Here is a 906,108-nt window from a genome sequence, read left to right as displayed (position 1 = left end):
TGCCTCCTGCACCAGAGACTGGGATATTCCCACAGTGCCACAAGAATCCTAATGTAGATATTTTCTAATCAAATTATGACACATGAGGTGAGACTCGAGCCTGGACATTCCGGTTCAGAGAGATGGGTGCTCACCACTGTCTCATAACAGTCCTTTGGGCACAGCTCTACATGCCCCCAAATGAGTTCCACATAATTAGGTAGTGAATGACACACTGAGTCGTGGTATGATTGCAAGACTGTTAATCCAGAGACCCAATTAATATCCCTGGGATAAAACAAAGAACTGTAGATCCTGGAAATCTGTAACAAATATAGAGATGGTATTCTGAAGAATGGTCACTCGGAATGTTAACTCTGTTTCTCTCTCTCTCCACAGATACTGCCAGATCTGCTAAGTTTCTCCAGTAATTTCTGCTTTTGTGTCCATAGTCCCTGGGACTTGGGTTCAGATACTGCGACATCAGATACTGGAATTTGAATTTGATTTAAAACCTGTGTGACACAATAGTAGTGTCCATATCACTGGGCCAGGAGGTCTGTGTTCAAGTCCCAGCTGCTCCAGAGGTGTGCCATAAGAGTATAAGAAAAAGGAGCAGGAATATGCCATCGGGCCCCTCAAGCCTGCTGTGACACTTAGTAAGTTCATGGGTGATCTTTTTCATGGACTCAGCTCCATTTACTGCCCACTCACCATAACTCTTAATTCCTTTACTGTATTTGTATCTGTATTTGCCTTAAAAACATTCAACGAGGTATCCTCAACTGCTTCACTGGGCAGAGAATTCCCCAGATTCACAACCCTTTGGGTGAAGAAGTTTCTAATCAACTCAGTCCTAAATCTGCTTCCCTTATTTAGAGGCTGTGCCCCTTAGTTTAAGTTTCACCTGCCAATGGAAATAATCTTCCTGTTTCTATCTTATCTATTCCCTTCATAATTTTATATGTTTCTGTAAGATTCCCCTGCATTCTTCTAAATCCAATGAATGCCATATCAGCTCTGAACAGGTTGATTAGAAAATATATATACAGTGAGTCTTATCTCTGGCTTCTCTTTTCATTCAGCATTCTACGCATGTGCCATCACTCCACACTGAGTTAAATATCCTCACAGGAACAATCATTTCTGAATTTATAGCCATTTACACAAAGCATCAGTTATCTGACTGCTGTTAAATACTCATTCTTCAAATACAGACCATCTTCACCCACTCACTCAGTATTAGCCCGGTTCACTGTACTTGTATTCCCTACAGGGATAAAAACAAACACATTTGATACAACTAAAGATAAAACTGGATTTTTTTAAAAAAGTACTTAAACAATGTAGTCAAAAAGAATTGTCTCATAAGAACTGGGAGGGTTTTAACAAATAGCAAATGCTGATCAGAGTTTGATGATGTGGAAGAAATGGAATGAGGGGAAACTAGCAAAAAATATCAAAATAGGTTATGTAGCTTCTGTCGATGTATACCGCTGGTGGGGAAGAAATAACTGTAAAGAAATGGCAGCTAGTCATCAAGAGGAGAAGGCTATAACCTCGAAGAAGTGGTTGCGAAGATGTACCCCATGTATCTGCTGCCTTTGTCCTTCTAAGTGGCAGAGGTCATAGACCTTTAGGGAGTTAATGCAGTGTACCATGTTAATGGACAATACTGCTGCCTCAGTGATGAAGGGATGTGCGTATCGAAGGTGGTGAATGTGATGCCAATCAAGCAGGTGTCAAGCTTCATGAGTGTTGTTGGAGCTGCACCCATCCATGCAAGTGGCAATATCATACTCCTGATTTGTACTTTGTAGATCATGGACATTTTGGGGAGTCAGGAGATGAATTACTCAATGCAGGATTCCTAGTCTCTAACCTGTTCTTGTAATCACTGTATTTATGTAGCTAGTCCAATTCTGTTTCAGGTCAATATTAATCTTCAGTACATTGATAGTGGGAGATTCAGCAATGATAATGCCATTGAATGTCAATGTCAAGGAGCAATGGTTAGATTCTCCCTTGTTGGAGATGATTATTTCCTGCACTTGTGGGAGGATTGAATGTTACTTACCACTTGTCAATTCAAGACTGGATATTGTCCAGGTCTTTCTGCATTTGGACATGGACTGCTTCAGCATATGAGGAGTCATCAATGCTGTTGAGCAGTTTCAATGAAGGGCCACTAGATTCAAAATATTAGCTCTGCTTTCTCTCCACAAATACTGCCAGACCTGCTAAGTTTCTCCAGCAGTTTCTGTTTGTTTCAGATCCCCATCATCCACAATTCTTTGTTTAATTTATCTGACAATCATTGGCGAACATTCCCATTTCTGAACCTTACGATGGAGGGAAGGTCATTGATGAAGCAGCTGAAGATGGTTAGGCCTATGACACTGTCCTGAGGAAATCCTGCACAGATATCCTGGAGCTGAGCTGATTAACCTCCACCATATTCCAATTTGCTCCTCGTAACTTCATAGTTTACTTTGTTCAGATTCAAGACCCTAGTTTTAGAATGAACTATCACATGTATACTTTCATGTGGAAGTCTTTATATTATGGGTTGAATAGGGAGGATGGGGAGGTAATCAGCGATTACCTTATTGCTGACTGCCTGTTCCTTTTCCTTGAGTATGTTAGAGTCATAGAAATGTACAGCTTGGAAACAGACTCTTCAGTCCAACCCATCCATATCGACCGGATATCCCAACCCAATTTAGTCCCACCTGCCAGCACCCGGCCCATGTTCTGTCCAGGTGTTGAAGAGGGAGCACATGGTGTGCATTAACACTCTTAATGCTTTCATAGAGAGGTGGGAACTGCAGGCCATAAATCTCGCTTTCTCCTTCTAACTCCATTTTGGTTTACTCCTTCACTTGGCTTCATCTGGTGTTATTGCATTGCCCTTAATGGGTCCTGCACATAAATTGAACAATTGGAAACATCGGTGATTTACTGGTTCTGGTTATAATTGCACCATCAAAAGCCGGGGCTTTCCAACCCATCTTGGTCATGCCATCACAAAGACACCCAGATTCCCTTTCTGATCCAACCTTCCTGCACACGGCCAATAGCCCTGCATCTTACACATTTATTGTGCAAATCTGGGTACATCTTAAAGGCTTTAGGATCTCTGCCTCCACCAACTTTGGCAGTGAATTCCAGACACTCACCACTCTATGCATAAAAATGTTTTTCCTCACATCCCCTCAAATTCTTCTGCTACTTAACTTGAATCTATAACCCCTTTGTAGTGATTGTAACAAGGTCAGCCGGGTGGATCTCATAGAATATGAGCTCCCTGATTGGGGCTGTTAACCTGGTCCAATCAAGGAACCCTTGATATAAACAAGAGTGTCAGACTTCATTGTTCACTCTGAGAGCTGGTTCTGAGGCAGCTGGATCAGTGTCAGAGACTATACACACGTAAATAAAGGGGGACTTGGTAACAGGATACCAATCTCCGTGGAGTTATTTTACCCTGGGTTCTGAACTCTTAACCAAGGGAAATAGGGTCCTCTTGTCTACTGAATTTCTATTCCTCCCAATTTTGAATATCTCAATGATGTCACCCCCCCCCCGCCCCCTCAAATAATCATAATGAGAGAGGAAGTGTGAGAGGAATTGGAATCCTTGGAAATGGATAAGCCTCCGGGATTGATCCCTAGGATGTTGAAGGGAGGAAATAGCAGATGTTCTGAGGATTATTTTCCTATCTTCACTAGACACAGTTGAGATGCCAGAAGACTGGAGAAATGCAAATGTTTAAACAGGGTACAAAGGAAATGCCAAACAATAAGAGGCCAATTAGTCTGACTTCAGTGGTGTGAAAATTGTTAGAATCAATCCTGAAATGTTGGATGAACTGTCACTTTGAAAGGCATGGACTGGTCAGAGATAGTCAGCATGGATTTGTTAATGGAAGGTCATGCCTTACAAACTTGATTGAAGTCATTGAGGAAGTGAAAAGGAGGATTGATGAGGATAATGCAGTGGATGTTGTTGACTTGGATTTTAGTAAGGCATTTGACATGGTCCCACATGTGAGTCTGGTCAAAAGCGTAAAAGCCCAAGGGATACAGGGTGACTGTGTTGAATTGGATCCAAAAATGGCTTAGTAACAGGAAGGAAAAAGTAATGGTCATGACTCCCCCTGTGAATTGTTAGCTGAAGTGGTGTTCCACCAAGCTCGGTGTTGGGCCCCTTGCTGTTTGTTTTGTATGTTAACAATTTGGATTTGAATGGAGTACAATTGGAAATTTGTAGGTGACTATTTGCTGTGTAGTGGATGGTGTAAAGGATGGGTGTCAACTCTAAAACAATATGGACAAGTTGGTGGAGTAAGCAGCAAAGTGACAGATGGAGTGTTAAGTGTGAGGCAATGCATTTAAGGAGGTCAAGAGTAAAAGGGAATACACAATAAATGGAGTATCGTGAGAGGGTTAGATGAAGTGAGAGATTTTGGTGTGCAAGTATGCAGGTCCCTAAAGGTAGCAGTATAGCTAGATAAGGTTGTAAAAAAGACAAATAGAATGCTGTCCTCCCCCATCCTAACTTGGAACTATGTTATCATTCCTTCACTGTAGCTGGGTCAATATCATACAACTCCCTCCCGAACAGCACTGTAGGTATATCTCCACCACATGGAGTGTCGTGGCTCAAATAAGTGATTCACCACAAACTGCTGAAGAGGTGGGCAATGAATATTGACCTTAGCAGTATTGCCCAGATCCCTTTTAGTCTTTATGGTTTCTCATACCTTCTGATCTAAAATGCTTAGTGTGACCAGATGGACAGACAGATTTTTAATCAGGAAGGGAATCAGGGTGATAGGGGAAAGGCAGCAAAGTGGAGTTGAGGATTATCAGATTAGCCATAATCTCACTTAATGGTGGCTCAAACCCTTTGGGCCGAATGGCCTGCCTGTGCTTCCATGTCTTATGGTCGACGTATGATGTTGCATATTCTGAGGACGCATTTGCCAGCAGGAATAGTACAAGAACATTTAGATTCATTCTATAATGTGAATTCTCTCCAATGTGCGAAAACTGATGATCCAGTTGGAACATTTTGAGACTAACAATTATAAATAAAAGACAACAGGCTTTCACTGCAGTAAAGTAATGCCAAGGTCTGGAAACTGGAAAATCCTCCTGGATATGTTAAGAAAACATACGTGGTACTTTTGCAGTTTTATACATAATAGTTTTATATAAAACAGCAACAATGTAAAGAGTCTTGACAGCTTCATTGTTATTCATTACTGCTAATCATTTCATCTCCTGATGAGTGGAGTTGTGGCAGGTTTAGAAAGAAAATGTTTGTGGTTGTATCCACAACACTCATTGTTAATGGCTGGGATGAGGTATTCCCTCGAAGAAACCATCATAGCTGTCTCTTGAAACTGGGGTCAACATTGTCTCCTGCACAGCCAGTGACAATATGATGTCACTAACAAACAAAAACAGAAATTGCTGACAGTGACTGCACTTATTGGCAATAAAAAGCTTTGGGAAGTCTGAGCCTGTTTACAACTCTTTCTGTTTCAACAATGGAGTACAAGAAATGAGGCAAAGCAGATGCTGGAAATAGAATCATCGAGTCAAAGAGATGTGCAGCATGGAAACAGATCCTTTAGCCCAACACGTCCATGCTGACCAGATATCCTAAATAAATCTAGTCCCATTTCCCAGCATTCGGCCCATATCCCCCTCTACACCTTTGCTATTCACATCCCTATGTCTTTTAAATGTTGTAATTGTACCAGCCTCCACCATTTCCTCTGGCAGCTCATTCCATACACTTACCCTTTAGGTTCCTAAACCTTTCCCCCCTAGTTGTGGATTTTCCCACCCCTGGGAAAAGACCTTGTCCGTTTACCCCATCCATGCCCTCAAGATTTTATAAACCTCTATAAATCTGAAACAAAAACAGAAACTGCTGCAGAAACACAGCTGCCCTGGCAGCATCTGCTGAGAGAGAAACAGAGTCAACATTTCAAATCCAGTGACCCTTTTCCAGAACTGTTCAACACTATTCATGATTCCTCAGATACTGAAGCAGTTGTTTCCAAATGCAGAAAGACCTGGACAGTATCCAGGCTTGAGCTGACAAGTGGCAGGTGACATTTGTGCCACACAAGTGCAGGTATTGACTATCTCTAACCATTGCCCCTTGACATTCAATCACATTACCATTGCTGAACCCTTGAATGCAGAGGAAAGTGCACCATGAATACAGAATGCTCCACTGAAAGAGATTGAGCACTGCTCTGAAGAAGGGTCACTGGACTTAAAATATTAATTCTGCTTTCTCTCTACTGATGCTGGCAGATCTGCTGAGTCTCTGCAGTAATTTCTATTTTTGTTTCAGATTTCCAGTATCTACTTCATTTCCTGTGCACCCTGGTTAAAAGGGGGAAGATTTGTAAACAGGCTCAGACTTTCCAAAGCTCTTTACCATCAGTAAGTACAGTCGCTGTCCTGATGTTGGAAACATGGTTACCAATATGCTTAAAACAAATTCCCTTGGTCAGTAAGTGGATAACAGCCAAGTAATTTGCTGATGCAGATTGAGGGAACGATATTGGCTAGGATATAGGGGAGATCCTCCTTGCTCCGCATTGAAATGGCACCGTACAATCCTTGACCTGAGGTGCCAGGTGAGGTCTGAGTTTAACATCCCATCTGCTGGTTGCCTTGAGAAGGTGGTGAAGGGTGCTCTTTTGGAACAGTTGTCGGACAAGTTTAATACAACTAATAGTGCTTCAATGGTCGCTGTGCTTTGGCACATACTCCAAATAGTTGACCTTGCTTTTATCCGCACCAGTGTCTCATCAAATTCCTCTGGTGCTATCTCCCTTGGGACAGAGGGATTTCCCTCTAGTGGTTAAGTGTCCTTAATTTTGCTCTCCTCCATTTTTATGTTTGATGTGAACCATTTTTTATTTATCGTTGCAGCGCACACTCATATATTCTCTCTGTGACAGCAGGCAAATTCTGATTGTCACCAGATGAGCTGCTATCAAATAAATAAGCCACAGAGGGATCATTTATGTGACAGTCTATCACAGAGAGGAGTGGTAACTGCAGCAGTGCTGCAGTATAAATGACTGATGCTGCCAGAGGAGCCAAAAAACATCCGAGATTTTCAAAATGATTCTAGCAGCAAATGACACAAAGTCAAGGCACAAGAGGCCTTCAGGCAAGAGTCAAAGCAGACAATATGGGCTACCATTGTTTCTATTATACATAGAAAGCAAAGCAGGTCAGGCAGCATCTGAGGAGCAGGGGAATTGATGTTTTGGACATAAGCCCTTCATCAGGAATGAGATTCCTGATGAAGAGCTTATGCCTGAAACACCGATTCTCCTGCTCTTCGGATGCTGCCCGACCTGCTATACTTTTCCAGCCCACACTCTCAACTCTGATCTCCAGCATCTGCAGTCCTCACTTTCTACTATTATACATAGAAAGCTTGGATTCTGAAACACTGCCAAAAGGAAAGCCAAATTTGCCTCAGGCTCCAAGCTGTAAAGATGCATGTGCATCAAATTTTGAAAGTGGCAGGCTGAATGGAGCGGGTGATCACGAAAGCAAACAGGACTTGGGCTTCATGAAATACAGCCACTGAGTGGAAAACAGGTTACTCACATCAAACCTTTATAGAGTTCTGGTTAGGCCCAAATGAGATTGCTGCCTTCTGTTCCGGTCAGCACCCTTTAGGTAGGATGTGAGGTTTGTGAAGAGGGTGCAGAGGAGGTTGACTGGAATGATTCAAGCATCAGGATTGGTGGGGATTTACAGATAAGGTTGGGATAAGCTTGGTGTTGTTTTCCTTCAACTGAAGAAGATTGAGGGTTTTTGACAGAGGTATGCAAGGTTAGAACAGGATTAGATAAGGCGGACAAGGAAAACTCTTCCCGTTAGGTGATGGAACAATGACAGGACTTGAAGATTTTGGGCATGAGATCTAGGGGTTAAAACTGAGATAAAGCATCTTTGTACAGTGAGTGATGATGACTGGAACCTACTGCCAACAAGAGTAGTGGAAGTGAAAATGCTCAATGATCCTAAAGGAAGTTAGATGAAAACTTGAAGGAAACAAACTTGCAAGACTCCAGGGATCAAGCAAGAGTTGAGTGGGACTAATTGTATTGTACTGGAAGGAGCTAGCATGGATTCAGTGGGCCAAGTGGCCTCCTTCTAACCCATAAATGACATGATTGTAGATCCACAAGAAATGTGTATCTTATCCTGGTGCAGATTGAATAGTTTGAATGCCCTTATTCCATGTTGTACAATGTTACAGTTTTGTAATGATCCTGTTTCTCTCTGTAGATCTCTTCTTCATTCCACCTGGTAACAAGCAAACTAGCCCCCTGGCCTGCAGTTGATCCACTGATCATAACATATTGTCAATGCTGGAAAGGAAGTATCAGCCGAGCTGGGGAGGGAGGGAGAAGTTGGATCCACCACGGTGAACCAATGACTGACTTTGTCATTGTTTCCGAGAGATGTGAAATGGTGAGTGTGTCAGTGCGATAGATTACCTAATCCTGTCATTGCATCTCCTTTGGGAGGGAGGGGATGAGTGGTGTGAATGACCTTCATGGTGGATCAGAATGATCCATCTCATTGTTACTGGATCACTGATCCATACCATCTCTCAGTTAAGCAACACTTTAATATTGAAGTTCTCATCTTTGTTTTCAAATCCCTCCTTCCCTACCTCAGCTACCTCCTCCATTCCCACTACCCTCCAAAGATCACTCCAATTCTGGCCTCTTGCACATACTAAATTTTACCTGTTACACCATTGATGGCCAGGCCAGGGCTAATAGCTCTGGAGTTTCCTCTCCCAATCTCTCTCTGCATTTACTTATTCTTCCTCATTCATAATATTACTTAAAAATGACTTCTGACAAAGGGTTTGATCTTCTGCCCTAATATCTCCTTTCACTGTCAACTTTCACTCTGTAATCATGAAGCAACAAGGGACATTTTATTTAGCTTTAAGTGCTGCCTAAATACAATGTGCTTGTGTGTGTATAAATGGGTCATTGATGATGCGTGTATGTATGTGGGAGGAATTGTTTGTTTGTGTGTGTGTGTGTGTGTGTGTGTGTGTGTGTGTGTGTGTGTGTGTGTGTGTCCAGTTAATTTGCCTTTCATCGCCAAATAAGGTACAGAGTTGGGCACCCACAAAGTGTATTATCATTGTTATGGTTCACTGTCTCATTGAAGGGAAGGAGCAGCTTGAGGTTTGTTATGGTCTGAGCAATTTTGTCCTGTAATCTTTTTTCTCAATAGCTCAGGGCATGTGCCCAGCGATCTGGGCTGGGAAGCTGCAATGGAAATTTGGGAGTCATCGTCATCATCAGCGGTCCCCTGCAGGTGGGGGTGACTCTCTCCCACTCCCAGGGTGAATCCATAGGTCCCTCACAGACAGAGTGACTCCCACTCCCAGGGTGAATCCATAGGTCCCTCACAGGCGGGGTGACTCTCTCCCATTCCCAGAGTGAGTCTGTAAGTCCGTTGCAGACAAGCATGACCCTCTCCCACTCCCAGGGTATGTCTGTAGGTGGCTGTACAGACCGATGAGGCTTCTGTAGGCTGTGTTACAGTTGGGGCAGCTAGTGGTCATGGGAAGGGGGTGGGTGGGACGTTGGTGTGTCAGCACGCTCTCACACTGTTTTCTCCTGGTTTCTGCTTTCCCCCAACGGCAAGTCTCGAGGTGTTTGACACCTTCCCGGATGTTCCTCCTCCACTTTGAACGACCTTGGATGAATGATTCTCAGGTATCTGTGGGAATGCCGCACTTTGCCAGTGAGGCCTTGAGGGTATCCCTGAAGCACTTCCTCAGTCCAACCCGGGATTATTTGGGAATAGAGTACCCATTTGGGGAGTCTCATGTCGGTCATGAGGATGATGTGCCCAGCCCATCGTAGCCAATCAAGGGTGGTCAGTGCCTCTGCTGGGGATGGTGGCCTGGTTGAGGATGCTGGTGTTGGTGCCTATTTTTTCCAAGCAGTGTTACAGCATTGCTGGTACTGCTCCAATGCCCTGAGGTGTCTGCTGCAGACGGTTCGCATTCTCAGAGCCATGTAAGAGAGTGGGTACCAGCACAGCTCTGTAAACCATGTTCTTGGTGTGGAATCTGATGTTGTTGTCCTCGAACATCCTTTTCCTCAGGCAGCTGAAGGCTGCGCTAGATCTCCTCAATCATAGCTGCTTTGAGGTAGTGGAAGTGATCATTGTTCTCCAAGGCCTCCCCATGGACCTTGATGATTGGGGGTTCTCTCCACAATGCTGTGCCAGGTTGGTGGAGGTTCATTTTGCAGATGTTCAGGTGAGACCCAAGCTCTCACATGTCTCCATAAAAGTGCTGATGATGGCTTGGAGTACATACTCTGAGATTGTACGTACACAAGCGTCATCTGCACAGGGTGGCTGGATGACATTGGTTGGGATGTAATTTGTTTTGACTTGAAGGCAGCAAAGGTTGAATAATTTCCTGCTGGTTCTGTATGTTAGCAACTTCAACAAGGAGCTTGTTGGTGGTGAGGTGAAGCATTGCAGTGAGGTAGAACGCTCACCTTCATTGCTCAGACCATTGGGACTAGGAGTTGGGACGTCACGTTGAGGTTGTACAGGACGTTGTTGAGGCATCCTTTGGAGTACTGTTCAATTCTGGTCACCCTGCTATAGGAAGGATATTATTAAATTGGAGTGGGTTGAGAAAAGATTTACCATAATGTTGGCAAGACTGGAGGCTTTGAGTTATAAGGAGAGGCTGGATAGGATGGGACATTTTCCCCTGGAACATAAGAGATCGAAGGAAGATCTTGTCAAGGTTTATAAAGTCATAGATAAGGTGAATAGCAACGGTCTTTTCCCCAAGTTGGGAAGTTATAAATTAGGGGGTATATTTTTAAGGTGAGGGTGGAAAGATTTAAAAGGGGCCTGAGGGGCAGCTTTTTCACACAGATGGGGGTTCATACATGGAATAAACTGCCAGAGGAAGTGATGGGTAGAGTTACAACATTTAAAAGACGTTTGGACTGGTATATGAATAGGAAAGGTTTGGAGGGATATGGGCCAAATGCAGGCAAGTGGGACTAATTTAATTTGGGAAACTTGGATGAGGTAGACCGAAGGGTCTATTTCTGTGCTGGATGACTTCATGAATCCATGTACAGTGTTGGAGCAATGATCGCTTGACACCAATCCAAATGGGGCATAAAGGCTTGAACATGCACCGCATCCAAGAGTTAAAGAACTTAGTTACAAACCAGGTATTGAAAAAAAGTCCCCATCCTGTCTATTCCTTGACCTCTTAGGCCATCTTCTCAAGAACATGTCTGGACATCAGATGCCAAGCTTGAACAACTGCATCTGCTGGCGAAGTGTCAATGGGTGAGCAGCAGGGAATGTCTTTCTCTCGTAGACCTGACCTGCACATTTGTGAGAAGTAACCCAGATGGTGGGCTTCCATGTGCAAACCAGTCACACACTTACAGCTGATTTCCCAAGGTGGATGTGAGAAACTGTACTGCCTGTCGGTCATGCATCCTAGAAAGAGGTTCAGAGAATCACCTACAATAAGAGAGAAACTCACCATCAGTCACACTCTTAGTACAGCACTCAGAGTTCGACAGTATACATTAAGACCTCCCGGGGGACTTCCCAAAAACACAGGACAGATTACTCAAAAGCAAACTTTCAGTTAGTTCAGACTCTCATTTTTGTTTCAAAGAATAATAACAGTGAAATACAGACAAACTAAAAACAAAAAGCATTTATACACCATGAATTCAAATTGGATGCTCATACTGTCGGGAACACTGACAGGATTGTCATCATGACAGAGAGTATTTAATATTGGGCTGGTCTGCCAAATTTCTGAAATTTTCCTGAGGAGTAGGCAAATACTTTCTAATAAGAGAGCCTTCTTCAATCACAGCTCCAAGCCAAACCTGTCATTGGTAAACTCAGGCAAAGAATTAAAGTCTAACCAGATAATGCTGAGTGAATATAAATATCGTATATAGGTCGACCCCCTGTTTGTGGCCAAATATTCTGGAATTTTCCATATATCTCATGTAAAAGTTGACCCTAGTTTTTCATGTCCCGCTCCAGCCTTCCAGTCTGTCAGTTGTTCTGCTGCACGCCCGGTCTCCCAGTCCACTGGCTATTTAGTTCTGTTCCAGGTTTTCAGAATTTTTTTTCTTTATTTGTTTGGAGATCAATTGGGCTTCTGCTGATGATACAGTATGAATTTTGACATGCATGAATTTCAGCCTCTCAAATATAGTATCTATATAATAGTTGAGCCCATAAATTTAACCTTAAAAAGTAGTCAAAACAAATCTGACTATTACTGGAGTATATACGGTAACTTAGTAACCACTAGTCATTGCTTGAAGGTGTTCAGCTTCAGTCTTGGGGTAATGCTAACCATCATCATTGAACTATTGCAGAATACAGACCATGAATTCACAAGGTGATTCCAAGGGAAGCTGTGAACATTGAGCTGGGAAACATCTTGTTTTTAAAAATCTTGTTTTTATGGTATCAGTTGCTGTGGGGATGTGGAAGTATTGACATACAATTTCCCCAATACATGCTACATAGAGTAATTTGACCAACTATTGCTACAGTTCCTCTATAACATTTTGATTGAGTTCATAACCAGATAATGCTTAGTTTGTTTTTGAAGGACTGAAACCTTGTATTGTGATAGGTGTGCATTCCAAAATCCACTACTGTACTAGAATTTAAGATGCTCCTTGACATCTATCTCATTAATCATCTGCCATATTATCTCTTGGCTTGATGGGTTTTTTTTATAATGTTCTTGTGAAGGAGTGTTCTCTTAGATTAAAGGACAAATTATTGTCATGGTTGAATGTGAGATTATTTGTTAATATCACAAGTGGTTAAGCAGGTGATTGAAGTTCATGTTATAAAAGAGAAGAGATCCTTGGGACCTTGTGTGATGCAGTGGTAGTGTCCCTCTCCCTGGACTAGGAGGCCTAGGTTCAAGTCCTACCTGCTCTGGTGATCTATAATAACACCTCTGAACAGGTTAATTTGGGAAATAGGTTAATAACTTTTTTTAAAAAAGGACCAGGATCCCCCCCTATCCTGATCTCTCCCTTACTTTGATGGTCTATAGTACCCTTAACTGCTTTGCATGTAAATTAACCAGTTGGAGATTTACTGGTCTTGAATTGATGAAAAACTACTATGGGTGATTTGGTGACAGCGGGGAAAAAATGTTCAGTTGTGTGTAAGAGCACTTCTGGATAGAATAAAAGGATGACAGAGGGGATGGTGTAATGGCAGTGTCCCTATCTCTGATTCATAAAGGTTGGGTTGAAGTCCATTCCTCAGGCTGTGATGGCCATGAGCTGTGTTAGAATAAATCTAAGCAGATTACTCCATGTAAAAAAGGAAAGGAAGATGTTTGGTTTGTAACTTACTGACATTGACCCAGTTCTCAAAACAGACTGATACCTGGGATCAAGTGACCTGCTCCAGCACCTCACAGAAAGGATCCTTCAGAGACCAGCTGAGTACAAAGGATTTACTTGCTTTGCCCCACCAACCCATGATTCAAAGCTGTCTGTCTCAAGGTGCTGTTGAAAACCCACTTGGAGGGAGTAAACGACATATTTAAAAGCTTGGCAGTCAAACTGAGAGATTACAGCCATTGGGACAGATTAAGCCATGCGTTTTCTTTGCCTTTAGCAAGGTAAAATGTGAGAGGTATTTCTAAAGTTGTGAATGGGTTGTACAGGGTAGATATGGAGAGAACTTGTTCACTTGTTGGAGAATCTGAAACCGGAGGCCACAAATACAGGATAATCACAAATAAGTCCAACAAATACAGGATAATCACAAATATATCCAACAAATACAGGATAATCACAAATATATCCAACAAATACAGGATAATCACAAATAAATCCAACAGTGAAATGAGGAGAAATGTCTTAATTCAAAGGTTACAACATTCCAATTCCTACACAGGGAGTAGTTGAGGCAAATAGCTTTGATGCTTTCAGTAGGAAATTAGATACATAGTTGAGGTACTTAAATTGAGGTGGATGGAATGGGACGACATCCATGTGGAGTATTCCATTCCACGAAAACTCTGCCCAGAGGTAGCTCTTTGACTCATGGTCTGCTGCACATTATCCTGAGCCATTTCTCTTAGCAATTTTAGTCTGTGGTGATTGTCATTTCCCTCTCTTTTGGAGAGAGAAGAGGAGGCTGGTCCCAAAGTCGAGTTCAGAATGGGAATTAACCTACACCTTTGGTGTTGTTCTGAACACATTATGCAACTCACCTCCTAACTCCCCAAAGCTAGTCCATCATCAACAAGGCAGAAGCCAAGAGTATACATGCAGCTCCGATAGGAGCTTGACAGAATCCTGGACAAAGCAGCCAGCTTCGTTGGTACCACGTCCACAAACAGTAGCAGCAGTGTGTACCATCCTCAAGATGCACTGTAAGAATTCACCAAAGATCCTCAGACAGCATCTTCCAAACCCATGACCACTTGCATCTAGAAGGACAATGGGAAGCAAATACATGGAAACACCACCACCTTCCAGTTCCCTCCAAGCCATTCACCATCCTGACTTGGAGATATACCATTGTTCCTGGGTCAAATTCCTGGAATTCCCTCCCAAGAGACATTTTGGGCCAACCAACAGCAGGGTCAAGAAGACAGCTCACCACCACCTTCTCAAGGACAACTAGTAAATGCTGGTCAGCCATCAGCGCCCACACCCCACAACTGAATAAAAAAACAACTGTAGCCATCTAAGATATTTGGCTTCCTCAATGTGTAGAATAAACAGCAGAGAGTAATTGAAGTGAATGGCTTGTATCTGTGCCCTATACTCTATGTAGGGCTATTTCAGGAATTAAGGTCTAATTTGGAAATGGATTATTGATGGTATAACCACAATGCAAGCTGTGGCGGAAGCTTTATTTGTCCCTCTTGAATGTCTGACATCTTTCAGAATCTTACAGAGACGAACAGAGTCCTTTCTGGTTCACTGTACTCAATGGAGAACATCATGAGAGAAACAATTGCAGGCCAACAACGAAAGATTAAGGTAATGGGACTAACTGGATTGTTCTACATAGAGGAGAAAGTGAGGTCTGCAGATGCTGGAGCTCAGAGCTGAAAATGTGTTGCTGGAAAAGCGCAGCAACACATAGAGCAACATAGTTCTACATAGAGCCAGCATGAATTCTACAGTTTGAGTGGCCTACTGTACTGTGTCACTCTAAAGTGGCTGATCATTGTATTTGATTTTCTAACAGAGCACAATTATTGGATTTCATCAGATAGCTGCCTTTTAGCTTCTGGCAGTTTCTGTCAATCAACATTAGCTCGTGCATTCACCATCGCAACACCTCTAACATCAGAATCCACTTGTTAACCAATCAACATTCTTCTCTTATATAGCATAAGTGCTGGTTTACCCATGAAATTGGTCTTTTTTGTGATTTGTCCTGAGGAATGTAAGACCAAAAGTATCAACAAAATGTGCACTTTTCAGCAAGTAAATGTACCAATCACAAGTAATGTCTGGTGAAACAATAACATTGGTTATTTTGTTTCAATGATAAGATTATTTACAGATAATGTTCACTGGGAGGCAAGCATAGTGGATCCAATTCTTATCCCTGTTCAACATCTCATGGGATAAATCTATCATATCCTGTTGAGATATGTAATGATCCAACATTACCTACCCTGGGTTACTGGGAATATATAGACTGAACTTCTCCATGAGACACAATTTTACTCAGAAATCCTCAAGGGCTATGCAGGTGGTCTAAACTTACACACAGTCCTTGGACCTGCTAACCTCCCAGAATTTGGAGATAAGATGCTTGTTCTGTCGCTCTCAACTTTTTAAAGATCAGTGTGATTAGTTGTATATGTATATTTTTCACTCGGAGTAATATGTTCCAGAGTGATCAACTGAAAGATGAAGAATTCTGGATTTAGACAGTGTCCTGTCTGTTTCTGCACTGGTGGCCAGTGCTGGTCTGAGTGTGGAAGGTTTGAGTGATAAACAGAGGCTGGAGTGTAGCAGGCTGAGGGGTGACCTTACAGAGGTTTATAAAATCATGAAAGGCATAGATAAGTTGAAAAGCCAAGATTTTTTTCCAAGGTAGGGGAGTCCAAAACTAGAGGACGTAGGTTTAAAGTGAGGGGAGAAAGAAGTAAAAGGGGCCTGAGAAACAACATTTTCACACAAAGGGTGGTGTGTGTACGGAACAAGTTGCCAGAGGAAGTGGTAGATCCAAATTAAAAGACATTTGGACAATTACAAAGGCAAGTTCAGAGAGTTATGGGCCAAATGCAGGCAAATGGGACTAGTTCAATTCAGGAAACCTGGTCAGCATGGATGAGTTGAGCCAAAGGATCTGTTTGACTTGATAACTCTATGACCTGAGGTGAATGTGGCATTTACTGCTCTATTACCTGCAGGTGTCACATTTTGTCTGATAATGGCATTGGAATTTTTCACCATATTAAAGGTTCTATATAAATTCAAGTTTTTACTTTGTAGATTATACTACCTTTCTGTTTATACCCACAGTCATGTCAAATGCCAGCTGCTGCATTAAATTCCACATTGTTAACATCGACTCTAATAGCAAGAGGTGAAAGGTTAAAATACAAAGGTGCCACCCTTTGCACAGTATGAACTTTGTGCATGTGTATTGTGCTGAAGGATGCCATCCCAGGTAGGTGTGACTCTCAAATCTCCAAATCAGATGCCAACTAGTGAGCTTGCCAAATAGAAGCAGAATATGTTAGAAGTACCCATTACCCACAGAATCTCTGACCTCAAGACTCTACAGTGCCTTGTAGTATTTTTAGATTTTATTCTAAGACGCCTCTGCTGATGTGTTGTTGAGATAGAGACCTGGAGTAGAACTTACAGATATTTAAACTAATTAGAGTCGAAGTTCTTGGGTGAATGACTGAAACAATTTTAGCCCAATTTAGGATCAGAGAGTCATAGGACTATCCAGCATGGAAACAGACCCTTTGGTCCAACTTGTCCATGATATCGTCCAGATATCCTAAACTAATCTGAACCCATTTGCCAGCATTTGACCCATCCCCCTCTAAACCCTTCCCATTCATGTCCCCATCCAGGTGCCTTTTAAATACTGTACTTGTACCAGCCTCCACCACTTCTCCTGGCAGCTCATTCCACACATCTCCCACTGCGTGAAAACATTGTTTGAATCTCTGTGGTTTTCTAATTAATTTTTCAAACTGCACCAAGGTTTGTTGCTTAAATTTAAAAGAACTTAAAGTTCTTTAGCTTCTGTTCCTTGTCCATTTAAAATGAGCTAGTCTATGAAAAGGTTAATTAGTCTGGTGTCAATGACAGATTAATCACAGAATTATGGCAGAAGGAGGTCTTTTGGCTCATTGTGTTTCCACCACCTTTCGAATGGCCATCATTATCCACAGCCAGTCCCCTGTATTTTTCTTCCCAGACAGTGGTGCTATTTCACTACTTACCTTTGTACCCTTCCAACACATGGGTTTCTGAGTGCTGTTCCTGCTAGACTCAGATTCTGACAGCTTCTAGCGTTACATTCTTTGCCTCAACCCACTGCCCTTTCCAAAAGTCAGCTAGATTTGTCAGGAGAAAATTATTCATCAGAATTAACATCATTTACAAATCATGGGATATCACTGGCATTTCTCAAATTAACCCATGCCCTTCGACAGTTTCAGAGCACAAATTTCAACTGCAGCAGTGTATAGACCACACATAGCAGGGATTTAAATAGCTTCATCTGTAATAACCTCACAAATGCTCATGAACATTCACACTACATTCTCGGGTATATGGATATATCTAGTGTGCTGTCAGACACATTGCTGTTCCTGCCACATCTTTTCAATATAATGGTCAATATCCTACCAAACCCACTTTCCACCATCCCCGCTTCTTAGACAATTAGTAGGACTGGACTGTTTGTGTGTCCCATAAAAATTAGTTGTTTTGTTTCCGTGTGTGACCCAACATACGTGAAATGTCAAAAAAAAGGGATGATCTCATTGATCCAAATTTCACAAAAGGTTTGAATTGTCCATTCATACAAAATAAAAATCCATTTTAATCAAACAACATCAGTGCTTTGCTTTGTGTGCTTTTTTATCCTAATTAACAGATAATTTGAATAAACTGATGGGGAGCAGTTGGAGTTGCTTTGTGTAGCAGCTCTACAATGTACATTAGATTTTCCCCCAGACCTCTGTGAGTGCTCTCTTTGAAACATCCTGGGAGGGTGTAAGGTTTTATCTTGCCCAGATTTAAAGCCCAGAACTCAAATCAGCATCTCTTCATTGGAATTGGACAAGACCATTCTGTGAGAGAGCTCTTTGTCAGTGTCAGCAATGGGTCACAGTGTAGGCTTGAAGCAAATATTTCTGGGTTTAATTCTCACTCCATTGACCTGGGCTCCAAATATTAGGGAGCCTGGTAGATGATGGAAATAGCAGTATTGAATTGCAGTGTTAGGCACAACAGGAAGGGCAGTGCAGTTCTCCTGAATACATTGGGCAATATTTATCAATAAAACCCAATTACTTGATTCTTTGCTCAGGGAGACTGTGTTCCAAAGGGAAAGAATTGCTAGAGACAAACAGGTAAAAGTGGTGTCAGTGAAATTCAAAATGTGGCCTGGAGCAGCAGATTGTTTGGAGAACTCAGAGGTAAAGTGTTCAGGGGCAGAGCAGTAGGTAGAGTGAGCCTGGAAAAGCTGCAAGTGTCACAGATTGAGATTTTTTTCTAAAAATGAGGTCAGCACAAGGGAAGATGCAAAGTGGTGAGTCCTTTTCATAAAACATTTTCGTTTATTTCTGTTGAGTCTTATCCAAAGAGTCAGGCCTGTGGAGTACATATCCTGTTCTATGTAGAAACCCCAGTCCATAATAACCATATGTGTCAGGAGTGCTGGCAGCTGGAGTAATATGAGCTCAGTCAAAGAGGTCCTGCTAGTTCTGGGGAATCAGGTGTCTGTTCAGGAACTTTCAGGGAACAACAATCATAGTATCACAGGCATTGGATTAGCTGTGAAAAAGAACAAGGAACAAAGTAAAGTAAAAATATGAAACTGGAAGTGGTCCAAGTTCACTTGGATCAGTTGATCTGCCCCAGTAAATTGAAATCAAAACTTGGCAGAGAAAACTGTGACAGAACTATTGGCTCCTTCTGATGAAAGACAAAGCAGCTGAGATACTAAAAGTACCAACATGTAATGAAGAGGAGGTATTAAAGAGCTTATCTGACTTACATTTGACAGATTATCAGGACCAGGAAGAATGCATTTAAGGATGGTCAGGGAGGGAAGTTTGCAAATTATGGAGGCCGGAGCCATGATCCTCCAAAATGTTTGTTTTCTTTCAAGTGCTCTAACTTCGTAACCATGATGTTTCCCTCCTTTCATCATCCAGCCTGTTATTTGTTTTAAATTCTCTCCTACTGCTCCTTTAAAAATTAGAGTGGAAACGGGAGACTGGACGATTGGCCATGGTGATATTGAATGGTGGAGTAGGGTCAAAGGGCTGAATGGTCTACTCATGCTCTCATTTCCAATGCTTCTTTTAAAATCAACCACAATAATCTTACATATCTTCATCATTTCCTGATTCACACTTTGTCAAACAATGAGGCAATTCTTTGGACCCAGTAGATAACTCCCACTATGATTTTGGATTCGTGGTGCTGGAAGAGCACAGCAATTCAGGCAGCATCCAAGGAGGAAAACGTCTTCAAGGCAGGCATCAGATCAGATCAGGTACAATGAAGATTAGATCAGATTACTTACAGTGTGGAAACAGGCCCTTCGGCCCAACAAGTCCACACCGACCCGCCGAAGCGCAACCCACCCATACCCCTACATATACCCCTTACCTAACACTATGGGCAATTTAGCTTGGCCAATTCACCTGACCCGCACATCTTTGGACTGTGGGAGGAAACCGGAGCACCCGGAGAAAACCCACGCAGACACGGGGAGAACGTGCAAACTCCACACAGTCAGTCGCCTGAGGTGGGAATTGAACCCAGGTCCCTGGCGCTGTGAGGCAGCAGTGCTAACCACTGTGCCACCGTGCCGCATCCTTGCAAGAGGATTCGCAGTAGGGTTAAAATCAACGAGGCCTGCCTTGAAGACGTTTTCCTCCTCTCTCTACAAGAATCTCAGGGAGTCCCTCTCCCACTGCAACTCCCAGGTCATTTCCTCTGCCCTGAAGCTCTTCAACCACGTCATGATGCTACTTTCTCCCCACCCCCACCCTCCTCTAGCTTATCTCTCCACGCTTCAGGCTCACTGCCTTTATTCCTGATGAAGGGATTTTGCCTGGAACGTCGATTTTGCTGCACTTTGGATGCTGCCTGGACTGCTGTGCTCTTCCAGCACCACTGATCCAGAATCTGGTTTCCAGCATCTGCAGTATTGTTTTTAATCCCCACTATGACGTCTTTCCCTTCCTGTTCCTGATTACCACCCAAACTGATTCCACATCATGATTAGTCACGCCTATATCAATCCTTACCTCTGCAGTTGAGTTTTCCTTTTCTTTCCCCTTGTTTAGGGAAGGCCCTGTATCAACTGCTGCTGCACACCATCCACCTCTTTTCCCTCATCCACTGCCCAGACACACCTTGGCGTGCCCATTTACTACCGGATGATGGGGATCCCCTGTGGAGGGCCCTTTACATGGGAGATCTCCCCCTTTCTCTTGGGGATCTAGGATGGAGGGTGCTGCACGCGGTGGTCCCCTGCAACCGCAGATTGCAGTGGTTCACGGACTCCCAGCTAAAGTGCTTGTTCTGTAGTGCTGTGGAGTGTGTGGAACATATATAAATGAGGTGTGGGGGCTTGCACTCCCTTTTTGATTTTCTTAAAAACCTTCTTCTCTGCATTTGGTTGCACTTCAGTCCCATGCTCCTGATCCTTGGGCACTCGATATGGAGGGGGGAGGGTGGGAGGGTAGATCAGAGGATCTCCTTGTGGATCTGCTCCTGGGCCTGGCCACACTGGCCATAAACAGGTCCAAACAGCAGGCCGTAGAGGAGGTCATCATGGCCAATTGCCTGCCCCTCTTCCGTGGTGAGGCTGGGAAACACTAGCCAAGAGTACAATGGGTGGATGGAGGTGGGGATGAAGGTGATAGATCAGAGAGGAGGATGGAGCGGAGAGGTAGGAAGTAAGATTGGCAGGTAGAACAGGTCATGAGGATGGTGCTGAGCTGGCAGGTTGGAACTGGGGTAAGGTGGGTGGAGGGGGAATGAGGAAACTGGTGAAGTCCACATTGATGCCCTGGGGTTGAAGTTTCTGAGGTGGAAGATGAGGTGTTCTTCCTCCAAGCATCGGGTGGTGAGGAAACGGCGGTGGAGGAGGCTCAGGACCTGCATGTCCTCGGCAGAGTGGGAGGGGGAGTTGAAATGTTTGGCCACGGGGTGGTGGGTTGATTGGTGCGGGTGTCCCGGAGACGTTCCCTAAAGCGCTCTGTAGAGGAGACCACATCAGGAGCAACGGATACAATAAATGACGTTGATGGATGTGGAAGGCTCTTTTGGGGCCTTGGATGGGGTGAGGGAGGAGGTGTGGGTGCAGGCTTTGCAATTCCTGCAGTGGCAGGGGAAGCTGCCAGGAGGGGACAGTGGGTTTTGGGGGGCGTGGACCTGACCAGGGAATCACAGAGGGAATGGTCTTTGCAAAAGTGGATGGGATGGAGAGGGAAATATATCCCTGGTGGTGGGGTCCGTTTGTGGGTGGCAGAAATGTCGGCAGATGATATGGTTTATACGGAGGTTGGTGGGATGGAAGGTGAGGACCAGGAGGGTTCTGTCCTTTTACATTTGGAGGGGTGGGGTTTGAGGGCGGAAGTGCAGGACATGGATGATATGCGTTGGAGGGCAACTTCAACCATGTGGGAAGGGAAATTAGGGTCTTTAAAGAAGGAGGCCATCTGGTGTGTTCTGTGGTGGAACTGGTCCTCCTGGGAGCAGATACAGCGGAGGCGGAGGAATAGGGAATACGGAATGGCAGTTTTGCAGGAGGTGTGGCGGGAAGAGGTGTAATCCAGGTAACTGTGGGAGTCAGTGGGTTTGTAAAAAATGTCAGTGTTAAGTTGCTCATCATTGATGGAGATTGAGAGGTCCAGGAAGGAGAGGGAGGTGTCAGAGATGGTCCAGGTGAATTTAAGATCAGGGTGGAATGTGTTGGTGAAGTTGATGAATTGCTCAACCTCCTCACAGGAGCATGAAGTAGTGCCGATTCAGTCATCAGTGTAGCAGAGGAAGAGGTGGGGAGTAGTGCCGGTGTAACTACGGAAGATGGAATTTTCTACATAGCCAACAAAGAGACAGGCATAACTGGAGCCCATACGTGTGCCCATGGCTACCCCTTTGGTCTGGAGGAAGTGGGAGGATTCAAAGGAGAAATTGTTAAGGGTGAGGACCAGTTCGGCCAAACGAATGAGAGTGTCAGTGGAAGGGTACTGTTGGGGACATCGGGAGAGGAAGAAACGGAGGGCTTGGAGGCCCTGACCATAGTGGATGGAGGTGTAAAGGGACTGGATGTCCATGGTGAAGATGAGGCATTGGGGGCCGGGGAAACGGAAGTCTTGGAGGAGGTGGAGGGTATGGGTGGTGTCTCAAACGTATGTGGGGAGTTCCTGGACTGGGGGGAATAGGACAGTATCAAATTAGGTGGGGATGAGTTCAGTGGGGCAGAAGTAGGCTGAAACAGTGGGTTGGCTGGGGTGGTCAGGCTTGTGGATCTTGGGAAGGAGATAGAATCGGGCGGCGCAGGGTTCCCAAAGTATGAGGTTGGAAGCTGTGGGTGGGAGATCTCCTGAGGTGATGCGGTTGTGTATGGTCTGATTTAGTGGCAGAGCTTAGCCCTTACACTCAAGTTTTCTTTGTTCTTTGTATGTCTCTTCACTGTTTTTTGGTGTTTGGACTGAGCCCTTGTGAGAAAATACATCTTGAAAGATGAGGTGTTCCTGTGGGTAGGCCTGGCCTGATGACTAGGCCTCTATAAAGACTGAACACCTGTGTGTGTGCTGGGAGGTGAGAACTTGCTGCATCCTGGAGTTCAGGAGTGGACCAAACCCCTGTGAGTGACCTGTACCTTTACAATGTACTATGTTCCTGTGAGTGGGCCTGGTTCTGTATGGATGGGCCAGGAGTCTATGGAGAACATCTGTGTGCTGTGGGGTGTGCATTTGTTGCCTTCAGGAGTGGACTCTGCCCTCGGTTATGGCCTCTGTTTTTAGTAATGGACTCTGAAGTTTGGAGTGGTCTGTATTTCTGACAATGCACTTTGTATACTGGAGTGGACTCTGTTCCTAGGAATGGACTCTACATTTTGAAGAAAACCGATTATCGTAATGAACGCTGTACTAGAAGGGACTCAGTTTGTTGATAATTGACTCTGTCTTGTTGCATGTTGGATTCATCACCTGCACTGTCTTGTGTGTCCATGGGTCTCGCGGGCCTCACTGTGAACTGGAAGGCCCATAGGTCATCCTGAAAGCTGTCACCCTGAGAGCCAGAGGGTGGGGAGGCCACCCTGATGCTGGTCACCCCGAGAGCTGGAAGGTGGGTAGTCTGCTCTGAGCACTGTCGTCCCAAGAAGGGGTGATCGGGACGGGCTGTCCTAGAGGTGGTCAGAAGGTGTGTCAGAGCGGCTGAGAACTAGAAGGTGTGTAGGGGCAGATTGAGATCTGGAAGGCTTGTGGGCTGCCCTGTGTGCGCATCGTCCCAGGGAAGGGACGGGCTGTCCTAGAAGTGGCCAGAAGGTGTCAGGACAGTCCACAGGCCAGATGGCGCATTGGGATGGGTGAGAGCACGATGGTGAGTAGGGTCAGACCGAGAGCCGGAAGGTGGGTAGGCCATCCTCAGCACTGTCACTCTGAGCAGGTACTGGGGCAGGCTGTGCTAGAGGGGCCAGAAGGTGTGAAGGGTGGTTGGGGAAGACGGAAGGTGGGTAGGCCATCCTGACCGCTGTTGTCCTGGGAGGGTGTTGGGAAGCAGAACGGGCTGTTGTAGAGGTAGCCAGAAGGTGTCAGGGTGGACCGAGAGCCGGAAGGGGCATGGGGCGGGCTGCCGAAGGTGGGAGGGATGGATGGCTTGTTGGGTGTCTGCATTGTATGCACTTTTTAAAATGTAATTGGACTGTCTTATATGAACTTATCATTGTTACTGTTTTGTGATAATTGTAACTGGAATTTGAGGTTGTCCTTATTTCCCTGAAAACTGGTTGAACATTGGGATTTGAGGCCCGGCTTTGCCACTCCTCTCCCTTGTAAAATTGCTGTTTCTTTGTCTACAGCTGTTTAAATGTTAACTATTTTGTAAACTGTATTGTTTAATAAAATAAAAAATATCACCAGGAGATTTTGACTGTGGCCCAGCCAGCCCAGAATCAGTCCCCTAAACTGAGACAATTCTGTGTGTTCCTCCTATTGTTGGTTCCTGTGTTTTGGAGAAAGAGTGTTTTTTTTCTTTCCCCCTTGTTCAGGGAAGATATTTGTTCTTTTGGTTTACTTTACCTGTGCTGTGAGGAACTACACCACCCAGAAGGCTGCCCAGCCAAAACCAGCAGCCAAGGGTGTGCTGCCGCACCCATACCCCCTCCCCCAGCACAATACCAGGGGCTAAGCCAAGGGCTACTGGTGGAGAGGTGAGTGTCCGGCTGGACAGGAGATGCAGAGGAGACTGACCACACAAGGCCCATCCCCATGAATGGAAATGCACCCCCTCCTCGGGATTGGACTCTCACTCTGGCACAAATGCCTCAGTGGCCATGCCAGTATTGCCCCAGCGTGGAAACCCTGACTCCCAACCCCCGATCCTGAGCCTGTGCCTTGCCCCGTCGACCCTCCCCCCACTGGAATATCTGTAGCCCCCGGACCCATTGATTCCCAGGGAGTCTATGCCCCCTGACCCTGTGACTGAAGCCTGCCCCACGGTGAATACGCCTGGGGAAGCTGCATCTGAGGCCCACCCCACAACACCTGGCCTTGAGCTTCCCGAGCCCTGCTCCACTCAGCCAGAAGCCGGCTCTGACCTGGGGGACTCTGCTGCTGCTGTTGTCTCTCTGGGTCCTGGGCAGGAAGTGGGGCCCCTGCCCCCCCTCCCCCCCTCACTACCTAACAGCACCTTGGCCCTGGGGGAGGAACCTTTTCCCCAAGGAGCCGGGCATCCCGGTGTCAGGAGAGGAGCAGGGCCCCAAGCCAAGGACCTGTCCTCGGGGTATTCCGGGAAGGGGTGCACTGAGGATGTTACCGCCGGTGAACCTGGGGGTGGGGTTGCCGGGGCTTTGAGGCCAGTTGGCGGTGCCAGGCCAGCCTCCACTCCTTCGGTAGGGGAGAGGGGCTTGGACTGAGGGCAACTTCCCGGAGGAGGGTTCGCACTCGGGACGACGCAGAGTCCGTCTCCAGTGAAGGTTTTGAGTACCAGGTGCCCCCCACCAACCTCCCCCTTTATCCCCCTCGAGGAACTCCAGGAATTTATCAAGGAAACTTGGAGTTGCCAGCAGAGAGCCCAACTGGCACTCGATCACTGGAGCTCCTTTGAGCGTGTGTACTGGTCGGCCCACGCTGTACACCAAGCACTTGGGCTCGACACTGATGAACGAAAGCACATCAGGAACTTCTTGGGTGCACTCCTGGTGAGGGTGAGGGACTTTTGTGCCCCTCTCTTGTCCTCCCAGTAAATGTTTTAATTGTATTGGTGGTAGTTGCACAATACTGCTGACATGAAGACAACTATAGCCAGCCTCAACACCAACGGCAGCAGGGAGTCACAGTGCAGATTTCAGACCCTCTCGGTCCTTCGGGACGGGAGGTATGCGGTGTGCCTCCTGCAAGAAACCCACACTACCCCGGGAGACGAAGCCACCTGGCTCCTGGAGTGGCAAGGGGGGGGGTCTACATGAGTCACCTCACCCGCAGATCTGGCGGGGTGGCTATCTTGTTGGCCCCGCATTTTCAGCCAGAGATCTTGGGGGTCAGGGAGCCAGTGCCAGGCCGTTTGCTTCATCTGTCAGTTCGGCTGGGGGGCGCGGTGCTTCACTTGGTGAACATCTACGCTCCCTTGGCCGGGCCAAGGCAAATGTGCTTCTACAGAGAAGTGTCTGCTCATCTTGCCTCCGTCAGCAAGAGCTAATGTGTCATCCTCAGGGGAGATTTTAACTGCATCCTCAAGGACAGGGACCACGGCGGTGCCCGCACGGGTTCGGCGTCGGGGAGGAGGTTGGGGGACTTGGTCAAGTCCTTCGACCTGGTGGACGTCTGGCGGAATCTCCATCCCGACTCCATCGCCTTCACCTTCGTGAGGCCTGGGGTCGGAGTGTCCAGAATCAACCGCCTTACGTTTTGGGGGTGTACGCCTCTGATGGCCTCCACGCGGCAGGTGTCATGCACTGACCATCACCTGGTGTGGGCGGAACTCCTTCCGTTCGGCGCCAGGCTGGGCTCCGCGTACTGGCACTTTAACAACCTGCTGCTGGAGGACGAGCAGTTCCGGGACTCGTTTTGTAGTTCCTTGTGCTGCTGGCCGACGACGGGTCCCTCGTCTCGGATCCAGAGGGTATCAGGGCACACGTCCGATCCTACTGTATGGCTCTGTTCTCCCGGGATCTGTCCAGCGAGGATGCTCGCAGAGTTCGTGGGAGGACCTGTCGCAGCTCAGCCTGGAGGATGCCGAAAGGCTCGATAATCCTGTCACTTAGAGGAGTTGTCCAGTGCCTTGGCCAGCTGACTGTGGAGTTCTTTGGGGCATTCCTGGACACCCTGGGGAGTGACTCCACACAGGTCCTGGGGGAGTGTCTAAATGCCGGGGAGCTGCCCCTTTCTTGGTGCAGGGCGGTCATCGTCCTGCTGCCAAAGAAGGGGGACCTGCATTCCTTAAAGAACTGGCATCCGGTCTCCCTCCTCAGCACGTTCTACAAAATCTTTGCCAGGGTGTCGTCTTCTCGCCTGGCTTCTGTGCTGGCCTACATGATTCACCCGGACCAGTCCTACCTGATCCCAGGCCAGAGGATACATGACAAGTCCTTACGTCCACCTGGCCCTGGGCCTGATCCATTTCTGTCGACGGGCTGGTCTGCCGAGCGCCTTCCTGTCTCGCGATCAGGAGAAGGCGTTCGACAGGGTCGGTCACGAATATCTGCTCGGGACTCTGCGGCGTTTCGGTTTGGGACGCAGTTCGTCGCCCGGATCCGACTTTTGTACGCCACCGCAGAGTGTCTGGTTAAAGTTAACGGGTCCCTGACGGCGCCCCTTCGCTTCGGGAGAGGAGTACGTCAAGGCTGCCGCCTGTCCGGCCAGCTGTATACCCTGTGCTTGGAGCCTTTCCTGTGTTTCTTTTGGAGGAGGTTGTCGGGGCTGGTTCTTTGTGGCGCGGCCATGGGGATGGTTCTCCCGGCTTATGCTGACTATGTGCTCCTCACTTTCACCGACCCAGCTGACCCGGGGAGGATGCACAAGTGCCAGGCCGTGTACTCGGCAGAGTCTTCTGCCAGGATCAACTGGGCCAAATGTTTCAGACGACTGGTCAGTCCGTGGTGGGTGGACTTTCTGCTGGAGGAATTGCGGGGGTTCAGCTGGAGTCCCACCCATCTCCTCTACAGCCCGGCTGAGGAATCCTGGCCGGCCAACTGGCCTGAGCTGGAGGCCAAAGTCTCAGCTCGCCAGGCAACTGGACAGGACTGCTCACAGTGCTGTCTTACAGGAGCCGAGCTGGTGGCCGCCATTCTGTGGTATTGGCTGGTCCCTTTGGTGACTCCTCCTGGTTTAGTCGCTGACATCCAGAGAATGCTGGTTCACTTCTTCTGGGACAAAAAGACTCACTGAGTTGCTGCGCAGGTTCTGAGTCTCCCTATTGAGGAGGGCGTTCAGTCGCTGGTTCACACGTTCACACCCAGGTCGCGACCTTCCGCCTTCAGACCTTGCAGCGATACCTTTACATCGAGCCTCCTCCTAGGTGGTGCGCCCTGGTGACATATTTTTTCTGCCAGGTACATAACCTCAACCATGACACGCAGCTCCTGTTCGTCGATGGTGACGATTTGGAGATTGTCCTCAAGACGCTGCCTGTCTTTTACCAGGACCTGATCACTGTCTGGAACATGGTCGAATCGCGCCGCGCCTACCCTCCAGCAGGAGTAGCGGCTGTCGTTAGGGAGCCGTTGCTCAGGAATCTGCACCTCCATACTCGCGGGTTCGAGTGGCTGTCAGAGGGGAGGGCCGTGGCGGCGAGAGTGACCAAGGTCGGGGACATGCTGGCTGCCGGGGGCCTGGGCTGGACGCTGCCGCAGGACATAGCAAGCAGGGCAGCGGTAGACGTCCGGTACGTGGCCACCGCCATCCGACGCCTTAAAATGGTGGTGCTCGGACCCGACGTAGTGCACCAGTTGGAGGATGCTCAGGTGTGCGGTGGGATCCCGTCCGTGCTCATCCCTGCCCAGATGGAATTTCACATTGGCCCCAAGGTCCCGTACTTCCCGCGGGAGCCTGTGCCCCACAACCTGAGCCACCTCCGGAATTTTAGTTTTGCCCCTTTTAGGGAAGTACCACAGGCGGGCCCTGTACAGACTGCTGCTGCACACCGTCCACCTCTTCTCCCTCATCCACCGCCCTGGCGTGCCCATTTGCCACCGGGCGGTGGGGATCCCCAGTGGAGGGCTCTCTACACGGGAGTCCTCCCCCTTTCTCTTGGGGATCTGGGGTGGAGGGTGCTGCACGCAGCGGTCCCCTGCAACCGCAGATTGCGGTGGTTCACGGACTCCTAGCCCAACTGCTTGTTCTGTGGTGCTGTGGAGTCAATAGACAATGTGTATATTGGGTGTGGGCGTTTGCACTCCCTTTTTGATTTCCTCAAAAACCTCCTCCTCTGCTTTTGGTTGCAATTCAGTCCTGATCTTCGGGCACCTGATAGGGAGAGGGGAGGGCAGGTCTGAGGACCTCCTCGTGGGTCTGCTCCTGGGCCTGGCCAAACTGGTCATAAACAGGTCCAGGCAGCGGGCCGTGGAGGGGGTCGTTAGGGCTGAGTGCCTGCCCCTCTTCCGTGATTATGTCAGAGCCTGGGTGTCCCTGGAGAAGGAGCACGTGGTGTCCACCAACACCCTCGTGATTTTCTGGGAGAGGTGGGCGCCGCAAGGAGTGGAGTGTAATATTTCCCCCTCCAACTCTAACTTGATTTAACCCCTGCCCTCCCCTTCTCTGATTGATCACACAGCATTGCCCTTTGATGTGAAGGGCACTGCTTGTCACTGGCCACTCGGGTGTTTCCTTTCTTCCTGGTGGTGGAAACTGAATAGAGATTTGTACACCTTGTGTCTCTCACTGTATCTCACAGCTGTACATACACAACATGAAGGCTGGGGGAAAATATAACCACTGCCGCAGGTAGTGTGGGGTAACGAAAGAAGAAAAACAAGAAAAAAAATTAACCAGGAGATTTAGAGTCTTTATTTGTTTATGGGACTGACTGCGCTAGCTGAAAAAGAAAAAAATCTGTAACCATGGGATTAACATGGGGATTTAGAATCTCCTCAGTAAAAATAAATAGAAAATATAACCAGGAGATTTAGAAAAAAATAACCAGGAGACATGCAGCATTGTCCCTTTGATGTGAAGGGCACTGCTTGTCACTGGCCACTTGGGTGTTTCCCTTCTTCCTGGTGGTGGAAAATGAATAAAGATTTGTACACAACATGGGTGCTGGGGAAAATATAAGCACGACTGCTGTTAGGCTGTAGTATGGGGGTAAAAAGAGGAGGAAAAAATATATAAGCAGGAGATTTAGAGTCTCCTCGTTTTAGGGCACTGACTCTGTGCTGACTGGTGCTACAGTCAGTGTGTAAAAGAAAGATAAAAAGGATTTGTACACCTGTTGTCTTTCACTGTGTCCTACACTCGCACACACACAATATGGATTCTGGGGAAAATATAAGCACTGCCGCTGTTAAAAAATGGGGGATTCAGCAGGAAAGAAATACATAAACAGGAGATTAGAGTCTTAGTTGAGGACAGCCTCTGAGCTGACTGTGCTGGCTATTGCACTGTGTACTCATAAATAAAGGGTGATTTGGTGACAGGAACTGGCTTCTGTGCAGTGATACCAGTTGTGCAGATGGAGTTTGATAAAAAGTGTGAGGTATTGTTTCTTTTACCAAAATGCAAAGGCAAGATTTGTACAATTAAAAGTAGAGCCTTGGTTAGTGTTGTCAAACAGACCTAGGGGTTTAGGTACATAATTCTTTGAAGTTGATATCACATATTGTGAATAAGGAGGCATTTAGCACACTTGCCTTCATTGCTCAGACCTTTGAATATAGGCGTTGGGACATTAAGCTGAGGTTGGACAAGATATTGGTGAAGCCTGTTCTGGAGTACTGGGTCCAGTTCTTGTCTTCCTGTTTATAGAAAAGTTATTAATAAGTTGGAGATGGTTCAGAAGAGTTTTATCAGAATGTTGCTGGGAATAGAGAGTCTGAGGTATATAAATAGACTGGAAAGGCTGGGACCTTTTTCATGAAAGCATAGGAGGTCGAGAGGTGACCTTCGAGTTTTAGAAAATCATGATGGCGTATAGATAAATCAGGTGTCTTTTCCCTAGGGTGGGGGATTTCAAGACTGGGGGTGTGTTTTTAAGATGAGGAGAGCAATTTTTAAAATTTAGACATGAGGCAATTTTTTTTACAGTGGTTTGTGTGTGGAATGAACTTCGAGAGGAAGTGGTAGATGTGGCTGCAGTTAATAATATTTAAAAGACATTAAGATGAGTACATGAATAGGGAGGTTTAGAGGGATATGGGCTGAATGCAGGCAAATGGGACTAGTTTAGTTTGGGATTATGGTTGGCATGGACTGATTGTACCAAATTGTCTGTTGCCATTTTGTATGACTCTACAACCATGTTTCTGAATTAGCTGTCAAGTCAAATTAATTTGTTTCTATTTATGGTGTCAACTCGTCTATCTTACAAATACTGCATGCATTCAGATAAAAAGCCTTAAGCTTTGACTTTTACCATTCATTCACTCTTGTTCTGCACTATCCTGTTTATATTCCCTGCCCCTTCCTACGCACTTTATTATTGTTCACCTCTTCACTACCCTACACCTTGTTCTGTTTTTCTCGAACTTTTTTGGAACTTTCCTTCAACTGAACCTTCCCCTCCACGAATGAGCTGAAAACCCTATGTACAATACTAGTCAGAAGATTGAGCAGGACAGCGGTCCCAGCAAAAATCAAATGATGTCCATCCCAACAGAACAGCTCTCTCTACCTTATACTGGTGCCAGTGCCCCATGAATCAGAATCCATTCCCCCTACACTCATTGAATCATGCATTTACCTCCCTCACCCTATTTACCCTAAACCAATGTGCAAGTGGGAGGGTTTAGGTAGTAATCCTGAGATTATAACTTTGTTCTGTTTTTTTTAAATTTAGCCTTGAGTTGCTCAGCAGAACCTTTGCGGACTACTACAACTGGATTTTTCTTCAGACTCCAAATTTCTCTCCAGTCTGGAAAATGTCCTTAACACAGCCTGTAGGACTCTGTCTTTGTCTTTGCTTAGCGAGCAGTATCTATTCACCGAACTGTACGATCCCCTAATACTGCTGCCTTTCTGTTTCCTCTCCTCTACATTTGAATTGCGCTCTGTCCTTTGGTGCTTTGATCAATTCACTCAAATTCCTGCTGTGTGCGTCCTTATCCACATCAAGGCTGAGAACCTCACCCTATTAGAGAAGGCCACTGACTGGGGCTCTTCCAATGTTAAATTCTGGATCCCATTTCCTGCCTTGTCTCTGACCATGGAATTAATTTGATGTAATTTATCTAAGGGGTATGTCTGCTTCCTGAAAGGCAACACAGGTAACTCTTGCCCCCTCCATGACGTGCTGTAGTGTCTGAAACTTGGATTCCAGCTCATAATCTCTGATCTGATGTTCCTTGAGCTGCCTGCACTTGCTGCAGATGGAGTCACTATCGATTGAGCTAGCAACCACGAGATCCCACATACCACAGCTGCACCACATCACCTGCCCAGCCACCTCTATTCCATATAAATAATTAATTTGTGTGGTAAATATTTTAAAAGTGAGTTTCTTAGCTGTACTGTTCTTCATTAATAACATTTCCTTTGGTCAAGAGACACAGTAAAAATACCCAATTACCTGCCTGTTTTCTGTGACATTGCACTTTGGCTCTTACAGGTAGAAACAGGTTGAAGGAGCTATCTGGTTTTTATCTCATGTTGCTGCCCTATTCACACAGGTAACCTATCACAGTGTGCTTCCATTGTGAAGCTGACTTACAGCTCACTCCTAATCTCTATTCAAATGTCAGTTTTTGTTTTCTTGAGTTACTTGTGACCACATAATTTTAAATGTGCATCTTTCAATACTCAGAAGTGGATAATCTTTGCACAGCCTCTGTACTGTGCAGGCTGAGGGGAGTATGGATTGTAAAGTTTAACCTTCCAGGTTGCCGAGGACTTAATCTGTAACTTGCCATGGTCGAGATAGTGTCCAGGTAAATACCAGGGAAAGATGAGCAGGAAGCATATCTTACTGCTGTCACATATCTTAACCATGAGAATTCTGGGTTGGTTTGATTCCCTCAGAATTTATTATTTAAGGACACATCTGTGCTACCTCCACTATTCCAACTCACTGTGAATTTGACTTGTCATTTCAATGCCTCTGATGTTCTATAGTTCTATATTTTAGCTGTGGTTCAGTGTTCATAGAGATTTCCTCAGGTTGTTTGTTCCAGAGTTGATTACTTTTTGTTCTTGTCCTGCTGAAATATAATCTCAGTTTACTTATTAAATGTGATCTTCAGTCAGGTTGTCAGTTTATCTTGGTTAGAATGGCTTCCTGCCCAAGGTTAATGGTGATTAACATGACAGGAAATAAAACAGATGCAACACAGGAACTACCGAACAAAGGAATGAAAGAATACTTCACATGAACAGACACATTATGGTTCAGGTACAGATAGAATACAAGACACATTTATACCATGATATATGTACAGACGGAATACAGTATATCAGACTTGATGGGCTGAAGGGCCTTTTTCTGTGCTCTAGACCTCTACACCACTATATGGATATACCTCATTCCGGGTACAGAGAGAATACAGTTGCTGAGAGAAAACAACATGTTCACAGAAGGACAAAGGTAAATGAGGATATAGCAGATGTACAGCAAAGTACAAAGAGAGAGAGAACAAATGGGGAAAATATGCACCATGGCTTGCTGGATGACCTCTGAAAACTTAAATCAATAACATGGTAGCACAGGAATTATCCTGGCCAAAAAGTAGAAAATTCTCCTCTTTCAAGGCCATAAAAGAATCACTTGGTTTTATTGCAATAATCTGGTATCTCTCATTATTCATCTGGTGCTATCATGCCCTTTAATCAACTTTGACTGCACTAATGTGATATCCACTTTCTTAGTTGGAATGGAACCATTGATTTCCATAGAGTCTTGAACTTCCAGATGTACTCTTGTCCTGTTAACCATTCTTAAGCTGCTGTTTTGAAATATTTAATCATGCAATATTCATTCCCTTTGATAGCATCATATTGCACCTACAATAATAAGAGTATACCACTCTTCCCTTCATTTAAATACTATCAAGAACCACAACATGCCATGAACCTTTTGATATGTTTCCCCCAATTCCACTTTTCACCAGTGACACGACATTTAATTCCACTTTCCCTGTTTTCACAATTTCCTGATCCCGAGATTACTCATTTGTGAAAATATCTTTCTCCATATCTGTTGTGAAATACCTATGGTCAGGAAATGATGACATTCAGGACAGGTTCCAAAGGCAAGGTCAATGGATGACAATTAGTATCAATTATTTACTATATTACTCAAAGTGCTGACATCCCAAACTGTTAAAATAAAAGATATGATCTCATGCATTGTCTTTCATTCCAGAACAGTTAGAATAAACTGAAGAATCAATGGAGACTCCACTACTGTCTCCATTGTTCTCCTGGCTGGATTCCCATCTCCCACTTTCCCTAACCGAGAATTCTGCAATGACATTTCACTTCTTTTGAAACACACAAAACAAGGATTTACCAACCAGGAGAAAGCAGCCCACTTGCTTGGCACCACATGCACAAACATCCACACCATTCACCACTGACATTCAGTAGCAGCAGTAAAGACTTAAAAGATTTTTCATAAATAACCATTCTTTACCTTGAGATTGTTGCCAATGTAGAGTGGCTGAAGTTGAAACTGTAAATCATGTGTCTGTGATAAAGTATTTGCTCTGAGTAAATAAACATTGCGTTAATGTTGTGCCCTGTTAAAAATCAGTCAGTGTTCAGAAATTTTGCCAACAAACAGTGTTCAGCTCTTAGCCCTTGTTTTGACCTCCATTCCATACTTAGGTTACTTACACCGGGTCGGTGTGGACTTGTTGGGCCGAAGGGCCTGTTTCCACACTGTAAATAATCTAATCTAAACAGACCCGCTGAAGCGCAACCCACCCATACCCCTACATTTACCCCTTACCTAACACTACGGGCAATTTCCCATGGCCAATTCACCTGACCCGCACATCTTTGGACTGTGGGAGGAAACCGGAGCACCCGGAGGAAACCCACGCAGACACGGGGAGAACGTGCAAACTCCACACAGTCAGTCGCCTGAGTCAGGAATTGAACCCGGGTCTCAGGCGCTGTGAGACAGCAGTGCTAACCACTGTGCCACCGTGCCGCCCACAAGACGGTGGCACAGTGGTTACCCTTGAAGAATTTTAAAAAAGCAGGACAAATCCAATCTAGCCAATTACCCAGCCCATCAGTCTACTCTTGATCATCAGTAAGGTGATGGAGAATGTCATTAGTTGTACTATCAAACAGTAAATGCTCAATGACACCCAGTTTGCGTTCCACTAGAGCCATTCAGCACTGACCCACAGTAACAGCCGCGCATTCTGTGTACAATATGCACATGCAGAAATTCAAAGACCCTTAAACAGCACCTTCCAAACCCATGAGCATTTACATCTAGAAGAACAAGGGCAACAGATACATGAAAACACCACCACTTGCAAGTTCCCCTCCAAGCCACTTACCATCCTGACTTAGAAATATGTTGCCATTGTTTCACAATCCTGGGTCAAAATCCTGGAATCCCCTCCCTAAGGGCATTGTGGGTCAACCCACAGTAAATTGATGCAGTGGTTCAAGAAGGCAGCTCATCATCACCTTCTAAAAGGCAACTATGCATGGGTAATAAATGCTGGCCAGCCAATGATGCCCATGGCCCATGAGTGAATTAAAAGTAAAGGTGAATAAATGATCATGACTCCACCCAGTTGAACCCTGCCACATCATCATTACCATCATCGACAATCAGTCACTAATGTGTGAATGGCTGATGAGGCCAATCCTAGAGCCACATCTCTGACCACACATTTGGCAGGTGTTTCCAGGAAGTGGGAATATGGGAATGCTGTTGCACATCAGCGGGCATGCTGTCCTTGACAGAAGGCAGATCCAGTTTCAGTGGCAAGGAAATCTCAACAACTGGGGAAACTCCCCTGCTGTTGTCTTCATCAGCTGTATCGGCCATTGATATCATATGAAATCTTCAGCATGGATCGCTGTTGAGGACTTGTTTTGGATTGCACTTTGGCACCTCCCCTCTGACCTTACAGCTGTGGGTGGCACTGCCAGGAGTCAAGAACACGCAATGGCAACGATCCAGGATCACTCGGTCCCTTCCATTGCCTGGTGGTAGATCACCAGGTCACAATGAGTCAGTAACACAGTCAGCAACAGATTAGAATGGCAAATCCACATCAGGGTTTGACTTTTCTTATTTTTCTTTTGCAGGATTTGAGTATCAGTGGCAAAGCCAGTATTTATTGCCTGTCCCTGAATGTCCTTGAACTGAATGGCTTGCTAGGCTATTGTAGAGGGCAGTTATGTTCAACCATGATTCTGTGGATCTCAGATTACATATGGCTGGACCCGGCAAGGATGGCAGATTTCCTTCTCATAAAATATATTGCAAAGCAGACCAGACTTTACAACAACCCCCTTCCTAGTCATCACAACTGCTGCTTGTTTTTATTTAAATTCATGTATTTATGTATTAGCCCAGCTGCTCGGTGGGATTTGAGTCTATGTTTCTGAATGACCAGTCCAGGAACATAGGTGCTATATATCATTCCATAAATTCCTAGCAATTTGCAGCACATAACACCATTCAGCTCTCTGTGCCTTAACTCTGAACAAACGAGCCAGTTGGTTTTATGCATTACCTCAACTAATTCCACTCTTTCTACTCTTCAAAAATCCTCGCAATTTACAATAGAGCACCAAGTTAACCACCATAATCCATGACAAACATTTCTACCTGTTATTGCTCAAGTCATAATCAAAATACCTTTAGATTAGATTAGATTACTTACAGTGTGGAAACAGGCCCTTTGGCCCAACAAGTCCACACCGACCCGCCGAAGCGCAACCCACCCATACCCCTACATATACCCCTTACCTAACACTACGGGCAATTTAGCACGGCCAATTCACCTGACCCGCACATCTTTGTGACTGTGGGAGGAAACCGGAGCACCCGGAGGAAACCCACGCAGACACGGGGAGAACGTGCAAACTCCACACAGTCAGTCGCCTGAGGCGGGAATTGAACCCAGGTGCCTGGTGCTGTGAGGCAGCAGTGCTAACCACTGTGCCACCGTGCCTCCCCAAATGCTGAGTCAGGCTTAATCAAATAGGAAAGCTAATCACAGCACAGTGTATTGGAAATGAACTGGTCATGAACTAACAGCAACAGAGGAACGTCAGGGTCCTACCCACAGGTTTAAATGGATTTGGTTTGTCTTAGAGTTTGTTCAGCCATTCCCAGCATTGTGTTCTTTTTCAGGTTTCCAGCAGTTTTCTATCTTTAACTACCCAGGCCATTCAACTCAATTATTGATTTATTTATTGTCACATGTATTCAATATAAAATACAGTGAAAAGTCTATACTGTCACCATACATTGATGTCATTCACATTACCTTAAAATAAAATAAAAATAAAGGAAGACAATTTAAAGAGAGTCCAACTTCGGTCAATGTCCAAAAGAATTTGTACATTCTGTCTATATTATCAGTCAACTCAAAACCCCAATTCAACTATCTCTTTACTTTGTGCTGATTGAGAAATACAGAAATATTTCACAATGTTATTGAGAGGAGGAGGGAATGATTTTTTTCACACTTCCATGGTCAGTCACCCTATTTCTCTATTGATTTGATCAGATGTTTGTAATGTATATAACCCCTCTTTGGTCACATCAGACTTTCAGAGTCTAGTGATCCCTTTAGCTGCAGCAACATCTCACATTGTGTTCTCAGCAACTCAGCCTATAAGAATCCTGGAAAATGATTACCAAATATTTCCTCCTTGTTTTAGTTTCTCAACTATATTTTTGCAAATACGTTTCAACAGGTAAGTCAGTCAAATATACAAATTTTTAATGAACTTTCCTTTTTTTGCATTAATCTCTCTTCCCAATTCTCTCCAGGAGATGTTGAGTCCATACTGGGTTTGACCCCAGGAGTAGAATGGACATATCACCAAATTGATCCACTGTGTTCAAGTTTAGATGGTGAATACCAGGCTGCAGGCATACAGACTGCATCATAGCTATGTTGTATTCTGACAGGAATATTTGCACAATACTGACTAGTTAGAGATAAAGTGTGGGATTCCTGTGATCCAGGTTACTCAGGCTCCTAGATTACTTACAGTGTGGAAACAGGCCCTTCGGCCCAACAAGTCCACACCGACCCGCCGAAGCGACAACCCACCCATACCCCTACATATACCCCTTACCTAACACTACGGGCAATTTAGCATGGCCAATTCAACTGACCCGCACATCTTTGGACTGTGGGAGGAAACCGGAGCACCCGGAGGAAACCCATGCAGACACGGGGAGAACGTGCAAACTCCACACAGTCAGTCGCCTGAGGCGGGAATTGAACCCAGGTCCCTGGCGCTGTGAGGCAGCAGTGCTAACCGCTGTGCCACCGTGCCTCCTACTGTCACTTTGTCTGGGAAGAGCTAATCCAAGTACATGCTCAGGGTGGCAATTGTCACCTTGTAGGTTTGCAAGGCTCACGGGCTGGCTATTCAGACCAGCTAATTCGCCAGTGTTTGTAAATGCAAATAATTAGGTATTGTTAAGTGGAGCTTAAAAACAGAGTGGTTATGCTGCAGTTGTATAGGATACTGGTGAGGCTGCACCTGCAGAACTGTGTGCAGCTTTGGCATCCTCACTTGAGAAAGGATGTACTGGCACAGGAGAGGTTGACTAGGTTGATTCCGAGTTGAGAGAGTTGGCTTATGAAGAGAGGTTGAGTAGACTGGGACTATATTCATTAGAATTTAGAAGAATGAGGGTGGACCTTATAGAAACATATAACGTGATGAAAGGAACAGATAAGATAGAAGCAGAGAGGTTGTTTCCGCTGGTGAGTTAAACCAGAACTAGGCGGGGCATAGTCTCAAAATAAGGGGAAACAGATTTAGGACTGAGCTGAAGAGGAACTTCTTCAATTCCCCGCCCAGTGAAGTTGTTGTGGTTACCTCATTGATTATTTTTAAGGCAAAGATGGAATTAAGCTTTATGGTGAGTGGACAGTAAGTGGAGCTGAGTCCAAGAAAAAGGTCAGCCATGATCTTATTCAATGGTGGAGCAGGCTTGAGGGGCCATTTGGCTTAATCCTGCTTCGATTTCTTATGTTCTTATGCCAATGCATTATGTTTTTTATTGACTTGTGAAGAATATATTCCTTCTGTTTTATAACTTCAACCTGCATAAGATTCACTTTGAAAATATGATCAAGAGGAAGCTGTTTAGCTCCTGCAGTGTGTTCTGTCACACAATGAGATTATAGCTGATCTCTGTCTCAATTCTAGATACCAACTTTGTCACATATCTCTTAATACCTTTAGTTTTAAAATTAACCATTGATATAGCATGATCTATTGCCTGCAGAACAGAGTTCCAAACTTCTCCCACTGTATGCATGTGGAAGTATTTTTTAACTTGATTCCTGAAAGGTCTGGCCTTAACCAGTGGACTTTGTCCCCGAGCCCAGACTCCCTAATCAGCAGAAGCAATTTATTGCTATTTAATCTTCGTGTTCCTGTAAATATTGTGAAAACTTTTAACCTTGTAAATTCAAGGGAACAAAACCTCAGTTTGTGTAATGTCTTTCTGTAATTTAACTTTTGTAGTCCACACACCATTCTAGTAAATCTACACTGCACTTCCCCCAAGCCAATACATATTCTTCCTACTGACCTGAGGAGATATGCTCTGACCATCTGAGACTTCATAAGGAGAACAAATCTTCAAACTATCTAAGGAATTATGTTATGCTGTACTTGCACACTGGGAAGAACAATCGTTGAATCCCTATAGTGTGGAAGCAGGCTATTTAGCCCACTGAGTCCACACCAATCATCCAAAGAGAATCCCAACCAGGTCCACACTGCTACCCTATTCCTGTAATCCTGCATTTCTGCTGGCTAATCCACCTAACCTGCACAGTCTAAAAATGTGCAGGTTAGGTGAATTGGCCATGCTAAATTGCCCATAGTGTTAGGTGAGGGGGTAACTGTAGGGGAATGGGTCTGGCTGGGTTGTGCTTCGGCGAGTCAGTGTGGATTTGTTGGGCTGAAGGGCCTGTTTCCACACTGTAAGTAATCTAAAAAAACCTTTTGACAGTAGGATGAAACCAGAGCACTCAGAGGAAGCCCACACAGAGGTGAGGACAAGATGCAAACTCCACACAGACAGTTGTCCAAGACTGGAATTGAACCTCTGTCCTTGGCACTGTGAGGCAGCAGTGCTAACCATTGAGCCACCATGCCAATTTATTATGTAGGTAGACCAGGAGTAGTCCTTTGCACATATGATTCAGAATCAGATATATCTATGTAGTTTCTGGCTGTTCTGTTGCAGTATATTAAATTATATTATGTACTGTAATATTTTATTGTAACTAATGAAATGTATACTTGGCTCAGAAAACATACAACTAAGGCCCTCAAGACTCAAGGAATGACAGCATTGTTCCATCGAGAGAAATTGAGTGGACTAGAATTATACGCCCTAAACTTTAGAAGAATGTAAGAAAAAAATGCATTAAATAGTACTTTTAATGACTACTTAATGTCTTTAAGTGCTTTAGTAAAATACTTTTGATGTGTCATCACTATTATAATGTAGGAAATGTAACAGCTAATACATGACCGCAATCATCCACAAATAACAATATGACAAAGATGGGATGATCTGTTTTAGTGATGCTAAATGTAGGCTAGAACAACAGAGAATTCTTCCACTCTGATTCAAATAACTGCCATGGGTTCTTAAACATTCATCTAACCTGGCAGATAAAACCTTGGTTTAATGTTCCGTCTGAAAGATCACACCACAGACAGTGCAATACTTCTTTAGTGGTGTACTGGAGTGTTGGCCTTGACTTTTGTGCTTGAGCCTTGGATTGGGACTCTTACCAAGAGGCTTATGATTCAGATGAGAGTGTGTTACCAAGTGAGCTGCAGCTGTAAGAGACTGATCTCATTGAACTACATAAAATGTTTGAACGAGTTTGGTGCTGGGAGGATATTCCTGCAAATGGAGGGTTCTGTATCTAGCAGTCATGGTCTCAGGACAAAAAGGTAGCCATCTAAGACTAAAATGAGAAGATTTTTCATGTTGGAATTTTTTTACTGCAGACAGATGAAGATTTCCAGTTCTTGAATTTATTATTGAATACCAAGAGAATTTGGTGATAGTGCAGTGAAGTGTAGAAAAAGTGGACCAATTATTATCTTATTGCTCAAGGGTCAAGTGGCCTGCTTCTACTCCTATTGTTTATGTTCTTATGTGAATATCCTTTTGAAACTATCCTTTTTTAACAAGTTTAAGTGGTGATCTTGCTGGTTGGGAAGTTTGGTTCTAGAACTGCATAACAATACACTGCACTGTTGAACAGCCCTCTCATTTTGCTTCACTGATCACAAACATAATCTGAAATGTAGAAGAACTCCTTGAAAGGTCACTGCGTCCAAATGACATTTATTGGTAAATGTTAAAATCAAACAAAAAGGTCAAAGTTAGCACATTTTCTGCTGTTTGCAAATTTATTTTTGCAATGAAAGGACTTGAAAATACAAATGACACTCAACAGCAATCCCAGCAGGACGTAGATGGTTGGAATGGGAAAGAGTTTTGCAGTTGCAGGATGCTGCCTATTGACTTCTTCAGAAACCTCCTGGGCTGTTGAAACCTGACTGCAATAAGGAGAGCTGGAGTGAGAGGGAGGTAGCAACACAGAGATAGAGAATGGTTTAAAACAGATGCAAAGAAAACAAAGCCAGACAAAAGGAAAAGAAATCAATGACAAACATGGTCTCCTCCATTTTCTTCTGATTTTATTTAAAAATCTGAGTAGAGCAGCTTGTAGGTTTTGAATGATTTGTCTTGTTTTCATGAACAGCAGAATTAGGGCCCAGAGTAGGCCATTCAGTTCCTTGAATCTGCTCTACCATTCAAAACGATCATGGCTCAATCATTGCATCATCTCCACTTTCCTGTTCTATCCCACACTCCGCAGTTCCCTGAGCATCTTAAAACCTACTAAACATGGTCTTGAATATATTCAACAATGAAATCACTTGGGTAGAGAATCTGGAAGACCCATAACACTCTGGATGAAAAGGGTTCTTCTCAACCAAGAATGACATGGTTAACTCCTTCTCCCCACTTCAGATTCACAGCACAAATGAGCTCTTACTGGAAACCTGCTGAAAACAAGACCATAAGAAAAAGGAACAGGAGTAGGCTGTTCGGCCCCTCAAGCCTACTCTGCCATCCAATAGAATTGTGGCTGATCTGATCCTCCTCACAACCCACTTTCCTGCAATTTCACTGTCATCCGAAAGATCAACTGGCTTTAGTGAGAATTCCAGTCCAAATATCTGGATATTCAGAGATTGCAGCTCTACTTTATTGGTATAACTGTAAGCTCAGGGGTGTCCTGATGATCCCATCTGAGGTGAACCATCAGTAGGTTGTCTGGTGTAGAGTACTCAGACTTATCAGGATGGGCAGACACTTGCAATTCCTTATGCAGCAACTTTCCATGGAGGGGAGAAGGATAACAGTTGAAATCAAAAACCAGAGGATTTAACAGATGCTGGTGTCTGAAAAGCAGATTGAGGATGCAGGTTAACTTTTATTCCTACCACTTGTTGGACTGCAAATGGTATGGAATAAGAGAGTAAGCATAGCTGCTGTAGGCTAAGAGTTTGTATTACCAGAGTTCAACTGGCAGCATTTTCACTTTTGCATTTGAAGGTTGTGAATATAACCCTCCTCCAAGGCCTAAGAGCAAAACAAAGACAGAAATTGCTAGAGAAAATCAGCAACTCTGGCAGATCTATGGAGAGAAGGCAGAATCAATGTTTCAGCTCCAATGACTCTTCAGAACAACACCTAACTCTGGCTGATACCGCAGTGTGGTCCCGGATGTTGAATCATTGCAAGACTCATCTTTGGATAAACTTTGAAGCTGATCATGATGCTGAGTGAAGCAATGCCAGGTTTGAATGTTTATAGAAAGAGTGTAGTAAGGCATGAGTTTGGTCACAGGGGGATTGAACCTGCAACATCAAGGGATGAATGTTTTGGTAAAAGCTGAAGTTCCTTGGCTGGGACTGACAGCAGGAACTGAGTCCACCGTAGCTGGTGGCAGAACCCTGGGGTGGTATTCTGTAGGCAGCAGCCAATTAACTGGTTAGTATTAGGGCCATGGGTTCAACTGAAGATGATGACCCAGTTCCTGATGTGAATGAAATGGCTGAGTAGAAAGTGAGATGTCCCTTACTTGGATTTTTAAGTAGAAAGTGTGATAAATAGAGAGTTGGTGTGTGATGGGGTTGGGGTGGGAGTGATATTGTTCGGGTTGGTTTGTGTTATTGGTGGTGTTGGGCATTAGTATGCAGAAGGTCAGGCTGATGCCTAATTCACTGTCTTTGTGGACTGGGCAATGGACGAAGGCCATTTATTGTATGACAACCCCTGCGACTGCTCATGAAGTTATTTCAGCTCTCTATACCCTGTTTCTCTTTCAGAGAAGACATTATCCAGAATATATTTGGCCCATTGTGTAGAGGAAAACCATTTGGTAGTGTAATGAAAAGAGGCTGTTGTATTAAACAAGATACAGTTTATTGTATGATAGTCACTAAGTACAAGTTACACTGATGTGATAGACATTGTTGTTAGACAATGAGGAAATCGCAGAACGTAGGTCTTACTCCTTTAAGATCCTAAGCCTTTCTACCACAAAGTTAATATGACATTGTCACACTGAGGTAATTCATAAGGCACTCCTCAGCATTAACCCTTTCAGACCTTGACACCGTTCTACATCACAGTTGGATGGAGGAGATTTGACTGTTTTGGTAAGTTTAAGTGAATGCTAATTGATTGAAAATTAATGTTGTTCAACATTCTTCATAAGATTAGATTTTTCTTAGTAGCTATTGCTGAGCTCTGTGGATTAAATGTGTGAAGTGGAGTCCATGTTATTCACCAGGGTTGTTCCATGAATGCGTGTGATGTGAAGGATCATTCTTTATTAATTCCATTTTTACTTCTCTCATTTGGAAATGATATGAAATGTTGCGATGGGGATCATGAAAGGATATGAGAAAATACATTGAAAAGAATAAAAATACATTGAAATACAATTCATAGTGGATTTCTCCCCCTCTCTTTAGCATGTGGCAGACCACCAGAGGTCAACAATGCAAATATCGTGAATGGGAAAAAGGTGTACGAATCTGGAGAAGAGGCAGCATATTCCTGCCGGTCTGGGTACATAAGGCATGGTTTCAATAAATTGATTTGTCCAAAGAGCGGAGTTTGGGAAAGACCCACAATCAAGTGTGTGCGTAAGTGGATGAACAAATTCTTAGCAATGCAGCTAAACTTTTAATTTTAACTCCAACTCTCAACTCTGAGCGCAATCATTTCAGATCTTAACATCAGTTCCCATTTTTTTCTCTGACAGCAGTTCTTGGTGATGGCTCTGATGGTGTTATTTTGAACTCCACCGTAATTTGCAATCTCATGCCCCAGCCTGCCAGTCAATCAGTATCATGAAGCCAGGGGACTAGACCCGGTTCAATGGAGAGTGCAGGAGGGCATACCAGGAGCAGCACTAGGCATATCTGAAAATGAGGTGTCAATTTGGTGAAGACACCAAACAGGACTACTGGCATGCCAAACAGCACAAACAGTGAGTGATAGACAGAGCTAAAAGTCAAAACAACAACAGTTTAAAAAGGAGAAGAGCAAACAAAGGAAGCACATGGTGAGGACAGTGCAGGAGAGAGAGAGAACCTGCACAGTTACTGCCTTTGCTATTTGAATTTGTGTATCGCTGCATCTGGGAAAATTAACAAACAGTGAAATTCTATTCGTTTTAAAATAGTGTTGGAAAAGGATAGACCAGACCTAAAGGTTGAAGTTCTAAATTGGAAAGGCCACTTTTGACGGTATTAGGCAAGAACTTTCGATAGCTGATTGGAGGCAGATGTTCACAGGTAAAGGGACGGCTGGAAAATGGGAAGCCTTCAGAAATGAGATAGCGAGAGCCCAGAGAAAGTATATTCCTGTCAGGGTGAAAGGGAAGGCTGGTAGGTATAGGGAATGCTGGATGACTAAATAAATTGAGGGTTTGGTTAAGAAAAAGAAGGAAGCATATGTCAGGTATAGACAGGATAGATCGAGCGAATCCTTAGAAGAATATAAAGAAAGTAGGAGTATACTTAAGAAGGAAATCAGGAGGGCAAAATGGGGACATGAGATAGCTTTGGTAAATAGAATTAAGGAGAATCCAAAGGGTTTTTACAAATATATTAAGGACAAAAGGGTAACTTGGGAGAGAATAGGGCCCCTCAAAGATCAGCAAGGCAGCCTTTGTGTGGAGCCATAGAAAATGGAGGAGATACTAAATGAATATTTTGCATCAGTATTTACTGTGGAAAAGGATATGGAAGATATAGACTGTAGGGAAATAGATGGCGACATCTTGCAAAATGTCCAGATTACAGAGGAGGACGTGCTGGATGCCTTGAAACGGTTAAAAGTGGATAAATCCCCAGGACCTGATCAGGTGTACCAGAGAACTCTGTGGGAAGCTAGAGAAGTGATTGCTGGGCCTCTTGCTGAGATATTTGTATCATTGATAGTCACAGGTGAGGTTCCGGAAGACTGGAGGTTGGCAAACGTGGTGCCACTGTTTAGGAAGGGCGGTAAAGACAAGACAGGGAAGTATAGACTGGTGAACCTGACCTTGGTGGTGGGTAAGTTGTTGGATGGAATCCTGAGGGACACGATGTACATGTATTTGGAAAGGCAAGGACTGATTCAGGATAGTCAACATAGCTTTGTGCTTTGGAAATCATGTCTCACAAACTTGATTGAGTTTTTTGAAGAAGTAACAAAGAAGATTGATGAGGACAGAGTGGTAGATGTGATCTATATGGACTTCAGTAAGGCATTTGACAAGGTTCCCCATGGGAGACTGATTAGCAGGGTTAGATCTCATGGAATACAGGGAGAACTAGCCATTTGGATACAGAACTGGCTCAAAGTTAGAAGACACAGGGTGGTGGTGGAGAGTTGTTTTTCAGACTGGAGGCCTGTGACCAGTGGAGTGCCACAAGGATCGGTGCTGGGCCCTCTACTTTTAGTCATTTACATAAATGATTTGGATGCAAGCATAAGAGGTATAGTTAGTAAGTTTGCAGATGACACCAAAATTGGAGGTATAGTGGACAGTGAAGAGGGTTACCTCAGATTACAACAGGATCTGGACCAGATGGGCCAATGGGCTGCGAAGTGGCAGATGGAGTTTAATTCAGATAAATGCGAGGTGCTGCATTTTGCGAAAGCAAATCTTAGCAGGACTTATACACTTAATGGTAAGGTCTTAGGGAGTGTTGCTGAACAAAGAGATTTTGGAATGCAGGTTCATAGCTCCTTGAAAGTGGAGTCACAGTTAGATAAGATAGTGAAGAAGGTGTTTGGTATGCTTTCCTTTATTTGTCCGAATATTGAGTACAGGAGTTGGGATATCATGTTGCGGCTCTACAGGACATTGGTTAAGCCACTGTTGGAATATTGCTTGCAATTCTAGTCTCCTTCCTATTGGAAAAATGTCGTGAAACTTGAAAGGATTCAGAAAAGATTTACAAGGATGTTGCCAGGGTTGGAGGATTTGAGCTACAGGGAGCGGCTGAACAGGCTGGGTCTGTTTTCCCTGCAGCGTTGGAGGCTGTGGGGTGACCTTATAGAGGTTTACAAAATCATGAGGGGCATGGATAGGATAAATAGACAACATCTTTTTCCTGGGGTCGGGGAGTCCAGAACTAGAGGGCATAGGTTTAGGGTGAGAGGGGAAAGATATAAAAGAGACCTAAGGGGCAACGTTTTCACGCTGAGGGTGGTACGTGTATGAAATGAGCTGCCAGAGGAAGTGGTGGAGGCTGGTACAATTGCAGCATTTAAGAGGCATTTGGATGGGTATATGAATAGTTGGGGTTTGGAGGGATATGGGCCGGGTGCTGGCAGGTGGGACTAGGTTAGGTTGGGATATCTGGTTGGCATGGGACGGGTTGGACCGAAGGGTCTGTTTCCATGCTGTACATCTCTATGACTCTCTGACTTTAAGTCATTCCACAATCAATGGATCAGATCTAAGCTCTGCAGTCCTGCCGCATTCACATCCAGTCATGAATGGTGGTGGACGATTAAACAATGCACTGGCGGAGGAAGCTCCATAAATATCCTCATCCTCAACAATGGGAAAGCCCAGTATATCATTACCAAAGAGAAGGCTGAAGCATTTGCAGGAATCTGCAGATCGAAGTGCTCGACAAAAGGACTGAATCCTAAAGGTGAGGTGAGAGACAGTGCCGTTGATAATTCAGTCTATTCCACAGTTTCTCAGTATCCTATTGCTAGTCATCAGCTGATTTGATTTCCTCTGAAGTGATTGTAACGAGTTCAGTCAGCTAGATCTCATGGAATATGAGTTCCCTGATCGGGGCTGTTTACCTGATCCCATTTCAGTATTGACTAAGGAAAAGCAGACTTGTCAAGAAATTCACTTGCAACAGCCACCTTTGAGTTGGCGTAAGCATTTCTGGCATCATGCTGTTGTTTGGGAAGTTGACCCAGTTGATCCTGCTGTTGAAGACTAGGCCCGGTACATGGAAAGGATGCATTATTTTTTCCAGGCAAATGACACTGGGGCAGATGAAAAACAACAAATAATTCTGTTGACAGCTGGTGGACCCACAGCCTTTTGGGTTATTGGAAGCCTAATATTTCCTGAGACACCAGATACTAAAACCTTTCAAGAGTTGATGGATTTATTTCAGGACCCAAACCCTCCTCTAATTCTGAGATGCTATCAGTTATACTCAGCAGTTCAAGAGCTAAGGGAATCTGTATTAGGATTTTTGCCTAGATTAAGACAACCGGCAGATGAGTATGACTTTGGGTTTACCCTTCATGAGATGCTGGGTGACTGTTTGGTATGTGGGATTAATGATGTATTCATGCAGAAGTGCCTACTAGCTGAAACCCAGCTGGACTTCGAACAGGAACTACAACTGGCTTTATCATTGGAAAATACAGCATGTGGAGCATATGAGTTACAAGGTATTCCAATGGAAGTGGACACCCTCACCAGGCTGACTGAGCTTGGGGACCAATACTTGAGTGCAGGCAATTGCTCAGCTTCACAAGAGACATATCCTGAACAGCAGTACTCTTGATCAGCCCACAGCAAAATCCCAAAACAAAGTTACCTCTCAGCCCAAACGGTTAACATTTTCTTCAGCATTTGGGCTGGCAAGTCATTGTAGTTGCTGCCAGTATGTGGACTCAAAACAGTAAGAATCCCACTGGACCTAAATGGAGGAAGGGTTCATAGTGCACACCCTGGAAAGTTCACCTACATCTGGTTGGGAACAGTTAAATTACTTAGCAATATCCAAATCAGAGATAATCAAAATAAACATTGAGTGGTCACCCAGTTCTAATGGAGGTTGATACCAGTGCTGGATTCCAAACCTTACGTTTATGCAAGACCCTGGCTAGACTAAGAACCTATACCAGGGAACTTTTATAGATTAAGGGTACAACTTGGTTGGAAGATAAAGTGAAGACAATCAAAGGTGCCCTGGCTCCTATGTCTGTACCAGACCTAAGCTTGGGCTGGTGAACTATTACAGAAAGTTCATACATAGCCATCCTGGCATATTTGCATCAATTCTTTTAAAATGGGGCAGCCTTGGAAATGGTTGCGTAGCCAAGCCATAGCTTTTAGGGAAATGTAAAAACAGCTGTCATCCTCTAAACTATTGACACACTGTGATCTCAAGTGAAATTGGTATTGACATGTGTTACTCTGTATGACATTTGAGTAATATTAGTTCATGGGTAGCCCAATGGAGAGGAATACCTAATAGTGTATGCTTCCTAGACTTTGGCTAATGCAGAGTGTAATTATGCCCAGAGATAGAGAAGGAAGGTTTGACAGTCGTAGTTGAATTTTGAAGGTTGAGGTTCTGGATGTAGGTTTGCTCGCTGAGCTGGAAAGTTCATTTGCAGACGTTTCGTCACCATACTAGGTAACATCTTCAGTGAGCCTCCAGATGAAGCATTGGTGATGTAGCCTATTTTCTATTTCTCTGTTTGGGTTTCCTTGGGTTGGTGATGTCATTTCCTGTGATTATGTTATTTCCCATGGTGATGTCATTTCCTGTTCTTTTTCTCAGACGCAGTAAATGGGATCCAAGTCAATGTGTTTGTTGATAGAGTTTCTAGGAATTCTTGTCCATGTCTCTGTTTGGCTTGTCCTAGGATGCTTGTGTTGTCCCAATCGAAGTGATGTCTTTCTTATCCATATGTAAGGATACTAGTGAGAGTGGGTCATGTCCTTTTGTGGCTAATTGATGTTCCTGTATCCTGTTGGCTAGATTTCTGCCTGTTTGTTCAATGTAGTGTTTGTTACAGTTCTTGCAAGGTATTTTGTAAATGACATTAGTTTTGCTTACTGTTTATATGGGGTCTTTCAAGTTAATTAGCTGCTGCTTTAGTGTGTTGGTGAGTTTGTGGGCTACCATGATGCCATCTGTATTCTGTTTTTTACTATAGACCTGTCATATAAACACAGTGGCAGATCAGAGGCTATAAATACTGCAGTGAATAACTCACTTACAAACTGCCCATAGTCCGTCCACCATATACAAGACAGAAGTCAGGAATGCAATGGAATACTCTCAATTACATGGATAAGTCAAGTTCCAACAACACTCAAAAAGCTTGATACCATCCAAGATGAAATAGCCCTCTTGATTGGCTCCACATGCACAAACATTCACTCCCTCCATCACCAACAGTCAGGTGCAGCCGTGTACATTATTTAAAAAATGCACTACAGAAATTCAGCAAGACCCCCTAGGCAGCACCTTCCAAACTCATGACAAGTTCCACCTGGAAAGACAAGGGCAAGAGATACATGAGAACACCACCATTCCCCTCCAAGTTCCTCTCCAAGCCATTTACCGTTTTGAGTTTAGAATAAATCGATGTTCTCTTTGTATTGTTGGGTCAAAATCCCTAAGGGCATGCGATGGTTCAAGAAGGCAGCTCACCACCATCTTCTCAAAGGCAGCTGGAGACAGGCAATAAATGTTAGCCTAGCCAGTGACGCCAAGTGCCACAATTGAATACAAAATTCAATTTACAGCTTCTTTGGACCCATCTTTTGTTTCCACCTTGTGTCATTCCCATCCAGCTTGCTTTTTTGTCATTCCCTCCACCTGCTACTCTACCACAGAACTTCCTATCCTCCCTATGTGTCTGTACTTGTTTAAATCTGTTATACTCCTAACATTTGCTGTAATTTGCTGTAATTACATCTGATGTAATGAAGCATTGTCTCTTTCCCTCTACACAGATGTGTCCAACTTGCTGTATATTCCAGAAATTTTCTCTTCTTATTTCAATCAGAGGATTATTTTCTTTGCTTTTGTTTTGGTGAAGTGACAATAGAAGACAGTTGTGAATCTTGTGTGAATCTTGTAGGCTCTTGAGTGAATGTCATTGGAGACATTTTCCACAAGAACTCCCTCATGAATGAAGTCTGAGGTCTCTTGAGGAAAACTATCACAATAATAAACTTTAATACGTAATATCTGCTTCCATCAATGAAAATTTAAGAGTGATGGTAGCCATGAAACTGTGGGAAGGGTGGGTGCCCAGAGGAGGGAGGTAAGCACAGCAACATATTGACAACAGAATTTTCAATCATGAGAGAAGGAGATAACGACTTCTATAACCACAAACATGAAATGTAAATGGTTAGATATCTTTGGAACAGGGTAATAAAGCAGATATTGCAGCTCCTGAAATGAGAAGTAACCTCAACTGCTTTGTATCAAAGCCAACAACATCTGAAGGAACAAGATTGAGGACCTGCAGAAAGATTTCCAGGAGTTAAGTGTTAAAGATCACAACTTCAGGCATTACAAACCTCATGACTTGGAGGTGCTGGTGTTTGACTGGGGTGGACAAAGTTGAAAATCACACAATACCAGGTTACAGTCCAACAGGTTTACTTGGAAGCACCGGCTTTCGAAGCGCCAGACCACAACCACCTGATTAAGCAGAGGTGCTCCGAAAGCTAATACTTCCAAATAAACCTGTTGGACGACAACCTGGTGTTGTACGATTTTTAACATTATAAACATCAAGGTTGTTGCAAATTCAAGATGAACTTTTTAAGACACTTTAAGAATTTAGAGATATGTGCCCCTATTAATGGTGGATGTATTCAGGAAAAGCCTACAATCCCTCAAATGCAAAACAAACCAGTTCTTGAACTCATTTCTCTCCTTCTCCATAATATCCTTTCACAGAAACTGATGTTCGGGTGAGACTATGTGTTCAGAGTTGTCCAATTGACTGATTATTCTAAATAAACTAGCATTGTCTTATTGCATATTTTATTTAAACATGCATTTCTGTGATAGAGTGACTTCTTTTTGTATTGTCATTATTTACTTATAATTGACATTTTAACAAAAGATCAATGTACACAAAATGACTTTCTGTATAGGACTTTTTATATGGACAATGAAGTGAAATGAAGTGAAGCTGCACTAGGGAAGTGAGGCTGATGCAAAATTCAGATTCACTGGAGCACTAGGGCCAGTTCAAGAGTTAGGGATAACTTACGAAAAGCATATTGTGAGCACTAGGGGAGGATTTAAAACAAATAAGACTGGATGAGGAAGGGAGGGCAACATCAAGGCTGCAAAATTAGAGTACTTGAAAAGAAATATACATTTTTAGATACTTGTGTGTGAGTAAAAGAGTTTGAAAATGGCAATTAAAACTGGGTGTGGAAAAGCAAAGAAAAAAGGAAAAAAAATTACAAAACCAATGGAACTCAAGGTAAAATGGGTGTACATTAATGCACATTGGCAGAAACAGAATAAGGAAACTAAATTCATTGCTAAAAGTACATAACACTAAGTGAAATGTTCATTTGGAGAGCTGGTGTAGACATGATGGGCCAATAGCCTGCAGCTGCATTGTAACAATTCCATGGTAAAAAGTGACTGCAAGTAGCAGTGTGTAAATTTATAACAGAAGTGTGATCTAAACAGAATAACTTTGGGTTAAGCAACGTAACACCAAGTGATCTGTTACATTACTATTAAAGATGCTGAACAGCAGGAAGGTCATTGAGAATTTTCAATGGAAAGAACTAAATTTCCTGAATTTGGACTATTTTCTTAGTCAACATCTAATGAGAAAAGGGCATTATTTGACTCAGTATAATGGGACATAAATTCATGGATGTAGGTTTGCTCGCTGAGCTGGAAGGTGCATTTCCAGACGTTTCATCGCCTACTAGCAACATCTTCAGTGGGCCTCCGGGTGAAGCCTTGTTAATAATTTCTGCTTTCTATTTATTTGTTTGGGTTTCTTTGGGTCGGTGATGTCATTTCCTGTGGTGACATCGTTTCCTGTGGTGATGTAATTTCCAGATCTTTTTGTCAGGGGGTGGTAGATGGGGTCTAACTCCATGTATTTGGTGATAGAGTTCCAGTTGGAATGCCATGCTTCTAGGAATTCTCGTGCGTGTCTCTGTTTGGCTTGTCCTAGAATGGATGTGTTGTCCCAGTTGAAATGGTGTTCTTCCTCATCTGTATGTAAGGATACTAATGAGAGAAGGTCATGTCACTTCGTGGCTAGTTGATGTTCATGTCTAGTTTTCTGCCTGTATGTCCAACGTAGCGTTTGTTACAGCCTTTGCACGATATTTTGTAATTAACATTAGTTTTGCTTGTTGTCTGTATAGGTTTTTTCAGCTTCATTAGCTGCTGTTTTAGTGTTGGTGAGTTTGTGGGCTACCATGATGCCAAAGGGTCTGAGTAGTCTGGTGTCATTTTTGAGATGTCTTTGATGTAGGGAAGAGTGGCTAGGGTTTCTGGATGCATTTTGTCTGCTTGTTTTGGTTTGTTGCTGAGAAATCTGTGGACTGTGTTCATTAGGTACTGCTTTTACTTTTAGGTATTTAGCTTTCTTTGCTGGCTTTTTATATTTTTAAAATGGAAAAATTAATGAAATGAATCAATTGAAAATTGTTGATTTTTTCATACAGATGTTTTTTGGATGATCCTGACATCAGACTGCACCTTTGGATGTCACAGTCAATTGGAGGTTTATTCAAATTGACTGCTGAAATCCACTAAACAGTTTTCAAATCAGTAATGGGAGCAAAGCTTTAGCAATGTAGATTTAATATATTGTCCAATCTCATGAATTACATTAGAGTATCTATTTTTCAGGTGCATTTAATTCTCTATTTAAAGCCTCTGAATCCTTCAATTGGATTCAATCAGTAACACAGCCATTGTCTCTTGAAAAAGCTGAAATGTATAGTGTGTTTTACTGTGTTGTGGGAAAAACACAAGTCTCAGAGTCAGAATTGGAGTTCAGTGACAGAGTTTATTGCACAAGGAAATACCAGAGCTCTGGGGACAGAAAGACACCGACAGCACAATGGTCAGCTGCGAGTTTTTCCTCCATTCAGAGCACATACCAAGAAACTTTTATATATCTTGTGATACAATAAGTCAGTGATGAGATTATTGTCTTTGTAACATGGTTTGTTTATGGCAATCATTGCAGAATCGTTGATAGTTTTGATATAGTCTTTGTCAGTTCCAGTGCAGCCTTTGTTAATTTCCGCATGATCATTGTCAGTTTCAATGTCAGCATGGAAGTCCATTGCTGTAGTAATGGGCACTAATCGCTCTTCCTGAGAAGAATGATTACTGCAGACCTGGCTATTAGCGTTTCGTATTGAATCTGTATCAAGCCGTTAGCATTTCTATAAGAGGTGTTGGCTGGCCCCAGACACTTCAGTGGGCAGTGTTCGTTACCCCCACCCGCCTTAAACTAATCAGCTGGGTTGTGAGTACATTGTACTGGCATTCTGGTGGCCCCAGGCAGTGTCTCTATCTGCTCTGCTGTTTCTCTCCATATTGCGATCCGGTGGCCATCTTGTGTGTCAAGTTGGCAAACTGACGCCTCGGTGGCCATCTTGTGTGTCCGTGTACCTAGTGTCAACTTGCCCTGTGACATCTCCATCTTCAACTCTAATTTCTATGAGTTCAATTTCCAAACATAGTACATTTTTCTTTAATCGTTTCTCAGTTTATTGCAGAACCTGAACTGTATACAAGCCAACAGGATGCTGGAACTACAGAAATTTTTTGTGAAAATTAGGATGAGTTATTTTCACTTATTAGGCAATACAGGAGACGTGCCAAGAATTTGAACACCTTTTCACTTTTAGTACCTAAGTCAGGATTAGCCAAACCTGCAATTCTCTCTCACATTATTTTAAAACATAACCTACTTTGCATGTTCAACTTAAAATTTAATACAGGCCCACATGGTTGAAAGGGATAGTCAACATGGCTTTATGTGTAGGAAATCATGTCTCACAAACATGATTGAGATTTTTGAGAAGTAACAAAGAGGATTGATGAGGACAGAGTGATAGATGTGATCTATATGGACTTCAGTAAGTTGGTCGTCAAGGTTCCCCATGGGAGACTGATTAGCAAGGTTTGATCTCATGGAATACAGGGAGAACTAGCCATTTGGAAACAGAACTGGCTCAAAGGTAGAAGACAGAGGGTGGTGATGGAGGATTGTTTTTCAGACTGGAGACCTGTGACCAGTGGACTGCCACAAGGATCGGTGCTGGGTCCTCTACTTTTTGTCATTTACATAAATGATTTGGATGCGAGCATAAGAGGTACAGTTGGTAAGTTTGCAGATGACATCAAAATTGGAGGTGTACTGGACAGCGAAGAGGGTCACCTCAGATTACAACAGGATCTGGACCAGATGGGCCAATGGGCTGCGAAGTGGCAGATGGAGTTTAATTCAGATAAATGTGAGGTGCTGCATTTTGTGAAAGCAAATCTTAGCAGGACTCATACACTTAATGGTAAGGTCCTAGGGAGGTTTGCTGAACAAAGAGACCTTGGAGTGCAGGTTCATAACTTTTTGAAAGTGGAGTCGCAGGTAGATAGAATAGTGAAAAAGATGTTTGGTATGCTTTCCTTTATTGGTCAGAGTATTGAGTACAGGAGTTGGGAGGTCATGTTGCGGCTGTACAGGACATTGGTTAGGCCACTGTTGGAATATTGTTTGCAATTCTGGTCCCTTTCCTATCGGAAGGATGTTGTGAAACTTGAAAGGGTTCAGAAAAGATTTACAAGGATGTTGCCAGGGCTGGAGGATTTGAGCTATGGGGAGAGGCTGAACAGGCTGGGGCTGTTTACCCTGGGGCATTGGAGACTGAGGAGTGACCTTATAAAGGTTTACAAGATTATGAGGGACATGGATAGGATAAATAGGCAAAGTCTTTTCCCTGGGGTCAAGTAGTCCAGAACTAGAGGGCATAGGTTTAGGGTGAGAGGGGAAAGATATAAACGAGACCTATGGGGCAACTCTTTCACACAGAGAGTGGAATGAGCTGCCAGAGGAAGTGATGGAGACTGGTACAATTGCAACATTTAAGAGGCGTTTGGTTGGGTATATGAATAGGAAGGGTTTGGAGGAATATGGGCCGGGTGCTGGCAAGTGGGACTAGATTGGGTTGGGATATCTGGCTGGCATGGACGGGTTGGACTGAAGGGTCTGTTTCCATGCTTTACATCTCTATGACTCTAACATCTGATTCTTCTGTGTTCCTCTTTAGGAAGAATCGATCTGAAATATCATGACTAAATTCTCCCTGACATTGACATATCTGAGCAATCTCAAGTTCTAACGTATCACAAGCATGATGAGGAGCTTTAATGCCTCTCCTTCACTCCAACAATGTACATTTAGGTACACTTTAGAAAAGTCAACATTGTGCTCTTTGAGTGCAACAGCAAAATTGCAGCCAGTATTAGCCATGTGTATTAGAAGTGTCTAAGATTCTTTAACATTATGATGGATGTTTGCCAGGATATCTGGATTAAATTACATAATTACACCCAGAGAGCAAATATTCTGCATGTGTTGAATAAATATATTTGTTGGTAATGTGCAAAAAAAATATAAATTAATTCTGAATTTCATGGTTTTGTGTTCCCCTAAAAGCCAGACCTTGTCATGTGCCAAAAGTGCTGGAAAATGGAGAAATGCATGTAACAGACTTAACATTTGGGAAACAGGTCTACTACAGCTGCAATGCAGGGTAGGTACAGTGTCGTGGACATGCAACAGCAAAATAGCAAAACAGTCAGGCGTAAGATTGGCAACATTGTTGAGATTTTCATTCCTTATGCATCAATTCCCCTTTCCAAGTCCTCTTTCAGAATTGTGCCACCTAACTTGGCCACTCAGTTGCCAGTAAAAGATCCAAAATTAGACCTTTAACTTGAATCTCCAAGCTGAAATCCATGTTACATACATTCTAGTGTCCTAGCTTATCTAATAATGTACTACAATAATTCCACAGTAACTATTTTAATATGGGTTCATCTGTTCAGTTAAGCTCAAGATCTGTTCATCAAAGAGTTTTCATGAGTAATATTTAAATCAGGATTTAGCAACTCTGCCTGGAGTTGCTCTACTTCCAACCTTCAGAGAGAGTCATCATTGATCAGACAAGTGAGCTCACAGTTTCATCACAGCAAACTTCAGAGGTTCAGTTCATAGTCTCCCAATTCCTGCACAGCCCATTATACCTTTTTCCCAAATTCCAATGAACAGGATAGACAGGGCAGACTCATTGTTCCTGCCTACTCCTGCCCTGTGGGACTTTTCTCTTCCTACTTTGATTTGATGTTTTTCTTCCTTTGTCCAAGGCCTCCCATTTACAACTTGCAATTCTTTTGGTTATTTTCACTAAAGATGTGCTGGCCAGGAGAATTGGCCATTCTAAGTTGCCCATAGTATTAAGTCAGAGAGAAATGTTTCTGGGTGGGTTACTCTTCGGAGGGTCGGTGTGGACCTGTTGGGCCGAAGGGCCTCTTTCCACACTAATGTAACCAGTTCATGGTCTCCAGCTGCTCACCCTTTACCATGGACATGCATTTCCTCTCCATGTCCATCCTCCATCAGGATGGTCTCAGGACTCTCTGCTTCTTTCTGGAAAAAAGGCCATCCACCACCAGCCTCCTCTACCTGGCCGAGCTCGTCCTCACCCTGGACAACTTTTCCTATAACTCCTCCCACTTTTTTCAGGTTAAAGGTTAAAGGTATGGACATGGGTACAGTTATTCCTGTCCGTTTGTGGGGAATGTGGATCATTCCTTGTTCCAGTCCTACTTGGGCTCCCATCTACAACTCTTTCTCCAGTACATCGATGACATAATTGGTGCAGTTTCCCTCTCTTGTCCAGGATTGGAAAAGTTTCTCAATTTCGCTTCCAATTTCCAGCTAGTTCTCACCTTCACCTTGTCCATCTCCGACTTTTCCCTTTCCTCCCTTGTTATCTCTGTTTCCATTTCTGGGGATTGACTGGCCACCAATATCCGCTACAAACCAACCATCTCCCACAGTTACCTTGACTCTACATCCTTACACCCTGCTTCTTTAAAAACTCAATTCCATTCTCCCAGTTCTTCCATCTCCATTGAACTGTTCCGATAGTGCCAACTTCGATAAGGAAGCCTCCAAAATGACCAACTTGTTCCTCAACCAGAGATTCCCGAACTCCGTGCTTGATAAGGCCCTCAGCCATGTCCAACCCATCTCCTGCACTTTGGCCCTCACTCCCATCTTCCCTCCCAAAACAGTGATAGGTCCCCCCAGTCCTCACTTACCATCCCACTAGCATTCAGAGGATAATTAGCTGTCATTTCTGCCACATATAGTGAGATGTCACAACCAGGCACATATTCCCCTCAATGTCAGCATTCCACAGGGACCAATCCTCTGGAACATCTTGGTCCACTCCTCCTCCACTTGCAACATTTCCCCACACTCCCAATGCATCTTCCCATGCAGTCACAGAATGTGGTCATTTATTTCCTCCCTTCTCACTGTCCAAGGCCTTCGATCTTTCACATGAAGCAGCAATTTACTGCATTTCACTCAATCTAGTCTACTGTATTCACTGCTCACAATGTGAACTGCTCATTGGGGAAATGAAATGGATACTGGGTGACCACTTTGCAGAACACTTGCTTTCTTTCTGCAAAAATGACAGAGCTTCTGGTTTCCTGCCACTTCAACACACCATCATGTTCCCTTGCCATCTCTCTCTCAGACTTGCTACAGTGCTCCACCAAAGCTCAGCACAAGCTGGAAGAACAATACCTCATTTTCCACTTGGGAACTCTGCAGCCTTCTGGACTCTATGTTGAGTTCAACAATTTTAGAGCTTGAGCACTTTATCCCATGTCCTTGCTGCAACCCCCACTCATAAAGCCTTGTCATCACATGGGCTGCTATCACAACCAATCCATTGTCAACTACTAGTGGTCCCCATTCCCATATATTGATTCTCCCAGGCTGACCTTGACATATCTCTTTGTCTGCCCCACTGCTGTTTTCTCTCTCTCTCTCTCTCTCTCTCTCTGGACTTCACCCCCAACTATTATTTATTCCTTTTTCTTCCCCCACCCCATCTTCACCATATATATCAATCTTTTCTCAGCTAAATTCAGTTCTGAAGGAGGGTCACTGGATCCAAAACAATAACTCTGTTTTTTTTTCTCTCTCCACAGGTACTGCCAGGCCTTCTGAGTTTTCCCAGCAATTTCTGTTTTTGTTTCAGATTCCAGCATCCGCAGTTTTTGTATATTTTTCATTCATCTGCTTATTTGTTAGACTTGATCACTACATAAACTCCATCTTTAATTGTGTTACAATGATTAAGTTGTAACAGTTCATTTAATTTGTCTCTTATTGGGACTATTCAAAAGATCCAGATTCTCGACCTGAAATTTATTGATAAAATTATTTTGCTTCCTTTCTTTTTATAGAGTGTTTCCATGAGATGATGCTGTGAGTTATCCATTAAGTTCTTAGGAAGGCAGGAAAATATTGAATTATTGAGAATACAGTATATCAGTCAAAATATAATTGAGATACAAAAATAAATAAACAGATATCTATTTAGTACTGTTTATAAAACAATTTAGTAGAAATTAAAAAAAGACTAATTTTCAAGATTTTAAGTTTGGATTTATTCCCAGTAACTTCAAATTTATTGAAAGGATTTAGACAATAATACTGCATTATGAGGCCATTTTATTTCCAGTTTATGCAGCTACAATACAACAACAGCCATTGTGTTCTGAGATAAGACATCTAAAGTAAAATGACCATAATAAAGGGGATCTAAGAGATGCAGACACATGTACAAATATTTATTATAACTTACACAAGAATGGCCAAGAATTAAATATCTTTAATAAAAGATATTAAAGGGAGGAAACTGGAGGACCCATGGAAAACCCATGCAGATATAGGGAGAACATGTAAACTCCACGCAGTCACACAAGGCTGGAATCAAATCTGGGTCCCTGGCACTGTAAGGCAGCAGTGCTAACCATAGAGCCACCCTGAGTGACAGGGAACTGCTGAACAACAGCGAACAAAATGCATGCAAAGTGTACAGGTCCACAAAATGTCCAAATGTGGTGAGCTGGCTCAACTTAAGTGGCTTTGTTCCACTATAAGTTCATGGTTTGATCAATCCATACATCAGAAATAAGGGAAGCAAGCAGCTGTGGGACTGGTGCTGACTTATGGATGCTGTAGGGGAACAGCAGCCACCAAGGTCACTTGCGTCAAGATCGAAACAATTCCTGGGATGGGATTGAGGAATTGAGGAAGATGATCAAGGGTCTTCTGGCTAGTCCACTCTACACTCAGGCTGAAGCCTAATTCAACCTTATAAAAACAAAATACTACAGTGTTTGATATTTGAAATAAAACCAGAAAATGCTGAGGATATGCAGCAATCCTAACAGTGCCTATAGAGCGAGAAACAGATTGATGCCCTTATATTAGAACAGTTCTGAAGAATTAATGAATGTTTACAGCATCTTCTATTTTCATCCCATCTTGGGTATCCCAGCAACTAGGCTAATTTTGGTGTCTGCAAAGCAACTTGACGCAGGATGTTTGACAAGTAGTCATAGCAACCTGCTTTCCCTGGGATCACTTGGCTTGCCCCTCGTGTAGGAATCACTTTTTCTTGCCTCATTTCCTGTCACTTACACTTGACAAATTAGCATTCTTGGCTACTACTGACAGGAAAGTTGGTTCTTGCATTATTTGTGGTTACTTTCTTTTATATATAGGTGAAGATGATCTGTTTTCAATACACAGTCTGTGACGTGAAAATAGAGTTGCCAATATGTACTGCTTCCATTTAATCAAATGTCACCTCAAGCCCACATATTTTAGAAAACTCATTGGTTCTGTATAAAAAGAATAGAAGAAGCACCAAAATGTCTGTCGAGACATTAAAACTTTGAAGTGTTTCAAAATGTGAGAATATAAATTACAACAGCTTATTCCAAACCACTATATGTCATCACTTCATTTTTATTACTTTAAATTTTTTTGGACATCTCACTCATCAGTAGCACCTTGTCAATTTAAGTGGTAGTAATATTGGGATTTAATTCACAGAGAATATCATTATCTCTCTTTTATTTAAATGTTACTTTTGGTCAGTTCAATTATTTAGTAAATGGCTTGCGCACAAAGATGTAGAAATAACCTATTTTTATCTCTCTCTGTGGTTGTTATAAATTATTGGGAAAATAATTTTGTTAAACCTTTATTTCTTCTACAAATTCTAAACTAGAAGTAAAACTTTAAGTCAATACATTGAAGGATTTATGGTTACTCATAAACCAGTGTTTTGCTGCTTGAAAATAAGAAACACTATTGTCCTGTAGTCACTGGGATGAAGGAGAATGTGTGGAGAGCTCCACAAGTATGAATAGTAAAAAGGCCGATGGTAGGGTTTAAAGTTCCTTTTCCTCCAAAGAAAACCAGAACATCTTCTGATATAACCTCCTGCACTTCTTTCTCACCGTGTCATTATAAACTGAGATCGAGAGGGCGGGTTTCTCTCGGCATTGCTACCAAATGTGCAACAGCTGTACAGTGATGACTCCATTTTCCAGTTCCCCTTTATCTGAGAGGAGTTGCATATCTGCACACAGTGCCATGAGATTGGAAACACGGGTAGAGGGAAATGGGAGGAGTTAGAAATTCATGCCTCACTCCTCTCTTCTCCACTGCTGTATTCCTGACAATTTCTGTTGGTGACAACATTAAAACTGAGACTTAAATGAATGAAACTTGTGGTGAATTGCAGGCTACTAATTGTCTTTTCTTGTTTTGTTCAATTCTATTGATAATTCTAAATTTATTTGATCAGGTACATTCTTCGGGGATTAAACCACAGCACCTGTCTGCATGATGGGACATGGAGTGATCAGCATCAATTCTGTGAACGTAAGCATTTTGCAAACAAGTGAGTTTAATCATTGTGAGGAAACTTAAAGAAAAGAATGACTGCATCATTTACACAACTGGGTAACGGGGAATAGTCGAAGATTGATTGGAACAAACTGGGCATTAATGGATGTTAATGATATGATGCACAGGTGAAGGGCATTGTTTAACTAGATACCTAAATACTTGTCAGGACTCATGTAGTAAAGTGGTAGTGTCCCCACCTCTTGGCCAGGAGGCCTGGGTTCAGGTCCCACCTCTTCTGGAAGTGTATCATAACAATGGTGAATGAGTTAATTGAAAAATATGTAATTACTTAAGTGGGGGAGCTCTTGTGCAGTGGTAGTGTCTTTACCTTTGATCCAGCATGACCGTGTTTATCCAGAGCTGTCAATACCATGTTATACCCACAAAACTAGATTTTAAGAAGATTCAGGATCCTTAGCTGTGGAATGGAGTGATGCATTTTGATGTTCATGTTAAACTCAGATTAGACTTGTTCACAATGAGGGAGGGAAAAATACTGCTTTGGCATTCAGCATTTAAGGATAGCAGACAAAATCCATGCCTCCCTGACATGTTCAGTGCTGTCCACACTCAGTTTGAGCAGAATGCCGATGGCATGGTGTCTCCTGCCCCGACAGAACCAGGTCTTCCGAGAGTAAACTCAAGGAAAAGGATGGACTTGAATGGGGTCTGCAGCTGTGCACTTAGATCCTGTGTGGGCCAGCTGGTGGAGGTATTCACTAACCTCTCCCTCCTACAAGCTGAAGTTCCCACCTGCTTCAAGAAGACCACCTTCATCGCAGTACCAACGAAATCGCATGCAAACGTGCCTTAATGACTACCGCCCAGAAGCTCTGACCTCCATAATGATGAAGTCCTTCAAGACGCTGAACGTGGCCCACATTAACTCTAGCCTCCCAGCTTGCCTCCATCCTCTGAATTTGCCTGCCGATGAAACAGGTCCACAGCGGGTGCCATTTTCCTAGCCTTACATTCATCCCTGTAACATCTGGATAACAAGGACACTTATGTCAAACTCCTAATCATCAACCACAACTTCATCTTCAAAACCATAATCCCCTTCAGACTAAATCTCAAAATTCTGAGACCTTGATCTCAGCTCTGCCCTCTGCAACTAGCTCTTCAGCTTCCTGACCCACAGACAGTAATCTAAACTAGACAACTGCACATCCCCCATGGTGACCCTTAACACTGGAGTGCCACCCCCTCTCAAAAGGATGTATTCTCAGTCCCCTACTGTACTCCCTGTACACCCACAACTGTGTAGCCAAATTCTGAATTAATTGCATCTACATGGTAGGACGGATATCAAATAATGATGAGTCAGAATACAGAAAGGAGTTGGAGGGCTTGGTATCGTGGTGCAAGAATAGCAACATTTGTCTCAATGTCAACAAAACAAACAACTGACCATTGACTTCAGGAAGAAAGGAGGGGGACATGCCGCGACCTACATCCGCGGAGGTGGAGAAGATTGTGAACGTCATGTTTCTGGGAGTGGCAATAAGTAACACTGTCTTGGACTTCTCATGTAGACATTTTGGTCAAGAAGGTACAACAACGTTGCTTCTTCCTCAGGTAGCTTAGGAAATTCTGCATGTCCATCAGAACCCTCTCCAACTTTTACAGATACAGCACACTATCTGCTTGCATAACAGCCTGGTATGGCAACTTCCAATCCACGGACTCCATTTACATTTCTCATTGCTGCAGAAAGACTGCCAACATTATTAAAGATCCCTCCCACTCTGGTAATACTCTCCTACAACCCCTTCCTGTCAGGCAGAAGAGACAGAAGCTTGAACACATGCACCAACGGGTTCAAGAGCAGCTTATTCCCTGCTGTTATTAGACTGATGAATGGTCTCTCTAACTTCAAACAATGTGATTAGATTACTTATAGCGTGGAAGGAGGCCCTTCGGCCCAACAAGTCCACATCGACCCGCCAAAATGCAACCCACACATTCCCCCCTTTTACCTAACACTATGGGCAATTTAGCATGGCTAATTCACCTGACCCGCACATCTTTGGACTGTGGGAGGAAACCGGAGCACCCAGAGGAAACCCACGCAGACACAGGGAGAATGTGCAAACTCCACACAGTCAGTTGCCTGAGGCGGGAATTGAACCTGGGCCTCTGGCACTGTGAGGCAGCAGTGCTAACCACCGAGCTACCATGCTGCCCACCAACGTTTTGCTAATGTTGATCTTGCTTTGTGCAGCTGTAACCTGTATGCCTCACTCTGTCTAAGCAAACTATGATCTGTACATCCTTGTTTGCTATGATCTGCCTATACTGCTCGCAAATCAAAGCTTTTCACTATACTTAAGTAAATGTGACTACAATAAATCAAATCAAATCAACTAACGGAAGCATGTAATTAATTGTATATTGGGAACAGCTCAAATACCCATTTGCAGGAGTAAGAAATGATATCTGCTCAAAGTGGACAATAGGAAACAGAGCTATTTAGAGAAGTTAAAAGAATATTTAGACTGCTTCTATCACATCGATAATTAGTCTTCATTTCAACTGTCCCATCTAAATGAGAAGCCAAAATAAGACTCGTCATTTCCCTCCTCTCGGGATTAAATAGGCCACAAGTTCTGTTCAGCCAGACTTGCATATTTACCTGAGATTAGCAATATGGTTAAAGTAAGGACATCACAGGCTTACTAGATCATAGGACAGCGCTCTCATTTGAGAGATATGACTGGTGATGATTTAACCTGAGTGTCAGTACACATCAGGTGAGGGGAGAGCTTGGGATGGAAAGTCCTTCATGGCAACCTCATGGTGTGGGAATTAAGCTCACACTGTTGGCATAACTTTGCATCACAAACCAGCTGTCCTGCCAACTGAGCTAACTGACCGTTTTAGCTAGAGTGGTAATGGCAGCAGTGCAGGATGGTGTGTTTTTGGAAATGTTTTCTGGACAAGAGAATGGGAAGAGAGATAAATCACAATAACGTTAACTACAGATAATAAAAGATAAATAACAATAAAGAAACTTAGAAAGAAAATACACTATTTCTTCACACTGTAACCTGTCTGTGCTACCTTTGACCCAGCATTAGCAGACAGTGCACAGCAATGTGTAGTTGATTTTATTTGTATTTTCTGCAGCTGTGCAATGTCCATTCCCAAGTCCACCAGAAAATGGAACAGTGCGTTTCCAAACCACAGACCAGCCTACTACAGCTTTTGTCTTTGGGGACATGATTTACTACGAATGCAAACAAGGTTTGGCTTTAATTGGAAATGAAACAAGCTTTTGCCTGGCCAATGGAAAATGGACAAATGCACCTCAGTGCAAAGGCAAGTAAACATGACAGCAAAATTAAATGAACGGAGTCTCTGCTTTGCATATGCTTTCTAAAATTAATATGAATAAAAAATCTATAATGTGACTGCTGCAACCAGATCTGTACACAAGACTGGAACTGCTTCTCATGGGATGTCACATTATAGAAGTCCTGGAGGCGCATCAATAATTGTTTATAGTTTATTTTTCTCCACCACTTTTGATTTAATGAAATGGGAACACACACATTTCATTTGAATAAAACACAGACCTGGGATATAAACAAAAGGTGCTGGAGAAACTCAGCATGTCAGGTGGTATCTGTGGAGAGAGAAACACAGTTAATGTTTGAAGTCCAGTGACCTCTGTCAGCATTGGGAGCAGGAGTTTGCTACTTGGCCAGTTAAGTCCATTGCTCCATTCAATAAGATCATGACTAATCTGAGTACACCACATTCGCACCTACTCCCAATTACCTTTCCCTCTCTCGCTTATCAAGAATCTATCTACCTCTGCCTTTAAAATAATTAGATTCTGCTTCTACTGCCTTTTGAGAAAGCAAGAATATTGAAAATTTATTACAAATTGGAACAGGAAAACTGGAGAAGTTAATACCTTTCCCACAATATGCCCCCAGTTCGAGGTTTCAAAATGTTTGTGACACATCAGTGAGAATGATGAAGGGATGGACCTGTGAGATCAGGGGCCTGTCTGTGACTGAGTGGGAATGCAGCTATTACTTCACAGTCAGAGCTCAGTGGGGCTTTAAATTAAATATATCAGGGCAACATATCTTTTTATAGTGCATTATAATCCTGCATTGTTGTATAGTAATTTAATGAGTGCTAAATCTAGATATCACCAAGAGATACAGCTGCACAGACAATTCTAACTCCAGTAGGAAAATGTTCAATTATGTTACATTTTCTGCACACTTGAAAACCAATGATGCTAAGTGCATTCAGGAACACACCCCGTCTTTTATAGAGACTGAAAAGAAAAAATGCTGGAAATCACAATGGGTCAGGCGGCATCTGTCAACAGAGAACAAGCTAATGTTTTGAATCTTGATGACTTGATGACTTTTCATCAGAGTTGCTCTCTCTCCACAGATGCTGCCTCACCCATTGTGATTCTCAGCATTTTTTGTTTTCAGTACAGATTCCAGCATCTGTTGTAATTGGTCCCTCTTTCATCGATGAGTGTTGTGTGAGATCTGAGAGCAAGGACCGTGCATAAATGTGCACAATGAAGGAATTAAAATTGTTTAATGTTTTCCAGAGAATCCATTCGCCACACTCTCACTGGCATATGTGTGATATCTGTTCTGGAGACATATGTTATGGAAAATATTTCCCTGAAATTGAGGAATGGTATCCCATCAACCACAGGAAATGATTATGCAGATAGGATTGTTAATTGTACATCAGTTGTGTAAAATTTCAATTGATTAATTTAAATCTCTATTCATAAACATGGACTGAAACTGTGGTTGTTAGATAGCAGATGTTTTCTTTCAAGTTGTGAATAATTATAAAGGTGACTGAAGATTGACTCCAGTCCTTCAACAACTGGCTCTCTGGAAAGGACAAGTCAATGATAGCTGAGGCAATATATACACACATATAGATATATTGATTGATATTTCAAAACAAAATACAATGAGTGCATCAGAAATCTTAGTAATAGACAAGATCTCCTCAGAAAGCCACTGGGAGTTAGAAACTGGAGAAACTGACTTCTTCAACATTCAGAATTTTCTATGTGGAGATTTCTATGTGGAGTAAATATTGAGATCCAAAGAGTTATCCCTCCAACATAGAGTCCCAATAGTTTTCATTAGAAGATGTGACAATGTAAGATTAGAATGTGGATTAGCTTTTTCCAAACTCACAACTCTTCTTCCCCTTGGTGTTATGACGTTGAAAGTATGTACTGTATCTTTAAGAGAGAGAGAATGTTGTTCTGAACTAAAAGATTACTTGTGTAGATGACTAGGTGGTAGTCCCAGAGGGTACTGGAAAATTGACAATATGTAACATTTGGCTGTGAAATGGACCCTTGAATTTGGTTGCTGTTTTGACAACAATTCAAATTTAATCAACCAGTTTAAATTATGCCCCAGGATACTAAAACGCAATCAAGTTTGAATTTTTTGTTTTGCCAACATCGAACCAATGAGATGATCCAATGTTCGGGGTATAAGAATACAAACATTTTGAAAATTGGTTAGAGAGCAATTGCCATAGAGAGAGGGCACTTACTGCCAATACAACATCTTGCTCTTCAAGAAATTCGGAAACACTCTCCATCAAAGGTACACTTTCATGTGAATCATACTCGTAGAAAAAGAAAGATGACCCAGGGTGGTCCGCAGCCAGAAGAGTGAAGACACAGAAGAAGACAGTGACTGTATGGTTTTGAAATTAAGTTGGTGTAATTTTACTAAGTGTCTTATTGGACAGCATATTGTTATAGAGTTGGAGGCAGATTGTAAGCAGTTAAGAGAAAGGGGGGTTGGAGTTGTGAATAGTTGTTTAATGTTCACTTTTAGAATTAAAATATACATTGATATCATTTTCTTTAAATAGTGGAACTTGGGAATTCCCTGTAATTCATATTATAACAGATTACAAGGCAAAGTGAGCTTTTCTGGGTGTTTGGTTTAATTAACAGAAGGGTCTACCTCCGTGTTGTAACACAAGCAATTCAATTCAGTGGAATGCACGATGGGGCATCCAATACATGGGGCGGTGGCATTGAGGACTAAATATAAATGCACAGTCCAATATGTTGACTATCACTGAGTGAAAGAATTGAAAGATCCCAAAACCAACCATCAGTCTGAGGAACTTAGGGGCAGAAATAGCTTTTTTGGCCCTGCCCACCATTTAACTAGAACATAGCTGATCTTCTATTTCAATGCCATTTGCCTGCAAAGAAGTAAATTGCAGGCAGCTTTCTTAAATATTTTAAGTAAAACACTACTTTGCAATATCCAGTCCATACCCAGTTTACATGGGATAGAGTGGGAAGAGATGCCACACTGATATATGGATGGGTCAGGCATAACATTCTTGCTTTTATGCCTTTACATTATTATGAAATTCCCATTATGTATGTGCTGTCAGATGTCTCTTCCCTGTTTACTGTCAGCAGTGTCACATGAACTGACATGTAAGAGCAGAACTGATACCAAGGTTGCTGTGTATATTATTGTTAGAAAGGAACTGCACCAACAGCTTTGGTTGGAGACAAACAGCATTTGGATGATGAATGACAACAAATTCAAAGGTAATCTTACAATATTAATTTTATTATAGAAGTGAAATGTGGAATGCCACCAAAACTAGTAAATGGATTTATGGTATTTGCACTCAAAAGAAGGTATAACTACAGAGAGAGTATTGATTACGGCTGTGTTGAAAATTACATTTTGGATGGATCGAAGACAATCATATGTGAGAAGACAGGAATCTGGACTGAAAAGCCTACATGTCGAGGTAAGATGAATTGAATTGGATTGACAAAAAACAGTTATGATCCCAATATCTTTGGATCACAAAGCTTATTGTACCTCCAGATAACACCAGAATATTGTTGGCTAGAGTAAACACTTAATTTAAGCCTTTAGTTTGCTTACTTTATGTTAAATTATATTTATCATAAATGAAATGTATGACTACAAATTGCTTCTAGTGTTGATAATGCAAATGATAAACATGTAACCACAAGCTTTTAAGATTTATATATGTAATATTAAAGATAGTTTCAGGTCTTAGTCTTGTAGTTTTTGTTATTGAATGATGTTTACTCCTGCATTAGTACACACAGCATCTATTACTAGCTGAGCAGAAATATCATCTAACAAAATTCTCGAAAGACCAAAACTATTGCCTTTGGACTCTCCCACAATCTCCACTCCTTAGCCAAGGACCCTAACACTCACCTTGGTAAATGTCGAAGGCTGAAGCAGACCAATGCCATACTTGTCAAAGGGATAGATTTCCAACCACTTACTCAAGCTACAACTGAGTGCCTACATCTACTTTATAAATGGCAATAACATTCCCTGCTTGAGCTCATCTACTGGAGAAACCCTCACCTATACATTTGCTATTGCCAGATTTTACAATTCTAACATTCTCCAGCACAGCTACTCATCTTTCACCATTCACAGACTTTAGCTTATTGAAATATCTGCTTTTCTTATTCTATTCCATTGTGCTCACTAAACTGCATTTTAAAATATTCATCCTTGTTTTCAAAATCCTCCATGGCCTCTTCTCCCTATCTCTGAGGCTTCCTTCAGCCCTGCAAACCTCTGACATTCTTATTTTAATCATCCACCATTGCCAGCTGCCTTCAACTGCCTAAACCCTAAGTTTGGGAATTCACTCCCTGGACTTAGTTTTTCTTTATTCCATTAAGACAGTCCTTAAAATCTACCTCCTTATGGAGGCTCAGAGTCATAGTACATTTGGCAATTCTTTTGTGAAGCACTTTTCAGGTTTTTTACTATGTCAAACCTGCTATATAAAAGGAAGCTGTTGTTATTGTATATTCCAAATTGCAACATGGACCTGGATTTTAGGGACCCTATGTCGGTATATTTGAAGATGGCTGGGGAGCACATGAAGTAAAATGTGTGGTATTTCCACTGCCTTTCAATTACCTCCAAACTGTTTGCAACTTTACAATGGACAGTGGAAATATCAAAAAACCTATCAAAACAGGAATAATTGGAGGCTTTATGGGGCAAACTAGTGGCTATTTAAAGGCCTCATTCCATTTTTGGTATTTTACCCACATTAGGCTTATAGCAGGGCAGTACACAAGGGCAAAATAACTGTGGCCTGGCCTCTAGAGGACTGGTTGTGACTTGGGTCAGGGATCATGTGCCTGGGAAAGAAGCAGCAGCCTGGGCCTATTGGTTCTGTCCTCACCTCTGGTCCACAGCAGGTGAAGGCAAAGGTCAGATGGTATCGCAACAACTTTCTTTGTGTGGGCTGCCGTCAGGTATGAAGACCTCCTTTGGGTCCCTCACTCACCCATTCATTCACTCAGTCATCTCCCTTCCCGATGTCTCATCACCAGCCCTCTTCACTGATCTCACTGGGGTCTACCAGCCAGGCCTGTCCAAAACCCCGTAACTACCTTGACATCCAGACCCCATCACTTCATCTTCTCAAGAACTTCCTAAGGTCCCAGTGCAGGCTACCGCTCAAACCTGGCATGACTGGGACAACAGACTTAGCACTCTTAAAGGTGGTAGACTGAATTTGGAGTAGAATTCTTATTCTGAAAAAAAAAACCAAGGGAATCGCAGTGTAAAATGGCTGCAGAGCTGACTACTCTTGGATGGGCATGCTAGGAACTGAATTTTCTGGTTGGGATTGGAGGGGCTGAAGTGGGCAGGATTTGAGGAGTAGTGGTGGCTGGAGTGGAGAGGTTTAGGGGAGGGCACGTTGGAGTATGCAGCATCCCATAAAATCCAGCCATGAGTACAAACACAGCCTCACGTAAATCTCAACTTTTTAAGGGATAACAGTTTGAGATTTGGATTGATGCTTTCGTCAGGAGCCTAATTTACTGGCAGAATGGGTAAATTAGACTTTACTGACTTGATGGTCTTCTATGCCACTGTTAATTTTCTCAGTGGTTCTATGTGGCTCATTAAATCTTTGTTAATGGGATACTTAAGGAGTTTGACAGTAACATATCTGAAAACAGAAATAATTAATAAGGTGTGCTTTTACTTGTCAGCTCCATGTATTCTACCTGTGAAGAGAGCTCGTATATTCTATAATGGAAGAAAGATCTGGATGGATGAGCTCCCACACAGGAGAATATTACACACAGAAAGAGTGTCTTTTTACTGCAAAGACATAAAACGAAACTGTGGATTACCAGTTCTGACTCAGTGCATAGATAGCAAAATTGAAATTCCTGCATGCTTTCAAGGTGAGAATGATTCAAGGTATGAAAATTATTGAAAGTCTCTTATAAAAACCTGAAAGAACTGCAGATGCTGTAAATCAGAATCAAAAACAGAAGTTGCTGGAAAAGCTCAACAGGTCTGGCAGTATCTGTGAAGAGAAATCAGAGTTAACGTTTTGGGTCTGGTGACCCTTCCTCAGAACTGGTGGTAGCTAGGAAAATGTCAGTTGCTATGCAGAAAATAGGGTGGTGGGGTAACAGATGTTACAGTTGTTAACGGAGATTGTTAGTGGCTAACAGTAGATAGTATGATAAAAGGCCTGGACTCTCCTATGTCCAAGTCTCCTACACCACACACCAGACCTTGTTATCACACAGCCTTCTATTAACAGCTATTCACCCTTTCAGCCAGATCGTTATCGACTCCTTTATCTGTCCAATTGTTCTTCGCTGTCTTTGTGCTCTATCCCTACTTATTGTTTACTCCTTGCCTGCTCCCCCCTACCCTATCTTCTGCATATAAACTGATATTTTCCTCACTACCATCAGCTCTGATGAAGGGTGACTGGGCCCAAAATGTTAACTTTGAATTCTCCTCACAGATTCTGACAGACCTGCTGAGCTTTTCCAGCAACTTGTTTTTGTTTCTGAAAGTCTCTTACGTTAGTTATATTATTACAATTAACTAATTCATTGCGTATCACAGGTGTCCTAAGGTCATCATTGGTGGCCATGTTCACAGTTCCCGAGGGTCTAATCTCTGGAATTTTTTTTCTTTGTCTTTTCCCTTCTCCTTATTATATGCTCTTTGCAACCTACCTCATTAACTAAACTTCTGGTCATCTATCCTAATATGTGTTTGATGTCAAAAGTTTTGTTTGCTCCCTGGCTTAAAGTGCCATGGGATGTTTTTACGGGGTTAGAGGCATTATATAAATGCAGTTTGTTGCTATTCATGCCTATTCCCTTCACCATGTTTAAAATTGAAACATGCTTTTTGTTTTAAAAACCTCACTTCTTAATGCGGAAAGATGACCATTTTTGAAGTCTTGCTTGCTAGCTTTCCATCTAGCTCCCCAAATTCTGACTGCTTGACTCTAAGTTCTAATGATAGGATATATCTTTTTTTCAGTTTATGTCATTGGTGTCAATGTAGACCATAACTTCTGGCAGTCTCCCTTTGCCTTATCAGAATACTCTACAGCTGCTCAGTGACATCTTTGATCCTGACATCAGGGAAACAATACAACATGCTGGATTCACTTCACTGCCACAGAAATACCTATTTGCTCTCCTAGCTGTTGAATCATCTGTCACTATGACTCTTTCTGCCTTTTTTTTTAGCCCTCTACACTTAGCTACTTATTGCACCATTGAGTTAGTTTTAGCAGCATTCCTTCATTGAACTCTTATCAATTCAGAGTTGAATATTTGTTGCAAAGTGGCAAGCGTTCAAGAGGTTACTGATTGTTTCTTTTTGATTGCCTTGTGATCACTCATTCTCTCTCTCCATGTATAATCTGAAGCTGTGGGTTGATGTCATCAATTAACATGCAATTCACCTCATTATCACCTTATGGGTGCACTGAAGTGATGCTTGCTGCTGCTCAAGTTCTGAACTCAGAGCTACAGCTGTTTCTCAACTCCGATATTTCCTGCATAAATGGTTATCCAGGGCAAAGGAACGGTCCTGGAGTTCCTACATTACACAGGACATGCATTCTTGAGGTTTACAAATTTATAATATCAAATATGGCTAGAAGATTTAAAATGGATCTGAGGGGTAACGTTTTCAAACAGAGGGTGGTGCATGTATGGAACAAACCACCAGAGGTAGAGGTGAAGGCTGGTACAATTATAACATCGAAAAGGCACCTGGATGGGTATATGAATAGGAAGAGTTTAGAGAGATAAAGGCCAAATGCTGGTAAATGGGACTAGATCAGATTGGGATGTATGGTTGGCACGGATGGGTTGGACTATAGGGTAGAGCACAGAACATACAATATTACACGCAGTACAGGCCCTTCGGCCCTCGATGTTGCGCTGACCTGTGGAACCAATCTGAAACTCATCTAATCTACACTATTCCATTTCAATCCATGTTTATCCAATGACCATTTAAATGCCCTTAAAGTTGGCGAGTCGACTACTGTTGCAGGCAGTGAGTTCCACACCCCTACTACTCTCTGCGTAAAGAAACTACCTCTGACATCTGTCCTATATCTATCACCTCTCAATTTAAAGCTATGTCTCCTCATGCTAGCCATCACCATCCAAGGAAAAAGGCTCTCACAGTCTACCCTCTCTAACCCTCTGATTATTTCATATGTTTCTTTTAAATCACCTCTCAACCTTCTTCTCTTTAACGAACACAGCCTCAAGTCCATCAACATTTCCTCATAAAACCTTCCCTCCATACAGACAACAACCTTGTAAATCTCCTCTGAACCCTTTCCAAGACTTCCACATTTTCCTACAATGCAGTGACCTGAATTGTATGCAGTACTCCAAGTGTGGCCGCACCAGAGTTTTTGTACAATTGCAGCATGTTCTTGTGGCTTCGAAACTCAATCCCTCCACCAATAAAAGCTAACACACCGTATGCCTTCTTAATAACCCTATCAACCTGGGTGGCAATTTTCAGGTATCAATGTACCTGGACCCCGAGATCTCTCTGCTCATCTACACTATCAGGAATCTTACCATTAGCCCAGTACTCTGCATTCCTATTGCTCCTTCCAAAGTGAATCACCACACACTTTTCCACATTAAACTCCATTTGCCATCTTTCAACCCATCTCTGCAGCTTATCTATGTTCCCCTGTAACCTGCAACATCATTTGGCACTATCCAGAACTCCACTGACTTTAGTTCCATCTGCAAATTTACTGACCCATGCTTCTACGCCCTCATTAAGTTCATTATTAAAATGACAAACAGCAGTGGCCACAAAACAGATCTTTGCGGCACACCACTCATAACTGTACTCCAGGATGAACAATTCCCATCAAACACCACCCTCTGTCTTCCATCAGCTAGCCAATTTCTGATCCAAACCACGAAATCACCCTCAATCCCGTGCCTCCATATTTTGTGCAATAGCCTTCCGTGAGGAAGTTTATCAACCATCTTACTGAAATCCATATACGCCACATCAACTGCTTTACCCCCATTCACCTGTTTGGTCACCACCTCAAAGAACTCAATAAGGTTTGTGAGGCACGAACCACCTTTTTCAAAACCATGATGACTATCCCTAATCAATTTATTCCTTTCCAGATGAGTATAAGTCCTATCTCTTATAATCTTTTCCAACACTTTATTCACAACCAAAGAAAAGCTCATGAGTCTATAATTACCAGAATTGTCTCTCCTCCCCTCACTGCTCGTTGGATGCTGCCTGAACTGCTGTGCTCTTCCAGCACCACTGATCCAGAATCTGGTTTCCAGCATCTGCAGTCATTGTTTTAACCTTGTTGATTTTAACCCTACTGCGAATCCTCTTGCAAGGATGCCTGCCTTGAAGAAGTTTTCCTCCTCTCTCTCCAAGAATCTCAGGGAGTCCCTCTCCCACTGACGCTTCAGTCTCTCTGCCTTTACTGCTGATGAAGGGCTTTTGCCTGAAACGTCGATTTCGCTGCTTGTTGGATGCTGCCTGAACTGCTGTGCTCTTCCAGCACCATTGATCCAGAATAAGTACGTACCTGTCAGGCAGGGAGAAAGTGGGCGAGCAAGGGAGCTGTGGTTTATGAAAGAAGTTGAATCTCTTGTAAAGAGGAAGAATGTAAGGATGAGACGTGAAGGCTCAGTTTGGGTGCTTGAAGGTTATAAGTTAGCCAGGAAAGACAGAAAGAGAGCTAAGAAGAGCCAGGAGGAAACATGAGAAGTCATTGATAAGATCAAGGAAAACCCCTAAAGCTTGTTAGAGGTATATCAGGAATAAAAGAATGATTTAAGGACAGTAGTGGGAAGTTGTGCATGGAGTCCGAGGAGATAGCAGAAGAACAAAAGAATATTTTTCGTCAGTATTCACACTGGAAAAAGACAATGTTGTCAAGGAGAATATGGAGATACGGGCTACTAGACTAGATGGGATTGAGGTTCACAAGGAAGAGATATTAGCAATTCTTCAAAGTGTGAAAATAGATAAGTCACCTGGGCTGGATGGGATCCATCCTAAGATTCTCTGAAAAGAAACGGAAGAGATTGCAGAGCTTTTGGCTTTGATCTTTATGTTGTCATTGTCTACAGGAATAGTGTCAGAAGACTAGAGGATAGCAAATGTTGTCTCCTTGTTCAAGAAGGGGAGTAGAGACAACCCTGGTAATTTTAAACCAGTGAGCCTTACTTCGTTTTTAGGTGAAGTGTTGGAAAGGGTTAGAAGAGATAGGACTTATAATCATCTAGAGAGGAATAAGTTGATTAGGGATAGTCAACACGATTTTGTGAAGGGTGGTCGTGCCTCATAAACCGTATTGAGTTCTTTGAGAAGGTGACCAAACAGGTGGCTGAGGGTAAAGCAGTTGATGTGGTACATATGGATTTCAGTAAGACATTTGATAAGGTTCCCCACGGGATGGTATTGCACAAAATACATGGGATTGAGGGTGATTTAGTGGTCTGCATCAGAAATTGGCGAGCTGAAACACGATAGAGTGTGGTGGTTGATGGGAAATGTTCATCCTGGAATTCAGTTACTCGTGATATACCACAAGGATCTGTTTTATGGCCACTGCTGTTTGTCATTTTTATAAATGACTAGATGAAAGAAGGATGGGTTAGTAAATTTGTGGAGGACACTAAGGTCAGTGGAGTTGTGGATAGTACTGAAGGATGTAGCAGGTTATAGAGGGACATAGATAAGCTGCAGAGCTGGGCTGAAAGGTGGCAAAGGGAGTTTAACATGCAAAAGCGTGAGGTGATTTTGACTTTGGAAGGAACAACAGGAATGCAGAATATTGAGCTAATGGTAAGATTCTTGGTAGTGTAGATGAGCAGAGAAATCTTGGTGTCCATGTACATCGATCCCTGAAAATTGCCACTCACATTGATAGGGTTATTAAGAAGCCATAAGGTGTGTTAGCTTTTATTGGTAGAGGGATTGAGTTTCAGAGGCAGGAGGTCATATTGCATCTGTACAAAACTCTGGTACGGCTGCTATTGGAGTATTGTGTCCAATTCAGATCACTGCATTATAGGAAGGATGTGGAAGCTTTGGAAAGGGTTCAGAGGAGATTTAATAGGATGTTGCCTGGTATAGAGGGAAGGTCTTATGAGGAAAGGCTGAGGGACTTGAGGCTGTTTTTGTTGGTGAGAAGAAGGTTGAGAGGTGACTTAATGGTGACATAAGATAATCAGAGGGTTAGATAAGGTGGACAGTGAGAGCCTTTTTCCTCAGATAGTGATGGCTAGCATGAGGGGACATAGCTTTAAATTGGGGAGTGACAGATATAGAACAGAGGTCAGAGGTAGTTTCTTTACTCAGAGTAGTAAGGGCATGGAACATCTGCTTGCAACAGTAGTAGACTTGCCAACTTTAAAGGCATTTAAATGGTTATTGGACAAACAATCAGATGAAAATGAAATAGTGTAGCTTGGATGGGCTTCAGATTGGTTTCATGTTCTATGTGAGGATGCCTTGGATGGATGTCTCTGGAAACTAAAGACGAAATTTCACTAACACAAACTCAATAACTTTGTGCATTTCTTTTTCAGAACCTTCAAGTTTCACTTACAACGTAATGTTTCGCACACTTCCATCAGAAATAAAACAGTGTTAGTGATGGAAGAACATAATCCATTCCGATCATCAAAGTATCATTTACAATGAAGTATGAATAAAACTTTGTAGAGTGGTCACAAATCTTAATTAGTAACATTGTTACTTGTATTAAATAAACATGCATCTTTAGCACCAACCATTTTTGGAAAGGCTACTATTGATTTATTTTCAGACATCACCTGAGGTATCAAATGTAGTACAGTACTGCTAATAATCAACAGCTGATGCCAACATTCGTTTTACACTACACGTAATTTATTGCCAAAATCCTAATTACACCCCATTTATTTATTCCGAGGTAATGATATGAAATTGCTTTGGTTGACAAAATCAATAAAGTGCAAAATCTTTCTTAATTAAATACATATCATTGATTCATTTGAGTATTGAGATGAAATTGCATTGGTTGGGTATGATGATTAGTGCCCTTTTTTTACTTATCTATGTTTCTTTATCCTGGGATCAACAAGGAGAATTATTACAGTGCAGATATAGAAAAAGCAACAAAAAGCATCAAAAATTAACCAAAGTGAAAAAATGAACAAGTCATTTGCAGGCAGGAGACAGGAGCTTGATCTGAGGGAAATAATATGCAAAAAACATCGTCCGTTGGAAGAACATGAGCTCTGGGTTTCAGAAATTGAGCACCAGTTGGCATAACTATGTTGTCACTGAAAAACTGAGCTGCATCTAATGAACGTGCAGGTCGTGATGGAATGAGTGATTGCCACACAGACAAAGGAAAACCAGGCCAGTTATGCAGGATTATCCCAAGCATAATTTTTCTCTCTAAATAGTATTCAGTTCTAACTACAGGTGAGGAATTCTTCAGGAAAGAACAGCAAGAATCAGAGACAAGACCACAAAATTATAGGTGGCCCAGCTGTACAGGGAGAGGAGAAAGATTGTGAATCCAAGAATGATAGGAAATTTGATTATTAGGCTATTCTGCAGTCATAAATGATTTGTTATTTCCCTGGTGCTTGTGTCCAGAGCAACATTGAGAGGCTGCAGGTCATTCTAAAGGGGGTAGTGAATAGCCAGATGTTGTTGTCAATATTAGGTTAAAAGAGGGATTAAGTCTGTTGGCGATATAGTACTGGACAAATTCTAGAAAAGAGACCACAACTAGAATGAAAGACATAGAATAACTTGCAGGGAAATTACACAAGTGCTAGAATTCTAGATTGCTGATAATGGAGAATTGGCATCATTAAGCATGTGTATGATTTCTATTATTTATGTAAGAAACAAACTTAATAAAATTTTAGACGAGACCAACAAATCTGGAAACAAGATAATTTATTATGAACTTGCAAGTAAGGGCTTCAATTGCATAAGCAAATGAGCAAATTAGACTCAGGTTAGTTTACAATTATATCTTTGAGCGAGTGAGGTCATCTCTCCAGACTCCTAATTACCCAATTTCTCTTACTAGGCTATACCACTGCCCAGCTGCGCCCCACCCTTATTACTTCCCCCTTCCTCAAGCTAGCAACCTCCCTCTCTGTAGATGCTGACACAAAGATTATTTTGTCGAATATGACAAGATATGATTTAACATCTTGTTTCAATTTTCCTGGTACATTCTATTCGCTGTATATTTCATCAATTTTGTATCATTCTTGTATAGCTCAGGCATTTCGGTTATCTCAGCTATTTTGCTGAAAACATGATTTTAAAAAAGAAATTATTTGCTTTAATAATTATACACCAAAGTTAGTATCTAATTAACCACAATTATACACTAAAAGTGGAGATACACTTCCCTAAGTACCTGCAGAGTTAATAGTTCTCTGGCTGTACCCCTCTTCTGTAGCTTTTTCTATATCTGCAAAAACAACACTTTTTCCCATTTCTAACAACTGCCCCATTTCTTTTTTTTTACCATTTGTTGTTTTTGCAATTTATATTTTCTGCCCTCTTTTCACCCTAAGGTGTAGAGGTTCACAATCTTGTCATTTCTGCTCTCTTAAGTCTGTCTTTTGTCTTCAATCTCTAGGAATAATCTATTACTCTCCTTGTGCGGTTACTTTTGTCATGATCATCATTAGAAGGACAACATCATTGATTGTTGTCCTTCTAAGAACATTATCAACTTACGCATTATCCACTTTAACACGTTAATCCTATTATTAAACCTACTATTATCAGTAATACATAAATGCCTAAATTAGCTAATCATTTTCCCCAACCGGTCAGTCCCCATTTCTCATCTTTTTGAAGTTTATCCTCAATTTCTTTTATATTATTTATCTTTTTCTGTACTATTTCTGCCTTATCTTCCACTAGGGAAGAGGCGTCTGGGATGAAGGTGCAGCATTCCTTACCAATTAGTGCGCAGGTTTCCCCTTTTTTTTCGGTCAAGAGATAGTCTAGAGCCATTCGATTCTGTAAGGCTGTTAGTCTTGTGGCAATCATTTCAGTGGCTATGGCCGATATTTGGGACTGAGTTTCTCCCATTACGTCTGCGGTATTATTAATTAATTTCTCAAGGGCAGCCGCCAGTTTATGAATCTCTACCCCTGCCCTTGCAGTGCCGTAATTTGGGAATAGTGTCCACAACAGACAGTCAGAGACCTCTTGGGCCTTACGTCTCATTCCCTCTTCCTTCCTCAGGTTGTGTTTATGTTTTTCTAATCGGAGGTGAGGGACTATATAAGCGAGGTAACAGCAGCCACTCCAGCCTTTCTGGCTTTGAGGCAGTGATTCATCAACATCTAAACATGCATTTATTCCTATACATTCGGTCACTCGAACGTATTTTTCCCGGGAATACATGGATAGGCCTTCCGGCCGCATACCCAATATGTTCCATTCAATATTCGGGGAATAGTCGTAGCAGTGGCTTGGTTGGTGTAAACACAAGATGATTTTCCTAATTGGAAGGGTGCGACTTCATTCTGATTACAAAAACAGGTGGCATTCACTGCTCATTTCAGTGGGGAAATTATAAGGCCACCAATAATTCCCTGGGTTTTTCAGGGCTCGTCTAGGGAACCATCCCACAAAGTTATATTTACCCCTGTCAGATTTCCACTTTGTATCATTTGAGCCCAAGTCAAATTGTTGTACATCGTACACTTCCTTTTTGGTGAGTGGTATTACTGAGGTGGGGATCCCAGGTTCGCCATGGTGTGGGACCTCTGCACAGACCCAACAGTTGGTAAGTCTCTCTTGTTCAGCATAATTTTGGCATAATGTAGTGAAGTGATTTTTCCCGTCTCCTTGAATAGTTAGTACTACTATAGTTACAATACTATACTAGTACCCGCCCATCTCTAACCCCTGTCTACCGTCCTGCCTATCTGTCTTAATCTTTTAGGTGCCAGGGAGAGGTGAGTCCACACAGCCCTTACAATCAATAACTATAGATATATATATAATATATCAGCAAACGTTAAAAGAGTCTTTTGTCTCAGTTCATTCTTTCTTTCTCACCTTAACTTTCAAAGGGTTGGCTGTAGGATGAGCGTGCCACTCCGCCAATGGGGCGTTCACAGGATGTTTAAAGTGAGTGTGATGACTCCACCCTTTCTCAGCAGTCCGAATAGCTGTTTCACTAGTTAGGAGGGTTAGGAATGGTCCCTCCCAGCTCGGGTGCAGTTTGGTATCTTTCCAGGTCTTGATCAGGACCCAATCACCCGGTTGTATTCGATGCACTGCAAACTCGAGTGGCGAGTGGTCTGTACCAACAGGCCTTTATTCCTGAGAATAAGACCATAAGACCATAAGACATAGGAGTGGAAGTAAGGCCATTCGGCCTATCGAGTCCACTCCGCCATTCAAACATGGCTGATGGGCATTTCAACTCCACTTACCAGCATTCTCCCCGTAGCCCTTAATTCCTCGTGACATCAAGAATCTATCAATCTCTGCCTTGAAGACATTTAGTGTCCCGGCCTCCGCTGCACTCTGCGGCAATGAATTCCACAGGCCCACCACTCTCTGGCTGAAGAAATGTCTCTGCATTTCTGTTCTGAATTGACCACCTCTAATTCTAAGGATGTGTCCACGGGTCCTAGTCTCCTCGCCTAATGGAAACAATTTCCTAGCGTCCACAAAGAAGAGCCGAGCACCACAATATAGTTCTGTAAAAACTTACCATTGAACTCTGACCAGCCGTTAGGCAGTCTTTCAGCCTCGATAATGCTTCCCTCTATCCCATCTACTACAGTATATTCATTGTGCTTTTTATCCTCAATCATCCGGGAGGACCCGTCGATAAACAATCGAGCTCTCGCATGCAACGGTATGTCTCTTAAGTTCACTCGCACTTTAGTCTGATATTCAGTAATATCAAGGCAGTCATGTTTAGATTGCCAGGGGCTACCCCCCTCTCTCCGCCACAGAAATGCAGCTGGATTCAAGCAACTGTCTGTGGCTAACACAAGGTCATCCTGTTCTATTAAAATTGTTTCATATTTCAAGATCCTAGGGTCTGTGAGCCATTGTCCTGCATTCTGATTTAAGAATTCTTTGCCTTTTACTCCATAAACCTTGAGACCTTTGTTAGTTAATTTAACACCGCTAGGTCTAAAGCTTAGAGATGATCGTGCTGCTCCCGTATCCACTAAAAACACTGTTTCCTCTCCTTCAGGTCCCACCTTTAGATTTATCAAGGGTTCCCGGTGGGTCTCTGGAAGAAGAAACCCCTGACTCCCCTATTCTTCATCAAAAGTCATCAACTAAACTGCCTGTCTCACTTCAAAGGCTTTCACAAAATTCTGAGATCTAGGTGTCACCTCTTTAATACCCAAAATGACCATTTCTCGAAAGTCCCTCATTTTTCCTCTATCGTGTTCATCCATATCCTTCCAATTTTGATCCACATTGGGGAATTTGTTTTTGGCTGGTATCACTCCCTCACCCACCGGATGTCTCTTTTCCTTTCCCTCAGAGCAGATCTTCTAATCATGCCCCTTTCTTCTCCTGACTGTACCTGATGTGGGGTGCTGACTACTAAGGCTCCCCTAAAAGTAAGTTTCCGACTCTCCTCTACCAATAAGGCTGTTGCTACCACTGCCTGCACACACTCTGGCCAGTAATGTAGCTTTCCATTCTTTAATTAACAATGAATTGATGCAGTCATTAACCATGAATCAATATGACAGGTCACTGAGAATGTATGAAGGAATCCTGCCAATTAATATTGATTCAGGCTAACACAATTGAATTATTATAAATATTAATTATTAATTATATATATTATATAATTCAGGATGGAAACACAACAAGTGATTAAACATTTTAAAAATTGTAATCGCGCAGTTCTGTTTATTTACCAGTCACTTGTGACTTCTCATCCTGTTTCTGTAATTGTTTTGCTCGAGCACATTCATTTTTAAGAACCTCAACAGATTCCATAGCACCTTTTGCAGTTAATTCAATCCCCAATTTGGTGGTAATATCTCGTCATGAACGCAAAACTGATTCTTCATGCCTCTCATCACAAAACTGTTGCCATAATCCAATTAATTTTTTGGATGACCTTGCTGCCCCCGTATCAACTAGGAAAACTACGTCCTCTTTGTAAGGTCCCACCTTTACATTTATCAAGGGTTCCTGGTTGGTCCCCGGGGGCAGGAACTCCTGACACCCCTATTTTTCATCGTGGTTCATCAACGGCACTGCCTTTACTTCCTTTCTCAGAGCTGGACACTCTCTCTTAAAGTGACCTGTCTTTCCACAGTAATAACATCCGGCCTGTGGGGATTTCCACTTTGATCCTTGTTCCTGTCTACCAGACCCCTAAACATCTCCTCCCCGATCCCTTCTCCTCCCTTTATTTTCAACACACTGCTCGCCACCATTCCAGTTTCCTTATCCTTTTAGTTTTGTCCTTTTCTTTATTACCTCATCAACCGTGGCTAATCATTATATTTGCCTCCTGTTTCTGCTTCTCATGTTATGTTGTCAGATCAATTGCTGAGCCGATTTAACCAACTGAACAGCTTTAGGGCAACCTCATGGCCATTCCTCATCACTCAATGTTTTGTATGGACCTTGATTTTTTAAAGAAATATTGCAATATTTCTTGTTCCCTGTAATCTCAAATATAATTTACCAATTTATACTTGTCTCACTTTAAAGCCTGTTCCTAAATATACATTTAGGAATCTTACGTGTGTGTGTGTGTGTGTGTGTGTGTGTATATATATACACACACATGCATACATATTTATATATTTTAAATTCATTTATTCAGCGTTTAATATTTAAAATGTAAAATGCATACAGTTCCCAACTTTGAAATCCACTATAATTACCCTTTTAGTTTTCATCCCTTGATCCAAAATTAGTTTTCTTAAGTAGTTCTGACCAGTCATTGCTCAATTACAATGCTATAGGTCGTTTAAAAAAACTTCTAATGCATGAATAATGGCCGAATCCAAGGTCACCGATTTGAACCATAGGATTTTTTTTTGATTTATTGCAATCTAATGTTGAACTGAGACTTCAACTGTCCTCCACAAATCGCTTTTATGTATGGATAAAAGAGATTAATTAGAAACTAATAGTAAGGTAGTCATGACCTGTAAAAAGAGCAGGAGTTAACATTTTATTTCATAATCTTGCAAAATCCTTAACCTTAAAAGAAATCATGTTAAAATTTCCATAATAGAAATCAGATTCAAAACAGTCCCGGATCTCAAGCTTCAGGAAACATTCAATCACCAACAAACAAGTGTGCATTCAGACTGAATCACAAAGGGTTAAACTTTCTACTAGCTGTACAGCTCTTTACACACACACACACACACACACAGACACTTTGAGCTTTCCGCAATGACTCCTCTAGGTTTTGAATATTTTTCTGGATGTCTGGCTATAACTTAGTTATGAAGTGTACCCTCAGTAGCTCTTCAGCTACTAGCCCTTCTGACATGAAGCATAATCTGATTCCTCCTGACTGTAAGGCTGTTTTCCATTGACATTTTATCATTTTTTATCCTTTCCTCACGTCCGAGAATTGTACTTCCAATCTCTTAACATTTTTCCTACATTTTTCCTCCTTTGACACTTAAACCTCTTATTTCCCATTTTAATACTTGGCCGTTTCTTTATGTAATTTAATTAACCTCACTGAGGTCCGGTGTCACCTTCTTCCACACCCACTTCAGGGTCCTGACCTTTGTGTGGGGAATTTCCCTTCTTAACAACCGGTCTAAGGCTGGGTGATCGAATCAGGTAGACACTTTACTCATTAGATTAATCTAGCCAATTAAATACCTTATTTTAAAAGTTGCCAATTCCCCGTACTTCTCGTACAGAACCGACCACCAAGGCAATACTTAAAGTTCAATTTTCATACCTTGGTCTGTGCACAAGAGTTACCTGATCATATCAGCGCGCCCCGTCCTGCGGCAATACCCGGCAGCAAAAACTGTTGACAATCTAGGTTGCCCGAAAATTACCTGTACACAAGAGTTACCCGACCGAAACCACCACGTCACAGCACCTCGTACCGCGGCGAAAAAGCAAATACTGCTGCCAATCCCGGTCGCCCGAAATTTAACTTTACCCGGGTCTTAAATCCATAAGAGTTACCCGACCAAGCCCGCTGCGTCTCAGCGCACCTCGTCCCGTGGCAAAGACTGGCAACAAATACCGCTGCCAATCTAGATCGCTTGTGTACATAAGAGTTACCCGACCAAAACCACCACGTCTCAGTGCGCCTTGTACCGCTGCCAATCCCGGTCGCCTGAAATTTAACTTTACCCGGGTCTTAAGTCCATAAGAGTTACCCGACCAAACCCGCTGCGTCTCAGCGTACCTCGTCCTGTGGCAAAGACTGACAACAAAAAAAACCCTGCTGCCTACCCCGGTCGCCCGGATAATACTTATAAGACCTTTTCTTAGCGGGGTCTCGTGCACAAGAGTTACCCAACCGAACTCGTCGCGTCTCAGCGCGCCTTGTCCTGTCTTGTTTCCAGAATCTCCCAGCCCGGGTCTCGCTCACCTAAGCCGCCGCGGCAAGGAGGGAAACTAGAGACCGCCGAAATTGTCAAGGTGCACCTTCTCCATTTTTCCCAAAAATGCCGAGCGACCGGTGCTTGGGATCCCAGGACGAGCACCCAAATCTGTAAGAAACAAACTTAATAAAATTTAGATGAGACCAACTAATCTGGAAACAAGACAATTTATTACGAACTTGCAAGTAAGGGCTTCAATTGCATAAGCAAATGAGCAAATTAGACTCAGGTTAGTTTACAATTATATCTTTGAGCTGAGTGAGGTCATCTCTCCAGACTCCTAATTACCCAATCTCTCTTACTAGGCTATACCACTGCCCAGCTGTGCCCCACCCTTATTACTTCCCCCTTCCTCAAGCTAGAAACCTTCCTCTCTGTAGATGCTGACACAAAGATTATTTTGTCGAATAGTACACCAAGATATGATTTAACATCTTGTTTCAATTTCCCTGGTACATTCCATTCTCTGTACATTTCATCAATTTTGTATCATTCTTGAAGAGCTCAGGCATTTCGGTTATCTAGGCTATTTTGCTGAAAACATGATTTTTTAAAAGAAATTATTTGCTTTAATAATTATACACCAAAGTTAGTATCTAATTAACCACAATTATACACTAAAAGTGAAGATACACTTCCCTAAGTACCTGCAGAGTTAATAGTTCTCTGGCTGTACCCCTCTTCTGTAGCTTTTTCTATATCTGCAAAAACAACACTTTTCCCCATTTCTAACATTTATCTGTTCTCAGAGATGTTGGATTATCATCACAGTATCTCTAGGATTATACAAACCTAATAGTTAGGAACAGGGTTAGGACAGTTGGCCTGATAAGTTTGCTCCTGCATTTAATAAGATTATGGTTGATCCAATTGTTCTGATCTGATCAAGTCTGTTTTCCTGCCTACCTCTGTAAACCTTCAACCATTGAGGAGAATCTATCCACACCTACCTTAAAAAGTCAAGGTCTCTGTTGACCCTAATTCTAAATTCTGCTGAGAGGAAACCTGCTTTCTATGTTCACCTGGACAGAACACACCTAATACTCATTATTAAAATCACCTCTCGTTCTTCTCAACTCTAGCACATGCAAGTCTAACCTGTTCAATCTTTGGGGGCTCTTGTGGCATAAGTTTAGTGTATACCTACCTCTAGGCTGGGACACCTGAATTCACTTTCTACTTACTCTAGAGATATATAATAATATCTCTATCAACATATAATAAACAGGTTGATTAGTAAATATGTAATCTGCCAAATCTTTGCTCGTCAGACAACTCAGTAATTCCAGGAACCAAAAGAGAAAATGCTGGAAAATCTCAGCAGCTCTGGCAGCACCTGTAAGGAGAGAAAAGAGCTGACATTTCGGGTCTAGCTGACTCGAAACATCAGCTCTTTTCTCTCCTTACAGATGCTTCCAGACCTGCTGAGAAAAACGTCAGCTCTTTTTTCTCCTTACAGACGCTGCCAGACCTGCTGAGATTTTCCAGCATTTTCTCTTCTGGTTTCAGATTCCAGCATCCGCAGTAATTTGCTTTTATTCAGTTATTCCAGGGATGAGCGCTGAAAATGCGCAGCAGATCAGGCAGCATCCAAGGAACAGGAGATTCGACGTTTCGGAATCCTGAAGAAGGGCTTATGTCCAAAACGTCGAATCTCCTGCTCCTTTGATGCTGCCTGACCTGCTGCGCTTTTCCAGCAACACATTTTCAGCTCTGATCTGCAGACCTCACTTTCTCCAGGGATTACAGCTGCAAATGTGTTGCTGGTCAAAGCACAGCAGGCCAGGCAGCATCTCAGGAATAGAGAATTCGACGTTTCGAGCATAAGCCCTTCATTCTCCAGGGATTAGTCCAGTAAACCTTCCACAGGTGACCCCAATGGAAAGAAAAGCACCTCGAGTAACAGCAGCCAAAAGATAATAGGAGCTTGTTCTTGCTGTAGATATTAACCTGTTCAGATAACTTTTTTCGCACACGTGCAACATGAATGCGATTCTCCTGGCTCAGAGAGTGGATCACTACCATTGCGCCACAAGAGTCTCCTTTCCTCTGTCCGGGCGAGATATTTTCCTAATAAACATATTCAGAAACCTTACGATACATGTCTGGGTGAAGTGGGACTTGAACCCGTGTGTCCTGGCCGAGAGCTGCTTTTTCACTCGGATTAATGGCGAGCTGAAGGTCCGCTCCTCCCCGAGTCACCCGTCTCCATGGCGACGGCCGAACACCCAACGGCGGAAGTACGTCATAAGGTGACCGACATCCGGCTGGCGGGTGGCAGTTTTGAACGTTGGAGCTGTTCTCGCGCCGGGAGCGGGAGCGGCTGGGGGACATCGTCCTCTTTGGCGGGGCCTGTGGCCTGTCACCCATCGTTGAGCTTCCTGCCCCTCCAGCGCCCTGTCAGTGACCCCTTGCGTTTTAAACGGACCGCGCACTTTTGTTTGGCCTTTAGGCAACGTGCAGGCCATCTCTCCAGGTCAGTGGTTTCTTGGAATGGCGAGAGTTTTATTCCTTCAGAACCAGCACTGGATCTCTGTATCCAGTTGATGATGGGTCCGGTGGATGATGACCAAATTATGTTATCATCAGATCGTCAGATTTATGTTATCATCTGGTTAGGACCAGTAACGTTTTCAAAGTAGACAAAGTGAGATAGTGTTTAAGTCCTTACTGAGAAACCCAAACCACAAGATTCCGCAACTTTGAACCTAAACACCAAAATCTTTACAGAGTTAGAACTCAAGCAGAAAGTGAGGACTGCAGATGCTGGAGATCAGAGCTGAAACTGTGTTGCTGGTTAAAGTGCAGCAGGTCAGGCAGCATCCAACGAGCAGGAGATTCGACATTTCGGGCATAAGCCCTTCTTCAGTTAGAACTCACCCTAGTGCATTCTATAATGTGTGTGCATCTTATATTCTAGCAAGTAGAATTAACCATTGGTAAATATGAGTTAATGGCTAGCTTTAGTTGAACACCACACATGTTACATACAATAGCATAGAGGCCAAGACAAACTTCTAGACAACAGCCACCCACCTCCATGTTAGTGATACCGGGCCATTGAATCTCATTAAAACTTTGCAAGGGATTACAACAACACACTTTCTGGGTGGCATGGTGGCACAGTGGTTAGCACTGCTGCCTCACAGCGCCAGAGACCCGGGTTCAATTTCCTCCTCAGGCGACTAACTATGTGGAGTTTGCACATTCTCCCCGTGTCTGTGTGGGTTTCCACTGGTTGCTCCAGTTTCCTCCCACAGTCCAAAGATGTGTGGGTCAGGTGAATTGGCCATGCTAAATTGCCGGTATCGTTAGGTAAGGTGTAAATGTAGGTATGGATGGGTTGTGCTTTGGCGGGTCGGTGTGGACTTGTTGGGCCGAAGGGCCTGTTTCCACACTGTAAGTAATGTAATTACTTGAAGGTTGAACTTTGGAGCTCCATCAAATAAAAAGGCAATCATAGACTGCCTCGTGGTCTCGTGAATTCTGGAAATTGCCCCCTCAGACTTGCTCATAGGTACTTCACTAATACAATACTGCCCCTGTGTTTTTCCTGACCTCTTAACCTTGCTCAGCTTCAGCAAGTAAATTCAACTTGTAGGCTTTTTGATCTCCACTTTTAACATTTTCTTTCTCTTTATTCATGGCGTTTAGATATTATTGGCTGGACCAGTCCCACTTGACCTTTTAAGAATGTGGTGGTGGGATGCCTTCTTAAACTGCTGTTGTCCATTTGCTATAGGTTGACCCTTAATGTAATTGGTATTAATAAAAGTATTAATTGCTTCTTACAAACCATCTACAGCTTCCTAGGCTTGCCTGAGCCCTAACTCTGACACTTAACAGCATCTATTGTCTCCTAAGACTTCCCGTGAGTCCTAACTGCACAGAGATATTCACCTGCTCTGGGACTTCATCCTGACATTGGACAAATCTAGTGGCCTCTCAGCAGAACTCTGCATTGATCTTTCTTTCACTCTCCCTCTCTCACTGCATCAAAACGACTGTCACTCTTCAACTGCTGTTCTGTGACATTTGCAACTTTCGGAACAGTAATAACCCTTTAGAATTCTGAGTTCTGGATATTACAATTTTCAGAGCTATTTGATGGATAAGTAATGAATTTCTTTGCACTCCTATATATTGGGTGATAATTGACTCCATTCAAGTAGATGGAACTAACCATTTTAAGATAGTCACAACTAATTTGGGTTGGTTATGTCAGCAGAATGCCAGGCACTCATTTAGAAAAGCAAATCTTTTATGGAGCGATCGAGTCTGGGGTGTGCTTTCGTTGTGGTCATTGGAAGCACCATGTTTTTCTTGGGACCTTTGATATTTGCCCCAAGTCCTGGGAGAAGGATTACAGCTCCTGAAAATGCTGCAGACTTCCTCAAATGCAAATGTTTGTCAGAAGCAGAGTATAAACAAAAGGAGAAAAGTTGTTGAACTCATGCAACTTGTCCAAAACTCAATTGACTGCAATGTTCTGTCCTATTTGCATCAGCATCTTCTAGGAACAGATTGACTTTAGCACACACCTTAATCTTACCAATCCTGTTGTCATCTTCACCTTAAAGGACAAACACGAGGACTATAATTACAACAACTGTTAACTGTCTTGACTCTAACTGCTGTTTTCTTAAATATTTGATTTGGGGCAATGCTGGGCTAATTTGAATTGTAGACTCTTGATGGTTTGAGAGGATGAGTGGTCATATTGCAGTGTCTGAGGTGTCTCCACAAACTTCATTACTGAGCTCATTGGGGTTTCACAAGAATATTCTTGATTGTGTTTGCTATTACCTAAATCTTTACACAAATTCCTGATTTTTATCCTGCATTGGCTTGTTTCTGCCATTCTGTTAGATCATAGATATTTGTATCACAACTTCATTTACATGTTTTTGCTCCATAATGCCTAAATATGTCCTAAAATCAAACCCTGGGGGTCCTCATTCAGGTTATTCAAAAATTATTTTCCTTCAACAAATTAATACTTGGCTAATATGAAAGCTGTCAGGAAAAGTATCTCAAAAATCTGGAATAGCAAGAAAACAACAAAATGTCTCCTGTGCCCCAGCCATCGAAGAGACAGTTTCAGTTCAGATTTAAATCTCAAGTATTTGTGGGAGGCAAATGCAGACTATACTAAAATATGTTCTCCAAATGAAACTTCCCAAATAAAACAGTCAGAATTACAGTGGCAACTTTGGTTGAGATCAGCATTCTTTGAATTTGCAATATGAAGGGGGGGTCAGTGAAATCTTAACAATAATTGACAGAACTGAAATGGTTCAGGTTCTAATATTCCCTAAAATCTTAACAAAACATCAAAATTAAAATGCACTTTTTTTGTGAACACTGCATTTGAAAAAAAAACAAAGATACTCCAATATAATAGTCTCATCTGGCTAAAGCGTGGCCACTGTCGCAATTGTTTTTTAAACAAGGCATTGTAGAATTTTAAACAAATCAGGGGCTTAAGGCCCTTAATCAATTTGTTTTAGTGTTGCAAGTTAGATTATTTTAAAAAGAACATCATGTTGTACAATTTTAATATAAAACCAAAATCTGCCCTATTACATAGCCCACAAAACACATTGAATTGAGGTCCTGATTCAAACAAGGCAAAACAATTACTTGAAAAGATCTTCTGAACAAGGATTTTAACAAACCAAAATATTTAAATATCAAACACCCTCTGCATGGCACAATTTACATTGAAACTTCCTGTTTGGACCCAAGTATGAGTACAACCTTAACTTCAACTTTTCTCAATTTTGTTTGCATCCGTTTGCATCCACTTGTAAAAAGAGAAAGCCCTCGCAGTGGACCATGTGGCGCCGCAGTCCAAGCCACCCCTTCCCCCAAAACAACGTGTCGAGTCCACAGCCCAGAAACTGAGACTCCCACAACAAAAACCTGAAGAAAGCTTCCCTGGCAGTCAATGTATTTCACTGTCTGGATCTGAGTGGACCGGCTCCACTTCCTCCTCTTTTCCTGGTGATGCCATGCCATCCCAAAAGTACCTTTAAGAGGAAGTGTGCGGGAGAAAGGCAATAACTTTAAGTACCAAATTCTAACTTTTTTTTTCCCCTCTTCCAGAGTCTTAAATTAATGTCTTTAGGACTTTAGACTCCCTTTTTCCAGGCGACTTGAACCCTTTTCTCACTTTACTTCTCATTGGGACTGGAATCCCTTTTCATACTCTATATGTTTGGGCACTCTAACCCCAATTAAAACCCTGGTGACTCTAGCCCAGATCAAACCCCTTTCTGGAGCAAAGTGACTCATTGGTGTGTCAAGTGTGCAAGTTAACTCAAAGATTTCATCACACCGAGTCCCAGGACCCGAGGGGTCGGCTGAGTCTTAAGTTTAGAGAGCGAGATCATGGAGAATCTTTCTTTGTGGGCCCATCCGTCTCACGCAACCAAGACTCAGACGAACGCTTATTCAGTCCAGTTGGAAGCGCCGTGTATGTTGGAATCCCACTGCTGCCACCATATGTTAGGTTCTTTTCCTGAGGATTCGCACACACCAACTTCTGCAAACAGTTAAAGTTTATTAAAGCTTCTACAAGCTAGGTGACCCCTTTGATCCTCTTTTCAGATGTGCAAAGTTGAGTCAAAGAGGCCCTGAACAAAGAAAGCACATCCTCTTTGTAAAGGTCAGTTGGTAACGCTTACAGGTACTCTGCCACCCCACCCCCCTCGTCTCTTCCCCCCCCCCCCCCCCAATCCCCCCAATAACCACATGTTATCCAAGGTACATTGGGAGGATGAAGTTATCTTCGGAGATAATGTAAATGCCCTAATCCTGGGGCATTGTTCTACAAACCGACTCCGTGATTCCCAAGACAATGTAGGTGTGATTATGACCTAGCTTTGGGGGGTGGCTATAAAAGCATTTCTGAATGGAAGGGACTGAATGAGAGTTTCATTTGATAATAGCAGGAGAGTAATGGTAAATGACTGCCCAAATGAAGTGTGAGTCATTCACATTTCTGCATGAATGTCGCCCCCAACCAAAGACAGTACAGTTTAATCCTTTAACGTTACATTAATGTCCAGAGTGATAGTACATTTTAACCTTTTAAAATTACACCTTCATTTGTAGACAAGGACTTGGCTGTCTTACTGGTGATGGGTAAAATGGAACATATTGTCCAAATAAACCAATTAATGTTTGGATAGGAGAGTTGGCCTAACTCAAGGTTTTTTGGGTGATATTTTCCATCTCTCTTAACTTCCTGATCATAATGTTGATGTGTAGGCTGAACAGTCCCAATTTGTACTTGCACTAACTTTGGCATGAGACAAAGATTGAAATTTCACCGTTGCTGATTAATAAATGATAAATCACATTGAAATATTGACAGTTCTGACTTAAACCGCTTGTCAAGATCAACAGAAATGTATCCATTCTGAGCTAGTTGCAGTAGATAGTTTTGCTGCAGTGTCTCCTTTTCTGCTCAGGCCAGAATTTTAGGGAATTTCTGTGAAGAATGAGGATATGTCAAAGATCTGTGATGCCAATGTTCTATAACAGAGTGCTTTATAACACTATTTATAAAATCGCATCTCAAAAATAAGAAGTTATTTTATGACTGTATGAAATATAACATTAGCTATCTGACTGTTATTGATCCTGAGTTGGACCATGTACAGGAGTTTTATTGGACGTTGCTTTTCCATGGAGATGAGCAGCTAACTCAACTGTGCAGTGTTGAGAATATTCAGAAGTTAGATCAATCAGTTTCTGATGGAGAAAGGAAATACTTTTGAGGAGAAAATTGATCTGCAGTGTTGTTACAGCTCTCTTAGAACTTTTGAGAAGATATGGATGTTAGCCAAACAAATTATCCCCAGTGAGCATGACTCTCACAAAATATAATGTTTAATTTTGTTCATTTTGCTTTCTTGTTTATTTTCTCAGCTTCCTTGGATGTTTATCAGTTATCAGCGTCAGAAAGGGTCATGCTGTAAGAGCACAGCTGGTCAGGCAGCATCCTTCTTCAGGAATGTGTGAAAGCTTATGCTCGAAACGTCAACTGTCCTGCAACTCAGATGCTGCCTGACTGGCTGTGCTTTTCTAGCACCACACTTTTCGATTCTGATCTCCAGCATCTGCAGTACTCACTTTCTCCCTGTTTACCAGTTATGTTCACTTCATCTCCTACTTCCTTTAGAGTCTCTTTGAGTAAGTAACTTAATTATTTCCTGGTGTTTTTACAATTAATTGAAAAGGACAAAAAGAGTCTTTCAGCTCTATTGGACGTTCTATATCTGTATTCATACATTAGCTCAAGAATGTGACTGTTACCTTTTTTGTTATTTTTATTTACTTGAGAACTTTCAATGCCTGCTGCTATTAAAAGGATGATTTTTAAATTGAATATTTGAAGTCCAAGTACGAGTAGTAATGCTAATTATGCACTTGACACTTGAGCAAAGGGCAGTTCAAAATAATCCTGTTCGAAGTAGCCCATTATTTTTCTAAACCATGTCAAGATTAATCTTTGTGTTCCTCAGCTGACAAGCTGTCAGTTAGGAGAAACAATAGTCATTAAACTTTATTTTCTGTCTGAGAAGATGTGAAGTTGCAGTACTGTTTCTAAAATATGATTTTACATATGAAGCCAAGTATTGACAATCTGAAAATTGTTCTGCAGAAAAGTTGTACAGTTACTAATCCTGTATTCTATTCATAAGAATTTGGGATTTATAGCTAAACAGCTTTCACAAAATATTAAATGCTACATGTTAAATATTTGTTTGCTTTCAATGTAGAAACTGGAGAGATGGATATATCTGTCTAATCACCTAACAAGTGGTATGACATATTCCTGATTTATTTGCTTTCTTGTCTATCTGGTTGTTACCTACAGAATACTGTAATAAGTTAGCATCAGTTTGGAAAGTATGAAAGTGTGTGAAAAGGAAAGTTATTAGAAATGAAGTGTCTTCTGTGTAATATTCTTCCTCTTTCCTACCCCATCCATAGTGTTAGTTGGGTGGAGGGATATTCAAGACTATTGCTGCCTGTAAAGAAGCATTTTATTTTTATTAACCCATTGTGTCAGTTTTGAAACTTGTAAAGTTCTGCTGAGCTTCAGTAAGAATTCTAGCCCACTGGTTTTTATCTGGACTGATACTGGTTTAAGGTTTGTGATTGATTTGGAGGAAATGTTTCACATGCACCTCTCAAGAATCTCAGTAGGTAAAGCTGATTCTCTCACAATCAAGAAAATAAAATTGTTTAAAATTGTTATATCTGATAATTAGAATTTAACTTAGTGAATCTAGAATTTTGCATTCTTTGTGCTGATTGCCATTTGAAATACCTGAAATATTACCTTTCTCTTACTATCTCTTGTCCATCTGCTGAGTGTTTCCAGCATTTGATCTTTTTATCAGATTTCTAGCATCAGCATTACTATCCTTTTTTTGTCGGTTTGATTTTTTTTTCCCCCATGTTTTATAGATTGCTGTAATACCTTTTTGGAAGTATATTTGAATAACTATCCATCTCTGATTTAACATAAAAGTCAGAGCAGATGTCTTTAGGTGTTTGTTTTTTTTTCTTCAGCATTATATGTGGAAATAACTTTTACCTTATGGTGACTGAAGATGATTAACAAAGAGAATTTGAGTTTTATGTCTTGAATAATAGCAACATGTTGTGTGTTACACTTTGGGGATATTTCATCGATTGTGTTGGTTGCCCCTATTTATCCAAGGAATGATTAGTGATTTGCTATGAGGTGAGTCCTTTTGATTCTTTACATGATGAGAACGTTTTAATTCGCAGTGGCGTGTTTGTGATCATGCACTTGATTTATTGGCTTGCACCCACATTCTTTCAATATGTTACTAATGTGTGTTCTGTCTGACACTCATCATTTTGTTAACCTGAGAAAAAGGTCCTATGTTGGATTTGATCAGTGGTCAGGGACAGGAGGGTGTGATGATGAGTGAGGCAGGAAGTGCTAAAGGATCATTGGCTTGTCTAACTGGTTTGAGGTTCTTGCTCCCTGTGTGGATGAAGGTGGAATCTGTGGGGGAGGTGGATGAGCAGACTGATCACACCATTGTGGCACAGTGAGCTATTCAAGAGGGGGGCTAAAAGAGTAATGTCATAGTTGAGAATAAAATAGTCAGGGGAATAGACACTGTTCTCTGTGGCCAAGATCAAGATCCCTGAAGGCTGTTTTGCCTTCCTGGTGCTTGGGTTCAGGACATCTCATCTGGGCTATAGAGGAACTTGGAGTGGGAAGAAAGGATCCAGTTGTCATGGTCAATGTCAGTACCAATGATACAAATAGAAAGAGAAAAGAAGTTCTGCTGAAGGAATATGAGGAGCTAGGGCTGAAATAAAAAAGCAGACCGAATGAAGTAATAATCTCTGGATTACTACCTGAGCTATGAGCAAGTTGATACCGGATCAATAAGATTAAAGAGGTAAATATGTGGCTCAAAGGCTGGTATGGTGGAAACTGGAACGGTGTGTGGGGGAGGTCAGGGTAGGGCGGGTGTACTAATTGCATGGAAAAAGTTTGAGAGAAGGACTCAGCAGAGGTTATTGAAGTTTCCAGAACAAGAGAGTATGTAAAGGGTCAGGGACCTAATTGCGGGTGCAGCCGATGAGAGAGTAACTATGAAAGGCGTGCAGTCAACGCAGATCTGAGGATATTGTACTTAAATACATGCAGTATTAAGGTCCTGGTTTATAGTTCTGTCAAGGTGGAGTTGCAAGTAAATAAGGTAGTGAAGAAAGCGTTTGTATGCTTGCCTTTATGGGTCAGTGCATTGAGATTTGGAGTTGAATGCTATGTTGCAGCTATGCAGGAATTGGTTAGGCTACTCCTGGAACAGAGTTCAATTCTGGTCTTCCTGCTACAGGAAAGGTTTTGTTAAACTTAAAAGAGTGAAGAAAAGATTTAAGGATATTGTCAGAGTTGGAGGATTTGAGCTATAGGGAGGGGCAGAATAGGCAAGGTTTAGACAACAAAAAAGGAGAAAGAGAGGACTGCAGATACTGGAGATCAGAGCTTAAAAATGTGTTGCTGAAAAAGCGCAGCAGGTCAGGCAGCATCAAAGGAGTAGGAGAATCGACATTTCGGGCATAAGCCCTTCTTCAGGAATGAGAAGGGTGTGCCTCCTCATAAAAGGTAGGGAGGAGGGACTTGGGGGAGGGGTGTTGGGATTATGATAGGTGGAAGGAGGTTAAGGTGAGGGTGATAGGCTGGAGAGGGGGTGGGGGCGGAGAGGTCGGAAAGAAGATTGCAGGTCAAGAAGGCGGTGCTGAGTCTGAGGGTGGGACTAAGTATTGTCGGATGAGAGGTGAACTTAGAGTCGTAGAAATGTACAACATGGAAACAGATCCTTCGGTCCAACCCGTCCATGCCGACCAGATATCCCAACCCAATCTAGTCCCACCTGCCAGCACCTGGCCCATATCCCGCCAAACCCTTCCTATTCATATACAGATCCAAATGCCTCTTAAATGTTGCAATTGTACCAGCCTCCACCACTTCTTCTGGCAGCTCATTCCATACACGTACCACCCTCTGTGTGAAAAAGTTGCCCCTTAGGTCTCTTTTATATCTTTCCCTTCTCACCCTTAACCCTCTAGTTCAGGACTCCCTGACCCTAGGGAAAAGACTTTGTCTATTTATCCTATCCATGCCCCTCATGATTTTATAAACCTCTAAGGTCACCCCTCAGCCTCTGACGCTCCAGGGCAAACAGCCTCAGCCTGTTCAGCCTCTCCCTGTAGCTCAAATCCTCCAACCCTGGCAACATCCTTGTAAATCTTTCCTGAACCCTTTCAAGTTTCACAACATCTTTCTGATAGGAAGGAGACCAGAATTGCACGCAACGTTCCAACAGTGGCCTAATCAATATCCTGTCGAGCCACAACATGACCTCCGAACTCCTGTACTCAATAGTCTGACCAATAAAGGAAAGCATACCAAACGCCGCCTTCAGTATCCTATCTACCTGCAACTCCACTTTCAAGGAGATATGAGCCTGCAGTCCAAGGTCCCTTTGTTCAGCAACAATCCCGAGGGCCTTATCATTAAGTGTATAAGTCCGGCTAAGATTTGCTTTTCCAAAATGCAGCACCTCACATTTATCTAAATTAAACTCCATCTGCCACTTCTCACCCCATTGGCCCATCTGGTCCAGATCCTGTTGTAATCTGGAGGTAACCCTCTTCGCTGTCCACCACACCTCCAATTTTGGTGTCATCTATAAACTTACTGACTGTACCTCTTATGCTCGCATCTAAATCATTTATGTAAAAGATAAAAAGTAGAGGGTAACTGTTCAAAATGTTTGATATTTATATCCCAAAACATTGGATCATTTCATTGGTTTTAATATTGCCAAAATACTAAATTCAAACTTGATTGGAGTTTGGTATCTTGGGGCATTATTTAAACTGATCGGCCGAATTCATATTTGTTTTTTTTAATCGAGACCACACAGCTATTAGCTGTTTCAACCAAATGTTTTATTGTTACCTTGTTCCAGACTTTCTGTGCTAGCAAGAAATTTCAGCTCCCTTAGAGGTACATTACACCCACAACTTCATAACTCCTCCCCCTTAAGAAAAATGTACCATCGTAATGAAAAGATGGCTTCATTTTTTTGTATTCTTTAAACACATTCCCTTTCACCCAAATTCACCTTAACTTCTTCCCAGGTATATTAGATTAGATTACTTAGTGTGAAAACAGGCCCTTCGGCCCAACAAGTCCACACCGACCTGCCGAAGTGCAGTCTGTCCAGACCCATTCTCTACATTTACCCCTTCACCTCATACTATGGGCAATTTAGCATGGCCAATTCACCTAACCTGCACATTTTTTGGACTGTGGGAGGAAACTGGAGCACCCAGAGAAAACCCACGCAGACACGGAGAATGTGCAAACTCCACAGAGTCAGTTGCATGAGGCGGGAATTGAACCCGAGTCTCTGGCACTGTGAGGCAGCAGTGCTAACCACTGTATCACTGTGCCGCCCACAACATATAACATTAAATAAACACAAATCTCTTCCAAAAGTTATCAGTTAAATCCATAATAACACATCTGCGATTAAATTTATATGACCTGTGACAAATACGATTTTTAAATTAAAAATCTGTAACATAAGACTCCAAAGAAATAGTTTCGTATTCTTGTCTTTAAAGCATTATAAGAATGTACGAGGATTGTGATCAGTGTTCACAACTGTCTCGGATACATTGTTTGTGACATACATCTGATGGATGTTGAGTTTCTTCGAAAAATAACCAACTGGCAGTTCAAGCCCATCCTCATCTTCCTGAAGCAGTACACCTCCAACTCCTATGTCACTAGCATCGTTGACAGTTTTGAAAAGTTTGGTGTAGCTAAAACTTGTGCGGTGGTTAGTATTGCTTTCAAATGGTTGAATGCCTCCTAGCATTGTTCTGTCCACCAAAACTTTGTGTTCTTCATCAGCAAATCGGTTAACGTTGCCGTTACACTGCTGACGTTCAGAACAAACTTCTGATAGAATCCGCTGAATCCTACGAATCAAAGCACCTTTCTTTGAGGTTGGTCGTGGAAATTCCTTGATGGCCTTCGTAGGTAAACCTTCCATGATCATTATTTTGTCCCAAGAACGTCACCTCTGTTTTCACGAATTCAGTTTTGTTTAAGTTTATTACCAGTTTTACTTCTCGTAGTCGTTCAGAGCTCTGCCAACTGTACCAAGTCAGCTTCCATGACTTACTAAAGATAACTACATCTTCCAAGTAGCCTGCACAGTTTGTTAACCCTGCCACAACTCTGTTCATGAATGTGGCAGGTGCGTTCTTCAATCCAAATGGCATGACTTGAAAATGTTTTTGTACCTTAACCTGAGTTTTTTTTGTACCCCGCAGTGACCTCCAACAGGTAGTTCATATGCTCCTCATAACACCTCCTGTCTGTATGCTACTGGCAACACAATCTGGTGCACTTCGGCCCATTTCTCCTTTGCACTAACCTGTCATGGTCAACATTTTCATCCCAGGATTCTATCTTTCAGATAATAACCCTCGGGAATATTCTTCGCCTCCTTTTTGGAGTACGCATCCATATATATATCTGGTTACCACCCAGTTTGGGAAAATACCAGGATATTTCTGTTTGAACTCCTTAATTTCTTGGTTGCTCTCAGTTTCTTCCTTGCACTTCTCCATAACAAGGGGTGTCAGTCCAACCTTGGATCCTGCCAAATCATTCCCAAGAACCAACTGGATTCCTGGAACTGACATTCTGTCAATCATTCCCACTGTTACTTCCCCAGTCTTGAGTTGGCACTCCAACCTGATCTTACATTGAGGAATGCTAAATTTCTGTCAATCTATCCCACAAATTGCCACACTCTCAGGTAACAGATCAGAAAGAGTGCACATTCGCTCATCCCTTACTATCAGCGACTGGTTAGATCTTGTATCTCAAAATTATAACTACTTGTTCTTCTCCCCCTGTTCTTTCTGAGTAAACTTTACCTACAGAGATGAATTCTTTGTAGAGGTAAGGTACTAACTCCATACGCAGTCCTGCCTAGGCTGTGCACACTCCTGCAGCTTCTTGACTCTTCTTGGGGTCTCCTTTACTACCTTCTTCAGCTTCTTTTACCACACCTTTTCCCACAGTGCCTTTCTTTAACGACCAGCACTGTGATTTTACTTATCCTACTTTACCACAGTGGAAGCATCTGAGACCTTTCACCTCCTTTCCACTCTTGGACTTTTTTTAACCTTTTGTTAAATTCTTACCAATGTTCTCTACTCTTGGTTTCATTGAGTAGAACCTCCCTTTCTCCTAGCTTCTATCCCTCACTGGACAAAATTCTGGCTAGAAACTTGTATTATGCACCAACATGTATTCGTCTGCAAATTCTGCTGCCCTTCTCACTTCCTGAACCTGCTGTTCCTCCACGTGAATTCTTACCATCTTTGGAAGTGAGTTTTTAGACTCCTCCAGGAGAATAATCTCTCTCAGAGCCTCAAAGGCTCTATCTATCTTTAAAGCACACACCCATCTATCAAAATGACTATGTTTGATTCTTTCAAACTCAACATAAGTCTGACCTGGTTCCTTCTTTGTTTCTGAACCGCTGTCTATATGCTTCTGGTACCACTTCATAACCACTTGAAATAGCCTGTTTGAGCTATTCGTAATCTCTTGACATCTCATCTGACAGCGCGGCAAATACCTTGTGAGCTCTGCCTACTACTTTAGCCTGAACTACCATTACCCATAAGTCGTCATGACCACTCCATCTGCCTAGCCAATTTTTCAAAGGAAGTAAAGAAGGCTTCAACGTCTTTCTCATCAAAATGTGGCAGAGTTTTAATATATCTGTATGTATCACTACCTTCTGGTTTAATGTCCATCCTGTTAACTTGACTTTACTGACTAAGTCACAGCTTCACAAGTTCAAATTCTCTCTCTTTCTCTCTCCCTTTCTTCTGTCCCTACTCAGCTAAGAACCTTCTTTCTCTTTCTTCCCTCTCTCTTTGTTTATCTTCTAACTCCATTTTCCTGAATTATAATTTAAGTTTTTCTACCTATACTGCACCTGTGATTAAGTAAGTCCCTTACAATTTCTGCTTTACTTTGTCCTTGGTTAAACCCAAATCAAACTTCTTTGCTCATTCTAAAAGTATGATCTTTTTCTTTCCTTCTAAACTGTCTTGGCAAATTTGAGAATTATCTTCAAATCTCAGAACTTCTTTAGCAATATGAAGAGCCATTTCTCTCTCTTTTTTAATTTAACGAAGCACAAGTCACCAAAATTAAAAAAAAAATTGCCTTACCTACGTTTTATTTAAAGATCTTGGACACTAACCTGCAAGTCTTTACATCCACTGGGCATTTTTGTACCCCAATTCTATTCAAATCTGTTGAAACCTGCCCAATTCACGAATTGACCCAAACTGTTCAAATCCCAGTGATGAGCCCCCAAATTGTTACGACAATTTAAACCAGCAACACAGAAAAGATTCACCCGTACTGTAATCTGTTAAAATACGAGAGGCAAAGAACTATCCCAAAAGTCACTATTTAAAGTTAAAATTAACTTTTTTTTGTCTCGGAGAATAATTAACTAACAACTATTTACAACTCTTTTCTCTAAATCTACCTTTTACCTTCCCCTCTACAATACTGGTCCGATAAAAATCCTAATTACGATTTACATAAAAATATAGCCATGTTTCAAAACCAAGCAGTTTTGCTGAGTGTCTTCTACAGGTTTTACTCTGTCTTCTTTTCCTCTTCTCAGGGATTCTGCTTCACAGGTTTTTGATAGATAAATGTAGCTTTAAGAGAGCAGATGTTTTGTTGGTGCCAGCTGCTCTTTTTACCGCTCTGGGTCACTGTTCAAATGTCTGATATTTATATCCCAAAACATTGGATCGTTTCATTGGTTCTAATATTGTCAAAATACTAAATTCAAACTTGGTATCTTGGGGCATGATTTAAACTGATCAGCCGAATTCAAATTTTTTTCTTTATCGAGACAACACAGCTATTAGATGTTCAACCAAGTGTTATATTGTCACCTTGTTCTGGACTTTCTGTGCTAGCCAGAAATTTCAGCTCTCTTAAAGGTACAGTACACCCACAAGAATCTATGGGCAACTTTTTCAGAGGGTGGTTCATGTATGGGACAAGCTGCCAGAGGAAGTAGGGGAGGCTGATACAATTACAACATTTAAGAGGCATCTGGATGGGTATATGAATGATAGGGTTTTAGAGGCATATGTGTCAAGTGGTGGCAAATAGGACTAGATTTATTTAGGATATCTCATTGGCATGGACAAGTTGGACTGAAGGGCCAGTTTCCATGCTGTACATATCTATGAGTATATGACTGTATGAATAAGATGAAAAACCTTGACAAAATAGTAATACTTGAGTTGTGTATTGTGGAACAAATATAATCTGTTTTCAAGTTGGTTGAGGGGTTATTAAATGCTTGCCTTTCTTTGAGCAGTGTCAAGGGATCTTTTACAACCCTCCAGAATGTCGGATTAGAGTTAGAATATCCTATTGTCACTACAAGTACAGATGTACAGGAGTACAGTGAAAAGTTTGTGTCATCTTAGATATAAAGTACCTAGGTACATAACTTAGATGCAAAATAGAGAAATAAAGATAAAAAAAGAAGTTATATTTCTTAGTTATTCATTGTATCAGTTAGAAAAAAATGAGAAATAAAGTTATGATAAGCATTACAGTTTTTCTGCAGTAGATGAGTGCATTGACTCCCAGAAGTGGCCTGATTGGGCTCGCATGCTGCTGACTGCTTGTGCTGATCCCCAGACCAACTTCTGCCTTTCTCCACTAGGGGGTCCAGTCCACTGGCTGTCCCCATTCCACTCCGGCCTCTAGCCCTTTGGTTGTCTCCGCTCCGCTCGAGCCTCCAGCCCATTCGCTCACTCCTTTTCACTTGGGCCTCCAGCCTGCTGGCCGTCCCTGCTGTGCTTGGGCCTCCAGCCTGCTGGCCGTCCCTGCTGTGCTTGAGCCTCCAGCTCATTCTACATTAGGGGAAAACATCAAAAGGCAGAGAAAGAGACATGTAGAAAAAAGAAAATATGAAATAAACAGAAGGGGTTGAGGAGCTTGAGTCAGAGCATCCTACTCCGCCGTCTTGACCAAAAGGATCACGATTTAACTGCTCATCTGAAGGATGGCTTTGAAGTGAAATTTGTTCACTGGTGTTAGTAAGATTCGATCATAGCATTTTAAAAAAATAGTACAAATGAAGCTTACTGAAAATTTCATAGCCCGATTATGCAAAGCTTGCACAACAAGCTTGCTCACTCTCTCGGCGGAGCAGGTAACGGCTGTCTGGTGGTTTTTTTTTAAGTTGCGGTATTGTTTTTTTTAACGGCTAAAATTTAAAGTTTTTATTAAAGCGTCTAGCGGATCAGGAAGCTGGTGTCGCGCTAGTTTACCTGGGAAGGTTTTTTTTTCTTATAAAAGCGCGCAGGCGAGGAACCCGAGGCACTAAGGGGTAGAGCCTCCCACCCGCCCTCCTCCTCTAACCTAATAATAAGACCCATTGTGGTAAGCAGGTAAGTGCTGCATTTTGCTTGTTTGTTTCTTTAGATCTAGTTTTTAAAGTTTACCTTTTAGAGGGATGGCAGCGAAGGCAGTGCAGTGTTCCTCTTGCAACATGTATGAGGTGAGGGAAGCCATTAGCGTCCCTGCTGATTACACTTGCAAGAAGTGCACCCATCTCTAGCTCCTCCAAGACCGTGTTAGGGAACTGGAGCTGGAGTTGGATGAACTGCGGATCATTCGGGAGGCAGAGTTTGTCATAGATCAGAGCTTTAGGGAAGTAGTTACTCCGAAAGTTATAGAGAGGTGGGTGACAGTGAGGGGGAGTGGGAGGAAGCAGCCAGTGCAGGGACCCCCTGCGGTCATTCCCCTCAAGAACAAGTATACCGTTTTGGATACTTGTGGGGGGGATGACTTACCAGGGGTAAGCAACGAGGTTCAGGCCTCTGGCACGGAGCCTGTCCCCGTTGCTCAGAAGGGAAGGGTGGAGAAAGGTAGAGCGATAGTTATTGGGGGCTCAATAGTGAGGGGCACAGATAGGCAGTTTTGTGGAGGCGACAGAGACTCACGATTGGCATGTTGCCTCCCAGGTGCAAGGGTATGTGATGTCTCTGATCGTGTTTTCCGGGTCCTTAAGGGGGAGGGGGAGCAGCTGCAGATCGTGGTCCATGTTGGCACCAATGACGTAAGTAGGAAGAGGGGTGAGGATGTTAGGCAGGCTTTCAGGGAGCTAGGTTGGAAGCTCAGAGCTAGAACGAACAGAGTTGTTGTCTCTGGTTTGTTACCCGTGCCACGTGATAGAGAGTCGAGGAATAGGGAGAGAGAACAGTTGAATGCGTGGCTACAGGGATGGTGCAGGAGGGAGGGATTCCGGTTTCTGGACAACTGGGGTTCTTTCTGGGGAAGGTGGGACCTCTATAAACAGGATGGTCTACACCTGAACCTGAGGGGCACCAGTATCCTTGGGGGGAGGTTTGCTAGTGCTCTTTGGGAGGGTTTAAACTAACTCTGCCGGGGCATGGGAACCTGGACTGTAGCTTTAGGGTACAGGACCTTGAGTGTAGGGAGGTTAGGAACAAGGCATCGATCTCGAAGGAGGGTGCCTATAAACAGGAAGGTGGCTTGAAGTGTGTATACTTCAATGCCAGACGTATAAGAAATAAGGTAGGTGAACTTGCAGCGTGGGTTGGTACCTGGGACTTTGATGTTGTGGCCATTACAGAGACGTGGGTAGAACAGGGACAGGAATGGCTGTTGCAGGTTCCAGGGTTTAAATGTTTTAGCAGGGTCAGAGATGGGGGTAAAAGAGGGGGAGGTGTGGCATTGCTTGTCAAGGATAGTATTACAGCGGTGGAAAGGACGATGGAGGAAGACTTGCCATCTGAGGTAGTTTGGGCTGAGGTTAGAAATAGGAAAGGTGAGGTCACCCTGTTAGGAGTTTTCTACAGGCCTCCTAATAATCCGAGAGAAGTAGAGGAAAGTATTGCGAGGATGATTCAGGAGAAGAGTGAAAGTAGCAGGGTGGTTGCTATGGGGGACTTTAACTTCCCAGATATTGACTGGGAAAGCTATAGCTCGAGTTCATTAGATGGGTCGGTGTTTGCCCAATGTGTGCAGGAGGGTTTCCTGACACAATATGTAGACAGTAAAAAGTGAGGTCTGCAGATGCTGGAGATCAGAGCTGAAAATGTGTTGCTGGTTAAAGCACAGCAGGTCAGGCAGCATCCAAGGAACAGGAAATTCGACGTTTCGGGCCAGAGCCCTTCATCAGGAATGAGGAGAGTGTGCCAGGCAGGCTAAGATAAAAGGTAGGGAGGAGGGACTTGGGGGAGGGGCGATGGCGATGTGATAGGTGGAAGGAGGTCAAGGTGAGGGTGATAGGCCGGAGTGGGGTGTCGAGTAAAAAGTGAGGTCTGCACCCCTCTCACCCACTCCAACCTCTCACCCTCAGAACGTGCAGCCCTCCACTCCCTCCGCTCCAACCTCAACCTCACCATCAAACCGGCAGACAAGGGAGGCGCGGTAGTAGTTTGGCGCACCGACCTTTATACCGCTGAGGCCAAACGCCAGCTCGCGGACACCACCTCCTATTGCCCCCTTGACCATGACCCCACCTCCCACCACCAAACCATCATCTCCCAGACCATCCATAACCTCATCACCTCAGGGGATCTCCCATCCACCGCCTCCAACCTCATAGTCCCACAACCCCGCACCTCCCGTTTCTACCTCCTGCCCAAAATCCAGAAACCTGACTGCCCTGGCCGACCCATTGTCTCAGCCTGCTCCTGCCCCACCGAACTCATCTCCGCGTATCTCGACAAGGTTCTGTCCCCTTTAGTCCAAGAACTCCCCACCTATGTTCGGGACACCACCCATGCCCTCCACCTCCTCCATGATTTTCGCTTCCCTGGTCACCAACACCTTATCTTCACGATGGACATCCAGTCCCTGTACACCTCCATCCCCCATCACGAAGGACACAAAGCCCTCCGCTTCTTCCTTTCCCGCCGCACCAACCAGTACCCTTCCACTGACACCCTCCTTTGACTGACTGAACTGGTCCTCATCCTGAACAACTTCTCTTTCCAATCCTCCCACTTCCTCCAAACTAAAGGAGTTGCCATGGGCACCCGCATGGGCCCCAGCTATGCCTGTCTCTTTGTAGGATATGTGGAACAGTCCATCTTCCGCAACTACACTGGCACCACCCCCCACCTTTTCCTCCGCTACATCGATGGCTGTATCGGCGCTGCCTCTTGCTCCCATGAGGAGGTTGAACAGTTCATCAACTTTACCAACACCTTCCATCCTGACCTCAAATTCACCGGGACTGTCTCAGACTCCTCCCTCCCCTTCCTAGACCTTTCCATTTCTCTCTCGGGCGACCGAATCAACACAGACATCTACTATAAACCGACTGACTCCCACAACTACCTGGACTGCACCTCCTCCCACCCTGCCCCCTGTAAAAACGCCATCCCATATTCGCAATTCCTTCGTCTCCGCCGCATTTGCTCCCAGGAGGACCAGTTCCAATACCGTACAGCCCAGATGGCCTCCTCCTTCAAGGACCGCAGATTCCACCCAGACGTGATCGACGATGCCCTCCACCGCATCTCCTCCACTTCCTGCTCCTCCGCCCTTGAGCCCCACCCCTCCAACCGTCACCAAGACAGAGCCCCACTGGTTCTCAGCTACCACCCCATCAACCTCTGTAAACAGCATATCATCCGCCGTCATTTCCACCACCTCCAAACGGACCCCACCACCAGGGATATATTTCCCTCCTCACCCCTATCAGCGTTCCGCAAAGACCACTCCCTTCGTGACTCCCTCGTCAGGTCCACACCCCCCACCAACCCAACCTCCACTCCCGGCACCTTCCCCTGCAACCGCAGGAAATGCAAAACTTGCGCCCACACCACCTCCCTTACTTCTCTCCAAGGCCCCAAGGGATCCTTCCATATCCGCCACAAATTCACCTGCACCTCCACACACATCATCTATTGCATCCGCTGCACCCGATGTGGCCTCCTCTATAATGGGGAGACGGGCCGCCTACTTGCGGAACGCTTCAGGGAACACCTCTGGGATGCCCGGACCAACCAACCCAACCACCCCGTGGCTCAACACTTTAACTCTCCCTCCCACTCCACCAAGGACATGCAGGTCCTTGGACTCCTCCATCGCCAGAACATAACACGACGGTTGGAGGAAGAGCGCCTCATCTTCCGCCTGGGTACCCTCCAACCACAAGGGATGAACTCCGATTTCTCCAGTTTCCTCATTTCCCCTCCCCCCACCTTGTCTCAGTCGATTCCCTTCTAACCTGCAATCTTCTTCCTGACCTCTCCGCCCCTACCCCACTCGGGCCTATCACCCTCACCTTGACCTCCTTCCACCTCTCACATCGCCATCGCCCCTCCTCCAAGTCCCTCCTCCCTACCTTTTATCTTAGCCTGCCTGGCACACTCTCCTCATTCCTGATGAAGGGCTCTGGCCCGAAACGTCGAATTTCCTGTTCCTTGGATGCTGCCTGACCTGCTGTGCTTTAACCAGCAACACATTTTCAGCCACAATATGTAGATAGGCCAACAAGAGGTGACGCTATACTGGATTTGGTTCTAGGTAATGAACCAGGCCAGGTGTTAGACTTGGAGGTAGGTGAGCACTTCGGGGACAGTGACCACAACTCGGTGACTTTTACTCTAGTGATGGAGAGGGATAAGTGTGCACTGCAGGGCAAGAGCTATAGCTGGGGGCAGGGAAATTATGATGCGGTGAGGCATGACTTAGGATGCGTGGATTGGAAAAATAGGCTTCAAGGGAAGAACACAAATGATATGTGGAGATTGTTCAAGGAACAGCTAATGGGTGTCCTTGATAAGTATGTACCAGTCAGGCAGGGAGGAAAGGGTCTTGTGAGGGAGCTGTGGTTTAATAAGGAATTGGAATCCCTTGTGAAAGGGAAGAGGGCGGCCTATGTAAAGATGAGGCGTGAAGGTTCAGTTGGGGCGATTTGAGAGTTATAAGGTAGCCAGGAAGGATCTAAAGAGAGAGCTAAGAGCAGCGAGAAGGGGACATGAAAAGTCCTTAGTTGGTAGGATTAGGGAAAACCCAAAGGCTTTCTATAGGTATGTCAGGAATAAAAGGATGACTAGGGTAGGTATCGGTCCAGTCAAGGTTAGTAGTGGGAAGTTGTGCATGGAGGCGGAGGAGATTGGAGAGACACTAAATCAATACTTTTCGTCAGTATTCACTGAGAAACAGGACACTGTTGCTGATGTGAATATTGAGTCACAAGTGATTAGAATGGATGGCCTTGAGGTATGTAGGGAAGAGGTGTGGGGAATACTGGAAAGGATGAAAATAGGTAAGTCCCCTGAGCCTGATGGCATTTATCCTAGGATCCTCTGGGAAGCTAGGGAGGAGATAACGGAGCCATTGGCCTTGATTTTTATGTCGTCATTGTCTACGGGAATAGTGCCAGAAGACTGGAGGATAGCGAATGTGGTCCCCTTGTTCAAGAAGGGGAGTAGGGATAGCCCTAGTAACTACAGGCCAGTGAGTCTCACTTCTGTTGTGGGCAAAGTCTTAGAGAGAATTGTAAGGGATAGGATTTATGAACATCTGGATAGGAATAATGTGATCAAGGATAGTCAGCATGGTTTTGTGAAGGGCAGGTCGTGCAAACACAAACCTTTATTGAGTTCTTTGAGAAGGTGACCAAGGAAGTGGACGAGGATAAAACAGTAGATGTGGTGTATATGGATTTTAGCAAGGCGTTCGATAAGGTACCCCATGGTAGGCTAATGCAAAAACTACGGAGGTATGGCATTGAGGGTGCATTAGAGGTTTGGATTAGGAATTGGCTGGCTGGAAGGACACAGAGGGTAGTAGTTGATGGTATAGGTTCATCTTGGAGTGCAGTTACTAGCAGTGTTCCACAAGGATCTGTTTTGGGACCATTGCTGTTTGTCATTTTTTATAAATGACCTAGAGGAGGGGCTTGAAAGCTGGGTGAGCAAGTTTGCGGATGACACGAAAGTTGGTGGAGTTGTGGACAGCGAAGAAGGATGTGGCAGGTTACAGCGGGATACAGATAAGTTGCAGAGCTGGGCAGAAAGGTGGCAAATGCAGTTCAATGTAGCTAAGTGTGAAGTCATTCACTTTGGTAGGAGTAACAAGAAGATGGATTACTGGGCTAATGGTAGGCTACTTGGTAGTGTGGATGAGCAGAGGGATCTTGGTGTCCATGTACACAGATCTCTGAAAGTTGCCACCCAGGTAAATAGTGCTGTGAAGAAGGCATATGGCGTACTGGGCTTTATTGGTAGAGGAATTGAGTTCCGGAGTCCTGAGGTCATGTTGCAGTTGTACAAGACTCTGGTGCGGCCTCATCTGGAGTATTGTGTGCAGTTTTGGTCGCCATACTATAGGAAGGATGTGGAGGCATTGGAACGAGTGCAGAGGAGGTTTACCAGGATGTTGCCTGGCATGGTAGGAAGATCGTATGAGGAAAGGCTGAGGCACTTGGGGCTGTTCTCATTGGAGAAAAGAAGGTTTAGGGGAGATTTGATAGAGGTGTACAAGATGATTAGGAGTTTAGATAGTGTTGACAGTGAGAACCTTTTTCCGCTAATGGAGTCAGCTGTTACTAGGGGACACAGCTTTAAATTAAGGGGTGGTAGGTATAGGACAGATGTTAGGGGTAGATTCTTTACTCAATGGGTTGTGAGTTCATGGAATGCCCTGCCAGTAGCAGTGATGGACTCTCCCTCTTTATGGTCATTTTAAGCGGGCATTGGAGAAGCATATGGAGGTTATTGGGCTAGTGTAGGTTAGGTAGGCTTCGGTTGGCGCAACATCAAGGGCCGAAGGGCCTGTACTGCGCTGTATTTTTCTATGTTCTATGTTCTATGTTCTATGACATTTGACATTCAGTCTTAGGTTAGATATGGTCCGAAGACTTAAACATGACTGGACAACTTTATATTATGTTATTAATTCTTTTTAGATATCCAGGAATTTCCAGGAATATCCAAGGTGTGAATGCAGGTTGAGTGTTAGGTAAGATGGGGATTAGAGCAGGTGGGTGACTGAAAAGCTGGGAGTTAATATTTTTTGTGCAGCTGAAGCTGGCAGCAATAGTGAGGTGAATGAGAGAGCCTTTCCTCGCTGCCCCTCAGTTCATGGCAGAGTGAAATCTGGGGACATTATTGGAGATACAAAGTGAAAAATTATTTTCCCTGGTGAGGGAATAGGAAGCATGGGGATTTACCTTTGAAGAAACTACAGGGGATGAGTGAAGGAAGGTTCTTGAATCAATGGCTGCTTGATAATGAGATGCTGAACCAAAATTTACTGTTGTGATGGAGACTCCAATATCATTTCAGAAAGCATTGGATAAATATTTGCAAAGGGTGATTATAAAACATGCCCAGTGTGGCTGGACCGAGATTTAAACAGAACATTTGCACTGTTATGGGAACTCAAGTTCTGCAGTGCTGTCATTTCTGTAATTCCAAGAACACTATTCGTTTTAGAGTCTGAGTGTTTGCAATGTGCTGAGTTTTGAACTAGGTTGAGATATGAATTGAGTTCCAAGTCCACTCCCCTTTGTAATTTCTTGGTTTGGTTTCGGTCAGTTGGTGCTTGCTGGTTTTGAAGTGTGAAGTCCAAGACAGGTTGATCTTCCCAGTTCAGAGTTGTCTTCATGCATAACCAAAGGTAGAGAATTCAGACTATTAAAAGTGGCATGCACTGAATGCCCTTGATTGTATCTTATGCTATGGAAGGAGATTCTAGTTCTAATTTTAGGTCCAATATCCATTTGTTATAGATGTTTTTAATCAAACTGTTCAGAAGTGATTTCACATGCCTCAAGAGCAGGTGGGACTTAAACCTGAGGTTTCTGATCCAGAGGCAGAGACACTAATATGCAATTGCTTCATGTTTCAAGTAAGCTAGTTTGGCAACATTGACTGTCAGATGGTTATGAGAGGAATCTGAATGTTAAGTATTACTATCAGTGCTCTTATTTCAATAACTTGTGATTTAATTATTGATGGAATAAATGTTCTTTACACTTCTAGTGTTCCTCTTTGAGAATTGTTTCCCCGTTTCAGTTTCTCTTATGATGCTCCTGATTTGGTGAAGCTAGCTGTTGATGAATAGCCAAAATTATGTTGGAAAGAGTGCTCGAGTACAGTGTTCAGAGTCCAGGCAAGCATGGAACGAGGAAAGGCTTGATTAACTCAAACTACAACAGTCCATGACTGAATGGTTCTTGATGTGGGGTTTCAAGGCCAGTTTGGCAAAAGTGAAGAATTCAAATGCTTTCTGAAGTTTGAGATTTCATGACCCACTTTGTCATTATCATCTAGGGGAAATTGCTGTAAATCTTTGGGATCTGTCTTGGTCCCACTTGATCTTTGATATTGATTGAGAGGTGTTTGATTGCAGTATATACCCATGTTGCCATGTGTTTATGCTGGGTGTGAGAAATCATTGTATATGTATTGTAGATTGTACTAGAGTTTTAAAATTGTGTAGTAAAATTTGTTTGTTCAAAACCATTGAGTCTTGTGGCATTATTCCCTTAGCAAGTCTCCTATATCCCACCATTTGACTTATCCGCCGCCATTTCCGCCACCTCCAAACGGACCCCACCACCAAGGATATATTTCCCTCCCCTCCCCTATCAGCGTTCCGCAAGGACCACTCCCTTCGTGACTCCCTTGTCAGATCCACACCCCCCACCAACCCAACCTCCACCCCCGGCACCTTCCCCTGCAACCGCAGGAAATGTAAAACTTGCGCCCACACCTCCACACTCACTTCCCTCCAAGGCCCCAAGGGATCCTTCCATATCCGCCACAAGTTCACCTGTACCTCCACACACATCATCTATTGCATCCGCTGCACCCGATGTGGCCTCCTCTATATTGGTGAGACAGGCCGCTTACTTGCGGAACGCTTCAGAGAACACCTCTGGGCCGCCCGAACCAACCAACCCAATCACCCCGTGGCTCAACACTTTAACTCCCCCTCCCACTCCACCGAGGACATGCAGGTCCTTGGACTCCTCCACCGGCAGAACACAACTACACGACGGCTGGAGGAGGAGCGCCTCATCTTCCGCCTGGGAACCCTCCAACCACAAGGTATGAATTCAGATTTCTCCAGCTTCCTCATTTCCCCTCCCCCCACCTTGTCTCAGTCGGTTCCCTCAACTCAGCACCGCCCTCCTAACCTGCAATCCTCTTCCTGACCTCTCCGCCCCCACCCCACTCCGGCCTATCACCCTCACCTTGACCTCCTTCCACCTATCCCACCTCCATCGCCCCTCCCCCTAGTCCCTCCTCCCTACCTTTTATCTCAGCCTGCTTGGCTCTCTCTCTCTTATTCCTGATGAAGGGCTTATGCTCGAAACGTTGAATTCTCTATTCCTGAGATGCTGCCTAACCTGCTGTGCTTTGACCAGCAACACATTTGCAGCTGTGATCTCCAGCATCTGCAGACCTCATTTTTTACTAAATAAATATCCATTACTGGTCCCTAACCAAATGGTAATATTAAATTTTGCAGTCTAGTCTATCGTCATAACACAATTTGGGTGCTTTTCTGGGATCTTAACAAATGACATTTGTATATACCCTGTGATCAGAATGTCCAAAACTTCCAAAACACCAACCACTTAACAACCTGAATATTTTAACTCACTGATCTGTCCCGTTCCCTCAGAAGAGATTGTTTTCAGTGGCGATAGATACATGCTTGACACAAACTGATATTTGAATTGAGGTTTTATTTGCAGGCAGTAAAATTTACTTACCTTTATTCCATGAGTCTGTATTACTTATATTTTGAGAGGATGGATTGACCTGCAATGTTATAATGACTTATCTCTGGGAGTTGAATAAAAATGGTGATGTTTTTGTAAAACCAAGACTTCAGAATTTTTTTCTACATTAGCAGATTGTGGAAACATTACTCAAGGAACAGAATGGCAAACCAGGAAGAAACCTGGGAACAACTGGATTCAGAATTTGACCACTACTTAGTTGACATGAAACCATATGTTCTGAAACTGTTACATAAGTCAGGTAAGCTCTAAAGGGAGAAGGTTTGTTGCTAGTTATTGAAGGATAGTCTCCTCTGGTAGTTTCAGTTATTTGTGTTGTGTTTAATATCAGTGCTAATTTTTAATATTTTATCAGTGCGCAATGCTTTGTGCAGCAGTGAGTAGCAACATAATTAGTGTAAAAGAATTTTTCTTGCTGTTTTCACTAATTCAAGTTGGGGAACTGTGGAGATATCCAAACTTCATAAGCTGGCCATTGTTCCTTATTAGTTGAATGTAAAATTTTAAACCAATGTTCCTATTAAGATGCATTGATCTCAAGTTATTGTTACAAACATCTGGGTGTTCTGATTTAAGATTTATCTACCACCGATCAACTTCATTGAACATGGGAACAGAAGTCACCCATCTGACAGAGGTCAACTGTCCAGTCTGTTCTGGCAACCATTGAGGGGCTGGCTGATCTGTGACCTATTTCCATTTTATCTATTATTCCTCTATATTCCTTAATTGCTTTCACTAACATAAATCTAAGAATGTCAGATTTAGAACTACGAATTCAGCATTAATTGTTGTATTATGAAGAAGGTTCAAAACTTTACCACCTTTTTCCTTGCAGAAGTAATTTGTAGGTTAATTCCTGAAAAGTTTGGCTGAAATGTTTTGACCATGCCCCCTAGCGCTAGACACTTCAGTTGGTGGAAACAGCTAGTAAAACAGGTTTTTCTTGACTTTCAGTCTCTCAAATTTGCAAAAGGACAAACCATCAACCGAAAGAAACATTACAGCTCAAGTGGAGCTGAGGTTCAGGGCTCAGAGTTGGATTTCTGCCTCATGAAGATCAGAAATTTCTCAGACGCTGTATTCTGAACACCCTGCCGTGGTTGTGGGTATGATCGAGCTGGGAAGTTGATTTGCAGATATTTCATACCCTGTCTAGGTGGTATCTTAAGTGCTTTGGAGCCTCCTGTGAAGTGCTGGCGTACTGTCTCTTCTGGAATTTATTTGGTCCTTCAGTATCCATGTAGAACTCAGAGTTGTTCATCCGTAGGGCTTAGGCGGTTGGCACAGGATTCCCATTTCGTTTCTTGTCTTAGCGTGTCTCACCCGTAGGTGTTCAAGGTTTGTGTAAAGGTTTGTAGCTTGGGTGCAGGTTGCCGTGGTTGTCAGTATGTTTGCCAATCATGCAATAAACGGATGCAATAATGTACTGGCAAATCAGAGATTTGACAAAAACAAGATCATTAATTTTAATGAAAATCAGTTCTGTGAAGGTACTCTTGAATCAGTAGTGCAAAGCCTGAAGAAATGATTATTGGATTGAGAAGGAATATTCTGACAGTTACTTGCTTTGCAGTTGATGACCTATGCAATAATAAATGGACACAAAAGAACTTTAAACCAAATAAATAATTGAGGATTGTGAAAACTTAATAAATCATATTAAAGGAGCTTGAATATTTTGTCCTGTGTAGTCAGTGGCATGAATATAACTTCCTTAATAACCATTTTGCCAGTATTTCTTAAATACAGTATAGCAGGATAAAAAAAGCTCTCCTAATAGTGAATTTATCTATTGAGTAAATGAGATATATAAGCCTATAGGGACTATGGTTTGTTCCTGTCTCTTTTTGAATTACAGATTATACCTCTGAAATCTGGCATCCTTAGGACTGTGTCTTTACCAAACTGTAGATCTGGCAGTGTTGGGGTTTGTGCTTTGTAGCATAAAATGAGAAGAAAGACGGTTATTTAGTGAATATAGATTCTGGAAATTCTGGAAAACTAGAAGCAGTGAAAGCCCATTGGAAAAGCATTTGTGCTATATGAATTGCATCGACAGAACATGTTGAATCATACAACAAACTCAGGAAAGGGTTCGAAGAATGAGCTTAGAGGTGGAGTCAGGATTTGGAAACTCTTGTGTGTTGAGAACATGTCAAAATTACTGCCTCCACAGTACAGAGAGAAGCAATGAGGGGCTCTGAAGAAGCCTGCTTGCAGCTTCAATATTGGTTTATGGAGGAGGAATTTGGCAAATGACCCAACCCTGATAGTTATGCAGCACCCACTCCTACATGTACTTGAATTTCCAGGGCAGACTGGTTTAGGCTTGATTGTGATGTCCGCTTCCTGTCTGCAGCAAGTGATAGAGCCAAATGATTCCATAACCAGTGGATCAGATCTAAACTTTGCAGCCCTGCCGTACATCTGGTGTGAATGGTGGTGGACAATTAAATAGTTCACTGGCAGATGAGATGGCTCAACAAATGTCTCCATCCTCTCTAATGGGGGAATGCAGCACTTTTTCTTTTATTCAGTTGTAGGACTTCGTATTACTGGCTGAATCAGCATTTATTGCCTGCCTTTAATTGCCTCTGAGAAGTTGATAATGAGCTATCGCATTGAACTTCTGCAGTCCATATGCTGTTAGGGAGGCAATTGCAGATTTTGACCCAGAAACAGTGAAGGAATGGCAATATTTGAATGTCAGAATGCTGAGTAGCTTGGAGAAGTATTTTCAGGTGGTGGTATTTCCATGTATCTGCCTTGTTCTTCTAAATGGAATTGGGCATTACTTCAAAAAGTATTGTCTGGCAATCTTCGGTGACTTTCTGCAGTGCATTTTGTAGATAATACACTCTGCTGTGCCTGAGCATCAGTGGTGGAATAACTGAATGTTTGTGGATGTGGTCTGTCAAGCTTTTTGATTGTTGGACTGCACTCATCCTGACAATTAGGGAATACTCCATAATTCGTGAGTTGTGCATTGTCGATGGTGAACAGACTTTGGGAAGTCAAGATGTGAGATACTTGATGCAGGATTTGTTGCCTCTGACCTGCTGTTGTCGCCACTCTATTTATATGGTAAGTCCAGATCAGTGCAAAATACAAGGCTGAAACATCCACAACAATCTTCAACCTGAAGTGCTAAGTGGATGATCCATCTTGGTCTCCTCCAGATGTCAACACCATCATGGATGGCAATTTTCAGCAAATTCAATTTGTTCCAGGTGATATCAGACACTGGATATGACAAAGGATTTGGTCCTTGGTAACTTTCCAGCAATAATGTAAACCACCAACACTCAGTAGCGGCAGTGTGTACCAGTTAGAAGATACACATTCCTGATGAATGGATTCCCCTGCTCCTCAGATGCTGCCTGACCTGCTGTGCTTTTCCAGTGCCACACTTTTCAACTCTGACCTCCAGCATATGTGCCCTCACTTTCTCCCAATTAGAAGATGCTTTGCAGAAATTCAGCGAGGCTCCTTAGACAGCACCTTCCAAACTGCCATGACCACTTAGAAGAGCAAGGGCAGCATATACTTGGGCACACTGCCACCTGCAAGTTACCATCCAATATACTTCCCATTCAGACTTAGGAATATATTGCCATTTCATTAGTGTCTCTAGGTCAAATCTTGGTATTCTCTCCTTAATGACATTGTGTGTGTATACATAACACCACATAGATTGCAGCAATTTATGAAGGCAGCTCCCAACCGCTTTCTCAAGAGCAATAGGGATGGGGAATAAATGCTGGCTTGTCTTGTGATACCCACATCCTGTGAATGAATAAATAAAAAATAAAAATCCTTTCTAGCCTGGTAGCATTCACCAGCCTCACTTCCAGATGAAGAATTTGTACAAATCTGTTGTGCTAAGATTTCTTTTTCTCTTTTTATTCTTTCATGAGTTGAGTGTCACTGGCAAGGTCAGCATTTGTTGCCTTAGTTTCCATTGTATTCTGTGGCTAGGTCATTTTGGAGAGCAAGCAGTTGAGAGTTGACCGTATTGCTGTGAATCTGGAATTGTGAATAGTCGGATTAGGAAAGGATGTTGGATTTTCTTCCCTAAAATGTACTTTTATAGGTTACGGTTGCTGTAACTAGGTTCCATATCCATATTTTATTGATTTGTTATGGTGAGTTATTTTTATTTGCCATAGTGAGATTTGTATGTATTTCCTGGAACGTTACTCTGGTATCTTTGGATTACAAGCCCAGTGATGCTGTCACCACACTGTCGTCTTCCCCCAAAAATCCATCTATGTTCAGGAAATGTGCAGATGTGTTCAGGAAATTTAAAGCACTTGTGTTTCAAGAGCTGAGAACAGAAGTAGCTTGCTAGCTTTGATTTTGTGTTTGTTTTAAATATTATGATATTGAGTAGTCCATGTTCCTGTAGTGCTAAAATATTTACTTATCTCAGATGGAAATCAATTAGACTAATCTAAGTATTTTACAACAACTTGATTTTATATAGCATTTCCAATATACTGAAATCTTCGAAGGTGCTTTTCAGGAGCATTATTAAACCACTGAGCTACACACAGAAATAATAAGTCATGTGTCAAAAAGTTTGTCCAATAAATAGATTTTAAGGAATGTGTTTTACAGAGGGGAAGGGAGATTAGATTGCTTAGTGTGGAAACAGGTCCTTCAGCCCAACAAGTCCACACCGACCCTCTGAAGAGCAAACCACCTAGATCCATTCTCCTACATTTACCCCTTCACCTAACACTGTGGGTAATTTAGCGTTGCCAGTTCACCTAACCAGCATATCTCTGGACTGTGGGAGGAAACCGGAGCACCCGGAGGAAACCCACGCAGACACTAGGAGAGTGTGCAAACTCCACACAGACAGTTGCCTGAGATGGGAATTGAATCCGGGTTTCTGGCGCTGTGAGGCAGCAGTGCTAACCACTGTGCCACCATGTTGGTCAAGAGATACAGTGAAAGTAGTGCATAAGCTTGGGCTCCAGACAGTCGAAGGTGTGTCCACCAGCAGTGTAACAATTAAAATTTGGGAATGCACAAGAAGTCAGATTAGGGAATACCTTTCAGTTTTGTGAGGCTGGAGAAGAGTACAGAAGTAGGAAGAAGCAAGGCTTTGGAGGGATTTGAAAATAGGAATTGGAGTTAGAATTTTAATATCAAGAAGTTGCTAGACCAGGAGACAATGTAGGTCAACAAGTGATATGCGGTTGGGATTTAATGTGAGTTATATACTAACAAGGGTCGAATGTGAGAGACCAGCCAGAAGTATATTGGAATAGCTGAATTTAGAGGTGTCAATGACCTGAATTCAACTCTTGTAAACAAATAAACTGAGTCAGGTGAAGTTGGGCAATCTGGTGGAAGTGGGATGAAAGGTCTTAATGATGAGAAGTCAGAAATCCATTTTAGGGTCAAATGTGATGTCGATGTGCAACTTCAGTAATCTTTGTAAGTATACAAGTATAATCAATTATCTTTAATTAAGTTATTTTTTGGTGTCCAAGTGGATAGTTAGAAACCTGCTTTGTGTCTACTATTGGGAAGTTAACTTTTCGGGTCAGTACTCTTCGTAAGTCCTGATGAAAGACCCTGACCCGAAAAGTTGACTTTCCTGCTCCTCTGATGCTGTCTGACCTGCTGTGCTCTTCCAGCTCCACAGTTTATTGACTTTGACTTCCAACATCTGCAGTCCTTATTATCTCCTTGTGTCTACTAATACCCGACACACTCTTATTGCCACCAAGCATGTTCCATAGTGGTATGATGATGTTTTCTTCTGAATTCCGTTTCAGGTTTGTGCCTCTTGATAGAGGGACTGATCTGTATTCTCCCTCTCTGCTATAATAACATGCTTCTTTTACCTGCATGTCAAAGTTTATAGTGTATTGTACATTTAAAGGATGAATGGCTTTTAAAATTTCTATATACATCATATAGAACGCCAGAGATGTGCCTTGTGGATCAAGAAATTATGCGATCCATCTGGAGCTGGAGCCGGAGTAATGGGACGCAAAAACCGAAACATGTATGCTAAGCTTTTACTTCACATGCTGAGACGGGGAGTGCTCGAAGGTCCTTTCACCCACAGACCAGAACCTGGATCGCTTAAAACACTGCCTTCTTACATGGTATGAAGTGTTTATTTAAAAAAAAAATCAATTATTGCATATCGAAGGAATTTGTGTATTGCTGGGCATTGGAGTGCATCAGGGAAAATTAACAAACAGTGAAATTCACAACTAATCTTGAACTGTTGGGCGAAGTTCACATCACAGAATCAGATAAGTTAATTGTTGTTTTAAGTCAGTCCAAGAAAAAGGCTGCAGTAGTGAGGATAGTGGATTCTTTCTTGATTATATATTTTTGGAGATAAGTCTCTTGATTAAACTTAAAATGTAAGCCATAGCTATTAATTTAACCTGGGGCAGTGTTTGTTGAGGAACAAGACGGTGTTATTTTCTGGGTCTGTAGATTGTGAAGGAGCAAAAATGGCCTTTGCAGTGATATGTACTTCTTGTCAGATATGGGAGTTTAAAGAGAGTTTAAGGGTCACTGCGGATTATATCTGCCATAAATGCTGCTGGATGCGAATCTTATCAGATCGAGTGGATCGGTTGGAGAGACAGATACGGTGAGGAATTTGCAGAAGCAACAGTATGTGGTGGATGGCAGTTATAGGAAGGGGGAAAGTCTCAGATACAGTCACATGGATGGGTTAACTCCAGGCAGGGTAAGAGAGGTAGGCAGCTAGTGCAGGAGTATTTTGTGGATATACCCATTTCAAACAGATATGCTGTTTTAGAAAATGTAGGGGGGGTGATGGATTCTCAGGCAAACAGCCAAGTTTCTGGTATTGAGACTGGCTCTAATGCAATGAGGGGTATGTCGGCTTCCAAGAGATCAATTGTGTTAGGGGATTCTGTAGTCAGAGGTACAGACAGATGTTTTTGTGGCCAGCAGAGAAAAAGCAGAATGGTGTGTTGTTTCCCTGGTGCCAGGATCAAGGATGTCTCAGAGAGGGTACAGAGTGTTCTCATGGGGGAGAGGGGCCAGCAGGAGATCATTGTCCACATTGGAAGCAAAGACATTGGAAGGGAAAAGGTTGAGACTTGAAGGGAGATTACAGAGAGTTAGGCAGAAATTAAAAAAGGAGGTCTTCAAGGGTAGTAATATCTGGAATACTCCCAGTGCTATGAGCGAATGAGAGCAGGAATAGGAGGATAGAGCAGATGAATGCATGGCTGAGGAGCTGGTGTATGGGAGAAGGATTCACATTTTTGGATCATTGGAATCCCTTTTGGGGTAGAAGTGACCTGTACAAGGAGGGCGGATTGCACCTAAAATGGAAGGGAACTAATATACTGGCAGGGAAATTTCATAGAACTGCTTGGGAGGATTTAAACTAATAAGTTGGGGGTTGGGACAGGGAGATAGTGAGGAAAGAGATCGATCTGAAATGAATACAGCTGAGAACAGAAGTGAGTCAAACAGTCAGGGCAGGCATGGACAAAGTAAGACTAATAAATTAAACTGCATTTATTTCAATGCAAGGGGCCTAACAGGGAAGGCATATGAACTCAGGGCATGGTTAGCAACACGGTACTGGGATATCATAACGGTAACATGGCTCAGGGATGGGCAGGACTGGCAGCTTAATGTTCCAGGATACAAATGCTATAGGAAGGATAGAAAGGGAGGCAAGAGAGGAGGGGGAGTGGCATTTTTGATAAGGGATAGTATTACAGCTGTGTTCAGGGAGGATATTCCCGGAAACAAACCCAGGGAAGGTATTTAGGTGGAACTGAGAAATAAGAAAGGGATGATCACCTTATTGGGATTGTATTATAGACACCCCAATAGTCAGAGGGAAATTGAGAAACAAACTTGTAAGGAGATCTCAGCTATTTGTAGTTACGGTAGGGAATTTTAACTTTCCAAACATCGACTGGGACTGTCATAGTGTTAAAAGTTTAGATGGAGAGGAATTTGTTAAGTTTGTACAAGACAATTTTCTGCTTCAGTATGTGGATGTACCTACTAGAGAAGTTGAAAAACTTGACCTAGTCTTGGGAAATAAGGCAGGGCAGGTGACTGAGGTGTCAGTGGGGGAGCACTTTGGGGCCGGCAACCATAATTCTATTAGTTGTAAAATAGTGATGGAAAAGGATAGACCAGATCTAAAAGTTGTAGTTCTAAACTGGAGAAAGGCCAATTTTGATGGTATTAGACAAAACTTTCGAAAGCTGCTTGGAGGCAGATATTCGCTGGTTAAGGGATGGCTGGAAAATGGGAAGCCTTCAGAAATGAAATAACAAGAATCCAGTGAAAGTATATTCCTGTCAGGGTGAAAGGGAATGCTGGATGACTAAAGAAATTGAGGGTTTGGTTAAGAAAAAGAAGGAAGCGTTTGTCAGGTACAGACAGGATAGATCGAGTGAGTCCTTAGAGTATGAAGGAAGTAGGAGTATACGTAAGAGGGAAATCAGGAGGGCAAACTGGGGACGTGAGGTAGCTGTGGTTCTGTTCGCCGAGCTGGAAGATTTTGCTGCAAACGTTTCGTTCCCTGGCTAGGGAACATCATCAGTGCTATTGGAGCCTCCTGTGAAGCTCTAGACTTTAAACATGAGGTAGCTTTGGCAAATAGAATTAAGGAGAATCCAAAGGGTTTTTACAAATACATTAAGGACAAAAGGGTGACTAGGGAGAGAATAGGGCCCCTCAAAGATCAGCAAGGCGGCCTTTGTGTGGATCCACAGAAAATAGGTGAAATACTAAATGAACATTTTGCATCAGTATTTACTGTGGAAAAGGATATGGAAGATATAGATTGTAGGGAAATAGATGGTGACATCTTGCAAAATGTCCAGTTTACAGAGGAGGAATTGCTGGATGTCTTGAGATGGTTAAAGGTGGATAAATCTCCAGGACTTGATCAGGTGTATACGAGAACTCTGTGGGATGCTAGAGAAGTGATTGCTGGGCCTCTTGCTGAGATATTTGTATCGTCGATAGTCACAGGTGAGGTTCCGGAAGACTGGAGGTTGGCAAACGTGGTGCCACTGTTTAAGAAGGGCAGTAAAGACAAGCCAGGGAACTATAGACCGGTGAGCCTGACCTCGGTGGTGGACAAGTTGTCGGAGGGACAGGATGTGCATGTATTTGGAAAGGCAAGGATTGATTCGGGATAGTCAACATGGCTTTGTGCGTGGGAAATCATGTCTCACAAACTTGATTGAGTTTTTGAAGAAGTAACAAAGATGATTGATGAGGGCAGAGCAGTAGATGTGATCTATATGGACTTCAGTAAGGCATTCGACAAGGTTCCCCACGGGAGACTGAATAGCAAGCTCGATCTCATAGAATACAGGAAGAACTAGCCATTTGGATACAGAATTGGCTCAAAGGTAGAAGACCGTGGGTGGTGGTGGAGTGTTGTTTTTCAGACTGGAGGCCTGTGACCAGTGGAGTGCCACAAGGATCGGTGTTGGGATTTGGATGCGAGCATAAAAGGTACAGTTAATAAGTTGGAGGTGTGGTGGACAGCGAAGAGGGTTACTTCAGATTACAATAGGATCTGGACCAGATGGGCCAATGAGCTGAGAAGTGGCAATGGAGTTTAATTGAGAGAAGTGTGAGGTGCTGCATTTTTGGAAAGCAAATCTTAGCAGGACTTATACACTTAATGGTAAGGTCCTAGGGAGTGTTGTTGAACAAAGAGACCTTGGAGTGCAGGTTCATAGCTCCTTGAAAATGGAGTCACAGGTAGATAGGATAGTGAAGAAGTCGTTTGGTATGCTTTCCCTTATTGGTCAGAGTATTGAGTACAGACGTTGGGAGGTCATGTTGCGGCTGTACAGGACATTGGCTAGGCCACTGTTGGAATACTGCGTGCAGTTCTGGTCTCCTTCCTATTGGAAAGATGTTGTGAAACTTGAAAGGTTTCAGAAAAGATTTACAAGGATGTTGTCAGGGTTGGAGGATTTGAGCTACAGGGAGAGGCTGAACAGGCTGGGGCTGTTTTCCCTGGAGCGTCGGAGGCTGAGGGGTGACCTTATAGATGTTTACAAAATGATGAGGGTCATGGATAGGATAAATAGACAAAGTCTTTTCCCTGGAGTGGGGGTGTCCAGAACTAGAGAGCATAGGTTTAGGGTGCGAGGGGAAAGATATAAAAGAGACCTAAGGGGCAACTTTTTCTCACAGAGGGTGGTACGTGGCTGGAATGAGCTGCCAGAGGAAGTGGTGGAAGCTGGTACAATTGCAACATTTAAGAGGCATTTGGATGGGTATATGAATAGGAAGAGTTTGGAGGAATATGGACCGGGTGCTGGCAGGTGGGACTAGATTGGGTTGGGATATCTGGTCAGCATGGACGGGTTGGACTGAAGGATCTGTTTCCATGCTGTGCATCTCTTTGACTCTGACTCTAAATGAAAGTAAATTCTGTATGTGGCCTCTAAGGGCTATACCGTTATTAACATAATTTGGTGTTCCTGCTTTCATTTATTCATTCATGGGATGTGCAAAATGTTGACAAGGGCAGCATTTGTTGCCCATCTCTAGTTGCCCTTGAACTGAGTGGCTGAGGTTTTACCACAATGAATGACCATTTCATAAATACAACCAAAGCGCTGGAGAAGCTCAGCAAATCTGGCAGCATCTGTGGAAAGAGATAACCAGATTTAATGTTTCATGTGTAATATTTCTCTTCTTCAGAGCTGGGGAGTTATTGGATTCAAAATATTTCTAAATATTACTCACAACTTGTAAGCCCAAACCTAGATAAAATCCAAATTTTGTCACATTTGATCGTGGACCGCTTCAACATCTGAGGAGTCGTGAATGGCCAATGAATATTGTGCTGTCATTGGCGAATATCCCCACTTTCGAATTTATGATGGAAGGAAGGTCATTGATGAAACAGCTGAAGATGGTTGTGTCTTAGGACACTGCCCTGAGGCACTCCTGCATAAATGTCCTGGAGCTGAGATGACTTTGAAGGAGTAACCAAGAAAGTAGATGAGGGCAATGTGGTTGGCATTGTCTACGTGGACTTTAGCAAGGCCTTTGATCAGATACTCCATGGTGAATGGTTGGGTAAGGTTAAATCTCATGGGATCCAGGGAGATCTGGTCAATTGGATACAAAATTTGCTTGAAGGTAGAAGGCAGGAATTGGTGATAGAGGTTTGTTTTCAACTTGGAGGCCTGTAATGACTGGTGTACTACAGGAATTGGTGCTGGTTCTTCTGTTGTTTGTCATTGATGCAAATGATTTAGATGAGAATTTAGGAGGAATGTAGAGAAAGTTTGTGGATGACTGGTATAGTGGACAGTGAAGAAGGATATCTGGGAATACAGCGAGATCTTGATCAGCTAGGCGGTGAGTTGACGAACAGCAGATGGAGTTTAATTTAGATAAATTCAAGTTGTTGCATTTTGGTAGGCCAAACCAGTCAATATTAGGTACCTGGGGAGTGTTATAGAACAAAGTTATCTAGGGTTACAGGTTCATAGCTCCTTGAAAGTGGAGACAGCTGTAGTCAAGTTGGTGAAGAAGGTTTTCGATGTGCTGGCTTTCATCTGTCAGAGCATTGAGTACAGGAGTTGGGGCGTTTTGTTGCAGCTGTACAAGATGTTGATAAGGCCACATTTGGAGTACTGCATGCAGCTCAGGTCACATTACTATAGAAAAAATATTAAACTGGAAATAGCGTAGAAAAGATTTACTAGGATGCTGTGTGGATTGGAAGATTTGAGTTATGAGGAGAGGCTGGGGCTATTTTCCCCTGGAACATAGGAGACTAGAGGCAGAGTTAAGGTAGATAGCCAACAGCTTTTATCCATGGTTGGGGGTGGGGGGGGCTCTAAAACTAGAGGACATAGGTTTAAGGCGAGAGGGGGAAGATTCAAAAGGGTCCAGAGGGGCAGTTGTTTTCACACAGGGTGGTGAATGGCTGGAACAGAGTTAGTGGTGTAGGTGAGTACTATTTTGTCATTTAAGAAACACTTGGATAGATACTTGGATGGAATAGGTATGAGGGAGAGAGACCAAACTCAGACAAATGGGGCTAGATTAATTGTGAAAACTGGGCTGCATGGACAAGTTGGGCTGAAGGGCCTGTTCACAAGTTATAAACCTTTATGTGCTGCAAGACGAGCTGAGCTTCTCCAGTACATAGTTTTTATTTCAAGTCTCCAGCATCTGTAATATTTTGTTTTCAATGACCAGTTTCACAGTAATCAATAGATTAGCCTTCAACTTCGCATTTCATTAATTGCTTAAATTTCACTGGATGCCATCGTTGGATTTGGGGCATTATAGAATTCAGATTTCAGAATACACAGACAGTAGTTGAATTTGCTCTCAAAGTCTCCAAACTCACCAGACAACATTCAACCATTGCAGAGAAAACATGACCCTACGTGTGGTAGACAGAATCTGTGAAGAGCTGCTCCCCAGTTGGAAATTCTTTCTTTCCAGCTCCTGTAATAAGATTCGGTCTGTCTCAAACTCCTTTACTCTCAGATTTCTTTAAAGATTTAAAGTGACGGAATCTGTGAATGATGGAGCAGCAAGAATGAGTACCCAATGAGTTAGGGTCATTCTGCTGGTCTGTGTGGGATGCTGAGTTAGGCTGGAGCTGTGGGGTTGATGGACTTATGGACCTACTGTCTCTGAATGCTGCATTGGCTTGAGAGAATGCATTATTTGATCTGTGTTGTACTTTTGGCAAACATGGTTGAGCTTGTACAGTTTTAGTTGTCCTGTCATAGGGAGGATGGTATTAATTGGAGAGGGTTCAGAAAAGGTTTATTAGGATGTTGCTGGGACTGGAGGGTTTGAATTTGAATTGGATAGGCTGGGACATTTTTCATTGGAGCATAGAAGGTTGAGGAATGATCCTGTAGAGGTTTAAAAAGTCATGAGGTGCTGAGATGAGGTGAATAGCAAAGGTCTTTTCCTGAGGTTGAGGAAATTCAAATTAGGGGGCATATTTTTAAGGTGTGAGGGGAAAGAGTTAAAAGGAACCTGGAGGGCATGTTCACATACAGGGTGGCTTTTATATGCATTGAACTGCCAAAAAGAGTGGTAGATACTGGTACAGTTATAACATTTAAAAGACATTTGGGTAGGTACATGAAAAGGAAAGGTTTAGAGGGGTATGGCCGAAGCACAGGCAAGTGAGACTAGTTCAGTTTGGGAAACTTTGTTGGCATGGATGAGTTGGACCAAAGGATCTGTTTCTGTGCTGTATGGTTCTATAACTCTGACTTATTTTAGGAGAGATTTTCAAATTTGGAGGAGTAGAGCTTACCCATCTTCTCCAACAACGTTTTCTGAAAATCTGGGACAAACTAAATCTCTGCTGATCTCAGGGATGCTGCCAATTAAAAAACCTTTCTACACCCTTGTTAAATTTTCTCAATGTCCTGAGATCCACTGCACTCTAAGGTGGTAAATGCCACAGTTTTATGACCTTTTGAGAGAAGTAATTTCTCCTCCTGTCTGTTTTTAAATCTGTTACGCCTTATTCTAAAACTGTGACCTTTCTTTCTAGATTGCCTCACAAGAGGAAGCAGCCTTTGTAATTCCCTTTAGCATGTTATATACTTCAATTCTGTTTTCTCTAATTTTTCTAAACTCTACAAAGTATTGACCTAAACTACTCATCTTCTCATGAAACAAATCCTTCACCTCTAGAATCAATCCCGTGAATCGCCTTTTGAACTGCCTTCAATGCAATGACATCCCTCCTCAAGTAAGGGGACCAAACTTTTATGCACGTATTCCTGGTGGGGTCTCACTAATGCCTTGTACAGTTGCGGAAACAGTTCCGTCCTTATATACTCTATTCCTTTAGCAATAAATTTCATTTAGCTTTCTTATATACCACCATTTTCAACAAAATGAGCATGAAATTTTTTTCTAATTGGTCTCATTGTACACAAACCAAAAGCAAGACATTTGTAAAGACTTCCTAGTATTCAAGTAATTAAGAGCAGATAGGATATCACTTTTAGCATTTGAACCAAGACTATATAGTGCAGAACATATAGTATATATTAATTTTGCTCTTTTACTGCCTCCTTTCTATTCGGACTCCTGGTTCATTTTCAACCTCTGCTCGTGCAAATGCTCCATTGTAGCTATCTGTGATGAAGTGCGTAAAAGTAGTTGGCACTTATTGCCCTACAATGATTTGAGGGTTGCAACATTTGTGGCATTGCCAAAGGACTAATATATAATGCAGGCTAGTTGCTGTATAGTCAAGAAGTGATTGTCTCTCCTGGCTATAATGAACAATTATTACAGGACTATGTGCTCATTTAATGTGTGGTTTCATGCTGTGCTGCGAGTTTGAGTACTTTACAGACAATGTAAGGAGAAGGCAAAGTCAAGTAATGTTTTCAGACTTCAATTTCAAAATAACACTGTGATATACATGGCAACCATAGTTATGCAAGGCTTATAGTTGTATTAGGTAAGAACTAATTTATCATTGTGTCTTTAGACTGGGAGACTTACATCGACGTAGAGTTCAAGTATAGCCTAATGTAGTTTTTTTTCCAGTTTGTTCTAACTCCAGCTATCCTCTGATATTTATACCTGGCGATCTGAAGCTCTGTGACATCATTGTAAAATTATTCTAGTGTCTTGAAAACCTCAGCTAACATGTAGTGTTGGGCATTTTAGCAATCTTGGAAAAAACTCAATAAAATTAAAGAAAAGAATATAATAAGAATTATCTCAAGGTTATCAAACTAATGAATTGTGAAGTCACTGTTGAATGAAGCATATAATCTCACGGAAGTCTCAGTAAATTAATTCAGTTTTTGTTTCTTTTATTAATTGCAGTCAATATACTTTGATGAGCCCAGCTTTTCAAAACCACTTGATCATGGAACTGAAGGATTACCAGACTGGGTAACAGGAGAGCTGGGTTCAGGGGATTCAAAATCCAGTGGCTCCTGGAGAAGTGGCTCTAAAGATAATGAATCTTCTGACTTTCCACGTGTTGTTCACAGGTCTGTTTTATTAAAAACAAATCTATTTTAGGCCCTGTTACACTTTCTCCTGTTGTACTGAATATAAAGTTTCAACAACCCTACTATCCGCCTAACTTTTACTGTTGTGCCGAGGAACTCCAGTAGGTTCCACATGAGGAAATAGTTGCTAGGAAACACAGAATTGAATCTTATTTGTTTCAGGTTGCATTGATTCTATTTAGTGCTGTGATTGAAGTAATTTGAAGAGGAAGTTCACCTTAAACCATTTGTTACTTTGCCCATCTCAAAAACAAACCACAGTATTCTGTGCACACTGGATGACTTAAGTACTTCGTCTAAATTGAGTAAATTAATACTCATGACAGTTTTGTCGAATTCATTCCAATATAGATCAAGCTATTTCTACAAGACTACATAAGCGGTATTGATAAAGTTGGTCATGTGTTGCTGAACCACGCAACCTAGAAAGTTCCAGATTCAGTTACCAGTCCATACCGATTGAATTAAATGATCTTAGATAATATTGTGGCAGATCACTCAGGATTCTGATTTTTGTCAAGCCTGACTTGTTGAAAAGTGTGTGTCAAGTCAGGATCAGACAAAGCTGTGAATCAGAACATTCTGATGCAAGGTCATCATTGACCTTTAAAAACAACTGTTTCTCTCCCAACTGCTAACTGACATGTTGACTGTTTTCAGCATTTTAGATTCTTATTTCTGATTTCAAGCAGCTGTGGTGTTTTGCTGTTGTTTATTATCCTTGATGTTCTGATCAATATTTATCCTTCAATCAGCATCTTAACAAACTTTAGTTCATTGGGGAGCAAAGCTGCACCAATATGTTAGAGCTGTATGAAAAAGTTAAAACAGAGGAACTTTGCAGTTATGAAAATGACAAGGTAAAAGATCTTCACTATGTTAGCATCAAAAATACTCAAAACCTGGTTTACTTTATGTAAAGAGATTAAATATGGTGTCTGCTCTGTTGCAAATGCAGTGAAAGGCATTGGAATGATTGTCTCTTTAATTCAAGTCAGAAAAAGAGTAAATACTGACCCTGTAGTAGATGATTGGATAACATTTAATATAATGGTACATTGTACAAAGTTAGAACTGTTCTCCCCAGAGCAGAAAAGTATATGAGTTATTTAAAGGTTACAGAAGATAACTTAAGAGTTACTTCCAAAGTGACGAGAAGTTTTAAGAATGGTTGGAAAAGATGTATGTGTTATCAGAATTCATATAGATGTAATCACTATATAGATCTATGACAGAATTTCTCATCTTCAAATAACTGTCCAACTCACCAGTTTTTGAATTGTTTATGGAATCAGATTCCACCATTTCTTCCATTAGGTCTAACATAACTGGATTTGAGCAACCCAGTGAAAAAGACTTTGCTTCACCTCCCCTCTAAGTCTAAATGACTTGTATGTATTGACTTACTCACCATAGAGACTATTACTCTATCAAAGCTTTTCATCACTTTGAAACCCTATGTTAAGTCATTCATTTTCTCTTCCACCCTAACAAGGGTGCTACAGTGGCTCAGTGGTTAGCTTTGCTGCCTCACAGTGCCAGGGACCCAGGTTTGATTCCAGCATCAGGCGACTGTCTGTGTGGAGATTGCACATTCTCCCCATGTTTGTGTAGGTTTCCTCTAGCTGCTCCGGTTTTCTCCCACAATCCAAAGATGTGCAAGTTAGTAGGATTAGCAATGCTAAATTGCCAATAGTGTTCAGGGATGTGTAGGTTGGGTGCATTAGTCAGGTGTAGAGCAATAGAGTAATGTGTCTGGGAGCGTTACTCTTCAGAGGGTTGGTGTAGACTTTGTTGGATCAAGTGGCCTGTTTGCACACTGTAGGGAGTTTATGATTCTATCTTTTCTATTTGTCAGTGTCTGCTGTGACAAATGAGCTCTCTCTTTCCTTTATTGTTTAAATATTATTTTAAAGTGACCCTGAAAGTTTTACATCAGTTTTTGTTCATCATCTTTTAGTTATCAATTCCACATTAGTACGTACTGACTTAATTCCTTTGTGAGTTACTTTTATAACCAAATGTTTCTTGAAGCATGGCTCAGAAATAGCAACCTTGGTTCTGATAGTTGAGAGTTAAAACCCAGGATATAAGACAAACACTTGAATTGTTTTTTTAGGTTTATATGGTGTCAAGAGTTTAAATTCTTAATATGCTTCATGGGTTCCATGTTGTTTTGTGTAAAATGTGACCATGTTCCCTGGGATTCAATTTTGGAACGTTCAGGGTGCCTGTTCAAACTGGATTTTGTTTAGCAGTACTGCATATTGAACTCAAGGTGGAGCTGCATATCCAATTAATCCTTGAATTCGTTTTAGGAATTTTTGCAACCTTTTTTGTATGAGATTGTGTATACATTCTTCACATATATTTGATTCTGTACTCATTGTTTTTCGTTCTGTCATTTAATCATAAAATTTAATGGTCTTGAATATATCTCAGACATTAATTATGTTCAGTTCATTTTTCTATTATTACGTCACAATAAAAATTGTAAGAAAAAGTAGGAATTTAGCCTTCAATGATCTTGCTTTATAATTAATAACTTGTAAAGACCGTGGTTTTTATTGTTGCACTATGCACTGAAGCAAGAGAAAACTGTTTTGAAACCCAGAGATTTACAAGATGGCTGTGTGTTTTGAAAGTATGGAATTTGATGTTTATTGTGAATTCTGTTTATGTAGCAATGGGTTCCAGTAATGTGCAAATAAAGTGGAGATGAAGGGTTGTTTACAAGTGAAGTTGATTGGTTTGTGGGTTAGGGACTAATTATCAGACAAAGGACCTCTGCTTAACAACAGCATGGTGATTGGTTGTCACTTCGGTGAACAGCTTGGGCTGTGAACAAGGTTGAGAGAGTCTAGCTAGAACAGGAGAGAATCCAGCAAAGATACAGCAGCCAAAGGAAGCACTTTCCATCTCTGCAGTAAGGCACTTGAAGAAAACCAGCTTATTCTTCAGCAAATGCTGCAAGTTGTGACTTTGAATTGGATAAGACGGAGCACTTCCATGAGTGAATCAGCCACCACTTGCCTCTTCCAAACCATTGGAAGCATTTAGAAGGAGAAACCTTCAGATCAGCAAGAACCGACTCAATGTATCTTGGGAGTTTATAAAGGGTTTAGAATTTTCACTTGTAGGGTTTAATTAATTTTGTTTAATTGTGACTTATGGCTAGAATTTAATGATTTAATAAATAATGATTCCTTGTTAAGTACAGAGACCTGGCCCATGTTTTCTATCAACCTGGGTCTGGAAATTGGGTAGCTTGGGGAATTTATGTATTTCTTTTAATATGTTAATTTTTGTGACAACTCCTGAAGTAGTGAAGCTTAATTTCTACCCCAGTGAGTCATGATAAAGTTTGATGATCTTGACTGGGTTTAGATTTGTTGTATTTGATTTGAAATCTTTGCAATGAGTATTTGGGTGTGGTATTGGTAAATAATATTGGAGAAAGAAAATACCAGATTCTGAAATGGCACCAGAAACAGCAAAGGCTTTCCTGCAAGTGGCAGAGTTGTCAGTTAGTCATTTTAAGAGAATTTTTAAAACTCAAGTTGATTTTGATGAGTAAACTGTAGGTATCATTGACTGACAGAGCTAGAAAGTTAAAAATATTCAAGATACTAGCATAGCACTTGGGTTTAGAGGAAATGCAGAAGAGTCCAAGTACTTGGGATGGTGAAATGTCACAATCCGGTGGTAATCAGTTACAATTAAAGTTGTTAGAGCAGAAAGGAAGAATGAAAACAAGTGGAGTTGGAATTCCAACTGGAAGAGAAAGATAAGGAGAAAGCTGAGCACCTTTTAGATTAGAATTACAAAGGGAAAGAGAACAAAGTTGAGAGGAAGAGAGAGAATGTGAATATCAGCTTAAATTGGCATTCCTCCAATTTACAAGCACAAATACAAAAGTGAACTGGTGCGCAACTGTAATTCTCATCCTGAAGATGGCACACTTAGTTCAGTGCAATACCAAGGATATTCAAACTAGAACAAAGAAAAACTTGTGATTACAAACTACCTTTCACAACCTCAGGACAACTGCTCCATCTACGTGGGTGCAAAGCCACGCAGCAATCCAGATCTTACCCTGAAGAGAACACTGGCACACAAGTGCCTTTAAGATACGTGCACGTGTGATTGATTATCAATCTAAAGAGTGTGCAACAGATTGGCCATGCCATAAGTGTTCATTGTTTGTTTTCCTTGCTGTCACCCTTCATGTTGTTTCCAGAATACCTTGTCGTAGAGTCCTGTACATCTCTATGACGAAAACAGCTCCTTCGGTCCAACTTGTCCATGCTACCAGCTATCCCAACCCAATGTAGTCCCACCTGCCAGCATCGGGCCCATATTCCTCCAAACCCTTCCTAGTCATGTACCCATTCAGATGCCTTTTAAATGTTGCAATTGTACTAGCCTCCACCACTTCCTCTCGCAGCCCATTCCATACACGTACCACTTTGAGTGGAAATGTTGCCCCTTGGATCTCTATTATTTATTTCCCCTCTCACCCTAAACCCATGCCCTCTAGTTCTGGACTCCCCACCCCAGAGGAGGGACTTTGTCTACTTATCCTATTCAGGGAAGCCTGAGGGACAAGATGTACATGTACAGTAGCGCCACGACTTACGAACTTAATCCATTCCGGGACCCGGTTCGCGAACCAAAGTTCACGAACTGAACCAATTCTTCCCATTGTTCGATTAGCGTAAGAATGCATGGACGTAGCAACGAATGCTGTTCACAGCGCACGTGCCAAAGACGAACTGAATGAGATCATGCGAGGCCCGAGAGCTATTGCGTTCAATAAGCACGTAGCAAAGCAGAACAATGAAACTACGTGGTCGCACATGGGCTTTTTCTGTTTGTACCTTCGTTCGTACCTTGAATTTCGTACGTACGTTGAAGCAAAGTTTTACGTACAATCCTGTTCGGAAACCAATTTGTTCGTGAAAGGGGTTGCTCATATGTCGAGGCACTACTGTATTTGTAAAGGCAAGGACTGATTAGGGATAGTCAGCATGGCTTTGTGCGTGGAACATCATGTCTCACAAACTTGATTGAGTTTTTTGAAGAAGTAGCAAAGAAGATTGATGAGGGAAGAGCAGTAGATGTGATCTACATGGACTTCAGTAAGGCGTTTGACAAGGTTCCCCATGGGAAACTGATCAGCAAGGTTAGATCTCACGGAATACAGGGAGAGCTAGCCATTTGGATACAGAAGTGGCTCAATGGTAGAAGACAGAGGGTGGTATGGAGTGTTGTTTTTCAGACTGGAGGCCTGTGACAAGTGGAGTGCCACAGGGATCGGTGCTGGGTACTCAACTTTTTGTCATTTGCATAAATGATTTGGATGCGAGCATAAGAGGTACAGTTAGTAAGTTTGCAGATGACACCAAAATTTGAGGTGTAATGGACAGCGAAGAGGGTTACCTCAGATTACAACAGGATCTTGAACCAGATGGGCCAATGGGCTGAGAAGTGGCAAATGGAGTTTAATTCAGGTAAATGCGAGGTGCTGCATTTTGGGAAAGCAAATCTTAGCAGAACTTATACACTTAATGGTAAGGTCCTTGGGAGTGTTGCTGAATAAAGGGACCTTGGAGTGCAGGTTCATAGCTCCTTGAAAGTAGTGTCACAGGTAGATAGGATAGTGAAGAAGTCGTTTGGTATGCTGTCCCTTATTGGTCAGAGTATTGAGTACAGACGTTGGGAGGTCATGTTGCGGCTGTACAGGACATTGGCTAGGCCACTGTTGGAATATTGCGTGCAATTCTGGTCTCCTTCCTATTGGAAAGATGTTGTGAAACTTGAAAGAGTTCAGAAAAGATTTACAAGGATGTTGTCAGGGTTGGAGGATTTGAGCTACAGGGAGAGGCTGAACAGGCTGGGGCTGTTTTCCTTGGAGCGTCGGAGGCTGAGGGGTGACCTTACAGAGGTTTACAAAATGATGAGGGGCATGGATAGGATAAATAGGCAAAGTCTTTCCCTGGGGTCGGGGAGTCCAGAACTAGAGGGCATAGGTTTAGGGTGAGAGGGAAAAGAGACCTAAGGGGCAACTTTTTCACGCGGAGGATGGTATGTGTGTGGAATGAGCTGCCAGAGGAAGTGGTGGAGGCTGGTACAATTGCAACATTTAAGAGGCATTTGGATGGGTGTAGGAGTAGGAAAGGTTTGGAGGGATATGGACCGGGTGCTGGCAGGTGGGACTAGATTGGGTTGGGATATCTGGTCGGCATGGACGGGTTGGACCGAAGGGTCCATGCTGTACATCTGTATGACTCTATGCTCCTCATGATTTTATAAACCTCTATAAGGTCACCCCACAACCTCCAATGCTCTAAGAAAAACAGTCCCAGCCTACTCAACCTCTCCCTACAGCTCAAATCCTCCAAACCTGTCAACGTCCTTGTAAATCTTTTCTGAACCCTTTCAAGTTTCACAACTTCCTTCCAGTAGGAAGGAGACTAGAATTGCAAGCAATATTCCAAAAGTGGCCTACCCAATGTCCTGTACAGCTGCAACATGACCTCCCAACTCCTATACTCAATACTCTGACCAATAAAGGAAAGCTTATCAAAATCCATCTTCACTATCCTATCTACCTGTGACTCTACTTTCAAGGAACTATGAACTGGCACTCCAAGGTCTGTGTTTAGCAACATTCCCTAGGACCTTACTATTAAGTCCTCTTAAGATTTGCTTTCCCAAAATGCACCTCACATTTGTCTCAATTAAACTCTATCTCCCACTCCTCAGCCCATTGGATCCAGATCCTGTGGTAATCTGAGGTAACCTCCTTCGCTTTCCACTACATCTCCAATTTTGGTGTCATCTGCAAACTTACGAACTGTACCTCTTATGCTCACATCCAAATCATTTATGTAAATGACGAAAAGTAGAGGGCCCAGCACCGATCTTTGTGGCACTCCACTGGTCACAGGCCTCTAGTCTGAAAAACAACCCTCCACCACCACCCTCTGTCTTCAACCTTTGAGCCAATTCTGCATCCAAGTGGCTTGTTCTCCCTGTATTCCATAAGATCTAATCAGTCTCCCATGGGGAACCTTATCGGATGCCTCACTGAAGTCATGTCCACAGCTCTGTCCTCTTCAGTTCTCTTTGTTACTTCAAAAAAATTAATCAGGTTCATGAGACATGATTTCCCACACACAAAGCCATGTTGACTATCCCTAATCAGTTCTTGCCTTTCCAAATACGTGTACATTCTGATCCTCCGGGTTCCCTCAAACAACTTGCCCACCACTGACATCAGGCTCACTGGTCTATAGTTCCCTGGCTTGTCCTTACCACCTTAAACAGTGGCACCACATTTGCCAACCTCCAGTCTTCTGGCACCTTACCTGTGACTATCGATGATGCAAATATCTCAGCAAGAGACCCAGCAATCACCTCCCTAGCTTCCCACAGCTTTCTAGGGTACATCTGATCAGGTCCTGAGGATTTATCCACTTTTATGCATTTCAAGACATCCAGCACTTCCTCTTCTGTAAATTGGACATTTTTCAAGATGCCACCATCTATTTCCCTACATTCGATATCTTCCATGTCCTTCTCCACAGTAAACACACATGCAAAATACTTGCTTAGTGTCTTCCCCCATCTTCTGTGGTTCCACAAAAAGGCCATCTTGCTGATCTTTGAGGGGTCCTATTCTCTTCCTAGTTACCCTTTTGTCCTTAATGTATTTGTAAAAACCCTTTGGATTCTCTTTAATCCGATTTGCCAAAGCTATTTCATGTCCCCTCTTTGCCCTCTTGGTTTCCCTCTTAAGTAAAATCCTACTGCCTTTGTACTCTTTTAAGGATTCACTTGATCTGTCTTGTCTGTACCTGACATATGTTTCCTTCTTTTTCTTAATGAAACCCTCAATTTCTTTTGTCATCCAGCATTCCCTACACCTACCTGCCTTTCCTTTCTCCCTAGCAGGAATATACTGTCTCTGGACTCTTGTTATCTCATTTTTGAAGGCTTCCCGTTTTCCAGCTGTCAGCGAACATCTGCCCCCAATCATCTTTTGAAAGTTCTTGCCTAATACTGTCAAAATTAGTCTTCCTCCAATTGAGAACTTCACCTTTTAGATCTGATCTATTCTTTTCCATCACTGTTTTAAAACTAATAGAATTATGGCACTGGCCCCAAAGCTCTCCCCCACTGACACCTCAGTCACTGCCTTATAGACTCCTTGTCTTGGAACGTTGTGATTTTAAAAACTCTAATTATTGTTTTCAGATTTCTCCAAGAGCTCTCTCCAGACCTTACAACCCTCTGATATCTGTGCTTAACTTATTCTAGCCACTTAAACATCTCTAATGTTAATCGTCCTATCGCTGGTGATTGTCTCTTTCAATTACCTGAATGCTAAGAGTAGGTCAAGTTTTGCACCTTCTCTGGTAGGTACATCCACATACTGAATCAGAAAATTTCCTTGTAGACACTTAACAAATTCCTTTCCATCTCAACCCTTCACAATATGGCAGTCCCAATCTATGTTTGGAAAGTTAAAGTCCCCCACCATAACCATCCTATTATCCTTCAGATACCTGAGATCTTCTTACAAATTTGTTTCTCAATTTCCCAATGACTATTTATGGGGTCTGTAATACAATCCCAATAAGATGAGTATCCCTTTCTTATTTCTCAGTTTCACCCAAATAACTTCCCTGGATGTATTTCAGGGAATATCCTCCCTCAGTACAGCTGTAATGCTATCTCTTATCAAAAACACCACTCCCCCTCTTCTTTTGCCTCCCTTTCTGCCCTTCCTGCAGCATTTGTATCTTGGAACATTAAGGTGCCAGTCCAGTCCATCCCTGAGCCATGTTTCTGTAATTGCTATGATATCCTAGTCCCATATTCCTAACCATGCCCTGAGTTCATCTGCCTTCCCTGTAGGTCTCTTGCACTGAAATCATTGTGAAGTAGTTCCTCCTCCTTGTAACCCTGTTCCCACTAAACCTTTCTTCTTGGTTTCCATCCAAGTTGATAAAGTTAAAAACTTTTTGTCTATTTGTAATGTCCCTTGCTCCTTCAAATTTGCCTGTTGTATTCTTTGCTACCTTCCCCCACCCTCCTTTCTAACCTATCACCTCCATCCCCACCCCCATTCACCTATTGAACTCATGAACGCATTGCTACCTTCTCTGCAGCAGCAGCTCCCCCCCTGCCCCCCCAACCCATCCACCCAGCCATTTATCTCGCCACCCTGGAGGCTTCCTGCCTCTATTCCTGATGAAGGGCTTTTGCCCGAAACATTTGATTTTCCTGCTCCTTGGACGCTGCCTGACCCACTGTGCTTTTCCAACATTAGTCAGATCTAAAATCTGGTTTCCAGCATCTGCAGTCCTCACTTTTGCCTTCAAATTTGCTACCTCCTCAGAAAAGCAACCCTTGATTCCATCTCCAAAGGCCTCAAATTTATTGTACCTGTATATAATCTGTGTCGTTCTTTCCTGAAGCCGCATCTGTTATTACTTTCAATCAGTTTCCCAGCTCTTGTCAATGTCCTCAGTTATATCCTATGTGACTCTGATAAAGATAATCTATCTTTCCTTATCTTGTTGGGCAGCCTTCATTTTGGTTGACAACAACATTATTATCCATTACCCTTCTATTTTTGTCAAGATGCATAAGGGCTGCACTTGCCTGATTCTTGTCTATATAGTTATTGTCAGATGTAATGGCTGTTTTCTCATTGCTGCATTATTGCATCTGGTGTCCACCAATGTGGCTCAGTGTTTAACACTTTTGCCTCTCAACGCCAGGGACCTGGGTTTGATTCACACTGTTGGACAACTCTGTGCGGAGTTTGCACACTCTCCCCATGTGTGTGTGGTTTTCGTCCAGGTGCTCCAGTTTCGTCCCACAGTCCAATGATGTGCATGTTAAGTGGATTGACCATGCTAAATTGCCCATAATGTTCTGGGATGTGCAGGCTTGGTGGATTACAGGGATAGGAAAGGGAGTGTGTCTTGGTGAGATGCTCTTGGGAGGATTATTGTGGACTCGATTTGCCGAATGTGAGGTGATGCATTGAGGGAAGTCTAATTCTCGAGCGAATTATACAATGAACGGCAGAACCTTGGGAAAAGTTGATGGGCAGAGAGATCTGGGAGTGCAGGTCCATTGTAGCCTGAAGGTTGCTGCACAAGTGGATAGAGTGGTCAAGAAGGCATATGGTGTGTTTGTCTTCATTGGACTGGGTATTGAGTGTAAGAGCTGGCAAGTAATGTTAAAATTGTTCAAGACATGGTTTGGCTGCATTTAGAATACTGTGTGCAGTTCTGGTCGCCACATTACCAAAAGGCTGTGGACGATTTGCCTGGTATGGAAGGTGCTAGCTATGAAGAGAGGTTGAGTAGGTTTGGTTTGTTTTCATTAAAAAAAAAGGAGATTGAGGGGGGACCTGATTTAAGATTTACAAAATCATGAAGGGTATAGACAGGGTGGATAGAGATAAGCTTTTTCCCAGGGTGAAGGATTCAACAATGAGAGGTCACACTTTTAAGATGAGAGATGAAAAGTTTAAGTGGGATACACGCGGCAAGTACTTCACACAGAGGGTGGTGGGTGTCTGGAATGCGTTGCCAGCAGAGGTGGTAGAGGCAAGCATGACAGATTCTTTTAAGATGCGTCTGGACAGGTGGATGAGTTGGTGGGGGGACAGAGGGTTACAGATACTTAGGAATTGGGCGACAGATTTAGACAGTAGATTTGGATTGACTCAGGCTTGGAGGACCGAAGGGCCTGTTCCTGGGCTGTAAATTTTCTTTGTTCTTTGAATGGCCAGCTTCCACACTGTTGGGATTCTGTGATTCTAATTCTTAGAATATCTTTCTCACCCACTTTCCATGTATTTGCCGACCTAAATAGACTCCTTGTCTTGGAACGTTGTGATTTTAAAAACTTTAATTATTGTTTTCAGATTTCTCCAAGAGTTCTCTCCAGACCTATAACCCTCTGATATTTGTGCTTAATTTATTCTAGCCACTTAAACATCCCTCATGTTAATTGTCCCATCGCTGGTGATTGTCTCTTTCATTACCTGAATGCTAAGTTCTGGAATTTTTTCCATAGGCCTCTCCACATATCTTGCTGTCTGTCTTCCTTTGAGTTCCTTAAAACCTACCTCTTTTACCAAGCTTTTGATCATAATCAACTAATATTGCCTTGTGTGGTTCAGTGTCAGATTTTGCATCATAAACCTCCTGGGAAACACTTCAATTTGTTTTATTACATTAAAACTGCTATTTGCATATGTTGTTGTTGAATGTAGATCTCAGACTGTTTTTCCCTTTGCTGTCCATTCTTTCTTAGCTATTGGCTTATTTACAACTGTATTTAATTTAATTTGAGCCCACTGAGTTTTACCACTGGCCTTTTATTAGTTGTGTTTTTCAAATTTTCTTCGAAAAAAAATACACTCCAATAGCTGTGGTGGTGATTGATTCTTCCTCCCCCAATTATTTATCCAGTATTTCTTTATTCAGTAAGGCAAATTCAGTACAAAATATGAATCACGTAGAATTTTGTGTTAGTAATAGTTGTGTATTCGATCATTTCTCAACTTTGAATTTCAGTTGGAACTTTGCTTCCTCTGTATGTTCCGCAGTTCCAGTGTGGCTGAGAGTTGCACACAATTCGATACAAATATCTGTATTCGTACAATTTTATCAGTTTCCCCATACCTTTCATTTACTCTGTATTCAATTTAAGAGAGTTGTTGACCTGGATCGATGGAAGGAGTTTACATTTCTACAGGCTGCTGTGGGAACAGTTATTCATAAACCTGTAGGGACATAATATTTTACCATGGCTAATTCCAGGAAAACATTGCAGCAAGTGCATTATGGAGGATCCCTGCATTCTGTCATTCGTGAATCCTCTACATTCAATTTTGAATAATCAATTTTGTCGTGCAGCTTTAATGGAAATAAACATTTTTGCTGTTAGCCCTGAGAGATATCGTGTTATGATTCTCTTGACCAACCCACTCAGAAGGGCTGTGTTTCCATTCACTCATTCATAAAACAGCATTTTTGTAGTACATTTTACTCTTAGTAGGTCTGCTACCCCCTGTAAGAAACTTAATATAATTGCAGTTCTTCTGTGAAACTACCTGAATGAATGTAAGAGTTGTCAAAACTGGCGATAGTAAATAAAATCTCAAGAGCCAGCTGTGGGAGATCAGTTTAATATCCTCTATACTTTAGTAGTGGTATAATTTATCACTTACTTAGATCATAAATGTCTGGTATTTTTATGAAAATTACTAACTTTAAACCCAAAAGGACTAACACCTCTTAATTATGCAAGCTCAGACTGGACAGACATTCTAATCCCATCAGGTACAATAGCTAACATTTAACCAGTACTTAAACCATCTCCTGCTTCCCTCGGACAGACGTCATGTAAACTTGTGTGCAATAGATATAACATGTGACACCATGGTGCTAAAATTTTAAAGTATGTAAAAACTGTGTATATAAAAAAGACTATTCTAAAACTGTACTTTGTATTCCATTGCCGCTTCGACTATGCTACTGCAGATGCTCAGTAAAGAGGCTGGTTTTGCCACTTACCAATCTCTGTTCCACAGACTCATCACGAGTTGTTGTTTCGATCAGTATTTTTCAATTGTACGGCCAAGTTAATAGCTGACTATGTGTGCAACTGTTCGTTGAAATTTTCAGGAATTTCACAGTTAACCTCAAAATTTACCTTGTGTAACTGAAGAAGTTAGAGATAATTGAAAAGACACTTTAAGATACGTTTTTAAAACATTGAATATGAGCTAGAATTTGAGATATTGTGATATTTGACAGCTTTGAACTTTGGGTTGAATTGTTGTTTTCTTTTCAACCTGGTGTCCAAGTATCCTTGAAAAGAGGTGAGAAGGAGAATATCTGATATAATGGAAGTTTTAAGAATGTATGCTCACTACTTCATTGCCTAACCATCCCTTTCCCTGCCCACTGTTTGATGCTGAACCAGATTGTTTTGCAATGCTTGATTGCCAGATGAACATCTGACTATATGCCATAGTAAAATTGTCCATTTCCAAATCCATTGCAGTATTTAACTCTACAACTCCCCCTTCCCCCCCCCCCCACCCCATCCCAATTTAATTGTTGCTTTGGTGTCTCAGTTGCATGAATCATGATAACTTGGACTGTAAATCTATATTAAAATATTAAACTCGTCAAACAAGTGTTCAATTCCATTCAGTTCTAACAGTGATTGTTACCAAGATCGCAATCACATGGTTAACTATATGTAATATTTATTTCTTCGCGACAGTTGTTTCCGATGCTTTACACTTTAAAATCAATAGAGTTTACTGCTATCTTTGTTACTTTTGAAATTCATTCTATGAAACCAAGACAATCAACACCTTGAGAGCATATTTTTAATTTTACAGTTGCCAGAACGTTTGTGATTCGATAAATTAATTCAGTAATACAATATAGAAATTCTGGAATGTATTTGGGGCCCACCAACAGTTCTGTTTGAAGTGTTCTAAAAATTAATAAAGGTTTTAGAGAAAAGAAGGTCCATTTCCACATTATATTTTAGTAAATTGTTTAAAAGACTAATAACCGAGATCCAAACGTTGCCTCTTGAAATGCATAATTGAAATTACATTTTAACGTTTTTGTCTTTCAAGAATTCTGTTGCAAAACCTATTTAAACAGTACACTTTCTCTGGCAACACCCCTCAATCCTCCAGCCCCAACCCAATTTTCTGATTAGACATTTTATCCAGGACTTTTTTTTTTAAACAGATAAGAGTAGAGAATCTAGGCTAGTTTTAAATAAATAAAAATTTGTATCAGATTTCTTTTTTTCAAGACTGCCACCTCATTCCTCTATCAAGAATCACGAACCAGAACTTTGCTTGATCTCGGTACCTGTAAACTCGAGGTATCGTCCATCCTCACCAAATAACCTTGTTAATTATTAAAGTGTGAAGATGGATTGAAAAGTAATTTGTGCCAACTGCTGCTGAAACCTCCATCAATCAAAAGAAATAAGCCTAGAATTATCACAGAAATGCAAATGTCTTGCTAATGCCTACCTCAGCTTGGCAGGATTTTCTTTCAGCTTCTGTTCAAAAGTCTTTGACTAATGTCTCCATTAGTTTCATGAATATCACTTTTGGACAGAACATAATGACAGGCAATATTGAAGGCTTATACGTTTTGATCTTGCACCTTCTTACCTGCTTAAAACTCTGGAGAATATTATTTTCTTTACCTCTGTGTTAGCAGTATTGTAAATGTGTTCAGCATATTGTGTACATTGCACACACTGTTTAAAGTGGATATTTCCCAGTGTAGTTTGTAGATGTTTAGCATGCTTTTTCAATTTGCCCTAGAACAAACTAATGTCTTGCTACGTTTCAAACAGGTAATGTTTTCTGTTTTAAGAAGAAGATGGTCTCTTCATCGCAGATTTTAAGGTTACAGTACTAAAATTTGTGAAGAAGAGTCCAATTTGAGGTGCCTGTAGTCATGTTTAAATTTTGAAGTTTTTAAAAATTTTGATTATTTACTTTTCTTCGGAGTCATTTTCTGACTCCGAAGAATAATGATAGTTGGAACTTCAGAGCGGGCTTCGATTGTTTATTTTGCTTAAGTTCAAAGGTGAGAAACTAACCAATGCAGAAGGAAAAATATAGCTTATCTTGAGCACATTGGAAACAAATGACAGAAGATAGTTTAAGGCACATGCGAGTTTTAAGATTAGATCATTTGGAAAATGCTCATTATTTTAGGGAAGACACTGGGCAAAGTTATTCTGTACTTTTTGAAAAGGAAATAGATCATTGTATGATTCTGCAAAGAGCCAGTTTTGTGTACACATTTGCACATTGGACAGTATATAATTAATGCATTTTGATTAAAAACTTGACCGCTTATTTGCACAAATCTTTTTCACTGATTGTAACCTTTTACAACTAATAATTCACTACAGTTTAATATTTGTAGGAACAATTAAATTGCATAGACTGTGTAAAGCAAAAGAAAAATAATGTAACTTGTATTTTTAATTAATGAGACTGAAATTGTTCCCTTTTTATTGCGGTCACATTATTAAATGCTGCAACTTTTGAACCATTACCAATGAGTCATAGAGTCATAAAGATGTACAGCATGGAAACAGATCCTTCGATCCAACCCGTCCATGCCAACCAGATATCCCAACCCAATCTAGTCTTGCCTGCCAGCACCTGGCCCATATCCCTACAGACCTTTCCTATTCATATACCCATCCAATTGCCTCTTAAATGTTGCAATTGTACCAGCTTCCACCACTTCCTCTGGCAGCTCATTCCATACACGTACCACCCTCTGCGTGAAAAAGTTGCCCCTTAGGTCTCTTTTATATCTTTCCCCTCTCACCCTAAACCTATGCCCTCTTCTGGACTCCTGACCTCAGGGAAAAGACTTTGTCTGTTTATGCTGTCCATGCCCCTCATGATTTTGTAAACCTCAACTTCCAATGCTCCAGGGAAAACAGCCCCAGCCTATTCAGCCTCTCCCAGTAGCTCAGATCCTCCAACCCTGGCAGCATCCTTGTAAATCTTTTCTGGACCCTTTTCAAGTTTCACAACATCCTTCCAATAGGAAGGAGACCAGAATTGCACGCAATATTCCAACAGTGGCCTAGCCAATGTCCTGTACAGCCGAAACATGACCTCCCAACTTCTGTACTCAATACTCTGACCAATAAAGGAAAGCATACCAAACGAGTTCCCTCGGACAGACGTCATGTGAACTTGTGTGCAATAGATACCTACGACTCCACTTTCAAGGAGCTATGAACCTGCACTTCAAGGTCTTTGTTGAGCAACATTCCCTAGGACCTTACCATTAAGTAGGGCGGCACGGTGGCACAGTGGTTAGCACTGCTGCCTCACAGAGCCAGGGACCTGGGTTCAATTCCCGCCTCAGGCGACTGACTGTGTGGAGTTTGCACATTCTCCCTGTGTCTGCGTGGGTTTCCTCTGGGTGCTCCGGTTTCCTCCCACAGTCCAAAGATGTGCGGGTCAGGTGAATTGGCCATGCTAAATTGCCCGTAGTGTTAGGTTAGGGGTATGGGTGGGTTGCGCTTCGACGGGTTGGTGTGGACTTGTTGGGCCGAAGGGCCTGTTTCCACACTGTAAGTAATCTAAGTACATAAGTCCTGCTAAGATTTGCTTTCCCAAAATGCAGCACCTCGCATTTATCTAAATTAAACTCCATCTGTCACTTCTCAGCCCATTGGCCCATCTGGTCCAGATCCTGTTGTAATCTGACCTCCTCGCTGTCCACTACACCTCCAATTTTGATGTCATCTGCAAACTTACTAACTGTACCTCTTATGCTCGCATCCAAAACATTTATGTAAATGACAAAAAGTAGAGGACCCAGCACCGATCCTTGTGGCACTCCACTTGTCACAAGCCTCCAGTCTGAAAACAACCCTTCACCACTATCCTCTGTCTTTGAGCCAGTTCTGTATCCAAATGGCTAGTTCTCCCTCTATTCCATGAGAGTAAAATAACTAATAACAAGACTTTATATTTGAAATATCTTGCTTACTGAATACGCTTGATTTGATTAAAACATTAGGCAATGACAATCTTTCATGTTGCAGAATTCACTGGCAGAGCCCTGTTCTAGGGAACATGCCAGTGTTTGGGTGGCATGATGGCTCAGTGTTGGGCACTGCTGTCTCACGGCACCTGGGCCTGGGTTCGATTCCAGCTTCGGGTGATTGTCTGTGTAGAGTTTGCACATTCTCCCAGTGTCTGCATGGGTTTCTTGCAGGTGCTCAGTTTCCTACCACAGTCCAAAGATGTGCAGATTGGGTGAATTGCCATGCTAAATTGCCTATAATGTTTAGGGATGTGTAGGTCGGGTGGATTTATAAAGGGAAATGTAGAATAATAGGGAAGGAGAATGGGTCTGGATGGGTTACTCTTCGGAGGTTTGGTGTGAACTTATTGGGCCATATGGCCTGTTTCCACACTGTAGGGATTCTATGATTCATCTACCAGCTAGCCAGGAATAATTTTCTCAGGTCACCCCTCGGCCTCTGACGCTTCAGGGAAAACAGTCCCAGTCTGTTCAGCCTCTCCCTTCAGCTCAAATCCTCCAACCCCTGTCAACATCTTTCTAAATCTTTCCTGAACACTTTCATGTTTCACAAATCCTTCCAATAGGAAGGAGACCAGAATTGAATGCAGAATTCCAAAAATGGCCTAACCAATGTCCTATAAAGTGCAACATGACCTCCCAACTCCTGTACTCAATACTCTGACAAATAAAGGAAAGCATAACAAATACCGTCTTCACTAAAATCATGAGGGGCATGGATAAGCTAAATACAGTCTTTTCCCTGGGGTAGAGGAGTCCAGAACGAGAGGGCATAGGTTTAGGGTGAGAGGGGAAGATATAAAAGGGACCTAAGGGGCAATCTTTTCACATAGTGTGTATAGAATGAGCTGCCAGAGGATGTAGTGGAGGCTTGTACAATTGCAACATTTAAAAATGGATCTGGATGGGTAAATGAATAAGAAAGGTTTAGAGGGATCTGGGCTAAGTGCTGACAAATAGGATTAGATTAGGTTGGGGTAACTGGTCGGCACGGACAAGTTGGACTGAAGCATCTATTTCCGTGCTATACATCTCTATGATTGTGACTCTTTTAACAATTGTAACTTCTCTTCGTGAGAAATCGAAGATGCAAATCTTAACGTCTTAAAATTCAATCAGAGTTTATTTGTGGTTAAAAGGTGCCCTCCTTTTATGAGGCACTGAATTCTTTTCAAATGAATAAGTTTCAAACAGTGCATGTGTTCATTTCACTTGTCTGTTAGATGTGACACATCGGCATAGTACTGTTATTAAAACTGACCATTGGACTTTTTCAAAAGTCGATTTTTTTTATCATTTGTTTTGTAAATAGAATCAGAAGCCATCAGTGTGTTTAACTCTTGACTGGAAATGCATCAAATGTGAACAATAAAAATTTCCTGAATAACTTGAAAGGTACTTGTTCCATCTCTGGACAATGATTCAGTGGTAAGAGCAATGTCCACTGTCTTACTGAATCAGATAAACTAGAATTACCAATTTAAATCTCCAACAGATAGGAAAGCATTAAAGACAAAAGAAATAGGCAACTATATGACTATGCAAACACCACATCTTTTTCTTTCCTATATTTTTGATTGTGGACCAGCCACCTGTGTCTTCGAAAAGTAAGTGAAATACCTGGAGAAGGAGAAACAAACAGCAGTATGACCTGGCAAGCTAAAAAAGAAACATCGCAGTGGAACCTGTGACTAGAAACCGTTGTACAGTCTCTCCAATTTTACTGGAGGAAGTTTAGAAGGGGTTTAACCTGTGGAGTTATATATTGACTATTCATAATTGTTTATCTGTATGTTAGAATCTATTTAATTGTAATAAATAGACATTCTTGTTAAGTACAGAGATCTGGTCTGTGCTTTGTCAACCTATGTCTAAAAGACAGATAAATTAGAGAATTCTGCAAACTTTTTTAAAAACCATTAACTTTTGTGACAGCCCCCAGGAATAGCAGGGCTTGCTTTTCAATGCATTACCAACTGAGGGATAGTGCAGGTGAAATTTAATGAACAGTGAAGAATGAGCAGTGAGAATATAGACTGAATTGCCTAATTTTAAAGAAAATGTAGGAGCAGAGAGACCTGAAAATGAATATATGTGGACATTGGGTTGGCAGGGTAAGTGGAGAACAGTGGTAAAAAACTGTTTACTTAATTAAGAGACTCATAATGCAAAAACAAGCAAGTTATTCACAAAAAAGATGAATGAGAGGTTTGTTAGAAATGTCTTGAGTCTTAATGCATTTTAGTTGAATAAATAAGGAGAAACAGTTTTCAGTGGCAGAAGGATTGATAATCAGAGGTCATAGTCTTATGTTTTGACAAATGAACCAGAGGTGAGGAAAGAAATGTACAAAGTGAGAGAGAATATAGAACAGTACAGCACAGCACAGTACAGTACAGGCCCTTCAGCCCTCGATGTTGTGCCGACCTTTTATCCTACTCTAAGATCAAACTAACCTACATACCCTTCATTTTTCTATCATCCATGTGCCCATCCAAGAGTTGCTTAAGATTAGATTAGATTAGACTTGCAGTGTGGAAACAGCCCCTTCGGCCCAACAAGTCCACACCGACCCGCCGCAGCGCAACCCACCCATACCCCCTATATTTACCCCTATCTAACACTATGGGCAATTTAGCATGGCCAATTCACCTGACCCGCACATCTTTGGACTGTGGGAGGAAACCGGAGCACCCGGAGGAAACCCATGCAGACACGGGGAGAACGTGCAAACTCCACACAGTCAGTCGCCTGAGTCGGGAATTGAACCCGGGTCTCAGGCGCTGTGAGGCCCATAAATGTCCTGAATGTATCTGACTCTACTACCAGTGATGGCACTGCATTCCACACTCCCACCACTTTGTGTGTAAAGAATCTATTTCTGACACCTCCCCTAAACCTTCCTAATATCACCTTAAAATTATGTCTCCCCATGAGAGTCACTTCTGTCCTGGGAAAGTCTCTGGGTATCCACTCTATCTAAGCCTCTCATCATCTTGTATAGCTCTATCAAATCACCTCTCATTCTCCTTCACTCCAATGAGAGCAGCCCTTTCTCGATAAGACATGCCCTCCAGTCCAGGCAGCATCCTGGTACATCTCGTCTCTAAAGCTTCCACATCCTTCCTAAAATGAGGTGACAAGAACTGAACACAATATTCCAATTGTGGTTTAACCAAGGCTTTATACAGCTGCAACATAACCTCAGCTCTTAAACTCAATCCCTTTGCTAATGAAAGCCAACATATCATATGCCTTCTTGACAACCCTATCAACTTGGTTGGCAACTTTAAGGTATCTATGGGCATGGACCCCAAGATCCCTCTGTTCCTCCACACTGCCAATATTGTATCCAGGCAGCCAAATTTTCCAGTATCCCATGCCTCTTTACTTTCTAATGAGCCTACCATGTGGAACCTTATCAAACGCCTTGCTAAAATCCATATACACCACATCCACTGCTCTGCCTTCATCAATGTGTTTTGTTGCATCCTCAAAGAAGCATGACCTGCCCCTCTCAAAGCCATCTAATCAAACTATGCTTTTCTAAAGAATCATAAAGCCTGTCTCTCAGAATCCTTTCGAGTAATTTGCCCACCACCGACTAAGACTGATTGGCCTGTAATTCCCAGGATTATCCCTATCTCCTTTCTTGAACAAGGGCATAACAATAGCCATCCTCCAATCATCTGGTCGTACAAGAATGGGCAGCGAGGACACAAAGACCATCCCCAAAGCCGCAGCAATCTCTTTCCTCGCTTCCTGCAGTAACCTTGGGTGTTTTCCGGCTAGTCCAGGGGACCTATCTATCCGCATATATTTCACAATTTCTAGCACATTCTCCTCCTTTACATCAACCTTTTTTTTCAATTTAAGTATTGAAAATTTAACATGTTTTTACAAGTTTACAAATAAAAAAATCCAAGTATAAACATTGCTATACAATTAAATCTTAAATAAATAATAGCCAAAATCTATCAAACGAGATACAGAAAAATAGACAAAACTCAACTAACTACTATTTTAACCTACAACTAACTAGAGTGTATGATTAAATCTCTTACATTGCTAAAGAAAAGAAGAACGATGGATAACACTGAAATTGAGTAGTGAAGTACGTGCTCTGAATGTGTTAACATCAGATCGTAACAAAACCCATATTCGTGCGGGATTCCTCTCCCAAGGGGCCCTGGACCAGCCAGAGTCGTTGTCTCAATTAGATAAAAGCCCTTGATAGAATGGCTGAAATATCTGTATGTGTGTAATTCAAGAAGGACTGCCATATCTAATAGAATAATTTGGTTCTTTGGTGCATCATGTTTGTAAGGAAGTCAAGGGGAATATATTCCATGATTATTCTGTGCCAATTCGAAAGTCCAGGAGGGCCCTCAGCCACCCAATTTACAGAAATATTTTTCCTTGCACAGATAGGGAGAATGGAAAATAATCTCTTCCCAGGGAAGGTAAGCTCTTAAAGCCCAAAAGGAGAGATACTGGATCCACTCTAATTTCCGATCCCAAGATTTCTGTCCAGGCATTTGCAACTTTTGTCCAATATTTTCGGATCTTATAACAGGTCCATAAGCAGTGTACAAGAGTGCCCACCTCTGTTTTACATTTGGGACACATTAGCAAAATTGAAGGAGCATCTCCAATTGGTCCAGTGCTATATGGGCCCTGTGAAGTATCTCCAACTGAAATGCCTGAGTTCTGTTGCAGATGGAGATTTTTCTGGCATTTTCCCAAATGTCATTCCACATTTCTATAGAAATTTTCAGCCCCAAATCCTGATCCCATGTTTTAAGCAGATTGTCCATATCTTCCGATACTTCATCATGTATTAAATGATTGAGTGCTGACCGAAGGTACCCCCAATTGGCCATAACACTCTGTTCTCTGTCTGATTTATAAAGACTATCTAATAGTATAGTCGTCTTCTGTATGTAATCTCAAATTTGGAAGTACTGAAAGAGATCACCGTTAGGTAATTCAAATTTCTGGTGCAGCTGTTCAAAAGACATCAGGACCCCTTCCTTAAACAGCTCTCCTAAAATGGAGATATCCCTGGATCTCCAGAGTTTGAATGTGGCATCTGTAAGTCCCAGTTGAAACCCCCATGCCTCCACTATCAGAGTATAGGGGGATGTTTTATGTGAATTGCCCTCATTTTGCCATATTAAATACAATTAAAGCTTGGAATATAGTATTATAGGGTTTTTACATTGATCTGTGATGATTTTCCTTTTGTCTGAAAATAAGAGGTTAATAAGTTGGCATTTTACTTGAGAAGCCTCTATGTCCAGCCAGATTGATTGTGGGTCAGACAAGACCCAATCGGCTATGTAGCTTAATACGGGACTTAACTGGTATTTCCTAAAATCTGGAAAATTCAGTCCTCCGTTTGCCTGTGGAAGCTGTCGATTCCTCAGCTTAATGAGGGGCCGTCTATGATTCCAGATGAAGGAACCCAGCCAGCCATACAATTTGTGTAGTGCCAACCTCGGTAACATCACCGGAAGCATTCGCATCGGATATAGGAGACAGGGCAGGACATTCATTTTAATTAGTGCGATTCTGCCTAACCAGGAAATTGGAAAGTCTCCCCATCGCTGGAGGTCCTGCCTTATCCTCTCCAGTAAATGCACAAAGTTAGCCTTGTATAGCTGGCCAAATACTGGGGTGACAAAAATGTCTAAATATAAGAAACCCTCCAGGGACCACCGAAAGGGAAAGCGAGATCCGTCTGATAGTGGGATATACAAGCAAGGTCGCCCATTGGCATAGCCTCCGATTTTGAAAAATTAATTTTTATAGCCTGAAAATGCACTAAATATATTAATAACTTGGATTAAGGGAGGCATGGACATCAGGGGCTTACTGAGGAATAGGAGAAAATCATCTGCATAAAGGGTAATTTAGTGTTTACCTGTACCAATCCTCGGGCTGTTATATTAGGGTCAGCCCGTATAGCTTCTGCTAGTGGCTCGATTATTAGCTTAAAAAGCAATGGTGAGAGAGGACATCCTTGACTTCAGCCCCTACCCACACTGAAGCTGTCCCAGCCTAATCCATTGGTAATCACAACTGCTTTGGGATATTTATACATTTAGCAAACACCTTTCCAATGTGTAAAACAGATATGACCACTCGACCCTGTCGAATGCCTTTTCCGCATCTAATTAGGCTACTACTCCAGTATCTTTTCCTGATGACAGGCGTGAATCATATTCAAAACCCTTCTAACATTATTGGATGATCTACACCCCTTAATAAACCCTGTCTGATCCTCCTTTATAATGTATGGCAATACCCTTTCTCGCCTCCATGCTAACGTTTTAGAAAGGATGTAAAAATCTACATTTAGCAAGGATATTGGTCTGTATGACACGCAATCTTCTGGGTCCTTTCCTTTTTTGAGTATGAGAGATATTCGCCTCTTTCAGCGAAGGCGGGAGACAGCCCTGACTGTGTGAGTTTTACTGCTCCTCGGATGCTGCCTGAACTGTTGTGCTTTTCCAGCACCACTCTAATCTAGACTCTGTTTTTCAGCATCTGCAGTCATTGTTTTTACCTGTATGAGTAGTTATATATGTCCATAAGTGGACCAGCCAATATTCCTGTAAATTATTTGTAGAATATCTCCTGTAGAGAGCTATATCAACCCTTTCTTTCTTGAGGTTTGATAATATTTTCTTCCTTTTGTTTGGTGAATTACTCCCCTTGACATTCCAGGTGCACCATTTAATCAACTGATTAACCATAATCATCCGGGCAAGTCCGAGACCCCTTGGGAGAAGAAACCCTGTCCAAAATGTCCCAAGCACATATAATAAAAAAAACTTTTTCTCAATAGAAAAAATATAACACATATTTAAACGGTGATTTTTCCCCCTTGTTCCCAGGGGGCATAATTTCCTTCCCAAAACCCATCATATCCTCTCCCAACCAGTGCCCACCCTTGACCCAGGCACCCCATGATAGAATAAAGAAAATTCAAGTATATTACAAAGCCAGTTAACAGTGAGTACCCTGCCCCTACACACTACCGTGCCCCCTCCCCCCGCACACCAATACCTAGATATATTTGGTAATTTAATACCATGTATGAACATATATAACTATAAAATTACAGTCTCAACAAATAATAATTAAATATAGTAATACAAAATAACGGGAAAATAGCCCCACTCTTAAAGACAGAGATAATATAGGATAAGGTAACCACCTCCCCCCACCTACATTAACTAGACCTCCTGGCCTATATATCTATATTTAAAAAAAAATGGAGAAAACCGCTAAGTGAAGAACAAATAAATAAACCCCTCTCTCCACCCCCAGAGATAATATTAGACAGTAAGGTAATGAAAGGAAAAGGGGGTAAACTGGGGCAGGGGGAGGTCATAACAGCATCATTCACCACTCAAATTAGCTCTTAGAATTTATCTGAGAGAGTCCAGAAATTCCTTGGCCTTCTCTGGCGATCTGAAGTTGTACACGGACCCTTCATGGCTAAAATGTAGCGTCGCTGGGTAGCGCAGGGAGTACTGAATGTTTAAGTCCCTTAAACGCTGCTTTGCTTCATCAAACGCTTTTCTCTTTCGGATCAAATCTGGGGAAAAGTCCTGGAGTAGCATAATCTTGGATCCTTTATTAATCATGGCTTGGGGATCTTTCCCAAGATTTCTGGAAGCTTCTAAGAGCACCTGCCTCTCCTTGTAGCTCTGCAGCCGGAACAAAACCGGGTGGGGGCGTTGGTTCGAGCCGGGCCCGCGCGTTGCAACCTGGTAGGCCCATCTCCCCCGCCCACCCCCCCCCCCCCACCTGGCCTGATCCAGCCTCCAGATTTAACACTGCTCGAGGAACGCTGTAAGCTGGCTTCCTCTTCCTGTTTGGGAAGGCCCAGCAAACAAATTTTTTTTGACGACCTTGATTTTCGAGGTCGTCGATGTGATTTTCTAAGGTCCGGACTCTCGAACAGAGAGTCTGGAACTGACCCACGGCCAATTCTGTGGTAGTCTCGGAGAACACGGCCTTTAGCTCCGCCCCTCCGATTCGGCACTCGATTTCCTCAATGTCTCGGTCGTGCTTTTGCAGCACAGCCGAGAGTGAATTCCATCTGCTCCAGGACTCTTTGATAAGGCATCGATCTTCACGTCAAGTTTGGAAATTACCTCCACGAGGCTCATCACTGTAGGTAAGTCCCCCGGGGCAGCTGCGGACACCTCTGCTGCAGCTGGGGAGGGTGGGGGAGGGGTTCCTGTGTGCTGAGAGCTGTGAGCACCTTTCCCCTTAGTCATTTTTGCAGGAGTCTAGACTGTTTAAATTTAGTACTGAGCAACTAATTACATTAAGTAAAAACTATTTTAAATGATTTGGTAAGTATGCTGGGGGCGGGTGGCCCACTTTGCCCAAGTCTTGGGAGATGCACTATAGACTTGCTGGGTTGCCACCATCTTGGATCTCCAACATCAACCTGTTTAAGCATATCAGCCTGTTTCACACTTTTCTCACAAGTAACCAGGTCCCTCTCACGAGTGAATACTGAAGCAAAGTATTCATTAAGGACCCCATCTCCTCCGACCCCAGAGTCAAGTTCCCTCACTATCCCTGATTGGCCCTACCCTCACTCTGGTCAACTTCTTTCTCGCATAAGTGCAGAACACCTTGGGGTTTTTCCTTAATCCTAGCTGCCAAGGCTTTTTCATGCCCTCTTCTAGCTCTCTTAAGTCCATTCTTCAATTCCTTCTTGGCCAACTTGTCACCCTCTAGAGCCTTGTCTGATCCTTGTTTCCTCAACCTTAAGTAAGCTTCCTTCTTCCTCTTGACCAGATATTCCACATCTCCTGTTATCTAAGGTTCCTTCATCCTACCATCCCCTCCTTGCCTCAACAGGACAATTCTACATAGCACTCGCCGCAAGTGCTGTCTAAACAACCTCCACATTTCTGTCATGCATCTCCCTGAGAATATATGTTCCCAATTCATGCTTTACAATTTCTGCCGAATAGCATTGTAATTCCACCTTCCTAAATTAGATACTTTCTCACAGAGTCTGCTTCAATCCCTCTCCATGACTATACTAAAGGTCAGGGAGTTGTGATCACTATCACTGAAATGTTCTCCCACCGAGAGATCTGACACCTGACCTGGTTCGTTGCCAAGCACCAAATCCAATATGGTCTCCCCTCTAGTCAACCGATGTACATATTGATCAAGACTCCTTCCTGGGCACACCAGACAAAATCTGCTCCATCCAAATGACTTGCACTAAGGAGGTTCCAATCAATTTTGGGGAAATTGAAGTCACCCATGACAACAACCCTGTTACCTCTGCACCTTTCCAAAATCTGCCTCCCGAACTGCTCCCCTGTGTCCCTGTTTCTATTGGGGGTTCTATAGAAAACTCCCAAGAAAGTGACTGTTCCTTTCCAATTTCTGACTTCCACCCATTCTGACTCAACAGACAAACCCTCTTTGATGACCTCCTTTTCTGCAGCTGTGATACTATCCCTGATTAGCCATGCAACTCCCCCACCTTGTTTTCCTCCCTCCGCATTCATTTTGAAACATCTAAATCCCAGAACATCCAACAGCCATTCCTGCCCCTGTGATATCAGAGTCTCCGTAATGGCCACCACATCATGGCTCCAAGTACAGATCAATGCTGTAAGTTTCTTATTCCTGACACTTCTTGCGTTGAAATAGAAATACTTCAACCCATCGCACTGACTGCAACTTTATCCTGTCAACTGTCTATCCTTCCTCTCAGACTCTGTGCATGCTGTATCTGCCTGTTCACCAGCAACCCCATCCTCTTATCCATAGCTCTGTATCCCATCCCCCTGCCAAACTAGTTTAAACCCTCCCGAAGAGCTCCAGCAAATCTCCCGCCCAGGATATTGGTACCCCTCCAGTTCAGGTGCAACCCGACCTCCTTCTGTAGGTCCCACCTTCCACAAAAGTTATCCCAATGATCTACGGATCTGAAGCTCTCCCTCCTACACCAGCTCTGCAGCCACATGTTCAGCTACACTTGTGCTCTGTTCCTAGCCTCACTAGCCCATAGTACCAATAGCAATCCTGAGAGTACTCAGCTTGACCTGCTTTTTAGCTTCCAACCTAACTCCCTATGTTCACTTTTCAGGTCCTTATCCCTTTCCTAGTATGTCATTGGTACCGAAGTGTACCATGACTTCTGGCTGCTTACCCTCCCCCTGTCGTCTTGATCTGAGACATCCCTGATCCTGGCACCAGGAGGCAGCATGCCATCTGGGAGTCTTGTTTGCGACTGCAGAATCTCTTGTCTGTTCCTCTAACCATTGAATCTCCTTTCGCTGTCACTCGCATATTCTCCCTCCTTCCCTTACTGTTGTGATCAGGAATTCCATGCTTGAACAGATTGTGGAAATGGGTTGAAGTGTAGTTTTTAAAAAAGTAATGAGATGACTGATAACAGGGGATAAATGTTCAGGCCTGCGGGGGAAAGGACAAGAGAAGGTGGCTAACTGAATAGTTCATTCAACAAGCCAACATGGGCACAACGGGCCACGTGATTTCTTTCTGTGCTGTATTATTCTGTGATTTTATGATGTATGCATTAGCTGATTTCAGTCTTGAGTAGGTATGATTAGTGAAGATACCAATGGGTTGAGAAAATAAAAATCAATCTGGGTTCTTGCTCTTATTTATTGTCTAACTGGTTCTTGCTACAAGGCATAGATGTGTAATAAGATTGACTGCAACAAGAACAAGCTGCCAAAGGATGTGGTGAAGGCTGGTACAATTACAACATTTGCTGAAAATGTGTTGCTGGAAAAGTGCAGCAGGTCAGGCAGCATCCAAGGAACAGGAGATTCGATGTTTCGGGCATAAGCCCTTCTTCAGGAATGCCTTTTCCAGCATCTGCAGACCTCACTTTCTCCACAATTACAATATTTGAAAGGCATCCCGATGTGTACATGATTAGGAAGTGTTTAGAAGGCCTAAAGCTGGCAAGTGAGACAATGTCAAAGTGGAATATCTGGTCAACGTGGATAAGTTGGATTGAAGGACTTACCTTCAGTGTTGTGTGCCTCGATGACTAAGTCTAATCAATCTAGGAGATAGTTAATGAAGATGAATGAGTCAGGCGAGATACTGCAGGAATGTATTCTAGGAAGGTGCTACATTTTGAGAAAGCAAAATTTTAAAATTGGATTTTCATTATGCTTAAATTGAGCAGGTCAAGCATCAACATAATTTGCATTTCCTTAAAGTTAGAGATTTAAGAGGTGATTGAGCTGAAGTTCTTCAACTGCCAAAGGAATGTAATAGGTTACATAGACAAAAATATTTTCTCTAGTAAGGAAACCAAGGAGAAAAATCTTAAAATTACAGCTAGGCTGCTTAGAAATTAAATTAAAGAGCAATTTTTGACACACATGGTGGTGTGAATCTGAAACTATCACCCTCAAGAAATTATTGATCCTTCCTAAATTGGCATTTTGAAGGCTGCCACAGGTAGAATTTTAATATAAAAAAAAACTGCTGAAAACAGGTAAGGCAAAAACTCATCCTGGCCTGAAGTGATAACACTGTTTCTGTACACTGGTGGTACCTCACTTGCTGAGTTTTTCCAGTTTATATTTCTGTTTTTCTTTGGGATTTCCAGCATTCACAGGATTATGTTTTTTTTCTGATAGGTTTTGATTGGGCAAGGGTGTTGAGGAACATGGAACAAAAGCAGTTAAATTGACTTAAAGTACAAACTGATTGAATGGCAGAGCAGTTTCTGTTCCTGTTCTTTCATCAGATATTCAGTAAAAATATTCCTACTGTTGGGACTACACTTTTCTGACTGTGTGAAAACAGGCAACTCACGCTTGCTGATTGCCCACAAGTGCCTTCCTCTCTTTATGAAAGCAAAAAAAGGGTGATAATGGAAGAAGCCTCTGAAATATTAATCTATTTATTTACAACAGTTTGCTATAACACATAATTAAAATAGTTTTTTAAAAATTTATTCATTTTACAGGATGTGAGCATTGCTGGCTGGCCAGCATTTATGGTCTGTTTATAGTTACTCTTGAGAAAGTGGTTGTGAGCTGCCTTCTTGAACCGTAGCAATCCACCTGCTGTGGGTTGATCCACAATGCCATTAGGGAGGAATTCCAGGATTTTGATCCAGTGATGGTGAAAGAATGTCAGTATATTTCCAAGTCAGAATGGTTAGTGACTTGGAGGTGAATTTGAAGGTGGTGATGTTCCCTTGTCCTTCTAGATGGAAGTGGTTGTAGGTTTGGAAGGTGCTGTTTGAGGACCTTTGGTGAATTTCTGCAGTGAATCTTGTTAAGTAGTGCACTGCTGCTACTCAGCGTTGATGGTGGAGTCAGTGGTTGCAGTGCTAATCAAGTGGACTGCTTTGTCCTGGATTAAGTCAAGCTTCTTGAGAGTTGTTGGGGCTGCACTCATCCAGGCAGTAAGGACTATTTTGTCACACTCCTGACTTGGGCCTTTTTGATGGTCGACAGGCTTTCGGGAGTAAGGATGTGGGTTATTCGCCACAGCATTCCTCGCTTCTGACCTGTTTTTGTAGCCACTGCTATGTGGGAGTACAGTTGAGTTTCTGATCAGTGATAGCTCCCAGGATGTTGATGGTGGATTCGATGATGGTAACACCATTGAATGTCAGGGGGCATTAGTTAGATTTTTTTCTTATTGGTGATGCTCATAGCCTAGCAATTGTGTGGCACGAATATTACTTGCCACTTGTCAGCCCAGATCTGGATATTGTCCAGATCTTGGTGCATTTGGACATCGATTGCTTCACTATCTGAGGAGTCGCTGTGCAATCATTGGTAAACATCCCTACTTCAGACTTTATGATGGAGGGAAGGTCATTGATGAAGTAGCTGAAGTTGGTTGGGCCTTGGACACTACCCTGATGAACTCCTGCAAGATGTTCTGCAGCTGAGATAACTGACCTCCAAAAACCACAATTGTCTTTTTTTGTGTTAGGTATGACTCTAACCACTGGAGAGTTTGCCCCCAATACCCATTGACTCCAAGTTTGCTAGGGCTCCTTGATGCCACACTTAATCAAATACAGCCTAGATGTCAAGGACTGACACTCTCACCTCACCCCTGGAATTCAGATAAATGTGTTTGAATCAAGGCTGTAATGAGGTCAGGAGCTGAGTGACCCAGGCGGAACCCAAACTGGGCGTCAGTGAGCAGGTGATTGCTGAGCAGGTGCTGCTTAATAGCATTGTTGATGACATCTTCCTCCACTTTACTGATGATAGAGAGTAAACTGATGAGGCGGTAATTGATTGGGTTAGATTTATCCCGCTTTTTATGTCCAGGACATACCTGGGCAATTTTCCACATTGTCAGGTAGATGCCAGTATTGTCACTGTACTGGAGCAGCTTGGTGAATGGAGCGGCAAGTTGTGGAGCACAAGATTTCAGTACTACTGCCAGAATGTTGTCTGGGCCCATCGCCTTTACAGTATCCAGTGCCTCCATCCATTTCTTGATATCATGTGAAGTGAATTGAATTGGCTGAAGACTGATATCTGTAGTGTTGGGACCACTGGAGGAGGCATATCAAGATAAATAACTGAAAGTTTAGTCAACTGTTTGATTTTGAAAAGGATTTTAAAGTGAAAGAAGGTGATGTTGAGGTAGAGGGCTTCAGGCGGGAATTCCAGAGCATGGGCCAAGACAGATAAAGAAATAGCTTCAACTCTCTCTGCTCGGATTGATCTCCCCAACTATCAAAGCGGAATGCTCAGAGTTGGATGAATGGAGAGTTTGAGACTTGGGGTGTTGTTACAAGGCTAGAAATGTTATACCTGATTGCGGTACCATGTGGAATTCAAGCTTTGCTATTCCTAGAGTCATCATAAAAGCTAAACATTTGTAACCAATTACACAAAATCTTCAATTTATCTTTCTGATCAACTCATGTTAACAGAAAGCACAAAACAGGTTTCTGCACTAGAAGAAAGTGAGGACTGCAGATGCTGGAGATCAGAGTCGAGAGTGTGATGCTGGAAAAGCACAGCAGGTCAGGCAACATGCTGGGAGCAGAAGAATCAACGTTTGGGCATAGCCTCTTCATCAGGAATGAGCCGCGTGGGCTGGGTGTTGAGATAAATGGGAAGGGGATGTGGCTGGGAGGAAAGGGAGCTGAGAATGCAGTAGATAGGTGAAGGTGGGGGAGGTGATAGGTTGGAAAGGAGAGTGTAGCTGATGGATGGGAAAAGCAATGAATAGGTCAAGAGTGCCGAGTTGGAGGCTTGGAATTGGGATAAAGTGAGGGGAGGGGAAATGAGAAAACTGGTGAAATGCACATTGATCCTGTGTGGTTTCACGGATTCAAAGTGGAAGATGATGTGATCTTCCTACAGACTTTAGGTGGTTAGGGTTTGATAATGGAGGAGGTCAAGGACCTGCCTGTGGAGTGGGACTGGGAGGGGAGTTGAAGCAGCCACAGGGTGGTGAGGTAGGTTGGTGTGGGTGTCCCAGGATTAGATTAGATTACCTACAGTATGAAAACAGGCCCATCGGCCCAACAAGTTCACAGCGACCCTCCGAAGAGTAACACACCCCGACCCTATATTTACCCCTGCCTAATGCACCTAACACTATGGACAACTTAGCATGGCCAATTCACCTGATGTGCACATGTTCTTTGAAATGATCCACAAGTTGGCATCCTTCCTCCAGATGTAGAGGAGACCACATCAGGTGCAACGGATGCAATAGATGACATTGGTGGAGGTACAGGTAAATTTCTGTCGGATGTGAAAGGATCCTTTGGAGCCTTAGACGGAGGTGAGGGGGGGGGTGTGGACACAGGTTTTGCACTTCCTACGGTGGCAGGGGAAGGTGCCGGTAGTGGGATGTGGACTGTTTGAGGGGTGTGGATCTGACAAGGGAGTCACGGAGGGAATGGTCTTTCCGGAACACTGATAGGGGTGGGGAGGGAAATGTATCCCTAGTGTTGGGGTCTGTTTGTAGGTGGTGTAAGTGGCAGAGGATGATGCGATGTATACAGCAGTTAGTGGGGTGGAGTGTGAGGACCTTTGGGGGGGTGGGGGGGGGGGAAGATCCTGTCCTTGTTGCGATGGGAGGGGTGTGGTTCAAGAGTGGAGGTGCAGGAAGTGGAGGAGATGCTCTGGAGGGCATCGTCAACCACATGGGAGGGGAAGTTGCGGCCTTTGAAAAAGGAGGCTATCTGGGATTTTCTACGGTGTAATTTGTCATCCTTGGAACAGCTATGGCAGAGGTGGAGGAGTTAGAAATAAGGGATGGGAGGGTGGAAGGTTAGCTGTGGGAGTCCGTGGATTTGTAGTGGATGTCTGTGGTTTGTCAGTCGCCAGATATGGAGATGGAGAGGTCCAGGAAGGGGAGGGAAGTGTCCGAGATGGTCCAAGCGATTTTGAGGTTGGGGTGAAAGGTGTTAGTGAAGTTGATGAACTGTTCAACCTCCTCATGGGAGCACGAGATAGTGCTGATACAGTCATTGATATGGTGGAGGAACAGGTTGGGGGTGGGGTGGGGGGGGTGTTGTGCCGGTGTAACGACGGAAAGATGGAGTGTTCCATCTGCCCGACAAAGAGGCAGGCGTAGCTGTGGCCCATGCGGGTGCCCATAGCTACCCCATTGATTTGGAGGAAGTGGGAGCATTGGAAGGAGAAGTTAAGGGTGAGGACCAATTCAGCCAGGCGGATGAGGGTATTGGTGGAGGGTACTGGTTGGGATGGTGTGAGAGGAAGAAACTGAGGGCTTGGAGGCCTTCATAGTGGTGGATAGATGTGTGCAAGACTGGATGTCCATGTTGAAGATAAGGCGTAGGGGGCCGAGGAAACAAAAGTCTTGGAGGAGGTGAAGAGCATAGGTGGAGTCCCAAACGTCGTTGGGGAGTTCCTGGACTAAGGGGAAGCCTTAGTTGAGGAACTGCGCAAAGTGCAGCCCTCCACTCCCACCTCAACATTACTATCAAACCAGCAGGCAAGGGGCAGGGGGAAGTCACTGCGGTAGTTTGGTGTACTGACCTCTACACCCACTAAAGCCAGATGCCAACTTGCAGAAACCATCTCCTCCTGCCCTCTTGACCATGACTTGCCCTTCCATCACCAAACCATCATATCCCGGACCATCCACAATCTCATCACCTCGGGATCTCCCATCCACAGTCTCCAACCTCATTGTCCGCAAATCCTGCATTGCCTGATTCTACCTCCTCGTGAAGATTCAGAAATATGACTTTCCCAGCTGACCCATTTTCTCAGCTGGCTCCTGTTCCACTGAACTCCTCTCTGCATACCTTGACACTGTTATGTCCCCTTAGTCCAGGAATTATAGAAAACCCCGTTTGTTGCACTTTGTTATTGAAGTGCAATTTGATGACTCACATGATTTGTGGGCGGCACGGTGGCACAGTGGTTAGCACTGCTGCCTCACAGCGCCAGAGACCCGGGTTCAATTCCCACCTCAGGCGACTGACTGTGTGGAGTTTGCACGTTCTCCCCGTGTCTGCGTGGGTTTCCTCCGGGTGCTCCGGTTTCCTCCCACAGTCCAAAGATGTGTGGGTCAGGTAAATTGGCCATGCTAAATTGCCCGTAGTGTTAGGTAAGGGGTAAATGTAGGGGTATGGATGGGTTGTGCTTCGGCGGGTCGGTGTGGACTTGTTGAGCCGAAGGGCCTGTTTCCACACTGTAAGTAATCTAATCTAATGATATTTTAATCTTGCAGGATGAAATGTATGTATGGTGCTTTTTTCCCTCGGTTTAATGCTGATTGGAAATATTTGCAGTATTTGAATACAAGTAGAAATGAAATTTGAATTAATTATTGAAAAAATCATTGCAAAATGAAGTAAATATTTCATAAAGAAAATCAATAATAATAATAATCTCTATGTTTGTATCTATCTTGGTCACTGTGGCTGTCACTTTTCCTCACTCCCACACAGATCTCTTTGCATATTCTCTAGGATGTTGTCAGCAAGCATGTTTCCACATTTTCAGCAGGAAACTCTTCCTTGGTTTGTTAGTACATTCTACCACGCCTCCTTGTGATCCAAATGGTCAGAACATTAGCCTTCACTAAAATACTGCATTCATTGAAATCTGGATTCAACACAAAATCCATGTTGAATAAACTCAGTCATTACTATTTCTGTTGTCAGGCTACCCTGCACAATAGTTTGCAGGTACAATTAATAGTGCCCATGCACATTATGGGCAATTTAGCAATTTAACTCCACACAGCGAGTCACCTGAGGCAGGAATTGAACCCAGGTCTCTGGCACTGTGAGGCAGCAGTGCTAACCACTGTGCCACTCTGCCACCCTAAGAGACATTTAGTTTGCAGGTACAATTAATAGTGCCCACACCTCCTCCCTCACTTCCCTCCAAGGCCCCAAGGGATCCTTCCATATCCGCCACAAGTTCACCTGTACCTCCACACACATCATCTATTGCATCCGCTGCACCTGATGTGGCCTCCTCTATATTGGGGAGACGGGCCGCTTACTTGCGGAACGCTTCAGAGAACACCTCTGGGACACCCGGACCAACCAACCCAACCACCCCGTGGCTCAACACTTTAACTCCCCCTCCCACTCCACCAAGGACATGCAGGTCCTTGGACTCCTCCACCGGCAGAACATAACAACACGACGGCTGGAGGAGGAGCGCCTCATCTTCCGCCTGGGAACCCTCCAACCACAAGGAATGAACTCAGATTTCTCCAGTTTCCTCATTTCCCCTCCCCCCACCTTGTCTCAGTCGGTTCCCACAACTCAGCACCGCCCTCCTAACCTGCAATCTTCTTCCTGACCTCTCCGCCCCCACCCCACTCGGGCCTATCACCCTCACCTTGACCTCCTTCCACCTATCACATCTCCATCGCCTCTCCCTCAAGTCCCTCCTCCCTACCTTTTATCTTAGCCTGCTTGGCACACTGTCCTCATTCCTGATGAAGGGCTTATGCCCGAAACGTTGAATTTCCTATTCCTTGGATGCTGCCTACCCTGCTGTGCTTTAACCAGCAACACATTTTCAGCTACCCTGCAAAATAATTTACCTTATTTACCAGTATTTAAAACTCAAATATTTGCTGGGCTAAATAGGTTCAACTAATTTTAATTCTTTAATGCTCTACTGTTTTTGAGAATTTGTAGTAATCTTTGACTTCTGTTGAACAAACATGCAACAGCAATTTCTCTTTGTGTTTTCATGTACTAAAATGTCCCAAGGCATTTCACAGAAGCATTGCTAAATGAACAATGATACTGAGGAAAATGTTAGGCGAGCTGACTAAATGCTAAGTCAAAGAAACATATTATAAGGTGGAAAGCAAGGCAAAGTGACCGAAATAGTGGAAGGGTCTACAAGAGCTTTATACCTAAGATACGTGAAGGCAGTCACCGGTGGGTTAGCACTTAAAAGCTCAGCTGTTGAAGAGGTCAGAATTCAAAGAATATGAATATGCTGAGGGTTTGGAAGGCTGGAGGAGATTAGAGTCAGGGCTAGAGGTAAGGTCATGGAGGAAGTTGAAACTAAGGAAGAGAATTTAAAAATCCATGTTCCTCGTAAGATGTGGATTTTGGTGAGAAAATTTGAAGAGGAAAGGGGAGTTGGAAACGGAATGATAGTTTGCAAGAATAGCGGGGTCCAGGTTTTTTGGAGAGTGGTGATGATGACAGATTTCCTGACAGAAGGACAACACCCAAAGTGAGAGAATTATTAATAATATTAATTTACATGGGGATCAAAATGGAAAGTTGTGTGATGAGCAGTTTAGTGGGAACAGAGGTGACGGAACAGGAGGTGGACCTGTGTGTAGATTAATTTCCTACTGTTATGCCTTTTCAACAGAGAATTGAAATATGTATATCTTCAGTTAATTTTACACTTGCCTTTGTCTTCAGGGAATAAATGACTGCTAATTTGATATGAACTCATTTATTTCTAATAGTTTAATAACTTATTTTGCTGCAAATGTGTTGCTGGTCAAAGCACAGCAGGTTAGGCAGCATCTCAGGAATAGAGAATTCGACGTTTCGAGCATAAGCCCTTCATCAGGAATAAGAGAGAGAGAGCCAAGCAGGCTGAGATAAAAGGTAGGGAGGAGGGACTAGGGGGAGGGGCGATGGAGGTGGGATAGGTGGAAGGAGGTCAAGGTGAGGGTGATAGGCCGGAGTGGGGTGGGGGCGGAGAGGTCAGGAAGAGGATTGCAGGTTAGGAGGGCGGTGCTGAGTTGAGGGAACCGACTGAGACAAGGTGGGGGGAGGGGAAATGAGGAAGCTGGAGAAATCTGAATTCATACCTTGTGGTTGGAGGGTTCCCAGGCGGAAGATGAGGCGCTCCTCCTCCAGCCGTCGTGTAGTTGTGTTCTGCCGGTGGAGGAGTCCAAGGACCTGCATGTCCTCGGTGGAGTGGGAGGGGGAGTTAAAGTGTTGAGCCACGGGGTGATTGGGTTGGTTGGTTCGGGCGGCCCAGAGGTGTTCTCTGAAGCGTTCCGCAAGTAAGCGGCCTGTCTCACCAATATAGAGGAGGCCACATCGGGTGCAGCGGATGCAATAGATGATGTGTGTGGAGGTACAGGTGAACTTGTGGCGGATATGGAAGGATCCCTTGGGGCCTTGGAGGGAAGTGAGTGTGGAGGTGTGGGCGCAAGTTTTACATTTCCTGCGGTTGCAGGGGAAGGTGCCGGGGGTGGAGGTTGGGTTGGTGGGGGGTGTGGATCTGACAAGGGAGTCACGAAGGGAGTGGTCCTTGCGGAACGCTGATAGGGGAGGGGAGGGAAATATATCCTTGGTGGTGGGGTCCGTTTGGAGGTGGCGGAAATGGCGGCGGATAATACGTTGTATGCGCAGGTTGGTGGGGTGGTAGGTGAGAACCAGTGGGGTTCTGTCTTGGTGGCGGTTGGAGGAGCGGGGCTCAAGGGCGGAGGAGCGGGAAGTGGAGGAGATGCGGTGGAGGGCATCGTCGATCACGTCTGGGGGGAATCTGCGGTCCTTGAAGAAGGAGGCCATCTGGGCTGTGCGGTGTTGGAATTGGTCCTCCAAAATAACTTATTTTGGTGAGCTCATGACTTTAATTTCAATAAAATGGCTCAGTGAGAGATTTCTACCTTTGTGTATTACTCAGCTGTGAGCCAACAAAGAGGGCAAATAGGTAACCTTTTCACCCTTAACTGCTGTTACCTGTTGTTAAATGTGGCGTGGTGGTGCTCAGTGGGACTGTGTTTTCCTCTGTTTGTGGAAGCAATTATTCTTCACTCACTGTCAACTTCTCAATGACAAAGTTGAGATTCAAAACTTCAGGAATTTTTGCTGTAGAATACATTAGATGATCTGTTCTTGTGTTATTTATAACTGCAAAATTCAATGAAGAAGGTATGTTTTGTTTATTCAAATAATGTGCCTGTTAATTCCCTTTAAATGTATAGGATTCCATTATTTTCTGACAAACTGACTTCTGAAACAAAACAAAATAAAAATGTTGTAATAAATAATGGTGAGAAAATGGAATCCTGATGATTGCACTGGCATGTTATGGATTATGGCATGAGCATATGACAATATATTTTAGGTATACAGTCTGGTGGGATGAAAGGGTACAAGACAATACGTTTTGACACACTATCTTTGTAAATTCCAGACTGACTGTTGGAACACAAAATGGTGAAAACAAGGTATTTTCCTAAATGGATTAGTGGAAAACTCAATTGGATGAGACAGCCATCACAATTCTGTCAGGTTTACTTGAGTGATGGAAAGAGATAGGTGTACTCCACCGAGCAAGAGTTACAGCTGGGGGAAGGGAAATTACGATGCAATTAGGAAAGATTTAGGAACCGTAGAATGGGGAAGGAAACTGCAGGGGATGAGCACATTAAAAATGTGGAGCTTATTCAAGGAAACGCTCCTGTGTGTCCTAGATAAGTATACACCTGTCAGGCAGGGAGGAAAATGTAGAACGCGTGAGCTCTGGTTTACTAAGGAAGTGGAATCCCTGGTCAAGAAGAAGAAGAAGGCTTACATTAGGACAAAATGTGAAAACTCAGTTAGAGTGCTTGAGGGTTACAAGGAAGTCAGGAAAGACCTAAAAAGAGAGCTCAGAAGAGCCAGGAGGAGACATATGAAGTTGTTGGCGGATAGGATCAGAGTTAACCCTAAGGCTTTCCATAGGTATGTCAGGAATAAAAGAATGACAAGAGTTAAATCAGGGCCAATCAAGGATAATAGTGGGAAGTTGTGTGTGGTATCGGAGGAGATAGGAGAAGCACTAAATAAATATTTTTTGACAGTGTTCACTATAGAAAATGAAAATGTTGGTGAGGAAGATATGGAGATACTTGCATCTAGACTAGAAGACATTGAGGTTCACAGGAAAGAGATATTAGAAATACTGTAGAGTGTGAAAATAGACAAGTCCCCTGGGCCGGATGGGATCTTATCCTAGGATCCTCTGGGAAGCAGGGGAAGAGATTGCCGAGCTTTTGGCATTGATCTTCAAATCATCATTGTCTACAAGAATAGTGCCTGAGGACTGGAGGATAGAAAATGTAGTTCCCTTGTTCAAAAAGAATAGTAGAGACAACCCTGGTAATTAGAGACCAGTGAGTCTCACTTCAGTTGTTGGTAAAGTGTAGGAAAAGGTTTATAAGAGATAGGATTTATAACCATCTGGAAAAAAAAATCTGATCAGAGACAGTCAGCACGGTTTTGTGAAGGGTAGGTCGTGCCTAACGAATCTTATTGAGTTTTTTGACAAAGTGACCAAACAGGTAGATAAGAGTAGACCAGTTGATGTGGTGTATATAGATTTCAGCAAGGCATTCGATAAGGTTCCCCACAGTAGGCTATTATACAAATGCAGCGGAATGGGATTGTGAGAAACATGGCAGTTTGGATCAGTAATTGGCTTGCTGAAAGAAAACAGAGGGTTGTAGTTGATGGAACATGTTCATCTTGGTGTCCAGTTACTAGCAGCGTACCACAAGGGTCAGTGTTGGGTCCACTGCTGTTTGTCATTTTTATAAATGACCTGGATGAGGGCTTAGAAGGGTGGGTTAGTAAATTTGCGGATGACATTAAGGCCGGTGGAGTTGTGGATAGTGACGAGGGATGTTGTAGGTTACAGAGAGACATCGATAGGATGCAGAGCTGGGCTGAGAGGTGGCAAATGGAGTTTAATGTGGACAAGTGTGAGGTGATACACTTTGGCTGGAGTAATCGGAATGCAAAGTACTGGGCTAATGGTAAGATTCTTGGGAGTGCAAATGAGCAGAGAGATCTCTGTGCCCATGTATACAGATCCCTGAAAGTTGCCACCCAGATTGACAGGGTTGTTAAGAAGGCATACAGTGTTTTGGCCTTTATTAATAGAGGGATTGAGTTCCGGAACCAGGAGGTTATGCTGTAGCTGTACAAAGCTCTGGTACGGCCACACTTGGAGAATTGTGTACAGTTCTGATCACCGCATTATAAGAAGGATGTGGAAGCTTTGGAAAGGGTGTAGAGGAGATTTACTAGGATGTTGCTTGGTATGGAAGGAGGGCCTTGAGGCTGTTCTCGTTAGGAAGAAGAAGGTTGAGAGGTGACTTAATAGAGACATACAAGATAATCAGAGGGTGAGATAGGGTGGACAGGGAGAGCCTTTTCCCAAGTATGGGGACGGCAAACATGAGGGGACACAACTTTAAAGTGCGGGGAGATAGGTATAAGACAGATGTCAGAGGTAGTTTCTTTACTCCGAGAGTAGTAAGGGTATGGAATGCTTTGCCTGCAACGGTAGTAGATTCGCCAAGTTTAAGTGCGTTTAAGTCATCATTGGACAGGCATATGGACGTATGTGGAATAGTGTAGGTGGGATGGGCTTCAGGTTAGTATGACAGGGCGGCACAACATCGAGGACCGAAGGGCCTGTACTGTTCACATTGACTAGGAGAAAATGAGGACTGCAGATGCTGGAGATCAGAGTTGAGTGTGTGGTGCTGGAAAAGCACAGCAGGTCAGGCAGTATCTGAGGAGCAGGAGAATTGATGTTTCAGGCATAAGCCCTTCATCAGGAATGTTCACATTGACTGTCTGATTATAGAACTGCTGTGTCTGTGCCTGGACTGGTTGGAAGAATTGGTGATTGGCATCAGTTACGTAAAATAAAGGAGAAATTCATTTACAAACAGAAATTCTGCCATGAAATATTGTAACTGTGAAACCTGCGTTTAGAATTATGTAATTTCTTTTTAACAGCAGCTCAAAGATACTCTTATTATGACCAGCATTTGACTTGCAAGACATATTTTAGTTATTAAATATATTGCTGAAGCATTCATACATTGTGACAGTATGTCACTGTTCCCCCTGTAAAAGATGGTTATCATTTCTGAGCTGTGCAATTTACATTCTTGTAATACTGATTGTTACTGTTTTGTGGTTTTGTTACAGGCGAAGACACACATACAATGGCAAGGTAACATGGCATTTTTGTTTATCAACTCTTACATGTAGATCAGATGTAGGAAATATTGCCATTAACTTAGAGTAAGGTAAATGAGTGCAGATGTTTCATTTTTGATGTTGTGTTCTTTAATTATGAAATTTGTAATTTGTTAGGATTTTCTCTCTCTATTTTGCCAGTCCATGTACTGGCATCCACAATAGAAACATGTAGATGATTCATGGTAATCTTCACAAAGGTGAAGGTCATGGCCGTGGACTTTTAAATGATGACAGTTAAATTATTTGGCTGACTTATCAAGCATCTGGATAATGGATCTCTCCTTCAACTTGTACATCAAACCAAGATTTTATTTTACCACATCAAGAAAGATTTACGTACCAAACATCTCTTAGGATACAAAAACAGAAATCGCTGGAAAAGCTCAGCCGATCTGGCAGTACCTGTGGAGAAAAATCAGAGTTAATGTTTCGGGTCTCCATCAGAAGTGTCTATGTGGAGTTTGCATATTCTCTCCGTGTTGTGTGAGTTTCCTCCGGATGCTCCGACTTCCTTCCATAGTCCAAAGCTTAGGTAGATTGACCACATTAAAATTGCCCATGGTGTCCAGGAATGTGCAGAACTGTTACTAATGTGGACCAGAAGTTGTTAACAATGGATTTGTTATGATGACAAAGGTTGGGGGAAGGACATGGAAGATGATGCTCAGGACCTCGAATTATTAGTTTGGATATTGAGTCCAGAAGGCCACAGCACCCCTAAGTGAAAATGAGATGTTGTTCTTCCAGCTTACGTTGAACTTTGCTGGAGCATTGCAACAACCCTGAGGTAGTGATGTTGGCCAGGGAACGCAGTGGTGTATTAAATTGTAGGCAACTGAAAGTTTAGGGTCATTTTTCTGGTCAAAATTTAGGTGTTCTGCAAAATAGTCACCCAGTGGGTCACACACCGTTGCTGTTCAAAAAGATATTCACAACCCTCTTGAAAGACTTAATTGAATCATCCTCCGCCACATAATGGATTCCACACCCTAAGTCCTTGCGATGTGAAAAAGGTTTTTCTTTCATCACTCTTGCTTTGCTTGTACATTAATTTAAATCTGTCCTCTCATTATTTTTTTTTAACTAGTGGAATCTGCTTCTCTTTATCTACTATGTTCAACCTACGTATGATTTTGAAAACCTCAATCAGATCTCTTGCTGCTTCTCTCAAGAGAAAACAGCCTCAACATCTTCAATCTGTTCTCTACAGCTGAAGTTTCACATCGCTGGAACTATTCATGAAATTGCTTTTGCACTCTCTTCATTGCATTATATGTTTTCCTTATAATTTGGTATGCACAACTGTAAACAATACTCTAGCTGAGGTTTAATGAATACCTTAAACGAGTTCGACATCACTTCCTTGCTCTTGTATTCTCAGCTTTAATAATGACATAGAACACAGTCCTTTTATTTATTGCTCCCTCCACCTCGCCTGATACCTCCAATGATCTGTGTACAAATGCTCCAAGATCCTTCTGCTCCTGTACTCCCTGTCTTTCTGTGTTCATCTGACCAAAGTGCATAATTTCTTATTCCCTTCTTATTCATGTATTTGTCCAGGTGCATTGAAACTCATCTGCCACCTCTGTATCCCCTGTACCAACTTAACAGTGTTCTTGTACACCATTACATTTTACAATTATTCCAAGTTCAGTGTCATCTGCAAACTTGGAATTTATCCCCTGCACACCAAGATCCAGATCATTGATATACATCAGGAAAAGTAGGGGTCCCAATACCAACTGCTGGGGAACTAAACTACAAGCCTTCCTCTAGCCAGAAAAATATCACTTGATCATTACTCTTCATTGTCTACCATGGAGCTAATATTATATCCATGTTGTCACTGTCCCTTTTATATCATAATCTAAATCTTATCTCGCAAGTTTAATGTAAAGAACTATATTGATGCTTTCTGGAAATCCATGAAAGCATTACTGTCATCAGCCCATTCTGTTGCTTCAAAACAACTCTAATAAGTTAGTTTAACATGAGTTCCCCTATAGAAAACCATGCTGACTCTTCGTCATCAACCCACCTTTTTCCCTGTGACAGCTAATAATTGTTTCCAAACATTTTCCCACTACTGAAGTTAAACTAACTGATTTTCAATTTCTGAATTAGGCTTACAACCTTTTTGAAGTTAAAAATCACGCAACACCAGACTATAGTTCAGGTTTATTTAGAAGCACTAGCTTTCGGGGTGCTGCTCCTTCATCACGTGGTTGTGGAGTGTAAGATCGTAAGACACAGAATTTATAGCAAAAGTTTACAGTGTGATGTAACTGAAATTATATATTGAAAAAGACCTGGATTGTTTGTTAAGTCTGTCATCTTTTAGAATGACTGTGTTGGTTTCAGTTCAAACTGTTGGACTGTAACCTGGTGTTATGTGATTTTTAACTTTTTACGCCCCAATCTAACACCGGCACTTCCAAATCACAACAACCTTTTTTGAACAGGGTTGTAATGTTAGCAAATCTCCAGTCTGCGGTGGTACCCTGGAATCCAGTGAAGGCTGAAAGTTTATAGCCTGTGAGCCTCTTCAATTTCTACCCTTCCTTCAAAATTCTTGAGTGCATTTCATAAGGTGTCGATACATTGTAATGCTTATGCGCCAACAATCTATCCAAGACTACGACTTATTAATTTCGATCCCTTCTAGAGACAGGTTGAGCAGCAGCACCCACCTTTGTAATGACAGATGCAAGGTATTTATTTAACAGCCCAGCCCTCTGCTTCTGTTTGTAAATGATCTCCTTTCACCACCTGTAGACGATTTTCAGATTTCCCTTTTGTTATCTGCTAGTGTTTGTTCATAGTTCCTCTACTTTTCCGCTGTTCCCCCTTCCCCAAAACCTTTGATATTCCTGTTGATTCTCAATTTTATTTTCTTTCTAATATTAATTTTGACCTTCTTGATCATTCTCCAAGCCTGTGCCCCACATTTTGCCCTTACGCACTAAAACCGTCTACTGTCTTCACTTCCATGATCTGTATCCCTCTATTCCCTTCTTGTTCATGTATTTGACCAGGTGCTTCTTGAATGCTGCTGTTGTTTCTGCTCCCACTACCTTCTGGCAATGTTTTCCAGACACTCATCCCCTTTTGTGTGAAAAATGTGCTTCACACATTTCTTTTAAGCTTTCCCCCTTGCACCTTGAATCTGTGTCCCCTAGTAATTGACCCCTCCAACCTGGGAAAAAGCCTCATACTTCCCAATATATCCATGCCATTCAGAATCTTATAAACGTCTATTAGGTCGCCCCCTCAACTTCCTGTGCTCCAATGAAAATAAACCTAGTCTGTTCAACTTGTCTTCATAACTAAAATCCCGTATACCTTGCAACATCCTGCTAAACCTTTCCTGTACCCTCTCCAAAGCAACCGCACCCTTCTGGTTGGATTATATACATATTGTGTCAAGAATCTCTCCTGAAAGGTCCCTCATGGGAGACTGGTACAAAAGGTGAAGTCACATAGTATCAAGGGTGAGCTGGCAACATGGATACAGAACTGGCTTAGTCATAGGAGATCGAGGAGATTAGTGTGGTGACCAGAACACAATATTCCAAGTGTGGCCGAACTAACATTCTATAAAGCTGCAGCATAACTTGTCTATCCTTATACTCAATGTCCCTTCCAATGAAGGCATGCATTCCATAAACTGTTTTTCTACTACCTTATCTACCTGCACTGCTACCTTCAGCAATCTGTCGACCTGCACATCCAGATCCCTCTGCATATCAATGCTCCTAAGGGTTCTGCCATTCACTTTATAATTTCCATTTGTATTTGACCTTCCAAAATACTTCACCTCACATTTGTCCAGGTTACACTCGAACTGCCATTTTTCTGCCCATACCTCCAACTGATCTATAGCCTGCTGTATCCTCTGACAGTCCTCCTCACTATCTACAACTCCACCAATCTTTGTGTCATCCTCAAACTTACTAATTAGACCAGCTATGTTTTCTTTCAAATCATTTATGTCGATAACGAACAGCAGAGGTCCCAGCACTGCAGAATACCACTAGTCATAGCCCTCTATTCTGAAAAGCATCCTTCCACAACGACCCTCTATCTCCTATGACTAAGCCAGTTCTGTATCCATGTTGCCAGCTCACCCTTGATACTATGTGACTTCACCTTTTGTACCAGTCTCCCATGAGGGACCTTTCAGGAGAGATTCTTGACACAATATGTATATAATCCAACCAGGGAAGAGGTTATACTGGATTTGATTTTGAGAATGAGCCCGGCCAGGTGAGTGAAGTTTCAGTGGGGGATTAGTGACCATAATACCATGAGTTTTAAGATACTCATGGATAGAGAAAACAGCCGTCCTCGGGTGAAAATGTTAAATTAGGGGAAGGCGAACTACAGACATAAGGCAGGAACTGGAGAATTTTGATTAGCGGCAACTGTTTAAGGGTACATCTACATCAGATCTGTGGCAATATTTCAAATGGCAGTTGTTAAGAGTTCAGGAATGGCACATTCTTGTGAGAGTGAATGACAGGTATAGCAAGTTACGTGAGCCTTGGATGACCAGAGATGTTCTGACCTTGGTCAGAAAGAAAAAGGAAGCATATATAAACTCTAGGAGGATGGGAACTGATGAAGCCCTAGAGGTACAGAAGAAAAGTAGAAAAGAACGTAAGGAAGGAATTCAAAGAGCTAAAAGGAGTCATGGAAAGTTGTTAGTAAGCAGGATTAAGGAGATTCCCAAGTCTTTTATATAAAAAGCAAGAAAGTAGACAGGGAAAGGGTTGGTCCGCTCATGGACAAAGGAGGGCATCTGTGAGCGGAGCCAGAAGAAGTAGGTGAGGTCCTAAACAAATATTTTGTGTCAGTATTCACCAAAAAAAAGGAATTGATGGGGGATGATTTCAGAGAAGGGAATGTTTTCTTAGGTTTGTGCTCACATGGTTAATGTTTAATTTTTGAATAAATGACTTTTTTTTAACCAGTCATATTTTTTTGAAGCAATCCAGAGCCGTTCATGTAGGGCTTCATAACAAAGTGCCGCACGGGAGGCTACAGTGTAAAATAAGGGCCCATGGTGATAGAGGCAAGTTGCTAGCATGGATAGAAACTTGGCTGTCTGGCAGAAAGCAGGCAGTCGGTGACAAGTGGTGTTCCACAGGGCTCAGTGTTGGGACCACAACTTTTCGCTGTATACATTAATTATCTAGTTGAAGGAACTGAGAGCATTCTGGCTAAGTTTGCAGACAATACAATGATAGGTAGAGGGATAGGTAGCATTGAGGAGGCAGAAAGGCTGTAGAAAGGATTGGACAGTTTAGGAGAGTGTGCAAAGAAGTAGCAGATGGAGTACAGCATGGGTAAATCTGAGGTCTTGCACTTTGGTAGAAAGATGGGAAAGCAAATCTTAGCAGGACTTATACACTTAATAGTAAGATCCTAGGGAGTGTTGCTGAACAAAGAGACCTTGGAGTGCAGGTTCATAGCTCCTTGAAAGTGGAGTCGCAGGTAGATAGGATAGTGAAAGGGCATTTGGTATGCTTTTCTTTATCGGTCAGAGTATTGAGTACAGGAGTTGGGAGGTCATGTTGTGGCTGTACAGGACATTGGCTAGGCCACAGTTGGAATATTGCATGCAATTCTGGTCTCCTTCCTATCGGAAAGATGTTGTCAATCTTGAAAGGGTTCAGAAAAGATTTACAAGGATGTTACCAGGGTTGGAGGATTTAGCTTTAGGGAGAGGCTGAACAGGCTGGGGCTGTTTTCCCTGGAGTGTCGGAGGCTGAGGGGTGATCTTATGGAGGTTTACAAAATGATGAGGGGCATGGATAGGATAAATAGACAAAGTCTTTTCCCTGGGGTCGGGGAGTCCAGAACTAGAGGGCATAGGTTTAGGGTGAGTGGGGAAATACATATAAGGGATCTAAGGGACAACTTTTTCACGCAGAGGATGGTACGCGTATAGAATGAGCTGCCAGAAGAAGTGGTGAGGCTGGTACAATTGCAACATTTAAGAGGCATTTGGTTGGGTATATGAATAGGAAGGGTTTGGAGCTAAATGGTCCGGGTGCTGGCCGGTGGGACTAGATTGGGTTGGGATATCTGGTCGGCATGGACGGGTTGGACCGAAGGGTCTGTTTCCATGCTGTACATCTCTATGAGTCTATAATAGAGGCAATGGAAGAATAGAGACTATTGTGAACAAACCTAGATTACTGTTACTTGCAATTTGATACAGACATCAAGTTTTTGCAGAAATGTAAGAAAGTAGGAACGATCCCAAAACGGGCTATGGATCACGAACCCACTCAAGTAATAGCAATCTATGTTTGTTCAATACATTGCATGAATTGTATGGCAGTTTGATCTTTTACTATAAATTCTGTTTCTTATGATCCTGCCCCACTAGCTATCTAATGAAGGAGCAACACTCTGAAAGTTAGTGCTTCCAAATAAGCCTGTTGACTATAATCTAGTGTTGTGTGATTTTTAACTTTGTCCACCACAGTCCAACTGTGGCATCTCCACATCATACTGGAATTGAGTTGAATTTAAAAGCATACTTAAAAATGTCATTGAAAATTGTTAGGGAAATGTAAATCTTGTGCCGAATCGTTTAAACAAAATAGTCAGGAGCAGAGACCTCGAGCAATTAACTAGCTTTTATTCATGGCCATGGGGAATACATCTTCGTTCGAAGAAATCCGATATATTCCAATGAAGTTCACGTTACAAGTTATATAGTATATCGCAAGCCCACTGTCCATGAATTATGCAACCTAGGGGTAGTCACAAGGTCCACTTACATTACATTCTTTATGTCTACAAAACTGAATGTTATCTTATATTGCAGGTTCAGCTAGGCAAAAACAATCGATAAGGGACATAGTGAAACTATACATCATTCTATGAAGCAGAACTGTCTCAGGATGCAGAGGAACAGAGCTAGCCTGCAGCTGCCAGGTCAAGCTATCAAAACAGATTTCCTCATCCAGGGCTCATAAAGCACTATGCTAACAGGCTACATTTTACTCCAAAAATTGCTTTGTGACAAAAATGCCTTCCACACAATTTTGTAGCAACTTTGGTCAAATTCTCCCACAATCCCTCCTTTTTTAAAAAGAACAAATTGGGAGTGTCAGCAAAAGGAGACATTTACCCAGAGCCAGGGAATTGTCAGGGGATGGTGGTTGGAGATTGGACAGATCGTCCTCAGGTTCAGTAAGGACAGGGGAAACCTAAGCATTGTGAGATCACTGGAGTGCAGGGCCACAACAGGGAACTGAGCCAAGCACAGGTTGGTTTGCAGGGTTGCTACTGGTTGAGTAGTTCCAAAGGCAGGCAAAAAGAAAGCTGCACGTCACTCAAATTCTATAAGGGCTCGCTTGGTGCGAGTTTAGGGTGGATGGGGATATAGGTACATAGCCAGCAGTTGGAGTTGTTCTGTGCTTAAAGAAAATTTTTAAACTGTAATTCCCATTTACTAGAGGTTATCAGGCTATCCACTATTCCCCAATCAAACATAGTTAGGAAAGAAAGCTAAGAAAGTGTAGTAAAAGGCAGTGTGATCAGGCTGAGCCATTTGCGGACGTAGGTGGAAAGGTGTCTCTGACAGGGATGGTGCTCTTTTGCATTGCATCGCATGCGTCTATTTGGGCCTCCCCTTGATCTTGACTGCTATGTGGGTGACCAGCAGGACTAGGAACAGGTCTTTCTACCTAGACTCTAATTTGCCTCATTCCTAGTTCTTAGGCTTGGCGTACCTGTGAATGTAAACTTTAAAGAAATTTGGTTAGCTGTTGCGGATATTTCCCACTTGTCCACCGCTATTATGGCAGCATTTTCAGTCATTGGGATGGTTTTGATTCATCTACTAAATACATCTACTATTGTTAGAAGCTATTCATAACAATGTACTCAAAATAATTCTTTAAAAGCAAGTTGTCGACAAGTAAAAGGCCCACCAGGCAAGGAAGTGGTTCAACAAAAGCAAGACATCACTTTATAGCATTTGTCTTTTTTTTTGCTTCAGCTCTTTTCTCATCTGCTTTCTAAAAATTTGGGAGCCACCAAGTTTGTAAGAGAGTATTAACTAATCCCTCCTTACCCAGGTGTGTGCAATAATGCACATAATCAACTGAAATAGGCAGCAACAAAGAAACATAAACTTGTCCAGCAGGGGCCACCCACATTTTGGTTTGAGTATCAGGAGACCACCTCATTTGAGTCCATAGTTTGTGCTTTTCAGCAGGGGCTTCCCCTCTGATTTCTGTTCCTTATCCAGGTTTGGCATACCCATTCTTATACTGTCTCTAACCAGGTTTTGTTGGGAATCCAATGGGACCAGAAGTGTAGAGTGTAAGACTGCTTGCTTGGCAGCCATGATTTGGAGATGCCGGTGTTGGACTGGGGTGTACAAAGTTAAAAATCACACAACACCAGGCTATAGTCCAACAGGTTTATTTGGAAGCATTAGCTTTCGGAGTGCTGCTCCTTCATCAGGTAGGAACAGCACTCCGAAAGTAATGCTTCCAAATAAACCTGTTGGACTGTAACCTGGTGTTGTGTGATTTTTAAATTTGCTTGGCAGCAGCATCTACTCGCTCATTTCCTTTGGAGACTGTATCAGTTGTGACAGCATGAGCCGAACATTTTGATAACTGCCAGACTGGTTGGACAAAACAGCATTACTCAGAGGATGCCCTGTGGAGGTGAAATCTTCTACATTCCCACAAGACTCCATATTCGTGGGCCATGTTAAAAGCACAGCAAGAGTCGGTGTATATTAGCAGATTTTCCTTTTGCTAGGGTGCAAGCACGTTGATCCCTGCTTTAGTTCCAAGGTAACAGTAAGGACACATTGCTCCTCAGTGGCCACATTTCCACAGTTAAAGCAAGGGCCTGCCATTTGTCCCTGGGGGATTTTGCTGTTTTGTTTACAGTCCCAAAAGTGTAGTACTGAGGGCTGCCTGTCCCCATTTCCAGGATCCTCTCAGGGTTGCTCAGCAGTAGGTTCTGCCCCCAGTGGGCATACTGGTCTCATTCAACCCTGTCAGGGCTGGCATACGGCGTATAGGGATTACAAGGCCACTGGACATTTTTTGGTTTTACCTGTACTTTGGATTGTGGTTCAGTCTCGTTCTGGCCATCCCAGTAGAAAACTACTGCTCATCTCATTTGGGACCGGGAATTCTTGGACTAGTTCATATTGTTTGTCTGGATCATGTCGGTGACATCAGAAGGAATACATTGCAAAAAGTTGCGTTAAACGAAGGTGAGTTAGCTTCTCTATTATTCTTTCATTTGTAGGCTGTATACCAGACAGCTGGCTACCTATTTCAGTCTTATAATACAAGCCATTTGTATTCAGGTCACTCCCAGAATTTTGCTGCCTTTACGCCTGTATTATTCTTTGGACAAATTAAGCAAATTGAACTGGTTTCTCCTTACAGTCAGGGACTTGGTTCATTAACATTACTCTGATTCCTGGGATGGCCCCTGGTTTAGGATGCCTCAGGCCGCTCACCCCCATGATGTTGTTATGAAGCTGGTTACCGATACTGGACTCTTCATCTTCAGCGTAAAGGAAGGTTTAAAATCAGGGGGTGTGCTGGGGACTATCAGGAGATATTAGTGGCTCATTGGGTATCCTGGAATAAAATCTCCATTCCTCATCTTATCAGTGTCATCCCTTTTCTCAAATAGGGTTGGTATGCCAGCCATAGGCTTGGCATGATGAGTAGAATGTAAGTTCTTTCTATTTTACAGCATTGTTGCTTTAATTTTTTTTTATTCTTCTGCCTTAGTGGCCTTACACTGTTTCTCCTGTTGCCTTTGTTTTTCATCTTCCTATTCACACTCAGCTATTGACATATCCAAGCTTTTGGGAGTTCCATCTATGTCCCGTCACATGCATAATTCCTCCAACCAGTCAGTCAGGTATCTTTCCATTTAGTGTGATGGCTTTATCCTTCTATGGAGTTGAATTTAAAAGCATCCTTAAAGATGTTATTGAATATCAACACAATCTGTTGTTTTGTTCATTTTATTTTATTATACTATGTTTGTCTGGATGAAACAGTGTTTAGTCATTACAAATAAAGATCATCATTGGATTTTCACAATATCAATGATCTGGATTTTAATGTACAAGGGATAGTTTCCAAATTTGCAGACGACCCTAAACTTGGAAGAGTTGTAAACCGTGAGGAGGAATTCCGAAAGGACATTGACAACTTGTGGAGTGGGCAAAGATGTGACCGATGTGATGCACTGCAGTGAAGTTTGAGGTGCTGAACTTTGTTCAGAAGAAAATTGAAACAGAATACAAAATCGAGAGTTTGGGAGCAGAAGGATCTGGGTGTATACCTGCACAGATCATTGGTGGCAGTATAGGTGGAGTGAGCAATAACTAAAACATAGTGTTCTTAACTTTGTTAAGAGGGGCATACTGTATAAGAGCAAGGGATTTATGTTGAACTTCTGTTAGACCTTAGATTGAATATTGTAAAATGTCATAAAAAAGATGTAAATACACTGGAGAGAGTGCAAAAGTGATTTACAAGACTGGTTCCTGATATGAGAAAATACTGGTATGATAGTAGATCAAAGAAATTTGAACTGTTTTCCTGCAGAGAGGAGATTGAGAGCAGATCTGAATAAGGTTCTCAAAATTGTGAGTGGGCTCGACGGTTTAGCTAAGAAGCTGTTTCTACTTGTAAAAGCAACAAGAATGAGAGGGCATAGATATAAACTAATGTGCAAATGAAGCAAGGGTGATGTGAGGAAAGGCTTTTACACGTTTTGGTTGAAAGATTAATTTTGACTACAAGTGCAATGTCACTGTTCTTAACAAGTGTAATGGGATAGTTTAGAGGGTAGATGAGACCTGAATGTTGCATCGGATCCATACAGTGGCAGTGAGGCATCGTTTAGTTTGGCACTAGAGTGTAATCTTACATTATGTGCGAAAGTCTTTAAAATCTTGAATCTGCAACTGCTACCTCAAGTGTATATTTGTCTCCTGAATCAAGCTGACTCTCTTGTGTAAAGATGCTCACTTGAAATGAGAAGAAAATTGCTTGTGTAAAGATGATCACTTGGAGAAATCAAGCAAGGTGAGGACCATAGATCAGATTCTTGGATACTTGAGTCTAATGTACTAGAGGATCTTAAGGCAAAAGTGCTTTGAATTAATTTGATCCTGCTATTATGAAGTCAAAAAAGAGCAGCAGCATTCAGAGCCTGATTTAAAGAAAACACATTTGAGTGATTGTTTACAACGTTCTGTCTAAATTGTTTTATTTTTCCCATTTCTGCAATTTTTACAGTTTTACAATCTAATTTTTACAATTCCTCCCAATGTTACTGCTATAAGGATAGTAGTATTTTATTTTGCATTTTTTTAAAAGTGTGAACTGAAATGAAAGAGAGTTGTTTTAAAATCAGTGTTTGTAAAGGTAGCCTTTTGTTTTATAAGACCATTAATAATCGGAACAGGAATAGGCCATTTGGCCCCTTGAGCCTGCTCTGCGATTCAATAGGATCATGGCTGATCTGACACTTGTCACTTCTACTTTCCTGCTCTTTCCTCATAACCCTTGATTCCCCTACTAGTCAAAAATCTATTGATCTCAGCGTTAAATATATGCTGCTCCCACAAGTCTCTGTGGTGATGCGTTCTAAAGACTTCCTCATTTCAGTATTAAATTGGCACCTCTTTATTCTGAGACTGTGCCGCCTTGCCCTAGACCCTCCCACAAGGGGACTCTCCTTCTAAGCATTTACCCTGTCAAACCTTTAATAATCCTAAATGTTTCAATTAGATCACCTCACATTCCTCTAAATTCCAAATTAGTAGAGATGCAAGCTTTGCACATAAGGCACTCCCTCCATACCAGGGATTATCCTAGTGAACCTTCTGTGAACTGCCTCCAGTGAAATGATATCTCCTTAAATGAGGGGAGCCAAAATTGCTCTCAATACTCCAGATGTAGTCTCACCAGCTCCTTGTGCAGTTGCAGTAAAACTTCCCTATACTTATATTCCAGCCCTTTTGGAAGAAGGGCCAACATTCCATGAGCTTTTCTGATTACCAGCTTACACCCCTGTGCTAGTTTTCTGTTTCATGCACAAATATTCCCAAGTGTCTTTGTATTGTGGCTTTTTGCAGCTTTTATCCATTTAAATAATACTTGCTTTTGTTCTTTTCCTAGCATTGTAGTCCATTTGCCACCTGTTTACCCTGCTGACATAAATTATCCACATCTATCAGTAAACTTTGTATCCAACTCACAACCTGCCTTTCTCCCTGTTTTTGTGTTGCCTGTAAATTTGAATGTAGTACCTTCTCTTCCTTCCTTCAAAGTTTTATGTATTATAAACAGTTGCGATCCTAGCACCTTTTTACCCTGCTGACTTAAATTATCCACATCCATCCTTTTGATATTTAAAGAGCTTCTGTTATTTAAACAGTTTAAATCAGTTTTAATATTCCTTATTGGTTGTTCCTCTTATTTTCTTACTCTCTTACCTTTTTAGTCCTTTACCGCTGGATTCTGACTCTATTCCAGTCTTTAGGGCTACCACTGACTTTTGCCTACTTGTATGCTTTATAGATTCATAGAGTCACAGATCCATACAGTACAGAAACAGATCCATCTGTCCCCTGTGCTGACCAGACATCCCATCCTGACCTAGTCCCATTTGGCAGCTTTTGGCTCATTTCCCTCTTAACTCTTCATATTTATTTATCTATCAAGATGCCTTTAAATGTTGTAATTGTACCAGCTTCCACTGGCAGATCTTTCCATACACGCACCACCCTCTGTGTGAAAAAAGTTATCCCTCAGGTCCTTTTTAAATCTTTCCTGTCTCAGCTTAAACCTGTGCCGTCTGATTTTTGACTCCCCTACCATTTGAAAAAGAGCTTAGCGATGCACCCTATCCTTACTCCTCGATTTCATGAACTTCTATAAGGTCACCCCTCAGCCTCCGACACTCGAGGTAAAAAAAGTCCCAGCCTATTTAGCTTCTCCCTATGACTCAAACCCTTCAGTCCTGGTAAGAGCTTTGTAAATCTTTTCTGCACACCCTCTCAAGTTTAACAACATCCTTCCTGTAAAAGAGCGACAAGAATTGTACGCAATATTCTAAAAGTGGCTTGATTTGATTTGATTTATTGTAGTCACGTGTACCTAAATACAGTGAAAAGCTTTGTTTTGTGAGCAGTACAGGCAGATCATAGCAAACAAGGACATACAGACCATAGGATGCTTAGACAGAGCGAGGCATACAGGTTACAACTACACAGGAAATGTGCAAAGCAAGATCACATTAGCAAAATCAACATTATTTGAAGTTAGAGAGTCTATTCAGTAATCTAATAACACCATGGAAGAAACTGTTCTTGAACCTCTTGATGCATGTTCAAGCTTCTGTATCTTCTGCCTGACTAAAGAGATTGTAGGAGAGTATTACTGGGATGGGAGCGGTTTCTGATGATGTCACAGCAACAAGAAATGTAAATGGCGTCCATAAATGGGACTTTGGCTTCCATAACAACCTTCTGTAGTTTCTTCCAGTCCTGGGCAGAGCAGTTACTGTACCAGGCTGTTTTGTACCCAGATAATATACTTTCTTTGGTGCGTCTGTAAAAGTTGATGAGTGACCTTATGGGCATGCTGAATTTCCAAAGCCACTTGAGGAGGAAGAGGTTGTGTTGTGCCGCCTTGACTATCGCATCTGTGTGGGAAGTCCAAGACAGAATATTGGTTATTGCCACTCCAAGGAACTCTATACCCTCTCCACCTCAGTTCCATTGGGGGTGTGTCCTCCTCCAATGTCCTATGCAGTTGCAACATGACATCCAACTCCATGTTCTGACCAATGAAAGCAAGTGTGGTCCCACAATGTCAAAGCACTTAAAGTCTCTCATATTTGAAATTTTGGCTTTATGTCTTAATTTTCTACTTAAAATTAAGGTCTGCAATGCGTAACTTTTAATCTTACTCTGTATGTTTACGCTACACTATAATTACTTCAGTGTTGAAGTTTAAGAGGGAGTAGAAGGTGGGCAGCCAGCAAGTTTTTTTGAAGACTCGTTGCCACAATTTCTTGGCTGGGATTCCGAGGCAGACTGTGTGAAGGTTGACAGATTTCACTGGGTTGTGGTGCGCAGATCCAGTCAGGATCAGTGTCTCCGCCTGATTCTGATTTGATTTCAATGCTACAGGGACAAACAGAGTGTCATGGAAACTTCTAGAAGGTTGGGGAGAGATCCACAGGTCCTGACCTATCAGGGAACTAAGATAATGTTTTTCCATGACTTTTCTGCGGCAGTGTTCCATAAGAGAAAATCATTTGATGAGGTTAAGTGAAGGTTAAAGGACCTCTGTATTCAATATTCGATGAAATACCCAGCAGTGCTTCGTATTACTTATGAGGAGACTGTGCGGCCGTTTTATTCCTTGGAGGAAGCCAAAGACTTCTTGGACACTTTAGAATAATGTAGATCTATTCATGGACATGGGCAATAATGTCTGGGGTTTTTTTTTGTCTTGCTTTTATTTCTTGTACTTTCACACTTTTCCCAGAGAAGTTGTTGTTGGTGGGTTTTTTTCTCTCTGAGCTGGAGTGGTATTGATATATTGTGGGGGGAAGGTAGAGTGCTTATTGTTTTTGTTATATCTTTGTGTGTACAGTGCTTGGGTTTGGGGTGCGGCTTGAGCTGCAAGGGGGGGATGGAGGTGTGTGTGGGAAATGTAAGCGCCCTCTGTGGGCAGCGGGCAGAGTCCCTCATGAAGTGCCTTTTGTGTTTTATAGTTAGTTTTTTTTGTTTTTTTTTGTAAATAGACTCTGAGTCTCCTTTTGAGTAAGCTCAGCGTGTTGTAAGACGAATTCTTCCTCTCATGGTCAAAAGTGATTGTAAAGGATCATGGTTAGCAGCATTCTTAAATGGTGTATCTGGAATATCAGAAGGATTCACTCGCCAGTTAAAGAAAAAGGTGTTGTTGAGCCTCAGGAAGGAGAGGGTGGATGTTGTCCTTTTATAAGAGACTCATCTTAATGACAAGGAACACTTGAAGTTATAGCAGGGTGGGTTTGATTGGGTGTTTTTCTCATCTTTTAACACTAGGATGCAAAGGTGTGGCAATACTCGTCTGGAAGGGCATTCCATTTAATTTAATAGATTATGTTAAAGATGGGTATGCTCGGTTTGTTATTCGTTAGGGCCTTATATGTAGCAAGGAGAATGGTATTGAAGTGGGAGATGGCACGGGCAGGGTGGCAGTAGGCACACGGGCACACAAGATGGCTGCTGAGCCATAAGTTGGCCTCTTGACACACAAGATGGCCACCGGAGAGAGACAGCAGAGCAAACACAGACGCTGCCTGGGACCACCAGAATGCCAGCACAATGCACTCATAACCTTAGTTGATTAGTTTAAGGCGGGTGGGGGAGAGAATACACATGAGTAGCGTATACTGCCCACAGAAGTGTCTGGGTCCAGCTAATACCTTTGATAGAAATGCTAGCTGTTTGTTACAGACTCAATACAGAGTGATAACAGCCAGAGCTGCAAAAATCGTCCTTCTCAGGAAGAGAGATTAGTGTCCATTACTATAGCAATGACTTCCTTGCAGACATTGAAACTGACAATGATCATGCGGAAGTTAACAAAGGCTGCACTGGAAATTTTGCAGCCAAATTATTAAAATTTTGCAATGTTTACCATAAACAAGCCATGTTACAAAGTCAATAACCTCATCACTGACCTACTTTATTACAAAATGTTTAAAAGTATCTTGACATGTGCTTCGGATTGAGAGAAGAATCACAGCTGGCAATTGAGCTGTTGGTGTCTTTCTCTTCCTGGAGTTCCGGTATTTCCTTGTACAATGAACCCTGACTCTGACTCTGAGGCTGGTGATTTTCCCCACAACAGTATTTTGAATGTCTACTGTCCTCCGGCCTACCCTTTTAAATTTCTGACTGATGCATTATCTAAGGTGAAGGCCTTGGCGTCGTGGCATATTATTATAGGGGAAGACTTTAATTGCCTCATGGATCCTGTGCTAGATCGACTGCCCAAAGGCCTCCCAAAACTTTCTTCACAGTCTAAGCAGTTGGGTGATCTGTGTGTGGAACTGGGGTTGGTAGACATTTGGAAACATTTACACCCTATGGCCAGAGATTTTACATTCTTTTCCAATCCACATAAATGCACACAAGGATTGATTATTTCCTAACTCCCGCGGCTTTTTTAGATTTGGTGGTATCCTGTCTTATTGGGAATATTGCCATCTATGATCATGCAGTGGTGTATTTAATGGTTAAAATTAAGGGTGATGTAATGGGCTCACAGTACTGGCGAATGGATCCCTTCATCCTCAAGGACAGCCAGTTTGTAGGATACTTCTCTAGGGAATTTGAAGCATTTTTGGCCACCAACTCAGGTACAGCTACTTATCCATCTATTCTTTGGGAGACTGCTAAGGCCTATGGTGGAGGGATAATTATCTCATACTCTGCCAGACAGAAGTGACAGAAAGGAGAGCAGCAACATCTGCTTGAGGCACGACTGAAGGCAGCTGAGACGGCATATTACAGAAGACCCTTCCTGATGAAGGGCTTTTGCCTGAGATGTTGATTTTCCTGCTCCTTGAATGCTGCCTGACCTGCTGTGCTTTTCTAGCACCACTCTAATCTTGACTCTAATCTCCAGTATCTGCAGTACCCACTTTAGCCTATAACAGTAGACTGTCAGTGACTAAGCTGCAGTGGATCACAGCTCTCCGATCCATCTTAAACTCCATGCAGCAAGAGAGGAACTTTCCTTTGCAAAGCAGGGGCTGTTTGAGCATGGTGATAGGCTGGGTAAATACTTGGCATATTTGGTCAGGAAGAACCATGCCTCCCAGTCTATTGCTTTTATTAGGGACGGAATTGGGACTCTTACTTACAATGTTAAAAAGATCAATAAGGCATTTTGGAGGTTTTACTCTGAACTTTACCAGTCTGACTGCTGTGAGGACAGATGGGATAAGATCGAGTCTTTTTTTAGGAATTTGGATCTTCCTGGTATGTCTACTGAACAGACGCCTCTCCTTAGTGCTCCATTAATAGCCCAAAAGATACAAGAGATGGTGAGGCAACTTCAAAGTGGAAAGGCGCCTGGCTCTGATGGCTTGCCCAGAGAGTTTTATAAGGAATTTGTAAACATACTGTCAGGACCAATGCTAGACATGTATAACTATTCATATAGTCAGGATTGTCTCCTGCCATCCTTGAGAGAGCCTGATATCTCTCTTATCCTCAAGAAAGGGAATACCTTGGAAGACTATGCTTCTTACAGACCCATCTCGCTTTTAATCTCTGATTTTAAAATTTTATTGAAGACTCTGGCATTGATGTTGAAAGGGTATTGCCCTGTATTGTTAAGGAGGATCAGATGGGCTTTATAAATGGTCGCAGATCTAATAATGTTAAGAGACTGCTTAACATGATTGAAGTGTGCCAGCAACGGTCAGTTCAAGGGTTGGTGGTTTCCTTAGACATGGAGAAGGCATTTGACTGGGTGGAATGGCCATATCTTTTCTATAACCTCGAGAGGTTTGGCCTGAGTAAAGTGTTTACGAGGTGGGTAAGGCTCCTTTACAGTGATCCTCTGATGGCGGTTCTCATTAATAGTGTAAGGTCTGATCATTTTACCATTGGTAGGGGCAGTTTCGGTGCCCCAGTTGATACAATTATAGAGTCTTAGAGATGGAAACAGACCGTTTGGTCCAACCCGTCCATGCCAACCAGATATCCCAACCCAATCTAGTCCCACCTGCCAGCACCCGGCCCATATCCCTCCCAACCCTTCTTATTCATATACCCATCCAAATGCCTCTTAAATGTTACAATTGTACCAGCCTCCACCACATCCAATGGCAGCTCATTCCATACACGTACCACTCTCTGCGTGAAAAAGTTGTCCCTTAGGTCTCTTTTATATCTTTCCCCTCTCACCCTAAACCTATGCCCTCTAGTTCTGGACTCCCCGACCCCAGGGAAAAGACTTTGCCTATTTATCCTATCCATGCCCCTCATCATTTTTTAAACATCTATAAGGTCACCCCTCAGCCTCCGACGCTCCAGGGAAAACAGCCCCAGCCTGTTCAGCCTCTCCCTAAAGCTAAATCTCCAACCCTGGCAACATCCTTGTAAATCTTTTCTGAACCTTTTCAAGTTTCACAACGTCTTTCCGATGGGAAGGAGACCAGAATTGCATGCAATATTCCAACAGTGGCCTAACCAATGTCCTGTACAGCCGCAACATGACCTCCCAACTCCTGTACTCAATACTCTGACCAATAAAGGAAAGCATATCAAATGCCTTCTTCACTAACCTATCTACCTGCGACTCCACTTTCAAGGAGCTATGTACCTGCGCTCCAAGGTCTCTTTGTTGAGCAACACTCCCTAGGACCTTACCATTAAGTGCGTAAGTCCTGCTAAGATTTGCTTTCCCAAAATGCAGCACCCTGCATTTATCTGAATGAAACTCCATCTACCACTTCTCAGCCCGTTGGCCCATCTGGTCAAGATCCTGTTGTAATCTGAGGTAACCCTCTTTTCTGTCCACTACACCTCCAATTTTGGGGTCTTCTGCAAACTTACTAACTGTACCTCTTATGCTCACATCCAATTGTTCATTTAGCTTTTTCTCTGGTTACAAGATCAATGTTTCAAAATTGGAGGCTTTGCCTATGGGGAGTCTTGGGGGAATACCGGATGTTGTTCAAGGTGGGTTCTCCTTTAAGTGGGCACAGGGAGGCTTTCTTTATTTGGACCTCTCTGTTACTCCTAGTTTTAATCAATTATTCAAGGCTAATTTTGTTCATTTATTTGACAAGATTAACCAAGACCTTCAAAGATGGGGACCCTGCCAATATAAAGGCCAGGTCAAGTTGCTCATTTTAAAATGAAGGTTCTTTCTCATTTATTATACCTTCTGCGGATGCTTCTCTTGCTTTTTCCTGGACAAACGTTTCGGAAATGAAATAGTTGGCTTAGTTCTTTTATTTGGAGCCATTAGCGGCCTTTTATAAGAACAAAGAAAGAACAAAGAAAAATTTACAGCCCAGGAACAGGCCCTTTGGCCCTCCAAACCTGAGCTGATCCAAATGTATGTCTAAACCTGTCAGTCAATTCCTAAGCATTTGTATCCCGCTGCTCCCCACCTACTCATGCATCTGTCCAGACACATCTTAAATGAATCAACCGTGCCTGCCTCTACCACGTCTGCCTGGCAACGCGTTCCAAATGCCCACCACCCTCTGTGTGAAGTACTTGCCGCGTGTATCCCCCTTAAACTTTCCACCTCTCACCTTGAAAGCATGACCTCTCGTTATGAAATCCTTCACCCTGGGAAAACGCTTAGCTCTATCCACCCTGTCTATACCCTTCATGATTTTGTAAACTTCAATCAGGACCCCCTCAATCTCCTTTTTTCTAGTGAAAATAAACCTAACCTACTGAACCTCTCTTCATAGCTAGCACCTTCCATACCAGGCATCATCCTCGTAAACCTTTTCTGCACCCTCTCCAAAGCGTCCACATCCTTTTGATAATGCGGCACCCAGAACTGTACACTGTACACTGTGTTCAAAATATCTTGTACAATTTTAAATATGACTTGCCAGCTCAATACCCCGTCCAATGAAGGCAAGCATACTATATGCCTTCTTGACCACTCTATCAACCTGTGTAGCAACCTTCAGGGTACAATGGACTTGTACTCCCAGATCTCTCTGCCCATCAACTTTTCCCAAGGCTCTTCTATTCATTGTATAATTTGCTCTGGAATTAGACTTGCCTAAATGCATCACCTCACATTTGTCTGGATTGAAAGCCATCTGCCACTTTTCCGCCCAATTCTCCAGTCTATCTGCATCCTCCTGTATTCTGTGACAGTCCCTTACTCCACCAATCTTTGTGTCATCTGCAAACTTGCTGATCATACCAACAGTGCCCTCTTCTAGATCATTGATATATATTACAAACAACAGTGGCCCCAATACTGACTCCTGAGGAACAGCACTGGTCACCTTTCTCCATTTCGAGAAACTCCCTTCAACTACTACTCTCTGTCTCCTGTTGCTCAACCAGTTCTTTATCCACCTAGCTAGAACACCCTACACATCATGTGACTTCACTTTCTCCATTAGTCTACAATGGGGAGCCTTATCAAACGCCTTACTAAAGTCCATGTATATGACATCAACAGCCCTTCCTTCATCCAGCAACTTGATCACTTCCTTGAAGAACTCTTATCACATTGGTAAGGTACGACCTCCCCCGCACAAAACCATGTTGCCCATCACCGATAAGCTTGTTCCTTTCTAATTATAAATAGATCCGATCTCTCAGTACCCTCTCCAGCAACTTCCCTACCATCGACGTCAGGCTCACTGGTCTGTAGTTACTCGGAATATCCCTACTACCCTCCTTGTACAGGGGGACAACATGAGCAACCTTCCAGTCCTCTGGCACCTCACCTGTGTTTAAGGATGCCGCAAAGATATCTGTCAGGGTCCCAGCTATTTCCTCTCTCGCCTCCCTCAGTGATAGATCCCATCTGATCCTGGGGATTTGTCCACCTTAATAACCTCGAGCATACCCAACACATCTTCCCTACTTATGCCAGCGTGATCCAGACTAATCAAACTTCTATCTCTAATCTCAAGATTCATCATGTTTCTCTCCTCAGTGAACACTGATGCAAAATAATCATTCAGAATCTCACCCATTCTCTCAGGTTTGGCACACAGCCTTCCTTCATTAGCTTTTAGTGGACCAATCCTTTCTTTAATTACCCACTTGCTTCTTATATAAGAAAAAATGCTTTGGAATTTTCCTTAATTCTGTTTGCTAAAGCAATTTCATGACCCTTTTAGCCCGCTTAATTCCTTGTTTAAGACTTGTCCTACTCTTCCGATATTCCTTAGCTGCCCAGACCTTATGTACGCTTTCGTTTCCCTCTTGGCTAGTCGTACAATTTCTCCTGTCATCTACGGTTCACAAATCTTGCCCTTCCTATCCTTTGCCTTCAACGGGACATGCCTATTCTGCATTGCCGTTAACCGATCTTTGAAAGCCTCCCACATCTCAAATGCGGACTTACCTTCAAATAGCTGTGTCCAATCCACATTTCCAAGCTCCTGCCTAATTTTGATATAATCGGCCTTGATCCAGTTTAGCATTCTTCCCTTAGGACCCTCTCTTCTTTATCTACGAGTATTATAAAACTTACAGAATTGTGGTCATTGTTTCTAAAGAAATCCATCACCGCAACTTCTACCACCTGTCCTGGCTCATTCCCCAGTACCAGGTTCAATATGGCCCCTTCCCTCGTCGGACTATTGACATACTGCTCTAGAAAACTCTCCTGGACACTTCATACAAATTCTACTCCCTCCAGACCTCTGACGCTAACTGTATCCCAGTCAATGTTGGGAAAATTAAAATCTCCCATCACCACGACCCTATTTCCTCTACATCTATTCATAATCTGTTTACCTATTTGTTCTTCTACCTCACACTCACTGTTGGGAGGTCAGTAATACAGCCCCAACAATGTAACTGCACCCTTCTTATTTCTCAGCTCCACCCATAATGCCTCACTACCCAAGACCGCCACAGTGTCCTCCTTTAGCACAGCCATGATATCGTCCCTAACCAGTAATGCTATTCCACCCCATCTTTTGCTTCCCTCCCTGTCCTGTCTGAAACGTCTATACTCTGAAACATTTAGTTGCCAATCATCATGCCCTTCCTTCAACCAAGTCTCTGGTGGCAATAATGTCACACTCCCAGGCACCAATCCAAGCCCTAAGTTCATCTGCCTTACACACTGTACTCCTTGCATTAAACTAGATGCATTTCAGGCCACCAGTTCTTTTGCGCTCACCTGCTCTCTGCCTATTCTTCCCTTTATTAATGGTATCTTCATAATTCTTACAGTCTCCGGTCTCCACCTCGCTGCCTACTTGTTTTCTGTTCTGGTTCCCAGCCCCCGCCACATTTATTTAAAACCTCCCCATCAGCAGTAGCAAAAACTCCCCAAGGACATTGGTTCCGGTCTGGTTCAAACGTCTGGTCCCTTTTGTAATAGTCCCAGCTTCCCCAGAACTGGTCCTAATGTCCAACAAATCTGACTCTCTCTCTCCTCCACTATCTCTCAAGCCGCGTATTCATCCTGCCTGTTTTTTCATTTCTACACTAGCTAGTACATGACACTGGTAGTAATACCAAGATCACTACCTTTGAGGTCCTCCCCTTTAACTTCTCTCCTAGCTCCCTGAATTCTTCTTTCAGGACCTCAACTCGCTTTCTACTTATATCGTTAGTGTCTACATACACCAAGACAACTGGCTGTTCACCCTCCCCTTTTAGAATGCTCTGCAGCCGATCAGTGACATCCCTGTCCTGAGCACCTGGGAGGCAACATACCATCTGGGAGTCCTGTTTTTGGCCACAGAACCGCCTATCTACTCCCCTCGCAATAGAATCCCCTATGACTATGGCCCTACTAGTCTTTTTCCCGCCCTTTTGAACAGCAGTGCCCGCCATGGTGCCATGATCTTGACAGCTGCTGCCCTCCCCTGGTGTGCCATCTCCCTCAAGAGTATCCAAAATGGTATACCTGTTTTGGAGGGAGATGACCGCAGGGGACACCTGCACTGCCTACCTACTGTTTTTCTGTCTTTTGGTCACCCATTCATAGTCTCCCTCAGCATTCCTAACCTGCGGTGTGACCAGTTCACTAAACATGCTGTCCACGACCTCCTCAGCATCGCGGATGCTCCACAGTGAGTCCATCAGCAGCTCCAGAGCCGTCATGTGGTCAAACAACAGCTGCAGCTGGGCACACTTCTTGCAAGTGTAAGAGTCAGGAATGTCCGATACGTTCCTAAGCTCCCACATCAAGCAAGAGTCATATGCCAGGGGTCTGAGGTACCCTGCTATTGTCAGCTTTATATGAACTAGCTAAAACCAAACAATGCACTTAAATAAATGAAAAAAGAAGGATAAGAAATAAAATCCTTACCTTACAGGGTCTTTTTCTTCCAGTTAGAGGAGGGGGGTGGGAGGCAGATACTACACTTGTAGTGTCTCGGGTATAGCTGCTGCCCAAATATAAATGAAGCCCTTACCTTCCTGGCAGCCCTCGCTTCACTCTTCGTTCTCTCCTCGCCGCTCTGGCAAAATGGAAGCTTGACTCCCAAGGTAAGTCTCTTTTTATGCAGGAAAACTTACCCTTCCCATCAGCTCTCGCCTCAGTCCTCCTTCTCTCCTCTTGTGATGCTTACGAAATCGCAAATGCCCCAGAGATTGGGAGGAGTGGATCTCCTGGATGTCAGAAGATATCAATTGAGCTCCCTTTTATCTTTTGCGGGTGATTGGGTCTGTGAGGACTCGGAGTCGATATGATTGGACATTGAGGTCTCCCAGGCAAAGTGTCCTTTTTTCACCTGTTGTTTCTGGACAAAATGAGGATAGGTGCGGAACATTGCCGCAATCCAGTAGTTATTAATAGTGTGAAAGTGTGGAGTGCAATGAGACAGATGGTGGGTAATATGTCTAAAATAACTTTCCGTATCCGGCCAGGGACAATGGATCCTGGGTTTAAATCCTGGGCGGATAGGGGAGTCTCTTGTTTGGACGACCTGTTTGAAGATGAAACGTTAATGTCATTTGATCAAATAACTCATAAGTATGGATTATCGAGCAGGGACCTCTTTGGTTTTTTTCAGATCAGAGATTTTATCCAAAAAGAGACTACACTCGGACTGAGTGTTCCAGATCAAATATGGAGAAGAGGGTGCTTTAGGCTAAGAGCACTCTTTCAGCGAATACTCTCTTTCAGGACGTTCTTCGGCTGACATTGAGCAATTACAGGAGTCTGGGAGAGAGAGTTAAGGGTGGAGGTCACTCCAGAAACTTGGGAGGACATTTGTGAGAGTGCGAGGAAGGTTTCAATATGGAAAGGACCCATGCTGTGTAGTTAAAGATTCTTCATAGGGCTCATCTGGCCCCAGATTGCCTTGCAAAATTTAAGCAGGGTGCGTCTTCAACGTGCCCCAAATGTAAAATAAATACAGCTACCTTCATTCATTGTCTGTGATCCTACCACAGGCTCTTTACATAGTGGAGCATTGTGGCAGGAGTAATAGAGGGGGTCTTGGGGACTGAAGTCAAGGTGGACCCGGTTTCTCTTCTCCTGGATTTTTCCAATTTATCTCCCTTAGATATACGTGGGAGAAAGGTTTTTAGCATCCTCACTTTTTGTGCAAAGAAGAACATTCTGATGTGCTGGGTGTCTGAGAATCCTCCAGGTCTGCTGGGGTGACATAAGTTAATTATAGAAAACATTCCTTTGGACTTTCTTACAAACATGGTGCAATTCTTATAAGCTATGGCTGCCCTTTTTGAATTATTTGGAAGCAGATCTGTCCGCTATTTTAATTAGGGCTTTTGTCTGGCCTTGGCAGTTTGGTTTAATAAACATCTTGAGAGGAAGAATTTCGAGCAAATGTGGGTTTAATAATTGATGCTCCCGAAGATTGAGAGCTGAGGTCTTGTTACGCTGAGCAGTGTTATTTATTTACTGATGTGTAATGAGCATAGTTGTGAGTTCTTTTGTAGAATAGTATAGTAGTTGTTTTATTTATTGTTTTTGTTGTTCTAATGTTATATTATCATACTTTTGTAATTTTATAACTTCGTAAAGAACATTTTTTTCAATAAAAATATTTTATTGCAGTCACTCTGATGGATTTATACAATAAGCCCTCCAACAGCCACCGAGACATTGAGGACCAAATATGTAGACAGATTATGGAAAGTGGGTGACTTTAACTTCCCTTAGAAGAGGGGCAGAATTCGTTGAGTGCGTCCATGAGGGTTGCTTGAAAAAGTTTATGGATAATCCAACTAGAGGAGAGGCCAAACTGGACCTTGTACTGGCTAATGGTCCTAGCTTGATGACTGACTTTACAGTGAGAGAACATTTTGGAAACAGCGATCATAACTCCTTAAGTTTTAAGATAGCTTTGAATAAGGATAAGTCAGGACCTTGTGGCAAGGTACTAAATTGAAGGAGGGCAAATTCCATCAGCAGTATTAGGCAGGTCCTAGCGAATATTAATTGGGAGGGCCTGTTATCAAGCAAGTCCATGTTTGACATGTGGGAATTGTTTAAAGACCTGTTGATGAGAGTTCAGACTGGCATGTTCCATTTAGGATGAAGGATAAAGATGACCAAGTAAAGGACCCTTGGATTACAAGCATGATTATGAATTTAGTCAAAAGAAAAGAAGAAGCATATGTAAAGTTTAGCAAACTAGAATTGGACAGGGCTCATAAGGAATATAAAGAAAGCAGGAAGGAACTCAAGCAGGGAATTAGGAGAACAAGAACAGGCCGTGAAGTGATCTTGGCAAGTAGGGTTAAAGAAAATCCCAAGGCATTCTATTCTTACATTAAGAACAAGATGATGACCAGGGAGAAGGTAGGCCCACTCAAGAATAAAGAAAGGCTGGGCAGTAGTTGTATTGTAATTTACCGTTTTTTGGGGTTTTTTTTCTCTTTATCATGCTGGTATTTGTTATTGGTTGTATTTTCAATAACTTTATATTTTTGTAAAGTCAAATTTTTTTTTGCTGAAAAAATATTTACAAACAAAGAAAGAAACTTGTGCTCAGAGACAGAGAGGATGTGCATGAGTTCCTCAATGAGTATTTTGCGTCAGTGTTCACCCAGGAGAAGGACATGGAGGATAGTGAGATTTTTGTGGTACATGCTAATATACTAGGGCATTTTGAGATCAAGAAAGAAGTGCTGTTGGGTTTCTTGAAGAACATTTAGGTGGATAAAATACCAGGGCCCAATGGTATTTACCCCAGATTATTGAGAGAGGCAAGGCTGGGGCCTTGATCAAGATCTTTGTATTGTCATTAGCCACTGGAGAAATCTGGACGACTACAAGTAGCTAATGTTGTTCCTTTATTTAAGAATAGAAGTTTATAAAATCATGAGGGGCATGGATAGGATAAGTAAACAAGGTCTTTTCCCTGCGGTGGGGGAGTCCAAACTAGAAAACATAGGTTTAGGGTGAGAGGGGAAAGATATAAAAGAGACCTAAGGGGAAACTTTTTTGTGTAGAGGGTAATGTGTGTATGGAATGAGCTGCCAGAGGAAGTGGTGGAGGCTAGTACAACTTCAACATTTAAAGGGCATTTGGTTGGGTATATGAATAGGAAGGGTTGGAGGGACATGGGACGTGTGCTGACGCGTGAGATTAGATTGGGTTGGGATATCTGGTCTGCATGGACGAGTTGGACTGAAAGATCTGTTTCCATGCTGTACATCTCTTTGACTCTATGATTCTAAATAGGGATAATCCAGGAAATTATAGATCAGTGAATTACACATTGGTCATTGGGAAGCTGTTGGAGAGAATTTCTGTTGATAGGATTTACACGCATTTGCAAAAGTGTGGCCTAATTCGGAATAGTCAGCATGGCTTTGTGATGGGCAGGTCGTGTCTTATGGGCTTGACTAAATTTTTCGAGGAGGGGACAAAGGTGATCGTTGAGGGTAGAGCAGTAAATGTTGTTGATATGGATTTTGGTATGGTTTTCGATAAGGTCACCTCTTGGTAGTCTCATCCAGAAGATTAAGATGCACAGGATCCACAGTGACTTGTTTGCGTGGATTCAGAATTGGCTTGCCCATAGAAGGCAGAGAGTAGTGGTGGAAGGTTGTTTTTCAGCTTGGAAATCTGTGACTAGTGGTGTTCCACAGAGACTTCTGCCATTTGTAATATATATCAATGCTGTGGATGAAAGTATAAATGGATGCATTAATAAGTTTGCAGATGATACAAAGATCAGTGGAATTGCAGATAGTGTAGAAAATTATCAAAATATACAGCAGAATGTAGATCAATTGCAGATATGGGTGGAGAAATGGCAGATGGAGTTTAATCTGGGTAAATTTGAGGTGCTGCACATTGGTCAAATGTTAGGAAGAAGTATAACCATGAACAACATTAAAGTACAGATGGATCTTGGGGTTTAATTCTATAGCTCCCTGAAAGTGGCCACGCAAGTAGAAAGGGTGATAAAGAAGGTGTATGGCATGGTTTCCTTTATTGGTTGGGAGTATTAGGGTCAGTTGCAAATTTACAAGACTTTGGTTAGGCTACACTTGGAATAATGCATTCAATTCTGGTCGCCGCATTACATGAAGGATGTGGAAGCTTTGGAGATGGTGCAGAGGAGGTTTACCAGATGCTGCCAGGATTAGAGGGTATGTACTATAAGAAGAGGGTGGAAAAACTCGGGTTGTTTTCTCTGGAGGCTGTGGAGAGACTTGCTAGTTTATAAAATGATGAGATGTCTAGATAGGGTTGACTGTCAGAATCCTTTTCCCCCCCGAGTTGAAATAACTAAAACTAGGGGGCATGCATTTAACGTGAGAGTAAGGCGAAGGTTCAAAGGAGATGTGAGGGAGAAGTGATGGTAGGAGTGTGGAAAGTGCTTTCAAAGGTGGTGGTAGAGGCAGGTATGATAGGGGCATATAAGGGACATTTGGATAAGCACATGAATATGCAAGGAATGGAGGGATATGGGCTAAGGGCAGTCGGAATGGATCAGTTTAATTTTGCATTCTGTGCTGTACAGTTGTATGTTCTATGATGTAGAGCAAACATTTTGGATAGAAGGCTGGCTGGTGGAAAATAGAATATGCATAAACGAGTCTTTATCCGATTGGCAGGACATAACAAGTCGAGTACCTCAGAGGTCCTTGCTTGGATCTCAATGTTTTACAGTTTACATCAATGACTTAGATGTGTGGTGTGAAGGCATGCTGCTAAATTTGTAGATAACACCAGAATAGGTCAGAAAGTATATTGTGAAGAAGATGTAAAGAGGTGGCAAACAGACTTAGGTAGGTAGACAATGGTAAAAATCTGGAGTTTTTGTGGAAATCATTTGAAACAATGTGATATCGTTCTTTTGGCAGGGGTAATGAAAATGTTGTGTATTGCTTAAATGGAGAACTGCAGATTTGACATACGGAGGAATTTAAATGTCACATAAAGTATGAGTTACAAAACGTTAATATACAAGTAGAGCTTGTAATCAAGTAGATTAATAAAATTCTATCCTATGTTACAATAGGAATTGAGAACAAAAGAAAGAATGTTGTGCTTCAGTTTTACAGTGTATTGGCGAGACTACATTTTAAAGAAGTTTTTGTTTCCTTAATTAAGGGAGGCTGTAAATGCATTGGAGGTGGTTCAAAACAAGCTTACTAGGTTAATACCTGGAATGAGAGGACTGTCTTATCAGGAAAGGTTGGACAGGCTGATCTAGTTTCTACTGGGACTTGGAAATAGTGACTTGATTAAAATGTATAAGATCCTGAATAGTGTTGACAAGGTGGAAATAACGTTTTGTCTTTTGATTAGTCCAGAACTAGAAGGCACTGCTTTAAAATCAGTGGTTACCCTTTCAGGACAGAAATGAAGAGGGACATTTTCTCTGAACATTGAGCAACTTTGGAATGCTGTAGCAGAAAAGACAGGTTTATTAAGTATTTTGAAGACAGGTGGACAGATTCTTTTCGAGGAATACCAAGGGTAAATTTCAATGACCTTATTGATTGCAGAGCATGCTTGAGGAGCCGAATGCTCAATTTCTCCACTATTTCATGTGTTCATATCTGTGTTGTGAGTCTGTCTTTGTTTTAGGTATAAGAGGCCTGCCCTGTGCAAAGCCATGCTGTCTGTTCCGAATTAGGCCATACTTTTCCAAATTGTGTAAATCTATCCTCAGGAATTCTCTCCAATAGCTTCCTAATCACCAATGCGAGACTCATTGATCTATAGTTTTCTGGATTATCCCTACTTGCCTTCTTAAATAGAGGAACAATACTTCTAATTCCAGATTGTAGCTTGAAGGTTAGTTAATTTTGCCACTTGTTCTTGGAAATGAGTTGTTAACACATTATTTTTGAGTTCATCAAAGAAGCCTGGTGAAAGTCTTATTTATTCACGTGGCAGTACAAAAGAAACAACTGATCAATTTGGTCTTTCAATCAAAATATTTATGCTAATGGTGTGACTCGTGGAGTATCTTTCATTAGCAATGATTTCTGTATTGTGCAGGTTGAAGTTCAGTTCAGTAATCCAAATGTTGTCTCGTCTTGTCAGCTTGTCACATGGAAATCTCAGAGTAACTTTTCCTTGTGGCCTCTGACTTGAACAAAACATGGTGAAGATTTATTCTTGAATTCATTAGGAACCCAGCCAAATAATTTATCCTTTTACTGAGGATGCAACTGTCTCGACTTTTCATTGAAATAGCCTGAGACAAATGGAGATTGTTTTAACCCAACTGCATTTCTCAACTCCCATGTATATGTACTAGCTGTTGACTGGTAAACTGCTGAAGCGCCCATCCATTCTGGAGCTCCTCTGAAGGGTTGATTGAATCCGACACTTAACCAAAATTGTGGCTTGGGGTTTCCTCCCCTTTGGTCTACATTTTTATGGTTAGTTTGTTTATTTCATTTTTATGCGAAATATGTTTTCAGATGTATGTTTTGTTAATCTCTGTTTGATTTACAAGTCTTTGCTTTTTGTTTTCTTTTTTGCTTCATTGCTGTGTGCTATCTCTTTCTGAACTAATTTATTGCACCTGTTGTATTTCCCAGTTTTTGTTGGGATGAATGCTCTGTTTTGATGTCTTTGTTCAGTGGAACTTATTCTTGTTTAATTTTATTTTTTCCTGCAATCATTTAATTTACTTTGCCTTAGCTATTTTCTCCAAGTCTCCAATGTTATCTTTCTGTTAGAAAGTCCTCTGGTTTTCTTCATAGTTCTGCAACATAATTTAATCATACACAATATGCAGTTATCCTCCATGTAATAGAGCAGAAGAAACAAAGTATACTTTGACTGAGAATGACCGAAGAAACAAATGTATTAGAATTCTGATGAAGAAACAGGCTTGCTAGTAGAGTTACACATTTGTATTTTAAGTTGTGCATCAGCCGTTAGTAGTGATTTTGTCTGTGAGTTACGTGGTTCTGGATTCAAGCCCTATTCCAATGCTTGACTGTAAACATCAAGGCTGACAATCCATGAAGTGTGGGAGTGCTATATTGTCTCAGCTGCTTTCTTTCAGGTAAGACATCAAAATGAAACCCCCTTCTTGCTTTTTGGCAAGCAGAACTAATTTGAAGAAGCATAGGAATATTATCCACTGTGCCCTTGTGAATATTTATTTCTCATTCAACATCACAGAAAACGATTAACATTGTAATGTTGCTATTGGTTGGAGTTAGCTATATGCCTTATTGACTATTATGTTTCATAGAACAGTGCCCACATTTCCAAAGTACTTCATTGGCTGTGAAGCATTTGAGATATTTGGTCGTGAAGATGCTTTATAAATGCAAGTTTCCTTTCCTTGAATTTTTGTACACATAACTCTTTTGTAAAAGCTGTTTTAATTGATACAATTTTGGTTATGGCAATATTGATTTCTGCAAAAAATATTCCAAAAGGCTAATGGAATATTTAGCCTTGAGGTGAATAGGTTTATGCAATAAAACTGAGAAATTGATGCTTTAATGGCACAAAACCTTGCTCGTTTGGAGTACTGTTTTCAGTTTTGTGTACTGGACCTCAGGAGCAGTATGTTCGAGTGGGCACAGTGCAGATTGATCAAAATGATCTTGGAATTTTAAGGGTTAAATTATAGAGAGACATTGCATTTTATGGTTGAGAAATTATCTAAAATGTTTTTTTTAAATTATGCATTTTGATAGGTCCATCCATATAACCCATTTCCTATGAAGGGGAATTCCATTGTGATATAGAAGAATGCTTTTCTGACCATCAAGGCCAACTCATTGTGGAACAGCCCAGTCCCATTGCCCTGCCTAATACCTGAAACCCTGAACGTTAATTTCATTCATGCCCGTCCAGTTTCCTTTTTAAATCATCGATTGCAGTGATAGTGTGTTCAACTTGTTGCCACTTAGAGGCATTGAGATACACAGCACAGAAACAGACCCTTCAGTCCAACTCGTTCATGCTGACCAACTATCGTAAATTAATCTAGTCTCATTTGTCAGCATTTGGCCCGTATCCCTCTAAACCCTTCCTATTCATCATACCCATCCAGATGCCTTTTAAATGTTGCAATTGCACCAGCCTCCACCACTTCCTCTGACAGTTCATTCCACATAAGTGCCACCCTCTGTGTGAAAAGATTGCCCCTTCAGTCCCTTTTCAATTTTTCTCCTCTCACCTTGAACATGTGCCTTCTAGGTTTGGACTTCTGACCCTGGGGAAAATACCTTGTCTATTTACCCTATCCATGCCCCTCATGATTTTGTAAACCTCTATATGGTCACTCCTCAGCCTCCGCCATTGCAGGGTAAATAAGTCCCAGTCTATTCAGCCTCTCCCTTTATTTTAAACCTTCCAATCTTGAAACATTCTTATTAATTTTTTTGAACCCTTTCAAGTTTCCCAACATCCAACCTCGAGCAGGGAGTCCAGAATTGCATGCAATATTCCACACGTGGCCTAACCAATGTCCTGTATAACCAACTGTCCTGACTTCCCAACTCCAATAGTCAATGTACTGAGCAATAAATGCAAGCATACCAAATGACACCTTCACTATACTATCTATCCTGCACTCCATTTTCAAAGAACAGTGAACCTGCACTCCAAGGTCTCTTTGTTCAGCAACATTTGCAAAGACTTTGCCATTAAGTGTATAAGTCCTCCCTGGATTTGACTTTCCAAAATACATCATCTCACACATCTTGATTATATTCCATTGTTCTGCAGCAAGTGCAATGACCTAGAACTCGCTGCCCTCAGTATGGTGGAAACAGGAAGAATTGGTGGTTTCCAATGGAAATTCATGTCCTTAGGCTGTGTCTTGTATTGTGTAAGGTGGCATAACATAGCTATTTTGGAGTGAAATCAAGAAGATTTTTCACACAAAGCGTGGTTGAAATCTGGAATTCTTTCAATCAAGAGGGTGTGGTTGTGAAGCTCAGGTGAAATTTTCAAACATGAAAATGAAAGGTGCTATTGTCTTACCATATCATGTGATTGCTGTCCCATCAGGGAGAGAGGAATGACTCATGGTTTAACCTGAGGGTCACCATGTCTCTGGCAAGGAGACGGGTTGAGAAAGAATGTCCCTCATGGTAACCTCAGCTGATGTGGGAATTGAAACACAGTTACGGCATCACTCTGCAGCACAAACCAGCTGTCTTGTCAACTGAATTAACTGACTTTTGAAAAGGATTGTTTAAGTAGGTGCATCAAGAGAGAGTAAAAAGTGAGGTCTGCAGATGCTGGAGATCAGAGCTGAAAATGTGTTGCTGGTTAAAGCACAGCAGGTCAGGCAGCATCCAAGGAACAGGAAATTCGACGTTTCAGGCATAAGCCTGATGAAGGGCTTATGCCCGAAACGTCGAATTTCCTGTTCCTTGGATGCTGCCTAACCTGCTGTGCTTTAACCAGCAACACATTTTCATCAAGAGAGAGTATCAGAAGAGAATAAATTGAGTTTTAGAATAGATTAGCTTTGAACCGATAAATGGCAAAAACATGCTTACTGCAGCAGTTAGAAAGTAACCAGTTCTAAAAGGTGCCTAGAATTCAAACTTATAGTTTTGGTCTTCACTTTTCAAAATTACAACAAACCTAATTTCAAGTGTATTTTGGATAAAATGTATCAGAAAGCATTTAGTTTCATTCTTCACTTTGGAAATCCTTTGTTTCATGGCAGTCGCATGTAAAATTTATTTAAATTGTTTTTCCAGGTGGTTTCTGAACTCAAAGCTGTTACATCTTCTGATGAGAGTGACTTTGAAGCAACATTAAATAGCTGGAATCTTGGGGTATGTTCTTGTTTATCTCCTCTTGGTTTTAATAGTTTTACAACATAAAATGGTCATATGTTCCAACAAGTCAATTTTTATGTTCCAATTTCACCTTTCACCCTTCATCTCATCCCACCAAATATTGTTGTCAAATAAATCACTATGAATCAGAAAATCTCGCCTACAGAGGGTGCACTTGAAGCAGGGAAGACTCATTGAGTGTCTCACCTCCGTCACTATTGCATCAAACACCCCAAGGAATGCAGTTTGGATTTTAAGTGGATTAAAAGAAAATCCTTGCTAATACATTGTAATTTTGTGGTTTGGTAGAAGTTGTATTTTGGCTATTTAATTAAATTTGTCTCACATTCTTGTATTTGTCTTCAGAATATCAAACATCAATGATCCTGCAAATAGTTAAAATCTCTTATAAATTCTCGGCACTTTGTCAAGTTTCCGGTTCGTCACATAAATAGAGTAACCAATAGCCACACAACAGCTTTGCAGTTCAGTGACTAACTCAGTTGAGAATACAATATTAGTAATAAGCAGATCAAAGTCAGTACAGTCATCCCATATCCTTTAGTTGTGGCTTTGCATGAGAGCAAATAGAATGGTATTGGCCTCTATAAACTTCAAAGACATTTCGGTAGTCAGTGAAGACGACACCACAAACAGCTGCAGTACTGCACTACCCTGGGAAATGTACTGGACTGCAGAGGGGCAGAAGGCTACATCTGTTATAAATGTATGCAAGAAAATTGCAATCTATCTGAAACTTTTCTAATTACACCTTTAGTTGTGATATTATAATATCACAATGGTCATAAATAGCCCACAAAAACATGCAGGCTTTAAATATGTTCACCTGATTAAATAACACGGTGACAGCTTTTAATATCAGAAACCATGTGGCTACTAAAATAAGCCCTGGCAATCAGTGAAGGGATGAAAATTATTCCTTCTCCATTATCTACGTTGATTAATCTGCTTCATACAGCATCAGCATTTGTCAGAGAAGTACTGTCATCACTAAAAAAAAACAGGATAAGGAGCCAACAAGTAAATGAAGATGTGTGTATACAAAAATATAAACAAGTACCAGGAAGCATAGTCACTAATCGGAGAGTTCAAAGGATAGTAATGAACAGCTTGAGCTTTGTTTTTGTGGTTTGGAATTGAACGCTTTGATTAGCAGACAGATGTGTCATTCTCAGGCTCTCATTATTCCCTCAGTAAAAGGAAATTCATAAGTACTCAATGCATGTGATGGTGCATGTATGTTTTCATGTATTCCCCTTGTTCTTTTATTATACTCCCCTTCACTCTGGTGAGGTCTTGGCAGATGACCAATCATACCTTGGCAAGAATTGGCAGCTTCAGAAGAGGAAGGGAGAAAATTAAAGGGAAGTAAAACTTATTCCTCCTTGACAATCATATGCCTTGTTCTATCCCCAGCTGTGAAGCCAAGGGGGTGACCTGCTTTCAGGTTCTGCTAATGTCATGTATTGTCAGCCAGTAAAGTGGCTAGCACCTACTTACCCGTGTGTTTTCCTTCTTGCAGAATACACAGCCAGTTTGTACTCCTTGTTTGTCTCAAATCCTGGCAAACATTAAGAGTTCATTGAAGGGAGAACGAAGGCTTGCAGATTAAGTTTGATGCAGTGCATTGTTGCATCAGTATCTTCATATATAAAATCATAAGCATTACAGCACTGAAGAAATCTATGTGCTTTGCATGCTTATTATAATTCTTCCACTGGAGATTTCACTGTGCCTCATGGTTTTGTGGTATGCTTGCCCTGTGCTCCAAACATCTGACTGTTCTTTTCAGTTGTTGAGAATTGCTTGATGGTGGAGAGTTTTTTATTAATTCTTTCAAGGGTTTTTTTTTCAAATGTTGTGGTGTTGAACGTGTGGGCTCAGTTTGGTTTTCAGTATATTTTTGTATCAAGTTTGATGAGGGTCCCCATGTTGGTTATAGAATACTGCCTTTGGTATTGCAAAACTTTCTCCATGAAAATACATAGCTGTTTTAGGGAATGCATATAGAATTTATGCAGCATCTTAGAAGAAACATTGCCCTGCCATTTGATGTTGCGGGTAGATGCTAAACAGTAAAAGTGGAAAGTACTAATTGCTTTATGTAATTGTAGTGATTGGAACAGGTGGACCTTGTTGATTAAGAGATTCTTGATTGGGGTTGTTAACCTGGGGCAAACAGGAAAGCCTTGGCTGACTAGTATAACTAGGAGATTAGAACTTCCTCAGTTGAGGACTGACTCCAAGCTGGCTGTGCACTAATAAAGAGTGACTTGGTGACAGGAACTAGCTTCTGCAGTTATTTCAGAAGCCACAAGAATGGGATCCCAGAAGAAGTCAATACCCTCACCTGTCTAATTGAGCTTGGGGAACACCACTTGAGTCTAGACAATTGTAGAACCTCACGCTGGGTGTTCTGAGCAGAGGAACTCCAGGACAGCCCACAGTAGAACCCCACAACAAAGTTGAGCCTTGGCCAAGTGGCCAAACAGTTCTTCAGGATCTGAGCTGACAAGCTGTTGTAGTCACTGCCAATATGCAGACTTGAGACAGCAAAAGACTCCTACAAGCCCTGACTTGAATAAGAAAACCCATAGGCCAGTGCCTAGGAGAGTTCACACCCTGGAAATACCCCTACATGTGGGTAAGAACAATTAAATTGCTTAGTGGCATCGAAATCGGAACCGGTTAAAATGAATGTTTGGTTAAATGGCCACCCAGTTCCCATGGAGGTTGATACAGGTGCAGCTGTATCTGTGATTGCGGAATCTGTCTTTAATAAGATTCGCTTGTGTTTCCAATCCTTAATTTTGTGCAAGGCCTCAACCAGACTGGGGAACTTTTGTAGATTAAGGGTACAATTTCAGTTCAAGTCTCTTCTGAGAAGTAGTGGTGCAGTTACCACTGATTGCAGTAAAGGCTTGGGTCCATTGTGTGGAATTGGTTGAGCAGGATTCGCCTAGATTGGCTCAACACTTTTCAATTGGAAACTGGCTGCCTCAGTGAAGTCCTAGTGAAATACCCAAGAATATTTCAGAATGGGTTTGGGACTATCAAAAGGGACAAAGTCGCTTTACATGTTGACCAGGACAAACTTCCGAGATTTTTGCAAGGCCTGCCTGATGCCATTTGCCTTGCTGGCAGAAGCAACGACAGAAGTCAGGAAAAATAATGTGTTCCAGACACCCCAAAATGACCTACTTCGGTTCAAAAGTCAACAAAACTGAGTTATACCTGTTAGAAGAGAATGTGAAGGGAGTCCCAGCTCCCACATCTGTACTAGGGCTTAGGTCTTTCCTCGAGTTGGTGAATTATTATGGAAAACTCATTCGTAATTTGGCCTCCATCTTGGGACCCTTATGCCTGGTATTGAAAAAGGGTCACACTTGGAAATGGTCACGTAGACAAGTAGTAGCCTTTAGGGAAGTGAAAAAGCAGCTGTTGTCATCTAAGGTGTGGCACATTATTATTCTAAACAAGAGATGGTGCTGACATGTGACGTGTCCCCGTATGGTTTTGAGGTATTATTGGCTCGCTGGTGGCCCAACGGAGAGGAATGCCTGACAGTGTATGCTTCCGGGATTCTGGTTGATGCCGAATGCAAGTATGCCTGGTTAGAGAAGAAAGGTTTAGTAGTCGTCACTGGTGTGAGGAATTCCGTCTGTACCTTTATGGATGGGAATTTGTCATAGTAACAAATCACAAACCCCTGCTCAACTGAAGGACGAACCCCTTGTCTACTGAAGGACGACAAGGTGATACCACCCATAGCTTCTGGTAGAATTCAGCATTTGGTGCTTATTCTCAGCATGTACGCTGAGCCCTCATTTGGGAGGTAAAGTGGCTCATGCCTTTAGCCGCCTGCCAATGGCAAAAGACTACACTGGTGGTGCCTCTACTGGAAGAGTCTGTTTTGGTTTTAAACTTTCTGGACACACTCCTAGTCACCGTGGACAATGTCAAACTGTGGATACAAAACAATCCTGTCCCAGAGAAACTGAAACATCTGGTGGTAATGGGGGAAACAGAAGAGTCATTGCAACCAGGATTGAAGCCTTTCTGGATCTGGCGAGACTAGGTCATTGTAGAGGATGGCATATTACTGTGGGGAGCAAGGGTGATTGTCCTGAGTAAAGGTAGCTGCCAGGTACTGGCTGAACTCCACCTGAAATGACGTCCTATTGTCTTTGACAAATAATTCTAGGGTCATCCTAGATGAAGATGCTGGCAAGAAGCTATGTCTGGTGGTCAGGATTGATTGCCCACGTATCTCTTTTGGTCGAGCATTGCCCAGTGTGCCAAAAAGGACAAAAATTGGCACTAATGGTGGCTCCACATTTTTCAGAAAGGCCGGGTAAACAGTGAACTCCGTTATATGTCAACAATCCCCTGGTATTTTCATGGGCTCAATGTCCCAGGTCATTGTGGATGCCCATTCAAAGTGGTTGACTGTACATAAAGTTCATTCAGCAAACTCAGGGATGACAATTGAGAAGCTGCGAGCATTGTTCATGATACATGGACTCCTGGAATTATTGGTCACTGACAATAGGACGTCATTTATCATCAGGGCATTCAAATATTTCCTATTATCCAATGACATTCAGCACATAAGGACACCTCCATACCATCCATCCATCCATCCAATGGTCTGGTGCAAAGCATGGTCCAAACGTTGAAGGCAGGCATAAAGGAGCAGCCTACAGTGTCAATTGATACTGAAGTGTCCTGGCTTCTCTCTGATTGTACGACTACCTCACACTCAACAATAAGGATAACTCCGGCAGAGTTGCTGAAGGGGAGAAGACTCTGCACCAGCTTAAATGGTGGTAGTGGTGGTGGTGGTGATGGTCTCGGAGGGTGAAATGGCAGCAAGTACATCAGTGCTGGCCAAATGCCTCTTCTAAGCAACAGAGATGATTTAATTCAGGGGACGAAGTTTGGTGTCAGAATCATGGAAATGGCCCTGTATAAGTGCAAGATTTATGCGAGGCAGGTCATGTCACTTAAAATGTTTGGAAAGTTCTGAACACCGGATCACCTGAAACCTTGGGGCAGGGGAAAAACATACCTGACCCCTCAGAACAGCCAGTGGCTTTTCAGAAACAGCAGGTGCTCCTCATCCACCTGGTGTTGAGGAAACGGAGCCTGAAATGGATGCAGCCTCGATCATGTTACTGCCGGAAGAAGAGGAGGAAACTCTCTTGAGACGTTTCAGATGCAAGAGACGGATAATGGTCTGATACATGCCACCTATATCTGAGTCCGAGTCAAAGGAACCAGACCTGATTGTATTTCCAGTGATTGGAACCAGATGAACCTTATTGACCACAGGGTTCCTGATTAGGGTGTTAACCTGGGCCAATCAGGAAAACCTTGGCTGACCAATATAACCAGGAGAAAAAAGAAATATAACCAAAAGATTGGAATCTCCTCAGTAAGGAAAAAATACATACAACTAGGAGATTAGAATATCTTCAATTGAGGACTGACTCCAAGCTGTCTGGCCACAGCTAGTGTACTGTGCACTAGCAAATAAAGGGTGACTTAGAGACGGGAAATGGCCTCTGTGCAGTTATTTCAGTAACACTAGTAAGTTGCTTATGTTTCATAGCCATTGAGAAATGATGGCTGTTAGATATTGATCATTATTTTCCGACAAGCTCTCGCATTGCATTTCAGTGAATGTCACATGTGCTGAGCTTGCTTTTGCCAGGCTATAGATAATTACATGATCTGACGTGGTGATGGTGGAAAGGATGCACTGGGATAACAACACTTTTAAACTTAGTTGAGGGGTAAATTATTTATTGTAAGTATTGAGGTCTTAGATTTTGTGACTGGGACAGGTATAAAACATCCTGAAAAATGAGTATCAAAAGCTTCAGGATGACCAGAAGCCACATCAAATCACTGAAACTGATTCGAAAAATTGCTGAAATAAATTTATAATCTTAGTTTGGCTTGTCCTTTGTTGCATTTTCTTTCCAAAGCCCTTTTGTTGGTTTTAGATCATGTGGAACAAACTGAGCATTTGCTGGACCCTCAGTTATTGAGTTGACCAGTTTTTGTTTTCACTTGGTATCCATCTCGGCAAGACTTTCCCTCTTAATTTTGACTTAAGAATTAGCGTCAAGATTTCTTCTCTTCTGAGTTTAAAGACTATCACTATTTTGAACCTGAGAGGAAGAACAAACAATTGACAGCATAAAGGTACAAGAAATTGGAGTAATTCATTTGACCGCTCAAGCCTGCTCGACCATTGATAAAGACCTTGGCTGAATTTCTTCCCTCAACTCCATTTTCTGCCATATTCTCATATCACCCGATATAGGAAGTAACTAAACATCTGTCCATCTCAGCTTTGAATATGCTCAGCATCCATAGCCATCCGGATTGAAAAGTTCCGGGAGTTTCCAACATTTGAGTAAAGAGCTTCCTGCTCATCTTGGCCATAAATAGCTGATGACGTAACCTGAGACATGATCCCCTAGTCTAGGTTTAAGAGTCCAAAATGTTGGCCATTGTTGACAGCAAAAAATTCAGTAATAAGTGTGCCAGGACTTGCCATTTATAAAAGCTGTTGCCCCTTGTCAAGAAATGGAAAATGATTAGCAACGTGAAATTAGGAAATCAATAGTAATATGTTTTGTTTAAGAACACTGAAGAAATTAAAACATGAACTTGAAATTTATCCGAAGTAACAATAACAGGGAAAACAATGCATTTCTTCAAGGGGTTATTAATCACGGTCAGTTGTCCAATACTGACATCATTTTAATTGCACCTGCTGACTTTAATTACAAGAGTTTTTTTAACATAAAATGCATGGCATAGAAATGGGCCATTTGGTCTCGCTGGGATGCCCTGGTGTTAATGCACCATGTATCAACATAGCTGTCCATATCTTTCTTGCTCAGCATCTTATTAAATGCATGTATGCTGCACCACTCATTATTCCTTAGGCACACATTTGAACCACTCACTAGTTTTAAGACATTCTGCTTGAATTCCTTTTTGATTTGTGCATGACTCTGTTATTTTTAAGATTTTACTCACGATTCTTGCATTCAATATGACAAAATATGCTTAGATATTTACTTCACATACCCATACCACCATTCTCTGTGCAACTTAAGCCTTTCTTAACGAAGTTTGGGATTCTGATGGAAATATATTAGGCTCAGTACTCCTTTGCTTTTAGGCTTCTGTTCAGCTAATAAATATGATGCTTTTGCTTCACCATGAGCGCTGAGAATATCGGTTCACAAATTGCCTGAAGCACAGAGTTGCAGTTCAGCCTCAACCCTTTACCATTTTATGTACCGTTGGAGCTTCTCAAAAATGGTGAAGTGTGCTTTCTGCTCGTTTCCTGGAGTGATTATTCTGATTTAGCTGATCACAATAATAGCTACTATTTTCATCCAGTGTCTTATGGTATTTCCATGGTAATAGAGTCTACATTTTCACCCATGTTACCCACCATTTTAGCAAATGACTGATCAGTGAGAACCACGGAAGAAAACATATTCGTTTTTCAATTTAAGAAAATAATACCCCAGAAGATTAAAGTGCATGTGTATTTTGGGTGAATGTGATTATTCATGAGCTTTTATATACTGAAGAAAAATATAACAGCATATCTGGATTAATTCTCTTCTAGCCACATATAGCCAATATACTTTACAGCATTGATTTAACCAAGTGCATCAGTCATATGTACTAAATTCTTTATTGAAACATTGATAGGTGATGGGAATGTATTGACTTCCTATCAATCTGTTGTGGATAAGAATTATTTATGTTGCAGGAACCAGTCAAAGGATATTTCATTATATTTAAGCTCCTCTGAAACTTCATCCAAGTCTTTTATGTGGCTAATGCAATCTTCTCCATTCCCACTTCCCTTTGGTTCCTGACTGCCAACCCGAACCTCAGTTGGGCAATACAAAAGATCTAAACATGTTTCAACATTTTTGTGTTCTTTACTCATGTAACTAAGCATTTTCAGAACTTTGAATTAAAAAGCACCATAGGTAAGGCTTCAAAGGTTTTCTCCCAATGACCGCACAAGGAGAAGAGATTTCAAAATGGTGGTCCAGTTTCTGTCGAGCAATTCCGTGGATGATTAAACCATGCTTCAGTTTATGTCAAAATGTTATTTTAATACTGAGGAGTAATAGGGAATTTTAACTTTCCGAACATCAACTGGGACTGCCAGTGTTAAGGGCTTAGATGGAGAGGAATTTGTTAAGAGTGTACAAGAAACTTCTCTGAGTCAGTATGTGGATGTACCTACTAGAGAAGGTGCAAAACTTAACCTACTCTTGGGAAATAAGGCAGGGCAGGTGACTGAGGTATCAGTGGGGGAGCACTTTGGGGCCAGCGCCATAATTCTATTAGTTTTAAAACAGTGATAGAAAAGGATAGACCAGATCTAAAAGCTGAATTTCTAAATTGGAGAAAGGCTAATTTTGACGGTATTAGGCAAGAACTTCCAAATTCCAAAGAACTGATTGCGTGCAAATGTTTGCAGATAAAGGGACAGATGGAAAATGGGAAGCCTTCAGAAATGAGATAACAAGAGTCCAGAGACAGTATATTCCTGTTATGGTGAAAGGAAAGGTTGGTAGGTGTAGGGAATGCTGGATGACTAAAGAAATTGAGCGTTTTGGTTAAGGAAAATAAGGAAGCAGATGTCTGGCGTAGACGGGATAGATGAGTAAATCCTTACAAGAGTGTAAAGGCAGTAGGAGTATTTTTAAGAGGGAAATCAAGAAGGCAAAAAGGGGACATGAGATAGCTTTGGCAAATAGGGTTAAGTACAATCCAAAAGGTTTTTCCAAATACGTTAAGGACAAAAGGGTAACTCGGGGAAGAATAAGGCCTCTCAAAGATCAGCAAAGTGGCCTTTGTGTGGAGCTGCAGGAGATGGGGGAGATACTAAACGAGTATTTTGCATCAGTATTTACTGTGGAGTAGGACATGGAAGACATAGAATGTGGGGAAGTAGATAGGACATCTTTAAAAATGTCCATATTATAGAGGAAGTACTGGATGTCTTGAAATGCACAAAGGTGGATAAATCACCAGGACCTGATCAGGTGTACCCTAGAACTCTGTGGGAAATGATTGCCCTGCCTCTTGCTGAGATATTTGTATCATCGATAGTCACAGGTGAGGTGCCAGAAGACTGGGGGTTGGTGAACATGGTTCCACTATTTAAGAAAGGTGGTAAGGGCAAGCCAGGGAACAATTGACTGATGAGCCTGATATCAGTGGTGGACAAGTTGTTGGAGGGAATCCTGAGGGACAGAATGTAGTTGGAAAGGCAAGGACGGATTAGGAATGGTCAGCATGGCTTTGTGTGTGGGAAATCATGTCCCACAAGTTTGATTGAGTTTTTTTGAAGAAGTAACAAAGAGGGTTGATGAGGGCAGAGCGATGGACGTGATTTATATGGGCTTCAGTAAGGCGTTTGACAGGTTTTCCCATGAGTGACTGTTAGCAAGGTTAGATCTCATGGAATACAGGGAGAACTAGCTATTTGAATACAGAACTGGCTCAAAGGTAGAAGACAGATGGTGGTGGTGGAGGGTTGTTTTTCAGACTGGCGGATTGGTGCTTGGTCCACTATTTTTCGTCATTTATATAAATGGTTTGGATATGAGCATAGAAGGTTTAGTTAGTAAGTTTGCAGATGACACCAAAATTGGAGGTGTAGTGGACAGTGAAGAAGGTTACCTCAGATTACAACAGGATCTTGATCAGATGGAGTTTAATTTAGATAAATGTAAGGTGCTGCTTTTTGGGGCAGCAAATCTTAACAAGACTTATACACTTAATGGTAAGGTCCTCGGGAGTGTTGCTAAACAAAGAGACCTTGGCATGCAGGTTAATAGCTCCTTGACAGTGGAGTCGCAGGTAGATAGGATAGTGAAGAAGGCGTTTGGTATGCTTTCCTTTATTGATCAGACTATTGAGTAGTGGGGTTGGGAGGTCATGTTGCGGCTGTCCAGGATATTGGTTAGGCCAGTATTGGAATATCGCGTGCAATTCTGGTCTCCTTCCTTTTGGAAGGATGTTGTGAAATTGAAAGGGTTCAGAAAAGATTGCAAGGATGTTGCCATGTTTGGAGGATTTGAGCTATACAGAAAGGCTGAATAGGTGGGGACTGTTTTCCCTGGAGCGTCGAGAGCTGAGAGATGACTTCATAGAGTTTTATAAAATCATGAGAGGCATGGATAGGATAAATAGATAAAGTCTTTTCCCTGGGGTGGGGGAGTCCAGACTAGAGGGCATAGTTTTAGGGTGAGAGGGGAAAGATATAAAAGAGACCTAAGGGGCAACGTTTTCATGCAGAGGGTGGTGCGTGTATGGGATGAGCTGCCAGAGGAAGTGGTAGAAGCTGGTACAATTGCAACACTTAAAAGGCAACTGAGGGGGATCCAAGATGGCGGCAACCCAGCAAGACTGAGTCCACAGTGCTCTACCCAAAACTTGGGAAAAGTGGGCTATCCACCCCCACCACACTCACTAAACCATTTATAATAGTTGTTAACCTTAAATAGTTACCTATTAGTACATTTAAATAGTCTAATACTAGCTGGAAAATGAGTAAAGGGAAGGAAAAAGGCGGCTCTAAGAAAGCAGGGACCCCTCCCCCACCCTCTCCCTCTTCATCTGCAACAAAGGTGTCTTCAGCTACTTCAGGAGATTTACCAATGAAGATGAGCTTTGAGGAGATGTTTGCCAGGTGGGAGGCGAAGATTGATGCTTTTATCGATGAGTCTCGGCAGAGCAGAGAAGCACTATCAGCCGAGCTGCAGAAGCAGGGCAGAGACATTCAGGAATTGGAGTGCCGAGTCAGAGAGGTGGAGTCGAAGGCCGCAGCCTCAGAGACTGGGATAAAATCAACAGCCGACCACATCCATTTTCTCGAGAATCGAGTCCAGAACCTAGAAAACCACATTGATGACCTCAAATCGATGTCGTAGAAAAAATATTCGGTTGTTGGGCCTGCCCGAGCAGGAAGAGGGAGGTCAGCTGACAGCATTCTTAGAGCATTGGCTGCCACAACTTTTAAATCTGCATAATGGATCAGGCCAGGTAAGGGTAGAATGGGCCTACCGGGTCGCAGTACGTGGACCCGGTTCAACCCAGCACCCACGCCCGGTCCTGTTCCAGCTGCAGAGCTATAGGGAGAGGCAGATGCTCCTGGAAGCCTCAAGAAATCTGGGAAAAGATCCCCAAGCTATGACCCACAAAGGATCCAGGATCATGCTGTTCCAGGACTTCTCCCCAGCTTTGGTCCGAAAGAGGAAGGCATTCGATGAGGCGAAGAAGCGTTTAAGGGACTTAAATATCCAGTACTCCTTACGATATCCAGCGACGCTATGCCTTAGCCACGAAGGATCCATATATAACTTTGGATCACCGGAGAAGGCTAAGGAATTCTTGGACTCTCTTAAATAAACTGTAAGAGATTGTGGATGCTGGTCTGCCTTTCCCATTATTTTGGTTTACATCCCTTCATCTTTTCTTATCTTTCCCCCTATGTGTGTATGTATATATATATATATGTTGGGGCGTTTGGTTAATGTTGATGGGGAGAGGTGGTTACCTTATTCTATTTTACTTCTGTTTTTAGGAGCGGGGTTGTTTTTCTTTCCCCTGTTATTTTGTGGTATTATATTTAAGTATTACATGTTGAGATTGTAATCTTGTAGTTATATATGGTATTAATATTCCCAAATATATTTAGATGTGGGTGTGGGTGGGGGTGGGGTGTTCACTGTTAACTCTAGCTTTATATTATATTTGAATTCTCCTCATTTTATTGAGGAACACCTGGGTCAAGGGTGGGGCACTGGTTGGAAGAGGGTAAGATGGACTGTGGGAGAGGAAGTGACGCTCCCTGGGAACAAGGGAGAAAATCTCCAATTCGGAATGTTTTATATTTTTTATACTCAGAAAGAGTTTTTTGTTATATTGTTTTGAGTGTATCAGAGAATCTTTACTTTTGTAAACCTTGTATGCTCCATGCTCGGGATGTTCTAGATAGGATTTCCCCTCCCGAGGGGTCTCGGATCTGTCCAGATGATTATGGCTGAACAGTCGGTTAAGTGGTGCACCTGGAATGTCAGGGGGAGTAATTCGCCAGTTAAAAGGAAGAAAATATTATCAAATCTTAAGAAGGAGAGAGTTGATATAGCTCTCCTACAGGAAACACACCTGTCGGATAAAGAACACTTAAAATTACGACAGGGCGGATTTGATCAGGCCTTTTTTTCCTCTTTTAATTCAAAAAGCAGGGGAGTCGTTATCCTTGTCCGGAAGAACTTCCCTTTGAAAATTCTAAATCAGATAAAAGACGAATCTGGACGATATATTTTGATTAAAGCCCTCATAAATGGAGAGGAATATGGGATCTTAAATGTATACTGCCCCCCGGCACACCCCTTTAAATTCATAACGGAAGCTTTTTCAAAACTGATGGCCTTTGGTGCCTGTCATACAATTATAGGGGGAGACTTTAATTGTATTATGGATCCGGAAATAGACAGGATTCCCAAGAGTGCCGCTGGAGTATCTCCCAGATCTAGACAACTGGCGGACCTGAATAAAGAATTAGGATTGGTAGATGTATGGAGATGTCTCCATCCACAGGGTAGAGATTTTTCTTTCTACTCTAATCCACATAAATGTCACACAAGAATTGATATGTTTTTTGCCCCATCGATTTTTCTAAACTCTATAGCAACCTGTAAAATAGGTACTATAGCAATCTCTGACCATGCCGCTGTATACATGGAAACTAAGGTAAAGAACAATGGGACATCCGCTCGGCATTGGCGTATGGACCCCTTCCTGATAAAAGATAGCAAATTTTTAAAGTACTTCTCCCAAGAACTTAAAACTTTTTTAGAAATTAATACTGGTACGGCTAGCAATCCGTCAATGATGTGGGAGACCATCAAAGCTTATGCACGAGGTTTGATCATCTCCTATTCAGTGACCCAGAGGAAAATGAAGGGAGAGCAACAGCGTCTGCTCGAAGCTCGCCTAAAAGCAGCCGAAACAGCATACGCTGATAGACCTTCTATCACAAAATTGCAGAGGATTACAGCTCTTAGGACAGCTTTAAACACCGCGCTTACTCAAACGGCTAAAAGGGAAATATTATTTGCGAAACAAAGATTATATGAATATGGCGACAAACCGGGTAGATACTTAGCATTTCTTGCAAAGAAAAAGAAAGCCCCTCAAACTATTCCGACCATAAAGGAAAGTACAGGTACCCTGACTCATGATCATAAAAAGATCAATGCGACCTTTAAAGAATTTTATTCTGAACTATATAGATCGCAGGATTGTGAAGATAGGATTAGGAGGATGCAGTCATTTTTAAAAAATTTGACCTTCCCGGGCCTGACTCCGGAACAGGTGTCGGCCCTAAATACCCCTTTAACAGTCCAAGAAATACTTGAGGCAATTAGGCAACTTCAGAGCGGAAAAGCACCGGGCCCGGATGGTTTTCAAGCTGAATTCTATAAAGAATTTACAGGAATATTGGTTGACCCACTTATGGATATGTATAATTTTGCGCATAGTCAGGTCTGTCTCCCGCCCACGCTGAAAGAAGCAAATATTTCTCTTATCCTCAAAAAAGGAAAAGACCCAGAAGATTGTGCATCTTACAGACCAATATCCTTACTAAATGTAGACTTTAAAATTCTCTCAAAAATGTTAGCACTAAGACTAGAAAGGGTACTGCCATATATTATAAAGGAGGACCAGACGGGATTTATTAAGGGCCGCAGATCATCCAATAATATCAGAAGGGTCTTGAATATGATCCAAGCCTGTCATCAGGGAAAGATACCAGGAGTAGTAATTTCATTGGATGCGGAAAAGGCATTTGATAGGGTTGAATGGTCATATTTATTTTACACATTGGAAAGGTTTGGCGTTGGACAGGTGTTTACCAAATGGGTTTCAACATTGTATAATGACCCCAAAGCAGCTGTTATTACTAATGGGTTAAGATCGGATGGCTTCAGTGTGGGTAGGGGCTGCCGTCAAGGATGTCCTCTCTCACCATTGTTGTTTACACTGATAATCGAACCATTAGCAGAAGCCATCCGGACTGATCCTAATATAACGGCCCCGAGGATTGGTACAGGTAAACACAAAATTACCCTCTATGCAGATATTCCTCAGTAATCCTTTAATGTCAGTGCCTCGTCTAATTCAAGTTATTAATACATTTAGTGCATTCTCAGGCTATAAAATTAATTTTTCAAAATCGGAAGCCATGCCAATGGGTGGTCTGGCTATGATACCCCACTTAATGGACGGATCCCCTTTTCCCTTCCGTTGGTCCCTGGAGGGCTTCTTGTATTTAGGTATTTTTATCACGCCAGTATTTGATCAGCTGTATAGGGCTAATTTTGTACAATTAATGGAAAGGATAAGGCAGGACCTCCAGCGATGGAGAGACCTTCCGATTTCCTGGCTAGGGAGAATAGCATTAATTAAAATGAATGTTCTGCCCCGTCTCTTATATCCTATGAGAATGCTCCCGCTGATGCTGCCAAGGCTAGCCCTACGTAAATTATATGGCTGGTTGGGCTCCTTTATTTGGAACCATAGACGGCCCCTTATTAAGCTGAAGAAGCTACAGCTTCCACAGGCAAGGGGAGGACTGGACTTCCCAGACTTTAGGAAATATCAGTTAAGCTCCCTACTAAGTTACATAGCTGATTGGGTTTCATCTGATCCACAATCAATTTGGCTGGATATCGAAGCCTCCCAAGTAAAATACCCACTTATTAACCTTTTATTTTCGGATAAGAGGAAAATCATTACAGACCACTGTAAAAATCCCATAATATTAAACACAATTAAGGTCTGGAATATAATGCGGCAAAATGAGGGTAACTCACATAAAACATCCCCCCATGCACCAATAGTAGGCGCATGGGGATTCCAACCGGGGATTACAGATGCCACCTTTAAACTCTGGAGATCCAGGGGCATCTCATGCTTAGGGGACCTATTTAAAGATGGGATCCTGATGTCCTTTGAGCAGCTGCGTCTGAAATTCGGAATACCTAACGGGGATCTCTTTCGATACTTCCAAGTTCGAGATTATATACAGAGGAAGACTACATTAATAGATAGTCTTTATAAATCAGACAGAGAACGTAATGTCTTACGACCAGCGGGGGCATCCTCCGTTAGTACTACATACCATTTGCTACATGATGGAGTCTCAGGAGACATGGATGACCTGCTTAAAACATGGGAGCAGGACTTGGGGCTAGAAATCTCTGATGATATGTGGAATGACATTTGGGAAAATGCTAGAAGAATTGCTATCTGTAACAGAGCTCAGGCTATCCAACTAAAGATACTTCATAGGGCCCATATAGCTCCGGCTCGACTGGCAAAATTTAAGGCAGGAGCATCTCCAATGTGTCCTAAATGCAAAATAGAGGTGGGTACTCTTGTACATTGTCTGTGGACTTGTCAGAAAATCCGCAGATACTGGACTAAAGTGGCAAATACCCTGACAGAAATTTTAGGAACGGAAATTAGGGTGGACCCTGTATTTCTCCTTTTGGGCTTTTCGAACCTCTCATCTCTGGATATGCATGGGAAGAGACTATTTTCTATTCTCTCTTTCTGTGCAAGGAAAAATATTTTGGTGAACTGGGTGGCTGAGGGCCCCCCTGGACTTTCAAATTGGCACAGATTAATTATGGAATATATCCCCCTTGACTTCCTCACAAATATGGTGCACCGAAAGACTGAATTATTTTATAAAATATGGCAGCCCTTTTTATATTATATAAATGCAGATATTTCGGCTATCCTAACAAGGGCTTTTATTTAGTGAAGATTTCAGACCGGGCTGCTCCGGGGCCCCTTGGGAGAGGAATCCTGCGCGAATACGGGTTTTATTATATTTGATGTTTATACATTCCGAGCATGTAAGAGACTTAGGTATACACTCTGGTTAGTTATAGGTTAGATTAGTAGAAAGTTGAGTTTTTTTTTCTTTCTTTTTTTGTTTCCTTTTTTTTTCTTTTTTTGTTTTCTTTCTTTCTCTTTTCTTTGTTAAATTATGACTATTGTATATATGATTTAATTGTACATCAATGTTTGTATTTGAGAGTTTTGTTTATTTTTGTAAATTTGCAAAAATGTTAAATTTCAATAAAAATATCTACAAAAAAAAAGGCAACTGAATGGGTGAATGAATAGGCAGGGTTTGGAGGGATATGGGCTGAGTGCTGACAAATAGGCCTAGATTAGTTGGGATATCTGGTCGGCACGGATGAGTTGAGTGAACGGTCTGTTTCCGTGATGTCCATCTCTATGGCTCTAATGAAACAATTATATGAATGCTACTAATTTTGACTAACTTGTGAATCATGTGGCCCATAGTTAATCTGTGAGTTTCTTCATTGTGCCTGTATTAAAATTTAATTAATTTAACAACACTGTCAAGATTTAATTTTGACAAGGAAGTGAAATTGAGTTTTTACTTTTTATCCACTTATTTGCCTGTCTCTGTTAGTTTCTGGAGCAGACATGCATATTGTTGGGACCTATTAATCATGCACCATAACATTAATTTCTGATCCTAAACCTATGGTGAAGTTTGATGAATGTGTACTTGATCGAAGTGTTTCAATGAGTAATTAATTGCTCTGTGGTTTGTCTTTGTCTTGGTAGGAAATTTGTCATCTTCCTAATTGGTACCAGCAGTGTCAATGTCTTTTGCTGCTCAAATGAAAGAATGCAAGAAGTAGGAAAACAAATGTTCATCACAAATTCTTAGTGGCGACTAGTATCCATCCATATATGGACAAGGTGTCAATTCCCTGATTAATTCAGTTGGAATGGGAGCAACTGAATAATCTCAGTGCATTTGATATTGAGACCTGAATTGTTTGATTTCCACAGTCTACTTTCACATCCCCATTCATGTCTGGAAGAAGTGCAGTGAATAAAATGTTTTATCATCAGGTTTATTAGCAATGGATGTCAGTTTCTGAAAATAATTTCTCACAGAAATAACCTAATAAATAATACTGATATTTGTTATCACTTCTTAAAGATTACCCATTTAATAGTGTCTTAACATTCCAGACAGGATTTTTGGTGGAGCAATTAGAACTGACTTTTTTCCTCAGTTCCACATCTACACTGTGTCATTTCCATATGGCCCATATGGAGGAATATGACGCAGTTTAGCACTAGAGCACAACCTCAAGGGGTTATGCAATTTCTATCCGTTGAACTGAAAGGTGTGCTATGTTCATCTTGAGATCTCCCTGTGCTGGACTAACACAACAAACTGTCCAATCCCATGATATAAAACTCCGAGGATTGAAACTATCCTGAGTTTGTTCAATGTTACCTGATCAATTTACATTTCAGGATTAGACATAAACGAGGCGACTTGGATTTGCAGCATGCTTCCTCATTTTAAAAAAAAGTTGGCAGTGTTGTGTAACCAGGGCTCAAGTAACATCAATATGGTAAAACTAAACAATTCTGAATGCCGGCTTGATTGATTTAGAGAAATATATTTAGGTGATCAGTCTTTTCAAGTCACCTGTTTTGTGTTTTTGTGTTTGAGAGTTAAAAGAAAAATAAGACCTCCAAGATCATTCTTATTTTTGTTTTTTCAGATTGTAAACCCCAGATATCTAAGAGAGCAATCAATACCTCTGTCTCCGGTAGGTGTTAGATTCCCAAATGACTATGGGTATGGAAAATAAAGAGACTCATAATCAGAAAATGTGTTTCTTGAAGGCTTTTCTCCGATGTTTTCTGTTTGATCACTGAGTGCCTTGTTTTACTTTTATTTTCCTTCTGTAGATTTTGCCTAAAGCAAACCTCGGAAATGTTAGCACATCCTGCAATGAACAGACTCTGATTCAAATGCATGAAAAAGAGGTAAGAATATACATGATGCTGTAATGCTTACTGTAGTTCAAACATGCAAACGATATCTAGTAACCCTTTAGGGAAGAACAGATAGAGCTAGACAAGCTAGGAGCAGGAAGGTGACATGGATGTGTTTGAATATTGTCGGTACAGGGTGATGACTTTGGTTGTAAGAATGTACAAAGTGATATTTCTGGGAGATGCTTAATTTTGAGGTTTTGGGCTTATTCTAAGTGTTATAAAGTGAAGAACCCACTCTTTATTTTCATGTTCAGTTGAGTTTTGAGCTGGGGGCAGATTTGGGCAGTACTCTAATTGTTATGAAATAGAGTTGTTCCCTCTTGCTCATTCTACAATCAGTGGACGATTCCAGAATGGAGTTAATATAGAAGAAAACAATATATCTGCATCTCTCTGAAGGACTGCTTACACATACGTAAGAAGGAAAATGGGTCCATCTGAGAGAGTCATACAACACAGAAATTCGTCCATACTTACCAAGTTTACCCATCTAAACTCATTCCATCTGCCTGTGTTTGGCCCATATCCCTATAAATCTTTTCTTTCCAAAGGTCTTTTAAATTTTGTATCTGTACTTGCAGCCACAATTTCCTCCAGCAGGTCATTCCAAATACTTAACCATCCTCTGTGTGAAAATGTTGTCCCTCAGGTTCCTTTTAAATCTTTCTCTTCTCACTGTAGTTTTGAACTCCTAGTTTTGAACTCCTCCACCCTAGGGAAAAGACCTCTGCTATTCACCTTATCTAAGCCTGTCATGATTTAAAAAACCTCTATAAGGTCACCCCATAACCACCTGTGTTTCAGTGAAAAAGGTCCCACCCTATCCAGCCAATCCTTATAATTCAAGCCTTCCAGTGCCTGTAACATCCTGAGAAAGCTTTTCTGAACCCACTGCAATTTAATGATATGCTTCCTAAAGTAGTGCAACCAGAACTGTACACGGTACTCCAAAAATGGTCTCACTAACTTCCTGTACAACACCAAAATGACATCCCAACTCCTAAATTCAATGGTCTGAGTAATGAAGGCAGTGTGCTAAGCTTCTTAACCACCCTGTCTAGCTATGACGTAACCTTCAAAGAACTATGTACCTCAACCCCTTGGTCTCTGTTCAACAACACTACTGAGGGCCTTGCTATTAACTGTATAAATCCTAGCCTTGTTTATTTACCCAAATTCATCTTTCCAAATTAAACTCCATCTACCACTCCTCAAACCATTAACCCAATTAATCAAGATCCCTTTGTATTCTTAGATAACCTGCCCTGTCGACCATTCCACCAATTTTGGCTTCATCCACAAACTTACTACCATTCTTCCTAAATTCTCATCAAAACGTTTATATAATGACAAACAACAGTGGACCGAGCACTGATCGCTGCAGAATCCCGGTGTTCATAGGCCTCCAGTCCCAAAAACAACCCTCAACCACCACCCTCCAACTCTTACTGTCAAGCCAGTTTTGTATCCAGTTGGCTAGCTCTCCCTGAATCCTCTGTGATCTAATTTTACTGATCAGTCTATCATGCAGAAGCTTGTCAAAGGCTTTATTGGAGTCCATGCAGATAACATCTACCACCTTGCCCTTATCAATGTTTTTGTTTACGTCCTCAAAGAACTCAATTGAGTTTGAGAGACATGATTTCCCATGCACAACACCGTGCTAAATATCTCTAAATCAGCCCTTGCCTCCAAATGGATGTAAATCCGATCTCTCAGAATCCCCTCCTACAATTTACCCACCACTGATGTCAGACGCAACTGTCTACAGTTCCAGACTTCATCTCACAGCTTTCTTAAATGAAGACCCAACATTAGCTGCCATCCAGTCCTCTGGCACCTCACCCTTGGCTGTAGTGATGGCAATATCTCTGTTAGGGGTCGCACGATTTCTTCCCTAATTTCCTACAATGCCCTGAAACACAATTGATTGGATCCTGGAGATTTACCTACCTTTATGTTTTTAAGAACTCCAGCACCACCTCTTCTGTAATATGGACTGTTTTCAACACTTCACTCTTTATTTCCGAGTTCCTAGCTGCCATTTCTTTCTTCACAGTAAAAACTGATGCAAAATATGTTTTTAGGTATCCCTCCCATCTTTTGTGGTTCTACACGTGGATGACATTGTTTATCGTTAAAGGGCTCTATTTTCTCTCTATTGCTCTTTTGCTCTTAATGTGCTTGTATAATCTCTGCATTATCACAATCTTATCTGCCAAGGCTGTCTCATTTTCCCGTTTTGCACTCCTGATTTTGCTGTCAAGAATGCACTTACGCCCCTTATACTTTTGAAGAGATTCATATCCCAGCTATCTATACCTAATATATGCCTCCTCCTTATATAAGAACATAAGAACTAGGAGCAGGAGTAGGCCATCTGGCCTCTCGAGCCTGCTCCACTATTCAATAAGATTATGGCCGATCTTTTCGTGGCCTCAGCTTCACCTATCCACCCTCTGTCTTAGCTTTGAGGAAGCCTCAACTACTTTACTGGGCGGGGAATTCCATAGATTCACAATCCCCTGAGTGAAGAAGTTCCGTCTTAATTCAATATTAAATCTGCTTCCCCTATTTTATAGTCTATGCCCTCTTGGCTAGTGGAAACATTGTCTCTACTTCTATCTATTTCATAATTTTATTTGCTTCAATAAGATTCCCCTCATTCTTCTAAATTCCAATGGATATAATCCCAGTCTACTCAGTCTCTCCTCATTAGTCAATCCCCTCAATTCCGGAATCGACCTAGTGAATCTCCTCTGCACCCCCTTCTAGTGCAAGTACATACTTTCTCAAGTAAGGAGACTAAAACTGCATGCAGTACTTCAGATGCAGTCTCATCAGCACCCTATACAGCTGCAACATACTCTCCCTGCTTTTAAACTCAATTCCTTTAGCAATGAAGGACAAAATTCCATTTGCCTCCTTAATTACCTGTTGCACTTGCAGACCAACCTTCTGTGATACATGCACAAGAGCACATAGGTTCCTCAGCACAGCAGCTTGCTGTAATATTTTCCCATTCAAGTAATAGTCCTTTTTACTGTTATTTCTATCAAAATGGATGATTTCACATTTATTAACATTGTACTCCATCTGCCAGACCTTTGCTCACTCACCTAAGCTATCTATGTCCCTTTGCTAAGTTTCATAGTCCTCTGCACACTTTGCTTGACCACTCATCTTTGTGTCATCTTCAAACTTTGACACACTACACGTGGTCCCCAACTCCAACCATCTATGGAAATTGTGAATAATTGCGGTCCCAACACTAATCCCTGAAGCACATCGCTTGTCACTGATTGCCAAACAGAAAAGCACTAATTTATCCTGACTCGTTGCTTCCTGTTAGTTAACCAATCCTCTATCCATGCTAATACATTGCCAATAATGCCATGCATCTTTATCTGATACAGCAGCTTTTTGTGTGATACTTTGTTGAATGCCTTTTGGAAATCTAAATGCACATCTACTGGGTCCCTGTTGTCCACTGTGCTCAGAATATCTTCATAGAATTATACTAAATTAGCTATGAGATCAGATTCCCTACAGTGTGGAAACAGGCCCTTTGGCCCAACAAGTCCACACCGACCCTCCAAAGAGTAACCCACCCAGACCCATTCCCCTACCTTATATTTACCCTGACTAATGTACCTAACACTATGGGCAACTTAGCATGGTCAGTTCATCTGGCCTGCACATCTTTGGACTGTAGGAAGAAACCGGAGCACCCAGAGGAAACCCATGCAGACATGGGGAGAATGTGCAAACTCCACACAGACAGTCGCCCGAGGCAGGAATCGAACCCAGGTCCCTGGCGCTGAGAGGCAGCAGTGCCAACCACTGAGCCACTGTGCTGCCCCATGGTGCAATGAGAGTCTTAATATTTGTCCATTGTTCCCTACTCTTCCCAGCCTTACCCTTCATTCTAGCAGGAACATAATGCCTCTGAACGCTCGTTATCTCACTCTTGAAAGCCTCCCATTTGTCACTTGTCCTTTACCTGTGAACAGTCTACTCCAATCAAGTTTTGAAAGTTCCTGTCTCATACCTTCAAAATTTGCCTTATTCCTGTTAAGAACTTTAACTTTTAAACAGGACTTAGCCTTCTCACAGGGCCGTAGAGATATACAACATCGAAACAGACCTTTCGGTCCAACTCGTCCTTGCCAACCAGATATCCTAATCTAATCTAGTCCTATTTGCCAGCACTTGGCGCATATCCCCTAACCCTCCCTATTCATATACCCACCCAAATGCCTTTTAAATGCTGTAATAGTACCAGCTTCCACCACTTCCTCTGGCAGCTCTTTCCATACACACACCACCCTCTGCGTGAAAAGCTTGCCCCTTAAGTCCTTTTTAAATCTTTTCCCTCTCACCTTAAACCTATGCACCCTAGTTCTGGACTCCTCTATCCCAGGGAAATGACCTTGTCTATTTATCCTATCCATACAGCTTATTTTGTAAACCTCAATAAGGTCACCCCTCAGCCTCCTATACTCTAAGGAAAATAGTCCCAGCCTATTCAACCTCTCCCAATAGCTTAACTTCTCCAACCCTGGCAACATCCTTGTAAATTGTTTCTGAACCCTTTCAAGTTTCACAACGTCATTCTGATAGAAGGGAGACCATAATTGAAAACAATATTCCAAAAGTGGCCGAACCAATATCCTGTACAGCTTCAACATGACCTCCCAACTCCTATAATCAATGCTTTGACCAATAAAGGAAAGCATACCAAGTGCCTTCTTAACTACCTTATCTACCTGCAACTCCATTTCCAAGGAACTATGAATCTGCACTCCGAGGTCTCTTCGTTCGCAACACTCCCCAAGAAAAGCCAGGGAACTGTAGACTGGTGAGCCTGATATTGGTGGTGGGCAACTTGTTGGAAGGAATTCTGAGGAACAGGATTTACATGTATGTGGAAGGGGAAGTTCTGATTAGGGATAGTCAATATGGCTTTGTGCGTGGGCAAACATCCCTCATGAACTTGATTGAGTTTTTTTGAAGAAGTAATGAAGAAAATTGATGAGGACAGAGTGGTGGACTTGATCTATATGGGCTTCAGTAAGGCGTTCGACAAAGTTGCTTATGCTAGATGGATTAGCAAGATTAAATCTCATGGAATACAGAGAGAACTAGCCATTTGGATACAGAACTGGCTCGAAAGCAGAAGACAGAAGGTAGTGGTGGAGGGTTGCCTTTCAGACAGGAGGCCTGTGACAAGTGGTGTGCCACAAGGAACAGTGCTGGGTCCACTACTTTTTGTTGTTATATAAATGATTTGGATGTGAACGTAGGAGGTGTAGTTAGTAAGTTTGCAGATGACACCAAAATTGGAGATGTAGTGGACAGCGAATAAGGTTAGAATCAATGAGGTAAAAACAATGAGTGCAGAGTGGGAGGGGAAGTTAAAATGTTGGGCCACGGGGTGGTGTGGTTGATTGGTGCGGGTGTCCTGGAGATGTTCCCTAAAGCGCTCTGCTAGGAGGCGCCCAGTCTCCCCAATGTAGAGGAGACCGCATCTGGAGCAACGGATACAATAAATGATATTAGTGGATGTGCAGGTAAAATTTTGATGGATGTGGAAGGCTCCTTTAGGGCCTTGGATAGAGGTGAGGGAGGAGGTGTGGGCGCAGGTTTTATAGTTCCTGCGGTGGCAGGGGAAAGTGCCAGGATGGGTTGTAGGGGGCGCGTGGACCTGACCAGGTAGTCACGGAGGGAACGGTTTTTTGCGGAAGGCGGAAAGGGGTGGTGAGGGAAATATATCTTTGGTGCTGGGGTATTTTTGGAGGTGGCGGAAATGTCAGCAGATGATTTGGTTTATGCAAAGGTTTGTAGGGTGGAAGGTGAGCACCAGGGGCATTCTGTCCTTGTTATGGTTGGAGGGGTGGAGTCTGAGGGCGGAGGTGCGGGATGTGGACGAGATGCATTGGAAGGCATCTTTAACCACGTGGGAAGGGAAATTACGGTCTGTAAAGAAGGAGGCCATCTGGTGTGTTCTGTGGTGGAACTGGTCCTCCTGGGAGCAGATACGGCGGAGGCGGAGGAATTGGGAATACGAGATGGCATTTTTTGCAAGAGGTGGGCGCCTCCCAGCAGAGAATCCGTTGCTCCAGATGCGGTCTCCTCTACATTGGGGGGACCTGGGCGCCTCCTAGCAGAGCGCTTTAGGGAACATCTCCGGGACACCCGCACCAATCAACCACATCACCCCGTGGTCCAACATTTCAACTCTCCCTCCCACTCTGCTGAGGACATGGAGGTCCTGGGCCTCCTTCATCGCCGCTCCCTCACCACCAGACGCCTGGAGGAAGAATGCCTCATCTTCCGCCTCGGAACACTTCAACCCCAGGGCATCAATGTGGACTTCAACAGTTTCCTCATTTCCCCTTTCCCCCACCTCATCCTAGTTCCAAACTTCCAGCTCAGCACTGTCCCCATGACTTGTCCGGACTTGTCCTACCTTCCTATCTCCTCTTCCACCTATCCACTCCACCCTCTCCTCCCTGACCTATCACCTTCATCTCCTCCCCCACTCACCCATTGTACTCTATGCTACTTTCTCCCCACCCCCACCCTCCTCTAGCTTATCTCTCCACGCTTCAGGCTCACTGCCTGTATTCCTGATGAAGGGCTTTTGCCCGAAACATCGATTTTGCTGCACTTTAGATGCTGCCTGAACTGCTGTGCTCTTCCAGCACCGTTAATCCAGAATCTGGTTTCCAGCATCTGCAGTCATTGTTTTTACCACGTTTGTTGGATCTGACACACTTAGGTCTATGGCACAAACAGTGTTGCACCTTGGCTGACCCACAAGGAAGCAGTTTGTGATTTTGGAGTTTTGAGCTGTCCTTTGAAATACTGAATCGTTGCGGGCGCCAGTCGTTTGGTGGACAGTCTTTTGGGTTCAGCACCCTGATTGATCTGCTAGTAGCATATGCTTGTCTCAAAGATTAAGCCACGCATGTCTAAGTACTCACGGGTGGTACAGTGAAACTGCGAATGGCTCATTAAATCAGTTATGGTTTCTTTGATTGCTTCAAACATTACTTGGTTAGCTGTGGTCATTTTAGAGCTAATGCATACATGAGATAGAATCTTGATTGGGGTTTGCATTACAAAGGTTTGTCGTTTTGTTTCTATTTTGGGAAAGAGGATCAAGGCAATAATCAAACTGGTAATCAAATTTAGATTACCATACCACGCAAGTGTTTCAGTTACATTCCTTGAATGAACCTTTGGAAAGAAATGTGATATCATCATCTAGAAAACTTGAATGTTGCCGATCTTGCAGCCAATGTGTCTGGGCATTGTGTGTTTCACAATTACCACCATATCATGAATCTTAATGCATGCTAAAAGTAGTAGATTTCAAAACGTACTAATAAAGCAGTTTGGTTAATGTCAGTGCATCTGGGAGTGCATGCAGTTTTTCTTTCTATATCCTCTTCAGTATTCTTAACAGATAGTAACAAGGTTGATGCTATTCACGAAGAAGCTAGCAATGCATGAGTGGTGTCTGCATGGTTTGTACCCCGACTTTCTTCCTTTGTTGGGGGAAAGAGTGTTTTGAGTTCCGCTCCAACCATGGAATGTGCTAGTTTGCACTTTAACTTGTGGACTGCTAGTAGGTCTGAACAAATTTCAGCCTCCCAGAACAAAACTCATTTTAGATTTTGAATTTTGCATTGGTTTGAAATTGAGTTAACATTACAACAGCTTTTCATGCTGATTTTTATTAGCTTTGTTTTACATATTTTTCTCCATCCTTTTTCCTCTCCTCTCCACTTGGACTTTATTGCTCATCGTTATGTTGCCATCACTTATTGAATTGACCCCAATTGATGTGTTCTAAAGAAGAAGCATTGCACTCTGTTCTGTCTTTCAGATGCTGCTAAACCTACTGAGTTTCTCCAGCACTTTTATTTTTAGTTCACTATTGATGTGCAATTTGCTGACAGTTTTAGCAATTTTTTTCATGTCAGGTATCATAGCTGCCCTGGCCTTCCTTTTACCTGTGCACTCAATGAACTGAAGTAGCTACTTTGTTGAAATAAGCCTTTGATTTGAGGCCCTGCCAAAGTGGATGTCAGGATGTAAATGAACAGAAAAGCAGTTCGATTAATTGTATTGTAAAATAAATGGATAGGTTAGACAAGAAAATAAAATATAAGGGTTCAGTAATTAAGTTAGAGGTACCAATAATTCCTCAGCAAGTGTAATAAAACAAAACTATTGACCAGAATTTCCCAGCTTTGACCCCTAAATTGCTGCACTTGAACTGGGATGCAAGTTGAAGAGCCTTAATTAGCCCCTGCTTACTTGCATTTATCAAATAGCAATAACAAGATGTGCAACAGTGAAGATTGCCTGAAATTACTATTTCAGGTTAGTGGCTTCTGTCTGGTGTTGCACTAAAGACAAATGTTTAGCTGATTTTGCTTAGTGATGGCATGATAGATGCTTAATAGAAATGTATGAGATGTTGCAAAGCTAATTAATTGGATGAACAGTTTGTGTCCATTACTTGTATTGTCTTTTTTTATTATTCATTCAAATGTTGCAGCAGAAGCTGTCCTCTTGAAGCTACAGTTCAGATCTCATCAGATTTATGAATTACAGCCCTACTGGCCAATCAGGTCCAAGATCTCAGGTCATTGTTTTGAAAAGGTTTCACAAGTGAACAAAAGATAATTCTGAATATATTGACAGATTGGGAGACATAAAAGCAAAGTCTGGTGGGCCTTATATTATTAGAGGACATATTCTAATTAAAGAACAGCATGCCTCATTTCTTAATTTTCCTGGTCAAATAGACATATCAGTTTAAAATGAAACTTCTTCTAGGCACTTTCTGCAATAAATTCTTGCTTACTCCCTCAACAAAGTCTTTTTGATCTGTTCCAACAATCACCTGCAGAGGGTTATAAATCATTAGTTCTGTAAAATGTACAATGCAACTGCAGAGCATGTATTTAAGCCATTATACACTCTCTGAATAGTCAGTTTGTTATGTTCCAGTGTTTGTTCTTTTCGTTTAACTGCAGAATGCTTCTATTTTAAGTGTAACATGTCAGTGATGACTATTTGTTAATTTCTAGTGCCCTTTACCTGGTCATGTTGTGACCTATTAAAATAGCCCTGCAGTTATGCATTTACTGCTTCATTGCCTGTTTGGCTTTGTGCAGTTTCTGGCAGATCTACCATTTCTTGTTGAGGGATGCTTTATTGGCCAGATATATAACTGCTTTGAGAAGCAATTACTTCATCCATTCCAACATGCTACATGCTTCAGGGTATTCATTCAGCATGTCAGCTGATGTGTTTTAGAGCAGAAATTTGAAAATCTGTACATTAGTAACTGAAAGTTAGCTGAATGTCAAATCTCACAATGCTGGCTCCAGCCAATAAAACACCTGCCTGAAGATTAGAATCCAAGATTTCATTATGATGAGAATTTGATATTATTTATTAAAATATTATTATATTCTACAGCATAGAAATATTAGAATGCAGCATTAAATAAATACCGTCAAGCACTCTCACTGTTGTGTTAGCTGGTGTCTATGTAGTTCGTAAAAGTGAATCTGTGCTAGCTTGTGACAGTCTTTTTGTAATATTACATGACAGGAGATTGTGATACCAGGTCAAGGTATTACTTAAACAATCTTCTACTTGGCTTTCTACTCCATAGGTTACATCCTCCATTCTTAACTCATGTTCTGTAGTGCTTTCAGTGCTTGGTTATTGAAACAATGTTTCTTTGGTTTTGCAGACTCTATTGTGCTGTGAAATGCCAAAAGTTAACAAGATTTTCCTATGTTATTTATGGGATTTGATGATGTGTTCTATGTGCTGAACAAATACAACTTTGCATTCATGATTATATGGCCTGCTGTTTGCATTAAAGTTGATGTCTCAATGAACAGGGGATTAGTAAAATTAGGAGCTTGCAGTGATTGGAATGAGGGCCGGGTGGATTTCATAGTGTATGAGTTCCTTGATTAAGTTTGTTAACCTGGGACAAAGAGGGATCCCTAGCTGACAGATATAAACAGGAATCTCAGAGAGTCTCCTCTTTCTAGGGACTGGCTTTGAACAAGCTGGTCAGAGTGCATGAACAGTGCATGTGTAAAAAAAAAACGTGGTGATGGGATAGCTGCTTCCTTGGAGTTATTTCAGTAGTGATGAGAGAAAATTCACTCACACCTGTCATCTCTGAGTTGGGGTAAGCACTTCTGGCATCATGCCTTTATTTGTGAAGTTTGACTTGTTTGATCCTTCCTTCAAAGACTGGCCCCAGTATTTGAAAAGAGAGCCTTTTTTTAGGCAGACTCTGGGGTGTTGATTGAAAAGGCATGAACATATTTGCAATACATAGACTCCCTGAAGTATTTGTCAGAGATTTATCAGCAGGGAATTTGAATACTCCCTAAAGTTGAATGGCATTCTGCATGATCGATACCATCCAATGTCCAATGGTCTGACAGAAAAAGCAGTCCAAACTTTGAAGCCAGGCTAGAAGAAACAGCCAACAGCTTCACACGATACCAAACTCTCCAGGTTCCTTTTTGATTATAGGACCACCCCTCGCACAAGTATAGGGATAGCTCCAGCAGAGTTACTGACAGAGACAAGACTCCAGATTAAACCTGATATTCCTGGACATGGTGACCGGAGGTGGTGAGGTGAAATGGCATCAGGAATGCTGATGCCAGCCATATGCCTGCTCTAAGCGAGCGAGACGGTTTACTTCAGTGGATAAAGTTTGGTAGAAACCACGGAAATGGCCCTGCTTGGGTACAAGGTGAGGTCGACATGAGGTCTGGTGTCCTCCGTTTCCCTCCCCACCCCACGTGACATACGAAGTTCATATAAGTGAGGCACTCCTGAGAAAACATGGAGAAAACATAGCAGAACATATCCACGCCCCTCAGAACAGTCAGAAAGGCTGTCAGAAGCTATGCTGTTCATATAAGTTTTCATGTCTGTTACAGACCTCAGAGTTCTTCAAAACGATGTTTTTAATAAGAAATAACAAACGCACAACAGATGTGAGACATCTCCCCCTCCATTTAGAATTGAAGAAACTTCGCAGTTTGAGATGGATATAGCTGATGTCATAGCCTCGATACCAGTACTGCCTGAAAAAGTCGAGGAATTTCTTTGGAGATTCTCTGGGCGCAAGAGATGGGCAGTGGTCCAGTACATGCCGCCCATTTTGAAGTTGGAGGACCTGGACCTGATGTGAAAACCTCCAGAAGAAGCTATAAGAAGAGGGAGAGGGATGTAATGTTTGGAATGAGGGCCAAATGGATCTTAGTAACGATGGCATCCCTTAACCTTGCCCAATCAGAGTGTCCTCGCTGACAGGTATAAACAGGAGTTTCAGAGAGCCTCCTCATTCTAAGGATTGTCTCTGAACAAACTAGTTAGTGTCCATGTACTGTGTATGTAAAAATAAAGGTGACTTGTTGATTGGATCCTGCCTCTGTGGAGTTATTTCAAAACTAAACAGCTTTCTCCATGTAAACCCAAGAACCTGAAGTAAAACTGTTAGTCCTCAGTTAGCACATTGCTACTAATTGCTAAGCCACTACATCAGTAGGAAAGCCAAATTTTTTTTTTGTGTTTTATCTCAGGTACCCAGTACGAGCAAATAAATTGCACGCCATCAAACAAATCTATGAAATTTGCAATACAAGCATTAGTGTTTTTCCATCGTTTTTTTTTTATATTAATAAATTCTCCCGAGCAGTAAATTGCTTTGTCTCACATCTGTTGTGTGTTTGTTATTTCTTATTAAAAACATCATTTTGAAGAACTCTGAGGTCTGTGACAGACATGAAAACTTATATGAACAGCATGTGATAACTGATTAAAAGTCAACAGTTTTAATTTTTATGCAAGTCACTTCATTTCAGGTTAGGATGTTGAGGTTAAAGTACCTATTTTGTAGTTTGTGTGCTTTCTTGTCAACGTGATAGATGTCAGTCCATGCAAATAACATTCTGTTTCCAATCTGTAAGCATTGAACATTCTAAATGTGGGTACATAAAGATTGGTTGGAGAATAAAACACATAGAGCACTGCCCAAGCAATGTGATACAACACCAACAGCGGATGAAAGAACTCATCCTACTGCTCCAAACTGTATACTTTCAAATCCTCTTCACTTATTCCTAGGGTCTTTTGTACATTCGGTAATCCAATTTAGTGCCACTGTGTAGGCAGTTTAGTGCTGTGAGCACATGCTTATAAGGGGCTTGGTTCAGACTAGACAGAATTTTCATGTAAAATCTAAATAATTATGAAAAAGAGGCATCACAATAAGTTGGAATTGAATTCAGTTCCAGAGGTAATGACAACTTAGAATGCAGTCCTCTTTCTAGATAATACTACTGTTGTAAGCTTAAACATTTTATTTTCCTATCCCTTCATGTTTGCACTAAACATGCCATGTATCGTCTGCAAGTGAACAGGTAAGGGATTTGGTTTCAAATCATTTATATTGTTACTCCAAACTTCCTTTGAATTGGTAATTTTATTTGTAAAATGCTCTGCAACCATCATAACAGATTCGAAATTTCTTTATTTATTAGCCATTTCAGAGCATTATCTAGTTAATGGAATGTATATTAGCTTTTAATCTGGTACTCTTGAAACAGCTTAAAATGTGGGAAAGAAATCTTTGAGTGTCCTTGAGTGACAGTTGATGAGCTGCAGACTCTGAAGTGGTTAAGTACATTACTTGTAACGTAATGGTTTAAATGAGTTAGCTTAAAATTTTCTCAGTCATTTAAAAGTTATCTCCCACCCACACTAACAAGCATGCACATGTAACTGAAGTGTAGGCGGATTATCAGGGCTGATGAAAAAGATCAAGGATGCAAGGAAGTCTAATATCATAGATCACCATGTATAAGTTGACCCAGCATGTAAACTTTTTCAGGGCTCCAAAATCATGTTTTTGCATATCATGCTATGCTTGCATTTGTAGTCAGCAAAATATTTCTCCCCAAAAATACATATTTTACTTATGGGTACCTTATGATTAGGTGCAAATGATCAGACAGGTGATACAATATGTGTTGCAACGATTTGTGGAAGTTTGATGTACACACAGAGTAAACCAGACATGGTGAACGTCTAGAACAATAAGTCTTCTACCAACACTTGTGAAGCTAGTTACAAGCTAAACTTTGTGTCACTTGCTAACTTGTCAGATAACTATACTGCAACCATGAGACTTTGGTGTATGTGAAAACAAGTGCGATTGCAGAAGGAAAAAGATGCTTGAGGTCAAATGCGCCACTTGTGAGAGTGCTGTTCAAATTCCGAACACTGACCCCACGGTCGTAGGAAACATCAAGAAAAACGTAATGGGAGCTTGTCATAAAAGTACTGTGATAATCAGATGAGATTTTACTCCACGTTTAGACCAGAAAAGTAAGATGGATAAAGATTGTGTAGATGATTAGTTCATCGAATATTTTCGGAGTAATTTCTAAAATGAGGTATATCTGAAACAGCACAATCTAGAGTCAACCAGGGAACAGGTTATACTAGACCTAGTATTGTGCAATGACGTGAAGGTGTCTCTAACTGGCAGCAACCATAATAAAATTGAATTTTACTTTCATTATGTATGAGTCTGAGACTACTTATTTAAACTTTAATAAGGACAATTATGAGGGCATTGAAATAGAGCTGGCTAAAGTGAATTGGCAAATTTAACCTGTTGAGGCTAGTAGTGATGAAGTAATGGGATCTTTTAGAATACACATAATTAATGCATTCCAATGAGTAAGAACATTTTGAAGGGATGGTTCCATCATTTACAGTTGATTAGAAAGATTAAAGATTGTACCAAACTTAAAGACAATTAACATCAGTAAGAAGATTGTTTTGGAGGAGTTAATGGGGCTGAAGGCTGATAAATTGCCAGGATATGATAGTTTGTATCTCAGAGTTGAAGGAGGTGACTGTAGATATAGTCCAAGCATTTGTGAATATCTTCCAAAATTCTATAGAGTTTGGAATGATTTCTGTGAATGGGACCAAATCTATTACCTGTCCCCACCCACCCTGCCCCATGTAAGAAGAGAGCGCGAGTTCTCCCTGTATTCCATGAGATCCAACCTTGCTAACCAGTCTCCCATGGGGAACCTTGTCGAATGCCTTATTGAAATCCATATAGATCACGTCTACTGCTCTGTCCTCATCAATTCTCTTTGTTACTTCTTCAAAAAGCTCAGTCAAGTTTGTGAGACATGATTTCCCATGCACAAAGCCATGTTGACTATCCCGAATCAGTCCTTGCCTTTCCAAATACATATATATCCTGTCCCTCAGGATTCTCTCCAACATCTTGTCCACCTCAAACATCAGACTCAGTGGTCTATAGTTCTCTGGCTTGTCCTTACCAGCTTTCTTAAACAGTGGCACCATGTTTGCCAACCTCCAGTCTTACGGCACCTCACCTGTGACTATCTCAGCAAGAGGCCCAGCAATCACTTCCCTAGCTTCCCACAGAGTTCTAGGGTACGCTTGATCAGGTCCTGGGGATTTATCCACTTTTATGCGTTTCGAGGGATCCAGCACTTTCTCCTCTGTAATATGGGCATTTTTCAAGATGTCACCATCTATTTCCCTCCATTCGGTATCTTCCATGTCTTTTTCCACATTAAATACTGATGCAAAATACTCGTTTCGTATCTCCCCCATCTTCTGTGGCTCCACACAAAGGTCGTCTTACTGATCTTTGAGGGGCCCTATTCTCTCCGTAGTTACCCTTTTGTCCTTAATATATTTGTAAAAACCCTTTGGATTCTCGTTAACTCTATTTGCCAAAGCTAGCTCATGTCCCCTGGTTGCCCTCCTGATTTCCCTCTTAAGTATATTCCTGCTGCCTTTATACTCTTCTAAGGATTCACTCGCTCTATCCTGTCTATGCCGGACATATACTTCCTTCTTTTTCTTAACCAAACCCTCAATTTCTTTACCTACCCTACCAGCCTTCCCTTTCACCCTAATAGCAATATACTGTGTCTGTCTCATTATCTAATTTCTGAAGGCTTCCCATTTTCCAGCCGTCCCTTTATCTGCAAAATCTGCCCCCAATTAGCTTTTGAAAGGTCTTGCCTAACACTATCAAAATTGATTTTTCTTCAATTCAGAACTTCAACTTTTAGATCTGGTCTATCCTTTTACATCACTGTTTTAAAACTAATAGAATTATGGTCGCCGGCCCCAAAGTGTTCCCCCACTGACACCTCAGTCACCTGCCCTGCCTTATTCCCCAAGACTAGGTCAAGTTTTGCACTTTCTCTCATAGGTACATCCACATAGTGAATCAGAAAATTGTCTTGTACGCGCTTAAGAAATTCTTCTCCATCTAAACCTTTAACACTATGACAGTCCCAGTCATGTTTGGAAAGTTAAAATCCCCTCTCATAACCACCCTATTGTTCTTACAGATAGCTGAGATCTCCTTACAAGTTTGTTTCTCAATTTCCCTCTGACTATTAGGGGGTCTATAATACAATCCCAATAAGGTGATCATCCCTTTCTTATTTCTCAGTTCCACCCAAATAACCTCCCTGGATGTATTTCCGGGAATTTCCTCCCTCACTACAGCTGTAATGCTATCCCTTATCAAAATCGCCATGCCCCTCCTGTCTTGAATGTCCATGGTACAGGATGTGGATGCATAATGTATGAAATAGGTGTCTTGGGGGCCTTTGCAAAGTATGCAGCTTATTAGTGTGAGACATGTCCGATCCCATTTAATCGATGAGATCAAGAGATGCCTGTGAAGAAATAATACCCAAATTGCAATTATACCAGGGATCTTCCATTGAACAAGAGGGATCTGGATATAAGGAACTGAGTGGAACTATCATCGTACTAAATGAGACAGATTTCGATCAGATTGAGCAACTCAAGTTTGGGCATCCATGAGGTGCTGCAGGCCTTCAACAAAAGAATTGTATTCAAACATGTGCAACCTCATTGTCTGGCATATCCCCCACGTAACCATTACCATCAAACCGCAGAATCAACCTTGGTTCCATGGAGAGTACAGAAGGGCATGCCAGGAGCAGCACCAGGCATACCTGAAAATGAGATGTCAACCTGGTGAAGCTACTAAACATGACTACATGTATGCCAGACTGCATAAGCAGCAAGAGATAGACAGAGCTATGTAGATCTCTGAACCAATGATCAGATCTAAGTTCTGCCATCCTGCCATATCCAGTCGTGAATGGTGGTGGACTGTTAAAACAACATACTGGAGGAGGAGGCTCCACAAATATCCCCAGTCTCTCAATGATGGAAGAGCCCAGCACATCAGTGCAAAAGATAAGGCTGATCTTTATCCAGAAGTGCCAAATAGATGATCCTTCTTGACCTCATCCAGTGGTCCCTAGCATGACAGATACCAGTCTTCAGCCAATTCGATTCACTCCACATGACTTCAAGAAATGGTTGGAGATACTGGATACTGTAAAGCCTATGGGCCCTGACAACATTCCTGCAATAGTACTGAAGACTTGTGCTCCAGATCTTGCTGCTCTCTAAGCCAAGCTACTCCAGTACAGTGACAACACTGGCATCTACCAAACAATGTGGAAAATTGCCCAAGTATGTCCTGTACATAAAAAGCAGGACAAATTTAGCCTGGCCAATCACTGCACCATCAGTCTACTCTCAATCATTAGTAAAATGATGGAAGTAGTCATCTGTCGTACTATTAAGCAGCACCTGCTTATCACTAACCTGCTCAGTGATGCCCAGTTTGGGATCCACCAGGTACACTCAGCTCCTGACTTCATTACAGCCTTGGTTCAAACATAGACAAAAGAACTGAATTCTAGAGGTGAAATGTTAGTGATAGTCCTTGACATCAAGGCTGCATTCGACTGTGTGGCATCAAGGAGCCTTAGCAAAATTGGAATCAATGGGTATCAGGGGGCAAACTCTCCAGTGGTTGGTGCCATATCTGGCACAAAAAAAGGTGGCACTGATTGTTGAAGGTCAGTCATCTCAACCCCAGGACATCTCTGACCTCCCCTCCATCATAAGATGGGGATGCTTGTTGATTGTACAATGTTCGGCACCATTTGTGACTCCTCAGATACTGAAGCTGTCCATGTTCAAATGCAACAAGATCTGAACAGACTTGGGCTGATAGCTGGCAAGTAACCGCACCACACAAATGCCAAGTTATGACTAACTCCAAGAAGAGACAATCTAACCACCACCCCTTGACATTCAATGGTGTTACCATCACTGAATCCCCCACTATCAACATTCTGGAGGTCACCATTGACCAGAAAGTCAACTGTCCTAGCCACATAAACATGTTGGCTACAACAGCAGGTAAGAAGCTAGGAATACTGCATCTCCTGACTCCTCAAAGTCTGCCTATCATCTACAAGGCCCAAGTCAAGAGTGTGATGGAATACTCCGATGAGTGCAGTTCCAACAATACTCAAGAAGCTTGACACCATCCAGTTTAAAGCAGTCCCCTGATTGACACCACATCCCCAAACATCCACTTTCTCCATCTCTAAAGCTCAATAGCAGCAGAGTGTAATATCTACAAGATGAACTGCAGAAATTCACCAAAGTTGCACAAACAGTAGTTCCAAACCCACGACCACTTCCATCTTAGAAGTACAAGGGCAGCAGATACATAACATAAGAACTAGGAGCAGGAGTAGGCCACCTGGCCCTTTGAACCTCCTCTGTCATTCAATGCTATCATAGCTGATCTGCTCGTGAATTCAGTTCCACTTATCTGCTGAGGCAAAAGTGAGGACTGCCAATGCTGAAAATTACAGTGGTGCTGGAAAAGCACAGCAGATCAGGCAGCATCTGAAGAACCGGGAAATCAACGTTTTGGGCAGGAGCCCTTCATCAGGAATGAGGCTGGAAGTCTCGGGGGTGGAGAGATGTCCAATTACCTACCTGCTTACTATAACCCTAAATTCCTTTATTGTTCAAACATTTATCTATTTTTGCCTTGAAAACATTCAATGGGGTAGCCTCAACTTCTTCACTGAGCAAGGAATTGCACAGATTCACAACGTTTTGGGTGGAGAAGTTCCCTCTCAATTCAGTCCTAAAACTACTCCCTCTTATTTTGAGGCTATGCCCCCAAGTTCAAATTTCACCCGTCAGTGGAAACAATCTCTCTGCTTCTAATCTATAACGCTTTAAATTTAATATTTCTTCTAAATTCAAATGAGTGTAGTGCCAGTCTATTCATTTCTCCTGATAAGCCAACCCTCAACTCTGGAATCAACTTAGTGAACCTCCTATGCACCCCCTCCTTTGCCAGTATATCCCTTTCAAATAAGGAGAACAAACCTGCATGCAGTGCTCCTGGTGTGGCCATACCAGCTCCCTATACAGCTGCAGCATAATCTCCCTGTTTTTAACTCCATCCCTCGTGCAGTGTAGGACAGTATTGCATTTGCCTTCTTAATTAGCTGCTGCCCGTGCAAAATAACTTGTTATTCATACACAAGCCCACCCAGGTCCCTGTGCACAGCAGCATGCTGTAATTTTTCATTATTTACCAGTTTGCTGTTATTCCTGCCAAAATGGATAGCATCACATTTATCAACATTGTACTCTATCTGCCAGACCCTTGCCCACTCACTTTATCTATATTCCTCTGCAGACTTTGCTCTATCACTCACCTCAGTGTCACCTGTGAACCTTGACACACTACACTTGGTACCCAACTCCAAATCATCTATATAAATTGTAAATAATTGCAGTCCCAAAGCTAATCCCTGGGGCACACCACTAGCCTCTGATCGCCAACCAGAAAAACACCCATTTATCCCCATTCTTTGCTTTCTGTTAGTTCACCAATTCTCTATTTATGCTAATACATTAACCGCAATGTTGTGCACCTTTATCTTATACATTAGTCTTTTGTGCCGCACCTTGTTGGATGTTTTCTGGAAATCCAGATATGCAAGGGTATTTTCATGGAATTTTTTCAATAAACTGTGCTACATTAATTTGACATAAATTACCAGCATTATTTTTCTCCCCATTTCAAATGGTAACGATGCATGCTTCCTCAAATTTTATACATAGTCATTTCAAGTTTTAGAAGTTCCAAAGATAGACTTATGCACAGTGATCTAGAGAATTGACAATGCTGGTTATTACAGATGGCACTTTTTGAGACTACGTGAATTCAAGTCAACTTGTTTTTGATATTTTCTCACAATTGGTTGAAATCTGTCTTTTATAAGTTTAATTTCTCCACTTTTGCACAAGACCTAGAATAAGTTTGTAATATTAAGAAAATCAATAATCTTTGCCTTACCCTTTGTTCCTGCCATTTGACAGTATCTTGCAGCTAGATATTCTCCACGGGCAGACCTGACAAAATGAAAGTTTTATTCCTACCCTTCATAAATCTAACCACCTTGGGTATTGTAAAGCAAGCGACTAGCTCACTTTGGCAATAGATCAAGATTTGCTCATAACTGTATCTGAACCTGAGATTCAGCGAGTCTTGTAATCATTTTTGTGTTTTCAAACTCTTCTGTATTTCTTCCTTTAACCTTGAATGCAGTCATTTACTTTTGTAGCTGTACGTACTACACTTTGTACTATGAGTGCATACCAGTGATTTTCCTGTTTGTGCTTCAATGCAATAGGAGCATTTTTAATTGAATATTGATTAAATATTGAGGGCAGAAACGATTAGACCATGTACGGTGACCGAAGCAGAAATCAATAGTAGGATCAGGGCTGAAAGAATCAAAAAGTGTGGTGCTGGAAAAGCACAGCTGGTCAGGCAGCATCTGAGAAGCAGGAGAGTCGATGTTTCGAGTGTAAGCTCTTCATCAGGAATGTTGGCGGGGAGGAGAGAGCAAAGGGGCTGAGAGATAAATGGGAAGGGGGTGGGGATGGGGGGAAGGTAGCTGTGAATGCAATAGGTACATGAAGGTGGGGGATGGTGGTGATTGGTCAGAGTGGAGGGTGGAACAGATAGGTGAGAAGGGAGGACAGTTCAAGAGGGCGGTGCTGAGTTGGAGTGTTGGATGTGGGATAACATGGGGGGAAGGGAGATGAGGAAACTGGTGAAATTGACACTGATGCCATATGGTTGGAGGGTCCCAAGTCAGAAGATGACGTGTTCTTCCTCCAAGTGTTGTATATAGAATTTAGTGGTGGAGGCGGCCCAGGACTTGCATGTCCTTAGCAGAGTGGGACGGGGAGTTGAAGTGTTCGGCCACAGGGCAATAGGGTTGTTTGGTGCATGTGTCTTGGAGATGTTCACTGAAACGTTCTGTAAGTTGGTGTCCTGTCTCCCCAATGTAGAGGAGGCCACATCGAGAGCAATGAACACCGTAAATGAGGTGTTTGAAGGTGAAGGAAAATCTCTGCCAAATGTGATAGGATCCTGTGGGACCTTGGATAGAGGTGAGGGAGGAGTTGCAGGAGTAGGTTTTACACTTCTTGCAGTGGCAAGGGAAAGTGACAGGAGTGGAGGGTGGGTTGGTGGAGAGGCGTAGACCTAACGAGGAATTGGTGGAAGTAATGGTCTGTGCAGAACGCTATAAGGGGTGGAGTCTGACTGTAGGTGGTAGAAATGGTGGGGGATGATGCGTTATATCTGGAGGTTGGTGGGGTGGAAGGTGAGGACTGGGAGGTTCTGTCCTTGTGATTGGAGGGGTGGGGTTCACAGGCAGAGGTGCGGGAAGTGGAGGAGATGGGCTGGCTGGGCATTGTTGACCACGTGGAGGGGAAATTGTGGTCCTTGAAGTAGGAGGCCATTTGGGATTTTCTGGAGTGGAATTGGACCTCCTAGGATCAGATGTGGCGGAGGCAGAGGAATTGGGAATAAGGGATTGCGTTTTTTCAGGATGTGGAGATTGGGAGGAGGTATAGTCCAGATGGATTTGAAGTAGATGTCCATGTTGAGTTGGTCGCTGGAAATAGAGCTGGAGAGGTCCAGGAAGGGGAGGGAGGTCTCTGAGATGGTCCAGGTGAACTTGGCGTCAGGGTAGAAGGTGTTCATGAAGTTGATGAAGTGTTTAACCTCCCTCGTGGGGGCACGAGATGGCGTTGTAGTGAAAGAAAAGGTAGGTAATGGTGTCGGTGTAGCTGTGGAAGATAGACTGTTCCATGTACCCGACGAAGAGGCAAGCATAGCTGGGACCCACAGGTGCCCATGATACCTCTTGGGTTTGAATGAAGTTGGAGAATTCGAAGGATAAATTGTTGAGGGTGAGGGCTGAAAGACTTGACTAAGAATGAAATATTAACAGAGGCAGGCGTGAGTCAGGATGGGCAGCAGGAAATCTGGAAATGGGAAAAAAAATGTAAAGAAGGGCACTATTACAATAATGATGGAGGACTTCAATATGCAGGTTGACTGGGAAAATCAAATTGGTAGTGGATCCTGAGAAAGGGAATTTGTGACGTGTATTTGATGGCTTTTGAAGCAGCTTGGTAATATAGCCACTGGGGAACAGGCGGTTCTGGATTTGTGATCTGTAAGGAGGTCGACTTGATGAGGAAGCTTAAGGTCAAGGAACCCCTAGGTGACAGTGACCATAATTTGATAAGCTTCACTTCATATGAGAGGAGAAGCCAGAATTAGATGTAATAGTATTACAATTGATATAGATGACTACAAAGATGTGATGGAGAAGTTGGCCAGAGTGGATTAGGAGGGGTGCTCAGAGAAGATGGCAGAGCAGCAAAGGCAAGGGTTACTGGGGATTATTTGGGAGTTACAGCAGACATTCATCCCAAGAAAGAAGAAATATGTTAAGGGGAGGATGAGGCAACCATGGCTGACAAAGAAAGTCAGTGACAGCATAAAAGCAAAAGGAAAAACATACGATATGGTGAGATGATTAGATTAGATTACTTACAGTGTGGAAACAGGCCCTTCGGCCCAACAAGTCCACACCGACCCGCTGAAGTGCAACCCACCCAGACCCATTCCCCTACATTTACCCCTTCACCTAACACAATGGGCAATTTAGCGTGGCCAATTCACCTAACCTGCACATTTTTGGACTGTGGGAGGAAACTGGAGCACCCGGAGGAAACCCACGCAGACACGGGAAGAATGTGCAGACTCCACACAGTCAGTCGCCTGAGGTGGAAATTGAACCCAAGTCTCTGGTCCTGTGAGGCAGCAGTGCTAACCACTGTGCCACCGTGCTGTGGGAAGCCAGCGGATTGGGTAGCCTTTATAAACGAATAGAGGACAACCAAAAAAGCAATAAGAAGGGAGATGAAATTTGAGGGCAAGCTAGCTAGGAATATAAAAGAAGATTACAAGGTTTTTTTAGATATATAAAAAAGAGACAAGAGTAGACATTGGACCTTTGGAAAATGAGGCTGGAGAAGTAATAATTGGGAACAAAGAAATGATGGAGGAACTGAATAGGTACTTTGTGTCACTCTTCATCGTGGAAGATATCAGCATACCAGAACCTCAAGAGAGTCAGGGTTCAGAGGTGAATGTAACGGTCATCACTAAAAATAAGGTGCTGGGGAAGCTAAGAGTCTGAAGGTGGATAAATCACCTGATCAGACTATATCCCAAGATTCTGAATGAGATAGCTGTGGAGATTGTGGAGGTATTGGTCGTGATCTTTCAGAAATCACTGAAGTCAGGAAGGTCCCCAAAGGACTGGAAAATGGCTAAAATAACACACCTGTTTAAGAAGAGAGAGAGGCAGAAGGCAGGAAATCGTAGGCTGGTTAACCTCAGTTAATGGCAAGATTTTAGAGTTTGTTATTAAGAACGAGACTGCAGAGTACATGAAAGTGCATGGTAAAATAGAGATGAGTCAACCTGGCTTTGTCAAGGGCAGGTCATGCTTTATGAAACTGTTAGAATTCTTTGAGGAAGTAATAAGTAAGTTGGACAAAGGAGAGCCAGTGGATATGATCTATTCAAATTTCCAGAAAGCCTTTGAGAAGGTGCCACAGTTGACCACAATATTTGGGCCTCATACAGGGATGCCTTCTGTATCAGCAGGCTGTATGCAGAGATATGTGTGTTTGCTATTAGCTCACACATATGCAGTTAAGTATTGACAATCCAGTTTCTAGACTACCTGTGTCAAAGAAGTCGATTACAAACTGCCCTTATATTGACATTTTCTACTTTAAACTAGTAGAGAATACTCCAGTAACACAGGACAAGTTGAGAGTAAAGTGAAAATAATTCACGACCGTTAAATGTGATGGACATGGTACTTTGGGGTTGTTCTGATGATTGTGGCACAGAAATGAAGCACTGTACCACACAAGCTAGAATTATCCATACCAGCAGAATGTCTCCAATGGGGAATGATCATCATTCCATCACAGATAAAGAAATGTGTTTTAAACCAACTGGATGAAGGTCTCTGTAACATTGTCAGATGAAGGAGGCAGCCAAAGCTATTTTTGGTGGCTCGGGCTTGACTCTGAAATTAAGGGGAAGGCCGAAATATGTGCAAAAGTTCTTGCACTACCTCCATTTGCATCATCACACCCATGGGATGACCAGAAAGGCCAATGCAGCTAATCCATATTGACTACTTTTGAAGGGTGTTTTAGGAAAACTAGGGGAGATTTTTGTGGGGTTTGGTTATCCGGATCAACTCATTAGTGATAATAGTCCACAGTATATATCACAAGAGTTTACCGACTATCTGAAGCAGAAGTGAATTTGACATAGCCAATCAGCTCCTTATCATCCTGCTACCAGTAGTTTGGCAGAAAGGTTTGTTCAGACCATGAAACAATCCTTAAGGATAACTCGAGAACAAGGATCACTGTCCAAAAGACTCAGCCAATTTTATGAACATACCAGAACAAAACCCACTTTGATTCAAAGATCTCTGCCATTGCTCATGGTGAAGCACCATTGTGTTCAGCATTTGATTTGCTGAAACCACCCGTGACAAAAGATGTTGTTTACAGGAATAATAGAATCAGGTTTTTCAACAAGCAACCAAGGCCAAATATCACGTTTTCAAAAAGAGATCTAGAAGTGCTGGTGATAAATTATACCACTGGTGAAAAATGGGTACCAGCCATCATTGTAGCACATACTGGACCAGTTTCCTACACTGTACAGATGAGAGATGATATAGTATGGAGAGGTCATGCATATTAACCCTTGTAACCAGAATGAATTTGCAGAAAAATAGAGACATGGATATAATTGAGGACAGTACAATAACTGGAATATCTGAAGGAGACAATGCCTTGGTGGTGAATGCCACAACATTGTCTAAACCTCTGAATTTTCAGTCATCTCAGGAAAAGATGACAATAAATGATGTTCCTAGTGCACCTAAGACACTAGAGGTTAAAGTCAATGGGAAAAAATAAACTAACATCTGAGGTGTGCCAACAGAATTAAGATCCTCCAGAATGTCTTACTGACTGTTGTATAAATGATTGTGGATGTTTTCATTGTAGGAACCCCTGACATAAAGGGGAAAGGATGTTGTGTATTTATGTAAGTATGTTGGATTGTCGCTTTCACAGTGACTGATCACATGACATATCGATGTCATTGGCCATTTGAGTGGGAAATACTTTAGTCTAACCTTGCTTCCTGTAAAGTAAACATCTCCTTAAAAAGCTTTAGCTGTTATCATTTTGACCACCTGGTCCTTCTTGGAATGTAACAGAAAGTATCTTGAGCATATAATTTGGTTCATGAATGTTTTGTGAAATGCAGTCACGTGAAGATGCAAGACCCTAAATCCACCATAGTGGACATCCTGAGAACTACCATTGATTAGAATCTGAACTGGACTACCTATATAAATACAATGGCCGCAAGAGCAGGTCAGAGGCTAGGTATTCTATTGAGAGTAATTCGCCTCCTGTCTCCCCAAAACATGTCCACCATCTATAAGCCATATGTCAGGAGTATGATGTAATATATCCTACTTGCCAAGATGGTTTCAGGTCTAACAACACTCAACTTGAAACCATTCAGGAGAAACCCAAATAATTAGCATTCCATCCACTGCCTAAATACTTGCTCCAGTCAGCACTCGTGCACAGTGATAGCAGTCTGAACCATCTAAAAAATCTACTGAGGCCTAAAAGAAAACCAGTGGTTGCTTGGAAACATCTGCAAATTGCCATCCAAACCACACTCCATCCTGACTTGGAACTGTATTGCCTTTCTTTCATTGTTGCTCGATCAAAATCCTGAACTCTCTCCCTGACAGCATGATAGGTGTCCTTAAACCCCAAGTACCTTTTGCAGTTGTTCAAGAAGGCAGCTGGTTATGACCTTTCTCAGGGCAGTCATAAATGAGTAATAAGTGCTGACCGAGGCAGTGACACCCACATTCCATGAATTTTTTAAAAAACATGATTAGTTAAAAATTCACCTTAAAAAGATGCATGATAGCATATTATTAGCCTGCACAGATAGTGATCAATGGTGTTTTATTCTGGGTGTTAGTGAAGAAGATCTGGCTCCTCTTTGACCGATAATGACCCTGAACTTGCAGGCTTTTTTACTAGAATCTTTCAGGGAAAGAAATGTTCCATCCTTAGCTCATCTGGCTGTTGTATGACTCTAAATCCACAGCATTGTCTCTGAAAAGACTTAGTGAGCCACTCTGCATCAGAAGTATAGGAGATAGTGGAACATGGACAGTTGGGGATGGGCAATAAATGCTGACTTTGTCACTGACACCTACAAACCATGAATCATATTAAAACCACTGTGACCTTTGAGAGAGGATCAGAACAGATGGACTTCAAATGGACTGCAAACATAACCTGAATAGTCTGGGAAAGTCTTGCATTGTAAGTGGAACTATTGCTATTATAATAGATTTATAGATATTCCAGGCAAAAGGAAAATATGATGCAAGTAATTATGGAAGTGATTTTGAATACAAGTGTAAGCACTTTATGTAAATCTGTTTCTTGACATAAAACTAATGTTACTGAATGTGTACATTACTGTGAGGAGATGGAAAATAGTAAACAGATTTCAAGATTTTATCAGTTGTGCCTAAGGTTTGATTTTTATCCATCAGCTATTTCTCCTTTTGGACCTTCATATTCTCAATGTCGCAAGTAATTTGGCCATTGGAGAGCTGAGGTGCATTCATCTATTTAAATGTCGGCTTCGGTACACCCGCACCAACCAACCCCACTGCCCTGTGGCCGAACATTTTAACTCACTCCTCCTACCAAGTACGTGCAGGCCCTGGGCCTCCTCCATCACCAAACCCTAACCACCCGATGCCTGGAGGAAAAATGCCTTATCTTCCATATCGGCAGTCTGAAACCATACAGGATCAATTTGGATTTCACCAGTTTCCTTATCCCCACTTCTTGACCTGTCCATCTTCCTTCCCACCTATCCGCTCCATCCTCTTTTTCGACCTATCACCTCCGCACCCCCACCTTCATCTGCTATCACATTCCCATTTATCTCTCAGCACCTCAGCCCTCAAGCCTCATCCCTGATGAAGGGCTTATGCCTGAAACATCGATTCTCCCTCTCCTTGGATGCTGCCTGACCTGCTGTGCTTTTCCAGCACCATGCTCTCAACTCTTATCTCTAGCATCTGCAGCCCTCACTTTCTCAAAGCAGATGGAGCCTTAGCATTAGATGACTACGTGCCTATATGCATTGAGCTACGTTTATAATGTAGGAAACTAAACGGATCAAATAGATTATTCTTTTTTAAGTGAATACGTGCAAGACAAGCATAATTGAAATTGGTAATGAGAGGAGAATTGAATGAACTAAACAAAAAAATGACTGTCAGAAAATGCTCAAAGTTAATGTATGTTGCAGCAGAGTTGAAAATTAAATTAGCAAAGCATCAGTTGAAAATGAGTTAATCAAGATGATCAAATCAGATTTTGTCGGGGGGGAGAAAAGTTTATCACATTGCAGATTAAAATGACAGTACAGGCCACAGGCACTTTTGCTACACGTGATGCATTATGCTAAGTAAGTTCCACCTCAGTTGTAAGATTTTAAACACTGCTGTTATTTAAAGTAATTTCAATGATAAAATGCACTACTTATGGCATAGTAAAGTAGTAGCAGGGTGTTGTATCTTCGTAGTTTGGTTGGTGCATTGCTCTCCATTGCATGTAGTAGCAAATTAACAAACATTTCTCTGAAGGTGACAAATGATCAGTTGGAGGGCATGGTATCTGTGAACACCTGCTAAATCTCCTACGAGTTACTTTGTCATAGAATTATGCAATTTTACAGAAAGAAGGTTTGACTGGGTCTTTTCAAAGAACTATCCATGCAGTCCCACTTTCCTGCTGTTTTCCATTGCCATGCGATTTTTTGCCTCTTCCAGCATATATTCAATTCTCATTTAAAAATTTCTGTAAAGTATCCAAAATCTTTCTGATGACCTTTTCTGAATCAAATCTTATAGTCTAACAAAGTCCTTCCATTTTCCTCACTCTATAATTATCTTAAACCTGTCACTGTTGGTTACTGACCCTTCTGCCAGCACTTGGAGTTTCCTCCTATCTGCTCCATTTTACTTTGCGTAGCCTGCTTTGCTGAGAAGTGAAGAATCCAGATTTCCATCGTCTTAACACAACACTGAAGTGTTCTGCCTCAGGTGTTATCCCAATAATTCTTCTCTGCATTCTCTCGAAGGCCTAAATATCCAAGCTAAAATATGATTCTTGTTTGTTCTGACCATCATGTGGCACTTCATTGTGGAGGTAAGGAATTGTGAATGGGCACTTTTGTCCTCCTGGGAATGCGCATTGTCATGGCAGTTCATAATGTTTATAGTGCCTGTAAAACACAAAATGTTTATATACCTACTGCCCTACCACAAGTACATTTCTTTATTTAAAATTTACTTTCAATACAGTTGAGGCTGTCCTAACATATTGCCTTCAAGAACTGAAGAAAAGTGCAATGACTGGCACTAACAGAGAAACAAGCAGCAAATTATAAAATTATCACAAATTGTGAAATAATTTATAGCTTAAATCAAAGAAGTTCATCGTGAGAAACATGATAATTTTTTTGTTTTTTTTAAGTAAATTCTGTGAATTAAACATTAAGTAAAATGTTGTCAAAATTAAATATTAAAGTATTATTCTAACATCTGGAGTATTCTAACATCATGGTACCACTTTGCATGGTAAATGATAGCGTGTGCTGATAAATTTCATGGCTTGATTAGACATTCTCTTTAAATTAAAGTAGGAATCAGATTCAGTAACATGCTTTGTTTAATTGTTTTTAATCAAAAGATAGAAATGAAGACAAAGATGCTGGAAGCAAAATTCCATGAGGAGAAGCTCAAACTACAGCAGAAGCATGATATGGATGTTCAAAAGGTAAACTGAGAAGTTTTTAAAAATAATTTATCTTGCTGTAGGGTATTGCTTCTGTAAGAACATAATATTTTGGCATCACACTAATAATAAAATGGAGGAAGAAAAGAAAGTTGGGAGTTCAATCAGCCTTGGATGGAATATTTTCTCACTTTCACTAAGCTAACATAGGTGGAGGCCTAAATTCTTGGTCAAGTGAATTTACATAAAGGCCCGAATGAATATAAGTTTCACAACTGTGTTTGATGAAATCATTGTTAGAGTGTGATGCAGTCGTACGCTTGTGAGATTCTCTAAACGCAACATACTTTGGACTTCTGATTCTGCACCTGTATTTCAAGGAACTCCGTCTGCTTGTTTCCTGTGAGTGGGGTCATAACGGCAATCTTTCCTGTTAGCGGTTTGAGCTAATGTCTTTCTTCCCTCTGAGATGTGTGTGTATGGCTGCACAGCACTTAGGAAGTTGCAGTACATTCTGGTCATGTGACTGCTGAAAAGAATTTTCAGGCTTTGCACAGTAAACCAAACAGTTGGAAAAAGTAAAATTTCAATGAATATACTGGTCAGCATCGCCTTATTTTCCTCTGAAAGACCAAAAAAACTTTGTTTAATTTACTCAGTGCATGGCTGTCTCCAGGAAACCACTTGGCTTTTCTGAGGGAGAATAGAATAAAATAGAAATTTATTGTCATGTACTTTTACATGAAAAATACAGTGAAAAGCTTTCTAAGTCACCACACCACGCCATCTCTGTTAATGCAGAAGTTGTACATAATGATTAAAAAAAGAAGTAAAATTAAGACAAAGTTCATTGTGATTCAGTTAGTGGCTGGGCTTGGGGAAAGCTGATTAAGGAAAGCTGGTTATACCCTGAAGATAGAACTGGAATGACGCAGCCATTTTGGGACAAGAACGTCATGCTGGGGCAAGACTGCCATGCTGGGCTGAATGCCTCTGCCGAAGGAGACTGTCATGCTGGGCCACTATGTTGGGTCACTGGAAGCCACCTCATCACTGAGGGCTAGGAGAAGCCTCCTGTTCTCCATCCGACATTCCTCAGATGTTGCTGCCATTCTGCTGTCCATCCCTTTGGGCACCCAGGCCTAGCTGTGGACTGGTTGGGGGAGTCAGCCTAGGACCTGCTTCTTGGTCAAAGGGTGAACCTGGGCTGGGGTGGAGAGGAGAGTAAAGCTTGATGTCGGGGTATTGGTCATCATGTTCAGAAGCATTACCACTTGCATGTCAAAAACTGTAGCGGCCTTTCCTACTTTATATTGTTGGTGCCTTTCCAAAGGTGAAGAACGTTATTTATCAATTAGGTCAATAAGCTGAGGATGGCAGGTGGAGTTTAATTTGGAGAAATGTGAAGTATTGCATATTGGTAAAACAAAAAAGGGCAGGACTTATACAATTAGTGGTATGGTCCCGGGTACTGTTGTAACAGAGAGACCGAGGGATTCAAGTACTAATACTTGGAAATTTGAAGGCATTTAGCATGCCTTCCTTCATTGTTCAGACCTTTTGTGTATAGGAGTTGGGACGTCATGTTGAGGTTGTACAGGTTGTTGGTGAGGCCTCTTATATAGCACTGTGTGCAGTTCTGGTCATCTTGCTATAGGAAGGAGAGGGTTCAGAAAAGATTTACCAGGATGTTGCCAGGAATGGTGGGTTGAGTTATAAGGAGAGGCTGGGACTTTTTTCACCAGAGTGTACGAGGTTTAGGCAGTGACCTTTTAAGGTTTATTAAGTCATGAGGGGCATACATAAGGTGAATAATAAGGGGAGTTCAAAACTAGAGGGCATATTTTTAAGGTGAGAGGATAAAATTTTGAAAAGGACATCAGAGGCAACTTTTTTACAAAGAGAGTGGTTCATGTATGGAAAGAACTGCCACAGGGATTGGTAGATACAGGTAGACTTACAATATTTAAAACACATTTGGATAAGTTTGTGAATAGGCAAGATTTGGAAGGATATGGGCCAAATGTAGGCAGGTGGGATGAGTTTAGATTGGGAACATAGTCAGCATGGACTAGTTGGACTGAAGGGTCTGTTTCCGTATTGTGCGATTCTATGGCTGCCTCTTCCTGCCTTTTATCACTTGTGTAGGATATAATGGCTACAAATTTTCTTAAAATTTTCAACATTTGCTGTAGGATTTTTAATAGCTGTTCTGGCCTTTATACAGCTAACTTCTTTCTTAAACTCAAAATTTCTCCTTGTACCTTAAACAGTCGACTTAAATATATGCCAGGTGAGAGTCTGTAACACAACACGATACATAGAGTTTGAGCAAGAATTTCAAGGTTTTTTAAAACCTAGAATAGTTAGATTTTAATATTGCTTTGCGTTTAGCCAAGTGAAAGAAGAAAATATTTTCAAGAGCTATGTGACTGGATGTTGCTTTGCTATTTACTAACCCTCCTAGCCTTGAAATCTTATTGAATACAAATATGTGCAGTCAAATGTAATCAAGTTAGGTGACCAGTAATTGCTACCTCAGGGTTGCTATTACATATGCATATGTCTGGATAAACCTTTACAGTGCCTTTTAGGTAAGGTTCCGACCACTGGCCAGATTTACGCAAATTACACAGATTTATAATTACAGTGGTCAGTTTGGAGATCAGTCGCCAGACAGCATCCATGGAGAGAGAGAGCAAGCTAACTTTTTCACTCTAGATGACTCTACATCAGAGCTATTTTTCAGCAGCGGGAGTTGAGAGAACATGAGCTGGGGGCAGCCGGGAAGGTAAATTTGAATATAAAATACTTACTTCATGGATCAGTAGAGTGAAGGCTGAACTGGAGCAGCAGTGGACATGGGGACTGCTGGGTAAGTGAACTAATATATTTGGACAGTGGCTAAACCTGAAACACTGCATGTTCATGTCTCCCACCTGTCCTGCTCCTCAAAGCAAACAGAAAATACTCCGTGTGGAAGGTTGGAAAGGGAAGGTGTTTTTTTAAAGTTCTTTTGGAAATTTAGAGCAGAGGGGTTGGAAGCTAGGGCAATTGCATGCTCCTCTTGCTGGATGTGGGAAGTAAGGGTCACCACTACTCTTCTCGCAGATGAAGTCAGCAGGAAGTGCACCCAACTCAAGGTCCTCACAGGCTGCGTTAGGGAGCTGGAGCTGGTTGAACTTTGGATCATTCGGAAACAGAGGGGGTGATTGAGAGGAGTTATAGGGAGGTAGTCACATCTAAATTACTGGATAAAGGTAGTTGGGTGACTATAGGAGAGGGAAACAGAGTAGGCAGACAGTACAGGGATCCCCTCTGACCATTCCCCTCAATAATAAGTATTCTGTTTTGGACCCTGTTGCGGGGAAAGCCAAAGTGGCCAGGTCTCTGGCTCTGTGGCTCAAAATGGAAGGAGGGAGAATAGCAGAGCGATAGTGATAGGAGATTCAATGGTTAGAGGAACAGACAGGAGATTCTGTGCTTGCGATCGAGACTCTTGGTATGTTGCCTCCTGGGTGCCGGTGCCAGGGTCAGGGATGTCTTTGATCGAATCTACAGGATTCTTAAGGGGGAGGGTGAGCAGCCAGAAGTTGTAGTACAGATTGATAGCTAAGAAAAGTGAGGAGGACATGAAAACTGAATATAGGGAGTTAGGTTGGAAGCTAAAAGGCAGGTCAAACAGAGGATTAATCTCAGGATTGCTACCGGTGCCATTGGCTAGGGAGGTTAGGAACAGAGAGCAAGTGAAACTGAACATGAGGCTGCAAAGCTTGTGTAGGAGGGAGGGCTTCAGATATGTAGATCATTGGGATAACTTCTGAGGAAGGTGGGACCTGCACAAGGAGGACGGGTTGCACCTGAACTGGAGAGGTACCAATGTCCTGGGCAGGAGTTTTGCCGGAGCTCTTCGGGAGGATTCAAACTAATTTGGCAAGGGGATGGGAACCAGAGCTATGGATCAGAGGATGGGGTAGCTGGTGAACAGGCAGGTACAGCATGCAGAGTGTCTGAGAGGAAGGATAGACAGTTTATAGGACAAAGTTGCAGTCAGTGTGATGGGTTAAAGTGTTCTATTTCAACGCAAGAAGTATCAAGAATAAGAAACTTACAGCATTGATCTGTACTTGGAGCCATGATGTTGTGGCCATTACGGAGGCTCTGATATCACAGGGGCAGGAATGGCTGTTGGATGTTCTGGGGTTTAGATGTTTCATAAGGAATGGGGAAGGAGGCAAAAGAGGTGGGGGAGTTGCATGGCTAATCAGGGATAGTATCACAGCTGCAGAAAAGGAGGTCATCAAAGAGGGTTTGTCTGTTGAGTCAGAATGGGGGGGAAGTCAGAAATAGGAAAGAAACAGTCACTTTCTTGGGAGTTTTCTATAGAACCCCCAATAGAAACAGGCACAGAGGAGCAGATCGGGAGGCAGATTTTGGAAAGGTGCAGAGGTAATAGGATTATTGTAATGGGTGACTTCAACTTCCCCAAAACTGATTGGAATCTCCTTAGTGCAAATCATTTGGATGGAGCAGATTTTGTCTGGTGTGCCCAGGAAGGATTCCTGATCAATATGTGCATCGGCTGACTAGAGGGGAGATCATATTGGATTTGGTGCTTGGCAATGAACCAGGTCAGGTTTCAGATATCTCGGTGGGAGAACATTTCAGTGATAATGATCACAACTCCCTGACCTTTGGTATAGTCATGGAGAGGGATTGAAGCAGACTGTGTGAGAAAGTATCTAATTTAGGAAGGTGGAATTACAATGCTATTCGGCAGAAATTGTAAAGCATGAATTGGGAACATATATTCTCAGGGAGATGCATGACAGAAATGTGGAGGTTGTTTAGAGAGCTCTTGCTGCGAGTGCTGTATTGGATTGTCCTGTTGGGGCAAGGAGGGGATGGTAGGATGAAGGAACCTTGGATGGCATGAGATGTGGAATTCTAGTCAAGAGGAAGAAGGAAGCTTACTTAAGGTTGAGGAAGCAAGGATCAAACAAGGCTCCAGAGGGTGACAAGGTAGCCAAGAAGGAATTGAAGAATGGACTTAGGAAAGCTAGAAGAGGGCATGAAAAGGCCTTGATGGTTAGGATTAATCAAAACCCCAAGGTGTTCTGCACTTATGTGAGGAACAAGAAGGTGGCCAGAGTGAGGGTAGGGCCAATCATGGCTAGTGAAAGGAACTTGTAAGTGGGGTCAGAGGAGATAGGGGAGGTCCTTACTGATTACTTGGCTTCTATATTCACTAGTGAGAGGCACCTTGTTGTTTGTGAGGGCAGTATGAAACAAACTGATATGCTTAAACAGGTTGATGTTAAGGAGGAGAATGTGCTGATAGATAAGTTCCCTAGCCAAGACGGGATATAGAGAGGAACCTTGTTTATCCAAATATCAATTATCAGAATTTCAGATTATCCGAAGAAGATTTCGAGGTCCCACAAAAATGTTACATCAAAGAGGTAAGTGTATTTGATTTACCTGTACTGAAGAACATGTGAAAACCCTGGCAAAATCAAAGAAACACAAGAAGCTGAAGCATCAGCAACTGGATATGTTTTAGGTAAGGATTGTTACATAGCCCTTTGAAAAGTAAGTGTTTTACAGTATTCCCGTCACTTCACAGGGCTGTTCATTTAAAAAAAAGGCTGAGAATGTAACCGCATGCGTGAGGTGGTGCTTCTATCTTTCTATCGTGAGACTGAGTTCCCACAAACTGACAAATGCTCTTGTGATCGTAGAAGTTCAGTATCTTGCTTAATGCTGGGAATTCATTGGAAAGGTTTAGTCCTTCTCATTTTAACATGTAATTTACAGGTGCAAACATTAGTTTTTTAAATGGCAGACCCATCAAAATTATAGATCTAAACAAATTCTCCGCTAGTGCACAGTGTTAGATCAGTATGGCTTCCCTTGTTGAAGATAAAATTGATTATCCGAACAAAATGGTGTCTGCCCATCTTATTTGGATAATCGAGGTTCCTCTGTATTCAAGCTTACTTGAGGCAGTGATGGAAGTATTGCTCTGTCGTTGGCGATGATCTTTGTCCACTAGTGTAGTGTCAGATGATTTGAGGGTGGCAACTGTTATTCCTTTGTTCAAGAAAGGGATTGGGGTAACCCTGGGAATTACAGACCAGTCAGTCTTGAATTGATGGTGGGCAGATTATTGGAGAGGATTCTGAGAGGCATGATTTATAAATATTTAGAAAAGCATAGTTTGATTAGAGATCATCAGCATGGTTTTGTGAGGAGCAAGTCATGCCTCACAAGCCTTATTGAATTTTTTGAGGATGGAAAAAAACGCAATGGATGTGGTGCATGTGGATTTTAACAAGGTGTTTGATAAGATGTCTCCATGGTAGACTCATTCAGAGAGTAAGGAGACATCGGATACAGGGAAATTAGGCTGTCTGGATACAGAATTGGCTGGCCCATAGAAGTAGATGGAAAGTATTCAGCATGAAGCTTGGTGACCAGTGGTGTTCTGCAGGGAATTGTTCTGGGACCAATGCTATTTGTGATTTTACTTAATGACTTGTGTGAGAGTGGGTTAGTAAGTTTGCCGATGACACAAAGGTTGGTGGAGTTGTGGATAGTGTGGAAGGCTGTTTTAGGTTGCAATGGGACTTTAACAGGCTGCAGAGCTGAGCTGAGAAGTGGCAGATGGAGTTCAACCTGTAAAAGTATGAAGTGATTCATTTGGAATGTCGAATTTGCATGCAGAATACAGGGTTAATGGCAGGACCCTTGGCAGTGTGGAGCACAGAGGGATCTTGCGGTTCATGCCCATAGATTCCTCAAAGTTGTCACCCAAGCCGTTAGGATTGTTAAGAAGCCATATGGTATGTTGGCTTTCCTTAGCAGGGGGACTGAAGCTCTATAAAACCCTAGTTAGATCACGCTTGGAATATTGTGTTTAGTTCTGGTCACCTCCATTACAGGAAGAATGTGGAACCTTTAGAGGGAGTGCAGAAGAGATTTAGTAGGATGCTGCCTGGACTGGAGAGCATGTCTTATGAGGTAAGGTTGAGGGATCTAGGGCTTTTCTCATTGGACTGAAGAGGATGAGAGGCATAGATAGAGTGGATAGCCAGAGACTTTTTCCCAGGATGGAAATGGATATCACAAGGGGGCATAATTTTAAGGTGATTGGAGGATGGTTTAGGGGAGGTGTCAGGTAGGTTCTTTACAGAGAGTGTGGTGGTTGCTTGGAATGCATTCCCAGCAGTGGTTATACTGTGAGACACATTAGGGACATTTATGCGACTTTTGGATAGGCACATGGATGGCACAAAAGATGAAGGGTATTTAGATTAGTTCAGTCTTAAAGTAGGGCAAAAGGTCGGCACAGCATCGAGCATCGAAGAGCCTGTACTGTGCTGTACTGTTCTATGTTCTATTTCCAGTAATTTGATCCTACTATTTGTTGTTGCAGTGTTCATTCAAATGAACTTGGAGAATGGAGTAGGCTGCGATTGTTTGGGATTAGATTGTAATCCCTTTGAAGAAAGAAGGATGATATTTTATAGGGTGGGACAAATTCTTTAAATCTAGGGACTTATGGCACATTAATACTGTCGCTGTTTTTGGGTCTGTAGGCCTGGATAAAGGGGAGGTTATGATGTAGTGATAATGCCACTGGGCTGGTAATCCAGCGCTTGTGGAGGCATGGGTTCAAATCCCACCAAGGCTGATGGTGAAAATTTGTGCACTGTCTTGTGGCACAATGGTAGTGTCCTTATCTTTGGATTGTTCCAGAGGCGTGTACTAACATCTCTGAACAGGTTATTTAGAAAAGAAAAATGTTTTTTGAATTATTTCGGTGCTTCATAAGATTAAGTAGATCAGGAGATGAGACTAGAGCAGAAAGGAAGTCAGTGAATATATGATTTTTATTCAGAATGATAACATCTATCCTTATTTGAATACAAAACTAGCATTGCCACTTACTTTAATGTTGACACCTCTGATCCTTTTGTTCCTAAAAATATTTATTGCAGCATTCAGCTTTTATAGGTCTTTCATGGGATGTGATTGGCAAGGCAAACATATGTTGTCCATTCCTTATTGGCCTTGAGAAGGTGCTGGTGTGCTGCTGATTCACCATGGTTTGGAAGGGTGTTCCCGAATTTTGATCCAGTGACCATGAGGGACGTTGTTCCAAATTGAAACGGTGAAATGCTTGAACGTGTGTGTACTATGCAACGTCATCCTTCTAGCTCGTAAAACTTACAACCTTGGAAGATGCTGTTGAAAGACAAATGCTGCAGTGTATCGTGCTGTTGAAAGACAAATGCTGCAGTGTATCGTGCTGTCTCTATGTGTTGGTGGTGGCACAATTGAGCGTTTAAGGTGGTGGATGGGGTACCAATCACGCTTTGGTGGAGCTGTACTCACCCAGACAAAAGAAGATATTCCATCACTCTTCAGAAGTATGCCTTATAGGTGGTGAACTGGAACTGGGAAGTCAAGATATCAGTTACTTGCCACAGAATTTCCAATCTCTGACTTACTCTTGTTTGCCGAAATATATCTAGTTTAGTTACATTTCTGGTTAATGGTAATCCCAGCATCTTTGTGATTGCGAATGCAGTGCTGGTGATGCTACTGAATGGCAAAATGGATGGATTGTGTCTTGTTGGAGGCGGTCTTTCCCCCAAACTGTTACAGGGTACTTGCTACTTATTGCCCTTTTCAGTATTTTCAAGTGCAAATGATATTGAGCATATTCACTAAACGTATCCCCTTTAGATATCATGGTCAAGGGAAATCATTCTTTAAACAGCTGAAGATTGTTGGCCTGGGCATTGACTAAAGAAACTCCTGCAATCATGTTTTGGGGCTATGATAATTGACTTCCAACAACCATCTTTCTTGTACTCAGTATGACTTCATCTAATGGAGCATTTTCCCTGATTCCAGTTGATTTCAATTTTATTATGTCTCCTTGATACCACATTCAGTCAAATTCTGTCTTGATGTTAAGAGCAGTCAATCTGACCTCACCTCTGGATTTCAACTCTCTTGATGATGTTTACTCCAAGACTGTAAGGAGGTCAGGAGCCAAATGATTTGGAATTGCCGATGTTGGACTGGGGTGTACAAAGTTAAATATCACACAACACCAGGTTATAGTCCAACAAGTTTATTTGGAAGCACTAGCTTTTGGAGTGCTGCTCCTTCATCAAATGGTTGTGGAGCCAAATGGTCCTAAATTGAATATCAGCAGCTTATTCCAGTGTAATCTCAGTTTAATAGCTCTGTCAATGACAACTTTTGTCACCTTGCTGATGAACAAGAGTAAACTGATGAGGCAGCAAATAGTTGGATTGGATATGCCCTGCTTTTTGTGCAGTTGTCTATACTGCCTGGTAGGTGGCAGTGTTGTAACTACCACAGAGGTCTGCTGATAGGTCATTTTCCAGTCTGAGATGTAGGTATTGCAGATCATTTCACTGGGTTTCTGAATTCCTCTCCAATAAACGCTAATCCCATGACTCTAAATTTCTAACCCGTGCTGGTTAGGTCAGGGACTGTATGACCGTCTTTTCCCCAGATGTAGGGGAATTTGTATCTCTGACCATCTGTAGTGATACATTGCTGAATGAATTAGGTAGAATTGAAGCTGCCTGCTCATTCTGCTAATGGGTAACCATGCATAAAATAAGGAAATTCTTACTAAGATCACAAATGGCAGAAAATTTTACTGTTTACCGCAGTCACTATTTGTATGTGTTATAAAAATCTTTTTCGGGGAGAAAGTGAGGTCTGCAGATGCTGGAGATCAGAGCTGAAAATGTGTTGCTGGAAAAGCGCAGCAGGTCAGGCAGCATCCAAGGAGCAGGAGATTCGACGTTTCGGGTATATGCCTGAAAAAGGGCTTATGCGCGAAACGTCGAATCTCTTGCTCCTTGGATGCTGCCTGACCTGCTGCACTTTTCTAGCAACACATTTTCAGCAGTAATAATCTTTTTTCTCCTTAACTTAAAACTGATATTGTTTAATTTCACATTCTGTATTTCATAGAATTGTAAAATCCCCACAGTGTGGAAACAGGTAATTTGGCCCCACACGTCCTCACTGATCCTCCGAAGAGTAACCCACCCAGGCCCATTTCCCCTACCCTATTACTCTACACTTACTCCTGACTAATGCACCTAACCCACACATCCCTGAGTATTATGGGCAATTTACCACGGCCAATTCACCTAACCTACACATAGATATCATAGAATCCCTACAGTGTGGAAACAGCCCCTTTGGCCCAACAAGACCACACCGATCCTCTGAAGAGCTTCTCATCCAAACCCATTCCCCACTACTCTACATTCACCCCTGACTAAAGCACCTAACCTACACATCCCTGAACACTATGGGCAATTTAGCATGTCCAGTTCACCTAATCTGCACATCTTTGGATTGTGAGATGAAACTGGAGCACCTGGATGAAACCCATGCAGACACTAGGAGAATGTGCACACTCCACACAGTCACCTGAGGCTGGAATGGAACCCAGGTCCCTGGCACTCAGAGGTAGCAGTGCTAACCACTGAGCCTCATGTTTGTTACTTTCTCTTGTTAACTGCTTCCAATTACTTTGTTGTGCAAAAATTGAATGATTTGACTTTGAAAGAGTCCAAAATGTCTGCTTACAAATGTTTAATGTAACTGTAACTGCTGAGAAATCTGCGGACTGTGTTCATTGGGTACCCGTTCTCTTTGAATACCCTGTATCGGTGATTTTCCTCTGCTCTGCGTAGTTCCTCTGTGCTACATTGTGTGATGGCTCTTTGGAATAATGTTCTGATGCAGCTTCGTTTGTGGATGTTGGAGTGATTGCTTCTGTAGTTTAATATTTGGTCCATATGTGTGGTTTTCTATGAATGCTGGTTTGAAATTCCCCATGGACTGTTCGCTCCACTGTGGCATCTAGGAATGGCAGTTTGTTGTTCTTTTCCTCCTCTTTAGTGAATTTTATGCCAGTGAGGATATTATTAATGATCTTGAAGGTTTCCTCTAACTTGTTTAGTGATGACAAAGATGTCATCCACGTAGCGGACACAAAGTTTGGGTTGGATAGTTGGCAGAGCTATTTGTTCAAGTCTCTGCATTAGTTTCTGCTAAGAACCCTGATATCGGAGATCCCATGGGTGTTCTGTTGGTTTGTCTGTAAGTTTTGTTGTTGAAGGTGCAGTGGGTGGTAAGGCATAGGTCCACTGGCGTGACGATACTGTCCTTGCTGATGAAGTTGGTGGTGTTTGTTGTATGTGCCTTTGGTTCTTCTAATAGTGTGATCAGAGTTTCCTTGGCCAGGTTGATGTGAACAGGGCTGTTACACCAAAGGAGACCATTACTTCATCCTCTTCTATCTTAGTGTCCTTGATGGTCTTCAGGAATTCATGGGTGGAGTGGGTGGAGTGGATGGAGTGGCATAAGTCTTCTACTAAGTCTTTGCTGTTTTCTCGAATAAGCAGACAAAACCCGAATAAGCAGACAAAACACGTCCAGAAATCCTAGCTACTCTCCCCTACAACAAAGACATCTCGTAAATGACTGCCAGACTACTCAGACCCCATGGCATCATGGTAGCCCACAAACCCATGAAGACACTAAAACAGCAGCTAATGAAGTATACAGACAACAAGCAAAATTAATGTCATTTATAAAATATCGTCCAAGAACTGTAACAAACACTACATTGGACAAACAGGCAGAAAACTAGCCACCAGGATACATGAACATCAACTAGCAACAAATGACATAACCCTCCCTCACCAGTATCCTTACATACAGATAAGGAAGGACACCACTTCAACTGGGACAAGCCAAACAGAGACATGCACGAGAATTCCTAGAAGCATGGCATTCCAACCGGAACTCTGTCAACACCCACATTGACTTGGACCCAATTTGCCACCCCCTGAGAAAAAGAACCGGAAATGATATTACGATGGGAAATGACATCACCAACCCCAAAAAAACCCAAACATATAAATAGAAAGCAGGAATCACCAGCAGTGCTTTGTCCGGAAGCTCACTGAAGACAATAGACAATAGGTGCAGGAGTAGGCCATTCTGCCCTTCGAGCCAGCACCACCATTCATTATGATCACGGCTGATCATCCTCAATCCTGCCTTATCCCCATAACCCTTGATTCCACTATCCTTAAGAGCTCTATCCAACTCTTTCTTGAAAGTATCCAGAGACTTGGCCTCCACAGCCTTCTGGGGCGGAGCATTCCATATCCACTGTCTGGGTGAAGAAGTTTCTCCTCAACTCTGTTCTAAGTGGCCTACCCCTTATTTTTAAATTGTGTCCTCTGGTTCTTGACTCACCCTTCAGTAGAAACATGCTTCCTGCTTCCAGAATGTCCAGTCCTTTAATATACATCTCGATCAGATCCCCCCTCAGCCTTCTAAACTCAAGCGTATACAAGCCGCTCCAATCTTTCAGCGTAAGATAGTCCTGCCATTCCGGGAATTGACCTCGTGAACGTACGCTGCACTCCCTCAATAGCCAGAATGTCTTTCCTCAAATTTGGAGACCAAAACTGAGCACAGTATTCCAGGTGCGGTCTCACCAGGGCCCTGTACAGCTGCAGAAGGACCTCTTTGCTTCTATGCTCGATTCCTCTTGTTATGTAGGCCAGCATGCTATTATCCTTCTTCACTGCCTGCTGAACCTGCATGCTTGCTTTCATTGATTGATGTACAAGAACATCTAGATCTCGTTGTACTGCCCCTTTACCTAACTTGACTCCATTTAGGTAGTAATCTGCCTTCCTGTTCTTGCCACCAAAGTGGATAACCATACATTTATCCACATTAAACTGCATCTGCCATATATCCGTCCACTCACCTAGCCTGTCCAGGTCACCCTGTATTCTCCTAACATGCTCCTCGCATTTCACCCTGCCACCCAGCTTTGTGTCATCAGCAAATTTGCTAATATTACTTTTAATACCTTCATCTATATCATTAATGTACATTGTAAAAAGCTACGGTCCCAGCACTGATCCCTGCAGTACCCACTGGTCACCGCCTGCCATTCCGAAAGGGAGCCGTTTATCACTACTTTGTTTCCTGTCAGCCAACCAACTTTCAATCCATGTCAGTATTTTGCCCCTAATTTTGCTCACTAACCTCCTATGTGGGACTTTATCAAAGGCTTTCTGAAAGTCCAGGTATACTACATCCACTAGATCTCCCTTGTCCATCTTCAGTTACATCCTCAAAAAATTCCAGACGATTAGTCAAGCACGATTTTCCCTTCATAAATCCATGCTGACTCTGACCTATCCTGTTACTGCTATCCAGATGTGTCATAATTTCATCCTTTATAATTGACTCCAAAATTTTTCCCACCACTGAGGACAGACTAACTGATCTATAATTCTCTGTTTTCTCTCTCCCTCCTTTCTTAAAATGTGGGACAACATTAGCCACCTTCCAATCCACAGGAACTAATCCTGAGTCTATAGAACATTGGAAAATGATCACCAATGCATCCGTGATTTCTAGGGCTACCTCCTTCAGTACCCTGGGATGCAGACCATCAGATCCTGGGCACTTATCAGCCTTCAGACCTAACAGTCTCTCCAACACCATTTCCTGCCTAATATAAATTCCCTTTGGTTGAGGTCCTACAGCCACTATTACATCTGGGAGGTTGCTCTTGTCCTCCCCAGTGAAGACAGATCTAAAGTACCAATTCAACTCGTCTGCCATTTCTTTGTTCCTCAGGCGTTACCTAGTATGGTGATGAAATGCCTGGAAATAAACTTTCCATCTCAGTGAGCAAAACTACATCCCAAACCTCAACCTGAGCTACAAATCTTCTCAACTCGCTGATTAGTCATATTTTCTGAATTTTCTGCAAAAAAGTCATAGTTATATTCATTAACCGATCAGACTTCAGTAATTTGCAAGATACAATTATTGCTGGTCACAAAACATCAAATAACATTTGATGTTGAATGAAATTATCGTTATAATTTTACTATGCTCTACATGTAACACAATAGGCTGAAAATTGTGTAATAAGCTTAGCTGTAACTTTTTTAAATCTTCCATTTTTCTCCAAGTTTGTTCTCCGCTTTCCTTAATATTAATATTTATTATGAATAATTGATGGCATGGAACATCCCTGTGCTGATTTGGAGTCACTCCTTAATTATCTCCTTGTTTCTTCATTATTAGTTTTTATTCCAGAAGTTAATAAATCCTTTCTAAGTTGTGAATTAAATATATCTTCAAGCAACATTTGTACTGCAGTGAACTTTATTGTCTGCATGTAGCAATGATTAAAGGTCTTTCAGGCACCCAACCCACTTTGTCATTTTGTGTCATGTAAGTCATTTTTAATCTACTTTCAAAGCCAAAAATTACTTTGGGTAACAGAGAAATTGCCTCACCTATGACTATAACAGGTTCCATATGTATGGATTCATATGCACCTGGTAACTCTGGTGTACATAGCTGGTAATGCATCTGACAATGCTGGCATATATTGGCTGTGCACCTGGTTAGACTGGCTTGTACAGGTAGCAGTGCAAATGGTAAGATTGGCATGAATGAACAAGTTATCCATATGAAGCAGAAAATGGTAAAACAAGTGCAGGTTTTAAAAAAGAAAAATAAGAACTGATGCCTCTTTAAAACAGATACTGGCTATTTTGGCTTAATTCAAAGGTTTTTTTTAACTAACTTTTGATGCTGTGAATACTAAGTAGTTGCTTTGTTAAAATAATGAGTTTCTGTAAAACCACATTAAAGCATCACATCATTCTGTCTAGCACTAATGGCTGTGATAAATTGGCCTAATTTTAAAGAGTCTGGGCAAGAGTGATAAGGATATAAAATGCTAAATAAAATTGATGGATTTTTGAAAGGATAATTTTGCCTTCATGAAAACAAAATATGAAACAGGGTCTTCATCTGAGTCTGACTTTGCTATTAAAACCCTGGTATGGACTGATGCATCTTTTTAATTCATGAGAACAAGGACTAAAAGAGTTGATAGAATAATTTAGTTTTGAGGTTGCCTGTTTGGGTGTCACACTGAACAGATGCCACAACTGATTATTTCTTATAGTGGTGGAATACAAGTCTGTTATGGTCACGTTTCCTTCAGTCACTGTAACAATAGACCGAAGTCTCTTCATTAAAAGCAGATTCCCATCTTCACATCAAAGGGCTCAATGTTGGATACTAATAATTGCTCAGATGCATTTTGGAGCATAATAACTTAGTTTGCATGTACCTACCACAGATGACAATTGGTATGATTAGCCTGTTGAGAATCAATGTAAAGCAAGATAGGACTCTGACCCTCAACTCATTAAGCTTTGAACAGGTTGTAATTGGTTGATGAGTTTTTTTTACTTGTGACAGCATAAATTATTTCGGACAGATGAATCTGATGTAAGTTTTTTTAATGTTTTGCTGATGTGCAGCACAGGTGAAATACATTTGATGCTCCCGGCGTAGTTCAGCAGCTTCTATGTGTAAGAGGGGATAGATGAATGACTTCAATATTTTCTATGCTATTTGTTGGAAATTACCAGGTCATAGTTTATTTATCTTTATTAACGGAAAAAATTGTGAGACTTTTTAACTTAAAAAATGTTTCATTTGTAGTATTGTGGTCACTATTTGTAAAATTATAAGATTATAGGAAGATATACAAGTGCTTTAAAACCTTTTTTCATTCATTCAATCATGGGACATTGGCTGTCCAGCATCTTATTACAAATTCCTGGTTGCCTTTGGAAAGGTGGTGGTGAGCTGCCACCATGAACCACTGCAGCCCACATTGTAGGTTGATCCACAATGCTGTTAGGGAGAGAATTCCAGGATTTTGACCCAGGGACAGTGAAGGAATGGCAATAAATTTGGAGTGACTTGGAGGGAAACTTGCAGATGGTGGTGTACACATGTTTCTGCTGCCCTTGTCTTTCTAGATGGAAGTTGTCATGGGTGAGAGAGGTGCTATCTAAGGATCTTTGACTTTTTGCAATGCAAATTGTAAATAGTACACATTGCTGCTACTGAGTGTTGGTGGTGGAGAGGGTTCATGTCTGGGGATGTGGTACCAGTGAAATGGTCTGCTTTGTCCTGGATGGTGTCAAACTTCTTGAGAATTGTTGGAGCTGCACCCGTTCAGGAAAGTGGGGAAAATTCTATCACACTCCTGACTTGGGTCTTGTAGATGGTGGACAGGCACTGGAAGTCAGGAGAGGAGTTACTCACTGTAGTATTCCTAGCTCTGACCTGCTCTTGTACCCACTTGCTTTAGGTAACATGCCCAATTGAGTTTCTGGTCAATGGTAACCATCATGATATTGATAGTGGGGGATTCAATGACAGTAAAAAATGAGGTCTGCAGATGCTGGAGATCACAGCTGCAAATGTGTTGCTGGTCAAAGCACAGCAGGTTAGGCAGCATCTCAGGAATAGAGAATTCGACGTTTCGAGCATAAGCCCTTCATCAGGAATAAGCTCCATCATTTAATGTTTAGGGGCAGTAATTAGATTGTTTTGATTGGAGATGATCTTTGCCTGGATAGTTGGATAAGGTAGCATGACTATTACTTGCACGTGCCAGCCCAAGCCTGGATATTGTCAAGATCTTGTTGCATTTGAACATGGACTTCTTCAGTATTTGAGGAATTGGGAATGGTACTGAACATTGTGCTCAGTACCATTTCCAGTACCCCAAATCCATGGGGTGGCCATGGGCACCCGGTTGAGCCCAGGCTACACCTCCATCTTTGTCGGCTACGTCGAATAGTCCCTCTACAGTATATACATCAGCATTGTGCCCCAACTTTTCTGCCGTTACATCGATGACTGCATCTGTGCAGTGTCCTGCACCCAGGCTGAACTGGAGCAGTTCAACCACTTCGTCCATAACTTCCACCCTGCCCTCAAATTTACTTGGTTGATCTTGGAAAACTCCTTCCCCTTTCTTGACCTCTCCATTTCTGTCTCCGGCGATATTCTCCAGACAGACATTTACTACAAACCAACAGACTCCCATAACTACCTGGACCATACCTCCTTCCACCCAGTATCCTGCAAGAACTCCATCTTGTTCTCCCAATTCCTTTGCCTCCACCCCATCTACTTGGACAAGATGATATTGCGCTCCCAAGCATTCCCGCTTTCCACCTATTTCGAACAACGTGCTTTTCCTCTCTCTGTCATCCAGACAGTCTTCCACTGCACCACCTCCATTTCCATTTCCACTACTCTAAACACCACCCCTCCAAATTCAAAAAAGACAGAGCCTCCCTTCTCCTCACCTACCACCCCACCAGTCACCGCATCCAGCACATCGTCCTTAAACACTTCTGCCAACTCCAACTAGACCTCACCACCAAGAACATCTTCCCCTATTCACCCCTCTCTACCTTCTGCAAGGACCGTCCCCTTTGACAGTCCTTGGTTTGCGCCACTCTGTCCACCAACCGCCCCAAGCCCCAGGAACCTTCCCTGCAACCGGGAAAAAAGCAAAACTTGCTGGTACACCAGCCCCTCGCCTCCATCCAGGACCTCAAACAATCCTTCCAGAAGACAGTGGTTCACCTGCCTCTCTTCCAGCCTCCTGATGTAGTCTTCTCTACATTGGGGAGACCAAACATAAAGTTAGTGAATGATTTGTCGAGCATTTCAGCCGGGCCCGCAGGGGCCAAACTGATCTCCCAGTCACTGTCCTTTTTAATTCCCTTCCCACTCCATTTCCAACATGGCGATCCTTGGCCTCCTCCATTGCCACAATGAATCAAACCGCAATTAGAGGAACAACACCGCATTATTGAGTTTCGGAGCCATGAGGTCATGTTACAGCTGGTACAAAACTCTGGTGTGGCTGCACTTGGAGTATTGCATGCAGTTGTGGTCACCATATTTTAGGAAGGATGTGGAAGCTTTGGAAAGGGTTTAGAGGAGATTTAGTACGATGTTGCCTGGTATGAAGGGAAGGTCTTACGAGGAAAGGCTGAGGGACTTGAGGCTGTTTTCGTTAGAGAGAAGGTTGAGAGGTGACTTAATGGAGACATGTAAGATAATCAGAGGGCTAGATAGGGTGGACAGTGAGAGCCTTTTCCTCAGATGGTGATGGTCAGCACGAGGGGACATAAATTGAGGAGTAATAGATATAGGACAGATGCCAGGAGGTAGTTTCTTTGCTCAGAGCGTAGTAGGGGCGTGAAATGTCCTGCCTGCAACAGTAGTGGACTTGCCAACTTTAAGGGCATTTAAATGGTCATTGGATAAACATATGGATGAAAATGGAATAGTTTAGGTTGGATGGTCTTCAGATTGGTTCCACAGGTCAGCACAACATTGAGGGCCAAAGGGCCTGTAATGCATGGTTATGTTCTATGTTCTTCCACCTGGGCAGCCTACATTCCAGAGTTCTTCAATTTCAAATAAACTCCTTTCCCCTCCCATTACTCCTTTCCTAACCCCTCCCCCCTCTTGCACCCGTCTCTGCCACCAACCGGATTCATTCCTTCCATTGACCAACCAGTGTCCTTTACCTGTCTTCACCTAACTCCATTTCACCACCCTGCCCCTCACAGCCTTTATCTGCAGCTCCCCATAACCCTATCCCCAGTCCCGATGAAGGGTTACACCCTAAACAACAACTTCTCCACCACCTGACGCTGCCTTGCTTGCTATGTTCTTCTTGCCTCCTCCTCTATTGTGCAATCATTGGCAAACATCCCCACCTCTGACCTTATGATGGAGGAAAGGCCATTGATGATGCAGCTGAAGATGTCCTGGAGCTGACATGACTGAACTTCGCAACTAAAACCATCTTCCTAAATGCCAAGTCTGACTCTAACCAGTGGAGAGTTTGGCCCCTTAACCCATTGATTTCAGTCTTCCTAGGGATTCTTGATGCCCCATTCTGTTGAATGTGGGTGGAATAGTGTGGTGCTGGAAAAGCACAGCCAGTCAGGCAGCATCTGAGGACCAGGAGAATCGACGTTTCGCATATAAGCTTTTCATCAGGAATGAGCTCAGTTTGGTTTGAAGTCTGTCCCAATTGGCATGGTTGTGTTGCCACAAAACACAGTGGAGGCTTTTGTTAATGTGAAATCAGGAATTTGTCTCCACAAGGATTGAGCATTGGTCATTCTTACTGATATTGTTACGGACAGATCCAATTACAGCTAGCAAATTGGTTAGGATGAGGTCAAGTATGTTTTTCCCCTCTTGTTGGTTCCCTCATCACCTGCTCAGACATAGTCGAGCAACTATATTCTCGAGCACCTAATCAGCTCGATAAGTAGTGTGACTGCTAATCCACTCTTGGTAATGGTTTTTGAAATCCTCCACCCAGAATACATTTTATGCCCTTGTCATCTCATTGTTCCTGCCAAGTGTTGCTCAACATGGAGGAATACTCATGAATGAGCCGAGGAAAGATGGTTTGTGGAAATCAGCAGGAAGTCTCTGTACCCATGTTTAACTTGAAGCCATGAGACTTCATTGGGTCTGGAATCATGTTAAAGGCAAGTACCTCCCAACTGTACCACTGTGCCACCACCTCTGCTGAATCTTCCTGCTGTTGGAGCAGGACATATCCAGGGGTGTTGTTACTGTATCTGGGCCATTATCCGTCAGGTCTGATTCTGTTGGTATGAATTTGTCACATTATTTGAAATTTAAATGTTTCATACAAATGTTTGATCCTTTTCCATGTGCTTTGCTACACTTCAGCTGCTGCCTGGACTCTGCACTACTCCAGAACTACTTCTCATATTACGTTATAAGTATTCAGGAACATCGAGAATTATTGGGTACAGAGTCAGAAGAATTTCAACAAAAATGAGTAACATCCTCTTAGGACTGCACTTACTGAGAAGCTTCCCCCAGTTCTGGAGCTGAGCAACTCTCACAATACATATGTGCTGGATGGTGCTTATTCCAGGATATGTGACTACTTGTGCATCCTTTCAACTGAGCTGAACTCCTGGCAATATTGGATGAACTTATGTATGAATTATATGGAACAGTAGACTGCTTGTCCCCTCCTGTCTGCATTACCATTCAATAAGATCATAGTTGATCAGATTACTTTCACTTACTTACCTATTTTCATCCTCCACCTACTGTCTATCTCAGTCTTAAAAATCTTCAAAGACTCAACTTCTGCCAAGTTTTGAGGAGAACAGTTCCAATGACTGTCAACCTTCTGAGAAAAAAAATGATTTACCTCTCCTTCATCTTAATTGGACAAGATCTTATTTTTAAACTGTGGCCCATAGTTCAACCCCACATTTGCATTGTCTCTGCCATGGCACCAACACCTCACTTCTTGCCAACCTTATCACTAGAGAGAAATAAAGTTGGAAACGGAAAGTGGAAAATTGCTAAACAAGTAAAGAGGGCAGAGAAGGTAGCTTCGAAAATAAACAGTAAAGTCGTTGCTCAGTGATTTGTATTATATACTTCAATGTAATGAATCTGGTGAATAAGGAAGATGAACTGAGGACAGTGATGTGAAAGAACTCCACAAAGGCCAGCATACTGCCACCAAGTCACATTTTGTTTACATGTGCATAGTACATTACACTGACCTAGCTATCTCAGAACCAGCTTCTAGAGTGAGCAAAGCCCCTGACACTCCTGTTTATATCTGTCAGCCAGGACTCCCTGATTTGGGCTATTGACCTGGTCCAATCAGGACCCTCATTCTATGAGTTCACGTGGTCGACCTTGTTCCAATCACTAAATCCCTTCCCTTCTAAATCCTGGGATGTAGACTCGTTTTTTTCACTGTAGCCTCTTCTGGGGTGTTTTTGCATCAGGTCTATTTCCTCCAATGTTGCCTCATGTACTGGACCTCTTGCACCTGGAGCACCTCGTAAGAAATTCTTCTTCTTCCTCAGACATTAGTGGTATCAAGGCCATGACATCTGTCATGTCCATCTTGCCCTCAGATGTTTCTGCAACACTTGGCAGAAGGGGAGAACCCATGGGTTCAGAAGCCTTGCTGGATGTGCTGAGGGTATATATTACTTCCCTTCTACCTCGTTTGTGAGTTTGCAGCTTTCATGTGATCCACCTGCTTATTCAGAATGACCTCTCCTACCCATATTTTGTACATCATAGGACCTGAATTCTCGTTGACAATGCCTTTTAACCATGCAGGGCCATTCCCTGATTATGACGAGCTAAAGATGTTTCTAAGTGGATTTCAAACAAGCACTAGAACTGGCACTTTGTAATTAAAAAATGAAGCAAGGGGAATTTGAGTTACAAGATAAACTTTGTCCCCTGAAGTAAGCTGCCTGTCTCACTTAGAGGAGTCATGTGCCTGACATCGGCATTTCTGATGCCATTTCTCTCTTACCACATGCCTCCACACCCACGCACACATACTGTCTCCCCACCACCCTTCCCATCCAAAGGTCTTTGGAAGATCAGGTTTAATTTGGTGTGGAGTCTTCTCCCCATCAGCAACTTTGCTGAAGCTATCCCTGTAGTTATGTGAGGAGTGATCCTATAATCAAATAGGTAAAACCAATGACAGCAGATGCTGGAAACCAGAGTCTAGATTAGAGTGGTGCTGGAAAGACATAGCAGTTCAGGCAGCATCCGATTTTACAGCATCGTCGATTTTACTGCTCCTTGGATGCTGCCTGAACTGCTGTGTTTTCCAGCACCACTATAATCAAATAAGAACTGGGACAATTTGGTATCGAGTGAAGCTGTAAGCTGTTTCTTTGAGCTTGCCTTCAACGTTTGGACTGATCTTTCCACCACACCACTGGATGATGGATGGTATGGAACTTTCCTTCCATGCTGAATGCCAACAAACTTTAGGAAATATTGTAATCCCTGCTGATAAATGATGGCCCATTATCTGACCAACATCTCCCGTGTATTGCAAAAGATGCTCGTAGCTTTTCAATTGTTGTCCCCATGTTTGACGAATTAACTCTGCCTGTCCAACCATTTTGAGTGGGTATCCACACTGACTAAGAATGCTGAGCCCATGAAAGGGTGGGCATAGTCAATGTGTAACTGAGTCCAGTTACATGAGCATTCCCACAAATGTGGGGTAGATGCAGGTGTTAACTTTTGTCCTTGTTGGCACTCTGGGCACTGCCCCAATGTGGCTATCCAATCTTGGCCATCAGACGTAACTTCATGGCAACATCTTATGTTGAGGTTGTATACAACGTTGGTAAAGCTGTTTCTAAAGTACTGTGTCCAGTTCTGGTCTCCCTGTTACTGGAATGAAATTATTAAGCTCGAAAGGGTTCAGAAGGGAATTACTAGGATGTTGTCAGGAATGGAGGGTTATAAGAGGCTGGATAGGCTGCAACATTTTTCACTGAAGCATAGGAGGTTGAGGGGGTGACCTTGTAGAGGTTTATAAAATAATGACTCGTATAGATAAGATGAGTGGCAGATGTCTTTTCCCTAAGATGGGGGATTTTAAGACTAGGGAGCATATTTTTAAGGTGAGAGGAGAAAATCTTTTAAAAAAGATGAGGCGAAGTTTTTTTTAAACAGTAGCTTGTGTGTGGATTTTGCTAAATAATTTTACTGTTCCAAGCCACATGTAGGTAGACTTTCCAGGGTGTGCTGTCTCCTGGATACCACCAATGAGTTCTTTTACGCGAGTCAGGCCTCGTAACACTTATTTGCTGTCCAGAATCCGCATACTGGCAGCAACTACGATGGCTGAAGAACATTTTAGTCTTTTAGCTGAGGCTCAGTTTTGTTTTGGGATTTTTGTTGTGGGCTGATCTACAGTTTCGCTGTTCAGGGTATGTCCTGAGTGAGGCCACGTCATGGTCTTCACTCAAGCTTAGTCAGACTGGCAAGGGTATCCACTTTCGTCAGAATGTCCTGTAACTCATAAATTCCTCTTGCTTCATTTTCTAATTACAAAGCCAGTTGTAGTGCCTGTTTGAAATCCACTTGGGCTTCAGCTAGTAGGTGCTTTTGCATTGTTTTTCCTCATGGACTAGAGAATTGCACTTGAGATCATCTATTTTACTGAATTTGTCTTTGCCAAGGATGTCTTTATGGGATGTTCCTATTTGAACAGTTTCTGTTTAGTAGTTAAACAATCTATTGTTCTGTTGAGTTTTTCAATAGAATTAAGTTATTCCAATTTCTTCTTTCTTTTGCTGTATTTTAACTATGGTGTATGAATAAAGTGCATTTTACTTCAAGACTGGTAATTTGACCAATCAAATTAGATCCAGAATGCAATACCTGCCACTAGCGTTTTTAAAAAAAAGTTAGGGCCTAGGCTATCTTCTCAATATATTTTGAGGGGATTTTGTATAGTCCATAACAGGAAATTCGTATTCTATGAAGTCCACCTGGCTGAGTTAGTTCCAGTCACTACAAGCTGATTACTTGGAAGCGGGATATCAAAGCTAATGCTAAAATATGGCTGAAATAAGCAGCTGAACAGACCTGGTAAGAGGGTTTTTGGTTAGGATGTGAAAAGGTTGGGGTGTGGAAAGATTATTGTTTAAAAGAGCAATCACAGCTTTGAGGACAGATAATATGCTTTAAAACAAGGAACATAACTGTAAACGCCCCCCCCAAAAAAACAGGGGAAATTGGTCAGTGAATATACAGTATAAGGAAACTTTTGAGAAATGAAGAACTAATAGGCATTGTTAGCATGGACTTTGAAATACCTTAATATTAACTTGAATGAAATCAATATAAACAGTGCAGAAAGAACAGAATTCTGAAAATACAGAAGTTTAGAAGCATGTAGCAAACATAATCGAAGAAGAGTGTGTGGATTTAGTTTCAGAAATTACGCTGGATAGGTGGAAGGTGTTATTAGTAGCAGAGCAGTTTGATGGTAGTGATCATAGTATAATTAGCAAAGTTTTTTTTACCATAGTTATGATGACAGGAGGGAAACGTGGTGGAGAGACATTCAAATAAAGCCTAGAAAGAGAATTGAATAGTTACTTGAAGCAAAAAAAGGCAAATGATGAGACGAGACGATTTGCTGTTTCAAAGAGCTTGCACAGAGATGAAGGTTGAATAGCTGTTTTGTGTGCTTAACCATTCTAAGATTCTGTAGGGCAAAGAAAGCCCTCATCAGTCAGTTGTTTCAGTTGTTGCCACTTTAGAGAGTTTATTTCACCTTTATCACTCAGAAACATTAGAGCTCTTATGATGATACTGTGGCCATAAGAGATGTATTTTTTCCAGTTTTTTTTTTGAAGAGAGATTTTGACCTGTGTCTTCCACGCCAATAAACAGCTTTTTTAAAAGTTGAATTAACAGAAGCAATATAAATGGGTGGAGTCAGGCTCTCACAGAATTTAGGGTTTTAGTTTAGCTTTCAGTTGTTGTTGGCGTTTGAATTTGCTGTGAAAATGGCTATATCTCTCTTGGCCACAACAAAAAGCTGGAATTCTCTGTCCTGCTACCAGAATTTTCTTTTGGAGTTCTTTTCTCCTGGACTGGAAATATATACTGCATGTGAGACAATCTACGTTACTGAATCTGCCTTTACCAAGGGTGTGCTTATGGGATGTTGCTATATTGGAAAAGTTGCTGTTAGTTAAGTAATCTATTATTCTGCTAAGTTTTCCAATAGAGTTAAATTTAAACAAATTCTTGTGCCTTTTGTTTATATTTTAACTGCAAGTTACAAATAAAGTGTGATTTGCTTAAAGCCTAGTTGTGTGACCAATTAAATATATCTGGAACACAGCACCTTAACTTCCCTTTAAATAAGATAGCCTATTCCCTAACTTCTATCTCCTTGATATATTTGGGTGGTGGTGGAGGGGTGGATTTGTCAGGTCCATATCATTACGCATTTACTGAAAATTCATAACCCTTTATGTTGCTATCCTATTCTATTTGCTTTGAACGTTCTCAACAGTTGTTTGACTCATTGCATATTAATTATAATTATGTTAAACCTAAAGCCAGTTGACAATTATGTTAATTAATTGATCTAGTCTTTCTTGATCGTTAGTTAATTTAATTGGTGAGGATGTCATTTCATAGTCTCTGGACTTTAGCAAGGTCTTCAATGAGGTCCCTTATGGCAGAATGGACAGAAATGTGAGACCTTCCAGGATCCAAGGCAAATTAAGTGGCCCAGGGGTAAAGAGCAAAGCGTAGTGGCAACAAATGCTTTTGAGATTGACAGGCTCTGTCTACATTACTCCATGCAAATGTAGAAAGATTTGTAGCACAATAAAAGCCCATTAAGTTTGTGCCATCTGACAAGAGCTGTCAGCTCTACTCCAGATGGATAGTGACAAAGGCGTTTGGTATACTTTCCTTTATTGGTCAGAGTATTGAGTACAGGAGTTGGGAGGTCATGTTGCGGCTGTACAAGACATTGGTTAGGCCACTTTAAGAATATTGTGTGCAATTCTGGTCTCCTTCCTATCAGAAGGATGTTGTGAAACTTGGAAGGGTTCAGAAAAGATTTCCAAGGATGTTGCCAGGGTTGGAGGATTTGAGCTATAGGGAGAGGTTGAATGGGCTGGGGCTGTTTTCCCTGGATCATCAGAGGCTGAGGGGTGACCTCATAGAGGTTTATAAAATCATGAAGGGCATGGATAGGATAAATAGACAAAGTCTTTTTCCTGGGGTGGGGGAGTCTAGAACTAGAGGGCATAGTTTTAGGGTGAGAGGGGAAAGATATAAAAGAGACCAAAGAGGCAACCTTTTCACACAGAGGGTGGTACGTGTATGGAATGAGTTGCCAGAGGAAGTGGTGGAGGCTCGTATGATTGCAACATTTAAAAGACGCCTAGATGGGTATACGAATAGGAAGGGTTTGGAGGGATATGGGCCAGGTACTGGCAGGTGGGACTAGATTGGGTGGGGATATCTGGTTGTCATGGACGAGTTGGACCGAAGGGTCTGTTTCTGTGCTGAAAATCTCTATGATTGTATGACTCATGGATCATCAACCTCTAGTTTACAGCACCCCCTATACCATGTCACGATTCTTTTACTTTGAGATATCAGAAATTGTTCTGCAATGCTCTGCTCCCTATGTAGCACCTTGTCTGATGCAAGTCTGGATGGGCATGTACAAATAGGAAGGGTTCAGGGGGATATGGGCCAAATACTAGCAAATGAGACCAGATTAATTTGGGGTATCTGATTGGAATGGAAGAGTTGGACCAAAGGGTCTATTTTCATGCTGTACATCTCTATGACTCTAAGTTCAATTTGGATATAGATTAGATATACATTGCCAGGCTTATATTGTGACCAGAGTCGAGAGCATAGTGCTGGAAAAGCACAGCAGGTCAGGCAATATCTGAGGAGGAGGAGAATCAACGTTTCGAGCATAAGCCCTTTATCAGGTACAGGTGAATGCTAAGAGTTTGTGAGTCCTTTCAGTATTCTAACAACAGGAGGGTAGAAACTGTTTTGAAACTGGCTGGTACGTGTGTTCAGGCTTTTGTACCTTCTCCTCAATGGTAGAGGTTGGAGAAAAGCATTGCCAGGGTGGGGTGGGTCTTTGAAAATGCTGGCAGCCTTTTCTTGTCAGTGGGCCTGGTAGATGGATTCTATACATGGGAGGTTGGCCTATGTGATTGTTTGAGAGTTCACCACTCTCTGTAATCGTCTCCGATCTTGAATGGTACAGTTGCCATACCAGGTAGTGATCCATCCAGACAGAATGCCCTCAATGGCGCATTTATAAAAGTTGGCAAGGGAATTCCCTGTCATGCCAAATTTTCTCAGCTGCCTGAAGAAGAGGAGATGTTGTTGGGCCTTTGTAATCAGTGCATCCACATAAAGAGTCCAAGAAAGTTCGTTGTTGATGATCACTCCCAGGAGCTTAACACTCTCCACTCTGTGCTGTTAATGTGTAGGGGGGGCATGAGTAACATCCTGCTGAAAGTCAATAATGAATTCTTTGATTTTGCCGGCATTGAGAGCTAGGTTGTTCTCAGTGCACCATTTTCCAGATCTTCCACCTCCCGTCTGTAGTCTGTTTCATCGCCATCTGAGATTTGACTGGTTATGGTGGTGTCATCAGCGACTTTGTAATTGGCATTAGTCTTAGTATTTACTAACACAGTCGTGGGTATACAGTGAGTACAGTAGGGGACCGAGTACGCACTCCTGGGGGGTTCTAGTGCTGAGTGTCAGTGAGGATGAAATATTGTCCCCAGTCTTCACTGATTGTGACCCAGTGGGTCAGGAAACTGAGGATCCAGTTGTAGAGAGTGGGGATTATTCCAAGATTACTAAGCTTAGTAATCAGTCTCGAGGGAATAATAGTGTTGACTACAGTTCAGCTTTCAATGAGTAGGAATCTTACATAGCTGTTCTTGGTGTCAAGATGTTCTAAGGAGGAGTGAAGGGCAAGTGATATGGCATCTGACGTGGATCTGTTGTTCTTTGAGAGCCAACGAATAGTTGCCGACGACCAGTTGTATTGGTGTTAGTCACCATCATAAGTATGTGATACATTTAGTTTGATGGCATGTATCGGAATTGTAATTTTCTTGAGTTAGATTTTAGTTTCTTTACCCGAGAATTGAAATCGTCTGTTTCCGAACATGAACTGCCTTCTCGGAGCCCTTGTAGCTGAATAATTTGTACATTACTTCAAATATTTCTTCATATACAGTATTTTTGAGATCAATTTCAGCTATTGTTTTGTTACTAAAATGGCACTCTGTTTCTCTACATTTTTAAGGATTTGCCACATAAACGTTAAAACATTGCATTCTCTGAAGGCTACAGCTAATGTAGTTTGCCATGACATGACAAGCTGTGAGATATTACATTTAAAGTGTTACTAGACTTAAATTGACTCCCATACAATGTATTTTTCGCATAAAGGTAGCTTATGACTTGACTCTTTTTCTTCTCTTCGCCCCTACCCTGATCATAATCATTTTAAAATTATTTATGTGGCCAAGCCATCTTCATTTTTTTGTTTATTTTGTTTTACATACATGTAAATGATGACTGGATGTATTATATCAACTACCATCATCATCTGTCCTTCAGTTTGAGAATAATGTCTACACGGGGTTGCAAGTTTCTGCTGTAGATCTTAATATGACCGAACAGGCAAACATTTGGGCATGAGAAGCAGGATATAAGAGGTCGTGGAATCTGGAGCACAGGATTTGCTTCCACAGCTTTTATCTCTGCTACTGCTCTCCCTCATCATTGCAGTGTTTGGATTAAAATGTGTTGCAATATGATTGAACTTGATTGACAAATTATCACCAGCATAATTGGTAACAAATGCATCACAGTGATTAATGGTAATGTTGACATGCTTCAAGGAGAGCTTCAGAGTGTCATTGAAATCTCTCCTGGAGCATTGACCATTTGAGAATTGGTGAAATACACTCTGGTGGGGAACACATTTTGACGATCTGAACTCACTCTATTGCATTGATTTTGCAGGGGTTTTGCCTGAGTACTTATGGAGATGTCTTCAGGGATGACATTGCCATTTTTTTGATGGTCCTCTAACTGAATTCAAAACATGTGACAAAGGTGTTGCTGGTGAAGTTTCTCTAGTGCTCAGTGGAGTCACTGATACAGACTCCAAGTTTCACTGCAGTACTGATGATGAAACTGCATGATGCAATATGACTTTTGTTTTCATGCGGAGATCTTTGTTGTCAACTCCCTGCTGCAATGTACAGAAAGATGAGCTGGTGTAGCTGATTTGGTGTTTTATCTCCTCATCAATGATTGACCTCTGAGAAGTGCTTGCTAAATACTTGAAGTGCTCAATGTATTCCAGAGTCCGTCCTTTAACATCTTTGAAAAGCAGTGAATAGGTATCGGTTGATGTAGGAATGTTGTTTTGAGAACATTTGAGGACAAACTGAGTTTAATGAAAACAGAGTTGAAGAGTTGGAACTGGAAATCTGGCTCAGAGTTGGCAATGGCAATGCAGTCATTGTAAATTGTAGTCTGTATTTGTCAGATGACAGATTGCTTAGTTTCAACATGAAAGAGTTCTTCATCCAGGAAATTGTCTGTATATGCCATTGGGCAGTTGATCTTTGAGGTCAATAGCTTCTATTAGGCAAATTGTACATACTATGAAGGCTATCACTTTGCCTTGTTTGATATAGACCTGAATGTTGAAGGTTAGATCACTTAATCAAGATAGTTTCATTCATCATCACAAAGCATATAAACATTTGAAGTGCAATATATAGAACCTTGCTATTTACTGAGTCAATGGTTTAAGTCAGGTCAATGATGAGTTCCTGGTGGCATTCCCAATAATTTTCTTGGATTGCTTGGCTGCTAAGAGTATGTCAGTGGGTCGCCTGGAAAGTTGAAAGCTACTTGATGTCTGTGGAAGGATTTCTTCAGCCACAGGAAGTAGACCATTCAGGAGAATGCATGTCATGATTTTCTCTGCTGTGAAAAAGAGGGAAATGACTTGAATGTTTCCACTGCATGAATTATTTCCCTTGAAGGTGGTGACAGTTGCCACACCCTTGAATTTATGGGGGTGTAGATTGCAATAGTAATGGTGATCTCATTGGGAGGGGGGCAGGGTGAGAGGAAGGAAACTTTTTGGGGTATGTTGGGAGGAGGAATCTCTGCACTGAGTGGAGTATTTGTATGAGCAAAGGCCCACCAACTTCAAAGTCGTCAGGAATATCATCAGGGCTCCGAGCATTGATGTTTTCCATACACAGAGAAATCTCGATTATCCGAATATCAATTATCCGAATATCTGGTTATCCGAAGGAGATCTCAAAGGTGTGTTTCCAACACTGATCGTGTCTTTTGTTTACAGTGATTAAAAGTGAACTCGGCTTACTGAAATGCTGCCGAGAACAGTCCTGGACTGATGGGAGCCCAGGCACCTTCTCCAAAAGACTGACTGCCTGCCGTCTCACTCTCCACACTTTCCCTGGAGTTCCACACACAGCTGTACCCTAACTCCTTCTCCCCCAGATAATCTCTCCAACATTGTGCTGTACATGGCAAAGTTGTAAGCTGGTAAAAAGGTGTGTGTGTATGAGAGAGAGAGAGAGAGAGCACGCACGCATGGGCGGTGTTGGACAGGGTTGGGGATGCACTGTGGGCAGGCGTGGGCAATAAGCACGCAGTGTGCTACTGCCTCGTCTCCTGAATGGGGAGCGGACTTAACAGAAAACTCCGAGCCCAAGAGGAGAGGCATTGAATCAATTAACCGAATAATCAATTATCGGAACAAAATAGTGCCCGCCCATCTCATTCGGATAATTGAGGTTCTTCTGTATTTGACTGCTTTTTGTAGTTCTCCCATCTACAGTGGTTCACCCGTAGATTCCTCAATGGGGTACTGTCTGGTGGCTTGGAGATCGATTGCTGCCGCTGGAAGTTCGTGGCTAAAAAATTGGTGAAAACATTCTTTCCAATGTTGACAAATTGTTTTAACAATTTTAGAAAGAGAAATACCTGTGAATGAAAGGAGTTTTGTCCATTTGACCTGAGTCTATATTCAAATAAGTTTCGTATAAAAATTCCAAATGTGTTTGTGCAAATGACTAATCAGAGTATTACATAACTCTGCTATGTACCACACCAAACCTCCTGCAAGTATATCAAGAAGATAGCCTGCATCCTAACTTTTGTTCAAAGGCAAGTGTAATTCAATTGGTCACACTACATCGGCTCTAAGCAAAGCATACTTTATTCTTACCCCTAGGTAAAATACAAACAAAAGAAAGAAGAATTGGTATAGCTCACTCTTTTGGAAAATTTAACAGAATAATAGATTATTTAACTACTAAACAGCGACTGTTCCAATATAGTAACATCCCATAAACACACTCTTGGCAGAGGCCAAGTCAGTAAAACAGATTGTCCCACATGTGATTCTGGCAGCAGAAAGAGAACCCAAGCTTTTTAGCTGCAACATTTTCTGCATCTGGCCAAACAAAGAGATCTAAGGGTGTAGATGTATAGATCCTTGAAAATGGAGTCGCAGGTAGACAGAAAGCATTTGGCATGCTAGCTTTCATTGGTCATAACATTAAATATGGGAATTGAAATGTCGCGTTGTGGTAGTGCAGGATATTGGTGAAGGTATTTTTGGAATACAGCGTATAATTCAGGTTGCCCTTCTACAGGAAAGATGCTGTCAAACTTGAGAGGGTACAGAAAACATTGACAAGGATGTTGCCAGTACTGAAGGATTTAAGCTATAGGAAGAGGCTGAATCAGCTGGGGCTTTCTTCTCTAGAGCGTTGGAGACTGAGGGGTGACTATATGGAGTTTATAAAATCATGAGGAACATGGATAGAGTGAAAAGCTAAAGTCTTTTTCCCAGGATGGGCGAGATGAAAACTAGAGGACATAGATTTAGGGTGAGACGGGAAAGTTTTAAAAAGGACCTGAGGGGTAACTTTTTCACAGAGGGTGGTACGTGTATGGAAGAAGCTGCCAGAGAAAGTGGAGGCAGGTACAATTACAATATTTAAAAGACATTTGGATGGGTACATAAATAGGAAGGGTTGGGAGGAATATGGGCCAAATGGGACGAGGTCAGATTGGGATGCCTGATTGGCACGGATAAGTTGGACTACAAGGTCTATTTCTGTGCTGTATGACTCTATGTCAGAATAAGTTAATTTTTGAGACGAAATCACATTTGGTATGTTCATGATTAATTGCAATCAATATTTCTCTTGGCAATTAAATTGACTCTGTCACCTTGTAGCATTTTTGCATTAGCTCCAGATAGTTTTTGGATAATGTGTTTCGACAGCATGATTTGGCTATAACGTCGCTGAAGAATTAGAGAAAGGTGTTTTTGAGGACGTTGGCAAAAGTGAGGTTCCAGCTGGGATTGGTTCACGCACTTTGTTCTGCGCACGTGCGATATCAGTGCCAGTTTTCGTGCCGTACTGCACGTGCACTAATGTTTGCGCTGAAGTCTGTCCACAGTGCTGTGCATATGCGGTGTCAGCGCCGTCGTTCTTGTCATTCTGTGGATGCGCTGACATCAGTTGCCGACAGAGCAGCTTTCTTACATTTTTAAATGTATTGTGTTAAATTTACTTTTGTTTCATCAATAAATATGATATCAACCTGCATTCAGGTAGTACTTTGCATTAGACTTTTGGGTGATTTTTGAGTGATCATGAATGATATATTTTGTTGGTCTCCCCATACCCCACTTTTTTCATACGTCCCATGATTTCTGTTAAGCGTCTTTCTATTAACCGAGGTTTTGCGAGGACGCAACTACTGCATTACAGAAGAACTACCTGTACATTTCTATGTAGTTGTCACATACCATTTAAACTGAAAGCTGGTGAAACAAAAATGATCTTCTAGTCGCAAGCTGTTACAAATGGGAAGCGCGTCAGATTGGAAATGAGCATACAAACTTAATAAACAAGAGTATTGATATTTTAAAGCCACTCAATAAATGCAGGTTTTTGTTGAAATACTATATTTATTACAACACAACTCTGGAGTAGGTGGGATTTGAACTCAGGCCTCCTTGCTTACTCTGTCACAAGATTCTTTTAGAGGTGTATTGTAAGTTTTTACATGTAAGCCTTTGTTCAGTTTGAAAGATAGATTAATCAGTTAAGACTAATTGGCTAGTAATTATCATAATAGATTACCCAATCTAATTTACTTTGTCTTTTGATGAAAGATCAATGAATTACTGCAGTTTTTGTATTTTCTTTGTAGTGTTTGCTGTTTGCCAGAGTGTATCTTTTCAAGACTTATAAATACAACTGTTTGATTTTCAATGAGCAGTTTCATGGTCCAACACGCGACTTGAATATTTTACTTAGGCATGGTATTTTTAAAAATATTTTTATTGAGAAAGAAAAGGCTCGTAATTTTATAAACCAACAACACTACTCTACATAAAGAAATAAAGAACACCAACACAAACAAAACTGTAATAATGTCTTCGACTGGGACAACACATCTGTCCCAGGACAAGCCAGACAAAGACATGCATGAGAATTCCTAGAAGCATGGCATTCTAACTGGCACTCTATCAACAAACACATCGAGTTAGACTCCATCTTTCACCTCCTGAGAAAAGGAACAGGAAGTGACTTCACCGCAGGAAATGACTTCACCGCAGGAAATGACATCACCAATCCAAAGAAACCCAAACATATAAATAGAAAGCAGGAATTTTCAGCATTGCTTTGCATGAGTTCCACTGTAGCTGTTACCTAGTAAGGTAGCGAAATGTCTGGAAATGAACCATTCAGCTCAGCGAGCAAGCCTACATCTAATCATGTGCAAGACAAACAGCCCAGTAGAAGTAATCGATAAATAACACTGCTCAGTGCAATGAAACAATAGCTCCTGACCTTTGAGAGCATTGAATATTACACCTGCATTTATTCAAAATTCTTCCTCTTGGGGTACCGACTTCACTAAATCAGATTGTTATGGCTACACAAAAGCCCTAATTAAAATGGCAGACAAATTTATGTAATCCAAAAAGGGCTGCCATGTCTTATAAAAATGTTCACTTTTTTGTGGCACCGTATTTGTGAGAAAGTCCAGGGGGATATATTCCATGATTAGCTTACGCCACTAGGGGTTTTTCAGACAACCAACACATCAATGTTTTTCATTCTGCAGAAAGTAATGATATTAAAAAGTTTTCTCCCATGAGTATCTAAAGAAGATAAATTAGGCAGGCCCAGGAGAAGAGAGATCGGGTCTATCTCTATTACTCCTGCCACAGCACTCCAGTATGTATGAAGCTTATGGCTGGACTACAGACATGAGTGAGAGTGCCAGTACTTATTTTACACTGGGGGCACATTGAGGATACTCACATCTTAAATTTTGAGAGATAATCTGGGGCTGGATAGACGCTATGAAGAATCTTCACCTGCATGGTGTGGGTTCTATTACAGATTGAAATCTTTCTCACATTTTCACAAATATCCTCCCATGTCTCAGAGGAGAACTCAACTCCTAACTCTCTCTCCCAGACCTCACATAGTTGCTCAATATCATCTGAGGAATCGCCCACAACAGATGCTAGACTATTAACTGAGAAAGTGCTCTTGGCTCGAAGCACCCTCTTCCCTGTGTTGGATCTGTAGGAGTCGGTCAAAAGCATAGTTCTTTTTTGAATAAAAACCCTAATCTGGAAAAATCGAAAAAGGTCTGCTAGATAATTCATACTTGCAGCTCATTTGGTCAAAGGACATCATTATTTCACCCTCAAATAATTTGCCCAAACAGCAAACACCCCTCGCTGTTGAGATTATAAACCCAAGGACCATTATCCCTGGCCAGAACCCTGGCATGCCAACTATCAGGGTAAGAAAAGAAGTTTTCGATATATTACCTTCACTCTGCCGCATTGCCCTCTGTGCTTTGACAGTATTAATAATTATTGGGTTCCGACAGTATTCCGCAACTGTCCTCATTTTATCTAAGAACAACAAGCTAATAAGGGGACACTTTGGCTGAGAGGCCTCAATAACTAATTATATTGACACTGGGTCCTCTCAAGCCCAGTCACACTCAAAAGATAAAAGGGAGCAGAATTGATATCTTTTAACATCCGGGAGGGCCACTCCCCCCAGCTGTTTGGGCAATTGCAATTTGGTGAACTTAATAAGGGGCCGTCTGTGGTGCCAGGTAATAGAGCTAAACCAGTCACTAAGTCTCCGAAATGTTTGCCTGGGAAAAAAATCAAATGAAGCATTCGCTTGGGTATAGCAAACGAGGTAGGACATTCATTTTTATAAGGGCTACTCGACTTAACCAGGATATTGGAAGGGCTTGCCATCTTTGAAAATCTTGTTTAATCTTGTCAAGCAAGTGGACAAAGTTAGCCTTAAATAACTGATTGAAGACGGAAGTAACGAAAGTACCTAATTAACCCCCCCCCCCCCCCCCCCCCCCTGTGACCACTTAAAGGGAAACAGTGACTCACCCTCAACACCAGATATTCCCCCAAAACACCCCATAGGCATAGCCTCCGATTTGAAAAATAAATCTTATAGCCTGAAAAGGAGCCAAATAAATTAATGCATTGCATCAAATGGGGTACAGAAACTACTGGGTTGGACAAAAAGATGAGAACGTCATCCGCATATAATGTGATCTTATGTGCCTTTGATCCCACTTCTGGGCAGCCATGTTAGGATCCCTATGGATAGCCTCTGCCATTGGTTCAATTGCCAACCTAAAAAGTAGAGGTGAGAGGGGACAATCTTGCCAACTTTCCTTACAGATACTAAAATTACTGGATCTTACACCATTGGTCAGAATCACAGCCAGAGGATCACTTGCCCACCTAATAAAGACTTCACCTCGGCCATCACGTTTCAGGGTGTAAAAAAAGTGGCCACTCAACCCGATCGAATGCCTTCTCTGCATGTAAAGAGATCACTAATACCTGAATCGACTGCTGCTGACATGCTTGGACCATATTAAATAACCTCCTAACATTGTTGGAGTATGCGACCCGATATAAAACCTATCTGGTCCTCTTTGACAATGGAAGGCAACACCGCTTCCAGCCTTACTGAATAAGCCTCTTAAAAAGCACAGTCCTCTGGAGTCTTCTCATTATTAAGCATGAGAGAGATATTAGCCTTTCTCATGGATGACGGGAGGCAACCACCATTATATAAGTTATTGTACATGTCCTGCATTGGCTCTGACAATGTATTTATAAATTTTTTGTAGAATTCACTGGGTAGACCATCAGGGCCGGGCGCCTTTCCACTTTGAATCTGCTTCACCGCCTCCTGTACTTCTTGCACTGTTCAAGGGGCATCAAGGAGAGACGCCTGTTCAGAGGTCATACCTGGAAGATCCAGGTTCTTAAAAAAAGGACTCTATCTTAGCCCACTTGTCCTCACAGCAATCCAACTGGTATAATTTGGAGTAAAATCTCCAAAATGCAGGATTGACCTTTTTAGAATCACGAGTAAAAATCCTAGGTTCCTGTTTGAGGTAATAGATTGGGGATGTTCTTTTTCCGAGCCAGATACGCCAGATATTTGCCTGGCCTATGACCATGCTCAAACAACCTTTGTTTTGCGAAAGAAAGTTCCTTCCTTGCTGTGTGAGCATTGATTTCAAGGTGGACAAGCTGTGACCTGCTGTAACTTATGTTAAAGTTAAAAATCACACAACGCCAGGTTATAGTCCAACAGGTTCAACACCCTTCTCCCTGATCTTCATCCCCACCCCCATTCACCTATTGTACTCTATGCTACTTTCTCCCCACCCTCCCCCTCCTCTCATTTATCACTCCACCCTTCAGGCACCCTGTATTCCTGATGAAGGGCTTTTGCACGAAATGTCGATTTTCCTGCTCCTCGGATGCTGCCTGAACTGCTGTGCTTTTCCAGCACCACTCTACTCCAGAGTTTCCAGCATCTGCAGTCATTGTTTATACCCAGATTTATTTGGAAGCACTAACTTTCGGAGTGCTGCTCCTTCAGGTGGTTGTGGAGAATAAGATTGTAAGGCGCAGAATTTATAGCAAAGGTTTACAGTGTGATGTAACTGAAATTATATCTTGAAAAAGACCTGGATTGTTTGTTAAATCTCATCTTTTCGAATGACCATGTTGGTTTCAGTTCTTTCATATGTAAATCGCAAAAGTTTTTTCAGTTACATTCTCAAGTGAACTTTAACAATTGGTGTCATGTTGGCCCAGATAATGTATTGATGGTGTGAGCTTCCCTGTGAGGCTGTGTGCGCCACAGAAAACAAATTTACAGAACCTTACATGGATTCATGCAGTTTTTTGAGAAAAGTAAAATGTAATTCTGCTAGGACAAATTCACCGGTGTTTGTTGTTTGGTGGGGGGGGGGAAGCGTTTATGAGTGTTTGTGAGAGAATGCGTGTATGTGAGTGTGAAGGGGTATAAGTCTGTGAGAGGGTGTAGGACATAGAACATTACAGCGCAGTACAGGCCCTTCGGCCCTCGATGTTGTGCCAACCTGTCGTACCAATCTGAAGATTGTCAGACCATAACAACACGAAGATTGGAGGAAGAGCGCTTCATCTTCCGCCTAGGAACCCTCCAACCTCAAGGGATGAACTCAGATTTCTCCAGTTTCCTCATTTCCCCTCCCCCCACCTTGTCTCAGTCAAATCCCTCGAATTCAGCACCGCCTTCCTAACCTGCAATCTTCTTCCTGACCTCTCCGCCCCCACCCCACTCCGGCCTATCACCCTCACCTTGACTTCCTTAAGGAGATCGCAGACAGTGTGCAGGAAATCCTCAAGGGCGAAGGTGAAGAGGTGGTGGTACATATCGGCACAGATGATGTTGGGAAGAAGAGGAGGGACATTCTACAGCGGGACTTCAGAGAACTCGGAAGAAAGCCAAAAAGCAGGACGTCCAGGGTGGTTATCTCTGGTTTGCTTCCAGTTCCTCGGGCTGGAGAGGCCAGGAACAGGGAGATAATGGACTTGAATGTGTGGCTGGGGAACTGGTGCAGGAAGCAAGGATTTAAATTCTTGGACCACTGGGTTATGTTTTGCGGTAAGTTTAAATTATACAAAAGGGACGGGTTGCACCTTAATAGGTGGGGGAACCAGCATTCTGGCAAGTAGGTTTGCCACTGCAACACTGCTGCATTTAAACTAAATGGCTGGGGGGGGGGGTCCAAACTGGAAGTTTAAGAAAGAAATTGAAGGGAAAGTTAGAACAAGAGAAGTCAAAAAAGACAACGGTATCAATGGAGCAGAAAACTCAAAAAAGGATCATGCCATAAGGTTGAGTGAAATAGGGATTGATAGGAAGGGTGAGGGCAGTAACAAATTAAAAATATATATGAATGCACGAAGCATTAGAAATAAGATGGATGAGCTTGAGGCTCATTTGAAAATTGGCAGTTATGATGTTGTGGGGATAACGGAGACGTGGCTTCAAGTGGACAGGGCCTGGGAAATGAATATTCAAGGCTATATGTGCTATCGTAAGGACAGAATGACGGGCAGAGGGGGTGGGGTGGCCCTGTTGGTAAGGAATGATATTCAGTCCCTTGCATGGGAGGACCTAGAATTAGGGGATGTAGAGTCAGTATGGATAGAGCTGAGAAATTCTAAGGGTAGAAAGACCCTCATGGGAGTTATCTACAGGCCCCCAAACAGTAGTCTGTATGTAGGGTGTAAGTTGAATAAGGAGCTGAAATTGGCCTGTCGCAAATATATTACTTCAGTTGTTATGGGGGGTTTCAACATGCAGGTAAACTGGGAGAATCAGGATGGTACTGGACCCCAAGAAAGGGAGTTTGTGGAGTGCCTCCGGGATGGATTCTTAGAATAGCTGGTGCTGGAACCTACCAGGCAGAAGGCGATTCTGGAGGCAACGAATCTGATTTGATCAGGGACCTCGAAGTGAAGGAGCCATTAGGAGTTAGTGACCATAATACAATAAGCTTTAATCTGCAATTTGAAAGGTACAGTCAGAAGTGACAATATTTCAGTTGAATAAAGGGAACTATGGAGCTATGAGGGAGGAGCTGGCCAAAGTTCAGTGGTGCAATACCTTAGCAGGGATGGCAATGGAGCAACAATGGCAGGTATTTCTGGGTATAATGCAGAAGATGCAGGATCAGTTCATTCCAAAAAGGAAGAAAGATCCTAAGAGGAGGCAGGGGTGGCCGTGGCTGACGAGGGAAGTTAAGAAACATATAAAGTCAAAAAAGAAAAAGTATAACATAGCAAAGATGAGTGGGAAAATGGAAGAGTGGGAAGCTTTTAAAGAACAACAGAGGATTACTAAGAAGGAAATGCACAGAGAAAAAATGAGGTATGAAGGTAAACTGGCCAAAAATATAAAGGAGGATAATAAAAGCGTTTTTAGGTATGTGAAAGGGAAAAAAAATGGTTAAGACTAAAATTGGGCCCTTGAAGACAGAAAAGGGTGAATATATTACAGGGAACAAAAGTGGCAGAGGAGTTGAATTGGTACTTCAGATCTGTGTTCACTGGGGAAGACACAAGCAATCTCCCAGAGGTAATAGTGGCTGAAGGACCTGAACTGAAGGGAATTTATATTCGGCAGGAATTGGTGTTGGAGAGACTGTTAGGTCTGAAGGCTGATAAGTGCCCGAGACCTGATGGTCTACGTCCTAGGGTACTGAAGATGGTGGCTCTAGAAATCGTGGATGCATTAGTGATCATTTTCCAACGTTCTATAGACTCAGGATCAGTTCCTGTGGATTAGAGGGTGGCTAATGTTGTCCCACTTTTAAAGAAATGAGCGAGAGAGAAAGCAGGAAATTATAGACTAGTTAGTCTGACCTCAGTGGTGGGAAAGATACTGGAGACGATTATAGAGGACAAAATTATGACACATCTGGATAGCAGTAACATTATAGGTCAGAATCATCATGGATTTATAAAGGGGAAATCATGCTTGACTTATCTTCTGGAATTTTTTGAGGATGTAGCTCTGAAAATAGACAAGGGAGATCCAATGGATGTAGTATACCTGGACTTTCAGAAAGCCTTTGATAAAGTCCCACATAGGAGGTTAGTGAGCAAAATTAAGGCACATGGTATTGGGGGCAAAATACTGACTTGGATTGAAAATTGATTGGCTGACAGGAAACAAAGAGTAGTGATAAATGGCTCCCTTTCGGAACGGCAGGCGGTGACCAGTGGGTACCGCAGGGATCAGTGCTGGGACTGCAGCTTTTTACAATATACATTAATGATATAGATGAAGGTATTAAAAGTAATATTAGCAAATTTGCTGATGACACAAAGCTGGGTGGCAGGGTGAAATGTGAGGAGGATGTTAGGAGATTACAGGGTGACCTGGACAGACTAGGTGAGTGGACAGATGCATGGCAGATGCAGTTTAATGTGGATAAATGTGTGGTTATCCACTTTGGTGGCAAGAACAGGAAGGCAGATTACTACCTAAATGGAGTCAAGTTAGGTAAAGAGGCAGTACAACGAGATCTAGGTGTTCTTGTACATCAGTCAATGAAAGCAAGCATGCAGGTAGAGCAGGCAGTGAAGAAAGCTAATAGCATGCTAGCTTTCATAACAAGAAGAATCGAGTATAGAAGCAAAGAGGTTCTTCTGCAGCTGTACAGGGCCCTGGTGAGACACACCTGGAGTACTGTGTGCAGTTTTGGTCTCCAAATTTGAGGAAAGACATTCTGGCTATTGAGGGAGTGCAGCGTAGGTTTACGAGGTCAATTCGCGGAATGGCGGGACTGTCTTATGTTGAAAGATTGGAGCGACTGGCCTTGTATACCCTTGAGTTTAGAAGGCTGCGAGGAGATCTGATTGAGACGTATAAGATTATTAAAGGATTGGACACTCTGGAGGCAGGAAACATGTTTCTGTTGATGGGCGAGTCCCGAACCAGAGGACACAGTTTAAAAATAAGGGGTAGACCACTTAGAACAGAGTTGAGGAGAAACTTCTTCACCCAGACAGTGGTGGGTGTATATAATGCTCTGTCCCAGAAGGCTGTGAGGCCAAGTCTCTGGATACTTTCAAGAAAGAGTAGAATAGAGCTCGTAAGTATAATGGAATCAAGGCTTACGGGGATAAGGCAGGAACAAGATACTGATTGAGGATGATCAGCCGTGATCATAATGAATGGTGGTGCTGACTCAAAGGGCAGAATGGTCTACTCCTGCACCTATTGTCTATTGTCTATTTCTCTGCTCATCTACACTACCAAGAATTTTACCATTAGCCCAGTACTTTGCATTCCGGTTACTCCGACCAAAGTGAATCACCTCACACTTGTCCGCATTAAACTCTATTTGCCACCTCTCAGCCCAGCTCTGCAGCTTATCTATGTCTCTCTGTAACCTCCAACATCCTTCGTCACTATCCACAACTCCACCAACCTTAGTGTCATCTGCAAACTTACTAACCCACCCTTCTATGCCCTCATCCAGGTCGTTTATAAAAATGACAAACAGCAGTGGACCCAACACCGACCCTAGCGGTACACCACTGGTAATTGTGATCGCTATCACCAAAATGCTCACCTACTTCCAAGTCTAACACCTGGCTGGGCTCATTACCCAGTACCACATCTAATGTGGCTTCACCCCTTGTTGGCCTGTTCACATACTGTGTCAGGAAGCCCTCCTGCACACACTGGACAAAATCTGACCCATCTATAGTACTCATACTATAGTGTTCCCAGTCAATATTTGGAAAGTTGAAGTCTCCCATGACAACTACCCTGACTCTCTCTCACTCCTATTGAGAATCATCTTTGCTATCCTTTCCTCTACATCTCTGGAACTATTCGAAGGCCTATAGAAAACTCCCAACAGGGTGACCGCTCCTTTCCTGCTTCTAACTTCAGCCCATACTATCTCAGTTGATGAGTCCCAAGCATCCTTTCTGCAACTGTAATACCGTCCTTGACCAACAATGCCACACCTCCCCCTCTTTTACCATCTTCTCTGTTCTTAGTGAAACATCTTAATCCTGGAACCTGCAACAACCATTCCTGTCACTGCTCTATCCATGTCTCCGAAATGGCCACAACGTTGAAGTCCGAGGTACCAACCCATGCTGCAAGTTCACCCACCTTATTCCGGATGCTCCTGGCGTTGAAGTAGACACACTTCAAACCAACTTCTTGCTTGCTGGTGCCATCTTGCGTCCCTGAAATTTGATTTTGGACCTCCCTACTCTCAACCTTTTCTATACTCGAACTACAATTTTGGTTCCCATCCCCCTGCTGGATTAGTTTAAACCCACCCCAATAGCCTTGGCGAATTTCCCCTCCAGTATATTGGTACCCCTCTGGTTCAGATGAAGACCATCCATATTGGTACTCCTCTGGTTCAAATGTGAGACTGTACGTGTAGGCGGATGAGAGAGGGTAAGCATGAGTGTGTGTGTCTGTAGGAGAGTGTATGTTTGTGTAGGAGTTTTCAATATATAATTTCAGTTACATCACACTGTAAACCTTTGCTATAAATTCTGTGTCTTACAATCTTATTCTCCACAATCATCTGATGAAGGAGCAGCGCCCTGAAAGCTAGTGCTTCCGAATATATCTTTTGGACTACAACCTGGTGTTGTGTAATTTTTAACTTTGTACACGCCAGTCTAACATCAGAGTCTCTAAATCATTTCAAAAACTACATCTACAACAAACCAACAAACTAAACCAGCTACAAAATACAAATGGGAAACTCTACCCCTGCCCACAGCGGGCGTTTATCCATCCCACATACACCTTCATAACTCCTTCTAGCTTGATCCACACCCTAAACTCAAGCAAAAGAATGAAAAAATAGGTAATATTAGCAAAGAAGTTACAAGTGAACATTCTACCCATCCCCACTTATACATTAACCCAATTAACATCGGAATAAAATCCAACAGCACTTTCTTTTAGAAAAGGAGAGAAGCACAAAGAGGAAATAAAAGAGAAAATGTTTTTGTCCCTATCCTTTAGACCGTCCAGTCTATTTTAAAATGTCCAGAAAGTTTTTCGCAGTTTTCGAAGAATCAAATGAGTGTACAGACCCATCATGTGTAAAATGAAGCACCACCGGATATCTTACTGAATACCGAGGTCCCTCAGTCTTCTTTTAACTTCATCAACGGACTTCCTTTTATGGATCATGGCCGCAGAAAAGTCCTGGAAGAACATTATCCTGGACCCTTTGGTAAATTGAAGCCTGTGGATCTCTTGTTGTCCCTGTAGCATTGGAATTGCACTAGAACCGGACGGAGGCGTGGGCCAAACCGGATCTGCACACCGCAACCCGGTGACCTCTGTCAATCTTCACCCAGCCCACCTTGGCCTCCCAACCAAGAAATCGCAGCCACCAGCCTTCAAAAAATACTTTTGGCAATGCACCTCCCACTCTGCAATCTGACAACTCAGATATTCTTTCTCCTACCTCTGCTTTCGAGGTCTTCAACCTGCTCAATCAAGGCCTGGACCTGTTTCTCCAGGGTCTGGATCCACTCCTTCGAGGACTCGATCACGGTCTCGGATGCTGTGGTCCACCATTCGACCTCCTCCACTCGCCTTTTGAGCCCTTCAGGCTCCTGCTCATGCTTGTGTGGGATGGTTGAAATCCATTCCAGCCTAGTGCGACACTCTTCAATTGACATCTTAATCATTTCCCAGAGCTTCACATCTGTTGGGTAAGTGATTCCAATGAAGTTGCAGCGGAGGCTGAAGCTGCAGTCGCAGTCATGGTTGCAGGCGTGCCTGATGCTGCCAGCGAATGTGCCGTGTTGGGATTTAATTGAACCTTTACTTTTTGTCATCTTCACTTGCTTAAAAAAAGATTTATAACAATTCCACGACTGTTTAACTATTGAATTTTTTCAAAATAACTTGGGTGGGGGGGTAAAAGCACAAATTCGCCTGAGTTATGTTGCAGAGCTCAACAGGGCAGACCTTTCAGATCGCCACCGTCTTGGATCACCCGGACTGGGTTTTAATGGAGAAAAGGTGGCATGGTGGCTCAGTGGTGAGCACTGCTGCCTCACAGCCCCAGGGACCCAGGTTCAATTCCACCCTTGGGCAACTATCTGAGTGGAGTTTGCACATTCTTCCCCTGTCTGCATGGGTTTCCTCTGGGTGCTTCAACTTCCTACCACTCTTGGTGGATTAGCCATGTTAAAAGTTTCAATAGTGTACAGGGAATATGCAGGCTAGGTGGGTTAGCTATGGGGGGGGATGCAGATTTACTGAAATAGAGTGGGATGGGGACCTGGGTGGGATGCTGTTCAGAGGTGTGGACTCGATGGGCTGAATCCCCTGCTTCCATACTGTAAGTATTCTATGATTTGGAGAATACTTGTGACTGACCCCTTCATTGGAAGTGAAGGATTTGAATTCAAGCTTAAGCACTTGGGCATGTTTTGACTTTGGAATAATGAACTGGTTTAATCACTTTTCAATTATGATATTTGCTCAAATATTGCAGCATCTGGTGGTATGATTTTCTGCGTGCTGTATGCAATATATTTCTTTAAAAACAATACTGATGGTTGAATAAATTTAGTATTAACAGCTGGTTATTATTTACCGTGGCATTTGTATCTTTAGCTGGATTGACCTCCTATTTGTAATGTTACTGAAATTAATATCCAAACCACATCTGTCAATGTACCAGTGCCCAAACCACTTCTAACAGTGCTCTTTTCAAAGGAGGTTTTAAGTTTTATATTTACATTTCTAAACTATTTGATTTTTTTTATAAATTTGAATGGTAGCTATTAGAGATATACTGGAGTTGGAAAACTCTTAAAACAAGGTTGTGCTGGATTTTCAGATTTTTAAACATCTTGTTCCAGATTTTGGATCGGAAAAATAATGAGATTGAGGAACTAAAGACACTGTATAGAAACAAGCAAAAGGAAGCAGAAGAGGTGAATAAGAAGCTGGAAAAGAGAGGTAATCCAAAGTCAAAGTTGCTGCTGCCATAGCATCATGCTGTTTTTGCAGCAACATTTTTTTCTAACTCCTGAATTGGAATGTTCATGCATGAGTGGAAATGCAAGGAAATAGGCTGTTTAAGCTTGAGAATGAATATTTTTAAAATGTCTTATTGAGTGGTTCTGACAGGGGCTGACTGGCCATAAAGGAATGGCTCCACAGTGTGGTATTATTGGTAGTCCCCTTTTCTATGTGAATCCTATGATCTTTTATGGGCAGTAGTCAGCCATACATTTGGGTGGCATTAAACAATTCCTTCATCAGCTGACTGTATGATTTTATTTTTAATTTTGAATCACATTCTTGTACCCGTTATATAACTTAATATTACTATTTGACAAGGCAGAGCTCTATTGCCTTGCTCTTGAAATTTTACAGCCACTGGGGGTTCCTCTTGTAGCTGTCTGTAGGGGTTGCTGAGAGTAGTGGGAGAGGAGAGAGAGTTGTCCAAATAATCTCAGTTTGAAATAATTTATGACAAAGCTATTGCTGCAATTCCCTAGATTAGCAGTTAGCCTGATTGTCAAACTCCTAATAACCAGCAGGAAATGACTTTTATTTCCTCTTCTGCTTCTGTTTTGTGTGTTGCTGGATGAAGGTATCATGTTACAATGTTAATTGAATCTCTTCTGTTATGTTTTAGTTGTATTGTAAAAATTTAGCTGATTAATGCTGATCAACAAACTTCAACCTGTTGATGAGTGATAGGATCCTCAGTGAAAAGCTAAATTTTGTTGCAAGATTAATGAAGTTGAATCTTTGAAGTACTGCCAAATCACAGTTATATCTTCAAAAAATATGATTCATATAAAAATTTAATTCCTTCTCATGTAAATATATTTTTGGTACTCCACGATGAACCTTGGCTTTGATCTTTGCACTCCATTACAGGGACACTTGGCATGGAATAAACTTCAGCATTGTGCTGGTGATGTAAGGGTAGAAATTCCATGACAATATTTAAACTGTTATTGTGGCCTTCTTTGACTGTTTCTTTGGCTTTTATGGCAGTCGTAAGAATTTGCATTCATATTGTGTTTTTAATGTATTAAATACCAAATGGTGCTTCACAAGAGTGTATATATTATTATCTGGCTCCAAACTTGAATGTGTTTATTGCCTGACTGTGGAACTTGTAACATGCTCTCATTCTGATTGATGAGCACCTGAATATTATACATGTCCCTGGTTATTAGTATTTCCATGATTTGACTATAACAATGACAGTGTAAAGAGAATTTGGAATACTACCTGGCATATGTTAGTGTCAAATTAATTGAAATGATATGGAGGTGCCGGTGTTGGACTGGGGTGGACAAAGTTAAAAATCACACAGCACCAGGTTATAGTCCAACAGGTTTATTTTGGAGTACTAGCTTTCAGAGCGCTGCTCCTTCATCATGTGACTAGTGGGGCAGGATTATAAGACACAGAATTTATAGCAAAGTCTTTATTCTCTAGTTATTTATAGAATTTATAGTTAAGTCTTTCATCTTTCAGAATGGGTTGCAGTTTTCAGTATATTAATATGTAAATCCCAGAATTTCTTTTCAGTCACATTCTTGAAATAACTTAAGGTTTTAATTTAAAAAGGTGATATCGCAGCTCAGACAATGTATTAAAGGTATGAGGTTAGAGTCTGCCTGTATCCCAATCTTGAGTTAGACTGGCTCTGTTTCCAAAGTAGGAATTTATAAAATGTTATATGAATTGACTGTCTGCATTGACTACCTGCAGCTTGTGTGCTTTTTGAGCAAAAATAGAATGTATTTGCAAATATAATTCTGCAAATGCAAATTCACCCCATAGGCTGATATATGGTGATATGGTGTGTGTGTGTGAGAGAGAGACTGTGTATGTGTGCTTGGTAGGGTGTGCATGAGTGTGATGGAGTATAAGCCTGTGAGAGGGGATGAGAGAGAGGCTCTGCTTGAGTGTGTGAGTATGTAAGGGTGTGTGTCTGTGTGTGTGAGAGAGAAAATGTATAGTGTAGTGGAATCACATGTGTTGCATGAATGCAAGGTCCCTGTTGGGCCACTGTCCCATTTACAAGAACAAGCTACAACACAACAGTCGCCAGTAAGGGATGTTCCCTCCCAGTTGGGAAACACTTCAGCGGTCAGCGACATTCAGCCTCGGATCTTCTGGTGACCATCCTCCAAGGCGGACTTCAGGATATGCAACAATGCAGAGTGGCTGAGCAGAGGCTGATAGCCAAGATCGACACCCATGAGGATGGCCTCAACCGGGACGTTGAGTTCATGTCACACTGCTGGTGACCCCACTACACTATACACTCTGTCTAACGCACACACAAGCACACATACACATGCACTTTTACATGCTCTCACACTTATGTAGGCCCTCTTTCATACACACATTCCCTCTCAGGTGCATGCACATACACCCCCCACACCCATGTGCACACCCTCTCACAGGCTTATACGCCGTCACACTCATGCATACACTCTACCAAGTACTCACTCACTCTCACACGCGCATCTGCGCACGTACACATACACACACACACACATATATATATAAACGTCTGTGGGGTGAATTTGGAGAATTGTATTTACAGATACATTCTATTTTTGTTCAATAAGCACATGACCTTCAGGTAGTCAGTGGAGGCAGTCAATCCATATAATATCTTAGAAATTCCTGAAATCAATTCTAGAAGATGAAAGACTTAACAAGAATCTAGGTTTATTCAATATATCGTTTTAATTGCATGACACTGTGATCTTTTGCTATAAATTCTGTTTTTTATGATCCTGCCCCACTAGTTACCTGATGAAGGAGCAGCCCTCTAAAAGCTAGTACTTCCAAATAAACCTGTTGGACTATAATCTGGTATTGTGTGATTTTTAAAATTAATTTAAAGCAAACTTTCTAGCAAGTGGATCACCCAACCTTTTTCTTATGTTGTTCCTCTCACGTCCCTTTTTATTTAATCTCAGTATCTGCACCTGAGGGGTGATATGGATGATCTGATGGCATATGTCCCTCACCAGCTGTTACATAGGTTGAGTGTTCCACTACCCAGTGACTGAACTGGCTATCATTGCAAGTCAAAGGTAGTTAAGGTTGGGCTGAACTTCAAGCCCTCTGAATTGGATTTTGATTGGCTTGCCCTATCTGCTTTTTATTCTTAGTTTTTTATCTGTTCAAACTTTGGACTGTTTATAAATGTACTTAGTACAGTGGTGCTCATTTGGTAGAACTTGTTGATGCTGAATCCTATAAATCAAATTTAAAGTAAAAGGTAAATTTACTTAAAAGACAACACAGCATTGAAATAAAATCATAGGTATTTGACAAAAATAGAATGCATGTTCAAATGTTGATGTGCATTTCTGCTCTCAATGTATTCCACCATGTGGCAAGAGGAGTATTATGAACCAGACCAAAGCCCCTCAAAATATTTTAAGAAGGTAGCCTTGACCCTAACTTTTCTTATTTTTAAAGGCAAGCGTGAAGTGCCTGTTCTAGTTGCAATGCGATGAGTCAAACTACTCGATATTAAGCAAAACACAGTGTAGTTAAAATACAGCCAAAGAGAGTGGAATTTAAAATAACTTAATTCAACTAGGAAACTTAACAGAATAGTAGATATAGTACCTATTATTAATTAACTGTTGCTTTCATATGTGCCTTACAAACCTTATTAAGTTCTTTGAGAAGATGATCATACAGGTGGATGAGGATAAAGCGATTAATGTGGTGTATATGGATTTCAGTAAGGCGTTTGGTAAGGTTCCCCATGGTAGGCTATTGCACAAAACACAAAGGCATGGGATTGAGTGTGATTTAGTGGTTTAGATCAGAAATTGGCTAGCTGAAAGAAGACAGGGTGGTGGTTGATGGGAAATGTTCATCCTGGAGGTCAGCTACTCGTGGTGTATCACAAGGACCTGCTTTGGGACCATTGCTGTTTGTCATTTTCATAAATAACCTGGATGAGGGCAGGTTAGTACATTTGCGGATGACACCAAGGTTGGTAGAGTTGTAGTTAGTGCTGAATGATGTTGTAAGTTACAAAGGGACATAGCTAAACTGCAGAGCTAGGTTGAGAGGTGGCAAATGGAGTTTAATGCAGAAAAGTATGAGGTGATTCACTTTGGAAGGAGCAACAGGAATAAAGAGTTCCTGGGCTAAGATTCTTGGCAGTGTAGATGAGTAGAGAAATATCGGTGTTTATGTACATGGATCCCTGAAAGTTGACACTCAGGTTGATATGGTTGTTAAGAAGGCATATGGTATGTTAGCTCTTATTAGTAGAGGGATTGAGTTTCGGAGTCAGGAGGTCGTGCTGCAGCTGTACAAAACTCTGGTGCAGCGCACCTGGAGTATTGCGTACAGTTCTGGTCACCACATTCTAGGAAGGATATGGAAGCTTTGGCAAGGATTCAGAAGAGATTTACTCAGATATTGCCTGGTAAGGAGGAAATGTCTTATAGGGACTTGAGGCTGTTTTCGTTAGAGAGAAGAAGGTTGAGTGGTGACTTAATGGAGACATATAACATAATCAGAGGGTTAGATAGGGTGGACAATGAGAGCCTTTTCCCTTGGATGATGATGACGGGACATAGCTTTAAATTGAGGAGTGATAGATATAGGACAGATGTCAGAGGTAGTTTCTTAACTCAGAGTGTTAGAAGCATGGAATGGCTTACCTGCAACAGTAGTAGACTTACCAACCTTAAGGGCATATAAATGGTCATTGGATAGACATATGGATGAAAATGGAATTATGTAGGTTCGATGGGCTTTAGGTTGGTTTCATAGGTCAGCGCAATATCAAGGGCCGAGCTGATAAGTTCTAGGTTCTAGGTTTTCAATGAAGGGTTTTCCCTTGTAATACTGTTAAATTAATACAATAGAAAATGGAACCAGAGGCACTCATACTGCGTCTAAAAGGTCACCTCTGGGGTTTCTAGCTTTCAGCATTGCTTTAAATAATACATTTGTTCCTTTATTCTATGTTTTAACAGTTCAGAGTCTGGTTCGTGAATTGCAGATTTTTCGAGAAAGTAAAGAGAAGCAAATTGTTGAGTTGCAGAAGATGGCTGAACAGAGTGCTGATTCTTTAAAAAATGATTGGGAGAGAAAGGTAAGGGATTTAAAACATTTGAAGATTTGAGTTGACTTCCATGTACTGTTCTGATCATTTACCTCTGTGTTTTTAAAAAAATATTTTTACCTCTGATTTAGGCATAACGTTTCTGGGTTTGTGATTGGGGGACATTGTGCCACTTGATGTAGACTCTGATCATTTTCAAATGTGTTTGGTTTTGTGAAGTCTGTAAGATAACCCATGAATTACAGCTTGATATGATATTTATACAAGGGGAAACATGCGAGTGTGTTATCTCTTTCAATCCACAACTTCTGCAGGTATTTCTTCCCACTGAAATTTGAAGTAATGAGGATGGAAATTTTAAATTAGAGATTTGAAAAATTGGGAGAGAATGAAGGTGATCAAGTGATGGGTGAATGACACTTACTTGAAATTGGAATGCAGATAGGAGAGTTTGAATAAACTGTTGTGTAGACCATTGAAAGTGATTCCAAAGTGACAAACCATCTGAATTAACCTGAAATTGGCCAAAAGGGTGGATGGAATTGCTGACAAGTATTTGGATGGTTGCTTTGAATTGTGCCTTGTCAAATATTTATTGGAAAGCAAGCTGACAACAATCATAGAGGAGACGTTAAAACAGTAGAGGAAAAAAGATTGGGAACCTTAACACCTTATTAGATTAGATTACTTACAGTGTGGAAACAGGCCCTTCGGCCCAACAAGTCCACACCGACCCGCCGAAGCGCAACCCACCCATACCCATACCCTTATATTTACCCCTTACCTAACCCTACGGGCAATTTAGCATGGCCAATTCACCTGACCCGCACATCTTTGGACTGTGGGAGGAAACCGGAGCACCCGGAGGAAACCCACGCAGACACGGGGAGAATGTGCAAACTCCACACAGTCAGTCGCCTGAGTCGGGAATTGAACCCGGGTCTTCAGGCGCTGTGAGGCAGCAGTGCTAACCACTGTGCCACCGTGCTGCCCTTATATATGATGAAAGCATATGAAAGCTTTTGAACAGTGCTTTGAAGGAAAGCTCTGTGTTTGAGAAAGGGGAGGGGTGGAGTGTGAAAGATAGATCCTTGTGAAAACTTTGCAGTAATGATGCGAAGGTGTAAGGAAAAGCCATTATAGGTAATAAGACCCTAAGAAGTAGGAACAGGAAATGTCATTTGGCCCCTTGAGCCTGCTCCACCATTCAATAGGATCACAGCTGATCCGATATTCCTCATGTGCACTTGCCTGCCCTTTCCTCATCACTTTTGATTCCCCTAATGAGGAGGAATGTGGCATATCTCAGCATTAAAAGTCCACAAGGACCCTTTCCCCACTGCTTTCTGTGGAAGGTGTTACAAAGACACTCAACCCTTAGAGAAGGAAGTATTCCATCTCAGTCTTAAATGGTGTCCTTTACTTTGAGGCTGTGCCTGCTCTTCCTACACTCCCATAAGAAGAATCATCCTATCAGTACTTACTCTGTCAATCTACGTAAGACTCCCATAATTCTCAATGCGATCACCTCTCGTTCTTCGAAATTCCAATGAGTAGAGTCCTAACCCGTTTAAGGTTTGCTTATAAGACATTATGTAGTTGACCGTGTATTGTTGCAGTAAGCCTTTCCTATTCTTACATTCCAATCTCCTTGAAATAAGGGCCTGCAGTCCATTAGCCTTCCTGATTACTAATTGCGTAGCTTTCTGTGCTTCATGCACAAATACCCCTAAGTCCCTCTGTGTTGCAGTTTTCTGCTGCTTTTCTCCATTTAATTAATACTCTTTTCTTTTGTTATCCTTTCTAAAGTGAACTTATCATTTGCCCGCGTTATACTCATTTGCCAACCTATTTTTGTATTTTCTACATATTTTAGCTATACATAGCTAGAATCGTACAGCTAAGAGTGGAACAAAATAAATATGGTCCTAGTGAATTGAAAGACAGTGAAGAGATGTTGGAGGAGGGTGAAGGGTCAATCATGCTGAAGGTGGCAAAGAGAATGGGGATGATTTGCTGTGGTTGCAATTATTTAGAGTTTGATTTCTGTCCTTAGTTAAAACCATTCAAGTTATGTATCAAGACCAGAAACCTGATTAGAGAAATTAAGTAATGTGTTATGGGAAATATGCACAGTTTGGTAGGCGCCAGCATATTCAAATGTTCTGGTTCAGAAAAGATGGAGGGGCATAGTCATTTGCAAGGATTAGGGACCAAGAATGGAATTTATGAGCAGTGGATTGATTTTGTTTTAAATAAGGGTATGGGACTGGAGAAACAATTTATAATGTCAGCTACCATGAGGACAAGGAAGTGCAATTGGGTATCCAGTAGTTTATTTGGAACAGTATTAGTGGAGTAGGAGGTGGCTGTCATGGAAAATGTGTGAAATAAGTTATAATAGAAGGTATTGAACGTTGTCAGTTCAAGGCTTGACCTAACCTAGTTATTTGGAATCAGCAAGCTTCTTACATTGTGGTGTAGGAGAGAAGAGTTTTAGAAGAAAAGGCAGCTAGGAAATATTGTTGTTCTTCACGGTGACCCTGGAGTAGTGATTAATTTTGTTGGGGGAGAGTTGCATGCAATACACAAGGGATTATTGAATTTGAAGGAGGAAAGTCAGGGGGCCATGTCAGTGAAAGGACGCGAATGAGAGAAAGGAAAGATTTTATTGGTAATGTGGACATCAATAATTGTAGTGATGGAATTGTTTGAGCAAATTAGATTTACTCACTTTACTTTTTAAATTTGTTTGTTCATGGGATGTGTGTATGATGCTCCTTTTGTGGGACTTCATGCATAAGCTGCTTAATTCTTTATCATGCATAACAGTAGTGACTGTATTTCAAGGTCATCCATTATCATGGAGACATCTTAAAGGTGCTAAATAAATGCACGAGCGTGTATCTTTCTTTTTCCCTTGCTCTATCTGTACCTTCTCGTACAAACTTCCATTCATTTGTCACTGGTGTCTCCTGTAAACAAACATTGTGTCCCTCTCATTCAGGAGTTAACCTTACTGTCTACTACTGACATTTGACACTAATCTTCTGGTATCTAGATAGCAAAAGACATTTTATTTCCTGAAAGTTGCTCAGAGATCACGGAAATGATGTTGACCTGGATGGGAACTTTGGACCAGACTGACAGTATCTGGTGCCATAGTCTCATCTGCCAGTTCTGAGGAAAGAGGACAGTCCTCCTCTCCACTAAGACAAACTGACTACATAGCGTTTGGACCTCTGAAAAATCTTCAACTCTGCATTTGGGTTGGATTCTTCAGAGCGTGCTGACACACTTAATAAATTAACAAAAATAATTGAAGGATAACATCTCTCCTAAATCTTGGCTAGCTTTAAATGCACCCTAAAATCCCTCCAAACACCAATTTTAACTCACCCTCACCCCAAGCTGAATAACCCTGACACCTGAGCCATCTTACCCCCTCAATTTTATACCCACCAACTGTACTTCTCAATTGACCTGTCCCCTGCAACCTGTAGCCCTTCACCCCCTTTGCAAATTATCCCCTTACTCACCTCATACCCTATCCTCAATCTACCTGGAACCCATTCACCTTGCATATTTGCCTTCTTTCAGTAGCTGGGACCTTTAAACATGGATTTTTTTTTGTCCATTATGGATGTAGTCATTGTTAGCTGGACTAGCCCTAGTTGCCCTTGAAAAGGTGCTGCTGAGCTGTGGCATTGAACCCTTACAGTCTGTGTGCTGAATGGAGATCCACAAAACTGCTAGAAGAGAATGTTCCAGAATTTTGATCTAGTGACATTGAAGGAATGACATTTCCAACTCAGTATGATGAATTGCTTGCAGGGGAACTTGCAGGTGATGGTGCTCCCATGTATCTACAGCCCTTATCCTTCTATATGGTAGTGGATGTGGGTTTAGAAGGTATGGACAGTTCTGCTATAACACATATTTCTTCAATGTGAATTGGATTCTGTATGATTGAAGAGTTTAGACTGTTATTTGTAGAACATGAACTTTCCTTACCTTAATAGCCTACAATACAATTCTGGCTCCGTTAATTTAAATGGCGTGGCTGTTACACAATTTTCATATAATGCAAGATCGCGCAAGAATGGAACTATTGCATTGAGCCCCGGTGAATTTCCGCAGTGCACCTTACAGAAAATACGCACTGCTGCTACTGAGTATCAGTAGTGCAGGGAGTCAGTGTTTGTGGATATGGTTGAAAATGTGTTGCTGGTTAAAGCACAGCAAGTTAGGCAGCATCCAAGGAATAGGAAATTCGACGTTTCGGGCATAAGCCCTTCATCAGGCTTATGCCTGAAACGTCGAATTTCCTATTCCTTGGATGCTGCCTGACCTGCTGTGCTTTAACCAGCAACACATTTTCAGCTGTGATCTCCAGCTCCTGCAGACCTCATTTTTTACCCATTTGTGGATATGGTGCCAGTCAAGTTGGCTGTTTTGTCCTGAATAGTGTTACTCTTCTTGACAGCTGTTGGAATTACACGTATCCAGGCAAGCATGGAGTATTCCATCACATTCCTAATTTGTGCCTTTGGAGATTTAGGGTATGAATCTGCTGTTGTAGTCATTATAATTGTATGGCGAGTCCAGTTCAGTTTTTTGTCACTGGTAACCCACCAGGGTGTTGGCAATGGGGTACTTGGTGATAGTAATGACATTGAATAACAAGAGATCGTGGTTAGATTGTCTCTTGTTGGACATATGGATGCGTCTTTATACAAAATGGGGTATCATTTCAGTAATGATCCAGTATGCTGCTGCCTGTATGGTTTGTCGAACCACTATTTTTATGAAGACTCCTGACTGGGAGATCTCACCAGAAAATGCTTAGAAAGGGAAGTAGATACCTATTTGCTTGATTTCAGTTGGATATTGGCATTCTGATCCAAATCAGAATATTTGGGCTTTATTTTTAATGCATGACCATCCTGCATTATGTGAAATGCACATTGTAATTTTGTGCAATTCCACAATCTCCCAGAAGGTCAACTGCTGTACTTTCTGCTGAGATGAAGCTAATTGTAAGCCAATAAGTAAGTTTCCCTTTCATAAAAATTCAGAATATTAGATGGGTTCCTGTATATGTACACTTGCTGATTTGTGCATGTGGTATTTGCTTTTGCTAGATGTTCTAAGTGCATCCAAGCAAAGATCTTGTAACATCTTCTCCTATGAGCCTAAGCACTTTGGAAGAATTTCTATATATCATACAGGAATAAGGCAGAAACCAGTTTTATCCTATATAGTACATGTAAATGTGAAAAACCAGGTATATAGTTTAGGCTGCAGGTCAGCCATGATTTAATTAAATGGTGGAACAGGCTTGAATGATTGAATGGCCTATTCCAGATCCTATGTTCAGTTATGTGTAAAATTTCCTTCAATCCGACTAATGTAATACTTTGAATGTAGTCATTAGAAATATTTTAATATCCGTATTTCATTGCAGGATGGTGACAGAAATACCAGTATCCCTGTTGTAGTGTTTCAAAGATGCTCAATGTTTTGGTCCTAAATTTTCTCTTGCAAACTTCACCAGACTTGTAAAGTACTGTCAATATCTTTAATTGTTTTTTGTATTCCTGGCAGACATGCTGACATGTTGGAATTTGTGTGGTTGCATCTATCCTCAAGTGACCACAGGTTGCTTTCTGCATTAGCTATCCAATAATTAGATTATAGGGGACAGTCATAAAACTGTTTTTTGGTGCTGTTGAAAACAGTCATCAGATTCAGTTGATATCTGTTTCCACGTTCTTTATTAATAAATATATATATTGCAGTTACACAATATTGTAGCAGAACTGGAGCAAGAGAAATTTGAATTGCAGAAGAAACACACAGAGAATATTCAGGAAATCCTCAATGACACCAACTCACGCCTTAGCAAAATGGAGACAGAATATGCCACTCAGACTAAGACTACTGTAAGTAACTTTTTAAAAAACTTTAATAAACTTGACTGTTTCATTAACAGTCAATGTAGTGCTTAGGCTTCACTTAGAAGTTTCTAGAGTAGAATTCTTTTCAGCTTGGGGAAACATTCAGAATGAAAAGAATTCCTTTTTGGTGGCAGTTTTGAAGATGTCTTGGTGGAAGCTACATATGTGAAACAGTTGCTTCTAAAACTGGGAAATAGTTTAGAACAGTTAATGAATACATTCCCTTGGTATAATAATGAGTTTAGTTTTGAAGTTCCAGAACAGTGGTGTTTGCTTCAAAACCTGAAGGGGTTATTTGAAACAGAAATGCCATGCTCAGTTATATGAAGACTCAAGGAAGAGGCTATCACATCCTCAGAACTGCAAATTTAAGTTTCTGTTAAGTCAACTTCTATATGTGATAGGGAAGAGAATTCCCCCAGAGTAATGTAAAGGGTGCTATTGGGATTAGTTGACTGCAATGTGTTGTACATATTTTAAAATCTGTAAAGTTGCATTGCCTGTAAAGTTTGGTTTATCCTATTTTATCCTCATTTCTTTTGTGTAATAAACTTTAATTTTATTGTTGAAACCAAATCTGCAGCATTACATGTTTGTATTTCAGTGAAAGACCACTTTGTCAAAGCTGTCACCAGTGTCACCAGTAAACTTCATTCATAATATTACTCAGTTGTATGGTAGGCAGAATGTTATTTTGAACTGATGATAGCATCCCATTAATGGAAACGATCACTTGCATCACCTCTGCATAGTAGCAGTGTGAAGACAGCTTGCTTAACCTGTCATTCAAATTTTTAAATTAGTGTGCTGTTGCAGGATAGTTTGAGGTAGATTGGATACTTGAGCGTAACTGGTCGCTTTTGTAAATTTGAGTTTGTGTGATACCAAATGAACAATGGTCTGATAAAGATAGACACTATCATGCAAAATAGCTTTGATATGGTCTATTTCTGTGTCAAAGAATATGTTCAAACTTTATACTTTATTCAGCATGGGGAGCTTTCTCCATGCCAATGCTTCATCAGATAGTACTGCTGATGAGTGTAAGACAAAATGCTTCAACAACATGTCTTTATTTTCAGCAATGTTTGATAACTATGTTGATAAGTAACTATTGCACTGTTTACAGGGTATCCTGACTTAAAGTTGGGCTGAAAATCACAACTTTAAAATGCAGCATTGTTTCCCCTCAGGTATCGGACTTAAAGCCAGGGTTAAGTTCCTGACAACGATTTTCAACTAGAAAAGACAATGTACAAATTGAGTTACTGTACCATACATGAAGCACTACATATTTCTAGCTGAGATACTCAAAAAAATGAAAGAAACGCTGCAGTCAGACACCAGGCTTCTTGGTTGAAGAGAAGTCTTTAAAGACATTTTCAGTGCAGTACTGTACAGTATAAGTCCACAATATTAGTACAAATGCAAACAGGAGAGAAATTTTAAACAAGCACGTTTACCACAGTCTCTGATCAGAGAACTACTTCTTTTAAAAAAATGTTGCCTGCAGGGCATTAATACAATGCTATGAATTCTAATATCATGATCAGGGGCCTCTGTTACGATGACATGAGAAGTGCAATGATGCAAGATGGATCAGGAAATAATAGACATTAAAATGAGGAATGGCATTTCAATAAAGAGAGAGGGCATAAGAAAGAAACAAATTTAAAGCAAAAATATCTTTTAAAAAGGTTTTAAATAAGAACTCGCTGTACTGGCATTTTGTGTTTGGCTTATTTCTTCAAGCATACAATTTCTGAAACTCGTTAGATTTAAATGAAACCTTTACTCACCAGATATGATGAGCTTGAAGTGAAATCATTACCATCAGTTGCTGTGTTAAATGTTTTTCCCTTTCATAAGTGAATTAAGCTGCACTGTGCTGTGAGTTGATTGATCTGACATGGAGTAGTAAACTGTATATGTAGTTTAAATTATTTTGTTAGTTTGAATACTAATCAGTGACTTTTGATTTCTGTTTTTTTGTGAATATCTTGTAAAGTGGAAGTTGATTAATCCAGAGAGTAAAGAATGTAAACTTTGCATCATTTGAAGAGCATAGTATTGAAAAAAATTCACATGCAGCACATGTCATACCTTACTTAAAATAAGCAAGGATTAAACATTTCCTGTCAGCAGGCCTGAATTTGGACTCATCAAAAGCAGACTGATTCCATTGCGCCGCTTAGGATTTAATAATTAAACACTGCAGAGTTCAGGGAATGCTTTAAGATGAAAGAGCATTCAGTCACTGTAGATTAAATCGTTGTCCAGACTAACTTTATTTCCTTCACGAAAGAAAATCCAAGTTGTTGATGCACATAATCAGTGTGAATAGAGTAGCATGAAAGCAATGCTGTCTCATATTTGTGCACAAGTGTAAATGTACTTGAACTTATTGAGATTTGACTGAAACATACCCAGACCTGACACTTGCACTCTCCCCTTAACCAATGCCAAGCACACGCCATTTCCTGCTATCCTATCATGCGCCTTACTCACTTATCCTGTCAGTCAATAAAATTATGGCTGATCTGATTGTGACCTTATCTCCACTTTTCTGAATATCGCCAATAACCCTGATGTTTTTGTGCATCAAAGATCTGTTTAACTTGGCTTTGAATATATTCATTGACCCATCCTCTGCTGCTGTCTGTGGAAGAGAATTCCAAAGCTGCATGACCCTCTGAGTGAAGAAATTCCTCTTCATCTCAGCTTTAAGTGGGAGACCTCAATTTTTTTTTAAACTCTGCCCCTTAATTTTAGATTCCTCCATAAGAGGAAAAATTGTCTCAGTATTCACCTGGCTAAGCCCCTCAAATCCTAAGATCTTATGTTTCAATGAGTTTACCTTTCATCTAAGATCAATGGGTATGGACGCAACCTGCCAATCTTTCCTCACAAGACAATGTCTTCATCCAAGGAATCAACCTAGTGAATAAACCTTTTCTGAACTGTTCCCGATGAGTCATTTAGAAACAAATTAAAATAAAGGAAGTGAACATGTGTGAATAGCACAGGGGATGGTAGGAAAGGAAAGAAGAGATACAAGCGTGGAATGCTGGTAAAACAGACACCAACAGTCAGGAGCCTGTGACAGAGGAAAGCAGTTTGACATCATGGGTGCATACTGTCCTGTAGCTTGATGTTTGGCATAAAATATTATATTCCTGTTCAACCTCATGTCATGTCCATTTCCCATTGCCCTCACCCCTCTCCTCGACAACTATCCTGAGCCTTATGAATATTTCTAACAACAGCCTGACAAAATGAATGTGCAAGGTATAGTTCGGACCTTGAGGTATTGGTTTAGCACCCATGGTGATTTTAAGTCAGAAGGTATATAAAATGACCTCCCAAAAGGCCACTGTCATTCCCTAGTAAAACTGATCATTTTTGGTCCCTCTGAAGTATCTATTGTTTTTGAAAGTCGAGCACTTCTCATAAATAATATTGCAGAAGATCTTGAAACAAACATAATTGAAGTTAGTTATTTCGGAGGGAAATGCAGTGAGCTGTTTCCTGCCCAGTGCTCTTAATTGCACCATGATGGAAGTGAACTTAGTTCTGCAACAGTACCTTAGATTCAGAGGCACCATTTTACAAAGTGGTTGCAGAAGGTTATTAGTGGGATGTAGCTTGTTTGATTATTAAAGTAATCACTATAAGAGAAGCTAGTTTTAAAATTAAAGATGTATTTTTCACCAAATGAGTCGAGCAATATGTTCATTGCCATGCACTGTTGGAACTTTTGTCTCAAAACATAAATTGGGATTGATGTGTAAGTAGAAAATCCAAAATAGCCACTTACACTGCAGGCAAAAATGAAAATGTTCCAGAAAAGGAGTAACGTGAAAACCCATGTTTCAACTCTATCACATTTTACAGCCTCCAGCTGAAGCAAGAGCATGATCCTCTTCATCTACAGTCAACAATGTAATCGTACTCACTTTGGCTTTTCAGATGACCACAGGGCGTCCTGCTTCCTGTGAGTTTTTGGCAGTTGCCTTTTCTGCTTAATACTTGATGTAGTTCAGTGTCAGATGGGAGTGTAAACAAGGGGCAGTTGGACTTGAAAGGCTTGCCGAATGTTGCTTTTGCGTGACTGACACTGACATATACAAGTACCCATTACTAGATGCAACTAAGCAGGATAGAATGTAGGAGATAGTCTACTAATCCCTCAATTATCTCTGTATTCACTTGATATCTTGGCTGCTGTTAACCTTTGACCATGTCAGTTGCAGTCAGATGAAAGTATTGCTTCATGTATTAGGTTTAATTGTTGAAACAAAGCTTGTTTATCTGTATCGTGTTTCAGTGGCATCAAGCTTATGTTTTCTGGACCAGAAGACAAAGACCAAAAATGTCAAACGCAAGGTTCAGTACCGCATCACACCTCTCATTCGCTTTTTAATTGTAATTGTAATTGTAGTTACGATAATATTGCTTTCTTATTGGAGAAGGAACCCTTGTAATGGAGAGCAAGGATATTTTAAACTTAATCAAAGGGAATGTTCATACTTGAATTAATTGTTAAAACTTAATTGCTGAAAACAGTATTTCTTGGCCCCATCAAAAATGCAAAAAGATTTTCTTTTATGTGCAGCATTAGTGACTAATTGATTTGAAGAAAATCCTCTGACTGTAGCGATGAGTTGATAAAAATTAAACGTTCACCATAAAGACCAATTCCTTGATCTCACCTTGGAAAGTTAGGTTTGTTGTTAATTCAGAGTCTGAAGATGTGACTATGCAGTCCAATGTATAGTTGTGTAAAAAGTGAGGTCTGCAGATGTTGGAGATCAGAGCTGAAAATGTGTTGCTGGTTAAAGCGCAGCAGGTCAGGCAGCATCCAAGGAAGAGGAAATTCGACGTTTCGGGCATAAGCCTGATGAAGGGCTTATGCTCGAAACGTCGAATTTCCTGTTCCTTGGATGCTGCCTGACCTGCTGCGCTTTAACCAGCAACACATTTTCAGCAATGTATAGTTGTGATTATTAAATTCTGCTTTTTGCATTCGACAAGAGCAGGTAGTTTGTTTTAGCACAAGAGAAGCTATTAATACAAAAAAAATTCCAAGTTTAGAAAAATGTAAATTCAACCTATGTGATTGTCTTCATTGTTAGGCCATTATATGATGGAATATTCTCAATAACTTTGTGATCCTTGAGTTAAGGAGGAAAAGTTCAGGTCTTGAACACTAATCAGTGATCTGTGTTGGAAAGTTGATATGTAAATGTCTGGTTGGAAAGGATTGGACCCTGAAATATACTCTGTTCAGTTTTGGGCATTGTACCTGGGAAAGGATATATTGATTTTGCAAGAGGTGCAGTGTAAATTTCACAGTTAAAGCAGGGTTTGTGAGGTTAAATTAGAGTTGTTTCCCCTTAAGTGTAAAGGATTAAAGTCTGATGTAATCAAGGTATTTAACCTGCTTAAAGGATTTGGTAAGCTAAAATAATCTATCTCCAGTTATGGAAGAACTTGATATAACTTTCAAATTAAAGCTAGCCTGTTGAAGGAAGATGTCATGAGGAAACTTTCAACGTAAAAGGTACTGAAATTGAGGTTTGGGAATTAATTGGAAGATTCAAAGTTTTTATTCTTTTTAATGGAACTGTCAAGTAAATAGAGTTGGGATATAAATTAGCTAAAATCTAATTGAATGGAGGAACAGGCTCGGGGATGATGGCCTAGTCTTGTTTCTATGTTTCTAGGGCTTGACTGTTTTATCTTCAAAAGCTTTACTTAGTTGGCTTTACTGACGTTGGAGAGGTTCGATATTTGGGCAAAGTATGGAAAGCAATTAATCAGATTGAAACATACCCCCCCCAAAAAGCGAGTCACTTCAGATAGGTGGGGGACAGGGGAGGGAGTTGGAATAAAGAACCCTAATAAAATTGTTAAACTTCTTGAGATTTTTATCATGTCATTTTTACTTGACTTCCTTATAGTTAGTCATTTTATTTGTATTTTTTGTCTAAAGAATGAGAACTAAATTTTGTTTCTTCTATCTTCAAATAAGCCATGAAATATACTCTAACCAATAATGTTAAAAACCAACTTAAAATGAATAAATATTTTTCAGGTTTGGTAAGTTATATTAAAAACCATTGTTGAGCTCTGAGGATTCAGTGGAGCAGAGTCAGTAACAACAACAACAACAACTGGTTTTATTGTTGTGAAGAGTTGCATCTGTGACTGGCTTTTGTCATTGACCTTTCTCTCATCAGAGAGATAGTTTTAAAAGCAGTATGTACAGCTGTCAGTTTCAAACTTATTAATGGAAGGATCTCCTGATCTACTGGACTTGCTACACCTTTGAGAATATAGAGCAATTTACTTAACCTAATTATTTCTTTTGGAAAGCAAGAATGACATTTTTAGCTCGTTGGTTTAGAACATAACTCCTTATGTCATTTCAGAATTTCCTCCTCTTTTGTGAGTTTTATGCATGTCAGGATATTGTTGATGGTGTTGTATGTTTCTTCTAATTTGTTCCGTTTGTGATGACAAGGGTGCCATCTATGCAGCGGACCCAAAGTTTGGGTTGGATAGATGGAAGGAAAGGTTCATTACTGCATTACTGCTTCTGTTATGAGCTCTGATATTGGTGATCCCATCAGTGTTCTGTTGACTTGTTTGTCAGTTTTGTTATTGAATGTGAAGTGGGTAGGGAGGCATGGTCCACTAGCTTGAAGATATTATCTTTGCTCGTGAAGTTGGTGCTGTCTGGTGTTTGTGATCCTGGTTTTACTCGAAGTGATGCCAGTGTTTCTTTGGCCAGGTCGATGTTAATTGAAGTGAAAAGGGCTGTAACGTCAAAGAAGACCATTATTTCGTCCTCTTCTATCTTGCTGTCATATCAACAATATCCTGACAGGCATAAAATTCACAAAAGACGAGGAGAATGACAACAGACTCCAATTCCTAGACATGACAGTTGAATGTACAGTTAACGGACAGCTTCAAACCAGCAGGTACAGAAAAACAACACAAACAGACCAAATACTTAACTTCAGAAGCAATCATCCCAACATCCACAAACAGAGCTGCATCAAGACATTATTTCAATGAGCTATATCACACTGCAGCACCCAAGAACTACGAAAAGCAGAAGAAAAACATCTATACAACATTTTCAAGAAGAATGGGTACCCAATAAACACAATTTGCCGATTCCTCAGAAACAAATCCAAACAAGCAGACACAACGCAACCAAAAACTATAGCCACACTACCTTCCATCAAAGAAACATCAGAAATGACTTCCAGTCTACTCAGACCCCCTGTCATCATGGTAGCCCACAAACCTAGCAACACACTTAAACAGCAACTAATGAACCTAAAGGATCCAATAGATACCACCAGCAAAGCTAACGTCATTTAGCAGATACCATACAAAAATGTAAAAACACACTACATCAGACAAACTGGCAGGAAACTTACCACCAGGATACGTGAATACCAACTGGCTATGAAAAGACTTGACCCACTATCACTAGTTTCCATACATAGAGATAATGCAGGACACCACTTTGACTAGGACAATACATATATCCTAGGACAGTCGAAGCAAAGACACGCACAAGAATTCTTCCAGGCATGGCATTCTAACCAGAACTCCATCAAAAACACGTTGATTTAGATCGCATTTATCTTCCCTTGAACAAAAGAACCGGAAAGGACATCACCCACCTTAAGAAACCAAAACCTATAGATAGAGAGGCAGGACATACCACCAGTGCTTTGCCGGAGACACTCACGTGATGATGTTACCTAATAGGGTGGTGAAATGTCTGAAAACAAACCTTCAAGCTCAGCAAGCTAACTTACATACTCGGCATCAAGCTGAGATACAAATCTCAAAAATTGCTAATTCAACAAGCATGTTTAAAGGTAAGCTGTTTATCTTCCTTGAGGTTTTTACTGGTGATTGTGCATGAGCTACATAACTCTCACTATAGCTCTCATAAGTACATATAATCAGTGTTACTGTTGGATATAATGGAGTTTGCAGACTTTTGTGAACCTAGTGTCTACACATAGAATGCTACCTTGATCTGTTGATGGTCATTTCCAACAATGACGCTGTCATCACCAGCTGCTTCTGCTAATTGATTTTTTTTTCGTTTCCCCCCCCCCCCCCCCCCAACCCCCACCTTGCAGTTATCCTTCCAGATTCATTTGGGATTGCCTGCTTCGCTTATCTGCTAGTCAATTTCTTACGTACAGGATATGACTCTCAACTAGAAACAGGACAATGGGAGATCATAATTGAGTTTGAAACAAAATAACCGAGATGGTTTCTTTATAGAATGTTGGAACAGTGGCAGATTTCATTTAGTAATAGTCCAAAAGAAAATACTGAACCACTAGAGTTCAACAACACCTGTGGACTTATAAATAATAAATTAAAATATAAAAGTGTTAGTTTAGCTGTGTATTTGCAGAATGTGTTTGTTTTACAAGGAATAGAAAGACTTGCATACTATCTTTGTTAAATGAAACCACTGCAAAGTCTAATTTTCAGTTGATTAGTTTAATGTGTTTTTACTGTTACTTTTCATACAAAACTTTGTATAGAATGTTTAACAGAATGACATAAAAAAGTGTATTCTATAAACATTGCAGAGTATAACCAAGAAAAGAAATATTAGCCTAAAACTTAGTCAAAGGAGGAATAGGAGATGAAGGAGTTTAGGCAGTAAGTTATAAAAATTGGAGAGACAATCTCTTTGGCATTGACAATATCCCACTCTCCAGCAATTCTCAGGCATCTTAGCATTCCACGAGCCCATAAGACCTTGGAGCAATAGTTGGATGTTCAGCCCTTCAAATCTACCCTGTCATTCAATGAGGTCGTGGCTGATTTGACAAATCTTCAACTCAGCTCTCCTGCTTTTTCCTTAAACTTGACTCCCTTGCTGATTAAAAATTTGTCTACTTCAGCCTTGAATATACTTAATTATCCAGCCTCAACAGATTCACAGGTCTTTGAGAGAAGAAACTCCCCCTCCTCTCATTTTTAAATCAGCAACTCCTTGTTCTAAGGTCATGCCCTCTGGTTCCAGACTCTCCCAGCAGGTAAACAACCTTCCATATCTACCCTGTGAAGTCCATTGAGAATCTTATATGTTTTAATAAGGTCACCTCTCATTCTACTGTATTCAATGAGTACAGGCCTAATCTACTCAACTTTTTCTTGTAAGATAGTCCTTCCATTCCTGGTATCAGTCAAGTGAACCTTCTCTGGTTTGCCTTCAATGTTGAAGTGATGACATATGTTTAAACACAGTCATTCGCGTGAAGATTGTCATTTCTCACATTACGTTGTGAATAAATGTGATCTATTGAAAATTTACATTAGAATTTGAGACAGTCCATTGCAATTACAGTACTGTTAAATTTGGGCTTAGATTTGTACAGTTGCAAGATGTCGTACATAAGAAAACTACTGCACATGGTATAACAACTGAAACAGTAGCACAAATTCAGTTTAAAGGGTTTAAAATGGTAACTATTAGAGACTACAAGCTGGCATGATTATAAGCTAACTTACAACCTATAGGATCTTTGGAGAAGATTGGGAAATTGAAAAACAACAAAGGAGCAGCATTATTGATCAAGTGTCTAACTGCAGAAATAAAAAGAAGGTATTTCATTAAGAATGATCACATAGTTAAATCACTGAGTACAGTTAAAGAACAGTAGAGGATCCAAAAATTTGCTGGTATCTAGAGCACCTGATGGTAGTGATGCAGTGGAGAGACACATAGATTGTTCTTTTGTAATGCATGTTTGGTCAGCATGAGTTTTTATAGCGGTTTTCCAGAATGCAAGGTTGCAGAGGAACACAACTGTTGTATTATAGCAGAATGACTTGTATAAATATGGAGGTTAGAGAAGCATGTAACTGAAATCGCATCCTCCTTCAGGTTAGTGATTGAAATTTCGGCTGAATTTAAGAACACCATCTGTCTCTGATCTGCATGTTTACAAGGACTTGCTCAGAATTCTGAGTTCACATTGAGGGCTTGGAGCTGGATGGTACTCGATAAGTCACTGATTTTTAATTCCAGATCCTCCTCCTTTCATTGGTGGGTAGGGGTTAAAATTGGCTCTAAACTTTTCACCCTATAAAACTGAAGCATTGGAGGTTGAAGGATGACCATATAGAGGTTTAGAAAATCATGAGGGGTATAGACACAGCGAATACCAAAGATCTTTTCCCTACGATAGAGGACTTCAAAACTAGGGGATATATTTTTAAGTGAGAGGTAAAAGATTTAAAAGGAGCATGAGGGGTAATTTATTTCACACAGAGGGCGGTCCATATATGGAATTAGCTGCCTGAGGAAGTGGTAGATGCAGGTACAGTTACACCATTTAAAAGACATTTGGACAGATACATGGAAAGGAAAGGTTTAGAAGGATATGAGCCAAATGCTAGCAAGTGGGACTAGTTTAGTTTGGGAAACTTGATTGGCCTAAATGAGTGAGCGAAGGGTCTGTTTTCATGCTGTATGAAACTATGACTTGATAACTGTCATTCAGATTACTCATCAGCCATCACACTCTGGCAAGTATGAAAGCTGAAGTGATTTAATAAATTGTAAGTCTTGGTCACTGATCATCTCAATTTCATTTTACGTGAAGTCATGGCAGTGCTTACATTAGCTCTGGAAACTTATGGAATGACTGTGAATACCAACAGGTATTGTACTTTTGTACTTCCTTTCAAGAAAGGCTGACTTATTTGTGTGGAAGATATGCCTCCCTTTTGTATGTATTTTGTCTTCTTTATACATATTTGGTTTCCTTATGTTATCCTCTTCCTTGTGATTGAAAACAACTGAAAGTATTTGTTTAGATTCCCAAGCAAAGTGGCTTGTGATTTTTTTCTGATAATTTCTTAGAGGACCTGGATATCTTTGCTATTTACCCTGTTAAGATCATCTTGTTGAGATCGGACCATAAAACCCCAATAGTCAGCGGGAAATTGAAAAACAAATTTGTAAGGAGATCTCAATTATCTGTAAGAGTAATAGAGTGGTTTTGGTAGGGGATTTTAACTTTGCTAACATAGACCAGGACTACTATAGTGTTTGGGGTTTAGATGGAGATGAAGTTGGTAAATGTGTGCAAGAAAATTTTCTGATTCAGTATGTGCAAAACTTGTCCTTCTCTTGGGAAATAAGGCAGGGCAAGTGATTGAGGTGTCAATGGGGCCGTGCTTTGGTGTCAGTGACCATAATTCTATTAATTTTAAAATAGTGATGAAGAAGGATAAACTGGACCTAAAAGTTAAAGTTATAAATTGGGGAAAAGCCAAGCATGGTATTAGGCAAGAATTTTCAAAATCAACTGGGGGCGAATGTTCATAGGTAAAGGGGTGGCTGGAAAATGGGAAGCCTTCAAAAATGGATAATGAGAGCCCAGAGACAGTATGTTTCTGTTAGGGTGAAGGGAAAGCATGGTAGGTTTAGGGAATGCTGGATGACTAGAGAAATTGAGGTTTTGCTCAAAGAAAAAAAAGGAAGCATATATCAAATACTGACAGCAGAGTTCTAGTGAATCCTTAGAAGAATATGAGTATACTTAAGAGGGAATTCAAGAGAGCAAAAAGAGGACATGAGATAGCTTTGTCAAATAGGGCAAAGGAGAATCCAAAGGGATTTTATAAATACATTAAGGACAAAATGGCTGTGAGGGAGAGAATAGGACCCTTCAAAGATCAGCAAGGCAGTCTGTGTGTGGAACCACAGGAGATGGAGAAAATGCTAAATGAGTATTTTACATCAGTGTTTACTGTGGAGAAGGACATGGAAGATATAGAATGTGGGGGAATAGATGGTGAAAACTTGAAAAATGTCCATATTACAGAGGAGGTGCTGATGGATGTCTTAAAATGCATAAAGGTGGATAAATCACCTGGACCTGATCAGGTGTACCCTAGAAATCTGTGGGAAGCTAAGAAAGTGATTGCTGAGTCTCTTCCTGAGATATTTGTATAATTGATACTCATAGGTGAGGTGCCAGAAAACTGGAGGTTAGCTGAGGTTGTGCTGCTATTTAGGAAAGGTAGTAGGAAAAAGCCAGGGAAATTATAGACCAGTGAGCCTGACATCGATGGTGGGCAAGTTGTTGGAGGGAAACTTGAGGGACAGGATTCATATATATTTGAAAAGGCGAAGACTGATTCGGGATAGTCAACATGGCTTTGTGTGTGGGAAGTCATGTCTCACTAACTTGATTGAGTGTTTTGAAGAAGTAACAAAGAGGATTGTTGAGGGCAGATTGGTGGATGTGATCTATATGGACTTTAGTAAGACATTCAACAAGGTTCCTCATATAGACTGGTTAGCAAGATTAGATTACATGAAATAAAGGGAGAATTAGCCATTTGGATATAAAATTGGCTCCAAGGTAAATGATAGAGGGTGGTGGTGGTGGAAGGTTGCTTTTCAGACTGGAGGCCTTTGATCAGTGGTGTGCAAGGATCAGTGCTGGTCCACTGCTTTTTGCCATTTATATAAATGATTTGGATGTGAACGTAGGAAGTACAGTTAGTAAGTTTACAGATGACACCAAACTTGGAGGTGTAGTGGACAGTGAAGAAGGTTACTTCAGAGTACAAGGGGATCTTGATCAGATGGGTCAATGGGCTGAGGAGTGGCAGATAGAGTTTAATTTAGATAAATGTGAGGTGCTGCATTTTGGAAAGGCAAATCAGGCCAGGACTTATACACTTAATAATAACTTCCTGGGGAGTGTTGTTGAACAAAGAGACTTTGGCATGCATGTTCATAGTTCCTTGAAAGTGGAGTCTCAGGTAGATAGGAAAGTGAAGAAGACATTTGGTGTGCTTTCCTTTATTGGTCAGAGCATTGAGTGGGATAGGAGCAGACGGTATGGAAAAGTATTAATTGGGGGAAGGGGAATTACAATGTTTTTTGGTAGGAACTGGAGCACCTAAATTGAGAACAGATTTTTTTCAGGGCAATACATGACAGAAATGACAGGTTGTTCAGGGAGCATTTGCTGATAGTGCTTGATAGGTTTGTCCCACTGAGGCAAGGAAGAGGTAGCTATGTTGAAAGAACTTTAGGTGACAAGGGATGTGTCAAGCAGAAGAAGGAAGCTTTCTTAAAGTTGAAGAGGCAATGATCAAAAAGGGGTCTGCAGGGTTACAAGGTAGCCAGGAAGGAACTGAAGAATAGACTTAGGAGTGCTAGAAGGGGGCATGAAAAAGTTTTAGCAGGTCGGATTAAGGAAAACCCTAAGGCATTTAACACTTATGTGAGGAAAAAGAGGATGACCAGACTGAGGGTGGGGCCAACCAGGGATAGTAGAGGGAACTTGTGCCTGGATTTGGAGAAGATAGGAGAGATTCTTAATAAATATTTTGCTTCAGTATTCACTACTCAGAGGGACCTTGGCATTTCTGAGGACAGTGTGAAAAAGACTGGTCTGCTTGAACAGGTTGATGTTAAGAAGGAGGACGTGCTGAAAATTTTGAAAATCACGAGGATAGATAAATTCCCTCGGCCAGATGGAATATACCCAAGGTTACAACAGGACAACAGGAAAGCAAGGGAAGAGATTGCTGGTGATGATCCTTGTGTCCTCACTGTCCACTGGAGTAGTGCCAGATGATTGGGGGTGGCAAATGTTATTACCTTGTTCAAGAAAAGGAATTACAGAACAGTCAGTCTCATGTCTGTGGTGTAAAGTATTCTGAAAGACAAGATTTATGCTTACTTGGAAAACCATAGTTTGATTAGAGATAGTCAGCAGAGCTTTGTGAGGGGCAGGTCATGCCTCACCAACCTTACTGAATTCTTTGAGGATGTGAGAAAACACATTGATGAAGGTGGAGCAGTGGATGCTGTTCACATAGATTTTAGCAAGGCGTTTGATAAGGTTCCCCATGGATGGCTCATTCAGAAAGTAAGGAGGCATGGGATACAGGGAAATCTGGCTGTCTGGATACAGAATTGGCTGGCCCTTAGAAGACAGAACGTGGTGGTAGGTGGAAAGTATTGAGCCTGGAGTTTGTTGACCAGTAGTGTTCTGCACTGATCGGTTCTGGGATCTCTGCTCTTTGTGATTTTTGTAAATGACTTGAATAAGGAATTGGAAGAGTAGGCTAGTAAGTTTACTGATGACATGAAGGTTGATGGAGGGGTAGATAGTGTGGAGGGCTGCTATAGTTGCAACGGGAGATTGACAGGATGCAGGACTACGCTGGTAAGTGGCAGATGGAATTCAACCCAGAAAAGTGGGAAATGATTCACTTTGGAAGTTTATTTGAATGCAGAATACAGGGCTAAATGCAGGATTGTTTACAGTGTGGGAGAGCAGAGGGATCTTGGTGTCCACGTTCATAGATCCCTCAAAGTTGCTACCCATGTTGATGGGGTTGTTGGCTTTCATTAGCCAGGCGATTGTATTTAACAGCCGCGAGATTATGCTGCAGTTCTATGGAGCCCTGGTTAGACCACACTTGTAATATTGTATTCAGTTGTGGCAGCTTCAGAGAGAGTGTAGAGGAGATTTACCAGGACGTTGCCTGGACTGGAGGGCATGTCTTACCAGGAAAGGTTTAGGGAGCTAGGGCTTTTCTCATTAGAGTGAAGAAAGATGAGAGGTGGCTTGATAGAGGTTATAAGATGATGTGCAGCATGGATAGATTGGATGGCCAAAGACTTTTTTGCATGGTGGAAATGGGCGAATAATTTTAAGGTGATTGGTGGAAGATTCAGGGGAGATGTCAGAGGTAGATTCCGTCCACAGGGAGTGGTCAGTGCATGGAATGCACTGCCAGTGGTGGTAGTAGAGTCAGATACAGTAGGGACATTTGAGCGACTCTTGGATAGTCACATGGAAGATAGTACATTGAAAGATATGGAGATTAGTCTGATCTTAGAGTAGGATAAAAGGTTGCCCCAATATCAAGGGCGGAAGGGCTTGTACTGTGCTGTCCTGTTCTATGTTCTAGGAGTTGGGAGGTTAGGTTGTCGCTGTACAGGACATTGGTTAGGCTACTTTTGGAATATTGTGTGCAATTCTGGTCTCCCTCCTATCGGAAGGATGTTTTGAAACTTGAAAGGGGTTGAGAAAAGGTTCAAGGAGAAAGTGAGGTCTGCAGATGCTGGAGATCAGAGCTGAAAATGTGTTGCTGGAAAAGCGCAGCAGGTCAGGCAGCATCCAAGGAACAGGAGATTTGACGTTTCGGGCATAAGCCCTTCTTCAGGAATGGCTTATGATTCCTGAAGAAAGGCTTATGCCCGAAACGTTGAGAAAAGGTTGACAGGAATGTTGCCAGGCTTGGAGAGTTTGAGTTATAGGGAGAGGCTGAATAGTCTGGGCCTATTTTCCCTGGAGCGTCGGAGGCTGTGGGGGGTGACTTTATAGAGGTTTATAAGATCACGAGGAGCATGGATAGGATAAATAGACCAAGTATTTTCCCTGGGATGAGTGAGTCCAGAGGTAAAGGGCGTATGTTTAGGGTGAGAGAGGACAGATTTAAAAGAGATCTAAGGGGCAATGATTTCATGCAGAAGGTGGTGCATGTATGGAATGAATTGCCAGAGGACGTGGTGGAGTCTGGTACAATTACAACCTTTAAGAGGCATCTGGTTATATGAATAGGAAGGGTTTCGAGGGATTTGGTCCAAATGTGAATAGATCAATTTAGGATATCTGGTCAACATGGATGAGTTGGACTGAAGGGTCTGTTTTCATGCTGGACATCTCTACGACTCTATGACTGTCTTTGCTGACTGTATGCTTTCTGTGGAGAATAAAATACCACTGTGTTCTGCTATAAAGTGTGTTTCTTCAACAGGAATTGTCTAACACAATTGAAGAATTTAGACTATTATCTGTTGAATGTGAACTTTCCTTACCTATATCGGCTGTAATGCCATTTCTATCCCATTAGTTTAAGTGGCGAGGAAAGTGCACAATTATTTTATAATGCAAGATGGCATGAGAAAGGAACTATCGCGTTATAACAGAACTGACTGTACTGCCGCCTTGTAATCGTCCTTTCTACTTGAAGAGACAACAGCTGTATGTATTTTTGAGAGCTCCAGCCAAAGTAATTATTTCTATGACCTGGCCATTAAATTCTTTTTAATTTATGGAACAACAGATGTTCAATACCATATTTTTGTATCAGAAATGCCTGTGTAAAAAGCAGTGCTTCACTGTTTCACAAATAATTATTTAAACGTGACATTTTGGAGGACAGGGCAAAATTCCAGCCCCAATTTGGAAAGATTTCACAGTGAATGTACGGAAAGGCATTCTGTTCACATATAATACTTTGCTGATTGTGTTTATAACAAAGGATCAAATTGTTCTGAAATGGTGGAGAGAGCACTAACTGAGGGTCAGGGTTGCCCTCCTATCATAAAAATCTTCTGGGTATTTTTAACCATTAAGCGAACAAATTGAACTTGTTCAGGGATGTAGACTCTCATTTCACTTTCCAGCAATGAGGTCAGGATTAGTTCAGCAATGATGTGGAACAAAATTTAGGTAACATTGAGCCAGTTGTTGATCTCTTACCTGACTTTAATCAATCTACTTAGAAATGGGAACCAGGCACAAAAACAATACACTCAAATGAAAAAAAAAGAAAAAGCAGAGAACTACATCTGGTGAGCCTAATTTAGTGGTGAGTAAGTTGTTGGAGGGGATTCTGAGAGACAACATCTACATGCATTTGGAAAGGCAAGGACTGATTAGGGATATCAGCATGGCTTTGCGTGTGGGAAATTGTGTCTCACAAACTTTGATTGAGTTTTTTTGAAGAGGTGGCCAAGAAGGTAGATGAGGGGAGAGTGATAGATGTTGTCTGCATGGGCATTAGCAAGGCCATTGATGAGGTACCACATGGTGATTAGTTATTAAAGTAATATCACATCGAATCTAGGGACAGCCAGCCAATTGGATATAAAATTGACTTGACATTAGGAGACAGAGGGTGGTGGGTTGTTTTTCAGACCGGAGGCCTGTGTGCAGTAGTGTGATGGAAGGCTTGGTGCTGAGTTCACTGTTGTTTATCATTTATATAAGTGATTTGGATGAGAATATTGGAGGCACATTAGTACGTTTGTGGATAACACCAACATTTGTGGTGTAGTGGACAGAGAAGGAGATTATCTAAGAGTAAAATGGAATCTTGAACAACTGGGCTAGTGAGCTGAGGAATGGCAGGTGAAGTTTAATTTAGATAAACATGAGGTGTTGCATTTTGGCAAGACAAACAAGGGCAGGGCTTACATAGTTAAGGGTGGGACCCTAATGTGTGTTATCAAACAGAGAGACTTACAGGTGCAGGTGCATAGTTCCTTCTTAGTGGCGTCACATGTAGACAGGGTGTTGCAGAAGGCATTTGGCACACTTACATTCATCAGTCAGCATTGAATACTGGAATTGAGATGCAAGTTACAGCTGTACAAGACATTGGTGAGGCCACATTTGGAGTACTGCATACAATTCTGGTCACCCTGCTGTAAGAAGAGTTTTATTAAACTACAAAGGATGCAAAAAAAAGTGCTACTGAGACTGGAGGGTTTGTGTTACGAAGAGGGGCTGGATAGAGTCATAGAGATGTACAGTATGGAAACTGTACATGCCGACCAGATATCCCAATCCAATCTAATCCCACCTGTCAGCACCCGGCCCATATCCCTCCAAACCCTTCCTATTCACATACCCATGCAAATGCTTCTTAAATGTTGCAATTGTACCAGCCTCCACCACATCCTCTGGCAGCTCATTCCATTCACGTACATGAAAAAGTTGCCCCTTAGGTCTCTTTTATATCTTTCCCCCTCTCACCCTAAACCTATGCCCTCTAGGTCTGGACTCCCCGACCCCAGGGAAAAGACTTTGTCTACTTATCCTATCCATGCCCCTCATAATTTTGTAAACCTCTATTCAGTCACCCCTCAGTCTCCGACGCTCCAGGGAAAACAGCCCCAGCCTGTTCAGCCTCTCCCTGTAGCTCAGATCCTCCAACTCTGGCAACATCCTTGTAAATCTTTTCTGAACCCTTTCAAGTTTCACAATACCTTTCCGATAGGAAGGAGGCCAGAATTGCATGCAATATTCCAACAGTGGCCTAACCAATATCCTGTACAGCCGCGACATGACCTCCCAACTCCTGTACTCAATACTCTGACCAATAACGGAAAGCATAGGGCAGGGACTTTTTTCCCCTGGAGTATTGGAGGCTGAGGCGTGAACTTATAGAGCTTTATAAAATCATGAGGGGCATAAATAAGGTGAATTGCCAAAGTCTTTTCCCCAAAGAAGAAAAGTCCAAAACTAGAGAGCATTGGCATAAGGTGAGAGGGGGACCTGAGGGGCAACCTTTTCTGCACAAAGGTTGGTGCCTACATAGAATGAACTGCCAGAGGAAATGGTAGAAGTGGGTACAATTACAACATTTAAAAGACGTTTGGGCAGGTACACGGATAGGAAGGGTTTTGAGGGACATGGGCCAAACGCAGGCACGTGGGACTAGTTCAGTTTAGGAAACCTGGTTGGCATGAACAAGCTGGACGAAAAGTGTTGTGTACCTCTATTACCTTATTTTGTGCTTCATTTAATTGTCATGGTCAGAAATATGTTAATTTAGATTTTCAATGAACTATAAACTAAACATCTGAACTCAAGTTCTCATCTATCTCATGCTTCAGCTGCATGTTTGGACTTGCCAATCCAGAGAATATTGTGAAGTTTGAACTGACTCATTGAGAGTATTTCATGAAGTGCATAGTTGATATGACTGTTGAATGGGGAATGTAGCATTCACAATATAGATAGTGCATTTATTTCGGTGTTTGAATTTAAATTGCCCTTTTTGAAAAGACTGGAAACAAAATCTGATATAGAATGTGCTATAGAAAGTTCTGTAGCAAGGAATGAACTATTCAGTGAATAGGTGTACCCATGAGCCTGTCGTTTAACGAACAATTGCAGGAAAAGTTTGCTTAACTGGTTGTTTGCATCAACAGAACCAAATGGTGAAAGAACTGGAGGCTCGTGTACAACAGTTGACCATCGAGGCCGAGAATAGCACTTTGGTGCGACAGAAACTAACCCAAGCGAAAGGAGAGCTAGAACAGCGCTGCCAGATGATATGCTTGGAGCTGCAAGAGTTAAAATTAAAGTAAGTAATGTCCAGAAAACTATGGGAAATGACTTCCTTCAACAAGAATATTCCATTATGTACTTTATGAATACCTTCAGAGTAAACTGGAGAGATTTTCCTTCCTTACTGTTTTCTCATGTTGCACCTGACCTGGGAATGTTTTTCACTAACCCTAGGTAATTTTCTCACATTTGTAGGTTACCGTTGACTGGAAACTCAATTGACTGGGGTAACTTTCTAAAGCTTGTTCACCATTTAGAAGCCACAAATCAGAAGGGGGTGGCACACTAGCTCAGTGGTTAGCTCAGTGATTAGCCAGGGACCCAGGGTCGATTCCAGCCTTGGGCAACTGTCTGTTTGGAATATGCACATTCTTCCCAGATCTGCGGGAGTTTCCTCCACATGCTCCGGTTTCCTTCCACAGTCCAAAGATGAGAAAGGTTAGATAAATTGGCCATGCTAAATTGTTGGCAATATTCAGGGATGTGTAGGTTGGGTGCATTAGTCAAAGGTTAAATGTAGGGGATTGGGTGGTGACTCTTTGGAGGGTCGGTGTGGACTTGTTGGGCCGAAGAACTTATTTCTGCACTGTAGGGATTCTAGAAATTAAAAGAGAAAAAAAAGTGTGATGGAATAATCTTGATTTGCTTGGCTGAATGTAGTTCCAACAATGGTCAAGAAGCTTGACACCATCCAAGAAACAGCAGCACACCTGATTGGCACCCTATCGAATACCTTTAATGTTCGCATCCTCCACCACCAATGCACAATGACAGCAGTGTGTCCCCTCCAGGAAATGCATTGCTGAAACTCTGCAAGGCTCCCTTGACAGTTCCTTCAAAGTCTGCAACTGTTACCACTTAGAAGGACAAGACCAGTATGAGAGCACAATCATCCATAAGTTCCCATTTGGTTAGACACTATTTTGATTTAGGACATATTACAGTTCTCTCACTAACTTCGATCGAAGTCCTGGAAACACCTCCCTAACGTCATTGTTGGTGCACCAGACGGACTACAGTGGATTGAGACAGTGGTTCACTACCACCACCTCGAGGGCAATTAGGGTTGTTTGATAACTGCATCTGGTGACAAAAAAAAAATTTGAAGGAACTGTATTGTAATACTAGAAGAGAAGGATACAAATGGTACACCATAATTGGCAGACTATTCTCAAAATGTTTTTTTTTAATGTATGGCAATTGTTGCACTTGAGGGCAACTGTCAAGAGAATGCTTATGTGGCAGAATTGAATTTAAGTCCTATGAATAAGGCGAACCTTGCTGAAATACATTAGATTAAAAAAAAGTATGGGGGTAAATTAAAAATGCTCCACCAATAAAATGTGTGCCATTATCCAGTAAAACATTGGATAATGCTTTGTCAAAAGAATGTGAAGTGCAGTTCTATGTAGGACAGTGGATACCTTAATAATATACAGCAATCTTAAAAAAAGGAAGCAATGGAGAGTTATGGGGTAGAGCTTTTCAGAGCTTGGAAGGTAGGTACCTGAAAGTTTGGCCATCAATGACACAGCAGTTAAAATTGGGGATGTAAAAGGGCCTGAATTACAGAAGTGCGATATTGAAAAGGGTGTGAGCACCTGAACTATGAGCACGTACAGATCATTCAATCTTTCTAGCTTGCTTCTCCATTCATTAAGATTATTGTTGATCTGATTGTAACCTCTAGTTCACATTTTTGTGTACCCATGAAAACCTTTTACCCCTTTGAGAATTCTTGTTAACAAGAATTTGTCAGGACTCTCCTTCCACCTGTTTCAGGAAGACAGTTCCAAACAACCATGACCTTTTGAGAGAAAAACATTGCCTAGTGTCTGTTCTAAGTGGACGACCCCTCATTTTAAACAGTGACCCCTAATTCTAAATTGTCCCAAAAGAGGAAACATTCTCTTTACATATATCCTGCCAAGACCCACATAGAATTTTAGGTTTAAATCAAGTTTTTTGGTTCTAAAGGAGGTTATAGGGATGGTAAAGGCTGGATGGGTTGGTGGAACTGTAACTTTTTGAAAACAAACAAAAGTAAGACTTATACAATTAAGAGTAGGCTTTGAGAGCAGTGTTGTAAAACAGAGACCGAGGGGATCAAGCGCATAGTTCTTTGAATTTTGCATCTCATATAGATAGGGTGATTAAGAAGGCACTTAGAATTCTCGTCTTCATTGCTCAATCCTTGGAGCATAGGAGTTGGGACGTTATGTTGAGGTTGTAGAGGATGTTGGTGAGGCCTCTTCTCAACTGCTGTGTCCAGTTATGGTCTCCCTGTTCTAGAAAGGGTATTATTAAACTGGGGAAGGTTCAGAAGAGATTTACCAGGATGTTGCTGGGAATGAGTTAATAAGGAGAGGCTAGACAGGCTGGTCTTTTTTTCACTGGAGCATGGGAGGTTGAGAGATGACCTTACAGAGGTTTATAAAATAATGGATGGTATAGATAAGGTGAATGGCAGGCGTCTTTTCCCTAAGCTAGGGGATTTCTAGACTGGGTAGCACATTTTTAAGGTGAGAGGAGAAAAATTTTAAAGAGACATGAGGGGTATTTTTTTTACACTGAGAATGGTTCATGTGTGGAATGATCTACCAGAAAATGTAATGGATGCAGTTACAGTTACAATGTTTAAAATACATGATAAGTACATCAATAAATGTTTGGAGAGATATGGGCCAAGTGCACGCAGGTGGGACTAACTTAGTTTGGGATTATGGACTGGTCGGCATGGACTGATTGGACCAAAGGGTCTGTTTCTATGCTGTATGACTCTATAATGAAATAATTATTTTGCTTCTGCCTCCATTTAAAAGCTGCAGAAATTCTGTTAGAAATGCTAGGCAACTGAAAATGTTTTTGATTCCGGAAAGGTTCCTGCTGAACGGAAAATAGCAAATGGAGACCTGCTATTTAAGAAATAAGGAAAAGGAAGAATGTAGAACTGTAGACCTACTAGTTTGAGGTCAGTAAACTATTAGTATATGTTATACGGCACGTGATAACTAGACAGAAAATAATACTAAAATTGGACTGACCAATGTGGATTGGTGATAGGGAAATGGTGTTTGTCAAAGCTATTGGAGTTTTTTGAGAATATTACTTGTAACATAGATAAAGGAGTGCTAGTATGGTGTATTTGTATTTTTAGAAGGATTTTGGTAAGATACAATTAAGAATTGATTCATAATCAGAAGGGAAGGAGTAGGAATGAAGAGTCATTCTCAAAATGGTAGGCTGTATCTAGTGGGATAGCTTAAGTGTCATTGCCAGGGCACAACTGTTCACAATTTATTCAACTAATTTGTATGTGGATATCAATTGAAATATTTGCAAAATTGCAAATTAGGCAAAACTAGGTGGGAATGTGAATAGTGAATAAGATTTCAAGCTGATGTGGATAAGCTGGAAGTGGGTATGGTAGATGGAATATAATGTGAATAAGTGTGAATTTATCCACTTAAGAAACATTATGCCTTTCAGTTATTTTTCTAAGTGGTGAGAGCTAGGAAATGTTGGTGTCCAAAAGGATCTGCATGTCCTGTACGTGAGCTCCTAAAAGTTAGCATTATAACAATTTTGGGCTTAGTCACAAGAAGATTTCAGAACAGCGGTAAAGATGTAATGCTGCAATTTTAAACAGCTTTGGTCAGGCAGCACCTAGAGTATTGTGTACATTTTTGGTCTCCTTATCTACTTGCCGTAGAACGAGTGAAATGGAGGTTCACCATGTTAATCACTGGGTTGGCGAGATGGAATAGTTTTATGAGACGATATTGAGGAAACTTGGCCAATATTCTGGATTTTTTTCACGAAGTAAGGCATGATTTTATTAAAACTTAGAAAATTTATATAGCATTTGATAAATTTCATATGAACAGGAGATTTTCCATAACTAGGTAAAAACAATGATTGCAGATGCTGGAAACCAGATTCTGGATTAGTGGTGCTGGAAAGGCACATCCGAGCAGCAGTAAAATCGATGTTTCGGGCAAAAGCCCTTCATCAGGAATACAGGCAGAGTGCCTGAAGGGTGGAGAGATAAATGAGAGGAGGATGGGGATGGGGAGAAAGTAGCATAGAGTAAAATAGGTGAGTGGGGGTGGGGATGAAGATTATAGGTTAGGGAGGAGGGTGGGGGAAGGTAGCAAGAAGTACAGTGGGTGGATGGGGGTGGGATGAAGGTGACAGGTCAGAGAGGAGGGTGGAGTGGATAGGTGGAAAAGAAGATAGGCAGGTAGGACAAGTCATGAGGACAATGCTGAGCTGGAAGTTTGGAACTGGGGTGAGGTGGGGGAAGGGGAAATGAGGAAACTGCTGAAGTCCACATTGATGCCCTCGGGTTGAAGTGTTCCGAGACGGAAGATGAGGCGTTCTTCCTCCAGGCGTCGGGTGGTGACAGAGTGGCGGTGAAGGAGGCCCAGGACCTCCATGTCCTCGCTGAAGGTCATCATTTTCAGAATGAGGGGTAGACCATCTAAGACTAATATGAAGCGGAATCCCTTTATTCAAAGGGTGGATTTAGAATTCTCTACCTCGAGCATTGTGGAAACTCAATGAACATGTTCATGTCTATAAGCAATAGATTTCTGGAGACTAATTGCACCATGAGCTATGGAGATAGTGTGGGAAAATGACATTGAAGTAGATTATCTATATTACTTGGGCAGGCTTGATGGTGTGAATGGCCTATTCCTGTTTCTAAATCTCCTACCATCAATTAAGGTTAACAGCAAGATCCTGAAAGATGTGAGCCATTTTCTATACCTTGCAAACCTTGTAGATGACAAAAATTATGTCTGGGGTGTCAGTTCAGCCTTTGGCAGACTAAGGAAAGAATATTTGAGTAACAGGATCTCAAATGCAAGACTAATGTTATAGTTTACTGGGCAGTAGTAATCTGCATGCTTGTGTACTCCAGAGAGGTAGGGTTAGGGTTTGGACAAGGTGAGAGATTTGGACAACCTCAAGCAGGCATCTCAAAGTACTCAAGAAGTACCACTGAATGCTTTCCAAGATTCTTCAAATCCATCAGCAAAAATGCAGTCCAACAACAGAATTCTCTCCGAAGCCAACGTATCCAGCATTGAGGTGCTGTTCACAAAAAAGCAGCACCACTGGGTGGGATATGTCTTTCATAATCATAACTTCTGATCAGCCTGTATTCTTCTACTTTATTCAAAGTTTAGTATTCCGTTAGCCTTTTTGGTTATTTTTTGCGCCTGTTGATAGTTTAATATATGAACAATCCACTTTTTTCCACTGTTTGTAGTTTTCACTATTTACATAAAGTGGATGACTACATTGAAATTTGTATGCCACAGCTTTTTCCATTCGTGTAATCTAACCGTACATTTTAGTAATCTTGTTCTTCCATCTATACTACTTAAAATGCCATCTATTTTTGTGAAATCAATCATTACAAATGTGTGACTTCTTACCTATTGACTCAGCTGTTAGTGAATACAGTGAATAGTTGACACCTCAATTTGTAGTTTGGTGAGACACCGCTGTTCTCATCCTACTTATTACAGTATCTGGGTATTGTCTCTTTAGTACTGCTTGACATACTATACTGCATGGGCAGAAATTTCCTCCAAGTAACTTTCCATCTGGGAAATTGTCTTCCCAGTTATTGTCTTCAGTCCTTGTCACAAAATCAGTTCCTTAGGGTTCCATCCATCTCCAATGGAACTACCTGAAGCTAAACCAGATCCTTCCTAATCTTAATGTCACATTCAGTCCAGAGATCAGTTTCTGACCATATGTCCATGCTATCACTATGTTTACCTATTTCTACTTCTGTAACACCACTTGATTCCATCACTTCCACAGCTCATCTGATGAAACTCGATTCCATGTCTTTGTTACTTTGAGACTTGAATGTTTCAACACAAACCTGACCAGTCTCCCATCTTTCCCCATTTTACTCGCTGACAATTGACAGCTAAATTCTCAACTGCTTAAGAACCTGAGTTTTGGTTTTTTCTCCTTAAACCTCTCATCCTACTTCTCATTCTGCCTTTTAAAATATACTTGAAATCTTACCTCTTTATAATCAATCCTAGTATTTCCTTATGTGGCTTGGTGTCACATCATGTTTGATTAAATACAGGTGAGGTGCCTTGAAATGTTTTATCAAGTTAAATGCACAACACAGAAATAAATTGTTTGTGTTATAGCTTTGACTTTTTCTCAACCATCTTAACAGCATTAATAATGAACACTTTATTCTATTCCCTCTTGTACTTGAATTGCCACCAGGTACTTTTTTTTACATCCGACCTGTTTATTTTTTTCTGGTGCTTTATCTCTCAAATATTAAATTGAAAGGTTTGTATTTAGCTAATTTTGAGCTTCTACCTATGAATAAGTTTAAAGAAATTCTGTTTCTTTGAAGTCAGTTCTTCAATCATCTTAAATCTCAGTTTGACTAAATAATTCCAGAAGATAGAAACTGGACAATTAAATTACTGCTCAATGAGGTTAATAACATAAACGCAATTTGAATTTATCCTTTAAATACCAGCTGTTTGAAATGTGGCTGCATTTTTCATTCTAGTGCAGAAGTGCATTTGTGGTCCTCAAACAGAAATAATGTGGTTTGATATGGATTTGCACATTCATCCTTTGATCATTTATGATTCTGATTTGGTCTAAAACCAGACTTTTTAATTTTTTTTTGCTTGAGGCCAGTTATAATGTGTGCTTCAAATGTGTTCAATCAAATGTTTAAAGATGATTGCAAAATGCACAACAAAACAGTATTATGTGCAGTTTTGAATTTTGTTTTTTTTTCTCCTTAAACGTCTCATCCTACTTCTCATTCTGCATATTAAGGGAAGGGAACAGGTTATTGTGAAGAAATGTGCCTTAGAGCAATTTAATGAAAATAAAAATAATTTAGCACTTGGCTATAAATCAATTTCCATAAAGTTCATATCACCTGGTTTTCCTTCCTTTCAACTATTGCCTGTATATCATAAGCAGTTATATGTAGTTTACGTGAACACATTGCAATTTCAAATCCTCCATTTTGTATTATTGGTCCCAAAATTTAATCATCTAGTGGTAATACAATCGATTTTTTTCAGCTGCTAATCTAGTAGTTTGACTACCACACACATACACACACTTCATTGTCAATACAGTGTATGTACATCACATATACAGTATATACAAAGACATATTTGGGGGTGTATGGTTTTAAAAAATCTTATTTTCAGTCTTTTAACAGTTGAGTTCTATTTACATTTGTAATTTTGAAAAAATAAATTGAGTTTAAATATGTTATATTTAAAATGTGTATTGAATTTTTATGAGAAAATTAAAATCCTATACATAACAAAAATAATGTAGTTGCACAATAAGTTTCTGTCTATATGACTGTCAGGCACTGTTCAAATTTACTACAGTACTTCTGGTCCATTATTAACTTGCACATGTTATTCAGTAACCAATCAATAATCTGTTAAATAAATAGTGTTTAAGTTGCAAATCTTGTGCATTTCCATAAGCCTCACTCTTTGAATGTGTGTTAGATCAAGAAATAATTTACAGACTTGAAGTATTCTGTTCCTAGATTATTCAGATGACATTTATTAAAAACAAGGAAAGCTAGACATTCATTTGGCCTTTTGCGACTTTGGGGCACTCCAAACAGCTTTACAATTGATGATGTACTTTTGAGGTATAGTCACTGTTGGAACATGGTGAATTTGAACACTGCAAATAGTCATGAGATAATGTGCCAGATAATTTGATTTTGTGTTGGTGTTAAAGGGATAAAATTTGGCCAGGATAGTTGCCCTGCTTTTGTTCAAAATAGTGTTATGTGATCATTTGTATGTATCTCTGGACACTAATCAGGACTCAATTTAATGTCTCATCTGGAAGAAGATGTCTTGTGAAAAGCTCCCTGAGCACTGCACTAGAGTATCAGCCTAGGAAATTGTGCTCAAGACCATACTTGAATCCACATTCTTCCAACTTGCTGTGTCATACTTTATTATAAGATTTGATCCTTAAGCTGTGAAGCAGCCTTCTTACAGCAATCTTCTTTGCTGAATATAACATTTTCCTCGAGTGTGATGGCTAGCACAAGGGGACATAGCTTTAAATTGAGGGGTGATAGATACAGGACAGATGCCTGAGGTAGTTTCTTTACTTAGCGTAGTAGGGGCGTGGAATGCACTGCCTGAAACCGTAGTAGACTTGCCAACTTTAAGGACAATTAAATGGTCGTTGGATAAACATATGGATGAAAATAGAATAGTCTAGGATAGATGGATTTCAGATTGGTTCCACAGGTTGGCGCAACGTTGAGGGCCGAAGGGCCTGTACTGCGCTGTAATGTTCTATGTTCTAAAGCATTGTCTTTGACAATATTTCAGTAAAACTGGTAAACCATACAACAGCAATTGGGTTTACAGAACTCTCTGAAAGTGTTTAGCTTCTTGTTTAGTGATAAAGGTTTTACTCCTCTATATGACCTAATACCAATCAAGCAGCATCATTTTAGACTTTAACAATGATCTGTGGAAAAATCTGCCAGAACCTGGCATTGCTTAAAGATTGTGTCAAGAAATCACGCTGAAGATAAAGAGAAACTTTGTAATATGTCATTAGTAGTTATTTGTTTTCTTGCTCCCTTAGAAAGAGTTCCCTTCAAAAGGAAAAGCAGCAGACGTTGGAGGACCATGAGAAAACTGTCAGACAAATGCAAAATAAACATGACTGTGAACTCAACTACTTAAAGCAAGAGCATGCACACTCAGCAGCCAAGGTATACAGATACTATCATCTCCCTTGCCGAGCACGTGTTAAAAAACAGCATTCATTCATTTAAATTCACAGTTTATCAGCCTTTGATATGTAAAATTTATAACTTTTTCAAATTGAATGTAATGAAAGTTACAAATATAACCACCATAAGAAGGTAGGGCGTGGCACAAAAGAGGAAACTATAAGCCGGTTAGCTGGACGTCTGTCTTGGAATTAGTTGGAATGGATGATTAGGGAGGTTATATTTGGGTACTTGGAAAAAGTTAAGGTAACTAGGGGAGTCACCATGGTTTGAAGGAAACTATGTTTATCAAATATATTGTAAAGAGTAGCTTGCACTGTGGGTAAAGAGTAACCTGCTGATACACTGTACTTGGAATTTCTGAAAGCATTTGCCAAGATTCCACTTAAATGATTATTGCGTAAAGTAGGAGCGCATGGTATCATGATTAACATAAAAACATGGATAAAGACTTGTTGGGCTGGCAGAAATCACATACAGATTGGCATCATATAACAAATAGTGTCTCATGGGAGTGTATTCTGTGTTCCTCAACTTTTTATAATTTATATCAATGACTTAGATGAGGGGAGAGAAGGCATGATGACTACATTTGGAGATGATTGCTCACCAGAAACCAGGACTGCCATACAAGATGATATTGGGCAAATGAGCCTGTGTTAACTAGAGTTTCAAAGAATGAGCAATGATCTCATTAAAATCTACAAAATATTTAAAGGGACAGGGTAGGTATAGGTAAGTGGTTTCTTCTGATTGAGGTGCAGAATTTAAAATTAAGGGAATACCACTTAGGACTGAGATGAGGATTTAGTCAGAGATGGTGAATCTTTGAAAATCTCTACTCCGGAATTTTATAGAACTCGATATTGTTGTTATATGTTCAAGGTAGAGATTGATAGATTTCTGATTATCAATTGTCCACAGGGTTATGGGGATAGTGGGTATAAGGCATAGAATTGTTTGATCAACCATCATTCTATGGAGGAGCAGGCTCAATGGGTCGAGTGTCGTATTCCTGTTCTTATGATCCAAAGATAGATACAAAGGTTTGTCATGTAATGTTCACAACAAGGGTAATATGGATAGGTTAGAACATAGAAAAGTACAGCACAGAACAGGCCCTTTGGCCCATCATGTTGTGTCAAGGATTAATCCTAATGTAAAATAAAATAACTTAACCTATGCATCCCTCAATTCACTGATGTCCATGTGTATGTCCAGCAGTTGCTTAAATGTCCCTAATGACTCTGCTTCCACCACCACCGCTGGCAACGCATTCCATGCATTCACAACTTTTTGCATAAGGAACCTTCCTCTGAGTCCCCTCTATACCTTTCTCCTAATGTCTTAAAACTATGACCCCTCGTGCCAGTCAATCCTGTCTTGGGGAAGTCTCTGGCTAGTGACTCTATCCATGCCTCTCATTACCTTGTATACCTCGATCAGGTCACCTCTCTTCTGCCTTCTCTCCAAAGAAAAATGTCCCGCTTAGTCAATCTCTCTTAGTAAGACAAGCCCTCCAGTCCAGGCAGCATCCTGGTAAACCTTCTTTGCACCCTCTCCAAAGCCCCTGTATCTTGCCTATAGTAAGGCAACCAGAACAGGACACAATATTCCAAGTGTGGTCTCAGCAGGGATTTGTAGAGCTGTAGCAATACCTTAAACTCGATCGCCATGTTAATGAAAGTCAAAACACCATATGCTTTCTTAACAACCCTATCCACTTGGGTGGCAACTTTGAGGGATCTACATACTTGAACACCAAGATTCCTCTGTTCCTCCACACTGACAAGAATCCTGTCTTTAATCCTATATTCAGCATTCAGGTTCGACCTTCCAAAATGCATCACTTCACATTCATCCAGGTTGAACTCCATCTGCCATTTCTCAGCCTAACTCTGCATCCTGTCTATGTTGCGCTGCAGCCTGCAATAGCCCTTGATACTATCAACATCACCTCCAACCTTTGTGCCATCTGCAAATTTTCTAACCCACCTCTCAACCTCCTCACCCAAGTCATTTATAAAGACTATAAAGAGCAGAGGCCCAAGAACAGAGGCCTGCGGGACCCCACTCAACACTGACCTCCAGGCAGAATACTTTCCATCTAAAACCACTCTCTGCTTTCTGTCAGTCAACCAATTCTGAATCCAGATAGCCAAATCTTCTTGTATCCCATACCTCCTGACTTTATGAATGAGCCTACCATGGGAACCTTATCAAATGCCTTGCTGAAGTCCGCATACACCACATCCACTACTCAACCTTTGTCCGACCTGTCTTGTCGTCACCTCAAAGAACTCAATAAGATTTGTGAGGCATGACCTGCCCATCACAAAGCCATGCTGACTGCCTTTAATCATGCTATGCTTTTCAAAATAGTCATAAATCCTATCCCTCAGAATTCTTTCCAAAACTTTGCTGACCACAGATGTAAGACTGACTGGTCTGTAATTGCCAGGGATTTCCCTATTCCCCTTGTTGAAAAGAGGAACAACATTCGCCTCCTTCCAATCCTCCGGTACGACTCCCGTGGAGAGTGAGGAAGCAAAGATGTTCGCCAGCGGCTTAGCAACTTCATTTCTTGCTTCCTGGACCAGCCTAGATAAATCTGGTCTGGCCCGAGGGACTTAGCAATCTTAATGTTTGCCAAACTTTCCAGCACATCAACTTCATCAATCTTGAACTGTTCAAGCCTGTATCCCAGCTCCTCAAAGTTCCCATTCACAACTAGGTCCCTTTCCTTAGTGAAAACCAAAGTAAAAAACTCACTTAGGACTTGCCCTATCTGCTCAGACTCCATGCACTACGAACTCCCTACGCTATCCCTGACCAGCCCTACCTTCTCCCTGATCATTCTCTTATTTCTCACATTTGAATAAGATGCCTTTGAGTTCTCCCAAATCCTTCTTGCCAAGCCATTTTCGTGCCCCCTCCTGGCTTTCCTCAGTCCATTTCTGAGCTCCTTTCTAGCAATCCTGTAATCCTGTAAAGCTGTTCTAGATTCTTGCTTCTTCCTTATGTAAGCTGCCTTCTTCCTTTTGACAAGAAGCTCCTCTGTTCTTGTCATCCAAGGCTCCTTATTCTTACCCCTTCTTGCCTGTCTCAGAGGAACAAATTTGTGCATCACTCGCAACAACTGCTCCTTAAACAGTCTCCATATGTCTGTTGTGCCCTTTCTGTGGAACACTTGCTCCCAGTCAGTACTTCCCAACGCCTGTCTGATAGCGTCATAATTTCCTTTTCCCCAATTAAATATCTTGCCTCGGTAACTGCTCTTTTCCCTCTCCAAGGCTGTGGTAAATGTGAGGCAGTTGTGATCACTGTCACCAAAGTGTTCTCCCACCGTGGGATCTGACACCTGTCCTGGTTCATTGTCGAGCACCAAATCCAAAATGACTTCTCCCCTCATCAGACTGTCTACATACTGAGTAAAGAAACCCTCCTGAACACACCTGACAAAATCAGCTCCATCCAAACCATCTGCACTATGGAGGTTCCAGTCAATATTGGGAAAGTTGAAGTCACCCATAACAACAACCCTGCTACATCTGCATTTTTCCAAAGTCTGCCAGCCTATGAGTTCTTCAATCTCTCTACTGCTATTAGGGGTCTGTAGAAGACCCCCAGTGAGGTGACTGCTCCCTTGCAGCTCCTAGCTTCCACCCATACTGACTCAGTGGACAAGCCTTCCTCAACAACTTTTGTTTCTGTAGCATGCACTTCTTTTTCCACCCTCCCTGTTCTTTTTAAACGTTCTAAATCATGGAACATCTAGCAACCATTCCTGCCCCAATGAAACCCACGTCTCCATTATGGCCACAACATCTTAGCCCCAAGTACTGATCCATGCTCTAAGTTTGTCACTCTTATTTCTGACACTCCTTGCATGAAAGCAGACACATTTTAACTGATCCCTTTGTTTCATCACGTGAGAAACCTTCTCGATAGATTCACTACATCTTGTCACTGCCCCATCTTCAACTACCCCCTCTCAGATATGTAGGTCTGTTCCCACCCCCCCCTACCAAACTAGTTTTACCCTCCAGAACCACACAAGCAAATCTCCCACCCAGGACATCTGTGGCCTTCCAGTTCAGGTGCAACCTGTCCTTCATGTAACCCAGCTGTCCTTATTCCTGTGTCAGAGGAGTCACCACCTCTCTGTACATCCTCTCAATTTCTCCCTCAGCCTCCCGGATGATCTGTAGTTCATCCAGCTCCAGCTCCAGTTCCCTAACTCAGTTTGCAAGCTGCACTTCCCGCAGATGTGGTTAGCAGAGACATGTGAAGTGTCTCTCACCTGCCACATTCTGCAGGAGGAACCTGTAACTGCCCTAACATCCATATCCCACTACTCTGAAAGCCTGCACAGGACTAAACAAAGGAAGAGTAGAAAAGAAAAAAAAGAACAAAGAAACCTGAAAACTTACCAAGTTTACAGAATCTTAGTAAGGTTAGATGAGATGGGTGGGAGGGAGGCCCTACTGTGTAGGGTCTCTGGTTTAGATCTCACCCACTTAACTTCCCAGCAGCCCTCTTTTCTCTCTGTCCTCTCTCCTCGCCACTCTGTTCAAAAAACTTTGATTTTTACTCACTTTCCCAGCAGTCCTTCGCTCCACCTTGCACCTCTTGACAAATGGAGGCCTCGACACCTGAAGTAAGTATTTTAAACTGTTATACACACCTTCCAACAGTCCTTCGCTCTTCCCTCGCACCTCTCAGCAAATGGAGGCCCCGACCCTTGAGGTAAGTATTTTAAACTGTTATACTCATCTTCCCAGCAGTCCTCTGCACCTCCTTCTCATCTTGACAAAGTGAGTGTCGACAAAAATTGGGAAATGGAGTAAAACGTGGGAAAACGCAAAGTTTTCCGCTGGTAGGAAAAATAAAAACATAAATGAACTGCAGAAGGATCTATATACTCTAATGCATGACTCTTAAAATGTTAGAATGCAGATACACCATATAATCAGGAAGGCTAATGGGATGTCGGCTGTTATTCTGAGAACAATAAGAAAGTAAAAGTATTATGTTTAATACAGGTCATTGACACAAATATTGGTATACAGTTTTGTTCTCCTTGTTTGAGGAAGGATGCAAATGAGTTGGAAGCTGTTCAGAGGAGGTTTGCTAGATTGATAACTGGAAAGAAAGGCATGCCTTAGAAGAAAGATTGGACAGTCTGGGCTTGTTTTCACTAGAGTTCAGAAAAGCAAGGGGCAGATTTATTGATGTTTATAAGATCCTGAATGGTCTTGACAAGGTGGATGTGGAATGGATGTTCACTCTTCTGGGTAAGTCCAGAATTGGGAACACTGTTTTAACATTAGTGGTCACTCTTTCGGGATAGAGGTAAGGGGAAATATTTTCTCCTAGATAGCTGTATGACTTTGGAACTCTGCCTCTGGAGGCAGTGGAGGCAGTGTCATTGCATATTTTTAATGTAGAGGAAGATGGAATCAAGAGTTACTGGGTATGGATAGGAATGGCTCCAGATTAGTCATAATTTATTGACTGGTAGAGCAGGCATGAAAGACCAAATTGCTTCTGCTAAATGTATGTTTATATACTCGTGTGTTTGCTTGTCTTAGTTTGGCAAAACCTTCACTACTATATTGTGCCTTGCAACGCCCCACATTATCTTAATATTATCTTCTTTGGGCACACTTTTATTGTGTCCTGAGTTTGAGAATTGTGCAGAGCTATTCTGTGCGCCAAGTTATTAGCTTTTTTCCCCATTTTTCCTTCCTTTTGCACCAGGCCTCTAATATAATTGAAGAACTGGAACAGAATGTTTTCCAACTGAAGAAGGAACTGCAGGAAAGAGAACATCAGAAACAGCAACAGCTGAGGGTAGGTTCTCCGAAGGCTGGGGATAGAGAAGGCAATCATGGAATCAGCAAATTTTTGCACATTCATGTTCAACCGGCCATATTCTTGTCAGTTTGCCGCAAGACCAAGCCATCTAGACCCACTCCCCTGCCTTTGCACTGTAGCCCTGCAATTCTTTCCTCTTCAGATAGTTTTCCGGTTTTCTTTTGACAGCCGTGTTTGACCCTAGCCACATATTGTGGCTCAAAAAGGAAAGAATTATTGCTTAATTAAGAAGAGAAAGTGGACCAAACACTACTTTTCCTCATATTGCTTTTAACTTCTTCGCCTTTCATCTCAAAGCTGAGTCCCCTGGTTCTTAACCATGCTATCAGTGGTAACAATTTCTCTCTATTTAATCTGTCCAGATCCCTTATTATTTTGAAAAGTTGTAGCACATCTTCTCTCAATTACCTCCTCTCTCAACTTTCTCTTTAAGGACATCAGCTCAGCTTCGCCAATCTATCCACACGACTGAATTATTTCACCTTTGGAATGTTTTTCCAAACATTTTTCTCCACCCTCTCATATTCCTTTGCAGCCTTCCTTGAGTTTAGTAGCCAGAATTAAATGAGGCAGTTAAATCTGAACCATTTTTTTATAAAGGTTTATCGTATCTTTAAGGCTCAGGACCTTCACCTATCCTGCTGTTTTAAATGATTTGCTCACACTTCGTTCACAGCCCCTTTGTTCCTGCAGCTGTATTAGAAAATGCATCCTTTATTTTATTCTGCCTTTTCTTGCTGTGCCAAAATATCGTTTCACACTTCATTGCATGAATTTTCAATTGTTACATGATCCTCAGGACTGTTCTGCAAGCTTGTCTACGTCTTTGTGAAGTCTATCATTATCTCTTAACCATTCACAATATTTTGTGTCATCCAAAAATGTTGTAATGTGTTTTGCACACCCAGTTCCAGATAATTAATATACATCTAGAAAGTAGTGGCAGCCCCTCGGCTATCTTGGAAATCTAACTATAAACTTTTCTCCAGTCTGAAAAATAATTCTCCACCACTATTCTATTTGCTTTCCAAATTGTATTTACTTTTCATATTTACTTTTTATGTATACATAAGGAAATTCTGTGTAATGTAACAAACATACCGCCTAGTAGCAATAATGGACTGTAAAGATTGAAATGGTTTCCACTGGCTGGCACAATTAACAAAATGTACAGATTCAAGCTGTTCACAAAAAGAAAAAGAGGCATTATGTGAAAAATGACAGATTGGTGGTTAGAGTCCTTAACTTTCTGCTGTAAATCACTCAAAACAGTCTTCAATATTTGTAAAGGAGAATAAATCGTTGAGGAAAATGAAGAAGTATTAGGATCAAACAGTTGATTAAGTTTAAACTAGTTAAATTAGGGGAACATTTTAACTAAAGTGACATGGATAAGATGTACTAATATGACAAGAGGAAGAAAAGTCTAAACGTGAAAGCATAAGAGGCAAGAGATTTGGGAAAGTCAGAAAACTGATGAAGAACAGATCAGAAGGAAGTAAGAATTAAAGAACAAGAATGCCAAAACAAAAGTCAGCAGTTAGCATGCATGTGAATTCACAAAGCTTACCAAGCAATTGGAGAGTTACAAGCGTTAATAATTTATGGAGGGATATAATATACTGGAGATGTGGCTTGGCTTTGAAATGGACTGGGAACTCTGATGTTCCACGACATTTCCAATATCAATTGAAGGTGGGAAAAGTCTTCTATCATAATGCCAGAATGTAAATTTTTTTCATTGTATTGGGATCAAGTTCATTTGGGTAAAGTAAAGAATAAGAAGGAAATTAATACAGTTCTCTTAGTGCATTCCAGGCCATCAAAAATTGAAGATCAGATCAAAGTGAAATTTATTTAGAGTTGAGAGATGTATAAACAGCAGCAGAAAAATATGGTTAATAACTCCCCCTCCCAACCCAGTACAAGCTGGAATAAAGATAGAAGTTGAAATTGAGGAATGCTATTTAAAAAGCTGCTAAAGGGTATTTTGGAATAGTCAGGAAAGTGGATTGAGTCCACAGGCAGATCAGCAGTGATCTTATCGAATGGTGTAGCAGGCTTGAGGGACCAAATAACCTACTGCTGCTCCTAACTCCCAGAACCAAACTCCTGACTTGCTGTTTTTGTGGCCCAAAAAGGAAAGAATTATTGCTTAATTAAGAAGAGAAAGTGGACAAAATCAATGTAGGACTGAGAAAAAAGTTGAAAATAGTTTATAACCTTTGTGGTGTTTTATTAAATGGTTTGTGGGAATCCAAGTATAGTATGCCTTCAGGCTCCCCTTTATCTACAAAATAGTTATTTCCTCAAAGAAATCCAATAAATTGGTTACCATGATTTCCCTTTGTTAAAACCATGTTGAGTCTTCCTGATTACCTAAATGTGCATCTATAATTCCTTTGATAATCAATTCTGACACCTTCCCCCTAATAGATATCTTTGTTCTCCTCTTAATTGGAAGGTTAAATTAGCTACTTTCCAGTCCAGTGGAATCTTTCCTAAATCTAAAGAATTTTGGAAAATTAGCACTGACATAACACATGCAAGTAGACACTAAGTGAATAAATGTTTAGAGACCAAATGCCCAGTCCAGCGATTTGGTCCAATGCATGTGCTGGGCGCATGTCCCAGCACCAAAGTGTCCTTGCAGCAGTTTTTGAATGTTAGTTGCCGGTGTGCCCCAAAGTGCATCTTTAATGTGGAGAAGTGTTCTGGTTGTTGATTGGAGAAGTTCCACTTGAATTCTCTGAGCCTGGCAGGTGTCTGATGCAAACATCTCAGGACAAGAGATGTATGTGGCTGGCGCCCATGCAGCATGTCCTGAAATTTTGTTACCTGGTGTCTAAGATAGCATCCCAGAGGAGCTAAGGTGAGCTAGAGTTGCTGTCGCTCTGACCTCAGGAATTGTTAATGTCTAGTTGATAGGATTGGTGATAGGCCATGAAATTGCATATTAATGAAGTGAAATTTGGTGTTCATGAGGTTGTTAACAAGTAATAATCCCAGTTAATAGGCATCTTACCACTGCATAGTGAGAATCTCACCTGAACTTCCAATGGAACCTCTATGCTGCAAAACCTTGTTTTTTAGGCACCAGAAAATTCTGATTTTTGCTTCTCTAGCTGCTGTTTGGCCTTGTCCTTCAGTGTAGCGCAAATAAATAATTTTGATTTGGCAAAATCACTTTTTGTCAAGTCTTTGATCAAATTGGCTGCTTATAATTAATCAAACAACTTGTCCAAGTGTTGTAAATGTAACTCCTAGATTTGACTGAACACAACCAAATTCTAAATATGTACAATACATTTCTTTATCCTTCAATGACCTTTGTGGTTAATCTTTGAAAAGTTACTGCTGCTTTTTATTTGCTTCAGATGGCATTGATAAAGTCCATTCCTGATTACAAAAGCTGATATTTTTTTCGACGATTGGTAAAAAAGTGCAAGTTGAATTGATGGTTGAGGTTTCCCCAATCCCAAACATGAATGACATCTGCTACAATTTAACCACATCTTTATGCAATCTTGCCCGCTAAAACTGTTTTAATATTTTAACCCATGTTTCTCAATAATCCAAGTGACCTACCATTGGATTTTTGTAAGTTGCTTGTAAAGCTTTGTTGCAATAACCAAGTATAACTGCCACTTTGGGCTCCTGCCCCACTATTCACTGGTTAGTATTTGAGGTGAGCCATATTTCCTCATTAGTACTTTGTATTTTAAATAATATTTTCGTTTTAGTTGTATTCAGTTCTTGAGGACGCTGTTTCTTAAACTCTTAATTCGTTTGTTGCATTTCTATTAAACAAGATGGGCTAAATCTGTTAGCCTCAACCTCTATACCTTCCTCCCTTTTACTTAATGTTTTGAAAAGTGGCAGATATCGTAGTTATTTACCAAAATTGCCATTTCATGCATTTCAAAACTTGAAACCTATCTAAATAAGTCTTGATGGTTACCAGAATGTTGTTTTGGAATTCTTCCATAATCTTGAATTACCTCATGTTGCTGACATTTTTCTCTAACATGAGTGATCAAGCTTATTCATCCCACAGCAACTATTTTTCCCATGCAAATTTTACAAATGTCAGATCAGGTTTTATATTATCATCTTATATTTTAAATGATTAAACTTCAGAGCCAGGCTTATAAATATTGAGTTTTTTTTAACAGCCTCATAGTCTATCAGCTGCTTTTCTGCGATACGGGTGTATACAGTTATACCAGGAGGGTTCAAGCATGTTTTGGCCAATTTGACTTTACATCCATTTTATAATATGTGGTGAAATAGCTTATAATTCCGTCTTCTCTGTAAATTTAGGCACTAAACAAAGATAATTAGTTAAATCAGAATCATTATCTGAGTTACTATCTCTTCTTTCTCCCGTAAACTATTCTTTACACAAATCATGTTGCCTGCTTTATACCTCAGGTTTGAGCTCTCACGTTTCCAGTTCACTTTCTATTCTGCTGTATTTTTATTTCTATTTTCTTTCTGATTCAGTATACGAATAGGAGGGATTTAGAGGGATATGGGCGAAGTGCTGGCAAATGGGACTAGGTTAGGATATTTGGTTGACATGGGCAAGTTTGACCGAAGGCTCTGTTTCTGTGCTGTACATCTCTGTGACTCTACTTCAAATTTCTTTCATTCCTCCAAATCAATTTTTTTTCAGTTGGAACTGAATCTTAGCTATTTCCATATTATGCATGAATTTCATGTTTCTCTCCTTTTAATCCCAAATGCTGGCCGATCATTTGATTATCGTTACAAAATTCTACTTTTATTTCTACCTTCATTTTATACTCTAGCATGCCCAATTTAGCCTAAGTCAAAGATTTTTACATTGTTACATCCGATACTCCCAGAAAAATCTTAGCAACAGCCAATACCAATTAAGTTTTTAATGTGTACAATATACTTGACACCACAGATTCTTCCTGAACGTTAAAGTTTTTTGATCCTGGATGTGGCCCGACTTAATTATGGTTCCAGCTGATACTATTACTGAACAAGTCATAGAGATGTACAGCATGGAAACAGACCCTTCGGTCCAACCCGTCCATGCCGACCAGATGTCCCAACCCAATCTAGTCCCACCTGCCAGCACCCGGCCCATATCCCTCCAAACCCTTCCTATTCATATATCCATCCAAATGCCTCTTAAATGTTGCAATTGTACCAGCCTCCACCACATCCTCTGGCAGCTCATTCCATACACATACCACCCTCTGCGAGAAAAAAATGCCCCTTAGGTGTCTTTTATATTTTTCCCCTTTCACCCTAAACCTATGCCCTCTAGTTCTGGACTCCCCGACCCCAGGGAAAAGACTTTGTCTATTTATCCTATCCATGCCCTTCATAATTTTGCAAACCTCCATAAAGTCACCCCTCAGCCTCCGGCGCTTCAGGGAAAACAGCCACAGCCTGTTCAGCCTCTCGCTGTAGCTCAGATCCTCCAACCTTGGGTACATCCTTGTAAATCTTTTCTGAACCTTTTCAAGTTTCACAACATCTTTCCGATAGGAAGGAGACCAGAATTGTATGCAGTATTCCAAAAGTGGCCTAACCAGTACCCTGTACAGCCGCAACATGACCTCCCAACTCCTGTACTCAATACTCTGACCAATAACGGAAAGCATACCGAACGCTTTCTTCACTATCCTATCTACCTGTAACTCCACTTCCAAGGAGCTATGAACCTGCACTCCAAGGTCTCTTTGTTCAGCAACACTCCCTAGGACCTTACCATTAGGTGTATAAGTCCTGCTAAGATTTGCTTTCCCAAAACGCAGCACCTCACATTTATCTGAATTAAACTCCATCTGCCACTTCTCAGCCCATTGGCCCATCTGTTCCAGATCCTGTTATAATCTGAGTAACCATCTTCGCTGTCCACTACACCTCCAATTTTGTTGTCATCTGCAAACTTACTAACTGTACCTATTATGCTTGCATCCAAATCATTTATGTAATTGACAAAAAGTAGAGGACTCAGCACTGATCCTTGTGGCACTCCACTGATCACAGGCCTCCAGTGTGAAAAACAGCCCTCCACCACCACCCTCTGACTTCTACCTTTGAGCTAGTTCGGTATCCAAATGGCTAGTTCTCCCTGTATTCTATGAGATCTAAGCTTGCTAATCAGTCTCCCATGGGGAACCTTGTCGAACGCCTTACTGAAGTCCATATGGATCACATCTACTGCTCTGCCCTCATCAATCTTCTTAGTTACTTCTTCAAAAAACTCAATCAAGTTTGTGAGGCATGATTTCCCATGCACAAAGGCATGGTGACTATCCTGAATCAGTCCTTGCCTTTCCAAATACATGCACATCCTGTCCCTCAGGATTCCCTCCAACAACTTGCCCACCACCGAGGTCAGGCTCACCGGTCGATAGTTCCCTGGCTTGTCTTTACCGCCCTTCTTAAACAGTGGCACCACGTTTGCCAACCTCCAGTCTTCTGGCACCTCACCTGTGACTATCGATGATACAAATATCTCAGCAAGAGGCCCAGCAATCACTTCTGTAGCTTCCCACAGAGTTCTCGGTTACACCTGATCAGCTCCTGGGGATTTATCCACCTTTAACTGTTTCAAGACATCCAGCACTTCCTCCTCTGTAATCTAGAAATTTTGCAAGATGTCACCATCTATTTCCCTCCAGTCCAAATCTTCCATATCCTTTTCCACAGTAAATACTGATGCAAAATATTCATTTAGTATCTCCCCCATTTTCTGCGGCTCCACACAAATGCCGCCTTGCTGATCTTTGAGGGGCCCATTCTCTCCTTAGTTACCCTTTTGTCCTTAATATATTTGTAAAACCCCTTTGGATTCTCCTTAATTCTATTTGCCAAAGCTACCTCATGTCCCCCATTTGCCGTCCTGATTTCCCTCTTAAATATACTCTTACTTTCTTTATACTCCTCTAAGGATTCACTCGATGTATCCTGTCTATACCTGACATATGCTTCCTTCTTTTTCTTAACCAAACCCTTAATTTCTTTAGTCATCCAGCATTCCCTATACCTACCAGCCTTCCCTTTCACCCTGACAGGAATATACTTTCTCTGGATTCTTGTTATCTCATTTCTGAAGTCTTTCCATTTTCTAGCCGTCCCTTTACCTGCGAACATCTGCCTCCAATCAGCTTTCGAAAGTTCTTGCCTAATACTGTCAAAATTGGTCTTTCTCCAAGTTAGAACTTCAACTTATAGATCTGGTCTATCCATTTCCATCACTATTTTAAAATGAATAGAATTATGGTCGCTGGCCCCTAAGTGCTCCCCTACTGACACCTCAGTCACCTGCCCTGCCTTATTTCCCAAGACTAGGTCAAGTTTTGCATCTTCTCTTGTAGGTACATCCACATACTGAAGCAGGAAATTGTTTTGTGCAGACTTAACAAATTCCTCTCCATCTAAACCTTTAATACTATGGCAGTCCCAGTCGATGTTTGGAAAGTTAAAATTCCCTACCATAACCACCCTTTTATTCTTACAGATAGCTGAGATCTCCTTACAAGTTTGTTTCTCAATTTCCCTCTGACTATTGGGGGGTTTATAATACAATCCCAATAAGGTGATCATCCCTTTCTTATTTCTCAGTTTCACCCAAATAACATCCCTGGATGTATTTCCGGGAATATCCTCCCTCAGCACAGCTAAAATGCTATCCCTTATCAAAAATGCCACTATCCCTCCTCTCTTGCCTCCCTTTCTATCCTTCCTGTAGCTTTTGTATCCTGGGACATTAAGCTGCCAGTCCTGCCCATCCCTGAGTCATAGAACATAGAACATAGAAAAATACAGCGCAGTACAGGCCCTTTGGCCCTCGATGTTGCGCCGACCAAAGTCTACCTAACCTACACTAGCCCAATAACCTCCATATGCTTATCCAATGCCCGCTTAAATGACCATAAAGAGGGAGAGTTCACCACTGCTACTGGCAGGGCATTCCATGAACTCACAACCCGCTGAGTAATTGTTTCTGTAATTGCTATGATATCCCCGTCCCATGTTGCTAACCATGTCCTGAGTTCATCTGCCTTCCCTGTTAGGCCCCTTGCATTGAAATAAATGCAGTTTAATTTATTAGTCCTACCTTGTCCCTGCCTGCCCTGAATGTTTGACTCATTTCTGTTCTCAGCTGTACCCGTCTCAGATCGATCTCTTTCCTCACTATCTCCCTGGGTCCCACCCCCCCACCTTATTAGTTTAAATCCTCCCAAGCAGTTCTAGCAAATTTCCCTGCCAGTATATTAGTCCCCTTCCAATTTAGGTGCAATCCATCCTTCTTGTACAGGTCACTTCTACCCCAAAAGAGATTCCAATGATCCAAAAATGTGAATCATTCTCCCATACACCAGCTCCTCAGCCGTGGATTCATCTGCTCTATCCTCCTATTCCTGCCCTCACTAGCTCGTAGAACTGGAGTAATCCAGATATTACTACCCTTGAGGACCGTCTTTTTAAATTTCTGCCTAACTCTCTCTAATCTCCCTTCAGAGTCGCAACCTTTTCCTTTCCAATGTCGTTGGTTCCAATGTGTACAATGACCTCCTGCTGGCCCCTTTCCCCCGTGAGAACATTCTGCATCCTCTCTGAGACATCCTTGATCCTGGCACCAGGGAAACAACACACCATTCTGCTTTTTCTCTGCTGGCCACGGAAACATCTCTCTGTACCTCTGACTAAAGAATTCCCTAACGCTACTGATCTCTTGGAAGCCGACATACCCCTCGTTGTATTAGAGCCAGAAACTTGGCTGTTCGTTCCCCTGAGAATCCATCACCCCCTACATTTTCCAAAACAGCATACCTGTTTGAAATGGGTATATCCACAAAAGACTCCTGCCCTCGGTGCCGATCTCTCTCACCCTTTCTGAAGTTAACCCATCTATGTGACTGTATCTGAGACTTTCCCCGCTTCCTATAACAGCCATCCATCGTATACTGTTGCTGTTGCAAATTCCTCATTGCTGTCTCTCCAACCGATCCACTCGATCTGCTAAGATTTGCATCCAACAGCATGTATGGCAGATATAATCCGCAGTAACCCTTAAACTCTCTTTAAACTCCCACATCTGACAAGAAGTACATATCACTGCAAAGCCCATTTTTGCTCCTTCACAATCTACAGACCCAGAAAATAACACCGCCTTATTCCTCTACAAAAACTGCCCCAGGTTAAATTAATAGCTATGGGGCTTATATTTTAAGTTTAATCAAGAGACTTATCTCCAAAAACATATAATCAAGAAAGAATCCACTATACTCACTACTGCAGCCTTTCTCTTGAACAGACTTAAAACAATAATTAACTTATCTGATTCTGTTCTGTGAACTTCGCCCAACAGTTCCTGCAAGATTAGTTGTGAATTTCACTGTTTGTTAATTTTCCCAGATGCACTCCGATGTCCAGGGATACATGAATTGAAACAGCAAAGGCAGTAACTGTGTAGGTTTTTTCTCTCTCTCTCTCTCTCTCTCCTGCACTGTCCTCACCATGTTCCTCCTAGGTACTTGGATTGATAGATCTGAACTTTGTTTCTTCTTTTTACAACTGTGGAGGACAGTTAATGGATATTCCAGTATACTTTTAATTATAAAAATATCATTAAACAAAGGAACATGAGCTATATTACACTTGACAAAAAAGTTAGAAAGATTTCATTATAAATCCTAGAAAAGCTTTCAAACTCTAATCCTTTTATCCCAACAGTATTTTTAAAAATACCAACCTCCAATGAAGATTAACCTCAATCTTCTTGCTTAAGTTGACATAGCTGGAATAAGTTTCAATGAATTTTCATGCACTCACTAGCTGCTTTTTCTGTTAGCTTTCCTGAGATATACAAACATACAAAAAAAAACAGAACTAGGCTATTCAATCTGTGTTCCACTGTTTAGTAAGATTATGGCTGATCTGTTTGTGTTTGAATCCTGCATTCCCATTTACATGGGACCCAGTACAACCATGGACAAAACCAACATGATCTACAAAATTCCATGGAAGGACTACCACAAACACTACGTAGGACAAACAGGAAGAAAGTTAGCCACCAGGATACACGAACACCAGCTAGCCACAAAAAGACATGACCCTCTCTCCCTTGTAGCCCTACACATGGATGAAAAAAACCACCAATTCGACTGGGACAACAGATCTATCCTGGGACAGGCTAAGCAAAGATATGCCAGAGAATTCCTAGAGGCCTGGCACTCCAACCACAACGCCATAAACAAACACATAGATCTAGATACCGTCTATCAACCCCTCAGAAAACAGACAGAAAATGACATCACCACAAACCACAGGAACCCCATCCAGGAGAAAGATATAAATAGAAAGCAGGAGACAACAGCTTCGCTTCACTTGGAGGTTGCCACTGATGATGTTACCGAGCCAGGTAACGAAACATCTGGATATCAAACCTACAGCTCAGTGAGCAAACTTACATCTTAAACATTTGAAAACATTTGGTTTCCTCGAATAACAAGGGTTTATCTCTCTCTGCCTTAAAAAGTTTTCAATGACCTAGCCTCCCCAATTTTCTGAGGCACAACCTCCCAAGAGAAGAGAATTCTTTAGTTTTATAAAACTAATCTTACACCCAATCGGCTACCTTTCAAACTGGATATAATGTTCAATTGTACGGTGGTCACTACTATGTAGGGATGCCTTTAATCTGAATTAATTAATCCTATAACATTGCACCATACCAAATCTAATATAATCTACTCTCTGGTTGGTTCTAGAATGTAATGCTTTAAAAATCTACTTCAAAAACAGTCTATAAACTTCCAAACAAGACTGATCCTGCCAGTCTAATTCTTCCATTTTATATGTAGATGTATGTCACCATAATTATTGCTGTCCCTTTATCATCAGTATCCAATATTTCTTCTTGCATACTTTATTCCTTAATTATTATTACTGTTAGGGAGCCTGCAGACAACCCCACTAGTATCTTTTTTACCCGATTGTTCCTCATCTCCCCAATTCTACACCCTGATACCCTGAATGAAATTCATCTTTAACTGTTGCACAAATGTCATCCTTGATTAAAAGTGCTATCTCTCCATTGCAAACTGGCATCCTATTCTACTTTATTCTCATACAGCCCCCAACATTCAGGACCCAATCGTTGTCATCCTATAACCATACCTCTGTATGGCAATCATTTCCTATCTCCTTACTTCAGCATGCAATATCACTTTTTTCACTTGCTTATGAATGCTACACTCCTTTAGTTTTGTCTTTTTGATGTATACCATCACAATGATACAACCTCACTTTCCCAATACTGGTACCAGTGCCTTATGAACCAGAACTCACTTCTCCCACACCAATCTTTAAGCCACGTATTCATATCTCTTACTTTATACACACAATGCCAATTTACCTGTTGCTCAGGTAATAATCCAGCGTTTATAAGCTTTGAGGTTCTGTTTTTCAATTCAATGCCTAGTTTTTCCTACTTTCTATGCAGAATCCCACTCTTAATTCTGACTTTATCATTAGTACCTATGTAAGCAATGATGCTAGATCTCTTGTCTCACACTGCAAGATTCTCTGGCTTCGGCAGATATCCTCAACCTTAGCACTAGTCGTCCAGTGTGTTTCTTTTTGCTGCAGAAAACGGTGTCAATATCACTTATTATGCTACCCCACCATATCTACTATATTCCTTGATTCTCCATGCACTTGAATGACTTCCAGTAGCATTCTGCCTTGGTTAGTTTACTCAAACATCTCACTCACATCGGGACAAGTTGAAAGATTCTTAAAGCTACTGGATGATTGCAGAGGCTAATGCCACTACTCTCTTGCTCGTTGAATACTCTTGAATGAATGAATGAATGTTTGTTTAAGGTGTCATTTCTTTCCAGAATCAAGTGGGAAAGTCTGAACAAGAAAGGCTGCATTTGGAACATCTTTATGAAAAGAAGGTAATGAAGTATTCTGCAGAGCAGTGAAAAGACTGTTATTACACAATTAGTGTCATTGACAACATGGAAACTACATAGGAGGCATCAAAAGTTGTGCACGTCTCACTAATTGGATTAACTGCATCATCCAAAATAATTTCTAGGATTTGTAAGAAGAGAGGTTCACTCATGACGCTTAACAAATCGTCAAATTGCTGCGAATAATCTGCAGATTAATTGATGGGTATTTATTTCATTGTGTTTAATGAACCCGCTAAAAGAAACACGATTGGGAGGGCAGAGTTTAGATCAGAGTGGTGCTGGAAAAGCACAGCAGGTCATGCAGCATCCGAGGAGCAGGAAAATTGACATTTCGGGCAAAAGCCCTTCATCAAGATTGGGAGGGCAGTCTGCTGTTTCAGCATGAATTCCAGGTATGCAAACCATTCTACCAATAGTTGAAAAAGATATGAATGTTTCAAATTTGAAATGTTGTTAAGGGTGCACAATGGGAATTGAAGTCATTCAATGTAGTGAGTGTGCAATATGCATAGAAAGTGGAATAGAATTTTTGTTTTTTTTTGTTTTATTATCATGGTACAAATGCTATGCTGTTCGTCTACTCTTTTTTTGTAAATAGATGAGAAGTTCAATACATCGAAAGGTATAAACCTCCCAAGACCAATGACGAGAACCTTTATAGAGACAGTATCAATGTGAAAAAGCATTTGACATACCTTTTATTATTCACTTCCATATGCACTGTCCAGTGCAGTTAATCACAGTGAAACATATTGCATTAGCGATTTTTGAGAAGATTTGTAGTTCAGGTTGATAAGATGTAAGTTAGCTCGCTGAGCTTGGAGGTTTGTTTTCAGACATTTCGTCACCATACTAGGTAACACCATCAGTAAGAGTCTCTGGTGAAGAGCTGGTGATATGTCCCGCCTCTCTATTTATATATCTTAGTTTCTTAAGGTGGTAATGTCAATTCCAGCGAAGGTAGGTAAGGTCAAAATCGATGTGTTTATTGATGGAGTTCTGGTTAGAATGCCTTGCCTCGCAGTAGCTCATTGAAATAATATCTTGATGCAACTCCGTTTGTGGGGGTTGGGATGATTGCTTCTGAAGTATTTGGTCCGTGTGTATTGTTTTATTGTAGATGCTGGTTTGAAGCTCTCCATTAACTGTATGAAGAAAGAACTTCACCAAAAACTAAAACACCTAATTGAAGATTCACGCCACTCCACCCAAAAGTTCTTGATCAAAGACACCAAGATAGAAGAGGACGAAATAATGGTGTCCTTTGACGTTACGGCCCTTTTCACATCAATTAACATTGATCTGGCCAAAGAAGCACTGACATCACTACTAGGAAAACCAGGACCACAAACACTAGACAGCACCAACATCATTAGCAAAGAAAACATCCTCAAGCTAGTGGCCTGTGCCTCACCACCCACTTCATATTCAGTAATAAAACCTACAAACAAGTTAACGGAACACCTATGGGATCACCGCTATCAGGGCTCATAGCAGAAACAGTAATACAGAGACTTGAACAAGCTGCCCTCCCATGTATCCAAGCCCAAACTTTGGGTCCGCTGCATAGATGACACCTTTGCCATCAAAACTGAACAAATTAGAGGAAATATTCAACACCATCAACAATATCCTGGCAGGCATAAAATTCACAAGAGTAAGAGACTGACAACAGACTCTCATTCCTAGATGTGACAGTTGAATGTATATGGAGAGCTTCAAACCAGCGTCTACAAATATACAACACACACGGATCAAATACTTCAGAAGCAATCATCCCAACACCCACAAACAGAGCTGCATCAAGACATTATTTCAACGGCCTACATCACACTGCAGCACCAAGAACTACAAAAAGCAGAAGAAAACTATCTATACGTTTTCAAGAAAAAAGGGTACCCAATAAACATCCAATTTGCAAATTCCTCTGAAACAAACCCAAATAAGCAGACACATTGCAACCAAAACTATAGCTACATAACCTTACATAAAAGACATATCAGAAATAATTTCCAGACTACTCAGACTTCTTGACATCATGGTAGCAAACAAACCTACCAATACACTTAAACAATGACTAATGAACCTAAAGGATCCAGTAGATATCGCCAGCAAAACTAACGTCATTTACGAGATTCCATGCAAGAACTGTAAAACAAACACTACAGCAGACAAACTGGCAGGAAACTTGCCACCAGGATACATGAAAACCAATTGGCCACCAAAAGACTCGACCCACTATTACTAGTTTCTATACATGCAGACAAAGAAGGGCACCACTTTGACCAGGACAACATACACATCTTAGGACATGCGAAACAAAGACACGAGAATGCTTCGAAGCATGGCATTCTAACCAGAGCTCCATCAATAAACACATGGATTTAGACCCTATCTACCTTCCCTTGTAAAAAAAAACAAAAATGATATCACCCACCTTAAGAAACCAAGACCTATAAATAGAGAGGTGGGATGTACCACCAGAGCTTCACTAGAGGCTCTCACTGAGGATGTTACTTAGTATGGTGATGAAATGCTTGAAAACAAACCTTCAAAATCAGCAAGCTAACTTACATATGTATGTTGCATTACTTGTCATTTATATTATGACAAAAATGACACCTAGAACTTCTGACAATTTTAAAAACAGTCAAGATATTCATCACATTTATTTTCGAAACAGTATACTTTCAACCATAAAGTAAAAGGAGCAGGAGATATCTTCTTTTCTGAATTTGGAATACCTGAAATAACCATTTGCTTTTAATCCTGGATGCTGTTATTACATAGCACCTGTTTTATGGGAGGCATTATATGAAATGTTGCAGTAAAACAAAATGATTTGGCATCATTAAGCTGCTAATCACAAATGGTGCATCCCAAAGAAGTCTACATGTGCAACACACCTGCTTTGTGTTAACGACCTGCTGCTTGCCCTCTCAATAAAACTATAAAAGAATCGCAATAATGCAAAACCTGTAGAGTCCAGCAGTTAGAACAGCTGAAGGAATCCTTTATTTTGTGCTTTTCGATAACTAGAAAGTGATAGCAAATGTTTTTTTTAGGGTGTTTTGCTGGATGTATCACAATGCTCAAAAGTACCTCTAGCTGTCTCTAATGTAATAAACAAGACTCAATGGATGCAAAATGAAAGGAAGGCCAGTCCTGTTTCTATTTCTTATGATTTTTATGGTGTGTGCTTTCTCTGAACTGCCTTCTTTTGAAATTATATCGCTCCTTAAATAAGGGGACCAAATCTGTTCATAGTACTCCAGATGTGGTCTCACCAGCACCTTGTATAGTTTCAGTAAGATTTCCCTTGAAATAACAGACAGCATTCCATGAGCCTTCCTGATTACCAGCTGTAGCTGTGTCCTAACTTTGTGTCTCTCATGCACAAATACCCCCAAGTCCCTTTGTGTTGCAGCTTTTCTCCATTTAAATAACACTTTGATCTTTTATTCTCCCTTCTAAAATGAACAGCTTATTTTTTGACGTATAATCTCCTTTTGCCAGCATTTTGCCCACTTAACCTATCAAACTGTCTCTGTCAAACTGTTTATATCACTCCCACACCTTGAATTTCCACCTATTTTTCTATTCCCTGCAAGTTTGGATGCATACATTTGCTTTTTTTCCTCCAAGTAATTCTCTTTGAAATCAAGGCCAGCATTCCATTTGCCTTCCCTATTACCTGCTGAACTTGTATGCTAGCTTTGACAAAGAGTCAGTTAGACTCAACGTCAGCTCTTTTCTCTCCTTACAGATGCTGCCAGACCTGCTGAGAATTTCCAGCATTTTCTCGTTTGGTTTCAGATTTCAGCACCTGCAGTAATTTACTTTTATTTTATTGTATGCTAGCCTATTGTGAATTCTATGTGATAACTCTTAAATCCCTCTGTACTTTGGTTTCCTGCAATCTTTCTCCAATTAAATAATATTCAGCACTTCCATTCTTCCTGCCAAAGTGCATAACCTCAAATTTTCCCATGCTATTCCATCCATCGAGTTTTTGCCCACTTGCCTTAAACTGTGTATATCCATCTACAGATCATTTGTGTCATCCTCACTCCTTTTCTTCCCATCTATTTTTGTACCATCCACAATGTTAGCAATAGTATATTCACTTTCCTCATCCTCTTAAGCATATATTTAAATAATTGTAGCCCCCAGCACTGATCCCTGTGGCATACCTCTAGTTATAGGATGCCGTCCTGAAAATTCTCTCCTTATCCCAACAGTCTCTTTTGTTTTAGTTAGCCAATCCTCTATCCATTCTACCTCAACATCATGGGCTTTAATTAAGTAGCATAAAGTGTTGTAACTTCTTAAAATCGTGAAATCCATTGCTTTCTCTTTATTCTGCTTGTTCCCTTCTCAAAGAAATGTAATAAATTTGTAAAGTATGTAATTTATATTATCTATTTCTAATGCATTGCTATTACATTCTTTATAATAGGCTCGAGCATTGCCTGTTTTTGTCTCCTTCCCTTCTTAGATAAAGGCATTACATTCACAGTTTTCCAATCCTCTGGCACTTTTCCAGAATCTGAAGATGCTTTGAGGATTACTAGATTGTATCGCTATAGCTACTTCTTTTAATATCTTGGGATGCATCCCATCAGGTCAAGGCACCCATTAGTCTTTAGCCACTTCGTTTCCTGACTTTTTTCTCTAGTGATAGTTATTGTATTTATTTATTTTCCTCCTTTTCTGTTTTTACCCCTTGGTTATTTAGTATTTTGGGGCTGCTGTTAATGTCCTCTATACTGTGAAGACTGATGCAAGGCAGTTATACAGTTCCTGTGTCATTTCCCAGTTGCATTTTATTATTTCCCCAACCTCATTCCCTAAGGCCCTATGTTTGCTTGGGTCTTTCTCTTCCTTTTCACACATATAAAGAATCTCTTGATTTGATATTATTTGTAGTTTACCATCAAAAATTTTAGTGTCTTATAAAATTGCATATTTAATCTAATACTCAATACCAATTATTCTTTAAAGAAAAGAAAGAAGAACAATACTGGAGATGTAAACATAAACTGAAGACCTTAATTGTACTCTAAAAATATTCATCAATCAGCTCCTTTTCCTACACTCACATCACACTGTGCTTTGTGACTGGTTTCACTGCAGGTCGTCCCCTTGATCCACACTTTTTAACTGACTCACTTGAAACCTTAGTTTAAAGCAACTCTATTCCCTCTTTGATCAGAATTTCAACTTGAACCAAATTTTCAGTTCATTCATTTGGCCTTTGTCTCACTCAGAAGTCTCCCTCATGTTGCCCATGCTTGTTATTAACCCATAACTCAACAATGCAAAGAATTTCAGGCACTCTACAAAATCCATGTTGTTGTGCTAACTTCTAAAACATGTTGGCTGTAATGCTGATTCTAAAGCACATTTTCTCTATAATGCGGGGGTTGCACAAGAACGCAGCTATCACATTGTAGAAGAGCTACCTGTATGTCCATTCAAGTTGTCTGCCTATATTTGAGCTTTAAAGGAACTTATTACTTTTAACCTGACACAGCTATTCAAGCTCAGATTAGTATTGGAAATGTTGTTATTCACATTTGCTAAATATAACTTTGTCAACAGCATCAGAAAACATACAAAATTCCTAACAAACTTCTACTTTAAGGTAGAATACACTAAATTCTGGAAAAAAATGAATATTGTGACGCACATAGATCTGAAGGCTGGTTGCACAGTCACACAGATCTTATTTACCTATAGGTTAAAGACTGGACTATATAATTATGCTCTGGCTATTCAAACCAAGCATGCACTTGGGCACATTAAATTTGCCCACTGACCTGTTTTGCTTCTTTTTTCTCCACTGTCCTTTTCTCTTGTTTGATCTTTACATGAAAGGAATAAAAGTGTTAATTGTGTCTTAAATGGTCAGTAAGCCATTATATTAGTTAACATTCTTCGAGGAGAAAGTGAGGACTGCAGATGCTGGTGATCAGAGCTGAAAATGTGTTGCTGGAAAAGCGCAGCAGGTCAGGCAGCATCCAAGGAACAGGAGTTTCGACATTTCTTCTTCAGTTTCTTCAGTTAACATTGACAGTTTAGATGATGAGAGAAAGAATAGTTAGAAATCATAAGATCCCAATGTCCAAAGAGTGTCTGAACCACCACTACCACCACCACCACCCCACCCCCCTCACCCCTCCCCCATCCCCCTCCCCATCCCAAATCCCTGTAACATTGTATTTCTCACGGCCAATACACCTAACCTGCACATCTTTGGTCTGTGGGAGGAAATCAAATCTGGAAGAGGAAACCCACGCAGGCATGCAAAAATGTGCAAACTCCACACAGAGTTAACTACTTTTTCTAAATTCCAGGAATGCCATTCCACTAACTTCATATTAATAAGAAAATTCATGGAAATGTCTTTATGACTGATCTTTACCAACAGTTGAATTGGTTGTGTTTGCATACCTAACTGTGATCCTTAGTTCTAGCTACATGAGGGAAATATGCGTGTTTTGAACTGGTTGGGTGAAATTGTGGAAATTTTCAAGATATTCAGGAATTTTGTTAGTTCTACTCTTAAAATGCTGATGGAACAAAAGGTTGCAGGCAGAAAAAGTGTAACAGCAGTACCTCCATCCACCCAAGTTATAATTTCTCTTCCTTGCCAGAAAGAGGGGAAACTGGTTTGTAACTAAATTGTTCCCAGTGTGTTTGAAATATGCCACTAAAACGCAGAATATCAGAGATCAATTTGGTTCTTTCAATCACCACAATTCACAACACCAGCAGATATATACATCAAACTGTTGACTGTTCTTACAGATTTTTCTATTGCTGCAGTAAAGTTTTATTAAGTGATAATAAAACAATTGATTTTGTTCATACTGCAAAATATGTATAACAAATGAATACTTGAATTTTTGTTATATTTAGATTCAAACTTTACAGACTGAGAAAGACCAGGAGAAAACAGATGCAATGAAACAAATTCGGAATTTGGAAGAAGCCTATCGGTAACTTTGGCCTTGTTTTGCTTTGCATATTGAAAAATTATATTATCTTTCTACTTGGTTCAGCTTGTAGAGCTTCTGACTTTTAAAGTTGGATAGTCAGGGTTTGAACCAAAGTCAGATGCTTGGAAACATAATCCAGATCAATATTTCAGTATTGGATTGGATGTTGGACATATTAATACAGTGCTTCTCAAACCTTTTCCTATGATTTCATTATAATATTTCAGGCTTTGTGAGCCTAGAGTGAAAATTTAGAGGTGTCTGAGTTGTTGAACAGGGCGAGTTGGATATTTCAGTTATTGTGCTGGTTGTGTTGATGGATGGCAGATGGAAGTGGGTGTGTGATCTGAGGTTAAGCGGGGTTTGTCATAGAGTCATACAGCATAGAAATAGGCTCTTCAGCTCGCTATGTCTATGCCAACCAACGAACACAAAATTACATTAATCCCTGTTACCTGCAATTGGTCCATAGCCTACTATGTCATGGCATTTTACGTGCTTGTCCAAATATTTCTTAAATGGTGCTAGAATCCCTGGTTCTACCACCCTCAGATATCAGATATGTCTGCAATGGGGAAAAAGATTCTCATGATGTCCCCTAACTTAGCCCCTCATCATTTTTATACCTCAGTCAGATCCCACCTCACCTTTCTCCGTTCCAGAGAAAACAAACCCAGACTCTCCAATCTCTCCTCATAACTGAGACTTTCCATCCCTGGCAACATCCCGGTGAATCTCCTCTGTATATTTCTAGTGCAATCCATTCTTCCAATAAGGTGGTGACCACAACTGAAGACATTTATAACCTAAGCAATGTTTTATAAAGTTGCAATAAGACTTCTCTGCTTCTATATTAAATGCCCCGGTTAATGAAGACAAGCATCTGTAAGCCTTCCTCGCCACTCTGTCTACCTATCTGACATCTTCAGGGATCTATGGACTTGTGCACTAAGGACCCTTTGTTTCCCCAGTACTCCCTCTGACCTACTACCATTGTGTAACTCCTTCCCTTATTAGACATCTCAAAAAGCATTTGGAAAAATTATGAAAAAAAACAGGTTTTGTCAAAAAAATCCCTGATCTGTCCACAGACCTTTTGCAGCAGCAATTAAGCCTTGAACAGTCCATTAAATTACACCCAACAATAAAAAAAATACAAGCATTTAAATGGACTTTGTAGTTGCCAGAAATCCGTCCCAGCTCTATGGCAGCAAATTCTGCATTGGAGCCTGCAATCCCTGAATCCCATCTCATAACTGCGCTGGGTATCATGGTCCACATGTCAGGAAGCTTTATATTACTGTATGGAACTGATGCCAAATCCTAGTCCTGGTGGATGTTAAAGAACTTGTGGTGATAATTGAGGAATAATTTTGGCCAGCATTCCTTCAGGTGCCAGTATTGTCATTTGACTCATTGTTTTTGCTTGTAAGATTTTGTTGTATGTAATAGCCAGATATCTATACAATAACTATAGCTGCTCTCAAAATAATTCATTATAGTTGGAGTAGAGGGCAACATCTGTGAAGAATGTAAAATAGTATTTATGAATTCAAGACTTTTTTTCATGAATGATATTTCAGGGTCATTTCTGAAAGGCCCTTGCTTGTCCATAACAGAAAATGGCAATACTCAGTAGATCTGGCATTGACTGTGGACTAACATATAAAGTTAACACATCAGGCTAATAACCTTTTTACCAGAAAGGTGTTTGCCAGTAGATAATTTTTCAATTCCCTTGTGGAACATCGGCATTGCTGTTTGGGCTAGCATTTATTGCGTATCCCTAGTTACCCTTGAAAAGGTGATGGTAGTTTGTTTACTGTGGGAAATCTTTGGTGCATGGTTTTTAGATACAACTATTAGACAGGTAAGTATTAGTGTTGCAAGTGAAAAACAGAATCAAAGGTTCTTTATCCGTAACTCTAATATCACTATGCAATGAATGACCTAAACTTAAACAGCAAGGTTTTCAAAATAGTGCACAGTATAAAAGATTCGGAAAAAGAGGCACTGATCAGGCAGGAGGAATTATAGAGATCACAAGGAGCTTCAACTCCCAATGAATGCTGTAGTTGCAGATGTATTTGATTGCACTGTTGAACAATGAGTGTTCATCCATAGTGTGGAGTTATCTTTTCCACTAAATAATGAGGACTGACATAAGGTTAAAGAATTTGAGAGTTATGAAAGCTTCAAGTTTGGGGATGACAGCACACTAAAGTCCATGGAAAGCATTGTAGTTCCATGTAAAATAGCAGTGTAAACCTCCTTAACAGTACTGATATGCAATGTTCCATCTGAACTGCTCCGATTTTCTGCATAGAGGTCACTGCAGCCAGTGAGAAAATTAGACGGACTCTGCAGGTGTGATATCACATAGCTGAGGCAAGTATGGAGTTGAACAATATTACAGAGATGGAATAGATAGTTTTAGTGCTGAAGGAGAAATGCATGGTCCTGATATTTGACTTCATAATTCAATGTCCAGACCAATTGAAAATTCCAATGGGCAATCTCCCTGCAGCTGAAACACTCTGAAAAAGACCCCCTAAAGTCAGAAAATTCTGAGGGTTCCAATTCCTAAATGTAATGGTTACACAAGAAGTTTGGGAGATTATTAAAAATCTAATTCCTAACTAAGTTATTAAACTGAACCTTTCACTCACTGTCCACTCCCTGCACCTCCAACCAACCCCAATGTGTGTCAAAGTTTGCAGATGACACTATGGTGAGTGGCAGAGAGAAGTGTGCAGAGGACTGTGAAGCTTTGCAGAGGAACATAAGTACTTTAAATGAATGGGCAAAGGGCTGGCAGATGGAATACAATTTTAATAAACGTGAAATCATCCAGTTTGATAGGAGTAACATTAAAAAGTATTACTTGAACGGTAAAATGTTGCAGCATGCTGCTATGCAGAGGAACTGGGTCTCCTTGTGCATGAATCACAGAGGGTTGGTCTGCAGATACAACAAGTAATTAGGATGGCAAATGGAATTTTGTCCTTTATTGCTAAAGGGATTGAGTTTAAAAGCAGAGAGGTTATGTTGCAGCTGTATAGGGTACTGGTGAGACCACACCTAAAGTACTGTGTGCAGTTTTGGTCTCCTTGCTTGAGAAAGGATGTACTCTCACTAGAGGAGGTACAGAAGAGGTTCACTAGGCTGATTCCGGAATTGAGGGGGTTGTCTTATGAGGAGGGACCGAATAGACTGGAATTATATTCATTGGAATTTAGAGGAATGTGGGAGGATCTTACAGAAGCATACAAAATTATGAAAGTAATAGATTAGACGTAGAGAGGATGTACACACTGGCAGGTGAAACTAGAACAAGAGGGCATAGCCTCAAAATTAGAGGGACCAGATTTTGGACTGAATTGAGAAGGAAATTCTTCACCCAGAGGGTTGTAAATCCATGGAATTCCCTACCCAATGATGTGGTTGACACTACTTCAGTAAATGTTTTTATAGCTAATATGGATACATTTTTGAACAGTAAAAGAATTAAGGGTTATAGGGGCAGGGTGGGTAAGTGGAGCTGAGGCCATGAAAAGATCAGCCATTATCTTATTGAATGGTGGAGCAAGCTCAGAAGGCCAGATGGCCTACTCCTGCTCCTAGTTCTTATGTCCTTCAGCAATTATCTCTCTTTTTGATCTCTTCTGAAGCTCTCATCCAACCCTTCAATCTCTCTCAACACTTGGGAAACTTGCTCTTCCTGGTTCCTGAACAAAACTCTTCTCACCAAGCCAGAGCTAGAAATCCTGTTCAGTTAATGGGCAGCATGGTGGCACAGTGGTTAGCACTGCTGCCTCACAGCGCCAGAGACCCGGGTTCAATTCCCGCCTCAGGCGACTGGCTGTGTAGAGTTTGCACATTCTCCCCGTGTCTGCATGGGTTTCCTCCGGGTGCTCTGGTTTCCTCCCACAGTCCAAAGACGTGCGGGTCAGGTGAATTGGCCATGCTAAATTGCCCGTAGTGTTAGGTAAGGAGTAAATGTAGGGGTATGGGTGAGTTGTGCTTCAGCGGGTCGGTGTGGACTTGTTGGCCCAAAGGGCCTGTTTCCACACTGTAAGTAATCTAATCTAATCTAAATACCAGGATCATTTCCTGCGATCTTCCCGATGTACAGTTGGAGGCTGTGTTTGCATCTTCTCACCACCCAGCCACCACCTAATTGGAGGCACAATCATCTGATATTGGTCATCAGCATTTTCTTCACAGGGAAAAGATTCAAGCTATCACCATATTAATATCCTTTCTAGACCTTCCTAATTGGCATTTGGACATGATACATTCTTTTGTTATATGAAGCTTGTAAAACAATTTTATGGTTTGGTCTTATATAGTAAGGAAACAGTCTGTTTGTAGTCGATATCTTTGGTTCATTCAACTTATACTATACAGCCACAGGACCCTAAAAAAAACACACATACACACAGCTCAATCCATGAGGAGAGGATATTTTCAAGAACAACTTGCAGGTTTTGAGAATTTGTAGAACATGTACCATGCATGATGAATCTTCTGTGTTATGTATTTGTATTAGAAATGGCAGGACATCTGACTTACTATTTACATACCACAAGGTGTCTTCTGCATTCTGGTTGGTTAGTTGTATGTTTTGGTTAACCATTCATGTCACAACCACTGACATGTGGTAACATTCCTGATAGCCTAAACCATCTGTAAGAAAATCCAGGGAACTATAGACCTCACTGGTGGGTGAGTTGTTGGAGGGGATTCTGAGGAACAGGATTTACATGGTATTTGGAAAGGCAAGAACTGATTAGAGATGGTCAGCATGGCTTTATGCAAGGGAAATCGTGTCTCACTGAGTTTTTTGAAGAGGTAATAAAGAATATTGATGAAGCAGAGCAGTAGATGTCGTTTGTGTGGATTTCAGGAAGGTGTTCAACAAGGTTTAACATGGTATTCTGGTTAGTAAAGTTACATCACATGGGATCCAGGAGAAACTAGCCAATTGAATACAAAATTGGCTTGAAAGGAGGAGATGGAGAGTGGTGGTGAAGGGTTGCTTTTCAGACTGGAAGCCTGTGACAAGTGGTATGTCACAAGGATTGATGCTGGGTCTCTAGCATTGTCATTTGTATAAATGATTTGGATGTGAATATGGGGGATAATATTAGTAAGTTTGCACTTGATACCAAAATAGGTGAAGAAGATTGTTTCAGAGTACAACAGGACCTTGATCAGATGGGCCAAAGAGTGGCAGATGGAGTTAATTTTACATAAATGTAAGGTGTTGCATTTTGGTAAGGCAAACTAGGGCAGGACTTATACAGTTAATGGTAGAGCCTGGGGAGTTCTGCTGAACAAAAAGACCTAGGGGTACAGGTTCATAATTCCTTGGAGGTGGAGTCATTGGTATACAGGGTGGTGAAGAAGGCATTTGGCATGCTTGTCTTTATTGGTTAGAAAATTGAGTAAAGGATTTGGGATGTCCTGTTGCAGCCGTACAGGACATTCGTGAGGCCACTTTTAGAATAGTGCATGTCTAAAGGAAATATGTTGTTAAACTTGAGAGAATATGGAAACGATTTACAAATATATTGCCAGGACTGGAGGGTTTGAGCTATAGTGAGATGGATACAGAACTGCCTTGGTCATGGAAGTCAGAGAATAGAGGTGGAAGCGTGTATTTCTGTGACCAGTGGTGTTCTGCAGATATCAGTTCTTATGTCCTTCAGCAATTTTGTTTGTAACATATATAAATGTGGAGGAGAATGTATGTGGTCTGATGACTAAGTTTGTGGATTACACAAAGGTTAGGGGAGCTGCAGATAGTGAAGAGGATTGCCGAAGCAGGATATAGATAGGCTGGAAATGTGAGCAAACCAATTGATGATGGAATTTAATCAGAAAAAAAATGAGAGATGATACGTTTGGAAGGTCTAATGCACGAGGGAACTATATAAAATGGCAGAACCCTTACACGCGTTAACATAGAGAGGAAACTAGGCATACAAGTCCACAGTTCTCTGAAAATTACAACACAATTGAATGAGGTGGTCAAGAAAGTGTATGGCATCTTGCCCTCATCAGTCAGGGCATAAAATATGAAAATTGGCAAGTCATGTTGCAAATGTACAGAGCTTTGGTTTTCTGGTTTGGAAACGAACAGGAAATTACATCACCACAAACCCAGGAATCCCATTCAGGACAAACATATAAATAGAAAGCAGGAGACAACAGCTTCTCTTAACTTGGAGGTCGCCACTGATGATGTTACCTAGCCAGATAATGAAATGTCTGGATATCAAACCTACAGCTCAGTGAGCAAACCTATACCCTACACAATCCTTTATCTGAAATCTGAAAAGCTTTGAAATCCGAAATATTTTCCTGTGGAGTATGGAGCGTCAGTTTGGCGTACTAATAGATGACCCAACTCCACACCCACTGAACCACGTCACTCAGATGTGACATGGCTCAGCACTGGCAGATGTCTTAGTGCTCAGACTATTCACACGTGTGTCTGCTGTTAGGTAATTTAAAAAAAAATTTTGATGTGAAAATGTCATTTACTGCGAAATCCTAAAAGTTCCGAAATCTGAAAAACAGCTTGCCCCAAAGGTTTTGGATAAAGGATTATGTACCTGTAATATACTTTGTGCTGAGAAAGAGTACTTGCTGAGCCAAAGATAAACACACAGAGATGAGATTATAGAGTTTGTCTGGCTACGGGGTTTGAATTAAATCTTAAAGGAGTGGTATGCTTCTTATCTGTAATTTTGGGATTAGAGCATATTTGCTGTATCATTTTTAACCTATCATGCACTTTTAGGTTAATGAAAATAAATTGCTTTTGAACAAAGGAGGAATAGGAACTATTGAACTGATCAGTTTCGGTTTTGTGATTGACAGTCCTATCAGAAGACAATGTGCTGTCAGTTTATTTGTAAGTCATTCTCAATGTAGTGCCAATGACCAAAGCAAGTACAAAAAGGGAAAAAAGGTGCTTAATAAAATAATTGTTTTGTTTTTCCTTCTGACTTTAGATACTCTTTTGAATGACTGCAATAATCCAAATACTTGTCCTGATAAGTAAGCAATGCAAGTGACCTGAATTAATTTACAAGAGAAAAATAAATGTTATGTTTTCAGAAATTCTTTCCTAGTTGTGTGATTTGGAAGATTGCTAACTTCTAAAATGTCTCTGACTATTGGTGAAGGCATGACACAGATGAAGGAGAAAGTGAGGACTGCAGATGCTGGGTAGCAGAGTTAAGAGTGTGGTGTTGGAAAAGCACAGCAGGACAGGTAGCATCCAAAGACCAGGAGAATCACGTTTCGGGCATAAGCCATTCATCGGGAATGAAGGGTTATATCCGAAATATCAATTCTCCTGCTCCTTTGATGCTGCCTGACCTGCTGTGTTTTTCCAGCACCACACTCATTTCCCAGCTGTAGCCAGACTATTGATATAGAAACTCACGTGGTTCAATAGTACTTGTTCACCGGAGGGAAAATAATTAATGAAGACCTTGCTCACCCTAAGCTGCTTTTGGGTGAATGCTACTTACTCTGACTGAATAATTAATATCAGTATGAAAGCCTGGCACTCTGCAGCATTTTTCATTTTTGTTGCAAGATACAGAAAAAGGGCATAATCGATAAAGTGACTGGCAACCTGCAATGACAATACTGGGAATATCATAATGTTGTCATATATCAGTTTGTATCTTTGCTTTAAGATAAAGCATATTAGTAACAACATTCCAGTTCATGCTTGAGACATTTTCCAGGACACCCTGCGGCAGCTATGAAACAAGCAGTGTGTATTGACATCAGAACTTAGTTCAGTGCTTCCCAAACCCTTTTCCATATGATTCCACCTTAATGGCTCAGACTTTGGGAGTCCTATGTGAAAATTTGGGATGGTAGGATATGAGTTGTTGAGCATGGTGAGAAGTGGCTTCAGTCCAGCATTCCTCCTCACTATCTCTCCCTCACTATCACCCAATCACTATTGCCTTCTCACTCTTCATTCCCCCAAATTCTCCCCTTACTTCACACATATCCAATCTCCCCACCATCTCCTTCCACCTCTTTTCAGACACCTCTTGCCATCTTTCTCCACATTCCCTGCCATCTCCTTTCACCTCTGCTCTCACACCACCTGCTATCTTCCTCCATAACCCCTCACCTCACTTTGCCACATACCCAGAGTTTTGCTTCGCAACCACCCACCTTGCCCCAATTTGTTTCATAGAGCAGTCGGTGAAAATTCACGCAGAATCAATAATCGAGGCTTAATGAGCAACAGATTAGGCCATGCCTTCCAGTAGGAAAAGCAAGATTTTTAGTGAGGCTTAGTGGCTGACTGGGATCAGTCACAACTCCATGGCTGCTGTTGCTGCGTTAGGGCTTGCAACAATACTGGGGTTGTTACCCATATTTTGGGAAGCCCTGTTCTAGCTAAAAGCTATTTTCAAATGATAAGTGAGATGTTAAGGGAAAGACCTGAACTACTTGCAGTGGAAAAACATATTTGAAGACAGGTTTAACTCTCTGTCAATGTTACTGAAACTTGCCAAGCATTCTATATTAAGATTAATGAATACCTGGAAATATTTACAAAGTAACAAGAATATTTACAAAGTAACAAGTTTGCCGATTATTTCTGTTTCAAAACTACTAATCAGATTTGTCTAAGCAGACAGTTTGTGAAGAACCCTTGCTTTTTACTGTCATCAATCCCATGACCACTACCATCTCGAAGGGTGAGGGCAGCAGATACATGGGAACACCAATTGCAGGGTCCCCTCAAAATTACTCACTACCCTGACTTGGCAATACTGAATATCAATGTCACAGGGTCAAAATCCTGTTACTCTCTCCCTAAAGGCTTTGTGGATCTACCTACAGCACATGAACTGCAGCTGTTCAAGAAGGCAGCACACAGCCACCTTCTCAAGGGCAACGAGGGATGGATAATGACTGCTAGTCTAGCTAGCAATGTCCATATCCCATGAATACATTTTAAGAATGTAAGAAGTCCTTTGACAGTATAATTTGCCTATTTCCCAGCAGTTGTTGTTGTGATGTGCTCTAGTGTAGACTGAAGATAACCCTTTCTTAACTGGCTGTTTTCAAACATAAAACCCAGGAATAAAGCAAGTTTGGGAGATACAATTCAAATGTACAGAGATCTCCCTTGATAATGCATGTGATTGTATTGCATTTCAGATGAATTGACTTCCTCTTTAACCTTGCTGCTCAGTAGTACTATGCTTTTCCAACTCCTTGTTCAAAACTGGTTTTGTGCTGCTTCTTGAATTATTTTGATCCAAACTCATTTCAGCCAGAGGTACGTCAGGGAACCCTGTAATGGCTTTAGTTGTCAGTGAGTGGGTGAAAGCAAAAATAAGCCTGCTTGAAAAACATACAGCTGTTCTTTATTATGTATGGCCTATCAGCATCTGAAACCCATTTAAGCAATAACAGTCACAGTTTCCATATTCTATCACGAGGCATTCTGCGTGCCCTTTCTTGCATGCTGGTTGACCTTCCCTCCAGGGGGCAGAATGTGAAGTAGGAACAGAGGACAGAAATATGCAGGAATTGTATTTAATGGTCTTAGAAAAGCTGAGAAAGGGGAATGGCATTTTAGTTACGCAGTTATATTCAGCTTTGGTAAAAGCTAAAATAATCCTTTACATGAGACCAGAGATTTTTTGATTGCAACATCTGGGAACTCAAGGCAGGTTTTATATGTTAAAGATAGACTACTTTACTGTGGTTGCAAAAAAACATGCAGGATGGTGCTGTTAACAAAAACAAAAAAATTGTTTCATTGTTAAATCACTGGGTTCTCGTTATTTTATGCATTGTGGCATTTTAATTTTTCACCTGGAGTAGTTAGTTTTGTTAATATATTGTATGAATAGAATATTGATAAGGAGGTGTGCATGTTATCTTCGACAGAATTCCTCTCAGCATTACGTTCCCCACTGACCATGGGCAATAAAGGCAAGTAACATCCTTGCTTGACTGAGTGAGCTGCGAAGGTACATGATTGTATTTTCCTGTGGCAAATTTTCATTAAATATGGGCTTGCTTTGATGCACCTTGCAACAGATTTTATTGCTGGAAGCTAAAGAGGATCAAAGGGAGCATACCAAGGAGATCAGCTGGCATCAATCAGACTGCTCATACCCACCACTATCTCACCAACCATATGTGCAGCCCTGGCACATCAATAGTGTGTGAGAGTAAATAAACATGTTTTTACAGCTAGATCTTGTTACAAGCATTTTTGCTATGAAGCCCTTTCTTTTTAACATATAACACCATTTATGTTCCAGTATAACTCTGCATGCTGAGCATTGAAATAACTCGAAGATTCATCAAGGGCTTTGAATTGGCCAGTATATCAGGCTGAAACGCAATACTTTGTAGAATACATTTATGTTTTTGGATATCCTTCATGGCTTAATGTTTGTTTAATATCTGTTCCCAAGTCTTGTGGCTTCTGGACACAGCATTGCCATTGGTCATCATAGGAGAAATTGAGGACTGCAGATGCTGGAGATCAGAGCTGAAAATCCTGAAGATTCCTGAAGAAGGGCTCATGCCCGAAACGTCAATTCTCCTGCTCCTTGGATGCTGCCTGACCTGCTGCGCTTTTCCAGCAACACAATTTCAGCATTGGCCATCATATCCTCACATGTTTGTTGGGCAAACAGTAGAATTCCTCAAACCCAAATCACACACAAACTCCACAACATCATGTTGAAATGTTCTACCACTTTTTGTCTAATCTTCTGGTTAAGATTCTTTTCCACAGAAAAATTCAGCCTCCGTTCAGCTGTTCATTTGTGTGCAATACTGCTGGCTACTACTGACTACTTATCTCAAAAAGACTGCTAATATTTCTGAGAGTATACAGAAATTCATTGACATTGACTTCCCTGGAGGTATAAATAGGTCTTCCTTTCTGACCAAAGACCAATGAGAACTGTCCAAGCTAATGGCTAAGACAGTTAATAAGTTAATTATTCTGAATACAATGAAATAGATGAACACTTCATGTCTGGGCTAACCCAATGTCTAATGTGGAAGCATTGTTCAAAAATTTGCAAATATAGCCATTTTAAAAATTTGAACTTGTAAGTCTGTTTATGAACTATTTTGTGTTGAATTCTCAGGAGGTTGACCTGGACCCCAACTGGGAAACAGGAAGGTATCCTAGACCACTACTGAACAAAACTGCCAGCATAGTTGTTTGCAAGCTCCCACAAGCAAACAACTATGATTTCATATAAAGAAGTGCTAAACCCAGGAGTTGAATCACGAATTGCCATGCGTATGACACCAGGCAGAAGACACATTTTGAGGTACCTTTGCACCAATCACTGAAATTCTAGCCTCTACTCTACAAAGATAATTTTGGACAAACTGTATTTACATAGCAACATTAATGGCATGAGCTGCTAGATCAGTGTCCTTTGTCCAATTACCTTTAGATGCTTCTTTAAAGGTCTTTATTGTTCTTACTCAAACTGGGAATGTTCACTGTTAATTGCATGGTGCTGGATTCCATTCACAACTCCTTAGATACGTCATCAAGATGGTGGCAGAGGATTGCTCCTGAGCTTTTCTTTTTTCCCTTCCTTTTTTTTCTCATTTCCTCTAATTACTTCTGTCTGATCTCAGACAGCATTGACAAGGGATACCAGTGCGGATTCAAGTGAGCCCAGAATGGATCTTGTGGCAGCAGCAAGTGGACCTAGCCAGGACGTAAGTGAGCAGACGATCTGGCATTAGAACCATTGGCTGCTACATCAGCAGAGACAAAGCCTGCAAAGTAGGCCTAGTGGCAAAAGATGGCACCTGACCATTGGCGACTTCATCATTTGTTGTGTTCACCACTGGCGGCAGTGAAGTGGAGACAAAAGGGCATCATGGTGACATTGATGTGGTGAGTCCAGTGGCAAGAGATGTGACTTTGACATTGATAGGTACAGCTCAGGTAGCAGCAGAGGAGAATCGGCCTAGCATCGAATAATAGTGCCTGAAGAGTAGTGACTTCGACTTTGGTTGGGTCCGGTGTAAATAGCAGTAAGGCAGTGAAGGAGAGATGATGGCGCCGACATCATTGAAGATGAGCTGGCTCAGGACTGATGGAAACAAAAAATGCTGCAAATCATAATAGGTCAGGCAGCATCAGTGGATGAGACGTGATCTAGACTTGAAAAATTAGCTTGCTCACTCTACATGGATGCTGTCTGACCTGTTGTGATTTTCAACATTTTTGTTTTTAGTACGGATTCCAGCATTTGTTGTAGTTTGTTCAGGACTGATAGATTCTTCTATTGTTTTCTTCTTCTGAAATGATTCAAAATGGTGCCACATCATGGTGATAGTGGAAAAGCTTTTTGCTGTATGTTACTGTTTTTATTGCTGTGACAATAAATCATTCATTCAGGTAGTGAAACAGTCCATGACCGCATGTAGAAAAACTTGGACAACACCCAACATTGTGGCAGGTAATGCCTGTGCCACACAAATACCAAACAGTGACCATCTCCAACAAGAGAAAGCTATCACCTTCCCTTGGCATTCACTCCCATCATCAGCATCCAGGGTGTTACACTGGTCAGTCCGGCTGGACTGGACTATTCATGTAATTACTCGAAGAGCCGGTCAGAGATTGAATTTTCTGTGGTGATCAAATTGGCTTGTGATTTCCCAAAACCTTTACAACCTTTATCTAAAATCAGTGTCGAGAGTGTGTTCCCGTAAAAGCACAGCAGGTCAGGCAGCATCCGAGGAGCATGAGAATCGACCTTTCGGGCATAAGCCCTTAATCAGGAAAGAGGCTTGTGGATCAGGGTTGAGAGATAAATGGGAGAGGGGTGAGGTTGGAGGGAAAGTAGCTGAGAAAGAGATGGATGAAGGTGAGGGAGAAGGTGATAGGTCGGGGGGGGGTGATCGACAGGTCTGGAGAGAGGTGCCAAGTTGGAGGCTTGTTACTGTGATAATGTGGAGGGAGGGGAAATGAGGAAGCTGTTGAAATCCACATTTATCAAGTGTGGTTACAGGGTCCCATGGCAGAATACGAGGTGTTCTTCCTTCAGACGTCGGGTGGTAACGGTTTGGTGATGGAGGAGGCCCAAGACCTGCATGTCTTTGACAGAGTGGGAGGGGGACTTGAAGTGTTCAGCCACGGAGTGGTGGGGTTGGTGGGTACTGGTGTCTGAGAGATGTTCTCTGAAATGATCTGCAAGAAAGCGTCCTGTCTCCTTTATGTAAAGGAGACCACACCGGGTGCAATGGGTGCAGTGGCTGACATTGGTAAAATGAGAGATACATGTAAATTTTTGACAGATGTGAAAGGATCCCTTGGGACCTTGGACGGAGGTGAGGGGATTGGTGTGGGCACAGATTTTGCATTTCCTGTGAACAGTCTGTTTGGAACAGTGATAGGGGTGGTGAGGGAAATATATCTTTGGTGGTGTGGTCCGTTTGGAGGTAGTGGAAATGGGAGAGGATGATGCGATGTATGCAGAGGTTGGTGGGGTGGAAGGTGAGGACCAGGGGTGTTCTTTCCTTGTTGCATTGGGATGGGTGGGGTTCCAGGGTGGAGGTGTGTGAAATGGAGGAGATGAGCTGGAGGACATCGTCAACCACGTGGGAAGGAAAGTTGCGATCGTGGAAGAAGGAGACCAGCTGGGACTTTGTGAGGTGAAATTGGTCATCCTGGGCACAGATGCAGTGGAGGTGGAGGAATTGGAAATAAGGGATGGCAGGAGGAGGTGTAGTTTTAGTAGCTGTGGGAGTAGGTGGACTTGTACATGTCTGTGGTTAGTCGGTCACCGGAGACAGTGATGTAGATGTCCAGGAAGGGGAGGGAGGTGTCCAAGATGTTCCAGGTGAATTTGAAGTTGGGGGTGGAAGGTGTTGGTAAAGTTGTGGGAGTATGAGGCGGTTTCGATACAGTCATCGATGTAGCGGAGGAACAGATGGGGGGTTTGGTGTTGGTGTAACTGGAAGATGGACTGTTCCACGTATCCGACAAACAGGCAGGCAACGCTGTGGCCCATGCAGGTGCCCATAGCTACCCCTTTGGTTTGGAAGAAATGGGAAGATTGGAAGCAGCTGTATCGACATTTCGGGCATAAGCCTTTCATCAGGAATTAGGTTCAGCAGGAGACTCATTCCTGATGATGGGCTAATGCCCAAAACGTCGACTCTATTGCTCCTCGGATGCTGCTTGACTGGCTGTGCTTTTCCAGCACCACACTCTTCGACTCTGATCTCCAGCATCTGCAGTCCTCACTTTCTCCTACAAGATATATGGCAACAAACCTATTAACCCTAACCTCGCAAAGGACCAGAGCACTAAACACCTTCACCTGCAGGTTCCCTCCAGATTTACACACTGTTAGCAAGTTTTGAGAGGATTTGTAGCTCAGGTCGAGGTTCTGGATGTAAGTTTGCTCGTTGACTTGGAAGGTTTGTTTTCAGACATTTTGTCACCATACTAGGTAACATCATCAGTGCGCCTCTGGTGAAGCACTGGTGGTATGGCCTTCTTTGTATTTATGTGTTTAGGTTTCCTTGGGTGGGTGATGTCATTTCCTGTGGTGATGTCGTTTCCTGTTCTTTTTCTCGGGGGGTAATAAATAGGATCTCAGTCAATGTGTTTGTTAATAGAGTTGATGCAGACAACAAGCAAAACTAATGTCATGTACAAAATACCTTGCAAGAACTGTAACAAGCACTACATTGGACAAACAGGCAGAGAACTAGCTACCAGGATACATGAATGTCAATTACCCACACAAAAGACATGACCCACTCTCACTCGTATCTTTACATACAGATGAGGAAGGACACCACTTAGACTGGCACAACACATCCATCCTAGGACAAGCCAAACAGAGACACTCACAAGAATTACTAGAAGTATGGCATTCCAACCAGAACTCTATCAACAAACACATTGACTTGAATCCCATTTACCACCCCCGAGGAAAAAAAACAGGAAATGACATCACCACCGGAAATGGCATCACCAACCCAAGAGAACCTAAAAACACGCATAAAAAGCGGGCCATACAACCAGTGCTTTACCAGAGGTTCACTGATGATATTACTTAGTATGGTGACGAAATGTCTAAAAACAAACCTTCCAGCTTAACGAGAAAACTTGCATCCATTTACACAAAATCTTGGGAGTTTCTTCCTTGCAGCACTGTAGATGAAGCTATGCGGCATGGACTGTAGAATTCAAAAAGATGTGACCGTATGAAGGGTAATTGGGAATGAACAATGAATGTGACCTTTGTTAGTGCCAAGCTTTATCCTATGAATGAAAAATAATTGTTGATACACAAGTAGTGTGTTTATGAAATTGATCATTGACATGAAATTTAGATTATCATCCTTGTGATATTCATCATGTCAGGAAGATACATTTTAATAGATGCAAAGTTTCTTTCCTTAAAATGTTTTTGAACAGATGTTGCCTTCCTCAGGAATTTCATTGCTTGCAAATAAAACATTTACTAGCACTTAGCATGTTCCCAGGTGAGAAGTGTGGGCCAGATGCAATGTCAAGTTCCTTGTCGCCTCCTACAGCAATTGGCTAGATTTCAAACAGCAGAAGAACAGTCTTTACCTGTATAATTGTGATAATGGCCAGTCTAGCGATCTGTAAAGTTACCATAAGCAAGACTGCTATTTTAGTGGCTAAGGTAAAGGTAGTTTGTTCCTGCAAATTCATGACCATTGAGAATTAAGCTAGCGTTTCATTTCATTTTGTACTGTTTCAGCTGGCAGTTACAAGACTTTTTTCTTATTATTTAAATGTAAAATAGCATTGAGCAAACTTGTGCATTATTACTGTCCCTATGAACATCTTAAATATCCACAAGAGCATTGGGAAGTATTGAAAGTTCCCGCATGCCATTGGCATTGTCCCAAAATCTCTAGGGCCTGGAAACCCAAAATATTCATACAAATGATTGACATTAAAACTTTTATCACACCAGTGTAAAATTTATACTCACTTTCTGCATAGTCTATAAGAATCATACAAATTCAAACTTTAGCCAAACAAAATCATGTACCACAGTGAGTGATATTTAAAAAAACTGCCTTTTTGCTTATTTGCTTGAAATCTCACCCTTGGTTTTGAGTGGTAGAGTATTTTTTCCAAATGATGATTTTAAGACTGGGCTGCAGCAGGAATGAAAATCAGAAAAAAAATCACCAAAAGCTATTGTTCCTTGTTTTCAGACAGCTGATTGTTGTGCATGATTGACCCACGCTCTGGAGAACATACATTCCTGACTCCTCTGATAACTGTGAAAGGGAATAGCAGGCATTGGACAGAAATTGGGAGGAGTAGAAATGTTAAAAGGGATATAGTGCTATCAAAGATGGGTACTTTTTTTCATCTCGCTCATTCCAACTTATGATCTTTCAAAGAATCATTGCAATTTGTTCCCTATATTTTAAAAAAGGATACACTGGCATTGGAGGTTGTTCAAAAGAGATCCACTAGGATAATTCCTGGGATGAAGGAGTTGATTTATCAAGAATGGCTGAATAAGTTGGGGTCTTTATTCATTCAAGGTTTGAAGAATGAGAGGTGATTATATTGAAACATACAAGTTTTTGAGATGACTTAACAGGGTTGAGAAGTTGTTTCAGTCATCAGGGAATCTCGAATTGTGGGACATAGTTACAGAATAAGAGGATAGTAATTTAACACAGTTGCGAAGAATTTCTTCTTGATAGTAAATGTCTGATATTCTCTGCCTGAGATAATTCTGGAGGCAAGATCATTGAAAGTATTTAAAGAGGAGGTAGGTAGATTTTTGAAATACCAGGGCATTGATGCTGTGCTCAGCTGGCACAAAAGAAGAGTTTAGGCCTGGGGCAGATCAGCTATGATCATCGCGGAATAGTGGAGCAGGTTTGAGGGACTAAATGCCCTGTTCCTGCTTCTATTTCTTATGTTCTTACAAAATCATTTATGGCACTAAAGATGACCATTGAATGGAAAGATTTTGTCACCACTTCCACTTAGGACAATATTTTTCATGTTTTGAGAGTTCCCAATTTGAACTACTCTCTGACAATTAAAGTCAAGTTCCTGTTTGGAGTCATGAAATGTATCTGCACGTTCAACTATATAATCTTGTGGTCACTGAAATTATATGAAAACAAATCTGCATCATGCTCTTTCTGTAATCTGAAATAAAGTGAGTCTTTTAGAACTAATCAGTTTTCTGTTATGAGCCACTTCTACTAACTTGTTTCTGTACATATCAACATAAAATAAAAATGAGAAAAGCACTACAAATGCTCGGAATCTCAAACAAGAACTAAAATGATGAAAATGAATGTGAAGTATTTCTAAATGAATGTGAAGTTAAGGTTCCACATGAAAATATCTGCAAAAGCTGAATGAGTTTGCACATTCTCCCCGTGTCAGCGTGGATTTCCTCCGGGTGCTCCGGTTTCCTCACACAGTCCAAAAATGTGCAGGTTAGGTGAATTGACCATGCTAAATTGTCCGTAGTGTTAGGTGGAAGGATAAATCTAGGGGAATGGGTCTGGGAGGGTTGCTCTTCAGAGGGTCAGTGTGGACTTGTTGGGCCGAAGGGCCTGTTTCCACACTAAGTAATCAAACAAAATAAAAAGTAAGTTTGTCATTCATTTCTGCAATTGCTGATTGGCCTATGATATGATTCCAGCATTTGCTATACTTATTATCTATTGAATTTGAGTTTGCCTGTAATTTTCCATCTATGGCATACTATGATTAGAACCCAAATGGTACAATGAGTTTATCCAGAGTCAGGGACCCCTGAGTATAGTCCTTTGTTTGTGAATGATGCCTCACATTATGATGGGAGTATCATAGTTGACTTCAGAAGTTTGAGATTAGGAAATAGAAAAATCAGCAGTGTTTTTGACCCAAATTGACCTCTGTTGGAAGTGTGCATGGGGACATCCTGCAAAAAGGCGTGGCTGAATTTAATGTAGGCTTGTGCAGCCAACTGTTCTGCTAAGGCTTAACTGTCTTTGATCGCAAAAACTACTTGGATAAACACAAAGCCAACAGGTTTGTGGAAACATCTCCAGGCTAGCCAAAGTCTTAAGTGGAACAAAATTAATATGGTAACAAGAATAGAAATAGACTCCATCAAGAATATGGATTGCTTTATAGTTTTAGATGCAATAAGTATTTCTATTTGATTTTACCTGGCTTTAGATTTATTCAGTGGTCTCTTACGAAATCTCCACGCCATTCCTCCCCTTTACTGTTTGAAAAATTGAAGTATTTGATCTTGGATCTTCCCTGTGCACTTGAGCTGTTGGGGTTCCTTTAATCTCAATCAATTCCTTTCCATATTTTCTGCAATCTGCAAACCTTTTATCTGAAAATATGTTCCCTCAGTGGAAGATGTTTATTTTATTTCATGCTATGTACTGAGCGAAAGAATCATTTACACATTAGTGTATTTGGTTCCATGTATTTGTGTCCACATTTCTTCAGTGTCTTGTCGCGCCTTTAACATGGTTAATCACCCCAAGCACTTTATAGAAACATCATAAAATAAAATTGTTATGTAAGGAGATATTAGCTTAATCCTAAGGCATTGGACTTTTAAGAGGAGTCTGTAAGCAACAACGTAATTGCACTCCAATCATGTATAAATGCCAATTTATCCTAAAATCAGCTGTGCATGTTATGTTCTGAACTTCTGTTGTGGCACGGTGGCTCAGTGGTTAGCACTGTTGGCTCACAGCACTAGGGTCTCAGGTTTGATTCCAGCCTTGGGCGACTGTGTGGAGTTTGCACATTCTCCCCGTGTCTGCGTGGGTTTCCTCCAGATGTTCCGGTTTCCTCCCACAGTCCAAAAATGTGCTGGTCATGCTAAATTGCCCATATTGTTAGGAGTATTAGTCAGAGGGAAATGGGTCTGGGGTGGGTTGGTGTGACTTGTTGGGCTGAAGGGCCTGTTTCCATACTGTAGGAAATCTAAGGCACACTCATCCTCACCACTCACTGCTGTCCCTCTCCCAAATACATTACCTTTTAAATCCTGGTCTTTAAATTTTCCTGTAACTGGCCTGAACCTTATCTTCCTCCACTCCTCCCATTTTCTTCAATCCTTTAACTCCAGTCTCTTTGTCTATCCTGCCCACTTTTAACTCCATTTATGGGTGATCTTTTAATTCCCTCACCCTCATTCTATGTAACTCTATATAAAAAGGAAAAGATTGACAATTCCAGCATAACCCATTATCTGAACTTTACTGTGTTCTGTATTGGATAAGGATGTCCAGTATCCACAGTATTTTGCTTTTATATGAGTATGTACAATTAATTTCTTTATAATGTTGTGTATTCCTTTTCAAATGTAGTGAGTTATTTCTGTTTCTGTAATCCACCATTTATTAAATGCTATTACCTCCTCCTAGGTGCTAGCTTTGACTTTGAATACAGACTATTGAGGATTCACAGAGGCTGATTTAGCTAATGGAAGTTCCTATTTATGGTAGATTCTTACTCTCATTATGCCATATGTAATATAATTCCAGAACTTTGCCATTTTCAGTTGTGTAACCTCACTTGCAGTTTATGTCTTTACTAACATTTGTGCCACTTTAATATTTATTTTTGTGTATTTAACTGCTTGGCCCACCACTCTTGACTTATCCATAAACTCTCCATCTCTGTACATCGTCTCCTTAAAACACAGCTCTTTGACCAAACTTTCAATTATCTATCCTAATTTTTACATGCCTTGTCTTGGTGTCAACTTTTGCCTTAATACATTCCTGTGAAGTGCCTTCCTATTTTTTCTTACATTAAAAGTGTTATATAAATATAAGATTAGATTAGATTAGATTAGACTTACAGTGTGGAAACAGGCCCTTCGGCCCAACAAGTCCACACCGACCCGCCGAAGCGAAACCCACCCATACCCTTACATTTACCCCTTACCTAACACTACAGGCAATTTAGCATGGCCAATTCACCTGACCCGCACATCTTTGGACTGTGGGAGGAAACCGGAGCACCCGGAGGAAACCCACGCAGACACGGGGAGAACGTGCAAACTCCACACAGTCAGTCGCCTGAGTCGGGAATTGAACCCAGGTCTCTGTTGCTGTGAGGCAGCAGTGCTAACCACTGTGCCACAGTGCCGCCCAGATTCTATTGCTATTATTTTCCTTCACATGAATGATTGGTAATTCCAATTTATAGTAATAGCCAAACCTTTTCATTGACCTTTAATTTATCTTGGGTATTGTTTCACATCTTGAAAGCAGCTGAAAATGGTTCCTCTTCTCTCCTTCATATATTGTGGTGTTAAGGATAACAGTGCATGAGGAATATTAAAATTTTTGCAATTATTTCTTATCATATTTACAAATTCACTAAAGGTTACATAGACTTCAACTGCAGAACCAAGAACCAAGTGATATTTATACTAGTTATGTAACTATTTAATAGCTTAAGAAACACTAAGAAATCATTATTACAGGTAGCTTAGGAGAACTTTATTTTCAGAATACCAACAAAATCACTTTCATTGGAATTGAATGTTCTGACGATTTCACTAGTGTGTTATCAAGTACAGTGAAAATTCATAATTTCTCCTTTTTAAAAATAGATGTAGCTTTCACAGAGGTTTTGATGAATTTTGACACCTACATAATAAAAGTTTCAGGTAGTGATGAAAATTCTCCACATGCTTTTGCCTTTGAGCTGATCAGTTCTGAGATAAAGAGTGTGAAGATTTTGTTGCCAAAACACATCAGTTTGCAGCAAAATCCAAACTACAATCTATACTCTGTATAGAGAATAAAGGATTAAATCAACCAAACAGTTTTGTATACCTTTGTGAATTGGACTAAAATTGACAGCAGCTTGCACTTGTAAATAAATTCTCATTGTTGTCAATTTGTTTTGAGGTGTTCTTATTGTGTGAGATTTTTGTTAACACTCCTGTACACTGTGCCAATAGTCGTGGGATTTCTCATGAATTTGTTGTGAAATAGCTGCAAGCAGAATTAGATGCTTCCTCCCAGAGAAATACAGAACTATCAGCTCTTGGTTGAGTAGTTATTCATTGGCCATGCAGGGCAATGGCCTCGGGAGTAAGTCTGCATGTAATACGTAGAGAGCAACAAGCTAAGGAAAAAAAATTATAGGAAATGTAAGTTGGTCGATTAGATCAACCTGTCAAAGATTGCTACACGATCTCAAAGTGGAGAGATGGACATGGAGAAGCAGAGGGAGAATGTACCTGAAGTTAATACATTTAGCCGAGTGAAGCAAAAAAAATCTAACTTCAGAAAATCCCAGATGTTGGTGCTGAAGAGCACTGTGCTCTTAAATTTGAAAATATAAATTCAGGACGGCAAAGATTGAACCCAAACAAAACACACGGTAAATACAAATGGTTAAAGTTTAGGAGTATCAAACTAGCATGATGGAACAAGTTAAAAAATATTTTTAAGATTGCACAGCAAGATGGTAGTTAAGATTTGCCACTTGGCGTCAGTTGTCTTATGTTTAAATTAAGGGTAGGGAGATTAAGTTTAGGGATAACTTTATACTTTGGTGACTGAGGGGAATGATCCTGATGTTTGGGAATTCTGGGAATTAGTCATAGACTTTGGTACAATTGGATTAAACGTCCTGGAGTTTGCAGAATTAAGTGAATCCTGCACCTAGTTGTCAATGTTAGGGGAACCTAAAGATATGGTTAACTTGGATTTCTGCTCGTTATGAGCAATGAAGAGAAGGGAGAGGATCAGGATTTTGAGGTGAGGATAAGGTGGGTGGAGGCACTTCTAGTTTAAACTTGTAACCATCTGAGAGATCTCTCCATGTATTAAATTTGGTGTTTTAAAATTATTTTTGAAAATATATTTTTGAGCTGTTTCTGTTCATCCATGTCTGTGCATTTTTGTGAGGTCTAGCAATTAGAATATTTATGTGTTCGCTGAAAAATCCATGAAAATTATGGGGCTTTCTGTTTGCTTTCAAAATTCTATTTTTAACTGCAGTGGTTTCTTGGGCATCAGGAGACTTGGCACCATAAACAAGACATAAGGAGTACACGTCTGAATCAGATGGAGAAAGTAGACTTTCTCAAGGTTAATAAGCAAAACATACACCTCTTTCTTACTGTGATGTTTCTGCTGTTCTCCTTCCCTCCAGTTATCATCTTTCAGGTCTCTTGGAAAATTGTTGAGTCTTCCCTGATTTTGAGAATTATAAACTCTGAAAATAATTAAATAAATTGGTGTCAGTCCTCATTTTCAATCCAGTAAGCAGTATACAATGGAATCTAGCTGAAAACTAAAAGCTGAAGAGTTGGTTCTTGGAAGGTCAATGAAGAATAGAACATGTAAAGGTTATGATTTCAGCTTTAGCCACATTGATGCACAAATTTTACATGACCTTATACATTGGGTAAAGACATGAACAGCAAGACTGATACCAAGCATAGTTGGTGCTATCCAGGAAAAAAGATTAGAGAATTTTGAACTCTACAATCCAGAAGAAAGACAGCTAAGGTGTATATCCCATTGAACTATGTAAAATATTAAATGATACAGATAAGACAGACCAAGGTTATTAGTCCAAAGCACACCAGGGAAATAGGACCACTCAATATGAATAGAGAACAATAAAAATAAATTTGCAACATATCAGGAAAATTGAGTGTATTAGTGTTGTGACAAATGTTTGGAGTCTAGTAGGTAACAAAATAGGAGGAGCATTTTGAGGGTATTCCTGTTCTGTCAGGCAGGAATGTTGCTGGGGCCAATGTGTATTGTTGGCCAACTGACTTACTGTTATGACTGAAATTGCATTTGTGATCATTTGGAGATAATTAAATCCTGGATAATGTGAGTCATATCATATACCATATCATACAAATCCAAAGTTTTCAATTTGTTCATTGTGGAGAATCAAGATTAGATTGCTGCCTATAGAGTGAACACCTTGTCAATAAAACTCCTGCTTTTGTTAACGCTTTGGCTTCCTGGCCCTTTTTGAAACATAAAACCCAGAAGGGCACTGGCAATAAAGATAAAAACTTTTGCAATATGCTAGGTCATCAAAAAATATGAAAAATAAAAAAGAATCATGGTTCTCACAGCAGGTCCAGAGACACTTGGATTAAAGAAAAGAAATCAAAAGATATCAATGCTACACCGCAGCTGGTGCATTCAGTGGGAAAAAAAAGTTCATTACAAAGAAAAGATGAACAGTGCAGGAAACGTTCGCCAAGTATTCCACCCTGAAGGGACACAGTGAATAACAAGTGCCCTATCCGAAGGGATATGTTTTGAGCTAGTGATGTTGACTCCAGGAATTTTTTAAAAAAGCAGGCAGCCAGAAGAATACCTTGTTTTAGAGAGGAAAAAGTGAGCTAGCATTAAATTATTGTACATCATGTATTCATGTCATGCTAAGTAGGCCCTTTACATTTAGGTCTAGGTCCAGGACCACATGATGGGAATGCAGAGAGCTGGAGATTCTACACTGAGAGATTCTATTATTTTGTTCAAGCTAACAAAATTGAAGCAGATGTCATTGTTCTTGTATTCCTAAATATTATGGGCAGGAAAACTTTTAACTTCCTGAGGAGACTGGTGCAACTACAGAATCCTGTTCCAAAACTTGCGAAGAAATTATAGGAATCCTAGAGAATCATTTTTCACCAACATTGTTGGTGATTGCTGAAAGGTTAAAGGAAATTGACAGAAGTTTGAAAATTTGGAGACAGCTTAAGTAATGCTGTATGACATTCTGGTGTATGGTTTAAGATGTGAAGAAATCTAGAAGAAATTACTGATGGAAAGGAACCTAGACTTAAAGAAAGCACTGCAAATGACAGTCTTGATCGAACTAGTGGTGAAGATAGCTCAACAGCTAAACCCGTGCATGAGAGCATGCAAAACAATGGCTGAGAGAGTTCACAAAATGTTAATGAAGAAACAAGCACCAGTGCATACTCCAGACTTACTTGTGGAAAAACAGGGCACACAGCAGCAAACTCCTGGAATAAAGAAGCTGTATGCAGAAACTGTAGCAAAAAATGAGCGTGTTTGAGGAAGAAACATAAACAACATACAGTAAAAGTACAGAAACCAAAGTATAGGTAGAAAATCTACAGAGTACTAAAACGGCATGAGAAAAGCCAAAACTCTTTGTCCAAAGAGGAGCTGCTATTATACATATTTGCCATGGAGATAGACACCAGAGCAGCAGTTTCATTGATACCTGAAACTGTGTGTCAGAAGCAGTTAAGTCACATTGCACTGCATCCCTCAAAAATTGTACAAAGAACATGCACAGGCGAAATGGTGCTTTTAAAAGGTTGCATCAATGCAACTGTTCAGTTATATGGTCAGTCTGAAGATTTGTCTTTGTATGTTACTAAAGGATTTTTCCAACTTTATTGCGAAAAGCATGATTGAAGAAAGTCAAACTCAATTGGGCTAAATTAAATCGCTTGTCAGATTCTGAGACTGATCAAGTTCTAAAGAAATATGCCATTATTTTCAATAGGGATCTGGGAAGCATGGAAATGATCTGTCAAATTGAAAATCAAGGGTGAGAATCAAGCAAAACAATGCAAGGTTAGATCAGTTCCTTATGTAGTCAGACCAGAGGTCAAGACAGAACTAGGGAGACTGGTCATGACAGGAGTCCTTGAACCCATAAATGAGAATGATTATCAGGCCTATTGCACTAGTAATAAAGAAATATGGATTAGTATGTGCCTATGCTGAAATTAAAGTCACAGTCCAGTACTCTGTGCTGAGCAGTATCCTTTGCTTTAAGTTGATGACCTATTTATTCGGCTAGATGGGGGTCAGCTTTTCAGTAAAATTGACAGTTAAACCTATCTCTAGATGAATGTAGGTCCTGAGTCACAGCAATACTGGATGATTGTACATATACAAGAGACTTGCATTTGGAATTAAATCTGCATCTGTGATATTCAAATGTTCAAAACAAGAGATTTTAAGTGGATGGGAAGGGGTCCAGTGTTACCTAGACAATATTTTAATCACAGGGAGAAATGTAAAAGAGCATCTCCACAATTTAGGTGCTATTCTGCAGAGACTTGAAGATTATGGCTTAATGATGAGAAAAGACAAATGTGATTTTTTAAAAACATTCCATTGAATATTTAGGTCATGTTATTGATGCTAAGTGACTACACAAATCACTTTCAAAGGTAAAGCCAAAGTTGAGGCACTAGCACTTCAAGATGTAAATGAACAATGTAATTTTTGGGCTTGCTAACTTAGCATGGCATGTTTATCCCAAATCTTGGGACTTATCTGTGTTCGAAAGGCCACTGCACAATATATTATGTAAAAACAAGAATGAGAAATGGGAAGATTGGTGTGAAAAAGCTTTGACACAAACCATAGACGCTTGAAGTCAGAAGTTCTGACCAATTTTGACCTAAAGTTACCATTTCAATCAGTGTGTAATATATCACTGTATAGAGTGGTAGCATTTGTTTCTTACATATTACCCAATGGTGAAGAAAAATGAATCGTTTTTGCATCAAGATTGCTAATAAACAAAAATGTACTATTCACAGATAAAGAAACAAGCACACCGTACCTGTGTGACTTGGGATTTACTCTGCTAACAAACCACAGATCATTGACCACAATATTTGGGCCTCATATAGGGATACCTTCTCTAGCAGCAGTTCATATACTGAAGTTGACATTGTTGCTATCATCTAACATTTACACAATTAAGTGTTGGCAATCCAACTTACATGGAAATTGTGATGGCAATCTCTGACAAAAAGTCGACTACAAGCAGCCTTTATGTGGACATTTTCTGCGTTGAACAAGTAGAGCGCACTCCAGTAATGCAGGCGAAGTTAAGAAGTACCCTAGAAGTGATCCACTCCTATCAAAAGTGATGGACCTAGTACTTCGCTGCAAGATCACCGGAACAACCTCAGAACTGAAGCCAGATGTCACACAGAAGCTAGAATTATCCATACAGAAGAATGCCTCCTATGGTTATGAGTGTTATCATTCCATCACAGTTAAGGAAACTTGTGTTAAATCACCTTCATACATATGTCCTTGTAACATTGTCAGAATGAAGGAGATAGTTATAGTCTATTTTTGGTGGCCAGGGCTCAACTCTGAAATTGAGGCGAAGGCAGGAATGTACTCATGAGTTTGCTCATGAGTTCTCAACCTACCGCCAGTAGTACTGTTACACCCATGGAAATGACCAGAAAGACCATGGCGAAGAATCTGTATTGACTATGTCAGATCTTTTGTTGGTCAATGCTTTTCATAGTGGTTGAGAGATTTTTTTTTGTATTCATTCACACATTAAGGCCGTTGCTGGCTGGGCTAGCATTTATTGCCCATATCAGAGGGCAGTCAACTGTCAGCCACATTGCTTTGAGGTCAGGAGTCACATGCCTGCCAGATGAGGTAAGGATGGCAGTATCCTTTCAAAAAGGACATTAGTGAGCCAGATGGGTTTTCTGAAAATTAACAATGGATTCATGGTCATGACTAGACTCTAAATTCCAAATGACCTGAAGCTGCCATCACATAACATCTTCAGAGAAAACCATTTAAAGACTTGGGGTGATCTTTGCAAGGTTTGGTTATCTGTAACAACTTGTTGGTGTTAAAGGTCCACTGTTTAAATCACAAGAATTTGCAAACTATCTAAAGCAGAAGGGAATTCAACATATCCAAATCAGCTCCTTATCATCCAGCCACAAATGATTTGACAGAAAGGTTTGTTCAGATCGTGAAACAATTCTTAAGGCTAACTCGAGAACAAGATCCCTGTCCAAAAGAATAATGTTGACATACCAGACACAACCCACTCTGACTCAAAGATCTCCAACATTGCTCACGATAAAGCATCATTGTATTCAGCATTTGATTTGCTGAAACAACCCATGACAAAAGACATTGTTAACAGGAAATATTAGAATCAGGTTTTCCAGCAGGAGACAAAGGCCAGTCGCTGCATTTTCTAGAAGGATGAAGAAATGTTTGCAAGGAATTATAGCACTGGTGAGAAGTGGTTATAAGCTATTATTGTAGCACAGATTGGACCAGTTTTCTACACTGTACAGATGCGAGACAATGTCTTTTGGAGAAGACATGCAGATCAACTCTTGGCAACCAGAACATATGTGCCAGAGACACTATATATTGAAAATCTGCAAATAACTGTGGCAAGTAGAGACATAGACATACTTGAGGACTGAATAGTAACTGAAGCATCTGAAGGCAATAGTACCTTGGTGGAGAATACCATGACATTATGTATACCTTCGTCTCAGGGAAAGATGATGATAGATGATGTTCCTAGCACACCTAGAACATCAGAAGTTAAAGCCAATGAGAAATATAACCCAATGCCTCAGGTGCACTTACAGCCACATAGGTTTTGATGTCCTGCAGAATGGCTTACCATTATACTGTTTATATATGATTGTAAATATTGTGAATTGTTTTGTTGCTGGAACCTGTGATGTAAAGAGGGAGGGATATTGTGTATTTGGTAAATACAGCAGTCCCATCATGTGATGTAGTTATAATGTCATTGGCCATTTTGGGTGGGAAACAGCTTAGTCTAATCTTGCTGCCAATTGAGTGAACATCTCCTTAATAAATTTCCAACTAAACACCCTTATCCTGCTTGAAATGTAAAAACAATGTCCCCTCATTTGCAATGTGTTTGAAATTCAAAATGTATTTAATTGTTAAATATTGAACCTATTTATCAAATTTTGCCCTAATATGAAATAAATGAACTTTGGGATTTGTTTTGCACTGCAGTGTATCTAATTTTAGCAGATTTTGCTGAGCCAGAATAATGGTATCACATTTTAAAAGTTCTTATAATCTCTAATCCCCAACTTTGAAGCTTCAAAGATGATTACTTCAAAGATATAATCATTTACGGACAGATGCTTGGCTTTACTGAGGATATGAAATCTTTCATCATTGATGTAGGTTTGCTCATTGTGCTGGAAGGTTCATTTTCAGACGTTTCGTCACCATACTAGGTAGCATCTTCAGTGAGCCTCCGGATGAAGCACTGCTGGTGTTTCCTGCTTTCTATTTGTATGTTTGGTTTTCTTGGGTTGATGATGTCATTTCCTGTTCTCTTTTCTCAGGGGGTGATAAATATGTTTGTTGATAGTGTTCTGGTAGGAATGCCATGTTTCTAGGAATTTTCATGCATGTCTCTGTATTTCTTGTCCTAGGATGGATGTGTTTTCCCAGTCGAAGTGGTGTCCTTCTTTACCTGTATTGAAGGATACTAGTGAGAGATGCTCGTGTCGTTTTGTGGCTAGTTGATGTTCATGTATCCTGGTGGCTGGTTTTCTGCCTATTTGTCCAAAGTAGTTTTTGTTACAGTCCTTGCACGGTATTTTGTAAATGATATTAGTTTTGCTTGTTGCCTGTATAGGTCTTTCAAGTTCAATAACTGCTGTTTTAGTGTGTTGGTGGGTTTGTGGGCTACCATGATGCCAAGAGGTCTGAGTACTCTGGCAGTCATTTCCGAAATGACTTTGATATAGGGGAGAATCAGCCTTTGTCTGGAGGCTCACTGAAGATGTTACCTAGTATGGTGACGAAACATCAGAAAATGAACCTTCCAGCTCAGCAAGCAAACCTACATACAGAGCCTCAACATGAGCTACAAATCTTCTCAAAGCTCGCGATCTTTTATCGTGTCTTGCCAAGGCTGGACAACTCTCCCATGGCTGAGTGTGAGCAGATACATCTTCTGTTAGTCCCAAATTTTATCCTGTTGCAGGGATGTATGTCGCAATGGGGTGATAAGTGTGCTTTGTCTGTAGAGTTTGACCCTTAAGTAGTATCATTCCACAACAATAAAAGTGAAATTTTGAGTTTGAGGGCACATGGCTTTAAATTAAATTCCACATGAACATGTTAGCATGTGACAGATAGAATATACAGCATTCTATAGGCTCAACTAGTCAGTGCCTTTATTTAAATGCTCCATTCTAAATGCCTCATCTCAGCCATTCAGCAGATCCTTCTATTTCCTTTTCTGTTTCATACTTGCACTTTCAATTTGAAAGCTAGAGTAATTGTCCATCACATGACAGGAAAAGTATATCTACTCATGTGCCACTGACACTCCCAGGTTGGAGGTGAGGGGGCTAGCAATGTGGAGATAGAGATTGGGACAGACAAAACAGAGCTTCCCCTTCTCAGCAGTGTCTGGGAAGGTATAGGTCCACTCAGCTGCTGTTCCTTCCCCCAACATTACTCAACACCCAGCCCTGTTATAAAAGGAGTGATTCCCTCCTCATTCAAATGCTAAAATGAGCAGCAAAACATTTGCCAGCAGGGCCGTTCACGCCAGCTGGCTGCGATGTTATGTTTATTTGTGCGCAATTGTTGCTCCTCCTGGTGGTGACATTCAAAAGCATCCAAGGTCATCGGACACAGGTGTGGGAAATGGGAAAGGCTCAGTTATGATAAGATGCATTTTTGAGACAAAGGTTAACAATACATTATGGTCAGAAGGTTGGGGAGAGAGAATTCTAGGACTTTTATTGTAGTGGATGTATTTAAGATAATATTTAAGATAACTAAGTTTGTTAGCATAGCAGAACTCAACCCACTCTGAATCAAAGTTTTCTGGCATGAGAGATACCAACTGGAGGAAATCTATAGGAGTATTCTTCCAATATTTCTATATATTACAAGAGTAGCAGTTATTCCTGATTCAAGGCAAATTTTGGAAGAGCATATTGTGCGTCCAATTTTCTGATCACTATCCGGTTGCACAGAGACAAATTTCTGGATCATTAGATAAGAAATGGGAATGAAGTAAGGAGATTTTACACCTCGTGAAAAATTAAAGAACTTGGCATGGGAAATGGCTCACATCTCAAATAGAGTCATAGAGATTTACAGCATGGAAACAGACCCTTCGGTCCAACCTGTCCATGCTGACCAGATATCCCAACTCAATCTAGTCCCACCTGCCAGCACCTGGCCCATATCCCTCCAAACCCTTCCTATTCATATATCTATCCAAATGTCTCTTAAATGTTGCAATTGTACCAGCCTCCACCACATCCTCTGGCAGCTCATTCCATACACATACCACCCTCTGCGAGAAAAAAATGCCCCTTAGGTCTCTTTTATATCTTTCCCCTCTCACCCTAAACCTATGCCCTCTAGTTCTGGACTCCCTGACCCCAGGGAAAAGACTTTGTCTATTTATCCTATCCATGCCCCTCATAATTTTGCAAACCTCCATAAGGTCACCCCTCAGCCTCCGACGCTCCAGGGAAAACAGCCCCAGCCTATTCAGCCTCTCGCTGTAGCTCAGATTCTCCAACCCTGGCAACATCCTTGTAAATCTTTTCTGAACCCTTTCAAGTTTCACAACATCTTTCCGATAGGAAAGAGACCAGAATTGCACGCAGTATTCCAAAAGTGGCCTAACCAGTATCCTGTACAGCCGCAACATGACTTCCCAACTCCTGTACTCAATACTCTGACCAATAACGGAAAGCATACCAAACGCCTTCTTCACTATCCTATCCACCTGCAACTCTACTTTCAAGGAGCTATGAACCTGCACTCCAAGGTCTCTTTGTTCAGCAATACTCCCTAGGACCTTACCGTTAGGTGTATAAGTCCTGCTAAGATTTGCTTTCCCAAAATGCAGCACCTTGCATTTATCTGAATTAAACTCCATCTGCCACATCTCAGCCATAGGCCCATCTGGTCCAGATCCTGTTATAATCTGAGTTAACCCTCTTCGCTGTCCACTACACCTCCAATTTTGTTGTCATCTGCAAACTTACTAACTGTACCTCTTATGCTTGCATCCAAATCATTTATGTAAATAAATGGACTCAGCACCGATCCTTGTGGCACTCCACTGGTCACAGGTTTCCAGTCTGAAAAAACAACCCTCCACCATCCTCTGACTTCTACCTTTGAGCTAGTTCTGTATCCAAATGGCTAGTTCTCCCTGTATTCCATGAGATCTAAGCTTGCTAATCAGTCACCCATGGGGAATCTTGTCGAACGCCTTACTGAAGTCCGTATAGATCACATCTACTGCTCTGCCCTCATCAATCTTCTTAGTTACTTCTTCAAAAAACTCAATCAAGTTTGTGAGGCATGATTTCCCACACACAAAGCCATGTTGACTATCCTGAATTGGACCTTGCCTTTCCAAATACATGCACATCCTGTCCCTCAGGATTCCCTCCAACAACTTGCCCACCACCGAGGTCAGGCTCACCGGTCGATAGTTCCCTGGTTTGTCTTTACCACCCTTCTTAAATAGTGGCACCACGTTTGCCAACCTCCAGTCTTCTGGCACCTCACCTGTGACTATCGATGATATAAATATCTCAGCAAGAGGCCCAGCAATCACTTCTCTAGCTTCAGTGATCAGTGCTGGGACCGCAGCTTTTTACAATATATGTTAATGATATAGAAGATGGTATTAGTAATAACATTAGCAAATTTGCTGATGATACTAAGCAGGGTGAAATGTGAGGAGGATGTTAGGAGATTACAGGGTGACCTGAGCAGGTTAGGTGAGTGGTCAGATGCATGGCAGATGCAGTTTAATGTGGATAAAGGTTTAGTTATTCACTTTGGTGGCAAGAACAGGAAGGCAGATTACTACCTAAATGGAATCAATTTAGGTAAAGGGGCAGTACAAGGAGATCTGGGTATTCTAGTCATTGAAGGTAAGCATGCAGATGCAGCAGGTAGTGAAGAAGGCTAATAGTATGCTGGCCTTCATAACAAGAGGGATTGAACATAGAAACAAAGAGGTTCTTCTGCTGTTGTACAGGGCCCTGGTGAGACCACACCTGGAGTACTGTGTGCAGTTCTGGTCTCCAAATTTGAGGAAAGTCATTCTGGCTATTGAGGGAGTGCAGCATAGATTCACAAGGTCAATTCCTGGAATGGCGGGGCTACCTTACGCTGAAAGACTGGAGCAACTGGGCTTGTATACCCTTGAGTTTGGAAGACTGAGAGGGGATCTGATTGAGACATATAAGATTATTAAAGGATTGGACACTCTGGAGGCAGGAAACATGTTTCCGCTGATGGGTAAGTGCCGAACCAGAGGACACAGCTTAAAAATACGGGGTAGACTATTTAGGACAGAGATGAGGAGAAACTTCTTCGCCCAGAGCGTGGTGGCTGTGTGGAATGCTCTGCTCCAGAGGGCAGTGGAGGCCCAGTCTCTGGATTCATTTAAGAAAGTTGGATAGAGCTGTCAAGGATAGTGGAATCAAGGGTTATAGAGATAAGGCAGGAACAGGATACTGATTAAGGATGATCATATTGAATGGTGGTGCAGGCTCGAAGGGCAGAATGGCCTACTCCTGCACCTATTGTCTTTTATCTATTGTCTTCCCACAGAGTTCTCGGGTACACCTGATAAGGTCCTGGGGATTTTTCCACCTTTCACCGTTTCAAGACATCCAGCACTTCCTCCCCTGTAATCTGGACATTTTGCAAGATGTCACCATCTATTTCCCTCCAGTCTATATCTTCCAAATCCTTTTCCACAGTAAATACTGATGCAAGATATTCATTTAGTATCTCTCCCATTTTCTGTGGCTCCACACAAAGGCCACCTTGCTGATCTTTGAAGGGCCCTATTCTCTCCCTAGTTACCCTTTTGTCCTTAATATTTTTGTTAAAACCCTTTGGATTCTCCTTAATTCTATTTGCCAAAGCTATCTCATGTCCCCTTTTTGCCCTCTTGATTTCCCTCTTAAGTATACTCCTATTTTCTCTATACTCTTCTAAGGATTCACTTGATCTATCCTGTCTGTACCTGACATATGCTTCCTTTTTTTTCTTAATCAAACCCTCAATTTCTTTAGTCATCCAGCATTCCCTATACCTACCAACCGCACACAATACTCCAAATGTGGCCTATCAAGGGTTTTACATGGCTGCAACATGGTTTGCTAACACTTGTAATCCATACCCCGGCCAATGGAGGCAAGATTGCCATATGTCTTCTTAATCATCATGGCCACCTGTGTTGCCACTTTCAGGGAACTGTGGACCTGCACACCGAAATCTGTTTGTATGTTAATGTTCCTCACAGTTCTGCCATTTACAGTATAATTCACACCTAAATTTGATTCTCCAAAATGCATCACCTTGCATTTGTCTGAATTAAACGCCATCTGCCATTTCTGTCCCCAAATTGCCAAATTTACACCTAAATTTGGTTCTCCAAAATGCATCACCTTACATTTGTCTGAATTAAACGCCATCTGCCATTTCTGTCCCCAAGTCGCCAATCTATATATATCCTGTTGTATCCTTTCACAGTTGTCAGCACTATCAGCAACTCCACCAATCTTCATGCCATCTGCAAGTTTCCAATCAGACCACCCACATTTTCCTCCAGATTATTTATATATACTTCAAACAACAGAGGACCTTAGACTGATCCCTATGGAACTTTCTGAAAAATACCCTTCCACTGCAGCCCTCTGACTTATATGACCAAGCCAGTTTTGTATTCATCTAGTCAGCCCACCCTGAACATTTTGTATTGATTTATATTGAAATGTCGGCCTGGTTGATAAATGAATCATTGATACTTTCTCTTAAGCTAATTGATATTGTTGCATAACTGATGGTATGGGGTTTAGATATGTTTTAATGTCATTTGTTTAGAGTTTGGATTTCAATGAGTGGCATATAGGTTTTAGTCTGTGTGTCTGAAGCAGTTTATTGATTAACTTAAGTATTTCTCCAGCCATGGTGATTTATTTCAAAGGGAGAGTTCTTTGAGCGTTTTGTCTTCATTGGGAGAGTTTTTATGAGTGAACAAAATAAATAGTTCAGCATTAGTCTTACAGTTTAGAAAGTGGAAGTGGGTTTTGTTTTCTTTTGATTCAGGGAAACACCCTGAACTTGAAAGAAAGCTTTTGCATTTTGGTTTAGTAGCTTTGCAGAAGTCTTGGCTGAAGTGAATGTGTAAAACAGTTGTTCATCACAAAAAGAGATGGTTGAGAACTGTTAAGGGATCTGTAATCGTTGTGTCAGGAGTTTAGTTTTAAGATTTCAAACCTAGTGTGTTGGGTTAAAACCCTAAAGTTGAAAAGTCTGAGCTCAGTTGAATGAAGTTTCAAGGAGAGGAGTTGAAGCCACCCGAAATTAAGAATTCCAAATGTGTGGTGGGTACTTTTGGGATTAATGGCATTGTATTTTACTGCAATCTGAAATCATTAAACTTGTGTTAAATGTAAATAGTTTGACTTATTGTATTCCATTTTCATTTCTTTTGCATAATAAACTTCCGTTTTATTGTTAAAACCAAATCTGCAGCATTGCACCCTTGTGTTTCAGTGAAAAGCCACCTTGTTGAAACCACGAAGAAATAAAATATGATCTCACAGGTCAGATTCTGACTTCTCTGATAATAACTTCAGCCTGGATCATAACAATTATGAAGTAATTGCTATTCTGTTGTTGCTGTGTCCAGTCTTGCAAAGTCACAGAAAAGAGTAATTTGTTATCTTTCCATTATTATAGTTCAGCACGGTAACAATCAGGAAATTTAAGGTGTAATAAAGTAAGCATGCAGAGACCAAGATTGCCCTTTCAGGAAAGATATGAGGAGAAATTCTTTCTCTGAGCATTATGTGACTTTGGAACTCTGCTTCAAAAGGGAATGTCATTGAATATTTTTAAGTCAGAGGTGGATAGATTCTTGTCAGACAAGAGCACCAAAGATTATTGGGTTAGATGGGAATGTGGAATTCAGAACACCAACAGGTCAGGTGTGATTTTATTGAATGGCAGAATAGTCTTTAAGAGCCAAATGGCTTATGTCTGCTTCTAATTCATATGTAACCATCTAAAATCATTTCAATTCTCTTATGTGTGATCTCCTTCAGTGAAAAGCAAATTTGCATGCCATTTTCCTGGATAGCACATAACTCCAGAGAAAAAAAGTGAAATAACTTTAGTCAAATATAATAGTTAATGCAAGGACATTTTTTGTGCCCCAGGGTATCCCTGCAGGAGTTCCTTAGGGTGGTATGCTTGGTCCAATCAACTTCAGTTCATCAATGGCACATTCCTTGCAACATAAGATCAGAAGTGGGGGTATTCGTAGAAGGACTACACAATGTTCAACATCGTTCAACATCAAATGCAGCATATATCCAGATTTTGGTCTGACAAGTGGCAAATAACATTTCTGGTGATGACCAAATCCAATGACAGAATTTAAACTTTGCTCCCTCACCAAGTATGACCTTCGTAGAGCCATTACAAAAACAAGAACCAATACTGATCCAAACTAGAGACCCAGAAAGACACCCAGTGACTATGGCAATGACTGAATGACATCGCAGGTTCGAAAAAAAATCAGTGCAAGATATCAGACGATGATGCATCCTTCCCAGATCGTCTGTACGCTTTCTGTGCTCGCTTTCAACAGAATTTCAGCGGAGAAGTAACACCTATTCTGACAAGTCCTGACAAATCTATCCCAACAGTCACTGCATGAGAGATCAGATCGATTTCCTTTGTGTGAATCCAAGGAAAGCGATGGGACCAGACAAAGTAGCAGGCCGTGCACTTAGTGCATACACAGATCAACTGGCAGAGGTCTTCTCGGACATCGTCAACCTCTCCCTGCAGCAGGCCACTGTCCTTGCCTGTTTAAAGAGGGCCAACATCATCCCTGTGCCTAAGAAGGCTCATGGAGCTTGTCTCAATGACTACCGCCTAGTGGCCTTAACTTTGGTGGTCATGAAGTGCTTTGAAAGGAAGGTCATGGCATTAATCAACTCCAGCCTCCCTACCACTCTTCACCCATGCCAATTTGCCTATCAGACCAACAAATCCACATTAGATGCCATATCACTCGCGCTTCACTCCTCCCTAGAACATCCTGACACCAAAAACAGCTATGTAAAAATCCTACTCATTGACTACAGTTCAGCCTCCAACACTATTATCCCCTTGAGACTAATTACTAAACTTAGTAATCTCGGAATAAGCCCCACTCTCTGCAACTGGATTCTCAAGTTCCTGACCCACTGGGTCATAATCAGTGAAGACTGGGGACAATATTTCATCATCACTAACACTCAACACTGAAGCCCTCCCGGTGGTGCATACTCAGTACCCTGCTGTACTCACTGTATACTCTTGACTGTGTTGCCAAGTACCAGACTAATGCCATTTACAAGTTTGCTGATGACGCCACCAGAGTCAGTCGAATCTAAGATGGCAGCGAAACAGACTACATATGGGAGGTGGAAGACCTGGAAAAATGGTGCATTGAGAACAACCTAGCTCTCAATGCCGACTAAACCAAGGAACAACAAGCTTTCTTGTACTCTTCATATGGACGCACTGGTTACAAAAGCCCAACAACCCCTCTTCTTCCCCAGGCAGCTGAGGAAATTTGGCATGACAGTGAATACCCTTGCCAACTTTTATAGGTGCATCATTGAGAGCATTCTGTCTGGCTGTCTCACCACCTTGTATGGCAGCTGTACCATCCAAGATCAGAGACGGTTACAGAGAGTGATGAACTCGGCCTGTACAATCACAAAGACCAACCTCCTATCTATAGAATCCAGGCCCACTGTCAAGGAAAGGCTGCCAACATTCTCAAAGACCCATCCTACCCTGGCAATGCTTTTCTACAACCTCTACCATCGAGGAGAAGGTACAGAAGCCTGAACACACGCACCAGCCGGTTTCAAAACAGTTTCTACCCTCCTGTTTTGAGAATACTGAATGGACTCTCAAACTCTTAGCATTCGCCTGTACCTGTGTTTTGGTCTTTACCACTGTTTAACTATTATTTACTTATCTATGCTATTTAACTCTGTGATCTGCCTATATTACTTGCAAGACCAAGCTTTTCAATGTGCCTCGGTACATGTGACAATAAATTCAATTAAATTCACATTCAAATGGCATTACCATCACTGACCGCCCACGATCAATATTCTAGGGGTTACCATTGACAGGAAACTGAACTGAACTGAAACACAAACAAATCACCTTCCTCAGAACAGGAGAAGGATCACTGGGCCTGAAACATTAACTCCGCTTCGTCTCAACAGATGCTGCCAGACCTGCTGAGGTCTTCAGCAATTTCTGCTCATGTTTCTGATGTAACTGTAGAGCCATACCTACCAACTGTTAAGTTGTTAATTGGCAAGCCTTATGTTGGTTCTTGATTATGTAAATATAAAGAAATATTTCCACTGATAGCATGGTTAGTGAGCAGAGGAGATGGATTCAAGATAATTAACAAAATAAAACACAAATTTGATGATTTTGTAATAATTTTCAAATGGAATTGGATATATATTTTTAAAAGCAAAATTTGCAGGGCTATTGGGAAACAGCAGGAGAGTATAGTATGACCAATTGGCACGCTCTTGCAAAGAACTAACACAGGTGTAGTCAGCTAAGTGGTATCCTTTCTCTAATGTTAAAAGATTCGAAAGTAGCACTTCATCCTGAGTCAACTATCTACTATTTTCAGAAGAAAGAATTGCTTTATTTAACTAGATTTTGAGGGAGATTATCACAATGAACCAAGTCAGAAGTCACACAACACCAGGTTATAGTCCAGCAGGTTTATTTGAAATCACAAGCTTTTGGAGTGCTGTTCCTTCGCTCACCCGATAAAGGAGCAGTGCTCCGAAAACTTGTGATTTCAAATAAACCTGATCAATTATAACCTGTTGTCCTGTGACTTCTGACTTTGTCCACCTCAGTCTAACACTGGCACCTCCACATCACAATGAACCAGTGAGAGGAACAGGTCTCTTAGAACAAATTAATCAAACGCTGCAGAATTAACATTTTGATGGCCCAGAATTTGATCAGAAAAATCTAAGTCAAATTACAGAGAAAGAGATTTGTTTGTTTAGCGCTTAATCTTCAAGAACTTGCATGTGACTAGCAACCTAAGTTATTGGATTTAAAACATTTAACTTTCCTTCACAACAGAATGTTTTGGAATGTTACCTCATGCCTTAAGTCATAGTTATCCTCCTCAAAATCAGTTGCAGGTCTTTGTTTCTAATGCTGAGGAAGATGTTCATTAGTAAGTGAGCATTGTTTGGTTTTATTTGACCTATACTGTCAGTGCACATTTCCAATACTTGGAAATAATATGAAGCGAACTCATGGCTCTTCTAGTTAAATTTGAAAAAAAGACAGTGATTCTTATATCTCAACTTTCAACTTAGTATAATTTTTTAATAAATGATGCAGACTATTGATATGACTATGTGCAAGTCACAATGCCAGGACATTATCTGATACTTTGGGGTTTCAAGCTTTTTTCAGTGTAGTACTGAAGAGACAGCTTATAGCTATATATATGATATAGGGGTGAACATTGACAACAACTTGTGAGGAAGGACATTAAACAAGCCAATCTGTGATTAATGGTTGCAGATCCTGGATTGAAGGCAATCAGAGTGGTAGGGCATAAGCCTTGTTGGAAGATGGGCTCAGTAGCAGAGGTCAAATGAATGAGGTAGCAAAGAGAAGATGGTAGCACTTACTCTCGCAGAATGGAGGAGGTCACTGCCCTTCTCCATACACTGATGGGCATCCCTCTTCCAACACTGGGAAAAAAGCACAGCGTTCCTCTGCAGTACCCTATTTACGAGGACCTCCAGGTCTTTGTTTATACCGGAGTGTGACAAATACCGATTATCTGTCATGTCTGAAATAAACGTTGTGAATCATGCAGAGCTAGACAACCCATGCCCAGATGCGTAACGACCTTTTAAAAGTGGTGTTGACACCAAGGATACTGGTCCATTCCAGGATATCTTGGCAGTTACAAGTTCTTTGGTGAGGGCAAGTGGGAAAATTGGGCTACACCATTTGACGAGGAGGTGCCATAGAACAGGGTAGGTACTTGATAGGGGAGCTTAGAACAATAGTGCACAAAACTTCCTAGATCTCACAGAGAGAAACTCCCAATCAAGTTGACACTTAACCAAAAAGTAAGATTCAGTTCAATGCATAATCATTCCTATTAATAGCAAAAACAATAACATTTTTTGACATGAAAAGGCGCAATATAATCAGTTACAAATTATTTAGCAGCGTACATCATTTAAATAAAACAAAGTACTGCGGATACTGAAGACCTGAAATAAAAACAATAATTGCTGGAGAAACTCAGCAAATCTGACAGCATTTGTGGGGAGAAAACAGACTTAATGGTTTGAACCTGAAGAAGAGTCATCAGAACTGATAGTGACGAGGATAAGATGGTACATATGCTGCTGACAGGAAGAGGGGGTGAAGGAGTAAACAGATAAATGGTGTTACTTACTTCATTTGTTTGTTATATCTCTTTGCTCAATTTTGACCTATTTATTTTAACATCACCAGGCCCATGTGTTGGTGAAGTTCCTATAACCACATTTAATTCTTTACCTAAAATATCAGTAATCCCAGGAGAAGGTTTTTTTTGGCATTCACAGCAGATTTATAATGGGTTTCAAAATGTTAGTGAATATCAAATGAAGTGTTAGCAATTAAGGTCATGCAACTGGGACAACCCATGCATCTTTGTATCAAATGAAAGCAAAACTGCAGATACTGGAAATCTGAAACAAACACATAAAATGCTGAAGAAATTTAGCAGGATTGGCAGGATCTGTGGATAGAGAAACATAAACCATTCTAAATTAATTTTGTGACTTCTGAAGTCTCTTTCTTCTGTCATTTCTACATCTTCAGATTTCAATTTAGCATTCTTCAGTTTACTGCCCTCAGCATCATCGTATAAGATAAACTTGAGGCTCAAGTTATGACAAGCCAATGCACCATTGCACTTATGAACATCACATTGTGTCTGTGTGTGACTAAATGTACTATTTTTCAACAAGCATTGTTCTTGGGCTCTTGTCAAACTTGAAGCTGGGCATTAACCTTTCTTGTTTCTTAGGCTGTATGTATGTTGAGGCATTACTTTTATAGTTTAGGAGATAATTATTGGAAAATATACTAATTAAAAGTTAGAGAAAACTAGAAACAATTTTCAACAAATAATTTGATTTTATATTAAATGGTAGGAGGTGAATTGGATTCCTTTAATGATTATAAGCCACTCACTCTTCTTGCTCTAGATTATAATCTGAAATTCATGATGAAGACCGTGGCCTTGTAATCATTCCCAGTGATGGAGCATTTAGTTTCGGCAAGAAGTCCTGAAAATGAACGGCTGATAATTTCCCCAAAAGTCTGTAATTTTAAGCCTATCATTGTTAACCAAATAAGAATTTCCCCCTAAAAAGGCTTTGTATTCTTTATACATGGCCTCTACTTACAAGTAGGAGAAAGTGAGGACTGTAGATGCTGGAGATCAGAGCTGAAAAATGTGTTGCTGGAAAAGCGCAGCAGGTCAGGCAGCATCCGTGGAGCAGGAGAATCGACGTTTCGGGCATAAGCCCTCCTTCCTGAAGAAGGGCTTATGCCCGAAACGTCGATTTTCCTGCTCCTTGGATGCTGCCTGACCTGCTGCGCTTTTCCAGCAACACATTTTTCAGCTCTACTTACAAGTGCCATGGACATCACAAGTGCCAATTGGCAGCACGGTGGCTCAGTAGTTAGCACAGGGTCAGGAACCTTGGTTTTGATACCAGCCTTGGGTAACTGTCTGTGTGGAGTTTGCATGGTCTCCCTGTGTCTTTGGGTTTCTTCCCACTGTCCAAAGATGTGCAGGTTAGGTGGATTGGCCATGCTAAATTGCCCTTAGTGTGCAGGGAAATGGAAAATACAGTATTTTGGGATGGAGTAGGATCCTCTGCAGAGAGGTTATGTGGACTTGATGGGGTGAAAGGCCTGCTTCCACACTGTAGGGATTCTAAAATCAAAACGTATTGTTTTCTAACTCACACTGAACAGAAAATTCAATAATATATTGGGGAAAATTTCTGATCTGCAGTATAACAATGGGGTTCAAATAGTTTATTATAAAGTAGTCAAGCTTTGCTGTGCAATTCAAGATGATCTTTGAATTTTGCTAGATTACCACCTTGCTATTATTTCAAAGGTATTTATCTTATGTTTCAATCATCATGTCCATTAATTACGTATTCCTCAAACTTTGCAGTTTATACATTTTACTTAATGAAGTCTTTGTGAAGAATGTTCCAAGGGAAAGCACTGTAATGATTGATTCTTGTTGAAGTCCAACAAGTACAGCTGCTTGGCACATGCTGTGTTAAAAGCATGCTAGAATGCAGTATCTAAAGTGCAAATCAGGCATTTGCCCCTTGGCTGGAATGTTGCCTGCCCATTATGATCCTGCCACTGAGTCTGATTGTGGATCTTTAAACCTGTAGATGTGAACGTTGGGTCCATGGAAGGGAAGTTTATAGTGGTAGCCATTTAAGAGTAAAGCTGTCACTGCCCTATTAAAGATGGTGGCCTGCATCAATGAGTTGCTGGCCCATCTCAAGTGCCAGAAGGACTGCAACTTGAACCTTTATGTTGAAGTGCCCTTGAACGACTGGTTAGAATTTTCTTTTTGAAAATGACCATACAGTTTGACCCTCCTAATCAGAGAGGTTAACTCTCCAGTGGATTGTTGTAGTGAGAGATAGCATTGTAGAAGTGGAGTGAAAGGATGTATTGCAATGTACTTGACCTTCGGAGAACTTACTGACAACAGTGTTCCAATCTCCATTCATTCAAGGGATGTGGGCCTTGCTGGCTGAGACAACATTTATGAACCATTCTTGATTGCCTATGAAAAGGTGGTGGTATACTACTCCCTTGGAGTGCTCCTTTCCAAGTCTTTATGATAAGTGACTTTGATAGGCCATTTATGCCAGGGAGAAAGTGAGCGCTGCAGATGCTGGATATGAGAGTCAAAATGTGTGCGCTGGAAAAGCACAGCCGGTCGGCAGTATCCGAGGAGCAGGAGATTCGACGTTTCAAACATAAGCTCACATTCCTGATGCAGACCTTTTGCTCGAAACGTCGACTGTCCTGCTCCTCGGATGCTGCCTGACCAGCTGTGCTTTTCCAGCACCACACTTTTTGACATCTATGCCGGGTGCTCCTCCATAGAAATAGAAGGTAAAGACTCTTCAAACCCAACAATAAACCACCGGAGCGTTATCTTCATTTACCTACCATTCTCCCTATGCTGCTGAGGGCAATTCCAAGGCCAGTAAAATCTTGCCAGTATATAAAAATGGTTAATAATGGCAGGTCTCAGTACCATTCTCTCCTTGTGGACTTCTGAAATATCTCAGGAATGGCTGGATAAAGATATGTATCCATCATAATTTACCACTACGTCTGCCTTCCAACCCACCTCCACTGCACTAACAAGATTCCTGTCCTCACCTCAGTAATCTGGATTCATATCCAGCCATGACCAATGAATTGAAAATCCTCTCTGCCTGCTAAGCATGTAAAATAAATTTGAGCAGTGACTGCCCAGTTTGAAGTGGGTGTGACAACTTCAACTTGCTTTTATTTTGGCGTAATATGATAGTTTTACCCAAGTCCTTGTGTAGGAAATAGAAAAAAATATGTACTGGGCATGGAAGAAGTTCTATTCTAAGATTGGAGATGAAAAACATGTAGAAGCAAGGTAGAGGTATGTACTGTGACCCTGGGAGTGTAAACCCCTGATAATGTTCCAGTTTCCATCACTGAACCACATACCTTGATAAACAGAAAGAATTCAAATGGTGAAAGACAAAACCTGGTTGATTAAGTCTTAAGGGAGAAAGCCTAATGTTTGCTCTTGTAATAGATGTAAGACTCTGCAGCTTTGATTAAAAAAACATAAAACATCATGAATGTTTTATCGCAAATTCTTTTTGGTCTTTTATAATTAGCTTGATTATGGGGCTATTTGTAGCTTTGCTCACAGGGTATGGTAGAGAAGTGGAATAATAAGTGGCTAACGGTTAATTACTAGGCAATCAAGTAGTCCTGATGCCATCTTGAAGCACAATATTGAATTTCACTCTGACAACATCCACAGGGTTGTAAAACTAAATTCATGAAATGCTAGCAATGTTTCACATCTCAATCCACATCAAAAAGAGAAAGGACAACATTAAAGATCATTGCTTCCCCAAATCACTGATCATCAAAAAAAATCTGTTTACGGTATTTCCAGGATGTTTAAAATAATTCACTTTTGCTCTTGTGCTGTTCTTTCCCTCTCAGACTTCATTTCCTGCCTTTAGCTTGTTTTCTGCTATTTGTGATTTCTCATAAGACGTACTGAATAATCCTTTTCTTCTGTCTTTTCCTTATGATTGTGGGGAAGACGGCTAACAAGGGAAAGTGTATGACCAGTGATTAATAGGTTTAGCCAGTGAATCGAAGGAAATCCATAATGAATACAGTAATCATGTCCAAAGATGTGCAGATCGGGTGAATTGGCAATGCTAAATTGCCCATAGTGTTCAGGGATGTGTGGGTTAGGTGCATTAGTCAGGGGAAATGTAGAGTAATGGGGTAAGGAAATGGGTCTGAGTGGGTTACTTTTTGGAGGGTCAGTATGGACTTATTTGGCTGAAGGGCCTGTTCCCACACTGGGATTCTGTTCTGTTCATGGGTTTAAAATGGCATTGAATTACTGCAGAATCAGTCATTCCAATAGCATTGAGACTTCCATCTGAATCATTCACCTACCTTCCTCTTTCAGATGTCAACTGAACTGCTGTCTTCTTTGAGCACAGTCTGTTTTTTGTATGCATCATTCTTTATCACAATTACATGCTCATGTGAATCAGGAGCAGAAGTAGGCCATGAGCCCCTCAAGTCTGCCATTTAAAAAGGTTGCAAATTCTGATCATAGTCTCAACTCCACTTTCCAGTCTAATAAATGGCCATGCTTTGGAATTATCCTTTCAAGTTCTAGACGTCTCACAAGGGAAACTTCCTTTCAGCGCCTATCTTCTCAATTCCCCTTAGGGATTTATATAGAGTCATAGAGATGTGCAGCATGGAAACAGAATTTTCGGTCCAACCTGTCCATGCCGACCAGATATCCCAACCCAATCTAGTCCCACCAGCCAGCACCCGGCCCATATCCCTCCAAACCTTTCGTATTCATATTCCAACCCTGGCAACATTCTTGTCAATATTTTCTGAACCCTTTCAATTTTCGCAACATCTTTCTGATAGGAAGGAGACCAGAATTGCATGCAGTATTCCAAATGTGGCCTAACCAATGTCCTGTCCAGCTGCAGCATGACCTCCCAAGTTCTGTACTCAATACTCTGACAAATAAAGGAAAGCATACCAAACGTCTTCTTCACTATCCTATCTACCTGCGACACTACTTTCAAGGAGCTATGAACCTGCATTCCGAGGTCTCTTTGTTCAGCAACACTCCCTAGAACCTTACCATTAAGTGTATAAGTCCTGCTATGATTTGCTTTCCCAAAATGCAGCACCTTGCATTTATCTGAATTAAACTCCATTTGCCACTTCTCAGCCCATTGGCCCATCTGGTCAAGATCCTGTTGTAATCTGAGTTAATCCTCTTCGCTGTCCACTACACCTCCAATTTTGTTGTCATCTGCAAACTTACTAACTGTACCTCTTATGCTTGCATCCAGATCATTTATGTAAATGACAAAAAGTAGAGGACTCAGCACTGATCCTTGAAGCGACTTATCATTCTTACAAATTTCAATGAATACAGGACCAAACTATTCAACCTTTTCTCATAAGATTGCAGCTCCCCCACCTTCCTCCAACAAAAAAAAACCATCCTCCAGCCCAGGAATCAGTCAAATTAGTCTTCTCTTGAATACTTCTAACACAAATATGTCCTTTCTTAAATAAGACTTAAGCTATCCAGTATTTCATATATGATCTCACCAATACCTTTTACAACTTTAGCAAAATAGGCCTGTTTTATTATTTCACTCCTCTTACAATAAATAACATTTGTCTTCTGAATTATTTGCTGTACCAGTATATTAACATTTGTGATTCATGGACAGGGCACTCAGAAACTCCTGTCACCCAGAGTTTTACAATTTCTTCCAATTAAATAATATACTGCTTTTTAAATTCTTCCTACCAAAGTAGTGAAGTTCACATTTTCTCATGTTGTGCTTGTTTTGCTGACTCAATTAATGTACCTATATTCGTTTGCAGGCTCCTTATGTACTTCTCACTTTTTTCTTTCCTACCTACCTTTGTGACAACAGCAACTCCATTCCTATCATTTCAGTCATTATTATAGATTGTTAAAAAAATGAGACTTCTACACTTGTCCCTGTGACATCCACTTGTTACGCCTTACTAATTTGAAAAATCCTATTTGTTCCTACTGTCTGTTTCCTGTTAAGTAACCAATCTTCTATCCTTGATAATAAATTAAACTTTAACACCACACTGTTTTATTGTGTAGTAACCTTTGATGTGGCACCTTATCAAATACCTTCGGAATTCCAAGGACGCCACATCAACAGTTTCTACTTTATCCATATTACTTCCTCAAATAAGTCTAGTAAATTAGTCAAACGCTATTTCCTTTTCACAAAACTATGTTGACTCTGCCCCAACTGCATTTAACTGTCCTGCTATAATAGTACTAATACACAGTCACCAGGACAGGTAAAAGGGGATGAGCAAGGAATTTTGAGCCTACAAAGAAAGGTTAGGACATAACATTGAACTAGAAGTGCTGCTACTGTTTGTGGAACTGTGTTTAGCTTAGTACAGTAGCTAGTTTGCTTTGGTGACATTATTTCTTCATTACTCTCAATGTCAAATAAATGTTGAAACTATAGTCTTATGTCTCACCCAGATATAATCAAAGCTATATATGTTATGACTCAATAATGTGCTGCCATAAATACAGAAATAGGAGCACTTGCCTCTCATTAATAAACCGTGAACAGTGAATTTTTAGCGTAACTCCATTCATGACTGCTTTTTGTTACAACACATTGGGCTATTTTACAGGGGAATACTGTGTATGTACAGCCAGAATTGTAAAGAACAAAGGTAGCAGAAGGCTGGAAGCACCACCACCTGCAAGTTCCCTTCCAAGCCACACACACATCCTGACTTTGAAACTATAATGCTCTTTCTTCACTGTTGCTCAGTGGAAGTCCAGGAATCTCTTTTGTATTGCATGGTGGGTTCCCTACATTCCAAGGATTGCAGTGGTTCAAGAAGGCAGTTCACCATCACCTTGTCCAGTATGGTCACCAAATTCTGCTCAAGCCAACAATACCAAAATTCTTTGAAAGTGTTGTGGGGAAAATCACTAGCCTCTGAGTCAGAGTCGGGGTTCAACGACAGAGTTTATTGTACAAGGAAATACTGGAGCTCCGGGGGGAGAGAGAGAGAGACACCAACAGCACAGCGGTCAGATGCGAGTCTTCTCTCCACCTGGAGCACGTCAAAATACTTTGATACATTTTGTGATATAATATGTTACTGACAAGGTTATTGTCTTTGTAGCATAGTTTGTTTATTGTAAACATGGCAGAATCATTGATAGTTTCAGTGCAGTCATTATCAGTTCCAGCCTTTGTTATTTTCAGCACGGTCATTGCCAGTTTCAGCATAGACATTGTCAATTTCAACATATGCATGGAAGTCCATTACTATACCAATAGGTGCTAATCACTCTTCTTGACAAAGGCAGTATCTGTGTTTGCTCTGCTGTCTCTCCATATTGTGGTATGGTGGCCATTTTGTGTGTCCATCTGCCTAGTGTCACCTTGCCTCGTGCCATCTCCCAGTTCAAAAGAATAAAAAGACTTACTAAATTACCTTGATAGTTGAAAAAGCACTGAGTGGTTTGGTCTCAGTCATATGCTGTATTGTTTTAACTAGTAGAAGTACTGCGTGATGAGTCACATGTTCCTAATTGCCAAGTTATGGGATAAGAAGGAATCTCATCTTACCTGACCACTTCATGGAACAAAGGTAGACCACTAATGTGCTGTGTCAAGCAGACCAGTTTTGTTTTGTCTGACCATAAGACACAGGAGCAGATGTAGGCCATTTAGCCCAGTACATGTACTCTACGATTCAATTAGATTATAGATGATCTGACAATCTTTAACTCTACTACCTTCTTTTTCATAACTGTGATCCCTTTACTGATGAAAAATCTGCCTGTCTTAGCCTAAACTGGCCAGCCTCAATGTTCTCTGCGGTAAAGAATTCACAGGTTTAATACCCTGTGAGAGAAGAATTTCCTCCTCAGATCTGTTTTAACTGAGTGAACCATTTACTCTGAGATTATGCCTTCTGATCTTAGAATCTCTCACAAGGGAAACCACTCTTTCACACCTACCCTTTCAACTCCCTAAGAATCTTTTATGTTTCAATAAGATCACCTCTCATTCTTCTAAACTTCAATGAGGACAGGCCTAAACTACTCCACCTGTCCTCAGAAGAAAGTCCAGAGAAAGGAAGGACTGCAGATGCTGGAGATCAAAGTCAAAGAGTGTGGTGCTGGAAAAGCAGAGCTGGTCAGGCAGCATCTGAGGAGCAGGAGAATTGATGTTTCGGGCAGAAACCCTTCATTGGGAATGAGGCTTGTGGGCTAAGGGGGCTGAGAGATAAATGGGAGGGGGATGCAACTGGGGAGAATGTAGCTGGGAATGCGACAGGTAGATGATGGTGGGGGTGAAAATGATAGGTTGGAGAGGAGGGTGGAGCACACAGGTGGGAAGGAAGATGGACATGTAGGACCGGTCAAGAGGGCAGTGCAAGTTGGAAGGTTAGGACTGGGATAAGATGGGGGTAGGGGAAATAGGGAAACTGGTACAATCTACATTAATCCCGTGTGGTTGGAAGGTTCCAAGGTGGAAGAGGAGGCATTCTTCCTCCAGGCGTCAGGTTGTTAGGGTTTAGCAATGGCGGAGGTCCATGACCTGCATGTCGTTGGCGGAGTGGGAGTTAAAGTGTTGAGCCACATGACAGTGGGGTTGATAAGTGTGGGTGTCCCAGAGATGTTCTCTGAAATGATCCACAAGTTGGCGTCCTGACTCCCCAATGCAGAGAAGATCACAATGGGCGCAACGGATACAGTAGATGATGAGTGTGGAAGTACAGGTGAATTTCTGTCAGATGTGGAAGGATCCTTTGGGGCTTTGGATGGAGGTAAGAGGAGAGGTGTGGAAGCAGGTTTTAACCTGCGGATCCACCCCACCAACCTCTGGATACATTGCATCATCCTCCACCATTTTGCCACCTCCAAACAGACCCCACCACAAGAGATATATTTCCGTCCCCACCCCTATCTGCGTTTAGGAGAGACCATTCCCTCCACGACTCCCTTGTCAGGTCCACACCCCCACCAACCCACCCTGCCCTCCTGGCACCTTCCCTTACCACCACAAGAAGTGCATCTCTGGGACACCTGCACTAACCAACTCCCCCACCTTGGCACCGCCCTCTTGAACAGTCCTACTTGTCCATCTTCCTTCCCGCATATCTTCGCCATCATCCTCTCGGATGCATCACTTTCACCTCCACCATCATCTACCTGTCATATTCCCAGCTACCTTCCCAGGCCCACCTCCTTTGCATTTATCTCTCAGCCCCCTTGGTCCACCAGCCTCATTCCTGATGATATATATCGATTATGGAATATCAATTCTCCTGCTCCTTGGATGCTGCCTGATCGGCTGTGCTTTTCCAGCAACACACTCTTCGACTCAGAAGAAAGTCTCACTGTACCTGGATTCAACATTTTGAATCTTTGTTGGATGGCCATTGTGTCTTTGTTTAGGCAGGAGGACCAGACTGTCCCCATCATTCAGTGTGAGAAAGGCTTCAAAAATCTAAAGCATAAAGGGATTTCAGAGTTTTAATTCTGGATTCTCTGAAGGTTAACATTCAGGTTCAGTTGGCAGATAGGAAGGCAGATGCAATGTCACTAATCGTTTCAAGAGGAATAGAGTACAAGAGCAGAAATGTGCTGCTGATGCTATGTAAGGCTCTGGTGAGACCATATTTGGAATATTGTGAGCAGTTTGGGGCCCTGTACCTACGGAAGGATGTGGTGGCCTTGGAAGGGTCTAAAGGATGTTTACAAGAATGATCCCAGGGATGAAGGGCTTGTCATATGAGGAGCAGTTGAAGACTTTTCGTCTGTACTTGATGGATGAGTGGGAATCTGATTGAAACTTATAGAATATTGCAAAACCTGAATAGAGTGGATTTGGAGAAAAGGCCTCAACTAGTAGTCAGCAGAAGACCAAAGATGACCCAGGGAGAACTACAAGCAGAGGAACATTGACACCGGACACAACAGCCACTGTCTGGTTTTTAAAATAGAGTTGCTGTAAATTTAATAGGGGCTTTACTGAATCAGTATATTGTTATTGAGTGGGAGGTAGCTAACAAACCTTTAAGAGAAAGGAGGCTTACGGTTGTAAATAGTTGTTATTTAATGTTCATTTTAGAGTTAAAGAATAACATTGTTTTTTTTTAAGTAGTGGAATTTAGGTAGTTCTCTGTCACTCATATTTTAACAGATTACAGGGTGAGTTGAGCTTTTCTGTGTGTTTGGTTTAATTAGCAGAAGGGTTCACTGCTGTGTATTAATAACTGTTACTTAAGCTCCTGAGGTGAAACATGGAAAATAAGAGCAGTAGGCTATTCAACTCTTCAAATCTGCTCTGTCATTCAATATGGTTGTGGCTGATCATCCAACTCAGTAACTTAATTCCACTTTCTTCCCATACCTTTTGATCCTTTTAGCCCAAAGACTATTATCGATCTCCTCATAGAAAACACTTAATATTTTGGCCTCAACTGTTTTCTACGATAGTATATTCCACAAGTTCACTACTGTTTATAATTCCTGTCTTGAAAATGGTGTCATTTGATCTCAATATTTAAACAAAAATATTTAATTCTTGCATAGATGCTTTAGTAGAACTCAGATCAACGTTTTACCTAAAATTTACGAAAGATGTGAGTGTGAACAGTTCTTATAAGTATTTTATAACACAGCCCTGTGAGACCATACTCCATCTTGGTCAACGTTTCATAGACAACCAGTTCCTGCATGCATTGATTCCCAGACTGTCCTTATACCCAGTGTATAAGTGAAAGCAATAAATCACTTTGTCAAATTAAAATCTCTTAACACTTGTACTAGCCAATGAAGAGTACGGAGACCTCTTGTTTGTACCATTGACTCGTATAATAGTTTAATTTTTGTAGTGCTTGTTCATGGCTTCTGCTTTTTGAGGAGATCTTTGTATTTCTGAACAGTTATGGTAAAACTTTCCTTCACCCAGTTGTTTGCATACTTATTGCTCTATTTCCCTCAATTCATGATCTGGTTGCTATGAAGTGCTGACCTAGTCAGAGTGTTGGTGTTGGTCCCTTCTTTCATTGTTTCCAGGAAGAAAAATAACAGGGGAGAGCAATCATGTAGAGGATTATCGCCACTTCCACACCATGGTAGTATTAAATCCACATTTAATTAGAATTGATGGTAATATGCTTTCTCCCTATTGTGAAAGTTCACCTTACTAAACTCCCACGGCTGAGTTCAGGAACTCTTTGTGTAGCTGCAGACCTGTGTTCTTTCATTCAGGGCTTCAGTTGTTGTAGTATTTGTCATTACAAAATGTCACTGAGTCGTATGATTTTCAAAATCCAGCACAGTGGCTCAGTGGCTAGCACTGCTGCCTCACAGCGTCAGGGAACCTAGGTTCGGTTCCACCCTCGGGTGACTGTCTGGAGTTTGCACATTCTACCTGTGTCTGTGTGGGTTTCCACTGGGTCTTCCGGTTTCCTCCCACAGTTCAAAGATGTGCAGGTTAGATGGATTGGTCATGCTAAATTGCCTTGTAGTGTTCAGAGATGTACAGGCCAGGTGTAGTGGCCTTGGGAAATATAGGGTAGGGGAATGAGCCTGGGTGGGATGCTCTTCAGACGGTCAGTTGGGTTGAATGGCTTGTTTCCACACTTGGGATTCTGTGAAAGTAAAAGCTCAGAAGCACAAATCCAGATATTTCAGGAGCCAGCAGTTCCGTGTCCTAGCTGTTTGAAGTTGCAGTGGCAGTTTTTGAATTTGTATAAAATGTAAAATATTGCAGAAGCTGGAAATCAGAGACAAAACAAATCTAGCTGGAAGAACTTAGTGAGTCCAATAGTAACTGTGGAGGAACAGAAGTCAGTCATCCAACCTTTCATATTCAGGCCCTGCATGACCATACAAGGGAAAAAAAATACTCAGATCTATCTAACGTTCAGAGGAGGCAATGAAGTAGTGGTAATGTCATTGAACTCATAATCCAGAATCCCATGTTAATGTTCTGAGGACATAGGATTAAAGTCTACCAGGCCAGATGGTGAAATTTGAATTCAATAAAAATCCAAAATTGACAAAAAGCTAGGCCAATGGTGACTATGGTCATTATCAATTGTTGTAAAAATATCTGGCTCATTAGTGTCTTTTAAAGAAAGAAATCTGCCATTTTCATCTCTTTTGGAACTAAGTTTGACTTTAAATCTTCAACCCAAATTAGGGATGAGCCGCACCCTGTAAATGAATTTAAAAAAATACTACTTGCTAAAATTAAGATGGCTTTCTCAGGAAAGACCCATCAAACATTTGATCTCTCTGTTTGAATTTAAATGCATTGCACATCAACAGTACTGAAAGAGCCAGCAGCACTTGCATTTAAAATGTATCAAAGCAACATTCCCATTCCCTGCAGACAAGACATTTCAAAAGAAAATTGACAGATAGTCAGACAAAGGAAGGAATCTGGAGAAATGAAAGTGTGTAAATTAATTTTTTTCTTAAGGACTGCAAAAACTGACTTCAAAGCTGTTGGCATGAATGAAGAGCCAAGTTTGGATGTTTACACTTTACTGTATGCATCCTTTGAATAACTCACTGATTTCCTTTCACTGACCATTTATTGAGGTTGAACCAGTGAATTGAACTTCAGTGACAACCTGCCTTTCTGCCCCAAAGCTAAGGACTGAAAATGGGACTGCAGTGACCAGTGCTGCTTCTTGCTCTTGTAAATGATACCACTGAGAGGAGGAATTGCACATCTGCTGCATTTCATAAAATATAGGCATAACTTATGAATAAAAAGCTTCAGTAGTTCTTTTTAATTATTTTGTAGGATTCAAGTGTCATTGGCTGCATCAGCATTTATCTCCCATTCCTAATTCTCCTGCAGAAGGTGATGGTGAGCTGCTGTATTTGCTGCTAGTTCCAGAAATTCGACCCAGCAACAGTGAAGGAGTTCCAAAAAGTTCCAACTCAGAGCCGTATGTGGCTTGGAGGTGACCTTAAAAATTATGGTTTTCCATTGCCTTTGCTGCCTATGTCTTTTCTGATGTGGAGATGTGGGTGTTGGACTAAGGAGCTGTGCACTGAAAACTTGTATGTCCAAATAAACCTGTTGGACTATAACCTGGTATTGTGCGATTTTTAACTTTCTAAGCAGTGAAGGTCACAGGTTTGGAAGGTACTGTTGAAGGAGCATTGTTGAGTTGCTACACTGTATCTTGTGGATGGTATGCACGGCTGCCACTGTGCAGCAGTGCTGGAGGTAATGAATGTTGAAGGGACTGAATGGGGTGGCGATCAAGTGAACGCCCAGTAGCGTACACATCCAATACTTTGGCTAATGCAGAGCGTAAATGAGCCCAGATAGAAAGGGAAGGTTTGGTAGCCATATTTCGAGTCAGGACGTTCCATCAAACCTTTACAGGCATAAATTTATAAAAATAACAGACCACAAACGTGATAGGTCTACTCCATGATAGTGGACAAGGCAGTGTTACCTATAGCTTCAGGTCGAATTTAACAGTGGGCTTCAAAGGTAAGTGTGTATAATTACAAGTTGTAACTCTGTCCAGTGGGTCAAGTAGCAAATTTGGGCTGACCTAGAGTCCCTCTGTTTAGGATTTGCCCTGAGTGAGGCTATGGAATTGCAAGTGGTGTTCCCAAAGCTCTCAAGGACTGGTGAAGCTGTCTCCTTCCATCTGAATATTCTGTAACTCATATGCTCTACTTGTTGCATTTTCCAAAGATAAAGTCAGTTGTTGTACCTGTTTGCATGCTTTTGCATGGTTACATCATTAATCTCACATACCAACAGGTCTCTCAGCACCTCATTAAAGGTTAAACCAAAGTCCCATGTCTCTACCAGTTGTCTTAACCTAGTCAAAATTCCCCTGGTTCTCGAATTGCTCGAGTTAAAACGATACTATCTCAGAATTCAAGGAAGCTTGGGGTCGTAGCATTCTGTCAACTGTTGAAAGGTTTTAGTATCTGGTGCCTTAGGCATTAACATATAGTGTGGTTAGCAAAACAATATCCACATGTTGATAAAAAGTTCCAAAAATCAAAAGTCTAGACCTGTTGGAAAATTATTGTTCCTCAAGTTCCTTTTGATTTTTGTAATAATAATATGCTGTTGTCTTTAGGTGATGATCAGCTTTCCATTTGATTGTTTTTCAGATTAACTTAGGTCTTTCCTTGAGTGTTTTTTTCAAGCGTTCTTGGGTTTTCTGACTTTTTCCATACAGAGAGAGGTGGTTTCTTTCTGTCTATAGGCTCTGGATGTCTCTGCTTCTCTTGGTATTTAAAGCTGTAGAGTCACAGTCATAGAGATGTACAGCATGGAAACAGACCCTTTGGTCCAACCTGTCTGTGCCAACCAGATATCCCAACCCAATCTAGTCCCACCTTCCAGCACCCGGTCCATATCCCTCCAAACCCTTCCTATCCATATACCCATCCAAATGCCTGTTAAATGTTGCAATTGTACCAGCCTCCACCACTTCCTCTGGCAGCTCATTCCATACATGCACCACCCTCTGTGTGAAAAGGTTGCCTGTTAGGTCTCTTTTATATCTTTCCCCTCTCACCCTAAACCTATACCCTCTAGTTCTGGACTCCCCAACCCCAGGGAAAAGACTTTGTCTATTTATCCTATCCATGCCACCTATAATTTTGTAAACCTCTATTAGGTCACCCCTCAACCTCCGACGCTCCAAGGAAAACAGCCCCAGCCTATTTAGCCTCTCCCTATAGGTCAAATCCTCCAACGCGGCAACATCCTTGTAAATCTTTTCTGAACCCTTTCAAGTTTCACCACATCTTTCCAATAGGAAGGAGACCAGAATTGCAGGCAATATTCCAACAGTGGCCTAACTAATGTCCTGTACAGCCGCAACATGACCTCCTAACTCCTGTACTCAATACTCTGACCAATAAAAGAAAGCATACCAAACACGTTTTTCACGATCCTATCTATCTGCGACTCCACTTTCAAGGAGCTATGAACCTGCACTCCAAGGTCTCTTTGTTCAGCAGCACTCCCTAGGACCTTACTATTAAGGGTATACACAGCTCAACCAATCAAAGAGAAATATTCTCAGTGCTGTTGGGTCTTGAATTTTCATTCATTCTTCTTCCAAAATGTAATATTGTGTTGTACCACGCAACAATATACAACACTTGATTTTCAAAATGCAAAAACCAGTTCTGGTATTCCATTTATAGCGCCAATTTCCATTTTAGATTATAGTCCCAAAAAAATGAAAATTATCTGAATGGAGAAAAATGAAAGCAAATTTTAAAAACAGGAAGCATATTAGTTGCTGTGAATGGGGGGGTCAGGGGGAATGAAACCCACTGCGAATTAAGTGGGTAGGATTGCAATGGAACGGGTAGGTGTCAAGGTTATGAAGAAACATTTCAGCAGTAGAAATGCTGAGACAGAGATTAAGTTGAGCAATGTTACAGAGATTGGCAAACATAGGAGGAAGATAAATACCTAAACAATCTGTTCTGGTCATACTTTGAGGGAGATAGATTTTGCTGGTTAAGTTACCTGGAGAATCTCCTTACCTCATGTTTGAGTCATGCCTTGGGATCTTCTGCAGCCACCTGGGGATCTGTTCATCTGAAGCATTTGTCAGCATCTTAGGTGTGAATCTTGCCCGATAAAGATTTCAATTATCTGACGATTGGTTTAATATGGGTTTATTTTGTTAAGCTAATATACCTAGATACAGTAAATAACTGAAACATTAATGCCTATTTAGCGAAAAAGAAGACCAACTGACAAGGGTGACTGAGGTGCAGAAACTCCAAGCCCAGAAAGCAGATGCTGCTTTGGAAGAATTCAAGAGACAGGTGGAGCTAAATTCTGAGAAGGTCTATTCTGAAATGAAACAGCAGGTAAAGCTTCTGTTGTTGATTCTGTGGAGTTTATTAAGGTTACATGCTGGGCTGCTTCTGGTTTTTATTAGCAAATGCAACTTTAAATACAATTAAGATATTACTTTACAAATGAATGAAAAAGTGCTCTTCATTTATTTCAAATCACTACCAAACAGACTAGCAAAAAAAACCTCCTTGATTTCTTAAACTATCAGACCAAATGAAATATGAACAGGATTTGGCTGTTCGACTCCTTGAACCAGCTCTACCACTCAATGAGATCATGGTGTCACAAGGTTAGTCCTTTTTTCTCTAAAAGCTGTTCCTTGGCTCAAGTATATGCTGCCTTTGATTTTTTTTCAGAGGGATAATAAACTAGGCCGGGCTTCAATCAGACTGGTTTGATACAGAGATGAAAAGGATTTTGAGAGGTCTTTTGTTTATATGTAAACAGGTGAGATTAGAAGTGGCCTGTAGAATGAAAGAGGAGTGGTCAGCTCGCTAGGTGAATGGTTTAGTTCAGTCCAGAACTGTTTGGGAGTTTAGCAGTGAAAGATGAAAACTGACAATCCTCACGTCCATTTTTCTGCTTTTTACCCATAATTGTTCATTCTCTACTGATTAAAAATCTATCTGTCTCAGCCTTAAATATACACAATGCGTTTGCACCCACATCTCTCTGTGGTGAGCAGTTCTAAAGACTTTCAGCTATTTGAAAGAAGAAATTCCTCCTCATCTCAGTCTTAAATTGGCACTCCTTTATTCTGAGACTATGCTCTCTATTCCTCTACACTGGGAAGCACCCTCGCAGCATTTCCACTGTGAAGACCCTTAAGAATCCCATATGTTTCAATAAGATCATCTGTCATTCTTCTAAGCTTCAGCAAGAATAGTCCCAATCTGTTTAACCTTTGCTTATAAGACAATCATTCCATATCTGGTGAACCTTCTGTGAACTGCCTGAAGTGAAATAATCTATGTCCTTAAATAAGGGAGTAAAATTGCTCATAGGACTCCAGATGTGATCTCACCTGCACTTTGTACAATTTCCATAAGAGTTACCTTCTCTTAAAATAAGGGACCACATTCATTAGTCTTCCTGATTACTTACTGCACCTGTGTGATAGATGTCTGTGGTTTGTGCACAAGTACTCCCAAGTTCCTCAGTATTGCAGTAATCTGCAGTTTTTCTTCATTTAAGTAATAATCTATTCTTTTGTTCTCCCTTCCAAAATAATTAATATCACAGTTTCCAACATTAAACTACATTGAGAATGTGTTAAAGCAGTATCGCTTGTTCTGTTATTTGATAATTTAGTAGCGGAACAAAAAAAGAGATTGTCAATAATGTGGATGACCCTTTAGATTTCGCTTACACAATCCTGTTGGTATGAAGATCAGTTTTCCCCATTCAGTTCTCTGCATTAAAATATAAAGCTCACAGTCAAATATTTTATGTATTTCCTTATTTTGTTGAATATAAAAATTAATCATTTTATTTTTGATGTTGACTTAGCCTGGCATCCAAATACTAATTTATACGTTTCAAGTCAGCCAACTAAGTCAATGGGTAAAAAATGAGGTCTGCAGATGCTGGAGATCACAGTTGAAAATGTGTTGCTGGTTAAAGCACAGCAGGTCAGGCAGCATCCAAGGAATAGGAAATTCGACGTTTCGGGCATTCCTGATGAAGGGCTTATGCCCGAAACGTCGAATTTCCTATTCCTTGGATGCTGCCTGACCTGCTGTGCTTTAACCAGCAACACATTTTCAACTAAGTCAATGGTTTGTTTCATCAAACCTATCTTTTTCCTCACCTTGTTCTGCTCCTGCAAGCAACATGCTGATTCTCACCAAGATGTCAGAAAAGATTTTCACTGAGATTGAACAAGCAAGAGCAATGTTCAGTTTCCTCTCTTCTACGCAGCACTATCATGTGGCCTCCACCAAATACCTTTCGTGATAGTTGGAGCTGGCTTCAGTGACTGGTTGGAACAGAGAGCTCCGTCTAATCTATGGCATAGCTTTACTTTTGCTTTATTTGTAAAGTGCATGGTACCAATATAGAAAGCATGAAATGATCTGTTTTCCAGTAGTGATACCTCTCCATGCATAGCACTTAAAAAAGGTGCTACAGCAAGATAAACTGTCCCAAAACCCCTTACTGGAGAGAACAGGCTGGGATAAATGCTGAAATTGTGAAAGAACAAGTGTGTAATTAGACGTGGAGCAGAGATCCACATCACTTTAATCCACCCGTTTTCTCAAGCAGTGTCATTTTAAATAAGTACTACTGCTTGTGCACTGTATATTGAGTTCAACTAACATTAAACAAGCGCTTAAAGAATGTGATGCTGAATGCTCCTGCATTGTGAGCGGAATGCACAGCTTTGAAACTTGAACGAGCCTTATTTCACATCTGTGGCAACAGCATATTTTATTCTCTATCCTCATCCAGGCTCATGTTGGCTGTTTCTAGGAATTTTTATCTAATAAAGTGTTGGCATCAATATATATGATTATTGGTCCAACTTTTAACCACAGTGATGCAATACAGTCTGGAAATTCCATTTGCCTCCTTTCTTGAATTGAATTGAAGTTATTGTCACATGTACCGAGGCACAGTGAAAAGCTTTTTCCAGAAATGCATAGATTTAAGAGGAATTAAACATCATGAATCATTTTAATTTCTGCAGCAAAAGTTGACCATGCTGGAATATATAGTGGGTTATAGTGGGCATTCCCATAGAGAAAATAGGCTTTGACAAAGGGTCAGTTAGACTCGAAACGTCAGCTCTTTTCTCTCCTTACAGACGCTGCCAGACCTGCTGAGATTTTCCAGCATTTTCTCTTTTGGTTTGAGATTCCAGCATCCGCAGTAATTTGCTTTTAAATAGGTATAATGTGTTAGCTTGAAACAACAACCTGTGGACACGTAATAATCCATTTTTCTCTCTTCAGATGTTAATTGACCTACTTTGTTTAGTAAGAAGCAAAAAATTGCATCAGTATTGTATTTGCAAGTTTGATGTGTGGCCAAGCAATTGCTCAGACAAATAATGAGTTTTTCCAAAGGAAGCTATTATAAAACATGTACCTAAAGGCTTGGTCAAAGAGTTAGGTTTTAGGGAGGAGAAAGTTTAGAAAATAAATTCCAGAACAATAAGCTTATATGGCTAAAGGCATCGTTGCCATTATTGGATTAAAAGTGTGGACGAGGGGGAACGTGGAAGCCAATGTTGGACGAAACAGGTTTTTGGAGAGTTGTGGGACTAAACAAAGTTAGAAGAGAGGGAGGGATAAGACCATAAAATGACTTGTGCAATCACTTGATGCAAATTTTAAGATTGAAGCATTAGTTATTTAGGAGCCAATGAGGCAGCATGTGCCTAAATCGGTTGAATGCCAAATATGTTGATGTCTGTATCCTTTGGATTTGGAGAATCACAGGTAGAAAAACTCAAAAGTTAGAGAGTGGAAGGATTTTATTGGTAACATTGTTATCTATAGGGTTGCTAAAAGCATAATTGAATAGATGATTGATAGTGAATGGATGGCCAAGCACAAGGGTTTGTGAGTTTGAAGATGCAGTTGTAAATGATTTGGGTGGAAATTTTCCCTGAAGGAAGTGGGATTGAAAGGGGTCTGTTAGTGAGGGGCACGAAAATCTGTTGTTTTAGACATTAGGTCAGTGCAGTAGCAATGTCTAAAGGTGAATCATTTGTTTAGTGGCAGAGGTTAAGAGAAAATAGGAGGGAAATATCTTGGAAAGAGCAAGCTTAAGTAAGTTGAGGTGTAATAGTGGTCTAAATTACTGGGAATAAGGAGTCATTTATTCCAGAGCCTGAGGGAGGAAAATAGTGAAGATTGTCACACCAAGAAACTTCAAGTGGGGAAAACTTGGTCAGATTACAGAAAATGGAGATTTTAAAGAAGAGTCAAACAAAATGCTGAGCTTAAAATTTGAGTAGGTGCCTGAGAAATAGGGAATGAGCAACAGTGGTACTTAATAGCAATAAGAATCAGATTGCTATGCAATTCCAGTCATTTATGCAGAGCAAGTGGTGCAAAATTTATGCAAGTAAGGAGACTTCCGTGAAGGATAAAGAGTGGTCATCTGTAGCCAAGTTTCCATCAAGGCCATGATGTTAATGTAGTCATCTGCAATAAGGTCTTGGATGGCAAGGGTCTAGTTTACAAGTGACCAGATTTCCTTGAGGGAGGTACAGAGAAGAATGGTGACTTTGGAAGAGTTCAAGGCATCAGTGATGGGCGAATATATATGGAGCTGAGTTAGTGTGGGTAGTGTGAGCAAGAGGGTTTCTGAGTTTGGAGGAAGGGGCATTTATTGTTGCTGTAAGGGGAGATCAGCCAGTGTCTTGATGGCGCAAGACAATGCAATAGATCATCTTTGAAGAACTCAGGAATTTCCAACTTATGTGTTTTTGTTTTAAATTCACAATATTTGTGCTCTCTGTCATGGTGGCAATGTTTTATTATCACAATTTCAATTCTTTTATTCCACCATATCAATATTTTATCCATTAAAGGACAATGATGACAAAAATTCAGACAATCCAACTGATACTTTTGAAATTTGTCATGATTTGAGGATGATGTCTATTTAAGATTGAGTGTTTCTACCATGGGTCTTCATGTGGCTGAGCAAGTCATGTCCTGACTGACAGATCTTTGGGCACTTGAAGAAAGGATGTCTCATGAGCTAGTGGGATTTGAAGGGCTGAATTTGCTCCTTTTTTTGTCACTACTTTGTCTTATGATTAAGACATTGTGACTCAAACCCTGGTGCAGTATGATGGACAATTTGTCACCAACTGGAAAGATTGATAACAAGATTCATCAATATCAATTGAACCACTTTGTATCTATTCTTTATCCTTCCCTGGAAAGCTAATGACAAGAATTGAGAAAACAGAAACTGGTACAAGTGATGCAGTGTTCGGTCCACTAAAGTTGATTTTGCAGAAGTTTTACATGAAAATCTTATGGAGCTGGCTGTGAGCAACGGTTAACATCAGAAGCCTGTATGATGAGGATGACGATCTGATGATGATGTGAGAGTTTCGGGTGTAAGGAGAGCAATCTGGAAGATAGAATGTCCTCTAATCTTTGTAAAATGAGTGTTCAGATCTAGCTGGAAATTTAGAATTTGTGCCATAGACCAATGACTTGAACAGTATATTTTTGGAAGACTAGGAGTTCAACCTAGAATAAACAACAAAACACTGGCTTCCATTGAATTAAGAGAACACAATGATGGCACTGGTTGTGATGGCAATTGGACTGTTGCTAATACACCGTTCAGGCCTCAATGTATTACGGGAATGCAGTAATGGCAATTGCCTTGTGTGCAAGGATTTCTGTTGACATGTGGAGGTGTTTGTTGTTAAAAGCCCATTGCTGTAGTTAGTAGAATGCTGAGCTGATGCAACTGATCCAGTAAAGGATCTTCTTTAAATGGTGCCAAGTTATGAGAAGTGCTCAAAATATTCCAGAATCTTGCCTTCAACCGAAATGAAAAGTGGAATATTTGTCTGATCAGGTGTAACCTGAAATAATGTTTTTGACAACATTCAAAGAAAGGCAAAGTTTTTTTGAATGTAGAAGTGAAGAGATTGAGAGTGGCATGTAAATCTGGCACAGAGTGAGCAATGACATTGAAATCCTGAAAATTGTGCAGGATGTAAGTCTGTGTTGGTTAGTTTGTTTTGGTGTGACAGCAACTAAGGTTAAATCGTTTTCCATCCAGGCAGTATTTCATATTCCCACCAGAGGAACGTTTATCTTTTGATGAGGTGAATATCCACTGTTGGATCGATTGTAAATAGTATGGGAAGGGAAGGCCTTCCTTTCCCTTCCAAATCTATGAAATGAGTCCTTGGAGTCTTAATTTATCAGCAAATGCCTATCAACTTTGCCTCTGCCAGAATACAAGTGGGGCTCCAGGCTTGTGTTGCTCATTCGTTTGATTGCATGCTGTAGTTATCCCATTGATGATGGTTCCCTCATGGATTCTGCCACATGCTATTTGCAACCTACCTGACAGTGGCTAGTCAATTCATCAAAGGTCAACAGTCAATTAAATAACACTTTGATGGAAAACTCCTAGACCTCATTAACCTCCATGTGAAAATGAAACTGACCACCATGGGTATATGTGATCTACAATTTGCAAGGATTGCAGTTCAGAGGATGCTGTGAGGTAATCTGGAGAGTATCAGCTGTTACTGTGGATATATAGTTAATGAACTATTGAAAATGTTCTTTCCAGCATTGATTGTTGTCATTATCATTCTTAGGATGTGAAACACCATTCTGAGAGTGATGAAAGATACTGTCCATTGATGACTCTGGTGGTTTGAAGCAGCTTCACATGTCAAGATGGTCAGCTTATTGTTGATGTGGAGAAGCTGGTGTTGGACTTGGGTGGACAAAGTTAAAAATTACACAGTACCAGTTTACAGTTAAACAGGTTTATTTGGAGGCACTAGCTTTTGAAGTGCTGCTCCTTCATCAGGTGGATGTGGACCTCTCAGGCTTCTGTTCCCACCACATTCCTTTATCTTCCAGATTTATCTTTGGGCATCAGCCTTGAACTGTTGGAATGCTGCTTTCTTGACTTGTGCCTTGATTGGTTTTACCAAGCAATGAAAGCTTGACAACTTTACACATCCAAAAATACATGCCAATTATTATTTTCGTATGTTGTCAAAAACTGCTATTAATTTTTAAACGCACATTGAAGAAATGAATCTTATGGTGGCAGGTAGGTAGTAGTTATTGCTAAGTATTAGTTTGATGAAATTACTTCACTCAAATAGTTTAGCACGAGTTACAGATTTAATAAGCTATATAACCTCAGTGAGGGACTTTGGCTTAATGCCACATTCAGCTAGGTTGCTGATCACGAAAGCTGAACTGGTCATTACCGTTCCTCCTAATGATGATTTCAGTATGACTACAGTTGAGGCCTCAGAGCCGTTTTCCTATTTTCCAATGGAACTGGACACAGCTAGTTTTAGGCTAGATCAGAGGCAGTTGAACAAACCATTAAATTGAAGGAGCAATTTTTCAGAATATGGGCTGTAATCTCTTGGGCTAACTGTGCAGTATTCAAAAACAGAGAAAAGACATTGAAAATATAAAAGCCAATATAAGAGATTTCTCAAAACTTGTTAAGTGTGCAATGTCACAAAGCTGGTTCCTTTTTTCCTAAAAGCTGTTTCTTTTCTCAAGGATACTATGTCCTTGTTTATTTTTCCAGAGGGGTCATAAATGCTCCCAGTGCCGATTAGACTGAGATTAAAGGGTACTGAGAAGTCTTTTTGTTTATATGTCAACAGATGAGACTTCAGGACAAAGTGGTCATGTTTTAGAAGTGACCTGTATAATGAAAGGGAAGTGGTCAGCTCTCTAGTTGGGCAGTTCAGTCCAAAACAAATTAGGAGTTCAACAGTGCACTGTGTGGAAACTCTGTCTTTCTTTCTGCCCTTCTAGCTTCAACCAGTAAGCATCTGTTCCATTTATCTTACTGGTCTTTAAGGGGTTTTGCCTATTGGGACTGGTGTGTATATTTGGAATGGCATAATTAAGTCTGGTTTGGATAGACTGATTCCTGTAGGGGTTCTTTATTCTGTTCCTTGTGTAATTTTGTCAATACATTTCTGTCTGTTTTAAAACTTAGTAGTCAACCTTAATCTGGGCAATTCTCACTGTACACTTACCAAGACAAATTGCAAAGTTATGGTCTGGGTTGCCTGCTCAAGAATATTTTGAGTGTTCTCGCCTAGTCCATAATAGATTGTGGGCTCTTTGTGGAACTTTAAACAGTGAGTGATAGGGCCAGTGAGGTATTTACATCCCCGTCAGAGGATGTATCAGGGGAGTATGAGGAGATGAGAAAAGCCATCCTAAGTGCATATGAGCTTGTAGCAGAAGCCTCAGGAATCTAAGGAGGGACCCAGGTCAAACCTACATTAAGTTTGAAAGGATCAAAAGAGAAGGTTGACAGATGGATAAGAGTTTTAAGAATCGAGCAAACCTGTATGCCCTTAGAGAAGTAATTATTTTGGAGGAATTCAAAAATTCACTGCCTGAAGTAGTGTGAACTCATGTGGAAGAGCAGCGAGTTAAAACAGCAAGGTTGGCAGCTGAAGGGGCTGATGATTATGAGCTGGTCCATAAAACACAGTTTGGCTTCCAGAATCAATTTCAGGCCATGAGGGATAGAAATTGGGGCAAAGAGAAATCTTCACGTGGAAACGGAAATGTAGGTCTCAGTGAAGACCATCAGGATAACTTACCCAGGGTAAAAAAAGAAACTCTTGAGGGGGGCAAAGAAGTTATAAAGCTCCGGTGTTTTTATTTTAATAGAATAGGCTACACAAAATCAGTGTTGGAGGGCTCGGAGAAAGTCAGATGTAAGAAAACTGGACAAGCTCGGGTATTTTTTGGACTAGTAACAAAAAGCACAAGGGAGGTTAGACAACTGCCTCAGAGTGTACAAGATGATCAGAGGTTGGTTAAGGAGGAAGTGTTTAAAAGTGCTTTTAGCTAAAAGTGCTTAGAAGTGCTTTTCAGGTTAAAAAATACATGCGAGGATAAAGTTTATTCACATAGGCCAGGAGCGTAGGTAAGGAGATTACAATATTAAGGGACTCAGTCTGTAATACTGAAGGATGAGGAGATATGTACTCCTGAGGGCCTATTGCCAGAAAAGGTACTGGTAACAGGAATTCATGGTGAGACAAAAAGTGCTCAATTATGTAAAGTGAGGCTGGAGAGTCCAGAGGAGAGTGGAGAATTTGTGGTAGGAATACTGGATAAACTCTCAGCTCCAGGAATACAATGCGTCCTTGCAAATGATATAGCTAATTTATCAGTAGATGTGCTATGTACTCTAGCTGAAAAGCCAGTGGAGACGCAGGCAACTGAAGAAATGAAGAATGTTTTTCCAGGAAGTTTCCCTGATTGTGTGGTCACAAGTTCACAGAGGCACAAGTTGAAGCAAGAGAGATCAATGCATCACTGTATGTTATTACTTAACTAATGATGTCCTAATGAGGAAATGGAGAGCATCACACATTCAAGCAGATGAGAAATGGGCAGAGATGCATCAAATTGTTTTGTCAGTAGGGTATAGAAAGGAGGTGCTATGAGTGGTGTATGAACTACCACTTGGAGGTCATTTAGGGGTGAGGAAAACACTGGCTAAATTACAAAGACATTTTTACTGGCTTGGACTACACAAGGATGTAGTTGAATTTTGCCAGCTGTGTCGTACATGTCAGCTAATCTGAAAACCACAGGTAATAATAAAACCTACACCTTTAATAACTATTCCATCATTTGAGAACCTTTTGCAAGAGTCTTGATTCATTGCTTTGGTCCCCTATCTCTGACAAAAAGTGGGAATAAGTATTTATTAACAATAATGGATGTGTCGTCTAGATTTCTAGAGGCAAGCCCATTACGCAACATCACAGCTAACGGGGTTGTAGAAGAATTACTTACATTTTTTTACTAGATACGGACTACCAATAGAGATCCAGTCAGATCAAGGATCAAACTTCACATCCAAACTATTCCAGGAGGTTATAGATAACTTGGGAATAAAGCAATGCAAATCTACTGCATACCATCCGGAATCAATGAAATGCTAGAGAAATGGCATCAAACACTAAAGACCATGTTGAGGGCTTATGGTCAGGATTATCCAGATGATTGGGATAAGGGAGTTTGTACTTGTTGTGATCAGAGATGCACCAAATGAATCGACCAAATTCAGTCCATTTGAATTAATGTTTGGGCATGAAGTAAGAGGACCATTAAAATTAATTAAGGAGAAATTAATAAGTCAGAATTCAGAGACCACCCATTTGGACTATGTGTCAAATTTTAGAGAACGATTAAATAGAGCTGGAGAGTTGATTAGACAGCATTTAAAAGTATCACAGCATACAATGAAACAGGAAGTTGATAATAAATCACAAATTCACACTTTTGCAATTGGGGATAAGTTATTGGTGAGTGAGGTGAACTATTTGATAAGGACTCCAGACAGGAAGAAATCTCACAGTGTGTGTCATGTGATTATGCTCAAAAGGTGTTTTGATAGGGAAAAAAACAAGAGAAGGTGTTAATAATTACAGCACAGAAGAAGAACCAAGTTCAGAGGATTCTGAATTGAACATTCTCTAAGCAAATTGGATAATGAGGAAGTTGTCAAAAATTAGAATAAATTATTGAGTAACCTTCCACAAGAAAATTGAAATGACCTGAAAGAGTTATTACTATTACATGGGGAGCTATCTGGAAATAAACTGGAAAGTACTAACCTAATTGTGCATGATGTAAGTATAGGAGATGCTGTTCCGATTAAGCAACATCCTTATAGGCATAACCCTCTGAAGTTGGCACAGGTTCCGAAGGAGATAGAGGCAAGCTCTAAGGTAGCATAATTGAAGTGAGTTGCAGTGACTGAAGCTCACCCATAGTCATGGTGCCAAAGCCAGATGGTACCCAATGATTATGTGTTAACACCAATACAAAGACTGATGCATATCCAATTTCATGGTTGGAGGACTGTGTTGAAAAAGTGGGACAAGCAACTTACATCTCTAAGTAGGACTTGCTCAGAGGCTACTGTCAGGGAGCAAAGGCAATTTTGGCTTTTGTAAGGCCAAATTCACTATACCAGTTCAAAGTCATGCCATTTGGTCTGAAAAAACATTCCAGCCACTTTTCAGAGACTAACTAATAAGGTCATTGCTGGGTTACCCAGCTGTGTTGTTTACACTGATGACCTGGTGATGACCTGGTCACTCATGGAAGGAACATTTAAAGCATTTATCAGACTTGTTTGATCGACTTTGGAAGGCAGGCTTGGTGGTAAACCTAACTAAAAGTGAATTTGACAAAGCCCAAATCCTGGGCCATTTTATTGGACATGGACAAATAGCCCCATGGGATGTGAAAACGAAGGTAATTGGGGAATTTCTCACACTGTCGACAAGCAAAGCAGTACTACGGTTCCTGGGGTTGAGTGGATTTTACTGAATGTTTGTGCCGAACTTTATCAGTGTGGCTTCTCCACTCACCAAATTATTAAAAAAAGAGCAAGAAGTTTCAGTGGACAGCGGGCTGTCAAAAGGCATCTGACAGCCTAAACACTGTGTTAACCGCTGCCCCAGTATTAGCTACATCTGTTTACACAAAGCCTTTCAAGGTGGCTATCGATGCCAGTGATGTGGATGTCAGTGCGGTGCTCTTGCAAGAGGATGATGAGGGAATAGAAAGACCCATCGGGTATTCTTCCAGGAAGTTGAACATTTATCAACAGAATTATTCAACGATGGTAAAAAATACTTTAAGCTTGGTGTTGGCATTACAACATTTCAGTCTTTATATTACCAGCAATTCATCTGAGACAATCATATATACTGATCATAATCCATTAACATTTGTGGAAACATTTAAGGATAAAATGCCAAACTGTTCAGGTGGAGCTTGTTGTTACAGCCATTCCATTTGACAATTGTGCATGTGGCTGGTTGTGAAAATGAGATTGACAATGTGTTATCAAGACTCGAATTAGATACAGAGGCATTCGATGGCAAGTATGCCATGGTCTGAATTCATGTGTGGTTGTGCATGTTTGCATGTGTATAGTTAGTATAGTGTATATGTGTGTTAGACTACTGACCGGGTTTTTGAACTGTTTTAAAATGAATCCATCTTTTGGTATTGATGGTTCTTTTTCTTAAGGGAGCGAATGTGGCAATGCTAGGTCCTTCTTTCTAAAAGTTGTTCCTTTTCTCAAGGATACTGTGTCCTTGGTTTTTTTCAGTGTTCATTAACATTCCTGGTACCAATTAGGTTGGTTTGGTGCTAAGATTAAAGGGTATCGAGAGACCTTTTTGTTTATATGTCAACAGATGACACTTCTGGCCAAAGTGGTCATGTTTTAGAAGGGACCTGTATAATGAAAGGGAAGTGGTCAGCTCTCTAGCTGTCCAGAACTAGTTAGGAGTTCAACAATAAGCTGTACAGAAATTCCCTCTCTTTTTCTGCCTTTCTAACTTCAATCTGTAAGCATCTGTTCCATTTCTTTTACTGGTCTTTAAGGGGATATTGGGACTGTTGTGTATATTCAGAATGGCATAATTAAGTCTAGTTTGGATAGACTGAGTTCTGTGGAGGTTCTTTATTCTGTCCTTTTTGTTTCATTGTGTAATTTTGTGAATAAATTTCTGTCTATTTTAAAACTTAGTAGTCAACCTAGCTAGCTTACTCTGGGCAATTATCACTGTACATTTATCAAGACAAATTGCAAAGTTATGGTCTGGGTTGCCTGCTTAAGAATGTTTTGATTGGTCTGGCCTAGGCCATAACAACAAATCAATACATTTATAATAGCGAACTTTATTGTATGGAAAATAATACTTGCAGCTGACTAAAGCCAATCCAACCTTAAAATTACTTTACATTTTATCTTTTTGAAGTCCTATTAGCCCATGTTATATAAGTTCCTTGTGATTTGCTTTGAAACAGTTGTTTTTTCCATATGGTTTATTTTCCTAAATTTGACTTTGATTCAGTTCAGAGAACCCCAAACTCTAAGTCAGAAGTTGTGGGTTCATGCTGTACTTCAGATTCTAAAGTCATAATCCATGCTGAGACTCCACTCCAGTGAAGGTCTGAGGAGTGCTGCACCATTGGTGCTATATTTTTCAAGTGATTTATTTAAATGAGGCAGGTGTAAAAAAATTCCTCTGTTTAAAGCTAAACTGAGAGCTTTCCTGTTATCCAAACCAACATTTACCCCTCAACTACTTAAATTGAAACATGATTATCCTATTATTCTCTCACTGCACACAGATTAGGTCCTACATTTCCTTTTATTTCATAAAAAGAACTCATTGGTCGTGAAAGGCTTTGAGATGTCTTGAGATCATAAATGATGTGATTTAGATGTAAGTGCTTTCTTTTAAATTCAGCTCCAAACAGGAGCAATCCTTAGAATAGTGCTAAAGACTTGCATTCATCCACAAGCTCTTTCTTGTATTGCACCATAGTTTATGTACTTCACTTTTGCCTTAAAATTAGGAACCAGAGAATGATATGTGGTGATGGAAAGTCTGTATCCTCAGCAACTCGCATACTTTCATCTTTTTTTTTCTGGCTGCACCTCATGCTCATCCTCAGATCACACAAAGTTGACCGTGTAATTATTTTGGAAGTGTGGATTTTGTGGGTTGCATAATCCCTGCAGCACCATTGATTCCTAAGGACAAGTTCATTTTGCCAAGGGGAAAAAAATTAGCTTCAAATCAGGAAACACTCTTGAAAGGAATTCAGTTTTCCACTGTTACTAATTGATCCCAGCACAGATGCATAAGAATAGATTGCTTCCAAATGACATGCTTTGATGTGAGGAAAGCTATGAAGTCCAACATAGTACCTTTTAGACCAGCCACTAAATCATCGTTATCACCAGCTTTCTTGTCATCAGAGTCTGTGTTTATAGTCTATCAATGATTGGGATAGTTTAGGCTTTGTTAGATATTAAGCTGGATTCTGATAAAATGGGGATATCAATGGAGTAAGCTTTTTCTTGAGCAGACCACTGTAGCCATTAACCTGTTATTTCCCAGCGCACAATGCAGCGCCATCTGGTGAATATGTCAACAACAATGATTTGCTTGCAAGAAAAATGAAGTTTTTCAAAGCTGACCTTTTTTGTGCGGAAATATTTAGCTGGAAAACATTCACCTTTGAAAAATAATGGTCGGATATCTAAACTTCAGTGAAATCAAATGTTCATTTTTCAGGTTTTGTACACCATCCTTAGCCAATAGACAATTGATGCTGTGAGATTTCACTGCCAATATTTAGTGGAATTGAGAGAAAATTAGGCTGGACTGGATTCAACTTCAGGTGGGCATATTGATGAGGATGCTTCAGTTCAAGCTGTAGATCTACCTTTGTTTGTTTTCTCAGTAATTTTTGGATGGTGAGGAAGGAGATTTATAGGGTATTTAGGTAAACTTACACTTCGAGAGAAAGTGTGTAAAGCCACCGTGTCACTGTTCATGCCTAACTTTAGAAATCAGTGGATAGCTTTGCTATGGCTGCTACTGAACATTTGATTGGATTTGAGCTGAAGGCTCAAGGCTCCAGGACAAGGAAAGAAACAGCTAGCTGATGAGTGTACAACTACTTACATCAAACAACTTTAAGCCGGCGGTTAGTGGTGTCGATAGTAGTTATGATTTGGAGATGCTGGTGTTGGACTGGGGTGTACAAAGTTAAAAATCACACAACACCAGGCTATAGTCCAACAGGTTTAATTGGAAGCACACTAGCTTTCGGAGCGACGCTCCTTCATCAGGTGATAGTGGAGGGCTCGATCGTAACACAGAATTCATAGTAAAAATTTGCAGTGTGATGTAACTGAAATTATACATTGAAAAATTGATTGTCTGTTAAGCCTTTCATCTGTTAGAATACAGTGATAGTTTCACTTCTTTCATGTCGCTCTGAAAGCTAGTGTGCTTCCAATTAAACCTGTTGGACTATAACCTGGTGTCGTGTGATTTTTAACTTTGTACATCAAACAAGTGAGTCTTGACTGTTGAGGAGACCTGAAGTGATGGACTTATCGCAGGCTGCTATTACAACATCAAAATAAAGAATCTCTCTCAGGCTCTGCTACATATGGAATATATTTCGTTGACTTTCTTCACTTCTCTCAGTAAGTTGGTAAGGATGATTCACTAAGTTTGAAAGCATAATCAAGTTGTTACCTGAAGCTAAGAGATATCTTCTATTTTCATGTTGACAAGTGAGAAATTTAAACTCTCATACACAAACAGAATTAGAATAATTCATCAACATCCTTAATAATTATCAGCTCTTTCATTCAGGCATAAATTCACACTTTTTAAAAAAATTAACTGACACACACACACACACACTTCCATATGCAAAAAGCCATCATCCTAAACAGACCTCCTACAGACTCATGGGGTCACAGTCACACATTTCCATTGTGCAGTCACAAAGTTGAAATGCTTTAACCAGGCAGGTATAAACTCTTTAGTGCATTTCTGAACATGTTTAGAAATAAATGTCACAATTAACAGTTCATTACAGTGAAATCCACTCAGTTTTTTTTCCAAGTACAGCAACTCCTGAACACTGTCCTAAACTAGACATTCTGCATTCATTTGCAAGAAAATCATTACCTCAATGATTTGAGGTTTTCTTGAATCCTAGTTACTCATTACTTTGTTGGCAGGTTTAAAACTTTTCTCACTTCTTTGCGGCTTCCAGTTCCCACCCCACCACACCTAACCCTTAACAACATCACCCTTCCTACATGCTTTTTGCTGCCTCTTTGTAGCCCTCATATCTCAAGAGCTTGACAGAGTATACACTGAGAGGATGTTCCCCCTCGTGGGACAATCTTGGACCAGTGGGTATAGATTCAGAACAAAGGACTTCAATTTATGACTGAGATAAAAAGGAATGTCTTCTTTCTGAGGGTTGTGAGTCTTTGGAACTCCTTGCCAGAGAGAGCCAAGGGGACAGATATCTCGTGTATACTTAAGGCTCAGATAAATAGATTCTTGATCAGTAGGGAATCAAGGATTACAGGAAGAATGCAGGAAAGTGGATGTGAGGTATCATGAAACTATTGAATGGTGGAGCAGGTTTCACGGGCCAAATGGCCTACTCCTTTTCCTATTTCTTATGTCTTAATGGACATTCCTTCACTGTTATTGAGTCAAAATCCTGGAAATCCTCTGTCTATACTTTGAATGAACTGGTTATACAATGAAGTGCTAAGTATTCTACGAATACCTACTAGTATGATTTAAAAGAAAGCATTTCATTTGGGGCTGTAATTTCTGACAGTTAACGATGGGACACCTTGCAGTGCACAAGGGATCTTTGACAGATATTCAAGTTAACTTTGTCAATATTAGCCTTTGCTGAGCTGTCATCATTCTGGGAAAGTACAGAGTGAAGTTTATCACTGGCCTAAGGGACAAGGATCTCAAATGCATTTAAATATTTTGAGTTGTCATTGACAAAGCTGCATTTTCAGACCAAAATGAAGTGATGCTCAGCTCAGGGAATGTGTGGCACTTGGCAAGTTTGACCATATAGTGAGAAAGTAAGAGTAACAGAATTAGGCATCCTACAGATAAATAATTGTAAATAATGTCAGATGACCTCACTAACCAAACTTGGTAACAGCTTCTAATGGAGATTGCTGTGTACAGTGAAGAAGGACTTCATAGCAGAAGACGTCTGTGAGAAGCCAACGGTCTTCAAAGCATTGATGGCAAGTATATGCGGTTGTCATGTTCTAGATGAGGAACATTAAGTTATACACCCAATTGTTGTTGGTAAGTGAGTGAAAGAATATCGAAAACTATCTATTTTCACATTTTTCCCCTGGTGGTCATTATTTGCTGTTTCAAAAGACAATAGCTTTCAATTAGCCTATAATAAAGTGGTCCTAATGAGTCTTTGCCATTCTTGATTTAGTTGCTTTGAGTTATATGATAATTTTGTGACCTGTCCCATTTTACTGGGCAAAACTTTGAGTCATTTCTGAGGACCTCCCTCTGCACGGATGAGATCAGCAAGGGATCATAGGATAACCTTCTTCCTTCACAACGTAGAGCAATCCATTGACTCAATAAGCCATGTTGATGACTTGTCATTTTTGGGCTAATATTGTCAAGTGGATTTAAGAAGTTGGCACATTGCTGCAAATAATGATTAACATTCAAGAGTATCGTACAATTGAAGTTCATTGCTGTAAGGAGTGAAATTACAAAACAGGATCACAGGATTTAAAATCAAAAAACATGGCCGATACATTCAGCTACCATCTCACTGCTAATGTCAGTGTGACTAACATTCACTGTTTTTAAACCATTCTTTGCCAACTGCACAATGGGTTAACCTGCTGCTTTGCTGGTTCCAGTTTTCTCTATATAATTCACATTCCTTAGATCAGTCTGCTGATGCCTCAGGGACAGAATCTGTAACTGGAGGAGGCCTTTATGCAAAGGAAAATGGCAAATGCATTTGAAGTTTGTTTCTGATCCTGTTTTGATTGATTTATTTTGTCATCAGAATTTTAAAAACTTTTCCTATGTAATTTTTTTTAACTGTTCCTGGTTTTTTCATAAAATGAGTAATCAAGAATATGTCTTGATTTTATTCAAATAGAAATCAAAAATAGTGGCTGCAACATAATCAAGGTTTACTCTCCGCCTGGACACACTTTGTTTAAAGCTATATTTCGTATAGTGAAGTAGTTATAGATTTTTGTCTCTATGACTACAGTGTCAAATCAAAAATTCTCTCTTTTGCATTTTATAGATGGAGAAGGTTGAGGCAGATCTAAGTAGATCAAAATCTGTCCGAGAGAAACAATCAAAAGAATTCTCTTGGCAGTTGGAGGAACTCAAACAGCGATATGAACAACAGGTACATATAATCACATTCTTTTCGACTTTTATGGAAACAAAGATTCTAAGTCTTTTCAGGAAATGCTTAGAATAATTTTGGTCACTGGGGATTCAGTGAAAAACAATAATGATTTTGATTCTCCCACATTATCATTACTCTGCACTCATTATATTAGGAAATATATTTGGAAACTAAACATTTTAACATTCATGTGTATTGTGTGTTGCACTGAGTGACCAATAATGCATCTTTAAAGATTTAAGGGAAAAAAAGAAGAGCAAAAATCTATTTGCTTTATAAGGAAGATGACTGAACCAGAATGAATGGAAAAATGAGGACAAGGTGCATTTATTATAGTAAACAGGTGCAAAACATTGCCCATGTTGAGGCTGGTCATTATATTGATTCGCGTAGAATGAATACACCTTCCAAATATTATTGACAAAGCTAGCACAAAAAACATCTGCTATGAAAAATGGCTTTTTACGTCATGATATCTGAAGACAATGCCCCAAGAGTCACTGATTAAACTTTTTCGGCAGGATGGAGAGAATGAAGAAGGAAATAAGATATACCTTTGTACTGCAGGATGTAAAATTGAAATAACGTGCTTGTTGTTAATTAGCAGCAACAATTAGTACCTGTCCAGTGCACCTGTTTTATTTTAAACCGGACATCAGTTTTGCTTTAAAATTATGAGCTCATGTTTCCTGTCACAGATGAGCACAAAACTCTTAACCTCAAAATGTTGTCTGCCATTGCATTTCTCTTTGTCTTCCACTACATGCCTAATCCCTCTTCAATTTTTCAAACATCTTTCTCTTTGAAATAATAAATAATTGAGATATGTAGGGCTGCGTCATGAACGTAAGCAGCATTGATTCAGTTCAGTACAGGGCAGTGGAATCGAAACTGATGAATATTAGAGCAGTGCTCCACAAAGCGGGTTTGTAATATACTGAAACACGAGCAAAGTTGTCGTAAACAGCAAACCTTGGCTTTATTGTTTGCATGCAGAGAGAAGGGAGGGACAGCATTACCACATTTAAGATTGAATGTGTCTACAGTGAAATGTTTTAAAAAAAAGTTCAAATTGAGACGTCCCTTGGGGTCGAATTTATTAATTGGTTTCAGTTTGAAAGTTGCCTAAGGGTTAAGTACTCTTAGAATGCCCTGCGCATGTAGAAGCATTTGAGAGTGATCTAGCCATCAGCTGTTATACAAGAGAATGTCTCTGCTTAAAATGAGCTTATATCTTTTGGTCCGAACGACATCTCGATGAAAATCAACCAAAACTGAAGAAAAATGTAAGTGACTGTTCCTAGCAGCTGTGTGGCCTGGCATCTGCTGGAAATCTGGCATCCTGCAGGCCCCTATTCATCACCTGCTTCAAAGCCAGCCTAGCTGCCTATAGTCAGAAGGCCAGGTAGGGTGCCATTGTGCACAGTCTGGGCGGATTAGTATCAAAGCAGTAGAAAGTAGGCCTCGGTTTCATACTACCATTCAAACCTAGTGAGAAGAGCTGAGGATTGGCCAAGGTCACAGTATCCAGCTTGGTAGAGACTGAGAACAGAATATTGGGGAATAGACTGCTTTATGTGTAATCATAGCGAGCTACCAGCACAGCAGGCGTTCTGCTGAACACGTAAGTCTGTTTATTTCAGAATCACGTAGCTGACAGCGAGATAATGCTCCGGCTTTCATGTAAAAACGACTGTAAATTGGTTTATTTTTGTCTGCGTGGAAATGGAACTGTAGAATCGTAACCTGCTGATTTTTCCACAAAAATAAAATCCAAATTCCATTCTGTAAAGATTTAAAAAGAAAAAACCTTTTGTGCGTGTTTTCATTGAAACCTCATTTTTAATTTGAATAGCTGCAGAAATCGGCATTTAACGGTTCAAATAAGGATTAGGTTTTACAGTTTTACAGAAATATAGTTTTAGGCCAGTTATTTCAGCAACAGGGAAATATTATAAATGTAGCCTGATTTTTATGAAAGTTGTTCATCGATTTATTGCATTTCTGCTCATAGGTATTATGGAAAGAACTGGGAAAATGATCAGTTTCCAAAAATGGTGTGGGAGGGGTGGATGCTAGTGAGCAGGTATATAATGAGCAAATTCAATGGAGTGCTTTAACACCTGCAGAGGGGTGTTGGCACGATGACACAAATTCTGTTTTGCATTCTGTTGGGGTACAAAAAGAAAGGAGTATCTTTGACAAATTGATCAATTTACAAGGAATTAGAGGGAAAATGCAGCAGAAGAATTGTTGTCATGGTAATAGTGATGTGGTATTGATGAACAGGACTCTTCCTTGTCCAATCAGATAGTAGAATTGAAGCTGGAGCATGAGCAGGAGAAGACGCACCTATTCCAGCAGCACAACGCGGAAAAAGACAGCCTGGTCCGAGAGCACGAACGCGAGATTGATAACTTGGAAAAACAGCTGCGTGCCGCCATAGTGGAGCATGAAAACCAGACACAGGAATGGAGGAAGCGAGACTCGCAGGTGAAAATGGCTGACATCTTTTTTTTTGTTTATTTTACTAAATAAAAGAAAAATCTTCCTTTAAATATTTGCAAATATGGTAATAATGCAATTCGCTTTTGGGATGTTGGAATTATGCGCCTGATTGCCGATTTAGTGGGGGCGTGCAGTCCTTCGCGTTTGAGTCTTCTAATGTCGAATAGGGATAAATAAGCTTAATCTGCAGAAACTGCAGGTTGCCAGCTTTAAAATGTCCCCTGATGCGACAGAATTTAGCCTTTCACTTTCACCTGGAGTCATGGTTCCATTATTTTGGATTTCTTCCGTTAACTGGGAATCATACTCGGTCTTTGTCATACGCGTAAGTCGAATATTCACGTTTTATCATTTATTTTTATTTTGCTCTGTGGGAAGCCATGCATTATTTTTATTCCCATCAGCCACATTTCACCCCCCTGCCCTCCCCAAATCTTCTCCCACAAATCCCTCATTTTTGCACTACTGGATATCCTGACAGTGGAGTGTTCTTGAATTTGTGCGGTTTAGACATATTGCTCTCCCCTAGAGTTTTTTTTGTTGCCTTTTTTTCTCCCCCAATCCTTGAACTTAACAGTCACTGTTGGAAGCCATTTGACAGAATAACCCCCAACTGTGGACACATTTGAACCATCAAACTTACGGATGAAATGTGCATTGTCAGCATGGAAAATGATTTAGATTAGTTCTGAGCGTTTTTAAAAAAAAAACTTGCAGATGCGTTGTGTTTTTGAGCTGTAAACCTAACTCTATCAGCAGGAAGGAAAGAGGCCTGCTTGAAACCACTGCAGAAAGATTAAGGGAATGCGGTGAGATTATGCTCGATGTCTGCATCTCTGGCAAGTACAGTAAAACTAGCACAAAAATAGCCTCCAATGATGCTAAAATTTTTCTGTTGATATCTGAAGGACATATGTTTGAAGAATACTGATTCAAAGAAGGACAAGTGAATTCATTGGAAGCAACCTAAAAGTTTTACTGTTTCCTGGCACATTGAATTCCATACCTCAGCAATAGATTTAAATTATTCAACACCCTAAAATATGGATGGCAGGGTCTTTTCTTTTCAACCAGTTTCAACATGTTGCCTATTCATTCCACCTGAAGGCATCCACACTACTCAGTGCATTATCTTAATTTTTTTTTAAAACATTTTATTATGAAAAAATAAAGGGACCATAACTTCGGGCATCCCAGTTATTTAGTGTTGAGCGTGAATATGAAATTGTTTCCAGCAAAAAAGTATAAAACGCAATGCATTTGCAAGGGCGGGTCCGTAGGGCTGAGTGTCTGCTTTGTGTGGACTGAGCGATTCAAAGCTTTTGAAAGATGCCAAGTTCCATACCAAATTTCCCGTTATAGGATGACGTCTGTTGGCTTCTACATACACCTGATGATTTTGTTTAAGCACTTAGGACAGAAGACTACACTAACAGCCATTCTATTCCTTTTAAACTATAGCACTCACGAATAGAATTTTTTCATCTGCTGTTTTTAATTTACGTAATTCAAGCTTGTCAAATCGTTTACCAGGCCATATAAGTCTTCTTGTTGTGTTCCGTTAGAGCCATTGATTTTCAGCATTCATTGGCACACCATCTTGAAAAGGCTGAAATTCTAATGAAATCCCAACTTCTTAAACGTTGGGCATGCAAACCTAGACAGAATGTTGGAGAAATTAATACATTATCAGAATATTTATACAGGGATAGTATCAATTGCATATTTGAGTGAATTTTATTCTGAGCAGCATGAAATAAGCTTGATATTTGACAGAGAAGCAATTTTCTAAGGGATCACCGGGCAAATCAAAGACATTTCATTTCATCCACATCTTCCTGAAGTCACAAATGAGTGACTTGAAGAATTTAGTAAATTTTTATGTGCTGATACACTATTTCATTTTGCCTATGATCTGAAGGCCATTGTCCATGAGATACTATCTCATGCCCATCTGTTTGTAAAATATGAGTTAGGTGCATATAAAATGAATGCACTGCTTCTAGTGCTTGTCTTAAAATGGTATTTGCATTTGGCCTTGAGTATTATTATCTCAAGACCAACCAGCTGTCCATCAAATAATGGGATTTTATGTTATTCTATTAAAGCAGTGCATTGAGGTAAAATATTTAATTCAAGTAAATATATGAGTTAAAATATCATGGTTTGTACTTCCCAAGCTGCTTCTATTTGCCCCAGCTGTCAAGTGATATGGTAGAATCATTTTCAACTTGCTAGTATCTTCAGTAAGATTTGTTTGATCATCCCAAATTAAATATTGAAATATAGCTGAAGGATAAATTTATTTCATTACCGTTGAGTTTTGTTGAAGAATAGCTTGATGATGTCACGTTAGATTTATTTAACAAGTATTTGAAAATGTTTTGCTAATCTGAGAAGTGAAAAAAGAAAGAAAATTGAAGGTTGGATTGAGAAGAAAGATGTATTTTCCTGGACAGGTTGAATGGCGGTTTGAAGATTAACATTATCAGTATTTTATTTTGTCTTTGGTTATGTCAGTTTGGTAGATGTGTTAATTATTGCACCTCGAACAACCTAATTTAAACTTGTTGATCCGTTAAGATTATTAAAAAGTATTTCTTTGTCCATTGAAGCTTATTCCATGTTAGAGTCTTCATGTCATGCAACCTGTCAGGACAGATGTGGGTTGGTATCTTTAATCAAAGGATTTGTATGTTGTCAGGGAATTTTAAACGTACTTTACTTTAATAGTGGTACCCTTGCTAATTCATAATTCTATGTTTTTTAGTGTATAAAAGTGAATCTCAAATTTAATGTAGGAGGTCTTCATTATCGAGCACTAAATCCTGACTTCAGGGTGCATCAAGTAGGGGAGGATTGGAGGATTTGAATAATTGAGAGTAAAGTACTGATCCTTTTAAACCCAAACCAAGTTTTGATTGGGAATTTCATGATTTGGAAACACTCATGATAAATTAAATTTCAATTAATGAAAATGAATGTTCCTTTTTCCAGTATGTCTTCCGACATGAGAATGAAGAGCACGTACTTCGTGCTTGAATTTGATCATATTTTCCCAACTAAAGCATAATACAGAATGGCATACTCATTATTGTCAAGGTTTTGTGGTAAACAAGCTGAAATAGGACAAGTAGATACAAGGTGAGCAGCAGAACAAGTACAAAGAGATGCCTGGCATAACTTCAAACCATGTAATATCAATGTCAAAAACAGAGACAATCTACTAGCTGATGATATGAGCTACCAAGCAACAATATGTGGCCATGTCAAATGTTCCAAGCACCCGCACATAGCTCTCTTGAAGGAAAGTGGAGAATATGAAATACAGCAGGATGTTGATCTTAGACAGGCTAATTTTGTCTGTGAACAATCCAGGCGTTATTGCCTTTTTGTATCAATTGTAACAATCATCAGTGCATGTAATTCTCCTTCCAGTAAGATTCATTTGCTTTGAGTTTGAAGGATTATACAATCAGTTAGATAACAACTGATCTGCAGTAGTTCAGTTCATTCTGGGAATACCAATTTTATCACTGTTAATTCTGGTTTTGTAAGATATTGTAAGATTTAGGTATCTATGCATTCTTTTGTTTCTTTTGTTAGCAATGTATTATCAGCAGGAAATTTTGCAATGTAAGGATGAAATATTACAACAACAGACTGTAGTACAAAGGCTAGAAATAGTGGATGCTGGAAATCTGAAGTGAAGAAACAGAAAATGTTGATTATACTCAGCATGTCTGGCAGCCTCTGTGGTGGAAGAAACAAGAGTTAGCATTTCAACTCTGTAAACTTTGATTCAAAACACCATCACATTATCTTGTAGTGACACAAGGAGAATTCTCTGATGATAAAGTAAACTGTAAATCCATCCTTTGATACTACTGTCTTCAGCACATGAAGCGTGAGTTCATCTCACTGGCCTTTCAACTCTTCCCTATGCCTTATGGTATCCTCCCTATCCACTTCACAAATGTGGGTCTCAGTATTGCTAGAGTGGAACTTCTTACAATGTATACCTGCAGCTTTTAACTCAAAGTAATTTTGACCTATAAGTTTCTGCAAGTACAAGCTAGTAATAGCTTGGTGAGGGTAGCCATGCAGCTCAGACTTCAGTCAGCCACAGGACCAATAGTCCATCCTCTTAACTAATAAGCAGGATATCTAGCATTGGCCATTTCTACCACCAACCCCACTGCCACCACCACCACCACCACACATGCATGCATGCATGCACGCATGCTCACAGAGGTAAATAAATAATGACGCATCAATTGACACCTATATTATGCTGCCCACACCAGAATGCAGCTGAAACACTCAAGACAGTGAGAAGCCCAATGTTTTAGTGCCTTCATGAAGAAGTACAGGAGGAAAGGGACTAAAATGCCCCATGTGCATTGAGGGCATTCCCCCCGAAGCCAAGATGCCAGTCCAGTGCTCCATCAACATTAGCTGCTTGACAGAACCTGGCCGCTACCTGGCTCCTCTTTGTCCTACACACCTAACCCCTCTCCCCCACTGTTACCTGGACTCTAAGGTCTCTATCCAGCATAAAAACCCAAGAATTACTTTCCTTTGCAGCCATGATCCTCTTCCAGCAATACTGGCAGCACCGGCTGTAGAGCCCTACTTTTCACTCCTCCAGTGCCACAGCTGTAGATTGAGCTTCCAATGAATGAGTCGGCTTCCAATCAATTTATCTTCAGCTGGGAGTTGGGAAGCAAGCCATGTGACTTAATCAGGTAGAGAATGAGAATGAACAGACAATGGATTAAAAAGGAAGAAACAAAGAAACAGAAGAGACTAACAAAAAATGAAGTAAGATTTGCAATGTTTTAAATTTCTGAAAGAATCTACCATATACAAGAATAAGATTCAGTAGTTTAATTTTTTTCCTGATCTGTAGGGGCTGATGAAGATTAGATTAATAATAGTTGTACCACGAACAAGGTACTTATGTAAAGTGCCTATTCAATTTCTCTGCAACTTCTTTGTTCTTCATGATTCCCAAAGATGTTACTTTCTTGGTTCTGCTTTTCAATTTAGCCCAGCTGGATCTTCCCCCTCACATTCCAAGTTCCTCAGCAGCATAGATGAAATATCTTGAATCTAGCTACCAAGCAGGCAACATAACCTTTGGAGCTCTCCATCCTGGCCACACAACAGTGAACAGACACTATACTATCCCCGATTACAATTGCGTTTCTCTTTTGCTTACCTCCACCTCCACCTTGAATGGCTCCCTATACTAGCATGTCAATTAAGAGGATGCAGATAGTATGGCTTTGATATGTTGTGTCCCTAGGAAGCTCCTATGTTTTATTATACTTTCCTCTGAACCATGACGTAAAAGGTCGAGGAGGATACTTGAAATTTGTTTAATGTTCCATTTGTACTATAATGACAGACAATTGAAGTTATTTTGTCCACTGATCTTTACACATCTCACATAGCTGAAATGAAATTCGGCAAAGTTTTTAAAGGCCACTTTCAATACCATCTCAGACTGAGCACCAGGCAGTTCAAAACCACTGCTGAAGACAGCTGTTTGTTCACTGAAGCTTCAGAATATAATATGTCAAAGAATGACAAAAAACATGTCAAGAACGTTGGTAGGTTCATGCAAATGTCAGGTTATACACATGTGTAATTACACCAGCAACCATATTTGGACGACCCAGTGCATCTGCCTTACAAGAATGTATTAAGCTGATTGTACAGCCTCCAAAACAGTAAAACTTTTACCTGCAGCAAAGGCACTTGCAACCAGTCTAAATAAAAGGAACGTCCCCTTTTTCCTCAGCCCTTTTTGCTTTGACCTCTTGAGACTGATTCAGAAATGAAATGCAATATCATCAATGTGCTTTCCATTTTTATATCAAACCAATAACAAAGGTCAGGTTAGTCAAAAGTTTAATTTCCTTTCCTGTTGACTAATATCAACAGCATAAGGTGGCTGGGTGTGTTAGCATCCTGTTGAAGTTGTCCAAGTAGAGACTTTTTGATGGTGATATGTTTGAATGATATATTATCACTTGTATCTTACAGTGAATAATACAGTATCAAAGTAAAATACAGTAAAAAGCTCCAACTGTCACCTCAATCTAGTGCCATTTTGAATAATTTAAGATTAGAAAGAATAAAAAGATATAATTAAAAGAGAGTCCATCTTCATTCCGCCACCTCCGCCATGGGTTCGGAGCCTTGAGTCAGCTCAGCAATGAAACTTGCTCTACCACCCCCCTTCCATCACCTCACTGCTCGCACTGGAGACTCCAATGTTGGAGTTGCCATTCTTCAGGCACCATCTCTTTGCCACTGGGCCTATCTCACTGACACTGCCGCTGATGCTGGGCCTCATGATAAACCCACACTCTTCCTGCTGCCAGTGCCACCTTGTTGATAACCAGCAGTTATTCCAGTGTGCATCCTGAGTGGCAGTAAATAATCAAATAGATTGCAGTGATTGTACATGTGAATTCTTGAATGATGTAAACAATTCAATGGTGTAGGTTGTGACTTGAATATATCTGCTGATGGAAGTTCTGCAGACATGAAAGCAAAGAAAGTGGGAGAATTTAGTATGGGCTTGCAGCAAAGGTAGAATGCTTTGGCAGGCCAACATGCAATGATCTGCATATGTAGTGTGTCTTCCTTAAAAAAATCGATCCTTGGTTAGTTTATCTTGGGAAACTCCTTACAATACGCTACTTTCTTTTGTATCTGTTCAGGGTACCAATGATATTGTTAACCCTGGCTGACTACCTTCGCCAGAAATGTTGTACTGCACTCCTCAGAGATTGGTACCCACAAACTGTCAAACAAGAAAACAAATCCTTGTTGATTCATACAGCAGCACCTCAGCCACGAACAAGATATTTGAGTCTGCTCTACATCGCTTGAACACAGATTCTGTTTCCTGCTTCCATGAGTTTTTATTCCCAGACTTTCATTATGGGCCAGATGCTTGCTGTGAGTAATTAGATAGCTAAACCACTGAATATCTCACTAATTGGCAAAAGCTATTCTCAAAAATATTGTGGAGAATCACACATGTGGGACAGCTGAAAAGGCAGTCATGCAGTTCAGAATTTCAGTAGTGTTAAAAAAAACTAAGAAAGTGGTTAAATCTATATACATAAAGAAGTGACTTGCTATTGGAAGGTAATCAGAGTGCAATATTAGAGTGGTGAGATGTAATAAAGATTAATATTACCAGTGGGATAATTGTAACATGGTTGTTACTATGGCAACTGTGAGTTGTGAATTTTAATTTCTTGGATTATATATTCTCTATAATTTGAGTGTTTTTCAACTGAATATAAATATCTTCTCCAGTTGTATCAAATAAAAAAACGTGTTTAATGATGGGTTAGATTGTAAGGAAAAGCAATTATAAAAATAACAATTACTAAATTGCCAGTGAATTTATTCGGTATGATTTGAAGGTGCATCAGAAAAGAGAAAATATGGGCAACGTCATATGTAATGAGTGTATGCCATGCACAACATTGCTTGTGGGATTGTAAATTGACAAAGCTGGTAAATGGAATTTCAAAGTGCATTGTTTTGTCCAGTTATTTTAGGGTTAAGTATCATAATAAGATTATGTGATTTCTAACAATTTATAAACAGCGGTTTGAGCTGACTGGATCATTAATGACTGAAGAAACCTTAAGTGGGTTGTAGTCACAGAGCTGGAGTTAATTATGTCAGTCCAGGATGTTTTTATTTTTAACACAGTGTCACAATGGCATGAAAGAAGATCATCAGGCACATGAAGTGCATGTTGATGGTCTGCAGCACAATCCAGTCAGTTCCATTTCCGTGCTCTATTGCTGGACCTTTGGAAGTTTTTTCCGTCAAGGTTCAACAATTTCCTTTGAAAGTATTGCTCATCTTCAAAGATGAACACTTGATGGCCTAAACAATGTTTTACAAATGTTCGCCATTAGTTTTACTTTGTGCCTCTATTTATGAAAGAATGCACTGGAAATCAAGTCCCACTGCTCCATAAACTGCACCAGAATTCTCAATGACTTTTTTTTTGTCACCGGTGTAGTTAGTTTGCTTTATTTTATTATTGCTATCTAGATCAAGAGATTTGCACCAGGTTTCCTTCTGTAAGTTCAAAACCAGCTTGTTTATTAGAAACAAACTTATGCTTTAACCTTATAGATAATTGGTTATCAACTAAGCTATTGTGCGAAATTGAACTATATTCCCCCTTTAATCAAATACACCACAAGCATTCATCTGCAGAACATCACAAGTGGAAAAGTAGGGTACACCTTTTGATCAAGAGACCAAACTAAAATGATAGAATGAGTTGACTTTTTCACAATTCCTTTGGTTTTCTGATGAGATCACATTGTTGTTGGCCATAGACCAATGGGAGACCCTCAGTTCAGTAATCAGTCATTTAGATTTAGGTATCATGATTGAATTAACAGCTCAGCTTTCAGTGTTTACAGGGAGATGATACACATTGATTACTGTAGCTTTCTCTGACTCTCAGGAAATACTTAACTGAGATATTTATTCAACTGTTTTTTTTAAAGGACTTACACAGTTAATGGTAGGGCCGTCGGTAGTATTGCCGAACAAAGAGACCTAAGGATGCAGGTGCATAGTTCCTTGAAGGTGGAGTCACAGGTAGACAGAGAGGTGAAGAAGGCATTTGACAGGTTTGTCTTCATTTATCAGTGCATTGAATATATGAGTTGGTACGTCATGTTGCAGCTGTACAGGACATTGGTGAAACCACTTTTAGAATACTGTGTTCAATTCTAGTCTCCCTGCTACAGGAAATATGTTGTTAAACTTGAAAGGGTTCAGAAAAGATTTACAGATATGTTGCCAGTATTGGAGGGTTTGTGTTATTTGGAAAGGCTGAATAGGCTGGGGCATTTTTTCCTGGAGAATTGGAGGCTGAGGGGTGATCTTGTAAGGGTTTTTTAAATTATGAGGAGCATGATAGGGGTGTTCAAACTGGAGGGCGTAGGTTTAAGGTGAAAGCGGAAAGACTTAAAAGGAGCCTAACGGGCAAGTACTTTTCACGCAGGAAGTGGTGCATGTATGGAAGAACATGCCAGAGGATGTGGTGGAGGCACTTACAATTACAACATTCTAAAGGCATCTAGATGGGTATATGACTAGATTAGATTAGATTCTCTGCAGTGTGGAAACAGGCTTTTTGGCCCAACAAGTCCACACTGACCCTCTGAATAGTAACCCACCCATACCCATTTGCCTCTGACTAATGCACCTAAAACTATGGGCAATTCACCTGGCCTGCACATCTTTGGACTGTGGGAGGAAACCGGAGCACCCAGGAGAATGTGTAAACTCCACACAGACAGTAGCCTGAGGCTGGAATCGAACCTGAGACCCTGGTGCTGTGAGCCACCATGCCTCCCTGAGAGGATCTAGAGGGATATGGGCCAAATGCTGGCAAATGGAATTAGATTAATTTGGAATGTCTGGTCAGCATGATGAGTTAGACCGAAGGGCCTGTTTACATACTGTATAATTCTGGAACTCTAAGAGCTATATTGTTACAGAAAGAAAGAGGGAGATAGCAGATTGCCAGCCTATCACAATTGAACAATTCTCAAGACTGTGACAAAACAGAAACCGAAAGTCCAGAGAATGTTGCTAGTGTGACAATGCTGCACTTTAAAAGGATATTTTATTCTTTTGTTTGAAGAGAGATTGTAAAACAGAGGTGCCAAACTTAAGACTTAAGTATTATTTAAATATACAACTTGTGAGGTCTTGGAGGTTTTTTTAAACTTGGAACAATGGAAGCAGCCTGGACGTGGCCTGCTCTCATAGACCAAGCATTTTAGGGTTTTCTTTAAGCAGTAGAAGCCTTTGGGATCTCAAAAGGGTTGGAGCTTCAGTGAATGATTCTGAGCTTCTGTTCTCTCTGAACCTGTCCTTGATGTTTTTCCCTCCTCGATTGGAGGACTGTATATAAGAATCTGTGTCTGAATTTGCCTTTTGCCAAGTGGGATGCTACTGTATTGGAACAGTTAATTAGTAATCGGTGCCATTTCTATTATTTTGTTAAGTTTTCCAATAGTTATTATTAAATCCCTCTTTCTTTTGTTTGTATTTTAACTGTATTGTTTAAATAAATTGTGTTTTGCTTATCGCTGAGTAGCTTAACCAGTTGCATCACATCTGGAACATGGCATGTCACATCTACCTTTAAAATTAAAAAAAAGTGAGGGTCTCAGCTAAGACTGTGAGCAAAACTAACGTCATTTACAAAATACCATGCAAGGACTGTAACAAACACTACATTGGACAAACAGGCAGAAAAGTAGCCAGCAGGATACATGAACACCAACTAGCCACAAAAAGACATGACCCTCTCTCACTAGTATCCTCACATACAGAAGAGGAAGGACACCACTCTGACTGAGACAACACATCCATCCTAGGATAAGTCAAACAAAGCCATGCATGAGAATTCCTAGAAGCATGGCATTTCAACCAGAACTGTATCAACAAACATATCGAGTTAGACCCCATCTACCACCCCCTGAGAAAAGGAACAGGAAGTGACTTTACCACAGGAAATAACATCACTACAGGAAATGACATCACCAACCCAAAGAAACCCAAACATATAAATAGAAAGCAGGAATTTTCAGCATTGCTTCGCATGAGGTCCACTGAAAATGTTACCTAGTAGGGTAACAAAATGTCTGGAAATGAACCTTTCAGCTCAGCGAGCAAACCTACATCCAAAACCTCAACCTGAGCTATAAATCTTCTCAAAACTCACTTTGTATCCTGGAATATTAAGTTCCTGGCCCTCACACTTTGAATCCATGTTTCCATTATTGCCCCTACATCATACTTCCACACAGTTATTTGTGCTTGCAGCTCACCACAATTATTCACTGCACTTTATACATTTCTATTTTCCAAGTATGTGTACACCTTCTTAGTCTGCTGTTATAATTAAGACCATAAACGTAGGAACACAGTTAGACACTTCAGCCGTTTGGATCTATTCTGCTATTCAGTACGATCATCAGTTCTACTCTTCTGAATTTTTCCTTATGACACTTGCTTCTCATATTGGTTAAAGTAATTATCATGGCGTTGAGTGTACTTAATGACTCAATCTTGACAGCCCTCTGCAATAAAGAATTCCACAGACTCACCATCAACTAAGAATAAAAATTCTTCTTTGTTTCTGTCTTAAGTGTGTGACCCCTTATTCTGAGATTATGTCTTTGGTTCTAGACGTTCCCACAAGGGGCTTTTTTCTCTGGATCATCAGACACTGAGGGATGGTTTTATAGAGGTTTATAAAATCATGAGAGGCAGGATAGGATGAATAGTCAAGGTCTTGACCCCTGGGTAGGGGAGACCAAATCTAGAGAGTATAGCTTTAATGTGAGAGAGGAAAGATTTAAAAGGAACTTAAGGAGGCAGCTTTTTCATGCAGTGGGTGGTGCTTGTATGGAAGAAACTGTCAAAAAGAAATGGTGGAGGCTGATGCAATTGCAACATTTAAAAGGCTCCTGGATGGGTATATGGATAAGAGGGGTTTAGAGGGGTATGAGCCAAATACCTACAAATGGGACTAGATTAATTTAGGATATCTGGTTGGCATGGACAAATTGGACTGAAAGGTCTGATTAGTGCTGTACATCTCTATGACTATATAACCTTTCTACATCTAGCCTGTCAAGCCCCCTAAGAATCTTGTATGTTCCTCTCATTCTGCTGAATTCCAACATGTACAGGCCCATACCACTCAATTTCTCCTCCAGTTGACATTGAGATAATTAGAATCCCCCAATATCACTACTCATACCCAGTATCAGCCTAGCCCAGTGAACCTTCAGTAGATTGTCTCCAATACCAGTCAATCTTTCCTTGGATAAGGAACCCAAATTGTTCAGAGCATTTCAGCTGTGATCTGACTACTGACTGGTTCTTTGTTTAGTTTCAGCAAAATCTCCCTACTTTTAAACTCCGTTCTCTTTTGAAATAAAGGCCAACATTCCATTTGCCTTCCTTATTATCTACTGAGCTTGAATGCTAGTTTTCTGTGATTCATACTTGAGAACTCCCAAATCCCTTGGTTCTGTAACTTTCTCCACTTAAAAAATATTCAGTTTTGTCAATTCTTCCTGCCAAACCTCACATTTGCCCACTTTATCTTCCATCTGCCAAGATTTTTCCCAGCCACTAAATCTGACTGTATTCCTTTGCAAACTCTGTGTCATTCTTACCACCTGCTTTCCCACCTATTTGTGTACTAACTGCAAACATGGTACATTCAGTTTCCTCATCTAAGTCATTAGTATTGCAAAGAATTGTGGCCTCAGTGCTGATCCCTGTAGCAGACCACTAGCTACAGGTTACCATCCTGAAAAATTCCCTTCTTAACCCAACTTTCTTTTCTATTAATTAGCCAATCCTTTATCTATGCTGTTCCCAACACCATGAGTCATTATTAAGTAGCCTAATATGTGATGCCTTATCAAACACCTTCTGAAAATCCAAATATCTTAAATCTACTACCTCCTTTTTATCTCTCCTACTTGTTACTTCCTTAAAGAATACTAGTGAATTTGTCAGATATAATTTCACCTTCATGAAGACATACTGACTCTGCTTCCTTATTATATACATTTCTAAGTGGTTAGTTTAATACTACTTCCTTCTTTAGGACTATTCAACATGCTCATTCCTTTATACACCTTATTCCTCTTGGTTATTTCTGTGTGACCATGCCTGTTTAATTTAAACGCTTTCCACCATACTGGCAAAACACCACAAGGGGACATTAAACAGAACGTTATTGAAGTATAGCCCATGCCTTTTGCATAGGTACCTCCTTCCCCAGAATGCATTGATGCTCCATATCCTTTTATTTCTACCTCTGTACCTTTTCAAAGGAAAATATGTAGCTTTGTGATTTGACTTTTATACGATATAATATAGCAGTATTACCATTTTTATTATACATTCCTCCTCACTATAGCTAGGAGAATTTTTCTGCAGCAGCATGTTTTATAAGGACCAAATTAGCCCTTGTTTTGTTTTTCCCTGTGAAACTTACAGAATGATTGCAGCCAGTTGATCCTAATCTGAGCTGATTGAGCTATAAGATTCCACCATTTAATTTCTAAAGCCTTATCAGAATTGTCCTTTCCCAAAGCCATGCAGTCTGCACATACCCCCTGATGCAGATATAATTAGTATAATAAACCATCTGTGGGAGTCAAAGGCTCTTTGGCACTTTTGATTTTGTGATACCTCAATTCTCTTTAAGTCTGATATCTTTATTTGTGTGATCTTTAAACATTTTTAACTAACCAAAACAATTCCTGAAATCCTTTACAGTATTTTTAAAATTGTGAAATACTAGAAATGATCGAATGCACACTGGTCATCTTAAGACTTGCAAACGTACATTAAATGATCTGCATTTTCAGTGCACTCTCTAGTTAAACACAATATTGTAAAGTAATGGTAAAACCTTCCTTTGTTGCCAATTTGCAAAATGTTATCTCCTGCAGAGTTGGTATGGTATGCAATAAACAGGAAAATACATACCCTATCAATTGTACATGTAAGATTGCCTCTGTGATGGTTTAATTCATTATAAACTGACTACTCTTCTAGGCACAGTCTTTAACGGAATCTTGTTGCTCCGTTTCTGATTAGCATCTTCAAAGTCACTGACAGCTGTCAGCCTTTGAAGTGCTATCAGAAATATTATCCTATTTTTACTCCTTCATAACCATTGTTTTTAATTATGGCTGTTACAGGAAGGAAATACTTTTGGTTTAAATGATGCTGTCCTTTCATTGAGTCACACAAATGCAGTTGAATAAATTGATGTAGAATCAAAGCAGTAAGTTTAAAGGGAAAGGTTTGACTGACGTGGACCTTGGACCAGATGGGGCTTTATGATGAAAAGGGTTTAATCCCAGACCAGGAATAGTTTCCATCAGTGGAGCAGTACAAAGCAATTCACATATTGCTCGCTAGGAATGATCTTATGCACACTGATCTTCTCAAGACTTGCAAATGTGGCATTAGCTAATATTCAGAGAGATTCTTTCCTTTCATCCACCTGAGACTTAAGATTGCTGTACAGTATTCGAATAGAAAATGAGAACTGCAACACAGATATAAGATTCAGCTCCTAATTTGTATTCAATGTACATGTCACTGCAGCTTGTGCAAGCATAGGACAACTGGTTCACTTAGATACTAATCCAGAAACAGTTCTAACTACCTATTAAAATTTCACCAAATAAATTAATGATAGTTGAACATTTCTAAAATTTTCATTATTAGGCTGTACCCCACAGAATTATCCTTTGCAACAAAAATTCTCCTAAAACCACAGTAAAATATTTAATAAAGTGAACAACAGCCTGTAAAGTCAACGTGCCTTTCATGTTTTGCTTCAAAAAAAATGTGGCAAGGGTATTGCTGTTCAATTTATTCTCTTATCCTGAAGAGAAACCAATCTGGAGTCTTTACAAAGTGAACCTAGACCTGTATGTTACCTCAGTGCTACTTGGAACACTGTCATGTTGGCCAGGATTGACTATGAGGAAAATTAAGATCACCTTTCATGATAATTAGTAACCCATCAATAAATATGATTAAATATTAAATGTTCTGCTTCATATCAGCTGTTCCCCCATACGCACATGCAGTCAAAGCACACTGGGTTTTGATCTTCTCATGTATAGCTAATTGGATTTTTTTAATTTGCAAAACTAGCAAGACATAGTGTTTAATAGATAGACTTGTAAGTTGCTTACAGTTGCTTTCATTCCTTTCACATACTTCGAATGTGAACCTTTGCATTCTTCAAAATGTATAAACTGTTTACATAGACCATTTCACCTCCCAGAAATGTAGATAGGGCATATTTTAATTATTAACATACTTGCTTTTTTCTGTATTTGTTTTTTTTACCCTGTTTTCATAGGAATACAAGCTGCTCTGTTTTGTAGTTTCAGAAATCAACTAGACTTTGTACATACTGATTTTCTGGTTCTGAGCACCAACCACAAAATCTCATGATGAATTATTCACCAGCACAGGTGCTCATCTTCCAAGGAAAAGTCTCTCTGACCTTCAACAAGATGATTTCAGGCAATCACTTGCAATGGCTTTGGGATAACTTCATTGACAGCAATATCCTATACTCATACTTACATAAACTGTATACTACAGCAAATGTTTTGTTTACTCCCACCTCTTGGACTGGTGAAGAATACTTTCAAACTAAATGATTAAAGAACAAGGAGCCCAGAGAAAATCCTGAAATTTAGAGATGGGTTTATGATCTCATGAAAAGCTAAAGAAACTTTGTGGGGATTTTGAAGATGAATCAAGTCAATTCATTCTCAGATATGCATGACTTGTAGTTGAAGATCATTTCCAAGAATCCTTTCGTTCTAAGGGTTAGTTTAATCCTCAAGGTTGCCTCCATTGAGATGGATATCACCAATAATCACTATTTCATCATCATGACCTCTCTTTAAGAAAAGCAACAGCAGCAGTTACATGAAAACATTTCTCAAATTTCCCTTGAAGTCCCACCCCATCCTGACTTCAATATGCATCACCAGATCATCAGTGTTGCTTGTATAGAGACCTGGCACTCCCAACCTAAATCTGCAAACAAAATATAAAAACTAGAATCAGAAGTAGATCATAAGGTTCAGCAAGCCTCTTTACCATTGAATAACTGGATGTTATCTGGAACTCTTTTTTCCACTCATTCTCATATCCTTTCATTTCCAGAGAGACCTAAAATCCCTCTATCATTGACTTAAATATATTTAACAATAGAGCTTCCACAAAAGTTTGGGTAGAGCATTCCAAATATTCACAACACTTTGAGTGAAGAAATCTCATCGTATCTCAGTCCTAACTGGTTGTTTTGTATCTTGACGATGTGCCACCTTTTTGAGACACCAGAACTAAGGGAAACAAACTGTCAGTTTCTACCCAATGAAATCCTTTCAGAATCTTGTGTGTCTCATTGAAATCCTTGCTAATTCTTCTGCACTCTGGAGAACATAGACCCTACTTACTCAGTGTTCGATCATAGAATTCCCTAATATCCCAGGGATCAGTGTGATGAACCCCGGGGTTGTACCTTGTCCAAGCAAGCATAAGTTTCCTTAAATATGGAAAACAAAACTGCACATAATATTTTCAGATGTGGTCTCACCAATGCCTTGACATCTTGAACAAGACTTCTACATTCTTGCACTTGAGTCCCCTTGTAATAAAGAGCAATAATTTATTTCTGTATCTGCGTACTTACGTTGTGTGCCGTACTCAAATGGTTAAGTCCATTCAAACACCAACATTTAAAAGTCTTGCTTGTAAATATTCTGCATTTCTACTCTTACCACCACCACAGGAGCGATGGACCACTGCATGGCTTACTGTTGTTCAAGAACATGACCCAACATCACCACCACTTCTAAGGCAACTAGGATGGGCAATGAATATCAGCATAGCCATCAAAATACAGAACCCGTATATTTTTTAAATAGTTTCATTAGGTATCATTAACTTCTGAAACATCATGAGAAGATTGATTATATTGATGACATGGTTGTTCCTTCATTACAATGCATTTACATAATCAAAACTTCAGTTTTTAAGTACAAGTTTTTATCACATCACTCGAAAACCACCAGTAATCAAATAGCGTCTGGATACAGTACCTTCTGGCTATGACCTAGTTTATACCTAATTATGACCATTGGTGAAACAGAGCTCCTTCCTAATGGCACTGCTGCCTGCAAACTGTAGCTCTTGGTCACTTTACCTTAGTGACCAACTCTCATGGGTAAACTTAAACAGCGAGTATCAGCAGGCTCTTCATTTACAGGGGCATCTCAGCCAAGTATGAACCAGTTTTTGCTGAATCTTCACATATGTGCAAAGAAGCAGAGACAATGAGAGCAGAAGTAGGCGTTTCAGCTGTTTGAGTCAGCTCTGCCATTAATTCTAATTATGGCTGATCATCCAACTCAGTAGCTTGTTCTCTTTTTCTACAGTATGCTTTAATCCCCAAGTGCTACATCCAACTTCTGCTTGAAATCATACACTGTTTTAGCCTGGACTGCTTTCTGTGATAGTGAATTCCGCAGGCTTACCACTCTCTGGGTGAAGACATTTCTCCTCATTTAAATCCTACATGGGTTATCCTGTATCCTTAAACTGTGACCCCTGGTTATAGACACCTCTTCCATTGGAAACAATCCATCGGCATCTACCCTGTCTTATGCTAAGGCCATAAGACATAGGAGCAGAAATTAGATCATTCATCCAATCGAATCTGCTCTATCATTCAATCATGGCTGATTAATTTCTCAACCCCATTCTCCCGCTTTATCCCTGTAACCCTTGGTCCCCTTGATACTCAAGAACTATCTATCTCAATCTTAAATATACTCAATGATCTAGCCTCCACAGCCATCTATAAATTCTACAGATTCACCACTCTCTGGCTGAAGAAGTTTCTCCTTATCTCTGTTCTAAAAGGTCTTCCCTTTTACTCTAAGCTATGCCTTCAGGTCCTATTCTCACCTAGCAATGGAAACATCTTCCCAACAACATCTCTGTCCAGGCTATTCAGTATTCTGTATGCTTCAATTAGATTCCTCCCTCATCCTTCTAAACTCCATCAAATATAAACCCAGAGTTCTCAAACGTTGATCTTATGTTAAGCTTTTCATGCCTGTGACCATTCTTGTGAACTTCCTCTGAACAAGCTCCAGGGCCAGTACATCTTTCCTGAGATATAGGGCCCAAACCTGCAAGCAATGTGGTCTGACCAGAGATTTATAGAGCCTCAGAAGTACATGACTGCTTTTATATTCAAGTCCTCTCAAAATAAATGTCATCATTGTATTTCCCTTCCTAACTGCTGACTCAACCTACAAGTTTACCTTGAGAGAATCCTGGACTAGAACTCCCAAGTCCTTTTGCACTCCAGACTTATGAATTTTCTCCCTATTTAGAAAATAGTCCATGCTTCTATTCTTCCTACCAAAGTGAGTGACCTCACACTTTCCCATCTTGTACTCCATCTGCCACTTCTTTGCCCACTCTCCTAACCTATTCAAATCCTTCTGCACCCTCTCCACCTCTTCAATGCTACCTGTCCCTCTACCTATCTTTGTATCGTCTGTAAACTTAGCCAGCATGCCCTCAGTTCCTTCATCTAGATCGTTAATGGATAAGTGAAAAGTTGTGGTCCCAACACTGAGCCTTGTGAAACACCACTTGTCACTGACTGCCATCCTGAGAAAGACCCTTTTATTCCCACTGTCTGCTTTTTGCCAGAAAGCCAAGCTTCTATCCAGGCTATCTTACTCAGTAGCCTCCTATGTGGCATCTTCTCAAAGGCCTTCTTGAAGTCCAGGTAGATAACATCCATTGGCTCTCCTTGGTCTAACCTACTTGTTTCTTCCTCAAAGAATTCTAGCAGATTTGTCAGGCATGACCTTCCCTTGATGAAACCATGCTGACTTTGCCCTATTTTACCATACACTTCCAAGTATTCAGAATTCTCATCCTTCACAATGGATTCAGGATCTTACCCACGACCAAGGTTAGGCTAATCAGTCTGTAATTTTCCATCTTTTGCCTTACTCCCTTTTTAAATAGGGGTGACACGTTAGTGATTTTCTTGTCCTCCTGGACCCTCCCTGATTCTAAGTGATTCCTGAAAGATCATCACTAACGTCTCTGCTATCTCTTTAGCTATCTCCTTTAAAGTGCTGCAGTGTAGTCCATCTGGTCCAGGGGATTTATCCACCTTCAGGCCATTCAGTTTTTCTAGCACCTTCTCTTTGATGATGGCTGCCATACTCAGCTCTGCCCCCTCACTCTTGAATTTTTGGGATATTTCTCGTGTCTTCCACCATGAAGTCAGACGCAAAGTAATTATTCAGTTCCTCAGCTATATTTTTGTTCCTCAACACTAGCTTTTCAGTATCAATCTCCAGTGGCCCAATGTCCACTTTTGCCTCTCTTTTGCCCTTTATATCTGAAGAAACTCTTACAGATTTCCTTTATATTATTGGCAGGCTTACCCACATATTAAATCTTCTTCCTCCTTATATATTTTTTATGTTGTCCTCTGTTTGTCTTTGTGAGCTTCCCAAACCTCTGATTTCCCACTGCACTTCACCACATTATATGTTTTCTATTTTGCTTTTATACTATCCCTGACCTCCGTAGACAGCCATGGTTGTCTCATCTTCCCTGTGGGAGAAAGTGAGGACTGCAGATCTGGAGATCAGAGCCGAAAATGTGTTGCTGGAAAAGTGCAGCAGGTCAGGCAGTATCCAAGGAGCAGGAGAATCGACGTTTCAGGCATGAGCCCTTCTTCATTCCTGAAGAAGGGCTCATGCCCGAAACATCGATTCATCTTCCCTGTACCATGCTTCTTTTTCCTAAGGATGAATCTCTGCTGTATCTCCTGAATTACTCCCAGAAGCTCCTGCCGTTGCTGTTCCACTGTTTTCCTGTTAAGCTCCTCTCCCAGCCAATTCTACCCAGCTCCTCACTCATGGCTGTGTAATTGCCTTTATTCAGCTTTATATCATTATCTCTGATTCTATCTTCTCCCTCTCAAATTGCAGAGTAAATTCAGTCATATTATGATCACTGCCTCCTAAGGGTTCCTACACCTTAAGCTCCCTTATCAAGTCTGCCTCATTGCACAACACTAAATTCAGTATTGCTTGTTCCCTAGTGGGTTCCACCACTAGCAGCTCCAAAACGCCATCTCATATACATTCCACAAATTACTTTTTTGCAATCCACTACCAACCTGATTTTCTCAGTCCACCTGCATACTAAAATTCCCCATGATCACTGTAACTATCTGACCCTACTTCCTTTCTCACTATTGATTAAATTGTATTTCTTACTAATAAGGCAACCTCATCCCCTCTGCCCACTGCCTATCATTTTGATAGGATGTATATTCAGCTCCAAATCCTAATCCTCTTGCAGCTACATCTTCGTGAATTCCACCACGCCATACCTACCAATTTTGGTCTGTGCCTCAAGCTCATTTACCTTATTCCTTATACTGTGTGCATTCAGATATAACTCATTCCATCCTGTATTAACTATCTGTCTTTTGACTGTCACTCATTTGTCCACTGTGCTTGAAATTTGATTGCTACCCCTTTTCATATACTCTGTTCTATTTCTATCTATGCTGAAGATTTTAATAATTTATCCTTTTAATAATTTAGTCTTACCATCTCCTTTAAATTGGGTTAACTGAGCCCTCCTCACTATTTAATTTAAAGCCCTGTCTACAGCCCTAGTTTTGCGATTCGCTTGGACTTTGGTCCCAGCACGGTTCAGATGAAGACCGTCCCATCAGAACAGGTCCCTTCTTTTGCAGTACTGATGCCAACGCCCATGATTTCAAACCCATTTCTCACACACCAATCTTTCAGCCATGCATTTACCTGCTTCATTTTATTGACCCTGTGCCAATTAGCTCATGGATCTAATCTAGAGATTATTACCTTTTTGGATCTGCTCCTAGCTGATCATACTCCCTTCGCAGAACCTCTGTAGAATTTTAGAATTTCTATGAGATCCCCTTCTAATTCTTCTGAATTCCAGCAAAATCTGAATTCTGAAATGCAAATTGATTCCACCTCTCCCCATGCATCAGTCCTGCCATTCCAGGAATCAGTTTGATAAACCTTTTCTGTATTGCCTCCTCAGCATGAACATAAGATAAGGACACCAAACCTGCACAAAATATTCCAGGCGTGATCTAACCAAGGCCCTGCATAATTGCAGAAAAACATCTCTGCTCCTGCATTCAAGCCCTCTTACTATGAAGGCCAACATACCAATTACCTTCTTTACTGCCTGCTGCACATACATAGTTACTTTCAGTGACTGGTGTATGTGGGCATTCAGGTATCATTGGCACATTCCTCTCTCTAAATTCATAACTATTCTGATAATAGTCTACATTCCTGTCTTTGCTACCAAAGGAGGTAACCTGACATTTATCTACATTATACTGTGTCTACCATGCATTTGCCCACTTACTCAACCTGTTCAAATCATCCTGAACTACCTCTGCTCATCCTCAGAGCTCACCCTCTCATCCAGCTTTGTGTCATCTCCAAATTTGGGGATATTGCATTAGTTCCCTCAGCAATATATACTGTGATAGTTGGGTTACATAAGAACAGAAGAACTAGGAGCAGGAGTAGACCATCTGGCCCTTCGAGCCTGTTCCGCCAATCAAAAGATCATGGCTGATCTTTTTGTGGACTCGCATTGATCTCCAGGGAACCCACAGTCTATGCCTACCATTTGGGAAAAGACACGTTTTCCATATTTTATTTCCTGTTACCAACCAGTTTTCTATCCATCTCAATACCAAACCCCATACCCTTAATTTTAACACTAATGTCTTATTTGGCACTTTATCAAAAGCTTTCTGAAAGTCCAGATAAAGCATATCCACTAGTTCCTCCTCATCATCACTACTAATTACATGCTTGAAGAATTCTGGTAGATTCCTCTTTTGTAATTCCATGCTGATTCTATCTCACCCTGCCATTGTTTTTCAAGTGCTCATCTCTCAGCCTCCCTTCTGAAATATTTACATTGCCTCCCTTCTGATATTCTGAAAGATTATCAGTCTTCTGGGATTTATCAGCCTTCCATCCTATCAATTTCCCCAACACCATTTCCCTATTAATGCTGGTTTCCTTCAGTTCCTCCTGCTCATTAAATTATGTGATCTCCAACATTTCTAATACTTGTATCATCCTTTGTGAACACAGAACCAAAATAGCTAGTCAGCCATTTCTTTGTTCCCCATTATACATTCCCCTGTTTCTTATTGTAAGGGACCTACATTTGCCTTCACCGATCTTTTCTCTTCACATATTATGGAAACCTTAAAATGAAACAAAAAACTGCAGTTGTTGGAAATCTGAAACTAAAAAGGAAATTGCTGGAGAAACACGGCAGCATCTATGGAGAGGGAAACACAGCTAATGTCTTGGGTCCAGTGACCTTTTGTTGGAACATGTTCTCTCTTTCTCAATTCTGTTTTTGTTCGTACAGAAACCTTTTAAGATCAGTTTTTATGTTCTGCACAAGCTTACTCTCATTCTTTCTTAATCAATCCCTTTGTTCTTTTTTGCTGAATTCTAAATTGCTCCTGCTGCTTTGGCCAATTTGTGTGCCTATTCCTTGGATCTAATACTATCTCTAATTTGCTTTGTAAGCCATGGTGTGGTCACTTTATTCATCGTACTTTTGTGCCAGACAGGAATGAACAATTGTTGCAGTTCTCCCATGTGATTGTTGAATACTTGTCATTGCCTTTTCACGGTCATACCTTTAAGTGTGACATTCCTCAATCTATCGTAGCCAACTTATGCTTCATACCATCATAGTTTCCTCTGTTTAGAATTCTACATAGTCACAGGATCTTTGACAGGTTTCATTACTGCCCATACACTGTATATTGCTGGCCTAGCTGAGATCAGGACCTTACACCCGGGTGTTACACCAGACACCACGTTTATTGATTATGCCAGTGGGAAACCAAAGTTTTTCTATTGTGTAGAGGTAACATCATTCAGCATTTTGAAACTACTAATTCCGCTGTCTGGTGTTCCATCTCTGTTCTTGTTACTATCTGATAGGTCTTCATCCCAACAACAATTTTCTTCATTGTGATGAGGATACTTACTTCTTTAAACTTGTCAGAAACTTTAATCTCTTAGAGGCACCAAAATGTTAAAGGTTCCTATCCAGTGCCCAATTTTATTTTCGGTTCTCAGCAATGACTCTGTTCCTCATTCTTTCAACAGTTTTGAACTGTTGTTTTAGAAAAAGCTCCAGTCCGGATTAAGATAAATTTTCAAAAATTTCCATTCCAAAAAGGAATCATATTGGACTTGAAACATTAGCTCCATTTTACTCAGCACAGATATTGTCAGAGTCAAAAAGTGGAAATGCACAGCATGTCAGGCAGCATCTGATGAGCAGGAGAGTCAACGTTTCAGGCATGAGCAATGTCAACTCTCCTGCTCCTCGGATTCTGCCTGACCTGTTGTGTTTTCTCAGCGCCACAGTTTTTGACTGTGATCTCCAGCATCTGCAGTCCTCACTTTCTCCACAGATATTGACAGTTCTGCTGAATTCTCCAACAATTTCTTTATTTCAGATCTCCAGCATCCACAATTCTTTGTCTTTATCCAAAGTTTCATTTTGAGTTCTTTCTATAACTATTGCTGCACTCCCACAGAATTGCCATCAAATTCTGAAAGATGATAATGCAACTTGTGCTGTATACATTCTCCAATAATGGCCTATTGGGAGAAGAAGGCCATAAGACTGAAGAGTAGAAATAGACCATTAAATCGGCACAATTCACTGAGGTCATGATGGTGGCAAAGAGGCAGGGCTGCATGTGGGCTCTTTCCAGGGCTCATCAGCTCCCATCTGCTTTTCTTTTTTTCATTTTACCTCTACTCTTTTTCTTTTGGCTTTATTTTCTCTGGCGGGTTAGTCATTGGCACACCAGCGAGAGTGGGCTGTGTGTGGCCTGGCACCAGCCTTCCAGCCACAGATGCAGCTTTTCATGGTAATTGGAAGTGGCAGCGGCACCAGTGAGGATGTCCTCCTGGCATTTGAGGCCAGCAGGAAAGCTCCTCCAGCGATTAGAGCAGTGGGCTCTCCTAGATGGTGGTACCAGGTGACATCTGCGGCCAGAGCGGGACTCTAGGCATGGTTGTGGCCTGGCCTGGCAGCGGAGTCAGATGCCAGGTTGCACTAGGCCCAGAGTAGGGACTCCTGGCCTGGCAGTAGAACCAGAGACTCCAGGTTGCAGTAGGCCCAGAGAGGGACTCCTGGCCTGGCAGCAGAGCCAGGCAGTCCTGGTTGCAGTAGGCCCAGAGCAGGGACTCCGCCTGGCAGCGGAACCAGAGACTTCAGGTTTCAGTAGGCCCTGAGCAGGACTCCTGGCCTGGGAGTGGAGCCAGGCAGTCCTGGTTGCAGTAGGCCCAGAGCAGGACTTCGCCTGGCAGCAGAACCAGAGACTCCAGGTTGCAGTACTCCCAGAGTGGGACTCCTGGCCTAGCTGAGATCAGTGCAAGTCTCCTGGCACTGGCAGCTATTGTGGCAGCAGCATTGTATGCCCGGAGTGGGGACCTCTGCCACCTTTGACGTAAAGCGGAGCCAGGGACCCCTGGTTGCAGTCATGGTAGGCCGGAGTGGGGACTCCTGGTTATCGGCAGGCAGCAATGATTGAGTGATTGCAGGTGAGTATGATTTCAGTATAGGGCTAGGTAGCGGCATCGCCAAGGTGGACCTAGAGGTGAAAGATGGCATGTAATGAGTTGCAACTTCTATGTTGATGGGTCTGGTGCAGGTGGTAGTGGAGGACTCTCTTTCAGCTATATATATTTACTCTTTTTATTCTTAAACTATTCAAAATTGTGCCAGATTGTGGCAACAGTTGAAGCCTTTCACTGCATTTTACTGTATTATTCACGATAAAATACAAGCGACAATAATAAATCATTCATTCCATCATAATGAGATATTTGTTTCTATTATTTTTAAGGCACTTTAACAGGAGTATTTTCAGACAAAAGAAGGTGCTGAGACAAAGAAGTCAAAATTTAGGTGGGCTGAAAGGAGAAGGCAATGCAGCAAAGGCCATATTGATGAAATGCAGTTAATGGAGGGTTGGAGAAGGGGTGTAGTGATAAGCCATGAAGCTCTGAGATACCATCAGAATACGAACTTTAAATTGGACATGATAGGGGATTTGGCGCCATACAAATGGGGTTCAGGGCAATTTATTAACTTGGATAGAGGATTGACGAACAAGCAGAAATCAGAAAGTCAGGACAGTTGGGTCTTTTTTCTGGTTGGAAGCTGTAACTAGTAGGGTGCCACAGGGTTTGGTCTTTGGGCCTCAACTATTTACAATCTATATTAATGATTTTGATATGGGACGGGTGTTAGAAAGTACTATAGCCAAATTTGTAGATGACTCTAAAATAGGTGGGAAAGTAAGTTGCAAAGAAGAAATACACAGTTGGATATGGATAGGTTAATAAATAGGCCAGAGTTTGGCAGATGAAGTATTAATGTGGATAAATGTGAGGTTATTTAATTTGGTCAGAAGAATAGAAAGGCAACTTATTATTTTAGTGGAGAGAGACCTCAGAGTGCTTCAGTGCAGAAGAATCTGTCCTCATCCATGAATCACAGAAAACTAGTATGCAGGTAGTAACAGTAGTTAATAAAGAAGAAAAATGGAATTTTGGAGAGAAGTGTTGCTGAAGCTGAACAAGGCATTAATGACACTGCACCTGAGTATTTTGTATAATTTTGGTTCCCTTACCTGACATGGATTGTATTTGCAATCTAGTGGGTTCAGTAGATTAATTCCAGAGTAAGGGGTTTGTTTTCTGAAGAGCAGGACTATATTTGTCAGGTGATTCTTGCTCCAGTTTAGAAGAAAAAGAGGAGGCCTAATTGGAAGTATATCAGATGCTAAAGGGGATGACAAAGCACATGCAGAGAGGATGTTTCCTTATTAGGGCAAGCTCGAATGAGAGTTCATAGTTTTGGGATAAGTGGTAGCAGGTCTAAAGCAAAGATGAGGAGAAATTGCTTCCCTGAAAATGGCGTGAATCTGTGGAATTCATGAGCCCAGATTGCAGTGGATGCCGGACATTGACTAAATTTAACAAGGAGACATACAGCTTTTTAATTATTAATGGATTAATTAATTAGTAATGGATTAAGGGGTTATGGGGAATGGGGCAGAGATGAGATCATGCCCGAAACGTCGATTCTCCTGCTCCTTGGATGCTGCCTGACCTGCCGCACTTTTCCAGCAACACATTTTCAGCAGAGATGAGATCAACCATCTTCATGGTGGAGTGGGCTCGAGGGATGACTCCTGCGCCTAGTTCTTACGCTCAAAAAAAGGATGGTTATTTTTCAGTTATGCAGGGCATGAGTGTGAGCACATTTGGGAATTTCATATATAGTATTAGTCTCTTTGTTTCAGGAAGGATGTAAATGCCTTGGAAGAAGGTTGGACATGGTTTAGTGGACTAATGCTTTGGATTGAAGGGTTATCTTATCAGAGAGGTTGCACAGGCTTTTTTATTATTCACTTGTAGGCGTTGCTGGCTGGCCAGCATTTTTTGCCCATTCCTAGTTATCCCTGAGAAGGTAGTGGTGAGCTGCCTTCTTGAACCATTACAATCCCTGTGCTGGAAATGGAGCCAACAATGTTGTAAGGGAGAGAATACAAGGATTCACATTTTCACTATTTGAGCAATGTATGTCCAGAAGCAGTTTGAAAGCAAGCTAATGTTAACAGTTTTAATCTTGACATTTTTAATGAGATTTTGTCATCAAATGTACATTTGTGATCGACTGCAATAATTAAAAAAAGATTTGCTGTTTTTGCAGACAATTGCAGAGTTGGAAAGCCAGGTCCACCAGCTACGTGAAGAACTTATCCAGGTCAACTCTCAGAGAAAACAACAGCTAGTTGAGTTGGGACTACTACGTGAGGAGGAAAAGCAGAGAGCTTTGCATGATCACGAAACTACTGTCAACAAACTGAAAGCTGAAATGGAAAGGATGAAACTGGAGATTCAGAAGACAAATGCTGCTGAAATGGAACATGTTGTGGAAAGGGTAGGCTGTTTGTCCTTCCTTTATGTTTTCTAAATGCAGTGAACGTAACACATTAACCACTTTATGCACAAATAAATGAAACAAACTGCGCAAGAAATTAATATTAAAATAATAAACTTTTCCAACAGTAACATGCAATTATATACTATGCTGGTAACATCCTAACGTGACTGAAGCAAGAGGTTACATCTGATGTTTTCCTGGATGCAGTCTGTTGGTTGTATTGCACAATTCCTTTAAGTTTGCTGCATTACCTTACGTGTTGATAGCTTAATGAGACATTTCTTGTGCATAGCTGTTTGTCCCCTGCATAGTACGTTCTAAAAGACTGCACTGCCACACACCTACAAAATGTAGGACAGGAATTGAAGACATTTCAAAGGCTCAACTATCAAGCATAATTTTATTATACAACCATTTGTTGGGACCGAGGACCATAGGCTTGGCCAAAGAAGTCAGTGTTAAGGAGCATTTTAAAAAGAAAGAGGGAGAGCTAGAGAGCCAGAATGGTTTTGAAAAGAGAATTCAGTGTTTGTTTGTGTAGTTAGTCATTTTTTTCGGTAGGTTTTAATTATTGCAGTACTATATTACTGATTAGAAATAATCTAATGATGCTTCAGGCAGTTAATGGGATCCAGTTCTGACTTTGTACAAATGTTTTGGCATAATATGAGAACAGAAAGACAGGAATTTTATGTTAGGCGAAAGTGAGGACTGCAGATGTTGGACATTAAAGTCAAGAGTGTGGTGCTGGGAAAGCACAGCAGGTCAGGCAGCATCCGAGGAGCAGGAGAATCAAAGTTTTGGGCAAAGCTCTTCATCAGGAATGCTGTCTGACTGGCTGTGCTTTTCCAGCATTATACTCTCAGCAGGAATTTTATGTTTTCCTTTTTGAATTATTATTATCCTTTATCTCCGCTTTCCAAAGGACTGAAAACATATGCCACTGATTAGCCTTTCTGTGGACCTGGCATTAAAATGTACCCAGTTGATTATCAAGTCAAACGGTTGGCTCAGTCCTAGCTAGTTCTGCAATCATCAACTTTAGTTGTCAAGTGCTATCATCATTTAGATCGTGTTCTCGTTATTTTCTTTTCCAGCCAAGAAATGTTCAAGTAGAGTAGAAATTGCAATGATGCTATTGTTCAGCTGTGACCTTCTAAATCGTCACAATTCTGGTTTTAGTGGTTTGAGAAGTCTACACAATTCACTCTAAAGTGGCATGACTACTGCTATATTTGTGTCCCTAGAGCTTTAGATTTTAAACCTTCTGGCATACTTCAGTTTCTTGCAATAAGTTATATCGTGTGCATGCATCGAGGCTTTATGTTTATTAGAGTTGAGTGATTTATCTGGCAGGATAAATCATTTCAAAGTTGATGGTTTGAAGTTATGTGTCAATAGACAATGTGAATGTTTTCTCATGAGAAAAGTTCAACCACTTGAAGGTTTTTCAAAGTGAATTTGATTGAAGTGTTACATGGTCTCCTACGTCTATACAGTACTGTAAACATATAAATTGGAGTTGAAAGGAGCCAGGCAGTTCATTGCATCTTTGATGGGAAATGCTGACCAAGGGAAGAACAGAGGCATCATGTCACTGGCTAAATAGGCAATGTTTAATAAAAAGATTAGTTAGTCTAACAGTGTAGAATGAAGAAGTCAGATTTTTTTCTGTTAGCCTTCCTAAGGCAATTATGTCCAATGAGTGACCAGAACTGGGCACCAGCCTCCAACAATGTTATTGTGAATCACTGCTAAACTGTGTGTTGTTTCTCAGTCCTTTTCAACAATTTGGGAAACAACACTATTCTAGCAGTATTATAAATGAAGAAACGTTGTTTCCTAACACTGAAAGCTCCGATGGACTCTGCCATCCAATGGTACAGTGTTATAATTTATTAGGAGAAAGTGAGGACTGTAGATGCTGGAGATCAGAACTTAAAAATGTGTTGCTGGAAAAGCGCAGCAGCTGCCTGACCTGTTATAATTTATTCCCTGTTGAAGTTTGAATTGCAAGCATTTGTACCTATATTTGTAAATTGGTGATATTTATAAATGTTTTTTACACATCTGGGGAAGCTGAGCTTTCTGAGACTTCCTTGCACTAGTTTGCACAGTTTGTACAGATATTCTTCAATACTGTTCAAAATGTAGCTACTTTTTATAAATTCATCTTCCTTGCAATAATGTTGAAACAATGCCATTTTACTATGGATTAAATGAATGGAGTTTTGAAGTCAGGATTTCATTTGAGATATCGAACAATTATGAACACAAAATTGAAGGATATTGACGAGGGGATAAACATGAATTGGTTGAAGGAGAAATGAGAGGTACCATCACAAACTGTTTCTTAAGATAAAGTGCAATGACCTGATGAGACACATCAAAGGATCCTGAAGTAAATGGGAGAAGAAAGAGCAGAGGCTTCAGAATTTTTATTTCAGGGTTCTATCAAGAATGCATGATTTCCACAGAACAGGACAGTAATCAATTTAATACCCATTTTCAGAAAAGGAGACATAGTTAACTCAGGTAATTATAGACCAGTAAGTTTAACATCTGTAGTAGGGAAGATTTTGAAATCTTTAATTAACATTCAAATTAAATATCTCTTTGAGGAGAAAAAAAATACATGCAACCAGTGCAGATCTTAAAAAAACAAGCTGGAGCTTTGAGAAGATGTTGATTAATTAGAATGGTACTACAGCAAGTGATGTGGTGTAATGAGCTATCAGAAAAATCCTTAACATGATGCAATACTGCACATTACTGAAAAAGATTAAGAGTTATGAACCTGAGGGAAGAAGAAGAAAACAGAGAGGAGGAATTAATTACTTTAGGACAAAGAACCATTTAGAGTATCAGCTACCATGACGACCAGGAAGTGAAGTGAGCTTCTCAGTAGTCTAGAGGGAATAGATTCAAGGAAGCACAAGGTCTTACATAGGGGATGAGTCTGAAGAGGGTATAAGAGAGATAATATTTAAGAAACTGTGGATACCAGGGCCTGAGACCCATGTGGACGTTTGAATTTGAGAAAGCAGCTGAGGTTTGCTGAATAGAAGGTTCTCGGCCTTAGTGACAATAATGTTTTTGAACTCCTCATGCTTCCTGTTGGAGGCAAGAGTGAAGAAGGTAGAGAAATGGTTTAAGATAATGAAGAAAAGAAGCATGTTTTGGCCAAATAATGCTTAATGTGAGTCAGTCAGATTTGAAGTTGGATGGCTGATCAGTTCTGCAGCACATACACTATAGTCTGTGTCCCTTATAGTTAAGACACTGAAAATGTTGTATTAAAGAGAACTGCTGTTAGTGGAGATGATAAAGATTCTCTTAGAAAAATTGACCTGAAACATATGTATGTAGGAACATACAAATTAGGAGTATCTGTGGCCCACTTGGCTGCTCAACTATTTAGTAAGATCATGACTGATCTGATCACTTGTCATTTCCACCTACTCCTTTCACTCCTCTATCTCCCTTTGCTATAAAAATATTAATACTTTACTTCTATGTTTTTTTGGGAGAAGAAAGTTCCAAAGACTCACCACCTTCTGTGAATGTGTTACCCCTGAATGTTTAAACAGTGACTCCTAGTTCTAGATTCTAACAGGGATTTTATTCAAAAAGAGACTACACTTTTCATTGATCCCTACAAATCCGACATAGAGAGGAGGGTGCTCAGAGCTAAGAGTACTCTTTCTGTCAGCACTTTATATCATCAGTTGAGGGGTGCCTCCTCAGATGTGTTCAAGGGATTTGGGATGGAGAGCTAGGTGTTGAAGTCTGCTCAGAGTCATGGGAAGATATTTGGGAAAACACAAGTAATATATCAATTTGCAATAGGACTCATGCTTTACACTTGAAGATTCTGCACAGGGTCAACTTGGCTCTGGACTGTGTCAAAATTTAAACCAGGGTATCTTCTACATGTCTCAAGTGCAAGGTTTGTATGGGCACTTTTACCCATTGTCTCTGGTCCTGTGCTAGGCTTCGAACATACTGGAATGCTGTGGGAGGTGCAATCGAGAAGATTTTGGGTGTTAGGGTGTACAAGGACCTGATCTCTCTTCTTCTGAGCCTGCTCAGTGTATTCCTTGCAGGTGTAAATAAGAAAAAACTTTTCAGTATCCTCACATTTTCTGCAAGAAGGAATATTTTGCTAGGTTGGGTATTTGAAAACCCCTCGGGCCTGTCGGGTTGGCGGAAGATTGTTATGGAGCATATTCCCTTGGATTTTCTCACAAGTATGGTACACCACAAAACTGAAAATTTTTATAAGACATGGCAGCCCTTTTTGGAATACCTGGACACAGATTTATCTGCCACTAACAAGACCTTTTGTATAGCCGTAACGATTGTGTTTTACGAGTCCAATATCCAGGGAGGAAGAACTGTTGAATGTATGAGTGTCTTGTTTGGCTGAGTTGAGTTACTAATATTTATTAGTTTGTTGTTGGCTATTATTCATTTAGTTAAATAGTTAGTTGGGTTTTTTCTATATTTTTCCATATATATTTATACATTTGTACTTGAGGGTGGGTTGGTTTTGTTTCACTTTTTTCTTGTGTTCATTTTTTTGGTACTCTTTTCAATTGTTTTGTTTTGTATTTGATGTAATATTTAAAAATCTATTTTTTCAGTAAAGGTATATTTTTTTAAAAACTCCTTAGAATCTTACATGTTTCAAACAAGTTATTTCTTACTCTCCTATATTCTAGTATGATAGCCCCAACCTATCCAACCATTCCTCATAAAACAAGCTGGCAATTGCAGGTATTAGTCTAATTAACTTCCTTCAAACTACTTCAATGTATTTTCACCCTTGCTTAAAAAAGACTGTCTACAGTCTCACCGATGTCCTGTATAACTGAAACATAACCTCCCAACCTTTATATTCAGTTCCTCTTGTAAAAAAAAACAACATTCTAATAGTTTTCCTAATTACTTGCCGTACCTACCTGCAGACCTGTTGTGATTCCTATACACCTGAGAGCTTTATGATCTCTCAGCATTTAGATGTAACCTTTTGTTTTATTCTTCCCGACAATTTGGTCAATTTCACATTTTTGCACATAGTAATGCATTGCCACGTCTTTGACATTCACTTGACCTATCTATATCATTGTGACCTCCTCATGTCCTCTTCACAATTACTTTCTTATCGATATTGTGTCATCAGCAAATTTTGCAATCACATCTTTTGTTTCTTCATTCAAGTCAGTTATATAAGTTGGAAAACTTATATAAGCCCAGCACTGATCCCTGTAGCACACCATTTATTTCAACTTACCAACCAGAAAATTACCCATCTGCATCGATTAACTGTTTCCTGTTAGCTGATCAAGCATCTATCCATGTCGATATATTACTGTGATGCCATGAACTTTCACTTTCTGTAATAACCTTCAGTGTGGCACTTTATTAAACACCTTCTTCCAATCTCAGCATAGTACATCCACCAGTTTTCCTTTAAAGGATTTTTTTATTTAAAGAACTCCAATCAATTGGTTGTAGTTTCCCTTTCACAGAACCATGTTGACTCTGTCTAATTATTTTGAACTGTTCTAAGTATTCCTCTGTAATATCTCTATTGATAGCTTCTAACATCCTCCCTATTACCTGTAATTTCCTGCTTTCTGTCTCCCTCCCTTTCTGATTAAACGAGAGCAAATCTTATTTTCCAAACTAGTAAAATCTTTTCTGAATCAAAGGAATTGTGGAAAATTAAAACCAACACATAAATGATCGCGACTTGAAACAAAATAACCTACAGATGTGGAAAATTTGAAATAAAAAGAGAAAATGATGAATAAACTCAACTGGTTTGGCTACAAGTGAGGAGAGTTTACATTTCAATGTGATATGATTTCTCTTCAGAACTTCTCCAGCATTTTGTCTTTTTACTTTATAAACTACCTTACTATCCGCTACTTTTAAGAGTCTAGGATGAAATTCATCAAGATCTGAGGACTTATCAGCCTGCAATTCCAATAATTTGATAAGTATTCGTTCTCTGATGGCAGTAATTTTCTTGAATTCATCCTTTCCTTTCACTTCTTGATTTATAGCTATTTCCAGGAGATTACTTGTATTCTCAATCCTTGCTGTTTCTATACACTATCAATTGCCTGACTTGCTACCCATCTTTAAGTAAATTTATGTTTTCTCATTAAATTTGATACTATCTTTACATTTTAATAAGATACAGATGGAAGATCCTTTCTTTCTTGTTGGAATGTATCTTTCTGTGTATTTTGAAATATTTCTTTAAATGCCTACCACATTATCTAGATTGATCTATCCTTTAATATAATTTGCCAATTCATTTTAGCTAGCTCAGCTTTCACACCCTCACCATTTAAGTTTAACATACTGGTCTGGGACTCACTCCTCTCTTCCCCACATTGAATGTAAAATTCAATCATGCTCTGGTTATTGCTATCTATGGGCACCTTCATTATGAGGTCATTAAAGTATAGAACATAGAAGAGTACAGCACAGAACAGGCCTTTCAGCCAACGATGTTGTGCCGAGGATTATTCCTAATCTAAAATAAAATAACCTAACCCACGTACCCCTCAATTCACTGTTGTCCGTGTGCATATTCAGCAGTTGCTTAAATGTCCCTAAAGACTCTGCTTCCACCACCACCATTGGCAACGCATTCCATGCATTCACAACTCTCTGGATAAAGAACCTACTTCTGATGTTTCTTCTGTACCTTCTTCCTAATATCTTAAATCTATGACTCCTCGTGGCAGTCATTCCTGCCCTGGGGAAAAATCTCTAGCTATTGACTCTATCCATGCCTCTCATTACCTTGTAGACCTCAATCAGTTCACCTCACTTCCTCCTTCGCTCCAGAGAGAAAAGTCCAGGCTTAGTCAACTTTTCTTCATAAGACAAGCCCTCCAATCCAGGTAGCTTCCTGGTAAACCTTCTTTGCACCCTCTCCAAAGCCTCTGTATCTTTTCTATTATAGGGCAACCAGAACTGGACATAATATTCCAAGTGTGGTCCCACCATGGAATGTAGCAAAACCTTGCAGCTCTTAAACTCAATCCCCCTGTTAATGAAACCCAAAACACCACATGCTTTCTTAACAACCCTATCCACTTGGATGGCAACTTTGAGGGATCGATGCACTTGAACACCAAGATCTCTCTGTTCCTCCACATTTCCAAGAATTCTGTCTTTAATCCTATATTCAACATTCAAGTTCGACCTTCCAAAATGCATCACTTCGCATTCATCCAGGTTGAACTCCATCTGCCATTTCTCAGCCCAGCTATGCATCCTATCTATGTTGCGCTGCAGCCTGCAATACCCCTCAATACTGTCATAGGCACCTCTGACATTTGTGTCATCTGCAAATTTACTAACCCACCCCTCAACTTCCTCATCCAAGTCACTTATAAAAACTATAAAGAGCAGAGTCCCAAGAATATAACCCTGTGGGACACCACTCACCACTGACCTCCAGGCAGAATACTTTCCATCTACAACCACTCTCTGCCTTCTGTCAGCCAATTTTGAATCCAGACAGCCAGATCTCCATACCTCCTGACTTTATGAATGAGCCTATCATGGGGAACCTTATCAAATGTCTTGCTGAAGTCCATATATACCACATCCACTGCCAACCTTCTCGTCACCTCCTCAAAGAACTCAATAAGATTTGTGAAGCATGACCTGCCCCTCACAAAGCCATGCTGATTGTCTTTAATCACGCTATGCTTTTCCAAATCCTCATAAATCCTATCCCTCAGAATTCTTTCCAAAACCTTGCTGACCACAGATGTAAGACTGACTGGTCTGTAATTGCCAGGGATTTCCCTATTCCCCTTCTTGTAAAGAGGAACAACATTCACCTCTTTCCAGTCCTCTGGTATGACTCCCATGGAGAGTGAGGAAGCAAAGATCTTCGCCAGCGGCTTAGCAACCTCCTTTCTCGCTTCCTGGATCAGCCTAGATAAATCTGGTCTGGCCCTGGGGAACTTATCAATCTTAATGTTTGCCAAAATTTCCAGCACATCGACTTCATCAGTCTTCACCTGTTCAAGCCTGTTTCCCAGCTCCTCAAAGTTCCCATTCACAACAAGGTCCTTTTCCTTAGTGAAAACCAAAGCAAAATACTCATTTAGGACTTCCCCTCTCTGCTCAGACTCCATGCACTATTTCTGACTGACTCTACCTTCTCCCTGATCATTCTCTTATTCCTCACGTATGAGTTAAATGCCTTTGGGTTCTCCCTAACCTTTCTGCCAAGCCTTTCTCGTGCCCCCTCCTGGCTCTCCTCAGTCCGTTTCTGAGCTCCTTTCTAGTAAGCCTCTAAAGCTGTGCTAGATCCTTGCTTCCTCCACCTTACGTAAGCTGCCTTCTTCCTTTCGATGAGAAGCTCCTCTGTTTTCATTATCCAAAGCTCCCTAATCTTACTCCTTCTTGCCTGTCTCAGAGGAACAAATTTGTGTATCAGTCGCAACAACTGCTCTTTAAACAGTCTCCACAATCTGTTGTGCCCTTTCTGTGGAACAATTGCTCCCAATCTGTAGTTCCAACTCTTGTCTGATAGTGTCATAATTTTCTTTTCCCCAATTAAGTATCTTCCCTTGGTAACTGCTCCTTTCCCTCTCCAAGGCTATGGTAAATGTGAGGCATTTGTGGTCACTGTCACCAAAGTGTTCTCACACCACAAGATCTGACATCTATCCTGGCTCATTGCTGAGCACCAGATCCAAAATGGCCTCTCCCTTCATCAGCCTGTCTACATACTGAGTAAGGAAACCCTCCTGAACACACCTAAGAAAAATGGCTCAATCCAAACCATCTGCACTGAGGAGGTTCCAGTCAATATTGAGAAAGTTGAAGTCACACAAAGCAACAACCCTGCTACATCTGTATTTTTCGAAAATCTGCCGGTCTATGTTGTCCTTTTTGCACAATGCCGGTTATGGTATAGCCTGCATTTTTAAAAAAATCATTTTAGGGACTTGGGCATCGCTGGGTGGCCAGCATTCATAGCCCATCCTTATTTGCCCTTGAGAGGTTGCTGGTGAGCTGCCTTCTTGTATCGTGGCAGTTCATTTGTTGTGGATTAACCCACAATGCCGGTAGGGAGAGAATTCCAGCACTTTGACCCAATGACTCTGAAGGAATGGCGGTATATTTCCAAGTCAGGGTGGTGAGAGGCTTAGAGGAGAACTTGCATGTGGAGATGTTCCCAAGTACCTGCTGCCCTTGTCCTTCTAGATGGAAGTGGTCGTGGTTTTGGAAGGTGCTGTCTAAGGATCTTTGGTGACTTTCTGCAGTGCATCCTGTAGATAGTATACACTTGCAGCTGCTGAGTGCTGGTGGTAGAGGGATTGCATGTTTGTAGATGTGGTGCCAATCAAACAGGTTGTTTTGTCCTGGATGGTGTCAAACCTCTTGAGTGCTATTGGAGCTGCAACCGTGCAGGCAAGTGAGCAGTATTCTATCATATTCCTGACTTATGTCTTGTAGGTGGTGGACAGACTTTAGTGTGGCAGGAGGTGAGTGACTTGTTGCAGTATCCCTAATCTCTGACCCGTTCTTGTAGCCACTGTGCTTATGTGGTGAGTCCAGTTGAGTTTCTGGTCAATGGTAACCTCAAGGATGTTAGCGGGGGGGGAATTCAGTGATGGTAATACTGTTGAATGTCAAGGGGTGGTGGTTAGAGTGTCTCTTTTTGGAGTGGTCATTGTCTGGCATTTGTGTGGCGCAAACATTACTTGCCACTTGTCAGCCCAAGCCTGGATATTGTCCAGATTTTGTTGCATTTGAGCACGAACTGCTTCAGTACCTGAGGAGTCGTGAATGGTGCTGAACACTGTGCAGTTATCGCCAATGACTGCACAGTGTTCAGCATCATTCGCGACTCCTCAGGTATACTGCAGCAAGTAACTCGCCTACTGACACCCTAAAGTCTATCCACTTCTGACCTTATGACAGAGGGAAGGTCATTCATCAAGCAGCTGGAAATTGTTGAGCCTAGGACACTACCACGAGGGACTCCTGCAGAGATATCCTGAAGCTGAGATGACTGACTGTCCACAACCACAACCAACTTCCTTTGTGCCAAATATGACACTAACCAGCAGAGTGTTTGCCCCCTGATATCCATTGATTCCAGTTTTGCCAAGGTTCCTTGATGGCATACTTGGTCAAATGCAGCCTTGATGTCAAGTGCAGTCACTCTCACCTCACCCCTGGAACTCAGCTCTTTTGTCTATGCTTGAACCAAAGCTGTAATGAGGTCAGAAGCTGAGTGACCCTGGTTAAGCCCAAACTGAGCATCAGTGAGCATGTTGTTGCTGAGCAGCTGCTGCTTGATAGCACTGTTGATGACCCCTTCCATCACTTCACTGATGATGAAGAGTAGATTGATTGGGCAGTAATTGGCTGGATTGGATTTTTCCGGCATTTTGTATGCAGGGCAATTTTTCACGTTGTCAGGAAGGTGCCAGTGTTGTAATAGTACCAAAAGAGCTTGGTTAGGGGAGCAGCAAGTTCTGGAGCACACGTCTTCAGAACTATTGCTGGAATGTTATTAGGGCACATTGTCTTTGCAGTATCCAGTACCTCTAGCTTTTTCTTGATATCACACGGAGTGAATCGAATTGGCTGGAGACTGGCATCTGTGACGATGGGGATCACTAGAGGAGCCCAAGATGGATCATCCACTCGACACTTCTGACTGAAGATTGTTGCGAATGTATCAGCCTTAACTTTTGCACTGTTGTGCTGGGCTTCTCCATCATTGAGGATGGGAGTATTTGTGGAGAGTTCTCCTCCAGTGAGTTGTTTAATTGTCCACCACCATTCACGACTGGATGTGGAAGGACTGCAGAGCTTAGAATTCTTCTGATGGTTGTGGGTTCACCTAGTTCTGTCTTTCACTTGCTGTTTGTGCCATTTGGCACGCAAGTAATGGCTTGGGAAGGATGGACGCTAGGAAATTGTTTCTGTTAGGCGAGGAGACTAGGACCCGTGGACACAGCCTTAGAATTAGAGGGGGTCAATTCAGAACAGAAATGCGGAGACATTTCTTCAGCCAGAGAGTGGTGGGCCTGTGGAATTCATTGCCGCAGAGTGCAGTGGAGGCCAAGACGCTAAATGTCTTCAAGGCAGAGATTGATAAATTCTTGATGTCACAAGGAATTAAGGGCTACAGGGAGAATGCTGGTAAGTGGAGTTGAAATGCCCATCAGCCATGATTGAATGGCGGAGTGGACTCGATGAGCCACTCCATAGAGTGGACTCTATGTTTTATGGTCTTATAGTCCTGTTTGGTAGTTTCACAAGGTTGACACCTCATTTTTAGGTATGCCTAATGCTGCTCTTGGCATGCTCTCCTGCACTCTTCATTGAACCAGGGTGATCCCTTGGCTTGATGGTAATGGTTGAGTGGGATATATGCCAGGCCATGAGGTTGCAGATTGTGTTAGAGTACAGCTCTGCTGCTGTTGATGGCCCACAGCACGTCATGGATGCCCAGTCTTCAGCTGCTAGTTATGTTTGAAGTCTGTCACATTTAGCACAGTGATCGTGCCACACAACACAATGGAGGTTGTTCTCAATGTGAAGGCGGAATTTCATCTCCACAAGGTCAGTGTGGTGGTCACTTTTACCTGTGCTGTCATGGACAGATGCTTTTGCAGCCAGCAGATTAGTTAGGATGAGGTCAAGTATGTTTTATCCTCTTGTTGGTTCCTTCACCACCTGCCACAGACCCAGTCCAGCAGTTATTATCTTTTAGGACCCAAACTAAAAGATCTGGAGTACTGCTGCCGAGCCACTCTTGGTGGGGAGCATTGAAATTCCCCACCGAGTACATTTTGTGCCCTTGCCACCCCCAGTGCTTCCTCCAAGTGTTGTTCAACATGGAGGAGTACTGATTCATCAGCTGAAGGAGGACAGTGCGTGGTGACCAGTAAGAGGTTCCTTGCCCATGTTTAACCTGAAGCCATGAGACTTCATGCAGTCTACAATCGATGTCAAGGATTCCCAGGGCAACTCCCTCCCTACTGTACCCCACTGTGCTGCCAACTCTGCTGGTTTGTCCTGCCGGTGAGACAGGGATGGTAATGGTAGTGTCTGGGGTATTATCTGTAAAGTATGACTGTCAGGCTGTTGAAGGGCTTTTGCCCAAAATGTTGGTTCTCCTGCTCCTCGGATGCTGCCTGACCTACTGTGCTTTTCCAGCACCACATTCTCTAATCTCCAGCATCCACAGTCCTCACTTTCGCCTAGTTGATTTTAATCTCACTGCGAAGCCTCTTCCTAGGATGCCTAGCTTGAAGAAGTTCTCCTCCTCTCTCTACAAGGATCTCAGTGAGTCTCTCTCTCACTACATCCGCCAGGTCATCTTGACTACCCTGAAGTTCTTCAGCCCGTTCCTGAAACAAACTTGCTACCACAGCTACATCTCCTTCCTCAGGCACCTGATGAAGAGCGTTTGCCCGAAATGTCATTCTCTTGCTCCTCAAATGCTTCCTGACCTGCTGTGCTTTTCCAGCACCACACTCTCAACAATGTCAGGCTGTTGCTTGACTAGTCTATGAGACAGCTCTCACAATTTTGGCTGTAGCCGCCAGATGTTGGTAAAGAGGAATTTTGCATGGTCAACATGGCTGTTTCTGTTTTGCCGTTGTCTTTTCCAGTTCCAAGGTCGATGAGAGGTGGTCCATCCAGTTTCATTTCTTAGTTGTGACTTCCTAGCAATTGATATAACTGGCTGGCTTGCTAGGTCATTTCAGAGTTGAAAGTCAGCCGTATTGCTATGGCTCTGGAGTCACATGTAGGCCAGACCAGATAAGTTTTTCTGACAATTGTCAATGGTTTCATGGTCATCAGTCAACTCTTACTTCCAGATTATTTTGTATTGAATTCAAATTCCACTATCTGATGTGGCGGGATTCGAATCCAAGTCCCCAGAACATTATTCTGGATTAATAGTCAATGATAATACCACTAGGCCGTAGCCTCCCTGCTTTTTGCTGTCTGGTTGGCTGCAAAACGTGCTGTTTTAAGAACTATACCAAGAAACATTCTTTGAACTCCTCATTGCAGCTAGCTTCATCCATCTACTTTTCTCCAGTCTATTAAAATCCAGCAAGATTATAGCTCTACATTTTTGATAAGTTCTCATTATGTTTTTCCTTTATACTCCATCTCACCATGTGGTTACTGTTAGACACCACTACACTACTCCCACAGTAACTTAGTATATATTTCCTTCTTTTTCTAATGCAAACAGCATTGCTTGCTGATAGGAATGGCACTGTGAAGTCATGCAAAGGATCACTTGAAATGTGTACAGTAAGTAGCAGACTTCTCTCGCCAGCAAAGTAAATTAGAAAATTGTATGTGCACTAACTCTGATTCTCCAAAGAAAAAACTGAATGGTTAGAAAAATTGTGCAGTATGCAGCTACATGTGAATAAATAGAGCCTCAAATTAATGATTTTGATAAATGAAGGTACTTTTATCAGTACTACACTCCCTTAGTAATGCACAGGGAGTGCACGACTTGCGGCTTGCATGTTGAATTTCCTACCTGACAATGGAGTGCCCTGTTGTCAGCATGAGTGCTAAAGTTATAAAGTTCAATCAGGTGTGATTGCTTAGCAAAACTACTTCTGTGCTTGTGGCTAACTATAAGTATGTGATTTCAGAGCATAACATCAGGCATGTTCACTCCCCCAATATCATTCCACTGATGTTACTTGAGTGAAGGTATTCCAAATATTAGGACTCTAAAATTTATAAATTTAATCTTTTGTTCCTTACCTGAGTTTTTTACAAAGTGTTGTTTGATGATGTGTTGTCGTTCAAGTTGTGAATGTAGAGGTTTTTCTCCATGCTCTAAATATACCAAAATCCTAAATTATTTTTAATTATGACACATCAAGGAAATCTTCCATTTAAACACCTGGCTAATAATTGATGAAGCAAACTACATTGGTGGCTTTTGAATCCTAATACTCCTTCTCTATGTATGTGATCAGAGCTTCTCAGCTGCCAAGTCCTTCGATTTCATGATCATGATTTCCAGTAGCAAACTGATTGATTTTAGCAGTTAAAATGAACACTGTTTGTTACAGCAAATGTCTCAGGGCAATGCTTTTTTGCAAGGACATCTGTTATTGATTATTTTGGTATCTGTCTGTTCAATCACATCCCTGTTTCTGTCACCACTTGTGCACATTGTGCAAATTAAACCTTAATTTTTATGATGTCTCTACTCTACTAATGAATTGTGACCAGAAAAACAATGAAGTGGAACATTGGCTACCTGGACCCAGTAAAGTTTTATTAAAACTAAAGTAAGCGAAGGCTCAGGTAGCAGTCTAACCTGAATGAGAACATTCTGAGTTCAATGTCAATCCAGGAACTTGAGAACACTAAATACTAGTTTTCGTTAATAGTACAGCAATGAAGTTAAATAAGTTAATGTAATTAAAGTTACAGTAAATAAAGTACGTTAAAACTACAAATTAAGGTCTGGCAGGGCAGCTCAATAAAGCAGAATACCTGTCATACGGCATGTGGAGAATTGGGGATAGTATGACAAAGGGGATAGACATTAAGTTAAAGAAGATGTCGGTAGTGAATCCAATTGAGAACTTAGCTGAATACAGAAGGGGGTGAGAAAACAAATAAGAGAAGCAAAAAGATATGAAAAAGGACTAGCAACTAACAAAAAAAATCCCAAAGTATTCTATAAGCACATCAGAAATAAAAGGGAAGCAAAAGGAGAATTAAGGATAATTTGAGACCAAAAAGTGGATTTTTAAATGGAGGCATGAAAAATGGCCGAGGTGTTAAATTAATGCATTGCATTTGTTTTTACATATAAAGTTAATGCTGCCCATCATAGCAAAGGAGGAAATTCAGCCATTAGAAGGGTTTAAAATTTATAAAGGGGAGGCATTGGATAAGCTGCCAGTACTTAACGTTATTAAGGCATCATGGCTAAATGAGACGCATCAACGATATTGAAGGAAATCAGAGTGGAAATTGCAAACAATAATTCTTCAATCTCCCATGGATTTGAGATTGGTCTCAGAGAACTGAAGACTTACAATTTTTTTCTTAATTAGTCACAGAATACTGGCATCTCTGGCGAGGCCAGCATTTATCACCTACCCCTAACTAAGTGTCAACCACATTGCTGTGGGTCTGGAATCACATGTAGGCCAGACCTGGTTTGGAGGAAAATTTCCTTTCCTAAAAGAAATTAGTGAACCAGCTGGATATTTCTGACAATCAACAACTGTTTCATGGTCATCATTTGAAGTGTGAACTGGGAGCTAAAGATGACTTTTGGACTGTTGGTAATAGCTTGTGTTAAAAGGAAAAAAGACGAAACAAACTCTTGCCTATTTGTGAGGTCAAGTATGGAAGATGTCAGGTAATAAACCCAATTAAGAACCAATCTGGATACAGAAGGGAGATGAGAAAATAAATGACAATAAAAGAATATGAAAAAATACTGGCAGCTACAAAAAGGGAAATCCCAACATCTTCTTTAAGTAAAAGGGAAACAAAAGGAGAATTAAAAGTCTCTTCCTGATGAAAAGTGGACGCTTTGTCTCTAGGTAAGGGCATTACGTTTAAACAGATGGCAAGGTCTATTAACGAGGTCAGTACCTGGTATTGTTTCCAGCAAGTCTGGAAAAGACCTTATGCTCAAGCAGATAGCAGATGTTGCGTGCTAACTAGGACCTTGTGGAAGAGATGGGCAATCTGCCTGCTGATGCTTCAGCATAAAGGGTTGAGAGTCATAGAGATGTACAGCATGGAGACAGAACCTTCGGTCCAACTCGTCCATGCCGACCAGATATCCCAACCCAATCTAGTCCCACCTGCCAGCACCCGGCCCATATCCTTCCAAAATCTTCTTATTCATATACCCATCCAGATGCCTTTTAAATGTTGCAATTGCAGTAGCCTCCACCACCTCCTCTGGCAGCTCGTTCCATACACGTACCACACTCTGAAAAAGTTGCCCCGTAGGTCTCTTTTGTATCTTACCTGTCTCACCCTAAACCTATGCCTTCTAGTTCTAGACTCCCCCACCCTAGGGAAAAGTCTTTGTCCATTTATCCTATCCATGCCCCTCATAATTTTGTAAACCTCTATGAGATCACCCCTCAGCCTCCGACGCTCTAGGGAAAACAGCCCCAGCCTATTCAATTTCTCCCTACAGCTCAAACCCTCCAACCATGGCAAAATCCTTGTAAATCTTCTCTGAATCCTTTCAAATTTCACAACATCCTTCCGAGACCAGAATAGCACGCAATAGTTCAAAGGTGGCCTAACCAATGTCTTGTACAGCCGCAACATGACCTCCCAACTCCAGTACTCAGTACTCTGACCAATAAAAGAAAGCATACCAAACACCTTCTTCATTATCCTATCTACCTGCAACTCCACTTTCAAGGAGCTATGAACCTGCGCTCCAAGGTCTCTTTGTTCAGCAACACTCCCTAGGACCTTACCATTAAGTGTACAGGTCCTGCTAAGATTTGCTTTCCCAAAATATAGCACCTCATATTTATCTGAATTAAACTCCATCTGCCACTTCTCAGTCCATTGACCCACTTAATCAAGATCCCATTGTAATCTGAGGTAACCTTCTTCACTGTTCACTACACCTCCAATTTTTGTGTATTCTGCAAACTTACTAACTATATCTCTTATGCTCACATCCAAATCATTTATGTGAATGACGAAAAGTAGTGGACACAGCACTGATCCTTGTGGCACTCCACTGGTCATAGGCCTCCAGTCTGAAAAACAACCCTCCCCCACCACCCTCTGTCTTCTACCTTCAAGCCAGTTCTGTATCCACATGGCTAGTTCTCCCTGTATTCCATGAGATCTTATCTTGCTAACCATTCTCCCATGGCAAATCTTGCTGAACACCTTACTAAAGTCCATATGGATCACGTCCACTGCTCTGCCCTCATCAATCCATTTTGTTACTTCTTCAAAAAACTCAATCAAGTTTGTGAGACATGATTTCCCATGCAAACAGCCATATTGACTATCCCTAATCAATCCTTGCCTTTCCAAATATGCGTACATCCTGTCCCTCAGGATTCCCTCCAACAACTTGCCCACCATTGACGTCAGGCTCACTGGTCTGTACTAAGAGCTCTCTATGTAACATCTTATGAACAGTTCTTGGAAGCTCAGAGAATAGAAAACTAAATTTTAAGTATTACTTCCTTTATCTGAGTGAATTGAAAAGGTGACCTTGATGAACATTTTCAGATAATCAACCAGGTAACAAATCACTGGTGAAACAACACATTGTGAAAACCACTTAGGTAATCTGGCCAGTTTTATTATTTTCTTTTATTCATCTCTTAAGTGTGTTTGTCTGTCTGTCAGTCTTTTGTGTGGACTAATTTGGTGTTTAATGTCCCTCTGCTAAAGTTACTACGCTGTTAATAAATTTGTTTAAGATATAAACCAGTATCTGAAATTGATTTGCAGAGTTTGGGTTTAGTTATTCAAATGTTAGGAGCCATTGGAAATTATTTTTGAGGGTCTTTGAAGGTTTTAATTTTGCTATGTCATGAATTTGTTTCTATTCACTGATGGGGCACGGGTGTCATTGGCCAGCATTTATTGTCTGCCCTTAGTTGCCCTTGAGAAGATGATGATGAGCTGTCTTCTTGAACTACTGCAGATAGACCTCCTGTAGATAGACCTACAATGCCCTCAAGGAGAGAAATTCCCTGATTTTGACTCAGAGAAGCTAAAGGAACAATGATAATTTCCAAGTCAGGATGGTGAGTGATTGGAGGGGAACTTGCAAATGATGGTGTTCCCATGTATCTGCTGCCTCTGTCCTTGGAGGTGGTTTGGTTGGATTGAAAAGTGCTAAGTGAATTTGAGCGTCGGTTGTGGAACAAGGATGCTTGTCGTCGTGGTCCCAATCAAGCCAGCTGCTTTGGCCTGGATAGTGTCAAACTTCTTGAATAACGTTAGAGCTGCACCCATCCAGGTAAGTAGGACTATTTCATCACACTCCTGATTTGTGCCTTATAGGTGGTGCACAGCCTTTGGGAAGTTAGGAGGTGAGTTACTCGCTGCATTATTCCTATAGCCTGTGTATTTATATGGCGAGTTCAGTGAGTTTTTGCTCAATGGTAAGCTCCACGATGTTGATATTGGGTGATTCAGTGATGGTAACACCACTGAATATCAAGAGGTTAGATTGTCTCTTATTTGAGATGGACTTTGTCTGACATGTGTGAGTTTGCAACTGCTACTTGTCACTTATCAGCCCAAACCTGGATATTGTCCACACCTTGCTGCATTTGAACATGGACTCTTTCAGTATCATGGGAGAAGCAAATAATGCTGAAGATTGTGCAATCATCAGCAAAAATCCCCACTTCTGACCTAATATGAGAAGATCATTGATGAACCATAGAATATGGAGGTAGAAAGGCTGATTTGGTTCAACTTACGTCTCTGTACAGTAACACTGGATTTATAGTCGAGCAGCAATGCACTTATACCATCATCTGCCCTTGTTCATTTAAAGCTGTCAAGACAGACCCAGCAATTATAGACCAGTCAATTTAATTTAGCATTAATTATTCAGAATAGAATTAATAGTCACATAGAATAAATGTGGGTTAGTTTGGACCAATTAGCATGGAGTTCTTAATGGAAAACTATGCTGAGCTAACTTGCTGAAGTTTTCTGAAGAGGTAACAGAGCGGGTTGATGTGGCATACATGGATTTCAGAAAAGCATTCAACAGACTTCTGATTAAGTAATAGGTAATGAACTAAAAGGGACAGTAGTAATTTAGATTCAAAATTGGCTGAGTGGTTGGAAATAGAGTAAAGGCTGATGGAAAATACTTGCACTGCAAAAAGGTTTGCATTTCAAGATAATTTCAACATTTCTAGATAAAACAAAACTTTTATGAATTGTGAACTGGGAATTGGGATGAGAAACTTCAGTTATGAGGATAGTTCAGAGAAGTTGGATTGTTTACCTTGGAGATGAGAAAGCTGAAAGAAGAGTTGAGAGACATTTTCAAAATTGTGAGTAGTCAAGACAGAGCAGATAGAAAAAAAAGTAATCCCACTTGTAAAATGATTGATAACCAGAGGACATAGTTTTAAAATGTTTTGCAAAAGAAGCAAATGACAAAATATATTTTTTCACAAGTGGTCTGGGTTTGGAACTCACTAACTGAAAGCATGGTGAGGCACGTTCAGTTGAGACATTCAAGAATGCCTCAAGAAGGTTAATTATTTAAATGGAAACATGGTGTAATATTTTGGGGAAAAAGAGAATGTACCATATCAAAATATTCAGAGGTCATTGGCAAACAATGGGCTGACTCCTTCTGAATGGTAACTTTCAGTGATTCTGCCAGAGGTGTTGTGTTTTGGATGAGATAGTAAATCAAGGCCGTGTATGTTTTCTTGGATCAATGAAAGAATTGAGAGTTCTAAGGGAAAGACGTTAACTAATAAAAATAGCATTAATTGATTGTACAGCAGATATTTACCAAAAAGAAACTGATTACGGCTGTGCAAACTGAGCACAAAGATTTGGTATGGGGACAGAGGTGACAATTCACTGAGGTGGATACTTCATAAAACTCTTTGGAACGTACTGAGATCATGAAAAATTCTACATCGATTTTTTTCTGTCTGAATGATGTTGACAGATATTGTATTATTGGGGCTAGATTAAGTCAAATTTAGCTTGGACATGTGTGACAAAGGTCTGTTGGGTCTTCGGGTTCTAAAGTGGAGGAAAAACGTATTTTAGTTTACATTTTAGTGTGTGTATGTCTTTTTCTTAAAATGTCCAAGTCATTTTGAACACTTTGAACAACATTTACAGGAAAGCAGGTATTGCTTGAATAAAAGGGAGAAATTTTTTTTACAGTATATGCAATGGGGTCTTCCACTAGTTTTTGTCTCCTGTAATATAGTTCAAATTGTCTTTTGTATTTTTCAGGGCTGATGGTCTGATAATAGACATTTGATCCCTAATATCTATCCATTATCCTGCCTATCATGGTGTATGAATTATTGAGGGATGGCAGTAATGCCATCAATTCTTATTGTCTGTCTTGAAGCTTCAATTTCAATAGTTCAAATGCTAATGTTGTTGAAATACTTTTTCCTTAACATCGAATAGAAATGCAGCCTTATTCTCAGCCAAGAACTTGAAATGGCGTTGTAACTTTCTTATAATTTCCTTCAGTTGAACCCTTAAAAGATAGGATGAGACTGATTTTCTGTCAAACGTTGTACTTGCATAGTAAAGATAAAAGAAAAATGGAAACCATTGCTGCTTTTATAACATTTTTCATGGCAATGTGCAATATTATAGTGCTGTAATTGTATGATTTTCAGCGACTGGTGCTTCTGTGTCACCACACTGCTGGATCTAAGAGACTAATATTGTGTAGTTGTTTGGTTTTGCAGAGCATTGTTGAAAAAAAGACAGATTTTGTCAAAGCCATTCCTCTTGCACCCATCAGGACATTAATAAAAATGTCAAATAAAGGGGAACAACATTTTATACTATATGAACAACGCTTTATACTATATGAGAAGGAAGTGCTGATCAGTTCAACAATGGACTGTGACTTGCTGTAGAGAATGCACCAGTAAGATTAAGACCGATGGTAACTGCCACAATTAATGAGGTTCATCCTGTATTCAAATTCATCTTTGAAATCATCCTGACTCAGCAGCTAAACAAAGAAAGATTTGCTGGCTTTGGAGGCAGTCCAGCGAAGGTTCATGAGGTTGATCCCAGGTACGAATGAACTGCCTTATGAAGTGAGCTTGAGTAGGTTGTACTTGTACTCAGTGGATTTTAGAAGAATGAGAAGTGACCACATTTGTACATACAAGATTCTCAAGGACCTGATAAGGTAGATGTGGAAAGGTAGTTTCACCTTATGGAAAAGTCAAGAATCTGAGGTCGTAACATCAGAATAAGGGGTCAACCATTTAAGACGAAGATGTGAAGGAATTTCTACTGTCAGAGGCAATCTATAGAATTCTTTACTGCAAAAGGATCTCGAGGTTGAGTCCTTAACTATTTTCAAGTTTGGGATGGACAGCTTTTTAATCAATAATGGAATCAAGTGTTACGGGGAAAAGACAAAAAAGTGGAGTAGATTATCAGATCAATCATGATCTCATTGGAAACCAGAGTACACTTGATGGGCTGAATGGTCTACTTATCCTACATCTTATGGTCATACTGGCACAGTAAAGTACAGATGATTAAACACAAGTACATATCTGCAGTCTTCTGCTAAATGACTTTGCTACATTTTTTGTGCGATAAATGACTTCAGCAAAGTAAAAAACTGTCAACAAGTCTTGATTTCTTTTCTACTTTTACAATCTTTCTAAGCATTAATTAAGCCCGTATCTGTCATTTAAGCGCAATATTCAGAAGCCCTACTAAATGTATTATCAAGAAGATAGTTTCTGTGGATTCTATAATATTGAGGAAAAGAAGCAAAATATGTCAGTGTATTTTGAGGGCTGTATTATTTTAAAATATATCGGACCTACTAATTTTTAAAATGTTGTGTAAGGGGGAGTGTTTGGTAGAAGGAAGTGGGGAGCTGGAAGATTGACAAGTGTAAAGGAATTGGAGGATCGGGATGCAGCGAGGCAACAAGTGAGAAGGTTGGAGATACAGTGGCTTAATGGTGATGTCACTGGACTAATAATCCAGAGACACCGCCTAATGCTGTGGGATATGGGTTCAAATTCCATCAGAGTGGCTGGAATTTGGGTTCACCTCAAATCTGAAATGTAAAGTTTATCACAGTGACAGGGACCATGACAACTATCATCAATTGATTTAAGTACTCATTTGGTTCATTTCAGCCCTTTTGAAGAGGAAAATATGCCATCCTTACCCTGTCTGGACTACATATGACTCCAAATCCTCAGCAATATTGTTGACTCTTAACTGCCATCTGAAAAGACCGAGTGAGCCACTCAATTTAAGGACAGTTAGATTTCAGCACCTGGCGCTGGTCTTACCAGCGACACTCACACCTAATGAAAGAATTTTTAAAAGAGAATTCACAGTATTTTGACCTTTGAAGTTGTTATCATTCTGGTGAGAGGAGTAGGCTGACAATCAAACCTCACAATTGCACAAGCTTTACCAAAAGTAAGTATCTTATTCAATCACAAAAAAGTCAATTTGTTTCTCTTTCTTACTCTTGATTAGATTAAAAGAGATTCAATAAACTCAAAATGAATACATTTATATCTCCCTTATTCCCAACACTCACACTTTCTAACATAGGCAGGATGAGATACCTAGTTCTTCAGAGCAATTATGAATGGATAAATGTGGAAAACCCTTTGATGGTAGAAGAAGGTGATTTTCTCACAGATTCGTTTGTTACTTGTCAATCATTTCATGTTGCTATTGATCATGAACTGATGGCAAATCTTTAGACCAGATTTCAGATTCAGATGAGAAAGTTAGGAATCCTAAAATGTGCAATTTTATCAGGCTTTTTCAGTCTACTTCACCAATAGAAATACAGAGAGTTCTAATTTCCACTCCAAACTGATTCCTGCAGATTGTGAGAGACATGTTGCATCTTTATAAATTTCTCCAGCCCATAGCCTCTAGGTTTGCACAGTAAAAACACCCATTATCTCACTCCAGATGCTGTTGCTAGGTAACAGCAACATAGATACATTAGCGTTTTTCAGGTCTATTTTCTCAACAACTAAAGCAATAAAACTGTATTCTATCTGCCTTTAAAAACTTTGCTGGATTCTGCACTCCAAAGTAATGTTTTTGTTCGTAAACACCAGTAGACCATAGTCTGCATTAACCTTTTGACTTTCTAGTTCAAAGCAATCACATGATGAATCCTTGGCAACCTAATAACATCCAAACATCTATTTTCCAGTTCTCATTACTCAATAAATATATGCAATTCCCAAAAAAAAAGCATATAATGTTTAATATTTTTTCTTGATGGCAATGTTTTTAACTGGACCTAACTGTAGTCTTACATTGGTCATCTTCAAAAAATTTGATTTGCTTTATGCAGCTTAAGTTAATGTTGCACTTGTCAGAAATAAAACTGGATGGGCCGGGTGCTGGCAGATGGGACTAGATTGGGTTGGGATGTCAGGTTGGCATGGACAATTTTGACCGAAGGGTCTGTTTCCATGCTGTACATCTCCATGACTATTAAGCAAGAAGTTGCTGGTGAACATATCATGCCACAGGATCACAGGAAGCATTGTCACTATTTAGAGCTAACACTTTCAGTATAACACTCATGAGCATCTCTGCTAAACCCAGACTACAATATGAATATATCCAGAAACAACAAAAGACCTTATTTGGAACCAAAACGTTCTACCTGCACAGCCATAGTTGGAAAGTCACAGAGTGTTTAAAACTATCTGAAAGAAAAAAAAACTCAGAGAAAAAGGATACATGGTGAAAAATCTTTGGGAATTCAGAGGAATAATTACTGCTAAAATACTAACAATCAAATGAGGAAGGTCTTTATTAATTCAGAGGATACGAGCTTCGTGGTTGCTCCAGCATTAATTGACCTTCCTTAATTGCTCTTCAGAACGTGGTAATGAGTTGCATCCTCAAACTATTGCAGTCTATTTGATGAAGGTATATCCACAGTAGTATTAGAAAGAGAGTTTCAGGACTCTGAGCCAGTAACAGTGAAAGAATGGCAATACAATTCCAAATTTTTATGATGAGTGGATTGTAGGGTATCTTGCAGATGGTGGCATTCCCATGTATCTGTTGTCCTTGTCTTTTTACACAGGAGTTGTCATGGGTCTGGACGGTCTGAGGAACCTTGGTGAATTCCTGCAGTACATTTGTCAGATACTGGATTTTCTGAAGCAAACTTTGAACTTTAATGTCCAGTTGTAAATAGTACCCAAGAGCTGAGAGCAGTCCATAAATCTAGCAGTAGGGGGCTGACTTCACCATATCCACATTTTATTGAAACTGATTTTGAAAAATTTTTCATTCATCAATGAATGTCCCTTTTGGTGTTGTAGCATTTATGATTTTACAACTTCCCTTTCTAAAGCTACTATACGTCATCCTGATTAACTGAAATGATGGATTTAATGATGGTTCTCATTCGTCACTGTTTATAAATGGCACTATGCTGAAAGTAGTGAGGAGCTAGTCATTACCATTTCAATTTAGAATCAAAATTCTGACTCTGGCCTAATATTTCATAATTGTATTGCCTGTTTAGGAGGATGTATGTGCCAGAATCTGACAGCATTGGTGTTTTACTTGCAACTGTTCCCATGAAGGCACGATTCCTCCTTTCAAAGAGCTAATTTGTTGCACTGGATTTTAATATCTAGCTTTTTTCTTGTCAATTACATACAGTCTTGTTCTTTGAAATTGCAGTATTTTTCATACAATGGTAAAAATGTCTCTTCTACATTAGAGTTACAGTCCCAAGTTGTTTTAATGTACATAATATAGTAATAATATTTTATTATTATTCATTCGTTGGATGTGGATGTCGCTGGGTGGCCATCCCCAGTTGCCCTTGAGAAGGTTGTGGTGGGCTGTCATCTTGAACCACTGCAGTCCACATGCTGTGGGTTGACCCACGATGTTGTTAGGGGGGAGGGGGAATTGCAGGATTTTGACCCAGCAAGAGTGAAGGAATGACAATATATTTCCAAGTCAGGATGGTGAATGACTTGGAGGGGAGCTTGCAGGTGATGGTGTTCCCGCATATTTGCTGCCCTTATTCTTCTAGATGAAAGTGGTCATGGATTTGGAAGGTATTCGCTCAGGATCTTTGATGAATTTCTGCACTGCATCTTGCAGATACTACATTTTGCTGCTACTGAGCATCAGTAGTGGAGTGAGTGGATGTTTATGGTTGTGGTGCCTATCAAGTGCGCTGCTTTGTACTGTGTAGTGTCAAATTTCTTGAGTATTGTTCAAGATGCACCCTTCCAGGCAGGAGGGGAGTATTCCATCACATTCCTGATTTGTGCCTTGTAGATGGTAGACAGGCTTTAAGGAGTCAGGAGATGACTTACTCCCTGCAGTACTCCTATCTTCTAGCTTAGTCCTGTTTAGTAGCTTCACCAGGTTGACCCCTCATTTTATACCTGGTGCTGTTCCACAAATGCCCTTCGGCACTCTCCATTAAACCAAGGTTGATCACCTGTCTTGATGGTAACAGTTGAATGGGGGATACACTGGAGTACAATTCTGCTGCTGTTGTGGGCCCACAGCACTTCATTGATGCCCAGGCTTGAGCTTCCAGATCTGTTCAAAGTCTGTCCCATTTAGCACAGTGATAGTGCCACACAACATGATGGAGGTTATTCTCAATGCAGAGGTGGGACTTCATTTCCACTTGGATTGTGCGGTAGTTCCTGTTACCAATACTGTCATGGACTGATGAATCTGGAGATGACAGATTGGTAAGAATGAGGTTAAATATATTTTTCTCCCTTGTTGATTCCCTCCCCACCTACCACAAACCCAGTCAAGCAGCTATGTCCTTTATGACCCAATTAGCTTGATCAGTAATGCTGCTGCCAAGCATTTCGCTGTGACTCAACTTTCAACGTGGGCATTGAAATTCTCCACCCCAGAATACATCTTGCACCCTTGCCACTCTTCGTGCTTCCTCCAAATGTTGTTCAACATGGAGGAGTACTGATTCGTCAGTCAAAGGAGGACAGTACATGGTAATCAGCAGGTGATTTCTTTGCCCATGTTTAACCTAAAGCCATGAGACTTCATGGGGTTTGGAGTAAATGTTCAAGCCTCCCAGCCAGACTCCCTCTCGACTCTACATCGCTGCCAGCATCTCTGTTCATTCTGTTCTGCTGATAGGACAGGACATAGCCAGAAATACTGATGGTGGTGCTTGGGACATAGTCATACTCGAGGAAGCATGCCTGACAATGTCAGGCCATTGCCTGATTCGTCAATGAGACAGCTGTCCCAATTTTAGCACTAACCCCCAGATATTAGCAAGGATGATATTGCAGTGTTGACAGGGTAGTTTCTGCCATTGTCTTTTCCAGTACCTAGGTCAATGCCAGGTATTCTGTCTGTTTACATTTCTTTGGAGAAAGTGAGAACTGCAGATGCTGGAGATCAGAGTCAAAAAATGTGGAGCTGGAAAAGCACAGCAGGTCAGGCAGCATCTGAGGAATAAGAGAGTCAATGTTTTGGGTGTAAGCCCTTCATCAGAAGTGTGGAGGGAGAGACCAAGGAGGCAGAGAGATAAATAGCAGGGGGTGGAGCTGGGGGGATCGAAGATAGCTGGGAATGTGATAGGTGGATGCAGGTAGGAATGATGGTGATAGGTCGCAGCAGAGGGTGGAACGGATAGGTGGGAAGGAAAGTGGATGGATCGGAGAAGTTCAAGAGGGCAGTGCCAAGTTGGTGGGTTGGATCTGGGATAAGGTGGGGAAGGGGAAATGAAGAAACTGGTGAAATTGACATTGATGCTGTGTGTTTGGAGGGTCCCAAGGCAGAAGATGAGGTGTTCTTCCTTCAGGCATCTGGTAGCTAGAATTTGGCAGTCCATGCACATCGTTGGTGGAGAGGGAGTTGAAGTTGTCGGCCACAGGGCGGTGGGGTTATTTGTTCCATGTCTCCCGGAGATGTTCTCTGAAACGTTCTATGAGTTGGCATTTTATCTCCCCAATGTAGAGGAGACCACGTCAAGAGCAGTGGACACAGTAGATGAGCTGTTTTCATTTCTTTGTTGAGGAATCATAGTGATTGATACAACTGAGTGGCTTGTGAGGCTGTTTCACAATCAGCTACATTACTGTGGACCTGGAATCACATGTAGGCCTTCCCTAAAGGAAGTTAGTGAACCAGATAATACAGTAGATTATCTGCATCATTGCTAATGATTGCAACAAACTTGTATTTAGTGTAATGAATATGAAGCTTGTTCAAGGAGACAGATTTTAAGGAACATCTTGAAGATGGAAAGAGAGGTTGAGTGGCAGAGGTTTAGAAAGTGAATTTCAAGATCTTAAGGCCTAGGCAGCTGAACACATAGCCACCATTAGTGGAACAATTTAAATAGTTCATTGTGGGTTATGGGTTATGCTATTTTTGTACCAAAGTTACAAGCAGCCAGGCACAAAATTGACACGATGCAATTAAAGGCACATTGCCGGCACTGATCTGCATGATTATGAAATAATTGAACAACCTTTATTACTAGGGGGTGGCAACAAACAATTTTAGGAACGGTGGATTGTCCTATGGGTTGGGTCATCTTCCTGTGAATAAGGTCAACATGATGAACCTGTTGAAAAAGGCAGGATTGTCATTCCATTTGGTGTGAATGTATTATTTATACTGCTTACCATCATCGTAAGTGAAATTGACCCCTTAAAAGACATAAAGCTTGATTGCTGAAAAAATGCATTCTTTGGGCCAACTAAGGGTCATTTTCTTCAAACAGATTGAAGACCTCTTGCTCAAGGTCAATTAAAGCATCATGAAATGGCTGCTTTTCTCAATATAGGATGGCTTTGTGTCTGTAAAAAAGAAGACCCTTGAATTGTGATAGGTTCAACATTTTTACTTATGCCAGCACATGGCTGGTTATTTACTGAGTAAAATGTTCCGCTGAAGTCAGGAGACATTAAATTATTGGAGTGTGCATCACAGCAGAGAAATGTGCCAGTCACCTCAGCTATTCTGTGCCAATGTTAATATGATTTATGATTTATTGTCACGTGAATTTCCAGTAAAAAAAACAGTAAAATACAGTGAAAAGCTTTTTCATTGTCACCACATTCAGGGTCTATTTTGAAGAATAAAAAAAAAGAGAAAGCTGAAACAAAGTCCATCAGTCCTGTACAGGGTCATCACAATGAAGCCTGCATCGCCATCCCTCTTCCACTACCTTGCCGCCATCTTATGCCACTGGGCCATATCTCCACTGCCAACGCCTCACCACCACTGCCAATGCCAGAGTCACATCTCTGTCCGCTGGGCCCATCTTGACAATGTTGCTACGATGCCTTTTGTTACCACTGGACCCAACCAGCAATGAATTTGCCGATCCTCAGGCACCATTATTCATGGCTGGGCCTACTTCGCCGACGCTGCCTTGCCAGTGTAGCAGCTGCTGATTCTGATGCCAGGTTCCGTACTTATCCCTGAAAATAAAATAGGCACTCACTCACCAGGGCCATGAGATCCAAGCCGGGCTCACTCGCTGCCGCCATGAGGTTCCGCGCAGGGCCCAGTCGCTGCCAGGTAGTCCACACTGGGCTCGTTTGAGTCCCGATTGGGCCTACTCAAGTTTGCATTGGTTCACCGCCATAAGCAATGGTATGTAAAGGGAAGTAAGTTAAGTCGGGAAAAAATATCAAAAGAAGAATAGCAGTCAGAATGGATGAGTTCCAGCACAGGGGCCCTCTCCACTGCTATAATATTCCATTTAAGCCTCCATTTGCATATAACTATATGAACATTTCCTTCTTTTCCTTTCTCCTTTGCATTAGTTTAAATATTTCAAGCAATTCATCTCAAAAGATCCTTGTGGTAGAAGTTTCACATTTTTACCACATTAAAGGATTTGGATAAATTTATGCAAAATGTGTTTTAGATATGTTTCGTTCTGATTAGTTCCTTCAAAAAAATTGTACACATTAACTCACTGCAGATGAATAAATAAGTTAGTTTCCTTTTGTTTGCCTACGTCAGCTACATAAATAAATCTGTACAGTTAACATGGTAGAGAAGGGCAGCTAAGACCCCACGGCTGCATAATTCTTATAATTGGGAAGCACGTAGAGCAGGATTGGAAGGGAACATCTTCAACTACTGAGAAGTTTTGAGTGAATGCAGGAAAGGTCCACGTGCTTAAAATGGGACTAACACCAGACCAAGAAAGTGAGAGAGAACATGTCTTTCATAATAACTAAAACTATAATTACTTTATTAAATATTTCACATATATACAAAGAACAATGTCATTGCTTATAATTATTTACAATATTTTTCCTGCCAGTTAACTCAGTCAAAAGTTCTAAAAAATGCTTTTCATTATTTTCAAATCAGTATTGGTAAGCAACAAATCTCTAGTCACCTTCACGACCATAGCAATTGCTTTTGGATCTTGTGTTGTCTGCACTTTTTCATGGAGCGCGACTGGGGAAATATGTGTAGCAGACTGCAGCTTCATCTTTAATAGTCTGTATTCCTGTTGATCAGAAGAAAGTTCTCCAACTCCAAATTGTGGCTTTCATTAGTCTCAGAAGATAAGCCACCTAAGCTGTATTCTGGGAGTTATCATGTACAGACATAGCATTAATGAAATCTGAAGTTGCCATCTGAAGTTGCCATCTGCTATGCAGCTGAGGCTCTTCATTCAGTTGATAGTGCGATTTCGTTTGGAAATACCAAGTTTCTAGATTCTCAGAGAAACCACAAACACAAAGTTTTTCGAGCAACATTTCAGTTATGTGGTTATATTAAAAATTCTTTCTAGTTTATATAATTACTTGAACTTATTGTAGTGAGTTAAAAAGAATTCCAATTTTGTAGCATCCTTCACAGCCAGTGACTAATTTTGAAGTCACTTTATCACAACAGTTAATGAGAAAGAAACTTACATGAAAAGAATGTTGCCGGGACTGAAGGATTTGAGTTATAGTGAGAGACTGGATTGGCTGGCTCTTCTTTCCGTGGAGCATCAGACACTTATAAAATCATGAGGGGCATGGATAGGGTGAATAACCGAGGTCAGGGAGTCCGAAACTAGAGGGTGCAGGTTTAAGGTGAGAGGGGAAAGGTTTAAAAGGGACCTGAGGGGTAACTTTTTCACACGGAGAATGGTGCATATCTGGAACAAGCTGCCAGAGAAAGTGGTAGAGGTGGGGCCAATTACAACATTTAAAAGACATTTGGAATATAAAAGGTTTAGAGGTATATGATCCAAATACAAGTATATGGGACTTGTTTAGTTTTGGGATATCTGGTTGGTATGGAGGAGTTGGACCAAAGGGTTTGTTTGCATGCTGTATGAGTTTTTGACTCTAACTATTAAGAAAAAGAGCATGGGAAAAGAAGTAGGCAATTTAAAGCCGAGCCTGTTCCACCATTTAATGAGATCATCATTAATCAACAACATAACTCCATATATTCATCGCTGTCCAAGTCTTTTAATACCTTTGGTTAATTAAAAAATTTATCATTGTCACGTTCAAAATTAACAACTTTATCTGCTTATCATTTGTACAAGAGAGATACAAATTTCTCTCACATTGTCTGTGTAGATGTGTTTCCTAATCTCAGTCCTAAAGCCTTTGGCTCTAAATTTCAGATTACTCTGGTTCTAGATTTTCCTACCAGTGGAATTAGATCTGAATTCTCAAATGCAGTCCAAAAACTACCTAGCTATTTAAATTACAGGAAATGCAATCCTAGTTTGGTTAATCTGTCTTCATAATTTAACTTATGGAGGCCAGGTATAATTTTGATGTCTACTCTACACATTCTCCAAGAACAATTTATCCTTCCTAATGTATGGTGCCCCAAACTGCTAGTCTAACCTAAGCTTTGTCAATCTATAACATGATTTCTACACTTTTGCATTCCAATCCTCTAGATATTGTGATAAAAACCATAATTCTGTGTCCATATGTTATCTGTATATAGTCTAAATTTGGCAGCTGTGGAGAAGAAGTTAGCTGTATATTGTAGCATTGAAGGCATTGATATTTCAATGACTGCAACACTCAGTTTTGCATAAGAACAGGACAGAATCCCATCAGAGTATTTTAAGAGATCGTTCAGATCAGTTCATGGGTCATTGAACAGTTGTTCAATAGACTGTTTCAATAAAAAAAAGTGACTCCACGTAGCTAAAGTCTTTGTATAGCTGGCTGTATATAGTTGAGGCAAGGGACTTCATCTGGACAATAGGGTTCTGCTCAGAGCAGCTAGAGAGCTGGAATTGTCCCAGTGATTAGATGCTGGTGTATTGCCCTGTGAAGCCCGGTGGGATGCAGTCTTGGAGTAAGAATTGTGTAGATGGAAGATGAGCAATTGTTGACAGCAATCTGAGTTGCTGTGGACTCTGACATCCCAGGAGGCATTTGATAGCTGAAAGTGAGGATGAAAGAAGCTCACAAGCAGTGCAGCTGTGAAATATTGGAGTTCAGAGAAACCCAGAGGCAGTGCCAGTTGAGTGAAGCTAGTTGTCTGCAAAAGAACTGAAATTATTCTCTAGATCGGTTAGTATTGAGAAACCAGTAGAACAATCTAAGGGGGGGGGGGGGTGCGATTGAACAACTAAAATATGAGCAACTATTGAGGAAGTCTGTGATGAAGTGTGTTTCAGGATAATTCAAGGCTGAGCTTTGAGTGCTCAACCTCATTTGCTGTGTGTGAGTGTGTGTGTGTGTGTGTGTGTGTGTGTGTGTGTGTGTGTGTGTGTGTGTGTGTGTGTGTGTGTGTGTGTGTGTGTGTGTGTGTGTGTGTGTGTGTAGCATGTATAGGTGTATGCGTGCATGGTTTTAAACTGATTCTGTTGTAAGGATTATCTTGTTCACTGAGAGTGACAAAACATAAAGTTTAAAATCTTTGTGGAATACAGTTAGTCACATGCTGGCAATTCATCTCCATGACCGTAATCGACATTATATCTTCAAGTCAGCTAAGTTTCTTTCCAAACCAATAATTTGTCTTCAATTTTATAATCTAAAACATGAGCTCACAATTTCTTATCAGAGACTTCATCAAATGTCTGCTGAAAGTCCTTATAAAAAACATTTCTACATCTGTTCACTACACTACTTTTATCAGCTTTTCAAAAAAATAATTTTCGTCAAGAATGATCTATCCATTACAAATCTGGGTTGGCTGTATTTGGTTAGTTTAACATGTTCAGGTCTTTGGTCCTTCTATCTTTCATTGGAGGGGGCATGTAACTTTCTTTTTAAATTTCAAAAATTTAGACAGTTACTGAAAGAATGAATCTAAAAAGGGAATGAATCTGAAAAGGGAAAATGTGCAGGATCATGGGAAGAAACAGGAAAATGGTGCTAGGTAAATTACAGATTCAGAGAACCTTCGTAAATTAAAAACCACAATCGTCCAACTCTTTTCAGTTCCAAATCATATGGACTCAAAATGTTAACTCTGTTTCTCTTTCCACAGATGCTTCCAGGTCTGATGAGTTTCTCCAACACTTCTGGCTTTTACTTCAGATTTCTAGCGTCCTCAGCATTTTGCTTCTATTGAAGTTTTATTGGGCTTTAGGCATACTCGTAGAAGGATTTTCCCTTCAAATCTCCTCCACTCATGCCATAGTTACAAAACTCAGTGCTCAATACAAGGGTTTATTGAAATAAAACTGCAACCTCTACCATCTAGAAGGCCAAAGGAGAGCACCTACACCTGCAAGATCCCTTCCAAGCCACACACCATCCTGACTTGGAACTATATTGCTGTTCCTTCAATTCCGCTGGGTAAAAGTCCCGGAACATCCTTCCTCATGGCACTGTGGGTGTCCTTCCACCCAAATACCACAGCAGCTTAAGTAGGCAGCTCACCACCACCTTCTCCAGAGGAATTCGGGATGAGTGATAAATGTTGACCTAGCCAATGAAGGCCACATCCCATGAATTAAAAAAGAAACACATTTTATCAGAATTCCCCTGATTCGACTATCGTTTAATTTTGGAGTCTTCTGTATCTCTTAACAGCTTGGCTTTTCAAGATTCTGGAGTAGAGTGGTGCTGGAAAAGCACACCAATCAGACAGCATCTGAGGAGCAGGAAAATCGAAGTTTCAGGCAAAAGCCCTTCATCAGGAATACAGGCAGAGTGCCTGAAGGGTGGAGAGATAAGTGAGAGGAGGGTGGGGGTGGGGAGAAAGTAGCATAGAGTACAATAGGTGAATGAGGGTGACGATGAAGGTGATAGGTCAGGGAGGAGTGTGGGGGGAAGGTAGCAAAGAGTACAATGGGTGGATGTGGGTGGGATAAAGGTAATAGGTCAGAGAGGAGGGTGGAGTGGATAGGTGGAAAAGAAGATAGGCAGGTAGAACAAGTCATGGGGATGGTGCTGAGCTGCAAGTTTGGAACTGGGGTGAGGTGGAGGAAGGGGAAATGAGGAAACTGGTGAAATCCACATTGATGCCCTGGGGTTGAAGTGATGTTTACTCATAATTATTGTAGTCCTTCAGTCAACAAGAGTTAACTCTTTTAACCAACGCCCAGAATTTCAGCCACATTGTGCTGACAGATATTTTCTTCACTCCAGTTTATTCTAGTCTCCGAAACTAAACTTCCTGAACAAAGGACCACCCCCAGAACATATGTTGACGTTTTTCTCTGCTATTGTTTAGCTTCCATGCAACCTGGTCACATTATCATTTGCAGGAAGCAGTGTCCACTTACCAGAAGTCTGATCCAAGAGAAACTCAAAAATAAAAGATGTTTCTTTTCTCACCAAAAGCAATAACTGTTACAGTTAAGATAGAGTGTTATAATTTCTAGACAATAGATGTTCACTTAACAGTGAGGATTCCCCCTCCTACTAATCTTACAGGAGAGTCAAATGTGCAACTTTCCAATCTACAGGATCTGTTTCCATATTGAGAGTGCCCAAGAAGATTATAGTTCAGGCATTGGCAGTGTTTTCACGTATTGCTTTTAAGATGGAAATCATTAGCACTGATGATCTGTCACTCTTTGTGACACTTTTTTTCATAAGTTACTTCCCATGCATAAATTGTGACAAGATCCCACCCAAATTCAATCTTGATTTCCTTCGGATTTTCAGGCTGTGACCTCTTCCACAACTGTAAATGCTGTAATTGCATAAGATATTTGCTGTTCCCTTATTTTAATTGACATTATCACAATTATTAGTTTTCAAGGGACCTAATTGCCTTCTTTCTTGAATATAATTGTAAAATTATTTTGTGTCAGTTTTGATAACTGTTGCAAGTTGTTTTACATGCTTTCTGAGAAGTGATTTTCAGTTTTGTCACCTTCTGGCAGTTCTCATATCTCTCTCAATTGCCAAGAACTGTGCTACCATTTGTATTTCTTTGTTTAATGCTGTCTCTTATCTCTTTGGCCATCTAAGTAGAGCTCTCGTCCCTAAGGAGCATAAACTGATTTTCTATCACATTATTTTATAAATTCCTCTAACTGATCTTCTGTCATTTTGCTCATTAACATAATTGTCCAGTTTACTCTGGACAATTTTTCTCTATCACCAGATTGAAGTTCACCATACATCAATCTAGAAACTTAGAAACTGTTCTACATTTCTCTCTTTCAAACACTACATTAAACACTAGGCTGTTAACTGAAAGAGATAACGATAATCCAGAAACAGTATGTTCCAGTTCGGGTGAATCCAAGACTGGGTAGGTGTAAGGAAAGCTGGATGTCGAGAAAAGTTGAGGTTTTGATCAAGAAAAAGAAGGAAGTATATGCCAGGTATAGAGATCAAGTGATTCCCTAGAGGAGAGCAAAGGCAGTAGGACAAACTTAAGAGGGAAATCAGGAGGGCAAAAAGGGGACATGAGCCAGCTTTGGCAAGTAGAATTAAGTAGAATCCAAAGGGATTCTACAAATACATTAAGGACAGAAGAGTAACTAGGGACCAAATAGAGCCCCTTAAAGGTCAGCTACGTGTGGAACTGCAGGAGATGGGGAGACACTAAATGAGTATTTTGCATCAGTATTTACTTTGGAGAAGGATATGGAAGATAGAATATGCAGGGAAGTAAATAGCAATATCTTGAAAATGTCCACATTACAGAGGCGAAGGTGCTGGATGGCTTAAAATGGATAAAGGTGGATAAATCCCTGGGACCTGATCAGATGTAACCTAGAACTCTGTGGGAAGCTAGAGAAATGATTGCTTGGCCTCTTGCTGAGATATTTATATTATTGATAGTCACAGGTGAGGTGCCGGAAGACTGGAAGTTACCTAATATGATGCCACTATTTAAGAAAAGTGGTAAGGAAAAGCCAGGAACTATAGATCACCAACTGTAGTCTGCAGAACTAAAGTCATATGCAAAATAACCTGAAAGGACTGCAACAAACATTACATTGGAAAAACGGGCAGGAAACCAAACACCAGGATACATGACCAACTGTTACTAGTATCCATACACACAGACGAAGAGGGACACCAGTCCGACTGGGAGAATGCATCCATCCTGGGACAGGCTAAACAAAGACATGCACGGGAACTCCTAGAGGCCTGGCATTCGAACCGGATCTTCATCAACAAACATATCAATTTGGACCCCATTTACCAATCTCTCAGAAAAAGAACCGGAAGTGAGATCACCCACAATAACAGACCAAGACAAATAAATAGCAAGTGGGACAGAACACCAATGCTTCATCAGAGGCTCACTGACAATGATACCTAGCATGGTGACGAAACTTCTGAGAACAAATTACTGGCTCAGTGAGCAAACGTACAATGTGATTATCTATATTACCAAAAGAATAAAAAAGTTTGTTAGGATAAGGAGTTTTGTAGAAGTGTAAAATAAGCAATAATGAGCCAGAATCCATTATAATTTTTGAAAAGAAGGTTGATACATAAATGAAAAATACACATTGCAAAGAATGTGAATCGTTTTTATAGCAATGAACTGAATTTGCTCCATCACTGTATTATCCGCCTCTTTTACTGTGATGTGTGGCTAATTTAATGGAATTATGGTACAGAAGGAGGTATTCAGCCTTATGTGTCTGTGCCAGCTTTTTATAAGACCATCTCTGCTATCCCCATTCCCTCTGCCTTTTCACTCATAGATTTTATTATTTAAAATATGATGAAAATTAAAAGTATTATTGTTAATTAACTTAGATTCAAAATATTATGATCCTAGCTAATGTTATTTCTGGACAAGTCATATCCGAGACTGAAATCGGATCTGATAGGTCATATTTTGTTTTGTTTTACACTGCTGAAATGTAAGCACGCAATGTTGCAGATTTATTAACAATACAACAAACGTTTAGTGAACAAAAGAAATGAAGACAAAATAGAATGAACCAGACTTTTGAGAAGATTTTGTAGCTCAGGTTGAAGTCCTGGATGTAAGTTTGCTTGCTGAGCTAGAAAGTTTGTTTTCAAATGTTTTGTCACCATACTAGGTAACATCATCAGTGAACCTCCAGTGAAGCACTGGTGGTATGGCCCATTTTTTATTTATGTGTTTAGGTTTCCTTGGGTTGGTAACATCATTTCCTGCAGTGATGTGATTTCCAGTTCTTTTTCTGAGGGGATGGTAAATAGGATCCCAGTCAATGTGTTTGTTGATAGAGTTCCAATTGGAATGCCATGCTTAGAGGAATTCTCATGCGTATCTCTGTTTGGCTTGTCATAGGATGGATGTGTTGTCCCAGTCGAAGTAGTGTCCTTCCTCATCCGTATATAAGGATATGAGTGAGAGTGGGTCATGTCTTTTTGTGACTAGTTGATGTTCATGTATCTTGGTGGCCAGTTTTCTGCCTGTTTGTCCTTCGTGTTGTTTGTTACAGTTCTTGCAAGATATTTGTGTAAATGACTTTAGTTTTGCTTGTTGTCTGTATAGGGTCTTTCGAGGTCATTAGGGGAGAGTGGCTAGGGTTTCTGGCTACCATCATGCCAAGAGGTCTGAGTATTCTGGCAGTCATTTCTGAGATGTCTTCGATGTAGGGGAGAGTGGCTAGGGTTTCTGGACCCGTTTTGCCAGCTTGTTTAGGTTTGTTGCTGAGAAATCTGCGGACTGTGTTCATTGGGTACCCATTCATTTCAAATATACTGTATAGGTGATTTTCCTCTGCTCTTCATTGTTCCTCTGTGCTGCAGTGTGTGGTGGCTCGTTGAAATGCTGTTCTAATGCAGCATTGTTTGTGAATGTTGGGATGTTTGCTTCTGTCGTTCAGTATTTGGTCTGTATGTGTTGTTTTCATGTAGATGCTGGCTTGAAGTTCCCATTGGCTGTTCACTGTTCTGTGACATCTAGGAATAGCAGTTTGCTGTGGTTTTCCTCCACTTTTATGGTATTATTGATGGTCTTGAAAGTTTCCTCTAATTTGTTTCATTTAGTGATGACAAAGATGTCATCTATGTAGCAGACCCAAAGTTTGGGTTGGATAGTTGACAGAGCTGTTTGTTTGAGTCTCTGATGTCCCATCCATCCAACCCAAACTTTGGGTCTGCTACGTAGATGACACCTTTGTCATCACTAAACAAAATAAATTAAAGGAAACCTTCAAGATTAACAACAATACCTGTACTGGCAAAAAATTCACCAAAGAGGAGGAAAACAACAGCAAACTACCATTCCTAGATGTTGCAGTAGAGCGAACAGCCAATGGGGAACTTCAAACCAGCATCTACAGGAAAACAACACATGCGGACCAAATATGAACTATAGAAGCAATCATCCCAACATCCATAAATGAAGCTGCATTAGAACATTATTTCAACGAGCCACCACACACTGCAGCACAGTTGGAATGCCATGCTTCTAGGAATTCTCGTGCATGTCTCTGATTGGCACGTGCTAGGATGGATGTGTTGTCCCAGTCGAAGTGGTGTCCTTCGCCATCTACATGTAAAGATACTAGTGAGAGTGAATCATGTCTTTTTGTGGCTAGTTGGAGTTCATGTATCCTGGTGGCTAGTTTTCTGCCTGTTTGTCCAATGTAGTGTTTGTTACAGTTCATGCAAGGTATTTTTGTAAATGACATTAGTTTTGCTCGTTTTCTGTATAGGGTCTTTCAATGTCATTAGCTGCTGTTTTAGTGTGGCGGTGGGTTTGTGGGCTACCATGATGCCAAGAGGTCTGAGTAGTCTGGCAGTCATTTCTGGGGTGTCTTTGATGTTGGGGAGAGTGGCTCTTTGAAATAATGTTATAATGCAGCTTTGTTTGTGGAGGCACCTCACACTGCAGCACTGAGGAGTTATGAAGAGCAGAGGAAAATCATGTATACAGTGTATTCAAAAAGAACGGGTACCCAATGAACACAGTCCACCGATTTCTCAGCAACAAACCCAAACAAACAGACCAAACACATCTAGAAACCCTAGCTACTCTGACGGGACATCAGAGACTCAAACAAACAGCTCTGTCAACTATCCAACCCAAACTTTGGGTCTGCTACATGGATGACATCTTTGTCATCACTAAATGAAACAAATTAGAGGAAATTTTCAAGACCATCAATAATACCCTTACTGACATAAAAGTGACTAAAGAGGAGGAAAACCACAGCAAACTGCTATTCCTAGATGTCACAGAACAGCAAACAGCCAATGGGGAAGTTCAAGCCAGCATCTACAGGAAAACAACACATACAGACCAAATACTGAACGACAGAAGCAAACATCCCAACATTCACAAACAATGCTGCATTAGAACAGCATTTCAACGAGCCACCACACACTGCAGCACAGAGGAACAATGAAGAGCAGAGGAAAATCACCTATACAGTATATTTGAAATGAATGGGTACCCAATGAACACAGTCCGCAGATTTCTCAGCAACAAACCTAAACAAGCTGGCAAAATGGGTCCAGAAACCCTAGCCACTCTCCCCTACATCAAAGACATCTCAGAAAAGACTGCCGGACTACTCTGACCTCTTGGCCTGATGGTAGCCAGAAACCCTAGCCACTCTCCCCTAATGACCTCGAAAGACCCTATACAGACAACAAGCAAAACTAATGTCATTTACACAAATACCTTGCAAGAACTGTAACAAACACTACATTGGACAAACAGGCAGAAAACTAGCCACCAATATGCACGAACATCAACTAGCCACAAAAAGACATGACCCACTCTCACTCATATCCTTATATACGGATGAGGAAGGACACCACTTCGACTGGGACAACACATCCATCCTATGACAAGCCAAACAGAGACACGCATGAGAATTCCTTGAAGCATGACATTCCAATTGGAACTCTATCAACAAACACATTGACTGGGATCCTATTTACCATCCCCTCAGAAAAAGAACAGGAAATCACATCACTTCAGGAAATGATGTTACCAACCCAAGGAAACATAGACACATAAATAAAAAATGGGCCATACCACCAGAGCTTCACTGGAGCTTCACTGATGATGTTACCTCGTATGGTGACAAAACGTCTGAAAACAAACGTTTTCAAACGTCTGAAAACAAACAGCTCAGTGAGCAAACATACATCCTGAACCAGACTATTTGCATATAACATAATCTTAAATATTTTGAAACACATGGTGAAATATAACCCAAATAATCCCAAAAACACTCAATTACAGATCTAAAACACCCCTGTGCAATACCCAGTAACAGGCGCTGTACAGCAATCATTCCAAAAAAAGTTCCTTTTTCTAACATCTCGATGGGTTTGATTTGACTTCAACTCCCAGTTTAGATGATCTGATAGCTTCTTCCTGGAACTATCATATACCTGAGCCTAAATATTTTCGGCTTCAGAAAACCTCTTCTGGGTTTTATCTGAGCACTTCTGGTATACAACTATCACTAACTCCATATTTTAAGGCAGTGGTCTCCACTCTTTTCAGCATAGATCGCTTTTTGTATTTGACCGCAACCCAGATGTATCCCAAAAAATATAGAGAACAGTTTACTTTTAGTACTATAATACATTTAAATTTATATTTCTTTTATTTTAATTCTTTGTGATATTTGTGTCTGCACATTATCTGCCAGTGCCTTGCAGTCTGGGTTATAGTTTCAGAAGCCAGTCATTTACTGTCCATCAAGTAGTTATCTGTGAAGCAAGTTAAAGATTGGAGCTTGACTATCTTCATTTGGGGAGCATTCTGTCTCTCTGAGGTATGTGGAGCCAAAATACACTTTCACTTTAATAGCATGGAAGTAGTAAGTTTTCTCTGTTTAGAAGTCCCCAAAAACTACCGTGCCTAATCTGACTTTCAACTTAATATCATTTTGCATAATGAACTCCACTACTTTGTAAATAAAACACTTGATGGAATTTAATCGTCTACTGACGAATATTAACTTAAAGGTATTGATTTGAGACAATAACAGCAATATTTTCCATCACATCTAATTCCTGAAATCACCTGTTGAATTCCTTTGTTAACTTCCTCAAGCGTGCACAGAGCTTTTCTGGTGCAATCATTTTTCTTTGTCTTTTATTTTCTAGTATTTTCTCCAGATTCAGGAAGTCATACAACATTTTATTTTTTTAATTGGGAGGACAAAAGACCCTGTTTCAGTTTGAATGCATTCACAGCACTGATCATATATGCCAAATCTTTGTCTTTTGCCTGCAGTTCACAATTCAGCTCATTCAGTTTTGTCATTGAATCTGTAAGAAATCTGAAGTCAAACATTGTCTCCAGCTCACTAGATATTTCATTCATGGTCAGAAATGTAATTATTTCAGGCATCAAATCTAAAAGTATTTTCAGGACCTTCTCTCAACTCAGCCACCTCACATCAGCACGGTGAATTAGTTTATCGTAGGTAGAGGCAAGGCCTGGACTGATGATTGATAGCATAGTTTTGTGCAAGACAAATCATGTCTCACAAACTTAATTGAGTTTTTTGTGGAACTAACCAAGAAGACTGAAGAGGGCAGAGTGGTGGTCATTGTTTACTTGGACTTTAGTAAAGTCTTTGACAAGGTTATGCATAGGAGACTAATTAGTAAAGTTAGATAACATGGAATTTGGGGTAAGCTTACCATCTGGCAGCAGACAGAATGATGGTGGAAGGCTTTTTTGGACTGAAGCCCTGTAACCAGAGATATTCCACAGGGATCATGCTGGGTTCACTTTTGTTTGTAATTTATATAAATAATTTAAATGAGAATATAGAAAGCATGGTTAGTAAGTTTGCAATGACACCAAAATTGGTAACATAGTGGACAGTAAAGAAGGTTATCTAAGATTACAAAGAGATCTTGATCAATTGGGTTAATGGGCTTAAGAGTGGCAGATGGAGGTACTGCATTTTAGTAAAACAAACAAGGGCAGGGCTTATACAATTAAAGCTAAGGCCTTGGGTATTGTTGCAGAACAGAGAGACTTAGGGGTTCAGGTACATGATTCTTTAAAGTTTGCATCAGCTAAAGATAGGGTGATTAAGAAGACAATTAGCACACTTGCCTTCATTGCTCAGATCTTTGAGTTTGGAGTTTGGATGTACAAGACGTCAGTGAGGCCTCTTCCGGAGTATTGTGTTCAGTTCTGGTTGCCCTGTTATAGGAAAAATATAATTAAGCTGGAGAGGTTTCAGAAAAGATTTACCAGGATGTTACCAGGAATGAAAGATTTGAGTTATAAGAAGAGGCTGGAGAGGTAGGACTTGTTACAATGGATTGTAGCAGGCTCAGGGATGATCTTACTGAGGTTTATAAAATCATGAGAGGTATAGCTAAGGTGAATGGCTGGTGTCTTTGCCCTAGCATGGAGGATTTCAAGATACAAGGCATATTTTTAAGGTGAGGGGAGAAAGATTTAACAGAGAGTGCTTCGTGTATGTGGACTGAGCTTCCAGAAGAAGTAGTGCACAAAGGTGCAACGTCTCGAGTATAGTGCTGGAAAAGCACAGCAGGCCAGGCAGCTTCCAAGAATCAGGAGAATCGACATTTCGGGCATAAGCCCTTCATCAAGGCTTATGCCCGAGACATTGATTCACCTGCTCCTCAGATGCTGCCTGATCTGCTGTGCTTTTCCAGCACTATACTTTCGACTCTGATCTCCAGCATCTGCAGTCCTCACTTTGTCCTATGACAACATTTAAAAGACATTTGGATAAGTACACGAATAAGAAATGTTGGGAAGAATATTTGCCAAGTGCAGGCAGGTGAGACTAGTTTAGTTTGGGATTATGGTCAGCATGGACTGGTCATACCAAGCAGTCTGTTTCCATGCTGTATGACTCTATAAGTAAGGATTTAAACAAGTGGTGTTGGAAGGATTTTGTTCAAATCGAGTTTATAATCTTAATTTTTATTGCATGAGAAATGCCCATAAATTTACTTGCTAATGCTTGCTGATGGATTATACAGTGGTAATTAACAAAAGGAAAATCTGGATCATTTCTGCAAAATACAACAAGGCCCACATTTTTGCCAAGCATCACTGAGGTTCCATCAGTTGTGATGGAAACCAGTTTCTTGATTGGAATGTTTTTCTCACCCATCTACCTTCTGAATTTGTTATAGATATCCTCACCCTTGATCTCTCTATAAAGGGGAAAATGGTAAGAATTTAGTTATTATTCCTTAAGAAGCATGCACATAAGAACAATCAACCGGGCTGTGTCAGTCATGTCAGTGGATTCAGAAGCATTCACAGTCCTTCAGGCCCTGCTGTAGTTCGTTATTACTTGTTCTTGTTCTTAAGGTCTTTGAATAAAGAAGCTGTGGCCACAGTCATTGCTTCTTTAATTACCCTGCCATCTTTGAATGATTTCTTGTGTTTTGCCAGAAGATGGGAAATGTGAAATGTTGCTTCAGTGTGAACCTTGCCTTTTGCTGCTGGTTTAGAAAAAAAAGACTGTTGAACTTCCAAAACGTCAACATCAGTGTTTCAACTTTCTTTGTCTGAAGCCTGCTGTTCAGGAGAAAGCTATCCTTGAATTTACTGTGTATCATTGTGTGGTGTCATTCCAAATTCCCTTTTTATTTATTGATAAACCTTGGTGGCAAATCAGGCAAACGTTCTTATCTTTTGCAAATTTGACAGAATTTCATTTTTCTATTCCTCATGGAAGTTGTATATTTTTGGTTTCTTTTTAGATAGTCCAGGCTCAACACTCACTTGTGTTGCTTCACCTTGGATCCACACCTCTAAAATGATGTTGGCTGCTTTCAACTGTAGAGGGATCTAGGGTCATTTCTGTGTTTGTAATTTGTCACTAGCTCCTGGTCAGCTTGTGTGGGGTGGCTGCATTCTTGTAATTTGTTTTTCATCTTGTACAGATCTGTTAGATAAGCAGCTGAAGAGAAATAATTGCAGGCCTACAGAAATGGGTGGAGGAGTGGGAGTGACCGAGCTGTTCTTACAGAGAATCTGCCTGCATATGATAGGCTGAATAGCCTCCTATGTTTCTAATATACTGACTTCACACATCAATTCCTAGTCTATTTCTTTTCATGTGCTTGCATTACCATCACAAAACTTACTTTATCCTGCAATGATAGTCCATCTGGAACTAAAACACAATGCAAAAGCTGGTATAGCCTATTCAGGGCAATCATTTTTTGGAAGCTGAAGTCATACAGCAGCATGACAATCAACATGCATGCTAAGAGGGAATATGGGTGGGCAGTGAGATCAATTATCAGAGACTGTGCACTTGACCAGTCGATCATGCTTTAATTGTCGGAGACCATGTCTTTAAGGTTAACTGTCTATCTCATAGAATCCCTACAACATGGGAACAGGCCCTTCGACCCAACAAGTCCACACCACCCACCCAAACTCATTCTCCTACTCTATTATTCTTTTATCCCTGACAAATGCACCTAACCTATGCATCCCTGAACACTATGGGCAATTTAGCATGGCCAATTCACCTAACCTGCACATTTTTGGATTGTGGGAGGAAACTGGACACTCGGAGGATATCCACACAGACACGGGGAGAATGTGAAAACTCCACACACAGTCGCCCGAGGTGGGAATTGAATCTGGGTTCCTGGCGCTGTGAGGCAGCAGCGCTAATCACTGAGTCATTGTGCTGCCTGCTATCTTCTCCGTTTCTCAGGAGCAACTGGAAACGTGTCTCCAGAACTGCCTAAAGCTGAAAGTAAAACTGAAAAGAAAGACTGAAAGAACTGCGATGCTGAAAATCAGAAACAAACAGTAAATTGCTGGATAAGCTCAATAGGTCTGGCAGCATCTGTGGAAAGAAATCAAAGTTAAAGTTTCAGATTCAGTGATCCTTCCTCAGGACAAATATTGCCTGGCCTGCTGAGGTTTTCCAGCAATTTCTGTTTGTGTGTGTAAAACTGAAAAGGTCTCTTTCTCTATGCTGTGAGCATTTCCTTGTAGCTCATAAGTCCAAACATTTCTAATAGAAATCTTGAGACATAGTTGTATACTTTGCTCATAAATTCTCCGAAGGTAAAAAAAACTAATTCTGAAGACTAGCCCTCTTAAATTGTTTTTAGAAGAATCATCATAGCTACAGAATCACTTGCAAATTAGTTACTAATTTCTTCAGATACAGAGAGAAAAAAACTATATGTCATTATGTAAATGTTCAAAACTTAACACAAAGTGTAAATCACACAAAGTCTACATCACATAAAGTAGCACTAAATGGGTTTTTGGTTTTATATTCTGTGAAGATGGCATGTTTTTTCCTAAAAATCAGTAATTTTTTTTTCACTCACATCAAACAAAGTGTTCCCAATAATTCATTGGACTCAAGCTAAATGACAAGACAAGCTGTCTGATGAGAGAATTGCTGAAGCACCACTTTGGTTAGGCCACAGCTGGATACTGTGTGTAGTTCTAGTCACCACACTACAGGAAGGATGTGGTTGCACTGGAGGGGGACAGAGGATACTCATCAGGATGGTACATTTTAGCTGCAAAAAGAGGCTAGATAAGCTTGGGTTGTTTTCTTTGGAGCAGAGAAAGTTGAGGGGGAATTTGATAGAAGTGTATAAGATGTGCATGGACAGGCTAGATAGAACGCAGCTAATCTCCATCATTTAAGGGTCAGTAACAAGGAAGCATAATTTTAAAATAAAAGGCAGGAGGTTTAGAGGAAATTTGAGGGAAGATTTTGTTCACCCAGAGGGCGGTATAGGTCTGGAATGCATTGCCGAAGAGAGTAGTTGAGGCAGGTAATCTCATAAGTACTTGGTTAAGCACTTGAAGTGTTATAACATTCAAAGTTATGGGCCTGGTGCTGGGATGTGGGAGTAGTGAACATTTCATCCATTTTGGTGGTACAGGCATGATGGGCTGAAAACCTCTTCTGTACTATATGATTCTATATGTTTACAAAGTTGAGCTTTTACAACCTTCAGAAAGAAAATCTGGAGGCAGGAAGCAGCTTCAGTTCAGAAGAAAAGATCCATATCACCAGAATTAATTTAGGCTGTCTTCAGGCTCTCAGAACTGGAAAGAACTCTTAAACTGATTTAGCAGTTCAAGTAGACAGAACTTGGAAAAGCCCTGAGTTTTTTTTTAAAATTCAGTGACATAACATCTATCTACGTGTCTCAGGGAAAGGATCAAATCTGCTAAATTTATCGAAATTCATCGAGAGGAAACACTTGCAACCATGTCAGTGAAGTAAGAAATTAAAGAGGAGTGAGGCTTCACTAGGTCTGAGTGTCTGTGAAGGATAGTACTGGGAAAATGTTTTGAATTTTTCTCTTTGATGTTTTGAAGATATGATTACAGCTGATAGCACCAACTGGATAAATCAGGTCCCAGAACGAAACCTGTTTTGATAGATTATACATTTCATTTATTTTTAGTTAGTTAACTATGATGGTTTGTCACTGAAACATATTCGCACAAGTCTGCAGATATCCTTTCAAAGCAGAACATAAATTTATTACACAAAAGAAAGACATAGCAAAATAGATATTCAAGATTGCTTAACCCAAACAACAAAACCAAGTTTCAACCTGTTTCTCAGTACAATCTGTGACAGAGACTCCTAGTCTGAAGAAATGATGCTCCTATCTCAATTGTTTAAGTTTCCACTTAATATGGCTCCTTCCAGTTTCTTTTCTGTAGATTACAGAAACAATTCTACAGTTCCTTTCTGAGTCTGTGAGAATGATCCTTTTACAATTCTGAGGGCCTAAAGTTGAAGACTTTTATCAAACTTTCCCTCAAACCAAGCTTTGAAACATGTTTCTTCTGAACTGAACTAAATTGAAGTTAAGAGTGTGATGCTGGAAAAGCACAGTAGGACAGGCAGCATCTCCAAGGAACAGGAAAATCAACATTTCAGGCAAGAGTTCTTCATCAGGACTGAGACTGCGAGGGGCTGGAGAGGTAAATGGGAGGGGCCTGGGACCGGGAGGAAGGTAGCTGAGAGTATAATAGGTAGATGGAGGTGGGAGTAATGGTGATAGGTTGGAGGAGGGTAGAGCGGATAGGTGAGAAGGAAGATGGGCAAGTAGGACAGATCATGAGGGCGGCACTGAGTTGGAAGGTTGGAACTGGGATAAGGTGGGGGGAGGGGAAATGAGGAAATTGATGAAGTCCACATTGATGCCGTATCAATGTGGACTTCACCAGTTTCTTCAATTCCCCTCCCCCCACCTTATTCCAGTTCCAACCTCACAACTCAGCGCCACCCTCATGACCTATCCTACCTGTCCAATGATGCCATATCAATGTGGACTTTGCCAGTTTCCTCATTTTCCCTCCCCCCACTTATCCCAGTTCCAACTTTACAAATGGGCACCACCCTCATGACCTACCTGTTCATCTTCTGTCTGATCTATCCGGTCCACCCTCCTCTCTGACCTATACCATTACACTCATATCCATCAACCTATCGCACTCTCAGCTACCTTTCCCCAGCCCCACCCCCTTCTATTTATCTCTCTATCCCCTCAGCTTAGAAGCCTCATTCCTGATGAATGGTTCTTGCATGAAATGTTGATTCTCCTGCTCCTCGGATGCTGCCTGACCTGCTGTGCTTTTCCAGCACCCCACTTTCGATTCTGATCTCCAGCATCCGCAGTCCTCACTTTCTCCTAAAATAAAGTTGATTCTTCTGCTCCAAAGTATAAACAAAAGTATTGGTTTTGTTCTGTTTAATCTGCCTATCATAAACTTACTAATTAATGTTATCTATTTATACTTCAGGGTTTATCGCAGGAACCTGATTGCAATAATATGCTTTCTTAGCAATGATATAGTTAGGTCAGAATGTTGTAAAATGACTTTCTGACTATTTTTAAGTAAAGACTTCACAGCATAGACTAAAATCCCTCTGCCTTTGTTTTAATATCCACCTTCCAAAAATAATAATAATAATATTATACACTTTGCATTATAATAAAAACTTGCCAAATTGTCTGATGTATATTTGTTTTGTTTGCCATTTGTATAATAAAGTCATCTTTTTTTGTTAATAGTCCATTGACAGCTCTGGTCACTGGCCAGCATGGTATTCACACTGCAAAAATAAAACTTATGGTTCTGTCAAGGCAGGTTTCACTCTGTAACCTGATTTATCCAGTATTACAATCAGCTGGGATTGTAACAAAACTTGGATTAATACAACAAAAGTAATCCCTTGCATGGACAGTATTGTCAGGTAGCAGCTGATCATCAAAACAATTTATGTATGTATTATCCAATTCTTTGGTTATGGCCAAATAAAGATCTCCTTTATTGAAGATTAACTTTTCAAAGATTGGACTATAATTCAGAGTTTCACAGATACTATGATAATATTTTTGATATGCTAATATGTATAACACCTATATACAATAACTTGAAGACTGCTTACTTTCTCATCAAGAAGCATTTTGGAAAACCTGCAAAGAAAGCTATTCAAAGAAATTCAACAATAATTGAACTGATGTTTATAATTAATGCTGTTTAAACTAACTTCAACACCATTTATTTCTGTGAATTATTCTACCCAGAAATAAGCATGTTTGCTGCTTTAATCTGTTACACAAGTGTTCAGCATGGCTAATACAACAAAAATTTGCATTTATATTGTGCCTTTGATGTAGTAAAATGCTCCAAGGCACTTCGCAGAAGAAGTATCAGACAAAATTAGACACCAAACCTAAGAGTATTAGGAAAAGCTAAAAACTTTGTCAAAGTGAAGCATTTTAAGAAGCATCTAAAGAAAGAGCAAGGCTAAGATGTTTAGGAATGAATTTCAGAATGTAAGGCAGTTTTAGGCACAGTCACTGAAAGTGATCCAGGAGTAAAGGAATGCAGATGTCTGAAAAGATTTTGGACGAGAGGATTAATTGCCAGTTAAAAATGTTATGGCATTATGTAAATCTACTGGGACTAAATGGGCACATTGGCCCAGGTTGTTTTGTTTCAGTTCATAGAAAGTTCAGACAATCCTATGGGATCTGGCTTTTGTATTGGGTATGAGAAAAAGTATTGTATCTGGAAAGACCTAAGTCATAACCTGCTATTGCCCTACTGAGAAGGGTTTGTAGCCAATTCCTCTGTACTGGTAATTAAACAGATATTCATTAATTGCAGATTTACTTATTTCCCTACAGGATAAAAGGCTTATGTTTGAATCTACACTGGCTCATCTTCCATATCTTTTGCTGTTGAGGGTCTGCACATTTGTTCCCAGCAGTTATGTCCTATTGTTGTTTGTAGTATTTGATTGTTTTGGAGGGACTAGCAGTCTATATCTGTCATTTTTAAAAATCTGTTTGTTTCTCTTTGTTGATCTTTGGTCCTGTGCACCATTTTCTGATTGCAAGACTTCTACCGCTGCTGGTCATCAAGCAGTCACTTGTAATTTTCTTTCAATATGGGGTGGATACCAGAGGTTGGAAAATGACCAATGTGGTAACCTTTTTTGAGACAACATATAAGGACATTCCTAGTAACTACTGGCTGGACAGTTTAACATCAATGGCCTGTACAATTTTAGAAACATCATCAGGGAAAAGATTAAGAGACAATTGGATAAGTTTGAACTAATTAACAAAAACTAGTCAAAATTTGTAAAAGACAGATCATGCTTGTTCTATTCTAATTAACTATTTTTATGACATAACATGGAAGGAGGATGGCAGTGTCTATATGGATTCTATATTGTCTATATGGATTTTAAGAAAGTATTTAACAAAGTACCACATAAAAGGCTAGTTAAGCTTGCTCATTAAGTAGAAAAGTCAGTGTCAGTCTGGATAAATGATAATTTTTCAGTCTGAAGGATAGTAATCACAGTAGTCAGTGCTCGGACAACATTTTTAAAATAAAAATGACTTTGATATTGGAATACAGTCTGTTCTGATATAACATGGTAGTTCTATTCCTGTACAATCCCACATTATAAGAAGATCATGTAATAGCAGCACCATTTAAACCAATGGGACTGGAATCACATCATAGCCAATACAGGTAAAGAAGGTTCGCGTTCTACAAATAATGGTATAAATTCTTCAAGCGTGTCATAGCCAATTCGTGTTGAAGAAACACCATTATTTCAGAACCAACTGTACAGAGTAAAATTTCAAAATTTGCCAATGATACAAAACTTTGAGGTGCAACAAACAGTGAGGATGAAGTCAATTGACTGCAACAGGACAATAGGCTAGCACAATGGGCAAGCAACTGGTAGATACAATTTAATACAAATAAGTATATGATAAAGCATTTTGGTAGAAAGAGTATGGAGACTTATTATATTCTTAAATGCTCAGTTCTGAACAGTGTGCAGAGTCAAAGGATCCTGGAGGTTAATGTACATAGATCTTAGAAGGTGGCGGGATATATTAGGAGAGTAGTAAGCAAAGCGTATGGAACCTTCAGTTTTATAAATAGAGTTATTAAGTACAAAAGCAGGGAATTATGCTAAGACTTTGAAAAGCAATAGTTATGCCTCAAGTATTGCATCCAGTTATGGTCAGTACACTTTAATAAAGATGTGAAGGTGCTTGAGAGGATGAAGAAGTGTTTTTCCACAATCGTTTCAGTACAGAGTGAATTTAGTTTCAAATTGAAGTTGGTGAATCATGGGCAAAGGGCACTAGACCCAAAATGTTAACTTTAACTTTTCTTACACATTCTGCCAGACCTGTTGAGCTTTTCCAACAACTTCTGCTTTTGTTGGTGAATCTGAGTTTTTACTCCTTGGAGTCAAGGAGGTTGAGGGGAGATCCTAAAAGTGTGCATATTTATGATTGGTTTGGATTAGGCAGACAGAGAAAAGAAGTTAATATTAGCTATTGATACAAGGACTAGAAGACATAGATTAAAGATTTTGGACAAGTCACAAGGAGATGTGATATAAGCAGAGATGATGAATGATTTCAAAAGGAAATTTGACAATCACTTGAAGGAATGAATTTGCAAGGCTATAGGTATCGATGAGGGGAATGAGACTGATTGATTATTCTTCAGAGAACCATCATAAAATTGATGGGCTGGATGGCCTCCTTCTGTACCATTATGATTCTGACTCTGAAGTGAGATGGGAGAGAAATTTACTGAACTAGTTTCTTTTTCATTTGAAAAATCCCTATAAGTGTGATGGTCCAAGTGAAATTGGTTAACTCATCTTATGGAGAGCAAGCCTGTACCCTTCCAATGACAAAGAATGTCAGAATGCTACACATTCTGCACTTAAAGCATTCTTTTACTTTTATTCATCTTCACTGCAGCTGTATCTGGGGAAATGGATGGTTTGTTGTATGTTATTTCAATAGACCTTAACATCTTTCAGCGCCGCTCCCATTTTTGTGCTTTTCATTTCATCCGAGAAGCAGCTGTTTAACTGTAAGTGTTTCATGTGAACCACAGTGAGCCAAAATAAAGAAACATACATTTGAAATAAGTCAGTTGGATCTACACAACATAACTATTTCTAATTTTTAACATCAATTTCTTTTTTATATAGATATAAAACAAGGAAATGAGCAATGCTGGAACTGCCGGCATGTCCAAAATGAATAAATGCTATTCACAAACTTGCATCAATGTGCTGACAGCTCTGAGCCATTTGCAAACTATTGATAAACATTGTATAAATCACATAATTTTAGATTATCTGTCATGAAGAATTTTCCTATGCAGAGCACTGCAGTATGCATAACACTGTCAACATTTCACAGTCACTTTGTTCTTTGAGGCATGGAATTTACAATTTAAGGATTACCGTTAAGTGTTGAAGTCAGGCACTTTGAATGGAAAACACAGTGCAGGCGTTGCCTTTTTTTTCAGTTTCTTCATGCTTTGATCTTTTATACTTGCACAATCCATAGGTGAATGGCATGCTTTTCTGAATGTGAAAACTGAAAATTCTAAAAATCTTCAAAAGATTGACTTTAATAAAAATGCAATAATCTATGAGGTTTTTTTAAAGTGTGTATCTTCTGTTCTCTCCTTTCAAAGCCAGCTTGAGTTGAGCTGCATTTATTCTCTGGACATGGATAGAAGTATCTGATTCATTTTCAACAAATGTAAAATCCCCTTGAGATACAGCATTTCAATATGACTAGCACCAAGGATGGTGTCTAAGATGTCTTCAGCTGCATGTTGCAAAACAGTGATTGTGTGTATCAGTTTTATTTGGTATCTTGGCAAAAGTATCATAAAGCGAGTTTATAATAATTCAAATAATTGAATGTTTATTAAACAATCAACTGACTGAGATAATGTAAAAGCATCAAATCCACACTGACAATAATAGGCTAAATGAAGATTTGGAGGTCTTCTTATAAAGGAAATGACATGTATTTACATCACACTTTTCCAGTTCTAGGGTATCCCAAAGTGCAATACAGCCAATGAACCATTTTTAAAGTGAGATCACTGCCTTAATATAGAAATTTTAGCAGCTAATTTGTGCATACAATGATGATTGAGCAATAAATGTTAACTAGGATACAACTGAGAACTTCCTGTTGTTTTTCAAACAGTGCTTTTTATCTTTTATTTGTATCTGAGAAGCCAGATGCTGCCTTGATTTAGTGTTTCATCTATTTGTGCAGAGTGGCATTAAAGGAGGGTGCCTCTGGTTGGGGCTTGCCCAGCCATTGACCTGTGGGAGAAAGGTGCAAGTTGCATTAAAAAATGAAGTCTCTTGTCCCAGTGCATAGGTTGCCATCAAAATGGTTGAATGAGTATGTGCACAGGGGTCCAGTGATGTCCGGTTTTGGCAACAGATGGACCTAAGCCCAAATATGACTGCTGTCACTACATGTGCAGATGGCCTCACTGAAGTTGAATCTTTGCAGGTGGGGGGAGCCTGAGATTAAGAATACAGGAGAAAGAGTATAGGCCAAGAGCAGAGACAAAGACCAAGAAGGGGTTGAGTGCAAATACACAAATACATATATACTCATTCACTGAACACCCTAGGCCTAACTAAATAGATTATCCTTCTGGTTTGAGGGAACCTGCATCCATTGCTTGACCCTTAACATAGTACAGCCAGGTGATGTTCCTGTGCCCCAATCCTCCTCGCACCACCTGGAGATGGCATGCCTATAACCGAACATGTAAATTAAATAAATACTATTTTGATTAAGTCAGACAGGCTTCTCCTTTCTGATGTCAAATGCAGAGATTCAGTGATATCAATCCAACCAATGCTGTGCAGTTTTTTTGTAGGGCACATCGGATGTATTGCATACTGAAGAGCTTGTACAAATCATTGATCTTTTCACATTTTCATCATGTCAGAACTGAGTGGCCTATACCTCTTGTAGGTGAAGTTGTTTTGCTTCTATCCCACTTCTGCTACTCAGAGATTCCTGATTTAATGCAGCAGCCATAGATTGAAGTTGTAACCCTGGTTTTCTGGGAACCATTGTCCCTTTCCTGATAGTCCTTCCAACAGTGCAAATAATGCAATGCTGCTTTCTACTAGCATTATGGCTATTGTCCATGGTATTTCATATTAGCTTTTACACTTCTTGGCTTCATTGAATCTTGCTTTACACTGGGACTTATTTGACTTAACATGCTTGAAGAGGTCCAATGGGCAGAATGTGCTCCTACTAGCATTCTAAGGTTCAATGTCTGTGTTGACTCTTTAAAAGAGATATGAAGTTAATCCTAATCCTCTACTTTTTCTCCTGTAGCTCTATAGTTCCCTATAGTCAGGTATATATTCTCTTTACCTTCTCTAATCCTTTAAATGCATATATAACAGGGGATTTTCAGATAGGGTCCTATCTAGAAATGCCCTACTACCCACAGAGTGGTGAGAACTCTGGAGTAATTGGAATAATTGAGGTATGTAGTAGGGATGAATTTAAGAGGAAATTATTGAACATTGTCCTTATGAGAGTTGCAAGAATCTTGAACAAAAAAGCAATATGCTGAAGCAACGTTCATCTGTATGGGAAATTTTCTTCAATCCTGGTTTTTCCCTTAACATGAGGCAAATTGTGCACCATTGCAATTATGATGTGGAGGTGTTGAAATCTATTGCTCTGATTTAGGAATTGAAAACAGGAGAAGGCTATTTAATTCCTTGACCTTGTTCCACATCTGAGGCCTAATTCCTTAGTGCCTCCTTTGCTACTTACCCCTTTATACCTTTAGCTAACAAGAGTTTTCTAATTACAATTGATCCTGTATTGACTGTTACTTGCAGAAGAGAGTTTGTAACCTTTCTACTGAGGAAGGGTCACTCAAACCGAAAAGCTAACTCTGCTTTCTCTCCACAGATGCTGCAGGTCTGTTCCCTTCTATTCCATTTCTGTCAAGGCCAAAATTTCAATAACTTTGTTTGATTACTTTATGTATTGTTCTTGGCATTTTAGCAATCTGAGTGTCTGGATTACGAGGTCTCTTTAGATCTCTGGTGCTTCTACCTTTTCACCCTTTAAAATGTATCCTGTTCTAACTTTACCAGGTCCCCACATTTTTTTATATTGAAATCCATTTGCCACAATTTGATCCATTCACAGAGTCTGTCAGTATCTCTTTGTAATTTTACACCTCCATCTAAAGTGCTTACAACCCAGGCTGTCTTTGTGTCATTTATGAATTCAGTAAATAATTGTGGCTCCAATAACTCTTTCTTGCAGGATACCACATGTCACAAACTGCCAATATGAATGCCTGCCTATTAACCACATTTTCTGTCTCTTTCCAAAAAAAGCAATTGTTCATCAGCCTCAGTTTTAGCTGGTAGTCTCTTGTAAAGGACATTTTCAAAAGTGCACACAAATAACATCTAGATATTTCACTATCTACTACTTTAGTTATGTCTTCAAAAGCCTTAATCAGATTAACCAGACATGATCTCTTCTTTATAAATCCATGATGTATCACTTATCATCTGGAAGTTTTTAAGGTATTTAATTATTTAATTCAGAATTCTAGACTCTGTAATAGTGCATTTACAGAAACTGTAAACACTGGTCATAGGTAACGATGAGTGCAGACACAAGGCCTCAGGTGTCATTGGTGCTTAAATTTGGTGGCCCCAGAGATCATCTCTTTTTCACCTGAGGGATTCAGGAATCTAATAAAGAACACACTGTCCAGCATTTCAAATGGTGTCATTTACATCCCTTCATCATCACTATATTGAAATGCTGAATCTTCAACTTACAGTATCATGGAGTACTTTCACTGCATGAAGTGCAGCATTTTGAGAAGAAGGCTAACAACAACCACACAAGGGTTGTTGCTGATGGGTAATTTATGCTGGTATTTGCAAGTGAGGCCCATATCCCAAGGATGAAATTTGAAAGATGCCTGCCAAAACAAAGACAACTGGAGGAAGGTATTGGCAGCAAAAGAAGGTTAAAAGTGGCTAAATTCCCATGAAACGGTTAATACATATGCCAATCTCTGCAAAATTGTCTGGAAAATGAACACAAAATATTGTAATACTATTTAAGCAGGTCAGGTTCTAGAATCCTTAACATTTCTGTAATTTGGCTTTAATTCCATGAGTTTCGACATGCAGTGGGTTTTGGGGAATTCAGACAAAACACCTGATTAAAATAAATATATAAAGTACATGAAGTCATACATATCCTGGCAGCCTCATTCCTGTCCCTGATCTTTCTGGAAATGGCCATGGGATCAGTTTCCTAGCAACTGCCCTGAAGACTTTGAATCACTGGTTAAACCTCAGATATTCACCTTGAAAGAAATACTAGTCACTTTTTTTTATTTCACATTGCCCCAATTCCTGGTTAAGCAATCATAACTTTGAAAATGTTGTTCTGGAATTGACTGGTAGAAGAACATAAAAATGTGTAGCAGCCTTGCACTGTATATGTTTTCGTTTTTAATCCATTTCTCATATCTGTGGCAGCATAAAACAGTTGGGTATACTTGAAAAACCAGCATCCTTTCAACAGTGCAATATATTAATATTTTATCATTTATTTTAATTACCAAGTATTTTTGACAAACAAGCTAGTGACGTGAAAGACTGTTGTCACAGTCATATGCCCCATTTACAGTTCATACCTGTTATGGGACAGACCACTCCAATACATACTTAAGATAGCTTTGCCTATTTACACGACTGTCTTGACAGGATATTTCACAGAAGCTCATAATACTGCGCATTGTGTGAACATCAAGGACAAGACTGAAAGCAGCTTTTGTTACAGGCAATACCTCCATCACCACGGTAACGACTAGACTGTTGGAATACCAATACTGGTCTAATACTATTTGAATATGCTTGGCAGATAGCAGCATAAAAATGTATTGAAATCTAGACCAGAGCAGGATATGTTTTCGTCATTGTAAACTCTAGACTACCAGCTATATATTGAACAGTCTTCAAGGCAGATTTTTAAAAATTACTTAAAACTGTTTACTCATCTAACTTACTGTGTCATTTTTAAAATGTTCACACATCAGAACATAACGGCCAATTTAAGCTCCCTTGTTCTCATTTAATATGGCATTCTACAGGTTAAAATGCTTTATTCCAACGTTTGAATGGAGAATTTTCGACAACATTAGCTATCATAGCTGCAATAATATATGTTTGATTTTATGTTTAAAAAATACATGTGACCCCCAAGAATATTGTGGCAGCTTAGGGCGTCTGTGAAATCTTATACATTATGATCTTCATAGCTCTTCTGGGTGAATATTTGATCATTTTACACCATTATTCTACTGACAACTTCCTGCTCTCAAAACAGCTGCAGCTGAGAGACATCTTTCAGATGTGTCTTCATGACGGATCTGGGTTCAAATCCCACCTACTCCAGAGGTGCATAATAACATCTCTAAATGAGTTACTTAGAAAATATGTCCACGAAGATGCTTGTCACATCCCCTTGACAGCATGGCAGAGCTGGAAGATTGCTCTGCAGGGAACATGAGTACTAGTTTGTGATATAGCATTGGTAGCATCATATCGTACCATCTGCCACCTAAAACCGTGGGCGGCACGGTGGCACAGTGGTTAGCACTGCTGCCTCACAGCGCCTGTAGACCCGGGTTCAATTCCCGACTCAGGCGACTGACTGTGTGGAGTTTGCACGTTCTCCCTGTGTCTGCGTGGGTTTCCTCCGGGTGCTCCGGTTTCCTCCCACAGTCCAAAGATGTGCGGGTCAGGTGAATTGGCCAAGCTAAATTGCCCGTAGTGTTAGGTTAGGGGTATGGGTGGGTTGCGCTTCGGCGGGTCGGTGTGGACTTGTTGGGCCGAAGGGCCTGTTTCCACACTGTAAGTCTAATCTAAAACGTTTCGGCCACTTCATCCTTTTGTTGGAATTCTCATTTAAAAATGATGATGGGGATATATGGAAACTTAGAGCAACTTAGAATATCCAGGATGTAGATGATGTCTAAGCAATGACGTTGGGATCCAAGTTTGAGAATTCTTTCCTTATCACTGAGAAACATTCAGGGAAATGTCTGCTGCCAGTGTAACTTGGATCGACTGTCTACGATTGCTCATTCTGCATCATCACCAAGCAGTAATGTTGAGTTTCTGCTCATTCTTAAACTATATAAGAATATAAGATTTACCAGGGGTATGCAGTGGGGCCCAGGTCGCTGGCACAGAGCCTGTCCCTGTTGCTCAGAAGGGAAGGAGGAAAAGGAGGAGAGTGTTAGTCATTGGGGACTCAATAGTTAGAGGCTCAGATGGAAGGTTTGTTGGGAACGAACGAGACTCGCAGTTGATGTGTTGCCTCCCAGGTGCCAGGGTCCGTGATTTCTCAGATCATATCTTTTGGTCCTGAAGGGAAAGGGTGACCAGCCTCAAGTCTTTGTCCATGTAGGTACCAACGATATAGGTAGAAAGAGGGATAGGGATGTAAGGCAGGATTTCAGGGAGCTAGGGTAGAAGCTGAGAGCTAGAACAAACTGAGTTGTTATCTCTGGTTTGTTTCCCATGGCAGGCAAGGAATAGGGAGAGATATCAGCTGAACACGTGGCTGCAAGGATGGTGCAGGAGGGAGGGTTTCAGGTTCTTGGATAATTGGGGCTCATTCTGGGAAAGGTGGGACTTGTACAAACAGGACCGTCTTCACTTGAACCAGAGGGGTACTAATATCCTAGGTGGGAAATTTGCTGGTGCTATTCAGGTGGGTTTAAACTAGTTCAGCAGGGGGTTGGGAACCGGCGGTGTAGTTGCAATGCACAGGAGAATGAGAGTAGGGAGGACAGGGACAGGATTTCACGGTCACACGAATGTCCTGGAAGACAGCAAACTGGTTTGAAGTGTGTCTACTTCAACGCCAGAAGTATTCGAAATAAGGTAAGTGAGCTTGCAGCGTGGATAGGTCCCTGGGACTTCAATGTTGTGACTATTTCAGAGACATGGATAGAGCAGGGTAAGGAATGAAGATTGCAGGTTCCAGGGTTTAGATTTTTCATGAAGAACAGGCAAGTCAATAAAAGAGGGGGAGGCGTGCCTTGTTCGTCAAGGATAGTATAACAGTGGCTGAAAGAACTTTTGATGACGATTCGTCTACTGAGGTAGTGTGGGCTGAGGTTAGAAACAGAAGAGGAGAGGTCACACTGCTTGGAGATTTTTATAGGCCTCCACAGAGTTCCAGGGAGGTGGAAGGGAGGATTAGCAAAATTATTAGCAAAATTGGTAGGAGTGAAAGGAACAGGGTGGTCATTATGGGGGACTTTAACTTCCCCAGCATTGACTGGAAATCCTACAAATCTAGTATGTTAGGTGGATCAGTTTTTGTCCAATGTGTACAGGAGGATTTCTTGACACAGTATTTTGAAGGGCCAACAAGAGGGGAGGCCACAATTGATCTGGTGCTTGGTAATGAATCAGGCCAGGTGTTTGATTTAGTTGTAGGTGAGCAATTTGGAGAGAGTGACCATAATTCAGTTACATTTAGTTTAGCGATGGAAAGGGATAGGTACATGTCACAGGTCAAGAGTTATCGATGGGGCAAGGGCAATTATAATGCAATTAGGCAAGAAAATAGGATGCATAGAATGAGGCAGCAAAATGCAGGGGATGCAGACAATGGAAATGTGGAGGTGGTTTAAGGAACAAACATTGCGTGTCCTTGATAGTTATATCCCTGTCAGGCAGGGAGGACGTGATCAGGTAAGGGAACCGTGGTTTATTACAGAAATTGCATCTCTTGTTAAGAAAAAGAAGGAGGCTTATGTGTTGATGAGGCAAGATGGTTCAGATGAGGCAATGGACAGTTACAGATCACCTAGGGAGGATTTAAAGAGAGCAAAGAGAGGACACGAGCAGTCTTTAGCAAATAGCATAACGGAGAACCCTAAAGCTTTCTATAGGTATATGAGGAATAAAAGGATGATTAGGGTAGGAATAGGGCCAGTCAAAGACAAAAGTGGGAAATTGAGTGTGGACCCTGTGGAGATCAGAGTGGTGCTAAACGAACATTTCTCATCGGTTTTCACTCAGGAAAAGGAGAATATTGTAGAGGAGAAGAATGAGATATGAGATATTAGACTAGAAAGTATCGAGGTTAGTTATGAACAAGTGCTCTCAATTCTAGAAGGAGTGAAAGTAGACAAGTCCCCTGGGCCGGATGGGATTTATCCGAGGATTCTCTGGGAAGCTAGGGAGGAGATAGAAGAGCCTTTTGCTTTGATATTTGAGTCGTTATTAGTACCAGAGGTCTGAAGGAATGCAAATGTGCCCCTGTTCAAGAAGGACAGCAGAGATGACCCAGATAATTATAGACCAATGAGCCTTACTTCTGTTGTGGGAGAGATTTTGGAAAGGATTTTAACAGATAAGATTTACATAATCATCTAGCAAGCAACAATTTGATTTCACATAGTCAACATGGTTTCGTCAAGGGCAGGTCGTGTCTCACAAACTTCATTGAGTTTTTTGAGAAGGTGACCAAGCATGTAGATGAGGGTAGGGCAGTTGACATGGTATACATGGACTTCAGTAAAGTCTTTGATAAGGTTCCACATGGTAGGCTGTTGGAGAAAATGCAGTGGCATGGAGTTGAGGGTATTTGAGCACTGTGGATTAAAAACTGGCTTTCTGAAAGAAGGCAGCGAGTGGTGGTTGAGGGAGTCCAGTAACTAGTGGTGTGCCATAAGGATCTGTTTTGGGACCACTGCTGTTTGTCATTTTTATAAATGACTTAGACGCATGCATAGGTGGATGGATTAGTAAATTTGCAGACGACACTAAAGTCGGTGGAGTCGTGGACAGTGTGGAAGAATGTTACAGGTTGCAGGAGGACTTGGATAAACTGCAGAATTGGGCTGAGGGGCAGCAAATGGAGTTCAATGCAGCTAAATGTGAGGTGATGCACTTTGGGAAGAATAACAGGAAGGCAGAGTACTGGGTCAATGGAAAGATTCTTGGTAGTGTGGTCATGCAGAGGGATTTTGGAATCCATGTACATAGATCCCTGAAAGTTGCCACCCAGTGATAGTGCTGTTAAGAAGGCATACGGTGTGTTCGGTTTCATTCATAGAGGGATTGAGTTCCAGAGCCACAATATCATGCTGCAACTATACAAAACGCTGGTGCAGCCACACTTGGAATATTGTGTACAGTTTTGGTCCCCATATTTCGGGAAGGATATGGAAGCATTGGAAAAGGTGCAGAGGAGATTTACCAGGATGTTGCCTGGTCTGGAGGGAAGGTCTTATGAGGAAAGGCTGAGAGACTTGGGTCAGTTCTCATTGGAAAGAAGAATGCTAAGATGGTATTTGATAGAGACATACAAGATGATCAGAGGATGAGATAGGGTAAACAATAAAAGTCGTTTTCCTAGGATGATGACGTCAGCTTGTATGAGGGGGCATAACTACAAATTGAGGAGTGATAGATTTAAGACAGTTGTCAGAGGCAAATTCTTTATGCAGAGAGTGGTATTGGTGTGGAATGCCCTACCTGCTAATGTAGTCAAATCAGCCACATTAGGGAGATTTAAACAATCCTTAGATAAGCACATGGATGATTTTGGGATAGTGTAGGGGACGAGCTGAGAATAGTTCACAGGTCAGCGCAACATTGAGGGCCGAAGAACCTGTTCTGCGCTGTATTGTTCGGGATTCTGTATAAATTATATTGTACCCAATGGAAAGCCCTGGACAGACAGTGATCAAATTGTCATGACCTATTTGGGATAGCTCAAATCCCACCTACTCCAAGGATGCCACGAAGTTAATGATTTAATAAAAATATGCAAAGTCCCCAGTTTGCCTGTCTGATGAATCAAGTTAAATTGAAAACACTGAGCAGGTTCCTGTAATTGACACAGACGACTGTTTATTGCAAATAAATAACACAGGCTAGTCTCTAATCGGCTTTTAAACCCCTATAAGCCCAAACAGACAGACACAGACAAAAAAAATTGAGTGTGCATGGAAGGAAAAACACTAGGGAAACTCAGTTCAATAGCACCTGTCCACAGGATAGATGAGATGTTCCTTTTGCTTCCCAAGTCTTTCAGTTCTTCGATCTCCATCCCAAAATTATTATCACTTCTGCACAAGAGGCACAGGACAATTAATCTGCTAATTAAATAGGCTTTGGGTCAGTAATTAAAGGCAACGGCTGACAGAAGTTAACTGGTTTTCTTCAGGTTCCAGTAATTTGTATTAGTCGAGAAAGATAGAGAAATGGAACCTGCTCTTTCAGTAGTCTAGAAGTGTCTGTCTCTGAATCCAGCAATTTCCCTCCCAGCAACCAATCAAGATTTTGTTGGGAGATAAATTACTTCCATGACTGATCACAATTGCACAAACCCATCAGTAATCTGTTGCTGGAAGAATTGCACTCAACACCCAGGTGCTGTGGCATCTTGTCTCCCCCACTGCTACAAAGCAGTCGTGAAAACGCAACCCACAATGAGTTCCAGTAACTTGTTTTTAAGAGTGCAATAATCCTTTCCACAGTCCTTGGTTTTAAACTTTTCCTTTTCGTATTTCAGACCAGTGTAAAACTGAGAAAAATAAACAAGTTGTGTTAAAAAAAACTTTGCAAAATTAAGACCCCAACTTCTCAAAATTTTCCCCAAGCTCTCTTTACTTAAAACAAAACTACTTTTCCTAATCGAGGTCATAAGATTTTACTTTATTTAATTTTGGAACTTTTGGTGAAGTGTATAGTCATGATTGAAATTGCATGCGACAGCCTGGAAATATCTTGCGTGATTAGTTATAATACAAAAGTTCATTGACCCATCTACCGATAAATAAATATCTTATTATTAAGTAGATGCATATGAAAGTTCTGAAATGTACATAAAACTGAAAAGGCTGGAAATACATGTGTGCCAGCATTTTGTAGAACAAGAACACGGTTAACACATTAGCACAAATGTTGCTTCAAACAATAATTCTAAACTTGCTGTCAGAAATGCTGAGTATTTTCAGCAATTTCTGTTCATATTTCAGATTTCCAATATCTGCACTATTTTGTATTTGAACCCATAGACGAACTATAATAAACTAAATACTAACTGACTGTAATGGTTAACTGACTCACACACACTTCCTGGTTGTAACCAATGTCCAAATCCCCATACTGGCTGTAGCCATCATCTGAAACCCAAAGCAGACTGTGAACTTAGATCAAACCTTCAGACTGGCTTTAACTGTCATCTGGCCCATCACCTGAACTCTCAGACTGACTAAAATTGAAATAAGTGCACAGAGGCCAGTATCATGTCACTAATTCACCGTTTATTTTCATATGGAGAGTCCTTTCCTTTGACACTGTTTCAGCTCCCCCAGAGCCAGCACTCAGAGTGAACAGAACCTTTGATACTGTTGTTTAAATCTGTCAGCCAGGGCTCCCTGATTGCACCAGATTAACACTCTCAATCATGGAATTCATATTCTATGAGGTCCATTTGGTTGACCTCATTACAATCAACTACATCCATCTCCACCTGAGTCCAAGGACATGGGTGTTCTTTTCTTCCAGTTCCTCTAGGGTGTTTTAGCACTGGATGATGGATTCAGATAACAGTTAACATCAGTCTGGAGGTTTGGGCAAAAGTCACAGTCTGCTTGAGGATTCAGATGATGGCAGTTTTTTTCCCACACTGCAAGTTTGCAGCTTTCATATGGTCCGTGTGTTCATTCAGGACCAACACACCTATCCAAAATTTATACATCAATAGACTTGATCTCATGTTGACCATGCCTGTTACCCTTGCAGGGCCATTCCCATAGTTCCTACACCAAACCTCGTCCCCTGATGTCACTTAGCAGAGTTACGTGTCCACAATTGGCATTCCAGCTGCCTTTCCACCCTCACCCCGAAGTCCAGGAAGATCAGATTTAATCTGATACAGAGTCTTCTCCCTACTAGTGACTCTGCTGGAAGTATTCCTGTAGTTGCATGAGCGGTTGTCCTATAATTAAGTAGAAACCAGGACAGTTTGGTATCCATTAAAACCATAGACTGTTTCTTTAAGTCTGCCTTCAAAGTTTGGGACTGCACTTTCTGTGAGACCATTGGATGATGGATGGTATGGAGCTGCCCTGAGATGATGAATACCATTTGACTTTAGGAAACACTCAAATTCCCTGCTGGTAAATGATAGCCCATTATCTGTAACCAAAACTTTGAGGAGTCCATGTATTGCAGTTTTTCTTTGAGCATCCCCCTGTTTGATGGATGAATTCTATGCGTGTCTGGCCATTTTGAGTGGGCATCCACAATGACAAAGAACATTGGGCCCATGAAAAGGACTGACATAGTTGACCTGTAGCTAAGTCCAGGGTTTACCTGGCCATTCCCACAAATTTGGGGGATCTGCTTGCAGTAATTATCCTTTTTAGCAGTCTGAGCACTGCCCTATCAGTGCTGTTGTGTCTGCATCCAAACCTGGCCACTAGACCTAACTTCTCACCAACATCTTCACTTTGGAAAGCTCTGGATAACCCTGGTGGAATTCAGCCTGTACCTGGTGGTGATCTTTGCTCGGGACAATCACTGTTACTCCTCAGAATAATACACCATCCTGTACTGTGATATGGTCTCTTTTGATCTAAAAGATTTGAATTCTGTATGTGACAATCCTTTTGTTTTCCCCCTCACCACTAGCTGTTTCAGTTTTCCCAGGACCGGATCTTTCTGTGTCCAAAGCCTGATAATATCAGTTGTACAGAACAAATGTACAGAAAATTGAAAACTATTATGAATTCTTTCAATGGCAGTACTACTAGTGGTGTATCTGACAGTGGGAGGCAGCTCAATGCAACCAATTTGCTACCTGGCCTTCCAGACAGCGTTCCAACTTGTATTTATAAGCACTTAGCATTAGCGCCCAGCACCTAATTTGGTCCGAACTATGGGTGGCACTGCCTTGTCTTCTTTAAGTAGACCTAGCAGGAGTTTGTGATCTGTTATTATTACAAATGTACATCTGCAAAGGTATTGGTGGAACTTTCTGGCTCCAAGTATGACTGCTTAAGCTTCCTTCTCTACCTGACCATATTTACACTCTGTATTGGCCAAAGTCTTGAATGCATACACTATTGGGCGTTCCTCCCCATTGGGTCATCTATAAGCTAATACTATCCCAATGCTGTATGGGGAGGCATCACATGTCAGTACCAGATCTCACTTGGATTCATAGTGTGCCAACATCTTTGAGGACGATAGTTGTTCTTCATTTCCCTGAAAGCTATGGCTTGGCTACATGACCATTTCCAAGTTCCAGTACAAACATGGGAACCACGGCAATTTTGATCCTCACTATATCTTCCAATAGGTGTAACCTGATGTTGTCGACTCTGGGGTGCCTGGAATACTTATTTTTCCTCCTAAGGCATACACGCACCAGAGGGAAACATCTAAGGACTACGTCCAAGTTGTCTAAGTGCTCTTTATTGTTCTTCTCTGTTATTAGCATGTCATCAAGATAAATGACCACCTAGAATAGACCTTGTAAAATGTTCTCCAACATCTGCTTAAAAATTGCACAGACTGACAATATCCCATCTAATCCTCATCCAACTGTAATTGCAAGTACTCATGCCTTATGTCTCGCTTTGTGAAGGACAGCCCTCCCGCCAACTTTGCATATAAATTCATGTGAGGGTTTAGGTATTTATCCAGCTGCAAAACCCAATTTATCGTTTGCTTAAAATCTTCACAAACGCGAACTGACCCATTGGTCTTCACAATCAATACAGCCAGCGCTGTCTATTCCGCAAATTAGACAGGCTTGATGATTCCTTTGCTTCTCAGCCTTTTGATTTTTGCCCATAAAGCAATTGGCACTGGGTGGGCCTTGGAGAATTATGGAATTGCTTCCTGGTCAACATGCAAGCTGCCCTTGGCTCCTCTGATAGTCTCTAGACTTTTCTGGAGATTTAATTAGGGCTTCATTCAGGCAGCCATTTTATAATTGAAAAAGTTGAGCCAATCTCAGTGAATCTCTCGCAACCAATTTTGTCCCATCAGGCTTGGAACTAAGCCTTTTACTATTATCACTGGTAGCTGAACCAGCTGCTCTTCAGAAGAGATTGGAACAGAAGTTGTACACTACATCTGTTAAGATTCCCCAGGATAAGTTCTCAGTCTGACCAAGGTCTTACACAAACTTAAGGCCTGCTGAAACTTGTTAAAAACTGGTTCTGCGATCACTGAAACTGCTGTGCCGGTATCAATTTCCTTTAGAACTGGGTGACCATTTCACCAGAGGTTTATATTAATTGGTTCTGATTTGGATGTTGCTAAGCAATTTAACTGTTCCAAACCAGAGGTAGGTGGACTTTCCAGGATGTGTACTCTCTTCAATAAAGCTATGAGTTCTCTTATCCATTTACGTCCATTGGGATTTCTTTACAGTATTGAGTCTGCATACCAGCAGCAACTGCAAGGCTTTCTGGTCGGGATCCTGAAGATTTTAACCATTTGCCTGAAGCTTGGCATTGTCTTAGGATTTTGCTGTTGACTGACCTCGAGTCCCTCTGTTCAGGATCTGTCCTGCATGAGGTTATGCAGTTGCCTTCACTCAAATGGTGTTCCCCATCTCAGTCAGCCTGGTGAGGGTGTTCACTTCTATTGGAGTACTTTGTAACTCATATGCTCCACTTGCTGCATTTTCCAATGATAAAGCCAATTGGGCTTCAGCTAATCCCACATACCAAACTATCTCTCAGTATCTCATTAAGGGTTAAACCAAAATTATATGCCTCTGCCAGCCTTCTTAACCTAGTCAAATATCCCAATACAGATGTATCGGTTCTCAAATTGCTGAGTAAAACTGATAGCATCTCAGAATTAGGCTTAGGCACATATTATTCCTTCACTAAACCAATCAACTTTTGAAAAGTTTCAGTACACGGTGCCTCAGGGAAAATTATGCTCCTAATATCCGAAAAAGCTGTGTGTCCACAAGCTGTCAGCATAATTATATTTCATCTGCTCCAATGTAATTTGCGATAAAAAAAATGCATTCTTTCAACCCACTGGGCCCATTTATCTACAGCAGGATTGAAAGAGTCAAGTTTCACAAATAACAGTATGATGCCAGAAATTCTTACCATAATTCAAAAGCAAATATTGTGAATGAATTTCTGATGGAGCATGCTTTAAGCTCATTGCCAGTGAAATAATTCCACAGAGGCCGGTATCCCGTCATCATGTCATCATTTATCTACACGTGAAGAATCCTTGACGTTGATTCATTTCCCTCAGAGCTAGCTTTCAGAGTGAACAGAACTTCTGACACTCCTGTTCATATCTGTCAGCCGGGGCTCACCGATTGGACCAGATTAAAGCTCCTGTCAGGGAACTCATATTCCACAAGGTCTACATGACTGACCATTTTACAATCACTGTCTTGACCTTCAGTCTGACTGTGATCATCACCCAAACTTCAGACTGGCTAGCCATTGCCTGAACCCTAGACTGGCTGTAACTATCAACTATCAGCCATACCTCCAAATTGGCTATACTTGTCATCTGAACCTCAACTTGTTTTGAAACTTAAACATCTTACTTGGAGTGTGTCCATAATTTTATCAAGGCTTTAACCCTACAGTCTTCTTATTGCACAAGGTCATCTACGAAATCTATTCAGCTTCAAGGATTTAATATATGGTTATAGATTTGCTGGCTGAGCTGGAAGGTTCATTTTCAGACATTTCATCACCATACTAGGTAACATCTTCAGTGAGCCTCTGGACGAAGCACTGCTGATGTTTCCTGCTTTCTATTTATATGTTTGGGTTTCCTTGGGTTGGTGATGCCATTTCCTGTGGTGGTGTCATTTCCTGTTCGTTTTCTCAGGGGCTGGTAAATGGGATCCAGGTCTCGTGCATATCTCTGTTTGGCTTGTCCCAGGATGGATGTGTTGTCCCAGTCGAAGTGGTGTCCTTCCTTATTGTTTTGTTGCTAGTTGATGTTCTTGTATCCTGGTGGCCAGTTTTCTGCCTGTTTGTCCAATGTAGTGCTTGTTACAATTCGGGCAATCATGATGCCCAGGGGTCTGAGTAGTCTTGCAGTCATTTCTGAAATGTCTTTGATGTAGGGGAGAGTGGCTAGGGTTTCTGGGACAACACATCCATCCTAGGACAAACCAAACAGAGACACGCACGAGAATTCCTAGAAGCATGGCATTCCAACTTGGACCCCATTTACCACTCGCTGAGAAAAAGAACAGGAAATGACATCACCACAGGAAATGACATCACCAAACCAAGGAAACCCAAACATATAAATAGAAAGCAGGAAACATCAACAGTACTTCATCTGGAGGCTCACTGAAGATGTTACCTAGTATGGTGACGAAACATCTGAAAATTAACCTTCCAGCTCAGCGAGCAAACCTACAACCAGAAGCTCAACCTGAGCTTCAAATTTCTCATAAATTGTGATTTGGTAAATTATTAAGTTACTGATAAAACATATTGCCACCTAACCAATACTTTCACCAACTACATATGTTTGCCATTATAATATTTTTGTTGTTCAGGTAACTGTTTTTGTGATTCTACTAAATATCTGCAGATGTGAAGGATTGGATAATATTCATTATTGCTTTCTTACTTGGATGATTTTTTAAAAATATTTTAAGTCTCTGTGAAGTGGATTTAATCTTCCGAATGTCTGACCTGTGCAGGTCAATTCACATCAGAACTGAAGCCAGAGGAAGTAACATTGGCCTTAGCAAAAGAGTTCAGGAAGTGGATAAGTGCTCCAATGTTTTTGCAAGGTGAATCTGCAATCCAATAGCAGTTCTAACAGTTATACTCAATAGTTTGCGAATAAGAAGCAGTGACACAACTAGTTCGGTAGATCCTAATCATCATGCTGAATCAATTATTTAACCAAAATCATGTTGATGTTTTGTGTATTTACAAATTTAAAGCCCGTTTAACCATTCCTCCAGTGTGGCATTTGACTGCAATTTGATGACCTACGTAGACCAAAAAGACAGCTGCCTGAAGTATTCAAATTTAGCAGCTTGGATTTCAGCTGTTTCTCTGGCAGAAGTACCCAACATTTGTTGCTCTTTTCCTCTCAGCTCACTGCTGCCACTTTACCCACTGCAACAGCAGTGTCAGGAACACTTGACTGTTTTTGCACCAAGTTGTGCTATGGCAGAAGTTATGGAAACTACATTGTATAATGTCTTCCTGTCACTTGCATGTGGTGAAAATGTGCTTCATAGCACACTCACTAGAAAATGCCGAAAGAGGGGAGTGTGAACAGGGAGTTAGCAGAACAGCTACCAACAAATTTTCCGCGATTTCTATTAAATTGCAGCAAGGAGTGTGTGTAACTTGAGCAAAGTAAATTAGACCTATTACTGAAATGGAGATCAGAAGATGTGGAATAAATAGACCTTTTTCTGGAGTTTATTATTACAAAATATTTTGTAATTGTGCTTGAAAACTTTTCTTGCTTTTTAATAAGTTATATGTAACTTCTTAAAATTTATTAACCTAGTTGTATGTTAGAAAACTGCAAATTATATATATTATTTAAGAAAACTCATGCATGCATGTTGTCTGCTTTTCCTTTGTCAGAATGTTTGAGAATACTGTAATATCAGAATTTATAATGGAAATTTTCCTATGTAGTCAGTTGCTTATCATTGCCGCAAAACTTGTATCTATTTTATCACAACTAATTTCTTTAACTATGCTTTTAAAATTTCTTTCACAGTCCTCTTGCTGGTGTCTCCATCCAGCCCTTTGCTGAAGGTCAGCCCAAATCCATTGTCCCGTTACGCCACCCAGTCCGGTTCTATTCTGGTCCTCCTTTACTGCTCTTCTATTTTGCCCTAGCTCCAAGTCCCTCTGATAATCCTCTTTTATCTCAAAAATGAGCACTACAGCAAAGACGAAGATGTGGGGAATGGTAACTACATGTTTGATTTGAGTGGTCGGTTTTAGGGGGGATCTCAGAGGAGAAGCGATTTAGAGAGGTATTTCCAGAACCTCTGAGCTGGATTGCTAAAAATATTGCAGCCAGTGATGAATCCAAGAAAGACGAGGGGCAAAAGAAAGTAGAGTTGAAACTGAGTTTCCTCCAGTTCGGCTTGGATATGGTGTCATCATGGTGTTGGATGTCAATAATAGGTATTTGAGGGACATCTTGCACAGCTCCTACTGGTGTATTGTGTGTCATTGGCTCAAAATTGGTATGAGAAGTCATCTGTGAGATTTTTGATGTTGTTGTTGTGTTGAAGGTTTGTAATAATTCCTGACTCGGAAATTTGGATTCTAAATGGGTTTTAATTTTTAATTCTATGAAGATGATTTTTCTTAAGAATCAGAAACACATATTTTAGCTGTGGGTCAAAACAGGATTTCCAAAAACTCATCTGCCAAGTAAGTGCCTCGATGAGCTTCCTGGTGAGATAATTGCCAAAACGTTTACTCAGTTGCACTTTTGTGACCTGCAGAAATAGAGGCTAGAGGCCAGAAGCAGGTTCCGTTCAGTTATCAGCAGAATGACAGTTTAGTTTTGGCAGTCTCTAGAATGGAAGGAAGTCTTGAAATATCTTTGTTGTTTGTATAGACAGGGCTGGAAAAAGTCCTGAGCTTTTCTTGCATTTAAATAAGAATAGCCTAGGAGGTAGCCTGTGTCTGTGTGTCTCTGGAGGAGACAGAGAGAATCACATCTAGTGAATATGTAGGAAATCACCAAAAGGAAAAGCTTGCAACCTTGTCAGTTGAGTAAGAATTTGAAGAGTGGGGGTAAACATGATACTTCACTTGGTTTGAGTGTTTGTAAAGAATATTGCTGGGAAAAAGGGTTTAATAATTCTTTCGACCGTTTATGATCAGATCTTTTCAAATTGTCTTATATATCCAGCTTTGATATTTTTCTTCTGTATAATAATTTATGTTCCTTTGTCAAAAATATATTGAACATATTCAAAGAAGGTAGCCAATGACTGATCACCAGAAAACTGTAAACAGATTTCAAAGCTGGAACCTGTGGCCTATCAAGACAGGTTTCACGCTGGATCCTCAGCTGGTGTCATACTCTGATATGGTGCATTCCTCAGGTGTGTGCCTGATTAAGTGATCTATGCCGACCTGAGGCTCAACCTTCTGAGTACCCCATCATTGGCCTCCCCAGATTATATGGATCCCCCTTTTGGTTGATGCATGGATTTCGGAAAAATACTCTTGTGTGTTTTTTCAGGATCATCTCTGATAGATTTTCTGGAGTTGTCTTCCAGTATTGCAATATTCTTCAGTGTCCATTCGGGCTTTCAGTTTATGCATCATGCTTTCGGTTGGATTTCACATTTGGCAAATCTTTCGAGGCTTTAGTCATCCTCCATTCTGTTGTCTTAAAGCTGTTGGTCTAGGCTGTCTGCTTTGGGCTCATGGTTGTCGTAAGGAAAGGTCACTCGATCCAAACATTAACCCTGATTTCTCTCCACAGATGATGCCAGACCGGCTGAGTTTTTCCAGCAATTTCTATTTTTATCTATTGTCTACCTGTTCTTTGAAGGGAAGGATACAGTCTGAGATATTTCTTTGTGGGTATCAGTGCTGACTGTCGTTAATAGCGTCAGTCTCAAAATGGTCTGGATTTAGTAAGTTCTTCTCTGCTACCAGTGGCTTTGTTAAATCTCCTGTTCACTGATCTCACAGTCATGCTGCCTAAGATCTTCAATGAGTGGACATGGAGGCAAACTGTGGAAGGCTAGGCACATTTGAAACAGCAACAGTATGTGATGGATGGCAGTTATAGGAAGGGGGGATGTCTCAGATACAGTCACATAGATGGGTTAACTCCAGGAAGGGTAAGAGAGATAGACACCTAGGATAGGAATCTTTTGTGGATATACCCATTTCAAACAGGTATGTTTGGAAAATGTAGGGCGTGATGGATTCTCAGGGGAACGTAGCACGAACAGCCAAGTTTCTGGCATTGAGACTGGCTTGAAGACAACGAGGGGTATACCAGCTTCCAAGAGATCAGTTGTGTTAGGGAATTCTGTAGTGCGAGATACAGTCAAATGTTTCTGTGGCCAGCAGAGAAAAAGCAGAATGGTGTGTTGTTTCCTTGGTGCCAGGATCAAGGATGTCTCAGAGAGGGTGCAGAATGTTCTCACGGGGAGGACTGATTAGGGATAGTCAACATGGCTTTGTGTGTGGGAAATCATGTCTCACAAACTTGATTGAGTTTTTTGAAGAAGTAACAAAGAGGATTGATGAGGGCAGAGCAGTAGATGTGATGTATATGGACTTCAGTAAGGCGTTCAAAAAGGTTCCCCGTGGGAAAGTTCTTAGCAAGGTTAGGTCTCACGGAACACAGGGAGAACTTGCCATTTGGATACAGAAGTGGCTCAAAGGTAGAAGACAGAGGGTGGTGGTGAAGGGTTGTTTTTCAGACTGGAGGCCTGTGACCAGTGGAGTGCCACAAGGATCGGTGCTGGGTCCTCTACCTTTTGTCATTTACATAAATGATTTGGATGTGAACATAAGAGGTACAGTTAGTAAGTTTGCAAATAACACCAAAATTGGAGGTGTAGTGGACAGCGAAGAGGGTTACCTCAGATTACAACAGGATCTTGACCAGATGGGCCAATGGGCTGAGAAGTGGCAGATGGAGTTTAATTCAGATAAATGCTAAGTGCTGCATTTTGGGAAAGCAAATCTTAGCAGGACTTATACACTTAATGGGAAGGTCCTAGGGAGTGTTGCTGAACAAAGAGACCTTGGAATGCAGGTTCATAGCTCCTTGAAGGTGGAGTCGCAGGTAGATAGGATAGAGAAGAAGGCTTTTGGTATGCTTTCCTTTATTGGTCAGAGTATTGAGTACAGGAGTTGAGAGGTCATGTTGCGGCTGTACAGGACATTGGTTGGGCCACTGTTGGAATATTGCGTGCAATTCTGGTCTCCTTCCTATTGGAATGATGTTGTGAAACTTGAAAGTGTTCAGAGACGATTTACAAGGATGTTGCCAGGGTTGGAGGATTTGAGTTATAGGGAGAGGCTGAACAGGCTGGGGCTGTTTTCCCTGGAGCATCGGAGGCTGAGGGGTGACCTTATAGAGGTTTACAAAATTATGAGGGGCATGGATAGGGTATATAGGCAAAGTCTTTTCCCTGAGGTCAGGGAGTCCAGAACTAGAGGGCGCAGGTTTAGGGTGAGAGGGGAAAGCTAGAAAAGAGACCTATGGGCAATCTTTTCACGCAGAGGGCGGTACGTGTATGGAATGAGTTGCCAGAGGAAGTGATGGAGGCTGGTACAGTTGCAACATTTAAGAGGCATTTGGATGGGTATATGAATAGGAAGGGTTTGGAGGGATATGGACCGGGTGCTGCAGGTGGGTCTAGATTGGATTGGGATATCTGGTCGGCATGGATCTGTTTCCATGCTGTACATCTCTATGATTCGATGATCTCTGGATTCTGTGTGCATCTGTTGAACATAGAAACTCACCATGGTCTGTTGAAATATTCGTCAGCAGTGTTCAGCACTTAAAACATAGAACATAGAAAGATACAGCGCAGTACAGGCCCTTCGGCCCTCGATGTTGCGCCGACCGAATCCTACAAGAACAAAGAAAATTTAAAGCCCAGGAACAGGCCCTTTGGCCCTCTAAGCCTGAGCCGATCCAAATCCACTGTCAAACCTATCACCCAATTCCTAAGCATCTGTAAGCCTCTGCTCCCCCCACCTGCTCTTGCAACTGTCCAGATGCACCTTAAATGAATCAACCGTGCCTGCCCCTACTATCTCTGCTAGCCACGCATTCCAGGCACCTACCACGATCTGTGTAAAGTACTTGCCGCATATAACCCCCTTCGACTTTTCACCTCTCACCTTGAACATGTGACTCCAAAGCGTCCACATCCTTTTGGTAATGTGGCGACCAGTACTGTACACCGTATTCTAAATGCGGCCGAACCAAAGCCTTGTACAATTTTAACATGACTGCCAGCTCAATACCCTGTCCGATGAAGGCAAGCGTACTATATACCTTCTTGACCACTCTATCCACTTGTGCAGCCACCTTCAAGGTACAATGGACCTGAACTCTCAGTTCTCTCTGCTCATCAACTTTTCCCAAGGCTCTTCTGTTAACAGTATAGTTAACAGTATTGTATAGTTAAATTTGCCAAAATGCATCACCTCACATTTACCTGGATTGAACTCCATCTGCCACTTCTCTGTCCAACTCTCCAGTCTATCTATATTCTCCTGTGTTCTTTGACAGTCTCCTATGCTTTCTGCTACTCCACCAATCTTCATGTCATCTGCAAACTTACAGATCAGACCAACAATGCCTTCTTCCAGATCATTGATGTATATTACAAACAACAGTGGCCCCAACACTGACCCCTGTGGAACACCACTGGTCACCTTTCTCCATTTCGAGAAACTCCCTTCAACTACTACTCTCTGTCTTCTGTTGGTCAACCAGTCCTTTATCCACCTAGATAGAATATCCTGCACACCATATGACTTCACTTTCTTCATTATCTTCATTATCTAACCTTATCAAACGCCTTACTAAAGCCCATGTATATGGCATCTACAGCTCTTCCTTCATCTGTCAACTTGGTCACTTCCTCAAAGAACTCTATTAAGTTGGTAAGGCACAATCTACCCCACACAAAACCATATTACCTATCACTGATAAGTCCCTTCTTTTCCAAATGTGAATCAATTTTATCCCTCAGTACCTTCTCCAGCAACTTTTCCACCACTGATGTCAGGCTCACTGGTCTGTAGTTACCTGGGATATCTCTACTACCCTTCTTGTACATGGGGACAACATAAGCAATCCTCCAGTTCTCCAGCACCTCACCTGTGTTGAAGGATGCTACAAAGATATCTGTCATGGCCCTAGCTATTTGCTCCCTCACCTCCCTCAGCAACCTGGGATAGATCCCATCCGGTCCTGGGGATTTGTCCACCTTAATATCCTTTAGCCTACCCAATACATCCTTCTTCCTTATGTCAATGTGATCCAGAGTAAACAAACTTCTACCTCTAATGTCACCATTCATCACCTCCCGTTCCTTAGTGAACACTGATGCAAAGTTATCATTGAGAATCTCACCCATTTTCTCAGGTTTGACACACTCCCTTCCTTCCTTACCCTTTAGTGGACCAACTCTTTCTCTGGTTACCCTCTTGCTTCTTATAATAGAATAAAAGGCCTTAGGATTCTCCTTAATTCTGCTTGCTAAAGTTATTTCATGACCCCTTTTAGCCTGCTTGATTCCTCGTTTTAGATTGGTCCTACTCTCCCAATATTCTTCCAAGGCCTGTTGTGTTCTTAACTGCCTGGACCTTATGTACGTTCCCCTTTCCCTCTTGGCTAGTCGCATGATTTCTCCTGTCATCCACGGTTCATGAATCTTGTTATCAAAGGGACATGCCTATCCTGCACTATCTTCAACCTATCTTTGAAAGCCTCCCACATGTCAAATGTGGACATTCCTTCAAATATCTGTGTCCAATCCACATTTCTCAGCTCCTGCCTAATTTTGATTTAATTTGCCTTAGCCCAGTTTAGTACTCGTCCCTTAGAACCACTCTCATCTTTGTCTCCAAATATTTTAAAACTTACAGAATTATGGTCACTATTCCCAAAGAAATCCCCCACTGCAACTTCTGCCACCTGGCCAGGCTCATTCCCCAACACCAGGTCCAATATGGCCCCTTCCCTCGTCGGACTATTGAAATACTGCTCTAAAAAACTTTCCTGGACGCTCTTTACATACTCTGCCCCATCCAGACTTCTGACACGAAGTGTATCCCAGTCAATGTTGAGAAAATTAAAATCTCCCATCACCACCGCCCTGTTGCCTCTACATAGAGTCATAATCTGTTTACCTATTTGTTCTTCCACCTCACGCTCACTTTTGGGGGTCTGTAATACAGCCCCACCAATGTAACTGCACCCTTCTTATTTCTCAATTCCACCCATAATGTCTCACTGCTCAAGCCCTCATAGTGTCCTCCTTTAGCACAACCATTATGTCATCCCTGACCAGCAATGCAACACCTCTCCCCTTTTACTTCCCTCCATGTCCTGTCTAAAGCATCTGTATCCTGGAACTTTTGTGTTGCCACTCGTGTCCTTTCTTCAACCAAGTCTCTGTGATCGCAATAACATCATACTCCCAAGCACCAATCCAAGCCCTAAGTTCATCTGTCTTACCCACTATACCCCTTGCATTAAAGTATATGCACTTCAGGCTGCCAGTTTTGTGTTCATCTGCTCTCTACCTACTCTTCCCCTTGGTAATGCTAACTTTATGATCCTTACTGTCTCCAGTTTCCACGTCACTGTCTAGTAGTCTTCTTTGCTGGTTCCCAGCCCCTTGCTACATTAGTTTAAAACCTCCTTGGTCACAGTGAAACTGTAACTGTAACTGTATATAGAACAGGAAGATCCTATGACTAGTGTATGCTGTATGAAGAGTTAACGGATCTCAGTCAGATAATGTTGCCTTTATTGTTCACTAACAAAGACGAGGAAGTTCTCAGGCCCTGATTTCTGCCACCCCCTGGATAATATAAATATAAATATTATAATATAAACTCAAATTGCACCTTCTTCAAGATAATATACTGAAAGTATATTTCAGCTGCCATCTTGCCTACATCCTGTCTGAAAAGTGAAAATGCATCAATGGCTCTTTAATTAAACTTCACATCATACAGTACCCAAAGAAGCTTTAATGTGTGAACTAGTGGATTTTCTTTGCTTCCCTTTATATTTCATTGTGTTTAGCTCTTGCCCTTCTTCATTTCCTTTTCAAGGATGAATCCAGGACAGCCTCTGTAAGACAAATATCAACTTCAAAGGAAAGCAGTCCTCTGGGAGGTGCTCTCAATCTGAAATGTTTCCCCACCCCCTCCCTGCGGAGCTTGTCGTAAATATCTGGGTAGCTAAAGAAACAACTTACCAAAGATCCTGGTTGGAAAGGGGCTGCTTAGATGACAGACTAGCTAGACTGTCTTTGATCAGCTACTGCTAAGTTAAGCAAGAATTGGCAGCCTTTCTGGGCACAGCACAAAAATGCATTTATGGAGCTCAGGAATGAAAATGTTAAATGTTCACATGGACAAAACTTCAAAGGTGCTTAAAAATGGGTAAGTGAGCTCCAAAAAGCTGAATTTATTAGCTAACTGTAGTTAAAGGTTAAGGAGCAATAGAAAATGTAGATTAGTGTTTGTTCTGGCTGATTATCATTCCCTGATTATATACCTTAACAGGTCCACTTCTGCCACTCATCAGAGGCCAAGAAGATAGTGAAGAAGTTATTTGATATGCTTTCCTTAATTAGTCAGAGCATTGGGTATAGGAGCTGAAAGTGTGTTGCTGGAAAAGCGCAGCAGGTCAGGCAGCGTCCAAGGAACAGGAGATTCGACGTTTCGGGCATAAGCCCTTCTTCAGGAATGGTTTTCCAGCAACACATTTTCAGCTCTGATCTCCAGCATCTGCAGTCCTCACTTTCTCCTCCATTGAGTACAGGAGTTGGGAGGTCATGTTGCGGCTGTACAGGACATTGGTTAGGCCACTTTTGGAATATTTTGTGCAATTCTGATCTCCTTCCGATGCGAAGGATGTTGTGAAACTTGAAAGGGTTCAGAAAAGATCAGCAAGCGTGTTGCCAGAGTTGGAGGGTTTGAGTTATAGGGAGAAGCTGAATGGACTGGGGCTGTTTTCCCTGGAGAGTTGGAGACTGAGGAATGATCTTAAAGAAGTATAAACTCATGAGGGGCATGGACAGGTTAAATAGACAAGATCTTTTCCTGAGTTGGGGGAGTCCAAAAGTGGAGGGCTTAGGTTTAGGTTGAGAGGGGAAAGATTTAAAAGGGACCTAAGAGGTAACTTTTTCTCGCAGAGAATGGTGCGTTTGTGGACAGCTGCCAGAGGAAGTGGTGGAGGCAGTACAATTACAACATTTAAAAGGCATCTGGATGGGTATATAAATAGAAAGTACTTGGAGGGATATGGACCATGTGCTGGCAAATAGGATTAGGTTAATTTAGAATATCTGATCAGCTTGGACAAGTTGGACTGAGGGGTCTGTTTCTGTGCTATACATCTCAATGGCTGTATAAATGCTTGGGACCTCCTGAGACTATGATGGTTGTTGTTGAAATGTAAGCCTGTCCCAACTGTCTGTCTTACTCTCTCATCCACCTATTGGTTGTTGGAGTGCTGAACTTGGTCGAGCATGTGCGGCATTTGTGCATGTCAGTTCTAATATTCATTTATCTTTGTTTATGATTCCCTGTGGTTGTGTAAAAGACTTGGGTAACTAGAGATACACTAAGTTTTATAATTTCCTCCCTCTTTTCCGAATTCCTTTCATGTGTGCGTGTTTGTGTGTGTATGTGTTTGTGTTTGGGGGAGGGGTGGGGGTGTGGGTGTTACATGTGTTGTGTTGGCATTGTATTAATGCTGAGAAAATGTTCAAGATAACTCATGTGGATTGCCTGGCTTTTTAACATATGTATTTAATTATTCAGAATTTGAGTCAACAACATCATCATGCAATGCCTGTCCATAACATTGATAATGAAGTTGAAAATGCCAGAGTCAATATGTCATTAATTGTAAGTCCTTCACAAATTGGCATTTCCAAAATCATACAGCTTATGGTGGAAAATGAGGAATGGTATCTTCTACATACCAGCAAATAGATACTGTAGCTACAACAACAGGCCAGAGGCTGGGAGTGTTGCAGTGAGTAACTCGCTACCTGACTCTCTAATGCCTGTCCATCATCTACAAGGTACATGTCAAGTGTGTGATAAAATATACCTCACTCATCAGGCTGAGTGCAGCTCCAGCAATACTTAATAAGATCAACACTATTCACTACTGAGAGGGAACTTGACGTTTCTGAGGACAATGTGAAACAGACTGATGCTAGAACAGGTTGATGTTAGGAGGGAGGGTGTGCTGAAAATTTTGAAAAATATAAGGATAGATAAATCACCTGGGCCAGATGGGATATATCCTATGTTCCTACAGAAAGTGAGAAAAGAGAATACACTGCGTCCTCACTGTCGACTGGAGTAGTGCAGATGATTGGAGGATGGCAAATGTTATTCCCTTGTTCAAGAAAGGGAATAGGTATAATCCTGAGAATTACAGACTAGTCAGTCGTACTTCAGTGGTGAGCAAAGTATTGGAAAGGATTCTGAGAGATAGGATTTCTGATTACTTGGGAAACCACAGTTTGCTTAGAGATAGTCAGCATGGCTTTGTGAGGGGCAGCTCATGCCTCACCAGTCTTACTGAATTCTCTGAGGATGTGACAAAACACCTTGATAAAGGTAAAGCAGTGGATGTGGTGTACATGGATTTTAGAAAGGCGTTTGATAAGGTTTCCCATGGTAGGCTCATTCAGAAAGTAAGGAAACATGGAATACAGAGAAATCAGGCTGTCTGGATACAGAATTGGCTGGCCTTTAGAAGACAGAGGGTGATGGTAGATGGACAGTATTCAGCCTGAAGCTGGGTGATCAGTGGTGTTCTGCAGGGATTGGTTCTGGGATCTCTGCTTTTGTGATGTTTATAAATGACTTGGATGAGGAAGTGGAAAGGTGGATTAGTAAGTTTGCTGGTGACATGAAGGTTGGTAGAGTTGTGGATAGTGTGGAGGGCTATTATAGGTTGCAATGAGACATTGACAGAATGCAGAACTGTACTGGTATGTGGCAGATAGAGTTCAAGCTGGAAAATTGTGAAGTCATTCACTTTGGAAGGTTGAATTTGAATGCAGAATACAGGGTTAAAGGCAAGATTCTTGGCAGTGTGCAAAAACAGAGGGATCTTGGGGTCCATATCCATAGATCCCTCAAACTTGCCACCCAAGTTGATAGGGTTGTTAAGAAAGAGGGTGGTGTGTTGGCTTTCGTTAGCAGGGGGATTGAGTTGAAGAGCCGCATGGTTATGCCGCAGCTCTGTAGAGGCCTGATTAGACCACACTTGTAAAATTGTGTTTGGTTCCGGTTGCCTCATTATAGAAAAGCTGTGGAAGCTTTAGAGAGGGTGCAGAGGAGATTTACCAGGATGCTACCTGACTGGAGGGCATATCTAATGAAGAAAGGTTGAAGGAGCTTGGGCTTTTCTCATTGGAACAAGGAAGGATGAGAGGTGACTTGATAGCGGTGTACAAGATGTTGAGAGGCATAGATAGAGTGGTTAGCCAGAGATTTCTTCCTGTGGTGGAAATGTCTATCATGAGGGGCATAATTTTAAGTTAATTGGAGGAAGGTTTAGAGGAATGTCAGAAGTAGGTTCTTTGCACAGAGAGTGGTGGGTGTGTGGAATACATTGCCAGCAGTGGTAATAGAGTCAGATACATTAGGGACATTTAAGTGACTCTTGGACAAACATATGAAAAATAGTACAATGAAGGGTATGTAGGTTAGTCTGATCTTAGAGTAGGATAAAAGGCTGACATGGCATCAAGGGCCAAAAGGCCTGTACTGTGCTGTATTGCTCTATGTTCTAATATGCAAAGAAGGGAGGGATCTGGACAGAAGGGATGAGTTTAATTTGGTGTCATGTTCAGGACAACATCGTGGGCTGATGGGCCCGTTCCTGTGTTGTACAGTTCATTGTTCTATGTATTTATGTTAAAAAGACAGACACAAAACATAAAGACAATGGAGAACATTTTGCAAGATCTACCTGAGGTGGCCATTTTCCTAGATGACATTCCAATAACAGGGAAAACTAACTGCTCCTTGGATATTGTCCTAAGGTATTGTTCCAAGGCAGGCAAATACCTAAGGGAAAATCATGTATTTCTACACCCCCACCCCACATGACTGAAAGTGACCTATTGGGCTACAGAGTCCACTAGACCAGGTTACAGTCAAGATTAGAGTGGGAGGCCAAGAAGCAAATGCTGATGCATTGAGTCACCTCTATTTGTGGGGTACTCCCAGTGGAACAGTTTGTAATGATATTAAAGTTTCTGAACATGATCCCAATCACAGCTCACAATATCAGACACTGGACGTGGAAAGATCCAGTCCTTTCAAAACTGAAATAGCTGGTGGTTATGGAGGAAATGAAAGGGCCATCATACTGAGGGCTGCCCTAGAGAGTCCAGCTGACAGTAGAGGACAGTATATTGTTATGGGGAACAAAAGTAATTGTCCCAAGCAGAGGTTGCCACCAAATACTGGCCGAACTCCACAAGGGCTATCCAGAGATCTCCAAAGAGGAAGATGTTGCCGAGAAGTTGTCTGGTGACCAGGCCTGGTTGCAGACATAGCCACATTGGTGGGACGGGGCCGAGAGTCTCAATAAGGTCAAACGTTACGACCAACTGCTCCCCCACATGTGTGAGAATGGCCAGGTAAACCTTGGACTTGGTTACACGTCAACTATGCAGGTCCTTTCATGGATTGAATGCTCTTATCATTGTAGACAGCTACTCAAAGTGGTTGGGCATGCATAGAGTCCATTCATCAAACATGGGGATGACAATAGAAAAATTACACGTCTTTTTCAATACATAGAGATCTGGATGTGTTGGTCATCATTTACCAACAAGAAATTTCAGTATTTACTGAAGTCAAATGGTATTTGATATATTAGGACAGCTCCATACCATCCATCATCCAATGGCCTTGCAGAAAGAGCAATCCAAACTTTAAAGTTTGGCTTGAAGAAACACTCTACAGCCTCACTGGATACCAAACTGTGCCAGTTCTTATTTGATTATAGGAGCACCCCATGTGCAACTACAGTGGTAGCACCAGCAAAGTTGCTAATGGGTAGAAAACGCCACACCAGGTGAGTCCGATCTTCCGCGACCTGTAGAGGGTCAGAGTGAAACTGAATTAGGAACGCCAATGCCAGACACAAGGCTCTACCAAGCAGGAGAGACAGTTTGACACAGGGGACGAATTTTGGTGTAAGAATCATGGGAATGGCCTTGCATGAGCTGTATAAAGTTCAGGTAGATGCAATGGTCCTGAACAAGTACATGGACCATGTGAAAGCTACAAATTCACAAACAGTGAGGGAGCAAAATATGCCCTGGCCCGTTGAACATTCAGAAAGGCTGCTGGAACCTGCTCACTCCATCAAACATTTATTTTCTGAATTAGAGATGGACATAACAGGTAGCAACCTCGATGCCTTTGCAACCGGAAAAAGAAAGTGAAATTCTATCAACGAGTTCTTGGTGCAAGAGGCGAACTCCCATAGATTACAAGCCGCCCATGTTGCACCCCAAGTTGGAGGAACCTGACCTGGTGCTAAAAAAGCCCCAGGAGGCTCTCCCAAGAAAAGGACCAGCCCTTGTCCTCAGACTCGGAGGGGAAGGGATGTAATGATTGTAACAAGGTCAGCCAGCTGGACATTGTAGAATATGAGTTGCCTTATTGGCACCTTTAATCTGGTCCAATCAGAGAGCATAAAGTAGACAAGCAAGAGGCTGGAAGAACATAGCAAGCCAGGCAACATCAGGAGATGGAGAAGTCAACATTTCAGATGTAACCCTTCTTCAGCTGCCTGGCTTGCTGTGTTCTTCCAGCCTCTTGCCTGTCTACTTTGGATTCCAACATCTGCAGGTTTTTTTTGTCTCCATACAAAAAGGGAGTGTTAGAGATACCTGACTCTGAAGAGGTGGTACTGAAAGCAAGGACTGTTCATCTGTAAATTAAAGGTGACTTCGTGGCAGCCTTTGTGGAGATACTTCAGTAACCACTGTTAGGGAGCTTATAAACTCCTCCCACAAGTGACCCCCTGGCTTTGCTATTTCTTACATTAACCCAAAATGATTCTAATTAATTATGATTCAAACTAACATCCTTAATCCTCTCCATGTTTTCTGAGCTATTGTCATTCTGATATGTCAAAAGCCCCTCAGGGTTCAGATCCCAACCTGAGTCTATTTTCAGCCTTCAGGTCAGGAACCAGTTTAGTTCACTGAATATTAGGGAATGGGATTTGCTACAAATTAAGACATGAACAGCAGAAGTTTGGATGACCTCAGGTTTACAGAGGGTAGACTTTGGAAATAAATTTAAACAGTTGATTAGAGAAGAAGCAAAGTTATAAATGAGGATTCCAACAATGGGTGAACTGAGACTGGGGGCGGGGGGAGCATGTATGGCTGTGGTAGTGGTGATGGTAAAGATGAGCCATATTATGGTGGTAGAAATAGATGATCTTAATAATGATGTGATTATGAAGCTGAGTACTCAGTCCAGAACAAATGTGCTATAGGAAGGATGTTGTGAAACTTAAAAGGGTTCAGAAAAAATTTACAAGGATGTTGTCAGGATTAGAGGGTTTCGACTATAGGGAGACAACTGAATAGACTGAAGCTATTTTCCCTGGAGCATTAGAGGCTGATGGGTGACCTTATAGAAGTTTATAAAATCATGAGGGGCATGGATAGGGTAAATAGTAAAGGTTTTTTCCCCAGGGTGGGAGAATCTAAAACTAGAGGGCACAGGTTTAAGGTGAGAGGGGAAAGATTTAAAAGGCTTCTAAGGGGCAACGTTTTCATGCAGAGGGTGGTGCATATATGGAATGAACTGCCAGAGGAAGTGGTGGAGGCTGGTACAATTACAACATTTAAAAGGCATCTGTATGTGTATATGAATAGGAAGAGTTTAGAGGAATATAGGACAAATGCTGGCAAATGGGACTAGATTTATTTAGGATATTTGGTCGGCATGGATGCTGTACATGTCTATGACTCTGTGACATCAGTCTTGTGATCAGACTGATAATCTCACCATAACTCCCAAAAGTTTGTACACAAACCTATGTTCTTTTTTTGTTTCAGTTTTTCGATCGATATTTTCATTGACTGCCTTGAGTATTCCATACCTAGCACTCCTCTTCTTCAAGTAAACCAAATATCTAGTTTGTAGTACAGCAATGGTCTTTGAAGGATCAAATAACACCACCAAGTTAGATGACATTTTGTGGCTGCAAACAAAAATAAAACTCAGTGATGAAATTGTTTTATTCTCTTTCCATTTCATTTTACTTGACAAAAACTAAATTTCTGTCTCTAAATTGTGATTAGATTACTTACAGTGTGGAAACAGGCCCTTTTGGTCCAATAAGTCCACACCGATCCTCGGAAGAGCAACCCACCCAAACCCATTCCCCTACATTTACCCCTTCACCTAACACTATGGGCAATTTAACATGGCCAATTCACCTGACCTGCACATCTTTGGACTGTGGGAGGAAACCAGGGCACCTGGGGGAAACCCACGCAGACACAGGGAGAATGTGCAAACTCCACACAGACAGGTGCCCGAGGCGGGAATTGTTGTGTATACTTAAAACGAACACCAGTTGGGCAGCATGGTGGCATTGTGGTTAGCACTGCTGCCTCACAGCGCCAGAGACCTGAGTTCAATTCCCGCCTCAGGCAGCTGTCTGTGTGGAGTTTGCAGTTTTTCCCCGTGTCTGCGTGGGTTTCCTCCAGGTGCTCCGGTTTCCTCCCACAGTCCAAAGATGTGCAGGTTAGGTGAATTGGCCGTGCTAAATTGCCCATAGTGTTAGGTGAAGGGTTAAATGTAGGGGAATGGGTCTAGGTGGGTTGCTCTTCGACGGGTTGGTGTGGATTTGTTGTGCCGAAGGGCCTGTTTCCACACTGTAAGTAATCTAATCTAATTTAATATGTTATAAACTCTGAAGTGTCTTCAGAATGTTGGAAGGGTATGGATTGGCTTGATATCAGTTGTCAATAGAGTGATACAGATGACAGAATTACACCTCATTTAGGTTCCAGAAAAGCAAGTTTCTTCACAATTGGTGTGATTCAAGTTGCAGCTGAATGCCTTGTCAATTTGCATTGGTACATTTTCAGCAAGAGCATAAATACAAAAGACAGTGCAATAAAAAGTTGTTAAAGGTAAAAATAGACTACAACAGTAAACTCTTCGAGGAGAAAGTGAGGTCTGCAGATGCTGGAGATCAGAGCTGAAAATGTGTTGCTGGAAAAGCGCAGCAGGCCAGGCAGCATCCAAGGAACAGGAAATTCGACGTTCCTGATGAAGGGCTTATGCCCAAACCGTCGAATTTCCTGTTCCTTGGATGCTGCCTGGCCTGCTGCGCTTTTCCAGCAACACATTTTCAGCTACAACAGTAAACTGACAAGAAATATAAAAACATAATGTAAGACCTTCTACATGCATATAAAAGCACGTGAATAGCTGACGTGGTTATTGGTCCCTTAGGGACTGAGACTGGGGAATTAATAATGAGAAATGGTAGAGACCTGAAAGACATATAAATAATTGTAGAAAATCCAGGAGAAGGAGAAATTGTCCCTGGAGAAAGGTAAACTTATGGGAATAAAAGCTGACAACTCTGAGCATGTTAGCCTACTTCCGAAAAGATTTGACTGTACACATAATGACGACACAGATTGTAATCTAAAATGCAGAGGTCCAAGTGGATTGATAAACTGCAAATATAACATCTCTATTCAAGAAAGGAGGAAGACAGAAAGCTGGAAACTATGGGCTAATAAACCAAATATCTGACATTCAGAATATACTGAGAAAAATCATTAGTCTGAATATAAGGAAGTAATAGAACACTACAGCGCAGTACAGGCCCTTCGGCCTTCAATGTTGCGCCTCCCTGTCATACCAATCTGAAGCCCATCCCACCTACACTATTCTATGTACGTCCATATGCCTGTCCAATGACGACTTAAATGCACTTAAACTTGGTGAATCTACTACCATTACAGGCAAAGCATTCCATACCCTTACTACTCTCTGAGTAAAGAAACTACCTCTGACATATGCCTTATACCTATCTCTCCGCACTTTAAAGTTGTGTGCCCTCGTGCTCGCCATCACCATAGTTGGAAAAGGCTCTCCTTGTCCACCCTATCTAACCGTCTGATTATCTTATATGTCTCTATTAAGTCACCTCCCAACCTTCTTCTCTCTAACGAGAACAGCCTCAAGGACCTCAGCCGTTCCTCGTAAGACATTCCTTCATACCAGGCAATATCCTAGTAAATCTCCTCTGCACCCTTTCCAAAGCTTCCACACCCTTCTTATAATGCGGTGACCAGAACTGTACACAATACTCCAAGTGTGGCCGTACCAGAGCTTTGTACAGCTGCAGCATAACTTCCTGGTTCTGGAACTCAATCCCTCTATTAATAAAGGCCAAAACACTGTATGCCTTCTTAACAACCCTGTCAATCTGGGTGGCAACTTTCAGGGATCTGTGTACATGGACACCGAGATCTCTCTGCTCATCTGCACTCCCAAGAATCCTACCATTAGCCCAGTACTTTGCATTCTGATTACTCCAGCCAAAGTGTGTCACCTCACACTTTTTTTTTAGATTAGATTAGATTAGATTACTTACAGTGTGGAAACAGGCCCTTCGGCCCAACAAGTCCACACCGACCCGCCGAAGCGCAACCCACCCATACATATACCCCTTACCTAACACTACGGGCAATTTAGCATGGCCAATTCACCTGACCCGCACATCTTTGTGACTGTGGGAGGAAACCGGAGCACCCGGAGGAAACCCACGCAGACACGGGGAGAACGTGCAAACTCCACACAGTCAGTCGCCTGAGGCGGGAATTGAACCCAGGTCCCTGGCGCTGTGAGGCAGCAGTGCTAACCACTGTGCCACCGTGCCGCCCGTCGTCCACATTGAACTCCATTTGCCACCTCTCAGCCCAGCTCTGCCTCCTATCTATGTCTCTCTGCAAACTACTATATCCTTCGTCACTATCCATAACTCCACCGACCTTAGTGTCGTCCGCAAATTTATTAACCCACCCTTCTAAGCCCTCATCCAGGTCATTTATAAAAATGGCGAACAGCAGTGGACCCAACACCGACCCTTGCAGTACGCCGCTAGTAACTGGACACCAAGATGAACATGTTCCATCAACTACAACCCTCTGTTTTCTTTCAGCAAGCCAATTACTGATCCAAACTGCTATGTCTCCCACAATCCCATTCCTCCGCACTTTGTATAATAGCCTTGCTGAAATCCATATCGAATGCCTTGCTGAAATCCATATACACCACATCAACTGGTTTACTCTCATCCAACTGTTTGGTCACTTGTCAAAAAACTCAATAAGACTCGTTAGGCACAACTTACCCTTCACAAAACCATGCTGACTGTCCCTGATCAGATTATTCTTTTCTAGATGGTTATAAATCCTATCTCTTATAAAACTTTTCCAACACTTTACCAACAACTGAAGTGAGACTCACTGGTCTCTAATTACCAGGGTTGTCTCTACTACCCTTTTTTGAACAAGGGAACCACATTTGCTATCCTCCAGTCCTCAGGCACTATTCCTGTAGACAATGATGATTTGAAGATCAATGCCAAAGGCTCGGCAATCTCTTCCTTTGCTTCCCAGAGGATCCTAGGATAGATTCCATACAGCCCAGGGGACTTGTCTATTTTCACACTCTGCAGTATTTCTAATACCTCTTCCTTGTGAACCTCAATCTCTTCTAGTCTAGATGCAAGTATCTCCGTATCTTCCTCACCAACATTTTCATTTTCTATCGTGAACACTGTCGAAAAATATTTATTTAGTGCTTCTCCTATCTCCTCCGATTCCACACACAACTTCCCACTGTTATCCTTGATTGGCCCTAATTTAACTCTTGTTATTCTTTTATTCCTGACATACCTATGGAAAGCCTTAGGGTTAACCCTGATCCTATCCACCAACAACTTCTTATGTCCCCTCCTGGATCTTCTGAGCTCTCTTTTTAGGTCTTTCCTGACTTCCTTGTAACCCTCAAGCGCCCTAACTGAGTTTTCACATTTTGTCCTAACATAAGCCTTCTTCTTCTTCTTGACCAGGGATTCCACTTCCTTAGTAAACCATGGCTCATGCGTACTATATCTTCCTCCCTGCCTGACAGGTACATACTTAACTGAATATTTAGAAAAGCTTCATATAATCAAGTAGAATTAACACATTTTGTTTAAATTCAAAGAATACAGCCAGGTTAAAGAAGAACCAGTAGGGGAGGCATTGGCCTATTGGTACTGTCATTAGACTATTAATGTAGTCACCCAAGTAATGTTCTGGGCACTGGGTTCAAATCCCACCATGGCAAATTGCAAAATTTTAATTCAGTTACAATCTGGAATTAAGAGTCTGATGTTGACTGTAAAACCACAGTCGGTTCGCTAGTTCCCTTTAGGGAGGGGGGGACGGTGAGGAGGGAAGGCATTGCCTTGATATGCTCCAGATAACAGCTTTCGGGTCTCCAGGGAATGTGTTTGTAGCATTGCTGAATTTAAGATATTTCTGTTATAGCAAATGTAAAATATTTGTCAATTTTATTCAAACCATTGCCAAGATTGTGATACCATATAGGTAGGTTCATTTGAAGCTTTATAATTGCATCTCTCCGCTTTTCAACAGCTGTTATTTCCAACATATGAACATAGAACATAGCAGTGTTTGATTTGTTTTTGTTAGTGTGTTCATGTTTGAAGAGAAGTTTGAAAAGAAGCTTTCGGGTTATATGGTTATCTCCTAGCCCAATAGTTCATTGAGTGATTTACACACTGATGACAACTATTGCATTCTTGAAATACTTCCACATAGATTAAAACAGATCTTTTTAATATCTCCTGAAAATAATCCTTGTGTTCTGTGCTTCAGTGTACATCTCAATTTGCACCAATGCTGTAAAATCTTATTTAAATTGGCCGACACTGATCACAGCGCCTTGATCATTTAATGGTGCTCCCTGATGTATAGTTCCATGACCTTTTGCTCATGCATCTGGTGGTGTAGCACGAGCATATAGAACTTGGTATAAAATATTCAAGCTGCAATTAAGGTTTAAAAGAAAATTGCAGTTCCTTTGCCTCTGTTCTTTTACCTCCTCTGACTCCATTCCATGGCAACAATAAGAAAATGATCCGTCCTTAAATTTTCTGAAATGCATGACCTGAGTATGTGGTGGGTGCAGATTTGAGAACAGTTTTCAAAAAGGGGGCTGGATATATGCAGGAAAGGAAGAAATTGGCAGGAATAAAAAGATATAGCAGGAATATTGCAACAATTCACTAACTCTACCAAATAGCTCCTACAGGCCCAGTAGATCAAATGGCTTTTTGTGCTGTATCATTCTGTCATTACCATGCTATACCCCTGAGGGAGTGGAGTGAAATAGAGACAAAACACTTTACTCACAGGGAGGCAAAAAAAATCAGCTGATCACAGCCTGAACAGCTCATCCTCTCAGTTGAATAATGGTGAGACGTGTTCAAGGAGTAGAGAGACACATTATTTACTGTGGAGGGAATTTTTAAAAAACATTACAATTTCATTTATATTATAAAATCCATAATTATACTTAAAAATCATTTGATTTGCATAAATCATTTTCCAAAATGCATTAAATGGCAGTTCTTCTGTACGTTACAATAATGTTGGTAATAATCATATTTAATGGCCTTACAGCAAAAAGGTGGAGTAAAGTTTTGCTAATGGCCACATTTACATTAAGTGCATAAACTCCTTTGAAGTTCCAAAAGCCAGCGATACCTCTGTTGTATGTTAGAGAATGTTGTTGCTCCTTCCCTCGGGCAGATTTGTCTGTGCAGCTTCTTTCTCTTTTTTTCCCCCTTCTCTGATCCCTCCCCCTCACCACCACTCACTGATCCAGACTCTTCTTAAAAATCGTCTGGCACACTAAAGCATACGTGTCATATTGTACCTTCACAGTCTTCATCAGAGCATGTGTTTCTGTTTTTACTAAGGTGAAGTCATTCTGATAAACTTTATGCTGTCATTTTTCATCCAGAAAGCCCTTTATGTTTTCTAATAATTGGCAGCAAAGATATATTTTTCCTTTCAAGTGATGACTAGTTGGCTGAAGATCAAAGCAAGGCCCTGTGCTTTTGGTTGCCATGAAGGGGCGTTGGAACTGGCATAGAGCCCAGATCCTAAGTGACAGGCATACCGATTAGGTGCCAAGCGCCGAGGTCAACAGTGAGTGTCTGTGCACGTTCTTCCTCTTTGCCTATCTCATGTTACATTTCTCCTTTTGTTTTTACAGACCAGCAACAAGTTGAAGCAGATTGAGAAAGAATACAGCCAGAGGCTTTTAAAATCTTCACAGGTATGGCCCAGAGATTTAGAAACTTCAGTATCCATGTCAGGTTTGTGAAGTGTCAGTAAACCCATTTTACCAAATCATCCTTCCTCAAGAAACACTTTCACTGTCAAATTGTCTGCAGACCATAGTTACACGTTAAAGTCCATCAGAACCAAATGGAATGTTTGAAGATCTAATCTTCTACTGCTTTAGTAAAACAATTAGGGATTATTAATTGTTTTGCATCTGCAAGTATTGTGCTCCAGAATCCAAGAGGTTGTCTCTTAACAGCTGAGATAAAACTGTTTTGAAAACCCTACATGATCAAAGTACACAAAGCATACTCCTTTGCAAAGTTCATTGTTGTCATACAGTAGATCTAATCAGTGAAGATGACAGTAAGGCATAAATCAACTACCATCTGCCTCGATAGCCTACCTCAAAAGCCTAAAGCAGCTGTTCTAATTAAAAGTGTACAGATTTGCATGATTCTTTCCATCCAACCAGCACAAGAATAGCAGTGACTTCATAAGATGTGGTGAGAGCTGATTTCTGACAATTTGAATTGAATAAGAAAAGATCTTGTATTTAAATGACTAGAATATTTCATAAAACGGTGGTAAGAAAGAATACTGAGGGGAGTTTTATAATTACAAAACAGTGTTCTAATGAGATTAAGAGAGTGTGCAGGCTTTATTCATTGAATTCTTTACATATTGCAACATTTCTTTTATTTGAACAACTTTAACCCTATCTAGAACAGCTTTCTTCATTTTTGGTTTTCAAACTGGCAGTATGCTTGTTCTGAATGTATCCATTTGTTTCTTCCCAGACTACTTGCTCAGTGAATCCATTGCATTCTCATTGTTACAGAAATTGGGATGCTGAATGCCAGACATTCTTATTGATTCTTGATAACTCCACACACCTGGTTGGCCTCCCACATTCTCCTCTTCATAAACCTGAGATCATCAAAAATTCTATTATCTCGACGTTCACTGACCTACATTGACTCCAGTTTAAATCACATCTGTGTTAAAATTCTCATTCCACGATGGTCTCACTGAGCCTATCTCTGTAATCTGTTCCACCTGGCATTGTGGGTCTGCCTACAACACATAGACTGTAGCGATTCAGGAAGGCAGCTCACCACTACCTTCTCAAGGGCAACTAGGGAAAGGCAATAAATGCTGGCCAGTCAGTGAAGCCATGTCCCAGAAGTGAATAAACTAAACCTGGGAGATACCTACACTCCTCCAATTCTGGCTAGTTTAGCATCCCCAATTTTAATCATGCCACCACTGGTGGCTGTGTCTTCAGCTGACAAGGCCCTGAGCTCTGGCATTCCCTTTCTAAACCTCTGTGTCTCTTTCCTCCTGTAATAGACACCTTTGAAACCAACTTCTAATATTCCCTAATATCTCCTTAAGTGGCTTGATTTCATTTTGTTTTGTTTTTGGAAACTCCATGCAATACCTTCAGATGTTTAATACAATAAAAGGTGCATTACAAGTACGTTGTTGTTGAACAATGCTTTGAAGCTTCGGTAATAATGCATTCAACTGGTCTCTCAGTTTGATTTCTCTTCATCCATCAAAGGTCAATACTTAAGAATGATTTTCTGTTGAGACAGGAGTATGACAAGAAAAAGCAGCAGTTTGTAGTGTTAGCTACAGTACCATCTAGTTTAGACATTTTGACTTAAAATGAAAAACAAATACATTGAAAAATCCATACCACTAAATTCAATCAGTAATCTTCAACTACATCCAATTTTAAGAAAGTAACACAAGCTCGTGACTTGTCAGGACTCAAAAGAAAAGGGTAAAGTCTAGTGAATAGAAGTAAAAAGAAGGTTCTTGAAGGAAATAAAGGAATTGTTATAAAGGGAAATAACAAACTACCCTTGTAATTAAAGGGTGAAAATATACACTCTGACTAAAGAAACATTCAAAACGATGAAGTGCCTTTTTTTAAAAAATGCATTACTCCTACTCATCTGGGCTAAATAGTATGCCTGTGTATCTACAAATGTGATGTAATTATGTGACCAAGAACATTGATGCAATAGCAATAATGGCCCATTAGTAGCTTTCATGTGGTTCTCCCACAGACAAAATTAGTCTAATCTAATGCTCAACACCCTCTTAAACATTCACTTCCAACACCCACACAAGAAACATTGCACTTAAGATTTTGTTGTTCACTTTACCCAAGTAATAACCTTTTTTTCCTAGCATGTGGTCACAATAAACTGCAAAACTCCCCATTTGATTAGCAAAATGTTCAAAAGTATTGAGATTTTCACAATGGAACAGTATTGAGTGGGTTGTTAGAATATTACAGTGGATCTGTCCCAATCATTTTTATTCATCTTGTTAGCATCCAAATTATCCATCCAAAATGAACTATGCTGTGGCTTCATGATGACTGACTTTACAGTAAAATTGCTTCAAAATATACCAGTCATCTTTTCAGTAATTGATTGCAACTACAATTTTGTGGAGATTTTAATTATTTCCCATTTGGTTTTTTAACTCTTCTGGAGTGTCGTGGAAGATCCAGGAATTTAGTAAAGTCTCAGTGAATAGAGACCTTAAATTGGAGATGGGATAAAAAAACCTTTTACTGCACAGTCAAGAATTATCCTTCCAGGTATTGAAGTCACTATTCATGACATGGCATGGTGGTGCAACAAAGTATGAAAATATCACAGAGACGAGTGACAGGATGATGTAGAAGCATAGGCAGTTGATGAGGAAACCTCTCAGAAAAGGTTTACCATACTAATACCGCAATGAGCAGGCTGCGTTAAAAAGGAAGGTGGTATCTGCTGGAGTTTAGCAGAGTAAGAGCTGAGGTGATTGAAGCTTACAGGGTAGTTGTGGAGAGCATCCGTCCAAAATGCAGTTCTTTTCCTCACAGATGGTCATGAGTCTTGGAACTCACTTTCTGAAAATATGGTGAAACAGAGTCTTTGAATATTTTTAAAGCAGAGATGGATAGATTCCTGGTCAGCAAGGGGGTGAAAGGTTATCAGAGGTAAGTAGGAATGTGTGTTTTAGGCTACAGTCAGATTGTACATGATCTTATTAAATGGTGGAGCAAACGTGATGGGCTAAATGGCTTTAGGGAGACAGGCCGCCTACTTGCGGAATGCTTCAGGGAACACCTCTGGAACGCCCGGACCAACCAACCCAACCACCCCGTGGCTCAACACTTTAACTCTCCCTCCCACTCCACCGAGGACATGCAGGTCCTTGGACTCCTCCATCGCCAGAACATAACAACACGACGGTTGGAGGAAGAGCGCCTCATCTTCCGCCTGGGAACCCTCCAACCACAAGGGATGAACTCAGATTTCTCCAGTTTCCTCATTTCCCCTCCCCCCACCTTGTCTCAGTCGATTCCCTCGAACTCAGCACCGCCCTCCTAACCTGCAATTTTCTTCCTGACCTCTCCGCCCCCACCCCACTCCGGCCTATCACCCTCACCTTAACCTCCTTCCACCTATCACATCTCCATCGCCCCTCCCCCAAGTCCCTCCTCCCTACCTTTTATCTTAGCCTGCCTGGCACACTCTCCTCATTCCTGATGAAGGGCTCTGGCCCGAAACGTCGAATTTCCTATTCCTTGGATGCTGCCTGACCTGCTGTGCTTTAACCAGCTACACATTTTCAGCTCTAAATGGCTTTCTGTTGCTCCTTGTTTGAATGCTCATGCATTTATCATGCATGTTGACTTTACTCACATAACCACAAGATATTGCAAACATTTCTATTGTCACGACTGAGACCTGGGGTCACTGTTTCCTTTTCTAGCCCACTTCCTCACTAGACAACAAATTTTACATTTAATCAGTTAAAAATCACACAACACCAGGTTATAGTCCAACAGGTTTAATTGGAAGCTTTCAGCGTGCCGCTCCTTCATCAAGTGGTTGTCCACCTGACAACCACCTGTTGAAGGTGCACCACTCCGAAAGCTAATGCTTCCAATTAAATCTATTGGACTATAACCTGGTGTTGTGTGATTTTTAACTTTGTACACTCCAGTCCAACACCGGCATCTCTAAATCATACATTTAATCAAGTTGCTAACATAATTAATAACGTAGGGCCGACTGGGATTGTCACTGGACTAATAATGCAAGGATCCGGATAATGTTCTGGGGACATTTAGCCCTAGGTTCAAGTCCCACCATGACAGAATGTGAAATTTTAGTTGAGGAAAAATCTGGAATTAAAAGTTTTATGGTGACCATTGTCAGGAAAAACTTATCATGGTCACTAATGTCCTTTAGAGATGTCCTTACCATCATGACTCCTGATCTACTGAGGGTGGTAGGAATCTGGAATGCATTGCCTAAGATAGAAGATGCAGGAAACCTCACAACTTTTAAAAAGGTACAGGGATGAGCACTTGAAATGTCATAACTTGTCAAAGTGCTGGAAAGTGAGATTAGTGAAGATAGGTCTGCAGAGACTCAGTGGGCAAAAGGGCCACTTCTAACCCCCTGAGGTTGGGCAGAAGGTGGAACCAGGAAGTAACACCCAAATTAAAGCAAAATACTGCTGATGCTGGAAATCAAAAGGGAATTGGCTGTCACACAGCAGCTGGTAGTTTTCACTGAGTGACATTAAGTGACAAAGATAGTTCTAATCTTATGCTGCAAATAGGTATACAGACTGCAGGAGAGAAATCATTTATGATTTCTTTCCTTCCTTTATTTAATCTATTATATATGCTGTTCAACAATCAAGTAAATACATATGTAGATAATCCACTCAACCTGTTTCAGTGACAATCCACAGGGTACGAGGTTGATCATGCAGCCCACTATGCCACCTGCTATTGAAATGAGCTGACAAACTTCCCGAGTGGGATGCTCTTTAGAGGATTGGTGCAGATTTGATGGGTTAAATGGCCTCATTCTGCATTGTTGGGATTCAATGATTCTGCAATGATCTTTTCATGATAATTTATTCTTGTACACTCTAATCTAACTGTATACCCCAACTGATTAAACTAGTCATTGGATCCTAAAGACAAGTAGAGATAGGGACAACAAATGAGGGCCTTACCAGTGAAACTCACATCCCATGAAAGAATAAAAATAAGTTTATTTATCTGGATTTTCTCAAATGGAAATAGAAAGCATATGAAACCAGAAAAGCAGCAATGTTAACTGTTCCAGATAATCCTGGTATATCCCTTCTGAATCTCTCAGCACACCAGTCAGCATGTTGTGAGGTGTAATGTTGTCCTTCTTCTTGGGTGTTTACTTAAAATCTGTCACGTACACCTGTCTAAACTTTTGGTCTTCCTCATATACCCATGTGCCAGATGAAGCTGCACTCTCTGACAAAGAATAACTAAAACATGAATGTTGGTGTCCATAGATACAGCTTTTTAACACCCTTAGCATTTTGTAATCGTCATTGTTGTGCCAGCTGCATAGCAGTCCTATTTATTTTTCTTGATAATGATTGATGAACTGACAGAATGTTGTAAATGATATTGGATTATATTAACAAACAGAGTGACAAGTGGTTTTCACATCTCAAGTCAACATTACAGAAAATAGATTAACCGTTTCAAATCAGGAGCTAGTTTTCATTGGAGCTTATTTTCATCATAAATTCAAAACTATTAAGAACTTTTGAGATTCTGCTTGCCACACCAAATGCAAACAGACTTTAATGTTTTGGCCTAAGATTTGCATAATGATTATAAACACCAGACACAGACTCTGATACCTCAAATAGGAGAAAAACAATATAAAAAGAAAATTTAAGAGCTAGGGCAATTTTTAAAAGTCAAGATTAGAGCGGTGCTGGAAAAGCACAGCAAGTCAGGCAACATCCGAGGAACAGGAAAATGATTCCTGATGAAGGGCTTTTGCCTGAAACGTCGATTTTCCTTTTTCTCGGATGCTGCCTGACCTGCTGTGCTTTTCCAGCCCCACTCTAATCTTGCCTCTGATCTCCAGTATCTGTAGTCCTCACTTTTGCCCAATTTTAAAAAGTGGCCACAATTGGCAGATCAAATTCTTCAGCTGCTATACATTTCACTACTCAAATACCTGTCAGTGTAGTGATTGTGGTCGACTCTGAAACCAGAAGAATCTAACTTGGGTTAAGTATGTATCCCAGATTTCATTGAATTCACAAAATTGTCAGGAGACATTTTTTGTGACATATTTCAATTAACCCAATACATGTTACTCGATTTCCCCACTCCAGCAGCCTATGGGCAACCACAGCTTGGCATGTGGGCAATAGTTTCAGCTTTGTACAACCCTCAGCAAGAATGAACAAAATCAACAGAATAAATCAGATAATTATGAAATGCACATTTCTCTACTAAACAAGCATTTACCCAAATGTGGAAAACATTTGGAAACATGAAACTATTACTGTGGAAAACTGCTCAGGCATGCCCTGCACGCAAAAAAAAAGGCAAATCCAATTTGTCAACTTGCTGCCACCATCAGTTTACTCTCAGTCACCAGTAAGATGATGGAAGCTATTGCCAACAATGCAATCAAGAGGGACTTAACATCAGTCCACAATTTGAGTTCAGCTAAGTCAACTCAGCACCAAGCCTCTTTGATCAAAACATGGACAAGTGCTCAATTTCAGAGGTGAGATGAAAACATTCTTCCCAATTCCTCGAAATCCAGGGCATGGCCATGGGCACTCACATGGGCCCTAGCTATGCCTGCTTCTTTGTCGGCTATGTTGAACAATCCCTCTTCAGTACCTACACAGGCATTGTGTCCCAATTCCTCCGCTGTTACATTGGTGCAGCATCCTGCACCCATGCTGAACTGGAGCAGTTCATCAATTTCACCAACAATTTCCACCCTGCCTTTAAATTCATGTAGTCTATCTTGGACACCTCCCTCCCCTTTCTTGACGTCTCCATTTCCATCTCTGGCAACAGGCAGACAGACATTTACTCTCAACCCACAGACTCCCAAACTACTTGGACAACATCTCCTCCCACCCAGTATCCTACAAGAACTCCATCCCATTCTCCCAATTCCTCCGCCTCCAGTGCATTTGCTCAGACAAGAAGACATTCCGCACCCAAGCATCCTATATGCCACGTATTTTGAACAATATGCTTTTTCTCCCTCTGTCGTCCAGATAGCCCTCCACCACACCTTCTCCATTCCCCACATCACTGCTCTGACCCCCCCCCCGAAAAATGTAATAAAGACAGGGGTCCCCTTGTCCTCACCTTCCACCCCACGAGTCTCCCCATCCAACATATCATCGCTAAACACTTCCTCCAACTCCAATTAGTCCCCACCACCAAGAACATCTTCCCCCTCCCAACCCCTCTCTCCCTTTGGTGAGGACTGCTCCCTTCGTCACTCCTTGGTTCACGCCACCATCCCACCAAACCCCACACCCACCCCCAACCCCCAGGTACCTTCCCCTGCAACCGTAACAGGTGCAAAACCTGCTGGCATACCACCCCTTTCACCTCCATCCAGGGTCCCAAACGGTCCTTCCAGGAAAGACAGAGGTTCACCTGCCTCTCCTCCTACCTTGTTTATTGAATCTGGTGCTCCCATTGTGGTCTTCTGTACATTGGTGAGACTAACATAAACTTAGGGCACGTTTTGCCAAGTGTCTCAGTCGGGCTCGGTCACCACCCATTCTCTCTCCAACATGACCATCCTCGGCCTCCTCCCTTGCCACAGTGAATCAGACCGCAAATTAGAGAAACAGCCCCGAGGACTCAACATTGAATTCTCTAATTTCTGAAAATGTACCCTTCCTTCCCCCCCAACTCGATTCCTACCCCCCCCAGTATTCCACTTGCTAACTCTTCCAGACACCAACCGAATTCATTCCTCCCATTGATCAACCAGGCCATACCCTCTACCTGTGTTCACCTATCACTAAATCACCACTCCGTCCCTCTCCACACCCAAAACCCTCGTCCACCACCACCCCTTTATCTGCAGCACCTCTCACCCCCAGCCCCTGTCCTGAAGTAACGTTGATTTCTCCACCTCCTGATGCTGCCTGGCTTGCTGTGTTCTTCCAGCCTCCTGTTTGTCCTGGACACTGAGGCATTGAAACAAAAGAAAATCGCAGCAGGAGTAGGCAGTGACTGGGAGGTCATGTTGGCCCTTGTAGGCCCGGCTGACATACTCGGCAAAACATCCCCTTAGTTTACATTTGGTCTCACCAATGTAGAGCTTACACCGTAATCCATTCATATCATGACTGAACATCCAACTCAATAGCCAGTTCTGCTTTTCCCACAAATCTTTTGATCCCTTTAGCCCCAAGTACTTTCTCGAACTCTTTCTTGATATCATACACTGTTTTGGCCTCAACTACTTTCTATGGTACTGAATTCCACAGGCTTACCACTCTCTGGTTGAAGAAATTTCTCCACATTTCAGTCCAAAATGGTTTATCCAGTACCATTTGACTATGAGCCCTAGTTCCAAACTCCCAGGTCATTGGGAACGTCCTTACTGTATCTACCCTGTCTAATCCTTCTATCGATTTCTATAAGATTCCTCCTCATTCTCCTCAACTCCCAGGGAATATAATCCGAACGGATTCAGCTTCTCCTTATATGTCAGTAACACCATCTCAGGAATCATCTGGTGAACCTTCGCTGCACTGCCTCTGTCCTGATTGTGTCAAGGTCAGCCAGGTGGACCTCATAGAATACGAGTTCAATGATTGAGACTTTTAAGCTGGTCCATTCAGGGAGCCCTGGCCAACAGATAAGAAGAGGAGTGTTCAGTTAGGCGATAGTGTGTGGGTATAATAAGAAAACAACAGGAGTGTCAACATCCTGTTCATTCTGAGAGTTGCCTCTGAAAGAACTGGATCAGTGTGGAGTGAAGGACTCTGCTCTTTAAAGAGAAGAGACTGATTTTTGTTGGTGTCTTTGCAAAAAGAAAGAATAGGAGTGTTAGACAACCTGTTCACTCTGAGGGCTGGCACTGAGGGAGCTGCATTTGTGTCAAAAACTCTCCATGTGTAAATAAAGGAGGACTTGGTGATGGGATACCAGCCTCTGTAGAATTATTTCAACAGCAATAAGAGAAAAGCACGCTCCTGAAGAATCTCACTCACAAAAGTTGTTTTTGAGTTGGGATAAGCATTGTTGGCATCATGCCGTTATGTGGAAGGCTTGACTTATTCCATCCTGCCATTGAGGACTGGGCCTAGTGGAAGGATTGTATTATTTCTTTCTGGGCAAATGACATTTGGGGGGATTCTTCTGACAGCTTGTGGACCCGCAGCTTGTTTGGTTACTGGGGCTCTAACTTTTCCTGAGGCATCAGATACTAAAACCTTTCAAGAATTGTCAGATTTAGTTAAGGAATATTTCAACCCAGCTTCATCTAATTATAGAGTCATAGAGTCACATAGATGTACAGCATGGAAACAGACCCTTCAGTCCAACCCGTCCATGCCAACCAGATATCCCAACCCAACCCAATCTAGTCTCACCTGCCAGCACCTGGCCCATATCCCTCCAAACCTTTCTTATTCATATATCCACCCAAATGCCTCTTAAATGTTGCAATTGTACCAGCCTCCACCACTTCCTCTGGCAGCTCATTCCATACACGCACCACCCTCTGTCAGAAAAAAGTTTCCCTATAGGTCTCCTTTATATCTTTCCCCTCTCACCCTAAACCTATGCCCTCTAGTCCTGGACTCACCGACCCCAGGGAAAAGACTTTGCCTATTTACCCTATCCATGCCCCTCATAATTTTGTAAACCTCTATAAGGTCACTCCTCAGCCTCCAACACTCCAGGGAAAACAGCCCCAGCCTGTTCAGCCTCTCCCTATAGCTCAAATCCTCCAACTCTGGCAACATCTTTGTTAATCTTTTCTGAACGCTTTCAAGTTTCACAACATCTTTCTGATATGAAGGAGACTAGAATTGCACACAGTATTCCAACAGTGGCCTAACCAATGTCCTGTACAGCCGCAACATGACCTCCCAACTCCTATACTCAATACTGACCAATAAAGGAAAGTACACCAAACTCCGCCTTCACTATCCTATCTACCTGCAACTTTACTTTCAAGGAGCTATGAACCTACTCCAAGGTCTCTTTGTTCAGCAACACTCCCTAGGACCTTACCATTAAGTGTATAAGTCCTGCTTAGATTTGCTTTCCCAAACTGCACCACCTTGCATTTATCTGAATTAAATTTCATCTTCCACTTCTCAGCCCATTGGCCCATCTGGTCAAGATCCTGTTGTAATCTGAGGTAACCCTCTTCGCTGTCCACTACACCTCCAATTTTGGTGTCAACTGCAAACTTACTAACTGTACCTCTTATGCTCGCATCCAAATCATTTATGTAAATAACAAAAAGTAGAGGACCCAGCACCGATCCTTGTGGCACTCCACTGGTCACAGACCTCCAGTCTGAAAAGCAATTCCCCCCACCACCACCCTCTGTCTTCTACCTTTGAGCCACTTCTGTATCCAAATGGCTAGTTCTCCCTGTATTCCGTGAGATCTAACCTTGCTAATCAATCTCCCATGGGGAACCTTATTGAACGCCTTGCTGAAGTCCATATAGATCACATCTATGACTCTGCCCTTATCAATCCTCTTTGTTACTTCTCCAAAAAACGCAATCAAGTTTTTGAGACATGATTTCCCACGCACAAGCCATGTTGACTATCCCTAATCAGTCCTTGCCTTTCCGAATAAATGTACATCCTGTCCCTCAGGATTCCCTCCAACAACTTGCCCACCACCGACATCAGGCTCACTGGTCATTACTTCTCTGGCTTGTCCTTACCACCCTTCTTAAACAGTGGCACCACATTAACCAACTTCCAGTCTTCCGGCACCTCATCTGTGACTATCGATGATACAAATGTCTCAGCAAGAGGCCCAGCAATCACTTCTCTAGCTTCCCACAGAGTTCTAGGGTACACCTGATCAGGTCTTGGGGATTTATCCATTTTTATGCATTTCAAAACATCCAGTACATCCTCCTTTGTAATGAGGACATTTTGCAAGATGTCACCATTTATTTCCTTACAGTCTATAACTTCCATATCGTTTTCCACAGTAAATACTGATGCAAAATATTCATTTAGTATCTCCCCCATTTTCTGTGGCTCCACACAAACGCCACCTTGCTGATCTTTGAGGGGCCCTATTCTCTCCCTAGTTACTCTTTTGTCCTTAATGTATTTGTGAAAACTCTTTGGATTCTCTTTAATTCTGTTTGCCAAAGCTATCTCATGTCCCCCATTTGCCCTCTGATTTCCCTTTTAAGTATACTGCTACTTCCTTTGTACTCTTCTAAGGATTCATTCGATCTATCCTGTCTATATCTTACATATACTTCCTTCTTTTTCTTAACCAAACCCTCAATTTAGTCATCCAGCATTCCCTGTACCTACCAGCCTTTCCTTTCACCATCTAGAATTTGGAGAGGCAAAGACCAATTAGGGATTGTCAGTACGGTTTTGTGCGAGGGAACTTGCATCACTCAAACTTGGTTGAGTTTTTTGAGAAAGTAGCCAAAAAGATTGAGGGCAGAATAGTAGATTTGTTTACTTGGACTTTAGTAAAATCTTTAACAAAGTTCCGCATGGTAGACTAATTATTAAAGTTAGATCACTTGGGATTCAGGGTGAGCTTGCTAATTGGATACAAAAGTGGTTTGATATTAGGAGCCTGGAGGTGGAGGGATGTTTCTCAGACTGGAGACCTGTGACTAGTGGAGTTCCACAAGGATCGGTACAATCTGTTTATCATTTATACAAACAGTTTGGATGAAAAGTGTAGGAGGCATGGTTCGTCAGCTTGTGGGTGATGCTAAAGTTGGTGGTAGTGGATAGTGAAGTAGGTTGTCTAAGATTACAAGGAGATCTAGATCAATTGGGTCAATGGCTTGAGAAGTAGCAGATGGTGCTTAATTTGGATAAATGTGAAGTATTGCATTTTAGTAAAACAAACAAGAACAGGACTTACAGGGCAAACAGAGAGGCCTAAGGGTTCAGGTACATAATTCTTAGAAATTTGCATCACATTTTTGGTGGGGTGGTTAAGAAGGTGCATGTTTGAATTCATTACTCAAACATTGGAGTATAGAAGTTTGAATGTCACATTGAGGCTGTACTGGACTGCTGATGAGGCCTCGTCTGGAATACTGTGTACAATTCTGGTCACCCTGTTATAGGAAGGATATCATCAAATTGGAGAAGGCTCAGAAAAGATTTACCAGGATGTTGCCGGAAATGGAGATTTCAGTGATACGAATAGGCTGGATAAGCTGGCGCTTTTCTTTCCAGTGGAACACAGGAGGTTGAGGGGTGACCCTATAGAAGTGTATAAAAATCATGAGTGGCATAGATAAGTTGGCTAGCAAGGATATTTTCCGGTGGGTGAGTTCAAAACTAGGGGGCATATTTTTAAGATGAGAGGGCAAAGTTTTAAAAAAGACATGGGGGCAAATTCCTTTACACGGACAGTGGTCAGTGGTAACTGCTGGAGGAAGTGGTGGAGGTAGGTACAGTTACAACATTTAAAAGATATTTGGATCAGTGCATGAATAGGAAACGTTGAGAGGGATATGAGCAGTTGGAACTAGTTTATTTGGAAACATGATCAGTGTAGACTAGTTCAGTTGAATGGTCTGTTTCCATGCTGTATGACTGTACAAAGGAGAGGACAGTACATTATTATGGGGAGTAAGAGTGATTGTCCCAAGCAAAGGTCAATGCTAACATTGGATGCTAACATAGTCACATTGGTGGGGCAGTGCCTAAAATGCTAGCAAGAACAAGAATTACGACCAGCAGCTCCCTCACATTTGTGTGAATAGCCAGGTAAAACCTGGACTTGCTTACATGTCAAGTACGCATGTCCTTTCATGGGTTCATGTTCTTAGTCATTGTGGGAGCCCACAAAAAGTATTGGGACATGCATAGAGCTAATGCATCAAACTGCATGCATCTTTTGCAAAACATGGACTATCAAAACACAGAAGGGTTGGTCACAGGTAATGGGCCATCATTTATCAGCAGAGAATTTGAGTATTTCCTAAAGTCAAATGGTATTCAACATATATGAATAGCTCTGTAACATCCATCATCCAATGGTCTGGCGGAAACAGCAGTCTAAACTTTAAAGGCAGGCTTAAAGAAACAGACTACAGTTTCACTAGATACTAAACTTTCCTAGTTCTTGTTGATAATAGGACCACCCTTCATGCAAGGGGCATGATGTAGCATCCAGGAGGGTTTTACAGGGCAGTATGTAAATACCAGGAGCTGGGAATGTGGATTGAGAGCAGCTGTTTGAGGTTAAATCCACATTTGATACGTGGGAAGCTATTAAAGAGACGTGGATTAGAGCACAGGACAGACATGTCTCTGTGAAAATGAGGGATAGAAATGGCAACGTTAGGGAACCATGGATGACAGGTGAAATTGTGAGACGAGCTAAGTGGAAAAAGGAAGCATACATAAGAACAAAGAAAATTACAGCACAGGAACAGTCCCTTCGGACATCCAAGCCTGCGCCAATCCCAATCTTCTATCTAAACCTGTCACCTATTTTCTAAGGGTCTGTATCCCTTTGCTCCCTACCCATTCATATATCTGTCTAGACACATCTTAAATGACGCTATGTGCCCACCTCTACCACCCCTGCTCGCAGTGCTTTCCAGGCACTCACCTGCATAAAGAACTTTCCATGCATATCTTCCCTAAACCTTTCCCCTCTCACTTTGAAGTAGTGACCCCTCGTAACTGAATATGGTCTAGATGACTGAAAACAGACGAAGCTTTGGAAGAATATCGTGAAAGTAGGACTAATCTGAAACAAGGAATTAAGAGGGCTAAAAGGGGTCATGAAATATATTTAGCAAACAGGGTTAAGGAAAATTGCAAAGCCTTTTATTTGTATATAAGGAGCAAAAGGGTAACTAGAGGAAGGGCTGGCCACTCAATTTCAAAAGAGGAAAGTTATGCGTGGAGTCAGAGAAAATGGGTGAGATTCTTAATGAGTACTTTGCATTGGTATTCACCAATGAGAGGGCCATGACCGATGTTTGGGTTAGGGATAAATGTTTGATTTCTCAAGTCGGCATAGGAGGGAGGAAGTGTTAGGTAATCTGAAAGGCATTAAGGTGGAACGTCCCCTGGTCCAGGTAGGATCTATCTCAGGTTACTAAGGGAAGCAAGAGAAGAAATAGCTGGAGCCTTAACAGATATCTTCGTAGCATCCTTGAACACGGATGGGGTTCCAGAGGACTGGAGAATTGCTAATGTTGTCCTCTCGTTTAAGAAGGGTAGCAAGGATAATCTAGGTAATTATAGATTGGTGAGCCTGACATCAGTGGTAGGGAAGCTGCTGGAAAAGATACCGAGGGATAGGATCTATTTACATTTGGAAGAAAATGGGCTTATCAGTGACAGGCAGCATGGTTTTGTGTAGGGAAGGTCATGTCTTATCAACTTAGTAGAATTCTTTGAGGAAATGACAAAGTTGATTGATGAAGGAAAGGCTGTAGATGTCATCTACTTGGACTCAACCCCAGCCCCCTCCCATTTATCTCTCAGCCCCGACCCACAAGCCTCATTCCTGATGAAAGGCTTATGCCCGAAATGTTGATTCTCCTGCTCCTTGGATGCTGCCTGACCGGCTGTGCTTTCCCAGCACCACACTCTCGACTCTGACCTCAATAAAGTGTTTGATAAGGTTCTCCATGGTCAGCTGATGGAGAAAGTGAAGTCACATGGGGTAAAGGGTGTACTAGCTAGATGGATAGAGAACTGGCTGGGCAGCAGGAGACAAAGAATAGTAATGGAAGGGAGTTTCTCAAAATGAAGAACTGTGACCAGTGGTGTTCCACAGGGATCCATGTTGGGACCACTGTTGTTTGTGATGTACAAAAGTGATCTGAAGGAAGGGGACTGTCAGAGAATGAAGCAGAATATAGATAGATTGGAGAGTTGAGTGGAGCAATGACAGATGGAGTTCTATCTGGGCAAATGCAAGATGATGCATTTTGGAAGATCCAATTCTAGAGCAAACTATACGGTAAATGGAAAAGCCCTGGGGAAAATTGATATACAGAAGATCTGGGTGCTCAGGTCCACTGTACCTTGAAGGTGGCAACGCAGGTCAATAGAGTGGCCAAGAAGGCATCCGGCATGCTTTCCTTCATCGGACTGGATATTGAATACAAGAGTTGGCAGGTCATGTTACAGTTGTATAAGACTTTGGTTCGGCCACATTTGGAATACTGCGTACAGTTCTTATCGCTACATTACCAAATTGGTGTGGATGCTTCGGAGAGGGTACAAAGGAGGATCACCAGGATGTTGCCTGGTATGGAGGATGTAGCTATGAAGAGAGGTTGAGTAGATTAGAATTATTTTCATTAGAAGGACAGAGGTTGAAGGGAGAGCTGATTGAAGTCTACAAAATCATGATACATCTGGAAAGGGTGGATAGCAAGAAGCTTTTCCCAGAGTGGGGGACTCAGTTACTAGCGGTCATGAGTTCAAGTTGAGAGGAGAAAAGTTTAAGGGAAATATGCATGGAAAATTCTTTATGCAGAGGGTGGTGGGTACCTAGAATGCGTTGCCAGCATAGGTGGCGGAGGCGGAGACAATAGCGTCATTTAAGAATTATGTAGACAGATACATGAATGGGCAGGGAGCAGAGGGATACAGATCCTTGGAAAACAGACAATATGTTTAGATAGAGGATCTGGATCGGTGCAGGCTTGGAGGGCTGAAGGACCTGTTCCTGTGCTGTAATTTTCTTTGTACTCTATTGCAACTACAGGGAGAGCTCCAGCAGATTTGCTAATGGGGAGAAGACTCCATACCAGGTTAAATTTGATCTTCCCAGACATGGGAAGGGGGAAGAAACATCATCAAGAATGCCAATACCAGACATAAGTCTCTGCTACACCAGAGAGACAGCTTATTTCAGGGGATGATGTTTGGTGTAGGAACCATGGGGAATGGCCCTGTATGGGTAAGAGGCCATGGGTATGGTTGACAACAAATCAGGACCAGTGATGTATAAAGTTCAGGTTGGTGTGACAGTCTTGAACAAGCACATGGACCACATGAAAGCTGCAAACTCACAAATTAGATGAGACCTAAATGTACCCAGCTTCTTGGCAGCCTTTCCAACGGTTCCAGAATCTGTGGGTTGTCCCTCTCCATAAAGTGTTGAAGATACCTTGGAATTTGAGATGGACGTAGTGGATGTTGCTGCCTCGGTGCCTCTGCTGCCTGAGGAAGAAATTGAATTTCTTCCGAAATGCTGCAGGCTCAAGAGGCAGGCTATTGTGCATTATACACCACCCACATCAGAGGCAGTACTATAGGAATCTGACCCTGGAGGACCTACAAAAAAAAACAAACCAGCCTTTGTCCTCAAGTTCAGAGGGGGAGGGATCTAGTGATTGTAATGAGGTCAACCAGATGGACCTCGTGGAATATAAGTTCCCTGATTGGGGCTGATAATCTGGTCCAATCAGGGAGCCCTGGCTGACAGATAAGAACAGGAATGTTATTTCCCCCTCCAACTCTATTTTGATTTAGTCCCTGCCCTCTTCACTGTCTGATCACACAGCATTGCCCTTTGATGTGAAGGGCACTGCTTGTCACTGGCCACTCGGGTGTTTTCCTGTATTCCTGGTGGTGGAAATTGAATAAAGATTCATGCACTTTGTGTGTCTCACTGTGTCTCACACCTGCACACACCATGGGTGCTGGAGAAAAATAAGCACAACTGCAGTTAGGCGGTAGTGTGGGGGTTTAGAAAGAGAGAGAAATAAAAAAGAAGAAAACAGAAAAAAAAAGTTTAAAAATAATACATCCTGTTCACTCTGAGAACTGGCTCTGAGGGAGCTGGGTCAGTGTAAAAGACTCTTCATGTGTAAATAAAAGATGACTCGGTGACAGGATATTGACTTCTGTGGAGTTATTTCAGCCTCTCTAGCAAGAACATACCATAATGAGACCAAAACTGTACACAATATTCCACATGTGATCTCACCAAGACTCCTTATCATTGCAACAAGATAGCCCTGCTTCTATATTCAAATCCTCTTGCTATGAAGGCCAACATACTATTTGCTTTATTGACTGTCTGCTGCACCTGCATTCTCACTTTCAGTGACTGGTGTACAAAAACACCCAGTTCTCATTACATATTTTCCTCTCTCAATCCATAGCCATTCAGATAATAATCTGCCTAAGTGTTTTTGTTCCCAAAATGGATTCCCTCACATTCATCCACATTTACTGTTTTTGCCATGCATTTATCCAGTGACTCAGCTTATCCAAATCACACGAAAGCGTTTCTGCATCCTCCTCTCAGCTCAGCCTCCCACCCAACTTTCATCCATTTACACATTTGGAGACATTATATTTAATTCGTTCAGCTAAAACACACATATAATTTGTAAATAGCTGGGGTTCTAGCACTGATCCCTGCATTACCTCATTCGTCACTTGCTGCCATTTGGAAAAAAAACCCATTTACTCTCTACTTTGTTTCCTGCCTGCCAAGCAATTTTCTGTCCATTTCAATACATTACCCCAATCCCATGTTCTTTAGTTTTAAATGCTAATCTCTAATGTGGGACTTTGTTGAAAGCCTTCTGAAGGGTCAAATAAAACACATCCAGTGGCACCCCTTCAACGACGCTGAGTTACATCCTTGAAGAATTCCAGTAAATTTGTCAAGCATGATTTCCCTTTCGTAAATCCATGCTGACTCTGTTCGATACTGCCACTGTTTTCCAAGTGCTCAGTTACTAAATCTTTTATCATAGACTCTAGCATTTTTCCCCACTATCAGTGTCAGGTTGACTGGTCTATCATTCCGGTTTTTGCTCTGTCTCCTTTTTTAAATTGAACAATTACATTACCTATCTGCTAATCTGTAGGAACTGTTTCAGAGTTTTGGAAACTGGAAGATGACCACCAAGTACTTCTGGGGTCACTTCCTTAAGTACTCTGTGATGTAGACTGTCAGGCCCTGGGGATTAATCTGCCTTCAAATCCCATCAAAATTCCATCAATAACCATTTCACTACTAATACTGCTTTCCACCAGTTCTTCCCTCTCACTAAACCCTGTATTCCCTAACATTTCTGGTATCTTTTGTGTCCTCCTTTGTGAAAACAGAGCCACAGTATATATTTAGTTGGTCAGCCATTTGTTTATTTCCTATTATGAATTCACCTGTATCTGACTGAGAGATTTACATTTATCTTCACCAATCTTTTTCTGTTCACATATGCAAAGAAACTTTTACAGTCAGTTATTGTGAAGGTTCCACTCATTAAGGCACAAAGCCCTTAAGACTGCCTTTTAGCATTACTTGTTATTCTCATTATTTTCCATTGTAGCCTTGTTTGATTTGGCCCTTGATTTCTCTACTTGCTGGTTTCCTTATTCCCTTTCTATCTTTTGATCTTGTATTTGATTCCCATTCCTTTGACTCCTTAATACCCGTCCCCCTGCTATTTTATTTTAAAGCCTCCTCAACCAATCTAACAAATACTACTCCTAGGACATCAGTCCTGGTCCCACCCATTTGTAACTCATCCAGTTTGTACTGGTCCCACCTCCCCTAGAACTGAATCTGAAACCCTACCCCTTGTACCATCTCTTCAGCCATGTGTTCATCCTGCTATTTGTACTCTCAGCAGATGTGGCATTTGTAGCAATCTTGAAATCATTACCTTTGAGGTCCTAATTTTTAAACTTACTTCCTAACTCCCTATATTCTGCTCTTAGGACACCATTCCTTTTTGCACCTATGACATATGCACCAATGTGCATCATGATCACTGGCTGTTCAACCTCCCCCTCCAGGATTTCCTTTATTTGTTCTGAGACATCTTTGAACGTAGCTACAGGGAGGCATCATACCATCCTGGAGTCTAATATGGAGACACAGTAGCCCTTACAATTGAATCCCCTATATCTGTGCATTCCTACATTTTTACTCCTCCCTGTGCAGCACAGCCAACTGTGGTGCAACAGATTTGGCTGTTGTTGCTTTCCCCTGTAGGGCCATCTCCCTCAACAGTATCCAGAGCAGTATATCCGTTGTGCAATGGAATAGAGATAGGGGATTCCTGCACTGCCTGCCTAGATTTGTTCTTCTGCCTCGTGATCACCTATTCCCTTCTTGTCAGTGGAGTCTTAACCTACACCTCCCTAGATGTGCTAACCATGATAGTCTCTGCTTCATGAAAGCTTCACATTAGCTCCAGCTGCTGCTGCAGTTCCCAAGCCCTGGTCTCCAGGATCTGCAAAGGGAAACACTTCCAGCACACATGCTGCTCCTGGCCACTGAAATGTGCCTGGCTCCCACATGGAGCAGAAAGAGCATGCCACAGCTGTGAACTCTCCTGCCATGATTTTCCACTTTTAATTAAACCTTTTGGTAGATGCTTAATATCTAGGGTGCTCATTCCCTGATTTTCATTACTATAGACTATACTCCTGACAAACTACAAACCACAGAAAAAATGGCAGAAGTATATCTTTCCCTGTGCTCTAAATTCCCAGAAATGCACACTAATTCTGACTTTGTCTCACTCAGGATGTGTTCATTCCCAACTGCTTATGCAAAGCCTATTAATTTAACAAAGTACAGCATTCAGGAGCCTTAATAAAATTGAACTCAGTGGGAATCAAGTGGTAGATTCTTTGCTGTTTGAAATCATACCTAGCTTAAAGGAAGATAGTGATGGATTTTGGAAAAAAGTCTTCTCAGATCAGGATAATGCCTCAGGAGCTCCTCAGAAAAGTGTTCTAAGCCTATCTTCAGCTGCTTCATCATAACCTTCCCTCCAGCATAAGGTCAGAAGTGGGAATGTACACTGATGGCTGCATAGAATTCAATGCCACTTGCAGTCCCTTAGATACTAAAGCAGTCCTTGCTTGCATGCAGAAGACCTGGATAACTTTCAGGCTAACTTTCAGGTAACAAAGCACCACATAGGTGCCCCAGACAATTATAATATCCAACAAGGGGAAATATAACTTTGGCATTAGCGTAGCTGAATCCTCCAACATCATTGGATCAACATTGACCAGGACCTCAAACAGACTCATCATATCAATACTGTGACTACAAGTGTAGGTCAGAGTAATTTGCCTGCTCACTCCCTAAAACCTGTCCACAAGGCAGAAGTCAGTTGTGTGATAGATTAATCTCCAATTTTCTAGATGTGTGCATCTACAACAACATTCCAGAAGCTCGCTATCATCCTAGAAAAAGCAGCCCACTGGAATAAAGAAGAGACCATGCACAAAATGCTGGAGTTTTAAAGAATTAGGAATATGGAAAGGAGGCACTTACTGGCTGCGAGAGATTACAGGGATAGAGAGCAATATGGTGTTGAAGGGTTTTAATTATGTATTCCTGTAAGGTAAAAAGGAGGTGTGGTGCTCATCAAAGATTAGTGTCCTTGGATTAAAAGTAAACCTGCAATCGAATGTTGCCACATGATAATAATTCAGGCTAACAAAACTAAAAAGGTTGACGAACTTAGAAAATGCATTTGGATGTTGAAAAGGGGCTTTAGTAAAGCTAAAAGTAGATGGATAAAGGACATGACAGAAATAAATAGTAAATACTTTGTTACAATTCCTGTGATGAAACCATGAATCAAAATAATCAAGTTTACTGAATGATCCCTAAATGAAGAAATTACCCACAAGATTCCATTTTTTTGAACTATTGCTTAACATGAATCAGAACTAATGTAAATTCAACATGAACTAACAGGCAAATGCTTCTTCAAATTAATAGATTCATTTCACTTTTAAGTTGTTGATCCAGCAAAGTTATGTCTTACACAACTATAAGCACTTGGATCACACTCAGTGGATGCAAAGATGGCACCATGTGCAATCCACAGTATTTTCAACACAAATCACTTTAGCCCTTGAGTTGCATTCATCAGCAGGTAGATACTATCCAAGGTCCCTCCCTGAATACAATTAATACTGACAAGGTATATTTTAACAAACCCTCTTTCACTCAGCTTAGATCAGTCTTTGTAAAGTAGTTTCCAGATTTCCTTTTCAATTGATTAACCAACATTTTTCCAGGAAAGATTGAAGAAATTGGGCTTGGAGCAGAGAAGATTAAGAGTTAATTTTATTGAAGTGTTCAAAATTATGAACAATTTTGACAGGGTAAAGTAGGATATTTTGTTTCCATTAGTCAGCATGTCAGTAACTAGAGGTCACAATTTCAAAACTGTCAGTAAGAAAACTAGGAGCAAGATGTGGAGAACCTTCCTCACTCAGAGATTTGTTAGGATTTGGAATGTGCTGCCTAGGAAAGTGGTGAAAGCAGATTATCTTGGAGATTTCAGAAAAGAGCTAGATATAAATTTGAAAATGATGAAATTAGAGGGCTATGGAGATAGGGCTGGAGAATGGGACTAGCTGGATAACTCTTTGGGGAGCTGATGCAGACATGATGTGTCAATGTGTGAAAGGCTTTTTCACATGCCTGAACTATTTGCATTGTATTTTGAAATTCCGTCCCTTTTACTGACTTCCGCAAGAGCTTTTGTAGGTCTATTGTGATTACAGAGAAACCTCAATTATCCGAACGAGATGGGCGGGCACTATTTTGTTCAGATAATCGATTATTCGGTTAATTGATTAGATGCCTTTCCTCTGGGGTTCAGAGTTTTCTGTTAAGTCCACTCCCCCTTCAGGAGACAAGGCAGCAGCACACCGCATGCAACCCCCTATGCCCCCGTCCACCCCTGCCCCTGTCCGGGGTAGCCAGACTGGACACCAACAACAAGACTGTTGCTGCTGCTGCTGCTGCTGCTGCTGCCGCCTTTTATTTTGTGGGGATGGAGCAGAGAGGGGTGCGGAGGGGGTGTGAGGCTCCACATAGCACATACAGACACAGACACACATACAACTTTTTACTGCAACTTTTTGACAGGTTCTACCTTTGCCCTGTACAGAACAATAATGAAGAGATTATCTGGGGAAGGGGTGTTTAGGGTTCATCCCAATGCAGAACTCCAGGGAAAGTGCGGGGGCAGAGAACAAGGGCGGGCAGTCAGTGACTTGGAGGCAGTGCCTGGGCTCCCATCAATGTTCAGGACTGTTCTCGGCAGCTTTCCAGTAAGCTGAGTTCACTTTTAATCACTGTAAACACAAGACGTGATCAGTGTTGGAAACATGTCTTTGATGTAATGTTTCTGTTGGGACCTTGAGGTCTCCTACGGATAATCCAATATTCGGATAATTGATATTTGGATAATCGAGGTTCCTCTGTATAGGGTCATGGAGAATTAGAAACATTAAGTTTGCATAATGCATAATTAGAATGCAGTAAAAATATATGTATAGTTTTAGATGCTCTACAATAAGATAAGGGTATTAAAGTTTTGGGTTTCCAAAGTAGATTCTTTGGGATATTTTCAGGAATTGGAAACTGCTTTGTGAAGTCAGCCATCAGATACTAGTACTATTTCCATGAGGAAAGAGAAGGTTACGAGGAGATTTCATTGAATAATTTTAGATTAAGAAGAGTTTTTAGAGAATGAATGATTGAATATAGATTATAGATGGTAGAATGAATTGAGAAATTCCATTTCCTTTGGTTGGGCAATCAATAACTCAGTTATCAATATATATTTCACAGCTAATCTTCAGACTAAAACCTTTAGTCAAGTTTATGTGCAGGTAGGTCATTTCAGAAAAGTAGAAAATGCTGCAGGTAACTAGCAGTTTTATAAGTAAATAGCCAAGCTGTTTCAAAACATTTAATTTCATCAACTATATTAATCTGTCAGCAGCTTTTGACTGGATATTTGATGAAGTTTATTGTGTTGAAGACTCCATAAAGCCAGCTAGCAGTGCCATTCCGTTAGGATTTGACTTCACCCTTAATGTTGAAGCAAGCTCACTTACTTGTGCTAGTTCTTCTCAAAGGTCAGACAATTAAGATACTAATCATTTCTACAACTTAAATATGCAAGCTATGAGTAGATGTCTTATGTTGGCTCATTTGCCTTTGGCGCATGGTCATGACGAAAGTAGATGAGCCATTAGAAAATTACTATGAACATTTTGTCTACATGCATGTTAGAAATGTTAGTACCCTAATTATCTGGCCATTAAGAAGTATCTGTATAAGTAATTGAGACTGATCTTCATCTCTAATGTTAGACAAAAAAAAAGACCTATTGTCCTTTCGCAGATACTAATTTAATTTAGAACAAAGCTACTGTAGCTTGCCTGGCATGCTTATCAAACAATTGGTCTGCTGTTGTATAGTCAGCTGGTATACAGAAATTGGAGATATCTTCTAGGTTATTTTATGTTTTGCCCACATTCCCAGGTACTAAGTCAAAAGAAATAGCTCATCAGAGTTTTTTTTTTAAATTTCTATGATTCTGTTTATCTGATATTATAGATTAAACAGTAATTGAACCCACTGAGCACATGACAAAGCTCTCCTTCCATTGCAGAAGGATCCTAAATTATAAAGTTAGCATTCTTTGCCCACGTTTTAGTGAGTTCAGTTTAAAATTATTCAGAATTTGGCACAAATTAGTACTAAATTAGTAGTTTTGCTCCGAGAGGGGGACTCTGAAATTGCTAATATGGGAAATTGTGAACTTTCAAACTAAGTAGAGTAGGTTTTACTCCTCATCCATACCAAATTAGGTTTGCTTATTGCTTACATGGGATACACTAACAACACTTTCTGTGATGAGCACAAGGAGAAAAGAATTGTACTAGTGCTATCCAATGCAGTTGGGATTAAGGTCTGTTGTTGGGTCCTTAACAGATAGGAAAATGCCATTGTTAAAGCAGTACAGAGAGAAACTTGGTACAAGTGTGTTAAATATTCATACATTAACATTCCTGACAACTTTTAAGATTTTAGCGATTTGATTTTCATATATGTTCTAATTTTATTATGTGATGAGGCTAACCAATTTCTCCTCAGACCAAAGCCAGTGAAAAATATCATGGTGCTGCATGAATATCTACATTTTTGGCCAACTTAATACGTGTCACACCTGTTGATCTAGAATATTAAGGAACACAGTAGACAAACAAAAATGCAGCAACATGCTTGTTTTTATCTGCTGTGCCTAAGACAAAATTCCATGGCAATTAAAGATCCTGAGAAAGTTTGAATATTCTCTGCATTTGGCAGCTGATAAATACAGTTTCAAATATTTTCACAGCTATTATCACGCTTCAAAGCATTTTCAAACTAAGCAAATAGTCATGTTTAAGCAACTGGGATTTTCAGTTATTGTTTTCTTTTCAGACTGTAGCTGAACTTCAGACTACTATTACATCCTTAAGGGAAGAGAACAGCCGACAGCAGCTGGCTGCAGAGAGACAGCTCCAAGAAGCTGTGGGAAGATGTGCAGATGAGAAGAGGCTGTTGATTAGAGATAATGATAGAAGTATCAAGGTAATCAAAGGGATTTTTAACACATTTGTGTTTCTCTTACATTACAAATGTTGTTGGGAGCACCATCTTATCTGATTGTTGTTGTATTGGATCAGAACAAGTTTCATACATCTAGCCAGGCAGATAGTACTTCAGAGCCAGATAGCTTTCTCATGAGATTCACTGAAATATTATTTACCTCTGCCTTCTTGTGGTTCTCAGTTCAGGACTGATAAAGGCTGCCAATGACTTCTCTTCATTTACTCACGTAGACACCAACAGTGTATCCAAAGGACTGGCTTTGATCTTGCTGTTCATCAGCCGCAGACTACCCAGGCAGGATCAGCTTCTAGCATGACCTGCAAATGTCACTTAACTCTATCTCATTGCCTCCTTCCTGGACCAAAATTTGTTCATGCATTTTGGAACCAACAGCCAAAAGCTGCAGATGCCTGGAACCTGAATCAAAAACATAAAGTACTCAGAATTCTCAACAAATTAGTTAGTAACTGTGGAAATAGAATGCAACAGACGAGTTAACGTTCCAAGTTCTGACCCTCCTTAACAGAGCAGAAAATATTTCCTTTTTGTTTCAAGGTCTTTTTTTTTATTCTCAGGGCTACCTTTTCATTCTCGCAAACACATTTATGGAGTGATGGTGTCACCTTTGGAAATATATGGGGCTTGTGGATTTAACAGAAGCATAATTAGAACAAGTCAACAGCACCTACAATGATTATCAACCCAATTAAACTTAAAATCATGGCACACAAGGAAAGTAGTAATTTCCTGGAACTACAGAATTCAGATTGACACAAGACTAAAGGCTTTAAATTAGCAAATCATTTTTTTTCAAAATAACTGACACTTCAGCACAGAAAAAGCCTTCCCCCAAACACACTTTACGCTGATTGGTGAGGCCACAGTTATGCATTTCCATTGCATATTCACAAAGCTGTAATATTTTAACCAGATAGTTACTACATTGTTTATCACAGAACATCATCTCACATTTAAATTTAATATTTAATAATGTTCATTACAATAGCACCCACTATTTTCTTTCCCAAATCTGCAGCCTTAAGTTGGAGATAACAAATTAATTTGCAAATAATTCACTATCTTAGAGATTGCAAGATTTCCTAGCTTGTAGCTAGTTGGCTGAGTGTTTCTTTTGTGGACAGATTTAAAACTGTTCTTTCTCTCCCATCTATTTGCAGCCTCCTTTTTTCTTTGATTTCCCTCAGCTTCTTTCTCTGACTGACACCTTGCAACCTGCGGCCTCCCCATGCCCTCCATCCCCTTAGAGCCTCCCATATCCCCATATCATCCTTGCGATCTCCTTGCTTCTACCATCCTCCCCACTTCCCAGACAACTTGTGGTCTCATTTCAAACCCTGTCTCCCCATCAGCTTCCTGGTAGTCTTCCTCTTTTCCTCCAACACTCCCTTGAAGGACTGGCAAAAGTCTACTCCTGGCCACTCCTGTTGGCCTTGGCAAAAAAATGGATCTGGTTGTCCAATTCAAAACCTCACACTGCCCCCAACCACCGTCCCCCCCACACGGTCCAGACCTTTTTCATGTGTAACCATGCATGCACACTCTCTCTCTTTCTCTGTCTCCACCACACCCCCACCCCCACCCCCAAAACTCTCACTCTCTCTCTCTCTTTTCTCTGATTTGCTTCTTTACCTGAGTGAGCTGTCTCAGGCAGTTTGGAGATTTCAGGAGTGCATTGTTTTATAAAATACTCAAATTGTCTTCAGAGCTGCTGAGTTTCTGACCAAATCTCTGCATTTATTTCTCAAAGTTTTGTCTGATATGAGAACTTAGATGAATCAAACTTGTCTGCATCTGAAAGTTGGCTAGTTCAAAGAATTTCGACGTTTCAGGCATAAGCCCTTCTTCAGGAAACATTGAATCTCCTGTTCCTTGAATGCTGCCTGACCTGCTGTGCTTTTCCAGCAACACATTTTCAGCTCTGATCTCCAGCATCTGCAGACCTCACTTTCTCCTCCTAGTTCAAGGAATTTGCATGGAAATTACAAAACTGAAACTGACCATTGAGTCCCAGCCAACTTCGGAAATGTGGTGAACTGAGTAAAAATGCAGGTGAACATTAGTCAATGTAAGATATACATTTTGATCTGAAAAATAACTAGGGAGAAGCTGCATACAAACATTAGCCCTATTGTCACCAAAAGAGAAAATGCAGCAAAATCTCAGCAGGTCTGATAACATCTGTAAGGAGAGAAAAGAGCTGACTTTCCGAGTCTAACTGACCTTTTGTCAAAGCTAAAAGAAAAAGGAGAAATAGGGAGGTATTTATACGAGGCTGACAGAAGGTGAATCATGGCTCCAGAAATAAAGGTAACAATAAAGAAATGATAATGACAGTACATAGAGAGATTATAGGGAGACTAGGAGCTGTGAATGACCACGGCGAAAATGGCAGAGAATTATTCTATGTGCCAAAATATGGGGGGGGGATGGGTGAAGCAGAGGCAAAATGGAAAACAGGGGAGAAGGGTAGTAAAGGGTGAAGAAGAGAGGAAAAAGGTGATAAGAGAGTGGGGAGAGAGAGAAAGAGAGACAATCAAGAAATAAGCGATACAGAATAGTGAAAAAAATAAATAAATAAGATAAATAAAATAAATGAAATAGAATTATGGAGCAGAATGAAAACAGAGGAGTTGAGATGGGATGATCATCTGAAGTTGTTGAATTCAATGTTTAGATTAGATTACTTACACTGTGGAAACAGGCCCTTCGGCCCAACAAGTCCACACCGACCCGCCGAAGCGCACCCACCCAGACCCATTCCACTACATTTACCTCTTCACCTAACACTAGGGGCAATTTAGCATGGCCAATTCACCTGAACTGCACATCTTTGGACTGTGGGAGGAAACCGGAGCACCCGGAGGAAACCCCCACAATCACGGGGAGAACGTGCAAACTCCACATAGCCAGTGACCTGAGTCGGGAATTGAACCCGGGTCTCTGGCACTGTGCCACTGTGCCGTCCAGTGCTGTTGAGACCGGCAGGCTGTAACGTGCCTAGTCGGAAGATGAGATGCTATTCCTCCAGTTTGCGTTGAGCTTCACTGGAACATTGCAGCAGGCCAAGGACAGACCTGTGGGCATGGGAGCAGGGTTGTGTGTTGAAGTAGCAAACCACGGGAAGGTCCGGGACCTGACTGCGTACAGACCGAAGGTGCTTAGCAAAGCGATCACCCAGTCGGTGTTTTGTCTCTCCGAAATAGAGGAGACCACATTGGGAGCAACGAATGCAATAGACCAAATTGAAAGAGGTACAAGTGAAACACTGCTTAATCTGAAATGAGTGTTTGGGGCCTTGGATGGTGAGCATGGAAAAGGTAAAGGGGCAGGTGTTGCACCTTCTGCGATTGCATAGGAAGGTGCCGCGTGTGATGGGAGAGGTGTTAAGTGTGATGGGAAGGTGCCGTGTGTGATGGAAGAGGTGTTAGGTGTGATGGAGGAGTGGACTAGGTTGTCCCGGAGGGAACGATCTCTGCAGAATGCTGACAAGAGGAGGGAAGGGAAGATGTGTTTAGTGGTGGTGTCGTGTTGGAGTTGACGAAAATGGAGAATTATTCTTTGCATGTGAAGGCTGGTGGGGTGAAAGGTGAGAACAAGAAGAACCCTATCCTTGTTCTGGGTGGGGAGAGAGGGGGTAAGGGTCGTGGTGCGGGAGATGAACCACATACTGTTGAAAGCCCTGTCAACAACTGTAGGTGGGAAGCCACGGTTAGAGAAGAAGGAGCACATATTAAGAGCACCACTTTGGAAAGTGGCCTCATCGAAACGAATGAGCGGAGGCAAAGGAGCTGAGAGAAAGGGATAGAGTCCTTACAGGACATAGGGTGAGAAGAGCTGTGGTCCAGATAGCTGTGGGAGTCAGTAGGCTTGTAATGGATATTAGTGGATAGACTATTGCTGGAAATGGAGACAGAAAGGTCAAGGAAAGGAAGGCAAGTGTTGGAGATGGAGGGATGGAAACTGGAAGCGAAGTTTACCAGGTCAGCACAAGAGCATGAAGCCATACCGAAAAAGTCATCGATGTGCCGATTAAGTAATTGTGGGAGGGAACCCGGGTAGGCCTGGAACAAGAAATGTTCCACATACCCCATGAAAAGGGAGGCATAGCTAGGACCCAAGAAGGTACCCATTGCTACACCTTTGATATGGAGAAAATGGGATGAGTTGAAGGAGAAGTTGTTGAGAGAGAGAACAAGTTCAGCCAGGCAGAGAAGAGTGGTGGTGGATGGAGATTGATCGGGCCTCTTTTTGAGAAAGAAGCAAAGAACTTTCAAGCCATCTTGGTGTGGGGTGGAGGTGTAAAGAGATTGCACGTCCATGGTGAATAGAAGATGGTTAGGGCCTGCGAATTGAAAGCTGTCAATGTGTCTCAGGACATTAAAGGAATCCCAGATGTAGGGACGGCTTGACTTGAAACGTCAGCTCTTTTCTTTCTTTACAGATGCTGCCAGACCTGCTGAGATTTTCCAGCATTTTCTCTTTTGGTTTCAGATTCCAGCATCCGCAGTAATTTGCTTTTATCCAATAGCCCTATTGTTGTGAGCCTTACCTCTTCCATATCTCTGACTTCCTTTGCTCCAGTCACCAATCTAATCTATTCTTCAAAGCTTGTATGATCTCACCTTCAAACACACTTTGATAGTTCACCCTACAGCAGTAGGACCCTCTGTAAAACAAGATTATTATATCGCCTCTTTATTGCCACACAAATGTTAAGAAACAAAAGGAGAAACAGAGAGTAATGTGGTAACTTCCACTTAAGAAGTCAATTGAGACAAATTTTTTTTTGTTGGATGTGGGCATTCCTGGCTCAATCAGCATATATTGTGGGTCGCTAGTTGCCCTTCAGAAGGTGGTGGTGAGCTGACGTCCTGAATTGCTGCAGTCCATGTGATGTAGGTAGACCCACAATGCCATTAGGGAGGGAAGTCCAGGATTTTTACCCAGTGACAGTGAAGGAATGGTGATATATTTCTAAGTCAGGATGGTGTGTGGCTTGATGGGAATATGCAATGGTGATATTCCCATGTATCTGCTGCCCTTTTCCTTCTATATTGTAGTGGTAATGGTTTTGAAAAAATGCTATTGAAAGGAGTCTCGGTGAATTTTTGCAGTGTGTCTTATAGCTGCTACAGCATGTTAGTGTTGGACTGAGTGGATGTTTGCAGATGTGGAGCCAATCAAGTAGGCTGCTTTGTCCTGGAAGACATCAGGCTTTTTGAGTGTTGCTGGAATTGCACAACCAGGCAAGTGGGGAGTATTCCATCACACCCCTGATTTGTGCCTTGTAGATGATAGATAAGCTGTGGGGGAGTCAGTAGGTGAGTTACCTACTGCAGGATTGCTAACCTCTGACATTCTCTTTAGTCACTGTATTTATATCACTTGTCTAGTTCAGCTTCTGCCAAAGGTAACCTCCCTAGAATATTGACAGTGGGGGATTCAATGATGATAACACCATTGGATGTCAAGGAACAATGGTTAGATTCTCTCCTGTTGGTGATGATCATTACCCACAGCAAATGTTACTTACCACTTTTACCCCTAAGCCTGGATATTGTCCAGATCTTGCTGTATTTAGGATGTGAACTGCTTCAGTATCTGAGGAGTCGTGAATTGTGCTGAAAGTTGTGCAATCTTTGGCAAACATCCCCACTCTGACCACATGATGGAGGAAGGACATTGATGTAGCAGCTAAAGATGGTTGGACCTAGGACACTACCCTGAGAAGCCCCTGCAATGATGTTCTGGAATTGAGATGACTAACATTCAACAACCACACCCATCCTCCTTCGTGATAGGTATGATTTCAACCAGTAGAGAAATATCACCCCCCCCCCCCATCTCATTGACTGCAATTTTGCCAGAGCTCCTTGATGTCACACTTGGTCAAATGGCGGCCTTAATATCAAGGGTAATCACTCTCACCTCACCTCTGGAATTCAGGTCTTTTGTTCCAAGTTTAAATCAGGTTATTGCTGAGCAGGTGCTGTTAGATATCGCTGTTGATGACATCTTTCATCTCTTTACTGATGATCAAGCATAGACTGATGGGGCAATAATTGGCCAGGTTCAATTTGTCCTGCTTTTCACGTACAGGTCATACCTGACAATTTTCCTCCTTGTTGGATAGATGCCAATATTTCAGCTGGACTGAAACAGCTTGGCTAGAAGTGTAGCAAGTCTTGGATCACAGGTCTTCAGTTTTATTGCCGGAATGCTGTTGGGGCCAATAGATTTTACAGTATCCAGAGCCATCAAATGTTTCTTGATGTCACATTGACTGAATCAGATTGGCTGAAGAGTGATATTTTAATGCTGGGGAGCCCTGGAACAGGCTAAGATGAATCATCAACTCAGTGTTTCTGGCTGAAGAATGCTGAGGGGTGGAGGTGTTTATGGAGGCTCTTCATCAAAATCTTCCAACATTGAGACACTCTCTCAGTTTGCACTACATTCAACCTAGAGTACATGCTGAAATGGAGATTGAACCCAAGTTTGTAACTCAAGGCAGGAGTGCAGGAAAGCTGAATAATAGAGATCATTTTCGCCACTAACTAACAGACAACTTCAGAACCATTGCTAGCAAAGTAAATTCAAGTGTCACAATGACCCTTTGTCTGCAACATGGAGCAGAATTTAATTGGAATGACATAAACAGCTCACCCACCTCTCCTCCAAAACGAAAGTCACAATAGATCAATAGGAAACTATCTCTCAGCCATACCACGCTCATTGACACACGGTTATATCCTTTGGTGCTGCCAAAGATTGGCTGAAAGCTCTCAAGAGGCTGGTTATGACACACATCAACATGCGCCTCCCAGACTGCCTCGATCTCCTGCAATTTGCCTACTGGCAAAACAGGTCCACACCGGATGCCATTTCCCTAGCCCTGGAACATCTGGACAACAAGGACGCCTACATCAGACTCCTACTCATTGACTACAGCTCTGCCTTCAACACATAATGCCCCCATTTATTATCAATGGAGTGGAAGTTGAGAGGGTTGATAGCATCAAATTCCTCGGAGTGACAATAACTGACAATCTGTCCTGGACCTCCCACGTAGGTGCAATGGTCAAGAAGACACAACAACACCTCTTCTTCCTCAGGTGGCTTAGGAAATTCAGCATGTCCGTATGGCCCCTCACCACCTTTTACAGATGCACCAAAGAAAGCATACTGGCCGGGTACATAACAGTCTGGTACGGCAACTGCTCTTCCCAGCACTGTAAGAGACTACAGAAGATTGTCTGGGCAGCCCAGACCATCACAGAAGCCAACCTCCCATCCACGGACTTCACTTACATTTCTCGTTGCCATGTAAAGGCTGCCAGCATCACTAAAGATGCTTCCCACCCGAGTAATGTTCTCCTATAGGCAGGATATACAAAACCTTGAACACATGCACCAAGAATGGCTTCTTCCCTGCTATCATTAGACTGATGAATGGACTGTCTAACTTCGAATAATGTTGATCTTGCTTTGTGCACCTCCTGTGCAAGTATAACCTGTATGCCTCACTATGTCTAAGCAGCCTACTATCTGTATGTCCTTGTTTGCTATGATCAGCCTGTACTGCTATCAAAACAAAGCTTTTCACTGTACTTTGGTACACATGACTAAACTAAATCAAATCAAATCAAATTAGCTCCAACAGTTTCAGCAGAACCAAGACACTACAAGCAGCCCCAGCTTGAAGGTTCCAATGGATTCCAGATCCAGGGAAGTTAGGGGCATTCAACTAGGAGTGTTCAAGCATCCTTTGATTTTTTATTTTGGGGGTGGGTGGTGAATCTGTTTTCCAGGTTTGTGTCTGATGCACAAAGAGTATCCTGTAAAGATAGAAGTTCCTTTTTAAAGCTTTCCTTTAAAAAGAAAACAGTCTGTCCACTTCCACCTGCCTGCCTGTCTGTCCACAACAACTTTATCATGGTGTGGCCAGGGTAATATTGAGCTCATCATTTATTGAGCTTTTAACAATTCAGTTGATCCGTAAGTATTTACTCAAATGTGTGTGAGTTCCTCCCCTATATTATAGGAATCATCTAAGAGGTGGGTGAGAAGCTTGTAACTTGGATTCCCACCGTATTTTATGTGCTCCCCAAAATGGCCATGTAAAGCAATCCCCATTCTGGAATTGACTCCTTTTCTATGCTCAGTCATTATGAAGATTGTTAAATAAGCACAAATTTTTCCCTGCTCGGTAACTGGCTCTGAAAACTGGCTCGAGTAAAAAATGAGGTCTGCAGATGCTGGAGATCACAGCTGAAAATGTGTTGCTGGTCAAAGCACAGCAGGCCAGGCAGCATCTCAGGAATAGGGAATTCGACGTTTCGAGCATAAGCCCTTCATCAGGAATGAGAGAGAGTAGCCAAGCAGGCTAAGATAAAAGGTAGGGAGGAGGGACTTGGGGGAGGGGCGGTGGAGGTGGGATAGGTGGAAGGAAGTCAAGGTGAGGGTGATAGGCCGGAGTGGGGTGGGGGCGGAGAGGTCAGGAAGGAGATTGCAGGTTAGGAGGGCGGTGCTGAGTTGAGGGAACCGACTGAGACAAGGTGGAGGGAGGGGAAATGAGGAAACTGGAGAAATCTGAATTCATACCTTTTGGTTGGAGGGTTCCCAGGCGGAAGATGAGGCGCTCCTCCTCCAGCCGTCGTGTTGTTATGTCTCACTGTGTATCATGTAAGTTGACTGTTTGAGGGAGTGCTTCTGAAATCATTTACCAATTTGACAACATCTTAATACTTGAAAATTAAAGTGATTAAAGATGCCAGGAAATACAAAACAGTAATAAAGCAACAGTAACATTCAGTACAAAATTAAAATTAACATGTTATGAAACAACATATGATAAATACTTATAAATAAGAAAATTAGAGTTTTTAAAGTATTTTATGAAAATATTATTTTATGGACTAATGTAGGGGTTTCAACCAAACTCTTCATGTTCTCTGGTGGCAAAAGATTTAGTAAAGACCCTCTCCTGTAAGCCCCATACAAATTTTGCTGCTCTTCCTAATCCAAGGAACAGGAGTTAGGCAATTCAGCCAATCAAGCCTGCTCTTCCAGTTCATATGCATTTTACTCGTACTATCTCCATAATTCTTTCCACAACTGGTAATCCGAAATCTGTCAATATCTACTTTAAGCATAATCAAAGACTGAGATTCCACAGTTCTCTGAAGTAGAGAATTCCAAAGACTGATATCCTGAATAAATATTTTTCCATATCTCAACCCTCAATAGCATCCCCTTATTTTTAAATTGTGCACCCTGGTTCTAGACTCCCCAGTCAGGGGAAGTATCTTACCTGCATCTACACTGACTATCTCTTTAACTATTTTGTAAGTTTCAATAAGATAATTTCTCATTCTTTGAAACTCTAGAGAATACCATCCTCCAGCACACAAATACCCCTCTTCCAAAATCCCCTCCTCCCAGCACATGCATGCATCATCACCTCTTCCCAATTCCCCTCCTTCTATTTATTCATGCAGTCAGCGTGCCCTCTTCCCGAAACCTCTGCCCCCACTCACCATCACTTGCAAGTTCTCTTCCGAACGTCCCTCACTCTTCCCAATGCGCTCTCTGCAATTCTTTCACAATCACTGTCTCTTTCTCACCTCCAAACTCTACTATCACTTAGTCAGCAGCCCCCTCCAAGTCAGCAACCCTCCTCCCAAATACCCTTTCTCCATTCACTCACTCAGCAACCCCTCTCTCTTTCTCCTTTTTTGTGTTGTTGCTAGTTCCTGTGAAGTAGAATCATTATCCTTATCCTCCTAGGGTAAGGGCCCAATTTAACTGGCAGACAGGAGCAAAAATGCAGTGCAGCTTGAACTGCCACTCCCCTTCCTAGTTCAGTCATATGACCTACCCTTTTTTGGTGATAGGAATCCACTGAATCCAGGATGTTCCACCAGAATCTCATCTCCACAGTCACCATTGCTATCTCAGTAGAGGGGGAGCTTGCCATCCCAAAAATGAACTCAGTAAACCCCACTGTGAGTCTGTTGTGGACAAAGCCGGACCCTTCAAAACAATTTAAGTAACCTAGGCCCTACATGTTTTAGTTTTTTTTAGTCAGATGTAAGGCAGATATTCCTAGAGTGATACAGCTAGTCAAACCACAAACAAAACAGAATTTATTTACAGACTACTGAGTGAAACACTAACAAAAGTGAACAGAATATGCCTTAACATTTCTGAAAACCCAGCATCACAACTTAATGATGCTATTTTGTAAGTTCCTGTAATGTCCCCTTAAACAGATCCCTTGGCAAAAAAGGTAAATTCAAATCCAGATGTTAGAAAGAGAAAGGATCAGCCAGGGATCATTTGCTGAAGCATGGAATCTCTCTTCACTGTAGTTGCTTCTATGTCCCTAGCAGTTTCAAACAGCCATAAAACCTAAACCAAACTAGAAAAATCCCTGCACTGGGAGAACGGGCCAGCCCCTTATCATTGCACAACTGTTTTAAAAAAAAACCTAAAAGCCTTTTCCCTGATTGCTGTCTTAGGCAGTATCTGTTAGGACCCTAATGTCAGACAAATCAGAACCTCTGCCTTTTACAACCCACCTTGAAAGAAACCAAGGACAGTATAACCTTTTTAAAGGAGCAGCATTGTCACAAGTCACAACCAACAATTTGGGATTTCTAGTTTAGAAGTAATTGCACAATTTAAGTTGCCAGCTATTTAAGTCTTTATCAATCAGTGATTTCCAGACTTACTGTTTGGGAAAGCCCAAATACTAATTTCTAATAAAACTGTCACCAAACCCTAAGAAAACATGCTGTTATTCTGGTATCAATGTAGTATTTCTATAGTCACAAATAAATTAGTTCACATATTAACATAGAAAGAAATCTAGAATTTGAGCTCCTGAGACATTGTTCTTAAATCATTCAGTTTGTGTGTCCATTGATGAAGAATGATCTATTGACCTCATCAACTCCCCAAGGATGTCATGGATCCTGAGGCCATAGTTTTAAAACCTTGAAGCTGACTTTTATTTAATGCTGTAACTGAGTTCTAAGTGATTAAACTTGGTGGAAAACTCACCTGGAAGCTCGAACTATTAGTACACAGTGCACCAAGGCAAGCTGTTTTGCATAGCTTTTTTGCAGCACCAGAGAAAGATTCTGACAGATAAACGTGAGAGAGAAATATGCAATAAACTGGTATATCACAATAGGGAGGGAAAACTTCAGATATTTATGCAAAACAAATTTTACATTCAGCACAAGTAAATAGGATTGAGAATTGTCAGATACAAATGAAACCAAACCCTAGATGTAGCTGTAGGTGAGGAGATCAGCTACTGACTAGCCAACACTAGACTCCATAATGACTGAGGGAGATACTGGCAAGCAGGAATGACCACTGTATTTCATTTAACCATCACATTTTAGCATTGCATTTAGCCTTCAGAGAAGTGTGTGTAACCATCTAACCTCAGGTGACCCTGAATGTATTAGGCATATGATGCATGAATACTCAAACCCTGAGCCAACTTGTGTACAACAAACATTTGATTAATTCCTTTACACATATAGATTAATGGGCAGTTGAATTTCAATTCAACCAGAAAAATTTCTAGATACTTTCTGACCTTTAGCAAGTGAACAGTTTTCTTCTGAATCCAAAACAGAAATTTCTGAAGAAACTCAGCAGGTCTGGCAATATCTGTGTAGGGAAAACAGAGTTAGCATTTTGAGTCCAATGACCCTTCTTTCGAACTGATTGTGGCAAGGAAACAGTTGGTACGCATGCTGAAGATGGGGTGGGGGTCTGGGAGGGAGGAGGAGTTAACGATCGGTGGAGAAGGAGCTCAGTGAGAAAGAACACAAGTTGTGTAGACAAAGATAATGGGTCAGCTGTGGAGAATGAATAACTGCTAATTGGGACCATTAGTGGCTGACAGAATTGGTTATAGTAGAGCCCATACGATGACAAGACCTGGGTTGTGGTAGGGACATGGGAGAAGGTGCCCAGGCTGTAAAATTATTGAACTCAACATTGAGTCCTGCAGGCGATAGGGTTCACAAGCAGAAAATGATATGCTATTTTCTAGCTTGCATCATGGTTCACTGGAATACCGCAACAGGCCTGAGACTGAAATGTTGGTTAGGGAACAAGATGGTGATTAGATTAGATTAGATTTTACAGTGTGGAAACAGGCCCTTCGGCCCAACAAGTCCACACCGACCCGCCGAAGCGAAACCCACCCATACCCCTACATTACCCCTTACCTAACACTACGGGCAATTTAGCATGGCCAATTCACCTGACCCGCACATCTTTGGACTGTGGGAGGAAACCGGAGCACCCGGAGGAAACCCACGCAGACACGGGGAGAACGTGCAAACTCCACACAGTCAGTCGCCTGAGTCGGGAATTGAACCCGGGTCTTCAGGCGCTGTGAGGCAGCAGTGCTAACCACTGTGCCACCGTGCCGAGCTTAGGCAACCAAAGCTCAGGATTATTTTTGTGGACAGAACATAACTGTTCTGCAAAGCAATAACCAAGTCTGTTTTGTGTTTCAAATGTGGAGAAGACCACATTGTGAGCAGCAAATACAGTAAACTAGATTGAGTAAAGTGCGCTGTGCTTCACCTGGAATGTGTGTCTGAGGTCTTGGGTAGTGAAGAATGAGGATGTAAACAGGCAAGTATTGCATCTTCTGTGATTGTATGGGAAGGTGCCGTTGTGGTGTGAGAGACGTAGGAAGTAGAGAAAGAGTAAAGCAAGGTGGGGAAAGTTCCTGTGGTAGGGTAGTAAAGGAGAGGAGAGGAATTTGTGTCTGGTGCTGGTATCCCATTGGGTGGTGGAAATGGCAACAAATGCTCCTTTATGCTGATGGGGTAATAAGTGAAGACTAGGGAGAAACAATTGCTGTTGTGGAAGGGAAGAGAAGGGGTGGGGGCCGAAGTGCGGGTAATGGATTGGACATGTAGAGGGCCCTGTCAACTACAGTGGTGGAGAATGTCAGTTGAGGAAGAAGGCGGACATTTCGGAGGTCCCCTTGTAACATTTGACTTCATTGGAACAGACGCAATGGAGACAGAAAAACTGGGCAAATGGAATGGAGTCTTTACAGGAAGCAGGATGTAAAGGTGTATATACTCTAGGTAGCTGTGGGATTGCTGAGTTTGTAGTGAATGGGGAGTTGGGTAGGAGGTTTAATTCCCCAGCACTGTGTAGATTTAACTAATCTCAAGAGTTGTAGCAGAATCAATGCAATTCACCTTCCTGATCCTCAATTAGGAAGATGGGGTAAGATACATATATTTAAATATGATGACAAGACCTGGGTTGTGGTAGGGACATGGGAGAAACTAACTTCCATAAATCACTTTCTGGCCTCAAGAGTGAATAATGCTCAACACTTGTCAGACCCTGTGTAAACTGTCACCCAGCACTTTGAGGATATACCAGGAGACAACTGGAGTGAATTAATAGAATTTTTTTAAAATTATGAGCTGGTGATCGATGAATGTTGGACAGAAAAAAAGCTTCATTGGGAAAAGGCTAGCTTTTGTAGACATCACATCTTAAATCATTAACTATTATAAATGCAAGTCTAAATCGAAAACTTTTTTTGCCAAGAAGCTCTGTGATAACTTAGCATTCAACATTTCAGTATTATTATTCTGTAGTATAGCTGAAGGCAACTGAATATTCCCTTTCCATTGTGACTATAAATCTTTGTGAAATGGGAGAGATCTAAAGCTCACCCAGCATATTATTTGACCTTCAAGCACTTCAAATCACCTTGAAGCAAATCTAAGAGCAGATTACTAAGAAAAGCAAGTTCTACAGTGTAAGGCAGTCAAAATATGTTCAACTCTGTGATAGTAATTCCTGTTCCTGATAAGAAATGAATGTCTGTATATATTAGTAAAGAATTCCTTTAAGATATTCTCTGGAACAAATGGAAGATAATTCTGTTTGTTTTGTTATAAAAGCTTAGAATACTGTGAAAAATCTGAAAATACACTACCCATAAGTGTAACTGCCCATTGTAGCCATGTTGCTCTGAATTAGCCAGCCATAATTTCACAATGATTGCAGCACAGAAAGAAGCCATTTTATCTATTCTGTCTGTGTGGCTTTCTGCAAGAGCAACTCACCATGTCTCACTCTTCCATCTTTTCCCTGCAAACTTTCTCTTCCGGTAATTATCCAATTTTCTTTTGAAAGCCACAATGGAATTTGATTCCACCACACTCTCTGGCAGTGTATTCCAGATCCTAAATATTATCAGGCAATAAAGAAATGATGTGCAACATCAATGTGCTTTCTGATATCAAACTAATGACATAGGTCAAATTAGCCAACATTAATTTATTTTCCTATTGAATAACACCGACAGCACAGGTTAAAAAGGTCCTGTGGCGTGATTGTAAAGAAAAGCAAGGGAGTCATCATAGGTCAATATTTGTCTCTCAATCAACATCACAGAAACAGGTCATTATCATACTGCTGTTTGTGCGAGCTTCCTATACAACCACTAGTCATTAAACATCCATCTACTCTAATCCCATTTTCCAACATGCGCCCCAGAGCCTTGTATGTTGTGGTGTTTCAAGTGCTTATCTAAATACTTCTTAAATGTTTTGCAGATCCCTGTCTCTACCACCCTTTCAGGTCAGGCATAATCCGAGGAGCAGGAGAGTCGACATTTTGGGCATAAGCCCTTCATCAGGAATGTCATTGCCCAAAACATCAACTCTCCTGCCCTTCAGATGCTGCCTGACCTGCTGTACTTTTCCAGCTCCACTCTTTTCAACTCTGACTCTCCAGCATCTGTAGTCTTCACTTTCTCCCTCTACCATGCTTACAGACAGTGAATTCTGGATACCCATAATGTTCTGGATGAAAAATGTTTTCCTCAAATTTCCTCTAAACCTTATGCTCCTTAATTTAAAACTATGTCTTCTGGTTCTTGACCTCTCTGCTGGGTAGACATTTCTCCTTATCTACCCTGTCTAGGCCCCTCAGAACTATTTACGCCTCAATCAGGATCCTGTCAGCTTTCTCTACTCTAAGGAAAACATGCTCAGTCTGTCTAGTCTCTCTTCATTACTGAAACACTCCAGCCCAGGCAACGTCCTGGTAAATCTCCTCTGCATTCTCTCAGATGCAATCAGATTCTTCCTATAGTGGGCAGCCAGAACTGCACACTGTACTCCACCTGTGGCCTTAATAATCGTGTCCTCCTTGCTCTTGTATTTACTGTCTTGACTGATAAAGGCAATTATCCCATATGCCTTCTTATCTACCTGTCCTGCTGTCATCAAGAATCATAGAATCTCTCCAGTACAGAAAGAGGCCTTTTGGCCTTTCAAGGAACATCCCACCCAGATTCACATCCTCACCCTATCCCCACATCAGGTCCTCCAAAAATACATCACTTCATACTTTTCAGAATTATGTTCCATTTGCCACTATTCAGCCCATTTGACCACCAATTTTTGTGTCATCTGCAAAATTACTAATCCTACATCCTACCAGTATCTCCTACATTTATGTCAGGATCATTAATGTACAGAACAAACAGCAAGGGGCCCAGCACTAAACATTGTTGTATGCTGTTGGACACAAGCTTTCAGCCACAAAAACACCTTTTGACCATCACTCTCTGCTTCCTGTGACAAAGCTAATTTTGGATTCAATTTGCCAATTGCTCTGGATCACATGATCTCTTAACTTCTTAGCAAGTCTACCATGCAAGACCTTGTCAAAAGCATGACTGAAGTGCATATAAATCACATCAACTGCACTACCCTCATCTCATACCTGGTCAACTTCTTGGAAAATTCAATCAAAATTGTTAGACATGACCTGCCGTGAGCTGAAAATGTGTTGCTGGAAAAGCGCAGCAGGTCAGGCAGCATTCAAGGAGCAGGAGAATCGAAGTTTCGGGCATGAGCCCTTCTTCAGGAATCTGTCGTGAAGATTCCTGATGATCTGCCGTGAACAAAGCCATGCTAACTATCCTCAATTAAACCTTCCCTCTCCAAGTGAAGCTTAATTCTGGCCCTCAGAAGTTTTCTGCAATAGTTATTCTACGAAAGGCCTATAGTTTTCTGATTTACGTTTCCACTCTTGAATAATAGTACACAATATCCTCCAGTCATAGAGTCGTACAACAGGAAAACAGTCCCTGCAGTCAACCAGTCCATGCTGACCATAATCCCAATCTAAACTAGTCCAAGCTGAGTGCACCTTGCCCAATACCCCTGCCAACATTTCTTATTCATGTGCTTATTTAAATGTCTTTTAAACATATCCATCACTTTCTCTGGAAGTTCATTCCACACGTGAACCACTCTTCTGTGGCCAAAGAGGATTTGAAAATTAATGTCAAAGCCCTTTCAATCTACGTCCTTGCCTCCCATAATAGCCTGGCATACATCTCATTTTAGGCCTGTGAATTTATCAACTTTAAAGCTTGCTAAAATTGCTAATATCTCCTCCCTCCCAATGCTTATTCATTCAAGTATATCACAGTCCCCTAACTGATATCTAAACCTATATCATCTAATATTATAATGGTGACTACTCTTCAAAAATATTTTGTTGGCTTTAAAGTACTTTGGAACATCCTGAGGTCAAGGAAGGTGTAAAAGAAATGTAAGTTCTTCTTTTATTGACCCACCTCTTCAGAGACAATCATTTCGCCAATCCATGTCATGATTAAATCAAAAGCAGCTGCTGTCGCGGTAGATTACAGTCAGATTTACATTTTTATGCAAATCCAACCCACACTCTGAACATGTCAGGGGCAGGGGTTTAAATATGCTCCCTTTTCTTGCAGTATACTGATGATTGTCCTCCTTGTTTTATCTTCACCTGTTAGGTACATAAGGCCCTTCTCCACCATCAGTCATGTTTGGTTCGTTATTTATTCCAGTCTACAGATAATGCTGTTAAAAATCAACATAATTAGTTTTTTTTTATTCTTGACGTTTCTGTTCTGTTAATAATCTTGATTCTGATGAAAGGTCATCACTAACACAAAATATTAACGCTTACATCCTACAGTTGCTGCTGGATCTGCGGAGTGTTTCAAGCACTTATGTGTTGATGCTCATTCGGGGTGGGGGAGGGGGCAGCATGAGTTTGATTGGCTAAATGGCCACTTATTGTGCTGCAAAAATCTGTCTGCAGGTTTAGTTTGCTGTTAAAATATAACACTAATTTCCTAACAACTCAATAAATAAATGCATGCTGGTGTAACATCAAGCCTTCAATTCATCATATTCATCTGCCTGTTGGATTGATTTTGTATATACAGTAGATTAAGGGCTTGCAGCCTGAGATAATTCTGGAACATTGTGCTCATCTGTTTAAAGAAAACCATACCACAAAAATAGTTTTGGGCCTGTCATTTAAGGAGACGTAACAAAAGCCTGATTGGGAGGTCACAAGTTCTAGCCTGAGGCTTCCTGTCACTCCCACTACAGATGAAAAGAAAAAGTATTAAAAATACACAGCAGTTCCATTAGCATCTGTAAAGAAAAAATGTTTTGGGTGTGACCCTTTAGCAGAACTTAGAACTGAAGGATATCCAAAAATTTAAATACACTGTATATTTAGTTTGATGGAAAGAAAGGGAATGGTCAAACAATTTCACAAGCATTTCAAAAACATTAAAGAAGTTAATTCCCATTTAACTTATTTTGTTAGGATGAGTCTGATATGTTCTTAGCCTTGAACAGTGTCTGGTGCACCATGTACTGGTGAGAAATTCCACATCCAGAGGGAAAAATACGTACATCCTCTCCAGGGCTGTTCTGGGATCATATGTCCTAATCATGTATAATAATAATCCTTACATTATATATCATATTGACTTAGAGTCACATAAAGACAAGTCAGAGTGTTTGTTGTAAATGGTTATCACATGTAATGTAGTAACAGTTACAAACATAAACCCAGCAGCCAATCTTTTCCAATATTGAGGTTAATGACCAGTTGATCTGCTGTTTGATAGTGTTACTTGAGAGTAGGCAAACGGGCCCTTAAAGGAATGTTAATCATACTAACCTGTAGGCCCAGTGAAAAGAAACAGAATTCAGAATGCCTTTTTTTCCCCCACTTTACTCAAAAGTACCAAATTGGCTGGGAAGCACTTGATAGGAATCCTGGCAGCTGAGGTCGAACCCCAAGTTTATGTAAACTGTAATAGGATTGGAAGTAGTTTTTAAACTTAGTGACCTTTGAGTGTAGATCATGTCTTCTGGTCCTACTCCTCTGGACAAAATGAAATTGCTTTACTTCCTAGTTCCTTTAGAATCCTAACAACAGGTACCATATGCCTCTCTCTCTCTCTCTCTCTCTCTGTCCTCTTTTGCATTGAGAATGTGACCAATGTATATGATCTCTCCTCTTGTTCAAGTTTCTTTGAGATCTTCATTATTTGGACTGCTAATTTCTATATCCTCTCAGTAACTTGTGGTATTAGGTCCACCAAAACTAGGCACAGAAATCAACATGGACATCTACTTCAAACCCATGGACTCCCATAGCTACCTACACTAGACCTCCTCCCACCCTCTCTCCTGTAATCACACCATTCCTTACTCCCAGTTCCTCCATCTCCGCTATATCTGCTCCCATGAGGAGCAATTCCACTCCAGGATATCCCAGATGGGCCTCCTTCTTCAAGGACCTCAATTTCCCCTCCCACGTGATCAACAATGCCCTCCAGTGTATCTCCTCCACTTTCTGCACCTTCACCCTTGAACCCCATCCATCCAACCGCAACAAGGTGAGACTCCACCCCCACCCCCACCCCCCACCCCGGTCCTCACCTTCCACCCCACTAATTTCCAGATACAGCGCATTATCCTCCGCCATTTCTGCCAGCTACAATCAGACCCACCACCAGAGATATATTTCTCTCCCCACCCCTATCAGAAGTCCGCAGAGACCATTCTCATATGATTCCTTCGTTAGGTCCAGATCCCCCACCAACCCACACTCCATTCCTGGCATCTTCCCTTGCTCATGTAAGAGATGTAAAACTTGCACCCACGTCTCCCTCCTCACCTCTGTTCAAGGCCTCAAAGGATCCTTCCACATCCACCACAGACTTTCCCATACATCCAAACATCTACTGTGTCCGTTGCTCTCAATGTGGTCTCCTCTGCACTGGGGAGACAGGACACCAACTCACGAAACATTTCAGGGAACATCTCTGGGACACTTGCACCAAACAACCCCACCGCCCTGTGGCTGACCACTTCAACTCCTCCTCCCATGCCGTCCAAGGACATGCAGATCCTGGGCCTCCTCCACCGCCAAGTTCAACCCACCTTACAACTGGAGGAAGAACACCTCATCTACCGCCTTTGAACCCTCCAACCACACGGTATTAACATCAATTTCACCAGTTTATTCATTTCCCCTCTCCCCACCTCATCCCAGATTCAACCCTCCAATTCAGCACTGCCCTCTTGAACGGACCTACCTGTCCATCTTCTTTCCCACCTATCTGCTCCACCCTCCCCTCTGAATTGTCACCCTCACCTGTATCTACCTATCACCTTTCCAGCTACCTTAGCCCCGACCTCACCCCACCCTCCTATTTCTCTCTCAGCAAACCCCCATCACATTCCTGATAAAGGGCGTATTCCCGAAACGTTGCTGATGTTGCCTGACCTGCTATGCTTTTCCAGTGCCACACTTTTCAACAGCAATCTAACTGTACTAATGATTTATAAAAGACTTTATAACAGTACATTTGTCTCAAAATTGACCTATTCAGTTGCTGTAATATCTAATTGCTTCTTACGATGCCACCAACCATTTTGGAGTTAACTTCAATTTATTTTCAATTCCAGATCACTTCCATTGTCCATGTTATTAATTTACCATTCATAAAAGTAAAAATCTCTTCCTTTTATCCTCACATGAAGCAATATGTATGTAACAAACCAAGCAATTAAAAACATATGTCAGCACATTAAAGAATGGAGGATAAATATATCAAAATACAATAAAAGGAAATTTAGAAAGGAAATGTGGCTACTAAAAGATGTGTTTACCAATATATTATTCACATCATACATCTTTCAAAAGTAATTGAGTCACTTTATAGTTGGTCAGTGCATTTCCAAAAATATTTTGTTACACATTAGCTTGCCTCTTTAACTTCTATTCCTTGTGAAAGAACTGTTTGTTTGAGGCAAGTGAATTTGGAGACTGTTATGGCCTGCAGTTACAATTGTACAAATCAAGGGCAGCCCTTCAAGCTTGCTATGCCATTCAATTAGATCACGGCTGATTTGATTGTAGCCTCAAATCCATATTCCCAACTACTCTGAATAATCTTTCAACTTCTGGTTTAACAAGATTATAACTACTCCTGCCTGAAAAATATTCAAGGACTGTTTCCACCATCTTTTCAGGACAAGCGTTGCAAAGGCATTCCATCCTCTGAGGAAGAGAAACTTTATCCACTTTCAGTTGAAAATTGGCGCCCCCTGATTTTTAAACAGTGACCCCTAGCTCTACATCTATCCTGTCAAGATTCCTTGGGATTTCAATTGTTTCAATCAATTTGCCCCCAGGATCTAAACCTTGCCTGTTCAACTTTAGGGAAAGAAATCTCTCATCCTTACATGGTCTGGTCTACTTGTGACTCCAGGCCCACAGCAATGTGGTTGACTCCTAACTCCCCTCTGGGGCAATTAGAAATGGACAATAAATGCTGGCCTAGACAGTGACATCCATAACTTGTGAATGAATTTTTAAAAATCCTATTAGCTTTCCTGATTACTTACTGTTCTATATACTCATGTTTTGTGATTCATGCTCAAGGTCACTCGGGTCCATCTGCATCTCAGAGTTTTGCAATCTCTCACTATTATTTTTTTTTATTTTTACTACTAAAATGGACAATTTCACATTTTCCAACATTATACTCTATTTGTCATGTGTCTTTGCCTACTCATCTAATGTATCAATATATTTTGTAACTTACCTCACTTCCTATCTTTGTGTCATTGTTAATTTGGCAACCATATCTTCTGTCCCTTCATGGGTATAAATTTTAAACAGTGGCAGTCACGGCACTGTCCTTTTAGCGTAGTACACATTATATTTTATCATAATAAAATGAATAGTCTTTCTTCCCAACAACTGTGAACACACATACGTGTTATAATATATATACTTCATGGGTCAACCTAGGAATGCTATAATATTCTTGCTGACTGCATGAATTTGATGATTCTAAACGATGGAACAAATCCAAGAGTTAGTGCTAACAATGTATGTCTTCCAGCAGAAGTATCCAACAAAATTCCTTTGAAGGTGGTTTCAGAAGCAATGGCACCCAAACTGAATACATTCTGAAAACATTCCACATCAGATGCACCCCTGCAAAATAAAGGAGACAACTTCATTCTTCTTTTATTTTCCAAATTTGTTGGCAGGGCATAAATATGCATCTATTTTGAGGGGAGGTAATGGATGTTTATTTTGTCCCATTTGAGCTTTTGTATTGAAGCTGTTCATCTATAAGTTGCAGCTATCCTCTAAAGCAAACAGCTCTGTGCTTTGTCCTAAAGCTCATGGTAAACAGTGCATGGGAGTAAAAATAAATGGAGGGAGAAGTGGTAAAAGTGTGCAATTAACTCCTAGAGAATAAGTATCTTGACTCAAAATGTTTTCAGTAACCACAGAAATGTAGGCCCAAATCTTCCAATATGGAGAGGCCTCTAATGCAATGTATGGCATTGATCCGTGTCAGGATCCTGAGAAAGTTCTGACGTATGCACATCCTTAATACTTAAGTGGAAATTTTCCTGTTCCTAGCCTGGTTTTCACACAGATTTATAAGACTGTAGGAAATAGGAACAGAAGTAGGCTGTTGGGGTCCTTCAGTAAAAAGTGAGGTCTGCAGATGCTGGAGATCAGAGCTGAAAATGTGTTGCTGATTAAAGCACAGCAGGTCAGGCAGCATCCAAGGAACAGGAAATTCAACGTTTCAGGAAGGGCTTTTGCCCGAAACGTCGAATTTCCTGTTCCTTGGATGCTGCCTGACCTGCTGTGCTTTAACCAGCAACACATTTTCAGCTCTGTTGGGGTCCTTCAAGCTTGCTTTGCCATTCAGTAGGATAATGGCTGATCCAACACTCCTCATGTCCATTTCCCACCCTTTCCTTATTATCCTTGGTTCCCCTACTGATCAAGTATCGATCTATCTCATCCTCAAATATACACAAGGACTCTGCACTCACAGCTCTCTGTGGCAAGGAGTTCCAAAGACACTCATCCCTCTGCAAGAATAAGTTCCTCCTTAACTCAGTCTTAAATTGGCACCCTTTATTTCTGAAATATCCCCTCTGGTCCTAGATTCTCCCATGGGACGAAACATCTTTTCAGCATTTACCCTTGCCAAGCCCCTTAACAAGTCTATATGTTTCTCTGAGATCACCTCATATTCTTCTAAATTCTAAATAAGTAGAGGTTCAACCTGTTAAATCTTTGCTCATAAGACAACCCCTCCATATGGGAATCTTCCTAGTAGGTGTTCTATGGACTGCTTCCAATGAAACAACTTATTTTCGTAAATAAGAGTACCAAACTGCTCAGAGTACTCCAGTTGTGGTCTCAACTGCCTTTGTACAGTTGCAGTAAAATTTTCCTACTTTTATACTCTAACCTCTTAAAATAAGGACCAACATTAAATTAACTTTCCGAATTACCTTCTGAACCTGTGTGTTAGCTTTCTGTGTTTTGAGAATTTGCATAGAGCTTTTCAAAGCAGATATAAAGCCTGCATAATTCTAAATCAGCTGAAATGTCAAAGCATCACAGCAATGTTCAGCCAGCCCACCTCCAAGTAATGCACAAACTTCAAAACCTTGGCATTCTGGACTCCCTGCCCCAAGCAAAGTTCATCACCTCCTCTATCCCTTAAAGCAATGCTTATCATTCTCTCTAGGCCATGTCCATCACCCCCACTCGGCCATTTTCATCATCCCTGCCGACCATTTTCATCATCACTGCTTGGCAATGTCCATCACCCCGCTCAGCCATTTTCATCATCACCGCTCATCAATGTCCATCACTCCTGCTCAGCAATGTCCATCATCCCCGCTTGGCCATGTTCATCATCACCATTCAGCAATGTCCACCACCCCCTCTTGGCCATTTTCATCATCACCATTCAGCATTGTCCACCACCCCCGCTTGGCCATTTTCATCGTCACCATTCAGCAATGTCCATCACCCCCTCTTGGCCATGTTCATCATCATCATGTAGCAATATCCACTACTCCTGCTCGACCATATTTATCATCACCACCAGGCAATGTTCATCATCACCATTCAGCAATGTCCATCACTCCCTCTTGGCCATATTCATCATCACCTCGAGGTAATGTTCATCGTCACCGCTCGGCAATATTCACCAACTCCACTCAGCAACGTTCATCACCCCCACTTGGCCATGTTCATCACCCCTGCTGGGCCATGATCACCATCACCACCAGGCAAAGTTCATCATCACCGCTCAGCAAAGTTCATCACCCCCACTTGGCCATGTTCATCAACACCACTAGCTGAAAATGTGTTGCTGGTTAAAGCACAGCAGGTTAGGCAGCATCTCATCAATACCACTAGGCAATGTTCATCATCCCAGCCCGGTCATGTTAATCATCACTGTTCAGCAATGTCCATCACCCTCGTCTGGCCATGTTCATCATTACCACTAGCAATGTTCATCATCACCACTTGGCAATATTCACCACCTACACTGGGCAATGTTCACTGCCCCTTCTCAGCAATGTTCACCACCCCCTCACAGCAATGTTCACCATCCCCTCTCATCAATGTTCATCACCCACCTCTCAGCAATTTTATCACCCCCTCTCAGCAATATTTATCAACCCTCTCTCAGCAATGTTCATCACCCATTCTCAGCAGTGTTCATGACCTCTTCTCAGCAATATTCATTGTCCCCTTTCAACAATGTTGCTCATTCCCTCACAGCAATGTTCATCGGTCCTGCTCAGCAATATTCATCACACCCTCTAAGCAATGTTCATCACCCCCCTCAGCAATGTTCATCACCCCCTCTCAGCAATGCTCATCATCCCCTCAGCAATATTCATCACCCCCTCTCAGCAATGCTCATCATCCCCTCAGCAATGTTCATTTCACTCCCCTCTCAGCAATGCTCATCACCCCCTCACAGCAATGTTCATCACCCCCTCTCAGCAATGTTCGTCACCCCCTCACAGCAATGTTCATCACCCCCTCTCAGCAATGTTCATCACCCCCTCACAGCAATATTCATCACCCCCCTGTCAGCAATGTTCATCACCCCCTCTCAGCAATGTTCATCGTCCCCTCTCAGCAATGTTCGTCACCCCCTCACAGCAATGTTCACCATTCCCTCACAGCAATGTTCATCACCCCCTCTCAGCAATGTTCATCACCCCTTCACAGCAATGTTCGTCACCCCCTCATAGCAATGTTCGTCACCCCCTCACAGCAATGTTCATCACCCCCTCTCAGCAATGTTCATCATTCCCCTTCTCAGCAATGTTCATCATCCCCCTTCTCAGCAATGTTCATCATCCCCCTTCTCAGCAATGTTCATCACCCCCTCTCAGCAATACTCGTCATCTCCAATCAACAGTGTTCATAGGAACGAGGATCAGGAGTAGGGCATCTGACCCTTTGGGCCTGCTCCACCATTTATTAACATCATGGCTGAACTCTTTGTGGCCTCAGCTCCATCTACACACCCTCTCACCATAACCTTTAATTCTTATACTGTTCAAAAAATTATCTTTAAAAATATTTACTGAGGAAGCATCAAACACTTCATTGGACAAGGAATTCCATAGATTCACAACCTTCTGGGTTAAGATGTTCATTCTCAAATTATTTCTAAATCTGCACCCACTAATTTTGAGGCTATGCCGTCTTATCATTGTTTCACCTGCCAGTGGAAACATCACCTCCATTTCTACCTTATCTATTCCCTTCAAAATTTTATATGTTTCTATAAGATTCCCCCCTCATTCTTCTAAATTCTAATGAATATAATCCCCTCTCAGCCATGTTCATCACCCCCTCTCGGCAATATTCATCACCCCTCATAGCAATATTCATCATCCCTTCACAGAAATGTTCATCACCCCCTCTCTGCAATGTTCATCACATCCTCACAGCAATATTCACCATCCCCTCACAACATTCTTCACCACTCCCTCTCAGCAATGTAAATCACCCCCTCACAGCAATGTTCATCACCCCTTCACAGCAATGTTCCACATACCCTGTAGGCAATGTTCACCAAACCCTCTCAGCAATGCTCCTCACCCCTCTCGGTAATGTTCATCATTCCTCCTCTCAGCAATGTTCATCACCCCCTCTCAGCAATACTCGTCATCTCCAATCAACAATGTTCATAGGAACGAGGATCAGGAGTAGGGCATCTGACCCTTTGGGCATGCTCCACCATTTATTAACATGATGAACTCTTTGTGGCCTCAGCTCCATCTACCTACCCTCTCACTATAACCCTTAATTCTTATACTGTTCAAACAATTATCTATCTTAGCTTTAAAAATATTTACTGAGGAAGCATCAAACACTTCATTGGGCAAGGAATTCTATAGATTCAGAACCCTCTGGGTTAAGATGTTCATTCTCAAATTAGTTCTTAATCGGCTCCCGCTAATTTTGAGGCAATGCCATTTTATCGTAATTTCACCCGCCAGTGGAAACATCCTCTCTACTTCTATTTTATCTATTCCCTTCAAAATTTTGTATGTTTCTGTAAGATCTCCCCTCATACTTCTAAATTCTAATGAATATAACCCCCTCTCAGCAATGTTCATCATCCCCACTAGCAGTGTTCATCACCCCCTCTCAACAATGTTCATCACCCCTTCACAGCAATGTTCATCACCCCCTCACAGCAAGTTTGTCACACCCTCACAGCAATGTTCATCACACCCTTTTGGAAAGGTTCATCACCACCTCACAGTAATATTCATCATCCCCTCTCAGCAATGTTCACCACCCCCTCTCAGCAATGTTCATCATCCCCACTAGCAGTGTTCATCACCCCCTCTCAACAATGTTCATCACCCCCTCACAGCAATGATCACCCCCTCACAGCAATGTTTGTCACACCCTCACAGCAATGTTCATCACACCCTCTTGGAAAGGTTCATCACCACCTCACAGTAATATTCATCATCCCCTCTCCGCAATGTTCACCACCCCCTCACAACAATGTTCATAACCCTCTCACAGCAATGTTTATCATCCCCTCGCAACAATGTTCATCACCCAATTCACAGCAATATTCATCACTCCCCTCATAGCAATGTTCATCACCCCCCTCACAGCAATGTTCATCACCCTCTCACAGCAATGTTCATCACCCCCTCACAGCATTGTTCATCACCCCCTCTCAACAACGTTCACCAACCCCTCACAGCAAAGTTCATCATCTCCTCACGTTCAACAATATTCATCACCCCCTCACAGCATTGTTCAACACTCCATCACAGCAATGTTCATCACCCCCTCACAACATTGTTCAACACTCCATCGCAGCAATGTTCGTCATCCCCTCTCAGCAATATTCATCACCCCCTCACAACATTGTTCAACACTCCATCGCAGCAATGTTCATCATCCCCTCTCAGCAATATTCATCACCCCCTCACAACATTGTTCAACACTCCATCGCAGCAATGTTCGTCATCCCCTCTCAGCAATATTCATCACCCCCTCACAACATTGTTCAACACTCCATCGCAGCAATGTTCATCATCTCCTCTCAGCAACGTTCACCACTCCCTCTCGACAATGTTCATCACCCCCTCACAAAACTGTTCATCATCCCCCTCACAGCAATGTTCATTGCCCTTGTTCGGAAATGTTCCTCATCCCCTCTCAACAATGTTTTCCAACCCTCACAGCAATGTTCATCACCCCCTCACAGTAATATCCATCATCCCCTCTCAGCAATATTCACCACCCCCTCACAACAATGATCATCACCCCCTCACAGCAATGTTCATTACCCCACTCACTGCAATGTTCATCATCCCCTCACAGCAATGTTCACCACCCCCTCACAGCAATGTTCATCACCCCCTCACAGCAATGTTCATTATCCCCTCACAACAATGTACATCACCCCCTCACAACAATGTTCATTATCCCCTCACAGCAATGTTCATGACCTTCTCTCAGCAATGTTCATCAACCCCCACTCAGTAATGTTCATTATCCCCTCACAGCAACGTACATCACCCCTCTCAACAATATTCTTCATCCCCTCGCAGCAATGTTCATCACACCCTAATAACAATGTTCCTCACACCCTCACAGCAATGTACATCATCCCCTCACAACAATATACATCAACCCCTCACAACAATGTTCATCACCCTCTCACAGTAATGTTCATCACCCCTTCTCAGCAATGTTCATCATCCCCTCACAACAATGTTCATCACCCTCTCACAGCAAAGTTCAACATCCCCTCACAACAATGTACATCAACTCCTCACAGCAATATTCATCACCCCCTCACATCACCCCCTCTCAGCAATATTCATCACCCCCTCTCAGCAATGTTCATCATCCCCTCACAATAATGTTCATCACCCTCTCACAGCAATGTTCATCATCCCCTCACAGCAATGTTCACCACCCCCTCACAACAATGTTCATCATCCCCTCACAGCAATGATCATCACCCCCTCACAGCAATGTTCACCATCCCCTCACAGCAATGTTCATCACCCCCTCATAGCAATGTTCATCATCCCCTCACAATAATGTTCATCACCCCCTCACAGCAATGTTCATCACCCTCTCACAGCAATGTTCATCACCCTCTCACAACAATGTTCATCACCCTCTCACAGCAATATTCATCATCCCATCACAACAATGTTCATCATCCCCTCACAGCAATGTTCATCACCGCCTCTCAGCACTGTTCAACACCCCCTCACAGCAATGTTCAACACCCCCTCACTGCAATGTTCATCACCCTCTCACAGCAACGTTCATCACCCCCTCACAGCAATGTTCAACACTCTCTCACAGCAAAGTTCATCACCCCTTCACAGCAATGTTCATCACCCCCTGTCGGCAATATTTATCATACTCTCACAGCAATATTCATCACCCCCTCTCAGCAATGTTCACCACCCCTTCTCAGCAATGTTCATCACCCCATCTCAGCAATGTTCACCAACCTCACATAGCAATATTCATCACCCCCTCTCAGCAATGTTCACCAACCTCACATAGCAATATTCATCACCCCATCTCAGCAATGCTCATCACCTTCCCTCAGCAATGTTCACCACATCTCCTCAGCAATGTTCACGACCTCCTCTCAGCAACGTTCATCACCCAATTTTAGCAAAGCTCATCCCCTCTCTCAGCAATGTTCATAACCTCCTCTTAGCAATGTCACACTCCCTCTTGGCAATGTTCATCACCCCCTCACAGCAACATACATCACCCCTCTCAGCAATATTCTTCACCCCCCTCTCAGCAATGTTCATTACCCCCTAACAACAATATTCATCATCCCCTCACAGCAATGTACATCATCCCCTCACAATACACATCAACCCCTCACAACAATGTTCATCATCCTCTTACAGCATTGTTTATCACTCCCTCACAGCAATGTTCACCACCCCTCTCAAAGCAGTATTCACCACCCCCCTCAAAGCAATGTTCATCACCCCCTCACAGCAATATTCATCACACCTTCTCAGCAATATTCAATATTCTCTCACAACAATGTTCATCACCCTCTCACAGCAAAGTTCATCATCCCCTCACAACAATGTACATCAACTCCTCACAGCAATATTCATCACCCTCTCTCAGCAATGTTCGCCAACCCCTCATAGCAATGTTCATCATCCCCTCACAGCAGTGTTCACCATCCCCTCACAGCAATGTTCATCTCCCCCTCACAGCATGTGTACACTCCCTCACTGCAATGTTCATCACCCCCTCACAGCAATGTTCAACACCCTCTCACAGCAAAGTTCATGACCCCCTCACAGCAATGTTCATCACCCCTCACAGCAATGTTCATCACCCCCTGTCGCAATATTTATCATCCTCTCACAGCAATGTTCATCACCACCCCCTCACAGCAATGTTCACCACCCCCTCTCAACAATGTTCATCACCCCTCACAACAATGTTCGTCATCCTTCATGTTCACCTCCCTTGTGTTCTTTGCTGCCTTTCTGCTCCTTTCCTTACAATGCTTTTGCTTAGCTTAACTAGAGAACTATTTCTTGCCTTTGCAGCCATACAATTTATTGTGTAAATGTGTTTTTCCCTGCAAGACGTGTGGAACAATCATGTGTCAGTTAACTCCAGGAAGGATCTAAATAAACTTTCAGCTGCAAATGGCATTGGAGATCACAGAATTACTTATGGACTGAAATAACAGAATATTTCATGGGGCATTATAATTCCTGTGTCGCTGGAGAAGGGGAAGATGACACCTGCAGCAAACAATAGTTCTGTTTTGTATATACAGGTTTAGAAAATATTTGTATTTCATGACATCAGTACATGCCAAAGTGCTTTATTAGTAATCAGGTACCATGAAATGTAGTTACTGTTGTAATGTAGGAGCCAGTGACATCCACATCCAATGAGTGAATTTAAAAAATTTGCGTACAGATAGTGGTAATCAGATCATCAAATTTTATTTCCATAGTGGAGAGATAATTATTGTCCAGAACATTGACAACCCTCCCGCTGGTCTTTGATATAATGCCAGTGGATTCTAACAGTGCCTTATCCAGAATGCAAGAATTAATATTCTAGAAATTAGTGTTAAGGAATATTTATATACAACCTCCTTCTTGGAAATTATGTATGTGGAACAATGATCTTGGTCATTTAATTAATTCTGTAGGAGTTCTGTATGTATTCTGTAGGAGTTGAGATTTGTTGAGATGAATTGAATTGAATTGAACTGAATTGAATTTATTGTCACATGTACCGAGGCACAGTGAAAAGCTTTGTCTTGCGAGCAATACAGGCAGCTCACAGAGTTAAGTAGCATAGATAAGTCAAAATAGGTAAACAGTGGCAAAACAGAAACACAGGTGCAGGTGAATGTTACGAGTTTGTGAGTCCATTCAGTATTCTCTCAACAGTAGCTTAGAAATTGTTTTGAAACCGGCTGGTGCGTATTCAGGCCTCTGTACCTTCTCCTCAATGGTAGAGGTTGCAGACAAGCATTGCCAGGGTGGGATGGATCTTTGAGAATGCTGGCGGCCTTTCCTTGACAGCGGGCCTGGTAGATGAATTCTATAGATGGGAGGTTGGCCTTTGTGATTGTCCAAGACAAGTTCACCACTCTCTGTAACTCTCTCTGATCTTGAATGGTACAGTTGCCATACCAAGTAGTGATACATCCAGACAGAATGCTCTTGATGGCATACCTATAAAAGTTGGCAAGGATGTTGGCCATCATGCCAAATTTCCTCAGCTGCCTGAGGAAGAAGAGATGTTGTTAGGCCTTTGTAACCAGTGCGTCCATATGAAGAGTCCAAGAAAACTTGTTATAGATGACCACTCCCAGGAGCTTGACACTCTCCACTCGTTCCACCTCTGTGCTGTTAATGTGTAGAGGGGCATGAGTAATATCCCGCAAAAGTCAGTAATGAATTCCTTGTGAATGAATAGCCATTTCTACTTCTATTATTATGAACTTCATAAAAGGCCACTTAGAAACTGGTATTGGGAGAGAATAAGTAAGAAAGTAGTTGTCATCCTCAAAGAGTTTATGGGTATCTCTGTCCATTGCATACATTGTTGGTTACATATAGCTAGGCGGCCACTGCTGAAATATGTTATATGATGGTACTTCATTCCTGCAATGTTATTTGTATCCCAGATTCTACAACATGCAAGTAAAAGTGTAATTTCCAAAGACTTGAATAATCTAGTGGCACATGTCATTGACATACAAATACTTCTCTAAATGGTGAGATATCAGTTTGACCACATGGTTTCTCCATAGCAAGGTCTTGTCTTGCTTATTAGCGTTAAAGGCAGCTAGAAAGTGAAGATCAGGCACTTTCAACAAACAGAAAATTAAAATCTTACTTCACCTGTTATTTCTGCCATAATATTTACTTGTCACATCAGATATAGGAATTGAACCAATATGTTTGCTGTGAATCATTCACAAGTGTGAAGAGATCAGTTATGCTGATGGTCTTAAATATTGATGTTTACACATTTCCATTGTGCAGTTGAGTGCACAATGGTGGCAAGGAAGGATCACTTTCTTTTTATTTGATATTTATTCGGACTGTTCAAATGCTGTATTATTAATTACTGATAGGCATAATTAACTCTTTAGGTTATCAATCATTTGGGTCCTTTCCAAACAGGGCAAGAATGGTTCCAAATATGTGATGGAAAGTAAATCTGCAGCTGTGTTCCAATAATCCAAGAAAAAAAATCATGTGTTGTTCCCCATTTGTTCTAAAGGCAGTGATTTTTGCTTGTTTACTCCGTTAACATTGGCTAATATCCTAAAACCCTTACACAAACATATATGTGCAAATCTCAATAATCGGGACCAAGGTGATCCATGTTGTGGTAATTTCTAGGCCAGTGGGAATTGTCCCAGGAACTGCCCCACCAAGTTCCTCAGCATTTCACTAGAAACAACAGGAAATGTTGATTAAACTCCGGCTTTCTTTCCAAATGGGGAATACGTGTTAGAAAGTAGTTCTGAGCTCAAGGCAAATGACATTTGTCTCATCAATAACACCTTAACATTGCCTTTCTTATCTAACCTACAGTCTTTCTCAAGGATAGTAGCCTTATAAGATGAAAGAGCCACCTTGGCTGCTTCAACCGGCTGAAACTACTGATCACTCTCCCTTGATAGAGTATAATTAGCCTACCCTGAAAATTTTAAACCTGCTCAAACCCAGGAATTTATTGAGGTCAGCACAGAGACTAGCCTCACTGCACTTACAGCCTGAACTCAATGGAGAAGGAATTGACTGGCAGCAGGGTGTCATAGAGTCATAGAGATAGGTGTTAACGAATAGAGGGAATGTTGATTGAATTTCTTACCCCTCCCAAATCTCCGAGCACAAAATGCCTGCTAACGGTCCAACTAAGACCAACTAAACATACAGACCAGGAATTAAAGCTAGGAATTTTAGATATGCATGGATTGGTGCTTTCACCACTATCCCACGGAGAGCTCAGACAGTGTTCTTCATTCAGTAAATAAAGTACTGAAGCATTATCATGATATCAAAACCTTCTGGCTTGGAATCTGTATTGTTCTGTTGCTGAAGATTCCCATGATTAAAGAATGTCACCATATGTGAAAATGTAAATTGTGGGTTATACTAAAACCATAAGATTTCTTCTCCACTTTTTCAAAAGATTCTCTCTTTATTGTGGTTTGCTAAAACATATTTCTGATCATGAATTTGTAAAAGATGTGATTGTTCAAAGAAGCCGTTAATCCGAGCTAAGCAAATTACAATGTCATTTTATTCCACTGACTCCATGAGAGGAGTCTATGGTTTAGTATAATGTAGTTGTTAGCAGTTTTTTTTTACACAAGGACAGTGATGGAGCCCAGCCCTAACAGTAAATTTCATTGAGAAAATTGATTCCAAGCAGTCTGGATCTGACTGCAAACTGCCCCGAAGTAGATGTGTGTACATTTTTCCAATTGATTGGTTGTTTCAATTTTGACTATCTCGTTAAGAAAGCGAACCAAATTTTGAGTTCCTCAATTGAGTATTTAAAACCACATTCTGCAAGCTCAGATCAAGACTGAACAGTAATGTTTTATGCTGTCCTAATGACTTTGTGCAAGTACTATGTAAGCAAGTCATGTGAACCAAACACACCCAGATTGATTGCTACCTTCTGCTGAGTTAGCGAGAGGAGCAATTGAGCTGCTTTAATTGGCTTCAGTGGCCCTGGGCAGCAAGTGAGTAAATTCACTCATTGCAATCAAGTTAATCCTTTGGCCCAACTCAGTTTCCTAAACTGAACTGAACTGTTACATTTGCCTGTGTTTGGCCCATTTCCCTCCATATGTGGTCGTGGAGTGAAGAATGATGATACTCCTACAGTTCAACAAGCCGTTGACGTTAATTAGATGAAGATTAACTCATCACATCCCATGCACTTGCACAAGGCTAAACTGGGTCTTGTGACTTGCTATGGTGTTGCAGACTTGGTTCCATACAAGCAGCTTCTCCACAAATGCAACATCTTTGCTCTGTAGCCAGTGCCCTTCACTTTGAAAAGTGTTCTTTTCAAAAAGTTCCAAGACATTTATATGTCTAGCTGATGATATTATACATCAATATTTTAGACAACAAATTTTTAAACATAGTTTGACAATTTATAATTTATTAAAATCCCTTTAAGTTTGAAAAGACACAAGCTTTACTTCTATATTCCTGACATGAAGATCTCATGCAATTTTCTGTTTATCTATTTTAAGAAACAGAAAATCAGTGCTTGTTGCAGGAATATGATGATAGTAACTAGCTGACGGGAAAGTGGTGAAGCCACAGAAGATAGATGGTGGAAAATGAAGGCGGCTGCAGGCAGTTTGCAGACGAAAATGGCAAGGAGATGTCATGTGGGAGCTCTAGGCTCAAAGATTACTGGTTCATTCCTATTTTAGAGACTTCAGTTCATAATTCCTGCTGAGATTCCAGTAGCTGCAGAAGGAATGCTGCACTATTGGAGATTTGTCATTGGATAAGATGATAAACTAAAGACTCATCTACTCATTCAATGGGATGCAAAACAGTCATGGCACTATTCAAAGAAGAGCAGGGAAATTCTCCTGTCGTGTTGGCCAGCATTTATTCCTCTTTCAACATCACTAAGACAGGTGCTATGATCATTTCTTTTATTGTTTGTTTGTGCAATACTGCCATGTGGAAAATGTCTGTTGTGTTTTCTATTTTGCAATCATAACCACCTTTCAAAAGTACTGCATTGACACTATTTCTTTGAATTACTTTACAGGTCTAAGTATCAATATGTGGGACGTGTTTGCACTTGTTGGTATCTCTCAGCATTGTCTTCTTGTTAGTCCTTGTTTAAAAGGTAGTGGTAAAGGGTTGGCTACTTGGAGACATTTTGTTTAGAAGCCCCTGTTGGTGAAATCATGAATGGGGCTAAGAGGCTCTTACAATATGTGGAGTCACTTCACACACCAGTTCTTGAGGAGATCTTTCCATAGACACAGTCTGTTCACACGCAATCCTTGAACCTCTAGGATGATTAGAGAAACATAGGAAAAGAATTTCACAGCAAATCCAGTGAATTTATTTTCTGTTGAAACATTGTCTTTGACATTTATCATATGTTTTCTTTTAAACGTCTGAAGTGTTAGCTTGTGTAATACAAACTAATTTATTTTTGCTGATTTTTGATTTAGACTCTGGAAGATGAAGCAGAAAACTATCGCAACCAAATCCAAGTATTAGAAAATGAGATAGAAAACAAAGAGCTGAAGACTCAAGAACAGGTAACAGACGCGAAGTAACAGTGGGTCAATAATTAATGAATGAAGCCTGATGCATGATCAAAAAATAGGATAGTAGAAACAGATTCTGTGATAACTTTCAAAAGGCAATTGAATAAATACTTGAAAAGAAAAATTTTGTTGGGTTATTAGGGAAAAGCAAGGGCATGAAACAAATGGATACAAAAGGACTTCTGTGCTGTTGGATTCTGACTGATGCTTCAATTGAAGCTTCAAGGTTATTGCATTCAATGGAGGATTTGAGTTATAAGGAGAGGCTGGATAAGCTGGGACTTTTGCACTGGAGTGTAAGTGATTGAGGGGTGACCTTATCGAAGTTTATAACATTATGAGGGATGTGAATGATAGGTGGCTTGTCCCTAGGGTGGGGACTTTCAAGATTAGGGGGCATATTTTTAAGGTGAGAGGAGAAAAGTTTTGAAAAAGACGAGGGACATTTTTCCACAGAAAATGTTCTTAACTTCCAGAGGAAGTGGTGGATGTGAGTACAGTTACAACATTCAAAAGACATTTGGATAAGTACTCGACTAAGAAATGATTGGAGGGACATGGGCCAAGTGCACACAGGTAGGACTAGATTAATTTGTGATTAAAGTCGACATGGACCGAAGGGTCTGTTTCCGTGCTGTATGATTCTATGACAAGGTCGATATGGTTCTTGACTGGTAAGGAAGTCAAAGGCTATTGTGGAAAGATCGGAAGGTGGAGTTGTGGCCTCAATCAGATCAATCATGATCTTATTAAATGCGGACCAGGCTAGAAGGACCAAGTGGCTCACTCCATGTTTGTATGTACTTGGGTCCCTTTGGTGCGTTGCAAGGACTCAGCCTACAACTCAACCTCAGCTTTGTGCTAGATGCCATCACTAAGGAAAGAAACATCTTCCAACTAAAAATGTAAAGTTAGCATTGTCTTAACAGATTATAAGACTGCTGTCTCATTTTAGAAAAATTTGACTGGTGGTAGTTTAACCTGAGGTCATCTTGCCTCAATCAAGGGAAGGGATTGAGAAGGAGAGCCATCTCAGCTGGTGTAGAAATTGAACACAAGCTATTGATGTCACTGCATCATCAGCCAACTGAGCTAACCAGTTGATATGTGCTGTGAACATACCATCTCAGGTCAGATGCAAGTAATCTTCAACACTGTGCCGACTGACAATTTCAGAGAAATACCCTCTGCTTGAACTGTTCCATTTTCATTTCCCACACCAATTATTTTTGTGGCCTTTCTGAAGGTGATGGCTAATTTTAATACCAATAATTACATGTGGTTTCATGCTAATAGATTCTCACAGGCTAGGAATTTGAGATTGCCTAAATTAGTTTAAATTAGTACCATTAGCAAGATTGAAAAGTAAGGAAATGATGCTTAAACTTATACTGAGTCTTTGTTAGACTGCACTTCAAACACAGTCTTACAGTCTGGTTTCCATATAATATAAACACATATAAGCACTGGAGAGGATGCAGAGAAGATATGTGGGATGATACCAGACATGCCGGGCTGTATATGTGTATATATATCAAAAAAGGACTGACAGACTGGCTTTATTTACTCCATTGGAAAAAAAGCCTGAAGTGTGACAAAATAGAGGTCTGGTTACAAATTATGAACATAGAATAGAAGAACTAGGAGCAGGTGGAACCCACCCAAGTCTGCATTTGGTCACCTACAGAGACTTTTTATTCGACACTCCACTCACACCAGTTGTATGATCTTTTGATCTCTCTCCTATAAATTCTGTGTCTGTGTGTTCTTCTCCCTCACTACATCTCCGAAAGCTTGTGATTTCAAGAGAAACTTTTGGATTATAACCTGGTGTCAGGTGACTTTTGACTTTGTCCACCCCAGCACTTTCACACCAGTTTTTCTAGCCTCTCTTTAAAGCTCATACCGTATAATCGAGGCAGCATTTTGGTAACCTTTTTCTACACCCTCTCCAAAGTCTTCACATCCTTCCTGTAATGTGGCGACCAGAATTGAATTCAATACTCGTAAGTGTGGCCTAACCAAAGTCTTCATTGATCAATCCCTCAGATTGTAAAGGTTCATTCTTTTAAAATCTGACTTGAAAAGTTAATTCTACAGGTGAAGACATCATTCTGACTAACTTCACCTTTCTCAAGTGTGCTACTGTTTTCTATGCTTTGGAGAAAAGTTCTGATAATTTATTTGATGTGAATAGATCTGCTCTTTGTCTACAATATTGGAGACAGTTTATTGATAGGAACTGAAAAAAGTTACTTGCTAACATTTTACTGGTCAAGGATCTTTGGAACTGGAACAGGCTATAAGCTACATGAGTCTGTTTCGATATTTGATTGGTAAGAATATTGGCATTTTTGTAGCACCTTTCACAACCTCAGGACATGCTTGAATACTTTATTGCCGTGAAGTACTTTTAAGTGTAGTCACGTATTGTTGTTCAATAGGCAACCAATTGTACACTAAAATTACAAACAAAAATGAGATAAATGACCACACAATTTGCTTTTGGAGTTTTTGTTGATGCATAAAGATGGATAATTTCCCTGGTGCCATGGAATCTTCAATGTCTGCTTGAGAGGGTAGATGGAGCCTCAGACTAATGTATCATTCTAAAGATAGCACCTCTGTCATGATAGCCTGTCATCATCACAGCACAGTGTCACTCCACGTTGGATCCGAATTTTGTCTTCGCTCCCTAACTATACGTTTCCTTTTATCAAATAAATCTATTGGCTGATTTATCTAATTTGCACAGTGTTGGTGAATCTGAAGCAAATGTGATTAACACACTGAATACTATGACAACCAGCACAGCAGCAGACTTGGGTAACAAATAAGGGGTTACTGGGCTCAAAACTCTACATTCTCTCCATAGATGCTGCCAGACCTGCTGAGTTTGTCCAGAAATTTCTGTTTTCCTTCTGATTCCCAACATCCATAGTACTTTGCTTTATTTTTGTTCCAGAAGTTCCATGTCTGTATCAAAACTAAGGAACAAGACATTTAAAACTGATCACAATCAAGTGAAGAAAAAATGACTTTGAAATCCCAAAATGATCAGCACTTCTTTCAATTTATATTTAAACTCCTTTTATAAATGATTTTTATGCCACACAGTTGTGGAGAGATAAATATATTAAATACAATTCCAAATATAAGTTTTTGTTAGTTTTATGAAACCGAGCAGGTTTCTTAAGTTGTATCTGGGAAAAAAGTAATTATTGGATTGGGAGAATCACTGGCGAGGCTGGAACTTATTATCCAAACCTGTCTTCACCTTCAATACATATGTAGTGAGCCACCTTATGAAACTTCTGTAATATTTGTAGTGCACCCGTTTCAATAGTACAGTTAGCTAGGGAGTTCTAGGGATTTGACTTATTGATGATAAAGGAATAATGAATGCATATCCATGTTGCAATGGTGTCGAACGGTTGGGATATTTGAGATAATGGTGTTTTTATGCACTGCTGCTCTTGTTGTAGGTTTGGGAGGTGCAACTAAAGAAACCTTTATGAGTTGCTGCACTGCATCTTGTTGATTATTCTGCAATGCAGCAATGTAAATGATCTTTTTCATTCTCAGTTGAATTATAGAAAGACACCTGAAGGAACTGTAAGGAATTTGGAAGACGAATGATATGTAAGCGTTTAAGGAATTGAATCTCAGAATAAAGAAGCCTTGCTACAAATTTACAGGACTTTGTTGAGGCCACATCTGGAGTACCTTATATAGTTTTAGTGCAATAAATGTAGACTAGATTGGTTCATGAGATGAAAGAATTTTCCTATGTGGAGAAATTGAGATTAGCCTGTACTCTTGGACATTAGAAAATTGAGAAGTGAGTTAGAATAGAAATTGACAGGGTAGATTCTGACTAAATGTTTCCCCTGGCTGGAACTTAGAATAATCTTGATGTAGAATAAAATTTAAAAGAGTTGTGAAACTATGAGATAGTCTGCCCCAGACAACATGGATGCTCAGTCATTGAGTATATTCAACACAATAAATCAATCAATTTTTTTGCTACTAAAAGAATTAAGGCATTCTGGGGAGGATGTGATGAGGTAGGAGATCTGCCATGGTCTATTGAATGTAGATGAGCAGGAGGCTGGGAGAACACAGCAAGCCAGGCAGCATCAGGAAGTAGAGAAGTGGAAGTTTTGGGTATAACCCTTTTTCAGGTAGAACATTCTCATGTTACAATAATTACTTTTTTCCAGAAACAAATTCAGAAATTGTTTGGTTTTGTAAAACTAACAAAAAAATTATATTTGGATGTGTATTCAATATATTTATCTCTACACAATTGCTTGGCATAATGCATATATAAAAATCATTTATTGAAGGGGTGGCACAGTGGGTCAGTGGTTAGCACTGCTGCCTCACAGCACCAAGGACCCGGGTTCGATTCCAGCCTTGGCCGACTGTCTGTGTGGAGTTTGCACATTCTCCCTGTGTCTGCGTGAGTTTCCTCCGGATGTTCCGGTTTCCTCTCATAGTCCAAAGATGTGCAGGTCAGGTGACTTGGCCATAGTATTAGATGCATTAGTCAGAGGAAAATAGTCTGGGTGAGTCGGTGTGGACTTGTTGGGCCGAAGGGCCTGCTTCCACACTGTAGGGATTCTAATCTAAAAAAAGAGTTTAAATAAGAAGGGTCCCTTCTTAAAAAACATTGACTTCTCTACCTCCTCTTGCTGTGATATTCCAGCTTCCTGCTTGTCGACTTTGGATTCTAATATCTACAGTTTTTTCATCTCTAACATGGTCTGTTGAATGGCAGAGTAAACTTAAGGGTCCAAATGGCCTACTCCTGCTCCTGCATTGTGTTATCTCCAGAGGTCCCTGGATTATTTCAGTTGCCAATCTTCAGACAATTCAGTTCACTCCATCTAATATCAAGAAACTGCTGTTGGTACTGGGTAAAGAAAAAGTTATGACATCACCCCAGATGTAGTAGTGAAGTTCTATGCTCCAAAACTAGTCACATTCCTAATCAAACTGTACAAGTATACTTACAACAGCTGGAATGTGTTATGGATTGTGGAAATGTGGAAAATTGCCCACGTATATATATCCTGTCCACAGCTGAGTCAATGAGAATAAGGAGTAGCTGAGTAGGATTAACTATACAGTCGTTCTGGACGATAGTGTTCTGGATAATTTGGAATTTTGAATGGATTGAAGAATGGAGTGTTGGGTATGATTTGTCGCTTGGGATAATGTCAAGCAGATTCCAGAGGCCAGTGGCCAGATGCATCTTCAGTAACCTCGTTGTTCAAATCCTCTTTAAAAATTGAGAAGTTCTTGGAACTGTCTCAATTAACCCTGCAATGGTCATTGTGATGTAATTTGTGAAGATGCTGCTGAACAGACAATAAAAATTATTCAACTAGTATAGATTTATTTTTCCAGCTTAGTCTGGAGTCTAACTTTCTCAATGTCTTCTGACACGAGGCAAACATACCCCATGTGAAGGAGTTAAAAATCATACAATACCAGGTTATTGTCCAACAGGCTTATTTGGAAGAATTAGCTTTCAGAGCACTGCTCCTTCATCAGGTAGCTCCACTTCACATGAATGAGGATAGAGATGAGAAATTTTTGCTACAAGATTGGAATGGAGAAATTGGGATTGGAGATTGATGGTACTCTAAATAGATTTGTACAAAAATATGACACGTTTGGATAAGATATGTTCTTAGCCTTCAGGATAATTAACCAGTTCAGCCCTCTGCAGTAGAGAATTCCACAGATTAATCATCTCCAAGAGGAAAGAAATCCTTCTCACCTTTGTCTTAAATGGACAATCCCTTACTCTGAGATGATACCTTCTGGTCTGAAACTTTCCTACAAGGGTAAGAGATGCAGAAGGATATAGCTGAGAACCTTTTCGACTGGTGCAGACCTAGAATTCACTGCCTCCAAGGATGATGAATTAAATCAAAAGGAAGTTAGATGAGAATTTGAAGGACGTAAACTTTCACAGTCTCCGGGATAGAGTGAGGCTGATGCACTGATCGGGTTTCTATGCAGAGAACTGCACAGACATGATGGGCTAAAGTGCTTCCTCTGGTACTGTAATAATGGTGACCATCTATCTAGCTTTAGTTATCTTTCCTGCACATTAAGTATGTGATCTGTGCAAAATTGCTTAAACTGGCTGCATTATGTTGGTGCCTGGATACAAACCAAACGCATAGTTTAGTAGATGCCATAAACAGTAATTAAAACTGTGAGATACAATGGCTGAATGTACTGAGAGATTCCCTCACTGCTCCAACTTTTTGCCATATGTTTTTGATTCTTTGTATTAATGGGACAAATAATACTCAGGTATGTGATTTTGTTAACTTGTCCATTGATTATATTTTCTTAATGTTGAGGGATTTAATAGAGTATTCATGAAGAACAGAATGTTTTGCAATATCCACAAATTGAATGATGTATGAATGATCAGTTTTGTCGTGGATCACATGCAATATTCCAGTCCGATACTCTTTTACTCATTGTTCATTCTGACCACACAACAGTAGCTAGTGTGGTATTTCTTAGTCCAAACGATTCTCAGTTCAGGCACCCTACTGGCTTCATAGTCTTCAGCAGAGCCTGTTACATTAGCTTCCTGTTATTGTGACAGTAGCCATCCCGTATAAGGAAAAATAATACAGAATAGTGGTAAATACCTAGATCTGCCTCTTAGATCTAAAACTGGAGATAGTTATCTGGATAGAATGTATCTGCAGAGTGAGAAACAAAGTTTACATTTTAAGTCAAATCTGACTCTTCTCCATAACATCTGAATGCTAAGCCTGGATTACAAATTCTGGATATCAGCATAAACAGTTTGATTTATCTCTGTTACATTTAGACTGCTTCTGTACATAATTTTGACTCTGTTTTGCCAAAGCATCTATCTCGATTTCCGTTGGCTTGCTATGATCCAAAGTATTACATGTTGCAACAGTGAATACACTGTATACAATTTTAGTGTGAATGCTGAATTTACACAATTAAAGTATCCACTATATTATGTGGAATTGGTACACTTACAAGAATTTAACTATGATATTTATCAAGTAAAAAGACAAAACAGAAAAGAACTTCCCTGGATTTGTTAGAGTATAAACCGAAGGCCACACATTCTTGTTAAATTATGCTTGGTTGTAAGCAGTTTTCTTTTGGTGAAACAAGCACATCAAAATGCTGATGTCCCTGCACATGACTCTTGGTACAAGGGACTCTGGCAAGATAAGAAAGAGATGCATTCAGATAGCACCATTCACAACACCAGGGCATATCAAAGTGTTTTTCAGATTTCCCTATAGAACAGTAATCCTATTGCAGTGCACGAAACACATCAAATAACAATGAATGTTTTAAAAACTGTAAATTGAGTCAGATAAGAAGATCTGACAAGCTGGAAGAGGCTCGTGTGGAGTACAGTATATGGCATGGACCTGTTGGGCCAAAAGGTTTGTTTCATGTAATAAAATGCAGTAAATTATATTAATAACCTCAAACAGATGGAGGAGAAATAAAATCATATTCCTCCCTTTCAAACACTTTTGCAACAACGATTTAAAACACAATCTTTTCACTCCCAGATCTGTATAAATCCAATCAGCAAGGATCAAAGTCTTCCTGTTGATATGAGATCTCAAGATTAAATGAGTTTAAGAATTCCTTTTTGAGTTCTTAATGGGCCCACTCCAACCAGCACAATTGGCAATAAGGCCGATCTTAAACTCATCTCCTGATTCCCCAAAGCTTGTCCACCAATTATAAGGCACAAGTTGGAAGTGTGATGGAATATTCCTCACTTGCCAGATGAATGCAGTTCAAGAAGTCCAACATTATCTGGACTAAACAATCTTCTTGATCAGCATCACATCCGTCATCTTAGACATTCACTTCCTTCATCTATCACACAAGGAGGTAGTGTGTACCATCTACAAAATGCATTGCAGGAACTCAACAAGACTCCTTCGACAGCACCTTCCAATCCTGTGACCTCCATGGTATGGAAGGACAAAAACCAAAGATACATGCAGCACCCCTTCAAGCTACACAATATCCCAACTTGGAGCTATATAGGTGTTGCTTCATTATTGCTGAATCAAAATCCTTCCCTATCAGCACTTGGGTGTATCTACACTACTTGGCCTGCAACAATTCAAGATAGCAGCTCACCTTCTCAAGAGGTTCTCAAGAGCAATTCTAGATGAATAACAAACAATGTGCCAGCTGCTGATGCTCATATTCCAGAAGTGAACAAAAAAAGGAAGTAGAAAGCAGAGTGAAAAAAATTTTTGTAGGAGAAAGTGAGGACTGCAGATACTGGAGATCAGAGCTGAAAATGTGTTGCTGGAAAAGCGCAGCAGGTCAGGCAGCATCCAGGGAGCAGGAGAATCAACGTTTCGGGTATGAGCCCTTCAACATCGATACCCCTGTTCCTTGGATGCTGCCTGACCTGCTGTGCTTTTCCAGCAACACATTTTCAGCTCTGAAAGAAATTTTGCTCTACATTTAACCTTTGTTATACCTTGATCTAGTTTTAACCTATGCTCAGCCTGACCCAAGAATGCTGATGGCAAAACTGAAAAAATGTTGTGTTCCAATCACTAATAATTTCACCTTGATTAATACAAGTTCCCTTTGAGCATTCTCTCCATGTTGGTCTTTTGTCTCTTCCATTGAGTTCAGGGATCTTTTTGTCACAGAAAGTACATCTAAGACAGAAACCTAATGTGCTCAGCAGCATTGTCTGGGGTTCATTCTGTTCCGGTCTCAGCATCATTCTGAATTTAGCATAATCTCTCAGTAAGTAACAACAAAAAGAAAGGGCTTTCCAGGTGGGGGATCAGGACAACAAAAACCAGATTCTGAAAGATGAGCCAAAAAACTCAGGAGCTGTCAGATGTGGTTTCTATCGAACCAAATCACAAGAAAGTTTAGGTGTGGAATTGACAGAAGACTGTAACCAGAGGATTCAAGGAGATTAATAACACAGCAATGGAGTGAGGTGTCTGGGAACTAGACTTTTTAAGACAGTCATAATTACAAACATTTTAAAAATGTAACATTAAGCCAAGTTTTATAAAATAATAATAAAATGCAATGAATTGAATGTGGCTGACTGGTACATTTTGAAGTTTCCCAGCAGCCCAGCTACAGGAATTCACACTATTTTTGATGTTTTAAGAACAAACACAGAGAGTGGCTTGTAATTATTATGTGTGCAGCCTTGATTATGCTAAATCATGGTGTTATGACTCCAGTCTTCCAAAGGCATCTGTACTGGGAAACATTTCAGCTCAACTAATCACAAGCCACTCAAAGGAAACATTCTTCTTAGTAAAGGTGCAGTAGTCATTCAGTACTTGGATTTTCTGAGTATAACTAAATTCCAGTTGATGAAGTGTGCTGTAGATCTTTGTTTATCCCCTTCCAAAAGGAAGCACCTATCCATCCTTCTTAAACCAAAACTCCATTTGCCTTGTCAGGTGGACATAAAAGAACATATGGCACTGTTTCATTGAAGGTCAGGAAAGTTCTTCTAGTGTACTGGCCAGTATTTATCTCTCATACATCACTAAGCTACATCATCTGGTCACTATCATGTTGCATTTTTATGTAAGCTCACTGTGCATAGTTTGGTGATTACACTGTACTGTAATTACCCGGCTGTAGAGTGCTTTGGGGTATCTTTCAGGAATCACTGGAGTCAGGAAGGATCTCAGAGGACTGGAAAATGGCTAATGTAACACCCCTCTTTAAAGAAGGGAGAGAGGCAGAAAACAGGAAATTGGCCTCAGTCGTTTTAATATTTAGAATCCATTATTAAGGATAGATTGCGTACTTCTTGGAAGTGCATAGTGAAATTCAGCATGGTTTCATCAAGGGGAGGTCATGCCTGACAAATCTGTTAGATTCTTTGAGGAGGAACAAACAAGGAGATGCAGTGTACGTGATCTATTTGGACTTTTGACTCCTTTGACAAGGTGCTGCACGGGAAGCTGCTAAATAGGATAAGAGCCCATGGTGATGAGGCAAGGTACTGGTATGGATAAAGTATTGGTTGACTGGCAGAAGGTAGAGAGTACAGGACAGCAACCTATCTCTTGTGGAGTTCTGCAGAGGTCCATGTTGGGACCACACATTCACATTATGCAGTAATAATCTGAATGTAGAAATGGAGGGTATTGTTGCTAAGTTTGCAGATGACACAAAGGTGGGTGGAGAGACAGCAAGTGTTCAGGAAGTGGAGAAACTGCAGGACTTGGACAGTTTAGGAGAATGGACAAAGTGACAAATGGAATATAATGTGGGAAACTATGAGATTATGCACTTTGGTAGGAAGAGTAGAAGCACAGATTATTTTCTAACCAAGGAAATCTGAAGCATCAAGAGACTTGGGAGTCCTAGTTCAGAATTCTCTGAAAATTAACACGAAGCTCAGTTGACAATTAGGAAGGCAACTGCTATGTTAGAACTTGTTTCAAGAGGACTAGAATACAAGAGCAGAGATGTACTGCTGTGGCTGTAAAAGGCTCTGGTCAGACACATTGTGAGCAGTTTTGGGCCACGTGCCAAAGAAAGAATGTGCTGGCGTTGGAGGTCCAGAAGAGGTTTACAATAATTATCCCAGGTGAAGGGGTTGTCATACGGGGAGTGATTGAGAGCTTTGAGTTTATACTGATGGAATTTAGAAGGAAAAGGGGGGATTTCATTGAAACATACAGATTATTGAGAGGACTGGACAGAGTGAATATGGAGAAGATGTTGCCATTAGTCGGACATAAGGACATGACCTCAGAGTGAAGAGATGACTCTTTGAAACTGTAAAAAAAAGGAACTTGTTCCTCTGGCGAGGGTGGTGAATCTGTGGAATTCATTTCCACAGAGGGCTGTGAAGGCCAAGTCATTTGTGTGTTTAAGAGATCGATAAGTTCTTGATTGATAAGGGGATGGAGGATCACAGAGAGAAGGCAGGAGAATGGAGTTGAGAAACATATCAGCCATGATAGAGTAGTGGAGCAGACCCAATTTAATTACAGCGCAGTACAGGCCCTTCGGCCCTCGATGTTGCACCGACCTGTGAAACCAATCTGAAGCCTATCTATCTGACATTATTCTATTTTAATCCGTATGTTTATCCAGTGACCATGTAAATACCCTTAAAGTTGCAGGCAGTGCGTTCCTACTACTCTGTGAGTAAAGAAACCACCTCTGACATCAGTCCTATATCTATCACCCCTCAGTTTAAAGCTATGTTCCCTCGTGCTAGCAATCACCATCCAAGGAAAAAGGCTCTCACTGTCCACTCTGTCTAACCCTCTGATTATCTTATATGTCTAAATTAAGTCACCTCTCAATTTTCTTCTCTCTAATGAAAACAGCCTCAGGTCCCTCAGCCTTTCCTCATAAGATCTTCCCTCCATACCAGGCAACATTCTAGTAAATCTCTTCTGAACCCTTTCCAAAGCTTCCACATCCTTCCTATAATATGGTGACCAGAACTGTATACGATATTCAAGTGCAGCTGTACTAGAGTTTTCTACGACTGCAACATGACCTCATGGCTCCGAAACTCAGTACCTCTACCAATAAAAACTAACATACCATATGCCTTCTTAACAACCCTATCAACCTGGGTGGCAATTTTCAGGGATTTATATACAAGAACACCGAAATCTCTCTGCTCATCTACACTGCCAAGAATCTTAGCCTAGTCGTCTTTATTCCTGTTGCTCCTTCCAAAGTGAATCACCTCACACTTTTCCACATTAAACTCCATTTACCACCTGTCAGCCCAGCTCTGCAGCTTATCTATGTCCCTCTGTAACCTGAAACATCCTTCAGCACTGACCACAATTCCACCCCCCTTAGTGTCATCTGCAAATTTACTAACCCATCCTTCTACGCCCTCATCCAAGTCATTTATAAAAAACTAATAGCTGTGAACCCAAAACAGATCCTTTTGGTACACCACAAGCAACTGAACTCCTTGATGAATATTTCCTATCAACCACCACCCTCTGTCTTCTCTTAGCTAGCCAATTTCTGATCCAAACCGCCTAAATCACCCTCAATCTTGTGCCTCCATATTTTGTTCAATAGCCTCCCATGAGGAACCTTATCAAACGCCTTACTGAAATCCACATATATCACATCAACCACTTTATCCTCACCCACCTGCTTGATCACCTTCTCAAAGAACTCAATAAAATTTGTGAGACATGACCTGCCCTTCACAAAACTGTGTTGACTATTCCTAATCAACTATTCCTTTCTATTATAAGTTCTATCTCTTATAACTTTTTCCAACACTTTACCCACAACCGAAGTAAGGCTCACTAGTCTATAATTACCAGGATTGTCCCTACTGCCCTTCTTGAACAAGGGGTCAATATTTGCTATCCTCCAGTCTTCTGGCACTATTCCTGTCAACAATGATGACATAAAGATCAAAGCCAAAGGCTCTGCAATCTTCTCCCTGGCTTCCCAGAGATTGCTAGGATAAATCCCATCCAGCCCAGGGGACTTATATCTTTTCACACTTTCCAGAATTACTAAGACCTCTTCCTTGTGAACTTCAATCCTGTCTAGTCTAGTAGCCTGTATCTCAGTATTCTCCTTGACAACATTATTTTTTACAATGTGAATACGAAAAATACTCATTTAATGTTTCTCCTATCTCCTCGGACTCCACGCACAACTTCCCACTACTGACCTTGATTGCCCTTAATCTTACTGTAGTCATTCCTTTATTCCTGATGCACCTATAGAAAGCTTTGGAGGTTTTCCATGATTCTATCTGCCAATGACTTCTCATGTTCCCTCCTGGCTCTTTGTTGTCTCTTTAGGTCATTCCTGGCTAGCTTGTAACTCTCAGGTGCCCTAACTGAGCCTTCACATCTCATCCTAACATAAACCTTCTTCCACATGACAAGAGATTCAATGTCCTTAGTAAACCACGGCTCAACCACTTCCTTCCTGCCTGACAGGTACATACATATCAAGGACATGCAGTAGCTGTTCCTTGAATAAGCCCTACATTTCAATTGTGCCCATCCCCTGCAGTTTCCTTCCCCATCCTCTGCATCCTAAATCTTGCCTAATTGCATCATAATTGCTTTATCCCCTCTTATAACTCTTGCCCTGCGGTCTATACCTATCCCTTTCCCTCATCAAGGTAAACATAACTGAATTGTGGTCACTATCACCAAAGTGGTTCCTGACCTTCAAATCTAAAAACTGTTTGGGTTCATTACCCAGTACCAAATCCAATGTCGCTTCGCCTCTTGTTGGCCTATCTATATACTGTGCTGAACATGTGTTGCTGGAAAAGCACAGCAGGTCTGGCAGCATCCAAGGAGCAGGAGAATCGATGTTTCGAGCATGAGCCCTTCTTCAGGAGGGGCTCATGCCCGAAACGTTGATTCTCCAGCTCCTTGGATGCTGCCTGACCTGCTGCGCTTTTCCAGCAACACATTTTCAGCTCTGATCTCCAGCATCTGCAGTCCTCACTTTCTCCTACTGTGTCCGGAAACCCTCCTGAATACATTGGGCAAAAACTGACCCCTAAATTCTGCTCCTAAATCTTCTGGTCTTAGGGATCCTGAGGGTAAAATTCCACAGTCATCATTAGGCCTCTCCATTCCTTGCCCAAGTTGTCATTCTTCATTTGTAATCCTGGACAAATAGAATCAACAGGCCATTTGACTATGAAGGTAATTTTTTGCAACTGCCTGGTTACTGGATTCTAAAACGCGTTCCCAGCCGTGGTGAAGATTACACAAGGTTCTTTCCTTCTGGTTCATAAATAATAAGATCCAAGCAGTTTTCTTAAGTTGATACCACATTCATGAACCACAAAATGGCCGCATCAATGACACAAATATGAATATTTACAATATGTGAGGATATGTGCCTTTAAGAGGGATTGTTCTGTGCTGTTTCTCTTGCAGAGAGATGTTGTCAGTGGTGTCAATATGTCTGTCTCAGAAGCAGTTGGTAAATAGCTTTAAGCTCCTTGAATGTTGTTTTTTCACCGAAGAAGCATGAGTAGTTCAAGCCAAGCTCACATAGACCCAAGGATTTTAATTTTGCTTTCAGTTGCAGTTGGAGCTGGCCGATAAGTACAGCTCTCTCTCTGCTGCAGCAAAAAGCTCGAGTTCTTTCTCTGCTGCGAGACTGTTTTCTCCATGTTCCTTTCTCCTGGACTGGAGATAGCACGTCAGAAATGCTGAATTTGCTTTTGCCAAGGGTGTGTTTATGGATGCCGTTATATTGGAACAGTTGATGATTAATAGTTAAATAATATATTTGTTCGTTAAGTATTTCATTGGAGTTAAAGTTTTTTTTCTTTGTATTTTAATTGTGATATAAGAATAAAGTGTGTCTTGCTTAAAGTTTGGTAGTGGACCAATCAAATCACATCTGGAACGCAGTGCCTTACATTTGCCTTTAAATAAAATAAACATAAGGGTCAAGGTTATTGCCTTGATATATTTTAAGGGGGTTTGTTGTGGTATGTAAAAAATAACACATCATTTTGCTCAAAAACTGAGAATCTACAATTCTAGATTCACCGGCCCATGGAAAGCTCTAAACTCTGGTAACCTGGCACCTATAATCGCCCTCATTTTATCTTCTAATGTGTCTAACCCGGTCTTATTGACTCTGTAGTCTAAGTAGGTCACTTGGAGATCCTGAAACACATATTCCTTCTTAAGCATACATCTGCCTGGGAGAAATGTCTATGGACTATGTGCAAGTTCTGTATGAGCTCTTTATTGGTCTTTCCTATTATTAGTACATCATCCAGATAAATGGCAATCTTGAGTAGACCTTGCAAAATGTTCTCCATCGTCCACTGAAAAATTGCACAGGTTGACAATACCCTGAATTGCTGTCTAATATTTTGGTACAAATCCTTATGGGTATTAATTGTGGCATACTTTGGAAATCCTCATCTAACCACAATTGCAAGTAGGCATTGCTCATGTCCAGCTTCATGAAGGTCAGCTTTGTGTCTAAATCCTGGATAGGTTTGACAAAACCTTTGCTTTCCAGCCTCCTGATTTCTGTCTCTTTTTTTGCCGGTAAGGCAACTAGCAATGGGTGGGCTTTGCAGAATCATGGAATTGCTTCCTGGTCAACAATGCAAGTTGGCCTTGGCTCCTTTGATAGATCTTCCAGGCCCTCTTGAATGAAGTTCCGCGTATTTAATCAGGACTTCACTGAGGCAGTCATTTTCTAATCGGCTCTGTCACAACCAATTTCAACCCATCGAACTTGGTTGCAAGCCTTTTACTATAATCATTGGTAAATGAATTAGCTGGTTCTCATAAGAGACTGGACCTGTAGTTGTACCCTTAATCTCCCTAGCAGAACTTCTCAGTCTAGCCGAGGCCTTGTGCAAACTTAATGGTTGGAGTCTAGAGCAAGTTTGGTTAAAGTCTGAAACTGCTATAAGATGTAGGTGGACTTCCCAGGGTATGAATTCTCCTCGATACTGGCCTGTGAGTTATTTTATTCAGTTGAGGTCTAGTAGGACTCTTTTGCTGTCTTGAGAATGCATTTCAGCTGTCAAACAATGGTTTGACAGCTCGGATCTTAAGAAATGTTAAGCAAATGGCTGAGGCTTGGCTTTGCTTTCAGGTTTTGCCGTTAACTATCCTAGAGTCTCTCTGTTAAGGATATGTCCTGAGTGAGGCTATACAATTGCCTTCATTCAAGTGGTGTTCCCCAAGCTCAGTCAGCCTGGTGAGGGTGTCACTTCCATAGGAATACCCTGCAAATCATATGCTCCCCTTGCTGCATTTCCTAATAATAAAGCCAGTTGTGGTGCTTCTTTGAAGTCCATTTGGGCTTCACCTAGTAAGCAGTTTTGCATGGTTCCATCATTAATCACACATAACAACTGGTCTCTCAGCATCTTATTAAGGATTAAACCAAAGTCACATGCCTTAGCCAGTCATCTGAACCTTATCAAAGATCCAGAGACAAATTTCTCAGGTTTTTGAATTGAAAGCATCTCAGAAGATTTAGGATTGTAATATTCCTTAACTAAATCTGTCAATTGCTGAAAGATTTTAGGATCTGATACCTTAGGGAAAGTTAGGCTCCTAATAACTGAAAAAGCTACAGGTCCCAAGTATATAGCCAATGCTTACCCCAACTAAAGATGACTATTGCACATGATTTCTAAAGGAACATGCTTTACTCTCATCCCCACTGAAATAACTCCATAGAAGCCAGTATCCCGTCACCAAGTCACCCTCTATATGTGCATGGGGAGTCCTTGACACTGATCCAGCCCCCTCACAGCCAGCTCTCAGATTGAGAGAATGTCTGACAGTCCTGTTTTTATTTTTTTTAATTTTTTTTTTCTTTTATTAACCCCCACACTACCGCCTAACTGCGGTAGTGCTTATTTTTTTTCCCCAGCACCCATAGTGTGTGTGTGCAGGTGTGAGACACAGTGACAGACACAAAGTGTACAAATCTTTATTCAATATCCACCACCAGGAAAAACAGTCCTGTTTTTAATCTATCAGTCAGGGCTCCCTGACTGGACTAGATTAACAGCCTCAATGAGGGAAATCATATTCCATGAGGCCCACCTGGCTGATTTTGTGACCGTCACAACAGGTAGTACAGTTGATGGAGTCGACATGAACTTTCAGAATCTATTGACAAGCTCTCACATAGCAGACGGTTTAAAAAGCTAAGACCCCATGGAATCCAGGCTACTTGGCAAATTGGATAATTGGAGAAGTGTAAAGTCATAGACTAGTAATAGTGGGGGATTTTAACTTCCCCAACATTAACGGGCGTAGTCATAGTGTGAAGGGTTTAGAGGGAACAGAAGTCTTAAAATGTAGCTGGGCTCTCATCTTCACAGGCGTGTGGGTGGGGAGGTCCTGGACTTAATTTCAAGTAACGAAGCCAGGCTGAAATATCAGGCTGGAGCACTTTGCAGAACGATCATAACTCTGTTAGATTCAAAATTGTTATGGAAAAGGACGAGGATAGGCCTGAAATCAAACTTCTAAACTGGAGGAAGACCAATTTTAATACGATCAGGTATGATTTTGCGCAAGTAGGTACTTTCCGGCACATCTGTGTCAGAGCAGTGGAACACATTCAGCAAGGAAATAAGGAGAGTACAGGGCCAAAAAAGATAAAGGCTGAGACCAACAAATGCAGCAAACCTTGGATATCAACGCCATCCCATATTCCCAATTCCTTTGTCTCCGCCGCATCTGCTTCCAGGAGGACCAGTTCCAATACCGAACAACCCAGATGGCCTCCTTCTTCAAAGACCACAATTTCCCCCCAGACGTGATCAACGATGCTCTCTACCGCATCTCCTCCACATCCCGCTCCTCCGCCCTTGAGCCCCGCCCCTCCAATCGACACCAGGACAGAACCCCACTGGTCCGCACCTACCACCCCACCAACCTCCATATACATCGCATCATCTGTCGTCATTTCTGCCACCTCCAAACGGACCCCACCACCAGGGATGTATTTCCCTCCCCTCCCCTATCAGTGTTCCAAAAAGACCACTCCCTCCGTGACTCCCTCGTCAGGTCCACACCCCCCACCAACCCAACCTCCACTCCTGGCACCTTCCCCTGCAACCGCAAGAAATGCAAAACTTGCGCCCACACCTCCCCCTTACTTCCTTCCAAGGCCCCAATGGATCCTTCCATATCCACCACAAATTCACCTGCACCTCCACACACATCATTTACTGCATCTGCTGCACCTGATGTGGCCTCCTCTATATTGGGGAGACAGGCCGCCTACTTGCGGAACGTTTCAGAGAACACCTCTGGGACACCCGGACCAACCAACCCAACCACCCCGTGGCTCAACACTTCAACTCCCCCTCCCACTCCACCAAAGACATGCAGGTCCTTGGACTCCTCCATTGCCAGACCATGGCAACACGATGGCTGGAGGAAGAGTGCCTCATCTTCCACCTAGGAACCCTCCAACCACAAGGGATGAACTCCGATTTCTCCAGTTTCCTCATTTCCCCTCCCCCCACCTTGTCTCAATCCCAACCCTCCAACTCAGCACCTTCCTAACCTGCACTCTTCTTCCTGACCTCTCCGCCCCCACCCCCACTCCGGCCTATCACCCTCGCCTTATCACACTCACCTTAACCTCCTTCCACCTATCGCATTTCCAATGCCCCTCCCTACAGCTCGTCAGGTTCTGGGGCGAGTACATGAGGTTGCGGATCCGGCTCCTCCAGGACCTGGACTCCAGATCCTCCTTCTACTCACTGGAAAAAAGGCACGGCACCTGCCAGCAGCTCCTTATGCTGCTGGCCGACGACTGGCCCCTGGTCTTGGATCTGAATGGTATTAGGGCCCACGTTCACTCCTACTATATAGCTTTGCTCTCTCCGGATCCGTCCAGCAAGGATGCTCACAGAGCTCTGTAGGAGGACCTGCTGCAGCTCAGCCCAGAGGATCCTGTCATCTTAGAGGAGCTGACCAGCGCTCTCGAGGGGCAAGTCCCCGGGGCTGGATGGGGTGACTGTGGAGTTCTTCAGGGCGTTCTGGAGAGCAACTACACAGGTCCTGGGGGAGTGTCTAACTGCTGGAGACCTGCCCCTTTCTTGGTGCAGGGCGTTCATCATCCTGTTGCCGAAGAAGGGGACACTTCGTTCTTTAATGAACTGGCATCCGGTCTCTCTCCTCAGCACGGACTTCAAAATTTTCACCAGGGTGTTGTCTTCTCGCCTGGATTCCGTGCTGACCCACATGATGATCCCGGACCAGTCTTACACGTTCCCAGGCCGGAGGATACATGACAACGTCCACCTGGTCTGGGACCTGATCTATTTCTGTCGACAAGCTGGTCTGCTGAGTCCTTCCTGTCCCTTGACCTGGAGAAGGAATTCAACAGCGTCAATCACGAGTGTCTGCTCGGGACGCAGTTCGTTGCCCGGATCCGGCTTTTGTACACTACTTCAGTGTCTGGTTAAAGTTAACGGGTCCGTGACGGTGCCCCTTCGCTTCGGGAGAAGAGTATGTCAAGGCTGCTCCCTGTCCAGCCAGCTGTATTCCCTGTGCGTGGAGCCTTTCCTGCACCTCATGCGGAGGAGGTTGTCGGGGTTGGTTCTGCGCGCCGTGGGCATGGGGATAGTCCTCTCGACTTATGCTGATTATGTGCTCCTCACTTTCACTGACCCAGGCTGACCTGGGGAGGATGTGTGAGTGCCAGGCAGTGTACTCAACAGCGTCTTCCACCAGGATCAACTGGGCCAAATGTTCTGGACTACTGGTCAGTCCGTAGTGGGTGGACTTTCTGCTGGATGAATTACGGGGGTTCAGCTGGAGTTCCACCCATCTCCTCTACCTGGGGGTCTTCAAGACCTGGGCGTCCTGAAGAAGGGCTTATGCCCGAAACGTCGAATCTCCTGTTCCTTGGATGCTGCCTGACCTGCTGCGCTTTTCCAGCAACACATTTTCATACCTGGGGGTCTACCTCAGCCCGGCTGAGGAATCTTAGCCGGCCAACTGGCAGGAGCTGGAGGCTAAGGTCTTGGCTCACCTAGGCCGCCGGACAGGACTGCTCAGAGTGCTGACTTACAGGAGTCGGTAAGTCGGCTGGTCCCTTTGGTCCCTCCTCCTGGCTTTGTCGCTGACATCCAGAGAATGTTGGTTCAATTCTTCTGGTACAAAAGGATGCACTGGGTCACTGCATAGGTCCTGAGTCTCCCTATTGCGGAGGGTGTTCAGTCACTGCTATGTGTTCGCACCCAGGTATAGACTTTCTGCCTTCAGGCCGTGCACCAAAACCTTTACGTTGCTCCTCCTCCACGGTGGTGCGCCCTGGCGATGTATATTTTCCGCCAGGTACATAACCTGAACCATGCGGCTCCGGTTCATCGACTGTGACGGTTTGGAGGTCTCCCTCAGGAAGCTGCCTGTCTTTTATTAGGACCCGATCACTGTCTGGAACATGGTCGAATCATGTCGTGCCTACCTTCCGGCAGGAGTAGCGGCTATCATCAGGGAGCCGTTGCTCAGGAACCTGCACCTCCGTACTAGCGGATTTGAGTGGATATCAGAGTGGAGAGTCATGGCGGTGAGGGTGACCCAGGGTTGGGGATATGCTGGGTGGCAGGGTTCTGGGCTGGGCTCTGCTGAAGGATATATCTAGCAGGGCAGCAGTAGACATTTGGTTCGTGGCCACTGACATTCGACGCCTTAAAACAGCGGTGCTCGGACCTGACATAGTGCACCAGTTGGAGGATGCTCAAGTGTGCGGTGGAATCCTGAACTTACCCCTGCCCAGACGGAATTTCACAAAGGCCCCAAGGTCCCGTACTTCCCCCAGGAGCCCGTGCCCCACATCCTGAGCCGCCTCCGGAATTTTAGTTTTGTCCCCTTCAGGGATGTATCACAGCTCTGTACAGACTGCTGCTGTACACCGTCCACCTCCTTTTTCTCCTCATCCATTGTCCAGACATGCCTTGGCGTGTCCATTTACCACCAGGAGGTACGGATCCCCAGTGGAGGGCCCTCTACACAGGAGTCATTCCCGTTTCTCTTGGGGATCTGGGGTGGATGGTACTGCACGCGGCAGTCCCCTGCAGATAGTGGTGGTTCACGGACTCCCGACTGAACTGCTCGTTCCGTGGTGCCATGGACTCCGTGGACCATGTATATGTGGGGTGTGGGCATTTGCCCCCCCCCCCCCCCCCCACCTTTTTAGTTTTCTGAAAAACCTTCTCCTCTGCTTTTGGTTGCACTTCAACTCTGATCTTTGGGCACCCCGTGCGGAAGGGGGAGGGTAGGTCAGAAGATTTCCTTGTGGATTTGGGTCTGGGCTTGGCCAAATTGGCCATAAACAGGACCAGGCAGCAGCCGTGGAGGGGGTCGTTAGGACCAATTTCCTGCCCTTCCTCTGCGGTTCAAGCCCGAGTTTCCTTGGAGAAGGAGCACACGGTGTCTACCAACATCAAATGAGCTGTACAGAGAGAGGTGGACATCTCGGGGAATGGAGTGTTTTATTTCCCCCTCCAACTCTATTTTGATTTAATCCCTTAAGAAAAATAAGGGAGATTAGAATCTCTTCACTTGAGAATTGTCTCTAAGCCAGCTAAGGAAACAAATATATGACCAGGAAGTGACAACCTCCTCAGTTCAGGCAACTGACTCAGAATTGGCTGGCCATAGTCAGTGTGCTGTGCACAAGTCAGTAAAGGGCAACTTGGTGATGGGATCCTGGCCTCTGTGTAGTTAGTTCAGTCCCATGTGATGGCAAAGCTAAAAGCCCATAACATCCAAAGGAAATTTGGCCAATTGGATGTGGAATTGGCTGAATGGCAGGAAGCAGAGGATGATGGTCAAAGGGTGTTTTGTGATGGAAAGCCTGTGTCCAGTGGAATTCCAGTTTTGGGGCCCTTGCTGATTATGAAATATATAAATGATTTAGACTTGAATGTGGGAGTTTTGATCAGTAACTTTGCACATAATACAAAAATTGCTGGGGTGATAGTGAGATAGATAGCCTTATAGTAACCTAGGATGTAGATGGGCTAGTCAGTGGGCTGACCAGTGGCAAATCAAATTCCATCTAAATAAGTGTGAGGTGATGCACATGGGCAAGACAAAACAAGGTGAGGGAATACATGAAGAATAGGTGAACCTGGGAAGCACCAGGGATCAGAGAGACCTTGGTCTGCATTTCCACCCATCCCTTATGGATGCAAGATAGAGAGAAGAAAGCATATGGGATACTTGCCTTTTATTAGTTGAGTCATTAGGTTTATGAGTCTGTTATGGACCAGGCCAGGCCCCTTCAAACCATTTCAAGGAAATAGCCCAGACCCTAACTTTGCTAGTAGTTTTAAGCAGGTGTGAGGTGCAAATTCTAGGAACGATGCAGCTGGCACAACCACTTAGTTTTAGGCAAAACAGAATTTATTTGCAAGGTTACCGAATGAAACATAAACAAAAGAGACTGAATACAGAATAACTTAACCTGTCCAAAAGCCCAACTTAATGATGCTGTTCCAAATACTTGCAAAACTCCCCATAAGCACCCCTTGGCACAAAAGATAAAATCAAACACAGGGTCTTCTGATAGAGATGTCAGAGAGAGGGAGGATCAGAATGGACCTGCTTCTTTGGGTCCAGCAGCTTCATAACAACAGACTATTTTCAGTGAACAGCCAGAGACAAGCTGAGCTGGGAGAACTTGGGCACCCCTCTTTCATCGTATAAGTGTTTTTTTTAACCTTCAAAGCCTTTTACCTGAGGTAGTATCTGTTAGCTATAACCAAATTGGCCTTAAAACCTATCCAAGCCAGACTTTCAGAATCGCTACTTTTACAACCACTCTGAGAAACAAAAACTAAGGACAGCATAACCTTGTTAAAGAAGCAGCATCGTCACACCTCCCGTTTAAAAAAAACCATAAGTATCCAAAGATGGCTTCATTTTAAAACCCCTAAATCTTAAATTGTTAGTACACTGTAACACAAATACACATTACATTGACAATAATTATGCAAACATTATGTTTTAGTCTGTTTTACTCCTGCCACTGAATGCCTCTGTTTCTCACTCAAGTCTCAACAATGCGTCAGCAATCATGATTTCTCGTCCTGCCATATGCACAATTTTCAAACCTTCAGGAATTGCTGCATTTATGACCTCTCTGAAAATAAAACCAAGGACAGCATAACCCTATTAAAGGAGCAGCATTGTCACAAAATCAGAAGTCACACGACACCAGGTTGTAGTTCAACAGGTTTATTTGAAATCACAAGCTTTTGGAGTGTTGCTCCATCATCACTTCACCTGATGAAGGAGTAGTGCTCCAAAAGCTTGTGATTTCAAATAAACCTGTTGGATTAAAACCTGGTGTTGTGTTGCTGGAAAAGCACAGCAGTTCAGGCATCCTGATGAAGGGCTTTTGCCCAAAATGTCGATTTTCCTGCTCCTCAGATGCTGCCTGAACTGCTGTGCTTTTCCAACACCACTCTAGTCTAGAAAATGGTGTTGTGTTGCTTCTGACTTTGTCTGCCTGAGTCCAACACAGGCACCTCCACATCATAAAGTTTAGGAGCTGTGAGGTTATGCTGAGACTGTGTTTAAAAAGTTGATTAGGCCACAGCTAGAGTATTGTCTGCAGTTTGAAATACACATTATAGGAAGGATGTGATTGCACTGGAGAATTTGCAAAGGAGATTCACACTGGAATGTTGCCTGGACTGGAGTGATTCAGTAATGAAGAGAAACTAGGTAGGCTGGCGTTGTTTTCCTGAGACCTGAAAAGGCTGAGGGAAGTTCTGCTTGAGGTGGACAAAGTTCTGAGGGGTAGGGTAGGCAGGCAAAAACATTTCCCTTTTGTAAAGGAGTTAAAACCAGGAAGCACTATTTTATGAGAAGGAGCAGAAGATTCCGAGGGGATTTTAGGAAATTCTTTTCACCCAGAGGCTGTTAGTTATCTGGAACTCACTACCTTATAGGGTGTTATGGGCAGGGTCCATAACATTTCAGAAGTATTTCGATAAGCAGTTGAGATACCATTCATACGTACAGGGCTATGGGCCAAGTGCTGGAAAAAGGAAATTAAACATGATTGATCGAAGGGTATTTTCCTGTGCTGTAAAAATCGATGGCTATATAACTTTTTCAAAAGTTTGAGGTGGCTGTTGATCCTTTCCAAAGGCTCTTTCTCCATAACCTTTAAGCCATATTACCTGAAAGTGATCATATCCCTTTAAAGTGGATCTGTAGTCTGATTTATGGCCTCCTTTCCTTCAGCTATTATCCCCCTATGAAGTTGTGCATATTATGTATCAATGAATGGATTGCTTGTTCCCAGTTCTCTTCACTAGCATCACAATTCCATCAACCAATTTGAGACTGATATTTTACAGGATCAGAATGTTGTACTGCTATTCCAGAATTTAAAACCTGTGCAATCAGAGCAACATTTTTCTTACCACCAAGGAATGTAGTTTCTGGGAAACGCTACATGTTGAACCTTAGGCCATAAGACACTCTGCAGGTGATTCTTCATTGCTATCCCCAAAAAAAATCTTAAATACACTAAAATCTCACTCAGATTGCCAGCTGGTTATGTTTTCAAATGTACCAATCCCAAGTGCCCCACAAAGCATTAGGGTTGCACTCATTATCTCATAGTAAGAATCATCAGAGAAGGCAGAAAATGGATGCGATGAAACTCTTAAGTGTGTGTGTGTGTGTGTGTGTGTGTGTATATGAGAGTATGAGATTGATGAAAAAATAAATCAAAGACCTCTCTCAATACTTATAACAAATTACTGTGGATGCTGGAAATCTGAAATAAAAGGAAATGCTGAAAATATCCTGATTTCTGACAAAAGGTCATGAAATATTAACTCTGCAGGTATAAGCACAGAGTGACCTTCTTAGCTGAATCAGACACATACAGATTCACACACATGTACATACTGACAACCTCTCTCTCCTACACTGTTTTTTGTGTCTCACAAACGCATGCACTCATTCACATACACACAAACTCTCACACTCTCAAATGCATACTCACTCTCACACATACACTGACTCTGAAATGCATGCTTAGTCTCACACTCACACACTCTCCCACATACACAAATTCCAACACACACCTACTCTCATGTTTTTTCACACACACACATATACACTCACACAGTTTCCACATGTAATCACTCTTATACATGCACAGTCTCACCCTGTCATACAGTCACACTCCCGCATGCACTCACTCTTACACGCATTTGCACACACGCACTCTTTCTTTCAAACACTCACTCTTACACATGCACTCACATTGTCTCACATGCACTCACTCTCATATACACACACACACTCTGTCACCTATTCTCACATACAGACTGTCTCCATTTGCACTCACTCTTGTACACACGCACTAAGCCTCATATACATACTCACTCTCCCACATGCACAGTTTCAACACATACTCTTTCTCATGCACTCACACTCATAGATGCACTCTCACACACTCACTCTGATACATTCACTCTCTCACTTGCACTCACATGCACTCTTTTGTATGCAGTTACTCCCACACAAGCACTCATTCTTAAATATGGACTCTCACACATGCAAATACAAATGCACTCCCTCTCACAGGCACTCCCTCCCACAGGCACTCACATACGCATGCGTTCACTCTTACATGCGCACTATCACACATGCATTTGGCTCTCACATGCAATAACTCTCACACACACTCAATTCTTTTACATGCACTTTCATATACATACATCCTATGAATGAACTAGGAGATCCAGTCCCTACTAAAGCCCAGGCCTGAGGTATTCAAGTCGGGCGACCATGACTTATACAGGAAATCCAGATAGCACTTTCACAACACCATCAGAAACATCAAAAGGCAATACCAAATTAAGCGTGAGACCCAAACTAACCACATGGACACCTGTCATTTATGGAAGGCTTACACAACATGTCGGGTTACAAAGTGAAATCAAACAGAATTGCAGGCAACAATATAACCCAACCCAATGAACTCAATGCATTCTACACTTGAAACATAAGGTCACTGAAACAATGTCACCTGCTCCAACAGCCTCAGATGCACCTGTACTCAGTCACCACCGCAGACATTAGGTCAGCCTTCGTGAGAGTGAACTCATGGAAAGCGACTGGCCCAGATGGAGTCCAGGCTGTGCACTCTGATCCCCTGCAGACCAGCTGGCAGAATATTCACTGACAACTTTAGCCTCTCCTTACTTCAATCTGAAGTCTCCATCTGCTTCAAAAAGATCACCATCACCCTGTGCCAAGGAAAAATCATGCAGCGTGCCTGGAGGACTGCTGTTCGGTGGCCCTGACCTCCATAATTATGAAGTGCTTTGAGAGGTTAGTCATGGTTCACATCAACTCCAGCGTTACCAAACTGCCTCAATACTTTGCAATTTGCTGACCGGTGAAACAGGTCCACAGCAGATGCCAGCTTCCTGGCCTTACACTCATCCCTGGAACATCTGGATAATGAGGATCCCTATTTTGTTTATTGACAACAATTTTGCCTTCAATGTCATAATTCCACACAAACCTATCTCCAAAATTCAAGATCTAGGTCTCGGCTCCCCACTCTGTAACTGGATCCTTGACTTCCTGACCCATCGACCACAATCAGTAAGAATAGATGACAATGCCTCCTCCTCCATAATCCTCAACTCTGGTGCCCTACTATACTCCATCACACACAGAACGGTTTGGCCAAGTTCCATCCCAACACCATTTACAAGTTTGCTGACAACACCACCATTGTAGGTTAGATCTCAAACAACAACAAGACAGAGTACTGGAAAGAGACTAAATGCTTAGCGGCATGGTGTAAAGACAACAATCTTGCCGTCAGTGTCAGCAAAAGGAAGTAACTAGTCATTGAATTCAGGAAGCAGAGTGGAGGGTACGCTCCTGCCTGCATCAATGGAGCTGAGGTGGAGATGGTCCAGAATATCAAGTTTCTGGGAATGATGATCACCAACAATCTGTCCTAGTCCACTCACATCAATGCAACAGTCAAAAAACACTACATTGCCTCTACTTCCTCAGGAGGTTAAGGCAATTCAGCATGTGCACAGGACTCTGACCAATTTTTAATCGATGCACATAGAAAGCATCCTAGAATGCGCATTGAATGCATCAGACCATGGTATGGCAACTGCTCTTCCCAAACCAAAAAAAAGAGATTTGAACACAGCCCAATCCATAACACAATCTAGCTTTCCATCTATTGACTCCATCTGTACTTCTGTCCCTCGGGAAAGCAACCAACGTAATCAAAGACCCCTCCCACCACGGTTAAGCTTCTCTTTCGCCCTCTTCCACTGAGCAGAAGATAAAAAAGTTTGAATCCACGTATGAATAGATTTAAGAACAGCTTCTTTCTTGCTGCTATCAGACTTTTGAATGAACCTCTCAAATATTAATGTTTCTGTCTGTCTCTCTCTCTCCCCTCTCTCTTTTCTCTGCGGCTACAACACCGTATTCTGCACCGTGTTCTGTTACCTTAATTCAGCAAGTTTTGAGAAGATTTGTAGCTCAGGTTGAGGTTTTGGACGTAGGTTTGCTCGCTGAGCTGAAAGGTTCATTTCCAGATGCTTTGTTACCTTACTAGGTAACATCTTCAGTGGATCTCATGCGAAGCAAGACTGAAAATTCCTGATTTCTATTTATACGTTTGGGTTTCTTTCGGTTGATGATGTCATTTCCTGTGGTGATGTTATTTCCGGTGATGAAGTCACTTCCTTTTCCTTATCTCGGGGGCGGTAGATGGGGTCTAACTTGATGTGTTTGTTGATAGAGTTCCGGTTAGAATATCATGTTTCTATAATTCTCATGCGTGTCTGTGTTTGGCTTGTGATGGATGTATTTTCCCAGTCGAAGTGGTGTTCTTCCTCATCCGTATGTGGGGATACTAGTGAGAGAGGGTCATGTCTTTTTGTGGCTAGTTGGTGCTCATGTATCCTGGTGGCTAGTTTTCTGCCCATTTGTCCAATGTAGTGTTTGTTACAGTCCTTGCACGGTATTTTGTAAATGACGTTAGTTTTGCTCATTGTCTGTATAGGGTCTTTCAAGTTCATTAGCTGCTGTTTAGTGTGTTGGTGGGTTTGTGGGTTACCATGATGCCAAGGGGTCTTAGTAGTCTGGCATCATTTCCGAGAAGTCTTTGATGTAGGGGAGAGTGGCTAGGGTTTCTGGACGTGTTTTGTCTGCTTGTTTCAGTTTGTTGCTGAGAAATCGGCAGACTGTGTTCATTGAGTACCCATTCTTTTTGAATATACGGTAAAGGTGATTTTTCTCTGCGCTGCGTAGTTCTTCTGTGCTGCAGTGTGTTTGCTCGTTGAAATAATGTTCTAATGCAGCTTCGTTTGTGAGTGTTGGGATGATTGCTTCTGTACTTCAATATTTGGTCTGTACGTGTTGTTTTTTCTGAAGACGCTGGTTTGAATTTCCCCATTGTCTGTTCGCTCTACTGTGACATCTGTGGCATCATGGTAGACCACAAACCCACCAACACACCAAAACAGCAACTAATGAACTTGAAAGACCCTATAAAGACAACAAGCAAAACTAGCGTAATTTACAAAATATCATGCAAGGACTGTAACAAACACTATATTGGACAAACAGGCAGGAACCTAGCCATCAGGACACATGACCACCAACTAGCCACAAAAAGACATGACCCTCTCTCACTAGTATCCTCACACATGAGTCAGGAAGGACACAATTTTGACTGGGACAATACATCCATCCTAGGACAAGCCAAACAAAGACACACACGAGAATTCCTAGAAACATAGAGTTCCGGTTGGAATACCATCAACAAACACATGGAGTTAGACCCCCATCTACCACCCCCTGAGATAAGGTACAGGAAGAGGGTACAATCGGTAGTGACAATATTTCACTTGAATAAAAGGAGCTGTAGAGCTATGAGAGAGGAGCTGGCCAAAGTTCAAAGGTGCAATACCCTAGCAGGGATGACAGTGGAGCAACAATGGCAGAAATTTCTGGGTATAATGCAGAAGATGCAGGATCAGTTCACTCCAAAAAGGAAGAAAGATCCCAGGAGGAGGCATGGGTGGGCGTGGCTGACAAGGGAAGTTAAGAAACATATAAAGTCAAAAGAGAAAAAGTATAACATAGCAAAGATGAGTGGGAAAACAGAAGACTGGGAAGCTTTTAAAGAACAACAGAGGATTACTAAGAAGGAAGTACGCAGAGAAAAAATGAGGTACGAAGGTAAACTGGCCAGAAATATAAAGGAGGATAGTAAAAGCTTTTTTAGGTATGTGAAAGGGAAAAAAATGGTTAAGACTAAAATTGGGCTGTTGATTCAGAAAGGGGGAATATATTACAGGGAACAAAGGAATGGCAGAAGAGTTTGGTACTTCAGATCTGTGTTCACTAGGGAAGACACAAGCAATCTCCCAGAGGTAACAGTGGCTGAAGGATCTGAACTGAAGGGAATTTATATTTGCCAGGAATTGGTGTTGGAGAGACTGTTAGGTCTGAAGGCTGATAAGTCCCCGGGGCCTGATGGTCTACATCCCAGGGTACTGAAGGAGGTGGCTCGACAAATCGTGGATGTGTTGGTGATTATTTTTCAGAGTTCGATAGATTCAGGATCAGTTCCTGCGGATTGGAGGGTGACTAATGTTGTACCACTTTTTAAGAAAGGAGCGAGAGAGAAAGCAGGAAATTATAGACCAGTTAGTCTGACCACAGTGGTGGGAAAGATGCTGGAGTCAATTATAAAGGATGAAATTACAACAAATCTGGATAGCAGCAACAGGATAGGTCAGAGTCAGCATGGATTTATGATGGAGAAATCATGCTTGACTAATTAGATTAGATTAAATTACTTAGATTAGATTACTTACAGTGTGGAAACAGGCCCTTCGGCCCAACAAGTCCACACCGACCCGCCAAAGCGCAACCCACCCATACCCCTACATTTACCCCTTACCTAACACTACGGGCAATTTAGCATGGCCAATTCACCTGACCTGCACATCTTTAGACTGTGGGAGGAAACCGGAGCATCCGGAGGAAACCCACGCAGACATGGGGAGAACGTGCAAACTCCACATAGTCAGTCGCCTGAGGCGGGAATCTTCTGGATTTTTTGGTGATGTAACTCTGAAGATGGCCAAGGGAGATCCAGTGGATGTAGTCCACCTGGACTTTCAGAAAGCCTTTGATAAAATCCCACATAGGAGGTTAGTGAGCAAAATTAGGGCGCATGGTATTGGGGGCAAAGTACTGACTTGATTTGAAAATTGGTTGGCTGACAGGAAACAAAAAGTAGTGATAAACGGCTCCCTTTCGGAATGGCAGGCGGTGACCAGTGGGGTACCGCAGGGATCAGTGCTGGGACCGCAGCTTTTTACAATATACATTAATGATATAGAAGATGGTATTAATAGTAACGTTAGCAAATTTGCTGATGATACAAAGCTGGGTGGCAGGGTGAAAATGTGAGGAGGATGTTAGGAGATTACAGGGTGACCTGGACAAGTTAGGTGAGTGGACAGATGCATGGCAGATGCAGTTTAATGTGGATAAATATATGGTTATCCACTTTGGTGGCAAGAACAGGAAGGTAGATTACTATCTAAATGGAGTCAAGTTAGGTAAAGGGGCAGTACAAAGAGATCTGGGTGTTCTTGTACACCAGTCAATGAAGGTAAGCATGCAGGTACAGCAGGTAGTGAAGAAGGCTAATAGCATGCTGGCCTTCATAACAAGAGGAATTGAGTATAGAAGCAAAGAGGTGCTTCTGCAGCTGTACAGGGCCCTGGTGACACCGCACCTGGAATATTGTGTGCAGTTCTGAGTCTCCAAATTTGAGGAAAGGCATTCTGGCTATTGAGTGAGTGCAGCGTAGGTTCACGAGGTCAATCCCTGGAATGGCGGGACTACCTTATGTTGAAAGACTGGAGCGACTGGGCTTGTATACCCTTGAGTTTAGAAGACTAAGAGGGGATCTCTTTATGGGCGGCATGGTGGCACAGTGGTTAGCACTGCTGCCTCACAGCGCCTGTAGACCCGGGTTCAATTCCCGACTCAGGCGACTGACTGTGTGGAGTTTGCACGTTCTCCCCGTGTCTGCGTGGGTTTCCTCCGGGTGCTCCGGTTTCCTCCCACAGTCGGGTCAGGTGAATTGGCCATGCTAAATTGCCCGTAGTGTTAGGTAAGGGGTAAATGTAGGGGTATGGGTGGGTTGCGCTTCGGTGGGTCGGTGTGGACTTGTTGGGCCGAAGGGCCTGTTTCCACACTGTTAATCTAATCTAATCTAATCTGATTGAGATGTATAAGATTATTAAAGGATTGGACACTCTGAAGGCAGGAAAAATGTTTCCGCTGATGGGTGAGTCCCGAACCAGAGGACACAGCTTAAAAATAAGGGGTAGGCCATTTAGGACAGAGATGAGAAACTTCTTCACCCAGACAGTGGTGGCTGTGTGGAATGCTCTGCCCCAGAGGGCAGTGGAGGCCCAGTCTCTGGATTCATTTAAGAAAGAGTTGGATAGAGCTGTCAAGGATAGTGGAATCAAGGGTTATGGAGATAAGGCAGGAACAGGATACTGATTGAGGATGATCAGCCATGATCATATTGAATGGTGGTGCAGGCTCGAAGAGCAGAATGGCCTACTTCTGCATCTATTGTCTATTGACTTCACCGCAGGAAATAACATCACCACAGAAAATTATATCACCAACCAAAAGAAACCCAAACATATAAATAGAAAGCAGGAATTTTCAGCATTGCTTCGCCTGAGGTCCACTGAAGGTGTTAACTAGTAAGGTATCGAAACATCTGGAAATGAACCTTTCAGCTCAACTTACATCCTAAACCTTAATTGACTTTGTATGTGTACCATGGAAGACAAACTTTTCACTATATCTTGGTACAATAAATCAAATACTAGACACCTCCAATCCTGAAGCCTAATGCCATGGGGTTGACCATATCTCTGAAAGCCGGTGTAACCTGCAAGGCCCATAACTGTGCTCCAACTCCACTAAGGCCCAGAACCCCACTAACAGCAAACCAAATAATTCCTCCTCAGCAACCATGTGACTTCCAAGCTGCTCTTCCAATCTTAGACTGATTTTTTTTCCCATGCTTGATTCTGTTGGAAGCTTATCATTAGCAAATGCAAGAGAGAAACAACTAGTGGAGAAGCAGCTGCCCATCGATTCTGTGTCTCTTAACATATGGGAACAATCGTGCTAAAAAGAAGTGATGCTGCCCAAGTCTGGGGCTCCTTGAAGGCATCATCTGTATCCCCTCTTCCATGCCCTGCCTAGAATGTTAAAAATCACACAACACCAAGTTATCGTCCAACAGGTTTAATTGGAAGCAATAGCTTTCGGAGCGCCACTCCTTCATCATATCATGCATAGAATCATATCTGTGACTGTGCTGGCTTAATGCAATTTAGCAGTACACAGTGTGTACCCCATTGAACAATAAGAGGAACTGAATACTGAAGAGCTGCATACCCAGTGTGGAATGTATATGAGTATATGTCTTTGATTGTCTGACTATGTGTCAAATTGCAATCTCTGGATTTAATGGTGCCAAATAATTCCCCACAGAGAGATAAGGACAATCAGACTCGAGGCACAATGCTGCTCTTCAAACCAGTAGTTTGCACAACCCCCACTGATGTGATCAGTAGTGAATGAGGCCCAGCCCTCTGCATGGAATTTAATATGTATCACAGAGAAGGACAATGAGTTTAAAGGGAAACTAGTGTACAAAGAATCAAAGAAGTCTTTGCTTCTGGATTCTACAGTGCTGAACACGGAATGGTTTTGCAGCAGCTGTTTCCTCGTTGTGGCTTCTTCACAAAGAATCTGCTTTTAAATTAGTTGTTTACTTGGAAGTGCTGCATCAAAAGAAAATATGATTACAGTAGTTACTCTGATTGGTTGAAGCTACCTTTTAAGAGGGAGCAAGGATTTCTGTCTGAGTCAAACAGTTCACACTCACCTTCATCAGCTGACTACAAGCATTTTGCTGTGGCTCCAGACAGGATTCTCACTTCTGAATCCTAGGCTGGTGAATTCAAGTCCTGACCCCGAGATTGCTCACATAATAAAGCAGGTTGGTATTCCTGCTGCTGTTGGAGGCATGCTATGGCAGAGGTGTTGTCTTTTGGGTAAGACCTTTAAGAAACTGCCTGCCCTCTTGACTAGACATAAAAGATCCCTGGTGCCATTTTAAAGAAGACTAGGAGAATTCTTCCTGATGTCCAAACTCATATTTACAATTCAACCCACATTATTAAATCAGATTCTCCAGTGATTTATTTCACTGCTATATGTTGAAACTTACTCCTATAGTAATTACTACACTTCAAAAACACTTCTTTGGCTTTCAAGTGTCGTGGGATGCCCTGAGGTAATGACAGGTGTTATGTAAATGTAAGTTAGTTTTTTAAAGATATTTTCTATTTTGGAAAGGGACAATTAAAAACATTAAATTAATGTTGAGGGAAATGTAAAATCCCAATGGATTAGTAAGGTATTTTCCACATTGGATTGTATTGTGGCAACCACTTGATGTCCAAAGGGCTCAAAGTATATTTTAGAGTACATGTGGAAAGCACTATAGTTTAGAAAGGATTACTGCCAAAATTGGCACACAAATGTTATATTTCATTTTTATAATGTTCCTCTGCCCTGTATTTTAATGAACAAACAAGAAAGACTGCGTGAACATGTTAATTGATTAGACTTACAGTGTGGAAACAGGCCCTTCGGCCCAACAAGTCCACACCGACCCGCCGAAGCGCAACCCACCCATACATTTACCCCTTACCTAACACTATGGGCAATTTAGCTTGGCCAATTCACCTGACCCACACATCTTTGTGACTGTGGGAGGAAACCGGAGCACCCGGAGGAAACCCACGCAGACACGGGGAGAACGTGCAAACTCCACACAGTCAGTCGCCTGAGTCGGGAATTGAACCCGGGTCTACAGGCGCTGTGAGGCAGCAGTGCTAACCACTGTGCCACCGTGCCGCCCACCATGTCTTATGTTAAGAACATAAAAAGCAGAATAGTAGTCAAATTTCAACTCCTTGACCACCCTGTACCTTTCATTAAGAAAATGGTTAAACTGCACCATCAACCCCACTTTGCACTATTCCCATTTCCTTTCATGTCTGAATTCTGTCATTTTCAATCTTGACTATTTTCTGTAGTTGATCTTCCAAACCTTCTGAGGGGAGAATTCCACAGATACAGAACCTTCTGATTGAAAATATATTTCCTCATCTCAGTTGTCATTAGCAGCAAGTCATGACTCACTAATAAGTGTTATTATCCATGTCAAAAATTCTGTATCTGGCCATAGGTTGTCTGGGTCCTCACGAGGCTGATGAGCCTGATCCTACAGCCACATGTCCAGTCACACATTTGGTAGGTGTGTTCAGGAGATGGAATTGGTCCTTGGACTCAAGATCATTGGCAATCCTTTCTCAGACTCCTTTCCATACCTCCTCTTGCCAAAGGGTATTCCTGAAGAATTGTGTCTCTTCAGACATGAAGTTCCTTCAAGTCAGTTTCTTCTGCGGGACAGTCTCCTGGGCATTGATATCTACATTGCATTTTTTGAGGCAAGCCTTCAGGGAGTCTTTGAAACACTTCCTTTGTCCTCCTTTCATTTGAGTAGCTTCCTTGAACTGGGCCCGTAAGATTTACTTTGGCAATTGGAACTCAGGGGTCCTAAGCTCATTGCCAGCCTAGCAGAGTTGGTTTTGAATGTTCATGGCCTCAATACTGGTGCTATTGGCATTTTCAAGGATCCTGATGTTAGTACATTTGTCCTTCCAGCTGAGAACCTGTCTCAAACAGCATTGATGGTACTTCTCCAATGTATTGAGGTGGTGTCTATAATCAATCCAAGCCATTTAGAAGAGTAGGAAGGATGACTATCTTGGTTCTTAATGTCAGTACAGATGCCATGATCATTGAAGTTTCTTAGTCTTAGGCATCTGAAGGCAGCGCTCATGGATTGGATACAGTGTTGGATCTCCGCATTGATGTCAGCTATAGATGAACATCTTTCCATTGATCTTAATGGAGGGAGAGGCTGGAACTTGCCCTGGGATGGGTTGATAAAGGACTTCAGTCTTCTTGAAGTTGAGGCTGAAACAGATTTTTAGGTATACTTCAATGAAGGCATTAGGCGAGGCTTGAAGGTTCTTTTCCAAGATAGCAGAGACAATATTGGCATCTGGACATTGAAGCAAGGTGGGTGTTGTTTCTTCTTGGATTTTCAACTGGTTGAGGTTGAAACATTTTCCATCCATCCTGTAGACAACGTCCACACTACTGGGAAGCTTGTTCTTGATAAGATGAAGATTGATGGCAATAAAGATGGAGAAAAAGATGAGGACAATCACCCATTCTTGCTTGATCCCTGTCTTGACCTCAAAGAATTCTGTCATATTACCATCGGTGAGGATTCCATTTGTCATGGAGGGGATGGAGATTGTTGATAGATTTCTTTGGACAGCCAACCTTTGACAGGGTCTTTCATAGCATTTTCCAATTGACTAAGTCAGTCGAACCCTTATCCAGAGATTATCACCATACAGTTCTAGAATCTGCTGGCCAGGGAACCTCTCAGCATCAATTCTGTAAGATTTATTTTACTTGAGAATGAGATTACCTTTTTTCCTCTAAACTCTAGCCAGTATGATATTCTCAGCCCAATTTCACATCTCCGGGAATCAATCTGCTGAACCCATGTTGCAACTCATTTGAGGCAGTACATTTTCTTTATTCATTCTGAGGATATAGGTTCTGTTGGCTCAACCAGCACTTATTACTCAACTTAACATTTTCCAGGGCAGTTCAGGATATCTCGAAAGTGTGACTTAAAGGAAGTTCTGGGATTTACATATTAATGAAATGAAACCTGCAACCCATTCAAAAAGATGAAAGACTTAACAGCAGTCTAGGTTTTTGGATTAGTGGTGCTGGAAGAGCACAGCAGTTCAGGCAGCATCCGAGGAGCAGCAAAACCGACGTTTCGGGCAAAAGCCCTTCATCAATATCATTTATTGCATCCATTGCTCCCGATGCGGTCTCCTCTACATTGGGGAGACTGGATGCCTCCTAGCAGAGCGCTTTAGGGAACATCTCCGGGACACCCGCACCAATCAACCACACCGCCCTGTGGCCCAACATTTCAACTCCCCCACCCACTCTGCCGAGGACATGGAGGTCCTGGGCCTCCTTCACCTCCGCTCCCTCACCACCAGACGCCTGGAGGAAGAATGCCTCATCTTCCGCCTCGGAACGCTTCAACCCCAGGGCATCAATGTGGACTTCAACAGTTTCCTCATTTCCCCTTCCCCCAACCCACCCTAGTTCCAAACTTCCAGCTCAGCACTGTTCCCATGACTTATCCTAGCTGCTTATTTTTTTTACCCACCTATCCACTCCACCCTCCTCCCTGACCTATCACCTTCATCCCCTCCCCCACTCACCTATTGTACTCCATGCTACTTTCTCCCCATCCCCACCCTCCTCTAGCTAATCTCTCTACGCTTCAGGCTCTCTGCCTTTATTCCTGATGAAGGGCTTTTGCCTGAAACGTCGATTTTGCTGCTCCTCGGATGCTGCCTGAACTGCTGTGCTCTTCCAGCACCACTGATCCAGAATCTTGTTTCCAGCAACTGCAGTCATTGTTTTTACCTAGCAGCCTAGGTTTGTTCAATATATCATTTCAGTTGCATTACACTGTAACCTTTTGCTATAAATTCTGTTTCTTATGATCCTTCTCCACAGTTGCTTGATGGAGCAGTGCTCCAAAAGCTAATGCTTCCAAATAAATCTGTTGGACTATAACTTGGTGTTGTGTGATTTTTAACTTTGCCCTGGAAAAGGTAGTTGTAAGCTGCCTTCCTGAACCACCGCAATCATTGGGGTTTAGGCACACCCATGGTGCTGTTGGGGAGGAAGTTCCAGGATTTTGACCTAGCAACAGTGAAGTAATAGCCATATAGTTCCAGTTGAGGATCATGTGTAATATGGCGGGGAATTTTCAGGGTTTGGCATTTTCATATATCTACTGACCATGTTGTTCAAAGTGGTAAAGGCCGTGGGCTTTGAAGGTGTACTTGTTATTTGCTGCAGTGCTCTTTATAGATGGTACACACTGCTGCCAGAATGCATAGGTGGTGAAAGGAGTGAATGTTGAAAATGGAGAATATAGCGGAAATGAAAGAACTGCTTTGTCCTCCATGGTTGTGAGCTTCTTGAGTGTTTTTGGAGCTGCATTCATTCAGACAAGTGGAGAATACTGCATGACACCCCTTGTGCATTGTAGATGGTGGACAGGCTTTGCATAATCAGGAGGTGAATTACTCACCACAAGTTTCCCATCCTCTGCTATGTTCTTGTAGCCACAATATTGATACGACTGGTTAAATTCAGTTTCGAGGAAATGGTAACCCACAAGGTACTGATCAGAGATTTAGCAATGGTAATGCAATTGAATATGTGTGGAGTGGTTAGATTCTTTCTTTTTGGAAATAATCATTGGCACTTGTGTGGTGTGGATATTAGCTGCCATTTATAAGCCCAAGTTTGGATATTGTCCAAGTCTTGATGCATATGGATACACAAGTATGTAATCTCACAGAAACCCTCCATAATTACAGCAAGGTTTCCTTATTCTTTGTGTTCCACCACTCTAACATTAAAGGACAGCATATCATTTGCTTTCCTAATTACTTGTTATACCTGCATATTAACTTTTGCAATTTGTATAAATGTCAGTTTTTGTTTATTTGTTCATGGGATGTGGACTTTTAATGTTAGATTTTTATTTAATTTGAATTTCACAATGTTCCCAGAACATGAGCTTTTTTTGTTTTTTGGATTACTAGTCCAGTGACATTAACACTACTCCTCTTATGTCATAATGATATAAGGAAGAACTCAGAATTGGTTCAACAGTTGTCCGCTGGACAATGATGGACTGAGGTGCCTGGTCACCCTGATATTGTCTGATTCGCACCACTGTTGGTGGGGTTCCAGTTAGTCTCCTGCTCTTAAAGGCAGCCTGTCCTCTTAAAACTGCTTGATTGATTCACAGGAAGCTGATGTTGCAATCTCAAAGACAGGGGCTTCATCAAGGGTTTAAATTTCTATGAAAGGCCAGGTACTCTCATGGAATGTTCTCCAAAGGAGAAGGGAGCAGATAGCCATGGAAGGTAATCCCATTTGACCCAGAGGGCTTTGATTCAGTAGCTGGCAGAAAATTAATGACATCCCATGGGTAATCAAGGTCAACGAATGTACTTCATGTGATTCCCCACCGCAATACCAACCTCACTGCTTAGTGCACCACACATTACTATCACTCAACCATCAGCAGTCCTGATACCCAGGAGTTACAATTAACATTCAGATACTCAGGCTCACCATTAAAGCTTTGCACTCATCCAAGCCACACAACCCCCTCTTGCTGCGCCCCATACTTCCAGCTACTCAATTTTAGAAGGCACATTTCCCGAGCACAACATGACACAATCACTGCAACCAGTTCCCTGTCTTTAGTCAAGGTGCCACACAGGAGTCAGGCACACATTAATCTACTGGCCCTGGCAGAGGAGATGGCACAAGCTGCAACAGACTCTCTAGCATCTGGTGTCAGAGACTGTCCAGATTATGGTACATTGCTGCTTTATTGAACACTCAGCTCCGAGCTTAACCAGACCTTGCTATCCAACATGATGAGCAATCTGCAGCTGGTGTGACCTTGAAGCATTTGCTTTATACCCCTCAACCCACCTCTCTCATAGCAAGCTGTAACATACCCAGGGTACCAGAAAGAGCAACCATACACCAATGTGAATTTTCTACCGAACTCTGAACAATTGCCTCACCGCAGGACAAAGTATAAATCAGGAAAAAATGGAGGAGTGTAAGATGGGCACTACCCCTGTCATAGGTAATATAGGTCTGCACACTAATTGATGAACAAGAATAACATGGAAGACAAATCTGTAAAGTACATCAGGGACTGTTGCTTAAAGCCGTACATTGCAAAGGGACAAAGCTATTTTAAATCTAGTAGAAATATAGAGATGTACAGCATAGAAACAGACTCTCCTTTCCAAATCCTTTCCAAATTAATAAGAGTTCTCAGAGTTAAAGAGCCTCTGGGTGTTGCAATCACAACGTTGTAGATTTTTAAAAATTCATTCTGAGGGAGAGCAACTTGAGTCTCAGTGCAGTGTCCTCAACTTAAACAAGAGCAACTACAGACCTATGAAAATGTACAGGTCATTCTGCTATAACGTGTGTTTCATCAGCGCAAATTGGTTATAACATGATTGACAAATTGTGGATGTTGTTTGGATAACACAGACTTTCTACTGAACGAGTTTGGTGATTTTCTAGTAGCGATCTTCTACAGCATGATTTTCTATAGTGGTTTTCCACAGCACAATTTTCTTTAGCACTAGGTTGCAGCAGAACACAACAATCGCATTATGCCAGAATGATCGGTACTTAAAACAGGCAGGAAAACAGACAAAGCAGAAAGTCAGGGGATGAGCAGTTACAGACATTTAGGCAGATATTTTGTAACACGCAGCAAAAACATTTTCCACTCAAAAAGAAGGACTCAATGAAAAGGATGAACATGGTTAACAATGGCAGTCAAGTATAATATCCAATCAAAATTTAAGGCACACAAAGCAGTAAATCAGCGGATTGGGTTTCTCTTTAGGAACCATGAAGTAAAAGCTCTTGAAGGGGAAAGTTGATTATGAAAATAGCTTGTTTAGAAATATAAAAACAAACAAGATCCTCTGTGGGTAAATAAAAAGAAAGAGAGTAGCTAAAGTAAATCTGGGATCCTTGAAGGATGCAACTGCAGAATTAATAACAGTGAACATAGAAATGGTAAATAATTTAAACTAATATTTTGTATCAGAGTTCATAGTAGAACATACTATAAATATTCCATAACAGATAAGCAAGGTGCTAATGGGAAGAAAGGTCTTGTAACAGTCACTACCATTTGACAAACTGATGGGACTAAAGGCAGACAAATTGCTAAGATCTGGCAGTCTTGAAGAAAGTGACTGCATAAATAATGGAGACATTGATCAAAATGTTCCAGAACTCATTGAATTCTGGGAGTGTTCCAGCAGATTGGAAAACCACTAACATCATGTCCCTCTTCAAAAAAGGAGGGGGACAGAAAGCAGGAAAGTGTAGAGCAATTAATCTAACATCTTTAATTTAGAAAATACTGGAGTCCATTATTAAGGAGGAAATAGCAGGACATTTCTGAAAGCTGAAAACAATTAAACAGAGTTAACATGGTTTTGTGAAAGAGAAATCACGTTTGACAAGTTTACTAAAGTTCTTTCAGAATATAAGAAGCAGATTTGATGAGGGGGACCCGGAGATGTTGCATTTTTAGATTTTCCAAATGCATTTGTAAAGTTCCACAAACAGATTATTGGACAAAAGAGAAGCTCGCAATTTTGGGGTAATATATTAGCATGGACTGACAAGTAGTTAAGACACAGAAGACAGTCAGATTAATGGGTATTTTTCAGGCTGAAACAATATAGTTAGTAGGATCAGTGCTAGTGCTCAATTATTTACTATCTCTATTAATGACTTGGTGAAGTGGGGCAGAGTGTAATGTGTCCAAATTTACTGACTATACAAAAAGTAGATGGGGTGGCATAAGGAATGTGCAAGCCTCTATAGATAGGTTAAGTGAGGGTGCAAAAACTTGGCAGGTGGTGATGTGGAGTTGTCGGTATTGGAGTGGGGTAGACAAAGTTAAAAATCACACGACAGGTTTATTTGAAACTGCAGGCTTTCGGAACCCTGAGGAAAGAGCGGGGGTGATGTTTGACTTTGGCGAATGATGATTAATGTAGGAAAGTGTGAGATCATGCTTTTTGATAAGAAGAATCAAAAGGCAGACTATTATTTACATGGAGAAAGACTCCATTAAAATTGCAACACAAAGGCATCTGTTTGTTCTTGAGCATTAAACACCAACATCATGCATCCAGGTGCAGCAAGTAATTGCAAAAGCAAATTGAATTTTGGCCTTCATTGCTAGTTTGAAAATAGATATGATTTTGTTATAACTGTACAGGGTATTGGTGCAGCCACACCTAGGGTACTGCACCAAAAACAGAATTTGCTGGAAAAGCTCAGCAGATCTGACAACAATCTGTGTAACATTTTGGGTCCAGCGACCCTTCCTCAGAACTGGACTCAAAATGTTGACTTTGATTTCTGTCCACAGATGCTGCCAGACCTGCTGAACTTTTCCAGCAACTTCTGTTTTTGTTTCTGATTTACAGCATCCACAGTTCTTCCAGTTTTTAATTCGTGGAGTACTATATACAGTTTTGCTCCCAGAATTTAGGAAAGAATACCTTGGGCTTGGAGACATTTCAAAAGGGGTTCACTAGACTGATTCACTGGGATGAACATATTGACTTATCAAGAATGACGAAACAGGTTATGCCTTTATTCATTAGAGTTTAGCAGAATGATGTATGATCTTTTTGAAATATAAGATTCTGAGGGTGCTTTACATGATAAGATGTTTCCACTAGTAGGGAAATTTCAAACTAGAGACACAGTTACAGAATAAGGGGGCATTCATTTAAGATGAAAATGCAAAGGAATTTCTTCTCCAGAACTACTGAATAGTTCTGCAGAGAATTATGAAGGCTAGATTACTGAAAGTATATAAAGAGAAGGTGAATACATTTTTGAACGATCAGGAGTTGAGGCCTATAAGGATCTGGTACAAAGAGTAGTTGAAGCCTGGGGCAGATCAGCCATAATCATGTTGAATGGCCTACTCCTCTTATTTTTTGTGGTCTTATCAGAAATAGGAGTAGATCTTTCAACCTCTATAACTTACTCCACTATTCAGTAAGATCATGGATGGTCTGATTCTGGCCTTACTGCCACTTTATTGCCTGTCCCCATGACCCTTAACTCCCTTGTCAATCTAATATTTGTTTAATTCAGCCATGAATATATTCAAACACCCATTATTACTCTCTGGGGATGAGAATTCCAAAGTCTAATGACTATGAGTAAATAAATACCTCCAAAATTCAGGAAAAATTCATCTGACTTAACACTGTGCCCTTTCATTCCTCACAAGGGGCATCATTCTCACTGTATCTACCCCTCAGAATTGTGTACCTTTCACTAAGGTCAGCACTTACTCTTCTAAACTACAATATGCATTAAGTCCAGCTGCTCAGCATTTCCTTGTAAGATAACCACTTCAACCCCAGGAACCAACCTAGTGCAATTCTCTGAACTGAGTCTGACACTGCCACCACGCCTCCTCCTTCCCCCCCCGCAACAAGTTCAGATCTTCTGAATTTGGGCAGGAGTTCTCTTCCTCATAGTATCTGTCAAACGCTGTCTTTTGTTATTTAATAAGGGAGAGCTTCTGTTTCTGCAGTTTTTGTTTGAGAGGCTGGATGGAATTTGAAACTTTAATCACCAAACATTTAGATGCAAAACATGTCAGAGTACTTCACTTCATTTTACTGTCAAGTTTATTGTTTTGTATCGTTTCAATGAGATGAACTTCAGATGAATGCAGGTATGGAACCAGAATGCTTTAAAATCAAATTAACATTGGCCTTCTGCTCCTTTAAAAGTAGTATTTTAAATTTTTGAGAGTCTCCAAATTCTGTTCCATTATTTACTGACTTTATTTCCTCCCAGAACAGTAAGGCAAAGCTTTGCATTAAAGTGAAATGTGATCCCCATATCTTTGTTTTTTTTCCCCAGATCACTCACATCCAGCAAGAATATGAAATGAAAATCAAAGGTCTGATGCCTGCTACAGTGCGACATGAACTTGAAGATACCATTAGTTCCCTGAAGTCTCAGGTAAATCTCAATGGTTGAATGATCACTGTAATTTTTTAAAATTTTAGCTCTACCTTCCTGTTATTCAAAACTGAATTGTTGTCTCAATCCATGGCCATCAGGTGCCTTTTTTTAATGCATTCATGAGATATGAGCATTGCTCGCTAAGCCAGTATTTGTTCCCTGTTACTAACTGCCCTTAGAAGGTGGTACACTACAAAAAGTACTGAAGAAACACAAAAGGTTTGGCAGCATCTGTAGAGAGTTAACTTTGGTTCTAAAGAAGATTCATTTGGATTCAGTACATCTCCCAGAGGTCTCTGGTGCTACTAATTGTTTGCTGACCCTGCTGCCAGCTCAACCAGGAGGTCTGGTGTAAAGATAGCGTCTCTTCAGCAACACTGGCATTGTACAGGGTCAGAACCCAAAAATAATCCATACTTCAGATTCCCAACACCTATTGGAAAATCGACTTCAATTTTTGCTTTTCTCTGCCAACCTATCTGCAAGTGTTCAACTCACATGTTCTGCCACTATTTCATAAAATGCAAACCCTTTTAAACCACATTTCAGGTGTTGGGCAGCACAATGGCTCATTGGTTGGTATTGAATGCATCAACGCTGCATTCAACCAAATGTGGCATCAAAGACCCCTAGCAAAACCTGAAATCAATGGGAATCAGGGGGAAAATTCTCCCCTTTTGGAGTCATATCTGGCACACAGGAAGATGGATGTGTTTTTTGGACGTCAGTCATCTCATCTCTTGGACATCTCTGCAGGAGTTCCTCAAAGTATTGTCCAAGGCTGAACCACTTTCAGCTGCTTCATTAATCACCTCCTCTCCATCATAATGTATGCAGCGGGGGTGATCACGAATGATTGCACAATTTCAGAACCATTCATGATTCCTCAGATGTTGAAGTAGTCCATGTTCAAATGCATCAACATCTGGACAATGTCCAGGCTTGGGCTGACAAGTGGCATGTAGCATTCCTGCTAAGCAATGACTATTTCCCATAAGAAACAATCTAACCACTGCCCCTTGACATTCAAAGGCATTACCATCACTGAATCACCCAATACCACCATCTATGGGATTACCATTTACTGGAAACTCAAAATAACTCAATATATTATGAAGGGCATGGAGAGGATAAAAAGACAAAGTCGTTTCCCCGGGGTGGGGAAGTCCAGAACTAGACGGCCTAGGTTTAGGATGAGGGGGGAAAGATATAAGAGACCTATGAGCTGCCAGAGGAAGTGATGGAGGCTGGTAGAATTGCAACAATTAAAAGGCATCTGAATGGATATATGAATATGAAAGGTTTAGATGGGTATGGGCTGGGTGCTGGCAGGTGGGACTAGATTAAGTTGGGATATCTGGTCGGCATGGACGGGTTGGACCAAAGGCTCTGTTTCCATGCTGTACATCTCTATGACTCTATATAAATGTAGTGGCAACAAGTTCAAGTCACAGGCTAGGAATCCTGACTCCTTAAAGCCTTTCCATCTATAAAGAACAAATCAAGAGTGTGGATGGGTGCAACTTGCCTGAATGGATGCAATTCCAAAAACACTCAAGGGACTTGACACCCTCCAAGACAAAGCAGCCTGTTTGATTGACAACTCATTCGCAAGCATCAAGGCCATCCACCACCAATGCTCAGTAACAGCATTGTGTACCATCTAAAAGATGGGGCCAGCAAATACATATGAACACTACCACCTGCAAGTTACCCTCCAAGCCACTCACCATCCTGACTTAGAAATATATCACATTTCCTTCATTATCATTGGATCAAAATACTGAAATGCCTTCCTTCAGGACATGGACTACAGTGGTTCAAGAAGGCAGCTCAACACCTCCTTCTCAAGGGAAACTAAGGACAGACAATAAAGGCTGACCAGCCAGCAGGGCCCATGTCCCATAAGTGAATAATTTTTTTTAAAACCTCTCTTTCCTCCTTAAGACACTACTTACAACCTACATCTTTTGCCGACTAACTTGCATTCCCCTTTCGTGACTCAGTGTTACTTTGTTAGTTAACCCTCCTGTTAGACACCTTGAGACATTTTGCTTTTGAAGTTACTGTATAAATATTAGTTATAAAAGGCATATGACATGGCTCTCACAGAAGCTGCAATACGAATGATTAATATTTATGGAGTATCTGTTTGATTCCTCTTGCTCAAAACTCTCTAGCGAAAGGTACATTTTCCATTTTGGTGCCATTAGCTGTTATACTATCAGTTGTTTTGTGTATTTGCAGTTGCCCATCAATGAAATGCTGACAGTAGTGACACAGCAAACAATAAATAGGACAGATCAGTTTTGTTTCTTGAAATTAACACATGCAGAAAGGGTGATAGTGTAATGGAGTAAATACATGTTCTTTCACTCCACTCCAAACTTATTGGGAAATTCTGCTACAGATTCTCCTTTCTTTGGACCCTTTAGTTCCAAACAACTTAATGGAATACATCCAAGTTACCTCCAATGCTAAGGTAATTTTCTTTAGTTAAAGCAATAAGTCTTTAATTGTAGAATTCAAAGATATGATCCTGTTGTTTGATAAGCCACAAATTCCAGTACATTAGTAAGACTGGCATTCAACTGCACTTTCTGATTATATCATTGTCCCTAGTTTGGACTTGCTAGCAGAACAAGACTAACGTGTAAGATGGATAGATAATTGCAGGCTACTGGAACTCATTTTTTCCCTTTAAGAAACCCAAATCTTGTCCCATTCATTTTAATAGAGAGGTATTTTACTGTTCAAAGCATTAAGCAGTTAAACGAGCTTGGCAGGCAGCCATTATCACAGCTTATCAGCAGAGAGTCCTATTCTAACACACCAATGTCACACCATGCATTTAACCTATACTTTCATCTTTGTGTTTGAATTTGAAACTGAGGCAACAGCTGGTTCATTACACAATTTTCAGGGAGTTTTCCACCTGACTTTTCACCTGACAAAGCTGTAAGGAATATTGGAATGTTTACTCTGCATACGTTTCAAAGTATAAAACATTTTATAGCTTGACTATGACCTGGGTAACAGTGAGATTCCACCTAAACTGCCACACTTTGTTAAAAGAGCTAAACAATTTATTAATCCAATGATGTTGCATTATTTGATTATCAATTGTTAAATCCTAAAACTGAGAATCTAAAAGCAGGCGTACTTAGTAATTAAAAATATTATTTCACACAACTAAACTATTTTTTATCACTTGGCAAACTTTAAATGTTACACAAGTCAGATTTTGTTTGATGAATTTCTGCACTTTTGTTTTAAAGGAGTTTCTTATATCCTACTCATCTAGAAAAGGATAATTTGATTAGGGATAGTCAAGCACAGTTTTGCGAAGGATAGGTTGTGCCTCACAAACCTTATTGAGTTCTTTGAGAAGATGACCAAACAGGTAAATAAGGGTAAACTGGTTGATGTGCTGTATATGGATTTCAGCAAGGCGTTTGATAAGGTTCTCCACAGTCGGGTATTGTACAAAATGCGGAGGAATGAGATTGTGGGAGATATAGCAGTTTGGATCAGTAATTGGCTTGCTGAAAGAAGACAGAGGATGGTGGTTGATGGGAAATGTTCATCCTGGAGTCCAGTTACTAGTAGTGTACCGCAAGGGTCGGTGTTGGGTCCACTGCTGCTCGTCATTTTTATAAACGACCTGGATGAGGGCGTAGAAGGGTGGGTTAGTAAATTTGAAGACGACACTAAGGCCTGTGAAGTTGTGGATAGTGACGAAGGATGTTGTAGGTTACAGAGAGACATAGATAAGCTGCAGAGCTGAGCTGAGAGGTGGCAAATGGAGTTTAATGCGGACAAGTGTGAGGTGATTCACTTTGGTCGGAGTAACCGGCATGCAAAGTACTGGACTAATGGTAAGATTCTTGGTAGTGTAGATGAACAGAGAGATCTCAGTGTTCATGTACACAGATACTTGAAACCTTTGAACCCAGGTTGACAAGGTTGTTAAGAAGGCATACAGTGTTTTGGCTTTATTAATAGAGGGATCGAGTTCTGGAATCATGAGGTTATGCTACAGCTGTACAAAACTCTGGTGTGGCCGCACTTGGAGTATTGTGTACAGTTCTGGTCACCGTATTATATGAAGGATGTGGAAACTTTGGAAAGGGTGCAGAGGAGATTTACTAGGATGTTGCCTGGTATGGAGGGAAGGTCTTACAAGGAAAGGCTGAGGGAATTGAGGCTGTTTTCGTTGGAGAGAAGAAGGTTGAGAGGTGACTTAATAGAGACATATAAGATAATCAGATGGTCAGATAGGGTGGACAAGGGAGAGCCTTTTTCCAAGTATGGTGACGGTGAGCACAAGGGGACATAGCTTTAAATTGTGGGGTGATAGATATAGGACCGATGTCAGAGGTAGTTCCTTTACTCAGAGAGTAGTAAGGGTATGGAATGCTTTGCCTGTAATGGTAGTAGAATCGCCAACTTTAAGTACATTTAAGTCGTCATTGGACAAGCATATGGACGTACATGGAATAGTGTAGGTTAGATGGGCTTCAGATTGGTATGACAGGTTGGCGCAATATCAAGGACCAAAGGGCCTGTATGCGCTGTAATGTTCTAGTTCTATGTTCTATTCCCATCACACCTAAAATCCAAGCCTTAACATAATGAATGCAGACTATTTGAACTCTGAGAATAGTTACCTATTCACAAATCAATACAGTTGGCCATACTTGTATTTAACGCAGGGAAATCAGATTGTTACTATTAAGGTGAAATGAGATGGGAAGAAATAATGCCTACTTTCTTCCCCAGACACTGACACGCACCCATTCTCCCTGCCTATTCAATCTCTCCCTACAGCTCAAATTCACCCAATCCTGGCAACATCCTTGTAAATCTTTTCTAAGCTAAAATTTGCTTTCCCCAAATGCAGCACCTCGCATTTATCTGAATTAAACTCCATCTGCCACTCCTCAGCCCATTGCCCATCAGATCAAGATCCCATTGTAATCTGAGGTAACCTTCTTTGCTGTCCACTACACTTCCAATTTTGGTGTCATCTGCAAATTTAACTAACTATACTTCATATGCTCACATCCAAATTGTTTATATAATTGATGAAAAGTAGTAGACCCAGCACCTGTCTTTGTGGCACTCCACTGGTCACACAGGCCTCCAGTCTGAAAAACAATCCTCCACCACCACTCTCTGTCTTCCACCTTGGAGCCAGTTCTGTATCCAGATAACAAGTTCTTCCTGTATTCCATGAGATCTAACCTTGCTAATCCGTCTCCCATGGGGAACCTAGCCAAGTGCCTTACTGAAGTCTATATCGATCATGTCTACTGCTCAGCCCTCATCAACCCTCTTTGTTACTTCTTCAAAAAACTCAATCAAGTTTGTGAGACATGATTTCCTACGCACAAAGCCATGTTGACTATCCTTATTGAGTCCTTGGCTTTCCAAAGAATGTGTGCATCCTGTCCCTCAGGATTCCCTCCAACAATATGCCCACCACCGAGGTCAGGCTCACTGGTCTATAGTTCCCTGGCTTGTCCTGACCACCTTTCTGAAACAGTGGCACCATGTTAGCCAACCTTCAGTCTTCCGGCACCTCACCTGTGACCATCGATGATACAAATATCTCAGCACGAGGCCCAGCAATCACCTCGCTTCCCACAGAGTTCTAGGGTACACCGGATCAGGTCTGGAGTGGCCATTTATAAACCAGGTTACTAAGTTAATCTAGCTAACAAATAGAAGTTGAGGGAATTGTTTAGTCAATTGTGAATTTCCTTCCCAATCGTCTGTGTCACTTTTCTTGTTTGAGTCAGTCCATAAAAATACCTTCTTGATTAAGCTTTTGGACATCTGCCCCAATGTCACTTCAAATGGCTCAGTGTCAGTTTTGTTTTGTTCATTCATGGGACATGGGCATCGCTGACCAGGCCAGCATTTATTGCCCATCCCTAATTGCCCAGTTAAGAGTCAGCATGTTGTTGTGGGTCTGGAATCACATGGAGGCCAGACCAGGTAAGGATGGTAAATTTTCTTCCCTGAAGAACATGAGTGAACTGGGTGGGCTTTTCCTGACCATTGGCAATGGTTTCTTGTCATCATTAGACTCTTATTTTCAGATTATTATTGAGTTTAAATTTCACTATCTGCCATGGCAGGATTTGATTGCAGAACATCTCCTGAGTGTCTAGACTGATATAAAAAAGAACTGCGAATGCTGGAAAAAACATCAACTGAAATTGCAAGCAAATGTCAGCAGGTCTGGCAGTATTGAGAGAAGGAGGAGTGGACCAGGGTGTCCCAGAGGGAGCTGTTCTTGCAGAAGGCTGACAAGGGAGGGGAGGGGGATATGTATCTTTTGGTGGCAACCTGCTGGATTATTACCCACCATTTCCAACACCTCCAGCTTCCCCTGCGCTTCACTCAATCTAGTCTACTGCATTCACTGCTGACAAAGTGGTTTCGTCTGTATTGGGGAAATGAAGCATAGACTGGGTGACCGCTTCGCAGAACACCTACATTCTGTCCGCACAAAAGGTCCTGAGCTTCCAGTTGCTTGCCATTTCAACACACCACCTATTCCCTTCTGAAGACTGAATGTCAAGTTCAATAATTTTAAGACCTGAGGCACCTTCTCCCATGTTCTCCCACCACCTACACACCAGACCTTGTAATCAGATGATCTGCTTTTACACACATCCCATTGTTAGGCCCTAATAGTCCCCATTAGCAGCTATTCATTTGCCTATGCTGACCGTTATTCACTCCTTTGTCTGTCCAATTGTCATAGAGATGTACAACACAGAAACAAACGCTTCAGTCCAACCAGGTATCCTAGATAAATCTAGTCCCATTTGCCAGTATTTGGCTCATATCCCTCGAAACCTTTCTATTCATGTACCCATCCAGGTGTTTTTGAAATGTTGTATTGTACCAGCCTCCACCACTTCTTCTGGCAGCTCACTCCATGTACATACCACCTTCTGTGCAAAAAAGTTGCCCTTTAGGTCCCTCTTAAATCTTTTCCCTCTCATCTTAAATCTATACCCTCTAGTTTTGGACTCCCCCACCCCAGAAAGATGTTGTCTATTTACCTTACGTGTGCCCCTCACGATTTTATAAACCTGTATAAGGTCAACCCGCAGCCTCTGCCCCTCCAGGGAAAATAGCCCCAGTCTATTCAGCCTCTCTCTTAGCTCAAACCTTCCAAGCCTGGCAACATCCTTGTAAATCTTTTCTGAACCTTTTCAAGTTTCGCGACATCCTTCCTGTTGCAGGGAAACCAGAATTACATGCAGTATTCCAAGAGTGGCCTAACCAATATCGTGTACAACCACAATATGACCTCCCAATTTCTGTATCCAATGCACTGAGTAATAAAGGCAAGCATACCAAAAACCTTCTTCACAATCCTGTCTTCCTGAGACTCTATTTTTAGGAACTATGAACCTTCAGTCTAAGATCTCTTTGTTCAGCAAAAGTCCCTAGGACATTACCATTAAGTGTGTAAGTCCTCTTCTGATTTGCCTTTCTAAATTGCAGCACCACATATTTATCTAAATTAAACTCCATCTGCTGCTCCTCAGCCCATTGGCCCAGCTGATCAAGATTCTGTTGTACTCTGAGGTAACCTTGTTCGCTGTCCACTACATCTCAGTTTTGGTGTCACCTGCGAACTTACAAACCATACCTTGTATGTTCACATCCGAATCATTTATATAAATGAGGAAAAGGACTCAGCACCAATCCTTCTGGCACTTCTCTCTCTTTAGGCTCTATCTCCATCTATTGCTTACTTCTTATCTCCTCCCCTCACTCTATCTTTGCAAAAAAACCTTTTCCTGAGCTGAAGAAGGGTCACTGGACCCAAAATATTATCTCTGATTTCTGTCCACAGACTCTGCCAGATCTGCTGAGCTTTTCAGTAATTTCTGTTTTAATCTCTGGATTGATATTTTAGCGATAATTACCACGAGACAATCATATACCTCAGTATTTTGTTTGATATTGTCCCTGTGATCAGTGTTCCCTCGAAACTGTACATCATAAAGAATTTCCACAAGCTCACAAGGCATTCTCTTCAAGTGATTGCACAGCATGTAAAATAATTTAGAAGGCTCACACACTGCACAAAAAAAATTAGATGATATGGTTGCTTGGGAAGTTTTAATTATATGTAAGTATTATTTAAATACAAGGTTATCTTTGAAGGTTAAGGTTGCATCAACTGGGAGTCCTGTCATTGTTTGCTCCTCTCAGCGCAATCGATTTTAATAGCATTTTTAGGTTTAGGCAGCATAAACTGCTGAAACCTACCTGTTTCATTTTGTTTATCAATTGCTATTTTATGTTTAATTTTACATTTTACTTTTTTTTATACTTTAGGTGACTTTCCTTCAAAAGAGGGCATCTGTTCTTCAGGAAGAGCTAAACACCTATCGTAATAGAAGGTGGGCATATTATTTCATCACCAATTTAATCGAGTCATCTCCACCATTTCTGGCTTTTTAATGTCGTGCAGTGTGCACAGCTGTCTGTTGCCTGTAACCAGTTAAAGTAGCTGGAGTTGTTACCATGGCAACATAATTCATGTGTGCCTGTGATCCATAAAACTATTTTGATGAAGATTTTCTCACCCTCCATCCTGCTGACTGCAGGTTTTTATGGTTATTGGGGGAGGGATATCCCTTCAGGAAACTTGTTCAAGGGGTCATTATTTATGTGAGAGCCTTGACTGTGAGCATAGAGAAGCTATTTTATCATGGGGCAGCACAGCCAAATTAATTCTTTCTGGGCATGCACAGACTTCTTAGAGGATGATCCTGGAAGGCTACCAAGACACTGAGATCTAGTGTCATGCACAGACTGCCTTACCTGAGATTAAACAGCTCAAGTGCAGACCATGGGTGGAACCTGGGTTTCATTAACTTGTCAGGCTTAGCTACACACTTGATAAATGCACTTCGTTTCCAGGACAGCCTAATGAAATCGAAATATCCTTTGGAAGGTTTTTTTGTGAAGAAGGTTTTTATCTTCATGTAAATGCTTTTCTCTGTAACTTATATTTTCTAGATAGGTCCTGAAGTTCTTGCAGATTCTTATTCCTTCTGCTCCTTAGATGTGCCAACAAGTGACTTTGTAAAAGAGACTTCAAGATTTCCAGGCCAGATATTTTTGGTGACCCAGAACCTTTAAATATTTTAGATTCCTTGACAGACAAATAGATTTTGAGAGCATCTTGGGAGTTGTTAAGGTTGCAAACTTTTCCAGATGAAGTGAGGGGTTTTGACAGCTACTGTTTCAACTTCCCGCCCTCTCCTGAGGTCACTTCATAATGGAACCACTGATCTCAAACTACCCTCCAAGTAGCTAGTGGACTGTGTCACTAATAGCATTGTAGTCAAGCAGTTTCCAGCCCTTTGCAAATTTTTATATCTCAGTTCTTTTGCATATTTGCCTTAATAATATCTGGTCGAATCATTCTGAAGGAGACCATATAGCCAATCTTGTTTTTTTGGTTGACCTATCCAATTAGTCCATCTTTACTGCTGTTTTCCAATAACCCTGTAAATAGTTTCTTTCCATGTATTTGTATGAATCCTTTGAAAGTTATTATCAAGACTGCGTTCACCACTCTTTCAGGTAGTGCATACCAGATGACAGCTGAAAATGTGTTGCTGGTCAAAGCACAGCAGGCCAGGCAGCATCTCAGGAATAGGGAATTCGACGTTTCGAGCATAAGCCCTTCATCAGGAATCCTGATGAAGGGCTTATGCTCGAAACGTCGAATTCCCTATTCCTGAGATGCTGCCTGGCCTGCTGTGCTTTGACCAGCAACACATTTTCAGCTGTGATCTCCAGCATCTGCAGACCTCATTTTTTACATACCAGATGACAATTAGTTGTATAACAAAATGTTATCTTATGTCACAACAGAGTTTTTGCGAATCCCCTTAAAAAATTTAAAAATGAACTTAATATCACATTTTGTTTGTTAACATGACTAATAAATACCTTGGAAGAATTCACTTCATAAAAGGTGCTATATTGTTGCAAGAAGGTATCATGCCACAGAGGGTAGCATGCCTGTCTCTCAGCCAGACATTCCAGATTCAAGTCAAACTCCAGGAGTTAATGGCCATGAGGATGCATTTATGACATAGTCAAAGAGATATTGAGTTAAAGTTGTAAATCCTTGCAACACACCAGTGGCAGGTGGGAAAGAACAGAAAATATTCCTGATCGTCCACGCAATGGAAAGTAAATTGGAGTGTTTACCATCATAATGCTTTGCTCCAGACCACAACATGAATGTACAAGTGCAGAGAACTCAAGGAGAAGAATATAAATGCAAGTTGTCCTTGAATTTTGGGGTCTCTGGCGAGGATACATTTATTGCTCATCTCAAGTTGGACTGTCACCTTGAACATCTGCAGTCCTTGCGGTGATGGTGCTCCCACTGTGGTGTTAGGAAGGAAGGTATTAGGATTTTGGCCCTACAATAATGAAGTAATAAATATGTCCTTGTCAGGATAAGTTGAAACTTGGAGGAGAACTTGACAGTATTACTTTTATTATCCTTGATAGTGGAAATCACAGGGAAGAGAGATACCTTATGCATTTGGTATCAATAATAATAATTCCTATTCAAAACATAGAAGGATCCAAATGATTTTTTGTGTTTTAAGATCCAAGTCCAAAGCTGCAATAATACAAATTTACTACGTTTTGGAGCCTGTCATGCAATTTATCACAGCAAACGTTTAGATGTTGTTCAATGGTTATGATACTTAGACAAACAGATAGAATCGTACAGTAAGGCAACTCAGCCCACTGTGAAAGCACTATCCAATTAGTTGCATTTCCTTGCTTTTTCTGCATAGCCTTATTCTGTAGTGTGAGTACCATTTTATAATTGTACATAATGTAATTGATACTGACACACAAAGTAAATATGTGACATTTCTTTGGGACTTGAGCTCTTGACCAACAGGCCTTGTCCATGATTATGTAAAAAAGCAGCTTAACAGAGGAAATTAGGAGAGATTTTTCTGCAACCCGTGGAATAAGGTACACTAGGTATGCAGTGGCACATTCAATCCTGTGTCACACATCTCTCTCGCCATTTTGCTTCAAAGTCTCTTCTATATAAGTATCTCAAGGTGTAGTTGTGTATAAGATTGGAATAAGAGTTGGAACATTTATAAGATGCTATATACTTTACATTAAGATTCTGCAAATGCTAAGTTTGTCTAACTGATTGCTGCTATGTAAATGTAGGATAATGTGAACAACTTAATGTGGGATCTATCATTATAATGGTTCATTCACCATCATCAAAGCAATTGTAAAACAAAAATAACTAAACTGTTTCGGGCCAGTGATAAACCTCGAATGGAAGGAAGGGAAGATTACAGCATGACATTTACATAGGCACTTCCCATTACAACTGTGAATGGTGAAATTTAGTGTGTGCATAGGTATGAGGTTTTTAATATATTAATAGATTTATTAATTTTCTTATAACTGTATTTGAATGGCTTTGGTTTGTCATTTTACTATTTCAGATGAAGAGCCATTGGGATGATTTCCTTACCTCACTCATACCTTCAATATAACTCTTATGGAACAGAATTGGATTCCAACAGAATCAACACCTACTGTGTAAGGACGGGCAGAGCAATGAAATTAAAAACTGACTATTAGTAATCTTTTATTGTATTGAAACTCAGAAAGACAATATTCCCTGAATCAGTATTGTGTCTCCCCCTCCACTTTGTTTTGTTCCAATCAGACATTCTTTTAACATTTTATTTTTGTTTTTCAAATGTTTATACATTTTTTATAAACTAAGTTAATACTCTGTAAGTCTATACAGATCAATCAATATTTTCCTATTATTTAAATCTGCAATCAAGTTCTCATTTAAAATTATGCTTTGTATTGTACATCATTATTTTTAATATTGCTATGATTTTTAAATGCTAACATTTCATTAAATTATCAGTTTCATGCATGTTTGATTTGTGATTGTTTTATGGTGGTGTGACATCTTTGAAGGAAGCTTCCTGTCATAGCTGGAGTAATTTGTTCTCTAGGTCGTATCTGAAAAATAATGTATTTCTTAAAAGACATGACTTGGCATTGGTTCATAAAATTAGCTTTATTAACCTGAACCACTATTTTAATGCATGGAACGTGAAACCTATTTATCAGTAGTTCCATAGCAACTATATACTTTTAAATGGTTGAAGAAGCTCTACTAATTGGGCAGGGAGTAAATTATCTCCGTGTATTAATAAACCATACGGCCAGAAAATCCTCAAGGTAAACTCCTGGTCATGCTGGATGAACTGATCTGAGCTAATTTAGACAATTCAATTGGCCACTCAGGCTTGTAGAATCATACTTCAACATGATCAACCTTTTTTAGGGGTTTATTTATATAAAAAGTTAAAATTTATAAAGATTCTGGATAAAAAAAATTGATCCTGCTGCTGAAAGCACCTGTCAAGGAATTTAATTCCAGCCATTCCTCAGAAATATTTATGACATAAAGCTCCTTCTGGCAATATGTAAATTGTAATTCATTCCATAACAATAACTACAACTTGTGTGTATGTAATGCCTTTAAGGTAATAACATCCTGGGGTATCTTGTACAGGCAGAAATGGAACCAAGCAGTAGTAGATGGATTAAGAGAATTAGCCAAAGGCAAGGTCAAGGAAAAGTGAGGACAGAGTAACAAGAAATTTGTTCGTGCTATTCCGGAGGCTTTAAGCTAGGAAGGGGTGTGGGGGGAAGTGGTGGGAACCAAAGCAATAGTGAAAAAAGAGTAAAGGCTGAGGCTGGTACAGGAGATAAGGTAAGCAAGTCTAATCATCAAAGCAGACAAGAGATTGGCAGAGAACAAGGTAAGACTGATAAATTAAACTGCGTTTACTTCAATGCAAGAGGCCTGACAGGAAAGGCAGATGAATTTAGGGCTTGGTTGGGAACACGGAACTGAGATTTCATGGCTATTACAGAAACTTGACTTAGGAAGGGGCAGAACTTGCAGCTTAATGTTCCAGGGTATAGATTCGATAGGAAGGATAGAAAGAGAGGCAAGAGTACCTGTACAAGAAGGATGGATTGCACCTAAATTGGAAGGGGACTAATATACTGGCAGGAAAATTTGCTAGAACTGCTTGAGAGGATTTAAACCAGTAAGGTGGGGGTGGGGGATGGGACCCAGGGGGATAGTGAGGAAAGAGATCAATCTGAGACTGGTACAATTGAGAACAAAAGCGAGTCAAACAGTCAGGGCAGGCAGGAACAAGGTAGGACTAACAACTGCATTTATTTCGATGCAAGGGGCCGAACAGGGAAGGCAGATGAACTCAGGGCATGGTTAGCAACATGGGACTGGGATATCATAGCAATTACAGAAACATGGCTCAGGGATGGGCAGGACTGGCAGCTTAATGTTCCAGGATACAAATGCTACAGGAAGGATAGAAAGGAAGGCAAGAGAGGAGGGGGAGTGGCGTTTTTGAAAAGGGATAGGATGACAGCTGTGCTAAGGGAGGAGATTCCCGGAAATACATCCAGGGAAGTTATTTGGGTGGAACTGAGAAATAAGAAAGGATGATCACCTTATTGGGATGATCATCTTATTGGGATTGTATTATAGACCCCTAATAGTCAGAGGGAAATTGAGAAACAAACTTGTAAAGAGATCTCAGCTATCTGTAAAAATAATAGGGTAGTTATGATAGGGGATTTTAACTTTCCAAACATCGACTGGGACTGCCATAGTGTTAAAGGTTTAGATGGAGGGGAATTTCGTAAGTGCATACAAGACAATTTTCTGCTTCAGTATGTGGATGTACCTACTAGAGAAGGTGCAAAACTTGACCTAGTCTTGGGAAATAAAACAGGGCAGGTGACTGAGGTGTCAGTGGGTGAGCACTTTGGGGCCAGCGACCATAATTCTATTTGTTTTAAAATAGTAATGGAAAAGGATAAACCAGATCTATAAGTTGAAGTTCTAAATTGGAGCAACGCCAATTTTGACGGTATTAGGCAAAAACTTTCGAAAGCTGCTTGGAGGCAGATGTTCGCAGGTAAACGGACAGCTGGAAAATGGGAAGCCTTCAGAAATGAGATAACAAGAATCCAGAGAAAGTATATTCCTGTCAGGGTGAAAGGAAAGGTTGGTAGGTATAGGGAATGCTGGATGACTAAAGAAATTAAGGGTTTGGTTAAGAAAAAGAAGGAAGCATATGTCAGATATAGACAGGATAGATCAAGAGAATCCTTAGAATAGTATAAAGGAAGTAGGAGTATACTTAAGAGGGAAATCAGGAGGACAAAAAGGGGACACGAGATAGCTTTGGCAAATAGAATTAAGGAGAATCCAAAGGGTTTTAACAAATATATTAAGGACAAAAGGGTAACTAGAGAGAGAATAGGGCCCTTCAAAGATCAGCAAGGTGGCCTTTGTGTGGAGCCACAGAAAATGGGGGAGATACTAAATGAATATTTTGCATCAGTATTTACTGTGGAAAAGGATATGGAAGATATAGACTGGAGGGAAATTAGATTACTTACAGTGTGGAAACAGGCCCTTCAGCCCAACAAGTCCACACTGACCCGCCGAAGCGCAACCCACCCATTCCCCTACATTTACCTAACACTACAGACAATTTAGCATGGCCAATTCACCTAACCTGCACATCTTTGGACTGTGGGAGGAAACCGGAGCACCCGGAGTAAACCCACACAGACACTGGGAGAACGTGCAAACTCCACACAGTCAGCCGCCTGAGTCGGGAATTGAACCTGGGTCTCTGGCACTATGAGGCAGCAGTGCTAACCACTGTGCCACCCATAGATGGTGACATCTTGCAAAATGTCCTCATTATAGAGGAGGAAGTGCTGGATGTCTTGAAACGGGTAAAGGTGGATAAATCCCCAGGACCTGATCAGGTGTACCAAGAACTCAGTGGGAAGCCAGAGAACCGATTGCTGGGCATCTTGCTGAGATATTTGCATCATCGATAGTCACAGGTGAGGTGCTGGAAAACTGGAGGTTGGCTAACGTGGTGCCACTGTTTAAGAAGGGTGGTAAGGACAAGCCAGGGAACTATAGACCAGTGAGCCTGACGTCAGTGGTGGGCAAGTTGTTGGAGGGAATCCTGAGGGACAGGATGAACATGTATTTGGAAAGGCAAGGACTGATTAGGGATAATCAACATGGCTTTGTGCGTAGGAAATCATGTCTCAAAAACTTGATTGAGTTTTTTGAAGAAGTAACAAAGAGGATTGATGAGGGCAGAGCGGTAGATGTGATCTATATGGACTTCAGTAAGGCATTCGACAAGGTTCCCCATGGGAGACTGATTAGCAAGGTTAGATCTCATGGAATACAGGGAGAACTAGCCATTTGGATACAAAACTGGCTCAAAGGTAGAAGACAGAGGGTGGTGGTGGAGGATTATTTTTCAGACTGGAGGTCTGTGACCAATGGAGTGCCACAAGAACCGGTGCTGGGTTTGGATGTGAACCCAAAATGAATAAATGATTTGGATGTGAGCATTAGAGGTACAGTCTGTACAGTTTGGTGCAGATGACACCAAAATTGGAGGTGTAGTGGACAGCGAAGAGGGTTACCTCAATTTACAACAGGATCTGGACCAGATGGGCCAGTGGGCTGAGAAGTAGCAGATGGAGTTTAATTCAGATAAATGCGAGGTGCTGCATTTTGGGAAAGCAAATCTTAGCAGGACTTATATACTTAATGGGAAGGTCCTAGGGAGTGTTGCTGAACAAAGAGATCTTGGAGTGCAGGTTCATAGCTCCTTGAAAGTGGAGTCGCAGGTAGATAGGATAGTGAAGAAGGCGTTTGGTATGCTTTCCTTTATTGGTCAGAGTATTGAGTACAGGAGTTGGAAGGTCATGTTGCAGCTGTACAGGACATTGGTTAGGCCACTGTTGGAATATTGCATGCAATTCTGGTCTCCTTCCTACCGGAAAGACGTTGTGAAACTTGAAAGGGTTCAGAAAAGATTCACAAGGATGTTGCCACGGTTGGAGCATTTGAGCTACAGGGAGAGGCTGAATAGGCTGGGGCTGTTTTCCCTGGAGTGTAAGAGGCTGAGGGGTGACCTTATAGAGGTTTACAAAATGATGAGGGGCATGGATAGGATAAATAGGCAAAGTCTTTTCCCTGGGGTCGGGGGGTCCAGAACTAGAGGGCATAGGTTTAGGGTGAGAGGGGAAAGATATAAAAGAGACCTAAGGGGCACCTTTTTCACGCAGAGGGTGGTGCGTGTATGGAATGAGTTGCCAGAGGAAGTGGTGGAGACTGGTACAATTGCAACATTTAAGAGGTATTTGGATGGGTATATGAATAGGAAGGGTTTGGAGGGACATGGGCCAGGTGCTGGCAGGTGGGACTAGATTGGGTTGGGATATCTGGTCAGCATGGACGTGTTGGACCGAAGGGTCTGTTTCCATGCTGTACATCTCTATGACTCTATAAGGTGGGGGAATGACGTTTTTGGTTAGTTAGAACATTACTTAGGGAGAATATTCCTGGGAGATCATCCAGTGAAGTCATATCATAGATTCCCTACAATGTGGAAACAGACCCTTCGGCCCAACAAGTCCATCCCCACCTTCCAAAGTGTATCCCACCCAAATCTATTCCCATCACTCTACATTTACCCCTGACTAATGTAACCAACCAACACATCCCTGAACACTATGGGCAATTTAGCATGGTCAATTCACCTAACCTGGTGAAAACAATGACTGCAGATGCTAGAAACCAGATTCTGGATTAGTGATGCTGGAAGAGCACAGCAGTTCAGGCAACATCCAAAGTGCAGAGAAACGTCGATTTTGCAGCACTTTGGATGCTGCCTGAACTGCTCAGCTCTTCCAGCACCACTAATCCAGAATTCACCTAACCTGCACATCTTTGGATTGTGGAATGAAACCGGTGCACCCAGAGGAAACCCACGCAGACACAGGAAAAATGTGCAGACTCCACACAGACAGTCATCCTAGGCCGGAATTGAACCGGGATCCCTGGTGCTGTGAGTCAGCAGTGCTGACCACTGAGCCACCATGTCAGCTGTATAAAAGGGATGATCATCTTGTTAGGATTGTATTATAGGCCCCCCCAATAATCAGCAGGAAATTGAGAAGTAAATATGTAAGGAAATCTCAGATATGTGTAAGAAAAAGAGTTGTAATGGTAGGGGATTTTAGTTTTCCAAACATAGACTGGGACTGGCATAGTGTTGAGGGCCTGGATGGAGAAGAATTTGTTAAAGTATCCAAGAAAGCTTTCTTATTCAATGTGTAGATGCACCTACTAGAGAAGCAGCAATACTTGACCTTCTATTGGGAACTAAGGCAGGACAGGTGACTAAGGTGTCAGTGAGGGAGCACTTTGAAGGAAGTGATCATAATTCTGTTAATTTTAAAATAGTTATGGAAAAGGATAGAACTGATCAAAAATGTAAAGTTCTAAATTGGAGTAAGGCCAATTTTGACGGCATTAGATAGGAACTTTAAAAAATTGTTTGGGGGAGACTATTTGCAGGTAAACGGACAGTTGGGCAGTGGGAGCCCTTTAAGAATGAGATAACAGAAGTTCAGAAACAGTATTTTCCTGTTAGTGTGAAGGACAAGGATGATAGGTGTAGAGAATGCTGGATGACTAGAGAACTTGAGACTCTGTTAAGAAAAATAAGGAGGCATATATCAGATATAGACAGTTGGGATCCAGTGAATCCCTATAAGAGTATAAGGGCAGTAGGAATATACTTAAGAGGAAAATCAGGCTGGCAAAAAGGGGACATGAGGTAGCTTTGGCAAATAAAGTTAAAGAGAATCCAAAGAGATTCTTTAAATACATTAAGGGCAAAAGAGTAACTAGGGAGAAAATAAGGCCCCTTAAAGATCAACATGGCCATCTGCATGTGGAATGACAGGAGATGGATGAGATATTAAATGAATGTTTTGCATCAGTATTTATTGTGGAGAAGGACTAGAAGTTAGGCAACTTGGGGAAATAAGTAGTATTGTCTTGAAAATAGTTCATATTACAGAAGAGGAGGTGCTGGACGTCTTAAAATGTATAAAACTGAATAAATCCCTGGGGCCTGATCAGGCTTTTCCAATTCCTTTGTGGGAAACTAGGGAACAGATTGCTAGACCCCTTGCATTTGTATCATCAATAACAATGGGTGAGGTGCCAGAAGGCTGGAGGGTAACTAATGTGATGCCATTATTTAGAAAAAATGCTGAGGAAAAGCCAGGAAACAAAAAGACTTATATCAGTGGTGGGCAAGTTGTTGGAAGGGATTCTGATTTAGAATACAGGGACAGATTAGGATAGTTAGCGTGGCTTTATGCGTGAGAAATCATGTCCGATTAACTTGATTGAATTTTTTTAAGGTAGTGACAAAGAAGATTGATGACGCTAGAGTAGTAGACATTGTCTATATGGACTTCAACAAGCATTTGACAAGGTTCTGACCAAACACTTGACTTCTCCATAATTTCATGACCAAAAACATGACTTCTTCAACATGATAGTTGAAGGAGAGGCAGCCACAGATGTTAGAATCAGATGAATGCAGGATATACACCGACACGTGGAGCAGGATGGATTGTAAAGATCAAATTGAGATGAACCGGTGGAGAGATTTGTAAACCAGGACAACAGTTCTGAATTCAAGGAATTAGAGGTGCAAACCCAGTGGACGGTTTGGAATTGGATTCAAGTACTTAAAATGGGATAGAATGCCAGGACAGGATTTCGCATGAGTTTGAATTTGTACAGTATAAACTCAGGGAGCTGGTGACAAGAGTATTGGAGGTGTTCTGCCTGCAAAACTAACTCAGGGCGAAAGAGAGATGTATCAATGGTGGAAACAAGTAAAGGCAGTACCAGCTGATGTTATAGATGTAAAAAGTGAGGTCTGCAGATGCTGGAGATCAGAGCTGAAAATGTGTTGCTGGTTAAAGCGCAGCAGGTCAGGCAGCATCCAAGGAACAGGAAATTCGACGTTTCGGGCACAAGCCCTTCATCAGGAAGTGTGTCCAGCAGGCTAAGATAAAAGGTAGGGAGGAGGGACTTGGGGGAGGGACGATGGAGATGTGATAGGTGGAAGGAGGTGAAGGTGAAGGTGATAGGCCAGAGTGGGGTGGAGGCGGAGAGGTCAGGAAGAAAATTGCAGGTTAGGAGGGCGGTGCTGAGTTCGAGGGAATCGACTGAGACAAGGTGGGGGGAGGGGAAATGAGGAAACTGGAGAAATCTGAGTTCATCCCTTGTGGTTGGAGGGTTCCCAGGCGGAAGATGAGGCGCTCTTCCTCCAACCCGTCGTGCTGTCATGTTCTGGCGGTGGAGGAGTCCAAGGACCTGCATGTCCTTGGTGGAGTGGGAGGGAGAGTTAAAGTGTTGAGCCACAGGGTGGTTGGGTTGGTTGGTCCGGGCGTCCCAGAGGTGTTCCCTGAAGCGTTCCGCAAGTAGGCAGCCCGTCTCCCCAATATAGAGGAGGCCACATCGGGTGCAGCGGATGTGGAGGGTTGGTGGGGGGTGTGGACCTGACGAGGGAGTCACGAAGGGAGTGGTCTTTGCGGAACACTGATAAGGGAGGGGAGGGAAATATATCCCTGGTGGTGGGGTCCGTTTGGAGGTGGCGGAAATGACGGCGGATGATACGCTGTATAAGGAGGTTGGTGGGGTGGTAGGTGAGAACCAGTGAGGTTCTGTCCTGGTGGCGGTTGGAGGGGCGGGGCTTAAGGGCGGAGGAGCGGGAAGTGGAGGAGATGCGGTGGAGGGCATCGTCGATCACGTCTGGGGGGAATCTGCGGTCTTTGAAGAAGGAGGCCATCTGGGCTGTACGGTATTGGAACTGGTCCTCCTGGGAGCAGATGCAATGGAGACAAAGGAATTGGGAATATGGGATGGCGTGTTTACAGGGGGCAGGGTGGGAGGAGGTGTAGTCCAGGTAGCTGTGGGAGTCAGTCGGTATACAGTAGATGTCTGTGTTGATTCGGTCGCCCGAGACAGAAATGGAAAGGTCTAGGAAGGGGAGGGAGGAGTCTGAGACAGTCCAGGTGAATTTGAGGTCGGGATGGAAGGTGTTGGTAAAGTTGGTGAACTATTCAACCTCCTCGTGGGAGCACGAGGCAGCGCCGATACACTCCCAGCACCTTCCCCTGCAACCGCAGGAAATTCAAAACTTGCGCCCACACCTCCTCCCTTACCTCTCTCCAAGGCCCCAAGGGATCCTTCCATATCTGCCACAAATTCACCTGCACCTCCACACACATCATCTATTGCATCCGCTGCACCCGATGTGGCCTCCTCTATATTGGGGAGACAGGCTGCCTACTTGTGGAACGCTTCAGGGAACACCTCTGGGGTGCCCGGACCAACCAACCCAACCACCCCGTGGCTCAACACTTTAACTCTCCCTCCCACTCCACCAAGGACATGCAGGTCCTTGGACTCCTCCATCGCCAGAACATAACAGCACGACGGTTGGAGGAAGAGCGCCTCATCTTCCGCCTGGGAACCCTCCAACCACAAGGGATGAACTCAGATTTCTCCAGTTTCCTCATTTCCCCTCCCCCCACCTTGTCTCAGTCGATTCCCTCGAACTCAGCACCGCCCTCCTAACCTGCAATCTCCTTCCTGACCTCTCCGCCCCCACCCCACTCCGGCCTATCACCCTCACCTTGACCTCCTTCCACCTATCACATCTCCATCGCCCCTCCCCCAAGTCCCTCCTCCCTACCTTTTATCTTAGCCTGCTGGACACACTTCCTGATGAAGGGCTTGTGCCCGAAACGTCGAATTTCCTGTTCCTCTGATGTTACAGATGTGTTTACAGTGTTCCCTGAAGTCACTTGTAAGTACTGTTACTACTGTTTAAGCAGTTGGATTACTGCAACAAAAATCATCTCTGCTTAAGGTGGAGACCACATCCATGTATGCCTTAATGGCTTGAGGGTCAGTAAGTGAGTTTTAATACAAACGTTCTATAGAGCTGAATGGAGTATTAGCTGCAACATGAGTCAGCCAACCTGTAACTTAGTTAGATTGTCTTTCTGTCCTTTTTGATCAGTCTGAGATTGATTCAATTTATTTGTCTTGAGAGACTGCACTGCCAGTGTTCAAGCTGGCCTAACATCTCTGCAGCTCTGAGTTGACTTTTGCCTGAGTTTACTCTTGTGTAGGACTTTGCAAGGTTTTATGATGTTAACAATGCTATATAAATACAAGCTCCTATTGTTGTAGCACGGTCAATCTCTATTTACCTCCCGACAGATCGAGATCCACCAAATGAATTTTCTTTGGCATGCTCATTTTTTCCGACTTGATTTTCTGTATCTGTTGAAATGAGGACTGTCAATTCCATTGAGAATGCTGGGAAAACAAAGGATTTTTAGATTGGTCCAAAGCCGCAATCTCTGGGTTATTTTTCAGTGGTACCCATTGGACTCAGTTTACAGAGACGCCTTGGAAAATGTCAATCTTCGGTTGAAAGAAAGATCTGAATTCATATAGGGTCTATAACAACCTCCAGATGACCCAGAGGACTTTAAAACACTGCCACTCCAAAGATGTGCAGGTTGGATGGATAAATTGCCTATAATGTTTAGGTGGATTAGACATGAGAAATGCAGGGTTACAGGGATAAAATGGGGGATGGGTCAAGGTGAGACACTCTTTGGAGAGTTAGCGTAGACTCGATGGGCCAAATAGCCTGCTTCCACGCTGTAGTGATTCGACGATTCTGTAATGTTGGAAACATCGCATTTTACCTCCCCTTCAACTCCTAAATGTTGGGACACAATTCTGCCCTACCACCCCAAGTGACTGATTGAATTGCCCTAAATTTTCCCACAATGAGATAATGACCAGATATTCACTCCAATAACACTGAGAGAACTCCCCTGCTGCTCTTCTGTTAGTGGCCAACGAATCATTTACATGAGCCTGAGAGAGCAGGCAGGGCCTCATTGCTGACAGCTTTCTGAGGCCTGTTTATGATAGCCAGGAAACCTGCATGATGAAGGCATCCTTCACAAAGTCCTTCTCTCCTTAAAAACAGATTAGTGAAGTTCTTCATTCTCGGATTTCCCCCACCCTTGACCGGCTGCTTTATATAAGACATCCTTTCCCCAATCTATAAATAACTTCAATTTGTTTTTAAATTAGGACAGTAGTGCTCTGACAGAGTATAAGGTGATCAAATCAATCTATGTCATTTTCAAAAGTTATGTATTAACTTGATTCCTGGGCATGGGAGGTGCAGCCAACAATTTAATGAAACTATTTCACTGCCAAACGTATCTGTCATTATAAAGATTACTCTGTCAAAGACTGCAGCAGATGTTTGGACCTTTGCCACACTTGCCGCACAAAATGATGGTATTGCAGCTGCACTTTAAGAGCAGCATGTCAGTGATTGGACACGATACAAAACTCCAATATGCATCCTTGAGATCAGCACCAGCAATATTAATAAATGTATGCAACTCATTCATGTGGTGTTACTCTGCATACCATTTTACTATTTATTTAAAATCAGTTAACAGCCTCCTAAAACAGTGGAGCAAGCAATGTCATTACAAACACATCATATATTTATTTGCTGACTTTGCTGAGTCATTTCTAGGCTATACTCTGAACAAAATATTGCTGGGGGCTGAGATTGGTGAACGTACTGCCCAGTACTGCCAAGTGCGGCCCTGTGCCACACAAACTGCAGTTGTTCCAGGTTCAGTTCCTGGTCATAGCTGAATGAATCATTCCGGGTCCAGTAGCCCTGAAGTTGTTGTCAACGTTTCAGAGCTGAGAACAAAGGGAAATATCAGCTGGGATCCCCCTCCTGATTGCCATTTACTTTTATTCATTCGTGGCATCTGGGTGTTACTGGCTGGGTCAGCATTTATTGGCATTTCCTAATTGCCCTTGACAAGGTGGTGAAGAGCTGCCTTTGTGAACCATAGCAATACATTTAATGTAAGTACTATAGCATTGCTGTTAGCAAGGGAGTTCCAGAATGTTTGACCCAGTAACACTAAAGGAACAGCGATATATTTTTAAGTCAGGATGGTGACTGGCTTCGAGGGGAAATTGCAGTTGGTGGTGATCCTACCTACTCCAGCTAATTCTACCTGCATATCCTGTTGTTCTTTTCTCACTCATGCATTCTCACCAACATTCAGCAGTAGCTGGAAAGCTCCATGTATGTCGACCGGAGAGCTGACACATTGCTCCCACTTCAAGAACCTGCTGCTGCACACAGACTTCGGAGTCCCACATAATAACAAAAAAGTTACAGGGAGCACTGATTCTCATCGCCTTTCTCCCTCCCTCATGTATTTGTATCCCTCCCAATTTTTTTTAACATCCTCTCGCCTGCAAAACCTCCGGGAAATCTTTGCTTCTCCCGTTCTGACTTAATGTTCATCCTTAACTTCATTAGTCCACCATTTTCAGTCATATCTTGAGCCGTTTGCATCCTAAGTTCTGGAATCCACACCCTAAACCTTTCTTTCTTCATCATTCAAAATGCTTCTTAAAACCTATTTCTTTCGGTTTTCTTTTTGCTACCTGCCCTATTACCTCCTATTCATGGCTTAGTATAAATGTTGCTGCTGGAGGCTCTTTTACTATGTTGGAGTCACTATCTCAGTACAAGTTGTTCTTGCTGTACTTATCAAATGTCTCCTTAAAATCTTCTATACACCTCAACCACTCCATATGAATGAACCATATTTGTGTCAATCAAATAAAAACAGCAAATTGCCTACTAACAAAAATAGGCACTAGTAACCCTGCCCGTGCAGTACATACACTTTAACGTTCCCTCTATTGCTTGTTTATTATATTGTGAGAAGAGTACCTATTTAAAGTGAAAATAATGCAAATGAACAAGTACAGAAACAAGGATCTATACAGATATCACCTAGGTACTAACTCCTGCATGGAGCGTGAGAAACAGAGTGTGAGCAAGTAATCAAACATCCCTTGATCTTTTGAGCCCCAATGTGAGAAAGACAAATAAACAGAAAATGAAGTTTGTCACACAAAAGGAGCCAGCAGTCAAACCAAGTCTAGCTGATCTCACCAAGGGGCCATGACGCTTGTTAGGTAGGCATCAATTTCAGCCTCTCTAGCTGCGCATTAATAAGTTGGGCGGTGACAGCACTTCATGCTTTCCTTGGGAGACAGCAGTGTAACTCTTTTATAGGTTGCTAACATAATTTCTAAAGGAATAACGTTCATGGAAAGATGATGTGAATTTAGTCCAGATCACATCAGTTATCTTTGTACCTTGCTTGTGTTCCATTTGTATTATATAGCAAGATTTAATTGCTGTTAAACCCCACCTGTCTCATTTATACTGCAGGATGATTTAATAGTAAGTAAAAAGAGAATTAAATATAGTCTAAGATCACATTTATGATTTTATCGCATTGGCTGCACACCCTGCCCTTATGCTGGATAAAAGTCAAAGCAATATTCTGGAAGTTGCATTGTGGGTTTGTATGGGCTGGCTGTTGGAGTGCAGTGCTGAACACCATAACCAGTGCTACTTGGGACAGGCATTTATCTTTGTCCCCAGATGCAGGCAGTAAAGCTATCTGTCAAATCTGATACCTGTTTTGGAGTCTTCAGTGTTGTCAGAGATAATAAGTTGATTATTATATGGCAGTACTGCAATATGAATAGAGTATTGATATTGAATTTGCATACTAATTTGTTTTCAATCTAAATCTATTTTGGAGATCAACACTTGTGAAATAATTTCCAAATTGGTCCAGACTTACGTTGAAGCTTTGTCTGAGACCAGGACAATCAACATAATGCAGAGTCGGGTTAAAGAATCTTTGGCTAAGCATAACAGGTAACAACTACTTATAATTATAAAGTACCCTTAACTTAGTAAAGTCTCCCAAGGCCTGTAACAGGAGTGTTATCACAAACAAATTTGATGCTAAATCAAATGTGGAGATGTTGGGACAGATGACCCAAACTTGGTCAAAGAGATTGGTTCTAACTGAGTATCTTAAACATTAAACAAAGAAATTCCAGATTTTAAGGCCTAGCCAGCTGAAGTCACATCATCTGCCAATGATGGAATAACAAAAACCAAAAATGTTAAGAGGCCAATGTTGTGGGAGGATAACGGTCGCAGAGGATTAAAATACTGGGAAAATGAAATTAAAACAGGAAGTGTAAAGACACTGTACAGGTCTGGCAGCATCTGTGAGAAAGAATGCAGAGTTAACGTTTTGAGTCCAATGACCATTCTTCAGAAGGGTATCTTCAGAATAGACCCTTCTGAAGAATGGTCACCAGACTCAAAATGTTAACTCTACATTCTTTCTCACAGATGCTGCCAGACTTGCTGACTTTCTCCAGCAATTTCTGTTTTTGTTTGAGTTAACTGATATGAAGCCATTTCTTTTGCAATGCATGACCATCTCTCTCCAAGTAGATTACAACAAGACAGGGGAACATTCATCACTGAATTGATGATCTTCTGCTTATTATCAGCACTCAGAAACTGATCTTGCCATGGACCTTAAATTATAGGAGCATAATCAGGACTTTTGGCCCATCAAATCTGTTCCCCCTTCGATCATTGTTGATCAATTTTCAATATCATTCTCTTGCCTTCTCCCCATAACCTTTGATCCCCTTACTAATCAAGAACCTACTTATCTGTCTTAAATCAAAATATTGATTCTTCTTTCATATGATTATAAAACTACAGCACAGATTACGCCAGCTCTTTGAAAAAGCCTTCAATTCATCTCCCTACTCTTTCTTCACAGCCCTGTAATTTTCTCACCTTGAAATAATTATTCAGTTCCTGTTTGAAAGTTGTTGTTGAATAAGTTTATAGCTGGGCCATTACAAACCACAACAAATTCCTGCCAGGAATCCAAAAATTCTCCTTTCCTTGCTGTGTTTTTTGTCACATCTTGTGTCTCACCAGATGTTTTTAAAGATTATTTTTTCATGCCGAGAATCCCCAAACACTGACAGTAATTCAGAATTTGTGTGCAGTAAAACAAATGAAAACTATTCGGCAGCTTGCTTTACATTTCTCTTGATTTTCACTTCTGCTGTTGAACAAAATCAGTGTGACCCCACTATGGTCTTCCACACTGGTATTGTGAAAGGAGGTTGAGCACAGAGCAAGTTTAGTCCTGAAAGCAGAGGGGAAAAATCCTCCCCAGTTGTTTGCCGCACAATACTTCCATCAGGAGCTTCCAAAAGGAAGACGTCTTCCAGCAACAACATTGAGCAGAAACTCAATGCGATGAGTTTTAAATTTTGAGAGACTGTTTTGTGAAGAGCAAACCCTCACTACCACTAATACACCAAGATTTGAGATCAAATCAAATCTTAGCCAGTTTTGAGGAGATTTGTAGCTCAGGTCGAGGTTCTGGATTTAGGTTTGCTCGTTGAGCTGGGATGTTCATTTCCAGACATTTTGTCACCCTACTAGGTGACATCTTCAGTGGGCCTCAGGCAAAGCAGTGTACATAATTTCTGCTTTCTGTTCATATGTTTGGGTTTCTTTAGGTTGATGATGTCATTTCCTGAGGTGATGACATTTCCTGTTCTTTTTCTTAGGGGGGTGGTAGATGGGCCTAACTCGATATGTTTGTTGATAGAGTTCCGGTTGGATTGCTATGCTTCTAGGAATTCTCGTGCGTGTCTCTGTTTGGCTTGTCCTAAGATGGATGTGTTGTCCCAGTCGAAGTTCTGTAATGACATTTACAAAATACCATGCAAGAACTGTAACAAACACTACATGGACAAACAGGCAAAAAACTAGCCACCAGGATACATGAACACCAACTAGTCACAAAAAAGACTCAACCCTCTCTCATTAGTATCCTTACATACAGATAAGGAAGGACACCACGTCGACTGGGACAACACATCCATCTTAGGACAAGCCAAATAGAGACACGCACAAGAATTCCTAGAAGCATGGCATTCCAACCGGAACTCTATCAACAAACACATCGAGTTAGACCCCATCTACAACCCCTTGAGAAAAAGAACAGGAAATGACATCACCACAGGAAATGACGTCACCAACCCAAAGACACCCACACATATAAATAGAAAGCAGGAATCATACACACTGCTTCGCCTGAGGCCCACTGAAGATGTCACCTAGTAGGGTGACGAAACATCTGGAAATGAACCTCCCAGCTCTGTGAGCAAACCTACATCCATCAAATCAAATCAAAAGGAAAGGCAGTGTTTTCATCGTATTATTCTTAGACTATTAATCCACAGACCAAGATAATGCTGCGGGGACACATATACATATTTGAATTCTTTAAAATAAAGAAATAAAGGCTGAATGGTGACCGGGTCGTTTGTCAGAAAACCCATCTGGTTTACGAATGACAATCAAGGATGAAAATCTGGTGTCCTTACCTGGTCTGGTCTGCACGTGACTCCAGATACACAGCAATGTGGTTGACTCTTAACTGCCCTCTGAGCAAATAGGGATGGGCAATAAATGTTGGCCTAACCACCGACACCACATCCCATGAATTAATTTTTAAAATCCCAGCTTCATTTAAATTTGAGGTGAGTTTCAGGGCACCAAACAGGCAGCTCATCAGTTGAGACTTCCAAGATGTGGATAAGTTAGGAGATAGGGTTTGAGAGTCACATAGGCCAAATCTGGAGGTCTTGGGAATGCTGCAGCCCTGGGTGAGGCTACCCAGCTGCTGATCAGTTCTGCTTTAAAATGTCAGTTAGGTCTTATTTATGCCATAGAGTCATGATTTCCATTTTAAGAAAAATCTGTCAACTGAAACAGGCAAACACGTTTAACATCCAGTAGTAGGCACACTTTCAAAATTGAACTGGTCACATCATAGAATCCCTACAGTGTGGAAACAAGCCATTCAACCCAACAAGAGCACGCCGACACTCTGAAGAGTATCCCACCCAGACTCATTGCCTTACCCTAATACTCTGCATTTCTCATGATTACTGCTCCTAATCTACACACCCTGCACACTATGGGCAATTTAGTATAGCCAATTCACGTAACCTGCACATGTTTGGACAGTGGGAGGAAACCGGAGCACCTGGAGGAAACCCATGCAGACACAGAAGAACGTGCAAACGCCACACAGACAGTCACCTGAGGTGGGAATCAAACCCGGGTCCCTGGCACAATGAGGCAGCAGTACTAACCACTGAGCCACCGTGCCGCCCCCACATCACTGATGTTGCCAGGGCAGAATGGCGACCAATTCTATCCTGAGGCATTTACCACCAGTTTCACCAAACGCAAGCTTTCAAAATCAACTCCAATGAACAGAAGGGAATGAACCTAAATACTCACATTCTGAAGTAGATCAGAAATTACTGGCAAAACCTAGCAGGTCTAACAGCATCTGTGGAGAGAGAAAAAGAGTTAACATTTCCAGTCCAGTATGCCTTTTCTTTGGAACCCCTACATTCTGTCCCACTGTGACACCACAGTATCAAATATTTTTGTTTGTGTTTAAAAAATAAAGAATAGAAAAGAAAAATCATTGACACTAGATAAAAGAACCTCAAAGTAACCTAAATTCAGGGATTGGCAAAAAAAGAACAATTTAGAGCCCCTGAGACCTCACATAGTCGAGTTCACAAGCTTGGCCATCCTGGACTGGAAAGATGCAGAGCAGAACAATAGTGTCTCTCCACAGGGAGGAAACATCAAAGAAAAAGTGAGTCATTCCCTGTGGCCAGTTACAGTGCAGCCCTGACAAAGGCCTAGAAACTAATTGACTGCCAGAGAATGGTGTTTGTTGTGGAAGGAATCTAAAGGCAGGGAGAAGAAAATACAAAGCCTATTAAAAAAACAGTACAGACAAGAAATCAAGGATTGGAAATCTATCATATTCTCTCTTCTATGGCTTTAACTAGCCAGCTTCGCATCGAATGGCATTTAAACATTCCAAATGTATTTTATGCCACGATGTTATTTGTTAGATTAATCCAAGGGAGTGATTTTAACCCCAGAGTAGGAAGTATTCTAATTTATTTAATTCATGTAATTTATTAACCCATCAGAAATCCACCAGGAATTCATCATCCTGAACTTTAACTTGTTTTACTGTTTTCTTGAGCAGGTGTCAAGGACATCCATAGAGAAAATACTTGGTCCTTTCTCAAAGATGTATGTGGGGCTCCCCTGATGTCATCAGGATCTGCCTGCTAGTTTAATGGGGAAACGTGGTGACCTGCCCATGCAGTGAAAACGGCAGAGATAGAAGTGGCTCAAAAAGGTAATTTTTCATCAGCTTTCCTTGGGAAGCTAAGGGAATCATGAATACTTCTGCATTCCCACAGTAAAGCTTCAATTTACCCCCTGCCTCAAACAGGAACTTCCCTCTTTCCAGATGCAAGTTCCCTGTGAAATGGGGGAAGCCACATTTGACACAAACAGGTAGCTTGGGCAGTAGAACACATTTAGATCATATTTCAGTGTCTGAGCTTCCAACTGATCTTACTACCCATTGTCCAAACCTACCCAGAGCTAAAAATCACAAATAAATCCAATGTGAAATTCAGGAGAAATGTCTTTATTCCAGGATTTGTAAGAATATTAAAATCAACACTAGATATATTTGGATCTCATAGCATGTGTGCATTTAAGGAGATGCTAGGTAAGCGCATAAGGGTGAAAGGAATTGATTGAAGGACTTGTTGTTTGGGGTGAGGTGAAGAAAGGAGACTTGTGTGGAATATAACATTCTGTTCTAAAGAAGAGTCATACCAGACTCAAAATATTAACTCTGTTTCACTTTCCATAGATGCTGCCAGACCTGCTGAGTTTTTCCAGCATTCTCTTTGTTTGTTTCAGATTTCCAGCACCTACATTTTCTTTTATAATTATTCTGAAGTACTTTATAAATGTTTTTGATGACTAAAAACATTCTTATAAAACATACTTTTCATTAATCAATATTATTGTCATCTGGTTTGTAAAGCTTGTCTTACCACCGAGTACCATTCAAGGTTTACCTTCTATGACATTTGATATTTGTCATTCATGTAAACCTTGGCTGGGTGATGTCATTCCATTCTTAGAATGGATGTGAAAGATCTCTTGGAACGATTTGAAGAAGTGCAGAGGAATTCTGCTGATTTTCTAGCCACCATTTACTTCTCAATCAATAACTACAAACCAGAGGCTCTGATTATTTACCCCATTGTTGTTTGTAGGACCTTGCAGCATCCAATTTACACCAAATACTTCATACACTACAACAATGACAATAGTTCAAAATCTAAAATCTAATGTAACAATGCAAGGAGCTCCTTCTGGCCTTCATTGATCTGTCAAAGGCCTCTGACTCCATCAATCACAGAGCTATTTGAAAGTCCTTCAGGGATTTGGGTGTTACTATCCGACAATTCTGACATGACAGTATGCCAGCAACTGTTCTTCACAATGGATTAGAGAGCAAACCCATTTCTATGTGATTGCAACAAGGCTGCATGATTGCACCATCTCTCTTCACTGTATTCCTCAGTCTTGTCATGGAACCCATCTGTGACTAACTTTCACAAAGTGCCTTTGATTGAGTACTGACACATCGGGAAGATTTTCAATCTCAATGGCCTTGAAAACCCAAGATTAAGTTGCTTTCAAAATGTCCACGATGTAACAGCATCCCAACAACCGTGCAGTTGAGACTCAAACTGCAAACAACAATCAGATCACCCTTGCAGACTAAACAGTAATTTTTCACTCAATATCAGCAAGACCAAAATCCCACCAGTCCTCCCTCGTACAAGACTTACACCTCCAGCTGCTGTTATTGATGAGGAAACTTTAGAAGTAATTGAACACTTCGCCATATCCCAGCTTCTCTGAAGTTCACCATTGAAGAGGAACTGCAACACAATTTCAGTTGTGCCAGCATTGGCTTCCTAAAATCATGTAACTGGGGTCTTTGATGAGAGATCTCCATAAGAACACAAAGGCTTTAGTGTACATCACTGTTGTCACCATCACCCTTCTATATGGCAATGAGGATGAGCACCAAGGCACTTCAGACTTTCTACTTGCGGCTTCTCTGCAGGATACCCAAGGTCAAGTGGGAAAATTGGTGAACAGGCTCCAGCATTCTGAACAATTCTTACAGCACTGCAGCCACGGTCATATGAAATTAGCTCCCCTGGTCTGGAGACTGCATATGCATGCTGTCTAAATCAGCTTTTGAAGCAGATCCTCTTTCTAAAACATAAGAGTAGCACTTAATCTTGAAACAAAGAAAATATTTTAAGGAAACTCTGAAGGCTGCTTTGTAAAGGGGACAGATTAACATCTGTGCAAGGGCCAAACTGGCCACACACCACTTTATTGTCAACACCTCATCCAACACGCTCAGCAACTGCCTACACAAACTATACTACAGAATAGTGACAGAAGTGGAAGGAGAGAGAGAAAATAGAATCCTTGTTTAAGATCTGCCTACTTCCTTGAGACAACTGTTGACTTTTATGGCAAAGGACCTGTGGCTCCAGATTGATGTGCTGATTCACTGAAGGAACTGACAACACCATGATACTTCGAAAGTATTTTGATGACTAAAATGTGCTTTCAAAGACCCTGAAATTATAAAAAGTGCTACATAATTGCATGTTGCTTTGTTCATTTGTTCCTGGCATCAAGTTATTTCCCCATCACTCTTTAGTTCCCCTCTAAATTATACATTTTAGGGCTGAATTCCCTGGCTTTTGCCCATGAGCACAAACGTTAGATCACAATTGGTCACAAACATTGATTTCACCTCAGCCACACCCCTTTAGACACTCCTTGAGTTCACAGGGCTTTTGTAGGTCAGAGATGATTCACTGGATGCAGGAAGCACAGGCTGTGTGTGCCCAGGTGAAGGAGGCTGGAAGGAAAGTGTCATTCCTCAATATTCAGTGAAGACAACCCATAGTTCTGGTGATGAAGCTTTTTTCTTGCGGGGGTTGAGTGCAGCCAAGGTCTGTGGCTCTTTATTATGTACGAGTTTTCACAAGGCTTTGGGTACATCTGTTCATCTTTCTGGACCCTCTTACCAATCCTTATTGTCCAATAGCCCACCAAAATCAGGTAGAGCTTGAACTGAACAAGCACAGCATACTTTGGTCACAGTGTACTGGTGCCCAAGAGGAGGAAGGTTCTGACTCTATTAATTTTCTTTAAATTTTCCTCACAGTCAATTCCCTATACACTTGTTTTTTCTTCTCTGCATCCTCCCCAGTGCAAAAAAAAGTCCAAGTAGCTGTGTATGTCCATGCTTCTGTCTGTCTGTGTGTCTGCCTGTCTCTGTGTATTGCATGTCTGTCTATTTTGTGTGTGTATGTGTTATGTGTCTGTTTGTTTTGTGTGTGCATGTGTGTCTGTCTTTGTGTGTGCATGTCTGTATGTTGTGTGTCTGTCTGTCTTTGTGCATGAATGCGTCTGTCTTTGTGTGTATGTGTGTCTGTGTCTGTCTACATGTCGATCTCATAGGCATGTAATCTAAACAAAAATGTCAATTGATTTATTTTTCTCCAGCTGTAAAGGTAAGATGTTTCTTCTAATTTCATATTTATAGTTGCTGCCTTGAGGGTCAATTTCTGATGAATTACAAAGATCAGTATCTACTGTCCAGTCTCCTCTTCAGTAACAACTTGTAGTGTCTAGTACCTTTGACAGAGCAAGGCATTCCATGACATGAGTCTTCTCAGACAATATTCAAATGTGAGCTAAATAAAGAGATTAGATTAGACTTACAGTGTGGAAACAGGCCCTTCGGCCCAACAAGTCCACACCGACCCGCCGAAGCGCAACCCACCCATACCCCTACATTTACCCCTTACCTAACACTACGGGCAATTTAGCATGGCCAATTCACCTGACCCGCACATCTTTGGACAGTGGGAGGAAACCGGAACACCCGGAGGAAACCCACGCAGACACGGGGAGAACGTGCAAACTCCACACAGTCAGTCGCCTGAGTCGGGAATTGAACCCGGGTCTCAGGCGCTGTGAGGCAGCAGTGCTAACCACTGTGCCACCGTGGTGAGATCTAGGAAGGATATTCCAAAACTTCGGGCCCAGATGGCTGGAAGCACGGGCTTGGTCAGTGGAAATTGGGGATGCAAGAGAGGCCAGAATTTGTTGAAAAGGGCCCAATTCCTTTTATTTATTGATTGTGGGAGATTGACTGTTGAGCAAGTCAAGCTAACAATTGCCTCTCACCCAAGCCAGGTGTCGAAATGACCATTTACTCATTAGCATCCGTCTCTTATAACAAAGAATCATCTAGACTTGAAACGTTAGCTTGCTCTCTCTCCATGGATGCTGTCTGACCCACTGTGATCTTCAGCATTTGTTGTTTTGAAAACATTATTCTTGTTCTTGGTAAAAACAGTATCTTTACACTGTGAAATAGTCTGGTTTCTTACAAATATTCACTCCAATACTCAGCAATAATGAGTTGCTGCTGGAAAGGGTGTTGTGATGTGTGACATGGATATTTTATTTAAAATTGGACTGAAAAAACTAATTTATTTGAAACATAAGGAAAAATCACTGCAAGTGTACTTGCACCATTTGTTCACTCAAAGTAACAACTGATTGAATATATATTCAAGATAAACCATTGATCCTAACTGTGAATCAGTTACTGGAATGAGGAAATTGTAGATTGCAATCCTCATCTGGATTTATCATTGCGTTCTGCAAACTGGCTACCACCTGATTCTCTACTAAATAGAAAAATTTCTTCCTACCTACCTTGAATATGCCTCTCACAATTTGGTCCACTTCAATCAGTCCCTTCTCAGACTTCTCTGCTCTAAGGAAACAGCCTAGCCTATCTCCTCTGCACCCGCTCCATTGTAATGTTATCTAGTGCAGTGACTAGAACTGCACGCATACTCCATCTGTGGTCTAATTAATGCTTTATATACTCCATTATAAAACTCCCTGCTCTTGTATTCAATGCCTTGATTAATAAGCACAAATATTGCCATTTGCCAACATACCTGTAAGGAATAAGAGTGTTCCATTTGCCCCATTCAACTTCTTAACCATCTGATTTCCTGTCCTGCATCCATCAAGGATCTGTGGATGTACACACCAAGGCCCCCCGATCCTCTGTACTTCATGGGGTCTCATCATTCACTGTGTAGATATTTTTAATCACCCTGTTTAAACATGTTATGATACATGTGTGGGGCAGGTGGGACCTTGTGACATTCATTGCCTTGTTAGTCCTGCCAAAATGTATCACCTTATAACTGTGGTGAAGAAAATAATGTCAGAAGTGGAAGGGATGGGGGGGAGGGGGGTGATCTACCACAAGCAAAACAGATTCATCTTTTTTATATGTTTTGAATTTGAGTCTGCTCAGTGATGGACCAATTAATTTTACTTGTGCCTTAAAAGAAAACCTTTAGCCTTGAGTCAACACAAATATAAAGGATTCTATCCCTAAGGAATTGCAGTGGAACAGCTGCAACACTATGACCTTTAACGTTTGAGCTCTTCACAGTGCAGTAACATTAACATTTTACATTGGCAGATTAGCAAGACACCCTCAACCCTTCAAAGTGATCTTATTAACGGTCTGTAACCAAAGTGACTGGACAGAAAGCCTTTTTTTTGATTAAGAGTGTTTCTCCTACTTCCAGGCCAACATCAAAGGCCTATTCTTTACACTTTAATTGTATCTATTTTGGCTTAAAAGGCTACTTTCCATTGGGCCTCGGGTGAGAGTCTGACAACTGTATTTATGTGTTCTCTCATTACCACTAAATTATTGTCTTTTTTTAGTAATTATCAGAAAATTATCCTTTTTCTCTTAGTGGTTGTAAAAGTGTAACCACAAGGAACACTGCTTTTGTATATAAAAATACAGCAGTCAGCAGAACTATTCACACCTATAGTTCAATATCCAGTATGATGGCATAAAATGCCACAGTATCCCCATCAACACCATAGATAAAGGGATAATCACTTCAAAAAGAGAGGTCATTTACGGTCAGAGGCCATGAGCAAAGCAGTTTAACCTTCAAGGTGAAAGAATGACCAGGAAAGTAATTGACAGAGAAACTGATCAATGGCTTTCAAAGAAGAGTCCGGACACAACTCAAACCAAAGTGTCTTCGTTTAATTGCCAGGCATGTCAAATACACCTTCCCAACTCCACCCCTTACCCCCCGACCACCAAACCAACCCTCCCTCACTATTGCCACCAGTGCCAATTCTACCTTAGAAAGTGTTGCTCCAAGATAGATTAGATTTCAAACATTATAAACTTCCATTTTAAACCATTTCTTTAATTTGCATAATATGAACATTTCATGATACTTAGGATTGTTTGAATGTTTGTATAAATATTAAATACAACATGCGGGAAAAGACTAGTTGCTGCATCAAATCTGCCCCACACATTATGATCGATAGCACATCATGACTAGACTCCCCGTACTCCCATCTCTCCAACTTTACCATACAAACCAACAAACTCACCAAACATACACGCTTTAAGATCTCATGAAAAGCTGCAGATTTGATAGCCCAACATTCCTTCAATACTGCGCTGAGATATTTGCATGGATTATATGCTCAAGATTCTAGATTTGGACTTGAACTCACAACCATTTGATTCAGAGACTGGGCAGAAACTTGTGCATATGGATAGGGTGACAAATGGATAGAGTAGGATGATGGGATGCTTTAAGTAAAGAGTACTTCATAAAGTTGCAGTGGTCTTTCAGGGTATCCTGCAGGAGGAGTTGTCAGGAAGTAGCTGAGAGATTTTGGTGATTGAGTGTGGATTCTAATATGTATATTTTTTGTTCAGTCAGGTGTCTCAGAAAGCAATCATTATGCTGTAAAGCCTCCTACTCAAGGTACTGAGGAGTCTGCAGGTACAGTATGTGATTGTCCAGAGTGAAGTGCGTGTTTTTCCTTATTCACATAAATCCAGCAAGTTTAGGGACTAAATCTGACAAGACCTATGGTATAGGGATTTTTGAATCCTGGGCCTCATTGTAGTGAGCTGCTTCATCATTAAGCTCCCCTCTAACATGCCAGAAATATGGATTTTGCTATTTATTGCACAGTGTTTGGTTCCATTCTCAAATCATCAGATAATAAATCAATCCATGTCCACTTGCACCAACAGCAGAATAATATGCAAGTTTCGACTGAAAAACAGCAAAATCATATTCATACTATAAAACACCAGACATCTTCAACAGATCAGAGTCTGAACAGCTCTGAACTGAATTCCGTCCATCAATATATTTTGAGTCACTACTCGAGAAATTTAACTGGAGCTGTTCCAGCCTCAAGAATAGGCTATACCTCCTCAAATACTGAAGCATGTCCAAAATGCAGCAAGACCTGCACAATGTCACGGTCTGGGCTGAAAAGTGGCAAATAATTTTCTGACCATACAAGTGCAGGCAATGACTATCTACAGCAAGAGAGAAACGAGCCACTCCCCTTTGATATGCAATGGGACCTCATTGCCATTACTGAATCCTCACTATTAGCATTCTGGAAGTTACCATTAAACAGAATTGAATGGGTCCAGTCACAAAAATACAGTGGCCACAAGAGTTGGTCAGAGACTAGGAATCCTGCAGCAAGCAACTTGCCTTCAGACTCCCTTAAGTTTGTCCACTGTCTATAAATCAGGAGTGCAAAGGAATACTCCCCATTTGCCTGGATGGGTGCATCTCCAACAACACTCAAGAAGCTTGGCAACATCCAGAATAAAACAGCCAGCTAGATTGGCACCATATCCACAATATCTACTCCCTCTAACACTGATACTCAGTAGCAGCAATGTGTGTCATTCTCAAGCTGCACTGTAGAAATTCACCAAGGCTCTTCCAAACCCATGGTCATTACCACCTAAAAGGAAAAGGCAGAGGACACATTGGAACACCACCATTGGCAAACTACTCATGATCCTGATTTGGAAATATATCACCATTCCTTCCTGGAATTCCCTTCCTATCAACATTGTGGATCTACCTACACCAAAAGGACTACAGCAGTTCAAGAAGACAGCTCACCATCACTTTTCCAGGGCAACTAGGCAAAGCAATAAATGCTGACCCAGCCAGGGATGCTCACAAAAAACTTTCTGCAATAAGGTTCTCACCTCCCAATTCTTCAAAGTCTCTCCAGCACACACAAACTGCAATTCAAGAGTTGCAGAAATTTCCCGTACTTGTCTAGACAGGTTACACTTTAACACCATGGAAGAAGTTTGATCCCATCCTCCACACCATCATTTGCTTAATCAGCAACAATCCAATGACGAAAATGTGCTTTCTTCACCATCATTTGCATTGCAAGATGTGCTATAGCAACATCCCTAGGTTTCTTCAACAAAGCCTTTCTAACAAACAAGCTTAAAGGAGAAGAGAAACACAAATAAGTGTGGCTTGACCATATCTCCATCAATTATTGCTTAATCATCACTCAGTCAAAAACCTGGAATCCCACAGCTAACAACACTGTGGGTATACCAACATCAAATGGATTGCAGAATTTCTCAAAGAAGGCTCACCACCAACTTCTCAAAAGAACTGGGTATGAGCAATAGATACCGGTTTTGGTATTTTTAGAAGATACGTACACAGTTTCCTCCTGAGATTTAAACAGTGTAAGTGGAACACCGATGAACTTCTCCCTGCTCTTTCAACTGGATAATTTTCTCATTGGGTTATCTCAAGGTTACCTGAGATTTAATGGGTACACTCCCAATTTGCAATAGCATCTCAGTCTCTCCAGATAACAGATATATGACCTTCCCTTCAATGAAAAGCCTTATTACCTCTTCACCATTATCACACTTCCCCCATTTTCTCCCCACTACGGAAACAAGCCCAGGCTTTGTCAATTTCTCTACATTACTGTAAGGTCCACTCCCCAGAATCATTCTTGTAAAACATTTCTGTGACAAGAGACCTTACACTAGACCTATCACTAAACCCATTGATGTATACCAAAATCTGACTTCCACACATCAGCAAACTAATTTAAATATGAAGTAATCCTATGCATAAGCAAGAAGGCTGGTCTGAGACAGGTCAGCATTGTTTATCAAAACATATCTCACATCAAGTTTCCGATTTTAATTTCCCTTATTTTAAATGACTCCAATGCTGTTATCTCTGCTTGATATGATACATCTAGAATTTAGCAGGATTACAAGGAAGTATATTGTCAAATGAGCAATCTCTGTGCATATTCAAAATTCAGATATAGACTTGGCCGGAAGCCTATCATATACCTAGGAATACAGCAAGGTAATGGGAGCTTGTGGTCATAGAAACTTATTCTAATAGATGTTGAGGGAACAAGCAGCACTCCTGAGGTTTATCCTTTTCAAGATAAGTAACATCAACAGTGGGAAATAAAATATTTTCATACTGGTACATGCAGAATCATTTTGATCATGCCCAGGTCATCCACAGGGCAGTTTAGATTTGGTATGAAACTTCTATTACTTTGTCATTGTGAAGCCTTTTCAAAGACTTATATAGCATATGAGCAGTTCTATTTAAGTATTTATTAAATATTTATTTAAACCTCTGAGAACAAAGAACAGTACAGCATAGGAAAGGCCCTCTGGCCCTCCAAGCCTGCACCAATGTTTTGCCCTTCTATTCTAAAATTGGCATAACTTACAGGACCTATATCCGGTCGATTTTCCTGCTCATCAGATGCTGCCTGATCTGCTGTGCTTTTCCAGCACCACTCTAATCTTGACTCTAATCTCCAGCATCTGCAGTACCCACTTCTGCCTATTCCCTTCCCAGAGATCATCCTCCACCAATTCCTTTGGTGAATACCAAACAAAATATTTGTAAAGCGCCTTACCTACTTCTTCTGGCTTCACACACAAATTCCCTCCTTTGTCCTTGAGTGGGCCAACCCTTTCCCTGGCTACTGTCTTGCTTTTTATATATGTATAAAAAGCCTTTGGATTCTCTTTAATCCTGTTTGCTAACAACTTTTCATTACCCCTATTAGCTCTTCTAATTCCTTGCTTAAGTCCTTTCCTACTTCCCTAACATACTTCAAGGGCTTCATCAGTTCCCATCCTCCTAGACCTTACATATGCTTCCTTTTTCTTTTTGACCAAAGTCATAACATCCCTGGTCATCCAAGGTTCACGTAAGCTGCCACACCCATCCTTTGTTCTCGCACGAACATGCCACTCCTGAACTCTTATCAGCTACCATTTGAGATATTCCCACACATCCGATGTAGATTTACCCTCAAACAGCTGCCTCCAATCAACATTTTCCAGTTCCTTCCTAATACTGTTGTAGCTCACTTTCCCCCAATTTAACACCTTCACCGAGGCCGGCTGATATCCCTATCCATGAAACTCATGGTATTATGGTCACTATTCCCAAAATGCTCCCCCACTGAAACTGCACTCACCTGGCCGGGCTCATTTCCCAAAACCAGGTCCAGCATAACCCCTTCCCTGGTTGGATTGTTCATATATTGCGTCAAGAAACCTTCCTGAATGGTCCTTACAAATTCTGGGGTTTAGATCAGAGTGGTGCTGGAAAAGCACAGCAGGTCAGGCAGCATCCGAGGAGCAGGCTGCCTGACCTGCTGTGCTTTTCCAGCACCACTCTGATCTGAACTCTGGTTTCCAGCATCTGCAGTCCTCACTTTTGCCTTACAAATTCTGTCCCATCCAAGCCCCTAGCACGTAATGAATCAATATATGGGAGGTTAAAATCACTAGGAGAAAGCCCGAAACGTCGATTCTCCTGTTCCTTTGATGCTGCCTGACCTGCTGCGCTTTTCCAGCAACAACACATTTTTAAGGTTAAAATCACTGACTACAACTCTACTGTTTTCACATCTTTCCAAAATCTGTCTATGTATTCTCTCCTCTATCTCCAGCTGGCTATTGGGAGGCCTGTAGTATACCCCCAGCATTGTGATTTCATCTTTCCTAATCCTGAGTTCTACCCAGATTGCCTTACTGCACAAGTCCTCTGATGTATCCTCTCTCAGTACAGCTGTGAGATACTCCTTTACCAGTAATGCAACTCCCCCATCCCTTTCACCTCCCCTTCCATCACACCTGAAACCTCTGAATCCTGGACTTTCAGCTGCCAATCCTATCCCCCTTTCAGCCAAGTCTCTGTAATCACAATAATGTCATAGTTCCAAGTACTAACCAAAGCTGTAAGTTCATCTCTTTCCCTATTATACTTGTTGCATTGAAACACGTGAATTTCAGACTACCTCCCCTGCTCTTTTCAGCAGTGTTTCCCTGCTGTTCTTGCTCTTAATCATGTTTGCCCTAGTTTAAACTCTCCCTCAATTTCTGCATCTACTACCTACTCTTCTAGTTCACATCCCCCTGCCATACTAGTTTAAACTCTCCCCAACCACGCTACCAAATATGCCCCAAGGACATTAATCCCAGTCCTGCCCAGGTGTAACCTGTCCAGTTTGTATAGGTCCCACCTCCTGCAGAACCGGTCTCAATGCCCCTTGAATCTGAAACTCTGTGTCTCACACCATCTTTTCAGCCATGCGTTCATCCTATATATCCTGCTGTTTCAACTCTAACTAGCTTGTGGAATTGGAAGTAATCATGAGATTACCACCTTTGAGGTTCTACATTTTCACTTCCTTCTGAGTTCTTTATAGTCTGCTTTCAGGACCTCATCCCTTGTTTTAACCTATGTTGTTAGTACCAACATGTGCCACGACCACTGGCTGTTCGCCCTCCTCCTCCAGAATGTCCTGCAACCATTCTTCTCCCCATTCGTTGAACTCGGACTTCAGACAATAATTTAGGCTGGCACTCCTTTGCAGTATGAATGGATCCTTTGAATTTGATGTAAAATCAAAACCCTATGTGGTCCTTCAAGTGGATATAAAAGATCCAAGAAAAGCAAGGAATTTTGCCCAGTATCTTGGCCATTATCTCATTGATAATAGTGGAAACTTGCTGTGTACAAAAGTGTAGACAGACAGGAGACTGGAATAACACAGCAAGCCAGGCAGCAACAGAAGGTAGAGAAGTCAATGTTTCAGGTGTTAACCCTTCATCAGGACTTGGGATGGGTGCAAGGGAAGCTGCAGATAAAGGGGATGGTGAGGTTCTAACAGTGACCATACCTCAAAGTTACCACATTAGCTTTGAAAAATTCTGAGATTGCAATAAATTTTATGTAGATGAATGTTTTTCTTTCATTCTTTTGAGAATAAAAATAAAGATTGATTAAAACAAAGAACAATTCAGCATAGGAACAGGCCCATCAGCCCTCCAAGCTTGCGCCAATACATTTTGCTCTTCCATACTAAAACTGTCTTCACTTACAGAATCCGTATCCCTCTATACATTTCCTATTCATGCATTCGTCCAGGTGCTTCCTGAATGCTACTAATATGACTGCTTCCACCACTACTTCTGGCTCATTTCAAGCTCTCACCACCCTTTGTGTGAAAAATTGCCTCGCACATCTCTTTTAAACTTTCCCCCTCGGACCTTGAACCTGTGTCCCCTAGAAATTGAACCCTACACCCTGGGAAAAAGCCTCAGACTTTCCACTCTGCATGTCGTTCACAATCTTATAAACTTCTATCATGTCACCCCTCAACCTCCTGAGTTCCAACCTTTCTTCATAGCTAAAATCCCTCATACCAGGCAACATCCAGGAAAATCTTTTCTGTACTCTCTCCAAAGCATCCACATCCTCCTGATAGTGTAGTGACCAGAAGTGAATGCATTATTCCAAGTGTGATCTAACTAAATTTCTATAAAACTGCAGCATAACTCGTCTATCCTTATACTCAGTGCCCCAGGCAAATATAGGCCTTTATTTTAAGTAACTTATTTACTTAGACTGCCACCCTCAGTGATCTGTGGACCTGCATTCTCAGATACGTTTGCATATCAATACTTCTAAAGGTTCTGCAATTATATACAAAGTCAATTTTAAACGTATACATCCCAGCTACTCCAGATTAACCAAAGCCTGGTGCTGCTTCTTGTCATAGAGTCATAGAGATGTACAGCATGGAAACAGACCCTTCAGTCCAACTCTTCCATGCCAACCAGATATCCCAACCCAATCTGGTCCCACCTGCCAGCACCCAACCCATATCCCTCCAAACCCTTCCTTTCATATACCCATCCAGATGTGTTTTAAATGTTGCAATTGTACCAGTCTCCACCACTTCCTCTGGCAGCTCATTCCATACACATACCACCCTCTGAGTGAAAAAGTTGCCTCTTAGGTCTCTTTTATATCTTTCTCCTCTCACCCTAAGCCTACGCCCTCTAATTCTGGACTCCTCCACCCCATGGAAAAGACTTTGTCTATTTATCCTATCCATACCCCTCATGATTTTATAAACCTCTATAAGGTCACCCCTCAGCCTCCGAAGCTCCAAGGAAAACAGCCCTAGCCTATTCAACCTTTCCCTATAGTTCAAATCCTCCAATCCTGGAAACTTCTTTGTAAATCTTTTCTGAACCCTTTCAAGTTTCACAACATCTTTCCAATAGGAAGGAGAACAGAATTGCATGCAATATTGCAACAGTGGCAGAACCAATGTCCTGTTCAGTCACAACATGATCTCCCAACTCCTGTACGCAATACTCTGACCAATAAAGGAAAGCATACCAAACGTTGCCTTCGTTATCCTATCTACCTGCAACGCCACTTTCAAGGAGCTATGAACCTGCACTGTCTCTTTGTTCAGCAACACTCCCTAGGACCTTACCATTAAGTGTTTACATTCTGCTAAGATTCGCTTTCCCAAAATGCAGCACCTGGCATTTATCTAAACCAACATAAAATGGTAACAGCAAAGGAAAATATTGGAGATGTTGAAATTAGGGGTGGCACGGTCTCAGCAGTTAGCACCACAGCCTCATAGCACCAGGGTCCCAGGTTCAATTCCAGCCGGGTGACTGTGTGGAGTTTGCACATTCTCCCTGTGTCTTTGTGGGTTTCCTCTGGGTGTTCCGCTTTCCTCCCACAGTCCAAAGATGTGCACATCAAGTGAATTGGCCATGCTAAACTGTCCATAGTGTTAAGTGCGTTAGTCAGAGGGAAATGGGTCTGGGTGGGTTGCTCTTCGGAGGGTCAGTGTGGACTGGTTGGGCTGAAGGGCCTGTTTCCACACTGTAGGGAATCTAATCTGAAATACATTATAAAATGATGGTAAAGATCCAGACCTTGGAAATATCCCAGTTAGTTCATCTCTAGATATGTTATTTTTGTTTTAACATATTTTATTCATTTTAATTAGCTATATTAGTATTAATATTATTCAGTTAAATACAACCCCAGAGTATTTGGAAGCAAATACTCAAATAAGGGCATACAGGACTGTAGCCCGAAATGCTCAGTTAACTTAAACCTTCCTCAGAACACTTACAACTGTGCAAGAACCAACATTTCCTATAATGAGCATCCTTGTACATTGGAAAAATGCCCAAGTTGAAAAGCAGTTTTGAGTTGTTATTCTGCCCCAACCATGAACTGGCTTGAAAATAGCAGTATAGGAAGAGTTTCACCTTGAACTTGTGACCATGAGGTAGAAAATATTCAGACAAATAAGGTTGGATGCAGTGTCCTGCTCAGAACTGTTGGCAAACCTGGAGGGGTAGGGCATGTAATCAGATAGGATGAAGATATGCCTGACCTTCGGTGCTTCCCTGCCTATACCAGAATTGAGTTATGAGGGGAAAGGCTCAGGGTCAACCTTCCTATCCCAATGTCACTTAGGCCCCTTAGTGACCAACTAATGACCCTTCAGGACCTCAAATCCTGTGGAGATCAGCCATGTGACCAGTTTTCTTACTTCCCACTCAGTGTCTGAACAAAGAATTAGACATCAGAAAGGCAATCCCATTGAGAGTCACTTCATGGCACTTTGTGCTAAACCCACAGCCACTCCAGCCTCAAGACCACACCCCATAATTGACTTGTAGCCTGAATCATTCCATACTCTGGGACTCAAGAGCCTGTCTTGCTGGCAGCAGCTACAGGATCACTACTGACGCTTGTGGGCATGAACTGCCAGCCTCTGAATGGATGACAGTTCTCAGTAGATGAGACTCCCACCCCTCAATTCCTGATTCCAGATGAAGGCTTTCCAGGGTCCTCATCACTGCCTGACTGACGTGGTTTGGTGGCCCTTCCTGAAAAGAAAGTGTGGGTCTTTCAGTGGCTCTCCGGCCAGTGGCTGAGACACTCCACTCCCGTCACAACAAGATTCTGCCTATTGTCTAGTGCTTCACCACTGATCTTTTCTATTCCAAAGTTATTGTTGAGTAACATAAGTAGAATTGATGACTGACTCATTGTACCATTGAGCTGCCTCCTTAGTTAGTTTAGCAGTAAACCACACAGACAAGAAGAGTTTGGGTTGGGTTAACTAATCCTAACCAGGGATAAAAATCACACAACACCAGGTTAAAGTCCAACAGGTTTAATTGGAAGCACACTAGCTTTTGGAGCGCTGCTCCTTCATCAGGTGGTTGATGAAGGAGCCGTGCTCCGAAAGCTAGTGTGCTTCCAATTAAACCACCCCAGTCAACACCGGCATCTCCAAATTATGCCTAACCAGGGAGTAAATGAGAGGCTACACTAGTGCTGCGGTTTGGAATGCCAACAGTTCCTCTTACTATTGTCCAATAAATTCTCATGCATAAAGCAACCTAAATGGATGTAGGATGCGCCTGGCTCTGATGGCCCCATGTTCCAATGCCATATCCAACACTCATTGTTCAGAGCCATGGATGAAGAAGCCTTGCAAACCATATCTAAAGGGATAAGTTAGCACCTTTAAGAGGAGAGCGGAAAATTGAACAAAGAAAGAAACTCTTCAATTAGGACCTTAAATACTCCAAAGGAAGAGTGTAAGATCAGTGCTTACTTCCTGACATCAGAGCATTCAATAACCAGTTATTTTACAGAGCTCATTAAGTGAGTACCTCACTGCAGTAAATGTACCAACTTCCTCTGTAAAACTTGTATTAAGGCAGATAACATATCACACCCATACCCTGGCATAAAACTGTTTTACCCCCAAGGATGTCAGTGAAACAATTGTTGAATGAAGGGAGCTTTGGAAACTTGTTCTAACAGGCATACTAAATCCACTGACTAAGCTCTCCTCACAGACTGAAAATATCCCAGTTTTTTTTTCTTTTATGAACAGCACGAAAATGGCCATGCCATTTGACATGCTTGAAAGTGGTCTTGTATAACAGCATTGTACTTTTTCTCTCAATATTTTAATAACACATCAGATATATATTTAAAATTGGAGATTTAACTGCAAAAATAATCAGTGAAACACTCAAATAGTGATTTTGTAGACGTGCTAATTATTGTTTGCATTTCATACGCTCATTTGAGATTTGTTTAAGGGATGGATTAGTGTTAGAGTCTGATTATCAATAATCTGTCTGAAATTAATTTTTCAAAATTTGAATCGTTTTCAAAAACTTAACTGGAATAATACATACCTCGTATATGTAAATAATTATCTCGTGAATGTTAATATGTTCAAAGTAATAGTTGAATGTTAAACTATAAGCAGGAACATCCTTAAGTTAACAGGAATGCGCTTTAATAAATTGTGGTAATGAAAGTGCACTTCTATATGGAAGCGGCAGAAAGGTAAATTCACTCTGGCCTGGACAGGAGAAGGAGGCAGGGACCTCGATTACGTGCTTCTACCGCCCATGGTGGTTGCCTCAGCCAGACTCTTTCTGCTCCCCCCTCCCCGGACCAAAGAATGAGTTCTCTTTTAATCTGGGGAAGGTCGGCAGAATGAAAGGCTGTGAATGAACAGGAGGTGTTTGCACTGTGATTACAGGGCCTTTTCTGACGGTGCTCCTATAAATCCGTGCTGGCCAGTTCATGTTTGTTTGGCTCCCTTTACCAATACCAACTTCCGATTGAACATAGATAATCAATTTAAAGGAACAGCGCCTCGCTTTATTAAATTGTTTTCCAACAGTTTGTACCTTGAGAGACCGGGATGTCACTTTAAAACTGTAAAATGGTTAGATATTCTGTTTTCCAGTACAAGAAACAAGCTAAAAAAATTAAAATTCTGAATTCATGAGAACATATATGAGCTCGTGAAAAAGTTGCCCAACTAATGTCTCTTTCTGTACCCCCCCCCATCCATTTAAAATTCCAATTTATAATTAGCATTTGAATACTTTTAATCTGGGACAGTATTTATAAATTCTGCAAATTAATATTGATGGAGGCGATAGAAAAATATTAACATAAAGTATGCATGGGACAGACAACACACAATATTCTAGGCAAAAGTGAGGTCTGCAGATGCTGGAAATCAGTGTCTAGATTAGAGTGGTACTGGAAAAGCACAGCAGGTCAGGCAGCATCCGAGGGGCAGGAAAATCGACGTTTCGGGCAAAAGCCCTTCAGGATTCCTGATGTAGGGCTTTTGCCCGAAACGTCGATTTTCCAGCTCCTCGGATGCTTTTCCAGCACCACTCTAATCAACACACAATATTCACTGATTCTAGAATTACCCCGCCAATGGATCCCGAAATATTTCCAGAATCTGTGAAAAACGCCAACTCTCTCCAGTCTCACAGCCTAGTTTAACGTTATTTAAAATGAAGGTACTAACTAGCTGACAGTGAAGGTAAGACTTAACACGATCTTCCTTAAACATCACACAGCACCAGGTTATAGTCCAACAGATTTATTTGGAAGCACTAGCTTTCGGAGCGCTCTGCTTTAGGCGGCACTCTGAAAGCTAGTGTGCTTCCAAGTAAACCTGTTGGACTATAACCTGGTGCTGTGTGATGTTTAACTTTGTCCACCCTAGTCCAACACCGGCATCTCCAAATCATGATCTTCTTTAACTTCCTGATTCCTGCTTATAGATACATATCTGTTAAAATTGCTGTTAGATAAATATCAGACATTTGAGAAGCTTGAAAGTGTTGGTAGCGGCCCCACAAACTCATAATGTGTTTGCTAATAGCCCCGCTTCATTTAAAGGATCAAAGAAAATATATTTTTTGAAAAATAGTTCTTAAACTGACTTTGTAATACCATTTGTCCAGATGGTTTTCATGTGCGGATCACTGACAGTTTCTCGAAAACAAAAAGGAAATGGAATGATCAACTCATTCTACAAACTTTGATATGCAAATACACGTTTTGACAATATTAAAACAATGAGAACTAACTTAAGTGCAATTTGAATCAGTTTCCCAGGCAAGTTAATTAATGTTTACTCTGAAAACGCCGAAATAGTTTTACTATTTTAAATTGTGCAATTATTATTTTTTTTGGATGTTAGGCTTGGTCCAATAGAAAGGCTTGAGGATTAATTTACTTTTCCGTCTCTGTGAATACGGGGTGGGATTATTAATGCCATAAAGTAACCCGGAGCAGCATTGCATAAGTTTTCAATTGCCCTGCACGCTTTAAGTGTATGCAGAGCCCGTTCCCTGCAACAGGCCCCTTTACATATTAGAGCCTGGAGTCTCTGTGTCTGTCACTGTGGCCGAGTTTGAAAGTGCAACACAAAAGTACATGAGGATATTGCATGCAAAAATGTTTTTTTAAAAAAACAAAAAGTAAAAGTTTGAAGGAATCCCGTCCAAGAGGTTGAGTAAAGAACAACAAATGAATATGCCCCTGCCTTGGCACATTCACATTATGTCTTTTAGCGAGTAATGTAACTTTATGTAGCAATTGTGAAGCGAAGGCATAACGCGATTGGGGCGGCACATCAGTCACTGTTGACGTCTCCACCCCCAGGGAGTTGGCTGAAGACGGATTCCCTTTGATAAGGTCCTGGAAAGTTTATAAATCCGTGACACAGATGATCAGGGGTTTGGGGCTGGCAATTCCCGAGGAGGTGACTAGGCCTGTGCAAGTGAGGAGCCAGGGGCCGCTGGGCTGTGCCGCTGGTGGACGTGCCTGTCCTTGTGGCTGTGTTGGCTCGGAGATTTGTGTTGCTATCTCTCTTGCTGGACTTGCTCGCTCGGCTGATCTCTTTGATGTCCACACTTAAACCGCGGCTTCAGTTTGTGTGTGTGTGTTGCAGTAGCTGGAAGGACGTTTGCTGCGTGGAGTGACTGAGTGAAACGAGGAACAAGAACAGGGGAAAGAGGCAGAACAATCTGTCGAGGGAAGCGGAGAGGATAGCTTGTGTCTCCGGGAGACCCAGATGAACATTGGGAACCCAGATACGGGACGGGGATTGATTGCAGACAGTGTCAGTGCCCAGTGCTCTCTGAGGCTGCCCACTGGCCGGAAGATGTTTGAATGGTAAGTTGTGAGCCTGGCTGATGGCCCTTCTCCCATTCCTTTGATGTTCTCTGACATTCCTTTGAACTGAGCGGCCTTGTTGGGGGAGAATAGAGAGACCGGTCCGCCTTTAACCCTTCCCCCGCCCTTGGGGCTCGGAGTGAGACTCCTGAGGTTAGTTGGTGCTGGAGGAAGGGTGGGTGATCGGGGGAGTGGGGGTTTGCTCAGGTGTGTGTGTGTCCGCCGGGGGGGTCACAATGTTCCCCCCACCCCCAGAGGGACAACCACCCCCCCCGGGGCTGGGGATCGGTGAGGGCAACATGGGAAGGATGTGAAATCCCGGCTGGTGTAAGTGAGGGCTGAGATGTTTATCTCTGCTTTTGAAGTCTGTGGTGTGATAGTAATCCGGGAGGAGAGCTGGACTGGACTATGAAGTTCGCCCCGGTCACTCTCCCTCGGTCCCCATGACTGATCGCCTATTTATGAGGAATCAAGTGGATCGGACCCTGAATGGGGATATCGCTGTTTGATCCAAGTTGGGGGGAGGGGGGAGGATTTTATAAACTTTATTTGACTGTCAGAGCGAATTAAAGTTTAGTGTTAACCCTTCAGTGCCCCTTTTTTTGAAAACTGCTGTAACGTGCGATAATTTTTGATTAACTTTTTGTTTGGTCAAATGTGGAAGGTGGTTTTAATTTGGGTTAGGGGGCATTTAGATGCGAGGGTCCCGTCCAGCTTCATTAAGGGGGCTGAGAGTGAGCAATGGGCCCTCACCTGTAGAAGCCACCCTCCCTCCAGCTCCTTGAGTTTTTTTCTCTCTCTGGTCAGATTTCTATCTCTCTCCCAGCCCAAAGTTTGAGCAAGAGTTTACTGTACGCCAGAACTTTGATTTTGTGTTTTCCATTTCCCCTCAGCATTTCAATAACCTTCAGAATACTTTTTTTTTGATGCTTTTGTTTCGTCTTTGAGTTATCTCGGCAAGAAATGCACAAAAGATTCGATTGAAAAGTCTGCCTTGCTGTGTGTGTGTGGGTTTCTTTTTGCTTCTCATCCTGTTTGAAGTTGGGCGGTTCTGGGTTTCATTAGATCGATACTTTCTGTTACAGACAGAAGGCGGCCCTTGCTGACTGAAGAGGAGATTTGCAAAAGCCGATTGAACAAGACAGAGAGAGAGAGACACACACACACAGAGGGAGGAGAGAGAGCCCGGGGCCCGACTCCCTCCGGCATGAGTACCGCTGTCATGGTCTCCTGCCTTCCATACACCGGCAGCTTCCGAGCAGATGCTCCTCGGCCGCCGGTGCCAGGAGAGGAAGGGGAGAGATGCCAACCGCCCCGCTCCCAGAGCAGCAGCAGCAGGAAAGCCAGCCTGAAGCCCAAAGCGGTGAGCGCAGCCCCGAGGAGGGAGGAGGCAGAGGCAGAAGGCAGCGCCTGCCTGGAGTCCCCGGTCAGCAGGTGGACCCGCTCCTTGCTGTCGCTGTTGGCAGACCAGGATGGGGCGCAGCTCTTCCGCAGCTTCCTGGAGAGGGAGGCGGCGGTGGACACCTTGGATTTCTGGTTCGCCTGCAATGGCTTCAGGCAGATGGATCTGCGAGAGCCCAAAACGCTGAGGGTGGCCAAGGCGATCCACAAGCGGTACGTGGAGCACAGTGCGGTTTCCCGGCACCTGAAACCAGCCACTAGGTCCTACATCAAAGACACCATCAAGAAGCAGCAGATTGATTCAGCAATGTTCGACCAGGCCCAGACTGAGATCCAGACCTTGATGGAAGAAAATTCTTACCAGATGTTTCTGACATCAGATATCTACCTTCAGTATATCAGGACCGGAGGAGAGAATGCTTTGTTTGCCTCTAACACCGAACTGGGGAGTATACAAGTGGTTTGTGCTTACTTGCCAACCCTGAATGAAGAGGAGGAGTGGATCTGCCCGGACCTCCGAGACAACAACTTGCCCTCTGGCGTGGTACTGAGCGGTAAAACTCTCCGGGCCAGCCCCTCAGTCAGGTGCACCGATAACAACACTAGCAAGTATTACGGGTAAGCTACATTTTCTTATTTTGTTTAATATTTCCCAGTTGCCCTGCAATGTCTTGCTCACTGCTGCTGCCTCACTTGGTCCCTTTCTGAGGTTGTGATGTTTACAGGAATGAATGCTCACATTCCCAATGGATTTGCAGACCTGTTCTGGGAGAGAGGGTTAATTCCAACCAGCCAGCATTCTGAGGGCAGTTAACATTTTTAATTTTCTCTGCAAAGCATTCATCTGCCTCCCATTAAGTCTCCTCTGCAGACATCAAGGATATTTCCCCTGCTTTAAAGCTGTGGTGAATAACAGATGACAGGTTGCATGTTTCCTGTCCTCAAAGAATTCACTTCTGAGGTTGAACTTTTCCAAAAAAAAGTTGTTAGAACTAAAGTTTGTTTTAAATTACTGATGTTGAATGATCACATTGTAAACTTGCAGCTTGTTGCAATGTTCCTAAATTATAGGAAGGATCATCTCAGTGAAAATGTAGATCAGAAGCTCCTGTGTTTCCTTGGAGCAGGTTTAACAACAGCTAGCAATGCTTTATGTCTTATTTTAATGATGCCCTGGGCTCACTGTATAGACCTACTTACTCATGTTCCGATTCCAATTTTGCCTTTGTGAATGTGAACATGTGTAATAATAGAAAACAGAGAGGGAGGAAGCAATGCTTTGTGACTGGGTGTAACTGATCACAGGTTAGATAGTTTTTGCTGAGATGCACTGATACCACACACAATGCAGAGAGAAAGATTGAGATCCAAGAAAGCTAGCTACTGTGGTATTACATTGAGGTATGAGATAAGATGGACTGGGAAGCATCAAGCTGTTCCCTTGAAGTCGTGCAGCAAGTGGTGTCTGACAGCTGAAAACACTTTGAATGTTGGCCATCTTGTGGAATGTCTTTGTGGAACATAGAGTGGAGGCCACCACCATTTAAACCCTGTTCATAGACAAGCTGATGCAAAACAGGGAAACAGTCAATCCATCTGGGTACAATTACCACAATGTTATAAAAAAAACTTAATCGCAGGAAAACAATTTTAATCAGTTTTCTTAAGATGGACTGTATATAAGAGAACCTACTGATTTTATGTGAAAAAAATTTAAACTTTTATTAGAAATTGAGTGCATATTCAAGTAAGTTCATCTTTGGGGTTGCAACCAGCTGGTTAGCATTCTGGGTAGACCTGGAATGGCAGTGGGGAGTGTGAAGGGTTTTACTGCAATGCAAATATGAAAGAGCAAAATACAAGTTTCAAAGGACTGCTCACTGCAGCTTCCATTTCCAGATGTGTCTGACTCCTGGAATAGGATGTTTTTCCTCTCCAAAAAAAGGGTTGGGGGGGGGGGGGTCCTTTGCCTAATCAGTCTTGGCTATTCTATTTTAACTACAAAACATGTGGCTATTACTCATTACAAAGTGATAAAGACCAACAGACTATGGCCTTCTTCATTCAGAAGACTACAGGGAAGGACAAAAGAATGTCACCGACACTCCTTGACTTGAAGTGATTGATCTAAGACAGTAAAATCTTTCATAAAAGTCTTCCTCTTTTATGTTGTAATTTAGTGCCCATCAGAAGCATGTGGAACTAATTTAGCCCTGAGATTTGAATTCTTTCTTGTGCCTCTTGTACTTTCTTCCCCACTCCCATCTTTTTCTCTTCTTTTTTCTTTATCTTCTAATTGAAATCACTGCTTTTAAAGAATGCAGTCCCAGCTGTGCTAAATACCTGCTCTTTGAAAGAAGGCCTGAAGCAAAGGTCACTCTATACTGGGGCCTAAGACTTTAGTCATGATGTTAACTCCCAACAGTACACTGCAGTAGGGCCTCTCGGAGAGAAGGGGCCCTTCTTATCCCTCTTTCTTTGCTCATATCTAAACAGTATTCATGTTCTCTTCTCTCACCTCCCAACAGCCCCCACTCCCCATCACTGGTAAAATAGTGCAATACATCACAGTAGGAGAGAGAAGCCTGTTGTTTGAGAGAGAATTGAGTCGAGCTATTTCAGAGGTTGAAAGTGAGTAAGTCAGTCCAAGTGCAACAAAGGGTTCAGAACCACTGAAATGAGTGGATGTGCTGCTAACTATTAGGGCAGCTGTGTTACTCACTTAAATCAAGCCTGCACGGTTTAATCATGAGCACTATGGGGGATGGGTAGATGAAAGGCTTTTTTTAAGAAGAGAAAAAAAGTTAGAACATGCTGTCACATTCCTAAGCTCCAAGTCCTGTGTAAGTGATTCCAATTATTAAAATCAGCAGACTCCAGAAAAAAAAATGATGGGTGATCCTTTGAAACTGCAGAATGTCAACCATATCATATTCAGAGTTCACAGGTGAGAGAGGGGAACAAGAAGATTGTCTGTCTCTGCTTGGGTCAGACTGGTTTCTGGTGATGTTGATGTTTTGCATTTATGTAGAGTATTGCAAACTGCATGTGGACATCAAACAACCTTGTGGGAATAAACTTTATCATAGGAAGAGTTTTTGTCTGGAGTGAGGATCTCACTGCAATGGTGGTACCCTCCATAGCACAGAGGGGGAAACTGGAGGGGCTTGTTAAATATTAACCTTCAGCAAGATAATGACATTGAGCAACAATACAGCCTGCATTTGTACAGCACCTTTTGTGGTAAAGCTGCTCTCTGATACCCAGTTTAGATTCTCCCAAGGCCATTCAGCTCTTGATCTCATTACAGCCTTAGTTCAAACATGGACAAAAGAGCTGAATTCTAGGTGTGAGATGAGTTACTGCCTTTAATATCAAGGCTATATTTGACTGAATATGGCATCAAGAAGCCCGAGCAAAACTGAAATCAATGGGAATCAGAAAACTCTCACTAGTTGAGGTCATACCCAGCAAGCAAGGAAGATGGTTGTTTGTAGTGGGTCATTCATCTCAGCTGCAAGATAGCTGTGCAAGAGTCCTGCAGTATAGTGTCTTATGCCCAACATGTTCAGCTGTTTCATCAATGATATTCCCTCGATCATCAGGTCAGAAGTAGGATATTCACTGACTGCATAATATTCAGCTTCATTCACAATTCCTCAGGTGTTAAAGCAGTCCATGTCCAAAAACAGCAAGCCCCAGACAATATCCAGGGTTTGGCTGACAAGTGGCAAACAATATTCATGCCACACTTTGATACTACTGCTGCTGTAGCGTACCATGTCCTTTGGTTTACCATTAGTGGGCCAGAAGAAGTCTGTAAGGCAGCGGTCATGGGTTCATGTTCTACTCTAGAGATATGAGCTTAAAAAATCTGGGCTGACCCTCTAATGCAGAACTGAGGGAATGCTGCATGACCTGAAGTGATATCTTCTAGATGAGACTCCAAACCAAAACCCTGTCCTCTCCCTCACATGAATATAAAATATCCTAGACATGGTTTTGAAGATGAGTAGGGGACATAAACCCAATACCTTGTTTGATATTTACATAGTTTTTTGAAAATTATCCATTTACCAAATACTGGCTAGGACAAGATTTATTTTCCATCTCTAATTGCTCAGGGGGCAGTTAAGAATCAACCCCATTGCTGTGGGTGTGGAGTCACCTGTAGACCAGACCAGATAAGGATGGCAGCTTGAGTGAACCAGATGGGTTTTTTTTCCCTGGCAATCAGCGATGGATTCATGGTCATCATTAGACTCTTAATAAAAAAATTGGAATTGAATTCAAACTCCCAATTCTGCCCTGGCAGGATTTGAACATGGGTTCCTGGAACCTTACCTAGGTCTCTGGATTAGGGATAATTGCCTCCCTCTATCAACATAGTCATTATCACAAAAATAGGTTATTTTCTCATAATCATACTGTCAGAGATGATTGTTTGTGGCAGCCTGCTGTGCAAGTTTGTATTTCATTATATAGAGTCATAGCGCTGTACAGCATGGAAAAAGACCTTCGGTCTCGGGGGCGGCACGGTGGCACAGTGGTTAGCACTGCTGCCTCACAGCGCCTGTAGACCCGGGTTCAATTCCCGACTCAGGCGACTGACTGTGTGGAGTTTGCACGTTCTCCCCGTGTCTGCGTGGGTTTCCTCCGGGTGCTCCGGTTTCCTCCCACAGTCCAAAGATGTGCGGGTCAGGTGAATTGGCCATGCTAAATTGCCCGTAGTGTTAGGTAAGGGGTAAATGTAGGGGTAGGGGTATGGGTGGGTTGCGCTTCGGCGGGTCGGTGTGGACTTGTTGGGCCGAAGGGCCTGTTTCCACACTGTAAGTCTAATCTAATCTAATCTAACTCGTCCATGCCTACAAAATCCTAAATTAATCTCATCCCATTTGCCAACACTTGGCCCATATCCCTCTAAACCCTTACCATTCATATATCCATCCAGGTGCCTTTTAAATGCTGTAATTGTACCAGCCTCCACCACTTCTTCTGGCAGCTCATTCCATACACACACCATCCTCTGTGTGAAAACATTGCCCCTTACATCCCTTTTAAATCTTTCCCCTCGCACCTTAAATCTATGCCCTCTAATTTTGGACTCTCTTACCCCAGGAAAAAGACCTTGTCTAATTACCCTTTCCATGCTCCTCATGATTTTATAAACCTCTATAAGGTCTCAATGAATGCCCTTCAAATGCACTTCATGGTGGCATTTTGGAGAATCCTAAAGTAAGGAGAGATAGGATCATCTTTCTTTTAGCGATAAACATTATTGTTATAAGTATAAATTATATAGTTGCATATTCTTATAATTTAAATGAGTATTGTACAGTTGCAGTTAGCGTACATTATACAATAAGTCAGTGCTTATGATATAACACAATGACTTGATTTAGCTTTTCCTACTGGATAACAGATTTATCCAGTAAGTGTCTTGGATATAAATTAAGTTAAACCTCCAAATCTCTCTTGAGATATTACAGTTAGTTTCAGCATACCTTGGTTAGATTGAGACACATCAATTTATGTTCTTTCCTAATCACTATCCCACAACCTTACCTTATCTTTGGGTAGGGCACACTTCCTGGTGAAATACACATACTGGAATTTCTTGTGACAAAATGGTAGTGAGCCACAATATGTTCAAGTCCCACTTGCCCAAGGTGTGCATCACAATGTATATCTGAATGGGGTGATTTTTTTTTCAAAATTGACAACGTTGCTATTCATTGTTGAGGTCACACATGAATAATGGCCACTTCATTAAGTATGCCCCCAAGAAGTAATCATGCCTTTAGGAACTGGGCTTGGGCAAAATGGTGAGGGAAACGGTCACATTATAGATATCTGTAAGTCAAGAATCCCGATTTCACAATCTTTAAACAAACTATGCAGATTGTTTGGAGGGGTGGGAGGGGGTGGAGCGGTAGCTTGTAGTCGAGGGGGTGCATGGGTGCCATTTATCTGACATTTGGTTCACCAGCAGAGTTATGATGATAGTAAGGGGAGGACATGAACAGCTAGCTTCTCTGGATTGTGATCAACAACAACCGGATTGGCCAGAGATTTTACTTTTGGCCATCCTTCACCAACTTCGTCCCCTCATGAAATGAGGTGCTAGAAAAGTAGCTGAATGCTAAGGCTGTTCTTCAGAATCCAAACTGTGAGGAATAACATTGGAGATCAACACAATCTTATGGATATGTATTCTACAACAGTTTATCAGATTTTATCACCTTATACACAGCATGAAGAGACTATTCATCCCCATCATGCCTGTGCTGACTCTCTGAAAATGCTATCCAAAGAATCTCACTGCCCCTGTTTTTCCCCATAGCCCTTCACATTTTTCTCTGACAAGTATTTATCCAGTTCCCTTTTGAAAGTTACTACTGAATCTGCTTCCACACTGCTTTTGAAGCAATGCACTCCAGATTGCAACTAATTACCAAGGGGAGGAAACTCTCACTGATTCATCATATTCATATTTGATTGTTTCAGGTATTGTTGTTCAATTAAATTTTAATTCATAGCATAATGTCTATAAAATGTGATAGAAAATTTGGGTACTCATTAACTTAGAGTTGGATGTTTACAATTATCTGTTGCCAGTTCATAAATCTTTGGCCTCAGGACATGTTCATTGGCAAGAAGTGGGATTTTTTTGAAAGACTTCAGCACAATCGTACAATTACAGAAAACATATCAATAATGTAGATTACCCTTCCGTGAGGAATGGCACAGGAGGCTTGTTCATAGAATAACCAAACATCAGCGTGACTAAGTAATTATTCCTCTCCTTTAAATAAGTATCCTTGGAGTTTATTGTTGCAATACCTTAATCAACAAGGTGTTGTCTTTTTACTGTTTCAAGTTAGTGGATGTATCACTGAGCCAGTAATTATGAATCTATTCGAGTTAAAAGAGTCGGATGTGACTTGGTTGAAACAAAAGTTCCCAAGGGGTCTTCGCAGGGTGCAGGATGTTTCTACTTTTAGGAGAACTAAAACTAGGAGTGAACCATTTGAAAAATAAGGAGTTGCCAATTTTAAACAAGAGGAGAGTCATGAGCCTTGGGAACTCTCTTTGCCACAAGGTGGTGGAGCAGAGCTCTTGAGTATATTTAAGGCAGCAGTGGAAGGCAGGTGGGTGGAAGGCTGCCAAGGGTAGGTGAGAATGTGGAGTTGAGATTCCAATCAGATCAGCCCTCAAAATATTCAATGCTGGAGCAGGCTCGAAGCCAAATGATCCATGTCTTGTTCTCCTCCTAACCTGTTTATAAACTAGGTGCTTGGGTTAATGCTGCAGGGGTGTGGGTTTGAATCCCATTGTGGCGAATTACAGAAATAACTAAATCTGTGTTGAAAGATAGTCTCAGCAATGTGTGCATTGACCTATAATTTACCATTAAACCACCAAAAGTTTTTGTTAATCATTAAGGGGATGTGGGCATCACTGGCTCAGCCAGCATTTATTGTCCAGAGGGCAATTAAGAATCAACCACATTGCTGTGGGTCTGGAGTCACATGTAGGCCAGACCAGGTAGGGTGGTAGATTTCTATCCCTAGAGGACATTAGTGAACCACATGGGCTTTTCCTCTGACAGTCAACATGAGATTCTTAATTTTAGATTTTTATTGAATTCAAATTCAAATGCAGTGGGATTTGAACCCACAATCCCAGAACATTTCCTATGTCTCTGGATTATTAGTCTAGTGACAATGCCACAAGGCTATCTGTGCCCTTGCACAGTTCTACAATGCCTTCAATGCAAGCTGCTCATGAGCTGTGTACAGCTATAGAGATTGTAACAAGGTCAGCCAGGTAGATGTCATAGAATGAGTTCCCAGATTGGACCAGATTAACAGCCCCTATCAGGGAGCCCTAGCTGACAGATAAGAACATGTGTGTCAGAGGTTCTGTTCATTCTTGAGAGCTGGCATTGAGGAAGCCAGATCAGTGTCAAGTACTATGCACACGTAGATAAAGGGAGACTTGGGGATGGGATAGCGGCCCCTCTGGAGTTATTTCAGTGGCCCCAAGAGAAATAAATATGCAAATGAAGAAATTTGTTCACATCAGTAGTCTTTGAATTGGGGTGCACATTTCTGGCAACATGCTGTTATTTGGAAGCTTGACTCATTCAGTCTTGCCATTGAAGACTGGGCCCAGTATGTGGAAAATTTATTTTCCTGGGCGGACGAAAAGCGACAAGTCAGTCTCTTATAGTTTATGGACCCACAGCTTTTTCTGTTACTAGGAGCCTAACTTTCCTAGCATCAGATACTAAAACCTTTCAAGAGTTGTTGGATTTGGTTAACGAATATTACAATCCCAAGTCTTTTCTAATTCAGAGGCAGTATTGGTTTTACTCAGCAGTTGAGAACCAGGGGAAGCCATATTGGGATTTTTGGCTAAGTTAAAACAACTGGAAAAGGCATGTGACTTTGGGTTAACCCTAAATGAGATGCTGAGACCATTTGGTATGTGGGATTAGTAATGTAATCATGCAAAAGCGCCTATTAGCTGAAGCCCAAGTGGACTTCAAATAGGCACTACAACTGTCTGTATTGTTAGAAAATGCAGCAAGTGGAGCATGTGAGCTACAGGGTATTCCAGTGGAAGTGAACATTCTTACCAGGCCAATTGAGCTTGGGGAACATCACTGGAGTGAAGGCAAACACACAGCCTCCTGCAGGTCATGTCCTGAACAGAAGGAATCCAGGTCAGCCCCCACAGCAAAACCCAAAACAAAGCCAAATGGTTAATGTTTGTCCAAATTGTTAACATTTTCTTGAGGATCTGGGCTGGCAAACCATTGCTGCCAGTATGCGGACTTGAGATAGCAAAGGAGTCCCACTAGACCAAAATGGAGTAAGGGAGCTCCAAACTGGTATCCAGGAGACTGCACACCTTGGAAAGTCCATCTGTACCTAATTTGGAACAGTTAAATTGCTTCACAACATCTTATTCAGAATCAATTGAAATAAACATCCGTTTAAATAGAGGTTGTGGCTTATTAGTGATTGCAGAACCAGTCTTTAACAAAATTTGTCCTGGACTCCAATCCTTACGTTTGCGCAAGACCTTGGCCAGACTGAAAATCTATACTGAGGAACCTTTTAAGGGTACAACTTAGGAGAAGCAGCTGAGTCAGTTCCCACTGATTGGAGTAAAATGTTTGAATGGGTGAAATTGGTTGAGAAAGATTCACCTTGATTCGCTCAACATTTTTCAATTAGAATATAGTTGCCTGAGTGAAATCCTAATTAAATACCTGGAGGTTTTTCAGGAAGGTCTAATGGACTCTGAAAGGAGCCAAGGCCATGTTGCATGGTGACCAAGAAGCAATTCCATGGTTCTGCATGGCCCAGTCAGTGCCATTTGCCTTGTGTGCAATATAGAGGCAGACATCAAGAGGCTGGAAAGCGAAGGGATCATCAAACCAGTCCAGTTTGCGGAATGGGCAGCACCAGTCATACTGATTGTGAAGCTCAATAGGTCGGTTTGCCTTTGTGGGGATCTTAAACAAACTTAGTAAACAGCTTCTTACAGCTGGATAAATACCCAATCCCTTGCATGGAAGACTGGTACTCAGAGCTGGCAGACGGACTGTCCTTGCTGAAAATGTGTTGCTGGTTAAAGCACAGCAGGCCAGGCAGCATCTCAGGAATAGGGAATTCGACGTTTCGAGCGTAAGCCCTTCATCAGGAATGAGAGAGAGTAGCCAAGCAGGCTAAGATAAAAGGTAGGGAGGAGGGACTTGGGGGAGGGGCGATGGAGGTGGGATAGGTGGAAGGAGGTCAAGGTGAGGGTGATAGGCTGGAGTGGGGTAGGGGCGGAGAGGTCAGTCAGGAGATTGCAGGTTAGGAGGGCGGTGCTGAGTTGAGGGAACCGACTGAGACAAGGTGGGGGGAGGGGAAATGAGGAAACTGGAGAAATCTGAATTCATACCTTGTGGTTGGAGGGTTCCCAGGATTAGACGGACTGTCCTTCACATGACTTGAGCCATGTATATTTGTATTTGCAGTAAGATGAGGATTCCCACAAATATTAATACCCATAAGGGTTTGTACCAATACACAAGTCTGTCATTTGGGATATTGTCAGCCTGTGCCATTTGCACAATAGAGAACATTTTACAAGGTCTACCCAGGCCGCCATTTATCTGGATGATGTACTAATAACAGGGACCAATGAAGAGCAATATACACCTGAAGGGAAAACTGTGTTCCAAGTGACCTACTTGGCCTGCAGAGCCAACTAGACCGGGTTACACCAGTTTGAAGATAAAATGAGGTTGATCAGACGCCTCCCACGTCTGTACCGGAGCTTAGGTCTTTCCTTGGGTAGGTGAATTATTACAGAAAATTCATTCATATATAACCTGGCCTTCATCCTGGCAACTTTAGAACTGCTATTAAAAAGGGGTCAGCCTTGGAAATGCTCTTGTAGCCAAGGCATAGCCTTTAGGGAAGGGAAGAAGCAGCTATCATTGTCTAAGGTGTTGGCACAATATGATCCAAAGCGAGATCTGGTGCCTCCCCGTACGATGTTGGGTTAGTGTTGCCTCACCGATGACCCAAAGGAGAGGAATGATGATAACATATGCTTCATGGACTTTGGTGCAGAGTGCAAATACACCCAGCTAGAGAAGGAAGGTTTGGTGGTCATCTTTGGTGTGAGAAAGTGCCACGAATACCTTTACAGACATTAGTTAGTAATAGTGATAGACCACAAACCCCTGCTCGGGCTACTTAAAGAAGACAAGGCTGATTGAATTCAGCAGTGGGCCCATATTCTCAATGCCTACATTTACAAGTCAGTACACTGTCTGGGAGGCCAAGTGGCAAATGTGGATGTCTTGAGCTGCCTCCCACTGGCAGATTCACCACTGATGGTGCCTCTCCTGGAAGAGTCCATGCTGGTTTTAAACTTCCTTCACCCTTCCAGTCACCGCTGACAATAGCTAATTGTGGATACAAGAAAATCCTGTCCTGTCAAAACTCAAACAGCTGGTGGTAGCGGAGGAAGCAAAAGGACCATGACAACCAGGACTGAAACCTTTCTGGACCCGGCAAGTCCACATTGCCGTAATGGACAGTATATTATTATGGGGAGCAAGAGTGATTTGTCCCAAGCAAAGGTCACCACCAGACATTAGTTGAACTCCACCAGTGTCATCCAGCTGTGATCAAATTGAAGATGTTGGCAAGAAATTATGTCTAGTGGCCAGGATTGGATGCAGACTTAGCCAGGTGGTGCTCAGAGTGCCAACAAGGACAAAGCATATCGCCAGTTGCTCCCCCACATTCACAAGAATGGCCGGGTAAACCCTGGACTCAGTTACACGTTGACTACGCAGGTCCTTATTCATGGGCTCAGTGTTCTTAAGTCATCGTGGACGCCTACTCAAAATGGATAGACATGCACAGAGTACAATCATCAAACATGGGGACAACAACAGAAAACAATTACACTTGTCTCTGGAGATACTGGTCACAGACAACAGGCCATCATTTGCCAGCAGTGAGTTTGAGTATTTTCTAAAGTTGAAAGGCATTCAACTGTAAGGACAGCTCCATATATCCATTGTTCAATGGTCTGGTGGAAACAGCAGTCCAAACATTGAAGGCAGGCTTGAAGTAATAGCCTGCAGCTTCACTCATTACCAAACTGTTCCAATTCCTGTTTGGTTATTGGACCATCCCTCATGCAAATACAGGTACAGCTCCAATAGGGATGCTAATGGGGAGAAGACTGCACCAGATTAAACCTGATCTTCCCACACTTTTGGGGACAGGGTGTAATAGCATCAGGAACTCCAAAGCCAGACACAAGACCCCTCTAAGTAAGAGATTATTTCAGGTGACTAAGTTTGGTGCAAAAACCACAGGAAAAAGGTATGATCAAAGTATATGACAGGACCTGACCTTGCAAAGTTCGGGTAGGCGAGGCAGTCCTGAACGAGCACTTGGATTATGTGAAAGCTGTAAGCTCTCAAACAGGGCAGGAGCAAAACATACCCCAATCCCTTGGAACAGCTTGAAAGGCTGTTTGAACAAATGGGTTCTCCCCCTCTGTCTAGCATCAAAGAAACTGAGATGGTCACAGCAGATGTTGCAGCATTGACATCTTTGCCACCTGAAGCAGAGGATGGATTTCTTCTATGATGTCCCAGGCTTAAGAGATGGACTATGGGTTAGTACATACTGCCCATATCCGAGGCTAAGTTGGTGGAACTGGACCTAATGCAAATACTGCCTCGGAGAGGCAAGAAGAACAACCTACATCCCCAAACATCACGGATGTGGAATGTAGCGACTGTAGCGAGGACAGCCAAGTGGTACTCATAGCATCTGAGTTCCCTGATTGGACCAGATTAAACAGCCCTAATCAGGAAGTCCTGGCTAACAGATATAAACAGGAGGGCTGGGCATCGATTTAGGTCAGTTGGCTGGATTGTTGGTTTATAGAACAATGCAATACGACAGCCTGTATTCAGTTTCCACCACTAGTTTGATGGTTACTGTGAAAGACCCTCCTTCTCAACCTCTCCTGCATGCAGTGCGGAGCGGGGGGGGTGGGTAGGTCAGAGGATCTCCTCGTGGGTCTGCTCTTGGGCCTGGCCATAAACAGGTCCAGGCAGTGGGCTGTGGAGGGGGCCATTATGGCTGATTGCCTGCCCCTCTTCTGCGGTTATGTCAGAGTGCGGGTGTCTCTGGAAAAGGAGCCCGCGGTGTCCATCAACACCCTGGAGCTGTTCCAGGAGAGGTGGGTGCCGCAGGGTATGGAGGGTATTATTTCCCTCTCCAACTCTTATTTTGATTTAACCCTTGCCCTCCCCTTCACTGTTTGATCATGCAGCATTGCCCTCTGAGAAGGGCACTGCTTGTCAGTGGCCACTCTGGTGTTTCCTTTTTTCCTGGTGGTGGAATATAAATAAAGATTTACCCACTTGTTGTTCTTTGCTGATTCCTACACCTGCGCACACACGACATGGATGCAGGGAAAATATAAGCACTACCGCTGTTAGGCAGTAGTGTGGGGGAAAGAAAAATAAACAGGAGGATCAGAGGTTCTGTTCACCAGAGAGCTGGCTCTGTGGAAATGGGACCAGTATCAAGTACTATGCATGTGTAAATAAAGGTAAATAAATATCCTTGGTGACAGGATACCAACCTCTGTGGAATTTTTTCAACCCACAGATGTAGTGTCATGTGTTCACACTGTTGCTCACTGCAGGTACGGAAGTGTGTTTTTAAAATTATTTGTTCTCTAGATGTGGGTATTACCAATCAATGATCAATTTCTAGTTGACTTTGAGAGCATTTGGTGTTCAACTTCGGAAATTTGAAAATATTGCTATGGCAGGAGTGCTGCAGTGTCAGAGGTGCAGTATTTTGCTGAGATGTTAAATTGAGACTTCCCTCTTAAGTGGGTGTAAGTGATCTCATGGTACTGTCTGACGATGATCAGAGGAATTCTCCCTGATCTCCTAGACAATATCAACCCCATAACCAACATTAGAAACAAATTATCATATTCCTTTTTTATTTGATGTTTATTTTTGCAATAATAACTACACTTCAGAAATAGTTCATTAGCTATGAAGTGCATTTAGTTTTATTCAATCACATGCCTTAGGTGTGAAGTTTTAGTTTGATCAGGTATCCTCCTTTCCAAGATAGTATTGGTTAGCTATTTAGTTTGTTACTTACAACCTTGGCCATTGTTAGGCCATTACAAATGGGACCTGCGTACACATGACCCGATTTATTGAACTCTGACTTTTCCTGTGTCACCTTGGGGTGATTTGAATTTCTTGAGGCTTGCTATCCTAGTAACATATTTTTGATGTTCTACCTTGTCTGAACATTTTAGAAAAGGATCGTTATGTGGCCCTGGTTCACATCTTGTTCCCTGTTAATGAATTATATGGACATATTTCTCTTGTTTCTGTGCTTTGTAACCTTCCTTTATCACCCTGCTCTCCAAAACCCATTAATGATGGTGTACCACTAGAGAGGAGTCAGGGAACGCGGAAAGGGAAAAGCAACAGGTAGAGCTCAGTGATCTCCATCTCCTATGATGCTGAGTGCTTGATCCCCATCTCCTATAATGCCGAATGCTGACGTGAGAAATTTAGTTGTCCAATCAGTTGCAGATTTATAATCAGAATTTGAATTGTTACCAATTCCAGGCACCCACTGTCTTTTATATCCATACTTTCCTGAGAAAACTGACTCTGGATGTAAGTTTGCTCACTGAGTGGAAGGTTAGTTTACAGACGTTTTGTCACCATACTAGGTAACATCATCAGTGAGCCTCCGGTGAAGCACTGGTGTTAGTGGCCTGCAATCTATTTACTTTCTATTTACAGCAAGAATTGAGTCTTGGTGCTTCCATGGTGTCCTTTCATATCTTGGCTTTCTCCTTGTCTGAACATAAGAGTCTATCCCAGTTGAGCCTTATCCCCACTCATGCACTTTCAGCCTGAGTCACTGACTTCCGATCAGAAGCAAAGATTCTGTCGAATTGTTTTCCCTCTCCTCTCTACCCGAACATTGTAGAGACATTAGCAATGCCTGTACTACCATTGCTTATGGTTGTACAATTAGGACCAAATCTGGGACCTCCTGGTTTAGTATGCCTCCTTACTAAGTCAGCCAAAGTGCCTTTTCAAGTAATTGAATGGATTGGCATTTTACTGAAGGGTATTTTTGAAGACCAGTTGTGCAAATGTTAATTGAATCACATTCTGTCCTTTTTAGATCCTATGGAAGAAATGGCCCTGCCAACCTGTATCATAATCAAACTGGCTGCATCTTCGCTCCAGCTAGTAGTGCGAATGACAGTGAAATCTCCAGTGACGTCATGACTGATGACTCGGTGTCAATGACAGACAGTAGTGTGTAAGTATGATTTCTGCTTGTACACTTTGTCCTTGTTTAGTCATTTGCTTTCAGGGATGGACAGCTTTGATTCTGACTGCACTGAGGCTGAATTTCTTCTCCCCATTCTACCTCACTATATCCAAGTTCAACATAGACAGTACAGCACTGAACGTTAATGGATCTGAACTCTTCCACTTTCCTCAGTCAGATCATCACCATACCCCAGGCATCCTGATGATACAGGAATTCCAGCTCCTTCTCCAGGAATGTGTGTACACCCAGAATCTGATGAGGAAACTTGACCACAACCAAGGAATGAACCTTAGAACTATGAGGGCCCCATGATACAATAAAGGTATAAGGAATTGGTTGAACCTGAGCTTGTTCTGAAGCTGCAGTACAGGGTCCAGGTCACTTTTGTAAAGTCCCTTGATGGGGGATGGTGCTATTGGCCATAATCACCTCTGCCCACTGGTACAGTTTTCGTTACTTGATTTTTCTCATGTCTACATTCTAATATTTATTGTAATCCTGAACTGAACTGCTGCTGAATCCTCAACCGTGCATCTGTTACATTCAGAGCCAATAATTCCAATGATCTCCTGGTTGACCTCCCTGTCATCTGCCCTTCGGAAACTTACTTTTGTCCAAACCTTTCCTGCCCGTTTCCTAGTTCATGCTAAAACATCTTCACCCATTACACCTGCACTCACTCCTATACTGGCTCGCGATCCATCAATGTCTCAGCTCTAATTTATTCTACCCTGGTGTTCAATTCCCATCAGGCATTATTGCTATGTATCTCTGTAACGTCCTATGTCCTTCCTCCAATTGTACTGAGTATGACCCCTTGTAAAACCGGATTATTTTTTTCTGGTTCACTCCCATTTTTCGAGACCATGTCTTCAGCCATCAAAACATTGGAATTCCCTCCCTGAACATCTCTTTCTCTCTGTCCTTTCTAAAACCTCTTTGGTTGCCTTTTTTAATGTCTTCACCGTTGTCTCATTGTCAAATTTTATCTGGTAATGCTCCTGTGAAGTGCTGTGGTTTGTTTCACAATGTTTAAAGTAATATATAAAAGTCATAACAGTTACTGCTGTTTTAAAGACCACAAAGGATCTATTAATGTCAAACAAACATGCCATTTTGACCATAGTCAGGTTAAATCGCCTGTTGCCACTAGAAAAGTAACATTCTTAATTTTTCAAATGGAAGTAACAGTGTCTGGGCTGGCTTATTTACAACTATTTGGAACCTCCCTTTTTATAGTTGCCTCCAGGATCCTACCTTAGGAAGTGAGTAAATGTAGCCTTGATGCCAAAAGAGAGTATGGCTTCTGTTCTTGAAAGGGGACACATTTGTGTATCGTTTGCTGACTGGTATGTAGTTCTTCTGGACCTGAAGCTTTGGTTCAGTGTAAAGGATTTATGTTTGCTATATGTGGACAACACTGGCAAGGGATTGGTTATTATCCTGAGGAGTAGCTGGAGATGGTGCACCATGGTGCATCATCTTCAATTGACTAAGCGTCAACGAATTCCAACTTCACCTCCCCACTCTTCTTACCCATTGAGGTATTGACTAATTTTCTACACTCGGATATACCTCCTTCCAACAATAGTTTGAAACACCATGAGCTCAACAGAACATCTGGGTGTCAGGTCATTCCAGAACTCGGAATGATGCTGACTGTGATCCAGGTGAAAACAAGTGGTCGAACATCTTGTGCAGTTCCTCCACTGTTGTTGGAGTAGTGGAACATCCAGGACTGATGTGAAATTAGCTGCAGCACCAAACTGTCTCGTACTCGTTGTGGAGAGAGAGATTGGGTTTGATATTGTCAGTACTTCCACAGAGTGTGATCTGTCTTTCCTAGATTTTTCCTGATGGCACAGCTCTTACAGGGATACAGTTTCACCCTCATTAACTTCAAGTGTTAACAAGTTAAAGAAGCTGAGTGGACATCATATCAGCTGTCAGCTCATATCCGCAGGCTCACAGATTGTTCCCAGATCACAGGGCCTTTATGTAACCTCCCCTCTGTGACTGCGCTCGAGTGGTGACAGGACATCTAACCCAGCTTGGTCTTTCTTTAGAATCTTAGAATGTAGAGACACCTTGGCAATTAGCCTGTGCCAGTTTGTTGAAAAGGTAATTGGTGCCCCCATCTTTCCCACAGTCAAATAAACCACAGAATGTTACTGTATGGTGCCCCTGATAAATAACGGCTAGTGGTAGAAGAGAGCAAGGAGTGAGATCTCTTTTTTTTTTAGCTCTGGTACTTTTTTTGAGTCCTCACTGGAGATCAGTTGAGTGCAAGGCCGGGTCATACTTACACTGACCATGCAGTTAGGTTTACTCCAGGTGCACTTCAGCCCTGATTCTATTTGTTTTCATTTGTTTTCTGGTTGGCTACTTGAATCAGAGAGCTTCATTCCTCCCCTAAGCTGCCCCTTGTTGCTCTCATGTGTTGAGGCCAAAGGCAATGAGTGCACCGTCGAGAGCAGGAGTTGGGAGTCAAGATGACAAAGGTCACTAGGTTTCCCACAAAATTGCAGTTCACTGTTTGAGATTTAAGCAGAACAATCTAAGACTGAGATGAGGAAGAATTTCTCCTCAGGATTGTAAAACGTTTGAACTTCTTACCACAGAGAGCTAAAGGGCCAAATCCTTGTGTATGTATTTAAGGCTGAGACAGAGATTTTTGATCAGTCAGGAATCAGGGGTTATGGGGAAAAGGCAGGCAAGTGGATGTGAGGAACATCAGATCAGGAGTGATCTTATTGAATGTTAGAGCAGGCTTGAGGGACCGAATGACGTGCTCCTGTTCCTATTTTTGTGGTCTTAACTGAAAAAATGAAATGGGTGGCTGTGTGACCAAGGTCTTCCACCTGAGATTGTGACGCACAGGAGGCCATTCGATTTCTTTGGACTGGTCCAGCTGGAGAGTGCACAGGTGGGGGGGCATGACACAAGTTCAGGTTTATTAATTGAATTTAAATTCATGACATTATCACTTGTTCTTTCCCTCCCTCTTCTCCCTCTATCACTCTGTCCATTAATCAGTGGGTGAACTGAGGGTTGGATGGCTATGTTGGAGTGAGAAGCTCCACAAGTCAGGGAGATGGATTAAATCTTGCAACAAGCTCAGCCCGTGGACATGAGTTGACAGTTGATGCCCACTAAGGTTCACTAACTTGTCAGTGCTTGGTGTCTGAGTTGACGCTTATGCTGTGGGCCTGGGAGGCCTCTGAATCTGAATCCACATGCTGTCAGCAGAACAGAACGGCTGTTAGAATAGAAATCAAACATGTTGTGACTGAAATTATGCAGTGAAAAGGCAAGATACTTGCTGGGACTGAAAATTTACCTCACCACAAAATGCAGAGGTGACTCTGGTTTGATGTGGGTGATGTGTTTTGCTTGTATCTTATTAGTTATGAATGACGCGGTGTACAGCTGCATCCATGGTGAAGCAACTTGCTGCTGCAATTCTCGGCAGTGAATACAAGTGGGATCTGCCTGAGCAGGAATAGACAGCTTTAGTGTGGCACTCACTACTGTAGGAAAAAATGTATGTGTGTGCGTCAGTGCACATGTGTATGTACAACCGAGGGCGTATCCTTTAAATAAAATGAATTTTCATCAGTTTCAGGAAGCAAGACAAGCAAATCTCTTACTTATAAGAATGCATGCACACATAAAGGGCTGAGGAGAAGTCTACATTGTGCATACACATGTGCATCCGTTAATACACAAGTACAAGCACACAGATTTTTGTATGTCTGTAGTTCTTTGGTTGCCTATGCACGAGGACACACAAGCTCCACACCTGTATACATGTCTCTACTAGACATGGTAGCACTTATGAAAAGGCGTTCCGAAATGGATAGTTTTTAAACTGGCTCCAGTTTTGTGTCAACAGGAGATTTCTGAGTGTTAGTCATTTCTGGTCTGAGGACCAGGCAAGCTGAGGTGGGGAAATGGTTAGGATTAAAGTATTTGCACCAGAGCCAATGGTGGCTCTGAAAGCTGAGAAATAAAAGTGTATTGTGGATGAAAGGCTTAGTTGAATCGCTTTCAGTCTATTGTTAGTCGAAGGGAGTTTAAGAGGGGGGTGGGGTGGAAGTTGGCGGGGGGGGGGGGGGGGGGGGGGTGGTTGTTGGTGAGTGCAAATAAGAGAGCTGCAGTGCAGGCTGCTTTGAGAATCACTTGCTGGAGTGAAAGGGAGATGGCTGTAAAGTCTGGAAGGAGCCTGGCTGATTCCTGTTTTCACAATAGAGCAGAGCAGGGTGAAGCTTGGTTGATTAAATGAGGATTTCTTTTTGGATGGGATGGAATGAGGGGCAGGCATGTTCTTTCAGTGACACATGACTACTCTTCCTCAAGGTTTCACTTTTCAATGAGAAGGAGTTGATTGCAAAATTGGATTTCACCTTGGTTTTGTTTTTTTTTAAACCACCTTGTTCCAACAGCATTTATGTTAATTTAGAAAAGTGTTCAGCACCTTGACCTGGTTTATAGTCATTTGCACGAAGTTCTAGGATGCTGCAACGCAGTGTCAAGAGTGTGGTGCTGGGAAAGCACAACCAGTCAGGCAGCATCCGAGGAGCAGGGGGATCGATGTTTTGGGCATCAGGAATGAGCTGCAGCACAATGTCAAAGCAAGCAGGGCCGAGTGTTCTAAATAGCTTTTTTAAAATTCTGGGCGTTGTGGGTTCAGAAAGCCACACACCTACCAGCCTGCCTACTGTGTCTTCCCCACATACATCATAACCTGTAATAAGGCCTTGGGTCTGTCCAGGAAACAGCTTTGATTTGAGCTCTTGACCCACCCTTCTCTGCTGTAAGACCTAGACATTATAATGGAGGCTAGCACTCCTGTGCAGCACTGTGTAGTGCACAATTGTCAGAGGCATGAACTCAGGGTGAATCATTAAATCATACTGGGGATTTAAGCACAGAAAGATCCCAGAATGCGGCTTAAAGGAATTAATGGTTTATTAATGGTCTTGTTTATTCTGGAGTCTTGCTGTGTGGGCATTGACTGCTGGTTTGTTTATGTAATGACAGTGATGAAAGTTCAAAGTAATTCGCTGTATGTGAAGTGGTTTGAGATGTTTCTGGGAGATGTGAAAAGGTGTCAGTGAAATGCATGATTTTCTTTGTTCTTCCTTAACAACAGCTTGAGTTTATATAGCACCTTTGACATAATAAAATATCCCAAGGCATTTCACAGGAATGTTCTAAAACAATATGCCTACAAACCACATGAGAGGAGTTGGGGTCAAGACAGCCAAAAGCTTATCAAAAAAAGAAGAACTAGGAGAAAAGTGAGACTGAGATCATAGAGTCCTCCAGCACGGAGACAGGCCCTTTGGCCCAAACTGGTCCATGCTGACCAAAATGTCCATCCACGCTAACCCCATTTCCCTGCACTTGGCCCATGTCCTTCCAAACTTTTCCTATCCATGTATTTGTCCAAGTGCCTTTTAAATTTTGTTAATATACCCACCTCAACCACTATTGCTGCAGCTCAGTCCATATGCATACCCACCCTTTGTGTTTTTTTAAAAAAAAGTTGCCTATCAGGTTCCCATTTATTATTTCCCCTCTAACCTTAAACTGATGCCTTCTCCTCCTTGATTCTCCAACCATGGGAAAAAAGAGTGTATTCACACTATCCAGTCCCCTACAGAAAAAAGTCCCCTAGCTTGTCCAACCTCTCTCTATAACTCAGTCCCTTGAATCCCGGCGACATCCTTGTAAATTTTTTCTTCTGAATTCTCTCCAGTTTAATCACATCCTTCCTATAGCGAGGTGACCAAAACTGAACACAATACTCCAAGTGCAGCATCACCAATGTCCTGTACACTACAACATAACTTCCCAACTTTTATACTCAGTGCCCTGATTGATGAAGGCCAGTGTGCTAAAAACCTTCTTCACTGCCCTGTCTATCTTGTGACTCCACTTCCAGAGAACCCGTGCACCTGAACTCCAAGGTCCCTCTGTTACACTAAACTCATTAAGGCCCTACCGTTCACCATGAAACTCCTAACTTGATTTGACCTTCCAAAATGCAACACCTCACACTTATCTATATTAAACTCCATTTGCCGTTTCTCAGTTCCCTTCCCCAGATGATCAAGATCCTTCTTCAATTTCTGATAACCTTCCTCACTGTCCATGATATCACCTATTTTAGTATCACCTGCAGACTTACTAATCATACCTTGTACATTCTCATCTAAATCATTGATATGGATAACAAACAGCAATGGGTCTAGGACTGACCCCTGAGGCACTCCACTAGTCACAAGCCTCCAATCTGACAGCATCCTTCCACTATTATCCTCTGCTTCCTACCATCAAGCCAGTTGTTTATCCAATTTGCCAACTCTCTTTGGATTCCATGTGATTGAACCTTCTAGAGCAGCCTACCATGTGGAACCTTATCAAAGGCCTTACTGACGATTACCTTTATCAACCTTCCTGGTCACTTCATCAAGAACTTTTACAAATTTGAGGCATGATCTCCCCCACACAAAGCCATGCTGACTACTCCTAATCAAACTACGTCTTTCCAAACTTATGTCCATCTTATCCCTCAGAATCTTCTCAAGTAACTTATCTACCACAGATGTTAAGCTTATTGGTCTTTAGTTCCTAAGTTTTCTTTGCAGCCTTTTTGGGCACAACATTTGCTACCCTCCAGTCTTCTGGGACCTAACCTAACCTGTTGATAACGACGATGCAAATATATCAGTCAGGGCCCCCACAATTTCTTCTCTAGCCTCTTGCAGGGTTCTTGGATATATCTAGTCAGGACCAGAAGATTTATCCACCTTCATAATTCCAGTATGTCCATCACCTCCTTTACAATGATATGTGTAGGGAGAGAATTCCAGAGTTAGAGGCCTAGGAAATGGAATGCACAACCATTAGTGGTGGAGTTGTGGTGATCTGCAAAGCTTGTCACTGAACTATCAAATTTGAAGTTAACCCCGCACCCCACTCCATTTCCCCTGCAGAAGATTTGCCAACTTCACACTGTTGCACTAATGACACCTGCTGTGTTACAGTCTGTGTGGAGTGGGCGAGAACTGGAAACAAAAAAAAATGCAGCTTCATCTTTTTGTCAAAAAGCCTTTTGTTTAACAGCACAGGATGAACAGCAAGAAATGAGCGACTTACACAAACAGGCCATTACTGTCTGATTTTGTTTCTACACTGGGGGTGTGGGGATTAAGGGAAGGCAAAACAAGCCCTAATTAACAAGTGGAGGCATTGTAAACAGGGGAGTAAATGAGATGTAAAGGCAATCTGTCAGATCAGAGTTTACTTTCCTGTTTAAAATAAGGTGCAGTGTAGATTTCTCCTCTCAATAATCAGAAAGATGAGGGCTGATTTTTTTTCTCCTCTCTGGCTTATATCTTATTTATGGATTTCGTTTTGACGCAGGGGGCAGGCTCGGCTGTGCAAACTTCAAACATTACCTTATCTTACAAACCAAGCTTTTGATGTTGGCAAGATCAGAGACTTGCTTCAGAACTGCTGCCAACTAAAGACTGCAGGCGCATATGCGCATGAGTTTGAGCCTTTTAGAACTGGAGGAGCTGCATCATGCTCAGGTCATGCACATTTGGGCCTTTAAACAGTTAATTAGGCCTTTTTTTCAATTGGTTTATTGGTTATTGCAATATTTAATCAATAAGCTGCAAGACACTGCTCAGTATTCCTTGGAAAGTCTTATTTCAAATACAGCTGCAGGATAGTTTGAAAGCCTCCCAGAGGATTGTTTAAAGGCTGGATAAAATAGTAGGCCCGAAAAGCCTGAGATGATTGCTGCAACCCAATTGACCAATCAGTGGTCTGTGCTTATTCGTTACAAGGGAGGAAAATCCAGTGTGTCTTTCTTAAGATTATCATTTCAGTAAATTTCCTGCACGTTGCCACTGGTGATATCTCCTGGTATGCCCATGCTCCAGTTTGAGCAATAAGGCAGTGGTGCACTGTGCTGCTGACCCTGCAACTCTTAGTTTCAACATTTTTGTTTGAACTTGTGGATAAATCCAATCTGCCAGAAGTGTTCTGATGGCAAACACTTGTGTAGCATTTGTGTGTGTGACGTGTCCGGCCATAAATCGAGAGCATTTCACAGACAGGCTTTGCTGAATCAAAGCTGAACTCAAACGATATTAAGATGGTGGTTGCCGTCTGGCAGGTAGTTGGCACAGGGTCCTTGGCATAAGGCAGCTGTTTTCACTTGTTGGACTTGAATGCTATTTCAAGTGGGTAACATTAATTTTAATTTGCAGAGTTCTGTGCTTTATAGAGGTGGTCAGGGTGAACTTAAGTTCAGTTTGCTTCCCACTGGGAATATTCTGCTGATGCTAGACATAACCATGTGAGCAAGACAGGAGTGCCTGTTGTTTGAATGAGATTGTCTCATTTTAGACACTGTGGAGGGATGGGAATGTATCATGGAGTCATACAGCAAGGAAACAGACACTTCGGCCCAACTTGTCCATGCCAACTAGGTTTTATAAACTGAACTAGTCCCATTTGCTTGCATTTGGCCCATAGCCCTCTAAACCTTTCCTATCCATGTACCTGTTCAAATGTCTTCTAAATGCAGTAATTGTACTGATCTCTATCACTTGGTTTGGTAGCTTGTTCTAATATGTGCACCACTCTCTGCCTGAAAATGTTGTCCCAAAGGTGCCTTTTATATTTTACCCCTCTCACCTTCAACCTATGCCCTGGAGTTTTGGACTCCCCTACCCTGGGAAGAAATCCTTGGCTTTTCGCTCTATCCATGCCCCTCATTACCTTATAAACCTCGAGAAGGTTACCCCTCAACCTCCTACACGCCAGAGGAAACCAGCCCCAGCGCATCCAGCCACTTGTTATAACTCTATTAGCTCAGTAGGCTGGATAGCTGGTTTGCCATGCAAAGTGATACCAACTGTGTGGGTTCAAATCCTGCACCGGCTGAGGTTACCATGAAGGTCCCACCTTCTCAACTTCTCCCTCACCTGAGGCCTGGTAACCCTGCAGTTAAACCATCATCATTTATCTCTCAGAGAGCAGTGCTATGGTCTGCTGGGACTTTGATGATTTTACCTTTAGACAGAGGATCAATTACAGTAGCTGATCCACATTGTTACCTCTGGTGTGTACCAAAACTCTAACCTTGGATCTTTTTATGTACTGCTGTTCAGTGACATAATCCAAAAACATGGCATTGGGTCCCATGTGTAGACTGATAACACCAAGCTATATCTTACCATTATCTCTCTGACTTAGGCTGCTTATTAAATGTAAAGTATTGAATGAGCAGTTTTAAATTTTCCAATAAGTTATTGGAAAGGCAGAAGCCATTGTTTTGGTCCTATTACATCACCACCTACTCCATCCCTGACCGTTGTCTGAAGCTGAACCAACTAGTCACAACTTGAGAACTATATGTGACCTTAAGATGAGTATTCTGCAACCCATCTGTGCTAACACTGAAGCTGCTTAGTTTCACCTCCATAACATCACCTACCATCACCTCTGCCTGAGCTCATTTTCACTAACCCTAACTCTCGTGCCTTTGTTATCTCCAATTTCATTGTTTCACACACTTCTGACTGGCCTCCCAGATTCTACCCTCCATCAACTAAAGATAATTTAAGGTGCTGCTGCCTGTGTCCTTACTGACACCAAGTTTCCTGCTACCCCAATCTTCCCTGCCACTGACTTGATTTGGGTTCCTGGACTGGCAATGTCTCAATTTTTATCCGATTTACCAATCAGTCCTTGGCTCTTTGTCTCTGTCACCCCTTCCGACCCTACAATATACAACAGCGGCACGGTGGCACAGTGGTTAGCACTGCTGCCTTACAGCGCCTGAGACCTGAGTTCAATTCCCGACTCAGGCGACTGACTGTGTGGAGTTTGCACATTCTCCGCGTGTCTGCGTGGGTTTCCTCCAGGTGCTCCGGTTTCCTCAGTCCAAAGATGTGCGGGTTAGGTGAATTGGCCATGCTAAATTGCCCGTAGTGTTATGTAATGGGTAAATGTAGGGGTATGGGCAGGTTGCAGGTCGGTGTGGACTTGTTGGGCCGAAGGGCCTGTTTCCACACTGTAAGTAATCTACTCTTAAAAAAAACACTTTACATCCAATGAAGCTGAGGATCCTGGGATTGTATTCATTGGAGTTTAGAAGATTAAGGGGAGATCTAATAGAAACTTATAAGATAATACATGGCTTGGAAAGCGTGGACGCTAGGAAATTGTTTCCGTTAGGTGAGGAGACTAGGACCCGTGGACACAGCCTTAGAATTAGAGGGGGTAAATTCAGAACAGAAATGCGGAGACATTTCTTCAGCCAGAGAATGGTGTGCCTGTGGAATTCATTGCCACGGAGTGCAGTGGAGGCCGGGACACTAAATTTCTTCAAGGCAGAGATTGATAAATCCTTGATGTCACAAGGAATTGAGGGCTACGGGGAGAATGCGGGTAAGTGGAGTTGAAATGCCCATCAGCCATGATTGAATGATGGAGTGGACTCGATGGGCAGAATGGCCTTAAATACTTTTTAAAGAGCATGTTGCAATGAGGAAATGTGGGAGTTAATTTATACAGAGCAAGCTGAAGACCACATATGTTTTGGTGATGCTCTGTAAGGGAATAAATAGTCAAAATACCTGAAAGAACTTCCTTGGTATTTTTCAATGTAGTGCCATGGGCTCTGTTATATCTCCCTGAAAGGACAGATACAGGCTCCAACTTTCCTTTCTTTTCAAAAGGTAGTACCTTAAACTGATTGGCTCTTGCTCAGTTCTGCAACCTGGAGTGGGACTAGTGCTGCTAACTAACTGCTTCAGAGAACATTATCCAGGGAACCACACTTACCCCAGTGTTTGCTGTTGTGGTCTTCCAGCTCAGTGGCATTGACTGGAATCTCTTGGAGTTGAAAAGTGTGGCGCTGGAAAGGAACAACAGCTCAAGCCCTTCATCAGGGCTCCTGCCCAAAACCTCAATTCCCCTGCTCCTCAGATGCTCCTTTTCCAGCGCCACACTTTTCAATTCTGACTCTCCAGCATCTGCTATCCTCACTTTCTCCTAGAAATCTCGTGAGTACAGCTAGTGAATGTCCTCTTGGCAGGTGGATGTTGGAACTAATAGTAACTGGACAGCAGGTTGAAGGGCTCATAGCCTGCACGCCAGACCCTGCATGCAGGCTATTCAAACATGACTTGCCAGCAGTTGTAGAGCATGGATGTTGCCTTTGTAACATTGGGTCACATATGAAACTAATTTCAATCCTGTTGGATTCCTCTCATGTTCTGTTTCATGGTTTGATTTGCAGAGATGGGATCCCTCCATATCGGCATAAGAAGCAACAACAGAGGGAAATGCAACGCAGTGTCAAGGCAAACGGTCAGGTCTCACTACCTCATTTTCCTGTAAGTGTTCAGCCCCTCACTATATCGCTCACTGTTTAATATTGTCTGTTTGATTGATTTACATTCCCCCAAAGGGCTTGAGACATTTTGTTGCATTAAAGTTGATATACTCACAAATGTCCTTTAGAGGAGGAAACTACCATCCTTACCTGGTCTGGCCAGATCCACAGCGATGTGGTTGACTCATAACTGCCTTCTGGGCAATTAGGGATGGGCAGTAAATGCTGTCGAGCCAGTGACACCCTTATCCTGTGAATGAAAAAAGAAATATATAATATAAATTATTGTAAATCAGTGTTTCCCAAATCTTTTCTAGTCATGATATCCTGGGGCTTGAACATTGCTTTGACCGCAGACAGAGAGCCAGAGTGGATTGGTTTGCAGAGTGGAGATGAGACATGGGGTCAATAAAATTTTTCTTTTTCATTTTGATTTCTGGGGCCGACTTGTTAGTTTGTAAGGGCTACTTTTTATTCTCAGTGACTTACTTGATAGGGCTTGCTTCATGCAGTAACAAAGCCTTTTGTATTTGTATTGGCATATGTGATATTTGGACTCTCTCAGAAGTTGGATTGGAATTTTTTACAATTCATTTGTAAGATGTAGGCATTGCTAGCTTGGCCAGTGTTTATTGTCCGTCCCTAGTGGCCCTTCAGAAGGTAGCGGTAAGCTGCCTGCCTGACTGCTGCAGTCCACTTGCTGTGGGTTGACCCACAATGCCATTAGGGAGGGAATTCCAGGATATTGACCTGGTGACACTAAAGGAACAGCGATATATTTTCAAGTCAGGTTGGTCAGAGACTTGGAGGGAAACTTGAAAATTGTGTTGTTCCCATATATCTGCTTGCCCTTGTCCTTCCAGATGGAAGAGATCTTAGGTTTGGAATATACTGTCTGAGGATCTTTGGTGAATATCTGCAGTGTATCTTGTATGTAGGACACACTGCTGCTACTGAGTATTGGTGGTGGTGGGAGTGGACGCTTGGGGATGCGGTGCCAATCAAGTGGGCTGCTTTGGTCTGGATGGTATCAAAACCTTTTGAATGTTGTTGGGCCTGCACTCATGCAGGCAAGTGGGGAGTATTCCAAAATATTCCTTGACTTGTGCCTTGTAGATGGTGGACAGACTTTGGAGAGTCTTTGCTGCAGTATTTGTAGAGTCATAGAGATGTATAGCATGGAAACAGCCCCTTCGGTCCAACCTGTCTATGCCGACCAGATATCCCATCCCAATCTAGTCCCCCCTGCCAGCATTCAGCCCATATCCCTCCAAACCTTCCTATTCATATATCCATCCAGATGCCTTTTAAATGTTGCAATTGTACCAGCCTCCACCACTTCCTCTGGCAGCTCATTCCAAACACGTAACACCCTCTATGTGAAAAGGTTGCCCCTTCGGTCTCTTTTATATCTTTCCCCTCTACTCTAAACCTATGCCCTCTAGTTCCGGATTTCCTCACACAGGGAAAAGACTATCCATGCCCTCATGATTTTATAAAACTCTATAATGTCACCCCCTCAGCCTCTTACCCTCCAGGGAAAACAGCCCCAGCCTATTCAACCTCTCCCAATATCTCAAATCCTGGCAACATCCTTGTAAATCTTTTCTGAACCTTTTCAAAAAATTTCTCTATTGCTCTGACCTGCCCTTGTAGCCATTGTTGATGTGTAGCCATTCGAGTTTCTAGTTAATGGTAACCCACAGGACGTTGATACTAGGGGATCCAGTGATGTTAATACCATTGAATGCCACAGCACAGTGGTTAAGTTGTCTCTGTCTCTGGTCATTGCCTGGCATTTGTGGCACAAATGCTACTTGTCACTTGTTACCCTAAGCCTAGATGTTGTCCAGATCTTGTTGTATTTGAACATGGACTGCTTCCACATCTGAGGAGTCATAAATTGGACAATCAACAGCGAACATCCCTATTTCTGACCTTATGATGGAGGGAAGGTCATTGAAGGTGGTTGGGTCAGAGATACTACCCTGAGGAAGTCCAGTAGAGATAACTGATGTCCACAAACCGTGGCCAGCTTCCTCTCTGATGTGTATGACTCTAATCAGCGGAGAATTTGCCCTGTTAACCCATTGATTCCAGTGTTGCTACACGTGGTCAAATGCTTTGGTGTCAAGGACTGTCACTCTCACCTCACCTCTGGAATTCAGATAAATGTGTTTGAATCAAGGCTGTAATGAGGTCAAGAGCTGAGTGACTCTGGCGGAACCCAAACGGGGCGTCACTGAGCAGGTTATTGCTGAGCAGGTGCTGCTTAATAGTTGATGACACCTTCCACCACTTTACTGATGATCAAAAGTAGATTGATGGGGTGATAATTGATTGGTTTGGATTTGTTCTGCTTTTTATGTACAGGACATACCTGGACAATTTTCCAAACATTGTTGTGTAGATGCCAGTGTTGTTTACTGGAGGAGCTTGACTAGGGGAAGCAGCAAATTCAGTGCTATTGCCGGAATGTTATCAGGGCCTGTAGCCTTTGCAGAATCCAGTGCTTTCATTCGTTTCTTAATATCATGTGGAGTGAATCAAATCGGCTGAAGACTGGTATTGGTAATGCTGGGGACCACTGGAAGAGGCCAAGATGGATCATTCACTTGGCACTTCTGGCTGAAGATTCCTGCAAATGCTTCAGTTTTATCCTTTGCACTGATGTGCTGGGCTCCTCCATCATTGAGAATGAGGATATTTGTGGAGCCACGTCCTCCAGTAAGTTGTTTAACTGTCTACCACCATTCACAACTGGATGTGGAAGGACTGGAGAGCTTAGATCTGATTCCTGGTTGTGGGATTGCTTAACTCTGTCTATCACTTGCTGTTTATGCCATGTGGCTTGCAAGCAGTCCTGTTTGGTAGCCTCACCAGATACCGATGCCTCATTTTCAGGTATGCCTGGTGCTGCTTGTGGCTTGTCCTCCTGCACTCTCCACTGAACCAGGGTTGATGCTATGGTTTGATGGTAATGGTTGAGTAGGGATATGCTAGGCCATGAGATTACAGATTGTGCTGGATTACAACTCTGCTGCTGTTGATGACCCATAGCACCTCATGGATGCCCAGTCTTGAGTTGCTAGATCTGGTCGAAGTCAGTCCCATTTAGCACAATGATAGTACCGCACAACACAATGGAGAGTATTCTCAATGTGAAGGCAGGACATTGTGTCCACAATGACAGGTCACTCATAATGATACTGCCACAGATGCATCTGCAGCTGGCAGATTGGTAAGGATGAGGATGAGGTCAAATATGTTGTTCCCTCTTGTTGGTTCCTTCACCTCCTGTCACAGATTCAGTCTTGAAGAGGGGTTACACCTGAAACATTGAGTTCTCCATCTGCTGAGGCTGCCTGGCCTGCTGTGTTCTTCCAGCCTCATGCTTGTCTGCCACAGACTCAGTCTGGCAGCTATGTCCTTTGGGGCCTGACAAGCTTGATCAGTTGTACTGCTACCTGAGCCATCTGGGTGGGGAACATTGCAATCCCCCAGCCAGAGTCCATTTTGTGCCCTTGCCATCTTCAGTGTTTCCCCGAAGTGTTGTTCAACATGGAGGAGTACTGATTCATCAGCTGAGGGAGGATGGTACGTGGTAATCTGCAGGAGGTTTCTTTGCCCACGTTTAATCTGAAGCCACGAGACTTCATAGGGTCCGGAGTGAATGTTGAGGATTCCCAGGGTGACTCCCTCACGATTGTATCCCACTGTGCTGCCATCTCCACCAGGTCTGTCCTGCCAGTGGGACAGGATATATCCAGGGATGGTGACGGTGGTGTTTGGGACATAGTCATACTCACGGAATCAAACCTACAGACAATGTCAGGCTGTTGCTTGGTTAGTCTGTGGGACAACTCTCCCAATTTTGGCACTAGCCCCCAGATGCTAATGAGGAGGACTTTTCAGGATCCAAATAGCTGTTTCTGCCCATGTCCTTTCCGGTGCATAGGCCGATGCCAGTGATCCGTCCAGTTTCATTTCTTTCAGACTTCATAGCAGTTGGTACAACTGAATGGCTTCCTGAGCCATTTCAGAGGGCAGTTGGGAGTCAACTAGATTGCTGTGGTGTCAGGAGTCACTTGTAGATCAGACCAGTTAAGGCAGGCAGATTTCCTTCCTTAAAGGAAGTTAGTGAGCCACATGATCTTTCTGACCATCGACAATGGTTTCATGGTCATCAATAGATTCTTAATTCTAGATTTTTTTTATTGAATTCAATTTCCACCATCTGCCTTGGCAGGATTCACACCTCAGTCCCCAGAACATCAACTGAGTTTCTGAATTAATAGTCTAGCAATAATATCATCAGATCATCATCTCCCCCCAATATTCTCAATCATAATCAACTATCCACTGAACATAAAGCCACATACAGGAAAGCTTTAATTTCCCAGGCAACACAGTATTTAAATTAGTACAAGATGCAGGCATAAGTATATGCAAGTTGTTTTCTCATAATAACTGACACACTTCTACACATGGAAAACCCTTAAACACACCTCCCATAGACTGGTGAGGTCACAGCTAATACATGCATCCAAAAACTGGAAAATTTTATCAAGGCAGTGACTATTGTACTTTCTGCAACACTGATCTCAATCTCAGATTTAAATTTGTCAATTGATGGTGTTTGTTAGAGGTGGATGCATTACAGTGTTCCCAAATATAGTAGCTACTGGACTTTTGCAGCTCTAAATTAGACATTCCACATTCATTTGCAAGGAATTTTCACCTCAATGATTTGAAATTTTCTTGATCCCAGTTAGCTGAGTATTTCTCTGTTAATGGATCAAAAACCCATGTGAAGGGAGTGAGGGAGGTGGAGTGGAGAAGTTTCATACCTCCAGATATTTTTTCCCCAAGTGAAATATCCTTACCTTTCCACTTTCCCTTTGGTTTTGAAGGGCAGCAATCAGATTGTTAGGCCATGCTCACTATTGGGAGAGGGTAAAAAACTTCAAGCAGTTAAAGGAGTCACAACCAGTCAGAACTTCATGTAACCCATTGCTGCCTCTGAACTCAACAACTTTAAACATTTGACTTACAATCCCACTAAGATCCACTACCTACAATTTGGGAACCTCTGTTGTTCACAATGGAGCGCGTGGGCTATGTGTGTACATATTAATGTAATTTCTGACCAATTCCACAAAAACAGGACGCTGCAACAAATTCATTGCTCAGAGATCAGGTGAATTGGCCATGCTAAATTGCCCGTAGTGTTAGGTGCATTAGTCAGGGGTAAATAGAGGGTAGGAAAATGGGTCTGGATAGGTTACTCTTTGGAGGGTCGGTGTGGACTTGTTGGGCTGAAGGGCCTGTTTTCATACTGTAGGGAATCTAACCTAATTTAAGCTCATTCAAACTAAATAACCTTGATTGCAGATCCTACTGAGTGGGGCATCCCTTGGATCCACTCTAGGAGATACCTACAGCTGTGCCCTTGTGTGTTTGTGGATTACTCACTGCTTGAGGTTAGCACTGGATGGCAAACCTAACTAGAATTTAATCTGAAGTCCCAGCTTTGGAATCTAATTGGCAGCTGTTGGCATGATGCTTAATCATCACAATAGAAGTGTACCCCTTGCTATTCATAGTCACTGGTGTGTGAACTCATGGAGTCATACAGCACAGAAACAGGCCCCTCAGTCTAACCACTCCTTGCTAAGTATAATCCCAAACTAAACTAGTCCCATTGTCTGTTCCTGGCCCATATCCCTCCTTTCGTGTACTTATCCAAATGTCTTTGAAATGTTGATATTTACCCAAAACCACCAATTCCTGAGGAAGTTCATTGCACACTCGAACCACCCTCTGTGTAAAAGAAATTTGCCCCTCATGCCTTTTTTAAATCTCTCTCCTTAACAATGTGCCCCCTAGTGTAGAAATCCCGCATCCTAGGGAAATGACCAGGACCACCAACCTTATCTTTACTCCTCATTATTTTGTAAACTGCTGTAGAGAGGCACGGTGGCTCAGTGGTTAGCACAGTAGAAAGAAGTCTCAGCCCTCCATACATGTCAATGTTCAGGTAAATCTCTTCTGGACCCTCTCCATCTTTCCTAGAACTGGACACTGTACTGATCACTATGTTACACCTCTCAAATCCTCACATGGTGTGTGTGGGTGCATGTATTTACCCAGGGAAATGTACAATCAGGCTCTTGTGACACTGTTAGCCCCCCTCCCCCCCCCCACCAACTCTCCACTCCCCCCCCCACCACCACCTTGGGAAAATGGTAGCTCTTGAAAAATAGCTGCATGGAACTAAGTTCATACCCAATGGTCCTGAGGTCCACGATGACTCAGTACCACTGTATTTAGGGAGAACTGTCTCCTCTAATTATGTTTATGGTTTTTTTTTAATGCAGTTTTTCTAGCAGCATGCAACATGCTGCTTTGCAGTTGCTTTGGATAGTTAAGATGGTCCCTATACCTGGTACCAGACCAACTTGCTATGTGTGCGTGTCTGTGCCTGTGTGGTGAACAGATCGCCAGTGTATGTCATCAAGCCTTGTTGTAATTTCCGTGCTGCAGTTGCTGTAGTGAGCTTTCATGTTTTCCTAACCAAGAGGAAAAAAATAACTAGCACAAAATCTCTTTCAAAGGCCTTGCAAACTGTTGTCTCCAAAATGTGTTTTTTTTTCCCCTTTTAAAAAAGATTGGAAACAACGCAAGTTCTACTGCCCGAGCTTGTAAATGAGATTATTTTGTCCTGGGGCTCCCCAATCGACATTCTCTGCCAGGCTGTGCTTTGATCAGGAGCTGAATAGAAGACAGCTAGTGTGTAAAGTGACAACTTCCAACAGAGCGACTCCTTTCTCTGCCCCTCACATCATTGCTGCTGCTGAGCGGTTGCCTTAGAGAAGGCTTTCTTGCTTCATTGGGTGGGTACGGTGTCCAGCTTAAAACGATGAGAGCTGGGGGTGGGGGTGCAGAGAGATGAACAGGAAGAAGCGATAGTTTATTCTCGCTCTCTCTCTCTCTCTCTATTTCTCTCCCCCCCTCCCCACTCTCCATGTATGTCTCTGTCTCTGCTCTCTCTCGTTCCCGTGCTCGCCCACGCTCTCGCTCTCTCATGTTTGTTGATGCTGATTCAGGCCGTGCCCTGCCGTGCTTTGCTATGTCTGTGATTCTCTGCTCCTGATTCACTGCCTCCTTTCTCCCCTGATAGCTGCAGCTTTAGGCAGCCGAGCCCAGCAGTGTAGCACACGTAGCCTGCAGCTGATTCTCTTCACGCTGTACAAAGAAGACAGAAGTGAAGAGTGAGGGAGTGAAAAAAAACACAGGAGCTGTTGAGCCAACAGATCCTCAAAGCTACCCAGCATGCAGCCAGGAAATAAATTACCACATTTTCTCTGATCTGCACCCGTTTGACTCCATCTTCCCTCCATCTTTTTTTTTAATTTTCATTTTCTGTTTATAACCCACTTCAGTTAAAGATTCTTCCCTCCCACCTTCATGTTTTTTGATGTTAGACAACACTGTCTTTGAAGAAGCTCGAGACTCTGTGAAGCTACTGATGAGCTGGTTGTACTACAGAGGGAATGAGCAGGACAACTGAGTGCTCTCGCCCTAGGCCAGTGCTGCTGGGAAGGATGTCGCTCCATGAGGCCACTGTAAGAAGCTCATAAAATCCCCGGCTCATGGCAATGAGCAGAGAAACTGGATTTACCCGAACACACAAGCACATTAAAGGAAAAAGACAAAAGCATTGCTTCTTTTTTATTCCTCTCGCTGGCAATCTTACCCTCCTTTTTTTTGTTTCCTGATCTTTTGACACTCTCTTCTCACTCTTTCACTGGCTCTCTCTCATCCTTCCTTTCACTTGCTGTCTCTCACTTTTTCAATCTCTCCTGTCCATTGTGCACTGTCTATTCTACCTTTCCCCCAAAATGTGCAAGCTGAAGGATGGACAGCTGAATGTCATCTATCTGTTATGCTCTTGCTTCATGTAGAGAACCCATCGCCTTCCGAAGGAGATGACGCCTGTCGACCCAGCAGCCTTCGCCACTCAGCTCATCTCTCGGCTGGAGAAGCTCAAGCGGGAGCGAGACACTATGGACAGCTTGGAGGAGAGACTGCAGCAGATCAAAGAGGTAGGATGGCAAACTTGCTGAGGAATGACTACCTCTGAGAGCTCGGGTGGGACAGGAACGGAGAAAGCTGTTTTAATTTTAATCTCTAGTCCCCAAGAGAGACTGAATGAGAACAGCATGACCAATGCATTTGGATTTTAAAATGCACCCAGCACGTAAATACTGCATAGACATTTTACCCCTCTCAGTGTAACTTGATTTGTCTGGTTGGTTTGATTAGAAAGTGTTGCCCCTTTTTGAAGATGATGGTTGGAAAGCAGAGCAGTTTGGTTGTGGTGATGAAGTGCTCACATTATACTCAGGTCCCTCACAGGCTCACATCAGAGCACTTGTCCCTTTCTAGGGGTTGGGGGGGGTGGGGGGGGGGGGGCGCGTGGGAGTTCCCATCCAGGAAATTGGCTTTAAATTAGCAGCTTTAGGTGAACTATTGATATTGGCTCTTTGTAAATGTTAGCTGGAGGGCAGGATGATGCTGTGGGGAAGAGTTGCAGAGATAGGTGAAGTAAGCCAGTGGAGGTATCTGTCAATGAGGAACCTGGGAAGCGAGTAATCTCCACACAGAGAGAAATGAGAAACTGTTCTCATTATTGAAAGGATCCAACAGTATTTAATGAAAGCACAGTATTTAATGAAAGAAACAAAAATGATGAGTGGTTAGGATCAACAAAATACTGCCAGAGGGTGTGGTGGAAGCAGGTTCAATCAGATTTTCAAAAGGGAATTAAATAGTTATTTGAAAAGGAAGAATGTCCTCGTTTTCAAAGAAGGTGAGATGTCTATTTAGAGGGCTGACAAAAACATGATGGGCCGAACGTCCATCTTCTGCACTGTAACAATTCAGTAAGTGAGTCAGAGGCTGGAGGATTGTCAGGTGCAGGGAGTGTGATATTGCAATTATTTTTGTACACTCAGTGAACACCCTCAGTGAGAACGAAATGTCATTTCTGTTTGACAACAGGATGAAGGTGAAGATGGGGACCTTCCCACAATAACAGCACAGATAGAGATGGAATCTACAGCCCCCCAGCATCAGCTATGTCCACTGGCTCTTCTGCCGTCTGGAAGCTGTGACGATGACCCACAGACCATCTTGGATGACCACTTGTCACGAGTACTGAAAACCCCAGGCTGCCAATCGCCAGGGGTGGGCCGATACTCGCCTCCTTCCCAGACCCCAGACTGTCTCCGAGGGATAAGGTTTCAAACTGGCGTGGGGACCCAGACAGCAGCTCTAGGTGTTTCCAATAAAGGATATGTCTCCAAACAGGGCTCCAAGTACGTCCACCATCATTACATTCACCATCACACTGTTCCCAAGACAAAGGAACAGATTGAAACGGAGGCTGCTCACAGAGTGCAGTGTCTCTGTCCAAACAGCACGGACCTTTGTTCCTACACCAAATTTCGAAGTGTTCACCCCAAAGTTGAAATGCCAGCACATCAAGTGGAACAGTTTGCCTTGGGGTAAGGTCTCATCTAATGTTTTTCCTTTTTGAAGTGTTTTTTTCAATCTGCCTTAAGGGAAAGCAGGCTCCCTCTCCTTGCCAGACCCTGCCTGCACAGAGACCAGGTTAGTGAATCAGTAAGCTGCTTAACCAGAGTGTGCATGAAGTCACCTTTCAGCCTCTGTGCCAAGAAGTGAACCCATCATCCAGGGTGGAGTTTCACAGATGCATTTTTATTCCACCTGTCCCCTAACTTAGAGGAACTCAGGTCAACTATAGCTACGTCCAGTGTCAATTCCAGCAGAGACCAGCACAGAAAGGGTCTCTGCTGGGATCTGCTGGTCTGAGTCAGGAACACTCAGCAACACATTGACAAAACACTAAGGAGTGTAAGCATGCAAGATATTATGTTACTTATTTCTGTCAAACTAACCATGACGTAGTAGTGATTGTTCTCAGTGACTCCACAAATCTTTATTTAATTCGTGACCTGCACATATTTGTAACTGTGGCCAACCTTGACCTTGCTGTTCTATCGGTTACTTGGAGATGATACTGCCATAGAGCTCCATCCTGGGGCCCGGTCGCTCTCGGAGCTCCATCCTGGGGCCCAGTCACTCTTGGAGCTCTCCATCGTGGGGGTCCGTTTGCTCTCGGAGCTCCATCCTGGCGCCCGGTCGCTCTTGGAGCTCCATCCTGGGGCCTGTTCGCTCTCGGAGCTCCATCCTGGGGCCGGGTCACTCTCAGAGCTCCATCACTGGGGCCTGGTTGCTCTCTGAGCTCAATCGCTGGGGCCCAGTTGCTCTCGGAGTTCCATCACTGGGGCTTAGTCGAGCTCCGTCGATGGGCCCAGTCATTCCAAGTAGCTCCGCAGTTTTTCAGGGTGGAGCTGTGGGTGGGGGAGGGGTTGGTGTGGGGGGCAGTGAGTGTGCTAATGGTGGTGCCCCAGTGAGCTGCTGACACACAATGGAACCTGAACTTATTTGGGAAATGAAAAGCTCGTGATATGCCCATTGACGTGGACATTGAGAGGTGTGAATATTATAGTTCAGTAACAGTTAATGTCCTCAGAGACCTCACCATGGGCATTATTGGCATTAGTGCTGACTGTCCACAACAGAGGTCTTGATTCTTGACTCTCATGGTGCCTCATACACAAGGCAGCAGTACTCCAAATGTACCGAGCAGCTACTGCAAACCAGAGGTATTTGGGAGTCTGTGACACGATCACAGTGAATGATGCCGAACAGGCTGAGAGAGCTGAAAGAGCTAACTTCATCTGACCCAGGAAGAGCTGTGGACCCTGGGACCGTGGTAACCAACTGCATGTGTCTCTTAAAACATTTGAGGGGAGGGAAATGGAGAAATAAGATCCAGTGAATCGTGGGGTTAAACTTGCGGATTACACTGAGACACTGCGTTATACCTGAGGTGGGCTGTTCTGTGCTTTGTTGGATGGGTGAGGACCTCTGGATCTGTACCTGCATGTGTGTGGAAATATCTTCAGGAGAAGTAGAGTGAAGTTGTTAAGTGGGAGTCCAGGTGGTCCTCAAACTTTTCAAAATAGCAGAAATGAAAAGCTTTCCATTGATGTACTTTTCCCTCTGTTTGACCATCAGCAGTAGGAACAGTTCCCTGGCCAGGAGGAGCACACAAGTGATGGACTGTGCTAGCCCAATTCCCAGTGAGGGAGCTCTGCCTCTTTGCAGCCCTCAGCTCCCCTGTGAAGAGACAGATCGGACACAGAATGTGTGGCAATGGATGTTGGAGAGTGAGCGACAACCCAACAAACACAGGTCCCACAGGTAAAGGCTGAGCCGCTTCACGGACTGCTTGCTTTGTGCCTTGCAGATGAGCACAGACAGGCATCTGTGTTTGTGTTATGAGGTGGTGTCTGTCAGTGGAACACTATTGGTGGGGGGTGCGGTGCATTAATGAAATGGAATTGAGGAGGGGGCTTGCATGTGTTGGTGGAATGGTGTCAGGCTGTGTGAGATGTTCCTCCTATCACCTGGGAGAGAGATTTCTTACCCTCAGATATTCAGATTGCTTCTTTGTAGGACTGAATGAATATCCTCGGTTTTGCAATTTGAAGTTGATCATAAAAAGAGGGCTTGTTGGTGATCGCAAATTCAGGTTCCCCATTACCAAAGTGGAAAAGCACCAGTTTGCTAAAAACAAAACTGGAGGAAGGCAATGAACAGAAAGTGTCGAGTTTGATTTACAGGCTCCTGCAGAGCAACTTTCCCCAGCTTGTCTAAGGAGCAAAACGATCCCACATGTGACACCCTTAGGCTCCAGCATCTGGTGATGTGTAATCGGAGCTTAGAAATGGTCAGATCAGGAAGGAACACAAACGGCTCCCAAGACCACTCGACCTGCTACTGTTCGAATTGGCCTGAGCTTGTGTATCTGAAAGAGGGGGTGGGCCACATTACTGACAACTGATCACAGCTGGGTTGTAACAAATGATTCTCTCCCATAGCGTCCAATGTATGAAGAGAGGAAGTGTCACAGAATGCCCAAGAGGAAATACAACTGAGCGCATCAACCGGCAGCATGTTGGCAGTCCCCACCAGAGGGGCATTGCTCAGCCATCCCACCCCTTCATTCAGGACCCTGCAATGCCCCCTCTTCCACCACCAAACACACTCGCTCAGCTAGAAGAGGCACGTCGCAGGCTAGAAGAAGAGAAGAAAGTTTCCAAAACTCAGAAGCAAAGGTACAGAATTCACTTCTGCCTCTTGTTCCTGTGTTAGTAATTGTTTTACCTCTGACCTTTACCAATGTTGTTGTGCCCATCTCCCATTTCTCTCTCTCTCTGTTTGTCTGTCTGTCTGTTTCTCTCTCCCTCTTGCATTCTCACGCATGCACTTTTTCATTTACCAGCTGTCACTCACTCTTTCTCTCACTGACAGTCAAAACTTTGTCTGTCTGTGTCTCTTCTCTCTCTCTCTGTTTGTCTGTCTTTCTGCCAGTCTCTCTCTCTCTTGCATTCTCACGCATGCACTTTTTCATTTACCAGCTGTCACTCACTGTTTCTCTCACTGACAGTCAAAACTTTGTCTGTCTGTGTCTCTTCTCTCTCTCTCTCTCCCGCCCAACTACCCCATCTCTATCTATCTCTCCCTTACACAGACTGTCACCGTCTCTCTCTCTCTCTCTCTCTCTCTCTCTCACACACCACTAACATTGTCTTTTGTTGTTTTTCAGAAACTCAACATCAAGTTTACAGCGAGACAGACCTCATGGAACCCAACCCCAAGGAGTCACCCAGTCTCAGTCCAACACTGGTCTCCTCACTCCTGTGGAAGAGTAAGTAACTCGTTACCTGTTCCCCAGTTTGGGGAGATCTGCATTCTGAGAGTTCATGGGAATTTTTTTTGTCCTTCCCACCCCCTCCTCCAATGTTTTGCTGCCCTTTCTGTTCCAGTCAAGGCTGACGTGATGAGGTCCAGCTCTGTTCATTAATACGGGTTGAGTCCTTGGACAGCTGTTTAACTCCTGAGAGCATTGCAGCTGAGTCTCAGCTGATATTCTGTTACCAGTAGAAGGCACTGGAGAAAAGAGACCAGGCTGTTGCTAAGCTTGCAAATTGGGGCCACTGCAGTGCAATGAGCTAGTACAAAATAAGAGTCACTGCTGGAGTTAGCAGTGGATGAATGTTTTATATAATGGAATGACATTATTCACTGATAGTTATAACACAGAAACAGACCCTTAGGTCCAAACTGTCCATGCCAACCTGATATCCGAAATTAATCTTGTCCCATTTGTCAATATTTGACCCATACATCTCGAAACCCTTCCTGTTCATCCTATTCACTGAGGCCCTGCTTGATTCTAGTTGTTAAACTGTCTGTCAGCATTCTGATTTCCCATTCTGTCTTTTGTTTTAGACCTTATTACCTTGTTATTCAGCTCACTGTATATGTTCACATCCCCCTGCCCCCCCATTCCATGAGAAACTAGTGGGCAAAGTTAAAGCACATGGGATAAGGGATAATATATTGGCATGGATTGAGAATTGGTTGGCAGATCAGTCACAGACAGCATGAAAAAAATTGCCTTTTTCAGAGTTACAAGTAGTGACTCATAAAGTACCACAAAAGATCAGTGCTTGAAACCCAGGTGCTGTATTCGCAATATATATAAATGACCTGGATCAGGAACAAAATACAACATTTCCACGCCTGCTGATGCAGTGGCACAGTGGTTAGCACTGCTGCCTCACAGCGCCTGAGACCCGGGTTCAATTCCCAACTCAGGCGACTGACTGTGTGGAGTTGCACGTTCTCCCTGTGTCTGCGTGGGTTTCCTCCGGGTGCTCCGGTTTCCTCCCACAGTCCAAAGATGTGCAGGTCAGGTGAATTGGCCATGCTAAATTGTCCGTAGTGTTAGGTAAAGGGTAAATGTAGGTGTATGGGTGGGTTGCGCTTCGGCGGGTCGGTGTGGACTTGTTGGGCCGAAGGGCCTGTTTCCACACTGTAAGTAATCTAATCTTTGTAATAGAAAAAAAAACTGGGTAGGGTAGAGAGTTGTGAGGAGCATGGAAAGAGGCTTCATGGTGATGTAGGCAAGGTGAGTGGGGAAATACATGGCAGATACCGTGCTAAATATGGAGTTATACCCTTCTGTGTGGGAGAAAAAATAGTATTAATGAAATGGGGATATATTAGGTTTTGTGTATGATTCTCACTCAATCCTCACTAAGGTAAAGGGAATGGCAAAGAACATTGAACACATTTCTCCCAACTACTTAAAAATTAAAAATATGATAGTTGAGAGGAAGGAATTCTTAACCGGAGTTGGACTGTTGTCCTCTTTTTGCAGTTAAGAACACCTTGGCTCCATGCCCAATTTTTTTTTAAAAAAGGATCAAAGGGGGAGCAAGATGAGTGTCCACAGCAATTAAACTGTAAATGTCAAAAATAAGTAATTGCATTATGGAACAATATGTTTTGATAGAAAAAAAGTTGTGTTTTGCTGCAAGTCCTTGTTAATTTCCCCGTTCGGGGAGGATAGTAAAATACAAGAAGTGAGGTTAGAATAGAATGTTTTTAATTTATTCATCCATGGGATGTGGGTGCACTGGCTGGGTAACACTGCCCATCCTTAACTGCCCTTTAGGTGATAGTAAGTGATTGTCTTGAACCACTGTGATCTGTGTGGTGTAGGTCTCGGGAAAGAGTGTTACAGGAGTTTTACCAAGTGAGAATGAAGAAACAGAGGTGTATTTCCATGTCAGGATCAGCATTCCTTCTAATATTTTTCCGGTTGTGCAGGCTTCCGAGGTCTGTGAGTGGCAGTGATTTCTGGAATCACAAGTCAATGCTGCAATCAGAGAGCTGATGCTAATCACTGTGTACAGAACCTTGGAGCAGTCATTCAGTTTAAAAGGGTTATTGGTTAGGGATGGTGAGTGGCTTGGAGGGGAACCTGCAGGTGGAACTTACATTCCCAAGTATCTGCTGCTCTTGTACTTCTGGATGGTAAAGTTTGTGTGTTTGGAAGGGGTTGTTTCAGGAGCCTGGATGATAGTGCACACTGCTGCCATTGTGCCTCTATGGCAGAGGGAGTGAGTGTTTGAGGTGGTATACAGGGTCTCTTCACTGATTATAGAGTCAGGATGAATGGGAAGGGAAAATGAACCAGAGATGGCAGGACCCAAATAATAACCATCCACCCCCTTAGACATTTTTTTACCTCTCTCTTTCACATACATACAGCCTATCACTCTCTCTCCTTCCATCAGCATGTGTAGTTTTTTTATTCTTAACTGGGTAACCTTAACTTTGCCATCTGTCTTTGCCACCAACTTTCAGAAATCTTGTGAATGTAGTGAGATGGAAGCTGAGATACTCTGATCTAATTGTGTGAATTTTACTCCTCTCAAAAACAAAATCAGGAGAGGTAAATCCCAGAGACAGTAATCCCTGAGTTAATTGTAGTTCCACCAAAACATTAGCATCATTTTCTGAAGTTCACAAACCGCTTGTCATTCTCTCCCTCACTTTATTAACATGGAATCCGGAGTTTCTGCAGCTCGGCTCCTCAATCTTTTATTCAAACTGATTTTTTACTCAGGTTCAGTAGATGTTTCCAGAATCAAGGAAACACCGTCTCAATGTTTTCATCATTTAGTACCTGTCTCCAATTCTGAATGGCATGAACTGCACCTCTTGTCAGCTCCTGTGTGAAAATGCTGCAAGTAAATGTTGCTGTTGTGTAATCTCCTCTCCCTGCTCATGTTCTCCACTTTAACCAGGTTTAATGAACAGACCTTTGTCTGAACTGATCCCTGGGAGATGCACATGGCATGGTGCTGGATAGGAGCACAGGCTCCAATCGCACATTATTAGTTGTGCGGTGTGACGGGAAATCAACACATGGTATTTCCACTTTCCAAATCTTACTCCTTCTCAAAGGGATCAAGACCCCCATCATCTTGGGAAGCAGATGCTCCCTTCTAAAAGTTCAGTCAAGGCGGAGGGCAATAGTGGAGGGTTCGGCTCCCCACACAATAGGCACACCGTAAATATCAGACCAATGAAGCAGTGAGCCTACCAGAATTCCAACCCCTTCACCCCAATCTGAAGGTGACTCCCACCCCATTGGCAGACCTGGCTGGAATCAGTAAATTGGGCACAGTTCCACACAGACAAGGGAGTAAGACTCCCCTCCCTATGAGTGAGACTCTGTTGGCAAACTACGCCTCTTCTTGGTTTCTAATGCCATTGACTTGATTTCTTTTTATCTCCCCTGTCTCCACAGGCACAAAGCAGCAAAGAAACAAGGGGCACCTGTGAACCTGGCTCCGTGCAGTGAGTTGGTGGTCACTTACTATTTCTGCGGAGAGGACATTCCATACCGGAGGATGATGAAAGGTCACAGCTTGACCCTGGCTCACTTTAAGGAGCAGCTCAGTAAGAAAGGAAATTACAGGTATGACCATGTCGATTGTTTGGACTTTGGATCTAGGTTAACCAAGGAGTAACTGAGGAAAGAGAGGTGCAGGAGATTTTGTTGTGTCATCGATTGCATGGAGTTCTTTTCATTTCTTCCTGATGGACTTTTGCAGTAGTCTGTAGCTGTGAGGAAGGTTAATCTTTGGATAGAGTTCTGTTGGCTTGTCCTTTTTAGTCAGTTGCTGATGTGCAATTAAATGAGCTCTTGGTACACCGTTGTTTTGGATTTAAATTTCTCACCCTTGTTTGCTAATGTCTCCATGGCTTCTCCCCTATGTATTTTGGTAACCTCCTCTTGAAATATCTGCACTTACTCAATTTTGACCTTCTTTACATCCTCAGTTTCCTTCTCTCTACATTAAGAGCTGTGCTCTCGGCTGCCTATGGCTGGAATTCCCTTCCCAAGCCTGTCTTCTTCCTTGAAGATGTTCCTTAAAACCTACCATTTTCACTTGTATCTCTTTATGTGACTTGGCATCAAAAGTTGTTTCACAATTGTTCCTGAGAGTTCCTTGGGACATTTGGCTATGATAAAGATACTATATAAATTCATGCTGGTGTTAACATAATAACTTCTAAACTCCTTGCCTTTACTATAAGACCATAAGACATAGGAGTGGAAGTAAGGCCATTCGGCCCATCGAGTCCACTCCGCCATTCAATCATGGCTGATGGGCATTTCAACTCCACTTACCAGCATTCTCCCCGTAGCCCTTAATTCCTCGTGACATCAAGAATCTATCAATCTCTGCCTTGAAGACATTCAGCGTCCCGGCCTCCACTGCACTCTGCGGCAATGAATTCCACAGACCCACCACTCTCTGGCTGAAGAAATGTCTCCGCATTTCTGTTCTGAATTGACCCCCTCTAATTCTAAGACTGTGTCCACGGGTCCTAGTCTCCTCGCCTAATGGAAACAATTTCCTAGCGTACATCCTTTCCAAGCCATGTATTATCTTGTAAGTTTCTATTAAGTCTCCCCTTAATCTTGTAAACTCCAATGAATACAATCCCAGGATCCTCAGCCGTTCCTCGTATGTTAGACCAACCATTCCAGGGATCATCCGTGTGAATCTCCGCTGGACACGTTCCAGTCCTTCCTGAGGTGTGGGGACCAAAGTGGGCCCTTGTCTCACTCCATAATGAAAAATCTCTGCCCCATTTTTCTGTGTTTGTAGATTTCCCTGTTTGCAGACTGGTTTAGGCTGAGCATGAAGGTGTAGGTGACTTCAGAGAAAGCCTAACTGAGTGTCGGGGCATGAACTGACCCATGATGTGCTCGCCATTCTCACCAACATCTGGCCTTGATTTTTGTTTTTGCTATTTTTAAGGCCTATGAAATAAGCAACTCTTTGAAGCCAATTTCTTTCATTTTTGTTTGAGCTTAGAGATGAGAGGCAAGCAGGTCAACTGTCAAATTCTTTGATTTAATGAGATCTGCCTTGGTATTTTTCATTCCCTCTGTTCCTACAGATGTGTACAAAGCCATATCACTGATTTATGTAAATCATGCTTATTAATAGTGTTATCAGAGCCTGATGTTGGTTCAGTGGAAGGGTAATCTTAGCATCTTTATACACCAGCATCAACCTGCTAGAGGGGGATAATAATGCACACTGGCCTGGAGTTTCCACTCATTTCTGTTTATTCAAGACAATGCACCCAAATTTGGTCAAGCCGGTTTAGGATTTCATGTACAAGTTGCATGGTGTGCAGTTAGGGATTTTGCATTCTGCTGAATACAAAAAACTATAAAACCGGCCATGTACATAAAACACCGTCAGCTTATTCACCGTAGGACTCAGAGACTCCATATATGAAAGTGAGTTGTTTGGATGCTAGAACACTAAAAATAATCTTTTCAAACACTTGTAATACAATTTTGATTTACTAAACCTGACCACTGTATCCCTTAATATAACTAGTAAATGCTTCCGTTTACCTTTAAGGTAGTTAAATCAGATTGGTCACTGATTTGGTTGAGTAGATTATGTGGACTAGACCTAATTAACGTTCTTATTTGTTGGGACAAAACCCGTTTCCAGCAATATTAATCAAACTGTATCAAGTCTCCATTCTTAAATGATTCTGGAAAGTTTGTTTACATTTGTTGTTTATATTACATTTATATTACATTTTAAAATGCTGGCCTGCTGTGCCAATTCATGGCTGATTTTACATTTTGAGGATATGCATTTAAGCTTGATGCAGAAACTTGAGAGTAAAAGCACTTCCTAAAATTTGCAGGATACATTCCCAATCGCTAGTTGTGGTCAAATGAAAACTCTCCACTCCACATAAACCAGCAGGTGTTGCTAGAGGCCAGAATTCAATGAGTACAGATACCTAAAGGTTGTTGGGCCATAAGGTAATATAGTTATAGGGAGGAATTTAAAATCAAAGATAAAACATTTTTTAAAGATTTGGGATTCAATGTATGCAATGAGTGATAGATGAATGGGATTTTGTGCAAGAAACTAGACCCAACAGAGTGCTAAATGACGTCCAGTTCACACAATCAATTATGGCAAATTAACCAGGAATGTATTATGTTAAAAATCACACAACACCAGGTTACAGTCCAACAGGTTTATTTGGAAGCACTAGCTTTCGGAGTGCTGCTCCTTCAGCAGGTAACTGTGGAAGAGGATCATAAGACCCCAAATTAATAGCAAAAGATTACAGGGTAATGCAGCTGCAATGATACATTGAACACACTGAGATTGCAGTTATGTCTTTCATCTTTTAGAATGGGTTGCAGGTTTCGGATATTAATATGTAAATCCCAGACTTCTTTTAAGTCACATTCTCGAGATAACTTCAGGTTTTATTTAAAAAGAAGTGACATCTCAGCTCAGACAATGTATATGAAGTGTGACTTTAGAGTCTGTCTGTATTCCAATCTCCATATCAGGAATGTATTGGAATAGTTAAACAAGGACATAGAGTTATAGAGATATGCAGCACGGAAACAGACCCTTCGCTCCAACTCGTCCATGCCAACCAGATATTCTATATTAGTCCCATTTGCCAGCATTTGACCCATATCCCTCTTAAATCATTCCTATTCATATACCCATCCAGATGCCTTTTAAGTGTTGAATTGTACCAGGGTCCACCACTTCTTCTACCAAACCACCATCTGCATGAAAAAAATTGCCCTTAGGTCACTTTTATATCTTTCCCCTCTCACTCTAAACCTATGCCCTCTGGTTCTGGACTCCCCCACCTCAGGAAAAAAAACCTTGTCTATTTATCCTACCAACATCCCTTGTGGTTTTAGAAACCTCTATAAGGTCACCCCTCAGCCTCCGACACTCCAGGGAAAACAACCCCAGTCTCTCCCTGCAGCTCAAACCCTCCAACCCTGGCAACATTCTCATGAATCTTTTCTGAACCTTCTTAAGTTTCACAACACCCTTCCTTTCAGAGCTGCTCACAATGGAGGACTTGCAGTGAGACAAAGCCAGGCAACTTTAGCAATGGTGCAGATGTGTTCAAAAGATCATGACATCCAAAATATTATCCTTTTTTCTATCTAGCTTCCTTCTCTTGATTTTTTCCATTCCCTCTCTTTGCCTTTCTTTTTGCTTCTTTTCTTCTAACTATGTCTCTTTTTCACAGGTATTATTTCAAACGAGCCAGCAATGAGTTTGACTGTGGGGCAGTTTTTGAAGAAGTTCAGAGTGACGATAGCACACTGCCCATGTATGAGGGAAAGATCTTGGGAAAAGTGGAACGAATTGATTGATTATTAAAAAGGATTAAAGTCAACACACTTCTGGCATTTTAAGAACATTCAAATTATGAACAATTACAGAAGGATGAAATAAGCTGTGAGGTACTGGAATTCGGGCTTGAAGAAGCTGTGGTGATGTTTGCCTTACATAGGATGTAAAGATCATAAAAATATTTATATAAAAATACTGGGCTTCATTGTATAAGAATGACCACTATTGATTATTTACAGACATCCAGGTATTCATGGATATCCTGTGGCTTCCTGAGGGACACGATATATATATAATATATATATATGAACAGATACTGTGTATAGTCCCTGCTCAGTGACACATCCTGCTATTTATTGAACTTGTATCTCTATGTATTTGAGTTGTGGAAAAGCTATACTTTTTCACTGGTACCCAGCAGCTGCTTCTCTTTGTGACAGTCCTTTCCCCTTCTGTGACGTTACTGACAGTCCCTCCCCTTTCCAGAAACACTAACGATAATAACAATTGTCATTCCCTAGTGTATTTGAAGTGAAATTGTGAAGCTGGCTGTGAATTTTCTCTGAAACAAGTGATGTCTTAATGTAACACCGCTTTGTTTTTGTACCTGAACCATCACCAAGTCTTAATGGTCTGGCAGAAAAGGCAACCAATTTTGCCTTTTCAATCTTCCATTTGGCATTTACACAAAGCCTAGTGCCTTTCAAATCCAGGAAAATCCACAGAAATCTTGCACCTTCATGCCCAACACACCATCCATCCCTTTCCTGGTCCCACTCCAACACTTAAAAGTTACGACATTGATGTAGATATGGATTGTAATGTGAGTGTGCAGGTATTGTAGATTTGGCCAACTCAGATGTGTCATCAGTGGAGGACAAGTGTGGCAGCTGTCCAATCCCAGGCCTGATTCAAGCTCTGCTCCTTGCAGAGAGCTCCCTCCAAGCGAGACACTGTGCCATAGGCAATCAATGCCTCACAACTATATGACATCAAGATTGGAGTTGATTTTTGTTTTCTGTTCAACTTAATGGGTTGAAATTGTACTGCATAACATTGGCAAGTCAACCCATTAAGAATCAGAAGCTTAATACATATATGGACATAGCAGCAATGGACCTTTTCACTGGTGTAAAGGTCACTATTCTCACATATGCAATTTAAACTCCCAATCTCCAAAGAGAATTTTGAAATAAAATGAGCTGAAAATGGGGTGGCAGATGTATTAATTTATCACCTGGAGAGAGAAAGAAGAGTTGTGTTGGGGAACATGATGCATTATCAAAACTGAGAATTCAACACTCTGCCAATTACCTGGAAGATCAGTCCAACTTTCAGACACTGAACTGTATAATTCCACAATATTATATTTGTATTTCATGATTTCAGCAAGGATATTTTCTCTCTCTGCTGTCAATTGGACCTTATTGTAGGATTAAATTAATAATTCGAAGGGAACATTTAATTTTACATACTGAGGTAGAAATTACTGCATGTGCTGTTTTCTTGTAAACAGCTAACATACATGTCTTGTTAAGGGGCCAGACCCCAGCATCAACACTTCCCATCCAACGCACTATTCACTATCACTCTGACCTTTTGCTGCACTGCTTGACATAACTTGTATGATATCTGTGTAAATATTGTTAGAGTTTTACACACTACGACTAGTGTTTCTTGTTTATCCAGTACAGTACCTGTGCCTGCATGGTATTATTAATACTGTGTGTCACCCTGCTTTGAGGGTCACATCTCCCTTTGTTAAGAAGGGTTTATGTATAAAGATATTTTTATGCATTTTTGAGTGTTGCAACCATGTTTTATGCCATTTTTGTCCTCCTTTCTGTAAATTATGCATTGCAAAAGAGTTCGATTTAATCCTTGGTACAATAATGTAATTATTAAGAGATGTAGCCTTTATTAAAATTTTATATTTTTCAAATTAATTTATTTTCCTGATCCTTTTGTTGTTTTAAGGCCTATTGCTTTGTTTTTATTCCATGTGGGATGGATAGTCTACTATATTTGTTTTTAATTTCCTGACTTATGGTTGAACTGAATTTTAAAAGGAGGAGGTAATGAGCAAGGTAGAGAATCTCTGGAGATATCAGAGAAGGAGTCAGGACAGCTAAAGAACTGCCAGAACGAGTAGATCCAGAAGGAAAGCAGACCTTGCATAAGAGAGGAGAAAATCTCCAACAGTGATTGAGGTTGGGAGAATGACAAGGTGGGGAACATGAGGAGAAAGAGAGGGAGACAATGGAAGTGCAGCGTGAGGTGGACATAGGGGAGGTAGAGGAGAGAATAGAGTAGAGGTTGTGAGGTGGGATGCAAATGCCAAGCATTCGGGGTTTGATGAGATGATGCTGAGCCAGGGACTGATTTAGGAGAGATTGGGCCTGTTGAATACGATGGCCTGGATAAGGCTTTGAATGACATTCTGTTTGAGGCAAAGTCTAAGCTGCGGAAATTGTGGAAACTCTACTGACATTATTTGTGTTCAAATGGTGAGAAGTGTTGCATAGTTGAAACCGAGCAGCACTTAAGTCCATAATGACAGCATGAATTTTTGATGTTAAAAGTCTATAGAGTCGCTTTAAAAACAACAATCCTCATCACTTTCCGGTCAATTTCACATAATCGGAACCTGCCACTCAGCTGATCAATTTTTGTGTTAAGGTTATAAATACAACGTTACCTTTTACCACAAGCTGTAACAGGCAACAACTTATTTCATTATATCAAATTTAAATTAGCTCCAGTGTTGGGACTAAGAAACCAATTATAGATACATAATCATTGCCATCTTTTCTCATCTTTCTTACACAATAACCCCTTAACCATCATGAATACTGTCCCATGAACCCATCCTCTTCAGTCTAACTCCTGGTCATCAGTGTACCCCTCTTTCAATATCCTTTTACTACTTGGACCTGCCGACTGGGAACACTTAAAAGAAATAAACAGAAACGTTTTCATAGCATTAGGGTGTCTTGGCGTGTTTTGTAGCCAACATTGTACTTACTGCCTGAAATGTGGTCTCTGTTGTGATCTGACATCAGTAGGGAGGATTTCAGAAAACATTCATGTAATGGTCATAAATCACAAAGTGGCAAGGAGAGAGGAACTGAGTGAAATCACAATTGTTAGGAAAATGGTATAGAACAAATAGATGGGTTGTGGGCTGCTAAGGTCTCAGGTTCTTTGAAGACATGGTTAATAAGCTAGATGATTTTGAGACCATCACTTTTCTTTTCATTTCTCTCATTTTTGGATTAGAACTGAGCTACAGTTAAGAGTTGAACTTTGAATAGCAAATTTTTTTTAGAAAAGAGAGAGAAGGCAGGTGCTTGCTGTGGCAAAGACAATACAGGTAAATTACTGCTCAAAGAACACTATAGCCAACACCAAGATGTCGCAATGCTTAGGAACTGTCAATTGGTTGGATATTGAATTGGTTGAACAAGAGAGGACTAGTGCGTCGAGTAAACTGCTTCTGACTGGGCTTTGAGCAGCAGCCAGTCTTGTGTTTTGAAAGGCTCGAACTGGTGCTGCTCCTTCCTCTTGTTCCCCACCTGGTTGCACTCCAGTAATCGACTTGTTGAATGTTCTGAGAAGAGAATCCTAGTCTGTAAGAAAGGGTGAATAAATCCAGAAGTCTGCTGAGGCATTGATTTGGTGGCTTCAGAGTTCAGCAAGATATACAGTCTTATATGGCTGTAATACCACCCATTTAGTTCCAACAAACTTAGTATGCCAATACAGCAAATAATATGAAGGCTAATAGAATACTCTCCATCATTATGAGAAGAATTATAAAGATGTTATACCCTGCTCTACAGGAAATTGTTCAAGAAGAAGTTTGGTTACTGCACAGTTTTGGCCTAATTTAAAGAAGGCTGTAAATGCATTTGAGGTTATTTCGAATGAGGTTTAATAGATTGAAATCTGGAATGAATGGGTTGTCTCATCCTGTTAGGCTGGTTTCCACTGGAGTTTATCAGAATAAATACGATACTTTTCCAGCTGCTTTCAGTTCTGATGCAGGGTTACTGGACTCTACAGATACTGCCAGACCTGCTGAGTTTCTCCAGGACTTTTGTTTTAATTTCATCTTGTAATTTATCTGTGTTTGTTGGATCTTGCTGGTCTATAATACTCTGTTTAGACCGAAGGGTGACTTGTATATAAGAAACTGAATGGCCTTGACAAGGAGGACATGCAAATGGCATTTCCTCTGATGAATGAGTCCAGAACTAGGTGATACTGTTTTAAAATTAGAGATCACCCTTTCAAGAAAACAGTAGATATATTTTTCTTAGGCAGGGAAATCAATGGGTTTTTTTTGGAGTATGTGGGAATTTGAAATTCAGATAAACAAACATCAGCTATTATCTTATTGAATAGTAAAGCAAGCCTGAGGGTCCTAACGTCGTACTACCTCTTTTAATCGATATGCTTCATGATGGGGAAACACAACAGAGTATTATAGACCAGCAAGATCCAACAAACACAGATAAATTACAAGATGAAATTAAAACAAAAGTCCTGGAGAAACTCAGCAGGTCTGGCAGTTTCTGTAGAGTCCAGTAACCCTGCATCAGAACTGAAAGCAGCTGGAAAAGTATCGTATTTATGCTGATAATGGAGGAAGAAATTAACAGGATACACAGGAGATGCTGTTGAGAGAGAGAAAGAAAGGAAAGGCAAATAAAGGGATTGATGATAATAAACCCAAGGCAGAGATAAGAGCTGAGGAGGATGTGAACGAGAAATGTGAAAGATTGAAAATGATTGAAAACAGGACTTTGGGGTGTGGGATAAAAGGGTGTGTAGGAGGCTGTTCACATTCTGAAATTGTTAAACTCCATGTTGAGTCCTGAGGGCTGTAAAGTATCGAGGTGGAAGGTGAGGTGTTGTTCTAGATGGTGTTAAGCTTCATGAGCAGGCCTGAATAGAAATGTTGGTGTGGGAACACTGTGGTGTGTTGTCGTAGCAGGCAACTGGAAGCTCAGGGTCTATTTTACAGACAGAATAAGTGTTCAACAAAGTGGTCACCCACTCTGTGTTTCAGCTCCTTAGTGTAGAAGAGACCACATTATGAGCAGCCAATACAGTAGATTAGATTGAATGAAGTGCAGGTAAATCACTGTTTCACCTGGAAGGTGTACCTGTGACTTTGGATGGTGAGGAGCGAGGAGGTAAATGGCAGATGTGATTGCATGGGAAGATGCTATGGGAGTGTGAGATGTTGAGAATGGTGGAGTGTACTGAAGTTTCCTGGAGGGAATGGTCCCTACGTAATGCTGATGAAAGAGAAGGGGAATAGGTGTCTGTTGGTGCCATCCCACTGGAGGGGACCGATATGGCAGCTTAACCTTTGTATACGGAGGCTGGTAATGTGGAAACTGTGGACCTGGGAAATCTTAATGTTGTTGCAGGAGGAAAGGGAATGCAGGAAGTACTTCAGAAACAGCTGAAAGTCCTGTCATCCATAGTGGTGGGAAATCCTTGGTTGAGGAAAAAGATGGACATTACTGAAGCCACTTGCTGAAAAGAACATCATCAGAACAAATATGATTGGAGAAAGGAAGCAGTGTGTGAGGATGCATAGACAAGGTAACTGTGGGAGTCCAGGTGAATTTTCTTCCTGTTAGAGTTCATTCAGTTATATGTATTGACGAGGAGATACCGGGATAACTTTCTTTGAAATAGTACATGGATCTTTTACATTCACTCCAGGATAACAAAGGCCCTTGGTTTAAATTCAGTCAGACCATATGACTTTCCTATTGTCTGTTTGACAGTGCAGCTCTCCCTCAATGCTGACCCCTGTAACAGTGCTACACTTCCTTCAGTTTGCCCTTTTGTCAGTGAAGCACTTCTGTAGTACTAATCCTTTAATAATTCTGAAGGTAATTTTAAAAGCCTTCTCAAGCCAAGTCTCTTCCACTCGGTTCCATGTCTAGCAAGGACATGATCCAAGTGGCATCCATCTACATTAAGATTATTCGATTCTATCTTTCTCTCTGTCAGCCAATCACAAAGCCACATCACTAACACCAGTTCAAACATTGCTGGGTTAGCACAGGTTAGGAATTAAGTTTTTTACAAATCTTTTGCCCTCATATTCCCTCACGAATAACACGTTTGATCTCATCACATAGAAGTGCTATGGAATAGGGATTGAAAAATAATAGAAAATAATAATTCTTAAAATCTGCAGTGACTTTCATTGTCACATCCAAGGCAAATTAAAGGTATAAGCAATAATTTTATTTAGTGACATTTGCTTTTAGATTGACTAAAGCAGATTTAAATGACAAAAAAAAACAAAAGTGTTTTGAGAAAAAAGTGGTCTCATGTAGCAAGTGATTAGAATCAAAATAGCGAGTTGGTTAGTTCAGTTGACTGGATGGCTGGTTTGCAACGCAGAGTGATACCAATAGTGTGGGTTCCATTCACACACCATCTGAGGTCACCATGAAGGACTCCATCTCAACTTTGCCCTTTGCAAACCACCACCAGTTCTCTCACTTCTCTCTCATGCAAGAGCAGCCCTTTAGGATCTGGAGTGCATAGAGAGTGTGGTAGAAGCAAAGTCAAGGCATTCAAAGGAATTACATAATTATGTGAAAGGGAATAATGTGCTAGGTTAGGAGGAGAAAGCTTGAGAGTGGTGCTAAGTGATTTGCTCATTCAGAAAGCCAGCACAGACACAATGGGCCAAGGAACCATAATCTGTTGTAAACAATTCTATGAGTTTGCAATGTCCTGACTAATGGGGCCAATGTTCCCTCTAAACCGTACAGCTGCACAGCTACTCTTGAGAGTCTGCCATGTTGATCAGTGCCTTACCAGGAATCGCTACCACACACACACCTCTGAAGTCCACACAGAAGAAAGATAGAGGGAACATAGGGTGGGACATCAAACAGTGTATTGATCCAGTGAGATACCAACAACTTCATTCTTTGATTCAATAAGATCATATAGAAAACTGGCTCTCAAATATTGATGGGCTGAGGAAAGGAACTTTAAAAAGAATAAAACGAGCCTTTGGGTAAATATCAACATAGTCACGAGTGGAATCAGTGAAGATGTTTTGAATGCGACTAAGTATATGCCTTAAATATTATGCAAAAATTAAGGGGAAAAGGAGAGAAAGAGACCAGTAGAGTATGGATCCATTTAGAAATGTTACACCTTCAGTCTAATTAATATTTCTGTGCATAAATAGCTTAAATACATATCTCATATAATGTTTGCAATACCATGTCTAAACTGATATCCTACTCTTGTTTTGACAATTTATTAAATTATTTTGATGTACTAAGAGTAACTGGCCATTTTTTGTACAATTCTTGGTGGTGAATGTCAGGTAATTGCAAGCACACTATCATGGAACACCCTGTTATACAGTGAGTTGCAGTCAGAGCACAATACAGCAGTAAATAGCTTTCTGCTACTTTCTTTATACAGAATGCATTGAACCCCACTGTCTCTCTGAATTCATCTGCCCTGCCTAACTTGGAGGTTGTTCAAAATTAGAAATCACACAACACCAGATTATAGTCCAACAGGTTCATTTGGAAGCACTGTCTTTCAGAGCACTGCTTCATCATGTTGTTGTGGAGTATAAGATCATAAGACACAAAATTTATAGCAAAAGATTGCAGTGTCATACAGTGATATATTAAACAAACCTGGATTGTTAAGTCTTTCATCTTTTAGAATGGGTTGCAGGTTTCGGTTCATTAATATGTAAATCCCAGAACTTCTTTTAAATCACCTTCTTGAGATAACTTAAGGTTTTATAACAAAAAGTGACATCTCAGCTCAGACAATGCATTAAAGGTATGAGGTGTCTGTGTCCCAATCTTGAGTCAGACTGGTTCTATTTCCAAAGTGGAATTTACAAAATATTACATGGATTGACTGCCTGCAGATGCTGCATTTTCGTGCAAAATAGAATGTTTCTGCAAATACAAATTCACCCCATTGACTTGTATGTTTGTGTGTGTGCATGAGAGAGAGAGAGAGTGAGTGAGTGTGTGCATGTGAGTGTGTGCTTGTACGTGTGAGTACATGAGAGAGTGTGTTTGTGTGTGTGAAAGCTTGGTAAAGTGTGTGTGGGTGTGATTGAGTATCAGCCTGTGAGAGGGTTGTGTGCATGGATATGAGTATGGGGGTGTAGTGTGAGTGTGTATGAGAGAGAGTCTGCGTGAGTGTGTGAGTATGTAAGAGTCTGTGTATATGTGTGTGAGAGAGTGTACAGTGTAGTGGGGTCACCTGGAGTGTGACATGAATCCAAGGTCCCGGTTGAGACCATTCAGTACCAGTATGGGTACTGGACTTGGCTATCAGCCTCTGCTCGGCCACTTTGCGTTGTTGCCTGTCCCAAAATCCGCCTTGGAGGATGGTCACCCAAAAGTCTGAGGCTGAATGTCCCGGACCGCTGAAATGTTCTCCGACTGGGAGGGAAAACTCCTGTCTGTTGATTGTCGTGCAGTGTCCATTCATCTATTGTCGTAACGTCTGCTACCATTACTTGTGGGGATACCATCCACCGTGTAGGCCGCAGGTACTCATGTGACTCGGCCAATGTTGTCTATCTCATACACTGCAGGCAAGGATGCCCTGAGGCATTGTAAATTGGTGAGACCAAGCAGACGCTGCAGCAACAGACGAATGGACACCATGCAACAATCAACAGACAGAGGTGTTCCCTCCCAGTCGGAGAACGCTTCAGTGGTCCAGGACATTTGGCCTCGGATCTTTGGGTGACCATCCTCCAAGTGGACTCTGGGATAGTCAACAACGCAAAGTGGCCGAGCAGAGGCTGGTAGCCAAGTTCAGTTCCTATGGGAATGGCCTCAACAAGGGCCTTGGGTTCCTGTTACACTATAGGTGACCCCACTACACCATACACGCGCGCACACACACACACTCCCCACAGGCACATCCATTTTACCAAGCTTTCACACAGGCAAACACACTCACAGGAACACATTGTATCTCTCATGCATGCACACACACATACAGGTCTATGGGGTGAATTTGTATTTGCAGATACGTTGTATTTTGCACAAAAAATGCATCATCTGCAGTCAGTCAATCCATGTAATATTTTGTAAATTCCACTTTGGAAATAGAACTAGTCTGACTTAAGATCGGCACACAGACAGACTCTGACCTCACATCTTTAATGCATTGTCTGAGCTGAGATGTCACCTTTTGTTATAAAACTTTACCTTGAGAAGGTGACTTAAAAGAAGTTCTGGGATTTACATATTAATGAACTGAAACCTGCATTCTAAAAGACTAAAGACTTAAAAATCCAGGTTTGTTCAATATATCACTGTTGTGGTTCTGTTCGCCGAGCTGGGAATTTGTGTTGCAAACATTTCTTCCCCTGTCTAGGTGACATCCTCAGTGCTTGGGACACTCCTGTGAAGCGCTGCTGTGATGTTTCCTCCGGCATTTATAGTAATTTGTCTCTGCCACTTCCGGTTGTCAGTTCCACCTGTCCGCTGCAGTGGCCGGTATATTGGGTCCAGGTCGATGTGTTTGTTGATAGAATCTGTGGATGAGTGCCATGCCTCTAGGAATTCCCTGGCTATTATCTGTTTGGCTTGTCCTATAATAGTAGTGTTGTCCCAGTCGAATTCATGTTGCTTGTCATCTGCGTGTGTGGCTACTAAGGATAGCTGGTCATGTTGTTTTGTGGTTAGTTGGTGTTCATGGATGCGGATCGTTAGCTGTTTTCCTGTTTGTCCTATTAGTGTTTTGTGCAGTTCTTGCATGGGAGTTTGTACACTACATTGGTTTTGCTCATGCTGGGTATCGGGTCCTTCGTTCTGTTGAGTTGTTGTCTGAGAGTGGCTGTTGGTTTGTGTGCTGTTATGAGTCCTAGTGGTCGCAGTAGTCTGGCTGTCAGTTCGGAAATGCTCCTGATGTATGGTAGTGTGGCTAGTCCTTTGGGTTGTGGCATGTCCTCGTTCCGTTGTCTTTCCCTTAGGCATCTGTTGATGAAATTGCACGGGTATCGTTTTTGGTGAATACATTGTACAGGTGTTCTTCTTCTTTTTGCAGTTCCGGTGTACTGCAGTGTGTTGTGACCCTTTTGAATAGTGTCTTGATGCAACTTCTTTTGTGTGTGTTGAGGTGGTTGCTTTCGTAGTTCAGGACTTGGTCTGTGTGTGTAGCTTTCCTGTATACCTTTGTGCTGAATTCTCCGTTCGGTGTTCTCTGTACCATCACGTCTAGGAATGGGAGTTGGTTGTCCTTTTCTTCCTCTGTCGTGAATCGGATTCCTGTGAGTGTGGCGTTGATAATCCGGTGTGTGTTCTCTACTTCTGTGTTTTTAATGATTACAAAGGTGTCATCCACAATCTGACCCAGAGTTTGGATTGAATTTGCAGTAAGACTGTTTGTTCCAACCTTTGCATTACTGCTTCTGCTATGAGTCCAGAGATGGGTGAGCACAAAACACTAATAGGACAAACGGGAAGACAGCTAACGATCCGCATCCATGAACACCAACTAGCCACGAAACGACACGACCAGCTATCCTTAGTAGCCACACACGCAGATGACAAGCAACATGAATTCGACTGGGACAATGCTACTATTATAGGGCAAGCCAAACAGAGAACAGCCAGGGAATTCCTAGAGGCATGGCACTCATCCACAGATTCTATCAACAAACACATCGACCTGGACCCAATATACCGGCCACTGCAGCGGACAGCTGGAACTGACAACCGGAAGCGGCAGAGACAAACCACTATAAATGCCGGAGGAAACATCACAGAAGCGCTTCACAGGAGTGTCCCAAACACTGAGGATGTCACCTAGACAGGGGACGAAATGTTTGCAACACATATTCCCAGCTTGGCGAACAGAACCACCACAATGAGCACCCGAGCTACAAATCTTCTCCCAAACTTTCAATATATCACCATATGACACTGAAACCGTTTGCTACAAATTTTGTGTCTTACGATCTTATACTCCATAACCATCTGATGAAGGAGCAGCATTATATCCCATGTCAGTCATAATAGTTCAATGGGTAGCATATTTACAGAAGGATGCATGGTCAAGTCCCATTCTAGAGGTCAAGTAAATAATCTAGAGTGACACCTGCGTGTAATGTTGAGGGTGTGCTGTACTGTCAGGGGTTCCAGTTTTTGATGAGATTCCTGTCTACTCTCACAGAAAAGATCCCACAGTAATTTAGGGGAAGAGCAGAGGAGCTATCACTAGTCCCCTGGGCAACACCAGTACAAACAAGTTATTATCTTTTTGCTGTCTGTAAGGGCTTGTGCAAAGCTTGCTTCCACATTTCCCACATTTCCCACTATGCTTGAAAAGTGATTCATTGTGACAAAATGCTTCAAAATGTCTGAACATGCTAAAATGTTCTAGAGAAATTAAAGTTTGTCTTCACCCTTAGTTACAACTGTAGGAGTCCACGTGCTGGTGTAACCTAAAAAATTCAAAGTGAATCATGAGTATTTAAGATCTTGCCTATTTATGTTTCTATTTTTGGTTCCATTTCTGTTTTGTGTTAACAGCAAAACTTCCAAGAAGTTTCTCAGAAGAGGTTTGAATACCAAGCAGTGGTCATAAATATCTTTCAAAAATTATGTTTGGGATATAGGTATTGCTGAAAATGTGTTGCTGGTTAAAGCACAGCAGGTTAGGCAGCATCCAAGGAACAGGAAATTCGACGTTTCGGGCATAAGCCCTTCATTAGGAATCATATGAAGGGCTTATGCCCGAAACGTCGAATTTTCTATTCCTTGGATGCTGCCTAACCTGCTGTGCTTTAACCAGCAACACATTTTCAGCTCTGATCTCCAGCATCTGCAGACCTCATTTTTTACCCATATAGGTATTGCTGGCAAGTTCAAACCTTATTGTCAATCTTAGGTGCACTTGGGTGGGTTATACAGGAGCTCCCCCAGTGTTACGGGGAGGAAATTTCAGAGAACACCTTCTCTATGTCTACTGTATCAAATTGCTTCATAATTTTAAGCTTTTCTATCAGGTCACTCTTTCACTTTCTGATTTCTAGAGAAACGTGCCTCAACTTGTTTTTTCTCTTGACAGTTCTAACTTCAACAACAAGCATTATCCTGGGAGCAAACAGAATTGGGAATGATAGGAACTCCTGGCTCCAAGGGAGATGTTCAGTGGATTGTTTTATTAGCAATCCCAATTTCCCGGGGTGTCCTGCGCACATATCTTTCCTTGTCCACCACTTTCACTGGTTGGTCCATTGTTTAGCGCTTACTCTGGAATTTGCCCCTTAACCCCAATCAGGCATCCCTTCCTTTGCCTTTTTAATCTCTCCCCTTGTCAAGCTGAAATCCAGATACAGGTCATTCTGCTATAATGCGACAGGAATTGTGTTCCTCTGCAACCTTGTGCTATAGAAAATCACGCTGTAGAAGATCGCTAATAGAAAATCGCTATATCCATTCAGTAGAAATTTGGCATTATCCAAACAATATCCACAATTGGTCAATCATGTTATAGCAAATTCACACTGACGAGATGTACTTTCTAGCAAACAACCTGTGGATGCTAGAAATATGAAATAAAAACTAAAATGTTACAATACTGAAAAACATCTATGGAGAGAGATGGTTTTGTTGATTGGGTTAAATAGAGTGGGGTGCTGAAAATATGTTGCTGGTTAAAGCGCAGCAGGTCAGGCAGCATCCAAGGAACAGGAAATTCGACGTTTCGGGCACAAACCCTTCATTAGGAATGAGGAAAGTGTGTCCAGCAGGCTAAGATAAAAGGTAGGGAGGAGGAACTTGGGGGAGGGGCGATGGAGATGTGATAGGTGGAAGGAGGTCAAGGTGAGGGTGATAGGCGTATCACCCCCACCTTGACCTCCTTCCACCTATCACATCTCCATCGCCCCTCCCCCAAGTCCCTCCTCCCTACCTTTTACCTTAGCCTGCTGGACACACTTTCCTCATTCCTAATGAAGGGTTTGTGCCCGAAACGTCGATTTCCTGTTCTTTGGATGCTGCCTGACCTGCTGCGCTTTAACCAGCAACACATTTTCAGCTTTGATCTCCAGCATTTGCAGACCTCACTTTTTACTTAAATAGAGTGGGGTGTCTTATATGGAGCAGAAAGCCCAGTATAAACAATTGGGCCAATTCACCTGTTGTTGCCTGTGATCATTGATTGTGGAGCTCTTTAGAATCTCTTGAGCTGGTGAAAGTCATGTAGGTACAGTTTGCAATTCATGTTTTTGTTACAGGTGATAATTAAGTTCAAGTTGTCATTGCATATCATGAGGATTTGAACAATATTTCACCCAGTCTTCGTCATCCCCATTCCATCGTCTTTGCAGCTTCAGTCTTTTTAGCACAAAATGTCAAAGCAACTGTCAAACAAAGCTTAGAAGAATCAGGAGACCTTATGGAAACATCCAGGATTCTTACAGAACTTGACAGGACAGATGTGGAAAGATTGTTTCCCCTTGTGGGAAAGTTTCTTGCAGTAGCAATAGCAACACGGCCACAGCTCCTCCCGGAGTTTGGGACTGGGGCAGCGATGGTAAAGCTCCTCCAACGATCAGAGGCAGCAATGGCAGCAACAGCAAGAACATGGCTCCTGCCAACAATTGATGCAAGACGCATGGGCTGACAGAGACTAGATTATGGCCAGGCCCCAGTTGTTCCAAACACCTTATGGAGATAAGGGTTAGACCTTAAGGTCTGGATGTTTTTCTTGTCTTTTGGCTTTCTTTTATTTCTGTTGCTGCTGTTTTTCTTTAAATTCTGGTTTTGAAACCAACATTGCACTGGAGAATGGAGACTTTGTACACTTTTCATTGTACTCATGTATCCCTACATTTGAGCACACGTGACAAAATCTAATTCTAATTCTAATTCTAATCTCCAAATAAGGGGTTACCCATTTAAGACTCTGATGAGGAATTTGTTTTCTCTGAGAGAAGTGAATCTGGGGAATTCTTTACTACAAAGGGCTACAGAGACTAGGTCATAAATATATTCAAGGTCACGATAGACAGATCTTTACTCAGTGGGAGAATCAAGAGTTATGGGGAAAAGACAGGAGTTGAGGATTATCAGGTCAGCTATGAGCTCATTGAATGGCACAGGAGGCTTGATGGGCTGAATGGCCTACTTCTGCTCCTATGTCCTATGGTTTTAGGTCACACTATTTAATTTTTACCATCATCTTCGGATCAGCAAGAGGTGGGACTTAATCCATTTTACTCAGCCTTATATTTTACTACAGCAAGTTGAGAATACAGTGTTCCATCCCATCAGTAGTGGATATGATTTGTTGCAGTTGTCAGAGGGTGATGGGATGTTGTATAGATCAATGATACCATTGACAGTCTCAAGTGGAGATGACGGCCGTCTCAATCGGCCGAGGCTGAATCCAGTCAGTGAGAATGAGCAGTGTACTGACCTATTACAGCTTCTATAGGCGTGAACGTGAATAGAAGTCAACTCCCTAAATAGACAGCCCAACTTCGTTTAACCCATTTCCAATGTAGCAGAAGGAGTAAATTACATCTGAGTTAGTAGGGGCAAGTGTGAAAGGTGAATCAATGCATTAATCAAAAACTAGGAATAATTTCATTTAAAAATGCAAGTTTTGATCTTTATCTTCTTTTCTAGATCTTTATTTCTTTTGTTGGGAACTTCGTTGGCATTTCATAACCTCTCTTACCGTCAGAATCTGTCATTGTCTATCTAATTATTGTGTTAAATGAGGAGGCTTTTCTAGGGACTGGAATGATAATTCAGGCTGATATTAATTGCCTCTGGGGCTGGCTACATTGTCCAAAACTGAACATCTAACTGATGTGGCCCTCATTTCATCCTTTCGTCAACTCTGTCCTCCAACAAAACCTTTTGTATTAAGTTTATTTTTTTTCTCTTTGTTTGGAGGAAATATAAGGAGTTGGTGGGGTGTGGGGGTGGGACATTATATGATTGAGGGAAACCAGTGCCTACTAACTTGGAGTCACATCATTAACCCTAATACTTGTCTTCTCATTACGAGCAGAGATGTCATCTGACTCTCAGTGAGATATCAGCCTGTGAAATCAGACTGACATCCCATCGTGTAGTCAGTGGTAGATGAGTGGTATTAGTCACGTAGCTCATTCCCTTATCTCCTCAGTGTGAGTTGTATCTGATTGAGAACCATTCTAAATTATACCTGCACTTGAAAAGTTTATGACGAGACTGTACTAGGTGAAGGACAGCTCCAGTCTGACAACATATCATTTTCTGTTCGACATAACACAGATATCTAATGGATGAAAGAGCATTAAATCAACAGGGCATTATGTAAAATGTTTAATCATCCACTTGTATTAAATATATTGAAACCAAATTAATATTAATAAATGAAGGGAGAGACCAGTTTAATTAAAGCTTCTTTTTCAATTCCATAGAATGGTATCAGATCAAAGAAAGGTTTCAATGTTTTTTGTTTCAATGAGTGGGGGTACATTATTGTTCCTGATTTGAGACAGTATCTGAGGTCAACTTGGGCACAATGCTGTCTCTTCCATCCTACAGAGGGAGGCCCGTGACTTTCCTGCCTCTGTAAGAATGGTCTCGTCAGACATCACCAGCCTACATTCTTTGCTTCTATTATCTGGTTGTCACTGTCACCCCGAAAATGTCAGTGTAGTTTATTTGTGTGCTGGGTGCAAAGAATTTCATTTTGAAATCCGCAGTCTCTGTGGAAACTGTGAAATTTTTCTCACTTAAATCTAAAATCTGTCAGCACCTACAAGTAGATTAGACCATGGCAACAATGCAAAGGATCAGAATGTTTTGGGATCTGCAGAGCTAATCTTAAAAGACAAAATAAGTTGAAACAGCAGAACAGGAAGAAGAGAAAATGAGTCAGTTTCCACTCTCAAATCAGTTTTCCCTACTTTAGGTATAAAACAAAATAATGTGCATGAGCAAAACATCTTCAGTATTTTCTATATACAAGCCATCAATAATAACAAATTCTGTTTGGCTTAATTCATCATCAAACTTGAGAGAAAGCAATAACCTCTCTCTGTTCATCAAAAACAAAATACTTCAAAAAGTTTCTCATTTCTTAGCTCAGTTCATAAATAAATCATCACTTTGTCATATCCAGTACAAGCTGCTGTAACAAACTGGAGGCTTTGATCTTGAACGTTTTATTGAATCAATTGCTGTAGTTTGTGAGCAGACATTAATGGCAAGGCAACTTCTTGTTTTCCTTCTCTCTGCTAACCCAGGAATAGTCAACCTGGCAGCTAGGGTAATAATATTTACCGTAATTTCTTTCTGTCTGAGTGAAACTTTATCAGATTTTACCATCCTTGTCGAATCAGATCACAGTTGAACAGCGATTCATTAAAGGAGTCCTGGCCTCTCGGCTCAGTCACTGGTTATTTTTTCAGGTTCTGATTCAAAACTGAAGGGTGACACTGTACTTAGCAGGATCGATTGAATAAGTTGGAGTACATGCCTCCGGGAAAGAGAAGGCTGAATGGTGACGCAATGGAGATCTCCAACATTATGTAAGGGTGTTGTTAGACAAATGTGGATAAGATATTTCCACTTGCAGGTGAGACCCTAACTGGAGACTGCCGATCGTTGGAAAAACCCATCTGGTTCCGTAATGTCCTTTAGGAAAGGGAACTGCCATTCTTACCTAGTCTGGCCTACATCTGACTCCAGACTCACATCAATGTGGTTGACTCTTAACTGCCCTCTGGACAATTAGGAATGGGCAATAAATGCTGCCCAGCCAACGACCCCCTCATCCTGTGAATGAATGAGTTAAGAAAAAGATGGCCACCAATAAATCCAAACGAAAATTCAGGAGAACCTTTCTTACGAGAGAGTGGCGAGAAAGTGGGACTCACCAACATGAGGAGTAGTTGAGGCGGATAGCATTGATACAATTATGCTGAAACCAGATAAACATATGAGCAAGAAAGGAATAGAAGGTTATGGTAATGTCACAAAAGCCAGAAGGCTGGGCCAGCTTGCAGCTATTGAGCTGAACTGTCTGTAGACTCACTCTAATTCCATGTGGTATGTCTATTCAATGTTCCAACTCATTGAGAATTTTCCTTAGCTCCTTAGCAAATAGACCATTCAACAGCATGGGTAGCACAATGGCCCTGTGGTTAGCACTACTGTCTCACAGCACTAGGGCCCCAGGTTTGATTCCAACCTCGGGCCTGTTTGTGTGGAGTTTGCACATTCTCCCTGTGTCTGCATGGGTTTCCTTCAGGTGCTCCGGTTTCCTCCCACAATCCAAAGAAGTGCAGGTCAGGTGAATTGGCCATGTTAAATTGCCCATAGTCTTCAGGGATGTGTAAGTTAGGTGCATTAGTCAGGGGTAAGTTTAGAGTAATAGAGGAACGGATCTGGATGGAATACCCTTCAAAAGATCGGTTATGACTGCTGGGCTGAAGGTCCTGTTTCCACACTGTAGGGATTCTATGAAAATTCCATTCCTCACCCTCTATCATCCATCAGGACCTTCATGTACTCATTCACGGCAGTGATTTTCTTTATTCTTGTATGGGATGGAGGTGTCATTGGTAAGACTGAAACTTATTGCCCATCCCTAAATGTCCGTTGACTGACTGGTTTCCTAGGTCACAGCAGACAGCATAAATGTCAACTAGATTGCAATGAGTCTAGAGTCACATCAAAGACCATAAGGAATAGGAGCAGATTTAGGCCATTGAGTCTGCTCAGCCATTCAATGATATCATGGTGTATCTGAGAATCATTAACTCCACCTTCCTACTTTTCCCCCATAATACTAGATTCCCTTACTGATTGAATATCTGTCCATCTCAGTTTTAATATACTTAATGACCCAGCTTAAACAGCCCTCTGTGATAAAGGATTCCACAGATTCACAACCATCTGAGAGAATAAATTCCTCCTCATCTCTGTCTTAAATGTGTGACCCCTTATTATGCCAAGCCAGGTCTGGTTAGCAGATTTCCATCCCCAAAGGGCTTTAGTAAACCAGATTGGTTTTTGCAACAATTGATTATAGCTGCATGGTCACAATCGCTAAGACTGTTCACAATTCTGGATTTTCATTCCCCTGAACTTGAATACTACCATCTACCCAAGACATCGCTTGGTAGACAACATTTGTTGCTTATTCCCCTTGAGCTTTTCAAATTTTATCCATGGGGTGTGAACATCACTGGCTAATCCAGCATTCACTGCCTATCTCAAATTACCATTGTGTTGAAGGAAGCATTTAAGAGGCAACCACACTGCTGTAAGTTCAGAATCATTGGTGGATCAGGCTGGTTCAGAATGGCAGATTTCTGTCTCTACAGGAACTGGGTCCCCTGACAGCTTTCAATGAATATCATTATCAGAATGAAACATTATCTTGGTTTAACACACATGCACACACAAAATGTTTGACCCTGATACATAAGGAAAAATTAGGACAAGAGATCAGAAACTTTGTCAAAGGCATGGGTTTTAATCAGTACTTTTGAGGAGAGGATGGGAGCTTGAGACTGAAGTTTGGGGGGAATGGATCGGGAGAAATTCTAAAGGTTAGAGGTTAAGACAGCTGAAAGAATGTTCACCAAGGGCAGAGGAATGAAAATCAAGGCTGGTAAGAGGCCAGAACTGGAGAAGTGTAGAAATCTGGAAGGGTTGAGGGAGATTAGAATGATAAAATGGGTACATCTGGGGAGGGATGGGCTGGACTGCCTTTAACCTCGGGTGATGAAAGAATGTGAAGCTTCATATACTGTACTGTACAAGAAAGCCAGAACAAAGATAATAGAACTCAGAAAGCCATCTGTCTTATCTGCTTCCACAGATCAGTGGAGTTTATATGCAAGTTTTCTGTGGCTACTCCTTCTATCAATTAAACTGTAGAAAAAGCAAAACAACTGCAGGCAGAGGTTAAAAAGCAAAGTTCTTGTGGCAGCTTTTGATTGTAGTTTAAATGACAATGATCAAATGATTCTTTGAAAAAGACACATACCGTGGTTTGATTAAGGCTTCGAGATAACCTTTATATATATATAAAGCCCTGATCTAAATTTACAGTATAGCGTAGTGGGGCTTTGATGCCGAAACTGTTTCATTTCCTGTTTATGCGATGATACAGGTTCTGTAAGGAGATAAAGCGACTCAGAGGATATTAAAGAAGTGAAGATCCCTTGGCTATTTGCTGGCTCGGGTTTGATGTTTCTCTTCCCTAGGAATTAGCATATCTTTTTCAAAGAATTTTTTCAGATGCTCATAATCCTTTTGCCTTAATGTATTTGTTAAAAGTCATAAATGTTAGAAGGACATTGTGTCGGGTGCCAATACATGAAAGGCTTTTTTTCAAGATCACTGATAGTGGGACTCTTGTGCCCCGCTGCATTGCAGCCTGTTCTTAAAGGGGTGTCTTCAGATAACCTAGAACTGAAGTTTAACAGCACTTGTGGTTTGGTGAGGTTAGTTCAGCTTTTTTGGTTTAGTTATTAGCAATCGTTTTAACTAAAGTACCACATTTTGATGCTCTGTCCAGCTCCCTGATCATACTTTGTAGGTTAACTCTCTCGCTGATGGGATCCACCCAGTCTTGCCCGAGCTATTCGGCCGTCGGGGGGCATCGCGGTCCAAATGAGGTCCTGGATTTAGTCGGGACTCAGGACAAATCACCACTTGAGGCCAAATAGAAGGATATTTGAGTGGGATCCATTAACGTCACTGCAACAGTCGGCTCTCACATCCCCAGCATGGGGGCGAGGGATACATATTGCAAATTCACTGTTCATTGTAGATTTTAGAAAACAGGAGGGAGGGAAACGTATATCACCAAGCACTTGGAGAGAAAAAATAAATTTTTAATGTCGGTTACATTTAATTGGAGCCCGGGTTTGATGCTCCCTCTGCAGGAAGCAAAGGAAAATTGTTCAGATAATGTTATACCTTTGAAGTTTGATAAACAAAAGAGCTGGATTACAGTGGGACAATGTGATTCTGAATTTGCTGTTAAATTCTGAACCCAGCAGAGAGTGTGACAAGGTGAATCAATCATTTCCCTTCAGCTGCCCGAACCTCCTGCAGAGAAGCTCCACTTTAATTAGCTTCTCACACTTGTATGTTGCACATCTGCACTCTCGGACAATCACAAGTTCGCCTGTCTGCCGATGATAAAATGTTTAATTAATAAAACGTGTTCCCCCCCACCCACACACACACACACAGCCCCACCGGCTGTTAACGCTCTGCAGAAGTGCAGTTCTCTCGCGGGTTAGCCCGGGCTTTTGATCAAGGACTCCCTCACATCTGCTGATTCCCTACCAGGATGAGGAGGGGTAGGAAAGATGTAAAGTAGGTGTGAGGGTCCTAAGTGTGAAAGGGTGTGAAGTGTAAGAGGGGACATGTGAGGAGAGGTTATGGAAATAATTGAGAGGTGAGGAGGTGGCTGAGGCAGGTTCATTGGGACTGAAAGGATTGTTAGGTAGGGTTACATGTTATAGAACAGAATAGGCCCTTTGACCCTCGATGTTCTGCCGACCTTTTATCCTACTCTAAGGTCAAACTAACCTACATACCCTACATGTAACTATCATCCATGTGCCTATCCAAGCGTTGCTTCCTTTGGAGCCTCCTTCCTTTTTTTTCCACACTATGGGAACACCACGTCCTCCAAGTTTTTCTCTAAGTCAAAAATCACACAACACCTGGTTACAGGTTTAATTGGAAGCACACTAGCTTTTGGAGCATCACTCCTTCATCAGGTGATTTCTCTAAGTCACTCACCATCTTTGGATGCACACACTGTAGGGATTCTAATCAATGATTCTATCCTGACTTGAAACAATACCATCACTGTCGCTGGTTGAGAAGCAGCACTTTGGGTATCTAGTGATTGCCCAGGTGGGTCTTGTTGGTTATGAGGTCCTTGATTGGTATTCTTAACCTGGGCCAATCAAGAGGCCCTGGCTGACTAGCTTTAACAGGGGATTTGGACTCTCCTCTGGTCAGGGGACTGTCCGCTGGCTGGTGCTAGTGTACTCTGCACAAGTAGATGAAGAGTGACCTAGTGACATGGTCCTGGCCCCTGTCCACTTCTCTCAGCGATGACTGGAGAAAGTTGAATGCCTGAAGAACCTTTGCTCCCCACAGCCAATCTTGGAGTTGGGGTAAGCATTTCTGGTATCATTGAACTGAATCTATTGTCACGTGTACCCAGACACAGTGAAAAGCTTTGTCTTGCGAGCAATACAGGCCGATTATATAGTTATGTAGCGTAGATAAGTAAATAATAGGTAAACAGCGTCAAAAACAAAAACACAGGCACAGACGAATGTTAAGAGTTTGTGGGTCACTCAGTATTCTAACAACAGGAGGGCAGAAACTGTTATGAAACCGGCTGGTGCATGTGTTCAGGCTTCTGTACCTTCTCCCCGATGGTAGAGGGTTGTAGAAAAGCATTGCCGGGTGGGAGGGATCTTTGAGAATGCTGGCGGCCTTTCCTTGACAGAGGGCCTGGTAGATGGATTCTATAGATGGGAGGTTGGCCTTTATGATTGTCTGGGCTGAGTTCACCACTCTCTGTAACGTCTCCCATTTTGAATGGTACAATTGCCATACCAGGTAGTGATACATCCAGACAGAATGCTCTTGATGGCGCACCTATAAAAGTTGGCAAGGGTATTCACCGTCATGCCAAATTTCCTCATCTGCCTGAGGAAAAAGAGATGTTGTTAGGCCTTTGTAACCAGTGCGTCCACATGAAGAGTCGAAGAAAGCTTATTGTGGATGACCACTCCCAGGAGCTGGACACTCTCCACTCGTTCCACCTCTGTGCCGTTAATGCATAGAGGGGCATGAGTAACATCCCTTCGAAGGTCACTAATGAGCTCCTTGGTTTTGCTGGTATTGAGAGCTAGGTTGTTCTCTGTGCACCATTTTTCCAGATCTTTCACCTCCCATCTATAGTCTGTTTTGTTGCCATCTGAGATTTGACTGACTACAGTGGTGTCATCAGCGAACTTGTAAATGGTATTAGTCTGGTATTTGGCGATGCAGTCATGGGTATACTGTGAGTACAGTAAGGGGCTGAGTATGCACCACTGGTGGGATCCAGTCTTGAGTGTTAGTGAGGGTGAAATATTGTTCCTAGTCTGCACTGATTGTGGCCTGTGGGTCAGGAAACTAAGGATCCAGTTGCAGAGAGTGGGGCTTAGTCTGAGATCGCTAAGTTTAGTAATCAGTCTCGAGAGGCTAAAGGCATCAGGCCTTTATTTGGGAAGCTAGACTTGTTTCATCCTGCCATCAAAGACTGGGCCCAGTGTATGAGAAGAATGTGATATTTGTTTTGGGCTAGTGACATTGGGGCAGATGAAAAACAATGAGTAACCCTACTGTCTGCTTGTGGACCTCCAGCATTTTCAGTTATAAGTGGCTTAATTTTTCCAGAGGCACCAGACACTAAAACCTTCCAAGAGTTGATGGAGTCGGTTAAGGAATATTTTGATGCCAAACCTCATCTAATCCTGAGATGCTAACAGTTTTATTTGGCTGTTAGAGAGGCAGGGAATCCATACTGGGATTTTTGATGAGGTTAAGAGGCATATAATTTTGGGTTGACCCTGAATGAGATGCTGAGAAACTGTTGGGGTATGTGGAATTAATGACAACCGTTCAGCTGGGCTTCAAACAGGCACTACACCTGGCTTTGTTAATAGAAAATGTGGCAAGTGGACCACGGGAATTACAGGGTATCCTAACTGAAGTTACACCCTCACCTGTGCAGCAGGGCTTGATGAACATCACTTGAGTGTAGGCAATCGCAGAGCCTCATACAGGGCATATCCTGAGCAGAGGGACTCTAGGCCAGCTCACAGCAGAACCCCAGAACAAAGACAAGCCTTGGTCAAGTGGCTAAAATGTTCTTCAGGATCTGGGCTGGCAAGCCATTGTAGTTGCAGCCTGAATATGGACTGGAGGCAACAAAGGAGTCCTACAAGGTCTGATGAGTAAGAAAACCTATAGGCCAGTACTCAGGAGAGTGCATTACATGTGGGTTGGAACAATTAAACTGATTAATCGGAACTGGTTAAAATTAATGTTTGATTAAATGGTCACCCAGTTCCCATAGAGGTCGATACTGGTGCAGTTATATCTGTGGTTGCAGAATCTGCCTTTACCAAGATTCACTCTGGTATCCAACTCTTTAGTTTGCGCAAAACCTCAGCCAGACTGAGAAGGTACCCTGGGGAATCATTGCAAATGAGTTTGGTTCTGGTCTCCTATAAGAAGCAGTTGGTGCAGTTACCATTGCTGATGGTAAGAGGTTCAGGCCCAAGGCTATTGGGGTGGAATTGGTTGAAAAAGATTCACTTTAAATGGCTCAGTATTTTTTGATAGAAAACGGCTGCCTTGGTGAAATCCTTGTGAAATACCCAGGAGATTTTCAAGTAGGGTTTGGGACTATCAAAGGGCATGAAGCCTCTTGACATGTTGACTGGGAAACAATTCTGAGATATTGTAAGGCCCACCCTTGCTGGTAAAAGTAGAGACAGAAATCAGGAGCGAAGGAATCCTCAGACCAGTGCAGTTTGTGAGATGGGCAGCACCAATTGTACTGACCGTGAAGCTTGATTTTAGGCAAACAGTACACTGTTTCTCAAAGCTGGATAAATACCCAAGCCCTCACATAAAGGACCTATACACAAAGTTAGCAGGGAGCTGCCCTTTATAAAGCTGGACATGAGACATGCCTCTCTACAATTGCAACTGTCTGAGGATCCCAGAAGGACGCCTACAATTAACACCCATTATGGCTTATTCTAATAGACAAGGCAGCCATTTAGAGTATCATCAGCCTGTGCCGTTTACCAGCGGACCATGGAGAATACTTTACAACGGCTATCCCAGGTTGCCTTTTATCTGGATGACGTACTAATAACAGGGAAGATCAATAAAGAACACTTGGAGAACTTGGATATGGTGCTTAAATGTTTTTCCCAGACCTCCAAAGTGAAAAATGTCTGGTCCAGGCATCCCAAGTGACCTACTTGGGTGACAGAGTCAACAAAACTCGTTACACCTGTTTGCAGATAAACTGAGGGCACTCAAATAAGCTCAGTTCCCATGTCTGTACCAGAGCTTAGATCTTTTCTTGGGTCAGTAAATTATTATAGAAAATTCATACGGAACCTGACTTCCATCTTGGCACCCTTACACCTGCTATTGAAAAAGGGTCAGCCTTAGAAATGGTCACTTGGCCAAGAAGTAGCCTTTAAGGAAGAGAGAAAGCAGTTATCGTCATCTAAGGTGTTGGCCCAACATGATCCGAAGCGAGAGGTGGTACTGACATGCGAGCCTCCCTGTATGGTATCTGGGTAGTGTTGGCTCAATGGTGGCCCAACGGAGAGCAGCGCTGAATAACGTATGCTTCCCAGACTTTGGCTGATGCTGAACACAGATGTGTCCAGATAGAGAAGGAAGGTCTGGCCATCATCTTTGGTGTGAGCAAGTTCCCCCAGTACCTTTGCGGATAGGAATTTGTCATAGTAACAGATCAGAAACCATGGCTAGGGCTACTGAAAGAAGACACGGCAGTATCTCCTATAACTTCTGATAGAACTTAGCATTGGGCCCCTATTTTCAGCATGTACGTGTGCAAGTTAGAACCCGCTTCCAGGAAGCCAAGTGGCTAATGTGGATGCCTTGAGCTGTCTCCCACTGGCAGATACTCCACCAGTGGTACCTTCCCTGGAAAAGTCCATTCTGCTTTTAAATTTCCTGGACATCCTTCGCTGACAAAATCCAAATTGGACACAAAAGATCCTGTCTTAGCAAAACTAAAACAGCTGGTGGTAATGGGGGAGATAGAAGGGCCAGCGCAATCAGGACTGAATCTTTTCTGGACCCAGCAAGACCAGATCATTATAGAGAATGGCATATCCTTCTGAGGACCAAGGGTGATAGTCCCAAGTAAAGGCCACTGCTGAACTCCACCAGGGTCATCCAGAGGTTTCCAAAATGAAGATGCTAACAAGAAGCTATGTCTTATGGCCAGAGTTGGGTGCCAACGTAGCTGCATTGATTGGGCAGTGCCTAGAGTACCAACAAGGACAAAAATTGCCACCAGCAGCTCCCCCACATTTGTGGGAATAGCCTGGACTCAATTGCATGTCAACAATGCCTGTCCTTTCATGGGCTCAATGTTCCTGGTCGTTGTGGATGCCCATTCAAACTGGTAGGATGTGCATGACACTCATTTGGCAAACTCAGGGATAACTATTGAGAAGCTGCAAGCATCAATCATGATACACTGATTCCTAGAAGTATGGGCCACAGACGATGGGACGTTGTGTACCAGCAGGGCATTTGAATATTTCCTGAAGTTGAATGGCATTTGGCAATGTCAGGACAGCTCCATACCATCCATCATCCAATGGTCTGGCAGAAAGAACTGTCAAAAGTTGAAGTCAGGCATAAAGAAACAGCCTACAGAGTCATTCAATACCAACTGTCCCGGTTCCTGGTCAATTATAGGACCACCACTCACTCAACAGGGGTAGCTCAGGCAGAGTTGCTGATGGCGAGAAGACTCCACACAGGATTAGATCTGATATTCCCAGACCTGGGGGGAGGGGAAGGGTGAAACGGCAGCATGAAAACTGCCAGCCACATGTCTCCTCCAAGTGACAGACTATTTAATTCAGGGGACAATGTTTTGGTGCCAGAACCATGTCCCTTGGACAGGGGCACAAGGCAATGTAGACATGAGGTCAGGTCTGGTGACTTACAACAAAGTTTGGTAGGTGAGACAGTCCTGAATTAACATTTTGATCACCTGAAAGCTGTTACCTCTCAAATGGGGCAGGAGCAAAACATACCTGGCCCCTCCGAACAGTCAGAAGTCCTTCCAGAAACAGCAGGTGCTCTCCTCCCACCTAGTGTTGAGGAAACTTCAGAGTCCAAGATGGGACATGGCCTTGATACCATCGCTGATGGAAGAAGAGGAGGAAAACTGCCTGAGACGCTCCGGATGCAAGAAATGGGCTACGGTGCAGGACCTGTTGCCTCTGTCCGAATCAGAGGAATTGGACCTGGGGCAAAAGTGTGGTAGAACCAGCTACGAGAAAGACCATGCCTACATCCCTGGAGTTGGGGCAGGGGGAAGCAGATGTAGTGATTAGAACCAGGTGGACCTTTTGACTACACGGTGTTTGATTTGGGATTGTTAACCTGGGCGAATCAGGAAGCTCTCTAGCTGACCAATATTACCAGGGGATTTAGAATCTCCTCAGTTCAGGGGACTGACTCTGAACTGATTGGCCACACCTAGTGTACTGCGCATCTGAAATAAAGGGTGACTTGGTGTCGGGATAACGGCCTTGGTGAAGTTATTTCAATATCCTGCCACCAAATGGCCTGCAGTATTTCAGAAAGTTGCTCATCACCACCTTCTCAAGGACAATCCAAGGTTGGTTGCCTAGCCGGCAATGTTCACATCCTATGAAAGGGTAAAAAGGAATGTGCAATTGCCTCCTGCTTGCAGGCTCACTTTGAGTGTAACCTGGTGAAATAGGCTGAGAGTTCGGGCAATAATAGGGACATGTGTCCATCGAGGGGTCTGAGTTTACATGGGTTAACAGGCTCTTATCAGGAATGCAGTCTGCTTTCTAATGAACAGGAGGAATTATATCTGACATTCTCCTGCCTGTGATTAAATTTTCTGGAAGCACAGGTTAAAGGTGATAAGATTATTTGGCTATGCTCTAACTGTTAATATTAAGGGTCCTATCAGGATAAGATCCTCACAAATAAACCCTTAAATATCACTCCAAGTCAATGATGAAAGCGGCCTCTACCACTGCTTTTTCTTTGCTTGCTACCTGAAGATACTTTGGGACAGCACTGACTTTCAATTTATTTTGCTCTGAAGTAGCCTAGCCCTTATGGCATTGCTGAGTATAGCAAATGACCCCCATGATTCTGGGTGAAGTGAACTTTTTCATGATCATCCATCCAGTCAGCATCTACACGGAAGAGGTTTGTGATGCTCCCTACAATCACAATAAACTGGTGACTAATACTCAAAAGCAAAGTATCGTGGACATTGGCAATCTGAAATAAATACTGGAGAAATTCAGCAGGCCCAGCTGCATCTGTGGGGGTGAAAAAAATAAATTGGTGTTTTGAATCCAAAGATTTGTCTTGGACTTAGTCTTTTAACTCTGTTTCTCTCATAGATGGTGCTAGACCTGCTGAGTTTCTCCAGCAATTTCTGTTTATATTAATGACAAATACAGTCTTCGCTGATAACACAAAGAATGATCGCCAGGCAACTTGGCTGTCCTGTGGACTAATAACTCTCAGTGAGACTCTGGGTAGGAGTTAAATCAGAACGGATGCACATAACAATGTTTCAGAGAGGTGCCGTAAGGCAGCTGAATTTCTAGTCCTATTCAAGAACTGCGCAACTGTAGTAGTTATTAGCCTCTGACTGCGCCCTTACAGGAAATATCACCAGTCATGCTGCTACAAAATTCTGTAAGTTCAGTGGCAGGAAAGGAGCTCCGATATCACAATTCAGTGTGGCCTCTCAGACTGACATCCCTGGCATTAAGACATTGTTCACTGTCCATCAGCTATGATGGGTGGGTCACATTGTCCGCATTCCTGGCTCCAGACTTGTAAACTAAGATTTTTATTCTGAGGTCTATCAAGGCAAGTGGTTAAACCCTTCACAGATGTCCTCAGAGATTCCCTGAGAAAATATTATATTCCCGCCCAGTTGTTAGAATTTCCTTATCAATACTGCCCAAACTAGAAAAGAAGCATCCAAGAAGATGCCAAACATCTTGAGCAACTCTGACAGCCTCAGGGGGAAGCTTGGCCCAGACATCAGAAGGAGCATGTGAAAACCTGGGCATCTCACTGACCCATATCTTCATACACCAACCTGCCCCATCTGTGACAGGGTGTGTGGATCCTGTTTAGTGACGTCAGGACATCTGATTCCACAACGGAAGAGAATCAACTTCTGTATCAAGTGATTGCCTAAGAAGCAGACAGATGTGAGAAGAATATCCAGAGATGCCTCTTTTGGTCGCAGTCACTGAAAGAGGAATGTTGACCAGGAAAGGAAGCGAGCTCACTCTTTGGAGAACTCACTAAATATTTCCACAGAATCTTCTAATATCTGCCTGATCGGGATTTCGGGTGGAAGTTATATATAAAGTACAGCACCTCTGACAACATACCCTTGACCTTATTCAATAAAAGCATCTTTGACAACGTAGAATTATTTCGCAGCTGTAATCAAAGAACATGCCCTTGAAGTAGCAATCCCTCGCTATTGTATGTTTAGAAAAGCACTGTTTACATTGCAGTACACCACCAATGTATCCAGTCTGGACAATGTGAGCTTCAAGCATACTTTAGAGATGCCATAGTTTTATTACTGAACATGAACATGTAGGCTGCTGTATAAAGTCAGTGACTGTCAGCGAGAGGAATTGGAATCAATACTGCATTCCAAAAGGGCAACAAGTCACAATCTCCTTGCAGGAGGAGTTTCGCTGTATGGAGTTGAGAGATTCTGCTCTGCAATAGATTTTGAGAGTAGTGGCAGCCCAGTTTATTGTCCCAGATATGTCCTCCAGAGCAGCAGTGGGCATGTGATGTGAGTATCAGGGTCATGTGATTCTGTTATTTAGAAAGAGTTTGGTTGGGTTTCTGTGATTAATGTGCAGGATCTCCTTACAGGGTGTACACACTCATATCCTGTTCTGTAGTTAAAGGGCACCAGCACACACCTGCACAATACGATCAGCCTCTTGTCAGGGCCTGCGTTGTGTGATTTCCCCATCCATTGTTACCATTTCCTCAAGGAGTCTGGCTGGTATTTATCCATTTATCTTTATGTAAAGTATTGTACTTGCAGGCACCATCAGCACACTTACACTGCCATAATCACTTGATACATTAAAAGCTGTTTATTATCTCCCTTCCTCCTTCCCAAGAACAAAGGATCTTCTTGTGCATCCTTGTCCTGGAAGTGAACTGTAACAGGATATGGTCTCCCACCTATTTCACCACCCCACCCACAAGTGATTGGCAACTGTTCATATCAGGTGATTATCCATGCCCATAAATTTTAATAATTGTTATTTGTTGTATCGTTTAAAGGCACTGTATAGTATACCACATGGAATGCTGTGTTAAAGATTCCACCTGATATACTAGAATGTACTGTATGATGTACCGTAATGTCCTATGTTAAAGGAACCACTTGATATAATGTAAAGTTAATTGCATGAAGTACTACGAAATATTGAAGGCTTTAAGAATATTGGCTATTCTGAGTAGGCTCAGTTATTTTAAATTGCGTTACTGCAATTCTGGCCTCTAGAGACTGCTCATCTTTAAATCTCTCAACTTTTCTATCTCTGTGTCTTTTTCCTCAGAGTTTTTACAGCATGGAAAGAGGCCCTTTGGCCCATCAGATCAGTGCTAGTTATGAAATATGCAACCTATTTTCCCATACTTGGCCTGTAGCCTTCCATACTATCTAAATAGTTCTTAAAGGTCTTGAGGGTTGCTGCCTCTACCATCCTTTTAGGCAGTGAATTCCAGATACTCACAACCTTCTAGGTAAAAATATCTTTCCTCAAATTGCCTCTAAATATCCAGCTTTGACCTGGAAATTGTGCCTTTTGATTCCTGACCCCTCCACTAACGAAGAAAAGGTTCTCCCTATCTACCCTGTCTGTGCCCTTGAGAACTTTGTACACTTCATTTGGATCCCACCCGCACAGTCTTCTCCACTTGAAGGAAAACAACCCCAGCTGATCTAGTTTCTCATCATTACTCCAGCCCAGGCAATATCCTGGCGAATCTCTTCTGCACCCTCTCTCATGCAGCCACATTCTTCCTATCATGTGACAACCAGAACTGCACATCGTACTCGAGTTGTGGCCTAACTACCTTATCTACCTGTTTTGTTGTGTTCAAGGATTTATGGATATAAGAGACCAAAATCTTTCTCATTTTTTTTTTAGATTAGATTACTTACAGTGTGGAAACAGGCCCTTCGGCCCAGCAAGTCCACACCGACCCGCCAAAGCGAAACCCACCCATACCCCTACCCTTACATTTGCCCCTTACCTAACACTACGGACAATTTAGCATGGCCAATTCAACTGACCTGCACATCTTTGGACTGTGGGAGGAAACCGGAGCACCCGGAGGAAACCCACGCAGACACGGGGAGAACGTGCAAACTCCACACAGTCATCTTCTGTAGTTCCTAGGATCTTACCATTCGACATGTACTCCCTAGCCTTGTTAGTCCTTCTAAAATGCATCATCTAGAATCAGGGGAACAGGATTAGGACATTCAGTTCCTTGAGCCTGTTTTGTAATTTAATGAGAACATGGCTGGTCTATGGCCTCACTCCATATTCCTGCCCTTGGCCAATATCCTTTAGTACTTTTGCTTAACAAAAAATTGTCTATCTCAAATTTGAAACTAATAAAGAGAGTTCCAAACATTTACCATACTTTGTATGTAGAAGTGCTTCCTAACATCTCTCCTGAACAGCCTGGCCTTAATTTTTAACAATGCTCCTTAATTCTAGAATTCCCAACCAGTGGAAATATTTATCTTTATGTACCCTATCCTTTCCTGTTAATCTTCAATCAGATCACCTTTAATCTTCTAAATTCTATAGAAAAAAGGCTTAATTTGTGATATTTCTCCCCACAACAATACCTCTGAAGTCCTGGTAGCAGTCTTGTAAACCTATGTTGTATTCTTTCCAAGGCCAGTATGTTCTTCCTAAAATGGGGTGCTCTAATCTACTCAGTACTCCAAGTGGGATCTAACCAGGGGTTTGGATAGATATAGCATAACCTCTGCATCTTAATACTCTCTCACCTTTCAGGACTAAACTCCATTTGCTATTGCTTTGCCCATCTGACCAACCTAACAATGTAGAAATGAGCTGCCAGAGGAAATGGTGGAGGCTGGTACAATTACACTATTTAAAAAGGCATCTGGTTGGGTACATGAATAGGAAGTGTTTGGAGGGAAATGGGCCAAGTGCTGGCAAATTGGACTAGGTCAGATTGGGATTTCTGGTCGGCGTGGATGAGTTGGATCTAAGGGTTTGTTTCCATGCTGTATGACTATATTGATAAGTTGACCTATAATCCAATTAATTGAACAGAGAGATAATTACAAAATATTATTAATAAGGTGGTGCTGAACATCAGATACATCGACATTTTCTTCCTTTTGGACTCATGATGAAGAATCACTGAAATGACTGCACAATGATAACAACAAGTGGCATCCCACCATCAGATTTATCATGGACTACTCTTCATAATCAGTCCCATTTTTGGACAGACACATCTCCATCAGGGACAGACACCTCAGTACCTCACTCTACCACAATCCCACAAATAACCTCATCATGCTGCACATCTCTAGTTTCTACCCTAAATATGTTAAAGAAGCCATCCCCCATGGACAAGCCCTGCATATACACACCGATCTGTTCAGATGAGGAGGAACACTACAGACACTTAAAGATGCTGAAATATGTCCTCATAACAATGGGATAAGATGCTCAACTCATCAATCACAAGTTCCAACACGCCACAACACAAAATCACAACAACCTCCTCCGAAGACAAACATTGGAGATGACCAATATAGTACCCTCCATTGTCCAGTGCTTCCTCAGAGCAGAGAAACTAAACAATGTTCTTCGCAGCCTTCAACATATCATTGATGATGAACACCTTGCCAAGATTATCCCTATGCCATCACATCTTGCCTTTAAACCTTAAACACACCATCATTCACAGCAAACTACCCAGTCTTCAGCGCAACATCAACCACAGCAACACACAACCCTGCCATGACAACCTCTGAAAGACCTGTCAGATCATCGATGAGGATACTACCACCACATGTGGGAACACCACTTACCATGCACATGGCAGATATTAATGCGATTCGACCAATGTTGTCTACCTTGCACACTTCAGGCCAGCACCCTGAGGCATAGTATATTGGCGAAACCATGCAAATGCTACTGCAACAGAAGAATGGACATCATGCAACAATTGCCAGACAGAAATGTTCCCTCCTAATCAGTGAACACTTTAGCCTCTAATCTTCAGGTAAGCATCCTCCAAGTTGGCCTTCGAGATACACAACAATGCAGAATTACTGAGCAGGAACTGATATAACCAACTTCCATACCCATGAAGATGGTCTCAGCTGTGATCTTGGGTTCATGTCTTGTGACATGCAAGTGCACCATACCATCCTGCTTCTGGAAAATCTTCCTTTACTCCTGTTTTGACCCCATCATAGAGTCATAGAAATGTACAGCATGAAAATAACCCTTCAGTCCAACCTGTCCATGCCGACCAGATATCCCAACCTAATCTAGTCCCACCTGCCAGCACCTGGCCCATATCCCTCCAACCCTTCCTATTCAATATACCCATCCAAATGCCTCTTAAATGTTGCAATTGTTCCAGCCTCCCCACATCCTCCGGCAGCTCATTCCTGTATTACCCTCTACGTGAAAAAGTTGTCCCTTAGGTCTCTTTTATATCTTTCCCCTCTCGCCCTAAACCTATACCCTCTAGTTCTGGACTCCCCGTCCCCAGGGAAAAGACTTTGTCTATTTATCCTATCTATACCCCTCATAATTTTGTAAACCTCTATAAGGTCACCCCTCAGCCTCTGATGCTCCAGGGAAAACAGCCCCAGCCTGTTCAGCCTCTCCCTATAGCTCAAATCCTCCAACCCTGGCAAACGTCCTTGTAAATCTTTTCTGAACCCTTTCAAGTTTCACAATATCTTTCCGATAGGAAGGAGACTAGAATTGCACACAATATTCCAACAGTGGCCTAACCAATGTCCTGTACAGCTGCAAAATGACCTCCCAACCCCTGTAATCAATGCTCTGACCAATAAAGGAAAGCATACCAAACGCCTTCTTCGCTATCCTATCTACCTGCACCTTAATAACATGTTGTTATCCCTCTACCTTTAATGAATTTGTGCAGTTTTGGATAACTTTGGTTAGACCCCTTGGCATGTGACTCTTATATCGATCGTGTTATTCCAGCCATTTGGTTTGTTTCCAGCACCACCTTATTTTTAATGTTTTATAATTGTCTCTCTCCCTCAATTAATCTGATTATAGGTCATTCTTTCACTTGCTATTCGACTGTTGACACTTTACTCACACCATCTGACACTTTTGATCATCTGCAGAGTCTTATTATTCAGCCTGTTGACACTCCACTCACACCATTTGTACGATCCTTTGATTTCTCTGCCTTTAAATGATGTGCCCATGTGCTTCTCTTCAGTCCACCTGACAAAGGAGCAGTGCTCTGAAAGTTTCTGACTTCAAATAAACCTGTTGGACTATAACCAGATGTTGTGCAAGTTCTAACCTTGTCCACCCCAGCACCTCCTTATCATGGTGAAAATTGTAATATAACTTACACAGTAAATTTTGTGGTCTGCAACTACATGAGAAGTGACTGATCTGAGACTTTTTAAAGAACTGTAGCTTAAATAATGTTTGGGGATGTACTTTCACTGTTTTATTGTTTTATTTATTTGTGATCTAGGATATTTTGAATGTCAGGTTAACATTTGAGAAGTGTTGTCCATTTCTTACTGTCAATTTGTAGGTAGCACTTTCACCTCCAAGTGTAAGAGACTTGAACATGGTAACAGGTTAACACAAGGTTGTCACTCCCAGTTATCATATTGAGAGAGTGATACATGGGTGGAGGTGCTACCTGCATAACACCTTAAACCAAGGCCTTAAAGGTCCTGTGAAGTGGACACAAGTAATTTCATGGCATTACTTCAAACAGCAGAGGCGTTCTCCCTAGTGCCCTGTCCAATAATCAATACCTTAATTAATATCACCAAGGTAGATTAATTGATCACCATATTATGTCATTGCTGTTTACGGGAGCTTGCTGCACACAAATTAACTGCTGCACTTCATAAATTATAGCAACAGCTGCACTTTGGTCTTCCTGTCCTTGGTCCACCCTGATGTTGTGAAAGGTACTATAAGTGCAAACCATACTTTTCTTTTATCATCCACCTTACATAACCGAGCAACTAAATTAATGTTAACGCAATCAATGGATTCTTCAATGCTTGGTTACATAATCCTAGTCAGTCGGTTCTCAATCCTTGGCCAATGCCAACTGAAACCTGAGGGAATTGCTGCTTTTTTAATTCTTTATTCATTTCATGAGATGAGGGAGTCACTGGCTAGGCAGCATTTATTGCCCATCCCTAATTGCCTCTGCTCTTTATAGTTTTTATAAATGACTTGGATGAGGAGGTTGAGTGGTAGGTTAGTAAATTTGCAGATGACATAAATTTGGAGGTGCCACTGATAGTATCGAGGGCTATTGCAGTCCGCAGTGTGACATAGACAGGATGCAGAGCTGGGCTGAGAAATGGCAGATGGAGTTCAACCTGGATAAATACGAAGTGATGCATTTTGGAAGATCGAACTTGAATGCTGAATATAGGATTAAAGACGGGATTCTTGGCAGTATGGTATTTAAGTGCATAGATCCCTCAAAGTTGCCATCCAAGTGGATAGGGTTGTTCAGAAAGCATATGGTGTTTTGGCTTTCATTAACAGGGCGATCGAGTTTAAAAGCTGCGAGGTTTTGCTGCAGTTCTACAAGTCACTGGTGAGACCACACTTGGAATATTGTGTCCAGTTCTGGTCACCCTATTAATAGGCAAGATACAGAGGCTTTGGAGCGGGTGCAAAGAAGATTTACCAGGATGCTGCCTGGACTGGAGGGCTTGTCTTACAAGGAGAGGTTGGCTAAGCTCATACTTTTCTCTCTGGAGAGAAAGAGAAAGAGAGGTGACCTGGTCGAGGTATATATGGTAATGAGAGGCATGGATAGAGTCAATAGCCAGAGACTTTTCTCCAGGGCAGGACTGACTGGCACGAGGGATCATAGTTTGAAGATATTAGAGGAAGGTGTAGTGGAGATGTCAGAGGTAGGTTCTTTATGCAGAGAGTTGTGAATGCATGGAATGCATTGCCAGCGGTGGTGGTGGAAGCAGAGTCATTAGGGACATTTAAGCGACTGCTGGGTATGCACATGTATAGCAGTGAATTAAGGGGTGTGTAGGTTAGGTTTTTTCTCGATTACAAATAATCCTTGGCACAACATCGTGGTTCAAAGAGCCTATTCTGTGCAGAAGTTTCCTATGTTCCACGTTCTATGTTCTAAGGTGGGTTTTCTCACAATCAACAATGCATTCACAGTCATCATTAAACTCTTAATTCCAGATTTTTGTTTTATTGAATTCAGATTACACCATCTGCAGTGCTGGGGTTCAAAACCAGATCTCCAGAACGTTGCCTGGATTTCTGGACTAATATTACTAGCAGGTCATCGTCTACCCAAAAGTCAATTCCAAGTTAAAGAAATTGGATCAAATTATATCAAAACTTTTTGAAAAATATAGTTAAAGTAAATCATATACTGTGTTAGAATGGCATAGTCTGTTTCTGTGCTTATAAACCATTTGACCAAATAGATTTATGTTATTGTTTTTGCTCAACACAAGCTTCCACCTGCTCTTCTTAAACTCTACCTATCAGCATGTTTCTCTACTCCTTTCTTCCATTTGCTTTTCTGACTGCCTCTTCGAAACATTCAATTCACCTCCATGACTCACTGTGATGGCAAGTTCCACATTCCCTCACTGCTCTGGGTAAAGAAGCTTTTCTTGAATTCTTCATAGGATTTATTAGCAACCATTTTAAATTTATGATTCCCTTTTATGATTCCCTTCCCAAGCTGAGGCAACATGACAGCTCAGTGATTAGCATTATTGCCTCACAGCGCCAGGGACCAGGGTTCGATTCCATCCTTGGCAACTGTATGGAGTTTGCACGTTTTACCTGCATCAGTGCAGGTTTCCTCTGAGTGCTCTGGTTTCCTCCCACAATTCAAAGACGTGCAGGTTAGATGGATTGACCATGCTAAATTACCAAGAGTGTGCAGGCAAGGAGGGTTAGCCATGGGGAATGCAGTGTCACACAGTAGGGGGTTGGTCTAGATGGGAAGCTCATCAGAAGGCTGGTGTGGACTCGATGGGCCACCTGGCCTGTTTCTACACTGTAGGGATGCTATATTTTATTTATGTTTATGTTTTGGATTCATCCGCAAATTGGAACATCATTTTTATACCTACCCTACTCCTATACTAACCCTTCCATAGTCTGAAGATCAGACCTCATTGTTCACCACACTGGGGTTTCTTATTTATCTTTCTTTACCTCAGTTATGATTCAAGATATATAACTGGCAAAGAAATAGAGGACTTGGAATTACCATTTAACTCATTCCAGTTGAGAGTGCTAGTTCAGGAATCAGACTCCTGAAGTGTAAATGTATTCCATCCATTCACTTTAATAAGAAGGAAAAGGAAGTATAAACTAAGCAATCTACAATTGTGTGATTTCAACATACTGATTTAAGAATAGTGATTGGTCTACACTCCAAACCAAACTTAAAACAAGAAGGAAAAGTGTGTCCCTAATAATGACACAAAGCTGGGTGGGATGGTGAATTTGGAGAATCGGGGACGCTTAGTAAAATTTCGACAAGTTGAGTGGGCAAATACATAGAGGATGAAGTGGATAAATGAGACATTATTTACTCTGTTAGCAAAAACAGGAAGGCCGATTATTATCTGAATGGCAATAGTTTAGGAAAAGGGGAAACACAATGAGACTAAATCAAGAGTGTTGTGCACAATTTTTGTCTCCTTATCTGTGGAAGGATGTTCTGACTAGGAAAGGAGTAGAACAAAGGTTTAGCAGACTGATTCCTGGGATGGCAGGACGTATGTATGAAGAGAGATTGGATCCATAATGATTATATTCATTGGAGTTCAGAAGAATGAGGGCTGATTTGGAAACACAAAATTCTAACATGACTGGACAGAGTAAACATAGGAAGGGTGTTCCTGGCAAGCAGGGAACCAAGAAGCAGAGGTTGCAGACTAAGAATAGTGGATAGGCCTTTTTTTTTTATTCATTTCACAGGATGAGGCCATCACTGACCAAAACCAGCATTTATTGCACATCCCAAATTGTCCAGAGAGCAGTTAAAAGTCAACCACATTGCTGTGGGTCTGGAATCACATGCAGGCTAGATCAGGTAAGGATGGCAGTTTCTTCCCTAAAGGATGTTAGTGAACCAGATGGGTTTTTACAACAATTGACAATGGCTTCATAGTCATCATTAGACTCTTAATTCCAGATTTTAAAAATTGAATTCAAATTACACCATCTTCACTCGTGGGGCTAAAAAACAGGTCTCAAGAACATTACCTGGGACTCTGGATTAACAATCCATAATACCACCAGGCCACTGCCTCCCCTAGTTAGGCCTGAGATGTGGTGAATATTTTCACCCATAGAATGGGTGAAATTCTCTGTGAAGTTCTCTGCCACAGACAGCTGTTCAGGCCAACACCTTGAATGTGTTCAAGAAGGCATTAAGTGCAGTTCTTGGAGATCCAAGATGGCGGCGACTCAGCAAGTCTGAGTTTACAGTGCTCTTCCCAAAACCTGGGTAAAGTGGGTTACTCACCTCCACCACACTTACCAAACCACCCAAAAAAATTTTCTAACCTTAATTAGCTGCTTACTATTATATTTAAGCAGTTTAATATTAAGTGGATAATGAGTAAACCAAAGGGATCCCGCAGCTCTCAGAAAACAAAGACCCCTCCCCCACCCTCCTCTCCTCCTCCGGCTGCAGCTGATGTAAAAACAGGCCTTATAGAGATGATTGCCAGGCTGGAAACGACACTCGTCAATTTCATTGCAGAATCCAGACAGAGATGGAATGCATTCGAAGAAAAGTTACAAAAGTACAGCGAGGCTCTCGAGGAATTACAGGGCCAAGTGAAGGGGGCGGAGCTAAAGGCCACGACCTCCGAGGCTGCAGCACAAACAGCTGCAGAACAGATGCGAGCTCTGGAGCAGAGAGTCCGGGCCTTTGAAATCTACATGGATGACCTGGATAATAGAAATCGGAGAAAGAATATCCGTCTTCTGGGCCTCCCTGAACAAGAAGAGAAGGGACAGTTAGCAGTATTTCTGGAGCGATGGCTGCCCCAGCTTTTAAACCTGGGGGCTGAAACTGACCGGGTAAGGGTGGAGTGGGCCTACCGGGTCGCAGTACGCGGATCTGGCCCAAACCAGCGCCCACGCCCGGTCCTGTTCCGGCTGCAGAGTTATAGGGAGAGGCAGATACTCCTGGAAGCCTCCAGAAAGCTTGGAAAGGATCCTAAAGCTATGATTCATGAAGGATCCAAGATTATGTTATTTCAGGACTTCTCCCCGGCTTTGGCCCGAAGGAGGAAGGCGTTTGATGAGGTGAAGAAATGTCTAAGGAACTTAAATATTCAATACACCTTACGCTACCCAGCGACGTTATGCTTTACCCACGAAGGATCCGAGTATAATTTTAGATCACCAGAAGAGGCTAAGGAACTTTTAGACTCGTTTAAATAAATCGTAAGAGACAATTTATGTTGGCTTGCCTCTTCCACACTTCGTGGGGAGAAATGGATACTTTACTTTACTTTTGCTTCTGGGAGCAGGGTTGTCTTCTCTTGCTATTTTATGTTATTATACTTAATTGTAATTTGTTGGAGTTGTAATTTTATAGTTATGTGTGTTTGTACGTGGCATTGATGCTATCAGATATACTCAGGTATGGGTGGGGAGGGGTGGGGGTGGGGCGCTCACTGTCAACTCTAGCTCGGTATTATATCTAAATCCTATTAAGGAGCGCCCGGGTCAAGGGTGGGACACTGTTTGGGAGAGGATATGGTGGACCTTTAGAAAGGAAGTAAGGCCCCCTGAGAACAAGGGGGAGGATCTCCATTCAAACATTTTTTTTTGCTCTTATTGTTTGGAAATAGTTTCCTTTTTATTATACTGTTATGAGTGTATTAGAGAACATTTTCTCTTGTTTGAAGGATGTAAGTGACTCAACTATACACTCTGGATAATTGTGGATTAGATTAGTAGTTAACTGAGTTTCATTGTTTTTCTTTCTTCTTTAGTATCATTCCTTTGAATTTTGATGATTATATATTTAAGATCTATTTTTATATTAATGTTTGTGCTTGAAAGTTCTGTTTATTTTTGTAAATCTGTCAAAATATTAAATTTCTAATAAAAATATCTTTTAAAAAAAGTGCAGTTCTTAGGGTTAGAGGAATCATGATACTGATGACAATAATCACCATTATTATTAAATAGCACACCAGGCTCTAAGGGATGAATAGCCTCCTCTTACCTGTATATTCTATGTTTCTACCATCCATCCCCAACCAAAAGCCTGCTCAATATTTTACTTCAGGATTTTACATTCAGGCAGTAGTAAGCATTTAATGGGTAGTGGTCATTAGCTTATAGATAGCTCATTGATCTGGGAACGAGAAAGAATGAGGTGAATGGGTTGGTGGATTTCATATTCTTTTTGAATTTTCTTTAGTTTTTAAAATTAATTAATGGGATATGGACATTGATGGCTGGGCCAGCATTTATTGCCTGAACTTAGTCGCCTTTGAGAAAGTAGAACATAGAACAGTACAGCACAGAACAGGCCCTTCAGCCCACGATGTTGTGCCGACCATTGATCCTCATGTATGCACCCTCAAATTTCTGTGACCATATGCATGTCCAGCAGTCTCTTAAATGTCCCCAGTGACCTTGCCTCCACAACTGCTGCTGGACAGCATTCCATGCTCTCACAATTCTCTGTGTAAAGAACCTGACTCTGACATTCCCTCTATATTTTCCTCCAACCAGCTTAAAACTATGACCCCTTGTGTTAGCCATTTGTGCCCTGGGAAATAAGTCTCTGGCTATCGACTCTATCTATGCCTCTCATTATCTTGTATACCTCAATTAGGTCCCCTCTCCTCCTCCTTTTCTCCAATGAAAAAAAGTCCGAGCTCAGTCAACCCCTCTTCATAAGATAAGCCCTCCAGTCCAGGCAGCATTCTGGTAAACCTCCTCTGAACCCTGTCCAAAACATCCACATCTTTCCTATAATACGGTGACCAGAACTGGACGCCGTATTCCAAGTGCGGTCTAACCAAAGTTTTATAGAGCTGCAACAAGATCTCACGACTCGTAAACTCAATCCCCCTGTTAATGAAAGCCAAAACACCATATGCTTTCTTAACAACCCTGTCCACTTGGGTGGCCATTTTAAGGGATCCATGAACCTGCCCACCAAGATCCCTCTGTTCCTCCACACTGCCAAGAATCCTATCCTTAATCCTGTATTCAGCTTTCAAATTCGACCTTCCAAAATGCATCACCTTGCATTTATCCAGGTTGAATTCCATCTGCCACCTCTCAGCCCATCTCTGCATCCTGTTAAAGTATTAGTGAACTGCTTTCTAAACCTGCTTTAGTCCATGTTGGGAGATGCACAATGCCATGAGGGAAAGAGTTCCAGACTTTTGACCCAGCAACACTAAGGGGATGGTGCTATATTTCCAAGTCAGGATTATGAACAGCTTGGAGGGCACCTTGCAGGTGGTGGTTTCCTCATGAATCTGCTGTCCTCTATGTGAACTCCTGAATCATTTAATAGATAAAAACAGGATGGCCCTCAGGGTTTGATCCTGATTTCTCCTGGATTAGCCAGTCTCAGCTGAGATGTTTATAAAATTCTTAATGGAAGCAACTGGATAGCTGCTGAGAGACTGTTTTCTCTGACTGAAGAGTCTAGAACTAAGGGTCATAATCTTAAGATATGGAATTGGCTATTTAGGACTGAGATAAGGAGACATTTCTTCAATCAGGAGCTTGTGATTCTTTGGCATTCTCTAACCCATTTGACCATTCGATGCCCAATGGTCAAATATATTCAAGGCAGAGATTAATGGAGGAACAAATTACTGCAGATACTGGAATCTCTACAGAAAACAACCATTGCTGGAGATCACAGAGGGTCAGGCAGTATCCATGGAGAAGGAGCAAGCTAACGTTTTGAGTCTAGATGACTCTTTATCAGGCCGTTAATGGATTTTTGGCTGTAAAGGGAACCAAAGAATATGACAAAAATCAGGAAAGTATAATTGAGGTGCAAGATCAGCCATTGTCTTATTAAATGATGGAACAAGTTTGAAGAACATTTGGACAACTCCTTATCCTATTACGTTTGTTCTTATGATGATAAATAAATTATAACTGCCCTTAAAATAGCTTGGCAATGGAAAAGAATGTAACAATTCAATCCCCAAGGAGGTACATAGTACGTCAGGGGATCATAGAACGTAAAACATTACAGCGCAGTAAAGGCCCTCAATGTTGCGTCAACCTGTGAAACCATTCAGAAGTCCATCTAACCTATACTATTCCATTCTCGTCCATATGTCTATTCAATGACCATTTAAATACCTTAAAGTTGGTAAGTCTGTTACTGTCGCAGGCAGTGCGTTCCACGCTCCTACTACCCTGAGTGAGGAATCTGATACGAAAGCATTTTTTATGTCATCTTGTTCAAATCATGAATGATTTGATGAAGAATCAGGGAGTGTGCAGGTAAAGTGAAGAGTAGTTAATATCGCAAACTAATGAGCACATGAACACGGCTGAATGATTTATTCATCACCTTTTCTGCCCTATTTCAAGTTATTGACTCTTTAAAATGAAATCAATTACTTAAAGAAAGTGAGAATATTGTGGATGTAGCCTCATCTTTTTAATAACTTTGCAAAAGTCAGAAAAGGAAAATGAAATATATTGAATTTAATAATTCAAAGCAACTAAATGTAAAGTTCAGAATTACCCAAGAAGATGAATTAATATTGGAAACCATGTATTAATTTGACACTCCTGATTATCAGTTGAATTGAACAAGTCAGAGTGTTTAAAAATGGTAAAACCTGTATATTGTTATTGTTCTGTATTTTTGATTGTGGGCTGACATGATTTGAAAACCAAAGATTGTGGTGGGGATTGCTGCACTTTGTAAAATCAAGATTCCAGTACTTAATTATAATTGGTGTTTATACTGTCGTGTGTTCAACTAGTTAAAAATCACACAACACCAGGTTATAGTCCAACAGGTTTAATTGGAAGCACACTAGCTTTCGGAGCAACGCTCCTTCATCAGGTGATTGTGCATCTCCAAATCGTTCAACTAGTGGGGAAGTTTGGTTGTAAATGAACTATCACCAGGAATTGTGTACAAAATAAGATTCAGCCAACAATTAGCTGATTGGCCTGTGAAGTAATGACCAGCTGTCGATTGAAAAAAAACCAGTACTGAAAACAACCAATGCTAGAGGTCACAGCGGGTTAACCACTATCTCTGGAGAGACAGTAAGTTAATGTTTCAAGTCTAGGTTACTCTTCATCAGAGCTGAAGCCAGCTGCCTGCCAATAACAATGTGATTGGCTCTCAGGTAGTTGAACAGCTTGTGGATGCGAAAAAGATGGTCAGATACCTTCAATTCGCTGGAAGGGAAGGTTGTGTCCTTGTCTCCGTGGCAGAAAATGCTGAAAGCTTGAAAGAAACCAATTTATTTTCTCTCGCCAATTGCTGTAAGCTGTTGGTTTTAACCAGTAAGTCAGAGACTTTATAAGTTGTGAACCAATTGCTATGGGCCTCTTGCAAGAGGGTGAAGAGACAAGTTTATCAAACAAGCTAAAAGGATCATTTCGGCAAACCCTGTTGACGGATTATATATTGCATTCCCCGTTATTCCCTCTATCCATAACATCAATTATTTTTGTCAGTCTAGCTGTGTGTTGGGGAAGTTTTGAGGAAGTTAGAGTTTAAACTATCAGAGTGATATGTTGAGATTCGATAATTAAGTATCTGTAACTAAAATCTGTTTATTTGTAATAAATATCACATCTTGTTAAGCACAAAAACCTAGAATGTGTTTTCCATTTGATCTGGATATAAAAAGATAGGTAAATTGAAGACTTTTTGCATATTTTGTGTTAACATCAGGAAAAGCAGGTTTGATTTCCAGTGCAGTAGGGTGAGGCATGACAAAATAATCAAAATTAATAAACGCATCAATTTATGTACACTCATAACAGACAATTTGACTTTCTTTTAATAATATTGCTGCTTTATGTAATTAAATGATGATTGACTGAGATTTAAGGGGATCAAAGATTATTGATCAAAGATTATGGGGAGAAGGCAGAAGAATGGGTTTGAGAAACATCAGCCCTGATCGAATGACAGAGCAGATTCGATGGGCTGAATAGCCTAATTTTGCCCCTATATCTTATGGTCTTATGTTATGTAGTGCAGGATAGTAATTGAGTTTGAGCTTTACCTGATTGTAAGGAAAGGGTATGTAATGAAAGTGAGAGATGTTTCAGAGTTAAGAGGGTTTGTGTGATTGAACACAAGGATTAGGATAAAGCTGTGATTGGGTGATTTGTTTGAGGATGTGTTAGCATGATGTACTATTGGATGGATTAAAAGTGCCTTGGAACCAACAAAGATTTGTGTGTTAGAGGGTGCTAGACGGAATGGACGAAGAGGCTTGATTTCAATTACTGCCTGCTCCAGATGTATGACATAACATCTCTGACCATGTTGATTAGAAAATTTCTATGGATTGAGTGGTGGGTGTATTGCAGGAACTGGATTTGGGTGGAGATTTGTGAGAGAGAGTTGGGATTTTTGAGATTCTGCCACTGGGAGCCATTATTGTAGAATAGTTGAAACATTTGAAATAAAATCCTGAAATAAAGTATGAACTAAATTTGGCTTTTAAAAAATTAAAATTGTACAATGGTTAACATCATAGTTCCAGGTGGCTCTGTAAGTGTTGATAAAGGAGACTGCATGCCATAAAGATATCTTGGTGACATAGAGCTGCACAGTCAGTTAGGATTGTTAAAGCATGTTTATCAGTGACAAAAGTTGTGTATAAGGAAATAGTGAGGTCTGCAGATGCTGGAGATCAGAGCTGAAAATGTGTTGCTGGAAAAGCGCAGCAGGTCAGGCAGCATCCAAGGAACAGGAGATTCGACGTTTCGGGCATAAGCCCTGATTCCTGAAGAAGGGCTTATGCCCGAAACCTCAAATCTCCTGTTCCTTGGATGCTGCCTGACCTGCTGCGCTTTTCCAGCAACACATTTTCAGCTCTGATCTCCAGCATCTGCAGACCTCACTCTCTCCTCGAAGATTTTAACCTATGCGAATCCTCTTGCAAGGATGCCTTCCTTGAAGAAGCTCTCTTCCATTCCTGAAGAAGGGCTTATGCCCGAAACGTCAAATCTCCTGTTCCTTGGATGCTGTCTGACCTGCTGCGCTTTTCCAGCAACACATTTTCAGCTCTGTATAAGGAAATAACCAATTATTCAAACAAGTGGGAGTTCATCAATGTTTGGAATGGTTAGGTCTATTGATAATAAAAGCATGAATGAGAGTTTTGATGTAAGCCAAGATAAATTCGGGCAATGTTATTAACCTGGAAATGTTTGGTTTTAGTGCAAATATATGATTGGATGATACGTATGAGGTCAGCTATCACAGCAATATTGTGGACAGGCTGGTTCAGACCCAGATAGCTGTCAGATAGGGGATTAAGGAATGGAGCTCCAGCAAGAACAAAGACAATGGTTCAGGTCTTCAACATAACTATTTGGAGGAAATTTCTACTCATCCAATACTGGATGTTGGACAAGCACTCTCATAATTTAGTGGAGATCGAGGCATTTACTGAAATGTCACTGAGGTAGAACTGCATGCCATCAGTGTACATATCAAAGCCAGGATTATATTTTTGGATGATGTCACTGAAGGGCCAGCCTGTAGATAATAAATAAGGTTAAGTCCTTGGTCAATACCAAATATAACACTGTGCAAATGGAAATAAAAACTATTGCAGATAATTCTCTGGCTGTGATCTGATGGATAGGAATGGAACTAGATGAGAGAGTCCTGCCCAACTGGATGACAATAACGAAGCAGTGCAGGAGGATGTGGTCAAACATGTCAAGACAGGCCGTGTACAAAGTGGGATTGATTGCCTTTATCGTTGTCACAACAAATGTCAGTTGTAATTTTGATAAAAGCCATTTCAGTCCATTTAGAGGGATAGAAACCTTGCTGAGGGGGTCAAATGTGAGTTCTGGGAAAGATGAGATTCGGGAGGCAACAACACATTCAAGGGTTTTAGAATCCAACTTCCCTTTGCTGTAATTTGCAAGGGTGAATGGGGTTAAGGGTGAAGGTGATCAAAGTTTGGACTTTTGAGGGGAGGGTAATAATCTTAGATTTGAAATGAAGGGAAACAAAGGCTGAAGTTCCTGGAGAAACTCAGCAGGTCTGGCAGTGTCTGTGGACAGAAAGCAGAGTTAACATTTCAAGTCTGCTAACTCTTCATCAGGACTGTTTGCAGGTAGGAAAAGGTGGGTATTTACGCTAAAGGCAAAATTAGGGGGCAGAGAAAAGTGAGCAGACGGGTGGAGATGGAGCCCAGAGGCAGCACGGTGGCACAGTGGTTAGCACTGCTGCCTCACAGCGCCAGGGACCTGGGTTCAATTCCCGCCTCAGGCGACTGACTGTGTGGAGTTTGCACGTTCTCCCCGTGTCTGCATGGGTTTCCTCCGGGTGCTCCGGTTTCCTCCCACAGACCAAAGATGTGCGGGTCAGGTGAATTGGCCATGTTAAATTGCCCGTAGTGTTAGGTAAGGGGTAAATGTAGGGGTATGGGTGGGTTGTGCTTCGGCGGGTCGGTGTGGACTTGTTGGGCCGAAGGGCCTGTTTCCACACTGTAAGTCTAATCTAATCAGAGAGAGAGGTATGAAAGGGTGGGGAAAGGAGGAGAATATGAATACCAGAGCCAGACAGATGAAAAGCTTAATAAGAGTTAAGAGTAAGAGAAAATGGGTACTGAATGCAACCCATACAAAGTAATAATGGACCCAGTGTTATGAAGCAGATAATTAAAATCAAAAACACCCAGCAAGGAGCACCTCACCTCAATCTGATAAAGAAGTGTGACAAGGGGTATAACATACCCCACGTCCCCCCCAATCTGTGATAAAGAAGTAGTTAAATGAAGTAAAATCCTCTCATTCTAAATCCAGGCAATAAAGGACAATAAAATGGAGTCTCTCAACGTTCACACAAAATGGATCCTCCTGTACTTCCTGTATATTTTTCCATCACAGTCCTCTATCTGGAAGCCTCCTTAGTCATTTTCTGGTGTCAGGAAGATTTGCTAAATGTGCCATGTACCTTTTTATCGATAGCACATTTCAGAGTGTGGAGATTTCTTGTGGGAACTCAGTATCCCGATGGTTGATATCAATATCACTCTCTCTGTCCAATTGCCCCGCTGTTATACATCCCCATCACGCATCAAATTCTTATTTAATGATTGGCCAACACCATCAATTTTAAATTTAATTGGTCTTTAGTCTCCAAGTGTCTTTTTTAAAATTAATTGGCTGAATTTAAACTGCTGTCTGGATAAAAATGCTGTTTGAAAGCTCAAGTCCTTTGCGACTTCACGCTGTAAGGATTTGTAGCTCAGATGCCTGGTGCAGTTCTTGTGTTTAAAAAAAAATGCTGTTTGGGCCTACTAACTGAATGCATCAAAAAAGCCAATGTGTCAGTTCGAATACCTGTAGTTGCTGCCCACACACACCAACCATCTCATCTCTTAAAGGGATGACACAATGCTTTCTCCCATTTTACAATTCCATTACACCTCAATTTTGTGAAACCAGGAATACATGAGAATGGGTGATTGTGCTAAAACAACCCATATCATTACAGGTTTGGGTGTGGGATGGACAAAAAAGAACATGGAAGGGTGAAATTAGGCTCTAAAGTTTTTGAACTCAGTTGAGTCCAAGAGACTGCAGGGTCCCCAAGTTACCCTGTTATAACTGAACACTCTGCCCAACCCACCACAGCCCCCAACTTCAGCTTCAAGACAAACAACACCTTTTCCTACCTGCTAACAATTTTGATGTAGAGTCACTGGACTTGAAATGTTAATTCTGCTTTCTCTCCACCATATTTTCATTCATTCTTGAGATGAGGGCGTCACTGACTGGGCTAACATTTATTGCCCATCCCAGAGAGTAGTTAAGAGTCAACCACATTGCTGCAAGTGTGGAATCATATGTCGTCCAGACCAGGTAAGGATGGCAGTTTCCTTCCCTAAAGGACATTAGTGAACTAGATGGGTTTTTCCATCAACTGACAATAGATTCATGATCATGGTTAGACTTTTAATTTCCATTTTTTAGTTGCCTTCAGACCTGCTGAGTATCTCCAAACGTTTCTGTTTTTGTGTCAGGTCTCCAGCATCCATCGTCCTTTGAAATGAAGGGGGACAGGTGAGGACTTGAAGAGAAAGAGCTGTTAACAGTTTCAGCTAATGAGGGCCAAGGAGGGAAAATGATCCGCAGTTGATAGAATCGTAGCAAACTAAGTGTGTGTGATGGAAAAGATGAGCTTGGAGAGGGCATTATAGGAAAGACTAGAGAAGGATGCAAGTACTCAGCTCATTCAAGGGAGGACCTTTAGTGCATTTGTACCTGGTGAGTTAATGGAAATGAATACAATGGCAGAGTCAGCTGGTTTCATTCATAGCAACAAAGAAACTCTGAGTTGCTCACACTTACCGTTGGAGATGAGGCTGGAGAAAACAGAACAGTTTAAGAAGACTCTGCTGCATAAAAAAAGTGGATTTATTTTTACATTCCACGATGATCCTGACATAGGAAAGCAGATGGAGAGTAGGATCAGTGTGTTTTAGGTGGTCCAGCTAGATGTGGCATTGAATGACTAATTCTGTTGCTTTTCCTATCTGTTCAACTCTGTTCATTGGACTTAAGGGAGTCAAGCTTTGACCTATATCAGGGGAATTATTTTCATCAGAAATATTATCATGAAACTATATTTCTCTGATCATTGACGGTTCCTGATCTGCTCAGTGTTTCCAGTATTTTCTACTTCTGATTTATGATGTCCATATTTTGCAATATTTTGCTTCAAATGGTAAATCTATAACGAGAAGAATTGAGATACCCAGGAACCGGGAGAGCAAGGTGTATATTCTGAAAAATTCTGCTCTGGTGTTTACTGGGTAAATGCAGCAAAAGAGCACGTTTTCATTCTGAAGCCCGTTTGTTCTCAGCACCAGATACCCTTGACTACAACATTAAAGAAATTCAGAAAACAAGAGCACAGCAGCTCCCCATTTACATAAAGCTCTTCAAAGGTAACTGCCTCAAATCTGATGCAGTGTGGTGTAACATGGGGTGTCTTTGGTATCTGTTAGCTAATAAATTAATAATGTGCATATGTGTCTAACAGAGTCCAGTAATTACTGGAGGAGATGAACATTTGATGCGATCCAACAGCATCAAATTTTTTCATTCCAATACCAAGTGCAAACTTTGTGCAATGAGGTCAGATTATTACTGTAACCTGAAAAAAACAAAGAAGGAAATGTATTATCAAATGAAGAACATCAAACCTTAAATGGAACACATAATATATATCAGAGAACTAAAGGAGATAATCATTGAAGGCACGGTGGCTCAGTGGTTAACCCTGCTGTCTCACATCAACGGGGAGCCAGGTTTGATTCCACCTTCAGGCGATTGTGTGAAGTTTGCACATTAGAACATAGAACAGTAAAGCACAGTACAGGCCCTTCGGCCCTCGATGTTGTGCTGGCCTTTTATCCTACTCTAAGATCAGACTAACCTGCATACCCTTCATTATACTATCTTCCTTGTGCCTATACAAGAGTCGCTTAAATGTCCCTAATGTAGCTGACTCTACTACTACAGCTGGCAATGCATTCCATACACTCACCACTCTCTGTGTAAAGAACCTACCTCTGACACCTCCCCTAAACCTACCTCTAATTACTTAAAATTATGCCCCCTCATGATAGACATTTCCACCCTGGGAAAAAGTCTCTGTCTATCCACTCTGTGTAGAGTAGATTAGATTAGATTACTTACAATGTGGAAACAGGCCCTTCGGCCCAACAAGCCCACACCGACCCTCCAAAGAGCAACCCACCCAGACCCATTCCCCTACATTTAAACCTTCACCTAACACTACGGGCAATTTAGCATGGCTAATTCACCTAACCTGCACACTTTTGGACTGTGGGAGGAAACCGGAACACCCGGAGGAAACCCACGTAGACATGGAGAATGTGCAAACTCCATACAGACAATTGCCTGAGGCGGGAATTGAACTCTGGTCTCTGGCGCTGTGAGGCAACAGTGCTAACCAGTGCAAGCTACACCTCTCATCATCCTGTAGACCTCTATCAAGTCACCTCTCATCTTCCTTCGCTCCAATGAGAAAAGCCCTTACTCCGTCAACCTTTCTTCATAAAACATGCCCTTCAGCATCCTGGTAAATCTCCTGTGCACGCTCTCTAAAGCTTCTACATCTTTCTGTAATGAGGTGACCAGTACTGAACACAATATTCCAAGTGTGGCCTAACAAGGGATTTATAGAGCTGCAAGTAAAAAGTGAGGTCTGCAGATGCTGGAGATCAGAGCTGAAAATGTGTTGCTGGTTAAAGCACAGCAGGTCAGGCAGCATCCAAGGAACAGGAAATTCGACGTTTCGGGCCAGAGCCCTTCATCATTATAGAGCTGCAGCATAACCACGCAGCTCGTAAACTCAATCCCCTTTCCTTTGAAAGCCAACACACCATATGCCTTCTTAACAACCCTATCAACTTGGGTGGCAACTTTGAAAGATCTATGAACATGGACAACTAAATCCTTCTGTTCCTCCACATTGCCAAGAATTCTGTCTTTAAGCCTGTGAACTGCATTCAAATGGGAATGCAGGTTTGCTGAGATAGGGTCGGGTGAGTGAGTCTGGGTGGGATGCTGTTCAGAAGGTTAGTGTGAACTCAATGCACCGAATTGCCTGCTTCCACACTGCAGGGATACTATGGTAAGAATTAGGAACTGGAGTTGGCCAAACGACTCCTCCACCTCACTGCGCCATTCAAGAAGATTATGGTTGAGCTGCCCTAAATCTTGACTCCTTTTTTGTGCCAACTCAGCAGAACTATCAAATCCATGATATTTCAAAAATCTATCTACTTCCTCTTTGAATACTTTCATTGATGTAGTATTCTCAACTCTCTTCTAGACATTGATTATCGCCTGGGAGAAGAATTTCCTTCACATCTTAGTTTTAAATAAGTGACCCCGATATTCTGTGCTGAGTTCTGGTGATGGTAATCGTGCCTCAGAGAATTGCAGCCAGAGCAAAATCTGCAAACCACAGGTCACTCAGCAGCACAGGGGAGGGACAAAAAAAAATGCAGGACTGTAGTGATAGAAGACTCAATCATTAGGGGAACAGAGAGATGTTCCTGCAGCTGCTCTAGTAACAACAGGATAGTATGTGCCTCCCTGCTGCAAGAATCCTGCAGGTTACTGAGCAGCTGTAAGGCATTTTTGGAGTGGGGGAGGAAGGGAAGCAGCCAGTGGTTGTGATGCATGTCGGTATCTCCGACAAAGGTAGGAAGAGGGGTGAGGTCCTCTAGGCTGAATTTAGGGAATTAGGAGCCAGATTGAAAGCCAGAACCTCAAAGATGGTAATCTTCGGATTACGATCTGTACCATGTGCTAGTGAGGCTAGGAATAGGCAAATTAAGCAGTTTAATATTTGACTGGAGGAATGTGTAGGAGGGAGGGCTTTAGATTTCTGAAAAACGAGCATGATTTCTGGGGAAGGTGGGCCCTGTTCATGAGGGACAGTCTTCACCCAAATAGTGAGGGAACAATACTTTTGCAGGTGGTTTTGCTAGCACTGTTGGGTGGACTTTAGCAGTTTGGCAGGAGGAATTGGAACCTAAGGGGAGGATATCAGTTAGCTAGAGTGGATAAGGTCTTAAGAGAATCAAGTCAATAAATTAAAAAGCAAAAGCAGCTGAACAGTGTAGCACTAAGTCAAAAGGTGTGGCGTGGGAAAGTCACAAGCAGGCCAGGCAGCATCTGAGGAGCAGGAAAGTCAATGTTTCAGGTCTAAGCCCGGCATCCAGAATGTGAGGGGGACCCAAGAGGACTGAGATATAAATAGGAGGGGGGTGGGACTAGGAGGGAAGGTAGCTAGGAGGGCGATAGGTGGATGCAGGTGGGGGTTAATGGCAATAGTTTGGAGAGGAGGGAAGGAATATGGACAGGAGAAGTTCAGGAGGGCAGAGCCAAGTTGGAGGGTTGGATCTGGGATTAGGTGGGGGGTGGGGAGATGAGGAAACTGGTGAAGTCAACATTGACGCTGTGTGGTTGGAGAGTCCCAAGGTGAAGGATGAGATGTTCTTCCTCCAGGAATTGGGTGGCTAGGATTTGGCAGTGGAGGCAGCCTAGGACTTGCACGTCCTTGGAGAAGTGGGAGGGGGAGTTGAAGTGATTGGCCACAGGGTGGTAAGGTTGCTCGGTGCATGTGTCCCAGAGACCTATGTCATATGATTAGCGAACAGTCTCAGAATGTACTGGAAAATTGAAAATATGTAACATTTGGCTGTGAAATGGATACCTAAGACCATAAGACATAGGAGTGGAACTAAGGCCATTCAGCCCATCGAGTCCACTCTGCCATTCCATCATGGCTGATGGGCATTTCAACTCCACTTACCTGCATTCTCCCCATAGCCCTTAATTCCTCGAGCCATCAAGAATCTGTCAATCTCTGCCTTGAAGACATTTAGCGTCCCGGCCTCCACCGCACTCTGCGGCAATGAATTCCACAGGCCCACCACTCTCTGGCTGAAGACATGTCTCCGCATTTCTGTTCTGAATTGACTCCCTCTAATTTTAAGGCTGTGTCCATGGGTCCTAGTCTCCTCGCCTAACGGAAAAAATTTTCTAGCGTCCACCCTTTCCAAGCCATGTATTATCTTGTAAGTTTCCATTAAGTCTCCCCTTAATCTTCTAAACTCCAATGAATACAATCCCAGGATCCTCAGCCGTTCCTCGTATGTTAGACCAACCATTCCAGGGATCATTCGTGTGAATCTCCGCTGGACACGTTCCAGTGCCAGTATGTCTTCCTGAGGTGTGGGGATCAAAACCGGACACAGTACTCCAAATGGAGCCTAACTAGAGCTTTATAAAGTCTCAGTAGCACAACGGTGCTTACACATTCCAACCCTCTTGACATAAATGACAACATTGCATTCGCTTTCTTAATCATGGACTCAACCTGCATGTTTACGTTTAGAGAATCCTCGACTAGCACTCCCAGATCCCTTTGTACTTTGGCTTTACAAATTTTCTCACCGTTTAGAAAGTAATCTATGCTTTTATTCTTTTTTCCAAAGTACAAGACCTCGCATTTGCTCACGTTGAATTCCATCAGCCATTTCCTGGACCACTCTCCCAAACTGTCTAGATCCTTCTGCAGCCTCCCCACTTCCTCAGTACTACCTGCCTGTCCACCTAACTTCGTATCATCGGCAAACTTCACTAGAATGCCCCCAGTCCCTTCATCCAGATCATTAATATATAATGTGAACAGCTGTGGCCCCAACACTGAACCCTGCGGGACACCGCTTGTCACTGGCTGCCATTCCGAAAAAGAACCTTTTATCCCAACACTCTGCCTTCTGTCAGACAGCCAATCCTCAATCCTTACCAGAAGCTCACCTCACCTTGCTCAGCAGCCTTCCGTGTGGCACCTTATCAAAGGCCTTTTGAAAGCCTAGATAGACCACATCCACTGGGTTTCCCTGGTCTAACCTACTTGTCACCTCTTCAAAGAGTTGGTTGATGTTTTGACAACAATTCGAATTTAACCAATCAGTTTAAATTATACCCCAGGATACTAAGATCCAATAGAGTTTGAATTTATTATTTTGCCAACATCGAACCAATGAGAAGATCTGATGTTGGGGACATAAAAAAGGCAGGCATTTGGAAAACTGCAAAGAGAGCAACTGCCATCAAGAGCCAAGATATTAGGAAACCCTCTTGATCAAAGGTACCTTTTCACAAGAAACATATTCGCAGTAAAAAGAAAGACGACGACCCAGAGAGGTCTTCAGCCAGAAGATGGCAGCCACTGTATGGTTTTGAAATGAAGTTGACGAAATTTTAATAAGCGTTTTATTGGAACAGTATATTATTGTAGATTTGGAGGTAGGTAATAAGCATTTAAGAGAAAACGGGGCTTAGAGTTGTGAATAGCTGTTTAATGTTCACTTTTAGAGTTAAAGAATGAATTAATATTATTTTGTGTAGTGAAATTTGGGATTTCTCTGTCACTCATACTTTAACAGATTACGAATTGAGGCGAGCATTTTTGGATACTTCGTTTAATTAACAGAGGGGTTCACCGCCATGTTGTAACAAAATACATACAAAGTGGCCAAGATTGGTGGGAAGATAGGGGACTGGAAAATCTTAAAAGGTGAACAGATAGCCACAAAGAAAGTATAAAGAAAAGTAAGATTATGAGAGTAAACTAACTCAGAATATAAAAATAGATTATAAAAGTTTCTACAAATATATAAAACAAAAAAGAATGGCTAAAGTAAACATTGATCCTTTAGATGTTGAGAAAGGGGATTTAATAATGGGGCTGAGGCGTTGAAGAGATGTTTTCTGTCAGTCTCACAGTGAAGACACAAATAACAAGCCAATAATTGATAACAAGGAGATTATGGCCAGTGAGGAGCTTGAAGCTATCATTATCACTAAAGAGAGTGTGTTGGGCAAGCTAATGGGGCTAAAGGAAGACCAGTCTCCCAGCCCTGATGGTATGCATCCCAGAGTACTGAAAGGGACAATAGGGGAAATAACAATTGCACTTTTGGTAATTTACCAGAATTCAGTAGACTTTGGGGTAGTTCCGGCAAATTGGAAAACAGCAAATGTGATGCTATCATTTACAAAAGGATGTAGGCAGAAGATGGGTAACTATGGGCCTGTTAGATTAACTTCTGCAGTATGGAAACTGCTTGAATCTATCATCAAGGAAGAAATAACAGGATATCTGGATAGAAATCTGCAAAATCTGCAAATCTGAGAGTCTGCAAAGGGATACAGATAGATTGAGTGAGTGGGCAAGTGTCTGGAAGATGGAATACAATGTTGGTAAATATGAGGTCATCCATTTTGGGAGGAATAACAGCAAAATAACCCACCCAAACCCATTTCCCTCTAACAAATGCACCTAACATTGAGGGCGCCTTGAGGGCGGCACGGTGGCACAGTGGTTAGCACTGCTGTCTCACAGCGCCTGAGACCCAGGTTCAGTTCCCGACTCAGGGAACTGACTGTGTGGAGTTTGCACATTCTCCCCGTGTCTGCGTGGGTTTCTTCCGGGTGCTCCGGTTTCCTCCCACAGTCCAAAGATGTGCGGGTCAGGTGAATTGGCTATGCTAAATTGCCCGTAGGATGATACGATGTATACGGAGGTTGGTGGGGTGGTATGTGAGGACCAGGGAGTTTCTGTCCTGGTGGCAATTGGAGGGGTGGGGTTCAAGAGCAGAGGAGCGGGAAGTGGAGAAGATGCGGTGGAGAGTATTGTCAACCACGTCTGAGGGGAAATTGCGCTCTTTGAAGAAGGAGGCCATTTGGGTTGTTCGGTGTTGGAATTGGTCCTCCTGGGAGCAGATGCGGCGAGGCGAAGGAATTGGGAATATGAGATGGCATCTTCACAGGGGGCAGGGTGGGAGGAGGTGTAATCTAGGTAGGTGTGGGAGTCAGTCGGTTTATAGTAAATGTCCATGTTGAGTCGGTCGACCGAGATAGAAATGGAGAGCTCTAGGAAGGGGAGGGAGGAGGCTGAGATGGTCCAGGTAAATTTGAGGTCGGGGTGGAAGGTGTTAGTAAAGTGGATGAACTGTTCAACCTCCTCGTGGGAGCACGAGGCAGCGCCGATACAGTCATCAATGTAGTGGAGGAAAAAGTGGGGGTGGGGGGGGGGGGTGCCAGTGTAGTTGCGGGAGATGGACTGTTCCACATATCCTACGAAGAGACAGGCATAGCTGGGGCCCATGCGGGTGCCCATGGCAACTCCTTTGGTTTGGAGGAAGTGGGAGGATTGGAAAGAGAAGTTGTTCAGAGTGAGGACCAGTTCAGTCAGTCGAAGGAGGGTGTCAGTGGAAGGGTACTGGTTGGTACGGCGGGAAAGGAAGAAGTGGAGGGCTGTGAGGCCTTTGTGATGGGGGATGGAGGTGTCAAGTTATGCAGAAATGAGTTCGGTGGGACAGGAGCAGGCTGAGACAATGGGTTAGCCGGGGCAGTCAGGTTTGAGGATTTTGAGTAGGAGGTAGAAACGGACGGTGCGGGGTTGTGGGACTATGAGGTTGGAGGTGGAGGATGGGAGATCCCCTGAGGTGATGAGGTTATGGATGGGTCTGTTTCCATGCTGTACATCTCTATGACTCTAATACCTCATCACCAGAACTTTCCAACAAGCACCAATTAGCTTGGCTGGTGGGAGAAGGGCACTGCCCCTAAGATTTTGCTTCCACATCCACTTTCTATGTGTCACCACACGCTGCCCTCAAAACAGCTGCACTAGCAAAGAGAATGTCACATATCTCTCTGCAAGATATAGAAAGAGATGCAGTGCTTGTTGTTGAGATTTGTCCTGAGTAGCTCCATGATGCAGGATTCTGTGCCCAGGATGCATATCGAGACAAATCATTGACTGCAACTGAAGGGCCTGAACTCGGTGGAAAACACTCTTTGTTCTGCCCGACACTTGTTAGTCTTTCAGTGTAAAGAGTTGATCTTGACTGAGTGTTGCAGACCGGTATATTGCAAGGTCCAGGAATACATGCTAAGGGATACAGTTTGGCAGAGGATCAAGACACATTGGGAAAAGACCACTGTCTAAGGTCTTTCTGCAGAGGTATAACAAGGGTCTGTTCAGTTATCAGACCTTATCATTGCTTCAATATATGTAACTAATGATCCTACATAAGTTAGAAATGTCTTTGGTTTGGCAACTGCAGGTAATGTCAAATTCTAATGTTTCTTTTTCTTCATATGCAAGAACTACTTTAGTATCTGTGAATATGGATAGTGTGTTTTTTATGAATAAAGTATATTTTTGCAATCTAAAAAGTTGAGAGCTGGGACAGCGGCTTCATAAGTTGCAGGACTAGGAATGGAGCTTCTAGCTTCTCAAATAATGTGAGAAAGTAGGGCTTCATGAAAAGAAGAGCAGACCTGTGTTTGGTTATATGTTTTATGCATGAGAGGAACCTAATAGATAACTATATTAACTCTGGAACATTTAAGTCCTATTACTTCATGTTCAAGAAGACCACGGAAATTTTGAGCTGATAACATTCAACATCCCAAATGAAGTTCTCTACCATCTACATGGATTAAATCAGGAGAGGAATGGAATACTCCCTTGGATGGACACTGAGACAAATATATTCATTATTCTAGACAGCGCACCTTGTTTGATTAACATCTCTACATCTGAATTCATATCCACCAGATTCATTTTCCACCAACAGTCAGCTGCAGAGCAGTGAATATTAATAACAGATTGCAGTTATGCAATTCACCATGTTTCTTTGGATGCACCTTCTATTCCCATGCTCTCCACCACTCTAAAGGACAGGACCAAGGGAGTCAAGAGTTCTGGGGAACATCCCTGTATCTCTAAAGCACCATCAAATTACTCACTACTCTGATTTTGATATGCTATATGTTACTACATCATATCTGCATGAAATACCCCGGAATTTCTTATTAAGTACCATTGCAGAAAGCTAGGAACAATTCTAGGAGATGGTCCATTGCCGTTTCCTCTGGGACATTTGGATGGATGGTAAATACAGGATTGTTGGCATTGGCATGTCCTGAGAATTTTGTCAACTATAAATACAGCATAGGAACAGGTAGTTAAGTCTAATTGGTCAATGTGTATACTAAACTCAAGCCTCCTTCCACTGAACTAATGGTTCCAAACATCATCTGGCAGGTATTTGATTTTGACTACAACACATTCTAAAAATGGTAATGACCTCATGATGCAACTTAATGACTAATAGATATTAAATATTTGAGACAGAACTAAGATCATTCATGTGACCAATTGCCACCGGATAATTGCAGTTAAATGAAGCATCTTAAGTGAAGCAGCACGAACTGTAACTATTGTTGGAGGTGGCACCTTTTGGCTGAAACATAAACTGAAGCCTCATTGATCTGTTTGAGTAAATGTAAAAGATGCATGATTCTATTCAAAGTGCTATCCTAATGACCTGGCCCAACCAAAACCAGTTATTTATCTTGTTGTTGTTAGTGGGATGTTGCATTGGAGGCATTGCCTACTATTTTTCAGTGTAACATCTCTGACTTAAATCCCTACATGAGAAAAAGATTTTAGGATTTAAGGACCTGGATAAAATAGGTGACAGCTATTTTCAGGTGCATTTCTCGGGGAAATCTCTTAACCAATGAGAGACAACCTGCTTGGTTTAAAATCTTTGAACAATGTTTGACAGTTCAAGGTTATAGAGTCATAGAGATGTACAGCATGGAAACAAACCCTTCATTCCAACCCGTCCATGCCAACCAGATATCACAATCCAATCTATTCCCATGTGCTAGCACCCAACCCATATCCCTCCAAACTCTTCTTATTCAGATACCCATCCAGTTGCTTTATAAATGTTGCAATTGTACCAGCCTCCACCACTTCTTCTGGCAGCTCATTCCATACATGTACTACCCTCGTGAAAAAGTTGCCCCTTGGGTCTCCTTTAAACCTATGCCCTCTAGTTGTGAATTCCCCCACCCCAGGGAAAAGACTTTGTCTAGTTATCCTCTCCATGCCCCTCATCATTTTATAAACCTCTATAAGGTCACCCTTCAGCATCCAACACTCCAGGAAAAACAGCCACAGCCGATACAACCTCGCCCGATAGCTCAAATCCTCCAACCCTGGCAACATCCTTACAAGTCTTTTCTGAACACTTTCAAGTTTCACAATGTCCTTTCGATAGGAAGGAGACCAGAATTGCACACAATATTCCAACAGTGGCCTAACCAACATTCAGTACAGTCACAACATGACCTCCCAACTCCTATACTCAATACTCTGTCCAATTAAGTACCAAATGCCGCCCTCACTATCCTATCTACCTGCGACTCTACTTTCAAGGAACTATGAACCTGCATTCCAAGGTCTCTTTGTTGAGTAACACTCCCCAGGATCTTACCATTTAAGTGTATAAGTCGTGTCCTGATTTGTTTTCCCAAATGCAGCACCTCACATTTATCTACATTAAACTCCATTTGCCACTTCTCAGCCCATTGGCCCATCTGATCAAGATCCGGTTTTACTGAGGTAACCTTCTTTGCTGTCCACTACACTTCCAATTTTGGTGTCATCTGCAAACTTCCTAACTATACCTCCTATGTTCACATCCAAATCATTTATATAAATGACAAAAAGGAGTGAACCTAGTACCGATCCTTGTGGCACTCCACTGGTCACAGGCCTCCAGTCTGAAAAACGACCCTCCACCACCGAAGATCTTTTACCTTTGAGCCAGTTCTATATCCAAATGGCTAGTTCTCCCTGTGTTCCATGAGATCTAACCTTGCTGACCGGTCTCCCATAAGGAACCTTGTCGAACTTCTTACTGAAGTCCATATAGATCACAACCACAATCCTCTTTGTTACTTCAAAAAACTCAATCAAGTTCATGAGACATGATTTCCCACAAGGAGAAAGTGAGGACTTCAGATGCTGGAGATCAGAGCTGAAAAATGTGTTGCTGGAAAAGCGCAGCAGGTCAGGCAGCATCCAAGGAGCAGGAGAATCGACGTTTGGAGCATGAGCTTTTCCTGAAGAAGGGCTTATGCCTGAAACGTCGATTCTCCTGCTCCTTGGATGCTGCCTGACCTGCTGCGCTTTTCCAGCAACACATTTTTTCAGACATGATTTCCCACACAAAATGTCATGTTGACTATCCCTAACCAGTCCTTGCCTTTCCAAATACATTTACATCTTGTCCCTTAGGATTCCCTCCAACAACTTGCCCACCACTGACGTCTAGTTTACCGATCTATAGTTTCCTGGATTGTCCTTACCACCTTTCTTAAATAGTGATACCACGTTAACCAACTTCAATCATTATCAATTGGTGCATTTCAAAGGAAATGCATCTACTAATCAGTCCATGTGCCCTCTCCTCTTGTGCCATATAAATGTCAGTTTTCCCATTGAGTTGATATTTCTGAAAACTGTCCTAATGAGTGCAAGATCAAAACCTTCAACATAATATGTATTTGTCAAAAATATTCAAGTCTGTACAACCAGATGCTTATTTGAGGAACTGAAAAGTACAATACAAAGAAAAAGATCTTTGCACAATCAAAGCTCCAGACAACCCCAAAGCATAAGCTCCCACATTGAGATAATTCTCATACAGCAGACTTCCACATTCGCCAATGAAATAAATACTGATAGAGGTGATGTTAGATGGCCAGGACACACGGAATTCTATGGCTTTCATTCAAATAGTATGATGGGATCTTCTATAAAACCTATATTCACTCAAGAGGAAGCATGGTACCTTGGATGTAACATCCCATCTAGAAAATTGTGCTTCTGACAGTACAGAACTCCCTCAGTTGTTCAGTGAATTATCAATTCATGTTTTGGTCTCAGATACTCCAATATAAGACTTGGGCCCACACTCTTGGTAACATAGAGACAAGAGCACTGTTTAATTGAGCCATAGTCGATGCTTAACAACATTTTTTATCCAACTATTCTAACCAGCAAAAACGTGAAAGATTGGCAACTTCCAAATCTCCTTCTTGACTTTATATTTGATTTCTCTAAACAGATTCCTATGGAGAAAACATCTCCTCTAATACTTTTTGCCACCTTGCTTTTTCTTAAGCAAATCTCAAGGTGAGTATTGATCTTTGGGACATATGCTCTGTCTTATCCAGCAGCAAAGTATCAGGAAAGAGGAATTAGTCAAGAAAAGAAAAAAATACATGAACAATTATTGGGACCCTGTCCTGACCACCACCTGCTTTTAAAAGCAGCAGGATTCTGTGCTACTTTGAACCTGTTCTCTATTAAATAGCTTCCTGAGAAGTCAAGGAGGAGTTTGAAAGGAATATATGCATTTCATGATGTAAGTTTGTTATTCTGATCTCTTTGAAATCTTCACATTCACATCCAAATTAATGCAGGAAGCAGTCTCTTCCCTTTTAATATTTTATGGTGTCTTAACTGTGGGAGACTCCCATTGTTCAAACTGCTGAACACAGCAAATATTTTTAGATCCTGACTGTGAGTTTGGGCATATTTAACTTGTCTGACATAGTTTTTGTTCTCTGTGTTGTTTTAATTGTGACATCTCTGTTCTGTGCAGATAATGTAATTGTTCAAAATTATGTGTTGATATAATTGTTCTGGATGGGTTGTTCATCATGTTCCTCAGCACTTGTTGTGAATCTGGCTGACATAGCCCACAGAATTATGAAGCATGTGAAGTATTAGACCACATCAGAGGTCCAAAGAGTCACAAAAAGCCTAAAGAACAACAAAGCACCTGGGATCAATGAGATACCATTGCAGCTGTTGAAACATGGCAAGAACACTATCTAAACAGGGTTCACAGGCTTGTACAACAAGGTCTGGACTGTGAACAACATCTCAGATGACTAGGAGTGAGGAATAATCATCAAACTGACAAAGAAAGGGAACCTTGGCAACTGTAACAACATTGTTGTCAGTAACAACACAGAGCATAACACTGTTGTCAGTACCTAACAAAGTCTTCAGCAATGTTGGTCAACAGATTCAAAACAGAAATAGACACTACCATTTATGAAGAACAGGTAGATGGTAGATCATGCTGCAAGCAGGAAATAACATGCCAGAGCCTAGAGGATCCAAATTCTTTTGCTCTCAAATCTGTTGATTCCAAGGTGGTTTTTAGTAGTTATTTTCCATATTCACATGAGTAGTCACTTTGGCGTATGGCATCCAGAGTAGTACAATAATGTCTTCAAAGATTCCTGTTGCTGCATCAAGGGCAGCAAATGTATCACAGATTCCTTTAGCGCCAGCACAGGTGAACAGAAAACTACATATTCCACTCATTGCTTTTTCTCTTGGTTATTTCATCATGAGAGAGTTGATTGTGGGTGCAGAATTGGGCCTTCCGTGGCATTACTGCCAGTCAACAGGTATTTTGCAGGCAACATTGCCTTGCTACCCACACTCCAAAACATGGCTGTAGCCCTGAGAGGAGTGGCACCAAGATGTGAGTGGGAGCAGCAGCTGAGTAAAAGTGAACCCGGGAGACTACAGCTAAGGTAAGACAGTTTGTTTTAAAATTACTTACCTTTAGCAGGCAGCGGTGTATTTTTTTCCCTCTCTCTTCACAGAAAGAGCGGGAGCAGCAGAGGAAGTGACGGCGAGCAGAGGGGCAGCCGGGAAGGAAAGCAGTGAGTATACAACTCAGGAAGGCGGCTAAACCCGAGATTCTACACCTGTAGTATCTCCCACCCACCCTCCTCCTCTAACCTTCTTAACTACTCTGGGTTTTTTTTAAAAGGTAAGGATGTTTTATATCTTTCCTAGTGACTAGTTAAAAATTTATTTCGTTTTTTTTGTGTGTGTGTATATATATATTATTCCTTTTTTAGGGAAAAACTATAGCAGAGAGGTATCAGAAAGTATTCTAACTCAAACTTGTACAAAGTAACTAAGTAATTAACTAACTAAGCAGAGATGGCTGGGCAGGTGATGTGCTGTAGCTGTATGATGTGGGAGCTGGCTGATCCCATTGTGAACTCTGGATCAGAGTTGATGATCTGGAATCTGAGCTTCAAACACTGCGGCACATCCGGGAGGGGGAGAGTTACCTGGACGCTTTGTTTCAGGAGGCAGTCACACTTGGGTGATTAAGTAATTCACATTCAGCTAGTGATCAGCCTCAACAGAGTGTGACTGTAAGTGAGGCAGGTAGGCGGAACCTGAGTTCAGGAGTGGAGGAGCCTCAGCCCTTGACCTTGTCCAACAGGTACGAGACTCTTGCTTCCTGTTCGGATGAGGAAAAGGGCTCTGGACAGGATGCGCCAACTGACCAAGGCACCATGGTGCAGAAGGCCATTCAAGAGGGGGAAGCTAATAGACAAGTAGTGGTTATAGGGGATTCTATAATTAGGGGGACAGATAGTATCCTTTGCAAGCCGGATCAAGAGTCTCGCATGGTGTTGCCTGCCCGGTGCCAGGGTGCGGGACATCTCCGACCGGCTTGAAAGGATATTGGAGCAGGAGGGGGAGGATCCAGTTGTTGTGGTCCACGTTGGTACTAACAACATAGGCAAAGCTAGGGTGGAGGACCTGTTTGGGGATTACAAAGCACTAGGCAGGAAATTGAAGCACAGGTCCTCAAGGGTCATAATCTCCAGATTACTGCCCGAGCCACGTGCCAATTGGCATAGGGACAAGAAAATTAGGCAAGTAAACACGTGGCTAGGGGATTGGTGTGGGAAAGAGGGATTCCACTTCATGGGGCATTGGCATCAGTTTTGGAACAGGGGGGATCTGTACCATTGGGACGGTCTCCACCTGAACCGATCGGGTACCAATGTTCTAGCGAAGAGGATAAATAGGGTGGTCAGTAGGACTTTAAACTTCTGAGTTGGGGGGAAGGGAAAGTGAAAGCGACAGGGAGTATGGCGTTAAATGGAAAGATAAGCAGCAGGATAGCATGTGTCCAGGCGGATTTAAAATTGAGGCAGACTGAGAATGCAGAAAAAAGCAAGGATAACTTAGGACATCATATGGCTTCCAACATCTCTAATGATAAGGAAGTTAGCATTAAGGCACTTTACCTGAATGCTCGTAGCATTCATAACAAAGCCGATGAACTAATGGCACAGATAATAGTGAAAGGTAAAAATGCAGGTTGAGTCCGTGCTTAAGAAAGCGAATGCAATGTTGTCTCTTATCTCAAGAGGGTTGGAATATAAAAACAGAGATGTGCTATTGAGACTTTATAAAGCTCTGGTTAGGCCCCTTTTGGAGTACTGTGTCCAGTTTTGGTCCCCACACCTCAGGAAGGACATACTGGCACTGGAACCCTGGCACTGGAACGTGTCCAGTGGAGATTCACACGGATGATCCCTGGAATGGCAGGTCTAACATATGAGGAACGGCTGAGGATCCTGGGATTGTATTCGTTGGAGTTTAGAAGATTGAGGGGAGACTTAATAGAGACGTACAAGATAATACATGGCTTGGAAAAGGTGGACGCTAGGAAATTGTTTCCGTTAGGCGAGGAGACTAGGACCCGTGGACACAGCCTTAGAATTAGAGGGGGTCAATTCAGAACAGAAATGCGGAGACATGTCTTCAGCCAGAGAGTGGTGGGCCTGTGGAATTCATTGCCACAGAGTGCAGTGGAGGCCGGGACGCTAAATTTCTTCAAGGCCGAGATTGATAGATTCTTGTTGTCTTGAGGAATTAAGGGCTATGGGGAGAACACTGGTAAGTGGAGTTGAAATGCCCATCAGCCATGATTGAATGGCGGAGTGGACTCGATGGGCCGAATGGCCTTACTTCCACTCCTATGTCTTATGGTCTTATGGTCTATATATCTACTACAAGATGACCAATATAATGGCGTCAATGTTTCCCATCCTTGCAACTTTGAGGATGTCGACCACTTTACCTACCTGGGAGGTATCATGTCCGGGAAGGGTGTTGGCAAAGCAGCATTGAACTTCCACAGCTCTCATGGTCTGGACAATCAACACTATGGTCATAAAGCCGTAAGTCCATTATAATACCAAATGCAATCTAAATCTATGAGACATGGAAGAGAAAACAAAGGTGTCACATAAGATGGTGGTCTTTTACGTGTATTGTTTGCATAAAATCCTGGTCAACACATTGAGAGACATCACCACCAGTGGAAAAAGTGCTACAGAAGACCTGTTGGGTCATGATGGATAGATCACTGAAACTGGGGGGACTTGGTGCCCAGTGCCCTGCAAAGGACGAGAGAACAAAGTCTAAGGACTATCATAGAGAAAGGAATGATTGCCTAAACCTGGTGTCACTGCCCAGTGAAGGAAGAACTATTCTTCCCACAATATGAGGTGACATTACAAATGGATTAATGGAAATTATCTCTCACTGGCATCTCCAAACCAAAAACAGAAAATTTATTCAAAGGGAATACGTACTTTTAACCATGAGCCTGGATGACAGGGTTTGTTGAAAGAGTTAGAACATAGAACATAGAACAATACAGCACAGAACAGGCCCTTCGGCCCACGATGTTGTGCCGAATATCTATCCTAGATTAAGCACCCATCCATGTACCTATCCAATTGCCGCTTAAAGGTCGCCAATGATTCTGACTCTACCACTCCCACGGGCAGTGCATTCCATGCCCCCACCACTCTCTGGGTAAAGAACCCACCCTTGACATCTCCCCTATACCTTCCACCCTTCACCTTAAATTTATGTCCCCTTGTAACACTCTGTTGTACCCGGGGAAAAGTTTCTGACTGTCTACTCTATCTATTCCTCTGATCATCTTATAAACCTCTATCAAGTCACCCCTCATCCTTCGCCGTTCCAACGAGAAAAGGCCGAGAACTCTCAACCTATCCTCGTACGACCTATTCTCCATTCCAGGCAACATCCTGGTAAATCTTCTCTGCACCCTTTCCAAAGCTTCCACATCTTTCCTAAAGTGAGGCGACCAGAACTGCACACAGTACTCCAAATGTGGCCTTACCAAGGTCCTGTACAGCTGCAACATCACCTCATGACTCTTGAATTCAATCCCTCTGCTAATGAACGCTAATACACCATAGGCCTTCTTACAAGCTCTATCCACCTGAGTGGCAACTTTCAAAGATCTATGTACATAGACCCCAAGATCCCTCTGTTCCTCCACCTGACTAAGAACCCTACTGTTAACCCTGTAGTCCGCATTCTTATTTGTTCTTCCAAAATCATTTTTTGTTCTTCTACATTGTATCAGCCCAACACTTTTTTCGTGGTTAAATTCTGCTATGGTTTTTGCATCTGATACAGAAGGTCATGAGTTTATCTTGATTCCAGGGATATGTTGCCATACTTCAGTTCTGCACTAAAGCAGTACTGCTGTCTTTTCAACAAATTGCCAACCTTAAATAAACACAAAGAACTGTGGTGCTAGATGCTGGGGAGAGGAGTGAATAGAATACATGGAGATGGAGCCCAGAGCAAGAGAGAGAAAGAGGATAAATAACTAAAGAGGAAGCTGATGATAAACTGAAACAAAAAGAGATAACTATTAGGTAGGATGTGAATAGTTGAAAATAGGTTAACTGTGTGGGTAGCAACCTCGATAATGCAGGATCAAGGGATGTGGGGGGAGGGCAACTGACGTGGAAGAGTTTGATCATGTTCTGAAATTGTTAAACTCAGTTTTGAGGATGCAGAGGTGGAAGATGAGGTTGGTTTGCTAGTGTTGGTGGGAGGAGTCTAAATTTGTCTGGTGGGGTGGGGACGTTGAATATTGATGAAATAGAGACACATCGTGCGACAGCAAAGGAAGCAAATCAGAGTGAGGACAGCTATGTTGGGTGTCAAAAAAGTAAGGCAAGGCTGGATGGTCTTTAATACTAGGAGTCTAATGGGTAAGATTGATGAGTTAAAGGCTTGGATTGATATGCTTGTTGCCATAACAGAAACATTGTTGAGGGAGGGCAGGAATGGCAACTCAGCATTCCGGGGTGTAGGATCTTTAGACAAGACAGAAGAGTGTGCAAAGAGGGTGGTGGAGTAGTACTATTAAGGAGTCAATTACTGCAATAAGGAGTCATGATTTGGAGATGCCGGTGCTGGACTGGGGTGTACAAAGTTAAAAATCACACAACACCAGGTTATAGTCCAACAAATTTAATTGGAAGCACACTAGCTTTCGGAGCGACGCTCCTTCATCAGGTGATTGTGATTCCAATTAAACCTGTTGGACTATAACCTGGTGTTGTGTGATTTTTAACTTTGCAATAAGGAGAGATGCTATGTTGGAATAGTCTTCAAATGAGGCTTTGTGGGTAGCATTTAGGAATTTTAAGGGGGCAGTCACATCATTGTAGGCCTCCAAAGAGTCTGTAGGAAATAGAGGAGCAAATATGTAGATAATTGACAGTGATGTGGAAGAAGAATAATAAAAGAATCTAAAATGGCAGCAGATTAAGACTCCACAGTTGGAGCTCAACTGCTTCATCTATTTCTTTTCCATTTTTTCTCTTTTGTGCTTTTTTTCTCCTCCTTTTCTTCTTGGCAATGCCCTGAACTTCTGGCCTCAGCATGGACTTAGACTCCCGGCCTCAATGTGGACTCGACTCCCAGCCTCAGTGCAGATCTAGCATAGCGATCTCTCAGCTTAGTGTAGCAAACTCTCGGCCCAGTATGGCAGCACCTTGGCCTGGTGTGGTCTCCTGGCCCGGCAGAGTGGTCTTTTGGCCTGGTGTTACGGTCTCCCAGCCCGGCACAACAGTCTCTAGGCAGCTCAGAGTGGATATTGGAAGATATTAAATGAATACTTCTCTTCAATCTTTATCTTGGAAAAGGAGAATGTAGGTACAGAATTCAGGAAAGGGAACTGTGAGGAACTTGTACGGTTTGCCAGAGGAAATGGGGAAGTATCGGACACTTTGATAGCCTTAAAAACAGACAAATCCCCTGGCCTGGATGAATTGCATCCCAGACTGCTGTGGCAGGCAATTACAGGCACTCTGGTACAAAATGCTTAATTCCTCATGGGGAGGTGCCAGAGGAAACCTAATGTGGTTCCACTTTTCAAGAAGGGTGGTAGAGATGAACCAGGAAATTATAGACCAGACAATCTCACGTTGTTGTATACATAAATGATATAGATGAAAATCTGGGGGGAATGTTAAGCAAGTTTGCAGATGACACCATGATTGGTAAGATCGTTGATAGTGAAGAAAATGGTTGTAGGTTACAGGAAGATATAGAGTGGATTGGTCAGATTGGCAGAACAGTGGCAGACGGCATTTAACTATGCGGGGTATGGACAGGGTGAATAGGGAGCAGCTATTCCCGTCGTTTGAGAAGTCAATCACAAGGGGACATAGCTTTAGGATATTCAGGAGATTCAGAGGGAATTTGAGAAAAAGCATTTTCACTCTCGGGGTGGAGGAAATCTGAAATATGCTGCCTGGGGTAGGTAGTGGAGGCAAGCAACCTTACAACCTTTAAGAATACTTGAATGAGTACTTGAAATATCTTGACATTCAAGGTTTTGGGACAAGTACAGAAAATTGGGATTAGCGGGACTTTAGTGCTTGTTATTGTCAGTGCAGTCTGTGTAATTCCTGGAGGTGTTGTTACTCCGGCCTGAGCCTCACGAGAGAGCTGAAGGCCTGAATCACAACTATTGGCGTTGGAAAGGGGTGGTGTGTTGAACTGGTGGCAACTGGAAGCTTGTGGTATTTTTATGAAACGAGTTGGTGCTCCATGAAATGGTCATTCAGCCTGCATTTCATCTCCCCAGTGTACAGAGGACCAGGTTGAATGAAATGGAGGTAAATTGCTCCACCTGGAAGGTGGGTCTGGAGTCTTCAATAATGAGGAGGGTGGAGGTAAACAAGCAAGTGTTGCGCCTTCTGCGATTGGACAGGAAAGTACTGTGAAGTGTGTGGAGGTGTTGGGGATGGAGGAGGAGTGGATCAAGATTTCCTGGAGGGAATGGTATCATTAGAATGCTGACAAGGGAGGGGATGGGATTAGGTGTCTGTTGGTAAAATCCAGCTGGGGGTGTCAGAAATAGCAGGCTATGAACTTGGTTTGCCTTTGATCTTTTTTTCACTCCCAATATTCCACTGACACGTACAAAATTATTGTGTGCGTTCCACAATGAGCAGCATTAGTTTGCCAGCCTTAATTAAGGAGTAAGTAATACAAAAATGTCAGCAGAATCTCCGAGAGGGTGTTTCCCCCTTTAACTACTTCATAACGCAGTAGAATCCAATTGACTCAAGAGGGCAGCACAACAGCAAGACAACAAAAACCCCACAGCCCTAACTTGTCAAATACAGTTTCAACAAAAAGTGACAAAATGTTACTAAAATATAGCTCACAGTAACAGTTATACATTGCCGTTGCAGTTTAGGAGTTAATTCCAAATGACCTCCTCCTTCTTCCCTTTGCCTGGCCTCCTGCAAGGTGTGCAGGTGTTGAACCATGTTTAGCTTCCTTCAAGCTAGGGAGATTAGCATTTAATTTGTTCCAGGACAGACTGGGTGGCTAGCGGTGTGGTTTGTAGATTTAATGGCTCACTGTAACCTGTTTGAGTGAGGTGTACAACAGGTGTGTAAAATTGCTTGCTTGCTGGCTGGCGTCAGATATTCAGAGATCAAAGCATCAGCACCTGACATCATAAACTATCCTGAAGGCCATTGGGAACAGTATTAAATAAAATATTAGATACTCTATTAAGTGATATATCAGGTGCTCAATTAACATAGTATCAGGTAAAGTATTAAATACAGAAACAACGAGATTAAGTATTAGAGTATCAAGTACAATATTGTATTATATTTAGTAATACATTGAATATATTATTAAATATAATATCATGTAGTGTAAAATATAACTAAATACGAAATATAACAATAATGACTTCTATTTAAAGAGCACTTTTAATGTACTAAAATATCACACAGCATATCACATGACTGTTCAGAAAATGTGATAATAATTCACTGGTGTTCAGCCAGATAACCAAAAAATTTAGTCAGAGAGCTAGGTTTTATGGAGAGGTTTTGAGGTTGGGAGGTGTAGAGAATAAGGGAGGCTTCAGACCATGCTAATTGAAGGCACACCTATCATTGATGGAGCAATTAAACTCAGTGATGCTAAAAAGGTTTTTATTGAGGAAATGCAGGTATCTTGGAGAACTGTGGCGCAGGAAGAGATAAGAGGGTTAGAGCACAGGAATCTGAAAACCTGAATGAGATCCTTAAAAATTAATGTGATGCTTAATCAGGACTAATTCAATTCATAAAGCACAGTCAATGGATTTAGTCCAAGATGGGACACGAGCTGGAGAGTTTTGGACAGCTTCACGGTTTGGAGACTGTAGGATCAGAGACTGGCTGGGAATGATCAAAACTTAAAGTAACAAAGATGTTGATCATGATTTCAGTAATAATTAAACAGAGGCCCATATAACATGGCGATATTACAGAGATAAAAATGGGTAGTCTCTTTTCACTTCTTGTGGTTTTCTTGGGGACAAGTACAACATCAAAGTTGTCAACAAATTGGAAAGTTGCCAGGAGGAGGGTTAGAGTCAGAAAAAATAGGGAATGAAATATGTGGCAAGGATCACAAACAATGGTCTTTCTGATACTCACTTGGATGAAACTTCTGCTTACCCAGTCCTGGATGTCAGATAAGCATTGTGACAACTTAAAGGAGATATTTAGATGGCAAGGTAGCAGTGGTAATTGTTAGCATTCACAGGGGAATTAATACTTTATTTTTGGGCAATATTATGTCAAGTACAACTATAATGAAGTACCAGATACTGTACAGAGTTCAGTAAAATATTAATCAGAGTATTAAATACAATTTTGGATGTAGTCTTCAGTGAAATATTAAAATTGTAAAGTGCAATCTCATTCACGAACTGTTTATATCCCACAGCAGTACCAGTACACACCTCATATCATAATTGCTGTACCATCATCATCAATGTCATGTAACTCAGTTCATTCTTCACTGAATGTTCTAAAGTAAATTAGTTTCTCACTATCTACCCTTCATTCGAACTCCCTTTAATGCTATACAATTACTCAGGAATATCTGTTAACAAATTCAGTCAATTTTGTTTCTGTCCTTGAATGTTTGGTGTTAGCAGTTCTGAACACTTTCTTATGAAACATGCACCGCGTTTCCAAAGTTAAGTTGCATGTTAAATATGAAACTGGCTGGGAGAGATTTACAGAATCTCAGCAGGCTGACTGACCCACATTTTCTTTCATAATTTATATCTTTGTCAGTAAGTCCACGTGAACCTACAACTTGGGTCAAGAATACACTCATGATCCAACAGTAATCTGCTAGCAGAATGCAACTTCGTGTTGTGCTCAGTCACAATCAAATACTGAATCTCTGCTGGGCAGATATTTGGACGAGGATTCAGCTGCTATTTCAGGTAGTAGTTTGTTTAGAAATGCTTCCAATTTACTTAAATGATCCTCCGAACTGTGTGATGTGGTTGTAGATTTCTGGATATTTTTTACACCCCAGGCGATTCAGTCGTGAAGTACAACTTTCAGTGACTTGGCTCCAACTTGAAGAGCTATAAAAATCACTGAGATATGAAAGGTGGCCTGTGGCTGCTGCACCACCCAGGCAGACAAAGGTGGGGGGAGTAGGGGGGGGGGTGCAGCCTTCAAGTTGGAGCACCGGTTCCCAAGCCCTACCCAACCTCCAGCCTGTCACTGGTAGGCTACTACTTGGAAGCTAAATTGGCTCCCAAGTGTGAACCTAAAGGCTGACTGCTTCAAATCTTCTGTGATAGGACATCACGGAGGCTGGGTTGCATTGTCACCACCTAGAACAATATTTTGATTTTAAACTTGATAAGTTTTCTTTGATATTTTGATTTTGAATATGGGAGAGGCTGACTGAAAAATCTCCTTTAAATGGCCTTGAGTGGCCCTTAGCTTGCATGGTCTTCTTTTCCATTTCCTACTACCACCAGTTCCCCAAATTTACAACTCCCTAAAGCTATCCTCCTGGAGGAGGACTTCATTTTCAGGGAATGTGATGAAAGCTGAAGTGTTGATAAATGGGACAGATGGAGAGTATATCCCAATTCCACTGTACAAGGTCATCAAGCTCCTTCAGTAGCACCATTCAAATCTACAACATCTACAAGGACAAGGGCAACAGATACATGAGAACCCCACCACACAGCATCGGCGTCACACAGAATCCATACTTCTGGTGCAAGGTCAAAATCCTGGAACTCCTTTCCTAATAGTACTATGGATACACCTACCCCAATGGACTGCAGAGACTCAAGGAGGCACTACCTTCACCACTACCTTCTCAAGGCCAATAAATGCTGATCTAACCAGCAGCACCTACATTGCATGAATGAATACCCATAATAATAATTTTTGAGAATTAGAATAATCAAGCACAATATGCATTTTAGAAATCTGCACTGGCCTTCCTTAATAAAATCAAACACTGCCCAGTAACTGTTGAATTTTCCCTGGCAATTATTTCTTAAACTTTACCCACAACTATTGATAAACTACTTGGCTTCTAGTCACTAAGAATGTCAATACATCCATTTATTTAGATTAGTATGCCACTCCTGTAGTGATTGAGACGAGGTTAGCCAGCTGGAACTCATTGAGGGCTGTTAGCCTGGGCCAATCAGGGAGCCCTGGCTGACAGGTATAAACAGGTGATTCAGAGGTCTTCTCAATTTAGGGAATTGACTCTGTGTTGGCTGGTGCTACAGTCAGTGTGTTACTGTTTCCCCTTTTTTGGAAGGGGGAAATCTGATTCTTGAACTGACTGAATCACTTAGCCAGTTTGTTAACTGGTATTTCATTTAGTGAGGACTGATTTCTAAACTGCCTGATGCATATAATGTGTTTCAGGTGTAACTCAGTTCTCATTAGGGATTGTTGTTTCACTGGCTGGTTACTGCCTGTGCGTTACTCATTGTCCTTTTCTCGAAAATAAAAAAGAGAAATGTTAATTTTGTGGTAGGGCTTAGCCCTTGGACTCTAGTTTTCTTTGTATGTATCCTCACTGTTTTTGGTGTTTGCCCTGAGCGCTTGTGGAAGACATACATTTTACCAGAGGAGCTGTTCCTCTGGGGAAGCCTAGCCCTGAGACCGGGCCTCTGAAGATTGAACACTTGTGTGTGTGCTGGGAGGTGAGCACTTGCTGTATTCTGGAGTTTGGGAGAAGACCTTTCGTTCAGGAGTGGACCAAAACCCCTGTGAGTTAACCACATTTAAAATGTACTGTGGGCCTGGTTTTCCAAGGCTGGGCCGGGACTCCATGGAGACTGAACACCTGTGTGCTGTGGGGTGTGCATTTGCTGCCTTCAGGAGTGGAGTCTGCCCTTGGTTGTGGACCCTGTTTTTTAGCGGTGGACACTGCAGTTCGGAGTGGACTCCATTTCGGACAATGCACCTTGTAAACTGGAGTGGACTCTGTTCCTGGGAATGGACTCTATATTTTGAAGACTCTATATTTAGACTGTGTACCAGAAAGGATTCTGTTTTTTGGTAATTAACTGTATTGTGTTGTTTGCTGGGTCTATCACCTGCACTGTCTTGTGTCCCTGGGTCTGGCAGGCTTTACTGTGAACTGGGAGACTCATGGGTCATCCTGAAAGCTGTCACCCCGAGGGCCAGAAGGTGGGTAGGCCATTCTGTGAACATGAAGGTTGGTAGGCTGTCATGAAAGCCGGAGGGTGGGTAGGTCACCCTGATGCCAGTCACCCCGAGAGCCAGAAGATAGGTAGGCCATTCTGAGCACAGTCATCCCGAGAAGGGGTAATCGGGACGGGCTGTCCTAGAGGTGGTTGGAAGGTGTATCAGCAGCCGAGAGCCAGAAGGCGCGTGGGGCAGACTGAGATCTGGAAGGCTTGTGGTCTACCCTGCACGTTGTCATCCCTGTGGAAGGGGACGGGCTGTCCTAGAGGTGGCCGGAAGGTGTGTCAGGGTAGCCCACTGGCCGGACAGTGCATCGGGGTGGGTGAGATCCCAATGCTACGTAGGGGCAGACCGAGAGCCAGAAGGTGGGTAGCTGTCCTCAGCGCTGTCACCCTGGGCGGTTACCGAGGTGGGCTGTCCTAGAGGTGGTCGAAAGGTGCTCAGGGTGGTTAGTGAAGCCAGGAGGTGGGTAGGCCATCCTGACTGCTGTCACCTTGGGCCGGTACCGGGACGGGCTGTCCTAGAGGTGGTCAGAAGGTGTGTCAGGGCAGACCGAGAACTGGAAGGGGCATGGGGTGGACCGAGAGCCGGAAGGTGCGTAGGGGCGGGCTGTCTTAATTGTTTGTTGTAAACTGTTTTGTAATTGCTTAATAAAATAAAAAAAACACCAGTACATGTCCATGCAGCGGGCCGTGGAGGGGGTCGTTAGGGCCGACTGCCTGCCCCTCTTCTGCGGTTATGTTAGAGCCCGGTTGTCTCTGGAAAAGGAGCACGCAGTGTCCACCGACACCCTGGAGTTGTTCAGGGAGAGGTGGGCGCCGCAGGGAGTGGAGTGCATTAGTTCCCCCTCCAACTCTATTTTGATTTAATCCTTGCCCTCCCCTTCACTTTTTTTAATAGATATTTTTATTGAAAATTTAACATGTTTTTACACGTTTACAAAAGAAAACTAAAAAAAACCCAAGTATAAACATTGATATACAATTAAATCTTAAATAAATAATAACCAAAATCTATCAAAAAGAAAAAAAGAAATACTGAGAGAAAAAAAACAAAACTTAACTAACCACTCATCTAACCTACAACTAACCAGAGTGTATGATTAAACTCTAACATTATTCAAGAGAAAAACAATAGCGGATAACACAGAAATTGAGTAGTGATATACATGCTTGGAATGTGTTAACATCAGATCACAACAAATCCCGTATTTGTGCGGGATTCCTTTCCTAAGGGGCCCCGATCCAGCCAGGTTCACCCTCTCAATTAAATAAAGGCCCTTATTAGGATGCCCGAGATATCTGTATTTATGTAATTCAAGAAGGGCTACCATATTTTATGGAGTAATTCGGTTTTTCTTTTTGATGCACCATATTTGTAAGGAAGTCAGGGGGAGTATATTCCATAATTATTCTGTGCCAACTCGAACATCCATGAGGGCCCTCAGCCACCCAGTTTACCAAAATGTTTTTCCTTGCACAGATAGAGAAAATGGAAAATAATCTCTTCCCTGTCATAATTTCAGGTGTTCTTTATCCAATAATTGTGTCTTCTATAGGAAAGCTATATCGATCCTTTCTTTCTTGAGGTTTGATAATATTTTATTCCTTTTGATTGGTGAATTATTCCCCGTGACATTCCATCTGCACCATTTAATCGACCGATTACTCATAATCACCGGGCAAGTCTGAGACCCCCGGGAGAAGAAACCCTATCCAAAACATCCCGAGCATAGAGCATATAAAATTCACAAAAATAAAGGCTCTTTAATACACTCAGATCAACAGAATATAGAATAGTAATACAGAATAGCAGGGGAAAACAACCCCGCTTCTAAGGACAGAGATAAAATAGGATAAAGTAACCACTGGTCACCATCTACATTAACTAGACCCCCTGGCTTTATAACAGTAAGGTAATGAAAGGAAAACAAAAGGGGGTAAACCGGGGTGGGGGGAGGGCAAAACATCAATTAACTCTTATAATTTATCTAAGAGATAAATGTTCCTTGGCCTTCTCCGGTGATCTGAAGTTATACACGGACCCTTCATGGCTGAAGCGTAGTGTAGCTGGGTAGCGCAGGGAGTACTGAATGTTTTAGTCCCTTAAACGCTTCTTCGCTTCGTCAAATGCCTTCCTCTTTCGGACCAAAGCTGGGGAAAAGTCCTGAAATAACATAATCTTGGATCGTTTATAAATCATGGTTTGGGGATCTTTCCCAAGATTTCTGGAAGCTTCCAAGAGCATCTGCCTCTCCTTGTAGTTCTGCAGCTGGAACAGGACCGGGTGGGGCACTGGTTCGAGCCGGGCCCGCGTGTTGCAACCTGGTAGGCCCAGCCTGATCCAACCTCCAGATTTAACAGCTGTGGCAGCCACTGCTCCAGGAACACTGTAAGCTGGCCTTCTTCTTCCCGTTCGGGAAGGCCCAGCAAACGAATATTTTTTCAATGATCTCGATTCTCGAGTTCGTCAATGTGATTTTCTAAGGTCTGGACTCGTGTCTGGACCCGATTCCCCAGCTGATTCTGCAATGGTTTCGGAGTTGCGGCCTTTAGCTCCGCCCCTCCGACTCAGCGCTCGATTTCTTCGATGTCTCGGTCATGCTTTTGTAGCGCAGCCGAGAGTGAATTCCATCGGGTGAATTCCATCGACTTCGGGACTCTTCAATGAAGGCATCAATCTTGACATCTTGGAAATAAGTTTGGAGATTATTTCCACGAGGCTCGCCACCGTAGGTAAGTCCCCCGGGGCGGCTGCGGATGCCTCTGCTGCAGCTGGGGAGGGTGGGGGAGGGGTTCCTGCCTGCTGAGAACTGACTCCTTCCCCCCTAGTCATTTTTACAGGAGACTAGACTATTTAAATTTAGTACTGAGCAACTAATTACATTAAGTAAAAACTATTTTAAATGATTTGGTGAGTGTGGTGGGGAAGGGTGGCCCACTTTGCCCAAGTCTTTGGAGAAGCACTATAGACTCAGACTTGCTGGGTCGCTGCCATCTTGGATCTCCCCCCCTTCACAGTTTGATCACACAGTATTGCCCTTTGATGTGAAGGGCACTTCTTGTCACCGGCCACTCGGGTGTTTCTTTTCTTCCTGGTGGTGGAAATTTGAATAAAGATTCATGCACCTTGTGTCTTTCACTGTGTCTCACACCTGCGCACACACACACTACGCAGTTAGGCGGTAGTGTGGGGAAGAAAGAAACAAAAATAAACAGGAGTGTCAGAAAAAATAAATAAATGAACACCAGTACAGGACCAGGCAGTGGGCCGTGGAGGGGGTCATTATGGCCGGCTGCCTGCCCCTATTCCGTGGGTACGACTGTGACCGGGTGTCCCTGGAGAAGGAGCATGCAATTTTTCCAAAACCCTTGGGGTTTTCAGGAAGAGGTAGGCGTGGAGTGTTGCAGTGTTTTATTTCACCCCCAACTCTATTTTGATTTAATTTCCCCTCTTCACTTTTTGATCACGCAGCACTGCCCTTTGATGTGAAGGGCACTGTTTGTCACTGGCCACTTGGGTGTTTCCTTTATTTCTGGTGGGTGAAAATGAATAAAGATTTATGCACTCATTTTTCACTGTAATAAAATTATAAACAGCAATATCATGGATTCTCCTCACTTGAGGGAGTGGCTCTGAGCTGGCTGGTCAGAGTCCATATAGGTGAACCTGTAAATAAAAGGTGATTTAGTGACAAGATACTGGCCTCCATGGAGTTATTTCAGTAGTGATGAGAAAAAAAAAGTATGCTCCAGAAGAAAATTTATTTGTAACAATCCTTTAAGTTGGGGTAAGCATTTCTGGCATTGTGTCTCTATTTGGGAAGCTTAACTCATTCAATCCTATTATTGAAGACTGGGCCCACTATGTGGAAAGAGTGTGTTATTTTTTCTGGGCAAATGGCTTTGGGGCAGATGAAAAGCAATCAGTAATTCTTCTGACTACTTGTGGACCTGCAGTATTTTCAGTTATCAGGAGCCTAACCTTCCCTGAGTCATTTTTCCCCATGAAGGGCTTTTGCCCGAAATGTCGATTTTACTGCTCTTTGGATGCTGCCTGAACTGCTGTGCATTTCCAGCACCACTAATCCAGAATCTGGTTTCCAGCATCTGCAGTCATTGTTTTTACCTCATCAGATACCAAAACCTGACAAGAGTTGACAGATCTGGTTAAGAAATATTATTACTCCAAGCCGTCTCTAATTCTGAGATGCTACCAGTTTTATTCAGCAGTTTGAGATCTAGAGGAATCCATAGTGGGATTTTTGATGTGGTTAAGATGGCTGGCAGAGGCATGTGATTTTGGGTTAACCCTAAATGAGATGCTGACAGACCATTGGTATGTAGGATTAATGACATAACAATATATAAACACCTAGTAGCTGAAGCTCAACTGGACTTCAACCAAGCACTGCAACTGGCTTTACCATTGGCAGCTGTGGCAAGTGTAGCATGTGAGCTACAGGATATTCCGATAGAAGTGGACACCATCACCACGCTGACTGAGCTTGGGCAACACCACTGGAGTGAAGGCAAATGCATAGTCTCATGCAGGTCATATCTGGAGCAAAGGGACTCGAGACCAACAAAATCCCAAAACAAAGCCAAAAAGGCTAAAACATTCTTCAGGAACAGTCCAGCAAGCCATTGTAGTTGCTACCGACATGCGGACTCAAGACAGCAAAGGAGTCCTGTGAGGCCTGACTTGAGTAAGAGAACTCATAGGCTAATATCTTGGAGAGTACACCATGGAAAGTCTACCTACATATGGTTTGGAATGGGTAAATTATTTAGCAATGTCCAAATCAGAACCAAACAAAATAAATGTCTAGTTAAATGGTCACTAGTTCAAATGGGGGTGGATACTGGTGCAGCTGTATCAGTGATTGAAGAACCAGTCTTGAACAAAATACCCTCTGGATTCCAACTCTTAAGTTTGTGCAAGGCCTCAGTCAGATTGAGAACGTATACTGGGGAATCATTATAGATTAACGGTACAACTTCAGTCCGGTCTCCTATGAAAAGCAGTTGGTGTAGTTAGCACTGATTTTAGTAACAGGCTCAGGCCCAACCTGTTTTAATATTCTCACTTTTTGGGTGAGGGAAATTTTTTTGACTTGTTGGGTCTCTAAGAACCCCCGCCCGGGTCTGTCAGGCTGGAGAAGACTAATCATGGAATGTATTCCTTTGGACTGTCTTACGAATGTGGTACACCAAAAAACCGAAAATTTTTATAAGATACGGCAGGCTGTTTTGGACTATCCGGATGTAGATTTATCTGCCATCTTAACCAGGGCTTTTATGTAGCTATGATGATCTGATTTAGTGAACTTGATTCTCTCGAAGGAAGAATTTTGTATAAATTCATGCGCAATACTTAATGTTCTCGGAGGCTGGGTGCAAATGTTTCATTGTGCTGAACTGTTTTATCTACTTATTAATTGCCCTTACTGATTTGTTCATCTTGCACATGAGTATAGTTAAGTTTTGTTTGTGTTGTTGTCTCTTGTTTTTTTTCATTGTTCTATTTTTATAGAATAGTGTTTCATGTTGGTTTATAGACTAGCTACTTGATGAAGGAGCAGCAGTCCGAAAGCTAGTACTTTCGAATAAACCTATTAGACTATAACCTGGTGTTGTGTAATTTTTAACTATGCCAGCATTATCTCTGGCATCTGCCAATATTTCCACAGGGTCTTGATCCTCTGTAAACGGCAATACAAATACCCATGATCAATTCTAGCATTTCCTGGTGCCCTGGAGCACATATCATGCTCCCTCGTTCTTGTTAGGCCTCACCCAGTTTCTTATTCATCATTCACATGAAATACTGGCAGAAGATTTTTCATTTCCCTTTTATGTGAACTGTCATTCTTTTCTCAAATTTCCTCTTTCTTCTCAACTTCCTCTTTCACTTTATTATGTTTGCTTCTCATTTTAAGAATTAATCTGATGTGCACCATATATCATTTTTAAATATATTTCATCATATTCCCTATCGTCCTCAACATCTAAGGAGATTTGGCTTTTGCTCTCCATTCTTTCACCTCCTTGGAATACACCCAGCCTATAAATGAAACATTTCCTCCTTAAACACCACTCTTCGTTCTGTTACTTTTTTCTGTCAGTCTCTAGTTCCCTTTTACTTTGGCTAGATTCCTCCTCACTGCATTGAAGCTTGCCCTCTCCCTGGTTAAAAGTTCTACTTTAGATAGGAAATCTTCTGATATGGCAATTATTCTTAAAAAGTCTTGACTTCTCTATGAGGTCTTACTAATAAGATACCTAGCCACTGCTATAATGTGTGATGCTGGTACACAATGTCACAATTATGCTATGTTGTCTGAGTTGTATATAGTCTCACAGTTGTCAGTATGAAGACATCCGTGCATGATAACGTCAGTTCACTTTTTGTGAAGTTTAATTATAAAACATTGACCAACCAGGGTCAATGCCACTTTTACAAACCTCTCTAAAGTCCTTAAGCATATTGTCTCCCTTATCTTACAGCTGGGTAGCCTTCAGCCCAGAGGACTCAACATCGAGTTCTCCAATTTCAAATAGACTCTCTTCCCATTCCCCCACTCCCTTTCCAGCCCTTTTCCCCGCTCCCTGCCATTCCTCTGATTGACCCTTCCTTCCAGCTGCCAACTGGATTCATTCCTCCCATCAACAACTGGGTTGTACCCTCTACCTGTGTTCACCTCTCCCCAACCAAAGTCCTCCCCACACCCCCCCACCCCTTTATCTGCAACTCCCCTTACACCCACCCCCAGACCTGAGGAAGGGTTACAACTGAAATGTTGACTTCTCCACTTCCTGATGGTTTGCTGTGTTCTTCCAGCCTCCTGCTTGTCTACCTTAGATTCCAGCATCTGCAGCTTATTTTTGTTGTCTCTCCCAAACTTGTGGCCATCGTTCTCAAAGTTCTATGTTCAAATCCTTCAAATCAGGTTTTGGCCCCTCCCACAGTATCAAAATGGGTCTTATCAAAGTCACAAATACCAAATGTGTCAATGATGAAGATAAATTTTTCTTCCTTGACTTGCTCAATCTATTGACAGCTTTTGACATGATTGGTCACATCCTCCTCTAACACTACTGTTATCCATCTGGATGGGGCTGGATTTGCCTGATTCCATGCTAATCTTTCTAATCATAGCTACAATATCATTTGCAATGGCTATTTTTCCCACTTGCACACTTTTATGTTTGGCATCCCCCAAAGATTTATGCTTGGTCTTTTCCTATCTCTCATCTACATTGTGCTTTTAAATTACGTGGCTTAACGTGTTAGTTTGGATTCATTGAATGGTTACAACAAAGAGACAGACCATCTCTATCACTGTATCTGTGCTTGCTCTCTTCAAGAATTACTCAGTCTCACTTTCCTATCCTGTTTTTCAAAGCACTGCAAATTTTTAATCCAAATGATTATCAAACTCTCTGTGTAAAACCATAATTAAATTAGCCTCCATTTCCCATATTCTCAGGTGACAGATTTCAAATCCTAACCACTTACTGTGTAAAAGGTTTTATTCATGTTACCTGTGTCTCTGTTGCCAATCACTCTAACTCTGAATCCTCAGGTTATTGAATCTTCCAGCAGTGGGTACAGTTTCTGCCTATGACCCCTCAAGATTTTGAACATTACCATCAGTTATTTAGATAAATTGACAAGATTGAGACGGTTCTCCTTGGAGCAGAAAAGCTTGCCCTGATGGTAAGGTTCAAAATCTTGAGGGGTCATAGGCAGAAACTGTTTCCATTGTTGGAAGAGTCACTAACCCAAAGACTAAGAGTTAGAGTGATTGATCCTGCAAATGAAACATTCCCTTAAAACTGTTCTGCACCCTTTTCATTGTCATCCAGAATCAGTCTCAGTTCTCCAAGACAAAGATTATAAAGATTCACCATTATGTGGACATCATTACATTCTATCTCTCTATGCTGACAACACTCTGCTTCACCTCACCAACAACTCTCTTGACTCCACTAAAGTCTCAATTGTCAGATTGCTTATCTGCTACTAATACTCTAAAAGCAGACATGATCTCTTATTAATTAAAAGCAAAATACTGTGGATACTAGAAATCTGAAGCAGACACAGAGAATGCTGGAGAAACTCAGCAGATCTGGCATTATGTGTAGAGAGAAATAAGAGTTAACATTTTAAATCTGGTATGACTCTTCTTCAGAACTGAGAGGTGTTGAAAAATAGGCGTTTACATATTTTTGAAAGAGACAGAGGAGAAGTAAGAAGGCAGATGGTATAGAGGCCTGGTGCAAAAGACAAAGGGGTTGTTAATGGTGTGGGGGGGGGGTATGTCAAAGGGTGTAAAATAAGGTGTGAAAGAGAGAGAATCGATATTCCTGCTAAATGCAAATTAAAGAGGACACAAACATGACACAATTGTGGGGTGGGGGAGGGGTGCAGTTGGGGAAGAATGTAAGAAAAATGGAACACAGACATAATGTGGTCAGCTTCTAAAGGTATTGAATTTAGTCAGGAGACCTCAAGGCTGTAAAGTGCCTAAGCAGAAAATGAAATGTTGTTCCTCATGTTTGCGTTGTTCTTTGTTAGAGCATTGCCACAGGCCCAAGTTGGAAATATTAACGTGAGAGCATGGTGGTTTATTGAAATGGCAGCAACTAGAGGGTCAGGATCATTCCTATGGACTGAGCAGAGGTGTTCCACAAAACAGTCACCCAGTCTGTCTTTAGTCTCTCCATCGTAAAAGAGACTGAATTGTGAGTAGACTAGGTTGAAAGTATAACATAAATACTCCTTCAGGTGTGTTTGGGGCCTTTGACAATGAGGAGGGAGGTAGTAAATAGACAAGGGTTAAACCTTCTATGATTGCAAGTGAAGGTGACATGGGGAAGTGAGAAAGTGTTAGGAATGGACCAGGGTGTCAAAGAGAAAACAGTCCCTACAGAATGTTGACAGTGGAGGGGAGGATGTGTTTAGTGGTGGCATTCCACTGGAGGCATTGGAAATAAGACTATAAGACCAAAAGCAACAGGAACAGGCATAGGATGCTTGACCCCTCATGCCTGCTCAATCATTCAATAGGATCACAGCTGATCCAATATTCCTCACATCTACTTTCCTGCTCTTTCCCTGTAACCCTTGATTCCCCTACAGATCAAGAATCTATCTATCTCAGCCCTAAATATACATGAGGGCTCTGTCTCCACAGCTCTTTGGCAAGGAGTTCCAAAGACTCTCAACCCTCAGAGAAGAAATTCCTCCTCATCTCAGTCTGAACTTGGTGTCCCTTAATTCTGAGACTATGCCCTCTCATCCTAGAGAATGATGCTTTGAATGCAGAGACAAATGGGGTGGAAAGTTAGGACAAGTGAACCTTATTGTTCTCAGAAGGAGTGAAGGCAGAAGTGTCGGGCATAGATGAAGGCCTGTCAACCATGATGAGCAGTCCAGCAGAAGGTGACATCATCAGAACAGATGCGACAGAGATGAAGAAACTGAAAGAATGCAGTGGAATCCTTGCAGGAAGTACCATGTAAGGAAGTTTAGTCAGTGTATCTCTGACAGTCATTCAGTTTATCATGTGTATTGGTGAATCTGCTGCTAAAATATTCATTTGTGCCTTTCGTACTTCTATTCCTGGCTATTCCAACACAATCCTGGCTGATACCCCACATGCTACTCTCTGTGACTTTAAAATCATCCTAACTCTTTTCATACATATCCTTAATCGTACCAAGCACCATTCACGCATCCACAATGTGCTCAGTGACTTAAACTGGCTTCCACTCAAACCCATACCTTGATTTTAAAATTTTCAATCTTCTTTTCAAATCCTTCCATGGCCTAGGCTCCTTCCTATCTCTGCAATCTCCCTTCCACCTCTTCCATCAGAGAGAAGACATGAATGTTTATATACATGCACAAACAGATTTACGAACAGCGTCTCCCCCACTGTTATCAGACTTTTGATTGAATCTCTTTAATGTTAATGCTGAGTTCTCTCTGCATCTTTGCAGTTGAAATATAGTATCCCGCACTCTGTTCTGTTACCCTTATGTACTTGTATAATATGATCGGCCTGCTAAGCAATCAGACAACATTTTTCACTGTACCTCAGTACACATGACAGCAATAAATCAAATCAAATCCAAAGAGTTCTGCACTCATCGACTTCTGGATTCTTGAGCATCTCTGATCTTAATTGCTCTACCATTAATGGCTGTGGCTTCAGCTGCCTAGGTCCTAAAATCTGGAAATTCCCCAAGACCTCACTGACTTCCTAATTCACTTTCATCTTTTAAGATGTTTAATAAAACGTACCGCTTTGACTAAGCTTTTGGTCATCAACTTTAGTTTCAATTTTTGTGGCTCATGTCTAAGTTCTCTTTACAAGGTGGTGTAGGGAGTCATTTTTACATTAAAGATGCTAGATCAATCTGTATGCCAGCTTTCTGATGCTGTGGTACTTTAGAATCACTAACATTTCACATGCAAATTTTTAGAAATTAGTACTTTTATTTCTTAAGATTATTTTAGGAGTTGGATTGCAATTACAATGAGGAGCATCTGAAGAAGCTTATGCAGCATCAGGTTACTATATCAATAGCTTTCTGGAAGCTCCGTCACGTTTCACCAAGAAAGAATGATAGTGCTATATTTCCTGGTAAAGGTACTTTTCTTCAAATGCAGACTGCCTTACTCAAATATCAGAACACTTTTAACTATTATTGAACCTATGAAATAGTAATTCGCAAATTATATGCCAAAGCAGCATAAACTATTGCTAAATAGACAATAGGTAGCAACTAGCTGGATATCAACTAAATCCATTGGAAAACTGATCAATAACAAGGGTAACTTCAGTCCTACCGGTGTTCTTCTTATTGAGACTAAAAAATCTCAATGTAATCTAGGGACTGAAATTCTTCTTCATGTCCTGCAAAACTGAAAAACACTCTGGTTAAACTTGGAAGGGGTGGTGGTGTGTGTTCTTTTGGTGGGGGGGGGGGGGGGTTGTTGGCAGTGGGTTGTTGGTTCATCCATTATTTCAGATTGAATTGTTTTTACATGAGAGGACTGAGAATGGTAATAATCGTGACAGAACTAAATTGAGAAATCAGTTTGAAGAATAAACCCTAAACATGAGTAACGATGTCATGAAATAGAAGAACGTCTGCTAGCTGGAATTTCTATGTTTATGATGAGAGGAATGAGGAAGCTAAGAGAATAGCAAGTGGAAGAAGGAAAGACTAAAGCAAGGGGCAGGGGAACGAGAGGGCAAGAACGAGGGAAGGGCAAGTGATGAGGAAATTGAGGGTAAAGGAAAAAATGATGGCATGGAAGGAAACAGGGCAGGGTGGTGATAAGATGTTGGAGGAAAACCATTAAGGAAAAGTGAAAGTGGCAAGAGTGAGGAGGAGAGTGTATGAGCAAGGAGGAAGAAGGTGTAGAGAAGAGGAAAGTGGGAGAGGACAGGTAGAAGGGTAACAGGAAAAGTAAGGAGAAGAAACAGGGCAAGTGGATGGTAAGGACAAGAGGTTAACAAGCTGACGATAAGTTGAATTAAAATGAAGAGTGTATAGGAGCATGACAGCAAGAGGGCAGGCAAGAACAGATGTGAAATAGAATCAGAAATGCCATGCAAATACTAATTGTAAACTATTGAATGAAGTGGAACATAATTGAGACAATAGACATTGTCCAATATTATGCTGAAATTATTGAAAAACAATGACAAGGAGAACATTATCAATTTTATAGCATTTTGGAAATAGAGGAAATTTTAATTTACTTGTGTCTGTTCACAAGAAATTTCATTCATTGGCAAGAATTCCTGCCCAATGACAGTAACTAATATAAAATGAAAAGAGCAGGTACTGTCCACGATCTGATAATCCCCTATCTTTAATCTTAGTCAGGAGCTGTGGTCCTGTCTCTGCAGCCTGATGCCTTAGCGACTGTAGTAATAGCGACAAACCTTTGATGTTCCCCCTCATTCAACAGTATGTTGTTTGGTTCAAAGTGAAGAACAAAGGCTGTTTCTGTGCTTTTAAATTATTAGCTCCCTATGTCCTCTGTAATGATATAGTTTGACTGAAGTGGGCAGTTTATTAGTTGCATAAAGATGATATTATTAGGAGCAGCAGTGAGTTTTGCCTTTCACTTTAGCAGCAGGGGCTTCCAGCACTTTGATCTCAATCACTACTAAATGTCTTTGTGAGATAGTGAGAGCTGCTGAAATTACCTTGGGCACTGAACCCCATCAATTATTCACCATTTCTTCCCTTCTAAGTTAAAGTGTTTCTCTGTCTCTTATTTCCCTACTTTTATTTCCACCCCCAACCATTTAAATATGTACTTCAATCAGTTAATAATATTCAGTCTGACCTTTTGAGCTCTTAGGACAATTCTCTTCATTCCTGCCAGATTTCCTTTTTGTAAAGATTAAACAGATTTTAGATAAAAACATAAATCAGTTAGAGAAATAAATGGGAGAACTCTCATTATTTCCAGCGATCCCAATAGTTTATTATTTAACTTCTTCGAAGAATGTTTTCCTACATCCCGTTAATTAGTTTGGTGTCAGCTGTGGTTCAGTGGGTACACTTTTGCCTCTGATCCAGAAGGTTGGGATCTGAGTCCCACTCCAGGGACTTAAGCGTATAATCTTCTAGGCTGGTATTTCAATACTGAGGGAGCATTGCTCTGTTGGAGGCTCTCTCTTTTGAATGAAACATTAAACCAAAGTCCCATCTGCCTTCTCAGATGGTATAAAAGATCCCAGGGCACTATTTAGATGAAAAGCAGGGGGGTTCTCCTCAGGGCCTTAATTAATATTTATGCCTCAAGTAACATTAGTAATACACAGATCTGATCAGTTTTACAGTACCTCAACCAGTGCAATTGGTCCTTGCTGATGTTTGTGATCGACATTAACATTTTCACATAACCCTCCAGCATAATCTTCAATTATTTTCTCCTTCATATATTACATTAGCATGCCCATAAATGTATCCGTCATTTGGTGCAACCACTCTTTGTGGTAGCAAGTCCATATTTTAACCACTTTATGGATAAAAGCAAGTTTCTATTTACTTCCATGGGAGCTTATGTGTAAGGATTGGTTGTTGCATTGCCCTAGATTACAACTGAAAATGTGTTGCTGGTTAAAGCCCTTCATTGGGCTTTTGCCCGAAACGTCGAATTTCCTGTTCCTTGGATGCTGCGCTTTAACCAGCAACACATTTTCAGCTCTGATCTCCAGCATCTGCAGACTTCACTTTTTACTCCTAGATTACAACTGTCATTGTACTTCAGAAGCATCCCATTAGCTTTAACAGTACCTTTCAGAAGTCCTGAGTCGGTGATAGCTGCTATGTAAATTAAAGTTATTTGCTTTTTATTTAATTTTATTCATGTTTTCAGGAAATAAAAAGTTTCCGGTTGGGTGTACAGGGATCAAATGGATTAGCTGATAAATCAGGATAGCCGATGCTGTGTGATGGGTTATGTAACTGCTATTTTGTTATCTCCTTGATTAGAATTGGATAGAGTTAACAGCAAGACAATTTAAAAACTGGCCCCATGATGCAAAATCTCACAAAAATGCAAATTAACAGCTACATGACTACAATTTGTTAATGGCAAAGCGATACAACTTATCAATAAGCATTTACATGAAATTTTCCACAAAATAATTGATACAACTAAACTTTTGGAGATTTCAACGCTTGGCAATGGTTTGGGTGCAATTTTGCTATGTTGATTGTGGATTGACCTAGGTAGTTAGCTTTAGTTAAACCTGATTATTTTTATACTGTACTTACTGAAATAACTAACAAGGTTAAGAAAACCACTTTAACACTAACATGCGGTTCTTCAGACATCTCAACCTGCATTTTGTACACTGTATTAATTACATGCATTGATCAAACTATGAAACCAGCTGTGAAACACATGCAAAGTATTAAATTAATTATATTTATAGTTAGAGAATAAATGAGTATACTAGAAAGACAAAACTTTTATTTACAGTATTAATATAATGTATAACTGTATATAGAGTCATAGAGATGTACAACATGGAAACAGATCCTTCGGTCCAACCCGTCCATGCCGACCAGATATCCCAACCCAATCTAGTCCCACCTGCCAGCACCCGGCCACTATCCCTCCAAACCCTTCCTATTCATATACCCATCGAAATGCCTCTTAAATGTTGCAGTTGAACCATCCTCCACCACTTCCTCCAGCAGCTCATTCCATACACTTACCACTCTCTGTGTGAAAAAGTTGCCCTGTAGGTCTCTTTTATATCTTTCCCCTCTCACCCTAAACCTATGCCCTCTAGTTCTGGACTCATACTGATGACCTCTAAAAGGTGCTTCTTTGAGTCAAGATCAGATTAAAACAGATAAAGAAATAATTGTCCATCATGGATGATACATTGATATCTATTCATATCAAGCATTATCAAGTGAAATATACACAAGCAGTCCCTGGGTTACAAATAGTTTCCGTTTTTCAGTACGTTAGTAAGCCCATTTATGCACAAGTTGGGACACAATACAAAATAGCTGCTCGTAAGTACAAAGAAATGTTTTCATGAATATTATTATTGGATCTCATTTGCAAGTATGAGCCTTAAGTCTGGCATTCATAAATCAACGATTACTTGTATTTAAGAACCAATTATATTTACCTCGCAACAATTAGAGCTAATTATTAAGACAATAGCCTAATTTTGACATGTTGTGGTATGGTGGTAGTGTCCCTGCCCCAGGATTGACAAGTCTGGGTTCATGTCCCACCTGCTCCAGAAGTATGTAATAACATCTTTGAACAGGATGATTAGAAATGTAAGTTGAAAAAAAAATTGAAGTTGAAAAAACATAATTGATCAGCTGGCTGTAAACGTTATTAGGTAAAGACAATGACTGCAGATGCTGGAAACTAGAGTCTAAATTAGAGTGGTGCTGGAAAAGCACAGCAGTTCAGGCAGCATCTGAGGAGCAGGAAATTCGAAGTTTCGGGCAAAAGCCCTTCATCAGGGATAGAGGCAGAGTGCCTGAAGGGTGGAGAGATAAGTGAGAGGAGGGTAGGGGTGGGGAGAATGTAGAATAGAGTACAATAGTGAATGGGGGTGGGGATGGAGGTGATAGGTCAAGGAGGAGGGTGGGGGACGATAGCAAAGAGTACACTTGGTGAATGGGGGTGGGGTTGAAGGTGATAGGTCAGAGAGGAGGGCGGAGTGGATAGGTGGAAAGGAAGATAGGCAGGAAGGACAAGTCATGAGGACAGGGCTGAGCTGGAAGTTTGGAACTGGGGTGAGGTGGGGGAAGGGGAAATAAGGAAACTGGTGAAATTCACCAATATCATTTATTGTATCCATTGCTCCCGATGCGGTCTCCTCTACTTTGGGGAGACTGGATGCCTTCTAGCAGAGCGCTTTAGGGAACATCTCTGGAACACCCGCACCAATTAACCACACTGCCCTGTGGCCCAACATTTCAACTCCCCCTCCCACTCAGCCGATGACATGGAGGTCCTGAGCCTCCTTCACCGCTGCTCCCTCACCACCCGATGCCTGGAGGGAGAACGCCTCATTTTCCGCCTCGGAACACTTCAACCCCAGGGCATCAATGTGGATTTCACCAGTTTCCTCATTTCCCCTTCCCTCACCTCACCCCAGTTCCAAACTTCCAGTTCAGCACTGTCCCCATCACTTGTCCTGCCTGCCTATCTTCCATTCCACCTATCCACTCCACTCTCCTCTCTGAGCTATCACCTTCATCCCCACCCCCATTCACCCAGTGTACTCTTTGCTACCTTCCTCCACCCTCCTTTCTGACCAATTACCTCCACCCCCTCCCCCATTCACCTATTGTACTCTATGCTACTTTCTCCCTACCCCCATCCTCCTCTCATTTACCTCTTCATCCTGCAGGCACTCTGCCTCTATTCTTGATGAAGGGCTTTTGCCCGAAACGTCGATTTTCCTGCTCCTCAGATGCTGCCTGAACTGCTGTAAAAGTTATTAAGTTAAATTTGCTGACATAATATTTTTCTTGTGTAATAGACTTTCTAAATTTGCTTTCTAAAGAGTTTACTTTGACCTAATTGGTTAAGGTCTTGTCTGAACAAAAGTATATTTAAAATCAATGGTAATTGGAGAAGCTGGATGGGAAAAATCAAAATGACATGGTCTTATTTTCAAAGTATATCAGCACCTCATTGTACATCACCCCTTCAAATTTTTCTTTCTGTTGAAGTCAACGAATTTACAAAATAAAAATAAATTTGATTGTAAGCACATTATATCGTGGGTTGTAAAATCATTTTATACAGCAAAACCACCACTTCATAGTAAAGCATCACAATGAGCTGAAATGTCCAATAGAGGGCAGCATTGTCCTTTTGAACTGAAAAGGACCGTGAAAAAAAATCATCAAATGATAAATTTTTGATTAAAAACCTGAAAATTTTGGAAATACTCAGCAGTTTATTCAAAATCTGTGGTGAAAGTTAACATTTCATGACCACAAACGTTTATCAGAATATTTTCCCATTGCTCAGTTCTAAGTATCAGCTGGTGGCTTAACAGTTTTGCCTCTAATACAGTATGGATTCACAGCCCAATCCAAGGATCAAGTACTGTCCAAAAATTAGGACTTATACTGATGTGCAATACCAGGGTACAGTTATAGTTTTTGAAATGCTGCCTTTCATGTATTTTCATATTTCTGTTTAATGTGGGTATGCTATATAAAAACTTGTTGATTGCACTTCCCAGATTAACCACACTTCAGAAAGTATCCAATTGCCCATTAAGTGCTTTGGGTTCTCCTGTGGTCCTGAAAGGCTTCTATCTAATGGTGTAAACTGGATTCTCATACTCCAAGGGGAAGAATTATATGCTGAAGGATGCACTAAATCTTGGGGGTGCTTCTGTGAAGATACAGTGCAGGAAGATGGTTGTCTATTGAGTGGGACATAATGTATACAGACAAGTTGAATATTATTGTAAACTCTGAGTCAAGTTGAATTATTTTTGTAATTTTACAAATACTATGAATAAAATTTTTTTTGGAAAAATAACTTGGATTTCAATCAAACTTACAGTTGAAGGAATTCAACCCTCTTCATAATCCTGAAAGGCCAATAGACTAAGATATTGGCCAGAGTAAAGTGACATTATTTTCTGTATTTATATCTGAGCCTGACAATGAGGGTCTGAGGTGGGAAGTATTACATTCACCAGCTGTGACTCTGTACAGTGGTGGTGACAGTGATTGGTGAACAGTGTCAAATGGAATGTTTGCATCATTGGCAAGGCCAACTTCGCTGCCCCTCCCTGAGTATGGCAAGCTGGTTACATTAGGCTTCTGTCATTTGATGGCAATAGTTGGGGAAAGAACCAGTCAGGAGATCAGTCAGCTCCTGCAGGCCTCTCCGATATATTGAGTGGTATCTTTGGTAGGCTGGGAGAGTGGAACAAAAAGCCAAGAGTAACAGACTAAAGCAAGAGCAGATGCCAAAGAGGGAAACCCCAAGGGGAGCTCTAGTTGATAGGGACTTATGAGGATGATCTTGACAGCATGGAGTCTCCCTCAGTCTGAGGAGCCCTGAGGAATTGGTGGTACTGTTTGTGGTCTTGATGACAAGGTAACTTGACATGTGATGTTGCAAGGGATTGGTGAAAAGAAAGGAACAAGCACATTGGCTCCCAACTTTGTTTCTTTCCTGCACTTTGAGAGCAACTTTATGCTCATTTTTGCAAAGAGTGGGGACAGAGGATAAAGGAAAAAGAATCAGGAAGACAACCTGGCATTCCTATGGAATCGATTGAGAGTTTTTTTGAGGAAGTAACAAAGAGGATTGATGAGGGCAGAGCAGTAGAAGTGATGTATATGGACTTCAGTAAGGCATTTGACAGGGTTCCCCATAGGAGACTGATTAGCAAGGTTAGATCTCATGGAACACAGGGAGAACAAGCCATTTGGATACAGAACTGGCTCAAAGGTAGAAGACAGAGGGTGGTGGTGGAGGCTTGTTTTGCAGACTGGAGGCCTGTGACCAGTGGAGTGCCACAAGGATCGGTGCTGGGTCCTCTACCTTTTGTCATTTACATAAATCATTTGGATGCAAGCATAAGAGGTACAATTAGTAAGTTTGCAGATGACACCAAAATTGGAGGTGTAGTGGACAGCGAAGAGGGTTACCTCAGATTACAACGGGATCTTGACCAGATGGGCCAATGGGCTGAGAAGTCGCAGATGGAGTTTAATTCAGATAAATGCAAGGTGCTGCATTTTGGAAAAGCAAATCTTAGCAGGACTTATACACTTAATGGTAAGGTCCCAGGGAGTGTTGATGAACAAAGAGACCTTGGAGTGCAGGTTCGTAGCTCCTTGAAAGTGGAGTCACAGGTAGATAAAATAATGAAGAAGGCGTTTGGTATGCTTTCCTTTATTGGTCCGAGGATTGAGTACAGGGGTTGGGAGGTTATGTTGTGGCTGTACAGAACATTGTTTAGGCCACTGTTGCAATATTGCGTGCAACTCTGGTCTCCTTCCTATCGGAACGATGTTATGAAACTTGAAAGGTTCAGAAAAGACTTACAAGAATGTTGCCAGGGTTGGAGGATCTGAGCTATAGGAAGAGGCTGAACAGGCTGGGGATGTTTTCCCTGGAGCATCGGAGGCTGAGCGGTGACCTTATAGAGGTTTACAAAATTATGAGGGGCATGGATAGGGTAAATAGGCAAAGTCTTTTCCCTGGGGTCGGGGAGTCCAGAACTAGAGGTTGTAGGTTTAGGGTGAGAGGGGCAAGATATAAAAGAGACCTATGGGGCAACATTTTCAAGCAGAGGTGGTATGTGTATAGAATGAGCTGCCAGAGGAAGTGGTGGAGGCTGGTACAATTGCAACATTTAAGAGGCATTTGGATGGGTATATGTATAGGAAGGGTTTGGAGGATATGGGTTGGGCGCTGGCAGATGGGACTAGATTGAGTTGGGATATCTGGTCGGCATGGATGGGTTGGACCGAAGGGTCTGTTTCCATGCTGTACATCTCTATGACTATGACTCTTGGACTCTTATACCATTTCCCACTGATTACAACAAGTCTGCAACACTCAATTCAAAAGAAGGAGTTGAGCTGTCAATGATTTTAAAGTATATAAAATATACTTTAAGATGTTTTAAAATATCAAGAACAGTCATCCATTGTAAAAAAGAAATTCCTTTAGGATAGGTTTTACAAGTTTAATGCTGATGGAGTTAAAAATCAGTGCTGAAACTTCTGTGCATTGCGTGTGTTTAAATCATGAATTACACATGATTTCTTTGAGGTGGTTTATGATCTGCTTATTGTTACAATCTGCATGGTATTGCTACACAGTTCTGTCCAAGACTATGATTTTAATCCAGTGACAATCAGAAAGTGTAAGGCTAAGTTGAACTTTAGAATGTTACAGGGGGAGCCAGTAGGAGCTTAGCTCCTTTAAAACATTAGTTTATGGAGTTAATAGATTTCTATTTAATAGATTGGCAGAGTTTAAAGGGACCTAATTACAACACCCTATGGCTGTAGGTTTGCTCGCTGAGCTGGAAGGTTCATTTTCAGATGTTTCGTCACCATACTAGGTAACATCTTGAATAAGCCTCCAGATGAAGCAGTGCTCGTGTTTCCTGCTTTCTATTTATATGTTTGGGTTCCCTTGGGTTGGTGATGTCATTTCCTGTGGTGGCACCATTTCCTATGGTGATATCATTTCCTGTTCTTTTTCTCAGGGAGTGGTAAATGGTGTCCAAATCGATATGTTTGTTGATAGAGTTCCGGTTGGAATGCCATCCTTCTAGGAATTCTTGTGCATGTCTCTGTTTGGCTTGACCTAGGATGGATGTGTTGTCCCAGTCAAAGTGGTGTCCTTCCTTATCTGTATGCAAGGATATGAGTGACAGAGGGTCATGTTGTTTTGCGGCTAGTTGGTGTTCATGTATCCTGGTGGCTGATTTCTGCCCATTTGTCCAATGTAATGTTTTTTACAGTTCTTGCACGGTATTTTGTAAATGAATAGGAAGGGTTTGGAAGGAGATGGGCCAGGTGCTGGCAGGTGGGACTAGATTGGGTTGCGATATCTGGTTGGCATGGACGGGTTGGACCAAAGGGTCTGTTTGCATGCTGTACATCTCTATGACTCTATGAAGCTTAGTTGTGGCAGTCAGTTCCTTTGAATGGTTATACTCCTCCAAAACTTGTATGGGTTCCCTTAATCTTTTGAATTGGTCTCTCATTTAATGACCAGTGCAGGTTTTATCTTGTCTGTCAACAATCCTGCTCTTTCACATTTTTTAAGAAGAGCTTTAACAATCATCTGCTCTTTCGACTCCATCCTAATTTTAGTCAATCAGTTTCTTCTGCACAGCTCCTGCATCTAAGTCAATCTATGCTGTAAAATGACCAGACTTATGGTTCATCGGACCACTGACTCTTCTATTTATTTTTGCCTTCATGCTATTTATTTCTTTTTGTTCCATTCATCCCAGTTCTGCAACTCAGTGGCTCCTCCAGAACCCATTTGCCCTCCGTTAAGTAGTGCTTTCAGGATTCATTCAGAGTGTAAAAGCAAAATACTGTAGATGCTGGAAATCTGAATTAAACAAAAATGCTGAGAAACTCAGCAGGTCTGGCAGCAGAACAGTCATATTGGACTCAAACAGTTAACTTTTTCGCACTCCACCGTTACCGTCAAACCTTCTGAGTTTCTCTAGCACTTTGTTTATTTCATTCAGAATTTGTTCCCTCTCTATCTCTGCCACTGCCTGTATACTATACCTTCAACTGCAGATTCTGCCTGATATTTGGGTGTGTGTTTTAGGAGGTGCAGTGCAAAGGTTTGACACACAATCTCATTGCACTTATCATTATTGAATTCCAGGTCAGTAGCTTTAGAAAGGTGGGTCAAAGACCCAGGGTCTCATAAAAGAAGATCTTGAACCAATGAATTGCAACCTAAGGGTCTAACAGACTTGAGATCTAAAAGATTGTCATCCCTTTGAATGTGGACTACAAGTAAATCTTTGGTGGTCAGTTTAGCTCAGTTGGCTAGACAGCTGGTTTGCAATTAGGAGAAAGTGAGGACTGTAGATGCTGGAGATCAGAGTTGAAGAGTGTGGTGCTGGAAAACGCACAGCTGGTCAAGTAGCTCTTCATGAAGAGCTATGCTTGAAACGTCGTGTCTCCTGCTCCTTGAATGCTGCCTGACTGGATGTGCTTTTCCAACACCACACTCTTCAAGCTGGTTTGCAATGCAGAGTTTTGCTAATAGCATGGGCGTAATGCTTTGGTTATGATGAAGGAATTTCCTTTTCAATCTCTCCCCTCACCTAAGACATGATGAACTCAGGTTGAGCCACCACCAATTGTTTCTCTCTAATGAGGGAGCAGCCCTATGATCTGATAAGATAATGATGACTTTACCTTTCACAAGAAGATCTCAATTAAGGTTCTGGTAAACAGATTAGAAAGACTATTAATGACCACAAAATTTAAATACTGCTACTTAAATGGATAACTCTATGGGATTCTTCATTTCATCCAGGCTGGTGGTATAAAAGGTTCCACTTGACAAGCTCTGGAAAATAAGATACAGAGGAACCTTGATTGTCCGAATGTCAATTATCTGAATTTTGGATTATCCAAACTAGATCTCAAAGTCCCGTAAAAATCAAAGAGGTAAGTGAATTCGAATTACCTGTATTGAAGAACATGTGAAAATTCTGGCAAAAACAAAGAAACTCAAGCATCAGCAACTGGACATTTTTTATGTATGGGTTAGTTACACAGCCCTTGGCAAAAGTAAGTGCTTTATTCCTGTCACTTTACCAGGCCGTCATGAAAACAATTACAGATAAAATAAACAAGTGCAAGGCGATGCTTCTGTCTTTCTATCGCGACATTGAGTTCAGCAGAAACTGACAAATGCTTTTGTGATTGTAGAAGCTGTTTGGGACCTTGTTTAATGCTGGGATTTCATATATTTATGTGATAGTAAGGGTTTATTCCTTCTCCGTTTAACTGCAATTTGCAAAATGCAAAGATTAATTTTCTTAAGATTAGATTAGATTACTTTTAGATTAGATTACTTAGATTAAATAGCAGATTCATCAAAATTATAGATTTAAACAAAGTCTTTGGTAGAGCACAGCTTTAGATCAGTATGGCTTCCCTTGTTTAAGGACAAATTGATTATCCAAATAATCAATTATCAAATGAAATATGGCCCAACCATCTTATTTGGATAATCAAAATTCCTCTGTAAATAAGTGGAATTGAGGCTGGGAATGTGCGAATTAATAAAAATTCCGCCTGAAGGTAAATCTCAAGGTTATTACTGTGTTGATTGACGAGTGATATTCATTAACAGATATAATTTTTGGGGAGATAGAGCATTTATTGGAAGTTTGTTTTATTTATTCATTCAGGGATGTGGGTAATGCTAGCTGGGCCAGCATTAATTGCCTTCCCTAGTTGCCCTTGAGAGGGTGCTGGTGAATTGCCTTCTTGAGACACCACAATCCATGTGGTGTAGGTAGACCCACTGTGCTGTTAGGGAAGGAATTCCAGGATTTTTACCCAGCAACAGTGAAGGAATAGCAATATATTTCCAAGACAGGATGGTGAGTAGCTTATTGGAGAACTTGCAGGTGCTAGCGTTCCTATGTATCTCCTGCCGTTGTCTTTTTACCTGGCAAATGGTCACGAGTTTAGAAGGGGCTGTCTAAGAAACCTCGAATTTATGCAATGCATCTTGTAGGTCGTACTTAATGCTGCCTCTGTGCATTTCATTAAGGAAGAAAACATTTAGAGGAAATTGAATAAAGATGTTTGAAATTGAGAGGTGATGGGAAATAAATTTCAGTGGTGAAAAGATCAAGAACCGCAGGATGGATTTAAAGTATTGGAAAAAGAACTAAACGTGACATGAGAAAAAAAATTCCTTTCATATGCAATGATTGGTTCTGATCTAGGATCTGATCTGTGGTGCTGGCAGATTCAATTTTTGCTTTCAAACTAAAACCTGAAGAGAAAATAATTGTAGGGCTATAGGAAAAGAATGGGAAATGGAATTGACGAAATTGCTTTTGCTTGGGCTCCAAGGCTGAAGGGGTCTGTTTCTTTGCTGTAACCATTCTTTGATTCTATACAGATCTTGCTTTTTAACCACTAAGCTCTGTTGTGCAGTATCTGAGACAGACTTGTTTGAGATGCACAGAATGGATCATCTATTAGGCAGACAATGGACATTTTTCTTGGTTAAGGAGTTCAAATTCAAATTTGCAGAATGTCTTTGCATTTCAAAGGTTTCAAACAGATCTTACACAATTAAACATTTTTACCTAAGGAGTTCATTTAGATTCCTATTCTGTTTATATAGACCAACTTCAATGAAATGGTAACAAGCTATTTTTCCATTTCCAGTTTTAATGACTCCACTGTTGGTGGTGTGCTTTCAGTTATCAGGGTTAATGTCTGATATACCTTTCCTAAGCTGCTTATCTCTTTATTTCTTCTTCCTCCTTTAAGACATTCATGAAAATGTTTCTGTTCAACTAATCTTTCAAACATGTACCCTAGGATCTTATGTAATCCATTGTTAAATTTTGTTTTCTACAGCTCACGTGAAGTGCCTTTGAACAGATGTCTGTGTCAAAAGACATATAAATATAGGTTGTTGTTGAATTGCACTGCCTTACAATGAAGGCCAATCAAGGAAGTTTCAAAAATAAACTTTTGTGGTTATTAATTCTGATTATAAAGTGCAAGATATGTGTCAGGCACAGAAACATTTCTACTTTAGACACCCATTATCACATGGTGATCTCCATGCTTGGTTACAACGTTATCTTTCCTCTATATTCTATTTCAACCTAAGAAGACTTACTTTAGCAATGTAATTGTTTTGTTTCTCATAAGTAATTCCATATGATCTGAGAGAATGTTTGTTTTCAAGTAAAGCTCAAGGTGCCATTGGATAGCACTCCCTTGGATAGGTTTACAAGAGTGTGATCTGGACTTCAGGGGTTATGACGATAGATTACACAAATTAGACCCGTTTTCTCTAGAATTCAGAAGGTTAAGAGATGATCTGATCAAAGATATTAACAGGAAAAAAGGGTAGATAAAGAAAACCTGTTTCCACTGATTGGGGATTCTAGAGCTAGAAGGCATAGTCCAAAAAATTAGGGCCGAGCCATTCAGGAGGGATGTGAGTAAAGTATTTCCTAACAAATGGTGGTGTAACTCTCTTCTACAAACAGTAATGGATGTTAGATCAGTTAATTTTAAATCTAAGATTTTTTTTTGTAAACCACAGGCATTATCGGATATAGGCCAAAGATATATGGAGTAAAGCCAAAGATCAGTCATGAACCTATTGAAGGACAGAACAGGCTTGAGGGGCTGAATGGCCTGTTCCTGCTCCTTTGCTCCTAAATCAGTGAGAGCATTCATTCTAGTCCTACCCAAGACATGTGCACTAAATTTAGACTAACATGCCTACTGCAGCATTAAAGGGAGGCCCAGGTTCAATTCTGGCCTGGTTCCTATGTGTAAAAACATTTCTGAACAGGTTGATTAGAAAATAAACAAAGGGAGTGCTGCACTGTTATAGGTGCTAACTTTTGAATGTGATGTTAAAACTAATGCCCCATTTGATCTCCCAGGTGGACATGGCAGATTCCAGGAATACAAACTTTCTTCCAGTATTGTGTTAGCCAGTATTTGTTTCTCAACTAACACAATAAAATGCTTTTTGAATATTATCCCAATGTTTACGGGAGCATGTTGCGGCAAATTGGTTTTCAAATTTCCGACATTAGAACAGCGACTCCACTTCAAAAATACTTAACTGGATGTGAAACATTTTGTGACACATTATGGTTATGAAAAGTCTCTATAAATACAATCTTTCTTTCTAAATGAGTGTATGCATCTTAATATGTTAATTACCACTGTGAATTTGGCACAACTATTTCCAAGAGCATGTTGAGATTTCCTTTTCAAGGTTTAGTCAGTTGTTTGGTCTTAACCTTATAAAACTGGAAAGTATCTGTCAGCCATCTCCACCCATCCTCTTCCCCTACAGCAACTGTTCAACTAAAATACTCTTCTCGGTTACTTTTTAGTTGTGATGAGTAAGACTAGCTGGGGATCGTTGTAGATTCATAAGAAGTCTCACAAGAAGCTACTGTGTCTGCGCTGCAACTAAACAAGATTGTGATCATGGTATTTAAATATCTCAACTGTACATTTTGCCCAAATTCCAATTCTACTCTCTGTACCTAATCCTGTGATGTGACACAATTCTGCACTACTTTTGCTTGCTTGTGGCTGTTGATCTCTCTCAAAGTTCATTTGCAGCGACAGACAATGATTTGTTATTTTTACACCCACTGTTCAAGTCTTTCTTTTCATGTAGATTGGCAGGCTGCAAAAGGGTTGGCGTGGGAGGAGTAGGTGGAAATGGTTGGGGAGGTATATGGATGTTGGGGGAGGAATGGTGGGGGAGGGAGTGCAAGTGTTGCTTGTTCTAAGTTATGGAAAGCAGACCTGTCTCTGGGTTTGTAGAGTAAATTCTTGAGATCCAAGGGAAGAGTGGGTCTTTTGTGTGCTGCAGATTATACAGCTGGATTTGATTCCTTTTTACACCACATTTGTTTAGTTGTAGAGGACATAATGAACTGAAAAACAAAATCAGCCTAAATTAACACATGGTCTGATCACTTGACATTCAGGATTTTTGGCCTGCTTTTTCTTCTGCAAGCAAGATACGTTTGAGTGATACCCACCACTTGCTCCTTGCCCTGACTAAAATTTCCTCTGTCTTGTCTACTTGGCTGAGGGTGGGTATTAAGAACTGGCCCCAAAGGCCATTTCTCTGCTATTCTCCCTTCGCCCTGCTTCCTGGGGACAGCCTTCTGAAAGATGATTTGGGCAAATGTTGCACACTTAAGTGTCTGGCAGATGCCTGATCTACCTCCAACCCTTTACATGCTGTAAGCCTTGCTCTTGGTAATGGCAGATTGGTTACATATGAGTATTCTGTAGCCTGCCTGCTAATGTTCCTTCCAGCCTCCTCTTCTGCTGCAGTTCTAATACAGTGTTGTGAATGGTGTTGGTGTTTTTCATTTGCTTGGCTATCAAATCCTTTGGTGGGACTCAAACTCAGACAGAGACAAGATTAAAGACATAAGAATTAGGAACAAGCAATTCAGTCCCATAAACATGCTCTGCTGTTTAACCCAATGTTGGCTGATCTCATCTCAGCCTCAACTCCACTTTTTTAAACTGCTCCATAACCCTTCAACTCATTAGTAATTAAAATTGACTAGATATTCGAAATTAATCTATTCCCATTTGGCCCATATCCAATTAAACCCTTCTTAAACGCCTTTTGTAAATGTTGTGATTGTACCCACTTTGACTATTTCCTGTGGCAACTTGTTCTGTTCATGCACCACCCTCTGCCTGAAAAGGTTACCCCTTATGACTTTTTTATGCCTTTCCTCTCCACCCCCATTCCCCCTCTATCACACCCACTCCAGTTACTGGCTCTGCCCCCCCCACTCCCAGCTCCACACCCACACCAGATCCCAGCTCTCAGCCCTGCGGAGTTTTCACCATCCCTCCAGACCTCCCCCTCACTGAGGATGAATGATCAGTCCTCAGCAAAGGACTCACCTTCATCCCCCTCCACCACGCATCAATGAATTTAATACACGTCGTGACGTCGAACACTTCTTCCGCCGCCTCCGCCTCCGAGCTTACTTTCACAATCAGGACTCCCGTCCACCTTCCGAGGACCCCTTCGCCCACCTCCAACACACTGCATCCACCTGGACACCCTGTGCTGGCCTATTACCCTCCCTTGACCACTTCATCTCCAACTGCTGCCGGGACATTAACCGCCTCAACCTGTCTACCCCCCTCTCCCACTCCAACCTCTCACCCTCACAACCCTCCAATCCCTCTGCTCCAATCCCGACCTCACCATCAAACCAGCAGATAAAGGGGGCGCAGTGGTAGTCTGGCGCACTGACCTCTACACCGCTGAAGCCAGACACCAACTCAAGGACACCACTTCCCACCACCCCCTTGACCATGACCCCATCCCCCCATCACCAAACCATCATCTCCCAGACCATACAAAACCTCATCACCTCAGGAGATCTCTCACCCACAGCTTCCAGCCTCATAGTCCAGGAACCCCACACTGCCCAGTTCTACCTCCTTCCCAAGATTCACAAGCCTGACCACCCTGGCCGACCCATTGTCTCAGCATGCTCCTGCCCCACTGAACTCATTTCTACCTATCTCGACACAGTCCTAGTCCCCCCCTAGTCCAGGAACTCCCCACATACATTCGAGGCATCACCCATGCCCTCCACCTCCTCCAAGACTTCCATTTTCCCGGCCCCGAATGCCTCATCTTCACCATGGATATCCAATCTCTCTACACCTCCATCCGCCATGACCAGGGCCTCCAAACCATCCGTTTCTTCCTCTCCCGACGTCCCCAACAGTACCCTTCCATTGACACTCCCATTCGTTTGGCCGAACTGGTCCTCACCCTTAACAATTTCTCCTTTGAATCCTCCCACTTCCTCCAGACCAAAGGGGTAGCCATGGGCACCTGTATAGGCCCCAGCTATGCCTGTCTCTTTGTTGGCTACGTAGAACAGTCCATCTTCCATAATTACACCGGCACCACTCCCCACCTCTTCCTCCGCTACATTGACTGTATTGGTGCCACCTCGTGCTCCCGCGAGGAGGTTGAGCAATTCATCAACTTCACCAACACATTCCACCCTGACCTTAAATTTACCTGGACCATCTCTGACACCACTCTCCCCTTCCTGAACCTCTCCATCTCCATTAATGACGACCGACTTGACACTGACATTTTTTACAAACCCACTGACTCCCACAGCTACCTGGATTACACCTCTTCCCGCCCTACCTTCTGCAAAAATGCCTTCCTGAATTCCCAATTCCTCCACCTCCACCGTATCTGCTCCCAGGAGGACCAGTTCCACCACAGAACACACCAGATGGCCTCCTTCTTTAGAGACCGCAATTTCCCTTCCCAAGTGGTAAAAGATGCCCTCCAACGCATCTCGTCCACATCCTGCACCTCCGCCCTCAGACCCCACCCCTCCAACCGTAACAAGGACAGAACGCCCCTGGTGCTCACCTTCCACCCTACCAACCTTCGCATAAACCAACTCGTCCGTCAACATTTCCACCACCTCCAAACGGACACCACCACCAGGGATATATTTCCCTCCCCACCCCTTTCCACCTTCCATAAAGATTGTTCCCTCCATGACTACCTGGTCAGGTCCACGCCCCCCTACAACCCGCCATCCCGTCCTGGCACCTTCCCTTGCCACTGTAAGAATTGCAAAACCTGCACCACACCTCCTTCCTCACCTCCATCCAAGGCCCTAAAGTAGCCTTCCACATCCATCAAAGTTTTACCTGCACATCCACTAATATCATTTATTGTATCCGTTGCTCCCGATGTGGTCTCCTCTACATTGGGGAGACTGGATGCCTCCTAGCAGAGCGCTTTAGGAACATCTCTGGGACACCCGCACCAATCAACTACACCGCCCTGTGGCCCAACATTTCAACTCCCCCTCACTCAGCCAAGGACATGGAGGTCCTGGGCCTCTTTCACTGCCGCTCCCTCACCACCAGACACCTGGAGGAAGAACGCCTCATCTTCCGCTTCAGAACACTTCAACCCCAGGGCATCAATGTGGACTTCAACAGTTTCCTCATTTCCCCTTCCCCCACCTCACCCCAGTTCCAAACTTCCAGCTCAGCACTGTCCCCACGACTTGTCCTACCTGCTTATTTTCTTTTCCACCTATCCACTCCACCCTCCTCCCTGACCTATCACCTTCATCCCCTCCCCCACTCAGCTTTTGTACTCTATGCTACTTTCTCCCCACCCCCACCCTCCTCTCATTTATCTCTTCACCCTTCAGGCACTCTACCTGTATTCCTGATGAAGGGCGTTTGCCTGAAACGTCGATTTTACTGCTCCTCGGGCGCTGCCTGAACTGCTGTGCTTTTCCAGCACCACTAATCCAGAATCTGGTTTCCAGCATCTGCAGTCATTGTTTTTACCCCCCTCTCTCCTGAAACCCTCTAGTTTTGGACTCCTCTACCCTGGGAAAAAGACCTTCACCCTATTCATGCCCTTCATGATTTTATAAACTTCTATAAGGTCACCTCACAGCCTCTGATAGCCCCATTTCAGCCTCTTCCTAGATCTCAGACCCTCCAAATCCAGTTAACATCTTTTCTGCACCCTATCAAGTTTGACAACATCTGTCCTATAGCAGAGAGACCAGAATGCCTAACCTTTGACCTGCTCTTGTAGCCACCATATTTAAATGGCAAGTCCAGTTGAGTTTCTGTGCAATGGTAATCCCAGGATGTTAATAATTGAGCATCCAGTGGTGGTAACATGATTAAAAGTCAAGGGGTAATGGTTAAATTGTCTCTTATTGGAGATGGCCATTGCCTAGCATCTGTGTGTGCAAATATTGCTTGTCACTTGTCAACTCAAGCATTGACATTGTCCAGATCTTGTTGCATTTGAAGGTGGACTGTTTCAATGTCTGAGTAGCCACAAATACGCTGAACATTGTGCAATTATCAGATAGTGATCATTGTAAGGTCAAGTTGTTGGTGGAGAATAACTTGCAATAATCCAGAGTGAGAAAAATCATTTGGCGGAATGTTGTCTTCAATGAGGGAAGAATGGAGCTGACAGGACTGACTTGAATGAGAGGTTGGTGGAGATCTAATAAAATTTTCAAAATCATGAGTGGGCTGAATAAATATGGAGAAAATATATTCACTTGTAAAAGGATCAAGAATGAAGGGCACAGGTTTGAAATGATTTATAAGAAGCATGGGTGATGTGAAAAACAAACTGTACTCACTCAGCAAGATGTCAAAGTATGGAATATGGTTCTGGAGAAGGGTCACTGGACCTGAAATGTTAGCTGATTTTTCTCCACCTATATTGCCAAACTTGCTGAGTTTTTCTGACAACTTCTGTTTTTTTTTTAAATAGAATAAACTGCGTAGAAGTGTGGTGGAGTCAAGTTCAATTGAGGTATTCAAGAGAATGTTGGTCATTGTTTTTTTCAAATAAATGTCCAAAATTATGGGGAAAGAGCAGAGGTTGACACAAGGCAACAATGCTCATTTGAAGAGATGGTGTTGGCACAATGGGCCAAATGGCCTCCTTCTGTGCTGGAAGACTTCTGTGATTCTACAAGCAGCAAAATGGGCTATCAGTCACAGTTGCTGGTATTGAAGGCTTTTTAATGTATGGGAAACAGAAGTTGCATGGCCAAATTTTGAAGCCATTATTTTTAGGGAGGACACATAGGATTATGTATTTACTATTTTGGGACATAATACTGACATAATCCCTATCTCAGCCTTTTTTCTTGTCACCTCTCAACAATGGTGTGATCTGTCATAAAGTACAGCTGCAAACCAGCATTGTGAGAACAATTATTTCCTTCTTATGGAATATAAAAATGTGATAACAAAATATGACAATAGTTTTAAAAATAGACTGTTTTTGATTTTGATTAATTTTAGAAGCGTGGACTTTGTTTTCCATTCAACTGTTCTTTAAGATTTCCCCCACCCACCACTCCATGCAATTATTTTCTCCCTTTCTCTCCTTGCACTGACTCATACTGTGAAGCTGCAAGAGTACCAACCACCCTGTGTTTATTCATCCAATATTCAATTCTCGTGTCTTTGAATAATGGATATGTGCTGACAAGTTATTTGAGCATACCCATATATTAATTCATTTTTCATGTGCCAAATATGGATATCATTGGTATTGCCAACATTTATTGTACATTCCTAGTTGTTAGGGGGTACATTGTACAAATTGGTGAGAAATTCAATCATGTGCCCCTGCTAGAGGGAACAGTCCAAAGGCTTAGCGTCACTTTCTGGGACAACCAATGCACCAGTTCTTTGCAGCCCAGTCTATACAGTGAAGCCTGTTTCAAACAGTTCCCACAGGGGTATCCAAAGTGTGTGCTAGATGTTTGTGTAGTAGGACATTCTTGTATCATGCAGATGTGATGTCAGAATCCTGGTTTTGGCAATGAACCACCATGTTATTCTGCAAAGAGCAGGCATGAGGTTGTAAGTTAGGCTTTGCACAAACAAACCTCAAAATACCTAATTGCAAGTACAGTAAGGTCATTTTTGATAATGTTTACAACTTTACAAAAGGTAAAGTAGTCTGCTGTGTTTATGTGTTGCTTTTGTGTTGAGATTCTGGATTTCCTGATGACTGTTTTATCTTTACAGGAAGGCAGAGAAGGAAGTAACCTGTGCACACAAAGCCTTCAACATGTAGTGAGGTAGAAAGGGCAGTGTGTTGAGGGTCAGTTGCATGATAGGCAAATGGAGCAGATACAACAAAGAAGAAAATCTCTAATGAAAACCCTCTCCAATTTAGGACTTCCCTTTACAGCAAGCAGTCCAGCAGGTCAACCGATTAAAAACCAGCATTAGAGTGTAAGTCTGTATGCTATTTCATTAAGGTCTCTGAGAACTTATCATAGACTCAAAGATGGTTACAGCACAGAATGAAACCATTTGGCACTGAACCCATTTGATCAACAAGGATCTGACTATACTAATTCCATTTTCCAGCTTTTTACCAACAGCTCTGAAGCCCGTAACAACACAAATGAATATCTAAATAAGATAAAGTCACCATAGTCCCAGAAGACTACTCTCTCATTACAGAGAGACAACTAGTTTAGCCTGAGTGTCACCATACCTCCGGCTAGGAGAGAAGTTAAGGAGAATCCTTCATAGTAATCTCAGTCAATGGGCATTGAACCCATGCTGTTGGTGTCAGACTGCATCACAAATCAACTATCCAACTAACTCCCCATTACTTTCTAAATACTGCTCAAATGTTATGAGAGTTTCTGACTCAATCGCCCATTGAGGCAGTGAGTTCCTGTCTCGCACCACTCTCCGTCAAAGAAATTTCAACTCTTATCTTAGCTTTGTACCTTTTACTTTGAATCTATGACTCCTGTACTAATGGAAGAAGTGCTTTCCTATCCATCACATGCCACTCATAATCTTCCATACTTTTATCAGGTCATCTCTCATCTTTCACCGGACCAAGGAAATCAATCCTAGCCTTTCCAATCTTTCCTTATAACACAGACCTTCCAGCCCATTCATCTTCATAAATCTCCTCTTCACCCTCTCTAATGTAATCACATCCTTTATATAATGTGGTGACCAGAAATCTGCACCCACCCTTTGGTAAGCAAATGAATGAACCATTCTTCCCTTCTGATTCCAACTGATCCCAATTCCATAATGGCTTCTAAGTTACATCCAATGAAAATATCAGAACTAATGGTGGAGTGTCAGATAAGTACCAAGACCTCTTTGTCAATGCAGTTCTAAAACCAGAAATTCAGGAAAATGTTGGTGTAACGGAATGAATATGGGGTAGGAAACATGAGGTCTATGTCATCAGCAGTTTGTTTATTGTGCTAAATTGCTTGATAATGGAGTGCTTAGAATTGATAAGTGGCATAAGGCAAGAAAATCCCAACATTTTCAATGTTCTCAGTATACAAATTTTATTATGTGGACGACTATATCCTTCTTCGGATTCAGGAAAAGTAGACTTCCATATCCTACTACCCAGCTCTGCTCTGCCCTCTCCTATTGTAAAATAAGGACAGATTCCATCAACTGACTTCACTGGTCACAGTTCCCACTCACTTCTACAAATGAGCTGCCAGAGGAAGTGGTGGAGGCTAGTACAATTGCAACATTTAAAAGGCATATGGATTGGTATATGAATAGGAAGGATTTCGAGGGATATGATCTAGGTGCTGGCAGGTGGGACTAGATTGGGTCAGCATCGACAAGTTGGATAGAAGGGTCTGTTTCCGTGCTGTACATTTCTATGACCATGACTATTACTATAATGTGCATTAGGAGCAGAGAAGTAGGCCACTCTGTCCTTGAGCCACCTGCACAATTTAACAGATACATCTGACTGTTGTGTTTTGAATTCCATATTCCTATGTACCTCCAATAAGCTTCAATTCCCTTGCCCAATAAGAATTTATCTACCTCCACCTTTAAAAATATTCAATTATCCTGCCTCCAGAGGCTGAGTTCCAGTCACACAACTCTCAGAAATAAAATTGTAATTTCTATCTTAAAAGGTGACCCCTAATTTTTAAACAGCGCCTCTAGTTTTAGACTCACCCTCCAGAGGAAACATTCAGTTTGACAAAACTGTTTAAGATCTTACATAAGGGTAAAAAATGAGGTCTGCAGATGCTGGAGATCACAGTTGAAAATGTGTTGCTGGTTAAAGCACAGCAGGTCAGGCAGCATCCAAGGAATAGGAAATTGGACGTTTCAGGCATAAGCCCTTCATCAGGAAGGGCTTCCTGATGAAGGGCTTATGCCCGAAATGTCTAATTTCCTATTCCTTGGATGCTGCCTGACCTGCTGTGCTTTAACCAGTAACACATTTTCAACTAAGATCTTACATACCTCAATTAAGTCACCTCTCATTCTTCTGACAGTAAAGTCACCATAGTCTCATTAGAGAGAGTGAAGCTGGTGGTGAGTTTAATCTGAGGGCTATCACACCTCAGGCTAGCGAAAAAGTTGAGAAAACAGCACCTGCATGGTAATTGCAGCCTATGCAGGAATTGAACCCATGCTGTGAATATCACCTTGCATGCAAAGCAACCATCCAGCCCACTGCACTAATATTTATGCAACCTTTCCTTGCAAGGAAACCTGCTCATTCCAAATACTAAACTGGTAAATCTCCTCTGAATTATCAACACCACCAAAATATTTATATCCTTCCTTTAATAACAAAACCAAAACTACACAGTTTGAGATATAGTCTCATTAAGGCCAATATAACTGAGGATAATATCCTTACTTTCATATGCAATTACTCTTGTAAAGAAACATTTTCATTAACCTTTATAATTACTTGTTGTACTTGCATTCTAAATTTTACGAGTCATGCAGTAGATCCCCTAAATCCCTCAGAATTCTGCAATTGTTTATCATTATTGTATCATCTACAAATTAAGCACCATCTTAATTTCCTTCATTTAATTATTGATATAAATAAAAAGCCAAGACTCCAACAGAGCTCCAGAAACAAAAAAAAAGCTGTTTTCTCCCAGCCAGCCAAACTTCTAACCATGCTAACATGTATCTCCTGCAACATGAACTCTTATTTTGTACAAGAATCTTTTCTTGGGGGGGGGGGGGAGGTGCGCCTTGTCAATACCTTATGGAAATCCAAGATCAGTATGTCCACAGGTTCCCCTTTTTCTACTGCGTAACAACTTCAAAGGAATTGGTTAAACAGGATTTCTCTTTCAAAAAAACACAATGACCCTATTAACTTTAGATTTTCCTAAGTTACAGACCAGGCCAGACCCCTCAAAACATTTCAAGAAGGTAGCCCAGACCCTAACTTTGCTATTTGATTTAAGTAATTGTACATTGGATATTCCAGGAGAGAATTAGCTGCTCAGACTACTTAGTTTTAAAACAAAACAATTTATTTATAAGATTACTGAATGAAACACAAAGAACAGAAAACAGAATACCGAATGACTCATCCAATCTGACATCTGACAGACTATCACGGCTTAATGATGTTGCAACAATCCCAATAAACACCCCTTGACACAAAAGGTAAAAGTAAAACAAGGGCTTACAGGCTCGAAGTTAGTAGGAGATAGAGTCCAGCCTGTGTTTGCACCAGCAGCCTTTCTTCACACACTGCCACTGAACTGCTAGAGCTGCTGAACTGGCCACTGCCCTCTCATTAGACAAGTTTTAAACTTGAAAGCCTTCTGCCTGAGGTAGTATTCGTTAGCTGTAAACAAAGGAGCCCTAAAAACTATCCAAACTCAAGACTTTTCGGAGGCTGGGCTGTTTACAACCTCTCCGAAAAAAAAACTAGGACAGCATCACCTTGCCAGAATGAGCGGCCTCATCACACCAGCTATAATCAAAATGATGATTAACAAAGGGTAAAGTGAGGTCTGCAGATGCTGGAGATCAGAACTGAAAATATGTTCCTGGAAAGGTCAGGCAGTATCCAAGGAACAGGAAATTCGACGTTTCGGGCATAAGCCCTTCTTCAGGAATGAGAAAAGTGTGTCCAGCAGGCTAAGATAAAAGGTAGGGAGGAGGGGCGATGGAGATGCGATAGGTGGAAGGAGGTCAAGGTGAGGGTGATAGGCCGGAGTGGGGTGGGGACGGAGAGGTTAGGAAGGCGGTGCTGAGTTCGAGGGATTCAACTGAGACAAAGTGGGGGGAGGGGAAATGAGGAAACTGGAGAAATCTGAGTTCATCCCTTGTGGTTGGAGGGTTCCCAGGCGGAAGATGAGGTGCTCTTCCTCCAACCATCGTGTTATTATGGTCTGGCGATGGAGGAGTCCAAGGACCTGCATTTCCTTGGTGGAGTGGGAGGGGGAGTTGAAGTGTTGAGCCACGGGGTGGTTGGGTTGGTTGGTCCGGGTGTCCCAGAGGTGTTCTCTGAAACGTTCCGCAAGTAGGCGGCCTGTCTCCCCAATATAGAGGAGGCCACATCGGGTGCAGCGGATGCAATAGATGATGTGTGTGCAGGCGCAGGTGAATTTGTGGCAGATATGGAAGGATCCCTTGGGGCCTTGGAGAGAAGTAAGAGAGGTGGTGTGGGCACAAGTTTTGCATTTCTTGCGGTTGCAGGAGAAGATGCTGGGAGTGGAGGTTGGGTTGGTGGGGGGTGTGGACTTGACGAGGGAGTCACGGAGGGAGTGGTCTTTTCGGAACGCTGATAGGGGAGGGGAGGGAAATATATCCCTGGTGGTGGTGTCCGTTTGGAGGTGGCGGAAATGACGGCGGATGATACGCTGCATATGGAGGTTGGTGGGGTGGTAGGTGGTACTATTAACAAAGGGTAGACATGAAACAAACTGTGTGTATAATCAGGTATTTTTCCAAATGGTATGAACAAGTGTTTCCCCAGGGATCAATGCTAAAACCCTAGCTATTCACAATATATATCAATAATTTGAGGGAACAAAATATAACCTCTCCAAATTTCCAGATGACACCATTCTGGAAGAGGGTGCAGAGAATCTTCAGTGCAATTTGGCAAAGGAGACTGAGCGAGCAATTGCATGGTAGATGCAATATAATGTGGATTAATATGAGGTTATCCACTTTGGGAGCAAGAACAGGAAGGCAGATTATTATCTGAATGGCAATAAATTGAGAGGGAAAATGTGCAACAAGACCTGGGTGTCCTCATACATCAGTTGCTGAAGGTTAGCATGCAGGTGCAGCAGGCAGCAAAGGAAAATGGTATGTTAACCTTCATAGTGAGAGCGTTTGAGTACAGGAGCATGCATGTCCTGCTACAATTACACAAGGCCTAGAATATAGTGTTCAATTTCAGTCTTCTTATCTGAGGAGGAATGTTCTTTTTGTAGAGGAAGTGCAGCAAAGATTTATCAGATTGACTCCTGGGATAGCAAGACTGATGTATGAGAGGTTGAATTGGTTAGGATTTTATTTCCTGGAGTTCAGAAGAATGAGGGGGAATCTCATAGAAACTTTTAAAATTCAAACAGGACTAAACAGGGTAGATGCAGGAAGGATATTCCCAATGGTCCAGAACCAAGGGTCACAGTTTAAGTATAAACTAGTTAGGACTGAAATGAAGTGAAATTGCTTTGCCCAGAGTGGCAAGTCTTTGGAATTTGTGACCACAGCAAGCAGTAAAAGCTAAAATGTTGTATGATTTCAAGGAGTTGAACATAACAACAGTTGGAGCTAAAAACAAAAATTGGAGAAAAGCAGGAACAGGCTATTGAATTGGATGATCAGCTATGATCATAATGAATTGCAAAGCAAACTCAAAAGGCTGAACGACCTACTTCTGCTTCTATTTTTCACATTCTAACATCTTCCCTATGACTGGTCAAGCTAACTGGTATACAATTTCATGATCTGATTCCCCTTCCTTCTTGAATAAGAGTTATATTTGCTACTTTCTAGTTTCATGACATCCTTCCAGAGTTTAGTGAATTTTAGAGACGTGACATCAATACAACCACTAACTTACTAGCCACTACGCTTAGGACCCCAAGGTGAGGTTCATTGGGCCATGGAGATTTGTCAGCCCGTAGTTCCATCAGTTTGTTCTGTACCATTTCCCTAGTACTTTTAATTTCACCAAGTTATTCTCTCTCCTCTACCTCGTGATTTGCAGCTAATACTGGAATATTTTTAAATTCACTATAGCAAAGACAAAAGGAAAATATTTGTTTAACGTATCTACCATTTACCTTTCATTTACTATTAACTCCCCATTCTCTCTGGGGGACCAACACTCACTTTACTTACTTTTTTCCTTTTTAACATTGGTAGAAAATCTTATTTGTTTTTACACTTCTAGCTAACTTTCTCTCATGCTGTAACATTTTTCTCCAGATTAACCTCTTAGTCACTCTTTGCAGTTCCATACACTCCAATCAATCAATCATCTGATCTGCCACTCATTGTGCAATTATGTTTTTTCCTCAAGTTTGATGTCTGGTCGGCATGGACGAGTTGGACCGAAAGGTCTGTTTCCATGCTGTACATCTCTATGACGCTTTCATTCACTTCAGTTAATGCTGGATGGTGCATCTATTTAAAAGGTAGGAATGTTCTTGAGTACTTGAAAACATCCCCTTAAATGTCTGCCACTGCCTCCTTATTGATCTGTATTTCAGTGCACATCCACTAGCTTAGCTTTCAAACCCTATTTATGTTTAAAGAATCATCTTTGACCCACTCTTCTCCATTTCAAACTGAATATAAAATTGCTGCTTCTTAAGGTTGCCTTTCTTCTGAGGTCATCCATCATGTCATATTACACAATACAAATCTAGTCATCCTTGAGGGTCCCTTGTCTATAGTAACAGTTTCTTTCACTATCTGCATCAGGCTCTCCTGGGTGATGTGCAGCCTGATACTTAAAATATCTCCATCCAGTACATAGAATTATACTTCAGAGAAGGTAGCTATTTTGGATCTGTATGCACACAATTCAGAAAACAGCTACAACAACCGGGTCCTTGTCATGCAACTCAAATATCTTTTTAATGCTGCGCAACAGATGATTGACATGAAAGATCAAAAGATAACATGTGTTGAGCAAAAGTAAGTGAAGATATTGCTGCAGAACACTGAATTCAGGGCATCTGTGGTCACTTCCTGTAAACCACAAGGAGTTCAAAACGATGGCACATTCTTGCTTCACTGACTGATTTGCCCATCTATATGAAACCACAGTTTGCTTTTCACACTGTTTCAATTTTTAAAAAAAACTTGAGATGCTAGCTGCCAAAATGATCATGAATGTTGGATTGTTTCAAGAACCCAACTGTGTATTCTGGGGAAGAGTATTTGCTGTTCTTGCTTGGCTTAATGTGACTCCAGTTCTACACCAATCGACATCGAAACACACTCTGAAGTGGCCTAACTCTGGTTCAAATATATCAAATCGGTGATTTTAAGTCTGCCACCTGCCCAGCACCACCAACAGTGTGTAATAAGTGTTGGCTTTACTAATGATGTCCACATTCAGAGAATGAATTTTTGGCCAAAATAAACTTTCCAAAGAATGAGTGATTTAACTTTAGTATTGCAATAGTTCATTCATTTTAAACAGAACGCAGCAGGTTCAGGATTCGATCTGTGGTGGTAAGGTGCGACTACAGTGGAGGAAAGACCATGTTTGCAAGAATGAGGCAAGGTATCCTGTGAAGGGTTTTCAGTATTGATAATTTTTGTTTGCAAAGGCCAAGTTCTCATCATTGTTTGCAGGTCCCTCTCGATCTCTCCAGAATGGGCACTGTAGTTGAGAAAGGACATGGACACTACTGAGATATTCCCTCTTCATAGACAGGATTTCAATTTCAGATTAAGTCTTCTCAATGAAGCTATGGAACTGAGATTGGTAACCTCAATTCACGGTGGCCTAAGACATAAAAGTCTGCAATACAGAAGGTGGCTCCTCAGCATATTGTGCTTATGTTGAAACATTACTAGAGCAATCCTAAACGTTTTACAAGGTATCAGTACTGTTTTGTTGGAGAGTGACAATTATAGTAAGTTAATATTTTACTTAGCATTTCCGTAAACATAGTAATGAGCTGATTAAGTAGCTCATTGAAAATTAGCATGCTCTATTTTACATAGGGTGTGAAAGATAGGACAGCAGCATAATATTTACACTTAAGTATTTATTGAGGCACATGTTATAAACATGCATTGCTAAATCCAACAACCCCACCTTTACTTGGCTCCTATACAGAACAGCACAACTTAATGCCCACAGCTGAATACAATTAAGCATTCAATTGACACACTGATCTCAGTGAACATCTGAAATTGTCATGACAGTGGTAAAACATTACCAATTTTCAACTTCCATTACCTAATTTTAATACCCAAGACCTTCATGAACTAAAATATTTTCAAAAGGAAGAAGCACAAACCTAAAATAGCTGCAGCAATTATCTTATATTGATTGGTTTCTTGCTCTTGCCTCAATGTGTAAGGTAAACATTTTAATTTATAGCATGAGTGTGGCATGGCTAGCTAGCATTTATTACCCCGCAGAAGGTAACAATGATCTGCTTTCTTAATTAACTGTAGTCTTAATGTCTGCAATGGTTGAAGACACTGAGTCAAGTGCCATGAAACATACCTCCCCTCTTTTTAGTTTACAATTTTCTGATAATTTGTACATATTGGATATTAAATAATGCCTGCAAATATCCAGCTTGGAAAGACAATGGATCCAGACTCAAAAATACATAAGTTAGTCACATTTCAGTAGTTGCTTTACAGAACACCTGATTAACCACCTGATTAAGGAGCAGCGCTCTGAAAGCTAGTGCTTCCAATTAAACCTGTTGGACTATAACCTGGTGTTTTATGATTTTTAACTTTGTACACCCCAGTCCAACACTGGCATCTCCAAATCATATAATACACTAAGAATTAAAAATGTTTGTTGCAGTCAACCATGGTGAGGATGTTAAGATAGTTCACTTCTCTTCACGTGGTCATATAAAATCCATTGCACCTTGGTGTGATGGGAGCCTTCAAGAAGTAGCTGAAGTGGGAAGGACATATCTGGAAAGGGAAAATTACTCAATTGTCTCCATTGTGGTCAGGAGCAGTAGTAGCCAGATATGGTTCTTATGTTATAGTTGGCACATATCTTCATGACTGGTTTTTGATGACTTGAGTGGGTGAGGGATAGTTTATCCCCCTTTATTGACTTTCTTTTTTTAAAAGAATTAAATAGATGAAAAGTGTGGGATCGTGGTAGTCCAACTTTGTTGTAGCTGCTTATTTTCTTACCCAGTCAAAGTTGCATTTACTGGATTATTCTGGTGCCTGCCTCTCGCTGGAAAGATTAGACTCACCTACGTTGCGGTTTCCTAAAACCTTACTGCCATTCGCGATCGCTGCTCCTGCGGTTACTAAGTAGGCCACTTTACATCTGATAAAAACGCTGTTTTCGCTCAGACTTTCCAGCGAGGCAGGAAATGATAACAGCCAGCCTTCTTCTGCTTTATATACACAGAGAGGTAAGTGCAGCAGATTCAAACTGGGCTCTTCACATTCAGGACGGCTGGATTCTCGGGGGCTGTCTTGTGGACAGGAGAACATTCAGAGGCAAGATGCCGGTCAGATTCAGCGACATGAGTAACCTGGCCTCCCCGAAGACGGTGAGCCGGCTGCTGGAGATGCTCTTCACCTGCGCGGCCTTCAGCCTGGCGAGGGCAGCGGGGCTCCGCGGCTGGAGCGAGGCCTTCGCCACTTTCGCCATGTTCACCTGGTGCTTCTCCTTCGCCGCCACCCTGCTCGTCTTCCTGGCCGAGTTCACGCAGTTCCACAGCCTCCTCGCCCTCTCGTGGAAGAGCCTGCCCGTCACAGTGGCCGCCTTCTCTGCCCTCATGAACATGGCGGCCTCGGTCACCTACCCGCTGATGGTGCTGAGTGTGGCCATGGCCCAGGAGAACTGGAGCGAACTCTCTCCTCCTTACCAGATCGCCGCCGCCCTCGCCTCCTGCCTGGCCTTTCTGGCCTACTCGGTCGAGCTCCTCGTCCTCCTTCTCCTCCTCAACAAGGACGGCGAGGGCAGAACGGCTTACATGGCGACCGGCCCCGGTCTGCTCAAGGTTCTCGAGGTTTCTCTGGCCTGCGTCGTGTGCGTTACCCTGACAACCGTCAGCAGTCCGGAGTTCGCGGGCTTCCGTTGGGCCGTTGGCGCGCTCTGCGCCTGCGCCCTGCTCTCGCTGGCGGTCATCCTCATCATGGTGGGCGAGTGTCGGGCCCGCTGCCCGTTCCCCTTCCCCCGGCTCCTGCTGGTCTTCAGCGTCCTGGCCTTCCTCCTGCAGGGGGCCGTGCTGGCGGTCTGGGCTCTCCAGCTCCGTCGCGAAGCCCGAGGGCCGGACAAGTGCTCACAGATGAACTGCCGCTGGAACCAGATGCTTCTGTCCGCCGCTCTCATCGCCCTGAACCTCACGGCCTACCTGACCGACCTGATTTACTCCATCCAACTGAGCTGCTGCAGGAGCTGACATTCTGCCAGACTGTGTCCTGGGCTGAGGGTAAGCTGCTTTCCCTTCAACTTCTCTGAAACAGGGTCACTGGACTCGAAGCGTTAACTCTGCTATTCTCTCCACAGATGCTGCCGGACCTGCTGGGTTTCTTCAGAAATTCCTGTTTTTCTGTACTTACTTTTTCCTCTTTATTTTCGTTATCTCTTCATCCTGACCTGCTGTGCTTTTTCCAAGTCCACACTTTGGACCCCAAGATCGGTTGTAATGAATGCTCCAGAATGAAGAGATAACGAAAATAAAGAGGAAAAAAAAAGAGTACACAAAAACAGAAATTTCTGAAGAAACCCAGCAGGTCTGGCAGCATCTGAGAAGCAGGAGAGTTGAAGTGTTGACTCCCTTGCTCCTCAGGTGCTTGTTGACTTGATGTGCTTTTTCTAGCTCTACACTTTACTGACATACTTTACAGCATCTGCAGTCCTCAGTGTCTCCAGGTTATATAGAATCTTCCCATCCTTACCCATTCACAATAATTAAATGCCTTTATGGCCAGATGAATGAGAGAAGGGCATGGATAAGGTCTTTTTCTGAGTGTGAGGGGAGTGCAGAACTAGAGGGCATAGTTTTAAAATGGATCTGAGGGGTAGTTTTTTCATGCGTGTATTGAACGAGCTGCCAGAGCAAATGGTAGAGGCAGGTACAATTACAACATTTAAAAGGCATCTGGATGGGAATACGAATAGGGAGGGTTCAGAGGGGAATGTCTGGTTGGTATGGACGGGTTGGACCAAGTTTCTTTGCTGTATGACTCTATACCAGCCACAGTTTTTTTTAAAAATCACAATTTAACACTGCTGTGGAAATACACCAGTATTAAAAGTTAACTTCGTCTCCATCTCCATGAATGCTGTCACACCTGTTGAGTTTCTTCAGCATTCACTAGAACATAATTATTAGGAGCAGGAGTAGGCCAGTCGACCCCTTGATCCTCCTCCACCATTCATTACAATTGTGATTGATCCCCTCTCTCTTCACTCCACTTTCCTGCCCAGTCCCCATAAACCTTCAACTCCTTTCTGATTAAACATCTATCTCCTCCTTAAATGTACTCAATGTCTTGGCACCACCACATGTAGGGGTTGTGAATTTCACAGATTCACAGCCCTTTGAGAGAAGTAATTTCTCTTCCTCTCTGATTTAAATCTTAAAATTATAACCCTTCATTCTGGATTGACCCACAAGAGAAAACATCCTTTCTGTGCATCATTTTATTTATTACCTGCACATCATTTTATAAAACAGGCTACGCCTAGGTTACAAATACATTTTGTTCTTCAGTTGATTATTATGCAAGTTAAAATCAATATAGTACAATGTAAAATAGCTGTTACTAAGTACGAGAAAATAATTGCATGTTGCATCTTTAAAATTAATGCTAATATACCTTTATATAGGACCTCATTCTAAAGTAGGAGTGTTTGTAAATTGGACGTTTATGAATCAGATCATCTGTACACGTACCTTTAAATTGTATACATTGTCAATTATTATACAGCAATTCTGACAGAATAGCTAAGTTAGGGCAAATTGGAAGTTATCGATAAGTTACTGGTCAAATGACATGATTGCTACATGGTGTACCCACTGTCCAGATAGGTAAGTTGAAAGAGATTATAGAAACAATGTCAGAACCTTTGAAACATTTCAGCTGAAGGTGAGAACTTTAAATTATTGGATGACATAACACAGAATGATGCTTTCTGACCGGATGCTTATTACATTAAGCTCATTTTCCACCCTCCTTTTATCACAGCCTGAAATTATTTTTCTCATTTGTATTTATAAAATTCTCCTCAGAATTGTTCCTATTTCCACCAACATTTTATGCAATTCATTCCTGAATGTAATTTAGTTTAAAAATAAGCTTCCTTCTGTTGATCTGATTTGTTTGCCTGTTACAATAATTCTATATTATTTAGCTGTCAAGGCTTCTGCTACTGAAGAGTTTCTCCTCGTTTAGTGTATCAAAAACATTCACAATTTTGAACAACTCAACTAAATGTCATAGAGTCCCTATAGTGTGGAAACAGGCCATTTGGCCCAACAAGTCCACATTAACCCTGCCAAGAGTCATCCAGACCCATTCCCCTACCCTAAATTTACCCCTGACTAATACACATAACCTACATTTCCCTGAACACTATGGACAATTTAGCATGGTAAATTCACCTAACCTGCACATCTTTGGATTGTGGGAGGAAACACAGTGGCACAGTGGTTAGCACTGCTGCCTCACAGCGCCAGAGACCCGGGTTCAATTCCTGCCTCAGGCGACTAACTGTGTGGAGTTTGCACATTCTCCGTGTCTGCGTGGGTTTCCTCTGGGTGCTCCGGTTAGATTAGATTCCCTACAGTGTGGAAACAGGCCCTTCGGCCCAACAAGTCCACACCGACCCGCCGAAGCGCAACCCACCCATACCCCTTACCTAACACTACGGGCAATTTAGCATGGCCAATTCACCTGACCCGCACATCTTTGGACTGTGGGAGGAAACCGGAGCACCCGGAGGAAACCCACGCAGACACGGGGAGAATGTGCAAACTCCACACAGTCAGTCGCCTGAGGCGGGAATTGAACCCAGGTCCCTGGCGCTGTGAGGCAGCAGTGCTAACCACTGTGCCACCGTGCCGCCCTGTGGGTTTCCTCCCACAGTCCAAAAATGTGCAGGTCAGGTGAATTGGGCATGATAAATTGCCCGTAGTGTTAGGGGCAGGGGCAAATGTAGGGGAATACGTCTGGGTGGGTTACGCTTCAGCGGGTCGGTGAGGACTTGTTGGGCCGAAGGGCCTGTTTCCACACTGTAAGTAATCTAATCTAATCTAAACCTGTGCAGACACCGGGAGAATATGTAAACTCCACACAGACAGTCACCCAAGGGGGAAATCGAACCACGGTCCCTAGTGCTGTGAGGCAATAGTGCTAACCACTGAGCTACTGTACTGCCCTCCCTCCTAAACCTGTCTGTTCTAAAGGGAACAATTATAGATTGCAATATGTTCACTTAACAGTCTTTCATCCATGATATTTTTCTGGTAAATCTCAACTGCACCTTCTCTCTAATGTCCTTTTTCCAGTGTGAAACAAAATACTCAAATTGAGGCCAAACCAAAATTTTATAAAAGTTTAGTATAACTTATTTACTTGTATGCTCTTTGCCACTTTTGATAAAACCAATGTTTTCAGAACTTCCTCAACTTTTTCAAAAATTTATATATGTACACGTTAGGGTCTCTGTGTTCCAACATTTCCTTTATAAATGAACTGGCAGATTTTGGACGTATGCTCCGTATGCCTAGACTTCTAATGTATGTCAAAAAGTGTAGTCCCAATACCCAACCTACGAGGAACACAAATGAACATATAATTGTGCCGGAAAACCAATCATTCAGCACTTTATTCCATTTTATGTCCCTTAACCAATTTCATATCTGCATTACCGCTGTTTCTTTAATCCCATTTTTGCCCCCATGATAAACTAATGGAGAAAGTGAAGTCACATGGTGTGCAGGGTGTTCTAACTAGGTGGATAAAGAATTGGTTGAGCAACAGGAGACCGAGTAGTACTTGAAGGGAGTTTCTCGAAATGAAGAAAGTTGACCAGTGGTGTTTCACAGGGATCAGTGCTAGGGCCACTGTTGTTTGTGATATAAATAAATGACATGGAAGAGGGCACTGTTATGATCAGCAAGTTTGCTGATGACACAAAGACTGGTGGAGTAGCAAAAAGCATAAGGGACTGTCAAAGAATACAGGAGAATATAGATAGACTGGAGAGTTGGGCGGAGAGTGGCAGATGGAGTTCAATCCAGGCAAATGTGAGGTAATGCATTTTGGCAAGTCTAATTCTAGAGCGAATGATACAGTGAACGGAAGAGCCTTGGGAAAAGTTGATGAGCAGAGAGATCTGGGAGTGCAGGTCCATTGTAGGTTGCTACACAGGTGGATGGGGTGGTCAAGAAGGCATGGTTTGCTTGCCTTCATTGGTTGGGGTACTGAGTATAAGAGCTGGCAGGTCATGTTAAAATTGTACACGACATTGGTTCGGCTGCATTTAGAATACTCTGTACAGTTCACATTCCCTGAATAATATGGTCGCCATATTACAAAAGGATGTGGATGCTTTGGAGAGGGTGCAGAGAAGGTTTACAAGGATGTTGCCTGGTATGGAAGGTGCTAGCTATGAAGGGAGGTTGAGTAGACTAGCTTTGTTTGGAAACCTCACAGAAGCGCTTCACAGGAGGCTCCCAAGCACTGAGGATGTCACCTAGAAAGGGGACGAAATGTTTGCAATACAAACTCCCAGCTCGGTGAACAGAACCACAACAGATTAGCTTTATTTTCATTAGAAAAAAGGAGATTGGGGGGGGGACCTGATTGAGGTCTATCAAATTATGAAGGGTATAGACAGGGTAGATAGAGATAAGCTTCTTCCCAGGATGAAGGATTCAGTATGAGAGGTCTTGCCTTCAAGGTGAGAGGTGAAAAGTTTAAGGGGGATACAAGTGGCAGGTACTCTACACAGAGGGTGGTGGGTGTCTGGAACACGTTGCCAGCAGAGCTAGCAGAGGCAGGCACAGTAGATTCATTTAAGATGGCGTCTGGACAGATGCATGAGTAGGTGGAGAGCAGAGGGATATAGGTGCTTAGGAATTGGGCGGCAAGTTTAGATAGTGGATTTGGATTGACTTGGAGGGCTGAAGGGCCTATTTGTGGGCTGTAAATTTTCTTTGTTCTTTGTTAAGTTTATTATGCGTTGGTCAGTTAGCTCTGCTAGTTAGAGCATGGTGCTAATAGCGCCAAGGTCGTGGTTTCATCCGCCACACTGACCAAGTATAGAGCTGAGGTGGGCTAGCCAGCGAAGTCTGCAGTGCTGCGTCAGGGTTGGTGATTGCTTTTGGGCGGCATGGTGGCACAGTGGTTAGCACTGCTGCCTCACAGCGCCAGAGACGTGGGTTCAAATCCTGCCTTTGCCAACTGTCTGTGTGGAGTTTACACATTCTCCCCATGTCTGCATGGGTTTCCTCCGGGTACTCCGGTTTCCTCTCTCAGTCTAAAGATGTGCAGGTTAGGTGAATTGGCCATGTTTAAATTGCCCGTAGTGTTAGGTGAAGGGGTAAATGTAGGGGTTGCTCTTCGTAGGGTCGGTGTGGACTTGTTGGGCCAAAGGGCCTGTTTCCACACTGTAAGTAATCTAATCTAATTATGTGGTGTGTTGTCAAATGTGTTTTTGAGAATCTACATGCATAAAGGCAGGGTTGTGAATATGTAGAATTCACTAACACAGTACAGTGAATGCTGGCCTCTGAACAAATTTTGAATACATTGATTTTTTTAAAAATAGTAATGGGTTGTGGAGAACAGGCGGGAAAGTGGATTTGAGGCCAAGATGAGATCAGCCACACTCATATTGAGTTGCAGAGCCGGCTTGAGGGGCTGATTTGCCTACTCCTCTTATTTCTGATATTTTTAACAGTAAACTTATTACTGTCAGCCACTTTATTTAAAATTCATTCAGGGAATGTGAACTTCATTGACTAGCCCAGCATTTATTGCCCATCTCTAACTGCCTGTAAGAACATGTAGTAAGCTGTTTACGTGAACCACTGTAGTCCATTTGGCGTAAGTACGCTGTTATAGAGGGAATTCCAGCATTTTGACCTAGTGATTCGGTTAGGGTTGTTGGCCAGATCAGTCAATTACGATTTTCCATTACTGCATCTATGCTGACTTTTTAAAATTAGTCTATATTTTTCCAAATACCAATTAGTTTTGTCCTGGATCACTGTCTCTATATGTTTCTCCACCATTGATGTTAGGCTAACTGGCCTGTAGTTACTAGTTGAATTCTTGTTTAAACAGGTGTGTAATATTTTCAATCTTCAGATCCTTTGCATCACTCCCATCTGGGAGAATGATTGGAAGAATGTGGGCAGAGTCTGCACAATTTCCGTCTTTACTTACATATCCAATCTAGACCAGGTAATTTTTCTATTTAGTGTTCTTTTATAGATTATAACTAAAGTTTTTTGTTCATATCCTGATATCACTAGCAGCTCCTCCTATAAATGTTACACGAATGCTCTGTTCTGGTAAAGACAGACGCAAGGTACTCATTTAGTACATTAGCCATGACCTGTGCCTCTGCAGAGCTATGTTTTTGTCCCCCGTCACCCCATTCTTCCTTTGACTCCTCTTTTACTTACCTGTATATTTATAAAACATCTTTTTGGGTTCCGTTTTATCACTAATCGTTTCTCATACTTCATGCTTGCACTGGGTGGTAAAAGTGTAGCATTGTCTCCTGCATATGTCAATTAATACTAAATAATTGGTTAGTTTTTAAGTTTGATAGCTGAATGGATATGGGACAAAGGTAGGTAATATAGACTTAGTTCTGAAATCATCTCGTTAAACTAAAATAGGATGAAGCCATCTAGCCCATTGGGTCTGTTTAATATGTTCCTGAGCAGTATCTAAATGCTTGGAATCTTTACCTTGTGTGTTTGGAATCATCTTTCTTTGTGCAAGTATTATTACCTCCCAAAATTTCCATCAGTAGAATGGATCCAAAGTATATCTCCCACCCCAACCATCAATTTGATTATCCCATCCCCCTCACAAACAGAAATATACCATTTACTGAGCAATGCTTTTGGGGACCAGAGCCCAGCTAATTCACTTGATATCTCCATATCCTCATTGAGTATTACATAGTCAATTGTAACCTCTCTGTACTTATCCTTTTTTTTTGATCATCTTTTCTCCCCCTCAATTAATTCCTTAATTTCTTCCAAATTGCCTTCCCCCTTTTATATTCATCTTCTTCTCCCTACCATCTTTCCCCTCTCCCTCACTGTTTCCTTGCTGTGCTCCCATCAACATACTTGCAAGGTTCCTGAGTTTCACAATTTGCTGTGAGTTGCTGTCAAAATTGAACGTTAGAAACTAGCGAGAATGTTGGATAGAGTCTCCAGAGGAAGGTATATGAAAATAAAGTGCAGCCATAATCACATTGGAATGTTGTGAGAAGAACTGGTATCTTGGATAAAGGCTAGGATAATGAGTAATTCACAGGGATCATTAGCAGTTGAGGCAGCTACTGTATATGACTTTAGTGTGAAAATGTGCCCTCAAATACTGAGTGTATTAAATAATATGAAACCATTCAAAGGGATGCTGCAAATTATCTTCCTTCACTTACACCTACTTCCTCTTAGTCCAACTAAATTTTTACCCCACTGTCTAACTATGACTGACCTAAATATTACTCTTAGCTGTGGTTCTCTGACACAGAATGTCAGCTGACTTATTTGCTCATGGACTTTCCTGATGTCCCAGGGTATGGATAGAGTGCCATGTAAAAAGGTCAGGGAAGGTGGGATAGTGAGAGCAGGGTGGTCCTGTCTGATGTGTCTCTTCATGTGTTTCAGGTGCTTCCATGGATGACATTATCTGCTTGTCAAATGATTCACTGTATGATCCTGGAATGTAGGTGCTCATCGTGCTCCCAGTTCCCATAAATATGGAATCTTTGAACTAGACAGTTTCCGCCATTGTCTTCCACTGAATCTTGGGTTTCAGACAAGACTGTAGTTTCTCAAGTGATGAGTTAGCAATCAGTTGAAGACTGAATGAGTTGCTTATGTGTGACCCTCAAAGGTCAGACTGTACACTGTCTGACGAGGATGCTTATTTAGTGAGTAGCACAGAAAACCTTGAATTCTATTTGGTTTAAACTGTATCAGTTTATGTGTTTAATATATTTTGTATTTTATAAATAAGGCAATTCTGTTGGGTTGAGCCCAAGAATATTTGTGAAAACAATTTTGTAAAATTTCTCTTTTATTAAATTGTAAAATATAAACTTCTTAAAACACATCATATTTGGCTTGGACCGTGTTTTTCTTAATGTTGTAAAATTTTCTATTTATCACCCACTGTTCATAGGGAATGTATTATATTTTGAGTGGGCCAGATTTTTGTTAATACTAGCATTCATTGTAATTTCATTGCTTGTAAATCTAACTGGTTCACACAGGATGGGTGGCGTGGCCTCCTGCATTTGTAGCAGTTCTGAGATTCTGTAGCTGTCTAAGCACTCTGCTGTCGCCTGATATTGCCCAATGATGAATCAGGATTTTGTAACTAACCCCTTCAAACCTGTCAACTGGAGAGCACACTAATTTGCAATGTCATAGTGACCAAAGTACTAAAAGTACAGATGTGCAGTCAAAGTAATGGCAATATCTCTTTTACAGCCCTTAGACTTGAATGTACAAGAGGTGGAGGAGTTGCATTACTCATTAGGAAGAATATTACAGCCATATTGAGAGAGAACACCTTGGAGGGTTCATCAGTGAGTTATATAGGAAGGGTGGAATCGCTTTGGGGTTGCACTCTAGCCCTCCCAACAGCAAGTGGGAAAAAGAGGTACAAATATGTGGACAAATTATGGAAAAGTGTGAAAACAACAGGGTTGTTGTGGTGTGTGATTTTTAACTTCCAATATATTGACTGGGACTCACTTAGCATGAAGGGCTTGGATTGGGGTGTCATTTGTTTGGTGTGTCCAAGAGGGTTTCTTGAAGCAATATGTAAATAGTCCAACTGGAGAAGACCATATTAGACATGTTATTGGGGAATAGGCCTGGCCAGGTGATCAGAGTTTCAATGAAGGAACATTTCAGGAACAGTGACCATAATTCTGTACATTTTAAGTTACTTGTGGATAAGGAGAAGAGTAGACCTTGAGCGAAAGTACTAAAATGGGGAAAGGCTAACTAGGACAATGTCAGGCAGCATGTAGATTGGGCCAGCTGTTTTGAGGGTAACTCTACATCAGCCATGTGGAAATCTTTTTAACGGCCAGTTGATTAGAGTTCAGTACCAGCATGTTACTGTGAAATTGAAGGAGAAGGATGGCAAGATTTGGGGACCTTGGATGACAATAAATTGAGCTTATTCAGAAATGAAAAGGAGACATATGTAAGGTTTAGGAAACCTGAAGACAGACAAAGACGTCAAGCTATAAAAAGAAACAAGGAAAGAACTTAGAGTTAGGAGGGCTAAAGGGGCCTTGAAATGACTTTGACAAACAAAATTAAGAAAAATCCCCAGGCTTATATATGTATATAAGGAGCAAAAAGTAAATAGGGAAAGGGTAAGGCAACTCGAAACAACGGAGGAAATCTATGCTTGGAGCTGGACTTTAATGAATACTTCGTATTGGTATTCACAAAGGAGAAGGATATTGTGGTGGTGAATCTAGAGAGGAGTATGTTGATCTTTTAGGACATGTCGATTATAAAAATGGTGTTTTGAAAAGTATTAATGTAGACACATCTTCAGGATGTGATGGGATCTATCCCAAAATACTGAGGGAGGTGGTGAAGGAAATTTCTGGGGCCTTGCATGCAATCTTCACAACTTTAATTGCAGGCAAAATCCTAGAGGTTAGGTGAATAGCCACTGTTGTTCCCCTGTTTAAGAGCAGTAAGAATTATCTGGGAAATTACAAGACGGCAAACATTATGTAATTGGTAAGGAAGTTATTGGACAAGATATTTAGGGACAGGATTATTCACATTTAGAAAAATATAGACTTATTGGTGAGAGGCAGCATGGTTTTTGAGTTATTTTGAGGAAAAGATAAAGATTACTGTTAAGGGTAGAGCGATGGATGTTGTCTATGTGGACTTTAGCAAGGCCTTTGACAAGATTCTTCATGGCAGACTGATCCAGAAGATGATGTCACGCAGGATTTGTGGTGAGCTGCTAAGATGGATACAGAACTAACTTGGTCATAGAAGACCGAGAAGTGAAAGGGTGTTTTTATGACTGGAGACCTGAGGCCAATGGTATTCAAAAAGGATCAGTGTAGGGACTCCTGATTAGTAACTTTGCAGACGGCACAACGGTTGGCAGAGCTGTGGTTGTAAGGAGGATTGCCAATGGAATACAACAGGTAATAGATAGGCTGGAGACCAGAGTGAAGAAATGGCAAATGGGCTTTACTTCAGACAAATGTAAGGAGCTACACTTCGGAAAGGTCTAATGCAAGACCAAAGTACACAGGAAGTGGAAAAAACTCTAGAAACATTAATGTACAGAGGGGCCTAGGCATACAGGTCCCTGAAACAGGCAGCACAGGTGGATAAGGTTGTCAAGAATGTGTTTGGCATGCTTGCCTTCATTGGTTGGGGCATAGAGTATAAAAATCGGTAAACCATGTTACAGCTGCATAGAACATTGGTTAGTCCACATTTGGAATATTATGTACAGATCTGGACGCCACACTAATAGAAGGATGTGGAGATGTTGGAGAGGGTACAGAGGAGGTTTACTAGCATGTTGCCTGGTTTGTAGGGCATTGGGTATGAGAAGTGATTGGACAAAATTGGGGTTTGTTCTCACTTGAATGTTGGAAGCTGAGGGGTGACCTATTAGAGGTTTACAAAACTATGAAAGGCATTGGTAGTTAGTCTTTTTTTTTCCCAGGATAGAAATGTCAGTCACTAAGGAACATAGATTTAGGGAAAAAGGGGAAAAGTTTAAAGGAGATATGAGAGACTAGTTTTAAGCACAGAGGGTGGTGAGTGCCTTGAATACGTTGCTCAGGGAGGTGGTAGAAGCAGATAGAATAGCAATATTGAGGAGGTATCTTGACAGTATGTGAATAGGTAAGGAATAGAGAAATACAGACTGGTGAGGCAGAAGGTTTTTAGTTTAGAAATAAGTCATGTGTCAGTGCAGGCTTGTGGACTGAAGACTTGTTCCTGTGCTGTCCTGTTTTTTTGTCCTTTGTTCTAAGAGATTCTCGTAATATTCTCTGAACAATAGCATAATGTTTATGTGACTGAATTAGTCATCGAGAGAACCTGAGTCAAAATCTCATCAAGCTAGTTTGAGAATTTGGATTCAATTTTCAAAAATATTGATCTAGAAGTAATAAGTAGCCACGTGTGGAGTTTGTCATGCCTTAACAGATTTGAAGATAAATGTGAGAAATTACAGCAAAAATGGGACACAATTGAATCGCCACATCACAAAAATCTCCAATTTGCCCCTTGAGTTTCAAAAGCAAGGTCAGCATCTCACTGATAAAGGGTGACCACTTTATTTTATTTCCATGCTTTTGCATTTCAATTATACCCCAACTTATTTCATTCATATGTAACTTACAATTTTCCCTTCCTCTCTTCAGAAACTGGACTGGGACAGTTCCCTATTCACAGTCTGAACTGTGAAGATTGCATTGTTTTACAGCAAAGGACTAAGGAAGAAATTGCTGTACTTTTAAAAATCAATTTACTGAAACTCATTCGACATCATGTTTATACTGTTGTTTGTTGTTCAGATTGTGGTTCAGGTTGTAAGTTTGCCCTCTGAGCTGGAAGACTTGTTCTCAGACGTTTTGTCACCATGCTAGCTAACATCATCAGTGAGCCTCCTTTGAAGGGCTGGCATACTGTCCAGCTTTCTATTTATGTGTCTTGGTCTGTTTTGGTGGGTAATATCACTTCCGGTTCTTTTTCTGAGTGATTCTGAGTAAATGGGGTCTAAATCGATGTGTTTGTTGATGGAGTTCCGATTCGAATGCCAAGCCTCTAGGAATTCCTGTGCATGTCTTTGTTTAGCCTGTCTGAGGATGGATATATTGTCCCAGTTGAACTGGTGTCCCTCGTCTGTGTTTAAGGATACTAGTGATAGTTGGTCATGTCTTTTGGTGGCTAGTTGATACTCATGTATCATGGTGGCTAATTTCCTGCCAGTCTATCTGATGTAATGTTTGTTGTAGTCCTTGCAGGGTATTTTGTATATGATATTTGTTCTGCTAGTGATTGGTATAGGATCCTTTAGAATCATTAAGAGTTGTTTCAGTGTGTTGGTAGATTTGTGGGCCACCATGATGCCAAGGGACCGGAGCAGTCCAGTTGTCATCTCCAACATGTCTAATGTATGGTCGTGTGGCTAGAGTCTTTGGGCGTGTTGTGTCTTGTTTAGGTTTGTTGTGTAAGAATATGGTATTAAGAACATTTACTGTTATTTAGCAAGCAGGAGGGGAGAGTTGTAAGAGGAAGCGGCCTGAGTTTAGGAGTCTGTATTCAAAATGAGATTTGACCATGAATGCTCCTGGATAGTTGAGCAGCTTGTGGGTGTGAATGATACTGACAGAAGCCTTCAGAAAGGGCAGATGGTATGTCTCTTGCTCTCCAGTAAAATGCCTGAAGAAAGCCACTTTATTCTCTCCCACCTGATGTTGTGGACTATTGCGTTTACCCAATAAGTCAGAACTTCAGAATTTGAACAAAAATCTGTGCCTCCAGTGGAGAAGTGAAGTAACTGACAAATTTGGGAATCCAAAGGAATATATCCGTCACATCTGGAGAACTGTTTCCATTGAATTGCTTTCCCAGTTTTTAATCCCCTCTACTTCTAGCAATTTTGTTTGGGTGTCTGGGATTGGCGAAGGTATAGAAGGAGATTAGAGTTACATGTTGACAAGAATATAGTTATTGACCTGGAGTTTTAATTATTTACTTGCAATAAATAGTAATTTTTGTTAATTACTTAAACCTGGTCTATGTTTTCTATTAACCTGAATTTATCAGATAATTTGGGCGTTTTGTGTACTTTGATAAAATCTTTAACCTTTATGCTGACTATGGGAATAATGTGGCTTGATTTCCAATGCACTGTCCCAGTGAGGTGATAGAATGCAGTCACCTGGCAGATGTAACTTGCTGAAAATGTGTTGCTGGAAAAGCGCAGCAGGTCAAGCAGCATCCAAGGAACAGGAGATTCGACGTTTCGGGCATAAGCCCTTCTTCAGGAATGAGGAAAGTGTGTCCAGCAGGCTAAGATAAAAGGTAGGGAGGAGGGACTTGAGGGAGGGGCTTGGAGATGTGATAGGTGGAAGGAGGACAAGGTGAGGGTGATAGGCCGGAGTGGGGTGGGGGCGGAGAGGTCAGGAAGAAGATTGCAGGTTAGGAGGGCGGTGCTGAGTTCGAGGGATTTGACTGAGACAAGGTGGGGGGAGGGGAAATGAGGAAACTGGAGAAATCTGAGTTCATCCCTTGTGGTTGGAGGGTTCCTAGGCGGAAGATGAGGTGCTCTTCCTCCAACCGTCATGTTGCTATGGTCTGGCGATGGAGGAGTCCAAGGACATGCATGTCCTCGGTGGAGTGGGAGGGGGAGTTAAAGTGTTGAGCCACGGGGTGGTTGGGTTGGTTGGTCCGGGTGTCCCAGAGGTGTTCTCTGAAACGTTCCGCAAGTAGGCGGCCTGTCTCCCCAATATAGAGGAGTTCACATCGGGTGCAGCGGATGCAATAGATGATGTGTGTGGAGGTGCAGGTGAATTTGTGGCGGACATGGAAGGATCCCTTGGGGCCTTGGAGAGAAGTAAGGGAGGAGGTGTGGGCGCAAGTTTTGCATTTCTTGCGGTTGCAGGGGAAGGTGCTGGGAGTGGAGGTTGGGTTGGTGGGGGGGTTGTGGACCTGACGAGGGAGTCACGGAGGGAGTGGTCTTTTTGGAGCGCTGATAGGGGAGGGGAGGGAAATATATCCCTGGTGGTGGGGTCCGTTTGGAGGTGGCGGAAATGACGGCGGATGATACGCTGTATACGGAGGTTGGTGGGGTGGTAAGTGAGAACCAGTGGGGTTCTGTCTTGGTGGCAGTTGGAGGGGCAGGGCTCAAGGACTGAGGAGCGGGAAGTGGAGGAGATGCGGTGGAGGGCATCGTTGATCACGTCTGGGGGGAAACTGCGGTCCTTGAAGGAAGAGGCCATCTGGGCTGTATGGTAATGGAACTGGTCCTCCTGGGGGCAGATGCAGCGGAGACGAAGGAATTGGGAATAAGGGATGGCGTTTTTATAGGGGGCAGGGTGGGAGGAGGTGTAGTTTAGGTAGCTGTGGGAGTCAGTCGGTTTACTCCACCTCCTCCCACCTTGCCCCCTGTAAAAACACCATCCCATATTCCCAATTCCTTCATCTCCGCCGCATCTGCCCTCAGGAGGACCAGTTCCAATACCATACAGCCCAGATGGCCTCTTCCTTCAAGGACCGCAGTTTCCCTCCAGACGTGATCGACGATGCCCTCCACCGCATCTCCTCCACTTCCCGCTCCTCCGCCCTTGAGTCCCGCCCCTTCAACCGCCACAAGGACAGAACCTCACTGGTTCTCACCTACCACCCACCAACCTCCATATACAGCGTATCATCCGCCATCATTTCTGCCACTTCCAAACGGACCCCACCACCAGGGATATACTTCCCTCCCCTCCCCTATCAGCGTTCCGAAAAGACCATTCCCTCCGTGACTCCCTCTTCAGGTCCACACCCCCTACCTACCCAACCTCCACTCCCGGCACCTTCCCCTGCAACCGCAAGAAATGCAAAACTTGTGCCCACACCTCCTCCCTTACTTCTCTCCAAGGCCCCAAGGGATCCTTCCATATCCGCCACAACCAACCCAACCACCCCGTGGCTCAACACTTTAACTACCCCTCCCACTCCACAAGGACATGCAGGTCCTTGGACTCCTCCATCGCCAGACCATAACAACACGACGGTTGGAGGAAGAGCGCCTCATCTTCCGCCTAGGAACCCTCCAACCACAAGGGGTGAACTCAGATTTCTCCAGTTTCCTCATTTCCCCTCCCCCCACCTTGTCTCCGTCAAATCCCTCGAACTCAGCACCGCCTTCCTAACCTGCAATCTTCTTCCTGACCTCTCCGCCCGCACCCCACTCCGGCCTATCACCCTCACCTTGACCTCCTTCCACCTATCACATCTCCATCGCCCCTCCCCCAAGTCCCTCCTCCCTACCTTTTATCTTAGCCTGCTGGATACACTTTCCTCATTCCTGAAGAAGGGCTTATGCCCGAAACGTCGAATCTTCTGTTCCTTGGATGCTGCCTGACCTGCTGCGCTTTTCCAGCAACACATTTTCAGCTTTGATCTCCAGTATCTGCAGACCTCATTTTCTCCTCGAAGATGTAACTTGCTGCTTGCTTCTCTGATCCTCCATTTTAATGTGCCTTTATCAACATGTCTTATACATTTTATGGACATCATTCTGCTCCACCCTTCGTCCACTAACGTCAGCATCAGCACACCATCAATCTCAACAAGTATCATGGCTGATTGGACTAATTCCAAATCCACTTCTGGACTTCATTTTAGAGCTTGGGGCACCTTTGACTTGAATGCTTCTGGCATTAAAATGCTTCTGGCAAGTCTCTTGACACAACAATACGGCATCTTGTGCAGATACACAAGGATGTATTTTGTAGCTTCTCATGGTGATCACATACTTTCGGCTTATTGGTGGCTGCAAACCTCTGAGAGTTGTATAGCTTTATAGACCATAAGACAGAGAGGTGGAAGCAAGGCCATTCGTCCCATCGAGTTCACTCCACCATTTAATCATGGCTGATGGATGTTTCAATTCCACTTACCTACACTCTCCCTGTAGCCCTTAAATTCTTGATCTCGCAAGGAATTATCAATCTCTACCTTGAAGACACCCTATGTCCTGGCCTCCATTGCGCTCAGTGGCAATGAATTCCACAGGCCCACCACTCTCTGGTTGAAGAAATGTCTCCTCATTTCCATTCTAAATTGATGCCCTCTAATTTTAAGGCTGTGCCCACAGTTCCTAGTCTCCTCACCTAACGGAAACAAATTCCCAGCATCCACCCTTTGGAAGCCATGCATTATCTTGTAAGTTTCTATTAGATCTCCCCTCAACTTTCTAAACTCTAATGAATACAATCCCAGGATCCTCAACCGATCATCACATGTTAGACCTACCATTCCAGGGATTATCTGTGTGAATCTCCGCTGGACACGCTCCTGAGATGTGGGGCCTAAACGTGGACACAGTATTCTAAACGGGGCCTAACCAGAGCTTTATAAAGTCTCAGAAGCACTTCGCAGCTTTTATATTCCAACCCTTTTGAGATAAATAACAACATTACATTTGCTTTCTTAATCATGGACTCAACCTGCGAGTTAACCTTTAGAGAATTGTGGACTAGCACTCCCAGATCCCTTTGTACTTTGGCTTTATGAATTTTCTCACAGTTTAAAAAATAATCTGTGCCTGTATTCTTTTTTCCAAGGTGCAAGACTTCGCACTTGCTCACGTTGAATTTCTTCAGCCGTTTCCTGGACCACTCTCCTAAACTGTCTAAATCTTTCTGCAGCCTACCCACCTCCTCAGTACTACCTGCCTGTCCACCTAACTTCATATCATCGGCGAACTTCGCCAGAATGCCCCCAGTCCCTTCATCCAGATCATTAATATATAAAGTGAACGAGCCAGAGAGCAGGAAGACTTAGGAGCTGTGGCAAGTGAGTGAAAGCTATTGTGGGGTGATGCTAGATACAGTAATAAGTTTAGTCATTCATGAGCAGTTCGTGTGCTGTGCTAGTGTGAAGTATCAGAGACAAGATGGTAGTTTGAGGCTTGGATATCTGAATTGCTGTGCAGTTAGGCATTAAGAATGGCACCATTGCCTTGTACCTGAAAGGTTGCAGCTATGTCTGACATTTTGCCTCTGACACCATACGATTGCATGAGAAAGAGGCCAATTACATATTAAATGATGTGAGGAGCAGAAGATAGAGTCATGCAGCATAGAAATGTGTCCCTCAGCATCCCCCAAATCTTTGTCAACTAACAAACACCAAATGGCATTAGTCCCATTTACCTAGGCTGAGTCCATAGCCTACTGTGCCTTGCCATTTTAAATGCTCATCCAGATGCTGCCTAAATGTTGTGAACATACCTGTCTCAACCACCATCTCGGGCAAGACATTCCATATTTCTACTACCCTCTGGGTAAAAAAAATTCCTCAGATCTCCTCTAAACCACTTATCCCACACCTTTAAACTTGTGCCTCTGGTCTTAGACATATTAGTCATGAGGAAAAAGATTCTCACAATCTGTTCTGTATCTCTCTCAATATTTTGTATACCTCAATTTGATCCCCTCAACCTCCTCTGCTCCAGAGAAAAGGAACACAGCCTATCTAATCTCTCCTCAAACGGAGGATTTTATATGTCACTCCTGTGGTTACACCACAGTAGTTTATACTTAACTACGCTATGGTCTACTGAAACACTCGGTCATAATAAGCTATTAGAACATTGTGAGAGCATCTTCACTAGTGGTTCAAGATGAAACATCAATATCATTCTTTTAAGAATAGCAAAAGCAGGCCTTAACATTGCACTCATACTCCAAGCATGAATTAACACTACAAATATCCTGCAACTGGGGAAAGATTCTGTCATCCTACCTTCCAACCACTCCACTTTACATTAAACAAAGGGAAGCAGCAGAGCTAAATATGATCTGAAATAACCAACAGCACTCATTACAGAGTTGGATTTTGTGTTTCATTTTCTCCTGCATTTGGGCCACACTCCAGCTCAAAACGAGAGTTTGTGTTGAAAAAGCTCTGGATTTAATGAAGGAATAAAACAACTGGTGGAGAGGAAACTCAACCCCCAGTACTCACTGTAACAGTACATGATACATTGAATCAATGAGAAGGTGTACAACAAAATTGGCATAAGTTACTTTCTGGTGAAACCAGTGAAGTGAGACATTCTGGCAGTAGTCACATTGTGATAAATGGTATCAGTATGGCTCAGTTAACATTCACATTTTTGAGTCATGAAGTCATGGGTTTAGGTCTTGCTGCAGATATGTGAGCACATAATTCGGGCTGACACTTATCGTAATTTGAAATGAAAATAGGAATTGCTGGAGAAACTCAGCGGGTCTGGCAGCATCTGTGAAATGGGAAAAACAAATTAATGTTTTGAGTCCAGCCACCCTTCTTTGGAACAGAAAGCATCTGGAAGAAAGTGGTATTTATTTTGATAAGGAGTTTTGGTGGGGTGGGGAGGTGAGGAGTAAGCTGATATGTGGAGAAGGAGTACAGAGAGAGAGAGGATTAAAGTGATTTGTTCCCCTCTCTCTCTCTTTGGGCTCAGGTTCCACCTATCCCTCTAACCCCTGCGCCCCCAATCCTTGTCATCAAGATAAATACAACTTTTATTTCCCTGACACTTATAGTGTACTGAGGAAATTTTGCAAAGTGCGGGTATAAATTGTGATGTTAAACAGAGGTCCTCCTCAAATGGGCACTATTTTGAAGGATTTTAAATGAGATTTTAAAAATACATTAAATTTCCAATAATTAAAATTTGAAGTAATGAGACTCCAGATGATACCTGAAAAAGTAAACTTTCAGTGCCAGAGAGATTGTTCCATAATAGTTAAGACATACCATGACAATAAAAATTCATGATTTGGAGATGCCGGTGTTGGACTGGGGTGTACAAAGTTAAAAATCACACAACACCAGGTTATAGTCCAACAGGTCTAATTGGAAGCACACTAGCTTTCGGAGCGTCGCTGCTTCATCAGGTGATAGTGGAGCGCTCAATCCTAACACACAGAAGTTATAGCAAAAATTTACAGTGTGATGTAACTGAAATTATACATTGAAAAATTGATTGTCTGTTAAGTCTTTCATCTGTTTGAAAACGATGATAGTTTCACTTCTTTCATGTGTAAATCACAAAACTTTTTTTTAAAAAGTTGCATTTCAGGTTAGCTGTTAGCAATGGTGATAGCTAGACAATATGTTGAAGGAGTTAGCCCCCTGTGTTCTCGGTCTATGCCAGGATGTTTAGATTGATTCTAATCTAAAAAGTGAGATAACGGAGTTTTACATGAATTCATTCAGTTTTTGAGCTCAGAGTTTTACGTGAATGCATGCAGTTTTTGAGCAAAGTACAATGTGACCCTGCAAGTACAAATTCACCCCACAAAATATGTGTGTGCATGTGGGTCTTTTTGTGTGTGTGTGTGTGTGTGTGTGTGTCTGTCTGTCTGTCTGTCTGTCTGGGTTGGGGATTGTGAGTGTGAGAAAGTATATGTGTGTGTGTGAGTAGTGAGTGTAGAGTGTCTTAAGTCTGTGAGGGGGTGCATATGTGAGTGTGGGTGTCTGTGTGTGTGTGTGTCCATGTGTATAGGAGTGCCAGTGTGTGTGTGTGTATGTATGTGTCCATTTGTATAGGAGTGCCAGTGTGTGTGTGTGTGTATATAGTGCAATGGTGGTCACCTGTAATGTGACATGAACCCAAGGTCCCAGTTGAGGCCCTCCCTAAGGGTACCGAACTTAGATATCAGCCTCTGCTCAGCCTGCCTGTCTCGAAATCCGCCCTGGAGGATGGTCACCCGAAGGTCCGAGGTCAAATGTCCTGAACCACTGGTACTGGCTTTTTAAATTCTGGATTTATTTTAATTAAACTAATGAGCTGTTATGTTGGAATTTAATTTAATCTCTGGATCAATGACCAGGATTCTGGATTGCTAGTCCATTATGTAATCATTATGCTACCATTGCATTTTTAACAGATCATGTGCAGATCCTGGACTGTATTCTGATTTAGTCTTCAATAACAATAAGCTCTGATGACATCACCACCATTTTTACTGGAAGTTCTGGCCCTTTGTAGTTAATCCATTATAGTGAGACTTCAGTTCCATAAAGATATTTCAGTGCAGACTAGACATCATAATTAGTTTGTTTTGCCCCTCCTAGTGGCCCAAAGCCAATGTTGCAGTTGTCACTTGATCATCTATTATTAAATAGTAGGAGGGTATGGAAGGAATGTAGTAATAACTTTACTCAGTGTAAACAAAGGAAATCCATTTAACATGGCTGTTGAGAGCTAATCAGTTACTGGTATTTTTTAACCTCCTTTCTTAGAATAAATTGAAGATTATTCTGTGTTTTGTATTTTGTTCCAGTGTTTCATTTTCATTCTCATTCTCACTCACTACTTATCATTTTTTTGTCTCAAGGTCCAATACTTCCTGTTAACATAAGCTCTCTCCACCGTCCCCTGCTTTGCCACCAACCCCAGGGGGTCAAGCAGGTTTTCCCTTGAGGCCACTTTGGAATGAATTTTCTCACTAGTCAGCCCTGGCCCCTCTCTTCCCACTCTCACAGCACCTCACTCAATCTGGGGAATTTTGTACACACCTAGTTTTCAGACACAATTGTTGGTGAAAGTATAGAATATTGTTGGATGGCTGTCCAATATCCATTTACCTGGATTGTCATGAATCCTCCAGGAGTTACAGATCTATTTCCTGAACATTACTGGAAAATGTATAAGGCTTTAGGAAGCATTATTTTTCATTTTCATTGAACATTCTGTCTCTGATTTATATAAGAATTGAAAATTGGAAAAATATTGTGATTGGAGGTGGGAAACCATTGTTGAAACCTTCAGCAACACATCCACACAGAGTCAACATCTCATGCTCTGGGCCACTGGGTCCCATTGGGTTTGTGGGGGAGAAATTATTCAGGGTTCTTTCATTGGATTGTGCACCCGTGATCCCTACTTGAGATACTTGTGCTAGGCCTAATTACTCAGTTAAGAGTTAACCACATTGCTGTGAATCTGGAGTCATACATACAGCACCTTTGGTCCTTTCAGTCCATGCTGAACATAATCCCAAATTAAACTAGTCCCACCTACATGCTCCTGGCCCATACACCTCCAAACCTTTTCTATTAATGTACTTATCCAAATAATATCATTCCTATAACTGGATGACTAGAACTGGATAGACTCTTCAGGAAGAGGCCCCACTAAAGTTCTGTACAACTTCAATATGACTTCCCAACTTGTATACTCAAAGGACCGAGCATTAACGGCAAGTGTACCAAACACCTTTTTAACTACCCTATTTAGGGTGACCCAAGATGGCAGCGATCTAGGAAAATTGCTTTGCAGAGCTCCACACCACAACGCAAGCAGGACCACCGCAATATCCTGGGACTCTGGAAAGGTTGTGGAGTCCCAGGAAACTATTAAAAGTCAACTTAGCTTGGTTTTCGCTGTCCAGCGATGCTGAAGAAGGGAGAAGATGTGTCTGAGGCCAGGCCCATGGCCCAGCCTGCAGGATCCTCAGACTCAACTTCTTACCAGGCCCTGGTGAAGGAGTTCACTAAATCTTGCGAGATGTTGGGTAAGCAGACAGAGGACGGCACGGTGGCACAGTGGTTAGCACTGCTGCCTCACAGCGCCTGAGACCCGGGTTCAATTCCCGACTCAGGCGACTGACTGTGTGGAGTTTGCACGTTCTCCCCATGTCTGCGTGGGTTTCCTCCGGGTGCTCCGGTTTCCTCCCACAGTCCAAAGATGTGCGGGTCAGGTGGATTGGCCATGCTAAATTGCCCCTAGTGTTAGGTAAGGGGTAAATGTAGGGGTATGGGTGGGTTGCGCTTCGGCGGGTCGGTGTGGACTTGTTGGGCCGAAGGGCCTGTTTCCACACTGTAAGTCTAATCTAATCTAATCTAAGGAGAAGCTGGCCCCGATATCTATCATGCTGCAGAAACATGAACAGCAGCTGGGAGTCCTGGAGAAAAGAATGGATTAGGTAGAACACAGAGTCATAGTGGTGGAAGCTAATACTGGTTCCTCCAAGGATAGGATCCAAGCCCTGGAGACGCAGGTCTAATTTGCTTGACCAAGTTGATGACCTCGAGAACAGGGGAAGGAGAAAAAATGTTCAGATCGTCGTTCTGCTGGAGGGTAAGGAAGGTGAGTGGCTGGCGGAATTTATTGAGGACTGGTTGCCGAAATTCCTTAACTTGGAGATTGGAATGAGAGGCTTGAAGATCAAGAGGGCTCACTGGGTCATGGCACGGAGATCAGGCTTGGGTCAATGTTCTCGTCCTCTCCTGGTGCAGTTCCATTACTATAGGGATAAGAAGAGAAACATGGAAGCTTCCAGATTCCAGGGGAAAGATCTGAAGGCCCTAATTTATGAAGGCTCTAAGATCACGTTCTTCCAAGATTTCCCAGTAGCGGTGATTCAGAAAAGAAAATCTTACAACGGTGTCAAGTGAAGACTGAGGGAGCTTGGGATTCAGTATTGTCTGAGGTATCCAGCGGTGCTTCATTTCACCTTAGATGAATCCATGCATCTCTCTGACACATTGTAGAAGGCAAGAGATTTTGTGGTCAAATTAAATTAATCTGAACAATTTAATATGTACTAATAGTAGTGTTGTTTGGGTATGTCTTTGTCTTTACTTTTAAAAAAAAGAGGAAGTCCAGTCAGGGCTTTCTTTTCCCATCTTTCTTATTAGTAATAATCTGGTCTAAACTATGTTTGACGGCGGTTGAGATGTGTACTTTCAATTTCCAAGTTAAGTTATACCAAAGGATGGGTGGGCTACTTACCCTTTTTATTCCAAAATTTCTTTATTCACATTGCCATTCCATGGTGTATCTTCTTTCTTTTCTGCTTGTGTTTGCAGTGCAGCTCCAGCTAGGAGGAGGGAAAATGGTTGGGATGGCTAGATGCCTACATGGGCAGTTTATGCCTGGTTCAGGTATTTAAATGCCTGGGCTGCAGTATTGGCAGCGGGATGGGAAGTTAGAATTTGGGATGTTTCCCCCTTTGGGCAGGGGTGAGTTCCCCTATTCGGTGCCGTTGGCACTTTATATGTTGGTTTGTTTTTTTTTGCTGTATATAATCTTTGATAGCTTTGTAGGTTTGTTAACTGTAGTGGTTTTAGTTTACATGGTTTTTATGTTCGATGGATCTTGCAACACTAAGGCTCTGCAATTTGTGATTTGAGTTCCTCCTTTCTCAAATCTAAAATGTTACTTCAGAAAGTTATGGCTAATGACTTGATTAAATGGTGTACCTGGAACATCAAGCAGAGTCACTCACCAATTAAGAGAAAGAAGGTACTTTCGAACCTTAGAAAGGAGATGGTGGATCTTGCTTTGTTACAGGAGAGACACTTGGATGATAGGGAGCATTTGAAACTACAGCAGAATGCCTTTGATCGGGTTTACTTTTCATCTTTTAATACCAAAAGTAGGGAAGTGGCTATATTGATAAGGAGGAATTTCCCTTATAGTTACTGGCATGTGTTAAAGACACGCATGGGAGGTTTTGTAATTCTCAAATCCCTGATAAATGGGGAAGAATATGATCTTTTAAATATTTATTGCTCTCCGGCCCATTTCCTCAAATTTCTGGTAGATGCTTTCTCTAAATTGATCAGCCTTGAGTCCCAGCATATCATTTAATTGTCTCACAGATCCCACAGTAGACAGATTGCTCAAAGGTCCCCTGATACCCTCTGTACAAACTAAACAATTAGTGGATCTGTGTGTGGAGTTAGGGTTGGTGGATGTCTGGAGGCCTCTCCACCCTACAGGCAGGGATTTTATGTTTTTTTTAATCCACACAGATGTCACAGCAAGATTAATTTTTTTCTGACCCCTCTGGCAACCCTGCACGGTGGCATCTTGGACAATTGGTAGTATTATCATCTCTGATCACGCTGCAAAGTACCTGTTGGTTAAGATTAAGGACATTACACTGGGTTCGAGGCACTGGTGAATGTATCCCTTTATCCTCAAGGATAATAAGTTTATGGAGTACTTCTCGAGGGAATTTCGGGTATTCCCAGCTGTTAACTCAGGCTCGGTTAGTAGCCTGTCCGTCCTTTGGGAAACCGCCAAAGCCTATGCCAGGGGGTTAGTTATTTCTTACACTGTCAGTAGGAAGTGGCAGAAGTGTGAGCAGCAACGTCTCCTTGAAGCACGGTTGAAGGCAGCCGAGAAGGTTTACTTTGACAGACTCTCATTGGTCAAGCTGCAGAGGATTACGGCGCTGTGGTCTGCATTGAATTTCATGCTCACACAGACAGCAAAAAAGGAGCTTACTTTTTCAAAGCAAAGATTATATGAGCATGGTGACAAGCCAAACAAGTACCTAGCATATCCTGCCAGGAAAAGGAGCACCCCTCAAGCTATTATGCTGATTAGGGAAGGGTCTAGGAACCTAATATGTGATTCCAAAAAGACTAATGTGGCATTCCAGAGATTTTACTCTAAATTATATCAATCTCAGGGTTGTGAGGAGGGGTGGGCCAAGATGGAGTCCTTTCTCAAGTATTTGGACTTCCTATACGTCACCCCTGAACAAGCTTTTTTTCTCATTGCCCCCTTATCAGAGCAAGAGGTGCAGGAGGCTGTGAAGCAGCTTCAGAGTGTTAGGGCACCTGGTCCTGATGGACTTCCCAGCAAATTCTACAAGGAATTTATAAGCATTTTGTCAGGCCAGATGCTCAACATGTTCAATGATTCATTTAGTCATGATCCTCTCCCACCATCTCTGAGAGAAAACTCACTCTGGACTCCAAATCTTTTGTGTAAAACCTCAGCTCAACTGAGAACCTATACTGGGGAATGTTTACAGATTAAGGATACAACTTCGGTTCCAGTCTCTTATGGGAAACAGCTGGATCAGTTACCATTGATTATAGTAAAAGGCTCAGGCCCAAACCCAATGGAGCTAAATTGGTTAACAAAGATACACCTAGATTGCCTCAATACTTTTTGATTAGAAAATGGATGCCCAAGTGAAGTCCTACTTAAATACCTGAACATTTTTCAGGAAAATCTAGGGGCTATCATAGGAACCAAGGACACCTTACGTGTTGACTAGGAAGCAATTATGTGGCTCTGCAGGGCCTATCCAGCACCATTTGCCTCATGGGCAAAAGTAGAGGCAGAACTCAGAGGGCTGGAAAGCAAACAAACTATCAAACAGTGTAGTTTGTGGAATGGGCACCACTGGTCATTCTGATTGTGAGGCCTAGTAGGTCAGTTTGCTTTTTGTGGGGATTTTAAACAGGTTCTTGCAGCTGGATAAATACCCAATCCCTCACATAGAGGACTTATAGGCAAAGCTGGTGGGGTCGTCTTTCACAAAGATGGACACAAGCCATGTTTACTTTTTTTTTGCATTTAGATGAGGATTTCTAGAGGTAGGCTGCACTTAATACCCATAAGAGTTTGTATTAAGATGTGACACTGCCATTTGGGATATCATCAGCCTATGCCATTTCTCAGCAGATGATGGAGAACATTTCACAAGGTCTACCCCAGGTTGCCACTTATCCAGATGACATGCTAATAACAGGGATGAACAATAAAGAGTACTTAAAGAACTTGAACATAGTCGTTAGACTTTTCTCCAAGGCAAGCGTATGCCTTAGAAGGGAAAAATGTGTGTTCCAGGCACCACATGACCTACTTGGGCTACAGTATGGACAAGACCAGGTTGCACACATTGGCAGATAAAGTAAGGGTGATCAAAGGTGCCCTGTTCCCAATTCTGGAACTTAGGTCTTTCCTTGGATTGGTAAATTATTAAAGAAAGTTCATACATAAAAGGGTCAGCCTTGGAAATGGTCTTGTAGCCAAAACATAGACTTTAAGGAAGTGAAGAAGCAGTTATTATGGGTCAAGGGTGTTGGCAAACTATAGTCCCAAGCTCACGAACTTGATTTTTTTGAAGAAGTAACAAAGAGGATTGATGAGGGCAGAGCGGTGGATGTGACCTGTATGGACTTCAGTAAGGCATTCGACAAGGTTCTTCGTGGTAGACTGGTTAGCAAGGTTAGATCACATGGAATACAGAGATATCGAGCCATTTGGAAAAAGAACTGGCTCAAAGGTAGAAGACAGAGGGTGGTGGTGGAGGGTTGCCTTTCAGACTATAGGCCTGTGACCAGTGATGTGCCACAAGGATTGATGCTGAGTCCACTGCTTTTCATTATTTATAAAAATCATTTGGATGTGACCATAGGAGGTATAGTTAGTAAATTTGCAAATGACATCAAAATTGGTGGTGAGTGGACAGCGAAGAAAGTTACCTCAGAGTCCAACAGGATTTTAATCAGATGGGCCAATGCGCCAAGGAGTGGCAGATGGAGTTTAATTTAGGTAAATGCAAGGTGCTGCATTTTAGAAAGGCAAATCAGGCCAGGACCTGTACACCTAATGGTAAGGTCCTAGGGAGTGTTGCTGAACAAAGAAACCTTGGAGTGCAGGTTCATAGTTCCTTGAAAGCAGAGACCTATTCTAGATAGGATAGTGAAGAAGGCGTTTAGTATGCTTTCCTTTATTGGTCAGACTATAGGAGTTAGGAGGTCATGTTATGGCTGTACAAGACATTGATTAGGCCATTTTTGGAATATTGTGTACAATTCTTGTTTCCCTCCTGTAGGAAGGATATTGTGAAACATGAAAGGATTCAGAAAAGATGTACAAGAATGTTGCCAGATTTGCAGGCTTTGACAGTAGGGAGAAGCTGAATTGGCCCAGCTAATAAAATCATGAGGGGCATGGATAGGGGTAAATAGACAAGGTATTTTTCTGAGGTGGGGGAGTCCAGAACTAGAGGGCATAGGTTTAAGGTGGGAGCGGAAAAATTTAAAAGGGACCTAAGGGACAACTTTTAACGTAGAGGATGGTGTGTGTATGGAATGAGCTGCCAGAGGAAGTGCTGGAGGCTGCTACAATTACAACATTTAAAAGGCATCTGGATGGGTACATGAATAGGAAGGGTTTAGAGGGATATGGGCCAAGTGCTGGTGAATGGGACCCGATTAATGTAAGATATGTGGTCAGCATGGACGAATTGGACCGAAGGGTCTGATTCTGTGCTGTATATCTCTATGACTCTAAGCAAGATCTAGTAGTCACGTGTGATCTCTCCCCATTCAAGAGATGTTAAACTTGCTCCCACACCTCCCCTGTCACTTCCGTCCAGGGCCCCAAAGGATCTTTTCACACCCAGCAGAGATTTTCTTGCACGTATATCTACCCTGCTCTCGATGTGGTCTCCTCTGCATTGAGGAGGCAGGACACCAACCCACGGAATGTTTCAGGTAACATCTCTGGGACACACGCACCAAACAACCCCACCATCCTATGGTTGACTACTTCAACTCCGCCTCCCACTCCACCCATGACATGCAAGTCCTGGGCCTCCTCCACCACTAAATCCAAGCTGACGACTAAAGGAAGAAAGCCTCATCTTCCACCTTGGGACCCTTCAACCACACGGCATCAACATCAACTTCACTCATTTCCAAATCTCCCCTCTACTTCCCCATCCCAGATCCAACCCTCCAACTCAGCACCACCTTCTTGACCTGTCCTACCTGTCCATCTTCCTTCCCACCTATCCCTTCCTCCCTCCCCACCGATCTACTACAATCACCCCCCACCTGCCTCCACCTATTATCTTCCCAGTTACTTTCCTCCTACCCTCCCACCCTCTTGTTTATCTCTCCACCCTTTCCCCCCACACCCCCCCCCCCCCCAATTCCTGATGAAGGAACGTTGACTCTCCTGCTCCTTGGATGCTGCCTAACGTATTATGCTTTTCCAGCACCACACATTTCGACTCTGATCTCTAGCATCTGCAGTCCTCACTTTCTCCATACAGTGTCAGGGTAGTGTTGACTCATAGATGGCCCAATGGAGAGGAGCACTCAATTGTGCTTGCTTCCCGGACTTTGGCTGATGGAGAGCACAAATACAGCAAGATAGAGAAGGAAGGTTTGGTGGTCATCTTAAGTGTGAGAAAGTTCCACTGATACTGTAGGGATTCTATGATCTTCTATGATCTGTATGGATACGATTTTGTCATAGTAAAAGACCACAGACTGCTGCTATGGCTAATTAAAGAGGACAAGGCGTGCCACCCACAATTTCAGGTCATATTCAGCTGTGGACTCTCATTCTAAGTGCATACAGTTACAAGTTAGAACACTGTGTGGGAGGCCAAGCCACAATTGCAGATGCCCTAGGCTGCCTTCCCACTGGCAAATACACCACAAGTGGTGCCACCGCTGGAAGAGTCCATTCTGATTTTAAACTTTTTGGACACCCTTCCAGTCACCGCTGACAATACCACACTGTGGATGTAACAAAATCTAGTTCTGGCAAAACTAAAACAGATGGTGGTGATGGGAGAAACAAAAGGGCCATCACAAACAGAACTGAAACCTTTTGGACATGGTAATACCATCATCATTGAGGATGGCATTTTATTATTGTGAGCAAAGGTTACCATGAGATATGGGCTGAATTCTACCAGGGTCATCCAAGAGTGTGTAAAATGAAGATGTTGGTCAGACGTTATGCCAGCTGGTGAGGTTTGGATGCAGACATAGCTACATTGGTGGGGCAGTGTCCATTCCTGATGAATGGCTTATGCCCAAAGCATTGATTCTCCTGCTCCTCGGATGCTACCTGACCTACTGTGTTTTTCCAGTGCCATACTTTTTGATAGTGCCCAGAGTACGACAAGGGTAAAGCTCATCACCAGCTGCTCCCCCACATTCACAGGAATGGCCAGGACTATGTTACACATTGACTATGCCAGACCTTTCATGGGCTCAATATTCTTAGACACTGTGGACACCTACTCAAAGTGGTTCAACATGCTTAGAATTAATTTGTCAAACGCAGGGACAACGATAGAAAAGGTGTGAGCATGTGATGATGATGATTTGATAATGGTTTGATTTATTGTCATGTATATCTAAGTACACAGAAAAAATTAGTATGCGAGTGGTACAGGCAGATCATAGTAACAAGGACATACAGATCATAGGGTGAAAAAACATTTAGACAGAGTAAAGCATACAGTTTACATTGCACAGAATGTGTGCTCGGCAAGATCAACATTAACAAGATCAGCATTATTTGAAGTTAGAGAGTCTATTCATCAGTCTAATAACGGCAGGGAAGAAGCTATTCTTGAACTTGCTGGTGTGTGTGTGTGTGTGTGTGTGTGTGTTCAAGTTTCTGTCTCTTCTTCCTGGTGGGCGAGGCTGTAGGAGAGTATTACGGGTGGGAGGGGCCTTTGATGATGCTGGCAGCCTTTCCGCAGCTCCATGGAGTCCATTGATGGGAGGTTGGCTTCCGTATTGGTCTGGGCTGTGCACACAAGATTCTGTAGTATCTTAGAGTGCTGGGCAGAGCAGTTACCATACCAACCTATTATGCACGCAGAAAGTAAGCTTTATTGACGCACCTGTAAAAACCAGTGAGGGTCCTTATGGACATGCCAAATTTCCTAAGCTGTCTGAGGAAGAAGCAGAGTTGTTGTGCCTTCTTGACCGTCATATCTACATGAGAAGTCCAGGATAGGTTTCGGTTATCGTAACTCCAAGGAATTTGATGCTCTCAACCTCCACTCTGTTTATGTAGATGGGGGGGGGAGGGGGGAGGGAGGGGTGGTGTCCCCCTCCTTTCTTTCTGAAGTCAATGATCAATTCTTCTGACATTGAGAGAGAGGTTTTGCAATCACAGATTTCCAGAAGTCTCAGTCACGTTAATGGGCCATCATTTACCAGCAGGGAATTTGAGTATATCATAATGTTAAATAACATATAAGGACAGCTCCATACCATTCATCGTTCAATGGTCTGGTGGAAAGAGCAGTCCAAACTTTGAAGACAGGCTTTAAGAAACAGCCTACAACTTCACTCGATACCAACCTGTCCTGGTTCCTATTTGATTATCAGACCACTCCTCATGCAACCACAAGGATAGCTCTAGCTGATGGGGATATAGCTTTGCACCAGGGTAAATCTGATCTTTCCAGATCTAGGAGGGAGGGTGAAATGGCATCAGGAACGCTTGGACACAAGATTCCTCTAAACTAGAGCGACAGTTTACTTCTAAGGGATGAAGCTTGGTGCCGAAACCATGGAAGTGGCCTGGAATGGGGAAGAGGCATGGTCTTCGCGAGGTTAGGTTCTAAAATGTACAAAGTTTGGGCCAGTGAGGTGGTCCTGAACAAGTATGTGGACCCCTTAGATAAAATCAGCAAACTTGTGAACAGGGCAGGAACAAAACATACCTGGCTCCTCAGAACCTGTCAGAGTCTAAAATGGAAACAGTGGATGTTGCAGCTTTGGCAGCTTTGCTGCCTGAAGAAGAGGATGGACTTCCTCCAAGTTGCTCAGGGAGCAGGAAGTGAGCTACATGCCACCTGTATCCTAGGCTGAGTCAGAGGAACTGGAGCAAAAAGCTCCAGGAGGGACTACTAGAAATAGAACAGGCCCATGTCCTCGGACTCAAAGGGGGAGGGATATAGTGATTGTAATAACATCAGTCAGATGAATTTCATAAAATATGAGTTCCCTGATTGGGGCTGTAATTTTGTCCAATCCGGGAGTCCTGGCTGTCAGATATATAGAGGAACCTCAACTATTCGAAGAGCACAGGTAGGGAGTATTTCATTTGGTTTGTTGAATGCCGGATAATCAAGCCAGGTAACAGTAGTCCAAGCATCGGGACCATGCTATCTTGTTTGGATAATCCAAAATTCATTTATTCAAATACCAGATAATCACTGTTCCTCTATAACAGGACTATCAGATATCCTTATCACTCTGAGAGCTGGCTCTGGGGAAGCAAGACCAGTGTCAATTATTATGCACGTGTAAGTAGTGGGTGACTTGGTGATGGGGTGGCCTCTGTACTGTTATTTCACTCTCAACCAGCACTCTGGGTGTCTCTGTAGTCCAAAGGCTGCAGCAATTCAAGATGATGGCTCATCACCAACCTCTCCAGGGCAATAAAGATGGGCAATAAATGCTGCCCTACTCAGACATGTCCATATCTCATGAACAATTACAACAATCTCAGGATAAGGGATTTGTAACTGAGGTGAAGAAACATCTCACAAAAAGGTGGTTTTTTTTGTAATTCTATGCCCAGACAGCCATGTCATTGAGTTTATTCAAGATGGAGGTGGATAAGTACATGGACAATAAAGAGTTCAGGACTTGGAGCTAAAGTGGGAAAGTTGAAGTAGAAAGTCAGTGAATGAAAGAGCAGACACCAGGGGATGTTTGTTTCAATTTCTCATGTCCTTATGTTCTTCTCTGACTAAAGTGTGGTGTAATTCTAAAACAAACACAGAAATTGCTGGAGAAACTTCAGAAAAAGGGTTACTAGACACCAAAAGGTAACTTTGCTAACTTGCAGAATGTTTCAGAGAACATCTCTGGGACACACACTCAACAACCCCACCAATCCTGTGGCTGAACACTTCAACTGCCACTCCTACTCTGCCAAGGACATGCAAGTCCTGGGCCTCCTCCACCGTCAGATTCTAGCCACCTGATGCCTGAAGAAAGAACACCTCATCTTCAGCCTTGGGACCTTTCAACCACAAGGTATCAATGTCAATTTCACCAGATTCCTCATTTCCCCTCCCCCACCTAATGCGCAGATCCAACCCTCCAACTTGGCACTGCCCTCTTGAACTGTCCTACCTGTCCATCTTCCTTCCCACCTATCTGCTCCACCCTCCACTCTGACCTATCACCATCATCCCTACTATCATCTACCTATCCCATTCCCAGATACCTTCCCCCAGTACCAAACTCCTCCTATTTATCTCTCAGCTCCTTGGGCCTCCCGCACATTCCTGACGAATATCTTATGCTCAAAACGTCAACTCTCCTGCTCCTCGGATGCTGCCTGACCGGCTGTGCTTTTCCAGCACCACACTTTTTGACCCTTTCTCTGCACAGATACTACCAGACCTGCTCAGTTTCTCCAGCAATTTCTATTTTCATTTATTGTCACACAAAAGATGGGAATGAAATCCAAAACTCAACTGAAGAAATCCTGGTGGCTACAGCATTGGAGTAATTCACACTATATGGGCTCCTGAACAGCGTGCAGATTTGCGCATGAATTTCCCATCTCAGGTAATGGGAACGCCAAAGGTGATGAATAATAAGAATGAGCCTGTCATAAGCATTTGTGTTCAGCAAATCAAGCCTTATCTGTCAATTTAAGATTTGTTCAGGTTGAGGAATTTAAAATGAGAAAGAAAAGAATTGCTTTGCAAAGAAACAGGATGATGCAGTGAGATGCGAATGTCTTTTTGATCAGCAGGGGGAGTAGGAGGTAGCAACTAGGAGGGATGACAAAAAAATGACAAAGAGAGATCAATGAACATTTACGTAGTAGCCTTCACAACTTGAAGAGGAGTCCCAAAGTTCTCTGCAGTCAAGGTGTATTTTTGAGGTGTTTCTAATATTGGGAGTGTGGCGGCTAATTTTCACATATGTAGGAGATTTGTACCTTCCAGCAGACTTGGGATCCTGACTGTTTTAAGACCAATTGGGAATCCCGAACACAGATGTTGAGGCAGCGAGACCGTCTCAGCAATCTTCCTGAGAAGTGGCTGCTTCTCTGATATTGCAGGTTCAATCAGACAGTCCCTGGCAGCCGCACCCGGAGATGTGGCCTGAATGGCACATTGTTCCTTGTTTTGTTTGCCCCGCTGTCAGTGATTTGGCTGTGGAACAATCGCAAGAAGTTCCTCATTACCCACTCTGACTTGGCTTGTGACCTTCAGGAAATCGACTGAACAACAGAAGCAGAAGGGAATGTGAACAATGCAGGATGTGGGATCCCAGCTTTCAATCAATGTCATTTCCAAGAAATGCGTATGGAATGAAGTTGAACAGGAACTCAGGTATAAATTGCTCTGTCTCAGAAAGATAAGGGTTGATGTGTGAAGTGTCTCCATTCCTCAATAAAGCAGGTTAGACTTGTCAAACAATACTTCATTTTTGTATTGGGCTTGCCTCCATTCAGCCATATAACATTCAGCAGTCCCTGACCCTTCTGCTGGCCTATACAAATGGACATTTTACTCGGGTGGTGCATTGATTTGGGTCACACTGAGGTCAGAGACTAAGATACTCTGTACAGTTTTTGGTCTCCTTACCTGAGAAAGGATGGACAGTTTTTGAGGGGAGGGGTGATGGGAGGAGTGTTGGATGCAGAGGTAGTTCACTAGGTTGATTCCGGAATTGAGAGGGTTGGCTTATGAGGAGAGATTGAGTAGACTGGGAATGTACTCACTGGAATTTAGAACAATGGGAAGGATCTTATAGAAACATATAAAATTGTGAAGGGAATAGATATCACAGAAGCAGGGAATTCGTAAGTGAAACTAGAACTAGGGGGTATACCCTCAAAATAAGGGGAGCAGTTTTAGGACTGAGTTGAGGAAGAACTTCTTCACCCAAACAGTTGTGAATCTGTGGAATTCTCTGCTCAGTGGAGCTGTTGAGGCTACCTTGTCGACTGTGTTTAAAGCAAAGGTAAGTCCAAAACCATGCGTTAAGTGTATACACATAGTGTCAGCGCTTAAAGTAGTTTTATCTTCAGTATTTGCATTGTTAGGTAAAGTCTAACTTTTCTACTCAGCTTTCTTAAAATTACAGGACAATGAGACAGCAAAGGAATTAAATGTGGGTGGGTACATGGTGCTGAGTCCACAAAAAAGATCAGCCATGATCTTATTGAATGGTGGAGCAGCCTTGAGGGGCCAGATGGATTATTCCTGCTCCTATTTCTGATGTAAGGTCTTCTGGACTTGTAGATCTCATTAAGTGCTCAGAGCCTCTTGTCCTGCCAGGCTCCATAGAATAGGAGAATGATAGAAGGAGGTCATTCAGTCCATCTTGCTTATGGCAATGCCTTTTTGGTAGGGCTATCCAAGCAATAGCTGAAAATGTGTTGCTGGAAAAGCGCAGCAGGTCAGGCAGCATCCAAGGAGCAGGAGAATCAATGTTTCGGGCATGAGCCCTATCCAAGTAATACTATTCTTACATTCTGTTTCATTGTCCTGTAATTTTTTTCCTTTAAATATTTAATGTTAAGAAAGCTTAGTAGAAAAGTTAGGCTTCATCTAACAATGCAAATACTGAAGTTGATAAAATTACTCCAAGCACTGACACAATGTGTATGCTCTTAACTCATGATTTTGGACTAAAATTATACTGTCTTCATCACACACAGGGTGGTATGTGTATGGAATGAGCTGCCAGAGGATGTGGTGGAGGCTGGTACAACTGCAACATTTAAGAGGCATTTGGATGGGTATATGAATAGGAAGGGTTTGGAGGGATATGGGCTGGGTGCTGGCAGGTGGGACTAGGTTGAGTTGGGATATCTGGTCGGCATGGACGGGTTGGACCGAAGGGTCTGTTTCCATGCTGTTCATCTCTATGACTCTATGACTGTATGTATGTTGTCACACCCCTTCACTTTTCTTGTTAATAACATGCTCCTAGAATCAGATTAGGAATGTATGCTCTGAGCGGACCTGTCACATTGATACTGTCTGAATCCATTTCTCAACGATGTGAAGACAGCGCATGAGACTCTCAGTGAGTGAAGAAACAGGAATCCAGTAAGAGACAGTCCTGTCTGCTGTCACATTTTATTTTATTTTGATTCTAGATTTTGACAGATTTGTCCTCCCTACCAATCATTTGAATTTCTATTGTGACATCATTAATGTGGAATTCTGGTGCAATTTCAATGTGTCACAACATTCTCCACATAATCCATTAATATGCTACTACATCGAATCCACCATTGTATTTGGTCACTCAGCTGGTAGATATGAGTTTAGGTTTGTGACCTGTTCTTGTACTGAATTTTCGACTTCAGTTAGTAGGCAGAGAGGGAAGAAAGGAGAAGCAATCATTTATGAGGTACCAGACCTGAAATGTTGAATGTCTCTAAATGCTAAGTGTTAGCTGGCATTTTCTACCTGTAGCTTGAGATACTCTTGTACAACATTGTATGACAAGATTAAAACAAAGCATCATGGCATAAGTTTAAGATTGAGAAACTGGTCACCTCCTTGCCTTGGGAGTCAGGGCCTGTTAGCAGAAGCAGGTGCAATTACAGAAGGTGGGAAACAAAATCACCTTAGAATGCGTCACAGGTTATGGCTACATGAAGGAAATAACATAAACCACAGAAAGATATCTGGAACGTCATTGTTCAAATCATGTTGTCTTTAACATCGAGATTTCAACATGAATTGGAAGGCATGTCTTTGGATTAGTTGCTTGAAGCAATTATGTTGTTTTTGAAGTGGAGATTATGAAAGCTGTTCCCTCTATGGACTATGACCTCGACTTTCCAAATTTTCTTATGGCACAGCTGCAGGGTGGTTGTCAGTTTGTATAAATTCGTCCTGTATTCCCTTGAGTTTGGAAGGTGGAGCAATGATATATTTGAAGTATTTCAAATGATTTACCAAAGTATTTACACAAAAGTAATCATGGGTAAATCCAGAAAAAGAGTCATAACCTTAAAATTAAATCAGACCATTTCAGATGAAATGGGAAACACGTTTTCCCATTAAGGATAAAAAAAAGTGAAACTCACACCTCACACAAGACTGTGGATTGCTTAAAAATGTTAAGACTGAGAATGACAGATTTTTATTAGGTAATGGATATTAAATAATATGGAACAAGGTTGAGCAAATGCATTTGAGTTACAAAATAGCCTTAAGGGCTGAATGGCCTACTCCTGTTTCACTAACTAATTCAGTCTGTTATTGGGTTAGGGTCTTTGTTTTATTTTGTGGCTGTTAGGTTGTGTCAGTGGCTGGGTGCTTGAGAGCTGATTGCTCAAGATTAATTTCCATTATTCCCAACAGTGAAATGATTCCACATCTGACTGTGTCATGTGGGTGAAGGCTGGCAGAGACTGTACATTCCCTTAGGGAGGAGAAACTGAAAGAGAAGTCAGTCTTGAGTTGTTCCAGTGGGACCTCCAGTGAACATGATACTATAAACGCTCAGAAACAAATATTGTTTGTTCTCCCGGATGGAAGAACTGCACATCCATCAGCTACTATCTTCTACCTGTGAAATATTTAAAACTACAGATAACGGTGATGTTTCTGTTTTGATATTCTCACATTTTAAAATTAGAAGCAATAATTCACCTGCTCAGCTCTAGAGCACAGATATCATTTGATGTTTGTGGAATGATTTACTGATTTATAAGCAGCTTCATCTGTCCATTATGAAAACTAGTCAGCCAATATTATTTCTGAAAAAAAAACACTATCCCCAGGCCACTGTTCTATAATTTTCTAAGCATCGCATAAACTTCAGAATTCAATTGCTTTTTAAGTATTGGTGTTTAAAGTTTGCATATAAAAATATATTCTTCAGATAAAGTATTCTGAACAAGTGGTGAATGTGAAAGTTTGGCGGAGAAATCCAGCCTGTAATACCAAATCTTTCATCAAGACTGGCATTGTGTGTTCATGCAAAACACTGAAATGATGACATCATTGCCGGCAGGATGCCAACTTGTGATTGATTGTAACATTTCCTCACAGAGTTTGGGTATACAAACAAAAGATATAGTTTTTTATTGGGATTAACTCTGCTGCTAAACTGAATGAATGCTCGTATCTCTAAAAAGACAAAGAGCAAGTTTTGATGTCAGATAAAGCAGTTAATTAAGAACCCATGGATATATTTTGAAACACAAATATTGGTTGGATATTTAGGAACAATACTTGAGATTTATACAGTTAGAAATAATGAAATGTTCCATGAAAGTTGATAGTTACTGGTTGATGGATACCATGTCGCAATAGGGAACTGGTGAGGAACAAAGTGCATCACTGACAGATTAAATATTTGCTCCTTTCTGTAAACTGGTATATCTGTGTTCAAACACAGAAAATAATGGAGAAACTCAGTAAGTCTGGTAGCATTTGTGGAGAAGGAAACAAAGTCAATGTTTTGAGTCAAGTATGACTCTGAAATCACAAATCCATTTCTCTGTGCATCACAGTCATGTTAGATTGAAACAATAACTCTGTATCTCTCTCCACAGATGCTGTCAGACCTATTGACTTTCTCCAGCATTTTCTGTGTTTGTTTCAGATTTCCAGCACCTGCAGTAACGCTGCTTTTATATGACTGTACTGGCATTATTCTGTGACAAACAAACTGCAAGATATTGTAATGAGGCTAGCCAGGTGGACCTCATAGAATATGACTTCCCTGATTGGACTAGGTTAACAGCCCCAATCAGGGAACCTTGGTTGACAGATATATAAACAGGAGCATCAGAGGTTCAGTTCACTCTGAGAGCTGGCTTTGAGGAAGCTGGACTAGTGTCAAATACTATGTACATTTGCATGAAGAGTGATAGGATATTGACCTCTGTGCAGTCATTTCAGCAGTGACAAGAGGGAAAAAATGCTCCTAAAAAAGCAATTGCAACAGTCATCTTTGAGTTTGGGGTGAGGTTTCTTGCATCATGCTGTTACCATAAAATCCCTACACTCTAGAAGTAGGCCATTTGGCCCATCAAGTCCATACCGATCCTCTGAAGAGCATCCACCCAGACCCATGCTCCTACCCTATCCTGCTATCCCTCCATATCCCATAGATAACCTATATTATCTACACATCCCCAGAACTATGGGTGAGTTAGCATGGACAATCCACCTAATCTGCATATCTTTGGACTGTGGGAGGAAACCAGGGCACCAGAAGGAAAGCCACACAGACACAGGGAGAACGTGAGAACTCCACAAAGACAGTTGCCTGAAGGTGGAATTCAGCCTGGCACTGTGAGGCAACAATGCTAACCATTTTTTGGAAAGTTTGACTCATTCGATCCTGCTGTTGAGGACTGGGCCTAGTATTTAGAAATAATTCGATATTTTATCTGGGCAAATGACATTGGAGCAGATGAAAAGTAACAAGTAATTTTTCTGACAACTTGTGGACCCTCAGCTGACTTTTCCTGAGGGACCAGATACTAAAACCTTTCAAGAGTGGATGGATTTGGTTAAGAAATATTATCACCCCAAGCCTCTTCTAATCCTGAAACGTGATCAGTTTTTCTCAGCAGTTCGAGAACTAAGGGAATCTGAGTTGGGATGTTTGACTAGGTTAAGACGGCTGGCAGAGGCATGTGACTTTGGTTTAACCTTTGATAAGATGCTGAAAGACCGTTTGGAACATGGGATTAATGATGTAACCGTGCAAAAACAACCAGTAGCCGAAGCCCAACTGGATTTCAAACTGGCACTTCAACTAGCTTTGTCATTAGAAAATGCAGCTAGGGAACCTATGAGTTACAGGGTATGCCAATGGAAGTGGACACCCTTGCCAGACCGAATAAATTTGGGGGATACCACTTGAGTGAAGGCAATTGCATAGCCTCATTCAGCACATATCCTGAACAGATGGACTCTTGGTTAGCCCACAGCAAAATTGCAAAAGAAAGCCAAGCCTTGGCCAAACGGTTAACACAATCTTCAGATCCAGGCCAGCAAGCCATTGTGTTTGCTGTCAGTATGCAGATTCGAGACAGCAAAAGAGTGCCGTGATGTACCAAGGTTTGACAAGTACATGGACCAAATTAAAGTTGCAAACCAGCAAATGGGGCACAAGCAAAACATATCCAGCCCCTCAGAACAGCTGGAAAGGTTGTCAGAACCCATGGGTTCTTGCCCTCCATCTAGCATCAAAGAAACCTTGGCATCTAAGGTGGACACAGTGGATATTACAGTCTCAATCCCTTTACCACCTGAAGAAGAGACGGTGAATTTCTTCTAAGACACTCTGGGTGCAAGAGGTGATATATGCCACCCGTATCTGTGGCTCAGTTGGAGGAACTGGACCAGAAAATGACCCAGGAGAGGCTACAGCCCTGCAGTTAGAAGGCAAGGGATGTAGTGACTGTAACGTGGTCAGCCAAGTGGACCTCATAGAATATGAGTTCCCTGACTGCGGCTGTGAATCTGGTCCAATCACGGAGCCCTGGCTGACAGAAACAAGCAGGAGTGTCAGAAATTCAGTTCACTCTGACAGCTGTCTCTGAGGAAACAGTGTCGGATACTATAGATAAAGGGTGACTTGGGAATGGGATACCAGCCTCTGTGGAATAATTTTACTTTTACCTCACACCTTACAAGCTTTCAAAATTAATGCTTCAAACAAATTGCTTATTTTTGATGAACTTCATTTTTCTATTAATATCACCTTTGATAGACTTGTTTATACAAATCAGAAGATTAGACAAAGACTGTTTTCACAAAACAGTGTGCAATAAAAGTAATATACTTTCCCACCAATCTTCAGTTGTGAAGAGGAATCAGTCATTGGGTTGAAAGGTTAACTGTTTCTTTCTCTTCAGATGCTGCCAGGTCTGCTGAGTTTCAACAGCATTTGCTGTTTTTATTTCACTAGAAGTAGCACTCATGTGGATTATAAACACCAGCTCAGATTCGTTGGATTGAATGATATGTCTCAGTGGTGAAATTCTTTAGCATGTTTGTTAGTTGCTGTGTGTTAGAAAAGTGAGTTATCCAATCATTTATTTGCTTTATTGACTACTGTTGGAAATGCATAAGTTAGCCACAATATTACTGTATCTGCACTCATTTTACCTGTAACAATGCCAGTGAATCAGTGTCCAGAGTAGCAGCTGCAACCAAAGCCACTAAAGTGCATTTTTGAAAAACTAATTCATGAGAAGTGAGTGTTGCTAGTTGGGCCAGCTTTTATTGCACATCCTTAGTTACCCTGAAGAAGGAGTAATGAGCTGCCTTCTTGAACCACTATAGTCCATTTAGTGTAGGTATATCCACTTTGACTTTAGGGAGAGAGTTCCAGGATTTTGATCCAGTGACCCTGAAGGAACAATGATATATTTCCAAGTTAGGGATAGTGGGTTCCTTGGAGGGAACTTACAGGTAGTAATGCTCCTGGGTTTCTTCTGCTGTGAACTGGGATTAGAAGGTGCTGTCTAAGGACCCTTAGTGAATTTCTACAGTGCATCTCGTAAATGGTACACACTGCTGTTATTGAGTGTGGATGTTGAAGGGTGTTTGTTGTTGTGGTTGCAATCAATCAGGCTGCTTTTTCCAGGATAATATCAAGCTTGGATAGTTTTGTCAAGCCAGAAACATAGCTGAGGGAAGGACAGGACTGGCAGCTCAATGTTCTGGGGTACAAATGCTATGGATAGCATAGAAGGCGAGGTAAGAGAGGAGTGGGAGTAGCATTTTGGATTTGGGAAAACATTACAGCAGTAGTTAGGATATTCTTGAGTCATAGAGTCATTGACACGTACAGCACAGAAAAAGACCTTTCGGTCCAATTCGTCCATGCCAATCAGATATCCTAAGTTAATTTAGTCTCATTTGCCAGCATTTCACCCATATCCCTCTATTCATGTACCCATCCAGATATCTTTTAAACGTTGCAATTGTACTAGCCTCCACCACTTCCTCTGGCAGTCATTTCATACATGCACATTTTTTCGCATGAAAAAGTTACCCCTTAGTTCCCTTTTAAATATTTTCCTCTCATTCTAAACTTACGCCCTTTACTCCTGGACTCCCCCAACCCAGGGAAAAAACCATATCCATCCCCCTCATGATTTTATAAACATTTATGAGGTCACTCCTCAGCCTCTGATGGTCCATGGAAAACAGCTCCAGTCTATTCAGCCTCTCCCTGTGGCTCAAACCCTCCAACCATGGCAACATCCTTGTAAATCTTTTTGAACCCTTTCAAGTTTAATAACATCCTTCCTACAGACGGGAGATCAGAATTGCACATAATATACCAAAAGTGGCCTAACCAATGTCTTGAACAGCCACAACATGATCTCCCAACTCCTATACTCAATGGTCTGACCAATAAAGGAAAGCATAACAAACACTTTCTTCACTATCCTATCTACCTGAGACTCCACTTTTAAGGAACTATGAACCTGCACTCCAAGGTCTCTTTGTATAGCGACCTTACCATTATTTAATGTATAAGTAATATAAGTCCTGCCCTGATTTGCCTTTCTAAAATGCAGCACCTTGCATTTACCTAAATTAAACTCCATCTGCCACTCCTCAGTCCATTGGCCCATCTGATCAAGATCCTGTTGTACTCTGAGGTAACCTTCTTCGCTGTCCACTACACTGCTAATTTTGGTGTCATCTGCAAACTTACTAACTATACCTCCTATGTTCATATCCAACTCATTTAGATAAATGATGAAAAGTAATGGACCCAGCACCGATCCTTGTGGCACATCACTGGTCACAGGCCTCCAGTCCGAAAAGCAACCCTCCATCACCAATCTCTGTCTTCTACCTTCGAGCCAGTTCTGTATCCAAATGGCTAGTTCTCCCTGTATTCCATGTGATCTAACCTTGCTAAATAGTCTCCCATGAGGAACCTTATCGAACGCCTTACTGACATCTATATAGATCATGTCCACTACTTTGCTCTTATCAATCCTCTTTGTTACTTTTTCAAAAAAACTCAATCAAGTTCGTGAGACATAATTTTCCACACACAAAGGCATGCTGACTATCCCTAATCAGTCCTTGCCTTTCCAAATGCATGGTTTTGTGCTTGGGAAATCATGTCTCACAAACTTGATTGAGTTTTTTGAAGAAGTAACAAAGAAGATTGATGAGGGCAGTGCAGTAGATGTGATCTATGTGGACTTCAGTAAGGCGTTCGACAAGGGAGACTGATTAGCAAGGTTAGATCTCACGGAATACAGGGAGAACTCGCCATTTGGATACAGAACTGGCTCAAAGGTAGAAGACAGATAGTGGTGTTGGAGGGTTGCTTTTCGGACTGGAGGTCTGTGACCAGTAATGTGCCACAAGGATCAGTGCTGGGTCCGTTACTTTTCATCATTTATATAAATGAGTTGGATATGAACATAGGAGGTTAGTTAGTAAGTTTGCAGATGACACCAAAATTAGCAGTGTAGTGGACAGCGAAGGAGGTTACCTCAGAGTACAGGACATTGGTTAGGCACTGTTGGAATATTGCGTGCAATTCTGGTCTCCTTCCTATCGGAAAGATGTTGTGAAATCTGAAAGGGTTCAGAAAAGATTTATAAGGATGTTGCCAGGGTTGGAGGATCTGAGCTACAGGGAGAGGCTGAACAGGCTGGGGCTGTTTTCCCTGGAGCGTTGGAGGCTGAGGGGTGACCTTATAGAGGTTTACAAAATTATGAACGGCATGGATAAGATAAATAGACAAAGTCTTTTCCCTGGGGTTGGGGAGTCCAGAACTAGAGGGCATAGGTTTAGGGTGAGGGGGGAAAGATATAAAAGAGAGCTAGGGGGCAACTGTTTCACGCAGAGGGTGATATGTATATGGAATGAGCTGTCAGAGGATGTGGTGGAAGCTGGTACAATTGCAACATTTAAGAGGCATTTGGATGGGTAAATGAATAGGAAGGGTTTGGAGGGATGTGGACCGGGTGCAGGCCGGTGGGACTAGATTGGGTTGGGATATCTGGTCGGCGTGGACGGGTTGGACCGAAGGGTCTGTTTCCATGCTGTACATCTCTGTGCCTCTATGACTCTACGTAAATCCTGTCCTTTAGGATTCCCTCCAACAACTTGCCCACCACTGACATCAGGCTCACTGATCTACAGTTCCCTGGCTTTTCCTTTCCACCTCTCTAAAATAGTCTGATTTTTCAGACAAAAGCCCTTCATAAGGAAACATGATGAAGATCTTTTGCCCGAAACATCGATTTTCCTGCTCTTGGATGCTGCCTGACCTGCTGCGCTTTTCCAGTACTACTCTACTCATGACTCTAATCTCCAGCATCTGCAGTATCCACTTTTGCCAAGTGACTGAGGGGTCAGCCGGGAGCATTTTGGTACCTGTGACCATAACTCTGTAGATTTTAAAATAGTTATGGAAAAGAATACGGCTGGTCCACAAGTTAAAGTTCTAATTTGGGACAAGGCTAATTTCAAAGATAGATTGGGGGAAGCTGTTTGCATGTAAAGTGATGTCTGGTAAGTAGGAGGCTTTCCAAAGATTTCAGGGACAGCATGTTCCTGTTAGTGTGAAGGGCAAGGGTGGCTGGAATAGGGAACACTGGATGACTAGAGATACTAAGGCTCCGGTCAAAAAAAAAAGAGGAATAAGTCAGGTATGGGTAGTTGGGATTAAGTGAATCCCTTGCAGAGTATAAGGGCTGTAGGAGTATAGAGGAACGTCGATTATCCAGCATTCAATTATCTGAATTTTGGATTATCCGGCAAGATCGTCCAAAGCTTGGCTAAATTATGCCATCCGGCATTCAATTATCCGGCATTCAATTAACCAAACAAAATACTCCCCTCTGGATAATCGAGGTTCCTCCGTGTGCTTAAGAGGGGATTCAAGTTGGCTAAAAGGGGCCATGAGATAACTTTGACAGATAATGTAAAGGAGAATCCAAAGAGATTCTACAAGTATTTCAAGAGCAAAAAAGTAAGTAAGGAGTGAATAGGGCCCCTTAAAGATCAACGAGAGCACCTATGTGTGCAGCCACATGTGTGGAGATGGATGAGATCCTAAATGAATACTTCTCATCAGTTTTTACTGTGAAGAAAGACATGGAAACTAGGGAGGTTGGGGAAATAAATAGTGATGTCTTGGAAAGAGTCCACATTTCAGAAGAGAAGTTGCTGGGGTCTTAAAACACATAAAGGTAGATAAATGCCTGGGACCTGATCAAATGTATCCCAGGACATTTTGGGAAATAGGGAAGAAATTGAGAGACAGGACTTACATGCATTTGGAAAGGCAATGACTGATTAAGGATAGTCAGCATGATTTTGTGCATGGGAAAGTGGGTCTTACAAATTTGATTGGGTCTTTTGAAGGAGACCAAGAAGATTGATGAGGGCAATGTGGTAGATGTTGTCTACATGGACTTTAGCAAGGCTTTCAATGAGATTCTACATGGTAGATTGGTTAGTAAGTTTTGATCACCTGGAATCCAGGGAAAACTAGCCAAAAGAATAAAAAAATTGACTTGGGGGTAGGAGACAGAGGGTGGTTGTAGAAGGTTGTTTTTCAGTCTGGAAGCTTGTGACCATCAGTATGCCACAAGGATCAGTGCTAAGTCCACTGCTTTTCATCATTTATATAAACCATTTAGGTGAGAATATTGGAGGCATAGTTAGAAAGTTTGCAGATGACACCAAAATTTGTGATATAGTGGGCAGAGAAGAAGGTTATTTAAGAGTATAACAATAATAATATAACAATAATTTATTGTCACTTGCATCTTTACAAAAAATACAGTAAAAAGTGTTGAAGTTGCCATACTCTGGCATCTATATCAATAACAGATATCATCTGTAATGGACCAGATCAGACCCCTCAAAACATTTCAAGAAAGTAGCCCAGACACTAATTTTGCAAGTTGTTTTAAGCAGGTGTAACGTGGATATTCCAGGAGGGGTGCAGCTAGCCCAACAAAACAGTTTTTTTAATTTATAAGATTAATAAATGAAACACAAACAAAAGAGAACAGAATACCGAATAACTGAACCTATCCGAAAACCCAACAGATCATCCCTAGTTAATGATGCTGTTCCCAATACTTACAGCAATCCTCATAAACATCCCTTGGGACAAAAGATAAAATCAAACATAGGGTCTTACAGGAGAGAAGTTAGAGAGAGAGGACCAGCATGAACCTGCTTTTTTGGGTCCAACAGCTTCAAAACATGGCTGTGCTAAAACCAAACCAAACCAAACCAGAGAAAAGCTGTGCTGGGAGAACAGGCCATTTCCCTTTCAATGTCCAAGTTTTTTTTATAACTTAAAAGCATTTTGTCTGAGGCAGTACCATTTAACTATAATCAAATTGGCCCTAAAACCCTTCAATCCCAGATTTTTTGGAGTCTGTGTCTTTTACAACCTCTCTGAAAAAGAAGCCAAGGACAACATAACCTTTTTAAAGGAGCAGCATCATCATACATATATACCAAGAAAATTAAGATAAAGTCCATCTTTGTTCAATTCACGGCTCATGGTTTCCCACGGTCAAGGAAAAGACAAGAACCACATTCTCCACTGCTGCAAAAATCCAATGTCAAAGACATTGAATTTCAGCCCATTGGTATCCCGGGCCAGAAGACACTGCAAAAGCAGCCTCAAGAGTCATTGGAATCCTGGGCCGGACGCACCACGCCACCGAGGACATCGAAGCAAGATCTACTTTAACACAGCCGCAACAGGAACTTGATCAACTGGTCAGTGGGCCAAGGAATGGCAGATGGAGTTTAATTCACATAAATGCAAGGTGTTGCATTTTGATAAGTCAAACAAGGGCAGGGCTTACACAGTTCGTTGTAGGGCCCTGGGGAGTTTTCTCGAACAGAGAGATCTGAGTGCAGGTACATAGTTCCTTGAAAATTGCGTCACAGGTAGACAGGGTGGTGAAGATGACATAATTGTGCCAGCACCCACCACTTCCTCTGACAGCTCTGTCCTTAAACATGCCACTTTACATTAGATTAGATTAGATTACTTACAGTGTGGAAACAGGCCCTTCAGCCCAACAAGACCACATCGACCCGCTGAAGTGCAACCCACCCATACCCCCACCTTTACCCCTTCACCTAACACTACGGGCAATTTAGCATGGCCAATTCACCTAATTTGCACATTTTTGGACTGTGGGATGAAACCGGAGCACCCGGAGGAAACCCACGCAGACACGGGGAGAATATGCAAACTCCACACAGTCGGTTGCCTGAGTCGGGAATTGAGCCCGGGTCTCTGGTGCTGTGAGGCAGCAGTGCTAACCACTGTGCCACCGTGCGCTTGCCTTCATTGGTCAGAGCATTGAGTACAGGAGTTGGGATGTCATGTTCCAGCTGTACAGGAGATTGGTTAGGCCACATGTGGAGTATTGCGTACAAGTCTGGATGCTGTGCTATAGTATGGATGTTCTTAAACTGGAAAGGGTGCAAAAAAAATTTACAAGGATGTTACCTAGTCTGGAAAGTATGAGTTATAAGGAGAGACTGGATAGACTGGGACCGTATTCCTGGTGAGGATAGGAGATTGAGGAGTGACCTTATTGAGATTTACAAAATCATGAGGTGCATAGATAAGGTGAGTTAGCCAAGGTCTTTCCCCAGGGTAAGGGAGTCCAAAACTATAGGACATAAATTTAAGATATGAGGGGAAAGATTTAAAAGGGTCCTGAGGGTGGCAAGTTTATGGAATGAACTACCAGAGGAAGTGACGGAGGTGGGTATAATTACAACATTTAAAAGATATTCGGACAGGTACAGGGATTGGAAAGATTTAGAGGGATCTTGGCCAAATGCAAGCAAATGGGGCTAGTTTAGTCCAATTGGTTGGCATGGGCGAATTGGGTCAAAGGGTATGTTTTCGTGCTGTATACCTTACTCTAAGTTTCTTGGACCTGCACTCGTCCAGATAATTGGAGTGTATTCCTCACTTCCTGACTCATGCCTTGTAACAAATGGACAGGCTTTGGGGATACAGTACAGGAAGTGAGTTACATGTTGCGGTATCCCTAGTCTCTGACCCATTCCTGTAGCTATTGTAAAAAATGGTTAGTCCAGTTCAGTTTCTGGTCAATGAAAACTCCTGAGGATGCTGATGGGGAGGTATTCAGTGGGAATGTCAAGAGATGATGGTTAGATTGTCTGTCTTGTTGGGAATGGTCATTGTTTGGCGCAAATTAATTTTGACTTTTACATGTCGATTTATCTAAACATAACAATCAGTAAGTGAGAAATGTAAAGCAGGACAGCGTGGACATGAATGATTCAGATATTGATAATATTTGAATATGTATATCACTATTAGGAAGTCATTTTGATTATAATCAACAGTAAAATATACTTGCACATATTATTTGTTGATTAAATGTATAGGTTAGGTGATGAAGGTCTTTTGCCCGAAATGTCGATTTTGCTGCTCCTCGGATGCTGCCTGAACTGCTGTGCTCTTCCAGCACCACTAATCCAGAATCTGGTTTCCAGCATCTGCAGTCATTGTTTTTACCTAGTTGATTTTACTGCGAATCATCTTGCAAGGATGCCTGCCTTGAAGAAGTTTTCCTCCTCTCTCTACAAGAATCTCAGGGAGTCCCTCTCCCACTGCAACTCAGCCTCTAGCTTATCTCTCCACGCTTCAGGCTCTCTGCCTTTATTCCTGATGAAGGACTTTTGCCCGAAACGTAGATTTTGCTGCTCTTTGGATGCTGCCTGAACTGCTGTGCTCTTCCAGCACCACTGATCCAGAATCTGGTTTCCAGCATCTGCAGAGATTGTCTTTACCTAGGTGCATTAGTCAGGGGTAAAGTAATAGGGTTGAGGAATGGGTTTGGATGGGATACTGTTCGGAGGTTCTATCTCGGGCGACCGACTCAACACAGACATCTATTATAAACCGACTGACTCCCACAGCTACCTGGACTACACCTCCTCCCACCCTGCCCCCTGTAAAAACGCCATCCCATATTCCCAATTCCTTCGTCTCCGCCGCATCTGCTCCCAGGAGGACCAATTCCAACACCGCACAACCCAGATGGCCTCCTTCTTCAAGGACCGCAGATTCCCCCCAGACGTGATCGACGATGCCCTCCACCGCATCTCCTCCACTTCCCGCTCCTCCGCCCTTGAGCCCCGCTCCTCCAACCGCCACCAAGACAGAACCCCACTGGTTCTCACCTACCACCCCACCAACCTGCGCATACAACGTATTATCCGCCGCCATTTCCGCCACCTCCAAACGGACCCCACCACCAAGGATATATTTCCCTCCCCTCCCCTATCAGCGTATCCGCAAGGACCACTCCCTTCGTGACTCCCTTGTCAGATCCACACCCCCCACCAACCCAACCTCCACCCCCGGCACCTTCCCCTGCAACCGCAGGAAATGTAAAACTTGCGCCCACACCTCCACACTCACTTCCCTCCAAGGCCCCAAGGGATCCTTCCATATCCGCCACAAGTTCACCTGTACCTCCACACACATCATCTATTGCATCCGCTGCACCCGATGTGGCCTCCTCTATATTGGTGAGACAGGCCGCTTACTTGCGGAACGCTTCAGAGAACACCTCTGGGCCGCCCGAACCAACCAACCCAATCACCCCGTGGCTCAACACTTTAACTCCCCCTCCCACTCCACCGAGGACATGCAGGTCCTTGGACTCCTCCACCGGCAGAACACAACTACACGACGGCTGGAGGAGGAGCGCCTCATCTTCCGCCTGGGAACCCTCCAACCACAAGGTATGAATTCAGATTTCTCCAGCTTCCTCATTTCCCCTCCCCCCACCTTGTCTCAGTCGGTTCCCTCAACTCAGCACCGCCCTCCTAACCTGCAATCCTCTTCCTGACCTCTCCGCCCCCACCCCACTCCGGCCTATCACCCTCACCTTGACC

The 906,108-nt window shown here is 41.8% G+C and overlaps 4 protein-coding genes across 10 annotated transcripts; all 4 read left to right on the top strand.

Annotated features, from left to right (window-relative positions):
* Positions 1-27,477: 27,477 nt before the first annotated feature.
* LOC132827941 (beta-2-glycoprotein 1-like) lies at positions 27,478-76,334 on the top strand. Its single transcript, XM_060844787.1, has 8 exons — positions 27,478-27,624; positions 53,185-53,320; positions 55,925-56,021; positions 61,179-61,255; positions 64,412-64,603; positions 67,913-68,092; positions 70,356-70,553; positions 76,248-76,334. Exons 1-8 carry the CDS (start codon positions 27,478-27,480, stop codon positions 76,310-76,312), a joined length of 1,092 nt encoding a protein of 363 aa, XP_060700770.1. The 3' UTR covers positions 76,313-76,334.
* A 10,232-nt stretch (positions 76,335-86,566) lies between these two features.
* On the top strand, positions 86,567-659,018 carry cep112 (centrosomal protein 112). Of its 4 annotated transcripts, none has more exons than XM_060844726.1 (27): positions 86,567-86,766; positions 111,868-111,998; positions 117,698-117,888; positions 126,620-126,789; positions 166,936-166,960; positions 199,901-199,978; positions 217,711-217,758; positions 217,901-217,978; positions 246,287-246,373; positions 290,610-290,709; positions 295,749-295,867; positions 301,639-301,782; positions 320,846-321,000; positions 329,646-329,775; positions 335,560-335,652; positions 347,577-347,636; positions 354,582-354,661; positions 409,832-409,967; positions 427,377-427,484; positions 429,798-429,980; positions 456,546-456,776; positions 545,484-545,546; positions 569,877-570,026; positions 604,579-604,668; positions 647,106-647,207; positions 655,584-655,648; positions 658,766-659,018. In XM_060844726.1, the coding sequence occupies exons 2-27, from the start codon at positions 111,899-111,901 to the stop codon at positions 658,767-658,769; spliced, it is 2,790 nt and encodes a 929-aa protein (XP_060700709.1). In that variant the 5' UTR covers positions 86,567-86,766; positions 111,868-111,898; the 3' UTR covers positions 658,770-659,018. The 4 variants fall into 4 exon arrangements, with proteins under 4 accessions (XP_060700709.1, XP_060700707.1, XP_060700708.1 ...); XM_060844723.1 differs by having other exon boundaries at positions 86,695-86,766; positions 111,871-111,998; XM_060844724.1 differs by lacking the exon at positions 301,639-301,782 and having other exon boundaries at positions 86,690-86,766.
* A 36,038-nt stretch (positions 659,019-695,056) lies between these two features.
* On the top strand, positions 695,057-745,539 carry axin2 (axin 2 (conductin, axil)). Of its 3 annotated transcripts, none has more exons than XM_060844720.1 (11): positions 695,057-695,133; positions 696,699-697,632; positions 711,795-711,935; positions 723,283-723,379; positions 731,346-731,486; positions 732,445-732,950; positions 734,551-734,736; positions 735,417-735,653; positions 736,145-736,246; positions 739,706-739,876; positions 743,524-745,539. In XM_060844720.1, the coding sequence occupies exons 2-11, from the start codon at positions 696,821-696,823 to the stop codon at positions 743,648-743,650; spliced, it is 2,520 nt and encodes an 839-aa protein (XP_060700703.1). In that variant the 5' UTR covers positions 695,057-695,133; positions 696,699-696,820; the 3' UTR covers positions 743,651-745,539. The 3 variants fall into 3 exon arrangements, with proteins under 3 accessions (XP_060700703.1, XP_060700705.1, XP_060700702.1); XM_060844722.1 differs by lacking the exon at positions 695,057-695,133 and adding an exon at positions 695,161-695,613 and having other exon boundaries at positions 734,554-734,736; XM_060844719.1 differs by lacking the exon at positions 695,057-695,133 and adding an exon at positions 695,161-695,613.
* Positions 745,540-856,941: 111,402 nt separating this feature from the next.
* LOC132827745 (myeloid-associated differentiation marker homolog) lies at positions 856,942-865,894 on the top strand. Of its 2 annotated transcripts, XR_009646039.1 has the most exons (3): positions 856,942-858,088; positions 863,982-864,077; positions 865,529-865,894. XR_009646039.1 is itself a non-coding variant. In XM_060844438.1 (2 exons), the coding sequence occupies exon 1, from the start codon at positions 857,021-857,023 to the stop codon at positions 858,056-858,058; it is 1,038 nt and encodes a 345-aa protein (XP_060700421.1). In that variant the 5' UTR covers positions 856,942-857,020; the 3' UTR covers positions 858,059-858,088; positions 865,529-865,894. The 2 variants fall into 2 exon arrangements, 1 of the variants encoding a protein (XP_060700421.1); XM_060844438.1 differs by lacking the exon at positions 863,982-864,077.
* The last annotated feature ends 40,214 nt before the right edge of the window (positions 865,895-906,108 follow it).

Source organism: Hemiscyllium ocellatum, chromosome 25 (assembly GCF_020745735.1).
Source record: "Hemiscyllium ocellatum isolate sHemOce1 chromosome 25, sHemOce1.pat.X.cur, whole genome shotgun sequence".
Classification (NCBI taxonomy): Eukaryota; Metazoa; Chordata; class Chondrichthyes; order Orectolobiformes; family Hemiscylliidae; genus Hemiscyllium; species Hemiscyllium ocellatum.
Note: the sequence above shows the minus strand (reverse complement) of the source record. Positions and strands in the feature narration are given on the sequence as shown.

Bases quoted from the DNA above. Each gene is read 5' to 3' on its own strand.
- LOC132827941 (XM_060844787.1), top strand. From the start codon at position 27,478: ATGGGGATGGTTCTCCCGGCTTATGCTGACTATGTGCTCCTCACTTTC. The intron at 27,625-53,184 runs GTCAGTCCGTGG...CTCTTGAAAAAG, and splicing joins CCAAATGTTTCAGACGACTG to CTGAAATGTATAGTGTGTTT. The intron at 68,093-70,355 runs GTAAGATGAATT...TTTACTTGTCAG, and splicing joins TGAAAAGCCTACATGTCGAG to CTCCATGTATTCTACCTGTG.
- cep112 (XM_060844726.1), top strand. From the start codon at position 111,899: ATGGCAAACCAGGAAGAAACCTGGGAACAACTGGATTCAGAATTTGAC. The intron at 321,001-329,645 runs GTAAGTAATGTC...TTGCTCCCTTAG, and splicing joins CTGCAAGAGTTAAAATTAAA to AAAGAGTTCCCTTCAAAAGG. The intron at 456,777-545,483 runs GTAGGCTGTTTG...TTGTTTTTACAG, and splicing joins TGGAACATGTTGTGGAAAGG to ACCAGCAACAAGTTGAAGCA.
- axin2 (XM_060844720.1), top strand. From the start codon at position 696,821: ATGAGTACCGCTGTCATGGTCTCCTGCCTTCCATACACCGGCAGCTTC. The intron at 697,633-711,794 runs GTAAGCTACATT...TGTCCTTTTTAG, and splicing joins AACACTAGCAAGTATTACGG to ATCCTATGGAAGAAATGGCC. The intron at 735,654-736,144 runs GTACAGAATTCA...GTTGTTTTTCAG, and splicing joins TCCAAAACTCAGAAGCAAAG to AAACTCAACATCAAGTTTAC.
- LOC132827745 (XM_060844438.1), top strand. From the start codon at position 857,021: ATGATAACAGCCAGCCTTCTTCTGCTTTATATACACAGAGAGGTAAGT.